Here is a 1,153,433-nt window from a genome sequence, read left to right as displayed (position 1 = left end):
AATGTTGGATAGATCATTGATTTTCAAACCTGGGTACTCATTGCAATCACTTAGGGAACTTATTAAAACCATACCAAACCTTCTGGATCAGCATTTTGGGGAAGTGGGCTCAGGAATCATATCATTAACAAACTCTCAAGTGACCTTATGACACCAGCCTGGATCTGGTGCAGAGAGATGCATTTGGGAACCAATGGACTAGACTATCTCTATGGTCTTCTCCAGCTCTCAAAATTCAATGTAAGAATTTTGTTCTGTGATTCCTATGTTAGTGATAATACAAATAGTCATATAATTGTGATCTTTTTGTCAGAATACACCAGCTTAGATTTTAAAAGGGGGTTGGAGTAGGGTCTCACTGGGACATATACTAATAAACACCCCATTTCCGCTCTTCTTCTCAGGTTCTGGTTCTGATGTGCGTTCTTCTTCCCTGGAGAGACATGTGCCCATCTCTGAAACCCAAGGATCCCTCCAAAAACTACCTTGGTGCTTCTGTTTTCACTATGTCCTGTTAAAGGCAATTATACTAGGCTGTGCCAGAGGTGCCACCACGAGTCAAAGCCACCAAGCCTGCTGAGACTGCTGATGAAAAGGTCCATAGGCATCACGAAACTGCAAGCAGATGAAATGGGATTCATCTCATATTCTAATTCAGACCCATTGCTGTTGAGAATTCAGAGACTACAACAGGGCTGGGAAAATGCTGCGACCAATGAACTATGTCTGTTATGGGTACATGAATGGAAAATGATGGTATGTCTGGGATTTACCATCTAGTCCAAATCACTTTTATTTTTGGCTGTTTGTTATGTTTCACAGATGAGAGCACTATCGACCAGAGAAAGACACGCAAATTTCCACAAGTACTGCTGAGACACCAGTTCGCTCAAACAGAATTTTGGTTGGAGGCAGCTGGCCAATGTGCAGGACTTGAGGTTTGTGGTATCCTTGTGTGTGTGTGTGTGTGTGTGTGTGCGTGTCCCTTTAGGAACCCAGGCAATACTGCACATTGCAATGCAATGCCTCCTGTGCACAGTCTATGTGGACTTTCCAGATGTTTATCTGTGCTTTCGAAGTTAAAATAAAAATCTCTGTAGGATTTACCCAGGCAGCATGATCCCAGGACAACAACTTCCTGCATTTTCTAAAAGTTGCTGTTTCCCCTTTGTTAAAGGGTCACTATAAAACAACACTTCCTTTGCAGACAGCCTGGGCCACTGGACAGATTAGAGAACTCTGGGGATTTGCAGCAGATGCTGGAGCTTTTAACCCCTGGGTCGCTCTCTCATCTCTCACCCGGATTAGTCCTGACAGCTGTTCAGGAGCTTCCTTGGAAGGAAGTGCCCAGCTGCTTTTCTCAAGACAATCGCCATCAAGTGATGATGGAACCTTTTCGAAAGTCTTGAAATACATTTGGTCAATCCTTTTACTCCAGTTGTCTGTCATTCCACAAATCCACAGAGATCTACAATGTATGAGGGAAGTTTAATTGTCACAGAGCGAGAAGGCACTGAACACTAAAATAGGTAGTGATGTCTAGAGCCAAAGCTCTGTCCATGGGCCACATGTGAGCAAGGTTTTCTCCACATATAATCCTGGTTGCATGGTAGGTGCTAGAAAAATATCACTTCTTGAATTGAAGAGGAGGTTCTCTGCCATGTTTCAACAGAGATCTTTATTCTCCGCCATGCCCTCTTCCCAGAGTGATGTCCAGCACACTTACAGTACATCCTGCAGGCTGAAGTTGTTCAATGGCTTGGTTAAGTCCAACTCACTCAGAAATATAACATAGAATTCACCTCGGAAAATATCAGTTTGCATGGTGATTATGTGATCGTTGATTTTATCATAGGAATGGAGACTTAAGTGGGAAAGAACATATTCTAAATGAGATTTTTTAATATTATTGACCTAGAGCAATAAGTCACAACGTTTTCAACTAAAGGACACCTCATACTCAGGAACCCCTCCATCCACAGCTGTGGTCACACTTTTAGCATTCATGGAATGGCAAAACACTTGTCTACTTGAGATCTCTGGAGTTCTCATCATAGCCCCCAGTCTCCCTAATTCTCCCTCCACCTCCTTCACAGATCAAGGCGTCTGACCCGGAGGATCTGAGCATGCGCGCATTCTTATACATAACACTATCTGTTGAAATACCCAGTGGAGTCTCTCTAATTATGCTTTGCTTTCATAAATGTACAACAATCATAAGAATAGGATGCAGAAAAAAGCAACGACGGTTTTCAACCCAGGTTACTATTTATTTATATTTTTTGGTATTCCAAATCTTTCCAGAGACTAAGACAGCTCCAATGATCCCTATGAGATGAAACGCTTGCTCTGATGTTGCTGCCACTGCTGTTGTTATTATCATTTCTTCTGCTTTTGTAAGAACCCTTAATAAATTCTTGGGGATAGTCTTAGAGTATTGTTAGACTTTATTTATTAAAAGAAGGTATTTTGGAGAATTGTGGGATAATGGAGAGATCACTGGATTAATACTCGGAAGACCCATTTTGATTATTAGGCTGAGAATTTGGCCATGTGGCTTAACCCTCCCGAGCCTCAATTTTGTCATCTATAGGTCAAAAAACACAGTTCCTGTTCCTACCTCACAGCAGAGTTGCAGAGATCAAATACATGAACGGATATGAAAGAACTTGCAGGTTATTAAAGTTTTGTGTGGTACTGATAATACATTTTTTCTGATTATAAGAGTAAAGGTAATTTATTATGGAAAATTATAAAATGTAATGAAGTATGAAGTAAATTAATATAATTCATAATCTTGCAATTCAGAAATATCACCTTTTAAAATTTTGACTTGTAAACTTCCACACTATTTTTTCTCTGCATATGTGTGTGAGTATGTTTAAAAAATTGAAGTCATGCTATAAACATGGTTTTCTGATGTACTTTTTTCACTTACAATATCTTGAGTGTTATGGACTGAAGTGTGTTCCCCCAAAGTTCATCTGTTGAAACCCTAACCCACAACATGACTGATTTGGAGATGGGACCTCGAAAGAGGTGATTAAGGCTAAATGAGGTCATAAGGTTGGGGCTCTAATACAATATGACTAGTGTCTTTTATAAGAAACAGAAGGGACACAGGGACGCACACACACAGAAATAAGGCCATGTGGGGACACAGGGAGAAAGCAGACATCTGCAGGCCAATGCTAGAACCGTGAGAAAGAAATCTCTGTTGCTTAAGCCTCTCCATCTGTGGTATTTCATTATGGCAGCTCTAGCAAACTAATGCATTGGGAATTTCCCTTTCAATATTCTTAAAGAGTTTGATTTTTGATAGGTACAGATTCCTCATTTTGATATAATTACGTACATAATGAATCCTCTATTTTGGAATATTTAGGTCATTCCCAATTTGTTTTTATAATAAATAATACTTCTAATATCCTGGTATGATGGTAAATCATCTTTTAGATGCAAAATGCTTTCCAAAAAGACTGTAGTATAAATTAATGGGCGTAAACTATGGGAATTCTTTATACAATTTTTGCAACTTTTCTGAGGTAAAAATTTTTTAAAATAAAAGTTAAAAAAAGAGAGACAGAGAGCCCATAACAAGGATAGAATAGCTTTAGAATATTTATATGAGTGTTATTCTGCAGCCTATATTATTTAGTTAAAGACTAGACAAGCCATCTTGGAAATCAATATTCCGATTGCAAATACCAGCAATCAAACAGGGACCCTAACATAAGTGCTTTCTGGTCACAGGAATTGGATAATTTGGTGCACAAGTAGGGATGGAAGGATAGGATGCTGTGCAAGAAATATGTTTCCAAAAATTATTGCTCCTGCACAGAGAAGAGCAAATGTAAGAGCGGAGGTGGGATTCTTGCCTTTGTGGTCTCTTTCTTGATTTTATAAGCAATGACCATGGGCACCTGTCTCCTTACATCCCCCATGTTATGAAAAGATTTACTACGCCTCTTATAATCAGGGTGGTGCTTCCTGGGTTTTTCTGGAAGTGTGACAATTCAATTAAAGTTAAATATTTACTAATGTATGCCAAGTTTTGTTGGAGGTTACAGAAATTAATAAAGATGTGTCCCTACCCTCTAGGTGGATGAACTAGTGAGAGGGACTAATGGAAAGGAAGACAAAGAGCTATCAGAAATCCCAAAGGCAGAAGCCCCACTGGTGGCTGGGAATGTACTGAAGAAGCATTAAAGAGATGGGGCATCATCGCAGAGCAAGGGCTGGAAGGCTAAATAGGGAATTGCTAAGCAGAGTCAGATGGAAAAGCTGCTAGAGGAACCTAACATCTGAAAAGGATGGTCCAGGGGTCAGATGAGACAGGATGCATGGAGTGTGTGATGGCAGATGAACCTGGGTGGGGGAGCCAAGAATATTGTAGTATGGGTTTGGGGTTACTAGGAAGCCACTCAGAGTTTTTTATTCTATTTGTATTTGAAGATTACTGAGAAAACTATAAGGGATAAAAAGAGTAGAGGAATATATCTTGTCTGGTTCAAGAGTGACAAAGGAGAAAGATTTGCTCCCTGTCCTGCTTCATCCCATCTCCCAAACCTCCTTCAGGATGGTGCTGCTGTTCTCCGCAGGGCCAGAAAGTGAGAGCTACGTGTCAGTTACACTCTACAAGGCTGGAACATGAGGTGATCAGATGGAAGAATCCACACCTTTCTGCTGAGTCTTGGCAGATATGTTTAATATTTGTCAAGACGCAGAATAATACATCACTCTTAGTCTGTTTTCATGCGTAACACACCTTTACTTGTAAGGCTCAAGTCCTGCATCTACCAATCACTGTGTGACTTTCTGAAAGTTACATACCCTCTCTGAACTTCACTTTTCTTCTCTCTGTAATGTGAGTAATAACACCCACCTCATATGGATCTTGTGAGTATTAAACGACAATGCATGTGAAAGTGAAGCTATAAAGTGTAATACAAATGTTATTGTTATTATAATAATTCTTTTTTCTTTTAGTGGGAATGGCAGAGAAAATATTGTGTGCTATTTTACCAGAAGGGGGCAGCACATTCTTTGCCAGGCATATTCTCTCCCTTTTAACTGTAGGGGGTATTTTCTGGAGTCTTCTTTGGGCAACCATGGAAATCTCATGGGAAGGTATATGAATTTAAAAACCCTGATCCTTCTTTTTTGTCTTATTTTGCTTTGTTTTAACCTACAAGATGATTAATACATAGAAAAGTTACAGGAAGCAAAATCTTGATAGCTCAAGAAAGGAGAAAGCATTTGTCCTCCGGCCCGGCCCCTGCAGGGTACGCAACAGTCAAGGCCTCACATTTGTTTGTGGCTTTGTGAAATGCCTTCCTCGTTGCCTGGTGTTTGAATCAGAGACTTAGGCTTTGGTTTTATGGATCTGATCATTGCTTCCATCTGATCGTCCTGTCTCCAACATGCTGATCTGCATCAGCAGACTCAAGTGCTTTCACTGAACACTTTCTGGCTGCAGAGGTGATAATGAAGAAACTTTCAAAAAGGGTCATATCCTTCAGGATCTTACAATCAGTCTTGTTGGGAAGACCAAGCATGAAAGGGCTTAAAAACAGCTATGAAATAACGTCTCAACATGAACAAACAAAGATGCTGTTGGCTGAATATTAGAGACCCAGCAAACGCAGAAATGGTCAGGGTGAGAAAGGTGATACGGCATTCTGGGGGAAATGTATGCTACCTATTATCTCAAATCAAAAATTTTTTGTGATGTTTCACAACCTATGCCACCTCACAGACCACCCAAAACAGACCCAACACACCCTGCACACCATCATTGCACAAAGTCCTCGATTTGTGTGTATGTCTGTATAATCTTAGAATAATGTTTTCTTTCGACTTCGTTAAAATATCTTATTTCTTATTGTTTTTTATAATGATAGAAGGCAGTGGTCTGGATATGTTGCAAAACTAAGGCTTTGAAAAACAGGGACCGTATCTATCTAAATATCTCTGTAGTGTGTCTAGTAAAACTAAATAGCTTTGTGGCAAGTAGTTTTGTTGGTAATACAAAGATTTAACATATGTCAAACCTAGGAACAGGCTTAGCCATCTTTTTAAAAATTGCTCTCCAATTCTCTACTTGGGTAAGCAGTGTTCCCTAGAGTTAGCTTTGCTCTCCATCTTGACAATGATGTTAGTACAATGCTGCTGGTGCTATGATGAAAGCCAAGTTGACAATGAAGCATAATCCAATTGATGCTTATTGTTTTCTTTTATCAAATGCTGGGACGACAAAAGAAGATTTTTTAATTTGCAGAAGTATTTCCAGGGGCTGGCTCCATGGCCTAGTGGGTAAGTTTGGCACACTCTGCTTTGGTGGCCTGGGTTGGTTCCTGGGCATGGACCTACACCACTCATTGGCAGCCATGCTCTGGTGGCAACCCACATACAAAATAGACAAAGACTGGCACAGATATTAGCTCAGGGCCAATCTTCCTCAAGCAAAAAGAGGAAGATTGGCAATAGATGTTAGCTCAGGGCAAATCTTCCTCAGGACAAAAAAATAATTTACAGGGCAGCATGAGGCACGTAGTCTGTGCCTATGAATCCAATATTGACAGTACATCAGATTTGGTTTCATTAGGAAAAAGACCAGAACTCTCCTCATGGTTGAATCCCTGTGATCATTGTGCCTCAGTGATAAGAGATAGGAAAGTATTAGGTCTATAAAATTTCTCCTATAGCCCATGAAACTTATAATTATCACTGCCACCATTTTCATTTCCAAATTTGTTTAAAAAAACCTATCTGATTTTTGCCCAAGATCCAATTTGTGGCCTTTTATCATAGAATAAGGAGCAAAGATTTATCTAGCGAGACATTTCTTTTGTCTGTGAGATTAAACACACAATTAAACTGCATTGGAAGAGCTAGTCCCAGACAGCCTGAGACATTGGCTAACAGACAGGTTGACTTGTGAAAGTTGTTTCCCTTTTGAATCTCACTTTACCCACCTGTAAAAGAGGAGATGGCACAGATTATCTCTGAGGCCCCCGCCAGCTTTGACCATCTGTGATTCTGAAGGAGGTCAAGTTCTGGCAGTTGACCTGGATTCAGTATCAGGCCCCTGCAAGGAGAAGCAAGGGCATTTTAAATAAAATTGTTTCTGCTGCACGTGTTTATATCAGCACCGGAATTGGGCTGGTTGACTGGCCATTAGTCAATAAAGGGGCCTAAGGTGAAGACTCTGCCACCAGATCGAGCCCTTCCCCCTCTGGCTAGGAAGCACTGTTCAGGTAGTGAAAACCATTTGTGAGCTGCCCAGGTTCTCCAATAAATGCGGAAAATGGGAATGCTGACTCTGATGGTGAACGTCACCAAACTAGGACAATTATTATTGATGGGTCAGCAAAAAGAGCCTTTGCCCTCCTGTAACAGAGCTGAAATTTGATACCCAGCTCTGGCCCTGACTTGGTGTGAGCTTCAGTTTACGCATATTTAAAATTGAAGAATAACATCTAACTGCATGGCTACCGTGGTCCTCAGGTGACATACTAGATGCAAATTTTTATAAAGATACGTCTTTCAACATTAATTGAGAATCCACAATATGAAAGTGATGTGATTTTCAAGGATCCTTCAGGTTGTTTTAGGAAGGAACAGCGTGGCAGGCAAGTGTAGTGGTTAAGTTCAGTGCACCCCTCTTCTGTGGCCCCGGTTGGTGGGTTCAGATCCCAGGCACAGACCTACACCACTCATCAGCTGTGCTGTGGTGGCATCCCACATACAAAGTAGAGGAAGATTGGCACAGATGTTAGCTCAGGGCGAATCTTCCTCAGCAAAAAAAAAAAAGAGGAGGATTGGCAACAGATGTTAGCTCAGGGTGAATCTTCCTCAACCAAAAAAAAATTTTTTTAAAGAGAAAAGAAAAGGTCAAAACTAATAAGTCTAGGGGTCAGCCCGGTGGCGCAGCGGTTAAGTTTGCACGTTCCGCTTCTCAGTGGCCCGGGGTCCGCCAGTTGGGATCCTGGGTGCGGACATGGTGCCACTTGGCACGCCATGCTGTGGTAGGCATCCCACACAGAAAGTAGAGGAAGATGGGAACTGATGCTAGCTCAGGGCCAGGCTTCCTCAGCAAAAAAAGAGGAGGACTGGCACTGGTTAGCTCAGGGCTAACTTTCCTCAAAAAACAAAAAAACTAATAAGTCTATAAGAGGAGTCTAAAATGGCGTGAGCAGAGATACCATCCACGTAATTCACTATGTTAACAGAGAAGTTAAGTTAAACCATAAGATAAGCTCAACAGGTAAGAAATAGAAAAGAAAGGATTTGATAAAATTCGACAGCTATTTCTGATTACAAACCATCAGAAAATATCCCTAAAAACTTCCATATGCCAGGAACATAACGCAAATGTCACAGTAACATTAGAAACATTCCCAGTTAAATACGAAACAAGTTAAAGATGCACATCCGGTCACCACTCTTATTCAGCATCAAACTAGAGATTTTATCCAATGACATAAAACAAAATAAAGGAACAAACACATCTATTAATTATGGGAAAAGAAGCCAAAAACAATCTCATTATTTGCAGATAATATGATCATCTATCTAGGAAATACATGAGAATCTATTTTAAAAATTATGAAGATTAAGAGTTCAGCAAGGTGGCTACATTTAAGATTAATTGCTTTCCTGAACATTAGCAAAGCCAATTAGAAAATATAAAATAAAAATCGCAATCACAATGACAACCAAATCTATAAAATTGCTAGAAATGCAAGGACTAGATGATTTATTAAAATGCATAAACAAAGACCTGAATAAATGGAGAAACAAACAGTATTTCTGGGACGGAAGACTCGTAAATAAGCAGTTCTGAGTGACGGTTAAAAACACAAGGCAGTGCCGGGCATGCTGGTATGTGACCATCTTCAGGACATTTTAAATGAAAAAAAAGAAGAAGTTGCAGAATAATTTGCAAGGAAATATCCATGTTTTAAAAAAAAACAAAACCATTTATTTCTAGTACATGAATGCAAGTAAACGCCCAGCAAAAATTAACATGGTTTCCTCGGGGCGAGAGGCTGGGGTGGGACACAGGAAGGAATTCGGCTTTTTCTGCATACTTAGAATTTCTTTAAGCAATTTGTATTTGTGTATCACTTGTGAGAGGTATTAATACCAATGAGGAAAATGAGGGAAGAGTGGGGAATAATCCCGAGGCGGTTTTCAACAGGTGCAGACAAAGGGCAAAGGCATTCCAGAATGGAGGGAAAGGCACGGGAGCATAAACACAGAGGCCGGAATTTTGCCAGTTCCCAATTTCCATTGTGCAAGTTTGTAGCCTGCAAGCACGTTTCACATGGCACCTCGTGTGAGTGGCACTATAGTGTAGTCGTGTAAAGCATCAACTCTGGATTTGAATTCCAGCTCTGCCACCAGCTAGCTGTGTGACCCTGGATAAGTTATCCAACCTCTCTGAGCTTCTGTTTTCTCATCTCTGCAGTTGGGTTAATAAAAGTACCTGACTCCTTGTAAGGTCTTAACTAGGAAACCAAAAAGGAGGGGAAAACGAAGCCTGAGTGCCCATATAGGGCATTCTCACCCTTTCTAGTCTACTCTGAAATTTTCTATAATTTCTTCTTCCATATGAAAACACTGTATTTTCTAATTTTCTATCATGACACCATTACTCTTTTTATATGAATAATATCTTTACTAACCTCTTTCCCTGTGACACCATATGAGGAAATGTTAATGGACCGAGTGTGTTTCAGAATCTGCGCTGGACAAACACACTCACTGCATTGAGCAGGGACGTCCATCCAATGTATGGGGGGCCGGTCAAGAAAGATCACTGCAAAGAAGCTTCCAGAGCTTTTCTTTTCTTTCTGATTTTCTATAGATCAGCCCCTTCCTATCCCCAGTGAAAGAAATGGGAAAAAGGATAAAGGAGAATTCCAAAGGCAAGTCAGCTTCCCAGGAGAAAATCACTCCCATATAAGAAGACACTGTCCCTCAGCGTGGCTGCAGAGACGGGAGTCCATAACCTAGTTTAATGTTTTAACAAGGACACGGGCGTAAATAACATCGTTACAAAGTGTGATTGCGTAAACTAGAGAGGCTGTGCCTGTGTGATTTTTCATGATTAGGCTTTTGGAGAATGAGGAAGGCAGGCAATGGAAACGCAGTCAGAATTTGATTTTTATCATCTCAGAATTACAGGAAAGAAATGGTGAGCCAGCAGAGCGTAAGAATTCGTGTTCAATATCTCAAGGGAATTCTTCATGTTTAGAAAAACCCACATGGGTCGTATACAATTAAGACAGTACCTCCCGTGAATTATGCATGATGGAATTGAATCTTGCAACACCTAAATTGGAGATTCACTCGTCTGTGAGGGCACAGGTGGAGTTCTGAGTTAGCGTGAGTTGATTTTTCCCATTACGTTCTCAAATATTCTGCAACATCCGCTCCTCAGTTCAGGAAAAGATTCAGTGTTGTCCACGGTTCCTTTGTAACTTTAAAATTCCCTTAAGGGCCTACCTGCCTCATTATATAGATAAGTTGATGAATTTTCAAAGATGTTAATTGAGAATATTAAACGAGAAGCTCAATGAGTTTACTTTTCTTCTCATAAATTCCCCAGATAGGTATATCAGTTTGTCCTCTTTGACAAAAATCTTCATGGTTAAAAATTTTATATCAAGCACTCATGAAAAAAAAGCATATTATGCACTAGAGCAGTAAAAGACCTATGTCTAATACACTTAGCCTGTCCTTGCACCCCTTGCCCTGCAACAGTTCCTCTTCGTCCCACTGCCCTGCATTCACAAGCCCAGGAGGTTCTGGAATAGCCTCAGGCTCCTCAGAGTACTGGGTTCCAAGAGAGGCTGGAGAAGTCTTTCAGCCTGTATCTCATCAGCATCCTTGACTCCTGGCTTCATCCTTTGTGAATGCCAGGCCAGTGCGTGGAAGGCCCCAGAGCAATGGTTCCATTATACATTACACTTAGTGGCTAATAAGTCATCCCACCACCATCAAAAGCATGTTTGAGCGTTTCTTGCCAGAGGCAGTTTATAGTCCCGAGTGCTTTCTCTATTGGTCTGTGTTTCAATGGCTGGCCTGGGAAACTCTTCTGGAGCAGTAGGGTCCTTAAAGGAATTAGAGTTAAGAGTTTGTCACAGGTCTGGGTATCACGAAGTTGACCCATGTGATCAATCCTAAATCATGTCATAAGAACTTGGAGTGGCTGATGCTGGACCTGTTAGAATTCAGAACTACTAGGATAGAGGTCAGGTTTGATAGGATTAAAATCAGAAAAGTTCTGCACAGACTCAGCCACACACAGTAACCCTAGTTCCAGCTGGTCGTTTACAGATGCCTACTCTTGTCTATGATGTGGAGAACTCGGAGTGCATGAGTGGCTTCACAGAGTCTCCCATCACTCCTGGGGCTAGAAGCAAACTGACTCACAGCACATGCTCTACCAATGATGAGAAAGGACCACTGGGTTTGGGGAGAAAAGGCTTGAGTTTGAGTTAAGCTCCTTATTCACCTGCATACATCTTGGGTAAAAATGTTAATCACAATTCTGAACTTCAATTGCTTCAACTGTAAGATGAGGGAAATGGCGCCTACCTAATTTACAAGGATATTGGAAAGCTCAATTTGGTAATGATTGTGAACATGCTTCATAAAATGAAAGAAAACATATGCACATATATACATATATTTGGAAAGATTTGTGTTATATTATCATCATTATTCTTATTGGTGCTGATGAGCATGCTGAAAGATCTCAAACGTCACTTAGCACACTGCTTTTAAAATTTTAATGCGTATAGGAACCACCTGGTGATCTTGTTATGATGCAGATTCTAATTCAGTGGGTCTGGCATGGGACCCAAGAGTCAGCAGTTCTAATAAGGTCCCAGGTGATGACAATACTGCTGGGCACTGTACTTTATGTAGCAAAGACTCAGGACAACTTAGGACCCTTAGAAGTGAAAGATGTCTAAAAGTTTCCATATATGTGACTCGGGGAGTAAGAATCTGAACATCTTAGGTTATTTATTCTATTTCAAACATAAAAGTGGTTTTCACTTTGCCCTGATTGCATGCACCGAGGTCACGAGAGTCTGTCACATAACTTTGGTTGTGGACTATGGGATCTATTACCATAAACCGTAAATGCAATCAAGGAAAATTGGTTGATGTCTTCTATACATTTTTTTTGCTTTTAGAGATTTTGCTTTGCCTAAATACTCAGCTACCCTTTAGAGAAAATTCCATTTGGCAGCTAGTTCTTGGCCGTCCTGAGAAATTATTTCCAGTAGAGAAGAGCTAGGACCGGATGGCCTGAGAGAGGCCTTTCCCTTACACATGTCTGCCAGACCCAGCAGCCTCTCAGCAGCTGTGCACACTGTGAAATTCATCTTTGTCACAAATAGCAAACCACGTGCTATGGAATATCACAATCTCATTATGGGATGTCATCTCACAGCGCAATTACATTATTTTCACCAGATTTACAGACAGTGCCACCCACGTCAGTGCCAGCAGGTGATGGATGGGTTCTATCTGGATGTATTTGGGTGCATGATTTACACATGGCAGGACCCTGACAGACGTGGACCACAGCCAGAACCGGAAGGGCTCTGAAGAAGGTTTCTCCTTCACGGTCTCTTAAACACAATACCCAGTGGTTGGAAAATGTTGTGGCACCTACTTTAGAGAAAAGAACCAGGAACAATCACAAAAGTCTCAATGTAACACTTTCCATAGCTTCTTGTGTATTAGAATTTAGACCTCACAGTAAGGGGGCTGTGGTGGAATTCACATGCAACCCCACTGAATGGGCTAGCAAAGAAATATCTGGTATTAAATTCCATTCTATAGAAAAATTGTAATTTAACCAGGCATTGTATCTTACATGAGAAGAAGTACTGTGCTGTAGCATTTTGGAAGTTCTCTGGCTAGCGAATAATCTTACCAAGAGAATAAGACGTAAGAGAATTACATGTATTCTTTTACTTGTGGCCACTTTATCTCCTTGGAAAGAGAGAACCAAATCTTGAAGAGAAATGGAACAGTATAAACATCAGAATGGCGAATTTCAGTTTTAAAGGGATCTAAACCGCCTCATACCTTCTGTTCAGTGCTTTAATCTCTTCCCTGCGTTGTAGTTGCCTAATCTATGCTGGAATACTTGGAGTATTGGGGAGATCTTCATCTCCAAAATTATTTCTTATTTCTGAAAAACTTGGACTGTCAGAAAGTTCTTACACATAATGAGTCTGTCTCGAATTCCCACCCACTGGCCCTGCTCTAAGTCTTAGTGGCTCACAGAATAAGTCTATCTCGTCATCCTTCTAGCCCGCCACCTCTCTAGGACCTTCCCCCAACAACGGCTCTAATACCTAATATCTTGAATGCTACAGTGATCCCCGTGGGAAATTTAATTTTATCAAGGAACAGCATCATACTCACATTGAATTTTTAATTTTTTTCAAATTCAATTCCATGTGCTTATTAGAGAAAGAGAAACAGAGAGAGAGAGGAAACTAGAACAGCAAACAAGTGAAAGAGCAATAACATCCTAAATAAAGCTGGTGATTCTGTCTACCGTTTACCCCAGTGGGTGGGTGGCCCCCCGGGGTGAGATGAGCATCTGTGTCCTCTGTTGGCTCAGTTCCCAGGTGTCTCCCACAGTACAGGCAACTTACCATACTGAGCGTGCTTTAAGTGTGTAAGATGATTTTTTTTTATATATAACATAGCACTTAAACATGAGCCAACAACTTCATTTGGCGAAACTACTAATATTGGGCAAATGAATATTAATTTTAAAATAAGTGTATTAGTTTTCTATTGCTGCTATAACAAATTTACCACAGACTTAGTTGTAACACACATTTATTGTCTTACAGTTCTGGAGGGTCTGGAGTCTGAATATGGGTCTTACAGAATAAAATCAATGTGTCAGCAGGACTGCTCATTCTGGAGGCTCTGGAGAAGAATTATCCCTTGTTTTTGCAGCTCCTAGAGGCTGTCTGCATTTCTTGGCTCATGGCCTCCTTTCAACAATGGCATCGCTTCCACCTTTGCTTCCGTCATCACTTCTCCTTCTGTGACTGTCCCTCCTGCCTGCCTCTTATAAGGACTCTTGTGATCACATTAGGCCCACCTGATAATCCAAGCTAATTTCCTCATCTCAAAATTCTCAGCTTAATCACATGTAGGAAGTCCCTTTGCCCTGTAATATATCCTCAGGTTTCGAGGATTAGGATGTGGCCTTCCTTTGGGGGAGAGGGGCATGATTCAGCCTACAACGCTAAGTGAAAGCAGAGGTACCCTGCATTTTCTAGTGTCAGTGTGTTTCCTGACCTATAGAAGTGGCAGAGTGAGCGAAGTTCTGGTGCCCCAGATTCTGATCTTCACATGTCTCCCCCGACTGCCTGGCTGTGTGATTGGGGGCACCTCGTGTTTGGAGCTGGGAGGATGGAGAGATGAGGCCCCCAGAGAGCACAAGGCAAGGTGACATTCACACTCAGGTGCCAACCTGCTTGCACAACCCTGAGAGTGAGGGCTTGCTTACATTTCCAGCTCTAGTGCCTTGCTTGCCTCATCCTAGGCCCTGCATCACTTTACCTTTCTACACCTTGGTTTTTTCATCTGCAGAATTGGAGTATAAAGTTAACAACCATTACTCTTTTTTTAGTCTTGCTTTTTGTTTTGCTTTGTTTCAAAGAAATAAACGAACTAGTGGACATGAAAGCAATTCATCAACAGTAAAATACTGTGCATATGTTTATGACAGCTAAGATTTTTTTAACACGTGAGAGTAGAATGTGATACTTCCTACTATTCACCCAATTAATATAAAAGATAATGCATGTAAACAAAAAGTATTAATATATATGTTTACAAAGATAAATCAGGAATATCCAAAAGGAACTGTATTCTTTTATGGCAATGGTTCTTCAACCTTGGCTGCACAATGCAGTCAGCCAGGGAGCTTTACAACATGCCGATGCCTGGGTCTCATCCCCAGAGAATCTCACTTAATTGGTGTGGGGTGCAGCCCAGGCACTGGGATTTTTAAAACTCCCCAGCTGACTCTAATGTGCAGCCAAGGTTGAGAACTGCTGCTTAATGACTACTTTAGAAGCCTTAGAAATGTGTTCTGAATTGATTTAAATTTTATGGAGAGTAGAGAATACGCTTTTCCTATTTGCGGAATATATTTTATAGAATCAACGTGACAGGCAAAATTCACAAAATCATATTCTGATTCATACACAAAACCTTTTTGTTAACATGTAGGAGGCATCTGAACATCAAAATGAAAACCAATGCTTATTTTTGACCAAAAAAAAAAAAAATGTATTGTGGATAGGCAAAAATAGAACAGCCTAGCCCAGTGTGTCCTTTATAAGTTAAATCCTCTCTAACACAGTGGTTCTTGATCTTGGCCAAGGCAGTGGTTCTAGATTCAGTGGTACATTAAAACCAACTGAGGAGCTTTTAAAACTCTAATGCCCTAACCGCACTTCGGATCAGTTAAGTTAGAATCTCTAGGGGTGAGACCCAGACATCAGATTTGTTGTTATTTTTTTTAATTTGCTTGGGTGATGTCCACATCCCAACAAAGTCAGAACCCCTAACCAAAGTCACTTACATTCAAAATCAACATGACCGGCATTTGTTGATAACGGGCCATTTATTGTCAGGAAATTCAGAGAAGTTGCTCGCTACCCTCAAGAGGCACCCAGTCCAGTGAAGGAGAAGAACGTGGCAACACATAGTTAATAAAGTTCAGAGAAAGACACAGTGAGAGCACAGAGGAAGGCGAGTATGCCATTTCTCCTTTGGCAGAGCACGGGAATGAGGAACAAAACAGACCACTAGAAGGTTCAGCAAGGAATTTTGTGCAGGTGAGATCTGAACTGGGGCCGTGGTGAGAAGGGCTCTCTTAGGAGGTGATGGAGTGCGTGCAGAGGATCGAAAGCCTGTGTGAAAGTAATTGACCATGTCATATGGGATTACCGATTTTCTCAGAGTCAGCATAGAATTATCCAAACGATGCCTTATTGAATGGAGAGCATTTTAGCATTCACCAAATTATCTAAACACAATTTTGAAATACTGCTCCTCGATGATAGGACCCAACTACTGATAAACAGACAAGAATGGACCTCAAGGGAATTAGGCTGAGTGAAAATAGCCAATCTCAAAAAACTATATAGCATATGATATTGCGTATATAACATTCTTGAAATGACAGAATTATAGAGATAGACAATAGATTAGAGGTTTCCAGGGGTTAAGGATGGGGGCAGGGGTGGAGAGAAAGGAAACGTGTGAATACGAAGGAGTAGAAAGAAGGAGATCATTGTGGCGATGAATTAGTTCTGTGTCTTGATTGCAGAAGTTACATCAGTCTCCACCTGTGATAAAATGGCATAGAACTATACACTTATATTGTACCAATGTCAACTTCCTGGTTTGGCTATGGTACTGTAATAATGTAAACAATGAGCGAAGGACGCACTGGACTTCTCCATACTGTCTTGGCAACTTCCAGTGAATCTATAATTATTTCAAAATAAAAAGGTCTTCTTTAAAATGAAAAATAAAATAGATTGTTACAAAAGAAACCCCACAATTCTAATATTCCTATGATTGAAAAGGCAGTTTAGGACCTTGAAAAGAGAAACAAAAAATGTCTTGGTTTTCCTTTTATTCCTTTATTCTCTTCTTATTTCTCTTTTTCTCTCCTGTCTTCCTTTTTTCCTTCCTCTCTTTCTCTTACTTTTTCTTCTTTTTCCCTTCCATTCTAATCTCTTTTCCAAAATTACAACTTGAAGAATATATTTTAAAGTATTCCAAACAACAGAAACAAGAAAAAAATAGTAAGGGGCCTAAATGATAGAGAAAAGTTAGTCATGTTCCAATAGGTCTCAGTTTTTACTAGGCTACAAGCCCATTCTGAAAATTTAATTTATAATTTACAAGCAGGACACTCATATGCTGTTTTATGAATATGCTAACTTCGGATTAAAATAAGAGCTAAATAACATCTCAATTACAACCACCTTGGCTCCTTTGATTCTAATGGTCATATATTAACGACAAAGAACAAATTTTGGGGATGAGAATAAAAAACGCAACTTAAATTTTAGTGTTTAGAATATTTATATATCTATGAAGTTGACTACAGTCTGATATTTTAAACTACATTTTGGGGCCAGCCCAGTGGCGGGGCGGTTAAGTTCGCACGTTCTGCTTCTGGGCAGCCCGGGGTTTGCCAGTTCGGATCCCAGATGCAGACATGGCACTGCTTGGCACACCATGCTGTGGTAGGCATCCCACGTATAAAGTAGAGGAAAATGGGCACGGATGTTAACTCAGGGCCAGGCTTCCTCAGCAAAAAAGAGGAGGACTGGTAGTAGTTAGCTCAGGGCTAATCTTCCTCAAAAAAAAAGTACATTTTGCTTAAAATGTGTTCATATAACAAAAATAAAATGGTCTTTTACGGAGTGAATTCGGATACTAACCTCACTAAACATCTAATAAAGATAGTCATCTCTGTTGTAGCTAAGTGCTCTTATGGAATTATCTATAAAGCAATCACACTTTTCTTTTGATTTCCACGTTAACAACAAAAATGTTTGTTCTAGCAGTTCTTGACAGTGAGAAGTGGGGTGATTCTAATACTTCCGAGAATTGGCAGCAGGCTCAGACCTCAGTTAAACCCAGGGCCTGATGTAAGGATTCCCTGCTTTTCCCATTCGATGACTAATGTTCTTGACAATAGACAGATGCTGAAACTCTGAGGCCTCAGCCCTTTCTCTATGAGATACCAGAGCTGTAAATAAATCATCCTTTGATCTTTAAATGCCATAATTTATGTTTCCAAGTAAATAAGTAATATACATCTAAAGTTAGTCAAAGGGATAAGTGGGTTTTGTTCAAACAACAAAAAGGAAATCAAGCTTTTTCTCTTACAAAGGAAACTGCATACTTCAGAACACCTAAAAATATCTCTTAATTGAAAAGGCTATGAATATCCCTTAAGGAAAATGAAGTAGCTAATTATACTAAGAAATTTAATGAGATTATCACATATCTTAATGGTTCTGGAGTCACTGTGGACTTTTTTTTAATCGTTAGGGAAATCTGTACCTTTGCTGACTTAGAGAAAATGGATAATAGCCCACTAGGTTATTGGGAAACCACTTTATTAAGTTCTTCCAACTCCAAGTGATCAAATAAAGTCAAATCATGACAAATCTAGAAAAACAAGTTGTGAATTTAAAGAGATACTGTGCCTTCTTGAAAGTGAAATAGAGAGCAGATGTGCCAAGAGCACAAAATGTGTGCAAAAAATGAAACGCTGGACCAAGTTTCAAATCCTAGGATGCATGGGGCAGCCCCTTGCACACGAGTCTCTTGCTGGTAGCATTATAATGTGATGTGATGGGGAGCCAAGCTAGACAGCTCAGAGAGCTCACTGGATACCCTCTGCAACCACGGACGTTCCTTCCAGCCTTTCTCTGGTTATTTCCTGTCCAGCTCCCCTCACTCAGTTACCCTCGATCCTCTCTGGTCCTGATCTCACCCAGTGCTCTCCATTCTCAGTGCCTTTCCCATAGCAGGTATTACCTCTGCTGGAAAGGCTTTCCACTCAGTCAGCATCTATTTGTTGAGCATCTGCTATCTACCCAAGGCAGAGAAAATAATAGACAGGGTCCCTACCCAGTAGAGTTTAACTGTAAGTAAGGGAGACAGATAATAGACAAACAAATAATTAAACAAGATAATTTTGAATTCCGATAAGAGCTCTGAAGGAAATCAATAGAGCAACGAGAGAGAGTAGCTGGGGTGGAGTGGTAGGACTATTTACACAGGGCGACAGGGAGGGCATCTCTGAAGAGATGACTTTAAACTGGGGATTGAAGAATAAAAAGGAGCCTGCCCTGCTAAGAACAGGAAAGGGGCTTTCCTGGTAGGGGGAGAGAAAATGTGAAGCTTCTGCAATGAGGATGGAATTGGTACATTCAAGCATGTGAATATAGACAAGAATGGCCAGAATATAATAAGTGATCCCAAGTGAGGCTGGGGAGGTGGGATTAGTAGGGTCATGTAGGATCCACAAGGCCATGAGAGAAAGGCTTATTTTTAGTGAGATGGGAAGTCACTGAAGAATTGAAAGCATAGGAATAATATGGTCAAATTTATATTTTAAAAATATTACTCTGGCCGCAGTATAGAGGAAGCATTTTAACTGGGAGGAAAAAATAGAAGCAGGAAGGACTGCTAGGAAGTTATAGACCAGGTGAGAGAGAACGGTGGCTTGGTCTAGGATGGCAATGGTAGAGATTAAAGAAAGTGAATGGATTCTAGTTATATTTTGAAGGTAGAAGCGACAGTTCTTACAGGATTGGTCTTGAAGGATAAGAGGAAGATAGAAATACAGAATGACTTGTGGTTTGGAGACTTGAAAACTGAGATGATGGTGGCACCGTCTAACGCAGTGCGGGAGACTGGAGAAGAAAAAGATTTGGGGAGAAAAATGGGAGTCGTATTTTGGACATTGAAATATCTGGGACATCCAAGTGGAGATGTCAATGAACAGTTTTGATGAAAATGAAGCAGAAAGCAGGGAGTGGGTTCCAGTCACCACTGCTGAAACTGAAGTCCCACCTACTCAGTTTTCTATTGACATTTAAATATGTCTACACTTGGAGCAAAAATTCCACTTCTAGGTGCCTCTCTTCCAGGAAATACTGACACATGTATACACAGAGGCATGTACTAAGAGATTTATTGTAGCATTGTTTGTGATAGCAAAAATTGAGGTCAACCTAAGTATTCACAAAAAAGAGAGTGTTTCATAAACTGCAATACACGCATAATGTGAAATCTCTGACAGTAGTTGACGGAGAGTTCTAGTATTGTGGAATGAGAAGATCACAAAGCCATATTTTCAAGTAAAAAAAGTCAAGTGATAGAATTACATAGAATATAATCTCATTTATGGGAAATAGTGGTATTGTACAAAGATAAATACATATGTAAGGAAATACATAAAAATGTGACTCCAGAGGAATTCCAAGATGGCGCCGTGAGTAGTCCTCTTTGTCTCTCGCCCTTCGAGTCTACAATTATTTGGACACTTATCGCTTGACAAAGGATATCCAGACAGCATCTCAGGACGTCTGAGACACCCACGCGACCATACATCGGAAGGCGGACGGACTTTCCTCCGGGAGGATGTGGAAATAGGTGAAAACTCTCCGACCCCGACGGGCAGCCTAGTACCCGCAAGCGGCTTTCTTCCAACGGACGCCCCCAGAGGATCCACACACATCTAGGGCAGGAGCGAGAACACAACAGAGGAGCGACGGTGGAAACAGGTGACCAGAACCCTACTTAAAGCCCCCGCAATTACTCCTAAACGCAGAGGGAAACTTTGGAGTTGCACACCTGAGCCTGCGGGGAGAGTCTCTCCCCGCCATTGGCGGGGAGACCCGGCCTGGTGCTCGGGGCGCCCGGAGGGTCCCAGAGAGAGACACGGTGGGCACGGAGGTCTCCCAGCTGCCGTTGCCCGCCCCGTGGGACTAGGGATTGCCGGAGATCTCGGAGAGGACCGGGGCGGGGGATCTTTCAAAGGCGGGTCCGGCGACCCGGTGGGGAAGCGCCGGAGCTCCGCCAGGCAGCAGACAAAACTCTCTGTCTGCCGGTAGCAGAGGGGCCACGCTGAGCACTCAGGGCTCCCGGCAGAGGGCCGGAGAGAAGCCCAGAGGGCGGGGCGACCCCCAGCTGCCGTTGCCCGCCCCGGGGGACTAGGGATTGCCGGAGATCTCGGAGAGGACCGGGGCGGGGGAACTTTCAAAGGGCCCCGGAACTTTCAAAGGCCGGATCAGCGACCCGGAGGGGAAGCGCCGGAGCTCCGCCAGGCAGCAGACAAAACTCTCTGTCTGCCGGTAGCAGAGGGGCCACGCTGAGCACTCAGGGCTCCCGGCAGAGGCCCGGACAGAAGCCCAGAGGGCGGGGCGACCCCCAGCTGCCGTTGCCCGCCCCGTGGGACTAGGGATTGCCGGAAATCTCGGAGAGGACCGGGGCGGGGGAACTTTCAAAGGCCGGATCGGCGACCCGGAGGGGAAGTGCTGGAGCTCCCCCAGGCAGCAGACAAAACTCTCTGTCTGCCGGTAGCAGAGGGGCCACGCTGAGCACTCAGGGCTCCCGGCAGAGGCCCGGAGAGAAGCCCAGAGGGCGGGGCAACCCCCAGCTGCTGTTGCCCGCCCCGTGGGACTAGGGATTGCCGGAGATCTCGGAGAGGACCGGGGCGGGGGAACTTTCAAAGGCGGGTCCGGCGATCCGGTGGAGAAGCGCCGGAGCTCCGCCCGGGCAGCAGACAAAACTCTCTGTCTGCCATTAGCAGAGGGGCCACGCCCAGCATTCAGGGCTCACGGCAGAGGCTCGGACAGAAGCCCAGAGGGCGGGGCGTCCCCCAGCTGCCGTTGCCCGCCCCGTGGGACTAGGGATTGCCGGAGATCTCGGAGAGGACCGGGGCGGGGGAGCTTCCAAAGGCAGGTCTGGCGACCCGGAGGGGAAGCGCCGGAGCTCCGCCAGGCAGCAGACAAAACTCTCTGTCTGCCGGTAGCAGAGGGGCCACGCTGAGCATTCAGAGCTCCCGGCAGAGGCCCGGAGAGAAGCCCAGAGGGCGGGGCGACCCCCAGCTGCCGTTGCCCACCCGGTGAGGCTAGGGATTGCCGGAGATCTCGGAGAGGACTGGGGCTGGAGAGAGTTCCAGAGACCCAGCTTAGTAGCCTAGGGGGAAACCCTACAGGCTCACAGAAGCCTTAGGGAAAGCCTCTGCACAGCACCAGTAGAAGGCACCCAGCCGCCAGCCACAAGGCTGGAAGACCCCAGGGCAAAAGCAGCATAGCTAGGTGTACTAACCACAGACTGTAGAAGATGCCAATAGCTCTCCTGCGACCCATAGAGGACAAGTGAGATTTGGTGGGTGCCGACAGCAACCGAGCGACAAATAAAAGTGATCCCACCCCTGGCTGCTGGAAAAGCCCATAACACCGTTGCAGACCCCAAGGAGAGAGCGCATCTAGGTGGGCAACAACAGTAGGCACCTGCAGCCTGAAGCCCCCCGTGACGGCCCCCACGGCAGAGGAGGGAATCCAAAGGGCCACTGTGGCTACGAAGAGGGGCCCAGGCCCAGTTAGCAACTACGGACAGGGTTCCTGGTTGGTGAAGTATAAACAGCTGCTCCCCCCACCGCAGCAGCTGAAACAAGTGAAAGGAGCAACTAAACTCTATCTCCATGCGGAGGCACAAATCAACATCATCAAGCAATATGAAAAAATACATTAAATCTCCAGAACAGAAAGAAAGTAACAAATACACAGAAAACAATCCCAAAGAAAATGAGATATATAACCTAAATGATGATGACTTCAAAACAGCCATCATTAAAATACTCACTGAGTTAAGAGAGAATTCTGACCGACAACTCAACGAGTTCAGGAGCTATGTCACAAAAGAGTTTGATACGATAAAGAAGAACCAAACAGAAATACTGGAAATGAAGAACACAATAGAGGAGATTAAGAAAAATCTAGATGCTCTGAACAGTAGGGCCGATAATATGGAGGAAAGAATTAGCAATTTGGAAGATGGCAATATAGAATTGTTGCAGGCAGAGGAGGAGAGAGAAGCAAGACTTAAAAGAAATGAAGAAACTCTCCGAGAATTATCAGACACAATTAGGAGATGCAACGTAAGGATTATAGGTATACCAGAGGGAGAAGAGAAGGAGAAAGGGGCAGAAAACCTATTCAAAGAAATAATGGCTGAGAACTTCCCAAATCTGGTGAGGGAGATGGATCTTCAGGTGACAGAAGCCAATAGATCTCCAAACTTTATCAATGCAAGAAGACCAACTCCACGGCATATAGTAGTGAAGCTAGCAAAAGTCAACGACAAGGAGAAAATATTAAGGACAGCCAGGCAAAAGAAACTAACCTACAAAGGAACCCCCATCAGGCTATCAGCAGATTTCTCAGCAGAAACTTTACAGGCTAGAAGAGAGTGGAATGATATATTCAAAAATCTGAAGGACAAAAACCTACAGCCGAGAATTCTCTACCCAGCGAAAATATCCTTCAAATACGATGGAGAAATAAAAACTTTCCCAGATAAACAAAAATTAAGGGAGTTCATTGCCACAAAACCTCCTCTTCAGGAAATCCTCAGGAAAACCCTCATTCCTGAAAAATCCAAAAAAGGAAAGGGGCTACAAAACCAAGAGCAGAGGAGATAAGTAGAAGGACAACAACAGAGAGTAGCAGCTCTACATCAGAACAGATTAAACCATGGGACGAGAAACAAAGGAAACTGAAGAAAACCGGAAAACAAGACACAAAATGGTAGTGGTAGGCCCCCACGTCTCAATAATCACTCTAAATGTAAACGGATTGAACTCCCCAATCAAAAGACACAGAGTGGCAGGATGGATCAAAGAACAAGATCCAACAATATGCTGCCTCCAGGAAACACACCTCAGCCCCAAAGACAAACACAGACTCAGAGTGAAGGGATGGAGAACAATACTCCAAGCTAATAATGAACAAAAGAAAGCAGGTGTCGCTATACTAATATCAGACAAGGTAGATTTCAAAGCAAAACAGATAAAGAAAGACAAAGAGGGACAGTATATAATGATAAAAGGGACTCTCCACCAAGAAGACATAACACTTATAAATATATACGCACCCAACACAGGAGCACCAAAATTTGTAAAGCAACTCTTAATAGAACTAAAAGAAGACATCAACAACAATACAATAATAGTAGGGGACCTCAACACACCATTAACACCAATGGACAGAACATCCAGACAGAAAATCAACAAGGAAATAATAGAATTAAATGAAAAATTAGACCAGATGGACTTAATAGATATATATAGAACACTTCATCCAAAAACAGCAGGTTACACATTCTTCTCAAGTGCACATGGAACATTCTCAAGGATTGACCATATTTTGGGAACCAAAGCAAACATCAATAAATACAAGAGAGTTGAAATAATATCAAGCATCTTTTCTGATCATAACGCTATTAAACTAGAAATCAACTACAAGAAAAAAGCAGAGAAAGGTGCAAAAATGTGGAGACTAAACAACACGCTTCTCAACAAACAATGGATCATTGAAGAAATTAAAGAAGAAATCAAATATTATCTGGAGACAAATGAAAATGAGAACACGACATACCAAATCATTTGGGATGCAGCAAAAGCAGTCCTAAGAGGGAAATTCATCGCAATACAGGCTCACCTCACTAAACAAGAAAAAGCTCACGTAAGCAACCTCAAACGACACCTAACAGAACTAGAAAAAGAAGAACAAACAAGGCCCAGAGTCAGTAGAAGGAGGGAAATAATAAAAATAAGAGCAGAAATAAACGATATTGAAACAAAAAAGACAATAGAAAGGATCAATGAAACAAAGAGTTGGTTCTTCGAAAGAATTAACAAAATTGACAAACCCCTAGCCAGACTCACCAAGAAAAGAAGAGAGAAATCGCAAATTAATAAAATCAGGAATGACAGAGGAGAAATCACAACAGATACCAATGAAATACAAGAGATCATAAGAGAATACTATGAAAAACTATATGCCAACAAATTGAACAACCTGGAAGAAATGGACAAATTCCTAGACTCCTACAATCTCCCCAAACTGAATCAGGAAGAAATGGAGAATCTGAATAGACCAATCACAAGTAAGGAAATAGAAACGGCAATCAAAAACCTCCCCAAAAACAAGAGTCCAGGACCAGACGGCTTCTCTGGAGAATTCTACCAAACATTCAAAGAAGACTTAATACCTATTCTCCTCAAACTGTTCCAGAAAATTGAGAAAGATGGAGAACTCCCTAACACATTCTATGAAGCCAACATCACTCTGATCCCCAAACCTGACAAGGACAACACAAAGAAGGAGAACTACAGGCCGATATCACTGATGAACATAGATGCAAAAATCCTCAACAAAATTTTGGCAAACCGATTACAGCAATACATCAAAAAGATTATACACCATGATCAAGTGGGATTTATACCAGGGACACAGGGATGGTTCAACATCCGCAAGTCAATCAACGTGATACACTACATTAACAAAATGAAAACCAAAAACCACATGATCATCTCAATAGATGCAGAGAAAGCATTCGACAAGATCCAACACCCATTTATGATAAAAACCCTCAGTAAAATGGGTATAGAAGGAAAGTACCTCAACATAATAAAGGCCATATATGATAGACCCACAGCCAACATCATACTCAATGGACAAAAGCTGAAAGCCATCCCTCTGAGGACAGGAACAAGACAAGGGTGCCCACTTTCACCACTCCTATTCAACATAGTTCTGGAGGTGCTGGCCAGAGCAATTCGGCAGGAAAAAGAAATAAAAGGAATCCAAATAGGTAACGAAGAAGTAAAACTCTCGTTGTTTGCAGACGACATGATCTTATACATAGAAAACCCCAAAGAATCCACAGAAAAACTATTAGAAATAATCAACAACTACAGCAAAGTAGCAGGGTATAAAATTAACGTGCATAAATCAGTAGCATTTCTATACACTAACAATAAACTAACAGAAAAAGAACTCAAGAACTCTATCCCATTCACAATAGCAACGAAAAGAATAAAATACCTTGGGATAAACTTAACCAAGGAAGTGAAGGATCTATACAATGAAAACTACAAGACTCTCTTGAAAGAAATAGGCGATGACATAAAGAGATGGAAAGACATCCCTTGCACATGGATTGGAAGAATAAACATAGTTAAAATGTCCATACTACCTAAAGCAATATACAGATTCAATGCTATCCCAATCAGAATCCCAAGAACATTCTTCACAGACATTGAACAAACAATCCAAAAATTCATATGGGGCAACAAAAGACCGCGAATTGCTAAAGCAATCCTGAGCAAGAAAAACAAAGCCGGCGGAATCACAATCCCCGATTTCAAAACATACTACAAAGCTACAGTGATCAAAACAGCATGGTACTGGTACCAAAACAGGTCCACAGATCAATGGAACAGAATTGAAAGCCCAGAGATAAAACCACACATCTATGGACAGCTAATCTTCGACAAAGGAGCAGAGGGCCTACAATGGAGAAAAGAAAGTCTCTTCAACAAATGGTGCTGGGAAAACTGGACAGCCACATGCAAAAGATTGAAAATTGACCATTCTTTTTCACCACACACCAAAATAAACTCAAAATGGATCAAAGACCTAAAGATTAGGCCTGAGACAATAAGTCTTTTGGAAGAGAATATAGGCAGTACACTCTTTGACATCAGTTTCAAAAGAATCTTTTCGGACACTGTAACTCCTCAGTTGAGGGAAACAATAGAAAGAATAAACAAATGGGACTTCATCAGACTAAAGAGCTTCTTCAAGGCAAGGGAAAACAGGATTGAAACAAAAAAACAGCTCACTAATTGGGAAAAAATATTTACAAGCCACTTATCCGACAAAGGGTTAATCTCCATAATATACAAAGAACTCACACTGCTTAACAACAAAAAAACAAACAACCCGATCAAAAAATGGGCAGAGGACATGAACAGACATTTCTCAAAAGAAGATATGAATATGGCCAATAGACACATGAAAAGATGTTCATCATCGCTAATCATCAGGGAAATGCAAATCAAAACTACACTAAGATATCACCTTACCCCCGTTAGATTGGCAAAAACATCCAAAACCAAGAACGACAAATGTTGGAGGGGTTGTGGAGAAAGAGGAACCCTCATACACTGTTGGTGGGAATGCAAACTGGTACAGCCACTATGGAAAACAGTATGGAGATTTCTCAAAAAGTTAAAAATAGAAATACCCTATGACCCAGCCATCCCATTACTGGGTATCTATCCTAAGAACCTGATATCAGATATCTCAAGAGTCCGTTGCACCCCTATGTTCATTGCAGCATTATTTACAATAGCCAAGACGTGGAACCAGCCTACATGCCCAGAAACTAATGATTGGATAAAGAAGATGTGGTATATATACACAATGGAATACTACTCAGCCATAAAAAAAGACGAAATTGGCCCATTCACAACAATGTGGATGGACCTCGAGGGTATTATGTTAAGCGAAATAAGTCAGTCAGAGAAAGACGAACTCTATATGACTCCACTCATAGGTGGAAATTAGTATATTGAGAAGGAGATCTGATTGGTGGTTACCAGGGAAAAGGGGGGGTGGGGGGAGGGTACGGAGGGGGAAGTGGTGTACCCACAACATGACTAACAAAAATGTACAACTGAAATCTCACAAGGTTGTAATCTATCATAACATTAATAAAAAAAAATAAAAAAATAAAAAAAAAAAAAAATGTGACTCCATAAAATTACATCTGGGGAGAAGACGGAGTGGTGGGGAGTAGGATTTGGGCTCTTTATTCTGCTCAAATTTGGTTTTAATTTTTACAAGAAAAATGTATAACACATAATTTTAATATTTTAAATAATACTTAAACCAGTAAGTCCTACCCATTGACTTCAAAAATAATGGAATCCTACTCCTTTATTTTACAGGAGACAGAAGCAAGGACCAGAGAAGTTGAAGTACTTTATCAAAATTGCACAGCTGGTTGAGACTGAACTCAGGTTTCCTGATAGGCCAGGCTACTTGGCTCTTAGAGATGTTGAGTTGTGTCTTAGTCAGTTTGAACTGTTGTAACACAACACCATAGACTGAGTGGCTTATAAACAACAGAAATTTATTTCGCACAGTTCTGGAGGCTGGAAAGTCCAAGATCAGGGTGCCAACATAGTCGGTTTCCGGTGAGAGCCATCTTCCTGGTTGTAGACTGACAATTTCTTTTTATTTTCACATGGCAGAAAGGGGGCTTGAGAGCTCTCTGGAGTCTCCTTTTTAAGGGCATTGATCCCATTCGGGAGGGTTCCCCCCTCATGATCTAATCACTTCCCAAACACCCCAAGTCCTAACACTATCACATTGAGGGTTGGGATTTCAACATTTAAGTTTGGGGGAGACACAGACATTCATCCCTAACAACATGTTAGTATCTTTTGTTAGCATGTGCGCAGGTTTAGTTTCATTTATTAAGTCTATATCTGGGAGTAATGTGCACATTTTGAGGATAAGATGTATGCAGCTATTCTATATATAAAAAATAGATGTATATTTCTCTCTAGCTGTGGGAGTAAGAAAAGACAGATCTAAGGAATTGAGAGTAAGCCAGAGAGTTGTTGAATAAGTAGGTACTCCACTAAGAACAGGATGGACTTATTGGAGCCTGGGATGACACACACACACCAGGTAGAAAGAGGATCTAACAGGATGGGGCAAAATGATGGGCTAGCCACCTAGCCAAGAAAATAACTGATGTCAAAGATTCATTTTCCTCCCCACCATGTCCTGAGAGATGATGCCTCAGCACGCTATTACTCATTAAATGATGATTTTAAGGCATAATGAAATAAATAGTAAACTGAGGCAGAATTTTCTGTGGTCAAGATTTGATGGAGAGGGAATGGAAAAGGGTGTACTAGGAGAGAGGACGGGACAGGAAGCAGAGAAGGAAGCAAAGAAGCGCATCTCTGTGGGTTTGATTGTTTTCCTCATTGCATTTCATCCAGTCCGCAGAGCTGATTCTTACAAGCGAGAATAAGGTAAGTATTATCCCTGTTACACAGACATCAACTTGTTTCTCAGGGGTCCTATCATGGGGACTGGGGAGTGGGAAACGCTTCTTCCCTACCAGCCCTTCCCTGTGGAGGCATCTTCACTCCCATAACATCCCTTCCTCTCTCTGCTCTGTCTTACTCCTCCCTGTGGAGGAGAGGTGAGATCTGATTGGTTAAGGCTAAGAAATCTGCATCATCTTGGCCCTTCATCTCCCCTTTTCCTCTGAGATCTGAACTTTCTGCAGGAAGTATGCGTTCTGCTCTACTTCTCCATGCTGTGAGTTTTACAAAAGCACATGTTCTTAACAAGGCAGGGTCTGTGTGGTAAGTCTTCCTACTTCTGGGATTCAGTATTAGTAAACCCACTAGCCCATAAATAGAAACTACATTCTCTGACATCAGCTTCCCTGATAATAAAAATAATGTGTTGGCCTCCAACCTGGTTTACTCTTATACATGTACACTTATATTCTTACATAGTCTTATATTCCCTTTAGTTCAGAACCCAAATGGACAAGAAAGGGCTATTTAATGGGCCTGCTCAATCCTGAACAACTGCACATGGAATGGTTGGGAATAGTCCCCTAGTCAAACTGGCTGTAGTGCACGTGACTTGGGACCTTGTATGGGCATACTGCCCACACCAGTCTACCAAGAAGTCTTCAAGTCAGAAGACAAGCAGCACATATTTTAGGGTTTTTTGAACAAATGCCACTATAGAAATAAACATTGTATTATTATTAGAGATTTGTATGCACTTAATGTAATTAAAATATTTTTGCTGCAATGAAAATAAATCACTGCCCAGATGACTTTAAGTATAAGAAAAATACCATCTCTTCCATCGAGTCTGCCTTGCTGCCACCTTCAAGACATGCTTCGTGCTGCCTCAATTCCTGAAACACTCCCTTTGTATCACTGAAGCCACTCACCACAAACAGCCTTCTATGGCAGCAGCTGTGAATCTGTCTTCCCTCCCATGTCTAGCGTTGTGAGCTCCTGCAACCCAGGGACCTTATCTTATTCATGGCTGTGTGCTTTGCAGCATCTATTACAGAGACTTGCAATTTGTAGATAGCAAGAAAATGCAATTTTAAAATGTTTAAAAGCAAGCAGATCATAAACCAAAAGGCTTAGAGTTGATGGCAAATCATATCATGTACTTTTCTTCTCCGTAACCATTTAATTACATATTTAAACATCAACAGACATCAAAACAGTCTTGAAAAGAGAAATTCCTAAAGAGCAGCCTCGGGCAGTGGAGAAAGGTGGAAAGCTGGAGGGGCAGTGAGTCTTGTCCTGTGTTATTCTATGTTTTTCGCTATTCCTTAACCTTAAAAAACCCATATTTCTCAGGCTCTTGCACCCCACCAGCGTGATGCAGGAACCCACCCACCTACAAAATTCTCCTGTCTCCATCACCATTCCCAAAGGGGTATCTCAGGTGAACTCATAAACATTCTTATCAAGGTAGTCTGCTGCCCACGAACCTCCTTGAGGGTCATGTGGTACCTCTCTCTGCCACAACTGCCTCGATCCTTGACCAGGGCTCCTCAGCTCCTTCTCTCAGGGCTCCGGAAGCTGCATTCTCAAGCTGCTGGATGGGTAGGGAGATAATGGGTCCTCCCAGACTCTGAGAAAACTGCCTCATTTCCCCACACCACATCACTAGGGTTCAAAGAAGAGATGCTTATGTTCACTGTCTCCTGGAGAACTTCAGGAAAACAGTTCCTTCGGCTTCTGCCTGGGATCCCATCCTTTCTCCTCATCTCTTCTTCTGCTAGAAGCATGTGAAAACCTCTTCCTTGTTCTCTTTCAGCAGAAAGAAAAGTTGCTCATGAAAACCCATGCTTGGAGAACTGGCTCTCACCTCAGCTGTGCCCCAAAGCACTTAAACAAGACCCCTCCCCACATCAGCGATTCATTGCTTCAGGCTCTGCCTTATCCTCCGCTGGTTGGCCAAAGAAGCAGCACAGATCCTCAAAAACCTTTGAGAAATCATCCCAAATTAACTGCACACTTCATCCAGCTCTGAGCCAGGGGCTGAGAAAATTGCCACTTCCAGTCTCATCTCAGTGCTCACGTGGGCAAGTCATTGCCCAACTCCACAGTCCAGACTCGGCCACAGTGGAGTGGGACTTGATGAAGGCGAGAGAGAGTATTGAAAAGAGCCCTGAATGAATGCGAATTCCATGCTCCCCCTCTTTAGTCCCACTTCTGCTCTATATTCATGTGACCTTGGAAAAGTAACTCCTTCCACCTGTTCCTCAGTTTTTCCATCTGTATGTAAGGTGGTTGGATGTCATGATTACAATGATACACTAAGAATAAATGACAGCTTATCTAACAGAAATACTTGATATTAATTTTTGATCCTAGTTTAGTCTCATTTGATCATTCAAACAGGACCCATGTAATCCCATGCTCATTCATGCATTCAAAGCTTGAGCTCATTTAAGGTTGTACAAACCCAGCAATGCTAATGTCAGAAGTCCTGTTCTAGTAAGAACAGGTAAGAGAATGGCTTGCTGCATTCTCACCTACTGCACTAAGACAAAGCCAGAGGCTGAGAATGAACTAAGTAGAGGCAACATTTATTGTTCCTGGTGGAACATCCAAACCTGTGGTAGAAATTCAGTAGCCAAGGAACTATTTCTGTTTTAAGCCATGATCTTTCCCTTGGCTGAGGAAATGCACTGAAGTACTGGGTTTTATCTGACACTCAGGGAAAATCATGTTGCAAGAGGAATAATAGAACTGGGGTTTGCATTGCAAAGTAGCAAAAATCAATCCTTGACTTGAGCTGCAGGAGGCCTATCCATTGTACAGTTCACATATGTGATAAATTGAACCTCTTCTCTCAGTGAAAAGCTAGGCTCAAATTCGTTGCATTAATTTTATTGATTTACAGTCTGTGCAAGATAAAAGTCATGTGATTGCATGGCTAACCCTGGTAATACTCATGGTCCTTGACAGGTTTTCTGATAGGTCTAAGAGTTATTTTTTTCCCCTATGCCATATCTTTAAACAGCTAACATCAGCATTTTCATAAGAACTCAATAATGCAAGAGATCTCATGGATTGCGCACGTTAACTCTTTTCCCACAGCGCAATGACTTACACTTTCTTAAAACTTCTCTAAGTTTCAACGTAGGGGAACGCATCTAGTGGCAGGGAACTCATGACCTCTTGAGTCAATCCCTTCCATTTTTTCGATAGCTCCAATGGTCAGAAAGTTCTTAAGAATCATAAGTTGAAAATCTGTCTTCCTACCCAGCTTCCAAAATGTTACCTTAACTTATAAACTCTTAGCCCCCTCCTCACACATAGTAAATACTTGATAAATGGTGAGTATGACATGGGTATGATACTGAAATAGTTCACTGTAGTATATTAAGATCATGGATGTTGAAGGCAGGCAGGCCTGGGGTGAAGTATAACCTTGGGCAAATTACTCTCTAAGCCTCAATTTCTTCATCCATAAAATGTGTAAAATAATAGCTCCTACCTTACAGTGTTGAAAAGATTAAGTGAGATCGTAGAAACCATGCACTGAGTACAATAGCTGTTAGTAGCTGCTCAAAGTATTTAGTTATTATTAATATTACCATCAATAATTATTTCTGACAATGCTCTCTTCAAATGCACAACTGTCTGGCATATATACTGAAAGGAGGTGGACAAAATTCCTGTTGAGAGTTAATAATAGACACCTCCAACTGATGGCAGGGATTCTGTCTTAGTCCAGCTCCTAATCTCTTGTGCATAACACAGTACTTAGTTCTTTTCCACATCCTTTAACATACCGGACCTATTTTACTACTGTCTATGTAGATGGATATCACAATCTACCATTTCTACCAGGCAATGGTTATAGAGTTGGAAGGGGCCTTGGAGATTAAGTTCATCCTCTGTATTTTACATGTATTGAAACTAAGACCTAGAGAGAAAAAGAAATGGCCAAGATCATTCAGGTTTTTAGTAGAAGAACTAGAAACAAAAAATAACTTCTGACTTCCGTGTTAGAATTCCTTTTACTCTATCATAGTGTTAGTAGATATCAAGAAATTCATAAATGTACAACATCTATGACATTTATGAGCTCTGTTCTATGACAGTAAGTAGAAGTATAGCCTTCCTTTATTTTTTCTAGATGCATTTCGAGAGATATTGGCTACCCTTTCTTCTCCCCTCCCCCACCCTAGTTATTTCCACAGATTTTCTACTGACCGCTCTCTAAAATCGTTATCACTTATACAACTCAGGCCTCTTTGAAGGCAGGTGACAGAAAACCAGTTCAAATGAATTAAGACAAAGGGAAATTATTCAGCAAGACTGGCAAGCATCTTCCAGAACTGAAAGGAAGTGTTGACTTTGGAAAGCAGAGAAACTTCTGGGGTTCATGGACCTTCCGCCTGGAGCATCACCATTAATGCAATGTGATTCCAATGACACCCAGTCTCCGTCTTTTTTGTTCTTAGTTTTAAAGTAGAGAGAGAGAGAGAGAGGAAAAGGAAAGAGAGAGAGAGAGACAGAGAGGGAATAGATGGGCCCATTTGTGTCCAGTTTCTACCCTTGGGCTAATTTGCTATTGTGAGAGTTGGAAGGTTATCCACCCTGTATAGCTCCACTAGACAGCTCCCTCCACTGGGCACGAGGGGCTCTATCTAGAGAATCACTGTGAGTAGAGTGGCTGCCCCAAGAGGCATGCACGATATTCCACTATGCGTCTCCCCAAGCAGAGTGTGAATTTCTAGAAGTCAGGGACTCTATCAATTTCACCTTTATACAGTATTTTCAAACACCTTCCTTGCCTTGTGTTTAGTAAGCATCCAGTGAACATCTGTGGATTTGAGTGTATTGGCTCTGCAGTTTCTCTTGATCCAGGTGTACCAAACCGAGCTGCAAAGGCTGTGTATCTAACTAACAAAAAAGAGGCCTGACCAATGTTTTTGGTCACCTGGAAAAAACACGTCACACACAAGTACACAAATAATACATCCCGGCTCATGCATAAGTAGTACATCCTGGCTCCAAGGAAAGCTATCCTGACCGTGCCTCCTTCTCCAGCTTCCTGTAAGAATGGTGCCACTCTCTCTCAGGCAACCTTCCTACTGGGCAATGTCTCTTCCTGACAGCCTGGCTCTGCTCCACAGCTCTGTCTTCTGTGGTTGAAATGGAGCCCTGCTGTGCTCGGGTCATTAGGATTCTCATCTTTCCTCTTCGCATGACAGACGTCAAGAGGACATGTTCTCTTCTCCTGAGAAAAAGCCCCAATTAAATATGCTCACTAGAGGCCTGTGATTCTCCTGCTTTCTTCAAATGCATCAGAAAAATGAATCACTTTCTGCTGACCTGAAGCCTGGCCAGGGAGTGCTTGGCCCAAGCCGAGGTGTGGGCTGACTGCCAGAACCTTGTGGAATGTACGAGGCAGTTTTCACTGTCAAATGCCAGACTTTCGCTGCTGCCCCTCCAGCTGGTCATCAGATGCTGGCAGAAACTGCATAAAGAACACTGAACAAAATATCACAGTTTACCCAGAATCAAAAGAGTGATAACAAATTAAGGTGAAATTGAGTTCAAATCTGCCCAATCCAGCCTGTAATTGGCATCATCCACCACCCCTGGCTTTTTAAGGATAGGCTAGGATGCAGCGTGGTAGGTAGCAAGGCATAAGACAGGAGATCAGAACATCTGACTCTGCCACAGGCCCTGCCACTCTCTAGTTATATAACTCTTCAGCATCAGGTGCCTTGTGTGAAAAGAAGATGGCGCTAAGACCTTGCAGTTTACAGATTTTATTTTAAAGTTTGGACCCAACAAACTTGGCTACCGCCAACACACCACCACTATCAGCCAATATTTACTTTGTGTCAGACACTGTTATGTGCTTAATTACTATGTATAAATTCATTTAATCATTATAACAACCCTTTGAAGGAATTTAGTAATATTGTTCTTCCTATTCTACAGATGAAGAAACTAAGATTTAAAAAGTGAAATAACTTGGCCAAGGTTACATCAGCCAGTAAATGACAGTGCTTCAGAATCCATGTTTGTCACATCTGTGGTATCCCAATAATGTTTCAGTTACCTAAACAAATATAGTGATGCTAAGCTTCCTTCTTGGCCTCCCTCTGCCCCAAATACTTGGTTTCTGGTCGTAAGTATATGATTTTATCTCGTTCAAATTGGTTCACTGTTTCTGTACTAACTGACCATTTCTGAAGACTTTATCCCATTTAAAAATCAACTTACCTCTGCCTTCTAAAACCCACCAAGTTGTAGCTAGTCTGTATTTGCTCTGATCTCCATAAATTCATCATCTACAATTCTCATTTGGCAATGAATGTGTTGCCTCATTAAGTCATTACTTTTGTTATTGTCATTTATCTCTTGATCATCTTTTGCTATTTATGTCTTGTCTTGCCAACCAGATTGAATGCCTTGAGGCTAATGATGTGGATCATACTTCTTTGAGCCACTCTTAGCCCCTGACACAAATCCTTGTGCCAATCAGTAAATGTTAACTGGATTTGATGAAGCTTCTCCAGCTTCAGCCTAAACTATACTCCTCATTAGTTGGTGTCTATATGGCTGTAGGTGTCCTCTCTGAAAACTATGGTATTGGAATTGTCTGCCAGAAATCTGGTGACTTTCATTGTGCAGGCAGGCCTGGGAAAGGGCACCCTGACCCACGCCCACGCTCCAATGCCAGCCGAGGTGTGTGTGACTTGCGCTAGAGCCTCACCATGTCTGCACACCTCTGTGCATCTGATGGAAGTGGGGCAAGCTTTTCTGGTGATGCCAGCCAAGAAAAAACAGCTGGCAAATGTGGAAAGGATGGTACCATGCACCTGGCCCACTTAGATCAGCATCCTGTGCCAGCTTCACATTTTGCATCGAGAGTAGGGAGTGACTATATCTTCTCTCCTCTCCAAAAGCTGGTCTGTGGGTGCCAGGTTCATAATGGTCATCTGTTGGGCTGTCTGTCCACAGCACCTGCAGCTCAAACAACGAAATCCAGAGGTTGCCAAGATCTTGGCATTCCCACAGTACAATAGCAATGTCAAGAACTGAGGGGGCGATGAGTATCCAAATTATCTTGTCACCTCCTCTTGGAGGTTCCAACACCCTAGTGCTCAAGGAAAGCTGAAAGGTTTTCCACGTGCATTGGATTTTATAAACATCACGTATTTCAGCAAACAGAGGACATTAAAAATGATTCAGCAAATTGTGAATAACTTTCAGGCGGGATGATATCCTTTTATTACTTCCACAATACTGAGTTATTAGTGACATTCAATGTTCTTTTAGTAGCCAGCTGCTCCCAGTTTCATTGACAACAAGGAAAGAAAAACCAACTTTGGCTACAGCAAGAAGAGAAAGTTCTAGCCATAATTTTTAAATTGTACTCTTTATAAGAGTGCTGAAGGAGGTGGTGAGTGGGGAGGGCTCTGAACAGGGGAAATAGTAACAACAGGGATAAATGTAAAAATATTTTTACTCTAATTTAAATCTCTGTAAAGATAATTTATGTTTTACAACAAAAAAATAATAACAATAAACTGTGGAGTTTATAATATATGTAGAAGTTAAATACGTGAAAAACAAAAGCACAAGGGCCAAGAGAGGAGAAGTGGAACTGTACTCTCGTAAGGTTCAAATACATGATGTGAAGTAGTGTAATATCACTTGAAGATAGACTGGAAGAGGTTTAAGATAAATACAATAAACCTATTAAAATAAAACAACCAAGAATTATAGCTAATTTGCCAACAAAGGATACAATAAAATAGAACCTTAAAGAAAAATACTCATGTAACCCAAAAGAATGCAGAAAAAGAAGAGAATGGGAACAAAGAACAGATGGGTACGAATAGAACTGAAACAGCAAGACAGCAGATTCAAACCCAATCATGTCAATAATCATGTCAATAATAATTAAGTGTCAAAGGTCTAAATGTCTCAATTAAAATGCAGAAATAGTAAAATTAGATTTAAAAAGCAAGACCAAACCAAATGCTGCCTACAAGAAACCAGTTTAAATATAAAAATATAAACAGATTAAAAACAAAAGCATGGAAAAAGATATATCATGCTAACATTACATGAAAAAATAAAAGCTGGAGTGGCTTGATTAACAGCAGATTATGAAGATTTCAGGGCAAAGAATATTACTGGGGATAAAGAGCATCATTTCACAATGATAAATGGGGCAATTCATCAAGTGGAGATAACAATCCTAAATGTTTACGCACCTATAGCAGAGCTGAAAACCTGAGAGAACTGCAAGAAGAAATAGACAAATCCACAATTATAGTTTACGGTTTCAACACTCCTCTCTCAGTAATTACTAGAACAAGTAAACAAAAAATCAGTAAAGACATAGAAGACTTGAAAATCACAATTGATCAACTTGACTTAACTGACATTTAAGGAACACTCCACTCAAAAATAGCTGAATACACATTCTCCTCATGTACAAATGGAAAATTTACCAAAATAGACCACATCCTTGGCTATGAAAAAAAGCCTCAATAAACTTAAAAGGATTAAAGTGAAAAAAATTAAACTCGTCTCTTGTAAAAATAATTAAACGATTCAAGTATAGAAAATGTATTTTCTGACTACATTGTAATGAAATCAGGAATCAATAACATAAAACTCTGGAAAATCCCTGAATATTTGGAAACTAAATAACACATTTCCAAATAACCCATGGGTCACAGAAGAAATCAAACTGGAAGTTAGATATTGTTTTGAACTAAGAAAATGAAAACACAACATATCAAAATGGATGAGATGCAAGTAAAGCAGTACTTAGAGGGAAATTTATAGCACTGAACACCTATAATAGAAAAAAAAGTCTCATATCAATGGGCTCAGATCCCATCTTAAGTAATTAGAAAAAGAAGAACAAATCAAACTCAAATTAAGCAGAGTACAGAAATAAAGATCAGAACAGAAATGAATAAAATAGAAAACAGAACACAATAAATGTAAGGAAATCAAAATATGGTTCTTTAAGGTAGTTAATAAAATTGATAAATCTCTAGAAATTCTAATCAGGAAAAAGGACAGATACAAAAATTGGAGATGAGAGAGGTGACACTAACTACAGATTTTAGAGATATTAATTGTTGATAAAGGACTATTAGGGACAACTTTATGCCAGTAAGTTCAACAACTTAGATGATATGAACAAGAACACAAAAAAATAACTGAATATCTCTACATCCATTAAAGAAGTCAAATTAGTGATTAAAAACCATAGCCACAGAAAACTCCAGGCCCAGTTGGCTTTACTGGTGAATTCCATCAAACATTTAAAAAAGAACTAATACCAGATTCATAAAACTCTTCCAGAAAACTGAAGGGGAAGAAACACTTCCTAATCCCTTCTATAAAGATGTTAATTCTCTCGAAATTGATCTATGAATTACAAGCAATTTCAACTAATATCCCAGCAAGATTTCTTTTTCCAGAAATTGATAAGCTGACACATATGGAAATGCGAAGTCTTGAATAGCCAAAACAACTTCAAGAAGAACAAAGTTGAAGAACTTACACTACCTGACAGAAAAATTGAATATCCATAGGCAAAAAAAAAAATGCACTTTGATCCATACCTCTCAACATATAAAAAGATGAACCCAAAATGGATCATAGACCTAAATATGAAACCTGAACCTGTAAAACTTCTGGGAAAAAAAAAAACACAGGAAAAAAATCTTTGTGGCCTTGAGTTAAGCAAAGATTTCTTAGATACAACACCATATGCCTTAAAAAAAATTAAAGTTACCTCATCAAAATTAAGCAATTGTACTCTTTAAAAGATACTAAGAAATGAAGAGACGAACCACAGGCTAGTAAAAATAATTGCAAATCACGTATCTGATTTGGGATTTGTAACCAGAATATATAAAGAACTCTTAAAACTTAAAAATTAAAAAGCAAACAATCTAACTTTTCTTTTTTAAAAAGTTAATAGAGCTCACTTCTTTGGGGGTTTTTTTGTTTGTTTTTTGAGGAGGATTGGCCCTGAACTAACATCTGTTGCCAATCTCCGTCTTTTTTTTTTCTTCCCAAAGCCCCAGTACATAGTTGTATATCCTAGTTGTAGGTCATTGTAGTTCTGTGTGGGATGCCACCACAGCATGGCTTAATGAGCAGCACGTGGGTCCACACCCAGGATCCAAAGCTGTGAACCCCAGGCTGCCAAAGCAGAGTGCACAAACTAAACTACTTGGCCACGGGGACAGCCCCCAATTTTTATAAATTGGTAAATTATTTAAACAGACATTTCACCAAAGAAGGTATATAGACGGCAAATAAGCACACCAAAAAAGTTCAACGACATTAGTCATTAGGGAAATGCAAATTAAAGACACAATAATATCACTGTGCACTTATTAAAATGACTAATATTAAAAAAATTGAACAAACCAAATATTGGCAAGGATAGAGTAACCTGAACTTTCATACACTGCTATAAGAATCCAAAATGGTATAACAACTTGGGCAACAAATGTACGTGAAACATACCCTTACTTTACAACCCAGCCACTTCACTCCAAGGTATTTATCCAAAAGAAATGAAAGCGTATGTCCATACAAAGATTTGTATGCAAATGTTCACAGCAACTTTATTTGTTTATTTGTAGACCAAAACTGGGTCATCTATACAGTGGATTATTACTCAGAAATAAAAAAAAAGAGTGACCCATTGATACGTGCAACAACATGGATGAATCTCAAAATATGCTCAGGGGAAAAAGTCAGAGCAAAAACGGTACCTACTGTATGATTCCATTTATACAAAATTCTAGAAAATGCAACCTAATCTATAGACAGAATGCAGATCAGTAGTTCCTATGGATGGGGTTGGGGGACAGGGAAGGGCAAGAGGGATGGATTACAACAGGGCTTGAGGAAAATTTGGGAGGTGATGGGTGTTCATTTTCTTGATTCTGGTAATAGTTTCACAGGTGTATAGATATGTCCAAACTTATCAAATCCTCCACATTAAATCTGTGCAGTTAATTGTATGTTATTTTTACTTCAAAAAAGCTGTTGTAATATATACATATGTGTGTACATGCATATACACACCCATAAATATATAAATACTGGAGAAAGTTGAAAATTCATGGGACGCATCCATCAAATATCAAGGATGTCATAAGGAAGTGCTAGCATGGAACAGAACTCACAGGGTTTCAATTTTGCTTTCCCAACTTGGCAACTTGTTTCTATTGTCCTCAGGTCACCTGTTTGGATCTGTAACATTTAAGTCAATGTTACTCATCACTAAGAAAATATAATTCCTAAATGGTTTTCCCTGTTTAGTTAGTAGGGACAAACTAACAATAGGAAAACGGTTCTCAGAAATTTTCCCAATAGGGTTGAAATAAATTCTAATGTCGTTTTCCAATTGCCTGTATGCACATACTGACATCAACACCCACCTGAGAATAAGATCTGAAGCTGCTAAACCAGTCAGCCAGGGCAGCTAAAGAGGCTGCACCAGATTGAGAAGTATTTGGTTAATATGCAGTCCTGGGAAGTAAACGGATGGTGAATTTATTAGTTGATTTTGAAGAGTGGGAATAAGGGAGGCCATAGAAACCATTAACTTCCCTGAAGTCATCTTAAGTTCAATGAGTTCTGAATTCTTATCCCCAATTAATCAGCCAAATCACTGGGCTCTACCAGTCAGAGACTACACGATTCGCGAATGTACGGAAAGAAAGGAGAAGTCAGTCATGGTGCTGACTTCAAGGAATTTCCCATCTAGCTAGGCGATCGGGTCAATGTTAACCTGCAAATAATAAACTAAATAGAAAGACCATGTCCCTAGGCTTGTGAACCTGGGCAAGTCCTCTGACCTCTTTGTGCCTCAGTGTCCTTAGTGCTCCTCACTCACTATGCTCCTGCCACGTTGGCTTCTTGATTCTCCAAGGCACCCAGCTCTTTCTTGCCTCAATGCCCTTGAACACACAGTTTCCTCTGGCTGGAACAATTTACCCTTCACATAACGGACCCCTTCTTCTCTTTCAAGTCACTTCCTCAGAGAGCCTTCCTCATAGGTAAGGTGACTCCCCACTTCATGTCATATATCATGACGATTTCTTTGCCAAAAGTTCATCACAATCTGTAATTATCATTTTTTACTTGTTTACTGTCTGTCTCCCCATAGCATATAAACTTTTCAAATGGTATATGAATATTAGATCGAACTCTTTTTTTGATTGCAATAAAATACACATAACATAAAAGTTATCATTTTAAAAGCAAGTAAACTTTTTTTCTTTTTCTTTTTTTAAGGAAGATTAGCCCTGAGTGAACATCCACTGCCAATCCTCCTCTTTGTGCTGAGGAAGACTGGCCCTGAGTTAACATCTGTGCCCAGCTTCCTCTATTTTATATGTGAGACGCCTGCCACAGCATGGCTTGATAAGGTCTACACCCAGGATTCGAACCAGCAAACTCTTGGTCTCTGAAGTGGTGCATGCGAACTTAACCGGTAGGCCAACAGGAGGGCCCCCCATGTAAACTTTCTGAGGGCAGGAAAGTTATGAGTTTTTTTGTACCCCAGTGCCAAGAAGAGGATGTGGCAGGTACTAAGCATTCAAAATTGATTTGTTGAATTAATGAATGGAACATTAAAAAAGGATAATTCCACCACTCCCTACTTCATTGAACTCTCATAAGAGGAAAAAAAAAAAAAAAACTCTGAAACACTACCCATTCAAAAACACAAAAGTATTGATGCTTTTATTACTTTTAACGTGATGCAGCTCAGAGTCCAACGCTGATTGGATAGTTAAGTGCTGACTGGATAATGAACACAGCTTCACTGGGCTGCACCCATCAGAGACAGCTTCAGAGAGTGGTGGTAGAGGCTACATAGCTGAAAGGAATCGCGCCTTGCCTGCCTGGATGTGTCTGTATCTAACATTGAGGTCTTTCCCCTCTTGGCTTCACAGGTGATAATTTTCCCTGCTCTTTTATTAAGGATTCTTTCTCTTTCCCTCAGAAGTTGAAGTGCAGGCGGGCTTGGCATTTCTGAGATAGCGGCCAAGGAACGTAATTCCAGGCACGTTTAAAGAATTCTGATGACTGTGTTTTTCCTCGGAGGGCTCGGCGTCTGCAGATCTCCTCCTCTGCTTTTAAAAAATGATAGGATTGAGGCCAAGCTAGCAGTGGACGCTGCGGAAGGAGGAGCCCTCAGTGTTCCTGAGAATATGGGACCTCACTCATCTCCCTGCGTCCTTGAGGCCTGCAGGAGTAAACTGGTTTTCTTTTGAAAACTGAATGCAAATGCCACTTCTGGGGAGCGGAATATTGGGGATGGGATGGGAAGCAAATAAGAACCCTGGATTTGTAGGTGCAAATATGACACTCAAATTGAAAAAAAAAATGTAAACAAAATAATGTGCAAACCAACTCAGGGCAGTGTGGTTAGTAAGAAAAGTCCCAAGAACTGTGTCAGGGAGCCATGAATCCCGCCTCTGGACCTCAGTGTGATTCCATACAAATTATTTCCCCTTATAACTGGATTTGGTCTTCTGAAAAAATGGGAAGCTTGGATGAAATTATCTCGCAGTTCCTCTCTGGTTATGTTATTCCTGTGGAACAGATACATTTTTCCCATGAAAGTGACAGTCAGGAGTCACAGGGAGCCTTTGACCACATGTGTTTAACCACTTTCACTGCATTGAGGAAGTGGTTATAGGACCCTCCTGCCCTTGTTTAATCTGGTTTTTCTTTTTTTTTTTTCCTTTTTTTTAATTATTGTGGTCATAATAGCTTATAACATAGTGAAATTCCAGTTGTACATTGTTATTTGTCATATATCATACAAGTATGCCCCTTCACCCTTTGTGCCTACCCTCCACCGCCATGCCCCTGGTAACCACTAATTTGTTCTCTTTGTAAGTTTATCTTCACATATGAGTGAAATCATATGGTGTTTGTCTTTCTCTGTCTGGCTTATTTTGCTTAACATGATGCCCTCAAGGTCCATCCACATGGCTGCAAATGGGACGATTTCGTCTTTTTTTTTTTATAGCTGAGTAGTATTTCATTGTATATATATACACCATGTCTTCTTTATCCAATCATCCGTTGATGGGCACTTGGGTTGCTTCCACGTCCTGGCTATTGTGAATAATGCTTCAATGAACAGAGGGGTGCATAAGTCTCTTTGAATTGTTGACTTCAAGTTCTTTGGGTAAATACCCAGCAGTGAGATAGCTGGATCATATGGTATTTCTATTTTTAATTTTTTGAGAACTTTCCATACTTTTTTCCACAGTGGCTGCACCAGTTTGCTTTCCCACCAGCAGTGGATGAGAGTTCCCTTTTCTCCACAACCTCTCCAACATTTGTTGTTTTTTGTCTTGGTGATTATAGCCATTCTAACAGGTGTAAGATGATATCTAAGTGTAGTTTTGATTTGCATTTCCCTGATGAATAGTAATGTTGAGCATCTTTTCATGTTCCTATGGGCCATCTGTATATCTTCTTTGGAAAAATGTCCGTTCATATCTTCTGCCCAATTTTTGAATGGGTTGTTTGATTTTTTATAGTTCATTTGTGTGAATTCTTTATATATTATAGATATTAACCCTTTACTGGATATATGATTTACAAATATTTTCTCCCAATTGGTGGGTTGTTTTTTCATTTTGATCTTGGTTTCTTTTGCCTTCCAGAAGCTCTTTAATCTGATGATGTCCCACTTGCTTATTTTTAATTTTGTTTCCTTTGTCTGAGTAGACATGGTATTCGAAAAGATCCTCTTAAGTCTGATGTCAAAGAGTGCACTGCCTATATTTTCTTCCAGAAGTTTTATGGTTTCAGGACTTACCTTTGAGTCTTTGGTCCATTTTGAGTCTATTTTTGTATATGGAGAAAGATAATGGTCTACTTTCATTCTTTTGCATGTGGCTGTCTAGTTTTCCCAGCACCATTTATTGACGAGGCTTTCCTTTCTCCATTGTGTTCTTGGCTCCTTTGTCGAAGATGAGTTGTCTACAGATGTGTCACTTTATTTCTGGGCTTTCAACTCTGTTCCATTGTTTTGTGTGCCTGTTCTTGTACTAGTATCATGCTGTTTTGATTATTATAGCTTTGTAATATATTTTGAACAGGGATTGCGATGCCACCAGCTTTGCTCTTGTTTCTCAGGATTGTTTTGGCTGTTTGGGGTCTTTTCTTGCCCACTGTGAATTTTAAGATTCTTTGTTCTATTTCTGTGAAGAATGTCATTGGGGTTCTGATTGGGATTTCATTGAATCTGTAGATTGCTTTAGGTAGTATGGACATTTTAACTATGTTTATTCTTCCAACCCATATGCATGAAATATCTTTCCATTTCTTTATGTCATTATCGATTCTTTCAGTAATGTCTTAAAGTTTTCTTTGTATAGGTCTTTGACGTCCTTGGTTAAATTTATTCCTAGATATTTTATTCTCTTTGCTGCGATAGTAAATGGAATTGTATTCCTGAGTTCTTCTTCTGTTAGTTCATTGCTAAAGTAGAGAAATGCTACCAAATTTTGACTTTGTGCCCTGCAAATTTGCTGTAGTTGTTGATTATTTCTGATAGTTTTCCAATGGATTCTTTAGGGTTTTCTATATATAAAATCATGTCATCTGCAAACAGTGAGAGTTTCGTTTCTTCAGTGCCTATTTGGATTACTTTTATTTCTTTTTCTTGCCTAATTGCTCTCTCAAAAACCTCTAGTACTATGTTGAATAAGAGTGGTGAGAGTGGACACCCTTGTCTAGTTCCTGTTCTCGGAGGGATGGCTTTCAGTTTTTCCCCATTGAGTATGATGTTGGCTATGGGTTTGTCATATGTGGCCTTTATCATGTCGAGGTACTTTCCTTCTATACCCACTTTATTGAGAGTTTTTTATCATTAATGGATGTTGGGTCTTGTCAACTGCCTTCTCTGCATCTATGGAGATTATCATGTGGTTTTTTTCTTCATTCCGTTAATGTGGTGTATCACGTTGATTGATTTGCAGATGTTGAATCATCCCTGTGTCCCTGGTATGAATCCCACTTGATCATGGTGTATGATCTTTTTAATGTATTGCTGTATTGGGTTTGCCAATATTTTCTTCAGGATTTTTGCATCCATGTTCATCAGTGATATTGACCTGTAATTTTCCTTCTTTGTGTTGTCCTTATCTGGCTTTGGTGTCAAGGTGATGTTGGCCTCGTAGAATGTGTTAGGAATATTTCTGTCCTCCTCAATTGTTTGGAATGGTTTGAGAAGAATAGGTAATAAATCTTCTTTCAAAGTTTGGTAGAATTCTCCTGAGAAGCCATCTGGTCCTGGACTTTTATTTTGGGGGAGGATTTTGATAACTGTTTCAATCTCTTTACTTGTGATTGGTCTATTCAGATTCTCTATTTCTTCTTGATTCAGTTTTTGGAGATTGTAAAGTCTAAGAACTTATCCTTTTCTTCTGGATTGTTCAGTTTGTTGGCATATAGTTTTTCATAATATTCTCTTATATCCTTTTGCATTTCTGTGGTATCCATTGTAATTTCTCCTCTTTCATTTATAATTTTATTTATTTGAGGCATCTCTTTTTTTCTTAGTGAGTCTAGCTAAGGGTTTGTCAATTTTGTTTATCTTCTCAAAGAACCAGTTCCTTGTTTCCTTGATCCTTTCTACAGTCTTTTTTGTTTCAATTTCATTTATTTCTGCTCTAATTTTTATTTCCCTCCTTCTGCTGAGTTTGGGCTTTGCTTGTTGATCTTTTGCTAATTCTGGTAAGTGTAGTTTAAGATGGCTTATTTGAACTTTTTCTTGTTTGTTAATGTGGGCCTGTATTGCTATAAATTGCCCTCTTAGGAATGCTTTTTCTGCATCCCATATGAGTTGGTGTGGTGTGTTTTCATTATCATTTGTGTCCAAATATTTTTTGATTTCTCCTTTTATTTCTTCAACGACCCATTTGTTATTCAGTAGCATGTTGTTTAGTCTCCACATTTTTGTTCCTGTTCCCTGTTTTTTTCCTGTAGTTGATTTCTAGTTTCAAGCACTACAGTCAGAGAAGATAGTAGATATGATTTCAATCTTCTTAAACTTATTGAGGTTTGCCTTGTTTCCCAATATATGGTCTATCCTTGAGGATGTTCCATGTGCACTTGTGAAGAATATATACTCTGCTGTTTTTAGATGGAGTACTCTCTATATATCTATTAAGTTCATCTGGTCTAATTTTTCACTTAATTCCACTACCTTCTTGTTGACTTTTGTCTGGATGATCTATCCCTTGAAGTAAGTAGGGTGTTGAGGTCCCCTACTATTATTGTGTTGTTGGTAATATCTCCTTTTAGGTTTGTTAATAGTTGCTTTATGTACTTTGGTGCTCCTGTGTTGGGTGCATATGTGTTTATAAGTGTTATGTCTTCTTGTTGGAGAGTCCCTTTTATCATTATATACTGCCCCTCTGTGTCTCTCTTTACCTGTTTTATCTTGAAGACTACTTTGTCTGATATAAGTTTGGCAACACCTGCTTTCTTTTGTTTTCCATTAGCTTGGAGTATCATCTTCCATCCCTTAAGTCTGAGCCTATGTTTGTCGTTAGAGCTGAGATGTGTTTCCAGGAGGCAGCATATTGTTGGGTCTTGTTCTTTAATCCATCCTTCCACACTGTGTCTTTTGATTGGAGAATTCAGTCCATTTACATTGAGAGTGATTATTGATGTATGAGGGCTTAATACTGCCATCTTATTGCGCATTTTCTGGTTCTTCTGCATATCCTTTGTTTCTCATCCTACATGTTTGGGCTACCAATTTGTTTTCTATGATGATTGTCTTCATTTTCTCCTTGTTTATTGTATATGTCTCCATTCTAATTATTTGTTTAGTGGTTGCCATTAGGTTTGTATAAAAAGTCTCATAGATGAGATAGTCCCTTTTCTGATTGCCTCATATTTCCTTAGACTATCTGACCCAGTCCCGTTCCTCTTCCTCTTGTAAGTTATTTTTATCATATCTCATTCCATCTTGTGTTGTGAGTTTGTGGTGAAGGAAATGACATAATTTTTATTTTGGTGTTTTCCTTTTCTTTATCCTTGATGTAAGAGTTACATGTTTATGAACTTGATCTGCTAGAGAGCAGCCATTTTCTGATTATTGCCTACCTATTCATCTCCTTGCTCAGGGATTTGTAGCCCCTTTCCTATTTGTTTGTTTGTTTGTTTTTCCATTTCGGGTATGAGGGCCCTCTTGAGGATTTCTTGTAGGGGGGTCTTGTGGCAATGAACTCCCTTAGCTTTTGTTTATCTTGGAAAATTTTTTTTTCTCCATCATATCTGAAGGAGATTTTCACTGGATAGAGTATTCTTGGCTAAAAGTTTTGGTCTTTCAGGATTTTGAATATATCATTCCACTCTTTCCTAGCCTGTAAGGTTTCTGCTGACAAGTCTGCTGAAAGCCTGATAGGAGTTCCTTTGTAAGTTATATTCTTCTGCCTTGCTGCCCTGAGTATTCTTTCTTTGTCATTCATTTTTGCTAGCTTTACTACAATACGCCTTGCAGTAGGTCTTTTTACATTAACATAGTTGGGAGTTCTAGTAGCCTCTTTCACATGGATTTCCATCTCCTTACCCAGGTTTGAGAAATTCTCTGACATTATTTCTTTGAACAAGCTTTCTGGTCCATTTCTCTTCCCCCACTGGAATACCTATAATCCTTATGTTGCATTTCCTGATTGAGTCAGATATTTCTCTGAGAGCCTCTTCATTTCTTTTTAGTCTTAGTTCTTTCTTCTCCTCCCTCTGAAGCATTTCCATAGTCTTGGCTTCTAAATTGCTAATTTAGTCTTCCATATTGTCAGTTTTGTTATTTAGGTAGTCCAGATTTTTTAAAATCTCATCCATTGGGTTTTTCATCTCCAACAATTCTGACTGGTTCTTCTTTAAAGTTTCAACCTCTGTTGTGAAGAAGCTCCTGAATTCATTAACTTGTCTTTCTGTGTTTTCTTGCAACTCGTTGAGTTTTTTTATGATAGCTATTTTTAATTTTTTGTCATTTAGGTTATGGATTTCTGTGTCTTCAGCATTGGTTTCTGGGTACTTGTCATTTTCCTTCTGGTCTGGAGATTTAATGTACTTTCTCATACTGCTTGATGGTATGTGTTTTTACCTCCACATGGTGTTATTTTCTGGTTGCTGCTACCACGTGCCTTCACTGGGTGAGGATCAGACACTGTGAATTCTAGGCCCAGCATGATCAGGGGCTCCCCAGCTCTGGCCACTGACTTCTTTTCTCACAGTGCAACACTCTGGCTGATGGCAGATCTCAAGCACTGGGCAAGGGGAGGGGTGCTCTCCTTCCCCTGTGCTTCCCCCAGCCTCCGCTTTTCACTCTGTTTGGAGCTCTGGGCGATTGCAGGACTGGAGTGCCAGGTGGGGAAAGGGGCACTTTCCTATACCTGCATGCCTCCCCCAACCACTCCCTCTCTTTCTGCATGGTGCTCTGGGCACTCACAGGGCTCCACCAGCTGCCACATCTCTCTCTGAGCTGTGCTCCCAGCAATCGTGAGGCTGGAGCATGGGGCTGGAGCACTGGGTGGAAATGGAGCACCTCTCCTCAGCTGTGTACCTCCCCAAGCTGGCCCCCACCTTGCTGTGCTGAGCTCCAGGTGATGGTGGGGCTGGAGCATTGAGTGGGGACTGGGCACCTCTCCCCAGCTGTGCATCTCCCCTAGCCGGCCCCTTCTCTCACTGTGCCGTGCTCCCGGTGAATGTGGGGCTGGAGCACTGGATGGGGAGAGGGCGTCTCTCCTCAGCTGCTTACCTCCCCCAGCCATGGCCCCCTTTTTCTGTGGAGCTCCTGCCAATCAGCTTTAACTTCCTCCAGAGGATCCAGCCTCACTGCCACCATCAGGCATGTGGCTGTGTTGGTCTCCCAGATATCTCCTGTGTTGTGTGTGTGTCCTCTGTTGGTATTTGAATGTCCTTTTGGTTGTATTTTAGAAGGGTGAGTCTGAGGGAAGAGCTTACTCCATCATGATGCTCATGTCACTCTAATCCTGCTTTTCAATCAAAGTTCTTATTTGCAGAAGGGGGGTACCACCTGTGACAGATTTAGGCAAAAAGGAGCTCACTGAAAGGATAACGAGTACCTCACAGAATGACAAGAAGGCTGACGAAGCAGGAGTGGAAGCTGGGTCTGGGGGCCAGCCAGGTACCCTTAGGACCCCACACTCCCCCCACAAACACTAGATGCCATGCTGGCACCACCATACCCTTCAGCCTTGATGCAGGAAATCACAATTGTCAACACTGGAAGCTGCAGCAGCAGCCACCACCACCTGCCTCTGGAATGGATTCTTGGTTGCACCTGAATCCACCTAGTTATGAGCTCCCAATTCAGTCTTGATGGCTGGCTCTAATGGCCCTAGCTTCCGTTGTGTAAGCTAGTTCCAGGCACAGGAGAAGTGGGAAAGTGAATACTTGGGTTTTCAATGTCTAGAGTGGAAGACAAGTTCTATCTCCCACTAAGCTTTATGAGGTGGAAAATTCCCTCACAGATGAAGGGGTTCAGAGATGTTGCAGTCACAAAAAAGACAAACGTTTAAAACACCTGAAGTAGTTATTAATAGGAAAAGAACATAGCTCCACATAATGTCTTATCATTAAGGACTCCAACTTCTAAAATCTAGACCTGGAAAATAGCCTGCAGGCCAGCTAATCCTGCCTCTTTGTTTTACAGATTAGAAAAGAGGGGGATAGAGAAGGATGATAACCAACCCAGTTCACAGCTGGACCATAATTCAGGTTTCCTGTTTGGGGCCAACTGTCTTTCCATAACATCATGCTGCCTTCCAAGACAAAGAACAGAATCCCTTCTTTGTCAATTAGGTGAGATGCCAAATATTCATAAAACATTTTTTTTTTTTTTTGCAACTTAGCTTGGTTTGACTAATTGTGAAGATTTTGAGATTAAACAGATGTAGATATGATCCCTTCTCCCTCAAGATTCAGATTCAATTAGTATTTATTAACCACCTATTGTAACAGCAGACATTGAGCTGGTGTTTTCCTTAATGTTGCAGGAAGGGCAGGGATCTGTTTAGACCTGAGGAACAACTTGTAATGGGACCAGAGCACTGCAGAGCTTCTCTCGCCATCTGTCACCTCTGCTTCTCTCTGATCATTACTTTAGTCTCCCTTTCTGATAGGTACCTCTACATCTGGTCCTCTTGGCTGAAAACAAGATCTGCAACAGCTGTGGAAAGATATGTTACAGCATCAGTAAATGGCCCAGCTCCCTTAGTCCCAGGACCAAAATCCCGAAGGAGAAACAATTGGCCCTGGCCCGTCAACTTTAGGCAGGGGATCAGAATCGCACTGCACAGCATGGCTGCTCACAGAGTAACTAGGGGGATGGAGAGAGCAGTTCCAGGAAAAGATGGGAAAGGCTCAGACAAAACATTGATTCCAGTACACATATATGAATTAATTTAACACTCACATTAGCCCCATTCATTCGTTTATTCATTAAATATTTATTAAATGCTGCTGCTTTCTAGGTCCTGTTTTGGGTAATAGGGATATAGCAGTGAGTAAAATAAGCAAAGAAGACAGAAAAAGAGACAAATAAACAGGGAAATATATTGTGTGTTAGGTAGTGGTAAGTGCCATGGAAAAAATAAACCAGGGAGAAGAGTAAGAGTGGGGGCAGGTATATGCATGCATGCATCATTTTATGTAGGATGGACAGAGAAGGCCTCATTTAGAGGACAATATTTGAGTTGAAATCTTAAGGAAGTAAAAGAGCGAGCCATGAGGCCATGGGGTAAAGGCATTCCAGGAAGAAAAACAAGTGCGAGACCCTGAGGCTGGAATGTGCCTTGTGTGTTCAAGAAACAGCAAAGTGGTTGAAATAGCTCTATCAGAGTCAGAGAAAGAATGCCAGGAGATGATGGCCAGGAGGGGAGAGGACTCAGATCACGGAGGGCCTTGGGCTTTGTAAACCACTGTAAGGACTTGGGCTTTTACTCTGAGTGAAATGGAAAGCCATTCACAAGTTTTAAGTCTAAAAGTAGGTTCACATATGTCTATTGTGTTGAAAGGGTGGTAGGCAAACAGGGTAGTAGTGAGAAGACAGTCAAATTTTGAAGGTGGAACTGACAGGATATGCTAATTGATTGGAGATGAGGAGATATCATGATGAATTTTGACCTGAGCAACTAAAAAGAGAGAGTTACCATGTACTATGACAGGGAAGACTAGAGGAAAAGCAGGTCATGGGGTGAAGGGACCTAAGAGTTGTTCAGGACATGTTAAGCCTGAGATACTTTATAGACATCTGAGTGGGCAGTTGATTACATGAATATTGAGGTCATGTAGGAGGCTCTGCTGGAGATACATATTTTGGAATGGTCAATACAGAGATGGTACTTAAAGCCTTGAAACTGAATGATAACACCTTGGAAGTGAATATCAAAAGAGAAGAGATGAGGGCAGAGGAGTGATTCCCAACCACAAAGGATATTAAACAGGAGTGGCCGGTGAAGTAGGAAGAGAATCAAGAGAAAGAATAGTATGCCAGAAGCCAAGTGAAAGAGTTGTTTGAAGAAGAAGGGAATGATTTAGTGAGTTGATAGTTCCTGATATTTCTATCCAGATAAGACCACTAGATTTAACAACATGGAGGTCACAGACACCTTTCAAAGTTTTTCTTTCTTCTTCAGTGAGGTGGTGAGAACAAAATCCAAGCACAGGGAATGCAAAGGAGAAAATGGGAAGAGAGAAATCAAAGACAGCTAGTATAAAAAAGTCTTTAAGAATTCTGCTGTAAAAGTCAACAGAGAAGTGGAATGGTAGGTGGAAGTCAGGGGAAGTTTGTTTTCTTTGCTTTTCAACATGAGAGTATTGAAGCATCTTTGTATCCTTTGTGAATGATCCAGTAAAGAGGGAAAAACTGACCATATGGCCTTAGATAAGGAAAGAAGGTTCAGCCCCAGTAACTGGAGGGAAGTGGACCATCTGGGTAAAGATGCCGGTGAAGTGGTAGATGGCATAGTAGACACATATGGATATTCCTTTCTTTTTCCAAGTGAAATAAGAACTAAGGTCCTCAGCTGAGAGTGAGGATAGAAAAGGAGATCTTGGAAGTTTGAGGTTGCAGGAGAGAGGGTGACACACAAACAAATAGGAGATTAGATGGGATAGGAAATTTACTAGTACTTCCAGGTTTCACTACAGGCTCTTTTGAAATACGTGATCATGAAGTTAAAATGAGACCAGAAAGCAGGGTTAATTGTTATTTTCTAGCTACGTTTAGCAGCATGGGTGCAGTCACAGAGTAGGTGTCTTTAATTTAGCCAGCTTTGGGGTCTTGCCAGGCAAATTTGATGAAGGGAGATAGGAGAAGAGAATCAAAGATGTTCGCAAAGGGATGATTATGATAATGGATTATGGAAACCAAGCCAAGTAAAATGGGAGAAGAGGACATGAAGGGGTACAAAAAGAGCAGAAAGGTGGAGGGATCGATGTCTATCCATCTCAGGGGGTTGAAAATGTGTTAGAGTTTGGGCAGAAGGAGGAGTGAGCTCCAAATCCACAAGGCTGAATCAGAGAGTGAAATGCACATGAGATGCTGAAATCAAGAGTTATGATTAGGAACAGGCATAAGTTAAATCATTGACCTGAAATCTGGTGAGTGGATGAGCCAGCTTCCACTCCACTCTGATTGCAGTGACTTAGCCATCATCAATATTCTCCTGGTGTAACCACCAGTGCTGATACCTTCTCTGCTTCATTATTCCTCCCATTCCCCCTTTTCTCCTAAGCTCCTCACCGTAGAACACTTCCTACGCACACAACAGGAAGCTGAGGTTCAGAGAGGGTAAGAAACATTGCCTAAGACTACGCGGCTGGAAAGTGGAACTGTTTGCTACCTAAGAGGGAGAATGAGAAACATGCCAAAGGGCTGAATGCCAGAATCAAGAAGAAAATGCTTGCTGTGAAGGAAATAACAGTGGGAAAGGATTCAGACCAGGCAAGAGCAAGTTTTTGTGGCGGCCCCAAAGCCTCAGAGCCTCTTTCCGTTTCCTCTCATTTGTGCCCTAAATGTTGTGCAATGATGGGTTGACAAAGGTGGAAACCTTGAAAAATTTAATAATAATTTTGTAAAGGTCATTAAAAAGTGCTTTACAACTGTTCATCTTTATCTTTTAATTCCTGTTTTGAGAAACAGGAAGAAAAATAAACAGGAAAAGTCCATGAAAATCCCCAACAGGATCCAATTGATAAAAATAGTGCTGACAGGAAACAAACATCTTAAAACTGTAAAGTGGGGCAGGGGACAATATGGATTGAGAAATGCTGCAGGACTGATTACTTGTAATTGACATGGAAGTAATCAATTATTGTTAAATGGAATGATGACCAACATTCGGGCAACAGCTTATCACCTACTTGCGACCCCTACCATTTTAGACATTTTCCCAAACTGCTAATACCTGTAATGGAAAGAGGATCAGACCTGGCCATGCCTCTATACTAGTGGCCAAGTTATACCATCACATCTTGGCCTAATGGGCAAGTGCCTAAAAATAATAGCTAGCATTTATTGAGAGTTACTGTGTGTTAGACGCTGAGTTATGGATTTTACATGCAAGATTTGAAAGGACTGGAAAAAATTGCCATACCTAAAAAGTTGCTCTTTGATTCAGAACAATCCTACTTTATCAGTTCTAAGCCTCAATTAGCTCTACGCGCCTCAGATGTGAATTACTTTATCAGATTACCCAGAGTTTGTTAAGGAACACAGAACGCAACTTTATACGGGGACAGAGAAGACACAGCCCCTGCAGGAGCTAATAATCTGATCCAATGTTAAAGTTAGGATTTGTCAAATCTGTATTATATTGATGCCTATAATGTGTTTCTTAGTAAAAAGAACTTTATTCCTACTCCCTATGCCACCAACTTAATCAACTGTGAAGATGGCAAGTGAGTCATTTCTCTACTTTAGAACCTAATTGCATCTCTTCAAAGGAATGGTTTGGCCCACGGTCCCTACATTCTCTTCCAGTACTAGCAATCTGTGAGTCCACTGCTACTTTATTTTTATTTATTCAACAAACATGTAGATAGCACTATGTGCTGGGCACTGTACAAATGTTAACCTACTTATTCCTCATAACAATCCTATTATGCAGGTACTGCTATTATCTCTAATAATATACTTGCATTAACCCTATAATAAAACTATTATTATACTGTTTTACAGGTGATGAAACTGAGGCCCAGAGTCATTTGAAATACTTAAGGTCTATTTCATTCTGGAGACACTTATAATTTGTTTGCTTTTGCTTTGCTGGGTGACTTATAAGCAGCATTTGAAATTTCATTACAGGTACAGTTACATTATCAGTTTTGCAGAATCTGTTTCCTACTTGGATCGAACAACACACGCTTGAGCAGCCAGTGGGGAGCCCCTTCACATCCTCTCTGTCTCCCAACACCTCCACTAATTCTTTCCTTCTCTTCAATGAAAGTATTGAAAGTACCTAACGTGGACACCAACTCATTTTACAATCTAAAAACTCCCCTTCCTTCCTTCCTTTCCATTTTCCTTCCCTCCCTCCATCTTCCTTCCTCTCTCACACTCAGCCTCTCAATCCCATCACTTTTGTAGTGATGTTCTTTTCTGTCCTCCTGACCGTTTTCTACCCAAAAGTGATTGCTGATTTCTACCCCCAAACTGTCCATGTATCTCTACTACCTTCTTCCAAATTCCTCTCGACCTCCCCTCCCATCTACTCCAGAGAACATTTATCTACCACTGCTGTGATCACCCTGCAACTGGAGCCTCCACCACAGCCTGCAATCTGATCCCCAGGGCTCCCCTTTTCTGCTACCACAAGCTTCCTCCTCCCCACGCACGTCCCTGCAATTCTATCCTTCTCTGTTGCCCTGTGCTTTCAAATGTCTACATCAAAGGGCTCTGTAAGCACCAGGCTTGACCTGTTCTAAACCTTCTCAACACCCCGCCTATTTGACAACACAAAGTGAAATTTTAACAATGTGAGTTAATTGATGTGTTATTGAATGGTGGTCAAAAGACACCAGTTTTAGACACAGCAGCACGTGCAGAGCAACAGTTTTCTACAAGTCACTTGATAATAATATTCAAAGTTCTGACATTTGCAACTTTTCAAAAATCAGAGTAGAGGCAAGGTGATACCTATGCTAATGTGCCTCTCAGTTGCATTATGACATCATTCTTTTTTTTTTTTTTTGGTGAGGAAGATTGGCCCTGAGCTAAGATCTTTTGCCAAACTTCCCCTCATTTGGTTGAGGAAGATTGGCCCTGAGCTAACATCTGTTGCCAATCTTCCTATTTTGCTTGAGGAAGATTGTCGCTGAGCTAGTATCTGTGCCAGTCTTCCTCTATTTTGTATATGGGACGTCACCGCAGCATGGCTTGATGAGCAGGGTGTTGGTCCACACCTGGAATCTGAACCCAGGAACCCTGGGCCACCGAAGTGGAGCACACAAACTTAACCACTATGCCAAGGGGCCAGCCCCACTGTGACATCATTCTTGAGCTGTGGAGAGAGAGATGCTGCCATATTGCTCCCTCCAACATTGTATACAACTCTGGCTATGCCCATGGGAGAGCCTCATTCAGGTGAACTTCAACTATCAAACGTGTCAGAGTGGGGAAAAGATTTCAAACTACTGGGGAAGGAGAAAGAGCATGGACTTTGGGCAAAAGATGGGATTAGATCCAAGCTTTTCATTTACTTACAGTTTAACTTTGAGCCAGTCACTGTCTCCATTTAAATTTTGGTTTTCTCGTCTATAAAATGAAGAATTTGGTATATTAATCCCTAATGTACTTAATGTGTTAAAGTTCTAAGATTGCATGATTCTAAGCTTATTATCCAAAATATCCAAATGTCTAATTTTGTCAAGTTGTGCCTAACAGCAGCAATTTTTTTTTTTTTTAAAGATTTTATTTTTCCTTTTTCTCCCCAAAGCCCCCCGGTACATAGTTGTATATTCTTCGTTGTGGGTCCCTCTAGTTGTGGCATGTGGGACGCTGCCTCAGCGTGGCCTGATGAGCAGTGCCATGTTTCGAACCAACGAAACACTGGGCCGCCTACAGCGGAGCGCGCGAACTTAACCACTCGGCCACGGGGCCAGCCCCAACAACAGCAATTTTTTAAACTCTCTACTAAGTGGCCCTCAGTGATGAGCACCACTGTACTAGGTAGGGTCTGAGGACATAAAGAAAAATATAAAACAGGGATCCTGCCCTCCAGGAGTCTCAGTCTATTCATAGAGAGGAAAATTGACAAGGACAACTAGCATGAATAGGTGGGAAAGGAAAGTATGCCAACTCTAGTTACACCTGATACTCAAAATCACGACTGAGAACAGGAGTGATCCTGACGTTGGCTCTAAGCTGGCCTTTATAGAATGAGCAGACTTTGAGTGGTGGACAAAAGACATTTGGGGAGAAGGAAAGCAAATAATGAGTGTTTGAAAGGATGTGTGGAAAATGTGATTGGACAGTAAAAGTGGGACTGTACTAAGGAGGTTTAGAGAAAGCTAGGCAGAAAATTTCAAATTTCTTTGCCTGAATGATTGGGAGCCATTAAAGGTTTTTTGACCAGATAAGTAATATAATTAATGTACAAACCAAGTGACAAAAAAAGATCAACTATTTATCTATCCTGGAAGTTTTAAATGTGGCAGATTCCAGACCAAGGGCATATTAGAAGTTTACAAATATAATGAAATAAAGAAAGGAAAAAAAAGGAATGAAAACCTCTTGCCTCTCATTTTCTGGTACTCCGATCTGGGGACCATTAGCTGGAACAGTCAAGAGTTTTAATTGCCTATTAATTGACACTGCATAGGGAGGGAAATGATTGCTAAGGTAACCAGGTCCCAAGCCATATGGGGCTTTGCAGAGTCATTCCAACACCTTGAGCTACCCTTGGAAATGAAAAGGCACTCCTGTTAGGCTGCTCAATCCATGGCAGAGTGCTTGCTCCTACCCTTCACTCAAGAGAAGGCAGAGCCGTGATTCAGGCTGCACAACATTTCTTGGTGATTTTAAAAGAGAAGTTTGATGCTGAAATCTCATCATGAAATATTTTAAAAAATAAATTTCTCTCATTAAGCCCCAGTCTCTCTGCTAACACAATTTTAACTGGGACATCCTAGAAAATTTTCAGCAGAATTTTCTAAGTACAAAGCGTTAGAGCTGGAATTGTCCTCAGATGCCAACATTTTCATTTGTCAGATGGGAAAATCAACACAGAGTAGAGAAGTAAATTTCTCAAGGTCAAATTGTAATTAATGGCAGACCTGGGATTAGACCCCAGGTTTCGCAGCTCCCAGGCAATGGCTTTTTCCACTTCAACAAATGGTCCCTCACATTATTGCTCATTGAGCTAAAGAAGGAATTCCAGGAAAACTTCAAGATCAGTGTGGTAGGAAGCAATGAGGAAGGTGGGAGTGGAATGGGGTCTCCAGTTCCTTGAAATTCCCATGCGTGTAGGTTTCTGTTTGTGAAAAAGACTCTCCAGTTCTGCCAGTTCACTGGCTGTAACTGCAAAGAAAGGAAGACCTTAACTTCGGTGACCCTGTAAGCAAAAGTTATAGCATTCCTTGACAAATCGACTTCTAGACCTCTGGATGTTGTGATAAAACCACCCTATTTAAAATTCAATTTTCAAGCTATCCCTTCTCGTTCCTTATCCTCCTTCTACCTTGCTCTACTTTTTCTCCTATAGTACTTAGGCCTTTCTAATTCATCGTGTGATTTTTTTTTTTCTTTTTTTAAAATTTTTATTGAGTTTACGATAGTTTACAACCTTGTGAAATTTCAGTTGTACATTATTGTTTGTCAGTCGTGTGGTAGGTACACCACTTCGCTCTTTGTGCCCATGTGATTTTTTATTAAACTTTTTGCATATTACCTGATTCTTGCATTAGAATGTAAGCTCCATCAAGGATCTTTGTCTGCTCGGTTTGTGTATGTATCCCAAGGATCTGGATGCTCAATAAGTATTTTGAATGAGTGACTGAATAACTGGATCTACCACTTACTTTGAACAGTTAGCAAGCTTTTAAGCCATGGTTTCTTATCCGCAAAATGCGTAGAATAAGTCCTACCTAACAGGGATGTTATGAGGATCAATTGAAGTAATATGAGAAAGTAACTTGTACAATACTGGACCCCAAGGAGGCACTCATTGATTACTAGGTCTCTTACTCTAAACATTTGAAATCACAAATGCCCATCTCTCGCTCATCTTACTTCTTTATGGATTCAAACCACACCTGGTGCTGTACATCTTCCTGGTAGATGCCTTGGCTTCCTGTGGCTTCAGGTAGTCATGATGGGACTTGATGGCATATGAGGTGGAGGCAATAGTGATAGCATGGGACCAGAGAGGAAGCACTGGCTTTAGAAACAGGTAGATCCAGTGTTGATTCTTGGCTCTGTCACTGCCTAGCTATGTGACTTGGAAAGTGATCTCCCTGTCTGAGCCCCACTTTCCTCCTATGAAGAATGGGGATAATAATGCCTGCTTCACAGACTCAGTGAGAGTTGCTGAGAGTATAATGTTTGTAAATTGTCTCTATAATCGTAGATGCTCAGAAAAAATAAAGGCACCTATTATCCCTGGAAAACAGATTAATTTATTGAAAAGTTGTCTTTCAGAAAGATGAGTTATAAATCAGCATATCTGAATCCCTCTATGATTGTATAATGACATATATTACACCAAGTCTTGCATATTTAGGAATTATAGAATTTTACGGCCAGATTTTCTACTAATATTTCTCATTTTGAAAAGAATGACACATCGCAGAAAATGTGAGGGTAAAAAACTCAATTTACTGAAGCATATTACCTTTTTAATTAAAACAATTCATAGACGTGAAAATCCTTATACTTTTCAAAGCACTTCATAGTTTACAAAACACTTCCTTTATCTCAGCCAGTCATCTTTGTAACCCTGTACAATGAATTAGAACTCGGATTCTGTATCTTCTCAGTCATCCTTCCCATTTCATTGTGTGTCCTTACAGCCCAAACTTTAGCCTTCTCCCCATGCCCAGATCATGATTTGTACTTGTACTCTTCCTTTTTCCATACTTTGCTTAAATGCTTCCCTCTGATTGGAATGCCCACTTTCCCCTCGTCCTCCAAATCTACTTTTTACAGTCCTGTCCATTTATCAAGGCCTAACTTGAGTCCTTTTCCTTCCAAAGTCCTCCGCAGGTCCCTTTAGCAGATGCCTGTAGAGGACATCTACAGTTTTTGCCTATCTATTATCCTTTCTTCTTACGATATAGATAACCCTTCTTTTCCAAAGGGTCCTAGTGGGATTATCATATAAGTGCCCAGTTTCCCCCCTCCCAAACTCTATACCACCGGCACACACAAACATCAAAGTTGGATATATGATGCAAGCCAAGCAAAAAGGCTCTCTGCTGAAAAGGGAGAGTGGAGTCAGAGGGCAGAGGACTTGGCTGCTGTGAGCTCTTGAATCTCAAGTGTTTTCAGAGACACTCTCCACGACCTCAGGCCACTAAGCTCACAAGAGTTGCCTTTCTGTTCCTGTCTTTCCAAGACTTTGTCCTTATCAACTCTTCCTCCAATTCTGAGAACTATCAAGTTTCCCTCAATAAATTTTGATTAAATTGTCTGTTGTAAGCAACCAAGGAAAGTGAACTGTTACATCCTCTCTGTTATTTCAAAAGTTCTTTCCTGGTCATCCTGTTATAGTCCTCACATTTCTGCTTCAGAGAAAAGTTGTTGAGATCTCTTCCTTCCTCGCCCATTGAACTATAAGCTCCTCACCAGGGTCTGTTATTCCCTTCAATTCCTACTACTGTCACTTGCACACCTAAGGCCTCAAAAAATGTTAATTGAATTGGAGTTGAGAAAACATACATTTTCTTTAGATTGCACACTGAATCAAATCCTCCCACAATACGTAGCTTAAAAAGAGAAGGTTCGTCAAATGCTTGGGATAATTGAATCTCAGAATTGAAAGAGATTTCTAAGTTTGATAGCTACCATTCGGTGTGCATGTCCTTATCACATCATCCATATGAGGAGTGAAGTACAACTAGATCCCATCGGAATGTTGGTTCAGGCAAAGTGCTTGTCACTCCATTCTAGGAGTTACTCCCTGTCTCATTCCCTCCCCCAATGGTCAAGGACTAGACCAGAGGCAGCACTGGTGTAGAAGGAAGCAGGGAAGGGAGAGGGACCAGAATTTTCAGTCCCTGGAAGAAAAAAGGATAGACTAGAGAAAGTTCTGGAATTGGTAAAAGCAGTACCAAGATTTTAATGTGCTTGTAGGGCTTTCATTCCCATATATATCTGGAGGTCTTTAAAAGTGCATCTCAGCAGCACATGAGGGAAAAGGAAGAGTAGGGCTATCTGCTTCAGAGGGAGCTGAGTCTGGAGAATGAGATTCCCCAGTGAGCTCTCTAACTAGTCCTGGCAGAGCCTTCCTGCCTTTGCATCAGGGTGGAAAGTGGGACACATTCAATGTCCTAATTTCCCTGTCTTTTCTGTTTTTCTTTCCAACTTTATTTCATTTCAAGCTTCAATTATCATCAGATGGCATTTCTTTTTATTTTTCTTGGATTCTCTGTTCTCTTGATTTATAAAACCCCAGATGGTGTCAACATATATTTTTCAAACACTACATTGAAACTTCATTATAAAATTTGATAAATTATGTCTCCCAATCTAACCAATGAATCAATTTATTAATTGGACTAAAAAATCATCCTTCACATATAAAATAGATGAATGTATAAAATCTATGTAATATTTTAAATAAAAGGATATGTTGTATTTATAATGTATAAAATAGTTAAATTTATCCCAAAGTATATCTAATATGTGAAATATGAGAAAGCAGAAAGGAAAGAAAGAGAAGAGAGAAAACAATATTTATTTAGTCTCTGATGTATGTGATACATCTTTATTTTACAAATCAGGAGCTGATTTGCCTGTACAGGTGGTTGAATGAAGCCAGCTAACAGATGCTCTCCTACCTGGTCACTTTTTTAATAGATTTTTTTAATCATAAAAATGGTCATGATTAGCAATGAAACAAGGGAGGGAAAGTAAGTGCATGCCATTCACTTGGGTAATGACAACCAAGGACAAAAGCAAGTTTCTGGTACAGAAAAGCACAAGATGGTGCAGCTCCTCACCCTGTTCCATTCCCCCAAACCAAAACATACTGGGGAAGCAGGGTAAGTCACAAATAGTCTCTCAGTTGAAGAAAGCAAACTGAGAGGGTGAGGTGTGTGTCCTGGGAAAATTCATGGAAACGTCCTCTCTGCTGTTTGATGTACATCTCAGGGCCTCGAAATATGCAGGAAGGGCTACCACGGCTGGCGATCTTTCGGAAAGAGCTCTGTGCTGAGTTTGAGACAAGAGGAGCAGGGCAGCAGGGTGAGCGATGCCGCTGGCGGGGTGGAATGGGTTCATGATGGAGAAATGAGGCCAGGAAGGAGGGCTTTTCTTTTTTTCAGCTCCTTGCCACTGCCTGTGGATATCCAAAATAGTGGACAGAACATATGACTTCATTAATAAATTAATAGAACCTCTGAGTTCATTAATAAATTATAATATCATCTCGAATCATTAACAAAAGAAGCATCTGAATGTAGTTTCTTGTGTGTTTGATCAACAAGAGTCGGCCCCTCAGAGCCAGATCGCCCTTGCGTGGGATGTATTGAAAAAGAAATTATCCACGAGAGTAATTGAAGATCAGATGCAGGCCAATGGGAGCCTATCAGGACGCAGGCCTGCCGCACTGCCCTCACCATCACAGTCAGTTTACCAAATTCTAACGTTTCAACTTATGTATCCACCAAAGATACAGCAATCTCTACTCCTCTCCACCCCCACTAACGCAGTGTACTTTCAAATATTTTGATTTTTCCCTTGTCATCAGTAAAAATTCACATTTCATTGTGTTGTCAAGTTACATATCCTTTATATAAGTACTAGGAAAACACATGGTGCACTTCATATAAAAAATAATTTTGAGATAGGGAAGGCCTTTTAAAGCATGACATAAAACCCAGAATCATAAAAGAGTGACAAATTTGAGTACATAAAAATTAAAATTTCTCGGTGTGGAAAAATAACATAAACAAGCTCAAAAACAAATGACAAGGGAAAAATATTAGCAAAACATATATAATACAAAAGGCTAACTGTATTAATTTATAAAACTTTTTTATAGATCATTAAGAAAGACTAAATATAAAAATGGGGGGAAGGAATAAAAATATTTCTAAGTGCAAACTCTTTTTCTCCTCCTTTAACACTCAAATAATTTCACACCAGTCTTGGAATCAAAATCAAAATCCTTATGTGGCTTACCATCCTATGCCTGATCTGGCTCCCCTCCACCTCTCTAATTTCATTCCTTGCTTTTTTTCCCCTCACTTCCCCGTTCCAATATACTGGACTTCTTCCAGTTTCTTGATTTCCTCATGCATTCTCCCTGCTTGGAACACACCCTCCTCCTTAAAAAGTTAAAATAAAATAAAATCCTTATCTTTTATAGACATTTGAATCTTACTTTAAATGACATTTCGTTAGAGAAGCCTTTTCTGAGCATTGTAACCCCTCACCCCAAACTAGAAGAAGTTCCCTATTATTTGGTCTCACATTTTCCTACCCTTTCCCTCCACTGTACTTTATAGTCCACTTTTATGCATCTCCGCCAATGGACATATCTCTCCTCCACTAGATGCTAAGTTCTCTAAGGAAATGATCATTCTATCTCCAGGATTCAGCATACTGCCTGGCACAAAAGGCAGTTGAACAAATACTTTCTAAGTTAATGCTTGTTTCAATTTTCTTACTCCTCAGATCAGATTGGTAAACTTCCTCACTTGACTCCTTTCTGTATTATTGCATTATTTCAGATAACGATTGTCAAAGTATGTTCCCGGGATCAGAGGCGTCAACATTACCTGGTAACTTGTCAGAAATCATGCTCTTGGGCCCCAACCCAGACCTACTGAATCAGAAACTCTGGAGATGGAGCCCAACAATCTGTGGGTGTTTTTCTTGTTTGTTTGGTTGGTGGTTTTGGTGAGGAAGATTGGCCCTGAGATAACATCTATGCCAATCTTCCTCTATTTTGTGTGTGGGTCGCCTGCCACAGCATGGCTTGATGAGCGGTGCAAGTCTGCGCCTGGGATCCGAACCTGCGAACCCCAGCCCGCCAAAGCAGAGCACACTGAACATAACCACTACACCACCGGGAGGCCCCAACAATCTGTTTTAAGACGTGCTCAGGTGATTCTGAGCATGGAAGTTTGAGACCACTGCTCTAAGATATCACCAGCTTCAGTAACCAAGAAACTCAAATATCCAATGGCTTATTCCTTCTAAAAGCTTACTTCTCACTCGTATAACAGTCCAACATGGGTGCTCCACAAAGTCGTACAGGGACCTAGGCTGACAGAGGCTCTGCCAGCTTCAACACGTGGCTTCCAGGGTTGCCCTGGACTTTGATATCCAGTGGAGGCAGGAAAATAGAGAGCATGGGGATGGTACACCAGCTTCTTAAACACCATGACCTGGAGGTGACATATAAACTCCCACTCACATTATGCTGGCCACAACCAATCATATGGCTCCATTTAGATGTAAGGAGGCTGGAAAATGTAGTCCTCTACTGGGTAGCTGCTTCTCAGCAACAACTGTATACCACGGAAGAGAATACAAATTTCTGATGGACAGTTGGCCATCTCTGCCTCAATTATAGCATGAAAATGTCACTTTTGAAACTTACTTTTATATAACTAGAATTTTTGAAGGGCATATCAGTAATTCCCTGCCTCAGCAAACTCTCTGGGAAGCAGGCTCTTCATCTCTCATTCTGGTTCCTATGGTGTGGCTGACATGTGCTGGAAAGAGCCCATGTCAGTGGTTTCACTCATTTGGTGGTATTATAGCTTTAGTTCCTGATGTACTTCTTGTCATCAGGCAGCCTGGATTTCCCATAGCCACTCCCCCATTGCTTTATCATAGCCACCATCATGGCATGAAGAGTGGCCTCCTCCAAGCCTCCACTGGTCTCCTTAACCCTGATGGAGGAAGAAAATGGCTCATGCTGGCCAAGGTGGGGCAACAAGCTGGACTCAAATCTTTCTCTTCTCCCTGCTTATCTAACACTCCACTCATATGCCACCAAACGGAGGTGCATTTCTTTTGAATTTTTATTTGTTTATTGTTTTATACAGTAATCACCAAAGTTCTGACGTACACACCCAAGGCACCAGGTTGAAAGATAATCTCAGTGACCTATCCTTCCTACTGTTAACCATTTTCCTCCTATCAAGCTAGTGTACCTGTCCTCTCTCCTCTCAGACCAGGCTTGTTCCCTCTCAGGTGTTCTGTTGGCAGCTGGCAGAGGTGGGAGGAGTGCAAGGGGAGGCCTGTTACTTATTGGTGAGGACCAGATTTTGGCTCTGGCCTGCTCAGTCTCTGCCTTCCCCGAAAAGCTCATTAATTCCTCATTTAAAGTTCTCTCATAGCATATATGTGTATACAAAACTGAAGCTCTATGCTGGGACAACTGGAGATCCACGTGCAAAACAATATAGCGCAATATCATACCATCTATAAAATCAACTCAAAATGGATCAACAACCTAAATATAAGGGCTAAAATAATAAAACTCTTAAAAGAAAACATAGGGGTAAATCCTCATGACCTTGCATTGGGTAATGGATTCTTAGATATGACACCAAAAGCAACAAGAAAAAAATAAATTTTACTTTTTCAAAATTAAAAACTTTTTGCATCAAAGGACATTACCAAGACAACAAGGAAGCACTTAGAAAATGGGAGAAAACATTTCCAAATCATATATCTGACAAAGGTCTAGTATCCAGAATATATAAAGAACTCTCACAACTCAACAACAAAGACAACTCAACAATAAGAAAAAAGTGGGCAAAGGATTTGCATAGACGTTTCTCAAATGAAGATGTACAAATAGCCCGCAAGCACATAAAAAGATGTTCAACGTCATTAGCCATTGGAGAACTGCAAATCAAGAACACAATGAGATACCATTTCATACCCACTGGGATAACTATAATCAAAAAAGCAGAAAATAGCAAGTGTTGATGAGGCTGTGAAGAAATTGGAACCCTCATACGCTGCTGGTGAGAATGTAAAATGGTGCAGCTGCTATGGAAAACAGTTTGACGGTTCCTCAAAAAGTTAAACATAGAATGACCTGATATCCCAAAGGGTTCTAGGCAGTTTCGCTATGAGCATGCTTGCCTTGACCTCTCTGCCTCAAGCATTTTCATTGCAAACACTTTTGCTGCATAGTTAACTGGCCCTGCAGCAATTTTGCCGTGAGAGAAAAGAAACTGGTAGACAGTTTGGTTTTATGGTGTCTTTGTCTGTTTGTTTCATTTCTCCACTGACAAATCAACCACCATAAAAGATAAAAAAAAATAACTGGTTGACAGTTTGGTTTTTTGTTTGTTTGTTTGCTGTCAGTTGTGTTTAATTTCTCCATTGACGAAGTTCTCACGTTACTCCCATTTGTATATGATGTAAATATTAGCCCTCATAATGGTCTATACAGTGATGAGTAGACGTGGTGGTGTTGGTCTTAAAATAGCGAGCATTTCTTCCAATTAGCAACATTTTATTGATGATTTTATCCAGCTGACATATGACAATGATTTTCCCCAACGTATTAGTTTCTTACTATGAAACACACTACGTTGTAGAGAAAAAGAGGGCCAAGGACCTCTTCTTTGAAGGTGCAGAACCGAACCCACATTCCCCATGGAAGGAAGACAAGTGCTTAGTTAGGTACGATCCACAAAAAATAAAATAAAATCATTATTTACGCAATATTGTCATGAATCTACATACACACATTTTAAATGTATATGAATATTTTTAATTTTTTCATTCAGTTTTTCATATTTCATTACGGCCTTTTTGATTAATGTCCTTTTATTTTTTGTGATTTTATCTTTTATGGCAAAATTGCCTTATGGCCAACTAGTTCTGCGGGGAATATGTTTCACTGAAAAGGCTTGCGGCAAAGATGTTTGTGCCAGAACTACTGGACATGATCCAAAAGAAAAGAAAGTGGATGCTCAAATACATGTCCATGCATATTCATAGAAAAACTATTTATAATAGCCGAGTGGAAACAACCCAAATGTCCATCAACAGATAAATGGATAAACTAATTGTGGTATATCTGTACAATGAAATATTATTCAGCCATAAAGAGGAATGAAGTACAGTGCTCCATCCTGCAATGTGAATGCACCTCAAAAACATTATGCTAAGTGAAAGAAGCAAGACAAAAAAGGCTACACATTTATGTGAAATATCTATTTATATGAAATATTCAGAGTAGGTAAATCCATAGAGACAAGAAGTATATTGGTGGTTCCAGGAGCTGCGAGGAGGGAAGAATGGGGATTAAGTGCTTAATGTGTTCAGAGTGTCCTTTGGGGGGTGATGAAAATGTTTTAGAACTAGATAGGGGTGGCGGTCCCACAACAATGTGAACATACTGAACCGTTCCTTTTAAAATGGTTAATTTTATGCTATATGAAATCTCAATTAAAAAAATAACTGAGGCTCTCATTCTAAAAATCTCAACTACATTTTTGAGTCCCTAATTAATCATTGCTTTTAAAAAAAATTCCAGAAAAACCACAAATGTTTAATAAAATTGCTTGTTAGCTAGTGCTATGATCTGGTACGATCTAGGCTATTGTCAGTAAAGATTCTGGCACTAAAAAGCTGTAAGAAATATCTTTAAATAAAAGTGCATTAATAAATGTGGATTAAAACATTTAAAAAGATTTCCTTTCTTCTTAGTAAATGCTGAAAAATGTTTAAAAAATAAACTATCTACTTATGAGATACTGAGATATGCTGAGACCCCACCTTATCATTTCGACATAAATTACTTGAAAACTATAAATAACCAAGAAATATTTATGACCACAGATAGTGCGGGGCCATGTTTTGGTAGCAGAACTCTATTATCAGCACAATGAGAGATCTAAATTAAGGGGGGCATCTTGGATGTCCTGGAAGTGTGTCTGAAGGACATCAGAGTCAAAATCTGTGCTGCTGGGAGCAGTTCTGCAACGACTGGGCACCTGAGCAGTGTAACAGACAAAGCTGATGCCTACAGGGGTGTAGGCAACAGCTAGTTCTCAGCTATACTTGGACTGATGATTGACAGACGTAATGATACCCACTGATTTAAACTCAAAAGGGTGATGTTTACTGAAGATTGATATTTTCCCTCAAATCCTTACTGACTCTCTTTGGGGATACAATTCAGTCGGCTTCATAAGAAGTGGTGATACATTGTAACATTATCTGCAGCTTTTTACAGGACATCCCTGCCTCCTCCATTTATTTTTGAGCTTAGACTGACAGAATCTTCAGTCATCTGTTTTCTTCATCTCTTTCCACTTTCTTTCTCCCCTTTCACGTTCTCCTCCCTCTTGTTCAACAGATGGTTTTGATGCCAAGGGTTACAGGAGGATGAGTACTAGTTGGTAGCCACTGTTCACAAAAACAGACCTAAGTAGGAAGTCAGCACAGATCTTAAACTCTATGGAACCATTTTTCCCCCACTAAGTTAAAGCTAACTTTTGTCTGTCTATGATAACTGATGAAGATAATCTGTAATAACTGATACAGAAAACCCAAAAGTTACCACCAGAATGTATCTCGACCTCTCATTTGGATATACTCACTCCCAAATGTTGAAAGGGATGGATGTTAGAGTTTGCCTCCTGGCAACGTCTGGAGAAATAAAAATGAGGTGTGAAATGAAAAAAGAGAAGGGTGAGAGAAAACAAAATTAAGGTCTTGGGCTGACCACAAACAGAAAAATCAACTTCTAAAAGACTCAGAATGAACATTTTTAAGCTCCTACCTTGAGCTAGATGGTGAGCTAGCCACCTAGAATAGGTAGGACAGGGGATGCTAAAATGAATAAAGATAAATAAATCATGGTCACCGCCCTCCAAGAGGTAGGATTTGAACCAGCACTTGCAGTACATGATTTTGACAGTTGGCGATGAGGCACGGTTCTGTCACACCAAAGCAGTAGTAGGCATATAATATCCGATGGAATAGATTCTTAAATATATAAGTTTGACTCTTGCTCATTTAGAGGTTGATTACCTAGTCTGTTTATAGTCTTTAGTCATCTCAGAGTTTAAGCTTCTCTTTCACTGCGACAGATTTTCATCATTCCAGGTTTGTACATATTTTGGAAATTTTGTACAATCTTAAGTACTTTGCTGATTACAGCTAAAACTGATTCTCCCAGGCAGAGCAATTCACTTCCTCCTCTGTATTCCCACACTGCTCTGTTCACACCTCTAGGGAGCACAGATTACACTGTATATTAATTATCTGTTCACTTTTCTGGCTCCTTCACCAGAGTGAGAGCTCCCCATGGAATGTGATTATATCTTGTTGAGACAGGCAAACATAGTGGTTAGGCATTTGGGCTCTCAGCTCGTTCTCCTCAAGTTCGAATGCCTGCTTCACCGTTTCCTATCTTGCTGTGTAACTTCGGACAAGTTATTTATTAACCTCTCTCTGTTTCAGTTTCTTCCTGTGAACAGTAATGAACCTATCTCATAAGGATGTCTTGTGAGCATTAGACTAGACATAGAAAGGACTTGCTACAGTGCTTGTCATACAGGGAGTGATCAATAAACACGGGCTCTCACCAGTAGCCCACAGTTTCTAGCATGCAGTAAGCTTTCAAGAAAATTCATAGAAATATCAAGTGAATAAATTATTTTACAAAACTGAGGAATAGTAGCAGCCTATTTTTCCTGCCCAAATTTCCTACAGATAAAAAGAGAAATCCCCTTTCAGACATTCCATGATGCTAGAGTGAGTCACTCGTTTCCCTTTGGTTTGGTGGGGAAATGACGGTAACAGTTTCTTCCTCATCTTGCCCAGAAATTGCTGGACTCAGCTGAGAATTGAAGACAGGGAGCAATGGTCAGAGATACAGCTGAAAGAAAAAAAGCCCTGACTTTTCAGTTCCCTGAGGGCTGCTTCTGATCATTCTCGTGGAAGAAGATACTATGACCTAGTAAAGAGCTTTGGGAGCTCTGCAAGAAAGATGTCCCACACCAGCGATGCTATAATGTACGTTCTGATTTTGTTAATACATGTAGCTTGTTGCCTTTTCCTGGATGAGTTAATGTTCCTGTGCTCCCTTAATACCTAAATCACAATAGTTACTAACCTTTGTTGCGCACTTACTGCATGTTGGGTGCTGTTCTAAACATTTCACATGTATTAACGCATTTAATCCAAACACTAATCTGTGAGGTTGGTGAGAAGATTGCAACACAGCAAGTTGAAGTAACTTGCCCCAGATCACACAGCTGCTAAATGGTAAGCTGGAATGTGAACTGAGGCCATCTGCTGCCAGAGTTCATGCACATGAACAATACAGAGACTGTCTTCCCAAGTGCTTTCATGTCACTTCTTTCCCTGTTGTGTAGAAATCCTTTAATGGCGGGTTTCTTCATCTGCCTCTCCCACCAAATTGTGAGCCTCTTGAGGGCATGAGCCATATCTTCACTGATTCCCCAGCTCTTGTCACAGTAGCTGGCACACAGTAGGTGTTTAATCCACATTGAGGAAATGAATGAATGATTAACCACATTGAGGGAGCAATTTAGGCAGAAGATATTCTCTTGGATTTGAGTGAAAGGACAGGAAGCAGAGGAATTATGTCTGCTGAGGGCTCTTGTAACTGGTCAAGATCCCTTCAGAAGCAGCCTCGACTTTTCCAGATCCAATGGCTCTGAGATGGTGAAACTGGAGCCCTCCTCTCCCTACCCCTCAGCAAAACATTTCAAACAAATCATTGAATAGGAGTTCCTGAACTTGCCTTTTGCCACACTGGTTTCAGACTTCCATGAGGAGCTTTCACTGCAGGCTCTGAACAGTCCCTTGGCCCATTCAGTGCCTCCTGGTATGGTTCGATTTCTCCATCTGCCATGGTAGATGAGACTCTGAACATTGGCAAGACTCCCTAAGGGGAAACAGTCCTCAGGACCAGAGATACAGTCTGTCCAAAAATTGGGCTTCTAACAGTCTCTCAAAAGAAGCCCTTCCTGTTGTAACATTTTTATCCCAGGGATTGAGCTGCTTCTGCCTTTGGTGGGTTCTCTCCACATGTGTCTAAGGGCAGAACTTGACTCTTCTACTGGGCTACCCTGTTGGCTAGAGATTTCATTAGGCATTTAATGAGGATTAAAGATCCCCGGGTATTTTCCTGAAGAAAGCTCAATTTGTAGCCAAGAATCCAGGTGTTCATGGCAGGCTTTCCATGGACCGAAACTACATTTTCTCAACAACCTCTCTCATTCTATGTGGGAAATCTTGCCATCCCCACACACGTTGAGGTTTCATTTGTTTCCGACTACCTTTACCCATATGACTGTTAAATAGAACTCCCGTCCTCCCAAAAATACACACAAACGCACACACGCTCACTCACACCATCGTCTGTTCCTAAAACAGCTGCATCCAGGGCTCATTCAAAGGATTTTCATATACTTTTAAGTCAAGTGAAGAAGCCTGGCACAATATGCATCTTTGGGCAACTATATAAAGCGTTTCTATCATCAACCTTCATAAAATTGAGTTAGTTTAATCTCAGAAAGTGTGTCAGTGTTATTTAACTTGTGAATAAAAAATAAAAATCACCAACTCACTGTTTTCCCTAAATTTGCCCTTCTCCTCCATGGTTTACTGACAACAAAAAATGAAAATGACCCTTTCCTTTCACCCAGTATCATAAAACTCCTTTTGCTCATCAAATATTTATTGACCCTCAATGTGCAGAGCACAGTACACTAGAGTGGTTCTTACCGTTGTTTTTAACAGCCAACTTAGAGACAGGACTAGAAATGAATTCATATTAATAATGGATTACAATTAATATTCAATGGAGAGGTGGTACCCTAACAGGCAAATTTACAAAAACTCATGAGACCATCCATACCAGTGGTTTTCTAAAAATTTCTTGAGCTTCAAAAACTCTTCACAGAAAATTTGAATTGGGAGCCGACTACATCAAATGAAAGTCATTTTCTAATTGAGGCAGCTGAAGTCCAGAGTGGATTCAGAATTTACCAGTACCTCCAGACCAGCTCACAGGGTCCAGTCAGGTCTAGTCCTCTTACCTGTAGCCATGAAAGCTTGGCTCTCCTGTTGAATTACAGGCTCTCTTATTGCAATCAGCTGAATTTTACAGTGTGGCGAATAGAGTCTGCAGACTTTAAAACCCGCACTCTGACTCCTGGTTCTTGGCCAGTTGCCAACAAAATATCTAATTAGGATGGGCATTATTCTTCTCAGGATTTGGAGAATGTATCTACGGTTCAGGATATCTTCCTAGGTTTAGAATAAAATGTTTAGATCCTGAAGCATTTCAAATGGGACTGGAGCGGAACAGAGGTGAAAGAGTGAATAACTTTAGATGGCATTGGGAAAACTGGAATATTAATATTGTATGAAGAAATACAAAAAAAGCTGTAGCTCTATCTTATACCACATTCAAACATGGGCTCCAGCTAGATTAAGGACCTAAACGTTAAAAATAAAACTGTAAAGCTGTCAGAAGAAAATGTAGGATATCTTTACGAAAGAGAGAGAAAGCCTTCTAAAGGAATATCCCAAACACAAACCATAAGGTTAAAAATACATGGATTTGACTCCATCAAAATGGAAAATTTCTGCTCTGTGAAAGAAACAATAGACAAAGTCAAAAGACAGAGGACAGACTGGAAAAATGTATTTGCAACATCAATATCAGTCAAATGCTGACTATCTAGAATATGTAAGGAACTCCTGCAAATTAACAAAAAAGAGACAGGAAAACAAATAGAAAAGTACTCAGAGGATATGAAGAGGTAATTTGTAAAAGGAAAGACCTTAAATCAAATTTAAGAAGTGAAAGATGCTACAAATTAAAAGAATGCAAATCATACCAACGTGATACCACTTTACACCCATCAAAATGGTGAAACAAGAAAGGAAGATAATACTGAACATTGACAAGAGTATGAGGAGATGAGAACAACCAGGCACTGCTTATATGAGTGTAAAACATACAGCCTTGTGGAAAGAAAGCTGGCAATACTTAGTGAAACTAAGAATGGGTGTATCCTATGCCCTGCTAATTTCACTAACGGGTATACCCAGAGAATTTCTCCCATGAGTTCACTAAGGGATGCACACAAGGATGTTAATCATGGCATTGTTTGTGGTATCAAATACAGAAGTTACCTAGTATCCACCAGAAGGGAATAGATAAGTGAAACATGGTACATTAATACTCTGGAATACTGGGCCATGGTCAGGTTGTTAACTGAATAAACACATAGCCACAAATAGACCTAAAGGAGAATGTTGAATGAAGATTTTTGCAAAATAAATTTAAGTAAATTAAAACACATACATAAAAGAGTATTTGCAGAGTTAAGAACATATCAAATACAGTAGAGTGAGTGTCTAAGAAAGAGAAAGGGCTGGGAATGACGATTGTGGATGAAGGAAAAAATATGTAATAATAAAATGAGAGAGTTTTTGCACGGACTAATGACGATAGTATTCTATGAACAAATGAGTGTAATTAAATAAATTCCGCAAATCTGGGGTTAAAGAAAAGGAAAGGAAAGAAAACAGAGAGGGTGACTGTTGGCGAGGTGACACGACGTAGAGAAAATTAATGGATGCTGTGGGCAGGAGACCTGGGGCCCCTCCCGACTCGGCCTCTCAGTTGTCGGTAACACATGTCCAGCACATTCTTCCCCAGATTTCCATCTCCCTTTTGATACAACAAAGATATGAGGCTAGAATTTCTGAGATCTTTTTGAGGTTTATGCCTAGTGTACTCTATACTTCCTCTCCCATCAATAACGCCCATAATGTCGTGAGCAACCATAAAACCGTATCACCCATTTGAGAACGCTTTTAATCACATTGAAAAATAACTTATGAAAAATGTCTTTTGCTGAAGGTATGTTTTTATACACCCGGCTGACAGAGTGACATCATTTCTTAAAATGTGCAAGCTTTATTATTTCAAAGCCACAGTTTCCCTTTTCACAGATCAGTAAACAAAGGAAGAATGTTAAAAAAAAAAAAAAAAAAAGGAAAATGGCATAAACAATATTCAGGAAGACTGGAGGTATTAAAGAACCAAAGAGTCCTTCTTGGATAACCAGAGCCTGGTTGATGATGATAATGACGATGACAATGACAATGATAACAAACTAGAAAAACATAAATCTAGAAGAGTTCAGCTTGTCTCTGGACACCTAGCCCAGAGAGGCCACTAGGCCCTTCTAGCTGGCTCTAGGTTTCTTTAAATCCTACCTTTTTTTTTTTTTTGCTGAAAATTGGCCCTGAGCCAGCATCCATTGCCAATCTTTATTCTTTTTTCTTCTTCTACCCAAATCCCCCCAGTTCATAGTTGTATGTGCTAGTTGTACGTCCTTCTGGTTGTGCTATGTGGGATGCCAGCTCAGCAGGGCTTGATGAGCAGTGCCATGTCCGCACCCAGGATCCAAACCAGTGAAACCCTGGGCCACCAAAGCAGAGCACGCACACTTAACTGCTGTGCCACTGGGCCAGCCCTGGGGTTCTACTTTAATTTACTTTGAAACACACCCTTGAGGTGAGAGGTGGGAAGCATTATAAAATGAAGAAAGCCACTTCATAGAACTGTGGACTACATTTGCAAATCAAAATAACAAAATGGAAAAATAAAGAGCATCATAGAAAATCTGTTCAGCATTGTGTAGAGGAATCCTTTTGCCCTTTTAAGAGCTCATTAAAATGCAACAGTGCTCATTTCAACCAATTACTATTTTGACTATAAACAGAAAAATATGTATGAATGGCCAGTCCAGTGCAAACTAAAACATTTGCGTAACATCAGCTCTCTCTTTGGTTGCATAATTAATCATTTGGGGTTATCCATTTATAAGCATAATTTTTCAGTGTCAGAAGAAATTATGTTTTACTTATTGAAACACTCTAAATCATAATTGCAGCTATCATTTATTGAGCACCGACTAAGTACCAGGTGTTACATATATTAATTGTTATGCTCACCACAATATTACAAAGTGAATATTATTATACCTATTTTTCTGATTAGGAAACTGAAGTTCAGAGAGGGTAATTAACTTGTCCAAGATGATAAGCAATTCAAAGCTAAGTATGACTGTCTACAGAGCTCACGTTCTTTTTACCATGCCATGCAGCCTCCTTTAAAGATTTTCCTTCTGAAAATAGTGACCCCATATTAACAACTAACATTTATTGTGCTCACTATACACCACTGCTAGTGCAACTTTATATGCATTGTCTTGTTTAATTCACCAAATACCCTTATGAAACGTGAATATTCTTGTTATATACATTTGAAATAAGGAGGAAACTGAGATTTAGAGAGAGTAGTACCCGGTCCAATATAGCATAGCTAGAAAGCAAGGGAGTCTGGATTCAAGGTCTTGGTGTGAGTTCATATTTTTCTTAATTTTATTTTTTTAATTTACATATAATGAAATTGACCTGCCATGAATTTTAACACATATATAGATGCATGTAATCTCCAACGCGATCAGTATACAGAACAGTTCCATCACCCTAAAAACCTTCCTCTTGTCACTCCTTTGTCGTCACACCCTCCTTCCTTGGCAACCTCTGCACTCACTGATCTGATGTCTGTCACTGTAGTTTTGTCTTCTTGAGAACGTGATATAAATGGAATCATGCAGCCTATAACCTTTGAAACTGGCTTCCTTCGCTCAGTATATGCCTTTGAGCTTCATCCATGTTGTTGCTTCCATGTCTGTTCCTTTCTCTGCTGATCAGTTTTCCATTATATGGATGAACCACAATTGTTCATCCATTCATCTGTTGAAAGAACTTTGGATTGTTTTCAGGTTTTGGTGGTTATGAATAGAGTTGCTATAACATTTATGAACAGGTTTTTGTGTGAACACACATTTTCATCTCTTTGGGGTAAATTGCCTAGGAGTGGAGCTGTCAAGTCAAATGGTGTTTGTTTAATCTCAAAAGAAACTGCCAAACAATTTTCCAGAATGGCTGTATCATTTTGCCTTCTCTCCAGCAATGCAACAGAGTTCCAGTTGCTCCACATCCTCATCAGCACCTGGTATTGTTAGTTGTTTTTTAAAAATTTTTAAATTTTAGCCATTCTAATAAGTATGTAATGGTATCACATGGCAGTTTAATTTTTATTATCCTTTGCATCCCTCTATGTGCTTATTTGCCATCTATATTTCCTCTTTAGCAAAGTGTCTGCACAATTTTTTGCCTATTTTTTTTAATAGATTGGTTTGTTTTCTTATACTGGAGTTTTAAGAGTTCCTTATGTATTCTAAATACAAGTCCTTTGTCAGAAACATAATTCACAAATATTTTCATCCAGTCACTAGCTTGGCTTTCACTATCTTAATAATGTCTTTCACAAAGTATAAGCTTTTAATTTTGATGAAGTCAAATTTATTCAATATAGCAATTTTTTTATGGATCACGCTTTCAGTGTCATGTTTAAGAACTCTCTGACTGGAGGGTCAAGGTCAGAAAGAGATTGGAAGATGCTGTGGTGCTGGTTTTGAAGATAGAGAAAGGGATCATGAGCCAAGGAATGCAGGAAGCCTCCAGAAGCTGGAAAAGACATGGAAACTGTTTCTCTCCTAAAGCTTCAAGATACATTGCAGCCCTGACACTTTGATTTCAGTTCAGTGAAATCCATTTAGGACTTCTGACCTCCAGAAATGTCAGATAGTAAATTTGTGTTGTTTTAAGCCACTAAAAAAAAAAGGACTCTGCCTAACTCCTGGTCAAAAAAATTTTATCCTGTGATTTCTTCTAAAAGTTTTATGGCTTTTTTCCCCGTTTTTTTTATTGCAGTAATATTGGTTTATAACATTATATAAATTTCAGGGGTACATCAGTATATTTCAGTTTCTGTGTAGATTACATCATGTTCACCACCCAAAGACTAATTACCATCCATCACCACACACGTGCCTAATCACTCCTTTCAACCTTCTCCCTCCCCGCTTCCTCTCTGGTAACCACCAATCCAATCTCTGTTTCTTTGTGATTGTTTGTTGTTGTTCTTATTAAAAGTTTTATAGCTTTATGTTTTATATTTAGCTCTATGATTCATTTTGAGTTTTCTTTTGTATAAGGCATGAGGTTTGGGTCAAAGTTCATGTTTTTACATATGGATGTCCAATTGTTGCAACATTATTTGTTGACAGGCCTTCCTTTCTTCACTGAATTTCCTTTGGAACTTTGTCAAAATCAATTGGCCATATTTGCATGGGTGTTTCTGAGCTCTTCTGTTCCATTGATCAGTGCATCCATCCTATCACCAACACCACACTGTCTTGATTACTGCAGCTTTATAGGAAGTTTTTAACTCTGGAACTGTGTGTGATTTTTCAACCAGTTCCTATTCTGAACCTACAAAGCACATGGCACAGGTGGGTCAGCCTCAGCACCCTCTTTTCCTTTGCCGCCTGCAAGGTGTAAATAATATATTTTTTGGTGTACAAAAGGATAGAAAAGCCATGTGTCTGGCCTACTTTCAAGCTCAAGAGAGAGGAGAAAGGCTATCACTTGCAGCTTTTCCTTTGCCTGAACCACCTGCAAGCCCTTGCTAAAGACAGTTACTACATAATATATGTTCATGCAATGTTGAGTGTGCCTCTGTGCTGGGCACCATGACAGGCTCTGAGAAAGAACAGGAAAAGAGGACACACAGTGTTCTTCCTGTCATGAAGCTTATACCAAATGGTAAAGAGATAACACCTAAACACACACAAAAAAACCAGCTGGCTATTCTCCAGAGAACCAAAATTGGGTAACGTGTAGAAGAGTGACTCAGTGTCTTAGATTGCGTGGCCAGGGAATGCTGCCTTGAAGAGGGGACATTTCTATGGAGATCTGAATGACAAGAAGAAACCAGATGGGAGAACATCAAGAGAAAGAGTATTCTTGGCTGTTAGCCTGGAGATACTTAGATGAAAACCAGCTTGACATGTTTCAGAACAAAAACAAATGACTAGTGTAGCTAGAAAGGATTGAGCCAGGGAAAGAGATAGGAACAAGGTCTGAATGTGGGCAGGGACAGGCTGAAGAAGGGCTTTGCAAGCATGATGAGAAGCTGAGTTTAACTCTAAGCACTATGGGAAGCCATTAGAGAGTTTAACCCAAGATGGATCATGTGACAGACATGACTGGGCTCCCAGACAAACAAATGGGGATAGACAGCAGCGATTGTCTTCCCAATCCCGTCGCCACTGGAAAATGTACCCTGCCCTCATTAAGCTATTTACTCCCCACAAGGGTGATGTGCATGCTCTCCTAAAGAAGCCAAGTTCAGGGCTTCAAGCCTCATAATGCACATATCGCTACTTCCTCGCTTAGACTCCCAGGGGACTGAGAGGAGAGGGGAGAAGTCACTCGCTGAAGTCACTCAAGAATCAATCTCTCGCTGAGCTGGTGATGTGCTGAGGACCCACTGCAGAGGAGGCCAGGCCCTGAGTGTGAGCTGGCAGCCTGCCAACTCACAGCCCCATGAAAAGGAGAAGCAGAGACCCCTGTTTTCAGGTAGAGCGAGTTGTTTCATCACTCCTCCTGCCCCATGGTTCCCAATTTTCATAAACAACAAATGAAAGGAAATTGGCTCAAAACTGCAGTATAAAAAATAAAAGTTCTGCATGGAAGGATTTTTCATCCGTGAGGAGTTATAAGCACTGGATCATGTTTCTGAGCAGAGGTGTGTACAGAGTCTCCAAGAGACTGTATTCATTCTGTTTATTTAAACTCCACTATGGATAAACAACACCTCTGGGGAAGCATAAGCATAGCACCCCTTCCCCACTACAGAGTCATAATTTCCAGCTCTGTCATCTCTTCCATCATCAGAGTGTATATATCAACTTCATGGAGTTATAATCCATGGGATGCTTGTGTCCTAGTGTTCTGGGTTTTGCTTAACATTATTTCACACACATTTTTCCATGTGGTAGCATAGTCTAGATGTTTACCATTTTGCAGAGTATAATAAGAACAGCTCACATTTACATAGTAATTACTATATGTCAGGCACAGTTCTACACACTTTACCTATTTTTATTCATTTAGCATTTCCTCACTCAGAATGGGAACCATTTGTCTTAGTCCGGCTACACAAGAAAGCAGAGCCTGCAGCAAAGGATTCCATGCACTACTTTAATCAGGGTGCAATCCCAAGGAAGCAGGGCTGAGGGAAAAGTGAAATGAGGTAAGGAAGCTACAAGAGTCAATCTGAAGGTGAGTTATCAAGCTGGTTACCACCAAGTGTGATGGATTGCTCCGTCTCTCAAGACCGTCCTCCCCTGAGACCATCCTGCAGAAAGCTACGTCAACTGCATTTCAAACAGCCACACTGGGGGAGGAAGGAGGAATTGTTTATCCACCAGTTCTCATCCGCCCCATGAGACTTTTTATCCCCTCCCCCACCACCACCCCAATAAACGCGCACACACACTTCTGGGTTGGCACATGCCACACCTCAGTATCAGCAGGGAAGCCTCAGGGTAGGTGACAAGAGGCAGCACTGGGGCTCGAGGCTAAGCTACTCCATAGTTTGCCTGCACAAGGTCACAAAGTCGATCAGAGCTGACAGAAAGTTGGTGTGGCAGCAATGGCTGGAATGCCCAAAAGATGTTATTATTGCACTGGTGATGCAGATGGAACACAAAGAAATTAAGTACCTGCCCTAAACCACTCAGCTAGGCACTGGTGGAGCCACAATTTGAACCCAGAAAGCCAGACTCTTAACCATTATGCTAAACTGTCTCTTGGGTTTGGGGAGTTCTGGGTTGTTTTCATCTTTTCACTAAAATGCTTCAGATCACAACAGACAGATTATTGGACAGGAATCTTAGATTCTGACTCTGGCTCAGAACCTTACGACATCATTTCTCCCTGGGTCTCAATTTGCTCTGATGTTTTTGAAAGAGCTCGGAAAACATGATCTTAGCAGTCTCAAATTCGGAATAACTCTATTCTAGAAATCTTTAAATAAACAGTATTCTTTTTTTTTAATTTATAAATCATTAGGATGTAAAACCAGAAATTAGACCACTGAGTCATAGGGGACCATTTTTATGACTCGTGGTTTAACTTAGAAGATTGCCTTTGAAAGTAATCATACCAATTCAATGCATTTACTATATCACCAGTGTCTGAGCGTGCCTCTTCCCTTGCCTGATCACCATTGGGATGAAATTAAATTAAGTCTAAAATATTTAATTTGGGGTGATTTGATAGATGTGAAGGAGTATCACAAAACTGTTTTGTTTTCCATTTCTTTGTTGACTGACTAAGCCAAACAGTTCATGTGATTTCCTCTTGTGTTCATTTATTTTTAGTGAGTTATTTCCCCTCTGTGGGGGGATCAACTTTATCATCTCTAAAGTGAAAAGGTAGACTGAGATCTCTAAGTCTATTCCGAGCGTTAACTGAGACACCCGAGAGGGAGTGCCTCCTGAAGCACGACCTCAGTTCTCTAAATAAATAAGTGAAGGCTTTTCCACCCTCAGCGTTTCTATGAGTCTAGAAACCAGCAAGCACGTCCCTTGACCAAAGACTCTAAGAAATGTCTTCTTCAGCCAGATTCTGTTCTTTCTGGATGGTTCGTGTTTCAGTTCTTCCTAAAAGAAGGAGAAATGAACTTAAATGAACTGCACGGGTTTATTTTTATCCCAATCCAAACAGTTTGTAATATTATTACAAGATGAGAAACACATTTCAAAGGCCTCTGCAGGGCAGTGGTAATCTTGATTGCCTAACACTTCTAGTTTTGCTCCACGGATTCTGAAACATCTGACACATTTGTTCTGAACTTGTGGTGACCTACTTATTCTAAGTTTCAATCTTTTAGCAGCGGAGATTAAAATGGCCAAAGCAATGAAGTCATCATTGTCATTCTTTGTAGATTTAAAAGAAATTGGACAGCACTCTCAGACACTAGGGGAGGGAGCAGTCTGGGGAATTGGGAACCTGCAAGCAGATCACCATGCTTCCATCTGGGGACAGAGTTAAAAAAGAGCAGGGGCTGAAGCAGAGTGCGCCAAACTTACTACACCACAGGGCCAGCCCCCCGTTTCTGGGCATGGACCTACACTGCTGTCAGCCATGCTGTGGCAGCAACCCACATACAAAGTAGAGGAAGACTGGCACAGATATTAGCTCAGGGACAATCCTCCTCAAAAGAAAAAGAAGATCGATGATGGATGTTAGCTCAGGGTGAATCTTCCTCAGCAGAAAAAAGAAAGAAAGAACAAAGCAGGGGATGATCCTCAAAGAGCTCCAGCCTCCTTTTTCTAAGCCCTTTTCTCCATTCCACAGGGCTCCTCCTCTTTGCTTTTACTCTCCTGTGTATATCTGTCTTCAGAACTGGACCAGGAGGCAGGAGAGATGGGTTCAAGCCCAGTTCTGCCACTTTATACCCCTATGCATTTTAGTAAGTCACTTCTCTTTGTTGAGTCTCAGTTTCCTCATCTCTTCCCACGATTACAGTCCCTTTCATTGATTATTCACAGTCTCCACTAATTAGTATGTAAGATTCTTGAGTTAGGAGCGATGCCTTGTTTATCTTTGTGCCCCCGACAAAGGCCCACTATGGAGTTTGTCATAGAAAGATGCTCTGTCCTTGTTGGTATACTAAATTTTTATGAATCCCTCCTTGTCTCTGAAGGTGACCACTACCATCCTATCCTGCTAAGGTTGCCCAGGTGGATTCATTTCCTAGAGCTGCTGTAACAAATTAACACAAATTTGGTGGCTTAAAGCAACAGAAATTAATTCTCTCATGGTTCTGGGAGCTAGAAGTCTGAAACCAAGTTGTCCACAGAGCCATGCTCTCTGCAGGCTCCAGGAAAGAGTCATTCCCTGCCTATTCCTAGCTTCTGATGATTGCTGACAATCCTTGGTGTTCTTTGGCATGCAACTGCTTCATGCCAATCTCTGCCATCATTGTCACATGGCCTTCATCCTTCTGTGCCTATGTCACTCCATGCCTCCAAATCTCTCTTATCCTTATAAGAACACCAGTCATTGGATTGAGGGCCCAACCTAATCCAGTATGACCTCATCTTAACTTGATTACCTCTGTAAAGACCTTATTTTCAAATGAGGTCACATTCATGGGTTCCAGGTGGACATGAATTTTGGAGGAACATTATTCAATCCAGCACACCAGGACATCGCTATATCCTTCCTCCTCCCATCCCACAGCTTTGGAGCTTGCCATCGTCATGAAGAACCCCTCCTCCAGAATGACTCTCCCTCTCCGGAGTCATGACGATCATCTTCATTGTTCTCCTTAACAGTAATCTCTCCCTCCTTTGATCCGTGTTCCACAAGAGTCAACTATCAGGCTGATCTCATAAAAGGGACAGCTTGGTTATCTTCATTTTCCTGCTCAAAAACTTTTTGATGGCCCCTAATCCCCGTAGCCTATGGGCCACACTCCCTCAGAAAGACATTCATGGACTTTACCACCTGACACCAACTCACCTTTCCAGTCCCACCCTCACAACTCTCCTCCACGCACAACTTGATCTTTAGCTTTACCACCTGCCTTTTTCCTCCTCCATCATCATGGCTTTCCCTCCATCTGAAAGCCATTCTCTTCATCGCAGCGTGTATAATTCCCACCACTCTTGAAAAACTTTTCCAAAGTCTCCGAAGATCCGCACCCCAGGCCCACCACAACAGTCCCCCCCCTTCAAACTCCTATAACATTTTGTACCTCACATGACACTTTTCATCCTTAGATTATTGATGATCATGCTACGTCTTTTTTGATTAAAACATGAGCTCTTAAAAGTAAGATCACTTTCTCATTCCCCCAGTTTGTGGTTCTTAGGAGGAGATGGTTGGTACGTTCTGAAGAGAGAGAGGAAGGAAGGAAGGAAGAATTCTAAAGTAATAATTTCTGTAAGGAGCTTTAGGGGGTGTGCAAATATTTTATATTTCATTAATAGTCAAGCTGATAAAAAAATGAAACTGCCATCTTTACTCCTAATTTCAAATTTTCGTATTTATCAAAATAGCTCACTTCTTTTACTAAGCAAATGCCATACATTTGAACTTACCAAATTAATGTACATTAATAAAATGTGTTTCTAATAAGTAGGTTTCGGGTAAGATTTTATTGCATTAAAAAAAGTATGAAAACCACTATAGCAATGGGGTCATGTATTGCCCTTGGTAGATGAAGTATTTGTACTTCCTTTTCGACTCTCTAATCCCAGGAGCCACAATGATGGTTGAGATTTTTTTTATCCTATGCGTGAGATTAAAGAGAGAGATGCTATAAAGCCAAGAAGTAGAGCAGAGAGGTAACGGATTTTGGAGTCACAAAGACTGTGACAACTCTGCAATTTATTAACTGTGTGAATTTGGGGAAATGACTTAACTTTTCAAAACCTGTTTGGTTCTTGTTAAAATTGAGATCAGTTCTAACCCATAGGATTGTTGAGAGGATTAAATAATATAGCTAAAATGAGTAACATGGGCGACACTTAATACATCACATCTGCCTCAATTCCAAGGGTTAGCTCTGGTGGGAGTTGTGTTTTTTTGCCTTGCCTGGTGAATTGCAGCAGTAATTCTAACAGCAACTGAGAAAGTGGATGAGGACGACCCTAACCTCTGAATCGCCCCCAGGGAGAGTTAGCTAATGAAAAGCCACAAGACTGCATTATCTGCTGACTACCCTTTTCTGCTGAGGTACAAAATTACTTTTGCATAGATATCCAGTTTGCTAATTATCTTTTGAAAATCAAATAAGAGCTCTTTCTAAAGTCCTGATAGTGACCAAGAAAAATGTGTTAAACAAAGGCATCAGATTTTACCCCCCAAACCATGAAAAACTCATTTGGAAATAAAGTGAGTACTTAAATACAGAGTGTTTGGTATGACTCTGGAGTAGACAGAATATTTTCTTGATGGGGGTCCCCATCCTTTAAGATTTGGATTAAAAAAATTGAGAGATGACTCTGAAAAATAGGAAAACTCACTTCCTGAATTAATTTGGATCTTTGAAAGGAAACCAGTGACTGATTTCTTCTCTGTCTAGTCGCGTTTCAAATCATCTTTTTCTCCTTCACGAGGCTGTCCTCTATTCTTTTATGGGCATCTGTACTCATGGCTGTAGGAGCCAAGAGACCTGGGTGAGGATGCTCTGCCCTTTTCTGTAAAGGGCTCCTTCTAGGTTTGACTCATTAGTCCTAGAGGCTTTCGTCCACACAGCTGGTGATATCCACCTGCCTACGGGTGTACTTTCACTTTCCCGACTAGTGTGTGGGGAGAAATATTCAGGCCCTTACAGGGCTTTTCAGGAACCCTGTTCCCCTTACAGGTAGCTTTCTAACAGTGAGTCCTGGGGCCGTTTCTCAGACCTAGTCTTTTTATCTCCGTTGCCTTAAACCTCAAACAACCTTCTGTCTCTCCCCTTCTAAATGTTGCCACCTCTTCCTACTCTTGGATAAGTCACCAGATCTCTAATTTTTAGAGTTTTGCTACCAATCAGAATAGGAAATAGATATTAGCTAACAGAAACTATATGGGAAAGATGGAAAGTTTCTAGCATCTTACATAGTACGTACATTAGCCAGTGTCCAGAGCTAGCGTTGAGTTCTAAACCCTTTGCTTTCTATCCAGTGCTTTCGTTATTCCAGTAAAGCATTATCCAATTTCCACACAGAGAAATCCCTCTACCATGCTTACACTCATACATACACACACACACTCTTGCACTCACACACACTCTTACTCTCACAAACACAACTGTCACAAGCCCACTCTCTCATACACACACGGACTCACACACACACACTTTCACACACATACACGAAGAAGCAATCAAGACGAAATAGATGTTCCTGGCTCTTAGGAGTGTGCTTTTGTCTCTAAAATCTCCAGACTGGGCATCTCTGAACTTTTCATAGGGTGGGGGACACAGGCGTACTCAGCGCTGTGGAGGAGACAAGTTTCCTAGGACATCAGATTATTTGGAGGGACTTCATCCTGCTCATTCTTATACCCCGATCTCTTGCCATCATGCACACTCCACCATCAGGTTTGATTTTGAATCAAGCCGACTCCTTCTGGTGGTTCTTAAGCTGCCTAGCTTGGTGTCTCTGAGAGGTTTTTTTGCTTTTCTCCCACCTTCAAATGGCCAGAGGGCACTCAAAGCCACAGAGTGAACATGACATATCTTCCTGGTCCGTAAATTCTTTCTACTCTAAGGTAAGGAATTTAAAATCCTATCTTTATATTAAAATAAACACACGTCTATTGCGAACAGAAAGTCAAGTTCTTATATTAGGTTGAACCACATGCGATTGCTAATATTCAGCCATTTGGAGCCTATAAAAACGGCAATGGTATATAGTTTAACCTAATACATTTTAAAGGTAACAAATGTTTTTCTCTGGGCTTCATCCCCAGGCCCAGGAATAAAACTTCTCTTCCTACTGACGTTAGGGATCTTTCGAATAAAAATCTGAAAAGCAGTACTTTACACAGTTTAATTTATTCAATGATATTTGGAATGTTCAATGATATTGGGAGTAATTGGCTCTAACTCAGAAATGGCTATCTTTCAAACTAATTAGCACAGGATTCTGAGAGCAGAGGGGAAATGACAGGTTTCACTTTTGAATTCTCTCAAAAGCATCAGCAATTGTAGTCTTTTAATCTCTCACCTCACACCACATTGTTCCCCTGATCTCTTTCACAGATTTTGATCATATAGATCTATTCAGCTTTGCTCGGTTTTTTCCCCCATTACCCAGAGCCTAGGAATTGATGAGACGTACATGAATTCCCATCATGTCCTGTGTGTCTCCAGGCGCTGCTCTCTCTATGCTTTCTCCTGTGAGTGAGGCAGAGAAAGGATGCATCTTTTCAGAGGACTGAGGGGAGAAGTGGTACTGGTGAAACCAAAACGTCTTTAGTAAAAGTTGATGGGGCAGACGGGAGGAAATCAAGAAAACTCTCGTGTATTATTAAATTCTGCTTCATTCATCTTGGCATGAACATTTTAGTCACGTGATCAGGAATCTGTTATTCCCCTCTCAATCTCTCTCTCTTTTTTTTTTTCCATGCATAAAATGTACAGATTTAACTGAATGAGATAACCTTTCCACGTTTGGCACTCTAAGATTCTACAACTTAAGAGCACTCATACATGTTAATAAAGCTAAGAACAATGTAAAAATACATCAATTGGGCTCACCATCAACAGGGGACATCATTTGTTGTTTTTGGTCTTGGGGCCAACACACTTTTTTCATATTCTACAGAGTATACGCTTTATATGTCTAGGTTTCAAGATGTTTTGCAAAGGTTATTAATCCATAATATCCAATAAATGCAAAAGCAAGGAAAATGTTGAAAGTATGAATAAGAAGATACACACAATGATTATATAAACAAGCGAGGGTATATTTAAAAATTGTAAGTGGCATGATTCTCTAGACTGCAGGAAAATTTCTGAAGACAAAGCTATTCATGAAGCAGGTGCAAGGATCTGTCTATACCTTTGCAATCAGCAGTAATCATTAAGAGCAAAAGACAAGTGACTGATGGGCTGGAATACCATTGGAGTGGGTGATGCTAGCACTGGGAGCAATCAGTTCATTCAGAACAGAGAAGGCCATGAGTTTGTTAAAGAATCTGAAGGCAGAACACGATAACCTTGCTGATGATACTCGTCATGAGCTATGAATAGTTTGTGGGTTTAAGGATCTCAGTAAAGAAGGAGTGAGTGTAGGCCAGTAACTACTACCGGGGTCCTCATAATGCTTAGAGGAATTATCAAGGAGGTAGGTGACCTGACTCAACAGGTTTACAGCCTATGAAATAAATTGGTTATTTTGGGAATAGATGTTGAAGGAAAGGCATATCTGTAAGGAGAAGAAGTGAATACTTGGTTTCAAAGCTTTGAAGGTCACATTCCCAATTCTATGTGGTGGGAATGAGGATGTGGACAACAAGCTTAAAGCCCTCTGTATTTGTTAAGGTAGGACTCATTCTCATCGGCTTAACACAATAAAGGCATATTTCTCATTCATGAAAGAATTCAATGTGGGGATGCTTGTAGGGTGACATTTCACGTGCAGGGAGCCAGGAACTCTGTATCTGGGGCTGGGTTCTCTTTCAGGTCCAAGAGCCTCTCCATTCAGCTAACAGAGAAAGGGGATCTGGGGAAGGCACACCCACCTCTTAACCATCCACTGAGAAAGGATATACATCACTGCCTCGCACTTCTTATGGGCAAGAACTAGCCAGATGGCTCCTACTCCAGATGCATGGAGAAGCAGGAAACAGAATCTCAGGCTGAGCATCACTTCCGGGCAACAACTGTACTCAATGAAGGAGTCTTTAGGGCTCAGTTATCTGGCTCTGCTACACCTTCTGATTCAGTTATGAACAGAAGGATCTACAACTAACTTTTCAGAACTGAACCTATTTGCATATAGAGAAATAGAGAAACTTCTGGGCTAGGTACTCAAAAATAGTAGCTATGACTTAGAGCACTGAGTGACTATAAAATGAATGCATAAAAGCAATTTTTAAAAGAATAAACCACAATTTAAAGAAAAAAGAGGTGTTCTATTTTAATGTAAGTGTGTTAAAATCTAGCTTGGGTAATGCACTTGTGTGTGTGTTGTATGCCCAGTATCTCTTCCTTTGAGAAAGGACTCTATCCTCATTCTGTAAATCTCTTACTCAATTCTTGCAATTAAAGGAGGTGGGGGAAGGACTGACCAGAGTCTCCTTCCTACTTCAGGGATTGCATACAACCCAGTAGGCCAGTCAAGCAGCTTCATCCCCTTGGCCGCAGTGAGTTTTGAGGGATAAGCAGGTGACCCAAACTGGGTCAATCAGAGCTCACCAGAGTGCCTTCCTCCAGAGGCTCTTTCTCCAGGGCAATCATCTCTAAAACCCACATAAACCTGGAGCTAACAGCCATTTTATCACTACGGGCAGATGGACTAAGAATGAAGGCTATTGGGGAGCTCATGAGATTATTTGAATGTCCAAACGATCACGACCAAAGTCCACTTCTTGAACTTTCTAGTTATATGAGCCAATAAATTTCTCCATTTACACTTTTTTTCTTTGCTTAATTTGATTTGAGTGATTTCTGATAATAAAACCTTCAAAATTACAAAGGTCCCAACTATGACACTTGGTTTGGATTTTTCATATCTTTTCATCACGTCACTGTTCTGATCTAAAACCTTTAATGGGATCATTAATTGCCCACAAAACCAAATTAAAGCTCTTCTGCTTTACTTTCAGAAGCTTTCACAAAAGGAGTTCACCTTTCGAATCCAAGAACGTAAACCTCAGAATGCCCGAGCACTTATTTCTTATATTGACATCTGGTTTGAGTCCATTTCTATCTCAACCTCTAAAATTTCACATATGTTAGCACAGTTCTCACGGATATTATTACTGTTTTGAGGGTAGGGTACCAAGTGTCACAGACGATGGGAGTCAACATTACCATCCACACCCCACCCCTTGCATGGTACAGAACCCAGAAAACACTCAGCAAAACTTGTTGAATTACGTTTCCACAGCGATATGGCTGTGAGAAGCAGACTCTTAATTTTGAACAGTCCGCATTGTCTTCCTTCTGAGAGGAGAAAAACTATCTAAGCAGACAATTTGGGTAGTGAATTTACAGCTTGAAAAAGGTGCTGAATTGACCAAAAGCCCTCTTGGAGGCCAGCATTAAGGTCACCTTTTTCTTTCCTTCATTTTCAACACAGTTATAGCTCAGGCGGCAATTCAGAGAGGGTTTCCCAGTAACTGATCTAAGTGTTAGTCTCTTTTAAATGTGAAAAAAGAAATCAAGCTCTTCACAGATCAGCTATCCTGAAGCTGTTAACTACGTCTGCTTCATTATTCCTGATGCACGATAGTGTATAGTATTTGCTGAATGAATAAATGATTCCTGCCTTCCCTTGGGTTCTTTCCTCGACCCCAGACCTCATTAATTCTTGAGCAATATTAGGAAAATGTAAAATGAAGGTGTAACAATTCCTTTTAAGTACTTTTATGGTTTTCACTTATATTCCTTCTTCTCACATGCAGTCCATAAAAACTTTGAAGCTAAGAGGAAAGAATTATTTCCATTTTGCAGAGGAAGAAACTGAGGTTCAGAGAGGCCAGGAGGCCTAAAAGTCATACAGCTGGCAAACAACAGACCCAAGATGTCTGGCCTCCTAACGCAGCCATATCACTTCCCACTCAGTACCCTACCCGCTAGGCCATCATATGCACTGGGAGGCAACCAGAAGGCAGCCAAGGGGGATGGTCCAGATCAGAGACATGGACTGAGGCAGACAGAGGGGAATGTCCAGGCATGCTGCTTACTACCACGTGGCCTTGGACAAGTTACACGATGAATTCAAGCCCCGGTTTCCTACTCTCAAAATGGGAATAATCCTGCAACCGCCTAAGAAGATTGTGAGGATTGAATGGACCACAGTATCTGAGACTTGATAGGTGCTCAGAAAATACTAGCTATTAAGGACAAAGTTGTCGGGGAAATAAGGAGCTTACCAGGTGCAAGGAATGGTTCCTACAGGTCTGAAAACTGGGCTTCAATTTCCATTTAAATAGACTAGTTACCTCATCTATTTAATGTACTGTGAAGGCCTGCCACTGTGGGAAATGCTCCCTCCTTGGAGAACATCAAGAAGAGATTGCTGGCATTCCTCCCCCAGCAACCTGAGTTTATCATTGAAATATTATACCTGGGTGAACATGCGAGGGAACTCAGCTGAGTAAACTCAAACTGAAGTCTCCCAAGGAGGGGACTGGCAGGATTATGATCCTGGAGTAGGGGGGCTGGATCTCCACTAGATCTCCATTAGATCCCCATTCCTCCTGAGATTTCCTAGTCCCAAAGAAATTTCTTGCTGGAGCACCTGTTGCACTCTCCCCACATGACAACGCTTTCTTTAACAATCAGGGCACACCTGCAGCTTTACCCACCCAGCTTTGTGGTGTGGTCAAGCCCTGGAAGACACAGATGCCTCACCCTGCTGACACAGACCGAGGCACCCCACAGGTGGCCAACTGGAGCCTGACCCATCTGGAAGTGACTTTCGACTTTTCATCCTTTTCAAGTTCCAATCCCAAGTGAGGAAGGCTTCTTTTCTATCTGCCGTGGACTTGCCTTAGGTACTTTTCTGAGCCCTTGCCTCTGCCTTGGTGATTGTCTCTAAGTCTGCCCCTCTTTTTAGGGGAGACTCTGCTCTTCATCCAAAGGGATGTGACCTTATCCTGAGGATAGAGTGAATCACAATAAACTAAACCTTGTTACAATACATTAACACCCGCTCTTGGAGGAGAAATTTTATTTAACAAAGACCATTAGTGAGCTAACACAATTACCATTTATCTTCTCCTTCTCCAAGATGCTCCACATCTATCTCTCCACACTTGCTCTTCTGAAATAAACACAGACACCTCCTAGACACACACCTACACTGGTTTCTCACGTGCTGTGGAGGGTTGAACCCTGCCCTCCAAAACGTGATCTAAATCTAAAGCATTAAGTAATTGTGAAGTAATATTGGGTTCTAAGCCTTAGACACTTTCTAGATTCCCCCCACTTGGAAATAATAGAAGAACATTACTACAAGACAAATATTCAGCCATGCACCAAGGAAGCTGAACTCTGATCCCCCTTGAGCGTTCCACACATCTGTGAACATCCACTCCTCGGTGATGTCCATTTATTTAATACCTCTGATCGATAACCTTATTTCTCCCCAGTCTCCCTTTTACTGGCCTGTTTGATAGATTTAATTAAAGCAATGCACTTTATGAGGATGTGTAACCAGGCACTTGATAATGTCACTTCCTGGTTTCAGTTCCAACTTTCCCTTCATAAAGTGGAAAGTAGGAGGGACAATTTACTTCTGCTCAATTCACAGCGATGTGAAGCTGAATGAACACTTGTTTGGAAAGTGTCTGGAATCCTCTAATTCCTATAATTAACTTTTTAAAATGTTACATTAACCTCAAAGCCAGGCACGTTGATTGGAGTGCTATAAAACCACCAATTTTGGCACCAAACTTATGGCTGGTTATTTCTTTAGTAGAAAACATGAATTCCTATTAGGCAAAAAGACGAGTTTAAAGCAGGAAGGGAGGCTGGCAGAAGAGTGAGGCACGGGCCACATCTATTTAACAGTGACTTGCTAAACCAATAGCTATTCCTTGAAATGAAGGAGGGGCTTGGGGCACGGAAACAAGAGGGCTGAGGGGAATTGTAATGAATGGAGTATACAAAGCACACAAATGTGACATCTTTCTCAGAGATAGTTAAACTGAAACAACCACAATAAAAGCATAGTCTCCTTTCTCAGGGACGGTAAAACTCAGTTTTGAAGAGTCAATAGTATCCTAGCGTCTGAAAGAAAATGGCATTGATTTGCGTAGGAAGGTTTCCTGTGTGACTTTGGAGGAGTCTCTTGACCTCCCTGTTTCATCTGCAAACGTTTTAATATCTTTGGAATGAGTACTTGAACAAGCACTGAGTAAGCACTGGCTAACAAAAGAAGTTTTGATGAATGCTCTATATTTTCAGCCCAACTGAACCACTCAATGTTTCTATAGACATCACGCATTCTACTGACTCCACACTTTCGCTTGTGCCACTTCTTCCACCAGGAATGCCATCCTCCTGTTTTCCTTGTTCTAATTTTACCCATTCTCCAAAGACAAGGTCAACTGTCTTTTGTGTTTTCAGCTTTTCCTGATCTTTTTACCCAGAAGCACTGTTTCTTTTCCAAACCCTCGGCTCTTGTTCTCTACCTCTATTATGGATTTGTAAGGCTTCATATTTTTATGTATTTATTTAAGTAAATGATATATGCCCTTCCTTTAGAGGGCAGGGACTATGCATTATTTATCTCAGAACTTGGCATGTGATAAGCACTTAATAAATGTTCATTGGGTAGATTGTGTGATGGTCAGCTTTATACGTCAACCTGGCCAGGCAATAGTACCTCGTTATTTAATGAAACAGTCATCTAGGTGTTGCTGAGAGAGTATTTTGTAGATATACTTAACATCTATAATCAGTTGACTTTAAGTAAAGGAGATTACCCCCAATAATGCAGTTAATTGAAAGATCTTAAGAACAAAACATGGAATTTTCCAGAAGAAATTCGACCTCAAGACTGTAGCATCAACTCCTGCTTGAGTTTCCAGTCTGCCAGTCTGCCCTAAAGATTTTGGACTTGCCTGCTCTACAGATTTGGGGCTTGTCAGCCCTCACAATAGGATGAGCCAACTCCTTGAAATGAATCTCTTTATATATGTGTACACTATTGGTTCTGTTTCTCTGGAGAACCCTGATTGACAGAGATGGAGAGGTTAATTGTAACACAATATGTCCAGTTTATCATTTAGATTCAGTGATGTACTTGAACTATAAGCTGCAGGAGAACACGAATTTTTGCCTTGTTCACTGCTGTATCCCCAGTGCCTAGAACAGTGCCTGACACATAAACAGAAGTTCAATAAATATTTGTTGAATGATTGAAGGAATAAAAAATACAGCCTTATGGACAATAGCTCTTTTGGCTACTTACCAGGTTTGAACTTGCCCTCACATGCTTTGGCTCTTGTGTCACCACGTGTGGCAAAAAATGTCCCAGCCCTGCCTGCGTGTGTGTTCTGTGTGGTCCCATAGGCAAGTCACTTCCATTCTCTGCACCTCATCGCCTTCATCTGTAGGATTAAGATTTTGATCTGGTAGAATTCTGAACCCCCTCCTACCCTTCTTTGACAGCTATGGGTTGTGTGCATGGCTATAATATCCATAATCTTGCCTCTATTTTTATCATCATACACACTTGAAAATTATTTATTGCATGACGATTGTAATTTCTTTCATTACTAATCACGCTATCATCAATTACTACCTGAGATTTATAAAGTTGCTCTTTTCCAAAGTACTTAAAGAAAGCTTCAGCCTAGATTTCTAGGACCAGACTTCTTCCATATCTCGGTTGTAAAGTCGTAAAAAGACTCCTTAAGGCTTTTTGCCAGAACCGCAATTCCTTGACCCCAAGTGCTTTATAAGCTGACTGTAAAGGCCCAGATATACACTCATCCTGCACCAGGGCTTCAGAACATCAAAACCTTGCATCTAATTTTAGGGCCAGGAAATGATTTTATAAGTGTGTTGCAGCCTCTTGTAAATGCTTCCTGGGGTACTTTCTTTGTTTCCTCTCATCCTGTGGGGAGGAGGATTTCTGGAGTCTGAACACACCTGCTGGGCCCCGGCTGGGCCCTAAGAACCCAGAGGCCATAGATCCATGCCCCAGGGCCAAGCTGCTGAGTGAATTTCAGCAGCAGGCTTTGCTTTTTCCGCCACCAGCAGAGAATAAGAGGCTATTAGCCAAGAGATGCCAAGGAGGGGGTCTTAATGCACTCACAGATTCCCCTCTCTTGATTTCAGGGTAATTCTTTTAGAGCTGAAATTCTAAAACAAAAATTCTTAGGATGTCCTACTATGGAATGTCAAGCTGTGCAAGGCCAGACTGGAGAAAATAAACAAACAAACAAAATGTGTTAAGAAACTGTACCGAGCACAAGATTGCTTTATTTGTCTTTTCGTGTCAGCGTTACAGTCTCAGAATGCCATGCCTGGATGACACATTATTCTATCCATTTACACTTGAGGAAAAGGAGTTTCAGAGGAGAGGATTTTCTCTGATTGTGGAACTCACTAATGGCAAAAGCCACACTAGAAGCAATCTCCTGACTTCCAGCCCACTGCTTTGATCTGAATTTATTTATTCGTAATGTATATCTATATGCACCCTCCTCCCCACCCCCCAAAAACATTCTGAGGCAAATGACAATAAAGTGCACATATTCATGTCCCCAGGGGAGTTTAAACAGACTTGAATCATCAGAAATTGAATAGAGTAAGGGGGCTGTGGGCTTTTTTCTTTTCTTTCTTTCCTCCTTTCTTTTCTATATTTCTTTCCTTCCTATTTTTTTTCTTTTGTTTTCCCACTAGACTATGTAGAAACATTGGGGAATTTAAAAGGTTTGAGGATTTTTTTTTTCCCGCTTAGAAACTACTAACAGAGAAAGCAGAATTAGCAGGCATGGTCCAGAAAGCATATTTCTAGTTGTGTGTGATAATGTTGTCAGAGCTGACGAAACGTCAGCATTTTCCTCAAATGCCCTCTCTCTAGGTTTTGCAACTTGGAATTCAAAATGAGCTTTGGACCACAACTCAACACACCAGGTCTCGGAGCAGGGGAAACAACTCCTTCTATTCATGCACTGCGCTGAGAATAGTTGGGGGGGAAATAGGCCATTTTTCCAAATAACCTTGTTACACTGCAGGGTTTAGAGGATCATATTTTGACAAGCTTTGGAAAATAAAATGGGCATCACTCCCATTTCCTGGTCAGTTTTATAGGCCTGCCCAGAGAGCCAGCTTCTCTCATTATAAAATGAGTGTGTAAAGAAATGTATTAAAGAAAATATCTTTCTTTTGTTTTTCTTGAGAGCTTCTCTGAATGCGGATTTGGGTGTGAGACGTGTGTGATGTCTGTGGCACATTTCTATACCACAGAACTTCTTAGTATGGGGTGGAATGAAATAGACTGCTAGAATTGGACAGGAGGAAAGTCAGAAACAATGACATATGTATATATTTTAAGCCTAGAAAAAAGACACAATCCTTGATCTTGAGCCCTTATGTGAAAATGGATATAAAACACCTTGTGTTTAGAGTGCAGAACATAGTTCTGTTGTGAGGTGGATCTTTGTAGAAACTAGTTCTCAGCTATTACATTAACTGACAAAGAATCATGGAGTCGGAGCTGCTCAGAGCTGAAAGGCAGCTCAGGGGTCACAGTCTAAGCTCCTTACAAACTCAGGAACCTCCTCTAGCGTGACCCTGACAGATGGGTAACACGGCTCTGAACACCTCCCATGATGAGGAGTTTACTAATTCATAAGGCAGCATATTCTGTGCAGAGTGGCTCTCATTGTTAGAAAACGCTTCTGTATCCCGAGCCGAAGGCTGTATTTCTGTAACAGCCATCGACCTCTCCTGGTTCCATCCTCTACAGCAACCCAGAAAAAACATAAATTAATTACCCCTGTGACAGCCCTTTATTTAAGTGCTCGTGGCAAGACAGACCAAACATCTCCACCCTTCACTGACAAGGTGTTGCGTTCCACCCTTGGCACGTAACCCAGCACCCAAGGTAATACAAGACAGGACATGAATTGGTGTAGAGCTGGCCTTTTGGCAAGTTCAAGGGCTAGAAGGGGATGGACAGTGTCAAGAGACTGGTAAGAGAGGCCCCACAGTTCCCTAGAATAGTTGATGAGGTTATGGTATTCATATACGAAGAGGATTTCCAGGGCAATTAATCAGTTGCTTTTTCTTGCCTGATGTGTAGAGGTCAAGTAGACTGGGTGTCCCTAAAAGAAAGAGAATTGGGCAATTTGGAGTTAATTTTTTAAAAGTTATTTTGTTATTAAATTTATCAAGCAAATGCCCTGAGCTCAGATTTTAAGGCAGAGAGAAGAGGAACAAAAGGCTTTGTTCGCCATGATGGATTGAGCTTTGGGATCAGACTGTACATGTGAAATGCTAGGTGAAGTGAAAAGCTCTCTAAAACGTAAGAGATCGTTGGTGTTTTTCTGGATTCTCAATGATTGCTAACAATAGAGTCAAGGAGGTTTGATAGAAAGAACCTGGGTCCTAAATCAAACGACCTGAATTTGGGGCCGGAGCCAGCCACCTGGTTCATTCCTTTACTCTTTCATTTATCATACATTTCTTGAACACCTCCCATATGCCAGACCCAGAGATAGGCACTGGGGACACATCTGTGATCAAGATGGATGAGTCTCTGTCCACACGGAGCATACATTTTTGTGAGGAAGACAGTTATCAGTTATCAGGCAGCTACAAAGACGTATGAGAAGAGCAATGATGGCGTCAAAAGGTGAGGAGAGTCTATAAGAAACCTACACCACCGAGACGTGGGTATGCAAGAGAGTGAAGGAGCTTCAGGAAAAGCCATTTGCAGGAAGTGACATCTAAATAGAGAGCTGAAGGATGACAATGACTAGCTGGGGAGCTCACAGAAATCACCACCTCACTGAGTCCCCGTTTCTTCTCTCTCAAATTGGAACGCTCATAACAGTCCTGACTGACCTGCATTAGGGGGAGGCTGTGAGGATCCATAAGCAGATTTTGGTGGTAAACGCTTTGCTGAACTGGTAAGTGCTCTATCAATGTAAGGAATGACAATTGTTAGCAATTATCAGATATTGTTATCGCTGTTCCCGGAGTCCATTTTCCTCTTTCCACACGTACAGATTTGGCTTCCCTGAGTACAGCAGGGGCAGAGAATAAAAGGACAGATTTGGGTGGAGAGATTTACATTGTACAGTTTCTTCACAACTAGAGGTTATTAGGGTTATTAATAACCTCATAACTAATAACCTAACAACCTCAGGGTTATTAGGGCACAGGGTTGAAGGAGAGGGTGGAGCAAGGCCCCTGAACTGTGGGAATGCGTCAGAGGGGATGGGCCTTACTTGGGGTTCACCTTGTTAGAACTGAATAGACTGAGTGAAGAGGGTTATCTACGCTGTTCCGGGGACCTCACTAACAGTTCAGTGGCCTAATCTCACCGGAGATGAAATTGCCCAGCATGCCCCAAGCAGGGTTGTGTGCCCCTGAATGACTTTATGAGATACCAAGGAAATTCAGCTCTAGTCCCGATGGCGGGAGAAAAAGCAGTAGCCAAGTAATTCCAAATATCAGCAATTCCTGGTTTATTGAGATTTAACTTTCAAGTGCGATGGGTGCATTTTGTCCAAGGGCTGCTCTCCTCTTTGTGTTTTATTATGATTCTGGTCAAATTGCACGGCATTTTCCATGCCCCCTCTGGTGGTCTGAAACCCAATAAATATTTGCGAAAGTTGAAGTTAGTATGAAAAATAGAAACAGCACGGTCTTTACTATTTACACAAGTTTCCTTTCTCTTTCTGTGTCTCAGTTCTTCTATCTGCAAAATGAAGGTGGTGGACAGATTTATCCCCCAAGATCTCTTCCACCACCAACATTCCACATGTCTATGATGTTTGTTTCTCTTTTCTCCTGCCTATATTTTCAAATTATAACAAGCTTGGGGCACTTTCATTTGTTAGAATTTTATGGAAAATCCAGCTGCCCAAGAAGGCCAGATCTGTAGCCTGGGCTGCTATTTAAATCTCTGTCAGACCAGAGAATCTTTGTTTAAAATTATATTTTGTTAATCCATCATGTGGATGTGGAGCTTGCTATTTTTAATGCACGCTCTGCACAGCCCAGTTATTCATGGCTGAGGGTTTGCCACAGAACTTTAGAGCTGGATTTAAAAACAAACAGCTCCAGAGATGCAAGAAGAGGGCTCCTTTCACAAGCTAATAAAATTCGCAAGTGAGAAAGTGGAGGGGCAAGTTCTGTCTCTAAGTGGGCCACCAGTTTGGACAGGCAGCGAGTTTCTTTGGTCTGTTTGATGCTGCAGGAGCAAGCGAAGAAACAGCCTACCTCAGTGCTTAGTTAGATGGTAGACTCCATTCCCCTTTCCTGAGTCATTTGTCAAAACTCTAGAAATACACACTTTTATTCTAAGACTGAGACAATCTTTAATATCTTCTAATAATTATTTTTTATTTCTTTCTCTTCATTTTATTGTCCATCTCCCTTCCTTCTCTTAGGCCATATAACATACACGGTGGGGGGGTGGAGGGGGGAAGGCATGAAAATAGAAGCATTTAATTAAACTCAAGAAGAAATACCTACACTTATAACAACACTTAAGTGATTGTCGGGAAACCACAAATGGCTTACATTGAGATATTTGATTGTAGCAAAAATCACCTAGATGCTGACTTCCTTGACTTTGAGAGATGGTATTAATTAATTCATTCAAACATATTAATTAAGGTCATAAGATGGGCCAGGAACTGTATTAAATGCAGTGTTTACAAAGGCGAAGAGACACAGCACTTGCCCTGGAGCCACTCATTGTCTATTAGGGCCCAGAGGTTAAAAAAGTCTCCCAAGAGACCAATTCAGGAAATAAGGTTCCTGATCCTCTTTCCCTATTTTGCCAATTTGACAGGAGATATTAATACCATCTTATCAGAGTTCTATAAGAGCATATAAAAGGTATTTCATTTACTATTCAGGACATTCACTAAATACTGAAGGTCAATGATTCATAGAATTCTGATCTGGCTGATGGAAGGTGGAACAGACAACGTAGAAAAACAGAGAGACTATTCATCGACTCACTGAGAACACCCAAGGCCCAGGCTACGGCACAATGAGAACAATTCCCGCTCATCTGTTTTCTCTCTATGAATATAAGCATCACAGGCAAAGATAGAAACAAGGGAGGAACAATGCCTCCTTCAAGCCATCTTGACCTTTCTGCCTCAATTATTTCAAACTGTTTTGTGTAGATTGGAGTCTGTTGCTTGCACGGGTGAACTAGGACCACTCCGAGCCATGGAACGACCGTGCCTCAGTCGGCTCCCTCACAGATACCTGCCATTGATCAGGAGAGAAGCACTGACAGATGGGAGCAGATCGATTTGTGTTGGAGTTCCGATGACTTGCATGGCTTACACCACTGTCCAAGTAACGGTAATCCCCTCTCAGACGAGAAGTCAGGGCAGCCTAGCAGACTTGCAAAAGCCAGAGGTTTAAGTGGCAACCTCATCAGTTCACCAGCATTTATCTGGGCGTGTATCTCCCTTCTTTAATACAGACTGGGTGAGAAAACTTGTTTCAAAGAGAAGGAAACCAAAAGCAAAAGAAATTAACTGGCTATGCCAAAGGTCTTCTTCAGTCATTACTTGATTCAATAAACATTGAAGACCTTTGTGCAGGCCTAAATGCTGCGGGAAATATGAAGATGAATAAGACGTAGCCCTTCTCCTAAAGAATCTCATAGCTTGAAACTTGCATTAATAATGACAAAGCCACATCAAAATTCATCAGTGTCACACGAAAGTTTCTGCAAGGATGCAGTGTAGGTTCTAAGGAGGGAGACACTGCCACCAGCTTGGGGAAGTGTCTTAGGGAAGGCGTTCAGGAAAAGGCAGGTATGAAATTGGCTTTGGTCTGAAGTTGGGAAGGGAGTAAGGAGGAGAGAAACTGCAGGGGGATGTCAGTGGCCAGATCTGTGTTTTGTGAAGATCACTGTGGCAATGATGTGGAGAACAGGTTGGAGAAGGGAAAGAATGACGTTTATAACAACAGCAATAGTAGCAGCGAACATTTAATTAAGTACTCATTATGCCAGGCATCCACTAAGTGCTTGACCCACTTTATCTCATGTAATCCTTAAAACAACCTAGGAGACGGGAGTTATCATCATCTCCATTTTGTAGGGAAAAGCATGGCAGAGCCTAGACTAACAAAAGAGTTTGTATCCTTGGCTATGAGAAGCCAGGTAAGAAAACGAAAAGGTCCTTCTCAAACAGGGACGGTGGGATAGGAAAGACTTGGATTTTGGAGAATGAGAGATGAAGGCAAACTTTGTTTCTAAGAATAGGCCTCCTAAGTGTTTGAGCCAAAAACTTCATAAACACAAAAACACCTCTGAGATCCTATTCTGTCTAAAGGCCCACGACTTAGATGGAAGGTACCTTGTCAAGTAAGTCTAACTCCTGTGTAGGAACCGTGTCCTTTGTCTTATCACTGTCTACCCAGATTCTGGCACTCTGCCCGGCAAATAGTGCGTACTCAAACTGTTGTTGAATGAGAGAATTTTCACCTTGTCATTCAACATTCACTGGAACCTGGGGCAATGCATTCCGTTTCCCCTCCCCCACACCCACACTTCAGTTTCCCTATCTTTACATTAGAGCAGGCTGGAGCTCATTAACTCATTATATATTAAGGTGAATATGCCATTACACAGGAAAATTACCTAGGGCAAAGGTAGGGAGACTTTAGTGGCTAAGGGGAGTGTCTCTACCGGCCCGGGGTGGGCACTCGTTTTTTTTTTTTTTTGATACGCTCAGTCTTATCGTTTGGCAATCTATGCAGAAAAGGGCAGAAGACTAGTTTCAAATTCCTTAAGGCAGGTTCCTTCACCATCTAAAGGCACTGGAGTTCTTGATACGGAAATGCTCCCATAGAGATGTCTTCGTCCAGGACACCGCCCTTAAAATCAGACAGAGGAAGACTCCCTTCTCCTTGAAGGTGCTTGACAAGCCTTGTCCCCAAAGCGGGTGGAGGTAGAGAAAGAATGCGCCCACACCTCGCACGTCTGCCCGAGTACAGACTGGCAAGCGGCAGAGGCGCGCAGACCTCTTGTCATTTTTTCATTTTTCTTTCCACTGGGTGTGCTGTCCCTTTAAATGGGGACGCTGGTGCTGGCTCCGTAACACGGGAGCCGGCAGCTTGTTGATTTCAGAGCTGGTGAATTTCACATTGTTTCCACTTCACTTTCCTCGCCAGGGGGGAGGCTCCGGTTGGCGCTACGACCGCTGTCGCCGCTGTCAGCGAGGGCCAGGGGAGGGCAAGGACCTGCAGCATCGGGACCGGCGTGGGGGCGCAGGCGAGGGTGTCGGGGCCACACACGCACCCTCGCTGCAGTCCAGCTCCTCCCGAAGCCGGGACGCCCGGAGCCGGGACCGCCCGCCTAGACGCCAGCCCGCCCACGGCCCGGGGCCACAGCCAGGGAACCGGCGAGGGGAGGAGGCCCAGGGGGGCGGGGTGGGGGGCGGGGGTGGGTGCTGCCGCCGCCGCGGAGCTGCTACTCGGCGCGTTTTGCATGAAGATGGCGGCTCCCACCGCCAGCAAGGCAGCCTCCCTGGGCTGTAACAACAAGCCTACGTTCCCGGAGCTGGATTTCAGGTCCGGAGCTCGGGTGGAGGAATTGAACAAACTCATCCAAGAATTCACGAAGCACGACCAGCGGGAATACGACGACCAGAGAGCGCTGGAGATTCACACAGCCAAGGATTTCATCTTTTCCATGCTGGGTAAGGAGGAAAAAGGGGGAGGTGTGTAAGTGATGGGAAGCGGGGTAAGAACCCATTCCCCCTTCTTGCGCTCTCTTTCCTTCTTGGTTTTTTTCCTGGAGCCGGGTGCCTGGGGCATAACTCATCTCTGTTCCGCCTCTTCCCTTCTTTCTCCGCCGCAAGCTGAGCTGCCTTCCCTCCTCTCCTTACTACTACTTTGCGCCGGGTCCCCTTTTTTCCCCCCGATGGCTGGCTCTTTTGTTAATTTCTCATCGGTCGGGGGCTGGTAGGTAGGTGAAGTGTTCGTAGTGAAACGTCTCACGGTTGGGGGACGTCCTTGGAAGCAGCGCGGTCCAGGTGAGACCCTTTCAATTCAGGATGTCTCCGGAGGCACGGAGCTGCGCCTTCCCAACGCCGAGTCTCGGGTCCTCTCCTGAGCTCGGGGCGCGGAGACAGCTTGGGGCTCTGGCTCCGCGCCCGAGCGACAAGTTGCTTCTCTAGTCTTGCGGCGCGGCGCTGTCATGCCGAGCCCCCGGTGGCCAAACTTGTTGGGTGTTCCCTAGTAACCCGCTAAAGTAGGCTGGGCGCCCGGTGTTCCTGCAACTTTGATTTGCAAATCCACTTCCCTTTGAAGCGTTCGGAAGCATTTCCGGTGCTTCTCTAGGGTTCTTGCTGAGCTCGGAATTCCTAATTCCCAGCTCGAAAATGACCAGGCTCAGAGCTCAGATCCCAAGGAGCGCCAGCCGCCTCCTCTTTGTGTGTCGTCCACGCGCTGGCCGAGAGAGGTGCCCTGAGTTTCGAAGCTGGGAGACGTCGGGGGATAGAAAATATGACGCCCACTCTCACCCCCAGCTCAGCACCTACAGGTCTTTAGACAGATTGTTGAATGATGTGGAAAGGAAAATAATTGAGTCAGGGAGACCGAACCCGTCCTTAGCTGCCTGTCGTTCGGATTGTTGCAACTGAGATGTAGTACGACTGTCCGCTGCTGGGAGCCTCCAACATCGATTGCGGCTGCACCAGCGCAACCCTGGCCGGCGTGCGGTACGTGGCCTGGCCGGTCACATTCCGCAGAACCGGGACTCCAGTGTGGCGCTGCCCCAAGGCATGTCTCTGTGCGCTCTACACACACATCCTGAGCCCATTTTCCAGGTAGTGGAGAATTTGATTGCAAAAGGTCTTTGAGCTTTTGCTTTCCTCCTGCCGTCTCCTTGGATTTCAGCCGGCTGTCTGTTGTTGCTGGGTCTATCGGAGAGTACCTTCTACCCTCTCAGATTTGTTCCTCCCCACAGCCCGTGTGGGGGTAATACAAACTGAATGTGTGGTCGCCGGTAGTCGTAACGCTTTGGGAAGTTGCATGAAGCGTGTTAAAACTTGGGGCTGCATTTTACTTTATGCTCCACGATCTCCCAGTGTATCCTAGATTGTGTGTGGGATTGAAAAGCTCTCTGTTGAGATATGTGACCATTACTACTGAGATGGATTAAATGTGTGTTGTTGTTAACTCCCTAACCTGGTGGGGAAGCTCACAAGCTTACAAAGCTTCCAGATCTGAAAACCAGCTCAGTGATTGTCAGGAGAGTGGGGACTCACAGAGAAGGGTCAGGGTAGTTATTTAAGTTGCTTAATCATGGCCTTCCTCATTGACATAAATAATGGAATTCTGCCATTGTAGTGTTACAGCCCCCACATCGATTCCAATGTCTCCTGCCCTGATCTTTCACTAGGAAAATGTACTAGGTCACCATCAGTCAGGATAGTCATGGGACAGAAAGTGGGAGGATATGGGGAGGGGTAGGTTTAAATGCCCAGCTCTTTAGGAACTTCTGTGACAACCCCACAGCTGATACACTGATTTAGCAAAGCTGTTACCCAAATATGAAGGGTGAATTATTCCAGGGTGCTTAATTTACACACGTGTTTAATGTCATATGTGGCATTGTGTTGAGAGTAAACTATGTCATCTTCCATTCCTTTTACCCAGTTGACCTTGCAAGAGAAGTCTTTCTTGCCCCCTGGGAATTTGGTATTTCCACCTGCGGGAGAGAAAATTCAGGAGAGTGTCATGTAAGCCTTTTGCCGCTCTGGACCCTCCAAGGCAGATGGCGAGATGAGCTTGCCTGTGTGTGGTGCTGCATTCATTTGTGTGTCCCTTGCTTTTCTTTAATGAGGTGCTGGCTGCTCTAGACAAGTGAAGGTTTGGTGACTGCAAGAGTCCCCATGTGGATTTACTTTTTCTAAAGCGGATTTTCGCTTGGTTTAAAAAACAGAATCTCTTTTTGTGCACTTTGTTTCACTTGCCACACAGCCTTGAGTCTTTCATGAATATGCGAATGAGGTGTCTTAATGACCCTCAGCTTGTTAAGGTGGCACCAGGCCCTTATTTGTGGGGGGCAAGTCCTCTTGGCTTTGTTTTGCCTGGGTCTGAGCTGTACCTAAGAGTGTCAGCAGCTTAAAAATGTTATCCCCTCACCCAGAATGAGGTGGCAGAGGAGTTTGGTGCAAGCCTTTTTCATGGAGCTGTGGATAACACCACCCCTGTTTTCAGACAGGGCAGCTGCCACTCTCTCTCTCTAAGGTTATTAGCTTGGATGGAAGCCCCCCAGCTTCCCAGACCCTTTTTGTTTTGTCCAGTTTGGAGGCAGCTTTACCCAGAAGAGCAAAGTGATGGTAGACAGTTGTTATAATCAGTGGCCTGTCAGCACCAAGAAACTCCACTGTCATATCAAAGTAGGGCTCTGTCTAGGCTGTGGGCTTGATGTAAGCAGGCTGGTGGTCACTGTGGTCATCCCCGTGGTCTCCATGGTCTGTCCTGACAGTCTCTGCTTGTACAGAGATTCTGATTCCTTTGGAGGCAGGTGTTAGCTGGAATCTACATTCGCTCCATATTTCTTTACACCTTGCTCTTTTAGGAGAATGATTGCTATTATTATCTAGTTAATATCTGAGAACCCAGATTGTGTGAGAGGCTGGCAGTGCATAATAAACACTATTTATCAAAAGTCAGGGAAATTGCCAGAGTTCATTAATGTTTTAATAATATTTGGTATTTGCATAATGTCTCTGCCAGCTCTTTTGTTATCTTCATTCCCTGGCGAGGTCGGATGGAGACTGGTTGTGTCCCCATTGAACAGATGCAGAACGGGGGGGTATGCAGAAGCTGTAGAAGCCAGGAAGGAAGACAAGCGGTCGCTTACCCTGCAGTTCATGTGGTCGGTACCATGGCATGGTTATTGGAGTAGGTGAAATTTACCAATTGCCTTCTCAATGCCAGAAACCTCACACAACCTTAGGAGTAATGCTTTCCCATTACACAGAGGAAGATATTGACATTTACTGGAGTTAAGAATCATTCAGGGTCCCGTGGCTAATAAATGGTAGAGATGTTGCTAAAACGCACGTGGACCTGACTCTCGGACATGTTCCTCTTCTACTTGAGACCATGAAGAATAGGTGCTTTTACTCCAGACCAGGGGCTTTGTTTAAAAAAAAATTATTGCCTCTTCTTTCAGGATTTTGTTTCTGATTTTAGCTCTAAGTATTAGGGTGATCCAAACAGCATCTGAGGGGATTTGTGGCGCAGTCAGAGTTCAAGTACTTTATTCCATAATAAAATCACTTGTTTGAATTTCTGGTTGAGAAAATGATGCTCATTATAATCAAATGTTAAAACCTGTACTTCTGATCCCAGTCTGCCTTTTCCCAGCTGGGTGGTCTTAGTGTCTTCATCTCTTAAACCTGGATAATAGCAATGCATCGTTTCAGAGTTATGTGTGAGTGTGAAGTTACTTTGTAAACTGAAAAGGAATGTATACATGATCTGATTATTTATTTAAAGAAATGGGCGTTACTAGAAAACCTAGTGAACTTAAACTGGAGTTATTTCTGCGGCTTGGTATCAGAAAGAACTCTGGAGTACAATTAGAGGCAGCCTAGGAGAATATAGACTCTGGCTAGAGAGGGCGTGATTAATTACAACACCCATTGCCATTTGTTAAGCTCATACTGTGTGCTGGCCAGTGTGCTAGCTACTTTGCATAAATCCATTAGTTCATGTAATTTTCATCCAACAGCTTTGTAAAGATAAATATCATCATACCTATATTGGCAGTGAAGTAGGTGGTATTATCCCCTTTTAAAGATGAGACACTGAGGCTCAAAGAGGTCCAGTACTTAGGCCAAGAGCGTGCGGAGTTTGAGTTTGAACCCAGTTGTGTCTGACTCGAAAACTTGTGTTCTTGCCGTCGTACTAGCAATTCATTTCCATCGTTCTTGGGTCAGACAACAGAAAGGCCCACTCCCTGGGGCGTGCTCCACTCAGGAGCCCTGCTTAGCCTGTGGGACCAGGGATGTTTTGCCCTTTGTCTGACTACCTGTAGCTGAGACCTCTCTTACTTTCACACATTCAACAAATATTTGCTGAATGCCGTATGCGGGGTCCTAAAGATAAAATAGTGCTTAAAACCTGAGAAATTCATACGGGCCTGTGGAGACCCCTCCTCATCTCCTTTGCCCACCAACTCTAGAACAGTTTGCTGGCTCTTGACTCCTTTCAGGCCTGTAAATCCCACGTGGCCGCTTCAAAGGTCTGACCTTCTACTGTGGTGCTTCTGCATGTGGCTGGACCTGCCATGGTTTTAGGCACTTTCTGTGTCTTCAGAATAGGCCATTTTGAAACCCTGTCTTTCCAGTGTTTGAATGCCCCTTTTCTCTTGATGACTTCATCCAGCAATGTTTATTGAGGGGTTTTACTGTGCGTTGTTGCTTTATGGTCCTGCAAGTCTTGGTAAGTTCCTTAGAGTTCTAGTTACTATTGTGCTGTATGTGTCTAATGGGCGAGGTCGTCTCTGAAGTCTGTTCCAGCTCTGAAAACATGCATCTAGGGTAGGGAGGTCCGTCTGAACGTGTATTTTTGCTGGATTTGGTCTGGTTGGGTTTGGCTTGGTTTCAGTTCTCCCTCCAGGGTTCTGGGCAGTTGCTACCCTTTGTCCTTGACAGAAGAGCCCTAGGACTGTTGATGATCCTTGGTCCTTCCCATGATGTCCTTGTTGTGGCCCCCGCTGGCTAATGCATGGCTCTAGATTAGATTGGGGCCTTTAGTATTCACAGAAATGTTAGCTTCTCTTGTCAAACTGAGAACTTGTCATTGAATATTAGCTTTTTAGACTCTCCTGGAGCTTTTTAACCATTTGGAATCTCTGGTCCCGTTTTAGACCTATTGAATCAGAATCGCTGGAGATCCCCAGACTGGCTGCTCAGCACTCCGACGTCCTGTCCTGTGTTAGGCCTGATGTCGTGCATTCTCTGTCCAGCAGAGTTGCTCCTGCACACAATGAGCGTGGTCCCAGTTGACCTTTGAGACTAGAACCAGGTTGCTGAGCCAAATGAGCAGATATGTCTGCTGGCTCCTGGAACTGGAGTCCTTCCACGGAGAGAGAGAGACAGGGAGGCACAGTGACTGAGATGATTAGAGGTTTACTCTGCGGCAGAGGATGTCATAGAGCTTTACATCATTGTATCATTTAATCATCACCATAACCCTTTGAAGTAAAGTATAACGGGGAATGGTAGGATTGGAAAAGTCCAGGAGTTTCCTAAGTTTACCAGCAAGTAAGTGGCATAGCTGGGACTCAACTGGGGTCAGGCTGATACAAAACTCTTGCTTTTAACAAGGACATTATTCTGCTGTCAGGAGTGGGGGAGGCTAGGATTCTAGCCCTGACTCTTCCAGTTACACTGTTCTTGCTGTGTGACTTTGGGCAAGTCACTTAACAGACTCTGAGCCTTAATTTCTGAATATGTAAGTTGGCACTATTAATTAGACTACCTCATGTGTTGAGGTGCATTTAATTCTGAATCTGAAACTTTTTGTGCAGTGAAAAAGAAGGACATTTCTGAGTTCTAATACAGCTCTGTTTTGTACTGTGTGGTCTGTGTGTTACCCTGAATAAGTCTCCTAACGTCTTCTGGGCCTCTTTTTGCGCATTTTCCAATTACAGTCATGCACTGCATAACAATGTTTCAGTCAATGATGGGCTGCATATACGAACATGGACCCATAAGATTAGTAGCCTAGGTGTGTAGTAGGCTGGATCACCCAGGTTTGTGTAAGCACTGTAGGGGAGGAAGACGTTTTTCTCTACTCTTTTAGGTTCTTCTTGCTGGTCTAAGAATTAAGTTGACATGAGACAGATTAACAGGAGAAAAGCAAACAGAAGTTTAATGACACGTAGACATGGGAGAAACCCAGGAAAACCCAGTAACTTGTGAAAACGACCAAAGCCCTCACCTTAAATACCATCCTGAGCTAAAGACAAAAGATGTTGCAGGGGCGGGGTAGAGAATGAGGGAAGGAAGGCAATTCACAGGTAGGGAAAACAAGTGTTTGGTCATACAGAAATGGAAGAACATGGAGGGGAGCCCAACAAACAGACTTTTCTAAGTTCCTCCCTTTCTACTACCTAGTTCATGTTATGTTAAGATGATAGCTCTCTTCCTGAGACAGGTTTTTTATCTGAATTCTTTTAGGCAGTTATGGGGGCTGGGGGAGTAACAAAAACTTTGAGCCTTTTTTTTTTTCTTTTTTTGCTGAGGAAGATTTGTCCTGAGCTAACATATACTGCCAATCTTCCTCTTTTTGCTTGTGGGAGATTGTCGCTGAGCTAGTATCTGTGCTAATCTCCCCCTGCTATGTGGGACACCACCACAGCATGGCTTGATGAGCAGTGTGTAGGTCCGTGCTTGGGATCCAAACCCACAAACCTCAGGCTGCCAAAGCAGAGCACATGAACTTAACCATTATGCCACTGGGCTGGCCCCTAATCTTCTTTTTGCTGAAGATTTGCCCTGAGCTAACATCTCTTGCCAGTCTTCCTCTTTTATTTCTTGAATGTGAGCCACCACCACAGCATGGCCATTGACAGATGAATGTTGTGGGCTGCTCTGCTGTGCCAGGGAACTAAACCCAGGCTGCCGAAGTGGAGCATGCCAAACTTAACCACTAGGACACTGGGGCTGGCCCTGAGTCTTTTGTTTCTTAGAAATAATCAGCCTGGGGCTGGCCCCATGGCCTAGTGGTTAAGTTTGGCATGCTCAGCTTTGGCCGCCTGGGTTCAGTTCCTGGGCACATACCTATGACACTTGGTGGCCATGCTGTGGTGGTGACCCACATACAAAACAGAGGAAGATTGGCACAGTTGTTAGCTTAGGGCAAATCTTCCTCAACCAAAAAGAGGAACATTGGCAACAGATGTTAGCTTGGGGCAAATCTTCCTCAGCAAAAAAAAAAAAGAAAAGAAAAGAATCAGGCTAAAATAATCCTTATGTTAAAGAGACACATTTTGGGGTGGCAAATTTTGTTCCCCTTTAGTATACTCTATGGTCTTCGCACAACAATGAAATTGCCTCATGAAACACTTCTCAGAATGTATCCTGGTCATTAGGTGACATAACTATATAGAAAATACAAAGAAGAAAGTAAAATCACCCCCAAATTCTAATTACTGTTAATATTTGATTTACATTTTTTCTAGACATCTGTGTTTATACACCTGCTTACAGCCACTCATACTTACAGGCGTATAGTTTTATAGAACAATAATCATATTGGATATGTTGTTTTCTTGGTAAATTTATCAATATGCTGTCGTCTACCACACTTTTAAAAAGGAGCTATAACTGAAACCTGTGGAAAGATGTTCTCCTACCTTCTTTCATTCCAAAAAGAAGGTACTATTCTGGCACTCAGAGCACATTCTGTGACTTGATAATTGGAGGTGATGAACCTTTATTTTGGTAACTTCTGAGGGCTTTACCTGCCTTTCAGTACCATCTCCTCCATGGTTGCATGACACTACCCGTATTTCTCACTTTCTTCCTTTGCTTCGGCTGTTTTCTCCGTCAGGATTCTTAACCTTGGTCTACGGAAACAGTGGTGTGGAGTCTGTGAACTTGAATAGCAAAAAAATTACATCTTTATCTTTATTAACCTCTAACTGAAAATATAGCATTTTCTTCCATTATAAAAGTAGGTAATAAACCATTGTAGTGTTAGCGGTACCTATGTTTTTTGCTTTTGTTGCCAACAGAAATCACAGATATTTTCATTTCACATTATAGTTGTTACAGATATCTCAAAAAGTCATTTATCTCTGAAATTATGGTGGATTTTAGACTTGCTGCTAGATTTTATTTAGTGCATTAATAAAGAATCACAAATGGTACTCTATCACAAATTTACTTTTTAAATGCATTTCGTATTTTAATACTGATTTTCTATAAAGTCCCCTGTGATTTTATATTCGTTTAAATGTGCTACTTTTTGCAGGGGCCCATAGACTTCTCCAGCCTGTCAAGACGATCTATATCACCAAGGCAGTTAGGAGCGTCAGCTTCTAAAGAGAGCAGTGACACCTTATCTCTGCTTTGTTGTCCTCTCCCAGCTCAAATGCCACTCGGCTCATAAAACTTTCCTGTGTCTGTCCAAGGAGGAAAATTTTGCTTTTCCCTGTGCTCTCCTAACACCTGGTTGCTTTTATAGCCCTTAGCACATTCTTCTCCACACTCTAGGTTAAAGAACTCCTGGCTTCTTTATCTTTGCAGCACCCAGTGGGGTGATGTACTCAGTAGGTGCTCACAGAGTATTAAGTGGCTTGATTCACTTTGAAAGAGCTTTTCTGTGTGAAGCGTCTTGTTTCGGGCTCTATTTAAGGAGTAGGCACTTTCTGACTTGGCTCTTTATGATTTTCCCTCTCCGTTAAGCTGTGCTGTGTTATTTTTTCTGGAGTCAAGAATATCTTGATCTGATCTCCTTATGTGGCAGACAGGTGTAGGGGAATTTTTTTCTAGATTCCAAGAATAACATCTTTAAGACTTATCCTAGGGCAATTTAAGAAATGTCCCAAGTGGTTGCAGTAGCTGTTGACTGAGGGAAGCAAATGGTGACTTGTGGGAATGTCCCCTTTCTTGGAGACCCTGACTTTTCTTCCACGGGCATGTCGAGTACTCATGGACCTCCTGCATGCCCACACTGAGGCTTTGTAGAACACAGAGAAGGCATAAGTCGTCTTTCCCATGAAGGTGTTTGGTATGCTGATCAGTCAACCTGCAAGTGTCTAGATGCCTACTCTGGGATCCATATTGTAGCAATTCTTCACTATTATAAACTACTGTTACTTGCCATCAATAGTAGTAACTTCCCTTTGTACAATGCTTTATAGATTATAATACATAATCACAGCTGGTATGGTATGTATTATTCTTAGAACAGGCCTTTGAGAAAGGTTGTGTAGAAACTATTACCTCCTGTTTACTGAGACTCTGGGAGTTGATGTGACTTAGTTGGAGGGCATGGAGTAAGTTCTAGAACAGGACTCAACCCAGATCTCGAGTGTCGTCTGCTGCAGCGCACTGCCTGCAAAGAGCTCATGGGCTTTTCTACCCTCAGACATCTTTCCTGGGTCGCTGGGGTGAGTCCGTATTCCCAGACAAGGCAAGGGTGGCAGCCTTCGTTCCTCTCTGGGCTTCTGTGCTCTCCTCCTGAGCTGAGGGTGTCTAGTGAGTGAGGCTGGCTGAGGCTGGACGGGGAAGTACAGGCCCTCTAGGTATGCATTCTCCACCTCTGATTGTGAGGCCTTGCCCAGCTGGCTCTCAGGGTCTGTGGCAGTGTTCACAGTGGACCTGGATAAGTACTTGCCAACTGAGTGATCTCTTTAAGGACAGTTCATGATTATGCCATTATGTGAGGCCCTGTCTCCAGGAAGCAGCTATCTTGTTTTTCCTTAAGTGCCTTTTGATGAATTCCCTCTGCACGAGATAAAGACACAGATAACCAGGGACAGTGCTGCTGTGAATAAAGCTGGCTTGGGGACCTGTTGTTCACTTGGTTTATTTTTTATATTTATCCTCCACACACGACGACATGATTCTGTGAGTTGTCAAGTCAGTAGTGGGAGTTGGTGTCAGTCTTGTTTGGGTTTTTGTTTCTTCTAACTAGTATTTGGGTCTCTACAATGTGCATGGAATGGTGTTAAGTATTCATTTGTTCATAAATTCAATCCAGATATGTTGGAGTGCCTACCATGTTCTGGTGCAATTGCTATGTAAGTGCACACAGTGGTGAATAAGAGAAGCAAGGTCACTACCTCCACAGGACTTCCGTTCTCTGGGGAAGTCAACAAGATTTAAGCGTGCCGATAAATAGGGATGTGTGCTATGAAAAAGAGAAGCAGAGAATCTTATGATGGGAGGGTCACTGGGTAGGATGGAATGAAGAGCGGTAGAGAAGGCCTCTCTGAAGCAGAGACATTTGAAATGGAAGGATAAGGAGCTGGCCATCTGAAGAGGGAATGGAGGAGTATTCCAGGGAAGCAGGGTGGGACGTGCAAAGGGGTCAGTTTGCAAGCAGCTTTCAAGGCTGCTTAAATTCTAGCAAGTCTGATTTGGCTTCTCCAAGGAGGGTTGGTCTGTGTTCAGATTAGGCCTCAGGTGAAAGGAAGGGCTGCCTGCCTCGGCTCAGAGGGAGCCTCCTGCAGGTGGAGGTTTTCCAGGTGGGGCCCCCCTTTGACCTGGCTCTGGTCTGTAGCCTTCAGGGACTTGGGGCAGGGGACAGTGTAGAAAGGTTGGATTACGGGTCCTCAAAAGGCCCTTTGTAGTCGTGTGATTCTCTGATTTCACCTCTGATAGCCCTGAGCTGGAAATAGTGTGTCCTGTATTAGATGATTTGTGGGTCAAATTGCAGTTTTCATGGGATGATAACAAGCCTTTATTTATATCTGGTCCTCCCCAGTTTACAAAATACTTCCACATGTATAATCTCATTTTGACTTATTCCTGACAACAACCCTATGAAGTAGGTATTATTATTGTCTCTATTTTAACAAAGAAGCCGATGGCCAAGAGAATTTAAGTAACTCGCTCAAGGTCACTAAATGGTTGAGGTGGGATCAAACTCGAGTCCTGTGAAGCTCACCCCAAATTCTTTGTATTGTGCTAATTCTAGAAACCTTCCCCCTTCCCTCTCCCCACCCTGTCCCAGGGTTCGGAAGGAGGATTTCTAGTCCAGAGAGGGGCATGAGGATCAGTAGGAGGAACCCAGCCAGCGGACAGCAAGTCTGCACGTGCCTCTTAGCGGTATTCAACTTGTAAGCACTTTCTGGGCTGCTTCAGGCTCACCCTTTTAGCAGCCGCAGCTGTTCTTAATAGCAACTGCTTGTGTGGATTGTGTTATGATTAATAAAGGAGGCGCAACAGTTTGTTCTTTCAGCTGTGCCCTTGGTGTGCGCCGCTTGCTTTCCTACAGGCTGTGTTTCCGATTTGGAACAGCACAATCCCCCTGGCGTACGGCGTCTGATGGGCTCATAGCCCTGTTGTGAGAAGCGGTGGGCCGTCTAGAGCAGAGCTGGTGAGCCAAAGGCCCACCAGGGACTGGGCGGTAAGGGAAATGAGTGCGGTGGACAGCTCAGTAAATGCCATCTGGTCCTCGGTGTCAGAGTCTGGGATGCCGGGCGGTGGGGGGGTGCACTGGGGAACGAGATCACCTCCCACCCCTCTTGACTAAAGGGGGACACGGTTCCTCAGCCCCTGCCAGTGGTTCCTCCGTTGCAGTGCTTCTCAGACTTGACTGTGCATCAGTCTCCTGCCTGTTAAAACCCAGAGTGCCTGCCCCACTCCTGGAGTTTCTGATTCGGTCCGTCTGGGATCCAGCCTCCAGAGTTTGCATTTCTCATGAGTTCCGAGGTGATGCGGCTGCTGCTGGTGCAGGGACCACACTTTAAGAACCACTGCTGAGGGGCCAGGGCTGATAGAACTTTGAATGTCTTAAGAGCCCCAGTGAATCTGGATTTTTATGTGAAATCTCTAGATTTTTAAATATTGAGAATAAAATCAAATATTAAAGGAACACAATGTGGTTTAAAACTGTAGGTCACACTGAACACTGTGGCTGCCAGTTTATCACCTCTGATCTGAATACTTTCCGGGAAATCCTTGGGCTGTCTGCTCTGGAAACTGAGGCCCAGAGAGGGACAGTCGTGTGTCTATAAGCGTACAGCCAGTTTTGGGGCAGAATTGTGACTAGAACCCAGGTTTCCTGTCTACCTGCCAAGTGTGTGTGTGTGTGTGCGCGCGCGCGCGCGCGCGTGGGTAGGTGTTAGTCCTAGCATACTGTCTCCCAAATTTCCCCTTTGAATACAAAAACTATCTGTGTAACTTTGAAAATAATAGTAGCCACACTAAAATAATGCTTGCCATGTTCCAGGCACAGTTCTGGGTATTTTATGCTTTATGTGTATTAACTAACTGGATCCTAACAACAACCCAATCCTATGGGGAAGGGTTGCTTTTCCTTGTCTTATTTACCAGTGAGAAATCCAAAGTACAGAGAGAGGGTACGTGATTTGCCTGAAATCACAGAGCTTCTAGTAGAGTGGGGTTTAAACCCAGGGAGTGCAGCTTCAGGCAGAAAATGGTAAATAACTATGAACTTTCTATTTTTATCTCATTAAAAAAAAAACTTTGATGAAATCATTGAGGGAATACTACAAATTGAATGCTGCTAGGGAGCTTGGAAATTACGTGGGCCAAGTTCCTCTTCCATTTTACAGAAGTGGAAACTGAGGCCCCAAAAGGAAAGGAGACTTGATCATCCTGAACACTGATTTGACTTTTGGGCAGAGTGGAGGTTAGGTCAATGTCGGCACGTGACTGCTCCCTGAGAAGGTGTTTGCACCTGAGGGGGTCCACCCAGTAGCCTTTGCTCCCCAGGGAGGGTCTCTCTGAGAGGGCTCTGCTTTAAGGTAGAGAACATTTCCCTTGCTCCAGAGCTGCCCTGTGTAGTTTGAAGTTCTTTTAATTGTTCTTAGATGAAGGATGCTAAATAAGTAACCTCGTGGGGGCAGTGTATTTCTGGTTGGTCATGTTTGCTTTTGTCCTTCGATTGTTCCTTGTCTCTCCTCCTCTGGTTTCTTTCCTGTGAAGTGTGTCCTTTTCTCCCTCCTGTGCTGTTTCCACAGCTTTGACTATCATGATGAATATTTTCATCTGTGGACAGTCTGTATGTACAGTAAGGAAGGGGCTGGCTGGGTGGACCACGGGACTCTCGGTCCAGGTGTGGCTGGGAGGAGTTGAAGCTCCGTGGGCTAGTCAGCTCCTTGGGACTTGAAGGAGAACCAGCTCTACCTTCCCTCTCTGCTGCTGGTCTGAGAGCTCGGAGCCTTAGGAGGATTTAGAGAGTTGTAATAGGATTCACAGAATTACAGAGGAGTTAAGGCAGTGGGGATCTTTCTGAGATCAGTTCATCCACCCCATCATTCTACATGGGGGCAAATTTAGCCCCACGGTGGACAGTGACTTGCTCAAGGTCAAACCGGTGATGGTGGCGATGACGATGATCCTGGGAAGCACGCTCACTGTTTGCCAGGTATTGTTTGAAGTGCTTCAGGATCATTAACCTGTTTAATCCTCACAACAACCTGCAGGGAGGGTACTGTTACCATCCCCACTTTACCGATGACAAAACTGCAGCAGTTCAGTCAGTCGCTTACTCAAGCTGGTGGGGGAGGCTGGATTCAAACCTAGGCTCTTTTTCTCCTTGTGCCTTTCCGAAACATGAGTACCGTCACAATGCCAGGCTCTGTGTTGGTTGCTGGAGTATAAATGTCAGGTGGTGCTGAACATTGCGGGAGGGGGGATGAAGGTGAGGGAGTGGTGGACAGAGTGGAGAAGATGGTGGTTCTGTCCTGGAAGCCACTTGCTGTGTGGTTCTTCTGCTTCCTGGTCCAGAGTCTTTCCATTCTATCATTTGGCCTTCCCCAGCAGCCCTCAGGACAAACATTCTTTTGATGCTTGTGGTTTATATTTATTGAAAGTCCTTTGTATGAAATCTCATCTCATCCACAGTCTCCTCATTTTGAAAGTGAAAAGGTGTGTCCCAGCTAAGTGATTGATTTAAGGCTGTATAAAGGTCACCTGGGCCCTTGATGCACAGTAAATTAGGGCAGTCTTATGGAGGCACAGGTTTTTTCCTCTCTCTCCTCCACGTCCCCCCTCCCCCCTGCGTGTCATTCCAGATTTAGAGCATTTAATTAGGGCATGGTTAACGTAATCTATCATTGTGGGGAGAGTGGGGAGCAGATCTTTTTTTCACTGAAAGGCAGATGCCAAATGTACTCTTAAGAAAGTTACTTTGACATCAAAATTTATAAATTGAATTGGATTTTATGTGAACTAGGAGATCTGGCTCTTCAGTGCTATAAATAACTACTTTTGAAAAGTGAATAATTATTTGTTAAATAACACAGTCCGGTTTCCTCGTCTTATAAGGGCAGCTGTTTGTACACTGCCTTGTCTTAAAACATTGAAGCACATTGGCATCATGCTACGAAATCAGTTGTTGGGATGAAATAACTTCCTGAGATCCTCCTGCTTAAGATGCAGAGGATTGGAATCGGAATCCTCAGAGAAACCTCGTTCCCAACCTACTTACTCTTGGTTTTCCTGCAATAAAATATCAGTGGGAATGGAAGCCTCCTGGATTGGTGAACCCATCTGGACAATGTAGAAACTCATGGGAGAGAATTTTATCATCTCTTGGGGAAGAGGATTGATGGAAAATGATTTTACTCAGTATCTTTGTGTCATTCAAGACCGACCAACGCCTGTTCCTGTCTCTTGGATCTCATTCTGTCTGCGGGCTCAGGCCTCTCCCCTGGGGATTATTCCTGCCCCCGTCACCTGCAGTTTCTCCTTCATTACTGATTTTTTCCTAAACATTCACACCTGCATCCTCCATGTGTTCCTTCAACAGAGATCTTGAAGAACCTCTGTGCAACGAGCCCTCTGCCGGGTAGTAGGAATACAATGGGGAACAAACTTTATGTTGTTGATAGGGGTCTTAGGAGCAGATGGACAGTGAAAAAAAAGAGTACACATCACGATCAGTGCCTTGAAGGAAAAACCAAAACAAAACAGAACATGTTACTCTGGTTTGTCATACCTCCTCCAACTTGACATTGTTGACCATTCTCTCCTAAACTCTCCTCCCTTGGCTTCCATGGCAACACCCTCTTCCTGGTTTTCTCCTTTTTCTCAACCTCCATGTGAAGGACAGACTTGTATTCCTTTGTCCAACTCTTAGTAACTGCTTCTGTCACTTCTCCCGTCACACACTGTCTGATCTATCTTACAGCACCATTTTCTGTCTCTCTTGCTGCCTCCCAAGCCTGTGTCTCAGCCCAGACCTCTTGACTGCCTCTCATAGTTCATCTTGGATGACCCAAAGGTGCCACAAATTGAGTGTCCCCAGTGAATTTGTCCGTGCTCAAAACCTGCTTCTCCTCAGTCAGCCACACCACCATTCACCAGAGTGCCCAGGACAGGAACTTGGTGGTCGTCAGGAGCCCCCCGCCTCATCCTCCTATCCCAAAGCAGAAAAGGAACTGAGGCCTGTGAATTCTGCCTTCCTCTTTAGCCTCTGTTTTCTTCTCTCCATTCCCATTGTCACCGTCTGCATCTGGGCCACTACCATCTGTTTCCTGGATTACTGCAATAATCTCCTCACTGGGGTTTCTGCTTCCATTCTTGCGTCTTTTCAATCCATTCTGTGCTGAGTCATTTTTTATATATGCCTAAACCCTTCTGGGGCAGCCCATCATTCTTTACGCGAAGTTCAAACTCCTTAGCATATTTTGTGAGGCCTTTGGAGACCCAGCTCGTGCTCACATCTCTGGCTTTGACTCCTGCCGCCACTTCGGGTTTACCATATATTTCTTGTACACCAGCTATGAGATAGGCACTGTATGAGTACTGTCATTGCAGTCTCTCTTAGAGTGAAAACCCAAACATTCTGAACATGATTAGGGCTCTTCAGCCTCGTTGCAAACCTCAGATGTCTCACGCTGGCCTTTCAGTTCTTTGGAAAAACCACATCCCCTCCCCCTGCGGCCATTTGCTGGAATGCTCCGTCCCTCCTACCACACACCCACACAGTTCATTAACTTCTTCTTACCTATAAGGTCTCAGCTTAATCAAATCATCACTTCTTAAAGAGGCCCTTTAGGCTAGCCCAGAACAGGTCAAATTCTCCTAAACTGGCGTTCTAGCTTCACGGGTTTCTTAGTTGCACTGTTCAGTTATGAATTTGCAATTATTTGTGATTGATGTCTGACGTTTCCACTGCCATAAAAGCTCGATGATAGTCTGTCGTGTGTCTGTTTCTGTCTGTCTTGTCTTTTATTGCTTGAAACATGATTGTTTAATAAATATTTGGGAGGGCTCGGTAAATATTGCTGATATTCTTGGCTCTTTTGCTTTCGTTCTTGAACTTAGCTGTTAGGTCGTGTACCGTTCATGATGAGTTTGCGATGGTGGCCATGTGTGTACTGAGTTTTAAGTACGTACCTTGGTGTATTTAGAGGGCTTCTCTTCCTTGTCTCCCACATGCAGCATGTATGGAATTATAAAAATGTGGATTTTAGAAATTATCTAGTCCAATCGTTTCCAACCTTTTCTAGATATAAGGGTCCTTTTTTTTGAGGAAAAAAATTACGAGGGTTCAAATGTTAATGGTTATGTTTTTACTATCAGTTCATTGGGAGAGGATGAGTAGTTACAGAAAGTTACTATGAATTTAGTTAATCATGTAAATTACTTTGAAATTTCTCATAACAGCACCTACATATATTTGAAAAACAGTGGTATATATGCATGAGAACTAATGCTGGGTGGGCATATGGATTTATAGCACCAGCAACTCCATTGTCCCGAGCTCTCCGTCAGGAACCAGCCATTTGGTCTGGCTCTTTATTTTACATTTACATCAGATTTAGAACTTGTTACCTGTGGGCTCAGTTTCCTTTGTCTGTGTGTTTGATTTGACCAGCATGGTGTTCATAAAAATTTAGAGCAAACATTTAAAAGCTGGAGATTTCCAGCTTGGGAAATTCAAACTAGGCCCTGTTTCTGGTATGGCCCTATCACCTGGTACTGACCAGCAGCTGCCTCCATTCTAAGTGCCACACTTTCTTCTGTTTGTCACAGTCTTCACGTATCTCTCTTGCTCGACAGCAAGTTGCTGGTAGAATGAGAACTGGAAACCTAGTGACTTCACTCCTGAGTGAGCGAGGCCTCCTGTCCATCTCCGCAGAGGCTATGAGCAGAAAGAACCCTGGGCCCGGAGTCAGGAAACCTGGGTCCTTGTCTTCTCGCTGTTACTGACTAGCTTGGTGACTTGAACAAGCTATGTAATCTCTCTGAGCCTTGCTTTTGTCATGAGTCCCCAACTTATAATAAATACCTCCTGGACCCCACAGAGTTGTTTGATCTATTGAGGGAAAATTATTTAATATAATGGAACATGTTTGTTATTAACTCCCCTATCTTCTCTTTCCTTGTGTCTTCTGTTTCTCTCTCTCTCTCTCATGGAGGGATTTATGGTTTATTCTTGCACCTTGATGTTCATTTTAGAAATATGAGAAGGGAGCTATTGGCTCTCCCTGACTTTCTCTCCCCCACCATTTCTTACCTCTGTCATATCTGGAGCAGCTCTATTCCTTTTATCCCATGTCCTCTGTTTCTGCTGGGAGTCTCACAACCATACATGAGCTCCTGTGGTGACACCCAAGACACCTCAAAATTGAACTCCAAATATCAAAGAATTGTAGCTGCATTATTGGCTGTTGAGATACTCAGTAACTAGCCAGCTGTGGCACTGCTAATGTCTAAGAAATGCTAACAGGGTACCAGGATTCAGTTTTCAGTAGCATTGTCCCTGTGGGCAAAATTTGTGGTTCTGTGTTAAATTTCATCGTTTGAAAGGAAAAATACCAGTGCTTTTGCCCTTCTGGATCTGGAAGGGGGCTAGACATCAATGCCACAAAAGAGGAGATAAACAGGAGCGTGAGTCTTTGAGATGACATGAAGCAGGGCGGTAGAGTGGAAAGAGAGAATGTGGACTCAGGTCAGATGAACCTGAGTCTGTTACAGGTTGGCTGGGTGACCTTGGACAAACTATCCTCTGTGAGCCTCTTTCTTCGTTAATAAAACAGGGATTAAAGAACATGTTTCATCTTTTAGTTTTAGCCTCTGGTTTAGTTTTTAAAGGCTTTGAAGAGAATGCCAACTTCCTAGGGTTGTTTTAAGGATGAAATCAGTGTATGTGTATTATGCTAAATGAACAGCACGTTACATGAAGCTGCCTTTCTCTTATATGTTTTCACTGAAAATCCTTTTTTCCCCTCCTCTAAATACGGTTAGTGGGTCAGCCTGTGAACAGAGAAGTAGCAAAAAGTTGTCTGAATAAAGGTCTAGTGTGATTTTTTTTGTGTACAAACATTTTGGCTCAACATTTTCTTGAGTAGGTAGAATGGAGCTCCTAGTGACTTTTTTTAAGTTTTGTAAATAAACGAAAGCTAGACTTTTCAGGAAACTAAAAGAAATTTATCCTGCCTTTAATAGTTTCCCAGACCTTTCAAAAAGTGTAGGATTGACCGAGCAGGATGATTTTCCCAGCCACTCTGCGAACCCATCCCAGGGGTCCTTCGGCAGGGGAACAGAGTGCCCCCATTCCACAGTGATGGGCTGAATGACTTGAAAACATCTTGCCTGCCTGGATTAAAGTAATAGAAATAAAGCTGAGGTTTTAAATCTGATGCTTATACTACTGTTCACCTAGAGGAGAGGGAGCTCATTTAGGGGAGACCTAACTGGGAGGTAACTGGGGTATATGTTCAGGGGTGGGAGAATGTGGAACTCTCACTCAAAAGTCTGCATATGGAGTTTAAGATTACACTAATCCTTTTGAGAATTCAGGGTGGTGCCAAAGATGGGGCGCCTGCTGCTGGAATGAAGAAAGTGGGCCCTGGACCAGAAGTAAAGGTAATAAGAAGAGACTTCTGCTCCTCCAGGTTCCTTGAGAAGTGGGGTCCATGGAGAGACTCCCCAGCAGGTCCCCCACTCAACTACATACCCACCACCCAGTTTCCTTCGTCTCCTGCCTCTGGTGACTGGCTGGTTGTGTGAAGAGGGTTGGTGAACTTGATGAGTTAAATACCAAAAAGAATCTTGGAGAGACGGAGAAGAGCTTGGAAATGTGCTGAGATGTCAGACAAAGAGGAAATTTCTTATCAATGCTTATCTTTCTTGTCAGTCTTACCTTTTTGTGTTGTGATTGCGTCAGAAAAAGCTGAAAGCAAGTCTTTCCCTTGAGGGATAGCTGTGCTGTGAGATGGGTGCACCCCTAGTCAGAATGCTTGTTCCTGTCACTCAAGTGGGAGATGGAGGGGTGGGGTGCTGGGTAAGGAGGAGAAGAGGGCTTCTTAAAGAATAGCAGGGTGGAACTTCACTCCACTTTCAGGAATAGATGCGGAAGCTCTAATTACTTCCTCAGAAAAAAAAATGAGAGGCCAGCCCCATGGCCAAGTGGTTAAGTTTGCGTGTTCCACTTCGGCGGCCCAGGATTTCACTGGTTCTGATCCTGGGCGTGGACAGGGCAGCGCTCATCAGGCCATGTTGAGGCGGCGTCCCACATGCCACAACTGGAAGGACCCACAACTAAAATATACAACTAGGTACTGGGAGGATTTGGGGAGAAAAAGCAAAAAAAAAAAAAAAAAACCTGAAGATTGTCAACAGTTGTTAGCTCAGGTGCCAATCTTTAAAAAAAAAAAAAATGAGACTGTACATTATGGACCATGGGCAAAAAGTTTGTAAGATTCTGGCAGCTTCAAGGTGTTCTTGGCTTTGTTGTTTCAACTACCTGTTGCCTCTCTTGTGGTGAGAGGTGGAGATCTCCAAGATAAAAAAGGCCCTGTAGTTGTCTTCAAGGGGAGCCAGGTAGAGGGGTTGTGCAAAAAGCTGGGAGAGACCATGCTCTGCTCAAAAACCTGTTGTGGAGAGAAGAGCCTGGCCCTGGAATGGAAATGCCTGGGCTGGGCCCTGAGAAAGGGTCAGCAAAGCCTACCTAACAAGGCCAAGGTCTGTTAAGGACGTTTCCCAGGTGTCTCAGGAAATGGAGTATTGTCCTATAACATCATGGCGCTGGAGACATCGCTCTGTTACTGATCTGTCGTCTTCAGTCTTGTCACTTTCCCTCTCCAGCCCTCGCTTTCCACAACTCTCAAATGAGGAAGTTGGGCTTTTCTTGTAAGTCTACGATTTTAGGATTCCATAAGTAGAATCATCTCTCTCTTGCTGATACCAAAACTTGCATCAAATGCCTGTACTTTTGAAATCCCTGGGATGGACGTGGAGATTTGCTGCTGTGTTTGGTTTGGAGACAGTTTCTTATTATTCAAAGGAATGTCTGGAGAGCAGTTTCTGTTCTCATTTGAGGAAGTCATGGCGTCATGTCACATGACACATGGGGAAGCCCACATCTCCTCCTGTGCCTTTCAGACGGGTGACTCATTAAACTCTGGGGACATTTGGCCCTATTAGGAATTGGGAACCTAGTCCTTGCTACCATCAGTGGTACAAAAGCTCATGGCTGGTTTCTCCTTGGACTGTGACTTCACAATGGTACCAAGAACGCCGTTTACACTGAAACTGACAGCCAGATATTTTCATGCGAGTTAAGTAGGACACCAAATGGGAAATTCCTCTTAATCTTTAAATACTTACTGCTCTTTTGCCAAGGATCTAAGTCATACAATTTCAAAGGTTCAGAGGTGTCTAATACTATTCCCCACACCCTGTACATTATTCTGTGTCCATTGTGTAACTCTATTAGAAACATTAGGGTAATTACAGAGCTACTTTCTGCTTTTTAATTGCTCTGATATTAGCCCTGCATCTGCCTGTACTGGCCATATTAATAAGCAGTGACTGAAAATTAAAAAGAATTCAGCAGACTCCTAAATTAAGATTTTTCTGGGCATTTCTCCGTAGCTTTCCTGTGCTACTGCAGGCAACAGGTTGATATGTGGGGATGTGCTTTGGGTTAAGAGTTCAGAGACCCAGTTTCTAAACCTTCGTCTGGAAAATGGGGGCCACCTGACGTCGCCATTGCTGGTGCATGTGAGGACCAGCCAGACTGTTGGGCGTGAAGTCACTTTGGAAGCTGACGGTGGATCATACACATGATAAGCAGGGGGTTGCTGTTTAGTACAGTTCTGAAGTATGAGGGACAGGGAGCTGCCACTTTCTCATGTGCTTCTGGGTGGTCTTATGCATGGGCTTCGTAGAATAGAAATTTATACTTAATATTTGGGCTAATAATCGCTGTATTCATTTGACACATTGTAGCGTACAAAGTGGTTTTACCCCAAAACTCCGGAGGTCAGTGGTTTTGTTTTTTCCCCTCCTACCAACCAAGCCATTATAGTGGAGATGGGTTAAGTACTGTGCCTAAAATCAGATTAAACTGTTCAAAAACAGTTTGTTAAAACTGTTGGCTTGTGTACACAGCTTTTGGAGCCGTTCTTTTCTCATTTGTCACATTTTACTTTGGGAAGGGCTTCCGATCCCCTATGTAACATTAATAATAGCTGACGTTTATTGAAGCGTGGCCTATGCTGGCACATTTTACAGATTTTACAGAAAGTGAGGCACGGAGATGTTAAGTAGCTAGCCAAAGGTTGCACAGCTAGGGTAGCAGACCCATTTGAGCTTTTTCTCTACTACTGCTACTACCACTACTGCTGGAAGCGTTAACCCTTCTTGACTGGACAGGTGCCGGGCTCCGTGTTAAGTAACGCCCTGCAGAACCTCATTTGGTGGCCCACGAAGCCTGTGAAGGGAGCTCTTGAAAATGTTCTGCAGGTGAGGAATTCCTGTCATCTCCCCTCTCTCAGTCAACTTGCAAGTATCCCCTTTTGTTTCTTTCCTACCCATTTGGAAACAGCAAAAGTCGGTGCCTCTGATGATGCTTTTCCTATTCTCCTTCTAGTACATTTATCATCCTAATCCAGACTTTATGTATTGGCTGTCTACAGTCTGACTTTAACTTGCAGATCTGTCATGTTTGGCCTTGATTGTATTAAAAACAAACACGCAACTGAATTAGATGACGACATCTAAAAATTCAGGTGACTCTAAAAAAGAAAAATCTAGATTTATGGTTTCTCATGAAAAACTGGCAATACAGGATCTGCTTATCCACATACCAGCATCCGATTTCTCCCTTTAGACTGGAAAGGATTTTCATTTTTCCTCCCTATCTCCTTTCTCCATCCCCCACCTAACTACCAGACTGAGGTCCCTAGGAGTATGTAGAACTTTATGTAAGATAGAAAAATAAGTAAATTTTGGCGTAGAGAAGAAATTTAGTGAGTGTCTGTTGAATTAAAGTTGGTGACTTAAGAAATAGGCTTAGTTTGGTAACAGAATATTTGCTGTTTGTGAGGTAACTTGTTCTCACGGTACTTTTTGTACAGATGGATATTTTAGGCTTAGTCTGTTATGCAAAGAAAGAAGGGCTTTCTCCCTCTCCTAGAAGGTCTGTGACTCATTAAAAGTGAAAAGGTGACGTACTTAGGCCTACTCTTGATAAAATGACTTTTATTGTACCACCCAGCATTTGGTAATATGCAGAAACAATATTTTCTTCAAAATAAATCATAGATTTGATGAGTTAGATGAGATAACGTATGTGAAAGCACTTTGTGTATTTTTGGGTATTGAGCCAATAAGTTTTTGGAGGTGTTTTGAGAGCGTTATCACTTTATCATTTCAAACTTACAGCAGACTTTCTACATCTTTTCTCTCTGCCTCTTTGTACCTGGCTCCACAAACCACTTAACCTCTCTGAGCCTTTTCCGTATGTGTATATATATAAATGTGGCCAGTGTTAGTACCCAGCACTCAAGATGCCTGGCATAGGGAAGGTGCCCAATCTTTGTGCTAGATAAATGAATAAATAAATAAGGATGGGGATCTTTGAGACCTTCCTGAGCTAATGCACATAAAACATCAAGCAGAGTGTCAATATACATTAGGCAGCTTGCAGTTTTTAGTTTAGGCTGTTGTCTAAAGCTTTCTCCTGGACACAGTTGGGGCATGATCTGTGCTGTTGGATGAAGGGAGCCAAGGCCAGGCAGGTGTGTGGGCAGGCAGGTGACAGGAGGCCACAGAGCTCCAGCCATGTGTGAGACACTGAATGATAGAGTCAAAGTCACACACATGCCGGAGCTGCTCTGATGCTTGGACCCAAGTCCTTCCCTATGCAGAGCGTAATTGTTGGCGTGAGTCTTAACTTCCCTGACCCTCATGGCACTTCCTTGGATGTTTGTGAAGCTTAAATTAAAGATAAAATATTCTTAGCACGATCCCTGACATGTAGTTGGTACTTAAGAAAAATGGCGACCATCATTGTTACCGAAAGGAAATAGAAGCCCAGAAAGATAGGAATGGTTGGTCAAAGGTACCAGCTATGGGATGTGGAGCTGGTGCTGACACCTCCTGATGTGGGCGTGTGATGGGGAGGAGAGGGTGAAGGGAAGGGAAGGAGATGTATGCTTATTTTGGCCAAGATTGAGTTGCCTCTTTTGGGGAGGGCGCTAAGACAGCAAGTTTAAAAATATCAAAGCAGGACCTTACCTCCTTATTTGAGATAAAACGGCTCACTCAACTAATTTGAGCAGGAAGCTTCCAGAGGAACTTGATACAAGTCAGAAGAAGATGTGTGTTTTGTATTCTAAATAAATCTTTGGTTTCATCTTCTCCTGAGTGGCGTTCTTTTTCTTTGAGATAAGCTGTTAAGAAGTGGTGAAAATGACCTCTAAAAATACAACAACTTTGAGCCTGTCACCATCATTTTTCCCCCATTCAAGACAATCTTGGAATTTTTATTGTTAATATTTTAAACTTGCCGTTCTTTCTCCCTCTCCCCATTGCTCACCTGGACCTGATATTTAGGGACTTCTGAGTAACCTCCTGCCATGGGGGATGTGAGGGTGGCCGTTATGACTTCATGCCATATTCTCACACCATATATCATTTTCGTGGAAATTCACTTGTTTCAAAGGTTTTTACAAGATAGCACAATGACTTGGCTTCATGGCTTTCAGAATTTATGAGTTTGTACCTGTGCAGTCAGAGGCATGGTATGCCGACTGTTAACTTTATAGGTAAGGCTTCTCTTTAATCATTGCTTACAAAGCAGATTGCATCAGACTTTTTCAATACCTGGAAAATTATCATGCAGGAAGCTCAAGTGTATCTTTTGTCTTGATGCCCCATCAGTCATTTAAAGCTAAGCCTGCCACTTTGTAAAACCCAGGTTTCTTTAAAGGACAAGTACAAGCTCTTTGTTTAACTGGTGTCTTGAATTTTCAAGATTCACTCAAATCATGATTTCTCTAAGTCTGTAGAGTTGAAAACACTAAGAAAAATCTTTGACTTTTTCTTTCTGTTGGGAATTTCTCTGGCAACTGTGATCTGTGAAAATAGAGTATCTGCACAACAATGAGACTTTTTGTTTGTTTGCACATTACTTTACCGTTAACAAATGACTTTTACATATTTGATCCTCGTCCCTCTCCTGTGATGGCGGCAGGAACATTCTTCAGTTATGTTTTTCCAGAAACATTGAAGGATATCGAGAAAAGATTGCTCTAGCTTCTGTTTGTTCTGAGAATAAAGAAAAGTAAAAAGAGTTGTTCTTCTGACTAGCTCTAGTTTCAGAAATAGCATTAGATGTTTCTTATTTCTTGAATCCATCCTTTGCAGAGAAGACAAGAAATTTCTGAAGTCCAAGCGTTGGATTCCTTTGAGTGTCGTCCTGACCAGGCTACATTTTTATTCTTTTATTTCGTTAAGCTTGTTGACTCTCTGGATTTGAGTGTTCAGGACCTGAAGTCTTTCTATCAGAGGCTTTTGGACTAGATTTAAACTTAGGAATGTTCGAGTTATTGCTCCTAGTGGATGAAGACGTTGCCATAAGGCTTTACTGTTGTGTTGGACATTTTACAAAAAATCCACGAAACACTTTTCAAGTCTTTGTACTCTGGTTGCGTGGTTTTTTGCTTCTCTATTAAGTATTCGGGTGCCAGTTTTAGCTTGGTCTTGAGCCACCCTAGAACAAGTTTCTAGAAACTCTTTTTGGGCCTGTTGCTTTATCATCCTGTGATGCACTCTAGGGCTAGAGCAGGTAAGGCCTGGCCTGGGCAGGTGTCTTTTAGTTTCCCTGCAGGCTGCAGTCTCAAGGAGATGTTTCTGGGATTAGGCACAATGAAACTTTTAGAAAGAATAATGCATATTGAGTAAAAGTTTAGTATTAAGTGCAAATGTAGAGATTCAGAGGCAAGGAACCTCTTAAAATAGTCAATTCATTGTCTTCTCTTCTCCAGGGAGCTCCAGCAGTCTGGGTCTCTGCATTCCAGCCATTCCAAGCTGCTCACTAGTTTCGGTCCTCACATGCTTCAGTGTCTTAGCTCATATTTCTCCCTCTTCACGTATTAGAAGTACCTGTATTTCAAGGCCCGGCCTGAAAAACATCTTCATGGAGACCTCCTTAATCCTTTTGTCAGAAGGATTCCCTCTGCCTGTTCTGAATGGAATTATAGGGGGGGTTTGTGTGTGTCTGTTCAGTAAATAAATATTTTAATTTTTCTGCTGGTTGACTTTTCCACTGGACTAAATGTTTGTTGAAGGCAGGAACTCTGTGGGTTTTTTCCGTACCCCTCCCCATGCTGGTCCCTGTCATGCCTGTGTGAATGGTGAGGGAGGGGCGTGGTCTGGGCCGTTCCTCTAGACTTTGGATAGCTTGGACTTCAAATTCACAGGGCAGAGGGCAGAGCGTCTTTTCCTTTACATCATTCCCTGATGAGGGAAGCAAGAGTTAATATTTCAGGAAAAATACTTGTGAAGAAGGAAGGGATTTAGAAGCTTATAATTAGATTTCAAAAGACAATGAATGAAGACAAAGCATTTTAAGTGAAATAATTCATATAAACTGCTTAGCGCTTGCCTAGCACTTAGCAAGCTCTCAACAAATGGGAACCATAGGATTGTAAGGTAATGGCTTAATCACATATCATCCTGGCTACAGGAGGGAATCCTCAATTATAATCCCTGCCCTCTGGGCCTACCTCGTCTGATAGATAATAGAGCAGTCTGAGGACAGAAGACTTTGGTCAGATCCAGCTGATGACCATAAAACATTAGAGCAACTAATTGTATTTTGTGGACAAGATTTTTTACGGGTAGAAATTCTTTTTTTTGGATCTTCAGAGATTTATTGGTTGTTTAGGAATGTGCATGCTTAGATGGATTTTACTTCTTCATCGGATGGAATTTACTAGAGTTTCCAGGATATTTTGCTCTCTTAACCTTCTTCCGGTTTGTTAATGTTTCCCAAGTCTTGCCTTGGCCTCTGAACTTTTAGACATGTTTCTTTGGTTTAGTCATTACTTAATAGATCTAGGGGCAGAAATCTATCAGGGCAGTAATTTTTCATTGTTACTTGATGAGTTTGGATATATAAGGCTGGCCCCCAAAAAACAAAATCTGATTTCTGGGATTCTTCTGTTTTTGTACTGTCCTCTGTTTGGGTGCTTACCACTAAAGGCACAGGGATTCCTGGTACTGGGGGTGCAAAGTGGTAGCAAGACCTTTCGAGTCCCCAGAGAAACACTCTAAATAAAGCTTTGCTGGCCAGTCCTCTTGCAAACACTGGTTTGCTGCCTGTACGCCCGTATGACCTTGCTACTCAATGTGGGACCCACGGACCAGCAGCATCACTTGGGAGCTTGTTAGAAATGCAGCATTTTAGGCCCTACCTCAGGCCCACGGAACAGAAACCGAATTTTAACAAGGTCTCAAGGCGAATCATATGCATATTCCAGTTTGAGAAGCACTGTCCATTCTAGAACCACAACAGGTGAAGTGGGTCTCAGAACGGTTAGCATTTGAAACATTTGTTGCTTTGTATTTCTCCTTAAAAGCGAAACCACTTTTTAATGAAATGAATTTTTCCTGATCGGGTTAAACCTTTGCTTTCGAGAATTTCAAACGTATAAAAGTAGAGACTAGTATCATGAACCCTCGTTTACTTATCACCTAGCTTCTCAATTCTCCACTCAACTAATTTTGTTTCATCTATAACCCCTACCCCACCCTAGATTATTTTAAAGCAATTCCCAGATATATAATTTACCTCTAAATATATCTTTCCCTTTTTTAAAAGTTGTAGTAAAATACACATAGCATAAAATTTACCATCTTAACCATTTTTAAGTGTACAGTTCAATGGTGTTAAGTACATTCACATTTTTGTGCAACAAATCTCAAGAACTTTTTCATCTTGCAAAATCAAAATTCTGGAACGTTAAATAGCATCTTTAAAAAAAAAAAAAAAACCCACAGTCCCATCACACGTCAAAAAAAAGTTAGCATCAATTCCTAATAGCATCAAACACCCAGCCAATGTTCAAATTTCCCAAACTGTGTTTAGCCTAAAAAAAATCAAGGCATTTAGTTCAGCATCTTCTCTACGTGAAGTTGGTGGCCTTGTTTGTTCAGTAAAGAATCTAGAGATGAGTGTGAGAGGAATTTTTTCTCCCTTCCCTAACCCGCAGCCTGACAGGATTTTGTATGAAGACTTTGTAATTTCCAATCTTCATGTATTTTCAAAAATGTGGTAAAAAGAGCATGGACTTTTGAGTAAGAAGAACTAAGTCTGAGTCAGTCATTGCTTCTTGGAATTGGGTAAAATATTTACTCTTTCATCATTTCCAGCACAAGTTTACTGTAAAAATTGAATTAAATTGGAATACCATACAGCAATTAGAACCAATGAACTAGTTATCCTTCCAATATGGATAAATCTCAAAAACAAAGTTTAGAAAAGGCAGTTGCAGGCTGATTTGTAAAACCTGATGCTGTTTATTTAATGTTAAAAAACAATACTATAAATTGTTTATGACTATACACACAAACTAAAAGTATGGAAAGAGCCTTGAGAATGACACATGCACATCTTAGAATAGTAATCCCCTCTGAATGACAGAGTAGAATGAAACAAGCGTATCTGTAGTTTTTTATTATTCAAAAATCTGAAGGAAGTGTGGCAAAGTGTCAAGGTTTGCTAAAGCTGCGTGATGGATACATGGGTATTCATGGTATTATTTCTGTTACGTATGTTTGGAAATACTACAAAAGAAATACTTTTTAAAAACTGGTCAATTTATGTGCAAGTATTTTGTAAACTCAGGTACTCAAAAATGTTAGTAAGTATGATTTATTTATACCCCCAGCTTATCACAAAGAAGGTGATGCTGTATACAAAAATTATGAAAATAATTTAGCTGGTGGCATTCTTGGTAGGGTTAAAGACTTAACAAAAAATTGAAAGGAGCTACTTGGGAAGTGTGTGGGATTGTCCAAAATTTGAACTCGTCTTCTTGTGCCTTGCCCGCCTTATCTGTGTAGATTCTGGTAAAGTTCCAACGAGTTAGACTAGTGGGCCAAGGCCATTTTTGTTTGCATTGGAATTTATGGCTCTGCTGCTTCCAAGGAAGATTTGAGGTGACAGAGTACCAGCTTCGCTGTGGCCTCGTGGCCTTGAAAGCAGCTTGGGCTCACAGAGCTTGCACATTGCTCCCACTGTCATCTCTTGCTGTCTCCTCTGTAGATGGCACTGCTCCCGAGTCATCTGAGACGGATGGTGGTTTTAAAGATCACTGAGAAGGGGCTTCTTGGAGGACTGTTGTGTGTTTAATCACCTTTCCCATGAGAATGACTTTCCTCACATCTGGGTTTCCTCACACTGATCTGCTGATCAGTGGTCTCCATATAATAATCCTGACCTATGGGGCGTCATAAAAGTCACACATGTTTTATTTATTCATGAATATAGAACTGAAACCAATCACTGTGGATGTTCTTTCTGACAATGGAAAAGATTTGGGCTTTTAAACCAAAATATGTGTGCTGGGGGTTGGGAGCAGAAACATTATTAGTTAAGCTACACTGAAAAAAATGATAGAATATGTCTTGCCAAGAGTTTAAATAACGTGCTATTTCTGCAGGTTGTCTAGCGTCAAGATCCCTTAGTTGCCGATGTTTTATTGTTAGTAACTCAATTGAGCTTACAGCTGTAGCCACATCCGGTACCTGAAGACAGCCGGAAGGTGTGCCTCTAGTCTAATGTCAGTAACCCTTGCTACTGTGATTTTATTTCCCTCACAGAACCGATTTTTGTCCCCTTAATCATATTTATTGCTCTTATCTCAACTCTCAAATATCTCTAATCTTCCAGAAACGTATATAATTATCTTTTAAGGGTCCGAATCGTGCCAGATGTAGCAGAAGAATTGCTCCTGGCTCTGGATGACACTAAATCTTTCTCTATCAGGTTTTACCTCTTGAGAGTGAGGAGCAATGATGCTCTGTCCTTTTCTCTCTCTGAGTGATTTATGGATTTGTCCTCCCATTCAGGTATTCATCGGATATTTATCGAGCTCCTCTTCTGTGTAGGGGGCTCTGGTGGATGCTGTCTTGGGAAGACACACACATGCTGAGGGAAAGAGATTCTCAGAATTTCTGTTTGACTTTGATCAGGACGGAACAGTTGCTGGTTTTCAAACAAACCCATGTACCTCTATTTACCTCAACCCCCTAGCACTGCTGGAGTTCACTCTAATTTTCAATTGCAGGTGGTTAAAAGGGGAACCGGGTTGGTGCAAAATCACACGATGATTTACTATGTTTGAATGGTGGGGAACTTAAGGAATTCTTGCTTTAGGATAGAAACAATAGCCCCTGAGGAAATGCTGTACAATTCCGTGTTAACATCACTGCGTAGACACTGGACCCTAACTTGGAAAGGACAGGGAATGTCTCATCTGATGGATCTGATCTATCCCCAGGCAGGGATTTCGACCTGGTTTTTTATGTGTGTGAACCTGTGTCCTTGTGAATCTCAGTGGTTTTGACTCATGTCCAGCTCCTTTGTTGTGACACAGAGTCTCAGATGCCCGGAGACAACCATACAGACAGACCAAGCCCAAGAGGATAGTGAGATTTCATCCAGATTTGATTCTTGCCTTCAGGCAGCAGAACCACCACCCTTAATAGAACTGATCTTTTTTTTTTAAGCAAATGAAAGACTCTCCTCTCTCTGTCTCCCACGGTGTGATGCCTCTAAGGAGAATGAAGATAGCTGGGACAGAGGTGAATGAACTCTTTCCAGTCAGGGAACTATTTGATAATTGTCTAACTTGGTAGGTGGGAACGGGCATTCAGGGAGAAGTGACTCGCCAAGAATTACAAGAGCAGCCCTGGAACTGAAATTTCGGTCTACTGACCCTTCCCACCAAACTGTAGCAGAGACACAGCTACTGTGTAGTGTTTCTAGGTACTTCTAATGGATTACTTCCTTCCCCCGCTGCTTTTAGGGAATGGTTAAGGATTTGTATCCTTGGCCAGAAATACTAAACGTAGCTGTGAACTAAGCTGGAAGCCATGTCTTTAATTCCCTGCACTTCGCCGTCTCTTTATATCGTCTCCCATACTACCCTTTCTAACCTAAAATGTAAATGTTTATGTACATGCTTTACTCCCCTCCTAGGCTAGAAACTTTATCTTTTTTCTTGCATTTCTCTTACCAATGTGTAATTTTGTTTGAAGTTTTAGACGTGACTCTCATACAGCTATAAAATGAACATGTCAAATAGTATTTAACTCATAAGTGAGGGAACCTTAGGAAGATAAAGCTGATTCAAAGAACATTTGAGGAACTGTGTAATTATAGGCACTGAAAAATATTGAAATAAGATTGCTAGGTTAGATACGAAACTGGTTAATGTCCTACAGGGCAATAAAGCGGTAACATTTGGGGCTCTCATTTCTACCAATCAGAAATCATAGTCATCTAGAATGGATAAAAATCTGCAGGTTAACGTGTAACTTCACAAAGTCTGAGCCCAAATCAATGGTAATTAGCAAATCAAACACAGGTACATCTTGTAGAGAATCAAATAATCCTTGAGCGAGCCTGTTAGATAAGATTCCAGTATGGCAGTGAAGTACGTACTACCTTCCTTTTGCCTTATTTCTGAGCATTGCATAATGTTTTCTAATATCCTTAGTGTCATTGCACGTAGCCAAGGAGTGTATGCCTGCATTCGTTTGTTCGTTTTGTTTAATAATTATTGAATGTCGGTTTTGAGCCAAGTAGTAGGGTGGGCAGTAAAGATTGTAACTCTAGGCAGATGGTCCTTGCTCTCAGGCTGCTCAGAGGCTGCCCCATTAACATCCTAAAAGGGAGGCAGGGAGTTCTTCTCCTCGAGAAGTATCAATTTTATTGTGGGAGAAGCAGTGGGAATCATCTTTTTCAGCTCACAGTTTTTTTGGGTCTCCGTGCTGATAAGCCTAAGATAAAATGCAAATATCACAAAGAATGAGAACCAGAGTCCAGGGCTTTTGGGGACAAGAACAGACAAACAATGGGGCCACCTCTTTTTGTTCACATGGCATTTATACCTTTCCAGTTACAAAATTCTACAGGATCAAGATTTTACCCTCTGACCTGGAGGTCCCTGACATGGCCTGTCCTGCCAGCTTTCCACAAGGCCTCCCTCTGTTTGCCTCCACAGGGACCGATGGACTTATTTCTGGTTAGACCAGTTTGTGATATAAATTTCAGCAACTTCTGTAGCAACAAAGACCCGTTAGAGAGGCTCCTTTTCCCCAGAAGGGTTTTGGTAACTGATAGCTCAGACTTCATGGCTGTCAGTACAATTTTCTTACAGCAAATATATACATTTATTTAGGGTATTTTGGTTGGTTGTTAAATTTTCTCATTTCAAAAAATAGTGGGAGTGGGGAGTGGCTGACATTTGTCTTAGAACAATGAGCTGCAGAGAGCCATAATCTTCTAGCTTCCTCCTCCCCCAGCTAACCTGTGGGGAAACTGAGGGACACAGTGGCCAGAGATTAACCTTTGTTCTCCTGATGAGTCGTTACTGGATCTGAGACTCTTGTCTGGTTTTGGGTCCTTCGTCTGTGATGGTGCTCCTCAACTGGATTCGTGGGTGGGATGTAGAAGTTGTCCGGGACAGGATGCCTTTGTTTGGAGTTTGCATCTTTGTAACTATTTACAGACATACACGCATGTTACAGAAAATTCAATACTGAAAGATATTAAGAAGAAAGCAAAAATCCTCTGAAATCATGGCCTCCAGAGATAATTTTACTAAACCTTTGTGGAAACCTCCTTCTAGACAATCCTCTAGATAAATGTATATGTCTATATCTATATGTATATACAGATACAGATGTATCTCTCTCTCTAATTTTCAGTAAATGGGAAGAGCGACATTTTCTTGCAATTGATTTTTTTAATCTGAAAAATGATAGTCAATTTATTTTAAGTACAAATGGAAGTGTTTTCCTGTTGTTTTGTATTTTACTCATATTAATGTATCTCTAGTAATATAACTTAAACTTTTAATATTCTTAAACTTAATCATAAATATAAAAACAGGCTATGTCTATGGAAGAGATGGATGTGCGAGCAACAGATATGCCCCACTCAGGTTCCCTTTGAGGGAAGAGCTGGAGTTGGAGGGAGGGTGGCCTGCGGACAGTCTTGTGCTGGCCATCAGCTCTGTGAGGATGCCACTTGGCTGTGCCTGCCCAGATTGCTGCTCGTCCTAGGCCATGCCCTTCCTGGGCCACCTGCATCTGGTGACATCTGGCCATATGGAGTATGAAGGCTCCCCGGACACCAGAACGCCTCCCTGATGGGCTGAGGCTCTGTCTGGTTGCTTTGGCGTTCCGCCTCTTTCTCTGCCCAATCTGCTTCCTCCTCCTCACTTTACAAGGACTGATCTCTGATAAGCATCTTGAACGCCAAACTCCATCTCAGCTGCTGCTACTGCAGAACCCAATCTGCAACAGTGGGTTCTGTGGTTTGTGAAGTGATTCAGGCGCTGTTGGTGCAGCCGGAACTCCTCTCGCAGTCTGCAGAGGTCCTCCTGGGAGCCAGTGGGATCCTAGGGAGCTCAGGATGTCCTGATCCAGGCCTCTTCTCAGACTGAGCCCATACCCTTCTTCTCTATCTGCCTCAGAGGTTTGGTGTTTGGAGAATTTGACCTTGGGCTGGTGCTGCAGCTGACTGCTCTGTGGTTTTAAGGGAAAGCTTAAGAGGCTTTCTTGCTATGGATATTCTCTACAATAAAGATCCATTTTAATTGTTTATGACATCAATCAGTTAAAAATTTATCTGCTCTGGGAGAAATTTCTCTAGAACACTTGAAAGCTCCTGCCTAAGAGTTGATTAAGAAGGATTTTTTTTTTTTGCCTGCAACGGATACCATCCCTTCTTTGGCCCTCCCTACCTCCAGCCTGCCCAAAGATGCACGGTTTCTTGAGGGTCCCTATTTGCATAACCTCTCCAATTACTCCTTAATTTCCAGCAGAAATTGTAATCTCACTAATCAGCTAGAAAGGGCTTTGGAGATGGAAGGTGAAGGAAGCAGGGAATGCTTTTTCGAGGCCTAATTGCCTCGATTTGTTCAGCTCACTGTATTTGCTCAAATGCTTTGTTGTCTTGGTTAATGCTGGGAGCGCCCTTGGACACTGCCCCTCCATCTTCTCAAGGTCCCCTTAGAGACCTTCGTTTCAAGGCTGTTTGTGCTACCAGCTCTTGTGTTGGTCACAGTGACTTGAAGAGAGCCACATGTGCTCTGTGAAGAGAACCTCTCCTTTCTCTTTATTAAGTACCATTGGGGGCAGAGACAGACATTTTTGATCCTCCCTCTCTAATCCCCAAGACTCAGTTTATTTTGGTGCCTTTAACCTGCAGCCTCAGCCAGCAACTGCTGTGTGCGTTTTAGAATCTGTGTGAATTTTAGGGAGATGAGGAAAACCTGCAGAAGGTTTGGCCATTGCTTCTTTAGCCCCTCTTTCTGTCTTTTTAGGGGGGAGAGTGCTGCTCCTTTAGAACTTTGCTGACAAGTGACTCTGCTCTTCAGTGCCCACCACGTGATCAGCATGCGTGTTAGCTAGCTAGGACCAAACAGTGGAATTGGGATTTGCAGTAAGGTCTGAAAGACGTAGTTCATATAAATGCAGACGTTCAAAAGCCTCACTTGCTTAATGGATGTTTTTTAAAGTTATAAAAAGTTAGTTTTTCATAAAAGGGCAAACTAGACCAGAAGATGCTGCTGAATAAGTCTTTATTCTATAGAAGGTGATAGGCGAAGAGCTGATATCAAAGAAGTTGTTAAGCTTTTTATTTCTTGTCCAATTTTCTCTGTAGGGGGAGAAAGGTCTGTAAAGGCACTCATCTGTGTCCACCTTTTTAATGACTTAGTCCTGTCCTGAATTTTCCTGGGGGAAGAGAGCTCATGAGTAGATAATACATGATGGAGTCAGAAAGCCTTTAGAAGTCTTGTAGCTCACTCTCTTTATGTTGGGTGTTGGGAGGTGAGAAGGGGAGGGGTTGTTTGAAGAAGAACGGTTGGTTGGTCCATCCTACCTTTTTTTCTCCCCACCATCATGCTGCCTCTCAGTGGTGTTTTTCTTTTTCAGCAGTAGGTTTGTGCGAAAGGGAGGTTATGTTTTATTTGGGAATTCCCAATTCCAACAGTGGTCTCTTTGGCCCTTCCAAGTTTTGACAGGAAAAATGCCCATCAGAATGTAGACATGGAAACTTCTGGAGAGAAAGACATACAAAACGTACGCATCCAACTGGAATACTTGCATGTGAGTTTACCAAACCTTCAGCCCCCAGTCTGAGTAGCTTGATGCCACACAGTTGTTACTTACTCTTGTTAATAAAGATGCTTAGAATAGGAGTTTGAACTAAATTCCTTAAGCAACCATTTGAGTAACTATAGATAAATGTTGTACAATATATATGTACAATATGTGACTACAGATAACCAATGTAGATCTGAGTAATTACGGATGAGCAGTGTAGACCATGGGAAGTGCTCCGTGTGAAGCCTTTTGGGAGGACGGGGAGAGAACCGTACCTTTACTGTCACTGATACGGATGGCCAGAGATGCTTTCATGGGTTAGATATTTGAGATGGGCAGGCCTCAGGGTAGAGAGGTGGGAATGGCATGAAGAAAGTCTCAGATATTGTAAAAATACATGCGTGACCTGTTTGGTGGAGGCTGACTAGTTTGAAATGGTTCTGAACACTCAGAATGATTGTCAGATTTTGTTACTTCATACCTTCAGGGTTTGTTTTTGAATTATGACCTAGATGGTTACGGATGTTCCTTTAAAGATGATCTTGGAATCAGCTGGAATGATTCGAGGGTAATCCAGCTTTGAATACAAAATGACAGATATGGTAATCTCTGGGAATTCATTCCATCTCCTAAGTTAGAAAACTAAGAAAATGTAAGTGTGCAGCCAAGGCCTTCATGGAATCCTTGGGGCTCCTGGCTGGCATCCTGTATAGTACAAGGTCTTGGGCTTGCTTAAGAATTGGTGGCTTTTCATCCCTCCCCCGCTTCTTCTCTCTCCCTCTTTCTCTTTCATGCATTTATCCATAAACGTATGTTAATTATTGTGGGTAGACATTGTTCTAGATCTTGAAAATAAATGATGAGCAAGCTTCTGCCCTCAAGTTTCACTCAGAAAACAGACTATTACAATTCTGAGTAGTAAATATCAGGTCCTATGAGAGCACATAGGAAGAGCTCCTAAGCCAGTTTTGGAGCCCTAAGGAAGTGGCCCAACCAAGAAGGAGGAAAGAGAGGAAAAGGAAGAGCATTCTAATCAGAGGGCATATTATGTTCAAAGACTGAGAGCCCAAAGGAAACAGCCCTTGGGAGAGCTATAAGTAGCTCAGTGTGACTCACAATGGAGTGAGTGGAGAAAGTGGCAAGAAGTGAGGTTGAAGAGTAAACGTAAGCTAGGTAATGAAGAGCCTGTGCACCGACCTTAAAATATAGGGCATTATCCTCAAGATATAGAACAATCACTATTGGAAGATTTTAAGCAGGGGAGTGAAATGCGCTTTAGGAAGACCTCTGTGGAACAATGTTGAGAACATCTGAATAGACTAACTAAAGGCAGACCGATTAGGAGTGTGTTGCAGTAGTCCGGGGGAGAGATGATAGGAGCCTGGACTGTGGTAGGAGCAGCAATTATGGAGAAAACTGGACCGGTTCAAGGGATAATTAGAAGGTCAGATTGATCCATTGAGTGTTTTTGGTATGGGTGGTAAAGGAGAGGCAGAAATCCAAGGTGACAGGCCAGGTTGCTGTCTTGGGCCCAAGAACCCGTGGTGGAGCTGTTCACAGAAAGGGAGTATGGAGAGCAAAGGGAAGCAAGTCTCAGGGTGAGGTGGAGAGCTTGGCATTGGTCCTGTTGTGTTGGCAGTGCCTGGGGAACATCCAAGAAATGATATTGACCTTCCGCCTTTGCCCTCAGGTGTCCTAACACTAAAGGTGATGAGCATAACTGGAGTTTGGCAAAGAATCTCTAATTTTACAAGGAGGAAGAAAGTAGAGTCCAGAGAGGTGGAACAGCTTGCTGAGAGTCACACAGCTCCTTGATCTGGGTTGAGAATCTAAGTTCCTAGTATCTGTCTAAGAGTGTGTCTGCTCCTGTTGTTGGTTTAGTAGCCTCTGAAAAACATGTAGAAATAAATTTAATGTAGCCGTGTCGTCCTTTGCTTGGGAAGAACCGCTGACAGTAAAAATGTGGGCCATAAATCCGCCTTGGGACTCTGCCCCATTTGCATCTCATTTGATTCCATCTGCCCTGTCTGAACATGATTATGGCAACTTTGTTAGGCAAGTGGTTGCTTAACACAGTGGAAAGTCTTAATTACTCTTTAATAGCTATGTACAGAGGGAAAGTCAACTTTAATGTTTAATCATTTGGTTGTCTCTTGAAAAAGTTTGTTTTAGTATTCCATTTATGTACCCATAAAATATATAAATGCTTATTTGTTACATTTCCATTTTCATTCCAGATTTCAGTGACACAAAAATATTTTCCTGTAAAAATATTATTGCTGTATAAACACCACAAATTTAACGAAAAATTAAAAATTAAAAATCCACCCACACTCTTTCCATAATAACAACAACAAAATTCAAGCTTTATATTTTTTTACTCCCTTTCTCTCCACATCCATATGGTAGCCCTAATTTGCATTCCCTTTTCTAGTTTTTCTTTCATCACATATTTTGCCTGTGTTTGTTCACTCCTTCCTTCATTCATTCGTGCGTTCATCCATTTGCAAACATCTGAGTGTCTTCTGGATGCTAGGTGCTCTGCAGGGGGTTAGAGGATATAATAGGTCAGTCCTCCTGAAGCTGACATTTGGAGAGTAAGGGAGTGGTTGGGTGGGGAACATAGCAAACAGTTAACAGATAGAGCCCAATAGAAAAAAGTTGCAACTGGGTCAATAAACATGGTGTAGCATGTTGTTTTCATGTTGGAGATGTAACATAACTACTTTCTTGTTGTTAAACATTCGATCAGTCAGGATCTCAGGAGGAAGCAGGTGGCACGCCCAAATTAGGGTAAATGGAGGAGGGTTTCGTGTAGCGACAATTTACAAAGGTGTGGTGGTCAGGGTGTAAGGAAACCACCAAGATGATGCAGTTCTCCATGCCAGTGACTGTAAAGCATGTGTTCTTCTAAAGGGGCCAGAGGAGGAGACATTTTAAAAGTAAACATTTTAAAAGCGTCTTCAGTGTGTTAGGCAGGCGTTGTGCTCAGTGCTGAAGAGAAGGGGGTAATGTACTAGGGGCATCGTCTGCCTCCAGAGAGTGAAGCTGGCAGACCAGCACAGCAGCACAGAGGCGGGTGGAAGAGGGATGACGGCGGAGGGGCACAGAGAGGCTACTTGGCTTCTCCAGCTGTGGAATTGGCTGAATGGCGGTGGTGGGAGGAAGAGAAGTTGAACTTAGTTGTTGCTTCAGGCAGAGCTTTTCAGTTTGGGGCAATGAATGGGTTATAGATGGAGAGGGGGAATGGGCAGGGAGGCCTCCTGAGACTGGTTACTTCTGGCCCTCTTCCCCTTCACCCCTGTATCATACCAATATTACCACTCTCTTTTGTGTGCTGTGACATGATGAAGTCGGGAAGTGTCCAGGGGCTCTTCCAGTTATCAAGTACGGTCATACCAGAATTCTCCCTGTAATGTCTGAAGCTGCACACGTGACTACTGAAAACCATTACTCAACGCTAATGTAATCAGATCCATAGTAACTGTGTGTACAGTGGCCTTTCCATTGCCACGGTAGGGGGAGGCCGATGGGACCAGGGGTAAGGGTCTCATTTTGGAGAGAGTAGGGAGCGAAGCACACAAACTCTTCCCCCACTGGTGGGTGTATAGGACAAGGTGGGCGCTTACCTGGTGTGTGTGTCTAATAAACTTATGAATTTCATATTTGGTGCTCTGCTGAGCATTGCCAATTTGGGGATCTGTGGGGCTTGGGGAGCTAATGAATCCCTTGTGCTGAGCCTCACAGGGGAAGAGGGAATAGAGGTCAGAATCCAATGGCATCTTCAGTGCTGTGTGTGTGTGTGTGTCTCTTTGAATGAATGACACCTTGGCTGTGGCTTTAGTATTCAAAGACATAGTGTGCAGGGGTCTTGACTGCTGTCAAGTTATTGATTTTTCCGTTGTTTTGTTCCATTTTGCTCTTCTGATGGAGGGAGAGGGGCTTGTCCAGAGGTGACTCTAGAGACAGCCTGGAAACTGTACCTTAATTTCAGCCATCCCTGTACTTAGGATTCTTTTCTCTGTTTTGAAATGTTTGGCCCTAAACTCCGAGCTCTTCCCCCTTTGGTCTGAGGCCTCCAGGAGCAGTGCAAAAGGCCAACAGCGAACTTCCTTTAACTTGAGAGACATTTTGGGTTTTTGGTGTCTCTTGACCTTTTTATTGTAAACTGCCTCTGATCTTTTTTGGAAATAGGTGGGGGTTTGAGTAATAAATGAGTAAACTTTCCTTTGTCCAAATCTAAACAGCCAGAAACCTGGGCAGGAATTATTTCTCAGTATTATGAGAAACAGACTTGGATTGAGATTATTGAAAAAAATGATCTAGGATATGTCACAAGATTAGGTCAGCTCTACCTTAGTCTATCACAATGATTGTTTTTCTTTATATCGCAGCACCTTATAGCATCTCTCTTTAGTACCCAAAGGTGTTTCTAGTTACTGAAATGCCTTTTGAAGCATCCAATAGAGTCTAAGTAATGCTCTCCCCACAAAGTTTTGTCCCCATCATTCCACTCCTCTTCTTAAAATCTTCCACAGTTCCCATTATCATTAAATTGAAAATCAGCCCTGTTAACCTGTCTGTGAGGACCGCCTGGCCTCTGCCCACCTCCCCAGCCTCATCTTCTGTCTCTTTGCTCTCCCTACTCTGGGTTCTTTCAAGATCCTTTAGCCTGACTCACCCACTCTTGATTTGAGACCTTGGGACATGCTCTCTCCGCCCTCTGCCTCTCCTTATGCTTCAGGTTTTTTCCTGACCCCATAGACGAGCCCAGGTTTTTCTGTTATACTCCTACATTTGTACCTGTACTGTTAGTACTTACAAAATGTCGGTCCTTCTCCACAGGAGATACTCCCCATGAAGACAAATTCTGGGTGGTTCTTGTCTACTCTGGTATCCCTCGCATCCTTCTCAGTGCCTGGCGAGCAGTGCAGGCTCAGGAAAGATTTGAGAAAAATGAAAAGTGTGCTTTACACTAGTCAAGTTGTTTTTGACATTAGTAATCCGTGTTTAGTAGGTCACATCAACTCCTAGATAACCATAATTCTTAACAAGTTAGTAGTCTTTTTCCAAAGAACCTGGATCACTTCAATCTACAAATATTTGTCACTTTTCATGCTGGGAATTATCATCAGGGATGGGGTGGGTGGAAAGTGGATTGTACATAGAAGTGACTGACTCAGCCCTGCCTTCGTGAACATGCTCACCTTTCATGTGAATTAAAGCTTTATAACAGGAAATTTTCACTTGCATAATCTCCATTGATGGCCCCATAATAAACTTTGAACTTGGCAGAGCGAAGGGCTTTATCCCCATCTTACGAATAAGAGATGTTCCTGACGATAACCGAATACTGTCTGGTTGAGAGGTTGCGTTGAATATTTGCTCTGAGGATGCAGGTGAGTGGTCAGGCCACACTGATTGGCAGGAGAATGGTACAGAATTACAACAGCCATGGGAGACCATTCTGAGTTTGGAAGTCATGTCTCTTGGCCTTAACAAGGCATGTGACAAGAAGCAATCTTTGGACCTGCCTGTTTCAACATGGGTTTTGTGTTTTTAAGTACAGGGGTAGCATGACTGAAATTCCCAGCTAATCCAAGGCACTCATTTTGCTTTAAATGTTGTAGTTTATTTACCCATTTTGCAGATGAGAAGCAGAGAGTCAGAGGATATCATTTACCAGGGCAACTCAGCTGGGGAATGGAGCCGAGCTTCAGATGCAGGTCTCCTGACTCATGTTTGGGAGGTCCTCTCTGTGCACTGAGAGTGAGGGGCAGACCTGATTGCGTGGTTTTGGGATCATTGTATGTCTATGCAGTTCTGGGTATGCAGTGTCTATGCTGTTCAGATCAAGTACCAAGATCATCGGTATTTGGTTGTATAGTTTATTTCATGATGATGATTATTGGCTGCCTTCTTCAGCGAGCCATTCTGATAAATCTCAGGCCCTTGCTCCACTCAGGCATCATCCATCTAAATACTATTGCCGTACAATTTATTTTCCTCTGGTAGTTGGTCTGCGTGCCTCTCATATAATATGAATGCTACAGCCGCCCTGTTTCCTGCTCTTCCTTTCCCTTTCTTAGCTCAGTTCAGCAGACTCTTGACAGTGCTGGTGGCTGCCCAGAGAGCAGTGGTCTCTTCTCTTATTCATGACGTTAGTGGCAGGTTGGTTGCTTTGGCCTGTGCAGGCTGGAATAGGCTCACTGATGGAGGCAGGTGCAGCTGGTCTTCCTGCCTGTGGAACTGGCCATAGCCCCAAGTGCACGCTGAGGTCAAGGGCTGTTGAGGGGTGGGGTTTGCAGAGCAAAGCGTCTAGTCTGGGTAATTGGCAGCCTTCACTCCTCTGGCACGGCTGGGAAACCCAACTGTGATTAGAGCCTGGGTAGGGCAGCTGCGTACTGTGTGACTGGATCATTGTGCTTCGGGTTTGTTCTCATTCTAAGAGGGGAGACAGGATGGTTAGAGCATCAGACTGCAGCTGGAGGCAGCTTTCAGATTCTGGATTGTTTCGTTCCCTGTCTCCTCCACCACCCAATCCTGTCATGTTATTCTTCCTCTTCTTATTTCATTATTAAATACAGCACATTTATTTTAACAACTAGTCTGTGGCTGACTTAATCACTTAGTGTTTTATTTCATGGACACATTTTCAGTTAGTAGCGTAGGCCCCGAACTTACCATCTCATTGGCTCCATCATTTCCCACTGTGCCGTCTATGGGAGTTTGCTTAACCATTACTAATACCAATTGGCTGGGTTATTTCCAGTTCTTCATGATTATGTATGGCAGTGAATAGCATGGAAGAGTTGCACTCAGAGTCGTAGGGATGTTAGAATCCTTCCTTCCCTGGACATAACTCAGTCCAATCTTTTCGTTTTAAAGACCAGAAAATGGAGTCCTGATGTGTTTTAAAAATTTTGCCTGTGTGTCTACCCCCTTCCCTTAAGATGATTTCTTTTTTTTACCACTGATGACTGGCTAGGAATGGAAGAAAGCAAGGCCCAGTGAACCCCTTTCCCATTAACTGGCAGTTGGGAATTCCATCAGCAGCAAAGTGTCAGAAAACTCAACACAAACTTACTTAAGCAAAATATGAATTTATTGACCTGCATCATTGACAAGTCCAGGGGGAGGGCTAGCTTGATGAAGAGTCCAATGGTATCATTGGTCCTTGTTTCTTTCCTTTTCCTGGCTGTGTCTGCCATTGTGTTGACCCCATTTTCAGAGAAATTCTCCTCTCTTGCTCCACCTGCCTCTCATCTGTTTCAAATCCAGCAGGAGAAGCTCTGCCTCTTCTCCAGCATTCCTGGCAAAAGCCTCGTTATGTCTCAGTGGCCCTCAGTAAATCATTAGCCACCCCTGAAGCGATCACTGCGATCACAGGGATGATCCGGCCGATGGACATAGGGAGTGGGGTTAGCCCAGGAGCAGTGGAAGCTGAGTCCCCTCCTTTTATGTGGACTGAGAGTGGGAAAAGGGCAGTTCCTCAAATGACAAGCTTGTTACCGGGCTATGAGGAGGATGGATGCAGAAGACTCAGGTAATGAGGGTCCAACACACATATGCACTCAGCCCTACTAACTTCTGGATTTGGCTGCCCTAGTGAGGATGGGGTGAGAAGTGGAGGACCACCGAGATGCGTAAAGGTCACAGGCTCAGAATTGTTGGAGCCAGAAGGGCTTTTATAGGCCCCTGTTTCCATTACTGATTGCTGCATAAAAACTACCCCAAAATCTAGTACCTTAAAATAACAATTTGATTATATTTGATGATTCTGTGAGTCAGGAATTCTGACAGGGCACAGAGGGGATAGCTTACAATTGCTCTATGGTTTCTGTACCTCAGCTGAGAGCTGGCCAGACATCTCTTGCTCTCTTGCTCCTTCCGGTCTTTCCCCCACCTCCAGTCTTTCTATGTGACTAGCTTGGCCTTTCTCGTAGCATGACAGCCTCACTGTAAGTCAGACTTCTCACATGGAAGAGCAACGCTCCCAGAGAGAATGCTCCAAGAGACAGGAAGTGGAAGCTGCTAGCTTCTTATGGTCTGGCACTGAAAACCCGGCAATATATCACATCCATGGTTCTCTGTTGGTGAAGTAGTCACAGAGCCCGCTGAGGTTCAAGGGGAGAGGACCTCTTCTGTTCTCAGATGAAACACTGGAGGCCCCGAAAGAACCAGTGATTGATCTAATTTCTCAGAGCTCCCTTTTCAGAAATAAAGTGAAAACAAACAACAACCAGGATAAAAGTCCGTACCCTGTCCAGCCAGAATCCCTGCACTCACCACCTTTTGTTACCTTCTCCTTTTGGTCTGTGTCAGTGAGCCATGGGGGCAAGAAGAGGTTTCCTCTTTGCAAATAAGAGGCTGGCAAAATGCTGCTTGTCAGTGTTTAGGGAGCTGCCTGGCCTCAGCCTCAGGCCACTCGGCTCTGCTGGGACTCCTTCCTCAGCCAAGAGCAGAGAGTGAGTTTGCTTGGATCGAGTTATAGAGCATCCCTTGGCTCGTTACCGTTCTCCTCCCTGGATGGGGTGTGGAAGTCTGGGTGCAAGGGACTGAGGATTCCACTAAGGATTCGGAGCTCCTTCTTCCTCCTTTCACCCCACAGCTCTTCCCACTCATTAGTGGGCCGCTGACATACTCCTGTTTGAAAGTCACTCATTTTATAACATACTATTTCAATATTTTATGGATTTATTGTCTCCCTCCAACCTGCAGTTTCGCACCATCTGGTGTGCATGTATGCGCTCAAGGGAGGGATATGAGGGGGACGGAAATGGTTTTCTCCATTCCCTTTATGGTCTCTCTCTCTTGGAGGAGGGAAAATTTGCAACCTTTCCTCACACAGGGCCTGATGTCTATTTCTAGGTGTGAGAGGCAGGAAGAGAGAGAAGGTCAGACAACATGGTTGTGCAGGGTATTTCAGCACATTCTCAGGGAATCAGAGAGCTCGCCTCCTCTAAAGATGGGAACTTTCTTCTCTCCTTCCAAGTGATCTTATACCTGGTGTGAGGACAGATTGTTTTTTATATCCTTATGTTTCATGGGATCATCCAAATACCTCAAAAGCAGGCACTATCTTCATGGGAATGCAGGATAATTAAATTAGTTTAGAATTAATTCAAAATCTGGGGCACCAGGAAAAGAATAAATTACAGTTCAGAATTGCTTGTGAATGTGTGTGTGTGTGTGTGTGTATATGTATGTGTGTATGTGTATGTGTGTGCGCATGCATGCTGAGATGCCCTGTGTCTTTAACATTCCAGATCAGGCAAAACGAAATCCTTAAAACACACGTACTAGGCAAGGGGGTAGGATGAGGTGAGGAGATTAATTAAATGTAACCTTCATTTATTTCCTTGCATTAATTCCCTTCTTAATCAGAGAGACATAACCAGATGAGATCTGATTGCTGTTCCTTTTGTTTTTTAATCCTTGCGAAGTAAAAGGACAATGCCAGTAGTGTTTTCAGTTCTTTCAGGAAGAATGTGATTCCTGTTTACACTCATACATTGTAGTTTAAGTCTGTATTTAATAGTGTATTACAGCTGCTTTCTTAACCTGAGCGCTTGGGAGAAATTCGGAGCCCTGGAGATGAACAATTAGCTTAATATAATGATATTTAAGGAAAAGTCCATGAGGCACAAGGGTCACCGGCTCTGTTCTCAGTTTCTGATGAGTTGATTTCGTTGTTACCCTTAGTATCAGCAATTTCCAGGCCCTTGCTTTTTTTTTTTAAAGATTTTTATTTTTTTCCTTTTTCTCCCCAAAGCCCCCCAGTACATAGTTGTCTATTCTTCGTTGTGGGTCCTTCTGGTTGTGGCATGTGGGACGCTGCCTCAGCGTGGTCTGACGAGCAGTGCCATGTCCGCACCCAGGATTCGAACCAACGAAACACTGGGCCGCCTGCAGCGGAGCGCGCGAACTTAACCACTCGGCCACGGGGCCAGCCCCCCAGGCCCTTGCTTTTTAAAGGAGGCAGATATAGTCCTATATTGGCCATAGAAGAATGGCGGGAGTGGGGGCTTGGGGAGGAGTCAGCAGGGGCTGGTAGACTGCATCTGCTCCCTGAGCTCCATCCCAGCTTCATGCTCCATCCCAGCTTCATGCATCCCACAACTTCACTTCCTACTGGACCCTCAACTCGTTTCTTAAGACCCCAAATTCAGAGATCAGAGGTGGGATTATTTGGATCATATGCACCAAATGTCTCTTACTTGTAAGATGAAGGAACTCAAGACTTGCTCCTTTTGCTCTTCCAGTGCAATCTTCATCCCTGTAATTCGAGTAGTTTCCTTTTACTCCTGCCGATCCATTTTCCCAGTAGACAATCCCAGAAGCACTCTTACACACTTGAAAAGAAAAATACAAAACTCTGAAGGCAACAGCATCCTGGGGTCAGGAGACTGAGGTCTCATCTTGCATCAGCCTCTAACTTGCAGTCCACCTAACCCCTGGGTCTCCTTCTAGCCTTGTCGACACTGCTCGGCTCCCTCGGTTGCTATGAGAATAAAACCCAGTGACACGTGAGAGTGCTCTGGAAGCGGGGAAAGCTCTGTACGTAAGAGGTTATGTAATTATGTTCTGAGAACGCTCACAGCTGTCAAGTGTGACACACTGACATCCTCTCATGCTCCACCACTGTTGCGAAGCAGCTGTTAGTTTCATTTCTGCCTCTCCCTTCTCCATATGCCAGACTGAGGAGAAATGAATGGATTAAAAATCTGTTGGGGGTGGGGGAAGCCATCTGATGTGTCTTTTGTTTAGCTTTCCATCAGTGAGTATTTAAGTTTTGATATCCCCATTGAAACTGCGAGGTGGGTGTATAACCAGTGTAGGGGAAGGAAAATAGAGATCAAGTTATTCTAAAATGAAGCGATGAAAGTGACAGTCCTCTGGGTATGCAAGGAGATGAATAGGACTCTTAAACATTGGTGTTGGGGTTGTCTGAGCACCTGTGAGTTTTCCTGGACTAGTTCACGTACGTGTTGAGATACTTCTGTGTAGCTCTTGAGTTTTATTTCTCGTCCCTCCTTGTACCTACATCTACCTATATCTGGAGGAGTCTGGCCAAAGCCTTTGAACACGGGGCTGTCATGTCTAGAATGCACTTCCTTACCTTTTTCACCAGAACACCTACTTTGTCAAGATCTAGTGCAGATAGAAACTTTGCAGAAAGTCACCCCTGATACCCGCTGTCGCGGATGACCATTCGTATCTTTTCCTCACCTCTGTGTTTGTGAACACCTTCGTCCCAGCACCCATCACTGATGTAAAGACATCCATCAGGTTATGGTGGAAGATGGATGGTGAGCTCTTTGAAGGCGGGAATCTGTCTCCTTCATCCTTGTGTCTTAGGGCTTAGCAGAATTTCTGTTAAATATTAAGTACTCAGTGAATGTTTAATAAGTACCTGAATGAGTTAAAAAGAAACAAAAATGAAACTACGCCAGTTTCCTAATATCCCTTCTGATTCAATAAATAATGTTAGTGCCCCAGCAACATGTTCATTTGGAAACAACTGTCAGTTGCCAAGACGTAGAATGTCACCAGGTTCGGGCATTGGTACATGGATTGATTTCCTGGGGCTGCAGTAACACATTATCACAAATTGGGTGGCTTAAAACAAATTTATTCTCTTACGTTTCTGCAGGCTAAAAGTCTGAAATCAAGGAGCTGGCAGGGCCTTGTTCCCTTTGAAGGCTCCAAGGAAGATGCTTTTCCTAGCTTCTGGTGATGGCTGGCCATCCTTGGCATTCCTTGTCTTACAGTTGCATCACTTCTCTTTCTCTCTCCATCTTAACATGGCAGTCCCTCTGTGTGTATCTGTGTCCAAATTTCCCTCTTCTTTAGAGGATGTAAGTCATTGGATCACCCTAACTCAGTATGACCTCACCTTAACTTGATTACACCCATGGAGACCCTATTTCCATGTAAGGTCCCATTCACAGGTTGTGGGGGGGTAGGGGGAGTTAGGCTTTGAACATATCTTTTTTGTAGGACACAATTCAACTCACAGTGGCACTTTGACCTCTTATCGTGAAATCCTGACTCCTTAACTCCTCAGCCTCCCCTCCCACTGGTTGTCCAGCCTCTGCTTTCCTCTTTCAGAGGAAAATTCTCTGTATTTCAGTGGCAGCTGTTTGGGAATTTTTCCTGTTATGGGACTCAACTCTATCTCCCTTTTGTCCTTCTGTAATCAGGACGAATATGGAATAATAAGCTGTCTTCTCTTTTGGGAGGATGGGGAGCTTCCAGGTTTTGAAGTTGGTGTTCCTGGCCTCCAAGGCTTCTCCCCTCGAAATCTTCCAGGTGTCTTTAAATCTTCTCCAGGATATAATTTCATTACCAAGCTGCTTCCACGCTAATGGAACCTTTTGCTTATCAGTGTGTTGGTGAAACTAAATGAGAATCTTCCAGGTGTGGTATGAATGCCCATCAAAGCAGACACATCTGCTTCCACTTCTGTTCCTGCAGCCTCAGTCACGCTGTCTTGGCGACCAACACACACCCTTGAAACATATGGATTCACTGTTGGTTGCATATGATGCTGCTAAGCACTGTTCTTCTCATTTAGCATTTTGACCCCCAAGAGCAGGGCCTGGCCCTTATATAGTTATACTTATCTCTGTTGCAGTGGCTTGTGGCCCTAGCCTGTTGAGACACGGCATCACAGAGTTGTCATTGCACATTGGATGATAATGGATCACAATGAGGCGGGGTAGAGGGAGGGGCCATACCTAGAAATGAGTCTGTGTTAGAGGCCACTGTGCTGCTTCCGCATCCCCAGACAGCTGATCAGAACAGAACCCAGATATGATTTGGGGCTAGCTGTGGAAAAGACTTGAGCATTTTTTTACTGTTACTCTGATTTGCTACTGAGGTGGGGGCCAATTGCTTCATACCATTAGGTGGGGGGGGGTCTCCTCTGACACTTGCTAGTTGGATGCAAGTAAACTCTGGTGGTCCCACCCCTTTTTCTTTGAATGAATTTATACAGATGGGTAAATGTTGCCACGGATGGTCAGAACCAGAAGGGAGATGATAACCTAAAGGCAGGATAGGGTCTGGGTTAAGAACGTGAGCCCAGAAATCAGGCAGATTTGCACTCCTGGCTCCACCTCTTGTTTGTGACTTTGGAAAAATTCCTTTGTAAAAAGGGATTAATAATAGTATCAACTCAGAGAGTTGTTACAATTAAATGAGATAATAGTACCCGTTTAATTTTCACTAAGATGCAGTCAGGAAGGGAAGCTGAGGCCCAAAGAAGTCAAACGATTCACCCAGGGTCACTTGGCGTGTGCTGCCCTAAACCGGGAAGGAGGTTAACTTCAGCTTTTTGGTTTCTAATTTAAAGCTCTTTCCTCTAAACCACTCCAGCACTTCAGAAGTCATCAGCTTATGTTTATTTACCAATCTATATTTGTTTACGGAATAAAGACAGGAAAATAAATAAGATTTGTATTTAAAACCTTCCTCACCAGAACATCCATTGACTTCCTCTGTAGTGTCTATGGCTTTATTTCAGATGTGTCCAGATGACTTGTGGGAAACGGTTTTCCTCTGAGACGGGGACCTAAGTGGAGAAGTTGGGAATGGCGCCTGCTTCTGCTTAGTGGCCTGGCAGTGGTGGCCCCAGGGTGGGCAGGCCCAGTGCAGAAGCCCTCTGTGCACGTTCAGCAACTGCCTGTATCCTGAGGCCGTGTTATCTCCATTTAATATGCAACGTGGACGATATTTTCTCTCAATTTCCTGTGAATTGGGGAGGTGCCTTGTGCCAGCTTTCCTAAATTGCCACAATCAATATTCTACTGCCTTTATTTTTTATGCATGCTAATGACTTCTCTGCTTTTGAAATGTACTTGTTTCTAAGATCAGTCTTTGCAACAACACTAAAAAGTAAATAAATAGAGTAACTAAAAAAGAAAAGAAGAAAAAAGCCTTTTACATCACCGTGAGTTTCCGCCTGGAGTTTTGTGTCATGAATCTGAATGGGGATGGGAAACGCTGCTCTGCCGTGAGACCCTTGCTGGCCTTGTTGGGCCAAGGCAGAGTGAAGAGAGAGGCCGGGTTTTGGCTCAGAAAACCATTTGGCCATGTGGACAACAGCTTGAAAGCCTGTGCTACCTTCATTGGCTTTCTGGAATCATTCCCCGTACTCCTAGCTGAATTGCCTTCTGACAGGGCCCATGTGAGTCTGGGGACACCAAAGTGGCCTCTTGAGGTTGGGTGGTAGTCTTCCACCCCTATTTATGCAGTGTTATGTGTATCTACTTTACTAGACCTTTAGGACTCTGTTCTGCGTTGTCTCTGCTTTAGTTTTCTTTATATACCTTACATTTCATACAAAGGAATCCCTTCCTGGTGTCACACTGTTCCCACCATCTGTGATGTCTATTCTGGTCCGTACTTCACGTCAATGTCTATTTTTTTCTGAAAACCATCTATCATTTAAGGATGAGATCAAATGTCATCTTCATGAAGCCTCGTCTGATTTCTGTTTTTATTCATTGTTTTCAATAAACATTTTATTGTGTATCTAATATGTGCTAAGCCCTGTGCTTGATGCTGTGGAGGAAGAAAGATCTCTACCCAGGGCCCTTACGTTCTACCCAGGAGAGAGGGGGGAAAATGTATATACAGGATGTTAGGTGGTGGAGCAGGGAGGGGGTGGTCATTTGAGAGAATGGTCCAGGAGGGAGGCCTTGCTGGAAAGGTGATGTTGAGTTAGGATCTGAAGGAGAAAGTGCCATCCTCTTCCTCTGAATGGCCTTCTTCTGGCGTTCTCACAGCTGTGTTTTGGGCAAGAACCACGTTGAGGGGGATAGTTATGAGAGAGTGTGTCTGTGCCTGTGCACACGCACACTTCCCAAGCTGTCTGGCTCTTTGTGTCATGTACTTAACAAATGACTTTGGAGTGAATAGTGTTGACCAGGTTTGTTTTACTGCCATTCCCGGTGAGGTGAAGCGAGATTTATTCTGTACTGTGCCATATTGTTCAAGAAGAGATCAGGGATCCCTCTGGGTCCGTGGTCTCTGGTGATGGTACCGCCATTGCTGTGTGAGCCCAGAACCCAAGAACCCCTTCGAAAGGCTTAGTTTCTCAACCTTAAAATAAGGGAGTTGAATAACTGACTCCTAAGAGCTCTCCAGAGTTTCTTCAGTTTCTCTCAGGAAATCCTAGTTCCAGTTTCATCTTGTGCAGGATCCTTTGCTGATGAGTCCAGCTCACAGATTGCCCCACTGCTTGTGCCATAGTCAGTACCTGGTAAGTGGCACCTGTGGGTGTATTGTCGTTGGCACCATGTGTCCTGGGAGAGAGTCTGCTCCAACTAATTGTGAGCACTTACATGACAGGCTGGGGGACCTATCTTGTTCCCTTTATAACCTGCAGTGGAAGACTCTGTTGTGGATTTGTTGATTCATAGCTCCATCCATCTGTCTGTTATTTATCGAGTGCCTGGAAAATCTGATAGGCTGTGTTAGATACTGGAAATACTTTTCCATGATCCTCTGGAAGTCCACATGTCAGATGAATAATATTATTGCAAAGCGCTTTGTTGTTTTCACGGTGCTTTAGCATCTATTTTACCCTATTGATCTTTAGACATCCCTGTGATTGAGGTAGGACTTATAATATGAAGTTACATTTTGTGCCCTTTAAATTACAGAAGGGTAATAATATAACTTGGAAAAAACTGAGAGAGATTGAGCAGTTTAAATGGTGCTGGTGACTTGGAGCCTGGAGTCCCACCGTGAGGCAGCGTGCTCAGGGGCAGGAGATGACTGCTGGAGACCCAAGTCTCTTCTCTTTTCTGGCCTCAGGTCCCATATGTGCTAAAACATGTTGACTCTACCTTTTGGGGGGTCTTAGGGATTTCCAAGGCTGCTTTTAACATATGTGATTTTGCCTTACGCATTGACTTAGGAACTGATTTCCTGACGTGGTGCATTCCCCCCTTTCCTACGTCACAGAGGAGGAAATTGTCTTGGAGGAATTTTCCTCCTCTCTGCATGAGAGGCAGGGTGAGAATTGATCCCATGCCTTCCTAACTTGCACCCAGAGCTTTCTCCTCTTTAGCCTCATTTCTGTAATTCCACGGGGACTCTGTACGTGTGGACTGGCAGTGCCTATGGGAGGAAGCGAGCCCGGAAGCTCTGCAGGATGCGCACGCTGGATGGCTTCATCAGAGTGGCTTCCCTTTGAGTCTTCAGCCAGCTCTGGGCGGCCTTGGGCTCCTTCTGGCCTGGGTTGGAGAGGCCTGTTTGGAAATCTGTAGCTGCTTCTCCTCTGGTATCTAATGAATTCTGACTGACTTTGAATGCTCCCCAGACTCGGCTGCAGTTCTTTAAAACTCATCTTCCACATGGAATTGGCAGGTTCATTTAATTGTTTGGGAGCCAGATAAAAATGCTTTGTTCTTTGTTCCTACATTATGCCATTTCAAAATATCTCTTCTCCTGCAAATTGCTGAGACTGTTCCATTTGGGCCTTCAATTGGTTCTCTCTGAGCAGATCTTTCAATTTATATTCCAAGGCCTGTTCTTTCTGATTACACATTTAGGATATCAGTTAGGTTTCTTAATCTATTCACTCAAATTTCTTTTTGCCTTTCTCCCTTTAAATCTCTTCCCTTGTGAAAAGCATGCAGAAATGGTAGCTGTAAGGAAATGCAAGTACTTCTTTTTCCTGTTTGCCTGCTATAGTGTATGATTTTTTTTTTTTGCTTAGTTTTTTCCTTATGTTTTAGGGTGGTGTTAATAATGATAGTGATGATAACATCATTATTAAATTTTTTCCTCTTAAATCTGTTCCTATACCTAAATATCAAGGAGGCAGAAGGTTATTAGTGGACAAGAAAAATGCCCAGGGAGCCATGATCCAGACTTCAGAAAAGGTGCCCAGTGCGATGCCAGGGGCTGGGAGAGCTGTGAAGAGGATAAACGGGGTCTCTGTCCTCACAGTGCTTAGAGTCTGGATTCCTCCACGTGTGGTCATTTCTCCTGTGGGATTGGCGTTGTGAGTCTCATTTATCCCATGAGGAAACAGACTCAGGGTGTGGGAGTGATCTGTATGAGCTCATACAGTTAAAAAGTATTGGGGCTGAGTTTTAAATTCTAGTGTGGGGGCTCCTGGGCTAGTGTTAGAGGCTGTGTGCTAAAGGAAGAGATGCCACGTCTTAGCCCCATTCAGACCCACCCTCTAATAAGACGACTTGAGGCAGCCCTTCCTGAGTACAGTGGGAGGCTCTCCTGATTTCCTTTATTCTGAACATTGGACACATTATGGCATGGAGTTTTTTTGTTTTTTTTTTTTTTTGAGGAAGACTGGCCCTGAGCTAACATCCGTGCCCATCTTCCTCTACTTTATATATGGGACGCCTGCCACAGCATGGCTTATGCCAAGTGGTGCCATGTCTGCACCCAGGATCCGAACTGGCGAACCCCAGGCCGCCAAAGCAGAATGGGAGCACTTAACTGCTGCGCCACTGGGCCGGCCCTGGCGTGGAGATCTTTGGTGCATGTGGATCTTTGGTGCATATGGATCTTCGGTGCTGCCTTTGTCTTGCTTTACAACTTCTCCCAAAGCTTCAGTGTCTATCTATCTGTTAAGTGGAAGAGTGTAGAGAACAAGGAGGGAGAGAGGGAGAGGAGGTTAGTATTCAAGAGAATGGGTTCTGGAGTCAACAGACCTCTTACAGAATCCTGGCACTGCTGCATTTTGACTCTGTGATCTTAGCAACTTGAACGTCAGTTTCCTTATTTGTAAAGTGGAGATGATAGTACCTACCTGAAAGGTCATTTGAGGATTTAATTTAAAAAAAAACAACCAGAAATGTATGTGAAGCATGCAACACAGCACCTGGCATTTAGCATAGTGCAAAATAAATATTTGCAGATGGTATTTTTCTGTTGGGGTCATTTATTCATTTACACGTTGTGTGCATTTATTGAGCAACACTCAGGTTGTAACCCCGACACTATTGTTGTAACCTCTATCTTGGACCATTGTAGGTGCTCAATAAGGCATTGTTGATGAGGCCTGGTTACATTTGTGGTGAACTGAAACTTGGTGAGTGTCAAATGATTAAAGTCACATTGTATTAAATGCCATCTTAGTGTGAAAAACCACATGTCACAAAAGTGCCCTGTAAAGAAAGGAGTGTTGAATTCTGACAGGATCATCATGGGATGGAATGACTGCTGGATGATGTAGGGATGTGGCATGAAGTGTCCTGAAGTGGGAAAAGAGCCTGGAAGGCTGATGTGGTTGGTGAATATGATTGGTCTTAAAGGCCAAGCTAAGGAGTTTAGGCTTCATTCACTCACTCATTCATTCATTCATTCACTCATTCATTCATTCTAATGCTGAGGTGTGTGGAAGATGTTCCAGAGAGTCAATATACTAAACACAAACCAGGTCATTGGTGATTAAAATCATCTGAGAGAGGGAAAGATAATGAGGGCTGGATTCAGGACGGTGATAGTGGGAAAGAAAAGTAGCTGAAGGAAATCAAAGACGATGAGATGGTTTCAAAGCACTTTTAAGAATCTGGATTTTCAGGTGGTCATGAAAGTAGAAACAGGCAAACTCAGAGTAATTTGGAAATGTAATAATAGTGCTATTAATTAAATAATATTAGTGCAGAAAATTATGGGCATCTTGACTAAAGTGAACTAGAAAGACTGTCCAGAGGGTCTGTGAGGGGCTTTGGTTCTGAAAAGTCTGAGGCCGTTTGAGGGTTTACTGGACAACTGGGTGTCACCTGCTTCTCTCTCCATCTCCTAATTATGTCCGCTGTACCGATACATTCTATTTTATTCTGATTGTTTTAAATTTCCTATATTTATAGCCATTGGATTCTAGGAAATGTAAGAAAGAACATTTATTTTTTCTTTCCACCATAAAATGAAAAGACTTTTCTTTTTCTTGTTTGGGGCTATACCTCATTTCCTCTTTTTCCATTTTTCCTTCCTTTAAAAATTTCTGCAAAGAAAATGACCTCTAGAACATGTGTATGTAACAGGTTGCAAGGATGGTTCAGCTGAGTGCTAGAATATTTTTAAGAATTCATTACTGACTGCCAGTTCAATCAAAGAAATCGTTGCTTTGAAATATGGGCCTATTTGTTTCCTATGGCATCCTCTCTCCTTTTAGCCCTCCTTTCCAGTTCATTTATTTTTGTAGCTGTTACATCGATTAGAGAGAGACTGCATGTTGGAAATTGTTGCTGTGCATGCTGATTGCCATCTCTGATTCCAAACCCAACTGAAAGGATGAGATAGTCTCCCGCTCCTCCCTTTTCTCCCTGAACTGGTTTGTACAAGTTCTGCTGTTTGATCATCTCCCCTGTTGGCAGAACCTACCTTTGACCCTCAGCCACAGTGAATGTGTGTGTGCTGGCATTCCTCCAAACGCCCCGGGGATAAAACTTGGCCCAACTTGGCCAATCATTCCTGCAGCTGCTCAGTTGTTCTAATCTTTGTTGATATTTCCTAGAAAATTTTGGCTCCTCCGTTGACATTGGTTACTTAGTTTATTTGACATTTAGCTTGTCTTGCTTTTTGTTAAGGACTTCAGGGGACCACAGTGACAAGACTTGGGCACAGTCCTGGAGTAGCTCAAATGGAAGGAAAAGGAAGAATAATACCTTTTTTTTTAAAGTGTATAATTTCGTGGTTTTAGTATATTTACAAAGTTGGGCGATGATCACCACTAAGTCCAGAACATTTTCATCACCTCAAAAAGAAAACACATACTCACTAGTAGTCACCTCCTGTTCCCCCTTTCCCAGTGCCCCTGGCATTCACTAGTCTGCTTTCTGAATCTATGGATTTGCCTATTTAGACATTCTAGACATTCATATAAATGGAATCATATAATATGTGGCCTTTTGTGTCTGATTTCTTTCACTTAGCATAATGTTTTCAAGGTTCATCCTGTTGTAGCCTGTAAAAGTACTTCATTCCTTTTTTATAGCCAAGTAATATTCCATTGTGTGGATGTACCATGTTTCGTTTGTAGGAATAATACCTTGAGTGTTTGCTCTGATGTTTTCTACGTTCATTGCTCCATGAGCTTTACCTTTTACTTTCATCTGTCTCTCATTTAAGCTACTTGGTAGGCACAATTATCATTACCATTTTACACATAAGGAAGTAGGCAGAGGTAGGTCACACAGGTAGTAAGTGGCAGAGCAGGCTTGGTTTAACTACAGTCTGTGCTTTTAACCAGCACACAACCGCCACCCTGCTTACAAGTCAGAGGCTATAAGACTTGTTTTTAAATGGTTATGAACATGGGAGAAAGTTACAAAAGTCTTAAACTACCGCGGGGCTCAGTAGCTCAGAGTTGGGCTGGCCTGTGGTTTGGGGTGTGAACCATTCTTACACGACCTTTGGAATATGGTACACAGTGGATTTAGGCCAGCAAACGTGATCTAGGCCACATGGAGGTGGGGTGGGGCTCCCAACCTCTGCCAGGTGCATTCATGGCTGACTCAGGCAGTGGGTGGGGCTGAGCCTGAGGCCAAAGCTTTTCAAAGGGTACGTGCTCCTGGGTGCGGCTGGGGCAGGCAGGGACTTGATAGCAAGCAGCTCGTTTCTGCTGGCGTGCAGAGGAGCACGTGCAGGGCTAGCCTGGTACCTGGCTCATGGCGCATGTGGTGGATGACAGAATGAATGAGAGATGCTAATCTGGTGGGTGCCAGATTGGAGAGCCTTGAACCTCAAATTGAAGGATCCATGCAGTAGGGTGCCTTGGAAGGTGTTGAACCCTACAGTGATGCGAAACTTGCTTTTTGCATGGTATGTCTTGCTCAACTCTATTTTTGTTGCTGTGCTTGAGCTTCTGTCCAGCATCTGCCTGTGGACACTGTCAGGTCCTTTCCTATGGCGTTACAGTGAATGTCCTGGGAGATGGGACTCTCCAGGCCTAGTCTTTGCCTTAGTAGAGCCCCAGGGAGTTCTGTGATAGAATGCTTCTGTCTCTGGTTGTTCAGTTATTAATTTAATAAATATATGAGGCCCTAGTATGTGCCAAGAAGTGTTCTAGGCACTTGAGGCACCCGTCATTGAACAAAATGGAGAAGGACTCCCGCTCTCTTAGAACTTAGACATTCTACAGGGGGAAACAGACAATAAACAATTGACATGATAATAAATTATCATTTTGTTTTTTATTTAATACAGTAAGTATTAGGAAAAAGGATAAATAGAGCAGGGTAAAAGGGGATGGGAAGAAGTTGAAATTTTAAATAGAGTAAGAAAGTGATGTTGAAGCAAAAACTTGCCGAAGGTTAAAGATGAGCTATGAGAACGTCAGGGGGAGAGTCTTCCAGACGGCAGAATTCTGAGATGTTCAGGGAGCAACAAGGAGGCAAGTGTAGCTAGTGTGAGTGCACGGAAGGTGGTGGGGCCAGGCTCGTCACTCCTCCGGCCATCAGGAGGCCTCCGGCTTTTCCTCTGAGTGGAATGGCAGCATTTCAGGACTGAACAGAGAAGTGACATGTTTGCACCTGTGCTTGAAAATGATCTCTCTGGCTGCAGCATTGAGAATCTTACAATGATATTGAATCTGTACTATGTTAAGTGGACAAGTGCACTTCCTTGAGTAAACAGATTAACTATTCGGGAAATAAAAAATCTTGCCTGTAGTGGGTCCAGACCCTGAGGCACTCTGGAGTCCTCTGTTCGGTTCCCAGCGGCCCTCTGAATACATTGGCTTCTTTTCTCATCTGTGGTCAATCCGACCCTCAAGGGGAGGTGAACTCTTTCTACAGCGGAAGCTCATCCAGTGCCACGGTCATGCTGGAGGGGCTTTACTGCTGCTGGCGGTACATGACCAGGCTTTGAGTTTTATTTATTCTGGGAAGATTTAGCAGTTAGTACTAATCATTTGCATACCTTAAATGTATACTTTAGGAAATGGAGATACATAGCACATAGCTCCTGCATGTTAGTGTATTGAACTGTTATACATGGGTTTATTTCATTTCACAAGGTTATCTTCAGGTTAGAAATATGAACTCAGAAATGTACTTTTAGTCTGCAAAATACTGAGTGTATTGCATAATCCCAACTTACTCCATTGGGAGTAGGAAATGGGTCAGACAGTAGCATATTATCTACTGTATGAATGGACAGCCTGTTGTGACATAAATATGTAATAGTATTGTGTAAAATTACTGATGTCCCTTATTTTATCTGGCTTGATGTGGCGCCTTCTCTGGGCCAGAATTTTTTGAAGATGCCTCCAGTGTTTGGAATTCATGTGACAGTTGTTGTATTCCCTTCTCCCCTCTCCATTAGAGATTTGTGGGATTGCTCTTTGGCAAAATGTCAATGCAAACGTTTGTAGAGGTGGGTGAATGAATTAAAAAGCAGAGTAGGCATTTCACTGGCAGGCTGAAAGGAAAATGTCAGTTTCTGTGGGTTAAGCAAGATCTTTGCAGCATATTTAGCACTTGACTTCTTCCAAATTTGTCTACATGAAATAACCTCTCTGCTTCCACACAGGAAATATTTGAATAACTTTAAAAATGTGTGTCATGCCGGCTATGTGACCAGATGGAAGAGCATTTCTTGGCTGGTAAATGTAAACAAGCTGCCACTAATGTTAATCTTACAGCTGTAGACATAAATATATTTTGGTTGGTTATATTTTATTTTTGAGAGTGTGCAGTAGTTGGAAGCTGAGCCCAAATTAGGGTTCTCTTTGAATTTTGTCGCCGGAGCTTTCATTTGTGTGTTGATTTTACCAGGCCATATTGGCTAGAATATTTTAACCCCATGTAAAATGGATGCAACTGTTTACACGATGATTATGCCCAAATAATCATTTCCATCCCTAGCTCCCTGGGGGAAAAGTGCTTTGCAAACAGCTTTGGGATATTGTGGTTCAAGTAAATTGTCGGCCGGGTTGACAGGTTACTGAATTTCTAAAGAGTCTGGGTAGCTGATCTGATGCTGTGTTGAATTGGGAGTTGTTGTTTGTCCTGCAACAACTCTGATTTTGGGGTTTTGTGGGGATTGCATTCCATTGTTATAACCTAGAAATGAAGGAAGATCAAGTACCTTCGATGTGTCAAGAACCATCCAGTCACGTGCCCTCTCGTGTAATCCTAAATCCTCATGTGACCTAATCTTATTCCTGTTTTGTAATGAGGAAAATTAGCCTTTGAGAGGCACTATTCCCAAGATCCCTAACTGCTACTTAGTGGCATAGCCAAGATATGGATTCGGTTCTAACCTGCTCAAAAGCCCGGGTTCTTTTTACTATCCTTGGTTGACTCTAGAGAGGGAGCAAGGTGCTGTTTGTTAACCTCTCCCAAATGATTGGGTCTGACAGATCCAGTGTTTCTTAGCCTCTGGATAATTAAATGGAGAACCTATGCTTTTCCTTGATGATGATTTTCTTTTCAACATTTAATCAGCAAAGCGATGTTGGGTCTCTGAGACCCAGTCATCCGAATCTTGTTTTGGCAGTTGTGGGATCATCTTGGGGACTGATGAAGCCTTAGGTTCCTTCCAGCTCTGTTACCCTGAGACCACGAACACTCAAAAATGGCTCCTTCCAGGGTGTTTCCAAAGCCTCTGCCTCCATGTGGTGGTTAGTCTTCCCCAGCTGGGCTCTAATTGCTACCTCCAAATAAAGGGGTTCAGGGAACCCTGAAACCAGATCACCTGGGAGATCTTAAATTAATTGACATTTAATAAAAATCTTTGCCGGAATCAAAGTGCCCACGCACATGGTTGCCTGTGTGTGCCACACACTTGCATCTTGACACAGGTGTAATAGAAAAGTGAAGATAAGTCCCCAGAGGACCACAGACTAAAAGCTTATGATATGCAGAGCAGGAGTGATAGGTGGTCCCTGGCTTTGTTATTCTAAGGAGCTCTTCCCAGCTGTGCCTGTTCTGAATGCAGCTTGGTCAAATGATGGCTGTTTCTCTGATTTTAAGTGAAGTGGCATGGGTTTCTTGTTCACAGTATTTTTGGTGTGTTTCCAATAGAGAGAGATTTGTCTGAGATCCCAAACCTCTAGGTTCCGTAAGAGGTAATGCCACGAGTGGGTTAGGAGTGAGTGGGATGAGTAGCGCTAGGAGTGGGACCAGTGTTGTTAGTCACCCTGAGGTGTGGATTTATGTATGTGCCCGTGAGCACATTGATCCAAGCATATGGTTTGTGGTACGAGCGGAGGAGAAAGAAGGAGAGGTGGACCAAGTAATTAGATATAAAAATAAAACAAAATACGGAAACAGCCTACACCATAGGATTGCTATGAAGATTTACTGAAATAATACATATGACGTGCTCCAAGCCTGGCATATAGTAAGTACTTGGTAAATATTGCTTTTTATGTTATTACTATTGCTTCTATTACTGTTCTATGTATGTCAAATACGCATGTGAGAAAAGCTTATGAGTTAGTAAGATATGCTGTGTGAGTTTTATAACATTTGTAACTGACAGAATTGGGTGATGACTGTGATTAGGGTCTAAACCAGACAGGTGAGAATGTTGGGTATCCATTCAGAATTCTTTAATGATTCGGTTAAAGGCATTATTTAAGACAATAAAGTGAATATGGACTCTTGTGTGCCACTTGTTCCAAGTCTCTGGTGTAGGGAAAAGGCAGTGGGCTAGAGTGATATTTGACATTTCAGTGTCTGTGCTGTCTTCCCGTGAGGCCCTTCAGAGAGCGCTGGTGGGGACGGCAGAGATTATCAACCTGTCAGGGTGGAAACGTTAACAGCCGAGATGCGAATTATGAGCTAAGGAGGCCAAGAATTTCCTCACCTTTGAGAGCCTTCTGTCTTGTGGTAGGAATTTATGATCGGAGCGTAGATGAGGATGCTGAGCAATTCAGGGGAGGGAGAGGAAACATTTTCTAAATGACAGTTGTGATTATATGTGCAAGATGGTCTCCACCACAAAGATCACCATGGACTCTGTACTGTGACAAGAGAGGCTTTTTGTAGGCCAAGGCCACTTGCCTGAGTTAGAGATGGTGCATTGTTCTTCCTGTGACCCCTAACTGATGAAAGTGGTTGGGGTGACTTTTTCCCTGGCTCTTAATTACCAAGGGAAAAAAACCTTGCTCAGTAAATTATGTCATTTGAATAATATGTGTCGGTCACCCTGTAATCCTTCTCTTAAAATTCTTTAGGTTTCTTCATCAGTTGGTCTGCAGTTTCTGAGCTTCCCAAGGAAATGAGACAATGAAGGCATGTGTTTCTTTTTATTTTGAATCAGATTTACTTAGTAGCCAAATCTAGAGTGAGTTGGGGATCACCCTTGTTTAGGAGGCTGTTAATCACTCATTGTAAAAGTTCCAAGTGGGAACTAAAGCCAGAGCTTTAATCTTCTTGGCCTTCCTTTGGAGGAAAAGAAGGAAGCGGGCTGCCAAACGCCCTGCTGAGAGATGGGTGGCTTAGAAGCAGACTTTCTCCTGCAGATCAAAGGAGGGCCCTTTGCTTATTCAGGTTTCTTTTTTCACGCGAAATATGGCCATGTGTGAATGGTGTCCTTGTGAGGAGACAGGCTGGAATTAGGCCCTGGGGGTTCATGTGGGGAAGCTGTCATGGTCGGGGGAAGGATGTTGAAGCATTTCATCTCCCCTGGAGTCCCCAGCCTGTTGGGATTTGGGAGCTCTGATATAGAGGTGTCTTAAGCCTCCGCCACATCTCTCTCAGTGGGTTTTGCTGGCGCCATTTGCCAGAGGAGAGAGGTGTCAGGGCAGATCTGTGTGTAATCAGAAGTGGTGGTGCCATTCTGTTGACCTCCCTCACCTGCGCTTTTGGGTTGCCTTTGAAGCTTTGGCATCACCGTAGCTATGTGGCGGGTCTGCTAATTTACCCATCAGTCTGTGAAAGGGAAGGGAAGAGGGGGGGAGGAAAACTGCCGGGGAGGAAGTGACTGGAGATTGCCAAAGGTTTTGGGGAGAAGGTGCCTATGCCTCTGAATAACCACGTGAATGTGGGCATCCAGCTCATGCCAGGGCAGTGAAGGTAGGGAGACTTGATTCATGTGAGCACTAACTAGCATTCAGGGGTCACAAAAATATTCTAAGCTCGTTTCCTCCAAAAAGTTCAAAAGGCAAACAAAAACAAACTTGAATGTTGATGGGTGTTGTGTATCCAGGCACTATCATCACGGAGGCAGGGATGGGTAAGTGAGAGGGCCTGGCTGCATTCCGTGTCTCCTCGCACTGGCTGCTGAGTCAGGAGGGCTCCATTCAGCTCATTTCAGTGTAGGTTTCTGGCCAGGCAAGGCAGAAGTAGAAAGGAGAAAATGGCACAGAAGTCAGAGCCTGGATGACAACAGCATACTTCATGGTATGAGAGGAGGAGTGGTGGTTCCAGAGCTGGGAGGACAGGAGCTCTGGCCCGAGCCTGGCAGCTTGGACTCAGTATGCAAATGGGGAGTAAGTTCCGGGAGGCTCCCTGTCTGATCCTGCTCTGAGGGTGGTCATGGCTGCTTTCAAGCCTGGGGTAGGGACTGTGTAAGCACTTCTTTCCTGTAGTCGTCTTGACAGCTGGGCAAAGTAGAGGCTATTCATTTTTATTTTACTGATAGCAAGCCAAGGTTCAGGAAGGTGAAATAACCTGCAGGTTATGTGGCTGGTAAGTGACAGAGCCAGGATGGGAATATAGGTTTTCTATTTCCATGTCTGGTGCTCTTTCTTTCCTCACTCAGCTCTAGTTGTTTACATATACATACTGTCCATACTTCCTTTGACGGATTTCACCGTTTCCCCAAAGAGAGAGATGTTTATATTTCTGTGAATTTATCAAGTCCGGTTTTCATGAGCAAATGTCTCTCCCTCTATTCTTTTGAACCTAGAAGGATGTTTAGCATGTCTGTAGTCCCAGCATAGTATGGTGTAAGCAGAGCTGGCCCCTAAGCTGTGGTGACAGTCCTGTTTCATCCTAGTGGGTGGGGAATCACAGGTTACGAAAGCCGGGTTCTTAGCACCTCGCTTCATGGGAAGGCTTGTCAGCATTCTGCTACGACATGTCGAGACAGGAAGGAGCTTGCTTCCAGCACTTGTCTTTTGTAGTTCCACTGATAGGCCTAACTTAATGACAGACAATCGTTTCACAAGCTGTAGATGTGGCCGACTGAGCCTCTCCCTGTCCAGGGTTGAATCATGTTACTCTTAGTCAAAGCAGCCATGTCTATGAGGTAAAGTTCCAACTTCTTCTGGAATGCCAAGCCTCTGCAGTTTGGCTTGGGCCTCCCTTTGCAACTGTAATTGCTCTCTTAGTAATCTCCCTCCCTGGGCTCCCTAGAGCCAGGTTTCTGGCATATGCCCTGGCCTTCCCAGCCTTTCTCAATGGCCTTTGCCACTGCCTCCCTCTGTCAGGACACTAACCACCCTTTGAATGTCACCATCTCCCCTAAGTCTGCTCCTCCTTCACCCTTGATAGTCCACCTTTGGTTAGTCAGCTGTGACCACTTTCTGTCTTGACTGAGCTGACCCAGTGCTTGCTTCCATAAGCTCACATACTCATCTCTACCTCACAGGACCTAGCAGGCTGCTGTGTTTAGAGGAGATGCTCAAAGTTGGCTGAATTGTAGGGTTCCAGTTTTGCTTCTAGATGGGATCAATGTATCTTAGAGCATAGTGCGTTCACTGGAGGCTCTTTAGAAGAATCTTCCTTCATCCTCGTCCTCCTCTCCATCATGGCGTTGAGTGAAACAGGAAGAGTGCTAGGCCAGGATGCTGGTCCTGATGGACTCTCCAGACTGCATGACCTGGGCCAGTAGCTTTACACCTCTCTCGGCCTCAGTTGCCCTAACTGGAAGATGAGTGTGGGCCAGCTGACCTCCTATGTATGCTAAGCCAGATGGGGCGCCAGCCTTGTTTATCTGGGATGGAAAGGCCACATGTGCTCTTTCCACCCCAGTGGCATGTTGCTCCTTTCCTCTGGGCCCTTAAGACTCTGTTAGTCATATACAGCCTGCCGAAGGGCAGAGCCCTTTTGTCAGCTTTCCTGCTAAAGTTTTACCAGAATGGCCCTAACTGCACTGAACGTGAGCAATGTCTTCAACATCCTCCGACTAGCTGGACAGCGTCCACTTCCCAGAGAACCCTGAAGATCCCACAATCTAAATGTTGTTTGAATTTCTATTGGCATTTTGATGATTTGTCTCTTGTTCCATAGGATGACTGGACGAGATTGATAATACTAATATTGCTTCTCCGTGCTTTCCTCCTCAGACCCGTCACTGCTGTGAAGGATTGGTTTTGAATTTTCTGTGTATCACTTCCATAGAGCATCCTCTTTTATTAGTATTTGACTTTATTTTATTACAGATAACACTGTAATTTGGAGTCAGTTCTTACAGTCGAGGTGATTTAAGAGAAAACAAAGCTTACACATTTAGTCTAATTTTGTATCTATAATATCTACAGTATTTATGGCATTAATTTTGTAGTGCAATGTGTTATATACCAGAATAGCAAGTTATATGCATGAATAGTGGTGCTTTGACTGAAGGATGTGTCCCCTGGTAGCTTTGTCCTCAGGCCTGTAACTAAATGTGCACACAGATTAAATGACCAAATGAGTGTTCAGAAACCACAGGCTCTGGCAGCCGTGATAGGCCAGTGTGTGGCATGGTGGACCATGTTCCGGATATACCTCTCATTCATCTCTTCTCTCCATTCCCACTTCAGCTGCACTCTGGTTCAGCTCCTTATTTCCTCCTGAGTCGCTACAAAAGGGGAGGAAGCTTGACTTCTGTTTGACTCCTCTGCCTCTGGTTTTCTGTAGCTAATCCATCTTCTACATGCCCACCAGTGGAACCTGTCGTTTCTAGTTACTCCCTACTCATCTCCTTGCTCAAGGACCCTTCTTTGCTCCCCATTGCCTGAATTAGAAGTGGTAGACACTGGCCTGGCATCCATGTCCCTCTCTACACTGCCCACTGAACTTGTCTGATAGTTTCCTGCCCCTCTACCTGGTTCACTCATGTCTGCAGCATATTACCACTTCCTCGCCTCTCACAAATTCATCCTTCTTTCAAAACCTACTTCTTAGACAAAGAACTCCCAGCCTTCAGGAATTCTTCCTCTTCCAGACCTTGCAACTCTTAGTGTAGCCTACTGTATTTATTGCCATGTAACAGATTACTCTACAATTTAAAACAACAAACATGTCTCCTGTGGTTTCTGAGGGTCAGGAATCTGGGAGTGGCTTAGGGGGGTGGTTCTGGCTCATGGTTTCTCAGGAGTTTGCAGTCAAGCTGTCAACCAGGGCTGCATTCATCTGAAGGCTTGACTGGGGGTGGAGAATCCACTTCTAAGCAGACTGTTGGCAAGAGACCTCAGTTCTTCTCCACTTGGTCCTCTCCGTAGGGCTACTCAATCATAAGCATCTGGATTTTCCAAAGTGAGCGACCAGAGAGAGAAAGAGAGAGAGAGAGAGAAACAGACTAAGATGGAAGGTGCAGGCTTTTGTAACCTAATCTTGGAAGTAAAAACCATCACTTCTGTTGGTCACATTGATCAACCCTGGTCCATTGTGGGAGATGCCCACTCACAGATGTGACTAACAGAAGGTGAGGTTATTGGGGGTCACCTTGGAGGCTGGTTACTGCACCTGCTTTGTCTTTTGCATACATGTATTCTGTTTTTCCAGCTGAACTGGAAGCTATTTGGGATCAGAGACTGGTCTCGTTCACTGCTGTGGCTCCCCCACACTTCATTCAAAGTGCTTTTCATGGAAATGCTTATTTTGTCTTCACAATAACCTATTGGGCTTTTTTTTTTTTAACTGATGCATGAAACTAAGGTCCAGAGGGGTTAGTTAGCTAAGTCAATCAGCCACTATGTGACAGAGCTTGTGAATACACTACTAGGTCTTTCTGATCTAAATCCTGTGTTCTTTCTTTTATGCAAATGGTTTCATGATTTTGATTTCTAGAAAATATTTTCTACAGCCTGCTTCCTGTCTGTTAGCTTTGGTAATAATTAAGAGGAGTGACTTGATAGCACCCAATGATGCAGGGAAGTGTTTGTGTATAACAATTCCAAGATAGGAAAAGTTTCTAAGAAACTTCATCTTCCTGGCCTTCCTTTTTTCAGCAATTGCCTAAGCAAAGCCTCTGATTTATCTGACTGTTCTACTGAACAAGACAGCCTAAGAGGCCCACAAGAGTGCCATGTTTCACCAGGATTTCTCATACTGGGTGATCTGGGGAGATCCAGCCTGTCACCTCCCACCACAAGAAACTTCCTACCACAAAACCTTGCTCGTCTGTTTCAAACAGGGAAGGATCTTGGAAACAGACTTTGGGGTTTCTAGGTTTGGTGGGATTGGGCCATGATTTAAATTGGCATATCTCCTGATAAATTGTCCCAGATACTGTGACTCAGCTCACAGGGAGATTGGGGTGGTGGTGGGGTGGCGCTAGGGGTGTAGGGGTGGGAAGAAGGGAAGAAAAGAAAAAAAGAGTGGAAAAGGGAAGTCCTTGCTGTCCCCTCAGGCACAAAGTGATGGTGGTTGAATTAAAGTAGCTTTGGTTTTCTTTTTCATTTTGAACAGAACTCTGGCGCCCTTAGTCGGCCTCAAAATGTGGAACAAGTATAAGAGTTTCTAATTTCAGTCCTCTTATTCTCTGCAAAAAGGGGAACCCTGCAGGTGGCTTTCTAAAACTTAAACACCTCGAGTTTTTGTATTCCCTTTCCTGATCCTCTTTTATGTCTGCAGGGGACATTTACACTTCTTCTTGTAATGCTCCTTGGATTTTTGACTTGCGGGCTATAGATATATTTAAAGGGAAAAAGTTTTTTTGATTTAGGTATGTCCTCAATACTTGGAAAAGTTTTGAGTATTGTTTTTCAAGCTCTTTTCTTCTCTCTGCATGGGTGTGCTTTTCATTTTTAATTTTTTTCCTGTGATGGCCATGGTGTGGTTTAATATTACATGCCTCACTACAATGAGTTTCCCGAAAACTGTGGAATTTCTTGGATCTCTGTAAAGAGTCTGAAAACACTGGGGAGGAGGAGAGGATGAGAAGGGATTTGAAAAAGAATTGGGAATGAGCTCTCTCTGATATTTTCATGCTCCTGGGTGGTGCGGAGGTTGTTTTCCGTGTAGACTGACATTCTCTCTAGCAGCTGTACTCTGAGTCAAATTCTTTTCTCTGGAGCTCTGAGGAAGTTCCCTTTGTAATGATAGTAGAAGTCTGTCTCACCATTTTGTTTTTGTTCTTGTATATATCTATATCTACGTAAATAATACTTAAATATATGTGTAGACCTCAGCACAAAGTATTTCCAGAAATGTCCACATTTATTTGCAGTTCCTTCTCACTCTCAACCTTCAATATAAATGGGCATTTAAAAATTCAGGGCAGCAATTGTAAGTCCACCTGTGAGAGGTGCTACCTGATCAGCTAGCTTTAGGCAGTTTGGGTACATTTTAATTGCCAGGAACACCATGGTAAGACATGTCCACTAGAAAGAAAACAAAGTTTGGAGCAGGGAGATGAGTGTCCCTGTTAGTAGGATTTTCTTAGCAAATACCCAGGGGCTGCTTGGCCCCTAGAAGGAGGGTATGCAGATCCAGAGAGGGTATATGCAAAAGGAATTAAGGTTGACCTGGGATATTGGCCTCATCACCTTCTGATATGTACACCCTTGCTTATCATAAACATGCTAATGATCATAATTATTAATATGTATAGCACTTAGCTATTTGTCCAGCACTGCCCCCAAGTCCACCCCCTCACCACCATGAAGTAATAAATAATTTTCATTTTGTAAAGAGAGAGGGTAGTAGCTCAGTGGCTAAGTGATATACATAGCTAAAACTGGGAAAAGAAGGTCTCACAGCCAAGGCTTTTTGGCTTCTAATTGAGTCCACTTACATGCCTCTGCTCCTAACCTAACTGGGCATTCAGTAGCTTGACTTCATAAAAGGAGAATAATATATTAGGTACCCTGGTTCGTTCTTCTACCCCTGTTCCCAGATTCCATGAGGGCAGGGTCAAGAACATAGATACTTTTGTATTTCTAGTTTCTATTCCAGTCTCAAAATGACAGACATTGGAAATTATGGTTGTTTAAAATATGTCCTCAAATTCTTTGATGCTCCCTTCAAAAGACAGAGCCTATTCTCCTTGAATGTGAGTTGGGCTTCGTGACTCGTTTCTAATGAATAGAAAGAAGTGAAAATAACAATGGCAACTTTAGAGCCTAGATCATAAAAGGCACTGTGGCTTCCTCCTTGCCCTCTCCATTGGATCACTTACTCTGGGGGAAGTTAGCTGCCATGTCATGAGGTCACTTAGGGTGTCCTATGTAGAGACTCCTGTGGTGAGGAACTAAGGCCTTCTGCTAGCAGCCGGTGAGAAACTGAAGCCTCTGGTCAACAGTTTGGAGACAGATTGTTCAGCCCCAGTCAAGCCTTCAGATGACTACATCCCCAGCCATTGACGTACCCGCACTGAAAGACCCTGAGCCAGGAATACGCAGCCTCCCCATGCCTGAATTCCTGACTTACAGAAACTAAAAGATAAGAAATGTTTGAGGTTACAAGTCACTAAGTTTTGGGGTGTTCTGTTATCTAATAATGGAAAGACTAATACAGAAATGGATGGATGGTACTCAAAGAGTTTCAGGCTCATGATGTTTCTGATGGGTGATGATAATGACTCAATGATAGGAACTGAGATTTGTAGACACAGGCTACTTCTCAGTTGTTTTCTTTCAACTCTGAAAATGCACAGCAGTTTTGAGTGTTTGCCAAATTGTATAATTACCTGGGGGTCACTTAAAAACACACAATTCAAAGCCCCACCCTAGACCCATGAAATAGAACATCCTAAGGATGGAGTTTTAGAATTTCTATTTAAAAAAAACCCTTCCGAGATGATTCAGATGCAAACAGTCTGAACGTGTCCAAAGAATACCATTTGGGAACCACTGAGCTAGAGCCTTTTCCTTAATTCAGTTCTGATAATTAAGGTTTGCAAGGATAATTCCATTTTAGTTCTCTTTCAGGGCCTCCTCATGACATCGTCTGTGGAAGGGGAGCAGGCTTTGGAATGATGAACCATTGTTAGATCTGCAGCTAGATCCCCCCTCGAGCCCCATCTCGTGCTTGGCATGGAGCCCAGGCCGGACCAGGGATGGGGGACTGCCCGTTCAGGCGTTGTGTGTGACCAGGAGCAGAGAATGGAGACAGGTTCCAATGCGAATATTGAGTCTAATGCCTGGTATTATTTTCAAAAACAGGCATATTTGTGTTTGAGTGTCTCTCCATGTATACAGACTTCAGAAGGCCCCTTTGGGAAAGACGACAGCAGAGAGGAGAGTCAGTAGCCATGGTGAGCACTCCCTGGAGGAAACTTGTTGGCCTTCTGGAGCGAAGGAAGAAGTCCTGATACCTACTCTGGATGCTGACAGAGTTCTGGGCACAAAGAGGGCATATTTGAAGTGTGTGTTTTTAGTTCTTCTGTGAAAACCATAATCTTAATTTAAAATTGATTCTTCAACCATAATGACTCTGTACTGGGTATTGTTTCTGTGATGCCTACTGTTTGGATGTCTCTGCCAAATTGCAGTGTTTTATTGTATGATCTGCAGTTTTTAAAAGGAAAAAGTCCAGGTGGTTGAGGGTACCTATTTCCCCCCATGAGCTCTGTTCCAGTGTCTCTTCTGGCGCTAAGTACCCATGTGACTTTGGGAAAGATATTTTCCTGCTTTAGAATGAAAATCTGTTCATTGGAGAAAGGAGAGATGTAGGCAAGATGATCCAAGTTCTAATCTAACCAGGTGAATTGATTCAGCATTGTGTTAGTTTGCTAGGGCTGTTATAATGATTGCTGCAGATGGATCGGGGGTGGGGCGTTAAACAAGACGTTTATTTTCTCACAGTTCTGGAGGCTGAAAATTCAAAATCAAGGTGTCAGCAGGTTTGCTTACTCTCAGAACTTTCTCCTTGGCTTGCAGATGGCTCTCTGCTTGTTGTGTCCTCATATGGCCTTTCCTCTGTGCTCGCACATTCCTGGTATCTCTTTGTGTGTCCAATCTCCTCTTCTTATAAGAACACCAGTCAGATTGGGTGAGGGCCCACCCTAACAGCCTCATTTTAACTTAGGGCCTGTAAAGAAGGGAATATCTTCAAATACAGTCACATTCAGAGATTCCAGGGGTTGGAGCTTCAAAATATGAATCTGGGGGGGACACAGTTCAGCCCATACATGCATCCAGATTACCTTTGGATGTTAGAGGTCCCTTGTGAAGCAATGGCTGGGGGTGGATGCAGGGCGCCCTTGGGTGTCTATAGCAGAGGTAGGACAGACAGAGTAAACCCCTAAAGATATCTGGACTTTTCTCTGCTTTTCCAGAAACAAACTCTGCAATGATCTCTCTGTGTGAGGAGAGTCAAAGTTAGAGTCACAGAATGCTAGTGATAAAGAGGACCTTCAAGTAATGCCCCTTATTTAATAATAGAGGAAGCTGCGGTCCAGCGAGGGATTGTGCTAGGTTTATGATTAGGTCTCTTGATTTATAACCCAATTCCATCTGCTCAAATCAGAGCAAATAACCAGACTTTCTGACCTCACCATTTGCCTCACTCCAGCACCTCTGAGACACTCCAACTTAGCTGTGGTATGACATTTTTTCAAGCTCCAAGGAGAGGAGGATATAATGGTCCATCACTGAGAATGTGCTAAGAGCATTCCAAAAATAGTGACATCCAGCAATCAAAAGCTTTTTATCCAAGGGAGGGTTTTTTCCAACACTTTCTTCTTGGTCTTCCAAAGGAGGGCAGTTTTCTCACCATGAGTTGTAGGATCAAGGCCAGTAAATCTGCAAATTGGTAGACTTTTGTTGTATTTAAACAGGTAAAGAACAGAGAGAAACAATAATAGAAGTGATCCATTTACTTCTTTAGTTTAATTCCAGAGTTAGGACTGGAAATGGTTTTTGATATCTAGTTAAATTGTTTTAGCCCCCACAGACTGTTACAGTGTTTTAAGAAATTACATCAAATTGTCATCATTTCTTTCTGGAATCCATAAGTGTCTTGAGAATCAGAGATGTGACCTGGCCCTTTCTCTGGGCTAAATGGAATAACATTTGCAAACATTGTTAGATACGTTTAAGAAACCTTTTAAAGACCCATGGGCAAATCAAGTAAGAATAGTTCTCTCAAATATCTGTACTTGTGGTTGAAAGCAATTGTCTACATAATCCAATAGCCATTTCAGTCTATCTTGGGAAAGAATTCTATGAGCATCACATTGGCGGTCCCAGTTTGTCTTAATCTAATGCTAAAATAACTAGCGTTTCCTTGTTGTGAACCCACTGAAAGAGAGAGGCTGCCCAGATTTTTCCCAGAGGCTAAAACAGGGACATCTGAGTTTAAGCATTGCCTGCATGTTATTTATAAAGTGAATTATCTGAATGCAAAAATAGAGAAATCTTTTAATATTGTACAAGAATGATTTGCCACTTTTATTGTATCTCTGCTATTCATGAGATAAAATATCTGTGCCATAGACCCACTCGCTGTTTTTGGAGAGTTCCTAAATGATTTATTCATTCAACAAATACTTAGTGAGGCTTCCTGAGCTAGGCACTAAGGGTATGGTGACCAGTAGCAACTAAGACCTGTTCCCACTCTCAGGGAATTTATATTTTAGGGAGAAAGATAGGTCTCCATAAAATAATTTCACTTTTGAAAGTATAACTGCAAGCTGGGATAGATTCCCCAAAGGAAGGGAAGATGATTCAAAGAGATATGGAGGCAGATAATGAAGGAGCCTGCCCAGGCTGGAAGGCTTCCCCCTGAGAAGCTGATTCTGGGTTGAGAAATGATGGATGAGGGAGAGGCTCAGTTGGAAGGTTTGAGAAGTGGCTGCAGAAGACAGAAGGACAGCTTGTGCAAAGAGGTGACACAGTGGAAAAGCACTAGCTTGGGAATGAATTTGGATTTTTATCTGTCTTGCTTCCTTTTTTGGTGTAAGTTTGGAAAGAATCACTTCACTTCTTTGGGCCTCATGTCCTTATTTGCATAATGACTAAATTCGAAACAGAGGACCTGGGCGATCTCTGAATCCCCAACTAGATTCTTTCATTCACACAAATTGACCGAGCCCCTACCTTGTACCAGGTAATCTGATTGGTCTTGCAGTTCAAATATGAATCGACTGGGATCATTGACCTCAAGCAACTTGGTTTAGCAGCAGAGACAAAGAGATGAGACAACCAGTTGTGGTGCCATGTTGTGAGTGTCATGGAAAGATGGATGGAATGAGATTTGCTGTAATGGGAAGAGAGGGGCAGTCAGGAGGACTTCGTGGAGTAAAGGATCTTTGACCAGAAGAACAGGGCAAAGTCAGCCTGGGCAGACAGGATGGTACAGAAATATCCATGAAGACTGGAAATATTCATTGGGACAACAATGAGTAACGCTACCTCATACTCTAAAGTATTGACAACTTAGTCCAGCCCTTTCGAGACTCTATGTGCCCCCAAATCTCCAAGGTTGATTATAGAAATCCTTGCCCCAAGTCTCCTTGCTCTATAAGGCTGGGAAAAAGTGGAAATGGTTTCTGTGCTCTGGCGTAGTATCCCATCTGTCAGAAAATGCCCTTTTCACAGTGGGGTTCTAGTGACTTCATTATTGTTTGTGGGATATTTAGAAGTTGAGGTCAAGGATGAATTTCTGTTGCAAAACGGAAGGCACACAAGTAAGATGTTTAAAAATGAAGTGGAAGGTTTTTTTTGTTTTTGTTTGGTTTTGTTTTTCCAGGGACGGATTTTAATGGCCTGGCTGTCCTTGCCACGGTTGAGTCAGATTGTCAGAAAATCATGTTACACACCAGAGAGAGACAAGAAGAGCCTTTTGGGGAGCTACTAAAATTATTTTCTGTTTATTTTCTTAGGTATTTGGCTTGAGAAGGAAATAGAGTTTCCTTGCCAAGAATGGGTTAGCATTCCTGCTCTGTTTTAAAAGCTGGCCAAGGGACTGGCATGAGAGGAGAGAACCCACGCAACTTGGAGAAGAGTTGCTAGAAACAGGATCTTGGTCGTTTAGTCTAAATGTGATTAGACACAGAACAAAACAGAACTAAGGGTATTGATTTGAAAATGTGTTCCCTGCCTCCTTCCAAAAGGACTTGAAGGTCTTGAGGAAAAAGTCCTGGCTCTCCCATGACCATTATAAGAGGACAAAGTCGAAACCTCACAAGGGGGTTTGTACAGCAGCAAGTGTGTTTTTATTGACCAAGGTATATAACTGTTGTTAATATTATTGTGGTAAGACATGAATTTTAGGTGCAAGATTCCTAGCAGTCTAAGCAAAAAAGGGAAATACGGTTACCCAGCAACTTCTGTTGACTGATAAAAAGGAAACAGGTCAGCCTGTCAGGAGATATCTTCTTTAATATATTTTTATGCAGATTTTTATACTGTAAACATTAAGTGGCTTTCCATAACTTCAGTAAGTTTTCCCACTGATGGCAGAGACTGTCTTTGATAAGACAGTCTTTTTACATTAAGCTTGTTACAGTAAAACCTTATACTGGGTTGAAGGCATTTTTCTATGGGAACATAGCTAAGGCAATCCAGATTTACAGTCTTCTACTATGATTTGATGCAAGGAAAAATATTAGTAAGTGGATGGATATTATGTTGTTTAGGTCAGTGTTTCAAAATGCGTCTTCGCAAGAACTACCTGGGGCCCTTGTTAAAATGTAGATTCCAACGCCTGCCTGAGATTTACTGAATCAAAGTCTCGAGCAAGGGGCCTGAGTGTATATTTAACAAATGCACCAGGTGATTTCTTATGCTCGAGCAAGTTTAGGGAGCAGTGCCATAGACAATTTTCCTTGCCTACCTTTTCCTCTCGGTTGGACTTTGTAGCAGTCATTTTGAGCATAAATTGTGATAGGAGCCTGAGGCAGTAGCATTAAAAGTGAGAGGATGAAGTCCAGCAGAGCTCGTTTAATTATCTGGTCTGGAACCATAATGTCATTTCCCTCTCTCAAGAGGTGGTGCTTCAGGATGCCGCTCATCATTTCCCGCCAGGTGCCTTCTCATCTGTTAGGCCACTGAGCCTTGTAGCATCTCCGTGTGGTGGGCAGAGCAAGTTTAATACTGTATTTCATTGATTTTAAGATGCAAATTTCCCCACAATTTTACATCTCTAATATAAGTATGCATTTTAGAGTCGATGCATGAATTTGATGGCGCCTTGTTTCTGTCTTAGTGATACGTAAAATCATGTGCATCTCTGTATTCAGAGGTGTTGGAGATTTGATGACCTGCGCTTGCTCCTTTTACAAACTGAGACACTAAGAAGGTGATGTGACCATAGACAATCACTGCTAGTTGGGGGAGCCCAGTGTCGGGCCTAGCTGTTTGTGCTTGTACATACTAGTGATTTATAGCTGAGTAGCCAATTACCCCCCAAACTTAGTGGCTGAAGACAACATTACACATTTATTAGCTGACACAGTTTCCTGGGGCCAAGCATTTGGGAGTGGCTTAGCTGAGGGGTTCTGGCTTGGAGTCTGTCATGAAATTGCATGTGAGGTGTTAGCCAGGCCTACAGCCATCTGAAAGCTTGACTGGGGCTGGAGGTTACACCTACAAGCTGGCTTGCTCACATGGATGGCAAGTTGATGCTGGTGTCAGTGGAAGGCCTCAGTTCATCCCCAAGTGGGCCTGTCTGCAAGTTCTTGAAAAGGCCCACAGTGTAGTGACCATCTTCCCCCAAGCAAGTTGTCCAAGGGACCAAAGCAGGAACACATCACAATGCCTTTTATGACCTTGCTTCAGAAGCCTCACACTGTTACTTCTACACGTTTGATTTGCCACACAGACCAACCGTGACTCAACGTTTGAGGGGGCAGCACGGGAACAGATAGCAGAAAGTGAGGCTCATTGAGGGCTGGCTGTCTCCTTCACATGGCACTGCCTTTCCACTATAGGTCTATCTTGATCAGCTGGGCCATCTCATACCCTTAGGGCAGAGTCTTCCACTGAATAAATGAAAACTTTTTGGGATTTCTATCCCATTCTAGCACTTCTGAGACTTTAATGTGTCTACAGATTCCCTGGGTCTCCTGTTAAAACACAGACGCTGATTCAGTAAGCCGAGAATGCAGCCTGAGATTCTGCATTCTAATGAGCCCCCATATAGTGCCCTTGCTTCTAGTCAATGAACGACCCTTTGAGTAGCAAAACGAACAGAGCCAGGCAGACCTCCAGTAGCGCTCTGCAGGGCTGCACCGCAGCCCAAACTCCTCTCCCCTCGAGGGTACTTGCCTCCTCCTTTTACTTTGGCAGAGAGACAGATGGTTTGGGGAGAAGGAGCTAGGGAAACCAGCCTACTTCACTGAGTTGGTTAAGAGAGGTGTGAAGCAGATACGAGCCCATGCATTATTAGGGAGACAGTTCGCTGCAGCTGTGAGCCTGTTTGCAGTGAAGGTCAGGTTTCAGACAGCAACAGCTGGGTGCTCAAAATGGCGAGGTAATTAGCTTGCAGGGGGTTGGGGTGGGATGGAACACAAACAGTGCTTAAAATGAAACATGTCAATGCATTATTCAGAGCTCAGATGCCCATCAGTGGAGTCCTCATCCTCCTTTCTCCTCTCTCCTCCTCCCTTTCACACACACACACGCAGGCACATATTAGCACTCAGGAAAACTCTAGACTCACAGTATATTTCCCTGAATAAAATGAAAATCAGAGCTGAAACAATCCCCTTAGCGCTACCACGCTTTAAGCTGCATCTGGAATGCTGGCCCTGGCGTTCTGCCTTTCTTCTTGTCCCTGGCAAAACTTCTGTCCTTAGTTGTCCTGCACATCAGTTAAGAGGGACATGGACTGTAAGCTGAACAGGAGAAGAGCTATGTCTGTTTTGTTCATCTCTCTTGCTCTCTCTGTATGTATGTAGTACAAATACACACACACACACACACATACACACACGTATACATGATAAATAAGTAGAGCACTGAATAAACCAACATAATATGTGGTGAGAGGGAACTCTTGAACCTTGTGAATCTAGCAAGCAAACATGGTGAGGTCTCCCAGTGGGACACAGGGAACTCCATTTTCACATTCTGGTGGTCGTCGGGGACCTTTGGAAGGGGATCAAGTTTATCACCTACTGCTTCTTTATCAGCCATGCAGGTCTGTAACCGAAGAAGCCAGAAATTGCTATTTACTGAGCACTCACTGTGTGCCATGAACAAATGTTACATCCTTTAATCTTCCAACAACCTAAGAGGAAGATAATCATCACCCCCAGTTTTCAGGGGAGGGAATCAAGCCTGTGAGAGGTGAAAGCATTTACCTTACACAGCTGGAAGGTGGCAGTTTTGCGGTCTATCCCAGACATGCTTCAGCCTAAAGCTGGTACGTAGTGTCCACTGTTGCAGAACAAGATATCCAGAGAAGGAAAAAGAGAATGATAAGACTAGCGTTCTGGAAGGGCTCTCAACATTGAGTCCATGAACTTACTTTGCATCTGTCCTTGATGCTGTGCGTGGTATTGAGATGCATTTCATGGGATCTCTGAGACTCCAGAGGAGTCTACACGTTAATGGGACATTGATAGGAATTATAATCATTGTTTGAGGCTACCCATTAAACATCAACCAGTCCATCGTTGGCTGGTGGGAATGCAAAATGGTCCAGCCGCTTTAGAAAAATGGTGTGGCACTTTATAAAAAAGTGACACACATACCACACACTTAACAAATGGCAAAGCTATCACACTCGTAAGTATTTACCTGAGAGAAATGGAATTTATGTCCGTACAAAGGCCTGTACACAAATGTTTATGACAGTTTTATTCATATTAGCAAGAAACTAGGAACAACTGAACTGAGCATCACCTGGTGAGATAAATAAAATATATCACATCCATACAATGGAATACTGCTCAGCAATAAGAAGGAGCAAGCTATTGATCTGATGAATTCAGCAACATGGGTGAATCTTAAAAGCATCGTGCTAAGTGAAAGGAGCCGGCCTTGAAAGGCTGCATACCTTTTCGTTTATGTGCCTTTCAGGAAATGGCAAAACTATAGGGACAGAAATCAGATCAAAAATTGCCTGGGGTCTTGGGAAGCGGCTGACTTCCAAGGGGCATGAGGGATATTTTGGGAATAATGAAATCTTCTATTTCTTAACTGTGGCTGTAGTTATACAACTATAAACCTTTGTCAAACTCATCAAACAGTATCTTTAAAAGGGGTAAATTTATGTAAGTAATACCTCAATAAATGTGACTTTAAAAAACATATCACCTAGGTCAGGGGCAGCCCCGTGGCATAGTGGTTAAGTTCAGCACACCCCACTTCAGCGGCCCAGGTTTGCAGGTTCAGATCCCAGGTGAGAACCTGTACCGCTTGTCAGCCATGCTGCAGCAGTGACCCACATACAAAATAGAGGAAGATTGACACAGATGTTAGCTCAGGGCTAATCTTCCTCAAGCAAAATAAGAGAAAGATTGGCAACAGATGCTAGCTCAGGGCAAATCTTCCTCAGGGGAAAAAAAAAAACTGACCCAGTTCAAACCCACCATTTTCCAGATGGGGAAAGAGGCCCAGATGAGGAGATGACTTGCTACAGCAGTTGTGAGTCAAGAATATAGGTTTCTCAGCCCCAGACCTGAGGCAGAAGTTGAAACTTTGACCTCCCATCTTAGTCCAGAGCACATGCCAAGTAGGACTGGAGTGTCGATCCTCAGCTCTCACTACAGCTCCGTGGGCGGCTTTTTAAAACTCACATTCTACTGTGCTGCTCGTCAGGCTGTTGACCTGCAATTTGGCTAGACGGCTTCTAATTAGAAAATAAAGTAAATGTGCATTCAGCCGTAGTCCAAAGAACATAAAACTCCAATAATGCACTTCTATGTTCATATTCCATTTTAGTGTTTTGCAGAGGGGTGAAAAAAGGGAGAACAGTACCATTAATTTATTCAGAAGTCTTCCTTATTAGGGCTTTGCCACCTAGTCAATCTAGAAAGAAGAAAATATCCTGAAGGTTCTCGCCAACATCTTGTCCCAGAAAGCAGGTGAGATATGGAGTGAACCAGACCTGGTTTTAGTTCCTAAATCCTTTGCTTCCTAACTTCATGTCCTTGAGTAGCCACTTAACTTCTCTGCCTGCAAGATGGTGACCATAATTCCTATGAGGAATTAAACTTCCTGTGAGTTTTATATGAGAGATTGGGAAATAGGGTACCTAGCCCAGCTGTGATGGACTTCTCCAGCATGTTCAGCTCGGGGCTCTGCGCTTTACATGCGTCTCAAACCTTAACGGTCATCATCCCCAAGGTGGAGATGAGCAAGCCCAGGGTAAGTAATCTGTCAGCAATTATACCTCCTGGCCAGAACCACTGGGCTATGTGTAGAGTTCAATCAATCATTATGGATCTGAATCAAGCCCTATTTATAAGATAATTGGTTGGGGAGTTTGGAAAGGAGTGGAATTCTCCTTCATAATTTGAGAGAAAGGCTTATTTTAATTTTTTTTGCTTTTTAAAACAGTTGAGGCCAAAATTAGGGCCTTGAGTGAAGCACCCAACTCCTGGTTGAAGGAAAGGTGGTCCTCCCCAGTCCATCTTCACTCAGCCTTCTCTATCTTTGTCCAGAAAAAATACCCCGACAACCCAAGAGACCTGTGCTATTTAGGGGCCAGCTAAACCCAGAGAGCCAAAGAGACTCCCCACCTCCCTCAGCAGGGTGACTCTTTGGGGACATTCTCTGTAATCTCAAACCCTGTCCGCCATCTTAGATTTACAGGCCCATTTAACCCTAACTGAAATAGGATCATTTTTATTAAACTTATTTGTTTTTCCTCTTTTTTCAATTGCAGTAATATACCAAGTAAGTTTTCCATCTTCACTTGAAAATATTTCTCATTCTGTCACACAGCCAGAATAAGCTCAGATTTACGAAACACCAACTAGTTTTAACAGCCTAAGACAACTGGCAAAATGTCAGCTGGCAAACTTACCAACGACAATAGAATTGGTTTCTATACAATGGATGTTTAAGTCTCTCCATTATGTGCTTCATGTGCCTGAACTCAACTTTCCTGTCCTAACCATTGTCTTCCAATGTCAAGAGGTCAGTTAGACTTATAGATTCTAGTGCATGCTGTCAAGCTAAGTGCACCAGTTTGTGTCATGGATGTTGTACTCAAAGGGCATAATTTGGGCTCCTGAATGTACGCATGCTAGTTTCCAATACAGAGAGAATTTGATAAATGTTAAAGGTGTGTGTGGAGGGGACAGCACACAATGGTTTAGGTGCCAGAGATTTCTCTGCTGCTCAGGGCAGAATTATTATCCTCTTGGTTAGGAGCTTGAGGATTAGAAAAGCTAGAGTCAAGGCTAGTGGTCAAAGTGAGGCTGTAAGACAGTCTCCCAACACCAGCCTGGAGCTGTTTCCGCTAGCCCACAGCACGTTCCCTTTGTGTAGGTTGTTTAATAAATTCATTTCACAACCCGTAGAGCACAGTAGGAAACAATGCAATTACTGAACCATAGGAACACAGCTGCCAACATCTTGTTGATTCAGAATTGTCCAAACACTTCCATGTGGGGGCGGGACTGATGCAATTTGCTGGTTCAACAGTTGACATTGATAAATTGGAGTTTCATTTCCTCAGCCTTCTGTTGGAGGTGCTAATGAGCATTGAAAGGCTGGAGAAATACAGGAGGGAGAGGAAGGGAGAATCTTGCCTGATCTACATACTAAGTAATTGAGCCTGGCTGACGTAGAGTTGACACTACTGGATAATAGGTGGACACATGTGAAGGTACTAATAAAGGCCAAATAAAATTAGTGCTGTGAAAATTTTAGTTATTTAAGTTCCACTTGCGGATCGTGTGGGCTGGTATCTCCATTTATTAGAATGTTTGCTTTTCCTAATATTCTTTTGTATGTTTCCTGAAATATTCTTTTATATTTCATAAGGCACTCTGCCAAGATTCCTTGGCTTCTGGAAGATGAGGGGGTTGGACCAGATGATCTCTAAGATCTCTTCCATGCTCCACTTTTTGACTGACTTGGCAGGAGAAATGAATTACATTCCCCTACACAGACATTTATCCAGGGCTCTCTTTTCCCATTCATTTTCTCATTCATTCAGTAAGCATTTTGGATGTTTACTATGTGCCAATGACTGTGTTGGGAAGTAGAAATAAAGTAGAGAATAGTCCAGAACACCACCAGACCCCTACTCTCAAGAGTTTGTGTTCTAATAGGACGATAGGTAAGTAAGTAGGGTGTGTCAGGGATATAGTAGGGGGAGCGCATGGCAGTATGAAAACACACAGGAGAACCCCTAAGCTACGCATAATCAAGGAAAATGGCTCCGAGGATAGAATATCTGAAGTTGCCCCTTGAAATAAGAAGGTGAAGATGGGGAGGAAGAAGAGGCACTTGGCGGCACTTTTCTCTGTGTGCCTCCCAGGACTTTTTGAGGACCTTTTCTATATGTAGGTGGCATAGAAGTGGACTGTGAGGGTGTCGTAGAACACAGGCTTTGCTTGGTGTAGAATCACGGGGTGGAGAGGAAAAGGAATGATTTTTGGAGAAGGCACGACAAAAGGTTAACACTCAAAGTGCTCTCATTATAAAAAGGTTAAAAATTTTAAAAGAAAGTTTTAAAAATATGTATTTTATACTTTCCTCCTTAAATATAGTCTGTGGACTGCACACAATTGAACTCAAGCACATCTTTATCAACATGAGCTATTGTTAGAGTTGAAAAATATTTTAAAAGTTGTCTGTACTCATCATGAGGCAGTTGATGCCCAGAAAAGTTATTTTTTTCAGAAATCAGTTTAATGGCAGAGCCAGCTCTAGAACCCTCTTCATATCCCTGAACCACCTTCTCCTTTCCAGGGTTGACTCAAGAAGATATTACCTCCTCTAGAAAGCTTTGTCCCATACTCTATTCTTGCCCACTTATTTTCTGACAAACCCCAACTTTAAACTTTCCCTCATTTAAAAAAATAACTTGAATTTTTTTTCTAAATTGAGGTCTTATGACACTTCCTAACATTCTGTAGTGATTTATTTTTTTCTTCTTTTGTCCAACAAATGTGCATTGAACTTTTACAATGAGATCCTTAGGCACTGGGGGCCATTGTACTTGTTCTCAGACAGCTTACAGTCTAAGAGGGGAGATGGATGATATGGTCCTAAAGGATGAAATCTTCAGTTCTTCCTTTAGAATCTAAGTCCCAGTGATCAGACCCTATCCATACTGTCCACGATTCTCCCGGTAAAGCTGGATACATTCCCAACACAAGCGATTGCTCCTTTTACTCACAGATTTCTCCCAGAAACAAATTCCTTCTAAACACATGTCAGCATAGAGAGGAGATGCAGTGATTTTTGTCTTTTTGCCCCAAAGATCATTAGGCTGTCTATGGGATAGCCTTCCAGTAGAAGTATTTTTGTTATGTTTTGGCATAGGAACCAATTATTAGTTCTGCAATTTTTATATTTTCTCATCCTTTTAGTCTGTTAGCTTTATTCGAAAGCAGAAATTGATTAAATAAAACAGGTTGGCTCGAGTACTGGACTTTTAAAATTAACCTTTTACATATATGAATGTGTATCTCGAGGTCCAAGCCAGCCATGAATAATCTTTTTCATGTCTGTTCAGCTCTCAGAAGAGTAGATTTGGAGAAATACATTTTTTAAGCCGTGAGTAGACAATTAGGACGTCTCCAGTCCTTTTAGAGATTATCAGACATTTATTTACTCAATGTTTTTAAAGCAAATTGGATCCGTTTTGGTATGGCATTCATTAAAATTAAACCTGTTTTAAACGGAATCTTGATTTTCTTTATTTTAAATGTGTTAAAGCCACCTATAAATAAACTAGGACCCAAGATATTCAGTGTGAAAATACTATGTATAAAAATGCAAATTTAACTTTGAAGGAATACTATATAGTGGCTTATAAATGTGTCAGAAATGACTTCTATCATTTATTATCGTATTCTAGCATATCTGTTTAGTAGAAACTGTAGAGGTTGAATGTTAACCGGTTGTTGGCATTAGTGTGATGGTCAGGCTGTCCTGTAAAGCATATGTGTTTATATGTTTACAGCCCCTCTCACCGCCTCTGTGTGGTCATCCTTGACTCTTATACCAGGGTATCAGAGCACTGGTTTAAGGATTAGGAGACCTTGATCTCATCATGGCTCTGACACTCACTAGCTTTGTGGGTTTTAGCTATTTAGCTGTGTCTTTTCGGCATTCAGTGTTCTCATCTATAAAATGAAGTGGTTAGATTACATGTTCTAGGACCCATGCACTTTTGAGATAAATGAATGTGAGTGATGGAAGGTTTCCTTTCATTTTGTACCAGAGAAGCGAAAGGCATGACAGATAAAGTGACCTGCTTGTGGCCACAGGGAGAGTCACCAGCTCAGTAGGTGTAGGTCAGGCTCTTTCAGATTTTTTGGTCTCTCCATCCCTTTGGACCTGATGCTCCCTCAGGGTCATCCTGGTAATACCTACCTGGTATTGGACTTTCTTGTTTACAAAGCCTGGTTGTTTGCATTTGCTCTTATGGCTGTTAGGATAACTTCTAGGTAAAAGGCATGAGAGTAATAAAGTTGTCAAGATCCCATTTTAATAATGAATTCTCTCTCATCATGCCAATCAAAATCGATGTCTTCGATGAATTTATATTACCTTTTCTATTGGATCTTATTTTGGGGAGAAACCAGTAATGAAAGTGAAACAGTGGAAGCTACTCTCCAGGGTGTCACAGGCTCTCCTCTTCAACCACGTTTAGAAACAACTCCTATTAGAAATGAAGAATTTACACAGATTCATCACTTCCCATTTTCCTTTAGATTAGTGGTGTTAAGCTTGTTTGTGGCTTGTGTAATTAGCTTCTATGTTACTTGGTGTGAATAATGTCTCTTGGTAGCCTCACCTTTAAGAGTGTGATGGATACATATCCGTTTGTTTGGAATCAGATCACGTATTTCCATGTAAAAACATCCCAAGTGATGCCTAGGTTACAGGTGCCGTTTTAACTCGGTTTGCAGCTGAGCTGTAATCCTCATCGTATTGGCTTGTATTTGGAAAGTTGGAGACTCTATAGGGGGAAGGAAGAGGAAGAGAACTGAGCCCAATTTTGAAAGTGACAGATCCTCTCCTTGGCCCTGCCTGTTGAGGCCTCCCTGTCTCTAACTTCTGTCCTCAGGGCGGTCCAGCATTCTGATGTCCCACCATGGTACTTGGTTAATCTACAAATCACTCCATCTGCTCTGAATCAAAACGCCCATTCTGGCAGGGCAGGTGGTCTCCACCACTGAGAGAATGTCACACTCTGATTGAACACATTTCTGCTAAAGAGTAAATGGTAATTAGAGCCTTAACTTCCAAGAAGCAATTTCCATTTTCTTTTTTTTAATTGTGAAAATGAACCTACTTGGTAGAATTTCAGGCAAGAAGAGAGGGAAAAGACAGAAAATTTAGGCCTGAAAAATTTGTCTCTGGGTTCACTTCTCCTTATCTGCCCCTTGATTTCTCAGATTCTTTCATTTCTGGACTCCTCTAGTGTGTGAAAGCTTTGGGTACTTTGCCATCTCCCTGACAATAGCTGAACTATGAAGAGAAGCTGGAGGAACAGAGGAAAGCAGATATGGATAGTTGTCACCACTTACCTGGGTGAGGTGTTTGTAGGTCAACTCTGTCTTTTGAGTCAGACATCTGGGTTCAAAGATCAGATCCAAGGACTATGTAACTTTGGGCAATGATTTAACCTCACTGTCTCCAATTCTTCACGTCCCCTGGGGGTATCATAAAGATTAATGATAATACATAAAAAAACTGTTGGCCCAAAATAGATGCTCAATAAATGGGTTATGTTTTTAAGAGGCCAGGAGTGGTTGGATAGTGGCATTAGCAATATCTGGAAGGCAGCAGCATCAAAGAGAATTTTCAAAGAAAATAAAAGAAAAGTGATAACCAGATTCAAAGTAGTGATAACAAGTCCTTGTTATTTGAAGGGTGCGTAATGTCAAAAACTATTCTATTTGTTTCAAATAGGTTTCTGGGAGTGGAAATCAGGTGATGAAGCTCCAATGGAGGTACCCCAGGGGTAGTACCTTCAGATGTGTGCAGCTGAGGCCTGCTGAGTTGTTCTGAGGAGGGCGGAGCCTTTGCAAAGAGAGCCTGGGCTGGGATGCTGGAGGAGTGTCTCAAAGGCAGCCTGAGCAGTCACCGAGACATGTGTGCTTTCATCAGCAGTCATTTGTTGTCTGTCTGAGGCGAAAATCAATACCAGAAGCAGGAGATGACAAATCATTCATTGCCCAGAGACTGGCTGTAAATCCAGTGCCCATTATTTTCTTTCTAACCGCTTTAAAGAAACTTCCACGCACGTCCTCTCCCGGAAACACGGAGCCTCACCTCCACACTTCCAAAGGTCTTGGGAAAAATCTGCAATTGCCTTTTGTGTTGTCAAGGGTTGTTATTTCAGGGGAATTAAAGATGTTTTCCATTCCTTTGTGCTTAAGTTATATCGGCATTCGTAATGTCTTTGTTTTCTTTTTTTCCATCTCTTCCTTAGCACTCATGCATTTTAGAGAGTTCATCCGTCTGAAGAGTCTGTATTTGCATGTGTTGGGGAGCCTGTGCTTTACAGTTGTTAGCTCTGACTTGCTACCAATTCCTCTTAGTACATCTCCATCTCTTTTCCCTCCACTCAGAAACACACGCACTCTTTTTCTGTTTGGACTCCTGAAAGTGAGCAAAAGCATGAAAGACCATCTTGTCCAATCAGCTCACTTGCTAGGGAGCAAACAGCCTGCAGAGGGAAGTGACAGCCTCTCTTAGGGAGCACCAGGGCTGTGCCCTGGGTGTCCTGCTTTGGGTTCAGGGCTCAGAGCCACAGCTTCTCCCCCGAGCACCAGCTCCAGGGCTGGAGGGTCTGCTCTCCAAGCTGCCTGCACTTCCACAGGCTCCTGCCCTGCCTTGAATGTGTGGAAAGGGGCAGAGATAGTCCAATGAGCTGGGGAAAGTTGGGAAGAAGTGAAGCCCTTTTAGACAGCTTTGGAATGATTAGAGCAGGGAATTGGGGACCCCCCAACAGCGTTCTGTATGGAGTAGCTCTTTTGTAAGCACTGATTTATTTTTCTGCTGAAGGCCAGCCTCAGGCAGAATTGGGAAATAGCCAGCTTGATATGATGCAGTGATTTTTCAAACTCTTTTTTCCTCCCTTTTAAAACTGCAGGACTCTTACTTCAAGTAGGAGAGGCATCAGAGGAGCCCGATATGTAAAACAGATGAAAGTGGCTGCAGTGGGGTGGGAGGCCCGGGTTCTGCCCTTTTGGGGTGCTCAGTCTTTCCTCCACTCATTACTGGACTCCATGGGAGGCTTGGCTCCTGGGGCCCCTTGGCTCTCCTTAATGCTTCATTTGGAAGCCACCATTGCGGTGAAAAGCCAGTGTCGGACTCGGGTGACCCTGTGTTAGTCACCATAGACAAATCCCTTAACCACTAACCTGACTTTCTTTTCTTGTAAATTGAGAATAAAGCATCAAACTGGAAGATTTTTGCATGTAAATATTAAGTGAGATAACATATCATATACTAGGTTCACAGCAGATTCTCTATAAACATTGACTCCCACCTCTCTTTTTATCTTGTTTTTTTTCCCCTTTCCCCTTATGCCTTTTCCCTTTAGATGTCCCCTCCTTCTTAAGAAACCCAGAGATCTCTTGCTCCAGCACTGGCCAGACAGGCTTAGCTCTCCAAGAAAACTATGAATCACTTCTATTCTAGTGTCAGCTCAGGTCAGCTCTGTCCTCCCCAGGAGTTCCATGATGCTTCCAGATTCTGGCAGAAGAACTTGATCACTGCCTCTCTGATTTTCAGTTAACTGAGAGCTGGCTTCAACAATTGACATTCAAGGGAATTGTATTGAGGGGTTTCCTGATCGTTCTTCTTCCGACCAGCAGTCTGACTTCTCTGTCCCTGCTCCAGCACTAATCTAGGCATTTATGTGACAGTACTATGTACACATTCCTTAAAATCCTTGTGTTCTGCAAAATAGCATTCTAAACACAACAGGGCTTACAGGAAAATTAGGGTTATGAGCAGATCGCTCAAAACCTATTTGACTTTGTAACCAGGACATTAATAAAAGCAATAACAATACTGAAAAATAAATATCGCTCTAATATAGGACTTTACCTATAAAAAAAGATTGAAGGTGGCTTGATTAAAAAGGGTTGTAAGGAAGGGATAAAGTCATCGAATTTTGGAGACAAGGATGAAATGCGCTAAAGTCATAGAAAACAATTAAAAAGAAGCATTTCCGTGACAGACCACATGCCAATCTGAGCCAAGAGGAATGTGAGTGTTAATTGGGTTGCTGCTTTCTGCTGTGATTGAGGACATTTTGTTGAGTTGCTATTCCTTGGTTTTACAAAATATTCACATTCTGGGAAAATTGCATATGAATTAACACTACTTTTTATTGTGTGACATAATTTTACTGTTTGCCAGCCCTAGACAAGCTAGTTCATATTACAGTGACACGTTCTGCGTCAGGACAGCCCATTTCTAGATCTCAAGAGCCTGATCCCCCGAGTTCTCTGTCTAGTGAGTAAGGCTCCATCTCTGTCCTGAAAACACTCGTGGTCTTGTGTGAGATGTGGGAATGAACTCAAATAGCTGCAATGCCAGTCACACAGAAATCTCAGAACATGTCTGGTTAATCAGGAAATAATATGCCCGATTGTGAGGGGTTAGGAGGCAAAAGCTTTTAGAAGGAGTAGAATTGTCAGGATGTCAATGGGCAAGGATGGAGAGCAAAAAGAGAATGAAGAAAGGCATGGCAGCTGGAAAGCACGGGGCTGCTTGGGTACCAGCATGGTTTGGGGGCTTCACTTTGGGGCTGGAGCCACTGAGGAATATAAGGGGGCAGTAAGACAAGGTTGACGTGGAGGTTGGCCTCAGAATATGGGAGGCCTTGACTGAAGGGATGGGGGCGCCATCAAAGGCTTTGAGCAGGCGAGTGATGTAATCAGAGCCGACCTTTTAGAAGCCCCTTTTGGCAGCTTATGCTGGGTGATGGTGGTGGGGAGTGGTGTCCGGTTAAGAGGTGTTGCACTTGTCCCTGTGAGAGATATGAGGGCCTGAGCTTGACTGTGACAGTGACACACAGTGGCAGTGGGATGCGTGGAGATGGCGTGACACAACAGACATTTTAGAGACAGAATCTCAAGCGTTTGTCAGCTAAATGGATGGTACAGGGCTCTGGTGGTACCTGTCTAATAATGACAAATTTACTGTTTTGGGGAATGATAGCCAATTTGGAGCGTGGTTTTGGAATGTTTGAGAGCTCATGCTGAGGGCCGGCAGGGGCTGGGGCACACCTGGATTCTACAACTGGTCTATACTGAAGTGGGGGCAAAGCTTGTGACTCACAGGTTACCTACCACTGGGTGATCCATGCAGACAGAATAAACGAGTTGCCCTCAGCTCTGGGAGAGCAGATGGTGTTCCCTCTACTGGGACCTACCCCCCTGCCCTGAGCCCCACTCCCTGCTCGTGTTCTGATCATAGGACTAGAGCATTTTTAAGTTTGAAAGACCTTAGAGATCATCTTATCTCTAAACCCTTTGCTGGATAGAAAACTGGGGCCCAGAAAGGTCACATGTATGCCCAGGGTATGTCAGAGGCAGAAGGCAGACTAGAACCTGGAACTGTCACTTACCAATCGTCAGAAAGTCTTTAAGTAATGGCTGTGTATTAGAGTTCTCCAGAGAATCAGAACTAACAAGTTGTAAAAGGAGATTTATTATGAGGAATTGGTTCATGCCATTATGGAGGCTGAGAAGTCCCACTATCTGCCGTCTGCAAGCTGGAGACCCAGGGAAGCTGGCAGTGTAATTTGGTCCAAGTCCAAAGGCCTGAGAACCAGCAGAGCTGATGATGTAAATCCCAGTCCAAGGGTGGAGAGGGGGAGAGGAAATGCCCTGCCTTGAACAATGAGGCGGACAAAAGGGGCAAATTCCTCCTTCCTCCAGTTTTTTGTTCTTCAGGCTCTTACTGGATTGGATGATGCCCACCCCCATGGAGAAGGGCAATCTGGTTTATTCAGTCCACCAGTTCAAATGCTCATCTCATATGGAAACACCCGCAGACACTCCCAGAAATACTTAGCCAGAACTCTGGGCATCCCCTGATGCAGTCATGTTGACAAATTAACTATCATAGGCTGTTTGAAATTGTTGATCAGGATACTTTGTTCTTACAGAGCATCTTCTAGTTTATCAAAGTTTTAGTTAACCCGTTTCCTCTTTTGACCCTCATTTGACCTCATTGGTGGACAGACGTTGTTCCTCTTTCCAGGTGAGCAAAAGAGGCACGACAGGTAATGAGCCTTCCCCATCACGTAGAGAATTAATGGAGGATCAGGCCCAGAGCCTAGGTTTCGTCTTCTGGTTCCACTTTCTTTCCTACAGTTTGATTGTAAATCCTGTAGCTGTACTAAAACAGTGCTTCTCAAAATGTGCTCTGTGCACCAGGAGTGTCAGCGTCACCTGGGAACTTGTTAGAAATGCAGATTCTCGGGTCCTACACCAGACCTACTAAATCAGAAACTCTGGGAGCCGAGGCCCAGCAATCTGTGTTTTAATAATTTCTCCAGATGATTCAGAACACTAGTTAGAGAACCACTGTGGCAACAAGACAGAATCCGTTCAGTATCCAGGATTTCACTGCATTTTGCTCGTATATCAAATTCATCAAAGAACATAAAAGATGGTATTAAGCTAAAACTGACCATGAAAGTCAGTACATCTGTCTTTTTCTCTTCCTCTCTTTTCCCCTTCCTCCATCACTGCTACCACCCAGGAACTTTGTGATAACTTTTCACTGAAAATATTTTCCGTCTGTTACAAAACTGGCAAAGTTGTCATGAGCTCTCCTTCATTGCACCCACGTTACTTGACACTTACAAAGCCTGAGAAAACCAAAATCAAAAGAAAAAAAACAAGAAGAGAGGAAGGGAGATGGTTGAATAGACACTAGAACATTTCTTTTTTTAAGAAAAAGGCACGTGCCCAAATAACAAGATAAAAACCAGTATTATTAACTGACCTGGAGAAATGTGAACAGAATGCTGTTTTAAAAAGAAAATTGCATTTTCTCAACATCAGCAAAGTTCCAGAAACTGTATTGGGAGGTTTTATGTAACTGTTTCAGTCAAGTCTCATAACAGCCTTGTGAAAGAGGTGGTATTATCCTCATTTTCTAAAAATGAGGAAACTAAAGTTTCAGAAGTCAAGTAACTTCTATGTCACACAGCTAATAAGTCATAAAGCTAGGGTTCACGTTCAAGCTTTTCTGTACCGTAAATTCATCATCTCTCCACCACATCAACAGTTATCTCTTAGGGGCATCCTTCTTTTCCATATGGCTTTTTCATCCTAACGCTGTGGAATTGTAGCAGTGGACAGACGACGTCCCACCGTTTCAGTAGGATTGCTGCAGACAGCATGTGGGCATCTGGGATTCCCCGGCGAGAAGCACTGTTTCTGAAATGCATTTCTGCACACTTTGAAAGCATATCAGTAAGGCCAGGTATGAATTTTAAAATTTTATATCCACCCTTCGGGCCTTTTTCCTCTCTTACTTTTTTGGTTGGAGCCTGTCCAACACTGTAAAGAAAAATTAGGAAGAACCGACCTCTAGTGGAAACACTGAGAACTTCATATGGTTTTGCAGGAGGGTTTCTCCCCAAACCGCTCCCCTGCTCCCTTTTGAAATGGAATTATGGAATTTTTCAGCTGAAAGTTACTCTCATGATAAGAGTTGGGTCTGTGCAAAATATCGTTTTTATCACTATCTTAAAAAAAAGATTTCTTGGGGCCAGCCCCGTGGTGTACTGGTTAAGTTCATGTGCTCCGCTTCAGTGGCCTGGGGTTCGCTGGTTTGGATCCCAGGTGCGCACCTACACACTGCTCATCAAGCCATGCTGTGGCAGCATCCCACAACAAAATAGAGGAAGATTGGCACAGATGTTACTCAGGGACAGTCTTCCTCAAGCAAAAAGAGAAAGATTGGTCACAGATGTTAGCTCAGGGCCAATCTTCCTCACTAAAAAAAAAAAAAAGATTTCTGCATCTCACAATCACACTACCCTTGGGTTTGAGTCCTTTAATGGCCTTTCTCAAGCAGGCACCATCTTTTAAAAGAATGCTTGTTACTTAGTCTTTTTCCCACTTCACTATAAAAACCTAATCTGACTGGATTTTTGGAAGGGACACAGTATGAATATGGGTTTTTATATTTAATCCATTGTATCTAAATTCACCTGCAGGACAGTTGATAGCTTTGGACATTGTATACTTCTATTCAAACTGTGTGATCTTTGGTTCCACAAGCTGAGCTGTAATTGTGCCCATCACCACAGGTTCATTGCTTGGCTGCCAAGCCAGCTGCGCTGCTGATGCTCACTGACCCACATACGTGCTTCCGAGTGAGCGGTGCTGTGTGTGCAAGTGCCCTTAAGGACTCTTGGTTGATTACACAATTGCTTTGTCCACACTTAAGAGCGAAGAGAGGACAAAAATCAGCCGCTCTCTGATGAGTGGAGGGATAGACGGTGTGGAAAAAATAACTGGCAGAAATCTAGCAAAAATGGATCTTTTTCATTCAAAGCCAAGTGAATAACTGGGAGGTTGGAGACGTAAACGAGTCCCCCAGTTGCGAGGAATGAGAGATGTCGTATCTTTCCTGAATCTCAATTCCTGTCACGTTTTCAGAAGACCCACCAAAGTTGTGTCTTTCCTGACTTGAAGAATAGTTCGTCTCATTTCTTCAAGATTTTAGAGAATTGCTGGTACCATGAACTTCTTCCTCTGACTTGACAGCTTTGCTTTTCGTGAGTCCATGCAATTAAACTTTCTGCTTTGAAATCGAGGGCGCGACCAGACAGTCTCAGTTTTTAAAAGCATTTCAGTATTGCTAGTGTAAAACATGGGTGTCTCCTTGGAGATTATGCTTCTTCCTTCTAGGGTGGGACGCGGGGACTGGAACTCTCTCAGATGCCTTAGACCCCTTGGTTAGAGACCCACGTGTAGAGTGGAAAGAGCCCTTGACTGAGGATCAGGACTTTGGATTCTATTCCCAGCACCTGTGTCAGGTGCTGTGCTGTGTCACCTTTGCCCTTTGGACCTCAGCACCCTGATCTGTACCATGACAGTGGGAGGACATAACCTTGAGAGTTGTGTCCTCAATAATCTATGATTCATTCATTATTTGTGTGGGAAACAATATATGACTTAAACTTCATCCTCTGGAATCCAAAAGTTATGGAATTAACAACTGATTCAAACATCCTTCAACCCAATAAAGTTAAAAAACAAAACCAAAACCCTTTTACATCTCCCTTAATAACCACCATTTTGGTTCACAATTTCTCGCTACAATATTGAATTCCCCTTTTCCTCCCCACACCACTGACTTTTGCTCCGTTTTTTGACGGTTGGAGGAAAACTAGGAGAAAGCAGCCATCTCTCAAAGGATCGCTTTCTCACTTCAGCATTAAGAGCCTCGCTTTTTGACTTTCTCTCTGACTTTTCTTCTTTGTTGTGCAAACGTGGATTTAAAAACACTGCCACAGTTTGACCCTCTTTCAAATGATCTGCTCATGCGTTTAAACTGCAAATTTCAACCTCACACAGGGCTTAGCCTGGTTGTTTTTTAAGTCTGACTTCTTTTGATGTGAACTTTTCCAAGCTCAAACACTAAACTATGTTTTCACCCAGATACTGAAAGTAATTATCAGGTAGTCAGTTGTGGCTCAGAGGCAGTTTCTGCTCTTTAATAGTCTGTCCTTACTTTTTTTCCCTGAAAACATTTATTTGATCCTTCGTCCTTCCTTAAATTACAGGTATGCATGTAGTCGTACTAATCTGAACTTTTGTGTGGGACATTCCAGCTTTATACAATGGCGAAACTTTGAAGATGTGTTCACAGACTTGTTATTTTTTGAAATAGCAGATTTTTAGGATGTTCCTACTTTGTTTCTCGGAAACGTGATTGAGGATATTCATATTTGAAATAACACTTATTTCAATCAAGATACTGACAATACAGGCAAGGAGGTCATCATTATTAATATATTAGGTATTACAACAATGAACTATATGGAAAAGTAATTAGTAACTATTAGGTATCTAATTATTTGAAGCTTAAAGAAAAGTTATTTTCAGCGGCTGGCCCGGTGGCGCAGCGGTTAAGTTCGCGTGCTCCACTTTTCGGCGGCCCCGGGGTTCACAGGTTCAGATCCCAGGCACTGACCTATGCACCACTCATCAAGCCATGCTGTAGTAGGCATCCCACATATAAGGTAGAGGAAGATGGGCATGGATGTTAGCTCAGGGCTAATCTTCCTCAAAAAAAAAAAGAAAGAGAAGTTATTTTCTAGGAATGATGTGTGTTCATTTAGATGGTGTAGATAAGGAAAGAGGGTATCTTATCAACAACCCAGTCAGTCCAGGCATAACAGAGACCTGTAGGTTTGTCCTCTATAAAATATTGCCCCAGCAGAGCAAGCTTTCCATTTTAAGCCCTTTCTTTCCCTTTCTGCTCCCCCTGCAGCAAACAATAACTTGGTACACAACCCAAATGACACACCCTTCCTTCCTTTGAAGTAATTGTGTGTGGTCAGACTAGTTTTTCATCTAGCTTAGGCCAAAGAACTATGTGGAGATTTTGTGCACTTATCTTGTGTAATCCCTTAGCCACCAAGAGCCTCAGTTTCCACAGCTGTGCAGTGAGAACTATAATACTCCACAGAATCACGGCCAGGAACAAATGAGAAAATGACTGCAGCCATTCTCTGGGAACTGCACAGCATCATACAGTGTAAAGCAAAGCTTATTTGCATTATTGATTGATTGGAGACAGGTTTAAAAATCAATTTCCTTTTTATTAATCATTTTGGTTCCTAAATCTTTTAGTGTATGTATTTATTTGTAGTGAGAATGAAACAGTTTTGCAGAAAGAGTGGTGCCTTACCTTCATAACATCAAAACTATTTCCTTTGCCTTCTATTGCCCTTATTCCTGACACCTGAAGCTTTATATGTGGGTTTTTTTCTATCTCAGCGACAGCAAATGAGAGCAGAAACTCTGTACCTTGTGACAAGGTCTTCAACATACTTTGAGAATCAGTTATCAACCATGTTGCCTGCCCAGGTGAAGCGTCTTTGAGTCTTGGCTCAACCTAGATGGAGCCTGTCAGCTTCTGAGTTACCAGATTTCCTGTGAGAGACCTGAAGGGACAGTCACTGACTGGTACCTGGGGGCAAAAAGGCCCCGGGGTGATGCTTTTAAGATAGAGGCTTAGCAAGGGGCTAAGACTCGATAAGACTCTTTCCCCAGAGCTTTCATTCTAAGATTTTATGACTTTGGATCCCAGCTAGAAGCTGTTAGTAAGTGAGTGGAAAGTGGGTGCCATCTCCTGGCTGTTGTTGGGAATTGCTTAGTAAGACGGAATCCATTTATTTACACAGCCTGTTTTTGTTCATCAAAGAAAACTGCACCATTACCATCTTTTTAAAAAATCAGGTATTAGACTTTGATCTTAGATCACAATGTAATTATATAGTAGTTTTATCTCCTAATCTCTGGCTGGGACTGTTGACTAAAAGTTGATGCTTTGGAAAATCTCCTAGAGTTAAATTATTCTTGGACGAGAAGAGATGGTCGTTACCATCTAGCTTATGGTCAGCTCATTAGCAGGCTCCTAGCTTCTCCCTTTCATCTCTTCTGAGTATGTCATATGATTCCCTGGCTTGCAGATATAGTGGTTCTGGAATCGCTCATCAATCTTAAGTATATCACCTGATGATTTTCATCCTGGAAGATTCCTGTAAACCCTATCTTTAGGCTGTCCCATCTGTTTATTCATTCAGTTGACATCTGTTGAGTTTCTGTTGTGTTATGTTAAGAGATACATGGGTTATCAGACAGAGGGACAGCAACAGGTCAACAAATAATTGATAATTGGTCTAAGCACTACACTAAAGAAAGTGTGGACAAAGGTCATTGAATGGAGAGAGGAAATATGTCATTTGGAATTTTTTCCATACAATTCAGAAGAGCAGAGGCAGATTAATCCCAAGTGGAGGCTGAAAGAGAAATGTTCTTTTGGTCTTCGAATTTGGCTTGAGACTCACATATGAAGAAGGCGGGTCCACTTGAATAAGTTTCCATTCTGAAGGTTGGTTCCTGCAGTAACCTGGAAGCTGGGCTTACCTACTTTTTTACTCTTTCTCTTCAAACCTTACTCCCCATTGTTTTCTTTGAAGATTGAGGAAGAAATGGCTGTGTCTAACTAATGTATGAATTTCATCTCTCTGAAGTTCTCTAGAATTGGAAGAGGCTTAGAATGTCCTTAGGGGAATGAGGAAAATTGAAATATCAACAAAGCAATAAATGAACAAGCCAGGTGCTCATTATGAATGCACTGGAAACAAGCTTGCTGATCGGAGAAAGCTGATGAACTCTTTTTGAGACTTGTGCTCACATCTCACTTTATAAAACACATGTACTAGATCTATAACTTAATTGTGGGAAAGAACAAGTAATTTATTGTCATCAGCTTATGCTTCTGTTCTCATGGCCAATTATGCGTCTGAGGTGGTGTGATTTCATCCAGAATTATTAACAGAGATGAACCTGTTTAGCACTGCTACACACACACACACACACACACACCCTTCCAGAAACAAGACCTACCTTGGTGTGGTAGTTCATCTGGGAGGTGACACTAAGAAGCACTAGTGAGGGGGTAGAACGACTGAAACATTGAAAAGAGAAGAGCCAATAAAGCGTCTGTTAATGAGCTGATGAGCAGATTAATCTTCTGGGACCCTCTGGGAAGGTGTGTAGAACCCATCTTAGAATTGTCTCACTGGAGTCTGGGGAAGCTGGGGCATTTGTCCACCGATTCCTATCCTCGGTTGTTGGAGGTTTGTCCCCGTGGTGTCAGTTCTCCACATTAACTTCCCTGCACTTCCTGGCAGTGCCAGAGCAGAGATGGCCCTCAGGCAGAGGAGCAGAATCACTGGCCTTGAAGAGGGAAGCTGCCAGCTTGCAGGAAACTGCCTACCATAGGTGCAAGGGCAGGGCAGGGCGGTGTGTCAACATTTCCTATGCATACGCAACATACTCATGTATTCACACATATTAGGAAAAAGATAAAGTCAAGTGAAGTCAATAATAATAGGAAATTATTAATTTTGTTCAGATATGAGAATGGTGGTTACAGTTTTAAAAAGGTCTTTGTCAGGTAAATATCTTGAAGTATTTATGGGTAAAATTATATGATATCTGGGATTTACTTTAAAATATCACAGCAAAAAAATGGGGATAAATGAAACAAGAATGGCAAACAATTGTTGAAGCTGTGTGATGGGTATATGGTGATTCATTCTACTATTATCTCTACTAAAGTATATGTTGAAAATTTCCAGAGTAAACTAATTTTAAGACAAGGTCTTTGCTAGCCAATGATAGTTTTAAAATCCTTTAGAGGGGACTTCTTTATGTTAATTGGGATCATTTTTGAGCTAATGTAGCAACTCTGAGTGTGTAGTGTAGATGTCAGCTATGGAGTTCCTTTTTAATCAACGGTGACATATTTTCTTAGGCTGCTGGGTCACAAAAAGGGTATCTCTTATTAAGGCTCATGGATACCAGTTGGTTGTTTGATTTGGGGGTTTGGGGGTTTTTTAGAGAGGGCGCAGAATTCTTCATGTTCTTTCTCCATGGCTCAGTGTGCCTGAGCTGAATTTTGCAGAGAGAAGAAATGCAACTAGGGTAAATTCTGCTCTGTCCACAGAGGAAAAAGACTTTCTGCTTCAGAACTCAGTAAGAGCTTCTGGCTTTGTAGTTAGTTTTTGGTTTGTTTGTTTGTTTGTTTGTTTGTTTTGGTCATGATGTTCCCAGCCACCCTCCATCCATCTCCTGGTCTCCCTAATCTAGTGGTAGAAATTTAGGGGATAGGACTTTAAAATTAAGGCTTTGCTGTTAAGTTAAAATAAGCAAATTAGACTGTGCCTGTGAATATATGGCAACATTCTCAGAGTTTGTTTTGGGGGTCTGAAAGAACTCCAAGGATGTTGTGATTAAAACACTTGTGGAATGCTCTTTGAGACTGTCTGAGAGTTAAGTATGCAACACAACACACGCAGACACACGCGTGCATGCACACATAGCTGTATGTCAGCACTAGATATTCATTTTTGTAAAAGTCATTTAAAATCAAGTCTTTTTTATGACCCTTTACCCATTTTGCTCATATACTTTATTCCCCTGGGATGGCTAAAATCAGCTTTTAATCTGCTTCAGAAATCATTTTACTCCAAAGTAGAATTTTTTTTATTTTTGGATGAGAAATAAGCTTCCACTAACTGTTTTTAATAGTGTTTTACATGGAAGTTTTAAAGGCCCAAAGATATTCAATTGTTTATTCTCTTAGGAGAACCCATTTAATGCTGGAAAGCAGTGTGGGATAGTGAAAGAGTATGGAATCAACTTGAATTTTGATCCCAGCTATTATGACCATGAACAGTTTATTGGACTGTTATTTATCTTGATTTCCTCATCTGTAAAATGAGGACAGTATCACCTACTTGAAAGTGCCAAGAGGAATGAACGAAATGACATAGGTGAAACATTCAGCCTACGCCTGAGTGCATAGTAGAGCCAATAAATACGTGCGCCCTTCTCAGAGAGCCCTTGACAGGAGATGTACCGACTTTGAAAATGTGCTCTAGAAAGTCAATCCTTCTTTTGCTATGAGGTGTGTTATTGCTAGTACTGGGCTGTTTCCTTGTAAATCAGCAGCGTTGGTTGGCGAATGTGACAGCAGCTAGGCTGCAGATTAGAAATGACACCGAGTAAACCAGATAAGGGGGAAGAGCAGCATCCAGCATTCAAGCCTAATGCTCCCTTGGATTTCTTACTGCCATTGTTACGGGGCCCACATTGGATGGCCGTAGGCGGCTACAGGAGTCTAAATTATAGTCTTCTGTCTTGAGTAGTAGGCTTTTGTGATGGGCAGCTATCTTGGAAGGCGTCTACACTCAGACTCCATTACAAGCGTGCATTTATAGTCTTAACCCCTGCCGAAGATTCTGATTGATCGTCTCTAGGGACAGGAAATATATGCCCTCCACAGGCAGCATTGGTAGAAAATTCTACCAGATGGACGAGTCTTCCATTTACAGATTAGACTGAATTTTTCTCTGTATACCTTCTACTTATTGGAATCATATAGGTAAAGTCCATTTTTTCTTTACCAGGACCACTCATCAAAGATGTGGAGGTGGATCTCATTGCTTTCTTGAGTTTTCTATTCTCCAGGCTAAACAATTTGCACTCCTCTCCTTCCTCCTCTGTGTTTTGGCTAGGACCTTTATTCATTTCCTTCAGTGTTATCTCAGCTTATACTTATATGTTCATTAGTGTGGGATTATTTGATTAGTGTGGGAGTTGTTCATGCTCTTATCAAATATTTCTGGCTCTCTGCCTTCCCAGCATGAGGCAGAATTGCACTTTTTCCCCTGGGGTTGGGTGGGACCATGTGACTAGTTTTGGCCAATGATTTGTGAATGAAATTGATGTATGTCGTTTCCAGGCCAGAATGTTTAGCTGCTGAAAAGAGATCCTCCAGGGCTCTCTTTTCTCCAGTAAAGTGATTATAAAATTCTAGATAAGGGCTGCTCTATCCAGTGGGGTCCTAGATTAAGGAAAGAAGAACCCCCAGCTAAGCCCTGATGGTCATGTAGGCTGAATGAAAAATCAGGCTTGGTGGTTTTAAGTCCCTGAGGTTTTAGGTTTGTTACTCAGCATAACCGCATCTATCCTGATTGATACGGTTATATCCGGCCTTCTCACTAAATGATAAGCATGATGCAGTGGAGACTGTGTGTTTGTCTTCACCTTTCTATCTTGAGTATCTCGCAGAGTACTTCCTCAGAGGAGGCATTAATACTTACGTGTTGCATGCATGAATAAATCAAACCTGAGTTTTGAATCCCATCTCTATCCTTGCAATTTCCTGGACTTGGCTTACTTCATTATACCTCTTCTAAAATGTATGCCTGTGCCCTTCCATCAAATCTGGCTTTCCAGTTTCAGAGTAATTAAGTAGTTTGCCTAAACATCCCCAAATGAGAAAGGAATGCAAACCACACTCGGCTGGGCCACAGGCAGAGGTGAATGGGGTACAGCTGGCTTAATTCTGAGCATCTCCATCACAAACTTAGTGCTTCTGCTGGAGATCAGGAGAGGGGTAATCTGGTCACCAGGGAAACATTTCTCTGTCCTTATGTAGCCATATGATACCATATTGGCATTACTCTTGCTTTCCACTTGCTTTTGTTTTTATTTTTAAAGAATAAGCTTTCTAAAGTGAGCAGTCTTGTAAATTGACAGTCCGTAGCTTTTGTGCCCTGTTGTGGCTGTGGGAAGCTGCTAGGTGGGGCTAATAAGACTCTCTTTTGAGTCTTGCCAGTAAGTTCTGGTTGGGAGAAACCATGAATTTTTAAACTCCCCTAAGGACTAAAAAGAAGGAAAAGGGCAGGACTTATTCGATGGGAAAAATATACTGATGACATATGTGCATGCACCTGCCCAGAACCCTCTGTTGATTGACTGCCAAGTAAGGACCAGACTACACGCTAAGTAATTTGGCGTGCATTTTCCTGTTTTATCCCCATTGCCACCCTACAAACTTTTAGTTGTTATTCTCTAATTTCTGAGCAACTGAGGCCCAGAGTAGTTAATTATGTTGGTCACAGATGAATGGGACTTGAATCCAGGCCTAACTCATGTTCATTCTGTTCAAAATAGCTTAGTAGAGCCTGGCCCCGTGGCCGAGTGGTTAAGTTTGCACGCTCCGCTGCAGGCGGCCCAGTGTTTCGTTGGTTTGAATCCTGGGCGCGGACATGGCATTGCTCATCAAACCACACTGAGGCAGCATCCTACATGCCACAACTAGAAGGACCCACAATGAAGAATATACAACTATGTACTGGGGGGCTTTGGGGAGAAAAAGGAAAAAAATAAAATCATTAAAAAAAAAATAGCTTAGTAGACTTGACCAAGCCCATCAATTTTTAGAACTTTGGTTTTAAGTTTTAAGAAGGAAAATTGAGATTAGAGAGGCTTTTCTTTTTTTTTCCACTTGACTTTTGGATTATTGGTAAGTGATTTTATAGGCATATGCTGGCAGTATTTCTTATTATATTGTGTAGTAAATTCCATGAGGGATGGGTTATGGTTAATGAGGTATTGGGGTTGACTGAAACAAACGATCCACTCAATGAGCAGTTGCCTCCTGATCCCAGGTCTGTATTAGCCACTGCAGTAATAAAACCTCAACTACCGGAGCTTGTAGAGTGTTGACTGTGATAGTGTCTTTCCTTTGCTGAGCCTCTTTGCCAATTACTGTGTCAAATGCTTTATATTGTTATCTCATTTAGGAGGGAAAATAAGCCATGAGTGCAGCCCACTATGGTAACAGGTGTAGAAAGTGTTAACATGAGAATGCAGGGCCAGGTACCATGGCCTAGTGGTTAAGTTCAGTATGCTCCACTTCGGTGGCCCAGGTTCAGTTCCCAGGCGCAGACCTACACCACACATCAGTGGCCATGCTGTGGCAGTGACCCACATACAAAATAGAAGAAGATTGGCGCAGATGTTAGCTCAGGGCGAATCTTCCTCAGCAAAAAACAACAACAAAAAAAGGAATTCAGATCAAGGCTTTCCATGGGGGTGCACAGATTGTTCATTGCATAGGACACGTATTCAAAGGGAACAAGGAAGGGCTGGAATCCAACCTGCCCTCTTATTGCCAAACTGTGTGCCTTGCCACATGATGGCATCCACCAGCGGAGGCATCCCTGGGCTGGCAGCAGTCAGGTGCAGCTCGGGGAGAGATGCTCCATTCCTTTCCTTTCATCTAACCTGCTGTGTATACCTAACAAATGCTTTAAATAGGTTCCCTTGTTTAGTTAAATCTTCAAAGTAACTGTGGAATAGGTGTGATTCGGCAAGTCCAGTTTTATGGGTGTTGGACAAGGGAAGAAGATACGGGGAAAATGAACTAAGTATCTACTGTGTGCGTAGACATTTCATATCAAGCCTTTAAGGGTGGTTTTATGGGGTGGGTTGTTTGTTTTAAAAAGATGGGGAATTGAAAGCTCAGAGGTTGAATAACTTGTCAGGCTTAAGTAGTGAATGACAAACCCAGGATTCAAACCCAAGCCTGCCTTATTCCGGCTCCATTGCTCTTGCACACGTATTTGTGTCAAAATGGGAAGAGATCGAGGATGACTTCTTTGAGGAGGCATCTTTTGAATCAGTCTTATTACTATATATATTTGGTCAATAGGTCGTTACGGTACATGAATTAATCAGTTTTCTAAAAGACTTAAACAAAATTATATGTAATTGTCTCAGAAATTATTCCAGATAAAACAGACTCTGACTTAGAAAACATATTGCTATCATTGTCGATATGAATGATCACGCAGCAGATTATTAAAAAACTAGGAAGCTCCATTGGGGTCTCACTTTTGTATTTCCTGTGTCTTACAGTCCATTTATTTAGGAATACTAATAGCTTCTTGCAAGACAGATCAAGTCCATTCTTCCTTGTGATAAATGTGGTTAGTCAGACACCTTCTGCTGCGTGTTCAAGGTCACACTAAAGCTTTGACCAACAAAAGCTCAAAGGTTGGCACCTTGCCTTGAGACCTCTGCTACTTTCCTTCTGAGCCGTTCTGCATCCATGTCAAGCCAGGTCACTGTCACAGGGAGAACAGTCTAGATGCCATTCTGACCTTCTCAACAAATGAGGGAATAAGACAGTGCTGTTACTCTGTCACTAGGGGTGTGTGACCTTGAATGACTTATTTCTCCTCTCTGAACCTCCATTTTTTCACCTATAAAGTAAGAGACTTCTTGGTTTCTGGCCATGAATGAAGGAGGAAATTGCTAAAAACCTTCCCAAAATTGGGGTCATTAAAAATTTTATAGATTGGTGACTTTTTAGAAGGTAGTGACCATGCTTGCTTCTCAGAATATTCCTCAGAATGTCAAGTAAGCGTGACAAAAACATGTGCTCCTTTGAAGCATAAATCGTAATATTTTTATAGGAAGGTTTTATATTATTTATTAACAACCAAGGAGACTGCTTGCCAAGGGGATATGTCAGAATCACAGAAGAACTTTGTCAACATAGTTCCATTCTGTACCCTTCCTACCGTTATGAATCACTGCAATAAGAAGGCACTGCTATTGGTGTGCCACGTGATTTGGGGTGAAAAAGAGAACTCTTTTTTTATGAAACAATGAATATTATTGAGATATTCAGGTCTTTTTTATCTACATAGAAATCTTTTTTATATGCATAAAGATGTATGAGATTTTCATTTGAATTCCATAGCATTAATTACAAGACATAAAAGTTTTACCTCTTTATAGATCTTTCTCCCTTCAACATAGGTAAGAGAGTTTTTTTTTTTTCTTTTAAGAATCTATGTAAGTACTGATTTCACTTACCTGCTTAGTATTTATTAAACTCTCTACTTGAGTTCTCATGTAGCTGCTGGAGTGGGACTGTGAAGATGGGAGAAGACAAAAAGTGATGCTTAGTTCTTGTGCTCAGGTGTTAACAATCTGGCATTATATGTCTGAGTGATGGAGGTTAGTTATTTGAATTCATTGGAATATGATGAAGTTTTATTTTCTAGAATAGAGGGGAGTAAGGGGCAGAGTTCCATTTTTCACTTGACATTCTAAGGATAATGAGCAAAGAACTTAGTGGATGACGTGGAACTCATTCCTTAAACTCGAGGCCCCAGTACCTACGTAAAAGATTAATATTAAGGTCTTCTTAAGTAGAAACTCAAAATAAACCAAAATCAAGGAATCAATTACAGGAAGGAAGACTGGAAAGCAGTTTTACTTTGTGTTTTTAGGAGCAAACATATGCCGAGCCTTCCAGGAAAAGAAGAGACCCACCCAGGGGAACAAGCTGCCTCTCCAGCCCTCCTTTTCTTTGCTGCTAATAACTTCAGTGGTGTGTGTGCTCATCTTCCTTTTGTTCCCACTCTGGCTTTGGATAATTTAAAAATAGACAGCCAAAATCACTTGGTCTTACCCTCCTGTAATTGCACAAAAACCCTCGGATTAATTCAGAGATGGTACTTGTTGGCACTGATGCCTACAGCCAAAGTATACAGTTGAAGTTTTTCCCCTCCTCTGTCTTTTTCCTTCTCAGCCCCTGGCTGTGCTTTAGTTGCATGGCAACCCATCTGCCATGATAGCTGATGTCAGCTCATTTTCACTTACACTTAGCCCAGGAAAGTTTTCAAGGAGGGCGTTTGAGTTTGTATAATGCTGGGGCAGGCTCCAGTTTGTGTTACCAAATCATTTGTAAAACTGCAGACTAATGGGCTCAGGCAGGCTAAATGTAACTGTGGATGTCACAGGGGATTAGCTTCCGGATCAATGTGGCCTTAGGGACTTGGTTTCTAACTTCTAGGAGCTTAGCAAACGAGCCTCAGCAATATTCTGTCTGCTGCTGAAGTTCTCTCTGCGCTTTAAAGGAATAAGAAGAGTGCAAAATGACTCTAACTCCTGAGTATTAGAATTTAGCCAAATACTCGACATGGCTCTTTTGAAAGAAGGGCCAGCATTTTAACTGGGTACATAAGCAGTAATTGGGAGGAAAGAGGAGTATGCTAGTATATATACTAACTAGTGAAAATACATTAAAACTTCTTCTTTAATCCAGCAGAGGGCAAAAGGGAGTTTTAATTTTTTTCTCACCTAGAACTATCCAAAGAAAATTGTAACAATCCCAAGGCAAAATTCAGTGGCACGTTTGTAAACAAATTATTCCCAGGCTATTAATGCTCAAGCTATTCTGGTGGTGTAGACAAGTCTGAGATAGTGTGCTCAGAGCCGCTTTGATCCTGTGTAGGGCAAAAGCATGTATAGAATTTTGAGTTATTTATGCCTAAGAGGGGACAACAATATGTTATGCAGATAACAACACCACCTCTAATCAGTTCAGATCTTATTTACTAATCACAGCGCAGCATTTCACCATTTTTCCCATGTGTATTTATGGCACTCCAAATGCTAGAGTGAAAGAGTATTTGAAATAATGAGTAAATTATGTCATTATGAAATGTTTCTCTTTGAAAGTAACTATACCTACACGTGAGTCTATAAAATAGTGAAGATGATTTTCACAACCTACTCTGCATTCTGAGAAGTCAATCTTTTATAACTATAGCTAAAACTTGGGGTGGTGGTATTTGTTACTTTGTAAAGATGAAGTTAATACTGAACATGATGACAATTGAGAAATGAATCTTTGTCTTGGTTTTTTTGATAACTTTCAATCCTGGTTGCTAACTTTGGCTTTTAAAAAACCACTTTTAAAAAGGAAAATAAATTTTCCATGCTGAATTTGTAGTGAAGGCTGTTTTTGCCTGGGTAGTATGTAGTGTCTTAGATTGGCTTCCCCAGGAGGCAACCACTGAAATGGAGTTAGGATATTTATTAAGACGTACCCTGGGGATCAGCACCTGTGGAAGAAGGATGAGGCAGAGGGAAAAGTCAGGTTTCCTTGTAGGCCCAGTGTCAGCCTCAGCTGACCCCTCTGGGATCTTCAGAGTATCCTGAACTGGGGCATTCTCACAGGGATCTGTTACTGAATGTGCACCCCCCACCCCATAGCACCTCAACCATGAAACATTACCTTGGTTGAGGTGGCTCTTTGCAGCCAAGACAATCCTTAAGGGACTGTTCTCACATCACTCTCAGCAGCTGAGACAAGAAGACCTTTACTGAAGAAGGATCTAGGTGGACCATCACGGCACAGGTAGTGTGAGAAACAGCCTCAAAAGTCAGGTACACTGGCTTCTCTTTTCTGATGAATTGTTGACCCTTTAATGTTAGATAACTCATCAATTGCTTTGAAACAAAAGTGATAGCTTGCTATGTTCCTATCTGTATGGAAGGAAATGGTACTAAATAAAAGACCTTTTCAAGGTTAGTATGTTTAGAAAATAGAATTTTAAAGAATGAAAAAGAATACATTTTATAAATGAATGTTAAATTCTGAAACATAATGGTAGCACGGACACTTACACTCCCCGGTTTATTTATTTGCATTGGGATTGTCCTGTGGATAACAAACTGTGTTGAGTCAAAGTAATTGCAATGAATAATGGGATCACAGTTCTTTGGCCTCTTTGGGGGGAAGTTGTTAATAAGTCTCAGAGTGATGCTGGTAGTTTGTCAGATATTGAAGGGCAAGTGAATATATAATTAAAATGCGGGAGACGGGGAGAGTAAATTTGTGTGTCGTTCGTGGAACATTTATGTCAGGCCTTTAATTAAGTACTTCATGTTTAAGCCCTATTAATTCCATCTATTCCTTACTTTATCATTCAGTCATAGCTTCACTTGTGTGCCTACTGGGTGCAGACTCTTATGCCTACTTCATACCTATTCAAGACTTGGTTTTTATCCTCAAAGAGCTCACAATCTCATCAAAAAATTCACCTTCGTAATATCACTACCAATCGCATCAGAAAAGTATTAAGTTTGGGAAGATGTTAAAGTTCATGCTGCAGGAGATGAGTTTTCTCTAATTTTTTCTTGAAAGTTCCAGTTTTATCATTGGCAATAAATATTTTCAGTTGTTTTCTCGAAGACAGTCTCATTTTGTTCATTTTTTCAAGAAAATGTCTGTCAAATACCCAAGTCCGAATAGCCATAGTCTATCAGTCGTTCTTTAAAATAAAAATGATGTTCCATGAACAAAGCAGTGAATTTAGCTCACAACTCAAACGATCCCATGAATGCGTTTCTTGCCGACAGTGTTTGTATTTCATGTGAGGCAGAAGTGCTTTATGGTTACTTCCCATTTCGTCACAGAATATTAAAAAGATGGTTCAAGAGTTGGGATTTAATAAAATTAATCCATTTTTTATTTTCCATTAAGGATTTTCCTAAGTGAAACTTGATTTTTTTTTTTTTTTAATGCTAGTGCATGTCAGTAGTAAAGAATCCAGTAGGGGTTGGCCCCGTGGCAAAGCAGTTAAGTTTGCACGTTCCACTTTGGCAGCCTGGAGTTTGCCGGTTCGGATGCCAGTTGCAGACCTACACACCACTTGGCAAGCCATGCTGTGGCAGGCGTTCCACATATAAAGTAGAGGAAGATGGGCACGATATTAGCTCAGGGCCAGTCTTCTTCAGCAAAAAGAGGAGGATTGGCAGCAGATGTTAGCTCAGGGCTAATCTTCCTAAAAAAAAAAAAAAAATCCAATGACTGCTAGTAAGTATAGTCTGGTGCCACTGTCTCGACTGAAGCTAAGGCACCAACAGATTTGCCCTCCATTGCTTTTGTACCATCAAGTGTCAGATCAAGTGTCAACACAGTGAAAAGGCAAATAATGCATTAGTATTATTATGAAAAGAGTTATGACCTCACTGCCCCCTGACAGTGTCCCACTTGCAGTGTCCACGTTGAGAATCACTGTGTTGAAGAAGCTTTAAGCAGGGAGGACCTGGAGAAGGAGACTGCTTTGGCAAGAGATGAAACGCGCCTGGCTTTATATGATGGCCGCAGAGGTGGAGAACAGGAAGGAGTGAGAAATGTTGCAGAGGTTATTAGATAAGAGTTGCAGTAGAAAGGCAAGGAGGAGTTAAGCCTGCTGAGGTTTTGAGCCTGGGTGACTGAGTGGACTGCAATAGCGTAAACTGAGGTGATGACTGGGGTAAGAGAAGCCCTGGTTTATGATTGAAAATGATACTGCTTTCACTGTGAGAGGAAAATCTATCGTAATTCTCCCACTGGGAAAAGGATGATTCTAGAGCTGATGAGAAAGAACAAAGTACCCTTAGCTGTGTCTGTGCAGCAGCCTATGATCTGGTTTTGTACTGGTAATGAATAGTGGCTCTTGGAAACTCAGCACATGCTATGTTGATGCCTAAGACTCTGATGTCTGTGCTTCCTGTAATAATGTTTTCTCTTTCTGTTTCTAGGAATGGTGCAAAAGCTGGACCAAAAACTTCCAGTGGCCAATGAGTACCTGTTGCTCTCTGGAGGAGTCCGGGAAGGCGTGGTGGACCTGGACTTAGATGAGCTTAATGTCTATGCCCGGGGGACCGACTATGATATGGACTTTACCCTTCTGGTGCCAGCCCTTAAGCTACATGACCGTAATCAGCCTGTGACACTTGATATGCGCCACTCAGCCTTGTGTCACTCTTGGCTGAGCCTTAGGCTCTTTGATGAGGGGACGATCAGTAAATGGAAAGACTGCTGCACGATTGTAGATCACATCAATGGTGCCACCAACTACTTCTTCTCCCCAACCAAAGTGGCTGACTGGTTCTATGACTCCATCAGCATTGTCCTATCAGAGATACAGAAGAAACCCCAGCGAGGGATGCCAAAGGTGGAAAAGGTAGAAAAGAATGGGACCATCATCTCCATCATTCTGGGTGTGGGGAGCAGTCGCATGTTGTACGATATTGTCCCTGTGGTGTCTTTTAAAGGTTGGCCCGCAGTGGCTCAGAGCTGGCTCATGGAGAACCACTTTTGGGATGGGAAGATCACCGAGGAAGAGGTCATCAGTGGGTTTTACTTGGTGCCTGCTTGCTCCTACAAGGGTAAGAAGGACAACGAATGGCGGCTGTCCTTTGCCAGGAGCGAGGTGCAGTTGAAGAAGTGCATCTCTAGCAGCCTCATGCAGGCCTACCAGGCCTGCAAAGCCATCATCATTAAACTCCTGTCCCGGCCTAAGGCTATCAGTCCCTATCACCTGCGCAGCATGATGCTCTGGGCCTGCGACAGACTTCCTGCCAACTACTTGGCTCAAGAAGACTATGCAGCCCACTTTTTGCTGGGCCTCATCGATGACCTTCAGCACTGTCTGGTCAACAAGATGTGCCCCAATTATTTCATCCCTCAGTGCAACATGCTGGAGCACCTGTCAGAGGAGACGGTCATGCTCCACGCGCGGAAGCTCTCCTCGGTCCGCTCAGACCCGGCCGAGCACTTGCGTACCGCCATTGAGCACGTCAAGGCAGCCAACAGGCTGACGCTGGAGCTCCAGAGGCGAGGGAGCACCACCAGCATCCCCTCCCCGCAGTCCGACGGAGGGGACCCCAACCAGCCTGACGACCGTTTGGCCAAAAAACTGCAGCAGCTAGTGACTGAGAACCCGGGGAAGTCCATCTCTGTCTTTATTAACCCTGATGATGTCACAAGGCCTCATTTCAGAATTGATGATAAATTTTTCTGAGCGTTTTACTGCCTTTTGTTTTTTTCCTGGTTCTGAAACTCTCATAAAGTCTCGTGTGGTTTGTGACGCTGTCTTTCCGTTTTTTACGTATCCAGCCTAGATTGGATCTGTTAAGAACACCTTTTAAGTTTCCTGGTTCTGCAGGCTCTGAAACAGTATATTACTATTTCATATTCTGCCTCTGGTTTTGTCGTTTACTTTTTGTAGTTATTGTCACAAAGTTTGTTTTTGTTTTTGCTTTTTAAGGAGAACTTGAGCCATAGATGGAAATGCCCATGAATTCTCTTCTTTTTTTCTGTTTCATACTTTGTGCAAATTTGTTAATGAGGATCGGGAAATGAATCTCTGACACTTCAAGATTCTACTGTTTTTTGTTTTGTTTTTTGTCCTTATTTTTGTAGTGAGCTGTCATCACTACAGATATTTGAGAATCATCTGAACCTAAGAACTACCTGGTATGTTAGCTGGATTTCTTTCTTTTGACCAGTGCCCAGAGCATTTTTACCCCTTTCCACCAAACAACGTAGACTTTGAAAGTCATAATGCTACAAAGTGTGTTTTGGAGCAACTTCATTGAATGTAATTGTCCTCAACTCAGAACTTCAGATGGTTTGGACGGTGCGTTTGACAACTTTCCAAACAGAATTAAGGTTTCCAAATGGTAGTTTTAGCGTGTGTAATGATTTGAAGCCTTATTTAAATCCTATTAAAGAACATACCATTATAATTGTTATTTGCACTAATGAAATCTTTGCCATTGTCAGAGTTCCAATGTATGTGTTTCAATATAAATTGACATCCACTGTTGAAATGTTGTCATTTTTTCATTTAGCCCATTTCTCTCAATCAATAGAATGATTCTTTGCACTTGTTTAGTTCTCCTTTAATTGTGGGGTCCTGTTTTGCCCTCTTAGATATTCCTGGTTCCTGTCTTACTGAGAGAAGTTTTTTAAGCTTTAAACCTGCTAAGTGACTTCATCAGAAGCTGGGGAAAATATATACTTGATAGAGTAGGTGTGTTTGTGTGTATTTCTTTTGGGGTTATAGAAGTAAGCTTTTTTGTAAAGTCTCTTTGCTTCTACTGAGAGTTTTGAGGAAAACTGGCAGGAAGAACTTAGAATCGCCCAATAGAAGATACCATGCCTGTTCAAAGGCAGGTTTTGCTATAGAGCAGGAACCAGAACATATCTGTGGATGGGCCTTGGTGTGGATCTGTCCTGTCTTCATGAATGAATTTACTTGCCAGGCTTAGGTGCCACCAGGCATTGGCTCCCTGTTTTGGTACAGACTCATGGCAAACTGTGGTGTTTGAGAGATCGGGGGCCTGCCGATAACTCAAATGATGCCCATGATGTCTACTATTGGAAAGGTCAAGCAACATTTTGATTTGGATCTTGAATGTCCAGACTCACAGGTTGGATTTTGGCCAGTTGAAATCAGGCATATGCGATCTTGGGTTATTGCATGGGAATTAATGTAATGCTTATAAATGAAAATGAAATCATTCAACCATCTTAAGTCAAACACAAAAATAATAATAAAAGAAACATACTGGCCTTGGAATTTTGTTGTTGCTGTTATGAGTTTGTAATCTGGAAACTACTTTTTTGATTAGTAATACCAATAGTAATTTTCAGTAAATATAGCCCTGGGGTTGCTCTGGTCTTTTAGGCCAGATCTCCATGTAGTGAACATCCAGTATTCATTCTTCCCTTTTCCCAATTTTCCTACTAGTATCTGCCTATCCTCCACATAATCTGTGTCCTCCTTGGGAAATGACTTCACCCTCAGTTCCAGTTGTGCATCCTGATTGGTGTAAGCCAGGTTTCATAACCATTTCCCTGGCCACAGTCATTAATTAGGGATTGAGCATATGGTGTAAGCTGCTCCAATGACGGCCATGCTCAGGATTCTAGCTTGGAATGCTGGGCAGCAGGCACTCTGGAAATGGAAGATGAAGCACTTAGCCTCTATTGCTACTGACAGCTGTCACATAATCATGAGCAGAGCTAGCTTTAGGATGAAACTAACATTGGGTGGCACGATGATGGAGAAATGGGAAAGAAAAACATGAGCCACCAGATGCCACCCTCTCCTCCCAAATCTGAGACCACTCCTCCCACTGGACTTTCTAGTTAAATGAGTCAACACTTAGTTCTTTTAGCCAATTTGGATTTCGTTCAACTTATCAAAATATTTAAACTGGTATACCAAACTATTTCAGTGTATTTAAACTATTTCACTTGTTGTCTGTCTCTTTTCTTTCTGGGATAGGTGTCCAGGATATCTATATAGTTTATATAAGAGCTGGTTTATACTGTCTAATTTGATTAATTCACAAGAATATCATAATCTTTATGACTAATAAATATACACTTGATAAATTCTGTTAAAGTTTATTATACTTTGACCATTATGTTAAACTTCACAGGTTAAAAGAACTTGTAGAAGCCACTGAAGTAGCAAGTATATTCAAACAGCTGTTGCTATTTGTTGCTAAAAAAAAAAGAAAAAACAGAAAAAATAAAGTCAACTATAAACTGCCAAAACTGTGCTTGAATTGGCATCTCAAATACAATTAGCAACATTAACAATAGGTAAATGCTGTGTTTGCAGACAAAATTTCATTACAAGTGGGATAAGACCCTAGTTTGAGTGATCCTCTTGGCACGTTTTTTTCCCTTTGTCACCTCTAGTCCTAGTGAAGAAACTCTATAAATTTTTGGTTAAGCTTCATAAAAAAGTCCAGAGGCCTCTGGGACCTAGTAATTTTAAAACTTTTTGCTTGTTTGTTTAATTCCTGGAATTTGCTATCAGTACCATAATCCTAAGACTCTTAGGTCAGACATTGTTGAAGGTGGGCGGAAATAGGGTGAAACCTTTTATATTTATATTTTATAGGAATAGTTTGATACCTCTCCTTGTCTGAAACTTAAGCAAATCATTGAATTACTAACCTTCTGTCCTTCTGAAACCCAGAAGATTGTTTAAAATCACTTCTATTTCAAGTACAATATAGAATGCCTTAAGGCTGAATTCCTCAGTTCAACATGACTTATAGCTGCCTTTTTGGTTGTGGGAATTTACTAGCTGTAGCTCCGTAGGGCTTCAATTCTCTGTTGGGACCCGGTTTCACATATTTCAAGAGTATATTATTCTCCATGCTCTGCCTTTCTCATCTGAAATGGAAGCCCCAAAGATACAAGTAAAGGTTGGTTCAGAATGGATGGAGCCAATCAAGACCAGACATTTTGAAAATAAGAACATCCCTGAAATTATTGTACATACCGAATTATTTCATAGAAAATGAGAGGCGAGCGTATGTGGCTCATTTTCTTTTCAGGTGGAGATGTGAGGAAGCAGCGAGAAGCCTCCAGGGGCTCGACGCAGAGCCTCTCGTGACTTTTGCACCACTCCCTTCCACACACACACTTGCTTTCCCATCACCAATTGGGGGTTTCGTTAGGGTGAGTGTTTTGTAACACGTTCTGGGAGGGTTCAGCCCATTGGCTGCTCACAGCTAAGTGGTGATGATTTTGGATCTGATCATCACCTTGCTGAGAAACATTTCCTGACTTGGAGTTCAGCCGTGGATGGGTTGCTCGGAAGGAAGAGGCAGCCTGTGCTTAGCAGCAGCTGCTGGACTCTGGGGTCGGGTGGCTGCCTGCTGCTCCAGAGCTCTGCAGTGGTCTTTGGGGAAGGCACCTGAACTCCCATCCTGATAAGCTCTCTCCAGAACCTCTTCCCTTGAGTTGCCCAAGGAGCTGCTCGTATGGCTGTTTCACCTCCTATCTGGCTATTATTAGGAGTCAGGGAAAGACTTCACACGCTCCCCATATTCTAACCTAAAGGGTAAAACTTTGCCAATTAATAGAACACTACTACTTATACTAAAGGAAGGATGGGCATCATTTCCTGTTACTTTACTAATATCAGGTAAATACATAGGCATTTTTTTAAATGATTGAACAATGTAGTTAATGCTCCTCTCAGGAAAATAGCAAATTTTAAAAATGTCCCTCTTAAGCTGTAATTTCCTCAATAGGTAAACAGGGAGTATATGATCTAAACATCGTTTAGGATAAATATTCGCCAATGGAGAGTTATTTGCAACATGGCTACAATTCTACCTTCTGTTAATTAGCTGGAGAAAATATCTTGTATTTTTATGAAAACATCCATTATACACAGCAGAAATCAAGCTGTAATAATTTAACTACAATAATTGTGTTTCTCTATGCCCATTTTATAGTGATATCTTATTAGTACATTCAAAAGCAACATGTTTCATAAACTGCACCATTTGCTATATGGCACTGAACTTTTATACTCATCTAGTGTGATCTTTGTTTTCTAAGTTTATGTTGACAATTTTCAGTTCACAATCGGGTCCCGACATTCATCAAACATCAGGGAGCCCATAAGCGTGGGTCTGTGTCATTAAGAATAATGAAGAAATTTCAGAAAAGTCTAATATTAATCCCCCATATAAAAGCACTATTGTTCAAAGATCTTTAGAGACATAATTAGCCTTAATTTGGTATGGCAGATGAGATGAGAATGTTTGCATGTCTAGATCACTTTCCCTCACTTTTCAGGATGAATGGACTCTTAATGTGACTTTTTAAAGTCAGGCACATTGATATATTTTTCATTTCCATTTTCTGCTCCACCAATTAATCACAAAAGCTAAAGGGGGCTGAATGTGGGTAGAGGAAATAACTTGTTTCTTTGACTTTACATCTTTAATCTGTAAAATGCAGAATTGGGGTAGCTGTTCCAGCCCTTTCTGGCTTCCCTATCTAAGATTGCCTCTGTTTCCAAAATAATCTCAATTTTAGATTTATAAGTCCACCTACTTGCACACCTGGAATATTCATTTTGGCAGAATATTATTTTTAAAAATCTTCATTAGACCAGCATATATAGCAAATATTTGTTGAATACTTCCTAGTAAGTACAGATGTTCTTGCTAGATGCTTTATACTCATGAACCCATTTAAGTCTCACAATAGCTCTAAATATTTAAGCAAAGCAAGACTCAGATAACTTGTTCAAAGTTCCATACATAATCAAGTGGTATTGCAGAGCCAGGATTTGAAATGTTTGTTTACAAAATTAAGAACTTTCTGCTCTGTCACCCTGCCTCAGGTATTAGAATTTATTCTTATTATTAAGGGTAAATTCTATTATGTGCATTTATAGAGGGCCTGTATTTTGATAAAAGGTAAACCGTAAATAACAGAACTTGGAGCCAACTTTCCTTCAGAGCTTTTCGTCAGCAGAATAGATAGATCATTTAAAGAAAGTTAATTTTCTGTGACTGACAGATCCTGGTAGAAGTGAGAGGACTACTGTAGGAAAGTTTCTGGTTCGGGTAGGGAATGGACAAACGACTACCGTCATTTCAATTCCTGAGCTCAGAGGAGTGGGCAGCAGAACTGTTATTATTAGCAAAACACTACTCTCGAAAGTTGTAGGGAGAGAGGCATTGTCTTTGAAAGAAAAAATGTGTAGTTCAGAACTTAGTTCCATTTAAAAATTAGCTACAAATGATAGGTAACCAACAAATTTAGTGGATCTTTCAGCTGGCATTGAGGTAAAAAGGAAGTATATTAGATAGACCCATCTTGTATTTTTAAAACAGTATTTCTGTAGGTTTTTCTAATAATGTGATATTTTTTTAAATTTCTGGGCATTTGTTAAAACTTTGGTTGACAAAACCCACTACAAAATCTTACCACTTGTATTTTATAAATCTGTACGTTTACCATTTACATTTATAAATCTTTTCATAGAAATCACTCTTAAACTAGTTTTCATAGGCTATCACCAAATTAAAGACTGTGAAGTGATTATAATGATGACCTAAGTGATGGATACTAAGGACAAGATGGCCTTCCTTGTTTATGACAGTCTTGAAATAAACAGAGGTTTGTTTCTGACTCTTGTTTCTTCCAGCCTAGACACAGGCTATGGTTGGAGGACTGAAGAAAGTATCTGTCATCATGAGCCAAACTCTTCCTTATTAATGGAAATAAATAAATGCAAAGAAGCCTTCCATTTCACATGATAATAAGAATGATTAAAAGTAAAATCAAAGACAGCCCATCTTTTGTGGTGATTGGCAGGTGCTTTCTATAAAGCTTTTTGAAATTCGCCAAATGCCTGTCCTCTGAAGAGGACTCTGGTGGAGGAAGGACAGTCTTCAGAGGATGGAGAGGATCAGGCTGAGACAACCGGCACCAAGAGAGCCCGAGACTGAGAGCTGAACCACCTGGGTTCACCCAGTTCTCACATTAGCTATGCGATTCTGGGCAAACGCCTTCACTTCTCTGGGTCTTGTTTCCTCTTCTCATTTGTAAATTGAGGAGTGAGATTTGTGACCCCTAAGGACCCCTCCTTCCATGAAGAGCTATTGGCTGTATACAAAGAGGGAAAAAACACAAAAACAGAAGCTGGACCCCAGAGAAGATAAATCAATGACAATTTATGACTAATAAATGGGATTTGCAGACCCAGGTAGGGGCTCTAGATGAACTGAGGTGGGTGGAAATGGTGATGAGTGCTCGCTGAGGCCAGATTAATGAAAGGACATTGCTTTTGCTTATCCCCTTCTTCCCCCCCCCCACCCTGCTCCATGGTGGTATCATTGTCCCGAGAGCTCCTGAAGGCCAGTCTTATAGTCATAGGAACAGATCTCTCTATGCCCTCTGCACAGCTGTGTTTGTGGCATTTTATAAAGCTATTGCTTACAAAAGGATTTTACTTGAAAACTGAAACCTTTTTTGGCTCTCAGGTTGCTAACTATAGCTCAAGCCTTGACCTTAGCTAACTCACACATCAGTTTTGTTCAGCTTTTTTATACAAAAGTTCTGAGACAGGAAGCCATTTGGAGGTTCTAGTGACAAGAAGGTAAGACGAGATTGGGTAAATAATCCACTTAAATTTGATTTCTACCTATCATGTGTTTGCCTTATGGTAGAAACATTTGGGGCAATGTCTCCCATCATAATCTTGTGACTGAAAAGGTCACGGCATAACTCCAGCCAGCGAGATCCCTCTTTGCTCTCATGTTGACCTTCTAGTCATCGTTTTTTTTTTTTTTTTTTAATGTTGATATTGTGGAGAAGAATCACAACAAAGTATAACAGAGAATAGAACAAAGCAACATAGTCCAAGAATGGTTTCCTCATCTTTGCAATGAAGGTCCTGGCCTAGAAGAGCTCTGAACTGTGTCATTGGCTGCCTGTTTATTTCCATATCTTCTATGCCCACACTCAATCCTCTTTACATTGTTTTTAACAACAGCTATGTAGGACATTGAGTGGCCCCAGGTCATTACATAAAATTCCCTGTTTTCTACTTCCCACCTTTAAACATCCTGCAGTCTTTTGATAAACACAACCTCATGCTTCAACCTCTCCTTTTTTCATTCTCCTATTATTTGTTAGAGAAGCACTGTCTTCTAAGTATGCCCCAGCCAGTCAAAAACATTTTGACAAGCTTTCTGAGATTTGTATTATGAAAATTATAGGCATTAGAGGTTTTAAAAATAAATTTACAGACTGCTTTTTCAAACTACACATTCTCCTGATTCCAAAACACCAGTATGCAACAACCCTCACCCCATTAAGAATCATTTATCTACCTGGAAGGGCAAGTGGATGTTAAAGAAGTTTTCTAAATTTCTTCTGCCTAAGATGATCTCATAGAAGAACCTGACTCTGGAAAGAATAATTCACAAAGAAATGTCTCGACAGCTAGTTAATCCCCGGATTTGGTGCAAGCCTTGAATTCTCATGCTGGAGAGGGCCTTGTGGAGGTTTTAGTCTAATGAAAATGAGGTGAATGTGAGGGGAGAACACTAACTCTAAATACTCATATAAAAAATAGGAGTTCTAACCATACATACATAAACACACACACACACACACACACACACACACACTAGCATATTGTGATATTAGGTTAGTCAACAAAATAGGAGACTTTGTTCTGCACCTGTCTTTCAGGGCATTTAATGAATGAATGCTGCTTCCATTAGTGACCTACCACCATGTAGCTGTATGACTTTATTTTGGTTACTTTTTCTCTCTACTTCAGTTTTGCTGATTGTTATTTGAGTGTAATTTGAGTGTGTTGGCTTTTCAATGTCCTCGTCAGGGGATACCACAGTGTGCCGGTGGTTATCCTCCAGATCCCTCACCTTGGGAGCATCTCTATTTTTATCTGCCTTATATGTTAGAATTTCCCATGAGAAGTTATTTGGAAAAAAGGTGTCATTGTCTTAACAATACTAAAAAGCATGTGATGAGATCCTCTCTAACGGTCCTTTTAGATTTCTCAAAGGTTAGTACTTCCAGAAGGCAAATGTTAGACCAATGCATTGGGGAGTGAAGGAAGAGTGGATAATATTTCAATACTTAATTATTCATTCAACAAATATTTATTGAGCACTTAGGCTGAGCAAACATTTACTGAGCACCTCAAAGAAAGAGGACCAGTTTCCAGCCTCGTGAATTCCAGCCTCTAATGTATTGAGGGTGAGTGTGGAGGAAGACATCAGCTCTAGATTCTCAGATATAGAAAATAAGTTATATGTAGATTTCATAATTTAGAAGATGAAAACAAATATTGAGAACTATTTTCACATATCTCAGCCCACAGTGGCACAATAAATTAGAGTTTCTCAACCTTGGGACTATTGACATTTGGGACCAGAGAAGTCTTTGTTGTAGGCAGCTGGCCTGTGCATCATAGGATGCTTAGCAGCATCCCTGGGCCGTATTCACTACATGCCAGTAGCATCCTGAGCACCCCAGGTGCAACAAACAAAAATATCTTCAGACATTGCCAAATGTCCCCTGGGGAGCAAAACTGCCTCTAGTTGAGAACCATTGGAGTAAATAATTCTACCTTACCTTCTATTTCCTGGGGTTAGAGACAATTTCAGGTTCATTTCTATGACTAACCGCAAGTAAGTAGATACCTAGGAAATGTTGGCTGAATTAAATTTTTAAGAGCAAAGTGTTGATGAGTCTTTCCATAGTCCTTCATTAATCACTTCTATGTTTGTAACTGCCAAAATACTTGCTCAAGCAGTTAATCAACCGACATCTTCCAAAGCCTCAAATATTGTCAACAGAGGCTGTGGGTTATCTCTTTAAAAGGTAGCTTTTTTCTCTCAAGGAATTTACAGTGCATAAGGGGAGACATTAATTTATAAGTGGAGATATAACAAGCAGCAAAAGGAGTATACAGAGAGTGTCAAATGAAAGACCAGATAATAATCATCAGAGGAGTTGAGCTTGGGGAGACATCTTGGGCTGGGATGTTTAGGTAAGGCTTTGAAGAATGAGGATTTATAAAGCTATGGCGATGGTTGAGAGAGTGTTATAGAATGGGGGAAATCTTAGGAGGAAGGTATGGAGGGGCCACATATGGGAATGAAGGATAAGAAATACAGGTAGTTCCGTTCTTTCATACATTGAGGTCTGAAAAGTGCTGCTGGAATTATAGCTTGAAATTGGAAAATATATCTGCTGCAAATTTGTGTGGAAGTGGAATCTCACTTGTTTTAACTTTTGACAGCACAGGAACTGTATAAAGCAGTTTCAAAGTACTTTAGATTCAAACACTGGTTGTCACTGAAATGAGTTTTACTTACTGCTGAATGTTTCACACATACACACTGTTTTACCCTGTTATTTTCGGTTGTCTTCATTAAGAAACATTATCAACAGCTAATTTCCAAAGCCACTCAAGGTTTAATAATAGCCATCAAGGGTGGTTCTTCTCATTCAGAAAAATTTCAATCTCAGCCACAGCGGTGCCCAAAAAAGTCACAGAAAAAATTTACCAGTGCTAAGTTATTAACTTTTTGTGTGTTTGGGCAATTAAGGCCATTCAACTTCTGTTTCTGAACAAAAATTCTCAGAATTGCCAGTGGTTAGTCTAAAAGAACACATGGAGTTCACTGTTGATGCCACTATGTTCATAACACATGATCAATTCAATTATTGTCCTCACAGTTCCAGCTGATGAATAATGCAATAAATAATAATAGGTTTAAACATTACATTTTCACAAGTTTTGTAAATTTGTCAATTTAAGCTTTTGTTCTGCTCCACACATATTTTTACCACCATCAGTTGTAACATCTTGGCAGATTCCACTTCAGATTGTAGAGAGTTAGTGTTTTTCTAAACTTTGAAAATGTTCTCACTTGTAGTTTTTCCACACAGACTAATAGAGGCTAATTCTTTGGTCACCTTAAACTCTGCATTGATTCCTCAAATAAACAATAACAGAGCAATATTGATAACACCTATGAACTCATCAAGAGCCAGGGAAGACCACTCAAAATCATTTGTCTTGTTTTTAAATTGACTATTGATTTTGCCCCCGATGTCATTTTGTCTTCTATTTGTATTACGCCCTCCATGTCTTTTATTTTGTCTAACATTGATAGTCCATATTAGAATAGGTTTTGGTTTGACCATTCTGGGAAATATTTACCAATTCCCTGGAGTGTCACCTCAGCATAGATATTCAAGATTCTTTTTTTTTTTTTTTTAATTCTAGAGAGCTTTCTTAGGATATACTTTTAAATATTTGTTTTCATTTTGAAGTTTTTTCTCCTAGGATTCTATTAATACCCATATTCCATTTCCTTTGATGGTCTTCCATGTCTGTCATTGTCTTAAAACCTTTTTTTCTTATTTGCTGTTTTATTTATTTTATTTTTATTTCTTACCATTTTTCATTTTTTTCCTCTGCTTTCTGTGTGTCTATTCTTATCTTGCTTCTGATTTACTCTTTTGTTCTTTTTGAAACAATGTCAAACTTACAGAAGATTTGAAAGTGCAATACAAAGATTTTTTTTGCCTAAATCTTTTGAGAGTAAGTTGTAGATCCGATGCCCCATTACCACCAAATACTTACGTGTATTTCCTACCAACAAGGAAATTTTCTTACATAACCACAATACAACTGTCAAAATTAGAGAATTGACAATGATACTTTGTTACCGTCTAATCCTCAGACTCCATTCAAGTTTGACCAATAACCCTACGAATGTCTTTTACAGCAAAAGGATCTAGTCCAGATTCTCACATTTGCATTTAATTGTCACATTTCTTTAGTCTCCTGCTATCTAGAACCATTTCTCAGTCTTTCCTTAGCTTTTAGGGCCTTGACACTTCTGAAGATTACTAGGTAGTTAATTTGTAGGATGACCCTCAATTTAGACTTGTAAGTTTTTCCGGCATGTTTAGAATTAATTTTTGTGTCTTTGGTAGTAAAAACACAAAATCTATGCTGAGTTCTTAATGTATTCCATCCAATAACACATTATTTAGATTTCCCTATTACTGGTAATGTTAACTTGGCCTCCTGATTAAAATGTTGTCTTCCGGGTTTCTCTATTGTAGTTATTTTTTTTTTCAAAGTATTTTGTAAGAAGGTGCTTTCAAACTATGTACATATCCTATTTCTCAACATATTACTACTTAATTCCTTTATTTAAATTAAGGTGGACTTGTGGAGTTTTTAAAATGTGAAGGCTTATAATCCGTTATCGTCGTTTATGTTTACATTCACATTGTCCTGGATTTAGCCAGTGGGAGTCCCTTAAAGATAGCTTCTATGTCCTCTTGAATTGACCCCATCACTCTTTGAGCACTCTTTATTTTCCTGGAAAAAAGATGTTCCAGACTCATTGTGTACTTTCCCTGCCCCAGATCTGGATCATTCATTTTTCCAAGGAATTCTAGTTCCTTTTACTAGAAAATTGTATTTAGAGACCAAGACCTGGGTGCTGGGTGTGCTAATTACTACTGGTACGTCATTTCTCTAGGGCCATCTCAGTGGAGAGAACTAGGGTGTATACACACACACACACACACACACTTAAGTCAGTATTTATTTCTATGTGCATCAATATTTTAAAAACTACGAGGTCATTCTGACACCTCCAATTCTAATCCACCTCCACAGGGTTCATTTTAGTTTCCTCCTTTTTTCGACTTTTCATATTGGATCTTTATTATCGAGAAAGCTGGCCTTAATATATTTATATATTGGATCAGTTGCTATGTATCTAATCTTCTATTCCTTCTGCCACCTCTTTGTCACTCCCACTCCCCAAAGGGGATGCCTTCCTCATCCCACTTCAGCTCTGACGTGCCCCCCTGGGCTGCTTCCTTCCCCTTCTCACATGGTAGTGCACCTTCTCCAGGCTAACATGCATCTCACACACAAACATACTTCACGTGGATGCCTACCATGCTTGGCGTCAACTATTTGTTGAGTTTGGGACTCAACAATAATGATAATAGTTTGGGACTGAATTATTTGAGGGGAGGGAAACTTTTGCCTTTCTCAGATATTTCCAGAGATCACTTGCTTTTTGTTTCACATCCTCCATGTAATTTCTAACTATTTAATTTCTGAGCTTTTCTATTTCTGATTTGTGCTGTTCTTTCAAAGGTGCAATAATTTTCTTAATGTCTTTAGCTCATTTTGTAATCTTAGTTTTCATCTGACTTGTGGGCACATTTTTCCATGTTCTCATAGTCAGAATATTATGAGGTTAATTTTACTATTTTTTTCTTGTAATTTGTATTTTATGGGGTTAAGTTGTATTCTTTTTCATTCCCCCTGTTTAAATGAGGTGACTTTTTCTGGGCTATTAGAAGGAGTTTTCCACTGAGTGGGAGGGATGGAATAGGATATCTTTCCCAGCTTCAGAGCTCAATGACTCCCTTCTCTGATATTGCCGTGAAAACTTGAAATATGGCCTCTCTGTGTAGTCTAGTTGGATTCAATAACATTTTCTGCCTCTAGCCGTATGTGCTCCCACTCCCACCTCTACAGACCTTGCTTCCAGGTTGGTGCTCTGTGCTTTGCCATTATGGTACTTCCTGGGATCTGCTTCCTCAGAGCCCTTCCTCTTTTTTATCTTCACTGTCCCTGCTCTGCTCAATGTGGTTTTTGTTTCCAATATTTTTTCATCAAGATAGGGCTTTCTCTTTCTGGGAAAGAATGTTTGGTGATTATTTCTGAGGTTTTCAAGGGCTCAGGGGGACTTAGCACTTTTTGATCTATATGATTTTTTTTTGGTATTTGTCAAGACTCTGACTTTGTGAGAATCTCTCCCTGTTCATATTTCTCAGAACAAGCCATACTGGTTTCCCATCGGGATGGTGTTTTCTCTTCTTGTGGATGAGCACTTGTTGGTAATTTTTTAGTTTCAATAGCTTTTATGATGCAGTAATGGACTTCCACCTTACAACAGTTATTTTATGCAGGTCCTGCTACTATTGATGGTTTGGCACAAATGGCTTTTGGGGGATATTGTTAAAGATGTAGTCTGTGTCTTTTTTCCCCCTGTACTGGTGGGTGTATTTCTTTTTCAGGAAGTTTTGGTAAAATTAAAAACCAGATCATGCAGTGCCAACCCACAGCAAATGCTTTGGATTTTAAATGAAGTGAATTCTTCCTGGCCCAGTTATTTGCAACAGGATAGTGTAGAAGAGCCAGGAATTCTCTCTGCTTCACAATAAAGTCCCATGTGAAGCAGGGTTTGTGGTTGTAAGGGCTTAAGTCCTGTTCTTCACTTTGGATGAGAAAGATCAGCGATGGCAGAGCTTCTTGCCCATCACGGATTCCCTTCTACTCTGCCACATGGTAGCCAATGTGGCATGTTTGAAGCTTCTTTTCTTTTGTTCCTTTTCTCATTTATTCTCAATTCCTTCGTCTCTCTATGGTTTTAAAGAGAATTCATTAAGCCTCCCAGGTGCTGCTTTCTCGTTTCCAAACAAAAGGTCATTGATTTTGCTCTCCTTCATGTGCCTCATATTTTAGAAGCAACTGGCCAGCTGCTCCATTTGAGCTCTGTAATGAGCATGCTCCCTCCACATCCCCCACCCCCCGCCCCCCCGTCCAATTTGCACCATCTTTGGCAATTCTTCCTCAAATATATATGACTTGAGGTATGAGTGTTTCCTAGTTTCGTCTCAGAAAGGATTTTTGTTTTATCTCACTTCAGTTGTTGCTTTCAATTCAATGCTAAAAAAACTGAGCAAAGATATCTTTACTTCATCATTTTACAACTCTTCAGCTGTTTGTTTTTTCATATAAAGAAATATTGAGTTTTTTTTACCTAAAACCTACCAATATTTTCATTTATGCTTACTGATTTTAAAATCACTTGTAGAAAGGCCTTTGATTATACGAATGTTCACCTGCATATCCTTTTCATGCTTTATTTTGTCCATTTTAAAAATATTTAATTCTCTCATCCTCCTGGAGTTTATTTTTATGCAAGGTTTACCGTAAATGTCTAATTTACTTATTTTTATAAATGGTTGGTCCATTCCCCCCTCCCCCAACATTTGTTTATATCTGTCCTTTCCCCACCAGTATGTAATGCCACAAAATGTACTAAATTCTGGTGTAGACTTTCTGGAGCTCAACTCACTATTCTGCTCCAGTCATCTGCCATTCTGATTCTGTTTCAGATCCACAGTGTTTTAATTATTGCATCTTGAATATGTGTTTTATTATATGAAAAAATAAATTTATCTCACTCTATTTTTCCAAAATTTACTTTGGCTATTCCAGCTATGTTTGAGGCATTTTGTTAAGTTGATTAATTGATATTCTACACCTTAGAGGTCCCTTTCAGAAATGTGGAATTCATATCCATCATGTCAGTATATCAGTAAAGTTTTCTGATTTTCTTCATAGTTCCCATTACTGCAAATGTGATTTCCACTCCTATTCCATTATATAGTTTCCTAGTAATTACTACAACTCTAGAGAAAAATGTATTATCAAGATAAGACTGGCCTTGTGAAATTAATAGAAAAGATTGACATTAAAAATTCACTTAAGGGGCTGACCCATTGGGTAACGGTTAAGTTCATGTGCTCTGCTTCAGTGGCCCAGGGTTCACCGGTTTGGATCCTGGGTACAGACATGGCACTGCTGGTCAAGCCATGCTGTGGTAGGTGTCTCACATATAAAGTAGAGGAAGATGGGCACAGATGTTAGCTCAGGGCCAATCTTCCTCAGCAAAAAGAGGAGGATTGACAGTGGATGTTAGCTCAGGGCTAATCTTCCTCAAAAAAAAAAAAAATTCATTTAAAGGGTTTAAATATTAAGAATTATCTATTCCTTGAATATTTAAAGAAATTCCATTAAAACCAGCTAGGACTGATGCCATGTTGTGGGAGGGCTACATTTGCATTTTTTAAAGTTTTTAATACATTTTATAGGACATAAGAGAGACAAAACCATCCAGTTAATTCAGTCATTTAATAAACATCATATGCCAGGCACTGCGCAGTGTTGGGGATACTGAGATAAGACATATCCTTTGCTTCCTAGTTTCTTGGGAATTTATTTTGATTGAATAAACCAGCAAATATTCTGATATTAAATAATGATTAAACTGGCAAAATAATCTGAGTTTAAGTTTTTTGACAAGTCCTTCTTTTGGTGTTATCACTTACTTAAGCCAGTTCTGAAAGGCTGATTGCTATAATCTCAAAATGAGTCATTGATTAGCTTTCTGAGTTCCCATTATAGCTTCTAGAACAGCATTGTCAGTCTTATCTCTATCCCAGCCCAGCATACCCAAGGGACATTATGCAACTATTCATGCCAATGATTCACTGGGTTAGTGTTTGAATTGTTTGAAGAAACCCCATGTTGATTCCCCGGCATCCACTCCACACATGTGAAATCACCTTTTCAGAGCTTATAAAACTCACACAAATCCCTCACATACGCTTATCCTTTTGTGATGTATAAGATGACTTCACCATTATTTTTTCATTTGCTTTCCAGAACATCTTAAGGGATAGTAAGGGCAAAGATTATTTCCTTCATTTTACAATTCACGGAACTGAGGCTTAAACAGAAGGGCTTTTCCTAGGCCACAGAGCTCGTGGGTGGTGGCTAAAAGGCATTGTTGGAGGAGGTCATCGAGACACCCCCTTGTCTGTCTTTGGAATGTACGTTCTGCCCACTGTACTCACACTGGGAGCTGATTTCAAGGACACACCCTTGAGAAAGCAATGTGTCGTTGAGACCATCTGGCTGGTCTATGTGACTGAACCCAGGTAAGGCCTCTGTATAAACTTTTAGGATTCTGCCAGTGCGGAGATCTGCTGGCTTTTAGCCACCCAAGACACGCCTTGTAAGTCAGTTCCCTTGCTTTCTAAACCTGCCACCTACCAATCTGGAGAGGTCTGCTTATTCCTTCCATCTCTCCTTTCCCTCTGTGTACGGAGGCCAGTTTGCCAACCAACAGGCATGGATCCCTTCTCCTCACTTCAAATGTCTATGAAGAAAGTAGTTTTATGGGGGTTTTTTTGAGGAAGATTGGCCCTGAGCTAACATGCCTGCCCAACTTCCTCTACTTTATATGTGGGATGCCTGCCACAGCATGGCTTGACAAGTGGTGCATAGGTCCGCACCCAAGATCCTAACCAGCGAACTCCGGGCCACTGAAGCAGAGCACACGAACTTAACCACTGTGCCACTGGGCCGGCCCCAAGAAAGTAGTTTTTAATTTACATAGTTTCTACTTCAGACAGTGATGATCTGATCGTTTGGGCCTAAATTCTCTGGTGACTAAATCTCCTTTTGAATTATCTTGTGACTGGATAATTCTTCCTCTATGCCTGGCAATGGCTCCTATCCTTTCTTTCTAAAGATGAGCTGGAAAGAGCCGTTGTGTCAGCCTTCCAGCTCAGCCTTTGGGGCCTGACCGAAAGTATAGGAGCTGCTCCTTCGTGAAGACATCCTGTTTGATCTTGCTAACATTCTAGCTTTGTCCAATTTTATCCCAATTTGTTATTTGTAATTTTTTTTCCTGACGAAGAGAGAGAAAAATAGGCAGTGTAATGAGACTGGTAAGATATAATTTTATATAATTTTATAGTATGGAGGTATAATTATTATTGAGAGATAATTTTCTGCTCTATTTCATATTTCATAATGAAAGGAGAACTTTCAAATTATTTCACACCTTTGGGAGTATAGTCTTAAAGTGAGTGGGATATTACTTCAAAGCATAAGCCTGTAATTATGTGAGGATAATGAAAATAGAGTTCATTTTCACACTGTCTTTATTGTGAAATGTAACACTATTCAGTAAAATGCATAAAACGTCAATATACAACTTACCTTTAACAAATTTTCATAAAAGTGCACACCCATTTAACTACCACCCAGATCAAGAAATAGGGCAACTTTTGCCCTAACAAATGTAACTTTGCTAAATTTTATGATTATCTCTTGTCTTTTTCTTTCTGTAGGTTTTTTTTTTTTTGGAGGAACATTAGCCCTGAGCTAACTACTGCCAGTCCTCCTCTTTGTGCTGAGGAAGCCGGGCCCTGAGCTAACATCCGTGCCCATCTTCCTCTACTTTATATGTGGGACGCCTACCACAGCATGGTGTGCCAAGCAGTGCCATGTCCGCACCCGGGATCTGAACCAGCAAACCCCGGGCCGTCGAGAAGCGGAACATGCATACTTAAGCGCTGTGCCACCGGGCCAGCCCATCTTTTGTAGTTTTTCTGTATGCCCCTGTACCTTTGGATAATATCGTTTGACTGTGTTTGTGAATTTGGTAGAAATAGAATCATCCTTTTGTATCTAATTTCTGCTACTCAACTCTATGTGAGATTCATCCCTGTTGTTTCAGGAAGCTGTAGTTTGTTAATTTCCAAGGCTATTTGATATTCTATTACATGAATACGCCACTATTTAACTGTTGATTGTTGGTGAATAGTTGACTTGTTTTCAGTTTTTAGTTTTTATTGATAATACTGCTATGCACATTCTTATCCATGCCTCCTGGTACTCATATTCACACATTTCTTTCTCTTTTTTTTTTTTTTTTTACCTTTTTTTTTTTTAGGAAGATTAGCTCTAAGGTAAAATTTGCTGCCAATCCTCCTCTTTTTGGTGAGGAAGATTGGCCCTGAGCTAACATCTCTGCCCATCTTCCCCTACTTTATATGTGGGATGCCAGAGCAGCATGGCGTGCCAATCAGTGTGTAGGTCCTCACCCAGGATCCGAGCCAGTGAAGCCCAGGCAGCTGAAGCACAATATGAGAACTCAACCACTTCACCACCAAGCCGGCCCCTGCGCACATTTCTTTTGACATAAATCTGGAAGTAGAATTGCTAGTGATGTGTTTCAAATATCTTCTCCTACTCTGAGACTTGCCTTTTTGTTCTCTTCATGATATCTTTTCATAAGCGGAAGTTCTTAATTTTATCTTAATATAAAATTTATCAATCTTTTTATCCTGTTTAGAAATTTCCTTCTGACCTGATGGTTGAAGCCATTTTCCCACATTATCTTCTAAAAAGTTATTGCTTTGAATTTACGTCTAGAATCCATCTGGAACCATTAGGGTTGTTTCCAAATTTTGACTGTTTCTGACAGTTTTTTATGGTAAGGAATAAAGACATATATGTCTTCTTATTGGACATATGCGCTTGTTCTTCTTAGGTATATATCTAGGAATAGAAATTCTGATTCAGGTGATAGTAGATCATTCCAAACAGTTATCTAAAGTATTGTGCCAGTTTATAAATTTCCAGTTTTTTCACATCCTTGACCGCCACATAATATTGCTAGCCTTTTAATTTGTGGTTGTTCTGGTGGATGTATACTGGTATCTTGTTGCCATTTTAATTTGCATTTTCTAATAACTAATGATGTTGAATAATTTTTCATATGCTAATTGGGTATTTGTATACCTTCTTTGGTAAATTGCCTGTTCAAGCTATTTGCCCATTTTTGAAATTAGGTTGTTTTTTCCTTATTAATATGTAGGGTTCTCTATATAGCCAGAAACAAGCTTTTTATCATGTAAATGTAAACATCTTTCTCAGTCTATATCTTGTCTTTTCACTCCCCCAATGATGTCTTTAATGAACAGAATCTTAATTGTAACGAAGTGTAATTTCTCTAGGTCTTTTCTTTTATGATTATTGTTACTTGTGTTCTGTTAAAAAATCTTCACCTACTCAAAATGTCATGAAGATATTTCCTTTTGTTTCTTCTAAAAGCTTTATTGTTTCATCTTTTGCCATTGAAATTTATAATCTATCTCAATTTAAAATTTGTGTATGAGGGAGGAGATTAAGGTTAATTTTTTCGCCATATGACTATCCAATTGACCCAATACCATTTATTAAAAATCATCCTATCTATCTCCTCTGAATTGCAAAGGTAACTTTGTTGAAGACCAAGTGACAACACATACACACACGCAGACACACATACACATTTCTGGATACTTTGTTCTGTTTTGTGATTGATTTCTCTATCCTTATGCCCAAGGCCATATTGTCTCAATTACTGTGTCTTTAAGTCCTGAAATCTGGAATGTAAGTCCTTTAAATTTGTTCTTCTTCTTCAAAACCTATTCTAGGTTTTATGCATTTCCATATAAATTTTAGAATCAGTGTTATCAATTTCCACACACACACACACACACACACACACACACACACACAACTTGCTAGGATTGATTGGGATGGTGTTGAATCTATAGATTAATTTGGGGAGAAGGACATTTAACAATTTGGGGGTAAGATGCAATTAAAAATATTGCACTTTCCAATCTATAAATATGGATAGCTTTGCATTTATAAGGTCTTCTTTAATTTCTCTCAGCCATATTTTACAGTTCTAATTTGCATATCTTGCACATATTTTATTAGATTTACTCCTAGGTATTAGACTTTTTTAATGCTGTTGTAAACAGCATTGTTTATTAAATCTAATTGTCCAGTTAGGATTCTATTGTTGTTTTCAGTTAAACCTATTCCTTTGGGCACCTTGTAATATGGTGTTAATTTGAGAGGATTTTGTGTGTTCTAATCTTTCCTAGCTTCAGTGCACTTTTGTTTCACGATCTTCCTGTTTCTTTTTTTACTTCTGTTCTGGGTTTTTCAGTTTCTGAATTGAAATGTTCTTTCCCATCTGCAAATTCTTGTTTAATTGTTTTGAATTGATATTGGAGCACTTTGGTACAGTTTTGTGATTGTTTTGGTGGACAATTTTCATTAGCTAAATATTTTGATTCTTATTTCCTGTTTCATTCTTGTGATAGCTTTGTATTGATGTGGGCTGCCCAATTCTGTTCATTTGTAAACGTCTTAGATTTTCCTCTCCTAGCCATGACAGATGTTTCTATGAAGGAGGTGTGTGAGGTATTTAGGTTCTTGCCGTGTTTCTTTCAAGTATGCTCTTTTCTGTCAGTTCCGTGACATATAGTTTTATTAATAGATGGTGTCCTTTGGGGCAAGAGGCATGTTATTATACTTATGATTTTGTGATATTCTTGTTTTGGTAGCAAAAACCATAATCTTGGATTTGACTAATGTTTTCAGAATATGTTTTTCCTGTATGTATATTTTCTTCGGTGACTGCCACCTACACTAATTCAAAATTTAGGTCGCATCAAATTTAGGAGTAAAAAATTTTCTCAGGCCTGGAACTTCATACATTACAAAATTCTATTCGACTTATTTTTCTGCAGGCTTTATTGTGAATCTCTGGTGCTACATAAATGTCTCCACCCTATCTATATTTGATTCCTTGGTTTCTGTTCTTTCTGTGGCAGTTATTGGAATGTATTAATTTAAAGCTCCTAGTCCTCATAACAGTAATATAGGAGATATTTTGCATTTATGTACAGTGGTTACTTTCATTAGAGACTTTCAGAGAATATTATAGACATTGTCTGATGAAGAACGTTATTAGAAAGAGACTCAAAACTTAAGATTCTTTCCACAAAACTTCATTGTGCTTTTTTTTGGCTAACAGAAAAAGGAGAAGAAACGAAAGTCTTAGGAAGCCTCAAAGACTAATCTAGTGTTTTATCACTTATACTCCTTCTGGGTTCAAGTATTTTGGAGGAAATTATTTGAAAATGTTGAAGATTAACCAGGAAGAAAATGTCCGGATAGTGAGGTAGTCCAACTGACGCTAATTTAGTGCAATACCGTCTACAGAGTCTTTGATGCTTAGAAATCAGCTCCATATTACAGAAGACACCTTCAACCCTGAGGAGTAATTTATTATCATGTCTATTGCTTGCAATTGTTCATGGAGACAAACATCATTCTATTTTCATGTATCCACTGATCGCTTGGATGCTTCCCTTGATGGGGTTCCTTACATCACCAGTAGAAACCAGCCTGCCTGTGTTGGCTGTGGTCCCCTAGGGGGCAGCAGAGTAGCAGTTGCCATCTACCTGGCAGTTACTGGAGGAGTCAGAAGGAGTCATGGGATTGTGGGGAAGCTTCAGCCTGAGAGGAAGACCAGAAGACAAGAGTAGAAAAGTATCAGGATACTGGGATCAAGAAAATATATACAAGTATGCCCTGGGGGAAGAACTGTAACTCAGCTAGGAATGAGAGCTGGGTTTTTGGCAGTTAAATAAATACAGTAATATTTACTTTTTTATCCAGTATTTCCTGAGTATCTGATCTGTGTCAGGCCGTTGAGGGGTATAATATGTTCTCTGCTCAACGTGGTATTAAGACATGCAAACATTAATTAAGTACAATGTGTTAGGTGCTTTGAAGAAATGCACAAAGTGCTGTAGGAATTCAAAACCAGTGACTATAGGGGCAGGGAGGTAGTGGTGATGAGGACTTCAGATGTGGGTGACATTGATACCAGGTCTCAGAGAAGGAGTACTAAGAGAAAGAACAGGGAGAGGTGAAAGTGTGTACTGCACATCTGGGCAGTGGTGAGCTGTCTGATTGAGCCGTAAGAGAATGTCCCTGTGAGGAAGTGGGGAAGACAAGATGGTCAGCTTTGCCATCTGTGCATCTCTCCTTTAAGGCATAATATCTCTGTTTATATACTTTGAGATTAAGATCCATTAACCCCTTCATCAATATTAGCGGTTTTCATGGCTCTTTGGGGTTTTTAGGAGAACTAGGTTTGCAGAAAATTAGCAGATTTTATTGTTTGGTTGAAGCCAGAAAGCCCCAAGGGAAATAAGCAATACGAGCCCTCACTCTGCTACAACATTACAAGGCAAGGACATGGCGGGTGGCAAGGAGGGACTTTACCAGGAAAGATGAAATGTTGTCAACTCATCACAACCATTGTTCATTGTTCTCCTTGCAGCTTCTCCTTGTGAGCTTGAGGCATCTTGACATTCTGGGGCTTAAGAATGAAGGGATCCAGGATTTTTAGATGTCTTGACACTTGGGTCCTTTTCCCTCACTTGGTATCAATACATCAGACAAATATCCAGAAAAACATAGATCTTACAATCAACTAGTGGAGAGGTGACACACATTCTGTGAAAAACTCAGTGTGGGTCATCACTGGTTAGCTCATTTAATATTAGATGTGATGTGGGGTAGGGGTAGTAACATTGCGTTATTCTAGAGGTAAGATTCCAGACTCCCAGTGCCTAAATGAAGGATCCCTGAACCTCTCCTCAATTCAATTTGCAACACTATTTAGACTAACGTTAGTGCCTGGCACAGAATAAGTACTTGGTCAGTAGTTGTCAACTAAGTAGATGAATGAACTCATCAATCAGTTGGACTATATGAAAACAAAGACATTTGTGAGAGTTCCTAGCTCCAAATTTGCTACTCTCTAGCCCTTGCCTAAAAAAAATTGAGATCATTGATACTTGTGAAAGAAAGTCGTAGAGATATGCTAATTATTTTCTAAAGCAGAGCTTCCCAGCCTAGTGTACTGTCAACAGTTTAACACGTGTGTCGTATGAAACTGATCAACTTACAACTGCTCAGGTTCCGCAGCAGCGGAGGCTCCTAAGCAAGTTGCTTCACGACATAAACAGCATCATCTGAGGCTCCTTCGAAGGCATGATGATTGGAGAAGAATTTGAGGGTATGCCCCACGGCACCGAGAAACTCGAAGAATGAAAGTTGGCATTCTCCACTCTGGTAGGAAACCCTGAATGTCCAAGGAGGTGCTCTTCCACCTAGATTTCTATCTCAGCTGCCAATGGCAGAGAGTGGCTGAACATTTGGCAAGAGGCATGCAATGATGCAGGAGTTCATGTTCCAGTTAACCAAGAAGCATGGCAGACGTAGCCCAAGGTGCAGTCAGGTAATGGTTCATGGAGGGCTGACTGTGGGTTCCTGGTGATACAGTTTTCAAATCTGTCTTCACTACTCTCTGATACTTCTGTCATTTTTGTGGCCGATGTATCCTCTTAGTGGAGTCTGAGCTAGCTCTCATGCAACTGCCCTAACAGTGCAAGTACTGCCTGCAAGTTAAAGCATCATCACTATTTTGAAATACTTGATGTGAAAAAAATTTCAGTGCATTCAAATCCTGCTTACAAGTCACAAAGAAAATTCACCATTACATTTGTTAATGGAAGTTAAGGAAAAGTTGTTAGATTCTTTAAATGTAATTTCAACTGTTTAAAATATTTAGATGGTTGTAAAAAATACAATGGCTTTAATTTTTTTATCATCTACTTTTCCAAATGGTTTCTCATCAACTATGACTATCAAGAATTTGAAGAGCTCGTCATTAAGAAGTCTTGTCAGGAATAGGCTGACAGCCATTTCAAGCATAAAACCTAAACGAAACGTCTTATGTTCATTGGCAAAATTTCAACTTTTTCTTCAAATTTTGGATATGTTATTCACAAATTTTATTAAATTTAGTATTTTATATCTTTCCTAATATTTTATTCATCTTATAATTGTATATTAAACAGAAAATCTAAAATCTTTTCACCAAACCCTCTAGAGAATCTCCAACATGACTTTCAATTTTGTTTAATATGCCATACAAATATTATCGCTTACTCTGAGTACCAAGATGTGCACTACCACTCCTCCACACACACAAAAAAGGAGAAAAATGTGCACTAAGTCTCTGAGACTAGTTAGGACACTTATCTTGACTTTTTTTGGACCCCTTGAGGACTGTCTTTAGGTCTAATGATTTGTTTATACTTGGCTTATGTCAAAGATGAGAAAATTGGTGCCTTTTTAGTGTTTTAGATATTGTTTATTAAATTGTCTAGATTGCATGTGATAAGAACCTTTTTGAATGTCTTGTTCTCCTAATGGACTGGTGTGATCAGATATGAATTTGTTTATCAGCCAGTGAGAACTGAGCAACGTATTGGATTTCCTTTTTGCGTTGGCTTCCAGGACAGTAATTCTCGACTGCAGTAACAATTGTTAAGACATAGTAAGACTATTGAAATTTGATATTAAAATAGAATAAATTATGCAAATAGGCAAGAGTTATAATCCCCTTTCATTGCAAAGAACTTGGTGTTATCTGAAGATAAAAAGCTGAATCACCCAGATTGATCTATGTACAGATTTTCCTTGTCTTTCCTGTTTTTCTCCCAACTTTTTAACAAGTATCTTTGCTGATGCCTACGCATCATTCTTGCCTGATACAACTCTTTACAGGAATATGCACCACTCCTCTACCTTTCATGTATATAAAAGTCCAACAACTTAAGACCTGTACAAACCAAGCTGCTGATTATACCTGTGAAGGCTGAAATGGTCTGAAATACTGGAATGTCGCTTAGCATTGTTATTTACTATAGAAAGAAGCAAGATGAAGCCCGGGGAAGTAAGGACATGGAACATCTTATCTCCTGCTGTACTTTGCAAATAATTTTTAAATGATTTTTATAAATGTGGGTCAAATTACATATCTGAGACATGCTAAAGGTATCCCACTGTCACATTGTTTCTTCCAAAGTGTCCCTCGTTATAGGACCGTAACAATATTTCCCAAATAACTGTGACCTGGCTTTGTCTTTTCTAGATTGTTCTCAGAACCACTGGTTCCTCGTGTCTTTACCTTTCTTCTAAATTGTGTCTAATATATCTGTCCTCTTCTGTGTGCGGTATTTATTAAAAGAGTTAATTTTTGAGGAGGGATAGAAATTGGCAGTAACACATATAGGTATCTTTCTTAGGATTATATTTATTTTTGATAAGAGCACCACTATTTCCTTATATTACTCTAAATAATTAGAAATACGTTGCATTTTATTTTATCTTTCAGGTGTCTACCTGGGCTCTTCTATCAGATTACGTTGTCTTTGAAGACAGAGCTTATATCTCTTTAAAAAATCTAGCAACGAGTCTAGTATATTCTGATTAAAACAGTAACTGCCTTTCACACTCAGCTCCATTTTGCCTAATGAAACATGACTTTGAAAGCAGTCTGGGCAGGTCAGGTCTCACAGGTCTGGAGATCAGGAGAACCTTGAATTCTCAAGTCTAACTCTGGTGCTAATTTTCTCTATGATTTTTGGCAGATATTTCTATTTTCCAATATTTTTCTCCTTATCTGTAAAGTTAAGGGATTTTAGCCAGACGTTCTCTAAAATTTTTGTCATTCTGTAGTTCTGATGAAATTCTATAGTTCTGCAGAGATAAGTTATTATAAATCTTTAAATATCTTTGAGTTAGCTCTGTTAAAAATGAAAATTGAAGGCCGAGGCCACAGGTTTCTTTTTTTTAAAAGCGGGAAACTTGAGGGCCAGATAAGCTGTTGACACAAGTGCTTTTGAGAATGGAAGACAGAGTAATTACTAGCTTATATTTAAATAGACAAAGGGAAAGGTTAGTAAATGTTTACATCATCATTAACCAGAAAATTTAAGTAAATCTGTACTTAACCGTGCCTAGTCATTTAAAAACTGGAGTCTATATCTGTTGGTTTACTAAAGGGGAGAGATAAACTTTCCTATAATATTAAAATTTTAATTTTAGTAGTTTGAAAGGCAGTCAGCTTACATACTTGAGATTATATTTATTATAATTAGGTATTCGATAAAAATATTTATAGAAAACTGTGTATATTTATTTAAAATTATAAACTGTTTCTCATGGGAGATTGTGTGTGCTCAAAAACTGTGATAGTTAACCTACTATGACCTCACCAAGTTTCCTTTAATTAACTCCACCAGTGCCAAAACTGTATATATTCTCTTAGAACGAGAGCACATCTAAGGTGCTATGCCTAATAAATAGTCGTCTTATAGGTAAGATAAATGTCTCTAACAGATTAACTTTAAAACATAAGACAGAATATTAATCTGTCACAATTTTTACTAAGAAATCTAATAGTCATCTCAATCTGTTGTTGAAAATTGAGAAACCTAGTGATTTTTTTTTTTTTTTACAAAATGTCGCATATGATGATGTGACATGGAGTATCTTTTCATATACTTATTCGCTATCTGTCTTCTTTGATGAGGTGTCTGTTAAGGTCTGTGGCCCATTTTTTAGTTGGTTTGTTTTCTTATTGTTAAGTTTTAAGAGTTCTTTATATATTTTGGCTAACAGTTCTTCATCAGAGATGTCTTTTACAAATATTTCCTCCCAGTTTGTGGCTTGTCTTTTCATTCTCTTGACACTGTCTTTCACAGAGCAGAAATTTTTAATTTTAATGAATTCCAGCTTTTCAATTCTTTCTTTCATGGATCATGCTTTTGGTGTTGTATCTAAAAAGTCATCGCCAAAACCAAGGCCGTCTAGATTTTCTCCTATGTTGTCTTCTGGAATTTTTATAGCTTTGCATTTAACATTGAAGTCTGTGATCCATTTTGAGTTGCTTTTTTTGTGAAGGGTGTAAGGTCTGTGTCTAGATTCGTTTTTTTGCATGTGATGTCCAGTTCCAACACCATTTGTTGGAAAGGCTATCTTTTCTCCATTGTATTGCTTTTACTCCTTTGTCAAAGATCAGTTGACTATATTTGTGTGTGTCTATTTCTGGGCTGTCTATTCTGTGCCATTGATCTATTTGTCTAATTCAAATTAAAACAATGAGATACCACTACACACCTATTAGAAAGGCCAAAATCCAGAACAATGACAACACCAAATGCTAGCAAGGAGGTGGAGCAACAGTAATTTTCATTCATTGCTGGTGAAAATGCAAAATGGTATGCTACTTTGGAAGACAGTTTGGTGGTTTCTTACAAAACTAAACATATTCTTATCATACTATCCAGCAATTGTACTCTTGGTATTTACCCAAAGGAGCTGAAAATTTATGTCCACACAAAAAAACTACACATGGATGTTTATGGTATCTTTATTCATAATTGCCAAAACTTGGAAGCAACAAAGACGTCTTTCAGTAGGTGAATGGGTAAATAAACTGTGGTACATCCAGACAATGACATATTATTCAGCACTGAAAATAAATGAACTACCAAGCCATGGGAAAGTATAGAGGACACTTAAATGCATATTACTAAGTGAAAGAGGCCAATCTGAAAAGGTTACATAATATATGATTCCAACCGTATGAAATTCTGGAAAAGACAAAACCTTGGAGACAGTGATTGCCAGGGGTTAGTGGGGAAGGAGGAATGACTAGGCAGAACTCAGAGGATTTTTAGAGCAGTGAAACTACTCTATATGATACTATAATGGTAGATACATGTCACTATGCATTTGTCCAAACCCATAGAATGTACCACACCAAGAGTGAATCCTAATGTAAACTATGGACTTTGGATAATGATGGTGAGTCAACGTAGATTCAATAACTGTAAGAAAGGTACCACTATGGTGGGGGAAATTGATAATGGGGGAGATTATGCATATGTAGGGGCAGAGAATATGTGGGATATCTCTGGACCTTCCTCTCAATTTTGCTGTGAACCTAAAGCTGCTTTAAGAAAAAAGTCTTTGAAAAAAAGTCTGACACCCAGAATATCTTTAATGAATTTATTGCATTTCCAGAAAAGTAAAACAAACCTCATATTTGGCTTATGATAATTCAAAACAACTGGTAAATATTCATGATATGAACCTCCGTCCTCATCATTCAACTCCCAGGAGAACAATATTATTGTGACTCTTGGCACAAGGGAAATAGTGTTGGTCTCCTCAGCTTCTCTTCACACTATCCCAGCTGCTGGTTGGTAGCTTACTCCAACGCACGCAACTTAGGAAAAGGGTTAAGGATTGCTGGAAAGCATGGATGCTTTGCTTACAGTACAGCACATGCCCTCCTGTTGTCATGGCTGGTATTTTACCTCCAAATGGGTATAGGAAAGTAGTTGAATGAAGTAAGAGAACCCTTAGGTAAACTGTGAGGGACCATATGAAATGTATAGTTAGTAGTCATATATATATATATATATTTTTTTTTTTGAGGAAGATTAGCCCTGAGCTAACATCTGCAGCCAATCCTCCTCTTTTTGCTGAGCAAGACTGGCCCTGAGCTAACATCCATGCCCACCTTCCTCTACTTTATATGTGGGACGCCTAACACAGCATGGCTTGCCAAGCAGTGCCATGTCCTCACCCGGGATCTGAACCTGCGACCCCCCCGCCACCAAAGTGGAACTTAACTGCTGCGCCACCCGGCCGGCCCCTATGTATAGTTAGTAGTCATATTTTTGAGAGTAAATATAAATATTTGCCACTTCATTTGAAACTGAAGGTGTTGAAGATGAATTTATATAAAACAAATTCTATTTTTCCACCATTGTCAATCCTTACAGATCAAAAATTTTATTGCCATATAAAGCAGTGTTTCTAATATACTGAATTAATACTTTTTTGCTTAGAAAAGGCTAAATTGATTGCAATCTCTGTAGCATATTGGCATGTAAAATATGAGTAGAAATGTGCTTGGAGTTGAACTTCCAACCAAGCCATTAATTTTCCTATTGCAGCATTATCTCAATCCCACTGTTAACCTTCAATTATTCCAGACACCCCAGAAAATAATTTTCCCCTTGATTTCCAATACCAACCTAGTACTTATGGAACTCAGAACTTCACTGAGGGAACGGAAATCTAGAGATGATGTGCTGAAGACCCCTTTTCTGTAAAGGCCATTTTTCTCATCAACTTGCTCAAGAAGAGAATCATCACACTAGCGCCTCATGACTCTAACTATTCACCCAAATTGTTTGGTTCAGGAGAGGGCATATTTAACGCAAGCCAGGTCAGAGTCACATCTCTGAGATTTTTGATCTTTCGGCTAAGAACAGGGTCAGGGTCTCTCTGTGGGCTGAAAGATTATCGTTGATATTGGCAGCCAGGTTTTCCAAAGTGTGGAGAAAGGTGATCTATTCTAAGAGAATAATGAAGCCATTTTTAGAGAGAAGCAGTGCAGAGTGGTGGAGGGCATCCTAAAGACTCTCAAGTCCCTGGTTCTAGCTATTGCTGAAGCTGGTCATGGCTTTGCTCTTCAATTATTTTGTAAGATACTTATGTATTCTTCCAATATTTTATCATTATACTTAAGCCTGCTTGGATTTTGTCAGTTACACCAAATGGAATCTAACACAGCTTCCTTTTATTACCTTGTGTCTGGCTATGAACAGTGTCTAATGGAACTAGACTGAAATGCCGTGTTACTAGAAAGAGATATGTAATATCATGGTCTCTTCAGAATAGACTTGAGATGGAAGTTGAAGATTATATGAAAACTAGTCTACCAATAATTCGCTATTTAGATTTTTTGAATATTGAGTTAACTTAGAATAATGGATATGAATATTCAAGCATAAAATAAATATGGATGTGAATGTGAGTCTTTCTTTTTTTCAGATAGGTGAATTGAAGCAAGAATGGGGAATTGGTGTATAGTAATTAGCGGTATGACTATGGTTTCTTGATTTTTAGATCAGTGTTTTCTATGGAATTATCTGTGGATAGAAGATTACTAACTGGCTGTATGACCTTTTCTCTCTGGGTCTCAGTTTGTCCTCTATAAGCTGAATGGGTTATACCAGATAATCACTAAGATTCATTCTGGCTATAATATTCTATGATTCAATAATTTTATGATGCATAAAATCATTATACAATGTTTATATAATGCCATAGGACTTTGATTTTGTTTGAGAATCTGGATTGAAATTCTACTTAGAAACAAGAATGAAAAGACTGTGGGAGAGCAGAAGAGCTAGGCCAGAAGGACAAAAAACCCAGAAGTGACACAAATTAAGACCAAAATTTAATTGTTTTATTTGTCGGCAATTTACAAGTTGAATCTTTATAGGCTTTTTAGGAGTCATCTTGCCATTTACATCTGGCTTACAAACAGATTTTGCTATTGCTTTTTTGCATTTAATCTAAGCACAATGTTTTTCAATTAAAAACACATCACAATCAGGTTCAGGGAATAATTCAATGAAGAACACTTACAGCTTCAGCCCTGAGGATGAAATGTGTTGTATTTTAAAAGGGTTAGACATAATGATAACATTGAATTAGTCATATCTTAGAGCAAGTTATAGGGAGACGATTAACCATAATATGTTTCTGGATAATGTAGAAATTTCCATGACATTTTAAGAAAGACAAATTCAAACACTTGTTTTATTGAGACTTTGGTTTGAATCTAGGTTCTACTTATTATCTGCGTGTCCTTTGGAAAGTTACCCTAGCTCTCTAAGACTCAACTTCTTTTTGTGTAAAATGGAGATACTATTTATACCTGTTTCAAATGATGTGTGTATCAAATGAGATAATGTGTGTAAAGAGCTTAGCATGATGCTTGTCACGTAGTAACTGTCCAGTGGCTGCTCCCAGTAGCAGACTCTATTGAAGGATGGCGTTAAAACGGTAGATAATTTTGATAAAAGGGAAAACATTCAATCAAGGTGGGCTCTAGGTTTCCACTTGCATTCCCATAAATAAATAACATTATTAAATCAAGCACATGAGTCTTTAATAATGAATGGAAAGGTTCAATCCAAACATATATTTTATATCTTTCAAAATAGTACTTAATATTTATAGAGTTGTTTATGGTTTACAATAACTTCATATGTAAATGGAAATGTATGTGTTTGTGTGTGTGTGTGTGTATAATTTTGAATTTTTTTCATCACCAACTAACCATATTATTATTTCTACTCTTTAGATGAAGAAACTGATTTAGAGATTCGATGTTTACACAGCTAGTAAGTATTGATACTGGCACTTGAAATCAGATCTTCTAACTACTTCTGGTCCAGGGCTCTATTTAATGAATGTTTACTGAGCATTTATTAGAGACAAAGGACCACGATGGGCACTAAGAGAGATATATGATAGTGCACACATTGTTTTGCTCACCCAGCACGTCTCCCTCCAGCTTTCCTTATAGAAACTTCCCAGAGTTCTCTGAGAACTGCTGCTACCCACCAAACTCTAACCATAGGGTGATTGAGAAAGCTCCCATGTCAAACTCACCCCAGCATAGTAACCAGCCAAAGGAACCACATGATACAAAAATGGGAGACTCAGAAATCTTTTAATGGACTTAGTGCTTTAGTTCATGGAAGAGAGAGAGAGAGAATGAAGATGAGTGTGTGTTTACTTTGGGGAGAGTGGACACCTGATGCCATCCAAGCCAATCAAATCCTCTCCTGAGAATTTGGACTTAAGGAAGAGAAAGTTATCTGGGTAGATGGACTAAAATATGTAGTACTTGGGAGGTGATGGCAGTCACATTCTGCCTCTGAGGAAAGGAGGAAGCCTGTCTAAGGTGAGTAGGATGGGGACTTGAGGATAAAGTGTTTGGTGGAAGAATGGTGAAGAACTGAAGATCAGAATGGAAGATGTTATATAGGAAAGGAATAAGGAGTGGTGGGTGAGTGGAGGAAGTGGAATTGCCCCTCTACCTGATTCACAGGAGCAATCCTAGCATCAGGCATTCCTGGCCCGAAGCAAGGGGAAAAGCAAAAGCAGAACACAAGCTCATTTTCTTTTCTTTTTTCTTTTGCTGAGGAAGATTCGCCCTGAGCTAACATCTGTTGCCTATCCTCCTCTTTTTGCTTGAGGAAGATTTGCCCTGAGATAACATCTGTGCCAATTGTCCTCTATTTTGCATGTGGGTCACCACCAAAGCATGGCCACCAATGAGTGGTGTACGTCTGTGCCCAGGAACCAAACCCAGGCTGCTGAAGTGAAGTGCACCTAACTAAATGACTAGCCCATGGGGCTGGCGCAAAAACACAAGATCTTTTGATAGAAGAAGTCTGTTCCATGTCTCTGTGTCTTCTTCCTTGACCTGGCCTCTGCTGGGAAGATAGTTTGTAGAAGTAGAGAATGTTTCCCTGATCTTTGCCTCCTTCTCTCACAGGCTATTGCCAGATGGGCATCTTGGGAAGAATTACTTCCTACTCCCCAGTTGACCCCGCTGTAATTTCCATTTACCCCAGCGTGTTTCAGAAGTGCAGGTCGTCAGCAATGCATGGAGCAGCTCTAACCACAATCAAGCTGTACAGACACTCATGGGAAACTTTTCCATCTAAGAAACACAAACAGCTTCATCAATCTTACTAACACCCTAGAGGTAAGTGTTAGAACAATAAAAATGGCTTTAGGGGTGGAGTGGGGACAAGGGATGGCCTAATGATTCTTGAATTGTTTCCTGGCCTTGCCAAAAAGCATTGCTGGGAAATGGAAACTGAGTGTGGTTAAATTCTCAGTATCTTAGAATGTCATTGCAGGAAGGAAGCAGAGATTATCTGGTCCATAGCTCTCTGAGCCCCAGAGAAAGGAAGTGACCTGTCCAGGTTCACACATCTAGTTGGTGGCAGAGCCAAGTCTAGAATTTAGACCTCCCAGCACCAAGCTCAATGTTCAGTAAGTGCTCTACAAATAGCCAGACATTTACTGTGTACGCCAAATAAAATTACTATGAGTAAAACTCATGACTGTATAAGACATGAGAAGACAGCCAGTATGAGGAGCAAAATTGTAACAATGATTGCATCAGTCAACCTGGGCTGCCGTAACCCACAGATTGGGTGGCTTGTACCACAGGCTGGGTGCCACAATACTGCAGACTGTGTGGCCTGAACAACGGAAATTTATTCCTCACAGTTCTAGAGGCTGGGAAGTCCAAGATCAAGGTGCTAGTGAATTTGGTGCCTGATGAGTGCTCTCTTCTTGGCTTGGAGGCAGATAGCCACCTTCTTTCTGTGTCCTTGAGTGGTGGGGAAAGAGGAAGGAAGAGAGCGAGCGAGAGAGCACTTTGGTGCCTCTTCATGCAAGGACACTAATCCCATCGAACCAGGGCTCCACTCTTATAACCTCATCTAACCTTAATTACCTCCTTATAGGCCAGATCACCAAATACAGTCATATTGGTGGGTAGGGCTTCAGGTTATGAATTTTGAAAGGACACAGTTCAGTTCACAGTTCAGTGAACAATTATCTTCAGACCAGCCCTCATCCATTTGTCTTTTGGCAAGTTCCCATGGTCACACTGGTACCCATGGAGGCCAGTATCTGCTGTCACAGGCAATAACAAAGATGCTGCTTTTGAAAGGAAAGAGGAAGCAAGAGTATCTATCAATAATGGCACCTTACATCTATTTTATTTTCTGTGGTGTTTCCTTATGAAGACAGAAAAGGTCCACAGACAAAACCAACTCGATACAAGTTAACTACATTGATGGCTCTCTTAGAGAGACAAACAGAAACATCAACCCTAGTTGACTTGATCTGAGTAATTGTACAAACTAAGAAGTTGTACACATTCACAATCCCTTACCAGCAATTCCAAAATCCAGAAAGCTCTGAAATTTGATTGTTTTTCTGTAAACATGCAGCAAATTCACTTGGTAGCAAAATGTGACCTGTCCTGATGTGAGGCTGTTTATAGTTTTTACTTATCCCACTCATTAAGAATATTCATATATTTTACAGCAGAAATATTAAATCAAATATTAAATTAAATTGATTATGGCGTTCTGCCCCAGATCCTCCTGGAGTATCTGTAATATGTTAAGAAAGGTAGTGAACTCTCATTCTAAAATCCCAATGAGAATGAACTCTTGGAATATATATGGACCCAAAGGTTTAAGAAAGGGAAATTAGAATTTGTACTAGAGTGAATCTTCTCTTCCAAGGACTGAAATTACATGTGATATGGTAGGGGAAAAAAAGCAAGGGTAAGCTGAAGCAATTGTTTGCCCAAAGTTCCCAGGAAATGAGCTGTTTCTGGAGCCATCAGAACGGGTGTGGGTGAGAAGGTTACTGAGTTGTGCAGAATTGGCAATCCTACATCTGCTGACTCCAATTACTGCAAGTGGGGTCATGGAATTCTTCAAATGAAAATTTTAGGTCAAAATATGTGGATCTATATTGTGCAGACTTCTGAGGTGATTTGAGACAGCAATAGAATGCATTCATTTCAGGAATTTGGCGATGCTGCCTCATCTAGCAGGCTGACCTCCAGGGAACAGCCGAATTTCCACTGTTTCCTTCTTATTCATCTCTTCTTGTTGGAACTCGGCCAAATCACTTGATCTATGTGCCTTGTTTTTTTTCATTTAAATGTGGATGATGTGAGTAGCTTTCCTTACCAGGTCTTGGATCAATACGTAAAATATCGTTTAAAAAAGACTTTAAGTCTCACATAGGCCTTGTTTGGAAGGCTACTTGACAGCACTGCCTTTTGTTGTGGTAGAGCGAGTTCTGGGCTGGGAATCGGGAGTCCTGACTAGTTTCAACCTTGATATGAACTTCCAGTGTGACCTTGAGTATGTCACTTTCCCTCTCTAGACTTGTTTCCTCATTTAGAAAATGAGAACCTTGGAACTAATGATCTCTGAGGTCTCTCTTTATGGTTAATAGTGAACATATAAATAACAAGACAAATAATGATAGTTATAACAGGACCCCAGTTTGTTTAGCAATTTATAGCTTGTAGAAAACTTTCATATCCATTAAGTCATTGGGTACTTACAACAAACCTGTTAGTATATGCTCAGCAACTAGTTGTTATTATTGTCTTCTAAAGAAGTTCAGGGAGAAGAAAAGTTACTTGACCGAGGTCACAGAACAAACTAGCGTCTAATAAAGAAAGGGGCAGTCCAGCTTTTCTGACTTCCTACCTGCCCAGCTTGTGTTCTTTCCATGCTGCCTCACTGCTTCACTAGTTTCAGAAATGGCTGCCCAGCAGCATCACGAAAACGCGTGCACACCTGTGTGTTCACAATAGAAAAGAGCATCACTCATGACCAATTGTAGGCAGAACAATTACCTATACTATGTTTTGGACTTCCAAGACTTTGGTCTTGTTGGTGCCAGGCTCAGAGCAGGGGCTTGGGTAGTTAGGGGAGATGTGAAGAGGGACCAAGTGTGATAACGTCAATGAAATGCTCAAGCAGAGCACACTGGAGGATGTAGAAGGCAGTGATGGAGGTGAAACTCAGTGTGGGAAGAAGTGTCGTAGTCAAGTGGGGATAGCTGGAGCATTCCCAGAGAAAAGACACTTGTGACCTGACTCATGTCTAAAAATTTTCTAAAGCCTAGGTTGAATAGCATTTTCTACATGTTGACAGTATTGTGCTTGGGGAGAAAATGGCCAGAAAATCTTTTAGCTTTTGTAAGTCAAGACACTAGTTTTCCTTGTTAGCTGACAAGACACTGGCAGATGCAATCAGGAATATCTAAGAGAGAAGGACAGAAAGAGGAGAATCATGCCTCTCTGGGCCTCAGTTTCCTCATCTGTAAGTGAATCCAGCTTTCAAGGCCCTCTGCCATGTGCCTCTGACCTTCTATAACACTGCTACTCTGTATACTCTATGCCAGAAAACTCAACTTCTCTGTCTTGCCCAGGAGGCAACCTGTCTCTGCTTTTGCTTCTCTAAGCCCCTCTCTCCTTGATTTGTTCTCCTCACTATTCTAATTCTTCCTGTTTTTAAGGCCGGCACAAATACCATGAAGCTTTCCCTAACTTCCCAACTAGAAGTGACCTATCAGTCACGTGTTTGACTTGTGGGTGATGCTTAACAACTTCCACCTTGTACTATAGTTGTTTGTTTGCTACATGGCCTGTGCTGTTGCCTGGCTGGGATCCTTGATGACAAACACCTCACTGTGTCCTATCCCCTCCCAACAGCTGTGCACATAGTGAAGTAAGAGCTTAACGACTATCTGAATCAATGAATGAGATCTAAGATCCCTTCTAACACTAACTCTATGATTTAAAAACAACATAATACCTGTTCTGAAGCAAGGTTAACCAGAATCCATTTAGAAGTAAGATACTTTTCACAAAGTTATAATTGAGACTTGTCCGATTGAAAGTGGAACTTTTGGCTGAATTATTCTTGTTTCTTTAAAAAGAGATCCATTCAAAGGTTGATGCCATGTAGTAGAAAAAATTTTGCCTGGGAATTTTTCTTGGGGAGCTTTCATTTTGGGATCCTGTTCTGTTTCTTATTAGCTGTGTGATTTAGACAAGACACGTCGCTTTTCTGAGTCTAATTTCTTCAACCTGAAGATAATGAGATCTGCCACACAGGGTTGTTGGGAGGAGTTAATATGATAATGGATATTAAAGTGCTTTGCAAACTGAAAAGAACTCCGCATATAAGAGGGGTTATTATTATCATCATCATCATCATCATCATTATTTTATAAGTCATTTCCATGGGACATAAATGCGGTCTCTAGAGCTTCTTTGAGCCTCTAAGTGTACAGACTGTATTTAGCAGTTTGTATAATACCCAATATGGGGTTGAACAGCAGCCAATCAATGTTAATAGTCCCGGTCCTTATTTACAGAATGCCTTTCTTCTGAGCTCAAGAGCTGTTAAAAGCTGGATCCATCATTCTTCAAACAATTTCCACTCATTCATTCATTCAACAAATGTTTCCTGTATGCCTACCAGGTATCAAGTTGTATTTTAGACAGTGGGTGGGTTGCTGGTATTGTTAATGTCCTGTGACATTGTGGGAAATTGCAAATCCATAGAAGAAAAGGAACTCTTACAAAGCTGCATGCATTGACAAAGTGGGAGTCAGGGGTGGAGCTTGGAGCTTAGCGTAGTAGTGGTCTACATTGTCTAAGTATAATTGTGTTTCATGACCTGAAGCTGGGCATCTTTGGTTTGAGTCACATATCTTCATCTATAGCACACTGGACCTTTGCTCATAATGAGAAATGATGTCAGTAGCTGAGAGGCATATTGTGTGACCCAGGTTACATGGGTTAGGTTTCTGAATCGCTTTGGTCGGCTCCGTTTCAGACATGGAAAGAAAAGTTTAAATGTAGCCATTGATTGAGAGAGACTTGAGTCTGTCCCAGAGCTGACTCCCGCAGAGCCCCATACCAGGTGCAGACACATTTCACAGAGTTGCAATTTCACTTTTATCCTCCTGAGAGAACAGCCTCATTCTTCCAAGTATAGGATTTTTAAGATACTGGGATAAAAGCCCACCTTTCATGTGCGGGTGACTCAGAGAGCAGGGAGTCAGCAAGGATGGGGTAAGCCAGCCCCCAAGCTGCTACAAAGGAGCATGAGGTACGTTTCCCATTTTCAGCCTTGTGGCCTCTCAGAGATATTTCCTCCCCAGGGCTCTGAGTGAGCTTCCACAGCTTTGGAATATCCCAGCAGTTTTAACCAGAACAGGAAAACAGAAATCATAGGTACCATTTTCTTTCTTTTTTCTTCTTCTTCTCCCCAGCCCTCCCTCCCCTCGCCCCAGTACATAGTTGTATATTCTGGTTGTAAGTGCTTCTGGTTGTGCTATGTGGGACGCCGCCTCAGCATGGCCTGATGAGCGGTGCCATATCCGCGCCCAGGATCTGAACCAGCAAAACCCTGGGCCGCCGAAGCGGAGAGCACGAACTTAACCACTCGGCCAAGGGGCTGGCCCCTAATGAGAAGGAACATTTTATTTTTTTTTTGAGGAAGATTAGCCCTGAGCTAACATCTGCTGCCCATCCTCCTCTTTTTGCTGAGGAAGATTGGCCCTGAGCTAAGATCTGTGCCCATCTTCCTCTTCTTCACATGTGGGACGCCTGCCACAGCGTGGCTTGATCAGTGGTGGGAAGGTCCACGCCCAGGATCTGAGCTGGCAAACCCCATGCCACTGAAGCAGAGCATGTGAATTTAACCACTGCTCCACTAGGCTGGCCCCTATAGGTACCATTTTCAGTGATATGATTGGTGATAGTCAATTTGACACATTTTCTGAGGGATTACGGCCCTAGAGAAAGATGCAGAGGTGACTGGACCTTCTCCCTCCAGAGGCTCACTATGGGGTGATTAAGAACATCCAAAAATAATTAGAGGGGGCCACTCATTCAACAATACTTCTTGACAGAATTTGTTTACCCAAATCATATTCATCAAAGAGTAAAAAGGATTTGATGGAACCAGGAAATGTTTTTTGTTTTGTTTTATTTCTAGAATACCGTATTTGGGATAGTTTTATAGGTAACTGAGAAGACTTTTTGAGAAAAATGATTGCTCAAGTGACAAAAAGTTTCAGTCATGCAAGGTGAATAAGTGCTAGAGCTCTGTGTGCGACATAGCACCTGTAGTTAACAATGTTGTATTGTGCACCTAAACATTTGTTAAGAGGGCAGATCTCACATTAAGTGTTCTTACCACAACAAAATAAAACAACAACAATAACAAAAACAAAGGGAGACAAAGAAACTTTTGGAGATAATGGACATGTTTATTACCTTGACTGTGGTGATGGTCTCATGGGTGTGTGCTTATGTCCGAGCTCATCAAATTGGATACACTAAATATTTTAAGTATTGTTTTTTGGAGGAAGATTAGCCCTGAGACAGCATCTGCTGCCAATCCTCCTCTTTTTGCTGAGGAAGACTGGCCCTGAGCTAACATCCACGCCCAACTTCCTCTACTTTATATGTGGGATGCCTGCCACAGCATGGCTTGACAAGTGGTGCATAGGTCTGCACCCGGGATCCGAACTGGTGAATGCCGGGCCGTGGAAGGGGAGCATGCAAACTTAACTCCTGCACCACTGGACTGGCCCCGAAGTATGTGAAGTTTTTTGTATATCAATTATACCTGCATAAAGCTGTTAAAAAAAAGTTTGGATAGGAAGGGTGCATTTCAGAGGTGAACAATGTCCTAAAGGCAGGGCAGCGGAAGGGTTCTGGGCACCTAGAGTGGTCCTCTTAGGACAGATTGGAGGGGACAATCGGAAGTACTGTAGAAAAGGTTCTTCTGGGGCACCTTGACAGCCAGCTTAACTTCTCTTTAATTGGATAGGCAACACTGTAAAACTTTGAAAGTGCTATCTGGAAGCATTTGATGATTGCCCCTGTACAACCTAAATCCTGGTCTACAGTTACTATTTCACAATTCACCCAGTCTGTTGTATGGCATAGACTTCTCTGGGCAACTGGAAATCCAGCGTATTTTCAAATAATAAATGACATTGTAATTCCAGATGAATGAAGGCTCAGAAATATCAACCACAATGGGTTTTCCAACCACCACTTCAGTTTGGGATTTGATGTGAAAATGTGAATACTATGAATAATTTTCTTGCTTTGGGCAAAATGGCCCTAGAAACTCAATAACCATAGAGAATCTTTAGTTTATTTTGATAAATAATATTTTGGCTTAGATGAGACAAAAAAAAGAAAAAGGAAACTCCTCTCTCCTCCTTCTGACTATATTCCTTTGAATAACAGTATCACCTTTCTCCTTAGTTTAAATATAGGTAAATATATAGGTATATTTTTTAAAGTAGTTTCCTCTTGTTCTTCACTTGACTGTTACAATATTCTCAGTGATTTAGGAAAATTGGTGTATTTATCTAGTTGTCTAGTTTTGATCAAAGTAATAGATTCACATTTAAGTATTTCTGTTTCAAATTTCTTAAGAAGTTCATCAATTGAATATATATGTGTATGTATATATAGTTCCACTCTTTCTAAAGTACGCAGAGCCCTAAACTAGTAACAGTCAGAGCAGTGTAGAATACTGGATTGGACCTGACCCTGGGAGGCAGGAGGAATAGATTCTACAGGGAGTCTGCCACATGGCAGCTTAGTGATGTTGAGAAAGGCACATACCTGCTGTGGGTCTTGATTTTCCCTCAGGAAAATCCTCCCCTTTCCTGCCTTCAACTGGTATTTATTGATGTCTGTTAGGTGTCGTACCCTGTGCTAGATATTGTACATACGATTCCGTGGTGCTTTCCCTCTCAAAGCTTAAAGTCTGAAGGGGGAGACCTAAGGTCACCCAGCATTTTAAGTCGTGGAAGAGGAATGTCCAGGGGTCTATGCTAGCCCAGGGTGAGGAGCATCGAACACACAGGAGGATATGAGAAAGTTTTCTGCAGGGGCTGACATTTGTGTTGAATTTTGAGTGAGCTAGAAAGACAAGGGGGCATGAAGTCTTCACAGGCAGGGAGAACAGCACAGATGAATGCACAGAGGCATGACACAGTGTGATACACTTCTGGGAACAGCGGGAGGCTCCTGGTTGGAGAGAAGGATAAGCTCTGGGAAAAGTGGACAATGGAGCTGGAAATGTAGTGGTGAAGCCCTGTTAGGCTTAGCTGAGACTACCACTGCTGCTAATGATGACCACCTTTTGTTGACTGAACTGAAAATACAAGTTAAGCATATTTGTAGATTTTAAAGATCGGCAAATTTAGAGTTGCAGAGTGCCTAGCTTTTTACCAAATAGTCATTTTGAATAGGTATCGCACCATTTCTCTAATACAAACAAGTATTAGAAAGATCTGCTGGGTTAACCGAGACATGTTACCAATGTCAGGAAATGATGAAGTATGGAAATGATGATGTCCTTGCATGATATAAAATTTTACAACTGTTCACTTAAATATTCACCAAAGTGCTTTGGTAAACTACTTCAAATATTAGCATATTCTTAAGAATAATACTTCTACAACTTGCTACTATTTGTCCCGCTTTCATTCTCCTGAGCATAGACATTCAGGATATTTTTCATTTTTTGGCACAATTTTATGAGCACTCAAATTAAAACTATTTTTCATATTTATTTTAGTAGTAACATATTAAAAACTAAACAGAAAAGAAAGTTAAAGTTAGAAATTGCAGTGAGAGAGAAGTGTTGAAATTCAGTTGACCAATGATCACGATTTCAACCACATGTGAAGTTCAACTACTTTTGTTAGGTTTATTTACCTGTAATCTTGTGAATCTTAATAATAATCATTCACAAACTAGAAGAGTTGTAAGGATTAGAAATAATACTAAAAAGTGCATAGTATATAGAGTAAGGGGTTAATAAACAGTACTATTGCTTTTCAGGCTCTGTGCCAAGTGTTCTCTTTAACTTGCCACCAGGGCAGGGCAGATGGGAGCGGTGAACCAGTGAGACTTCTGTGGGAGCAGAAGCGTTGGAAGAGGTAGAGCTGGTAGGGCTGCTATCCTGAAGGTTGTTTGGAAGACATGGGCTTAAGGAAGAGAGACAACACCACAGCTGGAAGGTCAGAGGCTGGATCTTGCACCATGCTGATTAGGGAGCTGAGGATGTAAATGCAAGTCAGATGCAAAGCTGGTGGCCAAGTGGAGAGAAAGAACCCAAGATCAAATTGCTGAGTACGTGAGGTCAAAGGGTAAAGATCCAAATTTGCATGTGGCCAGATTTGTTTTGTGCAGTCTCAACAGCTTGGAAAGTCAAGGTTGGACCCTCAAAGGAGCTGCACTGTAAAGGGTCTAGGGGCAAACATATGTGCAAGATTCAGTCTTTGTAGTCCAAGAGCTAAGACTGACAAGACAAGCAAAGATGAAAACAGTCAATGCAAAGTCCAAAGGAGAGCATGCCAAGGGCTTTGATGGATGTAAATAAGTTACACTGAAGGCCTTTCCATCCAGGAAATTCCTCTGCCCCAATGTTGTAGCAACTACCCGAAATGGTCAAGGCTATTGGGACAGAATTAAATCTTTCATCCTTCATGGTTCCTGCTCCTTCTCTGACTGGTAAAGAAATGCACTCCCACTCTTGGGCTTCCATAGCACTAGTTTATCCAAACACCAGTGGTGGAAGATGTCTTACCTACCTAGTATATGTCTCTGAGGCCTGTGCCAAGGCAGAAACTTAAAATTCTGGAGGTGATTGGTTGATTCCTACCTCTGTAGTTCACTTGCTGTGTATTTTGAGCAAATAATATACCTTCTTGGAGCCTCAATTCCTGATCAGTGTTATTATCGGTACTTAATAAGACAGTGGATATAGAGCACCCAGCATGATAGACAAAAATTAAGATGTCTGTTAAATTCAATGTATGGAATTCATAATATGAATGAATATAAATATAAGCTAGTCAGGTACCTTATGTGGTGTTAGGGGCTACCTTCAGCTTGAGGAAGAAGTTTGATTCCCTACATTATCACACTGTCCTTTTGATAAATTCTCTGATATTACACAAGAACAAGTCATTCTCTTCTCTTAGCAATTTTACCAGCATGATAAAGTGTTGACATTTTAATCTTATTGGACAAATAATCCACAAAGAAAGATGCTTAAGTTAATTTCACAAACTTATTTGATTTTCTCAGTGTTGATTTCTCGTCTGAATTCTGATTTTCAGTTTATCATTAAGATGGATGAACTATTCCATTTCTTGTTCCTTTTTCATATCCTTTCAGTTTTGTTGCATTCAGACTCCCATGGTCCTCCATTCAGGGCCTGAGGGATACCTGTTGCATGATCTCCACCCTTTAAAATAATTAAAAAACAAAACTCAAGTGTAAGAAGGCACCATCTGTTGGCCATTCTCCCATCTCCATCTGTGCTGCCCAAAAATGTCTGCTTTCTGTACATACATTAGTCTTTTGGCACTATTATCCAGAGCAAATAATGCTGAACGTAATAATAGCAAATGATTTGGCATGTTCATCAATGTGGAAACAGGGTTGACAAATGCATAGTAATGTATCTTGCAAGAATACATCATCTTTTAAATATGCTTCTCACACATACTTACATGCAGTCGAGTAAACACCACATCCATTATTAGAAAGGTAGAGTGGCTTTTTGTATTCTGGGAGGATTTTTGATAGATGATTGCTATATTTAGCCACTGGAGCTAACATCTCACTTATGGGGGGAAAGAAAAACCTTCTATTCAGGGAGAAAACCAAGAATCAAGGTATTTTAAGTTCCCTGCTTAAAAAGAGAAATAATAATTAGGACAAAACTAAGGGAAATGGGTAACAGGATCAAACAGTAACATTCAGTTATATTTAGGACTTGAAACTGGAAAATCAAAATCTATGAAATATTGTCACTTGTGCATTACTTTCTTCAAATTGTTCCTTCTTCCCTGGACTGAGTCAGGACACTGGTTCAGCTCATGGACGTCTATGGAGACAAGGAGGGAGATTGTTAATGAGGAGTGTGTGTGTATGTCGGTGGTAGTGGAGAGAAGGTGGGAAGTTAGGGAGATGGGAAATCCCAAGATCAGAGGGAGAAGAAATAAAGAGTGAAGAAAGCTCAAGTCTAACAATGACTAAGTGGAGAACTTTGTTTCTCCGACCTCTGACCTGGAGATTCAGAGAGAAAAGAGCAAGAATAAAGCAGGTTGATGGGCTACATTGAAGGACTCAGTCGTAGACCTAGTTTAGAACAAGCACTGCTATTCAAAGCTGGCTTTTATTTGCTCCAGGGATATAATGAATGAATGAATCAGCTGAGTTGATTTACTGATTGACTTATTAATGAATTCAGAATATAATTACTCTATGCCTACTACGTGCTGGGCACAATGCTATGTGATAGGAATATTACACCTTTATAGAGAGTAGACATATAAATAAATTATATACATGAATTAAAAATACTGAAAATACTATGAAGATTCAGGGAAGGATTCTCAGGGGAAGTTTTAACTGGATTTTGAAGAATAAGTAAGTTTCCTAGGCTGAGAGAAAGTGAGCCCAAATGTTCCATCCAATCCTGTAGCTCTATGAAATGGAGTTTTCCTCCTTTATTTACTATAGCCTGGATTCATCTGCCAACTTGGGTTGTTAGCATGACGTTGGGGGTGAAGGAGAAAGAAACAAATGAAAAGACATAGGGGAGACAGGAGCTGTGAGGCAAGTAGAAGGAGGTTGTTTTGACAGGATCTGTAACTTCGTTCAGTGGTTGAATGGCATTAACGGGGCCCAGTGGACTACTCTGTCTTCACTTCAACCTGTTCTATGTTCTGTACTTGAGTACTTTTGTACTTCATCAACATGGGGAATAGTCAGGTGGTAAAGAGACAGTAAAATATTGGGTAAAAGGATTGACTTTGGATTCTAGCAATTCCAAGCTCAGATCCAAAAGTCTTTCCTTCTGTGGGCCTCAGATTTCTCACATACAAACTGAAGGAGTTGGGCTAGAGAGCCCTTGGCCCTTTGAGCTCTGACAATGATGCCAAAAGGAATGTGACATCCTGTGTGATAGCCAAGGGCTAGCATGCTCTCTAATGAGGAGTGATGCTGTTGTCCACACACAGAAACTTCCAGTGTTAGGGCTAGAAGGGACCTTACAGACTGTTTTGTTCAAATCCTTTCTTTTACAGAGGAGGATACCAGGATTAAATCTCAATGCTTCCCAATATCCTTCGTATAACAGCTATTAATTATTAATAGCTTGCAGTTCTCCAGAGAGAAGGAAAAATGTTGATTGAATGAATTTGGAAGAGATTGGGTAGGCTGAATGAGAGGTTTGCCAGTCATAATACAGAGACATAAATTTAAAATCAGATGAAAAGCAATAGATATTTTAAAGTGAGACAGACTTTAGGTGACTGAGAGAGGGCCTGAGAGCATTGGCAGCATCATGGTCATACAACCTCAGGGCCTAGAAATCAGTGTACAAGAGAACCCTCCATGAGAGCAGCAGCCTTGGTTTCACCCCTAACTCTGGCTTTACTTCCTTGGTTTCCTTCTTTGGTTTCATCTCTAACCCTGGCTTTACTTCCTTAACAGCTAGTTCAGTAGACTCATTTCAGTCGAGTAAAATGATTAAAGGGGAAAAAGAGGCAATGTAAAAAATTCTGGAAAATGCTTTTCTTAGGATAGCAAATATAGAAATCCATTTGTCTTTCTAGTAAATTGTAGAGTGTCAGTATTATCAAGAATTGGTTATGAATCTCTAGGTCTCTGTTAATAATGCCCTTGGGTTAATACACCTGTGGGATCCATTATGCTCTTGTATTCTTTTGCTGTTATTTAATTTCAGTTGGCTGAAATTACTCATTAATTTTTTCCTCCCTTTTTAATAGCGGGTTTTCTTTGGCATTAGTAACATCACTAATTGCTTCATTTCTGTATTCTACTTTGCCTAGGTAGCCACAGCAGCTAATTGAATTGGGATTTGAATATAAGCATAAACCAGAGAGAATTTCACCAAGTTAAGAACACTGGTAATGAAAGAAATTCTTTTTATTATTCATCACACAAATGATCCACTTGTGCCGCATTGATCAGGCATCATGTACAACACATCATGGAGGTGGTTTATTGCTGGCAACACATTACAATAGTTAACATTTTCTAGCCCTTCAGCAAGAACTTCTGGTTGTGTTTACTAAGTGAAATGAATAGAGTTCTAAAATGATAGTTTGCAGTGTAATACAAATAGGACAAGGCATCCAACCACAGAATGCACACAAATGTGCACACCATTACAGAGAAAGCTAGAATGAAATGGGGCATTGGCAGACTTAACTTCTAATCTTGTTTGTAACTTGCCACTTGACTTGGGAGCCGTTGTTTTTTCCCCATCCTGGGCCTCAACTCATTTTTCACTTTTGTATGACACATACTTGGACTACAGAATTTCTGAAGTTCCTTCTTCCAGCTGTAAAACTACAATATGAACACTGTGAGTCCACAGACTGCTGGTACACCTCGACATCTAAAATAGTACCTGGCATATAGTAGGTTCTCAATAAATATTTATTCAATGAGTTAATGACAGACGTTGGTTATATTTGTTGACATTTTAGGACGACTTGTTCATGTGCTATTTTTACCAGAAAAAAATAACAAGCATCCATGTATTTGAAATTTGGGGGGATTAGAGTATAGGGTGAGGAAATGGGTTTATTGCAAATGTCTGCATTCTTTAAGGTAGCATTTTTATGGTGCATTTTTAGACTAAAACTTGATGTATATTTGGTCTACTCTTATCACCAAAACTCAGTGATTGGGTTGGTCTTCATAATGATCCCAACCAGATTCAAGAAGTTATTTTTGCATGTCATTTTGCCACATTATTTCTTATTCCCAGAGTAGAAAGGGGCAATCAGTTGAAAAGTGTTATTTCCCAGTATTCTGTTTGGACTGATTCTTTTAATTTGTGTCTACTTGGGACCTAAACATTAATGAGGTTGGCATACCCCATTTTAGTGGGCATTATGCCAGTGCAACAGATGGGCCTTGAAACTGTCAGTTGATAGCTTGTGGATAAATCTCTAATATTGTCAAGTGGACAAAGTCCTTAACAAGAAATGTCAAAAATGTTTGTCAGTTGGCCTCCAGATGCCTTACCCATGCATCATTACTCTGCCTCACCACTCTGCAAGTCTCTTTAGACTTTTACTATCCTCCAGAGAAAGCAGTGTTAAACTGTATGGACAGGTGATTCCTTGGCAAGATACACCTAGATGACCTGCGTCCTTTTCTGCCATTTTCCATCTTTCATAGACTGTTCCTTACCTCCACTGCATACCTGCAATATGCATCATTTCCATTGAAACTTCATCACTTGCCATTTTCTTCTTAGGAAGACTGTTATTTTATCTTTACCCAAAGATGAGAATGAAAACCTCGCCCGTAGTAGGTAATTAAGATATGTTTGCTCTCTGAGGGACATTACCTAGTCTCTACAGCATTGTCATTCTCACACGGTTTTGCCACATTGACTCATCATCTTTTTGTCCTTTGCCATTTTTGTCATCTACTTTATTTTGCCTTCTTCTGCAACTAATTTCTTCCAGTCTCCTAGACTCTTTGTGAAGACATGGCCTACCTCTGAGTTTGTCTGAGAGATACTTGAGCCTAGGCATGATTATTATTATCTCTATATTATCTGATTATTACCTATTATTATTACTGTCTTTGCCCAAGAGTATACACTGAGCACATTTGTTAACTGCCTCATGAATCATAATCTTGCTGCCTCTTACAGATCACTTATGATCCTGTTTAACATCATAAGGAGCCATCAGGATAGCTGACTGATGCCTCTCATTTGCCAAGTGAGCTGGCTTTGTGGCCATGGGAAAAGCTTTATTTCGTTAAACTCATTCATTTACTTACCAGGTATTAAATAAAACCTCCTAAGTTCCATACACTGTTGTAGATGCTGGAGATACAACAGTGAACAAATAGACATGGTCTTTGTCTTTGTGGAGCATACATTCTGGTGACAGTTTGGAATTGACACCCTCTGTAGAGACTGTGAGCTGAACACCTGTTCCATCTTACAGTGAATACTGATTTGTAGTGGTGAGTTGGCCTCAGTATCATCACTAAAAAGAGTTCTAAATAGTCAATTGCTACTTTTTATAATAGATCATCCAGTTATAAAAGATAAATAGTAAGAAAACAGTGGGCATGAAGAAAAGATCACAAATTCCTCTCAGTTTATATTCAGCACTTCTGGAAGAACAGAATGAGTATATGGGAAAACAAATCTATGTGGGCTGGTAATTGATTTGACATATTAGCCAGGCTCTTTAAATTGTTAATTATAATATAATACATTGCTGTCAATTAATCCCAATCATTTATATTGTCTCTGTACATTCTAGTAGGAACCAAAGCTAGAGAATCTGAATATACGATGTAGCCAATCATTTACATGGATGAACCAGAATTAGGCTGGAGTGTCATTGTTGGTGGTGCTACTCTCATTCAGCTGTGTAGTGTAAGTAATACGGCTATTTAATTTACTGTCCAAACTAGGATAGTTTTTGGTTGTAAAAGGGAGCACCTCAAATACAAAGGATCTAGTCCCATCTAATTCTTGGCATATTGAAATAGCAAACTACCAGGCTGCTGGTCTGTTTCCCCTTTTTCAAGTTCATTATCAAGAGAGTTCATCGTAATTAGGTCAAATGACTTCTTATTAGCACTTTCATGAAGCAATTCTGCCCTTAAATTCTCTCCCACTTTGGCAGGGTGAAGGGGGACCCTTTTATTGTTAAAAAAAGAGAGACGGGGGCTGGCCCCGTGGCCGAGTGGTTAAGTTCAAGCGCTCCGCTGCAGGCGACCCAGTGTTTTGTTGGTTCGAATCCTGGGCGTGGACATGGCACTGCTCATCAAACCACGCTGAAGCAGCTTCCCACATGCCACAGCTAGAAGAACCCATAACGAAGAATATACAACTATGTACCGGGGGGCTTTGGGGATAAAAAGGAAAAAATAAAATCTTTAAAAAAAAAAAAAAAGAGAGAGAAACTTGAAGCCTTCCAGCATCTAATTCTAAACCTTCAGGCTGACTAACTGCCCAACTCTTCCGTGCTCCCACTCCACCTGTGATGAGCTCTATCTTGTACCTTACCATATCTTTTAAAATTATTTATGTTTCTATCACCTTTAATAAGCTTTATGCTTCTGTAGGTCAGACATCATGTTTTATTCATGTTTTAATCTCTCTGTGCCTCTGGTTGCTCATCTTTAAAATACAGATAGTAATAGTACTAATTTCATAGAGTTTTATGAAGACAAACTTAGTGAAAACATTTAGAATTCTTGTAATAGTACCAGGCACATAGTAAGCTCTTAGTGGTGTTAACTACTAGTGCTATTATCATCATCATTATTTGTTATCTAGTGCCTGTAGTCAATGTCATATTGTGTAGACAATGTCATACAAAAACATGTATCCTAAATATTATTAATTCATCAAATATTTGTTAGTGTTTCCTATATTCAAGACACTCTATAGACTACAAAGATGAATCAGGAGCCCATTTTTTCAGTATGGTTGAGGAACAGGAATGAGATATGCATGTAAATAATTCTAATACAAAATAAAAGATACTAAGTGATATAAGAGGTAGAGATATAGCAACACTGCTGTTTCTAATAGAGGATATTTTCAGATTGCAAGGATCAGGGAAGACTGTTGGAGTGAAATGGAATTTTGTTGAATCTTGAGGAAAATACAAGATTTGGATATGTAGACATTTGTGTTGGTCATGTAAGAAGGCGAAGATATTCCAAGGATGACTATGTAAGTAAAGATCTGGAGAAGGAAAATCTTGAGATTTGCTTAGGACAATGGCAAGTATTGTCTAGGAGATAAGCTCAGAGAAGACTTGAAAGGTAGTTTGGATCCAGATACTGATAGAAAGGTCTTGAGTGTCAGACCACAGATTTTTGCATTAAATCTGATTTATTATTTAATAAAGCATCAGGGTTTTAAAAATTATAAATAAAAATAATGAAAATTCATGAACTAGGAGGTTCTCCTTGTTCCTGTTCACTGTAGATAATGGGAAGGCAGTTATATAAGAAATTATCCTGAAGTAGATGAATTGCCTCTGTCTGTGAGGCAGGACCCTTCTGAGTCTGGTTCAGCTCCACTATGTGACTCTTACCAAGTCAAGTACCCTCCCTGCCTCTCCACTTGTAAAATAATAACTATTAAGGGTGCATATAGAGGGACTCTAAAGGTATCTTCTTTTCTAAAACTTTTGAGAGAAAAGAGCATGTAATGGGTGCAGGGTTAGGAGCAGAAATTATTAATCCCAATGAAATAGGCTGTTGTTCTTAAGGAACAACTCTACTCTTACCCTTAGCAGGCATCCTAACCCTATCAAATTTTAAAGAAATCTTGAGTTTTGAGATTTTTCCAAATATTTACTTGGACATGCAATAGGAGATCCTAAAGGTTAGTAGACCCTAGGTCATGGCCTCTGTAACCCCACACTCGAGTGTTTCAATTTCCTGGTGCTGAATGGGCATGGGCTTTGCTGAGTCACAGTAGTCGATCAAGGGGAGTCCTCCACTAATTCCTGTCCCTATCTGGCTGAGCCATCATGATTAACATTTGTACTCATGGCCCTAAGGCATGGAAAGTCCCTTATTCAGGATGCCTTCTGAATCACCAGAAGAAGACTGAATTATAGTCTGCCTCAGGTTTCTTGGTGGGAGAACATGTTATTGTATTTCAATGTTTTGAAAATTGGGATTAGAAGTCTACTGTGGAGGGATCTTTGTGTAACCTGCGATGTGTGACTAATCTTAGCATCCCTCTCCTCAGCCATTCCAGATAATAGAGTTTTCTAGATTTGTTTTTATGCCTGAGAATAAGACTGTTTAATCTCAAGGAGAGAAGAATATTCTCTTGGGAGAATTTGGACTATTGAAAAAAAGGTAGTATATATACACTTTTTTTTCCTATTACACATTATGCAGATATGAATATAGTGCAGGGGGTTTTTCTTTTTCTTTTTTCATTCTTTCTTTTTTATTAAAGTATAGTTGACAGACAATATTATGTTAGTCTCAGGTATACAACATAGCGATTCAACATTTATACACATTACAAAATGATCACCATGATAAGACTACTAACCATCTGTCACCATACAAAGTTATTAAAATATTATTGACTATATTCCCCATGCTGTAGATTACATCCCTGTGACTTATTTACTTTATAACTGGAAGTTCGCACCTCCTAATCCCCTTCACCTATTTCACCCATGCCCCCCCCCCCCATCCCTCCCCTCTGGCAACCACTAGTTTGTTCTCTGTATCTATGAGTCTGTTTCTGTTTTGTTTCTTCACTTGTTTTGTCTTTTAGATTTCATATATAAGTGAAATCATATGGTATTTGTCTTTGTCTGATTTATTTCATTTACCATAATACCCTCTAGGTCCATCCATGTTGTTGCAAATGGCAAGGTCTCATTCTTTTTTTATGGCTGAGTAATATTCCCTTGTACATATATACCACATCTTCTTTATGAATTCATCTATTAATGGACACTTAGGTGGCTTCCATATCTTAGCTATTGTAAATAATGCTGCAAAGAACACAGGGTTCATATATCTTTCTGAATTAGTGTTTTTGTTTTCTTTGGATAAATATCCAAAGGTGGAATTGCTGGATCATATGGTAGTTCTATTTTGAATTTTTTGAGGAACCTCCATACTGTTTCCGTAGTGGCTGCACCAATTTACATTCCCACCAACAGTGCCCAAGGGTTCTAGTGTGGGCTTTTAAAATATTCCGATATGAAAGCAGTAAGTACTTCAAGGGGTGTTTGGCTTTGCCACCTTCCCTAGAGGCTTATACAAGAAAAACACTCTTCCTGTGAATCTTGTAAAAATGATCACGTATACAGTTTTAAAGTACGGGATTATCAATAAGAGACCTCCCCACGTTTGGGGACTCTGCTTCTTGGTAGATTATTGAAAAGAAGCTAAAATGAGCACCTTAAAAGGTCTTCAGTGGCTTTGGAGAACTTTAGAAGCCTTGGAGCCCGTTCATGGAACAGTTTTGAGGGGGAGGCCAAAGGAATCTCAGGCAGGCAAGAAAACTCTGAGTCTGCGTAGCAAAGAAGCGGGAGAATATTAATCTTTGGTAGACCCAGGGCTACTCCCACCCCTCCCCCCCAAAACACAACAAAACAAATACGGGAATGCGAAGAGAATATAAAATCAGTGGGGAAAATAGGTGGAGGAGGCGGAAGCATACACCTGGAAAGTTACTGCGGCAGCGAGGAAGGGAACCCCACATTGTGAGCATTAAAGAGGCTTTGTTACTCCCCTCCTCTTCCCTCCCTTCTGTCTTCTGAATAAAACTAGACCCAGTTCTGAGACCCTAGTCTCCTCTAAGCCTTCCGTAATCCATCCCGGAAAGTCGTATGAGACTGATGCACAATCCCAATCCAATCCATTTTCTAGTTTGCAAAGGAAAATCCGGTCCAGCGTTTATTTTTAGCAGCGCTTCCCTGTGACCGAATGCTACAGCGCTACAGCGGGGATAACTGAGGACTGTATTGGGCTGAGAAGCGAAGGGGGGCGGGGGAGAGGGAGGCGGAGAAAAGGGGAGGAGGGACGCCCTGCGCATGCGTGCCAGAGTCCATGCAAATCTGCTGTACATCCAGAGAGCAAAGTGGGATGATCTGTCACTACACCTGCAGCACCACGCTCGGAGGACAGCTCCTGCTTGCCCCTTCCAGACTCAGGTAAAAAAAAAAAAAAAAATTCTGAGAGGGCACTGTGTGCATGTCTTTCAATAGCAGATGCGCGTCGCAACCTATCCCCTGTAGAGGCAATCTGCTACTGCTGCTAAGTGTCCTTTGGTGGCAGATTGCAGCTTCAAGGTTTAAGAAATCCCGTCTTTCAGGAAGCCTGAGGGGAAGGAAGGAAGTACGGGCGAAATCATCAGATTGGCTTCCCAGATTTGGGAATCTGAAGCGGGCCCACATCTTCCGGCTAACTTCCATTGAACTTCCCAGCACTCGAAAGGGACCGAAATGGAGAGCAAAGGTATGTGGCTGTTCCCATCGGGGGACTTCCCTCTGCATGTGCGTGTGGCCGGGGCAGTCCTCAGCGAGGGGACTGCAGTGCTTGGGGAGCGAGCCTCGTACTAGGTCGATAGGAGAAGATGCTATGTCCGTTGCAGCACCAGGGAAGTGTGGCAGGAAGGCGACTTCTTTTTAACTCCCACAGCTTGGAAGACAGTGTTTAATACTCCATCAGTTGCGTAGTGAAGTGTGATGAGTTTTTTTTTTTTTTTCTTTTTGGGTGAAGGGGAGAGCCTTTAGATGGTGGGGGAGGAGAAATGTGTTGGTAGAGCAGTTTCTTTTTTGTAAAATGGATGGGCTCAAATAAATATATTTCATTTGCTTTAGGATTGCTGACAGGCGTGTTTCTATCTGATATGCGATAATGCATTGCTATAAAAAAAATGTTTGATTTCTCCACCCCCACCCCATGTAAATGGTATTTCTGGGTGTGTATGACCACATCCTACTGCATTTTGAATATATATCAGCAGGGAAATTGGGTCTATTTGAAACAGTGTGCGTTAGAACTGACCTCTAAGAAGAACAGTGGATCGGAGTACTGCTTGGCTCCCAAGCATGATGCATTTACTAGTTCTGGACATGTATACATTAATATTCTCCTCATAAGCAAATCTGCATAATGTACACATACTAACTGGTAAATGAACTGTAAAAATCAACTTCTGATGGCATATTTAACACATATAAACAAAATGACTATTAAAATTGTAAGATTGGATATCCTTTGGGTTTAACTCCATCTATGCAGGTCTCTTCTTCCTCCCTCTTCTCCTCCTGCCTAAAACGCCCACCAGATTGCAAGAGCCTTGAGTGATGTGGTCACATATCCAGGAGGAATATTGGATGTATTTAATTCTGGTGAAATCAGAAGAAATGATGTCAACTTTTATGAAACTATATTCATTACCCAGAACTCGAGAAGCTATATTTGAAACAAGGTTTTATTTTTAAACCAGGAATGTCAGTCATTGTGGTAATATGCTCAGGATCAGAGAGTGGTGGTGGGTTACCTATTTCTGGGCTGATTAATAAAACTGGAGTGTCTGCTGATAGCAGGTATATGTTCAATGAAGTATTTTAAGTATTTAATTAGTAGAGTTAAGTATTTGAACCTAGGTAAGCATTTACAATATGAAAAGAACTGAATCGACATGGATTCAGACTAGCTGGCAATTTTCAATTTAGACAAATTATGATTCACTGATGGGCATGACTAACAATGATGTACATATACGAGAGAACCCAAGTCTGTAAATATACTGAGGTATATGTTTATTAACTCTATTGTAGAATCCATTTTAAAATGAGAGGCCAGACTTAACTCCTGGAGGTCTGTAATATTCTAGTTGACTAAGTATTTCTGGAACATAAGCTTAACAACAGACAGAGTGTCATTTTACTATGAAGCAGGTTTTTTTGTACTTAGATGACACCTGCTATTTGGTTATTTGGCACGAGTTCTTGATAACATTTTTGCCTCCAATTTATACACTAATTCCTGGTCCATCATAAAAAGAGGATGTATCTTTTAGCGACAATTTTTTATTTCCCTTCTTTGCCTATAAAATATGCTACATGTCACTCAAAGTTCCAGGTGGTTTATATCTTAGATTGAGAACCATAGCGTTCTAGCTGTTCTGCCAGGCTTGGAGTTCAGAAAGGAGAATTTCAGAAATATATCTGAGAAGAATCAGGCCAGAAGTTCTGTGCTAATCCAGATAGCAGAGATACAGGCGTGAATCACAGTGCTGACCCAAAGGCAATGAAGAATTTACCCCAAGCCAATATTGTGGTCATTTTGCAGAGGTACCACGATTACCTTAGGCCAAAGACATGATGAAGGTCCTTATGCATGTTAGTTCTTGGATTTCCTTTACAAAATTGAATTAGCCAGATAGTGATCATATTAAGGATGCATAATTATTTACACATTGGCCTCTCTTTCTAAGTTGATGCAAATGGCACAGCTAAAAATGGTAGCGCACTTGAAATTTTTATTATAAAAGGGAAAAAAGTGTATGAATACAAGTGTATCCTATTCTGATTGGTGCATCTTTCATACTTTGTGCTGCCATGTACAAACTTCTTTCCCCAACAGATTCAAATCTAATTCTAGGAAGACATTCTCAAATGTAAGTACATATAATTATTTTTTTTTACTGGAAACTCTTTTAAGATATACTTAGAGAGTATTATTGCATGATTCAGTTGAGGGTTCAAGAGTTCTCCATCCCAGAAAAAAATCTAATGGCCCGATTCATCTTAAATCTTGTTGCCAGCATTTGACAACCTTCCTATTACCTCTAGCAGAGTCTCCAGCAAGTTGAACATCAGTTATCTACAAATAAGATCATTTTTTATTTCTTACTTATTGCTTTGCATCACTTCCTGTTATCCAGGGTAAAGAGGAGAGGAAAATAAATCAGTTGACCTAGCAATCAATTCATGATCTAATTTCAGTGATCTTTGTTTACCAAGGTGGTTATTATTGCTTCAAAGATTTGGGTTGGTGCACAGTCTGAACAGCTTTGACAGAATTTGTGTCTTTCAATGGTTCACAAACTTTGCTGCACGTTAGAATCATCTGGCATGCTTTCTAAACATCCTCATGCCTGGTCAAACCCCCTAGCAATTTTATATCAGGATGTTGGGGTGGCAGAGAGGCATAGGAATTTTTTAAAGATCTCAGGTGCAGTGATGTTTTGGAACCACTCATTTAGACTCTTGATTATCAAAATGTGGTTTGAAGACTACCTTTTTAGAACTGCAGAATCTTGATCGTTACTCCAGGCTTGTTGAATCATAATCTGATTTTTAGGAAAATCCCCAGATAGTTTGTATGCACATTAAAATTTGAAAGGCATTGATTTAGAGTGAGGAAAGAGGTTTCCTCTCTCTCTCTCTGCTCTTTTTTCCCCCTCCTGCCTGTATCACATCTTTTCTCTGTCTAGCTAGGTTCTCAACCTCAGGCTGGCATATTAGAAACACCTGTAGAGCTTTTAAAGCATAGAAGTGCTTAGGCTACGCACTAGACATTCTAGTTTAATTGGTTCTGGAGTGGGATCTGGGCGTAGGTATTTTTAAAAAGCTCCCCAAGTGATGGTAATGGATAGCCAGGATTAATCACTGGTCTAGGCACTTGCTACTCAAGCTGTGGTCCATGGACAAACCCCAGGACCCTTGGAACTTGTTAGAAATGCAGAATCTCAGGTCCTACCCTTGACTTACTGTATCAAATTTGAATTTCAACAAAATGTGCTGATCATTTGTATGCTCAATAAAGTTAAGGAAGCACTGGTCTAGATTTTAGGGAACTGATTGTATCTAAGAATGACACCACTCCAGGAACCTCAGTACAGAAGATTTGATATTATCTGACTAATCAGTGTGGAAACTCCTGGATATGTGATCATGGTATAGGTCTTTGGTTGCTTTTGGAAAGATGGAAAGAAAATGCAAAAGGAATTGCTTGCCTCATGGTTAGATCAGAAAATGGACTCACTTTTAAATACCCTTGCTGCTCTTCCTCAAGCCATTTACTTTCAACTCCTGATTATCTTTAAAGGCTTATTCTGTAGGTTCCCTTTGAGCTACTCACAATGTCCTGGTATTAACCCATGGTAGTGTGATATTAGACTGCTTAAATCCAGGCACATCTTAACAGAATGAATATAGTATCACCTTCTTCCCGTTGTCGTATGTCTCTCTGCTCAACTCTTTTGAGATTCATTTGATATGCCCCTTGCTCCATACATTCTTCTCTGACCCTCCTCACATCTAATTAATATTTTATTGACATTCTTTATATAACCTAAGTACCTGTTTGTCCCTCACATACTGCATTTTTTACAATCCGCATTGTAATTTTCCTGTTCTTTACTTAAGCAGGTATTTATTGAGTACCTGCTATGGTCCCAATGCGCTTAGTTCTGAGAATGTAAAAGAAAACTAAGATGCAATTATTGATCTTAAAGACCTCACTCTCCTGTCTCCACTAATAGATTAACCTTCTGGAGGGCATAATCTGCACCTCTAACATTCCTGCAGCTACCCTGGTGCCGGCCTCAGATAAAAATTTTGGTTTACATAGTAGGAATTCAGATTATATATGCTGAATTGAATAGGCTTAATTAGTTTATCATGCCCTGTTCATACATCCAGGAGGTTGTAAACTAGGAGAGATGAAAGAAGCTTGGCTATCGGAAACATCAGTTTGATTCCAGAACATAGAAGGCAATAACCTGACCTGCTTTGTCTATAGAGAGCGGCAGATGTGTTCCCAATGAAGATTCAACTCCGTTCTGAGTTTCACACCAATCATTAGACTTGAGTCAGGGGCATGAACCAACATATTTAAAGTATAGATGAGTCGTTCTCTGAAACCAGGATGGTTTGCCCCGCAGGAAAGAAAGGAAATGTCTATGTAGTAACTAGTTTAGCCGAGCTGGACAGTAATTTTAAGAAAAGCTACTTTGTGGCAAAAAAATCCACAAACAACTAAAACTCTGAGGCCATTGTGGAGGGATAAGTGAAATATAATACAGTAAAACATATGACATAATAGAATAGGTGTTGGGCGTAGGAAATCCCTGTTCTTATCTCAGCCCTGATGGTATAACCTTGGACAAATCACATTCCCTCTCTGAATCTCAAGATTCTTAAATATTAGAGGGAGTTCATTTCATTTAATTCAAAATATTTACTGAGCTGCCACATTTTTCCAGGCATGTTGTCAAATGCAGGGGATGGAGATATAAATGGTGTGTTAGCTTGCCCTCCTGGGGCTTACAGTCTAGGGAGACAAGAACAGGCTTACGACATGTTGATTTCTAACATTGTATATCTCTTCTGCATTCATCTTTCAGAGTTCTGGTAGGTTACCCAGGAGACTAGAATACAAAGTCTTGCAGCGATTAATGACCTCTATAGAGGCACTTAACATTCCACAGCACTGATGCCTGCCTTTTGTTCCCCCTTTGATTTCTTTAAACAAAATGTTTGTGCGTGAGAACATTTGAACTTGAGCTAAGTATCTACTCTAAAACCGGTTCCGACTGACTAGCTACCTAGCTAGTAACCTATTGTCTGACTTATTATGAGGCTTTCTAGCTTTAGTAAAGAGTCTGGAGGTGGCCAGCTAGTTTTCTCCCGTCATTCCCTTATCCCTGTCCTTTATGTCTTTAAGTTTCTGAAGTACTGACCCTGGTAGGTATGGTATTTTGTGTCTACTAAGTGACCAATAATGGTGTATTGGATTTGTTAATATTGGGTTTTCTGATTTGTCACATATTAACAGTTGTAAATAACATTCATGAGACACTTTGTATTTTTTCAAAGGGCTTTAATGTATGTAATTTTTCTTAAAACCCTGAGATTAGGCATTTTAACTTCAATTAATAGATAGTGAAACAGGCTCAGAAAGACTAAGTGACATAGGCAACTCATCTTTTGTTTCTCTGTAAAATAAGAATTATTGTACCCACCCCAAGCCCCATACCATAATATCATGATTATGAAATTAAACTTATACCAAAAAAGCATTTAGAGTTCTTTAGAATCGTAATGGTGGTCCAGTGGTTAAGATTCAGGGCTCTCACCGCCGCAGCCCAGGTTTGTTTCCCCATCAGGGAACCACACCACCTGTCTGTCAGTTGTCACACTGTGGTGGCTGCATGTTGCTGTGATGCTGAAAGCTATGCCACTGGTATTTCAAATACCAGCAGGGTCACCCATGGTGGACAGGTTTCAGTGGAGCTTCTAGACTAAGAGAGACTAGGAAGAAGGACCTGGCCACTCACTTCTAAAAAAATTGGCCATGAAAATCCTATGAATGAAGTGCAGCATTGTCTGATATAGCGCTGGAAGGTGAGAGGATGGCACCAAAAGACTGGGCAGTGATCTGCTTTGCTGTCCACAAGGTTGTTGGGAGTCAGAATCTACTCCATGGCACTAACAAAGAATCATAGTCTTTCATCATTAGTAGTTGTGTTTGTCTTTTTACTAGACTTTGAGATCCCGGAGGGGAGAAATTAGTCCTTTGCCATCTTTGTAATTTCAGCAGCAAGCATGCTGCATAGACATTCCACAAGTCATCTCCATTGACTTCTGCAAAGGCTTTAATTTGCCAAAAGGAATTTATTCTGTGCTTATTCCATATTTTTTATGGTAACTCCTTGAATACCTGAATTTGTCTCTGTGTTGCTTGGACTTAGTTTTGAGATAGTTGTATAACATCTGTGGGTGTGGGGCTGGAGATCCATTGGGTCAAGTTTTACACGTTGGATGGGTATAAAACATAAACTGTGTAAAATCTGGCCACTAATAAGATTCTTAGTCGGGGTGCACATCAGAATCACCAGGCACCTCGTGGTACATGGGACTCAGCTATTTAAGAAGCACCTTAGGTGATTAGGATGTGCGTTCTCAATTATGAATCAATAGATAAGCTACAGGGTGGTTAATATGAAATGATAACATGTACCTGTGTCCCTTATGAGGAAAACTCATAGCACCCTTACTGCCTGGGCTGTGACTTTTGTTATCACCCTCTTTAGTGTTAAGAGAATGTACACGTGGAAGAGAGACCCAACTCCTGTACTACAGGCTTGGGATAGAAAATAAACATGTAAATAGATGGCAAGTGTCTGAGGCTAAGAAGACACATTGTTTCCTCCAATGTCTTCATCCTCATCTCCTCCTTAACATCCTTGCATGCAGAACACAGTAGATTTTTTCTCCAAGATCTATGGCTATAATTCTAATTTTAATTTGCTCTTCTCTCCAGTTACTTTTTGAAGCAGTCTCTATCTCCTTGTCTTTGGGAATGTGGGACTCCCACCCAAGGAAATCATGGTATTTTGCTGCTGTGATGCAGCTGATGGTACCTTGGCAGAAGTCCCAAAGGACACCTGTTGCTCCTTCATGGACCTTTTCTTTTTTACTTGTTTTTTTAAGCATATACTTTACCTAGCTTTTTTTTTCTGGTGAGGAAGATTGGCCCTTGAGCTAACATCTGTTGCCAATCTTCCTCTTTTTTCTTCAGGAAGATTGTCATTGAGCTAATATCTGTAGCAGTCTTCCTCCAATTTGTATGTGGGACACCGCCACAGCATGGCTTGATGAGCATCGTGTAAGTTTGTACCTGAGATCCGAACCTGTGAACCCTGGGCCACCAAAGCAGAGCATGCAAACTTAACCACTATGTCACCAGGCTGGCCCCTCTGCCTGGCTTTTTACTTGAAACAAACTCCACCACCAGTGATTCAGGGAGCATAACTAACTGAAAGTGGGCTTTAAACTCTGTAAAAGAAGGAAAGGGAGGCTGTTATTCTGTGGTTCGGTTTTTGTTTTTCTCCTGTTTGTGGACTGGCCATTAACCTGAGAAGCAGCCAAAGGGGACTAGACTGCAGAAAAGAAACCCAGAAGCTTCCAGAACCCATTCAGAAGATAACTAAACGCATCAAAGATTCCCTTAACCAGCAGGCAGTGCCAATCTGCCAGTAACATGTCCATCTCTCCCTACCCTCATTCCTTCCTACAATTATCATGCATGTGAAACGGTCGGGTTTTTCTCAAATCCTCAAATACTGATAGCATACAAACAGGTTGAGCAAACCCAACACAAGGCAAATTGGGAAATTTCAACTTTTTGGAAACCGAAAATCTAGATATATTTCTGACTTTAAAAAAATGTTGAGGTGTTTTTTCTCTTAGTTTCATTCACATACTAAACTGGGTTTAGATGATCTACAAGTAAGAGAATTTCACAAGATTTATTACATGATAATTCTAATTGTTAAAATCTGGACAGTTTCAAATTAGGTTATCTAAGCAGTTTTCTCCAAAGGCATTGCTTTCACTTCAAAATATTTTTAACATTTCCAGCACGATTTAAAGTTGAATTTTGTTCACTTCTTTCTCTCTTCTGAGATCTAAAGGAGAAATATCTGCTATGAGTCAAGAGGAAGGTTGCCACGTAAATCAAGCTTTATTTGCAAGCCTACCAATAATTCAAAATGAGATGACATGGGAACTTTTTATCTGTGGGCTTTGCATTGGCATCAGCATAAAAAGCAAATTGATAATGCAAATATAGCAAAAGCCTCAATAATACTAGGGCGAGGGAGACAATGGAAGCAATTTTAAAACAAGATGATTCATTGATTTGTTTAATAAGCAGTATTTATTGAGTACCTATCATGTGTTAGATTTCCTAAGGCTGAGCTTTTCAAACTAGGGTATGCATAGTGGTGAGATTATGAGATTGTATACTGGGTGATTCACTGACGTATGGAAAACGTGATGCATGTTCTGGTGAAATAAAACTAATATTAGACTAGATGCTAGAAAACCGGGGGTCAGGTTCTAGTCCCTTTATTCAATGAAGGAATCTTGGGAAAACTCTTCCTTCTTGTCACTGGAGCGCAACATCCTAAGTCTTGTTTTTTTTTTTTTTTTTTTTTTTGGCTCTATTTGCCTATCGATTTCTACTTTCTTGTTACAAAGAAACTGCTTTTTCAGCTTTGTTTGTATTCTTCCTCTACTTGATCCTTTTTAGGCTTGATGTCTCTAGAAAGGGTGGTCATAATTACCACAATAATTTTGAACGACCCAGTAAAGGTTTGAGCTAGCTTTCTAATGCTGTGAGTTGTGTGACTGAAGTTGTTGAGTCTATAACTGGGTTGAGCAATTAATTTGGTTTCAAATGAGAAAGCACCAAGACTGGGGAAAATTGCTACGTGGCCGGAGTTTGTCGATTGCATGACTCTGACCACACATGGGCCCAGCTATGTCTGAACTGATGGGTGGGTGCAGCGGCCTCATGGAAAAGACTCCAGCTGAGGAGTCTGGGGACTTAGATTTGAATCCTGATTCCTGCCCCAACTCATTATTATGAGTTTGAGCTGGTCACTTCCTGTTTCTTTCCTTGTTTCTTCATCTGTGAAACAAGGGTGGATTAGCAGCAGTATTTTCATCTCTGCGATTGTAAGAACAGCATTTGTGAGGTTTCTGTAGGGACTACACATCTTGTTTAAGGATTTGTGGTTGATGCTTTGATCTCTCCTGTATCTTCGGCCAACTCGGTGGCATTTTTGCAGATGGTACATTATGTTTTTGTAATTTTTTTCACCCTTACATGTGTCTTCTTTACTATAAGATTAGTTTATTTATACGTCACTCATTTGTGAAGTTGATTTGGTGGATATGATTTTCTCTTCTCTCTGACCCCTAACCAGCATCTTCCCCCTACAAAAAGGAAAGACAAATAGAATAATGCCAAGGAACCCAAGTGCTGAGTGTTTTACTGACATTATAGAAAGGAAATTGGATTTTCTTTTAGTTCTCAATCAGTAGTAATATATTATTCAAAAATTAATTGCACTTAGTCCTTCATTGTCTTCAAACAATTTAAAAACCAATAACTATCTTTTCTGATGTTTCATTGGCTACTGATCATTTTAGATAGAAGTGTTTTTTGCTTCCAGATGAAAGTTATCCAAAGTCTAAGAGTCTTGTGGTTATTAAGCTGAATTTCTTGATTATGCAAAGAATAAAATACACTGATGGGGTGGAATATTTAACATCCATTAACATGTTTATGAACATGAGTTATAACTAGAAATACCGGTAATTTGATGATACTTATTTAAAAAAACAGTGATGTGAATATATGTACTGATTGCAATAATGTATAGTTTAGATGTCCCTGAGCCTACCGTAGATGGTAATATGCGCAAAGTGGCAATATGTGGGTAGTGATTATTGGATTATGAATGGATTCTTTTCCTTTTTCAAATCTTTCATCAGTATTTAAGTTTTTAAAATAAAGCATCCATACACTAGGTATTGGGCTCAGTTATAAACTTTTAAACAGATCTATTTAAAATGAACTCAAACAAATCTCTTCATACTTCATGGTTTAATGCTTTATTCATGTGAGATATTGAAAGGACATTTGAGGAGATGACTGAGTCTTTTGAAATAACGGGTATGTAGCTTTTACTATATACCAAGCACTGTTTCTCGTGTTAACTCACTTAATCCTCGTAACAATCCAATGAGCAGGCACTATTGTTATCCCTGTTTTAAAGAGAGGAAAACTCAGGCCCAGAGACATTAAAAACCTGTCCAGATCATACAACGAGTAACTGGCAGACTGGCTTCAGAGTCTGTGAGCTTAACCCCTACTGAATATCTAAGGCAAACTTTGCTCTAGTCTGGTCAATTAACCTACCTTTATTATTGAAAAACTAGTCCAGCTGTGTAAATATACATAAAACGTGCACGTTTTATTAGCCTTCAGGATACCCGATTTCTGCAGGCTCAGTCTCTCCCAAGCCCTGGGCCAATGAGATCCAGACTTGGGGAATCATTAGGAGTTCCTGCCTGCTATCAGGTGAGTATAAGAAAGAGCCCACTGCTCTCCTGTGCCTCAGGTTGGCTTCCAAGCCCAGGGGCTTAAGTAATTCTGGAGTTGCAACTGCCTTTTCCCAGCTCACTTGGAATAGCTGTCCTGCTTATCTGGGAAGCTCAGTGGTATGGTAGACAGATGAAAAGACCTGAAGTCTGACACACAACTGGCAACTTGTTAATCCCTGTGACTTGGGCAAGATAAATATGTGTGTCTTTGCCTCCTCATTTTGTACAATGGCTCTTTGAAGATTAATGGGACAAATAAAGAAAATATATATAAAGAACCAAGCACAAAATCAGTACTGAATAATAATAGCTGCTGCTGTTGTGGTTATTATCTGATCCTTAGGTTTACTACTTAATCTGTTCCTGTATGGGGCTGGCTTCTTGCCTTAAACTCCCCACTATCACGTTAGCCCCTTTGCAGCGAACTAGATACAGCTTTTGGTATCCTTCACGCCACCACATGTGAATGTTCCTGATGCAGAACAAGATTCCTACTTGGTGCTGGAAGCTGCGGCCTTTCTTACCCTTAACACCATATTTCTTCCTTCCCCTATCATTGTCTCTCCTCGCTACTTTGACACCAGCTGTGACTGGCCTAGAATTGGCTCCATTTCTTCATACTTTTCTTTAGACTTCTGACCCTTGCTGCTCCCATTAGTTTTCTCGTTCATCCTGCCTAGCTCTAGTTTACTCATTTTTCTCTGGTTGGAACCACCAGAATGCCATGCAGCTGTGGTATATGGTTTAAAACCATATTTCTTTAAGACATACTAGTTTAAGTCATACTGTAAAAATTAGAGTAGTGACATCAATTGGTTAATCCACTGATCTTTTGATCTGAATTTTTCTAATTTGTTCCCATTGTCTGGCCTAAAATGAAGTCCAGTTTCCTCAGAAGAGAGAACTTGACTGTTGTGATAGGAATGGCGACATTGTTGGCTGGGTCTAGGAAACATTTCATTGTACATGTCAGAATAGTGAGAACAACTTTCTGCCCAGTGGTATGGGGTCAGGGATTTTCAAACTTAAATATGCATCATCATAACTTGTAGCCTTGTTAAAACATAGATTTCTGGGTCTCACTCTCATAGTTTCTGATTCAGTGGGTCTGGGGTGGGCCCAAGAGTTTGCATTTCTAACAACTTCCCAGGAGATGCTGACGCTGCTGGCCTAGGCATCACACTTTGAGAACCACTGGTGTGGACAACCTCATCTAAGATTCTTGTGTGTTGTATCTATAAATAAATGTGTATTTTGCTGATTATTGAGGAATGTTAGAATAGGGGATCATGAGGTAGCATTCTCATGAGGGAACTCCATAGCTTAAAAGAATAAACAAGACCACATCAAGAAAATCACCCCAACGTTACCCACAATCACGCTGGTTAGTTACGATTCTATTAATAATGTATACAAATGATACATGCATACAAATAATGCATGTTTGGATGTATCCATTTATCCATTTATCTATGCCAGGCACATTGCTTGTCATCGAGACTGGAAATTATAAAAAGACACAGTTTTTGACCTTGCAGACTAACTTCTGAAGGTAGACACAAACAGAAGCCTAGGAAGAGCTGACAGCTGGCGATGCATGTGAAAATTTAGATTAACTCTTAAATTTACTTTTAATATCATATCTTATGTGTGGATTGCTCTGGCTAGGTGTTATCAGCCAGGAACAAATGAATAAGTCAAGGTTTATACCCTCTGTTATTCTACCAGATATTGAAATATAATCTGTGGGAAGACAGAGAAAGGAGTTGGCATCTGAGCTTGGTCTTGCAGAAAGGATGGAACTCAAACATTGGAAAAGTATTCCAGGCTGATGGAATAGTATATGCAAAAGTAGAGGGTCATTAAGATACAAGTAGCAACTGGGAAAAGGTTAAGCTATTGGTTAATTCATTCACTTAGCAAATATTTGTTATCCAGACACTGTTCTGGGTGCTGAATATAGTAGTGACAAGATAGTGTTCTTGCCCTCATGAAGCAGGCAGGGTTTGGGACAGGATTTGGTGAATGATGAATCATGAAAGAATGATTGGGGGGAAATTGTGGAGGCCTGTTGCAAGTTACATAATGTAGGTGATAATAACTTACATTTCAAAAATATTAATTAATATAATCGTCTTTAAAAACTTAGACTCCCCAGGCTTTTAGAGCATAATTCTACTTGCAAAGCTTCAATGATTCCCTCGCTTTTCAAGAAAACATCTACTACACAAAACAAGGCATACCTACAAGCACACTGCCATGGCCACAGGAAATGCTGTGATCCAGTATTTCACTCCATGAATTTTACCAACCTCTGCTGCTGACACACTTCCTTGCTTAATGGAACAGTGAGTTTCATTTCTGTTCACTTTTGGCTCTCTATCCGCTGAAATTTTTGCATTGAAACTTACAGATTGCTATTTTAGGAGAAAGGTCCAAAAAATCTTTTTAAAATGTGTCAGGCTCAAAAATTGCTCCCTGAAGATCTATAAATTATTATCAAGTCTCAGAATTATAATGGCGGGGCAAAACCTATTCAAGTCAAAAACGTACTAATATAGATGAATTTTGCAACTGTGCTATATGAAGTTCCTATTCTTAAGCATATGAAGACTCATGTAGGAAATATGTTTGACTTCAACCTTACCATCACTCTTTCAGTGGTATATTTTGACATTTTGCCTATCTTTCTTTGGAGATTATAGAGAAATTAAAAAGGGCAGTTTCTGAACCCACTTCTGGTTTTGATTTTTGTCTGTCCACTTTCTAAATGAGATATTGGGCAAGGTTCCTAATCTCTCTAACTTTAAGTTTTCTTATCTATATAATAGACATAATAATAGTATCTATTCATAGAGTTACTTTGAGGGTTAAATGAGATACTATAGGAAAGCATGTACCACACAGCCTGGCGTATAGTAAGCACTCAATAAAATGTAGCTATGGTTAAGTATCTCAAAACTGCCTCATTCTAACCTCTGGTACAAAATCAGAACCGTGGCTTTTGCTGAGACTGATGAATGCAGGTTTGTTTAATTGGTTAAATGAATAACAAGCATCATACTTCCAGTCTGAGCCTTTAGTTGTAACTCAACATGGAGCTGTGAAATATGGTAACCCCGCAAAGATATTGCTTTTGGATCAAAGTCTTAAAACTGTTCCAGGAAGACACTTTCTGCCCAACTCAACAGCTATAATCAATGGTTGAAATCCAGAATACTTCCTTGTATAGAGAAGGTCTCAGCCTGGCTGGTGAAAGATTTATGAACAAGATTTTGAAATGAAGGTCAGCGGATGATTTTCATCCAATAACCATAAGGAGCGGTTAGACAGATGGCAAGGACAGCCTTGTCTTTTCTCTGAGCTGCCTCTTTTGTTCTCGACTGACCATTGAATCATGTCTTAGCGAAGATGTGAGGGTGTCGGAGAACACACTGCAGCCTCCTGTGCTGCTCATTCCTTCAGAAATACTTCCAGAGCAACAGAGTTATAAAGGCAGTCCTCATGAATAAAATTTGAGGTGATTTCTTCTTTATCATTTTCTGCTTGTTCTTTTGTCACAGTTATAGAAAGCATATTATCAAAGACAGCAATTCCTCATCGTCTTCTGCAATTTTATTTCTCTCCAGAGACGGTCACTTTCAACTCTTTTTGATATTCACCTTTGTGCTCTAAATAATGTTCTCTTCTTACTGCCTCTCAATTTCTCAGCTCTATTTTTGATGTCCCATCATGCAAATGAAGTTTCCTTCTCTCTCGCATCATTACATTCTCACCACAACAGGCAACCTTTCCATCCCACCATCTTGCCAGGGCTGTTACATTGTTATTTTGGTTAGATCAGTATTTAGTGGTTACAGTGTATGACTATGTCAATGCTCGTCAGGACTAAGTCAAGTTAAACCGTGATTACTCTTCCTTTCCTCTTAAGAGTTTGTTTGTTCTGTGGTTGATACTTGTCTTGTTTTAGGTTTGCTTAGCTTTCTACATATTTTTCACTATTTAACTGCAATCTCTGCCAGTGTTCTGAATCTCATCTCAAAGACAATCAGATGCACAGATATTTTATCAAGTTCATCTTCCTGAAATAATCTCTCTCAGAACCTTCTGACTTGCTTCTATTTGTCCTCTTTTCCTTCTTTGCCCTGTGCACTGGTTTGATCCTGGGATCTCCCTTTCCAACACCCTGGAAGAATCTACAGGGCTGTTTGCTCAGAGCACTTGTTTTCCCGCATCCTCTGTGTTCACTCCCTTATTTTGGTAGAAGACATTTTCTAGTAGCTTCCTGAAAAAAGGATAAGTAATAGTTAAATTTTCTGGGCCTATGCATATCTGAAAATATGTTCTTTACTCCTATTTGAGCAGTAATTTGGCTAGATATAGAATTCTAGGTTGAAAATAATTTTCCTTTAGAATTTAAGTGGTACCACTATAATGTATTCTCCATTTCAGTTTTGTTGTTCTGGTCTGAAGCTGTTCTGATTCCTTATTTTTTGAACATGCCTGAATTTTTCCTTGGAAACTTGTAGGATCTATTCTTTTTCCCAGAATTCTGAAAATGTATAAAAATTTGCTTTGTGGTTTCATTTTCACCCATTATGCTGGCTACCTCGTGAGCTTCTTTATTGTGGAAACTCATGTTCTTTACCTCTAGAAAATTTTTCTGAAATTTTTTTCTTAATGATTTCCTATTCTGTTTCTTCTTTTTAAGTTTTTGTTTGGTTACAGCTTTTTGGGAATCTTGTTATTTAGAAATTGATATCTTAAATTTATTTATTTATGCTTTTATTTTTTGTATGGTTTATTTCCTATTTTCCATCTCTTTTGCCTTTTTTCCCCTACTTTCTGGGTGATTGATTCAACTTTATCTTCCAGTTTTTCTGTTAGGTTTTGTTTTTAATTTCTGATATCATACTTTTTGTTTCCAAGATCCTTATTTGTTGGTTTTCTTTGAATGTTTGATTTTATATTATGCTGTCTTGTTTCACTGAGACAATGTTTTCTAATACTTTGCTGAGAATATATTTTTTAGAAGTTTCGTCTCCTTCCGTAGTGTTTGTTTCCAGTCAGTTTTTCCCCCCAGATTGTTTTGGTTTCTATCTTTCATGTTAGAGACTTTCCGCAGATGTTTTATGGCTGGTTCCATGTTCGTATTTAAGAGTGATGGTGGGAGGCTAAAAAGGTGGCTGGCAGCTCTGTGCACATGGGTGGGGCTTATTGACAATGATCTTAGCTATAGGGTGATCTTGATGGGATTTCACTGTGAAATTCCCGATATCAGTATCTTTAGGTCTTACCTCTTATTATTTGCAAGATTCCTCAGAGAAGACTCTTTATCCTGCCTGGATGGTAAAGACCTGGCTGCCAGGATTCTGTGTGTCTCAGAAATGAGTGTATAAATGTTCACTTAGTCTCCCAGTTTTCAATGAAGTACTCACTCTGCCCACTGTAGAGGGAGCTTCTGTTCTATCCTCGACAAAGACTAAATCTCAAGTCTTCTACTGAGATTGGGGAGGGCTGTTGTCTATATACTCAATGTTTAGGAGCGGCTCTGAGGTTCTAATACCTTCTTAAAAACAAACTTTCCACCAATCCTGCATATTTTATCCTTTTCTCCTTCACCTTACTTCTAGGCAAACCTGGTGCTACCACGGTCTAAACTTTTGAAGATTCCACAGTGTACGTTGGGTTGCTTATGGTCTTTCTCCACTGCTAACTTAGAATTCAGCTTCCTCGTGTCTGCTAAATCCTTTGTATCTTCACCAACTTGTTTTCCCTTTCCAAAATTTGATTGTTGTTGTCTTCTCTCCCTTTTGGTCCGTCTTTACAGATTTATGTCTCTCTCTCTCTTTCTCTCTCTCTTTCACACACACACACACACCATTTATTGTACTTTTAATGGTGTTCCAGGTAGAAATGAAACTAAAAGCCTGTGTTCAATCTCCACATCTTTGCTTAGAAGTGTCTTCATTTTTGAAAGATACTGAATAATCTTGTGGAAGGATAATCTCAGCTCAGAGGTCCTAGTGATAGCATTTTGTGGAGATTTCCGCCGTGCCCTGGCTGGCTTCCTCTGTTTATCAGACACACTTAGGTTGTTAGACATCAGGGCCATTAAAATAGTCTTCCCATGAGAAAACAGTGTGTAAATACCTTAAAAGAGTTGCAAGGTTAAGAGAACTATCAAGATCATATCCAGACAATTTTTAAAAGTTGCCTTGACGTGCTAATTCATTCATTCTTCCACTACCCTGGCAGCCACTGGAGACTTATCCTGAGTCATACGTTACTGGGCATTTGCAAGACATTGAGTAAGAGACAGTTTCTGACCTTGTGGACCTTTCGTACTGGCATGGAAGACACACACCACTGCTCAGGATGCAATATGGGAAATGCCATAACAGAGATATTAACAAGTGCCAGGCTCTAAGGGGTGGGGGGATTATGTCAGCCTTCAAATTCGTGCTGGAAATGTGGCTCAGCTCTGGCAATTCAAGCAATAATTTCTCAGAAAAAGTTCTTTTGCCAATTCACAACTGGCAACGTTACTAACTTCCCAGTACTGTAAATGGTCAGAAGGGACTTTAGAAGTCATTTTCACCTTCTTTCTTTGACCTGGAAAAACTGAGGCTGGGGTAAAAGTGGCTTAATCCTGGTAAAGTCAAGACTGAAACTCCAGTTTCGTGATTCGCACACTAGTTTTCTATCTACTAAATCATATTGAGCCCCTCCCTAAATCTCAGTTGTCTATAAATATGATCAAAATTTTTAATCAGTGTCTCTGAGTCTCAGAGATCTGGAAGTACCAGTTTTGAAAATCTCTGAGGATTTTTTTCCTTTTTGGTGAGGAAGATTGGCCCTGAGCTAACATCTGTGCCCATCTTCTTCTATTTTGTATGTGGGACACCACCGCAGATGGTTTGACAAGCAGTGTGTGGGTCCACACTCGGGATTGGAAACCTCAGGCCACCCGCTGAGGCAGAGCACATGAACTTAACCACTACACCGCCGGGCCAGCCCCCTCTGAAGATTTCTTTAAAAATAACAATTCAAGTGAAGGAGCTACGTTTTGGACATGGGTGTAGGACTGCAAACTCTTTCATGTAGTGTCATAAAGACAGAATGTCTCAGAGTTCTTATTACTTCTTTTGAAAGCTGGGCCACAGTTCTTAAACTGGAAGAACAGGCCTCTTTTCATTTGCACAGGTTATTATTGGTTGAATTTAAATTCACCCAGAGAGTTTAGGGGACAGCTTCCCAAATGAAGCTTTGGTTATGCTGTTTTGAAATATATTTTTGAAATTTTTCCATATTTACATTGTCTTGAAAGCATACAACAGATGTGCAAACTTAGAATTTAAACATTTTGGAGAGGCGGAGAATGTGTCTCCAGTGAACACTTAACGATGTAATGTATTCTGTTAAATTTATGGTTTCCTGACTTAATTAACTGCCAGCAAATGGTATATTATGGGTAAGCTAAGAACTATAAAAAGCACTGTTTGATAGTTCATTGTTCAGTACTTCCTTATCAATAATATAATACTAACAATAATTACATTACTCATTAAAAACAAAACTGAGCAACTTGAAAGAGATCTTATAATATCTTCCCAATGTATGTTAACCTTTTATATTCACAAATAATTCTGTTGTAATTTTCCCAATCAAGTTGTTCTTGGTCCTTCTCTGCTGAGAAAAGTCTTTCCTTCCTCTGGTGCTCTGAACCCTTCTGCAGGGTTGATTCCTTTCCACACTGTTGTATACTTCCTTGGGCACATGTCGGAACTTCTCTTCTAGGCTGTGAGCATCCTGAAGGCAAAGACTGTGTCTTTCTTCTTGGTAATTCTGGTGACTTGGCACATATTCAGTATACAATAGAAAGTTAATTGAATGAATTAAAATATAAAGTCCTTGATATATAATATTTACTTGATTTTTGTTGCACTTTTCATTATATCCTCTACTTGATAAATACTGAGAATTGACACACATGCAGCCCACAGTATCCACTTCCCCTTCGTTTTTTTTTTGAAACATCACTCTGATCTCACCCTGAGCTGAGATATGGCACTCTAAATAATGGATCGTATTCACTGTGAGTTAACTTCCTGGTGCCCATGGAAGAGAGCTATCAATCTTCATCCTGGGGAAATCTAGTTAGGCTTAAAGATCTCTTTCTCTACCTTGTTAGAAGCAATTTCTCTACTGTTTCTAAAAATGGGAAACAAAACAATCTCTTCTCTGTTGTTCTCATCCTTGTACAATGGGGAGTGGCATGGGTCTACATTATCATCTGTGCATGTGTCTTGTCACCTTTGCCACCAGACTTCTGGTTCTCCTCCCTCCCGTCAGAGCCCGGATGCCATTCCCGTGAAACCTCCTCTGAACACCTCCTCATGTTCTGCGTGCAGCCTTGTCTTCAGTTACCTCCTTGACCCTAGTGACTGGGGAGCAGACTGTACTGCTCAGGTCCTTTTGTGGGTGCCAACAAAGAGATTCTGAATGGGTTCAAAGAGGTGGCATTTCTGGAGCCATGATTACCATAACGTTTGTTCTGTAAGGTACCCTGGGATTTCTACCTTCTGGGGGTTGGGGATAGTTTCTCAGTTCCCTCAGCTCAAAACTGGGAGCTGGAATAAGTAGGTAGTGAAGGCCTTTCTGCCACCACAATAAGACAACCAACAGATGGGCGGTGTGGTTCCCTGACTAGAAAACCAACCCAGGCCAGGCCACGGCCATGAGAGCGCCAAATCTTTACCACTAGACCACCAGGGCTTTCTTTATGCGTTACTTTATTGTAAAAGGAAATAAATGTCCTATCTCTGGGGCTTGGGGAAGGATTTGAGGAGAGTGAGTATATGAAAAGTTCTTTGTAAGCTATATAGTGCTATATAAAAGTGGGTTGTTATTAAGAGAGTTCTGACTTTTCCCAATTGTTTCTGCTTGGTCAGTTAAATCTGGATGAATAAATCAGAGAGGACAGGAAGGAAAGAAATAGCACTGGGCTGGGAGTCCATCCTGGTCTCGTTCAGCACTCAGTCACTGACTTGATGTGACCTTGGCAAAGTCACTTCACCTCATGCGCTTCTGTTGCGTCATCAGTAATATGAGGTGGGCTAAAGAAATGATGATCTGGAGACTCTCTTCTAGCTTAAAAAAAATCGAGGCTTTTTCAGTATAGGTGCTAAGAGACTATTATTTATTTCAAGGTGTATTAAGTTTAGATTATTTAATCAGAAGTCTTACTAATTTTATTTTATTTTATGAAATTATGTAATTGTATAATTATTACTAATATATTTTGAATACATGATTTTAAGGAATTATTTTAAAGAAAAGGCCAAAGTTAATCTTTTAAGTGCTGAAAAGGAACCCATGGGAGCTGCTATCCACTGAATTTTTCTGTTATCTCTGGGGGGAATGTGTACATTTAAAGAGGAGGCTAAGTATTAACCACAGATGAACCTCTGTATAAGAAACCAATTATGTCCACAACACCTAAAGCACGTTTTATGATATATCCTCTAGCAGCTTTAAATTTGTTTTTTTCTTCATTCAACCAAAAATTATTGAGTATTTGTTGAAAATCTGGCACTATGCTAAACACTGTAGATGCACAAGTGAGTAAGACAATTCCTGTTACAAGGGATGGTTGATCTAGTGTCGAAACAGCACGGGTTATAAAGTATAACAGAGGTGAAACAAAATTCTAAGAGTACAGAATAAGAAGAGATTGATTTGGCTGGGGAGACGGAGGGAAGGTAAAAAATGTAGCATCTTTGAAATGCTTTGTAGATTACAAATGTTTTCCCGTGTAGTATCTTGTTTAAGTGTTACAAAGACTCTGACAGATATAGAACAGGAAACCATCTTCTGAGTCAGAAATTCATTTGAAATCTCCTGAAACTCCTGAAATCTATGCAATATAGAGAAAACATCAATAATACATATTGTTATTTTAAAAATTAAAGTAGGAACCTGTAATCAACTCTCAAATTTCTGGAAGTTTTGCCCAAAGTGACTTGGACTATTTTTTTATATTTGAGCATGAATATCAGCCTATTAACCATCCTCTTTTAAAATGAGAAGTTATGAAAAAAACTCCCTAAGTTATGTAATGTGCGTATTTAACTCAATTATATTTTTTAATTGATTTTATCTAATATTTATACCACATTGGTTTGTGATCACAAAGCTAAAAAACACCTTAGTTCAATCCTAATTTTACAGATGAAGAATAAAACATACTGTTTTTCCAAAAAAAGTTATTTTCACAAAAGAAGTGTCTTGCTCAAGTACAAAATCAGGACTATAATCCTGGGCCCCTGGGCCAGTTTCTTTGCCACCACGCCACAGCCCAGAGTCTGTTTAAAGACGGCAGTAAGTAGGCCTTCATTTGAGGTGAGAGATTCCTAAAATGGTCTCAGTCTCTGTTTTGCTGTTCACACAGTACTTTTCCATGAATGCCTTTTAAAATAATTAATGCTGTCTCCAAAGTTACTAATACTGTAAATGCTAATATTTCGAGGAAGGTGACTCTTTTGTGGCACATAATGCTTTTAATAATGTATCTACTCAAATATGTTAAGTGACTTCCACTCATAAAATGAGGAAATATGGTGCTGAGAAGTCATTGCTTCATCTCTGCCTCGTTTTCAGTGAAAAATCTTTAAAAAATGAAATATTTTTTTTTATTATGATGCTACAGGACTTTATTTAGGTTTGTTTTGTTGCAAAGTAAAATTCTAATTTTATTTTATCTCAGTACCTTGAATATAGTGAATCTTTTGTTTAAAGAAGTATAATTTTCTGGGTTCATGAATGTGATTCTTGGTTATAGTCTATATCATTTGGATTTTTTTTTTTTTTTTGTAAAGATTAGCACCTCGGCTAACAACTGTTATCAATCTTCTATCACCCCCCCCCCCCCCAAAGTTTGGCACCTGGGCTAATAACTGTTGCCAATCTTTTTTTTTTTTTCTGCTTTATCTCCCCAATCCCCCCCTGTACACAGTTGTATATCTTAGTTGCACGTCCTTCTAGTTGTGGGATGTGGGACGTTGCCTCAACGTAGCCTGACGAACGGTGCCATGTCCGCGGCCAGGATCCGAACCCTGGGCGGCTGCAGCGGAGCGCGTGAACTTAACCACTCGGCCACGGAGCCGGCCCCTCATTTGGATATTTTTAAAGTATTGTGTCCATTTTCGGACTCTGCAGTTTAGAAGAACTTGGTAAAAATAGAGAGAGAATGTGTATGAAATGAGCACTTTAATGACAGGTTAAGGAATTGAAGTTGCTGAACCTGAAAAAGAGAGAGAGCTCAGGAAATGTGCTAATTACCACCCTTAGGCTTCAAAGTGATTTTATGGAGGGCACTGTCGTTTCCCCTTCCACCCAGAAAGGAAAGATTTTGGTTCTGTGTTACTGGTGATGGGGCATAGTAGCGGTTCAGCAAGGAGACTCTTGCTGAATCTTAATTCATCTCTTAAGACAAGAATCGATGACCATTGGGTTTTGAGGTTATCTTTTCTTATGTTTGAATAAAATGATCTCTCAAGTTATCATTGAGTTCCGTTGTTACCTTTGGGGCAGAGAGAGTCAAATGATTTCTTTTGCGGTGAAAATGATTAGGTACAATGAAATAACGGAGTTAAAAGATGTGGGAATTGTCTTGCCAACCCCTCACCCTACAGAGAAGGAACCGGAGCCCAGAGAGATCAGTAGAGAGAGAAGTTAGATACAGATCTCTTGAGTCTTCCATCCGGGCTTTTCCCTCCCTCTGCATTACTTCTGAACACTTGACTTTGTGATCTAACATGCAGCGGATTTTATTGGTCATTATACAAAATTAAAGTAAGGATTGGGATGGAAGGTCAAGCTCAGGATAAATTGAGAAATGTATCTCTTTCCAAATGTTGCAGGTGGTGGCTCATTCTGTCAGATCACTGGCTTTCTGCCAGTGTTGCTAAGGAAGAGTAGATTTGTTGATTGTGGAGATTAACAGTTAGAAATTATGGAATTTTTGTTATGTGTCCTACATCATTGTGTTCTTCTCTCATGAGCCTGAAATCAATGTGCAGGAGGGGATGTCTTGCCACAGTACACTTGCTACACTACAACTGAACAGTTATTACTTGGAATTCTTCGCACCCAGCAGTGGAGTTAATGTCCCACCAGCTATACCTTTCTGAGTGCCATGATCACCACCGGCTCATTTCTTTTCTATGACTTCATATTCTGTAGGAAAGGAAAGAACAGAGAGATCCAATGATTTCCTGTTTGTGGAAAACACTAAGGTATAAACAAAATGATAGAGTTGCAAATGGTGTGAGTGTAATTTTGCCCAACCTCTCATCCGACAGATGTAAAACCTGAATCCAGAAAAAAAGATGTGGCAGGTATTTGGTGGTATGTGAGAATTGGAAAGCAGAAATGAGAAGAAAAAGATATTGAAAGTTACAAATACGTCATGAGACTTCATTGGAAACAGTCATGGCAGGTTTTTAAGGACTAAGACACAGTTATCATACATATCTTTAGACAGGCTGAGGGAAGACATCTCTCTCATGACACATAATTCTCTTTATAGCATTAACATAAGAGAGTTTTTCTGAAAGGGACAATGGGACTAATGTTTAAAAAGGAAAAGAACAACATGATGAGTACTCTGGAAGGCCGAGGAGCTGTTGACAACAATGCAGGTCTCCTCACTGGTGTTTTCTGGTTTCTCTTCGAAAAATGGGAGTGATCATCACCCTTTGGGAGGAGATGAAAAAAATGGTAAGATCTCTGTTGCTACTTGATCATCTTTGATGGGTATCTTTGGCAAGTATCTAAGCCTTTCAAATCTCCAGAGAACTAAAGGTAAATTATAGAGCTGGCAGGAATATTAGAATTCATCATTGCTGCTCAATGTAGGAATCTAATCTATCTTTTGGATTAATATTTAACTTTTCATTTCATTTTTGTTCTATTCTTGCTCTTGGTAGTAAATGAGCTCTATTGGAGTCAAAGTCTAGCTATAGTCAGCCTTATGGCCTTCAAGTCCCTAAGATAGTGTTCAACACATAGTTAATACTCAGTAAATATTTTTATTATTATCGCTATGTATGAAACCACTGCTATTCTTACTTTTACTATTATATCACGTTGGTGTTTGGAAGAGACTTAAAAATCTGATGTAATTTCTATATTTTGTAGTAGAGACTGAAGCTAGAGAGGCGCCTGTGTAAATTTATATAGCTACATAGCTGTAGACCATAAACAGGACTTGGATACACCAGCTTCACTTATTTCCCAATCCAGAACACGATATTTTTAAGTAAATAATTTTGTTAGCAAAACATATACTTTGTTGTGATGAGCAACCACAGTATCTGAGATTCAAGACTTTAGTAACCCCATCATTAACTAATTAGGTAAGTGGTTACATATTTATTTATTTATTCACCAACTTTCTTGAGACCTATTGTGTGCTAAGTACTGGTGTACATAGAAAAGTGAAGAAAACCAACAAAATTTCTTGATTTCATGGAGTTTGTCTTCTGTTGTGGGGAAGAGACTACAAAATGAGTAAAACATTTTGTGTCAGATAGTGAAAAGTACCATGAAAAAAAAAATGAGCAGGAAAGGAAGGTCGGGAATGCTAGAGGACATTGAGGGGTAATTTAGAATTTTAATTTGGTAGGTCCTGGAAGGCCTCACTGAAGGGGTGACATTTGGACAAAGACTTGAGTTAGGTTAAGGGATCAAGCAATGGCAAGCAAGGGCCCAAGTGGACGAACAACATTCCAGGTGGAGACAAGAGCAAACGCAAATACTCTGAGGTGGGAGTGTGCCTGGCAGGCTTGCTGAGCACCAAGGAGGCCTATGAAGTCCCTCAGGAGAGAGTGTTGGAGATGAGGTTTGGTGAGGCCACAGTACGTCTTCATCTTCATGCCCCATTTCTCCTGACCAGTGGCTTCCATCACAGTAAATTCTCACATGTGCAAGAGGACACCCCTGGGACTGGTCAGTCCACCCTCTCCCTAATGGAGGGTGCTTCAGCTCCTTCAGACAACTAACATCTGAATCTGCTGGGTTAACAGTGAGTGCTCTGGAATTTTGAGTGGGGCTGAGAGTTGACCTGCTGTGAATGCCATGATATAACCGAAATTTGGGACAGTCCCGATAATTTCCCTTTAGAAAAGGTGAACATCTCTTCTGATGTTGCAAAAGCCTCACAGTGCAGGAGGGAGAGACTGAAATGCAAATGAGTTTGCAAGAGGTGAATTTCTATCCTGTTTCTGAAAGCAATTCGAGTCCAGTGGATACCTCTGAAGAACTGTTGGAGATCCAGATGCTGTTTGATTTTTCAGGGAGCTGTGTGTTTTTCCACAAGTTTCCTCAGAGCCCCCTGAGTAACCTCTGGGAATTCATTGCATTGCTAAATCACTGCATGAGCCTGCTGCCTTCTGGAAAAAGCTAATCCCACTGCTTCTGTCAGCGGGAGAAGTCAGCCCTGGGCTGGAACCAACTGCACTGAGAACAAACTGAGAGATGGGGGAGGGCAGGGAAGCCCTTAAAAACAGGTTCAGATCTTCAGGGTAGGGTGGAGTGCAAGCACCCCTGGGAAGTGCTGTACTGAAGTAGACCCAGAGAAAGCACCTCTTTCTATAATTGCTAATCATAATACCTTTCTTTAATACATTACAGTTTATAAAGCATTTCCCTATCCATTACTGGTTTAGTCTCCTCCGCAATCCTGCATGCACTTGTTATCAAAATGAGGTCTACAAACCAGCTGATCTGCATCCAGGAGCTTGTTAGAAATGCCTCACCCAGACCTACTGAGCTAGAATTTGCATTTACTAAGATCCCTAGCCCCTTGAAGTTTAAGAAGCGTTGCTGTGAGGTCCATAAGACCATCATTTCCCCTCATTACGGTAAAGAAATGGAGGGCCAGCATGGTTAGGGGACTGAGGCAAGGTCACCCACTTCAGTGATGGTGAAGTCAGGCCTCATACCCAGGCTTTATGCCTCCTGGTCCAGCAGTCTCTCAGCTGCAAGTCACTTCTTTCCACTCCTCCATCCCTTTATGGCTTACCTGTGATGTACGAGCTTTTGAAAGAAAACAACCCTTCTTCTCTGAGCCCAGACAATGACCTTCTCTTGTTCTCTCCACTAGCTTCCCTGGGCCCCTCCCTCATCTGCTTGCTGGTTCTAGAAATGCAAACACCCTGAAAAGCTCTGCAGCATTGCCCACATGGAGTCAATAATGAGTGAATCTGATAAGAATGGCTGACATCAGTCACTTGCGCTGGGCTTCTCTGCAAAACCTTTTCGGCTTCACTGAAAGAAAAGGGTGCAAATTCAGAACAAGACGACTGAAGGAAGACAGCTGAGACATTCTGATGGGTGCAAATGGATTTTTCCACTCTTGCTTATGGTTATAGGATGATGTGACGTCTAGCTTAGTACCACAGAAAAAAATGTGTATAAAGCCCTCTCATGTCTGCAGAGAGCTTCCCAGCCCACTGTTCACTATGGCTTACTGCAACCTTGAAAATATTAGTATTCCCATTTTAAGGATGTAAAACTATGCCGAGGTGTCACTCAGAAAGCCAGTGCTCCATCCTACACTGACTAATTGACCCGACAGGCAGGCAAAGCTGGGTCTACTGGGTAAACAACGCTCCATCTATAGGAATCATGCTTTGGGTGAGGAAAAGTTCTAAGAGAATTTTAAAGATGTGATTCATAGATCCTGAGCTTTAATTCTTGAGTAACTAAAGCTCACCAATCTCAGATTGAATCTTTGTGTTGTATTAGTTGATTTGTTCAGTGAAAAATATATAAGACATTTACTATGAACCTACTATGTGCATGAAGTTCACAGTAATAGATGGTGGGAAGGGTTTGGTAATGAATGAGATCCTCTCTAAGAGCCTGCAGATGAATGGGATGTATGTACATGTATAGGACAAACTGTAATGGGGGACAAAGGGATGCTCCGCCCCCACCCAAAGAATGAAGGCTCAACCTAGGAGGTGGCATTCAAGTTCATTCTGGACAGAAGGTAGGCTTTGGACATTGAGTCTCCAGAGTTGGGAAAATCATGGGGGAGTCGGGGAGAGTGCAGTGCAAGCAAAGACACAAGAAGAAAAGGCTCTGTTTGTATTTGGAGCAGCAAATGAACAATGTGTTGAATATGACTTGTAACCTATTAACTCAGAAGCAAAAGAAATATGCCTTTATTTCCTTTTAATTAAATCAACCTAAATCTGACTTTCATTCTCTATCTCTGGTGGTAAATTCATTATTGGGCCTTAACACCCCCCCCACCCACCCACCCCCAACCAGGTAGAGTCAGGGTCCTGCCTTGGTCTTATGAGCCTCAGAGCATTTGCCATCACTGGCCACTGTGTCAGACTGTGTGCCATGCCTGGGATGTGAGAATGTGTGTTGCTACCAAGAACTCTTCTTTGCCTGGGTTCAGCTCCCCAGGAGAGCCAGGCAGTCATCACTTCCCCGAGCGTTGCTGCTCACCTCCACCATGCTTCCCCTCAGCACTGTCTTCCATGTGTGTTTTTTGTCCCAAGGGAAATTTTTTCCCCCAACAAGATGTTCTTAAGAGACCCCTTTCGTAGTCTCTTCAGTGATTTCATTCTTTTCCAAGAGCTCTGATCTTCAGATAGCTTCTGTTTTCCTTACCAGAAAAATCCCTGAGTCAAGGAAATACTACCTTAAGTGACCTCCTTCAAATAGCAAAGGAAAAGGAGAAGAACAAATCTAAGTTTATATTTTAAAAAACAGCTGCGCTGCATTCAGAGTGCCTGGGGCATGAGGTGGGTGAAGGAGAATGGTGGGCGCTTACCCTGGATACTTTGTTGGGGTGGGGACGAGGGAGTGGAGGGGGGCGTCTTCCACTGGTGACTTTCCTCACTAAGATCATAAGGGCTTACATTTTGGTCTGAATCCCAACCTTCCAGCCCCTTTCATTATACATGAATTTACCTCTATCTGTGCTTATCTTTCCTTCTTCCTTGTTCAGAAAAAGAGTTGGCTCTCCCATCATTCTAAGCTGGTCAAATTTTTTGTGTGTGTGTGACGAAGATTGTCCCTGAGCTAGCATAAGTGCCAGTCTTCCTCTATTTTTTGTATATGGGACACAGTCACAGCATGACTTGATGAGCAGTGTGTAGGTTGCATGCCCGGGATCCGAACCCGCAAACCCCGGACTACCGAAGTGGAGGATGCAAACTTAACCATTATGCCACCAGGCCGGCCCCCTAAGCTCATCAAATTTTACCCTGAATCCTGTCACTTTATGTATCTTGTGGGGTGCTCTATCACCAGTTACTCCTAAGTCTGTGGTATTTTCATCTTCTCTCCCTACTGACTTCTCAGCTTATTAACATGCTCAAGTCTATTCTAGTTATAAACAAAACTAGCAGGTGAAAAGTCCTTCTCTTCACCTTCCATCTCTTTCTAGCTCCTTCCTTAACTCTCTCCTTTCTTCGCAAAGTCCCTGATTGCGCCCCTGACGTTTATCTCCAGAACTGAAGAGTGCTGGAGAAGCAGCCTGTGCAGCTCCAGTCTTGGCGACAGATGGACTCTATCATTTACTGTATATTCTCAAAAAAATATACTGTAAGCCTTTCTCAAGTTCTTAATTTCTAAAATGATAACAGTGAGGCCAACTTTGAAGTACTGTTGCCAGGACTGAATAAAATATAGGTAAACTACTTAGCACAATCCTTGTATATAACAGACACTAAAGATACGGCAATATTTTAATTATTCACACATATTGTACCCTTGACCTGAAAATCTTCTTTGTCCCTCTCACATCCGTCCAGTTTACCTGGCAAATTTCTGCTCACCATTTAATGCTCTGCCCTGCACTGGCATCTGCTCCTGTCTCCTTTCCTTCTCTTCCCTCTAGTTCAGTATATTCCCACTATTCTCTCATGGCACCTAAGAAATTATCTTATGTTTGTTGAATCTTATGCCTCCCCCTCCACACTACTCTGGGAGCTCCTTGGGGACAGTGACCGTGGTGTAGACCTCCTATCTCTGTGTCCTCATTCAGGACCTGACATGTGAACTCTCAAATTCTTGTTGAATTTAATTTTATTTCACAAACTTTTTTAATAGTACTTATTTTGTTCCAGGCACTTTTGAAATATTAATTTGTTGATCTTGATAACAGCACTAGGAGGTGGCTCCTATTATCTTCATTCTACAGATGAGGAAACTGAGGCACAGGGAGGTTAAGTTGCCCAAGGCCACGTGGCAAGTAAGTAGCGGAGCTGAGATTTGAACCCATTCATGTCTAGGTTAATACTATCTGCCCTGGGGTAATATTATATGCCTTGTCTCTTGGAAGGGTTCTCATGAAGACTATGAAAGATATAAGTAAATTTTGTAAACTGCAAAATGTTGAATGAATAAGGCAGGTGAGTTCTTGATTCATGTTAAAAGTGCTATATAAATGCATGTCATGACAATGATGAAAAAGAGAGCATTATAAGCATAACACTTTATAGAAATTGGATGATTATCATCAAAATACTTTTTAGGGGGCCGGCCCGGTGGTGCAGGGGTTAAGTTCACACGTTCCACTTCTCGGCGGCCAGGGGTTCGAGGTTCAGATCCTGGGTGTGGACATGGCACCGCTTGGCAAAAGCCATGCTGTGGTAGGCGTCCCACATATAAAGTAGAGGAAGATGGGCATGGATGTTAGCTCAGGGCCAGGCTTCCTCAGAAAAAAGAGGAGGAATGGCAGTAGTTAGCTCAGGGCTAATCTTCCTCAAAAAACCCCAAACTTTTTAGCCTGATTTTAAATTACTGAAAGAAGAAACTGCTATTCATATTTTATTTTCAATCAAAGGAAAGCAAAAAATGGAAAATAATTTAGCATATGTCACCGCTGGAGTGTGGTCCCACAGTCATTTTTCTGCAAGGATCAATTCTACTTGCAAGCAGCTGTTTAGAGCAGATGAACTTCCTAAAATGGCCCTGGAGAGAAAAAAGCAAACGGGCAGCTGCTTGACCTTTTTCCAAATGAAAAAACAAACCCTGATCAGTCGGTCTTGATTGGCATGTGCAGAGTCGAGGAGCCTTTGATCAGTTTTTACACCAAATCACCCGTGATGATTACTCACTGCTCACTAACGTTAGACCACACACCTTCCAGTGGGTCTCATGTGTGTTTCCATTTTAGCTCCATAAACACAGTCAGCTGTGGACAGCACGTGCTGGTGCTGTGCGATGGTGACCTTTGGGGAGAAGCCCTAGAGAGTGTTTCTTAAGACCACCTGTTGGGATTACCTGGAAGGGTTGAATCATGCAGCTTTAGGGGACATAACTTGGACTTACTGATTCAGAATCTCTGGGGGACGATTCCAAGATGTTTCATCAAGGGTAAGCATCCCCAAGGTGACTCGTAGAACACAGAATTTAACTACCGTTGTCTTAGCTTGGGCTGCTTTCACAAAATACCATAGGCTGGGTGGTTTAAACAACAGACATTTACTTCCTACACTTTTGGAGGCTGGGAAGTCCAAGATAAGGGTTCTAGGAAGATTCGGCTCCTGTGAGGGCCTGCTTCCTGTCTTGGAGACAGCCACCAACTTCTTACTGTGTGCTCACACGGCCTTTCCTCAGCGCAAGAACATGGGAAGAGGGAGAGAGAATCTTATTCTTCTCTTCTTCTTCTTAGGGCGCTAATCCCCTAACAAGGGCCCCATCCTGCTGACCTCATCTGCACCCACTTATCTCCCAAAGGCCTCATGTCCAAATACCATCACCTTGTGGGGTAGGGCTTCAACATAAGAGTTTTAGGAGGGACTTGAACATTCAGCCCATTGCAACCACTGAGGCGGGACAGTGGCCTATTCAGCATCATGGAGGATGGGAACGGCTCTAGAACTTAATTTGACCTTTTCCAAAAGAATGCCAGATTCTCTTTTTTCTGCTGGGTGTGATCAATTAATTGATGCTTATAACTGCACAAGAGCTTGCAGACTGAGTTTGTATTAGAACAAAAACATATTCTTAAATCTGTTTTCGCTCAGTTGTGTCAGCGATTTCAATTCTGTTCCCTGTGCCTGTAGGAAGGAAAAAAGGAATGAATTTTCTGGATGACCAATATTTGAACTGCTTGAGAATGATGGAAATAAGCCACATGGAGTAGTGGTTAAAGAGATGATATATTAGTCCGGGTTTTAGTCAACACCTCAATGATGGCAGCTGTCCCCCGGAAATTTTTTTTCAAACTTTGTAACAGCTGCTTAATATAGCAGGGAAAAGTTTCTTTTTTAAGCCCTGTTAGGAGGTGCTGGTGCAGAAGAGTGTGTCCTCTTTGACATCTCGAACAGTTTTTCATGTTATTCATCACACCAGCATGACCATGATTTTAAAATGGTGGTAGAGGCTGATCTCTTGTAATCATGTAACACTCATGCTGCTACTGGAGCACACCACCAACTTCAAGCCAGAGAGCACTTGGAGAAGGTGTTTGGGATCCATTCATTTGTCTAAGGACGGATGTAAATTACAGTTATTGTCCAGTAGGTATATCATAGCAATACTGCCATTTAATTCTGACGTTAACCACCTGGAGTTGGCCCCAATTTCACAGGTTAAGAGTACAGTCCCCAACAAGACTTCCCTCACTTCAGATACCAGCCACAAATTTGGGGGTCCCCAGGCCACCTTCCCTTCTGACCAATTGGCCACAAATTTGAAGAGAGGTTTCCCATAGACCCTTCAAACTAGATAAGTTGCTAGAACAACCCACAGAACTCAGAAAAACACTGCACTTAGGAATATAGTTTTATTATAAAGGATGCAAATCAGGACCAGTCCAATGAAGAGACACATAGAGTGAGATCTGGGAGGGTCCCAAACCTGGAGCTTCCTTGCCCTCTCTCTGTGGAATCAGGACGCGTCATCCTCTTGGCACATTGATGTGTTCCCCAACAAAGAAGCTCACCTGAGTCTCTGTGTCCAGAGATTTTAATTGGGGCTTCATTACACAGGCATGGTTGATTGAATCATTGACCATGTGCACTCATTCTCCAGCTTCCCTCCCCTCTCTAACCATGGCTCAGAGCTCCCACTCTCTAATCACATAGTTGGTCTTTATGGCACAATTAGCCCCCATCATGAGTTATCACCTTAGCTTAAACCCAGGTGCCATTCAAGAGACCACCAGGAATAAGAAAGACACTCCCATCATTTGAGAAATTCCAAGGATTTAGAACCTTCATCCCAGGAACATCCTCAGGACAAAGACCAGACACATTCTTTATTATACCACACCTTATAAAATTATGTTTCAGATGAAATAAGTCTTAGCCATTGGAATCTCATACATTGTTAGAGGACGAATAAATCTTAGAAATGATTTAGTCCAAACCTCCCCCTTGACAGATGAAGAAACTGAGGTTCATAGATGAAAAGAATTCCCCAATTCAGTAGAGGTGGAGCTGGAATCAGACCAGGTTTGGTTGTTTTTTTTTTAATCTCAGGGCCAGAGCTTTGAGACCAGGTTGGAAAATGTCTTAGATCTATATGTCCATTTGGGAAACAGTGGGGATTGGAGGGAAAAGTGGGAGAGACAAGCATGTGTGTGTGCATTAAGGGGCTTGTAGTTGAGAATATTGGGCATCTGCTGTTCACCTTGCTTGTACAGTACCAGGGCTGCCATCTGGTTAATGAAGGGCTCTTTAGACCACTGCAGGGGGAGTTACTGAAACATAAAACTTAAGGGGGGGGGGGGCTGTTATCATTTCTTCTGGACCAGGGAACCCTTGTTGTAAAAGAGAAATCAAGAGCCTGGGTCTGTCTCTGTTCTGACTCTCAGTCATCTCATGAGAATGATGGGGAATCAATCCTGTCTCCCACTGTCTTCTCCGTTTTTATAAAAAGAGGGGCAAGAGGAATAGTGTCACATTCTGGCACTTTAGAATGTCTATGAAACATTCTAAGATGTTTTTTGAGGAACAAATAAAAAGAAATGTAAAGACAACGAGTACGATCATCATATTGTGACCCTGGGCACATCCCTTTTCCTCCTCTTCTAGATTTAGGGATTGGGCTGACTAGATGATATTTACGACCCCAACCAGCTTTTACAGTGAATATCTGGGTAGTTGTCATTGCTCCCTGCAACCCTGTACAGATACTTGCTTCATATAAAAGGAGGATTTGTGTAATGCTTGGGTGGGGGTGGGTTGGGGAGGTTGGGGGGTGGGAGTGGGAACCAACAAAAAAGGTCTTCCAGCTAGCTGACATTTTTTTTCTTCATGCACTTTCTTTTTTCCTTTCTAAATCTCTTTGGTTAAGAAGCAACTTTTAGAAGTAGGTGCCCTCTGCTGCTAAGCCTTGTGCTTTTAGAGAAGGGACAGTGGAAGACAGAGGCCTCAGTTTAGCCCCGGTCTCTGAAAGATATCATCTCGTCCTTGTCTTCAGTTGCCTCCTGTACTCCCATGACTTGTGTGGCTCCAGTCCAGAACTTCCTCCTGAACTTCAGACCCGAAGTACCTCAAATTCTACTGGCTCAGACTGAGCTCTTTATTTTCTTCCCAATCACTCCCCTTTCCCTGTTTACTCAACTTGCCAAATGGCACCAAAATCTATCAGAAACTTAGAATCATCCTTAGGGCTCCCTTTTCCTCGCCCAGTCTGACTCCATGTACCCCTTTACCATCTCTAGTTTCAATTATGAAGTCCCTCTAGTTCTCGTCCCTCAGTCTGAACTCTCTCATCACCTCTTACCTTGTCTCCTGTGATGGACACCTCGCTGGGCTCCCTTCTTCTAACAGCACCCCTTCTCCCCTCTTCCATTTACAATAAAACACAAATTCTATGCCCTCTGTTATATTGAGCCATGTGGCTTGCAGTCAGGAGCAGTACTGAATGAATGAAATGTTTACAAGTGCGTTCCTCAGCCGACTATATTATTGAACAGTAGGACAACTTGAGGACTTGCTCAGCTGAGCGCAGCACCAGACCCTTATTAAATAGCTTTATGTGAATAAATTATCTAGCCTAATTTAGGGCGGGCTCCAAACCTCCCCATTCTGTGGTCCTGGCAGCTCCTGAGCCTCATCCTTAAAGTTAGGGTCACTTTTGTGTATTATTATGGGGCTAGTATCCAATTAATTCCCTGGCAAATAGTAGGTGCTTGTGTTTTTTGTGGACTGAATGAATGCGAGAATGTACTTCCTCACGTCCTTGAGAGCTGGGATACCCTCAGAGAAAATTTAAACGACTCCATCCATTTATAAATGTCGAGGCTATGGTTAAGGGAGAGGAAGCAAGTCACATTGTGAACACGAGCTTGTCTGGCGGGCTGTTCTGATGCCTCTCACGTCCCCTGTTGGGTTTCCTGCTGTGCAATCACTGGTCTTTTCTGTTGCTGAGTTTTCTTCCTTCTGCACAGCGCTCACCTCACAGTCTAACCTCTTTGGCTTTCACCATGTAATGACCTGAATAACCCCTGCAATAGCCTTTTTCTTCATTTTCCTTTCCTCTCACCACCTCCTAACCAAAGGCCACCTCCTCCTGCTTTCCTGCCTGAGTCCGTTTGGGTTTAAGCCCCTCCAGCTCCTTTTACCTCGTCAGCCTGGGCCCCGGGCAGAGTCTCTTGTCCCCTTTGCACCATCTCCTTCTGCGCAGTCATCACTACTCCTTCCTTCTTGTTTTGCACCTGGATATGGAGTAAGTCTTCTGGTCACTCCCCACTCCCTCTAATTCCTCTTTCAAAAGATTTGGAGCAGGGGGCCGGCCCGGTGGCACAGCAGTTAAGTTCGCACATTCTGCTTCTCTGTGGCCCGGGGTTCACAAGTTCGAATCCCGGGTGCAGACATGGCACTGCTTGGCACGCCATGCTGTGGTAGGCGTCCCACGTATAAAATAGAGGAAGATGGGCACAAATGTTAGCTCAGGGCCAGGCTTCCTGAGCAAAAAAAGAGGAGGACTGGCAGTAGTTAGTTCAGGGCTAATCTTCCAAAAAAAAAAAAAAAAAAGATTTGGAGCAGTGATGCTTACTTCCAGATTTTGCTGAGGGTCCAGCAAAATCCTTCCCTTGCTATCTCTCTATTTGTGCCTTTTAAAAATTGCTTTCTTAGCATTGAGAGAATGGGACACATGGAGTAAGCTATTTTTCAATTGATGGAAGAAGCCCACAGTATAGAAATCTTTTGCCAACACAAGAGCCAAAGAAAATGTTTGTTTTTGTTATTTCCATCTTTTAAAATGTGGTGTTTTACTAGCATACGTGCACCTGGTGGCAAAGGGAATGGGAGAGAGAATTTTATGGCCCTGTAGCTCAGGAAGAGTTACTGTCCCCTGCCCCCCCACTCTGAAATGCAGCTCCTCGGGCTCCAGCTCAGCTGGGCCCCACAGCATGGCACAATATGTGGAGAAACCACACATAGCAGCTATAAGGGGTTAGAAGCTTTAGAACAATAGGACGTTTGACCATTAGTTCTGATCCCTGGGTGTGGTGTGGAGATGGGTAGGAGTCGGGGCCTCCCTGTATAAGAAGGTGAACCTAAATCTCTTTATGATATGAGGATGGAGCTGAACTGCTTATCTTCTGAGTCAAGTCCACATTTTCTGCTTATCTTCCCATGCTCCACTTTGCACATCTCACACTCCAGTCTTACCCAGCGTCTCATATACCCGTACAAGGCTGACCTTCCACGCCTCCTTCATTTCCTCCACACCCTTACTCCACCAGGGAGCTGCTTGCTTATCTGTGTATTTGTTTTTCACTTCCAATACTTTCTATTCCTCTCCAAAGCTGGGATCTAGAGGAGTGCTTCTCAAAAGTGTGGTCCCCAATCCTGCATCATTAACCTCACCCAGGAACTTATTAAGAGTGCCAGTCTCATACCCTATCTGAGACCACCTGAGTCAGAAACTCTGGAGTAAGGCCCGGCAATCTGCACTTTAGTAAGCCCTCCAGGGGATTCGGAAGCATACCTGCATTTGAGAACCACTGCTCTAGAGTGAATTCCAGGTCCTCCCCATTCCCCAGGGAGCACTGTCAAAGGTCCCATATAGTGCATGTGAGAAGGTGGGCCTGGGCTGGCTTTCAGGAAGGCCCTGGATTCTATGTCATGCCATGGAGCTGATCCTATTTTCATTTATTCCATAAATATTTATGGAGAAAACCTTACTAAATACAAGGGAATATAGTGTGATTTGGAGAAATTTCAGATGTGACTCAGCCATGAATTTTACACCTATATAAACTATGGAGAAAGGAGAGAGGTTGAAGATTTGCAAACAACTGCAAGGCAGAAATTGTCAAATGATCTATGAAGAACTGAGAAATTTGAGTGCAGCGAGGGAATGGTTCTTGGTTATGGCATGGGGACACTGATGAGTTTGAGTCAGTCAACAGCGATCAAGTGCGGGTGAAGAGAGAACAAAGCTGAGAGAGGCATAGTCCCCAACCTCCAAAAGCTCACAGTAGGGGGACAAAGATGCCACAACAATCATGGCTACCAGTGTGAGAAGCAGTCCAGGGTGGGCGTTCAAAGTGTGAGCTCTACAACCAGCTTGGCTTCACTTTCTGCCTCTGCCCTTTACTAGCTGTGCGAATTTGAGCAATTAACCATTCTGTCTCTGCCTCAGTTCCCTCGTCTGTAAAGTGGGAAGAATAAAAGTACTTACCTCACAGAGTTGCTGTGAAGATTAGCACACAACAGATGAGCAGCTCTTGGAGCATTGAACCTGGCTCAGCAGACATTAGCTGTTATTTTGTCACTGAGTGTTGTGATAGCAACTAGTCTAACACCTCCAGAAAAAGGTCTTGTATAGTAAGACTGTGTTTGTGATGTTTTTCCCAGGGTGGAGTAGCTCTAGAAAGCATTTGGTCAGTAAGCCCAGCTGAACTCAGTGGCATTACTTTGTATTGGTCAAGAATATAGTGCCAGGACTTATTTAATCTGGAAATCACTCCAGTTTTTCTTCTTTTGGTGAATGGATTCTCAGTCTGTTCCAAACTTTTGGGCTAGTACTGCCTAATTTGGAACTTCCCATGCCAGGCAGTCCACTTCAGGTCAACCTCTGTGTAAGATGAAAAACATGCCAGAAGCTATTTTTGCATCATCCACAGGCCTCTGGGTGGGGCAGCTTACATCAAAAAAATATAAAAGGTGAGGACATATCGCATCCCCTTTGATGCCAAGGCATTTTGCTCAGGCACAGACCAAGTGACTTTTTAAAAATTTCCAGATTTACAGTTTGCTATTATTGAAGTCATTTGCATCTTCCTATTAGAAGGAAAAGAAAAGGACAACATGTTGAACTCACTAGTAAAATGATTAGAACGTATTACTCGTTGAAGCAATTGGAAATACAGCTCGAAGAGGAGGAAATTCTATGAGAGCATCACTAAATGTCCTGGAGTTCACCTGACACAACCTCCAGAGTTTCTCTCTGCACTAGCTTTCTGCAGAGGTGAGAAAAGGCATGAGAGCAGGGGTGAAGTCATCTCAACCCTGAAGTTCACAAGTTATAAATACTGGGCTCAGGTTGACCTGCAGAACTAGGCTCAGTCAACTCTCAGGGTGGGAGTTGAGGGAATTGTGTGCTCATTGTCTGGAGGTTTACAGTTTGAAAGGTGAGGAAGGAGGGAGGCCACTGCATGGAATGCCATCTTTAGTGTGTGTGTTGGGGTTATGGACTTTCCTACTATACAAAGTCAGACAGTCTCTGTGGCATGTGTTTGGGCTGGAGTCAGGGAGACTGTCAGTACGAAGGAGCAAATCCAGACTGCAGACCAGGGGCTTATTAAACACTGGAGAAACACTGTGTCTCTATCCTAATCATTGTATTAGTTTGCTGAGGCTGCTCTAACAAAATACCACGAACTTAATGTGGCTTAATCAACAACAATTTATTGTTTCACAGTTCTGGAGTCTGGAAGTCCAACATCAAGGTGTAGACAGGGTTGGTTTCATCTGAGGGCTATGAGAGAGAATCTGTTCTATGCCTTTCGTCTGGCTTCTTGTGACTTGTTGGCAATCTTTGCCATTCCTCGGCAGATAGAAGCCTCACCCTGTCTCTGCCTTCATTTTCACGTGGCAACCCCCCCACATACATGTCTGTCTCCAAATTTTCCCTTTTTATAAGGATACCCATCGTATTGGATCAGGACCTATCCTCATGACCTCATTTTGATTTGATAACTTTGTAAAGACTGTAAATTCCAGATATGGTTACATTCTAAGGGACTGAGGGTTAAGACTTCAACATGTGAGTTTTTGGGAAACACAGTGCAACCACCGCACACTCACATATAGTGAATCCACCCCAATTCAGTCCCTTACACTGTTACATGGATACAGCCGTGGACCAGAAACAGGAAGCCTGAAGGGTGATGCCGGCTCTCCCTCTGATTTGCAATGTGATTCAGACACATGGACTCAGAGGCCTCTTCGTGTTCTGTAAAGAGAGGGATTGGTGTTGTTCCCTTGATTTCTTTCATTTCTGGTCTTCCAGGACTCTGCATATCGCTCTCTGAAGTTCTCCGGTCCTGTCTAGGAAGTCTTCTATTGGTAAATAGCATCATACTTACCCTTTTGGCTTATAGTAACCTGAGCTGGGCCAGAGGTCTGCCCCAACAGAGAATTCCAAGCACTTATCACAGTCAGAGGGAGAAATGATTTATGCTTTTATTTGAACTGTCAGGAATACTTATGCAAGCTTTTGGTTTTGTGGATGTTTGATGGGTTCCCAGCTGTGCCTTCATTATCCTCTACATTCTCCACATGAACGGGCTTTGTCAAGAGTGTAACCTCTTCAGTCTAACATTACCTAGGATATGTCAACCTGAATGAGCCTGACTACCCGAGGTAGTGTCTTGGGTTTAAGACCCTACTGGAGTATGGACACCGCTGGATGTCACCAAGTCTTCACAACCATTGCAAATGGTGAGCCACGCTTCACAGACCTAAGTTGTTTTCACTGATCTGCTTCGCCGTTTCTGAGTGCCTTGTGAGGCACACCTAGGGAAGGTTGAATTTCATACATTTTAGTAACCTATTTTTGTATGCATTTATGACCTTTTGATTCTTAATTTGTTTTTTAATGTTTGGTGTATATATGTCTACTTTATCAGAGCATGCATTTTCAAGTATTGTAAGTTCACTATCTGTGTCTTGTGCAAGGTGCTTTGCCTCTCTGAGCATCAGGTTCCTCATCTAGAAAACAGGTATGAAAACCTCTATTCTGTCCCTTTCTTAGGATTGTGAAATGGATCAGCTGAAATGGTGGGTAACAAGCAAACGGCTTTATGGATAGAGAGACCATAGGTCCTTGTTTATACCTATTGTCTTGGGGTGATAATAGCATCTCCTTGTACTCTCAAAAAGGTCTGAGTTTGCGTAATAAATCATACGATGATCTTATAAAACAATGAATGAGGATTTTTGGTTTTATCATTCATGTCACTATATAGATGATCTTAAATTCTGGGTTCTTAAATAGTTTGACTTAAAAATTTTTTTAAAATACTTTTGCTCACTTTGCAGGACAGAATAACCGACTTAATATGAGCTCTCTACACCCACACCCATTCGTGTAATTGATGTCATGGGCCATGTACACTCCAGTACTGCTGCTGCCTTGCCCCAGGGCTATCCCAGGCCCTGCTGGTGCTCAGGCTGTCCACAGGCTTCAGTCACTCAACTGATTTTCCTCTCCAGCTTTCCTACCCCCAGCACTGGCTACCGGATGATACTGGTTTCCCTAGTGCACCCTCTCCTTTTTGCTCCTAAAGATAAGTGCTCAGGCCCCGTCCATTTTGAGGATAAAGACACTGATCACACTGGTAGACAGATGGTGATAAAAAGAATAAAAACATGGGAGGCTGTAAAGCTTCAGAAGGGATAGGATGTTCCTACAAAGTCCTTGGTCTATATTTCTCTACTCCCTTGCTGTGACAGTAACTGCAAACCCCAGTGGGCTTCTGTCCTCTGCATTTATGCCTAAGGTTGGAACATAACACAATTCTCCTTTTCCTTAGACTCCACTTTCTCCTTTGGGAAAAAGCATGCCTCTGTCAACATCTTGTCCCTCAGCTAATGCTGAATAATAGGTTATAGCCTTTCCTTGAATGAGCATTTGCTTTTTTGAGGATTTACAGACAGGAGAATACTCATTTAACAAGAACTTTTGTTCATCTAACTGTATATTTTTTATTACTATTATCATTAAAATTTTTAGCAGTGGAAAGCAGCTTAGGGATCACAAAATCTACTGCACCACACTCCCCGTTTTTACAGTTGAAGAAAATAGATGCTTGGAGATGAATAACTGCCCTTTCATTAGAGTGAGTCTCATGCTAGGTCTCCAGGCTCAAGATTTCTTCCTAACATACTATTCACAGTCATCTATTTATCATTTTGTTTTTACAAGATGTGTTGGATGTAATAAGTGTTTGCCAATGAATAATGAAATTCTAGATGGATTGTTTAGTTTCTAAATGTGTCTCACAAATGCTGAGCCTCTTCCTTCTGTGGATTACAGTGGCTAGACTCTGGCATCAGCATTTTTAGCATTCATGGTGCTTTGATCATTTAAAAAGCAGCTGACCACAGACTATGGCATGTAAGAATTTGTCATGCAATTATTATGTAAGTATCATGTAATAATTATGGCATGTAATAATTTGTCACAAGGACAATAACTACTACTTGGATTGTTATAGGGATTAAGTGGGATAAGGCAAGAAGAATCCTAAGCATGAAGGTGAATTCCTTGGGCTGCAAAGCTGGAAATAGGGGCAATTACTTAGTGAGAGACCCTACTCATAAAACACACAGCACTGATATTTGAATGAGTTGGATTCAAGGATTGAGTGATTTGGGAAGGTACTGGATATAGTCTTCATGAATATACGAGGTCTACTGAAATTCTATAAGCATTCTTTGCTTTTTTCTCACTAACATCACAGGCCTCTTTGACGTTGCTCCCTCTCTGAGGTTCCTCAAGGCAACCTGCTGGTGTGAGCATGTTACCTGGAGAGAGTAAATCAATGATGAGAGCACCTCCTCATGCTTAGGAGGCCCAGGGAGGTGAATCACCTGGATTTACTCATTTTGCGGACAAAAGCTACCCTCCTAATCCTCAATTTCCTACCAAGGCCTGGTTCAAACATCACCTCCTAGCCAGAGCCTTCAATCTGAAGTGATCATTCCTCTAAACCATAGCAGTTGCACCTCTCATGTGCGTGCGTGCCTCTCATTGCCTTTTCTATTGTGCTCTAGTCTATGCTTTGTTTTTTTCTGTATCCTCCAGCATGGCTTGCACAGAATCTGACACATGGTAGGAGCTCATGAAATGTGCACTGAGATTGAGTCGAGGAGGGTAGATAGGGTCGGGGAACACGATGGATCAGGGCCAGTCCTTTACTCCTTGTGGAACTCTTCCAACTCTTCTCATCAGTGCCAAGCGTTCTAAACTTCATTTTTGTACCCAGGCTGCAAATTTCTGTGGCCTTGATGGATTCCTTGGCAGTAACTTGGCAGCAGAGAAGCTCAGAAATGTTTATGGAGATTTAAGCAAATTAATAAAAGGGTCAAAAAGAAGCCCACACAGTCTTCTCCTGTGCTCTATTTCTTGTAAATAAGCCTGTTTGTGTTATCACTTCAATAGTTTGGTAAATAACTGTGCCTTCTTTCTGATCTGTCCTCTTGTGCTTGCAGTGGTAAAATGTGATGATTAGTCATGGGGAAAAGCTGTTTGCATCTTTACAAGCTGCTTGGGAATATATATGCAGGAATTTGAGGTAAAGAGAGATAAGTACATGGGTATCAGCTTAGAGTGACAATTTTCATATGTGTTCATCAACTTGGAACTTTCAGGTTTGTTCATACCAAACTTTCAAAAAAAGAACATTCTGACACTGTACTGCTTTTATTTTTCAATTTTTTTGGCAGCAGGAAAACTTTATTTTTTAGTATTTTCATAAAAAGTCTAGAGTTGTTCTCAAAGCAGTTGGGCTGGGAGGTATGTATTGGAGGGATTGCCTCTCTTTATCATATCCTCCCACCCCATCCCAGCCCTTCTCACAATTCTAGGGCTCTGTGGAACACAGAAAACCTCTGCATTATTTCCTGTAATTATCACACTCACTCAGTCTGTTGTAGCAGACTGTTGGACTGGAAGTCAGGAAAGATTGGTTCTGGTCCTGGCTTGACCATTAACTTACTATAACGTTGACTGAGCCCAACTTTCTCCCTGAGTTTCAGTTTCTTCGTTGGTGAAATAAAGGAATTTGTCTATATGAGCTCCTTGGCATGGTGACCTAAGGGTTGATAGTTTTATTTTAGTCTAGTGTAGAATGAAAAGTTACTTATTTCTTTAAAATTAACTTGAAATCACGTGATTTTAGCGCTGGTTATGGACTTGGTTGACTTCAGATTTCTTAGGTGATCTTGGAATTTTGTTTCTTTTTGGAAATTTCTTTCTTTTTCTTGGCCAGGATGCTTTGCAAAATAGGTTTCAGCTTCTCATCTAACTAGAGGAGTCTTTACAGGGCTATCCCACTCATCATCTCCTGTGATTTTTATAGGAAGTGTGTGAGATATCAAGCAGGACATTTCATATCCGTTTTACAGTAGGGGAGAGGGTTAAAACAACCCAGCTGGCCCAAAGTCACACAACTGGTGTAAGTGATGATGGATATTTCCACCTACTCATCCAATGCTTCTATCACCTATTGGGCTAACTTTTGACTGCTAGGCAGCTGGTCGTTAGAGAACATAAGTGATTCATGGAATAGCCATGAAAGCCTCATGAACTTTTTGTCATTAATGATTGACTTCTATGGATCCTGTTTTCCTAATCCAGAAGAAATAATGAGTGGGGCATATAATCTCTAAGTCTTTTACCCATTAATCTGGTTTCCTGACCACCAATCCTGTCTCCTTCAATACATCTTCTACTCCACAATCAGAGAGATTTTTTTCCTAAAGCTCAAAAATAATCATATTGCTCTCTTTTGCTGTGTTTTTTGCGGTCTTCTTGGAAGCTCTGTAGAGTGATATAAATTCCTTTACTTGATGTATAAAACCATTCATGATCTGGTCTTTGCCTTACTCAGCAGAAACCCCCACACCGCCCTGGCCGTATCCATGCCCTCAATTTATTTGTTCAAACCAACTTTCATACTCATGATATTCCAGTTTCCATGCTAGGATGGAGATGAAAGTTGATAAATGAGACCTATGTGATGCCCTATCTGAGATAACCATCTACAATCCAGCTGAGCCAAATGTCATGCATTTGACACTGCTCAGCCCAGATTGCCCTCCCATTTCATCCATCCTCCCTCCACCTGGCAAACATTGACTCATCTTCAGAACTCAATCTCTATCACCTCTAAGAAGCTTTTCCTTGAGTCTCAAGGAGAATTGAACTAAACCATCCTTTGGCTTCCATTTTACTTTGTATATATCTCCATGATAGCACCAGTGACACTTTAACCATATTCATTGGTGTACTAGACTGCAGATGCCTTGAAGGTAGGAAATTCAATAAACATTTATTTAGTGCTTGAACAGTTTGTGAGTCAAAGGACTGCACAATCAATAAACCTCTGCCCAGGAACACAACACCATTTACTGTTCCTATTATTTTTAGATATGTTGATCTGTCTATGGATATATATTCCAATGCATTATTCTTTGTGTTAGATCATATACTTTATATGATTATTATACATAGATAATTTGCCATTTCAGCAAAGTATGCTGAGACTCTTGAGTGATGCTGTTGGCTTGAGCTAACCTTCAGAGAACCGCAGAAGCTGGCAGCTAATGGATGGGTGAACCAGAACCTATGTATGCTACAGCTGTTTACACTGTACATAAACCTTCCTATTGCAGACATGTAAATGAGGAAATAACTAGATATGGGCCATGCTTTGTGCCCAAATTATTTTAGATCATCTACTATTATATTATTTAAAAAATAAATGAACATTTACATACAATTCCAGCTTTGGTAGGATTGCAAGATTTATTTTAAGAATTTTAAAAATTACTGATTTTTTAAAAATAGCATACCTAAATATGAGAGGAGAGGATGAAAATCCTAGTAGGAAAAACTGAAAATTTAGAGGCTGGCCCTGTGGCATGGTGGTTAAGTTCAGAGCACCCCACTTTGGCGGCCCAGGTTCGTGGGTTCAGATCCTGGGCACGGACATTCACCACTCATCAGCCATGCTATGATGGTGACTCACAAGAAAAATGGAGGAAGATTGGCAACAGATGAATCTTCCTCAACAGTACCAATAGAAACCCTGAAAATTGAATTCTGACCAGGGTTCCTTCTAAGCTGTTGTTAGTGCATATTATTCGGTGAATCTGTACAAACCTATCTACCTTCCATTTTCCTAAGTACAACAGGAAACTTGATAGCAAATGAAGATATGATCACTATTCTATATTGAAATCTATGCTGTGGATTCCTGTATGTCTAATGGGTGTTTTACTATGAATTCAACCCCTACATATGCCTTGTGGATTCAGTTGAGAGAGAAGCTTTTCTGTTACTCTCCAGACACAGACCCAAACACCTCCTTGAAATGCCTTCCTAATTAACCCCACCATCTTTAAGTGCATCCAGATCTCCTTAGCACTAGGAGCACTTTTGGGAATTCTATTCATTTCCGTTAGTTTGTTTGTTCAGTGTTTGCCTTCTGTCTTGTTTTCATGCTTATTCAGTTTTTCACACTTTCCCAGAGTGAGAGCTATCATGCATCCATCTGTCTGTCTGTCTGTATTCCCTTATTCTCAAAGAAAGTTATGTCCTCTCCCCCCAGTTATTCTGAAAAACTAAACAAGATTTATATACTTATATTTAAATGGTGTAAGTGTTTGATTTATTCTTTACTCTTTGCTAGACTATGAGGTCCATGTGAGGAGGGATCATGTCTTCCCTGTTCATTGCTACTAGCCCAGTGCCAAGACAATATTTGTTAAATAATATTTATTAAATAAATGGATTATAGAAAATTTGGAAAATCCAAATGCACGTAAAGAATAGAGAGAAAAATCACCTAATGGCTAGTAAGTATCAAATAACCTATGTAAACATTTTTATCATGTAGTTTTATTCAATATGTATAAAAGACATCAATATTTATTTTAAAAAAAGGATCAATCAAATACTATATATGGTTTAACTTGTTTTTTCACATCTTCTCGTGATCATTTTATTTGATCTTTTTATTGTAGGTCACTATGTATTATTTACATATCTTTAAGAAATTATTGTTTTTAAAGATTATCCACATGTCATCAGTTCTCAAACCTTTTGGACTCAGGAGATCTACACACTTCAGAATTACTGAAGATTCTAATAAGCTTTTGTTTGAGTTGTATCTATTGATATTTAATTTATTAGAAATTAAAACTAAGAAATTTGAAAGTAATTCATTAAAAATAAGTAATAAAATAAATGATTATACATTACTTTAAGCAACGTATATTTATTAAAATAGATATATTTTTCAAAACAAAAATATTAGTATGAAGAATAGCATTTTTTTACATTTTTGCAAATCTCTTCTAATGTCTGACTTAGTGGATGAAAGCTGGGTTCTCATATCTGTTTCTGCATTCAATCTGTGGCAAGTACTGTTTTGGTCAAAGTATATTTGAAAAATCCAGCCTCATACAGTTATATATTTGGAAAATGGGGGCATATTTCAATAGAGCTTTCAAATAATTGTGGATATTCTTCTTTAACACTGTATCAGAACTCCAAAGGTGATGATTTCTTAAAGGTTAGTTGCAATAGGGAATTTGGTTATACCGGTAAACTTTTTATCCTTTCACATTGGTCTACCTTCTACTTTGAATGGATCTTTTTACCCATACATTATGTTTGAGCATCATACATTGATCATTTGGAAAATATTGGTTCACTAAGTTAGGAAGATCTTCCAGATGTTGACATATTTCATTTTATAATGTCATCACATGTTACGGAGCCTCTAGAAGACACATTTCTATCACAAGAGATTTATAATGAAAAGGCAAATAACACCTTAATATTATTGCAGAAATAGTTTTGACCTTGTAGACCCCCTGGAAAGATTCTAGGGACCTCTAGGATTCTCTGGACTACCCTCTAAGAGTTTCTGCAATCTGTCAATCAGACTCATGCCAGTGTTCTATTCTGGAGAATTCTCAGCCATCGTAATAGTGCTTCTCTTCTCCTATCAATTTTGGGAGTACCTATTAGACATACTAGAGTGTATCTACTTGTTTTGCATTTTCTATCATACTAATTCTAACTTCCATTTCACCAATGCTAAATTCCACTTCTATACTATTTAAGCTCATCTACCTAGATTTTTATTCTGATAACTTTATTTCACTTTTAAGATTTCATTTTTTTCTTATTTGCCTATTCTTTCCTAATTGCCTATTCTTATTTCATGAACTTCAGTTCTTGTATCATAATTATTAATCCTTTTTCTTATCTCTGAGAGTTTTAATCCTACTATTTATAACTCTTATTCAGATTTATCTATTTTTTCTATATCATGGGCGTGAATTAGCCTATTTGTTGAGTCTGATTATTTTATATCTGGGAATTTCTCTTCAATTTCTGGAAATTTCTCTCCAGTTCTGCAGTGCAGTTTTGGATTTTCTTGGATCTGAGTTCTACAGAACGGACAGCTCCAAGTCAGGTCTTATGATGGCAGCTCAGTTTGAGTTTTTCCATTTGGGAATAGTACAATCCCAGGTCTTGCATCTGTCTGCCACACAGACCTAGATCCCATTTCTACATGGGTATTTCTGCCTCTGCCCTCAGAGTAGCCCTGGGAGAGTGGGAAGACATTTTCCATCATCTTTGCAGGTGGGCAGTACAATCCCAGCTTCTGGATTCATTGAGGATGCCATCTCTGTTCTTCCTACCATGCAGTAGTCATATTTGTTCCCTATTGCATGATCCCATTAAGAATCCTGACCCAATCTTTATATCTGTTCCCAATCACCTATGGACTGATAGCTTCATCCCCATTTATCCTGTCATTTTCTGCCATGCAGAATTTTTCCATTCTTTGTTGAGAGTATTCTGTTTTCATTTATTCATAATTTATGTTGTCATTTCTTTTTGTTATTTATTTTATCAGTTATTTCTGAGTTCAGAGTGGAAGAGGGAATTTTTGATGTGCTGTCTCGGCCCATTCATCTGTTATAAGAATCTACCAACATTTAATAAACCAATTCCTTATTCTTGGATATTTAGGTTGTTTCTGATTTCTTGTTATTATAATGATCACAATGATGAACATCTTTATAACTAAATATTTGCATGTATACATTGTTATACCTTTAGATTACGTTTTCAGAAATAAAACTACTGGTAACTTTTACCTTTTCATTATGCATGCCTGACCATTTCCTTCTTCCAGATTTTCCTTGCCTTCAGGATAAAGCCTGAACAATATAATGTGGTGTTAAAAATGTGTCAGTATCGAATTCCTACCGAGATCTTTAGCCTCATAATCTGCTACTGTCCCATGCTTACTTTGCAATTCTTCAGACATACCATGCTCTCTCATTCCTTGTGTCTTAATCTGTGTCCCTCCCTCTGTCAGGGACACTTTCTCCCCATCTCTTTGCACAGTGATCTACTCATCCTTAAAACAGCTGCTCAGGTGGGCCCTCTGCTGTGAAGTCTTCTGTGACCTTTCCAGAAAGCACTTCTCTCTTCTATGCAATTACAGTTATTCTATTATAGCATTTACTACAGTTGTTTACATGCTTGTCTCCACCATGGGTTGGGAAATCTTCAAAAATTGTTGTTTGAACCCCAGCACTTAGCGCAGTACATGATACATAGAACGTCCTGGCTCAATGTATAATTGATCAGTGAGTGATGTTGTATAACTTTGTGAGTAATATCATGTCAAATGACATATATATATTATAGGATATATATATATATTCTATCTATCTATCATAGTGTCTTTTTAACTCTAATCCACTAATGCAGTGTGAATCATGTTCTTGGTATCCTCTAAATATTTATTGTTTGATTGACTATTAGGCAAAATTATAGTCTCAGTGAGATTGAAGAAAGTTTCCTGTGCAGTCTGCTGCAGGTCATTACTTGCTAGGCCATCAGGATGTTGGCACTCCGTCCTGCCTTGGACGAGCCCCCTTCCCGTTCTTAGTTTTGTCAGGTTAATCAAAGACTTTGGACTTGAAGACCTTTAAGACAGCTTCCAGCTCTAGTAGTCTATCTTCTTATTCACAGTTACAATCCTGTGTCCAAACTCAGACTATGGCCCCATTCTATGAGAAATAAGTGAGCCCACACTTCATAATAGCTCTTGTTTGTAGTCATTTTTAGAGTTCTAAAGAGGAGACATAACACTTGTATTTATGTTTCGACTTACATCTGGAGAAGTGACTTATGCAAGTTCTGGGGCATAACCACTTCTTGAAATATTTTGACTACAATTGAGCATGCACCTATATTTCTGGTAAATTTTGAAACGATAGCAAAAATGTTAAACTCTTTGCTGCTTTCTAGAGTAAGTTCATAGAGTGAAAATAATTTTTTGTGTGTGTTTGAGGAAGATTGGCCCTGAGCTGAAATCTGTTGCCAATCTTCCTCTTTTTTTGCTTGAGGAAGGTTAACCCTGAGCCAACGTCTGTGGCAGTCTCCCTCTATTTTGTATGTGACTGACAGTGGTGTAGGTCCATGCCTGGGATCTGATCCTGTGAAACCAGGCTGCCAAAGTGGAGCATGCCAAACTTAACCACTACGCCACGGACCCAGCCCCCCGAAAAATGAATTCTTAAATTAAGCAAAGCAGAATAAAACTCAGTGGAAAACAGACATAAAATTCAAGATAGCTTCTTACTTGATTATGGAATAGGGAGGTATTATAGAATGACATGGCTTTATTTTTCTTTATATTTATTTTATTATCAAATTGAGAGCTGTTGTTTTGGGTACATTTATTTCCAAAAACGTTTATCTCTTCCATTTCACCACTAGCCTATATTTGTTTTGTCCTAATTGCACAGGAACTAAAGATTATTTCTTAGTGGTATTAAAATTTGATGTATGAACTCAGCCAAAACAACAACAACAACAAACCAGGCCCTTTGATGATCAATTAAACTTCACCATTACTGGATGTGTTTTCAGTATGAAAGACCTTCTTCCATAATTAATTGAATTGAATACCCTGAGCCAGAAATTGTGTGCTAGGTGCTTGTGCCACCAATTTGAGACTATAGACAAACCATACAGATTTATTGATTTCAGATTTATCATCTATGGTGATGGCACAGAAATCTGTTCTTCTCCTTTTGGCTTATCTTTGGTTGTCTTCAGTTCCTTCCCTTTTCTGTGATAGTTCCATGAACCATGACTTGGTTGATGATTTTTTCATACTTAATCAACTTCTAGAACCTGTAAAGGGGAACTGTACCTAATTCATTTTTTCACGCTTCCCTGCCCCCCACAGCCTAGTACTGACATAAAGCATGCCTTCAGGAAATATTTTGAAACTGCCTGGATTTCAGCAAAAGCCTCAAGCCCTCTAATACGGAAATCATATTTAGATCAACTGTGGTCCTGATCTTGCTGGGTTTTCAGAATTAATGCAGTAAAACTCTCACTGCCATCTGGGTGAGGTTTCTGGATAATTTGCTTTACTTCTTTTTGCTTTTCTGTGTTTTCTATTTCTTCTATACTGCATAGGTATTACTTAGTTGTGCAAAAGTTAAATGTTACTAAAATTTTAGAAAGTAGACATCACTTAGAGTTGTATTGGATTCTATATTCCCTGCAGAAGAAATAGGAATAGACAAGCAAGTTTGATATGGGGCTGTTTTTTGTGGATTTTTGAAGTCTTTTTTGTATAAATTAAGGAATTAATGCTGGGGAAAGTTTTAGTGCTGTGATCTAAGACTTAACATCAGAAGCTCTCTGGTCCTAAGACAACTGTGGGGAGTGGTTTTGACCACTTGGCAAATCTGTTGATCATTTGAAACAGAAAGCGCTCACACTGTGCTCCTCAGTGGCTTCTACTTGTTTGATTTAAGCAGTGCTAATTTTATTGGGTTCTAAGATCTTTTCATCTTCATATAAAAATGTCTTTTTTTATATCTCATAATGGGCTTATTTGGTTGGCACAAAATGAATGTTAAGCTGTGTTGCAATGAGGAGGACATTGGATTGACTTCAAAATTCCAGCCACTTTTCCACATACTTTGAGAAAAATGGAGGCATATAGCATGTTGAAAAGCGTGTTAGTCTTCGTGTCTGCAGACCAAGGATCTGCTCTACTACTCATTAATGGTAGAAATTGGAGCAGCTCATGTGGCTCCTCTGATTGTCAGGAACTTCCCATCTAACTTGGTATTATTACCTGCCAGTCTATCCAATAGAGTTGTACAATGCAAGTAAAAATGCTAGATTGATTGCAAAGCACAGAACAGATGGATATTGCTACCACTATTGTAGGATCTTTATGTATGGGCAAAAGTGAGATCTTTGGAAACAAGCTGGAAGATTTTTTTTTCCTTGGCATCCCTTCTGCCAAAAATGTATATTGATTGCAGCTGGAAGGAAACCATTTCGAGAAGTAAAATGACGCTGAATAGGAGTCAGAGCCTGTTTAATATTCTGACAGCTTGAACATGTTTCTTTATGTTTCACAATAATAATTTAGCTCCTAAGTGACTTCTCTGACATAAGAGCCCACTAAATCACAAAAGCTATAAATTGCTGCAAGGCTAACCTCAGGTTGGTGACCAGAAAGGAGCAAATGAGTTTGGACCAGTGCATTTGGCTGAGGGGACTCGGCTGCCTAAGGCTTTATAGACTTCAAAGGAGGCCAGTTGTATGGCTTGAGAAAGACCAGAGAACTAGCCGCCTATGAGCCTTGAACATCATTTATTGAGACCCTACTAGGTACAACACTCTGTGGTAGATGCTTTGACTAAAGTATTACATTTGACCCTCAGAACAACTATTTTAGAAGAGTACTATTATAGCATTAATACGTTTAGGAAAACTGATCTCAAAGTGGTGACATGGCATTCTCTAAACTATAGTTACACTCAGGTCTTCTAATTCTAAATCCAGTACGCTCTCATTTTATAGACCCTACCTCCACTCCCCACCACATATACCTTTACTAGTAACTGCATTTATAAAGTATTTCCACACAAATTACCTTACTTGATTCATACTTTCTCTGTCCCCAACCTTTCCAAGGCATGCCTATGTGTTGTTTCCTTCTTTCTGAGTTCTGGTGGTGTGGCTCAGAAGACCCCTGCACGAGAACCAGAACTCTGGCCTTGCCTCCTTCACCAGTTAACTTTTTTACCTCTAGTCTAGTTAGTTGGTAGAAAAATCCAGCGTAGAACTCTGGTTTCATGAGAATCAGGTTTCCCAAGGATCTTTGGAGATAAAACATATTAAAGAGATAAGTATTTGTACATTCTTTGAGGTCGTTATTTAATCAAAAGGTCTAATTATGATTTATTCCTTCAGGTAGTAGATAAGACTTTGACTATAAAATGAAATAAGGGAAAATATTAGTAGAAAAAGATTTACTGTAAAGATTTGATCCCAATCTAGAATGAACATGATGATACTTGGGGACACAGGAGAAGAAGCTGCTTAAAGTTTGCATTACTTGTAGAAGTCCCAACTTTAGGCATCGAATCTGTACAAAAGTGGGGCACAGTTTGGGCTGTCTTTAAGGGAGTGCTAGCACACCAAGTGATCCTCTCTGTGGAGGACCCGGATCATCCTGCTCTAGAAAATGAAAGCCTATAGAAATCTCAGCCTGTCTCAGAGAAAAGGAATGTGTTGGAGACTTACGCCAACCTAGGTAGCTTTCAGGTAAGTTTATGGAAAGGAACATTTTAGAGTGTTAATTGATGTGATGGCTAATATTGTTATTGGAGTTATTGAGGACTATTAGTTTGGATCCTGCAGTGATTCCGAGTTTTGAAAATGAATTTGTAATGAAAATAAATGGCAGAAATAAGCTAACAAGAGGAATGCTTAGCCTACGCAGGCAAACCTGCCTTTACAATAAGACAGGACTATTACCTCTGGGAGGATGAAGGTAACATGTCTTTGGGGATATTTTATTAAAGGTTAGTTGTGATTCTCTTTTGAGTTTAGTTGCTACTGCTCCAGGGAGGACGACCTTAAGGCTGCCTCATTCTTTCTCTGATCTTTCCTTTCCTTACCTTCCACCATTCCTTCTGGACACCCCCTGGTGAAGGAAGGCTGTGGAATATGGAGTGAGGAGCGAGGAAGCCTCCCCAGACCAAGTCAGATGCAGCAGGAGATCAGTGAAAAGGATTCCTCATGAGGGAGAGGAATGTGTTGGGGTGAGAAAACTTCTTGAAGTAGCACTTTTGTGGAAAGCTCGTTGTTTAAGTTACTCGCCCATATTTATACAGCTTGTAAGTGATAAAGCCATGGTTTCAACTGGGTCTGTCTGGCTTGAATGCAGAAGACCCAAGGAAATGCCAGGTCTGGCTCCCATTGGTTTTGGATAGCAGGAGGCTGACCCTTCAAATGTCAGTCATTATTTTATTTGCCAGATTGATTACACTTTGTCTGGAACATGGTAATCTCAGACTGGTTGGTCTTCAACTCAGGGACTATTTCCTTTATTTGTTATATCCATTCCATTAGGTAAGACTTGTTCTTTAGGGGTAGAAATTATTTGTAAAGTTAAATCTATAGTCTTTGCTGAATTTATGATCTTTCATTTCATATTTTTTCATATTTTCTGATTTGGGGTAGAATTTCTTCTTTACATCAATGATTTAATTTTTTTTAATAGTGCCATTTTGTTCTTTTCTATTTCCAATGTGAATTAATTTGGATTTTGCTACTTTGCTATTCTCAGCCTGGTTCCTCAATAATTCCTACTGAATGTCTGTAAATTATCTCTTAATCTCATCCATCATCGCTTCCATAAGAAGTTGACCATTTCATGTATTTACTTGAAAGCATAGAGCAGATATTTTCAGAGTTTTCTCCTTTATAATGTTAAATCTTTTTTTTTTTTAAACTATGGTTTCCTTCTGCACCTTCAGAGCAATTCTCCCTCATTCCAATATTGTAGCATGGGTCCCGCCTGTGCTGTTTTTGTTTGTTTCCCTTGAGCATAGATCCAAGGCTGGAGTTTTCCCAAAGCTAGGCTTCTGTGTTCTCCCTTATTTCCTAATAATTTCCATATAAATGTGATAGATTCCATCTCTCAGGTGTTAAGCTGAAGGCTTATTTGTTGTGCAAAGCTGTTCACTAATTTTTAGGAGATCAATTAGTAAGGCTTTGGCTAAATAAGAAAGTATTTTATGCTTCCAATGCCTGTGTATTAATCAGGCTCACCAGAGAAACAGAACCAATATGATACAAATTGGCTTCACATGATTAGGGAGGCCAAGAAGTCCTATTATCAAAGCCAGTGGTGTGATTCAGTCTGAATCCAAAGGCCTAAGAACCAGGAGTGCTGATTTCCAAAGTCTGAGGGCAGGAGAAAATGGATTTCTCAGCTCAAGCAAAGAGCAAATTCGCTCTTCTCCTGCTTTTTTCTTCCATTCAGGCCTTCTAAGGATTGGCTGGTGCCCATCTGCATTGCTCAGTCTACCAACTCAATGCTAATCTCTTCTGGAAACACCCTCACAGACACACCAAGAAATAATATTTTACCAGCTATCTGGGCATCCCTTAGCCCAGTAAAGTTGAAACATAAAATTAACTATCACAGCCTGGTCCTTTGGCTGTGAAAAAGTTATTTTTTTTCTCTGAGTGATCTGAAACAATTTTTAGTTCTTGTTTTTCCAGAAACAGAATATACAACTGTCAAGACACTTTCTATCTTCTCCAGTGCCCAACACCAACTTTGCATTCCTTTCTTACTTGGCCTTTCTGCACCACTGGGTATTTTCATATAAGGGAGCCTCCTAGTGCTGTATTAGGGAAGGAGTAAATGTCAGGGGAGATAGAAAATGATGCTGGATGGCATAGCAAACTATTTCCTTGTTGTATATGTGGGGGAGGTGGATGTCAGATTTCTGATTTCTGCATCTCTGAGCTGGAAGTACACAATGGGAAGCAGTGATGGCTTCTGCTGCTTTTCTAGCTGTGTGTAGACACGTCAACTGGGGATGCGGCCACTGCTCATGTATTCAGATGAGAATTGATTTCTCCCAGATGCTGAAAAATTGTCACTAATATTATTGGTTTCTATTGCTATTGTGATGTGTGGTTATATTTTTGTTTTTTGTGTATTTTAATGGGAAACAGAGAGAGAAAAATGAAGTGCCATATGATGTATCAACACTTTCTTCCACACGATGTCACACTGATGTATCACCGCAGACTTATCTTCAGTAGCTATAATTTCCTGGACTCCTTTTAGAAGAGCAGTTATCCATTCTTTAGCTCATGTTTTTCTGTCAGTGGAAAGCTAGCATTAACAGCTGAGTCTAACAATCTTGTGATTTTCATATCTGATTCATCCTGTCCTGTGGTCAACTCAAGGCACATGGGGAAACAACTCAGTGTCCTGTCTAGACCACCAATCCCTGGAAGACAGGGGCCACGTATGACTTATCTTTGCATCCTAAGTACTTTGCAAAGGACCTGGCACCTGGCTGTCCAGAATGTACCAAATTCTGGTTACTATAGAGCAGGTGAAGAGGCATGTAAAGATTTCAAGGGAAAACACAGCTCCTTTTCAGTCACTATATCTTTAGTCCCTAATTTGATAACTATTTTGATATGTAGCCAATGAGTTTTGTGATCATCTTAACTGCAGTGGTAGTTTCATACTAAATCTTCCACTGGAAAAACAAATTATTTTTGTTGAAAAGCTAAGTTATATAAAACCATGATTTAGGAAAAAAACATAATTTTTATCTCATCTAAAGCTAATCCTTTACTTTCGAAATAAACCAAATGCCCTGCTTTCTAGGATAAAACTAATGCACTTGAAAATTTCATTTACTACTTAGCATGCTCCAAACTCTGCTTTGCTCTGCTTTCCATGACGATCTTAGTGCAAAGGCTGAAGCTTGCTCAGCTTCACAAAGTCACAGCAGAATGTAGTAAAACTGCTGGTGGCAGGATTCAGGTACCCAAGGGAACATTCGTGCCAACCAGCAGCTGATGTGAATTGAAAGAGGCAAGCGGCGAGCCACAGAAGCAATGCAGCACTGACATGCCAACTTCTGGGTACCTGACAACTGGCAGTTTCAATACCAGCTTTCAGCCTGCCAAAGCGTGGACCCAGTGTACCACCTATGTTGTTGACATAAAACTATACAGGAAATTTATTCAAATGTGATATTTTTTAAACCAATGGACTGATCGATTGTTTAGCCGATGTGTCATTGTTTTTTGCCATCTTCAAGAATCACTGATGTGTCTGATGGTATTTTGTCCTAGTTAAACCTCACGATGTCTCTGTGAGTGCACCATTTTGCAACTGCAATTGCAAAGTGGTGATAAGGATCCTTTCCATTCTCCAAAGCAGCAATGATGGAGTGAAAAAATACCCCAAATGGTCTCGTGGACCTCATTGGAGAAACGTAGTTTCCTCTGGAATAAAACAGCCTTTGAAATTTCATATTATCTTGCCACGTTTATTAGTTTTGAGAATTTTATTAGAATTTTGATCCTTATTCAATTTAAAAATGGGGAGCTGCATGTTTAAAAACTAAAAGCATTGTTTGGCTATATATAGGAAATTTGTTTCTATTGATAAATTTGTGTTTAATTGTTAGTAGACATACTTAGCGTGGTGGAAGCCGAGTACAACATCCCATTATAATTCAGCCAAAGATAGGATTTTCTAAATTATGATGATTAAAATGTCCATTATTATAATACCTCATGAGTCTGAAGCTCACAGCTCCAACAAATTCAGCTGGATGAAACCCAGCAGCAAACTAGGAAATAAAGCCAGAAGGAATTTGGAAGAGATAAAATTGATACGTTGAAGCTTGAAGCTTACATGTTCTTAGTCCCTCTTCCTCTTCCCCGCCCCCTCCACCACTCACAATGTGGGAGATTCTTTTAGGATCTAATGTTAGATACAGTTCTAATAGACCTGGTGACCTGGAGGCAAGTACAGTGGCTATAGGTAAAAGAGGCAGTTATGACTCTGCTGGAAGAGGCAGAGAAAGAAAAATGACAAAGATCAGGCAGAAAAACTCTGAAAGCATTGAGGCCACATAGTGAAGAGACGGGAAGCCCTATGTATTTCAGTAGATCCAGAGGACATTGCAGGACAGCACAATGTGGATATTCATCATACCCATCCTGACATGTTCAGAAGATTAAATTATGGCCAATATGGTGTGCTTAGTAAAGAGCAGAAATGTATAGAGCACTTCCGGAAGCATTCTGTGCAAGAAAGTCATTGCTTTTATGAACTTAAAGGGGAAACCCCCCCTCCCCCCGTAACTCACTAGAAAACATAGGTATCCAGAATAGAAACCATTTCATGATTATATGTTAAGCTTCCTGTGGTAGGTATGCACTAGGATCCTCTGTTATTTATAAGTTTGGGGACCTTGGGCATGGGATTTTTATCTCTCATAGCCTTAGAATTCTCTCCTGTACAGTGATTACAGTAACATTTACTCCTCAGGAGTCTTCTGTAGATTCAATAAGATTTCTTTGCAGAGTTCTTCTGCATTGTGCCTGCCAAATAACGTGTATTTAATAGTTGTGGCTATTATTTATTTTTGGCCTTTTGTGAACAAGCAAATACATTGAAAGCTGAGTAGTACCAAGAATTACAGACCATCCATCACATTATGATCCTACACTGTTAGGTGTTTTCTTGTTGAATACTCTGAAGTATGTTACATGAACTAAAAGACGGTCAACACTGGGGAGATTTTGCCATAACCTTGAAGTAGTACATAACCCTGTTATTGTATTTTGGGTAGGATAATTCTTTGTTGGAGCAGGAGCTGTCCTGTGCATTGTAGGATGGTTGGTTAGCAGCATCCCCAGCCTCTACCCACTAAAGGCCATTAGCATCTCTGCCCCCTCCACTTGTAACAACCAAAAAGGCTCAAAAGCCATTGCCAATGACCCTGCAGGGCCAAATCATCTTGGTTGAGAACCACTGTGCTAGAGAAACAAATGTGTAAATATCGAGTTTTAAACAGTAGTCACAAGTTAATGCTGAGTGTTTTTAAATTCTTGTTCCCTTTGTGCTATGAGGCTTTGATGACATGTATCTGTTTTATTTCAATCATCTCTATGTGTATCTTTTCCCCTTACAAGTTAGATATTCTTTAGAGACAGTTAAAGAAGAATGATAAATAGTGTGTTCCATGCAGTCTTTTGAGAATGAGGCTTCCCAGGTGACCTTCAATCGCTGATTTTCTGGATGGCTTTAAATTAATCAACATACATTTATCAAACACATACCCATTTTTTAAGTCCTGTGCCAGATATTGCAAGGAAAGGAAGAATTTTTTTGAACCACTTGGATAAGGGAATTTCTTTTCTGGTTTTGTGTCTCTGGGGGCTAGAGACACTAGCCCCTCCAGTTCAGACAGCTTGCTTTTCCTCTAGCTCTATTAATCGTTTGCTGTAAAGGCCCTATTCCTTAATTCACCTCTCCACCCTCCACCCCTACCTCTATTGCATCATTATGCAGGATTCCAAACACCATCTTCTTCTTTCTGGCATGACTCAGACTTCTGATAAAGTTCCATTTCTAGTTGCCTCATTTAGGCAAAATTATCTGCTTCTTTTAGCTCACATTTGTGTGGAACACTGGTCCATCTATTACTTAGTCAGTCTTTAATTCTAAAACTCAATCATCATCAAATTTTTCCAGCTCTTTTTTTCCAGTCCATATCTGGGGAGATTCACCAGTTATGATTAAATTGATCAAATAGTAACAGAAATCTAAAATTATAGTGACTTAAATAGAATTAATTTTCTCTTGACATAGAAGTCAAAAGATAGGCAGCCCAAGGCTGGTAAGATGAGGTCATGATTTCATCAGTTTCTCAATTTTCCTCTGTCCTTCAGCTCTGCCCTTCCTATTGTGTAGCTTCCATCCTCAAGGTCACTTCACGATCAAAAGATGTCCGTCTGTTGCAGCTCTGACCTTCACATCTGAGTTTCAGGCAGAGAGATGGAGAAAAAGAGAAGGGAAAAAGGAGGGCCCACCAATGGAATACTTTCTTTTTCCCCCTAAGTTCCTTAAAATTGTTTTGTTTAAATTTTAAAGCCTTTCCACAAGGGGGCAGCTGGGATAGGTCTTTGGGCACATTGCTGTTGCCAACAATATAGAGATTATGTTAATAAGGAGGAAGTGAGAATAGATATTGGTCAGGCAGCAGACATCTCTGCCCTATTGAGAATTTTGAGAGGAATTCATATCATTGATGCTATATGTGCCACGCGTGAAGTAGGACTTCAGTAAGATGTTTCATATTCTGTACAGCAAAGATTTATTATTATATTAGTACTATTATTGTTAACATGGGTTCTTTGTGCCCAAGTACAAAGTTGGGAGGATTCTTTATCATGTCTATTTTTTTCCCCAACTGATTGGTCAGAAATGCCTGATTAGCTATGGGTTTTTATACACAGCTAGAATTTAGCAGGGAAGCATCATGAGGGCACTCTTTCTCTTGTGTATATGAAAACTGTGAACAGTTTTGACATGTAAGGAGAGGAGTAATACTCTGGTCTTTCAAACTCTGAGGCAGTATGGTGTGAGATAAAGAATAGACTGTGTTCAAGAGGGCTCTTCTCTGCTCCACCTTGACCATTTCCTGGCTCTGTCACTTCTGCTCAATCACTCTAAGCCTCCATTTTCCATCTCTAAAATGGGGCTAATAATCTTTAACCTTCCTATTATTTGTGTTGTCCTTTCTCATAGATGTATTGGATGCTCACCTATGGCAAGACACTCTTGTAGAACATAGCTGTTATGAGCCTTAAATGAAATATCATTCATAAAAGTATATGTAAATTCAAAATGATATTGTGTTACTGGTGTTGATTTAATTATTTTACATCCAGATCATATTTTAGCCATTCTTGGCAACAAAAGCCAACAAATAAACTCTATTTCTCCAAAAATATCCTAGTAGTGATCAACTATCTCAGAAAGAATTCTTCTCTTCTGTGTGATATTGCAATGGTGTATTACCCATTAATACTAACTAAGGAGGATGTAGGAAGCACAACCAGATAACATACAATTTAGTCCTAGCCCTCTTACTTGACTCATAGACTTCCATACAACATTAGCTTCCTATGTGCCCAATTCCAAGTCTAAAATTCATTTATTCTTCGTCTCTTTATGCATTGACAAAATCCTGAGGTCCTTCATATATTTGCTATGCGGCACTCAGTATTTGTAAAGTCTGGGGTGGCACCATCACCTTAAGAAGTCCAAAATGGGGAATGGATATTGAAAGGAAAGAGTTTAATTTATTTATTCTGATTTAATGAAAATTTGGTCCATTGTCTTTTTCTTAATTAGAACTGATTTGCATCAAGGTTTTCTTACAGGGCATACAGGAACTAATTAGAATATTTTTAATAATACAGATCCGTACTGTGTTCCCTGAAGACCACAGAGCTCTGTAAGAGAGAAGTAATTCTTTGGTCTGCATTGTCTAAGCGCAGATCATATCTGGTCAAGGGAAAAGTGGTGGTATTTTAGTCTAGCTTTGACAGGTTTTGATGGGCAGAGAAAATGAGTCTGGGTGAGCATTCCAAGAAGAAACTCCCAAGGTGGGGAGCAGGGAAATTCCTAAGGGTAACTGGGGAAAAGTGAGAAGATTTTTTGAACATTCCAAAGAAACAGACTATAAACTCATCGAAGATAAGAACTACGACTATGACCCATCACCACATCCAGCCTAGTCATGCTAAAAGAGAGAGAATTTGGTGATTGATTAAAAATTGCATTGCAACCAGATCTAAGCCAAACCAAAAGATTGCAGAAAAATAGGTGTGCCTACCCTCTCCTCTGTAATTGTCATGCTTGAATGTGACATGGGTATTCCATAAAGAGAATTTCATAATTCCCATTTGTGAGCCATTTGAAATATGGTGTAACAAGTCCTGTGTCACCAGAGAAGATTATCCCAAGGAGAAAAGGGCTGGATGAGGCATCTACTCAAATCAACAACGGATGCTTAAATCTCTTTCTGAAGAGTGTGACTCTGCACCTTGCCGTCAATTCCTAGTTCATTCCCAAATAATCCATTTTACCTTTCGTCAGCAGACTTACTCACCCATCCACCCACCCACCCACCCATCCACACACACACACAAAGAATTAGTCTGTAGACTTAGGGGGTGGGATCAGGTAATTTGAGCTAGAACTGATGCCTTACAGTAAGAGGTAGACACCCAAAATGACAGAAGAAATCTTTTAAGGCCTTGGTTCTCAAACTTGAGCAGGTGCCAGAATCACCTGTAGGACTGTTAAAACACGAAGTGCTGGGCCCCACTCCCAGAGTTTTTGATTTGGTAGGTTTGTGACCAGGCCCTGAGAATCTACATTTCTCAAAGTTGCCAGGTGATGCCAATGCTACTGATGTGGACAGCTCATACTGAGAACCATTTTTTAAAGGATATTTTGAAGCCAGGAGCACAGAGGCATCTTCATGGGGAAAGGTTGGAGAATGAAAGCAGAGGGAGGTTTTCCTTTGCAGCCTCAGAACTGGTCTGGTTTCCTCCGAACAAAGCTGGTGCCCACTCTATCTTCATCCTGCCATACTGGCCAAAGAAACTTCTTCCCTCAATGAGCCTTGCACCCTCACCCATCTAAGCTGTCACTCATGCTGTTCTTTTCACATTAGCATGCCTTCCCTTTCTGTGTCCACCTATTGAAATACTTCTCACTCTTCAAGGTCCAGCTAAATGCTGGAGGCTCTCTCTGACTCTCACAGACAGAATAAATTGTTCAAACAATGTGCTTCCATAGCTCTTTGCTTATATATTTACTTGGCACATGTAACATCTGCCCATGTCCTATAGTTAGTTTTATTCGTTATAATCTCTCCTGTAAGTGTGAGAGCTGGAAGTCCAGGAGGGCAGGGTTTGAGTGGGGTTTGGTTTTCCTGGCATCTAGCAGAGTGTCTGGCACAGAGTAGGGGCCTGGCAAATATTTCTTGAATGAATAAATAAATCTTTTAATCCCTTTTCCTCTCACTTATTAGCATCCTCTGCGTGAATAGTATGACTGGAGGGAGGGGGAGATTTGATACCGAATGAAACTGAATTTGAAATCGAGACTGACAGTTGATTCTTAGCTCTATATTTATTAATCGCCTGACCTCAGGCAGTACACCGAACCTTTCTGAACTTCGGTTCCATTATTTGTCTAATGCAAAGAATCCTAACTATCAGAGATGGTTCGAGGATTAAATGAGATACTGTACTCGAATGCTTTGGCAAACTGTAAATGTGGTGTTAGTTGCTTGAATTTTCTATGTATAACAAAAGGATGTACATCTTCCAGAATGACTGAAAGCAAGAGTGATTTCAGCACATTTTGTACAGTAATAATGTACTAGACTCAATGTTTTATTGGCTCATGTTAAATATGTTGCCTAGAAGAAAAGCATCTGGTTTTTGGTTTTTGTTTGTCTTCAAAAGTGAAGGGAAAGGATGAGAGGGTTAAATTGAGAAGCAGATCTATTATTTGCCATTTACCGGTAACTGTCACTCAACCTCCCTAATCATTTTCTATAACATGAAAAAGTCCCAGAACTGTATGATTTGGGAGCTGGAAGGCCCTCACTGATGTTGTGTAGGCCCCTCATCCTACAGAGGAGGAGCTGCAGTTCAGAGAGAGGTGACCTACCCAGGTTCACACAGCTGGTTGGTACCCGATTCACCCCACCTGAAAATCCTGCCCACCCAAAGCCTGCAACAAATGTCTATTAGTTTAAGAAGTTCAGTGTTCTGACACTCTTTAGCCCTGGGACTGTGTTTCTACCAGTCCGTTGACACAAGTAATTTGGACGTTTTTTGTGTTGCGGAATTTTACTGAATGTACCCTTTTAGTTCCTGATAGATGTCTGTGTCTATGAATATAAAGGACACAGATATACAGATTTCAGCTGAAAACTCTCCTTTTTGGTGTTTCGATCACCAACATCTTCCTGGCAACTTGAGACATTAGGACAAAATTCAGTTTAACTTAGTATCTTATTCATTGTTTTAGGATTAAGCATTGATCCAAAAGCATGTTGTTTACATTTTATATCTATGTTATTCATATTTTCTCAATGAAAAATCAGGATGTATGATCTGATGATAGAACAGAATATTTAAAGCCAGGATTGTCCCATTAGACATATATTAAAATGCCACATATTCGTTTTTTTTAGATTTAAAAAAAGTCATTACACTTTATAATGTTTCATTCCTTAGGTCACGAATACTTCAGCTTCATTCAGAAACTTTTATGGAACATTTTCCATGTGCCAAGGGCTGTGCAAACTGCTTATGATGCAAAGCTGAACAATACACAGGTCTTGTTTGGAAGAAACCTACAGACCAATGAGATAAATGTACTTAAAACAAATTATTACAGTGAAGTATAATAAATGCAATAATGGGGTAAATAATAGGTAGAGAGTTTGGCACATGAAAAAGAGAGTGGGCAGTTGTTTGGGTGGCTCATGGAAGCACTGCAGACGGGAACTCTCTTCCAGAATGAGTAGGAGTTCATCGGAAGTAGGGCCTAGGAGAAGGGATGGCAGTTCCAGTAGCAGAAATAGCAGGTGCAAAAGCATGGCGATGTGGAACAGTATGGCATTTTCAGGTGGATATAAATCAGTTGATATCTATAGAATGCAGAATTTGTGTAGGTAAGTGGTAGAAACTAAAGATGAAAAGAAAGGCAGAGGTGAGTTTCTGGAAGGCCTTGTAAAGGCTATCAAAGCATTGGCACTCTTTAATGCAGGCAAAGAAGAGTTTTGAGAGTGTGTAATTTTGGGGACATGTGACCTGGTCAGATTTATACTTAAAGAAGATAGTTTGCTCTTTTTGCTCATTTCCCCATGACTCTCTTTGGTCCCTCTTTCTTATAGTCTGTAACAGAGTAATAGATGGTTTCCCACATGAGGTATGCAAGAAGTGAAGGGAACAGGTTTGCATGTTGCCAAATTATCAAAGAAAAAGCATTTCCTGCAAAACCAAGTTCTCCGCCTAAAACTGCTAGTAAGAAAAATATCAGTAGAATATACCACAGAATAACTTAAGCTGCATTTAAAAAGAAGACTATCATCTTATATGAAAAGAATTCATAAGTGAAGACATTGATATAAGATTTCAGTAAAATTTTGATAACATCCAATGCTCAGGATATTTATTACAACCCAAAGTTAAAATATGAAGGAGAGAACTAGATTGTCAAGGTAGTCTATGCATTAAGAACTAAAACTGTTCTTAATTAAGCAGCAGATCTCTTACGGGGAAGTTAATCAATCCTTAGATCTCCTGCACTTTCGGAGGCCCAGTCACTCCCTGCGCACTGAGTACACAGTATCATTTGAGTCACCTTATTTATTACAGCTTACTGCTGTGTGGAGGTAAGGTTTTGGCTTTGGGGATTAATCCTCTCCTGACAGGTAAGGGGTAGATGAGATCACTTGCTGGGTCACAGTAATGAATTTTCCACTGTCAGTTAAATCAGATGGGGGCCACTTGTAGATGTATTGACCCGAGAGCTGAGATCTCTGTGATTGGGTAGGATGACTCATAAGCCTTTGACTTTGACACTCTGGTTGTGCCAGTTTTCAACATAATGCATCACCCCTAAGATCAAAATTCCCCTTCCTCCACACTCAACATCTATTCTATCCGCCAGAGATAATAATGACTTACAATAATTCCAAGAGCGAGTCCATTGATTTACTGGGGAATCTATTTTGGGGATTAATCAACCCCAAGTTTGAGGAAATCCCTAACTGCCTTCTCACCCCATACTGTAAATTTAGTTCATGTTGGGTTGTTACTCAATTGAAAGCCTTATCTCAAGGATAAATTATTCTATTTCCTACAAGCATAATTTTTCCTCAGCGTTTTTTCTCTCCATTGCTTCCTTCCAAGGCCATTTTTCATTTTTCATATTTCTCCTAAATTCTGGAGTGTAGAGCAGAATCATGAGTAGTTCTGCTCATGACCTTAATCAAAGCAGTTATCATTTAGGAGATGCTTATCTAGTTGGAGAAGAAGGAAAAACCAACAAAAGCTGGCAAGTTGGTGGGTTTTTAAGGATAATTTGCTTCTGGCAAAAGGAGAAACACCCATTGATGTGAGAATTTGAAATTCAGAGAGATTTTAAAAATTCTAAATATTCTTGTCCCTATAAGGCCATGGATAGTTGAGACTTGATCACATAGTGGGAGGAGACACTCATTCTTGTGTATGTGTGGGTATCTGAGCGCCTTGATTCTCATTATAAAATGAGCAAAAGCAATGACACAATGAACAAAACTCCCAAAATCAAATATTTTTCAAAAATACATTCTTTTCTAGGCCACTAGTCAGTTTTTATATCATAGACCATTCTTGTTATACCATAAACCATTCTTCACTTTCTATCTGATAGCCGTGTATATCGTGTTATCCAGTGATAATAAAAATAACATTAATAATAATACTAAAAGTAATGACAGAACACTGTGTCATGTCAGACATGCACTGGACTTAATGTTAGAAGACATGAGTTGGTATAGAACTGGATATGCCATTCACCAAAAGTGTGAGTCTGCACAAGGCGGCCTTACCCTGTCAAGTCTTATTCTGCCCCTCTGTGAAATGGGACGGTCTCTCCGCTGCTTATTTCATAGAGCAGATGTGAAGATCAAATTTATTAATCGATATGAAAACATTTTGAGACCTATAAAATACTAAACTCTTTTATTGGTAAATATTTTTAATCTGCTTCTTCTTGAGCAGCTCTTCTTAGGTCGCTTGCCTGCTTATTTTTTTGTTTATTCATTCACTTACATCTTACTTTCTAAGGAATTTGCTAATTTGATGTGATCTGCATCATGTATATTCACATATCTGTTTTTCTCTAAATGTCCATAATAGAAGTGTTAAGCCAGGGGCCAACCTGGTGGTGCAGTGGTTAATTTCACACATTCTGCTTTGGCGGCCCAGGGTTCACTGATTCGGATCCTGGGTGTGAAACCACACACTGCTTATCAAGCCATGCTGTGGCAGGCGTCCTGCGTATAAAGTAGAGAAAGATGGGCATGGATGTTAGCTCAGGGCCAGTCTTCCTCAGCAAAAAGAGGAGAATTGGTGGCAGTTGTTAGCTCAGGGCTAATCTTCCTCAAAAATAAATAAATAAAGTGTCAAACCATGTTCCCCAGGTTGATATAAATTCCAGGTAACCGTTCTTTGATTATTAACTATCAAGGGAAAACTGAAAAATTGATAAGACTACTTGTTTCTCAGTATTTCATGAGTACTTGGGCATTATAGGGATTCAACATCTTGGTAAGTCACTGGGTTTCTTAAACTGGAAATATATTAAAAGTTTAAAATCTTACGTTGGCTGTTTTCAAAATATTAGATGAATTTAAAGCTCTCTTCATTTTCTTGACTGAAATAAACTAGTAGGTTAGTACTGGAAGGACAAATTGTGTGTGAAACATATCTTCTGGTTCATTGATAAATATGTCATGTGGGATAGAATCCCAAGCCTCATTAAAGTCCCAATGTGTTATAGTTCTGCCTCATTTTTTATCTATCATCCTTATCATTCAGCACAAGGAATGAGACTCCCTGATAATACCTTTACAGGTAGTAAGGGGCAATGTTTTGTAAGACACATGGACTCTCTCTTGTTATTTATCTAACATTGTTATTTATATGATGGATTACTAAAAGCTTTCTCAGCATGTTTCCAGGTGAAAAATTAATCTTATGGAACTGAACTTTCATAGTTATTATTAAATATAGACATAACTCATTCAGCCACAACTCGTCAAAGATAATCTCAGCTTAAAAAATTAATTCTGGTAAAATCCTATGTAAGCAAGCTATCTCTCTCTCTCTTTACGTCTGTCTACCATCTAGTCAGACTAATAGACTACAGGGAGGTGTCCCATGTAATTTTTGTTTTAGTAACAGCTTTATTGATATGTAATTCACATACCATAAAATTCACCTTTTTAAAGTGTACAATTCAGTGGTTTTTAGTATATTCACAGAATTGTACATCCATCACCACTATCAAATCCTAGAACATTTTCATAACTGTAGAAGAAAACCCCATATCCATTAAGCAGTCACTCGCCATTTCCCCTTAAACCCAGCCTCTGGTAACCATTAATCTACTTTTTGTCTCTAAGGGTTTTCCTATTACAAACATTTCGTATAGATGGAATCATGCCATATGTACCTTGCTTATTTCCCTTATCATAATGTTTTTAAGTTCATCTATGTTGTAATGTGTATTGGTATTTTATTCTCTTTTAATGTCTGAATAGTGTTTCATTGTACGAATATACCAAATTTTGTTTATCCATTCCACGAGATCTGTAGTCTCACCAAAGTGCCTCATGGATTCCTCCTCCAGCCTCCCAGAAGAGAACACTTCGGGTGGAGAAATTAGCCATGAATAATGGCTCCTTTATTTATATTAATTGAGAGTAAGGGACTCTTTAGTAGATACCATGCTGTGCTGGAAATTATAAAAATCTAGATTTATAGGCTTTTCTTCCCCTGCTCCCTTAATTAAATGTTCATTTCCTGTATCCTATGCTCTGATTGAATGAATGATTGATTGATTGATTGACTAATCTTGTGTCTCAAGCTACACCTCTTCCCTGCATGAATAGATCTGCTTAAATTTACCTCTTCCTACCTCTCCATGCTGGGCTCATGCACTATGTTCCAATCACATTGGCCTTTCAGTATATTGAATACAACTCTAGCCTCAGATCTTCACATCTGCTGTTCCCACTTGGAATTTAAATACCCCATATCTCAAAGAAGCCTTCCCTGACCACCCCCCTGTCTCCCAACCCGATGTAGGTTACATGTCCACTGTTATTTACTTATTTTTTTTATAGCACTCTATACTTTTACTCTCTGGAAAAGTTACTTAACACAGTTTGTAATGTGGGTTTATTTGTATGCTCTAAAATATAACCTCCACTGGAATGTTGGCTCCGAGAGCTGGCCTTTTTTTTTTTTTTTTTACCTGTTTTGTTAACTGCCATATCCCCCGGCATGTAAAATAGTTTCTGGGACACAATAGGTATTCAATAAATATTTGTTGAACAATCAATTGGCTTTAATTACCACCTGTGCCCTGATGACTCCCTACTTGGCATCTCTCTCCCAGACCTCTCTGATGCTCCATTCTGGTGTGGGCTGCCGTCTTGACATCTCTATCTGAATGGTCCTCACGGACACCAAAGTCAGCATTTCTAAAACTGGGCTCATTATCTTTCCTCTCCAACTTTGCTTCTACCTGCCCTGTTTAATGACTTCTTATTATCTAAGCCAGAAATCTGAGCATTGCCTTAGATCCCTTTCTCTCTTTAGCACTTCATATCTAATGGGTCATAAGGTCCAATTGAGTCAGTCTCCTAAATAGTCCATTAGTATATTTTTTTTATTTCCACCACCACTACCTTAGTTCAAGTTCTCATTTTCTCTCAGTTGTGCAGTTGTGATATCTTCCTAACTCTTCTCTCTCTCTCTCCCTGGTCTTACTTAATGCATACTACATGCCACTGTGATCTTTCTAAATCTAAAATTTCACTCTGTTCCCTTGCTTCAAAGTGTTAATGATTATCCATTCCCTGCAGGCGAGGCCCCAGCTGCATTGCTTGGCCTGCAAGACCCTTCCTGCCTCTTCCCTTCAGCAGGAGCCAGTCTCTCACTTATTCCAATTATGCCAGACTGCCTTCAGTCCCCCAAATATGCTGTTGTTTAAAACAATGCACCCTTTCCTCTAGGGTTCCCTCTAGCCACAAAGCCCCTTTCTCTTGTCTGCTTAACAAACTTCTAGTCGTTCTTTAATATTTTGCCCAAATGCCATGTATTCCTCAAAGATTTGGCTAACTATCCATAGAAGAGTTAGAATTCCTTCCTCCATGCTCAATGACACTGTGTATTTCCCTGCATGATAGCTTGCATCACATTGCTTTGATCTTTGTGGTAGGTATCTCTCCCTGATACTAGCCACCAGCTCTTCAAGGGCAAAAATTGTTCTCTTGAGGGCTCAGGCTTTGGATGATGACAGACAAGGGTTAAAATCCTGATCCCTACTTGTATTTCTGGGGTTTGGGTGAGCCATTTAACATTTTAAGTGAGAAGGGGTGTGTAAAGCTCCTAGTCAGTACCTGAGATGCAGTAAGCATTTCCCATTAACAGTAATTATTGTTCATATTAATTTTTTATTTTAGCGAGGAAGATTGGCCCTGGGGTAACACCTGTTGCCAGCTTCCTCTTTTTGCTTGAGGAAGATTGTTGCTGGCTAACATCTGTGCCAATCTTCCTCTATTTTGTGTGGGATGCTGCCACAGCATGGCTTGACAAGCAGTGTTAGGTCTGCGCCCGGCATCCGAACCATGAACCCCAGGCCACTGAAGCAGAGCATGCAAACTTACCCACTATGCCACCAGACCGGCCCACAAATCATATTATTATTATTATTTTTTTTTTTTTTTTAAAGATTTTATTTTTCCTTTTTCTCCCCAAAGCCCTCTGGTACATAGTTGTGTATTTTTTTCAGTTGTGGGTCTTTCCAGTTGTGGCATGTGGGATGCCGCCTCAGCATGGCCCGATGAGCAGTGCCATGTTCGCGCCCAGGATCTGAACCGGCGAAACCTTGGGCCACCGAAGCGGAGCGCGCGAACTTAACCACCCGGCCATGGGGCCGGCCCCCAAATCATATTATTTTTAATAGTAGAAGTAGCTGTTCTATCCTATGGGTAGGACAGTAACTGACATGTGGCAACAACATTTGGTGCATCAATGATTAAGTAGAATTTTGCTCTATTTTTGGTGAATCATGATCAAACTTCAATAAAGTAAAATAGGAGTAAACATAAAGTTATGAGCTGGATCCATAAAGACAACTGTACAATATAAATTGAAGAGCCATGACAGCAAGTGTTTTCATCTACAGTGGTGAGAGGAGTGGGTGAATTGGGCTCTGCTTCACCCCAAATATGCTGAAGGCCAGATCTAAAAATTTTAGGGAATTCGTACAAGACTTCATGATCCCTAAGTTATGCCCTGATAAACTATTTAATGAAGTTATGGTTTCTTGAGGCGTCTTCTAAAAATGTATGTACGTGATGTTAACAGTAACAAACATGTATTTACATTTTGGCAATAGACATCACCAGCTAAAAAATAGTTGTTAGAGGAGGCAATATGATCAATGGGGAATATATGGGCATAAAGTACCAGAAAACCCAGGTTTTAGCTGTGGGTACTTCACTTTACCTCTTCAGATTTCCATATTTGATGTGTAAGACTAGAAGTTTGGTCTGGCAGTTCCTTTAGTTTCTTTTAAACTTAAAAGTTCTAACGTTACTTGAGGTACTCTTCAAGTAGGGTATCAGTGATATCTCTGAACAAGAAAACTCTCGAGCAATGAAGACCCACTTACTTTGTGAGAACGAGTTAATGCTGTTTATTAGAGTGTAGGAATTCAACTGTTTTTTCATCTTTTATTGTGTCACCAAAATTCAGGCACCAAAACCCTCTATCGTTCAATCATCTTTTCTGTGGTTTTAAAAATATGGTATAGCAACAATTTAAAAATGTAAATTATTCATAATCCTAACACTCATATAAAATGGTGAAAACCAGGAGGATAGATGAATAAAAATAAGTGCCATTGGAAATGGCCACCAATAAAATGCATTAGGAATTGAGAGGAATAGAGACTTGAAGAGTGAGCAGGATATGAATATGAAAAAAGAGGAAAGGACATTCACATCATTTAGAAAGAACAAAGAGGAAAAAGCATCACATGACTGTGGGGGAGTGGGTTGAGGGACAGTGAGTATAACTTGCATGAAGCAGAGCTGATAGGTGGTAAGATTAAAAATGTGGGTTGAGGCCAGATTGCAGGCAAATTGAATGTATATACAATCCTTACTTTTAAGACTCATATTTGACAAAATGGTGAAAGTTTTCTCACTGATTGAAACAATTGGACTAGATTGTCTATAATGACTCATCCAGTTATAATGTTTTTTAATTTTATAAGTCTCCAGCATGCCAGGATCAATAAATAGTATGTATTCCAGCTAGCTAGCTAGAGAGAGAGAGAGAGAAAGATCTATATCTATGTATTTATGTACCTATATCTATCTATCTATCCATCTATCTACCTGTCTATCTGTCCACGTATCCATCCATCCTAGAGAATTCCCAACTGTTTTCAGAAGATTGGAAGAGTTAAGAATTGCCCTAATAATGTTAAGTGTAATTCTGAATTATTTTTTAAAAGCTACAATTGCCAACCCTGTGCAGAAAACTCTATTGTGTAACATCATTCCTTCAAGGAACACATATTGATTGTGAATATATTGCAAGACCATTTGTTACTGGTAAGAAAATGTAATTGACAGCTGGTCTTACTGTAAGTCATAGCATTTAGTAGTAAAAAGGAATAAAAAGGAAAGAAAAAAAGAATAGCACTCCAGATGGATTAGTCAGGATGCTCTTTCAAGCCCCTCCTCAATTGCCTGACAGCGTTGGCATGGTGACAGAGAGCAGTGATGTCCTCCATCATTTTCTTTAAGATACAAGTAAATGGCCCATCAAAATGGGCTTCATGGCAAGTGTGCTACGCTGACCTTAGATTAACATTTAACTTGAAATTCTCTTTTCCTTGAGGCAATTGGAGCCATGTGAAGTATTTCCTCAAATAGAAAGAGACAGTTCTTACTGGCAAGAGATGTTGCTACTTGGTTACCCTATAGTAGTTTGGAGATATAAAACTTTGTTTTTTGAATATGTAATATATGTATGTGATACAAATTTCAAACGAAAGAGTGGTAAGTGTCCCTTAACTCTCTCTTCAGCCAACCAGATAGAAAATCCTTCCTAGGTAGCCTTCCAGAGACACCACACATAGGAAAGAATTAAAACTTGTGTTTTTATAATATCGCTCTTATTAAGTTTTTGGCTTTTCCAATCTCGCCTATGACTGTGTTTGTTCTTTTAGATGGAGTACTGCTTTCCCAGAAGTGCTTGGGTTCTGAGTTAGGGCAGGAATCTTTTGCTCACTGCTGCGTGCTCTTAGGAAAGTCACTTGAATTTTCTGAGCCTCAGTTTCCCTCTCTGTAATGTAGAAATAGTAGTTCTTTCCATGGGCACCTCATATAGTTTTTGTGAGAGCTTATTGGAATCATGGATATGAAAATGGATGTAGTGATTATTGAGAAGTCAGGAAAACATTCTCAGACATTTCAGATCTTTGATGAAACTGTTTGATAAACTCAAGGATGTGTAAACAAAATACAGTAGGATATAAATGAAACTCTGAATATCTCTAGTTTATAAACAAAGATAATCTATTTGCAGACACACATAAATATATAACATATCTCCGAGATGTGTCATTTAGAGAGGGAGTCAGTAAACTTTTTCTGTAAAGAACTGGAGAATGAATATTTGCAGCTTAGTGAACTACATACTTTCTGTTACCTCTACTCAACTTTGTCATTGCAGCGTGAAAGCTGCCATAGGCAATGAGCAAACACATGAGCATAGCTTGTCCAATACCACTTTATTTATGGGCACTGAAATTTGAATTTCATATAATTTTCACTTATCAAAAAATATTATTCTCTTTATTATTTTTCAACTATTTAAAAATGTAGGGGCTGGCCCCGTGGCGGAGTGGTTAAGTTCACACACTCTGCTTTGGCGGCCCAGGGTTTCACCGGTTCGGGTCCTGGGCGTGGACATGGCACTGCTCATCAGGCCATGCTGAGGCGGCATCCCACATTCCACAACTAGAAGGACCCACAACTAAAATATACAACTACATACTGGGGGGATTTTTGGAGAAAAAGCAGAAAAAAACAAAGAAGATTGGCAACAGTTGTTAGCTCAGGTGCCAATCTTTATTAAAAAAAGTTAAAAAAAGTAAAAACCATTTTTAACTCTCAGCCCATACAAATATGGGCTGCAAAGCAGATTTGGTCTGTAGGCCATAGTTGCCAACCAGTAATTTAGAACAAATTTGTATAAAGAAAAATGAACTTTATGCCACAACTAGAAGGACCTGCAACTAAGATATACAACTATGTACCAGGCGGGACTTGGGGAGATAAAGCACGAAAAAAAAAAAAAAAGATTGGCAACAATTGTTAGCTCAGGTGCCAATCTTAAAAAAAAAAAAAAAGAAAAGAAAAGTGAACTTTTACAACAACCAAAATTTTGATTTCCTTACTCAAGTTTTTAACAGTTATGCAAGATTGACCTGACTGTATGACACTGGGCCAGCCACATTATCCTCTGAGCCTCATTCTTTTTCCAGTAAAACAAGGGAGATACATTTGACTATCTCTTGGGAGCCTTCCTTTCTCACAGCTGGTGGTTTAACAGTTCTGGGTAACCTCCCTCTACTGAGGTCCATCTTTACTTGTATGTGATATGCGTCTGTGCATATCATCTGCGCATCTGTGAAACGCATCTGTGAAAGCCCTTCTCGCAGCAAGCTTTTGGGTTCTAATATTTCAAATGCATTTATAACTAGAGGCTGATTTCCACATCTTGATGGGTTCAGTTCTCCTCTCTCAAGTTTCTCTGTATTAAATGAGATGTATTGGATGGGCATTAATTCTTCAACGTCTCCCGCATATCACTTGGGACACCGCCGTGTTATCACTGCATTGCCCAGGGAATCTGAAAACGTTTTATTTCAGTGGGATTTTTCCCGTCCAATACTCGCGCAAATGTGGGCTGTAACTCACACTAAATGAGCACATTTACAAAACAGGGAACTAATACCTACCTTGTGGGCATGTAGTGAAACTTAATTAGTTAATGCTTCTAAAGAACTTTCAAATCTGTGGAAAAATGTATTATTCAATTGCTAAGAGCTCTTATTGTTTATTATTTCCTCTCTGTATTTCCCAGTAGGTGCTTTGCTATTAGGATTTAATGGCAGTAATTTTGAAACAAGTTGACATTTGAGTTTTGCTTGCAGAGTGCATGAAGCTACAGGTCACGTTTTAATGAAAACTTCTCCCCCTTTTCCCCAGAGTCATTAGGCATGCAGTTACTACTACCTTCTCTTAGCCGTTCATACGGTTTATTAGTATTTAATAATAACATCGCCATCAGTGTAAGAAAGAATTAGTTGAAATTTTTTTTTCCAATTAGATCGAGTGATTTAGTAACATAACTGGCTAATATATATATAAAATTTTCTTAATGCTAAGTCTGTGTCTAAAGGGAGAAAAACAGGTTATATCCAATAATTTACTAATAGTTGCAATTGACCTTTTATGTTGATCAACATTCTAGTTTGGATAAGAGCCATTGGAGACAGACCCTAAGTCACTCTTCCATAATGCATACATGAGCTGGGAAGGGCTTATGATTTTTAGAAGTTGTGCTATTTAATGTCCACTTGCAAAAATGTGAAAGCCAGCCCAGTGCGTTATAGTAGAAAGAACACTGGGCTGGAGGAAAACCACCCTTTTAGAGACTCAGCTCTTCTCCTTAGCAAGTTTCTTCTCTTTCTGGGTCTCAGGGTCCTTACCAAATTGGACTATACCATTGGTTTTCAAACTGTGCCCCTTGGCATTTGAGAATCAGAACAGATGCTTCAGGGTTTCTACCAACACTTAAGTATTTTTCAACAAACATTGAAGATTTATATTCCCAAGGACCCCATTCATATCTTTTTCTTCCTATGTATATATTAAGATTCCTTTTAAATTTACATGTGAAAATTTTCATTGCTTAGGAAAAAATTTCAAAGACACTCTGTGATCCAAAAGACCCCCTCCAGCTCTGGCATCCTATCCTACCAGATAATACCCTGCATCCCAGATGAAGCTGAACAACACACACACACACACAGAGGTTCAAAACAGCCTTTGAATTTCAATCATCAGCTCTGGGACCAAAGAGAAGTTTAATTCCTGAGGCTTATGCATTATAGAAGCTCTGTTAAATAAATAAAATATTCAATAAATAAATAAATAGCATTTGAAAGGCAAACATCCTGTGAACTCCTACTAGAATGCTTGGCAAATTACCTCTCATAATTTTTCTCAATATCTTATCCTCTCCTAAGTTTTAGGTGTAGCCCAATTTTTGCTTCCAGCGTCTCTACACTCATTTAAAGTCAAGTAGGTGTGGTTCAAGTGGGAAAGAGCTGTAATAAGCCTGCTTAAGTGCCTCTTGCGCTGGGGAGTGAGTTAAGGCACAGAGGAGAATGGAAGTCAATAATTTGTGCTATATTAGCACTTTCCATTTCACGAGGTAGAGGCTTTTAAAATGCTAGTTCCAATGTCTATTTCTTTTTGCCCTATGGAAACCTCATAGTTCTGACCCACAAAAATAATTTCAGAAGCAATTATTAAAAGCTGGGCTTGTGTCTTTCACTTGAATAAACGCAGAATAAAATGGTAAGCGCATATACATATGTATATATATATATATATGTATATTTATACATACATGCAAACAAACATATATATATAAAATAAGGCAGAAATACAGCCTGATTGTCAGTGCCAACATTATCATTTAGTAAACACAATACCTTTTTAGAAAGTAAGTTCTCAGCAACGTATGTTGAATTGTGTTGATGTGATAGCACTCAATCTTGAATCCTATAGCTTGAAAAATGACTCCATCCTTAATAGGATGTCAAAAAAGTGACACTTGAAGTGACCTATCTGAAAGCCATGCTTCCCAGGGTGTTGTAGTCATTGTCTGTCATTTGAGAAGATGAATTCACTGACACTGTGACAGGGGCATGACCATATCTGCTATTATTTGTAGGCCTTAAATTTTGAGTTTACAAAAGAGAATCCTTTGCCTGATGTTTTCCACCATGCGATGTGTATAATATTCTCTGTACATCCAAAGCATCTCAGAGAGGCCGTGGATGAAATGGAAAGTCTGCCCCTGAGGAGCCCCTGTTCTGCCACTGACAGGTTTGTGAACTTGGGCAAGTGCTGTCCTCTATGTGCATCTCAGTTTCCTCATATGTAAAATGTGGAGGTTGTACATTGTGTTTAAGGTCTCTCTTAGCTCTAAAATCTCTACTATCAGGCACAGGGAAAATTTAAGCAGTTGAGTTTAATCAGTATTAATTTAATACCCAACCATGATCATTATGAGTATTCACCTGTGTTGGACAATGTGTTATGTCAAGAGCTTAAGAGCTGGGCCAGCCCTGGTGGCCTGGTGGTTAAGTTTAGCACACTCTGCTTCAGCAGCCCAGATTTGGTTCCCGGGCATGGATCTACACTGCTCATCTCTCAGTGGCCATGCTGTGGTGGTGGCTCACATATGAAAAGAGGAAGATTGGCAGCAAATGTTAGCTCAGGGTGAATCTTCCTCAGCAAAAAAAGAAAAACAATGTGCTTAAGAGCTTTACTTTCATTATCTCTTTTAAAATTTACCATAACTTCCTGAGGATACTATTATCCCCATTTAACAAAGAAGGAAAATGAGGCTTGGAGCAGGGAGGTCTGTCTCTGAAAGACACAGCTGGCAATTGGCAGTGATGCAATTTCAGCCTAGGCAATCAGACTCCAGAGCCCACACGTTGGCAACCTCAGCACCATATTGCCTCCAATTGTTCACGGCACCATGCTAAGACCTGCTTGGGGCCACAAAGGCCAATGTGACACAGTTTCCGTCCTCCAGAGCTTATAGTTGTATTTAAGTTGAAAGGAAGGATGGGTGAAAGGGTTAAGAGAATTGCCAGGCAGCCTGTGCATTGGTGGCCAAAGGAGAGGTGCAGCACATGGCTATTATAGCAGTCCTGAGAAGAGGGCAGTAGGAACTTGGCACCACTGAAGTGTCATTACAAAAGCAGCCAACAGCATTGTCAGCATTTAGCAAGATTTCCATTGCCTTATCCAAAGGAATAGGAGCAGGAGAGAGATGTTATAAAAAGATTTTATTTATCAGCTGTGTTCTCAGTCATCCACTGTGGAGCCGAGCTGACAGCCTGTGATAATCAGGCCAAAGGTGGTTTGCCAGGTAATTCTCTGAAGCCCAGTTGGTCTTTGGCTTTTTCCCCCCAACCCCCTCCCTCATCAGTAGCGCTCTCTCATTGCCATTGCCTTTCTCCTCTCTCTGCCTTTCCTAACACCCTGGCCATCCTGAATGTATCCTAGTTTCCATTTGTGCTTTCTGTTTAGGATCATACGACTGCAGAATTTTAGAACAGGCCTCTCTGATAGCATCTTTGTTGTTCTCTTGGATGCCTGAGTCACTGGGGAGAAGTCCCCTGAAGTCACCTGTGCTGACCAGCATGGCTAAGTCACCTCATGGCAGAGAAAGACTCAGCAGGCAGAGCAGCCAATGGCTATGACTCCTCACCCCTCCCTACACCAACTCTGACACACCCACAGGCACCCACACTCACTTGCAGGACACCAGCCATTACCACATTCCTGATTTCATGAAGAAGAGGAGAGATTTATGATCCGTTTGTTAAGGGTTGACTTGTGCAGATTTCAACATCATGAAATGATGATGTTTTGTATTGGTTGGTGAAAATTTTGCAGTGCTGTCCAATAGAACTTTCTGCAAGGATGGAAATGTTCTATATCTACGCTGTCCAACACAGTAGCCACTGGCCACATATGGTGAGCGAACACTTGAAATGTGGGACTTGACGTGAGAGTGAGGAAATGAATTTCAAATTTTGTTCAATTTCATCTAATTTAAATTTATGTAGCCACAGGTGGCTAGTGGCTACCGTATAGGCTAGGACAGCTATGGGTCAAAATATCCAAATACTCAGAACTGACAATCTAGGAAGATCTATTCTACTTGTGCTAATATTAGTATGGTGTCTTCCTAGTCATAGAACATATGTTATAAAGTCATTTCCTGTACATAATTGTATTTGAGCAGAAAGGTCCTGAGTGTTTCTTGGGTTAAGATTTTGTACATATTTATTGGAAGTACATATGTGCCATTTACCCTCCAGATCCCAGGCTAAGCCTCAGAATCTTCTTCACTGCATTGCTTCAGGTAGCTGGTGTCAAATGGTTGAATTTTTCAAGAGAGAGACACTTGTTTGCCATCTCTGAGGTAGGAACAAAATCTATAGTGTACTTTGAATAGATATCTTCAATTAAGAGATGACGACCAGTTGCTCTTTAAGGTCTCATCGTGAGATTGTATGATTCCGTCAATTAAAAGAGAATCAGTTCTACATTTTATCCACACTTCTTTATAGAAGTTCAGCAGAGAAACCATCTTTCTATCTCTAAGACTATGGCCCTCGGCTTCCAATAAATCCCCTCCCTCTACAGAAAAAAAGAACGGAAAGAAAAAATGCACAGCAAAGATTTTAAAGAATCAATTTATTGGCTTAAATGATATCAAATAAATGATCATTCTATTTTGTTTCTGGCTTAGTGTGTACACAGTCTCAGGCCAAGTCACGACCATTATAGAAGCTTTCTAAGGTCAAGCACTGTTAGGTCCTGGTATACCAAGGGCACTCAATGTCAAGTTATCAAAGTTTGTAAGGTGATATAGCCAAATTGACAGGGCTTTACCAGGTTGTACTTAAGTAGAGCAGTAATGCTGTATGATTATCTATCTGTGTATCTATCTACCTGTGAAATCAATTTTAGCATTAAGATCTGTGGGGATTTTAATGATTTGACGGTGATGTTCTTAAGCACAACTACGCTTGGCTGAAAGGGAGAAGCGTTATGAGTCTGGAGGTACTTGAAAAACATTTCAAACATTCTAAACACTGAAACAGAGGCTGAGTGATTAGGACAACTCCTAGAACGAGGTTATAGCTCTGATTTTTTAAATCATAAAAATATTTTCCAATTTTTTTGAGATTGTAGTAATAGGTCATGATCTTTTAAAAATGATTCCCATTTCTTATTTATTATGAGCTTATACTTAAAATCTGTAATTCTTTTTAAAACTCATAATTCTTTCATTTTTAAATATATAAAGTCATCCATTTATTTATCAATAATTTATTGAACACCTTCCTGGTACAAAGCATAGTGCTATATACACTCTGGGAGATAGTTAGATATGAACCCTTCTATCTAAGAGTTTGGTTTCTACTTTTGGAGCTAGGCGTGTGTGTGTGCATGCACACACATGCATGTGCATATGTACATATGTGTATTTCATGTTTGTGTATGCATGCATATATATGTGCATGCATGTATATATAGAAAGAAAGAAGAAAAAAGAAAGAAAGTAAAAAAGGGAGGAAGAATAAATTAGTGTTCAAATTAGATTTTGGTTAATACCACCTTAAAGCAAAGATAGAGGGCTTGGGAATTGGAGGGATAGAGAAATTTATATCTGCCCTGCGCCTTTGGATGAATGAACTTAACAGGTTTTGGATGGATGAATCTGAACTTAAACAGGTTTTGTGTATGCAGATATGGACTGAGGGTAAGGACATTCCAGGAGAATAAACAAGGATATAAAGTTATGAATAGGCACAAGAGGACGTGGGCAGTTAGTTAACCCATTTTGTTTGAACATAAAGATACATCAAAGGATGCTGAGCTGTGCGAGAGATTGCTAGAAGTGATGGTCAGATGTCAATCTAGATTATCGTGGGCAGGAAGACCATGAGCTTTCTTCTGTTGGCTGAAGGAAGCTGTTTGAGGCTCTGTAGGGGACTGTACGTATATTTCATGCTGTGTTGATTATTGTAGTTTAGAACACATTGAATGAAGCAGGATCTCCTTTGCAGGGTGACACAGAATGACTCCAGTGCTACAGCTGCACATCTAGATTTGTCTGACTTGGGCAACATAATATAACATAAAAAGTATGTGATTGGGATATGGGCTGTATAGACCTTTGTTTGGCTCTCAGATCCACAACCTATCAGCTGTATGCTTTTTGGAAATCATTTAACCTTTCTGAAGTGGGTTGAATAGTGTTCCTCCAAAATTCATGTCCATCCAGAACCTCAAAATGTGACCTTACTTGGAAATAGGGTCTTTGTAGATATAATTACGTTAAGATGAGGTTATGCTAGATTAGAGTGGGCCCGAAATCCAATGACTGGTGTCCTTATAAGAAGAGAAGAGGACACACAGAGGGAAACACCATGTGAAGACAAAGGCAGAGATTGGAGTGATGTGTCTACAAGACAAGGAGCACTGAAGATTGCCACAACCACCAGATGCTTGGAGGAAGGCACTGGACACACAGTCCCTGAGAACCTCCGGAAGGAACCAACCATGCAACGCCTTGATTTCAGACTTCCAGCCTCCAGAACTGTACGAGAATAAATTTCTCTTGTTTTAAGCCATCCAGTTGGTGGTACTTTGTTATGGCAGCTCTAGGAAACAAATGCACCTTTAAACCTTAGTTTCCCTCATTATGAAATAGGGATGATGATCCCTACCTCTGAGAGTTTTGGTGAGATTTAAATGAACCAGAATTGAATTTAGAAGAGATCTGTCAATTGTAAAGTGTCTACAAATATTTGCAAATTTAAATATCAATTGCTAGGAATGTGAAGTATGTCTAACAGTTACTGAGCATTAACTTTATATCAAGCAGGGCGTTAGGGACGTCATGCCTGCTGTCTCATGGTAGAATTGGCAATAGTTAGTTGTCTAATCTTATGTCACTTTCTCTTTGGCATTTGAAACTTCATAGCAACAAACTTTTTGCAGATATTTACTTACTTGGGGGGAAAAAGTGAGTGCTTTTGCCAAGCTGAAGTGGTTAATGCATTTGTACCCTCTGGCAGTGTTTTTCATTTAGTCAGAATCATTTCTTTTTCCCCACAGATAAGCAAAATTGTTATGCTATGGTTTAATAAGTAAAATACGTACATCAGGTTAAAATAAAAATCTAAGTGGGCGTTTGTATTCCATGCCTGGCTTTTCGATTACTACTCACTTTTGCCTAGTAAAAGCACACCTCTCACTCCTGCCTGATCTGGATGAGATGGGGGTAAAGGAACTCCATGTACCATGTAGTAAGTGTAATCTGGACTCCCAGGAGAAAATGAATGTGTAAAGCTTTTTAGCTCGGTTCATTTTCAAATGATTTGGTAAATATTGGCTAATTTGTTCTCACTGCTCTCCTGAGAAAACTGTGAGTTGTGTTCTTTTGTAACACAGAAGCTGAAATAGAGCAATTCGGTGATTTACCAAATGAATAAAAGGAATAGGTGTTGCTGCTAAAGCTGGACTCCTGGAATTTTAGGATTTTACTTGCCGATGGGCTTCCGCCCTCTGACCCCCACTGACACGGGAAGACCCCGGGAACCTGCCCCTGACCGTGCTGCAAATATTTAAAGAACTTTTCTAGGCTTAAATTCCATGATTTATTGCAAAATCTTTTGCTCTCTCTTTGGTCTCCCAGTTTTTATTCCATTGCCTCTTATCTAGAAATACAACAGTAAATATAACGGCCTCTGCCCCCTGCCTTCATGCTGTGTCTAGTAAGGCATATAGACAATTACAGCACAGTGTGGTAAGGGTCATGACCTTTATTGGAGTTCAAGGTTAGCTAGACAAGGCCACTTACTTTCAGCAAGATGTGACAGAAATGAGTAGACTGAATCATCCTGGGGCAAGATTTGTCAACTGATGTGGTATAAGGAGTTGGGAGCATTATCCAGCTTTGGGTGCCAATAGGGGCTCAATCTGGTGAACAATTGATGTTAGCAAGATTTTCTGTTATAGTTAAGCAGTTTTGGTAGGAAGCCAGGAGCGATATGTTAGATGAAGTAGCATTATATCCCAATAGTTGGGCTAAATCTAATGATGCATGATCTGGGGTGGGCCATCTCAAATATCTGGATAGTCTTCATCAGAGTAATAGGACCTAACCAGGGGCCTGAGGTTTAGGAATAAGACTTTCTGTATGAAAGGGGGACTGAGAAGCAAATTAGTCCAGCAGATGGACAGAGGGCATTGGAGTATGAGGCAGGTTAGCAGGAAGGCATCCCTGTGATGAGAACAAAGCCAAAAAGAGTGGCCATGGCTCAGGAATGGGGAGCAAGATAAAGAGTGGGCTGCTAGCAAGAAGGAATTGATATTCATGAACTACAGAATAGGGACTGGAGCCAGCTGGGTAAATTGTGTCGTGAGACAAAATTTTGGAGGAAAATGAGGATTGGAAATGCACCTGCAGGTATGGAACATAGCACTAGCCTCAGCTGTGGGATGGATGAAGGATGAAGTTAGGAACAAGGCTGAGTTGACTAGAACTCCAGGAGATTAAGCGTACATGAAGGGTAGCAAGAGTTCTAGTTCAGCCTTTGTTAGTTATTGGATGCGTGATCTTGACTTATTGGGGGAAAGTTCTTTCTAGCCCTGATTTCTCTATCTATAGAATGAAAGAGTTGCTCTCTATCAGTAGTTCCCAAATGCCAGGTTGTGGGCTGGCATTGGGTTGCTAGTAAGAATCACCTGGTAAGCTTGTTAAAAATACATGCTCCTGGGGGCCGGCCTGGTGGCACAGCAGTTGGGTTCGCGCATTCTGCTTCAGCGGCCTGGGGTTCGCCAGGCAGCATCCTGGGTGCGGATATGGCACCGCTTGGCGAGCCAGGCTGTGGTAGGCATCCCACATATAAAGTAGAGGAAGATGGGCACGGATGTTAGCTCAGGGCCGGTCTTCCTCAGTAAAAAGAGGAGGATTGGCAGTAGACATTAGCTCAGGGCTAATCTTTCTCAAAAATAAATAAATAAATACATGCTCCTAGATTCAACCCTCTAAGGCTGTGCTTGAAATAGTCAGCAGTAGATCCGAGAAGCTGTGCCTGTAACAGGTACCCCATGTGATTCTCAGGAAGGAACCTAAATAAGAGACTACATAAGATTAGCCACTGGGGTTTCTTCAACATTCTCTTTTTAGTATTTTCTCTTTCCATCATTTGCCTTTGCACCTCTTTGTGTTCGTAGACTGGGATGATGCTCAAAGATTCAATAATGAAGTTTTATTGGCACATTATTTCCAACTGACACTTGAAGTCTAGGAGCCAAGTGATTCAGGAAAGCTCATTTTTATTACTTTCTCAGCCTCAACAGCAGCACAAGCCATGGGAGGTCTAACATGGGATCTGCTCTCATCTGGCTCCTGAGCCCATTTTTGCAGAGGCAGAGTTGGACTTTCTTGAAATCTCAGGTGTCCCTTTTCTATGCCATAAGGTTTTTCTGAAACCTAATTAGTAACATCTTCCCAGGATTTCAAATTCTTTAGAGAAAAAGAGTCTTCATAAATAAATAAAGGATGAAATCACTGTGGAGATTAAGTGATTTCTGTTGCCATGTAGGACAAAGGGAAGCCTTCCTTGGAGTTCATCTTAGAAGAAGTAAATCAACTTGCTATGTGCAGCGGGTTATTTGGGAGGAAATAATATATCCTGGGGTTCACATGTTGCTTGTCTCCAGGAAGACAATTTCCTACTCAGTAAGCAAAGTAGTTCTTTTTCTGTTAGAAGGGAAATAATTTATAGACTCTTCCTAGGTTCTTAACCTTCATAATCAGCCACAGAAGTCTCTCCTTATCTTAAACTCATATAAAGTTAACATTGAAAGGACTGCTAGGAATTTTCCAATTTATATACAGGGAAACCATGTCCCAGAGAGGAAATGACTTGCCCAAGATCACACAGCAAATTAGCGGCAAGACAGTCCCTATCTGTGTCTGAGCTGTGCATTCAGTGGTCAATAAAAATATCCTCCGCACCTACCAGGATGGCCAAAATAAAAAATAATGACAATACCAAATGCTGGTGAGGATGTGGAAAAACTGAATCATTCATATATTGCTGGTGGGAATAAAAAATTGTACAGCCCCTCTGGAAAACAGTTTGGCAGTTTTTTATAAAACTAAACATTGAATTACTATAAACCCCACAATGGTACTCTTGAGTTTTATTCCAGAGAAATGACAACTATGTTCACCTAAAAACCTGTACGTGATTGTTCATAGTGGCTTTATCTGTAATAGGCAAAAACTGAAAACAGCCCAGATGTCTCTTAGCAGGTGAATGGTTTAACAAACTGTGGTACATCATGCCAGGAAATACTAGTCAGCAGTAAAAAGGAACAAACTATCAATATATGCAACAATCCAGATGAATTTCCGGGGAATTATGCTGAATGCAAAAAAGCCAATTCCGAAAGTTTACATACAGTATGATTCAGTTTATGTAACATTTTTTTAAATGAAAGTACTTTAGAAGTGGAGAACAGGTTAGTGATTTCCAGGGGTCAGGGATGGAGTGGTGGGGTGGACAGAAAGGAGATAGTTATAAAAGGAGGTGGTTATAAAAGGGCAACATGAGAGATTCTTTTTTTGTTATTTAAATTTTTTAAAAATTATTTTATTGACATCAAATTGGTTTATAACATTGTGTAAATTTCATGTGTACATTATGATATTTCAACTTCTGTATAGACTGCATCGTGTTCACCATCAAACTCTTTGACATCAGTCTTAGCAGTATCTTTTTGAATACTATGTCTCCTCAGGCAAGGGAAACAAAAGAAAAACAAATGGGCCTACATCAAACTCAAAAGCGTCTGCATGGCAATGAAAACCATCAACAAAATGAAAAGACAACCTACCAATTGGGAGAAAATATTTTCAAATCATATATCCAATAAAGGGTTGATTTCCAAAATATATAAATAACTCGTACAACTCAACAACAAAAAAAGAATCACCTGATCAAAAAATGGGCAGAGGATATGAACAGACATTTTTCCAAAGAAGATATACAGATGGCAACAGGCACATGAAAAGATGTTCAACATCACTAATTATTAGAGAAATGCAAATCAAAACTACGATGAGATATCACTTCACACCTGTTGGAATGGGTATTATTAAAAAGAGAGATTCTTGTAGCGATAAAACTGTTGACTATCTTGATTGTGGTGGTGGACACATAAACCTTTACGTGTGATAAAATTATGTAGAACTAAATACACACACGAGTACAAGTTCAACGGGAGAGATTAGAGGACTATATAAATGTCAATATTCTGCTTGTGATATAACAGTTTTGAAAAGTGTTACCATTGCGGGAAATTGGGTGAAGTGTACATGGGAACTCTCTGTATTATTTCTTACAGTTGCTTGTGAACTTAAAATTGTCTCACACAAATTTCAATTAACTGAAAGATACTCCTACTAATAAGCAAGTTAAAAAAAAAACCTGTTAGTGTTTTTCTTTTGTCAAATGGACAAAAGGATGTTTTTGTGCTACTCCAGTGTTGGTGAGGATAGAGTTAAGTAGACATTTTTCTATACTGTACTTCTGGGAGTATAAACTGCCATACTTTTGAAAATAATTTTACATATTAAAATCTTTTGATTCTATAATTTCACACCTATGAAATTGTTACACGAAAATAATCAGAGATAGTAATACAATTTATGTGTAAATATTTTCACTATGGTATATAGTATAGTGTAGTATTATGCCAGTAATGAAACTAAAAATAACCCATGTATACAAGATAGTCTTTTTTTTTCCTCACTGAGGAAGTCTGGCCCTGAGCTAACATCCATGCCCATCTTCCTCTACTTTATATGTGGGATGCCGCCACAGCATGGCTTGACAAGTGGTGCAATAGGTCGGCACCTGGGATCGGAACCAGCAAACTCTGGGCCACCAAAGCAGAACGTGTGAAGTTAACCACTGTGCCACTGAGCTGGCCCCTAAAAGATAATATTTTTACACACTTCATTAAAATTGTATTTCCCCCAAATATTTATTAATTGGAAAAAATGCCCATCACATAATGTTAAGTACAAAATATAAGATAATATGTTTTTTCATTTGTTTGTTTTCGATGAAGAATATTGGCCCTGAGCTAACATCTGTTGCCAATCTTCCTCGTTTTGCTTGAGGAAGATTGTCCCTGAACTAACATCTGGACCAATCTTTCTCTATCTTTTTGTTTTGTATGTAGGAAGCTGCCACAGCATGGCTTGATGAGCAGTGTGTAGGTCCGTGCCTGGGATCTCAACTGGCAAACCCCTGGCCACCGCAGCAGTGTGCACACGAACTTAACCAGTATGCCACTGGGCTGGCCCCAATATGTTACTATTTTATATCACAAACTCCATAGCTACATCTTTACCTGACTCCCATACTTACTAGCTGTGTGATCTTAGGTAAATTGCTAGTCCTCTCTGTGGACCTCTTATCTGTATAGTAGGGATATGGTAGTACCAACTCATCCTTTAAAAACAAAATTAAATGATTAAAGCTCTTCTAAGAGTATCCTCACACATAGATTTTAGTGGATCTTAAATAGTGGGTTTATCTGTAATAATACTACCCATCTTTACACTCTTCTGTATTTTAAAACTCTTTCACAATGATCATACAATGCACTGTATTTAAAAACTAATGTTTTATATATATTAAAAACGTGTTTAGCTTAAGTTTACTCTTTCTCCAATCATGACTACTTTCTCTTGATGTTGACTTCACATCCAGAACACCTACATCTAATCAATTTCTGAGGTAGAAGGACTTTGCAAACTTCTATCCAACTGAAACTTTCCTTAAAGATTCTCTTGGAATGTGAGAGAGCCTTTGAACTGGGTGTTTAATTTTTCCATTTTAAGTATTTAACCTATTTTAGGGATTATAGTTAAGGAATATGATTTGATCTTGAAGGACAGAAATAAAGTATGGAGAAATATTTACCGTTCATTCTGGCAGCAGATAATTATCTTCTTGGGAAATTAATCACTTGTGCCACCATGAAATCAATAATATATGCTGGTTATTTTGAAAAGACTGATATGATGTATTGGTGATTAGAATTGAGAACTCCAACCATTTACTGGGTCAAGTTCTGAAGAATTTAACTATTTACTTATTCTTGGTGAACTTTAATTTGCCTTAAAAAAATGGCAGCCATTGTAGCAGGCATCAGAAAATTGTGTAGACCTGAGACATTGCACCCCTGTCAAAGAAAAGAGTGATTTGGGGTAACAAGAGCTACAGAATACATGTAAAACAGAGGACCAGCTTGTCTATCTAATCTAATCGTATCCACCAAGCTATTCATCAGTCCATCAATCTATCTTTAACCCTTTCCTCCCAAACCTAAGATCTGGTGAAAAATTGCCATTCATGTCATTAATTTTCTAAAGTTTAGAAACATAATATTTCAGAATTGTTTTGCCCATTATTTAGTCTCATTTTTTTTGGTTCATTTTCCTTTTTCCATTTAATATGTTTTGAGTGCTTTTTTCAATGTTTTATAACTTGAATACTTCTTGGGGTAATCTAGACACCCATACATGATAACAAGTTGCTTGAAAAAATATGAATTCTTAAAGAAATATGTTTTCTGAGAATAGAAATTATTTTCTTTCTATGTTCACTCAAGCTCCAAGAAAAAATATTTCTTATCAACTTTTAAGAAGATATTAAATGAGCCTGAATTCATTAGCTTTTCATTTTTATTTCTCATAGAGAACGTTTGAAATATCAAATAAGAAAAAATTCAAATAACTGGTAAACATTTGGAAACATGCTCAATCTCACAATAAGAAAAAGGCAAGTTAAAAATTAAAAATTTAACTCTGATATACCATTTTTAAATTCTCAGTTTGCAAAGATGAGAAAGTTGTATAACACACTCTATTGACCGGGCTGCAGAGGAAACAGGCCCTCATCTAATACTGGTGTGAGAATAAATTGGATTAATCTTTACTGAGGGCAATTTGACAATAGCTGTCAAAATTAAATATACACGTCTTGATCCTACAACTCTATTTCTAGGAATTTATCTCAGATGTACTTGGATATGTTAAAGACGAATATATAAGCTAATTCATCACAGCATCATCTATAATGGCAAAAGATTGGATGAAACTAACATAATGACTATGTAAAAGGAATGATAATTAGATCCATAAAATGGAATTCTATGTATTTGAAACACACAAGAGAGATTTTTATGTGCCATATTCAATAATCTCCAAGCTATCTTGTTAAGTAGACAAAGCAAAGGTACAGGACTGTGAAAGTTGTCTGCAACCTATTTGCTCTTTCGTAATACATTTTCGTTCATTCCTCTGGAGGAATACATTAAAACACGGCAAAACGGTTAGTGTATGGGAAGGTGCTCTTGGCTGGACGATAGGGGATAGAAACTATTTTAAAGGTTTCTTGTACCTTTTAAATCTTATACTATGTGAATATATCACCTAATCAGAAAATAAATTAACTTTATATAGTAATAAATTTATACATATATAATTTATAATTGATGGAACTGCTTAAAACCAACTTTCTCCTCGTTAGAGTTAATTTTTTCTGACATTCTCCTTAAAAAGGAAAGATGCCGTATAATTTTTGTAATAGGAAATGATTTTTAAAAGTGTAAGTAGAAGAATTGAGCTTCACAGTATTTAAATTATTTATTGTTTCAATTCACATGTGAAAACATATAAACACCTAAGTTAGTGAAGCCTTGCTCCTCCCCTCCTCTTCCTCTTCCTCCACTGTCTCCTCTTCCTCCTCGTCCTCTTCTTTCCTTTTTTTAACACTTATTCTTGCTTGGCTTTTCTGTAGCATTGGTTGAACTTGGGAGAATTTTCAAAATATATTCACCAAAATATGGGTATATGGAGAACCTATGTGAATTAATATTTATATCTTCATTTAAATTAAGTGCTCCCATGCTCATATAAATAGAAACAGGACTATATTTACTCTTTGCACATACCACCTTCATTTAAGGAGGGATTTTATTAGTTCTTGCTTTAGTTTCCTTTGGGAACTTTTTTTTTCTTTGAAAATAGAGAGTATTCTACATTTGCCAAGGAAGATGTGTGCCCTGTATATATTTCCATAAAGATCATCAGTACATTCCGCTAATTTTTGCTATCAATTCTAGAGAAGATATGGAAAAAGGAGCTTAAAACACTTAGCCTCATAATGCCATCCTGATCTGGCTCAAGATATAGTGGGTTTTCATATTTAATTAACCTCTGTCTAATACTGTGATAACCCAATCTTAAAATTGATTATATATTCTTGAACATGCTTTTGGAGGCTCCACAAAAGAATTACATTTCAAACATGCAGTTTTGGCAACTAGTCATGATAGCTCTCAACCTCCTGTGAGTGACTGTCTAAGATGGGCTCAGATTGGATGCGCCATGAAAACCCCCAAGAACTAATGACATTGGGGAGGGAGGTGAAGTTATCAGACTTCACTTATCTTCTCTATTTTTTTTGCAGCCTCTCATCCTCATGCTGAGTCTGCACCAGGAGTGACCTATTTATGTTCTTTGTACCTAAAGAGGCCAGCATTCTACTCTGGGCGAACACAGGAAAGAATCTAACGGAAGTCTGACTTCCCACGTTGGGATTGAGTCAGGCTTTCTCTACATAACACCAACATATCTTGATAAAAAACAGAATACAAAACAAAGTATACACTAGGCCCTTTTGCACAAAACTAAAGGACAACAACAAGTTTTAGGGTATAATGTTTAGAAGGACTTTGAAGGAGTTAAGTTGACCTTGTGGCATCACACCCAAATCGGAACTAGTAGTACCATATACTTGAATTCAGCTACTAAGTACCAAAAACTAACTTAAGTAAACATTTTAATCCCTGATCGGAAACTTGATCCAAAGCTGTTAACAAATGTTCTTACATCTTCCCTCTCCACTAGAATGTGAACAAGCTGAGGGCAAGGACTATGTTATTTCTCTCTTTATCTCCTGAGCTTCCAGCAAGGGATCTGGCATTTAGTTGTTACACAGTTAGTGTCCATTTGATTCAATTGAATTATGAGTGACACTTTGATCATGCAAATGTAAACAGCTAGAGGGGAAAGATGAGAAGGGGTAAGCTAGGTATGAACTGTAAATTGGTTGTATTTCTAGTATATTATACTCCAGCTGCAAGTGTCACAAACTAGAAGGATGTTTGGTCACCCCTCCATGTCTGTGAGAGGAGATGCTACTGACTTGCTCACCTGCCAGCCCTTAGGTTCACTAGGCAGGCCACCTGAAGAAAATAACAAAGCCCTGACTTCTTCAACCACGAGTATGTGTGTATGTGTGTGTGTGTGTGTGTGTGTATGTGTTTGCATCCTCACCTGGCAAAGAAGAGTGACAACCCTGTTTATTTCAGGGTATGGGGTGTGTCACAGTTTACAAAGTGCATCTATGCTTGTTCATTATCAAATTTGATTTTCAAAACAATGTGAGAATACTTTCTCTAGTTTATAATTGAGTAAGCTGAACTTCAGAGCAGTTCCATGACTTGCCTAGGGTCTCCTAGTTAGCGAGAGACAGAACCAAGACTGGCCCCTGGATCTGTTCTTCCAAAGAAAGGGGAGAACGGCATTTCAGAATTACCTGAAGACCTTTAAACTTCACACATATCCTCCCTTAGTGGTGATTCCTGCTCCCTCCTTTCCCTCATCACTGTTTCCATGAGACAGTGTTGCATCCCTGGGGTGTCTTAGGGTACAGTGAGGATGGGAAAAACCTCTGACCCAGTGATTACTTCTACTTCAGTGCTTTCTGCTCAGGGCATTTTCTACCAAATGACTTAGCTCTTGTCTCATCCCTTAGGCAATAATTATAAAGAATGGGTCAAGGTGAGGTTGAAAGGAGCCCTCAACTAGTTCACTGGGTTCTAGTCTGTCCCATTGCTTCCCCTTGCACTGCTCTGTAGCTTTCCTGTCCCTCCCTTCTGCATTTTGCTTGGTGCCCTTGGGCTGAAGGAGGGCATGCTGTGAGAAATGATTACATCTACATGCCAGTTGGTACAAGGAAGCCATGCTGTGCATATTTATTTGTGCCCATGCCACTTGACAACAGTAAGATTTAGAATTTGGCTTGCATTTGTAAAGGGATCCAGAAGAAGGCCCTTTTCTCAGTGGGCTACTCACCAACAACTGTAAAGATCTGAATTTTCAATCCTAGTCTGCTATAACTTTCTTCATATAAGTCTGGCCATGTTTGATTTCTCTGCACAGAGTAAATATTTGGGATGGAAGACATATACCCATTTCCCTTATTGCCCCAATAAGACAATTTGTAGCCATATCACTTCTATTATTGGGATAGAAGGTAGTGTCAAGCATCTTGCCAATCATTCCAAATTTTTTGAGGTCCCTTCTGGTTCTGAGATCTATGATTCTTAGGCTAGAGGCAGGAGGTTTAATTTGTGTGTGTGTGTTTGTGTGTGTGTGTGTGTGTGTTGCTTTCTTCTTTGCTTGCATTTCGTTTTTGCCTAAGATCTGCTGCACTTATTTAACTTAATTTTGCTACTTCCTTAAATTGAAGACACAATTTTTCCTCCAGTAAGAATATCTACTTTGTGACAGGCACTATGCTCCATGACTTATCTACCTAATCTCTAATTCTTAAAATAGCCCACAAAGTAGGGGCTGCCAGCACCCAGTGGAGGAAGTGAGGAACTCTTTACTATGCTCTGTAAGACCGCAGTTGCAGAACTTGAATTTCAGCCCTCTTCTGGTCAGGTTTCAAACCCCATACTTTTTGTCATATGCAATTCTACATAGCTAAACTAAACAGAAACTTAGTTTTTAAAAAAGGCAACAATTTCTTAACAGTGTTTCTTACTCAACTTGCTATCTATTGGGGAACACTCTTATCCTTTTGTTTGTGTGTTTTTTTAGGAAGATTAGCCCTGAGCTAACATCTGCTGCCAATCCTCTTTTTGCTGAGGAAGACTGGCCCTGAGCTCACATCTGTGCCCATCTTCCCCTACTTTATATGTGGGACGCCTACCACAGCATGGCTTGCCAAGCAGTGCCATGTCCACACCCGGAATCCGAACCAGTGAACCCTGGGCCACCGAAGCAAAACATGTGCACTTAACTGTTGCGCCACTGGGCCGGCCCCAACACTCTCATCCTTTTGAGGAAAGAAATTTCTCTATAAAAATGAACTAGCTAGAGCCAGTCCTGATGGCCTAGTGTTTAAAGTTCTGCACTCTCACAGCTCCAGTAGACTGGGTTTGTTTCCTGGTCATGGAACCACACCACCTGTCTGTCAGTTGCCATGCTATGGTGGTGGCTCACATAGAAGAACTAGAAGGACTTACAACTAGGATAAACAACCATGCACTGGAACTTTGGGGTGGGGGGAAGAGGAAGATTGGCAACAGATATAAGCTCAGGGTGAATCCTTCAATGCAAAAAAAAAAAAAAAAAAAAAGAGAGGAAAAAAAGGAACTAGCTAAATGCAGGCAGGAAGTGTGAGGAAAATGTGCAGGTATCATTTTGGGACTGGGTGAAAACAAAAGTAGTGGCTGGATTTCAAGTCATCAATGGATTCCTTAAAGAGAATGTGAGGTTCAAGAGAGGGGATGTTTGAAATTTTCAATTCACTTATAATCATATTCCCTTAGTTTACCTGACCAGAAATATAAATATATAAATAAAACATATATAAAATATAACATTAATATGTCCAATGGTGCTGGGAGTCCATTCCCTGATTCTAAAGATGGGGGCTGAGTGGGAGATGCTCTCGGAGCCCATACAGGAGAACCTGAGCCTCCTTATCTTGAGTCCAGTTCTCTTTTGTGGGCTGCCATGATATGTTTTGGGCCCCCCTGAAATGTAAGGAAACATTCTAGCTTTTTGGGCTTGTCTCAAAGGCAAATCCAGAGGCCATCGTGTTCAGAGTTCAGAGCTGAGTGCATGGCAATTTAGACATTTTGAGCTAAGAAACTACCTGGGAAAAATTCTGGGATTAAATGGGCCTCATAAATAAAATGTAAGTGTGGGGCTCATAGACTGAAATTCCCAGTGAATGACACACCGGGGAGAATGGAGCCCATTAGCTTTTGAGTGACAATGTGGCCTCTCCTATCAGCAGCTTGTCAGAAGAGGAGCTTGGGCAGCAGGTTGGAAGCATGCTGGCTCGCTTAGGCAGGGTGGCATTTTCCTACTGTATAGTTTTCATGCAGTGCACACACCCAGCAAATGATTCTCAGCAGGGAAGGATGCAGATTGCTTCTTGTGTATTACATCCCTTGGGGTAGATGAAATATGGATCCTGGAAGCCTTTTTGGCAAACTCTCCAATTACCACAAGGAGCGCTTATAAGGAAGAAGAATGTGGACTCTTTTTCAGTCTTTTGAAACCTTGAAATGTTTTTCAGCTTGGAGTGCTTATGTGTGTGTGTGTGTGTGTGTGTGTGTGTGTAACTGTTGATTTAATCTTGTTGAACTGAATCATGAGCTTTTTTTCTAAATTCAAAGCCAGAATAGATTTTCATGTCTCCCTCAACTAGGAGTATTGGGAGCAGATGGGCAAAAATGGAGTATTAACAGGAAGCAGATGCCAAAGAGAGTTCTTGTGTGGATATGGGTGGTCAGAGGAAAAGCTCCATTAAGCTCTTCTCACCCATTGACCAATGAACACAGAATATCCAGATCTGAAACAATCCATAGGTCAATAGATCTTTTTTGTCCTCCCAACCCTTCTCAACTACCTCCCCCAAGAGTTATGGAGAAGCCCTTGCCTAGCTGGACTGGGGACTGATTATCTGTGCTGCTAAACTCCTTTCCTGTGCTGGAGATGGTTTTCTGACTTAGGATGTGACAAAAGAAAGCGTAGCTCTAAGGGATATTTCCAATTTCATCTTGAAATGATGAGTTTACTCCAAAATAAGTTTGGAGTAGAGCAATTTACCTCAAATTTCTCACGTGATAGGAAAATTAAACAAGCAAAATTCAAGGACTTGCCATAAGCAAGTGTCAGAGTTTGGCTTAATTCTTGGATTACAACATCTCATGCCTGGGTGGGAAGGGGAAGTAGTCATCAAATTACACCATGATCAAGGTTGTCAGTAAAACCTCCGAGATAATGAAATGTCACAACCTTGACAGCAAGTCCTTAAAGATGTCAGCAGGAAATACTCAGAGGAAACTGGGCAGGAGTGACTGGCCAGGATGCCAGGTACGGCCCGAACATTTACCTCTAGCCTTAGCCTGTACCCCCGGCATACCCACTGGTCAAGTCCACCTTCCCCAGCTCCTGCCTTGTTCCTTCACTCCTCTCTGCTTTTGTATATGCTCTTTCTTCTGCCTGGAGATGTCTGTTCCTCTTTTGAGGCCCTTCTCAAATGTCCCCTGTTCTGTAAAGTCTCCTCTAGGTCCCCGGCCCTAGGGGGAGGAAGCAGGATTAAATTTCTCCCACGTCTGTGATGCAAGATTATCTTTACAGCTCTATTTTTAGTAGTTACATGTTATATAATTTTTTATTGGATATCAGTCTGTAACCTCCATCAGACTGTAAACCAGGTCCTATCTTTGCATCTTGCCCCTGGCAAGTGCTTCATACCTAGTAGGAACTCAGTTACTTGTGTTAGTTTGAGGTCAATTATTTAAACTCTTCTCAGCCAAGCAGAAGATAATCTTCCTTTTTTTGTTTAGTGTTTGTGACACAGTCAAACTTTGATCCATGAAGGCAGAAGCAACATTTGTAATTGAACAGGGTTATGACTTTTCTTTTTTCTGTCTGTGAATCTGATTTACAAGGCTTAACAGCTTTGAATGAGACTGAGACTAAGATTTTGAAGCCTTCAATTTCTGATTTCAGAGGGTTAGAGAGAATATTTTTGGCTCCACTTTTGGGGAGGAGAATATTCAAATTTATCATTAACATGCTGCCTTTTCAATACATTTGCTAACTCTTCTCTTCTTACTGTATATCATCCTCTTTAAGTTTCTTTTCTTTTTCTCTTTCTTTCTCCCTTCCTTCCCTCCTTCTTTCTTTCCTTCCTTCCCTCCTTCCTTTTCTCTCACCCTCCCCAACCCCTTTCTCTCAGTCTCACCCTCTCTTGCATATTTGAAATGTGGAGTCTTGGGTCCCACCTCAGACCCATTGAATCAGATCGGCATTTTCACAAGATCCTCAAGTGAGTTGTATGTACATTGACATTTGAGAAGCGTTACTCTGTCTAGATGGTGCCTCATGATGTCTGTGGTCTGGCCCATTCTGATAACACTAATGTCAGAACTAAAAGAGGTGCTGCTGTGTGATTCCCAAATCAGAATGACCGAGTTGACATAAGTTCTGCACAGCAAGTGGCAGATGACCTCTCCAAATTTATGACTAACTTTGACACCCGAGCAGGGGCCCATGCAGCCATGTCTTGAGTTCCCTCCTGGTGGAGCTTTTTATAAAAACTCCTCCTTGAGCCTTCCTCTCTCCCCTAGGGTCCCTTCTCCGGAGGCCGACCATAAAAGTAATGTACACTTTTGGGCAGACAGCATCATGTCCTTTCCGATGATTCTTTTTCAAACCTCTCTCCCAGGCTCCTAATATATCATTTGCCCCTTCTCTTTCAGCCTGAAATCTAAAAGCCTACCTAGAAATTGGTTGAGGCCAATAAACCCTTACAGACTCACCAATTCCCAATAATACATCAGACACACATGAACAAGTCTGAATTGCCTTTAGATTTAACTGGACCATCCCATATTCACTTATATTGAACTGACATATACTTCCCAAAAACTTCTCTATTTCTAATTATTGCCTTCTGGAGCCATGAAAAATATGCTTTAAATCCCTCTTTCATATGACTGTCCTTCAGGTATTTGAAGAGAATTTTTACACTCCCATGCCCCACATCTTCTCATTTGTGACCCGAACATTCCCATTCCTTTCACCTCTTTTTCTCATGTTTGATTTTCAGTCATTTTCCCAGAATTTAGATTAACACTCTAAGAATGGTTGATACAAACTGAACACAAAATAAACTGATGACCATAACCAGGAAATGTGGAAGGCAGCGAGCAACAACAGAGGACAGTCTCATAATAAAGGAGGCTGCATTCCATGTAGCAGAAAGAACACTTCTAGTAGCAGCCAGGCTGGAAAATAATTCTGTTACTTTACTGCCTCTCAGGCATCAGACAGAAGAGCTACTGATAATCTCTTTTCAAAACATGACTGTCCATTTCACCTTTTTTTCCAGTTTGTTTACGTTCTAGATTTTAGTTTCTTGGAGTTCATTCTAGGAACTCTTTAAGCAATAAAATTCTAGGAGTCTCTTCTTCCAAGGCTCTGTATGTCCAGGGCTTTTCAAGTTATTGAATATTAGAAACACTAAACTTAGGGATCGTAGTAAATCTGATGTGAGAACTGTTGTGATGGCTGAAGCTTTTCTGAGTTGATGAGATGCGTGTCTAAGGAAACACTAAACTGTCTTAGAATCATAGGCAAGAATCACAGTAGTCTTTTGCTTCTCGGATTGTAGATCATAAAGCTTTAGAAATACCAAAAGCAAACAAAATAAACTGCATGGATCATCAGTGATTTTGAAACTTCTCTGAGGTTGAGACAATGCGGCACACTTTCTTTACTTTGTCAATGATTCAAATAATCAAATACAACCTAAGTTTCTCCTTTCAGTACAATTTGCTCCATTGGAAGACATATGAACAACTATACAATATAGTTATCAATAGAGTACATTTAAGGTTATATATGTTATATTTTAAAATATAAAGTGTTTTTCTAAATATAAAATTAATGACTACTTATCGCAGAACTTTTGGAATTATAATTTGTGATAATCACAAAGAAATTTAAATCACCCCTAATCCCACTACTCTTAGATAAACACTTCATATTTTGGCATACTGTTTTCTAATTCTCTTTTTTGCCCAATGAAGTATATGAACATATACATAGGTATGATTATTGATTATATTTAATTTTACATTCTGCTTTTTTCATCTGTGATATATTACCATGTTATTACATATTCTTTGGTTTTAATTACTGCATAATATTCCAGCACATGAATATACCATAATTTATTTTACTATTCCCTTATTGTTGAACATTTAGATATTTTTCACTGTTTATGTCACTGTTTTCACTGGGATGAATATCTTTGTGTGTAAATGTTGGCCATTTCTGTGATTATTTCCCCATGATGGATTCTGTGAATTGGGATCAATGAGTTAAAAACTGTAGACACATCATGCATATCTTTTAAAAGTATATAATGTTTAGTTTGTCAGTTAATTAAAATGGCATTCAGGGGCTGGCCCCGTGGCCAAGTGGTTAAGTTCACACGCTCTGCTTTGGGGGCCCAGGGTTTCACCAGTTTGGATCCCGGGTGTGGACACGGTACTGCTCATCAAGCCATGTTGCTGTGGCGTCCCACATAGCACAAACAGAGGGACCTACAACTGGAATATACAACTATGTACTAGGAGCTTTGGGGAGAAGAAGAAGAAGAAAGAAGAAAAAGAATATTGGCAACAGATGTTAGCTCAGGTGCTAATCATAAAAAAAAATAAATAAAATGGCATTCAACACATGCCACTTGAGTGAAGTTGGTAGTCTGTGTGTGTGTGTGTGTTTGTTTGTGTGTGTGTGTGTAAGGGGGAGATAGTTAGAGTTATATATTTTCAAGGAAAGAAAAAGAAAATCATTTATTAGTAAATGATCCAAGACTCTACCAGTTAATTAACCCAAAACACTCCAAAAATGTGATTTTTATAATGGGAAATCTTAGTTCTGTAATTACAGAAAAGGAAGAATTTCCAACCTTTTTGCTTCCTAATAGAAAACACACATACATGCACATTTAAGTGTGTAATTAGCAGTTTATTTTTGCACAACGCTGCAAGTATTTATAGATTGAATAATCCCTTTTAAATTCCTTAAAGAAGATTTATAGTATTTTCCTCATGTCATAAAGGCAAAAACACAGAAAAACTAGACTCTAAACTCCGTGAGGGCAGAGGTGGCGGCTGTCTTTGCCAGTCTGCAGCTCAGCCCCTAGTGGAGGTCTTGTCACATGCAGGGGGCACCGTAGACATTTGAGCAGTAGAAAGACTCTCCTTGTTGTGACTATTTGAGTGCAAAGTAGATCTGGTCAAGATAATTTTGTTTTCATAAGAAATTTTTATGTGGAGTACAATATAATGGAAGCAAAACTTCTCTGCAAACAAATAAACTAAAAAAACTCCCAAACCAAAAATATCCCCAGAATCTAAAAGACCAGTCAGTTCTCTCGAAGGCAGAGAATGTTCCTCTCTCTAGAGTTTGGGGTAAATGGAATCTAGGAACTCGGAACATGGAAGAACTCACAGAACCCCTTTCTCTCTCTTACTTTTCAAAGGCAAGTTTGCTGAAACCCTGTTGGCAGAAGTGTCTTCGTTCTTCCCTTGCCTTCTTACAGCACAGAGACTATTCAATAACTTTTAAAAGTGTTTTCTTTTAAATTTAATCTTGTAGTACTGAGAAGAAATGAATTTTTGTTAAAAAAAGAATAAAGAATAAACTAACACCTACAGCAACACGAGGAAAACATATTTTGCTCAGTCAATGCATTTGAGGTAAAGAGCAATTTTAAGAAATAGTACAGAAAAAGACAGACCATTTAACTTAGACTAAATAGTGTCTTTCCTAACCGGCTCAAATCCTTTTTCAACCACCACAGATGTTTTTTACAGGTTAAAAAATGCTTGAGGGCTCTAGGCTTCTTCCTTCTTGTCAACAGTTAAAACAATTCTGAATACCAAGATCTTCATTCTATTATCTTTCTTTTAGTCTAGATTTAGAAATATAGGGGTGAGAGAACAAAGGACTTAGACAGTAGATCTGTTCAAAAAGGAGGGTTTAAAGGAAATAATTTTAGCTTAACCACAGTGAACATTGACCTGTGGGGGGAAAAGTCCTCCAAATGCAATTAAAGAAATAAAAAAAGCATGGGGGAAATGACAGTTTAGAAATGAGATGACCTGTAGTAGGGATACCCAGAGAGTGCCACACTGAACGCTCCTTCTCATGCCATACTCCTGAGAGCAAGCCTGCATTTGTGGGAGAGATGAATACTGTCTTGAGTGAAGATCAGGAGGGATGGGTGAAGAATGCTAGGATGCCAGGGGACCACATGGCACTGTGACTCTGGTCCATTAAGTAACCCATCCATCATTCCACGTTTGATCATTCTTGTTACTGATAAATGAATTAATATACATTTCTTCATTTAGTGACCTTACTATAATTGCAAATTTATAAGTGAGGTTTTGGGCTCTTTGTGCATAATTACTGAGAAAAAGTTTGCATCTTTCAGCCTGCACACAGTCTTGGAATTTTACTCATCAAAGATTCCCTTTTGAATGTTCTCAGTAATATGAATATTGGTGGGAATGCGTCTTTGGGGTTTGTTTATCCAGTGCACTTGGGATCATTCATCCTCCACTTCTCCCAATTGGAAGGATGATTAGGGAAATTGCTCCACACCTGATTTTTCTTTGAACATATCATAACTCTTGGCAAATATTTGTAAATTTTTGGAAAATTATGTCGAAGGCCTACAGGTCAAAGAGCGTTTGTTTCACAGAAGGGTCATTTATTGGACTGTTTCTCTGCTGCATGTATTTGAAACCAAAACATGATCATCCAACCAGATCAGGAGAAGTGAAGTGGGTCCCCTTGTTTTCCTCTTAGTTTTCAGTGTCATATTGGTGCAGCAAACGGCTTCTCCTTACACTATGCTAGAAAAATAAAACACAGCAAGGTATCTATGGTGCACGTGTGAGGAGCTTGCCTACGTTACTTCCTCTACCCCAAAAGCCATTAATATAAAAATGCTCATAAACAAAATGAGAAAGAGCTTGGGGGCAATCAATAAGGCACAAATTGCACAATAAAGTCACTAATCTCTTTTCTGAGAAAATTTTCAGCAAGGAAATTGTGCAAAGAAAGTCTTCAAGGAATAATTGACTTCAGCAAGCTTTCTACTGGTCAGCAAAAACTTTTTTGCTTTGAAGTAAAAAAAAAAACGAAAGAAAAGAAAACAAAAAAGATCAGCAAAAGAGCAATAAACAAGGAGAAATACATCTTCCCAGCAAGAAAATCAAACAGAGAAAGGTCACCATCTTGTGATTTCAGTATCGTTTATGTCTCTCTCACAGTTTGTGGTTTCCAAGTATTTTTATCAGCATTAATTAGTTTTTTTTCTTAAAAATTCTGGGAACCTTCAACTCAGAGTAGTTATGCCAATTTCAATCTCAAAGTAAAATTTGGGCATCAAGTAGCATGTTTCTTGGAGGAGGGTTGTAAAGAAAACTGATTTCCATTTATTTGGTTTCCATTAAAAATATCACAAATTATTGGCTTGAAGTGTCTTATTGTTTTCTGTTTTGAAATTAATATATGTTCACCTTAGAAGATTTAAGAAATATAAAATAAGTAAAAGAAGAAAATAAATAGCACTCATAATCTTATCCCATCGATAGAACTTGTATGTCTTATTTTGTATTATATCATAAATAGCTTTGTATCCTCCACCCAAAATTTTTTTCTTATTATATGGTGCACTTTTTTTCCATGATATTTCTAATTCTGCAAAGTATTCCATCATAAAGATCCATCATAATTTATTTAATGTCTCCTTTATTAATTATTTGTTTATATACATTTTTATTTTTAATTAAGAAGCATAGTGTTGGTTGAATAAGAAGTCAGGCAAGCCAAACACAGTTATGAAATTCAAATAATGTCCATTACAGATCCCACCTTATCTTAGTAGAGCAAAACTTGATTTCTCTCTCTTCCAAATGATTTATTTACTTGCAAAAGGCAGATGAAGGAAACCATATACAAACTCGCTAAGTTAACAAATGCAAAAGCTTGGTCCAAGAATGTGAGGAAGACACAAAGAAAACAGGTAGGTAGGGGCGCCCAAAGGGAAGAGTCACGGAAGGCAAACCAGAGCAGACTCCATCCAGTCACTTTAAGCATATCTTGAAAAATGTAGCCATTAGTCTACTTCTCTGGCTGGCTTGTTTTCATGGCAAAGAGCTGGCTTTGGTTGCAACTCTCCCTGGCTAAGCTAAATGGGCATAGGTAGACCTATTTGGTGGCATGAAGTCCAAGCATGATTATAATCCCACAGACCCTGTGTGGCTGTCTTAGGGGCTGAACCTACGAATGACTCTTCCTGAATCTCCGTCTCATTTCCCTCAACTCACTTGAGTGCAGAAAGAATCCCTGGGACACTGAATCTCCAAGAAAGGGAATGGGGAACAAATAATTCCCTAAGTTTATTTGAACACGGGGCTATTCTCCACCCTGCCCCCCAAAAGAAAGCTATCAACTTTTCACAAGTGACTGCTCTTCTTTGGAACACAGTTTGAGGAGCATTGCTCTTGACTAGAAGCGCTTACTGTCTTTCTGGTACTCCCGTATCCCTTAGATCTGATGCTCCCTCTGTATTTATCTCTTCTATATTGCAGCAGTGTTAAAACCTGGATGAACATTAGAATCGCCTGGGAAGTATTTAAAACCTCCACTTTGCTCTTCAGATTTTCAGGAAGTAGGTCCCGAGCCTTGGTTTGTTTTTAAGTTTTCTCGATGGGTCCCTCATGCAGCTGTGTTGAGAAGCGCTGCCCGATGGCACACTTTTTCTTTATGTATTTGAGGGAATGTATTTAGTAGAGCTTCAGATCCCCTTAGGGCTAACTCAGAGACCTTGTGGATAGTAGGTTCTTGTAAATATTTTGTTGAATGAATGATTACACCCTAAAACATAATAATGCAAAAAGTATTCAAATGAAATCTAGTATCAAAGGTAGGGAAACAATCCCTGATAGCTGCTTCCTTTTCTTATTCCTGGATGTGTAGGCTTTAAAAGGAGGATACTCTGATCTTTTACAGGCCTGAAGAGTTTTACATTTTTTCCAGAAGCAAAAAAGAAAGCATAACCCTCCTAAAAGTTTCAAGTACAGCATTGCCTGGGAGCCATCCTTTCATCTTTTCTTCCTTCTTTCTCCCTCGCTCTCTCCTTCTCTCCCTCTCTCTCTTCCTTCCTTCTTTCCCTAATTATTAAGTGCTTACTATGTGATGGATGCTATTCTAGCCTTTGAGAATATGCTAATGAACAAAATAGACGAAAATCCTGGTCCTCAGAGAAGTTACCATCTAGTTGGGGAAAACAACATGTATGTAAGATGACAATAAGGACAAAAGAGGAAAATAGAGCTGGAGAGGGTATAGGGAGTTGGAGCGAGGCTGCAATTTGTAGATGGGGGGGCCAGCCCAGGCCTCTCTGAGAAGGTGATACTTGAGTCAACAATAGAAGGAGGTGAAGGAATATCTGGGGGACAAGTTTTCCAGGCCAAGGGAATAGCAAGAGCAGAGGCTCTGAGACATGAGCACCTACTTGGTGTATTTAAGGAACAGCCAGGTGATTTGGAGTAGAACATGAAGTCAAAGGAGAAATGGGGAGCCAGATCGTGTAGGACCTTGAAAGGTACAGTACGGATCCTTGGTATTCTTAAAGAGATGGAAAGTCATTGAGGGTTTTGAACCAAGGAGTGACCTGAGCTGACATTTTAACAGGATCACGCTGGTTGCCATGTTGAATAGACCGAAGGGGATAATGACTAGAAGCAGTTAGGAAGCAATTGCAATGATCCAAATGAGATGATGGTGGTTGGACTAGGATGTTAATAATGAGAGAGAAGCAGTGGTCAGGTTTTATGTGATCTCTTCTTTGATTTATGGACCAATGAGACAAGACTGGAGAGGACACACAATTTCCTCCTTGGACATGTGTTATAACAACTCTTATCTTTAGATTTTCCTGGAGCCCTGTGTGAACTTCTAATGATTCCCTTTTTAATTGTAAACAATGTGAAATAAAAGAAGAAAAATGTGATTCATTTTCAACAAGCCTTCAGCTTCCGTTTCTTGGATGCTTCTCTTGTGGAGAAGCTGAAAAGGGGATTTCTGCACCCAGAAAAGAGTGAGAAGAGATGAGTTTGAACATTCCCCCCAACACTGAGATTCTATGACTCTGTGATCCTTAGTAACTCTGAAAATCATCTGGCGGTGCAAGGACTGAAAACTTACCATATTATATATGGTAGTGGTACCGATTGTCACAATAAGCTGGAAAAGAATACTAACAATCATGGATGATATTCAAAATATTTTACAACTAGCCCAGCACAGACATTGACCAATCAGAACAGATGCCAGCTGAAAGCAACAGGTAACGCCATGCATCTGACTGAATATCCGTTCTGCTTACGTGTGGGTGCGAATCAAACGGTACTTTAGCAGACATGGTTTGACAAAATTCCGTGTTAGTTTAAGCCAATTCAATTGAGCAAGCATAGTGAACACAGACTTTGTATCTAGGTTTGCATCTGACACTTTGAGAGGAATATAAAAGAAGTGTAAGATATGGTTGTGACCTGAGTGCTTTTAATCCATCTTAAAAGACTTAACTTTGCATTCAGAACAAATTGAGAATCATGCAACATATGATGCAATAACAACTATTTCATAGGTTCTTGGCCTCCCAACACCTTGCCCCCACCTTAGTAGCTGCATCCTTGCTGAGGCTTCAGAGCAGTGTAACGAAAGAAGAAACCAAGCTGACTTGTAAGATTCTAGGAAACCTTGTTGACCTTGATGCTCACCAGCATCATGGGAGCAGAATCGCAATGTCTGAAGCCAGCATTCATCACGCTGAGACAGAACTCATACAGAGTAAGAGCCCTTCTCCACATTCATGATCCCTCCTGGTTTAGATCCTCCCCAGTGCTTTAAGAACCAACAATCTGGGGCTGGCTGGGTGGCGCAGTGGTTAAGAACGAACGCTCCGTTTCTGCGGCCCGGGGTTCGCTGGTTTGGATCCCGGGTGCAGACATGGCACCACTTGTCAAACAATGCTGTGGTAGGCATCCCATGTATAAAGTAGAGGAAGATGGGCATGGATGTTAGCTCAGGGCCAGTCTTCCTCAGCAAAAAGAGGAGGATTGGCAGCAGTTAGGTCAGGGCTAATCTTCCTCAAAAAAAAAAAAAAAAAAAAAGAACCAACAATCCTAAGACAAAGAATATTTGGAGAGTTGGAAGAAGAAGTCCTGCAAATGCAGCCTTTCACATGCTTCATCTCCGATTCGTGATTAGCTTTAGGAAAATCTTTGTTGTATGGGATCTGATCAAGTATGTTCAAGGTCTGGATGAGCATCATCCATTCAGCTCTTGAAGCAGTTATCTGAATCAAGGTTATGACTACTGTCCAGAATCCATACTCTAGGCCTGTATAACAAATATAGAGAATTTACAGAATTTTAGTTTATTTGACCTATTTAGACCCCAATCATTAAAAGAAGCCTAGGGGCAGAAGAGAGTAACAAAAGCTCTATCCAGTAGGAACATAAAATTTCCAAAGTATACTAACTACAGATTCTGTCTCTTAAGCTGGATGGCCATTATAGCTCAACCAAACACCTTTTTTAGTATCTTCCTCTTGAAGCCTGCCTTGCTAAATTGGTTATGTGCCAGAATATGTGGAATTGACCATGTCATAATGGACTTCCTCTGCATTAAATCTTTCAGAGCTGGTAAATTTAGACAACCTAAAGAGCCATGTTATGTCCATCTGCTTATCAGATTGGCACAGGGGTTAGAGACTTAAAACTGGGACCTGGATTTTCCCAGAGGGCTGACTGACTTAATCATTGGCAATTTTGAGGCTCACAGTAAAGTAGAAATAATGGAATTATCTCCTAGATATGAAAGCATCTTCCCAGGAAGTCAAAAGGAATTTGCTGCCTTTTCTCTTTGGTGGTTGGTCTGGGTCCTGCCGAAAATGAACTTTATATCTGACTGAAAATGTGAGAAGATTCTGTTGTAGAAGAGTAGGTTCTATACAAATCTCAAAGGCGGGCTCTGCATCTTGCTGATGGCTTCCTACAAGGTGATGAAGCATTAGATTTGATACATATTCCTCTCCTTTTGGTAAATATTCTTCCACATGGCTCTGGAGCTATGGAGTCATGTTCCAAATCGCGTTTCTACCACCTATTAGATGTGTAACTTGGGCAAATTACTTATTCTTGGTGCTGTGATTTCCTCATCTGTAAAATGGGAATGATAACGGCACCTCCCAGCAAGGTTGCTGTGGGGCTGAATTCAGTCTCCTTGGATGCGGAGTAAGTACTCAGGGAATGTTAACTATTCTTGTTTGCTGGTGTTATAATGATGAGGGCTGACAAGAAAATTTCCACCAAGAAAAGGTTTATGTCTTTTTTTTAATTGTCAAAGTTCTATTGAAATAGATGGAGAGCTTAAATAAAATTAATGAAGCATGCACTGGAGTAACAAGGGTAATAATCAACACATTTTTAAAACAGTGGATTGAAAACGAATAAAATCTTTTACTCCAACTAAGAAACCAGTCTATTTGGGGAGCGTGCTATGTGCCAGGCATATGTAATAGCCTTGCCATCACATTTAGCCTCCCCTCACCCTGGTGTTGCTCTCTGCATTTATAAAGAAACTGAAGCTTAGTGCGCAGCAGGGTGAAAACTCCAGTCTGACATCTCTAAAATCCTTCCTCTTCCACTAATTCCAAATACCACGGTACTCCTCCTCCCTCCCCTTCTTGTTCCAAACCTTGATTTCCTTCCCTTTGCGTTGAGGTACCCTCTCTGGGTGCTCATGACACTGCCCCTAAGTACCCTAATAAGGCCTCCCTGGACATGAGTGAATTTCAAGCGGACTGCTATGAGATGTGGTTGCTTGGTATAGGTCTTTTTTTCCCAACCTTAGTCAAATAACAGGCTTCTTGTGTCCAATAGTCATGGCTAACTAACGACTCACATTGTGGTCCCACAGTAAAAACATTTCAAAAGTTGCGGAGAAGCAATCAGAAGATGAAAGGTGAAACTGTGGCCAGATGTATGTGTGTGTGTGTGTGTGTGTGTGTTGTCTCTGAAGCTGTGTCTTTGCATTCTTATGTTCCCGTAATAAACATTTGTATTCATGGTTTGCTCAGCCTGCTACTGCGATTGCTCTAAGATATAGCACACTGGAAGAGGAAGATTTATAGTTCTGAGCCAGATGGAAGACGGAAGTTTGCTGGGGGGAGATTCTTCATTGGAAGCTGTTTGGCAGCCTGGATCTAAGAGTAGGACAGCCCTGGGTTCAAATCTTTGCTCTAGTTTTTAATAACTGTATGGCCTTGGACAGTTTATATAACTTCCTAAGCCTCGTTTCTTCCTATGTAAAAGGAAATAACCATATTTTTGTTACAGGATTCCTTGTGATGATCATTGAGGTAATGAGAATCCAATACGTGGCACACGGGTTAGATAGTGCCGGGTGAAGAGCAGTTATTGTTCACGTGCACTGATTTCATTAGCTATTTGTAAGCGGCGATGTTTTGCTCGGGTCATACACATAGTGGTATCCTAGATCCTCTCCTTGGCAAGGACGTATTGAAATTTTGCCCTTTAGAAACTGAGTTGCAGTCACATGTGACAGCAACTGTGCACCCCTCAGAGCAGACGCTTCTTATCAGTCTAATTCAACTCCACTTCGCACCTCTGAGGATAGGTATAACCTTCAACGTGTCAACAGACCCAATATGAGCTGAAAATTTGAGGGTGGAGTTGAAGGATGGGTTTGTGTAGTTGGCTTCTTCCCATCATCCAATTTTGCACAAATGCCACCTCCTCAGAGGGAACTTCCCTGACCACAGTACCTCAAATGCCCCTTACCCTACCCACCCACCTCCCCCCCCGCCAGCTGCTCTCTGTCGCCTTGACTCCACTTTATTTATTTAAATAGATTTTATTTTTTTAGAGCAGTTTTAAGTTCGGCAAAATTGAGCAGAGAGTACAGAGAAGTTCCCATGTACCCCCGTCCCCATGCATGCATGCCTCTCCCACTATCAATATCCCGCACCAAAATGGTACGATTTTTACAATTGATGAAACTGCATTGACATCTCATTGACACATCACACATCACTGACACCAAAGTCCATAGTTTACATTAGGGTTCACCCTTGGTGTACAATTTGTGGGTTTTGACAAGTATATAATGACATGTGTCACCCATTATAGTATCACGTGGAATAGCTTCACTGCCCTAAAAATCCTCTGTGCTCCACCTATCCATCCTTCCCTCCTCTTAACCCTCGGCAACCACTGATTTTTTACTGTTTCGACAGTTTTGATTTTTTCAGAATGTCATATAGTTGGATGCTTCATTTTTAAAAAGCTTTTGTCTTATTTATATTTACTTATATGCTTAATTACTTGTTGTTTTTCCCTTCTCACTAGAATGTCAGATACAGGGAGGCAGGGTCATTTTTTCACTTTGTAAATGAGGTATCCTCAGTGCTAGACTATGCCTGGCTCAGAATATCCGTCAATAAATATGTATTTGTTTAGTTAAATGAGTAAATCTTTCTCCCATCGGAATTCCTCTAATCCTTCTGCTGAGGTTAGAAACTGGTAATTGGAGATACTTACACAAACAGCAGTAATAATGTTGGTTGTCATTTTTATTATCTCCCAGATGCCAGGCACTGTGCTATGTATTTTAAGAGTATTATTTAGCTTAATCCTCATAATTACCTTCTGTGGTAGGTACAGTTTAACAGGTAATATAGGTAGTATTTAGATAGTCTCGCCATTTTACAGGTAAGAAAATGAGGTCCAGAGAGGCTAATTTGTCCAAGGTCACAGAGTTAGTAAATGGCACAGTTAAGGCCCAAACTTAGGTCCATAGGATTCCAAAGCTCACGTTCTTGAACAGTATGTTACAATTTAGAGCTGGAGGAAATCTGGCTGATCCATTCCACTTATTGAATTTGAAACATGGTTGGCTAATCTGAGCACCTTGACCTTCACCCTGGTCCATTTAACACTGATAAAGCATCTGCTGTTTGCTGCGCCATGTGCTCTAGAGAGTCACCTGGATATTCTTAGCATTGCAGAGTCTCAGGCTCTAGTCCAGACCTGCTGACACAGAATCCCCAGGAGATTTGTATGTATGAGATGTTTGTTTGAGAAACACTGCTCTATAAGGACATCAAGACCAAAATCTCCCATGCCCCCAACTAATGAATCAACCAGAGTTTCAGGTTTCAGAGCAGCTTGTACTTTTGAGGAGGAAATAGCCATCCACGTAAAATGCTTACCCTATTCCTTAGCACTCGGGCACTTAATAAATACTTGGAATTATTTTAAATTACACAAGGCATGAAATAACCAAATAGAAGAGCTAAATGTAGCTGAGTGTGAACGAGCCATCCTCTAGGTCCCAAACAGTATAAAATCTTCTCTTCCAATAATGCACAGGAAATGCAGCTTGTTTTTCTCTTGCTGTGTTTCAGTGGTGGCGTTGGTATCTGGGGGACGTCATAATGTCAGGCTTTTCTAAGTGTAGTTGGTTAGATCGCTGTAATGCAATTTAGACTGTAGCACACCTGCAATCATGTGGTAATGGGTGTTGCCAGAGAGGGCTGAAGTTTTACTACAAATCACAGAATGTTACTGCATTTCCACCAGGGATGTTGTGGGTGGTCAATTTTAGCACAACTGGAGGCTGTTATGTTCCTACGATAGGGAACAAAGTGTTGTGCGTTTTCTATTATCTCTGTTCCAGTCAAACTCAACCTTTGCTACCCACTTTACCGTTAATGAGCATATATACCAGGGAAATGGATTTAGCTACTCCAGTTATGCCATCTATCCCAGTATTGTTTGCATCAAAATGCCAGGTTGCCATCCAACTGAAGCTCTCCCATTTCCTTGTAAATTATAATTAAGTCCGAGGATGAATTCAGCACCTTAATCAGCGCGTTTGTTTTCTGCTTTGTCATACACATAACTGGCAAGTCTAGCCAGGGTGCTGTTTGCAGAGGAAATCTTCCTGTGTCTGGAATGCAGAGCGTCCAGTTTCTCAGATTTCTCTTCTCTTTCTCCCTCACCATAACCACCCTTTCCATTTGTTCCCAGTTCTATGCAGACTATAATTATGTATATTTCCTTTCATACCACTTATAATTGTATAAGATTTCTGCATCCAGGATGAACGCAATTCATCCAATTTTCTCCCTTTTTCTCCTTTGTAACTCAAGCTGCTGGCTTGTTCTTTCTCATTGATTCCTGCATCACAACACAATCAAATGAAAATACAATATGTTGCACCTGACTTATCCATTTAAATCACCCGCCATGGTGCTGATAGATACGATTTCTTAGTGTAGCAGTCAATGGAGAATTGAATCAGCATTGCAATAATATGCCTGTTTTTGCTTTTTCTGGAATATGCTGTGATTTGATGCTTGAACAATTCAGCAAAATTGTGAGGATTCAGTAGGAATGAGCAATAGACGTTCACCCCACATCTTTCTTAATGTTTAAGTTACAGCAGTCCCAGTACCTTCTTCTTCCCTTGCAAGGAACTGGAGTGGAGGTAGGAACTAGCCATTATTGGTCACTCAGTGCTCAATGCCCTGGACTAGGTACTTTAAATGTCCATTCTTCTTTTTTTTTTTTTAAGATTTTATTTTTTTTCCTTTTTCTCCCCAAAGCCCCCCGGTACATAGTTGTATATTCTTCATTGTGGGTCCTTCTAGTTGTGGCATGTGGGACGCTGCCTCAGCGTGGTTTGATGTGCAGTGCCATGTCCGCGCCCAGGATTCGAACCAACAAAACATGGGGCCGCCTGCAGCGGAGCACGCAAACTTAACCACTCGGCCACGGGGCCAGCCCCTCCATTCTTATTTTTACATGTATTTTTGTTTAATCCTTACAAGAAATGTAGGTTTTTAATACATATGTATGATTTATTTTATAGACAAGAGAATTAAAATTCATGGAAGTGAGATGATTTTTCAAGGTTTCACAGGTGGTTAATGACAGAGTGGAGATTTGTTCAAGTCTAGCATCCATCTCCTTTCCACACACTATCTTCTCTCTTTGCAAACTTTTAAATTCCAGAAAGTTCAGCACACTTCCTGGCTGTGTGAAGCTGATTAATTGGTTGCATGGAATTTACTTTTTATCTTATTCTAAGTGGCCACTACCAAACTTGTATGTAATCTTTTTTTTTTTGGTAAAATAGATGTTTTCTGCTATTTTGTGAGCAATATATTGTGGGGCCAGTTGTATTCTAAGAATCTTTTAGCTTACTGTGAGTCCTCATGGTATTATCAATCTGGTCCTCTTTTTGTGTCAGTAAATAATCCTGCTGAGCAAGATGAAAGATCAAGTGCTAGTCCTGATGTTGCCATGTGTCTGCTGTGTATCCTAGGGAAAGCCACGTGACCCCTCTGAGACTCAACTTATTTACCTATAAAATAGTGTAATACACATGCCCTATTTACCTCAAAGGATTGTTATGAGTATTGAATGAAGTAGTGACTATGAAAAGCTTTGCAAACCATAGGAATACATTGAAATATATCAATTGTAGGTGATTGGGTATCTGCCAGGCCAATACTATGAGATGACTTATAGGGACTGCACTGGGTGCGGCTACTAGGACTGTCTTGCCCCCAAAGAACTTAAAATGAAGACAAACGAAAAATGGAGTCATTGAGCTGGGCCTTGACTTTATAAGAAGTTTACAATAATTGCTCTTTCTGTTCCTTCAGTACCATCAACAGTTGATTCTCAAGTGGAATAAGCGTCATGCATAAAACTGTCAATTATCCGATATTTTATAATTCAGATTTTAAGAGCTTTTAAAATGAAATGCTGTGTCTTGCATTCAACTTGCTAAATTGCTACAGTGGAAAATATCTTCTCACCCATCAAGACCAAGTGCAAGTCCCACCACTTAGTAGGGCAAAGATTTTCCAAGTGTGGCCCCTGCACCTTCAGCATGGCCTAAGAACTTGTTAGAAATGCAAATTCTTGATCCCGACCCCAGGCCTACTGGGTCCCAGACTCTGAGGGTGGGGCTCGGTACTCTGTTTGAACAAGCCCTCCTGGAGATTCTGATGCATGTTCAAGTGTAAAAACCTCTGCTCTACTAAAACCTCAAGTTACAGGTCAGCAGTTATGAACAAATAGGCTGGGGCCAGCCCGGTGGCATAGTGGTTAAGTTCATGTGCTCCACTTCGGTGGCCCAGGGTTCACGGTTCAGATCCCTGGTGCAGACCTACACACCGCTCATCAAGCCATGCTGTGGCAGCATCCCACATACAAAATAGAGGAAGATTGGCACAGACGTTAGTTCAGTGAAATCTTCCTCGCCAAAAAACAAAGACAAACAAACAGAAAAGAAGTTATGAACAAATAGGCTAACAGTGGCCAGGGAGGACACATGAATGAGGGAGGGGGCTGGGAATAAGATTATAAGGAGTAGGGAGGAGGGGACTATTGAAGTTGAGATCTGCCCCTTCTTAATGGGAGCAGCTACTGATGATTTTGGCCGTTGGTTGCCATTTAGGAATGTCAAACAGGTCAAAATATAATTTTCCAAAAGATAAAAAAATGACTGTCTTACAAACATATAGTGAACACACGTCAAAGAGGAATTTAACTCGTTAATAAGAAATTAGCAAGATGATAAAGCTGGTTCAAAGGAGAAAATGAAAGGCTGGCATATGTATATAGTCAATACAAGAAAGAATGGTGAAATAAGATTAAGTTAGTTACAAAGGTGGTTAAAACCCTATGGAACAATAAAACTGTTAACTTATCGGGTTATTTTTTCTACTGGAAAAAGACAATTTGAAACCAATCGACTTTCTACAAGTTAACATCTAACTTTAGAGTCTTGGCCCTAATCAATAGTAAACAGTAACTCAAACAATATTGCATCCCTGCAGTCTAGGGCCTAGATTGTCTAGGGCCGAGAAGATTGTATACATCTCAGGAAGGCTTATTCGACCATGCTCTATTACTACTGAAAGTATGTCGGAATCTTCTTGAATTATTTCAAATGTTTGGGTAATTTTTTCTTAACAAATAAGTATGGCAGGCCTTCCATTTTTAAAGGGAGACTGAGAATGAGGACTTTCATGTGAAATTCTTCCATTATCAAATATAGATTAATAAAACATGCTTGAAGATAGGTGGATTGCCACCTTGCAAGCCACGTATAAACCTTTATTGAATTTTTAAGCTCCAAAAATGTTCTATTCATCATTTGAGGCCACTCGTTCTATTCATTTTCTCCATTGTGTCCAGTTAAGCCCTCCGTGTTTCATTATTAAAGCCTATTATCCAACCTTTGAAGGCAGAGCTAACAGGGAAGTCTCTTGTTCAAATGTCCTTACCAGGGGGGCCTCAGCTCCCCCTGAGTGCTTCAGAAAATGTCTGCAGCTTTGCATTCTTGCGGTTTGCATTCTCTCATAACTTCAGCCTAAGAGACAAGCTGCTTACTCTATCAATATTTAAGGAATTCAAGGCGAGATTGAGAATGAAAGAAGTGTCTAGGCAAAGTAAGATCCAAACCATTTAAATCCTTATTACCACATTCTTAGGTAGAGAGATGCGATTTGAAGATTTTCATAAAAGAGGATTTTTCTTCTTGCTTTTTCCTTTGTCGTTCCAGAGGCTTCTACTGATTGAGCCCGTATCTTTCAAGCCTCAGAGGGAGGGCAGAGGCAACCAAGAACAAAGAAATCAGTGCTCAGTTTTAAGTTTCAAAATAGATTTTTAAAAGTGCACAAGAGGAAACGGTCTTGAAACCCAATGCAGGCTTCTTGTGAAATTTTTTTTTCAATTCTAAAACATTGACTTCGTATATAAAGAATGAAATTTTGGTGCAATCCTAGTTTAGAATTCATTCACTCATTTATGTATTCATTGATCCTACAATTATTTATTGAGCATCTCAAATGTACCAGGCACTGGATATACAGTAGTGAACAAAGCAAAGCATTCTGATGGAGTTTACATTCTGATGGGTGGAGTTAGGCAATAAGTATATGACAAATAAACAAATAATAAGTCAGGTGGCAATAAGTGCTATGGGGTCAAAAGGACAGAAAGAGACAAGGAGTGTCACAGAGGGCGTACGGTTGCTATTTTACATATGGTTGTGAGGGAAGGATGGTCTCTCTGATGTGTGATAATTGATCAGACCTGAAGACAATAAGGGAAAGGCCATGCAGATATCTGGGGTCTGAGCAAAGGGAACAGCCTGTGCAAAGGCCCGAGTCAGGAATGGCCAGAGCAGAGTGTCAGAGAGGAGGAAGGAAGGGCAAATCACATAGGGTTTCACAGGTCAACATCAGAACTTTGGGTTTTACTCCGAGTGAAGGGGAAGCCAATGGAGGGTTTTGTAAAGCAGAGGAATGGTGTTATGAACTAGTATTTTTGAAGGAGTCACTGTGGCTGTTGTTCTGAATATAGGCTCTAGAGAACTAGGGTAGGAAACAGAGGGACCAGAGAGGAAGCAATTGCAATAAGACAAGTGAAGGATGAGGGTGGCTCAGACTGTCATGGTAGTGGTGGAGGGGTGAGGAATTATCAGCTTCTGGATGGATTTTGAGTAGTGAGTCAGACCCATAAAACATCAAAGGAGACAAGATTATGACTAAAGGGCAAGAAGGAGCACTTGGAGGAGCTATGAGTTGAGCTGACATGCACTGAGCCTCCAAGAAATACCCTTTGCCCTTTGCCTGAGACCAAGCTCTGGAGATCAAAGGAAGATAAGGACCCTCAGATAAGTTTGAGGGGATTCTGGAGCAGAGGGGTTTTGTCCTGCAGGGGCAACTCTAACCCTCATGGGGAGGTGCTGAATCCTGCTTGATATCAGGATGGTAGAGGAGCATCAGCTGGGTGAGGAGTCTGAGAAGATGGACAAGAGGGCCACTTCTCAGACTCTTATGTACCCTTCATGGTGAGCAACCCAAAATTTCCCACAACCCTGGGAAGGAAACAGTGATAGGAGGGAAGGAAGCCAGCAGACCAAAAGGATCTGTGACCAGGACCAGGAGAACACAGTGTGTAAATAGTTGTTTACCAGGGTCCATGGCAGGGTCAGAGATGCTGGTCACAACAGAAGAAGAAGGATTGGGCTCCAATACCCAAGACCAGATAGTTTGAACTATTCCCCAGGGGATGCCAGCAATGGTGGGGGCAGTTGACCAGGACAGAATCTCCTCTTCCAAAGAAGAGAACTTATCCTAACAGAGCTTCATAAAAAGTATGCCATCTTCAACATCACTAAGACAACATTGATGAAACAACTCCACACAGAACTAGGGTTGAGTCAAAGGAGGAGCTGGTATAATTCTAGAGTCTTGAATCAGGGAGCGTATTAGAGTATTGAGGATTCTTTGCCCTAATAGAGATTTTTCCCCTGCCTAATCTATTTTTATTGTCTACATAGACTGTAGCAAAATAGAGTGAGACGAGTGGCACTTAGTTGGTCTTATAAATTTTTCTGGCTAAAATATTGAGATTAGACACTCTGGCAAAAAAGTGCTAACAACATCCAATTTCATTTGTGGTAGGAACAGTCTAGTCTCAGCTCCCCTTCTACCCATACCCATACACCCATCCTCCCACAAGGTCTTAAATTCTCCATCTGTAAAAGGGCTTTTGCAGAAAATCTTTGTAATTCATTTAACTCTATAGTCATTGGACTTTCTGGCTACTGCAACTTAAACATTTTTCAGCCACACTATCCCCTTTCCTATCACTCATCCTGGCGTCTGGCACAGTGCCGTGCTCATACTGGGTTCTAAATGACTTTCTACCTTATGAGTGAATAATGAATGAGAAGGGTGACTGCACACTGAGCCCACTGCAGGGCCTTGCTCGAGGTAATAGGCCTGCTTGGCCCTGGCCTGAACCCCACTGGGTAATGGGAATAAGGCAGATTAAGCTGGGAGCCATGGCCAACTTATTTTATAACCTTGTCCCCTCGGTGCCACCACCTCGATACTTTCTGGTTTAGTCCCTTAGAAAAAAGTGTTTTCTAACATGAGGTAGGAAAGGATATGAATGGAAAATGGGGAGAGGAGAGCCCATTGGATTAAGGAAGGCAGGTCCTCTTGAAAAGATGAAGAGATGGGCTGGTGTCTTATTAGGAGGGAGTTTGTGGTGGCTAGAATTGTCAAGCAAGTGTGTAGAAGGGCAAGGAGGAAGAACAGGGGCACATAGGAAATAGCATGCAGTTATGTCATTGATTTGTCTGGGGTCCTCAGTCCTCATCAAGTCAGAACTGTAAATTGATGGTGCCATTTTCAGAAAGGTTTAAAATCTGAGGCCAAGAAGTCTGTATTTCACAAAGTCAGTATTTCAAGAAAATGTGGCAAGGTACATGTGAGTTTCTGCTAGATGTGTGGTATAGAAAGTGGTGGGACATGAGTAATTGTAACCCAAACCTCTATCTTTGGCTTTCAAGCAAAAGAAAGTGATTTGTTTGAAAGATGGATGTGTAAATTATTTTTGACAAATTTCAAGCAGCACTTGACTTCTATGGGCTTTTTGATTTGGAATGAACACGTGTCTACATTATGAAATTTCTTTGTACTGCTGGAAAAAAATGTTTGGCAGCGGAAAAGAAAAACCTTCAAACTTTTGTAAACACTTCTGAATTCTCTGCAGTTCCTATTGACATATTAACACAGATTTTGGTTAAGGATAAATGAATTAGAATTGTAAACATTTGATTTCCTGAGTACTGTGTTTTTTGAATGAATTAATTGATCTATAAAGTACCAACAACGTGCAAGGCAGATTAGGCTTAAAATTTTTTTTCGTGGTTTCAGACTTTTCTCTTTATATTCTCTCTGTATGTTCTGATTTGACACACCTCTCTGATTTTATATGCATACTAGTTCCAGAATAAATCACTAGGATATCTAGATTTTAGCGCTTATTCCACAATTTTTGCATGAATTGGGTATCTGTAGCTTGAGTTTTAGAGTGAGTACAATGGTAGGATGACAAAAGCAACCTTGGAGATGGAAGAACCAGGGTCAGCATCCCCATTTTACCCCTTTATTAAGTGGCTGTGGACAATTTTTAAAAACTCTCCTGAGATTATTTTCTCATCTGTATGGTAATACAAACAATGCCCACCTCCAGCTTGTAGAGAAGGAAGTGCGAGTTTCTCTCAGTGTACCTGGCACATGGTAGGGGCTGAGCAATGCCTCCTCTTCTCTCTTTTCCCTTCCACGGCCCTCTCCTTGCCCGTAAAATATGCTATTTGTTTGCTCACTCCTTTTCCTAAAACCTTCCATTTGCCCTGAAAACCACCACCCACTGTATGACCTTGAAGAAGTAATTTCTGTCCTCTGGGCATCACTCACTCTTGGGTTAAAGGAAGGGGAAGAAAGTTGACTACTAAGGGACCTTACTTCTAGCACTGTCATTCAGTGAGTTTGGGGCATCTCACTTTCCTCCTGGCTCAGCTTTTCCTCAGCTGGCCATTCCCTCCCTCGGCCCATGAATCCTATTGCATTCCAGTGTGACTTACATAATAGGTGCTCTGTGTCAGACACACTGGGGCTGCTGATAAGACTTAAGCTTACAAATAGGCTAATAGAATTTGCTGAGAGCTACCTATGGAGAACAGTGTTTTTCCTCTTGTTAGCTGACTTTCTTTTTCATTTGAGAACATTATGATTTGCAGGTCGCTGATAATTTTGCATCTTCTGACAATTTAGCACAATCTGCTTACATAAATGGTTTGTTACCCACTCCTGTAGCAATTAGTTTCTAATAGTAAACTCCTGGGTCCACTATAGCTGATTTGTATGTTTTAAACACAACAATAGTATGACCAGGCTTTGAAAATAAGCTAATAAAATATGAAATTCTTCATCCCAGCACCAGGTTGACACAGATTTCCAGGGACTCTATCACACTTCTTTTGGTCTGAGGACTTGGGTATGAGAGAGTTTCAGATTAGATCTCAAGAAGTGATCACAAATACACTAATAAGGTAAAAAGATAGTATGTTTCATCCTTTTAATCTCTTGAGTGCTGTGAATTACTTATTGACTTTCCACGTAAGGAAAAATCCCAAGAATTCCAGAATGCTTTAACGTAGAGGAAAGAGTCCTGAACTCAAATCAGAATAACACTAAAAGCATCCATTCTGATTAATTGATGCCAATGCATGACCAATTGGTAACCATTCTGAATATCACTCTTACTTAAGTTCTACAGTGAAGGTTGAGTGACTCTATTACTACCAGAAGGTAACATCTTGTCATGGCGAGACATGCTAGATGGAGATAATATGAGCAGCACTTTCCCTCTGAATGCCTTGCTAGCATTAATCTTAAAGATTTAATGTGATTCTAAATTTGATTTAGGTCTCCAGAATTTAGACGATATATTTTGTGTATGAGTGTGTGTGCATGTGTGTGCGTGTATAATATATGTATATATTATATGCATATATACTATACCTATAATATGCATAATACATTATATACAGTGTGTGTATATATAATGTATGTGTATATATAATGTGTATACAATATATATGCGTATTATTCTGAGAAGACCTCTAGTCACTTAGAGCTCGGTGACTCCAAAAAGTTTACAAATCATTGTGTTACACTTTCTGAAATGGTAAATTATTAGATTTATAGAAGAGAGACACATGGGGAAATGTGTACAAATGCAAACTATATTAACAAGAAGTATAGTTGTCAACATTTTAATAGAAAGACCTTTAACAAGACTTGAATGATTTAAGGAGAAGTGAAAATGAGTTTGGTCTAGTCCACAGCTGGACATATGCGCATTTCCAACAGAAACAAATGGATCTCTAAGGAGTTACCCAGACTTGCAGCTATATTTACTGAGGCTTCTCTACTAAAGTGAGACAATGAAATATACTCTTTGATACCTACATCTGGTGGAAAATAGGGCCTTACTTGCTGGCGTCCTGCTCCCTATACAGTTCAGGTGAAGTTATATTGCAACAGAGAATGTGTTAAGAGGCAATCAAGCTCTTCCTGGTAATATTAAAGTCAATTTCTCAAGCATCATTTCTTGATTGAATTAATAATAATAATATATTTTTTTAGTGTTTAAATTTATTTATTTATTTTCACATGTACATCATATTTCGAATTCTGTGTACATTACATCATGTTCACCACCTGAAAACTAATTATAGTCCATCCCCTCACATGTGAGCCTAATCACCCCTTTTGCCCTCCCCCCATAATAATAATATTAATAATGTCCATAATAACAGCTAATTATACAACTCCTATTTATTGAGGATTTACTATGTGTCAGACGCTATACTGAGTTTTTTATTTACATTGTTTCATTTAATCTTTATAGCAACCAATGAGAGGAATATTGCTTTCCTATATATAGATGGGGAAATTGAGGTTCTAAGAAATTAGCTTTTATAAATTTGTAAAACTAGTAAGTAGCAGAGCCAGGAATCCAGAGCAGGTAAATATGTCTGCCTCAATATTGCAATTGATCTGAGTGATTCTCTGGATTAATTTTAAGGGATTTACATGTTATTTATCTGTTTGTTACCTATGCTCGTCTCATTTGGGTTATCCAGTCCCCTCTTACTCAAAAAAAATCACAAGTGCACAGTAAGCGATGACTGCCTACTCCTCATTCAATTTTTGTATGATGCCTTTGGACACATACATTTGGCAAATTTTCATGCACAGTAATCATAATGATAATGATTATTCTTTTCTTTCATAGGCTATTCCTCACTTCCCAATATTAAGCTCTTGTCTTTTGATAATTTAGGCCCAACACACTATCTCATCTTCGTATATTATTGCGGCTACTAATATATGCTCTCTTCACTAGCTCTTAGAAATGTTGCTAGAGTTCAACTAAATATATATGAATATATTCAACTAAACATAAGCAATCATGGAGTTTCATCAGTGAAGCTGAGCTCTGAGACATAATATTCCATTTCTGTAAGATCAGTTAATTCCCTTCCCCATCTCCGCACAAGGCAATTGACTATTGGCTCCAGTCTTTCTCCTCCAGTTATTATTTTGCTGGTTGGTGGTAGGTGGGGTGGGATGTGCAGGGAGTTGATGGAAGGTAGGAAATGGCAGATGATCCCTCCCCAGGGAGAGGGGAGCTGAAGGGAAGATCCTGGAGTATCCAGAATTCTATAGGTCAATCTCCTTAGGTCAAGCTGGTGAGACACATACCAGAATCACTGCTGCTGCTGGAAGTTCCAACCAGTCACTGGGCCTAGAATCCCTTAGGACATTTAAGCAGAGCAGGAAAATTGTCACCAGGTGGTGCCAGACCGCAAATGGATTTGATTGTATACCTGAAACTACCCTACCTCTAGCCTCTGTCCCCAGCCGGAAAGAGCAAACTTTCATTATATATTGTGGAAAATACAGAATTTGGAGTTGGACAGACCTGGGTGCATCCTCTTGCTCCCAAGGTTCTGGTGACATCTAAGATGACACAGTAAAGCCAATGTAAATATACAGGAAGCCCAGAGCCCAGCATTGTTAGGTACTTTGTACGTGTTATTTGGTACTGACTTAGAAAGAACTGACTTGGCATGCAATTTGTTCCGTAAATATTGAATTAACTTTTGCTATTGCCACTCTTACTTTACTGAAAGAAGAGCAACCTTTTCTCACTTGATGTTGAATCTAACGGAATGTCTGTTTCCAGAATGCGGATTATCTGTAAATAATTGAAGCACGTTTTGTTTAGCTGATCCACTGCTTTCAACAAGGCACCCAGTTAGGGCCTGGCACGAACTGTTGAAAAATGGATATTGTATTCCAGAGATGTCTGGAGACGTGAGTTACATCCTCTGTGGGGGATCAGAGTTTTGCTGGCAGCTTTATAAGAATTTATCAACAGAGGAAAAGGAATATTGAGTAACAGCCCAAGAGACCCTCAGGACCTGGGGAGGGGCCTTAGCCAAGCAGAGGGAGCACAGAAAGGGAAGAATCTTAGAAGTTGATAGCACAGTTGGGGAACAGACATTGCAGGACAGGTTGGCACAATCTAGGTGGGAAGGCAGGAGTATCAGATTTTGTCTACAAATTTGGGTGATATGGTCAGAGTGGAGGATGAATGCATATAGGAGATGTGGCTGAAATTCTGATATGCTGCTAAATGAAGGCAAACCCTCTAGGTGAAAGCAACAGTAAGGTGGCCCATTAAATGTAAATAGCCTCAAGCTCTGAACCCACAGATTAGAGTCTGTTTCTGGGCCCAGATGTACCTCTGACTTGGGTTGAGGGGTCAGGGAGACCTCTAGTTCTCTCTGGGCCTCTGTTTCCCACAAAGATCTCTGTTGTAACGTCTAGATAAAAATTCTTATAATTGTGTCTTTATGGATGGAAAAAAATGAGTGCAAATAATATTCCTGACATAGAGATTGTGCAGTTTCACATGAGGTAGAAGAAGATAGACATGCAACAAAGAAAAAGGGTAGAACTTTTCCATATATGCAAATGAGAGAATCTGGAGCCCTGTTCTCAGGAAATGACCACGGGTTTGCAAGGTTAACAAAGGTATCAGAGAAACAATAATTACTATGGCTAATCTTCCAGCAACCTTTCATTTCTTCTACCTGTTCTAAAAAAGAACATAGGAAATGTCAGAGATAAAAGCAGAGGATAAAGCTGGTCCCAGGTCCCCGAAATGGTTTCTTATTGAATTCAGAAACACCTTCATCATTCAACTCCATGATTCCATGGTACATCAGTTTGATGTTCCCATGTGTTTCTAAAGAAGATGATGAGCTCAATTTTCTTTTAAGGTCAGCAGAACCTTATTCTTCAGAGCAACTCAGCAGGCTTGCTGAAGCTGGTCAGACTGAATTTTCCCCAGGACTTAAATTACTGGAGAAAAAGATAAAACAATGATTTCACAAACAGATTGTTTTAAGGCCTATGAAGCAAGCTAAATTGAAATTCAGGGTTAGGAGAAATTATCTTTGTAAAAGATGTCTAGAGAGATAGGAATGCTGGTATGATGCCTCCCCTGGACACCTGTCCGAGTGTGCGTGCACCCTGGGGCACAGTTCAGGTGGTCCAGGCTGTGACCGGGCTGGCTCTGCAGTTGTAAGATGAAGTCAGAGCATCTGAAAGTGAAGGATTTTATTGTTCCTGATCCATTTTAGGAAGAGCCAGATTTGCCATTTGTGAACTCAACACCTCTTTGATCTGTTTCTGCGGTTATCTGTGACTTAATCTCCAAGGCTTGGATTTTTTAAACTGTTCTTACAATTTCAGAAGGGCTGAAAACTCTCAGTAAAGCAAACCAAGCCGACTTCAATGAGAGTCTCACTCTCATCATGAAAATTATCCTTTTGAGACCAACAATATTTTCTGTAGAAAAGGAAGAAGATCGTATTGTAAAGATGTTTGGAAAAGCACAAATTACTTAAACAATAATGTCATTAAACAATCAACATGTGTCGCCTCTTATTTGTATACCTTTTACTAGGCCCTGTGGAGAATATAATAGAAGTAAGAGGAGAGTGATGTTCACCAGTGACTCGGAGGGAAATTAAAGGTGAATGCTTTTTGAGAAAGTGTATAGTCAGATGGCAAACTGAGAATCATTTAACAATGTGTAAAATAAAGAGTTAGAAATGGGGAAATTAATGTGAGCCAGAGTAGTCAAGGATCCCTTCATGGGGGTCTGGACAGGTGGGCTGGTCTTGAAGGAAGGGGAGCGTTTGGAGATTTCAATTCTTAGTTCACAATTGAAGAAGAGAGAAAATCTCATCCAGATCAGGCTATTTGTGCTGAGAGGGGAAGAAAGGAGGAAAAAGTGAGAAAATTAGAGAGTGAGGAATGAAAAGTGTAGAATGTGTGTGTTTGTGTTGAGGATGGGCAGAAAAGAGAGAGAGAGAGAGGAGCTGGCCTGGAGGGTCCCCTTTGGAAGCTCAGGCAGGGTGGGGTCAGACGAATCTTCGAAGGCCGGCAGAGGCCTTTGAACTAACTGCATTCACCTTCTCCTTGATTCTGGTCCACTCCCAAACCTCTCTAATTATGCTCACAAAGACAATAAGACAAGGGTTTTCTTATGCCAGCTGGGGAAGCACTTCCGGCCCCATCTTCTAGTTACCAACCATCAGGTATGAGATTCCACTTTGCTTTAAAGCTATTCAAGCCGTCTTCGCTGCAGGCCCTTAGGACTGCCCTCACTTCTAACACAGCATTTGAAGTCTCCTTTTGTTTCTCTGTGTGTTGGACCAGGGTTTACAGTGCTCAGCAACTGGAAGCCTTCAGCCTTGTAAGGAGTCAGCTCATCCTCTTCATAGCTTGCTAAGCTATGTATTAAACCCGTAAATAGTAATCCAGGAATAAGAATAAGTGACCATGACATTGATAGAAACCTTAACTTTCAGAAGGTAAATCTTATTTTTTCCTCCTTTTTATAGGTCAATTGCTCCCAGCTGTATTTATGGAATATGCTTTGGAAGGAGATAGAAAATAAAACATAAAATTGTTTTTTATATTCATAGTCTAAGATAGATCTGCTAGAAACCTAAAAATAACTTTATAGAGATTCTAAGTATACAGCCATAATTATTTTTAAAAGCTTAAAGCTATTTTTAAAGCTGTCATAATCTGAGTAATTCTGAAATAAAATGGCAAAGCTTAATGCAAAGGTGAATTATGTTGAACTCAGTTCAGGGTTTGCACAGTTGTTATATATACTCCTTAATAGTCAAGGGTTCGGAAGCACTCTATTTTGCATTACTTTGTTTTCCCACAAATCCTAAACAGTACAAATGTAGCAGAAATATTGTCAATGAGTAAAACATTGAGTCCATCAGAGCATTTGAATACCCTAAAGAGAGAAAGGCATTCATAGTTCTAGGCATTTTGATATCTGCTCGTAATCTTTTAGCTAATTCAACATGATGATATTTTAGAGGTAAATGTGCTCATCACATTGATGGATTATAAATTCACCATGCCATTTAGATTCTAAAGTTGTGGGGAAAATTTGAATTATAGTTTCCTCAGATGGATTAAGAAGTCATCGAGCCACTGGGTTCTGAAGGATAGAAAATTTTGAACTCTTCTAAAATGTTTTCATTTACATTTTAACAAAGATCTTCAAAGGCAATAACAACATATACATTTATCTTTTTTCTACTTGCAAAAGAAATAGATGCTCATTGAATAAAATATGTGTCATCCAGAAAAGCAATGAGAGGAAAATAAAACATTTATCTACCCTTTTCACAAATTTGTTTTTGAATATGAACCATGTGTATTAGACGTGGGTACCATAGATTTAAGCATGACAGGCATAGTGGAGGTCTTCATGGAGCTAATTATGTCTTGGATAAGCGAACTGACAGTTGAAATAGAGTGGGCAATAGTGGTATGATGGGCAAAGTGCAGGGTACCATGGTGAGATGTAACAGGAGCAATGATAAGGTGGAGCCTAGTGGCGGGTACTGAGATCTAAGCAGACTTCTGAAGCATGAGTACGAATTCTTTAAGTGAAAGAGTGGTAGGAGTTGAGTGTTTCAACTAGAGGGGACACAACATCGGAAGACCTTGATTAGAGAAAACATGACAAAGTCAAGGAACTTTAGGATGTTCAATTGTCCAGAGTTGACATTCTTGATGTTTTTGCACGTATTATTCTTGTCTCTTTTTAAAGATGTATGGAAATATATTTTAACATACTTTGGATCATATAGTTTTCCACTTAATTTATTCATAATAAATTGTGCTTATTGGCCCATGGCATTAAAATTCTTCTATATAATGTTTAATGGCAGCACAATTATGTACGTAATTATAATCTCATAATTAACCAGCCCCCTTTTGTTGAATATATTGTGTCCAATTTTTCTCTATTACAAAAAGAGAACATTTTCTTAGACATTTCGTACATATCTCTGATTATTTCCTTAGTATCAGATGTACTGTGTATTTCAAATAAAAAACTCCATCCCCAAATGAGCACTCATCAACATGAGTTAGTGTCCTTGAAGGCTCTTTATTGAGAGGCAGTTTCTGAAAAGCCTCTCATGTGAGACATAGACCAATTGCCCTCAGAAGGCATAAACCAATTTGGAGCCATACTCTAAGGCCCTAGTATTGGCATATAATGGCATATTCCCTTAGCAAATCCACTCCGTAGTTCAGAGGTCTCTAGATGTTTCCTGAAATATTCTTGAGTTGGACTTCAGTGGAAGCTTGGTGCAGTATTAGTCTCTGATCACTTTTTTTTTTTTTTTTTAAAAAGGATTTCAGTAACATTTGCAAAATGCAGAAATCTTGACTCCACAACAAATTCCAGTAGTTTGCTCTAATACCATGCATTGGCAGTCACCTCAGCATCTAGAGACATGGCATGCTGTTTGTAACTTGAAATGGCTCATTGCATAAGATCCTGGGTGAAGTGTCTTCACTAAAAGAAGTAAATAAGCAAATAAAGAAGTGGCTCCAACCTTGCCTGTCTCTGATTCTAAAAAAAAGAAAAAGAAAAGAGTGAGCTCTGAATTGAAAGTCAGAAGACCCAGCACTGGTCTTCCTCCCTCCCCAGATAGTAAATTCCTTGAGGTCAGGGAGCATGATCTGGCATCGCTGTGTCCTCTGTTGCCTGTGAGAATGTCCAGCAAATGGCACTCAGTACAATCAAATTGAATGAATGAATGAGTGAATGGATGAAAGAACGAATGAACAAGTGAATAAATGTTAAGCCTGATGCTCTTAGAAGACGAAAATGTGGTTTACAGCAATGTGGACACAGTTCTTATATGTCCTGAGTCTGCCAACGTAAGAGGGGACATCTCCATGAGGACAGAGGGGGTGGACACCCCAAGAAGTACCTCCACCCCTTTTCTTGGGGACATTTATGTGCAATTTAGTTTTTAATATCATAAACATATCTTGAGGAAATGAGCTTTGAATAGATACAAGAGTTGTCTACACAATTTTGTCTTCTCTTTTTTTGTGTTTTTTTTTTTTTTTTTAAAGTACGCTCGTTTTTGGTGAGGAAGATTGGCCCTGAGCTAACATCTGTTGCCAATCTTCCTCTTTTATTTTTTCTCCCTAAAGTCCCAGTACCTAGTTGTATATCCTAGTTGTAAGTCCCTCTAGTTCTCTATGTGGGATGCCGCCACAGCATGGCTTGATAAGTGGTGCGTACGTCCACTCCCAGGATCTGAACCGGCGAACCCTGGGCTGCCAAAGTGGAGCGTGCGAACTTAACCACTACGCCACTGGACCAGCCTTCCTTTTTTGTGTGTTTTTAAGGATTGTTTTTCATAGTGTTATTGAAACCAAGTCTTGTACCTTGATAAAGGGATAGAGAAACCTAATTTTCCTTCCTGGAAACAGGCTTAGTACCAGGCTGCAAAGTAGCCTTTTCCCAAATAATAAAAATTTTCCTCAAAATGAAGACACGTAGATGGAAGTAACATTGAAACTCTACACTATTTATTGTCTATTAAAGAAAACCTTAATGATGAACAGCAGGTACTTGAAAGAGAACTAGTGAAAGCCGTTAAAAGAAAAGTGAAAGGAAAAGAAATCATAGACTTAAAGGAGTCTTAGAATAAAGATTTGGTGACAGACATTTTACAAACCAAGGCAGCGTGGGAGGTCTTCAATTTTATTTTTAAATGTGAGCAGATGGGCTGAGCGCTCTTATAGAAAGTGGATGTGTGTGTCTATGTAATGAAAATGTAGTTCATGGAGGCTGTTCCTTTGCAGGTGGGAATAATATGAGCTTACTCACTTTGTGGTGTCAGGGGAGCTAAAAGCAAATCCCAGAAGTGTTTCACATATGGTGACCCAGTTCTTCTTATTTTCTTATTAATTGTCTGGAGAGTTGTTCTTTCTTTACATTTGACAATTTGAACGAAAAAGGTAGTATTTTCAAAAGAAATTTGAACATCAAGCATGTAAAGATGAGACATATAGAGCTATATCTCTTGTGTGGCTTTAAGAATACTAGATGTCATGGGAGTTAAGAGGGGTAAAAATGAAGACACTCTTCTTGCTTACAGATCTACTTTGGGAGGCAAAACTACTATGGCATTAAGAAATAAGAGCAATTAATAAATAAGTTTCTCATATGTGTGTAGGTGTACTCATTCTTGCGTTGTTTTTCCTTGAAAGATAGTAGAGAGTTAAGAATGCAGACTCTGGAGCCAGAAGTCTTGAGTTCAAATCCTGGCTCTGCTACTTCCTAGCTGTGTGATCTTGGGCAAATCACTTAACCGTCCTGTGCTTCAGTTCCCCCACCAGTAAAATGGAGGGGATGGGAAATAGAATAAAAGTACCTATTGACAGGGATGTTTGCAAGATTAAATTAGTTAATATACATAGTGTTTAGAGCAGTGCCTGCCACATTGTAATTGCTGTATAAACATAGTGATTGCCTTTATTATTACTTACTTGTTATTATTCTGATATAATACATGTAACTAGAGTCTGAATTTCTTTTCAGACAAATGTAACACAAAGATATTTTTGTGGCCATAGAGAAGTTGGTCATCCTTCAGGAGGTGACTGAACAATGTTGCTATTTTCAAATATCCCCCCTCACTCACCCCAAATTCCTACTCTTATCAGACCTTGCTATCTGCCGGCACCTGTCTTTGGAGCCAGATATTCACTCACATTTATTGCTTGTAATGAAAAAAAAAAGATGACTTTTTTAAATTGAAATTTTCCTTTTTCAAATCGAAACTAATGTTATGGCTTCACCTAACAACCCCACATTAGCATTTTAAGATTTATTGGATAAATTCACATTTATTCAACCATAAACTATAACTCAACAGAGGCACCTATTATTTACCAGTACTATGCCTATCACTGTGAGATTGGAAAGATGAATAAAACAGCTGTTATTAAAGAGATTCAGATCCAGTGGGATTCAGACATTCACATATATGGTAGACTATTTTATAAATTTCAGTCACTTCCATCATATCCCTTAGTCTTGATCTCTCTCCATTTAAGATTCCTAATTTTTAAATGAGTTCCTCTATGCCATATGGCAAAATTTCCTCTTCCTTTGTTCTCTGTCCCAGCTTTTTTCTAAGTCCGTTCCAGCTTCATCTCTCCAGCACTGCCAAAATGCACCCAGTATTCCAGGTAATCCGGCAGGATCACGTTTCCACTTTGTTACAAATACCCCGTGTGAGGATTTTGCTGCTGGACTTGAACATGACAATACAGTGGTCCAAATCTTTAGAAAATCAGGCACAATGACTCTCAGAACTATTTGTTCCTTTAAAAAAATAATTCTAATTCTTGTACTAAAGGCAACAATATATTCCATGGTTCAAAAGTAAGAAAGTAGAATAAAGAAAACAATATTTATAGTCTCAACACCAGAAAGAACATAGCTACCATTCCTATTTTGATATATTTTTCTCTCCTCCCCTGTCACCTAATAGACTTGGGACTAAACTGTTATTCTTTTCTGCTTTTCAAACTTAATATTATTAAAATGTGGGCACTTTCCCACATTATTAAGTATTCTTAAAGGATCCATCTAATGGATTTAATTATGATTGATTTATGATTTACTTAATCTCTCTCTTTTTATAAGTAAAGGCCATAGTATTCAAATAATGCACTGACCTGGTTTCCCCTCTGTACCTTTAAAAACATTACTCTTCACTTTGAGTCACACAGAACTTCCTTATCTCGTGCTCTTTTCCAGTCAGTTTTTCTTCTTAGACATTTGAGTGCTATAGAAAATGTTCAGGATTTAGGGTCAGCTGTTCTAATACCAGCTTGTGTGGTAGTCAGCAAGTCACTTCCTCTGACTTACCTCCAGCGCTGGCGTCTGTAAGATGGGGTGACATTCCTTTCCTTTGTTAGAAGACAGATTTTGTGGAGATGAAATGAGGTTGTGAATGTGAAATTGCTCTACAAACTATAAAATGAAGGATTCTTCTCTCCCTGTGCTTGACTCTTCTAACCCAAAGGCAACGTTGATTCTTTTTTCTTTCTTTTTTTTCTTTTTTAGCAGAGAAAGGCTGCATTAAATTGCTGAAAAAGAGCATTATTCAACCTCCTGACCTCCCAAAGGATTTGTTAATGTTTAACCTCAACTCACCCCTTTCCCACAGTGACCTCACTTATCTGGCTATTTAAAAATACCGTTCCTTGGATGGAGAAAGTACAATTCTCAAATGTCCATTATGAAGAGCAAATCCATTGACGAAGAAAACTTTAGTTATTTCTTTTTAATTACCTTTCTTATCCCTATCATAGACTATAACCTTGCAATAGTAGAAATAATATTAATGTAATAATTACAGTGTATTAAGTACCACAGAATGACAGCTAGGTGCTTTATGTATCCAGTTTCAAACCTCTTAACAACCCTACGAGTTATATGTTGAGGTGAAAAGTCTATCATTAGGCCAAAATCATTTAGAAAACAGATCCAGAGTAGGTCTTAAATATGTCAGTCTTCATTAGAAAGAAACTAGGCTTAAGAGGAGATATGAAAGGCAAACCTAATGGCTCAGAGGAACTAACAAAGACAAGACTCGGGCACGGATGCCCTCTAGTGGGAGCAGAGAGCAAGAGACTTCCGACCCCTCCTCCATGTCATGGTGTTAGCCCTTCTCCCACTGTGCTGTGGGTATTGGCTAAGTGAATGTTCTCCATTCCAAACTTGAGTGCAGTAGGACAGGGCCAATGCTGTGATCACTTTTTTATTAGTTTTTTTCTTTTACAGATCTACTAAGGTGTAATGACATATTATAAACAGTGCACAAAGTGTACAGTTTGATAAGTTTTGGTGTGAAACCATCACCACTATAAAATTAATGAATATAACACTCACATCCTTTTGCCCCTTTGAACTCCTACTTCCCCTCTTTGCTTCCACTGCATTCCTAGGCAATCACGTTCTGCTTTCTGTCATTATTGATTAGTTTGCCTTTTCTAGAATTTCATGTAAATGGAATCATACAGTAAGTACTCATTTTTTGTCTAGCTTATTTCACTCAGTGTAATTATTTTGAGATTTTAAGCATATTGTGTGTATCAATAGTTCACCCTTTTTCGTTGCTCAGTAGTATTCCATTGTATGGATATACCACAGCCTGTTTATTCATTCATCTGTTGATAGATGTACAAGTTATCCATTGTTGCACAACAGATTATCCTAAAACTTAGTGCTTAAAACAAGCATTTATTATCTTACAATTTCTGTGGGCCAGAGATTTTGGAGTGACATAGCTGGGTAGTTTTGGCTCAAGGTCTCTCATGAGATTGCTATCAAGATGTTGGCCAGGAATGCAGTCATCTGAAGACTTTACTAAACCTGGAGGATTCACTTCCAAATGTCTATTTCATCTACTGCCCCATGTACTGTGCCTTGCATGACTATGTATTCATTAAACTTGTGTTGCTGGAGTAGGTTAAGCTCCGATTATGGACATCCTCAAATTACAGGCTAAGCAATTTGAACATTTGCCCCTTTCCTCTCTCTTCCCCCACATTAAGCTATAGAGAATCAGTGCAGGTGTTTGAATGGGGAATGCTATGATGACGTGTGTCATAGGAGTCTGGTTTCAACGACAGGAGGTGGCACACTTTTTAGTGGAACAAGCACCGTCAAAATGGGCACTGCTGGTCAGAAAGATTCAGGGTTTTCTTTCCTTGGTCTTACCCTTTAAGCAAAAGTTTCTATGGAAAAGAGTCAGAATCACAGTCTCTCCTTCAGAGCAGACCCAGTAGAGTTTCACGAGACATCCAACCACATTCTTTTCTTATTCCTGAATCGTAAAGCTTTGCTAAGAGTGCAGGCTTCATTATATATTAGGCTTTACAGTTCTGCTAATGATTGCTGTCTGGTCCAGACAGGTCATTTTTCCTCTCTAGGCCTTGGTCTGCCCTTGTCCAAAATGAATGGCATCAACTAGCTAACTTCTGCACTCATCTTTGGAGTTTTAGGATTATGCATTAGGAGAAATAGGTAGAATTATGAATTGCAGAGGAGACACCAAAGTAGGAGAAGCTCATATCTGACTCCCATGTGTGACCCCTTCCCGAAACAGAATGATGGGGCCACTAGCTTTATGGTTCAGTGGTAATGTTTGATCTATGTGGACAGACATTACTCCTCACTCCTGTGATCCTCTATTAGGGTGTGGCTAGGCAGAGGCTCTTGCTTCAGGTGACCCTTGGGTTGGAGAGGCTGGGAAGGAAGAAAAGTAGGTCAAAACTGTCATTGTACTTTTGCTTCTAACTCAAATGAGGGCTAAGTCTTCTTCTGACTATGTAAGAAGAGGGACATGTTATGATGGCAATTAAATGTTGCTGACACACCAGCAGTGTTGTTTTTTAAAATTCAGACCCTTTAAAATATCTTCTTGCCCTGTTTACTTTGTTTATCTTTCCAAATCACAATTTTGTTGAGTTTTATTTTCTCTAGTGGGTGTTATAAAAGTAATAGGTATTGTATTAATCAGAGTTCTCCAGAGAAACAGGACCAACTGAATATATGCGTGTGTGTGTGTACACACATATATATTCAAGTTGATAAGTTTTGAAGAGAGAGAGAGAAAGACTTATTATAAGGAATTGGCTCACATTATTATGGAGGCTGACAGTCCAAAATCTGCAGAGCAGATGTCCCAGTTTGAGTCCAAAGTCTGGAAGCTGCTGTAGTACAAGAAAGAGCTAATGCTTCAGTTCAAAGACTGTCTGGTAGTAGAATTCTCTCTCACTTGGAGGAGGGTGAGCCTTTTGTTCTCTTAAGGCCTTCCACAGATCAGGTGAGACCCACTCACATTATGAGGGCAATCTGCTTTACTCAGTCTACTGATTGAAAGGTTAATCTCATCCAGAAACATTCTCACAGAAACACCCAGAGTAATGGTTGGTTGAATATCTGGACATGCTGTGGCTCAGTCATGTTGATACATAAAATTAACTATCCCAGGTATTTTGACTTTGTTTTTTCCTTTTAAACTACACAAGGTACCACCACCTCCCCCTTCCCAAGATTCAAAGCCAATACAAGGTTATTTTCATAAGCATGTGAGAACGAGAACCCCTATCCTAAAAGAAGGGAGCATTTTTCCAAAATTACCTTTATTAATTATCTGACCATGAAATGTCAAATGGGCCTCTTTAGCATAGACCTTTCTTCATCTCTTCAGACCTTGGCCGGTCCAAGTATCGAAAACACCTTTTCTAATTGCTATTGCTTTGTTCCTAGAGCTACATGCTCATCATTCTTCCCTCTCTCTCTTCCTCCTTCTACCATTTAGTAAGCTTCTATTCTATGTAAAGTAATTCCAAGGGTTAGAAAAAAACTACGAAGAAGTGTTCTGTAAAGTGGCCCTATGATGACAGTGAGTCCTCCTGCATGTTTAATTTTATTTAAAAAACTGGAATTGTTGGTGTGGATTGTTGCAAATGGGCCGCTACGCACTTTTATAACTCTTATTAAGATAGTCTAGCAGAGAATTTCTAAAATAATCTAAGAGACCAATTTGTAGCCTTATGCTACTGTGCATTAGGGCCCAATGAGTGGTGTTCATTGGTGTATGATTTTAGCAAAGAATCCTTAGGTTTAAATAAAGAAGTTAAAATGCTATGCATGCCAACTTCGCATTTCTTTGGTTTTTGTTGGTCGTTATAAAACTTGCTGCTGTTACACGGCACATTTTCCTTTATTATGTCTTTTTGATGAGTTTTAGGGCCATTACTCTCTCCCTAAATCATGTGCCAGCTCGTCGGCATCATTAACCAACAAAAGGTGCCTAGAACTTGAATCTCTGTATGATCATGGTGGATTTTTCCCTTGTTATAAGAGTTTCTCAAATGACCCTAAGGAAGATGAACTGGGTACTCAGGGAAGAAAATCTAAAGTGTAGATGACCAAGAACCATTTAGAGAAGGCTGTTGGTCTTAGGATCCCGGAGGATGGAAGAAGGAAAAGAGCTCATTTACTTCAATTAAAAAAATTTCTTTCAAGAAGAAAAGAAAATCAAAGAAGAAGGACAATAGGAGTTGTGTTTATTAATAACTTCCCTCTAGGATCTGGATTCCTAACATGAGAGTGCATGATGAATCCCAGTTTCCTAACTCATCCTTGCTGTTCTTGTTTATTCATTTGTTCAGAGAATTGTCCATCATATACTAGGTACTGTGCATAACTCAGAGATGTACAAGGAGGATTGCTAAGACTAGTACATTACAGCAGAATATAAAGAAAGCAGCACTAAGGACCACTGGGTTCCTTGCAGGGTTGGGAGGATGGGAGATGATGCCTGGCTGGAGGCGCTCAGGAAAGACCTCTGGGAGGCATGGGCATTGTGAGATGGGGATAGATTGAACATCCAGATTGCTACTGGGGCTGCTGTTAAGGAGGGTGGTGATTCGGCCTTGGAGTGGAAGAAGCTACTTGCCTTACTTTGGTGTTGAGTAACAAATGCAGGAACTTGCAGAAGCTGAATTACTGCCTTGGGGGAGCAACTTCAGGATAGGGAGAAGATTCAGGGGCAGAATCTGAATGTCACAGATACCCTTGAATAAGGCCCTGAGAACCCTGTTAAGTTGTCTGTCCTCTAATAAGGTGGATACAGAAAGCTTTTTCCTTCTTGGCTGGGAAGTCCGGAGCAGACCTGGGGACCTCGGCGCCCTCCCGCCGTGTCTTCCGCCTGTTGATGCTGCACCGCTGGCTCGCGTGCTCCGCCGCTCTGCTCTGGCAGCGATCCCGGAGCTGCATGAGTCAGTTTTGCGCTGAACCTCGGCATAATGGAGGAAGGTGCTATTTTGGGATAACAGGCATATGATCAGCTCTTTTTTGGGCAGATTTCACAGGCCGCGATGTTTGCAGAAAGAGTGACTTTCCAGAAGGCCTCCCTTTCTGCTGGAGCACAGAAAACAATTTCACGAAGTCATTGTTGCCTCTCCAGCAGAGAGGGTTTCACATTTGACATTGACAGTCCATTAATTGTGTTAACTACAGTAATAGCTTCAGAGCAGTTTAATGGAAGATGTTTATGTGTGGTTAATAAGCTACATTCTTCCCCCCCCCCCCCCCCCCAATGGTAGAAATGAAAGCAGAGCCTAATTTGGAAGGTGTGGGGAGGCCCTGAAGCATCAGAAGGTTAATGGAATCATGGAACCCTAAATGAGTAGAATTCCCCTGTCCGTTCCCCCTCCCCTTCCTATTACTACATCAGTTGCCTTCCTAGCCTTCCTCCGATGCATGCCAAAAGGGAGCTTCCAGTTTAGCGTAGTTATTAAGAAGACGAGTGCGAGGATTGCAACTAGTTTTACTTTCTTTTTCTTAAACGTATTATTACTGTTACTTACAGATAAACATATATTCTTTTGGTAATAAGCCAAAACAAATAAAATATTTTATAAAAAGACAAAAGTGATATATGTGTGTGTCTTGATTTCTAGGATTGTGAAGTGTGGGGACCTGCATCCTTCTGGATGTCGACAATATGGTGCTATGAACACAGTGGATCTTAATCTGATCTCCAGATGGTGTACCCTCTGGTGTCTTTTCTGTTTCATGAATTTAGCCGACCATACTTGGGAAGATCTTCTGGCCTTGGTCCTGAATTAGGTGGCGAGATCAAAGGCAACTATTGTGAAATCCCTACCTTGAGGCGCGTTTTAAACCTCTGTATTTCGTAGAGCTTTCTCCATCCTCCACTGTCTTCTTTTCCTTTCTCTCTCCCCTGGCAATTTCATCAATTCTATAATTCGGACTATCATTCTTGCATGGATTTTTCCAAAATATTTATCTATAACTTTATCTTTTTGATAAATTTCGGAAACATATGTCTAAATGTCTGCTGGAGCACTCTACTTGAACTTCCACAGGCGACTCAAATTCAACATGTTTGAATTTGAAGCCCCTGTATCCTTCTCCCCACTGAAAACAAAAACAAACAAAGACAGCCAACCCAATGTTCATCTTATATCCCTGTCTTGGTAAATGGCACCTCTGTCCTCCTAACTGCGCAAACCAGGACAGTGCTCATTGTACTCTGCCCCTCCTTCCTTTTTCATCATCTTTTGTATCTACATATTTATTGAAACCCATATACTCTAATTCTTAGCTGCCTTTACATCTTCTGCCTCCTCACGGTCCTCAGTCCAGGCGCAGTCTCAGTTTAGGGGCTTATCATTTCCCTTCTGAAAAGTGTGATAGCAGATCTGCTGGACAAGACCTCCATCTTGTCCCTCCCCAGTCATTGTTTTCATACACGTCTTTCTAAATTACGAGTAAAATTTGTATTCTCTCTATTACAACCTTCCAATAACCTCCCTGTTACCTGTAGGATAAAGCCCAAACTCATTTTCATGACATATGCCTTTCTCAAAAAAGAAAAGTGTGAGGGTCAGGCAGATCTGAGTTCAAATCCTGGTTCTGCCACTTACCAGCTGTGTGACCTTGAGTAACTTTTCTGTGTCTCAATTTCCCCATGTGTGAAATGAGAATAATAATGATAGTTACCTGTGGTAAGCGCCTTCTCTTCCTCAGTACCTGACTCTCCTCTAATTCTGGACATTATATTTCTCTCTCTCTTCAAGTTAGGCATGCCCAAGTGACCTGCTTAGCCAAAGAAATGTAAGCAGAAGTGGTATGTGTCACTTCCGTGTGGAGGCACTCAGTTACTGGTACCAGACTCTCCTGCCCACTTTTCTCTTGATGAATGTCAAAACACGTGTTGATATGAAGGTGCTATAAGAATTAAGTAGAATGAATGCTGAGCCAACACATAGAAGACAGGTGTCCCAGAGAATGACCCAGATCCCAACACATTGTGTGAGTGAGAAATAAACATTCATTGGATGAAGCAACTGAGATTTGAAAATTGTTTATTACCTCAGCAAGCCAAGCCTAACCTAACCTCCATTCTACCTGTTGTTATGAGACTTGTGTAAGGCATAAAGGCATCTGGCACAGTGTTTGGCACAAAGCAAGCATTCAGGTAATGGTAGCAATGACCGTGGTTATCTTTCCAGATAATATGCTTTCCCTTTTTCCTTTAGCATACTTTATCCCAAAGACACCTACCCACTTGCTGTTTCACATCTTGGCATCTTTAGACATCGTGATTACTCTGCATGTGCTGTTTTCTATGATCTTGCTCGGCTGATCAAATTTGTTCAATACTCAAGAGCCAGCTTAAGTGTGTCCCCTGTGGAGGCTTCCCTCATACCTATGTGCCTGCACACCCCGGTTTGGTCACTTGGGCTTCTACTATGCTCGTGTGTACAGAGGACTGCTCCTTAGCGCTTTCCCACTAGACCACAGCCATCTTGTTACGTGTCTGGCCCTCTTGCTGGTTGTGGGGTCCCTGAGAGATGGGACCTGCTCATCTCTCTGCATTCTCAGAACCAAGAACAGCATCTGCCACAAAGTAGATATTGAATAAAATGTAAAAATAAACAAATGCACTCCTGAAACTAACAAAGGAGATAAGACAAACAATTCCACTATAATATGACAAGTGACCGACATAAGATATAAATGCTCTCCTTTTTCTGAGCCCACACTCATCCATTCTCCATTTCCTCTCAGATGCAGCATGACTTCTGACTTTGTGACCATTGGCTGGTCAGGCTTTCTTATTTTACAGATGAGGAGACTGAGCCCAAGGAGAGGACACAGGTGGCATAGCAAGATAGAGGCAGACTCTGGAGCAGAAACCAGATGTTATTGCTCTGTAGCAGCTAAACACATGGAAGGTCAAGGAGTCCAGAATATTTAGATTTGAGAGCTCCTCCAAAGGCAGGTGGAGGTAAAGTCATGAGAGTATTGTAATGGGTTAAATGGTGGCCCCAAAAAAGATATGCCCAAGTCCTAACACCTGGTACCTGAGAATGTGAGTTTATTTGGAAAAAGCATCTTTGAAGTTGTAATTGAGATGAGATCATCCTGTATTATCTGGATGAGCCCTCAATCCAATGACAAGTGTCCTTATATGAGAGGCAGAGAGGAGAGACATAGAGGAGGAGACCAAGTGAAGATGGAGGCAGAGATTGGAGGCCTGGAGCCCCAGAAACTGAAAAGGCAAGAAAAGATTCTCCCCTAGAGCCTTTGGGGCAGAAACCTTGATTTTGGACTTTTGGCCTCTAGAATTGTTGTTTGAAGCCGCTGAGTTTGTGTCGTTTGTTATGGTGGCCCTAGGAAACCAATAAAAGTATCATTCAGAGGATAAATATTTTTCCCCCTGGCCATATTTCTTTCCAGTTATGTTGTCTATAGTAGTCTTTGAGAAATTTTTTAATCTTTCTTATAAAGGAAAGCCTAACATTTACTTGTTTTTTCTTTTTTTCCCTCCATTTATGGTGAGAAATTCCTTATAGCCCTTAACCCTTTAAAAGAGTTTCAGTTATATAGAAAAAATGATATGTATTTTTTCCCTCTAAAGTTGAATGTACAGTATCCCCGTTCATATTCTTTTCCCCTGGAGCACATCTTTTTTTGTTTATATGTTTTGGTGAGGAGGATTGTCCCTGAACTAAAATCTGTACCAAACTTCCCCTGTTTTATATGTGGGATGCCACCACAGCATGGCTTGATGAGCGGTGTGTAGGTCTGTACCTGGGATCTGAACCTGTGAACCCTGGGCCACTGAAGCAAAACGTGTGAACTTAACTGCACCAGCAGGCTGGCCCTGGAGCACATCTTAATGGAAACAATGGCAATGTTTGAGCTTTGTCTCACTTTTGAGCCTCTGAGAAGCTTCTGGTACCTGAGGTAAAACTGTTCCTTATTCTCCACAAAAGTCATGATCTCTGTCCTGTGGACTTCGTGGAGTGGTGGTGAGGATCAGAGGAGCGAAAGTGTTTGTGGGAGTTCTGTAAACTGTGAGGAGCTGTGTGTGGGTGATGTTACTAATGTTATAGTTGTTGATGAATATGTAGGAAATACATACAAAATGTATGAATTCAGGAAGTGTGTGATACAAGGCGCCCTCTAGACACCTGCTCAGGCTGCTTTGATGCTATACTTTGCTGCCATCTTGTGGTCCTTCTGGTAGTTGTCAGTGTTACTGTTTTTAACGTTCAATAGTTTCGGTGATGATTTTTCTAATTAGAAACTTTCAGAGATTTTTTTTTTAAAACAGTGATTTTTCTTTTCTAAGAAAGGTGGAGAATACACTTCTGAAATTTTCCAATGTCTTTCTGTGTGCTTATTTGACATAAGTTAGGACACTAGGCTTTGGAAATAGAATTTGAAAAATGATGGCAGATAAATCTGGAGATTGAAAGAGGCTGGCTGATCAGAGAGACAATGGACAGTATTCAGGACTTTTGAGAGATGAGAGCACTTGTCCTATAGAATGGGCGTCCATCAAATATGATTGTTTGAATTCCAACATTTCCTGCACATAAAGTAACAGCTCAAAGACTCCTGGGCTCCCCACAGGCAGGCATTTGCCAAGTCTCATTAGCTTTTTTTCTCCAGTATCTCTTTCATTTGTTTTGTAACCTTCAGCTTCATGGCTATTGTGTATTTCCGGCCCTTGTTGATTCTTGTCTGGACCTTTTCAGTACTCAGTCTCCCTATCTCCATAATCTCTCCTCTTGCTTTCACCTTGCACACAGTGATAGATTAATGTTCATGGAGCTCTAGGGAAACAGTGCAGAACAGTGATTAAGAGTAAGGAGCCATACTGCCAGAGTTTGAACCCTAGCTCCATGAATTTGGTTCTAACTGGGTAATAACTAGGGGCAAGTTACTTAAACATCTTATATTTCAATTCCGTTATCTGTATCATGACGATACTGCTGGTGCCTACTTCACATGTTTGTGATGAAGAGTAAATGAGCTCATCCACATCCAAGCGCCTAGTATTTAGTTAGTGTTCAATTCGTATTTACTATTATTAGTCCTCCCTACTAGAGTGTGAATTCCTTGAATTCAAGACTGTATGTGGTTTGTCTTTGCATCTTCAAATTCACACATCACTTTTACATTGGAGTCATTTGAAAAAATTTTTGGTTATATGGGTGAAGAAGCACTAAGTTTCTGATGGTAGATTCGGTTCACTTCTTGGAACTCTCCTTACATCATCGAAAAGGCCTTCTAAGATTTTTTATATAGAACATACAGAGAATTTTCAAACTTGCTATACTTGCCGTTAATAACCAGTGAGTAATATTTATTGAGCACTTACTATGCGATAAATCTGTTCAAAATGCTTTATATGGAAAACCTTATTTAATACTCACAAAGCTTTGAGATCAGTGCTATTATAAGCATTCCCATCTTGTACAGAGGGAACAAAGGCATGAGGAGTCACTCAACGGCTAAGAAGAGGAGGCGAGATTAGAACCAATGCCATTTCTCTCAAGAGCTCACATTCTTACGTGACTTCTATGCTCTAAATACATTCTTCTCTAATGCCTGGTTTTAATTCTGAGATGTTGTTTCTGAAGATCAAAACACAGAACACATTTTAAAAATTCCAAACCCAGTGGCATGCAGAGTGCCAAGCTCGCCACTGTGTTTGTGTTGCACAGTCCTCGACTTGCGGGAGCTTATTCTGTGAACAGTGCTCTGTGTGACGATGAGCTGTAATCCCTAGTGTCTGTTGTACTGGGATTGTTGCAATTCTTGTCTGGAGGACACAAGGATCGAGTCTTTTTAAGCTTCTACAGTAGGTGAAACAATGATTCCGTTCCAATAGCGTATGGTCTGACACGCCCCAAACCACCTGCTGCTCCAGCTGCTGGCTTATGTTGGAAAGTCTTTCTGAGAATACTGGGACTCTGAAGGACAAAGTGGACCTGGAAAAATGCATTCCCTCAGGTAAACGGAGCAGCCTGAGTTTCCAGATATTCTGAAAGACTATACACGGTCTAGTTTTCAGACTTGGCCCCACTGTGCTGATTTTTTACCCACTGGTATTTATTTTTATGGTATACTCATTCATCCGTCCTATAAATAATTATTAAGCATCCTCTGAATTCAAAGAACATTAAGGTGGCATAGAGATTGTATCTTCCCCAAGCATTCTTTAGGGGGAATCTCGTCTACCTGATACAGCTTACTGCACATAATAATTTTCTCATTTATTCATTCATTCAAAGTTTATTCAAAACTACGTGTGATCACCTACCATACAGAAAACGGTGCCAGGTGCCAGCAGGAATATTAAGTATGTTAAAGATATTTAAAAGGTAGATGTAAATATAACCTAGGAATCATTTTATCTTTCAAGATGGAAATAAAAGTGGATGAAATGTTTATTCCTCATTCCTTGTCTTCTTTCCAGTGATTTTCTAGGGGCGCTGCGTTTCTCCTAGACACTTGCAACTCTAAGTCACTGCTTCTGCAGAATTATCTCAATTTATATATCACTTCTCTACTCATTGTTGCTACTCATTGGTCACTACCTCATTCCTTTGCTTTACCCAAGAATCACTGACATGAGAATAAGAATGTAGCCAAGTTTTGTTGAAGATTTGGGGCAATGGGAGAGGTTTCTATTCACAGACTACTTTTGCCAACGCACCACATGGAATTTCTCGTTGAGTTCTTTTCTCTTCAGGATTTAGTTAAACACTACGTGATGTCAGGACTCTGCTATGGTCTGAATGTGTGCGTCCCCCCTAAAAATGTGTACATTGAGGGACCTTTCGGAGGTGATTGAGCAATGAGGGCAGATCTCTCATGAATGGGATTAGTGCCATTATAAAAGAGACCTCAGGGAGCCCCCTTGCCCCTTCCGCCCGTTCCACCATCTGCAGACACAGTGAGAGACAGCCGTCTGTGAGCCAGGGAGAGAGGCTTCATCAGAACTTGACCCTGCTGGACCCTGATCTTGGACTTCCCAGCTCCAGAGAACTCTGAGAAGTAAATTTGTTTGTTTGTTTGTTTGTTTTGTGAGGAAGACTGGCCCTGAGCTAACATGGGTTGCCAATCTTCTTCTTTTTGCTTGACGAAGATTGTTGCTGAGCTGACATCTGTGCCAATCTTCCTGTATTTTATGTGGGATGCTGCCACAGTGTGGCTTGATGAGCGGTGCTAGGTCCGCACCTGGGATCCGAACCTGCGAACCCCGGGTTCCCAAAGTGGAACACGTGAACTTAACCACTATGCCACTGGGCCGGCCCCATTTCTGGAGTTTCTTTTTGCTGCTCAGTCTGTGGTATTTTGTTTATAGCAGTTCGAGCTGACTAAGACAGACTCCATTCTTTCTTTTCATGTCTCCTCTCCCCTCCTTCAGGGCCACAGTTGCTTTTGGAGGTATAATCCTAATCAAAAAAAGTTGTCTCCTTAAAGAAACTTTTCTTCCTATTAAACTAACTGATGTTTCTTCCTGCTATGTTTAGGATTCCAAAGCAGGAAGTCTGACTTCAAAGTCCACACTTCAACTATTAATGTATACTATCTATCACTATATTTATCTATTGATAATAGCAGAGTTAAATATTGCACAGTTGTGTGGTCTCTCTCTTTGTTTCAAGACACTAATGATATATACTTACTAAAAAAGCACCACTCAAGCCCTCCCTTTGGCTGTAATTGTGTTCACACATTTAAACTTGCCAAGTCCTAATCAAGATGCCATCCTCAAACACTGCCATTCTTTCTCTTTGAATTTAGCTTGATTTTTCCTCTTTAGGAAGTACTGAAAATTGAAATTAGCCTGCTCTCCTCAATCTCTAATATCAAACCATCGACAGCAGCAGAAAACAAGCTAAGAGGAAGATGAGATTGTGTGTGTAAAGTCATAATTGTGTGAACATGTGCTGAATATGAGTTGTGAGCTTGGGGGTGGGGATAAAGAGCATGGTGAAGCATCAAATTCTAGAATCATATAATCTTGAGTTAGGAGCAATCTTACAGTCTGGGTCATCTAACCATTCATCAGATGCTTGAATTTTGTCTATTTGATCATTTTCGATTTGTACCACCTCTTGACATGTTCCATTAATCTTGGATGGATCTAACTTTGTTATTTTGAACTGAAATCTCTTTGATTTCAAGTTCACCCATAGGTCCCCGTTCTAAAACTCCTGGGATCATATAAACAAGTCCAGTCTTCTTCTACATGGCATGTAAAGGCCATGTACGCGTGCAGTGTGGGTCTTCAGTTCTCAAGCTCCTTTGACTGATTCTATGACAGGACTCTGAGAGTTGCCATCACCCTGGTCATTTTGCTTGAACTTCCTCTTGTGGGGAACACTGTGTCTATGAGTATGTCAGCCAAACAATGTCGCTTTCAATGGGAAGCTTTGTGTGAATGTTTGATGGAGGATGTTTAAAGTGAGAACAGAGTAAACAAGAGAGACAGTTGTTTGCAAGAAAAGGTTAGTAGATAGAACATGGTAAGCCTCTTAGAGGGAGGATTGACAGTGCCCAAAATTTACCTTCTTTCCCGAATTTGTATGCTAGTTGACATAAGGAATGGTACACCTATTTGCTGAATACAAACATGTTTTTATTGAAAATAATATATAATTCAAAGCAATTATTTATCCCACGGTGACAAGATGGCCTATATAAAAGTCTGTTTGTCGATTAATAAGAGCCATGTCTGGTACAATTCTAGTTCATTGTGGGCTTTTATTTTGGTAAAAATGCATGCATTCTTTGTTTATTATTGTTTAATTAAGGTAAAATTTAAATTCCATAAAACACAGAAATCTTAAATACATAATTCATTGAGATTTGACAAACGTAACCTACGTAACCAACATATTGATCAAGACATAGAATTTCCATCACTTGAGAAAATTTCCGCATGCCCCCTTTCAGCCAGTTACCCACCCCCAACATATGAGCAATCTTCCAATTTTTATCATCATAGATTAGTTTGGCCTGATCTTGAATTTCATATAAATGGAATCATACAGTATATACTATTTTGTATCTGACTTCTTTCACTCGACATAGTATTTTTGAGATTTATCCATGTTATTGTGTATCAGTAGTTTATTCTCTTTTAATTGTAGAGTATTATTCTATTATACAAATATCCCACGATTTATTTATCTATTTTTATTTTTTTAGACATTTCGTTTATTTCCACTTTTTGATTATTTTGGATAACACTGGTAGAAACACTCATGTACAAGTATTTTTGTACTATGTTTTCACTTCTCTGTGTAAAAACCTAGGAGTGAAAGTGTTGGGTCGTAGTGTAAGTATATGCTTAAATTTATAACAAACTACCAAACAACTTTCTGAACAGTCTGATGCTATCGTAAGTGATTTTGAGAAGTATTGTTTTCCAACCTTTTGTAACATATTATACTCCCAATTTATGAGGGTTCCAGTTGGTCCACATCGTCACTGATATATAGTGTTTCCAGCCTTTTAATATAAATATAATAAATTCCAGCCTTTATGAGAGAGAGAGAGAGGGAGGATTTATTAGAGATAGCATTGACATCATCGCCCAAAAATGTACTTTCTGTCCCAAAATTTGTACACAAGTTGGTCATTGTATAGTAGCAGTCATTCCCCGTCCTCCTCACTCCCTTATCCCTGGCAACCACTAATCTTTCTGTCTCTATAGATTTGCCTGTTCTGGGCATGTCATGTTAACGGAATCATACAATTTCTGGCTTTTATGACTGGCTTCTTTCACTTAGCTTAATGTTTTCAAGGTTTGCCAAATTGTGGATGAATCGATACTTCATTCCTTTTTATGGTTGAATGTTTTATTGTATGGGTATATTACATTTTGTTTATTCAATTTTTTACAGTTGATTTGGCTAGAATTTTGTTAATGACACTTTTCACTTACGTTTATGAGGATATTGATTTGTACTTTGTTTTCATTAATAGCTTTGTCAGTTTGGGGGAAAGTTTTCTTTCCTCATCCAATTTGTGGTAGTGTTTATTTAAGATTAGTATTGTTCTTTCCTTAATGTCTGATATAGTTCAGCAGTGAAACCAACTGGGCCTACAGCTTTCTCTGTGGGAAGGTTTTTATTTGCAAATTAAAAATCCTTATCTGGGGGCCAGCCCAGTGGTGTAGTAGTTAAGTTCACCTGCTTCACTTCTGCGGCCCAGGGTTCGCAGGTTCAGATCCTGGGCACAGACCTAACACTGCTTGTCAAGCCACGCTGTGGCGGCATCCCATGTGAGACAGTAGAAGATTGGTACAGATGTTAGCTCAGTGACAATCAATCTTTATCAGACATAAGGTTATACACATTTTTTTCTTTTTCTTTCAGTTTTGAATTCATGCTTTTTGAGAAATTTATCTATTTCACCTAATTTGAATATACCAGTATATGAGGGTGTTCATAATATTTTTACCCATGTTATGTGCCTATAGGTTTTATAGTAGCGTACCACATTTTATTACTAGTATTAGTAATTAGTATTTTACCTTATTAGCTGTTGTAGCATGTAGGAATTTTATTACATTTTTACCAAAAATTTTTGTGTTTTTAATTTTTTTGTGTGTTTGTTAATTTTCTGTATTATTTGTTTTATAGTTCATTGATTTCTGCTTTTTATTATTTCCATTATTTGATTTATTTGGGCTTAATTTGCTCTACTTTTTATATCTTCTTAAGGTTAAACCATCAATTATTGATTTAAAAATATTCTCCTTTTCTAATGTGACAATTTAAAGCTGATATTATTTCTTTCTAGGACCTGCGTAAGCTGGATCACACAAATGTATAGTGTTTTGTTTTCATTAATCTATATTTTCAGATATTTCCTAATTTCCCTTGTGATTTCTTCCTTTGCTTGGGTTATTTACAGGTGTACTTTCAAATTTCAAAATATTGGAGATTTTCTTCACCTTGTTGTTATTGAATTCTAATTTAATACTATTGTGGTTAGAGAACATACTCTGTAAGATTTAAATATTTTTAAAATTATGGAGGTTAATTTTATGGCCTGTCACAAATCTATCTTCTTGAATATTCTAAGCATTTAAAAAGGATGTTTATTCTGCAATTCTTGTAATAGTGTCCTATAAATATCAATTAGGTCAAATTGATTGAGATGGTGCTCAAATCTTCTATCTACTTACTGGATTTTAAAATAATTAATAAATTTATTTTTTAGAGAAGTTTTAGTTTCACAGCAAAATTGAAAGGAAGGTACAGAGACATTCCATATACCATCTGCCCCTATATGTGCATAGCCTCCCCCATTATAAGCATCCCCTGCCACAGTAGTACATTTATTATAATCGATGAACCTGCAGTGACACATCTTTATCACCCAAGGTCTGTAGTTTACATTAGGGACCACTCTTGGAGTTGTACCTTCTAAGAGTTTGAACAAATGTATAACGACATATATCCGCCGTTATAGTATCATACAAAGAATTGTCACTGCTCTAAAAAGCCTCTGTGCTTTTCCTATTTATCCTTACCTCCCTCTAACCCCTGGCAAACACATGTTTTTACTGTCTCCATGGTTTTGCCTTTTCCAGAATGTCATGTAATTGGAATTATACAGTATGTAGCCTTTTCAGCTTGGCTTCTTTCACTGAGTGATATGCATTTAAGTTTCTTTCACATCTTTCCATGGTTTGATAGCTCATCTCTTTTTATTACTAAATAATATTCTATTGTCTGGATGTACCAACGTTTATTTATCCACCCACTTACTGGAGAACACCTTGGTTGTTTCCAGGTTTTGGCAATTATGAATAAAGCTGCTATAAACCTCTCATTCATTGCTGGTGGGAATGCAAAATAGTACAGCCACTGGAAGACAGTTTGTCAGAAAACTAAACATACCCCTATCACAGAGTCCAGCAATCATGCTCCTTGATATTTACCCAAATGAATTGAAAACTTAAGTCCACAAAAACCTGCACACAGGTGTTTATCATTTCTTGTGACAAATTCTAGTGATAAAGCCTCTCAGCTTGCCTTTATCAAAAATTTCTTTATTTCATCCTCATTTTTGAAGTATTGTTTCTACCAGATAGAGAATTTTGAGTTGACTTTTTAAAAAAAATTTAAGTGCTTTGAAGCTATTGTTCCAAGATTTTCTGGCCTCTATTGTTTTCTGATGAGAAGTCAGTCCTCTTATTGTTTTCCTGTATGTAGTATTTCTATATTTTAAGGCTGCTTTTAAGGCTTTCTTTTTATCATTGTTTTCAGTGATTTGGTTATAGTGTACCAACTTGAAGTTTTCTATTTATATGGGCTGGGGTTGGATATGTAGCTATGGATATGTGGGATGATATTTAAAAAAAATTTGAAATTTTCAGCTTTTTTTCTGCCTCTTTCTTTCCCTCTCTCTCTCTCTCTCTCTCACACACACACACACACGCATGTACACACACATCTCCTCTCCTTCAGGGTCTTAAAGTACACTAAGTTGGATTACCTGAAGAACTAGGGCTCTGTTCTTTTTTTCTCTGTTTTGAGATTGGTTAATTTGTATTCATATGGCTTCAAGTTGATTGACCCTTTCTTTTGCAGTGTTAAATCTGCTGTACATCTCTGTGCGTGGGTTAATGTCTGGTACCTCCATTCAGATGAACACAGGACCTGGCACTGCAGTAGCTGCTCTCAGGAAGGCCTCAAAGAATCTTCACCTGCATATGAGTTGTCCATATTTTGGCCAAGGACCTGAGGGCAACCTCTATCAAGATTTCTTGCTTCCTCTACTCTGTGCAGCTACCTCTCTCCAATACTCTCTCCCACGAACTCTAGCCCACCTCAGCAGGCCCAACTCTGATATAGGCCTCCTTATCTTAGATTGACATTCTCTGTTTGGGCTCTGGCTTCCATGCTGCCTCTGGGAAATGGTCCCAGGTGGAAAGCTGAAATTAATGTGTGCTCACCTCCTAGTTTCCCTGTCTCTTAGGGATCACTGTCCTGTGCTGTCTGTTGTCCAGTGCCTAGAAATAGTTTCCTAATAGGTTTTGTCCAGTATCATTGTTGTTCATCTCAGGAAAGTAAGTCTGATACTAGTTAAAAGTAGAAGTTCTAGAACTTTATCCACTGTTTTGATTTCATATGGCATACACAATCCATTCTTGGCTGCCAGGGCTCTTGGCTTAGGTGACTCTCTGAATCTCCTACTTACATGCATTCCGAGGAGAGGAACCTAAAATCAGTGGAGGCAATTTTGCTTTTTCTTAAAGAAAGAGAAAAAAAGTTTGTGTTCTTCAAATTATTTGAAATGTTTTAATGCACAACCTTCCTTGACTTCTATTTTCTCTTGAATTATCTCTGAACTGTTTAGCTCTGTACCAGAAATCCTCCATTGCATGGCTCCAACCTATCTTTCTACTCTTATGATTGGACTATTTTTTTTTTTTTTTTTAAAACCCTCTGCCTTTCTTTAAGGTCTAGCAAACATGAGATACTGTGTTCCCTATGAATCATCTCTTTATCTCTGTTTTCAAATGTGGTTTTACTTTCCTTTTGTTTCCCATAAATGGCACTTCATGCATTCTACTGAGAATAGCCATTAATCTCTCATGAATAAAAATTGTCTACACAAGTCTCCTTTTTGATTTTGAGCTCCTTTTCTACTTAGCGTAATGCTAGGAGCTTGGAAATCATCGCTTCTCTCTTTCACTTCTCATATGCAGTTACCAAGTTCCATCAATTACATGTCATAAGCATCCAGGTCTGTTCTCTTATCTTTATTCCTACAGCGTTTACCATAGCTTAAGCCTGACACTTTCTTGTCAGAACAACTTGGTCTTCTCCATCTCCATACTGGTACCAGAGTAATCCTTTTGAAACACATATTTGATTATAGCAAACCCTGAATTAAAATCTTTCAATGGCTTTGGCATGATAAAAAGTCCAAGTTTCTTAGTGTGACCAACTATTAGTATAATTAGCTTGCATGGTATAGTTTAGGGAAGCGTAACCTAAAACACCCATTTTAATGCCTATTAAGAAAAGCAGTGGTGGTTTGTAGTAGGAAAGTAACATAAAGACATATGAAAGGCTTTTTTGATGGAAATACACCAAGTGAACTTTTTTTAAGTTTAAAGAAAGATAGTTGTATTTTAATGAGTTATTGCCATAGAAACATATTGTAGATCAGTTATGGGAATTAATTTTCCTTTCTGACTTTTAGGTTAATGGTGCCAGTTTTGTAAAAATACTGTTTATTGTTATTGATGAGTAAGAATATCAGTACATGTGTTTGGAGGCATGTAGCACTACAGATCAGTAAATACATGCCTGTCTTTCAATCTGTCTGCTTCTGCACAGAATGGTGCCATAATTAAAGAATAGCTACCATCAGAATTAATGATAATGCTCAGAAGCTGGCTAATACATACTTTGATGAATTAATTGACCCTGTCCTAGGTGCAGTAGATGAGTCGTGGTACTATCAAGGAAAACACAGGTGATAGCCACACAGCTGCTAAACAGATAGGAGGAAACGAGGCAAAATCCTTTGGATAAGGACTTAGAAATGAAAGCCCTGAAGTCTGCTCCGAGTTGCCAGTTGTTAATTATCTTGAGTGATTAATTTTCATTCTCCGGGCCTCCATTTTTTCCATTGGTACAATAAAGGCATTGGACTATGTAACATCTGGAATCTCTATCAATTCTAATATTCTTATTTGAATTTGAAATTAAAAGAAGTATTTCCAGTTCATGCTTTGTATTTAAAATGTGTATCAATGCTTTGGGAATTAAGGCTTTTAAGTTGCTTTATATTATCTATTGCGATCAGTCCAACTGACAAGAGCTGTAAGGCCCCTCTCTAGGCATTTGAGACCAATCCTCCCCCTCCTCTCCCTCAGCATATCCTAACACCTACAAAACTGGAAATGTGTGTGTTTTTGGATATCACTCAAAATTACTCACTTAGATGTGTAGCTGAGGAAGTCATGCCCAAACCCTGTAATAGTTTGAGTTTCTTGTCTCAGCTCATTTTTTGACTTTACTGCTGGTTCTAGTCATCTACCGTCTGAACCTAAGAGGCCTCCAGTAAATTTCTTAGTTAATACTTGGGAAGTATTTTCAAAGGAATACAACACTCTCTCCTAGCATGTGTTGGAGAAAAAGATGAGAGGGGCCGTAGAGAAAAAATGATGATGGGAACTGCAGTGACCAAGTGATAACCCTGGCCAGTGCCATAGTCAGAACACTAGTTCAGTAGATAAGCGCTGGTCTTATGAACCTAGATCAAATCCCTTGAAGAACTTTTTCTTGGAGAATTTTTCCTATTGGTTTTGGATCAGTTTTGTATTCAGCAAGCTGTCTAGAATCTAATGGCATTTCCATGCGGCCAATTTTATTGCAATATAAGCTATAATTTATAAATACCAAGGTCCATCAGCTACAATATACCTTTGCAAATACTTGAGCTTATTATAAAGTATAGTCATGACAAATTAGATACAACTTTCCCCTAAATGAATTGGTGCAGTTGAGGAGATGAAAAGAGAAAGACTAGGGATTTGCTGGAGGAGCAGGGGTTTTGTGAAGATTTTTCTAGTCTTCTCAGGAAGACTGATTCATGGTGACTTGTGCACAAGAAACATCATTAAGACAATAATGTTTGGGTACATTTGCTCCACTGCCATTGGAAATTTCCAGTGTGTTTTCTACAAAGGGGTTCATGTATATACAGTTCATGGAAAACCAAAATAGTAATTACATGTTTTCTAGGAACATGTGTAATTATTACAGACAGAGTTGGATATTTCTAAGGGATGTTTGGAGAGGCTGAGCTAGAATCTGGGTATTTGCCTTTGCCTTACTGCAGTGTCTGAAAATCCTCATGGTCAGCAGGTATAGAGTGGACAACACCACTCATTTATTCCTTCATTTGTAAACAGATATTTATTGAGTATAGACTATGTGACAGATAAGGTCCTGGTTTCTGGAAATACATTGATGAATGAGATAAACCAAGTTCCTGCCCTCATAAAGCTTATATTCTAGGTGGAAGGAGAGAAGAACTGAACCAGATAACTACTGTTAAATCCTTACTCTCCAACTGTGGTTTTGGTATGTTCTTTATCTGTCAGATTGTCTTCTTGTTTTTGAAAAGTTGCAGTTTCCCATGACAATCGTGTTACAAATCCTAAAATAGTAACCTATTTTAAATTTCTCCTTTATTTATGAATGTACTTGAAATTGATCTTTCCGCAGATGATCTTAAAAGGCTGAGATTTCTGCGGTATAACTTACAATATTAATGATAGCTTCAATTTACTTAGTTCCTACTCTAAGCCTAGCACTGTGCTAGGCACTTTATGTATAATATCTCATAGTCTCCTTACAATACTCTGTAATAAGGCAGTTTTACCTATATTTAGATGAAGCGGCTGAGACTGAGAGAGGTTATATAAGTTGTTTAAGGTCACAAAACTGAGTGACAGGATCAGGATTTGAATCCAAGTCGGCCAGAGTCAAAAGTTAGGTTCTTTTCTGCTAAACTACTCTGTTTATCAGTTAGTAGGCAAGAGTTACAGCTAGCTAATTTTATCCAGCCCCGAATTAGAGAAATTATGAGTTTTTCCCTAGTTTCTTTGAGTAGAATCTCTTCAGGACCCAGAGATCACTAGGCCTTTAGGCAATCTGAGTGTATCACTTTTCTTGTTAAAATCTCTGAGACCTAATTTGTCTCAGAAAGTATAGCCATGTGGTTCAAATTCCTTTGGCTGAAGCTTGAATATCCTCTAAAGGTGACAGGAAGCCCACTAAAAGCAGAGTTAGGTAACTCCAATGGTGGATGGATTTGAGGGATAGGAAGATTTTCTTATATTGAGTTGAGAATTGTCTCCTTAAAGTACCAAAATCTTTCCCTGAGTTTGTTGGGGTACCACCACACTGAACAATTACAATATTTTGTCCATAAAATGTCTCTCTGGATATTTTATGGACAATTTTATTTTCTCCTGGGAGTTACTTTTTCTAGCTGCTTCAATTCCAGTCTCTTTACCACGATTCAGCTGGTCACTCTCCGCTGGACAGGGACCAGTTGGAACTAAGGATAGCTATAGGACAGAATCCACAGCTTAGCTAGCAGGTAAACATTTCATAAAAGCTATGCACATATTTGTGAAAGGTTTTATGTGGGAATGAATAATCAATGGTCATGTAGGAAAGACTTTTCAGAGATTATTGGAATATTACTCCCAACATTGCTGTTGAAGACTGTGTCCTTTCTGTATCTCCCTGCCCTTTTTCTGTGGATGCACGTGATAAATGCCTCCTGGAATTTAGTGCTTGGGAAAATGTGTTTGTCATGATGAATCAATATACTTGTCTTGCTAATTAGACCTTATACATAAGCAGTTGAGGGGAGCAGTACATGTGTTGGGTTGGTATCTACATGAGGGAGTATTCTATGGTATTTGATTCCTCAGACAGTCTAGTTGGCACAGGAATCCTGTATAATGTTACATTGTAGACTGCCTCTTACAACAAGTGTTTCTGATCATCACGGGGCCATCTACATTGGCCAGGGATGGAAGGTGGGATTTCCTTCCGTCATATCTCAGCTGATCTCTTGTGAATCTTTGTATCTGAGGGTTCAAGTTCTCCTCAAGCTACCTCATCTGGCTTCCCCTACAGCCTCCAGGAGCAGGAAAAGTCAAAGTCCAGACAAGGTAGTTGTGATGATAGCCCTGAAATAGATGCCTAGCTCTTACCTAGACGTACTGACTCATAGACTGGAACAGACCCCAGAGGTCTGCTAGTTTAATACCCAAAAATGCCTCTCAATTTTGTGCCCAAGGTCACACAACTGTTAAGCAGTTGACTTTGGATATGAGTCTGAGCAGCCTAGCTCTACAACCAGTTCTCTTAAACTCTATATTATTTTGCTTCACTAATAAGACTTCAAAACAATAAAAGAAATGTGAGATCCACATCGTGCTTCCATGAAAAGAAGAACGACTTGTAAAATTTTAAATTATCAGGAGAGAAATCTTGCATGTTTTGATACATGTTCAGTGACTCTTTTAGAGATATTTAATACAGAGGTAGTTTAAATTTATAGTAAAATCCTCAGGAGAATGAGGTAGTTTACATGAGTAAATTTTCCAGATATCAAAGCTTACTTCTTTTCGTATAAAGCCCCTTCTAAAAAAATTTAAAAAGGCGAAACCTTATTTCTTATCATTTTTTAAAATATACTTTTCAAATCTCTTATTTTTTAGAAGATTCTGAATGTGTTTTACAACTTTGATTTATCAGTATCATTAATATTAATAATTTTATTGCACCATAAAAATGTACAGTCCCTCTCAGAGCCTTGTCAAGATGGGGACACTATTTGTCCCCACACCAAATGGCCTTAATTATTGTGACTTTTCCAGAGGCCTAATATTTATTGATTTGGTTGTTTGTTTACTTTTTCTCCTTAAAATTATTTCTCACTTTTTGAAAATCTGTCTCTTTCAATTTCTTTTTCTTCCCCTTTGAGACCAGAGGTCAGCAAACGTTTTCTGTAACAGCCAGATAGTAAATATTTTAGGCTTTGTGGATCATACAGTCTCTTTCACAATCACTCAACTCTAGTTGTAGCATGCAACAGCTATAGACAACACACAAATGAGTCGGCATGGCTGTGTTCTAATAAAACTTTATTTTCAAAAATAGACAGTAAGGCTGATTTGGTCTGTGGGCCATAGTTTACTAACATCTGTTCTAGATTATTGAATCTGGTGAAATATCTATGTAGAGTAATATGCAAAAAAGTAAATAGAATTTTTTTAAGTAAATAAATATTGTATAAGGAGTTAATGTGCCCCTACAAGCAAAATAGATGAAATTTTGTGCCACAATTTTATGACAGTGCTTTTGGGCACTTAAATGTCTTTCCTTCTCTTTCTCCCTTCTTTGCATCTTTTCAGGTTTGTGTCTATGTCTCAGATATTTGAGGTTATTAGATAAATGAACTCGAGATACATGTGCTTCTTATGACTGCATGCATGCGTGTGTTTCTTTCTCTCAGGTATAGAGCTAAAGTCATTGTACCAATTAAGATGTAGATAAGGTTGGTTTGATCTCTATTCTATGAATTTTGGAGAGTTCAATATTCCCACCCATGCCACCAATTTTATTCCAATTTTCAGGGGAGGTTATATGTTTATGGTCACCTCTGACTCTGAATTCTACTTCTGCCAAACTAATTCGATATTCAGTGTAGAGATTGTTCAGCCATTCCTATTCTAAAAAAATGATTGCCTATTTCTACACCTCAGACTCCAGCCTCCTACCATGTTTCTCAGCTTTCCACAGTCCCTTCCAGATGATTCCAGGAACTCCAAATTCTTCTCACTTCATTATTCAAATTAATTCCATTTTCTCCAACCTTACTCCCAAACTCCTCTCTGGCTCCTCTATCCATTTTCTAATCCACCAAGATGATCTGCTGAACAAAAGGACCTCTTCTCCTTCAGTTGAACCATCTTCCTAATAAGGGAATTAAAGTTTTGTGTAGAATTTTTTCCCTTGTGGATGTTTAGATGAATGATCAGATGGATGGATGGATGGATGGATGTCTAGACAGATGTTATTCAGCACTATGAATTCTAATTAATATTCCATATGAAGAATAATACCAAGTGTGAATAACGCATATTTGACTTGTTAGAGTTAATTTTTTGATCGAGGAATTATTTAGGATTGTTCTTCAACCCTCATCACCAAAATACACCCAATGTGCTATTTCTATTATTATTCACATCATAAAGAAGTATCTTATTTATTTCTTGTTTGTTTGCTTTTTAAATATCCTAATAATGATTTTCTTACAAAAGGAATAAAAATATCATTTCAGATGGCCATCAACTAAATTATAGAAATAGAATATAAGATCATACACAGAATAAGATAAAAGTTAGGGTTAGACTCAAAGGCACTACATCGTATCCCCTCAGACTTAAAATAATAGCGTGGTATTTCTAGCTGGAGATGTGTCCTCTAATCTCCAAAACTAGAAACATAGTTCTTCCATTCATCTAAATACTTAACATAAAAATGATTTATCCTTAGCCATAATTATTATTATTCAGTCATATATTAATTTGTTCAGCAACTTTTAGTTGTCTGCAAAAAGCATTGCAAAAGATATATAATAAGAAGATGTATTTCTAATCCACTAAAGAGCTTAAAACCTGCCCCTGGAAATAATACAAATATGGTGAAATAATTAGAAAAGAATAAAGAGAGCAACATATGGAAAGTTAGTTTTTAACTCATATTTCCCAAGCACTACACTAACCTAAAATTGGTCTCTTTGAAGCCTGCTCTGAATGTTGAACTGGAATGGAAAGCTAGTAACTGTATTGTGTACACATACTTTTTCTTAGCATCACTAGAACGTATTTGACCAGAAAAGATAGATAGGGAGTAAAACTAGTTTAAAAAAACCCAAAATTTGTCATCTTGTGAAAACCCACATTTATAAAGAGGAATGGAGATATGACACTGAATGCTTTGGTTTGTTTTATTGGTACTTTTATTTTTGTAGGCTTGCTTCGTTCAATTTATTTGTTCTTTTGAGGAAAATATACTGCCAGGTATTGCAGTATACAAAGGCAAAGCAGACACAGGGCTGTTCCTTAAGGAGTTTCTAGTCTAGAGGGAGAAATAAACATGTGGACCCCCAAGGAAGGATGGGTGCTTCTGACTTCAGGCTTTATGGAAGAGTTGACCTTTGGACTGGCCAAGGTAGAGTTGAACTAGAAAGGATGCAAAGGACGTACTTGGTTAAGGAAAGAAAATGAGCAAGGGCTCAAAGGTTCAAAAATCTATGTCCAAGTGAAGCAACTGCAGGCTCACAATCCATTATCTACAGTTTCTAAATCCAAGAGACTCTAAAAACCATTGTTCTTTTTCTTAAGTTTGCAGCAAACTTATCTGGTGGCACAACCTGACCTGAATTGACGTGAGGCTATTTATAATCTTTATTTATTCCACTTTTGAGAATATTTGTAGATTTTGCTGCAGAAATATCAATGTTTTTTATTATACTGGCTGCCGCAGCTCACAGATTTTGCTAATATTTTGTACATTAACAGTATTACTTTAAAAAATACCATCTTGTGCCCCCCAAACCTGAATTACAATACATACCTAGCCCCAAGTGTTTCAGGTATGGGACTGTGGACCTGAAGTAATTCTGAGTGATGAGATATTGTGGAAACTATGGTCAGAAAGCTAGACAAAGACTGAGCCGGTTCTTGAATGCCAAGTTAAAGATGTTGGAAATTCTACCTTTGGCTGTAAAGAAACCGTTATAGCCTTTTGAAGAAGAGAGTGAAATATTCAGCAATGTTTTATCAAAATTAGTTTATATTCCTGAACACACAGTATTTTGACTTTCTTTCCCCCAAAACAATTGCAAAACCTGGGATATTTTTCTTTGAGTAAGATAATGATGTCAGATGAAATGCCTGTTGAAAATTGGTGTTTACATCCATCATTTCTTTCCTTGTGAAGGTGTGTGGGATACATAGGGTTAGAGAAAACCATTTCAGATTGTGTCTGCAGCTTGCTAAGAGTCATAGCATATAAATATGGTCAGGGTAGGCTGTCCACAAATGACTTTGATTTGAAAGTGTATAAGTTCCTCCCTGGAAGAAAAAATAAACAAGCAAAACCCACAAGAAACAGTAACATTTTTTGTTTTTGTTCTAATTCCTTTCAAAATAATTTGGTTCTATTTAAACTAAGAAAATTAATTGAGGGGGCTAGCCCAGTAGCATAGTGGTTGAGTTTGTGCACTCTGCTGTGGTGGCCTGGTGTTTGCAGGCTCAGATCCCGGGCCTGGACCTAGCACTGCTTGTCAAACCATGCTGTGGCGGCACTCCACATAAAGTGGAGGAAGATTGGCACAGATGTTAGTTCAGTGACAATCCTTCTCAAGCAAAAAGAAGAAGATTGGCAGCATATGTTAGCTCAGGGCCAATCTTCCTCAAAAAGAAAGAATTAAAGAAAGAAAATTAATTGAAATTTAACAATGCTGTGTGCGTATATGTGTGTGTGTATGTGTGGCTCATGGTAAGTCTTTAAAGTTGGCTGTTGGAAACAAGCAGCAAAAGTTTGGGAATCAGAAAATTGACTCTGGAGTCTACCCATCTCGGTTTTTCTTAGAATATCTGGATAGTCAGTTGGTTTCTCATTTTTCCTGAGTTTGTGATAATTGATCCTGGGACCCCAGGAATAAAAGTGTATTGTATTTTCATTTTTGAAAATGTCGTTTAGGGCCTAGAAGTAGAGGTAGGCATATGTAATAAAACTGTGAGTTGGTATACTTTTCAAAAAGAGTATTTGGTAACTGCCCTATGAATATAACTAAATCCACTTCCTAGAAGTGATATTTCAATATCTCGAAGTGTGTGCAAGGAATCAGAAAATTCCATCCAATTCATAGCTCATGCTTTTCCAGAAAATTTCTACGTTTGATTCAGAAGAACTGTGAATAATAATAGCATGTTTACAAACATTTTATGGCCCCCCACTAGAGTCCGAGGATAAAGCATATATATTAGGTCGTGGAAGAAGCAGTTTTTGATGCTGTAACCTCAAGAATTTTAGTCTAAATATTTGACACTCTTATAATATTTGAGACGCATAAAAAATTAAGATTTTTTAAAAACGAATAATATTTATTTCTGATTTTAAACGTATTCAACATTAGTTGTTGAAAGTTAAAAAATATAAAGATGCAGGAATCAATATTGATGATAATATCTGTTGAGTGTTTCAATGTCCCACAGGTACCGTACCTCATGCTTACATACGTTACCGCAGTTAAACCTTACCCTGTGATGCATTAGAGTTCCCATTTTGTACAAATAGAAATTGATGGCTGGAGAGTTAAGTGACTTGCACAAAGTCATCATGCCAGTAAGTGGTACAGCAGACGTGAAGCCCAAGGAGTCTAGTTCTCGAATATATGTTCTGAACAGCCATACATGCTGCGTCCCCTCAAATTCCAGTAACCATCAAGAAATCGCCGCTGTTATATTTTTGCTGTCAGTCTTTCATCCCTGTGTGTGTATATTTTTAAAACTTAATTGAAATCCTAGTACAGGCTTTTTTTTTTTTTTTAACACCTTCAGTGTTGGTCTTTTTGATAGTTGAACCTATTAACCAATAAAATGGCAAAAGTATGATCTTGGTACTTGCTGATCCAGAATGTAGCCCTAATGCTGAGGGTCTAGATAATACCTTGAATTACAAGCGAAAACACTCTCTGGAGAAGCGGGCATCGTGCTAACACCTCCTCCTAAGCAAAAGCTACTTATATTCCTCAGCTCGAGGTGTCAGTGACGGCATCGGGCATGTGGCAGAAAATGGAAGGGGGACTGATTTTCCAAATTTTTTCTTTGTATCCTTTCCTTTCCAAATGTAAGAATCCAAAACATCATTAATAACTTTAAAGTTTTAGAATCCACCTTGAAGAAAGATATTTCCACCTGCATTTACAGACTATAAATTTTAAATACAGGAATAGCCAGTGGGTGATTTATACTATGTCCTGACTTAAAAAAAAATAAAGCAAAAAACTCTCTTTTTAAATTGCGCTAGTCCTTGTTAAGCAGATCTCAGATCTTGGGAAAAAGGAGACAAGAAACTCTTATTTGTGGGGAGTCTATGTGTGCTGAACTCTAAGTTAAGCATCTCATTTTGCTTTTTTCCACCATATTTTGCTTACCGCAACAACTCTGCAAGGCAGGTCATTGGCCGCATTTTGCAAATGAGGAAAATGAAGCTCAAAGAAGTTAAGAAATTTGTCCGTGAACACACACAGCTGGTAACTGGTAGGACTTGGATTTGAACTCAGGAATGTACAGCTCTGAGGTCTCAAATGTTTCCTATGAAGTCACGTAAGAGTTTGACAATCACGGTCTTTAGGACCTGGAGTGGATTTCCCCAAAGAGGAAAGGCAACTAAAATGAAAAGAGAAAAGGGAAAAGAAATCACCACTTAAATCAATTTTGTAGTTGTACACCATCTTGCTGAGGCCAATTATTTTTGTTACAGAAGTTTTTAAAATTGAAATGTAATTCAGGTATCATAAAATTCACCCTTTTAAAATGTACAGTTGAGTGATTTTTGTATATTCACAAAGCTGTGCAACCATCATCACTATCTAATTCCGGAACATTTTCATCAGCCCAGAAAGAAACTCCATACCCATTAGCAGTCACTTCTTATAGCGTTTTGATGAAGCAAAAATCTTGAAAATCTTTCTTCTAAAGATCCAATTTTTTTAGATTCTTCCTCAAACAAAAATGAACTTAGTTATTTATGTAGATGTTGGAGAGAAGTTATAAAAATAATCTCACATAACAGATGATTGATGTTGTTGTTGTTGAATATATCTTTGAGTATGAAAAGGATTATTGATGGGAGAATTTCCCAAAAGTTATCAGTGTCAATAAAATCCACCCCCTCAGCATGATCATCATTACCATGATTTATTTTGAGTACTTACTCTCTGGCAGAAACTATATTGAGATATTCTATTTCATTTAATTCTGACAACAATCCTGTGAAGTAGTTATTAATACCTACTCCATAGTGCAAATGAGAAAAATTGAAGTTTGGAGGAGTGAAGTCACCTATGAAGTGTCAGGGTTGAGAAGTAGACCCAGGTCCAGCTTGATTTGAAAGCACCAGCTTGAGCACTGACCCCTCCACCAAGTGAGAGGAAATGGATTGAAAGAGAACACAGGTCTAAAATGAAAATAACTTTTGGTTCCAGATGGAAAATTTACACAAGCCCAAGATCCTGAAGAAGGTTATCTAGTGGTAGCTTCTGGAAGCATTATGACAGTGACTTACATATCCTTGTGACTGGATGCTTACAGTGTACACTTGCATAAAGCTATAGAAACCAGATCTTTCTGGTCCTTCCATTTTTCATTATTTGTTAATTAACCTATCAAATCAGAAATGGAAACAATTGCAAGTGAGGCAGTAGGATTGGTACTATAGAAACCTCTTCTTGCAGGTCTTTGTCTGTTGATCTTCCAGGATCGTTATGCAAGACTAGTTAATGAAAGGGAAAATGCTGATTTCCTTCTGGACTGAGTTTCTTTTTTGCTCCTTTCAAGACCTCCTTTATTTTCATCATAGCTGAAACCATCTGGCAGGTGTGTCATTGATTTTCAGGAAAGACAGAATGCATGACACGTGTTGTTTTTGTATATAACAGCCACATAAGTTTACAATAAATTTGATTAAGGCTTTATCTGCAGATGAACTATATGGTTAACTCAGTGTGAAAGAAACAGAATCATAACTATTCTGCAACTCTGGGTGAAAATTTCAATTTACTTCAGCACCTGTTTATTGACCATTTCCTATGTTTTGAGCAGAGTCTTTTTATGGAGGAAGGTGGTAGTGGTGGTATTTCATGAAAATAAACCTCAGAATTGCCATGAAAGTGAATAAAGTGTGTGTGTGTGCGTGTGTTTGAGGTGAGGAAACGTATATATAAGATATGCCCCACTAATTGTGATAGAAGGGATGGCGTGATAGATGCCTCAGCTTTTCCTGATTCCTCCAGTTAGATTAACCCCAACCCCCTACTTTAGACACTAGAACACCATGTACTTTTCTCCTTTTTTGCACCTATCACAATTGCAATTTGTATAATTATTTGGCTGAATTTTCAATGTACTTTGGTTCCTTTGTAACTCTATTAGACATAAAGGCTATAAATAATACAGAGATAACTGTGTGAATGTTTCATGCTAGGAAATATGCATAGGTGAGCCCCAAAGAGGAGCATCTAATCTAATTAGGGAAATATTCTTGGTGGAGGTGACCCTGGATGCAATTTTTGAAAGATGGATATGTATTTACTGTGACAAGAAACAAGGCAGGATATCCAGGTAAGGGGGACAGCATGTGCAAAGATATACACACATGGAACAGCATGCCTCAAGGCTATGAATGAAGTTAGAGAGATGGGAGAAGATGAAGAAAATCATCAAGGGTCTTTGACTTTATCTTGAGTGCTATGAAAAGTTTTTGAACAGAAAAATTCTTCAGGGATTTGAGTTTTAGGGTGATTATTTTGGCAGTGTGGAGGCCGAATTGAAGATAGTTGGACTGTCTGTCATAAGGATGTTATAATAGCAAGGCAGGAAGTGACAAGGGCCTGAAACAAGGCAGGAACCAAAGGGATGGACGTGAGAGATGTTCAGGAAATAGTACCTCTAATAGCCTCTGACTGGAGGTGAGTTAGCAAGAGGAGTCCAGGATGGCTCACAGGGTTTTGAATTTGAAAACTGTATAGATGATGCAGTCTTTTACTAAAACTTAGGGCTCAGCAAGTTTTGGGGGAAAGAGATATGTCCAGTTCTAGATTTGTTTTTTTGGAAATACTTGTGGAACACATAAGTGGAGCTTTCCAGGAAGGCTTAGCAAGATGTAATTAAACCTATGGAAGGATCTGGTTAGCAGGCCCAAATCCAGGAATCAACAGTCTAAGAAATTTAATATGTAAGAGGATGCCCCCTAAAAGTAAAGAGAGCGGAGAGATTAGAGGCTGCAACTCTGGGAAACAGTAATACTGGGGGGATGGGAAGAAAGAAAACCGTGAAGTTAAATGGAGAAGTAGACGAAAAACCAAGAAGAAAATGGTGTCTCTGAAGATAACGAGGAAGAGTTTCATGAAATAGAGAGCAATCAATAATTTTAATACATGTAACTACTAGTTTATGTATGTTTAGGACAAAATATGCCCATTGAATCCAGAAGAGCCTAGTTTATGGTGATTTTATAGGAAAAATGTCAGTGGGGTTGTGTGGGCAAAAGGTAGCATTCAACAGATTTAGGAAAGGATAAAAAGTGCTGGAGTGGAGGGGCTGGCCTGGTGGTGCAGCAGTTAAGTTTGCACCCTCCACTTTGGTGGCCCAGGGTTTTCCAGTTCGGATCCAGGTTGTGGACCTAGGCACAGTTTATCAAGCCATGCTGTGGCAGGCGTCCCACATATAAAATAGAGGAAGATGGGCATGGATGTTAGCTCAGGGCCGGTCTTCCTCAGCAAAAGGAGGAGGATTGGCAGCGGATGTTAGCTCAGGGCTAATCTTCCTCAAAAAAAAAAAAAAAAAGCTAGAGTGGAGATAGTACATGGAGACTCTGCTTTAAGATGTCTGTATGTTTATGGGAGGAAAGAAAGGAAAGAAAGAAAATGCACAGTCAAGGAGGGGTTTTGGAAATTCTACATGAGGCTCCTGCTTGGTACATGGGGGTGGCATTCTTGGCCTTACACTGTGTTCTGCACAGGCACACACATATACATTTGTGCATATATTTGTGCCTATGACAAGCACTTTAAATAAGGGGGCCAAAATATATCCTCTCCAAATTACCACATCTCCATCAAACCTTCAATATGACCCTAATCAATGGCTCCAGTTAGCATTTTCTCTCCTCCTCGTCCTGTCCTAACCATAGATCCATGACCACTTGTACTAGGACAATTAAAGCTCACCATTTTGAGAGTTAGCCCAAGACATAAGCTAAGACGGTCTCCCATGCCCTATTCTGAAAGATAACACTAGTAAAAACCTCATAGTTTTAAGGCACTACTTATTTTTATTGTTGTCAGTTCTTTAAATGAATGGCTGTCTTCTGCTCTGGAAAGTAGACAACTTGCAGAGAGAAAATTCAGTTTCCAGGGGAGGGAAAATGCCCCCAAATCATTTCTCTGCATTTTATAAAATAAGTTTGATTCTTACACTATCAAAACCAGAAGCAGCAGCATAGTGTCTTGTAGAGAATATTGCACTGAGAGGCGGTGTCCTGACTTAGAGTCACAGCTCTGTCACTAGGAGCCGTGTGACTTTTGGGGAAATCACTGTGTTGTTTCTGTCTTCTTTTCTGTTAAAGGGTGGGGCTAGCTTTTGCCTATCTTGGTTTGACTTATGTTGAAATTTTACTGCCTTAAACCATTAGTGAAGTCAGTTCACAAATAAATTTCCTTTTCCTATCTGTCTTTGGGAAGAACTCCGTTCTTGACTAATGTCACTATATTGGAGTGTGTTTTCCCATCCTTTACCTCCCTCCCAGGCAAATGGAATTGCTTCTCTCATCTTTGCTCTCACAATAGTTTTCACAGGACTCTAGCCTTATCAATATTATTTGTATGGCTATGTGGTCTTCCCTGTGCCTACTAGAGAGTGAGGTCACTGAGGACAGTGGTTGGCTTTACAATTTGAAATATTTGCTCAATAAACTCAATAAATGTGTGTTGAATAGAAATGATTAATTTTTTAGTTAATTTTAAAAATTATTTTAATTAAACTAATTTAATTAAAGTCTAATAACAGGTAGACTTGGTGTATACAGTAGTGCCCCCTTATCTATGGGGAATACATTCCAAGACTTTGAGTGGGTGCCCGAAACCTCAAATAGTACCAAACCCTGTATATTTGTTTCTTCCTGTACATACATATCTATGACAAAGTTTAATTTATAAATAAGCACACTAAGAGATTAACAACAATAATTACTAATCAAATAGAACAATTATAACAACATACTGTAATAAAAGTTATTATAGATCTTAGCAACTCTCAGGATACAATTTTTTTCTTTCCTTATTAGGTCAAGAACGTTCACCTTTTCAGTTAAAGGAAGCACTTTAAGGCTTCTCTTTGGCAAATCTGAATTGCCAGCATCCCTACACTTGCATTTTGGGGCCATTATTAAGTAAAATAAGGGTTTCTTGAACACAAGCAGTGCTGTACCGAGACAGTGTAGCACTGATACCTGAGATGCTACTAAGCGACTGGATCTGATAACCGAGACAGCTACTGAGTGACTAATGGGCGGGAAGCATGTGCAGTGTGGATAGTCTGGACAAAAGGATGATTCACGTCCTGAGTGAGATGGAGCCGGATGACTTGAGATTTCATCATGCTACTCAGTTTTAAATTGCACAATTTAAAACTTATGAATTGTTTGTTTCTGGAATTTTCCACTTAAAATTTTCAGACTGCAGTTGACCGTGGGTTACTGAAACCACAGAAAGCAAAACCTTAGATAAAGGAGGACTGCTGTACTGTAAAATTCAATGAGATTTTTATTTAGAGAGGATAGATAATGTGAAAGCTAAAAGGGGTTGGTCGAGTTTTCATTACTGGAGTTGACGGGGGTTTTTATTATTGTTTTGGTGTCTTTAATTTTTAAGACTGTTGAAATTCCATGAGGGCCTGGGCGAGTCGAATATAGCTTATTTCAATTATATGGTGATAATAACTATTTTTCCCAATGTCACCTAAATATAAGACCTTATTTATAAAAGAGAGTACATAAGTTAAAATCAAAGTAAGAGTAATATCTCAGATTTATAGTACTTTGCACTTTATAAATCTTTTATTTCATGTACTGCTTTATCTTAGAGGATAAGGCCCATCAATACCTAATAACTCTTTTTGGTACCAACATTCTGTTGGTTGGCAGCGAGAAGGTATGATCCTGACTTAGTCTTCGGACCATCAGGGCATCCCTGTAGTGACTTGGAAATGACATTTCTAGTTCTAATATATCTCCTTCACTTTCTGTGTTTTTGTATTTTAATCAGGCTTAATAATAAACAATTTTTTAACCAAAGCGAATGTATATATTTAACTTTATTTTTGATATATTATTTATTTTGAAGAGTTAATGTATACACAGAGTACCAAGTTATAAAAGTGCAAAACGAGGTGCAGTCACTTGTAAGTCTCCGTCTCTCCCCTTTCTTCAGCATCCTAAACCCCCACCTAAGACTGCATCTGGTGCCAGTTTCTTGTGTACCCTTTCAGAAAGAGTCCATGAGTTTATAAATATAAGTGTGTGCACATTCTTTTCTTCTCTCTCACAAAAATTGTAGCATACTCTAATATACTTTTATATGCTTGTTAAATTTAGTAATAAATTCCATAGCTCTATTCATATCAATACATATAGAGTTCCTACATTTTTTAAAAATTGCAAAACATTCCTTTGTGGGAATGTGCCAGAATTCACTAGTTCCCTATTGATGGATTAGTATCATTAGCATCAGGTAGCATTATCAACAATGTTGTATTGATACCTTGTGCTATTGTCCCCAGTTGTATCCTGTGCAGCTATATCTGGAAGTTAATATCTAGAAAAGGCATTGACAAAGGGAGAAGTGACTTTTTAAGTTTTAAAAGATAGAATCAAATTGTCATCCATAAAGGCATTCCCAATGCATACTCTTACCAAGGATGTAGGAGTTCGAAGTCCCTTTACAGTCTCTCTACCAAACTGAGTTACCAAACATTTTCATCTCTGATATCTGAATAATTGATATTATTTTGTAGTTCTCTCATTATGAGTGGATCTGATGACTTTTCGCATATTTAAAAGTGGGTTATATATCTCCTGCATAGCTCATATCTTTACTCTAAATTCTTTGTGGGTTATTGTACTTTAATGTACAGTTGCAAATATTTTCCCCAAATGGAAAATTCACAATAGCAGTCCCCATTTTATTTTATTTCATCAAACTTAATAGGCATCAATATTTCATATTAAATATTAATTTAATTCCATTATTATTTAATAAATTATTTTTACACATTCTAGGTACTGAGATATTAAAAATGAAAGATAATGGATAACTAAATTTGTAAGTAAAAGGGCTTATAATCTCTTGGGGGAAGATATATATGTGTAGGCAGAATAAAACAGACCCTATGGTAGGGGAACTATAGAGTGTGCTATGGGAGCTCAGAGGAAGTTTTGACTGATTTGGCGTAGAGTGGGGAGACATCAGAGGAAATTTCCCAGAGAGAGCACTGTGGCATTTGTGACAGGTGTTAAAGGATATGTGGGATTTTTAGGCTCAGAGAAGTTAGAAGTGACAACACCCTTTTGGAACTGTGCCCCTATTGTGATAATGAGCTTTGACTAATAAATGTTGCCTTCTTGAAAATCATAAGTTATAACTCTCTTGGACTGATTGACTTCATATTTCTCACAATAAATAACTCATACTTGGCTATAATAAGTTAAAAACATTTTCCTTCTATTTGACTCGGATAACTCATCTTTTAAGTTTTCTTGTAGATGACAAACTCTGTGTTTATTCAAAACAACTTGTTGAAGAGCTATTAGAAGAGAATGGAAAATGTCCAACGGTAGCAGAAAATCCTGAAGTATTATTTATTTAAAGATTGGGGTCTGGGGGTGTGAAGGTTGGAGGAAAATGCATAGAAGTCTTATTTGTTAACCTGACCTCGGCAAGTTTTATCAGAAAACTACTGTAAGAATAAGAACACTGTTCCTTGACTGCTTTTTGAGTCTGGTCAGATGAGATGTACCTACAGTAAGTGAGCTTTATTGCCTGTAGCTAATATTGATGTGATGGAACATAGGACAGGGCTGGAGGTAACTGTAGAGGCTGAATTCTGGGTGCTGGTTCATTTCAGAAGCAGAGTTAGTTTTTTTATTGGAGGCAGTACCTATTAAGTGTGGCTAGAGAGTAAGGTGGTAGCATTTATTAAGCATTGGACATCGTAAACTTAAATGAGAGGTATCTCCTTCAGTTCAGTTCAAGTTTCTTAATCTGTATGAAACCTTTTCTAACTGCTTACTTCCTACCCTCAAAGGGTAGAATGAACCACTCCTTTCATTGTACTTTTGTTGAACTCTGCAGTGCTACCAGTACTGCAAAGCTGTATTTTACTTATGGTTTACACATCTCTCTTCCTTTACTAGCTTTTTAGGGTAAAGAGTTAGTTCTAGTTTCTAAATATTCGTGGGGAGGATAGACGGATGAATGAATGGGTTATAAGTTATCTTGAAACCTTACACCCTTTTCCCAATGATAGTGACCTTATTTTGAACTCCTGTCTGAAAGTTAAAAACATTTTTTTTTACTTAATTTAATTTCCGTGGCCTCTATGGGAGCAAATATTGGTCTTTTAAAAGTAGGTTTTGTTCTAATAAAAAAATGGGAAAATGGCATGAACAGGCAATTCCTCCCAAAAATATAAGCTCCCAAATGAAAAAAATGTTCAAATGCACTCACAGTTAGAGATGTGCAAATTAAGACAACGTTACAATCAAACTGAAACAAAGGGAAAAAGGAGGACAATGCGTTCTGATGGTGAGGCTGTGGAGAAACAGGCACTCTCACATATTGCTGGTAGAAATCCAAATTCATACAAGCCTTTTGAAGGGAAATGTGGCAATAGCTAACAAAACTACCCATACACTTACTTTTTGACCTAGCATCCCCATTTCTAGGAATCTACTCTGAAGCTACACCTCCAAAAATATGACAATACTGCACGTGGTATTTTTTGCAGTATTGTTTGCAATAGCCAAATTTTGAAATAACCGAAAGGCCACTACATAGGAGAGTATGTACTCATTTGTGCAAAAGAAGCATAGGGAAGATAAACCAGAAATTAAAGAGACCAGTTACCTATAGGGGGAGAGTGGGAAGGAGTGGAAAGAAGGGGAAATGGGAACAGAACAGGAGGGATGAGAGAGAATGACACTCATTGGAGTATACTTTTTTGGAAAGCTTTGACTCTTAGAACCATACCAATGTTTTATATACTCAAAAAATAAGAGAACATTAAAGTTAATTAATTTTAATTAAATAATTAAAATCAACCAGTATGGAATATAAGCAATAACAAATGAACATAAATGGATTACAAAGGAATAACTAAACCTCACTGAAGAGAATGGAGAAGAAAAGAACTAACCCAAGTCACTTTGAAAAGTAGTATTTTGACTGGATAACTGTAAGACTAAAGACAAAATCAAGTGTAAATAAGTACTGTACTCTAGTAATAAATCTGTTTCCCCGAGGAATATTGGTTAGGAATTCTGTATATACTAGGATGGAATGAATAAGTTAATAAATTATAAATAACAAAGGTAAGGTTTTTCACTGTCAGAAAAAGAAGTTACAACTAAGGAAAGGGCAAAGACTAAAATGAAACTCATGGTGTTGGATTGGAATCATAGGTTTTAGCTGTCTATATCTACATCTATCTATTATATATCTGAATATAAATACGTCTATATATAGATACATCTACACATAGATATATATACATATAGATACATATAGATATCTCTACCTATAAAGAGAAATATATAGAGAGATAAATATGATGTATGGGTATGTGTGGGTTTGTATACATATATTTCCTACCTCTTTCCACTGAGAGAGACTAGGCGCAATGACACCCCAGTAACAATGAGCACACTTAGCACCCAGATTTTAGTTCCTAAGTACTATTCTCCAATAAAAGAGACCAAAACTCATTGGAGAATTAGTTGGTTCCAAAACTGGGACAGGGAAAATAAAAGATAAACCTGGAGCATCTTGGGATGCCAGAAAATTAAGGAACTGCTCAAAGAGAGGACAGGGGAGCCAACAATAGAAGGACCTCCCGATGTCTAAAGTCAAAACAAGTTGAGTCACAAAATAAATAATGACAGTATTGGATTATAACTCAAAGAATACATATCTAGGAGACCATTCTGATATAAATAAACATTTGAATAAATAAATTAGTAGGAGAGGAGGGACGGCTCTTACAGAAGAATTCCCATTGCTGTAGAAGGACTGAAGGAAATACAAAATCACCATTAGGAAAACAGCACAATAATCATTGCTGCACGCAAAATCCACAAATGGATGCGAAAATCAGTGGATGAAAGCTTGAGGAGAAACAGGATATTAGTATAGCCTTAAAGCTTCTTCCTCAAGATATTTATCAACTGTAAATTAAGAAAAAAAGTAGCTTTAGATATAGAAACCTAGCAGACACTACCTCAATCAAAGGATCAATGTTCATATCACTAGTTGACATCATGTAGACCCCTGATAATGATATACTGAGAAGGATACAGCATCACTTTTGTGACATTCTTGCCAAAAGGGATAACTTTAGACTAATCATTAGAAAACATCAGACAAATGCAAATTGAAAGACATTCCACAAAATATTTGACCAATATTTATTAGAAGTGTCAAGGTCCTGAAAGACAAGGAGAGACTGAGGCATTGTCATAAATTGAAAGAGACTAAGGAGACACAACTAAATGCAATGTGGATACTAGTTAGAACCTGGAATAGAAAAGGATATTAGGAGAAAAACTGGTGAAAGTTCAATAAAGTTTGTGGTTTATTTAATAGCCTGGTACCAGTGTAAATATCCTGGTTTTGATCATTGTACACTGTTGTGTAAGTTGTTAACAACAGGAGAAGTTAGGTGAAGAGTATACATGAACTCTGGATTATTTTGCAACTTTTCTGTAAATCTAAATTTATTTCAAAATAAAAAGTTTGGAGAAGAAGAAGTAGACGAAGAACAATAACAAATAAAAAGAACAAGAGAAGATAAAAAAAAAAAAAAACCCTATGCGTTTGCTTTTTCAAAAATAGTTCAAAGTTATTTGGACCAGATATGTCATGAATAAAGTAACTTAGCTGCTAGTGACTGTTTTTGTCATATCATCTAATCAGATTGATTTTGTTGCTGTCTTTGTCCTTAGGGCTGCTATAGCAAAAATACCATACACTGGGTGCCTTAAACACTTATTTCTCACAGTTCTGGAGGCTGGGAAGTCCAAAATCAAGGCCCCGGCAGATTCCATGTGTGGCGAGGGCCCCCTTCCTGGCTGACCGACGGCTGTCTTCTTGCCGTGTCCCCACATGGTAGAAGGGATGAGGGAGCTCCCTTGGTGTCTTTTATAAGGGCACTAACTTTGTGAGGGTGAAGTCTCCCAAAGCCCCACTTTCCAATACCTTGGGGGTTAGGATCTCAACATATGAATTGGGGGGGATGCAAATATTCAGTCTCTGGCAGTTGCTCAAGAAGAAATTTGAAGGTATTTCTAAGCCATGAGATACAGGCCTGATTTTCAGCCTAGCAGTCAGCAGACCATACATATAGCACAGAACAAAGGTACTCTCTTACCTGTCGTACTGATTTTGATCTTTTAGTTTATGTGTTGGTTTCTTTGTGAAAATAAAGTTGTTTTCCATTCGATAGACATTTGGCCATTAATATACTCATTAAAGGATTCTGAGCCTGGCAAAATTCTGAATATGTTATTACTGATTCAATGTAGGCTTCCAGGCAGATAAATACAGTGATTAATTATACAGCTGGTGCCAAGAGTCAACAGGTTCCTATGTTTAATACGAACAGAAAATATCTTAGATAAGTCACCACTTAAAAATCTCAGAACTCCCTCATACAATTACTAATTCCTGCAAACTGTGAGTAAACAACTCTTTTAAAAAAAGAAAAAATTTAGATACTAGGAATTTAAACAAGTTCACCTATTGTTACGTACCAGATTTCCCAACCCCTCTCAGAAAGGAATGAATTATTTCATTTTGAAACCACACTGGTGAGGCACTTGCTAGAGTTGGTCCAAGGTCACTTAGAAAATAGAAAGAATGCCTAACTTTAAAACTCTTAATTAGAGACAGATAACATCATTTTAAATTTGGTCATTACATAATATGTCTTGAATTAAAAAATTTAAAATACACTTGCCAGTAAAAATTTGATTTTGGCTTATGGAATAATACAGAAAAAGCAGAAAAATTTGAAGTTTTGCTTAAACTGAAATGTGCCACTTTCCTAACCTCCATTGTGCTCCTGGCTCCTACTAGTTGTTTTTTTAATCTTGTTTTTGGATGTTATGGTACATGTAAAAAAGTGGGTTCTACTTAAGTATGGCCCAAGATATTTCAGGAAGACTGCATCAAAATGCTTAATTGTGGAACTGGATGACAGTCACCTTGGAGTTGCTTTCACAAGCCTGTACATGGAAGTCCTGATAAGGGTAAGAAACTTTATGTTTTGTAAACAGAATATAAGTAATAAAACTCCCTTTTATACCTACTTTGATCAAATGTCCATAATATATAGTAAGGAAATCTTTTGCATTAAAATGTTATGTGCTCTCTTTAGTTTAATTTGAACTCATCTGAGAGTTCAGTAACAACAAAAAGTAAATGTGATCCCTTAGTTTATTTTCTCAAATACTGTGATGGTCCATTTCTTCGAGGTGAATACACTTGGCCACCGTGTCAAGAATCACTGGGACCACCATTTCAACAAGCCAGCAGGCCATTTGAATGTTCATTGTGACAGAGTTGGCTTTCCCGCCCTGCCTCCTCTGTGTACAGTCCTGTTAAGTAGACAAAAGATTCGCACATAAACCCTTCTTATAATCAAGTAAAAGAGCCCCTATGATAGATCATTGAGGAGCACCCAGAACTCAGGGAAGTTGATAGTAGCCCCTTCTCTTGCCAAGATAATTAGACTTTTCAAAGCACTTTCTCTTTGCACCTCAATGAATCCTTGCAACAACCTTGCCAGGTAGGCAGGGAGGCTCCTTATAAATATGAAAATTGATGCTCCGGAGGTTGTGTGTGTTTTAAAATCACCAGAGACCTGCTCACTCTGCTCGGGTTCCTTGAGGTGAACCAGGGCCTCATCCTATTCCTTTGCTACACTTCAAAGACTAGCATTTCTCTCTAAGTAAAGAAGCAGCTCCAGGCATTGGGTTCCAGAGCAGGAGAGCTCTACCGGAAAGCTCTCTGCCTCTGCTGCAGCAAGAAGGACTATTTTTAGATGTTTTCCTTTTGCTAATCGTCTCTCCCTCTGTGGGGAATTTCTATGGGTAGAATCCCCAGATGAGCCAAGTTTCTCACTAATTCCCGCAGAGAGTAGAAAGACAAAGGCCATGGCCCAGGGTGCCCTGGGGCCTCAGAACTGCCAGTGATGACAGTGTGGTGGCTTTAGGAAGATCTTCAAGGACCTTGGAGCCCACAGAGCTTCACAATCCCACTGAACAAGGGACTAAGAGGCGACCGGAAGGAAGGCCTGGATATACCTTCTTGACTCTTAGAACCAGCCCAAATGACCTTGCCTGGAGCTCAGTTATGAAAGGAGTTCAGAGAATGTGGAGCCAGCAGTGGCTGTGGGCTCAAGAGGCCCCCTAGATGGTCTGGCTTCCTTCCACCACCTATGAGAGGATAAAGGAGGAGACTTCTGAAAGAATATTTTTCCAGGCAACTTCAGCCTTAAGTTTCAACCGTTAGGGAACATCAAAGGAACTGTGAAGGTTTAGCCTAGAGAAGAGAAAGAGGAAAGGGATGATGGAAACCTTGTCTACTCCCATGCAGGGAAGAGCTAACCAGCTAGTGCTAGGTGGCCTGGGGACAATGGGTGGAGAGAAAATGAAGTAAGGTTTTGGCTCAATGTTTGGGTAAACCTTCTAAGAGGTTTTGTGCAATGAACCACCTGGGCAGCTGCCGAGTTCTCTATCACCTGAACTGTTCAAGCAGAAAGGCAGACATTGGTGTGGACACTGGCATTCATCAGAAAGTGAAAGTGATCAAAAACCCTACAGGTAGGAGGCTAAGCAATAATAATTACTAATACTATTATAGCACTTACTTTATATCAAGTGTTTTTTCAACACTCAACAAGCAGTATATAAGGTAGATGCTATTATTAACTCTCTTTTAGAGATGAGGAAACTGAGGCACCGAGAGGTTAAGTAATTTGTTCAAGGTCACACAGCAAGTAGGCTGTTTGTCTTCAATGTCTGTGCTTTTAACCACTTGCTGTATTGATGTGTCCCCTAAGGTCCCTTCTTACTGTGAGGTTCCAGATAGGATGGAATCCCGTCTCATCGCCAGCATTCTTTGTATGCTTCACTCATAAGACTTCCCAAAGGGCATTGATCGTCTCCTGGAATAAACCAACCAACCAACAAATAAATAAAGCCAAAGGGGCTGCTGATGGAAAAAAAAAAATCGAGACCTTTAGGCCCTCAAGGAAGCTCACTGGTCGTCTTCAGGGCCGGTTGGCAGAGGTAGAGCCTCCCAGAATATTGCGCCAAAGCGAAGCGCTGCAGTTTTCAGTTTTCAGTTTTCAGATTTCCCGCTTCATCTGCCTCTCCCTCTGTCCCTGTGGCCTCCCCTTCTGGCCTCCCTTCCCTCTCTGCACCTGCCTTCCCCTGCACCTGTGGGAAGCTTTTCCAGGTGAGTGGAAGGCGCGAGGACAAACAATCACGAAGCTGCCAATTCTATTCCACACCATCTTCCCCGCCCTGACTTAGGGAGGGGGAAAGTGACGCCCAGGGTGGTATGTGACTTACCCAAGGTCAGAGAGCCCGGATCAGAAAATCCAGATGTCCAGACCCCCCATCAGCGCTCCGCCCGCGCATAGGCACACCTTCGCTCTCCTCGCCAGCACACAAGAGCTTTCTTTATTCCACATCCCCACCCCCCCTCCCCCACCCCCCCAGTTCCCCGGAGTCGCTTCTGACGCTCGGCAGCCTCCAGGGTCCAGCCCTTCCTGCGGGCGCTTCCCTTCCGCCGGATTCCCACGCCGGAGTCGCCCTCGGCCCGCGCACAGCCCGCGGGAGCGCTGCCTTCCGGGCCAGCTCCCGGGCCCCGCGGAGCCCCTCTCCGCGCCCGCATCCCCGCAGGACCGCGGCCCCGAGGCGGGCGGGAGCCCAGGGTTCACCGCCGGACGCTAAGAGCCGGAGCGGAGGGGTGTCCCGAGCCCCCAGGCCGCAAGGCCAGGGCCGGCGCGGGACCCCGCCCTCGTCACTCCGGGCGCCGGCACCCGGCTGGGGTCACCAACCCACGGTGACGTCCTCCACGGCGCGGGTCCGCTCACCCTCCCGCAGACCGCCCGCCTCCTTCGGGAAGTCCCAAAGTGGCACACTCTAGCCCACTGGGGTGTGACCGTGCCTCTGGCTCCTCCGGGGCTGCCCCCGGCTGAGCGGCACTTCCTGCTCCCCTCCGCGTCTTGGCCGCGCGCCCGCCCCGCTCCTGCCCTGCGCCCCGGCTCCTGCCCGGTGGATGTGCAAACTGCTGCCCACCTGGGACGCGCGCACCATGGACTCAGGACCCGGCTGCCAGAGACAGGCCGCCTTTTGGTTGGACAATTAGCGGAGGTGGGCGGGGAGTTGACGAACCCCACACACGCTCTTCTCCATGAAGATTCTTCAGCTTTCTTTGAAGAAAGGAGTGCATATGCTGCAGTGTCTCTGTGGAAGGAGCCTGAGGTCCAGCAACAGCCTAAGTGGTGAGAAGATGTTCTTTTCCCAGCCCTAAAACACTGCAAGTACCCCACCCCCTCCTCCTAGCCCCTTCTCCGCCTCCCTCCCCTCCTTTATTCAGCGCTATAAGTAGCGGCAGGAAGGCGTTTCCTTACTGGCGCGAGATAATAGCCCTGCAGCCGGTTCTGTCTTTGGGTGTTGCTTTGTTAGTTTTTTTCTTTTTCTTTTTTTTAAAAAAAAATCCCTAAAGTCGTCATCAGCGCTTTATAGAACGCTTTAGCTCTCGCCGAGCGTCCGAACTGGAACCCGCGGGTCTCTTTTCCAGGGGTGCTTACAGTGACCTGCTTTCGCACTTCCTCGCGGCTCTCCCCTTGTGACTTGCGAGGGCGGCGTGCGACTTGGAGTTGCTCAGTGTCTTCTCTTGAGAAGTTGCTGGTGCGTTCGACAGGAGAAGGGACTTTTAAACAGGTAGCTGGCGAGGCAGGTATCTTTTATTTTTCTTGCTTTGTCTAAAAGGTAGACTTGTGGTCATCGTCAGAGAGTACGTTTCGCCCTAGAGATCAGGCAATTTCTGTCCTTGGTGCTGAAACAGGAGAGTCCCAGTTACCCCTGGGCTTAACCAACCAGGTCCCTCAGGAAAGCCTCAGGGAGGCAAAGAAAGGAAATCAGACACTTTTAATGACCTGCAATATTGAGAAAAGCGATTAAAAATTTAAATGAAAGAATACCGAACTAAAACCGAATAAGCGTGATTCTTTTCTGCCAAAAACTTCCAAATGGTGTGTTTTACTTCACTTTCCGTTGTCCATCTCTCTCTCTTTTATTTGAAGGTATAAATTCTCTTTAAATTGATTATGTCTAGTAATCTTGCAAGTGCTAATCCAGTTTTTGTGTTTTTTTGGTTTTCTCTTTACAAAATGAGGGTGAGGTGTGAGGAGAGAGGAAAGGTGCCCCTATTATGTCTAAACAAGTGTTTCTTTATAAAAAAAAAATTTCTGTCTGTGAATTCCAAATAACTTTAATGTTCAAAAATTTAACAATATTATAATATATTTCATGTTTAAAACCTCATATGTTATTCTGGGGGATCTGATTCATTTGGTTACGTATCTATTTTCACTCTGTTCTGGAGCTATGAAGATTATATTTGGAAAGATTAGGATATATGTAGGCTTCATTCATCCTTTCTAAAACTTTGACTTTCTGGTTACTCATCACTCTAAATGAAAAATAAAACTATTTTAAAAGAACTAATGAGATAATTTAATATGTGAAATATGAGAATATACACTTTTGAAAAAAATCAGCAGTGAAAACTTGTGTTTTTACTTTTGTTCAATTCAGCAGATTATTTAGACATTCTTTTCTTGCAACCATAAATAAGTGCTAAAAGATATCAAATCACTACATTCTAAACTAACATGCTTGATGTGGAAGTTTTATGTTTGAAAATACATATTTCAGGAGGCCAGTAGAGATGTATGTTAATATCATTTCAATTTTCCTTGTCTACATTAAATACAGTGTGAATAGATTGTAACTTGAATATATGTTTCCTAGATGTAAAAAATTTTAAGTATGTATGATGTGCAATAAAGACAGGGCACTTTCTTATGTAAAAATAGGTAACTTGTTCAATTTAGATGCAAAGTCGGTTTCCCAGATAATAGCAGATCTAAATAGAAGTGATAACATATGTGACCAGGCAGCATGGGTTGTTGTAAGATCATGAGACTGAGAGACAGAAGACCTGCTTATGAAGCGGCCTCAAGAAAATCACTAGGAATATTTTAAACTCAGTATTTTCATCTGAAAAAAAACCCGTGGGAATAACAGTAGCTCTAGCCTGGTTCCTATATCTTATTTAATCCTGGATTTAACATGTGACCCTATGAAAACTGTTGCACTTTATTTATCCATGCATTTTTATTTAGTGGGTTAGTTGGTTATTTTGGGAAATTATCACTCTGGGGACATTCGTGAAAAATAGTGTAGTCACGAGTGGTGAAGGTGAAGGTTCTTTCACAGCCTTTCCACAGACAGAAGTAATACATAGAGTTACTGAAACATTGTTTCTGGGAACTACATTGCCTTTGTTTGAATTGCGGCTTTTCTCAGCTTATGATCTTGGATAACTTACCTGACCTTGCCATTCCTCAACTTAAGCATAAGTATAAACTACGATGGCAGGAATACCTACCTCATAGGTTGCAAAGATTAAATGAATTAATACCTAAAGATTTATTGAGCTCTCACCATATGTCAGTCATTGTTCTAAGAACTTTGAGCCTATCATAAACAACATGCTCAGTATATTTTAGATATTACTATTATTTTTTCCTTTTTAAAAAGATTTCTTTCATGTGACTTGTACCATTAGCATGACGTCACAGCAGTTCTGCATGAAATGTTGTTATGCCCAGTGTGCACATGCAAATTGAGCTAAAGACAGCAGATACATTTTCATGGGGCAAATTTATAAAAATAGAGCTGAAATGCACTACTTTAATTTTTTAAACTTACCTAAAGAAAAAAACTATAATATTTTAAACTGTGTCAGCATGGAGTACAAAGTTTTATGCCAGCTACTTCTCTCTCTTTATTTTACAGTTGGGGAAAGTGAGGGCCACAGGAGGGGAGTGACATAATTTGTTAAAAGAAGCTAAGAGATCGTCCTAATGGATTGCTGAATTTTTGGAATTGTAAATATTTCAATATTTTATTTAGGTTTTATTAAATACATGGTGTTAAGAACATACAAAGTAATCATTACTTACTTTTGAGATTCTTTGTATAATTAGAATATTTTATTGTCTCTCTCTTTTCTACGCATTATCAAATATTAATATCTTACCTAATTTACTCATTATATTAGTTTATAAATCTTTTGTACTTCAGTAGGATGGAGATAGCATGAGCTATCAAATAGAAATAATCTTAGACAAGGTTAAGTAGATTGTTTAAGGCTATTTTCTGGTGTCTTATCATTCATTTTTTTCCCATTTCTCAAAATGAAATGATTTTTTTTTTAGCTTGGGGGCCTATCTATTAAAAGACAGATTAGACGTTGAAAATTCTAAACAATTCTGCTCAAAGTATACAGCACTTCTATTAACTAGATAAAATACTAAGTTCTGAGTTCAAAGGGAGAGTAAGGCAGGTTCCTTTTCTCTGGAGATGGCGCCTTTACAAGGAAACATAAACTCACAGAAGAGTAGGAATTAAAACACCAGCTTTAATGCCTACTCTCATTCCTTTGAAGATCTAACTGGGAGGAAAGCAGAAGCGGTCCATCAAAGAAGGGGGTTAAGGTTACAGGTTTCTCCTCACTTTAGTGGGAAAGACCATTCTCGTGTTGTATGAGAGGGTTCCTGTCCTAAGAACGGGGCTCCTGAGAAGGCTGCTTTAGATCTCAACCTGTCAGAGCCGGGCAGCACTTTCCATAGTAAGTCTCTACAATAGTAGTAATGTGAGTGTGTTGCATGTGCATACATGCATGCATGCACATTGTGCTCCTCTTATCACCTTAAACTGTTCCAGAGGACCAGCCCTCGGGCTCTCCTCCTTCTGTGTACTCATAACTCTTCCATGCTATTCAGTCATTTAGGGCCTGCACAGCCTGGTAGCGTGGAGGATTATCAAATGTCTAGAGATTGAGCGATAGAGTCACATCAATTGGCCTTGGTGTGAGACTGAAATACTCCAGGCACAAAAAACTTATCAAACCTATTAAAAATGCAAAGGTAAAACCCAGTCACACCCTTACTTTCAGATGTAGCACTGACATCTAAATTAAAACTGGCCACTGACAGGCGAGTTGCATCAGCTGGATGTATATCTAAGGGACATAGGCTTTAACTAATCTATGAGACAGTCAAGGGATCCGAGAAAGGATGTTTGGTTGCAAGATGGTTATTGCTTTAAGCTGATTTCCCAGAAAGGGATGCTCTACAAGGATAGCATTCGACAGTGGTTTCCCCTCCACTCTACCTTTACTGCTATGTATCCGTATAGTCCTTTAGTCTCTTTACTTTTCCTTCATAGATGTAGCTGGCAGGTGCCTTCCCAAATTGGGACAAAGACAATAATGTATTTGTAAATTGAGTATATTTTAGATTCAAATTCAATATTCAGAAACCCACCGAATAAAAAAATAAAAGACATCATCCACCTTCTGAAGCCATGTACTCAGGTGTTCACATTGTATTAATTTTGAAATGTGAGTGACTTCAGTGTGGAACTGCCTTCAATTATCCAATCTTGGAAAACTTCATTAAAGGATAATTGATGATTTATTTATGGCAAGTATATTTGTGGTACAATCTTTCCTTGAGCTGATTATTATGTCCTGAGCTTGAAATTCTTCACTATTTCAATGATACTCCAATGGCTAAAATAAATGTGAATTATACAATATACAAAATGTCTAACATTTTTGTATGGCTTTCATTTTCAACAGGATTTTTCTGTTTGTTTTACATGAAATTTTCAGTGTTAATGTCAGAGAATTCAAGCATTTAGTGCTTATTATTAGTTCATTTGTCTTATAGTACTTTTAAAAAGCAATTTGCTAAGTGCCTACTGTGTTCAAATGTAGTAGTCATTGCTACTTTTCGCCCAGTATTTTGGGTTCTCCTCTTGGGTGCATTGTAAGATGGCATTACCCTATTTCTTTGAAGTTAGATGTGGCTACATGACTTGCATTAACACAGGAAATGTGAGCAGAAGTGATGCACCTTGCTTCCATGTGAAAGCTTTAATAGCCAGAGTACAATTCACCTCAGGCTCCTTCCTTCTGATGATGTCCAAGGTAATAGTTTCTCCATCAGGCTGTGCCCCTGAGTGTCTGTAATAAACAGAGACCCAATATGTGAACCACAGTGGATACTTAGCACAACTGAGAAGTGAATACTTCCTTTTGTAAGTGAGTTAGATTTTTAAGGTCATTTGTTTTCTGGCCTATTCTGATTGATATAGTAATGCAGCATAGTTTAAACTAATAAAAGTTGATGGAAGGTTGTTGGGCTATGTTTAAGGTGCTCTCCAATCAAACACTCCCATTTCTCTGTGATATCATCCGTAGTATGTAAGGGATAGATACATTGGTTTCCTGTCATAATCTTTGAATAATTAGTTTAACATACCAAACTATGAGGTTTTGTCATCATCCTTCTAGTTAGTGTGTGTCCTGAGCCTAGAGAGTACAGTGTTTCTTAAGTAATGTTTATCTTTTTCCCAAAATTGTAATGAGGCTTCCATGATGTTTGAGATTATTTTTTTGAAGTTGTAATTTAATTGCAAGGCCCTTAAAGATTCAGTTACTCCTATCCACTTACTCTGAAATGTGGAAATTATCTTTTGATGCCCCCAACAATATCTTGGAAAGGAAAAATTAGCTACATTACCTGAAAAGTAGTGACAGTGTGACAGTTCTCATCACTACTGTAGTTTTGCCAGACCAAGGAAAGGACAAATAAAATTATTTTTCTTCTCCCAGTTTATAAACTAAGAGCTGTGTGCATGGGAAGAAAACCAGGGCAGTGCTTTATGGTGAAGGGGTTGGGCTGAATGCTCTCATCTGGGTCATGGACCAGCAATCCATCCATTTGTCTACTCTGAGTTAAGTACAGCAAAAGAGAGGCGGGAAGCCAGACTTTTTCTGAAATGTAGGATACTTGTGTCATGCCAACTAGCCCTCTACAGTTTGCAACCCTCCCTTCTTTCTGCCCTTCTCCAAATGAGGATAGAAAGTTAAAGAAGCATGCCTCTGACTTGAGGGGTTGCCATTTTTTAATTGAGCCAACACTCCTTGAAGAGCAATTGCATGCTATGTTCTGTGTCAAGCACTGGAGACCCAGCAGGGAGATATTTATGCACAAGAAAGAGGTATAATACAAGGCAGGATATGATACATGCCAAAAGTGTAGTACTAGCAGCCTCAGTTTGTTTCAGTTTAACAAGCTCTTACCTGGGATAATGTTCTTTGGTAAGGATCACTGCAAGGACAGAATAATTAATTCTGTTTAGGGTTCACGTAAATCTCTCTGAACTTGAAAAATGTTTAGGAATTCAAAAGGTAGTCCTAGGACAGATGGAGTCTATAATGGAGAGAAATAGGATCTCTGGATATTTTACCAGAAGAATGTATTTGAATAAAAATAACATGCGCATATAAAAAAACAATTTTTCGAAAGGCACTTACCCTACAATTCAACTCAAACCTACCTAGTATTGCTCATATGTAGATATCCCGCCTAGTTATCTATGTTATTTCTCTCCTCTGCTTCCATTGCAACATAGGTCCACTCATTCACAGACAGATATAATACATCAGCTTCTAAGAAAGGTGCAAGTTCTATTCCCCGATATCAGAGTTAGAAAAGGACATCCAGGGAGTACTTACAGATTTGTCCTCTCACTCTCCATGCAATATCTTTGAAACAATGAAGCTTTCCTTTCTACAACTTAGTGTATGAAATTTCTGTCTTTGTGCCATGTTCTTTTCACTGCATAATGTGATGAATGCCATGTCCGAATATTTCTTTTAATGCCATTAAATGTTGCAGGATATTTGCATTTCCTAGGGTGCCAATCCAAAAGACACTGTGAATCTGCCAAGACAATCTCTCTTGCTGAAATGATCTTTCTTGTTTATACATAAGCTTCTAGTACCGTCCTACCCCCTCCACTCGTTACTGTTTATAGAAACGATAGCATTGCAGTTGGAGTCACTGATTGCCCACGTTGTTGCTTCAATGAAGCCAGCTGGGCTCGATTGCATGGTCTTTAAATAAAACTTAGTGGCACAAAATGAATCTCTTTTTTGAGGGGAGGGGAGTCATTGCTAGCTGGATCGTTCTCTAAGGCACTAATTATTTGCTTAACTTGGAGGAACTTGAGAATCAGTGAGTTGCCATGTTGGCTCACCGTCTGACCTTGGCACTAAGGAACATGTAGGTAGATAGCACAGTTCAAGTCTTTATGAAGCCATTCTCAAATCGATATCCATGAACTCCCTACTCCTGAAAACTTTAAATTTATAAGTGTATCGATAGCTATCTCAAATGTCTGTGTACTTCTGTGAATGTGTGTGTATGTGTGTGTGTGTATGTGTGTATCTTTGGTTAAATGCATTCAAAATTGTTAATGGCAGTTACCTTTATGGAATTTGATGGCAGAGACTTGCTTTTTGCTTTACATATTTTTATGAAAATGTATTCCTTTTATAATGAAAAACCAGTGATATATATTTCAGATTATACAGTAGCAGAAAACTTTGAAAATGTAAAATCTCTGTAGAATAAGAAAATTGCTTATAAAACCATAACCTGAATATAATCCCTTCCATTCTTTGTGTGTGATTTCTTGAAAAAAAGTTATCACATGAAAGGTTTTTTTTTCCCCTAGGAGCTTAAACAATTATTTGGATTATGAATATAGATACTCACACTGAAATATTTGGGAAATACTTTTTTCCAGAGGGAATCACAAGAAGCTATTAATAGGGGTGAGTTGGAGAGAAATACTTGGGGGCGGTGAAAAAAAGAGTCTTCCTCATTTTAGCTTTGTGCATTTCTGTCTTGTTTCTAATAATTTGTACATATACTGACTTTACCTATATAAATATAAATCAGGATATAGCTGGGTGGAAACTGTGGGCCATTTGTATTTTTTTTCTTTACTTGTCTGTATTAAAAAATGCTGATATGTCATTTTACAAAAGATTCTTCTAAGGATGATTTTAAATTACTTTATAGAATGACATCACATGTCTATGCCACAATTATCATCTGCCTAAAGTTATTGGATATTTAGATCACATCCATTTTTCTATGCCTTTAAATTTTGTTTTTAAACTTTTTGATGAATATCCTTGAATAGATATCTTTGTGTGTGGTGGGCTTGGGGGATGGTAATCTATGTTGACTTGTCTTTTTCTTCCTTCCTACTACCTCCTTCCTTAATCTTGAGTTCAAAACAATTGAGAAAACAGACAAAGCTGTCAAACAGATAGCTATTAAATGTATCTGCTTTCTTACTGGATTGCTGGAATATTGGATTAGAGAATGGTCAAAATTGAATTTAACACCTTTCTCTCCAAACTAAAGCTCAACACATGCAGCCCTCTAGAGGGAAGGTTTGGGTCTACAGAGCAGGCTCTCCTGATAAGAATTCTAATCTCAGCCCTTTTGAACCCCAGTATAGAGTCAGAGAGATTTGGACTTCATATCTGCCTCTAAAAGAGAGGTCTAGGTCCTGACCTATTTGTGCCTACAGCAGCTCAGCAAGTGTCCAACCTGTGGGAGGAAGAGCCACGGGGGGGCGGGGGGGAGGGGGGGAGGGGAGGGAACCCACAACAGGCTAAGCTTCACCTGCCCCATTTTTTCGCCTAATCTCACTAATTGGATAAGTTTTCCCTCTTCCATGGAAAAGAGTGAGAAGGATGGATGGAAGGTCAGAGACTCTCTTCCCGTATGTTGGAAAAGGCAGAAGCACCTCTTTTGTGGACTAAGCAGCAAGCATGGAAAGTGGGAGTGAAATGTACCCTTATAGCATGTAAATTTCAAAGGCATAACTTTTTAAGGGTGTTGATATGTCCTCCAGTATCTTATACTTCCAACTGCCATATAATATTTTCCTGGCTTTGCAATACTGTGGCCTGATTCCTTGGTCTGCTGTGCCTCATATGTAATGGGGCTTAATGATGATGCCTAGTTTATAGGGTTGTTCTGAAGATTAAATGCGTTAATGTCCATAAGGTTCTTACCCTGTGAAATCCTGAGCACATAGTCAGTACTTAATATTTTCTGCTCTTCTTCTTCATGCGTTTCTTTCCTCCTGGTGTCATAAAATAACAAATGAATGCTATTAATGTGTGATTTATTCCATCTTATTCTTTCTCTTAAGATAAAAAAATAATATGTACACCAGACTAAATCTTAGGATATATTTAAAATTTTGATCTGTATGTTTACCTTTTCCTTACTGTTTAAGACAGACTTTTACTCTGGTAAAAAGCAATAGGAGTCATATCTAGCCAATTTCATTTGTAAGGAATCCAATTTATTTCCTTAAAAATAATAATCAGCATACTATCCACAACATTAAGAAGGATTCTGAATTTTATTTCATTGATAGAAACAAATGTAAAATGGTATTGGGGAGTGAGTTGGCTGTAATAGGTAATTTGGATGATACTCTTTGAAGTGACTTTTGATAACTGGATTTTTGGAATTAAGCATAGTAGCCCTAACTTTATTCTTAATAGTTCATGATGCTAATAGTTCAATTCTCTCTTGTGTTGGTAGATTATTAGAAGATAAAGACAAGAGGCACCTAAAAGTCATTATAAAATTTAACATTGTAGAATCAGTGTAACTGAAAAACTTCCTGACCTCCTCAGGACTAAAAAGTAAATTCACTTTCATTTTCAAGTCCTGACAGCTAGGCTCATTTAGTAGATTTCTGGTTTTCCATTCCTTTGCTGTTTCCCTCGTGAAGTAATTTCTAGGAAATACTGAAGAGTATTTACACATTCCACAAATCTGTCCTGGTGTTTGACATCTCTACCAATTGTCTTCGCTCTGAACCATGGAGATGCAAGAGCTTTGCCACTCTCTTCTTCCAATCTTAAGGAAAACCAGACTGTGCATTTTCAGAATAGCTTACTGAATACCTGAGGAAAGCATAGGTGTATAACAGTGCAGAGAATGGAAATATAAAGACAGATATTAGCTATCACTGCTTCTAGAGTCCATAGGCCACGTCCTTCTCTGGGAGAGCCTCCTGGTCATCTCTCTTTAACCCCTAGAATATCTCTACATAATGGATATTCTTTATTCCCCCTACCAATTAGGAACTACTCTTCAAGTTTCCAGAGAGACAATGAAGTTATTCCCATTCTTATTCCAAGGTTCATTGCTTTTTTATTGCAGGATGACTGAGAGCAGAGCATCCATGTCCTTTAGGAGAAACACTCACTCCCAGCACAGGATATGGTCAGGACAGTCCTGGTCCAGAAAAAGCAATCATGGTAGTTATTAGCACATTTCTAAATGTTTGGGTCATTCCATTTTAAGTAATAACAGACTAGGAATGCTAAGTGTACAGCCCAAGTAGCTTTGCACCTTTCCACCATCTTTCTATTAGGGTAGATTGAAGGAGATTGGTCTGGCGTGCTCTCCTTGGCATAATCTCTTCTCACAAACTCTTGGAACAAATCAGACAGGTCTTCTAAGAATAAACAAGGATTTTCAAATAGGGCAGCCTAAATGCAGGAGAAAATTCTTTAACTCTGCATGAACTTGGTTCTGCTCAAAATATATACAATTTAGAGTACTGTACAAAATACTTAACATCTCAGTGGAAGCATCTGCTCCACTCTCAGTCATCCTGAAAACAAAAGAGTTTCTGTGACAAGGGGGAATTCTAATTCCTAGGGAGCAAAAATTATTAATGCCTCACCCCAAATAAGAATTTTATAAGAATTTTAAGGCTCAGCCTCATTGGGTACCTTATTGCTTGAAGAGTTGAATATGTTAACTTTGTCAAAGGAAAGACGTTATGGAACATCACTTTATTTATATGCTTATTCAACCAACATTTACTGAGACCCACACCACATGCCAAGCAATGGGCTTGCATGAACTCCGTTCTAAAAGAACTCGAAATTTAATTAGCGAGATAATATGTGAGCACAACTAATCCCAATTAAGTTATTAATGGTGTCTATAGTATGTCACTCTTGGTTAGCATTGTCATTATTCTAGAAGGGACTGCTATGTTTGTAGCAGACAAATTTTTTTTGTCTCCCCAATATTTTTGTTTTTAGATTATCTTCTCTTATGGTTACTATTTGCTACTGTGATTTTTGCACATGCTCAGGTCAAGTTCTAGTTGAGCAGATTGGTTGTTAACTTTTTTCATCACTCTAATCTGGAAATATTCCAGCTGTAGCTAACATTAGGCTAACTAGCCCTAGATGGATCATCTTATTATTTTGTTTTCCAAAGTGCAATAATACGGATTCCATTACTTCAACTGGAACTGGTGTTCATGCCATTGGAGTTGGGAGGGTGCAGGAAGGAATAAGAGATAAACTATATGTAGTTTGTTTTTAAGGTTAAAATACAGAAATGCTCAGAGTTAATATAACAAACGCTAGTATACCTGACTCAGAATTAACAAATTGTTAACATTATACCATATGTATTTCAGGATTTAAGAAAAAATAAGTAAGTCAAACATTACTGATAAAATTAAAATCACTTAGAACTGTCCCCAGCTCCATTCAGGAGTCCCTTCATCCTCAAGTGTAACAACTATAATGACTCTGGTGTGTGTTCCTCCCGTCAATGTGTTTATATTCTTAATATGTGTCATATATGATATTGTTTTGTGTGTTTCTAAAGTTTATATAAATGATCTTGAACTGTACTTCTCTCTCTACATCTTATTTTTTTCACTCAATTTTGTGTTTTTGAAATTCATCTCTGTTAATACAAATTTATCAGCTTCAGAAATGTGTAGCTTGCTGTGAGGGAGTCAATGGTCGTGGCTGAGAGCAGGAACTGTGGAGCTGAGTTGCTTTCTTTTGACCTGACTCTGAGACTTACCAGTTATGTGACCTTGGACAAGTTCCTTGACCTCTCAGGGCCTCAGATTCCTCATTTGTAAAATGGTAGTAACAATAGCACCTACCTTACAGGGATGTGTTGAGGAGTAAATGAATTAATATGTATGAAGCTCTTAGAATACTGTCTGGCACTAAGTGCAATACAAGTATTATCTGTATGTTCACTTGGAATGTGTATTGACTCATGGTAGGAGGAGGATCTTTGTTTTGCTCATATCCCCTGCTTTTTACATTCAGCACCACATTACATAGAAAAAACTCTGTGTGCAGGGTTGGATTCCTGTCAGGGACAATTGGGCATTGGGTGGGGCAGAATGGGAAGTCAACTAAGCTGGAGAGGTTAGTGAGTTAGTAAGAAAAATCATCTTTTGACCAAGGCTGTTGCACAGTGGACTGGCATCAAAGAAATCTGCAGCGTGTGCTGAAGAATTGCCTTATTACTTGGGGGCTTGGTTTTATTATATCAGTGGGGCTGCACATAGACAACTGAGAATGTCTGAAGTCCAATTCCATTTCCCTCTTATTGTATGCTCCACCTTCACCTCCCCTCTCTCAGGAATTGTTAATGCGTGCCCTTTCTCATCTCACCTTATGAATTGAGAGGGAATAGTTCTTGGCTGAGCTGGAGCTAGAGTCAGTAGTTGAGACTGAAGCAAATCCCTCTAGAGGTTTAAGGGAAAAAATAAATGAAGGAATAGGTGGAGCTGAGACTGTCCAATGACTTCAGATCTATGTCAGCTCTACTTTCCAAGACACCTGGGCCTCTTTAGCAGGTTCCTTATAGCTGAAAATAGCCAGCTTTCTCTCAAAGATGGAAGTGTATTTCTAAGGCAGACATTGAAACTGAGCTAAGACTTGTTCCGATTGATCTCTCCACCTTGTGAAGCTTTTTGGCATGACAAAATTTCAATGATTCTAATGAACCTTGCTGTCATTATCACAACACAGATATTATGAAGGAAACATAATACCTACGTTGTAATCTCCTAGTGAGCAGGGACCAATTATCCTATTATGCATAAAGCATAAGTGATTCAAAATGCTGAACCATAATATTTGATCCTAGCAACAACTGTAGGAATTGAATACACATTTTTATTTAGCAGATGAAGAAACAGGCCCAGCAAACTTGAAATAATTATTTAAAACCCCATGTCTGTGTAGAGTGGCTATGTCTTTGAATCCAGGACTTAACTCTTGGTATACTTGGGATTTGGACATTAATTTGGAATCTGTTTCTCTCATTCACTCATTTCATGACTTTAGGCAAGTTTCTTAACCTCTATGAGCCTCAAAATATTCATCTATAAGGTGGGTATAATCATCTTTGCCCCTATCAAAACATTGTTTGGAGTCTACATGAAATAATGTGGGTGCAAAGCAGCAAAATGTAAAAAGCATAATGCAGATGTAAAATTGATTATTACTACTATTGTTATATTCGATTCACTTATGACACAAGGCTATATTGGAGTTGAAATAAAGCTCCATTTTATATTATCTTGGAGAGGGAGTTAATGGCAGAAGCCAATTTTATCAACATGAGAATTTGTAGTTTCTTTGGCATAAGGATTATATCTTCCAATAGCTTTCACATCTTATTGCACACAAATTTTTCTGGTCTACGCTATTATGATGACACTTGCAAAGGATGCTATTCCCATCAACAGTATAGAACCTTTTCAGTCTGCATTGCAAAGTAGGACTACATGATAGAGTTTAGGGCATTTTGTTGATTTAAGCTTTACTCTCTCTGATGACTAGTAACTAGTCTCTTGCAAAGGATGTGCTAATATACTTTAATATCCAGTCTAACATCTATTATTGAGGGCTTGCATCACTGAATTCTCAGTCAATGGTGAGCAAATATACACCATATTGGTGTTTAATTCTTGAAATCTACAGGCATTTTTGTCTGTGAGGCAGAGAGAATAAAGGAGCTACTTTTAGGTGTAGTAAGCACATTAATGAACAGTAGCTTCTAATAAAAATAACTTAGCATAGACAGAAGGAAATACTAAAAGCTCCTGTGAGCACTAATGATCAGAAATATTCTAGACACATCTGAACATGGGTTCCTAGTATGTGCTTGCGTTGGGCATATAAAGGTAAATCAACTCCTGCTCCAAGGAATTGGCAAGGGAGTATGGCAAGCTCCTTATGGCAAGTGTCAACTCCAGTATGGTAAGGGAGAAAAGATAGCAAAACACACATCTTCAAGAGTAGACGCTGGAGTAAAGGTAGAAACAATTTGTCTTGGAAGCACAGAGAGATGAGAGCAGCTCTCTCTGCTTGTCCATGTGCTGCTGTGCTCCCGTGTGCTCTTATGTGTGTGTGTGTAGTCAGAGAGGCCTACCTGGGATGGCTTAGAGGGAAGATGCCCCCAAGATGCATTTTAAAGAATACATAGGCATCCACCTTGCATAGAAAATGATGAGAAAGGCGTTCTGGGTAAAGCAGAAAACACGCCTGGGGCCGAGAAGAGCACGTCCTGCAGGCTAAATGTGCTCATTCTTTCCTTCGTTCCTTCATTCGTTCACCGATGGCCTACTCTTTGCTGGTACTTTTCTAATTGCTGGGGATTCAGTGATGAGCCAAACATTGTCTATTTTAAGGGCTTACTTTCTAGTGCAGAAGTAAAATAATAAATAAGTAAACAACTAGCACGCATATAATGTAATGTCAGGTGGCGGCAGTAAGTGCTGCAAAGAGAAATAAACGCATTAAGGCGATAGAGAGGGAAAGGAAGAGCTCTTTAGATGTAGCAGTGTTCTCTGAGGGAATGGCTTTTTAGTAGAGACCAAAGGAAGTGAGGGAGCAAGCCTGCAAATACCGAGGGAAAACTTGCTCTAGCTGGAAGGACCAACAAGTACAAACGTCCTGAAGCAGAAGTGGGCTTGACGTATTCAGGGAGGAGCAAGAAGGACAGTGTGGCAGGAGCAAAGTGGGCAAGAATGGTAGGAAATGAGACTGTTTACGGTCTTGCAGGCCATAGCAAACACTTTGGAATTTATTTTGAGGATTATGTGAAGTCGTGAAAGGGTTTGAACAGGTGTGCGATAAGCCATTTACATTTTAAAGGATTACTCTGACTATAGGATGAAAATAGACTGTATCAGGAGACTATTTAGGAAGCTAGTATGGTATTTCTGGTGAGAGGCTTGGAATAGGGTCTAGAGTCATAATGTATTAGGTGATGAGACATGTTCTGATTTGGGATGTATTTTGAGGTAGAGCTGACAGGATTTGCTAATCACAGAGAGAAAGAGACGAGTCAAAGACTCAGGTAAATAGGCCTGAGCAGCTAGTTAAAGAGGGGTATCTTTCATTGATTTGGGAAACAAAGAATGGTAAAGTTACTTTGGGGAGAAAAACTCAAGTGGTCTATTTTGACTATGTTAAATTTGAGTAGAGATGTTGAATAGAAACTGAAAAGTCTGTGGCCAGCCCTGGTGGCCTAGTGGTTAAGTTCAGCACACTCTGCTTGAGCAGCCTGGCTTCAGTTCCCAGGAACAGACCTACACCTCTCATCTGTCTATGGCCATGCTGTGGTAGTAGCTCACAATCAAAAAGAGGAAGATTGGCAACAGATGTTAGCTCAGGGCGAATCTTCTTCAGGGGATGAAAAAAGAAAAAAGTATGGAATATAGGGGAGGCTAGGGCTGGAGATATGAATATGTGATTCATGAGCATAGTGATGGTATTTAGAACCATAGAACTGTATTCAGTCACATAAGGAGTTAGTGTTGATATGGAAGAGATTTAAGGACTAACCCTGTGTTACTCCTATATTTAGCCATTGGGAGCTAAATGCTACTAAAGAGATTCAGAAGGAGTAGCTTGAGGAGTGGAGGAAATTCACTAGAGTGTGATGATAGATAGAAGTGGCAAGAAGGAATGACCAACTGGGTCACATTCTGATGAGAGATCGTAATATGCAGACAGAGGATGGATGTTTAGATTGGGCAATGTGAAGGTCATTGGCAACCTTGACTAGCAGGGGTGTGAAAGTCTGATTGGAATGAGTTCAAGAGACTAGAAAGTGAAATGGTGGTCACAATGAGTATAGAAAAACCTTTCTAGGAGTTTTGCAGTTAAGATGTGTGGAGATATGAGGGAATGTGGGATCATGGGAGCATTGTTTCTATGAGAAGTATTGTGAAATATTTTATGTTCTAACTTCTGTTCTAGATTGTTGAATCTGGTGAAATATCTATGTAGAGTAACATGCAAAAAAGTAAATAGAATTTTTTTTAAGTAAATAATATTTAAGTAAATAAATATTTAAAGTAAATAAATATTATGTTGATGAGAATGATTGACTAAAAGAAGGAAAACCGTTGTTGCAAGAGAGAGATTGGGGTATTGCAAGAGTAAGTGGCTTCCCATGATTAATAAATCTGAAGCTTGCACCAGCTAAATCATAGTCTCATCAGACTCTTGTTAAAAAAACAGATCGCCTTGTCCTACACTGGACCTCCAATGTGTCAAAAAGGTCCAATATGCTTATCTTTTTGAAAAGCTCCCCCAGTGATTATAGTGTAGAGCTAGATTTGAGAACTTTTGTTTTAGGCAATACAATATGTTGCAGTGGTAGCAAGAGCCCACTGGCTTGGGGTGGCAGAAGATGGGGCTATAAACATTGACTTTTTATAAATCTTTAATCTCTTAGCTTTGCCTTTTCTTGATCTTGGATTTCCCCTTCTAAGAATGATATTAGCATTGGTGGCTGGAGGCTGCTAATGGTTTTTGGAGCCCATGTGGTTTCTCTGGGGGATATTAATGGAAGTGTCTGGCTCTCACTGTCTGTGATTAGAAACACTTTGATTAAGATCTTAAGCAAATAGTTACCCATTGAAAAAGTGATGGTCATATGCTTTCCTCTCTTGTAGGAATGCACAGAAATAGCCATGAGACTGCAAAATCTAGCTCAAACATGTTCAAGAAATTGGGTCAAAGGGGACCATTAAGATTTACACCTGATATATTGAGTCTTAGAACCAAACTAGATGCTCAGACGATTGGTTATTTAGGGAGAATAATACCATAAAGGGAGATTGGATCTGAAATCCAAAGGCCTAAATTATAGTTTTGGCTTTGCAACTTACAAACTGTGTGAATTTTGGCAAGTTATTTGTGTCATATGAAAATTAGCATGCTAACCTTTCCCTACTTTCATCCTAGAGTTATGAAGATCAAATGAGTGGAAAACATTCCATGATTGATAAAGACTTACAGATGTTTGTGTGTGTGTGTAGTTGTTGGTGTGAATTGTGAAAAACAGCTTTTGCAAACACAGTTTTATACTGCAAGACATAAATATCTTGGAAAAGTGACCATTCGCCCCCCCGCGACCATTTGTGATGCAAAGTAAAGCTGATTAAAATGTGTATGTATGTGTATGTGTACATGCACATATATAAATGCATGTATAGCTGTCTAGCTTTGTTCAGTATTACTTTTTTTAGGTTTCCTCAGAGATTAGGATGATTTGTGGATTATGATTAAGGAGACTGTGGAATTATGTTCTAGCCTAAACCCCCAGATTTTTCCCGTAGCAGTTTCTAATATGGGCATCGGCCCTAGAGCTTCACCTTTCTCGTCACTAAGCTGTGTTTCAATCTGTGTCCCAAAAATTTGGGAAAGAAATCACAAATGGGAGAGTAAATAGAAAGATATAGTAGGGTGTACCGTTGTACTCCATGCTGGTCACAAGATGCTTGGAGGTGGGAAGGAGGAGATTATGTTTGGTCTTAGGTGGCATATATATAGAGCACATATAGGAGATGACGACCAGGATATTAAGAGGATTTGAAATCATCACCTATAAGGAACAGGTAAAAGCTATAAAGATATTTACCCTAGAGAAGAGAAGATTCAAGTATAATATGATATTCTGGTGATTTCAAGGAAGTAGAATCAGGTTTGATGGATTGAGTTTGAAAGGCAGCTCTGAGCTGAACAGGAAGTACAATGACTACAGCTGTAGAGAACACATAATGAATGTTTTGGCTGCTTATGACTTAACACTTACTGTTATTGTACAAGCAGATGCTGTATGACTGTAGAGATATTACAGAGGGATTTAAACATCTGATAGGAAGCAGAAATACATGACCTATGAAGCCTTTTCTAGCTCCAACACTCTGTGTCAAATCTAAGACTTTATGTGAGGAAGAGCTAGTGAATTTTCTGAGATGTAATGGCAGATGGAGGAAGAAGGTAGAGGAAGATGGACTGGTTATGCTAAGTGGTAGAGGGGATTTTGAGTTTAGTTCAGAAGGTGCCTAGGAATACAAAACCAGCCACTTCAATTCTCAAGTCTTTAGGTAAATCTCTGAGTACAGGTTGTTCTGTCATTCTATCCTGATCCAGGAGGTCAGAACAGTATCATTGGTGTGTAGCCTCGTCTCTTCTAAGTGACAGAAAAAATGTCAGCCTCTGAGGCCTCTTCATATCCTTCTTGAAGGGGCAAAATTCACTGTAAAATAATAAGCCCTTTCACACAGAGCGCTGAATAAGTGGATAAATTGAGGAAAGAAGCAGCAGCTTAATTTATGGGCCACTTAGTTAACAATAAGTTCATTTGATGTACTTAACAGCTAGCTGTGCTCCTAATGCAGAGTTAATGTTTTATACTTTGACTCATAGATTGATGTTGCTGGAAGGAACCTTAGAGACAATTTGGTTCTTTTATAGATGAGCAAGCTGAGGTTCAAGGAAGGAATCTGCTAACAGGCACACAGTTTCAGAACTGAGGCTAATACCTTGGACCCCTGCCACGTTGTCTAAGGCATACTAACTCTCCACACTACCTCTTGTCTCCTGAATTTGTATGTCTTATGATCACGCTTCCAGATGATTATTTTTCAATTTTCCTGGAAATAATTTTATCTTACAGCATCACTTTTAATCTCTACCATCCTGTATATGAATTACAGCAGTTTTTTGAAACTGATTCAGAGGAAAGCATCCTTAAGAAGACTTTTCCCACACTCAATGATATGAAAGTAGCAAATAGCCAGGCCTGGTGGTCTAGCGGTTAAGATTCGGCAGTCTCACTGCCACAGCCCAGGTTTGTTTCCTAGTCGCGAAACCACACCACTGGTCTGTTGGTTGTCATACTGTGGTGGCTGTGTGTTGCTGTGATGCTGAAAGCTATGCTACTGGTATTCCAAATACCAGCAAGGTCACCATGGCAGACAGGTTTCAGCAGAGCTTCCAGACTAAGACAGACTAGAAAGAAGGACCTTGCCACCCATTTCTGAAAAAATTGGCTGTGAAAACCCTATGAATAGCAGCAGAGCATTATCTGATATAGCACCAGAAGGTGAGAAGATGGTGCCAAAAGACTGGGCGAGGTTCTGCTTTGCTGTACACAGGGTCGCCAGGAGTCAGAATTGACTCGACTGGTACTAATAACAAAAGGAGCAAACATCAACTAAAACAGTAGCCCCAAACTCTAGACACTCATGCACCTCCTCTGTAATTTTGCTACGTCTGTGTGCTCCCTGTACTTTTCTTTAAATCAACACACTTAAGAAATCAATTTAGCCTTGTCCTAGTAATTATAACTGTAAAATCACAAGTTTAACATGCTGGGGTTTTTTCTAATATAAATATAGTTATTTTAGTATAACCATAATTTCCTAATGATTTCATCTGGATACCACCTAGAATGATTTTGCATACCACAGTTTGGGAAATACCGGAGAAGGGAGACTATTTCAATAAACTCTCTGCTAATGTAATGAATGATAGTTGTTTCTTCCTCTCCGTCCTCCCCATCCCACTACTGATATCTCTGTAAAAAATATTATACATACTTTTTTTTCTCTCTGTGGAAATGGAGGAAGTAGGGAAAAAAGAATTATGAAATAATTTCTTAGAAAATGAATGAATTAGGTGACATTAACTAATGATAAGGATCTCTTTACTAGAGAAAGTGATTAAGAACATGTGTGAAATAAGTATTTCCTTCCTGCTTAAATATTGATCACTTGTTTACAAATTCTCATTAGAGATGTCAGATACAAATAAAGGCTTCTTAAAGAGTATTTTTCCTATAGTGCCACCAAAAGATCCATATAAATATAAAAAAAGACCCACAGCATTGTAAATTCAATTTCGGGAATTTGAATCTATGGTTTGTGCTTTTATGTGATGGATAACACTCCTATTTGGTTTCAGATGATGCTTGAGACAATCTGTCTCCTAGACCTAATTTTTGTGTTTGAGCTTGATTTACCAATGGAGATACTTCATTGCTTGAAGGGGAGACAAAAGGCTTTGATCCCATCTGAGCCAGAATTTTTAATTCTAATGAATTCATAGTTTTCTAGAATAGGCCTTTCTAACCTTTGTGCATATTTTCTGTCCTCCAGCCCTACGGAGCCTTGTTCTTTTGTTCTAATGTGGTACGATAATTGTAATTTTCCAGAGGTGCCATGACATGAGAAAGGCTAGGGAATACTACTGTAAGACGGTGAAGGACGATGCCTCTAGTTTGTATAGCGCTTTGGAGTTATCAAAATACTTATGTGCATCAGCTCTCTTGAGATACATAGTGTTTCTGTGAGGCAATCATTATTTTCCATATATTTCAGGTGAGGAAACTGCAGATCCGAGAGGTGAAGTTATCTGTGTAATTTTCCACAGCTTAAATGATTGGCGGGTGGACTTGCAAGTGAAGTTGCTATGTTTTTAATCCAATGAATCTTCTGCTACACTAAAGCTGGCTTCAGAATGTCAAACATTCATATTATTAGATTATGAAAACTCAAAAACACAAACACACACATACAAACAACTGATCTTTGGTACATATATTTCATCAGAAGCTATTTTGAGTTAAAACTCCGTTCAGACATATTTCCTGACCTAATATGTGCACTGTGGTGTGAGATAGCAGAGATGTGACCTTTGCCTTCAGGGACATCACAGTCTTTTGAAGGGGACTGTTACATATACAAACACCTCAATACAAAGCAGCCTGGGACGTATGTTACATGGTAGGTATAGGCAAAACTCTACAGAGAAATAAGAGAGAAAGACGTGAAATTGAAAGGAAGAAGAAACCAGAGAAAAACTTATGGGATAAATGTGGGTATGTTAATGATTCTTTTTGATATGGCTAAACTTTTTTTGTTTTTGAAAACTTTTAATTTAAATATTACATATAGAGAAGTGCATAAATCACACATTTACAGCTTGGTATAATTTCACAAAGTGAGCACACCCATGTAACCATCATGTAGATTAGAAACAGAACATTCCCAGCATCCAGGTAGCTCTTCTTGTGCCTGCTTCCAGTGACTGCCTTCCCCAAGGATAGCAATTATCTTGCTCTGACACTATAGATTAGTTTGCCTGTTTAAAAGCTTTAAATGAATGAATACAATGTATGTTCTTTTATGTCTGGATGCTTTGTTCAATGTTATGTTTGTGAGACCTATGCATGTTGTTTCATGGAGCTGTTGCTGTAGTTTGTTCATTTTTGTTGCTGTAAATATACTGCACATTTGTTATCCATTCTACTGTTCATAGTCATTTGTGTTGTTTCCAGTTTGTGGTCATCATGCACAGTGCTTCTGTGAACAATCTCATACCTGTCTTTTTGTGAATGTATGTATGCATTTCTGTTGGGAATAGTCCTAGGAGTGGATTTTCTGAGTCATAGAATATCCTGTACTAACATAGCTTTTAAGGAGGGAAAATAAGGATGGCAAAGGACTTCATAATGGAGGAGGAACCATTTACAAAGACCTGTGATGGACTGCCAAGAGAATTCAGAGAGTGATGAGCAATTTAGGTGGCAAGAGTATACTGTGTTTGAGAGCTATAGTGTAATATAGATTTGGAGAGAGAGACAAGGAAAAAGAGAAGATTTTTGAGAACCCCTGAGCTATTTTACAGAAGGATAATTGTATCAGTTAGATCAGCTGCAAGTCACAGAAGACTTCAGTAAGTGTCTTAATCATATAAATTGATTTTTCTCAAATACTAAGAAGTCTGGAAGTAGGCATTTTGCTTGCTTTCACTCAAAATTCAACAAAACCATCGAAGATCTAGGAGCTGTCTTTGTACTGTAGCATTCTTAGCATGTTGCCATCCATATTCTTACTTTCTGCTTTTTAGTCTCAAGATAGTTGCTGTAGTTCCAGATATCAAGTCTAAATTCAAAACAAAGGGTGACAGAGTGATGCCACCCACATCAGTTCTCTTTCATCAAGGAGTAAAGGTTTCCCAAACATCTCCCCAAAGACTTCCTCCCAAGTCTCTTTGGCAAAAGTGGGTGACTCCCAGCTGAAAGTGAGGCTGGGAAACTGGGGCATAGTATTATTAAGATTGGCTTATATCAATTACCATTCATTGCCTGGCTTGAAGCATATTGTTGCCCTGAGAAATACTGGAACTCTCTTAGCAAAGAAAAAAAGGAAATGGGTATTAGGCAATTAAATGGGTCGTCAAAAGCAATGATGGCCTCAAAGCAAAGAATGGGTTAGGGGAAGGGGTTTTATGTAATATAAATTTTGCATTCACATAGGAAAATTGGAAATTTTTATAGAGAAAATGAATATATCATTCCATTTGATGATTTAAAACTCACCAAGCCTTTTTATTCTCAGTATTGTTATTATTATTATTAGTGAGATGATGAGGTAAAAAATTATCGGATAGTATCTCTTAAAGTGAGCTTGCCTTAGCAAAGTGTCAGTTACATGAAGTGACTTTTTACCAGCTTTTCTAGAATAAAGTGAAACTAAAGAGCAGGTAAATATTGTGAGCTGCTGCAATTACAGGCAGAGTGGTGTAAAGAAATGTCTATGATGCATAAATTAAAACATCCCATCATAAGGCTAACAGATCCAAAATAGCCCCAATTTGGTCTTTCATGTGACTTTACTTCTCTCTCTAACCTGCAGTTGTTGATTTCTAACAAATTAATTTGTCACGAAATCAGTTGAGATGCACAGAAGAACAGAACATTGACTCAGATGTTGTTTCAAAAACTCATATGTATTTCCCTAAAGGGAGAAAAATGATCACATGAGGTTCTTCTTGTTTTAAGCAAGTCTTAGAAATCAGGTCAGTCTACAAATTTGGTTTCCGGATAATTTATTCCCTAGTAGCTGCAAAATAAGGTGCTTATTCAATTAAGGTTCACAAAGCATACTTCTGTTTCTAGTGGGTGTTTGTTTATTGTTTTGTTTGGTGATATGAATTATTAATTTAGCAAGATTAAAGTTTTCTGTATTGGGTGGAACTAAAGAAAAAGGACAGAATCATAACTGTGTCATCTCCAATGTGATATTGATGGAGGTAAAGCTAATGGATCAAGAGACTTTCATTTTATACTGAGTGTGATGAATGTCTGCTCTGTCCAAGAAGTTTTGCTGAGGGAGAGCAAAAAAAGGGAAGGAATGTGAGTGTAGTTGGAAAGTACAATTCAGACCTGAGTTCAGCAATATTTGGATGGCTCTGGTTTCATATATGGTTGTTACTGATGAGTGGAATGTTTCCATATTATGAAATGTTCCCCAGATTGTTTTACAATTTCATGATTATCGTGTCCATTGGTCTGTTTCAAGACTATGTGTAGAACCGATAGAAGTGTTGCTTTTATCAAGAGGTAATTAATGGAAAAATTTTATTATTCTGAGGGATGTTACAGATCCAGAATATACATAGGCTTAGGAAAACAACATGTAAGCTAAAAGCCATAGCTCATAGTTAAATAATTGGATGTGAGTTTGGGGAAGTAAGTGATATAGGTTATACTCCTATTATTTTGGAGATTTTTCACAAAGTACAACCGTGTTTTTTCTTATTATAGCTCATATGTCCAAAGCACAGTACTGGGCTGAGTACCCAACAGCCTGACATTCATTCAGTAATTCAACAGACTGTTTACTGATAAACTTATGATATGCCACTGTTCTACGTACCTGAGGTAGAGCCATGAGAAAAGAAAGGGTAAGTTTGTGTTTCGTGTTTAGGTGTGGTCTTGAAGGGACAATTGGGCAAAGAACCTGGGGTTGGTAAATGAACAAAGATCAGGTCTTGGAAAAAGATCAAGTCAGGCATGATCTTTACCAAAGTTTTGAGTCAGCACTACGGACAGATTCCAAGGGCTATGACTGTTAATTGCTGTGGTCCCTAAGAGATGATGACAAAATAAATGCATCTAGGTACATCCAACAGGTGAGGAAAGTGAATAAAGTATTCTAGTTCTTAGGCAGTGGTGGAGGGGGCTTTGTTTAAAGAACTGTGACAAGCAGGAAATTGCAGCACTTTCCAAATGGGGAAATGGAGCTGCAGCTACTCAGCTCCAGCCAACTGGTTCTAGGAAGGAATGCAGGCTCAGTGTTACTGGATTTTCCAGAAATTAATTTAAAAAAAAATCAGAGATTCAGGAAACCCAGATATTTTAGGTGAAATCTGATAATTTTAATAATTTTGGTAACTCAAATTAAAACAGAAAACACACTTGTAAACATTGCCTTGGCTCTGGTTGCTTTTAAGGCAGTTTCGGTCCTGAGTGAAGGAGGCTGCATCCTTGTCTAACTATGAGTTTGGTGTTTTGTCTGTGGCATATCTGGTTATTTTACCCACTTCAACCTGGTATTCTTAAAATATAAATTATAAGATGTTTTTCCGCTGCTTGCACTCCTCAGTGGCTTCCTATTCCTCTCAGAATAAAATAAAAACTCCTAATGTGGCTTTTAAGTCCTGTAATGAAGCTCCTTGCCTACCTCTGCAACCTCATCTCATCCCCTTCCTCCCCAGGCTCACTATTTCCCAGACGCATTCTTCTTCTTCTACTTCCTAGGACATGCCAAACTTTTCCTACCTTAGAGGCTATAATTTTTTATTCCGTCTTCTGGAATAATTCCCCTTGCTGTTTGTGTCTGCTCTTTGTTTGGATGGCTCATTGTTTCATCTAAGGATCATCTTAAACAATATGCCTCCAAGAGGCCCCCACTGATCACCTAATCTCTACTGGTCCTCCAAGTCACTCTATTCACCACTGGACCCTCTTTATTTCCCTCATACCATATACTGAATGCAATTTGAATTTTTTAAAAAAGTTTTGTTCACATGTTAATTATCTATCTCACACTCATTTGATTGTAAGCTCCCTGAGGATAGGGAACGTGTCTATCATGATCACTGATATAACTTCAGCATCTAAGACACAGCAGGCATTTAATAAATATGAATGAATGGACCACTGCATAAGAGGACTTGAAAGATTTGTGCCTTTTATATGCTAATTTGGTGCTGAATTCTCTGGACATAGATCTTGTAGGGCAGTGTTTCTCAAATTTAGCTAAAGTGCTTATCTCTTTTAATGAAAAACTATACTAGTGACCATCCAGTGCAATTTAAATTATTTTTATTACATATAACATATATTGTATATAAATTTAGGCATAAACTTCTCTTGTTTATGGCTCATAAAATTATGAAACTAGAAAATTTACAAATTAAGTTATAAACAAAACTATACAAAAGCAGTTCAATTCAAATTAATAATATTCATTTAATGTTATAGGTGACATTTAGATGACATAACATTTTCTCACTTCAGATGCAGTTCTATATTTAGTGTTTCCGTGCCTTTATTTCAGTAATACATATGCAGAAGATGCCTGTTCACATAAGTATATTGAACAGAATTAATAATTTCTTGATTTTCTTTGTTAATTGAACTATTTGACCTTATATTTAACAAGATCTCTGCCTACTAGAAACCCAAAATGTTAAATTTAATTGCATGTCTCTCCAAAATTGTGGGTTTTTTCACTTAAAGGTAAAGTTTATAAGGCAATATTTCTGAAAACTACATTAAAATGTTGTGTGAACTGGTTACTGGAACTGGGGACAGAAAAATTTCTCATTGCACATTTGCTGTTTATTCTTACTATGAATTCCTTGCTGCAACAATGCTGTGCTCAGAGCTGGGATTTCTGTAATACATCTGCCAGCAAAATAATATGTCTTCTTACCACTGAGACACAAGTACTTTTGAGTTTTCAACAGTCAGATGATTACTCTGTTTTTCTCTATTTGAACTGGCATAAACAATTGTTTATTCAATGCATGGTGATTTCATCTGACCTTTACTTTGAGTGAAACAGATCATAATCAAAAACAGAAACACCGGTTCCAAAATTTTGTGTCAATAATCAGTTATAATCATCTAGATACGTCAGAATATGTCTACTTGCAAATATATAGATAAACATGCATACATATTTTATATATAATATATGTGGATGTATATATGTGTGTGTGGATACATATAAAATTTAAAATTTAAATTTTAAATTCCTATGGATGCTCCCTACTCCACCCCTTATCTAATTTGAGAAATAGTATATTAGAAGACCCAACTATGTTTCAACTCCCGGAAGCCTAGCATTGACTATGGAAAGTGAGGTTCTAGACTAGTCTTGAAACACACAGGCTGAAAATAAAAATACAAATAAGAAGATGAAACTCACTCGAGTAAATACATTGTTGTCTTTGAACTGAGCTCTGGTTTGGGGAAAGGCCAACAGTTCTGGGGACACCCTTCCTATGATTTTCTGGAATTGTGCTTCAGGAGATGCCATTCACATTAGTACAATGTGAATAGTGTCCCCTGAAGCTGTGCATTGTGGGCCTGTCCATTCAGCATCAGGAGAGTGTATAACCATTCTTCCACCTCTCTGGCAACTGTCATCTCCTTCGACCTAGAGAAACCTGCACTTTTCCTACTCTAGCTCTCACGGCCAACCATCCACTTCAGTATTGGTTTAAATGAGCATTTCCCCTCACAGAGGTATTCACATTCTAAAAGTTAACTCCGGTGTATAATGAATATTTCACATCATAGAGTAATGAAGCTAGAGCAACAGGCTCTATTTTGCTTTTGTGGGGATATAGATGTGAGAGGTGGTCAGCATTGCTTATACTCTTATTATGTGTAAGCCTGGGTTGAAGGGTCTGTGTGGTATTTCAGATTCTATATTTATATCAGGTTTTAGAGTAAGTTCTAGATCAATAAAAACAGATGTCTCTACTTTTTAGGGGGGTGGAATGATCTCCTTTGGATTAAAAGAGCATCCGATGGTTGAGTGTCCTTTTGCATGGAGATCAGAATCTTTGCACCTCTGAGGTGATAACAGAGAGTGCTCACTCAGGGACACACTTGCTCTCACAGTATCAATTCTCCCCAAAATGCCCTTTCTCTTCGATTCAGCAAGACCACAATTGCCATCTCATCTACTTACCAGGGCCACCCATGGGTATTCTTCCTTTCTATTAGGAATATAATCGGTTATTCAACTTTCTAGTCTCAAGTTCTTGGATTTAATTTTAGTACTTCATTTTATTTTTCTTTGCTGTCAATAAATCACATCATTAACACTTTTTTCCTTACAATGTGTATTATGCTACCAGTGACTTCTCAATAATGTAAAGGCTCCCTCGTATCTACAGTAAATAGACCAAAGCCTTAAGCTTTGGACTTATTTGTAATTTAGCCTTACAACAGTTCTTACTGCTGTCCTACTGCTGTTCAGCATATCCCATGTGATTGTTACATGAGTTAATTCTCTGCCTTTGCCACATACAAAATTCATTTTTCCTCTAGGCTACTGTACTCTGTGTGTGTATATATATTTCTAAATATATAATTTCTACCTGAAATGCCTTTCAACTTCTTCTCAATTAATCCAAATACTATCTTTCTCTCAAGCCATGCCTCACCACACTTCTGCTTGTTGGATATCAACATTGGAATGATGATTCCTTGGTGTGAATTTTTCTCATCATATGTACATAGCTTATAAAACTAATTCATCCCTGTATTTTGTGCCATTTTCTCCTTCTATTATTTGTATATTTTAATTTAACTGATATTGACTAAATACTTATTTGTGAATTGTCTCATTTTAGCATCTTAAGGAGATAGAACCATATCAGACATACTTCCCATAAGGAGTTCACAATCTAGTAAGAAAATAAGATATTTTTACATGCAAACATTGTGTAAAGTTTCTTGTTGTTGTTGTTTTGTTTCTCTTTTAAGGGCAAACAAGTTACACATAAAGGGCTGTAGGAATTTAGAGAATGAGAGAGTACAACTAGTGACAGTATGTGAATCCCCATAAAGAAGGTGGCATTTGAATTGGGCTTTGAGACATGGCTTTAAAATTCATTTTCTTGGTTTCTGACTAAGCATAGACTGAGAATTGAGCAACACTCATGGCATAGTGGTAAGGATCCTTTTGACTAGAATGATAGAAAATTTGACTCAATACGGCTTAAACACCAAGGTGATTACCTGGCTCATTTTACTGAGGTAGACTAGACTTCAGATTCGTTGGTCGAGTGGTACAACTCTCTCATCAAAAACTTTATTTTTCTTCATCTTTTGCTCAGCTATCTACAGTGTTGTTGGCTTCATTTTTAGGCTGGTTCCACTTGTGGCCATAGATAGGATGCTGCCTGAAGCAAACTGAGACTACACCCTGTGGGACACTTTGAGTACCACTGAACAAAAATAGAAAAAGTTCTGTGACCAGAGAATTGTCCTTCATTTATTGCTATAGACTTAGTTTACCTTAAACAAGCAATGTGGGAGGGATTACCCTGACTGAAGCAGATTAATCAGGACCTTCCCTCTAGAGCTGGGGAGCTACTGGCAAATCCTGTGGAAACAAAATGGCTCCTGTCCAATGGATACTGAAAAGAAAAACCGATGTCTACTATACATCAAGATAAGTGATATTTTTTAAACCATTCAAGCCATTTATGCTTTTTCCAATTTCAAACAGTTTTTTAAAAAAATTATGTCAACATACCTTTATATGAAATTTGCTTTGGACACTGCTGATGAAGTCATTACTCAGCAAACCATAGAGGCCTTTGAAGCGAAATTTCTGTTATATACAGTATTCTGAGGAGGACATGCAATGAATGAAAAATTTCATCTGTCAGCATTATAGTTCATTTTGTGGGGGAGGTGAAATTCAGCATGTTATTTTAGAAAAATAAATTAAGCATGTGGAGCATTAGCCAGTGCTACTCTCCTGCCTGCTTGCATGATTAGAGCTAACCAATTATAATGCACTCTCCCTTGATTTAATTTTAAGTGGATATTGGAGTAATTAATCTGTGTTAGCTCAACATGTGGACAAAAAAACACTTTGATCAATCAATAGCAATTCGCAAATGTTAAGCTGATTTGAATTTCCTTCTAAGTTTCGGAATGTAGTGACTTAGCCCTTTCTTTTCTTTCTCCCTTTTTTTTTTTTAGTGTAGAGTACATCATATATAGCATAAGACTCTAGATGACTTCTACTGTGTCCCATATTGCTAGTGATTGAGACATCGAGTGGGGACTTTTTATGTTGTCTCAGTTTAGGGAGAGTTGAAAGAGATCTCTTAATGTTTCTCCATTGTGAGATATCTACTTTCTGCATTTAGCAGTTATTCCACTGAATTGGTGACTCTACTTGTAAAATAGCTTCTTCTTTTATTGTTTCTATTCGTGGCAGCGCTATTTGCCTCAGAATCCTCTCTATTAATCAGCACATCCTTTTCCCATTGGCAAGTACAGCAATCATACATCTTTTCTATGCTGAGTGACTTACTAGAATTCATCATGGGCTCTCATACTGACCTTCAATATGTTAACTGTATCTAGAGGAGAATGGAAGGAATTTAACGTTGAGATCTAAAGCTATAGCAAGTGGAATAAGTGGTATAAGTTTCTACCTATACCAAGTGTGTTTCCACTTATACCAAGTGGAAAGTTGAGGTCCATAGTCCTGGTTTTGTGGGAAGAAGAATGGGTTTTTGGGCTAAGGGCAAGAAAAATGATGAGGTTCCCTTGCAAAATATCTCGTGATTATTTCTTTCCTTTATATCCTGTTTCTGTCATCATCAACATTTAGCACTGAGATTATTTTCAGTTAGATCCTCATTAGATTCTTTGATTCCCTTTCTTTATCTCGACGTCCACGGAAAATAGTTCTATGCGCTGGTGCCAGATGAATATTCCCAGAGTACTGATATGCTCTCTGCTATTATCTTTCCTCCGTCTGCGTGACAACCCAGAAAATCTTTTTCTCTTCTCTTTTTCAATCCAAATTCTATCTGTCTTTTAAATGCAGTTCATACCTGTGCCACAAACCCTTCCCTAATACTCTAGGCTCTAATAAATTCCTGAATTTATATGCTATGCTCCTTAGGGTCTTCATCACCCATAATTTTTATTCTTTAGCCTAGCCCGTCTTGCTCTTTTTATAAACATTATACACCTTAATATTGTGGAGGATCGGGCATGGAATTCAAATTTTGCAGTCCCCAGAACTGGATACACAGGAGGCACTCAATCAAAATGGACTGAATGAACGAGGCAGCATTATTATGAAAATATAAAACATAATTTTTTAACCAAACTAGGTTAATAAATTTATTCAATTTTCTCCCCATCTTACACCCACCGTTCAAGAGCAAGAAATCTGTCTTTATTTGTTTTGGTTTACTAGTGGGAGACAGGAGAATTTGTAGACTTTTTTTCATTCGTTTATCATTTTGTTTGGTGAAAACAAACTAGGTAATGCTTAAAGTCTCCCAGGTTTTTGTGAGTTGGACAACTGAAATAAAGAAGTTGACTAAATCTGTGTTACTAAGACTCCATGTGACTTTTCTGGGTCACCTGTTGTGATAACATCTGGCCCACATGGAGAATGGGACTTTGGGCACGTGGGTATCTGCTCTGCCCCGGCACCCATCCTCCTGCTCTTTCTCTTGAGAGAGCTGCTTCTGCCTGCTGGAAGGATGATGGAGCAAGACTAAACATAGACTGCACTGATGTAGTCTCCTGTGGCCTTGAAAGAGACTTGGAAGTAGAATAATTTCCTCTATTATGAGGAGAAATAGGAAGGCCCAGGCACATTGCTGTTCAAAAGGGAATGCATTTCCTGTATCCAGCAAAAGGGGAACTGGAGGGAGAGCAGAACCACCGAGCTTCAGATGAGAATATATGTCTGCACCATGTTTGACAGTACTTTTCAAAGAGCATGCCTCTTGTAGGCTTCCATATATCGATCAATGTGTACACCTAGGGATTTATTCTGTTTTTTAATGTCTGTTCTACAGAAAAGTGGGCTGAACAGGCTCTGAGCAGAGAAAATTTGTAGTAAGAATTCATACACATAGCACAACATCAAGATAATGCCACTGAAATGTTGCATGCTTGCTGGAATATGAGGAAAAGTTTCTTTTGAGTTCATTCAAGTCAGCAGTTATACAGAAACGGTGACTTCATTCTGAAGAGCAACTAAATAAACTATGATATTAGTGGAAAGGGTATACTTTTTCAGTTTTCTAAACTTCATTTTTCTTTCAGCCAGTATTCACCTTTCAAGTATGCTGTTATATAATCTAGTATTTGAAAATTTTGCCTCAATCACGAGAAGACTGAAAACCCTTAATATACAATAAGGATATTTATATGAAGAGTGAATAGAATAATCTCTTTGGAAAGTTATACTTAGGGAGTAGTGATAGTTGTTGGACTTTATATAACAAAAGTCTGTACATTTATATAATACTTTACCTTCACACAATACTTTAACATATGTTCTTTCATTCAAATCTCAAAAGCTTATTATGAGGGAGGGGGCCATACTGCTACAGTATATAGCTTGGAGCCAGGCCAGTGTCTGGGTTCAAATCCTGACTTTATCACTTACTAGGTGTAAGACTACAGGTAAATTACTTAACCTAAGTTAACAAGATTCAGTTTTCTCATTGGTAGAATGGAGATAACAGGAGTACCTATTTCTTGGGTTGTTGTGGAAGGGAGCTAAATATGTCACTTGGAAAATAGTACATGCTCAATATATATTTTCTGTGAGAGGTTAGAGAAGGCAAAGACATGAGCTTGAAAAGGACAAAAGACTTACCCAAAACCAGAGAGCTGAAATGGGACTTGCTTGTAGGCCTACTGCCTGCCAAGAATATTTTAATTTTATCAATTTTTGGCAGAGCTACATATGGAAATTTGGCCTACATTTTTCACAAGCTGGTGTGTTATCAGGGGCATCAAAGTGCACCCTATGGATGCCCGTGTGCAAAAGCAATGTCTCAGGAATTGAATCCATTGTCTAATTAAATGATATAAAGTACAATCACTTAGCCTGATTAGGAAGCAACAGAATTTCTGTTTACAGGAGCTTTCTTTTCTGTCATGAACTTGAAAGATATAATTGATCAAATAGCACATTATACTACTAATATCAATATGTGGCTTCAAGTGAAGTTAATTCTTAATTATCTATGCTCAGTTGTCTACTATGAATAATTCTTGGCTAATTTTTCTCCCTAGATCAAATTATCTTGTGTGTACTTCTGAGCCACTCTTGACTCTTCCTGTATCCCCAGGCTTACCTCCCATCTGAATAGCTGGTATACTTATGGACACTTGAAATGAAATACAATATAAATACAGTCTAATGTTTAAAAATAAATGTATTATGTTACGTAATCGCTGGGAATAAAGTGTCCTGTATACTGGTAATAATTTCAGCTGTTCTATCACTGTTTCTACTCACTCTTCATTTCTGGTAATACAGATAACTAAAAATTGTCTCTAAACCATCCTGCAATAGAATATTCTTCATTATTTGGAAAACTTTGAGCCAGATAGCTTCTGTTTGTGCTTCCAGATCCCTTCTCCACTCTCTTACCTCTGCTTTCTACCTGAGAGGCTGCCCTGTGTGAATTCTTCGAGAGGTTCCTATATACTCTGGCCCTCTATTGGGTTTGTCCAATGGGGAATCTTGGCAGGAGGTGGAAGGAAGACAGAATGAGATCAGAGTATTTATTCCTCTAGCTCCATTCCTGTAAAGCTACCTCTAGCTAGCCATGAAGGCATGTCGCTACTCATTTCCGGATAGCATGGAGAGTTCATAGATTGTAACATTATTTGCTGAATTGCCTAGGCTATTTTTCAGCAGGATTTTATATCTATCTATCTATCTGTCTACCTATCTATCTATCTATCTATCTATCATCTAGCTAGCTAGCTGTATAGCTAACTATCTATTTACTTTATTGATTTTAGGCTTGCATGTAGTGAGCTTCTAGAAGGATGTTTTGTGGCTGTTCACTCAGGATCATATTTCAGATACATTGGAGCTGTGCTCTTTCCCTCCAAACTTTCCTGTCATAAGAACAGCTTCTGCAATAATTTGTAATCCTTCCATTTCTCTGTCATTAAAAACTCATGAAATGAGAGTATTGGTTCTAGAAGAACTGGTTCTGTCCTAGTGATGCTGTAACCCATGACCACGTAAGAGACTCTGGCCTTTTCCATTATTTTAGCTTTACAACCTCCCATCAATGGGTAAAAACATTTTTGAATTTGTGGTTTCCTCATATTTTCTGCATTTATTTCAGTACTTCTGGAAACAAACTCTGGGAATAAGCTGATATTCCAGGTCATCTTAGGTTTGCAACCATGTTCGTTGTACTTCCTTATAAATTTTATTGACATTTACACAAGTTTCATGTTTATAAGTGCATCATTTAACTTATCAGCCTTCTGCGTCCTGATCATTCAATTTACAAATTAAGGGGAAAGAGTCTTCTCTGGGTGTGGGTGGAAGCTCTGGGGATGCTCAGGGACAACCAATCCTCAATCCTCACTAACTTTGAGCTGGAACAGACCGTTGATTTAGGGTTCGCTGGCACGCTCACAAGAGCATCACATTTTACAACCCAAGTTCTTGGATTGGATCACTTTAGCAAAATGAATGTTTTGCTATGGTTTTGTTTATAAAATCAGTGACTGGAGGCTACTTTAATTCCAATTGTATTGAACACTAATTCTTTAGTTACGGATGCAGAACTTCAATTTGAATTTACTTAGATAAAGAGGGAATTTTTAGAAGGATACTAGGCTTGCTTACAGAAAGAAAGAGCTGCACTAATAAGGTTAGCTATGGGATTTCAGGGACTGGGCAAAAGACTCAAGAACCTTCAGAACATTCTGTCACGTCTACTGTTTTCTTTCTCTCTCTTGGCTTTGTTCTTTGTCTCTCTCTCTTTCTTTTTTTTCATGCTGTTTGGGCATCGCTGCAGATCGTTGTAGCTGTGAACCCAGAACAAAAAAGATGAGAGTTTTCTCCAACCACTTCATTACATTAAAATGCAAGAAAGAACTATTATCTTAGCTCATATTCCTGTCCATGCATCAATCACTGTGACGAAGAAAATAGGGTGTTACGATTGGCCAGATCTGGGTTACGTACTTACTACTATGGTCTGAAACGCCAGTGTCCTATGACTGGAAACTTTATAAGAATAACTTGCCCCTACAAAAAAAGATGGATGTTTCCACTGGAAGTAGAGGGAGAGATTCTGAACTGACAAAAACAACAGATGTCCAATGCACAAAGGGAAACTAATTTTTTTAAGTTTTAATTTTTACATAATTAAACAAAACCTGTTTTACCTTATTGCAGAGTTATATTTATTCAAAAATATTTATTTAGTACTTGTTATGTGCCAGATCATAAAAAGACAAATATGATATGTTCCGTAAATTTAAAAAAAAAATAAATTTTCAATAACTTACCCTATGTTCTAGCCAGGTTTTCTTTCATGTGCTGTGTAACAACCAACCACAAACCTCAGTGGCTTACAACAATAAATATTTAATTCCTACTTGCATTTCATGAGCGCTACAGGTCATGAGTTCTGACATAGTGTAGCTCTGCTCTGTGTATATTTTCATTCTGCAACCCATGCCAAAAGAGTAGCCCCTCTCTGAGACATGATATTCTCCTGGTGAAGGGCAAGAGCAAGAAAGCTTGAGAGAAATCACACTTTACATTGAAAACTTCTGCTTAATCTTGGCAAATATCTGCTCACAATTCTTTTGGCCAACACACGTCACATGGCCAAGCCCAAAATCACTGAGGTAGGAATGTGGTCTTTTACCACAGACAGAATGTATGACAAGTTGCATGACAATGAGTAGAGATGTATACGTCTATTATAGAGAGGGAACAAATGATCGGGGATGATAATTCAAACTACTACACTTTACAAAGCAATTTTGGGTTTTTACTCTTATTCATCTGGGATATGTTTGAAAAAATGAAATATTGGTAAATAATAATAATTCCATTACTTTTCTTTAGAGTAGATTGAGATTCAATAGCTTGTAGTCAACCTACCTATGTCACCTCTGTATTTAGTTTCTTGGATTCACCACCCAGGTATGCAGACTTTGATGACTACTATGTTTTGGTTACCCTACAATAATCACCTACTCGTGATAAAGGACTTCAAGTCATTTCAACTGGTCTAGAAAACTTGTTGGAAGTATATATGGGAAGAAATCAGTAAAAGCATACAGAAATCAATTTCAGCCATTCCTAAAGTTAAGTCAAACCTCTGTGATTTGAAGGGTGAGGTTTGGTTGAGAATTCCTCTCTAATGCTGAGTTTCACTTGGCCCAAAAACATACCCTGCGTTCTCAATTTCCTCTGTTCCATCAAATAAATATTTATTCATTTACTGAACACATAGTAAGAGTTGGGATTAAAAAGAAGAGTAAACTCATATGTCCTTCATTAAAAGAAATCACTGTAAATAGAATGAAAAGGATGTAAATTATAGAAAATTTTTCAAATACAGAAATAGCATTAAAGAGAAAATAACTGAATCACTCTGGACCCTAGCATGAGAGGGCAGGTATGGGGACAGGGAGAGGCTTCCTGGAACAGGTGAGGCTTGAGCAAAATCGTGAACAATGAAGAGGAAACTTTTAGGTAGAAATTGAACTTCTGCGTAGGAAGTACCAAGTAGTGGGAATAGCAAGGACAAACTCAAAATCATAGAGACGTAGACTTTTTTGTCTGTTTGTCTGTTTTTTAACACCTTTAGAAGGAATCAAGGACATATAGTGGAAGGAGACAGGACTGAGGAGCCGTATAGATAAGAGCAAGAGAGGTAGACAAAGCAAGATCGTTCTCTGTCCTGGGACAAAGAGAGTTCTTTCCTCCTCTTATTCTTTCTCTCCTTCTCCTCTTTCTTCTTTGGAACAGCTGGATGTTCTTTACAAGTTTCAGGTTATTGGCCTTTGGGGAGTTTCTGGGAGATTTTAAGTCTTCAAGCTTTTATTTTGGTGGCCCTTGAGCTGCAGGCTTTTGGGGACCTGTGGACTCTAAGAGATGGTAGAAATCAGAGGGAGAAAAAGCCAGGGAGCAACATAGAATGGTGTCCAGGTTCCATGTGAAAGAGCAAGTGTTATCAAAGGAAACATTCCATTTCATTCTTAGTATTTGAGCCTACACAATGGTATAGCAAGAGAGGGGTGATGGGGAGGTCCACCCCAGTACAGACAATAAGGGGGTGCAATGTCTATAGAAGATTTAAAATCATTCATAAAGCTGAATAAAATCCACTTGAATTTTATTATCAGTGTGTGCAGGCAGTTCTAAACAGTGTCAGTGATAACATACTCCTCCCCTAAGAGATCTGCTGCTGCAATTGCTTCCTGTTGAGTTTTAAGAATATATGTGTAAGCTTGAAATTAGCACATTTTAAAATTACTTATTCTTTAAAACACCGTATTCTACGTGGATGTTAATTTGGGAACCTCTCAGTAATACAGTCAGCCATCAATACATGTAAACTCAGCTACATGTATTCATTTTGAGAGTAAGTTAGTGAGGGTTCAAAATATTCCATCTGGCTTTGGGTGCAGTTTGTGTGTCTGTGTTCCTGGATTTAAAGAGCAGATTTGAAATAAACAATAGTAACATGGGGTTTGTAAAGATGAAGAAACAACTGGAGTTACTTCAATTCTGTTACCACTTGAAGAGTTTTTATGTCTAAAATTTAAAACACTGAAATAGAATACATTGTTTTCACTTTTTAAATGAGTGCATTCATGTAATTATTTTATTTTTTATTGTATTGTTTTTCTATTGTTACTGGCTTGGTTATACATAGGGGTATAGGTGATCGTGGAGGCCAGGCTCTGTAGTTGACTGTCCTCTGAGATCCAGGTCTCTCATCATTGGAGAATAAAGTTACAAACAAAGAAGGAAGGCTACCATGCACCCTATGGTGTTGAACTGGATTTAGAGGTGTTGGCAGGAACTCATAGTACTTAATATACATACAAATAGATAAGGAAATACAGACATGTAAATATGCCTGTGTTAATAAACGTATCCACATTGCCTAGATCTACTGACTGACAGGTTCTAGAAACAAAGCTACAACAGCTGCAATGAGCACACTTAGCACCCTGATCTTAGTTTCTAAACAAAATTCTCCAGTAAATGGAACCAAGACACCTTGGAGAAGTGTTTGATTCTAAGGCTTGGGCAGGAAAAATACAAGAGGAGCCTGGAACATCTTGTGATTACCAAAACATATGGAAGTGCTCAAAAAGGGATGAAGGCTTGTCAAAAGAACACAGGAGCAAACCTGAAGGGGCTCATGATGGCCAATGCTGGGACAATTTGAGCAAGATAGTAATAATAGTATTAAATTTAATCCAAAGATAAAATAAATATCCAAGAGTCCATGCTGATATAAATAAATGATCAAATAAATAAATAAATGGGGGAGAAGGGATTGTTCTTCCTTATAGAAGAATTCCAATTAATATGTGCAGAGGGAAAGAGGGAAACAGAAAAATGACTATTAAGCAAACCCCACAGTAGTAATGACTGCAGTTAAGGTGCCTGGTGGATGCTAACATCAGTGGGTGAATGTTCGAGGAGAAACAGGACATGAGTATAGCTTCAAAGTACCTTCCCCAAGATATTTATTAACTACAAATGGAAAGATTAAACTTCATGGTAGAGAAACCCAGAAGGTGTCACCTTAACCAAGGGCTGAAAGCTAACATCACTGGTAATAGGACATATTGACATCATTAACTCCCTGATAAGATGCACTGAGTAGGACGCATTATTTCTGTGGCTTCCTTCCAAAAAAAAAAAAAAAAATGCATAACCTCAATCTAACCATGTGAAAACAGCAGACAAGTCTAAATAGTGGGGCAGTCTGCAAAGTTACTGATTAGTATTTCTCAAAAGAGTAAGGATCATGAAAGACAAGGGAAGATTAAGGAATTGTTACAGACTGGAGGAGATTAAGGAGAAATAACAACTAAATGCAATTTGCGGTCCTAAATAGGATTCTGCAATAGAAATAGGACATCAATGGGCAATCTGGTAAAATTTGCATAAGGTCTGTAGTTTAGTGAATAATGTGGTACCAATATTAATTTGCTGGTTTTGGCAATTGTACTGTAGGTGTATAGGTTGTTAACATTAGAGGAAGCTGGATATATACAGGAACTCTGCTAACTTAAACTTTTCTATAAGTCTAAAGTTAGCTTGAAATAAAAAATTTAAAAAAAAAAGATTGTCCTAGAACCCACCAGACAGGAAACCTTGACCACTTTAGTCACAAAACTATGGTCACAGGACTCCATGACTCCTGGATACTCATATCAAAGGGGGCACTTGAATCTCTGTGTCAGGATCTGCTCACTCTCCAGTGTGGGCCACTTGCTCTTGGGGTCCCCACGAAGCCCAAAGTCCGGGAGGCTGAAGGCACAAGACTTCTCTGTGAACCTCTGAAATTTCAGTTCACATGCGTTTTCTGAGAAAGCTTTGCCGCGTGTTAAGTCCACGATATTGGCCTGGGAGTCAGAAGATCTGTCTTCTGGTTTGAGCTCTGCGGTTGCCCAGCAATGAAGCGCTGCGTCTGGGCTACAGCTTTGTACGTATCGTATGCCTATCTTTTGGAAAAGTACATAATCATCAACGGCTTTTCAGCTTCTTGTTCTGTGAATTTACAATCGTGTAGTTCTCTTTCAAATTCAAAAGCAGAGACCTTCCTCTTTGTGGACGTAGCTGTGATTCCTGACACAGCATTTGTGAGGCAGCTATCATGTGAATGCTTCCCGCTTAATGAAGGGACATGCGACAGAACCTTCCACGTTTCTCCCTTCGGTAAGGCTCTCTGGGCGTGCTTCTCGCCCGCTCCGCTCGCAGTCTGACTAAAGTAAAACTCTGCTGCCACCCTGTGGCCAGTTCCAGGTACTGTAGAACCTGAAAACTAACTTTCAAAGAGAAAACAGGTTCAGAAATTACAGAATCATAAGACTTGTAGATGGGGAAGATCCCTCAGAATTCCCGTAAGTGGATCCATTTGTTAACTGATGCCCAGAGAGGGACGGTGACCTGCACCGTGCTGCTTAGTGATCAGTGGTAGAACTAAGAACAGAACCCAGGCCGGTGCAGTTGAAATTAATTCATCAGCCATGTATGACAAAAGGAAAACGATTCCAAGACGTTGAAATTTGACTAACTGGAGGAATTCTAAAACTTTTTTGGAGCAAGTAGATATAGATTTGTCCTTCTTTTCTTTTGCTTTATGAAGATGTTACAAACAATTAGGCACAAAACTAAAAATTATAAATAGATACAGCCACTATTTACTATTTGTACACACTTCTAACAGAATAGATATTTTAACCCTTAAAAGGCAGAACATAACTAAGAATAGATAGAAATTCTTTTATGTTACATGTTTATTTTTTCCTCACTTCCCTGGGGGGCTAATGCGCTTCTTTGCTAGTATAAACGCCCATCCACAAACCACAATTGAGGGAAATGCTGGGAAAAAGGAGAAGGCAGGGGGCCGGGGGTTTGAAAACCTGGGTCTGATTTCAACTCCTTCACATTCTGTGAATGTACAGTGGTGGAACTCTGATCGCAGCACTGCCTTGCTTCTTCTGGTCCTCCGTTTCATCTATAATAATGAATTCCTTCCTCACGGTAGTTTTGTGAAGATTAAGAAAATGAAGGTATAATTGGTTGTAAACTGTAAAGTGCAATAAAAGTGAATATGATTTTATTTTAACCATGGACTGGATTGAGATGAGGTAAAGAAATCCATCAATGAATCTGAGGGTATGAGAGCCATCAGAGACTCCTATCCCTCTCCTGCCAAGGAAGGGACCTTGGGTAAATGTGAGTCCATTTGGTCTCATGCTATATGGAGGTACGTGGCACATTGTGCTCTGGTGCCAGGTCACTGTGCAGGAGTGAATTTATTATGTGCTTAATTTTGTCTGAGTGCAGATGGGTGTGTTTAAGTGCCTGTTTGGGGACATTCAAGATGAACCCACACATTCCTTAGTTCGCTATCAAGACTCATAGGGCTCAGCGTGTGGTCATACTCACCGCTAAAGTTTATTGCAGGGAAAGGATACATTGAGGGGGAAAAGGACACACAGAGTCTGTAGAAATCCATGCATAGGCTTCGAGTGCACTCTGTCTCCTGTGAGGAGACACACTCAGTCCGCTCCTTTCTCCGGCAGAGAAAAATGCAGCAACATGTTGGCATGTTTCTGCCCAGGCAAGTCCATTAGGGACTTAGCACCCAAGGATTTTATTGTGGATGGGCCAACAGGCTCCCTCTGCCTGGCAACCAACAAAATTCTAGACTCCAGGAGGGAAGTGGATTTTCAACAGAAATAATGTTTGTATAAACAGTCTATGCACAAGGAACCATCTTCATCAGTTAGAGAATGCGTGGAATATTTCAAAAGCCAAGTTCCAAGATGGCAGCCAAGGGCCAACCTTGCAAGCCAGCCTCTCTAGAGATGGCAGCCTCAGGCCTGCCTTATTCAGGTTTTTTTTTTTTTCTGCACAGTACACAAAATTGAAACAGCCTAGTCAAGATTGTTTCTACAGATTCTCAGTGCAGAGTACATTTTGGGTTTATTTGATCAATATTGTCATAGAACTTCATGCAGTCATATGATGTATATATGCTAATTCTCAGCTTCTACCTGTATCGTTTGCATATTTGTAGAATATGTTTTAAATTTGGGGATTTTAGGGGGCTGGCCACGTGGCCAAGTGGTTAAGTTTGTGTGCTCTGCTTCAGTGGCTGGTGTTCCCTAGTTCGGATCCTGGGTGCAGACCTATGCACTGCTCATCAAGCTATGCTGTGGCAGCATCCCACATAGAAGAACTAGAATGACCTACAACTAGGATATGCAACTAGGTACTGGGGTTTTGGGGAGGAAAAAAAAGAGGAAGATTGGCAACAGATGTTAGCTCAGGGCCAATCTTCCTCACCAAAAAAAAAAATACTTAAAAAAATGGAGAGATTTTTGGAAGATATTTGTCTTTCACTGTCATCATGCTGAGTACTTCTTTGAGGAGTTATGTTTGTCAATGGGCTCACAAATCAGAGAATTTTTGTAATGCCTTCTTGACCAGCTAATGTGCATTTACCTTAACAGAAAGCAATGTAAAAATTCTCTCATAGCCCTTAGTGAATAATTGGGGCTTTTCCCCCAGTTTTATTGAACTATAATTGACATAACATTATGTAAGTTTGAGGTGAGCAATGTGTGGATTTGATACACTTACATATTGCAAGATGATTGGCAGCATTGAGTTAGCGAACACCTCCATCACGGCACGTAAGTACCATTTCCTTTTTGTAGTGAGAACATTTAAGATCTTCTCTCTTAGCAACTTTTGAGTATGTAATGCAGTATTATTAATTGTAATCACTGTATTGTACATTAGATCCCCAAAACTTATTCATCTTATAACTGGAAATTTTTATTCTTTAACTGAGACTTAATCTGTTGGAATTAAGCTGCCAAAAGAGAATTTACATTAATATACACCCACAGAAATGTCATTCCATTATGTTAAATAGAAATTATGATATGCCATATTAATTATAATATATGTATGTGATCTCTAATAAGGAAACCCACAATTAAAAATCACTAGAGACCTGGCCTTTTCTTATTAACTTCAGAATTATGAAAATGAGCTAGAAACTTTCCATTTTATGCTTAAGCTTTTCTCTTTCAGCTTCAGGCTGCTTCTCTTCCTCACAGCTAGACCTCTCCGAGGCATTTCCGGCACCCGCTGTCTCCCCTTCCACACCTCTCACTCTTTAACACTGTCAGACAGACTTGCTCCACCCTCTCCCCAATCCACTGGGACGAGCTGTGGTCCAGAGGAGTAAAGCAGAGACCATTTCTGCCAAAGGAAACCAGAGGACAAAAGAGATGAATAGTAGCTGCTCTGGTTGAAGTGAGTTAGAACTCATGTTCTATCCCCAGGCTCTTCTGCCTCTTCCATCCTCCTTTCAAGTAATTCCTCATCATGCTGTCATGTGGAGAGCTTCTAGAGGTAGAGTTCCACAGGCTCCCATCTAGGTTAGAGCCACCCAGCACGTTGGCCGGAGAAGATGTCTAATGATCGTTGAAAATTAAATGCACAACTGGTGAATGTGACCCCTAGGATGCGTGATGGTAACCTTCTTGACTGACTAGGTAAGCTTGAAGAGTTCATTCCCCAAATGCAAAACAATAGCCAACCCTTTCAGTTAATGGAAACAAGGTTTACTTTTCCAGTATAGAGGATATTGATATTTCCGAAAGGAAGACAACGGCAACAACCACAAAATCTTCTATCGTCCAAAGGTAACAACTTGGAACAGTTTAATCTATTCTTTTCTAGTCTTTTTGATGTTATTTTCCCCCTTTTATGCCTGGGACTTTTTTTTTATGCTTTTTTTTTAGTGAGGAAGATTGACCCTGAGCTAACATCTGTTGCCAGTCTTCCTCTTCTATTTTTTTCTCCCCAAAGCTCCAGTACGTAGTTGCATATGCTAGCTGGAGGTCATTCTAGTTCTGCTGTGTGGATCGCCACCACAGCACAGATTGATGAGTGATGTGTAGGTCTGTACCCAGGATCTGAAGTGCCGAACCCTGGGCTGCTGAAGCGGAGTGTGCAAACCCAACCACTCAGCAATGGGGCTTGCCCCCGTACCTGGGACTTTTTTATAGTTGCAATTTTGCAGCTTGCCTCTTTTCATTTAACACAATAGCATTAGCATGATTTCATGTTTTTGCAAACTCTCCATGCTTTATTTTTCACTTCCCTGCAAGCTTTTCATAAGTCATTATAACTGTGTGGGTTCTATAAAGTATTTCTCTTATATTGTTGGGCATTTGAATTGTTTATCTGAAAAAATCAATTATATGTATAATTAATACATGTCATTATCATGTTCAATTTTATACATAAAATTCTTTTTAGTTTTCTTTGCTTAAGGCTCCTTGCATGGCGTGGGGCTCTTATGTTATTGGCTATTTGTTATGGGTTTAAAATCCTTTCTTCCTCCTTTTGTTGCTTGCTCCAAAGCAAAACTGTAGAAAAATGTAGACTCTAGGGATCTGTGATGAACTCACTGGGGAATCTGCAATTTCCTGCTGAAGCTTGTTATCCCAATCAACTTTGCTGGAAACCTCGTGTCCCAGGGTGGGAAACAGAAAGTGCTGTAAACAGACTACAGTGGTGGAAAGGAAACAGAACATGTTCTCTCTCCTGAGAGTGGTTTCTTTCAGCAAGGGGTTGCATGGTAACCATGTAGAACTTGCCTCTTGGGAAAGAGAATCCTGACAGAGATGCAAGAGCAGCAGGAGGTAGGGGCCTTTATGAACCTGGGGAGAGGTGAGGATAGTTAGCATAACAGGAAATGCAGAGTTTTTACAATCACAGCTCTACTGCCTACACATATTTATTACCAAACTGGTTTTCCTCCCCGCACTCTGCATTTTCAGAACCACCCACCACTGGGTTGTGCTTTCTCAGGAAATTGAGTGCATGTGTTAGCCTCAGCAAATACCAGGGAGGTGTACGCCGAAGGTAAAGCTCACATCTTGTTTGGGTAACTTTGTGCTACTGACCCTCCAAGTACACGGGTGATTGACAGTTGTTAAAATCAAGGGCTAAATTCTCCTAAGAACTTGAAGAAAGCCCACTCCTTAGACAGTCTTCTGTGGTCAAACATGTGATTAGACCTGACCAGTATCCTGGAGTTTTAGCCTCTGATGTAAGTAAACAGCCCTCCCTTTCTGTGGGCCTCCTTTTCACATGCAGATTATTTCACTTCTGTGTCGGGAGATGAACTCCTTCTCTGCTCTGGAGAAGGCCCTGGATTGTGTCACCAGCCAAGCGGCCCAGGAGGCCGGCATGTTTTCCAGTGGACGCTCTGAACTCCCTTGTCATTCGTCTAGCTCAGTTCTGAGGCTATAATCCAGGAAGGTTTCTGAATTTAGAAAGAATTCTGTCTTCCTGTGTAACTTAAAGATGAATAGGAATAAATTTGTATGATCCAAGTGGCTAGGACAGCTGGTTCTTTTGAGAGAGGAAGAAATTCAAGCAAGGGAGAAAAGATTGGAGCATGCTTTATATTTTCTTTGCCTATATGACCAAAGATCTAATGTTTCCCTTTCTCATTAAATCTCCGATAGTTATGAAGGTGTTCCTAACTCTCTCTGCCACACAAGGTAGAGTTAAATTCCCTCTCCCTCTCACCCACCCAACGATTCCTTGCAGTTGCATTATCACCGTATTGTAAATGCGTTTGTGTCTCCTTATCCCGCCAGACTTGAAGGCGGGATTTGATCTAGCTCATCTCTATAGTTTAAATGTCTAACACATGCCTTCTTCTATGGAAGGCACTAAATAAAGGCTTGCTGAATTCCGAAATACACACACACACACACACACACGGAAGATTATCTTTGGGATTGGTAAGAATCAATTTTTTTTAAACATATCGTACACATGTAAGCATCACCATATTTTAATCAGTAAGGTTAAAGCACATACATTTTCAAAATTAGTTTATTTTCCCTTTTGGAAACCAGGCAGCCGTTCTAAAATGAGTTCTATTATTAATCCATTTACGCATTTGAATCAATGCACATGGTGTGCCTAAGTGCAAGGCTCAAGCAGAATAGCGCTTTTTTTTTCCTTTTTAAAAACAAACAGCTTTAAAATGTATCTGATTCCCATGGGAACCAAGCCACAGACATAGAAGAGATGAAGTAAGATTCATGGTTTTGTGATTGTTGCCACTGCTTAGCGTTTTCCATATCCTTTTATTTTGAATGTGGCATTCATAATCAGCAGGCATGGAACAACTTTAGTTGATGAACTTTTGTCTCTTATGTGCCAGGCAATTCCTTTGAAATGGAAGAGAATTAGAAACAGAAAATGACAAATGTTGTGGCCTTGCCATTTAGCATTTGCAGCAAGACTGAGCCTTAACCCTTGTATCTGATGGGAAGCTCGTTAACTTAACTGAGTTAGTGAAACCAAGCAACCGCAGTATTTGAGAACTTAATTCTGATTGCCTCTGGGATGCAAAGACCGATGCTACAAAAATCAGTAAGATGCCCTCCCTGCGTGTGTGGATTTTCCATCATAGGGTCTAGAGGAGAGCGACTAGAGTTTGCAGGTATAAGGAGCAAACATTCCCACAGTGATATCCCTATCAATGGAGAATGGTTTAACTGAGTCCCCAGGATATTTACTAAGCATCTATAGTGGTGAAGACTTAGAGCTAAATGCTGCTGGGTGCAGTACTTGCCTTGCAGTCTTTGCCTGCAGAGTTCATAGCCTAGCGTGGGAGTTAGGAATGGAAACTGACTACTAGTGGTAGACTCCAGTCCATGCCAGCACGGATTTAGGAAGAGCACACAGGGAGATTGCAAGGAGGAGGGACTCTTTCTGACAGGGATGATGAGATTGGTGCCTGGCATAGAGTAAGTGCTCAGTAAGTATTTGTTCTATGAATACGTTGTTTAATAATAATTTTTAATAATAATTTTAAATATTTTTGTTAACCAAAGAAATATAAAAATAAAAATGAGCTATCACTTTTAGTATATATAATTAGCCAATTTTTTTTTTTTGAGGAAGATTAGCCCTGAGCTAACATCTGCCACCAATCCTCCTCTTTTTGCTGAGGAAGATTGGCCCTAAACTAAGATCTGTGCCTGTTTTCCTCTACTTTATATGTGGGATGCCTGCCAAAGCATGGCTTGACGAGTGGTGCCATGTCTGCTCCCGGGATCTGAACCAGCAAACCCCGGGCTGCCAAAGTGGAATATGCGAACTTAACTGGTACACCACCAGACTGGCCCCAAGCCAATTTTTTTTAAAAAAGAAAATGCCTAGTGCTGATGAAAATACCTATTGCTGAGAGACAGAGAGGGAGAGGGGAGAGAGAGAGATGGACGAAGGACAGAGGGAGAGGGAGAGAAAGTGAGAGACAGAGAAAGAAAGAGAGAGAAGTCAAGTGGGTGACCTAGAAGAATATACATAAAATGTTAAATGTTAATGCTAGTTATCGCTAGCTGGTGGAATTTAAGCTGGTGGATTTCATTTATTCTTTAAATATTTCCATTTAAATGTTTTATAATAAGCTTGTATCACATTTACAACTAGAAAGATTTCTGAAAATATTTTTTTCATGCATTATTCAGAACTATCTACTTATAATGAGATTCTATCTGCTAGCTCTGCTTGGGACCAGGCTTCTGGTTAAGAATTCCCTAAGTCTCAGCCAGCCTTCTGCCTCCTAATTCCAAATTCGCTCAGTGGTATAACAAATTTGGTTTTCCAGACTTAGTTTATGCATAGCCCTGGAAAGCAGAAATGAATTTCTGAGGAGTGAATAGATCTACTGCACAATGATAATGCAGCTCTAATTTTAGAGCCCAATTAAATTTCAAATATTCTATCTTATTTTCCTCGTAAACAAGGAAAATATCATAGATATTACAATGTTTTTGGCATCTCCTGAATTTTGTCATATACCCAGAAGTAACTGGAAAAGCTTTGGTCAGACCATGCGTATCACATTTTGTCTCAGTGTTCAAGAAGACAGTGCCACCTAATGAATCAATCCATCTTTTTCAGAGTTTAGGTAAAGTGAGTCAGGCTGAAGCGATAACATATTATGGATCTAAAAGACTGAGTTCCTGGCTTTTGGTGACCACTCTGCAAGGCCCCAAATTGTTAGTCACTTGGCTTCTATCTCGAACATCCCATAAGTTGTGTGAAGTACGTTTTCATCTTTGCGGTTTCTAATGCATATGTGTTGAATTGCATTGGAAGGCCAATGGAACTGTTGACATTTAGTATTATGGAAGCATGTGATTATTCAAAGTGTATTCTCAATTCTATTTATTCATTCAAAAGAGAAAATCTCAGTTATTTATGATAGTGGAAACTGCAAACAATCTAAATATGCAACAGTAGGGTAAAGACTAAGTACGTTAGGAGAACAACTTATTGGAATATTATTGAGTTATTGGTAATGTTATAAAAACTTTGTAACAACAAAACATATGTTTATGATATAATGTTAAATAAGAAAGTTATTAAATCTCAGCCATGTCATAAATACATGGCTCTTAAGAGATCATGCGAGGTCAGGGCTTACCCCAACCTTCTTTTTGTCTAAATGTGTTGTTATCATTTCTATTCTGCTGGAGGTACACCATGTTGATTCAGAGGTTCCCTGAAATCAGTTCTCTTCCCAGAGTTCCAAACAAACATCGGAGCCAAAGCTCTGTATACTTTTAGTTTCTTCTTCAACAAGAGTTTGAGTCTTCTTGCCTTCACCCCACCCTGAGCTGAGAACCAGAGTGATGGAGGCACTGAGAACCTGGGAGTCCCAGAAAGCTTCTGACCCTCTTCTTGTCCCCTGTAACAGAAACTCAGTATTTCTTCCTCAAAAGGTTTCTATGTCTTCTTTCCATGCAGTAGAAACCTTCTGTACATGATATCCTCCTTTCCTACTCTGTAGACTTAATCTGGGAAGTATACTTGCTCACTCTTTTCCAAGCAATAAGTCTGATGGCTTAGCCTGGATGTTAGAAGTTCAATAAAAGTAAACTCTTTACCAGTAAGAGAAAACACATTTGGTGGGGGGATTATTTTAAAAATATTCTCTTCATTTCAAATTAATAGTAATTAAAATGAGAACAAATAATGTTCCAGGGAAATCAATACTGGAAAAACTCTCTGGAACTGAGGTGTCTGTAGGGGAGGAAGACATTTCCTCTACCTTCTCTGGGTTCGTCTGGCCGGAGAATGAATTAAATTCACTTGAGACAGAATAGCAGGAGAAAATTAAACAAAGCTTTATAACATGTATACATGGGAGAGGCTCAGGCAAGCTGAGCAACTCGCCAAAATGGCTGAAGTCCCCACTTAAATATCATATCCAGCTAATAACAAAGGAGGATGTTGGGGGTGGGGGGAGTCAGTTACAGGATGTTACCAGAAACAGGAATAAGATTATTATGCAGATTTAAGTCCTTGCATTCTGTATTGATAGGAGTTTCTAGAGATGAGGTCATCCCTGTTCTTCCTGGCACAGAGAGGGAGATATCTTTACAGATGGAGATTTCCTTTACAAAGTAAATATCTCTTACAAAGGGTAAGTAAATTCTACTTTTCAGTTGCTTTCCTGTCTGCAAATCAACCAGCCTCAAATAATCATCATGCCAAAGAGACATATCTTGGGGTGGCCAATTCCAGGCCCCCACATGTCCAAGCCCACAGACATCCATAGTAGCTGTAATTTAGTTGTGAGCAGGTCGTGTCTCTTTCATCATTGTGGTCACAATTGTTTTTCTGGTTATGTACTAGACATCTTCTAAGTGTCACTTGACCCTTTCCCTGCTGTGACATCTTCCTCTCCTGAGATCTGCAGTAATCAGCCACCAGCACCATTTCTTAACTTTGGTGAAGTCCTGGCTAATGGTTTGATACCTTTTATTGTTTTCTAGAACCTTCCTTCACTGTATGAAAAAGGGTTGAACCGTATGGTCTGGTGACTATACCTTTCATGCTTTGCTATGTTTCTATCCTTCCTGCTTCTCAAGGGAGTTTTCCCACTTTTTGTGCAGAATTTCTGAAATGCAGCATCGCTTTATATCGTCTCATTACTAGTGAGCCTCATTCACTTTTAAGCTTCTGACGTAGACCTGTTTATTCACAAACTTTTGCCTTTTCTTTTCCTTCTACCAGGCATTCAATTATTTTTCCTTCTTTTATGCCTGTCTCTCTTTTTGAGTGTATAACCTTCCTGGACTGCATCTGTATCAGGCATTCCCCATGTTTAGTTTATTCTGCTGATGAAACAGAAAAATCTCTGTATTTTTATGTGAGAACTATGGAATTAGAACATGCAAGCCCTTCTTGTTAAGAAAACATGGATGTGTACATGGTTGTCTTTTTGCCAAATCTTGATTAGAAAAGAAATAATAGACCAAGAATATTGCACAGAGAGAACAAAATCTTCCTGATCCTAAAGATGTATTATTTACACAGATGTCATACTGTTCTTTCAGAAAAGGCTTTGAAGTGATAGAGAAATAGAATTTAAGCCTAAATTAGTTAAATTTGATTTAAACAAATGAACTTGGTTCACTGACTAATCAAGGCAAAGGTCAATATGAGTGTGAGATTGGAAGACTAACCCTGGGGGCCACTGTAGTGGGAGGACAGAGCCCAAGATTCTTGCTGTAAGCAGACACTCTCCCCACCCCAAACAGGCACAAGTCATCACAGATCAGTAGCATCCTCTGACTCTTGACTAAAAACAAAAAAAAAGATGCAAATCTTCTCTGAAGGAAAGCAATCAGAATGATCATTTTTGAACAATACTTTAAAGAATTAGGAGGCTTTTACTTCCATTATTGAATTCAACTCCCTAAGAGGCAGATACATCCCCATAATTTAAAGAGATTATAGTCAATCAAATTTGAGCTTTCAATTAAACATTATCAAACTCTGAAAAAAACCCAGCCATTCTTAATGAGAGTCATCAGATACAACAAATAATAGATTTAGGCCCTCAAGGGCCAAGAACTTCCTATACTAGCGTTATCAGTTTCAGAATATTAAAGAGTTCTGTAAAAAATATTTCAGAAATAAGATGAAAACATTACATGAAGAAGGAACAAGAGATCTTCAAATGTGACCAAACTAGTTTCCAAAAAGAATCAAACGCAACTTTTAAAAATGAAAAATTTAATTGAAATAAAAAACTCGAGGATTGTTTACAAGCATATCAGACACAACTAACAAGAGAATTTTTGAAATGGAAGCCATATATGAAGTGGTTACCCAGATTATAATAATGCAGAGAGTTAAGAAGATAAAAAATCTGGAAAGTTAAATGATATGGAGGACACAATAAATATCTAGATACATCCAATCAGAGTCCCAGAAGGAAAGAATAGAGGCAATTGAGAAAACAATTGATAGAAAATTGTCTGGAACTAATGAAAGACCTGTATCATGGATACACAACATGTATAGTAGCATCTTAGTCCGTTAGGGCTGCTCGAACAAAATATCACAGACTGGATGGCTTATGAAGAACAGAAAGGTATTTCTCACAGATCAGGAGGCTGGGAAGTCCAAGATCAAGGCACTGGCAAATTTGGTATCTGAGGGCCTATTTCCTGATTCATAGATAGCTGTCTTCTTGGTGTGTCCTCACTTGATGGAAAGGGCAAGGGAGCTGTCTGGGGTCACTTTTTTCCCCCGAGGAAGATTATCTCTTAGCTAACATCTGCCACCAATCCTCCTCCTTTTGCTGAGGAAGATTGGCCCTGTGCTAACATCTGTGCCCATCTTCCTCTATTTTATGTGGGATGCCTGCCACAGCATGGCTTGATAAGTGGTGTATGAATCCATGTCCGGGATCTGAACCGGTGAACCTGGGGCCACCAAAGTGGAGTGCACAAACTTAACTGCTGTGCAACTGGGTGGGCCCCTCTGGGGTCACTTTTATAACGGGACTAATCCCATTTATGAGGGCTCCACCCTCGTGACCTAATCACCTCTTAAAGACCCCATCTCCAAATACCAACCCAATGGGGATTAGGTTTCAACATATGAATTTGGTGGGGGATATAAACATTCAGTCTATAGCAACTAGGTAGGATAATAAAAAGAAATACACACCTAGGCATAATGAAATAATAGGTCACCCTAGAAACTATAGTGAAATTAAAGAATACCAAATAAAAAGAGATCTTAGGAGCAGCCAGAGAAAAAAGACTGATCGGCTGCAAAGGAACAATAATTAGGTAAACAGAAGATTTCTGAAAAATGAAAGCTAGGAGATAGTGGACTAATACTGTCAAAGTTCTGAGACAAATCACAGCAAAGATACTGTGCATAGTCACAAAAGCTGCACACTGAACAACTCCAGGGGAGTGCTGCTCACACAGACTTCAGTTTCATCGTACTCCCTGGAGTTTGCCAATGCTCGGAAAATAGAATTTGGGATCCAACAAAACTGTCTTTCAAGAACGACCCCAAATCTTTCAGGAAGTAAAGAAAGAAGCAATTTGAAACTCAATTGATGAGGCCAACTGTTACCAAAACCTGACAAAAATTCATAAGAAAATTAGTACAGACATAACACATAGCCACAAAAAATCCTTAACAAAACATTGGCAAATCAAATCCAGTATTACATAAAAAGGATAATAAACCACAGTGAGGTGGAATCTATCATGGGAAACAAGGTTGGTTTCTCATTTGAAACTCATCAATCAGTGTGATTCACCATATTAACAGAATAAAGGTTTAAAAACCACACGATCATCTCAAGAGATACAGAGAAAACATTTGACAAAATTGAACACCCATTCACGACAAAACAATACAAAAAACCTCTCATCACACTAGAAATGTAAAGAACTTTCTCAGTTTGATACAGGGCATCTACCAAAAACCTACAGTTTACCTCAAAATGAGTGGTTAAATATTGAATGCTTTCCTACTAAAATTGGGAATAAGGTAAGCATGTCCAATTTTACTAGTTCTATGCAATATTGTATTGGAGAGCCTTGCCAAAATAAAGAGGCAAGGAAGTGAAAAAGTAATCTATAATGTTGAAAATATGCATATTCTATAATTATCTATTCTACTTTGAGGCGAATGCTGTAGATAAAACTCTCGCACATCACCAGGAGACACATACAAGAATGTTTAGACTAGCAAAAGTCTGTAAATGACCCAGTTTCCATCAACAATGTAAAAGATAAATAAATTTTAGTAAATTAACACAATAGAGTACTATAGAACCATGAAATGAATAAACTAAGACTATATGTTACTACGTGGATGAATCTTAGGAACAGATTCATGATGAAAAAGCAAATTGCAGAAGATTAAATGCAATCTGCTAAATACATGTGATGCCATGCCAGATCTTGACGCATTCTTTGAGTGTGGGCTTTTTAGTAACCTCCTAACTTTAGTAATCTCTTAAGTCCCCAACGTTACTTACCTCCGGTCCATTCTATATGTAATAACCATCACAAACAGAGCTTTTTATATGATGTCCCTGGCTCAATAGTCATAATGACCCCAAAGAAGTTCCAAGCACTGTAGGCTGGTTTCACTTCTCATGGTCTCCATACCAGCCTTTAAAATTTTTCCTGTTGCCAAGCTTAGTACATACTGTGCTGTCAAACTGGTAATTCCCGTCGTGCTTCCATTCTCTCAGCTCTTCTCCACGAAACCTGATGTTATTATCTTTAAACCTTATCTCTTGACATTTACAATGGCATCGTACACAGAATGTTGTTAGGAAGTCAAGAAACTTGGATTCTATTCCTGGTCATTTTCTGCACCTCCTGTGTGACCATGAGAAATTTTCTAACTATTTATCATTAAGCACTGTCAGTGGGGAAGCAATTGTGTTTGCAATTTTGGCAATAAAACATAACGATAAAAGATTTCCTGTCTCTGAGTAATGGGCAGCGCCCAGAGAGATGAAGGGAGATACATGCATGGTGACCATACAAGGCAGAGCACTGTATGCATTATAAGAGAAGCACAGATCATTCTATGGGCTTCCAATGATGAAGCAATCACATTTCATACTGTTAGTGTACACTAGGAAAAGCTTAATGATAGAGGTGGTATTTGAAGCGGGAGTATCAGAGTAGGAGTTGAAAATTATTGGGAAATGTATTCCAGGTAGAGGAAAGATCATGTACGAAGGTACAGAGGTGTATTGAACATACATGACAAACTGTAACCAAGGAGAATGCTTTAGATAAGGGTTCTGGAGACTGAAGGAAATACGAGATTGACATAGAGTTTGGTATGTTTACTCTGAAGTTAAGACCATTGGATATAGAGGCTAACTGATCTGTTCACTATCATAAATTGAGATGGGACCATGGCCAGCTTGGTAAGCATGGATGCTTAATCCACTGAAGTGCATTATATTGAGTTTAGAATCTGATTTTAGAAGCCAATTTTTCTTTATATGCTAAGTAAATGAACCTTGACTACCATGAAGAGTCAAGCATCTTTTCTGTTCAGATTGGTTTATTTGGGTGAGCCATAAAATGAGAACCTGATTACACTGTGTTCATTACAACTGTGTAGTCATTTCACCAAAAATTAGCAGGTTAGTCTACCTGGCATCCTGTGTTGAGTTTTACCTGTGATCTGTATTAATGTCCTGTGTTGAGTTTTTACCTGTGTTGAGTATTGCCTGTGGCTTCCAGAATTCACTTTGTGAATGAAATTGGATATAGGATCAGTCTTCACTGTTTGCTCCATAACAGCATCCTGCAAGCTTATCTGTGTGTAGTGTGTAGTCCCAACAGAGCATATTCTATAGTGTGATGCTTTTGCCTTCGAGTATCTAAGGGAATGAGTTGGAAGGGGACTGCTCTAAAGTGACACTGAGATTAATCATTTCATAGAATTAAGTAATTCTTCCTTTCTTACTTGATATGCTCTTATTCATGAAAGGAGTATTTTGGTTTAGTGAAAAAATCATGGGACTTTTGAGTTAGAAGATCTGGGTTTGGGTTTTGGTTATCTGGGCTGCACTTGAATTCTCTCATCTTGTAAAATGGTGTATGGTTAGGGTCCAATCAAGAGACAGAACCTACACAGTAATTTGAAAAGGGAAAGCTTAATATAAGAATTATTAACTATAGTGTGGATTGAAGTAACAGAGAATTGGTTAGTAAGAAGTAGAGAGAGTTGTATAGAGTGTAGAAATAGCATATAAGGAACAGCTACTATCCATAGGGTCAAGGAAAAGTGCTAAGAAAGAGCCTCCCACCCCCATCCCAGGTTGAGAGCCAGACCCCTTTGGAGAAGGCATGGCCATAGCTTATCGTATGATGGAAAAGTCACTCAAGTATCTTACCATTGGGACTTGCTAGAAACCTGCCTCCTGGTATACTCAGACTGCGTTCCACGAGGAAGTTCTGAACCTCAAGACTTGCTGCAAAGTTGCTGGAGTCAGTCCTGGGGGAAGCTGCTTGCTTCTGCACACTGCTAGCCACCAGATGCTGCAAGAACTAGGAGCTAGAGATAGGATATGAATGGAAGATAGCGGTGAGAACAATGGATTATGGATCTCAAGAAGGCTGAGGAATTGTTGGGGGGTGGTGGAGGGACGTACTGGAAGGATAAGAGGAAATGAGTCAGAGTTGGAAGTTTGAGGTGAAGATTTCAGAGGTGGTACACGTCCATGTGTGGTGTGTGATGTGGAAGTGGGTTGCTGGGTGGGGTGGAGGAAAAGATCGTTCAAGGTGAGGATGCCAGTGATCTGAGAGCCAGTGTTGGATGGGTTATACAGGTGGATGTTGACCTCACTGAGAAAGATAATAGGAGAGGAGTAGAAAGGAAAAAACATCTCTGCTATTGGCTGCTGTTTGTGCTGTTTCCTCTGCCTAGACTCCCTAGACTGTGGATCATTTAAGACCTTCATGAAATGTGACTTATTCTATTAGGCCATCTCTGAATTACCCAGTTTGATACATGCCTTCCTTCCTTGCATTCCATAACATCTAATGGCTCATTACATACATTGATACTCAATAAACATTTACTGAATTTAATACTTCCATGAGGCCTCACTATTAGGAACGGACATGCTGAGCCAAACGAACTGTGTTTAACCTGGAACTATTGTTATTTTCCAATAGTTCAGGCAAATTGATTTACCTATTCTGAAAGCAGTTTTGTCGAGAGGATAGCAATCCGTGATTTTCGTTTTGAATACAGCAACACAGCTTAGAAAAAAGTTTCCACGCATTTGTGCTAAAAAGGTAAAACTATGGCTTTTTAAGTAGTCGCTTAATGTTTGTACTTCTGTTCAATGTCTGGCTGTAGTCTCACTTTTCTGTAGATAAACCTGCAACATCAAATGAAATGCACAGATTCCAGACAGATGCCTCCAGTGTCTGGAATCAAGACAAATTATATCACTTGGCTGTCACAAAGAATGCCTCTTCTGATGTTATGGAGCAATTTGTGTAATGACACAATTGCTAGGCTGAGGAACAGATGACTGTCTCCTTTGTCACTCAGAACTCTTGGGGTGCTGCAGAGAACCAAGCAGTTGGTACATGATTGGTGTGGCTGGGTAACTGCGGTCTCGGGGCCTGAGTCGGGATGAGGGGAACAGCTCTGTTGCACTGGAGGCATTGGGTCTGCTGCTTTTAGGGTGGGTGGGAGACTGTTTTCTAGCAGTTATGCTGCAACTCTTCTTGTTTGGCTAATTCTTTGAAGCCGAAAGAATCCAAGCACAATTTGAAACAGAGTGTGGGATGAACTCTTTAAACCTTGCCGTGTGCAATATGTTGCCGCATGTTGTGTTGTGGGATCCCCTAAGAAGATGCGTGAGAGCCCCCACCTTCCAGGATGTCTTAGCAAAGAGACAGATCTCTGATGATCTCAAGTGGAAAGGTGGAATAAAATGACAACTTACAATGTGTATAGGATGTGACTGAGCTGGAGGACTCAGAGGAGGAAGCGTCTGTTTGAATTTTCTGCAATCAATTGGGAAAGCTTCCCGGCCAAGGTGTTCCAAGAAGCTAAGCTATGAAAAACTGGTAATAGTCTAATATAGAGAAATAAGGACAATTCTCTCCCTAACTGGCCTAATTTCTGGATCCGATGCAGAGAACATTGGGGTCTCTAACTGGAGAACACAAAATGCAAGAGGATCAACCAGAGTGCTAACTTCAAGTGCCCATTCCTAGGTTCCAGCCTCAGAAATTCTGATTTAATTGATGTACGGTAGGGCCCGAGAAACTGCACTTTAAGAAAACATTATAGGTGATTTCAGTGTAAATGGTCCATAAACATTCGTTTGACAATCGCTGGTGTTAAATATGAAAAGGTAACCGGTTTTCATAAAATGAATGGTAGTTTCAGGAAAGAAGAGATTTCCTCAGGGAAGATTTAATGGAATAGTGGTAATTAGTGCTGTACTTTAAAGAATGGGTAGAATTTACTGCTCTGATACTATGTGAATTTTAATTTGAATGTAATCTGCATAATGAGTGCTCCCTTTTCTTTGAATTTCTGACTGCTCCAAATCCTTTATTTTAAGAAGTTAGGGTTGTCCTTCACCTTAAATTTTACCTGAGAACAGATTCATTGTACAGATATTTCTGCTGCTACTCAGAGAATACCTAGGATGGAGAATTCATAAATTCAAGCTTCGCTTCAGCGACTGGAAGGTGTTCAAGGCATTTTAAGATACAGTTCACTTAAACGTGTTTTGAGAGCTAATCTAAAACTCAGTGGAGTTCGCAGAGGGAAGCGTTTTCCATTGGCTCCACAAGGTGGCACTCTCCGACCGTTCCTGGCCTCCCAGGCCTGGCCCACGGGTCTGTTGACCATGTGTCTAAAAACAGAGAATCTGGGGAGATCCTGTCAGCATTATGGAACAGGCTTGTTTGAATTATTCTTAGAATATTAGAAATGACAATATCCTCTGCTCTTTTCCCACTTCTTCCAGTCTTGTCTAAATGCTGAAGGTCACATTATCCTGTTCCGGAAACAATGTTAGAATCAATTGGCTAAATAGAGAACACAAAAACACTCTCACACAAAGACAAGGAGAGAAAAGACAAAAAAGAAAGAAAGAAAGAAAGAAATGAGGTTTGAGAGAGAAAAACATGTAATTCTTCTAATAAACACACTGAATGGGAAAATACTGGAAGGTGAGAGCAAAGAAGGGATGTGTGGCAGGTGGTGTCAACTCAAATCTTTCTTGTCCTTTTCCCAAGGTCAGCTCTCAAAGTCAGATTGGACAGCACTGGAGGGAGTGTGAGCCGTGGCAAGCTGGTCTAAGTTCTAGGGCTTGGCTAAAGAACCCAGGGCTGCCAGATTGATGGTCCTTTTTCTATTTCTTCCTCACAATCAACTCCTTAAAATTCACGCAAGTGTCTGTGATCCAGTAAAACCTTATCACTTTGTAAGACACTACGAGACTTCTGGAACTCCGGGAATCCATGGTCCCTGAATTTGAGGATAGATCTCTGAGTTCCCGGATGAACCTGATGCCTGGCATCATGCCAGAACTGTGCCCTCAGTTACCAGAGCTTCTCAGCTAGGATGTTTGAACACTCTTACTGCCACCTGCTCACTTCCTGCTCTCCTGATTCCAATAAGCGACAGAGCCCTGCACATACATCGTGGAGCAGCACTTGACTGTGACGGGGAGTTTTCATTCAGACTCATTTTGTGGGAAGCAAATGCCTTAAATATGAGGATGAAGGGTAGAGCAGAGTCCACACCAAAAAATGCAGATTTTGCTGAGCTGGAAATGATCTTGAAAACAATTTCTGTTTTCTAAGCTTATAAAGAATATTGAGATAAATTTTGAACTCAGGTCCTAAACAAAATGTTATTTGAAATATTAAGCCCAAATAAAATTATTAGCTGCACTTCCTGAAGCAGAATGCTGGTTATGTCGCACCTGTTTTTCAAAACCTTCAGTAGACTGAAAGATAAAGTTAAATACAAAGCTAAGCATTCAAAGTTCTCCATCAACCTTTCCAGCAGTATTTCTTATACTGTCCTACAATATTTCAGTTATTTACGTTTTTATAAAATATATATCTTACACAGTATATCTACATTCTTTGAAGATTTTTGTATAAGAGAAACAAAGAATGTTCCATTCTGTCACATTACAGTGTTGACTCAAATCTGGACTTAGGAGCCACTGTGATAGAAGCACCCAGAGTAATGAAAACCTCGCTTAAGGTTATTCGTGAGTAACATGATGTTTACATGTTACAAAGAGGATGGACATCGTTGCAAATGTCTGAATTCTTCTGTAATAAGTCTTAGGTACAATCCCGTCTTCCCAAATAAAACTCATCATTTCAGCTTAATGAGAGACCCCATTAGTGATGGAAATCCTATGGCTTCTGCTTTTCTATCTGATAATAATAATGAGTTCTTTGGGGTAGGGCTCATCTCAATTACCTGGAAGCATTTTTTTGGCGCCATTCAATGACATCTAATTTTGATCTATGTGATATATAGTAGATCAAAATTAGGCTTCTAATATTTATACACAATTGGTGAGATTAAGGCGAGTCAGCAGCAAAGGCAGTTTTTAATTGTCTTTCTTAGGGGGAAGTGAGTTGTTTTGAGTTAATTGGACCTAGAGCATACATTTCTGGGATAACTATAAACCTTTGAACTACGAACAGAGAAATACTGTAATTGTTGGAGTTGTTCACCTGGAAGCCCAGGCCAGTCTTTGTGAGGTGATTGGTACCTACCCATTCCTACCCCACAAGGTTCTGGCTTTTGAATCACAGAGGACTCATTTGTTAAACAATCATGTCTCCTAAAGTAGAATTTCTCTTGCTGTCCTTTGCACAGGGAGAAGAAGAAAATAATACAGACTAGATCTAAGGGATGAATCTAAGTGCTGTCATTTCCCGTTTGAAGAGGTCTTTTCACACTGGAAATGAACAATGCTCTCAGTTTATCATCCCTCTCTGTATTCTCAAAGGGATATAATTGACTAAAGAGCTTCTCTGTGTGGCTCCCTGGCTCTGGGGCTATGACAATAGGGTGTCAGAAAAAATGTACAGCATCACTGGGAGAGCTTTCATAAGAGAGGAAACCAAAGCAGAGAGGAGAAGAGACTGTCCTGGAATCAGAGAGTGAGCCAGTGGCTAAACGGGGGTTAGGGTCCCAGTTTCCCAAGATCCTACCTAATTGATACCCCCTCTACTCATTACATCCTCTCTCATCTTCACTCATTCAGATATCTATTCATTCACGCCTTTATTTTTTCAATAGTTACTCAGGAAACATAAGGAAAGCTGTCATGGCTTCTGTGATAAATGCTTATGCTTTAGGGTACAGGATCCCGTTGAACTGAATATTCAGAGATTAATAATTGAGGCAACTGAAGCCCAGGAAAGTGAAATAATTTGCCTACTTTTACAGAACGAGTTAAGTGTCAATACTGGCATTAGAATTCAAGTCCCCAAATATACAGCAGTCCCCCTTTATCTGCGGGGCATACGTTCCAAGACTCCCAGTAGATGTCTGAAACTGTGGCTAGTACTGAACTGTATATATACTATGTTTTTTCCTATACATGCCTACCCGTGTTAAAGTTTAATTTGTAAATTAGGCACAGTAAGAAATTAAAAACAATAATTCATAATAAAATAGAACAATTATAACACTATACTGTAATAAAAGTTGTGTGAATGTGGTCTCTTTCTCTCTCAAAATACTGTACTGTTCTCACCCTTCTTTTTGTGATGATGTGAGATGATACAATGCCTACGTGATGAGATGAAGTGAGGTGAATGACACAGGCACTGTGACAAAGCATTAGGATACTACTGACCTTCTGACAATACATCAGAAGGAGGATCATCAAGCCATGATGTTGGTGGTTGGAGGTCAGGAGCAGATGATGTCTGTGGTTGACCACAGGTAACTGAAACTGCAGAAAGTGAAACCACAGATAACGAGAGACTACTATAATTTCCACTTTATTATGCCACATACCATTATACCCATACCAATGCTCAAAACAGTGTCATCGTTGGGAAATGTGTGGTATTTATTGCATCTGGATTGAGGTGGTTTATCCTAGAGCATTTTCCTTAGAAATGTAAGATGTGGTTTCTACCATCAGTGAGCTTGCACTTAATCTGGAGAGAGATGCTACATACATTAACATTTAAGTAAAACTGTAAATCAAATGTCATTATCAAATTAGTGTATTATATTTTATGGGATGGAGAAATGTTATCAGCCTCATGGTGGATGCTCATAGGGACCGATGAGTTAGATTGTGTGGCTGGTGAGTAAGGTATCATTTGTTTTATTTTAAATTTGTTGAGTGATTAACATGTAATAGAAGAGCAAATAGCATTGAATTTTCAAATGTAGCAGATGTTTGAAATTCTCTTACCATCTGCAAAACAGAAGATTTAAAGAGATTCTGCCTTATATCTTTGGGCCCTTTTTTTTTTTTTGAATTTCTAGAGACTCCAGAAGAAAACCTTTAAAAGATGCTTAAAAACTAGGAAGTAGAAGAGAGTTAGTGAAGGAAAATATTGAAGCTCCACACACCAAGATTCAAATTTATGATCTTATCACCCACAGTGTGTTTGTTGGCAATATTGCCATGTTCCAGGAATGGTGCTCAGACTATCCTGTTAATCCAGGAACCTAAAGATCACCCTTGACTCATTTTGTTGCTCCTACCCCATACTTCATCTGACTAATCATGAATTGCTCCACTGCCATCACTTTTAATCTTATTTCTTCCACATACACTATTGCAAAATACTCCCAACCAGTCCACCCTGGGACTAAATGCCCCCTCCATTTGATATTTTCACAGACTGAAGTCAGTGACTTTTCAAAATGCAAATTTTTTCATTTCATCTCATCAACTCTTAAAAACCTTTTAATAGATAGCCTATTGCTCTCAATTTTTTCCCAATGGTCTACAAAGACAACTTTTTTTCCAGTCTTAAAAACAAACAAACAAAACAAAACAACTCTTCTTATTCTTTATACTCTCATGCCACAGAGTCTTCCTACATACTGTTCCTGCTACCTGAAAAAGTATTCACTTAGGTGCCTCCATCCTTAGCCCTTGAACTTTAGCTGAACATTTACTTCTTTAGTAAAGACTTCCCTGACTGCCCTCTCCTTGTATTATACTCCCACACAACCATGTACCTCTCTTTCTTCACAGACGCAATTTCACATTTAACTTGTGTGATTATTTGATTCCCATCTCTCTCTCCTGCCTCTAGACTTTGAGCTCAGTTGAGGCAAGAACCAGATCTGGTTTTACTCACAGTTGTATCCTCATGCACAACACAATGCCCAACACATAGAAGGAAATCACTAAACATTTGTTGAGTGAATGATCCAAGAAAAATGGGAATATTCTGGTTTCAAGAAGAGAAGATTAAAATATGGCTTAAAAGGGATCTTCATGGTAAGCTGCATTACACTGAGAAAAGTCTGAAGTTCTTTTCAGCTCTACTAAGAATGGGTAAAAGAGCTCTACATTGTGCAAACATAAAGAAATAATGGGATGAATTACCAGTGGATGCCCTAAAACCTATATAAATAATATTGACAGTGGAAGAATGTGTGTTAACAGGAGAACATAAAGGCAGGATCAGTGGACATCTGAAGGGGCTATTGTAGTAAACAAAGTTACCGTTTCAGTAAAAACCTTCAGGCAGTTTTACATTTCTGCTTGAGTCTTAGATCTAAAGTCTGAGTCTGATTGCCCTTTACAATCATCCATAAGAATGTGATAAAGGCAGACAATCCCATCTTCCTTATACCGTGTTTTGGATGATTCTTAAAGACCCACTGCAATGAACAATCACACTTGTAACTAGACCCACATACTTAGTGTTGCAGATCAGGATGAAGTGGCCTGGGAGGGTTGCCTACACTTTGTGACTCAGGCCAAAACTCTCTTGTTTTAGAGTCAGCCCTGGGGAGGTGCTTCTCTAAGGCCAACCTCCATTCCTCTGAAACCAGAGGGCTTTATAAAGCCAGAGAGGCCTGCGGGCCCCAAGGGCTCTGAAATGTTTCAGTACATGCAGGCTGACTTCCTTAGTAACACTGCAAATGGCACGGTAATGATGTACTGGTCAAGCATGAACTCCTTTTGCTGGAATTGTAAATTGTCTATCTTTGACATGAATGTTTCCCCCTTTAGTGATATCTGCCTGATTATAGCAGCAAAACTGTCTCTCCTTGAGTACTCTGCTCTGACTTTTACCCTTCTGAGGCTAGAGCAGGAGACGACTTAACCAGTGATCTGATTGCGCTGGCATCAGGAAATAGAAAGACTGGAAATTCCTGGTTGTGTCTCTTGACTGGTAAGGAGAGCCAACTCTGTTCTCCTGTTTTCCTGAGGATGGCTTCTTCTGGATTGGCTGTAATTTTTCAGGAAGTCTTAAAATAAGCTTTTGGTAGCAGTTTTTACCTTCCCAAATCAATTTAACAAATGATAAATTGAAGCCTCAGGATGCAGACATGCAGATGAACAAGGCATGCTCATTGTCCTCAATGATTTTAACATCTGAAAGACAGGTAAAGTTAGAAGGTCAGGAACCATCATTATAATGTTAATGGAATGAAGAAAATACAAAGTTGAGAATCACATACAGTTAGAATCAGAGATACTTTCATAGTACATTTAAGATTTTTTAAGGAATGGTAAGATCTCATCAATGAGTGAAAAGGGATAAAATAGTATCCTCCAGTTTGAGGTGCCTAAGGGATAACTTGGAAGATACAACCAGAAGGCAACTGGAAATGAGAGACTGAAACTTAGGATAGATGTAGGGGTTTGAGAAAAAGGTTGGATTCATTACCACAGAAAAGATCTTTTTAGTCAATTGAGGTGATATGGCTGCCAAAGAGAATAGAATTCAAAGAGTACATTTACTCGGGGACAAAAGAAAGGGGAGACAGGCAATGGAGGTGAACAAGGGAGTGGCAAAGAGTAGGAGGCAGTGCCTGAAGTTCAAGGAAACTGGAGACTTTTAGTAGAAGGGTTATTCAAGAACGTTTCCACATGACAGGAGGCTAAAGAAATAAGTAAATTTGGAGTGGGGCTTTCTAGCAAATATTCTCCCACTCTTTGTATAAATTCCATTGGCTTTTCCTTAAAACTTCCGGATAAAGGGCAAAGCTGCTACCCAGCTTGTTCTTTATACAAGTAGCATTCTCTTTATCATCTTGCATTTCATGGACGCCTTTTCAAAGCAATAATAGTATTTCTGTTTTCCTAGTGATCTTGAGACTGAGATTGTCAGTATTTTATTGGAATCTTTGCAGCTCTATCAGCCTCTTTCTCCGGTCACTAGCCTCCTTAGTAACTTCTGTTTCCTCCTTCTTTTCCCAGAGTTCTTCCTCCTCCCCTTTGCTTACTTAACTATGATCTTTTCTCGCAACATCTCTTGCTCCAAGGTTCTTCTAATGAACCTGAGACACACACTACAAAGACGCAATTCAGGTTATATCACTCTTGTCCTTAAAAACCTCTGTAGCCTCCCATTTTTAAAGAGGAAAGCCTGAACTCCTTCGCACAGCATAGAGTGAGCATGTAAGAAGTGTTTTTTGAATGAATAAGTTAATACGTGAAACTTTGTGTCCTTAAGCACCTATCCAGTTTGTAGCGGGTTTCCGTCTTTGTGTTCTCCATCACCCAATACAACGTTGGGAGACACAGTACCTTGTATGTAGTCAGTGATCAAAAATATGGGCTACATTCTAATCTTTTCTGGGAAATCTCATCCTAAGCATAACTTTACCCAGAAGTTTGAACCTATAGGGAAAGAAATCATTAATCAGGCAAGCTACTCAGAAACAGACATAAGCTTAAAGGTATGTTGTGCGTGCAATTATTTTGGGAAATTAACGTCATCTACTCTAAGCTACTGGCTCTCCTAGCCTAGCTGCACATTAATACATCTGAGGAGCTTTTTAAACCCACCAATGCCAGAGCCTCATCCCAGATTAAACAGCTCAGTTCATGATCATTTCAACAGAGATTTTCCAAGTGTGAGCCCCATGTCAGCAACGTCAGCATCACCTGGGAATTTGTCAGAGCTACAAACTCTCAGCCCCACCCCACACCTTCTGAATCAGAAAGCTGGGAGTGAGGCCCAGCATACTGATTTAACAAATCCTCCTGGTGATTCTGATGTGTATGAACATTTGGGAACCACTGATTTTCAGCACTGAACTCTGACTCTTTCCCACTGTATCCCACGGGACGAAGCTACACAGAAAACAAGGTGAGTATTTCTCTCTGGTATGTTACAATAAGAAAATATATCATTTTTGGCCCAGAGGCCTTCTGCTTCTTATCAGTGTATGTTGGACGACCATCTAGAATGAGAGTGAGCTTCTTGAAGACAAGGACTGTGACTGTGTCATCCTGCAGTCGTGTTCTCTTTCCCTCAGGACCGTAGCACTTAGCCCGGGGCCTGGCATGAAGTAGGTGTTGAGTAAGGACGAGAAGAAGAGCTTGAGGATTACTCAGCTAACTGAAAGAAGTAGATGCCTTAGTTGTGTTGTTTTAAAAATACTCCTTAAGATAAATATTCTTTTTAAAAATGCTAGGGAATTACATAACTCAGTTAAGCAAATGTTTTTTATCATTCTTGCTTCTGAAAACCTGATTAGGAGGCTTAGCATGGTAACACATTGAAAATTACTCTGCGCTGGGAAAACAGCAGAGGCAGATCGGGTCAGCAGAGACCAAACAGAACAAGGAGAAGGAATGCTTATTTTGATTAAGGCTTGGCACATACTTCAGCAGCAAAAACAATAGCTTATTTCACTTTTCATAGTAACTTGCTTTTTAAAAACCAGAATTTCTGATATGGAAAGACCTAAAGAAGTAAATAGGTAAGCTTTCTTCCTTACAGATGGGAAAGTAAGGCTCAGGAGACTCACCCACAGTCCCCTGCCTGAGCAATCCTGTTCCGGGACCAGAACGTGACTTCCAGTACTTCATGTGTCCTGTCAAAACGGTGGAGGAGGCCAGTGAGCCTGGGGATTATTCCAGTGAGAGGCCCTAGGGGTAGGGAGTCAGAAAGTCAGGGCTCTTTCGAAGACTTTTGCTAAGATTTCCTGTCTCTTGTAAGTGGCTTTCAATTTCAGAATTGAAGTTCTCATGGTTTTTCCTTTAAAAATAATTAAAAATTCATTCATCATTTAGCGTTCAAAGAAGTCAAATTAGTGTTTTGATTTTTTTTTAAACTGGTATTGCTCTAAATGAGAATTGGATCTGAGATAAACCCACCATATTCCCCCTCCCTCACGGACTTGAATATTGTCTCCTCTGAAGCATTCAATTTGTGATTTAAAGATAAAAACATACATCATAGAACGTTGGAGCAGCTATATCATGAGGAAGCTGAGACCGAGAGAGGGATAGGAGTTATCCAAAATGTCATAGATGGAGTAATTGTGAGAATGAGACATAAAGCCATTTCTCTGAATTCTTTCTTCAGTGTTCTTTGAATCCTTCAATGGCTAAGATGTCACCACTGGGAGACTTGCTGATAAGAAAGCAGTTGGATGAAAAACTACTGCTGCCCCCACTAAATGGACAGAGAAGCCATCATGAGTTACTTTGTCCTCCTACTTTTGACACCCTGATCATGGGGGCTTTAGCTAACATACTGTGGTCTGGTGGGAAAAGCCTTGAGATGGGCTTTCCAATCACTGCTGAGTCAAACTAGTTTTTGAGTAGCAGCGACTGCTGTTTATGGTCCCTAAAATCAACTCCACAACCCATTCTCTATTCCTATAGGCTATGACTGCAATCAAGTAGAGCAAATAAGAACTCAAAAAAAGTTAACTCCACATTAAGATTGAATCACAGAATACTTGCTTCCTTTCCTCTCTGCCAAGCACACACATGTGCACACATGCGTGTATATGTGCACATATACACACACACACATGCACGCACACATGCATGGTCACAGGCTTGCTCCTATGGTAGTACATGTAGCATACTGGTAAAGCAAGCATGTGAAAGCTGAATTCAGGCTGCCTGGGTTCAAATCCACCTCTACTCTTTACTATCTATGAGGTGTTGGGAGGTTTTTTAATCTTTCCATGTATTATTTTCCTCATTCCACAAAAAGCTTGATTTGTTTTACAGTTTTCAGGGTAACACTGAGTCCTGTACCTCCACTCATCAGAGGCTGGTCAAGCTTCAGCTTCATGGGTTCCTCATGACTCTTCCAAGGCCCTGGGAGGGGCCCTAGGAATGTGTTCACATGTTCACATGTTTTGCAAATTTGCAAAAGTAAGATATTTTTTACTGCAATTGGTTAAAGCTGCCAGCTTTTTCCTCTTAGCCATCTCCTTTATCACTCTTCCCCTGTTGAAGGACAATGGAGTGGTCACTGCCGTTTTTGGGATCTGGCTAAGAGGAAGTTGACTTGGGGATACACTTAATTTGAGTTCAGTAGGACTTATTATCATTATGTTTACAGTCACTTCTGAGTAAATCATTGTCAGGAATGTTCCAATTAACCACTGTGCTGACTCGGTGGGGGGCATGACACAAAGGGCAGGCCCAGAGACTGTGCTGTGATATGACCTTGGCCCATGTGGAGGAGAAACGGACAGAAATTATTCTGTGGAAAATTCTTCCAAATTTTACACCTTATATGTAATATAAATTGAGTTTGTCTTTAAATCGAATTTGACAACAATCCCAGATATTTATATGACATTAACAATAATGAGTGGTAAAGCTGAATTAAACATTTTTTAACTTTTAATAATTAAAAACAAGTAAATCAATGCGAGGCAAGATTGAATCATCTACTTTCTCTATAGAAAATATTGCAAAATTGTTGTATGAAGAAACAGTGAAAGCATATACAGACGAAAATTGTCAGGAGTAAGTATTCAAGCTGCTTTTGGATGTTTTGATGTTTAGCTTATTTGTAATGTTTTTAAATGTGTCATTTGGTCTGATTTCTTATTTCAAGCAAATAGTTACTTGATAAGTAATTTTGTATTTGTGGTTTGTGATTTTGATTTGATTTGTGATTTTGTATTTTCTTGAAAGATTTCTTGAAAGCAAATTACATAAGCTTCAGGCCACACAAAACTTGGCTGTGTTCCTACAACTGACAACTTGTGAGAAGTTGAGAAAGATACTTTCTGGGCCTCATTACTTCCATCCTTAAAATGAAGATAGGACAAGATTACTCCTAAGTATCTCTAAGAATCCTTCCAGCTCTAAAGTTTTGTGATTCTGTCTTCTCTCCACAATGACTGGTGTGCTACGGTCCCCAGATTGCCCTGGAAAATAACTAATCTAAGAATGATGAGTCAATGCCCTTTCTAGGAATCCCTTGAGTGGAACATAAGAGATGATCAATGACAGCTGGATTCTCGAGTATTTGGTGATCTGAAGGGTACCATTCCCAGGAATTGTGTGGGTGACAGAGTATTGCTAAAATGATTTGACATCCTCAGGAAGCTCAAAAACCCTGTAGACCACTCTGGCTCATTTCATTTAAGGAAAGTATATTAGTTTTCTCATGTTGCGTAACAAATTATCACAAATTTAGTGGCTTAAAACAACACACACTTATGTTTCTGTGGGTCAAGAATCTGGGTGTAGCTTAGCTGGGTCCTCTGCTCAGGATCTCCTAGGCTGCATCATTGTTTCTGTAGTTCTCATTTGGAACTTGGGGTTCTCTTCCAAAGGTCATTCAGATTGTTGGCAGAATTCAGTTCCTTGAGGTTGTAGGACTGATGCCCCCAGTTTTTGCTGGCTGTGGGCCATGACCACTCTCAGGTCCTACAGGCTGCCCTCAGGACCATACCAAATGGCCATCTCTATATGCAATGCACAGTATGGTGGTTTGCTTCTTCAAGACCAACAGGAGATTTTCTTTCTCTGTTTAAGGAGGAATCTTATATAATATAACATAATCCAGGGAGTTACTATCCACCATATTCACAGTCCCACTCATGCTCAAGGGGAGTGGATTATACATCAGGGGATGGGCGGTGCCATCTTAGAATTCTGCCTACCACAGAAGGGAAAGGGCAATATTTTTTGAGTACCGACCATGCACTACTTTATTTATGTTCTATTATTTCTTAGAATAATTCTGTGAGACAGGTATGATTATCCTATTTTTCATAATCAAGATACTAAGACTTGAGAAATCAAGTAATTTGCCCAGACTCAAAGAAGCAGAATCTGCATTTGAATCCAGGTCTATCTGACTTGAAAGCCTGAGGTCTTTGCCAAATACCCCATGGCCTCAGGAATTGATTCCCTATCTGCACAGAAAGGCATTTTGTGGCCTCTCTGAGCACATCAGCTCACATGGAGCATACAATCGTCTTGTGAGGCGTCCTGCCTCTTCCAGGGGTCAGGGCTTCATAAATGCAAGGTGTGTGTATTAATTAATTAATGCAATACCTAAGACAGTTTAAATGTTAAGCACCCCTCACCTACCCAAAGTTTCAAGTTGTCCAACTTTTGATTTTCAGTTTAATTAAGCAAATATTTCTTGAGCTTCCCATGTGAAAAGCAGTGGGGGAAGTAAAAATTAATCAGGAACGTGTTCTAAACAATAGTTTTCATAAGAGTCATCATGGCAGAGTGCACAGAGCACTGAACGCAGTCTGGAGAGCTTGGCTCAGCACATTCCTTTATCAATCCCTTCAACCTTCTAACCCTCAGCTTCTCCTGTCTGTAAAACTTGTCTCGTAAGGATGCTTGTGAAGATCAAATGAGATGATTTATGAGACAACATACTATAAACTATAAATTATTACAACTCAAGTTTTCTAGGAAATCATATTATAGGCTATTGAAGGTACTGCTCAAGCATGAGGGAAGTAATGATTGCCTTGAGGGGATTTGGGAGTTTTCTTGAATGAGGTTGGATTTAGCCTGGACCTTGTTTTCAGGTTTTCAGGTCCTTAGAGAAAGTAGGGCTATAGAATGGGGGAAATGCTTGCCATTTAGTTTGACAACATTTATGGAAATATCTCTGGATGTTGAGTCATTTTCACTGTACTGCCAACCTGTGTTTCATATGCAGCCCTGATCCATTTAATTCCTTAAGCTTCACTGGGTGCCTCGCTGCTCAGGTGCTGCCCACTCTTGGTCACAGCTTTATCCCTGGTGCCTAGTGGGGTGCTTTTCCTATGTGGCCAGAAAATGTTTGTTGAATGCAAGAGTGAATTTTTGCCTTCTCTCTGTGACATTCCATAAAGATGGGAATCCTGACTCTCTACTTGTTAATACTATTTGTCATCTTTTGATTAGAGTGGACATTCTTAAAAATCTATGAAAAAAAATCCACAAAAGACATGCAAGTGTTCTAACTGAGACTTAAACAATTAGTGCTGAGTAATTTACACAATGCTTCCATTTCTATGGACCACGTGGCATCCCCCTCATATACCATTGTAGGAGAGGAAGACATTTCCTTTACCTGCTCTGGGTCCTTCTGGCTAGACATCAAATTAAATTCACATGAGACAGAATAACAGAAGAAAATTAAACAAACCTTTATAACATGTATACATGAGAGAGGCTCAGGCAAACTGAGCAATTTGCCAAAATGGCGGGAGTTCTCATCTTAAATACCATCCTCAGCTAAAGACCAAGGAGAATGTTGGGGATGGGGGGAGTCAGCTATGGAAGACTACCAGACAGTACAGTAAATAAGAGTCACGTTATTATACAGACTTGAGTCCTTGCCTTCTGCATTGATAAGAGTTTCTAGAGATAAGGTTGTCCCCCCTTCTTCCTGGTACAGAGAGTGAGACACCTTTACAGACTGAGATTTCCTTTACCAATGTAATTGCGTCTTAACAAAGGGTAAGTAAATTCTACTTTTCATAGTTTCTTTCCTATCTGCAGTTTTTAAAAGTAACCAGCCCAAAATAATCCTCATGCCAAAGAGACATATCTTGGGGTGGCCAATTCCAGTCCCCCACACCATGCATGTTCACACTCATTTGTCCATAAGGTTCTCTTTGTATAGTATCCTCGTTACCACTTCCACACTATTATCTGTTCATCCGAGTCTTATTTCTTCTTTAAAAATAACATATATTGGGAAAAGGATTTTCTAGTGATAATTTTAAAACATTAACTATAGGAAATGTAGAAAATATACACAATATAAAGAAGAAAGTTTTTGTGGATATTTGCTGTTTGCATATCTATTTTTTGCATATTTATATGTTTATATTTCCTATATACACATCTACATAATAACAGAGACACATATTTCTTATATGTAAACTCACATATCAATGTTCATACCTAGATTTTTTGTGCAATATGCAACTTTAAATAAAATTGAGATTGTATGTATTGTAAAGTTTTGCATTTTGCATTTTCTCTTAATACTATATTCTATTTCGTTATTTTATTTGATTTGGTAATATGATTTTTAAAGATTGTTCCGTGTTTCTTTGTGTATATAGCATACTTTTTAAATTTTCCACTTTTTTTTAGATATTTAGGTTATTACCTTTTTACAACATCTCTTACGTGTTTCAAATTGTCTTCTGAAATGGTTGGACCTCTCTTAGGTCTTACCTCCCATGCACGCCTCACTATGCCTAGCCAATTCTGGTCTTGCCTTTTGAAAACATTACTTGAGAAGAGCTATTTTAAATTGTAGTTTTTAGAATGTGTCTTATTTTATAAGGCCTGGCTTTACTGTCATCCCTTCTTCCATCTGAATCAAGATTCCAACAGCATTTTTGAACAAGTTGTATTTGTTTATCCTGCCCTCTAGAACAATTATTTATTAAGTTCTGTTATCTCCATTAGGCTCTTAACGACTTGAAGACAAATTTCATTGTTCAGTTTTGTATCTCTGTTAGCATTTAGGGGAGAGCCTAGAGCATCATTGGTGTCAGTAAACATTGAATGTTGATTGTTGAAAGAAGTCTCTTGAAGAATGGGAACTCAGGGTGAGAGTCCACAGGAAGGCAGAGCTGATCTAAAGGGTGCTGCCCAGATGAGTGTTGATGGAAGCCTGGATGAGGGCAAAGCAGTAGGAATAGAAAAGAGGCAACAAAGAGACATGGTAGAGGTATAACATTGAGCCAAGTATGCCTGTGTGCAGATGTGTGTGTGCTGTGCTTAGGGTATGTGAAGGAGAGGTTACAGTCAAAGAGAATGCCCAACGTTTCTGTTTAATGACCAAGTAGAGGTCAATGCTGTTACCAGATAGCTGATGGGCCAAGTCAGGCTGGTTGGACATACTAAATTGAATGTTTCACCAACACTCCCAGATAATTAAAAAATAAGTTTAAGTTACACTTTATAATAATAATATATTGAAATACACATATGTGAGTAATTTATAGCCTTTGTGACGTCAACAATTTTTAAAGTCATTTTTTAATGAGCAGAGTTGAAATTGACTAGGACTCAGGGCTAGCTTATTTAGAGGTGAGAGAGATGTGAAAATCAAGAAAGTTATTGAAAACCAGGGTGCATTCAGGTGGACGAGGCCAGACTGATTCTGTGAGGAACGCCTAAAGGAAGGAAGGATGCTTCGTAAACAGGGACAAGAAGAAACAGACACACAACACTGCTCTCTGCAAAGATCTGAGAGGCTGCCCTGCGGAGGAGGTGCGAGAATAATTCCGAGTGTACCCAAATGGTGGAACTAGGACCATGGGAGGTGCATTTTCTCTTAATATTAGAAGGACATTTTTACAGTCATAACTGGCCAAAGATAAAGGAGAGGTCTCAAGAGGTTGTGACAGTCTATCAGTGGGGATTTTCAAGAAATGCTTGTCACTTGATGAGGAGTTGGGCAACTTGGCCTTCCAATCCCAGGCTTCTGTGGTTCTCCCAGAATCACTTTCTGTTCATCAGGTTTGTATTTGAACTGATTTGTCACTTTTCCCTGTCATTTTTGATTATAGGAAGTAGAATAATGGTGTAAAAACAGCATCTTGGTTTTATTAGTTTTCTAGACACATTGGAATAAAAATACAGGAATAAAGTGGTATACATTTTTTAACTTCTCCTTTGCAGTTTTTCTTTTTGATACAGCTTTACCATCAGAGAATCAAACTATTTTGTTTCTCCCCCTTAGCTCAGATCAAATCAGCTCCTTTCTATTTTGACTTCCAAGAAAATCAACCTGATACAAACTTTAAATTAAAAGGTTTCACCTTCTACTTACTGCTTACAGGTGCCACCAACGTTTCTCTATTCAGACCCCAGCTCCTGTGTAAGTAGAGAGCTCATCTCTGAGGTTCATTGAAGGAGGTAAAGGAAGCGTTTGCCTTTGTTAGAATGATCCAAGTAATTTCTCCATTAGGAACCCATTTGTGTTGGAGTTCTCAAGATAAATCATGTTCCTTCACTCCTTTGGTTTACGAGATTGCTTCCAAATAATATTTGGTGCTTGGGGAAAGTGGTTTGGCTCCATTGTAACGTGGGGCCGACAGGCAACCTCAGGTATCTCGACATAAAGAAGTTCAGTGGAATTTAGAAATTGTTCATATTGTGCGTAGTCACAACTGTTTGAAAGACTCAAGCTTCCAGAAATTCAGACAACAAATATGTCCCAGTATACTGCTTACAGTATGGAAGCAGGTTTCTTGATTCTGAATTGATATGAATCGTCTCCTTCCTTACCTGTACTCAGTAAGACCCATCCAGCACTGCCCTTCTAGTAATGTTTTCTATTGAAAAATAGCAGTTAGTGAAGTGCTTTCCTCTTTTCCCTTTTCATTCAGAGCCAATACATTACCTCACACATAACAGGACCTAAATAAATGAATCACATACCTTCTAGCCAACTTGCGCATTACTTTATGAAATATTTGTATGTTCTAAAGTAACTATTCAGAGAGTAACAATCAAAAACTAAATGGCAGGAGAGGGGTCGAAATTATTTCAGGCAGCTTATAAAACTGCAACCCTGTACCTCTGAACAACAGCTCCCCACTTCCCCTTCTCCCAGCCCCTGAAACCATTGTACGTTCTGTTTCTATGAATTTGACTACTCTAGGCGCCTCGTATAAGAGGAATCATACAGTTTTTGTCTTTTTGTGGTGGTTTATTTCAGTTGGTATAATATCCTTAAGGTTCCTTTATGTTGTAGCATGTGACAGATTTTCCTTCCTTTCTAAAGCTGAATAATATTTCATTGTATGTATATACCACATTTTATTTATCCATTCATCCATCGATAGACATTTGGGTTGCTTCCACCTTTTGGCTATTGTTAATAATGATGCTCTGAACAGGGATGTGCAAAGAAAAGCTCCATTCTTAAAGTAGTGATAATACCTCCAAAAATAAGCTTATCTTAAAATTATTGGTACTGTTTAACAAAAATGGCATAGTGGCAGCTGAGAGAATAATTTTATTACCATTGAAAACCTACTGTGTGCAGTTTTGAAGGAAGCAACTGGAATATCTGTACCTAGGTATATTTGTTTGTTGTTTACTTGTTGCAAAGAATATCTTAAATGCCTTTCACCTCATTTTTTTTTCTTGATAGTATTTTCTGGCACAACACATCAGCAATAGTTTTTTCAGAAGGGCATTAATAGATATCCTCTCAAATCTATAAATATTCTTATCTACCTTAACTCATTTGTTAAAATCAACAAACACCAAAGTTCAGGCCAACCCCCATCAAAAGCAGTATAGATTGTGTTTGAAACCAGCAAGCAGCAACATGGGACCAGCTTTTCTTTTTTCTTATTTTCATAGCATCCTTCATTGAAGAATACCTGACCTTTGGGATAAAGTGCAGGTGCATGGCTCTAGAGAAGAAGTAATGGATGTAGAAAGGGGGAGACTTTATAACTTTTTAAGATACAGCCTTTTTTTAAGATACAGCTTCTCATCTTTATCCAGAGGAGGAGGAGAAGGAACACACGAAGGAAGAGAAGGAGGAAGGAGAGGAGAAAAGAGGGAGTTAGCAGAGGAAAGCATGGTTTCTTTCAATCCATTTCTCTCTCCAAGACACTGTGCTATAAAGGACCAGTTCCTTCCTCCCTTGTATCACTATATAATCTGTTCTTTTCGTTAGCCTTCACAAACCTGTCTTTAAGAAAGTGTTCCTGTGTTTTATGATTTAAAATGATTAGTCCGTGAGGGGTGTTACACATAAGAGTCAGGAGTCTTAGGCTCCATGAAGAGGTGGGCCTGATGCCAGCCTCTCTGCCCATCTCTTTTGGTGAACTTGGATATTTCCATTTAGTATCAATTTGTGGAGTCCTTCTTTTTTTTTTTTCTTTTAGGCATTATGTGGGTGTTTGGGGGTGGGTAAGACAAACATAGTTCTTGCTCCAAAGGAACTTATGATCTAGTTGGGAAAACCATATAAAAGCATGTATCAGTGTATGAATGAAAATGTACAAAAGTGATCCAGGGAGTTTGAAGGAGAATTAATAAAATGACCGAGAGAACCAGTGTTAAAGAGGAGAGGACATCTGAGTTGGGACACACACAGGAGAGGTAATTCTAGGCAGAAGGGTTACCACGTGCAGAGTCCTGGAGGTTTCACGGCGTATGAAATATTTAAATGAACAACCTCAGATTCTCCGTCTAAAGTTAAGGAAAGTCCATTCTTATTTTTCCTGTGAGGTTGTAAAATATACAGGTATTGGCTAACAGTGTTTTCCCTCCCATTTCACTATTTCAAACTCTGCCACTGTCACCAGTTTGGGGAAGTGTGGGATTAAGCACAAACTTGGAGTTCCTTCTACCATCTCCCAAAGCACTGCTCAATTATGAGAACAAAAGAGAAGATTCCCTGTCAGGTTTTAGGTACTCTATATGTTGGTAACATCCCAAGTAGTGTTTTTTGTTCTTTTTTTATTCCTGATACTCTGAATATTTCTCTGAGTTATTGGTTTGGCAACTCAGAAGTATAAACAGCAATATCATTATCAGAGTGGTTGTTTTCAGTCATAGTAATTTGTCTGTTTTATTTTCATATATGTGAACTTTTCTCCCCCCTTGCCTCTTTCCTCCGCTGCTTCCTTCCTTCCAACACACACTGAATTAGAACGTCTGCTTCTAAGTGAGGAAGCTTGATTCCCTGCCTTCTAAGAGATCATAGTCTAGCAGAGAAGATAAGACATGACTAAGGTGCATACCACTAAAATGCAAGGCAGAAAGCTGTCTTTGCTATGAGAAAGCCAGAAAGTGCCCTCGACCTTCAGAAGAGAGTGGGGGGAGTCCTGTTAGGAGTTCACAAGAGAAGTTGCAATTGGGAAGGATCTTGAGGAGCTTGAATAGGAAAATAATTTTCCACCTGATCTAACTTTCTATAATATTAATATACTTTTGTTTTCGGTTGGAAGAGCCCAGTTGAGGTTCTAAGACATTCTCTGTGGTTGGTCACCTGAGTGTCTTGGATCTGCATTCTGGTCTAAACAAATAGGAAATTAACAGGGATATTTTTTCGGATGACATTAGGCCTAAGAAAAGGCCGTATTTCCCATACACTGCTCTGCAGGTGGCTGCAGTAAGTGGGTTGTCTCTCTGCTTCCTAGAAATCATATAGAAGGGATCTGTTTCCTGTGCTGAGTCTTAGCTACAGTGACGCTCCCTCAAGACTGTACCAGCAAGTGCACTTTAAGTGCTGCTCGGGATCTCCTCTTGAAGAATATCTTTTTCTCAATGTAGTGCTTACACCTCCCCTCATAAACACATACTATTAAGGCAGTAAATGAAACAATGTGAGAACCACTCCACCACTATTCATGGTTTCTTTCCCAAATGAAGCATTGATTGGAATCAACTTCGGATTGCCCTATACTTTGTTTCTTTTTCCATCCAGATAAGACAAATTATAAATTGAAAATCCCATGCTGATTTAAAATATTATTTGTGTTTTTATGTTTATTGAGTACCTGGTCTATGTTAGACACTACCACGTGTGTCATGCAAAAGTGTTACACTTACTCTCACCCACACTTACAGCTCCCTGCAAATGTTATGGACAAGTCCTAGGTGATAGCATCATAATAAAAAGAGTTACCATTATTCATCACCTACTATGTGGCATGAACCATGCCGAATAATTACTTTAATGTATTTTCTCACTTATTCCTCAAAATAATCATATTGGTATTTTTATTTCCATTTCCAAGGCGACTGCTAAACTAAAGGACAATAAATGAACCTACAGTTCTGTAGCTACTTAGTTAAAGAATTAAAATTTAAAATAAGGATTCCGATTACAAGTCAGACACTCTTCTACTCTTGAGACTGGTTCTTTCACATCCTGCTACTTCTTATGTAAGTGTCTGTTTTTCTAACATAGCTAAAGAGAAAAGTAAGTGTGTGCACGGTCTCTCCAGCTCTTAACAGAGTTACTAGGTGTTACCATCTTTCTTTTGTATTACACTTTTTGTCTCCTACAATTCTAAAATAATTTAGGAAGTTAACGAGGAATATTACTATGCATCCTGGATTGCCATCCTCTGAAATGGGGTCATCTCTAGGGTAAAATGAAACATCTGTTTGAATAGCTACGCAGATTTCTAAATTTGAAGTCTAATATATTTTCAAAAGTAGCATTGGGTGTAATGCAGTATTGCCAGTGTCTTAGTTTATTTGGGTTGCTATAACAAAGATATTGTAGCTTATATCTGTGGTATAACAAAAATACCATAGCTTATACTGGGTAGCTTATAAAGAACAGAAATTTATTTCTCACAGTTCTGGAGGCTGGGAAGTTCAAGATTAACACATTGGGAGATTTTGTTTCTGCTGAGGCACACTTTCTAGTTCATAGACAGCACTTTCTAGCTATAACATTGTATGGTGGAAGGAAGGGGCTAGGAAGCTATATGGGGTGTCTGTTATAACCACCTCCCAAAGGCCCCACCTCCACATACCATCAGATTGGGCATTAGGTTTGAACATATGAATTTTGAGGGACATACACATTCAGATCATAGCATCTGTGTACCTTGCTGCCTCATCTTTTACTTTACACCTTTATTTGCTCATTTTTCCCTAAAAAGATACTATCACTCAACAAAGTGTACCCCAGCTTCTGCTGTGCTGAGTGTGGAGGCTCACGGGGTGATGTCTGAGGTCCCATCCCACTTACCTTTTTGGAATCACAGACCATCAGAACTCAAGCAGATTGTGGCAGGGACCAGTCTATCCCCTCCTTTTATAGATGAGTTGAGTGGCGCCCAGAAGGGAGAAGAAAGGCCCAGGTTTTAGGGCAAGTTAATGGTAGAAGTTAACGGTAGAAGCAGGACTAAATCCAGGTCTTACATTACTAGCCATGTGCTGTTTTCCATGTGTAGGAAACATATTGGGAAAGTTTGTGGATTTCTAGACCTGTTTTTCTACTTACAAAAATGGAAAATGTGGCCCCCTGGGACTTTTCAATAACGTTTGTAGAGAACTGTTGAGTTGGTGCTAGTTAAGTGTGACACCTTAGAACTTGGTGTCTTGGAGCTTTGTCTCATATGCTATTTATATCCACTTAAGAAAGTTGCAGGAAGACAATTCTATCTCTATGTAACTTTAATAAATAGAATTTTAGTTTCATATAATTAAATTTTAATGTAATGAATAGAATCTGATTACTACTAATTCTGTTTTACCATGCTTATCCCAATCGCTTTTATTAGAAGATGCAATAGTACAAAACTTTATTGATTAAATTGTATCACAGTCATTTTTTAAACCTTTCAATAGCTCTCTGTTGCCTTCAAGATGAGACACAGATTCTGTAGCAATATGTTCTGTTTCCTAGTGGTATATCACCAGAGCAATGAGGAATGAGGAGTAAGGAATGGAGAGCTAGGTAAAATGTATGAATAGATAAAAACAGAGGTATAGAAAGATTGGAGATGGCTGGTGGCATAGTGGTTAAGTTCGCACGCTCCGCTTCAGCAGGCCAGGGTTCACAGGTTTGGATCCCAGGTGCGGGCCTACATGCCACTCATCAAGCCATGCTGTAGCGGCATCCCACATACAAAACAGAAGAAGATTGGCACAGATGTTAGCTCAGGGACCATCTTCCTCAAGCAAAAAGAGGAAGATTGGCAACAGATGTTAGCTCAGGGCCAAACTTCCTCACAAAAAAATAAATAAATAAAGGTATAGAAACAAAGGAAAATAAATACTTGGTAGAAAATTTAGTAATAGATCATGTTTCATCCCTTTACCAGTCTCCTTACTTAGCATTTAAAAATTACATATGTGTAGGGCGGCCTGGTGGTGCAGCAGTTGTTTGCACATTTCACTTCGGCGGCCCGGGGTTCGCCGGTTCAGATCCCTGATGCGGACCTACGCACCACTTGTCAAGCCATGCTATGGCAGCCGTCCCACATATAAAGTAGAGGAAGATGGGCACAGGTGTTAGCTCAGGGCCAGGCTTCCTCAGCAAAAAGAGGAGGATTGATGCTGGATGTTAGCTCATGGCTAATCTTCCTCAAAGAAAAATAAAATTACATATATGTAGGGGCCAGCCCTGTGGCCCAGTGGTTAAGTTCATGTGCTTTGCTTTGGTGGCTCAGGGTTTTCCCAGTTCAGATCCTGGGTGCAGACCTAGCACCGCTCATCAAACCATGCTGAGGCGGCATCTCACATAGCACAAGTAGAAGGACCCACAACTAAAGTATACAACTATGTACTGGGGGGTTTTCGGGAGAAGGAAAGAAAAGGAAGGTTGGCAACAGATGTTAGCTCAGGTGCCAATCTTTAAAAAATATGTATATATGTGTGCGTGTATATATATATACAAAATTATAAATATACTGGAGGTGAGTCGTTACAGAGAACAAAGATGGCCATTTATGGACTCTCCTCCCCTGGCATGTGATTCAGATTACATATGTTCAAGAGATAGGCAAATTCATTTCTCCACTGGATTTTCCCTAAGCTTTGGTTGTTTTTAAAGATGACTTGCAGGTTAATGAATACTCCAACAATGAGTTGCAAGTTCTGCGTTTAATTTAATCTTTGAAGCCAAAGAAGCACAAGGGGTGAACTAATTAAATAAATTATTTATGTGGCTATCAGATGCTGCAGCGTCTAATACATATATTAAAGGCAGTGCCTGCTGTGAAATTACCTGGCGGAGGAGATCCTGAGGCAAGTTCGGTGTCCCGCCTTTCAGCTCACATGTATTCTTGGCAGGCTGCACCAGATGTTTTGCAAGCAGCACTACCTGGTGAAGAAAATTCTCATTAGCATCACAAAGAATTCTGTATTTTGATGCTACTTCTGTGGCTACAAAGAGAATTATGAGGCTTTTATCCTATGCAATAAACCACTGAGCGAAACTCTTATGGTTCTAAAGAATCCTGTTTTATTTGAAAATAAAGGTTGGATGAAGAGGATGAGGGGAAGTGGGCAGTGAAGCCAGACAGAAGAAATGCCTGCCTTATAATTGGGGGCATTTGGGGGAAAGCATTAATATTCCTTAATGAAGTTTTTATAAATCATTTGATCTTACCTAAACAAGTAAGTTTAAAGGCGGGCGGATGAGGAAGGTCTGAAGAAGGAACTAAAGAATCTCAGATTAAGAAGATCAGAGCGGAGCGCAAATGCCATCACTGATCAGGAATGTGACCGCGGTCCACTCCCTCAGCAGTCTGAGCTTCTGTTTATGCATATGTAGATCAGGCATGTAGTAGTATTAATGATAATGAATAACTAACTTACGGAGTGGTTGTGAGGATTGAATGAGAAGCAAACTATACATATTTGTTTTTATTTGTTCTTCTTCTTTTAAAACAAAGCCTAAAATATGATCTTTAATTGAAAACTTAAATCTTATATTGAAGAGACTATTGATCTTAGAACCAAGAAGCTCGAGCTATATTTTGGCTTAAGCCACCAATAACTATGTGACCTAAGGTATGCTTTGTCTTTTTCAGTCTTCAATTTCATAATCTTTAAAATGAGAGCATTGGCCTGGATGATTCTTAGGGTTCCTTCCATTCCAGTTCTTATGTTCAGTGATTCTCCATCAAAATGTTTGTAATGAAAGTCTACCACTTTCATTTTCCAAATAATCCTAAGGAACAAAAAGGTTGAGCTGTTAGCCCGGGCCCTCTCAATAAGCTAACAGCAGTTATACATTAAAATGCAAAACCCTGGAATTTAGTGACAATGCTGCGTTAAGTTCTAGATACACACTTACACAGTGGCTCCCTGAGATTGAGTAGTCTGAAAAGAAAATCAGAGGTTGGCATTTTATGGATACTGCCTGTATAAATCTTTTAAAGGCTTACACACATTTTACTGGCTCTAGGAGAATTGGTTAGCAAAGCCACACACACTTTAATTACACAGATTATGCAACAGGGGGCTCTCTAACAAAGAAGAAAATTAGTGAGACACACATTTAGGCCTGATTCTGCTTCAGAAGCAGAATAAGTCTTGCTTGCAATTTTCAAGGAAGTAGAAGTGAGATGCTGTGCTATTATTCCAGGGCTCAGTTAGGATTATAAACGCAGGGGAATGTCAGTATTGAGGATTACTTTTTGATGATTCCAGGACAACAATGTGACATTGGACGGTTAGCGTTCTGTCTGACAAAGGGAGCCAGAACACAAATCCTGGTAAGGCATTCCGAGCAAGCTCAGACCTGCCAGCATCCTCTCCTTGGTGAATTTCTGGGTTGAACGATAAGGGTGGATGGAGAGAGGAAGATTTGTTCAATGGGTCAGAGGAAACTGTCAGACCTAGAAAGGGTCAGTAGACCCAATGCGGTAGAGCAGAGAGGACATCTCTTCGGAAGTCAACAGATTTAAGTCCTAGTTTCATCACTTATTAGCTTTGATCCTGCCTAATTGAATTTACTCCTCTTTCAATGTTTTATTCTGTAATAGTGTAATAATAATATCTATGATGCTTATCTCACAGGATTATTGTGAGGATTAAATGCGTGAAAACACTTAAATCATAAGATGTGATGTGACCTTTTCTCAGTCTAATCTCCCAGTTCATGCACATCCTCAGCTATTTACAAGAAGAAAGCATGGGCCTGCTCCCAACCTCTCTTAGTGGACAGCATCCTTCATATCAGGTTTTCCCACCCTGCCCAGCTGTGTCTTTTCTTTTCATATAGGACAATAAAGAAGAGCTATAACAACCATTGCCATCACCAGCACACCACCACTTCCTTCTCCCTCACTACCACCAGAACCACATAACTGGGAGGCGACTGATCTGTTAGTAAGAGGCTGGATCCAGACTTCCTGTATTCAAATCCTGGTCATTCCATTGACTAGCTGGATAATCTTAGCCAAGTTGCTTAACTTTTTTGTTCCTCCATTTCCTCACTGATAATAATAATACCGGCTTCATAGACTTGTTCTGAGAATTAAATAATTGATACATATAAAGTGCTTAGACCAGTTCCTGGTAAAAATTAGCACTCAAAACTTTGCTTTAATTATTTGCTTTAATTATTATTGCCTTTATCCAGAGTTGTAAAGGAGTGCTTTGTGGTGAAAGATAACCAGTTGAATTTAGTTCCTCTGGGGACTGAAGGCATCTAGCCATGGGCCAGGGGATGAAGAATAACCAATCACTCTTTTTATTTTAGTTAACTACCCTGAAGTTACTTTGGAAGATAAAAGGAGTATCCTAGTTTGTTTTATATTAAGTAATATGATGTGGTGATCATTATAGTTAGAGTCATAGAATTTTAGAGAGGGAAGAGACCATAGCAATCACCCAGTGAATCTCATTTTAAGATGAGAAAAGGAGACCTAGAGAGAAGGAATAATTTGTCCCATTTACTCCATACTGAGTAAATAGCATAAGAGTGAGATTTCAACTCAGGCTAGGAGTAGGCCTATTAGAACTTATTGTTTCTGTTGACTCTCCGCACTGCAGAATTCTCTCTTTCTTTTCTCTCAATTGTTACAAAACTGCTTATTAACAGTCATCTAAGATTTCCTGATCTGTATGGATATTGTTGACAGGAAAAAAGAAAAAACAACCTCTGAAGTCCAACTAAGATGATAACAGCTTTATTTTGTTTTGTGCCGTCTTCACGGTTAACAGACCACTTCATCATTTCTTATTCCTCCCCCACTACCATTCAACAGAGACAGAGGGACCCAGTTTGAACAAAGATTGGGAGAAATCAGCAGCTTCAAAGAGTACCGTTGGGATTACAGTCATTTATTCTCATGACAGTCTTTCCTACAGCTGCGAATGTCCTTTCTTTTGCAAGTAAGTGGTCACATTGAAAATATTTGGGCACTTTAGATTATATACTCTTTTTTTCTTGCTGTTTAGAATCCTTAAAACTGAATGTCACTCTTGGTTCCAGGACCTTTCCAAAAGTAACTTTCCATTCAAAGACTTAAAACATAAAGATCATCAGTTATTCTTTTAAAAATTTCTCATTTTACAGATGAGTAAACTAATACACAGAAGTTAAATGACCTTTCTATGGTCACACAACTTTCTTCTCAAAAATGCTTCCTAGTGGACACATACTTACTCTCTAATTTTGAAGACAATACCGTGTAGATATTAAGTTAAAAATCGTCGACCAGGAGATGGGAAGGTTGCCTTTCCAACTTCCTGACTTCATGAACGTGACAACTGTTGATCCGCCATCAAACAGCTCCCCACCTTCCTCATTGTTCTTTGGATCAGTTAGTTGAGTAATCACTTTGTAAGAATTTTTCTCAGTTTGAAGTAAGTTTTCTCAAATGAGTTTTTCAGAGTTGTGATTCTCATTTTTATTCCTAAAAAAAGAAATCAAAGATATTATGTTAAAAGCTGAGAAGGTGTACATAGGTTTCAATATTTCCTTCTGTCTACCATAAACGGAGTCTCCAGATTTCTCTATGATTACTGGTAGCAGAAATGGTAGATCTTGTGGCAGACAACTGCAGCTTCAGGCCAAAGTAAGTATTTGCTCTTCACACTCTCCATTGTGAGCCTAATGGTCTACCTGGAGAAGACCTTCTGAGCAGAGAACCATCATAGAGCTCCTAATACTATTCTTTGCCCTCCTAATCATTTTCCTTTGGGTCTCTTCACCATTAATCTCATTAGCTTTTGGTTACTTTAAAGTCTCTTATCTCAATGTGGGATTTTTTTCCTGCACAGAAATTGGAAGGGTCAATGGCCACTCTCCACAAGATCCACTGTGGGTTTGACTCTCAACCTAGGGGCTGTTTATACTGGCCTTTCCTGGGGAGCTTTCCTCACTTACATTTTAATAGGCTCATTTGTTTTCTGTTCCTTGTCTAGAATGCCACAACTCAGAGGAATATTATCATTTAACCTTTCAACTGTGCATTAAGAAGCAACCTCTTTAATCAGCTATGCCAGCAAAGCTCATTAATACTATATGAAAGAAGTATTAGCCCTGTGCTTTCTTCACAGGGTTATCTTGACATGCTTCCTTTGACTCTTTCCTTGAATCTTGCTCCATTCTACTGTCATTTTTTTCCTGCTAGCAATCAGTTTCACCATTCATTCATCCTTACAGTTTTTACTTTCTAAAAAAAATAAATAAAATAAAAGTTTCCCAAGAATTGCCGTGGATGCAGCCGAAAGTGATTTTGACTCATTCTCCACCCCAGCAATGCTAACTGCAACCATTTTATAGAGTATCCATCTCAGCTCTTGGAACCCTCCTCCTGTGGCCTTGCTACTAATTTTGACTTGAATGTCTCTGATGATGGGAAACTCACTTCCCCATTTTGTGAAGCAGGCTATTTCATGGTCAGTCCTCACTTCCTTTCATATAACTGCTTAACTGAATCCAAATTTGTCTCTAGATGCACAGGATGCTTCTTTATTTTTTCAATAAGAACTTTTCAGATGCTTGAACATAGACATCACTCTCCTCAATTTTTCTTTCCCTAGCTCTCGTTATTAAAGTAGTACTTCAAATGAGGCCATGATCACTGGGGAGCAAATAGCATGGGTGCCTCTGACTTAGATTCTGAGTGGCCTTAATTCATGGATTAGCTTAACTTTTTAACACTTCAAGAATATGAATGATCCCCTTATAAATTCATATTGTGGGTTCAGCACCAAAAAACAGTCATGAAGAGAGCTTTGGATCTGGAGTCAGGTAAACTATGTGAACTTTTGACCAGACCTGTACTTCAGACAATTAATGCATCTTTCTGACCTCCAGTTTTCTCATGGTACATGTGGATAACAATGTTGGCCTTATGGGGTTATGGTGAGGATTAAGTAAAATAACCTGCAAAGAGCCCAGTACTGTACCTGGTACATTGCAGGTGGCTAATAAATCTTATATTCCCTTTCCTTTCCTCTCCTATCCCTCCTTTTCCTCAAATACTTTTAACCTATAGGTGGTCTAGTGGTTAAGATTCCGTACTTTCACTGCCGTGGCCCAGGTTCATTTTGAGTCAGGGAACCACACAGCCTGTCTGTCAGCTGTCATAATGTGGCGGCTGTGTGTTGTTGTGATGCTGAAAGCTATGCCACTGGTATTTCAAATACCAGCAGGGTCACCCATGGTAGACAGGTTTCAGCGGAGCTTCCAGACTAAGATAGACCAGGAAGAAAGGCCTAGCCACTCACTTCTGAACAATTTGGCAACGAAAACCCTATGAATAGCAGCGGAGTATTGTCTGATAGAGCACGGAAGGTGAGAGGATGGCACAAAAAGACCGGGCAGGGTTCCGCTCTGCTGTACACAAGGTCACTAGGAGTCAGAGTTGACTTGAGGGTACTAGCAACAACAAATACCTTGAATACAGAATTTTCAGTTGTCCTTTTTGCATGATTTGAACTAAAAGGCCTAAGATGTGCCTGAAATAAAAATTGGGGCTAATTTAAGACTTCACTGAAGGCCAGTGTGTAACAGAGGAAATTACAACATGGAGAGTAATCTGCGACTGACATCTAGACAGCTTGATAAAGTTCACTCTCTGGAGTCCACAGCTCCAGGCCAGTATCTTAGCAGCCCCTGTGAGATTGTTTTTCTGTATAGTTTCTGGCCTGATTCTGTTTGGTAAGGGATTTCTTCCTCTGACAGTCAGAACAACCTTAAGCATGGATGGATTACTCAAAATGCAGGTACAAGAGAGAAACGCATACATTCTTCCTTGACTTTTAAATGCACCTAACCAGGCCCAGGTCTCTTTTTTATCTGATGCCTGAAACTATGACTTTCTACTCACTTTAGGGGATCACCCTTCCCCTAGGATTTTATCAGGACAGCATCATCAAAAAATGGGAGTTCAACATCTGTGCTAGATGTACAAAGAGGATAAGGGAAGCACATTCCCAGATTAAGACCATGTGCTTTCCACCATATTTATCAGACATTTGTTTCTTTTTTATTATAGTCACCGCTTAAATGATGCTATCAGAGACTAAAGGTGATACCACTATTAATAAAAGCACGCCTAAGGTTTTGCTTAAGGTGAAATTTGAGATTGTTCTTACTCATCCTGAGCATTTATTACTTTCCAGACAAAATTAAATCAACAGATGTTTACATAGTATCTACTATAGTGAAGTACCATACTAGATCCTTACAGGTACAAAAATGTAACTCACCATTCTCACTCCCAAATCCTATTTCTAATCTTATACACAGATCATATTTATAATATTTTTTATCATTAAATCCACTTATTTTAGCATAAAGTCAACATTCTTTCCCTGAATTTTGTCCTCAGCAAATAATAAATGCTTCTGGTTACTTATCTTTTAAAGGCCAGCTATGGCTATTTCCTTGTCTTGTTCTTTTTAGACGTGAGTGGAAGAACTGTCAAAATGATGAGAAAGAAAACTGCCTCTTCTCCATTGCTGTGCTCCTAGTATACTCAATCAACCAGAGACAATTTTCTAGCTTACTTTTAAAGAAGTCTTTTCTTATGGTCTCTAGCTGATTGCAATATGCATACATGATCTAGAATGGGCTGATAACCTCATGAGATCCCTTCTTGCTAACAATACAAGTTGAAATATTAATATCCCATCCAAAACATTGCAAAAATATTATTGCTCCTTCTTGCTCCAAATACTGTTTAAAGAAATATCTTTATACAATCATCTTATCCCTTTCTGGATATGTGAGCACCAAAATGCATATTTATCTCTATCTATCTATCTGACTATCTATCTGACTATCTGTCTATCTATCTAGCTAGCTAGCTATCTATTTATTCTGGCTTAGATTTCATAAACACACAGCCATCTACACCAATGTCCCCTTGATTTTCTGTTGCATATACTGGGTTAGTGGGCAAAATAAGGCAAAGGGACTATAGTTTTATGTGCAAATGATTGTCAAGTGAATAGCTGAGAACTTTACTAAGTGCTTTCATAGACTACCTTGGAATTCTTGAACATTTTCTTGTTTGCCTCCCAGTATTATGAAAGGAAGCTCACCAAATGTGTTTTATTTTTGTTTTGAGCTGTTTTGCTTAGCTTAACTATGTGAATTTAGAGATTTTTTAGATGAAAGATGCTATATTTCACCCATCCATCCATCCATCTACTCATCTGCCCATCCATTTATTCATTCATTTATTCATTCACTCATTCATACTTTTCCTTGTTTCACAAACCAGTGCTATCTTTTCAATATATTATTTTAACTAATCTAGATCCTATATAGTAGTCATTTTGCAGGCAAATAAACTTAGGCTCAGACAGACTAAGTAACTTTATGAAAGGACAAATTGTTGACTTTAAATTGCATACTGTTTCTACTTGGCATTTTAGTTTTAGAGAATTCTAAAAAGTTAGGACCAGAAATGACCTTACTGGTCACCTTGTCCGAACTCCCATTTGATCCCTTGACAGTTTTCCCTAATCAGTGTTTATATTTCAGTTATTTTCAATAAAATCTTATTCAATATCAAATACCTACAAGCACGGGATCAGTGGGGCCTTTGACTAATTGTTATTTTCACAGCACCCAGTGCTATGTGCATGCAGAGGACAAAAATGAATTTATTATAATTTTAATAATATAGTTTGAGTATCAGTCATGTACTGGGTGCTGCAAGAGACTGCTATGTCAACAAGATCCATTCCCTGAAAATTTGGAATCTAAAATTAGAAATGAGAGCAACTAGGCCTGGTCCATGAAGAAAGCAGCTCAGTAAAGATGGGTGACAGCATGAATATTAGGATCATCAAACCATTTTAAGGCCATTTTGATCATATTCTGAGGCTTTAAAAATTGACTACTCATTTTATCTGATGTCTATGGTCTCTTTTTTTCCTTATTGGTTATATTCTTTTTCTTCTGTGAATGTGAATGTGTGTGTGTGTGAGAGAGAGAGAGAGAGAGAGAAAGAGAGAGAGAGGGATCAGAACTGAAACTATAGGCCTAAATATGGGGTTGGGCTTGGTCAGAGTAGAACTTCAGGTACCATGTACACCTTTCATGCTGTCAAATTTTAATGGATTGAATTTCGGCAGATAATTTTAGAGAGTATTGATAAAGCAAAATGATCAACTTGTAAATATGGACGCTACCCTGGAGTTAGCTGAGTTTGTTTCTTGATATAAGGATAGATGTTCCATTTTTGACTTAAAAAGATAGATGGAAGGATTAATTAATTCATTAACAAATTCATTCAAGTATTTATTGAGCATCTACTATATACTAAACGCTATTTTAGACACTGGAGATAGGAAAGTAAAATAGACAATCTCCCTGTCCTTACAGGTTTTACATTGTAACGGGGATCTTCTAGCTACATTTCTCTTCTAGAAGGAAGGGGTATCACTGTGTCAGTGACAGTGGAAATTAGAGAGGGCTAAAATGATGGGGAATCAGTTCAGGCAGTTTTCTAACATCCTTAATCCAGCTGGGAAGGAAAATATGTAAGTGCCAACCATGTGGTTCAAGCCAAACGAATGTACATTTTTGAGGAATGGAAATGGAAGAAACGTAAATTTATCTTCTTATAAATTTCTCTAATTCTTGTTTTGATTGTTTCCCTATGAAGCTCAACTTGAATTACTAAACTAAGGAGGAGAGTGTTTGGAGGCCACACTCTCAGAACCAAAGGGTACTCTCTCATGGCTAAGAGTGGGAAAACCACCACCTTAGCTCCCTAGCCCAGAGAGAGGTAAAAGCTGCAGAGGGAGAAGATTTGAGACACTTACATCCCCCTCCCTTCCAACATCAAATGATCTCTTCAAGGTCATTTACAAGAGGTGAAACCCTGCGAGGGGGGCACTAGAGGTTAGTGACTGAAAGGACATTTAACATTCCATCTTTTCTCTATGTGACCTTAGTTAGGACATGAGAGACATAGAGGTCAGAAGGTCTGGATTAAACTCATAAATCTTCATTCATCTGTTGTATGACCTTGGCAGATTACATCACTTCTGGAGTCTCACTTTGTAAAACTGGGGTATTATTATCTCCTTAACTTTCCTCACAAGATTGTTGAGAGTCTCAGTGAGATAATATATGGGAAGATGATTCCTAAACAGTAAAAGCCTATATAAATGCAAATGATAATTACATTCTTATTTATTAATTTTATTACATGGTTATAATTATTTATGGTGTCATGTTTTTATTGCCATACAGTGTAACACAGAGGATAAAAGAGGAGCTCTGGAAATAAATTACATGGATTACATTTGAACTCTGCTAATTCCTAACTGGGTGACCTTGATTAAGCAACCTAACCCCTCTGTGTCCCAGTTTCTTCATTTGTTAAAATGAGGATAACGACAGAGCTTACCTCATAGAGTTGTTATAAAGATCCAGTGTGTCAACAATTGCAGTGCACTTAGAGCTGCGCAGGCTCACATTAGTTATATCTTAATTTCTTGTCAAAATAGACATTCTCCAAAACATTGATAATTTCTCTACTTGGGCAATAAAGATACCACCCTTAATCTGTGTCATAAAGAAGAATTAAATCTATTGTCTTTCCTATTTTGAAAGATAACCAAAACCAGACAAACATATAACACACAGTAATTTAGTTGTTGAACTCTTGAATAAAGCACCATAAATGAATTTGCTGTACAAAGGAATTCACAAATTATTAGAAAGTAATTGTTTATATTGCTTTTGCCAACCTATGTTAACTGACAACCTGGCAGAGAAAAGTAAATGGAAGTCCAGCTACTGTATGGGACAGAATTCACGGAGAAGAGGTCTTCTGGTTGTCAATCTGGCTGTGTCAGAGCCCACTGAGCTCATAGTCACCAAGCTTTGAGTCAGGGGCCTGATCTCAGAGCAGGATGATGTATGAGCAGAGCTGGGCTCCTTTGTGTTCCCAACAGACAAGGACATTGACAATATTCCACTAATGAAAATTTTGTTTGCCATTACAATGTCAAGGTTAATCATTCATTTCAAGTAGACTTCCAGCCTTCGTTAAATACATTATGTCCAGGAGTGAATGATGACGTGTATGAATCACAAGGTAAGTTTTTCTGTTTGGGAACGTCTGAATTTTAGAGTAGGGACTTGATTTAAATGGATATTTTAATGACGGCATGCTCAGTCTAACACTTTACATTATTATCACATCTTCTTTGAGCTCTGCAGCAGCCCAGTTGGATCAGTACTGCTAGTGTCATTACCACTGATCTATTTTGCAGATGTGGTTTAGCGATTGAATAACTTGTCCAGTAGCATACAGCTAGTGGGTGATTAAGACAAAAGCCCAATTAGACCATGATGTTACCAACTGTAAGCTTGTTGAGGGCAGGGAGAATATAGAGGTGTGTAGAGTTCCCCTTGGTAATGGAAACAGAGCCTCGGATGCAATCTGTGCTCAGTTCAAGGTGTCAGGTGAATGGCTGCAATAGTCCTAATAGTTTGATTTGGGAGTTGGAAGACTTGGCCTATGAATAAGGGAAAGACTATTCAACGTTCTGTGTTTTTTGCCTTTTGAAATATGAAGATGATTAAGACTGTGCATGTTTTATTTGTTTGACTGGAGGTCAGAAGTATAAATATAACTATGTAATTATCTTTTCAGTGTGTATCTGACAACTTTCTCCAAAGTAATTAAAACTGCTTCCACCCATGATGTCTTCAGAATTACAAAGGGAAATTCTCAAGTTGTTCAAAGAAAGATAGCTAAAAATCAAGATTTTGTTATCCATGAGATAGTGCCATTTAAAATAACCTGATTGCTTTACCTAAATCATCAGTAGGTTGATTTAATCTCATTCCTGACCCCAAAATGCAAAGATCCTGGAAGTGTCCTAGTAACTACGGAGGAAGACTTAGGAGATTTAGTGGTGAGGTAGGAAGGTTATGAACTTCTGAATATCAAAAAATTAACTTAAGTATTGCTTCTGATCTCAACAGCTGTGTGAGACTTCTCACGTTTTCCTATACTTACCTCTTCTCATTGGAGAAATGGAGTCAGTGATGCTGATGATGACTTACAGGGATAAACAGCTAAAAAGCACTCTGACAATAGCTGCAGGATTGCAAAGGAAAAAATAAGGTCTTTGTTGTCTAATTAAATAAAAAACATCCCATTCTTTTAATAGAGATCTAAAGACAGGTATAATGTTGCTGTCGGAAAGCTGACATTTATTGTTTTCGTTTTGTTCCTCAAATGCTTAACTTGATGCTGTCATGTCAAGACAGAGGGGAGTACTTCAAACAGCATTTGCTATCTTCTTTTTTTCTCTTCTCCGTCACCTTCTTCTAGCCTATGGTGCTACATTTGTTAGTTACCTTCTGCATCAAAATACCATCAGCCGTGGCCGAGTGGTTAAGTTCATGCACTCCACTTTGGCAGCCTAGGGTTTCGCAGCTTTGGATCCTGGGTGCAGACATGGCACCGCTCACAAGCCATGCTGAGGCAGCATTCCACATAGCACAACCAGAAGGACCCACAACTAGAATATACAGCTATGTACTGGAGGGCTTTGGGGAGAAGAAGAAGAAGATAAAAAAGATTGGCAACAGATGTTAGCTCAGGTGCCAATCTTTAAAAAGAAAAACCTTCATTTCTCATAAACCCACAGAAAAAAATCAACACACTCAAAGATTAAAGAACACACCTTCTCTTTCCAGGCCTTTTTTTGGGCAGAAGACTGCAATTTCAGAGAAATGTGCTACATTTTGAGAGTCTTGGGTTTATTTCTCCCTTCTAGTATTATCTACACTTTATATATATATGAAACTTTCAAACTTTGACAACTGAAAGACTTGGTAAAAACTCAAATTCCTGGGATATACTCATTGAGATTTCTGCTTCACGTTCTGAGAAACCATCAGGAATCTGCATTTTCAAAAAGCATCTTAGAAGAATATCATGCATTTTCTTAAAAAAAAACAAAACAACAGTGTCATCATCTCTTTTACTCATTTGGCATTTTCCAGTTTTCCAAATGCTTGCACATACATATTCAGTTCTGTGAGGTAGATGGGAATGATTATGCCCATTTTGAGGATAAGAGGCTCAAATTTAGCAGTGATTTCCTCAGGGCCTCACTGTACACCCTCCCTCTTGCCCATTTCTCTGAATTCCTTGCCTTAGCTGAACTTTTTCTTTCTGAGTGTTGAACTGCAAAAGGCAAGGAGCCCTCAAAGCCAGCCAGTACTATCTGTGCCTACCTTGCTCCAGAACGAGACAAGTCTTCTGGTAGTCAAGGAAGGAAAATAGCTGTATCTGTGGAATGTGAACATTTCCATAATTGATAGTGTTACCAATTGATCTGAAGTAATTCTTCTTTTCCCATCCAGATGCACTTTTGAAAATGTATTTGGCTGGCTTCACTTTTGAAGAAGAAGAGTGTGTGTGTGTGTGTGTGTATGTGTGTGTGTGTGTGTATCTTTTTCACCTGTCTTGTTCTGTATTCTTAGAAACCCAAGTTCACTGTCCTTATTCAGCTACACTGAACTGCTGCAGGAGATATGTGCTCTCCCCTCTCAGGGCACCGGGCCTATTTAATCCTCCTCCCATCTGTCTGCCCCAGAAGCCCCTGTCTGCCTGTGTTATGCCCAGGGCCACCATGAAAGGTCCAGGCCCCCCAACACAATTGGGTCGTTTGACACAGTGCCTGCTCTAAACAACCTCACAGGCCTCCATCCTGCCCATTGCCTAAGTGATTTTCTGCTAGGCCCACAGGTTTGTGCTCACATCTAGAGAATTCCTGGGGCTGCTCCAGGTCCCACATCTATTTTCAGTCGCTTCCAGGGCCTGCATGTTCCTTGACCTTTATTAGGCTCTTTCCAACATGCACCTGTCTCTGCTTGGAAATCGTGCATTTAATCTTTTGGCACTGCCCTTGATGCTTAGCCAGGTGTCTGTGACGGGGAGGGATTAGGGATATTTGCAGACAAGTTGAAGACAGACAGTGAGTATAACTAATAGCCACTTCAGACCTTAACATGAATGGAAGGTGATCACTCTTTTGAGATTTCCAAAATCTTTCATGCCGCATTTTAACTTGGGTGACATTATCTCCTCTGCTGAGTTCTCTGTAAAATCCAGCTGTCATCACCAGCACTCCTGGAGACCTGACTGCACTCCAAAGCTGGTTGTTGACTGCCCTTGCCCACAGTCACCCTCCTACCCCACCTCCATCCTTCTCTCTGTGCGAGGTACTCACTTGGTCCCTCATGTTGGCCTGCTTTGCAGCTTTCTGGATAGAACCAAGAAATCTGGGTTCCAAGGATGCAGAAACACTTCTTCCTGTTCCAAAATGAGCTGAAGGTGGGGGCCAACATGAGGGCCCAAGAGGTCATTGTTACTTTCTCCGGTGTCCACTGCCTTCCTTCCTAAACAGAGAATTCCAAGTGCTCCAGCTTATTGGAGACAGGGTGGACCGTGTTCTCGCAGCTCCCCCACCGCTAACCCTTTCTTTGTGCCCCGCCTTCTCTGTGCACCCAGGGTCCTTTAACCGCCCGGCCGGTGGTTTTCTCTTGGGGGAGGGACAGGACAGAACGGACCCGAGCTGCAGTTCCTTTGCTCTGCCTCTGAGAATTTCTCATCCAAACCTCAATCACGTAGGATTGCGTAGAGAGGAGAAAAGGGGAGAGACAGAAGACAGAGAAGGGGGAGAGGGGTGACAGGAGAGAGGGAGGAGAAGAGTCTGGGAACAGAGGGCGTGAGGGAGGGGAGGAGGACCCGCGCGCGCTGCGCCGCTCTGCGCTCCGGGAGCCCGGCCCCCAGCCTGGCGCCACCTGGGCGCTCTCGAGCTCTCGGCGGGGTGGGCGAGCAGTGCAGGAGGTACTCCGCGGCCGCCGGCTCTTCATCCCACCCGCCGTCTGGGTGGCGGTCTTCCCTGCCTGGAGTTTCCTGCGGAGCTAGCGCTCCAGCCGAGCGAGGCGGCCAGGCGGCGGCAGCTCGGCGCGCCCAGAGCCTCAGCTTATGAATGGGACTCTGCCCTGAGCGCCCCTTCCGGGGCGGCTGGGGGCGCCCCGCCAGCCGGTGGCTCTGAGTGGCCACCCGCGCAGCAAGTTGGGCGAGTTGGCTGCAACCCGCACCTGCTTCCTGGCCCCGGCCCCAGGGTCTGCGTCCGGCCCCGGGGGCCCCAGTTGCGCGCTCGGCTGCCTCCTGCCGTCGCCCCCGGCGGCCTCGGGGCCCCGCCTGCGCCCCCGGCGCCAGACCATGGTGGGCAGCTCCGGCCAGGAGCCGCAGCCGCCTCGAGCCCACGTCGCCCGCAGCCAGCCCCCGCCCCACCTGAGCCGACGCGCGGGGGTTCGCAGCGCGCGGGTCACTTCCTTCCTCGGCCGGGATGGGCGGCGCGGGACCGAGTAATCGGCCTCGCGTCCGGCCGGTAATCCCCATCTGATCTGCTGCCTGTGAGCTGCCGACTGCCGGGCCGCGCGAGCCTGGGGGCCCGGGCAGCGCGGCGATGACCTGATCCCGAGCCTTCCAGGGCACCCCCTCCTTCCCTCCTTTCCTCGCTCCGTCTGAGCCTGTGCGGAGACCGGCTCGGTGCGGCGGCCCGGGCAGACCATGGCGGGGAGCTCCAGTTAAAGGCGTGTGGGCGCCGAGCTGGAGAGGACACCTTCGGCATCGCTGCCTTTTGAGGGGGCTTATTTAAACTACTGAGTCATTCCAGATTTAGGATTCCCTAAATAATCACCAACTGTGCCGTCTTGTGCCAGAAAGCAAGCGGAAAGAGAAAGAGCGCCCGCTCTTGGGACCCCACGTATCCCCGGCGCTCGCCTCTCGCGGGTTTCTCCCGGAGGGGTGCTTGGTCCTCGAGGATCTCCCTCCCTCCCTCCCTCCTTCCTTCCCCGTCCCTCCTTCCCTCCCCCCTCCCTCGCCTCCCGCTCTCTTTGCAGCGCTGCCGGCCGGCGGGGAGTCGCGCGCACCGCAGCTGGAAACAGCTGCCCCCGCCCCGCTCCCCTACCCCGACTCCGGCTAACCGCTCCCACTTCGCGCCTCTCGGAATTCCAGAACTCGGGCGGCCAGCCCCTGGAGAACCGCAGCCGGTGCGATGCATTCCGTAGACCTTACCCAGCCGGGACGAACCTCCTAATCTCCAGAACTGCGGGCCGCAGGGAGTTAAATTGCTGCCTTCCTCTCCTCTCTTGCGGTTGGTGGCTTGTTTTCTAAAGGAACGTTTTATTCACTTTTTAGTATTTTCTACCGGGGTCACGCTACCCGCCTCGGTCCAGACTCTGCTTTGTAAACGGGTTTTATATGTATATATGTGTAGATATACTTTGGACACCTTACAACGCTTGCGCCTCTCCAACAGGGGCACGGCTTGTTGTTTTGGAAAGCCTTCTTCCCCTTCCACTTGGTACTCCGATCGCAGTGTGACCAAACTCCCCACTGCCCCTTGGACGCGGATCGCCTCGGGGTGCAAGTTTGGGGTGCAAGAGTCTAGTTAACAGGAAGGCCTGGGACCGCCCCGCCCCCGCCGCCAGAGGTTGGGGAAGTTTACATCTGGATTTTCACACATTTTGTCGCCACTGCCCAGACTCTGACTAACCTTGTGGGCGCCAGGTTTTCGGTACTGCAGCCTCCTCAAATATTAGCACTGCCTCCCCGCGTCTGCCCTGTCCCTCCCGGCCGCCGAGGTCCTGCCCTCGCCCCGGCGGAGTGCGATCCCGAGGGCGCAGTGGAACCCGGGGCCTGGGGCCCACGTTGAGCAGCTATGGCTGCGGCGATAGCCAGCTCCTTGATCCGGCAGAAGCGCCAGGCGAGGGAGTCCAACAGCGACCGGGTGTCGGCCTCCAAGCGCCGCTCCAGCCCCAGCAAAGACGGGCGCTCCCTGTGCGAGAGGCACGTCCTCGGGGTATTCAGCAAAGTGCGCTTCTGCAGCGGCCGCAAGAGGCCAGTGAGGCGGAGACCAGGTCAGTAGAAGCCCAGACGGTGGGCTCCCCAGAGGCTGATACCCTCCTCCCCTTCCGCAAAGCACCTGGGGGCACTGATGGATGGGAACCAGGATCCCTCTCTTCCATTCTGGCACCCCTTTTCCCTTAATTTCCAGACATCTCTCTCTCTCTCTCTCAGTTACCCTCTGTTAATAGCTTCTTGTCCCATATTCAGAAAAACACTTTATACCTTGATGAATCCATGGTTTGACTAGGATGAGAGGTACATGATGTTCCTGGTCCCACATAGCCTGTATAGTCCTTGAGGGCAGTGACCACCTCATTCTCTCTCTCTTTTTCATCCATCCATCTATCCATCCATCCATCCATCCATCCATCCATCCATCCACCTATCCATCCAACCATCCAATGCTTATACTGCCTACTAAGGACCTAAATATAAGCCTTCCTCCCTGTATCTCTCATAAAATTTAGCATAGTTCTTGACACATAGTAGACACCAGATGAACTTAAACATATTCTTTTTTTCTAACTCTTCCTCCAACAACACATGATCTTGCATCTTTCAGACATTCTAATTTCTCACCTCCCTATTTTCCTACCTGTCCTTTCACACACACCTTCTTTTCCTATTCTCTTCTTTCAACCACTCTCATGGTTTCCTAGAGCTCTTCTCATTAACTTTTCTGTCCTATTATTTCTATCGTTTGCACACTCACACTTACTTTTGGGATGTTAAGGGTGCAACATAGTATCTGCAGTTTGGCCTCAGAAAGTGTAAAGAAAACTTCAGATTGATCAGAGATTTTCTTGGCAGGGTCTTTCTGCAGCTGATTCTCTTCTTTGGCCCAAACTCAAATGGTTGGTCTTTCATGTGTCTCTATCTACAAAAGGAAATTGGATACCTTGAGTTTCAGAGTGATTAATTCCCAGCTCAGGCCAAGCCAGCTTGAGAGAATGAAAGAAGCATTGCCTAGGTCTGTGTTGCCACCAGCCTTTATTGATCCTCTGGGTGTGGTCCACAGAATTATGTGCAATCTGTAGATATTCTGTGCTTACTGTGGATGACTGAAAGGAAATACTGTCTAGAAAGAAAGCTTGCTCTGTGATCAGTTGGCTGGTTTAGGTTAGCTCCTAGCAACTCTGTAATGTTCTCCTAGGTTCCAGGAGTGGGGCATATGGGCTGGTGTCATTGGCTTAAGGAAACCGTTTGGAAAGTCTGGATGAGCGGAGCCAAAATTAGTGTAGAAATTTGGGTTTAAGTCTTGCAAAGAAGTCATCTCATCTCATCTGTCTATTGGGTTTTCATGACATTATTCACTCCATAATGGGCTCATTTTATTATTCTGTGATGTTGATAAAATAGTAAATTTCAGGAGTAAACAAAAATGACTATGATTCCCAAGGCAGGAGCTACGAAAGTCTCTGTTATTTTACATCCAATTAATATAGTCTGTTTATTTCATAAAGTGAAGATTTATGCAAAAACTAGAATTATCTCTGGGTAGTAAATGATTCATATTAGGGGAAATAAAATCCCTTGTATTGCTGTGCTGGGGTCCTTTGGGGGCCATCTTCTCTTAGGGTTTATGTGGTCTGCAAGGAACTTCAAGGCTCTGAATTCAGTGTGACACTTCTGTCTCAATCTCTGAAGTATATTCTTTCACCCTAGTTGGGATAATTATATGATGTCTGTGAACAGATCTTACTCAGCCTTCTCAGTTAAAAACAAGGTAATAAAAATGATAAGTGGATTATATTTGTGAATGGATAAGGTAAACTCAGCTGATCTTTGTCGAAGTTGATTTGGAGATGAGCAATTTCTTGGCTTAATTTTGCATGGGAAAATCACTTCCTGTGGCCCTTTCTTTAGCATCTCATTGCAAAATAGAGAATTTGAGGAAATTGCTGAGTTTATTGTTTTCTTCAGTGTTCATTTAATCTGCTTCTCTTTTTTGTCTGCTTAGTGTACATCTTGGCAGACAGAATCCTGACTGGTGACTTCCTTTAGCTAAAGTGTCACAGTAATAATCCGGCAGAGAGATGACGTGACCTGTTAAGATGTGCCTAGTGCGCAGGCAACATGCATGTGTCTGTACACCATGGACTTCAGTTAGTTTTGAAGCTTAGTGTAGAAAAATGGGAGTGTGGGGCGCAGTAAAGCTTTTTGGGAAGGTGATAGTGTGCTGTTATCGTTACTAACAAAGCCAAATAATTAATCTGTTGATTTGCTGTCAGCAACCATGATTCACATAGCATGGGATGAGCCTATTTATAGAGAGATGGCACCTTCCACATCTCAATCCCAGAGACAATACTTGAGCTCAATTGGGAAGAAGTTGCTAAACACCAAAAAGAAAAACTAGTTGAGAGAATCTGTTTTATAAGCTCTTGGATGTTATGTTCACTTGATGGGTGAGTTATTCTTGAAATCGCTAGCCCTTCTAAGCCGTGTCCTTGTGAACGACAAACTGAGTTGCAAAGGGTAAAGCAGTGAAATGGAATAACTTGTCCTGATAAAGAATTTCCACTCTGAATTTCTCTCTTTGAGACATACGTTCCACTGACCAGGGTTTCCAGGGGTAGTGAGGCTGAGACAGTGAAGCTAAGCCAAGTGTTGGATGGGAAAGGCTATGGTTGTGTTTCTGATTTCAGGGCTGACACCTTGAGTGTCTCCCAATCTCTTGTCTTAGCTCACCAAGTTCTGATGTGTATAATGTTGAAACTTTATAAACACGGTGGGAATACTGAAATTACATGGAAAAAGTATCAGGTTTCAAAATCATGATATTGCAGAATGAAAACGTGAGAAGTGGCAAAGCAAGACCTCACATCACACAGTTCCCGGGACACAGTGCACATTCGATGCTTTGTGAATGCCATCCCTGGAGCCCAGTGTGATGGCTTACCCTTGGACTGTGCAGCACAATCTTTACTTAGATGAGAAATCCGAGAGTCAGAGCAAGTTGGTGGTTTATACAAGGTTGCACAGCTTGCTTGTTGCAAAACTTGGACTAGAACTAGATCCAGTTGATTTTTCTTGCCTGTGCTCTTCACAGCACAACACTGACAAAAGTAGTATGACGAATTGGGTGTCCTCTGTCAGATGGTGGAATTAATTTTGTGGATTATTTATTTTTACCATTAGGGATTGCTATTGCTATTATTCTTATTTTGTAATTAGAACAGGAGGAGGGTAGAGTAGAGGTGGTAACTGGTAGAAGGACGCTTAGGCTGTCAGGCGATTGGAGTTCTAACAGGACCATCCTAGAACTAGCATGCACGATAGAAGCAAATCCAATAGTGAAGCCGTACAGACAGCATAGGGATAGTCAGCCCCTAGGCACTGTGTGGGCTGTATCTCTTTGGAAATGAAACATTGGAGACCTTGAACTGGCAAGTTGACTGAGGTCATTGAACCATAAAAAAGCCTTTAGAATATTTCTGTCTGTGCACTTTCTAATAAAGAGAGGAACATTCTTCTGGTCATTATTGAGTCATTATTTATGTGTGAAATATCTGTATTAGCCAGGCCTGCTAGTGTGTTTGCTTAAATGTTGACGTCGCTCAATTTGCTGTATCTAAGCTATGAGTACATCCATGTGAATTACGTGCTTTATTCATTTCCAACACTGTTTACTTTTGAGTAGAAACACTGTACAAATGATTGCACTGCAAATTATGTATGTTTTGACTGAGAAGTTACTGCAGGTAATGGAGAGCATTCAGAAGCAGGAGAGGAAGGGTGTTCATAGAATCTTGGAATGTTGGAGCGGCCATGAACCTTGGAGGTCATCAGTATCCGTCCTTCATTTTTCAAACGAGAACCTCTCTGGAAAGTACAGAGTAACCACATGAGCCTAGATCTATGTATTTTAAGTTCTTTTGTGTTTTTATTATTTTTCTATATGGTTTAATTCCTTCCCTCAAACCAGAGCATTAAAAACAGTCAGCAATCAGGAAAAGTTTCTCACCTAAAATCATTAGATATTTCTTGTAACTTAAGTATTTGGCGTTATATGCCCCCCCCTTTTTAAAGATAGTGTAATATATTTACACTGAGTGAATAAAATACATCAAAGAAGGGATTATAATTTTACTAAGTTTTGTTGATTTTCATTGTCTTATTTTTCTGAGTCCTTGTTTCTGCTGTTATGAAAATTGTGGCTATTCAAAATGTTTTAGTATTCCTCCAAACTGTTTTGGTAGATGTATAGTATTTAATAGCACACTCGTTCAACATTTTACTATCAAATATCCTTTTGCATATACGAAGGAAACATCACAGAAATCAGAAACTTAAAGAAGAAAACTGATAAAAAAGGGAAAATAATACTTCATCATGTGACCTATGGAATATAAATTAGATTTTTATAAATTGAAATAATTTTGGTCAATATATAGATCAAGAATAGATTCATACGACAGGTGATGTTTTATATTTATAGCAAGTACTTTTATTGTATTTTCTCTTTTAAAAGTATGACTCATGTCTGAACTACAAAATCAGCCTAATTAAATGATATTTGCCTTGATGTGTGTTAAAAAAAACACAAGATTTTCTCTTCAGAACTCACCCTAGGGTTTAAACTGATGTTTTGTGCGTGTGTGTTTTTTTTAATCCTATTTTCTCTACAGCAGTGCATTCTCATCAACAAATTGTGTTTCCATTGTAAGAACATTCTAAAATAGCAGGTGCTGTGATCTCTTGATTTCTTTCATCCCACAGAGATCTCATCAAGCCGTAACTCAGGATTACATCTTCAAAGTTTTAATGAAGTCAATATTCTTGAACAGAATTAGAAAACAATTTGCAGGAAATGAGGCAGTCTGTATTTGGGAAAGCAATAGGATTATTTTGCAAGATCTTTAGAAACTAGAGCTTTGTTTTATAAAATTATATTCAAAAAAAAAAAAAATACTGGGCTTACCAGTAGAGCACCACATTGCTTTTCTTCTTGGTGAGAGCATATTTATGCATAGATATTATGGCATTGATTTGGTTTGGGAAATTTGTTAATAGTGATTAATTTTTTCTTCTCTCTTCCTTGAGTGCTTTGTCATAATGTATATTTGCTATGACTTTTCCTTCTGGAATTATTATAGATCCTATGAGAACTCACAAAAACAGCCTTATTGGACATAAGGGAGCCAGTTAATACAGTACTACGTTTTGGATTCTATCTAATGGCCTACATGGAACTACAGAGCTTTACTTGTCGTCCAAAGAAAGATGCACCGCATCTAAAGGGGTTTGATTCTGACGCCACCTTCTAAGTATCTTTTTTTTTTCTTAAAGATTGGCACCTGAGCTAACATCCGTTGCCAATCTTGTTTTTTTTCTTCTTCTTCCCAGAGCCCCCCCAGTACATAGTTGTATATTCTAGTTGTGACTGCCTCTGGTTCTGCTATGTGGGATGCCACCTCACCATGGCCTGATGAATGGTGTGTAGGTCTGCGCTCAGGATCTGAACCAGCGAAACCCTGGGCCACCAAAGTGGAGCATGTGAACCTAACCACTCAGCCACAGGGCCGGCCCCCTAAGTATCTTTGAGAAGGAGGAGTCTTAGATGCAAAAAGTCTATAAGTTAATCATGCATATTAATAACAGCTAACTTGACTGTGTGACTTTGGGATTTATAGTTTCTTCACAACTTTTGGCCCTGTTATTCTTTATAGCAATCCACTGACATAGGTGACCCTTTCTTTGAAATAAAAAAAACTAAGCTTCAAAATGGCTGAGAAACTTGTTCAGATTCATGGAGTCAGGAAGTGGCTAAGCTGTCGCATGACTCCCCAGCCCCCACACTGCAGATCCTCTGTGTTTATCTTCCACCATGTTGGGCTAAGAAGGCTGAATCTGAATAACTCAATTTGATATGACCCTGGGAAACTCTTGTGGCGGGGGTGGGGGCGGCGGGACGTGATGAAGAGTTCAAGGAAGTGTGGAGGGTCATGACACATTTGCTTTGCTCTGTGTGTGATCTAGAGCCTCTCGGGGGATCTCTAGCGAGGAGGAGGGAAGTGGAAAGGCTGGCGGAGGTCTGCCTGGTGGTGCTCTGCGGGCCGGTGCTGAAGGAGCGGTCCTGCAGCTCTGTTGTTATGATGTGCTGGTCCCAGCTCCTGGCTGGGCTGTCCCTCTCTGCGTGCCAGGAGCCTCGGAGGTATCAAGGGGTGCCACTTGGGACTTGTAAGGACCTGCTGGGAGACGTGGGTCCAGAGGGGCTGACTTTCTTGACTGTAAACATAAGCAATTGCTTTAGATGTTTTCGAAGGTAAAGAGGTTAGTACCAAGGTCAGGAGAGCCCTATAGAACTAAATAGTCTTTGAAGTTGAATTCTGAATATTTTTTTTGTAAGAACGTTAGGTAAGTTTCTTAATATATTTGAGCCTCAGTTTGCAGATTTGTAAAATGAAGATATTATCTCCAGCATTTGGTCAGGAAATGTGTCTCTGAGGAAGTCCTTTAAGCTGAATTCTGAAAGATGAGGCAGACAAAGAAGTATGGAAGAATGTTCAAGGCAGAAGAGAGCAACTGGCTTGAAGATTGAGGCGAGAGGGAGTTCTGTCCTTTTGCGGAAGTGGAAGTGTAGCTGGGGCAACGAGAGCAAGGGGTGCAGATGACGTGCAAAGCTTGGCAGGGGCTGAGTTGTGCAGGGCCTTGAAAACCCTCGGAAGGAGTTTGTTTTTCTGTCTTTTTTTGAGGAAGATTAGCCCTGAGCTAATAATTGCTGCCAATCCTCCTCTTTTCGCTGAGGAAGACTGGCCCTGAGCTAAGATCCATGCCCATCTTCCTCTACTTTTATATGTGGGATGCCTACCACAGCATGGCTTGCCAAGCGGTGCCATGTCTGCACTGAGGATCTGAACCGGTGAAACCTGGGCTGCCGAAGTGGAACGTGAGCACTTAACCGCTGTGCCACTGGGCCGGCCCCAGGAGTTTGTATTTTAATCTAGGATCCAAAGAAGAGTCAGAAGTTGGGGGTGATATAATGTGACTTGCATATTTCAATGGACATTCTGGCTTTGGAGAGGAGAGTGAAAGCTAAGGAATCCTAAGTTGGCCAGGGCATCAGTGGGGCCAGCAGTTCTCAGAGTGTGGTGCAGAGGCCCTGGGGGTGCCTTGAAAACCTTTCGGTGGGTCCACAAGTTCAAAACTATTTTCATAATAATATTTCTTAATAATAATAATAATAATTCACCTTGTTCATTCATTCTATCAGTGTCCAGTGGAGTTTTCCAGAGATTATTGGATCTATCTACAATCATCTGAAAAGGCTATTAAAATTTTCCTCCCTTTTCAACCACATATCTGTGTGAGGCCAGGTTATCTCTGTTTACTTCAATCACAACAACATAGTGCAAGAGATTAAATGCAGAAGCAGCTTTGAGAATCCAGCTGATTTTTATTAAGCCAGACATTAAAGAGATTTGCAAACATATAAACTGCTTTTTTTTTTTTTTTTTTTTGGTAAGAAAGACTGGCCCTGAGCTAACATCTGTTGCCAGTCCTCCTCCATTTTGCATGTAGGATGCCACTGCAGCATGACTTGACAAGTGGTGTGGAGTCACACCTGGGATCCAAACCCATGAAACCCGGGCTGCCAAAGCAGAGTGCACAAATTTAACCACTATGCCATTCAACTGCTTTTTCACTCATTTTTGTTTGTTTGTTTTGGAAAATATAGTTATATTTCATTAAAACATGCTATTTATATTAGTATTTAGTGGGTTATTTGTTTTTATTTATTTATTTATTTTTTTGGCAAGGAAGATTGGCCCCGAGCTAACATCTGTTGCCAATCTTCCTCTATTTCTTGTACGTGAGATGCCACCACATCATGGCTTGAGGAATGGTGTGCAGGTCCACACTTGGGATCCAAGCCCACAAACCCCAGGCTGCCAAAGCAGAGCATGTGATCTTAACCATGATGCTACTGAGATGGCCCCAATTATTTTAAATAAATAAATATTTGAAAAATTTTGTTGTAATTTCCAAACACAGTAAACATTGAAAAATATGAACCACATAAGCAAAAGCTCTTTGGGATATTCAATAATTTTTAGGAGTATAAAAGGGTCCCGAGACCAAAAATTTTGAGCACCACTGGTCTGGGCTATACATAATGTTGACGTGAAACGTTATGGCAGTGGCCTTGGATATGAAAGGAGTAGGTGGAGGTAGAATGAGCATACCTGATAATAGGTGGATATGAGTCAAGAGAGAGTAAGGTGCTGGATGATTCCTGGCTGAACAACTCACATGTGAGTGGCACCTTTGCTGAGATGGAGGAAATCTAATGGAGAAGCAGGGCTAATATGGGTCAAATAATATAATTCCAAACTGTGAAGCGCTGTAGAATGCTAAGATGAAAAAATTGGGGAATGGTATTATTTATTGTTTGATAGTTTTACAATATGATGAAGATCATGACTACCCATCTGTTTAAGGCTATCTACTTTTTTCTTGAACTCTCAAGGAAACATTTTAGAATACTCACCTTCCACCATTGATCTAAGAGTTACTACTTTGCAAGGGCAATCTTAGAAGGGAGAGAAAAATATTAAACAAAGTAAAAAACCTTCATAGTTCTTCTAATCTTTTAAAATTGAAAAACAATATTTGGTATCTAACAGGCTTTTGAACACATTTGACCTGGTTCAGTCCTGCACATGATATGGCTTTTATCTGTGTCGCACTTAGATGGATTTCATAGGTGAGTCGGGGCCAAATTCACTGGTCTTTGTGTACTCAAGTGACTTTGAAAAGACTAACTTTGTAAAATTCCCCTTATTTGTCTGCCTATTGTTAGTCATTTGATGAGTTTGTGGTATTTATACATCCCCTGGCTCCCTGCTTCTAACCATACTTCTGGTTAATGTCTCTTAATTGGAGTTTAAATGTCTACAGTCTTTTCTTAATGACTTTTCAGGGCTCACTAGAGAAGGCCCTAAGGCCTAAGGACCAAACTTGATTCCTTAGAGGAGGAGAATGACATGGGACAAATAGAATCACAAAATGTTAGAGTTTAGAGATTATATAGGCCAGCGGTTCTCAGCCCTAGCTGCAAAATTAAATCAACTGGGAGCTTCTAAAATGTGCTCATGCTACACACCCAGAGAATGTGGTTTTATGTGGCCACTCTGGGGCTCAGACATCCGACATCAGTCATCAGTTTTGTTTGTTTGTTTTTAACGTCCTACGTGATTCTGATGTGCAACCAGTGTTGAGAACCACCGACCTGTTCCAGTCCCATCGTTTCGTACCTTGTGAGCTTAAACAAAAAATACTTATTTTATTCACTAATGCCTTTACAAACACATTCATGATGCCTAGAAACTGTGTACACCCAATTTTAATTATAATGATCATCCTTTCCTTTGGCTTATTGTTGAATCTTGCAAGTGTTTAATGGCATCCAAAACCTGAGCTGCGTTATGTGATATGTTTGTGTGCCTCATCTTCCTGACTAGCGTGTGAGTTCCTCGGGACAGGACCTCGGCCCTGATCCTCCCTAGATTCTCGGTGCCTAGCATCCTGCCTGTGTCACTGCAGCCCCTCCGTCTCTGTTAACTAACTGAGGAAATGGCATAGTGACTCATTGAGTCTTTCCTTTACAGCAAGCCTCAGAGAAAGAGGGATTCTTAGGTTCGTGTCTCTAGTTCCCATACAGGGATGCTGAGGTCTAGCAAGCCTGGGGCTTCTCAAGTTCACAAGACTAATTCAAAGTAGATTCTGAGTTTGAACTCAGGTTTGTTTTTCCTAGTCTACTTTTCTTTCCACTCCGCCAGCACTAGAAATGAACCTTAGTTTCTTTCTTTGAAAAACAAGAAAACTATATCAAAGGTTATCTAAGGGCCTTTTTAGCTTGAAAAGTCATTAACTAGCTCCCCTCTGCCCAGGAGAAATACTCATGACTGGGGACCTGAAATACTCATCTGCTCTTACTTACACAGGAAGTATCAAAACTATTTTCCTAGTGTGCTGTTTAGGATGTTCCTAACTGCATCCCATGTTTTAATTACTTGTATTGTGCTTTTAAACATATCTTTGTTTAAAATATCAGTCTTTATTTCTTTTGGCCCCAATTTAGGCCTGTTCTGTCCCTTCAAGGATTAGGAATTAAATCGTGTGCTGCAGCGTTTTAGACTTTTTTAAACCTAAGGTCAAAGGGGGGATTGAAACGAAGTGTGAAAGAGATTCAGGAGAGAAAAACTCTGAACTTGGATAAGTTATTGTAAAAATAAAAAATAAAAATTTCCAGAAGATATATTTTTTATTGCTACTGGTGACTTAAACGTTTTATTTTAATTTTGGGAATTTGAAAGATGACCCAGATCACCTTCATAGTGTCCTAGAATCAGATAATACTCCTCAAATAATTAAGAACCAGGGACAAAATTTAAATAAGTACTGAAAGTAGGGATCTATATTCAAAGTGCCTCGTTAGAATAAGTGTTAGATACTCTTTTTAGACAAATAGCTCTAGCTGAGCTGTCCACATAATATCCATCCCATATGCAACATTATGTTGGGGAGAAGACTTTAAGAGAGGACAGCTACTCAAACATCACCTAAAGAGGCTGGAACAGAAAAGATTGGTCAATGTCTGAATAAGTAATAAAAAATGATGGAAAATAAGGAGGATCTCAAATTCAAGGAAACGCAAGTTTCTCACTATGAAGAGAGTAAAAGCTGCGTTGGTGTCATGGTTTATTGCTTCAAAAGAGGACTGCGGTGGATTTTTGCAACCAGAGTGTAGTCATGAGGTGAAGGCTAAGTGGCATATGATATGATGGTCCAGGTGCTCAGAATTCTAGGAAAAGAAGTCACATTGATAGAAACCCAGGCTTCTTCTGTAATCCTCTTCACGTGGGATATCCCTCTGAGAGATTGGAGATTTACTTTCCCTTTGGAACAGTAGAGAGGGTTCCTGTCTGCCTCCCTGCTGAGTCTGTCTTTCCCCAACAGGCCTCAGGGCCGTTATCCTTTGCAGCTTTTACTCAGGCAAAGTAGTTTGTAGCATCCTGGCTGGGCTGCCTCCACATTCTGCAGCTCTGGATCCTAAGAGGTCTGCCTACTCTTTCCTCTCCACCTACAGGTCGTGCGAAAAGCAGCCCCAAGAAGGAAACTTACTTTGAAATCATGTTTTTCCTAGTGTTTCCACAAAATTACCTTCTTTGAGATATTCCTTAGCTGCATTTCTGAATTACTACGTGGCTTCTTGAGTTAGAGTTCCATTCATTTTGGTTCTGCTAAGGGGAGCACCATCTTTGTTGGAAACCTGAAGATGGAGGTTCCATGGCCCTCTTGTTACTTTCACCTAAACCACAGTCCTGCCCTTTCTTTCTCATGCTAAGCAACCACATTCACTCTGCAGCTTGTTTCCCTGGAGCTGATGGGTGAAGGCTGGAGAGCAGTAAGCTTCATGCACCTTGGTTCATTGTTTGAATCCAGGCAATGTCTGAAATTTGGATTAAAAACTCTTATTAGAATTGGTACTTTGTTTAAGACTTTGTCTCATGCTATTCCATGTCTGTGCTTGAGGACGAGTATCTGTGACATCAGCCTTGGGAGGTCTACCTAGTTGGGGATATGACTTAAAGTGTTGGTGAGTTTGAACTGGAAAATATCAGAGCTCATTACAATCACCCACCTTATGGAAGATAGAAATGAGACTCTGAAGGGGTAAATTAGGTCATACAACTATGAAAGGCAGAGCAAGCACTGACACTAAGCATAAGCCTATGGCTTACTGCCACACCATAGCTGTCTCCTGTGGGACATTTCCCAATGCTGGTAGCAAAATCTATTCACCTGTTCTTTGTCTTGAGCAATTTAAATGTAGGTAGTTGCTTTTAAATATCTATAGTCAAGTAATATTGCCATGCACCTATCGAATGTCTGTCTATCATGTCCTTGGGAAGGGGACACAGCAATAATGAGGAAGTCCCCGTTCTTTTCCTGTGGGGCAATACATAAGTAGGCTTTGTTTACTCTAGCCAGATTTGTACTACTGTGTTCCAAGTTGTGGTTTTGCTGTGTTCTTTTGGACAGTTTCTCCTTTAATGGCTATATTTCAAGAAAAATAACAATAATTCCTTAACTTAAAAAAAATTAGCCAAAACCTGTCTTTTACAAATGCACATGTGGGTTCAAGGCCTGGCTGAGAGCATGCTGTTTTATTATATGTATTGTCATCATGAATAGGCTGCACAATCAAGGTTCTTTCTCCACCCCTCCTCACACAGTGCTCTAGCCAATCCCAACCCTGTTGACGTTCAGAGAACATTTACTGTGTCTATCCATTTTCAGTTCCTTTGGTTTATAGTTATTTCCATGGGGGATGCCATTAACCTCCACACTTATCTTTTACTTACCTAGACACAGCCCCTCACTTATCCACTCTGCTGCAGTCCTGCCCATTGTTTGAAGCCTAGCTCAATTTCCATCTCTTCTGCCAGATCTTCTCAGATCCTCCCAGGTAAAATGAATCACCGCCTGCCTAGGCTTCATTTGGCTTTGTCCCTGTATTGTTGTCTGCAGTTCAGTCTGTCTTGTTTTATAATTACTCTATAAGTACCTGTCTCTGCTTTTGGAGGGTGAGTTCCTACAGGAAAAGGACCCTATCATTTCCATGTTCTCTCCATAGTAGGTGGTCAGAAATAACTCATCAAAAGGAAAAGAGTTCTTTTGGTGATTAATGTGCTCATGACATCAGTACTAGTCAGGCTCCAAGGGAATTTCTGTACAAATGTGAAAATGCTGAACAAGAAAAGGAATTAGTATTTAAGGCAAGTATTAATTTCCTTTGGTTTGATGTTAAAATACAAAAAATCATTAATCGATTTTCATTTGATATAAAGCTATTAGAGAAATACTTACAATTCATGTCTTCCTTCCTCCCCAACCCAACACCCAGTTGCTACCCTGTTTCACTCAGTATAAACTTTCCCCTTTCTCAGCAGAGTAATGACTTATAAAGGGGACAGTTTCTATGGGAGTGCTAAAAGAGGGGCTATCTTTATATTAATTTATGTCTTTGCCCCAGAAACTGAAGGGAAGTGGCTGATGTAGCCATTTTGGAAAAGGACACATTTCCATTTTGACTGACTTTGATTTCTTAACATTGGGTTAATGAGCAATAACCCTCACCATTGATTTCAATTCCATCGTGTCTGGTCCTTACATTTACAGTTGAGACCGACAAGTCATTTTAGCGTTAAATACCCTCGCGGGAACATATTCACTGTGGTTTCACTTTCCTTGGTGAAGCTCTAAGTGATGGGGGAATACAATATTGATTGGGTCTAATGAAAAAGCTTCTTTCTGTCAACTCTTTATTACCTCATTGGCTTTTCTTCTTTCCTCTTCTCTTACTTTTAAAGCTATTGATAGCAGCATTAAGGAAGTCTTCTGTGTATGCTGCAATCTTCTCTATTTATTTTTTTGCTTGCTTTGAAACCCAGCCTTTTTCTTAGGAAGGTATGAATAAAAGAGGCCTTTGATTCAGTCTAAGGTAACATTGTGTCATAGAAATAACACTGACCTTTTTGACCTTGAGGAAACCCTTTTTCTTCTCTTCAGCTTAGTTTCCTGATTTTTAGAATAAAGGGGTTATATCAGATGTTTTCTGAGAATGTTTTCAGCTTTATCATTTTTGATGTATATTTCTGGTATTAATACTTATAGAGGATAAGTGGTTAGATTCCAAGATATGTGTATGTAGGATGTAAGAAAATAGCTTCGTGATATGTTTAATGTGAAATCTTAGAAGATTTGACTTATATATTAAATGGAATAGCAAAAAAATTAACAAATATATTTTCATTTAACTGTTCTCTTCTATGTTCTTTATTTGTTCTTAGATCCATTAATTTAATTGAATATAAACTGACTGTATTTCTAATTTTCCCTGTATTATTTTAGTTTCTAGCATTTCACTGCGCAAAGAAAGACATAAGTTTGGACTTCAGCAGTGAAGAGATTTAATAAGGTGGTGGAACCAGATTTTGTTTTAATGGAAAGTGCGTTTATTTATTTACTAGTGCAGCCTCAAAGAGAAGATAACAATACAAAACAGACAGGAAAAGGAACTATGTGATATTGAGTGAAAGTTGAAGACTTCTGAATAAGCTAATGTGAAAAACGGTATTTCACGACAGTTTTAAATTAAGCGGTGGAAATATAGTAAAGTATACAGAACATAGAAATTGGAATGGTAGTAGAGAGGAAAGTCATGCCTTAATTATCAAGTTTTTAGATACCCCAGACCTTGGGATACACTTTTTGATATGTTTTCCACCAAGACTTCATCAATAAAGGAAGAAAGAAATCAACATTTACTGAATATCAGGTTTGACATACTCTTAGCAGTCATCACATTGATTTCTATTATGGACAGTTGGTGAAATTTAATTCTGCTCATTAGTGGTAAAACTATAAGATTCAGAAAAGAAGAGTACAATTAAAATATTGCCTAAAATGAGTTTTTAGAGTTTCCGTGAGTTTCGTTTATGCGTATCATCCATATCCTCTGTTCTCATGGTATTATTGATATTTGACGTTTATCTTCTTTAGTTTTTTACATCTCCTTATCTGTGCAGTATGGTTGCAATATACATAAGGGAAATTTAGTTTTATCTTTTGAACCATTGATCTTGTTATTTCACCAAAAATAAGCTTGGCCTGTTCCCTCAAATTGAAGTCTAAGATAAAGTCAATTTTAACCCTTCCTTGAGAAGGGTTCTTTTTGTTTTTGAAGAGAATGTCATTAACAATCAGTAGAGGTTTCCTCACCATGTCTCCCAAGTATGAGGAATCTTCAGGGAAACAATTTGGCGGGCTCTTATGGGATTATTTCTCTCTATATAGAAGTGAATTGTCAGTGAAAGTATGATTCTATTGAATCACTGGCTGGTTTTACTGTTTGATTGGAACGTGGCCTAATAAAGTCATTTCTTGAGTTTAGTTCTTATATAGAACATGGTTATTAATCTATTTCATGTTAAAAGACAAAGCCTAGTGTAGTGCTTGACACATAGATGTCACGTAAATTTATGTGTTGAATGAATAATCTTATCAATGACATAGGCCCAACAAAACCAGTAAAGACATTTAATTTACTGCTAGTTAGAAAGGTAAATATAAATTATTCTTCCTGGTGGAGAGAGAGAGTCAGTGGTGGGGGGGGCACTCAGTGATGTTCTGTGAGCATCCATAAGTAGAGTCCTCTTCATATGTATGCTATTGATCCTTTGGGAAATCTGAGTTTGTTGAAATTTTCTGGTTCAGCTCTGTCCCACATCTTGGATGAAAAAGGACATGAATAGAATTCAAAGCAAAATTGTAGTCATTAATATTGTAATCATAGAGTCAAAGGGTCATAGGAGACTTTAAAGATCATCTAACTTACTTGATATTTATTCATTTATTCACAATTTCATACAATTATTTGACACACATCCATTGTCTACTTATAATCTAGCACCGTGGTATGGGGCAACAGAAAGACACAGGTCTTTCTCTTAAGGAAGTTGTGGGTTAGTGGGAGGTATGGAACACCAAGAATTTCATGTGTAGTCCAGCTTTTTTACTTGAACAGCTTAAGAGTTCTTTAATTATTTGTTTTTTTTCATTTCTTTATCTATGCAGTATGGGTACAGTATACATAGGGAAATTCAGTTTTATCTTTTGAAACATTGACTATGTTATTTCACCAAAAATAAGCTAGACCTGTTTCCTGAATTTGAAGTCTAACACAAAGTCACTTTTAGGATTTATAGCACCTAAAATTGCAAGGCGTATAGAAGATGTGTTGATGATCCTGATTACCTGCCTCTGGACAAGCTCCAGTTTATCAATGTCACTGTGGAGGATGTTGCTTGGAATCAAACATAATAATCCAGCTTTGGTCTAATAACCCCAGAGTAAAATACCCTCAGTCTAGATTAGAATTTCTGTGAGGACTTTAAGAGGTCACTTTATCCCTCTGCCCAGTAATATTTGGTTAACTGTTTTTGCAACTGCTATTTATAAGGTGCTTTGAGAAAAGAAGTTTATAGTTTCACAGTAGGGACTTTATTTTATTTTATATTTTTGGTGAGGAAGATTGTCTCTGAACTAACATCTGTGCCAGTATTCCTCTATTTTGTATGTGGGATGCCACCACAGCATGGCTTGATAAGTGATGTGTAGGTCTGCTCCTGGGATCTGAACCCGCGAACCCCCGGCTGCCAAAGCAGAGTGTGTAAACTTAACCACTATGCCACCAGGCTGGCCCTGGGATTTTATTATTTTTTAATGTTAACTAAACTCTTAGGATTTTCATAAGAAGCTTTTGCCTGCCTTCTGAATTAAGTTTCCACTTGGTCTAGACGTCTTCTGAATAGATCCAGGCACTTTCACAGGTAGATTTCACAGCCTGTAAACTATATGCAATAAGGCCTTACTGTGTTTAATTTTAAGAGTTCTGAGCATATCTTTGTTCACAATTTCACTGTGACAGTCTGTGCACTAATATAATGAAGAGAGATATATTTTACTACTCCCAAGACAGTAGTTCTTTTTGTCCTCCTTGGGCCCACGGAAGCTTCATTCATCATTCAGACATATTTCCCAAGTAAAATCCTCCACCTTCTCCTTTGTGCAGCCACTTACTCTGTAGATACTTTTATCATAATACGCATGACATTTTATTGAAATTGTTTCCTAGAGTTTTGGTTCTTCTGCTAGATTCTGAACTTGTTGACAGCTGGGTCCATGAGAGCAGGGTAATCTTTGTGAGCATTAGTCTTTAATAGAGATAGTCCTGTTTTTTTGGTTGGTTGTTTATTTTTTTATCCTTCTTCTGCTATAGTTTCTCCCTGGATGAGCTCATCTTTATTGACTTCACCTGTCACCTCTATATTCCTGACTCACAGATTGATATCTGAGCTCCCCATCCAAATTTCCAACTACATGCTGGATACCTCCATGTGGTTCCACTGTAACTCAAATGCAACTTGCCTCATCTTCAATTTATTATCATCCTCTAGATCTCAGTCTGCTTTGCATCTTAAGTTTCCCATCTCAGTGAATGGCACTACTTATGATACCTAGTATGCACTTAGCAAATATGGGTAGTTTTCTTACATCAACCTTCTTGTCTGCCAAGAAGGGAAAGGGAGCCCCACTTATCTTTGACTCATCTCTTCTTTGTCCTCATATCCAGTCACGTTCCTCATTGATTTGATCTCTACAAAGCTTTATTCCTTCATTTATTCATCAGGTACTAACTGAGGACTTTCTGGTGACTATAAGGAATAGTAAGATGAATCAGATACAGTCACTAACATATAAACTGATGATCTTTGTTCCATATCATCTTTTTTCTAGCCCTCCTGTCACTGCCAAGATTTGGGGGCTTGTTGTTACAACCTGGAATGTTGTAAATTCTCCCATCTGGTGTCTCAGCCTCCGTGTTCTTGAATCCTTGATCAGTCTTTACACAGAATTTTTTTTAAAAACGTACTTAATATCATGTTACTTTCCCATGAAAACCTTTGTAAAGTTTCCCAATTGACTACAAAAGCACCTTTAAATGGCCTAAAAATGGCTACAATTCCCTGAGATCTTGTTCCATCAATCTCTTTATCCTCTTTTTAATGCACTGGAGTGCATTTATCCACAGCCCCCACACTCTGAGTGTGGCATTTGAGCCAGGCTAGAGAAGATGAGAAGGATTTCAATAGGAGTAAATGTGGGCAGTAAGCACATGAACAAATGAATAGGGGTGGGAAACTGTATGCCTGCATGTCCCAGCAGTTACTGAGACTCAAAAATACACTGCAGAAAAAGGCTTTCCCCCATCCCTCCATTTTGATATTTCCCATGCAGTTCTCAATCTAAGCAGCCATTCTGAAATGGAAGGAAAACTCATGGACATTTGAATGTTTTTCATAAACTAAAGGAACTAAGTCAGTGATTATGAGTGAGCCTATGAGAGAGCTCTTTCTTTATACACCTGGGTTACCACAGCACCTTTCTTGGTTTAGGTTAAATATTTTTAAATTGAAATGAGAAACATGGAATATGATATTTAAGTATAGGTAGCTCTTTTTATTGCCCAGATATTATAGATGGTGATTTTAAACAGACATATAATGTTTATTTCATCGTTTGTTCCTCAGGTTGAATTTACTGCTATCATCTAGTCTAATTGTTCCCTATACCAGACACCTTCGCTTTATAACCTCTCATAGAAATAGTGCATTTTGTAAGGTGGGTCTTATACTTAATACACTTATAAGAGAATGCCCATATATTAACTTTTTTGCATCAGGTAAGGATTTAAAATCAAAATAAAGTGAAATTGATCTAAAGTTTTGGGTATTTTTTCACTTTGTGAAGTCAATTGAACACTCAGCACTAGGAATGCTTAGTTGCCTTTTTGAAACTTAGGACTAAAAAGGAGGAAGCTGAATGGATATGCTGAAAGGAGAATAGAATGCTGAAGGGATAGCGTTAAAATATATGTATCCAGTTCCCTACCTTCCTCTTGAGGGACTGCTCAGTCCAGGTGGTCCCAGACCTCAAGGGAGAAGTGTGGAATAGATAGTGTTAAATTAAATCTTTTCACATTTGTTAGCCATTCAATTCTGTTTCTTTATAAGATTATCTTCTTTTATTTTTTTCTTGGTTGTCTTTGTTTTTTTCTTATTCTTTGAATTCTTTTTTCAATCATTGGGTATCATAGACATCAATATCAGGAAATAAGTGACAAAGTTTTGACACTGCTTTGTGTTTCTTGAGATACAGCTAAAAGTTTTTGCTCATCCTGTTTTCTTCTTTTTCGTATGTTTAATTTTTTAAATTTATTTTCCAAACTTGAGTACTTATTTATTTCACAGTATTTCACAGTCTGGCAACCTAAAGCAAGTTGCTTTCAAAAAGGTGAAATATCTGAAAAATGTAAATACATTTATGATGGCTTTAATCAAAAAACAAATAGTATTAGTGTTTACATTTTTAATTTTTTCTATACTCCTTCTATCTCCAACTCTTATTCCATTTATTAGTGTGTTGAAATTATGCGTTTGTAAGTCATATGTCTCGCATAATAAATGGAATTCTTTTTAGTGCATGATTTCTAATTGTAGCCCCCACAACTCCTAGTACAATATCTGCATTTTATCATACTTCACTAGCCAAAAACACCCACAAAAAACTAAAATATGTCAATTTCTATAACCACGTATTTTAAATAGAATGCAATATAAATCTTGATGCTCTCCAACGTAATAATTCATTTTTTGTAGTTGGGAATCTACTACACTGATTTGAACTGCCTTTGTCTTTGCTTATTTTCATGAATGATTATGTTTTATGTACTTTCAATTATATAAAATAATTAAGAGTAGCTACAGTCCAACTTTAAAGTCATGCCATTTCTGTTTCATTACTCTACTTATTGAAAATAACTATCTTGATAAATTGAAAAAATGAAATAAGACATAAAATAAAATCTATTTTGTAAAAATTTATCAAAGATTAATCAAGCAGAACTTGGCTTTCTGAGTTAGTTTATTAATAAGCCATTTTCTATCTCTAAACCTAAAAAAAAAAAGACATCCTTGGATGTCTAATCATCTAACAAAATGGTTAGATATACTTTCAGTTCATTTGAACCTTAAAATTCTAAGTGTCTGAGAAATCCTATCTGGTCTTATACTTGTCACATCTATTCTGTGAAATCACAAAAGGGCCAACTCCATGGTGTCATTCGAGTTCTTCCTTTGTGATATCGTCATAAGATATTAACCATCTTCTCTATAGCGCTTTCGCACAGGCAGGCATGCCAGGGCATGTTCTGATTCACTGATAAGAATGGGATCTGATTACGATCCTTGGACTGTAGTGCAGTCATCCCACGTCTGAGACAGGAGCACTATGGCTATTTCTCTACATTCTTTCTCAAACACTATGCAGATCCCTAGTAACAATTGCCCTTTTTCGTATTCATATAATTGTTATTCATACTATTGTTATAGAATTGTGCTGCCTCGTAAGTAGCTACTGCAGCCATCTACAGTGTTTAGAGATAAGGGAGCACCAGACAGATTGGTGTCAACCTTATGGAAGACAATGAAATACTTAAAGGTACTAGCCCTATGCCTTTTTTTGCTTTGTCTCCTGGCTTTTGACTCTGATTAAGGTTGTCTCTCCTAGTAGCCTCTTTATTAGGTAGATCAGAAATAGTTTTATTTCTGCCCTTACTCAATTGGTCATTTTCAATTCACGTTCTTTACGCATTTCTTTGTTTCTGTTCTTGCTTTGCTATGTATGTAGAAGGAAAAAAAGAAAAGAGAAAAATTACATAAATTACTGTAATAATGATTATATCAGAGCCTTCCTTTAACTTTCATGTTCACTTTTAGTCTTCTGGATTTCATTGGATGATAGGACTTTATATCTACAATAAATTTAAGAAAATGAGCAAAGTAATTTTTGATAAGATTTGAATGTTGTTTTGGAGGATGAGATGTATAAGCATTGCATCCATGAGTCAGAAATCAGTCAGAACTTATGACAGAGGAAATCTCTGTAGGGAAAAATCAAATGATAAAATAGGACTCAAACAGTAATTGCAACAAACCGTATTTAAGATATGTTCCCAAGAGAAACTGAAGCTAGCCTATAGTATGTGTGTCTGTGTGTGTGTGCATATGCGTGTGTTTACTTACACACTACCAAACAAAAATGTATGAATAAATGAACTATCAGAAAAAGTATCCAGAACCATGAAACACTCTCATAGCAGTGTGTATTTAAGCTTAAAACCGTAGAATTAGCTCTGGAGAGGGGAAACTGTGTTCATATTCAGGCAGTGCCACTAAGTAGGTATATATGTCATTTATTTAGCCCATATTGAAAGTTCACCATGTGCTAGTAATTGGGCTAAGTAACAGTTAGTTACCTGACCTTTCCGAGCCCCAGTTACCTTAATGTTAATCTAATAAGAGTACTAATGGGTCTTCTAATAGGAGGCCTTTGTTCTGGACAGACTCTGGCCTTCCTCCAGGCTAGTCTTTCTCCATGGAGCAAGGCCACCAAGGAGCTGAAGGTTCCAATCTAGCTGGAGCCCAGGCTTCCTCATTCTCTACCACATCTGGGTATCTGGAGCCCTAGAATTCCATTCGCAACAGCACTAAGCCCCCTACCAGGCTGTGTGGGCCTTTTCCCAGGGTCAGATTGCACTGCAAGGGGTATAACCCTAGGCCTGAAGGGTGACCACGGCTGTTTGCAGGAGATGTGGATGGCGCTTGGACACGTAGGCTCCGGTGTCCACGTGCATCCATATGAAGCCCCTGGCAGTGTTGGTTGGCTGGAGTCAGGGATGGGAAGAGAGAAGTTTGAGCTATGGGCTGGGGGGCACATTCTCTCAGTGCTGCCGCATTTGGCAAAAGTTTGACCCTGGGCTTCTGGGTCACTGGGAAAGTATAATTTTCAAGTAGCAAAACCAAATGTATTTTATTAAACTGTTATCTTGATTTATAAATTTAAATATTGGACATGGTGTGTGTGTCTCCATTTGTTCTTTTGTCTCGGGCCCTACAAGTATTAAGGATGGGTTTGAATAATACCTACCCTAAAAGTGTATCGAACAAATAGGATATATATATGTTAAAGTATTGGTTAAATTAGAATAAATCTACATAAATTAGGATATGTTATTACTATGTCATAATATAAAAATAAATGATAACAGAAGGAACTCAGCGGTAATGAGATACATGATACTTACATGCAACCCCAGTACATAGGGCTTAGGACATTGTAGGAACTCACTGCCATAGCCACAATGAAATTCATTAAACATGACAAGCCCTTTGGTATTTGAGTCTTTGCACATGCTTCCTGAAAAATCCTGTTTTCTTGCTTCTTACCCGAATCTATCTAGCTAGCTAGCTATCATCATCTATCTATCATCTATCATCTGTTGCTAGTGTGTAGAGATGAGGACATTATAAAACAGAGAAAGTAAGTGACTTCCCCAAAATGAGAGTGACAGAGTTAGTAATAGAGTCAAGTTCTCTTGACAATTAAGATGGTTCCTTTTTGCTCTTCTAAGACTGACTGAGGAGTACACAGGTACCTGGCCTTCCGGTCTATCTGTGCAGATGGCGCTCCGAATGGCAGCCCTGGAGCTTGGCAGTGGAAAACCTGTGGTGACTAAGTGATAAAGCCATTACTCAGTAGATATTCAATGTAGTTTAAGAGAAAAAATTTATATATATTTTTTTTCCCAGAATTCTCACATATGTACTGGAAATCTTGAGTGAGAATTACCTGCTATAAAGAGGAGCCACCATATTTGGGAGCTCCTCAACACGTTTGCATCTGAATAAGCAAATTGACATCTGTTCTATCCTTCTTTCCTTCTGTTATAATGAAGTTATTTTTTCTTCTAGCTGAGACCAATCTCCTATGTTCTAAATTTCATCCCCTTCCACCTTCATAGGAAGGATCCTTTACCTTTAACTCCTCTCTCGGATTCTTGTTGTTTTCAATTCAATAAGATTAACTCTTTCTAAAACAATCAGACAGCCTTGCCACAATCCTCAATTGCTTGTCAGGTTCTCAATTTTCTTCTTGTTCATGTTCAAGCTTAAAACCTTCTATATTTACTGTCGACTTTTCTCCACCCCTCCCTCACACCCCCAGTTTTTCTAGTCTGGAGTACATCCTCAACACTAACAGAACCAGTCTTGCCATGATTGCTAATGACCTCCAGCAATTTACTAAATCTAGTGGATATTTTCCAATCCTCACTTACACGACCTCTTGGTAGCACTCAACACTGGTCAATCCCTCCTTTTGAAATACTGTTAACTCTCATTTTTCTGGTTTTTCCTCAATCTTCTTGATTAGCTTATCCTCTTTTACTCCATCTTTAGAGATTCTCAAGGCTCAATCCTGGGTCCTAAACCCTCCCAATGTACTCTCATGTTTTCTCAGAAGTCGACTACCACCTCATTTGCATCCTTGGTAAAGACTTCTCTTCTGAGCTTTAAACCTGTGTATCCAACTTACACTTAGTGCCTCAAACTGAAAATATCCCAAACTGAATTTGGAGATTTACTCCCAAATCTGTTCCCCTTTTCACGTTTCTCTTCTCAGATAATGGCACCAATATCCATCTTGTTTAAGCCAGAAACCTTGGATTCATCCTTGATATGTTAAGCTAGGTCTGACCACAAAGATTTATCTGGGTTCAAAGACTGGTGAGAATGACCACTGTTAAGATTGCCTTTTCACCCTTTGGTTTACTTTCACACCAGCATAAGAACCGTGCAAAGAGCAAGGATACAAGTTAACACATGCAGCTCCCCATTGCCTCCCTAATATCTCGCCAAGGCATTCCGAGCTTGGTGGTCAATATAGCTCACAAGGAGAGAGGGCTTTTCATTAGGTCAGAGAAATATAAACTCTGGGGTTTGTCTTTCATGCATGCTGGGATGTGTATATTATTTTGGGGGGAATATATCAGTTAAGGTTCTACTCTATTTTCTTATAAGAAAACTCTAGCTGTTTCCTAGTTCCATACTTCCACTTTTTATTTTTACTGCCCTTTCTTGAGTCTCCTTCTCTGCCCACATGCAGTTAATAATGAAGTCAAGACAGTTCTACATCTTAAACTACTTTCTGTCTCCAGAACACTCTAATCCAAGTCTGCAGTGTCTTGATTGGTCTACTATTGTTGCTTTCTAACTTATCTCCCTTTTTATCTTTCTATCTAATCTTTCTCTTGCAGTCTACTGGGCTTTTAAAGTATAGGTTAGATTATATCATCTTCATGCTTAAAACTTTTCAATGTCTTTCCATTACTCCTTGCAAAAGTTAAAATTTTAAAATATAAGTATTTCTTCTACAGGTAGGGTTGTTTTTATAATCCAAAGTGTATAATTATATATATTGGATTAATGCAGTTAGAAAATAATCCATACAAATTATATAATTATGAATTATATATGCTACACAATTATGATTTATCTGTGTTGATTACTTGTGGTAAGTTAGTAATAGCAAAGGAGGAAAAAATAATTTTATCACTTGGGCAAACTGGCTACTTTCTTTGAGCCACTTTGTACTTCGTTTTTTATAGCAATGAACTTTGATATTGCTACAGGAATAGAGAAGAAGACCATGCTAAAAACTGATAAGAAAAGAAAGGCTACATAAAGTCAAAGGCTAGGTTTGTATAGTGATGTTTGGGTTTTTACAGCTATATATTTGAAATTCTACACCATTGGCATAGTTGGGAAAGGGGTGGCTGGCTAGGTATAGATGGGCCACTGTATCAGTGGTTAATTGATGGGCAAGTGCAATAAAAAGTGTACCCTAAACTGCCCTTTCTATGTATCCCATACATCTTGTGCTTTTCCAATCCAGAGTTTCCTAGGTGACTCTTGCTTTCACACTGCTTCTTCCAACTTGATCTATAATGTTTTGAATGATCTGGTTTCATCTTGGGCCACGTTCCAAACTCTTAGTCCCTGAACACCAGCCACACTTTCATTGTTTAAACTCACCAAAGTCTTTTCTGTCCTTGAGCCTTTTGTCTTATACTGCTGCCCTTGTGTGGAATGTTATTCCTTTCCACTTCCCAGATTTTCTCTCTCCTTCCTGCTCCATCATTCTAATTCCTCTTTGTTCTTTAGGACTCATCTTCAATGCTATGTCCTGCTGGAAGCCATTTCTGACTCCTGTGTTAGTCCATTTGGTCTACTATAACAGAAATACCATAAACTGGTTGGCTTATAAACAATAAACATTTATTTGTCACAGTTCTGGAAGCTAGGAATTCCAAGATCATGGCACCCATAGATTCGGTGGCTGGTGAGGGCCACCTTCCTCATTGACAGCCCTCTTCTTACTGCATCCTCATGTGGTTGAAAGGGCCAGGGATCTCTCTGGGGCCTCTTTTATAAGGGTAGTGACCCCATTCATGAGGGCTCTGCCCTCATGACCTAATCACCTCTCAAAGCCCCACCTCCTAATACATATGAATTTCAACATATGAATTTTGGGAAGACACAAATATTCAGTCTACAGCAACTCCCTTGAGACTAGGTAAGGTCTATCTTCCATAGCAGCCAGGATTCCTTCAGGCACTTCTCATATTTGTAATTAATTAATTATACAATCATTTAATTAAGTTCTCTCTTTTCCACTATAGGGTCAACTTCACAAGGGCACTGACCATAACTGTCTTGTTCACACTTGTATTTCTTGGCATGTTACTAAGGCCAGAATGTTGGTAGAAGGAAGGATCAGTATAAGGATGGAAGGAAAGAAGGCAGTTAGGCAGCAGGGTTAGGATAAGATATTTGTTTTTCACCTTCCTTTAATGTGTATTTTTCAGAACATACATGGCATTTGGTTACCTCTATCTGATTATTCCGAGGATTCACATTCTGGGTCATTGTGATAATACTGCTTTATGCAGCAGGCATTTAGTTACTTTTTGGAGAAATACGTCTATCAAGATGTGCTACCCTCCAGAGCTGTGCTGTCCGATATGGTATTCAGTAGCTAATGTGGCTTTTGAGCACTTTAAAGTGGCTAGTTTGAATTAAGATGCATTGTAATCATAAAATACATAGTGGATTTTGAAAACTTAGCATGAAGAAAAAGAAGGTAAAATATCTCATTAATAATTTTTATGTCAATTACATATTTGGATATATTAGGTTAAATAAAATGTTATTAAAATAATTTCAACCATTGATTTTCCTTTCTTAAATGTTATTAGTAGAAAAGTTAAAATTACCTTTATGGCTGGTATTATATTGCCTTTGGATGGCATTGACCTAGGTTTAGAACACGTCATTCTTTCCCTTGCTGTTAGACCCTGAGGGAGAGGGAAGCCATTCGGGTGAAATGAGGTAACTGCCTTTAACCATGTTGTGCTAAGAAGTCTAAGAAGTTCTACTGTACTCCTTACTGGGCAATTAGGGGCTGATTTCCCTAGGTTATTTTTACTATCTCATTATCATAAATAGAATTTCTGGACAAGAGCACCATTTTGGAAATAACATCATTGTTACCTTCTCATAGTGTTTCTTAGTTTAGATTATTTATTTTCTTTTGTGAATTTCTACTCTGATGGCCATTATCTTTGTTTCCTCTGCTAGATTCTAGAATGTGGTTTGGTATGTTTTCACTTGAGCAAATGAAAGTTAATAAAGTTTCAGGCTTTGAAATAGCCTGAGAATTTTCCCGATGTGAAAAAGGATGTTGAAGTCAACTATAAATTATCTCACAACCAATATTAAGTTCCAGGACTCTGAATTCCAAGAAGATGCCAGTCCATTAAGCAAACAGATGAAATATGCTTTGCCTAAAGGTTTATCTGCAGCACAGTCAATTCTAATTCTTAATAATGAGACAAGAAAGGGAAGCTTGGGCACCTGCAAATGAAACTACACATCACCCACTTAATTATTAGTGGATATTAATTATTATTGCCTAAAGTTGGTACTGATTTAGTGTTCTTACAGATTTCTGCCACATCATTTAATTTAAATCTTGTTATTAATTTCTAGCTCTTTTTTTCCCCAAGCACTGAGCTGTAAAAGGTCTCTGTTGTATACCACTGTGGTGTTTGAATCTGTTGAAATCTGGGTATTTCTTGGAACCCAATAACTAAAACATAATAAAATCATAAGTCAAAGCCTTATAATTACTGTCATCATTGTTTTAAAATCATAGAGTAAAAGACCTAAAAAAGCTCTTGACAATCCTTTTGAGAAAACTGAGGAATGAAATAAATTGCTAAAGTGACAGAACAAAGACCAGAATTTAAGCCATTTTGCAGTGTTCTTTCTACTAACTTGAGAGTATATTGATTCCAAACTATAGTGATTAAAAATAAATATCGTTAACTCAGTAAATAGTACAGTATCTTTAGGTATGTGAAATTTAAGAAAAAGCTACAAACTGTTTATTTGTGTGTGTGCATGTGCATGTGAATGTGTGTGAAATGTGACATTCTGGGAAGTAGGCACTTTGTAAGTTTCATTGCTTTGTTGAATGTTTCTAAAAAAATTAAAGCTTTTCTAGTGCCTCTCATGTCTTCGTGTTTCTTCCTTTTATTATTGCAGATATCAGAGGACAAAGAGATATTTTTGACATTTTGCCTAGGTTAGCCACAGAATGTATGTTATATATTTGTATTTATTAAAATATTTAATAAATTGTCATCCATACATGTATTTATTACATAGTCGTAAGGGAAAGGTAGGTATGAATTATTGAAGCTAGATAGGATGTATCTCTGATTCTGTGGAGTTAGGGAAAAGAAGATTAAAAATAAAACAAGACAGAACAAATAAATATTACTTTCTTAAATCAGATTGTAAACTTATGGCAGTCAGAGAATAATCCTAGGAGTTATCTTGCTAAAATGCAGTTAATGAATTCTTGCTCTACTGCTTTTAGAAATCTTGAATTTAAATTTACTGAAATTAGGTTTATCAACAATCTAGGATTTACCTATTTAGTTTCCAACTACAAAAGTAGTTAAGTCCATATATTTGCATTTTTAGAAAACCTCTTTTAATAGTTGGGAGAAAAAGTTCTGGTCGAATTTTGATGAATGTATAATATCAAAAAGTCATTTTTCCTGCACTGTAGCCCCATTCCTGCACTTGTAAAGTAAAGAGAGAGAACAGGAATTGCTTTCCCAACTGGGGGTTTGCAGACATCTAGGGAAAATGATGTCTATTTATATGTATTTTTCTTTTTCAAGTAATTGAGTACATTATTTAAAAATTTGTTTTCCCTTTAAGATTTAAAGTTTGGAACTAACGAGCTCCCTACTGTACTCCACTCTCTTTGCGTGTGCCTGACCTGGATAGACTCTCAGTTACTGAATGAATGGCTGCTTGACATGTAAAATGGATCAGACAGGTGTGCTTGTGACTCAGTCCTTCAAGACTTCTTTTGTTTTGGTCCTATTTGCACAGCTCTAACTGCAATAATATTTTGAATATTATATGGCTTTAATGTTATACTCATATGTACCATTTGTTAAAGACAGGAGGCAAAAGAAGCATTGATTTTGAAAGGATAAGACTTTGACTATTATAATCTGAACTGTTAGAAAAGGACTCTGCCCCTTGTTTAAAATAGATAGATCTGCTGGAGAGAATATAACAACAGCAAAAGTTAAAATGCATAGTTGAGCTCAAAACCAAAGAGGGGAACTCCTCTGGTACCAGAAAGGAAAAGGGAATTTATATTCATAGAGATAAGCAGGAACTGATTTCATCTGCTTCAAGGGTGATCATCAGAATCGGACATGGGCATTGATAGATAGGCATTGGGTTTAACTCCCACACAGGAACAGGAGATGAGTCCTCAGGCCTGTATGAGGCAGGCAGGGACCTGTAACAGGGGCACTGCCCCTTCTGAGAAAGGGTGACTTAGAAAAACTTCCCACCTGCCAAGGAAAACTGAGAGGAGCTTGATGCCCATTTAAGGTAATAGGTGGAAAGTGTGGCCTGTGAGGAATTAGAAACTTAAATCTGGACCACTTCCCAGGTGAGGTGCAATATCAAATTGTAAAATATTAACAATATCTCCTTGTTAAGTAGGAATTCCAGCCTGAGAAGTTAAAGGAAAACTTCTCTGCAGTTGGAGAAATCCACAAAGCATCATCAGAGCCCAATGTAAACCCTTCCTCATGATTTCACACACCAAGGCAGCACAGAACAACTCCCTCTGAAGAAAATCTCATTGTCCAGAAATAGAAACCATGCAAGGATAAAGCATGACTAATTGAAGAATTCGTATTCACAATTCATACATTCTAGATACTAGATCAATCTGAAATAGATTTTAAATTAAGAATATTTTAAATGTTTAATAATTAAAAGAAGCAGAAACCATAGGCAGGAACTGGGCAGTATGGGAAAAAATTAGATTAAGAGAATCTAAGAATAATTATGTAGTAATTGTGATATTAGGAAAGAATCTATGCATGTGTTCAAAAGTAGGCTATACACAAAGAGAAAATGATTGAATTGGAATTGAAATCAGAGAAATCACTTAAAATGTTTCTCTGAGAGACTGAGAGATGGAAAACAGTGAACAAGAATTTAAGGGATACCAAGCATGGAAGGAGAAGCTCCAACATGCTTTTCATAGGAGTTCTGAAAAAGGAAAGAGACAGTGCCAGAACATGTATAATCAAAGGCTAAGACAGAGAATTTGCAGAACTGAAAAATTCATGTGACCTTATCCCATCGAGTGCTTAAAAAAAAATTCCCACCTGGGCTTGTTTTAGTAAAACCACGTTACAATGAAGACAAAATATCTTAAAAGCAGCCAGAGAGAAAAGACAGATCAACTACAAAGGAAAGATAGGCAGACTTATTGCAGACTTGTCATCAGGAATAATGGTTGCTAGAAGACAATGAGATAATACATTCAGAAGGCTGAGGGAAAATAACCGTCATTTGATACAGTATATCCATTTAACTACAATTCAAGAGAGAGAAAGAAACAAATGCCGTGACAAACACTGAGAAATTTAACCATTTACAGGCTCTCCTTGTTGGTTCACAGAGAAGAGGTTGAATCTAAAGGGAAGGAGGGGTTGAAAATGCAATGGTGAGCAAAAAAGATGGTAAACACGCTGGTATGTCTGATACATAATGGTTGAGAAAGACCCTGTGACAAGTCTCTCATGGGCTTAAAAAGAAGCTGAACTACTAAGCAGTAATAGGAGTGGTGGGATTGTGGAGTTTTAGGGTGCTTGCGTGTTTTGGTAGGAACTTAGTGATGATTATTACATTTGGACTTTGCTAAATTATAAATTTATGTTAAACATTTGAGTAACTACTAAAATAATAGAAATAGAACTGTAATTTCCAGATCAAGATAAGGGGAAAAATTGGAGGGAGAATAAAGAAAACTAAATCAATCCATTTGAAAGAACGTAAGGATAAGTAAAGAAGTAAAGAAATGCAACATAAACATAAAACACAAACTAAGATGATAGAAATAAAAACAACTAATTCAGAAATTATGATGAATGCAAAATGATTATAGTCATCTACTAAGGGGCTTTCAGATCAGATAAAAATTCAAAATCCAAATATGTATATAATATTAATATAATGTTGAGTGAGATAATCAGATTGCTGAATGGGATGTACAGCATGATTGTTTTTATGTAAAAATGTACAATACACAAAATAGCACTATGTATTTTTGTGGATATGTACCAGGTAATGAAGAAACAAAAATATGAGCAAGAAGGCTACATACCAAATTCAGAAATATGGTTGAGTCTGATTAGGAAAGTAATGGAGCGGAATAAAGGAGATGACTATAGTGTTTTAATTATGTAAAAAGATTTGGAGTAATTATGGAAAATGTTAGTATTTGTTAATGTGGATGGTGAGTTCATGGATATTTGAGAAGCAATGAAGAATGGTAGCCTGAACTGTGGGTTCTGGAGCCAGACTTTCGGGGCTCAAATCCTCAAAGTCCTTCCACTTATGAAATGTGGGACCTTAGGCAATTACTTAACTTCTTTGTAGTTCAATCTCTTACTCTTTAAAATGAGAAAAAAACAACCACCACTGAACATTAACCTCATAGAGCTGTTGTAAAGATTGAATGAGTAAATTCTATGCAAAGAAATCATTTAATAGCCCCTGGTTCATGGTAGGCACCTATTGAAGGCTATTGTTACCTGTGTATTTTTCTCATGTTTGAAATATTTCATGTTAAAAAGAGAATTCAAAGAAATGAAAGAGTTAATGCATAGGTAAAATCATAATAAACCTGCAAATTGTAATCAAGATATTCTTCACCAAAATGTAAATTAAAATCACTGATCAAAATTCTTATATGGCACATCAAGAAGTTTTTAGAGGCTCAATCTCAAAATTAAAACAGAAAAATCTCATAAACATTGTATCTAATTTGGTTTCCCATTTTTGACAATAAAGATGATCCAGACGCAGGATGGGTTATGTGTGGATACAAACTTGCAAAGAGCTTCACATTTGTTCTTTTATCTTGTCATTTAGAAACAAAATACAGATTCTAAAATTAAAACAGTTTTTTTATAGAACCAAGTGTAAGATTTTGAAACCAAATAAAATATGAATTTTTTTCCTATTTTTGGTTCTGTAACACATAGGTAAAATTTAATGCACATTTTAACGTTTAATTGTTTCCCCACAAAAATATGAGAATTTAAAATTTTATTTATTGACAAGTCATGCCTTTTCTTAATAGGATGTGTCACATATAAATGGGAAACTGTTGATGGTTTCTTAAATGGGTTATGGGTGTTAAGGTCAAGCTGGCCTCCTCCACGTTGTTTGGGAGAATCATTAGCTGTGGACAGCTCTCTTCTTGCTGCCTTGAACCTTGATGTATGGTTCTTGAATTGGCCGTGAGAGAAGCAAGCTTTTGGTACATGAATGTCTGGAGTTAGAGTGTTGTCTTGGCACTCTTGTCTGATACCATTGGTTCATTGTCCATGGAATTCTTCAACTATGTATCCATGTAATGGTCCCTCATTATCAGTCACAGTGGTAGTTCCTTGTACTTCTATTTCAGTTGCTTTCGAGGTGACCCTGAGAGCCTCCCAAAGTGAATTTGGGTTATAATATACAATCTATATTTATATCACAAGTGCACCATCCACATTTGATAAACATATCCACTTCTCTTTTGTGTATTGTAATGTCAGATAATAAGTTAACTGCATTATTGTAGTTTGTGTAGATTATATTTTTAAATGAAATTTTAATGATATTTATTGATATTGATTGTTGATATATCTATTGATAGTGATGAGAGATGTAATCTATAAAAAATACTTTCTCTGTTTTTTATTTAATTTTTTTTATTATTATTATTATTTGAGGAAGATTAGCCCCGAGCTAACATCTGCTACCAATCCTCCTCTTTTTTGCTGAAGAAGATTGTCCCTGAGCTAACATCCATGCCCATCTTCCTCTATATTATATGTGGAACGCCTGCCACAGCATGCCTTGGCAAGCAGTGTGTAGGTCTGCACTTGGGATCCAAACCAGCGAACCCTGGGCTGCCAAAGCAGAATGTGCTAACTTAACCAATGGGCCACCGGGCTAGCCCCTCTCTGTTTTTTAATTCTAACTTATTGAAAATAGCTTGTATCTATTTCTACTTATGAATCCCTTAGGGTTTTAGGATCCTAGATTTGCAGCCACTGAACTGTTCCAATGCTGTCATTTTATGGATGAAACCTGAAGCCCAGAAAGAGCAAATGAGTTCATTGAACGAATATGTGTATTAGTGCATTGTGTTAGTAGGAACCATGCTAAGTCCTGGGTATATTGCGATGGATAAAACTAACATGACCTCCTCCCATGGATGCTACCGTCTAGAGGGGCAAATAGATATTAAACAAATAAAGAGAAATAGATTCTAACTACAAATTGAGATAAGTGTTATGAAGGGGAAAAACATAGTGTGCTAGCAGATTTAGATTGGGGGCCTAGGCAAGACCTCTATGAGGTGATCTTTAAGCTGAGACTTGAATTTATCTTAGGGAGAAATCAGTCCAGGCCGAAGGAAATGTATGTGCAAAGATCTTTCAGTCTGAAGAGAAAGAAGGTGCATGTGCCTGGAGCTTAGTGAGCCAGGGAGAGAGTAAATTGAGATAATGATGGAATGGTAGACAGGTGCCAGATGGTGCAAAGCTCTCCAGGCCATGCTAAGGGTTTGACGTTTTGTTGTAAATGAAACGGGAAGCTATTAAAGGGTTTAAGCAGGAGAGTGACACGATCCAATTTATATTGTAAAATATAACCTCCACTGTAGTGTGGTTTGGAAGAGAAAAGGGTAAGAGTGTTAGTGAGGAGGCTGTTGGAAGAATCTAGCCAGGAGCTGTTGATGGCTTGCACAAAGGTGGTGGCAGTGGGGACGGAGAGGAGCAAACAGTTGGATCAGACCCCAGATGTCTGGAGCCCCATGGCCCGGGCTTCCCACTGCACCACGCTGCCTGGCCTGGCCTTGCCACTGGGTTGAGGCTGATTGATTTGCTCTTGGAGCCCTAAACTGCTCTTTGTAGAAAGCATTATTCCCTCTTCAACTCACTCTGATTGACTCTGCAATTTTTTCTTGGTGGAGGCTATGAAGAAAGATGATAGACAAAGATCACATTTTACAAGAATTGCATTTTACCTGTAGGTAATTTAGATTTGTGGTGTATGAAGGAATTCGCCAGGCTCGCCAACCTGGATGAACAGGTCTCTTCTGAGATAAAGGACAGTTTTAGGACAGGTTCAACATTGTGCAGCTCCTCTCATGTCAAGGAACTGTCATGCCTGTGCTCTCTCAAATAATGTGCCCTGTTCATTTATTTCTGGTGCCAAAAGATATATCTGTGAAAAAGAGGCCTTAAGATTAGCTGAGAAGATTTTTCTATGCCAGATGAGGATGCTTTCACTACAGATCACTTCTCTATGCCTAGAAGTGTTTATAGCTTCTCCTCCACCCCTTTTTGGTACCAGGAAGCCAAAAGCCATGTCTTTAACTCCAGTTTAGTGCTTACCATTTATTCCTAGTCCTTTACTTCATAGATTTCTATTGTTTTTGTGGGCTGATCACAATTAAGGAGGAAGAGAGAAGTATCAGTATGTGAGACTTCTTCAAGAGACAACTGATGGTTAGCATTGAGAAGGTCTACAAAGCAGAGAGATCTGGCTTCAACACTTGGCTCTGGCATTTATTAGCTCTGTGATTTCGAGCTAGGGACTTATCCCCTATGAGCCTCAGTTTCCTAATCTATTAAAAAGGCCCAATGATAGTTCCTGCCTTACATTTATTTTTATGAGAATTTAGAGATGTAATCCACATAAAATGCCTGTGGAAAATGCTTGGTAATTGTTATCTGCGAATGAAAACTCAGGAGAATTTGCTCACTGCTGCTCTTCCTAACCATAGGTCTTCCTAACCACTTTAATTCTGTCTGAAAGTTAAATCCATCATACAAGCTTGGTTGCTTCCTGGCATATAGCATGCCATAATGTGTATCCTTAATTCCTTAGAACAGCCTTCAGAAGCAAGTCCTAGTCATTCAAATAATTTCACAAGAAACAAAGTATGCCCATGCATAATGAAATGAAATAGCTTTCTGGATACCATACCACGAGGCTGGGATACCTCTGGGAAGTATGAAAAATAGTTTTCCTCTTAAGGGACACAGAGTAGAGGGATCATAGGATATTTGATTGAAGACGTGCTGTACGGGGTATCACCACCCCCTGGTTCTGCTCCTTTATCTGTAAATGAGGTAGATTTAGATCATCCTGAATGGCTTCTCTGGTTCTAAAAAAATTCTTAAGAGTCTAAGATTATCTTCATGTTTGAAATATCTTGTGGTTTGCTTTCTCCAGAGCTCATTCTTGAGTTGCTTGAAAGGCAGTGTTCATTCCAGGTCTACTTCCCTGGGGAGTAGTCTGAGAAAGACCAAGGAGTTGTGACTCAATGAAATTGACCAGAATCAAACTCCCCTTCATGAATGGAAATCCTGAGAATGGCAAAGACATAATTTGGCCCCCTGGGAATGCTCACATTAAGCCTTCTTTACCCACACCTTCCATGTTATTTTACACTTAAACAGGGCTTCTTATCTAATGTTAGATTTGGATTTAGGGATGGAGGAGTCATGTATTTTTCTAGAACTGAAGGTAAGCTACACATCCTGTCATCCACTAAGCACTCCCAAGCACTAGTCACTTCTCAGGCTGAGGTCTTCTCTCCACTCTCTTTGCCACTGCCTACCTAAGGCCCTTATTATATGTGACACCTCCCTAAGTGGCTTCCATGACCACAGTACCACCCACTCTAATTCATCCTTCTCTATTGTACCCCAGTTTGGCTTGCTAATTCTGCCCTCATAATTTATCCCCTGACTTAAAATCCTTTAATATTTCCCCATTGCCCACTGCACTGGTACCTAGTGCTTCTCCTGTGTGAAGTGGGTGGGGCAAGACAATCTTTGTCATGTGGAAAGAAATGATCTTAATTTCTGTTTATGTTTAGTATTGGCCTCATTTAAGCATTTCAACTTTGATTTATAATATGCACATAATATGTGGAGTAGTGCATACATCATTTATAAATAATAAAAATACGTATATGAAGCCTACAGATTTAACATTTTTTAAAGGTAAGGATGCATAATCAAAAGAGTTTAGAGATCATTTGTCTGCAGGATAAAGTAAAACTAATTAGCTTTGCTTAAGGAACCTCAAGAGTTCTGGACTCATATTTCCCTTCTGCTGTCGCTTTCATTCACTGCTTGTACCCCCTTATTTCCCCACGCCCTGACCACATCCATCTGCTTGCCCAGTCCCTAAACATGCCCAGCACGAGCGTCCCACTGGGCTGTTACTCCTGCTGACGCTGCTCAAAGCAGAATCCCCTGCCTATTCAAAGCTCAGTCTAAAACGTTGCTTTATCTTCGAACCCTATCTTAACTGCCTCTTGTCCCAGAGCTCACCATCCCAGGTAAAATTAGCATCCTCGCTCTGTGATTCTACTGCATCTTGTTTGTTGCTCTATGACAGCGCTTTTCATGTTCACCGCTGTAACGATTAGTTGTGTATGTGTCTCCCTGACGAGGCCGTGGGTGCCTTCAAGGCAGGAATTGCATCTTACTCATCTTTGTACCCACCACCTAGAGCATGTCGGAAGTCAATAAACGGTGTCTGAGTTATTTTAAATTTTCATGAGCATCTTATAGGGAAGAATCAGGGAGGGAGGGGGCTCATGGTATGAGGAATAAAATTGGCTCCGTACAAAAATCCCCGTCCTTATTGGCATTTCACATCCGAGCTCAATTTCCCTGCCCTGCTTCTCCTGTTTTCCCCAGCTCAGACTGCTTCAGCGAAGAGGATGTTCTGGAAAGTATGTCCTTTCTTTCCATTTAGCTTTGAGGCAGCATGAAGGTTAAGATTTCCCCGTCTCAAGGTCACTTGATTCCCACTGAAGTGTGAGGCAACTGAGGGCTTTGGAGACTGTGCAGTTTATGGAGGGTGCCGCTGTGCTTGTCAGACTGTGTTCGCTGTGGAGGGGCTGAGACTGAAAATGGAAAGAAATGCACTGAAGGCCAGAGGCGTTATATTAAAAGGCTGCAAACAGCTTTATTACAAATTGGAGCTCCTCTGAAAGTCACAAGTGACAATGGAAAATCCCAGATATAACTTATCCTCCTTCTTTCAACATCTGAACACTTCTCACCTACCCTGTGCCTGGCATTGTGTTAGGTGCTGGGACAGTGATGAATAATTCAAAGTCTCTGCCCTCCAGGAGCTCCCAGTTCAGCAGCAGAGACAGACACACAGCGAGCAGCTGAAGCCGCGTGGGGAGTCCTCTCCGAACCTGTGCAAAGGGAGCTCTACAGAGGGAGTGATTAATTTTGCCTCAGGGTGTCAGGGAAGGCCCTGTGGAAGAATGCTGAGCCTAGAAGACAGGAGCAGTTTTAGACAGAAGAGGAAGACAGAGTTAGTGCATTTCAGGCAGGGGGAACTGCGTCAGCAAGGGTCTAGAGCAAGGATTGGCAGACTTTCTCTGTAAAGAGCCTGTGAATAAATATTTCAGGCTTTGCAGGCTGTAGGGTCTCTGCTGTAACTACTCATCTCTGTTGTCGTAGCATGAAAGTAGCCACAGGCAGTGTGTGAATGAATGGGCATGGCTGTGTTCCAATAAAGCTTTATTTACAAAATTGGCACTGGCGGGGCTGTAGTTTGCCAACTCTGGTCTAGAGGAAGGATCTTTCGAGAGCCTCTAATCTGATGGGTCCTGGTCTTTTCAAGTATTAGGATTCCTTTGCACTTGCTGTCCCCTGTGCCTGCCTGGAATGCTCTTCTTATTGCTCTTCTTTTAGATATACCCGAAGGCTTGCTCCTTCTCTTCATTCGGGTCTCTGTGACGTCATCTTCTAATCCTCTGTCCACAGTAGCATAGGCATCCCCTGTGCACTCCATCTTTTTTCATCGCTTTAGTTTTCGTCATAGCACTTACACTAAAACTCTATTACATATTAATTGTTTATGTGTTTACCTTCTGTCTTTCCTACTAGAATGTGGGCCTCATGTCTTAATCTCTGCTGTATTGAAGGGTGTGCTGCAGCTGACTATGCTCATCTCTTCCCAGCTCCAACTCTGCATTCAGTGATGTCAAGTGGTAGTTTTAAATCGGCCACGGTGGGAATATTTACTCCGTGGAGATCAGTCTCATGGAAATCAGATTTGGGGCTTTTTTTTTTTTTTTTTTGAGAGCTGGTTTGCTAGCACACCTGTGCCTAGAAGAATAACCTCCACAAAGCCCAGTGCTTAATAGATACTTGTTTTTTGAATGAAATGTACCATTTGTATGTGTTGATGGGGAAAATAGATACGCACTTAGAGAAACAGAGTCCTCTTGCAATTATTAAGACCTCACAGGGATTTCCATGGCCCTCAGGTAAACTGCTGATGGCTCCTGTCACCTTTATTTGATCGATGAGGAAACTGAGGCCTCAGACAAGACGTGACTCTCTTTACCCCATAGAGCAGATCCTGCTAGGCCATGGTGACATGTCTCAGGCCTTACGCGTTCTGTTCCTCAAGGTTCTCCTTTCGCTCTTTCCACCGCAGTCCACTGAGTAAATGAGGAGCCTCAGGCATGTGTCTCTTTTACTAAACAACATGTATTTTTAATGAATTCCAGCACTCAATGTGTTTGTAATTTTTTAGTGTGTTCTAATCCCGGATAAGGTCTATCCTCTTTCAAATGACTTACTGTATCCCATTTCTGATTTGTCTGGGACTTTGATTTATGATACATAAATGTGCCCTAATCTATACCCTTTAGCTGTGATTGGTCAGAAATGTATCTGTTTATGAACCATTTTCAACCTTAATAGTCTAGTTTTGAAATCTACAGCAATATGAAGCGCCAGAAGTACCTGACAAGAATCACGTTTCACAGCCTCTTCAATCTCAGTTCCTTTAAATGGGCAGCATTAAACCTTAATACCAAGGGCCCATTTGTAAACCCACTGAGACTTTAAAAATTAAAGTCTCTTTAAATTAAAGAGTAAAGAGTAAAATTGAATTAAAGAGCAAGGTCTCTTTAAAAATTAAAAAACTCCCTCAAATTACTCCACAGCCCATGTTTAACATTTCCAAAGAACTTTGCGTTTTTAGTGCTGCCTGGTAAACAGTCTCTTCAATTCCCTGTCCTAAGCACAAACTAAGAAACAGAGAAATCAGCTTGTATTTACTGGGCCATCTGACTCATCCCAAAGCTTTCCAGGACCTCAGGGTTGGAGAGGACTGGCGTTGTCAAGCAGAATGCCTTACCTTTTAGAGACACCCGTGTCCTTCTCAGCTCTTCTGACCTGTAGGTCTTCTGCTTCTCCCTGTTTGCTTCTGTCTAGTGGTAGAAAACTCACTCTTTCCTTCAGCAGCTTGTTCCCTCTTTGAATACAATTGACAGAAAGTTCTTTTTTACCTGCTTCTCTGTACCTTGCACTCATTGGCCTTAGTTCTTTCCCTGTGGAGCCACTCAGAACAAATTGGCTTCTTACCTCTGCCTGCTCTCACGAAAGTGGGGACAGCTCTCACACTCCCTGAGTCCTCCCTTCTTCCCGCTGCATTTCGACTATTCGTCCAGCCATTTTTTATATGACAGTCCTTTGTACCTTCTTTATTTGGCTCCCTTTCCTCTGGACACGTTCCAGTTTAGCCAGTGTCCTTCTTCAAGTGGCTGAACGATGCTGGAGAGCGGGTAGGATCATAGACTCTTAAGTTAGATCTGCCTCTTCATGTACTAGTTGTGTGACCTTGGGGAAGTGAGGTAGCTTCTCTGAATCTCAATAAGCTCACTGAAAAATGAGAAAAAGTATCTTGCGCATACAGTTGTTCTGAGTGCTAAATAAAACTGTAGTCAAATCATCAAGGGAGTGCCTTGTACAAAGTAGATGGGTTCAAAATATGGCCGTTCGTATCGTAATAAGTAGTGTTAATTCTCTGGATATTGGTTCCATAACAGAGTTTGGATCACTGTTCTATTTTTCATTTTAGTATTGGGGCACTTTCTCTAAGTTTGGGTGCAATGTTGAATAGGCTGGCCCGAGATAAATACAATCCAATTTTAGTACCAAATATATGTATATATATACAGACATCCTTTGGTATCTGCAGGGGTTTAGTTCTAGGACCCCTGCAGATACCAAAATCCACAGATACTCAAGTCTCTTATGTAAAATGGTGTAGTATTTGCATATAACCTAGGCACATCTTCCTGTATACTTTAAATCATCTCTAGATTATTTATAATACCTAATATAATGTAAATGCTATATAAATAGTTGCTATACCGTATTGTTTAGGGAATAATGACAAGGAATAAAGTCTGTACGTGTTCAATGCAGATGCAACCATCATAGGCCTTTCACTCCACAGTTGGTTGAATCTGCAGATGTGGAACCCTTGGATACGTAGGGCGGATCGTATATATATTTCTTACACCGTTTCCTATTAACCTCTTTTCTTTATCACTCCCACACTCCAATAACCAAGGCACAGCTAGGTGCTCCTCCCCTGCTTCTCCTCTCTTCTCTACCTTCTTGCTCCCTAACCTCCTAACTTGCGCAAGATATGGATTATGTCTTGGCTGCTTTTTGGAAAGGAGAGGATGATGTTCCTTCAGTATTTAGGAAAGGAATTCTTGTCCTAACTCATCCATCTGTTGGCTATGGCCTTGGACAAGACACTTTCCCTGTGGGCCTCAGTTTTGTTTTGTCTTTTTAATCTTTGATGTTGATAGAGGAAAGTATTTTGATGAAGGAAGGTGCTGGATTCCAAGTTCCTTTCCAATTCTAAAATTCCTTTGATTTTCTGCAATCTAGTATTCATCCTGAGCTGTGTGATCAGGCTGCCATAGTTCCAACTCTGTTCTGAGTTTCCGTTGTGTCCCTAGGTAACTGCTCCATAGCACTGCCCTTTAAGACAGCTGGAATGTCTAGATAGCTCCTTGAGGTCTCAGCTTTTCTGAGTGGCTTCGAATTCAAACCTTCTTTTGAAGTTGCCATGTCATCCTGAAGGGAAGCAGTGCTGAACAGGAGTTCCTATCCGTTACCTTCTTTCTCATCCAACCTCTTTGAGGATAAAATTTCTTACTTGCTTTTGTGGCTATAATTATTATTTTTAATAAACTTTTAAATTTTAGAATGGTTTTAAATGTATAGAGAAGTTAAAATAGTACAAAGAGTTCCCATGTATTCTATACACAATTTCCCATATTAACATTTCACATTAGTTTGGTAGATTTATGACAATTAATTAATTAGTATCAATATATTATGATTACTAAAGTCCATACTTTATTCAGATTTCCTTACTTTTTACCTAATGTTCTTTTTCATCCCAGAATTCCATCTAGAATACCACATTGCATTTAGTTGTCATGTCTCTTTAGACTTCTCTTTGCTGTGACATTTTCTCAGACTTTCCTTATTTTTGATAAACTGGACAAGTTTTCAGGGGTACTGGTCAGCTATTTTGTAGAATGTCCTTCAGTTGGGATTTGTTTAATGTTTTTCTCATGATTAGACTGAAGTTGTGGATTTTGAGGAGGGTGATCACAGAGGTCAAGTGCCATTCTCATACATCGTATCAAGGGTACATACTGTCAGCACGATTTATGACTGTTGATGTTGATCTTGATCACCTGGCTGAGGTAGTATTTTGTTTGTCAGGTTTCTCCACTGTGAAGTTACTCACCAGTCCTCCACCCCCTTTTTATATTGTACTCTTAGAAAGGAAGTCATGATGCACAACCAATGAAAGTTTCTTTCCTATTCACCTAACTGTCCAAGGTGCGTATTTCTGATGGTTGCTGTCTTTTCTCCACCAGTTATTCAGGGGCCCAGAATTCTTCTATTTTGTTGACATCCCCTAGGGCTTTGTCATTTAAATCCAGCCAGTTTTAGGAAAAGAGAATGTGGAGGAGAATGTTTGCTTTTAAAAGCCTCGGCCTGAAAATGGCACACATCACTTCCACTTACGTTCCATATGACACTCATTCATCTGCCAAACCTAACTGCAAGGGAGGCTAGGACATATGGTCTAGCTGGGTGCCCAGGAAAAGGAGGAAATGGATTTGGGAGAAAAGCTAGCAGTATTTGCTACACCACTTTAGAGTACAAAAGATAACAAACCAAACCCATGCCCCCCCATCTAATAATATAGCCATCAATTCATGAAAAAAAAAAGGAAAACCATGATCTTAGAATCAAGGAGAGTCATACAAATTGAATAAAAACTTAGCTTAATGAAAAACATATTCCATTGACTTTATTTTTCTTATTTCACTGTTGACCTGTGAATGTTTGTTGAGAGTAGGCTGTTACTCGCATGTCAGCATTTGACAGCCCCTGCCGTATATTATGCCTATAGCAGACTGCATCATTCCCAGCCATGCTGTTTTTTGTGCCTCTGCCCATTGTTTGTTTGTCTAGAATGCCCTTCCTCTGATTTCTTTGTGTAGGAAAATTCTACTCACTCTTCAAGTGATAGATGAAGTGCCTTCATCCAACCTCAAGACAGGATTAGTCCCTTGGTCTTTGGTGCTATCATGTCACTTGGCTTCTATTCATCATTTAACAGCTATCCTACACTGGTATTCTATCTGAATATGTTTCATCTGTTGGAGTGGGTGCTCCCTGAGGACAGCACAGGTTTTTATTAACCTCTTAGATCCCTAAGCATAGTCTGACAAATAAGCAAATTTGTTGAATGCACCCAGGATGCTGGATGTTCCAAAAAGTGGCCTCGTTTTTTTAACCTCTTTCTTTAAATACAACAAAACATGTTCTCCAACCCTCCCCTCACCTCTGATTATAAAGGTGACCCTCACTTATGATAGCCAAGCCTTCATGGAGAAGGTGATCTTGAGCTGAGCCTGGAAAGGTTGGTAGGGTTTGATAGATAGGAATAAGGGTACAGACAGGCTGTCCTGCTTTCTATGATGCATCCTAAGTTCAGGGCATTTGTTCAATACATGGTCAGGTCTCCTTTGAAACATCTATAGTGCAAGACACTCGCTTTCATAGATCATCACATGATTAAAACTCAGACTCCAAGCTTGTTCTGGCACTGCTCTTGGACGGTGGGGGATGGTATAAAAGCCTGCTGCTCATTATCCTGAACAGGAGCTACCAACCTGAATTCCCAGGGCCCCAACAGGGGGATAGCTTCACCATAGCGAAAGAAGTGTTTAATTACAGCCACAGAAAGAGGAGCATGAACAAAACAATCATTTGCAGGCATTAATGACTCAGCTGCCATGCATCTTATTACCAACCACCACATGACTTCTTAAAGTGACCTTATCAAGCTCATTAGAAATAAAATATGAATATAAGACGGTTGTCCCAGGGCTGGCCCCATGACAGAGTAGTTAAGTTCACACGCTCTGCTTTGGTGGCCAGGGTTTGCTGGTTAAGATCCTGGGCATAGACCTACACACTGCTCATCAAACCACGCTGTGGTGTCATCTCACATGGAAGAACTAGAATGACCTGCAACTAGAATCTACAACTATGTACTGGGGCTTTGGGGAGGAAAAAAAAAGAGGAAGATTGGCAACGGATGTTAGCTCAGGGCCAGTCTTCCTCACAAGAAAACAAAAACCAAAAACCAAAAACACAGGTTGCTTTAATTAGGGAAAAAAAAAAGAGAAGACAATTGTCCCCTTCCTTCTATCCTTTTCCTTATCTACTCTTAGCCCACTGACTTTAGTGACTTTACGAGCTCCATTAATATTTTATTAAAATAGAAATTAGGAGACATAGAGTCTGTTCACAGAATGCTCCCTTTACCTTGCTTACACTATTGCCTCAATTTTCATGGTTGAAAAATTAGACCATAATTAGGATTTATTTTCTTATGAGGTTTTTCAATTCATACTATCACATGTATTTATTCATTTGAAATTCCCAATGATTATAGTCAGTGTAGGAATTACTTTTCCCATTATACAGCTGTGAAAACTGAGCCTCAGATGTTAAATGGCCTGTCTAAGACCACATGGCAATTGTGGTTCAGAGCTGTGTCTTCAGACTCCATGTCAAAATCTGGGTGTGCCACATCAGCACTTGCCTGTCAACCAGTTAGCCTCATGGCAGAGGCTCATATGTTCTGTTTATTTCTCCCGATTATAAAAGTGATCCTCACTTACAATAGCCAAGACTTCATGGAGGAGGCGATCTTGAGCTGAGCCTGGAAAGGTTGGTAGAGTTTGATAGATGGTAATAGGGGGACAGGATATTTTTTTGCAGTGAGCTTAGTTAGCTACATGCTCCTCCAACATGTCCCTAGTAAGTCAGATTGGGTGGACCCAAGGAGGGAGCACATTGAAGATGAATCTATACCTTGATTTCTGCAACCACTTAGGGCAGAGGATTCTAAATTCAAAGTGATTTTAAGTCAAAGGTGCTCAAAGTCAGTAGCGACTCATAGAAGGAACCTAAAGATCACTTTAGTTCAACTTCCGGATTTTATTGATAAGGAAATTAAGGCCTACAAATTAAATAATTTGAATTTATTTAATTCACAAAGATAATACTTGGTTATCAATCAAAATGCCTAATTTCCAGTTCTGATCTTTTTTCACTTCCCTGCTTCCTCATTACCAATTTTCTTGGCATCTTTTCTGCTTCTTAGGACTGCTTTGAAGAAGACATGTTTGTATAGGCATTGCCTCATGTTCCTGAATATGTGTGACCAAGTCATATGTGCAAAAGTTAGCCATAGACATATGTAATAGAGGGCAGATCCATTCTCAAAGAGTTAGATTATTAACTAGAATTCTTATTTAGACCTAAACATCATAAATGTGTTTAGTTTAACACAGAGTACCTAGCATATTGCTCGACAAAAGAAGAGATTCTGAGTAAATATTGGTTGAGTTAATGGATGAAGAAATGAAACTGACTGGCAGTTGAAATTCAGTGATTGTCCTTTTGAGGATAACATGTTGCTTCTTCAGCAATCATATTGTTTCCATCTTTGCCTCAATTTGTATCACCAGAAGCAGTATTTTTCTTTTTCTACTCATTTTTTATGAAATAATTAGAGCTATAAATGCACTAGAATAGTCTAATTTTTGCCCAACACTAAAGTAGAGGCAGAGATGGCAGTGCTGCCATAGAAAATGGATTGCTGCTGACAGCCAGCACCACCACGAGAAAGCTTTAAATATTTATGTTAGCTGATATACAAAAATCCAAATGCAGTCTACAAAGGTCAGTTTGATGGTATTGGTGTGTGGGGAGTTTTTAAAAGCCGAGGACAACTTCTAGGTTGAACTACTTAGAGAACTATGCATGACTTGATTTTTTTTGTACTGGAAAAATGACTTTTGTAGTACTGGACCTCCTCTCTGCTGAGGTGTTTACTGAAGCTGAAAGCTGTTTCCACATACTTTCTAGTGACGTCTCATGGCCATGAGGCTTTTGCTTTTTCCTGTGATTCACATCCAAGTCATTATTTCCAGCTGAACTTGATCAGAATTTCAAAATCCAGGAGTTTCTGATGGATGGTTGACATTCAGCAGAAATAAAAGTCTTCCAGGACCTGACGATGACTGCCGGAAGCTTAGGAATTATAGCGGCAGTTTGGTCTAAACAGTGATTCTGGAATGGGACCGTGAAATTGGTGACATCCTGTAGTCAGACACTAGGTGCACGAGGGAGAGAAATAATTCACTTTTTAGCATGCCTCTGTATTTCCCTAATCATAATTAGCTTTTATTTACTTACATTTGGTTTACTGCTATAAGTATTATGGCTCTGCCTTTAGAAGGAAAAAAAAAGTAAAGATATGTTACTGAAAGGCCCCTTTTCCAAATCCTTATTTCAATGTTTAAGCCATTGGCATTTACGTGTTTACTTTAGAGAATGTTTTTGACAATTTGCAAGCGTGCATTTTTATAAACAAAATAAAAATTTGAATAATCATTTCTTTTTGTGTTGCAGAACCCCAGCTGAAGGGAATCGTGACAAGGTTATTCAGCCAGCAGGGATATTTCCTGCAGATGCACCCAGATGGTACCATTGACGGGACCAAGGACGAAAACAGTGACTACAGTAAGGAACATTAGCTTCTTGAAATCCAATTACAATCAGATGTATGGCCCAGTGTATCTTAGACTTAGAGCTTGGCCAGGCTGCCTTTTGAACTATTTAACTATTAGCAAGCTGGTGTCTTTTCCTTTATCCTTCTTGCAATGATTCCTTATAGCAAAGAGACAGTAAAGGGGAGAGATTATGTACTAAGTGAGGAGATAGGAGACCTGGTGGAGTTCCAACTGGTCAATGGACAAGAATATCCTCCCATCCCACTGTTTGATGGTGATAAGTATTCATAGTAACAGGGCAGATCTTCTAGCACTAGATGATATTTTAATCCTAGATCCAAACAGTAAACATATTATAATAATTCTCAGAACGTCATTTCTGGCAGACCAAAATTACTTCTTAAGTTGAACATTGAATACATGTACATGTATATTACATGTTATTGATTTTAGAAGAAAAATATATTAGAATAGTGTGGTCATGTTTTACAGTATATATGATAATCGGATAATAAAGACTGATAGACATAAAATTTCGTTTATAATTTTTTGACATAAAATGTCAAATATTAAAAGATTTTTAATAATGTCCCTGGAAATAGTTTTTAACTATTGATTATAGAGTTGAGAAGTTTAATAACTAAAAAAAAATCATCAAGGTCTGATAGAGAATATTTGCATTTCAGAAAAGTGTCGGATACAAGCCTCAGAGCCAAGAATGATCACTTTCATCGTATCTTTCAGTTTCTGCATAATCATATATAGAAACCTGGGGGAACATTTGTGTTAGTCTAAAATTATGCAGGGTGTCCTATTGTTTCCTAGAGTTCAGCTGTATTCTCTGCTAGAGTTTTAGAGTTCAGCACATAGTATATGCTCATTAAATAAATGTCCAATTGCGTTGTCTTCTGATGGATGTGATTTTGTGGTCAGACTAACAATCTCCCAAACTGCACAAGGTCATCTAAGACACCTGGTGTTTTATAGTAAAATATCCTTTAAATTAAAAATAAAGGGGCCCAGCCCCGTGATCTAGTGTTAAGTTCACGCACTCTACTTTGGTGGCCTGTGGTTCCCTGTTTTGGATCCTGGGCGTGGATCTAGCACTGCTCATCAAGCCATGCTAAGGTGGCGTTCCACATAGCAGAACTAGAAGGACTAGAACTAAAATATACAACTATGTACTGGGGGGCTTTGGGGTGAAGGAAAAAAATAAATAAATAAATAAAGATATCAGGGGCTGGCCCGGTGGCATAGCAGTTAAGTTCACACACTCTGCTTCGGCGGCCTGGTGTTTTCTGGTTCCAATCCTGGGCACAGACCTACACACTGCTTATCAAGCCATGCTGTGGCAGGCATCCCACATATAAAGTAGAGGAAGATAGGCACAGATGTTAGCTCAGGGCCAGTCTTCCTCAGCAAAAAGAGGAAGACTGGCAGCAGATGTTAGCTCAGGGCTAATCTTCCTCAAATAAATAAATAAATAAAGATTTGAGGAAAAATCTACAATCCGTGAAGTGTGAAAATGCTCGTCTACCCTTTCTAAATTATTCTTTCTTCACTTAATATTACACATTGCAAAGTATGAATTACACCAAAGAAAAGATCTTATTGTGGAGAATTTCATCTCAGTTTTCTGCAAAGTAGTTGATTAGCTTCTTGTGGTTTGCATTGCTGGTTTGTGTTCTTGGGAATGCATTCTTTAAATGATTCATGTTTTCAACTGAGTATGGAAGAGCGAGGATGCTTTTCTCTCCACGTAGGATTTTCATCTCTCACATTTGTAATTGAATGTAGATTCAGTGAAGCTAAAAGTGTAGATGGAAGGAATCAGGGGGATTGCTTAGCTGTGTCACCCGGGCTGTCCCTGGGGTATCCCTTGATCTCAGTTTCTTTTTCTATAAAATGAGGGGGCTGGAGATGATAATATTAATATTCTCTGTCAGCACCATTCACCCAGCTTAAGAAAAAAAGATTGAAAAGTTATAAGTTGATGAAGATAGATTCAATCCCCAGGTAAAGTAAATAGTCATACTCGGTTCCACACAAAGCAACTGTAACCCAGATAGCTATCCTGCAGATGCATGACATTTATCATGGGGCAGTGACAGAGGGCGGGAGTGAACGTGTGAGGTCAACTAACACAAATCCTTCCTTCACTATTTCTAGCGAAATAATTGAAAGTGCTTTCTCTGCTAATGCTAAGTCAATGGCTGGTGTAAATCCACACCCACATATACATACATACATTTATACACAAATACTTATATATGTATAGTAAAATATATATATGTAAGTATAATGGCATTATGCATAGCACACACACACACTGAGGGTGATGTATTTTGTCAAATACTTTCAGAAACTGTTTTAATTCACAAATTTAAACAATCACTTTTTATTAAGATAAACGTTTACATACACTTTTTGATGTGTTGGTATTAGAAGTAGTTTAGATTGGGCCAACCTGGTGGTACAGTGGTTAAGTTCTTGCGCTCCGCTTTGCAGCCCAGGGTTCGCCGGTTCGGATCCTGGGTGCAGACATATGCACAGCTTATCAAGCCATGCTGTGGCAGCTACCCCACATGTAAAATAGAGGAAGATGGGCACAGATGTTAGCTCAGGGCCAATCTTCCTCAAAAAAAAAGACAGTTATATTTATAAAATAATAAGACTAAGATAACTTCGTCTGTATACCCAACCCCTGGCTTAAAATTTAGTTCAAGATATCAGTCTATTTGAACTCCCTGTGTGCTCTCTCTGATAGAGTCCTGTGATCCTTTAGTACCAGACATAACAACTATCCTGAATTGGGCAATTTTTTATTTCCACGCAGTTTTAAAATATATTTTTCACATATATCTATTTAAATCATTTTTACTATTGTTTTACATATTTTTAAGCTTTTTATAAGTAAAAACATTACTGTATATAACTCTTATGTACTTTCCCTCCCCAATATTATGATTGTGAGATGCATATGGATGATATATTTGCTTTCTAGCGTTCATTTTCATTTTTGTAAACTATCCCATTGCACGAATGTACCCTAGTATATTTATACACTCTCTTTTTGGTGGATAATTATCATTTCTATTTTAAGACAATTGCAAACAGTGCTGCTAAGATATTTCTTATAGATGTTGAAGAGACCTTCCCTGAGCATCCTTTATAAAATTGCACACTTCACTTTGGCTCCCTCTGTTCTGATACCCCACTATTTTTCTATTCATAGCTCCTATGACCACCTGATGTATATATTGTTGCTATTTATTTGTTTATTTTTGATCTTCCTCCCAGGAGAATGTAAGTTCCATGAAGAGAGATTTTGTTTTGATTTTTAATGTATCTTTAGAACCTAGAATGATCTCTAATACATACAACAATGGAACAGATGAATTAATGACTCCTTGTGCACATGTGCAAAAGTTTCTCTAGGTCATTGCCTAAGTACTCTGTTTACCCAAATATTTTTTAACTTTTTCTTTTGAAATAATTTTAGACTTCAGAAAAATTACAAAGTAATATAGGGAATTTCTGTGTACTCTTCACCCAGCTTCCCCTAAAGGTACCATTTTATGTAACAATAGTACAATTATCAAAAGCCAGAAATTAACACTGGTACAATACTATTAATTGACATCATTTATATTTTACCAGTTTTTCAACTAATGTACTTTCTTCTGTTCTGTCCTATATTTTTTAATTGAAAAATGTCCAACAAAAATAATTTTTATTTATACTTTTTTGAGAGGGAAATTAGAGGTAAAAACATCAGAGAAGGATTTAAATTCCACTTGTGTTTTTAACAGAAAATGATAAGCCTCTAAGATGTTAAAATGCCTTTTCTTTCTCTACTTTGTGTGGGCAGGAGTAAAAGCATTTGATTGTTTGAAAAAAAAAATCTTGTTACTATGAGCATCTGTCAGAAATGTGTTGTTTGGTTCACAAAACATCATTAGGTCTGACCAACCTTACCAGGGTATCTTGGATAGAATTGATAAAGACACCTGTTCTTTTGTTCATGAAGCAAAGACTAATTGCACGTAATTGAGTACAAAAACAAATGGGCTTGTCAGCAGCAACAGATAAGAATCTCTGCAAATGTAATGATAACAAAAGATGTAAAATTGTGTTGGAACACTGGCACAAAAAAGACAATTGCAGTTTGGAGAGTATTAATAGGAATATTTTACATAAAATTAGAAAGGTAATTATTCTGCTCCACCAGTTACCATAAGAGAAGATGCTTTTGAGGAGGTCAAGCATACTGAGGGGAAAACAATTAAGATATTATAACCAAATTCATTGTTCTCCTTTCTTCTGAACAAAAAAATAAAAAATTAAGAGCCTTTTGACTATGGAATGAGCTGCCTGATAAATTAGTATAATGGTGAAGCTGGAGATATGCAAGCAGATGCTGTACTGGTTCTGGAAGAGGGTTTTACAAGAAAACCCCTTTCATGTGGGAGGGGGAAGAAGGTGGTGGTGGTTGGGGTAGTTGTAGAAGTCAGTGACTTTAAGACCTCTTTCAGTCTTGAGGTTCTTTTAAAACTTATTTTGAATAAGCAAGATAAGTATATGGTACAAATTTGTAAAGGTGCTAAAGGGTATACAATTGAGAAAGAGCAAAACAGTTGCTGACAGTCCCTGACAGCCGGGAGTGGGCTTGGCATTCCCAGCAGACCTTGGTGCTCTTCCATTGAATAGAAACAGTTTCACGGGAAATCAAATCAGAAGAGGCCACTGTGACCATGATGGATCAGGACAAAAACAAGACCGCTCTGTAATCATGTCTGAACACAGACAAAAACAAGAACGTCGTCCAAGCTACAGAATAATCAAATATTTGTCTGTCCTGGCTTATAGGAGTGCCTCCTGCTTGCTTATTCACCAAACACAGCTTTAACGTTGCTCTATTCTTCTTGCCTTACAGATAAGAATTATTAAGATACCCAATCGTAGAATTATACCCACTTCCTTAGAGCATCCTATCCGGAGTACATCGACATTTCTTTAAGCCCTCGCTAAAATCACTTAACACAGCCCAAGTTGTGTAAGTCCTTTCTTACACCTTCTTATTAAGACATCCCAGTTCTGCCATGGTGTGTATTTTTCCTCCTTGCTGTGAGTCATTAAACCCCACTTTGACGACCATGGATGTGTTTCTTTGGTTGGAAAACATTGACATAATCAAAGCAATTTTCTGTCGCTCCCCTCTCTGCCACCTGGCCGCATTTCTTGGTTTTCTTTTGGATATAGCCTATGCATTTATCAACATATACAATACTATATATCTATGTCTATATCATTGATATCTATATCTTGTTGAGGACCTTTTTTTTTACTTGAAAAAAAGAGTTTTGCATATTAGCACATATTTAAATGGGATAATTTATTTAACCTAGCTTCCTATTGACGGAAATTTCAGTTCTTTCCAATATTTGCTACTGTAAACAGTACTATAAAAAATATCCTTTCGCATAAGTCATTTTGCATGTGCGCAAGTGTATTTATAGGGTAGATAATTAGAAGTGAAATTGCTGGGTCAAGGGTATGCGTTTTTTAAAATTTGAAAGATATCTATTTGTTCCCCATCATAAAAATTTACACTGAGAATGTCTGTTTCCTTACCTTCCAGTCAACACAATGTATTATCCAACTTTTGGTTTTTTGCTATCTAAAAACATAAACTTTAATTTTTCTTATAATGAGTTAGGTTGAACACTTGTTCATATATATTAAGAGCCATCTGCACTTCTTTTTCTATGAAAGGTCTGTTTATATCTGCTTTAATGCAATATTTGTTTTTCCATTTGTAGGAAATCTATTTATATTTTAAAAATCAGCTCTTATTATATGAGTTACAAATACTTTTACTCATTTTGTTGTTTGCCTCTGAATGTTTTTGCCATGCTATTTTATTTTAAATATACTTTTATGCTCTCAGTTTTTCTTTCCTATTTAGAAAAGCTTTACTCAATCCAGGATTATAAAAGAAACTCCCATGTTTTGTTTTAATAAGCCATTGTTTCATTTTTATACTTAATATTTAATTAATGTGGAATTTATTTCTTGAGATTTTTTTATTCTAGACTTATAATATTTTGTGTTCTTATCTACCGATTACAAATTCAGATACAGTTCCTTCAGATTTTATGAATATACTGAAATCTCCATAAATTCAGCATAAAGAAACAAATTTCAAAATGGTCTATATCCGAGTTTCAGAAATCCAACTGGAAATTTAAAAATTGTCGTCTAGTTATGTTTTCTATACAATACCAAACATATGATGTTTTGATACCACCAGCCACAAGTATATAGGCACAGCCACAGCCAACAGAAGCTCTGTGTTGCTAAAGTATGAACAGAAACATGATCCAAATGGTTTGGTGGAGAAATTCTCAAGGACATAAGGTATGCTATAAAGACCTCTAAAGATGTTCTGTCTCCCTAACAAGGGGTCTTTCTGGACAAGGACTTCATCTCTTTCACCTAGTGAAGCATACACATTATAGTACTCATAAGAGAGTAAGAGCTATGCCATATCCAATTATAGGGATATTATTTCCTTCTAGTGTCATCTACACTTTAAGACTATGTCATCAATTTGTATGTGTGAAATCACACCTACAGGTTGGATGAAAACAAAAAGAAATGCATGTGTTAGACTGCTGATTTTCCTCAACCAAGGTTATTTACATAATCTTGAGCAACACATTGGTGCATGTAACGCCGTTACTCTTATAGTGGCATATCTTTTCAAGAGCAAAATTAATATTCAGTCTTAGCTTACAAATGCAGTTACTTCACTTGATTTATTTTTAACAGTGGAAAAATGTTGCCTTTTGATTTAATAGGTAGAAGAAAAGTAATGGACATTTGCTAGAAATCTATGTTTTTTGTTGACTGTGTTTTAATTTTAAAGACCATGCCTCCAAATAATATTTGTGGAAGGTTTGAGCAAGAACCAATCATTTCCTTGAATAGTTTACCCATTCACCTAAAATCATAAGGAAATAACTCCTCAGACTTTTTTTAACCTTGGCCTCTTACCTTCTCATGGGACTTATATTTCTTTTTGATCCTAAGACTTCTCCCTTTGTGTGTCCCTCTGGTCAGTACAGCAAAGCATGAGCCATTTAAAATTATCCTCCTTCCTAGTTGTTCTATGACCATTTATGGGCATATTAATAGGCAGTATACATGGTAGATGAGAATCTTATGGGAGCTGCTTAACCAAGTGTATTCCTAGAAAGAGTTGAGGACTGAGGTTGCCTTTAGTCTCTTCTTGGCTCTGTGAGGTAACCAGTGCTTTGGCCTTGGGCAAGTGATGTAAACTTTCTCAAATACAATCTCTGATTGTACAAAATGAGAGGAACAGAGAATCTCTAAGATTTTGATAGCCTCTCATTTAATTCTCGTTAGAAGCGAATGTATGCTCAGAAACACTGATTGACAGCTTTCATTTTCATTAATACCGTTTTTTTTCTGAAAGGTATGTTACTGGCAGGAAATCTTCAGTTTACAAATCCCTCTGTGATATTCTCAAGGTGTGTACAAACATCTGCAGAGTCACACACATAACTCATAGAGCCAGAATTTGAATGCAGGCTATCTGACTTGAGATTCTGTGCCTTTGAGTTAGTTATTTAATCTCTTCGTATCATAGTTCCCTCATTTGTTAAGTGGAAATAATAATAGAATTTAGATTATTGGGTTCTTGCGTAAATTAAATGGGTCGATTCACAAAAAGTGCTTGAATTAGTGACTAAAACACAGTTACATGTTGTCAGTTGTTGTTAGTCTCATCATTAGGGGTAAGAGTCTTGGTTTTCAAAGGAGCTCATAGACAGTGGCAATTTAACACAAGTAGAATTCTTAGTGGTGGTGACTATCGTTACATGAAAGCATTTCAAGGTGCTTAAGCTGGTGGGTATTGAAGATTACTCTAAGTCAGTGGTTCACCAAGTGCGTAGTCCCCGGACCACCAGCATCAGCACCATCTGGGAACTTGTTAGAAATACACGTTCTTGAGCCTCACCCTAGACATGCTAAGTCAGAAACTCTGGGCTGGGGCTTAGCAATCTGTTTTGACAAGCCCGCCAGATGATTCTGATGCCCTGCAAGAGGTAGCACTGGTAGCTCGCCTCTGCACCCAGGATTTGTAGTGTTCACATTTGCTAAGGAAGGCAATCTGTGTTTCGGGACTGTCATACCTAGTTCTAGGCGTAACTGATTCCTAATTTAATAGGGGAAGCATAGGTCTGAAGGCATTCTGATGAAAAGCGTACTGAAATTCAGACTTTCTAGTATCTAAAACGTGTGGAATCTGTTCCATTTTGATTTATTTTCTGGAAAGAGTCAGAGCTCAATTCTAGACAGATATGTGATCAAACATAGGTTTGGGGATTTACAAAAAACATATATAATGATATAAGTAAGCTTATACCATATAGTTTTATTTCTTAGAGCTTTTACACATGCTAATTCCTTTGACTTGGAATGACTTCCCCAATCTTACCCACCTGCTAAGCCACTCTTACCCTTCAGAACCCTTCTCAACTCTTATCTCCTCTGTCTCTGTGAGGCCTTCTCCATCTGTGCCCCAAACTGCCACCTTCACACAAAACCCACAGTAATCACTCACTTCACTGTATTGTGTTTGAACCCTGTGTGTACATTTACAGCTGCACAAAGCACATTATACTGCAATTCTTTATCTGCATTTGTGTTTCCCATGTTAGAGTGGAATGACCTTATTTACCCTTCTGCCTACCAGAGCAATGGACGTTTTCCAAGATCCCAAACTGGAGGTCTACGCAGATGTGTTTCATTCAACTAGCACACTTCAGGGAAAAAAAGTGAATGTATTCAAGCAATGGGTGCACCTACTTTCTCCCGTATTTTCCTCCTACCTATGTAGACCCTGAAGACTTTTGAGTTTAGGATACCTGTGGCTCTTACTCAATGTTTGTGAAATCAAAATAACTGGATACAACTTCAAAGGAAGAGTGTAAATCACTTAAATATCATGAACTATAAGGCAAAGTAGCTTGGACAGCGAGTCAGATAACCTGCTCTTCAGGCCAGGTCTGGTCCCTCATTAGCTGTGTCATCTTGTTTAAGTCACATAAGCTTTCTAGCTTTCTGTTCCTTGGTTTTCTACTCTGTAAAATGAGGTGTTTGGAAAAGATCATCTCCAATATCTCAGACAGATCTGAAACTTTGAAAGCCCATAAATTGGCAATGATTTTTCTTTCTACCTTTGAAATACTTGAAACTTTCCCTTTTAAACATATTACAAAAAGGGGCAAAATTATAAGAGCAGATAGTACAATAATTTTTGCACTGATTTTTTTTTTGAGAGAAAGAGGAGGGAAAGTACTTTCTTTTTTCTTTTTTTTTTAAAGGTTGGCCCCTGAGCTAACATCTGTTGCCATTCTTCTTTTTTTCTTCTACTTCTTTTTCTTCTCTCCAAAGCCCCTCAGTACATACCTGTATGTTCTAGTTGTGAGTGCCTCTGGTTGTGCTCTGTGGGATGCTGCCTCAGTGTGACCTGACGAGTGGTGCCACGTCCAAGCCCAACATCTGAACCCGTGAAACCCTGGGCCTCCTAAGCAGAGAGCGCAAACTTAACCACTCTGCCACGGGGCCGGCCCCTTTGCACTGAATTTGAAGACTAGTAAATTCACTCCACCCTCAAACTATATAGAATTTGACCACTTCTTGATACCCCTATTGCCACTACCTAGTCCAAGTTACTCTCATCTTTGGACTTTTGCAATAGCTTCCAAACTGATCTGGTTACTTAAAACTTTCCCCCTTCAGCCTATTATCCACACAGTAGCCTGAGTGACCCACTTAAAACATAAGTCAGATAAACCCACTTTTCTGCTCAATCTCTTTCATCATACACCATGAAGGCTAAAAGCCAAATTTCATGCTATGACCAGTAAGGTTTTACATAATCCCTTCCATTACCTCCTGGCTATTCTCTCTCCCCTTTCTTTTGACTAATCTTGCTGTTCCTCTAACATACCGACCATGCTCCATCTTCAATGCATTGGTACCAAATATCTAAATAGTGACTCCCTCATCTTCCTCACTTCCTTACTCAAAGTCAGGCCTTTTCTCATGGAGGCCTTTTCTGGTTAATCTACGTAAATTTCAGTCCCAGTCTTCAACCTTTCACTCTCCCCTGGCAACTTCATTTATTTTTCCCCTCTAGAAAACTCACCAGTATCTAATATACTTATTTATTTTATTATTTCCCTCCTTTACTAAAATGTTCCCTGTATAGAACACACATTTTCCTCATTCAGACTTACCTATGTCTTTTCCACTAATTATATCATCTACTAACAATGAGATCAATTGCCTTTTGTTTTTAAAACCTTTTTCTGATTTCTTTAACTGGAAGTCCTGCTTTTTCCCTGCATACACTGTACATCTAAGATATTTATGCAGTTTCATCATATATATGACTTATTTACTTCCTTTGGGTTATAAGTTCCTTAAGAGCTTTGACTATGTCTGGTTTATCTCTGTGTTGGCATGTCGTAAGTTCTTAATAATAGAAAGGGATAGTTTAATTCATAGTAGCAATAGTATAATCAGACTACCATTTAAATTGAAAGGTTTAATTAAAATATAAGCTCCACAGGGGCAGGGAGCTCTGTCTGCATGTTGCCCTGTTGTATCTCTAGCACCTAGAATAGTGCCTGACACATGTTAGGTTTTCGATATTTGTGGAATAAATGAATGAAAGTGAATTCCGAGAACAACCCCATCAAAAATGAATATGATTTTGTGGAACAGCACCTAACTTGAAGGATTAATGCAAAGTGGATCATGTTTGCATTTTGTTTTGAGAATGACAGACAATTTAAGAGACTTCAAAGGATGGATAAGGAAATCATTTCCCATTATGAAAATACGAAGAAAATTGAGTATGCTTAGTCTGAAAAAGTGAACTCTATAGCAATAATAGTAAAAGAAGACACTCTTGGACAGTTTTAAATAGATCTTCAAAGCATTATGTGAATATATATTCATGGTGATAATTACAGAGGCGTCATTTTCTGAAAGCATGAAAATGGTACATTTACCCATAAGAGAGGGAGCCGTTGCTTTTAGTATTCAACTAGGACCAGCAGCTAAATTTAAGCTTATGTTGCAGGAGAAAGAAAATATACACTCAGGTGCTTTAGGAGTCAGGAATAAAAGGAGGAAGAGAGGGGTTCTTGAAGGAGTAGAAAAGACTAGAGTTATGATGAGTTAGAGATTATTAAAATTCCCCTGAAATTACTTGATTCTGAGGCTCTGAGATGTGACTTGATTTGCTAGAGATAGAGTAAGCAAAATTCAGTTCTGCTATATCCCCATATCCTGTGTTCCTTCCTCTGTATAAGTTATTGATGGAGAGGTTTTGCAGATTTGCCTACATCCTCACACTTAATGTAGGTTGTAATTAATGGCGGTGGGATTTGTTGTATGTGGCTGGTTTGCTTAGGTATTCAGGCCGTAGCCACCAACTAAATAAGAGATAAATCATAACTTTTCTCTCATGTGTCCTGTTTTCCAGGACATACTACCATGCAGTATAAAGGAAGAACTATGTATTTTCAATGAGGGGTTTGAAAAATAAAATGGTCACCTATGTGCCATGCATCATTTCTTAACCTATGAGTTTGGGGGCATATTAGATAATAACAGCCAATGTTTACTGAGTACTAAGGGTCTAGTACAGAAATGAAAGTTTTATAAATTTTGCTCATTTATCATAACAATCCTATAAATCAGGTACTGTAATCATTCCTACTTTGAAGATGAGTAAACGAGGCATAGGGAGTTTGAGTAATTAGCCCATGGTCACACAGATGTTTAATGATAGACCCAGAATTTGAACTCAATGAGTTTAGTTCTGGAGTTAATGCCTTTACCCACTCTACACTGAGTCCTCCCATTTATCTTTCCTGGTTAATATTTCATAGTGCATAATAAACATTCTCTTAAATCATATCACTGCATTCTTTTGACAACACTTTTAAAAAGTATTAAGACAGGAATATGGTTTACTTAAAAAATATTATGGTTGTTTACTTTAGACAAGCTAAACACTGAACTCCAGAGGATTTTTCTCCAATATGTTTGATGTATTTAAACTGTAAATTATAACATTTTTTGGAAATAGTAAACCATTATACAATGATTTTAAAGATCTTAAATATATATATATATGAAAGATCAGGTCTCATATATCTGACTTGGGAAATCTGAGGTGTGTAGGATAGGAGTGCTTGTGTGTATATATCTATTTCCATATGTTTCTCAGTAGCCTAGATAGACTGGTACTGAGCAGACATCCAGCAATTGTCCTAGTACCTCTGCTTTCCCTGGTGCTGAGACAGAATGTGGAGCAAAGGTCCGTGTCAAATATGTCTGTACAGCATTACTAAGCCCCCTCCATAGTATTATAATTTAATTTAAAAATATCCTAAAGACAACTTCTCTTTGCTCCCTCTTACTTAGGTATTGGCAGAAAACATCATTTTTATCATTCCCTTAGTGTGTACCAGAGATCAGTCCTGATACTTGGGGAAGCACTGTGGTGTATGAATAGCCCATAGGATTTTGAAGACAGACAATGATGGATATTAATATACATTTCTCCACTTACCAGTTGTATAAACTTGGGCAATTTGCTTAGCACTTTGAAACCATAGTTTCTCATCTGCAAAATGGGAATTATATGTAAAGACTTAAAGTATATAATATCAAATTTACCCTCATGGAAGGAAGTGCTTTGAAAAGTCAAAAGAGGAGAAATCTGTGCTACCTGAATGATGACCAAGAATAATTTCAGGGGAAAATGTAGGACTTGAGCAGAACTTTGAAGAATTGTGTAACAAGACTTGTTGGAAACTCATCTGTAGTTTCAGCACTCTTCTAGGCCCTAGAGCCAGCCTTCTCATCTTTGGAGGAATTTGATCAAAGTCTAATTCGGCAGGATTAAACCCCTCTACACTTGGAATTTCCTCCTGAGGGAGATGGAATGAATACAATTACACATGATCTGTACTCAGTCCTTTGATTCTGCTGACAATCTGATCAGGAAAAGCCTACTAAGAAGCAAAGGAAGACAGCCCATCTCCCACCTTTGTCCAAGTTCTCTAGAACAATCTCTCCAAAACTTTTGTGCATTAGAATCACCTGGGTAACTTTTAAAACCCTGATGCCCAAGTCTTATTCCAGATCAATAAAATCAGAATCTCTGAGGATGGAATCCAGGCATCAGTAATCTTTTAAAATAACACAGATGATTCCAAAGAGCAGTCAAGTATAATAACAGTGATTTCTTCTAGAACATTGCTTCTTGTATTTTAGTGTGCATCAGAATCACCTGGAAGGCTTGTTAAACTACTGCTTTTGGGGCCTTACTCCCAGAGTTTCTGTTTAGGCATGTAGCCGGGCCTGGATAGTTTGTATTTGTAACAAGTTCACAAGACCGTACTCTGAGAACCACTGCTCTAGAACACTGCTTCTCAAACTTTACGTACATAGTGGTCATCAGGGAATCTTGTTAAACTCCAAATGTTGATTCCACAGTTCTTGGATGGGACCTGAGACTCTGGCTTTCCAATGAGCTGCAGGAGACGTCTGTGCTACCCACACCAAGCTTTGGTCCACTGACTGTACCAGGTTTGGTAAGCATTAGTATCACTTGGAAGCCTCTTAGAACGACCCCAGAACTACTGAATATGAAATTGCTTTTTTTTTTTAAGATTGGCTCTTGAACTAACATCTGTTGCCCATCTTCTTCTTTTTTTCTTCTCCCCAAAGCTCCCCAGTACATAGTTGTATATTCTAGTTGTGAGGGCCTCTGGCTGTGCTATGTGGGATGCCACTTCAGCATGGCCTGATGAGGGGTGCCATGTCCCCGCGCAGGATCCGAACCTGCGAAACCCTGGGCTGCTAAAGCGAAGCCACGAACTTAACCACTTGGCAACCAGGCTGGCCCCTGAAGTTGCTTTTCAACAATGCTGCACGTTGGAATTATCTGAAGAGTTTAAAATATATTGATGCGTAAATTCAATCCTGACAATTTTTATTTAATTGCTTTGGGTGTGGTCAAGGCATCAGAATTTAAAAAAAAACAAACTCCCTAGCCTGAAACTTATATAATGTTATAAATCAATGTTACCTTAATAAGACAAATAAGCAAAAAACCTCCACAGAAGGTTGGAATATGCAGCCAAAACCTTTGAGACAGAGCCCTGCAATGAGATTCGTTAAAGTTCAGTGCAAATCATTGCTGTTCTTTTATGGAATGTTCTGTGATATTTTATTGTAAAAGGAGGCCCCCAAGCTGGAGATGACAAATAAATGGCCCAAGTGCCTGTCGTGTGTCCACGATATACGTCACTAAATTCTCACAACATCATTGTGGTCTAGCCTCAGATGTCTTCTTCAGACATGGTTTTGGGCATCTACCCCAAAACGATTGGAATTTCCTATATGTCTGCAATATGCATGCTTCATCTTCATTAACACCACTGTATTGAGAGCCAACTGTGTTCTAGTTACCAGGTTACAATGATGACTCGGTTACAGTTCCTGCCTTCGAGCTGCTCCCAGAGCAGTAGAGGAGGCTGAACGTTTATGTAAAACAAAACTTAATAATGCAAATTAACACTGGTACTGCCAAGTGATTAGAAAAGTCACCAGATTTCAGAGATGAGAGAGATCCTCAAAAGCCATAGTGCTCAGCAAAAGTGGATTTTAAACTGCGTCTTGAAGAAGGAACAAAATATGTAAGCTAAGATTAGGAGAATTGCATTTCAGATAAGGAGGCACAAAATCACCTAGTGGAGACAGCTCCTGCCATGTTGGGGAAAAACGAGCTGATTAGCTTCGGTGAAGCAAAGAGATTGTGTGGAAGTGTCACAGGACCATATTTTAGAGTGCCTTAACTGACACACACGGGAGTTGAAACTTTATATTTTAGGACATGGGGCATCAGTGCAAGTTATTGAGCAATTGCAATCGAGTGATAGGTGAAATGTGGTGCTTAGGAACTTCTGTAACTAGGGATTACAGTAGAGATGGGCTGAAGGAGAGATTTTAAGGTAGAGAATAGTAATGACAAAATCATCTTATTTCTCAAATTCTTTTTGCTCCTCCGTTTCTAAAAAAAAATCTTACCACATTTAGTTTTACAGATCCAGTTAATATTTTTGGAATGAGGCAGATTACATATATACATATATATGTATTTTTTTTAAATTATGAGCAGCAAATATAAAGAGTAGCACCATCAACATAACTTGAGTAGAATCATGAATGTTTCCTTTGTGGCTCTTTCAGTGACTTTCTTTTATTTAATTATAATTGCTCATCAGTATTGTGTGCATAAATTTTCAAAAGTGCTTTCTTGTTTTGGTAATTAATGATAATGAAGTACAAAGCTTTGTTTGAGCATATCTAAACCACCTCAAGCAAGTTTGCTTATGTTGTCTGTGTGTGATTTACTAAAGGTTTTGTACTTTCTGGGTGGGACATTTCTGCTTGGCTGAAAAATTCCTTTTAGGGCTTCCAAATTTATTTATTATAGTTCCATTTTTTTCCTCACATTCTTTACAACTACTTAGATTGTGGTTACTAGAATTTCCCTCTCTTTCTTAGAAGCAACAATATTTTCTAGCCTTATAGCCACCAGAACCTAGGCTGGCATCCTAACTCTTTCTTGGCTGACTTAATGAGCTGCGAAAACCACATCTTTGAGCTTCAGTGCCCTCATCAGTAAAGATGGATGCAGAGTACACATGTGGAGTTAGTTTTTTTTATTTCAGACTTTCACCACCTTGATGGCAGGTACCATGTCTATATTTTACGCCACTGTATTACAAGTGCCTAGCACAATGTCTGGAATACGTATGATGAATTAATGAATAAACCTAATAGATCACAGTGTCCATTTTGGCAACATAGTGTTAGATGGAAGATACAAATCTAAACAGCTTCAGAACATGCAGAGATTTCTTGAAGGATGCTTTCACCTATTGATCTTATGGACTGACACCTGTGCTGTTCACTGAGTTCTTCAAAGGGACTATGAGACAAGTCTTCTGCATAAGACAAATTGGCCGCAGAGGATGAGTGATGACAGGCATTTGCTTTTATTATCGATAGTGATAGGCTACATTTTTCATCTTAAGGGAAAATGAAAGAATCACATTGAATTGACTTGTTAATTATGCAAGTTTTTGAACATCTCTGAAGTAACACAGGAAAAGTTATATGATAATATTAGGATTAAAAGCCAATGGCAGGATTTCTGCCCGAGCTAAGGCAAACATTTCACTAGCTTTTGTGAAAGAAAGTGATCATGATGTTGCTCATTTTGAAAATTCACAATGTTTCCTGTCAGCCAATACTTAGAAGAAAAATATTAAGTCTCTAAGTCCCAAACCACTAATCAGTTCCATAAGTCAGTAAATTCAGTGGGGAAAATAAATCAGACAATTGGATTACTTGACCAGTTGTTTAAAAAATAGGACATCAGGCTGAAAGCACTGAATCAACATTGCCTAAAGTATGTTGATTTTTACATTCTTTTTATTTTAAATACGTAGTTATTTTTGCCTACTTGATCTTAAATATATGAGATGAAATACCTTGCTCTTTTTTCTTCCGTGATGTTTTAAGAAATTTAAGATAAATATGAGCTAATGATGACCCCTGTGTCCCCCACCACTGCCCCCATTAGGAAGGCTTTAACAACAACATTGCCATCACCAACCAGCAGCACCAATAATGACACTTATACATACTTTCCTAGTTTAACAAATTTTTATACATACTTTCCTAGTTTAACAAATTTTTTTTAAATATCTTAATTAATCTTCATAACGAGTCAGTGAGGCAATCAGAGCAGACACTGAGGATTAGTGAGGCTACATTGCTTCAAGTCACAGAGGTCACAAAGCTGTTAGATGTTAGAACTCAGGCTCATGACCAGGAGTTACGTCCTCTGGACTAAAGTTCAGTCCTCATCTCAGTCTTGTTTCCTTGGCTTATAAGCGAAAGAAGTAGGGGCAATCACATCTGTCCCTTAGTTTCTGCAAGATGTGCTATGTTAGAGAGTTAAATCCAATGACTACAATTGTTTAGGCTTCTACTGTGCAGTGTGCTCTGGATGAAAGCAAAGAAACTAACAACGTATTTCTTACTCTTGAAGAATTCCTAGCTTGCAAGGAGACTCAGGCAAACATGTAAATATGAAAAAGTAATGCAATAAGTGCTAGGTGTGGAATGCTGTGGAATTAGAATGAGGGAACAATTAATTTGCCTGAGTGAATACTTCATTGCACCATAATTTAATTTTTTTAATTTTTTAAAATTTTTAATTGTTTTTGCTTTTTTTCCCCAAATCCCCCCAGTACATAGTTGCATATTTTAGTTGTGGGCATTGTACTATAATTTAAATAACCACTTTTGCATTGGAGGATGTGAGCTCAGACCATCTCCTAGTTTGTCAACTCTTCCATAAGAGCATTTTCCTATTGAAAACGGGGAGGGGGAAGAATTGACCTTAGTAAGTAATAATTAAATGCCAGAAATAAATATCAATTTCATGACTAATGGATGACCACTTGAGTGACCTGCAAATATTATCCTAAGTATTACAATTACAAATGTTATTGCAAGAGACTCAGGATTATAGGGGAAAATAACCTGTTACCAACTTTATTTTAGGTTACGATTTTGTAGGTTTCGGTATTATTCACACTCTAATAAAATATCTTTATTGAGAACATCTTAAAGTGTGCAAAATGATACTGAATTTTCAAAACAATCTGATATTGAGGGTGCACAGATGGTAAACCTAAATATCTCCATTCTCTCTCAGCATCTTCCAGTATAAATTTACTTGGGTTTTTAGTGGGTCATAAAAGCATTTTTTTAATTGCCCATTCTGCACATTTAGCTCAGAATTTCAAAATACAACTGTACTTTTTTATACCTGTTCATCATTACAAATAGCGAGGAGTCTGTCCTTAGAAGATACTTGGGAGGTATTGTATTTCCCTGTTGTAAAGAAGAATTGCAATGAGCTTCTTTTTCCCTTCTTCCCTCTTTCCTCTCTCCCTCCCTCTTCCTCTTTCTCTCTGTTTCCTTTTCTCTTTCTTCTTTGCGTCTTCATTGGTTGTCACATTAAGTGCCTTCTAATGTGTTTTGGTTTGATTGTCACCTTTTTGTCACTGGAATAACTTGTGTGAATAATAGACAAGTGAAATTAAGTTGAATAAGAATATAGCATTTTTAAAGAGTGCTTTTTTCTCATCCAGTATAATTTTACAAGATGTCTAATATCTGGCTTGTAATAGGTTCCCCACATTCTTCCCTTCCTCTTCATTCTCTCCAAAACCTGCCTCACCCTACACACACACGCCAGCCCCGTGCATCCTCTACTTCTGACCTCTCAAACTTTGTGTCATGTAGGTTTTCTGGCTTTCCCTTAAGATTCCATATTTGAATATATTCTGTGTGGTAAATATTATCTTTAATTGTTTCTTACATGTTTAATTATGGAAATGCGACCTAAAAAAGCTATGAATAAGCAAGCGTAAAGAGAAACCACTTCAGATTCACTTATTTATTTGGCAAATATTCAATAGCAGCCTCTAAGACCAAGTTGCAATGCTAGGCAATGAGAATGATAGTACAAGTTTCCACTTGCCCACAGAATTGTGGGAGCTTCAGAAAGATTTACAGATGAAGGTGTATTCCCCAGGGACCACATGTATAGGAGACATCACTATTTTCCTATCCTAAGCATGACATGTGGTGTACCTGAAGTGCTTAATAAGTATTTATGGGAAGGATAAATAACATATGAATCAGGGACATCATAGAGATATTTACAAGGTACTGTATGAGAGTTCAACTAACTAAGGCCATGGAATCTCACCCCAATGTTTAGGATAACACTTCATTCCCTTCATTTATTTACTTAGTACCTAAAAAACAAGTTAGGATTTTTTATAAAGTCCTGAAATAAAGCCATGTAGTAAGATATTTAGTTTATTTTTAGTATATTTTAGTTTGTTTAAAAAGTGACATTTTGCATGTCAAAATCCTAGCACAATGCCAGAAAAAAAGGTAGGCATTCAATGAATATAATCTTTTTAGTTTTTCCTTTCTCATTTGCTACTTCTCTTTCATTCTCTGCTACTTAAATTTCAGCCTGAAACCGACTTCGGTTTTATAAGTCCTAATATTTAGACAATTTTGGGCACTCCCTTGAAAAAATAAATGTAACATAATGAAATGAAAATTAGGTATACAAAAGAAAGTAGGATGAGAAAATAAATGACAAAAGTTTAACTTTTAAAAAGCTAAGATTATAAAGTCCAGGGAAATAATAAAATATTTTAGTTACTTATTTGATGCATGCAAGTCTATATATTTCTTTTCCATTATTTTGTTTGTATAATCTTTGAACATCTTTTCATATGACAATTTTATAATACATTTTCTATAGAAAAATAATTCAGTCTTTCCTGTAGCATGATTAATCAAAATTGATTCTTTGTTACAGTCATGCATCACTTAACGATAGGGATACGTTCTGAGAAATGCATAGTTAGGCAATTTCATTGTTGTACGAACATGACAGAGTGTACTTACACAAAACTAAATGGTATAGTCTGCTGCACACCTAGGCTACAGGTACTCATCTGATAGGACCACCATCATATACACGGTCCGTCATTGACAAAACATTAGTATGCAGCTCATGACTGTATTTTTTTAATTTATAAAAATTTATTTTAGCTTCACAGTTCATAATTGGCAATGTCATGTATATATTGAGGAGTGTTATCAAAATTGAAATTGTTTTGTTGTAAGATTTCAGAACACTTCAAATCTACCAACCGCTTCCTCCAATAAATAACTTTTGCTACTCCTTTATACATTACTGCAATAATGCTATGTAGCCAACAATCACATGGCCTCAACTGCATGCAACAGCAAGTGTTTATGTTTCATGTGTCTGGGGTGGTTGGCTAGGCAGCTCTCCTGATCTTGTCTAGTTACATATCTAGGGTCAGCTATCTCTCAGTTAGTCTAGCATGCCCTTGGCTGGATTCCTGAGGCTGCTTCAATATGTTCTCGGTATCTTACATTCTCTTTCTAGGACCAGTTGGTTAGTCTGTGCCTATTTTTCTTAATGTAGTGGCAAGAGGGGAAATGCACAAACAGGAATACGTCTTCTCTTTTTCAAGATTCTGCTTGCATATGCTAATATCCTATTGGCCGAAGTGAGTCACATCCTGAGCCCAGTATCAAAGGCTAGGGCAAAATATCCTTCCACAGCATTGCAGATGAAATGGGAAAGCACATGGTTAAGAGAGAAATGGAGAATTGGATGTATCAATGCAATTCATCTACTAGTTTATTTACTTATTTATTTTTATCATATTCTTTCATTACTTTTTTAAAACAATAGCTTTGTTGAAGTATAATTGATATACAAGAAAAACCCTGTATGTATTTAATGTATACAATTTAATGAGTTTGTACGCATGCATACACCTATGGAACCATCACCACAATCAAGGTCATAAACATACCTATCAATTCCAAAACTTTCCATTTGTCCCTTTCCCCTTTTTGGGGGCGGGGGTAAGAACATTTAAGATGAGATCTAGTCTCCTAACAAGTTTTTTATGTGCACAATATAGTATTGTTAACTATAGGTACTATGTTGTTCAATAGATTTCTAGAACTTATTCATCTTGCATAACTGAAACTTTATACTCATTGAACAATAACTACCCATTTCCCCCTCCTTCTAGCTCTTTGCAACCATCATTCTACTCTCTGCTTTCATGAGTTTAATTATTTTAAATACCTCATATAAGTGGAATAATGCAGTATTTATCCTTCTAAGTAAGACTGGCTTGTTTCCCTTAGTATAGTGTCTTCCAGCTTCATTTATGTTGTCACATGTGACAGGATTTCCTTCTTTTTAAAAGCTGAGTAATATTCCATTGTATGTATATACCACATTTTCTTTATCCACTTATCATCCAGGGACATTTATGTTGTTTCCATATCTTGGCTAATTGTTAATAATGCTACAATGAACGTAAGAGGGCAGATATTTTCTCGAGATCCTGATTTCAATTCTTTTGTATATATATCCCAGGAGTGAGATTCCTATATCATATGGTAGTTCTATATGTAAGTTTTTGAGGACCCTCCATACTGTTTTCCATGCTCCATTTTCTCAATGTGGTTTTCCATAGTGGCTGCACCACTTTACGTTTCCACCAACAGTGCACAAAGTTTTCAATTTCTTCACATCCTTGGCAGCATTTGTTATTTTCGGTTATTTTATTTTTTTTGGTAGTCATCATTCTAACAGGTATGACATGATATCTCATTGTGGTTTTGATTTGCATCTCCCTGATGGTTAGTGGTGTTGAGCGTTTTTTGTGTACTTATCGGTCATTTGTATATCATCTTTGGAGAAATGTCTATTCAAGTCTTTTGCCAATTTTTAAATTGAGTTATTTATTTCTTTGCTATTGAGTTGTAGGAGTTACTCATGTATTTAGGATATTAACTCTTTATCAAGTAAATGGTTTGTAGACATTTTCTCCCATTCTGTAGTTTGCCATTTCATTCTCTTGTTTCCTTTGCTGTGCAGAAGCTTTGTAATTTGATGTAGTCCCACTTGTCTATTTTTGCTTTTGTTGCTGTTTTTTTTGCTGTTTATGTTTCTGTTGTCATATCCAAGAAATCGCTACCAATACCAATATCAAGAAGCTTTTTCCCTATGTTTTCTTCTAGGAGTTTTACAGTTCAGGCTTTATGTTTAGATCTTTAATCCATTTTGAGTTGATATTTGTGTATAAGATAAAAAAGGGTTCAATTTCATTCTTTTGGATGTGGATATGCAGTTTTACCAGCATCATTTATTGAAGAAACTGTCCTTTCCCTTCATTACCTTTTTCCATGTGGTTCAGTGATTGAGTTTGTTATGGATCCCAAGAACACCAACTCAATTATTTTATTTTCAATAATATAAGAGTCAGATTTGCATAGAGGTTTGGAATGAGATATTCATTTTGGAAAGGACAAGATTGAGAAGATGCTCACATGTCAGATTAGATGCTTGAACTCGGTTTGGCTTATCATTGTTGTCTTTATTTAGCAAGTGTTTACTGAGATGCTGAATATAAATAGAATATATGCTACCTGGCTTATTCTCCCTGTCAATTTCTCTCTGTTTTTGTCTCTGTCTCTCTTTCTCCCTCCTCCACTCCCTCCTTTTCTCCGTTTAATACACGTGTGGTTTAGATGTGATCTTGTTTTGGAGTGCTTACAATCTAGTTGTGGTTAGGAAAGAAAACATAGTTTTTTAATGGAAGAAAGTTATAAATTGTCATAAATATAGTCTAGATCCAGGACTAGGGCAGCTGAGAAGTGAGAAAGAACACTTGGTATTTTGTGTATTTCAAGCATGGCAGGGGTTTCACTATAAGGATATGGCATAAGTGACATTCTAGGCAGAGGGAATGAAGTAAGCGAAAACATGGAGTTAAAAAGTGGCAAGAGGGAAATCAAATTACTAGAATAAGGAAATAAATATATTACCGTGAATAGTGCCATGTAGCAGAAATGTATGCTGTGACTATGTATAACCTTGAATACCAGGCTGAGAAGTTTTAAATTTCTTTTTTTATCTTAAAAACACACTTTTATTCTAATAAGGAAACCTAAATTCCTGGAAATAAGGTGCTTTTTCATGCCCCTTAGAGTCAATTACATTTATTGAATATAAGATACGTCCATATAACTGGGGTAGAAGTTGCAGAAACCTCCTCTCAAGAGGCTTGCAGCTTAGGGATAGAGACAGATGTGTAAATAAACAATTATAATACCACGTTCCAAATGCTGTTACAGAGATATGTCCATGAAGTAGACAATTATGGACAAGGAAACAACTGTCTCGGAAGGGTTTGGGTAAGACTCATGGCGCAGTTTAGCAGGGAAGATAGGCTTTCTAAAAAAAGAGGCAAAAGAAAAAATAAATCCAGCCTAGTTAAAGATCAAGGGGGAACTTAGGAAATGGCAAAAAGCTTTCTGAAGCTGGTTATGGTGAATGAAATGAGTGACAGGTGATAACCTGGAAACGTCGTTTGGAGCCAGGTTGTAAAGGCCATTGAGGGTCCGAGTAAAGACTTTGGATCCTTCTTGTAGACATGAGTATTCACTAGAGATTGTAAGCAGGGAGATGGCCTGAGTAGATGCAAGGGACTTGAAGAATGGTGTGGCCCTCTTACTATGAGTTAGGACAGTGGCTTTGAGGTTGGAGAAGAAGACTGCAGGCTCAGGAGAAATTCTGGCTGCATAGTGAAGGGCTCGTGTGAACTACAGCCAGTGTGCTACACTGAAGATAAATACAAGATGAAGGTAAGTTGTTTGCCGCTTTTCAAGATTTCAGGAGGCAGATGCAGACCCTCCCAAAGAGAATAGTTTTAAGCTTTTACCACTAAAATGTCTCATCCCAAATTGTTTACTGATTTGTCTGGGGTTTTTTGGTGAAGAAGGTTGGCCCTGAGCTAACATCCATTGCCAATCTTCCTCTTTTTGCTTGTGGAAGATTGTTCCTGAGCTAACATCTGTGCCAATCTTCCTCTATTTTGTATGTGGGATGCTGCCACAGCATGGCTCGATGAGCAGTGTGTAAGTCTGTCCCCGGATCAAAACTTGCAAACCCCAGGCTGCCAAAGTGGAACATGTAAACTTAACCACTATGCCACCAGGCTGGCCCCTGATTTTTTTTTTAATGGACTTGGTAAATCTCCCAAAGCATACCGTCTAAAAGCATTATCACCTCATGGTTCATATAAAACTTTCACACAAGTTTCTTCCCTTTGTCTCTGCCTAGTTTTAGTGGCTTTCTCACTCTCCTCAGGTAGGAAGAGCTTTATAGTTACTTTTATACTTCCATTTCAGCGAAATGAACCAATATGCTTAGCATTTGTCCTGGGAAATCTTTCCCTTAGAAAAACATCATTCAGCATTTTGGATTTCATTACTCTTTCTCATAAGAATTGTCATTGAACTTGAAATTTTCTAGTGGTTGCCTATATTTACAATGTATAAGTACCTTACATTTAGTTCACACCTTACGTGTTAACTCTGCTTTCATTAGCAATCTCTGTCAGTTAGGATTAGGGTTGGCTCTGCCTTGCACAGACTGAAATAACAAGGACTTATTTTTCTCACATAAAAGCCAGACCTGGATAATTGAATGCTGGACTGGTGCCATTGCTCCACAAAGTCCTCAGGGACCCACTCTTTCCAGCTTGCCTGCTACCACTCCCTCAGGGGTGGCCCTTGTTTTCACGGTCTGAGATGATCCAGCCACCACATCCTGGTAAAAACAGCAATAAGGCAAAGGATTGAGAAGAAAGCAAAGGACACTTCTAAGCTCTCTTTAAGGAAGGGGTCTTCAAGCATACAAAGACCCTCACTGACCAGTACTGAGTCCATAGCCACAGCTAGCTGCAGGCTATGTAGGGAAATGTAGCTAAATCATCTATTACTTTGTAAGAAGGTGAGCGTGGATATAGGAGGAAATTAAATTTTAAGTGGAAGAAGGGGGAAATATGACATTTGGGGCAGATAAGCACATTGGAGAGCTGGAAAACCTTTTTTGAGATGGTTTCACCTGGGTTACCTCTCTGAACCTGTTTGCCCTTCTAAAAGTTAAGATAACCATTCTGTCCTAAATTCTTCATAGTGTTTGTGGTTGAAGGTCAAGTACGATGATGGATTTATCAGCTCTTTGAAAATTAAATGTTGTGCAAATATAAAATATCATTTTTTAAAGTATTAAACAAGGTTCTGAATATGGACTCTGTAAATATTACTGGGATGATATGTCAATTTTTACATCAGACCCCATGGCAACCTTATTTGACAAGCAGAAGAATGAAATATTAATGACAACTCTTATATAGAGAGAACATATCTCTGTTTATGAAACACTTTGAAGACCATGGTAATGCATTTGGTTCTTCTATAAACTCTGTGCAGTAAGGATTATTATGCTCATTTTACAGATAGAAAAACTAAGGCAGAAAGGTTAAATGAATGGCTCAAAGTCATGTAGCTTCTGAATGATGGGTTTAGAAACTATGTTGTCTGCAAATCTCTCACATTTTTTTGTAATCTTGCTGCTTGAATCTTTGTATGTCAACTTCTTCTTGTCCATTTGGTAAAGTCTAGATGTCTAAGATTAGAGTGACAGATTCTCAGTTATTTATCCCTGCTTTATCTAGCTGGTGTTCTTTCTCATTCCTCCCCAATATGAATGAGATCCTCCAATCTTCCAGTCTCTTCCTGTACACACACGTTACCCTGCAGAACCACCTAATTTCCCACCCCACGAAAATGTCCTTCTGTTCTTGGCTTACCCAACTTCTGCCATTTCTTTAGGTGTCAACTCAAGTCCTTTCTTCTGTGTGAGACATTTCCTGAATACCTCAGGCCCCCCAGATCTATTTTCCTGAACTTCTGTAACATAGAGAATATATATAGAGTGCATATATTATGTTTAATTATAGAAATAAATTATACACTATATCAGATTATTCCATATGTCTTAGTTTTCTCTCAACTAGACTTTAAGGTCTTGTTCTTCTTAAGATATTTCAGCAGCACAAGGACAGTGGTAAAAACATAGGAAGAAGGAAAACTAATATACCTTCAAACTGAGCCAACTATTAATTCTTAAGCATCTACTAAGATCTAGTCTCAACTTTCATGACAAAAGAGGAAACAGATTCAAAGAGGAAAAGAGACTGGTCCAATGTCAAACATCTAGGAATTGAATCCTGCTGTACTAAACTTGTGGTCTAAGGCTTGATCCTTTACAACTATCAGTTGAACATTTGACTGAAAGCCAACTACTATGTTTTGTGTGTGTGTGTGTGTGTGTGTGTGTGTGTGTGTCTGTATGTTTAGCTTACTATCCCAGGTTGAGAGAAGCCCCCCCAAATGGAAGCATTTCTCATTAATGGTAGTACATGGGTTAATTTACGTATATCTTATATTCAAAACTGAGAAGATGACCAGAACTGATGGGAATTTTACCAGCAGAAAAGATGGGTAAGGACTTCTGACCAAGTCAGGATGTTAAAGTGAACTACAGAGATACTCGCTTATGCATGAAGTCATGAAATATTTAGTTCATGTCCATGTTGCCATCTGCAGAGCCTAACAATATGATTGTTTTCCTCCCTTATGTGATACAAATTCTTTCAGGATAAGGGCAATGCTTTATGTTTATGCTCAGTTTGTAATCCCAACAGTAAGTAGAATAGTGCTAGGGATATATAATTCATAGAAGTACATTGTTACAAGAAAAATAGATGAACTTCTTATTTATATTTTTTCTGGTGTATGAATACCTTCTCTAAGTGGATATATAAACTATTGAATATTTTCAGTGATAGGCGACTCAAATATTTAAAGACTACAAGCATATTTCCCTTTCATCTTAGGATATTGAATTAAATTTACCAAGTTAATTTTAATGGTTTTGTGCATATGTATAAATATATATGTGGTATATATATATAATGTGGTATATATATATATATGTGCATACATCCTGAGATATAAAATATGTCCATTATGACTTAAGGTATCGATTTTCTATCCATCTGTTTATCTATATACATTTACATGTCAAAAAATAAAATATAAAGAGAAATGTTCTGGGCCAGCCCCGTGACCAAGTGATTAAGTTCGCGTGCTTCGAATCCTGGGCGCAGACATGGCATCACTCGTCAGGCCATGCTGAGGCAGCGTCCCACATGCCACAACTAGAAGGACCCACAACTGAGAATATACAATTATGTACTCAGGGGCTTTGGGGAGAAAAAAGGAAAGAATAAAAAATAAAATTAAATTAAAAAAAGAGAAATGTTCTCCTTCCACCAGTGTAGCTAACAGTGAGTCAGTAATTCTTGTGTTCACCTTTTGTGTTCAAGACAATGTTAAGGACCACAAGGAGGGGACAGAAAACAAGAAGTTCTCACATGTTTTAGAGACCGTATTTTATATTACTCATGACTACAAACATGTTTTCTACTGTTGAGAATTTTTTGCTTCAAATTACTTGTTTTTTAGAAAAAGATCATCTTATGTTACACTGTTTGGGTGTGTGTTCATTTTGTGGAGCAGAGATCCTGGACTCTGAGATCCAGGTGGGGCCCTTAGAGACCTTCTAATCTAACTCCTTTATTACAGATGAGTTTCTGTGATTTGCCTGAAATCACACGGGTAATTAGTGGTGGCGCAGAGACAAGAAGCCAATTTTCCTCACTCTTTGACTCTCTCTCCCTCGCTCTCTGTCTCCCCCTAGCAATTTCAACTCACAGGTTTTATTCCCAAGAGTCATCTTAAGAAGCAAGATAATTTTATTCAAAAGGTCACTGATCCCTTTCTCTCTGTCTTCTTTTTTCCCTTCTAGCCCTGTTCAATCTGATTCCCGTGGGCCTGCGTGTGGTGGCCATCCAAGGGGTGAAGGCCAGCCTCTATGTGGCCATGAATGGTGAAGGCTATCTCTACAGCTCAGTAAGTACCCTGTAATGCGTGTGTGTGTGTAAACTGGCATTCAGAGGTAATGGAGTAACCATTATTTTAGGGAAGAAAATTGGAAGTTGAAGCCGTTTTATATTTTCTGACCCAGTATGTCAAGATTATTATGAAGATTTCATAATTTAGAGCATTAAAGATCATCTTCTGTTGAGAAAGAGCTAGTTGGTCTCCGTGAAATGTAAATTCCCTTCATCTAGCTCCCACTCCTGGAGAATAATCTATCTTTTGAATTTTACCTTTCTGTTTAATTCAAGGGGTAAGATATTTTTCTTTTCTCCTGTTACCTCTCCTTCAAGCACAGAGGATGGTTTAGGAAGTTAAATTCTTCAGTTTGTCTGGGAATCTTCCCTGTGTTATTGTGGAGAAAGAGCTTTCTGAATAGATTGTGCTTTTGTTTGTATTTATAAATCTGTGTAGTATCGAATGCATCAGATTCCTGGAATAACTGGTCCCTTCAAAGGCAATGTGAATTTCTGGAATGAGCTCTGGATTAGGGGCTGGGATATTTGAGTTTGATTTACATTTCAGTTTGGACGAGTCACCTCCTCTCTTTGGTTTAATTTCTGGACGTTTAAAATGAGACTGTTGGATACCATGTTGTCTAAAGTCTTTTTTAAATCCAGTTGACAAAATTAGGTAGCATCAGTGACTACATTATCAGCGCTAACATATTTTAAAGTAGTTAACGCTGTTCTGATGCCTGTTTCATTCAAGATAATAAATCATGCACTGAGAGAATGTGGCTGCACCAAATCATGTGTTTTCGAATATAAAACACATTTCTGTTCTCTCATAAGGGAGTCACCTATTTGTAGTTTGTGAAGAAATATCTTTGAAAATCATGGTTACAGATTTCCACTCTTACTTTCTATGATCTCTATAAATAACATAAAGTTATTATTCAGGAAATGCATTTATGCCTACTAGAGTCTAAATTAGTTATTGAATAACCTTTATTAAACTTTTTCAATATTCAATTAAATCAATCCCTGGTATTATGTTTGTTTATTAATAATACATCTTTCATTCATGTTAGAATTCTTAAAGTTGCTATTTTACTCCTGAACATATTCAGATATGAATATGCATTTATATCCTAGATGTGTACATACACATTGTTTTTCTATAGTTTCTACTCAATACTTAAAGATATACACAGTTTCGGTCAAAATAATAGGCTTTCATTCTTGGTGTGACATAATTCTAACAGTTCTTAATGTCCAAATACTATGAGTCTATATTTGAAACGTAAGAATTAAAATAAGGAAAAGAAAGGTAGGTTATTGTTTTGAATAATTCCAGTTAAACTTTTAAAAAAGTTTTGAATGTACTACAAACTAAAACATGGAGATGATCTTAAGATGTATTAATTCAAAGATTTAATCAGTCATCAAGTAAACAACTAAAAGTAGATTAGATTACGTTTATCCCTGTATTTAGAAGGTCATTATTCATTTTTATATTTATTTAAAAGGTCATAATTCAGGTTATAATTCCACAAAAACTGTAGAGTTCAGACCTTTGGACTAGAGTTGATTTCCAAACTGCTGAGAAGAAGAAAAACACAAAGTCTGACAACAGTATTGTAGTCAGAAGGTAGTTGTGTAGGAGCGTGCATGCACGCACGTGCATGTGTGTGTGTATGTGTGCGTGTGTGTGTGTGTGTGTAGGGGGTGGGGGTGGGGAGGAGTCACTCTTGTTGGGTGTAATCCCAAAGGTCCTGGGAGAGGAGCCTGGGTATTCAGTATGAAATAACGGAACTTCATCCTCTGCAGCCTTTTCGGAGATGTGTTCTTTTTTCCTTCTTGCTTAGAGCTAGTGTTAAGCTGGGGGCTTGAGCCCATAGGAGGAGGTTTTAAGAAATTCTTGACTAGAGAATTTTAATGGAGGTGCTTTTTTGTAAAAGAGCTAACACCTTAGTAAAGCTAATAACCATCTGTTGAGTTACCTCATTTGGGCACCTAGATTTTCAATTTTTCTCTTCACTTCAATCAACCTTGCCTCATACCAAGAATCACAATGCTTTTCCCTGCTTTTGAGACTATGAGGCTCCTGGGGACAATTTTCCTTTAATTGTAAACATGGCATCACTGACATAGATCATCAGGACCCCTACTTTCAAAATCACCCTCTTTCTGGATAAGACTAATAGGAGTAAGTGCTGGCTTTTAGTATTAAACAGTACCCATAGGCCTGATGATTTTGTTATAGGACCAAAGAGGGTCAATATTGGGCGAGGCAGACCTGAAAGAGAATGGGGTGTCAAGGCTCTCTCGCCCCTTGTATGGCTGTGTGTTTGTGTGGCGTGCCTCAGCAGGAGAGCACTAGTGCAGCCGGAAGCCTTGTGGTGAGTTAAAAACAGGCTGTTAACATAGGCTTTCCTGAGGCTCTTTTGGTATATTAAGACTTGAAGTCATTTGAAAAGCAATGTCCTACTTCGTGTGAAATAGTGTAGTTGGGCATGCCAGTGAAGGCCCTAACTGGAACATATGGCAGGGCAGGGGTAGCGGTGTGGGGCTGGGGGCAAACCAAAGAGGTCATAAAGAAGCTAACTTAGAATCCAAGAGACATTCACAAATGGTTTAATTTACCTGGTTTGTATTCAAATTTAAGCTCGGAATTGATTCCCTCATTGCTTCTGATTTTCTCCCCTCACCAGGAGACAGGAGAGAGTGGTAAACACAGAGTGACCGTTAGGTAGCCTAGAACTAAGGGTTTAAGATCCATTCTGAAAATCTTGTGTGTTAATAGGTGAGTTTAATCTGTACGCATTTAATGAGATTTTTCATGCATTTGGATTTGTTTTTACCGTTGTAGTTTGTATTTTATCTTTTTAAAAAAATTTCTTTGCGTTATTGAAATTTTTTTTTATTCTATATTCATTCTTCTGCTAGTTTCCTTAGTTTATGTTTCTATTCCTTTAGTGATTCACTCTTACTTATTTTGACATACGTACGTAAGTATATAGTTTGCTAAACATTCTTTGTGTTCCCATCCTCCTTCCAAATGGACCTTAGGATGTTCTCGTCCTAGCAAACACCACCACCCTTCCCACCAATTTTATTAGTTACACTAAAATAAAATCATATGCCTGATTAGTTATTATTCTATAGCTAATAATTCAATTTGCCAGTCCTTAAGATGATTTCTATGCATATAGTTTTTGGTTTTTTGTGTGCGTATCAAATTTGGTCTCTGTGAGTTTACTTTTCTTCTCAAGGAAATCTGTCATTGTTTTGTGTGTGAAGTATGTAGATGGTGAGCTCACTTCACCCTGGTATTCCATGAAAATGCCTTCTTTCCACTCTCCCTCCCTCTTGAATCACGGTTCAGATAGTTATACAATTATAAGGACACCAATTTTTCCCCAGCACTTTGAAAATTATATTCCATGGGCTTCCAATATCTGTTGTTGACTGTGAGAAGTTTGCTGAGCGTTTAATCTTCTTTCTTTTGTAGGTAATCTACATGGAAAATTTAAAGGATTTTTTTTCTCTTTATACTTCATGTTCTGCAAATTCATTATAATGTCTACTTGTGTATCTATCTTAATTTATCTTGTTAGGAATTCAGAATATTCCTTTTTTTTTTTTTTAGGAAGGTTATCCCTGAGTTAACTACTGCCAATCTTCCTCTTTTTGCTGAGGAAGACTGGCCCTGAGCTAACATCCATGCCCATCTTCCTCTACTTTGTATGTGGGATGCCTACCACAGCATGGCTTTTTGCTAAGTGGTGCGATGTCCGCACCCGGGATCCGAACCCGCGAACCCTGGGCCTCTGAGAAGCAGAATGTGCGAACTTAACCACTGCGCCACCGGGCTGCCCCCCACAATACTTTTTTAATCTAAGGAATCACATTTCTTCAATTCTGGAAAATTTTAACCCTTAACTCACATACGTTTTCTTTCCCTATCATGTTTTCCAGTCTCTTGTGCTGACAATAGTCAAATGACTTATACTAGAAACTTTCAAATTCGTTTACTGTCGAATTGATGCCCTCTATTTTGTGATTTCAATCACTGTGTTTTTCCTTTTTGGATGTCTGATGGCTTCCGTTTGATATCTACCTCTTCTTGATTCATTTCTTCCTGTTTTTGCTATCTGGCTCTTTTTGTGGAAAGTCATTACATGATTAACCTCTCTGAGCATTCTTGTAATGCTTTGTCAGACTGTTCCATAAAGTTAATTTCTTTTGTAACGAATTCATATTTCAGTTGTTGATTTTGTGGGCTGTCATTTTCCGAATTAGATTAGATCATATTGGAAATAGTTTTCCACGTGTTTGGAATTTCAGTCTGCAGGCACGTTTCCCTCCCCTCCCTCTCCCTAGTCTATGTCTTCCTGTGAGGTCTGCCCTCACTTTCTAGCAGTGTTTTGTTGCCTTTATCCAGCCTTAGTGGCTGAAGTTTATAATAAGATTTTGAGTCATATCACGGCTCTTATTCTAGGGGGACATTGGGTTAGGGAACGGGGCCCGGGCTGGGGGGTGGCTTGGTCTAGTTCCCCTCATTGTGAGGCTGTGTCTACCATTGCATCTTGCTTATTAAGTAGTAGCAGTATGTTTTCTTTCAGCGTTTTTAAGGTTGGAGCAGGAAAACGATCCCAGCCCCTGGTAGGAGCAGGCAGCCTTGCTCCAACCCTCTGTCCTACATAGAGGACTTTTATTCCTTTTGACGTGACCAGAGTGGAACTCTGGATCACACCGCCTCCAGGACCGGAAGCCCAGTAGAGCTGCAGCTGCAGCCTGCTCAGTGCTTTGTGTTTCTCTCTCATGGGGGTGTTTGGCCTGCTTTGATCCTGGCTATGTCATTTAGCCCTTACTTTTTAATATTTTATTCATCATCACTATCTGTTTGGAGCAGAGTGGGTGCATCCTTGTCTGAACTCATGCCTTTTTCCCTCCTCTTGTTTTTTATTGTGGTAAAAAATGCATAACGTAAAATTTACCATCTTAACCATTTTTAAGTGTACACTACAGTTGTGCAAAAGATCTCTAGAACTTTTTCACCTTGTAAAACTGAAACTCTATGCCCATTGAACAGCAACTCCACTATTTCTCTCCCCTCAACCTGTGGCAAAAGCATTCTACTTTCTCTTTCTGAGTTGGACTGTTTTAGATACCTATAATAAGCGGAATCATGCAGTATTTATCTTTTTGTGATTGGTTAATTTCACTTAGCCTAGTGTCTTCACAGTGCATCTGTGTTGTAGCATATGACAGGATTTCCTTCTTTTTTAAGGCTGAATAATATCCTACTGTAGGTGTATACCACATTTTCTTTATCCATTCATCCATTGATGGATATTTAGGTTATTTCTGTATCTTGGCACTTGTGAATAATGCTGAAATGAACACAGGTGTACAAATATCTCTTCAAGATCAGGTTTTCAACTCTTTTGGAAATATAGTCAGATGTGGGATTGCTGGATCGTAAGGTAGTTCTATTTTTAATTTTTTGAGGAGCCTCCATACTGTTTTCTGTAGCAACTGTACTACTTTGCATTGCCACCAACAGGGTTCAAAGGTTCCAATTTTTCCATATCCTTGCCAATACTTGTTATTTCTGTTTTTTTTTTTTATATTAGTCCTCTTAACAGGTATGAGGGGATACCTCATCGTGGTTTTGATTTGCATTTCCCCGAGGGTTAGTGATGTTAGTGATGTTGAGCACTTTTCCACATATATGTTGGCCGTTAGTATGTCTTCTTTGGAGAAATGTCTATTCAAGTCCTTTGCCCATTTTTAAATTTGTGTTTGGTTGTTGAGTTGTAGGATTTCTTTATATATTCTGAATATTAACTCTTTATCAGATACATGGTTTGCAAATATTTTCTCCTATTCTCTCTAGGTTGCCTTTCAGTCTATTGATTGTTTCCTTTGCTGTGCAGAAGCATTTTTGTTTGATCGAGTCCCATTTGTCTATTTTTTTTTTGCTCCCTGTGCTTTTGGTGTCATATTCAAGAATCACTTCCAAATTCAATGTCATGAAGCTTTCCCCCTATGTTTTCTTATAGGAGTTTTACAGTTTCAGTTCTTACCTTTAGGTTTTTAATCTATTTTGAGTTAATTTTTGTATATGGCATAAGGGAAGGGTCCAACTTTATTTTTTTGTATATAGATATCCAGTTTTCCCAGCAACATTGTTGAAGACACTTTGTTTTCCCTATTGTGTATCTTGGCACCCTTCTTGCAGATCATTTGACCCTGTATTTAAGAGTCTATTTCTGAGCTTTCTATTCTGTTATTGGTGTATATGTTTGTCTTCACGCTAGTACCATGCATTTTGATTACTGTAGGCTTGTAACATGTTTTAAAATCAGGAAATATGATGCCTCTAGCTTTGTTTTTCTTTATCAAGATTGTTTTGGCTATTCAGGATCCTTTGAGATTCCACATGAATTTTAGGATGTTTTCTCCTATTTCTGAAAAAAATGCCATTGCAAATTTTATGGGGATTTCATTGAGTCTATAGATTCTTTTGAGCAGTATGGACATTTTAAACAATGTTAAGTCTTCCAATCTGTGAACACAAGATGTCTTTCCATTTATTTGCTTCTTCTTTAATTTCATTCAGCAACATTTTGTAGTTTTCAGTGTATAAGTCTTTTGCTTGCTTGGTTAAGTTTATACTCATGCCTTTTTGAAAGAAAGTCTGAAATAGTTTTTAATGGCATTAAATAATACCTTTTTAAAAAAAGTAAATAGAAGTTCTAGAAGCTATCGCTTTCCCAAACAAAAGAAGCTCATGAAAATCAGAAACTTCTGTTCCTGAAACACCTTCTTCAGTAGTTCAGGAAATACTTCCTTGTGTTACAATCTGTTGAGACAGATTCTTCTACAAAATTGACCTTATTCGGACAGTGCCATTAATTTTTTTATTTTTGCTATTTAACCAGTACTAGCTGACTTGAAATTTAATGTCCTTTGATGTTTCATTCTCTTTGAGGTTTACAAGTTTTTGAAAAAGTTTGTAAAACTACTTAAATTTTCTCCTAGTCTCACAATGCTTAAAAACACTTGGGTTGAAGTTGGCGGGGGGCCGGGGAGGACATCTTTTCATCATATAAACAGAGTGTCAAGATGAATGAATCTCTTCTTTCTACCATCCTCTATAAGACTGGTATTTGCTGTAAGATTGGTATTTTTTTATATTTAAGTAGTTTGCACTGAACCTTGAATACGTAAAACAATTACAGATAAGCATTGTTTGACATAAAGTTATAAGGACAAATTATTGTCAAACTGGTTAAAAGATTGGTGATAAAATATTTTACGTAATTATTGTAGAGAGTCGTATGTGTAATAAGATGCATAAAGGATTTAAAATTATAATACTATAGTCACATTGTTAATGCTGGTATGCTTGCCTTTGTCTATTGTGTACCTGTGTAATTGTTAACATTCCTTGTAGCTCAGCTCACATATTAACTGATATGTCACCTCTCTCCATTACTCGTATCATTGAGAAAGAGATGTTATTTCTACTTTAATATCACAGCACCTGGCTTCCTTTTTTCTTTTGGGCAGGAATTATATTGTATTCATCGTTGTCCCCTGGGCCTCATATATCCCCCACTCACAGCATTAAATACATTCTCTGCTAAAGGGAGTTTTTTAAGAAAGACATTGAATTTTAAAGAATTGCCTATTCCAAGTATAGATGTAGCAAATTCCATACAATAAGTGGATAATTAACTATGATTACGTTGATGATTCTACAAATCACAGCACAAATGCTGCTTTACCCTCAAAGTCAATCTCAGTACAACTAAATTCCTTCGACATATATTTATTGGAACTCTACCAATACCAGGCACTATGTAGTGAGCATACAAAGATGGGTAAAAGAGCAAAGATCCTTATCCTCCTGGAGTTTTCGCTTATCCTCATATTTGCCTGTTGCAGGGAGTTTGGGCTAACCACAAGGTTAGAGAGCACAGTCCCCCAGACTATCTTCACTTCTGACACCAAATGCAAGTTTGGAGGAAGAGTCCAAAACCACCCCATGGTTCAATGATTTGCTAGGACTTACAGAACTCACGGTAAAACTATTATTATTATTATTATAGTCATGGTTATGGTTTATTACAGGAAAAGGATACAGATTAAAATCAGCCAAGGGAAGAAGCTCATGGAGCAGAGTCCAGGAAATACCAAAAGTATCAAATTCAGAGTTTCTGTTATCCTCTTCCCCTGGAGTCAGGATGTGTTACTCTTCCAGTATTAATATGGGACAGTACACATGGAGAATTGTCATTCAGGAAACTCTCATGAGCCTTGTTGTTAAGAGTTTTATTGGGGATACAATAAAATAAAATAAGACTGAGTACCCATGAGGTTGATCCCAGGGTCCAGGTCAACTGATACTGCATGATTCCAATGTCCTTACCCTAAGTCATTGTTATTCTCTGGCTAGCCCAATGTCCTTTGTGATGGCTATATTTAAAGGTATCAAGAGCAACAATAACAACAAGAATAAGAGAGAGATTGCTTGATTGATTTATGTTCCTTCTCACCATTTGGAATTCCATACCGAAATCTGGTTTTTCAGTGAAAGCCAACGATGTCAAGATTGCAAAAAGATACTGACTTTATATTGAAAATCTGAGTCAAGAGTTACTTAGAAACATGTAAGGAGTCTCTGAGGAAGAAGAAAAGAGAAGGCCAATATTGAGAGCTATAAGGAGAAAACTATTTTATGTCCACAAAGTGGACGTTAGAAGAAAGTACTTTTTATTTCACTCCTCTAGTTTCTTTTGCTTTCCCACTATCATAGATGTCCAAAATTTTCCAGCCCTGAAGACCCGCTAAAAATTTTCTAAATTTCTGCAGCCAAAAATAACTTCCACATTTTGCATTTTGATAAAACATTTATCGGTATATTTCCTTTCTTCCTTTTGTTAGAATTATTTGTTTTCATGCCTTATCTATCCTATCAGATGCAAGCTCCTTGAAGTTAGGGAAGCATCTGAAATAGATTAATATCTCCCATTTCACTGAAAACTGCAATTCCCATATAAAGGTATCTGTTAAAATCTTGTTGAATCAGTTGATGGATGCATTTCATGCAGTTTAATTCCGGCAATAATTCATTGGCCATCTGGTCTTAATGGTTTTTGTGATAATTTTCCTGATTCTGACTCTACACACTTTCTTGTTCAGCTAACTGGTTCAGCTTTAAGTAAGATATCACTGTTCTGTTGAAACATGGATAGTTTGCTAGAGGAATCTTACTGTTCATGCTTCTCTGCACTGAGGCTGATATTGTGTTTTAAGAGTTGATGTTGTCATGCTTTCCTTTCTGTACTAAACACTGCTTATAAAAGGAGGAGGGTACAGGGAGCAAAGATTTGTCCAGGACATCTTCTTGGGAAGCCACTTGGTCATTATAGTTCATCTCTTGTAAAAGATTTCCATTCCATGTTGAAAAGAGATGGCAGATTTTTAAAACAAATACATCTAGGATAGAGGTACAAAGTAGTTACCTGCTTTGGAATAATTTGAGTTTCCTCATCAACTGATTTCCTCATGCAATATTCTAACATTTGAAGCTTGTGTAGAACTATTTCTAGGGGCAAGTAGAATCTCTGAAAAGTCCCTAACATTGAAGGACAGCACGAGTGAGCGAGAGAGAGAGAGGGAGAGAGAGAGACAGAGAGAACATCTTAGCAACTAATGCCCAATGAATCATAGAATTTTGAAGTTAATGGCCTCTAAATAGAGAGAAGTCAAAGGCCAAATCACAGAGGCTTGTTCAGCAATTCGATTGTTAAATATTCACTTTAAGTTATTTACATAATTTTTTTTCATATACCTGTGGTGTCCTTGAATTTTATGACATTTCTTTTTCATCTTAAGTTAATTTTTGGCCATAGCATCTAGAAAAGTATTATTTATTTTGCCTATTTTTTTTTTACTCTCATGTATGTTAATTAACTAAATTGGAGTGTTCTTTTCAACTAAAAACACAAAGAAAATATGGAATCCTGCCAACCCAAGAACCTGGCAGTTCTTGCTTGCAACCATATGACATGAATATTTTTGTTGGAATTAGGTTTCCTTTCTTTGAAAAAAAATCAATAGGTCATTAGTTATACTTTCAGTAAAGATTGAATAATGGTAAGCATCCATTTTTACCTTATTATGATATTTTCACTAGTAAGTTGTGTTGGTTTTATTCCAGGAGTGTGTATAACTTCTAGAAAATATTAACACTTTAGTTCCAGGGCTAGCCTTAATTGTAAAAATTAGCATGTGTGTCTGTAAATCCAGGGATCCACAGCCGTCCTTGGTCCCATTTATCCAATAATTTACTATCTATTTATTTAGAATTGGTAATATGGCATACATTGTCTTAGGCACTGGAAATAAAATGAAAAACACTTCCACTCCAGTGAGAGAGCAAGACAACATATAAACGAATAAACATGAAAATTTACCACTGAGGGTTAGTGCTATGAAAGAGATAACTGTATTTTTGTAATAGAGAATAATAGAGGAAACTAATTTAAACAGCTTTGCCATGAAAATTTCCTTAAGGAGATGATATTGAAGCAAAAATCTAAAATATGAAAAGAAAGAGAGTCATGCACCAAACCAGGGGAAGAGCGATATTAGCAGAGGGAAGAGCAAAACATTCATAGGAACAAAATGTTTGTAAACCTTACCATTTTTCACCTCTTCTATTATACTTCTTGCATCTGAAGTGCCAGTTCCAATATTCATTAATTTTCATTTACGCTTCTATTTGATTTAAAATATTCATGTGCCAAGTACTATTTTAGGTGCTCTAATCATAAGAGTGGAAAAGGACAAAGACCGTGCTTTCATACGATAATAAAAGATTGAAATTGTTAAAGGTCATAAAAGAAGGAAGCAGGGTTATTGACACATGATACACTTTATGTCTTGGCGTATTTTTTGAACTTTTAAATTTGCATTAACTCTCATCATGAATTTTTTTCTGTAATTTGTCTTATCCTGGTATTTTGACTCTTTGACATAGAATCCAGGAATAAGTTATATGTTTTTAAAAATTTTGTATGCTATTTGGTGAAATGCTTTCTTCATTATTATATTCCTAGAGATTTACAAGAACTTTCTTAGTTATTTCAATAAAAATACTTCATTGGCATTATCTTAAGACCTTGAAGTCTAATTAGTAGCATGTTGCCAAAAAAATTATTTTAAAAGCTCCACGCTACATATAAAGAAGTAACTCAAAATGAATCATAGACTTAAGTGTAAGAGCTAAAACTATAAAGCTCTCAGAAGAATGTGTAGGGGTAAATTTTCATGACCTTAGATTAAGCAGTGGTTTCATAGATAGGACACAAAAAGCACAAGCAAGAAAAGAAAAATAGATACGTTTGCTTTCATCATAATTAAAAACTTCTTTGCTTCAAAGGACATAATCAAGAAAGTGAAAAGATAACCTGGAGGAGAGGAGAAAAGTTTGCAAGTCATAAATCTGATAAAGAACGTGTATCTAGAATGGATGAAGAACTCTGCCATCTAAAAATAAAAAGACAGATAACCCAATTAAAAGTGTGTAGAGGATCCGAATCGATATATTTCTGGAGAAGATATACAAATAGTCAATAACCATGTGAAAAGATGCTCCGCACCATTAGCCATCAAGAAAATGCAGATCAAAACCACAAGGTTTTGCCTCACACCCACTAGAATGGCTATATTAAAAAAGACTGATCATAACAAGTGTGTATGGGGAAATTGGAACCCTCAGACACTGCTAGTGGGAATGTAAGATGATGCAGCCATCAGACTGCCGAAACAGCCTGACAGTTCCTCAAAGGTTAAACATAGAGTTACCATAGGACCCAGCATTTCCACTACTAGGTATATAACCAAGAGAAATGAAGATATGTCCACACAAAAATATTTGTACACTAATATTCATAGCAGCATTATTTGTAATAGCCCTAAAGTGTAAACAATCCAAATATCCATCAACTAATGAATGGATAAATGAAGTGTGGTATATTTATACAATGGAATATTATTTGGCAATAAAAAGGAGTGAAGTACTGATATATGCTACCACATGGATAAACCATACAGACATTATGTTAAATGAGAGAAGAAAGTCACAAAAGCAACATGTTTTCTTTTGTCTCCATTTATATTAAATGTCCAGAATAGCAACCTATAGAGACAGAAAATTGATTAATGATTGTATGGTGCTGAATGGGAATGGGTCACTGTTAAAGGGTGTGGGGTTACTTTTTGAGGTAATGAAAATATTCTAAAGTTGACTGTGGTGATGTTTGCACAAGTCTGTGAATATACTAAAAACCGTTGAATTGTGGACTTTGAGTGGGTGAACGGTATGATAGGTAAATTTTATCGATAGTACTCTTATTTAAAAAGCTAATTCTATTTAAAATATCAATTTAATCATTTTAAAATAGATTTTAAAAGTAAATAAAATCATTTTTCTCTATTAGATTCAAGACACACTAATTGAATTGTATTTTTTGTTTGTTTAAAGTAAGACAAAGGTGTGAATTTCCTCACAATTGGAGAGGTGTGACAAAATTTTTAACACTCTGGTGTGGGAGCAAAAAGTGGTAAAAGGAGTGAAAACAGAGTAGATTTCGTGTTTTCATTGTGAACTGTGTCCTACAACTGCAAACACCGTTGATTTTGACCACAAAATATCAGCTATGAGAGAAATGGGTTTTATAATAAGATTAATATTTGCTAGGACTGATGGTATTTGAATTGCCTTCCTGAACTTGGACTTTTAAATTATTATTGCCAGTGCTTTAAAGGTTTATACATATCTTTTAATGAGGGTGGCACATTGGATAGGTGTAAGTTTGGTTTAAACATAAACATATAGAATATTTTTTTTTCTTTCTCTCTTTGGTTCAATTTTAAAAAGTTTTGTGAGGTACTTTTGAATATTTTGTACCTTAAAATTCATCTTGGGGCTAGTTAATGAAAAGATGTATAGAAATATATGTATCTATTTAGCAATGCACATTTTAGAGCCTTGCAACAGAGCATGTTCCATCTTTATAGACATCTGGAAATTCCAAATTATGGAGCACTTTTAAACAGGAATATTTTAAACCAGCTTTAACCAAAGTTTGCAGCCAATTGGAATAAAGCAAGATCCATAAAGATCTACTTTTTACAATTAAATATTTATTTTTATTTTATGCATATTATGATAGAATCACTTGAAGATCATCTCTAAGAAACCAAAGTAGCATACAGTTGAGGGGCAACGTGTATCTTCTGTTCCCAGCCTAGCTTGTTTCACCTTCTTCGTCATTAGACATAAAAAGCACATCTCAAGCCATAATAGAAGCCTATTTTGTGAAGTGTGGCTATTAATCCAGCTTTTATTTCATGGCGTTGTTGCAGTTATTTTACCATCACTCTTTTGTGTTCACTACAGCATTCATTATGTCTGTTTTCAAGGCCAGCGGCTGGGTCAATCAATATTACTTCCACTCAGTGAATTGGATGAGGTTTTGTTCTCAAAAGATTTACCATTTTAAATATTCTGTATCTAGTTAGGCTTGTTTAATTTAGGCCATCTAAAAAAGAAAAAAAAAGAAAAGAGAGAACAATAGAAATTCTCTAAAAGAAATCCCGAGATGCGTAGAGTTTTAAGAGAGTTGAAAACTTTCCATATAGTTTAGCCTAAAATACCGTTTGGTAATTGATTGCTGTGTACCATTCAGTCTCTGCTGGAACACCTCGCTTTCTAGAGGGGCACCCCACCCCTAGAGACTTCTCATGCTGTTATTGAGCAATCTGGTGTGGTGTGAAGAACAGTGTTTGGAACCAAACATACTTGGATTGTAATTTTGTTCTTGCCGCTGGTTGAGTTTAGGTGACTGACTTAATGTCTCCGAGTTCCTCATACCATTTTTTAAATTGAATGCATTATATCTACTTTCTAAGTTTGTTAGAGGAATTTAAAAAGACAAAATCATAAATAATACTCTCAGCTCAGTAATGAACACCCAGTAAATGTAGCATTTTCCTCCTACCCCTATAAATGGCAAAGCATTTGGCAAGATGCAAGATATCTCAGAGTTCTATATTTTGCATGTGAAAAATTTGTTATTATTTATCTATTTTGATTATAGTGGAAATATAGTCATACTTTTTTTGGTCATCCTCCCTCATAACCTCCTTCATTATCTCTGTTCTATGCTCTCTCCTTTCCCCGAAATCTCCAGTCTTGCACATTCTGGAAGAGTACCTTCTGTTGCTCCTGCTATTTTGTATTTCAGCACCTTAAAGATAAGCTAGCCACCATTTACTGCCTCTAAAATCTTCAATGAATTCTAGTAACCCTACTATAAAATCCATAATTCTTTTTCTAGCCTTCAAAGCCCAGTAACAATTAGACCCCAACATAACTCTCTGGTTTCATCTCCATTTTTATTTCCTTTTATGACATGTTTTCCATTCCTTTCCTTTTTTTTCTTTTCTTTTTGAGCCATTTCTCAAAAGTTATATATCTCACTTTTCCACACACTCAGTCCTAATGATTTTTCTGTCATTTACTTAACAATATCCCATTCCTTCTTTAAGGTCCAGTATACCGCCACCATGAGATCTTCCCTGTTGAAACTAAAGAAATCGTTTCTGCCTTTCTTTATCCTTGCATAGTGTTTTGCTTGTACCTCTCTCACAGCTCTTCATTCTGCCTTAGGTTCAGTTTGTACTTTTCTCTCCAGAACTAAATTATCAGCATCTTGTAGGCAAAGCCTGCATCTGATTCATCCTTGATTTTCCACTACCCGTTTCCTGCAAACTCTTCCACCCCATCACCCACCCAACACCACCTCCACAGAGGTGATGGAGTTGGCTGTTTCCCCAGTTGCTTGGGCTTCCAGTGCTCTTCAAATGTATGCAAAATCTTGCCTCCTTAAAACCACATGAGACTGAATATTTGGGATTTTAATCTTAATGTGAGGGACACAAACTATGGCTTCTGTTTTGGTTTTTCCCTTTGTGGTCTATATCACAGGCTTTCTTTCCATTAGCAGCTATTTTGGGCTTTTTATTTTATTCTCTTCCTTTGCCCTTTGCATATTTCTTAATAATATATTTGATATATTTATGGTTTCCACCTTTGCTTTAAAATGATGTGATACCCAGAAATAAAGTTATTTCCTGCATGACACATTGAGGGCGATTCTTCAATTTACAAAAAGCAAGCAATATCTCTATAAATGAAATACAGTATTTACATTGTATTATATGGATTAGGAAGCATGTTTGCATCCATCATTTCATTTGATTCCTACCCCAGTGAAGTAGGCAGAGGCAAGGAATATTGTGCTTATTTTATGGATTAGGCGGTGGCGGCTGTGGGGGCTTAAGGGATTTACCTAATGTCACAAGCTGGTGCCAGACCTTGAACTAATTTTCCTGTGCTCATTCGAAGACACTTTCCACTGTATAATGCTGGAATATGTAAAATGCACACAAGTTGATCTCTTAAAATGGTTTACCTGCAGTTTCCCTGTAGTGCTTCATAAAGTAAAATGGGTTGTTGTAGGTTTAGTATTATAAACGCCCTTATTTGGTTTGAACTTTGATATTTTAAGTTGTCTATTTTCCCGTTAGATCTGCCAGTGTCACGTAGCCTCCAAGTTGGTTGAATATCACATTAGTTTTGAGTGCCCGGGTGATATGGGAGGTGATCTATGATTGGGGCAATGGTAAATTGGTTTCTGAATTTTTTTTCAGAGTTTGTTTGTATGCCTTTTTAATGCCTTAATGTGGATATTGTTGGGGTGTGGTTTTTATTCCTGGAAGTTTTTAGTGATATCTGCTAATTCATCATCCAAATGAATTATTACTATTTATTATTATTATAATCTGAAATATAGATATGAAGTATAGAATAGTAGGTTATTATGCTGCTTTTCTTAAGACTTCTTAATTGTATTTCCTGGTCTTCATTTTCAAATCTATATTTGCAGACAGGCTATGCTTTCGATGTCTTATTCTTTACAAAATAAAGAGACACAGGCAAAGTCCCCAATATCTAAGATGCATTATGTGAGAATGGAAAATGGAGTTGTACAGTGCCTAGGTCTCAGATGAAAAATGTAGAGGGAAGTAATTGGCCACCTTCCAAACTCTTTTGAGAGACTGATCCAGGAGTCCAAAATGGAAAATGAAGTTTCAAAAAAAACATTCCCCAAAGAGGCATGATTCATCTTGTTGGCAGTAAATATAACTCTTTGAACACTGTTATTTATTTGACTACTTCACTGGAGTCCAAGTGTACCTAACTCTGCCAATCAGCCTCTCAAAAACTCTTAAAGCCCAGCCCAAATGCTTCCCCTGACTATCAGCTATTTGTTGTTTTTTTAATTCTCCTTGTTGTATTGAGAGATCTTCCAAATCTCCCAATTCTGTCTCTGCTGTCTAGCACTGTGCCCACTCTGGTTTCATTTTTATGGACTCTCACTTAATAAAAGTGATCATATAGGTCAACTAGACTAAATCTGTGCCTCTTTCTCAAATATTCACCAAAATTAAAATCCAATCTTTGCTGAACCATCTCTAAGATTGAGGGCTCTGTTATCTGAATTCTACACTGGAGACGATTGCCAGGATCATAGATCATCTCTTTATTGTGCCTTTTTTGGTCATCATTCTGCAATCTGAAGTCACAATATGTTAATTGCTTAGCAATGCTTGGCACATAGTTGGCACTCTAAAGCTGTTGACTTGGGAAAATCAAATCAGTTTTTCTATTTCTCTGTCCATTCTATCACTATTTCAATCAATATCTCTACCTATCTGTCTATCTATCTACTTTTATATCACATAGAATGATGCCTGACACCTAATAAGGAGTTTAAAAATGTTTATGAAAATTATTATTTTTTTCTCACATGACATATTTTCAACTATTTGTTGAACACATTTAGATACCGTAGGAACTGATTATGGTTCCCATGAGAGTATTAACCAGTTCCAGTCCTCTCACAAAAAAGTTAATAAATATTATTTAGCAAATAAGAGAATCATTGAATCATTATATTTTATGAATTGAAAGAAAGGTATCAATCATTTGTGTCAACCCCTCCCTTTTTTTTCAGATTAGTAAATAGAAATCTAGAGCCTAGATTTTTTTATCCCTTCATCATTCCGAGCTCACTCTTTTATGTATACTCATCTCTCCTAAAATGTGATATTATAATCCATTCAAGTGATGTTTTATTAGTTTCTGCCCTGGGTTAGCCCTTACTGAATACTGGTGACATCAAGAAACCATTCATGGTCAGTATGTATTGGTCAGCATGTTTGAGAAATTCTCTGATATTGCTTTAGTTTAAAGCATTGATTTATTCTCCCCTAAAGGTAACAGTTTTATTATCATTCTGGTGGTTTCCAATGAGAGCTTACCTGATTTTCTGATAGATGATAAACCTGCAGAAATATATTTTTTCATTGACTTTATATTTGACCAGTAATAGTCTTGGTCTTTATCCTGTTTCCATGGGTGGCTTGAACTAGATCCATCATAAGCTGACTCCATGCTAAAGACAGCTGTGTTACAGGGGAACCAATATGGTGTTGCTGGCAGAGTTCCCGTGATACGTGCTTTTACTTCCATTTGGTAGTCATTTCTCTAAGTCTGAAGGGAATTTCATGCTATTATAAAAGATTTTCTCTCACTGACAATTGACTCTTTAGGCCTTTCTTAGAAGTTCATTTTGCCCCTTGCTGGCCTCTATCTTTTTTCAATAGAATTGTCCCCTATCTTTCCTTTCCACTACATTACATTTCAAACAAATCCCTACCTTGTATTCTCACTTGCTCCACTTAACAAAGCCTTCGCATAGCCTCAATCTATGTCTAATTCTTCCTTCATATATACACCAAAAGCCCTTTTCTAAAATGTCTTATTCTGTGCTTACCTGGAGGATGTTTCCTTGGCCAAATATTTGATGGTCAATGTAATGCCTCTCAGAAAAATGATGCCCTTTCTGCATCATTGGAGTATCAGCTGGACGCTGAAGCATGTTTTTATATATATCTAATGGAGGTGGTAGGAGCCAGTAGATTAGGGCTTCTATAAAAGATGAATTTGTGCAGGAGTTTCCAACTTATTTTTTTCTTCTAACGTGATAGAGAGCATATCAATAAAAATAAGCCTCCAGAAAATGTTTCTGAATGTATGTTTTGGTGTGCATTGTTTTTACTTATATTCAAGGAATTTTCATGTTTGTAATGTCCTTGGATCTACATAAAAACCCCAGAAAGGGGGCTGGGCCCGTGGCCGAGTGGTTAAGTTCGCACGCTCCGCTGCAGGCGGCCCAGTGTTTCGTTGGTTCGAATCCTGGGCGCGGACATGGCACTGCTCATCAAACCACGCTGAGGCGGCATCCTACATGCCACAACTAGGTGGACCCACAACAAAGAATATACAACTATGTACCGGGGGGCTTTGGGGAGAAAAAGGAAAAAAATTAAATCTTTAAAAAAAAAAAAACCCAGAAAGGTTGATCAGACCAGTGTAATGATGACAATGTTAAAAATATGGTAAGTTAGCGAAAGGTGATAGGGATCACCAATACCAGTGTCCGATCTAAGATTTTCATGTTTCATACCTAAGCCTCCTTTTCTCCTTTTTTTGTTCTTCTGACCTTGGGCTTTATTTCCTTTTCTCCCTTTTTTGAAAAAGGAATGTTACGTTGCTTTCAGTAGTTTAGGATTTCTATTTAAGAATTTTATTTATTTGTTTATTTTTTACTGGAGGCCAGAATATTGTGTGGCGTGTGTGTCTGGAAGGGTGAATACTGTGCTTTGAAGATGTAAGAGCTGGGAACAGAGAGTCTGGCTGGGAGGCGGAGTGAGAGGGAGACAGAGAAAGGGCAACTCAATCTGTATTTCTGGGAAGGGAAGAAAAAAAACAAACAAAAATCGTATCTCTGCTTAAAAATTTGTTTTTTTATATCAAGCCTCTTAAGTTTGTAGGAGAATTAAGACTGTTAAATTTCCATTTTTCTTTGGTACCCAATAGTGATGCCTATTATCTTAACCAACAAGAAATAGTATGTAAGATGGGCAACAGGAAATGGTGTTTTAGTCTGTGTGAAAAGTGATCCAGGGATTTTGTTTAAAGTAGTTAAGTGTTTCTGAGATCTCTGCCCATGTGCCTTTGTTCTTCTTGTTTTCTTTCTTCCATTTCCATCCTTCCTTCCTCCTTTGTTCTTTTCTCTCTCTGTTTATCTCTCTTTTTATTCCTTCATCCCTCCAACTCTTCCTTGTTTCTCTTTTTTTCTGGTAATTTTTTATTTAATAGACATTCATTGAGCATGTGCTGTGAACAAAGTGAGCTGGATGCACTGGATACGTGTAATGCAAGGAGGGATATAAAACATATGCTCTCAAAGGAGCTTATAGTCCAGCAGAGTAGATAGACAGTAAAAAGCCAAGACATCCAGCATGGAATCGGCCAAAGTTCTGACTGTGGAATAAGTGAGATCTCAGGTACTCAAAGTGGAATGTTGAGGTTTTGGAATGGAGAAGATATTGTAAAGCCTTGGCCTGGAAATGTAGTTCATATCAATAAGTCCTACTGCTTTGGGCCCAAGAAAATGCTGGCCATTATAACCTGTTCTAAACTGTATAAAAGATTATGTTATTGTACCACACAAAATATGGTATATATGGTAATATATGGCATACCTTTTTAGTATTAAAAATTACCATGTACAAATGGAGTTGAGTGTGACATGAGAAACTGACTACTCTGGGTCCCTTAATAAAAACTCCTGTCCCCTCCCTCCTGTGCAAGAGAGTAAATTGGTAGTAAGATAAAAAGCAGATGCTCTGTTTGGAAAGACCTAGGAGGAACTATATGCTTGACGCACCTGCTTAATCAAACAGACAAGGACTAGCCTATATTTTTATTTATATGTGGAGAGGAAGGATGTAATTCAGGAAAAAATGGAGGAGTTACATGGGGAGGAGAGAAGTGAAAGTAAAGTTAGTGTTAATGCCCAACAGGAAATGTAGAAAGCTTGGGGATCAACCTCTCGCACACACAAATGTGTCAAAAAGCTGTGGAGGGTTAAGAGATTATTGTGCAAGATCCCTTGGATATGTGTGTTTGGAGTTCTATGGCCCATTGCTTTGGGGCCATTTAGTAGAGAGAATAGCTCTATCCAATTTAACACCACCTCAGGTTCTCACAGTATTAAATGATGGAATGGAAATGATGATAGTTATATTAGTTGATATTTTTTGAATGCTTACCACATATTTGGACTCTACAGATTTATTCACTCAACCTTCACAGTGACTCCCTAAATTGTGTCCTAGCATATTTTCCTTGGACAGGTGAGGAAATAAAGATGAAGTGACTTGCCTAAGGTCACCGATATGGGAGATGAAGCTGTTAACTGTATTAAATACTAATTGTCTAACAAGAAAATGTCAGTTAATATTTATTTATGTGGTGCTTGGTAGTTTCAAAGGGCTTTGACATTCACTATTATTTACAATTCACACAACACCCCCATGGGGTATGTTAGGTCAAGTTATTTATCCCTTTTAAGAGATGAAAAAATTAAGGCCCAGGAAAACTATCACAGCTAAGAACACATGGATAGTAAGTGATAGAATGAACATTCAACTTCAAGACCACTTACTCCAAAATCTAAGCATAGTCTGCTGTGCTCTGACGTCTGTTCATAATTTAAACTCACGTAGACATGTCTAATTTTAGGCAAATTTCCAATCAAATTGGCTAACGTCTAATAGTTTCTGGTGCCTGGGAATGTCAGTTTCAGTCTCTTAGCAATTATCTTATGCATTACACAATCTTCACTGGAGTTGCCAGATAAATGAGATGTCACCGCACTTAACAGCAAGGATCACTGCTGCTGGCTTTCGATTGGCTTCATCTGTTGCTAGGAGGAGTTGCCGTCTTTCAGCAGCTGCCAGCCGGGCAGGCGTTTCTGAGTGGAGCTGACTGAGCCCAGGTTGACAGAAGCTAGAAAAAGAACGTGTCCTAACCTGGCAAGGACATCCTTCAAGTCAATGTTTTTGTCAACTAGACTGACAGAATCCCTGATTTTGATGCATTTCTTTGCTTTTCATGAAGCCTATTTTTGTCCTTTTTCCTTCCTTTCTTTGCTTAAATTTGTTTAGTTGCCGACAGACCATATTCATGCACCTTACAAAAGAATAAGTAAATTCCAATTAACATCTGAAACGCAGAAGAATTTGGTTCCAGCTCTAGTGGGAGAGTGATATATTGTTTGATTAAAAGAAGTAAGAGCTATTTCTTCTAAATAAGGGTACACATCATTTTCCTGGCAATTACAAAAGGGAGTTTAAAATGTTCCCTTTAGGATTTTGGTGAAAGAATGAGAATTGTTCGATTTGGATGGCTTCCCATGTTTAAAATCCTGTTTATCTGCAACGTGACTGAAATAGATGCTGGGGAAGGGAAAGCATTATGTTCATTCTTCCCCTCTTGCCTATACATATCGTGATGTGTCTGCCTGGAATGTTTTTCAAGCTGCTTAGTTAACTCTTCTTCACTCCTTAAGATCAGACTCAGATGCAAGACTGCGGCAGGACTTTCCACAAGCACCTCTTTCACCATCACTTATTCACTCCCTTCTTTGTGTCCTCAAAATGCTTCACTTGTATTCTTATTTTGAGGCTTCTGATAGTAAACTCGTTATAGTCACTATTTTCTGCATGGCTGTTTCCATTACTAAGCTTTCGATAGTCTAAGGGCTCAAGGACCATCTTATGTCCACTTTTAAATTCTTAGCACCTAGTACTGTGCCTGCATCTAGTAGACACCACTCTTTAACCCTCAACACCAGCCCCAAAGTGTTTAGTGAATTAGCGAGTACACATTATGACGTATCATTTTCCTCGATCTTCAAACAGCTCTATTCAGGATCAGGAGTCTCAAAAGCCAGGCATAAAAGAAAAAAAAATTTGTATCTTTTACCTTGAAATATATTAACTGCCTCCAATCATACCCATACTTGGAGGAATTTGAGCTTTCTCTAATTACAGTCTCAAAAATGGAGCACTGTCTGTTTAAACTGGATAGTCAGAGAGTCCATTGGCCCACATGTTCTTTGACAGATGTAGAAAAGAAACCCTGCAGAGGAGATGTGACCTGCCCTAGGCCACCACCCAGAGAGCTGGTGGCTGAACTGTGCTTCAACCCAAGGTGAGCATTCTATTAGGTTGTTTCTGTCTCACACAACTGTTCTGCAAAGCAAGTGTTGTGTTTTACTTTTGTGTTGTCCATAGCACTTTCAGAGTCATCCATTTTGGATTTTCAGTAAATATTGAAATGAAAGAGGGCTTCTCTTATTCCCCTCCTCACCTTCTCACATTCTCTTCCTCACAAAGGGTGTGAAAGAGAAAAGAGAGCTCTGTTTGGGGACGAAATAGAAGAAGAGTGTACCCAGCCTCCAATAAAAGATTAGGAAGCACAGTTTTGCCGCTTCATGCTTGTTTCTTTCCCTGCTCCCTTCCTTAGCTGTCTTGTAATTCCTTACTCATTCCCTCTTCTCAAGATGGAAAAACTACCCAAATTGTCCATTAGGTTGAAAAGTATAATAATTTAAGAGAGAAAGCAGTGCTAGCCTCTTTCTCTTCCTGCACGCCCTTCCCCTTACCTGGAACATGGCTCTCTCCATCTGCCTCGCCAATTCTTGTTCATTTTCCAGGTCACAGCTTCCGTTTCACTCACTACCAGGTTACATGATACCGTCTTGCTACAATACTATTTTCTTCCATAGTACTTGTCATAATTTTGAATCTTTGGTGTGCTTATTCATGTAATGTGTGTCTCTCTAACTAAATTGCAAGTTCCACTAGGTGAGAGACCATTTGTGGTGTTTTACATGTTAGATATCCATCACTGAATACGTGATACCTGATACACAATAGACATTCAATAAACGTTTATTTAATTAATTAATGAATTAAGCATTTATTCGTAGTTCTTGTCTGTCTTTGCCTAGTGAGTTTTTAGTGAAACCCTGTTCGTTGAAGACCTTACCTGCAAGATCAGGAGAGCACTCGCTTCCCTGGGGCTTGGCCTAGAATGATTCCACTCCATGCCCCGGGATGGCCTGATGTTTGCCTAGTTCTAATCTGCCCCCATCCTGACATCACAAACTCCTTTCTATCACTGTTAGTTTTTTTTCACAGTAAAATTTTAGATCTCTTGTTCCTTTGGACTTTTAAAATCTCATCGTATTTTCCTTATGGAGAGTGACTTCTCTCCTCTCTCTGGCCCTAATGTATTTGGCATGCTCTCATGTTAACTGATCTCTGGACAACCTTTAGGGATTCTCAATCCTCTGATGTGTTAGTTCATATTAGCAGTTTTGTGAAGCCTGTGAATTCCCTTTTCGGAATAATAATTTTCAATGCATAAAATAGAAAATACATAAGATTAAAAAGAAAACCAATTATACTGAAATATAGTTATCTAGGAATCTCACTCCTCATGCCTGCCTCTGGAGAAGACCTGGTTTGATCAAAATTATCTCTTCCCACCCTACTCCCAGGCTCTGGTGCCAGGCACAGTTGGCAGGTGGGTAGGTTGGTTGTCCAGGAATTGTGATGTTGGACGGATCTATTTGGGCTTCTGTGTTTAAGCTGAAAATCGATGTAAATTGTAAGGTCCCTTCCCAACAATTATTTTGTTAAACTTTAAATAACTTTTAATAATTATTCTCAATGAGGGCTATGTTTCAGCAGATACCCAATTTTGGTTTAAAATTGATTACCCATGCATTTATTGACATTAAGAGTGGGTCATTATAATTATGTAAGCACCATTGATGGCAAGTGCTGGGAGGAAAGCTGCCCTGTGATAGATAGACTACGTAAGATTTTCCAAGCCAAGGCACTCAATCTACAGGCGCTAGCAGCAGTGGTACCAGTGTCTTCCTGAGCCAGTCCTGGGGTGGCACAGAGGATTGCCTGTGCTCTCCTAGGCTGTGTGGGAGTTTCCATTGGCTTTTGTGAAAGATGAAAACAAACCTTAGAGAAAATGTGCTCCAGTAGGACAGGTGGAGCAATGAGTGCATGGAAGAAAAATAAAGAGCATAAATATCTAAGGAAGCTTTGCGATTCTGATACTGAAATTATGTCCTCCCGCTAAGGAAATATCCAATAGAATCAATGTATCTGTGGCACATTGGAAAGAACCTTAGTCTTGGAGCTGGAAGAGTTGAGGTCAAATACTGACTCAGTGCTTTGTCCCTCTCACAATGTGCAAAGGGCACTATTTAAAACTTGAGGACATTCCAGTCATTCTCATTGTCTAGGGTCATTGCTACTCTCAGACTGTAAACTCATCAGGGAGTGTTTAATTAAATAAGCATTTCTTTGAGCATTTACAGTGTGTCAGCACTTTTAGACCTCATTTTAGGACCTATCCCATATCTTGCATATTGCCTAGAGCAAAATTAAGCAAACAACATGTATTTGAGGAATTCCTGTAGAGTTCTTGCGTGTTTCCATAGAAGTAATGATGGCGTCCCACACCTATTCTTTCAGCCTTCTATTCAAAAGAGGATTAAAGTCCCCTATTTTTTTATACAATATACATTAGAAGGGAAACAATTTTAGGGATATTTAAAATATATGAAAGAATAAGTGTATCCTCAAGCACTAGAGAAGCCAACATTTACATGCAACCAATTTGTATGGTAATGACAAGCCGTTTTCATCCAAAATTTCTCAGCAACGTGAATCCAGTTTGAATTTACAGGGTGTAGTCAAAAGTGATATTATTTTAGCTACAAACTTCCCCAGATTGGTGGGAGCAGGAAAGCTGTTCCTACATCTTGACCTTCCCTTAGTCTGCAAGGGATGTTCCCCAATTTCTTCTGCCTATGGAAACCACGCTCATGCAAAACCTAAGTAAACACTACTTCTTTTGTAAAGCGTTGTTTTGAATCCTCACCAAATAGAAATATTTATTCCTCCTTTTGTGCTCCCATCCCTCTATTGTGATTCTTAATCATCTTCATTTTTCATTTACCTGTTTGTCTCTGGTTAATTATAAACTCCACGAGATCAAGTGATGGTTCTTTTTTCGTCTTTTTGCCAAGTCATCTAATTTAGTATCTTGCAAATAGCAGCTCTCAATAAATAATGGTTAAGTAATGAATGAGTGAGTGAATAAATGAGCGAATGAAGCTGAAAGAATATTAGTTCTTTATTCAATGGAGATTTTTGGAATGACTACTAGGCTACCGTGTGCCATGTGCTGTGTTCAATCTTGAGCATACATACTATGGTGAACTTGTGTCTGCTGCCACAGCACTGATGGTCTAAGTTATAATAACACTTATAAATGTCCTCTCCGTGGTAAAGAATATATGTCCAGAAACATAGGGATTCTGCCATTTTTGAGAATGTTTGTACAAATCTGTGGCTTTTAAAAATTTAACACTCGAAGCATAGAAGTGAACTTTTGAGAAATACAGTGGGCATGGAGAAAACAGTGTGATCCTGCTATCACTGCCTATAAGATAATAGACAGATGAATCATATCAAAACAGCATGCCGATTTGGGGGGATGCTAGAGATTCTGTTTCAGTCCCGAAATAATGACACCATTATGGTCTTATCCAAACCATTTCTTGCTTGAAATCCTCTCTTCTATAATCTATTTCTCTTTCTCCCCACAAATGACCATTCTGAGGATTAATTATTGTCAAGCACTTTGCAAATGGAAGGCCTATATAAATTCTAAGTGGTGGTGTTATACCGTGGGTGATGTGCCAGTGAAATATTGACAAAAGCCCCCACTTGCTAAAGCCTGCATTGATGTATTAAACCCCCGCTGTAGAACAGTGCCTCTGGGGAGCCTTTCACATTCTCTTCTTTAGATACGTGAATTGGCAATTACAAATAATTATATTGCAGTCCTTCCTGCGATGCCAGTCGAGAAATCTGCATTGAACAACATGGGATGTGGTCTTTGAGTTTCAATTACCAAAGAGTGCACTTTCTCTTCCCTCTTGAAACAAAGTATTGCATCTGAACCAGGCTAGCAATCCAAAATAGTGCTTTTTTCCTTTTTGAAATTTTTGCTTCATAGGATATTTTCAGAAAAGTGAATGAAATATTCTTGTTTGTGGACTGTGACTCAGATTGAAGGAGAATTCTAGCCAAATAGGTTTCTTTATTCTTTCCTGGAACAGGCTTACCTGTCCATTGAATTTAGTACTCTTTTTTTTTTTTTTTGAGGAAGATTAGCCCTGAGCTAACTGCTACCAATCCTCCTCTTTTCGCTGAGGAAGACTGGCCCTGAGCTAACATCCGTGCCCATCTTCCTCTACTTTATACGTGGGATGCCTACCACAGCATGGTGTGCCAAGCGGTGCCATATCTGCACCTAAGATCCAAACCGGCGAACCCCGGGCCACCGAGAAGCGGAATGTGTGAACTTAACTCCTGTGCCACTGGGCCGGCCCCTGAATTTAATACTTTAATTGTGCTTGATAACATGTGCTGGTAAAAGGGAAGTAAAAGATTAGTAATATCCTTGCTGTGCCAAAAAGAAGCCTAGATAATTAAACTTGCACCAAGCAGTTTGAAAGAAGTTAGGCTATTTCATGTGGGGGCATTCTGCTGACTACCTGGATTTTATTCTATTTGTAAACCTGTGTGTAAGCCTGTGTTCTCTGGGTTTGGGCTAAAAGGTGTTCAAGAATAATAATATCAGTGCAAATTAGATAAGAGGATTAGACTGTACCACTCCAATACTCCGCCATGTTTCTCTTCTGAAATGTAAGGTTTGGACTTTAAAGATCTTTTCTTTTCTCTCCACATTTGAACATATCAAATTTGCATAAAATTTCTTCAGGGATTGTAAAAGTTTCGTACAAAATTATAGATGACTTGTGTGTGCCAGGTTGTAAAGAGCAATTAGCTAATTCACTATGGAGGCATAATAATGTTCTTTATAAAGAACTAAAGAATCTTTGAAACTAAAAAAGATGAACCTCATGTTTTGAGATTTTTGTTTCCTTATTAAATCATGACAATTTTTGGAGATTTGGTTTAAAAGTGGAATGAAATATCTGTATTGCAATATTTTTGTAAATCAGACTTGTATTGGAATGACTGCCAAATATGGGAATGTTTGTGATAAAAATAGCATCTGTACAAGCTCTTGATTTTGACACATATTGCCGAGAAGAAATGATTTGATTTTGTATGAAATTGACTATTATTTAAAGAGCACATCTAGATTTACCTTTAAAAATTTTCCATCAAAATAACCATTCCAGGTAGATATATTTTGCTGAGTTTCCTGTTAAAACGCTTGTTTAGCATTTAACAGCAGCATCCCTCCTGTAATTATATTCTGTCGCTCTTAGTCGGACAGAAGATCAGGGAAGAAATGTAGACCTTAATCTGATCCATCTACATTTGGATATTTTGTCTTTGAATTCTTTTTAAGTTTAACACATTTTCTTTTTTTGAGATCTCACATCTGTTGACAAGTTCTATAGGAGAGATGGCATCTAAAGTCTGAGTCATAGGGCAGTGATTATAGTTGTGTGAGACCTGCGAGATGCCTTGCATACGGTTGGTGCCAATGATTAGCAAAGGTGATGGTCTTGGAGTGTCAATGTTGATAAAATTATCACGTTTTCTAGTGGATAGGTAAGTGAACCAGGAGTCAGGAAATCCCATGGCTAATTCCAGTCCTGCCACGGATCCAAGCCAAAGAATGCCACGTGTTGCCAGAAGGTTCCAGGCAGGGTTCTCTTGGATAGGTCTGCCTTTATAAGCCAGAGACAGTGAGTGAGCTGACCACAAGGCAGCTCTGAGCCTCAAAGTCCTATCATTTTGTATCACTAGAAACAACACACTTACATCTGTATAGACCCCGCAGTCTTCGAAGGATATTTAACCTGCTAGATTCCATTGGTGTTATTTGAAGATAGAGTCCTATGGCCAACATTTTGAGGGTCTGTGTCCCAAGAAACCAAGCCTTTGATGACTTCCTTATTCTATGCTCAAAGGAACCCTCTTAGAGATAAATAGTATGTATTTACATAGAGAAATTGTATTTTATGTGTTAGTAGTTACCCAATCTTATTATAGTTCCTTTGCCCTTATCCATTTGGAAGATTATGTTGTTTGTTTTATTCTTTTATTTAATAGTTGCAAAACTTTTAACTATTCAGTTATTACTCTCTTTAAAGTAAAATATGTTTGAAAACCAGGAAGAAAGTGAAACAAACAAACTAAAAACCCACTCTAAACATTCAAAAGAGAAATTGCAATGTCTTTGCATGAAATCTTTTGTATGTTACTTAGAAGTGAAGAAATTATTCTGCATTCATAGCATCTGATATCCATAGCTCTACCAACCAACCTAAGCGGTTTTGTTTCTTTGTCTAAGGAAGTAGGAAACCACACGTGAATAGGAGACAGAGGAAGGAGTGACAGCAGTAATAGGGAGTGAGAGCTGGGAAAGCAATCTGAATGAAAAGAAAAGGCAGGGGCAGATTAAGTACCTATTAGAAAAATGTCCACAGAAAAAGGAAGAGAGTTTGAAAGGTGCAAAATCTCCAAATCTTTGATTAATCATAAATAGCAATCCAGCATAATATACTTCTGAGAAATCCAGTTTACTGAGATTTTACTTAACTAAACTCTTCTCTTCAAAAATCTCACACAATTAGGCACTTCATTTTGATACAGAAGATCTCCAACTGGTAGCAAATCATGACAGTGGAATAACCCCTAAATCAAAATGGCGTTGAGGACTTGGGGATGCATGAGGGAAAGATGCTAAATTTTGTTTTAGAAAACCGTTTTAAATTAGGTTAGAATTTAGCAGTGAATAGAGGACTGGAAATCCCCAGACACTAACACTTCATTTTCTCTTCAGTTCAAAAATTGTAACAAGTAATTTTTCGTATAATTTTCTTTTATTTCCCTCGAGAAAGGGTTTTTCCTCTTCCACATCCTGTCTTTATTTTTCCATCAAAAAACATCACAAGGGCACAGAATTAGATTAACCAGAGAAAACTTTGACAAATAAAATCTCTCTCTCCCGCTTTCATCTCTCCTCATCTGTCTATGGAAGAAATTTAAATAAAATTCTGAGAGAACATTTGATCAAAATCACCTATTAAGAAGTCAGTTGTTTAACTAGTATATGTGTGTGTGTGTGTGTGTATACACGTTTATATATACGAAAATCTTTTGTATAGATGCGAAAACATATACATATATATGTTTTTAGATAGATGGAGAGAGCTAGTCAGAGAGAGAGAAAGAGATGAACTCTACAAACTAGAAAACTATATAGGCCTTTAAAATATTGTCCCCCATAATTATCTCAATACCTTAGACATTAAGGAAATTGTATTAATATTCAAATAAATGAATTTTTTTCCTTTAATATTCCTGGTAATAATTTCCTTCACAAAAATTAGAAAAGAAAGATGCTGACTTGGTGGAACATATTGTTTTACGTCTGTGACTGTATGATGCCAGACGGGTCTGTGAACACTGAATAAAATTCATTGCTATTCTTGATACTATGCCCGACACAAAGCTACTGCACATTTGAAAAGAAAACGCTTGGTTTGGGAATAGCTAGTTGGGTCAGTATGTGAACAAACTCAACCTGCCAAAAGTCACTTATATCATACTGAACAAACTTCGGCTTCTGAGCAATGATAGTGACTGGTTTTAAACTTAGTGTGAGTATAACTAAAATTTAGTGTGAATTTTAGCGATTTTCGTATTTTGATTGGATTTTGAGCTTTGACTGTGAAATCCTTATCCATTGCTTTCCTATTTCCACTTAAACGGTGTTTTGAATTGGGTTAGACACATGGTGCCAATGCTAATTTGTTACAAATATTGTCAACTATAGCATACTTTGCTTTTATCAGGACTTTGGGAAAATACCTTCTTTTTTCTTTTTAATTAAGATTCACAATCTGTTCCTCCAGAAGTTTATTGTTAAAGGTTACGTAATTTTGATATTTTGTCTTCAAACTTGGAAAAAATGTACTTCTGTGGCTAATTTATTGCCGTATATTTATTTTTCCATACTATTCCCATAGGTTTCTCACATTTATACCTATTAATATATACCTTTGATACTTATTTCCATAGGTTTCTTATTTCCATCGGTTTCTCACATTTATACCTATTAATATATATCTATGAATAAGCCAATACTTCCTAGAGTATTAATTTGAAGAAAAAGTCAGATTTGTGGAGAAATATCCTGGAACACTCCTCTGGCTATTGCGCTAATTTAAAAAAGAGTAACACCCACAAGATTCCCAGACTCTTTTGTCCATAGAATAATTAATAAATTATGTGTTTCATATATTCAGATATTTTCAGGTATTTTTAATATCTAAAAACCTCTCCTAGTCAATCATATTAAATCACCAGATGACCATAGAAAAAGCCATTTATTCATATATAGATAATGTATAGTCCATGAACTGGGGAAATGATAATTTAATGTTATTTAATAAGCAAGGGCTAATGATAATATAGATGTAGATATATAGATAGACAGACATGTATATACGTATATGTATACACATATATATTATATTTATATATAGATGCATGTGTATATATATGTATGTGTGCATATACGTACACATATATGTATCTCTGTGTGTGTATATATACATTTTTAATTAAATAACTTTATAGCTTACCAGAGCAGTATGGATTCTAAGCCCCTCAAATTATTAACAAGGACACAAACTGTACATAACTGGGTGGACCATTTTTATATTTTAATAAAGAGTCACTTTAATAAAATATAGTATAAGGACCTGTCTATTCTGTATAGCAAGTAGAATTTTCCCGTTCATCACCTGAAAAATAAGTATCGTGATGTGATGATGTGGTGGAGGTTCCAGAGGTCAAGTCCTCCAGCAGTGCACAGCTGGGGCAAATCAGTTCTCCTCCGTGAGTCTCTGCTTCCTATTCTATAAAGTAGGAATTCTAATCTTCGCTGTGCCACTTCATTGGCATATTCTGAGGATCAAATGAAGTAATGACTGTGAAAGGACTCTGGAAGCCCTCAAATGCTACCCATAGGTAAATGATGATGCCGATATTGAACGCTCTAGTGATCAACATGTTATAGGGTGCATTAAAATATAAAAGGTCCTTACAACTTTTGCAGGCTACTCAGCACTGAGATCAGAACCCTTAGCCACAAAATGCCTGTTCTGCCCCAAAGTCTTGCACATTATCAAGAAATATTCTGTTATAAGAAGATTTGTAACTCTTCAAAAGGACCCCATGATTAACGTGACATGGACCCCACTGTATCATGTTAACCTTGTGATGCCGGATCCTGGGCACCATCAGCAGATGCAGTGGTGAGTCGGACAGGTCAGTCATCTATATAGTAAGTCGTGGATTTCTCTCCTGTGTCCAAGTCATCATCTATGAAGCTTTATGACCTTTTCCTCCTTCTATGTGCCATGTAGACTAGAGATCTTAATGCAGGTTTAAAAAAAAAAAATCAGAGTACATTATTTAGCTTGAATATGTATACTTCCTTCATGAGGGTAGTATTACTGTACAAAAATGGTAAATCATGATTTGGTGATATTCTGAAAAGACATTCTTTTTTGTTTTTTTATTATTTATTTATTTTTTTCGAGGAAGATTAGCCCTGAGCTAACTGCTGCCAATCCTCCTCTTTTTGCTGAGGAAGACTAGCCCTAACTAACATACATGCCCATCTTCCTCTACTTTATATGTGGGACGCCCACCACATCATGGCGTGCCAAGCAGTGCCATGAATGCACTCTGGATCCAAACCGGTAAACCCCAGGCTGCCGAAGTGGAACGTGTGAACTTAACCAATGCGCCACTGGGCCGGCCCCAAGACATTCTTTTTTAGGTTATCAGTTACAAATTGGTGAAATCTTTCAGCAAATGAGAAGTAGCATTCTAATAACTATAGCTACCAATTATTGAACACTTGATATATGCCATATAGTGTGGTAGCTGTTTTATACGCTTTATCTTATTTAATCATCAGCACATTTTGGTTCATGTAAATACTATTATTAACTCCAGACGAGGATTAATAGATGAGAAGCAGGATTTCTGAAGGTAAAAGGAATTCATCTAGGGTTGCATGGCTAACAAATGGTAGGCTGCAAAGCTCGGTTTATCTGGCTTCAACAGACATGCCCTTAGTCACATTGAACCTAAGAGCTGTCCTCTGCAGATACATGTCACTACCACAACTTCCCTTACATTCACTATTGTATGGAAAGCACTTACCCTTTTATCTAATGCCATATTGATGTATTAACTGAATATAGAAATATGATTAGCAGGCAGTGTAGTGTAGCCAAAAGGTTTGAAATGGGATCTTAGAAGACCTAGGTCCAAGTCCAAGCTCTCGTACACACAGCCACTTTGCAAACGTAGGTAATCTCTTTGAGCTTCAGTTCTCTCATCCATAATGGGAGGATGTTAAAACCTATTCTGTGGGATTATTGGGAGGTTGAATGAGACATTGTCAGTTGTATTATAAAATGTTGCTATACTTGGACCTAAGATGTCTTTTTAATCCCTACTGGGTAAATTCTACTTAATCCCCTAATGAAGAGGGAACTGATATTTATTGAACATCTAATATGTGCCAAGTGCTTTATTTATACTAGTTAATATACTACAAACTTAGAAATTGTGTCATTACCCCAGTTCTGTAATGAGTAAACAGAGATTTTCAAGTGGTTAACTCTCTCACATAATGCAAATGATGAGTAGAGCCAACAATCCCACTCTAGACTCTGCTCTTTCCTCTGCAGACTGGAGCCAGGTCTCTGCAGTACCCAGCAAGATGGCAGTCTGGTCCTCACAGAGGTTGATGCTGAGTGGTCTTTGTATTTGCCTGTCTGAATTCTCTACTTGGGGTTTTTTTTTTTGTGTGTGTGTGTGTGTCTTTCAATGGCCTCTCCTTCTTTTTATTCTTTTTACCTTTATTTTGGCACAAAAGCTAAGAGGTGCTGTCTTGCCTGTCCTAATCACGAGTCACATTGCCTATTTTGTTCTCTGGTGTAGCCCTTGTCACTGTCTGAACTCATTCATAGATTTATCTCAGGATTGCTTGGCTCCTCTGGTAGAATATAAGCTCTGTGAGACCAGGGACCATGTCTATCTTGTTAGCTCCTACATCCCAGCACTTAGAAAGGGCTTGGCACAATAGGGGTACCATTGACAATTGTTGAATGAGTGAATGGTGTTCAGTTGTCTCTTAAAATCTATTTTCTATGTAGGCTGAGGCTATCAAATCACTTAAAATGCAACCTTCAGTTTCCTGAATGATTATTAGTATTTTCCCTAAATGTCGCCTAATTTTTTGCAAGATTTCTTGGTACTAATAGGCTAGAGTACTGGTGAAAAATTTGAATCTGTGCTGGTAACAGCAAGGTCACTCTCATATAGAGTCTGTTCTGGCATCATGATAGGTGATTCTTGATCATGGTATAAAGCAAAACATGCAAGACATGGTACACATGAAAACTCATGAGGAAGATTTGAAGACATTTAAAATACAAAGAGAATGCTTATATCTTGAGTATACAGTTTGCAGCCACACTACAAAGTGCACTTCCAAATAAAAAAGTGAATTTATAAAAATGGTCCATGTGCCTTGGTAATAAACACAAGCTAGTTTTAGGATGGATTCGCTAACTAAAGATTTTGTCTGCCTTGTTGCTGAAAACTCATTACTCAAGGGGTTGATTTGAGCTCTGCTTGCTTGAGTGCATCTATCATAGCCAGAATCTTAATTATGAAAACTTTATAGTTGATGATTCTAGAAACAGGATGGCCACAGATGAACTCTCAGGCTTTTAGTTGAGAATGCAAAATCATCAATTAAGATAAATATCATTTGGGTTTTGAACATAAATTTAATCTGGATATCATCTATAGCAAAAGATCATATTATAATTTAGTGAAGATTGTTTTTTTAAAAAAATTTAATCATAAGCGTCAATCTAAGTTTTAAAGGAAGATTCATGAATCCCTTGGGAGAATAGGTTCTCTGTTTTGTATTCCTCTTCAATGACACCAGATGGTTTATGTAATTGTGCTTCAGCTTTGATAATATTTCTTGATAACTAGGTGTAATCTGCATTAATTGCTATCAATTGCTCTGGTTCCTTGCTGTGAAATATTTTTCCGCTGTTAGGTAATTGTTCGCATTTTGTGAATGATGGATCATTCTCGCACAGAGTAGTATTGCAATTCACAAACGTTTTTTCCGTACCCACATTTTGCTTGAAAACTTGTCACTTCTGCCTAAAGTTATTCCTATAATAAACACCCCAAATCCTGAAGCAGTTTTGGCAAAATTTTTATTCCAAAACTCCTTTTTAAACTTTTTTCTAAGGGTGATACCACCTTATTAAACAATGACTGATGGCTCTACTTTTTCTTGATAACTGGGTTAATCAAGGAAAGTTACTCCACCAGGAAACCCTTTTTGGCTCAGGCTGAGACAAGGAAGTATTATTTATCTGTGCTCGTGTGGGTGCTTATATCTATGATACCGTTTACCACTTTGTTTTGGAAATAGTAGAATATGTGTCTTTCTCCTAATAGATAGCTTCTCAAAAGCAGGTGATCCAGATACTATGTCAACTTTTGTAAACTCAGTTTCCAGCATAGTTCATGGCACATAGTAAGCATTAAATAAATAATTGATGAATTTGAAATCTGGATGAATACTTTGCTCGTTCTAGTTACATTCTCAGAAGCATTTAAGGTTTTGCATTTATTTGCTCCTCCACTCGAGGACCCCAGGCAAAACATGGGGTTAGTGGTTTCATTGCTTTGGTTAGCTTTTCCCGTGTAATCTTTTCTCAGTTGTGTTAGGTTTCAGGTCCTTTCTCGTGGTTGCTGCTTCTAATCTTCTTTGATGCAATGGACCAGATAACTAAGCACATTAAAACAATAAGCTAAATTTTACAGCCTGTTAACTTCCGAACAAAGCTATATGCTTAGCATTGTGTTAAGTATCATGGTGGTACAAAGAAAATACAAAACACAGCCCCCCCCGCCAACCCCGCTTTATTTGGAGAGGCAATATGTAAAAAGAGAACGCAACTGAAGAATGAGATAATATGTATTCAGTACTGAATTGTGCAATGCCGATGAGGGTAAAGGAAGTAAGACTAAGGGAATTAGGAAATCAAGGAAGGTTTAAATTATCTTGGTGGGCCATGTGATTAGATCTAAACCTTGAAAGTTAACCAGAGAGAAACAGATGGGGTGATTGACAATATGGAAGTTATTTGGAGGAAAAAGTCTAGGACAGCCAATTATTAGATTGTTCTTATTTTAGACTTGGGAGTCTCTAATTTCTTCTGGGTCACTCAGGGAATTCCATTTATGTTTGACCATTCATTTTCTATTTCAGCATTATTTTTATTTGTAGATTGCCTCATCATTTGGAATTGGGTAGAATGTAAATTCTAAAGAAAATATTTTGAAAGTTTAGAATGGATGATAATGTTTTATGCAACAGAGCTGACTCACAGATCATGAGGTTTATATCTCTGCAACAAGCAGTAACACTTACATACATTACAGGTGTGTGTGTCATGGCTCAACAGCAAATGTATAATGCCTTAAAGTTCAGTGTAAGTAGCCAAAAACATCCTCTGCTCTTATGGACCAATTATATTATTTGATCATTTGCTGATAAAATGAAGGCAGTTCGATAAACAATCAATCTCAGGAGCACACTCAAAAACAAGAAAAATTTATCCTAAATGTTTTTAAAATATAAATTATTACAATTAATAAAGTTAATTGATGAAATCTTTCTTCATTTGGCTTTATGACTATGTCCATCGCATCCTCGCATATGTGCCTTTTTCAAAACTGTTGAAACATTCCTTGATGGACACCTTTGCATCCTCCATTAGTATGTGTACCTAAAACAACCGAAATTCTGGTCATGATTCCAGAAATCAATCAATTCAGTCTGACTGCAGATCACTCTGAGTAACTGCAAAAAAAAGAACAGATTTCTGGGTGTTTTAAATCCTCCATAACTCAGTTTAACACCACCGTGCTCAGCGCTAGTAACTGTGAATGGAAACTCTTCCAACCAGAGCCTACCATTGATGCATATTTGACGTGGAGTGTTTTATGACTTGGCAAGAACCTTAGGGAGGCTAACACATTGGAGAGAAAAAAAAAGAATTCTAATGGTTCCATTATAAAATTCTCTTCTCTCTGATGGGTGCCAACAGCACATGTGATGGAAAATCCAGCCAGACATCTGACGACGTATCATTTGGAGCGCTGGGATTAATCCTTTTCCTCCTCGGCTTCTTTCAGTTCATACTGTAGCGAAAGTGTCTCTTACTTTGATATTTGGTTAAGTTATCATCTACTTTTGGAAATCTTCACTTGTTTTAACAGAATGAATGGCTGCCCTCTGGAAGTCGGTCATTCTGTGCTACTGTCAGTAAACAGGATACATTTTGTTTAATTGAATATATATCCATCTCTCCTAAGCTGTGATCTCTTCAGGGACAGGCACCAGGTTTTGCTCCTTTTTATATTTCTAGCACATACTAGATGCTCAAACATTTGTTGTCATAGTGAATGAGCACATTTAGTTATTGGTTGGCTTGACTGTCTCTGGTTATTTCCATTAAAAACAATGTAACCTTGAAATAGTCTAGAATCTTATTTAAACACTCTCACAACAGGATGTATTTGCAAAGAGTATTTCATTTCATTTCATTTACTTCATGCAAGAGCTTTTAATTACTAAGGGTATCCATGAAGATAATTATGCTGATCTGACCCAAAAGGTGGTTCACAACATGAACACCAAAAATAAAAGTACAATTAGGCTCTAGTACATTTCAGTTTTTATTAGAGAGGTGTAGGAAATGAAACAAGAGCTTCAGAATTTAAAAGAATTTCAGGTTATGAGAAAATAAAAGTAACAAAACTATACTCACATGCTGGATTCTTAGAGAAATGCTTAGTTACTTACACAGGCCATTTAAAAAAATAGGAGCAAATTACATCTAATAATATTTCATTTACTCATATTGCTTATTCCCTATAATAATTTGATATTCTCCATAATTCTTTGATCTAGAAAATAAATCCTTGATATAAAGAGATTTGTTTGGGATTGTGGTGAATAGAGCACTAGATTAGGAGTCAGAAAGCTTGAATTTTAGTACTGGTTTGACCTACCATGAACTATATGGTTATAGTGAATCCCTCTGTATTTTTGAGCCTCAGATATTTTATCTGTAAAATGGAGATAATTCCAGTCTCATAGGAATTAACTGCTTACCTACCACTAAGGGCCGTGGGGATTAAATGGGGTGACTTATATTATACTTCATGTCATAGTGGACCAACGTATAATTCAAGGCTTGAACATCTCCTTCATTTGCTAGGTCATATTAAATCCCACATGGTAAGTAGTGTACTGGAATAGCTTGTTGTATGTTTAGACTGTAATTTATGTTTGAAAATATAGATTACTTTCCTCATTCACTCATTGGTGGAACCTAACTGGAGTAGCTCCCAGGCAGTCCATTCAGCTTTTTGAGCATAAATCACAGTAACACACATCATTTCAGTGTCACCACCAATCTGGTGGGAGCTTGGAGATCTCTGCATAACAGCAGGGCCAATGAGTCAAAGGTCCAGCTTCCCCAGTGGTTTTCTAAGTGGCTTCAGGAACTCATTTTAAGACTTGCAGCCCAATGATTCTGACTCTGTGAAAGCTAATATATTACAATAGGGTCTGTCCAGAGTTGAATGTTTTCTGAGTTATTGGAAACTTAAGATTTGGAGTTTTGTTCTTTTTACTCCCTAACTGTATCGATCTGCTATGAGAGTCATGACAAACATTATTCTCTCCCTGTGGAATGGTAGATAAAAGGCAGTTCTGCAGTGTGACCTGATTCTCGAAAATTCAAATAGATCAATACATTTTGTTCTTCCTTTGTGTACCTATTTCTCTCCTCTGTTCCCATCCCCTACAGCTAAGTATAGACATATCATTGGGAAGCCAAATTGCAAAGCTAATACTATGTTTTTGCAATTAGGTTGAAAAATTCTTGTGTAAAGATTATTTGAAAGGCAGGGTAGGGGACAACTGTGATTGGAGAATATTTCAGTAAAGATCGCAAAACGTTTGAATAACCAGATGTCAATTTAGCAATGTTAACTGATCATCCATGCTGGGTAAGGTGCCACGCGAAAGGCCAGCACACCATGTTTCTCACTATCAGGAACTTTCCACTTTAGAAAGGGTGTTGAAGTTTGGAATATTGATTATTGATGCCTCTTTTCCAGGTGCTGGCAAGTTGAAAATAGGCACAAGAGTAAAAATGAGGGCCAGATTATCAGTTTTATTATAAGTGGCAAGTGCCTAATAGTTGGAAAAACTGCAGTGCCCAATTCAGTGTTGACCTGAGACAAAAGGGTGGGTTTACGGGCTGGCCTGGTGGCACAGTGGTTAAGTTCGCACCTTCCACTTCACCGGCCCTGGGTTCCCTTGTTCAGATCGTGGGTGTGGATCTATGCACCGCTTGTCAAGCCATGCTGTGGTAGGTGTCCCATGTATAAAGTAGAGGAAGATGGGCACGGATGTTGGCTCAGAGCCAGTCTTCCTCAGCAAAAAGAGGAAGATTGGTGGCAGATGTTAGCTCAGGGCTAATCTTCCTCAAAAAAAAAAAAAAAATGTGGGGTTACGTCTGGTTTTCTGAATGTAGATCTTAGAGCTAGAGCCTACCTGTGGGGAGAGCTGTGTCAGTAAAGTGGTCCCAAGTGCTCTTACCCACTCAGCTACAAGGAGGGTCTCTGGCAGAGCAGGGATGAAGGAAAGAATGGCAGGTCTCTTCTTGTGCCTCAGATGTGAGAACCTGGGTCCTGTTTCAGGCGTGCTGACCACAGGGCGATAGGAGAAGGAGGAGTCTTAGTCTCCGTGAAGCAGGCAGTGAAATAGACAGAAGTGTGTTTTCCCCCCACCTTTCAACCTAAATATCCTTATATATTTTTATATGGCCCAATGAATATGAAATTTTGACCTACAAGATGACCCACTCCTCGTGTGGAATAAACAGGTAGACGTAGCCACTGAAAGTTCATTTCTCTGTTGTGGTGAAGGAGAGTGGTGGTAAAATTTTACTCTTCTAAGAGAAAATGGGGTTCTATCCTAACAAGGAGAGATAAAATGTGTATACAGATAATTCCGATAACTAAAGACCCCTAAAAATTTAAATACTGTAACTAATTACATGTGTTTGTGGACATTATCTTAAATCTCTTTTTGAGCAAGCTGGATATAAATAACCAAATAAATACTCGTACTTATCTTTTAATGAAGAGTTCAGTTGCTTCTCTGAGGTCAAAGAAATCCAAAAAATAATAACATTTTATTTGTGAAGAAATCAAAGTAAATCACAAGGTTCTATTCAGAGAGGATCACAACTGAAAGAGAACATTTCATACTTTTATTAATATTAAAGATAATATAAATGATAATAATGGTCATTATGTGTCAGGCCTGTGCTAGAGGTTTCATGGTGGTAACGTTAATCCAAATTATTAAAATAAAGTTCAAGGATATATTTTATGCTGTAGTCACCTTATTAAAAAGTCTCTGGTACCTCTGGCGTACCTTTAAGTTATTTTTCAAGGGCCAGTTAAGGAATCATGCCTTCTGAGAAGTCTTCTATAATTTTCTCTCATCTACACTATTTTTTAGTTCTTGGAAATCCTGTAGTACTCCCTGTAAAACACAGTCAGCACTTATTCAACTGCACAAGGCATTCATTTTATCTGTTTGTGTGTCTATGTCTTAAGCCTCACTGACCTCACAGGCAGAAATCAAGCTCAATGTGTCTCTGTACTTTTCCCCTCAATCTTATCTCACTTAGTGCCTTACAAACAATAAATCTGCAATAATCATTAACTTTTGATAATACCTTCTTTGAGTTAGAAATTAGGAGGATTTAATCCTTATAATTTGAATTTGTATTTGTTTAAATATGTCATTAATTCATATGATTAACCTAATTATATGAAAGGTAAATATATTTCATCCTCATGCACAGCAAAATAGCTTATTTCTGACAGTAATTTAACATTTTAAACCTTCTTTACTGGATATTGTACAAGTCATGATAAATAAACTTTTCCACATGGTCTAATCCTAAATGGAGAAACATGAATTCCTATTTTGGCAGTTTTGTTCTGTAATATCTCCGTCTTCCAAGATATGCAGAATAATCATTAAGAGATAGAATATGCTGGGGGAAAAGCAGCATGTGATTGAAAGGTTACCTGTTTGGGAATCAGGAACCTTGCTCTATTCCCACTTTAGCTTCTAATTCATACTGGGACTTTGAGAATTCCTTTCATTCTTATTCAACTAATATGGAATGCTTCTTGTATATCAGTCACTCTTCTAGGCTCTGGAGATATCATAGTGAGCAAAATGTACAGATATTTCTGCTTTTATGGAGCATAAATTTTAGTTTCCCTTTTGGGGCTTCAGTATATTTCCCTATAAAAAAGAAACTCCCCACTTGATAAAATGAGAGGATAGTAGTTGTGGCAGTTAAGGACTAGAAGTTATGATTGAAGAATGGGAAGCGTTGTGCTTTTCCAAGATATTAGCAGTATAGTTCCATGTATCTCTTGGTAACTATAGGGGAAACAAGGAAGCCAGTCCCCAGACAGGGGACTTCTGCTTCATGTCCAAGCTAGGCAAGGTTTGGTTCAGAGCTCTCAATCTATTTTCTTCCTGATTTGCTAAAATAGAAAATGATTCCAACCTTCTAAAGGAGGAACCAGTAAAAATGGCAAGATGAGTGATGTTAACCTTCGTTAATGTGGCAACAGAGTTTGGGATTATCTGCAAACCCTTTTTAACCTTATCAGGGAATTTAATGAACACTAGGCAGCAATAATCAATCTTCAGAATTTTATGAGTGTATGCTACTAATTTGCATTATTCTCTGGAACCATCTTGCTAACTTGCTGCCACCTTTACTTAAGAAATAAGACTGAACTACAGGCTTCCATTGTAATCTCAAAAAATATCATCTCAGAGATTGTCTGACCTAGCTCATGCTGAAAGGAACTATCCGGTGAATCAGAGCCAGACCTGAGAACAACCCCGGAATCAATAAACAAGTAAATTATTTATTTATGTTTAATTATCAGTACACCATAGCTTATGGTCACTGCCCACAATATGCACCATAACATAGATAATGTTGTAAATAATGTAATATAAACATAATATAATGTGATAAGTGATATAATCATCCTATGATATGAGAACATATAATTAAGGAGTTAGTAGATTTCCTTAGTAAAGACGTCAGAGTGGAAGTAATACATGAACTGACTAATGAGAAACGTTGAGGCTCTTATTGTTCTGTGAAAAGGAGGAAGGGCCTTCCAGGCAGACGGAACAGCACATACAAAGGAAAAAAAAATGCAAAGGGTGTGGGATGACCAATGAAAAGTGAACTGCTGACTCCTGGTTTCTGGTTCTACTTATAGAAAGCTGAGAAGTCATCATTGCCCTCCGCACTACAAGAAAAAATGCTGAAAAAACTGAATATCAACAACTCTTCTTAGCTATGTCAGAGAATTGAGGTCACAGAGCAAACCACCAGCTGAAAACTGGGGAGACGGGAAAATACTGAGAGTCAGAGCTTGCCTGGAGCTGAGCTGCAGCTGGATGGTGGTAGGAACACTTAAAGGGTAATTGACTAATTGCTGGAGATGGAGCATGGACTAGCTTGAGAGAGAAAAACTCCTGGGCCCCAGCCTTTGTTGGGGGCACACTTTAATGAGTTTTAGCTTCAGGAGCCCTACCAGCTTCTCAGGGTGAAGATTAGAGAAAAAAGTCCTCTCGTATGTAGCAGGGGGAGGGGAAAAGTAATTATTTTGCAGTATACCCAGAGCATTTGTTCTTATTGGCAAACGCCTGACCTCAAGGGAAATCATTTTACTGGAGTCTAGCCAACATGGGTTTCACCAGAGCCTAACCAAGAGGGAGAAGGGAAATGCCAAACTCCAGACCACTTTAGCCTTTCCAACTCACATAAGGGTGTAGGGTGGAAGCTGAGAAGCACTTATGAAGGACACAGCCCATGCACGTAGGCCCAATAAAAGACTGAGAACTAGTCATAGGAATGCCACCCCCACCCCCCACACTAACACCTAACCATCACATCTATGTGGCTCCTGTGGGACTACTGCTGTAAAGAACTACAAGATTCATGCTCTATTTAAGAAGAAGCCTCTAAGGAAAACCAAAGACTACAGGGAAGACAAAACTAAGAATAATAGAGGCAGTTTTAGACTCTGACACCTACAGCTGTAGCAAACTGTAAACACAGCCTAACTCGTAGCCAAAGAAATATAAAGCCTCACACTAAAGGCCTGTTTCTTTTACCAAATATATCATGTCTTGCTTTTGACAAAAGTTACAAGGCATGCTGAGAGGCAAAAAACGCAGTTAGAAGAGGCAAATCAAGCATTAGACACAGACTCAGATATGGCAGACATTTTGGAAGTATCAGAGCAGGATTTTAACATAAATATGGTTAATATGATAAGGCCTCTGACATAAAAAGTGGACAGCGTGTAAGAACAGGTTGGTAATGTAAGCAGAGAGATTGAAACTTTAAGGAAAAAATCAAACGGATATGCTAGAAATTAAAACACACTAACAGAAATGAAGAATGTCTTTGATAAGCTCATTAGTAGACTGGACATGGCCAAGGAAAGAATCCAGAAGCTTGACTATATGTTAATAGAAACTTCCCAAACAGAAAAATAAAAAGAAATTAAAAAAAAAAAAACACCAAAATAGGATATTCAGGAACTGTGCAATAATCACAAAAGGTTTAACATATGTGTAATGGGAATACCAGAAGGAGAAGATAGAAAGAAAAGAACGTAAGAAATATTTAAAGTAATAATGTCTGAGAATTTCTCCAAATTAATGACAGACATGAAACCACTGATCCAGAAACTCAGAGAGTACCAAGCAAGAAAATACCAAAAAATCAACACCTAAACATATCATATTCAAAGTGCAGAAAATCAAAGAAAAAGAGACCGACCATCTTGAAAGAATCCAGAAGGGGATGGGAGAACGCCTTATCTGTAGAGGAGCAAGCAAAAGTATTACATTAGAATCATCTTTAGAAAACATATAGTCAAGAAGAGAGTGGAGTAAGATTTTTAAAATGTTTAAAGAAAAATATCACCAATCTAGAATTCTGTATCCTGCAAAATTTTCTTTCAAAATTGAAGGAGACATAGAAACTTTCTCAGACAACAATTGAGGAAATTTGTTGCCAGTAGACTTGCCTTGCAAGAAATGCTAAAATAAATTCTTCAGAGAGAAGGAAAATAGTAAAAGTCAGAAACTTGGATCTGTATAAATAAAGGAAGAGGTTTAGAAAAGGAATAAATGAAGGTAAAATAAAATCTCCTATTTTTATTATTCTTAACTTATCTGTTTGTTAAAATTAATAATAGCATCAATGTATTTGCTGATTATAATTTATGGATTAGTGAAATAAATGACAGCAATGTTATAAGGATTAGAAGGGAGGAATTGGGAATACTCTTTTATAACGTATTTGCACTAACTGTGAAGCAGTATCGTTTGAAAGTAGACTTGGATAGTTATAAATGAAAACTCTAGGGCAACTTCTAAATTTTTTTAAAAAGAAACATAATTATATCAATTAGGATATAGGATTTAGAAAGGAGAGAAAATGCAATCATATAATTTGATCAGTTAAAACCAAAGAAGGCAGAAAAGGAGTGGAAGACAAAAAAAGGAACAAAGACAGCACAAAGAAAACAGTTATAATTATGGTTGATATTAATCCAACTATGTCAATAATCACCTTAAATGTGAATGATCTAAATACAGTAATTAAAAGACAGAGATTGTCAGAATGAATAAAACAACAGCAAAAATAAAATCCAACCATATGCCATCAACAAGAAACGAACTTGAAATATAAAGATATGTATAGATTAAAAGTAAAGAGATGGAAGAGGATATCCTATGGTAACACTAATTGAAAGAAAGCTGGAGTAGCTATTTTCATTTCAGACAAAGGAGACTTCAGAGCAAAGAAAATTATCAGGGATAAAATGCAGCAGTACATAACAATAAAGGAGACAATTCTTCATGAGAACATAGCAATACTCAATGTGTATGTGCTGAAAACAAAAGAATATCAAAATATGTGAGGCAAAAACTTACAGAACTGTGAAGAGAAATAAAAGAATCTGCGGTTATAGTTGAAGACTTCAATACCTCTCTACCAGTAATGGAGAGGTCCAGCAGGCAGAAAATCAGTAGGGATGTATTTAAACTAAACAGCACCGTAAATCAACTGGATCTAATTGTCATTTGTGGAATACTTCATCCAATAGCATCAACATACATATTTTTCTCAGGGTTACATGAAACAGTCACCAAGATAGATCACATTCAGGGCCATAAAACGCATCTTAACAAATTTAAAATAATAGAAATTATACAAAAGTGTACTGTCAGACTACAATGAAATTAAACTAGAGATAAATGACAGAAAAATAACTGGAGAAATCCCAACATCCTTGGAGATTAATCAACACATTGGTCAAAGAAGTCTCTGGAGAAACTAAAAAATATTTTGAACTAAATTAAAATGAAAATACAACATAAAAATTCCTGAGATGCAGTGAAAGCAGTGCTTAGAGGGAAATTTATAGCATTGAATGCATATACTAGAAAGGAAGAAAGATCTAAAATCAATAATCTAAATTTTCATCTTAGGAAAATAAGAGCAATTAAATCCAAAGTAAGCAGAGGAAAGGAAATAAAACTAAGAGCAGAAATCAATGAAATTGAAAACAGAATCAGTATAGAAAATCAACAAAACCAACAGCAGATTCTTTGCAAAAAAATCAATACAATTGATGGATCTCTAGCCAGCACTTTAACTTTTTTAACCAAATACGAAAGAGAAAAGACACAAATTACTATAATCAGAAATGAAAGTGGGACCATCACGATTGATTACATGGACATTAAAAGACTAAGAAAGGAATGTTATGAACAACTCTCTGCCCGCAAGTTTAATAACTTGGATGAAATGGACAAATTCTTTGAAAGCACAAACTACCAATTTCACCCAAGGAGAAAGAGATAATTTGAATAGGTTTATATTTATTAAATAAATGAAATGAATAACCTTCCAAAACAGAAAATCATTTCACTTGTGCATTCTACCAAATATTTAAGGAAGAAATTTTACCAGATTGCTACAATCTCTTCCAGAAAATATAAGCAGAGGAGTACTCCCTAACTTATTCATTGAGGCTAGTAATACCCTAATATGCCAAGAGCAGACAAAGATATTACAAGAATGAAAAATTCCAGACCGATATCTCTCATGAATTCAGATGCAAAATTCTCCACAAAATATTAGCAAGTTGAATCCAATAATTTATTTTTAAAAAATTATATACCATGACCAAATGAGATTTATTCCAGGTATGTAAGTCTGGTTTAACATTTGAAAATCAGTTAATGTAATCTATCATATCAACAAGCTAAAGAAGAAAAACCATATGACTACATCAATAGATGCATGAAAAGAATTTGACAAAATCCAAAACTCATTCCTAATAAAGATTTTCAGCAATCCAACAATAGAGGGGAACTTTCTCAACTTGATAAAGAACATCTACAAAAAACCTACAGTTAAGATCATCCTTAATTATGGGAAACTAGGTGCCCTCTCAGATCGGGACCAAAGCAAGGATGACCCTTGTCACCATTCCTATGCAGCACCATACTTGAAGCCCTAGATAATTGAATAAGACAAGAAAAGGTAATAAAAGATATACAGATTGGGAAGAAAGAAAGAAAACTATCTTTGCTCACAGATGACATGATTTAGAAAATTCGAAAGAATCAACAGAAAAAACTAGAACTAGTAAGCAATTCTAGCAAGGTAGTAGTGTATAAGATTAATATACAAAAGTAAGTTGCTTTCTTTTATACCACAATGAATAATTGGAAACTGAAAGTAAAAATACAACACCATGTAAATAGGCACTGAAAAAAATGAAATATTTAGGTGTAATTAAAGAAAGCATGTACAAGATCTATATGAGGAAGACTGCAAAACTATGATGAAAGAAATCCAAGAAGTTCTAAATAAATGGAGAGATATTATGTTTATGGATAGAATGATTTGGTATTGTCAAAATATCATTTCTTCCCAACTCATCTATAGATTCCATGCAATCTCAATAAAATTCTCAGCAAATTATTTTGTGGATATAGATAAACTGAATAACAAAAGACCCAGAGTAGCCTACATAATACTGAATAACAACAAAGTCAGAGGTCTGACACCACCCCAACTTAGAGACTTGTTATGAAGCTGCAGTAATCAACACAGCATGGTATTGGTGAAAGAACAGACAAATAGTTCAATGGAAAGGATGGAGAGCCCAGAAACAGACCCACACCAAATAGTCAACTGATCTTTGAAAAGATAGTTCAATGGAACAAAAATAGTCTTATCAACACATGTTGCTGTAATGTCTGGACATCCACATGTAAAAAAAAAAAAACATGAATCCGGACACAGACCTTACACCTTTTACAAAAATTAACTCAAAATGGATCATAGACCTAAATGTAAGGTGCAAAACTCTAAAACTCCTAGAAGATCTAGATGACCGTGTGTTTGATGATGACTTTATATACATCGAAAGCTGGATCCATGTAAGAGAAAATTGATGTTAGATCTCATTAAAATGAAAACTTCTGCTCTGTGAAAGACATTATTAAGAGAATGAAGACAGGCCACACTTAGAGAAAATATTTGCAAATCGTGTATCTAGTAAATGATTTATATCCAAAATATAAGAACTCTTGAAATTCAACAATATGAAAACAAACAATTCAGTTTAAGAGTGGGCAAAAGTTTTAAACAAATATCTCACCAAAGAATATATACATATGGAAAATAAGCTTATGTAAAAATACTCAACATCATATGACATTAGAGAATTGCAAATTAAAACAAGACACTACTATACACCTATTAGAATGGCTAAAATCCAAAACACTGACGTCATCAAATACTAGTGAGGGAGGATATGAAGCAATAGGGCCTCTTTTTCATTGCTGGTGAGAATGCCATTTTAGAAAACAGTTTATTACAAGGCTAAACATAGGCTTAACATATAATCCAGTAAGCAAGTTTATAGGTATTTACCCAAATGAATTGAAAACTTATGTCCACACACAAACATAAACATAAATGTCTATAGCAGCTTTATTCATATTTGCAAAACTTGGAAGCTGTAAAGATATTCTTCCATGGTTAGATGGATAAACAAATTGTGGTACATCCATACGATACAATAGAATAGTATTCAGTAATAAGAGGAAATAAGCCACAGAAATACATAGAGGAACTTTCAGTGCCCATTACTGAGTGAAAGAAACCAGTCTGAAAAGACTATATACTGTGTGATTCCAACTATATGAGCTTCTAGAAAAGGCAAACATATAGAGACTTTGAAAAGATCAGTGATTTCCAGGGATCCAAGGGGAGGGAGGGAGAAATGAAAAGTTTGTACACAGAGGATTTTTAGGTGTTGAAACTATTGTATATGAAAATGTAATGGTAGATATATGACATAATACAATTTTCAAAACCTATAGAACTGTACTGCACAAAGAGTAACTCGTAATGTGAACTATGGACTTTATTTAATAATATATATTGATGTTGGTTCATCATTTGTAACAGATGTACTACACTAATGCAAGATGTTAATAATAGGAGAGACTGTGTGTGTGTGGGTGTAGGTATGTGGGAAGTCTGTCCTTTCTGCAAAATTTTTCTGTAAACCTAAAACTACTCTAAAGAGCGAACTTAGCTGCTTAGTGTGGGAAATAAGGGTGAAAAATTAATTTGAGGTCATTTTTTGAAAGACTGGATGAGAGTGTAGTCTTTTAAAAAATGCTTTGCGTTAGTCCACAATAGATTTGAGATGGTTTGTGGAGATTGGCAACACAAAAGTAGCATGTCAATCATAAATGAGAATATTAAACCATAAAAGATAAAGATTAAAATAGAAGGTTAATACATATATACAAAAACCAATCAGATATGCAGAGCCTGTAGACATAAAGGCCCATGGAACTTCTATATTTGACACAACAAACGGACCCAGAGCCACTTAGAAGCCACAGTAAAAACAGAGATATAGTCATTTACGTAGCTCTTATCATTTAATTTTGGGGCATGGCAAATGTGGCTACTCCTTAAAGAAAATTTTCAAACAGCATCTCACAGAGTGAGTATTGAGGGGTGGCACATAGCAGAAAAGAATCCACAACACAAAGGTAACTCTACTAAAATAGATTATTTTTGATTCTTTATAACAATGAATGGGGACATGTTTTATATTTGAGTCTACTAATTTTGTGTACTTTCTTTTTCCTCTAGATTCAGTTCATTCATTCAATCAAAAAATATGTGTTGAACACTTACTATTTTCAGATATTTATCTAGATATAAGGGATAAATCTGAGAACAATTGGAGCTTACACTTTAGTGAATTAATTGCACAATTATGCAGAAATATTCAACAGTGATAGGCTCAGGAATAAGTATTGAAAATATAATTCCATAATAATTTAAAATGTACATTCTATTCATTAATCCTTTGTTAAAATTACCATATATCACTTATTAATATTCTTAAAGTGAATGAAGAAGAGATTTACCACAAATGAGTAAGTAGAAGTTTGCCCTGTCTGTCATATCATGCAGGTGAGTCGAGGTTGCTCTTGGTTCTAATGGATACGATTATTGGAGATTTATGGGAACAGCTCTGTATGAAATCTCCAAGTAGACAGTCATTCCCATAGCAGCATCTGCAGTATAGTCAGGAGGCCATTCCAGAAAGTACGCGGGCTGGAAACATTGAAGCCTTTTCACCCCAGGATTGCATAAGGACTGTAGGGAATAGATTTGGGAGGGCTGCAGCCACATATTTGTTATGTTTTAGGTGAGCCCTGGGTATACTTCACCCAGAGGACTACCCCTAATCCCGCTGCTCCCGTCTTGTGAGATCTCTGAAACCTGTTTTCCCCATGTGTTTCTAATTGCCCAGGCTGAGGTCACAGTGTTACCTATAGCAGGCCTGGGGACTTCTGTGAAGTTGTTACATGGATGCTGTGTTTGATGGAGGGAATCTCAGAGGTGTAACAAAATGACAACTGATTGCCAGGCCATAATATCTCACCCTGCCTGCAGTGAGTTGAATACTATCCCCTAAAATTCATGTCCACCTCAGAATGTGACCTTATTTGGCAGTAGGCTCTTTGCAGAGCTAATTAGTTCAGAATCTCAAGATGCTGTTGTACTTGGTTTAGAGGGGGACCTAAATCCAATGACTGGTGTTCTTATAAGAAAAGGAGAGGATGCAGAGATGCCTAGGGAATCAGGCCATATGAAGACAGAGACAGAGATTGGAGAGTGCAACTACGAGCCAAGGAATGCCAAGGATTGTTGGGAATCCCTCAAAATGAGGAAAAGGCAAGAGAGACTTCTTTGCTAGAGTGTATTGATTTCGGACTTCTAACATGCAACGCCGTGCGAGAATAAATTTCTAAGTCACCCAGTTTCTGGTAAGTTTTTACGGCAGCCCTCATACACCTACACACACTCAATGTGAGAAACTGTAGGAAATACAGGGAAAACACACAACCAAATTCTGAGGGCTCCTCATTCAGTGTAGTAAATAAAAAGTTGAAAACAAAACTTCTCTTAAAGGCAGGATTTTGCCAAATCCTTTTTGTAATGAAACAGAATGCAAAAAAAAAAAAAATCAATGTCACAAAAGGCATCAGTTTTTCTACTTTTGAGACAAGCTTTGAGTGAAATTCATCTGATGGGTCACTTTTAAGGATAAAACGTTTTGACTAAAAATTAGAATATTTCATCATATATTATTATTATTTTTATCCTTTTGTTGTTGGTTTTATTCTGCACCTGTCAATAGTGTGGGTCAGGATCCTAGCTCACCCATTCACTAACTGATGAACTTTGAGCAAGTTACTCTTTCAGCCTCAGTTTCCTGATTTGTCAAATGGGTTAATAATAGTTCATAATTATAGAAATGTTGTGAGGGTTAAATAAATCAGTAAACACAAAGCATTCAGAGCTGTGCTTGGCATATACGAAGTTCCTAAAACATGTTAGATATTATAAGTTTCTGCTCAGCCACTTAAGATCTGTTTTGGAGAGGCAAGCCTTAACTACTGACTTTAAATCATCATAACTATTGACTTTAAAATAAGGGAAGACTTGTGTGACAGGAAATGAAATTCCGAACAATATTATCTAATCACGGGTAATATCATTAAAATATATGGAAAGAAATTAAAATACTGAGTTATTTTCTAATCTTATAACTAGCAAGTAAAAAGGACAAATACCATGTTTCAAATTTTAAACTCTGAATGCTTGTTGCATTTCTTATTTAATGCTAAGCTTTGACAAGGAAATAAATGTGTTATCTGCTCCATTAACTAAAATTTGTTCAGAAAAAAACTCATTACATTTGCAAAGTAGGATCCTCAAAACAAGCTGCCAAAACAGCTGTGCAGTTCTAAAAATAATAATAATGAATCTATGTTTAACCCCATCATACTCTCTTAAAAAATTACATTTAGGCTTCTTCTATCTTTGAAATTTTTATATTTTCATCCAGTCGACATGCTATAAAAAAATATTTTTTGATTGCATGTTATGTTAAGATAGCATTTTTCAAAAGAGGATCTCTTAGGTAAATGTAAATTTTCAAAGTGTTTCATCAGCCGTATCAGTCAGATGCAAAGCTATATTGTTTGCATAATTTAATATGCATTACCTTCCTACCACACGCATATTCTTTAAGAGCTGGAAATCAAATCCACCACTGCAAGGAGCCCTTGGAGATTCCCCAGTCCACTCCCCTAATTTAATAGATGTGGAAACTCAAGCCCAAGAAGGGAAGTTATTTACCGCCTACCACATAGCAAGGTAGTAACAAGCCTGTTGTGGTCCCTTCCTTCTTTTTTTATCGTTTGCATTGTTCTTTATAATACAGCTGAGCCCTTTCTGATTGATATAGGGGAAAGTCCATTCAGAATCAGTCACTGTTCAGATTATGATGTTGCTGTTTCCTCTGTAGGTCACATGCCTCATACTTAGAACTGTGGGCTCTGGAGCCAGGCTGGTTGGGTTAGATGACCAGCATATCACTTGCTGGCTGTGGACTTTAATATTTCTGGATCTCACTTTTCTCATCTATAAAATGGGGAGTATAATAGTGGCTATCTCATAGTGTTGCTATGAGAATTAAATGAGGTAAATATAGAAAATACTTAGAAGAGTGTCAGACATGTAGTAATTCAATTAAAGTGAGCTATTGATGGTCTTATGGGATCTCTCTTTTCCTTAGCTATAAACTAAGAGAGACACTTATGTCACAGAGCTACTGCCAGGATTAAAGAAAATTCTCTATGTGCATGGTGCATATATAGAAAAACGTGGACTTGTACATTAAACAAGCATAATTTACAAGATGAAATCAAAATACAACAATTTTTTTTCCTCTGCTCTTTAAAAATTATAGATTGATGGGAATTTTTTCCCATGTGTCTGGATGAAACCCATCACTTCTCTTAAGTTGTGTAACACTTGTCCATTTAATAAATTTAAATCACCCAGTCCAATATAATGTAAACACTTATTTATTCAAAGGTTATTCATTCCCCACTCCTACCCCAAGTCAGGGCCTAACTGGGCCATGCTTGCAGAGAGGCCACCTGACATTGCATTCACCTCCTCTGCTCACAATCTGACCTCTATGATTGATCCCCTTGGGGCTAGTTAGAGAATGGAGAAAGAGGAGCAGAAAGGGAGGCAGAGTTCTTACTTGACTGATGCTGCCGTAGGAAGATATTTGGGGGTGAGTCTTACGCTCCTGTGGTTTTTCATGGGTTCTTCAGAGACTTCCCCTACTGGGCTCTCCAACTGCACTTCTTTCAGGTCAGTGATGATTTCTAATCTTCAAATCACCACACCCTTGTCAGCTCCTGGTTTTCCAGTTTCCACGCTATGTAGACTTCCCAGGCTGGAACCCCATCACTCTCCCATCCTATCCTCCTGGATTGGAATTAAAATGATTCTGGGTGGACTCTTTCTTGTGGATTCCATGTGGCCCACACCTGGTCTATGAGGAACTCTCAGTCTCCTTTGCCTTCACTAACTTTGAGAGTTCAGGTCAGCCAAAATATAGCCACTCCATCAGCTCCTATCCCCTGCTTTCTAACTTTCCCAGGAGGGGATATATTTTGACGACTGTGCTCCTCAATATGACGAGAAAAAGATCAAGGTCTCTGAATGGTCCTACTGAAGACCTTTGTCTTAGGTTTGCGATGAAGATATTATCAAGCCCTACCCAACCCTCAAACTTTCTATTTCATCCTTATGGAATTTAGAGCAGTGTAACCAACTTTCACATTACATATTTTTAAATGTCTATTTTTTGCCATCATTCTTTGGAATTCATGTCTATCATAATTTATATCTATCTATCTATCAAAATTTGCAGTGTTTAAAAATCCTGTTATATACACAATGTCTATTCAATTAACATTTGTTAACAAATTGATGATCTTCCGTTTTCTAAGCGCTGGTTAAGGTGAACGTCTGGGAATGCAACTCATAGATAAGCTGAAATGTTGATCACCACATCAGATCGCTGAGAGGGCAATGTGTGGATGTGCGCTGGGCTGGAGGAGACCTGTGACAGCCAGATCCCCAAACAAAAGAGGAGCAGCGGGCCCCGCTGTTCTGAACACAGGCAAGGAGGGAAGAATGTTTAAAGACCATGGAAACAGTAGTGAGTACTGCAGCACCGTCATAGCTTCTGCAAGCAATGCTCTTAGTTACCCAATTACAATCAGTTAAAAGAATTTCCTCTCTTGAAAAATGTGTAGATTTCAGGTGCTCCCATCACACACATGCACACAAAAGGTAACTATGTAAGGAGATGATATGTTAATTAGTTTGATTGTAGTATTCATTTCACTAGATATATGTGTATTAAATCACCATGGTGAATACCTTCAATATATACAATTTTTATTTAAAATAAAAGCTTCAAGTCAGGGCCCCAAAGGGCATTTGCCAAACAGGTGAACCCACTGCAGACCAAGCAGCATTCTGTCATTCATTGTTCACTTCTGGAAACGATCTGTGTCTTGTGTTGGTTTTGCAGTCACAGCCGTGTGTGTGGATGGAGATAGCTACCGTGCTTTCTCATTAAGCCAGAGAAAAGTAGTAGACAGTTTATGACTACCCCTCAAATTTGGCTTTCCCTGCCCACTTATGGCTTTTTCCTTCTGGTCCAAACTTATCTGTTACATCAGAATAAACTTGAGGCAACACTTTCACTTAGAAACAATCTATTCTCTGATAGGAACGGCAGTGAACCATCTTATTGATGGACATAGAACATTAAAATAAGAATCACTTTCCCATAAGCCACTTTGATTTTCTGTGAGTTTATGAGAAAACATAAATCTGAAAATAAACCAAAACAAAAAAAAATCAGTGAATCCACACCCTAAAACCTTGTCCGACTATATTCAGAATGTTGTGATTTGTTCTGGATGACAATTTAAACAGGCTTGTTCATTTCACTCACCACTAGATTTCTAGAATTCTTCTACAGGCCTGGGGTCCGCTCATTTTCCCCACACCTTTCCTCTGAGGGCTGTGCTGCTATAAGGGGAGGAAGATGTTCAGTGCTTCTAGATGGACTACAGTCCATGCGGTGAATACACCTCAACTAGTGAATGAGTTCTGTCCATGGGCATTTGGGTGGTTTCGAGGTTTTGCTTTTGAACATTGCATATATGGGCCTTTTTTAAGTGCAAGGTTGCATAATTTTTAATGAATTGCTGGCTTTTAACATTGATAATCTAGAAAAGGAAGCAACTGTTGTTGCATCTCTCATCAGTCTGTGTTGGGTTTATATAGATTGGCTTGTTGTGTAGAAGATGCTCTAGGTAATATAATTTCTATTAGTTGCAGATTCCAGGGCAACATAGATTCCAATCCAGCCCCGTAGAGTGACTCCTGTCACTGCAGGAGACACCTTTAACTAGGAGGTTGGGATGTGGAATTATCTGGAGAATATGATCAAGCCAATCTCTTGACCTTTAATTTTTAATGATTTCCCAAAGGACAAGAAATAAAGTCCAGATTCCTTGGCCTGGCATTCATATCTCTCTGCATTTTGTCCCCAAAGTACAAACATAGTTGTTTTTTTTACTCTAAGCTTTATTTAAATTTTTCTTAAGGATATCCAATCATGTCTGACCATGATCTGATTCTTTTTTCTCCTTTGGAAGATTGGCCCTGAGCTAACATCTGTGCCAGTCTTCCTCTATTTTATATGTGGGATGCCTGCCACAGCGTGGCTTGATAAGCAGTGTATAGGTCTGCACTCGTGATCTGAACCAGCGAACCCTGGGCCTCCGAAGCGAACCACAGGAACTTAATAGCTGTGCCACCGGGTGGCCCCTCCATTCTTTTTCTATTATATTTCCCTGTATTGTTTCTATCAGTCTTTCAAGATCCCACGCAGAAACCCTTCAGAAGTCTTTTACAGCTTTCACAGGTAGATATAATTTAACTTTCTCTTATATATATATACACACATATATAGAAAATAATGTCTGCATCCTTATGAAAGCTCTGGTAACAGGTAATAAACAAAGGAAATAATAGATATTAATCATCTTTAATCTAAAATAGTAATACCCAGGTTCATTGTCATGTTATTCAACACATGTGTTTCTCACGTTTTAAGGATGTCTTTTCCTGTTAAGAACAATCAAAGGAACGTGCCCGAGGTCATTCAGGCATCTTTTTAAAAAAAATCTCAACTGTTTACTTAGTACTGATGGCTTCATTGGAAAAAAAGAATGTGAAGCCTTCCATGATGACTAACATGAAGGGAGCAAAGTTTATTTGGAAATGGTTTATGGTTTAAGCAACCTCGTTTCTTTAGGGTCAGGACATGTCCCTATGCCCCTAACTGTCATGCCAATTTGAGTAAATGCTTATATCTGATTAAAGTATTCCTTATCACTGGCTTTGACTTCAGAAAAACCAATTAGATGCCCACTGTAATTGGAAAGCAGCTCTTTGTTATTCTTTCCCTTTTCCATTCTCATCCTCATTCATTCATTCTCTCTCTCCCTCTCCCTCCCTCCCTCTCTCTCATCAGAGCCAGGTTCTTCAACCTTGACTATCTTAGCTATGACCAAATTTTTTTTATGATTTGCCAACAGTGTAAGCACTTTCCAATTTTTATTACTACTGCCTTCTCTCAAGTGAGTTAATAGACACATTTTGAAAAATCGAGAAGTACATAAACAGTTGGCAAATATGAAGTATTTTATGTGTCTTGCTATGTCATTTATTTTTGGTATCACTTACTGTACACATTTTATATACATGTATATTGTCACTAAATTCTTCACTATAATATTTTGGTAAGTGTGCGTACTGAACTAATATGTTATTTTACAGACGTGGTTGTATTGGGGAATTTTTACCCTGTTCTAATAGCTATTTAAGAATGTACGGGGAAAATTTATAATTTTGGTATCTCTCTGAATGTAGGAAGTAATTCTTATTGGCTCCATTTCCTCCTATTTTTTTCAGACTTGCCTTCAAAAATAGAGTATAAAAGTATTTTTAGGAAGTTAAAAAGGTAATTAGGATGTGTTGACCTTGAGGCATCTATTTTAGGTTTTATGTTTTTAACCATCTTCCTCGGCCTAAATAATTGTCTGGCTAGTGGTGATCAATCATTATGATGCTGATGACAGGCATTTGTCATTGTTTCCAGTTCTACTTGGTTTAATCACTTATTTGACATCCTGAAGACTCAAATCCTTGAATCAATCCACCGAGCAGGAAGGGCACAGACAGCAAGCAGACAAACCAATCTCCCAGCTTGCTGTCTCAAGTTTGTACTCAGAGACTGAATCCCTTCATCTAGAATTTTTGCCAGCACTTTTTAAAGAAAAAGTTTTATAGAAATGGAAGTAAGTTTTTTAAAGTCTTGACACTCTCAGTATCCGAAATGCATACACTCATTTAACATTTACTAAGAGCTGGCTGTGTGCAAAGTCTTGGAAAGAATACTCACCTCCTTGAGCATGGTTTGCTGTCCAGGCACTGACATGGACCACAAACATCCAATAATGTGAGGAGGGGCCGCCTGACTCTGGGAACTCAAATCTGAGTGAATCCTGAGCTGTAGGTAGGCTGTGACTCTAAATAAAGCCTGGCATGCCAGACAATCTGAGAGATTCCAAATTTGTCTGTGTTGAGAACCCACCTTCAGCCCAAGGGACGGACGTCTGGTCCTTTTTGTCTTTTTAATGAGTTGATGTTTTGTGAGATTTTCTTCTTTCTCCTCTTGTGATAGTTTGTTGTACATATTTGCCTTTTCCCACCAGAATCTCTTTAGTGTCAGGAACGGCAGGGTCTCTCAACCTCGTCCATGTCTGTAGACTTCCAGTGCCTAATGTAAGTGTTTGAGTGGATTCCCCCATGAACTCATTTATGTAACAGTGTAAGTGGGTCAGTAGCTTTGTTAGAAGAGGAAATTGATATTTTTATGAAGGGAGAAAATCCCTGCATAGAGCATTCTTCTTTGCTCTGCACAAAAGTGATAAAATTAGCTTGCTCTTCCATTTGTGGGAAACATGGCCCTATAAACTTCATGTACTCTTTTCCTGCCCTGAATCCAATCTCCCAAGAAACTAGTTCTTAAAATGTACTCATCACTCATTTCTGCTCATCTATGAGGTTTTTCAAAAGAGAGATGGAGATTAAGATAGATGATATTTTTCTTCTAAAACTAGTAAGGAGTTTGTCTGTAAAACAGGATATGAAATGATGGCTTGTCAAGTTTAGCAGATCACAAGTTAGAGGACGTCAGACTAGGAAAGGACCTTCCGGTCTCACCCAGGAATGTGTTTACAATGGCTCTGGTCAGTCATGCTATTCTTGGGCACTCCCAGTGGTGGAGAGCTCTTTCTCTTTCAGAGTGCAGATTCTCTGGCACAGAGGGAAAAATCAAGCAACTGGGAACTTTGTGACACATAAGCCATAGACGTGTAGCCTCATCTAGATGTAATTTCTTCTTTATTTTACTGAAATAGGGAAAGATCATTTAAACCAGTAGCAAGTAAATCATATACGCATATAGCCCCCTTTTCCATTGTTGAGAATTTATGTCCATTTAGTGGAGTGGTTTGTAACTTTCTGATAATTAGGTTCAAGTTTCTATGTCTATGATCATGTGGCAATATTTTATAGATTACATTTTGACACAGAAATTTCACAAAATCAGTCTTGGTGTACACATAACCTCAGCCCTGCCCTCTCCCTGTCTGCAGGGGTACAAAGGTGGACTTGGAAGGAAATGAGCCCTCTGTGAAGCTTTGCTGCCACAAAAAACCAATAGCAGTTATTGAAAATTTCTGGAGTAAATTGTGTTTATAGGAAATGTTTTGTTTTGTTTTGTTTTCATTTTGGATTTGTCCCTGAGTGATTATTTCATTTTCAGATGGTTCCAAGGAACTAGGGCCATGAATTTTTTTTATGCAGCACTCCAAATTTCCAGGACTTGCCATCATTTTTATTAGTCATACTTAATAATATCACTGGGAAGAAAGTCAATATTCTTTCCTCTCCTGTCCACCCGGAAAACCCTCGACCTGGAGAAGAGAAATAAGTAGGGCCAGGTCACATTCCAGGCCAGAATCATTCCCAAAAGAGCAATTTTTAGAAGCCATTTTATGGGGTCTTAGTAAACCGTGTAGGTTCATAACCTTGAGAACTGATTCCTTGGAGTACTTCTTCCCACAGTCCCTCGAAAATGGTGCCCCAAGCTTCTGTACCTCTTCCTTGGGACACACTGATAGTCCTTCAGACTCTTGCATTAAATTGCTTTTGTGTTTGTTTCTAAACATTCAAAACCGGATACCTTGATCCAGTTTAAGGATGGGAGTTGGGAAAGACTTCCCCAAAGCAGCAGTGTTTGAGTGGGTACCTGAAGGAACAAGCGGCAATAAATGAGGTCAAGGTTGGAAGATGCCATTAGTATAGAGAGGGAAGACAGAGAAGGTGATAGGGAAGCTAGGCTCAGGGAGGTAGATGGGAAACGGTAAGTTAGGTTTTGTAGGTTGAATTTCAAATATTGGCAGGGGGCCCTGATGGAAATTGTAATTCAGGACCTCGGGGGCAAATCAGCATTTTTCAGCCATGCTATTGTCACTTCCAGCAAATGGATTGAGAATCAGTCACAATACATCTGGTTGACACAGTGATTATAAAATTCAAAAATGCAGATATTGAGGTGAGCTCAGGAAATGTTTAATGAGTGAGTGATACATAATACAAGGTAAAAGAATTTGAACCTTTACATTCATATGAAACCAGGTGTTCTTTTGGATGTCAGCAAATACATTGACAGGAAGAAGACCCTGCAGTTTCAAACATGAGGTCCATCCTTCCTTGGTATTCCAGAATGATGCATGGATCTCTTACTTATAAAGTGGCCATCATGTTTTGAGCCCAAAGTTAATGACTTTTAGATAACACTAGGAGAAAGATTTGTGGCAATAACTAATTGATTGATTATGGTCCAGTTTTCTAAATAACGATCTCGATGGGATGGAATGTGGTAGCCTACTGGGAAACTCAGAATAGCAGGAAAAATCTACCATCAATTCAATTTGAATTGAATTTCAGATGGATTTCCACCATCCATTCCACACCAGTTTTTTTCTCCCTGTTATTCTTTCCACTGAATTATTGGGTACTTTTCTTGTTTTTTTAATTTTTCACCCTTGCATTGTCCTTTCTATAATATGAAAGAATACACAGATTATATATGTATGGAAACATATTTGTCCTTTTAGTTTATCTTTGCTGAAAGTGTGAAAGACATGTAAAGTATAAAATATATTAATTCTTGTGAGCTTTTTGGAGTTGGCTCATCCACAATTAGTTCATTAGCTCTTGTAATGCACTCGCTTTATTTCTCTCCCAGTATCTCATGAGCCCTGCTAAGGTTCATAATAATGTAGATTGAGTTGCTGGGTTTTTTTCTTACCTCACCTTGCAAAATGATAGGAGAAAAAAGGAAATTTTGTGAAATGTTGATAAAGTTGGACAGCATAAGCAGAGAATTTCAAGAAAGTCCAGTTTTTTGCTCATGAATTGATTTAACAGTTGCCAGCTAAGGTGCAGGAAATTAAGTGCTATATTACATGCAGCCGGAGGCTCCTTGGAGGGAAGAAAAATGCTTTCACTTTTCAATGAGCTGTGGGAAACTGTTCCAAGACCATCAGGAAAGGCTTCATTTCTGTGAAAAAGAGCTCTGTGGTCATCAGAGCAGAAAGGCCTTGAATTTCACATTGTGAAAGATTTCTTCTGAACAAACAGCTCCATTTTGACTCCATTGACCTTGGGAGGTGGGAGTGTATGGAGCAGAGAATTGGAATTGTAACTCTATGGAAGTTATTCTCTTTTAGTAATACCGCAGTGTTACAAATATTCCATGTTCTATCTAAAAGAATGAAACATCCAGCCACTAACCTGAATGAATGCTGTTTCTCTTTATCATCTAGGACTCAGTAACAGTGTTCAAACTCTTTGACCCATTTATTCAACTCATAGAAATTTAGCTTAATAAAATAATTTTACACAAGAAAAATAAAGCTATATACCTGGAGATATTCTTTGCAGTATTAGTTTAATAATAGTGAAAGATGGAAACAATTTAAATACCCACTGGTATAGAAATTATTAAATAAATACAGATATACAGAGGTAAAGAAATATTCTGTAGCCATTAAAAGTTATTAGGTAGACTATGTAACTGTAGAAAATTGGTTTCCATCTCATATTTTACAGGAAAAATTGATCATTAGTCATAATAAGTGTAGTTAACATTTATTAGGCCCTTTTCGTGTGACAAGCACTGTTTAAGCACTTTGCATTTATTCAGTCTCACGATAATTCTATGAGGTAGATGCTATCATTAGTCCCAATTTACACATGAAAAGACTGAGCAAGGTTGCAGGCTAGTTACTGCTATGTCTGAGACTCAAACCCAGAGAGGCTGTCTCCAGAGGTCACACTTAATCATTACTCTATATAAGATCAGCAAACAAATGGATATATTCACATCGATTATACCTGGTAACTCTCTGAGTGGGTGTGTAAAAAGCTGGAGGAGGATATACAGAAATAAAAGTGTATCCCGTTGAAACAATACACTTTTAACAATAAAACAATATACTGTTGAAGAGACACATTTTTTTATTTCCTTTAATGTTCTAACATAGAGTGCTTGGTATTTGAAAATATGACTTAGTAGTATGCAACACTTGAGCACAAAGCTCAAACTTTATTAAAATACTCCATTCACATATTACACAAGAGAAGGGCTCCCCATTCTGCATAGCCACTTATTCCATTTGAAAACTCACCCCCCGAGGTCTAGTTTTAGGTCTAATACTAGATAAAACTTGCCAAAGAGCCCTAGATTGGAAGAGTTGATGCTTGAAGAATGAGACTTTTCTGGAAAATTGGAAGCAGCAGGATTTGCTAATATGTACATCAGAGAATTGTGGTCTGGGTAATCTGTTCATAATCTTCTAGCCCGTAATGCATAAGCGACAAGGATAATAGGTATAACTTGCATAGGAAAATTTAAGTTAAACATTAGCAAGAACTTTTGATCTTTAATAGTATTGTGCTGTGTATTCATGTTTTAAGATAAAGACTTTGTCTTGAAAACCTATAGCTACCCATCCCTTGGAGGAGCAAAAATGCTCATATAGAGAAAGAAAGAATATTTACAGACAAAGGTGAGAGGTGAAGTACTTTGTAGAATATAGAATACACGAGTGAGAAGGAGAAATGTGTGATTTATGTAAAACTCATTAAAGATGCTTATGGGAAATTTGCGATTTTTGGTGCAAAATTATCTGGGTTTTTTTTTGCTGAGGAAAATTTGCCCTGAGCTACCATCCATGCCAATGTGGATTGGCACATTGTTGTTGTTGCCACAGCATGGCTGCCAATAAGTATTGTAGGTCCATGCCTGGGAACCAAACCCAGACCACTGAAGCAGAGCATGCCGAATTTAACCACTAGGCCATAGGGCTGGCCCTGTAATGGTTTTTCAATGAGTTTGAATAGGATAAAAATTATATTTTATAATTTAAAATAGTGTTGCAAGAGTTTTTTAATTTGGAGTCCATGAATGAGTTTAGACCGATGCATCAAACCCGTGAAATTTTACAGCAAGCTTACATATGTGCATATGAGCATTTTTATGGGGAAGCATCTATGCTTTTTATCAAACATCCTTAAATGTCTGTGAAGCCAAATTTGCTACTCTTGCATCTCCACTGCTATGTTATAGGAAAAGAGAAGGCTGGCTGGTCATCACAGACAGACAGATAGATAGATAGATAGACTGAGTGAAAGAGTCTATTGCATACAGTTGGAGAGTCTTGTTGATTCCTCCTAATGTTCTGAGTCTTCTAAATTCATTGTTGGAAACTCTCAGTCAAAATGATAAGATAACAAAAACATTTAAAAGCCTTTAATCTCGGGCAATTGAAGAGTATAGCACGTAGGAATTTTACAGTGGGGCAAGAGCTCTACCTTGCACCTTGTGTTGGGCATAAAAATGGCTCAGGGCTTTAGAATGATGTCCTGGGGTTCTTCCTTGTGGATACCATGCTGCCAGCTGGTCGAGCTTAGCTTTCTGAGGTGCATTAATCAGCCATGTAACCTGTGATGCCCTCTCAGATGATGTCATCTCCCCAAGGACTAATGCTCCATTAAAACCTCCCCTGCCTACTTTGGTGACATCTGTTCCGTGCATTGTTGCGAAATCTGTTGTCATTGTTTCAAAAGCTATTTTTCAGGTTTCACGTAATCAAAACCTGCAAGTACCAAAAATTTAAATAAGCAGGCAACATCGTCTGATTCCTCAAGGCATTGGTGTCTTGGAGCAAATAGCCAATAGAAGAGATTTACTTCTCTTTTATAACTCAGGTTTTATTGCTTTTTACTTTAATAACAGCTTTATTAAGACATAATTCACATTTATTGCTTTTTCCCTAAGTTCCTCTTCCCTTTACAAAAGTGTATGCGTACGTGTATGGTATTTAAAGATAGACCAGATTGACTTTTGAGAAGAACGTGGTTAATAGACCCACTTGGGTTTGTAATGTAGGATAGAGTAAGATTGATTGTATGCAACAGGAAAAAAATGGAATGTATTTAAACTTTCTAATTAACATATTAGTTTTACTGGTTAATCTTTTTTTCTCCTTAATGCCTTCGCTGGCTCTGACAATTGCTATTGCCCTGACATTTTATAATTTAGAGAATAAGGCCTAGAGTGGAATATATGTCTTTATAAGGAACACACAGCCAGATTGTCTCCTTGACAGAGCCTAGTATTTCATTTCGGTTGGCCACAGCCTTTCCTCAAGGTTCCTTGGATGGAGCCTCGCAGCTTCTGTGTAGCTATTATTTGCGAGGGCAATAAACCTGTTTAAACACCCCCACATGGTTGTCCATTTGTGCATTCATTCAGTTTTTCATTTGTTCAGAAAACATTAATTGACCCTCTCCAATATATAATGACCCATCTATGCTTGATAGTGTGGGGGTTACAAAATTAATATGATCTCTGCTTTTAAGGAGGGATTTATGAATAACCAAAGTCCAGGGTGGATTGAAGACCATACTCTAACAGATTGGTAAACAGATGCTGTGGGAACACAGAGGGAGCAATTTAAACTGAGAGGTCCTAGAACATTGCATGCAAAGGTAGCATTTCATCATGACTTTGAAGGACAGGTGGGATTTTGATAGCTAGAGAAAGGGAAAGGGTGCTGGGACTTCCATTTTGAGGAAAACATTGATTTATTGAGTGCTTTCGATGTGCAAGACACTATGCTAGGTGAATCCTTTCCTATGAGCCAAGTTCTTTTCTTATCCCCACAATACAGAGAAAAAAAATGGAAGCCTGTAGAGGTCCACCTTGTTTTCAGGCCAAAACGGAGTGCAAGTAGCAGAACCACTGCGCTGTTTCCTAAGCTGAAAGAACATGTTTCTTTTGTTCATCTGGCATAGTGGTTGGCAAATTTTTTCTTAAAGGATCAGGTAATAAATGTTTTAGGCTTTTCACACAATAATCTCTGTCACAACTACTCACCTCTGCCATTGTAGCTCAGAAGCAACCGTAGACCATATGCAAGTGAATAGGCATGGCTATGTTCCTATAAAACTGTTTATGGATACTGAAATGGAATTTTACATAAATTGTCACATTTCATGAAATATTATGCTTTTCTTGAATTTTTCAACCATTTAAAAATGTTAAAACCATTCTTTGCTCATGGCTCTACCGAATCAGGTGGTGGGCTGGATGTGTCCTGTGGGACATAGCCTGCTGACCCCTGATGGCACATAACAGGTGCTTAATAAATATTTATTGTGGAAAACAATTAACAGAAGAAGCAGCACCCTACCCCTTGTCCAAGGCTGCTGCATCAAACAGCTCCTGAAGCCTCTATGTGACTCCGAGTCTATGTGAAAGGCACTGCTTCTAATTGTGGACTCTGCAGCTTGAGCTGCCAGAGGCCTTACACTCCACCACCAAGGCAGACAATTTTGGGCACTACTCTCCTTTATGTAGATCCATCTGCTGAAAAATAATAGGTCAGGAAATCAGCTAAGAGAAGACTTTGACTCTGTTATTGAACCAAGGAATTTTTCTAGGCCTGCTCTTGGAATGAGCAAAAATATGTCATCCCCTAAGTAATCTTGTTTGTCCATCTTTAAAGAGCAGGAGCTTTTTGTGTTATCTCCTTCAAGAACGATGGAGTACTCTTCTGTCTCATTTCGATTAAAAAGAGTATGAGAAAAGCCCTGAAGCCTGACTTATTTATAAATTACACCTGATGCAAGTTTGACACTATCCTTAGAAAGCATTGATGAAATCTGATATACTTGAATATACCTAGCAAGATCTGGTACGCCTGAATATCCTTGCAGCAGATCAGTAGAGAAAGAGACAAAGCTGTTGGTATCAGAAAATGGATCCCAGGGTCATTTAAAGGTTGATTAGCCATTTTGCTGTAAGTTCCTAGAGTTAGACTTCTGGAATTCTATCACTGTTGATCTAAAAGTAGAGTCTTGGGGGGCCGGCCCCATGGCCAAGTGGTTAAAGTTCCACGTGTTCTGCTTCAGCAGCCTGGCTTTGTGGGTTGGGATCCTGGGTGCAAACCCACTCCACTCATCAGCCACGCTGTGGAGGCATCCCACATACAAACTAGAGGAAGATGGCACAGTTGTTAGCTCAGGGCTACTCTTCCTCAAGCAAAACAAAAGAGGAAGATTGGCAACAGATGTTAGCTCCGGGTGAGTCTTCCTCACCAAAAATAAAAACAAAAAAATAAAGTAAAAGGATAGACTTGATAACCACTAGAATGCTAGAGCTTTTCATACAGGTCTGTCTGACTTCAAAGGCTCTAAGAGTTTAAGAATTATCAGGAGTCCTCTTAATAAAGTGTAAAGAGTGGCCTTAGCAACTTGTCTGTCCTTGCTTTGTATCATTTTTCTCCTCTGGAAAGTGGAGTTATAGTAGCCATTTCTTTGGGTTGATGCAAGGATTAAATTAACTACTGAATCATTTTAGTTATTTTAGCTTCCTTATTTTTAGAATTTTTGTTTTTCTTTTTATCCGTGATGGAATTAAAAATAGAATTCAAGTATTCCAGTTCCCTGCTGTGTTTATGGTAAACCCAAGTTTTTGTTCTTATACCCTTTCAGTTTCCATATTGAATGTGAACAAATCATTTCCTATCTTTGTTCTTGTCAAACACTTGTCAAAAAACAGTATGATCTCACCAGCCGTGATGACCTAGTGGTTAAGTTTGGCAGGCTCCATTTTGGTGGCCCCAGTTTGGTTCCTGGATGCAGACCTATACCTGTCTGTTTGCAGCCATGCTGTGCTGGCAGCCCACATACTAAACAACAGAGGAAGATTAGCACAGATGTTAGCTCAGGGCGAATCCTCCTCAACAACAAAAAAAAGGATGATGTATATAGCTGATTGTACTCTTTGGCTTTTAAGGAAAGTCTTTCTTCTTGAAAATCATTTTGTTGATGGAGTGAATTAACACAAAATGTTAGATTAGTTTAGTTGCTGTGTGCTAGGAGAACATTTATTCATTCTCCAGATTTCTGAATATGCTATATAGTTATGGTAATTTATGAAAACAAATCTTAATGTCTTATGCCAAATCTTTGCAAGAGCCTAACTCAAAATGAGATATTAGTTTACATGATGGGAAGATTGATTCATTTGATTTTCCTCAAGGGAAAACAGTGAACTATAACAAAGGTTACCTCCTCTGAGCCTCAGTAAGGAGGGTTTGCTTTAATTCTATGGAACTTTGCTCTAAAGCTCCTTTCCACTGTGCAAACTGATGATTAACATGTTTAAGATGCTTTTGTATCAAAAGCTTAAGATGATTTTGTATCAAGGAAGAATAGGAATAGGATGCTTTGTTGGATGGCATCAGAGCATCAGCGGACGTCTTTAGACTAACATGTTTCTCCCTTTGGCCCTAAAATCAGAAGGGCCTTATTTGAGTTTTTATATATTAGAAGATTATTTCCTCTGGCTTGAATTTTAAAACTCAATTTCTTTTACTTCAATTCAGAGAATTCCATAGCAGAGCCAGCATTACGTATTACTGTTTGTTTAAATCAGTGGTTCTCAACTTGGCTGTACTTGACCACTACATGGAGAGTTAAAAGAAAAATGAAAGCTCATCCCTGAGCTCATATGCGTATTTAATTGCTTTGGAGTGTGGCCCAAACATAGATTTTTCTTTTTCCTCCTTTCTTAAAAAAATTTCTTAAACAACACCAGATGACATTAACATGTAGTTTTGGTTAAAAAGCAGTGATACAAGTCAGCACTTCCCAAATTTTAATGTGCATATAAGCCATGTGGGGATTTTCTTAAAATGCAGAGTCTGATTCTTCTATAGATCTGGGGTGGGACTCTGATGGGGGCAATGTTGCTAATCTAAGGATCACATTTTCAGTAAGAATAGCCTAAATTAAGACCTTATTTTGTTGGGAAATATTTTATCCATGAATGCCTTGACTTAACTACTGTCCATGAAATAACTTTTGCTTCATTAGTTTCTCAAAATGATCTCATACTCTACCTATAAAAGATGACCATTCTTGGGGCTGGCCCCGTGGCCGAGTGGTTAAGTTTGCGCGCTCCGCTGCAGGCGGCCCAGTGTTTCGTCGGTTCGAATCCTGGGCGCGGACATGGCACTGCTCGTCAGACCACGCTGAGGCAGCGTCCCACATGCCACAACTAGAGGAACCCACAACGAAGAATACACAACTATGTACCGGGGGGCTTTGGGGAGAAAAAGGAAAAAATAAAAATCTTAAAAAAAAAAAAAGACCATTCTTACTGTCACATTGCTTAATTCAACCCTACATTTATTGAGCGTCTATTGCAGGATCACTGTTTTGCCAGGTTTGCAGAGAATGTACGGAGTAGAAAAATACAACTCTTGTGCTTAAATCACTCAAAGAGGAGTAAAAGGCTAATAATGCTAATGACTGTAATTCGACGTACAAAGCATTATAAGAGAAGTAAAAATTTTGATCTTTCCCTTAATTTTGAGATGTTATGACTTTTTCTTAGAGACGCTTTTCAGGTTTTGGAAATTCTTGAAGTCTAAAATCTTGTTTTTTTTCCTTTTCTGTGAAGGATTTGTGTGTTTATGTGGGGTGGTTCTTAAGGATTTTCATCTATTTTGTTGATGGGCGTCTCTAAAGTACCTAGAACAGTGCTTGCCTGAAAACCTGTGAAGAATGTGGGTGGAAAGAATGATTGCTAACAGATAGCTGCCACCTAGTATTTAGAAACTGTGACTTTTGAAACAAGCAGGGTGACAGCAAGCTGATAGTAAAGAGAGAGAAACCTAACCTATCCTGTTGCACCTAGGAGTTTCATTATGGGAAAGCTAGAGAACGAATGGAAGAAGGATATTTGCAGAGCAATTACTATAGCTAAGGCACTTCAAAACCATACCGAGGAGTAGATCTCACCTGGCCTGTTTTACTTATCAGATAATCAAGCTCCTGAAATTAACTGAAAACTGTGGGTGAGAGGACAACTTGTTTGGAACATTTAGTTTTCTGTTGGAAACTTTGACCCTACAGATGAATAGAAGATCATGGGACTTATGCGATGAATTTATAAATTTCAATTAGTCATTGATGAGAAATTTCTCTAAATATAAGATCTTTTCTTCCAATTTATTACCTTATTTTTTAATAAACAGCTATTTCCCTGTTTCAGTTTTTTATGTGATCAAAAAGCACATAGTAGTACCCTCTAATGTACCTTTTAGGATTTAGTGAGGATGATAAATTGTAAAAGATTTTGATTACTTCATGGGAAAATCAATATAACTTATTTTATGTTACTTTACAATATATAATTGTATAGTATAATTATGTAATATTATCCAAGTGTCTCCAGCCAGATCTAAAAACTGTTGTGAAAGCTTCTTATCGTAGTATATCTTTTAGTTCTTAAGACATGTTCAGTCGAAGGCATTGTGTTAATCACTTCTTTCTATCCTCAAAAACCAGTTTTTGAATATCTTTCAAGAAATTTACAAAGTGATCAGCAGCTCATTTGCCAAGGGTATTAAGAGCAAAGTTTATGCCTCCTCGCTGCCAGCTTTCTTGTACAAAACAAATGTCAGAGGCAGCACATGGCGAACTTGTCATGGTTTAATTTACATGTATGGAGTCAGCACAAAATTAATAGCAGTCTGTCACCAAGGTTTGTTAGCTAATTGCTGGGTTTTAATGTTAAGCAAATGAGTGTGAATTTTAACAACACTGTTTAAAACCCTCTTTGAAGCCTGTTCTTTCCATTCCTCTTGGCACACCTCGGGTTTCAAGCTATTTCCTGAATACATTTTCTAATTCTTCAAGTATTATGGTTGCAGCCTCTGTTGTCTTGGACGTTCGACCCCCTCCCTAATAAAATCAGCTAGTTACCTTCTCAGGAAAACAGGCCATAAGGCAGAATTTCCATGGGCCACTGCCACCATTTTCTTCTTTACACACCCTTTTCCCTGTAAAGGACAAACAATTCAGATTATCCCACAGGCTGTTAGAGAAATGACTTAGTGAATTTTCTATAGTCTCTGCATAAAATTACTGTAGGTAGGGAGAACTCATTCTACTAATTCAAAGCCTAATGTATTTGTAACCAATGGGTTAAAAACATGTCTTATGAGATAAACAAAATGGATTCTTTTTTCTCCCACTGCCCCCCTTACAGTTTATTCAGTGGGGAATAATTTTCATCTGTTCCTAGATGTAACCTCTGGCAGGCGCGTGGCCTCGCTACAGCCCTACAGACACATTAAGTCAAAACACGGTGTCAGTTCAGAAGTAAGAACAGAGTCCAAGGTATTAATCAAAACCTCTGAACTTGATTTATCGACGAGTAAATCCTTCCTTCGTAGCGTCTCTTGCGTACTCTCCCTTACGATGTAGCTGCCGTATCAGCTCCCCCAGTGCTGTGGAGGAAGGGAGTGTAGGCATAGCACAGGTCCCGTTTGTCTCCGTGGCTTCCTAAACTCCAGGCCTTGGCTGACATTTAGAGATGAGGTCTTTGGGTGGACCAAGCCAATGTAAAGGCTGTCATTTTCTTTCATGAGTGTTTTCATGGAAGTGTTGAAGATTCCCTGCCAGCGTTCTCTCAGCTGCAGTTTCCTTAACTGGGGTCTCTATTGCACACGGTTCCTTTGTGGATCCTTCTTCAGCTCCCGCATACCTTGTGGTGCACATCCAGTGTCTGTGGTGAGGACCCTCTACCACGGCACTCCAATGTAGCCTATCCAAGGCAAGCAACTCCCTCTCTCTCTCTCTCTGTCTTTCTCTGACACAACTTAGATCTTAGTAAAATTTAACTTTCTTAGATGTGAGTCAGGCCCCAGTCCTTTTACTGCGGAGAAGTAGCACCCCTCAACCTTTTCTCCAATGTAGTCGGGAAAAGAGAGCTTAAGACACAACAATAAGCTTCTCTGGAGAAGCCTGATGACCATTTTTCTCCAAAGTCTTATTTCTGACCGTTGGACCTCTGTTTATATCTTATAGTAGCTAAGGAGTCCAAGAGTAATAGAATATGCTCCCTTTCATCATCTATGTAAATTCTGCATGTGGAGATTTGTGTAATACACAGAATGCATTCTGATAGCCTCCATATTGGTTCCTCAGTTAAATCTGAGGCAGGAAGAATCCTAGTTAAATATGTTACATATTTGAACAAGTTGAGGATGGAGAGAATTCCGTTCAGTGTGGTTTCATAACCATTGATTAGGCACTGTTAATTAGACACAAGTAAGAATTGTGCGGGAGATCAAAGATGTACAAAATATAGCAGTTGCCTTCATGGGCACAGAACCTAATTGGGAAAGCCAGATATGCTGTAAATAGCTCAATATAGATGAATATGCCTACGATATAGTTAATCAAACTACACTGACATGGCATCTTGTAGTTTGGCAATCCAGATGGTTTGGTATTTGGCAAAGGGAAAGGCTATTTTGCCAGGCATGGGGATATTTTGACTCTATGATTTTCACTTGGGAATTGGTGGAATTACTGATCGCTATCATAGAGCTACTTCAAGAAGTGGAAGATTACGTTGGGGAAGGAAAAAATCTAACAGTAAATTAACCTGGAATAGGTTACTGATTATATAATAAACTTATGCTATGTCTACATATTTTGCTGCAATTTCTGTCTGCAAAAAGCATTCATAATGAAGGCAATTAAACATAGAGATATATCTAAGGGAGTGTCATATAAAATCTCTCCTACAAGATGGGCTAATGATTAAGAATTCTGGCATTAGACTCAAAGTCCTAGGTTTGAATCCTTGGCTTGCTCGTGAAATCCAACATCCAGCCTATCTTTGGGCTGTATCCCATGCTGAGACAAACTTGTCCTTGAACTATTACTTAAAGTCAAACCATTTCCACTGCTCTATGACAAACAGAGACTCATATTATTCTTATATCTTATATGAGGAGAAGGAATATTTGATTGTGTTTTCCCTCTGAGCAAACATTTTTAAACTACTCTCAATTTACAGGTTTCCTTAGAGAAGAAAGCATAAACCATCCCCACACTCCACTTATAAACATTTCCTTGAAATCTTCTTTTTCTCCCATCTACATAATGTGCATGTTAATACATGGCTGGTCAGGGACTTATTGCATTTCACCCATGCACTTAGAATTTCCTTGTTTCAATCTTAAGCTTTTGGGGTTTTGTACTAACATGACTGTGTTCACCTCACTCAATTCTTTTTTTTTTCCCTCTGTTTTATAGATTTATTGGTAGCTGCGTTTTACATAGAGAAAGTTGCTTTAAACCCATTCAACAATTGCCTCAACATCTATTTTTTATTATAGTTCTTACTTATCACCCCAAAACAGTAAAAAATAAAAAAATTACAATGCAATTGTTGGCTTATTATGCAATATTTTCATTATAAAGATTTCCTCTTTTCAATTTCTTAGCAAAACCTTCTCTGATACTAGACCAGTATTTTTCCTTTGTGTTTCTGATTTGCAGCTGTATTAATCAAGCTCAACTCCATGACCTTGAAAAAGGGAATAAATAGAGGAATTGCCCTTGGGTATAATGAATTGACACAAGAAAAGCCACTCTGGTTGGGTCTTAAATGCAACAAAGTAATTTGCTTGGAATCTCAAGAGAATGATTTTGTATCCTCTATTAGAATGTATTCAGCTGAATTATTGCAGTTACCTAAGTAATACTGATGGTATTACAGATGAGGGGGATAAATATACATGCAGACGCACAGACCTCATGCACACGTACGATAAAATCTGATTCATCAATGATACATTTCTTGAGTTGCTAAATATTGATGACAACATACAATATTCAATAAATTTAGAGACGTAAGAGTTGTTCTTAAGTTTTTTTGTTCACTGCTTTCCCTCTCTTTATATGGAACAAAGATTCCTTTCATATATCATCGCTAGAGTAACTCCAGGCAGTAATATTCCAATTTTTGCTATTCTGCTCTTGAGCCACATAAACGTTTTTGCATTTTCTTTAAAGGTATACAACTGAAAAAAAGGATTAGAGCAAAAGACTAAGGCTTAGAGAAAAAGACTAAGGTAGTCAATATTATATTTTCTAGACTCTTTTAAAAAATGACTCAACTACAAGCTACTTATGGTTTAAATGCATTTTTATTATAAACAAACTTAATTGATTAAATCAATGATGCTAAATGCCATTGTTTACTTTTTTCCTTGTATTTATGATCATCTATTGTATTTTTCCCCATGTAAAATTTTCCTGGTTCCAAAAAAAATACCTTTCCCCCACAGTTAATTTGGAATGTTTCTCATCATTTGGCTGTTGTTTTACTGCTGTCTTACAAGTATAGAAGTTTCAGTTTCCTGAATCACAGGATGGTTAAGGATTAGAATTCAGGAGTTTGTTTCCTTTACTTTTGCTTCAATGTCAAGGCCTCTCGGAAGTCAAGTGGAAGATTTAAAACAGAACATTTACTATTGTTTAGAATTTGCTCAGGGTATCTTGTATAAAGTGTAACTTTGTAGTTCTTGTTATGAAGTAGGGAGAAAGCTAGTGTTTACTATGACCACTGGGACACTATTCTAAGGGAAATTGCTGGCAAGGTAGTGTTTTCTTGCTTAATGGTGAAAAACTTCCCTCGTCAAGTAACTAAAACGTTTGGCTAATCCAACCAACCAGCAAAATCAGCACGAAAAATTCCTTCCTGATATAGATAAACTACACATAATCATCATTGCACCCGAGGTGGAAGCCCAAGTGACTCTGATACGGAGAAGATGGAGAAAGCCATTCACAGAGAAAGAAACTTCTAAAAATCAAAACCCTAGGATAATGTCTGATAAGGATTTCAGAGAAATTACTCAAAGTCTGGGATTCACATGATGACAGGAAATATGTGTGCGACTGATACAGGGATTAGGGCGTTGTCTCTCCCTCTGATATTGATGTAGAGATCATTTAGGTGATGGACAAGCTATGTTATGATTGCTGTTGAATAGGAAGTTGAGTCTAACATAATTGCAAAGCTGAGGCATAAATGGAAAATCCTGTTTCTATAGCCAAATGCCAATGCTGAGACTATGACAGTAATAAGATTCCCCCAAAAGGAGATGAGATCGTACTTATTGAATCCAATAAAGTCCTGGGAAATTAGAAAAGGCATGTAGCAATAATACTACTGATTTAATATTTTGAACAATAACTGAGTTACATTATATTACCTTTATGCAGTTGCCCAAACACTAGTGGGATCTTATATTTTAATCTACCACAGCATAGTTGCAGTTTATGAGTTTGTGGAAAGCAGTTATTGAAGTGTGAGATTTTCTGAAAAGGCAATAATGCTTGAAATCCACACTTGAGAATTAGAGTTGGTGAAAACTAATATTAACTTCTGGATAGTCGTTAACCAGATCAAAGTTAATAAAATGAAAGTCCAAAAGTTCCAAGTACCTGAGTTCAAATTGCCTGAGTTCAGGAATGCTCATTATTCATACATGCTATCATCTATCCATGTGTGCATCTATCCATAAATAATTATATCAAATAAAATCATAAAGGAAGTTATTCTCAAATAAGAGTTTTAGAATTTGCTTTACTATTTTTATGCTATTACACAAGAAATGTATTTCATTGTGATCCAATTAAAATGGCTCAGAGATAGAGCATATTGAAGGGAGCAAAAATATTAAGAGGTTTTAAAAAAGTATTTCTACATTAAATGCATTAAATATATAATATAGACCATACTAAGTGGCATGCAAATTAGTATGCATCATTTTTAAAGTACGGAAACATGGATATGTATGCCTATCTTAGTTTCCTTGTTTTACAAAAAATCTATAAATAAATAAGATATTTGTAAGTAAATGTGTATTTACAAGTAAATACAAAATGTAAAATACCTATATGTTAACAAGTCTGTCAGCCATAGCGGGATGTGTGTGTGTATGAGTAAATGCAGCATTAGATTCAGATAGAGGGTAAAAATCCACAAGTGCATAAATTATTGCAAAAATATCAAAGGATTTCTCCTCTTTATATATAATTTCCCATTAAAAAGAAAAAAGAGAGCAAACCCTGATGGCCTAGCATTTAAAGTTCAGCACACTCCACTTCAGCAGCCTGGGTTCAGTTCCCAGGTGTGGAACCACACCACTCTTCTGTCAGTAGCCATACTGTGGCGGTGGCTCACATAGAAGAACCAGAAGAACTTACAATATGCACAACTATGTACTGGAGCTATGAGGGGGGAAAAAAAAAAGAAAGGAGGAAGATTGGCAACAGATGTTAGCTTAGGGTGGATCTTCTCCTGCAAAAAAAAAAAAAGTGTGTATATATGTATGTATATATATATATATATATTTGGCTAGATTATTGAAAGTTTCAATTAACTATTATGAAATTATGTAAATTTATGAATCGAAAGTTGGAAATCAAAGGAATGACTCAGTTACATGGGAAGCAAGACTGCCTCATTGTAGCTGGTTGGATACAATTATCATAGAACATGAGGATGGCACTAGGACCAGTTAGCTGGATTCACTGTTCTCTGGCCTGAACCTGAATATTTATGACAGTGAATTCATCATCTGGAATAATATAACCAGACAAGCCATAACAGAAGTGACATGCAGTTTCCCTACCCACCAGAACTCGAGTAAGAAAGCTCTATAAATCTCATTTAATGGGCTGTTTGACCTCCTTGTAGAATACCAACCAGAGTCCTGACAGGTGGGTACACTCATTAGATGCTGTGTAACACCAGGAAGGACATTAATGGCCTCTGGAGATGTCCCATAAGTTTAATAAACACCTCTCTAGGGAAAATGTATGTGCTTGGCTATGTTTAGATTAAATGTAATAGATTTCTCTCTTTTATGTTAAAAACTGTCTGGGAGTCAGACGTGAGAAATATGTAAGTTTAATCCTTGGCAAATATAGTTTTTAATGATTGCTTTTAAACAACTAAATTAAGTTTATCTTTGATGATTCATCAGTGATTGCAATAAAAATTAGAAATAATAGTAGGAGATTAAGTTGTGCCTATTTTTGATATGTAAAACAGAATCTGACTTGAATCCAAATTGTATCACACTAAATGTGAATTCAATTCATCATAAAAACTTATGCTATGATATGCATATCAACATTATGCCTACAGTGCATTGATAATGCAAATTTTCCTGGATACCATAACCATTTTTCTCATTGTAGATCAATCTACTCACAATGCACCTAATATAGTAAAACTCAGAAATGTTTTCTGTCCTCAGGTCCTTTTTAATATGTATACTTCACCCCCAGACCTATTTATTTGTCTTTGCTGGAAGGATTGCAACTGGGAAAAGTTCACAGTGTTTATAATACTAATAATCTTAATTTTTCTAGTATTTTAATAATAACAGCAACCCTTTTTTGAGGTCTTACATACAATGTGCCAGCAGTTTGATAAATGCTCCGTTTGCAGTATTTCTTTTAAATCCTTACCATAGCCTTTTATGGGAGGGAGGTGTTATTAACTCCCATTTTGCAGATGAAGAAACCGAGGATCCCCAGATACAATATTTTTCTAAGGTCTCACAAGTGGTAGACAGTGGAATCACACTTCACACCCTGATCAGTGTGCTTCCTGAATGCAAGCTCTTCTTACCACTTCTCATCACTGCCTTTCATCTGTCCTAGCCTGTGGCATGGTATACATTGCAGGAGAACCTTAGCAAAATTGTGCAGTGTTACTTAATATCCTAAATAATTTGGAGGGGTTTTGTGTGTGTTCAAAATAAACCAAATCATAAGAAAGTATTTGCTTGTTTACTTGTCATGACGTCTTTTGACTGAATTGTTAAACTCGATATTTTAATGTAAAAATTTAATGTCTTCTAACTTAATCTTTTAATGTTTACATATTAGCTCTAGAATCTTGGCTTTTGCCTATTTGTAGAATCAGATATTTTGAATTTAAAGGTGAATTACAGACTGTTACCAGTCCAGTATCATGCAGTGCGGTTGTCCTCTGTACGTGTCCTTAAAATCTCTGTTATTATCTTAAGTGACAAATTTCAAATATCCTATACTGTCTGTCACTGTGCTGAAAAAAGCTGCAGCTGAATACCTATTATTCTTTTACAAAAATGCATCAAAATACAGAGGTAATTTTACATATAGTTCTTTTAAGCAGTTATAAATGAATAACAAATATTTTGCTGACAATAATGCATGATTCATCCCCTTTACAAAGTGAATAATTTTCATAGCTGAAGTCATTCTTTGGGGATAATTTCCTGCATTTTTTTATGTTGGGAGTCTCAGGAAAACATTAAAATTTCTCTGGACTAACATGAGTGGAAAACGCTCAATATGTAATTCAAATAACGCCATCTTCCCTTCCAGACCTCAGGCTTCAGCCACATCCAACCTTTTTTTTTTTTATAACACTTTTTATTAATTCTTGTGTTGACTTTAATTTGTATTTCTGGACACATCTTACAGAAAGTCAATAGTATGTTCTAATTTCCTGAAAGTCTTGGTTTCTTACCTTTGGCTAAAGCTAAATTAACTAATTCCTTTCCTCCTTCCATCTTTCCATCCTTCTTGCTTCCTTTTTTCCTCTCACTTTCCTCCTTCCCTCCTTGTTGCCACATTTTTATCAAACTTACGTAATATACATGGATCTTGCCAGGATTCATGATTTGTTAATATTGTCTTATTTCTTCTTTCCCTTTTCTTTTTCTTCAATCAGATTAGTTCCATGTCTAGGAACAAAGTCAAAGATCAATAAAATGGTCTATCTGCTCTCAGAAATGTTATCTTTTGGAGGTAAGAGTAGATGACCGAGGGTCGGCCCTGGTGGCCTAGTGGTTAAGTTCAGTGCGCTCCACTTCGGTGGCCTGGGTTTGGTTCCCAGCATGGACTTTCACCACTCTGTTAGTGACCATGCTGTGCTGGCAGCCCACATACTGAAAAATAGAGGAAGATTGGCATGGATGTTAGCTCAGGACAAATCTTCCTCACCAAAAAAAAAAAAAAAAAAAGGAGTAGGTGACTGAGCACTTTTGTAAAGTACTCAATTGAGAGGGAGATTTCAGGTTCCAGGAGCTCTGGGAAATCAGACCATGTCTCTTTATCCAGAGTCAGAGTATATTTCTTCAGTGCAAAAGTTGGGAGATCAGATGATTTCTTGATATATTTTATATGCCATTGGTCAGAAATGATCTCTGAGTTCATCGATCAATTCATAAATTCATTTTCAAGGGAATGCATTTCATACTACTAAAATATTTACTAAACAACTAACTTGTCAATAGGATTTAGTTCCTTTTTGTTGCTTTCCTTGGTAGTAAGATGAAATCAGTTCCCTCAGGGATAGTGAGAGTAATGTTAGAAAGGCAATAACAAGAAAATGACACTTGATATAATGCTTTTGATTATCATTAATCTTTCTTGAGTTCTTTTTCTTTTCAGTTTCATTGAATTATGTGTCTCCTGTGAATTAAGTAGTAGTTTTCAGAATATTTTTTCTGATTATCCAGTCACAGTTTTTTTTTACCATGGCTGACATTGATCCAAATAAAGATGATCATTGTGTTACGTGAAGACGAGTGATTATTTCTGAAATAGTTGGCAGTAAAAAGCACCTTGACAAAGCCATTGATTCAAGTTAGAAGCCGCCAACCTAGGTACATGCATGTTTATTCCCTCTGTCACTCTAGGGTTGGAAATACCATACCCTTTTTAAGAGCCTGGGTGTTTTATCATCCTGTCGATGAAGAATTTCTTCCTTGGCTCCATTTAAAGCATCTCTGGTTTACTTAGTTTTGGACACAGGGACTATCTGGTTGTAATTGCCATTATAAAATAATTTCACTATTTCAAAGGTGCACTTATTTTTTTAACTGTTTCCTCTGTAGATTCAACTTTATTTCTTTTAAGCATCATTTCATAGGGGCAATGTGTTGCTGCTAAATCCTCTGTATTTTTTCCATTTGGAAGATAATATAAATGCGAAAGGCTGTTATTTGTGGTAGTGAACAAAACCAAGTAATTGTATTTAAGAAACTCTCCCAAGGGGAGATGAGTCCAAGTCATACTTACTGACTATAGCAGTAAATAATGTTTTTTAGAAAACTCAACTTTAATGAAGGCATTAATCCAAACCTTTAGCAGTTCCCTAATGTGTGCCTGCTATTGTGCCAGAAATGGAAAATAAAAAACGAATCATGCTGGTCTCTGACTTCACCTAACTCCCAATTTATGTGGAAAAGAATCACAGAGAAATAATTAATGTGTAATTGTTATCTTGTTCACCAAAGTATCACCATTTCTTATACGAATACCTAGCACAGACTACATCCTAAATAATTATATACACTCTATGTTTGAGATATAATTGATAGACAAAATGCTCAAGTCTAAAGTTAAAATCTCCTGTGTAACCACCACCCAGATATATGGAACCTTTCCATTAACCCCAGAAGTTTTCCTAGTGCCCCCTCACAGATAAACTCCACCAAAAATTAACTACCGTTCTGATTTTTATCATATAAATTACTTTTGTCTATTCTTGAACTTCATGTAAATGAGATCATACTATATGTGCTCATTTGTATCTGTCTTTTTTTCATTCAACCTAATGTTTCTGAGATTCATTATGTTTTTTTGTTTGGTTTTGTTTTAATACTTTGTTTTATCTGGTGAGGAGGATTCGCCCTGAGCTAACATCTGTCACCAATCTTCCTCTTTTTTTGCTTGAGGAAGATTTGCGCGAGCTAACATCTGTTGAGAGTCTTCCTCTATTTTGTGTGTGTGTCGCCATCACAGCGTGGCCACTGACAAGTGGTGTAGGTCCGAGCCTGGGAACTGAACCTGGGCTGCCGAAGCAGAGCTTGCCAAAATTAACCACAAGGCCACTGGGGCTGGTCCTTAATATTTTATTTCTTAGAGCAGTTTTAGGTACCTAGCAAAATTGAGGGGAAGGAATGGAGATTGCCCATATAAATCAGTTTGTTTTGTGTATCTCTAGTTAATTCATTTTTATTGCTATGTAGTATTCCTTTGTATGAATTTATCACAATTCGTGTATCCATTTTTCTGATTATGGACATTTGGGGTTATTTCTAGTTTGGGGATATTATAATTAACCTGCTAGGCACATTCTAGTCACTGTTTTTATATATAGTCATTTGTCTTTGGAGTTTGCATATGAATATAATTTCTGGGTTATAGGTTGGTATATGTTTAGCTTTAGTAGATAGTGTCAAATATATTTTTAAAGTTGTTGAATCAATTAATACTCTCATGTCACAGTCAAATTTAGGAACGTAATATAACAATAGATTTAAGAGCAATGCACAGCATGACTTTAGCGACAAAGCACAACTTACTCTCTATCAGAATCAAGGCAGGTTCTTATCAATGACAGTATTTGAATGGAGCACTCACTGCTCTAAGAAAGAAAAAGAAAAAAGATGAGAGAGTATATTTTAGATATTCTCATCACACAAAAAACTATGTGAGAAGATATGCTAATTAGGTTGACTGTAGTAATCATTTCACTACGTGTATTTATGTCAAATCATCGTGTTGTACACCTTAAACAGTATATACACCTTAAATCTTTTTACAAAAGAGGATGAGTAGCTTTTTCTTAGAGAAACTTGTGCTAAGATGTCTGAGTTGGATGGACATGGAATATTTGATCAACAGCCCATGTGTGGAGTGGTGAGACAAAAGAGTATCCTGAGAGAAGGACAGCATATAATTTTTGTCCCAGTAGCCTTCCTTTGTTAACTCGTTCAGCCTAGGACCTTTAATTTCCTTTATTAAAAGCCTGCTATTATAAGCAATGACATATTTTCTCCTAGAAGTAGTAGCATCTCCTGCTTTTGCTCTTTCTGGATACCAGTATCTAGACACCAGTACTTAAGTATGGTCCGCTTGATTTATGCATCTAAGAGAACTCTTTCTCTCCAGGAGGACCTACGGTCTTTGGCTCTTGTGAATGTAATCTTCTATGTTTGATTTTAAATAAACATGCATCCAAGTTGTGTCCTTCCTTTTGTAGCCCACGGTAAATTTAAAATCCTTCAGAATAGACTTATTTGTCCCATAATTTATGAAATTGTTTACAGCGTGAAGAACGCATCCATTTTACATTGTGTTTAGATTCTCAGAAGAAGAAGATTGTAGATATACTCCCTTATTGTTTTTGATACATTTTCTAAGAAGCAGTTTTCTAAATATATTATAATTATTGAATTAGTGTTAACAGGAAATAAAAATTATCCTCATTAATTAGGTATGTAAATGACCAGAATTTTAAGGCAAAAATAGCCTTTATAATTTAATTTCTGTAATACTTTAATATTATTTATGGATCAAGAATCACTTATGCTGGTAATTGTGGCCTTAGTTTCTCTTGAGGTGTGTAATATTAAATAGATATTCTCTGGTGACCAAATATGAAGGTGCCTTGTGTTCTTGTCCTGACTGTAACTAGCATCAAATCCATCAAAATCATGACTCATTTTTTCTGTGTGGCTACTTAGCTGGCTAATGTTTAAAGCTAGAATACATCCCACAATCAAAAGCATACTTCTGGAAGTGTTTTTCCTGGGCTAAAGATGGCATATTCAGAGCCAGAGAACCAAATTTCAAAGGTTATCAGAGTAAACAGAAATAGAAAGGCACACTTTTGCATCCCCTAAAAAGCTATGATATATGTCAGATTTAATATAAGTCCAGATTTAATGTAAATGTTCTTTGAATTCTCAGAGTTTCAGATTATCCACATGAGTGCACACTTCAAGTACTAAGTGGAATGGAGAAGTGAATGTATATATAAATCAATAAAAACGTTGTTTTTAAAATGTATTTTCAAATATCAGAGCAATGACATCCATGTCTAAAACATTCTTGTGTTGTGGCTAGACTTCAGCCTCTCTTGTTTGTTGGATCTTTTTTGTGTTACAGCAAAGGTGATGATGCCATTCAGTGTCTTTTGATACAAGCTGCTTGAAAGAGCCCAAAATTGCCTTTGGTCAGTGTCATGGAAAAATGAATCGAATGTGAGTTATAATGATTGCCTCATTGTTCAGACAGCATTGAGTAGGTCACCTCACATCCTTCTCCCTTTTTTGTAGTCACAGTGCCACCAGAAGAAGAGAGGGGTTTGTTCTTTTTATTCTGAAGATACTATATGGACAGTCTCAACTCATCAAAAGAATCAGAGCAAACAATCTTTTCAAGCACCACACAAAATAATCTATGTTCCCTAGCAATGAAAGCTGGTGTTTTCACAAAGTCATTCATAAGAAACAGATTCTATGTGTTGAAAACAAAATCTCTGTTCCTAAGTCTCTGTATTGCATATCTAAAGATAGTGTTCCAGACCATACCCACTGTTCATGAAGAACAGAGAAATCCTTTTAATGCATTGCTGTATTTTAAATATTCTGGGAGGACTGAGTCAGGAAACTGTACCACGGATTTGTTTCACAGGAATTTCACAGGAATTGTTTCTCAAGCTTACTATTTCACTCATGTATATTTATTGAGTACTTTCATCATGCTGTGTTGGATATTAGTATAATTACAGACAGGTTTTAAAAACAGAACACTTGACCCACACTGGAGTTTTCTACAATAGTATTTTATGAATTCAACAGGCATTTAATGAACATCTGCTTTGTGAATGACTCTGTTAAGGGCCGTGAGGATTATCTCACGTGCCCTGTCTCAAAGAGCTTGTGATTATAATTACAACAATAGAGTGTATTGCATGTATATAGAGTTTACAATAAAAAAGTGCCATCACATTCATTTTTAAATAATTAGAACATTTCCATTTTAGTCATGGTTGACTGATTTATCATGACTTGTGCATTTGACAACCACGTCTCATGTTGACTATAAAACGGCTGCTAAAGCAAAAGTATTGAAAATTCTTGGCCAACCAATGAATAATCATCAATTGTAATTATAGATAAAAGGTGGCAGTAGTAAATATGTTTCACCAACTAGTCAAGATTTGACGATAGACCAATTTAATCATGTTAGGTAACAATACTGTGCCCTCTAAAAAATTGCCTTCTGAAGGTTTTATAATTACTATTAGTCCAGAAGACTATTAAAGAAAATTAAAGGGAAACTTTTGGATCATAAAAAAAAGAAAGAAAAAAACCTTAGCTATCTCAAATACTCAGGATAGCTTAAAGCCACATTCCAGAGAACGTGCTAAGTATATTCAGTGTTAACACTTGTGCAACATGAACAGTGATAATTTCTATATTCAGATGACTTGAAGATGTCAAGATAGGTGAAAGCAGTTGCATGGAGAACATGAAAAATTCTGCATTGGGCCACATCTCTCCACCTTAAAATAGCTCCAAAGAACATACTTGAGAATTGTCAAGGTTGTCCTCCATGACCATGTTTCAAGTTCAATGTATATCAAACATTGCCAGGTTCTTTAATGGCTGTTTATTAATTTCCTATTTGTGATTGTTATCTCAGCCTCTTTTGAACCTGTATATCATACTTAATGGTTGGACGAAAGTTGTCTCCTGGGAAGTAGTTGTTCATGGTTTGGTTCCATTGATACCAGATAGTAGTATGCAAAAACAACAACAAAAATATCATTGAAGCATTTATCCCTCCTTGAAAGTTCTCATGATTGATTTATAGAATGTAAAAAGAGAGAGTCTTTAAGGGTCAGTAGTTCAATTTGTTAAGCAGTGTATGGGTCCTAATAAAGAATGTCTTTAAGTGTTAATCCATCATCTACTTTACCCATATGACGGGACCTCTACTTTCAGAAGGTAAACATTTTCCATTTTCAGCATCCCTTATTATTGATAAGGCCTTATTTGGAGTCAAAATCCACCTCACTCATTTGGTCTTAATCTCTCCACTAAGCCACACAGAAGTTCTTGACTGTCTCTTCTTTAAATCCTTTCCAGATTTAATGTCTTGGGTTTTTCATACATTCTTCATTAAATATGGTAGAATAAACATAATGAAAGCATTAATTAAATACTTGACCCTGAATTGTCATGCTCCTGCCACTGATGTCTAGGTGTGGATTTCAGAAAGCTGTCAGCAAAATATACGCCATCATACAGACCCACGTCACTAGTATTCTTTTCATGCTGTTTTGACAGAGTGAAAGTTGGCTAACCTTTAAATAGTATTGTATGCATGCTTGTGAGGTGGGCAGAGTCAACTGAGCCAAATCTGATTGCATGCATGGGTGACTGCAAAATACAATGACCTTTAAGCTAATAGACTCTGAATGAATGTTTTTGTAGCCAGGTTGAAAGACAAAATTACTTACCAATTTAATACTTTACAATAAAGAAACCATTCTTCAGTGCTGAAGTCTTTTGGGGATGCCAAACTAGTTAAATCTGCCTCTTGAGTGTTTGGGATTAGACTGGAAATATGCCTACAGGATTGGGCAAGCAGCCCTTGTCACCGTGCCTCAGCACCCTCTCGCATCATCAAGCTTCTATCCTCAACATTCTGTTTTTCTTGAAAGTTTGCTTGAGGTTTTCTTACCACTTTAACACTTATATCAACTAGAACCAGGCCCGACATGGAAAAGCCTGTCATAATATCTGAAAAATCAGTTCTTAAAATCTTCAGTCAAGGAGACTACATCTCCATCTACAAAATATTAAGACCTTCAGAACACATGGGCAGCACTACAGGATTCGGTATAATTTGTGTTTACAATGATGGTGCTTTATGGTGAGTCCCTGAAGACCCACTATAGAAAAGGATCTACTTCATTTATTTATTTGCCCATATTGTGTAGTTATATTTGCTCCATTTACGTTAAAGATTAATTCTTTCCCTTGTGGTTTTTAGTGGTCATTGATGTCACTATAGCACAGCGATTGTTTTGTTTTCCTTTTAATATTTTGGTAAACTCCGACTAGCAATCATTATTCTTAGAGGATAAATGATGAGGGGCAGCCCAGTGGCACAGTGGTTAAGTTTGCGCATTCCACTTCAGTGGCCCCAATCCCAGGTGCAGACCTACGCACTTTTTGTCAAGCGATGCTGTGGAGGTGTCCCACATATAAAGTAGGGGAAGATGGGCACAGATGTTAGCTCAGGGCCAGTCTTCCTCAGCAAAAAGAAGAGGATTGGTGGCAGGTGTTAGCTCAGGGCTAATCTTCCTCAAAAAAAAAAAAAGAAGGTAAATGATGACATTCATATTTCTAATTCATATGTATTTACCTTGGATTGGAGCATGCTTTTAGAAGAATCATTTTAAAACTAAATATGATTTCTGGTAGATGTTTTGAAACTATGTTTATGTTCTGAAGTTATTAAAATGGAATTTTCTAATGAGATGAGGTTCTAAGGAACTAGGAATTGTTAGACACTTGGATGTGAATTATCCCAAAGTACCTAATGTTTTGGCTTTGATGTCTAGTGACACAATCACAATATTTTCGCAAGCAACTTTATTGGAAGTTGATGAGCAAAGTGTATATGAAATGGAAATTTCCAACTGTGAAATCAAACTTCAATCATCCCACTAATCACATTTTTTTTACTATTAAATTTATTAAGTCTTTTAGTATTTAAGTACCGTGAAGCAATGGCTTGATTGTCACGCTTAACCTTACGAGGTCTGGCAGAGGTAGAGTGTCTTCTGGTTTGTGAAGCCCTCTCTGAATCTCCAAGAATTCTTCTGCCATTCCTCTCCTAGCCTCCCACTACACTTACTGTTTATGACTACTATTCTAACACAGATGAAATTGCATTAAATGCCATTTCCTTGTCTCCTTGTATGACTACCTTGTGAATTCCTTTAGACCAGGGACCAGGTCTTTGTATCTTTCTGTTTCCAAGGCCTTCCGTTTTACCTGGCATGTAATTGGCACCCAGTGTTTGCAGAGCAATCAGTTGTGCTTGAGTAAATTCATAATTACTGCCTGTTTAAATATTTCTGAAGTTTGCACTTAGAGGAGAAGACCATCACAGTTACAATAGGAGTCTCAGAATTAGAATCTTCAAAAGGGGAAAATGTTGATTTGTCTGGGAGATAGAATCCTGTGCACATAGAGAAAAGAATCGTTTGGATCAGAGAAAATTCAGACTTGCAGTGCTCTGGATCAACCGAATAAAGCTATACTGATAGCTCTATCTGTCAACATGAATTTTAAATTTAAAAAATTATGAATCATGTAAGCTTAGATTCTGGATTTCAAAAGAAGCATTTGTTTTGGCTTCATTTCATTTTATTGTGCCTATTTTCTTTCATGTTTATGAAACTAAATTTTTGTCAACTACTTTAAAATGATGTATTTCTTTTTGAAGAGGTAGCATATTCACTTAATGCAAAACCATGTAATAAAAACAGTATTCACTAAAAAATCTTCATTCCACCTGTCTCCAGCCACTCTTTTGCTTACGGGCTACCAATGTAAGAATTTTCTTATGCAAAGGCTGGAGGGTGTTTTTCTTTTTTTTCCATATATAAGCAGATATGTCTATTTACCTCACTTTATTACGAAGGGGAACCACTTTTCATACTACTGCTCCACTTTGCTCTTTTCACTTAACTTTATTTCTTGGAGATTATTCCAGTACACAGTACACAGGAAGTTTCTGTACTTTTTAAGCCATGTGGTGTTGCAACATAGACTTTGCCATACATGATTTCATCAGTCCTATGTTGACGAAAGTTTGCTTCATTTTTTTGAGATTATAAACAATAATAGCATCATTAAACATAAGTATTTGTGCACTTTTTAAAGTATATCTGTAAATTCCTAGACGTGGAATGGGAAGCAGAACATTTGTAAGTTTGCAAGATATTGCCAAATTGACCTGCATAGATAGAGTACAGATTTATGCTCCCTAAAGCAATATATGACAGTGCCAGTTTTTCCACAGCTTCACTAACACCGTGAGTTTTGTAATTTTTTAAATTTGATGGTGAAAAAAATGTTACTCGTAGTGTTAGTTTTTACTCAGGATATATGGCTTTTAGTATATTGTATGAGAATGGCTAAGAGCTGCTTTATTTTAATGTCGTTTTTTTTTTTTTGTTCACCTATGTTTGCCCTTGGCTTTATCTATGTCTTGATCATTTACTTATTGATTTAAAGGAACTCTTTATATATTAGGAAAATTAGCCCTTGAAAATGTTTTCTATTCAACTTTGACTTAGTTTATGGTGCTTTTTTGTAATACAGGAATGTTTGCATTTTCATGGATACCAAGTATGATAAACTCAACAGTATAAAGATGTTAACATTTCATTATTCTTTATTTTATAGTATCTGAGATTTTAACAAATCATACTGAGAATGTCTTCTGTACTCCAGTGTCATTTAAATTCGTTAAAAATGCCTGAAGTAAATTTATAATTTTAAATTTTTACTTAAATCTTAAATATTTCAAATTTACCCTGAGGTAATATTTTTTTCCATAGAGTCACCCAAATGTTTCGACACAATTTCCCAAATAATTCATCTTTTCCCCATTAAGATTAAATGCCACCTTAAATATATGCATATTCTTTACTTATTTGGATTTCTGTACTTCTAAGCTGTCTCATTGTTCTGTCTATTCATGTCTGAGTACCACATGGATTTAATTGTTGTATATTTGCATTATTTTTTACTAACAGTAGGCTTAGCTCCCCCAACCCCCACAAATGACTCTTCTTTCTAATGATTGTCCTAGCTATTCTTTCTGATTTATTTTTCTATATGAATTATAAAATCAGCTTTTCCATTTCTCTCACATTTCTTGTTGGTATTTTATTTACAGATTGACTTAGAGTTTGTTGACATATTTATGAGATTGAATATGCCCATTTAAGCACATGATATTCTTTTGTTTCCCTCAAAAGCACTTTGATATTTTCTTAACATAGATCCTGAAAATTTACTACCAGTGTTATTCCTAGATATTTTGTGTGTTTTCTCCATGATCTCTTATAATGCAGGTTATTTGTATACATAAAGGATAATGATGTCTGTGTGTTAATTTAACTGAGCCTAATTACTAAATTCTCTCATTGTTTTCAATAGTTACTCAGTAAAATTGACTTTTTTTTAGGTATACAATTACATCAGCTGCAAAACAACGTCTAAATAATAATCCTAATTTTATCTCCTTAATCTTCTTTCTAAGATTTTTTTTTTCTCTTGTTCAACTATATCTTCAAGCATATCCAGAAAAATGAAACAGTTTAAATAGTAGGGGTTGGGGTTTTTTTATTTGTTTGTTTTTTTAAATGATTGGATTTTGACAACTTTCTCTGTTTCTTCTTTGGCAATCCGTATGTTAGATTTTCTGTGTTTGTTAATTTCATTTTGCTATAATATTTATCAATTTTATCTAGGTTTCCTATTAATTTACAGTGTTTATTAAAATGGTCTCTAGATTTTTTTTTTATTTCCCCTGACCAATAATTCCTTCCTTATTATTTCTTATATTAGGCTTTTGTGGTTTTTCCCCTTTATTTTTCATTGGGCTAGTTCAGTGGTTTCAATTGGAGCAATTTTGACACCTCCTCCTCCCAGGGGACAATTGATAATGTCCATAGACATTTTTGGTTGTTACAATGGAGGGAGGGGCGTGGCTGCTGGCATCTAGTATGTAGAGGTCAGGGATGCTGTTCAACATAATGCACAGGACAGCCCCTGCAGCAATTATCTTCCCTGAGTGTCAAGGTTAAGAAATTCTCACAGCTAAAAATGTAATCATTAATCTTTTAACTAATTTCTAAATATTGATGCTTAATTAGTTTACTTTCCTTACTTGTTTTCCTATATAAATATTTGAAGTCATGATTTATTTCTTTGAACAATGTCTCAGTTATGTCCCGTAGGCTCTGATACAGTATATTTTCATTATTAGTTTCTAGATACCGTGTAATTTTGTATTGATCTCCTTTTTGACTGCAAGTATACTTAAGAATATTTTTGGGCGAGCCTGGTGGTGCAGTGTTTAAGTTCCCACGTTCTGCTTCGTTGGCCCAGAGTTCTCCGGTTCGGGTCCTGGGTGTGGACATGGCACCGCTTGTCAAGCCATGCTGTGGCAGGCATCCCACATATAAAGTAGAGGAAGATGGGCACGGATGTTAGCTTAGGGCCAGTCTTCCTCAGTAAAAAGAGGATTGGCAGCAGAGGTTAGCTCAGGGCTAATCTTCCTCAAAAAAAAAATTTTAAATATTAGATTTCTTTTTCTAGTTTCAATATTAATTTCTAGTTCTGTCATGACGTGATCAGAGAATGTTGTCTTTACTTTTTCTCCTGTTTTGATTTTATCTGTGTGTTGTGTGTAACCATGAATAGGTCAGTTTTTATGAATGTTCCATGACCACCAGGAAAGAAGATCTGTTTTCAGTGTCTATTTTGGTTGCCTTTATTTATTAGGCATTTAAATTTATGAATATTGGTGCTCTATTATTTGGTGCCTCTCTAATCATGGCTCTTTAATCTACATAGTTTCATGCAACATTTATTTTATCACTTTAAATGACAGGTCTTTGCCTTTTCTAAAAACTTTTTTATTTTTTTGCCTTGAATTCAACCTTTTCTATTATTAGGATAAGGACTTTTGTTCTTCTTTTGTTTGTATTTGCCTGGTATATATTTGCCATTATTTTATTTCAAATTTTCTGAAGCACTTTGTTTTGGGTGCTTTTCTTCTATATAATATGGAGTAGATTTTGCTGCTTGATGCAACTTGAAAGTTGTTTTTTTTTTAGTGTGCGAGTTTAGCCTATATGCATTTCAGTCTTTGAAGAATTTTTTTTCATCCAGTCATGAGCCAGACACTGTTCCAGGTGCTGAGGACACAGCAGTGAGCAAAACAGACCACCCCACCCTCCTGGAGCTAACAATAGGGAAGATATATTTAATTTTAATTGTATCGTATTATTTCATGTTATGCTTTTCTCTCCTTAAAGCTTTTTGCAATCTGTTTTTGCCTACTGTGTGTTTGTCTTACTTCTGATAATTGGAAAGTTGGCATTTTTGACCCAGTATAACTTTTGTGCTCTGAGTACTCTCAGTCCTCTATTTCTTTAAACAGTATTTGATTCTCCACTGTAATCGATGATTCAATTAGTATATTTCTTCTTCTTTCTATCTCCCCTTCCTCTACTCCTCCAGCCGATTTTAGTTAATTATATCATCTTTCTTAGTGTTTTACTTTGAGCTATTAAATATACTTATGCCTCAGTATTTATTTTGAAGTATTAAAAATATCCTTTAACATTGATATTAGAGGTGAAGAGGTTACCATACTTATCCACCCTTGCACCCATGGTCAGGGTATATAACATTTCCATTTTCTTCTGTCATCTTGATCTTTGCATAGGTTTAAAACTTTGTTCCACAAATAAGCAGATTCAACTTTCTGTACCGATCTTTTTACATAGTTTTTCCAAAAATATCTCTTTGCTGGGTGAAATTCTGCCTCAAGAATTACTCATGGGAACAATATTCCCTGAATGTTTGCACGTTAAAAGTTGTCTTTTGTTAGTGCCTGTACTTGAACAACATTGTGGCTGGATACTACATACTTGGGTTATTCTTTTCTTCCCACGAAGATTTTTGCAGGCAGTGCTCCACTACCTTCCAGAATTGAATGTTGCTGTGAAGATAACTAAAGTCAACTTTGTTTTTTCCCATCTTATTATTGGCTTGTTCTTATTTCCTGACAGCTCCAAAGGATCCTTTCTTTATGCTTGAGGTTGGTTGCTTTAAAAGGATATATCTTAAAAATAAAAGAGATATTTTTGTGACCAAGAGTATAATGATAATATCATAAAATGAGAAATTATAAGTAATATAAAAAAGCGGAGAGATAAGGAAGTCTGAGAAATTGGAGGTAGAATTCTTTTTTATTTTTTCTGACAAAATACCAGTTAAGTTTTGCATAGGATTTAAGCTGAGCCTTGAAGGATTAGGACATGGGAAACCTGGAGAGAGCAAGGTTCAGGTGGATGGAAATGGGAAACTGGGTGATATAATCATTGTGTACTAGGTCATCTGTTTTACTGGACTTCGAGAACCTTGAAGTCAGCAAACAACTTCTGATATGTCTTTTTGCCCCTTACACAAGTTAGCACAACCTTTTGCATGTATAGTAGCTAAGTTAACATTTATTTTTGCATATTATCATCCTTATTTTTAGCAGGTAAACATGTTTAAATTGATTGTCAGAGTAAGAAATGATTTTATCAACGAGCAGGGGATATGAACAGACGTTTCTCCAAAGAAGATATATGGATGGCCAACAGGCACATGAAAAGATGCTCGTCATCACTGATATCAGGGAAATGCAAATCAAAACTGCACTAAGATATCACCTTATACCCGTTAGAATGGTTAAAGTAACCAAAATAAAAAATAGCAAATGTTGGAGAGGTTGTGGAGAGAAAGGGACCCTCATACACTGCTGGTGGGAATGCAAACTGGTGCAGCCACTATGGAAAACAGTATGGAGATTTCTCAAAAAATTAAAAATAGAAATACCATATGACCCAGCCATCCCACTACTGGGTATCTATTCAAAGAACTTGAAATCAGCAATTCAAAGAGACCCATGCACCCCTATGTTCACTGCAGCATTATTCACAATAGCCAAGACGTGGAAGCTACCTAAGTGCCAATCAACTGATGATTGGGTAAAGAAGATATGGTATATATATATATATATATATATATATATATACAATGGAATACTACTCAGCCATAAAAAGAATAAAATCATCCCATTCACAACAACATGGATGGACCTTGAGGGTACTATGTTAAGTGAAATAAGCCAGATAGAGAAAGACAATCTCTGTATGACTCCGCTCATATATGGAAGTTAAACACATGGACAAAGAGAACAGATTAGTGGTTACCAGGGGAAAGAGGGGATGGGAGGTGGGCACAAAGGGTGAAGTGGTGCACCTACAAGATGACTGACAAATAATAACGCACAACTGAGATTTCACAAGGTTGTAAACTATCATAACCTCAATAAAATATAAAATATAAAATAAGGGCCGGCCTGGTGGCGCAGTGGTTAAGTGCACACGTTCCGCTTTGGCAGCCTGGGGTTCGCTGGTTCGGATCCCGGGTGCGGACATGGCACCGTTTGGCATGCCATGCTGTGGTATGCGTCCCACGTATAAAGTAGAGGAAGATCAGATGGATGTTAGCTCAGAGCCAGTCTTCCTCAGCGAAAAGAGGAGGATTAGGAGCAGTTAGCTTAGGGCTAATATTTCTCAAAAAAAAATATTAAAATTAAATAAAATAGAAAAAAGAGAAATGATTTTATCATCAGAAAATCATCTCAATTCAGAGAAAAGTTGGTATTCCTAAGTAGATGTAGGATATTAGGGAAAATCAGGCAAGTCATCGTAGTCTTATTCTAACGTTGATTCCACTTGTCTTTTTTGAATGACAATCATTTTCACTACTGAGCTAGAAAAGTCCAAAGAGCTCTCCAATATATGGTAATTAGGTGTAAGATTCATCACTCATTGTGCTTCTGTTGAATAACAAACATATGGAAGAATCAAGCATGAATGCACCTGTTTTTCCCTCTTTCCTCTGAGCCTTCAGCACGCTAATGCATTTCCATAAGAGTAGGGATTTAACTTGCACAAGGTCTATGAAAAATTTATAAGACAGGTTTCCTTGTTGAGTTCTATTCTACAGCAAGACCAGATCTTGAACTTCCATTGAAAAGACTTGATTATTTCTGAGATCTCCACCCCTGCGCATTTGGTGTCAAATACATCTCCCTCACTTTTCCTTTTACCCACCCCCACTAAGCCCTCAGATAGTCACTGGGGCTTTCCAACCTGAAACCTGCTTGTGACTTGAGTTACACGGTCAATCACATACTTGGAGAGCTCTTGCTAGAATAAGCTTCGCACAATTAATGGTTTTATTCCAAAGTGTTATTGAAAGTGCAGGCTGAGTTGCAATAACTTCTTCCATCATCAATCTCTTCACTAAAATTCAGGGTAGGAGTTCAGGGCTTTGTCCTTAGTTCCTTAGATGGAAGAACAAATTTGTTGAAATCAGCAGTTTGGAGATAGTCAGTGCAAATAAAATAAACCCATCTGCATAGTTTTTTTTTACTGTTAATATTGAATAGTGTTATAATGCATGAGCGCTATCATTTGTATAGAAGCCAAATAGAGGATGGAAAGGAACTAGCATTTTATTCATCCCACGGATATTTATTGGGTTCGATTGATCTTTTGAGTGACACACACTTCTAGATGCTATATGCATGGACGTTGTGTCATTTCACAACTACCAAGACTGGGGAAAGTTCTGTGCTGAGCAAGCTCATTCTCTGAGATTGGAACTTTGATCTGTATGACTCTAAAACCTCTACTCTTTCCAAGATGCTGGGCTATCTTCCCAATGGAGTACTGTTTGTAGACAGTTTACTTCCCATCAGATTTGGGAGAATTATCAAGCATAGGCTTGACTGAACATAAGCACCAGCCATCCCAGCACTGTCCAAAGATTGCCATTGATAATGTTTTTCAGAAGGATTAGATGTGGGATGGCCAAAGGAATTCATTGAGTTACGAGTACAAGCAACATACTTGCAATGCAAAGACTTTGGATCCATTCCCAGCTCTCCTCCCTTCTAGAGATAACTCACTTCATTCCCTGAGCTTCCATTTACAGTGCTGTCTAGTGGCAGAGCTGTTATGCATATCAAATAAGATAATTGTCCTTCCACTTAATGAGATTTCCTTTTGTTTTTTCAGTCCAGCCATCTTATTCTCAAGGTAACAAAACTGAGGCCCAAAGAAAGACAATGACTCACCCTAGGAGATATAGATCGTTAGAGAAACAACCAGGGCCAATAGATTAATAGTAGATAAACTCATTCCCCATCCATTGCCTTCACTGTAGTGGGAAAGAGCAGCCATGCATTCTAAAGTCTGGGTTTCGAAGATGTCCCCTTGTGAATGAGAAGTCACAAGAAGGAAATAAGATGTATTTGATTTACTCCTGAATTCTAGAGATATTGGGGAGAACTGGTCAGAACGTATTTCAAATGAGTATTAGTTGAGAATTAATTATGTCTGAAGCATTGAGCAATGAAATGAATATAGAAATCCATCAGAGGAATTAGCTCTGCATATCATAAGTAGTGGACAGTACTGAGTCTCGTCTCTGTTTTCTGCTGGTCAGTAATTCATATTGTATGAGCTGATTTGTCTACTTTTTCTGTATGGTTGTTTTCTAGTTTTACATACACTTCTTTTCATTATAACAGCCCTAATTTAAATACATGAAAATACAAATGTGAAACATTTATTTGGGGTTCCACAGAACACCTCATCACTCAAGTTCTTATCTTCTCTGATTGCTATTGATGCGTTGCGACTCTTGATTTTTAAATATTAGCTTAGTAAAAAGAGGGCCTGTCACTTGTTCAAATAGCCATTCTCAGATTTTCTGTGCATTTCAAGGTTTGTTCAGCATGACTGCAAGCTGCATCAATAATGTATCAACAGCATTTAAAATAAAGAGAAAAATTCAGAATTCTATCAGAGATAATTACCAAGGCCAGAGAGAATAGTGTAAGTTTTCCCTTCACGGATAAAATTAACTAAGGATATTATTCCAGGTGAACTCTCAGTTTTTCGCTTTTAATCAAATTTAGCAATGTCTAGAGACTATAAATCTAAAGTATTCAATTCTGGTGCTTAAAGATTAGAAAGGTAAATGATTTTCTTAAGTAGGTCATCCTTAGCTTAAAGTGTTTAGTGTTATTAAAGTTTCATTTCTCCTTTTGGAAATTCTAAGACCATATCTACTATCTTTATCTTTAAATTCTACTTCCACAGCCTGAGAGGTCATCTTTCCTGATATACTAAATTAATCTGATTTGTCATTCCTTGCATTTCAGGACGTTCTCCTGTCCTTTTGAAGTTACACATTGTGGCTTTTACTTTTATGACAGTAAAAAGTAAGGAGATAAAAAGGAAGAATGCTTTTTTTGCCACCTGAAATTCTAGGTCAGTCTGACGTAGGATCTCATCAAAATTAACTGTGGGTACTCAAGAATATTAAATAACAACCTTTTGTTGTTTTGTTTTTTCTATTCTGAAAATCTCTGTGTCCGGGTGCATCGAAATTATTGTTACTGAGAGTTTCTTACTATTAGCTCTGTGTCAAAGGCATTTTTTTCTCTAATTCTTGCCAGATTATAATATTATCATCATTATTTCTCAGGGATGTTTCATATATTTGTTTGTTGGGCAATGAACTAATGAGTATTGAAGGTAATCCCTGCCCTCCAATGATAAGAAGTCTAAAATATGCCACGCTGATGCAAAAAACATAAATCAAAAGGGATAAATCAACATAACTCTTGATTTATAGAAGAATGCCTAATTAGAATATGAAAGAGTAACACCATATATGTATTTTTGTAAATAAGTGGCCATGGATTCACCGAAGTTTCACATCACAGATTTGGGATATCCATGCATTCCTGAAATTGAACAATGAGATTATTAAAATGTATATTCTGAGTAAGTAGGTCTGGAATGAGCTCTGGGATTCTTCAGTTCAGTTCAGTTCCTAGGGGTGTTGGTGCTGCTGCGCTGCGACCACAGTCTATGTAGCAAGGTATTAGATAATAAGCTCCACCATGTGCACAGCACTTTAAAGTTTGCAACATTCTTTCTCGCACAATGTATCGTCTAATTTTTCAACAATTATGTGGAGCAGGTAAAGGAGACGTATTTATTTTACAGATAAGAAAACTAAAGTGAATGTGAGTTTTTCAAGTTTTTCAAGTGTGTGAACTACTAGTTAGTAAATGTAGTACAAGAACTCCGTTCCTCAGACTCCGTGAACAGATCTCTTTCGTTTATATAATGTTCCAAAGGTGTATGAGAACAATATGCCTTAGTCAGTTTATATTCCTTGACCACTCAAATTCTTTTAAAATAGCCATTTTTGTATTTTTCTTAGGAATTTATACTTATCTCATTTTAAGCTATTAAAAATCTGTTTTCTCAGTCTGAAGAATCTCATTAATTTTCTAATTGTTGCGTTGTATTATTTGGTAGTAAGTGATGTTTGCCCTCTAACTGGGTAACAGTGTTTTAAAAATAATTTTGGAGTCTCTAAGAAATCTGTAATTTTCAGGACATACAGGATTATCTAATAAGCATTTATGAGGCAGTAGAAAAATACTGGAGCCAAAATATCTGTGTACAAATTTTGGCTCTTTCATGTCCTATGTGACTGAGGGCAGTCAGTTAAAAACCAAATGTGAAGGATTCCCCACCAACAATTGCAAGAAGATACCATTTTTCTTTCCTTTTCTCACCAATCCTTATTTTATACAGTAAATAATACTATACCAATATGGTTTGGTAAGGTAGGGAGACATTTTAAGGTTCGAAAATTCTTCCTTCAGATAATTCTGTGTGCTTAACCCTCCGACACGCAGTTTTATGCAATTTAATTCATATAGATCCGTAAAACTTGTTGTGCTTCAACCATGTGTCAGATGCTCGACTACTTATGCTTGATATGGGGATGTCCTTACTCACAGAGCTCACCGTTGTGGGGTGGGGAAATCTCACAGTACCGTGAGCTCTATATAGCCTGAAATTATTTGATCCACCATAAGATGAGGATTATGCTACCTATGTAACTTAGAAAATTACTGTGAGACTTGAATAGGTTCACCTAAGAGAAGTGATTGAGCTCTGTGACTGGCAATTTCTAGGTTCTCATAATGCTTGGTTTCTCTCCTTTCCTTTCTTTCAGGCACAGAACTAGACAGTTGCACGAAATAACTACTTAAATTCAGTAACCAATGCTAGAATGTAAATCGGTGGAGCAAGTGATATTCTTTTATATAAAACCTGATAGTTATAGTGCCCTAAGTAACCATGGATTGTAGATTCCCTTAGAATATGACATTCAATTCTTAGTATAATTTCTTTCCTAAAATAGTGACAATGATTCTGTTTTTAACTTTCATGCTACAAAGTGTATCGTTTCTTGTTCCGAGTAAGAAATACCCGAGGGCATCGTCATTGTAATAAAGTTTGCCTTATTTTTAAGGATCTCGCCTGTGTGTGCTGTGCAAAGGTGATGAGCCTTGACAGCTTGACTTGGCAGCCTTGCTGAATAGGTGGAATACAGTGTGGTGAGAGCAGAGTTTAACCTATTTCAATTTCTACGTACTGTTACTGTCTGTAATGCAGTTGGCATGCGTAAGTGCATATGCTTAGCAGAATGATGATGTCAGGACTCAGAGAGAGTAGATTTTTACCCTGGTGGTGAGTGATATATGCTTGATGCCATCTCTAATCACTTATTCTTTTTTTTCTGTAAACAAAGAGACCATTTTAAAGTAATATGTTCTCTTGTATAATATATAGAAAAGTAGAAATTTTGTTCATTAAAAAGAAAAATTCCCTCATGTTCCAGCTATTGACAATTCTCTTTCAATGCTTCTCAATTCTCATTTTTGCTGAAGTTGAATCCATTTTAAGCACCAATTGAAAATAATGACTGTGTATCACAGACATCAATAAGTAGTAATTGACCTGTGTTTGTCAATGATGCATAGCTGGGAATGAGTCTCCATTCCTAGACTTTGCCTTGATTTTTGGTGCATTCTTCCCTCAATTTCATATGCTTATTAATTGCCTCCTGTTCACTTACTGTGGTATGATATGTTTTTAACAAAAACAAAATGGAATTTTAGCTTTACCAGGTAGAAAGGAACATTTTCTCCCTAGTTGGGCATAGCTTGTGATATTCTAATAATCAGATAAAGGAGAATACAACGAACGATCAGTATACATTTCAGACATTGACACTGCTTAATAGGCTACTTCTGGAGACAGAGAAGATTGAACTGGCATCCTCATAAGAGAGGAAAGGATGTTGCGTAAGCTAAGCACAGAGGCACAGGATATGGGATTAAAGTTCTAAATGTGAATAAGTACAAGAGTTATGCTTCCTGGGTTTTACTTCTCTTTCTAAAATTGCTGCTAAAATATTTTACTGAATGCAGAATGAGAAAACAGAGCAGTTGTACGACTTTATAAGATCTGCTTATCCATTCTTTTATGGTAATATATGTGCCTATGCATACGGTTTGCATGTGCAGTATGCATAGGTGTGTCTTTATTTATTTACGGCTGCAGGAGTTGCATTTTATGTTATTTTTGCAAAGGACAGAATCCTGCTTTATTCCTATTCTGAAAGTCGCAGCATGCTCATGCTTCAAATAAAGGTTGCTGCATATAAAAATTAAGGCACACCGTTCTTTTTAAGAAAAAAAATAGTTTGCTCCTTTCCTCAGCATTCGAGTGTGGAGTAGTGACACTGTGTGAGGTAATCGCATATGAAATAAAGATATATGCAATCTGCTTTAAATCTGGGCAAACACAGAGTAGTACTTGGGCAGAGCGGTGGTTCACTTAGGCTGGGGGATTGATACATGAAGAGGCGCTATAGGAGAATGAGTTTCATATGCCAGGTTAGGAAGTTTAGAGTTTTCCTTAACATGAGGAGCCATTGGAGCCTTTTTTTTCCCACTGAGATATAATTCATATAACAAAAAGACCAGCCTTCTGAAGGGTGCAATGCAACGGGGTTTAGTATATTCACAAGGTTGTGCAACCATCACCACTGTCAAATTCCAGAACATTTTTATCTCTCTTCCCAAAAAACCCATACCCCATACTCATTAACTGTCACTCTCCATTTCATCCTGTCCTAGCCCCTGGCAACCACTAGTTTACTTTTTGCCTCTATGGATTTGCCTATTCTGGATATTTCATATATATGAATCATACAATATGTGGCCTTCTGTGTCTGGCTTCTTTCACTTAGCATAATGTTTCCAAGGTTCATCCATGTTGTAGCATGTGTCAGTATTTCATTCCTTTTTGTGACTAATATTCCTTTGGATAGATATACCACATTTTATTTAGCCATTCATTAGTTGGACATTTCATCAGTTTCCACTTTTTGGCTATTATTAATAGTGCTGTTATGAACATTTGTGCAGAAGTTTTTGCATGAACGTGTGTTTTCATTTCTCTTAGGTACAGATCTAGGAGTGAAATTGCTAGTCACGTGGTAACTACAACTTTAACTTTAGAAATTGCCAAACTGGTTTCCAAAGCAGTTAGGCCATTTTACATTCCCACCAGCAATATATGAAAGTTTCAATTTTTTTTTACCTCCCTGTTAGAAGATGAGGGCATTGAGGTTTTGAGGTAGAAGCGTCATCTACAGAAGCAACAACAGTTTGATGGGTTAAGGTAAATTAAGTTTGGGACATACTGACTTGCTGGCAGGATATCCAGAGGGAGTTGCTAAGTGGTTAAATATATTTTTTAACTGTGAAATTTCTAGCCTTGTGATGGCGGCAAGGATTCGTTTTCTCTAACTTGTTTTTGTGCAAGTGTGGTCTGTGATAATGGGAGGGCAGGTGCTAGTAAGAAATGCAAAGTCCTGGGGCATCTTCCAGATACAGAAAAATCAGAATTCTGCATGTAGGATTAGGAATTTGCGTTTTAAGAAGTACTTCCGCTGATTTGTCAACATACCAGAGTTTAAAAGCTCTCGCTCTAAGGTACTAGCATAAGAAGGAATCATTGCAAAAACCTAACTGACAATACTCACCATGACTACTCTGGGGATTATGTACAGCTGAGAACTGACATTCAGGTTCAAGTTCGACCAACATCATGCCAGACACTCCACACTTTTTCTTTGATTTCATTCCAACACATGTTTCGAAGTAAGCCTATTATAGTCTTCATTATAAAAATGAGAAACTTAGGCGTGGAGGATTAATCAGCACACAGAACTAAAAAGTGGCAGGATTGAGATTTAAACTCTAAAATATCTTTTTACTTTACCAACCGATATTAGTACAACTTTTATTTGCTGTGTATATAACAAGGCTGAGAAAAGGAAAGAAAAATATCTTCTTCCAATTGTGTATAGGGGTTCTTTCACATTTGTTTTTAACTGACTCGAGTAGAAATGTAGATTTAAAAGAAATGGAATTCTACATCATTATCATCATCATCACCACCACCATCCTCCAGAAGTACTTTTCAAGCTCCTTTTTGCTGAGCTGTGTGTGCACTGCACCTTGCAAATATAGAAATGCTATATCAGTTTGCCTGGTAGTAATAATGGACTTGGTAATTGGATTTCAGAAAACACTGCAATGACTCTCAGGGCATCTTACAAAATCCCAACCCTGAGGCAGTCTCTCAGTGGTAGATTTAGGATTGGGCAGTAGCCAAGGTGACCTTGATTTTATTGCTAACCAAGCTGCTGTGGGCTTGCAGAATCATAACAACCTACTCTGTATACACTTTATCTTTCTTCGTTTTATGGGCTATGGGGATGTGTCTTCTTGACGCAATTTATTGCATTAGACGAAAGATTTGGAAAAAGTTATTTTTGTCACTTTAGCAATAGAGAATAATATAACAACATCATATTATTTTAGCAGCAAACATAAATAATTAATATAGTATGCTACTTTTTATATTTTTTCAATTATAGTATACATTTTTAGCTCTTTGAGGACACTGATTATCTTGATTCAATTTTATATTCCTCAATATATTTTGCATATAATAGATATTTAAAGTAACCATATAATTTATCATCCAAACCTGGATAGTTTTCAAGTAAAATGGGCACCATTAAGAATTTTGCCAGGAGTAAAGGCAGAAATCGGGATTGTACCAGGCAAACTGTATGTACGGTTGCCCTCCATTAATGGACGCTAAAAAGGCATAAAAGTTATTTATCACATCATCTGAGGAACCACAGACTTGGATTTCATGAACTGCATCGTAGCTGATATTAGAAACCATTGCTCGTGATTCATGATTATATTCTTAAGAGCAACTCAGTGGCAGAAATAGAAGGCAACTGAAGAATAACGTGAGAAAGAAAAACCCAGATAGAACAATATCTCTGTGCTAATATTTACTCACGAACCGTTTCTTTTACCATTCCCAAAATAGAGTTTTTAAAAATGGCATTCTGCTTCAGTAAGAGGGCTTTGTGTTGTTTTTAAGTGTAGTCACTGTTAAGTTTCCTAGGTAACCTGTAATATTCAGTGTTCAGGCGCCTTTGATAAGTATAACGTGTTGAAGGTACATAGCTGTAAGAAACTGGTTTTATCTTAGATGATTCCAAGATTCCTTTGATGTGATTTTATTTGATCGGAGAATATTAATGATTTCAGATTCACTCTACTAAGCTCCCTACCTTTAGTCTAGGGGAATGTGTGGGTAGAGGTGCAGGGCAGGATATATGGGGAGGAGGTGAGGATCGTCTATTCAGCTGAAAAAGAAAGAAGGAAAATGTCTAGTGGAAATTGTCCACTGCATTACAATGGAGATATTGGGTTTTAATTCAACATTCATTTTTCTGAATTCTAATAAGCAGTCAATTTGGTGAAAATAGTGGCCAAGTTGGTTGATTGAGTAGGTTTTCCATTTTCCAACCAGTTGTATTGGGATATCTTGCTAGGTACCAACCAATGTAATCATAAAAAATATATCTGAATTTTTGCCTGTGTCATACACCATAAAACGATCAGATACTGCTATAGTCTTTCTATCTTTGAGTATAGAGAAAAGAAAAAACATTTTCACAGTTCAATTGGTATCTGCCAATTCTACCTCCCAGGGAACATCCACTAAAGCAAGGGAAAATCTGATGTGCAAGAACAAATACTAATTATTATTACTTCCCTTCGGGTTTCCAGATGCTGACATTTTAGAATTGAAAAAACAAATCTTGAATCCAAGAATAATCCTGTCCAAGGAGTTTATAAAATTCTTTAGAATAGACCCAAAAGCATCTGAAATGGAAGCTGAATCTCCTCTGGACCTTCTAATGAGCTGTTCTCAGGCAAAGAACCTTATCTGAGTCTCGCCAATGGAGTTGCTTATCGTGAATATTGTGTCTCAGGAGTCTGTTGAGCCTAAGAGAATAAGAAACATGGCTTCCATTGGTTTTCCTTCACCTTCCCAGTTAGTACTAAGTTGTTCCTGCATTCCCCTCCTACTCAGTAGGGCCCCACAGAGTGTTTCAGTCCCGTCTCCCACTTCCTTTCTCAATTTGCTTATATTCTCTCTGAATTTGCGGCTAGTGCCTGAGTATACTTCAGACTTGGCATCTCTCTCTCTTTGCTCCTGCGGTTTCCTTTTCTTACTGGTCAAAATTCAGTATGGATTTTAGGGCATCCCAAATGCCTAGTCTTTTTCTTTTATCATAAGGGTTTTTTCTTGTTGTGGTGGTGGTTTTTTTTTCTTTTTGGTTTACTTGTTTATTTTACTTCTGCAATTCTGACACTATTTAGCTTTTATGGTATTTAAGTTACAATTGTCATTTAATAATTGATATATCCTGCGTTTCTACTGCTAGACATCCCTGGAAATAAGGATTGCATCTCAAATATCTTTGTGTTATTTTTCCTATATTTTATAGATCAGTAAATCTTTCTTGACCTGAATTACATTTTACTTTTGTGTTTCCAAGACTTGGACTATATTTATTTCTTTATATTATCCAAGCACATTGTTCCTCCAATTTGTTCCATCTTTAAGTTGTCCAGCATCATTTCATCTAAGATTTAGTTATTTCTAGGACTACTGACAATTTTGGAAAGGTCCACCCACTTGGTTCCTGGTATCTTTTCCACCTTCCAGCATGACTGGTGTTTGTTGATGTCTCATAGTTTAAAGATACTGAAAACCTCCCTGAGCTGCCATGATGCCCACAGACACACTAGTATCTCTCATCTGAGTAAGGCCCATGGCTCATTAAACAAGTCTTGTTAAACTCTAATTGCTATTAGGTAACCATAACATTTAAACCTAGTTACCATTTTCCCACTGATCTCTGGAGCAAGGAAAATGTTTAGAAGAAAAAGAAACACTAATCATGTATGAATAGGGGAGTTAGTGTTAGGAGTGGGGCTTTGTCAAAGAGAAAAAGTCACCCTCCTCAAATAAAGAGGGAATCTGAAGAACTGCATGTTATTGATGGAATCCAAGCATCATCAAAAGTAGACAAGTTACCAGGTGTGGCTAAGACCCAGTTTTATCATATCACCAGTACACTTCCCTTCAAAGCAACTTTTCATAGAATCACATAAGTGCATTAATTTGCTCCTTTGTCTTTCCCATGTTTGGGGCAAGATCTTTTAAGGCACTTATGGTTGGCACTTGTGCAGAGGACTTCGTTGTATCTCATTTTACCTGATAAAGAGAGTGATAATAGAGGAACCACCTTGAAGAGGGAAAGGAGAGGTTTCCCAAGTTATCCTCTTCGGTAAACTATTGGAATATTGAATGTCATGTTTCCAATTGTTTTTTAATCCTTCAAAGAAATTTTTGAAAATGTATTTCTGCCCATAGACTTTTAGGACATTGTTTATTCAATAAAATAAACCAATATTTAGTGACCATCTAGAGCTTAGCACAACTCTTTGCTCATAGAAAGCAATTATTCATTCTTTGCTAATTGAATGGATGAATGACAATTCCTGATTGACTATAAATGTGTGTGTGGGGTGTGTGTGTGTGTGTGTGTGTGTATCCCAGAATGTCAAGTGATATATGAGAGGTGGGATGAAAACCTAAGGTAGTATACAGTAGGCAAAAACCACTTTAGATTTGATGGATCAGGAAGGACTTCAGGGGGAAATAATGTTTGAGACAGTTGTAGTGTAAGAAGAATTTGGAGTAGGGATAACAGAGAACAAAGTTTGGGCAATCCAAGTGGGAAAAAAAGCATAAGCTAAAACGTAAAGTTAAAATATATATGGAGTAGGAAAGTTTAGGGAATAGTAAAGCATTTTGAGTTTAAGGTTAAAAGGAACGTAGAATGGTGAGAGAGAAGTGTAGGAAGGTGTGTAGGAACCAGGTCGTGGAGGGCCGTTGATGCTGGATGGAGTAGACTGAACTTATTCAATGGTGAGTCACAGAAGAACACTGAGCTGAGGGCGTTTATGACCTGGCTTGCCTCTTAGGAGGATTAAACTGTCAGCAGTACGTATATGATGGATTGGAGTGAGTAGGTACTGGAGTCGGGGAAGCTAGTTAGAAAGCAATTTCAATAGTCAAGATAAGAAGTAATGAGAGTCTGAACTGGAACAGTGGCAGTGAGACTGAAAAGAAAGAATGATTGTGAATAATATTGAGAAGGTAGCATCAGCACAGGGAAGGAAAATGATGCCTGAAGCTTGGTTGGTGTCTTTTTGTCATAATCAGAAACAGGAAATTTAAATTTATCTGTCATAAACAGAAAGAGAAAGATTAGGTATGGGAAAATGAGAATGAGCTCAAGGGTCTTCAAATGCAAACTACTGTAGTAGATAGGTCACTTAATTGAGTGAAAACAGGCTACAATAACCAACAGAGATGCAGGGCATGTATGCTATAATACAGTGGCTCTAAAACTTGAGGGTGCATGGGGCTGGCCCAGAGGCACAGCGGCTAAGTTCGCACGTTCCTCTTCTCAGTGGCCCGGGGTTTGCCAGTTCGGATCCCGGGTGCAGACATGGCATAGCTTGGCACGCCATGCTGTGGTAGGCGTCCCACATATAAAGTAGAGGAAGATGGGCACGGATGCTAGCTCAGGGCCAGTCTTCCTCAGCAAAAAGAGGAAGATTGGCAGAAGTTAGCTCAGGGCTAATCTTCCTCAAAAATAAATAAATAAATAAATAAATAAATAAAATAGAATAAAATAAAAACAACTTGAGGATGCACTAGAAGCACCTGGAAGGCTTGTTAAAACACAGATTCCTGAACCCTACTCCCAGAGTTTCTTGGGATAAGAAAAAGATTTTGTAGGTCTAGGTGTGGCCTGAGAATTTGTATTTCTAACATATTCCAAGGTGATGTTAAGTTGCTAGTCAACAACTTTGAGAAGCTCTCCTACTCTGCTCTAGTTAAATATACCATGGGGCATCTGACAATCATCTGAGGATTATGTGAGGAGCCTTAAAAGCCTGACATGACCTGGGCTCATATCACATCTAGTAAACAATTCAGGGTGGCTTTTTTTTTCTTGCGTTCCTCAGGTGATCCTAATGGGAACCCAGACTGAAAATCACTAGTCAGATCTCCTGATATCTAAGAAGTTAAAATTGTGGGAGCCGTCCCTATGGCCCACTGGTGAAGTTTGCACGCTCTACTTCAGCAGCCCAGGGTTTTGCAGGTTCAGATCCTGGGCGTGACATGGCTCCACTCATCAGGCCATCCTGAGGCGGCGTCCCACACAGCACAACCAGAGGGACCTACAACTAGAATATACAACTATGTACTGAGGGGCTTTGGGGAGAAGAAGAAGAAGAAGAAGAAGAAAAAAAAAGATTGGCAACAGATGTTAGCTCAGGTGCCAATCTTAAAAAAAAGTTAAAATTTTGGATTTTGTGTAAATTTTTATAATATTGCGTTGTCCAAATAAAACAAATATGTGGCTTCCAAGTTTGCCAACCCAGCTACAAGACTAGATGTGACATCCAGCTTAGGCACACAATAGGCAGCTGAAATGTAGGGCCAGGACCCATAGGAAGATAAGTTTGGATTGTGGCCATAGATTTGCTAGTTATATATAACTTTATAAATGTGGAACAAATCTGTCAACCAAATGAAAACCAGAAAGTTTTATATTGTCCAAATAAAATAATTATTTTTGGAAAAAGCTCTTCTTCTTTTCTACCTTTGCCTGCTTTTTGTCAAAGGACCTTGTATATGCAGCCACGAATTATATCATCCAGATTAATTGGCCTAAAACATGCCATTATCTCCTTTCCATGTACTCCCCACATGTCACAAGATGAACTCAAATTTTCCATTTATCTGTATAAATTTCACTTTTTAGGCCCATTAATACAATTCCGTTTCCCGACATAAGTTACTGGCTAGAACTCATTAATATGTCACAAGTCATGGATTACTGGTGGAAAGAACCAGATCTTGATCCCTTTAAAATAGGATTGGAGAAAGAACTAGACACATTGCATATGTTTACAAAACTGTTTATAGCAAAGCTATTTAGAAAAATATCTTCAAATTTGACTTTACATCTTTTTCTTAATAAAGTACTAAGACTTCATTATATGCTATTCATAAAAGCACTTTAAAAATGATGGTAAAAAGATTTGATAGTCATTGAGACATGCCCATAGATATTGTACAGCTCCATGTGTTTTCTTTGATTTCTATGTTTTTTCACTAGAAGAGAACATTTACTTACAATAACAGTGTCAAACTCTTGTGCCCACTTCTCCCCCTGGATTAGGCTCCTTTGCTTTAGTTTGACGTTGATGGCCAGCCGGTACCAAGTGGAAAGAGTGACAGTGAAAACTTAACTTGAAAAGAGTATGGAAAAAGTTGTCTTGAGTCTAAAAATAAGGACAATAACAAAGACAAAAACAGCAGACCCCAATGCAGTGCTTACTGTGTCAGGCAGTTTTATGCGCATGACACATATTTCCTCATTTGATCCTCAAAACAAGCCTATGAGGGATGAGGAAACTGAGGCCAAGAGTGATGACTTGCCCTGTATCAGGAAGCTAGTAAGTGGCAGGGTGGGGATTCGAAGCCAAGTCTATCTCATTCAAAGCCATTGTTCTTAAGCATTGTTGCACTGTATTCTTAACATATAGCGAGTACCACTCAGTAAACGTGTTTTCCTTGAGACACAGATTATAAAACAAACACAATAGAAACATCAAATTATCTGCTTCAATGAATTCGTCTTGTCTCACCCTTAATATTCAGTGATTAAAACAGTTTTCACCCAGTGCAGTCAAAGAAAACATTGTGAAAAGAAGTGATGGGTTGGAAACCAGAGTTTATGTCCAGGTCTGCTGTATGCTCTCTGTAGCAGATTAAACAAATACTGCATTTCTTTGGGCCTCAATTTTCTTGCCTTAAAATGTTGATCTTAAAGATTCTTTTAAATTCCAAAATCTATGAATTAAACTTTATTTCCAAGATAAAATGAAAAAAGGAGAAACGCCTTATCTTGGACTTGTTTTCTACCCTGGCTATTATTTCCTAGAAAAAGTCCTTGATAATTTTCTTTAATATGAAAGTTTTCACAGAAGTTTCTGATTATCTGGTGTTTTAAAGGTACTGTTTACTAGAGGGTATGAAGACAGTTGTATTTTAAGGAAGAGCAATTTTTTAAATTATATGTAAATTATACAAAACATATTATATTTTATAGACTATTGTGTAAATTCGTTTACTTTTCATGGAAGAGGGATCCTGTTTTGCATTTCAGACTAAGAGCCAGGAAAATAATTTTCCTCTTATTGTGGACAACAATGGACATAAAACAGGGAGGGTCAGGGTTGACAAGGAATAACCTCCATTACCTGAGTGCATAGATAACAAATGGCTTAATGTGACAGTGTCCCATTTATAAGATGTTTAAGTGAAGAGTAATTTGAGAATACAGTCATGCACCGCATAGCAACGTTTCAGTCAAGGACAGACCATATATACGACTGTGGTCCCATAATATTAGTACCATACAGCCTAGGTATGTAGTAGGCTATACCATCTAAATTTGTGTAAGTACACTCCATGATGTTTGCACAACGATGAAATCGCCTAACAGTGCATTTCTCAGAACAGATCCTCATTGTTAAGTGATGCATGACTGTAGTTCTTTGTGCTTGGAGAGAAAAGAAATAGTCACTCAGAGGAATGTAAATGGACGGAGATAAATTACAGATTTTATGTAGGAAAAAATTAGACTTATTCTGTCACAGAGTATGACAATACACTGCGCTGTCTTTGTAGCAATGGCCTGGAAATTGGTTTCTGGGAGGAAAGTAAATTTTCCTAAACTTACTGTGAGCTCTGAGCTCCTTGCAGACTCTATTCCTAGGGTCTGGTATGGTGCCTTGTACATAGTAGAAAGTCAAATGCTTGTGCAATGAATGAATCATGACTACATTTAACATTTTGATACTGATGATAAGAAAGTGGGGTGCATTCAGAGGAGGACAGCAGGACGGGAAAAAGGAGTCTTAAATTAAGTCCTGTGAGGAAAGGTTTAAAAATCTGGGTGTTAGATGAAGTTTTCAGGGAAACTAGAAAGCTGTTTTTCTGTCACCAAAGAATGATAATACATCAAAGAGTTGGATTTGTCTTATATGACTTTAAAGGATAGAAGAAGAAAAAATTGGCAGAATCTCCTCTACAGGGGAAAAAGATTTTGGAGGAAATAAGGTAGAATAATCTAAGCTGTCCGAAGATGGCCCTTGGCTATGTAGTGAGGCCGTGAGGGCTTCATAATTGGAAACCTGATGAGAGAATAGATACAAATCAATAAGAGTGTTGTGTTAAGGGGATGGCCCAGCATTAAATAGTCTTGAATTTATTGGGGTCTTCTTGGCCTTTAAGGCCTAAGTGACTATGAGTCAGATTCTTAAGTTTAGGACCCAATACTATGAGTAATGAATGGTGAGTAAAGTCTTAATTGCGGAAACGTAACTATTTTAATAGTGTCGCCGTGTGAAGTCCGTTAATTATAATGCTGAGAGCTAGCACCCTGCAGTATTTGGGCGGGGATGAGAAAGGCTTCTCAAATTGCTGTAGGATGAGTATTAGGCGTTGCTCCCCTTTCCCGACATGATTGGATCAGAAAAACAGACTCTGAAATGGACATGACTGGGTTCTGACCTTTGGTAAGCCAACCCTTTTCAGCAGACTTCTGGGGGGAACTAAAAACATGAGGAATTTCTGCCAGCAGAGCTCCCAGCAGCTGAAGAGTAAGTTCTTCATTCCTGAGGAGGATCTGAGTTGCACATGACAGTGTCTAAAGCAATTGTGTTCATATAAGTAAGTTCGAATTGGCAAATATCCTTAACAGAATGAAAGATCCTAAAGTCATTTCTTTCCACCCATTCTTACACGGTCATGGCTATCCATGCAATTTAGCTTTATCCTAAGTGTGATATTTAAGACAACTGTTTGGCCATTTGACCCAACTTCAAACTGTATAATCTAACAAGGTTTATGACTTGACATTTGTAACAAATTTTAACAAGTCAATTACCAACTCCCTTTCTCTATGTTGGTTTTCATCCTTGTGGAATTTGCTTAATAGTAACAACTATTTGGAACACAGGAAAATGTGGCCGAACTGGAAGCCCATCTGTAGTTAGAGCTCCTTTTTCTACTGGTATTACAAATAGGTGTAGTATATGATGATGCTGGCTTTGTACACTCTCTTCCCCTCATTCTAGATCTTTCTTTAGCAAAAATATGTGTCATCACCATCACCTCTCCCAAAAAAAGCATTTGTAAATAAAAGAAGTAAAGCACATCAAGATTTGTGGAAGGAAAGTTCTTGTGTTTGCCTAAAGATTCACTGTTACCTTCAATTATCAATTTTAACTTTGATTCTGGGTTCTTTCACTTATTAAATATGAAATATTGGTAAATGTTTTGCCTTTTATGACCTTTAATTTCCTCATTAGCAAAATGGATATAACATGGATCTCACATGGTTATTGTGAAGAATAAATGAAAGTGAATTAGTAAATGCTTGTGAAGCATGATGTACAATCGTGTAGACGCTTGCTTAATGTTACAGCCCCTGTGTCTGTTGAAGAAAGTGCATCCTGTGGATTGAGAAATGGCCTAATTAAGATTTTGACAGTCTAGTTAATATGCATCATAATATTTGTACATTACATAGACACTTAGGGAGGAATGTAAATGTTTAAGGAAATGTGACACTCCCTTTCCTTGACTTGGGTTTGGCTTGCTCTGGCACTCCAGAAAGTTCCCCAGTCATGGGCTTACTTCTTGGAGATCAGGCTGAACTCACTCACAGTCACATGGCCACAGCCTCCATAATAAACAGTGGAACTGGAAGCTCCACTGGAATAAATGGACTAAGAACATCCAATGTACTGATAGCCACATTAAATAGGGGACAGTTTAATTGCATCACAAGGTCTCTGGGTACTCTGAGCTATGTTCTGTCTATCTGTTGGACCACAGAGAGGTGCAGTTCTTGTCATATTTGATAACTCAATTCTTTGGAACATAAAATCTTGCAATAAAAGATACTGTAAGTTCCTTAGATGAAGAGCTTAAAGTGTAGTCAGAGGAGAACTAGACTGGACCCAGTCTTGCCCTTTCCAAGCTGAGTGATCTTGGATAAGTTGCCTAACTTATTGAAAACGTTTTCATAATCATGACAGTGGTATAATAATACTTACCTTAAAAATGACTCTGCTAAGGAAATGAGATTATTATTCATACATGTGGAAATAAAATGAGCATTTGTAAAATGCAAGAGCTTAATAATTCTCATCAGGGAATATTCATCTTGGAGGTGGAATTCCGAACACCTAGAAGGTGTTCCCTTCTCAAAGGATGATTCCTCTACTGATTTCTGCAGCGCTCCCCGCTGACTACAAATCCAGTTTCCAAAAAAGAGTGGGAGTCCCACTGTCTGCTCTGGCGTGGCGTCACTGGGAAAGCTGTGCTTTGAAGGAAGAAGGCAGAGGGACAGCGTGCAGCATTTCCTTGCTGGAAGGATAAGAATGTTCTGTGTAGAACCCTCTTCTACAGAACTTTCAACGTTGATTAAGGATTAGCACATCATTTCCTGACAATGTACGCTGGAGGAAGAACGTGAGACCAAGACTGTTGACATCATAGTGCTTCCAGGACTGGCACAGAGCACACAGCTCTGACAAGAGCAGTTGTCACAGCAGACAGGTCATTTATTTCTATATTTCTCTTTATATTACATCTCATTGATGTTAACCAGCGTCTCCCCAGCAAAGCTCAAGGACCAGCTTTTGAAATCATTAATAGAAATTGCCAAGTTATCTTTTTTCTTTTACTTTCCTTCTTTTTTTTCTTAAACTCTCCATTTCTGTGACTTTTTGTGTTGAAGAAAATATGAAAAGAGAGATTATCTGTCTCCAGGATGCCACAAAAGAAGGCACATTATTTGTGACTTTTAAAAGACAAATCCTGAGACTACTTGGAGTCCAGCCAGCATAAAAGGTTGGTATTAAATGTGACCTTTGATTGTAATAGTCTCGAGCAGAAATCTTCGTTTTAGCTGTGCAAATTGTACTGTAAATTATTGGCCGAGTTCACCTCATTTTCAAGCAGTGAGGGAGAGGGGGTGGGCAGACAGCAGCAAAAACTATTTCTTGTCACCTCCAGTGTTCAGAATAACAAGTTGTTTGAACATAACCATTCTTCTCGCCACACCATTTTTACATAACACATTTAAATACAATTTTTCCTGAAAGCCACTGGCTGAGCTAAATCGAACCTTGACATTTATGGCAAATCCCTTCCCTCCTCCAGTCCTCGGTTTCCACATCTGTAAAATGACAGTGTCAATCTACCTATTCAGTATCTTTGTTTCCTACTCCAAATCTTATGACCATATAACCTTGCTGTTTTTATTGTCTATGAAAGAATAACTGCTAATCATGACGACAACCCATCAACTTGCAACCAAATAAGTGATGCAAAGAGCATCAACTTGTCTGAGATCTCAGTATTTAAAGGTAGGCCCTGCTGTGTAAATCTATATAAATGACAGTGTTGTAACGTGAAGAGGATGCATTTACAAAAGAAGTGAGGCAAAACAGAAGGTAAATTGCAAATCTATGTTGCTGAAGTTGCGCAATGGGCTATTCGGGGGATCACCGTAGGCTGTTTAATGTTCTTGCGTAGAACTTGAGCGACTTGACTTTGCAGCAAGAGTGTAAAGTTTCGTGTTTTCCTATTTCTTTTAAAATATGCAATTATGTAGGGTTTATTATGTTCTTTGGAAGGAAAAGAGATTTTGTGCTGTGACTTTTTTTAAGCTTTTAGAAATTACCATGCAGTGGATCTTATACTTTCTTTAGAATTTCTTTTTGAAATAGATTCTCTGGCATTGCCAACTCAACTGTCATTGATTTTCCATGTCCAGAATTATCTTTTGTTCCAAATACATTCAATCCACTATCTTATTCTTTTTAGTTACTGGTTACTCTACCCTTCCAGTTGGTTAAAAAACAAACATGAAGACCATAATTTGAGTTCTGAAATCATCCTTAACTCCTCTCTTCTTTCATACCCCCCATAGAATCTTCTAGGAAATTCTCGTGGCTCTATTTTTTCAAATAAAAGCATAATCTGATGACTTCTCACTTTGTCAATTTCCACTCTAATCCAATCCATCAGCATTTCTCCTCTGGAGTATTGTAATAGCCCACTAACTGGGCTTCTGGCTTCTGCCTTTGCCCCCTTGGACCCTAATCCAAACAGCAGCCAGAGCAGCCTTCAAAATATATCAGACATCATAATGTAACCTTTTCTTTAAACCTTACACTGTCTCCCCTTTTCACTAAAAGGTAGAATCTTTACAATGGCCTTATAGGATCTAACTGCTCACTCTGTTTCTGACCTCATCTCTTTATTGCTCTCTTCTTTGCTTAGTTCTCTCCAGCCACCCTGGGCCTCATCTCTGGTCTTCAATCTCGTCTATCTTGATGAATCTATGAACCTATTAAAACTGCAGCACCTCCCCCCCACCACAACATATCCCAACACCTTACCCCCATTTATATTGTTAATAGCATTTATTTCCTCCAACGTAGTATTTATTACATTTATTGTCTCCCTCCACTCTCTGCCAGAATATAAACTCCATGAAGACAAAGATTTATATCTTTCTTCCTTGCTAGACCCAATATGTAGAACAGTGCTTGGCTCAGAAATAATGACTACTAATTATTTGGTTAATTCTATAATAGATACCAAGGTCAAGGAGAAGTACTCCAGTTGTCATTTATGTTCAGCTTCATCAAGTCCTCAGTAGCTATGCAACTGTCCATTCTACCTTCTGTTTTCTGAGACTATAGTGTTGACTTTTCCAGAATTTTATTAATATGAAAATATAAAGGTAACTCCCTTTTTAGAGCTCTCTCCAAAGCCTGTTGTATCATCAAGTCTTTCTATTCTGATATGTGGGGACATGAACTCCTCTCATCTCTGTGTGAGCTCAAGAATTATTTGGTTTTCTGTTTTCTTGTGCTTCTTTCCTGAACCTTGGGTAGTTTCCTCTCATACATGTGCAGGTCAGTGCTCATCCAGATAATTAGAGGGCTGTGAAGAAATTTAGAGTTTTCTTCCTCCTCTCTGCTACCCTCCCATGCAGCTATAGCCACCTGGGACCCCCAGACTCCAATTTCTGTTTCCTCAGTTCAGTGAGATTGTGTTCTGTCTGGATTCTTTCTTTCTGCGCTGCCACCTAGAAAGTTCCTGCTAGAGCAATGGCAATGCTCACCATATTTATTTCCTTTCTCTCAAGGATGACTGCTGTTCGCTGCGTGTTTTCCAATGTCTGAAGACCATTGTCTGGTTTTTGGTTGTTTAAGGTGGGAAGGTAAATTTAGTCACTGTTACTCCAACGCAGACAAAACAGAAACCAGGTGGAAAGCTACTGAAGCCAAATCATTTTTTTCTTTTTTCTTTAAACAAAGGAGCATGTTAGTGAATCAAGTAATGAATGGCATATAACAATATGACTAATTTTCACATGTAGGACCTGCAAGTCATCAACAGAAAAGCCACAAAGTATAAGTCAAAGGGTTTGATTTCTGACTCCTTCATATGCAGTTGTTTGACCGTGGGTAGGTCACTCTGAGGTTTAATTTTATCGTCTGTTTGCATGAGGAATAGAAGTCCTGCTCCTTTATCACAGAGTTCCATCAAGGATTAAATGTGGTCATGGATATAAAAATTCCTATCTCTAAAATCCTGTACTCATATGAGAGGATATTGTCATTGTCATCATCATCTGTCAAACTACAAAATTCAGAATGATAAAACATTTCTTCTTAATTCATTTTGTGCATGCTTCTCCTGATAACTTATGTAAACAAGGATACATTCTCTTTTATACAACGTGTGTCAGTTAGGATTAAATTTCACCTTAATATAACAACAAACATTTATAACACTAGTGGTTTAAACAAGATAGAAGTTTATTTCCATTTTATAAAAGAGGTCTGAAGGTATACAGTCATAGCTGGCATAGGATTTTGAGAGGACATTGGGGACTCAGGTTTCTATTTTTCTGCTTTTCCATCATCAGTAGTAGCTTTCATCACTTCTTGATTCAGGATGGCTGCTGGAATCCTAGCCATTATACTGCAATCCATGATGGCAGCAGGAAAAAGCAGAGGATAACAAAATATTTTCCTCAAGCCAAATCAGCTAATTTTAATCAGCTTTTGCTACAAGGAAGGCTGATAAGGGGTAGACTTTCTTTTTTTCTATGAGGTACCTATTAAAAATGTGAATTTTTGTTATCAGAGAAGAAAATAAGAATGAATGTTGAAAGGCAACTTTCAGTTTCTGCCACAAAACTTTTCTTTAGCAAAAAGAGATTCTCTGAACTAGTTCAATGTAAGGTACTTTATAAGGCATATCGTATACTTACATTTTATATATACACAGTGAGACATTCATAGACAAATAGCTGAGTTAGGACAGTTCAGAGAATGTTCTGAAGGCATTCCTCAAAGAGGTTTCCCAAACCAATGATGTTTTGAGCTGTTTTTGTTGAAATTTGTGGGGTGCACTCTACAGAATATCATAACATACATTATCCTCATCTTAGGAAATAGCTATTTCTAATTACACCTGAACACTTTTGTAAATCAAATTCCTGTTCCCACTGATAAACAATAAATTCAAAAGTTTTATTTTCGTTCCATGATGATTTTTCATAAGAACTTGTGAAACTATATCTTAAAAGATTTTCTTAACTTTCTCCACGTCTATCTAGTAGCTAATGAGCTGTAAAGGGATGCCTAAATGCACGAAGAAATTTGCTATTTAAGGGAACTCTGGGATCCTGAAATGAATCCTTTTGTAAAGCAAGGAATGTTTTTGTGGTGGAAATAACTTCCCTGTAATTTATCTGACCTGAAGTGGGATTTTCCTGTGTTGCGCTCTGTGAGAGCGGTTTCACTGGATGTCCCTCGGGCGCCTCAGCTTCAGCATGTCTAAAATGGTGGCAGGGAGCCCAGTTAGGAGGCTATGGCTGTAAGTCTTGACACAAGTTTCTCTCCACTCTAATTCATCAGCCACTCTGAAGCCAGAGAAATATTTCCTAAAAAACAAATCCACTCATTTCACCGCCCTGCTAAAAACCTCTGCTGGATCCCCACTGCCTACTGGACACATGCCAAGCCCTTTAGCAGAGCACTGATGGCCCCTCACATTTTCGCCCCAGTTGCTTCTCCAGCAACATTTCCTGCCATTCCCCTTACGTGCCATATGCTATAGCTACACTTCGCTTCTTCCCACTCTCCAAATATACCAAACGTTTCATACTCCTCTGCATTTGCTTTTGGCTGTGCCTGGATTGCTCTCTGTCCACCACCTTTTCTACCTGAAGAATTTCTCGTCCAAGCTTAAACTCAAATATCTCCATTCCATCTCCCCAAAGAAATTCAATCATCTGTCTATTCCCACAGCAATCTGCTCATATCTGAGAGTGCTAGTTACATTTTATTATAATTATTGTTATGTATCTGCCTCTACAACTAGACTTTAAGTTTAGGAGCCATGACATAATAAATGTATCCATGTTGGGGTGAGTAACATTTGGATGTCTACTAAACCCCAGATACTATATACTTTACCAATAATATATCATTAATTCTTCTCAATACAATTATAAAGTATTATTTCCACTTCACTGATGAATTAATAAATTTTCAAAGATGCTAAAGAGCTTTCTCATGACTGTGCCACCAATAAAGTCTATAGCCTGGATTTAAATCTATGTTTGATGCCAAAGCCTAAATATCTTTTCTTCATGTAACATGCTCCATCCTTAGAAATTAGCACCATGATTGCTATGTAATACATGAAAAATGTATGAAATTGAGTTTAGGCTGTCTCCAGAAATCCTGTTCACTGTCAGAGGATCAGATTTCCCACCACTGAGGTTGGTTTGAAGGCAGCTCCAGAGGCAGGTTCCAAAGAGGCTGTCCAGGAGCGTTTGGAGCCAGGGAAGTGCTTTAGACTTTGGTGCAGGTCCTTTTCAATTAAACATTAAACTGTTGTTTCATTTTCCCCACCAAGTGTTTGTTTCAACAGAAGTGAGGCAGTTTTCCCAAATGAAGATATAAAACTTACAGATGGGCTCCCCGTTGTCCACCCTGCCTTATTGAAAAGTTTATTTTTCCTTTTAGTAAAGTATACAGTAAAAGATTAGTGTTACGTGATAAAGATACGATTTGGAAACATTTACTTACTAATGTAGTTCAAGATTGAGCACTGTTAAAAATGGACCAAAAGACAAAGTGCATCCATATTTCTTATATAATTGAGTAATCTCAACTTGATGGACATAAACATGAAACGTATTTTTGTTGTGTTTTGCTTTGTTCTTCCTGTGATAATTTTTGTTTGCTTTGTCAAATCTCCTTTCCTTCTTCTTAATGGGTAGATTCTATGATTCTCCAATCACTTAGTCCACTTTAGCATAAAGCTCTAATCTCATGTCTGATTTCAGCCTATCACTCTTCTCCTTAGGAGGCTAAAACTAAGATCCTTAACTTTATGGAGTGGAGGGAAAGCAGAGATCTCCTTATAACTAAACACATGAAGATGGTAGAGCGGTAGTCATGGCCTTGCTGTGGATTAGCCTGTTCTGTCTGCTGCCAGGGCTTCAGCTGACGCACGCAGTGGGCTCATAAACAATAGGCATGGTGGTCTTGGAGTAATGTTCAGTTTCCTAGGACCCTCTACTGCTGAGGACCCTTTCAGAGGGGCACCTATGCCTCCGATTGACCCCGTGAACGGTGCACAGTAGGGACAACTTCTCTGGATAGAACATCCCATTCCTGTGGCAGTCCCAGGACAAATCTGAAGAAAGATGAACCCCTGATAGCATGGGGCCTGAGTAAAAGGGAACAGCCCACCTTCACTGGTTGTTAAAAGGCAGTATATTTTTATCTCATTGGATCCAGGTACTTCATAAGCCCAGCTCCGGGAAAGTGTGATTCATGTCTAATACTTTAAAGCTGAACTGCCCAATATGGTAGACCTTAGACTCATATGACTATTTAAATTTAAATATTAGTTAAATAAAATTAAATAAAATAAAACAATTTAGTTCCTCAGTCGTAATAACCACATTTCCTCAAGTGCTCAGTGCTCACAAGTGGTTTTTGGCTACTGTATTGGACAGTTATTTTGTTTTCAGGGGTGGCAAATTCATGCTCAGAAGTGTTTTTGTCTTTGCCAGCAATTTATTTAACACAGGTTCACTGCAGGAATTATAATAATTTCATAAGCCAATAGCGCACAGGATAATGTCTCTTTATAAGGGAATAAAGAAATAACATACTCCATACCAGTAATAGATTAATCCCCCTATTGTTCCAGGCAAGGGGAGTTGACAGAAATAAAGTCCAAATTCAGTTGAGGTATACCTTTTCTACTAAGTTGGTTCTTAGGAGAGATGATTTTTGCCAACTGAGAGCTGATGTCTAGCTGCCAGCACAAAATAAAAGTCCCTTGTTGCTAGGGCATGTTGCTAAGGAATGGCAGCACTGGTGGTGATGAGCGGGCTGATCTCTGAAAGGCCACTGCACAGTTTTCACCACTCTGACCAGCAGTGCCTGGCCATGGCAGGACCTAGTGCCCAAGGGTCTTTGGAGAGTTATTTAGGTCAGAGAAGAGTTCCCTTGCCCAGACCAAAACTCTTGGTGAGTCCTCACAAACTTTTGATATTTAAAGGCTAAATGTTTCCTAGCACTTGTTGCTTCTCCACACGTCCTTATCATAAGCCCCCAGGAGTGTCAGACATTGGCTGAGCTACTGACTGCTTATCAAGGACCACAGAAGTCAAATGATAACATCTTGACACAGCAAACTTCACTCTTAGATTTAAACACCTTCATTTAAGCCATGTGTGGAAAAAAGAAAAAACATTTAAGTGATAAACAAGTGGATTTGAAATCGTATTAAACTAGTACAAAACAGTGCAGAAATAGACCATTTCCATCCTTACAGAAAGTTCTATTAGAGAGCATTTCATGTTGAGATTCTTACTTGCTACGTTTTAAGGAAGACAGAATTTTCCTCCATCTGTGTGCTCAGGTCTGTTAGTATGGGGCTAAAAGATGAGTAAAGGTTGACATGGACTAGATGGATGCCTTTTCAAGTTTTTTCCAGCTCAGTTTTTGGGTGTCCTTTGTCTGACACTTCAACTTGTTAAAAAGCGAAAATTCCCATCTATCAATAGTTGGTAATTTGGATCAAACAATTACAAATAATCAATTTCTCAGATTTCCTTTATTCACTGTTTGGTGAATTGTTCAAATCAATTGACTGACATGACTAATTCTTTTTTGGCCGCTTAAAGTCCTGGACTTTATTTACCAGAAGTACAATCAGTTATTCAGGGAGACCTCAGAAACTCTTAAGATTAAAACTCTAGTTAAGAACATAAACTGGTTCATTTATTAGAAATACTTAAGTTATTTCAAATGCAACATGTATTCATGTCCTTAGACATATAGACGTGATATTTACAGGAAAGTTCAGCTTGGTCTTCCAAGTCTTAATTTTGTTGATGCTTTTCAATAAAACTGTGTGCAAATGAATGAAAATGAAGTTGTACCTCATTAGTTAATTTCACGTAATTCTAATTACTTTTCACTAGAGAAGATCTTGTTTAGAAAGATAATTAAGCTAGGTCAAGATGAAAAACAGGTTATAGGGCAAATTCATTTAAAGTTACAATTTATTAGGAAAGAAACCCCCCAATTAGTCCTACTAGTCTTCCAGATTAGAAAAAAGCATTGTTTTTACCTAGTGCACATATGCAGATATAAACACACAAGTGTGCATAGGAAAACCTTTTTAAAATATTTTTTTAAGATCCAAACAACTGTCTTGACTAATCTTTTTCCTTCTAATGCATAGACTGAGTTTTTAAAAAATAGCTGAATCAATAAAATATTTTAGCATTATATTGTCACCATCAAGCACTGTTTAGCAGACTATCACTCCCACTTTCCTTCATTGATGGAGGAAATGCTAGAAATATAGAAATTGTAGATAGAATAATCATAAATTCTTAACCTTATTTTTTTTAGTCTTTGTTTATCAGCTCCACATAGACAGGTGCTCATCATGTTACAGCACTTTTTAATTTCCAAACTCACGTAGGCAGAGTGTTGTAATTCATGTTACTCCATTCCAACAATGTGATCTTTCTGCTACTCTTTGTATATGAGATAAAATTAAATATTTCTTGATTTTTTTCCCTCCAATTGAAGAAACAAGTTGTCAACAACAAAAATAAAATACCGTCCTTCATTCTAACATTTTTCTCAGGGTTGTATAAAAACAGCAACACATTAAGGTCCTCCATAAAGACAGCATCTTTGTCCATATTCATTAGTGACAACAGGTACATAGTAAATCTATGGCTAAGATTAAACAGAAAAACTTTTCAAATTTAAAGATTTTGTTTCTTAGAGCAGTTTTAGGTTTGCAGAAAAATGAGGAGGAAGGTACAGAGGTGTCCCTTATATACTCTGACATGACACACGCATAGCTCCTCTATTATCAATATCCTCCACCAGAGTGTTACATTTGTTACAACTGATGATCCTACACTGAAACACATTAATCACCCAAAGCATATAGTTTACATTATGTTTCACTGTTGGTATTTTCCATTCTATGGCTTTGTACAAATGTATAATGACATGTGTCATCCATCATTATAGTATCATATAGAGCGTTTTCACTACCCTAAAAATCCCCTGTGCTCTCCCTGTTTATCCCCACAAACTCTTGTCCCTGGCAATCACCGATCTTTTTACCGTCTCCATAGTTTTGCCGTTTCCAGAATGTCATATACTTGGAGCACACAGGATGTGGCATGTTAAAATTGGCTTCTTTCACTTGGTAGTATGCATTTAAAGCTCCTTCATGCCTTTGGATGGCTTGATACCTCATTTCTTCTTAGTGCTGAATATATTCCATTGTCTGGATGTGCTAGTTTATTTATCCATTCACCTACTGAGCGTCATCTTCATTTCTCCCAAGTTTTGGCAATTAGGAATATAGCTGCTATAAACATCTATGTGCAGGCTTTTTTGTGGACATAAGTTTCCATCTCCTTTAGATAAATACTAAGGAACTCAATTGCTGGATTGTATGGTGAGAGTATGTTTAGTTTTGTAAGAATCCACCAAACTATCTTCCAAAGTGGCTGTACCGTTTTGCATTCCCACCAGCAATGCATAAGAATTCCTCTTGCCACACGTCCTTGTCAGCATTTGGTTGTCGGTTTTCCAGATTTTGACCATTCTAAAAGGTATGTAGTGGTATCTGCTTGTTGTTTTAATTTGCATTTCCCTGATGACCTATGATGTGAAGCATCTTTTCCGTGCTTATTTGCCATCTGTATGTCTTCTTTGGTGAGTCTGTTATGGTCTTCGGCCCATTTTTTAATCAGCTGTTGATTTTTAAGAGTTCTTTGTATATTTTGGGTAATAGTTCTTTATCAAATCTGTCTTTTGCGAATTTTTTTTGTGGCTTGTCTTCTCATTTTCTTAACATTGTCTTTTATGAAGCGGAAGTTTTTAACTTTAATGAAGTCCAGATTTTTCATTATTTCTTTCATGGATTTTATCTTTGTGGTTGTATCTAGTCATTGCTATAACCAAGGTTGTCTAGATTTTCTTTTATGTTATCTTCTAGAGTTTTATAATTTTGCATTTTACATTTAAGTCTGTGATCCAGTCTGAGCTAATTTTTGTGAAGGGTGTAAAGTCTGTGTCTAGACTCATCTTTTTGCATGTGGATGGCCAGTTCCAGCACCATTTGTTGAAGAGATTATCTTTTCTACATTGTGTTGCCTTTGCTCCTATGTCAGAGATCAGTTGACTACATTTATGTCGGTCCATTTCTGGGCTCCCTATTCTGTTCCATGGATCTATTTGTCTGTTCTTTCACAATACCACACTACCTCAATTACTGTAGACTTATAGTAATTCTTGACATTGAGTCCTCCAACTTTGTTCTTCTCCTTCAGATTGTATTGGCTAGTCTGGATCTTTTGCCCCTTCATGTAAACTTTAGAATCTGTTTGATTATATCCGCAAAATACCTTTCTGAGATTTTGATTGGGTTTTCCTTGAATCTGTAGATCAAGTTAGGCAGAAATAACATCTTGACAATTTTGAGTCTCTCCATGAACATGGAATCTCTCTCCACTTATTTAGGTAGTCTTTGATTTGGTTCATCAGAGTTTTGTAGTTTTCCTTATATAGATTTTGTACACATTTAATTAGATTTATACCTAAGTGTTTTATTTTGGGGGAGCTAATGTATATGGTATTTTGTAATTTGAAATTCCACTTGTTCATTGTTGGTATATAGGAAAGCGATGAACTTATATGTTAACCCTTGTATCCTGCAACCTTTCTATAATCACTTATTAGTTTGAAGAGTTTTTTAAATCTGTTCTTTCAGATTTTCCACATACATGATCATGTCATCTGAGAATAAAGATGTTTTTATTGCTTCCTTTCCAATCTGTATAACTTTTATTTCCTTTTCGTGTCATATTGCATTAGCTAGTACTTCCAGTAGGATGTTGAAAAACATGTTGGTGAGAGGGGACACCCTTGCCCTCTCTCTGATCTTAGTGGGGAAGGTTTGAGCTTCTCACCATCAAGTATGATGTTAGCTGTAGGGTTTTTGTAGATATTCTTTATCTAAACACAGAAATTTTAATTTGGACAATTATGCAAATATTTGCTATCATGTAGACAAAGCATCCATAAATTTCCAAAGTCTGACATCAAAACTCTATTTATATCTTTTCTCTAATACTTTCATTTGAACCACAGGGCCAGTTCTGTTCTTGCGAACTATGCCATCTTGTCAATCTCTGTGTGTTTTCCCTTGCTATTTCCTCCATCTTGCATCCCTACTACATCTGATCTTTTTGCTGTGTAGCTTACTTTTCTTTCAAGAGCCCAGTCCAAATATAACTTCCACTTGAGACATTCTTATATATCCACAAATGCTATGACTTAATTTCCCCTAAGTTGCTATGTATTTATCATCTTATTAGTGTTTACAGTTTACCAGACATGATTTTATTCATTTTAGGGGATATAGAGCTAATTAAAACATGGTCTATGCTTTTGTGGCTTATAGTATGTCTGAAATGTGTATTATATATGTTAAAATTGTGTGCAATTTTTTTTTTGCTCACAAGTTTATATTTTAGAAATTATTTTGTTGGTGTGTAAAATAAAGGAGAATTGAATGTTAACTCCAATTTTATACCATTTGCTATATAAAAGTTTGTAGAAAATCATGTTATATGACATTAAAGTATAGAAATTTCAAACTTAAAATTCATTTGAATTTGTTAATTATAAAACTTCTAATGGGAACAGGTTTTGTGAAATTATATGTTTAAATATCCTCTAATTTTACCGCTATGTATTAAAAACCCAAGGACTGTCTATAGAGAAACCTCAGCAATAAAGCTCATTATGCTTAGGAAGTACCTTTGATATATCTACTTTTATCATTTGAATGAAATAAATGCAAAAATTGGCAGCATAAATGATTCCAAGCCGATTAATTTATTAACATTGAAGGAATGCCCATATGTAAGAGGTTGTTAGAAGTAGAATTTTTAAAAGGTTGTACTTTTAATAACTATTAGATTTTTCTTGATAAATAAAAAAGAATATTGTTCATCAGAGGTTCTAAATGTATATATATTCCTTATCTGAAAATCAAGAAGCATGAACATGAGACTGTTATTAACAAAGTCATTAATTACAGTCTTGCTTGTCCTTCTGTTGTGAAGGATATTCATCCATTTGCTCTCTCTGACTGACAGGCAGTAATGAGTCCAATAACCTAATGAGACATCAAATTAAATAAATATGATTTTAAGTTAATAAAAGTGTAAACATGATTTTAATGAGTTTCTGTGCTAATAGAGTTTCCCTATTTATGGCCCAATGTTAGTGGTATACATAGAGGGATGAATATTTGACTGGGCTCCAGGGCCACTTCTGCTCTTTACCAGATCTGTGGCCAGAGTTGAGCTACTCAGTTGTCTAGGTCTTACTCTCTGTGTTTATCCTAGAGTCGTGGTCAGGGTCAAGTGAAATAGCAGATACTGACATTGTATTTTTTTTAAAGGCAAGTGTTATTTAAATGCATGAAAATAAAATTCGTAAATCTGTGGACTAGGTATAATTCTATATCTCACATTTTCCTTTTTAGCTTTGTTTTTGCCCCCTTTCACTCTATCTCCATTTGAATTGTTATTTTCCATTTCTTCTCACCCATTCATACGACAAATACTTATTGGCCATCTGTTGTGTGTCAAAGCCTGTGCTAAGTTCTGCTTAGCTCCTTGAATGCAACACACTCTTCATTTCATTCCCTGAGGATCCAAGTGTTAACTAGATAACTTGGTAAACAAATATATACTAATAACCTTCTTTAGATGACATTTCACAATTAACAGACTGTGTGGGACTTTCTGGGACTCTGGCACTTTTTATGAACACTTTGTGTGCTTTTATTATGTTCTTCACCTAGTTGTCAAAAATAAGCTGTTCTTTTCATCTATTAAAATACTCAGATATCCTACCCACTCATTTTATCAACATAAAACTCTGGTTCTTCTGGTTCTAGTAGGAGTCTATTGATCTTCTGATCAATCATATAAAACATAGAGCCTCTCTTTGACATCAAGAAACTTAAGGAGTGCAGGCCTATCAAGAGATAACTAAATTCATGGAGCTATAAAGAGTCAAGATATAATCTTGTTACCTGCAATTCCCTATCCTATTTTAATGGCCAAGAGAAAGGGGGCAGTTTTTTGTTCAGGATCACATAGCATATTTACAGCTAGAGTAAGGTCTATGTCACCAAGTACTCGTTGACACTGTACTACATTTGTGAGGCTTTGCTAACTGCTGGCATGTGAAGATGCTACAGGAATTAGGTGTACACATAAGAGGAAAATAATTTGGGAATTATTTGGGCTTCTATGTTAAAGTTTCTTTCCTAATGTCTAACATGTACATTTCTTCGATCTGGTATTCTTTTGGATCAAACCGAAGAAGAAAAAAAGATAGTACGTTGCAAGAGTTTTTATTCCTGCTTGATTAGCATTCTCATTTTCATTATGACTTTAATATCTTTATGTTCCAAAACATGAGTAATTTCCATTGCTTTCTTGATTGATCTCTTTAGCGCTGCTGTTTCCTAGAGTCAGGAAACCTTTCATCTCTAGGAAATTGACTTGATAATCCCTCAGCTAGTGCATGCATACGATTGGCCTTTGACATATGAATCATTCTGGTCATCAACCAAGAAAATACCTTTCATTCCATCTGGATTGTGATGGTTTTGTTCCTGATCTTTCCTGGTCTAAGAGTACATGATACAATTACTTACATCGTCACTGTTTTCAGAGAGGGAGGAGAAGGGAGCGGTTAGATCCTACAAACAGCTAGACGATCTTTTTTTATCACCTCTCCACATGACAAGGAATATTGTTTATTGCATCTTTTAATAGTTACTTGCAGGATTTAGCTTTTTTCAGATGGCCAAATAATTCTCCTATGTTCCTAAACTTTATGCACTGACTCTCAGAGCAATCACTGCTTGAGGGGGCTTTCTGTATTGCCTGGCATGCTTCTGAAGAAAGGCAGTGGATATATCTGACCTCCAAATGTCTGCGGGCTTCACAAAGCTACTTGGTATTTTTAGACAGTGCTATTTTTTTATCTTAAATCCTCTTCCCCTCACCCCCACCCAAAAGTAAGAAATTTCAAATGGGGAAGCCATCTGATGTGATCTGACCTATGTCTTATATGAAATGTTAGCCTTGGATGAAATGTTAAGACAGATGAATGGAACAAGATTGGGCAGGAGCACAGGTGGGTGCACTCACTACTCAGTTTTCTTTCCAGCCTTGCAGACATTCCGTTTCTGACTCGTAGGCTCCTATACCTAGAACAGATCTTCGAGATTGTTTTGTTCCTTTTCTTCTCCTGCCCCTTTTTACAGATAAAGTAAATGAGGCCAAGGGAGGTGAAGTAACATCTCAACATTTACAATTTTAGCTAGCATTGTTACTGACTTCAGCTGCTCCCCATTTGTTCACATATATTGCACATATTTTCCTTGATCCTGTTCTGGGACCAGCTTAATTAGCTTACTACTTACATTGATTCTAATTTGTCTGAAAAGCACGTGTGTAAAATTTTCCAGAATGGAAAGCTTACGTAAGTTGGAAATAGCCTTTTAATGAACTAATGCTGGTAATGAAGAAATTGCCTTAAAAGCTAATGACATTTGTGCCCAAAGAGGAGTTGAGTAAAACAACATGAACTTTCTCTTTGAGGATGGACACCCGCTAGCATGTTGATCATATTTACTCTTCATCATAAATAATTAGGATTTACCAGAAACAGTCCTCAGTTGTTTGTATATGTATATGTAAATGTCTGGCTAGTTGAGGGAAGATATTGCTTATTAGAAGCTTCAGGAATTTGGGGAACATCAGACTTAAAGAGCTGATTTTTTTGGACTTTTATTATATCCTTGGTATCTCAACTTCAACTCAGCATTCCTTTCCAAAATCCTTAGTGCTCCATTTTAGACTCATAAGCTCTCTTACCTAGAACAGCTGTTACGGATTATCTTATCCCCTGCCTTCTCTCACCCTACTTCACACATGATGCAAGTAAAGGTCATGAGAGGTAATGTAACATCTCAACACTCACAAATTTCAAGAGCATTATTCCCAATTTTAGTTTTTCTCCCCATTTCCTCAGTGGTTTTCACTCTCATTCTAATGCTTAGTTTCATTTCTACTTAAGTTACAGGTTAGAAAATAAATATTAAGTAAATAAAGTAATGAAAAAATTTATCATCAGTTTTAAAGGCCATTAATTCCCTAAGGGCCATCAGTGAACATTTTACTTCTAATTAGGTGCTTGAAAACAGTTTGGTCTTAAAAAAGTTGAACATTCTCTCCTAATCTTATTTATGTGATTAATTTGCTTAACATATCTTCTTATCATAATGCAAAATTCTCAGCTCTTTGTCTTTGGGATTAACGCATTTCTCTGAATTATTTTTGGATTCTTTCTTTTATTCAAAATTTGTTACACAGCTGTGGAATTAAGAAATCTGTTGACAGCAAATATGTAGATATTATGAGAGCTAAAATTATAAAGAAAAAATGTGGCTTTGGAGATTGGCATTCAAAAGCTACTGAAGGAATTTGTAAAGGACATAATCTTCCTTCCTCCCATGAGCACCTGTACCATGCTGTCCTGATTGGTAAGTTGGGCACTAGCAGGGTCCCTTGGACAGTAGAGAAACCTGTAGCTTTCCAGCCACTGTTTTCAAATGCAAGAACTAGTAAGTATCTTATGATCGCAGTGATGCTTACCTGAGAGTACTTTATAAAAGCTTGGCAAGAAAGAAAATGTAACACAGAAACACAGCTCTTCAAATGATGTCACATTCAAAATTAAATTTCGTGTAATTCAGACTTAATTTCATCCCCAATATGAAAAAACTCCAACTGATTATTAAAAATTTTTTTCAGGTTTTATGTATTTATTCAGAAGGTAGAACAGTTTTAAAGATTAGTAAAGGAAGACACATGATAGATATTTAAAAGTGATTGCTTGATCCTGAGGTTAACAGTAAATGTCCATAGTGTTTTGTGTAGATACTGAGAAGAATACAGAATTAAAAACAAAAATATCACTAAAAATGCATCTTTTTCTTTCATGCTAGAACTTTCCAAAAAGATTTACAGTGAATTGTACGTGTATTTTCAAAGTAGAGACTGTGCTTGGCCAATTCAGAGCAATCAATCAATAAGAACAGTAATTCATTATCACTATTTTTAGATAATTAGTTCCAATGGAAATAGCTTTAGAAAGTTACTTTTCCTTAGATTTCTAGTAATTGTGCATCTTATCAAACAAGAACAGAAACCCCAAGGATCCCCTATCTGATCTCTATGCTTAAGGCAGAGTCCATTCAGTCAATACTGATTTTTTTCTAAAGATCAGCCCACTTCCATGTTAAGTTATTATTTCCTATAACTAGTGCTTATTTTATTTATTGCAAATAAACAGACACTTGCTTTTGATAATATACCCTCTGAAATATTAATCTATAATTTTACTCTGTATCCTAGTTTGTGTTAAAAAAAAGGGGGGGTGTTTAAAACTGTCAGATTGTCACAGAAAACTAAATAGACTCAAAAGAGGGGAAAGAATGCTATAAAATGCTGTCAAGTCTACTTTGATGGTTCACATTTAGAGTGTTATTCTTGAAGGAAAGTAAGAAATGTGCAGCTTAGAATATTTTAGTTATTAATTCTATCTATATTTGACATTCTTAACAGCCAAAGGTGTTACTAACCACCTTCTTATATAGATGGGCCTTTTTTGTCTCCTGGCCAATTCAAAAATTTTACTATACCATTGAGTATTCTTACCCAATAAGCTCTATATATTGGCTAAGAAGAAAGGTGGCATTTCATCTCTCTATTATTTATAATGATCTCTCACTTTCAGAGCTCTACATCGAGTTCTGTTTTCACATTCCTACTTAAAGTCTGTGCCTGAGGTATTATAAAATGTGGTATTCATCCAGGCCTTTAAAAAAAAAATCTCAATTTTTTTAGGTATGATCTTTGAAATAGGCTTTTTCCATCTTGTAAAATTAATTGACCCTGATTTTTCTCTTTGATCATATAAATGGTATCTACTTTAGTTGAAATAAAGCCTTTAGGAAAAGTTAAATTTAAGGCCAATCATAAATTAAGTGTAAAAGTAGAATTTGTCTAGTTCCTGCTTCAAAATGAGGCTTCAAGATGCCTGTTTAAAATAGATAAGCAATAGGTGGACCCTGCTGGCCGTATATGGGACTGCCAGCATCCATCCTAGCTGTGGCTTCAAGGCAACCACAGTGGTAGAGAGTACGCCTGCTGGGGATGTTTCTCTCCATTAAACTCTTAGCTATATGAGAACAAGAGTCAGTCATTGTTACTTGTTTACCCCAGCTCTTGGCCCAATATCTAACCCAAAGCAGGAATCCTATAAATCCTTGGTATATGAATTAAATAACCTTAAAAACTAACATTGGTTGCACCATGAATATTTTAATTTTTTATTGGTGAGAAATCTTAAAAATATATGTTATATAAAAATGATTGAGTTCCTTACTAAAAAGCATACATATTGTCTTCTAGAATGCGTCAGTCTATAGTTTAATGTGAAGTGGATGGAGACTTGATGAGGTTTCAAGTAAACTATTGATTTTTAAAATGTTAAGAAAGGTATATTTCTATGATTACCCCCTCAGGAAAAAAATGATACGCAACTCTAGACACATCTATATGACATCCATGCATAGAAAGAGAAAAAAATCCATGAATTATCCAGCATTTTATTTTTAGGGTGCCAAACATCTAAATGTATGAAAATAAGGCGATTTGGAAATATCCTGATGTTTAGAGCTATGAAGGAAAATTTTATCCAGAGTAATATGAATGGGTAACTCTACGGTATTGTCACTCAACTAGACTCTAGACCACACTTTCATTCTACAAGTGGAGAAATGAGTATCTCCAAGGTTCCATAGCTCCCATCCAGACTGATTCACTAATTTGGGTTACCACCTGCTTCTAGGCGCATGAATTTACTATTCTTGCACTAGATGAGAATGTACTAATCTCTGGCCAGTGTGCTGAAAAGGCTCAGTGCACTCTTAAGCCTGCACTTTGGCAATTTGGGCAGACCACAAGACAAGCATAATGAGCTAAATTTCTTGTTATCCAGTTCATGAATTTCTGACCTATTTGAATTAATTTCCACTTTATATAAACCAGCTTCTTGAATAGAAAGCTATGCATTTTATTAAAAGTATGCCTTCATTTTAAAATTCTCAAGTTTATTTTCAACAGTTATGTCAAGAGAAGCACAAATTGAGTGCTATGTAAGGACCGGCAATGTTGTTCCAGCTAGAAATATACTGCTTTTCTTTTTTCCACATACTACACACCCTTTCTGGCCCAGTGTGTGCCATTGGGTGGAACAGGAACTTGAGAAAAACCAATGCCATTTACTCACGGAGTGAACTTGAGTACAAGAGGGTGAGCCAATAGCAATTACTTTGCATGACAGCCTCCTCATATTCTTAGAAGACATAGTGATGGTACACATACAAATTATAGTATTTGGAATCAGAATGCCTTTAAAAAGAAGACAGAACAAAGACTACTTGCCAACATTTGAAGGTAGTGGATTGAGAACTCATCCCAAGATAGGTAGAGTCGTGATATGAGACTCACTTTTCTTGAAAATGACAGATGACATAGGAGGACACCATGAGATATAGACTTGAAATGTTCACCAGTCTTAACCAAGGTAATTCTTATCACTAGTCTTCAAGAGAATAGGTGTGTTTGGTAAGAGAGAGTCAAATAAAAGAATTATAAATCCAAGACTGTTGAGAAATAAGACTGATCACGGGGACCTACTTAAAAGAAAAAGAAACTTGAATCACTGCTGAGGAGTGCATCCTTTATTGCCTCAAAAAGAAAATGACTGCCCTTACTGAGTGTGCCATGCAGTCCAGTGTCAGTGCACAAGACGTGGTAGGGGGACAATGGCAGTAGAGGATCCAAAGTTTAAGAGTTGAAGTCATTCTTTTGTCCTTCAGATCAGATTATATCTAAAGAAGACATTCACTTCTTGGAGCCATATTTTAATAGGAACATTGGCAATCCAGCACATACCTAGTGCAAGGCAAGCAAGTCAAATCATGTCATGTGGAAGTGTTGAGGTACTGAGAATATTTAAGAATACATATGGCACTTATGAAACCTTTGCTGATCTCTGAAGAATGTGAGCTATGGGAACCCAGATCATCAAGACCAAATTCTGATTTACCTAGAGCAAATCATGTCCTACTTTAAGTATTCCCTATGTCCCAACAGGACAGTGATGACAGACAAATCTAGTAAAACACCACTCAATGTGTAGGTGCTAAAAGTATTCTTGACATTGCTATTTAAAAGATTACTGTGTTGTTTTAATTCCATTTTTTTTTTGGCAGTTCCATAATACAAATGCTTCCTGTTTAAAATGATAAACATCTCAATGCTGAATTTACGCAATGATATGTATAGCCAGCCCTGGTGGTCTAGTGGTTAAGATTTGGTACATGTAAGGTTTTTGTATTAAATGTGATTAAAGCGTGATTTTACCAGTTTTTCTTGAAAATTAATGCAAGAACACCAGAGATTACCACAATTGTGTACTCCATGTGTTCAAAGGCACACGATGTTATCCCATGTCCATGTGAAAAACACAGAATAAAAAGAGCCTAGAAAAATTTTCAATATAATCTATTTATTTTCTGGAGAAATTTCCTCCTACTCAGTGCATTTCTCTTTATTGCTGCTACTTATTTAGGGCTTCATCATTTTACTTATGCAAATACGGGTGCACTTCTCCGTGTTATGTCAGGGTATCACCAAGGCTAGAAGTTCTGACGAGCAAGATGTACTTACAGAAAAAGTCGCTGGGATGTCAGTACAACAGTCTTATCTAGATCTGTTTTTGATTTCTCTTGGGTGCACTCTAATGAAAACCTAAAGAGATAGGCAGAAATAATGGATTTTTTTTAAGAGGTCATCATTCTTCAGGATAATGGGCATAAATGATAATCCCTTGCACAAATATGGTACTTTATGATTTCCAAGACCTTGTCACTAACATTATCCCATTTGTATTCTGGTGCTTTTCTTGGGGGACATATAGACCTACTGGGATTTAGGAAGACTATTTCAAAAAGAGAGTTGGGATTAGAATTTGTCAGAATCCAGTTATCAGTATAAAGTTGGCTTATGTGAAAAGCAAATTATAACTCTGTTAAAGAACTAGTTAAATTTTTCTTCTAAAATGTAGTTGCTTTAAAAATATTTTCAATGAATGAATCACTTGTCCTTTAAAATAGTTTTTTATATGTATGGGAATTTTTGAGACATAAAAGTTCATGCCAGCTGCAACTCATAAATGGTGTTTTTGTTTGCTTGATAGTGAAAAATGTATTATTTATATAATTATGAAGCTTTGACTACTGGGCTTGATGCTAGAGAAATGACATAGATAAAAGAGCAAAGTCTATGCAACATCATCTCAAAATAAATTATTTTCCTCAAAACTTCTTCAAAAAATAAATTCTTTCAATGGCTGGCCTGGTGGTGCAGCAGTTAAGTTTGCACATTCTGCTTCGGGGGCCTTGGGTTCGCTGGTTTGGATCCCGGGTGCATACGTGGCGCTGCTTGGCAAGCCATGCTGTGGTAGGCGTCTGACATATATAGTAGAGGAAGATGGGCACGGATGTTAGCTCAGGGCCAGTCTTCCTCAGCAAAAAGAGGAGGATTGGCAGTGAATGTTAGCTCAGGGCTAATCTTCCTCTCAAAAAAAAAAAAAAAACCCTTTTCCTTAACTTTCATAAACTGTATCCCTACCTAGGGGTTCCCATGATTTCATCAACCTGCCCTCACCCACACAAGGTGGACAACTCCTCCTTGACCTTCTATGCTGCACATAGTCTTCCTCTCTTCCCTCCTTGCTCCTGACTTTCAAACACAAACAGCTTTAACACATCCTGCTCAAAGGAAAGAAGAATGGCAGAGACTGGATAGCCAACCCAGAATCTTCTTTGGAGAGTGTATGAGTTTGCTGGGGCTGCCATAACAAAATATCACACGCTGGGTGGTTTAAATAATGGAAATTTCTTTTCTCAAGTTTGGGATGCTGGAAGTCCAAGATCAAGGTGCCAGCAGGGTTGGTTTCCTCTGAGACCTCTCTGCGTGGCTTGTAGGTGGCTGCCTTCTTGCTGCCTCTTCACTTGGTTGTTCCTCTGTGCACACAATCCTCTGGCATCTCTCTGTGTATCCTAGTCTCCTCCTCTTACAAGGACATCAGTCAGGGTCGATTAGGGCTCCACACCAACAGGCTTGTTTTAACTTAACTACCTCTTTAAAGGCCATGTCTCCAAACACAGTCAAATCCTGAGGTACTGGCAGTTAAGTCTTCAACATATGAATTTTGGGGGTACGCAATTCAGCCCATAAGAGAAGGCAAAGGGAGGAGAGAAGTTCCTCAGATTTGCACTTTTAAATCCAATTCATGAATGAGTTCATTCATTCAAACAAATGAATGGATTTGATGACTAGCTAATTCCCGCTTGGACAGGTCAAGTTTCTCTCTCATTTTGGAACTGAAAAATATGCCTTTGTCACCGAAGAGAATGTTATTCCTAAAGAGATTATCTAATTAACATTGTCTCTCTCTGTTGGACTTCTCCAAATGTGGGAAGTGAAATGGGAAAGGAGAACAGGGAAATCAACGGGGAATTGAAAAGCCCTTTTTAGATAGCTCCAAAAGGGGAGGTGATTTCATGCAACTGAGGCTGAGGCTCAGAAAGGCTATAAACTGTTGGCTCATGTGAAAATGCTGACATGGTTTTTTTTGACATTGATGCACCAGAGTCCCAAGCAAGCCTATTCCAAATCATCTTAGCAAACCATAGTGCTGAGTGCCTGTGGTGGAGGGAGGGGCACCCAGGTGATATAACTCCAACAATTCTTAGATAGGGGAAGGAAGACCCAACATCAGACTTGCCTTAAGAAGTTAGAAATCATATTTCTATGTCAAATTTATGAATTTGAAAAAAATGTTGGGGTTAAATGAAGCAGATCCATGGGTCATATCTGGGTGGTTACCTCTGTTCTTTCCAAAGCACATTGAACCATGCGGCTTTATTTATATTCTAACAAACTTATAGAAGAAGTATGATGATTCAAGTTTTACATATGAGAAAACTGAGGCTCATAGAAATTAAGGAACTTGCTGACTTTTACCCAACTAATAAATGGCAATGGCAGCATTAAAACCCGTTATCTGATAGCAAAGCCTGTGTTTTCCTTTTGTCCATTGTACCTCTCATAAAATGTATTTTAACCCAGGTAACATATCGCACAATTTATTATTTCCAAAAGCTTATTTTTGAAGCATGTTTCTTAGCTGTCTGATATAGTTTTTGAAAGAAAAATGAAAAGAAGTAGCAATAGGAATCATGGGACCCATAGTCCCCTCTTTCTCAGTCACACCAGCTGAAGCTTATTCAAATCAAGTCCCCACTGCTCCACCTAGTGGCAGCGTTCTCTTATTGGAGGTCAAGTACGACCTTTGGAAAACTTAAAAGTGACAGCAAAACGTGTACATGGTTTTAGTTTGCAATCCCACACTAACTTTTGGAAAGATCAGAATAGTCTTTTCTTAAATGCATTAGATTGTATGGAGCCAGAGCATGGAAGTCGTATGCTTAGAATTCATGCCGGTTGACCATCTTTTAGGTTAGGCTGCCTTGCTAGTGACTCTTTGGATTCTAGATTTCATTTGCAGAATCACATGATTATTGGAATATTATAAGTTGATTATTGGATTAATAATTGGATTAATATTTTCTTTCCTTCCTTTCCCTCCCCTACCATCCCTTCTCTCCCCTCCCCTTCCCTTCTTTTCTCTCATTCTCTACCTACTAAGTTCCTATGTATTTTTCAAGGGTCAAATACGGCCTCTTCCAGGAAACTCTTCGTGACCCTGATCCTGGCTCAAAAAGGAGATTTTATTACTCAATCTTATGCCTCACAATATTGTAAACTCTGACTACAAGGACTGCCTATTAATCTCTATATCATTGACTGATAAGAACACGGACAGAATTTAGATGTTAACTGAAAGAATACATGAATTACATAATTATTTCAGTGACTACCCAGGAATTAGATAACGAATATGCTATTTTGGTCAATTTCACATTATCTTTCCCTTTCTCTCCCTACCTTAGCTGGCCCATCTATAGCTGATTTACTACAAATATATATTGAACTTGAGAATACAAGCAGACATATGCTTACAGTTTTATTGACCTGTTTATGAGAAAATATAAAAAAAAATACTATAAGAATTTTTGCCTTTGCTCAAATAAAAGTTATATCTGTCAGAAACTAAAACTGGTCAAGTCTAGCAAAATATCTCCTTCACATATTGTTCTGCTCTCCCACACAGTAGTTTTAAATACAGCTTTTCAAAATTGAATGCTAGAAATTTGCATGCTGATTCTATTAGGGAAAATGGTCAGATTCTATTCATACTGAACACAAGCTAAATTGGTGAGATGCTGTGACACTTTGCCACTTGGCTTCAAGTTAAGAGAACAGCATCAGTGCTGAGGTTGGCGTTCAATGCTGGGTCTTTCCCTTTTATAAAATGAAGGGGTTTGGTTTAGAAAAACTCCAAGTTTCCTTTCAGCTTCATCTCTAATAATCCAGACTTTTACTAAGGAGAAAAGAAACTGAAAATGCTAAGCTGCAAAATATCTGAAAAAAACAAAGACTCTGAATGTTTTGGGCACACTTGGGCCAAATGCTAACTGCTTATCAACAGTTGAACCCCAAACATTGAGACTAAAATCGTAGGCAGGTAAAGGAATTTGAAATTAACAGAAAAGGAGACATGACTCATAACAGACGATGGCTTTTCAATTGTTTTTTAAACTGTTAACCTATTCTTTTTTTACATAAGGGCGTGAAAATCAAAACAGGAAATGAGTACAAATTACTTCGCTTTCAGTTAAAATAGTATTCCACAAAATAAAATTTAAGAGAAATTGAATAATTTTTGTAGTTAGCGATCTGAAAATGAAATTGTTTATTCATTTGATATTCCCTAAAAATGTCTTTACTAGAATGAATTTATAAAAAAAGAAAGTGTATAGCTTTCTTGGGAGTCAGCTTAATATGTGCAGAACCACATAGATATGAATAAATTGTATACATATTACTAAATATTGAAAATCATTTTATGTGAGACCTTATGTAAGGTGGTGGGCATATCTAGACATGAACAGGAACCATGACATTTTGGAGTATGTCAAAAGCATGGATTTTCTCTTAAATGATTCACATGTAATTCTGAAAGTTTTAACATCAGAAATAAAGCATTAGCATTCTACTTATATTCTTCAAGGTCCAGAATACCGTTTGTTTGCTTTGATTAATTCATGTTAATGGCTTTTATTAAGTTAAAATATATTTGAATTTCTACATAATTGGTTCTCAATTCAAGAAAGGAATAGTATCTCTTTAGAGACCCTGAATGAAAACTTTATCTTTTGTAAGCTAACATAGAATGTGAAAAGTTTGTTGATTCATGTCTATGTTTATTCTGTCATATTCTAGGCTCCTTGAGAGTGTATATTTCTGTTTATTTTTTACAAATATTTTGATTTTTAAATTAAAAAAATATTTCTCTCTCTTTCAGATGTTTTCTGAAAGAGAAAATGGTTATTTCCTTTTAGGCTATTGATCTATTGATTGTTAGCTGTAACTTCTAAGCTTAATTATAAAATACCTAAAGAAAGAAATAAGAGAATGTAAATAGTTGGATTCTGAATTTTGTTTGCATGTTGGTTCTAAGGAAGCTTAACTCTGGAAGCTATCTATACTAGGCTCGATGGACCATTACAAAGGTTATTTCATCTACCTATTCCAGACATTTGGAACAGGCTATATTCATTCATTCATTCACTCACAAACATTTATAGGTAAGCTCCCAGGTGCCAGATACTATGCAAGATTCAGGGAGAAATAAGAGAGAGACCCTGATCTCAAATAAGTTGTCCTTAGGAAGGTCATATTTGCAAATACGTGTAATATGAGATAAAAAGTGATCATTGTGTTGAGGGCAGATAAATTGCTGTGGTGGGCATGAGAAGAGAAAGAGATGATTTTCAGGTTTCAGGTCAAAAAGAGAAGATTTTGTGGAGGGAGTTGAATTTGAAGTAGGCCATTAAGAGTGAGATTTGGATTTGCAGATAGAGGTGGGAGGATTTGCCACATGTGGAGGCACAGCAGAAACAACAAGAAATATGTGTGTAAACTGTGGCAGAATATGTGAGAGATGTAAAGGCGTATAGCAAATAACGTACTAAGATAAATGCATATGTATGAGGTGATTTAGCAAGCTGATGGTGAAGATAAAGAACATGAGTTATCCACATATGTCTGAATCTTTTATTTTTAGGAATTTGTAATCAAACACTATAGAAATGGGAAGATAGGTAGATAAACACTCATGTTCGCAGAACCATGTCATTGGTCTTCCATTTTTGTGGGGTCTGAGAAGATGCTTTGAGTAAGTGACTTTCTCCCTTTTAGTTTGCAAAGGAAAATTGCTCTAGGATTTAGTCATGAGTTGTGAATCACAAATGAAGCAAACTTAAAACATGCATTAATAGGACTGTTAGGTAGTAGGGTGGCTTTTAAGTTTCAGAGTTGGATGGGCTTGCTCTTGTCCTTTCACCCAGTGTTCTTTGTCCACAAATATCAATTCCACTTTGAAGAATATAGTCTCTTCTCCATTCGCCATCTCTAGTTAAAACCATCAGTCAAGCTTACTCTGTTTTTGTTTCCTATTTATATAAAAGTGGTTACCCCTTTTTGCCTTTGCCTCCTATTATATTGCCATTGCCTACTTTAGGGGTCATAAGAGCAAAATACTCACTACCTACGATCAAAATGGCTAAAACCAAGTGACATTCCCTTAACAGGTATGCAAAGTCACAAAAACTATTATAGTAACTGAAGCACATTGGTCAAAGTCATACGAAGAATATAAGTAAAAGCGTATTTTACCTGGCCGTTCTTAATCTATGAAAGGGCATAAATCATAACCAAAGCACTATGGCATAGTGAGGGAAGATCCTGGACAGGAGACTGGGTTCTTATCCTGACTCTGCTATTATCTAGCTGCATGTTCTTGATTGTAGACCTTGATTTCTTCATCTGTAAAATGGAGAGTCAGGCTATATATTTGCAGCTCTAAATTTCAAGGATTCTGTGCTCATCATAATGATAGACCTTATGACCTCCCTTTGTTTTTAGTACCTCTTATGAAATCAGACAGGTGTGCTTGTCATCTCTTTGAATGATGGTATGTTCAAAACATGGTAGAGGTAAATGATATTCAATAACATAGGACTTTAGAGAGAAGCATAAAGTGAACCAGGCCCCTCTCTCTTCACTTCTCTTTAGTGGCGAATGTGTTTACTTTGAATTATCCTTCTGAAGGCTCATCATCACAGTAAGAAGCATCGCAGCAAAGATGTTTTTAAAAAAAAACACAACTCTTGCTTTTCAGTTCTATCAGAACTGTTTGTCTAGCAGATTACTCTTTAAGCTGTTGAAATGAAAGTGACTGGTGTGATGGTACACGCAGGCTTGATTGCGACTGAGCAGAACACACCTGTGAGATGTGCTTTTATAGCACTGCTGGGGATAGAATGTCAGGTCTCGGTCTACTCACACCTGCTGGGTACCTACACGATGCCAGGATTCTTTTGCTTTGCTTTTTTTTAATCTTACATTCCTTCCAGATTAATAAAAGGATTTGTGGTGTCTGCTGTACCTCAAAGCATCCTCACAGCAATCCTGCATCACAGGTGTTCTGTAGTCATAGTGCCTCCCAGCCCGTGTTTCTTATTCATTGACTATTACAGTTGGTTCTCACTGAGAAATGTTTCATTCACTGAGCATTGTAATCACTTCCAGGAAGATGTTTAAATGAAAGTGTAATTTAAACCCAATGAACAAGCAAAACAAGCAAATTCTGGGGTTGTTTCTTCTCAGTGACAGTGGGTATAGTTACAGCATGCCCACAGTGACACATTACTCCCAATAAAATCCCTTTACTTGCATATTCATAGGTGAAATTTCATCATCATCTAGAAAGCCCACAGTGTTGCTGCCAGCTTTCATATGAAATTTACGTTGTATTGGAGGAGAAATTTTTGGCCCTCTGATGTTGGGCTTGATCCAAATCATTGAAAAGCTAAAAAATGAAACAAGTAGGGTACAAATAAGGATGAGGAATTTTTTACATATATATATATATTCTTTGTACTGAGGCCCAAGGTTATTCTGGTGGTCTAATCACCAGGACATGAAAGATGGGGTAAGTAATCAGGTTTATTCTCATTCCCTCTTTCAGTCAACTAGTCCACTTGGGGTTATTTATTTAATGCAGTCTTCATTCATCTTCTTCCTTCAGTAATTTTTCACAGGTAGTATCATTCTTTTATATGGGATCAGGCAGTCTTATGGTATATCCTTCTAGTCATGAGGCTTTTGCTTGTTGCATTAGCCTGGGTAAGTAAATCCCCATTGCAGAGTCTAAGTTTTATCAGATTTAAAATAGAGCTATTTTAGCAGTTGTACTCTATATCAGAGGTCTGAAGGCCGTGTTTAGCTAGTAGGTTAATTTTACTTGACCTACAGGTTTTTTTCCCCTTAATTTAACATATTGTTTGAAGGGGAAATATATGCATGAAGAAAAATAAGTCTATTTCTTGCATCTCTATTCTCCAACCACCCACATCCCTTCCCATAAGGCAAACATTATTAGTAGCTTCTTGTATATCACTCAAGAACATTTCTAAACATAATGCGAACAAATACCTATTTGTGTGCGTGTGCACATATGTGTGTATTTAGCACAAATGGTAGCATGTAAAAATACACGTGTGCTTGCATTATGGATGTCTGGGTATTTAATGCAAATGGTAATATGTATAAATACACACACACTTAGAGGTTGCTACTTTTATTTAAGAATGTGTCTTGCAGCTCTTTCTATAGCAATACACAATGAGCCTCTTTATTGTCTTCAACAGCTGTGTAGTATTCCATTTTGTGGACATGGTAGAATTTATTTAACCAAGCCACTATTGAAGGGCATGTAGATTGTTTTCAATAATTTGATATTGCAAACATCTTTGCCATGAATATAATCTTGAACATACTCCATTTTGCACGTTACTGTATCTGCAGGTTAAATTCCCAGAAGTGGGTCAAAGGGTACGTGCATTGCAGTACGAGAATTTATTCCCATTTTCTAATAGCACTCCTTTTGTTACATCCCACAAATTTTGATATTTCATGTTTCATTGTTCAGTTAGAACTACTTTTAATGTCCTTTGTGATTTCTTCCTTGACTTATGGGTTCTATATAAGTCCGCTGTTTAATTCTAAATATTCAAGGATTCTTGAGGTACTTAATTTTGTTGTTGTCAGTGAATATACCCTGTGAGATAGCAGTCTTTTGACTTTTTCTGTGGGCCAGCATTCGTCTTAGTGAATGTTCCATACGCACTCGAAGATTCTGCTCCTGTTTGGTATAGTGTTCTACAATATTAATTAGGTCAAGATGTTTGATAGTGCTCAGATTTTCTGCATCATTACTGACTTTTGATGTTTTCTATCAATTGCTGAGGGAAGAGCATTAAAGTTAATTAATTAATTTGATTCTAATTATGATTGTGGATTTCTTTGTTGCTCCCTTTAGAGCTATCATTTTTTGCTTTCTGTATTTTGAGGTACTCCTATTAGGCACATGCATATATAGGATTAATATGTGTAGGTCCTGGCGCATTGACCCTTGATGGTTATAAGATGTTCGTTTTCAACTCTGATAATACTCTTTGTCTTGAGGTGTCCTTTGTCTGATATTAGCATAGCCATATCCACTTGCTTATGCTTACTGTTGACTTGGGTGTATCCTTTCCATACTTTTACTTTCAGCTTCTATGAGACTTAAGAGTGTCACTTATAGACAGAATATTGTAAGATTTTGCATTTTTGTTTGGTCTCACAGACTCTGCTTTTTCATTGGAGTGTTTATTCTATTTACATTGAATGTGATGATCGATATAGTTGGGTTCAAATCTACCACCTTACGATTTGTTTTCTGTTTATCTCATCTCATTTTTATTTTTCCATTTCTGTTCTTATTTCTTTTTGTTTAATTAATACTTTTTATATTCTATCATAATTCCTACATTGGCTTCCTAGTTCTACCCCTTTGTATTATATTTATAGTTTTTGCTCTAGAGAATACAAAAGGCAGCCTTACTTTATGACAGCATAATTAGAATTAATATTAAAACTCTTCACATAAAATATGAAAACCTTAAAATAATATATTTCAATTAACTCTCACTTTTTCTGCAGTGTCATATGTATGTTTTTACATTATAACCCTCTCAGTGCACTGTTATTATTCTTGCTTTAAAAATTAAAAGAAGAGGGGCCCACCTGGTGGCACAGCGGTTAAGTTCACATGCTCCACTTCGTCAGCCTGGGGTTTGCTGGTTTGGGCCATGGGCACGGACCTACATACCGCTTATCAAGCCATGCTGTGGCAGGTGTCCCATATATAAAATAGAGGAAGATGGGCACGGATGTTAGCTCACAGCCAATCTTCCTCAAAAAAAAAAAAAAAATGAGGAATATTGGCAGTGGATGTTAGCTCAGAGCTAATCTTTCTCAAAAAAAATTAACAGTATGTTTGTTTATATTTATCAATGTGTTTATGATTTCCAGTGCTATTCATCCCTTCCTAAATAATGTAAGTTTCCATCTGATAGAATTTCTCTTCAGCCTGAATAACGTCTTTCAGCATTTATTATAATGCAAGTCTACTAGAAATGAATTCACTCATTTTGTTTATCTGAAAGTATTTTTACTTTACCTTGCCTATGTTGAAGGATATATTCACTAGATATAGAATTATGGGTTTAATTTGTTTTTTTTTTAATTTTAGTGCTTTACTGACTTCATTCTATTGTCTTCTGGCCTCCATTGTTTACCTGTGTTTGATGTGTCTTTTTTCCATTCTCAGCTCATTTTTAAAATTTGTTTTATCTATCTTTATTTTTCAGAAGTTTGGTTATAATGTACTTGAGTATAGTTTTGGTGTATTTATCCTGCTTGGAATTTGCTAATCTTCTTCAATCTAGATCTGTAGAAATTTTTATTTTTACCATATTCGAAAACTATATTTGATAAATTTTAACCATTCTTTATTCATTTTTTTTTTCTGCTTTATTCTAATTCTTTTTCTTCCATATAGGTGAGACTGTTAGATATTGTCAACAGGTTACTGAGTCTGTTTGTGATTTTTTTAAATCTTTATTTATCTGTGAAATTTAACCTGGATAATTTCAATTAACCTGCCTTCAAGTTCATTGGTGCTTTCATTTGCCGATCTCTAGTCTGTCAACAAGTATGGCTGGTGGTTTTTTCCCTCATATCTTGTCCTTTTCAGTTCTAAAATTTTTGTTTGTTTTTTATTTCATTATTTTCTGCTCAAATTTCTTATTTGTTTATTCATTATGTCCTTCTTTGTCTTTAAGTCCTATAATCTATATCTTTTAATATCTTTGTCTATTAATCTATATCTTTTAATATCTTTGTCTATCTTTTAATATCTTTGTCTATTAATTCTAACATCTGGGTCATCTTATGATCTTTTCTATTGATTGTTTAATTAGCTGATTATGGGTTACGTTGCCTTACTTGTATTCACATTCTAAAATTTTTTATTGTATGTCAGACATTTGTATAATATGTTGTAGGGTGGATTACATTATTCTCTGGTAAGGAATGTGAGTGTGCGTTTCTGGCCTTTAGATAAATCACTAGTAGATGCTCTTGGTCTTGTCAGTCTGTGTGTGTGTGTGTGTGTGTGTGTGTTTGTCTACATCTCGACTATTTTGCTTGTGTCTTTAGTCCAAGGGGTGAGGGATCTTACTTAAGGTGTGATCATTAATCCTAAAATGTGGCCTTTCTGAGGTCTCCAACGAATGTCCAATGTGCTTATTGAGGTGTCTTCTTTCTGGCTAGTCTGGAATTTCAGCATATCCCAGCCCTGCACAATCTCTGCTATCTCCATTCAGCTCTAAATCCTGCAAGAGCTGTTCTGTGGTAGGCCTGGAGGAATCTCATCCTGGGTGTGTGCAGTCTATCCATAAGCCCAGGATCCTCAGGAAATTTCCATATAGTATCCTGCCACGCATCACACCAGGTTCCTTTTCTCTGCCACCTTGCTTCACAAATTCAAGTCACTTTAGCAGTCCCAAACACTAATTTCTGCCTCTTCAGCTCAAAAAAACACAGTGCTATACTTCAGCTTCACCCTTCCATTCCCAGGTTGAAAAGTGCCTCCTGCAGAAAGCCAGAGTTAACGTGGTGCTTACCTCGTGCATTTTCTTTCTCTCAAAGATCGAGATCCTGAAATTCCAGTTGAAAAGTGCCTCAAATCTATTGCCCCATATATTTTGTTCTGTTTTATAATTGTTTATCAGGAGGTTAAGTTTGATGCCAGTTATTCCGACTTCATGGAGGTTGACACGCAGAGTTTTAAAAATTGGTAAATTTCATGTAAAAACCATTTTTCGGCCTTTGTTGATAATTTCTGTGGCCCTTTAGACTATTCAAAATGACTTTGCAAAAGGTGTAACAGTGTTTAAGTTGAAATATGGGAATCTGACAACATCCCTACCTTCATCTTTATCCCCAGAAAGGAAGACGGAAGCTGAGGCACCAGAGGCCCACATCCTCTTTCATGAATGTGTTGGGGTATTCAACATTCTTGCCTAGGTTTTCAGGCTCAGTCATAGTGGGGCAATGGGTTACAATCTGTGTACATTCTCACTTCCTAAGAACCAATGGTGTTTTTAAGGGAGAATGGTACTATTCCCCCAATATCTGCTCTCTGTCTCTAGAACATCGAGACTTTTTGACGTAATTTTGATGATAACAGTGAATTGTAATATGATATATCCCCTCCCACACTGGCCTTCTCCCACTTCTCACTCCCACCACACCTCTACACTTGCAGGCTTCTGGCTAGAGGCTAAGCCAAATGGCCCTGTGGTATTATGCCTCATTAGGAGGTGTGAAGAACTTGAAAATCACCCATCACTTATCTCAGGTTGATGTCAAAAATATCTTCTACAAGGAAAAGAGAAATCGTTGGATTTCTCTGTGTCCTCTATAAATAGGTGGCCAAACTGAGCCTTAAGCAATGTAGCCTTGGTTCCCCTAGTCCAGGGAAGTCATAGGCAGGACACATAATTTGGATTCCACAAGTAAAGTCACTTTCCCCAATCCATTCTCATTTGGGATATCAGATGTCACCTGAACATTGTAACTAGAAGTAAGGCAGGTGAGTAATGTGCCAAATATTATGTTAAGGACACTTTTATTATTTCTGCTAATAATCACAACCTTGTAGTGAAGGTATAGTCTTTACTTACAGATGATGAAGCTAAGCCTCAGAGAAATTAAGTAACTTGTCCAACTTCAAAAATCAGGAATTTGAATCTTTGTGTCTATCTGCCTCCAAAATTACGTTCCCGATACACTGTAAGTTTCATTATTTTATGATGGTATAAATTTACCGTGTTACCTTTGAAGATATTGCACAGAATGTGTTAACAAAGAACATTTAGTTTTAGAGAAATTAGCTCAGTAGTTTTCCAGTACAAATTATCTCAAAAGTACATAGATAAAGCTTCCTATATCTGCAGAGGTTTTTTTTTTTTGTTATAAAATCAGACTTGTTCTAGTCAAACCAACCCCTTTTAAAAAAAAATGCTTCATTTGAGATAACGTATTTTAGCATTTTCCTTGCCTATTGTCAGGATGGAAACAGCAGTTCTCATGCTTGATTTAATATCATTATGTCTGACAACACAGTTGACAAAACAACTGCTAATATACCAGATATTTTCAAGTTCTGTGCATCTAAAAGCCATTAATGAAGTTAGCAAAGCAGAATCTTCGTAGCCAAATATTCAGCGTTTATAACCAAAGGAACACTTTCTGTCTCTGGAGTTGGTGGTCGTAAATTGTGTTGCAAGAGTCATTGAGCGTTTGATTCCTTTCTTCATTATACACAACCCAAGAAATGAGATTGCACAGCAAACAGAGAAAATGGTTTTGTACATTAAAAAGGGTTTAGATTTTGGTTTCTAATTGGGAAGGAAAACAATCAAAATGAGAGGGCCATTTGTATCTAGGATACATTTGAAAAATCAGTAATCTATACATATCATAGGGAGACTCATTAGTCATAATTATTTACATAATAGCAAAGTTTATTTTCTCTGATTACATTTTCATTTACATTTTGTTTTCTTAATAATATATTGCCACTATTTTTTTTTTGGTAGGTAAGCACTATTTTTGAAGTGATAAATTTTGTATTGATTCAATTTCAGAAATTATTTAACTATTTGATATGAATGATAAAGCTATAGAAGATTTAAATCAAAAGGGACGTTTGGGATTGCCTAATCCGACAAACACTTCTCTTTTGCATTTAGGGGAACAGGAAACCTAAGAAGGAAAGTGATCTTTCCAATCTGAACACAAATTAGAGATATACAAGAATAAAAATCCGAGTCTCATGATGTCTTTTCACCAAATTATTTTGTTGGAGTTGGTTTTTTTTTTTGAAATTCCAAGAATCGTTGAAAATACAAGGGAAATATAACAATCACGGTATTTACCTTTGTGGAGCTTATACACATTCATATGTCAGGTAATGTCCAGTAATGTTAAGTCATGAAGAAAAAAGCAAGGTAAAGGATTAGAAAGTGACTAGAGGAGGTGCTAAATATGTAAGGTAGTCAAGGGAGGTCTCTGAGATGATCACACTTGAGCAGTGACCTGAATGAAAGGAGAGATCAAGCGGGGTTAATGTGTTATGGAAGAGGTTTTGAAGAACAAAGCATTTCAGTTGTGAAGGACTTGAAATGGGCTATGCTTGTTGTTTTTGAGAAACAGCAAGGAGACCAGTGGCTGCAGTGCAATGAATGTTCATGTATTCATTGCCCGTTTATCCCACGGATAAAGGACATGGTTTCAACTGGCTTTTGCCCCACATATTCCTCAGTAAGTGAACTCCAGGTGCGACTGCATTAAATCCTCGGGGTGTGGCACTCAAAGGGTGGTGAGGAAGAGATTCTTCCAGTAATGGTTAAGATGATAGTGACTATTGTAAATGTATCTGACATGCAGGAGTTTTATTTACTTGTAGCTGAAGAAGATGCTATCACATTTGTTTTTCTTCTGCTTATCTCAGAAGGGGAGGAACTTCTTCTTCCCATGGAATACATTTTGTTAATTTGACGTGTTAGAATTTGATTTTATTGTATTGATTATACAATCTCATTGTAAGTCACTAAACAAGACTCAGGCAGAAAGGGTGAGTTTGACAGGCCATGATTGTGAAGCAATAGATGTGAGTCCTCACATTGGCGCAGTGATTTTTTTTGGTATAACTTTGAATTAATCACATAACCTTTTGGTTTTCTCACTTTTCAAATGATGAGGTTGAAGTAGAGGATTTTGAAGGTTCCTTCTCGAACTAAAACTCTCCTTCTCTGTTTTATTGAAGATCATGCACCGCAATAGTAATATTTTTCTACTACTTATTCCTAAGTGTTTTTACCTGAGATTTTGATTACTAAGTAGAAAAACGTTTCAAAGAAATTAAAGGGAAAGTTACTGACAAGCAAAGATGTAATATACTGATGATTTTACAGAACAAGCTTTGGATGTCTAATAGGTTTGTGTACCTATAGGGTAGGCCCTTCAAAAACATCTGGTGAGGGGCAGGCCCAGTGGCGCAGCGGTTAGGTGTGCACAATCCGCTTCGGTGGCCCCGGGTACCCCGGTTCGGATCCTGGGTGCGGAACACGTCACCACGTGGCAAGCCATACTGTGGCAGGCGTCCCACATATAAAGTAGAGGAAGATGGGCACAGATGTTAGCTCAGGGCCAGTGTTCTTTAGAAAAAAGAGGAGGATTGGCAAATGTTAGCTCAGGGCTAATCTTCTTTGGAAAAAAAAAAATCTGGTGAGCCTGTGTGTGCTGTGGTCATGTTTGATTTTGATTTTACATGCCAAGGGCCACTGAAGCGCACAATGGCCAATCTCTTAAATTTACAAAACGTTATACTGAGCTCACGATTTGGACCTGGGCACAGTCTTGAATGATAGAAGCCCAAGGAGTGATTCAAACCTGAACGGCTGTGTTCTGTGGTGTAAAGGTCATTTAGAAAGGAAATCTGCTTTCTTGATTTTGTTTGATGAATCTTTATAACCAAGTGCTGATAGAAATTGCCTCTCATTTGTTCTTAAGAGAAGACCTGTATGTCAGGCTCATTGAATTTAAGCATTTGCTGATTCATTCTTACGTCCTTTCTCTTTTTTGTATCTTCTTTTTGTCTGCAGGATGTTTTCACTCCAGAATGCAAATTTAAGGAATCTGTGTTTGAAAACTACTACGTGATCTATTCTTCCACACTGTACCGTCAGCAAGAATCAGGCAGAGCGTGGTTTCTGGGACTCAATAAGGAAGGGCAAATTATGAAAGGGAACAGAGTGAAGAAAACCAAGCCCTCATCACATTTTGTACCAAAACCTATTGAAGGTATGAAACGAACTTCTTTTCTTCTTTAGACCCTGAACTGTGTGTTAACGCCAATTGTGCTTCTCGTCCTTTTGCTCAGTCGAGTTTTCTTGGAATGCAACAGATCAGAACAAAGTTTCAGAAAACACAATATTACCTTTACCTATAAAAAAAAAATCTGTTACAAATACTTTGCTCTTAGGAAAAAGCTGCTTGAATATAGAAGCTAGAAAATTCCTGAAAGTAGAAAAACAGTGGTGGTTACCATTTGGAATGTAATTTCCTTCTTGGTTGAATACAATAATTTAATTTCTCAGGATACACTCTTGAAGAACCAAGAGTACTATTACGTATAGTACTTTAAAGTATGCAAAAGGCTTTTAGAAATATGTTTATATTCTAATTTCTACAACTTTGTGAACAAATCTAACAATGTATGTATTAATTTTCTTTGTATATTTTGAGGAAAGGAAATAGTATGCTATTTACTGTGATCAATAAATATTTACAGTATTAAATTTATCCTTTTCAGTTGAAGCTGTAACCTCCCTTCCCATGATCATTTAATATAGTGTTCACTTATTTCAAATTTATCACTAGAATAAATAATTTTATGCTGAGGAAACCCATTTTTGGCACGTTGTTCCTTAAGTAGAATGAGAATATACCATTGGGGTGACCACATTTACTGTATTCAGGCAAGCTTTTGAATACGGGATAAGAAAGCAGCAGTCTGGAGGTTCATCAACACAACATTCGTCTCTAAAAGTCACATTAGTCCAGCCTCCTTGTCTGAGGAGATTAGAAAATTGAGGCAGAGCATTGCCATCCTGTGACTTAGCCAGACTTGTCTGCCCCCTAAATATCTACAAGGTGTGCTGAGGTCAACCGATGTAGAGACGCAATGCCTGTTGTAGAGAACATATGACTATGGCAGTCAACAAACATTTGTCAAATCAATACCATGCCAAAGTACTGGGGGGAAATGTGACATTCAAGGCTCCTCGTCCCTCCCAGGCTTCCCTTCACATCCGATGTTTTTAACCACAAAACTGAATGCTCCTTCTTGCGATATATTTCCACTATTTTGGGCCCCAGGTAGCTTTTTCGCCCTCCTCTCCCCACAATTTCCATCCTCTCATGGGCCTGGAACCTGCCTATTAGTCCTTGTAAAGAATGAATTCAACAGTCAATATTTCTGTGAAGGCCCCTCTGACTTTCTTCAAGTAGAATTACATATTCTGTCATCTTATCATTGTATACATTTCTCTCTCTTAGAAATTATCACATTGTATTACATTTACCTATTTACCACTCTCTCTCCTCTTATCCATGGTTAGATCACTTTTTGAATGAACAGAATATGTTTTATTTTTCCTCATATCTTTTTGTATCTTGTACGATATCTGATGTATCATAGGGAGATGTGCAATGATCCTTATAGATTCAATAAGTGAACACATGAATGAACAAATGAATGAATAGGTAAAGATAAAGAAGAACTATATGCTCCAGACAACTTTATAATATTCTGGGAGATATGAAACATGTTTACTAATGGCAATAGGACAATCCAAAAAGTGATGAATTACATGTTGTGGGAAATGATATTGCAATTTAAGGCAAGAGCTATTTCTTCCACCAAAAGGAAGATATTGAAAAGCAAATATTTCAATGTACCTTCAGGGCTAGGCATGTGACCATTTAAGATGAGAGGAGGGGATTAAGGAAACAAAAACACTCCAGGTACAGTGTGAGTAAACTATCAAAATTATTGCATCATTTTTATTTGTGCATTTAAGTTGATTTTTGTTGTTGTAATGAAAATAGTACATGCTCATTTGGAAAATTCAAGTATAAAGGATAAGGAAAAAAAACTATGTATTTTATTTATTCCTTTTGTGGATAATGCTTTCCATGCTGCACTCCTCCCCCTCAGAAAAGAGATACCTATAATCTACCCTCCTAATCACGACTGCTGTGTTTGCTTTGGCTGGTCAAACTTCCTCTTGGGCCTGAATGACCATGTATACATTTCCCAGAGAAATTTATACAATGACCATGCTCCTAGTTCCAGAGCTGCCTTAATTCTACATTTATGGCTGCATTTCAGTACAAATGTGGGAAGAGACAACTAGACATTCTTAGTTGTATATGTTAGAATTAGGTTTGGCTGCATATAACACACAACGCACGTTAAGAGTGGCTTTATCACACACAATTTTATTTTTTCACAAACCAAATCTACAAGCTGCTGTCCAGGGCTGGTTCTGTGGCTTCCCAATTGTTAGGGACATTGTCTGTGTCCAGCTTTGAACGTCCCTCTCCCTACTGTGTTGTACAACTGTGCCCTGTGCTATCAGCACAGCCACACACAATGGCCCTGGATCTGCCCTTATCCCCATCATCCAACCAGCATCCTCATCCCAGTCAGAGGGCAGAGGAATGGATGAAAAAGATAGAGGCTAAAGCCTGTGCCAGTGTTCTCTTCAAGACAGTCCCCATTAGCTGCCATAGGATATTTACATCCCACTGACCACAACCCAGTCAGGTGCTCACACCTAGGTGCAGAGAAGACTAAGAATGTAGTCTTTTTTCTGGATGGCTACGTATCAAACAAATCTTCAGTTATTTTGGGAGAGTGGTAGAATAGGATTAAGACAACTAAGAGCCTCTGCATCAGCTTGCCATCATCCTAACTTTAGAATCTCTCTGATTTCCTAATTTTCTTATTGACAGCTTTTGGTTGATTGTTTTGTTTTTATTTTTCTTATTTACTGATACTTTTAGAATGATTAAATAAGAACAAAAGGAAAAAAAATTCCTTTTGTTCTGGGGGAAAAAATAAAGTCCATTCTAAATTAGATTCACTAATACTTGGATTTACTTCTGAGGCTCTGTGTCTCTTTGGATTGTAGGAATGAAAACTTGAGTGTGAAGTCTATAGAATATGATGAGAATCACTTCCAAAGACGAAAACAAGAACTTAATTTGCTTCAGACCAAAGACCTTTTAATTCCCTAGAAACGTCTTTGCCTTTTGTCTTAGAGAACAAGTTTCACTTTTTGATTAATATTAGCTAACAGCTTACTTTGCACAGGTGTTAATGCTAAGCATGTCTCAATTATTGTCTCTTTTATTTTTCACTCCATTTCTATGAAGTTGATTCTAGAATTATCCCCATTTTACAAATGCGGAAAATGAAGCACAGAGATGTTAAGCAATTTGTCCCAAATCAAGCAGCTTGTAAGTGGCAGAGCCAGAATTCAAACCAAGACATTCTGGTCTAAGGGACCAAGTGGTTAATCTCCGTGAAGACTGGTGATGCGGACTACAGTCCGAGGTCTGAACCTCAGCAATGCGTAACAGGACCCTAGTCAATGCTCTCGAATAAATGTCTCCTAATTGTTTCTCTTCATTTTCAATCTGGAATATACTTGCTCCTTAGAAATAAAAGCCCTTCGGATTCATGGAGATCTTCATGCTTTTATATTGTACTTTACCTGATACACATAAAATTGGTCAGTTCTCTTACACCTCGTCTGTACCTTGATATCATTACTATAATACAAAAAAATATGAAGAATTACCCAATGATTCTCCATGCAGTAGTATTTGTTATCATTAAATGGTTTTTACAGGTTACCATCATTTATCAAAGAGGTGTCCATTCGAGGTTTTGTTAGGCCTTATTCTACTGTGCAGTGTGACCTGTTTCTGCCTGCTGGATCCCACAACTACTCTCACTACCACTATTATTACCACTATTACTAGTCTTACTACTTCCATACACTATTTATCAGTTTACTGTTTGCTGGGCAGTTTGCTTATGTTATCTCTGTTAAACCTCAAGCAGTCCTATGTTAAGATTCTCATTTTAAAGATGAGGAAACTAACATTTAATGTAGTTAAGTAACCTGTCTAAGATCACAGGGCTAGATAAATACAGAACTTGGGTTGGAATCTAGGAAGCCCAGTGTCAACGCCTATGCACGTAATCCCTTCACTATATTGCCTTTCAATCTGAAGTAAGCCTGTGCATATGCACATACTCAGAAAAGTCAGGGGTAGCAAAGCAGAAATATTATACCAGGCTACAACTTGAAGAGTAAGCTAATTCTAAGCCATGCAAAATTGAGACAAGTATGTGTAATATGATGAGATAAATTCATATTGGTAGATGATCAGATAAGATAGCTATAGGAATGGCTTGTTAAAACTAGGCAAGAAAGAATTAAGATTATATCACTTCAACCTGATGAAATTTAACAGGATTTATTTTCTATTCTGTAGAGAAGAATTTGGGCTAGATGATTCCTGAAGTTCTTTGACAATGGCATCCTGTGGCAGTCTTCATAAGCACTTTGTTGCAAAACCATGTTCCTTCATGGAACCTGGCATAGGATTTACATATAAAATGATTCTAAACACATTTCTTTTCTTGAATTATTGAATGAGTAAAGTACAGTTTTATGATCTGTTACCATAAAGGCGATTTGTGAAATGTTTTTGGAGGGTGCAGGATGAAAAACATTCTCAGCGTACCTCATATCTGTAAAGAAAGTTTTCAATAATATTTTTTCCATAGGCCAAGTGTAAAGCACATAGCTAGAAGACATTTTTAGAAAAGAAAGAAAATGATAGCTTCATAAGAGGTTAGCCATATTGCTGGTTAACTAAAAAGATTGTTAATTATTTTTACTTTTTAAAGGAATTTTTGAAAACCTGTGAGAAGCCACCACTATTACTATTACTGACAGAGTCCGGTACTGTAGAAGTAAATCCTCCCCTCTTTTATGAAGGGGATTGGCCTCTTATAGAGGAAAAGTAAGAGAAGGTTTGCTTTGTTTTTGTTTTTCAAATATCTCTGCCTTTTCCCCCACTCCTGATGGGGATATCATTTTGAATGTCAGGATACCCAAAATTAAGCTCTGCTAGTTTGAGGATCTTAAAGACCTGCACTGATTACATGATAGTAATTATCCACCAGCCCCTTTCCCTCCACAGCTTCACCCTTCGTCCTGTGTTTAGAACATAGGAGGTGGTAATGAGGGGGTGCAAGGGCATCTATGCAGACAGATGGATGGACTTGATATTTAAACCCATTACTATGTATATTGCACATCAACCTTTGCTTACATGGGTCCCCTCCCCTGGAATTTAAGACAATACCACAGCATGCATGATTCCCAATTTTGCCCTTTCAGAGCATTGTTCATGCCACAGAGAAGTGACTCCCCTAGATTCAAATTGTCTTGGTGGTGACTCCCCTTTAGCTTCAGATACAGCAGCCAAATACTCTTTGACAAAGAACAAGATACAATCTCCTCCTTTTCTCCTCCCTCCTTCTTCAAGAAGCTCATTACTCAGCTCCTGCAGGTGGCCAAGTTTTCAGAATCTTGTTGCTTCCCATTGTAGGGGAGGAAGACATTTCCTCTACCCTCTCTGGGTTCTTCTGGCCGGAGAACAAATTAAATTCACATGAGACAGAATAACAGGAGAAAATTAAACACAGCTTTATAACATGTATACATGGGCGAGGTTCAGGCAAGCTGAGCAACTCACCAAAATTGCTGAAGCCACCACCTTAAGTGTCATCTTCAGCTAAAGACAAAGGAGGATGTTGGGGGTAGGGGGAGTCAGTTACAGGAGGTTACCAGACAAGCACAGTAAACAGGAATAAGATTATTATGCAAATTTAAGTCCTTGCCTTCTGCATTGATAAGAGTTTCTAGAGATAAGGTCATCCCCTCTTCTTCCTGTCCAGAGAGGGAGACACCTTTGCAGATGGAGATTTCCTTTACAATGTAAATGTTTCTTAACAAAGGGTAAGTAAATTCTACTCCTGAGAGCCTCCTTCCCATCTGCAGTTTTTAAAAGTAACCAGCCCAAAATAATCCTCATGCCAAAGAGACATATATTGGAGTGGCCATTTCCCATCCCCCATACCACCGAAAAGAGTGTGTGCACTTTTCAAAGATTTAAGGTTCAAGAACTTAATCCTGGAGAGAGAAATATGTTTCTAAGGTAGAATTAGTAAATATCAAGTAAGAGTCATTGCTACAGAAATGTTAAACTTGGAATAAAGAAAGATTTACCTGTTTCCACCAATTTATTTTCTAGTGGGGAGATAGGACCAGCAGACACACATGCACACACACACACACACCCATAGGGCAGTTACAAATTATCCATTTCCCCATTAGAACTGTTACTTTAACCTAATAGAACCTGAGTTAAATCTCAGCAGTATAATGTAGATCAGTGTTTCCCATATATCAGTATCAGAACAACCTGGAGTGTTTTTAAAAGCTAGAAATTCTCAGACCAAATCTCCAAAGTGTTCTGATTTATTATCCAAGTATATCTGATGGCAACCAGGTTTGAGACTCAGTGTTCTAAACTGAATTTGGTGTTTCTAGGCTCATTTTGATCAAATCTGGTCATAGGCAATTATTTAAATTTGTTGAAATTATTGTGATCAATGTATTGGAGTAAGCCTAATCTAATATGGAGTCAATTGTCACTCTGACACCATGGAATTAAGTATATCAAACATGTTACATTTTTACATTTCCTACTGCTATTAAGATGGGTGTATTTTAGTGCTCAGTTAAATTATAGTATGGAGTTAATAGAGGTAATACCAATTATTGTACTAAATTGATCACTGAGAAAGAATACCCTAATGGAAATCAGTTAATCAAGGATAAATACATGTCTGATTCTTCTGATAAAAATTTTGCAAATGATTTGCTAAGTGATTTTGAGAAAGTAATTTACCTTCTTAAGCCTCAGTAATCTCTGAAGATGAAGTTGATTATAAATCCCATCTGTTTAATAGGAATAATATGAAGAGTAGACATTGTAAGAAAGTTGGATCTCTCAAATCTGTCAGAACAATGCAAAGTGCCTTTTTCATTTTCCCTTGGAAATTGGACATTGTGTTATGTACTGGAGAAATGCTGTGAGGTGTGGCATTGCGTAAGGGATTAGAGACAATGAAAATTTAATTTGAGGGAAAATAATCTCTTCAAAAACTGTGTAATGAGACACCAAAGAACAGAACAAATCAGGAGTCCTGATGTTGTAAAGCTCCAATTGGGAGACACTAATGGCAAAGTAATTTTGATATTTTTATTTCGATTAACTGTAAACAGAACTGAATGGTTCTAAAAGACAAAAAAAGAAGATGGAGCCAAAAAGTACCTCTGATGGCTCCAATTGTTTTAATTACAGAAAAGATAATAGCTACATTTCTCTCTCTTTTGAATTTTGGATCTTTGCCGGCCTTTGACACCTTCCCCCACAGCATTGCAACTCATTCAAAGCAGCTTTTTTTCTAGCTTTGAATTTAGTCCAATAAAATTCTCCTACTTCTTCCCCACACATTCTTCCTCCATGTCTATCTCTCTCTTACACACAAATATTGCTTTTGTTCTCTTCCTAAATAAAGATATAGATCCTTTTGTTCACAATGTCTCTTAACTCTTTATAATAAATATTTACAGCATACTGGGTGCATTCCTTTGGCAATACATCGCTTCTGAACCAGCACTTAAAATTCTCCAACAGTTCCAAAGGGATTCCACGTGACATTAATTAAGGTGTGAAATTGCTTTATGTTAATTGCCCACACCCTTCCATGATCTGCTATTAAGACAATTAAATATCTTTAATGGTACATTAACTAACAGAGCAATCTAACCTTTCCACTTCTTAGAATTTACAGAGGGCCAAGGAAAATTTGATTAAATTGGTAGTAATAAAAAGATTATGTAGTCATATTTCATTTGTCTTTGATGGAAACTGATATAGGATCAGAGTTCTGTATAGAGTGTCAATTATGAGCTTTATCAGAAACTGGAGTTATATTGCCTCCATTTGGAAAACAGGATTTGTCAGCAACAACTACACTTGCCCTCCACACAGGTTTTCCAACTCTATTCCAAAGCAACTCTGACACTCAGAGATTTACAACTCGTTCTCCCATAACTACCAGAACTCTCAATATTTAAATGGTTTGCAAGAATCCAGCAGTAACATCAAAGAAATAACTAGTAGCAGTTGTTCAACTTTATATTCCATTTGCATCGCTCATTGTTATTTTCAATGTGCTTCCCTAACCAGAGTATCATTTGATGGTCACTACCACTTTTGTTGTCTTCAGGTTAAGATTGTCATCCCAATTTTAAACATGAGGAAACTGAGCTTAATAATTCGCCCAGGTCTGTACAGCTAAAAAGGGGCAAAATTATGACCAGAGCCATTATCTTTATGAAATGCTGCCAGAACATCAGTCAGCTGCTGAATGAGGACCGACCATGGGGTTTGTAATACATGGTCAGTAGTGACTTGACAAGAGTGATTTCAGTGGAGTAGTGGGAAATAAGTCTAATTGGAGCAGATTTAAGTTATAACAAGAGATAAAGAAGAAAGTAATATTCTATGACACTGTTGAGGAGTTCTATTATAAAAAGGAAGTAGAGAAATGGAGTGTGAGCTGGAGAGAAACATGGTGGTTACATGGTGGGGTTGGTTTGTTTGTTTAAAGCTATTATAGCATATATATAGGCTCATGGGAACAATGGGGGAGAAGTAAAACTTGGCATTAGAGGACAGAGGGTCACTGAGTGACACTGACTAGAGGGGTTGGGATCAAGGACACAAGTGGCCAGTGGAGACTCCACTGAGAGAGGGACAGGAAGAGTACAAGCATTGTAAGAAGCAGGGAGCCGGTCGTGTGCCAGCAGATATGTGCAGGTTGGTAGTTTTTGTGGTGGAAATATGAAAACTTTCTCTTCTCTTTTCTACGTGAAATACATAATAAGGTAGTTTATTGATAAAAGGGAAAGAAGGAAGGGTGGAAGAGCAGGAATTGGGGAGGAAGGAGAGAGAGAGGAAGGGAGAGAGGGAGAGAAAGGAAAAAAAAAGGAAAACGAAACAAACAAAAGAAAACAACAAAGAAAGCAGGCCTCTTCCTGAGTCTGAGAAGGGTTGGGGCGGTGTGGGAAGTTCGAGAAGGAAAGAGAAAGTATGGAAGAGTCACTTGGGAAGAATGGGAGAGCGAATTGGCTAGAGAAATGTAGGGGGATTCCAGGAAGTGCTGAGCACCCCTGTGAGGTTTGGGGTCAAGATTTTGACTCAGGCCAGTCAACCGAAGTTTCATATTTTTCTTCAGTTACATTGCACTATAAGCTTAGAGCGGGAACCCAGGAGTTAACCACACATGACTTTGAATGCCAACTCTGCCCCATATCAGGGCTCTACTTTGAACAAACTACCCTTTTTTTCTTCAGTTTGCTCAGCTGCAAAAGGGACCAATAAAAGGGTCTACCTTTTAGGGTCCTTTAAAATACTCTTAGTGTATGTAAAATGCAGATGTACAGTAAGTGTTCAACTAATATTAACTATGACAATGAGGACAGTGACTACCTAGGAGGAGAGTACCCGCGGGATGGTACCTGGCACCTGGTTTGTTATAGCTGACTGATTTATAAATAACACCAACTCCTGAGATTTCACTTTTTTCACATTTTTAAGAAAGGCATTATTTTAGTTTAACTTTTCCAAGAGAAATTTATGATATCTAAAATAAAAGTGATTGTTGAATGTGAAAAGTTGCAAACAGGGAATCTGAGCTATTATAATGGCAAGAAGCGCCTGCATATTCTGATAACTGCTTTCGCAACAGAGGGACCAGTGAAAAGAATATAATCAAAAAATATTAAATGGAAAGGCTGCCCTGGAAAGACCCATACCTAATCCTACAAAGAGAGGGTGGATTTTAAGACTTCAAAGCCAAGTAATATATATTTGATCTTTCTCTTTTCTAATGGCACAATCTTGCATTTAAAAGGAAAGCAAAAAAATAAATAGAGCAATAGCATATATTATTACAAAGTTGGTAGCTTACAGTCTTGTTATGACCAAGTGTAGCATTTTATTTGTGACATCAGGAGTGCAGGGCTTTCTTCAGAAATATGGCCAGTGAATCTCAGGCAGCTGTGAAAATGACAACCTTCACTATATCAAGTCACGAGGTGACTAATGTCCACCATACAGGCGTGTTCTGCTGACATCAAAAGGTTGAACTGGGCATTCCTAGCGAATGCTACATTGTAACGTAATACGTGAGGTGGGCTGTGTTACTGGAATCTGTGCCTGTCCTTGCATCTGCAAATGAGGAATTCTCTCTCGTCACATCTCCCCACCTCGTCTTTACTCTGAAAGCTGGAATGAACTCCTCTGTGTCAGTGCACTATAGCTCAAGAAAAGTCAAAACATGGAACATGAATAAAAGGAAACATCCAGAAGAAGAGGAGGAGGAGAAGGAGGAGGAAGGGGAAGCAGAGGATGAAATTGAAGCATTCATCAGAACAGAGGAAAAGTAGGAAGAAAACTGATTTGAAGAAAGGATTCTGAAGTGCCAAACAGAAATGCTTCCCCATTCAGGGCACTATCTCCTTTTACCTTTTATCCAAAACTATTGTGATACCACGTGTGTTAGAGAAACGAGGATATTGATCTCAAAAATATCCTGTGGGGTGAAAAAAGAGCAAGTATTTTTTTCCTACTTTAAAGAGGAAAGAGGGCAAGAAACGTGATCCAGGACAACTCAGAAGACCCAGGTGAAAGAGAAGTAATGTTGTTTATCGTTCAGGTATTGCATCTTCAGGACACTGAACATTCTTGAAATTTGGATATTGAAACTTTCTTGGAAAAATAGTGTAAACTGAAATCAGAAAGAAACACAGAAGTCAGTTCCATACCAAGTGCTGGCTGTTAAATCATGCCCACTGAAGAGAAAGTCTGTCTCATGGGTGTAGTAGCCCACAGGTCCTGAATGAGACATGGTCAGATAGTAACGTCTCAAGTTCCCTAAATCAGAGGATTTGTTTGCAGTTGCTAAATGGGCAGTGACACTGAATCGGAGTTTCTGTGAAATAGGATTGGGAAGCTGAGAGGACAAGAAAGATAGGGAGCTGGATTTTTTTGTTTGTCTTTTCACTTTAGTCCCAGTCTGAAAATTACTCTTCAGCAAAAGAACTAGAATGTCGAACTTTGCTCTCATAGCTGTAGTGGGCCACAACGCATAAAACAGAGGGCACAGGAAGAAAATATTCCAGAACAAAGAGATTTAAAAAAAAAAAAAAATTTAGATGCTCCTAAAGCAGAATAAATCTGTTCCTAATGAAATAATAGCTATTTAACAGAAAGTGATGGAAAAGCCCCCTACATAAGTATCATTGTACTTTGAACTACTGCAAACCGAGAGACTGGAGTACTTTGCAATTACTAATAAGGATCTGATTATTAGGAAAAGAAAAACTTACCTTTGCATGGGATAGAAATGATTTGAGGAGTACTATTTAGGAACCATAGAATTTATATAACTATTGAAGATCAGAACCCAGACAGTTTCCTAGCATGCTTCTTAAAGGTTTCCCCTAATTGCTTAGTGGTATATGATTGGAAATTAATACCAGAACTCCAAATTCTAGTACTAGTAGCTGTATAAAACTGTGATTAATTTTTACTGTATCTTAAATTATATGTGATTCTCATATGTGGGGTTAGTAATTCTTGATTTATCATTTGTTTGTTTACTTTAATTGCTAAATTAAGCTTCCCTCAGAACAAAAGGATAACCCTTCTCATCATGTTAGTCGGCTTTACCAATTAAAACCTACTTTCAATTGCAGTTAAAATTATGGTACTAGCAGTGTGTTAGATATTGTGTATAGCAGACCAGCAGCAGGTCTCATACATAATGGTACCTTAGCTAAGTCTGTTCCTAAGAAATTGTGTTTGCAAGGCATCAGTACAACTCATAAAAGTTTCACATGCTGCCAGCCATTTCTTATGGAATCCACGCGGTAAGATTCCATTTGACTGATTCTTCTTGACTAATCTGACTGGCTGTATTCATATCATGTAAACATAGTTAGACGTTTCTCTCGATAAAGAGATCAAATAAATAGATTTTTCCCTATACACTCGTATACTTGATGGACATATTATTAATTCTTCATTCACTATCAGATGAGGCTGATATATTTCATGACTGTGATTTCAGTCTCCTGACCTGGAATTCAGGAGGCCTGACACAAGTCAGTCCTATCAGGCTTATCTCTCACCATGACCTCCCTATTTTAGCCCATTCTTCAACCAGTCACTGTTTTTCTTATATAACCTGAGGTTCATCTCTTCACCCTTATTTATTAGCACATCCGTCTCTCTAAATCCGCTAGCTCCTTCAAGGCTAACTCAACATCAAATCACTATTTTCATGCACTCATTTCCATTCAACTCTCTCCTTTCTACCCTGCAATTTGTGTACATACCTATGCTGTCTTAGCCTGGAGCTCCTTGAAGGCAGGAATCACAAGGTCATTTCTTGCAGTTGCCACAGAATCTAGCAGAGTGCCTGGCACAAAGTAGATATGTATCTGATTGTAGAATAAGTAACAAATTAATACCTGAACGAATTCATCTTTGGTGTTAGTTTGCAAAAGAGTAATGGACATTTGAGAAGAGAAAGGAAAATGAAAAGTCAATAATAGAATTAAAGTGATACAGTATTAGTTAAGCTGAATTAAAAGGATCAATAAATGTTTTGTGAACCGGTTCATCCTATCAAAGGAATTCAAGATACTCCGCCTCTCCCACGTCTCCATGTGGAGGTCAGGTCCAATCAGGTCAGGGAGTTTTCTCAGCTGTCCTCTCCATCACACAGTGACTTTTAGCTTTAGGTCTAATCAAGACACTTCTCTTCCAGAGAACAGCAAACCCTTCTAAGGCAGCACTGTCTATAGAAATATAATATGAGCTATGTATGTAATTTAAAATTTTCTAGTAATCACATTTTAAAAATGAAATGTGTGAAATAAGTTTTAATAACATTCAACTCAATATATCCAAAATATTATTATTTCAATATGTAATCAATATAAGGCATTATTACTGAGATATTTTATTCTTTTTGTGTGGTCTTTAAAATTCAATGTTTATTTTATACTGATAGCATATCTGAATTAGGATTAGCATTTTTGGGGGATGGGCAGATTAGCCTTGAGCTAATGTCTGCCACCAATCCTCCTCTTTTTGCTGAGGAAGATTGGCCCTGAGCTAACATCTGTGCCCATCTTCTTCCACTTTATATGTGGGATGCCGCCATAGCATGGTTTGATAAGCAGTCTGTAGGTCCATGCCTGGAATCCGAACCAGTGAACCCAGAACAGCCGAAGCAGAGCTCATGGACTTAACCAGTCCACCACTGGGTCAACCCCAAGACTAGCCACATTTTAAGTGCTTAATGACCACATATGGCAAAATGGATGCTATATTAGGCAGCACAGTCCTAGGATGTTCTTATCAGATTCTCCTATCCTTTTACTAACCCTATACCCCCTCAATTATATCTCAGTCCTCTCTTTCTTAGGACAGGGCTAAGACTAATGTTTTTGACTATTAGGGGATTGTTGGCTCGTCCCATACAAAGAGGACATCTCTGACTTTAGTAGTCACTTTTTTGTTTATGGCTTACACTCAGGGTAAACTCTCTGGGGACTTGATACCAGGATGGCCAGCAGGGTTAGGTTATCAGAAAAGTTATGCACAGAGGTACTTATAATAATAACATTTCATATTGTCAAAACTGAAATATTCTATGTGTACGTGAGAAATAGCAAAGAAAAAAACGTTCAAAACGAACATCTTGGGTAGACTCTACAACATAAGGAAACTAAAAAAGAAATTGCAACACTAAAAAATGCAGCTACAAAAGTTATAAAACTGTATTCTTTACTGGAAATTAGAAAGTAACATTCTTCAAGTATCTCTAAGTGGAAGCTTAAGAAATATGTGTGTCAAATCTATTGTGTTTTTTTAAATACTATTTTTCCAGTCTTTGCGACTCTGACTTAGCAATCTGCAGTTTGGGGCTGTGTGGGTTTTCATGGGCGGTTAGGTGACAGAGTAGGGAAAACTGCTTTATGGCCTCACGAGAATAGTTTTCCAACTGAACCACTTCATTGCTTCTTCGGAGTTCCCCTGCATACTAAACAGTTGTAAATAAATGGCTATGTTTTGCACATATAAATGTATGCTTTAATTTTGGAGATTTTGATGCTTTGCTCCTAACAGAAATATAGCTAAGAGACATTAGATAGACTTGAGGAACGTCAAGATTTCAACAGGATCTTCCATAAGGAACTTCTGTCTTTGGTAAAAGAAACGCAGAAACTTGAATTGCCTACTAGCACCATCTGAAAATTACAGGATCAATTCTTTCTGAACTGGTTTCCTCCACACTTTGCTACTTAGGCCAAAGGCAGTTAGTCCTTTGGGGGATACTGGAGGAGAATTTAGTGCAATAATTGAAATATTTTGAAATCTCATTTAAACAATAATTGTGTGTAATAATTTTGCACAATATACTTAACAAACATAATTTGTATACGTATTTTGTGTTACCCAACGTGAGGTTGGGTTTCGCCAGCATCAGCATCACCCGGGAGCATATTAAAAATGCAAAATCTCAAGCCCACTGTAGACCTTCTGATCCGAATCTGCATTTTAACAGCATCCCTAGGTGATTCAAATGCACGTTAAGAAGCTCTGCTACTGAGATGTTAGAAGACACCTCTCTCCTCATCACTGAACTAGTCTGAGGAGAATCTTACTTGTAGCTTAACTCACTTAATCTAGTTTTGGATTTACAACACCTTCAGCCTAAACAACTTATCACCATGTTCCCTGAAATCTGTTATTCAGAATTCTTACTAAGAGATCACCTCCTTCGTTTTCTTAAATGTCTTTGGGTGCTTACTATGTGCCAGACATTTAAACTCATAAAACTGCGATTTTTCAGTTAGGAAAAGGTGTCCAAATTGAAAGAGCTAGAAAGTCACTGAGTGAGGATGTGGTTCCAGGGGGTGTGGCTCCCAAAATGATGCTCTTAACCACTACATGACCATGACGTCTATTCAATCATAGCGATGCTTAGGTCTCCAGTACCAGGGCAAAGCCCAAGAGAGAAAGCTATTTGATTGGCACTAACTTTCAGATTACCAAGGCATTGTAGTGATGGGTCAATAGATGGAGGTACTTAACTATTTGTTCCTAAGGATGTCAAGGATGAAAATAATTCCTGATATTTAAGTGAATATTTCACATGCTCATATACCGTCACATTTGTCCATCTTACAACAATATAATGAATCTGTTTAATGTACTCAATATGCTAATAGATTCTATCTTACAAGAATAACTATGAATTGAAAAACATTGTTCTTTCTATGCAATAATCTAGCAACAGCCATGATAATTCACGGATGACTGAGGTTTAGAGCCAGACAAAACAATAGAGGAGAAAAGAACTGTTTATATAGATGTGAACTGAAATCTCACGGTTGCATAATCACATTTCCTATTGAGGAATAACTAAAAAGCCGTGGACTGTGTTCATTACTGTGAAGGAAATCTGGGGCAATTGGGAAATTTGCATCATTTCTTTCTTTTTTTTTTCTCTTCCATGCTCTCTCTCCCATTATCACTTCTTATGTAGGATACCTTGAAAATTGGCAATAAATATTTCACTTTCATGCGACAATATCATATCTTCTATAGTAAGGCAAAGGTTAGGAACATGTAAATAAGGATTTTTTTTTCCTACCCAAACTAGATTGCAGACCAAGAACTGAAAAACAAAATATCTATTTCTATCCTTTAAATATTATATGCTCAATGTCTCCTCTAACTCTACAGGGAAATCCTGTTATATACGTTAGTAGCCAGTAGAGACTCAAGCCTTATCTGTAAGAGAGCAGAAACCACTCATATGTCTGCAGTTCAAGAAGACTTAAAACGTTGTGACTGATAGAACTGGAAGACAGCCATATGTATCCACTAAATATATTGTCAAGTTAAAACTCGTTTTTACAGTGGGGGAAGAGCTGGTGATGAGAGTGAAGGATATTGTAAAATCAAATTTGACATATTTATTGAGCCCAAATTTATGTCCACTATTATAATAAGTAATTGTTGTGATTTTGCTTTCCAGTGTGTATGTACAGAGAGCCATCACTACATGAAATTGGAGAGAAACAAGGACGTTCGAGGAAAAGTTCTGGAACACCCACCATGAACGGAGGCAAAGTCGTGAATCAAGATTCAACATAGCTGAGAACTCTTCCCTTCGTCCCTCTCATCCCTTCCCTTTCTCCCCCTCCCCTTTACCCATTTCCTTCCAATAAATCCACCCAAGGAGAGGAAAATAAAATGGCAACCCAGGACCTAGTGGCTAAGATTCTGCACTCAAAACCTTCCTTTGTGTAGGACAAGAAAATTGACCCAAAGCTTGCCTGTTACAATGTGGTAGAAAATGCACATGCACCAAGATTAGCACACATAAAAGCAAGGGAAAAAATAAATCAAGACTCCACAAACATTAAAATAACTGTGTTGTTATTAATAGAGGGCTAATTGTAATGAAGATATGACTACAATAAAGATGAAATAAAGTTATTACCTTGAAGAAAAGGGTTTTGGAGAATTGAACTTACAAATCGATGTAAAACCCTCCATAGCTTAAACTCTGGATATTGCTGTGATGTGTGCTTTGCTTTGAATCTGTGTTTTCTTTGGGCATTTGGAACTGACACATAATTACATCCTGTTTCTAGAATTTTTTTTTTACCATGACATTGAACATGTATGAATTGTAGGTTCATCTAATGCCTATAAGGTGTAGAGCCAGGAATCATTTAACATTAAGAAAACTTTAAAATTTTATTCTCGAAGTTGTCATTCAAGATTATTTTATGCAAAGGATAGTCTTCTTTTGAAGCTAATGGTATTAGCTGATTTCATTACTTCATAAAAAGAGTTTCAGATTCTCTTAAGAGAATATCATATTTTTATCAAAGGTATTAATCTAGGATCTCATTTTTCTAGTCATTTAGAAAATAAAAATCCTTGATCTAAGTCTGAGGCAGCTTTTGGGAATTATTTGTCATTGCCATGCCTGGGAAGTGATGAATAAGTTACATGCTCATACCATTTGGTCTGGTTTTTTACTGTGTGGACACCTTTGAGAGTATAGGTGTAGGTCTGGCTGTCTTACAGAGTATCATACCATCTCTTGCAGCAGGAAAGAAAGAAGAGGGGTTTTACATAAGGAAATAAGTCCTAGGAAATTGCTCAAAGTAAATTGTATTTGCCTTTGTACCTTACCAGAGTTTTATGTATGTAGCATTTTCCAAAGTTTGCCAAGAAATTGGGAGGCACGGCTGTAAAATTCCTAACTTACTGTCTTGTGAAGCCAGTGGGTTGTTTGTTGCTATATATCCTCATTTTTGAGTCTAGTTGACAACAAGTCTGTCTCCTAGAACGCAGAAGGGACCTTGTGATACATTGAACTTTCAAGGGGCATAGAGAAACATTACGGAGTTAACAGCTGTAGTTCCAACAGACGGGGTTGTGTGAGTGGCTTAAAGTAGTCAAAAAAACCAAAACACCTCTGTGTAAGACTAGGCAAATGCATAGTTAGGAATACTAAAGTATGAGAAAAATGTTAGGGAAGAAAGGAACGTTATAAAATTGCCTTGGAAAAAAATACGTCTACTTAGTCCTACAAATCAAGAATGGTGTAGAGACACCCAAATTGAAACAAAGCAAAAGAGAATGTTAAAAAATGTATGCAGATTTATGGATATTATCAATGAGAAGACTTAGCATGTTACTTCTCCTATAGCGCTACTGTCCAGCATGTATTGTTCCAAATACGACTTCCTAAAATATATACCCTGCGGACGCTCTAGGCCCTCACTTCAATGACCTTGCCATTGGTTGCTGTATTCTTTCAAAGTCAATGTAGTTTCCCTCAATCTACACAATCATTATTCTTCAATAGTGGTTCGTATCCTTCACTAAGTATTCTATCTGTATTATCAGGAAGTTAGAGAAAATGAAATGGAGGCATTTGCCTAAACACTTGCAAAGAATAAAAGTTACACATCTAAGCAAGGATTTTGAACACACATTTGCAAGAGATATTTGTTCAACCAAAATATTTGGAGAGTAACAAATAAAGACTTTAAATTTTTAAAAAAGGAATGTGACTCTTCTAGGAAAAGAATACCCTTGTAAAAAAATACAAATCTGGTTGTATTTCTCCTTGTCACTCTTGATTCAACTTGATTATAAATGCACCTGTCACTCCCAGGACCAAATAAATCCCAAGCACAAAGCCTTATTTTCTTTGAAAAAATAAAAAGAGCCTTCTACAAAATGGGTCACCGGCTCATTTAGCACGAAATGACTTGAGCTTTTGTGGTGATACACACACACATATACACACACCCCACAAACTCATCAGTAACACAGCTGATAGTTTCACAAAGTGTTATCAATTACACTGACGATTTCATTACAGAATATATTTAGTCCAGTTAAATATTATGAAAAATATGATACAGATATGAGACTCCAACAAAACTCTTCCCCCTGCTTTCAATGGCTGTCCATCATTTATCATCTAAACTCACATTTGTCTTCTTCCTGATAGCAATCAAGAAGCGAGGTTCTAACTACCCAAGTTGTACATTGTTTTTCTCCATATCATTTAAGCAAATGTTCACTCTGGTAAAATGTTTTGGAAATTAGCTTTGTCTTATTTACAATTAATTTCAGAGAATAAATTGGAAACCTCATATTTCTTTTACACGTTAACATGACAAAAACTGTGGTTTAGAGCGTGGGGTGAACGTTTGCTTAACTGCTGTTTACTTTTTACATACATGAAACCTTTAATAGGAAAAGTCAGTATTCATTGCCTAGGTTTTAAAAAAACTATCAAATAAAAACACATGAGTATCCTATTCCCTCCCAAAGATATGAGCAAGTTTAAATTGTTTGTTTTTCAGATTATTCCAAGTAAAAGAATTCTTTACTTTTTCATCATTCCAATTTCTGGGTCTCAATTCATCCATCACTTATTTTCCTACAAGTGAAATAAGCTTTTTTTTTTTTTTTGAAATGCATTGGAATATTCTCAGGAAAAATATGACATTTAGTAAAGCTTTGTAATTGACTATGTACATGTAAGTTAAGAAATGTTTATTCTGGAGTCCTTATAGTCACGTATTGAATGAAAACAAGTTTTGAGAATCTGGTAAAATAGTGTCCCGGTCAATATACCCTACTTGATTTTTAAGCTAGAAGTTCGAGGTATAGAAACAAAATGGTGCTGAAGTTCCATTTGCTAATTCAGAGAAGTTTGTGCTTCAGGAAACTGGAGGACAGCAAGCCCGCCTATTCTTGATCACAGTAATAGTCTGAGTTTTGAATTTTTCATGTGAATTTCATAGCACATTTTTAGCCACAATGGATTGGCACAATAAAGAGAGGTCAATTTAATGCACATTGTGATGCTTTATGGGCCTCAGTCTAATCCAGATAGCTTTTTAGGAGAATTCTTCCATTTAAGAAAGTGGCAATGTTGTTGGGTAGATATTATATATAGCTTGGTGGTCCTGTGATGCCACTAGCAGGACACGAGGGTATTTAGACAAAAGTAAAGGATGCAGAATTGCTTATTGTGTATTGAAAACTTGGAAGGTCCTAATTAGGGCCACTGGTTTCTTGGTGAAGATGCATGAGTACATCAACAGTAATTTTTTTAAACACAGACCCAGAAATAGCAAACCTACTCTTCCACTTTCACTGTTTAGTCTACAAGGCCTTGCTCTGAGGTTTTTCCATGATGTTGCTTAATGTCATCTGCACAAGGTGAGATGCATTCGAACAGAAAATTTCCCTGCTCGTTTTAATATCATAAAAGGCTGAGATTATTTCTCTGTCATAAAATTGTAAATAGCATTTTTTAAAATCAGAATCACATTTAAAACAGTAGATTGTTCTACAAATATATATGTGTATATATACATATGCTTCTGAAATAAGGATATATTATACAGAATTTTTATTTGATTTGTGGTCTTTAGTCATAGGTAATCAGAAAATAAAGATATTTGAATGCAAAACTTTATATATAAATGTATATTTCTAATGATAGTATAAATTGCCACTTTCTAATAAAAAAAGAAACAGGTGGGAGCAACAATCAAACCACAAGCTCCTTCAGAACTTCGGTGATTTTGAATCCCCTCTTTGATGCAGAACTAACTATTTTTTATTCCTAAAAAGTTATCTTAAAAAGCTATACTTCCTGATACAGCTTCCACGATAAGTCATATCAGATTGAAAATTTATGGTCAAGGACAGGAAAAAGATGCCAAATTCAGATCTTTATTTTTCAGAATTTTTCCTGAAGCCCAAGTTAAAAATTTAATATTTAAAATCTAAATGAATTCAAAATTGCTAACATTCAGAGATGGCAGATTGAGCTTCAGTAACAGAAGCAAACATATATTTAATATTCTAATAGCATCAGAATAATATGATAAAAATTGCATCATTAGATGTTTTATTAGTTGGAAAGAATGTGTTGATGTTTCTTTGTTTTTGCTCTCAGCACAACTTAAAGGCATTCATTTTACTTAAAGTTGTTCAAAAGTCCAAAATATACTCCCATTAATAAAATTGGTATTAGCTCCATTACAACGCTAAATGTTACAACTTAAGAAATTATTGACACCGAAATGTTTAATAATCATGTTGTATGAGAAACTGAACAAATTAATGTTTTCTTTTTACATTAAAGCACAGATTATTCAAATCATTGTTTTTTGAGATCAGATTTGTAAAGTGTTTATACATCACGACCTTCCTGAAGTAAAAAGCAATTAAAATCTTGAGATGCTCATGCATGTAGACTAAACACTTGCACTTTTTTCTTTTTAACGTCTAACTTCTTTGGGAAGTCTCTCTCTTTTTTTAAAATGTGTTTATCCTATAATGTGTCACTGAAAAAGTGCTATGTCTTATAAAAAAGATTGAAAATAGATTTATGGATGGGGAAGAAGTCAAAATTTTTATTGAACAGTGTAGTCAAAAGTAAAAATTACTTCCTAAATATGAAGCTACTTGTGGCAAACCTAACATTTTGCTTTTTGAGGATTAAGTCCTAGAGCACATTCATTTATTCATTCATTCATAATTTACTAACTAGAGACTTGGTTGAGTTTAGGGACCACAAACTAAATTATAGTCTCAAAAAATCCAAGAAAGTCAGACCCGTAAAAAAGATAATGTAGTACTCGAAAGTGTGTGTTACAATAAGTATGTTACTAAGATTTTATATACAACTGATGATGCAACAATGAAGCCTAGAGGGATGACAGGGATGGGAAAGAGACTAGATATTTACTGAATAATAAAAGAGAGATGATAAGAAACCCCTCGAGTAGAGGAAATCGTTAGAATAAAAGTTGGGAAGATATGAAAAACATGACTGACTTAGGAAATACTTGTGAATGAAACAAGGAAAGAATGTTCAGAGGAGGAAAAACTGAGTTCACATTAATAAAATTAAAAAGTTATTCAAAGTTTTGTCATTGCACTCTTTGGGTTTGTTAGAAGCTCTGTACCTGTTAGGATGCTTCTGGTTGCTCATAACCATCCCCGAGCCAAACTGGCACATCCATCTAGAGGTTCCCTTCAGCCCCATCGAAGCTTAATTTGTGTGTAGCTCTCTCAGCTCTGCCCACCTTCATGTATAATAGCTTCCCTCTTGGCATCAGGAATTTTTCTACAGGTTGTGGACACCACGTATTTATATCATCTGTTCTCTTTTATAATCCCCTAGAAGGCATCTCCTCAAATCTCACTGGCCCAGTTTGGGTCATGTGTCCATCCTTGAGTGAACCACTGTGACCAGGAATTTGAGATGTGTTGACTAGTTTAAGTCAACCAGACCTTTTCCTGGACTTGTAAGTTGGGTGTACTTTCCCAATTGTACAGGTCTGTGTAGATGAGGGGTGAATATTTGAATGAAATTTAGAGTTCGTTTATCAAGAGAAAGCAGAAATGAATGCTGAATTGCAAAAAAATGACGAATCTCCATTATCTGTTAATGAATATATTTCCTATCACAGCTCATTGGATATTCTAAAAACTGACAGAGAGATGCAAATATTGATGAATGAAAGCTACTGCCATAAACCATGGGGAACAAATAAAGGCACTGAAGATTCAATGCCCCGAGCATTATTAAATGCCTGCTACACAAAAGGCACTGTGTGGATCACCGAGGAAGATACAAACAGCTGCAGTTTTGAAGACAAGTGGTGCATTTGACAAGAACTCACTATATCTGGTATGGCAGTGCTTTTAGATGACCTTCACAGAGATGGCTAGAAAATGCAGCTTGGCTATGCTAGACCAGAGGTTTATATCATATCTACCATTTCATACCCACGACAACACTGCTAGGAGTAGGCCATTACAAAATGCTTCTCAAAATGTCACCCAAGCAGTCATTCCAGGTCTTAAACTCAGGGCTACTTGGGAGCTCAAAATCACCTGGGACAGCAGTACATGCCATTCTTGAATCCTCTCTACAGATTATAGCATATGTTTGAACACTTTGCATGATGGTAAATATATGAATCTCCCAGGGCATCCTATTCTATTTGTGGGAAGTATTGGTTTTATAATGTTCTTTCTTATATGAAGCAATGTGTTCTTCTGAAGCTTCTATTCACTTTCAAATTTCACTCCCTAGTCTTACTCAATGTCAACTTAGTCCTCCATGTAAAGGAAAGTGATACAGATATTTGAAGAACATTTTCATTTATTTCTCACCTTTCAAGTATTCTCTACTCATGTGAAATATTTTCAGATATTTTGAACATTTCTTTTTTTTGTTTGTTTTGAGGAAGATTAGCCCTGAGCTAACTACTGCCAGTCCTCCTCTTTTTGCTGAGGGAACCTGGCCCTGAGCTAACATCTGTGCTCATCTTCCTCTACTTTATATGTGGGACCCCTACCCCAGCATGGCATGCCAAGCGGCGCCATGTCCACACACGGGATCCGAACCGGTGAACCCTGGGCCGCTGAAGTGGAACGTGCACACTTAACCGCTGCGCCACCAGGCCGGCCCCTTTCGTTTCTTTGGTATGCTGTTTCTTTTACTCAGAACAAACTCTAATAACTTGGAGTGAATAGTCCAACATGATATTCCTGATATAATCTAACTGATCCAGAGACACTCTCTCCTTCTTGGTATTGTAACAAAGTTATATCAAGATTGCATTAGCTTTTTTGACAGCGTCATCAAAAGAATTTTAACATTCAACTTCATTTCTATTAAAACAAATTTTTTTCACCTTTTCATCTCTGTGACTTAGATTAAGGTGAAGTTTGTTAATAGCCTAATAAGAATAATTTTAATCTGAGTAAGGCTTTGAGAAGCATAAACTCTGATAGACACATGTTCAGAATTTTCCAGATATATTGCAAAATTCCCATTCAATGATTAATCATGAATCCTCTACTTCACTTTGTGTAATCGAATCAATCTATTTTCAGGGATTAACCACAGCGCACTCCGTCTTCTCACCTCGCTTGCCTGGGGCCGGGTGAGCATTCTGATGTGAAGATCTTTTGAGGCGATCCTTCTGAAGGAAGGTCTTTATCTTTAGGAAATGTGTGCTGTTATAGAAGATACATCGTTTTGCTCCATTTTAAATTCTCTTCTCTCTTTAGTCTCCATTAATTCAATTAGCAATTCCCCTTCCATTAATTCAATTAGTCTCCATTAATTCAATTAGCAATTGCTAATTATAATTAGTAATTAATTACATCAATTAGACTTATCAGAACCGTTGCTTAGTTTCTTACTGATTCATTATTCCATTCTGTAATTTTAGATTTTTACTTACTTGTTTCAATAATCATTTCCTGATCTCTTCAAATTCCTATTCAAAATTTTGTTCTCTCAAAAGTTCCTAAACTGGTAACATTTCTGAGGCTTTGAGGACTTGAGAATGCTTTTAGCTCACCTTTTCTAGGAGTGATAACTGGGTAGGCATCAAATCCTTGGATTACCTTCTTCCATAAAATACTGTTGACTTTCTATTGACTTCCAACTCTCTTTTTTGCAGAGGAGCTTATAGACTTTATTTGAAAGTAATATGCATTCTATGAGCACAAGCTTTCACAATTATTTTTCTTGGGAATTTAAAATATTATCAGTATTGGCATGTTGTTTTTCTAACCCTTTTTGACAAGCTTATCTAAAAGACAATATATCTTAATTACCGTGGTATGTCTCTTATATACATGCTCATGTATTAGCCCTGCCTTTCCATTGCAATTTGTTGTCTTTAAAAATACATCCCTGACCCAGAGAAGCAAACAAAGCCATACACAAGGAGACAATAAAAGGAGGTCTTTAATATATGAGTAACACGTTAGCCAGTTCATGCTTTGGCTTCTTTCTGTCAACCCTATTTTCATTCCTTACTTTATCTTTTTGCTGCTTCTATGCATTTCCAGAGATTGTCACATCATTTGATTGACTGACTTAGCTCTGAACTAGTTTAAATTTTTTCCCCCTAATTTTTTGAGTAGTTATTTTCCTTGGCCAGATAGCCGTGGAATGAACTAGTACAGATTCTGTTGGCTTAGCAAATCTGGTTAAATAAGAGAACGTACATCACAACGCCTCTATTTAATGGTCTCACTGAGATGCAACCCCACTCACTATCATCAGATAGCTTGTGCTGGCACATCTCAGCACACATGCACATTAAGCATGGAATTATGGACAAAGGTGATATCGGCCCACTTGACTAATCTACTCTTTATCTTAAATGCTAGTGCTATTTCTGACTCGGCTTAAAATAAATGACTGACCTATTAGAATACAGCCAACATAACTGTCTGTGGAATTGGAGGAGGCTGTCCACTTCTATGATATAGGATATGTAGTTATCTGGAACACGGTTCTAAAAGCAAAAATTGGAGGGATTAGCTCTTCCCCTTTCTGTTTGCCCCACGCATTCCCTCTACAGCTAGACCTAGCTTCTAGTCAAGTGTTTGCATCTGTCTTCCAGGTGAAAGACTCCAACAATTAAATCGTCAATCAGAATGCATGAGGTGATTTAATTTTCGGGTCTTTTCCATTTATTTAAGTTCACAAAAGGACCTATTTTGTTTCCGTTATGGAACCTATTCAGTGGTTCTTAATCCTGTTGCATATTAAAATCATGTGGGCTCAAGCCAAACCCATAGAAATCCTGATGTAATTGGTTTGGAGTGAAGACAGGTGATTCTCATCTGTAGGAGTTAAGAAGTATTTTACTACACATACTCCTACAAAAGCATAGCTAATATTTATTGTCTATTCAAAGCTGCACGAATCTGGCTTTCCAGACCACTTGTAAGTTGTAAATATCCGTGAGGGCTATGATATACCTCCCTTTCTGACCAGGCTTAGACAATTTGAATAGCAGGTGATATTAGATGCTAAGCCACTCTATCTTCCCACCATATTCCCGCATCTTGCCTAATCTCCCAGATATTGCAGTGGTATATTCAGAGATTTCTTGGTAAGGAAGTTGGCCTTGTATTAAACTCTGGCCTATATAATCAGAGTTGATTCAAGGACAGTTACTTTGATCTGAGTCCAGAGAGATGTTTGTTCACACTAAATGGGTGCTTACATTCTGAACAAGATATTTAGATCTGGATGAGGTCGATAAGCGTGGCTACTGTCTTGAAATGGTAGTCCCCAAAGACATCAAGGGCATCCATGAAATTTCTGAACATTTATAGAAAACTGGCTTTGTTTCTTGCCTCTGCTGTCCTGGTTCACAATGCCATCTACTTTAGGGGGAACATGCTAAGACTGGCTTTTCTGTTGCTGGGGAAGAAGTTCACTTTCCATGACAGTGCAGTCTTGGCTATGAGATGTTTCTTAGTGCCATGGTCTATCTTATTTATTCTCAGTTCAGACCATCAATTCCCAGGATAGAATTAAGTTACAATCGCTTTCCCCACACTTTCACTTAGAGCGCACTGTCCCCTGCAAGCAAAATTGTCACCTCTGATATATTCTTCTCTGCCTAGCACTATACTCTAGAAACCAAAGAGGCAATATATGACTCTTCCTCTATTACATGTACACTGACTGACGCTGCCACAAGCAAGAAAAGAGTACTCTGTGTCTGTTCCGGAAAGCTAAGTAATTCAGTGGTGATTGTTTCTGTATTTTACCATTTAAGCCTATCACCCTGTATTTCTCCAGTCTTTGCCCTTATCTTTTCCATTAGAAACACAGCTTGTCAAGGTTTCTAAGCCTCCTTGACTTGCCCCAATGATGAGAAAAGGAGAGTTAGAAATTTAATTCAGGTTGTCCTGAGTTCCAGCGCTTAGAACCTGTTAAATGCAAGGGGTGTGTAACAAAAGACCATATTTGGAAACTGGTTCACTTTCTCTGCCTCTGTCAGAATGCCAGCCAACTCGTCTCAGGACAAACCTAGGGCAATTTGATCCTTTATTTTCCAACAAGAGGAGACTTGAAACTGGGTCAGACCTAGTCTGATCACGATAGGGCTTGATGCCATTTCATCCATCTTTGACTCTCTTTATATGGTTATTGGTTTTTCCAATGAATCTTCTAGCTACACACTCCTCTGGCACAGGCTCAGGACTTCCATTCCAGTGAACTCTGAATTCATTCTTGACAGGATGCAGCCTAGTTGTCCCCATTCTCTCTCTCACTCTCTCTCTCTCTTTTTTTTAATCTCAGCAATATCCTAGAGTATTTGGTAAAGGAGTACGTGAAGATACCCAGAAAGTTGGAAAAACTTAAATCTAAATCTAATTGCTGTAGGATCTTGAGAAAGCTATTTCCCCTCTAAATCTCTGTTTTCTCATCGTAAAATGGAGACAGTTTGCAAAGCAGGGATTGATTTGATCATCTAATATTCCTTATTCATCCCGAAAATCTGTGTCTTTTAGTAGGTATGTTTTGACCCTCTGTATTTAATATAATTATTGATATGTTTGTATTCAGGTTTACTATTTTATTATTTGCTTTATGTTTGTTCTCTCTGTTAACTCTGTTTTACATTCCTTTGATTCCCTTTTCCTGACTTCTTTTGGATTATTTGGTGATTTCTGTAGGGATTACAGTATACAGGTTTAACTTTTCACAGTCTATTTAGAATTACTATCTTACCACTGTGCCTGGAATGTAGAAACCTTACCATCATAGAGTCACTTTAGCCTCTCCCTTTATATTATGGTTGTCTATATATATTGAAATCCCTATCAGACAATGTTAAAATTTCTACTTTCAACTCAAAAACTTATTGTAAAAATCTCAAGAACAGAATAATCGATTATATTTGCTCAGATGTTTGCCGTTTCTGTTGCTCTTTGTTCATTCCTAATGCTCCCAGTTTCCTTCTGAGATTATTTCCCTTCAGTCTAGAGAACTTCCTTTACCAGCTTCTTTAGAGCAGGTCTGCTGACCATGAATTCCTTTAGCTTTCCTTCACCTAGAAGTGTTTTTATTTCACTTTATTCCTGAAGTGTGTATTCATGGGACATAGAATTCGGGGTCAACAGTTCATTCTTTCAGCACTTTAAAACTGCTGTGCCACTTCTTTCCGACGTCCATGGCTATTCTCCTATTGGTGATGAATCGTTTTTCTCTGGGTACTTTCAGAGTTTTTTTCTTTCCCTTTAATTTTCAGCAGTTTGATTATATGTCTTGTTGTGAATTTATTTGTGTTTATCCTGTTTGGCATTCACTGAGCTTCTTAAATCTGTATCTCTAGGTCTTCTTCCACATTTTCAGCCATTATTTCTTGAAATACATTTTCCATGCTGCACTTTCTTTCTTCTCCTTCTGACACTCCAATTATGTGAATCCTAGATTTTGTTGTTGTTATTTTCCCACAGATCTCTAGGGCTCCTTTTACTTTTCAATCTCTGTTTTTATTCTCTCTCTTGTTCATACTGAATCAGTTTTATTGATTTATCTTTAAATTCAGTGGTTCTTTCCTTTGTCATCTTTATTCTGCTACTGAACTGGTCAAGGGAGGTTTTTGTTTTTGGTTTTTGGTTATTGCATTTATAGTTCTAAAATTTTCATTTGGTTCTTCTTTATATCTTCTATTTATTTGGCACCCCTTCTATTTTCCCTTTGGTTTCAAGAGTCAGATAACTTCGATATCTTTGCCATCTCATCGCTAGTGTCTGTTGATTATCTTCTCCCATGCAAGATGAGATTTTCCTTGTAGCTCATATGCCAAGTAATATTTTAATTGTACTTTGGACATTTTGAGTATTACATTATATTATGATATTTTAAGTCTTACTTAAACCTATGGAGAATGTTGACATTTTTATTTGTGTAGGCAGTCAACCTAGTTGGGTTCAGACCTTAAGTTCCAACCAGCCTCCTGTGTCTATGGTTCCAATGACAGTATACTTTTCAAAGCATTCAAAGTGCTATTTGGATCTGTCCAGTGCACGTGTCATCTAGGGACCAGTCTTCGACATGGACAGGGGGGTATCTCTACTCAGGTCTCAAAGTCTTTTGTATAGTAAACAGTATCAGATCTACATGTGCACAGCTTAGCAATGAGTCCAAAGCTTACGAACAATTGTTTGAAGTTGATTTCCTGAGTTCCTTCTTCTCCATGACCTCCCCATACTTTCTGGTTCCTTGGGACGCCTCTATTTTGTCTTTCAGTAGAAAGAGGAGAGTTTGGTTATTATGCTCTGCAGGGCACTTCAGAAGTATGCTCACACCCCCAGCCAAACAATAGAAGACAAGCAAGATAGTGGTTGACTCCACTCTCTTGGAACTACAACTCTTTTGCTGAAGGTAGAGGAATGTTCCCCCGCTCAGAGCTTTGGCTCCTGTGGGCTCCCAGTGCACCATAGGGTTGCTTAGGAGGTGGGCAATGGGAGAACAGAAAAAGGAGAGAGGAATACAACAAAGGATTTCCACGCTTGCTGTGAACATTGAGTTCCCTTTCCTGCCCCTTCAGCTAGTTCTAGAGGGCTTTTCTTGAGGTCTCTCTGTCTACTTCTCTGAGCCCACTGCAGTGTAAATTGAGGGATATTGGAGGGAAATAATGGTAAAGTCACCACTCATTCATCAGTAATTGAATTCTAGACCTCTTCCCCAATTTGCCTGCTCTTGTCCAGAGTTCTCAAAGAGCTGCTCTATGTAGTCTGTCCAGAGTTTATTCAGTGCAAACACAGAGTGACTGGTACTTCTCCATCTTATCCAGACTCGACCCCTGATATTTTTTTAGACGCCAAAAATGTAATGATGCTTACGTGTATTTTAGTTATCCTATCTAAGCAGTTTACTGAATGAAAGTCTTCCCCTTTCTTCCCTTAAAGTTCAGTCACCAAATAAAAAAGTGGAACCCAGGAGAAATAGAAACCAAATATCAAATACTCCGATATTCTACCAATTCTGTATCATTTGAAGAAAAGTGAAATTTCCCCATACACCCCAGTTGCCACCTGAATATAAAATGTGATATTGTATGACTTTCAAAATACGGGTTTTGAAATAATATTTTAAAAAGTAAGGAGACATAAATAGTTCATTTCAGCCTTTCTGTTCAGTCTACTGATTCAGATTTAGAAATTTGAAAAAGCCCAGCCCTTATTTGGACATATTTAAAGATCGTGATAAAGCCATCCTACAAGCCGTAGTTATAGCTTAGTGCTTCAGAAGAAATATGAAAGCTGGCCACTGCAGAAAATACAGAGAGTAAAAACACCCAGCCTCCTTTTCCCCAGAAAAATCCACAGAATGGCTTAGCCTAAGTGGGACACTGAGGGGCATGTCTTCAGTGACTGCCATTCCTGGTGTGTTTCATCTGTAAGTCAATGCCACTTTATACGTGATTGTGTCAGAACCACACTGATTAGGACGGTCTGTCCAATCCTTTTACGGAAGACTCAAAAAGATTAGAAAAGTATTATTCTCTGACAGCTACATAATAATTATGAAATATAAAATGCCAGTAAAAAACATATATGCACTGTAACATTCTTGACAAATCCTCCAAAGGAAATATTAATTTATTCAAATTAAGGGTCAGTTCCCATATTTAGCACATTTAAAAGACAGGTTTTTTTTTTTTTTTTTTTGAGAAAGATTAGCCCTGAGCTAACATCTGCCACCAATCCTCCTCTTTTTGTTGAGGAAAATTGGCCCTGTGCTAACATCTGTGCCCCTCTTCCTCCATTTTATATGTGGGACGCCTGCCACAGCATGGCCTGACGAACGGTGCATAGGTCCGCACCCCGGATCCAGGCCTGCAAGCAGGGTGTGCGAACTTAACCACTACACTACTGGGCAGACCCCATGTAAGACAGCTTTTTAAAGTGGCTAAAGATTTTGTAGACTATATGAAGTCATACAATTTTTAAAAAATACATAGACAACATAGCTAAGTATACTAAGATGTTCCTCTCAGACAGAATCCTGTTATACTTGTTCCTTTAGACGTAATTTGATTCTTCAAATTTTCACACTATTTTCTTTCTTTGTGCACCGATCTCTTCTGTGGAACTGTGAGATCTTTAAGGGTCAATAATGAAGCCTGGTCAGCAAAGTTGGCCCAAAAAAGGAATTCAATAAATGTTCTTCAAATTGTTTCAAATTTGCAAAAGATCAATCATAAATTTCAATAAGAAGTAATGGGCTTTTTAGGTGGCCATATCAAAGAAAAAAATCCTGGCAAGACATTTTTTTAAAGAACACTCATGAAAAATTCATTTTCTGCAAAACAACCCTTGTCAGTTAACTACAGTATGTGGCATTCACTATACTACTGCTAGTTTTTTTTTCTCCTTTATTCAAAGTTACTTTACTGGTGGAAAAATTTAAGCCAGTATTCTAAGTGATGTGTGGGAGTTTTCTCTGAGCACATATCTTGTTGATATATAATGGGATATGTGCATATATTTTAACTCCCACATGATCTTCTAAACTGCTCTCCTGAAGTCAGCACAGCATATAATCTAGTTAGATCGTTTCTGCCTGAGATTCTGGTTGAATTAATCTCTGAGCTAAATGCAACATTCTGTAGGGTTCAGATTTATTAGAAAGAAAATTCCCACTTTTGGTCTTCAAAATCTTCACTCCAAATGCATCTTCAGCATTCTATGGTTACCCAGAAAGCAAATGATTTAGAACAGCCTTTTCCAATAGATAAATAAGGAGAGCCACACAAGTAATTTTGAATTTTCTAGTAGCTACCTTAAAAATGTAAAAAGAAAAAGATGAAATTAATTTTTATAATATAACATATATAATTCAATTATAATTATATAATCGAATATAATTAGATTAGATTTATATAATTAGATTATAGTTACATAATCTAAAATATTATAATCTCAACATATGATCATTATAAGAATTATAAATAAGATATTTTACTTTATTTTAAGGTTTGACTTCTGGTGTGTATTTTATACCTAGAGAACATCTCAATTCATACCAGCCACATTAGAACTGCTCAGTAGCCATGTGTGGCTAGCACTTACCTTATCAAAAGCATAGATTTAGAAGAAACAGAATGAAAAGGCTGGAAGAGATCATTGAAGTTCTCACCCTGCATCTTATCTAATATTTGAATATTCCCATACTATCCATAGAAACTTTTCTCTAATCCAAAAAAGATTTCCAATTCCTGCAGTTCCCTACATGGTCTGGCACAACCTTCCTGCTTCTCTGAGCCTCCTGCTAATGCCACTGTCTCTCTCTTTGCCCCATGGCACCTCTTTCTGTCACTGGATCCTGCCTGGGGAGATGTTTCCCATGTCTATTGTGCTAATTGTTTCCTCTATGCAGGATATGCTTCATTCTTGCCATCCTGAACCCAATAATTATCTCTCCCCCCTATTTTCTTGACCAACCCATTCTTTTCAGGTCTCAAATTAAATTTATCTTTCTCAGGGAAGACTTCTCTGAATCTCCAAAAGCTCTCCAAGAGCAAGGGTGACCCAGCATACTGACTACCGTCTTCATAGCACTTACTAAGGAGGTTCACCTTTTAGTATCTATCAGATGATACAGTCATAACTAAGTACATAGTAGGTGTTCAGTTAGTATCACTTGAGTGAATGCATGGCTGTTTAAATGAATGACAGAATGGAAAGATCAAAAAGAGAAAGTGACTTGCTGAAGCTCTCATAGTCACTAAGGGGTAGGTCCTGGACCCAGTCCAACTGAGCTCACACAGTTCAAACATTTAAAGAGACTGCAGCTAAAAGGAAATGCAGTCATTACAGAATGGACAGCAGAGTTGCAAATATCCATGCATTCTCGAATTTGGGGTCATGATAAGTTTCCTATTTCTGAAGATAGCATGAAATACGATCTGCTGATGGTAGTGTAGACTGGCGCAGGTACTCTGGAAAGCAAGGTATCAGTACCCAGACCATACCTATGGTATACTCAAGCTGTGTTTGGGTATATATCTCAAATTCTAATACAGATTCACAAGGCGAAAGAGATGAGGATATCCATTGCATTGTTGTTTATGTTGGCAAGAATTGTAGACAATGTAGGTTTCTTTCAATGGGGGTGGTGAGGGGCGAGGTGGGTAAAATATAGTGGACATTCACCAGAATATACTACACAAAAGTTAGAAGCAACAGACTAGATGTATATACAGCGACAACACTGGGTTTTAAAAACAGTAATAATGAAAAAACAACGGAGAGAATGAGAAGTTTCTGTAAGACACCACTCGTATAATTTAATAATACAGAAGTATACACAAAACAAACACATTTTAAAAAAAAATATAAGTATACACATTAAACATATCAAAAATCAAAATTGTTATCTATAGAGGGTGAGTGTAATGGTAGTTGGAAATAGGGACAAAGAAAATAAAACAATTGTCCTATAAAGGTCATTGACAATGTGTCATGAACTGAGCAGTGCAATGAATTTCACCCTCAGAAATTGAGATCCAAAACTTAGAAGCAAAATTCAAAAAAAAATGAAAACTATAAAATCTTGTATATATATTTAAAATATTTACCTCGTCTAACTCACTCACACTCTCTTTGAGATGTACCTCTTTTAAAATGTTTCTCTCTTCTTTCTCTCCTTTCTTTCCTCTTCTCCTTACCTCCCTCCTTTTTCTCCTTCTCTCTGTTCCCTTCCATTCCCTTCCCTACCTTTCTCTCTCCTCCTCTCCCCATTCCCTTTCTTGACCTCCCTCAACATTATATCTATCTCTCTTCCCTTTCTTGTTTCATCTTTAGCTAATTTGAAGTGGTGATTTTGAGATAAACAGCTGTCTGAGATGCTCAAGAGGGCTCTATGTCATCCTGCCAATCATCTAGTTAGTAAAACAGCTTGTTAAATGGACACAGAAACCATGTTGTCTATGTAAATAACTTGAGGTATCCCTTAACAAAAACAGTACCTATGCCTCCTTAAGCTATTCCTCCTTCTTAACTCACCTACCAGTACTGCATTACCAATTTATTTTTTTCAAGTGTTCATTTAATCCTACTATGTTAGATGCTCTGGGCAAATCATTCAATGAACAAAGAGAAATAGTCATCCTAGAAGACAGACAGATAAAGATTGATATAATATAGTTCTTGAAGATCCCATTCTAGAGGCAAGCATATAGCAAGTGATTCCATCATAAACTAAGATTTATAGGCTTGGTTATATGATATTTTGATACAGTTATTTTGACATAATTCATTTTGACCACAAATTTAATTTTTCACATACTAACGCCCAATTCATAGCCAGGGATCAAATACCAAGGAGTTAGGAACAGACTACCAACACCATTGCTTCTTAAAAAGAATGTCATTTATATACTATGTTTTCAAGATGAAGGGGGAAAAATTAAGGCACTGTCTCACTTTTATTGAGAAAAATACCTAGTAGAAGTTAAGAACATGTCCAAAATAATAAAAATGTAAGATGGAGATTAAAAAAAGTAATTTAGCTGTGTCATAGATAATCTGTGTTGATCCAAAATAGGCATTTTGTTTTGCTCAGAGGATTAGGGACTGTTTCCTTGAGAAGTGGCATTTGAATCAGAAAGGCAGAATTGGTGGCAAGATACCAGGACAAATGCATAATAGCCCAGAGGACAGAATGTATATGGCACATATGAAAAAATAGTAGAGAGAGACTTTATCGTGACTAAGAAAAGATGTGTGAAGGACAGTATCGAGCCTGAAGAGAGAAGCTAGGGACAGATCTTGCAAGGACATTAATGACAGAATGGATGACAGAGATCCATGCTAGATTTGAAGCAGACGATAAGTTTAATAACAGTAACAGGGATATGAGAATGCTCCTTAATTATAACTGATTGACACACCTCATCTTAGCATTGGTGAAGAGGGGATGCTGGAAATTGCAACTGTGTAAACCACATTTAATCACTATATTATACGGCATTTTGATACTGCCCAAAGCCTCCCCTAGGCAATATCATATAGTTGAAGTTTGTTGCCATACTCTTGATTTCCTTTTCATGGGAAGAAAGAATAATTAGTGTCCTTCTTTTGTGTCCGTCAAGCTGTTTGAAGCTCCCCTTCTGTAACATCCAACCTGTGTTGACTATTCTTGAGATTTCTTGATCATCTTCCTGAATCAAACTGTCCATTTAGTGTTTTTATTTTCAGTGCTCTGAGGACTGGCTTAAAGAGCATTTTAATTTATCTAACTTAAGATATTAGAGAATAAAAATGGCTCAGCATGTGGGTTTAATCTGAATGAATTGACATTGCCATTTACTGCTCTTGGATAAGTTTCATCTTGCAATTCTGGCTATTTTAGGGGCCATTTGTTTCCAGTTTCCATGGTGAAAATTCAGAAATCTGCTCCCCGGTAAAAACTGGTTCTTGGTTATGGATAAATTGAACTATAGGATAGGATTGGTCCAAATATGACAAACTGAGAAAGTCAACGTATACATGATTCAAAGAATTGTTGTTCTATAACCATAGTGTCTTACCTACTATAAATTCTTGTTATGTTGATATAAATGTGAGATCTTGGTATCAATCTTCCTCTCTGATGACTAAATACTGTCAATTATAATCCATGTTTACCTAAAATTTCTCTAGGCCTTAGAAATTAGATTGTACCCAAGATATTTCAGAATCAGAAACTCTCTAGAACATACATTTTATTCACTTGATAACTTTGATACAATAATGCTTGAAAGAAACTTGAACTCAAAAAGTCCATGATTTTTTTTCTGAGTCGATTTGGCAAAGCCAGATATATTTTCTAGGATTAATTTCCTGTATGCTTCCAAGTCAGACTTGACCAAAATCAAAATTTGCATGAAGTGTGGAAGGCTGAAGTGAAGCAGGATTCACTCCTCTCTGAAGGTCACGGTGGTTAGACGTACTTTGAGAGATAGACCTAGATGTGCTAGAGGGTTCCAATGCATCCTCACTTACCCAAGTTTTATGTCCAGTTTTTTCTGACCATTGACCCTGCTGACCAACTGCAACCAAAGTCTCACCACAAGATGCAGAGGCAACAGCATTCCACAGACTTTCCCATCAGCTCCCTGTCGTGGTCATACACCATTCGATGGGCATGCTTGGCTTCCCAGATTCCAATGTAAGCCCTAACTTGTCCATCATTACCAGGGATTCGGAAGGGCTATTTACTAACTCTGCTCTGATCCTCCAGCTCCTTCATTCTAAACCTTCATTTCTAGCTTCTCCCACAGTTATGTAACATCCAACTCCCATAACAAAGCCTTTATTCCATAACACTCCCAGTGTTTCTACTTCCTGGATTGAACTCTGATACAGTACTTAAGGGTAATTTCATTCTAGCTTTTAGTAAAGAAAAGGCAATAGTTTTCTTCTGAGCACTTTCCTTTTAACTAATGGAATCACTTTTTGACTCATGATCCCCTTGTTAGTTTTGGTTTAAAAGAAATTTATTCAGTTCTGTGAAAACTTCATCTATGCAGTGTAGGGTAAAAAAAAAAAAGAATATTACACACATAACCTATGAAATGTCCTGGAAATTTTCTTCACTAATTAGCTTTGGGAAAAAAAAAAGTAGATACTCATATATATCAAGTGCTTAAAATTAGTCTTTAGTCCTCAAAACAATTTTCAGCTCATATCCAAATCTGTTTATTAAAGGGGGTATGTGTACATAATGTGTGTATAATTTAAATATGTATCCAGAGAGGATAACCTTAAAACTAGCTTTAAAATAATTTTAAAAGTTAATTTCCTCTAGTGAATTACATAAATATTTAGTTAAATGGAAGAGCTTATGGAATGTCTTTATGAAAAAGAGAGAATATCTCACCCATGTGTAAGACTGGTCTTCATCTTGATATAAAATTTGACCTAAAGCAGAGTTACGATTTGTGAGGTAAGAGAATAGAATAAAAAGTGAAAATCCACAAAAAACAGAAGGCAGGTTGGTACTGTATTTTCATTTTCATTTGTATCATTTCAATGGAATATGGGAATAGTGATTATAATAATAATACCACCACCAGTCATAATAATGTCTATCACATGGATAAAATGATCCAGAGGTAAAGAAAGTACATGGAAATGGTAAAATTCTATACAGATGATCATCATAATCGTGATGATTTCCCCTTTTCCTTTTGTCTCTCTTTTTCTATACATACTCACGGGGATTTCTTGTTGATATGAGCTAATTTGATAAAATAATCCATAAAACTGTCAGTGGGAATTGCTCTGTTTCCAGGCAACAGATGCTTATTTTAAATATGGTCTTTCAGAAGCCATGATTCGTCATTGCTGTTAAGTCTGAAGTGACATTTAACAATGGAGACCTTGAAGGAGCTGGATCTTTCGGTGTCCTAATCAATTCAACTCAGCAAATAGTAACTAAACACTTACATTGTACTTTCACATTCATTCACTCATTGGGAAGCATGAGCCAAGCCCTCTACTCAGAATTTACAATCAGAGATACATTTTGCATAAGCCTTCACCTCATGGAGTTCCCAGTACCGCAAGGATGACAGCTATACCAAAAATTATTTTAATACATTATAGAGTGTATATAAAGTGCTATAGTAATGATACAAACTAGATGTTAGAAAAGGAGGTGACAACTGAGTGGAGGAAACCAGCATTCCAGACAGAAGAAATGCCCTGAGCAAAGACACAAGGCTATCAAAATGCAATATATGTTCAAGGTCACTTAAAGTGTTATCAGGTGTTGCTGTAGGACTATCTATTACAATGGCATTTTCCAAACTTCAGTGACTTAATGACATTCACATTTTTGCCCTATCCAAACATTTTGCCAAATATACTAACATACCATTATTTACTTTTTAATTCTACATTGATATTTATTTTTAGTTAAAATTGTTCCTAAGCATTTGAGCTTGATATAGTAGTGACATGTTTTCCTAATGAACATTACATTGGTCTAAAACTATTAATATTAAAAATGTCTATTCATCTAATATAATCTTGAGCATCAACTGTGGTATCTTATTGTAAATGGAGAAAACTCATGGTGGAAAATGAGGCAGGAATGTTACTGAGCAAGTGCTTGCCACCCAATGTGCACAGAAGCCAACACCATAGCACACTGGCTTTTGAGAAAAGAAAAAGCTTTATTGCTAGGTCGACCAGTGAGGAGACAGGAGGTAAGTCTCTCAAATCTGTCTTTCCTGTCCAAGGTTTAGGCTAAAGTTTAAGGAGTTAGGGATGGCTGGCTGGTATGTGGAAGTGCTGGTAGGATGAGTTTTGACTGGCAGATCAAAATATTCCTCTTCTGTGCATGTTACTGGCTGGCTCAACGGCCCTGAAAAGCAGCTTGATATTCTGTTATTAAGATGAGGTCAGTTGTGGGAGGTTACCAGGAAAAGCACAGTGAACAAGGGTAAATTTGTCACGCAAATTTAAGTCATTGCCTTCTAATTGATAAGTTTCTAGAGACTTAGAGTCATCCTTCTCTTCTTGGTGCAGAAAGGGAGACACTCTTGCAAATGGAGATTTCTCTTATACTAGTAAATTTCCCTTACAAAAGGGTAACTTCTGAAAGCTAGGTTTTCAGAACTTGTCCTGTGTCTGTTGTTTCTTAATAATGATCAGTTCAAAATAATCCTTATGCCAAACAGGCATATTTTGGGGTGGCAAATTCTGTTCCTGGTCATGTGGTTACAGGAATGGGAGGGTAGCATCACATCAAGGACATTGGATTCCACAGAATGGACTGGATTTTTTGTTTAGTTACTAAAGGGTAAAAATTTTTGCAGTGATGAGAGCTGTATTTTGTGGACTAAATTCTAGAAGCACTGGTGTTAAGAGGTGAAAAAAAGAGAGCTTAGATAGTAAGGACTGAACTTTGTTCCAGCATCATTCTTTAAGAGCCAACTCAAATGTTACATTTTTATGAAACTTGCCCTGACTCATTCAGGAGCTTAGTGAATTGTATGTGATACTTCCTCATTAAGCATTCTATTTACCTCTACTGCATTAAATCCATTTCTTTACACATATCTCCTGCTTCTCTGTGAATTTCTTGAAGATTTGTCTTCTTCATAACTGAATCTCCAGAGCCCAGAGTGTATGAAAGTTAGAGGGCTAAAGTTCTGTAAACTGAAAGAAACAGGAAAGTAGGGAGACTAGACAAAAGCTGTTTAATAATTCAAAAATTGACTAATAAACGTCTAAAAAGGAGGCAATGACTGGCAGGGGGTCTTATGATTAGGTGACTAGAGACATGATAGACGGTTCTGAAATTTCAATCTGGTTGAAGATGATAATAGGAGTAAAATGTTTCAATTCAAATTCATCCACTGGGAAATGGTCTCTGAGCCAATAGCATCGTGTAGCTTCACTCCTCAAAGATAAAAAGAAAACATTTTGATACACTTGTGAGATCAATTATGTGCACAGGGCTTAACGGACACAGTGGCTGATTGAATGAATGCATGCTCAGTTGCCTACTGAAATGCAGCTGTGTGATCTTTAGAAAACGTAAACCAAATTATATTGCTCTCCTACTGAAAAGTTTCAATAATTTCCTATTTCATGTAGGTCAAAATCCAAACAGCTTACATGACTACAGGCAGAACCCTTGCACACAATGCGGCCCTTATTTGTTTACCGCTATATGGCTAGCACCTAGTGCAGTGTCTAGCACATATTTCATGCTAATAAGTATTTGATGAATGTATGAATGCATTGTTCAGTGAATAAGTAAATGAATGAGTTGACTGTGACCTGCTGGCTAATTGGTTGGGAAAGTCAAGGCTGGAAAATGGGTCCCTTGATTCCAAGGCCACTTATTTCCATTGTCCCAAAATTGATCTAATTCATTAAATTCTCTTTTTTGACCACCTTGGGACCTATGGAAAAGGCATTAATTTTTGAGGTGTTCTCCTAAAGTTAAATGTGTGGTCTCTGACTAAGGATCAAGTTACAACACAGATTTTACCATGCACTTGAGCTCAATCACAGCTTTTTGGCCTTGCGTATTTATTTATTTTTTTTTTTTAAAGATTTTATTTTTTCCTTTTTCTCCCCAAAGCCCCCCGGTACATAGTTGTGTATTCTTCGTTGTGGGTTCTTCTAGTTGTGGCATGTGGGATGCTGCCTCAGCGTGGTCTGATGAGCAGTGCCATGTCAGCACCCAGGATTCGAACCAACGAAACACTGGGCCGCCTGCAGCGGAGCGCGCGAACTTAACCACTCGGCCGCGGGGCCGGCCCCTGGCCTTGCGTATTTATTTACTAACTTATCTACATAGTGCACAAAGGCTGTTCGCTTATTGTCATTTCGTAACGCAACAATGTGTATTTATCTGCTTCTTACTCATACATTTTACAAGATACCTCCATTTCAAATTTATTTTGACAAAGTGTGATCCCATTCCAGAATTTTATAAATGATAAAAAGCAAGGTGGAAGGGGGATTGGATTCATCAGGTAAAGGTTAAATAATTCTGATTTTGAGCAATGAATATCGATTGCTCTTTTAAGATGTGTTTGAAGAATTCTTGTCATTGAGGAAAACATTATCAAGGGTCTCTTGAAATCCATTCACATGCAAAGAGAAGGGTGAAGAAGCAGTGGTAAACAGATGACTATTTTGCATATTAAGTTGTTTTGAAAGGTACTGTTCTTACCATAGGAATAATGGGTATCTCAGAGAAATACTACAATCAGGTGTTCTTGCAAAATTGTAGCCTAGTTTTATGTTAACCTGCAATGTGCAGAAAAAAAGATGGTTGAAAGCAAAAAAAATCTTACAAAATAAAATAAACATCTAAATCCTAAGTAGTTTAGGTCATTTGAATGAAATATTTTCCATACTATTAAATTTATATTCAATTTCCTCTGCTCTGTTCAAGGTAAATTTTGTTATACAAAGAACAATGGTACATCAAAAATAGCATATTAATATGTTTTATTGTTTTCTAAACTTGACTTTTTCATAAATAAGTTGAGTGATTTTAGTAAATTTCTTAACAGTGTGCATCTTTGTTTCCTTATTTGGAAAGTGAAAGAATTAGATGACTTTTAGACTTCTGAGTCTTTATACATAAATAGATAAAATAGAGATGTATTAAATATTTAGCAAGATGGTTTGGTTTGTAATGTCTAGACAGATATAAACATTTAAACAGATAAAATAGTGTATATAAACAGATATACATATATATATAAAAGACTATATATACATGTATACACATATTGAATATACATGAAAAGTAATAGATGATAACATGGATATGCATGTTGGTTAAAAAAAAGGATATATACTTGAAGAGTCAAAAAGAAAAGTTGAATCAAGTCATAGTGGAAATGGCAGAGATAAAATGTCACAGAAACAACCACAGAGGATAGGATAAAGATGTCAGGTTTGTTAACATTGAAAATATAACTTACGCTCTTTCTAGATAAAAGAAACTAGAGATGTTTCTAAACCACATTGTTTTTTTTTTATCATTGCTGTTACTAGTATTATTGTTGTTATTATTACTATCAGCATTTAGGTAGCAGGGGTAGGGATGAACACAGAATGGCTTCAGTGTGGAGAAACAGAAGGCCCCAGGAAGAAAAAAAGAGACTGCTCCTGCTAAAGTAGGCGTTTTAACTGCCAAGGGATTAATGACGTACCCATTCTAGGCTTCCCGGTTGTACACAATGCAGAAATCTAATTTACAGGGTGATTCACCTTTGTTTGTCTACTCTCCTTGTGATGGCTAATAAAAGTAAGTATACGACCAATCAGTTAAGGGGATTTTCTAAGATGCTTAGCCTTCGTAGCTTTATGTAGTTTTCAAAATTGCTGTTTTTATGGAGTTTTTCCCTTTAGCTTAATTTCTTTCTATTGCTGTTTCCATTGGCTCTTTCCCTCAGACAACCCCTTCCCACCCCTGTGGAAGATAAGTTCCCTTGAGGTTAGAGGCACTTTTTTGGTCACTTCATCCTCTTATTTCCAAACCTGGCTCCTGGCACAGAAGAGGTGATAGTGAATTGTTTGAGTGAGTCACGACATGCAAATTCTGATGAAATTCCTAGCCCAAAGGTTATACACACCTTTGTACAGTTGTTCCCAATACAGCTTATTGTGGTTATTTGTATGTAGACAGATTTTCCTCTTCATTAAAAAAAAACCATAAGCTTCTGCCTATACTCTCAACACAGTAAGTTTAAAGCTGTAGCACATGTTAATTGGAGTACTTAAGGTCGTTGGTGTGTTCAGGGACAGTGTAGTACATAATTCTGTACAAAGGGGGCATCTTCCTGAACATGGAGTTGTACACACATTTACAGAAAAAGGGTTTGTATCCAACAGAGAGTAAGTACTACTTTATTCAATAAGTATTTATGGAGCGTGTGCCACGAGCTAGGCACATGGGATATGCATCTGTCTTTGGGAAGTTTATTTTCTAATGAGGAAGGACACAATTAATGAGAAAAATAACAAACAGGTCAATTGTACAGTATATTGGAAGGTGCTAAGAGCTCAGGGAGTAGGATCTGTTATACGAGTAGAAGAAGGTTTGGCAGGTAGTTCGTGATTTTTAAATAAGGGTAGTTAGTGTAGGCATCCTTGAGAGAACAGCCAGAGTATGTATAAAAAATGTATAGAACAGCAAGAAGGCTATTATGACTGAGGAGAGGTCAGAGAGGGAGGGAGGAATGTTAGTAGGAGATGACATCGGGTATGTAAGAGCAGGACCTATTAAGTACTAAAAGCCTTTGTAAGAGTTTAGTTTTATTATGAGTAAAATGGGTCACCAGTAAAGGATTTTAAGTAGAGGAGTGACAAAACTGACATTTTTTCAAAGGATCCCTCTGTCTGAAGTGTTAAAGGGAGGGCAAAGCTGGAAACATTGGCATCGGCTAAAAATCTATTGCATGTTGAGGTGAGAAATGCTGGTGACTTGGGCCAGTGTGGTCAAAATGGAGGTGATAAGTGGTTGGATACATTTTGAAAGTAGATCCAATAGAATTTGCTGACAAATTGGAAGTAGGTGCAATAATTTTCATGTTTCCATCTGAAAATTATTAAGCACTGTCTGTGGGTTATAGTGGGTTTTAATAAAATGCAGCTTGAATCACATAAGTTATATATAACTTTGTTATTTGATAGATGTCTTGTTTTGAAAAGCATAGAAGTTGATATTCCAAACTCAAGAGAAATAGACTTTATCAGCCATAATATAGAGTAAAGAACAGGGCCAAGAGCAAACCCTCAGTAAATACTTGAGCCCCACTCACATATCGATGACACATCTAATATTGGGGTCTCACTTTTTTATTTTTTGAGCTCGTCCCCCACACATTTTCATTCTTTGTTAATCACAGTTTAGTTATCCATAGGAAATCTTTCATGCCGGTGTTTGAGGAGTCTCCTATGTGGTCCAACAACCCTGTGTATGTGCTCTCTTATAACACTTACCATAATACATTGTGTTTGCCTGCATGTTTGTATTTCTGCCTCATCAGATTGTAAGATCCATGAGAATAGGAACTGTATTTTGTTTACTGCTGTATTGCAAGTATCCAGCATTGTGCCCTGGACATAGCAGGTACACAGAATATTTGTGTCAAATTTTAAAAAATAAAATGTAAATTAGTGAATTACTCAGTCGCTTGTCCTGATGAATTTCTGCCACGCAAATTCCCCAACTCAGATATGACCCACTTCATAACTGAAAGCAAATGAAGAAATTCATAAAACTACTAATTAAGTTCACTGCAAACTCATGCTATTATATTATAGGTACTGTCCCAATTTTTCTGTTTTTCAGTTGACTTTCCAGTCCATGGAAAAGTTTTTCCACTTTGATAAGAGTCTGATTGCTATTCCTACATTTTTCTACAAATGAGTGTCTCTCCTATATTAGGGGGGTAGCTCAAGGCAACTGGAACATCCTAGTTACCTCTCCTTTTCATTATCTTTTATACTTGTACTAAGTTGCTTTTTTTTTTTTCCCTGTCTTGAGAAGAGAAACACATATCCATTTTAGGATTTTTTCTCCCTCTATTACTCTATTATTCTTTTATTCTCCTTGCATCTGTACTGTTTCCTGATCCTTTAGCCTATTGAAATGTTCACATCTCTGACAGTCTTAGACAAACAAATGCACAACACACTCTCATCCCTTATAGATGCTCACACTATTGCAGCATCTCTATTTTTACCACTAAACAGCTTGAAAGGACTTGACTTCTTGTCTCCAAGACCTCAGCTTACACTCAGCCCTTCTCCTTTGCATGCTGCCTTCCTCACTTGTTACTGTAGATTCCCAGAATAAATTTTCGAAGTCAGGTAATATGATTTACTTCATTCTGTCTATATTCCTGCAAAACACCTCTATCAGGTTATTGGAGATTACCTCTAAATATATTTTTTCCAAGCACACTAGTATATAGTTAAATTATCAAGTTGGTTTTTTGTTTGTTTGCTTTTCAATCTTGTAAAGTTTGTCAATGGACTGTTCTGTACTTTTCACTTCTTAAATATTCCATTTTCTTTGGCTTCCATGACACCTCCTGGTAGTTTTTCTTCTCCTCCTTATTCAATAATCTATTTCTTCTCCACTCACTCCTGTTACCCCTCCTGCATATGTAAATATGGATATTGACCAAAAATATGTCTATGATCTCCTTCCTACATTTCTCTTCGTTCTCTTAATGATCTTGTCTACTTCTATCTCATCAATCACCACCCTATACATAAATTCCTCCATCTGATGGTGGTAACTTTCCATTCAAGTTCTTGGATATTTTCATTTGAAGTTTCTGAAACTGCTGTGTCCAAAATGGTAGCCACTAGTCACATGTGGCTGTTGAGGATTTGAAATGTGCCTAATCTGAAATTGTGATGTGCAATAATTGTATGATACACACTGGTTTTAAAGACATCCCACAAAATTGAATGTAAAATATCTAATAATTTTTGTATTGATCACATATTGAAATAATATTTTGGATACATTGGGTTACACAAAATATCTTATGAAAATTAATTTCACCTGCTTCTTTTTACTTTTTTAAATGTGACTACTGGAATATTTAAAATTAACATGGGAGCACATTATATTTTGATTGGACAGTGCTGTTCAAAATAACCCCATTCCCTCTCAAACTAGTGACTCCATATGATTTTTGATTTTGGATAGGATAGTAGCTCTTTTCTTGTCCCATCAACTTTAGTCCTGGGTCTTCTTTGACATTTCTGTCTCACAATCCTTCTCCACCATGCACTTTGATTTCAAACTTGTCCCCATTTAATCAGTCACTAAGCCTTATATTTTTTCTTTTAATCTTGACTCCACTTTTATTTTCATTTCTATTCTCACTCGTTAGTCCTAGATCATTTCAGGAACCAAAATCCCTCAGCCTCAGGCTCCTTACTCCTTCAAACTATCCTACATATCATCCCAACAAATCTCATTAAACATAACCTTCCTCTAACCCCCAAAATTTAATGGTTTCTTATTGCTTAGTGAGTAAAGTTCGAATCTTTTAATCATTTTTCAAAACTACCTATCTTTCTAATTTTACTTTTGTTCTAAATAGTTGCTTTTCCTTCCATTTGTTTTGAGTTATTTCTAGTCTTTGTAGCTTTCCAAGTACTGCCACATCAGTCAAGATTTTCATCTCCCTTTATTGAAAACAACCTAGCATTCAAGTTCAATTTTAAATGTAATTTTTCACATCACTTTGGTCACAAATAGTCTCTTCCAAGTCTGAATGTTGACAACACTTTATCTTTTATGGCATTTCCTACTTTTTAACTTGTTTGGAGTTTTCCCATTCATTACTCATTTTCTACTTAAGAGGTTCTGTAAGAGCAGGAATCATAGCTTAATTATGTTTATACCTATCCCCAAGTGGCTATCATGGTGCCTACCATGACAGGTGCTCAAAATTATTTATTGGATAAATAAACGTGCAAATGAATTAATGAGTAATGATATAATCACACTTTCTAAAATTAAGGATTTCCTTTGGAAAATTTCCTCTCTATAGCAGCAATGGCCCAAGTTTCTAGTTATTGCCTTATGTTTTTTTCCTCCCAACTTAATATGCAAATCATTGACTTTAGCAAAACAAGTATTTCATTTGCTGATGAAAATGCTTAAGACAACAAAAAAGGGGCATATTAAGAATCTGTGGAAGCTGCTACAACTGTATCTTTTTAACACCATCTGTCTCCCAAATTGTTAGATGAATCCAAATCCCATGCAAGTTTTGCTGGTCCGCAATAGTAAAATGCTTCAATGGCAATTTCAGACAGATTGAACATATTTCAATTAGACAATTTAGTTGTAAGAGCATTGTCTTGGAGGATAACCCTCCAGGGATTATAATGAATATGGCTTAATTGGTTTATTAAGTAAAATTTACAAAAGCTAGGAGCCTTAGTTTGAAAAACTTTTAGACATCAGTGAGGTCTGGCTTTGCATATGATAAATGTGATGAACACTTGCTATTGCAGAAGGGTTGGCAAACGGCTGTACAAGTTAGATGACTACTCTAGATAACTGAGAAGTAGCATCTGTAAACACAAGTATATTTTTAAAATAATTGAGACACAACAAATATGGCCCCTACCATCACAGCTGAAAATTAAGCCTCCGTATAGTACCTTGTACAGAAATCTTGGCCTGAGAATCAGAATTCCCAGATTCTGTACCTAAAATTATAAAATATAATTAAATTTCTTATTTATTCAGCGAGGCCATAATCACAAATATCTTTATTATTACACAATCCCGAAAAATAAGCCTTCACATTTGCACATATTAGTAAGTGTACAAAATGAGAACTGGAGTTTAATCCTTACATAATTATAACTGTATTCATATGATTTAATATTTAAGAATATCTGGAGCCAGTGGTAAAACATATGTTCTTAATATGTGTTTGTTAAGAGCACACATGTAATACTATGTGACAGGATGAATGCATCGTAAAGAGCAAAAATCACTTTGAGTTTGAAAGAAATTTTTGTATATCATATATTTCTAAATCTCTTAGTTAACAAATAGAGAAAGAGATGGTCAGAAAGGGCAAGAAAACCCTCCATGAAGATAGTCCCCTAAAATAAGGCATCTAAATAGTTGGCTAAGCTGGTTTCAAAACCCATGTAATCGGCTTCCCAGTTGGCTGCTTAGGTGGCTTTTACAAAGTAACTAACAAATTCTTGTTTCCAAAGTTATGACACAGTGAAAATAATCAATAGAACCTCTAAAGGTGAAACGGTGATTTGGGAAATTAAAGAAAAGTGCAGAGAAATACAGTCTAGAATTTCCCGTCGCTAACAATTTATACTCAATTTAACAGGAAATTAACCATGATTTCCAGGAAAATCCGTTTCATCCTACTAAGATATCCTAGTAGATAATTATAGTCATCATCAGGACCAGATATCTCTTTCAACTTAGAACTTTATTCTATAGTGTATAAAGGAAATATAATGTAGCTTATGTCACCATGGAGATAAAAGTCAATTAAATTCAAATCAATGTGTATTCTAATATCCTACTATGTTTAAAGCATTATTCCAAACAGTTTGGGAAATATAGATATAAAAATGAAATCTAACATAAGCAGAAATATTATACTTTATAAAATTTCTTGTTGTGGGTTGAATCTATTACCCAAAAGATGTACTCAAGTGTTGAAGGCCTAGCCCCTCGTACTTGTGAATGTGTCTTTATTTGGAAATAAGGTCTCTGCAGATTTAACCAAGTTAAGATGAGATAATTAAGCTGGACTGTAATCCAACATGATGGGTGTTCTTAGAAGAAGAGGAAAATGCCATGCAAAGACATGGACACTGGGAGAACACCAGGTGACAAAAGGTAGAGACTGGAGTGATGCAGCTACGAGCCAAAGTATGCAAGAATCTATGGCCACCACTAGAAGATAGGAAAAAGCAAGGAAAGATTCTACCCAGAGTCTCAGAGGGAGTATGGCCCTGCTGACTCCTTGATTTTTGACATCTAGTGCCCAGGACAGTGAGAGAATAAATCCCTGTTGCTGTAAGCCACCCAGATCATGGTACTTTGTTATGGCAGCCCTAGGAAATTAATACACTCTTTTTCATAATTATCAAACTTTAAGTCATTCAGGGTCTGCTCTAATTTGAGCTCAGCTTTCCAAAGATTGTGGTAGGGCATTCCAGAAAAAAGGACTGGCATGAGGAAGATGGCAGGGGCAGGAATGAAAGGCCCACACGGACATAGCTTAGAGTCTGGTTGGCTTTGGCACTGTTCTCAATGAGAATCATGTAAAGTGAGCAGGCCATCGTCAAAAACAAGTACAGCTCTTTCAAAGCTTAAAACAAATGGGCTGCTTGCTTCCAATTATTTTATTCAACTCCATAGTCCTAGGTAGAGAGGGAGGATGTGCCTGTGTTTTATTATGACTATCTGTAAAGAGGAAAATAAAAATCATACAATTCAGGTCACTTATAGCAATAGCAATAAAAATCTTGTTTTTCTCGCCTCATTAGATCTTAAGAACATTGGAGAGTAGGTGAGAGAAACAGGGAAACCAATAATTATATTGGAGATGTACAAGTCTGCAATCTCATGTATCTCTGGATTTATGATGGATTTTGGACAACTCCTGACAGAAACAAATGTAAGTCATAAAGCTCTGTGTACCTGAGGCTTACCTCCTACTCTTTCTTCTGGGTAACTCAATTCAAGTTAATTGGAAGTTAGTCACAGAGTTTACCAAGGCGAAAATCTGTCAGACTCATGATAAAGCCAGAGGTTTCTGTATTACCAAAACTTTAGTGATAAGATACCACTTTTACAACTGTTTTCTGGGAAATCTTGTAATGTTATCATCTTGATACTTTTTAAATAATAAGAAAAACTCACATGTAGTGTGTGTTTTCTGTGTGCTGGGAGCTCTTTGCTTTACGTGAATTCAATTTTAACAACTATCCTCTGAGGCTTTGCAGAAGATGAAGCAAATTTAGGATGATAAAGTAATGTGCCCAGACTCACACACCTTAGGAGAGGCCAAATCAAGTTCCCCTAGCAATCTTGCTCCAAAGCTTGTGTACTGAGAGCTGGATGTTGTATATGCTGCATACCAAAATCCTAGGTACTTATTTTCTCTATCTATTTTTTTCAAGCCAAATACCCGTCTTCACATATAAACACCATCATCTGCAAGAAGCGCAGAGTAAATGAGACTGTTTCTGATCCGTTTCCCCTTAACTTCTATCCCTTTTCTCCATAAACTGTGGATGACATCTCCCTGCCTGCTCTGTGAGTCTTCCTCCATACTTGATTCATAAAATCCACACAGGTGTAGCTCTTGCCATCTTGACATGACACCACCCTTTACTGCAATGTAAACTCCTTGTTGTTGTATCTGGCAGAATCATGTCAGGTTCACTGCCGATGTTCCAAGAATGCCAAGTAGACTGATTTGGTTTTGGTGTATAGACTCTTAAATTATGTTGTATACGCTAAAGAAGAGAAAATAAGAATCAATCATTAATGCACAAAGAGTTACTCAGATTACCACTGTGGAGTACTTCTGATTAGGAAGGAAAATTCTCTCTCCAACTTTATGCCTTATGAATTCCATCATCAGTGAGGACCTTATATTATCTGTCCTGACAATGTCACATGGATGTATGCAGATCAAACTCTAAACTCATAAATAAATAAATACGAGATGATATTACCAGTGTTTTGCCAAGATCTTCTGCTGTTTACGTAGTGCTTGTACCTATTTTATGGTATTTTCCAATTTCATCCTTTCTTCTCAGCCAAATGTTAAAACAGAGTTAATATGACAACATTTCTCCCTACTCTATTTACCTTGTATTATGATTAAAATGTAAATATATTAATACATTTGACATTTTCTAGGTAACATTTTTTTATTGTCCCAAAGAAGTGATCACTTGAAAGTTTATGTATATCTGTAGATCTTTTTCTTCCTCTGTTTCATCCTTTGAAATAAAATATATATTCTCTTGAACAGCAGGAGATGGTGGCGTGAGGGGAATAAATTGTCCTAGCAAAAGAAAAGGTTATTTAGCACAGCTGTTACGCCTAAGTGTCAGGAATCATCTAGGACATCACTGAGCTAAGATTTCTTCCACTGATCTTCAAAATAGTACCTTAAAGCAGCAGACAGAATGTCAGCATCTGTTGATTCATTCACTAATTAAAATAAGGGTATCTCTACCTGGTTAAAAAATAGATTTGTTTTTCAAAATTTCTAATATCATGTTCATGCAGGAGAGAAATTTATAAATAAAAATGAGGTAATCATTTCTTTTTTTCCCCACCCCTTATACCTCTGGAATCCGATTCTTTTTCCATCCCCTCCTTTTCAGAAGTTTTTGTGCTCTAAAGTCCTAGGCAGAAAAGCAATGCCAAGAGGTCCACTAATGATGATCCCAATGGAATCACTGACTTGAGGGACATTTGGCATTCTTATGAAAAGTGTCAGAGAAAATGAGATTTCTCCTAAAGGCCTTGTAAATAATGGTCAGGATTTTCTCTGATCTAGTTCTGTGAACATATTGCATTCTGCTGGAGGGATTAAATCATGCTTTCTCTCCACTCTGCAGGAATTTATTGTGGAACTTATATCCTCTTGGGGGCCTAGAATTCTCCATGTTACAATGGTACTCCGAGAGCTTCAGTTTCTTGCCTTCTGAAGACTTTAATTGAGATGGAACAACAAGAAGTTCTTGCTACAGGCGCATAGAAGAGGCACCTGCTTTGGTCCAGGAGAGTGACTTAAGGGATAGCAGATTATCATCAACTTTCTCTGGGTTAGTATCTTGGTAATGTCACTCAGGAGTTCAGCTTTGCTTTTGTCATTTGAGGTACTGAACCAAAGTACCAAATACCTTTTGTAATTACCATAAACTTCTAAATCTACTAAATATTTGACACATCATGGAGGCCCTTCTGCTGGGGGGTTTCAGTATATGGGAAGGAAATTTTTGGAGGTGTTTGAAAAAATTCAATAAAGTAGACATTAATTTTTATATGAAGTCAACATAGGCTCTTATTCTTTAACAACTAAATGCCTGCTAATACCAGACTTACTCAACACTTCAATGACTCATATTTAGGTGAAAAATTCCTAAGTCTTTCAAAGTTTAACACTGTCAACTTAACACTTACTGGCCAATTACTTTGTGTTAGGCCTCATGCTAAGCAATTTGGAGAAACAAAGAGATAAATAAGACAAGAGTCATGCTCTCCAGAAGCTCTTATCTGTTTGAATTGGCAGCCTTGTTGCCAAAGCACCCTGTCTCCCAGGACTTCTGAAAATACTGTGTACTGTGACTTCCCAGGTTTAAATGGAATTTGTTGTGACTTTACTTTCTAGACTTTCACAATGATCTTTAAAATAATTGAAATCACAGTTATTATAACTGGATACCAAAAAGCATGAGTTACATATGCCATCAACAATCTTTTATGTGTAAATATATTTCTTCATATTAATTTTGCACATCTATGGGATAATGACCAATGCTTTTGATGTTGACCCTATGCTACTGAGAAATCCTAGGGTAGCTTCTAATGGAAAACATTACACAAAGTAAGTTCAAAATCATAAAGAAAAGTATTTCTATTTGAAAAATAGGCAATCTAGGTCTGGCATATACAGTTACTCTCAAGTAATCAGAATAGATTATTAGAATGAATTTTCAATTCTTGGGATATGCCTGAGGCAGCTTAACCTTTTTGTGTACCTGTGTATGTGTATATATTTGCATTTTTTTTCAAACAGTTTATTTGTGGTACTTTCCTCAGCATAGATTCTGTTTAAATTACCAAAATGAAGACCTTGGCTTTACTTTCCATTGTTCCAGCATCTAAAATTTCAGCATTCAAGCTAGAGAGAAGAGATGCAAGATTACTTCACTTAATTACAGATGCTGATCATATAGCCTACTTTTTCTGTGTCTGTCTCCTAGTCCTGTTCACAAACTGGCAGATAATCTCATAATTATTCAGACAGTTCTGGTACTGCACATACAGCGGGATAAAGACTAGAGCACCATGCTCCAGCAGTTCCACAGTCATTTAGTATCAAGATTAGCGATTCCCAAGAAAATCATGTTTTAAGTAATTCTACTTGGAGGATTCAGTAGGGAGGGGAGAAAGAGAGAGAACAAGGCAAATTATATTTTTTAAAACTCTTGAGCTTTTCATTATTCAAGTAACAGTGAAGTAGTTATTGCATAAGGAAGAAATTTACTGTTTAAACATTTTTAATGGAAACATACAGAATTACGTCTTAGCTCTACTTCTGATTAAATACAAGGGCAATGGCTTTTTCTACCTAAAGTCTCCATGAGACTGCAAAATGGTGTGTACAATGTAATATAATGGAACACATTTCCTAACGTCAATACAACAAAATAAGTATGATCCTGTTAATAATCATGGATGTTAAACTCAGTTTTAACATTGTTATGGTACGAACACAGTGTCATCTACTTGTCTACTCAGCCATGATGTTAGAGCACCAAATGAGTTTGCTCTTGAGGATTTCCAAATAAATGCCCCTCTGCCCTAGGAAGCCTTGACAATGTAGTGAATGTCAAATATCTGAATATTTTTCCAGAACATGTTGTTGAGATGTTTCTTAGAGCAAAACTACTAGTGAGAAACAGGTGGAAGAGTCCTAGATCTGGACATAAATGCTCCGGGTTCAGGTTTTAGATCCCTTCGTTAATAACTGCAACATTAGCCACGAATTAATTTCTCTAAATATTAGGCTCATTTTCTTGAACACAGGGATGTTAATTTTGTCTTACAGTGCTACAATAATACACTAGATCAAAATCAATTTCCAAACTTAAGTGCTTTGCATGCTTGCACACTATTATAGCACACTAATAGCTCGTGTGCGTATGTGGATAAAGAAAAATTGCACCAGATACTTGTTACAATGTCAAGGAAGACTTTATTGAAGACTCTTGCGATGGGGTTCAAGGTGATTACAATAGGAGAGAGAGATTGAACTCAATTCCACTGACATGAAAGGTGGGAGGATTTTCAAATGCTGGGGTGCCCTAATGGAAAAGTACTGGAGGATTTTAGTGGGGAGATTGGCCAACGTGATTAGGCCATCTGTGTTTGCTAGCGGGCACTTATTAAAGTTAGGCTCCTATCTTCCCCACAGAGACTGGGAGACAGAGGCCCTATCTTTTTTGAAGATTGTGTTTAAAAGGGAAGAGACTGGGAGAAGATTTACATCTCAAAGAGGCAGAGAAAGAATTTACAGTGGCAAGTTTTCTAAGATAAATGCTCTAAGAAAAGGGAAGTCAGGGGCCTACAGACAAGAAGAAGCCTGTCTAAAGTGTAGTCAAGCTGAGAGAAACCTTAAAGACACCTTGGTCAATTATGTCAAGATTCCACAATTCCATAGGCAAAAGCAAGTAGCTAAATCAGCTGTCAGACGTCTACCTTTTGTCCCTTGTTGCTGTTCACTGCTGACCTATACTCAGCCATCATCACTATTCTATGCTGAAATTTATGTTTTAGTGGTGGAGCTGTAAATGCAAAATCAGTGACAGGCAAAAGCTAAACAAAATAACAAAATGACAAGAATTTTTGCAGTGACTTCTTTTTTCTGAGCTTTATTGACATTTGAATCCAGATGAACTTATGTGGTAATAAATATACACAGGGTTTATACCCTTTGATTCAGGTAAATAAAGTAAGAAATGTACACAGAGTTGACAAATTCCTCCAGATTTTACTGCCAGGAATGGACTGTTATTATCCATGCAGAGTCATATGCCTCTGAACAGCTTAATTTTTCCTGGGTCCTTGTTCTGTGGTTCTACAGGGGGTCGTATTTGACCTATCCCATCCTTCTTTCAAAGGCCTTGCGTTTTGATTACATGGCCGAACTCAGAGTGGCTAAGTAGCACTTGTTTAATACGGCAGGGCAGTTCTCGGAATACGTTAAAATGTTGAATCTTGACAGTATTTTCTGATATAGCCAGTGACCTGGATGCTCGTTGATTTAGTAAATAGTGAGAGTCAGAGTTTAAATTCCAATAGCTCATAATAGCAAGAAAATGAAAAACGGCAATCATAGCAATTGTGTGTTTAATACCTTACAGTTATAAAGCATTACCGCACAAATTTGTTCCTTGCAGCAACCTTGTAAGTTTAGTAAATTTGGACCTCATTTTACAGACAATGAAATATGCTCAGAGAGGTTATGTGACATGAACATTTTCACAGAGGGTAAGGGTTAGAGCTGGGTCTAGAATTCGGTTTTGCAGGATAAGAGAACCGTCCAAAATACAGGCTTTAGAAACACTAGACCTTGAGTTCAAATTCCTGACGGATGAAATGGTTTTATGTAAATTAATTCAAAACTTATGAATTCTTTCTTCATTTGTAAAAGAGAGTCTGTAAGAAATTAATGAGAAAACATGAGAAAAATCTCATGAATGTCTTATATATAATAGAGGCTTAATATACAATGCCTTTCTACTTTTTGTCATATTCTCTTCTTTCTCCCTCAGTTGTGAACCCGTTCTTTGTATCACATCATACATTTTCACTAGAAAGTGAGATAAGAAATTTGAAATTATCCTCTTAAAAATTTAAAATCAGCTTAGCACAATGCTTTTGAGATTTATCCATGTTTTGCATGTATCAGTACTTGGTTCCTTTTTATTGCTGAGTGTAGATGTATCATAATTTTTTCTTAAAAACTGTTTTTAGGGGCTGGCCTGGTTGCATAATGGTTAGGTTTGCACGCTCTGCTTCACTGAGTGGCCTGGCATTTGTCAGTTTAGATCCTGGGCGCAGACCTGCACACCGCTCATTAAGTCATACTGTGGCGGCATCCCACATACAACATAGAGGAAGATTGGCACAGATGTTAGCTCAGCGACAATCTTCCTCACACACACACACACACACATAAAAGTGTGTTTTAAAATGTGTTTTCTTAAAGAAGCATGTAGTTGAGTCTTACTTTTCTATCGATTCCAAGAATTTCCAACTATTAATTGACATCCACTTAATGTAATTATCAATATTCAAAGGAGGTTAAATATGAATAAACTGTCTTTTACATTTACCCACATATGTATCATTCTCTGAATTACTTTATGTCGATCAAAATTTCCACCTGTTATAATCTTTCCTCTGTTTGAGAACTTGCTTTAATGTTTCTTCTAGAGCAAGACTGCTGGAAACAAATGACCCGAGCTTCTGTTTGTCTGAAAATATCTTTAACTCAACTTCACTTTTGAAAGTTATTTTTGCTGTGTATAGATATTTAAGTTGACAATGTATTTTTCCAATACTTTAAAGATACCTTGCTGGTATCTCTGACTTGCATAGATTTTTATGAGAAATCTGCTATAATTCTTATCTCTGTCCAACTGGACTTGTATCATTTTTCTCTGGCTTCTTTAAATATTTTCTTTTTAGCAGTTTAAAAAGTATTCCTTAGTTTGAGTTTCTTAAAGCTTATTTTCTTGGGGCAGAGAGTTTGCCCTTTTTGGAAATTTGAGTTTATAATTTTCACCAAATTTGGAAAAATTTTGACCATTATATCTCTAAATATTTTTCTCTTTCTAGAATAGTTTCTGCTTCTCCTACAGTGTCTAATCTGCTGCTGATCTCATTCCTTGTATTTTTCATTTCTATAGGTTTTATTTAGTTTTTTTACATCCTACGTTTCTCTCATCACCTTCATGTTTTCCTTACATCCTTGAGCACATGGAGTATTTTTATGATAGCATTTTAAAGTACATTTCTGCTAATTCCTTCATCTCTGTCATTTTGGGGTCTATTTTTAATGACTGACTTTTCTTCTACTAATTGGTCACCTTATTCTACTTTGTCATATGATTACTGATTTTTAATTGGATGTACATAAGTACATAAGTACATTATTGCACTTAATGTAAACAAGTATATTATTAATCTGAATTGTTGCTCTCTGGATTTTGTTACATTTCTTTAAAAAGTGTTCCATCTTTCTGACAGCTAATTAAATTACTTGTGTGTTACTTTGATCATTGTGAGGTTTTCTTCTAAGTGTTTTAAGTTGGGTCCAGGGTAATCTTTAACCTAAGGCCACTTTAGCTCCATTTTTAAGGCATGACGTTAAGGTCACTACTGCACGCTTCTTGTTTTCTGTAGGTATCCTCAGCCTGGCTGGAGGGAACTTGAAGAATCTCTGCTCTGGGTGAATTAGCTCACACAGAATTATTCATCTTATAGGTCATCAGTCATAGCTCTTTCTTCAAAAGTTGTTTTTGTTCCACCTCATTGGGTTTGCCCTCTGCAGACATGATTGGTATTTAGCCAAAGACTCAATGGGTTCCTTATGCAAACTTCTGAGTCTCTCTTTCTCTTTGTAACTCCCTCCTCTCAGACAATCAGCCTCGAATATTTTAACTGTTTTGACCTCCCTAGACTCTGATGATGGTTTGTTCTCCTTGTATTGTGTTCCAGCGATTAGCTTCAGGCACAAAGTTTAGTTAACTGCAGGACTCACCTTATTTAGCTATTTTTTAATTAGGGATCACAGCCCAATGCTGCCTGGTTTTCAATGTTGGAAGATAGTTGTTCCCTATGTTTTGTCCGATTTCGAAAAAGCCTAATTTTCTGTTAAATCACTCACCTTCCCTCACGGTGAATACCATCCCAGAAACTGTACAACAAACTTTTTTTTGACCTATCATCAGTAGTAAGATTGCAATGTTTTCAGAAATCCTGCTGTGGTTATGACATGACCTTTTCCATGAGGTTTGCTATCATGGAGCAGAAAAAGAAATAATTCAAACTGACTCAATGTTCCCTTCAACTAAGAAAAATATTTTAAAAGATTGTATATATATATAATAAATATTTTAAAGATTGTATAATATACATTCTGGTAATATTTATTATGGTTTAGAGGCATTAAGTTTCTTTGGAGTCAGAAAGATTTCTCTTTGAATCTTACTTTCTGGCCCTACCTATGACCTTGAAAAATACTTAACTTTTCTGAAGCTTAATTTCCTATCCACAAATATGTTAATACTATTTACTTCAAAGGGTCTTTGCGAGAACTAAATGGTCTTATATTAAGTGTTCAACGAATTTCATTTTCCTCCTTTCTCTACGCATATGGCATGCCTAAGTTGTTGTTGTTGTTAGTATTATTATTAATTTACAGAACTACTGACAATATATGTGTGTCATGGCATTAATCAGATTAAAAATCACTTTCTCATAGTGTAAATTAGTATGCTCGATATGGAGAGCAATTTGATAATACTTTAAAAAATTGATGATGATGCTCTAGGCCTCTGTAAATCTATTTTTCTTCTCTCTAAATATTCTACAGGTGCTTAAAGAGAAATTTGTGAAGATATTCATTGCAACACCATGTGAATAGCGAAAAAATAAAATCAAGCAAACTGCATCTCAATCTCAATATTGATTTAGATAAACAAGCTTTGATTTATTCACATAATGGAGTACTATGCCTAGTTTAAATTAAACTAGATTTATATGCATCAAAAACTTCAAAAACAATCTTTTGAGTAGGAAATCAAGTTGTAAAAAGGATGTCTTCAGTTAAAGAACAAATGTATAAAATGTTAAACCTGCAAAGCTCTACCGAATATTATTTATGACTACGTGCGTATGAAGCAAGAGTCCAAAACATATATGAGAATGATAAACAAAACTTCATATAAATTGATGCCTTTGGGGAAGAAAAGAAGCAGAAGAGACAGAGATGAAATACTTGAGCTATGTCCATTGTCCATTTTGTATTTTTTTTTCTTGTAAAAGGAAAGAGTTCTGAAGCAGATATGGCAAAACTCTACCTATGAAGCCACTAAGGTGGGTTCCTGTGTAACTGCCATTGTAGATATTTCTTTATATATTCAACAAGCAAAAAATCCTCCTGGCCATTTTTTATGTTTTAGTCCTGGACTTGGAATAAATTATCTAATACTTTAATTCACTTTTGTTGCCAGACGCCCATGGCCAAGTGAAGAAAAAAACCCATCCTGATTGTACTCTCATGAAATCAGGATGACATAAACCCGGAAACCTAGAAAATACATATCATACAAATTATTTTATTCAGGTCTTCTTTTGTTCCTTTTAAAGCACATTCAATATCATACATTTCAAATTCACTATTCTTGGAGCTGTATTTTTCAGTAATTAACTAGAGAGGTTTCAACAGAGTCTAAAAGAGGACCAAATATATTATTCTAGTAAAATGAAAATCAGAAAAGCAAAAGAATCAAATGATAAAAATGAGAAAGGTATATTTATTTTCCTGTGTTTCAAAGTAACCCCCTTTTCCTTTCCATATATTTAATGTTCATAATGCAGAGATTTTTATTTAACTATAAACTTACTCTTGCTCTCTATGATATCCTATAGCCTCATTTACTCTCTAATAGCCTTTTTTATACTGATATAGTACTCAGGATCTTATAAATAAATCATTTTTTTACATAAAGAGTGCTAAGTTCCATAAGAAGAAGCTTTCCTAAGGTCATACAGACCAGGAGTTCAAGTCAGAACTAGAATTCAGGTCTCACGTTATTCTAGTATTCTCTCCTTCATATCATGCTGATTCTCACTGGAGGCTATTATGAATAATGTTTTAGTAGAGTAGGTTTGGGAACATAGATGTGTTATGGACCGAATGTTTATGTTCCCCCCAAAATTCATATGTTGAAACCCTAACTTTTAACGGATGATATTAGGAAGTGGGGCCTGTGGGAGGGAGTTAAGGTTACATGAGGTCATGAGGGTGAGAACTCATGATAGGATTAGTATCCTTCTAAGAAGAAAAAGACACAAGGCTCACTCTACTATATGAAGATACAACCAGAGAGCAGGAAGAGGGCCTTCACCAAAAACCTCACCAGACTGGCACTCTGATCTTGGACTTCCAGCCTGCAGAACTGTAAGAAATGAATGTTTGTTGTTTAAACCTCCAGTCTATGGCATTTTTCTAACAGCAGCCTAAACTAAGGCAATATCTCATTGCGATTAAGGAGAGAAAATGGTGTAAAGATGTGGAACAAGCCAGTGGAGGTTAGTCATTTCAAAAATTTATTACAAAAGAAAAAATGGAACAGATTGGTAACTGGATCAAGTGACTGTGTGTGTGTGTGTGTGTGTGTGTGTGCATGCCGTCTTGACCTTCAAGACGGGGGATATTTTTGTAGATTTTATGGCAGAAGGTAATACGTCAGGAAAGGAGAAGAAGAATGACAGTTGCTTGGAAAAAACTACATCGAGGGGTGAAGATCAGAAAGAAGGAATTTGAGGTAGAGTAGAAGGTACGTATAGAAGGAGAAGCTTATTTGCTTCATCAGAAGCTGGAGGACAGCTCACATATTCTAAGAAGCCATAGTTTCAACTCTGCTTCTTAAGAGCATTTCATATATTTATTGATCAAGCCAACAAAACATTAATTACAGCCTCATGTTGACGGGTCCCTTTCCAAAGCATTAAAAATTGAGGCAAGTGGGCACAGGGCTCACTGCTCTGAGTCATCCCACAGAACTTCACAAACTTTGGTCAAAAGTGACCACACCAACTTGTACGCATAGTCAAAACAGAATCAGTTGAGTGATCTAATCCTTCGCAAGGCTAACAATGTGTTCCCTTCCGCTATGCAAATACAAGATCATGTGGCCTAGTCTCTTTTAAGGATTCCACATATCCACAATTCCAGGCAGAAGCTGAAGAAATGCAGAAGACAAAGAAAGGAGCTTCTCTTCTAGCAAAAAATCCATCAAGATACACCAGAGGGACCACAAATGCAATACATTAAAAATTAAACTAATTGACTTTAAGCCTCAGCTCTGAGCTGGAAAGAACTTGCAAGTCATCACTCCCATCGTTACAATAAGAAAAAGCTGACAACAGGGAAAACCAGTGACTTTCTAGGACCCACTAGAAAACTGAGATTGTAGGGCAAAACTGCATCCTGAAACCTCAAGAACACACCTCAAAAACGTCAGGTCATCAAAAACAACGGAAAACTGAGAAATGGCCACAGCCAAGAGCAGCCTGAGGAGACGTGAGAACTATAGCCTTGTATCCCAGATGGAACCCTGGAATAGAAAAAGGCCGTGAGGGTAAAAACTAGGGATTTTATTTACTAAAAGTGTATCAATATTTGTTCAATAATTCGAGCCAAAAAGCTATGCTAAGTAAGCTTAATAATATAGGAAACCGGGTGAGAGTGCATGGGAACTCTCCATACCATCTTTGCAATTTTTCTGTAAGTCTAAAACTGTTCTAAGATAAAAAGATAATATGAAAAAACAAATTTATCAGCTGTTGCAAAACATCGTCGATTCAACCTCAAACTAGAAATCGAGGAGTCATTTTCCCTTTTTCTATGTTCTTCGATGACACGTGTATCATCAAGTTCTAATTCTATTCAATTTCTTTCAATTTGCTCCTTTCTCTCCATCTGTCATGTTTGCTTCAACTCTTCTATCTCACCGTGTCTTCCTGGACTATTTAAAAAGTCTTCTAACCAGCATCTTCTCACCTGTCTCAAATTAAGAAATAAACGGATTCATGAATTAATGGATTAGAAAAGAGTAAAATATAAAAGATATGAACAACTTTTTTAAAGTTAAGGCTGTTGATTTAATAGAGTTGGTGGTCCTGAGATCATTTGGGAAAAAAAAAGCTGTCATGATTAAGAAGAATAGATTAATTAAGTTGCCTGCTTCCTGCTTTGGCATTGTTGCTAGACCTAAGCTGCTTATCTTCCTCATGTTTTCCTAAAATATTATTTCTCAAAGTTCTTTGCCTAAATATAATTTGTGTGATTGTCTTACAATGTCTTCTGAGAACTTGCTCTGAAGTTAGGGCATTTAGATGATCGGTTTTACCTATTTTGAACTTAGTATCCTAGGCCTGACAAATAAGAGATGTAGAGTATTCCTACTGTATCGATGACAGTCTATTGAACTCTCAGGAATTATTACTTAAGTTGTTCTTATTTCCTAGAGCTAGAATGAATTCTGGATGAAGTAGCTAGTAGTAGAATGATTTATTTCACTATGCATGTTTTATTGAATGCTCACAGATAATGTCGATGGCCTATCATTGCTTTTACTGGACTTTCGCATGAGAGAAATAAATATACATTGATGGCAAATTATCAAAGCTAGCCTTTTTAAAATTGCAAGCTATGATATTTAAATTTGGCCTATCATCTTCCTTCACCTTTGTATTAGGCTTCCATAGTTACATTGCAATCCTATGACAAAATATGATTCATTGCATAAATATTCATGGTCATCAATCTTTTTCGGGAGCACATGGAATGCATGACGTGAAGTCTAGCCGCACTGACTGCGCTGCTCATAGCCACAAAACCACACCTGTTCTCCAGGTAAAATGTTCATTGATCCTTCTATGGATAAAAGATTTTGTTTTACGATGTGAAGCTTGGTGTTTTCAGTCAGACAGAGGGTTTGACAAGGGAGCCTGAGGGAATAGTGAGAAAATATTTGATTTTGAAGCTCAGACTTTTTTATCGGGAAGGGAGTTAAAATGGCATCTACCAGGAACTGTACTAGCTGACTTCAAAACTACATGGCTGAAAAAGCAGACTTTGATTTCTCTTATCTCCCTGTAAGGCATGCTTATCAGAAAAGATGCTCAGTTCAGAGCTAATGTACCAGCAGGACTGCTGTCTCTGAAGCTTTCTTAACCAGCTCCCACAATCTATTCTTTCACTGCTGTGAAACAATTGGTAATGTGCTCTATTTTTCTCAATAGACTTAACATTTGTGAACATTCACTTTGGGGACAAAAGCAAAAACTGGAGCCAGAAAAAGGCAAAGATATTTGCAAAGAAAAAAAAATTTCTTTAAACGAATTCCAAGGACAAAGAAGTAAAGAACTAAGATGTCCAAAAAAAATAATATAATGGATGGGGGAGGATTGAGTGGAGGAAGGTACACCTAGGAAGAAATAATAAATTATTTTGGCAAACAAAAAGAAAAAGAAAGGAATGAAAAATAAATGCAAACAAATGGAAGAGTGGAGGTAAATTAAGAAAGTGCTCAGAGAAAAAATATTGCAAAGGGAAAAAAAAGGAGGACAATATTGATGCGGGGTCGGTGAGCTGAGGAGTGGAAAGAAATATTTCTTAGACTCTAAGATCTGACAGTAGTGCTCTTTTATTTAGAGAATAGAATAGCATGGGGACGAGACCCATGGGCAGTCAGAGATGCTGCTGGCATGGGGAGCTGCTGCTGCCACCGCTGGCATGGGGACAGAACCCATGGGCAGGCAGAGCTGCTGCCAGCATGTTGCTGCTGCCGCTTCTGCTGCAAAGTTGGGTGGAGAGTAAGGCTAAATTTAAGGCATAGGTACGTGAGTTATCTCTTTACAAGACAAAGGAAAGAATATGTAAAAAAGTTAAAATGGTATCAGTGCCTGTAGGATCCAGCCATTTGGCGGTCCCACAACTTTTAGATAAGAATCAAACCGGATTGAGTAAATGGCAGAAACCACCACTTAAATATTATCCTCAGCTAAAGAGAAACGAGGATTTGCCGGGGACGGGGTGGGGGGGGTGGGGGGGGGGTTGGGGGGGGTCAGTTACATGCGGTTGCCAGACAGTAAACAACTTAAGTTCTTGCCTCTGGCATTGATTAAGAGTTTCTAGAGATAAGGCCATCCCCGTTCTTTCTGGCACAGAGAGCGAGGCATCTTTACAGATAGAGGTTTCCCTTAGAAATGTAAATGTTTCCCAACAAAGGGGCAAGCAAATTCCACTCCTGGAGTCTGCTTCTCATCTGCAGTTTTAAAATCAACCAGCCTAAAAATCCTCATCAATATGAGTGGCAGTGAAAAGTGGAAAGAAAAGAACCAGTTATCCAGCAGTTGTTCACACCCTCAAAAGGAAGGGGACCCCAAGGTAGGGGTGAGCCCTCGGAGCCTAAAGGGTGTCTACAAAAATAATGCATAATTCATCTATAAATGAAAATTTGGGAGAGTTTATTCTGAGCTAAAATCTGAGGTCCACACTGCAGCTGAAGGAAGAAAGGGCACCAAAGAAGTGAGATATACAGAGTGGTTATATAACCCCAAACAGGATGTTTCACATATGATTGAAATGTCCCTCCCACAATAATCACAAGATTGCCCTGTCAGCACAGGGCTTGATGGACACAGCAGGTAGTGGGTCTGCTATCTTGGTGGGCGTAGCAGGAGGAAAGTCTATTGTCTCGAGCTGGGTGTCACAGGTGAGTGCAGCAATCAGTTCCTAGCCTAAGGAAACATGCTTAATCCTTAAGGAAATGCCAATGTTGGGAGGGGGAGGGAAGTTGCACCTTTATCTCAAGGGCCTTTGTTCTTGCCATAGGGAATATCTAAAGCAGATATACAATGTGTGCTCCACAGCCTTGGTCAGGCCCTTTTGGAAAGACAAGGTCAGGCTGAATTAGGTTTACACCAAATGGCTTCCTCATATTCTCCAATATATCCTATTGCTTGCCATTTTTATTTGTCAAGGGCAAGGAGAAATGCCTATGCTTCTCTTTACCTGCCCCCAACTGCCAGTACCTAGCCCTTGGAGTCTGTCTGCTGCCCCAAGTGCCAAGTGTTTCTAGCAGGGAGTGACCATAACTTTCTAGGCTCAAGATGGAGCTGCTCCTGCCTGGGGTGCCACATCAGCAAACCAAAATTTAGAGAATTTTCATGTCCCTGTAAATGCTCTGGTTGACCAGAAATGCCGTAGATCCAGCCAGCCAATCCGGAAACGGTAAGTCAGCTCTGGCCTTCTCACGCCAACAAGGCTGACTCTGCAGCCCCAGCCAATCAGATATTTTTATTTTTCTCTTGCTTGTCCTTCATTCTTTAATCTATTAAAGCTTCTTGCTTTTACTCCATTTTGCAGTTCTCTGAAAGGAGATGGTCCGCTTCATGAAATATTAAATAACATTTGTTTGTATCACCTAAATTGTCTTCTTTAATCATTTCTTTAACGGTTAGACCAGGCTGTCTTAGTAGGGCCAGTCATACTGTGTACTTGCCTTGACATCGATAGTCACGCTAACCAGTGTGATGATATAAGTGGTTTTCGAGTAGTTGCCATGGAGAAACAATTGGTGGAGGAGGGACAGGAGGGAAGAAGAGAGGTCAGCTCACCACTGGGCAACCTCCAATCATGGGTGCCCATTGGGCAGGATAATGTTGCTGGGCATTCCCTTCCTTTTTTTCCTTAAGAGGTTCAAACCATATGCATGTTTTTATATTATTATTGTAATTTAGCAGCAGCCAAGCAAATCATTTTCTTCCCTTTCTCCTTGTCTTTCTGAGAGTAGCACGGTTCTTTTCTAAATTCAAGGGTCAGATTAACAGGCCTGGAGAAATTCACTAACCTCCTTCTACACTTTCAGTCTGCTACCACCTACTGAAAGAGTCCAAAGGAGCTTTCTACACGTGGGTGGGAATGTAGGTCAGAGGTCAGAATGGCCTTCCCTTTACTCTCACTTGGAAGTTTATGAAGGAAACTTACAGCTATTGAGTCATGATTCAGTGGGGGGCCGTCAGTAGTGGCAGACCAAACAGCCTGGTGCCATAGTTTGCCACTAGTTTCCAGCCTCTGGTTCCAGGTGCCAGGAAGTGGTGGGGGTGGTGGAGAGGGCTGACTCACAGGAGCCCAGCCAAGGGGGAGTGAGAGAGGCTGACAGTCACTTCTCTGCTGGGAAGAGCCAGGCTGCAGCTGGGCCCATCAAACAGCTCATGGACACCCGCAATGTCACAAGAGGAGTAAAGGAAGGATTGGCTAAGGCCAGGTTTTCCAGAAACTTAAATGCAATTTTCAAGGTGGCAGAAACTGGGGCCTCTGAAAGCATAACATGGCACGTCAAGGATTCTGATTACTTAATTTTATTATTGGCTTTTGAAAAAGGAACCAGCAAGCGTGCAAGCTGAAAATTAAAATAATAATAGCCAGAGATGATGAAATAGTAGCTCTCAGTCATGTCCAACACACTGCAGAGTGATGCGAACAATGCATTGCCAAACTGCAGAACTTTAGTCATTAAAAAATAAGGCGACGTTTCCTTTTCTTAAACTTCCCAGATCAAAAAACACTGTCTTACGTCTCACCACAGCCCTGTGAGGTTGGCAGGGCAGGGATTATTAACCTTTTTGTGCAGATTAAGGATCTGGGATTGAGAGAAACTGTACAACTGCAATTGTTCTCTGAGCACCAGTCCATTCATTGGTCTTTCTACCTTCCCACCCAGGCCTGCAGATCGTCTTCCCAATAATGTTGGATATAAAAGGTAAGAATTATTTTTCAGCTGTGGCGTTTTCTAAAGAACTGTCAGCAAGAGATGGGCTGAAGTTGCGAGGTTTCGATGGGGCTCAGGTCACTATTTTCCCTGTCTTCTATGCTGATGCAATGTCTCAGCGTTGGCTTGAGTTCCCTCATTTTCCACTTGAATTTCTCATTTCCATTGAATTTCGATATGATCTAAACTTTACATTCCTTCTCTGGAAAATGAAAGGTTTAGGCAATTTTTCTTTTCCTTATCTCGCTTGCCTTTCTCCATGTTCCTGCAGAGGCACTCCAGCACCCTCCTTTGTAGGAAACACTGGGGAAGGGACATGACCCAACATGTTTTAGACCCCATTTTACTGCAACTAGTGCAGCCCTATATTTATCTATTTAACATGCGTGTCTTCTGGGTAAGTTTATTTGGGATACTCCCATTCCTAACATAAAAGGTTTAGAAACGACTGGACCGGATGCTTTCTACATTCCTTCTGGCTTTGCTGTCCTGTGATGACATGGCTCCTGTCAATATTCTAGATTTCGGTTGTAGTAAGCTAACTCTCTCAGGATACAAGGGTCCTGCTCAGTACTCTGAAAAAATACGATACATTAGAGAACAAAACATCCTAACTCTCGAACAGGGAGGTGTGCCAGCATGTGGCAGCTGAAGGGCACTCAATTTCATTTCCCATTTTCCTCCCTTAATCCTTCTCATTGGCCAAGTCTGTACTTGATGAAGTGAGAATGACTTGTCATATTTACATGTGCAGCAGTGGACGTGTGCTCTCTGCCGTCTAAGACTCGTCTATAAAGTGGGATTAATAATACCTGTGTATATTATCATTGCAAATAGTAAGCCAAATAAAATAGTAAATGTATAGGACAATTTCTAGCACATATTGCCCTCAAAGATTGTTCCCTCACTTCTCACTCATTCCTCTGACTTAATGCATCCTAAGATCTTTACTAGCACGTTACTTACTCTAGTTATTTTTTTTGTTTTTGAGATAACACCTTATTTCTATTAGCAAGGAATATCCATTTCTGAAGATGTAATCAGGTGTTACAAACTCATATAGCTACATGAGCAAGCAGTGTAAATTACCAAAATGTCCCTAATGCAAGGTAATATGGAGTGGTTTAGACGGTGACTAACTACTTACGTGGCTGAATTTTGCCCTTGGATCCAGTGAGTTTAGACAGGTTGGATATCTGCATTCTCATTAGAAATTACCCATTTTTAAATGTTGGTTCATTGTCTTTAAACCAAAACGCCTCTATGGGGTGACTTTTGGCAAGCCTATTAAGTGTTTCTTATACTGATTTGGGACTTGGGGAGGTAGATGGGAAGATTTTAAATTTATTTTATTTCAGTTTCTAATTTGCACCTCTATACAATTGTACTTGAAGTCCTTGGGTGACTGAATCAATCTGACTCAAGCACTGACCCTGAACTTTTCTTCTCATCTACTTTTGTCCTCTATTCTTTAAGTGATAGCTAATTTAAATGATGTTTCAAGGCCTGGAGTCAAGGGTCAAGTAGATTGGAATAGAAAGGAGTCATAGTATTGACTTCAAATGGGCAGTTTTCCAATAACTTATCTAGCGCAAGAGTAAAGTGAGTTGCCCGAAGTCACCCACTTCGAGAGAGAGTTGGAAGACTTGCTGGTTGTGCGTATATTAAGTTTGGGGTCTTGGTATTCCAGAACTAAGACAGAGGTCAGGATTATTTCCCTTCTTCCCTCCAAGTCTCCAGGTGCTGTCCAGCAACGTACGCCAGCCATCTGGATGACCTGCTCCAGAGCAGAAGTCTTCAAAACTTCAAGTGCATAAGAATCACTTAAAAGGCATATTTTGGGTCTTTTAAATTTATTTCTTCTGGTTACAAAATTAGCAATTATAAATCTGCTCTTGAGAGAAGCAGAAAATATAAAGGAACAGAGAAACACTTTGTCCGTATGCAGTCACCCAGACGTTGCCATTATTTTGTCACCTTCTCTTTCAACAATGTCCATAATCCTGCCAAAACAAACATAAATGGGCTTATGTAAACGTATTTTGTATATATGAAATTTCTAGAAAATTTAAGTAAATTACTATTTATTCTGCTCATTAATTTTTGACTCTTTTGTATGATTATTCTCACTTTCTCTTGATTCTTTTACCCCTTAAGAGCAGTATTATTAAGTCTGACTAACGTTAGAATCAACAAGGGAGCTTTAGAAAAAATACTGATGCCCAGGCTTAAAATCTAGGTCAGACACAACATGATCTGGGAAAAGAATGGGGCATTAAAAAAATCTTCTTCTTCTGAAATAATTTTAGTCTTACCGAAGAGTTACAAAAATAGCACAGGGAGTTCCCATTACCCTTCACCCGCCTTGGCCTAATGGTAACATCTTACATAATCATAGTACAGCTACCAAAACTAAGAAATCAGCATTGGCTCAATACTACTTAAATTACAGACTTTATTTGAACTTTACCAGTTTTTTCACTAATGTGCCTTTTTCTGTTCCAAAATCGAATCCAGAATCCCATGTAACATTTTGTAGTTATGTCTTACGTTAGACTTCCTCAGTCTGTGACCCTTCCTCAGTCTTTCTTGACCTCAATGTGTTTGAAGAGTTCTGGTCAGGTATTTTGGAGAATGTTCCTCAGTTTGGAGTTATCTGACATTTTCTCAAGATTAGAATGAGTGGGCAAAATGCCACAGAGGCAATGTGTCCTCCTTAATGTATCAATATATTTTATTACTGGTTATATTAACACTGATAACTTGGTTAAGGTGGTGTCTGCCAGATTTGTGTGCTGTAAATTGCTATTTCTTCTCTTATAGTTAATAAATATTTAGGACGAGGTACATTGAGACTATGCAAATGCCATTTTCCTCCTTAAACTTTAACCTAGTAATTTTAGTATTCCATGGATCTTGCCTGTAACATTTGTCACTGTGATATTCTAATGGTGATTTTCTATTTCTCTCTTTTATTCTATATTTATTAACAAGGATTCTTCTGTAAGGAAGAGATTCAATACTCTTTCTCCGTCTTGTATTTATTTAATCATTTGTGTATACCAGCATGGAATCATGAATATTTATTTCATTCTTTGTGTTATAATCCAATACAATAGCTCTTTAATGTGTCCCTCAAATTGTTTCAGATTTGACCATTGTCAAGATTTTCAACCTGGCTCTGGCGTACTTTTTCTATTTTTTTGGTGAGGTCACTCTGAGCTAAAATCTGTTGCCAACCTTCCTCTTTTTTTGCTTGGGGAAGATTAGCCCCAAGCTAACGTCTGTGCCAATCTTCCTCTATTTTGTATGTGGGATGCCTCCACAGCATGGCTGATGAGTGGAGTAGGTCCATGTGCGGGATCCAAACCCCTGAACCTGGGCAGCCAAAGTGGAGTACACGAACTTTAACCACTCTGCCAGGGGACAGCCCCCAGGGTACTTTTTCAACATGCCTCCATCATTTACTTATTTATTTGTTTATTTACTACTTATGTATTTATTTATTTATTCTGGCATCACAAGATGCTTCAAGCTCACCTTGTGTATTTAATGCCCCAGCACTGGGATCAGGCAGTCCTGCAAGCAACTCTGGTTCCTTTTATTGGAGAATGATATTGAGAAACCAAGATATGTGTGCTAGGTGTTATTGCCAATGGATGTCACTGATTCTAGGCTCCTTCAGAGGACAGAGCTAATACATATGTATAAATAATCTTAACCCATATTTACACATAGGTATATTTATTTCTGTATGTATCAATATACATATATGTTTAAAGAACCAAAAGGCAAGGCATGAGTTCATACAGATAGTTTCAATTTCAGCCAGCACCACAGGATTAATTCTAGTGTTTTCTCTTTATTCCTCTCCTCTTATCCCGTTTTTATTTTAGCTTCTTTCTCCAAGAGTGAGAAAACTAGCTCTCATTTTCTGTTGTATATTTGCTTACCTGTTCAACCTCAGAATAAATAAAAAGCAGTTTCAGAATTGACAGTCAGTCCCCTTGTTGAAAATGAATTTACCAACTAGAGTACAACATTTGTGCATAGTTCCTTTTCTTCAGACCTTTCCCCACATTTTAAAAATTTTTTTGTCTTCTTAGAGTTCTTTATATATTCTGGATAAAGTTTTTTTTATCAGGTATGTGCTTTGTAAAAATTTCCTCTAGTCTGTGGCTATCTTTTTCATTCCCTTAATAGTATCTTTTGCAGTGCAATTGTTTTTAATTTTGATAGTCCCATTTATTATGATTATCATTTATGGATTATGTTTTGACATTGTATCTAAAAAGAAAAACATTGCCAAACGAAATTCATGCAGATTTTTCTCCTGTGTTTTATTCTAGAAGTTAGAAGTTTTATACTCTTGCATTTTGCTTTCATATTTATGATGCATTTTTAGTTCATTTTTATAAACAGTGTGAAGTGTGCATCAAGATCGATTTTGTTTTTTGCACGTGGACATCTTTTAGTTCTATCAGCTTTTACTTCATTTATCTTGAACTCTGTTGTTAGATACTTTCACATTTGGTATTATTACATCTCCTTAGAGAATTGACCCCTTCTTACCAAGTGACGTCCCTGTTCAACCTTGATGATATTCTTTTTTCAGAAGTCTAAGTTGCATCTTATTAATATAGCTATGCTGGCTTCCTTTTGTTTAGTGTTCACGTGGGAGACCTTTCTCCATCCCTTTACTTTTAGCGTATGTCATTATATTAGAGTGATTTTCTTGTATACAGTAAATAGTTTGGTGTTGCTTTTTTATTCAATCTGATAATCACTGTCTTTTAACTGGAGGGTTTAGATGATTCCTACTTAATGTGATTATTAGTATGATTGAATTAATACCTATTCTCTTGTTAGGTATTTTCTATTTGTTTCATCTGTTTTTTATTTCTTTTTACACTTTCTCTTGGGTTAGTTGAGCATATTTTTTTCTATTTTATCTCCTCTATTGATTATTTATTTCTGCCTCTTTTTAATAAAATTTTATTAGTGGTTGTCTAAAGGTTTACCATATATGTTTAACTAATCAGAGTTTCTCTTCAAATATTACACTACTTCACATATTTTTAAAGTATAGATTCTCATTGACTCTCTCCCATGCTTTGTGCTATTATTTTTATGCCTTTTAAATATGCTATAAACACAAATTAGATTGCTACAATTTTTGCTTTTTGTTTTGTTTTTTAAAGATCTCACTTTTCCTTCTTCTCCCAAAAGCCCCCCAGTACATAGTTGTGTATCCCCAGTTGTGGGTCCTTCCATTGGTTGGCGTGTGGGACGTTGACAGTGGTGCCATGTCCGTGCCCAGGATCTGAACTGGTGAAACCCCAGGCTGCCAAAGCAAAGCGTGAAAACCCAACCACTCGGCCATGGAGCCAGCCCCCAACTTTGGCTTTTGACACAGTTATATTTTAATATAATTAAAAAGAAAAAACAAAATTTTATATTACCTTCATTTATTGAATTTTTAGTCCTCTTTATCTCTTTGTGTACACCCAAGTTTCTGTTTGGTATGTTATTTTTTATGCCTGGATAAATTCCTTTTTCTTATCTTTTACATTATGTCTACTAGCCATAAATGCCCAGAGTGTTTGTTTTTGTAAAGAAAATATTTCTTCTTCATTCTCGTAAAATAATTTTGGTTGGTATGGAATTCTAGTTTGACAAATTTTTTTCTTTAGCACTTCAAAGATATCATCCCATTGTTTTCTGCATGATTTCTAAAAAAAGATGTCCGCTGTTATTCTAATCTTGCTGCTGTTTGTGTAGTGTCTCTTTTCTCTGGCTACCTTCCAAATATTTGTTTTCAGCCATTCAAACACAATATCCTAGGGGTGAGTGCGTGTGTGTATTTGGTGTTCCCATTCTCTGTTGTGTCTCACAGAAGACCCATCTCTAGCAACTTACTAGTTACTTGATATGTGCAAGCCTCGGGGGATGAGGGAGTGGAGGGCTCTCTCTGTCATGATTAAGGCTTATCCTTAGCCAGGCAGTGTCCTTGGGACGTAGATGTGTGGCCTTCTCAGTGTTCCTGCCCCTTTCTCTGCACAGTTCTGAACCCAGCATGCATTAAATCCTCATTACAGGCATCCATGTTAACTATAATAGTTGTGAGTAATTTCTTCTTGGCAGAAATTCCCCTTATATTTAGTAGTGATGGGACATAGAGCTCTGCAATTATATCTGTAAAGTGCCAGACACGTAGTAGGAATTCAGCAAATAATGGGACTTTTCCTCTTGTCTCCACTAAAGGTGTTGGGAGCTTAGGGGATATTTTCAGATGGGAATGGATATGTGGGCAAGTAACAGGTTTTCTTCTATGCTAATACTGTTTTCTGCGTAGGCAGACGTTGGAGTCTCTTTGCTTTGTAATTCAATAATCACTTATTTACAGACTCAGCAATTGGCAAGGTCACTCTGACCTTCCTTGAAACAGTCTTGTTGGAAAGCCTACTGAGGTCTAGCTGTTTGGCTAATGTGGTTTCTGGGGTTTGCGGGAATACTGCCACATTTGTAAGATTATTCATGTTTCCTTTGCATTCAGGTACACAGCGTAATTCACATGCATATTTCATAAACATTTCATAATCATTTACTCTAAAGAATGAGACAAGGTTTGCTTTTTCGAATAAATAGTTTTTTTTTTAGTAAAAATGGGCTGTTAAAGGCAGATTTTCTTTTTTTAAATTAACATTTTAAATAATGGCATCTTCAATGTCCATTTCTACAGAATTCTGTCAAGGTAGAGAACATTTATAAGTAGTTTTAGTGTATATTTGAGGATTTTCCTCTCTGTTTGCCTGTTGATCAAGTTGATTCCCTCAGTATGATGAACCGTGAAGATTAATAGAAATCAATGTAATTACCTAATTAGAAAACAAAGGCTTCCCATATGGTCAATTAATTCTTATCCGACTTTTTCAGAATAATTTTGTTCCATATATTATTTAAATAGTGGATATTTTCAATCAAGACCTAGATTAAAAGTTGAAGAGCATTAAAAAAAATCAGAGAGGTGGAAAGAAGATGAATCATAGACATTCTATATTAATTTTTAAGGATACGTTGTATGAGAAATTGTTTTTTTGAAATGTTATGCCTACTTCAAAATACTGAAGCACCATGTGCAGCTGTGTGAGCCCTGTGATTCGAGGACTCAGACAATGGGTATGCCTCCATCACCGACAGCTTGCTCCTTTACGCTTTGGCGTGGCTGCTTCAAGGTCTTTCTAGAGCAAGATTCACTTCTTCACGTCAGATTTTTACTTATCTTCTCTGTCCTTCTTTTACTTTGTTCTCAGGAGATTGTGTCTCCCATCTTTCAAAAAGATAAGCTGTTTTTGTGTGCTTTGATTTTGCAAAGCATTCTTGAGTACATCAATCATTAACTGGTCTTCTCCTCTATAGTCATTTTCTTCATCTCTATTGATTGCCGTCACACAGAACTACTGATGTTCACACATCTTCCCTATTACTCCTACAGTGTCCCACACACTCTTCCTTGCCACATCTCCTGCATTAATATATTGCCTTTTGTGTATTTTCCCTGTCTATATCAAATTAATCTGACATCTACTTTCTCACTATCATTCACTTTTTTAAGCATAAATTTTGTAAGTTAAGGAGCTACTCAGTTCAAAGAGTCATTGATTCTGCCAGACTTGTTAAGACGAATAGTGATCTCCAGGTCCTTCTTCTCCACTTCCTGTTTTCCAGAGATGATCCTTTTCAATTACCTCCTTTTATAAGTGCTTTCATTCTCTGAAGATCTTAATGTCTCTACTTCCGTAGCTGTATCACTACTTCTTGATATATTTTTTTCAGATTTGGGCAACTATCTACTGACTCTCCACTATGAAAGATGAGAATTTAGCTTTCTCCACATTCCACATCTCCAAAGATATATGCAAACTTCCATCTCCTTGTTCTCCTAGTAGAGATTTATTATAATTTTGGTTAGATCAGTATTTAGTCTTGGAAATTTTTCTTGAATGATTTCACTGATTTTTTGCTCCACTTTTTCCATCATTTTGGACTACATCTTGAGATATCTTCAAGCTTATCTTATAAAGATTCTATTGAATGTTTTTTTCTCTCATATTTAAATTTCTGTGTACATATGTGTGAAGAAGATTGGCCCTGAGCTAACATCTGTTGCCAATCTTCCTCTTTTTGCTTGAGGAAAATTGTCACTGAGCTAACATCTGTGCCAATCTTCCTCTATTTTATGTGGGACACCACCACAGTGTGGCTTGATGAGTGGTGCTAGGTCTGTGCCTGGGATCCAAACCTATGGACCCCAGGCTGCCAAAGCACAGCACATGAACTTAAGCACTACCCACAGGCCAGCCCCTTTCATATTTAATTTTTATAAGATATCCTTTTGTTTTCTGAATAGTTCTTGATGAACACATCTTTGAAAATATCAATAATACTTTCTAAAATTTTATTTTTTTTTTAAGATTGGCCCTGAGCTAACATCTGCTGCTAATCCCCAGAGTCCCCCAGTACATGTTTGTATATTCTAGTTGTAGGTCCTTCTGGCTTTGTGTGTGGGACACTACCTCAGCATGGCTTGATGAGCGGTGATCTGAACCAGTGAAACTCTGGGCCACTGAAGAGGAGGGTGTGAACTTAACCACTCAGTGATGGGGCCAGCCCCTAAAATTCTTATTTTCTGTGCATGGTCTCAGCTTTGTCCAAGTTGTTTTGATTGATCTATTGTTTTGAACTCCCATTCTGTGTTAGAGGCTTTCTTAGATATCTCGCTATCCTGATTATCTCTTCATATTCCAGAGTGTTGTGAACTAAAAGACTGATGAGCAACTCTGAGCATGTCGATGGGTCTTTATTGACTGGTGGTTTCACTGTAACATGATTGGGCTAAGTCGTTTATTAGGGAACCTCTGATGTCCAAATATTTAGGCTTTTTTTGGGGGGGGGGGGAATCAGACTCCATGAGAGTTCCCTTCTCATCTGTAGTCTAGGGAGTAAAAGCCTAGTTGCGGGTATATGAAGAGTGGGGGAAGCAGGCTGAGAGACCAGCATTTTATATGCATCAATTTCTTTGATACCTTTGTTTGCATAAACTACACTAGCCTTCATCTGTCCTTAGAGTGCCTCCGTCCAGACACCCTCAGTGGTCAGCTTGGTTAAGCAGGGAATTGCATTTACCAGAATCTCTTTCCCTACATTGTCCCAGGTTAGATTTGACCAAAAGAGAAACTTTAGTAAGATTTTAAAAGGAAGAAGAGAAGCATCACTGAATACATTCCGAAGATCTTTCCTGGTCAATAGGTCAGGTAGTCATTGAGGAGCTGGCAGGTTCCCACTTGCTCTCACTCTCCGGAGCTCCACATTTCGGTTTTATTCTTGAGTATTCACCATGCTGACCACAGGGGCCTCAGACCCACTTCCAGAGGCTTTGTTGAAGATCATAGCTATCTTCGAGCAATAGCTTCCAGTAGACTCTTCCATGAGCCTCCTTTCTGCTGTCCCACTCCACTATTGGATATGCTTAGCTTCTCAGATTGACTGAGTATTGATTTCTATCATTCTCCATCTCTGACCACAGTCATGCAATGTCTAGCTCCTAAAACACATACCTAATCACATAACACTCATAGTCACTCTGCCCCTGTCCAAAACTTGACTGATAGACTTTCAGCTTTACCCTTTCAGTGTATAGACCTGCAGACTTCTACTCAGAGATGTGCTAAAATAGAGGAGATAGCTGCAAGCTGTTTTAGAAACAGTGGATTGCTGGATGGAACTCATGTGACTTGAGAATGGATTAGCACCACCACCCTTAAACACATACATTGCACTTGATTTCACCACCCCTCCCAGAGTTATCCAGCGCTTTTGATTCCTCATGGTGATTCCTGATTCTTTCCACTGCAGTCCTAGGATTTGGCTTTCTCATTGCTGCTAAGTCAATTGTCTCCATTCCATCTGCTTTCTAGCACCTGCAGTTTTGCTGTTGACATCTCTGCTTTTATTCTCCCCATCTTTGTGGGCTTATGTCCTAAACATTCCTTGATATTTCAGTGGGATTTTGGTTTTAGTGGCGTTTCAGGAGACAGCAAATCAAGTATGTGTCTTCTTTATTGAAATACCCCACCATCTTTATTGAAATGCCCTCATTCACTTTCTAAACTTTGTGATCTGGTTGCTGGCTCTCAACTCTACAATTTTTCCTTCCTTATGAATAACCCAGTTCTCAAATCAAGTCTTCTTTTCCAGTCCTTTCTGCCCTTATTCTTTTCAGCAATATTTGACACTATAGACCCTCCTGCTCATGTATTTTCTCTTCTCCTTCCCTCCTTCTCTTCCTCTCTCCTTCCCTTCCTTCTCTACCATCTTTGCTGTGACCTGTATTTATGAAGCATTAATTTTATGCCATCTTTTCAGTTAGGCATTACCCTTTCCCTTCAGAGGATGCAGGAAACTGAAACCAAAAGGCTGGTGAATGGAAAAATACTTTAAATTATATTGTGCTTTCATTGATAACATGTGAAGAATTCCTCCCACTCAGTGAGGAAATGACAGGTTGTAAATTACCTCATGCTACCAAGGGTTTAAAGGAGACAGCAAATCAGTCTGCATGAATGCTTCCTTCGAAGGGAGCTTGGCTGTCCATTATTTCAGGTTTCTAATTCTCTGCAGAGCATCTGGTTAATAGCATGTGGGCTTTGGTTCTGCTAGGCTAAACTCTGAGCAGGAAAATCCAGTGAGGGCATAGAGAAAGGTCCTTTTCCAATACTCTGGAGACAAGTGATCAGTCCGAGGGAGGAAATGACCTTCTGTTTTTGTCAGAAATCCTGAACTGAAGGACAGAAAGAACAAGAGTCACCGAGTAAGTAACCACCACCCATTGTCCCTGTATGGAACTCATAAAGAGAGAGGAAATGTTTTCTCTCAAATAAAAATCCTGGTATGAATTTTTAAACTTCATGTTCCCTTTTTATAGGGGAAATAAAGAGTATTTCTTTTTGGCTCACTTTAATTAAAAATAAAACAACTTAGCTATGGAAACAAAGGACATTTCTCAAAGGGGATTAGAGCAAATGAGAGAAGAATTGTTGTTCCATTAAAAGAAAAAGACTTTTTATATGAGAAAATTCAAATAGCAGCAGCAGCCATTTTAATGACAAATTTCAGTGTAGCAAGTGATTCAAAGTCCTCTATGTGGTAATAGAAAGATGGCTAATCAAGCTCGTCCTCATGAATTTTTATGCCACTCTGATCCTCTCTGCCCTGATTTGGATAATCTCTTCTTAAAATGCTTGACCTTTTCAGAAACAAACAAACACATAGGTGAAATAATGTCTTTTATAGTTTGGAAAAAAACTGCTTGTCAAGAGAAGATAGGACAATTCTCCATTTCTCTCCTGAATATTCCAAAACTAGAGCTGGATACAGTCAATCCTCATTATTCATGGATTGCGTATTTTCAAATTTTCCTATTCACTTAAATTGATTTGTCATCCCAAATCAATACTCATGGCCCCTACATGGTCATTCTCAGCCATGTGCAGAGCAGCAAAAAGTTTGAGTCACCCAGCGTACATGTTCCCAACTGGGGTTGAACAAGGTGATGCTGCCTTCTTGTTTTGCTCTCATACAGTAAACAAGTGTCTTTTCTATGGTCTATTTAGTGCCATGTCTTTCAAATTTTGAGCTTTTTGTTGTCAATTTCACTGTTTAAAATAGTCCCCCATGTGGTGCTGAAGTGCTGTCTAGCTCCTAAGCACAAGAAGGCTGTGATGTGCCTTATGGAGAACATAAGTGTGTTAGAGAAGCTTCATTCAGGTATGAGTTACAGTGCTGTGGGCCGTGAGTTCAACACGACTGAATCAACTATATATTAAATAAGGTGTTTTCAAATATGAACACATATAGAACAAGGTTACGTATTGATTAGTTGACAAAGATGTGACTAGGGGCTGGTAGGAACCCATCTCTATATTTCCCCTAGGAACAATGGTTCAGTATTTGCTAATTCAGTATTCCCTGCAACTTTATAGAAATAACTGCTGTGAATAACGAGAATTGTATGTACATAAAGAGAGAGAGAGAGAGGTCAGGAAACTAATTTGAAGCCCATCATGCCTGTACTATAACAAATAGTTTTTCCTGTAGTGTATGCGTTTACATTTTTTTCTAAAATTTCTGAGTTCCCTCTATAGGAGAATTCAGCATTTATTTCCTACCTCCTTAACCAGCTGCCAATAAATGAAAACATCTTTACCTAAAACTGAAAGGTTTTCCCTGTTCTTTATTGTTTTATTCTCTAATTGAGAGTATTGTTCTTTTTTTTTTTTGTAAGGTATGCTTTTTGGTGAGGAAGATTGGCCCTGAGCTCACATCTGTTGCCAATCTTTCTTTTTTCTTTCCCCTTCCCAAAGCCCCGGTACCTAGTTGTATATCCTAGTTGTAAGTCCTTCTAGTTCTTCCGTGTGGGATGCCACCACAGCATGGCTTGATGACTGGTGTGTACGTCCATGCCCAGGATCTGAACCCTGGGCTGCTGAAGCAGAGCAGGTGGCCTAACCACCCGGCCACAAGGCCAGCCCCAAGAGAACATTGTTTTTTCTTGAACTTTGAAACACATTATTTAATCTTCCAGGAAGCTACATTATGATGGAAGACATTTTAAAACTGTGTGGCAAAGAAAAAAATTCAGAGAATCCTCCTTAAAATAGGTGGTAGTTTAATTTAAGGATGATTAAGAATTAAGTAAGTAGAAAAATGAAGGAGAGAGATTCGTAGCCAAGGAACAGTATTGCGGTAGAAAAGACACACTGGGATGAAGGTAGTTGTCAGACTCCAGTACAGGCGAACCAGAGGATGCGGCAGAACATTGGGTGGGGATGTAGGCAAAGCTCACTGTGTAGAGGGGCTGACGTTTGGGCAAGGAATCTTTCTTCAGAGAAAGCATATAAAGCAAGGACATTACACCTTCCTTTCACGTCTTTGCTCATTTGTTTATTTATTGTAGAATGATCTCTGTAGATATGTTGTGAAGGATAAATTAAGGATTAAAAGACTAGTTTAAAATTTTTAGTGTCAAATAATGAGAGCCTTTGCCAAAGCAGTAACACTAGGAAGGGAGAGGAGAGTATACACTGTAAGGATGTGTAGGCCTTAGAATTTAAAATGCTAACAACTAACTGGACATTAAAAGTAACTTAAAAGAAAGAATAAAGAATGGCTCTCAATTTTTACTTGTTTATCTTAGTCCTTCCTCCTCTCAGCTTTTCTAAGAACATTATGAACAAATACTTTCTAAGCAACTATTTTATTCAAAGTACTGAATAGAAACTGGGAATGTGACAGTGATTTAGACATGACCCTGCCCTCAGGAAAGAGCACAGAGAGACACACATCTAAGCAAGTAAGTGAGGTGAGTATCACATAAGTGAGCTAATATTCTGTATCCGAAAATTGTAAAATTTAGATGATTGCCATGGTATGTTGTAGACTGATGAAGACTGCTGTAGTTATTGCCAGACCCTAATTTGTTGGTGAGCTACGGCCTTGAAAATAGATCAAATCATAGAATAGTGTGAGATCCTTAAGGGAAAGTATTACTGGATTGCCGCCTGTAAATCTTATCCATTTTCATGGCCACATGATGTGTGAGAGAAATTCTAGTTTCCAAACAGTAGTAGTCAGACCAGAAACAACAACTGTATGGGAGTGAAAGAAGCAGTATTAATTGGTCAAAGGGAGATTTTAAACTGTGAAGTAATTAAAATGGAGCTGTTAGTCCACTCCCGGGTTGGAGGTGTGGTCTCCGGAGCTGGGATGGCTCTTAAGTGTTGTCTCAAATTTAGGCAAGCTGTCTGGCTTTTGTACTCTTCAAAGTGGGCTTTCCTTAGGGAGTGCTTGTGAATTTAATTTTGGCAGCTCCCTTAGAGTGAGGACAGTCTGGGGAAGCACACAGCTGTGAGCCACTAGCAATCAACACAACTCACACCAGCTGTAGTTGTGTGCCCAGACCCTGAAAGGGAGATCCGGATGGGGCAATGTGGCATCTACTGGAAAAGACAAAGCTAGTTAGGTCTAAACAGTGAAAGCTTCACTAGCACCCCTATTTCAATTCAGCCTTCCTTGGACATACATGTACCCACGTCCATTGCACCATTGCACAGTTATAGTAATTATCCCTTCTAAATTTTACCTCTTTCTCCTAGGTATTGAGATGCGTTATTTCATTTATCATTTTACCCTCAAGCAAATGCTTCTTCTTTTCTATCCTCTCATGCCTCTTTTCCAGCAGTTTTTTGTTTTTCTCTATTTTTTGCCCTAGGCTGACATCTCCCTTTTTCCCCAGGGATGTGTCTTTTATCCATCTCTATTTTTCAAGGTTGGAAATGACTTTACATGAGACTTAATGTTTCATGCAATTTTGAACAGACCTGAGAGGTGACTCCTGGAGTTGAGTCACTCTGTAAAACTCAATTTTTGCTCAATTTTTGACTATTATATCTCTAACGTCCAGTAGAGCAATTGGCACAATGGTGATGATGATAAAGGTGATGATGATACATAATTTTCCCTCCACCTTTTAATACTGAAAAACTAAAGTTTTAGGTGAGTATGTGAGCACCCTACTATTGATTTTCTTTTGGTTACAATTAGGTGTGTCCATGTGACTAAATTTATACCTGTGCTCCATGAGTGGAAGTAATGTGTACGCTTCCTGGAGATCTCCTTTAAGACGTTTATCCTGGACTCTATTTTCTTCTCTGTGGAGGCCGGATAATGGTAATGACATAGAGCATACTTGAAACCTCCCTACCAGTCTTGGATTGCTTAGTTCTAAAACATTATATTAGAAAAAAAGCTTTTTTTTTTTTTTTTAAAAAAAGCCACTGTATGTTGGAAAATCTTTCTAGATCTCAAATTGTTAAACATTTACTGAACAAAAAAGGTACCTGGAAGTGGGATGCTATTATAAAAACCATGATTTTATGTGACATGCACAATGTGGCAGATGGAAAATTCACAAATATTATGGGTTGGGAACTGGAGAAGGTCATTATGCTGTGGCAAAATGTTCGGCAAAACTGTTGTTGCCATAACTTAGAAGGCAGACCATGGGCTCCTGAGACTGTAGCTCTGAGGAAATTAGTTGGCAAAATTCAGAATGATTGTTTTGGCTGCTATTTACACCTTTAGCAAGTGACTGCAAGAAGGAAATGAACACAAATGAGAATTCCAGGTCTCACGTGGAGATGGACAGCAGATGAGCTCTATAAAAGAGAATCTCTTTGTGGCTAAAAAGTGAAAGTGCTGGAAAGTCCAGACATTTGAGATCTTTCAAAGATAAAAAATCTGGCTATGTCTGTGCTTCGAATAGCAGGAGATAAGATGGTGCCTAGAGTTCTCCAGATGTCAAGATCAGATCACAGACATCCACTGTTTCTGTTATTTCAGTTGCCCCCATGGGAGCTATTTTTAATTTTAGACCTAAAGAAGATGGTAAAAAAAAAAAAAAAGCCAGTAAATAAAGGAGAAAGATTGCAGTTTTAGTAATAAGGACCTGTTGAGATATTTGGGTGTGCTATCTTTCACATTTACTGACTGGAAGCAAACAACTAGAAGTTAGTAAACACCTGAGGGAATTGTTTTCCCAGCAAAACCATAAGTCTCTCTTACAACAGAGCTTTCGTTGATCCCCAGAGCAAACTTGAGCCCTCACACCTTCACCGGCAGAAAGTGGGCCAGGAGAGCCACCCAATCCCAAGGAAGGAACACTCTCCAACTCACCCTACTTCAGATTTGGTCACACAAGATAAGGCACAAGGGTGTCCCAGAAGCAGGGACCATGGAGACAATGGATAAAGGAGGTATTCTCAGAAGGCAGAAACCAAGGGGTGAACCAAGTAACCAAGCCTTGGTGATTTCTGTCCATTAGGCTTTTATAAGTGCTCTGGAACACTGACTACTCTGTGTTCTCCATTCTTTTCTTTTTCTGAATGTTCATTTTATAATGGTTATACTGTTCCTATGCTATCAATATATATCAGGAGAGAGGGAAGCAGCTATCTTTCCATTTGGTTAACAGATTGCTTGATTTTCTTTTTCGTGAGGAAGGTTGGCCCTGAGCTAACATCTGTGCCCATCTTCCTCTATTTTATATGCAAGATGCCACCACAGCATGGCTTGATGAGCAGTGCGTAGGTCTGCACTCGGGATCCAAACCTGTGAAAACTGGGCTGCCAAAGTGAGTGCACACACCCAACCACTATGCCACTGGCTGACCCGGGATTGCTTGATTTTTGAAGAGCCAAATCCAGATGTGAAGAAGAGGAATGTACATTACGAAATTCTGGATTTGGGGCTGGATGTAGTAAATTCACGAATACTTAGGTAGCCAGACTAGTTAATTGGGGGAAATTCTGAATGCCCCTAGTATACATTTTTTCATGCTTCCTTTTATAAGCAGATACTCTGATTTTTAGCTGGTCTCATTATCATCCAACAATGGACTATGTTTCCTAATCCCTCGTAGAGCTAATTGTGATCATTTAACCAAATCTTGGCCAATGGCATATGAGAAGAATTGATGGGCACAACTTTCAGGTCATCTCCTTAGAGATGCTTTTGCTGGACTTCTTCCCTCTCTTCGTTGGCTATAAAAGAGCAAAAACTGTAACTCCTGCGAAGGTGTTAAGTGTAAGATGGCAGAACTTCCCTGCCAGCCCTGGAACAGTGAACTTTGACATGGTCTCTCTGAATGCTGGGTTAAGAATAGACTGTAAATTGGCAAGGATGGGAACAAGGAAGTTAGGAGTCTATTCGAGAATTTTGAGAACAGATTGATAGTGGCTTGAACAAGAGTGGCAGCAGAGAAGTAGTCAGATTCTGAATACATTTCGATTTTAGAACCAAGGATTTCCTGACATATTGTATATGGAGTTTGAGAGAAGTGTTCAGGATATTTTCTAACATTTTGGCCTAAATAACTAGAAGGATAGAATCTCCATCATCTGAGTTGGGGGAGACTACAGACAGATATGTTTTAAAGGAAAGATCAGGAATTCACATTTGGTCACAGAAATTTGGAGATGTCTATTAGATACTTAAAGTGAGATTTTGAAAAAGCAATTGACAATATGCATCTGCAGCTCAGTGAGCAATCTGGACTGGGGATGCACATCTAGCAACTGTCATAAATTATTTTAAATTCATTTTACCAACTTTTTATAATAAAATTTTTCCACTGTACAGAAAAGTTGTTGCAGACATTAAGACAATTCACCCCTAACTACTTCAACTTGAATTTCCTAAGTAGAAGGACATTCTATTATAAAAACCACAATATTAATGTCACACCTAAGAAACTTGGTATTTCCTCAATATTATTTTGTTATAGGGACTATTTTTGAATTTTCCCATTTATCCTAAATATGTCTTTTACCTTTTCTTTCTCCAAATGAGAATATAGTCCAAGTTCAAGCTCTGCATTTGGTCATCATGCATCTTTTAATTAAGAAGAGTTCCTTTGCATTTTCTTTTTTTGGTAGGAAGATTATCCCTGAGCTAACATCTACTGCCGATCTTCCTCTTTTTGCTGAGGAAGACTGGCCCTGAGCTAACATCCGTGCCCATCTTCCTCCACTTTATATGTGGGACGCCTACTACAGCATGGGTTGCCAAGCGGTGCCATGTCCACATCCGGGATCTGAACCGGCGAACCCCGGGCCACCAAAGCGGAAGGTGGGAACTTAACTGCTGCGCCACCAGGCCGGCTCCTTCTTGGCAGTTTTGTAATGACATTGATGCTTCTAAATGACCACACCGGTTTTCTTATAGAGTACCTTATATATCATATTTTTCTAGTAGTTTTTTCATTATATCATTAACTTTTTTTTTACATACCCCGTATTTTCAGTAAACTGAAAGTTAGGTCTAATGTGTTAATTCTCTTTGGGTTAAACACATTTGACAAGCTAACTTCATTCATGGGGTTTTGTACTTTATATTGTGTCGTAATTCGAAAGCACATAATTTCAGTTCTTTCCATTGCTAGCAATGCCAAACTTAATCAGGCCTCTAAGAGGGTGGTGAGCAGATATTTACATTGTAAAGATACACCTTTGTCTGTGTGTGTTTGTCGTAAAGGAGGGATGATGTTTCGCATTGTGTAAATGTCTTTTCTCCAATTTTTTTTGCTAATAGTTGTAGCGTTTGTTGATCTTTGCCTGAATCAGTTATTTCACCCTGGACTGCAAAATTGTGATTTTAAAATTCTAACATTATTTATAATATATATTTGCTAGGATTCTTCTATAAAGAGCTTTCAGTAATGGAACGAGAAAGAACTCATTTCTTCATATAAAGATAAGGCAAATGCTTTTGCTTTAATTATCAGCTTTTCAGAGTAAAGTCTTGGTTAGACAGTCTACTCCAATGATGGAAAATTCGTTCCTTTTCCTCTTTTCCATTTAAGTTCCTCTTCTCTTTGTTCTATCTTTAAGTTCCTTTCTCTTTTTAGTTCCTTTTCCTCTTCTCTCTTTTCCCACTCTTTTAATGAATCTCTGTTCATTCTTAGATGTTTATTCATTAAATATTTTACAATTCTTTAGAGTTAGTAATTTTCTGATATTTAACTTTTCCAAAATTTCCCCAAAAGGAGCCCCTTCAAGTCGGTTTCTGTATCCTTTTGATATATTCCCATTAGTCTTGGGCACTTGCTTTCTTTCTTGGTAAATAAGATGTCCCAGCATCACCTGAATCTTACCGGAAAAGACATCTTTTCTTCAGGAACCCCTAGTTCCCTTACATAGAGAACAGTATTTAGAAACCAAGATCTGCCTCGAAGCATGCTTATTGCTACCGATTTCTTTGCTTTTCTAGGTTCTTTCAGTGACTAAAACTAAAAACATATTAAACACTAGTGAGTTTTCACTTGATATTTGCAATTCCAGTTCAATATTACAGGAGTCTCTTAATTGTTGTTGAGTTTTCATAAAGCTACTTACAACCTACAATGTTCTTAGAAAATAGAGCTTTCCGCCAATTCCACCTATCCCAATATAGAGCTATCTTCACTCTCCCTTGCCAAATTTGCCATTGCTTCCTTATTTTGGAGGAGGTTGATGGAAGGAAGAGGGAGCAAAAGAGTCTGGAACAGATTGAAATATGCTGAGGTATTGTTAGCTCCAAGGCATTTTTTCAGAATGAGTTTCTGCAAGGAAAATGGGATAGAAGCAGAGTGAAACAGGAGCAATGATTCTTTACTTTCTGGGCTGCTGTAATATTGGAAATTAGCATGATAAACCTCACAAGAAACATGCATCATAGACAACATTCTTTTAAAACTTTTCAAGATTCTGTATTTCTTAATCACAATCTTGTTTCCTTCCTTTTCACTGCCAACAAAAATTGCTCTCAGTAAGGCAACTAGAGACCTCCAAATTTCTGTATCTAATAGGCCCTTTTTTTTGTATGTGTGCCATCACTACACCATGGCTGCTAACAGATGAGTGGAGTAGGTCCTTGCCCGGGATTGGAACCCGGGCCACCGACGTGGAACACATGGAACTTAACCACTAGACCAGAGGGGCTGGCCCTCTAATAGACCCTTTTAAGTCCTGATCTTACTTGATGCCTTTGTGACATTTGACCCGGCCCATCCTTATAAGAAGTTATGCTATGATGCTTCTTTGTCTCCTGTGAAACAGTCTCCTTCTCTGGGCTTCTTTCTACCCCTTGGCTGCTTTTTCTTAATCTCCTGTATGTGCCTCTTTCCTGCCATCCCTTCAAGGCCACGATGCTCCCAAATTTATCCATTGGCTCTCTGACTTTCAGTATAGGAGTTCACCTCACTTTATCAAACACTTTAATTTGTTAGTGTTCCCTAGGCCTAGCTTAAGATGGTTACAATTTCTTACTTGCCTGCCTAATGAAAACAAACACAAAGAAAACCATCTGAGCATTTCAACAATTTTCTTTTGGTCTGTAGACCTCTCCTGTGCTATAGCAGATTAATGGTGCTTATGATAGAGGCAAACCAGAATACTCGAGGCCTTTGACAAAGACAAAAATGAATTGTTTTTTGTACTTCAAAAGGAGCAACTTTTACAACAATTTCAATTAAGAATTAGACACTTTAAATGTAGTGCAATCATCTTTCTCAAGTTATTTTGTGAACAAAGGATATTTGGATTCTAATCTGATTTTCCAAATGAAAATAGAACGTGAAAGCTAATTTTTAAGTTATCCTTAAGAATGATTGTCCTTTAAATACATTTGGAATAAATGCAGAGGAGACAGACGTGGCACTTAGAATAAATCCTCGTACATTACATGAATAATGATAATTGTGGCTGCACAGTTTCACAGATGAGATAAATTTAATCGACAAATGGGCTACAAGGAAAATGACTTTCAAATCTACCTCTCATTTGTTCAAGGTTATAACTGTGATTTATTTGCAATCGTAATTTCTTGTTTCACCTTCGATATCATTTCATTTATTCTGTAAGACTAACATTCAAAATTATGTAGTTATACAACATTACAAAAATATTGGGTTTTTTTGGGGAGGTTGCATTTATACTTTACCTAATTAAGTGAAAAACAGAATTTGCTAAGCATCAAGAATAACTTAGGCTGATTATAATAAGCTTTTAGGTAATTATGAAATATATCTTTAGAAGTATTCCAATTGGTGGGGTTTTAAAAGCTTGGAATTTTAGGAGACTTGTTAAAATTCATCTCCATTAATATTTCTACTATTCAATTAACAGTTTTATTTCATTTATTTGTGCTAGTGTCCAATTATTCTTTTGCCATCTATGCAACAGAGAGTATTATTGAAATCGATGCAAAGTATTTGCCAAGATGAACAAAACCACTCTTTATTCTTTCAGATACATTATTCTAATCCAATGGAGGTTGTTTAGCTTGGGAAAGGGAAAAGTAATGCCATACCCAGAGAAGCAGAATAAAAGATGAGATTGAAAAGCCACGTTTTATAACAAAATTTCAAAGAACATTAGACTTCAAAGTTGATGCTGACAGGAATATCATAGAAAACACTTGAAGGTTATTTTGGTGACTTTAATATTTGTGAAAAATACTTAGGTACACTCCAAGTATTTTTATACTTAGCACGTATTTATATATTAGACATCAGCTTGTTTGTTTAAAAACATTTGTTAAGGATCTGCGCTATCTAATTTTAACTTTGGCTCTGAGTTTATAGAATTTCTAAATCTGTGGAGCTGTCTAACTTGTGGAGATATTGTGGAAATGTCTATATTAGCAGTAGCCAATAGAAAAATAATGATAGTCATGTATGTAATTTAAATGTTCTAGTAGCCATATTAAAAGAGTAAAAAGAAACTGGTGAAACTCATTTTAACAACATATTTTAACTCAATCTATCCAAAATATTACCATTTGAACATATAATCAATAGAAAATTATTAATGAGATATTTTACATTCTGTTTTCATAACAAGTTTTCTAAATTCACTATGTATTTTATACTTATAGCCCACTTCAATCAGAACTAGTCACATTTCAAGTACTCGATAGCCACATATCACTAGTGACTACTGTATTGGACAGCACAGCTAGATATTGTCAAATTGTGTAAATTGTCGAGTTCCACGTCTTTATCATTTTATATATTATATTTTATAATATCCCTTGAAAAAATCTTTGCAATTGCTTTACTCTTATCCCACCATTCAGTTTGTGCTAGGCACATGTATGAGTTTCAAATGGCTGTTGTAACAAATTTAGTGACTTAACACAATTTATCATCTTATGGTTCTGGAGGTTAGAAGTCTAAAATGCATCAGCAAGGCTGTGTTCTTTCTGGAGCCTCTACGAGAGAGAATCAGTTCCCTGCCTTTCCCAGCTTCTAGAGTCTGTCCCCATTCTTTGCTTCGTGACAGCATCGCTCTAACCTCTACTTCTGTAGTCGCATCTCCTTCTCTGACTCTGACCCTCACGCCTCCCTCTTACAAAGACCATTGTGATTACATTGGACCCACTGGGTAATCCAGGCTACTCTCTGTCTCGAGATACTTAATTCAATCACATCTACAAAATCTCTTGTGCAGTATAAAGTAACATATTTACAGGTTTTGGGGATTAAGGAATGGCTATATTTAGGGGAGGCATTCTACCTACCACAGTACCCAATCTGTTCAAGACAAGATTAAGTCTAGAAGATTCTCCGAGAACTATGCATAGTATTAGTTCTAGCTCAAAAACCTAGTGTTTGAGTTCAAATAATGACTCTCATGTGAATGTAGTCCTCTGCCATGGATGTGTCTAAAATGATAGTAAAATGATTTTTCACTTTGCAAAATGTACTAGCCCATTAAAAAGCCTGTAGTAATTAGCACTGAACAAATGTCTTAATTCTAAAATTTTGCTTGCTCTGTGCAACTCTGCTTATTTGTAGCTTCTTGTATGCATGGTCTCACACTCTGTCTACCTCCAGTTTCTCCAGTTCTAGTCTCTCTCTTGCTTTCTCACCTCCATCTCCACCAGACCTCATGTGATTCCCCAAATATGCTCTGCTTCCTTCTTCCACAGAGCCTTTGCATATGGTTTCTTTCTAGCTAAGATGCTCTTTACCTCCCTCTTTAGTTAATACTTCTTCTTCTTTTTTTTTGCTGAGGAAGATTCACCATGAGCTAACATCTGTTGCCAATCTTCCTATTTTTGCTTGAGGAAGATTCATCCTGTGCTAACATCTATGCCAATCTCCCTCTATTTTGTATGTGGGTCACAGCCACAGCAGGCCACCAGAGAGTGGTATGGGTCTGTGCCCAGGAACCGAACCTGGGCTACCAAAGTGGAGTACACTGAACTTAACCACTAGGCCATGGGACCAGCCCCTAATTAATACTATTTTTAAGGAATTTTTTAAAAGGGCAGATCAAACTCAAATTTCTCACCTCCTTGTCTTTCCCTTTCTTTCTGTTGTTGAGGTAATCATTAGCCTGAATTTATCATTCATGTGTATGTGTGTGTGTTTATGTGTGTATTAAACAGGCATGAGGCACAGGTTTCTGGTTACAATGTCTCAAGAGGTATTCTCCTCACTCCAAGCCCAGAACTAGACAACTTTTCTTAAGTTGCTATTCTACAAAATGCTCAGCCAGATAATGAATCCAGATGTTCCCTGGGGATCTCAATTCCAATTCTTCATTTTGTGTGGGGCCTAAGGCCTCCTCTGCTCCTTACACATGGCCATCTGAGCATCAGCCCAAGAACTATGAAACTCACCCTTAGTGCAGCTTCAGCTCATTCGTTCACTGTTTTGGTCCTTAGATGTCCCTGCATTTTCCATCATCCAGGATTTTTCTTTCTTTCTTGCAAATTCAGCTATGCACATAAAAGGATGTTTGCTCTATTTTATAGCACTCATCTAGATTGTTTGTGGAACTTTTCTGCTTTTTCTTCCTTTTTCCTAGAACCAGAAGTCCTCTGTACTCTTGTATTTTTATTTACATTACAAGGCTTAATTCTAAAAGCCACATCGAGTCATCTATTTTCTGGAGAATATAAATGAGTCTATGGACATACAACAACTAAACAACAAAGAGAGAAGAAATGTCACAAAATAATGTCCACGGAAAGATTTTCTATCTCCTCCTTCTAGGTACATCTAAGACAACCTCTATGTCACCACCCTTACAATGCATTTCGTGTTTCAGCTGTAGAGTCCTTCAACAAGCAGCTGCCATTCCTAGGCTGGGAGCCTCCCAGGACCAGAATGTGAGGAGGAGAGAAAAGATGCTATTTTAACTGAGGTAGGATGGAAGGGGAATTCATGCCAGTTTCTAAGATTTAGTACATACAGAGGAACCCAAGAACATACTAGGACACCGCATCCTTGGACCTCCTGAACTCCATCTGAGGACCAGTTTGTGGTATAATATATGTATGTTGCACACTGAGGTTGCCTATGAATTTCCACGACTACTTGTTTGCAGTCGATACGTTTACTAACAATGTGTTATATAATACTGAGCCCCTTGCCTACTTTTGCAGCAATTGTACACATCATTTATTTTGGGTATTCACTGGAGTGCTAGAAAAGAAGAATATCATATTCAGAAATCATTTTAAAAATGCACAGAGTAAGACATATAAGTTAAACAAGTTCAATTTTAGAAGGACATCAGGAAAATATATATAAAATTTAGCTGCATATCTGCATATTTATTTAAATTTAAAAATCCGCTTATATGTCCTGACTTTCATTCTTACTTCTTCCCTCCCCTCTCTTCTACTCTATCTTCTCTTCCTTTTTTTCTCTATGTCATCCTTTTTCTCATCCTGGGATTAAGAGATGATGGTAGCCTGGCCTGGGATGGTAAATAGACAGATTATGGCTATTTCTTGAAGGTGGAGCTGACAGCATTTGGTGAGAGAGAGAATATTGTATTGAGAGAACATGGGACATCAAGGACAACCTCAAGTATTTTTGGCGTAAGCAAATAACCGCTGAGGATGGCTGTAACGAGAATGGGGAGCCCTTTTGGAGATGCAGGTAAGAAAGGTGGGGAGAAAATCAGAAGTCCATTTAGAATTTATGAAGTTTGAGACAGCAATTAACCAAGTGGAGATGTGGAGTAGAGCGTTGAAATGTGGAGTTCAGGGGTGAGGTCCAGGCTGGGAGGGAACTGGGGAGTTTTCACTCTGAAGATGATGTTGAAACCCTTGGCTCCTGAGCCTAGAGTATAGAGCCTGAATATTTTTAACTCAGGAAAAAATCTCCTTCCCTCTCCTTCTTCCTCTCCTCCCCCCCCGCCTCCATACCTTAATCTCTTAGGAGGTAAGTGGTTAAGTGGACCGGTGAAAAAACTCTACAGGAGGTGATGCATAGCTCATTCAGATATTAGGGTGTTACTTAACTATCTTTGTCAATACCGAAGTCTTAAAGTATAGTTTAAATGCTAAAGACAATTTAAATTCTGGTATACTACATTTTAAGAATTTAACTATTTTATTTATTTTTTTATGTTTTTAAATATAAATATTTTAAACAAATTTTTAAAATATTCCCTTAAATTTTTCTGTAGCTACTCTCCTTTATGACTCTTTCTTCATCTCAAAATTTCTGCTACGTGTATAGCTTGTTCAACATTTTGACAAGATTAGCATTTAAAACAGTGTGTGCGACAGGACCGTAAAGCACCTTGGTAGCTCACTAGCTCTGTGACTTCTTACTGTTAGTGATTCACTCTCCCTTAATAGGACACATCTTTAACAGCGGTCAGTGTTCTGGGCTTACCCAGTTTTCCTGTCTCAGCAAGGGTAAACTACTAGTTGCCCACCACTGAAAATGAAAATCCATGTCCACACCCTGAAAAGGGCCTTCCTCCTTTGATCCATGGCAACCTATTGTCTCCTAATAGTATGTGTATTTAGTGAGCTCATCTGTCATCAGATGACCAACCTGCCTTTAAATGGCTGGTGGTAAAAGACAAGTGGTCAAGATGAGAGGAGCTAGCAAAAGAGAGGTTCTAGAGTAAAGAGAAATTTAATTTTAAAGTCTGCTTCTAGGTACAGATGACAACTTGCCCAATTATCGTATCAACCAACCAACCAAACAAATAAATGTACATATTTTTGTGAAGCAAAAGTAAGGGAAAGTTGTATTTTTTCTTTCTGGTATGAAATATCTGTAAAAATGATTCAGATTTCACCTACTATTTTCACATGTGTCTTGCTTTTTCTTCCACATCTGAATTGGAAGCAAAGATATTCGAGTTTGCATTTTAGCTCTATAATTAAATAGCTGCATGACCTTGGGCTTGTCATTTCCTCTTTTGAGCTCTTAGATTCCTAAACTATGAAAAAGGAGGACTGGATAAGATGGATTCAAAGACCCTCCCTCCAGCTCTAAAATAATTTCAGATGGTTGCATACTTTCTGGTTCATTTGTCTAGGGCCCTAGCAAAATAAATTCTCAGTTTTAAAGTACTTTTTCAAACTAGTTAACAGAGGCAGCTTATTTTATGATCTAAATCAGTGCTTTAAAAACATTAATGTCCATTTGAATCATCTGAACATTTTGTGATTCTGATTCAGCAAGTCTGGAGTAGGGTCTGAGATGCAGCATTTCTAACGGGCTTCCAGGAGATGCTGATGCTGATGCTGATGCGGTGCTGATGCTGATGCTGATGCTGATGGTACAAGTCTGAGCACCGCAGTTTGATTAGCAAAGATCTAAGTAACTGTGGAGGTGACAACTATGAGAGACAATCACACACGCAGTCTCTTTTAAACATACAGACACAACTACGATGACCCAATGTTTTATTTTAAAGATTAAGTGTAAATGTTGTGCCCCCTCTCCCCTAGCTAACATCGAATCAACAGTCAAGTTGATTGTTTTTCGATTGTTTGGTCTCTTGTCAATAGAGTGAAAATATGATGCGCTGTCCCAAATCGCCTTTTCCCTCTCCCCACAAAAGAACCCCAAGTTGCCAAGTTCACTCTTTAGAAAGTCATCACAATGATGCAGCTGGGAATAGTCACTGTACTAAAAAGCCCAGTGCAGCTGCTGTGGGATTTACTTTCAATTTCCATTAAACTCTCTCCTTCCTCTCAGTCTAATTTATGTCAGGTCCTGGACCTATGAATCTCATATTAATTTGGACAGCTGGCCGCTGCCTTGAAGCCAAAGAGCTGGAAGAGGTCTTATTAACCAGCCCTTCCCCCGCCCCGCACATGCACATACACAGACACACTGACATCCTCCCTCAGAAATGATCAGTTACAACGCGAAGGCCACTTGTTGCTGGGTCAATTAACGTCTTGCTTCTGGGAGAAGTTTTTACCTTTCGCAATTTGATAATTATGCTCTATTCTTCACGATAAATCTTTTCTGAACACTAACAGCTAACATTGCCAAAACTTTCTTGTCATTATCTCAGTGATTCTAACCATGTAAGTGCTTCTCAGGCTCAGTCTCTTGTTAGTAGGGATCTACTAAGCCGCTGAGTTCACAAATTCGATTCTCTTGCTAATGAAGAGCTGAGGGCTTGTGACAATTCAGGTGCTGGAATTATTTTATTATTATTATTGCTGTTTTTGTGTTGTTGTTGTTGTTGTTCTTATGGTGGACAGATCCCGGAGACTCTCATGAAGCTAGAGAGAACTGCACTATTCTACCAGATGAAGGGTCTGAAGCAAAGGAATCAGCTAGAGGACTTACCTGAAAGGTAGTTCTCAGTTATCTTCTTCCATCTCAAACCCCTTACCCATGGCATGTGGATTCATTGATCTGAGTAGGATCTTCAAAACTCAAGTTTTAACGAGCATCCTATGTGATTCTGATGCAAGCGTGCATGGGACCATACTTTGATAATGATTGAATTACTCTAAAATATCTTTGCTTTTGAATCATTTAATATAAAAATCGTCTGAAAATGTGTCTGTTTGGAGTAGCAGAGATTCTTAGTTATGTAGACTACTGCTATTCATAGCCAAACCTCAAATGTAAATTTACTACAAGTCTGTGTTTAGATTGTAGCTGAACACATCTATTATTCTCTCAAAAGATGAGAATGAAGACTGAAACGAGCACTGAGGTCAGTTATTGGTGGCAAAGGACTGAGTGACATGTAAAGACATTTTTCTTTGAAACCCAAGTTATCACCTAAATCTATGACAGATTTTAGATGCAATTTACTCTAGGTACTTAAAGACCATGCTGTAGATGTTGCCTACAGGCACACACACACACACACACACACACACACACACACACACAGTGGCTCTCTAATGAAGGATGCTCTTCTTGCTCTGAGCATGAAATGTATTTCAAATCAAACATCTTAATCACTCAAGCTTGTTAAAGGATTCCTTCATACTTTCTAGAAGTGATGTAACTTTCATTTTAGCATTTGCTGCTGCTTAAATTCCTCTAGAAGCATTTCTATTGCTTTTAAATTTAATAAGGGCAAAACACAAACACATATTTCAATCTGAGCTTATATATTTGGCCTACTTAAAATTCCTGCGATGAGTGAAATGGTTTCTGAACACAGCATATATGTGTCTAGACTATAGAACACTTAAGAATTAACATGCTATATCAAAACAAGGCCAAAGCTCTTCGATGAAATGGAATACTGTAGAAAAAACCCCAAGAGATAATCAAACAACACTTACAGTTAATTATAAAAACTTGTGTAACTAAATATACCTTCATATAGTTATTTATAGGGAAATTAGAAAATTACAAGAAAAAGGGGAGTAAAAGTGTCCTCTTCTAGAGATTCCAGTGTGAGTGAAGGTTTTGAATAGAGGAAGCACTAGAAAAACGTAAATAGAATTGTTGAGCTGAAAGGGGCCTTTGAAAGCAAGAATGAGGAGACCTCGGTGCTGGCATCAGCTGAGCCTGCATCAGTGACTATAGGTGAGTTATGTCTCTTTTCTAGACCCATTTTTTTCTTCTCCAATCTGACTTCTTATGAATGCGATTATTCAATTCAGTCGTTTCCAGCCTGAGTTGTATAAACTTTCTGGAACCAGAACGTACTTTCAGTATTTGAAAAATACCTTTCAAAAACCAAAACAACATAAACAAAACCATAGATATGACACACAAACACACACACTCATAGAATATGTACTCAGAATAAGAATGAGCAGAAATATTAAAATGACATGTTTTTTCATCTTGATTAGAATTAAAGTTACACAGTGGGACAATATTGAGTACCTTACACAGATCAGAAAACTTATTGATGACTTCGTGAGAATTTATGGATTAGGAAGGTAGGCCAGTTATTTTTACTAGTGTCATGGATCACAGAACTCAAATTGAAAAACAAACAGCAACAAAAAAAATTTTGTTCTGGTGAAAAGCTGAGAACCACTAATTTAGTCACAAGCATTGTATTTTATTTTATATTTTATTTATTAATTTATACTTCTGTACCATTTATTTATAATATTCCACATAGTTCGGCACTTCAATTATAATAACAGTTTTCTCATAAATGTCTAAAATTTTTACATTGGCCGTGAAGTAGATGGTGAAAAATGTATGGACTTTTTGGAAGGCACCCATAATTATCCTGAGAATTTTGTCACATAGAAAAATTCTAACTTTTTGCGTTAAAAGTAAAAGAAAGTCCTTTATTTTAGACGTTAGGAGAATGATGTTTACTGATGAGTGACATGTTAGTTAATAACAGAGCCAATACGAGAACTAAGATCCTTGAATTTCAGCGTAGGAGTTTTCCACTGCAGGGTACAATTGATATCTCTTGCTGAGGAACAATAAAAAAAATGATGTAACTATGTTTGGTTCAATGTGCATTTCTTAAATGCGCCTAAAATATCCTGAAAGTTCTTAGAGAGAAATTGTGTGATATCCATGGGTATCATAAACACCAAACTTGTGATAATGATTCTTCTGATTGAGAAGCAAAATGACGTAGTCATGTGGAATGACACAGTTGTGAGTAGCCTTCAACTATGTTAGTGATATTTTATTTCTTTCCCTGAGTATTTATGCAATTAAAAAAAATACCGTTAAGTAATTGCTAAATAGATTTTTAAAAAGACATAGTGTTCTGTGAATCTAAAATTAGGGTGCATTTTGATCTGTACAGTTCATGGGGCAAGCCTTATTCTGATTACTCTCGGACATACCTGCATTTCCTCCCCTACATGCTTTTGTAAATATCACAAAGGAAAGGCAATTGCATATTATGTGAAAGATGTTATGTTTCTCCAATTATAAAAATAAACGCAGTAACATTTTCCTCTAAAGTTTTCTCTTAATATTTTCGTTGCGGATTTACAGTTATTGGAAATACTATTTTCATCAACCAAATCTAAGTTTACTCTAATTTTTAAAAGAATCACTTAGTCCAGAATGTTAGAGGGTAAATAGTCTTTCTTCTTAAAGATGAGACAGATGGAAAAAAATGACAATTTTAATGACAATGGTTAGATTACGTACTAATGTGTTAAATGGAGGTGTTGCTGTTAAACTTTGAAGAAAAAGAGTGGAAAATAGCAAAATGAATGTACTTAGTATTCTAAATCCACATGATGATAAAAATACAAATTATTCTTTCCATTCTTATTTTAGAGGAAAAAAATTCATCCAGCACACAGAAAAGCTGTGGCAACAGATTGCTTTAGTTTATTGGGGAAGAAAAAAGTTTCATCATGTCAGAGGAAGTTATCTGTCTTCTTGGGCATCAGGTGTAATGCTACCAACTGAAACTTGTGCCAAAATTACTTTCTGGCTATTTTTAAGAATTTTAAGTGGATCCTATTCATTAAAAATGATTCCTTCAATTATCCTAAATACATTAGAAACAATGTAAAAAATTCATCACTATTTATAGACTCCCAAATTTAAAGGGAATTTAGAAGGTTATTAAATATAACACTCATTCCACTTCTCTCGTAGCCATCTATTTCCTGCTGGAATCCATCTAGGGATGTGAAAGTCCACCATGTTCTGAGGCAGCCTATTCTATTATTGGCAGTCACGTTCTTCCTTATAATGAGCTGAAATACTCCTCCTTGTCATTTGCTCCTGGAGACGTAATTCTGAATCTTGAGAATGTACAAAAACAATCTAATCCCCCTTCTTATGAAGACTTTCCTTTTGCAGGATTAAAAAAAAATTATTATCTCCTTCTGATATTTGAATTCAATTAAATTTTGGCTGAAATCGTTTGCCCTTCTCTTGAAGATGCTACAGTTTCTATGTTTGTAAAGTAATGTTTATAACTTGAGAATTAAACTTACGCCCAGATACATGAATTTTAAAAGGGTTCTTCCTTACTTTGAGACAAACACTAAAAAGCTAAATAAATAAGCCAATATGGGATGCAAGACTATAGCCCTTCCTGCTGCCCTGTGCTTCTCTGTTTGGCCTCTACTTGGAGAGAACTTTTAGATCTTGCTCTTCACTCCTCTAACCAGACAGTATGTGAGTGCCCTGGCCCATATGTAACCCTACAGCAGGTCTGGTGAGTGCATGCCTGGCCTAACGGCACTCAAGTTCATATGAGCAAACACCACCACCAACAACAAAAATGAAAACACCTTGTAAGAAGCTTGCAAACTATGATTTTGTTAAAATTTGTATCTGAGTATTTTCTAAGATGTAAAAAATATCACACGGAGTTTTTTTTAACTTTCTATTTTGAGATAATTATAGATGCACGTGTAGTTGTAAGAATAAGGCAGAGAGATCCTGCACACACTTCACCCAGTTTCCCCGAATGGAAATATCTTGTGTTACTGTGGTACCATACCACAACCAGAACATTAGCATTGATGCAATCCATTCATAGTATTCAGAGATCGCTTGTTTTATGTGCATTCATTTGTGTGCTTGTGTGTTTTCACCAGAGTCAAGATAGAGAACAATTCTAGTACAAGGACCTCTCAAGCTACTCTTTTATAGCTATAGCCAGCTCCCTTCTTCCTTCATCCCTAACCATGGCAACTACTAATCTGTTCTCTCTTGTCATTTCAAGAATGCTATATGAATGGAACCAGAGTGTACATAATCTTTGAGAATGGCTTTTTTCATTCAGCATAAAGATCCACCTAAGTTGTTGTGTATAACAACGATTTGTTCCTTTTTCATTGCTAAGTAGCAGTCCATAGTATGCATGTATCACAGTTTGTTTAACCATTCATCCACTGGCTATTATGAACAAAGCTGTTATGCACTTTTTTGTACAGGTTTTTGTGTGACCATATATTTTCATCTCTTTGGAATAATGACCAAGAGTTTAATTACTGGGTTATAGCGTAAGTTTAGTTTTTTAAGAAACTGCCAAACTGTTTTCCAGAGTTCCCCTTAAGCAATATATATTTGACCCTGCATGCAAAACTGTCTACATTTCCGAGGAACCCAATACAAGGGCATTTAACTGTTAGCTTTCGTTACTGTTGGTCTGATTTTCCAACAATCTCACAACTGAAATTACACTACACTTTTAGGCCTTTTTCTCTCATTACCTCCATGTAGTGGACAGTTTGTTGTGCTGCCCAGACCCCTCTCAGGACCAAGGCTTTCATTCCTTCAGCTGCTGAAACTTCTGACTGCTAACAGCTCACAAGTATTAGCCTCTACAAGGATTACTCTCAACTGAAGAGAGCTATCTCGCTCAAAGTTACACCCCAGTCCTTGAGGCAGCCTATATCCAAATCTGGTCACTGTGGAGGTCCAAAAACTGGCACTTTAGCCTCACTCTGGGGCATTTCCGAAGGACCTATCTAGCTCTAGCTCCAAAGATCCCAGTGAGATTGGCAGAGGCCTCTGCTGTGACTGCATCACAGTTCAACTCCTCCCTCTGCCCAGTCTTGCTTCTCTCCCTTCTAGGAGCTGATCTCTAGTGCATATCCCTAAAAAAATCTCCTGCATGCAAAACTCTCTTCTATTCTAAGGAAGCGGACCCAAGACAGTTAGTACTAGGAGTGGTACAAGGAAGCAGACACTAAAGTGGAATTTTGGAGTTGCATCATCTAGATGGTGGTAGGTGGAAGACTGGTCGCCTTGGCACGCTCCAGCAGTGCAATTGTGCAAAGTGGAAAACTGGGAAAATAGAACAATGGATAAGAATGCTGTTCTGCTACAATACATCAGGTGACTGAACGGTAAAGGAGAAATTGTTAGTAAAGGACTATGGAATTGGATGACCATTGCTAGGTCTTATTGATACTTTGGAAAAAGACAATGGAAGGCTAAGAGTGATTAGTTATTAATTTAAAGTGATGTTGAAAGTCAGAGGGTGTCCTTGCCAGCTTATAAACTTATTTAATCAGAGTAGATGAGCGGAATTTGACAAGTATGTCAGAGGTTTGATAAAATACCTGGTCTAAGAATGATGGTACATAAACTCTATAAATATTCAGATTTTTGCCACGTTAGAGAAGTTATTAAGTAATCAGAGATTTAGGACAGTGTTGGCAAACTTTTTCTGCAAAGGGTCAGATAGTAAATATTTTAAGCTTTGCAGGCCAGTCTCTATCACAACTACTGAGCTTTGCCATTGCAGCATGAAAATAGCTGTAGATAATCCATAAATGAATGGGCATGGCTATATAAAAATGAAACTTTGCTCACGAAAAACAGGTAGCAGGCTGAATTTGGCCTGTAGCCTGTAGTTTGAGGGCATAATGGGACATCCCGTACATAATAAGTAAAGGACAAATTAATGTAGCTTGCAACTTCTACCACTAGGAAGGAAGCGCAGTCTTTTGTAGGACTCTTTGGGTTCTGGAGATAGCATATGTCATACTTGGGAATATTGCTCTGTCTTATTTACCTAGTAACATGAAAGGCTGTCAGTTCTGAGTGGGGTCTGGAGCAGAAAAGGCCCTGTAGCAGGTCTAGGCTACAGTATAAGCTCCGCAAGAAGCATGAGAGATATCAATAGTGAAAAAGATATCATATGGCCTTTAATGCAAGACCCAAAAGGAAAATGAAACTAACACAACTAGTCAATGGTGGAGCTGAAGTTTGAATCTAGGTTTGCCTGGGTTGTCAGAACAGACAATTATTGTTATAAACTTTCAAGCACCCAGCACAGTCTTGCATGGCATAGGAACCGAGTAGGAAGATACTCAAGTGTGCCAGTAGTTACGTAGTCTGATCAATTAGGAAGTATTTCTTAAGAACTGAACCTGCCCTGTGCCTGACGCACATTACCAATAAATAACTTTTTGTTGAATACTTTAAACAAACACAGGTGATTTTTTTATGCACACTAAATTTTGGAATTCACAGCTTCAGGTTTCCAGATTATGGCAAGAAGCTCCACCAGGAGTCATGGTTAACTTCAGGTTTGGCAGTTGTAGTAAGGATTTGCTTTTTCCAGAGTCCCCCACAGTTGTATGGATGTTGAAAACATACTCCTTGCCACAAAGGAAGAACGGATTCCCTTTTTACCTTTTTCTTCCTTGACTAACAGAAGTATTTTGCCGTGTTTTAGTCTGGTTTGCAACAGAAAAATCTTAAGGCTTTGATGTCAAATAAGATGAAATTTGTGAGAAAAACGCTAATTCACATCTGGAGAGTGTTAAATGATGAGAAGCAAGGCTGGGCAGCCAAGTGACTTTTCAAATTCTCTGTGCTGGTCACAACCTGGAATCTAGAGAGACACAAGATGCAGTGGTGGAGCAGACTGCCGTGCCTGCTGGGACACCAGGAACGTCTTAGCAGCTGGTGAGGTGGAATTTGTGTCCCAGAGAAGTCATCGGGCCAGGAGAGTGAAGCTGAAGTGGGGAAGGATCAAGACTGACAATGTAAATATAACAACATGAATAGCTCTTACTAAGCCAGATGTGCCTGTGGGTAGCAGATGACAATCTTAATTTGCGCCCAGAATTTATATAACACATGGGCTCTAACTTTTGATATTTGGTTCCTGAGTGGAAAATGATCAGATAGCAAACATCTGTTGAGAGCTTATTGTGTGCAAGGCACTGAGTTAAGTATTTTTCATGAGCTATTTTACTTATTTCTCATAAGAATGCTATAATATCCATAATTTTATTATTCTTATTTTATAGGTGAGAAAATAGAGGTTCAGAGACGATAAGAAACTTAACATTCCAAGCTTGTCTTATTCCAAAGACCGTAAACATAACTATCATGCTTTATGTGCCAGTTAGAGAAATATAAAATAAAGAGAACAATTTTCTCCTTTTCAGGCCAGTGGATGGGTTCAATTTATTCAACCCATCTCTTTGCTACTAACAAGGAGGTAAATTATAGGTCATAAGTATATGACAATATATCCCAAATTTCCCTTTATAGCCCACGTTTTAAGTGCTGTTCCCTAGGTTCTAATGAAATTTGAAAATGTCCTGAATAGTTGATATTGGACTAAAAATTTCACTGACTGGATTTTCTCTTGCTGTTGGAAATGGCACAAAATAAAGAAACTTGCTCACATAACTTCAGAAGGAATACATTGTGTGAAGATGCTGAAAACTTTGTAAGAGTGATTGATTAGTTCTGATTTCCCGTGGTCTCCATAGTTGTCAACCCAATGTGGACCAATGTAGTCATCAGGTATTGGGCCACAGAGTTTCTAAATGAAGTGACTCTCAGTCAAATTTTTAATTTTTTTAATTTTTAATTATGGTAAAATATTCAGTGAGTATTTGGAATGAAAGAATGAGGTATGGAAGGCTTAGAAGGATAAGAGCGGGAGAGAGCTTAGAACTGGATACGGCCACCTGGCCATGATGAAGCCCATGGTAGGACAAATGGAGAGGCTAATCTCAAACCAGACAGCAGCTGAGCAGTGTTCAGTGTGCATGGCCTATGCAACAAGTGTAAGCAGCAGCGGGGAGTTCCTGTAGGGATAAACGGGTTTTATCAGCACCCTTTGAATTAAGTGAAGAGTATTTATTTTATTCCAAACATGTAAACAGTAAGGAGTCCTTCCATTTGGTAGCATGGTACCAGAAAATAGACCAAGACTCAGGATCAGCTCTCTAGTGGTATACAGAGTAAAAAGAGGACCTTTGCAACAATAAGTATAGATAAGACATCAGAATATTAAAGATTCAGACCAAATAAATATTCACTCAAGCCATACTTTGTTTCAGTATTGTGCCAGGTGTAGGACTGGATGAACACACTCACACAGGCATACACACACTTAATATGTTTTTATATGAGCAAGGTGAGGTAAATAGGAGGTGCTCCAACCTCATACCTCCATTGGGATTGCTGAGAATTCTTTCTCTACAAATGTCAATTAGATCAAGTTGACTGATAGATCAACTATTCAGTTGACTATTCAGATCAACTATAGTTATAGTTGACTATTCAGATCAACTACATCCTTGCTGATTTTCTGCCTGACAGATCTATCAGTCACTGGTAGAGGTGCATTGAAGTCTCCAACTATAATATTGGATTTGGCTATTTTTCCTTGCTTTTCTATCAGTTTCTGTCTCAAATATTTTGATGCCCTGCTGTTAGGTTGAGTTGTTGTGTCTTTTTTGAAAATGGACACCTTTATCATTATACAATGCTCCTACCCCCCAGCCCCCGCCGAGGAAGATTAGCCTGACCTAACTACTTCCAATCCTCCTCTTTTCGCTGAGGAAGACTGGCCCTGAGCTAACATGCATGCCCATCTTCCTCTACTTTATATGTGAGATGCCTACCACAGCATGGCATGCCAAGCGGTGCCGTGTCTGCACCCGGGATCCAAGCCAGCGAACCCAAGGCCGCTGAGAAGCAGAACATGTGAACTTAACCGCTGTGCCACCAGGCTGGCCCCACAACGCTCCTTTTTTTCCCTGATAATTTTCCTTGCTCTGAAGTGGGCTTTGTCTTAAGCAAATGTAGCTATTCAGCTTTCTTTCGATTAGTGTTAGCATAGTGTATTTTTCTTAATCCCTTTACTTTTTGCCTCTTTGTGTTTTTATATGTAAAATAGATTTCTTCTAGATAACATGTAGTTGGGTCTTGTTTATTTCTTATCCTTTCTGATAATCTTGTCTTTTAATTGATATATGTGGACCATTCATATTTAAAGTCATTATTGCTATAGATGGATTATATTCACCGTTGGAGAGTAGGTCTTTAGTATGGAGAATACTTGATGTGTATTTCAAAATGGTTACTTTTCTCTCCTTGAACAGTAGGGGAATTTTTCTTGGCTCTTCATTTATGAAAGTTGTGGAGTTCCTACAGGGAAAACACGTGAAAGTATGAGGGCCCCGCTGAGTCTGTGGCCCCAAGAGTTTCCTACACTTGAGTTAATCCGCATTCAGCCTCCAGCAGTTCATCAAAACTACGGTTTAAGTGTTCCCACCAGTTCTTGGCTGCAGCGGCTTCTTCCCTCAAGGTGAGCAGTCTTGGCCGTGTCTTTCTGTGTGTGCCTGTCTCTCCAGATTTTTAGGTGGTGCTCTTGACCTCCGTTCTCTGAGATTTCCAAGAAAAGTAATTGATTTTTAGTTTGTCTAGTTTTTTCTTGTTGTAAGAGCAAGAGAACCAACTTCAAAACTCTTTACGTATCAGAGCTGAGACTAAGAGACCAGACTTCTTTCTCTGTTATTGAAATGAAACCTAATTTTACATCCCAGCTCTAGTGATAGCTATGATTTCTGGTGTTATGTGCATAAGACACAGAGTCAGGAGAACTGAGTTTGAAAGTGTGGGTCTATGCACTACCAGTGTGATCTGTGAGTAGGTCACATAACCTCTCTCAAAGCTTCAGTCTTTTAATCTATAAATTCCCTCCTCGGCCTAGATTAGTTGTTGACTTAAATAAATATTAGGAGAAGATTACCTTACTTTGGTTAAAAGAAAAAAACCTTTAGAAACATATAAAATAATATCGTTAAATATTTATTAATTCAATGTAGAAACTGAAGTTCTGTGCTAATTTTAACCTCTAGACTTTTAAGAAAGTCATTCTTAGTTTTTTATATATGAGAGAATACTGGGCTCTGGAGTCCTAGCCATCCAAGAAGAATATCATGACATGAATGGCATTTTTAAATTGATGCCTGCATAAAACAATCACCTTCACGTCTTCTAATTCATAAGTATTGTGAATAATATGCAGGATAAAAATATTACTGAGGATTAAAAATGTAATTAAGTGCTCCTTCTAAAATCTTGTATATGAATAATTAATACATGTATAGTAAGAAAGTCTTCTCTAGGCATTATACGGCTTATCAAAGTTAATTATTGTAATTTTAACTATGGAATACTTTTAATCACTTTGTTATTCTGTGTGTCTATCAGAGAGAAGGAGAAAACTAAAAATTACTAGTGCTCTGTTCTCTCCTTTTTAAGTATTTTTTATCATGGCATCAGCACTGATTTTAAGCGCTTTAGAGAAACTTGGATGATATTGAAAACTCTTGGAAGAATATTTATAACATATCAAACTAAATACTTTTTTTATCTCCATAATTAAAAGGTATACAACTCATATTGAATTTAGCCAATGTTACTGAAGGCAAATGATTTGCCAGCCAGTAATGATACAAAATAAAATAAGATCCGATTCCTAATTCGAAGTAGAGTAGGCTTAATATAGGAGAAATACATATAAATTAATTATAAATCTGTGATATGTTCTATTCCAGATGTAGATGACAAGAACTGTGTTTGGAGATGATTTAGGCAAGGAGGAGTGAAATGAGGTCAGGAAAGCCTCACAAGGGAGAAAATGTGTTGTAAGGAACAATGTTAATTTTCCAGATTGGACAATATAAAACAGTAACTTCAGGTACCATCAATGCAACTGGTATTGGCTGATTTGAAATTTAATAATTGAAAGAAAAGCCGAGTAGTGGGAAGTAATACTGGAAAGATAGTCAGGGAGCAAATAATAAAGAGCTTTGTATGCTATAGGATAAAATTCTATCACACCAAAGCATCATCAAGTGTTTAAAACAAGAGTTAAGGGAAAATGGTGGATATGGTTTAATACATTTCTTTGGATTCATTTTCTTAATGAGATTTATTTCTTCTTTTAATCCCAGTGGGCTGTTCCCTTATTTAATTTTTAAGAAGTTCATTTTTTAACAAAGGTACCAGTTAACAACATGAAAAAAAGATGTTATGCTTTGAGGTGTTTTCGAACAGGAAGAAACTACAAAAGAGCTATGGACTGTCTTTTCCCTGAGAAATTTGAGACTGAGAGAATCTTCTCCTCTGTCAGAAATGCTTTAAGGAAAGTTGACTAAAGATAGGTTAATGAACGCTGTTAGTGAATGACCTTACCAGGTCTTCCAACCAAACATTTCAGTGATTTTGTGATTTTTAGAGAGTTGCAAACAAGCTTTGCAAGTTCATGATAAAATTTGCAAAGCAGCTTATGGTTTGCAAGGATTAGTGGGGCTCTGTGAGCCCACGGATTAGCCTTTATGTTTTCATGTGCCTGCCCTCAGAGACGGAAATGACACTGCTCCTTCAGCTTCAATAAACTAGGCACTGTCAATTATTTTTCCAGTTCTGGCAATACTAAACTCTATATTACTCAGCCAGGCCTATTGTGGTCAAGGACATGCATAGTGTTGTGAGCTGTCAAGTATAGAAAAAGGTGAGGTTAGACCTTGTAAGAGACGACTAGGAGTAAATTTATAAAAGCATAGAATCTCTGAATGGGAAATTGCCTTAAGGGTACTTAAATCTCCAGTTGGATTCAGGAGTCTGCTCATGGTCTCATCGGTTCTTACCTTTAGGAAGATGAGACAGCATGGAGAATCTTCACAGGGAATTCCTTAGGACAATCTTTGTGCTTGCTCAAATACATAGCAGTGTTATTTTAGGTCATCCTTTGGAACCAAGAGCTTAAATACTCCCAAAGAAGGAAAATAGCAGACAAAGGGAACAAATTCTAAGAAGAAAGATAGCTATGAAAAAAAAAAAGATTATGCATATTCAATTACTAACACTCAAGGACACTAATATCAAAGAGTGTCCTACATTTAGCAGAGGTACAGGTATTCAAGGGATTACAATTGATTCCAGAATCACTCAGATTTGCCTCTGGATGCTCTTGTGGAGATTCAATATGGGAAGAGTATTAATCTCTAGTTTAGGTTTCCCACCACCTTCAAAGACCCAAGGGAGTAAGAAAACAGCCCTGCCATCCACACCTTTAAGAGGTTACCATGTCTGTAAAACAAAAGTTTCAATCCACATGTACCCTGGAACCCCAAACTCCTTCTTCACATCTTATAACTACCGTGTATCATAAAACTGTGGGTCAGAATAGCAACCATTTTTGGAACACATTTGAGTTAGCATGAGAGGCAGTTGATTTCCAGGGAAGTGTTGTTTGGTAATTGACCAAGATAGAAAAGTACTTGGTGATAAAAGTCTCTTCCCATCCTTATTAAAAATGGCTCATGAACTTCCCATAAGAATCTGTAATGATGGGGCTGGCCCCATGGCCGAGTGGTTAAGTTTGCATGCTCTGCTTCGGTGGCCCAGAGTTTGCTGGTTCAGATCCTGGGCGTGGCCTTACACTGCACTCATCAAGCCATGCTGTCATGGCATCCCACATAGAAGAAGTAGAATGACTTACAACTAGGATATACAACTATGTACTGGGGTTTTGGGGAGGAAAAAAAGAGAAGATTGGCAACAGATGTTAGCTTAAGGCCAATATTCCTCACACACACACACAAACACACACACGAAAAGCCCTATTCAAGAATTTAAAGAAAAAAAGATCCTTCTTAAAAAAAAAGAAAAGAAATCTGTAACGATGTATGTAACTTGTTGATAGGAATGCATTAATGATCCAGTTCTTCCCTTTTCATTTTCTTCTTCAGTCTGAAGAGTCTGTAGGGACCTAGGATCCAAGGGCCATTTGTCCTTCCTTTGATATCAGCCAAATGAGAACTGTATACATTCTGATTGGATACTCTTGTGATATATACTTGTATTTCTCACTGCTGACTGATTACAAATCATATTCCTGGGTTTATATATGACTAAAATTTACACGCAGTGAAGATTGTTGAAGGCTTACGACACCCTTCATCCTCCAGCCTTTGTCATCAGACTGGATCTCATGTTTAACTCATTCATAAACAGATGCCTGGATTTCAGTTTATGGCTTTTGGAAGGATCTTGGTTTCCCTACAGATCTGAGTGAATGGTTGATAATATAGATGTAATATGTCTTCATACTTGCAGCAATTCAAGTTTTAAAAAACTGCTTTAGGATCAGGACAATATTCATCTGTTAATTCCACTTTGCTTTTACTTGTGTTCCATTTGCATGGTTGAAATGCTTGCCTTGTCCTGTATTCTGCCACAAAATGACCAGAATATCATCAGCTGAATTTTCATAGAAAAAAAAATTTAAGGAGTGTGACAATTGCATAACAAACTTTTGGTGGCCTAACAGTGGTATCCATGAGCCTTTCTGTGCTATACGTAGGATTCTTCCAGTACTGATAAAAAGGGAAGTTGTAAAGTCTGCCTATACTGCTCATAATTAATGAATGCTGAGGCAAAAAGAACAAAAACAGGCTAATCTGACAGAAAGGAACACAGATCCTTGGCAAGAATAATCAGAAATGGGAATGGAATTCAAGGGTATCTCCAAATTCCTTGCTTTTTTTCCAGCTGCTTCAGCTTAGATGGAAAGTCTGTTGAATACTAGAAGAATTTCTGAATCTTATATTGGTAGAACTCAAATTTAAGGGATTCTTAAAAAAAATTGAGGAAAATGAGAATTGGGGAACTAAGGAATTTAACTTTGAATATCTTTGGTATGCTTATAAACTTTTTATCAAACAATTCATCTCTACCTTTGAAGTGAAAGATTTGCACCAGTGGTTTGAGACAGTTTTATAGTGGAATTTGCTTGATAAGGTTACTTCTTTTTCCTAAATAACCTTTTCTATGACACTATTTAGCTATAAATTATCTTGACCTCTACAGAACACACTTCAGCCTGCAGAGTGGTGTTTGGGGGATCTGTATGGAAGGATGTGTCAAGGTAATTGCAGAAGGAGGAATCTAGCTCCACTACCAGAAGCTGATTCTTTAATTTCCAGACAAATTCATGGTTTGTGAATCAACAGCCAAGATCTCAAGACCTCTTAGCTAGGAATAGAAGTGGTGCAATAGGTTGAGTGACAGGCATCTGTTATGTCTGTCAGGGGACAGTATGGTTCAGTGTTCTGTGTTTTCATCCTTCATGTAATTTCAGACTTGAAGGATGATGTTATTTAAACCGGGTTGAGCCAGAGGAATTTTTAACAGTAATCATGACCTTATCATTTCCTATCAATATTGTTGATATAAACAGTGTCATTTCTCCCGGGTGGTATTAATATTCTAATAGTTAATTCGTATTGTATCCATATGACTACTTTCCTAACTAAATCAGTTATATATTAGTTATAACTGGTAGTATATCAACTGGATTGTTTGACTGTAAGAAATAGAAACCTGCTGTTGTTAACTTAGACTAGAAATAATTATTAGTAATATGGTGAGCAACCTTTAAAGAATCAAAGGAAAAACTGAATAACCAATACTCAACAAGAAAAATAATACCTTTGAAATAGCTGATCAATCCAGCTTTGTCAGGCAACTCTCTCCTCATTACGGAGGGGTACATTTGTTGACCTTGCCTCCAAGATCACCTGAAACGTGGTAGAAGTAATTCCCTACATGAAAATCCAGGTGCATTTGTCAAAAGAAAGAGGGAAAGATGCTTGCAGTCCAAAACAACAAAAGCCGGCTGCCTAAATCTGTAACTACAATTCTCAATTTCTGTGAGGAGGGTTTGGCATTAATCTCATTAGCAGAACATTCATTCATTCATTCATTCATTCATTCATTCAAGAAATATGTGAATGCCTATTTTTGCCAGATCCTGTGCTAGGCTTTGAACTTTGAAAAAGAGAGATGTGGTCCCCACTTGCATAGGATACATACATCTCCTGTAGGGATACAGTCTCTCTTTACCAACTACTGTCACTGAACAGCATCAAATAAAACTTTATAAGATGGAATGATCAAAAATGTTTCAGAGAGCACTTTTATTGTTTGCTAATTCTAATAGGTAGGTGGTGGGTTACCACTAAGGGTTTTGAGACTAGATTAATAATTTAAATAAAACATCTTGAAGGAAAATTAATCTGATGGTGTTCTGAAGAATAAACTTGGCTTAGGTGTGGAGAGTGTTAGAGAGGAGGCTGGGGGACCAATTAATTACCAGAGCCTTATCAAGTGTTCTCCTTCTGATACAGTCTAGAAGACATCTCAAAATAAAAATAATAAAATATTATCATTTCTTTTCTGAAAGTTTAAGTGATTTATATGTATAAATGTACTCTTTCCTGCATTTTTTCTTTACAGCTGTACTATGGAGGTACAGATAATGTAATTGAGACACAGAAAAATTTTGACAAATTGAGACACAGAAAAATTTAAATTGCCTATCTAGTGAGTGGAGGAAGTAGGATCCACATGGGTTAACCTAGCAGCACTTTGATTCTATAACATTCTTTCGCTATTTAACTATTGATAAATGGAGAGAATTAAAAGGATACATTTTGCAGAGTGTGGAAACATTAGTCAATAAATTTCATAGTTTTGACTGGGACTGACTATGGAGGATGATAGATTTCCTTGTCTCATTTAAAACTGGATCTCAATAGGAGCTAATCTTGTCCTGGAATCTTTTTAATACAAATATTAATATACATTTTATCGATCAAGGTTTTTAAAAATAAATTTATGTAAATTAACTCTATTCTTAACAGTGAATCAAAATCATCTATGATAAAGAATCAGACAAAACAGCTCAGATCTTCTGTCACATCTACTGACATTCTCTAGAGAAATGTGTGCTTATGAAGTTTGAATTTTATTTCTCACCTACCTTGGTTTTTTGTTTACGTGTATAAAGGATGAGATTCGCTGCACTGGTCCTTTTTGCATTTAAAATGCTTCATCTGAAAAAATTTGATTGATCTGTTTTCCTTATTTGGAAGGTTATCATAGAGTTTATTTATCACCTTTCCTATTTCCATTTCCCATTTCCCTGAAAGTCACATTCGTTTTTAAATGTGGCAGGCAAGGATCTATCAAGCCATATTTCCACCTTTGTGAAAAATCAAACACTTGTGATTCCCTGAATAAAGCTGAACTTTTTTGGAAATTGATTGCTTACTATGACACATAGGAAAGAAAACTAGAAGTAGTATATAGGACATATTTATAAAATGGTGTTTTTATACATCCATAAATGAATGTTGTGAATATAATGACTCCTTATCAACTCACAATGCTGCAACATGAAGGAAATATTCTAGTCATCCTGTCCTCCCACTTTCCCTTCAACAGCAATGAAAGATAAGAAATTATAGACTCCATAGCAAGACTTACAAAATAAAAACAAAACCAAAAACTCCACAACCTTGATTGAGATCATCAATATTTCTCAAAAATACAAATACTGTTTGGCTATTTGCATAATCTTTTTCTCCACAGAGATATAATAATGATGGTCAATTAATTTTTCCTGTCTCATTGCAAAGTGAGGAAAAAAAACTCAAGTTCTAGTTTTTCTCTTTTAGTATTTGTTAATCTATAAGTTTGAAAGTTTATCTTATGGAGTGGCCATCTGCCAAAGGAAAAATCATTACCTTTGAGTAGAGATGAAAGAGACTTGATGGAGAAGGGGTATTTAATAGACTGAAAGGATGGCTCCATATAGAAAAAGGTGGAGCTATGAGATAAGAGAATGAAATGATCTTATCTGCTGCTTATTTGATTTATGACACTAGATTCAATGATTGCACTTTTATAGTTCTACCAGACTTAGCTTGAAATGCATTTGTAATCAAAGATAGTAACAATTACACATGCCACTGTTTCATTAATGTATCACATTTCAATCCCACAAAACTCTTCTGACTTCTAGAAACCAAATATTAGTGAGGACTAAACATGTTTCTGTAAATTAATGGAGCCTAAGACCAAGAATCTCAAACCACTAAGTAGACAGAAACTCAGTCATTATAAGTACTCTTCTTGTCTCAGTGGGGGAAATGCATAGAATTAGAATTTAAGGATGTAGACTATATAAACCAACAAGTCAAAAGTGTAGGATAAATAACCTATGTCATGGCCAGAAGAAAAGACCTAGGTCCCCCAACTCACATTTTTATCTGCAACTGAGACTTTTATTTCCCATTTCCAGGCTACTTTCCCAGCTAAAAAACACATTTTTAAGTTTTCAAATAAAGCATTCTTTTTGTATGGAGGAAAACATTTTAATACTCTCCTATATTCTGTTTTATTCCTTGATAAGTCAGGATGTTGACAAACTAAAGCATGTCCAGAGAAGGATAATCAATATGGTGAAGGGCAGGTAAATTATCATATATAGAGAACAGATAGAGGTACAGAGAATATTTATTTTGTAGAAGAAAAGAGTGTATTATAAACTATGATCACCTTGTTGGCCTTGGAAAGATGGGGAAAGCTTATGTTGGGTAGTTTCAGAAGATAAAACTAGTCTAGCTACATGCAAATTAAAAGGTAATTTATTTCAGTTCAATATAAAGGAGCGACCTTAAAAAATCATTCTGTTATGATGCCTTCCATTCATTTATTTATTCATTTGTTAACTAACATTTATTCACTACTGGGTATGAAAATTAATAAAGCATGGACTGTACTCTCATGAAATGTATACTCCATCCAGAAGAAAGGTACAGTATCACACGTGTAGTAGAGGATGCTTAGTGCTCTAAAGAGATGAGTACCATGTCATCCTTTGGCATTTTGTGGGCAGTAAATGCCTTGACTCTTCTAATCTGTCTCCCTTCACAGCTTTGTGTTGGAGGATGCTCAATATTTGAATGAAGGAAATCGATTCATCTCTCAAAGAGAATGGACTTCCTCGATGTACATGTGCATTCCATTTCAGGGAATACTGAAAAAATGTTCAAGACATGGCCCAGTTTGAGATGCAGTTGAAGGCGTTTCAGTATTGGGAAGAAGTTTGAAATAGATGAACAACCACTAAGAGCTCTCACAGCTTTAAGGTTTACGGGTCTATGTCTGAAAATAGAAAAATGGAAATGCATTCGTCACTTTCTTACCATCTCAGCGTTAACAAATATAGTTCTCTAAGGAGAGCTCAGGAGATAATCTACCATACCATCAAAATCATGGTAAACATTTGAATGCCAAATAGGTAATATAAAAATGATTGAATATTGATTGCCTAATTACCATGTCATATTATTAATATTGAAAACATTTTCTCCAAATAATGTAATGCCTGTATGAAAACAGGATTGGAGACAAAAGCAGCTAAGTATTCCCCTAACATTGATTATGTTTGTGAAAGCTGCTTGGTGAAATATGTTCTTCTTAAAATTCAGAATCCCAAACAGGGGAAGGTTAGAATAATGGGGCCGTTAAAATGACTTATGCTGACGGTGATCAATTAAGATATATCATAGCAATAGAGACCTTCAGGGAACCTGCTTCACTGGGAAGTCTACTTGTAGGACATAGCTCTTCATCTTAAATAAATGTTTTGTCTGTGTTTATGGATGTCATCTTGTAGGTTTAGATGATACACCCAAATTCTACAGCAAGGAAAAAGAGAGAGAGAGAAAGAGAGAGAGAGGGAAAACGAATCCCAAAAAGGCAACTACTCCTTGCAGGAAATCCCATTTATGTGTAATTCATTTGTATTCAAAATGTAGTATTATGATGAATATTTACAAAAAGGGAGCATTTGGACCAAAATTTAGAGGCTTGGGGAGTGACATGGTTTTAAGAGTTTGGGGTAAGCAGTCCTCGAAGAAAAATAATTTGAAGACAAAAGATTTTATTTGAAATGACTTTTCCAGTTTATATAGCACTTTAACAGCAAGTGTAATCTCTCATTAATCCTCATAACAATCCTGTGAGGTCTTGAAAAAGACATCTTTATAGACGAGGAAATAAGGCTCGGAAAGGTGAAGTAATCCGCCTGAAGGTACGCTGTTACAATGTGTCAGACCTGGAGCTAAAGTGCAAGCCTCCCGGGCAGTTTGTGGGTTCTCCATCACTCCCCAGTAATGAGGATCTCACGCTGGAAATTATATGTAAAGTCGGCAAATTATGGTTAGAGAAATGACTCCATCTGACAACGTTTGTCTGCCACCACTTCTGCAGTCAGAGGACCACATGAGATAATGTGAATACATTTTGAATATTGTAGGCAAAAGTTTCCTTTTCTGAGGACCATGTGAGCTTATAGGAGTAGTGGGAAAATGATAATGGCCTATGAGGAAAATTATAAGAGAATCAAATGTACTAATCCTCAATTTTCTGTTTTATTTAATGAGCTTTTGTTTCTTTTCCATTTTCTGATTATAAAAGTATCCGGAAGTCAGAAATTATGCACAAGCCAACTATCCAGAGGCAATCTTTGTTGACATTTTGGCTTTTTTTCAGTATTCTATGCATTTTTACATAGTTGAGATCATCTCATAGTTACATATTATATCTTTATTTGCTCACATTATATTGTTGTAATCATTTTTCCAAGTCATTAAAATTCTTTGTAAGTGACATTTTTATTACATGCATAATAGTCCACTGAATGGATAAACAATTTCACTTTAACACTTTCATAATGTTAGATATTTACCTTGTTTTCAATGAGTCACTCTTTTAGATAACTCTATGATGAAATTGCTGTTCTTTTGAAAGTAGAATACCACTCCCTATATTGTATTGTTATATTATACAAATAAATTATGATTTATGTAACATATACAGTTTTTATCATATATATGTATTTGTATCAATATAGAATATATTATTTATATGACTTCTATAAACAAATGATTAGAGTGAGTAGAGATTATGGAGCCAGCCTGGAGATGCTCTGATTAAGTTGTAAACCAAGATAGATAGATAGATAGATAGATAGATAGATACATAGATAGAAAGAAAAAAAAGAAAAAAGAGAGAGATAGATAATGGTGGTTTAAACAAGGAAGCATAAAGAAGACATTCTAAAACAATATATAAGAAACCAAAGGGAATATATTTTCTTAAAGGGTGAGTGGCATTTTTTTTAAAGCAAAAGTAAGAACCGTTAGAGATGGCAAAATTTTTGGCATATATTTAATATTTAGAGATGTTAGCAAGAGTCAATTGAAGTCTTCTCTAGGTATTTGATTAGTCAAGGAGTCTTAGGAAACCTGATATATCAGGATACAGAAAGGAGACAGAAATGCCACTAGTAATTTGACAAAGAAGATTTAATATAAATGATTTTAAGTAGGTCTAAAATTGCCCACTATTAAAAGAGTAAAAGAACAATTCTAGGGTATAAGAGAGACGGCAACGCTGGAAGCTGCTGCCATCCCTACAGCTGAGGGGACAAAGGGAACAAGTGAGGAGGGGTCCTGTAGATCTGAAACTCAGACTTCTGAGGAGAGGGCTCTGCTCCGACACTGGTGTCTCTGAGTTCAGGAGGGGCCTCATGAGTCTGGGACTCAGACATCAGAAGGGGATGCTGCTGCGATGGGAACAACTGCTGCCACCATGGGATCAAAGTTTTGCTGAAGAGCTACTCACAAGAACCGCAAGTTGACAGCGCTCCCTCGGAAAACAACCTAGGAGCAAGCCCCTTCTTCTTCCAACCTTGCAGCCTCCCACTAGCGCCCTCTGTTCCTGCAGGGAAAAGCCACCAAAACAGAAGTTTGCAGTCTCAGGCCCACGATCACAGAGTAGTACAGGTTTGGAGCTGAAAAATATCTTAATAACTGGCACAGCTTATGTGTCCTGACTTGGATTGAATACATGAAGCATTGCAGGCAATACTTCTGTTTAGGGGGAGCCACATAGAGCCAACATCTCTTCCTTTCTTTTTGGATTGTGGAAATGGAAAAGCTCAATTCTGACAAAATTACAATTCCTGTCTTCCTATGCTTTTAAAGAAAGTGAACTACACTGAAAATCAGGATACACGAGTCATAGTTCCTACTTTGCCACTAGATTATCTGTTACAACCCTGAGCAAATTATTTACATCTTTTAAACTCGGTTTACTCTCTAATAAAATGAAATTATGTCCTTTTTATCTAATTAAATTTTTGTGAGGACCAAAATGAGATAAAAATCATGAAAGCTCTTGATAGGTCACCAAATCACTGATTTCCTTTCCAAATCCAGATCATTTCTAAGTATGGCGCTGAGAATTTCTGCAACACCTCTTAAATCTATTTTCTGTTTATTCTTATAACCATCTCAGTTTGTGTATATATTAGATGAATCTTTTACAGTAGATTTTAATTTCCTTTCTCTCCAATGTGTTTTGCAAACCTTGAAGGATTTTGTGGATTTCTCTTACCTAGCTTTGCTTGGAATGTATCCCTCTCTTGTCCGACTATTGTTCTGCAACTTCAGTCTACACTGCCCACATTGTATTCGCATATTATTTAAGCAACATCTTATTACATCTTCCCCGCCTACATCTGCTCAAGTCTTCCTCCATAATGTATTTCTGTATAATTAAAAATAGGCATAACCTCCTTTGAGCTTCTACAACAGGATGGTTTATTCTGTGTGAGCACTGTGTGCATGCATGTTTGCATGGAAATCTCTTTATCCTATAGCATATTAGTCATTTGTTTATAACATTCTTCTTCTAAGATTGTAAGTCCTTTGATATTAGAAGTCATTTTTGTATCTGTGCCTCTGATAATGCCTTGCAGGTCATAGGCACACAATAAATACTTGTTGCATAATATACTTGCAGAAAAAGAAGATTCGGCAGAACTTCGTGTTCAATTTGGTATAAGGGGTGAAGGAAACAAAGAAACCAAAGATGAGTCATGGTTGTGAGCCTAGGAACGATGGGGAACTTTTATGTAATACAGAAATTTTAAATGAATGATGGGTTAGAGGAAGGTTGTGAACTCCATTTGTCAACAGGCTCAGTTTTGGTTGTTCGGAGAATGCTTAATTGACATGTTTTATTTAATTAGAAAACTGTTTTGAGGGATTTGGCAAAAGGAGAATAAGCGTTTTTGCAATTATAGATTTATACCTTAGAGTTTGAAATTGAAAACAAATAACTGGCTGCATTTCCTGAGGGAGGAAGAATAGAAAGGCCGGGGAGAGTGCCATTCACCCAATAAGATTTATCGAACACATACGATGTGCAAAGATACATTGGTGAGTATGTAGATAAGGCCCTAACTAATGTGATGCTTACAAATTTACTACTGTAAATTGGTAGAGGCAAAACATGGAACAGGAATGTTCAAGTGGTTAAAAAAATTGAACTCAGAAGTTGGTGTCCTTTCGTATCCATTCATTCAACAAGTATTTGTTGAGTGTCATTTGTCAATCCGTTGTTTGGCTGTATTCTTGGGGATATACCAACAAAACAATCAGACAGCTTATAGTCTAGAAGAGGAGTCAGAGCGTGAAATAAAATAAATTTAATGAGTGTTAGGACAGGACAATGGGTCAGTGTGCTGGGGGAACACTTGTCGTGGGAACCGAACAGTATGCCAAGTTCAGAAGTTTATAAAGCACGGTGTAAAAACACAGTAGGGATGCAGTGTAGTATGTTTGAAAAGACAAAGACTAGAGAAACAGGTGGGATCACATAATGAGAAACTCTGGAAATTATGTGATGAAGCCAGAACTTTATCCTAAGCATGCTTTGAAGCCACCTATGGCTGTAACTAATTGATGAAATAAATTGAACTCAAATTGAACGCATTTATTTTCTCCCATGATTAGCTCTAATTAAATAATGTCTAATTTCATTTCCCTCTTAGACAATATTCTGGGCACACCTCCTAGCTTTTCAGTCCCTTTTCCTACTCCCCAATTTTTAAAAATGGTTTACTGGGTTATAACAATTTTAAAAATATGTACAAAGTGTGCAATTTGATACGTTTTGACATATTTACATGCCTATGAAACCATCATGACTATCAAGGCAATGAACATATCCATCACTCCTTAAAGTTTCCCCATTTCCTTTGGAATGTCCCTTCCCTCCCCGACTGATCTGCTTTCTGTCACTATAGACTAGTTTGCATATTCCAAAAGTATATATAAATGGAATCGGACAGTATGTGTTCTTTTTGTCTGTTTTCTTCCACTCACTGTGGTTCTTTCTAGGTTCATCTATGTTGTAGCATGTATCAATAGCTCATTCCTTTTTACTGCCAAGCAGTATTCCAGTGTTTATTGATTATTTATAATGAATATTTGCTTCTTTCAGATTGTCTTTTCCTTAACTTCCAAAAATTTCTTCAGACGTGTTGTCAGCACTCAGCTGAAGACTTCGGAAGATTCTCTGCAGATATCCAGAGCCCTTTTCTTTCTTTAACGCTTTCCTCTCCATACTCTGCCTTAAACATCCAGATGTGTGACATCCCGGGATTCTCAGGCCTGTCTTAAATTAGGGGACGGCTGGGCTTTGCCAAGGTTCCTCTCCTTCTCTGTGCCCTGGGTATTTCTCCAGACTGTAAGCTGGCGCAATTGCACAGCTGTCTTACTTGTTTTGTCCTCAATCAGGAATTACTGTCCTGTGCCGTCTGATGCCTGATGGCTACAAACTCTTGTTTCATATACTCTTTTCTATTTTTTTATTGTTTCAGTTGCAAGTGCAAAATCTGTCCTCTGTTTGTCCTGAAAGTGAAAGGTTTCTTTCAGCAACATTCACTTATAAAATCTGCTTTTTACAACTATGACTTATTTGAATATATTAAAAATATAGTCCAACCCAACAACAAAATGTCACTCCCCTGTCTATTTCTGTGTCTTCATCCTCTTCCTAGCTGAAGCCTAGTTCACGGCTCAGGGACCTGCAGTCAGACAGAAGTCACAGTCCATTCTTTTCCTCCTCTTCTGCCTTTTTCAATGCTCCTAACCCCTTGAGCTGTTGACTTTTCTGAGGTAGGGGCAGGTGGGTGGAAACTAGAGGAAAAGGGAAAAATTGTATGTAATTTATACTGATTGGTTTGCACTCTTAATCCCTGAGGCCCCCAGAATTTGCAGAGATTCTCTCATGGATTGCATTTTTGCATTCTTTGAAGGCTCCACAGAAACCTCCAAATGACAGTTTTCATACATCTGGGAAATACCCTTTCTGATAGGGCTTTTGCAAATGTTTCCTCCTCCAGTGGCTACTTGGATGCTTTACCACATTCTCTCACTGAGGTCTTTTACTCTGAGGTCAGCTTCCTCAATGGAGTGGCTTCCCTTCTAAAGAGCTATGTTCCATGGCATCCATTGGGCCAACAGAAAACTCGTCATTCTTACCACACCAAACAGTAGACCTGCAAGTTTGCCATGCTATTGCTTCTCTCTTTGCCCTGTTCTCAAGAGTTGCTCTAACCAGCCTCCACCCTTCAGAATTCCCCAGCTGAAATGCAGGCACCAGCTTCCAAATTACATGCAACTCCCTCCTATCCCTAAGGGGAAATATTTCAAGCTCTCCCCAAATGTCCTCATCTTTCTTTAGTTGGTGATGCCTGTATCTCTCTGAGGTTTAGTAAAGCTTCAGGAGCGAAGTAAAGTGCCAGTGCCCCGTTCTGGCAAGCAATTCAATCTCCCAGGTGTTTTGTTTCCCTCTGCATCTCCCTCACTTAGCTCAAGGAGGTTGATGTTCCATTTCCCCTACTTCTCCCTTGAGGAAGAGTAGGATTAATGCTAAAGAACATAATATTTCTCTCCTAATGAAACCTAGTCTCCTGTTCAAATAGACTGTTGAGTCTCGTGGTTGTTTTATTGTCTTTGCTGTATTTGAGCAAGCCCTGCATGAATGCCTCTAGAAGTTTTATTTAGAATGTGTTTCTATTTATTCATTCCCAGCCAACACACAAGACAATAAGGAACATTCTCGTTCAGTATCCTTTGAAGATAGGATCAAATTTTCCTTTGGGAATAATCACTGTGGCTGCAACGGGGAAGTAGAACAGAGGGAGGGCAGATAGACTGGGAGATAGTCCAGAAGACTACGGATAGCTGAGAATATCAGGCTTCAAGCTGAAGTTCCTCCTGAAATATACGGAGAGCCTAGTAACTCTGAGTTCATTAAAAGCCTCACAGACACTGCAATTGGGATCTAAAACCCTGGGGAACAAGCAGACAAGGGTGTTGAGGCTGCTAATGGTTGAGGTGATTATAGCTAGAAGTGGCCTTTAATTGTGTCTGAGCCTGTGGAGTTTCTTATATTTGCCTTGGCTTTCTTGTGAATAATCGAGTTCCTTAGCTTCAGATCTATCTGACCTAATCCTCAACTCTTAGGAGAGACTATGGACACTATCTAGAAGAATATTGCTGGCCTCACAAGGAGGGTGTCTTAGATCCAGGGGATTCCTAGCTTGGTGAAGCCAAAGGGCCTTAAATTCTTTTCTTAATAGATTCTTTTCACCCCAGGGAAGCAGGCCACCAGGACCCATCTCGAGCAGTTGTTGGGACATGGTTTGTCTACATTTGCCCTCACGTTGCCCTACGTTGCCTTATGTTTCTACAGCATAGTTAGAAAAGAGAGAGATTTGGATAAATCAAATTTCTGTTCAAGTGCTATTTCCTCAGAAACATCTTTCTATCAAAAGAGCTATCATCCCCTGTTCCTTTATCCTGCTGTATTTTTCTTTATAGCTCATATTATTACCTTACATTATTCTCTATACCTATTGTTTATATCTGTTTATTGTTTGTCTACTCCATTTGAATGTAAGTTTTATGAAGATAGAAACTTAATTTGTTTTGCTATTACTGTATCTCCAGGGCCTAAAACAATGCCTGACATATAATAGGTGTTCAATAAATACTTGTTGAACTTACTATGTTGAATAAAAGATTGGACTTTTAAGTTCTCTGCCAAAACGTTATTTTCATTGTTTCCTTGTAAAAATTTGATGATGAGGATTTTCCTCCTCAGGGTTATCTAGCCCTTTTTTATAGGGAATGGTCCTAATACCGGGCATCCCTTTTTAACTGAACAGGGGGGTCCAAACACCTAAGGTGCTGTTTAGGAAAGGTACAATTTATCTTGGGGACCTAAACACAGGGGAACGAATTAAGAGTTTAGTTATCTGAGTTGGTGATCTTGAACTAAGAAGGGACTTGTCAAAAAACAAAATTCAACTGAACAAATTTTAAAGAACTTACTGGCTTTATTCAGTGATTCATAAATCAGACAGCATCCAATTTAGCAGATAGAAGGGAGTTCCAAAGAGCTCTGCAGGGGGAGATTTATAGCCAGAAAGGAGCAGGAACAAGGAAGTTGTACTAGGCCAAAAAGCAGATTGGTTATTGTTAGTTTACTTTCCTTATGGAGGATGGCAGGAGTCTGTCAGTCAGATTACCTAACTTATGCTGGTCAGGTGATTCCTGACTGACTGGTTTAAGATTCCATTTCTAAGAGAGCAGAAACAATTTTAAGTCTTAGTTTGGTGACATGGGACTTAGCATAAGCAACTCCATTTTGGGCCTGTTGTCTTGTTTTTACCAGGCTCTTTTACAAGAGTTGGGATACAGGAACCAGCAGTCAGGTAGGCTTGAGCGTGAGTTTCTTTAATACTGATCCAAAGCTTCTTACATTGTTTTCGACTAAAGTCTGTATTGTGGGGCAGGCCCGGTGGCACAGTGGTTAAGTTTCCACACCCTGCTTTGGTGGCCCTGGGTTTGCTGGCCCCGATCCTGGGTGTGGACCTACCCACTGCTTATCAAGCCATGCTGTAGTAGGCGTCCCACATATAAAGCCGAGGAAGATGGGCACAGATGTTAGCTCAGGGCCAGGGCACAGATGTTAGCTCAGGGCCAATGCCTCAGCAAAAAAAGAGGAGGATGGCAGGCAGATGTTAGCTCAGGGCAAATTTTCCTCAAAATAAATAATAAATAGATGAAGTCTGGATTGTTAACCAAGTCTGGACGGCACTAATCCTAAAGTGGAGAGTGGGGAGGCACCACATGAGAGGAAAGGCAAATGAACTATGAAGAAGCGAAGGAGGACGCTTGGGTTCCTATGTAGCTGCGGCAACAGGAATGCAAACAACCAGTCAGTTCACCAAGACATTCACATTGATGGTTACCTGTGTGGCTAAAGGACCTGCTTGAACCCCAGTCACAGTTATCAAATGATAATAACTTTTTAAACATAATACAATGAATGGTCATATGTATGACCCAGGACTATGAAAAGATTTGTTTTTAGAAGTTTCAGTGATCCGTTTTGGTGTTTAGCACTTACCATCCAGTGAGCAACAAATACTTTTTTAGCAGCAATATGGTTGGAATCTGAAGCCCATTAAATCTCATTTTGCGAGTGTCTGATGTTTCCCTAATTAACGTCTCACTCTACTTCTCAGAAAATACTTAATGGAGGAATGATGAGGTGAAAACCCATATTACTAATGTTTAAATATAAATACCAAGTATGCTAGGGCACGTGTACAAATTTTTCATGTAGCGTCATTAATAAAACCAAGCTACTCTGGAGCATGCTGTCAGGAGTGTTTTTAATGCCAGAGAGGATACCAGAAGAGGACACTACCTTTACTGGTGATAGTGGGTTTGTATGTCCTTGGCTGCCTTCTTTTGCTGCAATTCAAGCATAATGGGTTCTTTTTAGGTCTAGACCAGATTACCTCTAAGATGCCTGTCGGTCTCAAGTCTTCTCATGCTTTCAAACTGTGCTCTTTGGAGTCCTCCGCATTCCTCCAGGCCCCAACAAGGTCCGGCATGGGAACTGAAGAGGGTTCTCATCAGGTATGCACTTCAACCAGAGCAACTCTACTTTTACATACTGGGGTTTGCAGTATATCTTCAGTTGAAGAAAGTGTTTTGTGTATTAAAGCAAAGCATTTCGGGGGCAAAGAGGATACAATGGGACTGGGTACATGCCAATGAGTCTCCAGATAAAGGACTCATTTTTGTTAATTATTGATTTATCTTTCAACTTGAGTTTTGTTATTACATTATGTTATATTTTGTTATAACCCAATGGCCTATAACCATTTAAATGTGATTAGCTCTATTACCTCTATGACTTGATTCACATTTAGATATAGTTTGTTGTATCACTCAACTACCAATGCATAGGAGCAGGGCAGGAATTCATCTTCTGAGGAAAAGCATATTAATAAATAGCTTCCATGAAAACAACAGTTTTATGAGGAAAGGAATATTGATGTATCTGGGCATGCTACTTAAGTGGGATAATTAATATATCTCTGGAATTAGCTATGCATGGTAGACCCTGATGTCTGTCAACAAGGTATAACCAAAGTCACTCCTAGGAATACATTAAATGTGTTTAAAAAACATATTATGGAGACTAATTAACTTAGTGGGAAAGCTTGCTTCTTCATACTGACACAATACATTTGATTATAATAATGAGAATGCAAGGAAAATGATATTCGAAGAGGGGAGTTAATGCAGTGAGGGAAATTTAGAATCCAGAATAACCACAACAGGAGCCCAAATGAGGTAAAGCTTCTGAGTAAGTTACATTTTAGCAACTATTTGATATAACACCTTTTAACACAGAAGTGTTTAACTTGGCATTAATTATTAATCTTACGTTCTGTACTTTGAGAGAATATGGATTATAATGTGAGAAACATAATCAGGGAATTACAGAGCAATGGCTGTGGCGATAGGGACTTCTGACTGAAGAGGGACCTTGAAAAGTCATTGAGTTAGGTGTCAAGAGATTGGGGTTTTGAGCTAAGCTTTATCGAACACAATTGATCATGGACAATTGACATTCTCTCTCCAGGTCTCAGTGTTTCTATAACTTAAGGAAATTCTATTAGTGATTTCTAAACCTCTTCCCAGCCATATCATTATATGAATTAAAACAAAATAGAAAGCTTGGACTCACAGCCCAAGTGGTATTCAAAAAAATTTATTTATGATAAAATCTAGTTGAGAGAAAAAGAAATTTGATTTTATAGCCATCTGTGAGCAGGGGAGAAATAATTTGAAAGCCAGAATATAACTAGAGGGAGTGATTGTCAGAAGTTATTAATAAATAAGCTTTGAAATGAACACATCTGGCATTCATGAGTAAAGTGGATTCTGCCTTTCTCAAACGATGTTTGCTTGAGAAGGGAGTGGTCTTTTGCCCTTCACCTCTCTTTTTATTGACTCTAATAACGGGGATGAAAGTTCTAGCAAATTTGGGGCCAGTCATGTGGTGGAGTGCTTAAGTTCGCGTGCTCTGCTTTGGCGGCCCAGAGTTTTGCCGGTTCAGATCCTGGGCACTGGCCAGGCTGAGGCGACGTCCCACATGCCACAACTAGAAGGACCCACAACTAAAATATACAACTATGTATCGGGGGACTTTGGGGAAAAGAATTAAAAAAAAAAAAAAGATTGGCAACAGTTATTAGCTTAGGTGCCAATCTTTAAAAAACAAAAAAAAACAATCCCATCAAATTTGAACTTGATTTAAAAAATTAGAAAATTCCACTGCTTGAAAAGACCTCCTTCCCTAAGTCACCACTATATATGATTGTTCACCACCTGAGACACGTATCGTTCCAGGTTCTTAGTTGCAAACAGCAGAACTCACTCCACTAGTGTTAGCAGGAAGAGATTTATTTTGAAATCCATTAAGTAGTATAAGAAAACCCACGTGGGGCAAAGACCAGGCTGATATGCTAAATATCTAGGAGGAAGGTACCCAAGAAACACGTATGCAAAGGGAATACCAAGGGAATATTGTAGCAGAACGCCATTTTTACCAGTTGATGTTTGCAGCTGATCAAGCTTGGATTTCTAGGAAAGTCACCTAAGAAGAAAGAGATGCCTCTGCCCCCACACTTCTCAGATCTGACGTGCTCATGTGTGACTATCTCTTAGAGCTGAAGTATTCAAGTGTGAAATGCGCAATCTTCCTATTTCTCATGCTCTTTATCCATCTGCCCGCTGGATAAGGACAGTGGGACTTAGAAGTCACTAAATAGGAGACCCTCAAGATGGACGTAGCTTGGATTCTTGAGCCTCTGGTTGGAGGAAAGCCGCCAAACAATACAACATAGGTAACTGAATAACATTATTTTCTTATCTCATCCTATTTTTCTACATCCAAGAACAGGCAATATTCTTTCTTACAAATATACAAATTGCTCTAAATAAAAGGACAATCATTTTGGTACTATGACATTAAAGAAATATGTCAAGATTTCTTTATTGCCCCAGTCTACCAAATAATTGTTTTTGCCCAAAAAGCCAAAAGTTTGTCTTTATAATTTAAAATGTGCCACAGGGCTTTTGCTTATTGGTATTAACTCTTAAGTGTAAATTACAGATCTTCCTCTGCTTGCAATGGGGTTACATCCTGATAAACTCATCATAGGTTGAAAATATCCTAAATTAAAACTGCATTTAATACACCTGCCTACCCAACATCATCGCTTAACCTAACCTACCTTAAACCTGCTCAGAGCACTTGCATTTGCCTGCAGTTGGGCAAAATCATCTAATCTAAAGCCTATTTTATAATCAAGTGTTGAATAGCTCATGTAATTTATTGAATACTGGACTGAAAGTGAAAGACGGAATGGTTGTGTGGATACAGAATGGTTGGAAGTGTATAGGTTCTTTACCTTTGTGACCGTGTGGCTGACTGGGAGCTGCCCTCGCTGTTACTGCCCAGCCTCGTGAGAGAGTGCGGGACCGCATATCACTAGCCTGGGAAAAGATCAAAATTCAAAATTCGAAGTATGGTGTCTACTGAATGCATATTGCTTTCACACCATCATAAAGTTGAAAAATCATTAAGGCGAACCATCGTAAATCAGGGCCTATCTGTATATATACTTGCCAAATATGCTAATCCAGAGCAACATATTTTAGTCTTAAAGTATTCCCAAGAAATATTTTATTACTTTTTTCAAATACACTGATATGTCTCAAATATTAACATTGATTTAACTTCTAGCTATAACATTTTACCCTTCTGGAGAGCTATCCTAGTTTGGTGTGCAAAAATCAATGTTCATACATTACCTTTTAATAATTTAGCAGTTATTGAGATAGGCAAGTTTTAATAGTGTCAATTGATTATAATTTACACTATTTCCAGAGCAGTTAAATACAAATTTTAATTCACTAGGTAATGTTTTCGCAACCTCCTTATTAAAAAAAAAGAGAGAAAAAAGCTTAATCTTTGTGCCTGCTTCAGATTATACTAAGTCTATTACGTGTAGGTTTCCGCTTGTCATAGGAAGGGGCAGGGGACCCAAACAGAGTCAGCCTAGAATGGAATAGAATGAGTGGTACGTTAACAGCTGACCTGAGAGCAGTCTGATTTCCTGGGCCTGTTGCACAGAAGGAGAAGTACCTCACATCCTGGAAAAGTGACTCCAGGCTTAAAAATATAAAAGTCTGGGGCTGGCTAAGAGTACCATGACATCTGAAGCCCTCTAGGATCTGACGCCAACTTATTATTTCGTTTGATATGTCACTTTGTCTGCCACTTCATTCTACTTGACCTTGCATTCACACTGCATGGACCATTTACTGTTTCCTACCCACAACTGTTCTTTTACTAACTTTGCACATCCCGGCTTATGCCATCAGCCTGAAGCTCCATTACTCCTCCTTCCTGCCTCTCCAGGTGCTCAAGTTCTAATTCTTCATGGCCTTGGGCCTTAGACTAACAACCAGATATTCCATCCGTTGAAACAGCCTTTTACAATACTGAAGAGACTTTCACATCTATTCTCTTTTTTGGTTCTTACAAGAACATTTTCAGGATCTTAGGTTACAATCAAATTGTTTAAAATATATTTTTTCAGATGAGGAAAATAGAAATCAGAGATGCATTTTGACCCATTAAAGCTCAAAAAATATTTGATAAAGAATTTGAACTCAAGTAATTTATCTTAAAACAGATGTTTTGGGGTTTTTTCCCTCAATACCATATACGTCCCCAAGTAAAATCTTTCCTTGTACAAAAGTATATAATTTAAGAATTGGAATTACTTTTGTAAATATAATTTAGTTACCATTGACTTTCTTTATTGTTTTCACTTCATTTTTTATTTTGTGATAGGCTTCCTTGAAAGATGAAATGGTTCAAGGTTATCGTCAGTAAATTAGGGTTCAAAAAGGTATTGGCGGTTGACTATTTGCCAAGTCTGCATTTTCTGCCACTGAGAAGTTTGTGATTAAGTCGGTCACACAATGGTTTTGTGGCTGTGTGATTAAGTTTGTCACACAGTAACCATGAAAAAGAAAACAGTCTTCATGAAGTTCCAACATGACTGCCAAAGACTGGTGTTTGAAATGGCCATTTTCTGTTTCCATGTTGTAGAACAACATTTTAGTTATCCAGAAATGATTAAACCAACTGCAATTCCAAGGGGATTGGGAATTATAATGTAGGGTTTGAATTGACTTGTCAAAAGTGCTAAGCTCCAGATTTAGAGTTTCACGAGAAACTTTGATTTTCCCAAAGTGATGCGTGGGCCTTTGAAACGGCTTTCCTCTGCTCAGTCATCTGATTTCCCTGTGGAGGACCCGGGCTTTGTGGCAAGTACTTTGATCCCCAAAGGAATGCCTTTGGGAAACGCCAAACTAGCACAAATCATAAAGCTAAAAAGTGCCTGCTGCTCCACTCCTACTACTGAGTGTCTTGCTGAACTTTCTATACCTTAATGTACCTCAGAGAGGTTGAAACGAATCAGAAAACTGTAGCTGAGGGTGAGGAAAAATAGGAGGAGAGATTACATTTTGTAAGCCCTTTTGTTCTTTATCTCCAGTTTCTAGGCTTTTGGACAAGTAGAGTGAGATGAAAGATGGTCCCTGCTGTCTCACTGAAGGACCGCCATGGTTCCTGGTGCTTGGGTACAAGCCCTGGGTTGGACACATCACAGTTAAGTCTTGGGAATGTCTTAGTTCTATGCTGGCAGAGAAAAACGCAGCTGTACGATTTTAGGGTAGGCAAATGGGACAAGAGAAAAAAAATTAAAATGACTTGAAGATTATTGTGGCTAAAGAGACACTCGAGAGGGCAATCCAAAGTCTCACAACTTTTACTGGATTATTTCAACTCTTGTTGCCATATGTATTTTGGGGCTTGTTGAGCTATTTTTCACTGTGTTGTTGAGAGAAGAACGTTGTACCCGGATTCATAGAATTGGGTTTCAATTATGGCTTCAACACTCTCTCTTTCTATGTCTTTGGCTGAATCTCTTAGTTTCTCTGGTTATCTCTTTTCCTTTTCAATAGAACGAATTTGACAATATCTATCTTTTATACCTCACAGAACTATTGTGAGTTTCAAATAAGATAATCGATGATGAAAGCCATGAGATATCATAAAGCACTAAAGAAATGTAAAGAATTATTAGTATTGCATCATAGAAAGTGAGTCCAGCAAATCTTTGATATTTTTTACATTCACATAATCATGTTGTCCTGCTATATATATTTTTTTTTTATAAGATTGCAGCTTTCAATAGGCACACTCACAAAAATTGAGACTCTGAGACTTGGACTGTAATCTGGCCTAAGATTTTCCCTGGTGGCATGAGATTTGACCAACAGAGCATTCAGATTTCAGCTGTTCTACTTTGTTGACATTTTGGGCTGGGTGCAGTGTGCCAAAGGGATGTGCCATACCCTTACCGACTCCCACCACCTGCTGGAAGGCCCTCCCTCGGGAACCAGCCTCAGGATAGTATTGTAATACTTTTCTTCCCTTCCTTCTTTCCTTCATTCCTGACACAAACAGCCATGAATTTATCCATATGAATAAAGGAAATATTTATTCTAATGCTGAAAATTTTTTCCCGAAGAAGTCAGCATTTTGTTATCATGAGTTTCTTTCAAGTCCTTAGAAAATGGAATATCTGATATCCATTTAATTTTTCAATTTGTCCATTTCGCTGAAGTAAACTCACAAAGTAAATCTTGCAAGTAAATCTGCAAAGAGAGGAAGGAAGAGATCCGCTTAGGAGGAACTAGGAAAAGCCTTTTGCTTTGGCATTGGGGGTGAGAGGGGAAGGGGCCGACCTTGTTTGCGTGCATCACATCCTTATAAAGTAAAGTATGTCGTTCCATTCGCTCCACTAACAGCCACAGTTCTGTGGTCAAGAGTCTCATTCAGGGAAAATTATAAAGAAAGAAGAAGAATTCCATGACTGCTACTTAGGCAATTTAAACCAATCTTTTATTAAAAATATACACATGAACAAACATGGATCATTGGATAGGTCTTTAAGCAGCACAAACAACAATTACTATAGTAAAAGAAAAAAAAAATAAAAGCTGGCCCTGCAGAGAGCAATACAGTTCATGGAAAAGAGTAACTAAAAGTCCATTTTGTTATAATTCTTGGAGTAATTAAAAACATATTTCAGTCATAAAACAAAGAATACAACAAATATGCTCCTTTTAGAAAGGAGCAATCAGAAAAAAAAAAAAAAGAGTTCATGTTTGCCAAATTAAAAAGAAAAAATCAACAGTGGAATTGGAGGAAAGTTGAAGTAAATCTCCAAGAGTATTATTTACAGATGAAAAGTTTGACAGAAAAGATGATAGACATAGAGAGTAAGAATTCTTCTAATTGAAAATAGCAGGGGTGGGGATGTGGGGGATGAAGAAACCATAGAAGAAATATACCCAGTGTTGAGAAAGATTAAGAAAGCAAAAGAGGGGCCGGCCTGGTGGCAGAGTGGTTAAGTTCAGGTCCTGGGTGTGGACCTACACACCACTCATCAAGCCATGCTGTGGCAGCATCCCACATACAAAATAGAGGAAGATGGGCAGAGGTATTAGCTCAGGGACAATCTTCCTCAAGCAAAATGCAGAAGATTGGCAACAGATGTCAGCTCAGGGACAATCTTCCTCACCAAAAAGAAAAAAAAAACCCAAAAGATACAATATAGTGAAATTTCATAACCTTAGGTAAAAAGAGAAGATCTAAAAATTTCTATGGAGAAAAACAAAGGATCAACAGGAACAATTTTGTGAGTGTGCCTATTGAAAGCTGCAATCTTGTCAAACAAAAATATGGCAGGACAACGTGATTATGTGAATGTAAAAAATACCAAAAATTTGCAGGACTCACTTTCTATGACACAATACTAATAATTCTTTACATTTCTTTAGTGCTTTATGGTATCTCATGGCTTTCATAGTATACCTATAAATTAGCAAAGCATATGACACCAGACTTCTCATCACCACATGAGCTCTTAGTAGACAATGGCATTAAAAGTTATGAGAGAAAAAAAATAGAGAGAAAAAAGATTTAAATCTAAAATTTTCTTTACAGAAATTAACAGTCAAGTTTTTGTGCCAAATAAGACTTTTTCGTGTGCCAAATAAAGACTTTTTTCAGACATTGAAGGATGTAAAGGTATTAGTATATAAAAATAATATAAGGATATATAGAGGCAAAATTAAAATGAAATCCAAAAAAGTGAAACTATCTGGGAAATGGGCTTGAAAGCTTATTTCATATGCCAAGTCCACACACACACACATACACAAACAAAAGTTTAGTGTCTGCCATTGAATATACTTAAGATGGTACTTTTACCTTGCCTTAGTAATCAAGGAAAAGATTTGGATTCTCTTAGGGTATATTAATGAGATATTATAGAAATGTCTCAATATAGATCCTTTTTAATCTTTATTCTGTAAATGCTATATTTCTTGGTAAACATAACTCCTTGACTTCTATGCCTACTTCTGATGCCAATCAGTGTTGCAAATGGTAACAGCTAATCTTTGCTCTCTGAAAGCCAGCCGACAGCAAATTTCACCACTACTCTCAATTGCTTATTAAAAATTGAAGAAACAATCAGTAAAAATTGAGCTGATAAATGAATAAATGTTTAGGGTTATTCTGAGTGATAACCTTCCAATTTTGAAGAAACGATTAATTTAGGGGAAAAAAAAACCCTTGAAACTATCGTTGTGAGGAATACAGATGTCATCTCTCTGCTAGAGCAGCAGCTTCTGCACTCCTTTTCTTTGCTATATTTTTTCATGTAAATGGAGTGTATGAAATGGAGAAAAAAAGAAGGCCTGAGGGGGTATGCTCCTAGGCCGAAGCCACCACACCAGAGATCTGACTCTGAAAATATGTCTTTTTGCATGCAAACCCTTCATTTAACAAATATTTAGTTAGCACTGCCTGTTTTACAGGCATCCTTCTAGGCCTGTTGATAGAAGCAGTTCATTGCCCAAATGCTGAAGGACTAGACAAATATTGCCTGCCCTCCAGGCACTGTGCGCTACACTCTTTTCTTTGGAGTTTGGCCCAAAGCTAAAGCAAGAGACCCAAAATCCATCATTTAAGATAGAGAACACGCATTGTTCCTAACTAAAGAATAATCGTTAGATAAGATTATGTGTGTCTCTGTGAGAGAGACAGAGGAAATACCCAAAATTTTGAAAATTGTGAAAGGAAAGGATGTGATAATGGATGTGATATGTAAGAGCACACGGGGACTTAAAAAATTTTAGTTGCCTAATAGTTGAATGACCATCATTTATCCAAAAAGAGATATTTGAGAGTGAAAGAGGGTGCCAAAATAATAAAAACAATTTTTTTAAATTATGTAATTATTACGCAGATTTAGCCAAACTCAAGGTTTGGGGCACAGTCCTACAGACTTTCAAATCTGCCCAGGACTTTTGACATCAACTCATAATAATAATAATAGTAATAATAATGAGGCTGAATAATATTTTATCGTAGGTATACACCACATTTTGTTTACGTATTCATGTGTTGAGGAACACTTGAGTTGCTTCCAGCTTTTGGCTGTTGTAAATATGCTGATAGGAACATGGGGTACAAATATCTGTTAGAGTCCCTGCTTTTAGTTCTTTTGGTATGTACTCAGAAGTGGAATTGCTGGATCATATGACAATTCTGTTTTTAATTTTTTGAAGAAGTTCCATACTGTTCTCCAAAGCAACTGCACCATCTTACATTCCCACCAAGAACGACAAGGATTCTAATTCCTCCACATCCTCACCAACACTTGTTATTTTAGGGGATTTTGCTCTCTTTTTTGCTTTTTGGTAATAACCCTTCTAACGGGTGTGAAGTGGTATCTCGTGATTTTGATTTGCATTTCCCTAGTGATTAGTGATGTTGAGTATCTTTCCATGTGCTTATTAATCATTTGTATATCTTCTTTGGAGAAATGTCTATTCAAGTCTTTTGCCCATTTTTTAATTGGTTTGTTTGATATTTTTGTTGTTGAGTTGTAAGAATTCTTTATATATTCTGGATATTAACACCTTGTCTGATGCATGATTGCAAATATACTCTCCCATTCTGCGGGTTGCCTTTTCACTTTGTTGTTAAGTGAAACAAAGTTTCAGTTTGTCGTCATTTGTCCTTTGATGTACTGTTCATTTTGTTCAATCTTTTTTTTTCACCCCGCTGTTGTTCTGATTGGATAATTTCCATTGATCTATCTTCAAGTTTACTGATTGTATTAGTCAGGATTCTCCAGAGAAATGGAAACAATAGAATATGTATATATATATATATATATAAAGAGAGAGAGAGAGAAAGTGATTCATGTATTTTTAAGGAATTGGCTCCTATGATTGTGGAAGCTTAGCAAGTCCAAAATCTGATAAGTGTGACTGGCAGGCTGGAGACTCAGAAAAGAATTGCAGTTAGAATACAAAGGCAGTCAGGCTGGACACCAGGAGTAGCCAGTGTTTCAGCTAAAGTCTGAAGGTAGTCTGCTGACTGAATGCTCTCTTCCTTGGGGGCAGTCAGCCTTTTGTTCTATTCAGCCCTTCAACCTGTTGGATGAGGCCCACTCACATTATGGAGGGAAATCTGCTTTACTCAAAGTCCACCAATTTAAATGCAAATCTCATTCGAACACACCCTAAGGGAAACATCCAGAATAATGTTTGACCAAATATCTGGGCACTATGGCCTGGCCAAGTTGATACACAAAGTTAACTATCATACTGACTCTTGCTTCTTTCCCTTCCATTTTACTATCTAGTCCTTGCAGGAAATTTTTGTATTTTGGTTATAACATTTTTCTATTCTGAAATTTCTGTTTGGTTCTTTATATCTTCTATCTATTTGGTGATACATTCTAGTTTAATTTTTGTTTCAAGAGGATTTGCAATTGCTCATTCAAACATTTTTTTGGCGACTGTTTTTAAACTGTTTGTTGGAAAATCCAAAATCTGTATCATCTCAATGTTGGTGTGTGTTGATTGTATTTTCCCATTCCAGTTAAGATTTTTGTAATTATTTATATGCCGAGTACTTTTTCTCTTATTATATCCTGGACTTTTTGAATATTAAGTTCTACAACTCTGAGTATTGTTTGAATCCTAGGGAGGATGTTTATATATTGATTTTTAGCAGGAATTTGACCTGGTTAGCTTCATGTCATCTTTTCCAACCTGCCTTCTTTTATCTGTGGTTCTGATCTCAGTTCCGCTTTGAAAAGCCTTTGCAATGCTGTTCAGATGTGTCCTGTGTGTTCACCTGCCTGAAGTCCATCTGGCTAAAATGGCTCAGTTCTCTAAGTCTCTGGTATGCTGATTAGCATCAGATTCACATATGTACAGGTCAAGAGTAAGCCCAAGAGTTTACTTTATTGGGTTGCTTTCCAAAGGGCCTCCCTCTCTGCAATATCCCCAGTATTTTCCAGTTTCTGAGTCTTCAGGAAGGAGTTGACATGGCAGTCTTGTTATCTTTAGGAAGACCTGTTTTCAAAGTTGATCCTCAGCTGCCATCGGGGAACTTGGATTTTAAGAAGGTTCTCAGCATTCCCTGGTAAGAATGGCTCACTGTGTTTAAACTTATTATGAAAACAATATTGTTTATGCGAAACACTTGCTTTCCTTCAGCAGGACTGAAATTTTGGTGTGTGAAAGGCAGAGAGTGCCTACGTGACCAGCCCCCAATAAAAACCGTGGAAACAGTCTCTAGGGAGCTTCCCTGGCAGATATTTCATACATGTTGCCACAACTCATTGCTGGGGGAAGTGAGCATGTCTTGTGTAAGCACACTGGGAATAGACTCTTGCAAGTTTACTTCTGGTTTTCTCCTGACTTAACCCTTGCATTTTTCCTTTGCTAATATTGTTTTGTATCTTTTTGCTAAAATAAATCATAACCATGAGTACACCTGTAGGCTGAGTCTGGTAGATTATTTGGTGGATTTAAATATATATATATATCATTTTGCTGCTTATCTGGCTTGTTCTTATTGTTAAGCTTGGGGCAATTGTCTCTTACAACTTTGTACTTTGTAATCATAGTGGAAATTCTCAATTTTATCTATCCTTGAACTTCAAATAAATGGAATAATACAGCATATAAGTTTGTGTTCAGCTTCATTTTCTCATTATTAGTCTGTGAGATTAATCTATTTGTTGCAGGATGTCATTCTTTTTTTACTGCATAATATTCCCTTTGAAGACTATGTCCAATCTGCTCTTTTGTAGAAGGATGTGTAGATTGTTTCCTCTTTGGGACGATTATGAATAAAACTTCAGTAATATCCATCAGTTTTGTGTCTTTTGATAAACATATATACTTTCTTCTCTTGGGAAAGTACGTCCAAATAGAAATGCTGGGTCATGAGGTTGGCATGTAATTAGCCTTAGTCGATATTGCAAGATAATTTTGCAATATGTTTAGATCAATATACACTCTCATCGGAGATGTATGAGAATTCTAGCTGTTCTACATCCTCGTCAACACTTAGCGTGGTTAGTTTAAAAAAAATTGTAATTCTATTGGGTGTGTGTTGATATCTCATTGTGATTTAAATTTGTATTTCCCTAATAAAGAATAATATTAAGTACTTTTTAATATACTTATTGGCTGCTTGGATATCCTCTTTTGAGGTATAGTTATTGAGATCCTTTTTCATTTTATAAATTGGATTATTGCTTTACACTTAACAATTTGAAGAAGCTCTTTATATATAAGTGGAACAAGTACTTTTCAGATGTTCATATTGCAAATGTCTTTTCCAGTGTGTAGTTTGCCTTTTCACACCCTTCATGATGCCTTTTGATGAAATAACATTATTTTTGGCTTTTAATAATAAATCTTTGTGTAAATGTACAAATGTATGGAGTGTGTGTGTGTGTTTAATTTCCCATTCTGTATTGTTCATCTTTATATTCTTTACAGAAATTAACTCAATGCCTTTCTTGTTTGGAATAACACCCTTTAAAGACTCTGTACCTTTATACTATTAGTGATTTAAAAACTTAATTTTTATTTCCATATTCGATCGTTTTTAAGGTTACATTTTGCAGAAACGAGGTTCTAAGAGGGACAGTGATTTCCCCAAGATCTCACACCAGTTCATATTAGAGCAGATTTCAAATCGAGATCCTTTGATTCTGCTATTATTTCTATTGTGCTTCCTATTAACAACAGCCTCTAAATAATAATTAAGCACATTCACTAGGTGGTTTTTTTTAATCACCCTCTTCTGCAAATTATTTCCTCAAAATGTAGGCTATTTAATTTTTTGGACAGTTCTAATTATTTTTCCATCAGTGACCTAATAGTTCCAAAAGCTTCCATAAGTCTGAGGCTCTTTGTTCTGACCTGGCAAAGCTGTAGAACAGACTCCTTAGGGTAAGTTTGCTTTTATGAGAATTACAATTCATGTCTCCCCAAAAGCATCTTTATTTTTCCTTTGCTCTCAAGTCTGATGTTTTAATCTACTCAGTTGCAAAGGAAAAGGAGATAAAAGCAGGGCAAGACATCACAAAGAAGCACCGTACCAAAGAAGAAAACAGAATCTTGTGATTGTAGTATGAAATAAATACTTGATTTCAGGAAAAAAAAACACTTAGAAATGTGGTATTACAAATACCCTGGCAGATGCTATTTTAAGTGATGCTATGAAATCTTTCATGCCTCAAATTAACATTTATAAGCGATCTATAAACAATAACAGTAAGTATAAATCTTTCTCAAAATGAATTGGCACCACTCAGACTGCACCATTTTGGTTGACTAGGATATCACAGAGCTTTCTAGTTACCATTAATACAGGTACTTCAAACGTTTTACACCCTAAGTTTATAATCAGTAGGGGCTGACAGGCTCAAACAAATTTGTGTTGCAATGAATGCATATAAATGCCTTGGAAATAATCAATATGGTCACACCACAGACATGCCATTTACTTTGCAGCTCCTCAGAAATCACACGTTCGGTTTCAGTTATGAGGTTTTTAATGGGGGTAGGCTTAAACTGCAATAGAGTTACCATTTCCAGTCACCTGTTCTTGAAATATTGTTGTAATCTTTGACGTCATCATTTCTCCACAGTTTGATATCTAATCAGGTGCCAAATCCTGTTGATTTGGCAGGAGTAGAAATGGAGAGGAAAGGATTTATCCCTCGTGCTCCATTTCCTCAGCTCTTACTTTAAAGGAGGCACCATTAGCGCTTCCTCGAGCCATAGCAGGAGCTCCATCCAGTTTCCCATTTCCCCCAGCTCTTCTTAATCTAATCCATCTATGCCGCCTGCTTCATTTTTCAACCAGACTGACAGTATGCTGCTTTGGCTTTGTTCAAAATCTCCCAGTGATTTTATTTTCTATTCGATTTGACAATATATATTCTACTTTATTTTGACAATATAATCCCAATGCTTTAGTCTAATATTCAAGTTTCCACATGACCTCGCTCTAAGCCCTTTTGTTTTTCCAAACTTTCTTCCCCATCATTCCCTTAATAGACTTTATAGTCAACTCTCCTAAGTCTCTACGATTTTCACAGGCTGTACCATTGTTTAGTGAAGTCTTCTGTCACAAGGCTTTTAGCCTACTCACCTCGAAAACAGCCTTGAAAAACAGGCTTAAATACTAAACCTATTTTTAAAACGACTTTAGCCAGTTTTTTATACACACAAATATACACACACAAAATCTACTGACTATCAAACAGTAAGGGAAATTATTCCAGCCCTCACAAGTATTTACTGATATTAGGATAAAACAAGCTCTATGCTGATGTGTTAATTTCTATCTGATGGGAGGAGCCAATTTCTAAATTCCTTTTAAGATAAGTCTCCTTTAAGCTACGGGGTTTCTTCTGGCTATTGGAGTAACTGCCATGATTCAATTAAATATGTCGGATAGAACCGAAGAAGCCCACATTAACTAAAGTGAGAAATAGGCAGAGTGGGCTCATTCCTCTATTTTCATCTGTTTTTTCACTCACCTGGATTTTTATATCTGTCAAATGAATTCACTTTTATGCGGCACAAGGAAACAATGTCTCTCTAACAAGGAAGACAATATCAATGAGCATATATTCCATAAATGATTCCCATTTTAATGAGAGTCAAACTGTCTTCTCTTGAGGAGTTTTAAAAGGAACTCATCACTAGGAACTAGATTCAATGAGACCTCATTTACTCAGAAGCCTTGAGAATGTAGTATTCTACGTAATTGAATTTTTCAGATAGTTCAAATTTACACTCTAAAATTTTCTTTTTAAAAAAAACTTTTGAAAATGGACAACTCCCTTCGTTGTTTTCTATAGCAAAGATTGTTGGTCCATTTTTAAATTAACCTTTGGGTATTATCATTATAAATATTCATTATATTATTCTAAAGCAATATAGTCTTTCCATTGTGGCTTTAACATCTTCTCCTCTAATGTTGGGTGGTCAGTCACCTGGCATTTCTGTCATTATAATTTGCTTTTCACTAAGAATATTTTCCTTACTATCATTTTCTTCTCGCTTCTTGCCTTTATTTTTTGTGAGGAGAAAAACAGGTGGCCAAGTAAATAAAAAATTGTATGTTATATAAGAAGGACCAAATATTTTTATATGACAGTTCACGACTTACGAAACACATTAATATGCATGATTTTGTTTAATCATCAGATCAAATCTGAGTAGTATATGTTATCTATACTTTAAAAATAAGTAAATAGGGAGTCAGATAAGTAGATCATATTTCGTAAGTCCATATAGCCAGTAAGTTTTAATTATAGAACTTGAACCCACACCCTTTGACTCCATGTGCAATACATTTTGCACTGTAGAGTAGTTGCCAGTATTTTGATAAGGCTCTGAGTAAGAGCTTGGGAAGTAGTAAGCAAGACTTTGTAAAAGCAATTTCTGGTCCTCGATGGCCTTATTTTTTTAGCGTGGGTTCAGAGCTGTTTTGAAGAGGGGGAAAGTCTCCAGAAGGACGGACACTGACTAGGTGGTTGGTTACTGTGCTGTTTTTATCTGGAAAAAGTTACAATTTAACTCTACTCGCTGTAAAGTATAATTCTGGATATCTTGACAATCAGACACAGTCAATTCCTAGAAGATATGGAGGATGGATGCTTAATGGACTTGGAGAAAATACCCTAGTGTCACGTTCGGGGGACTTAAGAGATTCTTTTTGATAGCGTTAGTGAAAATAATAACTTCCTGTAGCAGAGATTCCTAGTTGAGCCCAAACTGAGTTGTCACGAAGCAGGAGTTTTGGTTTTGAGGACTGAGCAGGGAGCAGGTTTCCACCGTTTCCACCTTCATCTGACCCTCTGGCAAAGCCAAAGAAGGGAGAGATGAGGATAACAGGAGAGTTGATGTAGGTTCTGCCTCCCGACTCAGAATGGATTTAATGCCCTAGAAAGAAAAAGATTAGTTTTGAAGATGCAGAATACACCTTCATGAAATATTTTATAACTCTCTGAGCATAGAGAGTGTTATTTCTTATCCCAGAGGACAAAATATGATTCCTTGTTTGGGAGAGGGCATTCTCTCCACTTTTATATAGGGCCAAACATAATTGTGGCGTTAAGAATACTAGGAGTGTCCTCCTAGAAGACTTATTTTCATAGTGGCTTCTTGGGGAGCAGAGATTGATATGAAAATGGATTATCTGAAGAAGGAGAGTAAAAATATAGAGGCCATCTTATGCCAATTGTAGTTGACTTCTATTTGTGAGACACCCATTCAGGATGCCCTGAAAGACAAAGGAAGGAGATTTATTTAAGGGACTGAAGGTCACCCATGAGCACACTGTGTGGAAAGTGGGGGAAGCAGGAGTCAGAACAGGAAGGAGGGAGTGTATATGTGAAAAGAACTGAACTTTGATTTATTGCTAAATACGAGACTTCATTAACATCTACAGTCTGGCAGTATTGTTCAACCCTTAAAATATAGATTTCTATTAGGCTCAGGTGGGTCAGCAGGATATTGTGGACATTGTGGAACTTTTATACTATATTAAAATGCAGAGAATTTTTAAACAGCTAAAGATTTAAAAAAATGAACCAACTATCTTAGATTTCCTATTTGAAGAAGATTCCAGACAAAATGAGAAAAGACTACTAATTATTTACTAAATATCTATTTATTTATCTCTCTGGCTGGCAGATTGATGTTTAGGCTGGACCAAATAGAAGAGACAATGTCAAAGAGAAATTTTGCCCAAGATATGTAAAACAGTAAGAACCAGCTATTTTTAATGAATTTAGGTTCTCAGTTGTATAAAATTATCAAATACTTTATCAAGGAAGTATAAAGAATCAGTGGATGTTTGAAAATCAGGTGTGTCTAGAATGGTTGTGGCAAAATGCACTAAACAAGAGCCATGTCCTAAGAATCATCAAGTCCTCAATTACAGAAGGACCCTATATACCAGATCTGAGCTCCTTTTAGAGAAGGGAAAACTAAACCAAAGAGAAGGAAGGTGATTTGGCACACGTGAATGCTAGACAGAACTATCAAATTCTTTTCACCCTGCTTAATTCTTTTTCCTCCTTGTCACATTCTTACTTTTAGGATATAATGTCAAACATGATATTAAATAGTAAATACGCTAACTCTGCAAACCAGAGCTGATCATATTGATGCTACAGTGGGGCAATTCATCTTTCTGAAGAGAATTTAATTTGGTAGATTTATAAGTTACCAACTCATTGACATTCATTTTGACTTAAACAGCAAGTAATCTATATGTACCTCCAAAAAGTGTATCTCTTATATAATTGCTTAACCAAATAGTAAGGACAACTCATCAGCACATTAAATAAATGGAAGTGGAGACAGAAAGATAGGGTTTACTCACGAATGTTATAATGCAAAGCAAGAAATAGCAAATTAGGGTTGTAGATGTTTTTAAACAACTTATTAAGGGAAAAAAACAGAGGGGAAATCAGTTTGCTAGAGAAGAGTTATTAATTGGTTAAAAGGCATTCGACACTAGGAGCAAAAGGAATATAGCTAGTACAGGATTTCTGTTTTCTCCTGATATATTTCCTTACTGCTTAAATAATAACGTTGCAGTAATCGTATTTCCCCAGGAATGTTTTATGCAAAAGAAGTTGTTCAATATGAATGCCTATTAATAGGCTATAGCTCATAAAGCAATAACTTATCTGAGTACATCAACAAAGGGAGTATAAAATTGTATAGTAAAACCTTCTGGTTGGACTGGCTATCAAAGAACATAGTTTATGGCTTTGAAAATGGAAAATGAATTTATAGTTTGAAGTGCCAAAAAGATAAGCTTGTACTTGAATATTTTGTCCTCAATTAACTGATAGCACGTTTCCCATTTTGGGCAAAAGTCTAGAATAAAGTTTAAGGTGTATTATAAAAAGCTGTCTTATATGTACAAAAAAATTAAATTATTATAGAGGCCTGATTTCTGCTTTGACAAATTTATTAAAAGTATTCCTCCATTGCGCTTCTATTGACTAAATGTAGACTGTGCATTCATTATGTGCCATACATGATCATAGAGACCATTGAGAATCCAAACATGGTGACAGCCCCTGAAAGATTTACCATCTACAGGGAAAACACATGCTAATTGTGATACAAGGTTGGCAACCATTGGTTGAAGTAGATGCTCAAGTTGTACTAAACAGGACAGAGAAAGATTGATCTCAACTTGGGTGGCTTGGGAAGGTTTTAAAGAGAGTTGTTGTTTGAAAGGTTGACTGTGAGGCAGAGGGTGAACAAAGCATTCTAGGGAGGAGAAAAAATTGTGTCCAGAAACAGGGAAGTTCAGAGTAAACTTGGAGAAAGAGAAAGTAATTGGATGAGGTTGCAGAACAGGAGAAATAGAGAGATGTAGAATGAAGGGGGCCTTCTGTATGGTGCTTCATTTCCCATCACTGTAAACCCAATGAATTCACCCCCTGGCAGTGGTAAGAGATGGCACACATGAAACATCTGAGACACTGAGGGGACCTGAGCCTCCAGACCAGAGACGGAAGCACTGAGCAATACTGTACTTTAGTCTTGCAGCTTATTAGTGGCAGAGACTTATGTATATCACTGGCATCCTCCTTTCCATGCCTGTATCTTCCTTCAGGCAGCAGTGATCTAAACTATCTATCCTAGTTCCTGTTTATGTCCAGTTTATCTCCATTCCCTGCATTCGCCTGGTCATTCATTCCTTGATGTCTTATGTTCACACTGTTCACAAGTCATCACTCACTGAAATATCCTTTCTCATTTGCTTGGTTTAGGCAGTTCCTACTCATCCTTCAAGATTCATCTCATGTGACACTCTTTTGTGAAGGATTTTCCAACAGCACATGGGTAAAATAAGTCTCTCAGTCCACCCAAAACTCTTAAAACATTCTGTATCACATACCCCAATAACATGTACATTTGTGCTAGCTCAAAGAAGAAGGTATATCTGAGTGGGGTCTTAAGATCGAATGCCTCACTGAAGTGCCAAAGAAACATAAGCTTTTGCCTGAAGATTTTCTCCTCAATCAACTGATAGCATGTTTTCTATTTTGGGTAAAAGTCTAGAATAAATCTCAGTATATATTATAAAAGACTGTCTTACATGTACAAAAAAATTAAATTATTATAGAAGTTATTATAGAGGAACATGTTAACATCACCAAATTGACATAAATAAATCATAGAACGTCTGCTTCGTCAACACCTAGTGAGTCCCAGAAGAACAAGGCATTTCATATCTCTCGGTTGCTAGGATCTAGCCTGGTTTAGCCTGGTTACATATTAGCTAAATAAATGATTGAAAAGGGGACTTTGAAGATTGATTCTTATTTGGTTCTATATTATATCTTATGAGTATTTTCTCCTCACAAAGAGTCTATTAAACTAAAAACTGGTATTTAAAAAGCTTCTGAGTATATAATATTCAAAGATGATTCTGTCAAAAGAAAAAGCTCAGAGAACATTCCTTTAATCTCTTGCACATCTGTACCACATATAATCATGCATATGTGAAAGCATTCCATTTTAATTAATCTCATTAAAGGATGTTGTTCATTCCATTGCAGCATTAATAACTTCTTATCACAAAGAGTGCACCCCTCCACACACATACAAGCAAACCTACATCAGGATGATATTCTACCTACTTGCTTGGGAAGAAAAACAGAGAAGAAGACATCTTTTATGAGTAAAGAACAGCGAGTTTGTAATGATTTGTTATGTGACTGTATGGAGTAAGTAATAAGTTACTACGATATGCTTAAAATACTTACTTTCCTCCAACAAGTTGCTTATTCTTTCAGAAATGGCTCGCAAACAAAGCAATATGTTTGTTTTGTATGTTGTTTTAACACTCTTTTTTGTCGATTATGTGGAATATTCCATTAATGCTCAATAACTTTTGTATGGGAAAGTGGACAGATCATAAGATTTAGGAATGACAATTTAGGGGGGAATCAAGTCTCACAATGTACTATAATTCTAAGGCCTTTGATACATAATTAAAAGATCCTCAGGGTAGGGCTGGCCCCGTGGCCGAGTGGTTAAGTTCGCGCGCTCCGCTGCAGGCGGCCCAGTGTTTCGTTGGTTCGAATCCTGGGAGCGGACATGGCACTGCTCGTCAGACCACGCTGAGGCAGCGTCCCACATGCCACAACTAGAAGAACCCACAACGAAGAATACACAACTATGTACCGGGGGGCTTTGGGGAGAAAAAGGAAAAAATAAAATAAAGTTTAAAAAAAAAAAAAAAAAAAAAAAAAAAAAAGATCCTCAGGGTATAGGACTTAATATGAATATGACTGATTCATGAGTTAGTGCTTTAGGTAATGGACCTGTAAGCTATTGGACACATTAATTCATTCCCACTTTTGTTCCAGCTACATTTTTTTTCCTACCAGAGTCTGTTCTTAATGCCAGAATCATCTCTTCCCTCTTGTCTACTTTGTGAAAAAAAATCATGGAAGAGAGAGCTTTCTCTTCATACACGTTTCCTTTGGTTTACCTTTTTATTCCATTAAAAATAAAATTCCTAGACTCCTTTTTTCAAGATTATGTGTGTGAATTAGGAAGTAGAATGAGGGAGCATATTTTGTATCACCTACTTGGAATAAAGAATTTGGTTGGCCTTTGTCTCTACTTGCTGAGTGGTAACCTCTAAATCCTTGGAATTTCCCAGACTATCCTTGTTATTCATGGTGAACCTTTCAGGCCACATCTGCTAGTTTATACCAACAAAGTGACTCACAATGGGCCCCTAGGTAGTTTATGCTAAGAGGATAACTCAGGATGGGAGCTGGTCATGCTAGGAAGACCAACCTTGTGATTCGAGGGTTGAGGCTTTGAGCCATGTGTTATCAACCCAAACTCTGGAGAAGGGAGGGGGGACTGCAGACTGAGTTCAACTATGTAGTCAATGACTGAATCAATCATACTTAACATAACAAATCCACAATAAAAACTTTGGACACCAAAACTCAAGTAGGCATCTCTGGTTTGCAATGCTCTGAGCATTGTCATACATCAGTGTGCTGAAGAGTAAGGCAACCTTGGGGACAATGGAAGCTTTGCATTTGAGACCCTCCCAGACCGTGCCCTATGCATCTCTCCCTTCAGTTCTGATATGTATCCTTTTATGCTATAATAAAACTGTAATTATGTATAAGTGCTTTTCTGAATTCTATGAGCCTTTCTAGCATATTATTGAACCTGAGGGAATAATGAGAGAGTAGTCAGCTGGTCAGAAGAAAGGGTGGCCTGGTGACCCCCCAAATTTGTGGCTTGAGTTTGAAGTGAGGGCAGTCTTATGGGGAACTATGCCCTTAACCTGTGAAGTTTGGCCCAACTCCAGGTGGTTGGTGTCAGAAGTCATCATACCTGATTTATTGTTTCATAAGGGTGAATTTGAGCTCAGAGAGGCTTCGTTATATTCCAAGTGTCACGCTGTGTTAGCAAGAAACCTGGGATGAGAATTAGGTCTCGTTTTCCTCATCTCAGTGTTCTTTATGTTATACCGTGCTAGATATTGACTCATGCTCATCTTCATCCCCATGATAGAATTGTGATAGAGAAGGAATCACAGCAAGCAAAAGAATGGGCTGGCAATGTGGGTAAATCTTGCATTATGATGCCCTCTGATAGCAACTGGTAATTACTATTTATGGAAGGCTTCATGGGTGCTGGGCACTTGGTTAAGCATTTCACAGCCATGATCTTATTTAATCCTCACAGCCCTTTAAATATCTTGTTTTAACAGATGAATAAACCGAGGCTCATGGAATCTAAGTAACTTGCCTCAGGAAGCAAAGACACTAAGTCACAGAGCTTGAGTGTTGGTGCGGCAATAGAGAGTCTTAGGAAAACAGATCATGGAGCCAGCCAACCTTGGTTCCTATACTGGCTTGATCTGAATTGTGAGATATTTTATGATTTACCTTTCAATCCTTTCTACAGAGAAATATCAGACTTGAAATTAAAAAGATTTCTTTAAAAATAGCTAATACGTGATTGCAATGCAACTTCTCCCTCCCATACATTTTTCCGTTTTATTTTTTAATACTCGTATCTAAGAAATAAAGTTTAAGAAGTATAATTTACATGAGACTTTTGTCAATTATGGAAATTTTAAAAAGAATTATCAAAGAAATAACACTTCAGTCAAAATAAGAACTTGCACTGAAAATTATGTGGTTTTGAGCAAATTCCTTAACCATTTGATGAGTCAGCATTTTCTTCTGTTAAATGGAGACAATAATAGTTGTTGTGAGATATAAACTCTTCAGCACAGTGCCTGGCACATAGCAAGCCCTGACAATAATTATTATTAGAGTTTACAGTATCAGTAACTATTATTAACAACCAAAAGACTCAATTGTTATTGCTTAGTAAAATATCTACTTCTGTTTTGTATCTTTGTTTGGTAAAAGAAAGAATACTGAGGAAGGAATTAAATAATAGAGGCCTAGCATGATGCTACACTAGCTGACTCCAAACTAGCTATGTACTTTAGAGAAGGCAATTCTCTGAGTCAGCATGAGTGTCAGCTCAAATAAGAAGGTAAGTCTCCATGAAATCCTAAAGTCAAACGCCTCATAGAACATGTGAACATCATCAACATGATTTAAATAAATCACACAGAATTCACCTATAGATATTGGAGATGTAGAAGTCATCTCATTAACTTCACCCACAGATGTAATACATTTTTGAGATTAGGCTAAAAAGAAAAATAATTTTAGACCGGAGCGGAATGCAAATTGATGATTTGAGGCAGTGAAGGAAATATTAAGATACTGAAAGGGACACAGGCAATGGAAGTTCCAAGGGGAAACAAAGAAGCCAGGATTCCTCCTCACTAAGGCCCCATCCTCATCCTCACTGTACGGCTGCTTTCCACAATTCCTTCTGGCATCCATGTTGTCATGATTAAGTAGGATAAATGATTCACACTGAGCTTTGGAGTGTGCAATAGAAAAACAAGCCTGAATTACCAGCAATAGCAAAGAGCCACTCTAAATTACTTTGTGTCTCAAGGACACAAGTCTGTGTGTAGAGGTGAAAACGCAGATAAAGGAGAAACAGACTATTCACATAGCGAACACAAGTTGTGAAATTTAACTTTCCTCAGTTGATAGAAAGAACTAAAAAGAAGACCTGTTTATTGCTTTCAAATAGCCTGATGCCTTTCTTCTTTTAAGGCTATGTGTGAGAGCTGGGTCCTCATCTATTTATAAAAGCCACAACGCTATTAGCAGCCTAATGTGGGAAATAAACATTATTTTTTTTAATTAGAAGGCATCTCATTAATTAGAAGATTGATTAGACAGCCAGGTGGTTCAGTGAATCAGTTTATGGTTAATTCAAGGAAAATGATACTGTCATCTAAAATATGGGTACATTTGAGGGCAAACTTTTAAAAAAGCAAACAAAATGATCTGGCTAATGGATTTCATTAATCACTGGGACTGTGTGTATGCGTGTTTGTAGGTGTGTGTAGAGAGAGAGACAAAGTTGTCAGCCTGAGAAACACATTATTAACCTTGAATTGAGTGTGTCAGAACTTGTGCTATTATAAAATATGCCTGTAAAAAGTAGCCTGGCTACTACAGGTATAAAATGCCAGCATTAAGCACACTCTCACAACTTCTCACTAAAATATCCACGAAGCGCCCCCCCCCCAAAAAAATTTGAAAACTAAAATTGACAAAAACCTAATAGTATAATTATGAGGCAGGTGCAAATGAATAATATAACAATAAATTATCCAAATTTTAGCTTATATCTTGCTTTTCATCTTAAAATACACTATTCCCCTAAATATTAATTGTTTCATATTTATTTATGTAGGTAGATGCAGTATAGCTCAGAGTTTAACTGGGAGGTTAGTGTGAAAATAAATGAAAACCGCTCAAATGAGAGCAAGCAAGGGCTATTTATTCCGAGCTTGCTACAGCAAGGGAGTCAGCCACCATCATTTGTATTTGGCAGAGACTCAAAGGCAGACAGAGGAGTGGGAAAGCTTGATAGTGGAAATAAGGGAAGGCTCAGGTGTGCCCTGATTGGGAGGCTGTTGGCATAGGGAAGCTGGAGGCAGGCTAGCTAGAGGTAAGACATCCCATGTGATTGGCTTGAGGTACACATTTGGCTTTCTCTGGTTTGTCCTAAGTTGGAAGGAGGAGCAAATATTTGGGAAGCAGTCAGTTATTAATCAAGTCTTGGCCATTTTGGGCTGATTGCTACAGGGGTTATTGTTCAGCTTCCTGGATTGGTTGCTTTCGATACTGGTTGGCCTTCCTGGATTGATTACGATAGCGAGTAGGTTGGCTTCTTGGGTTGGTTGCTTCAGGTTGTGGGTCAGAATTCTGTTTTTATATTCAGACTGGCCATGGTGTATGTGTATACTCAGTCTTTCATGGGTGATACGTGGCAACTGGAAGGAATTCTCACGAGAAAAGTACCATAGAAGGCAACAGAAATGGGCAGGCTACAAGTAGCAATGCTTGCTACCAATTTTAATTTTCATATGTAACATCAATTTAGATTAATGAAGAACCAGCCAGAAGGGAGTGGAGGAAGATGCTTCCTCAGCAGTGCAGTGGTACGTTGGGTGAGAAACAACTCAGCTTGCGATGCAGAGCTGGCACACTACCCTGCTCCTCAGCTAAGGATGTGAGGAGGGTTACACCACCTCCTAAGTGGCCTGAGAGAAATGCCAAGGGTTGTCTAGTGACAAAGTCCTGATCTTTTTTTGAAGATGAGTAAAAAAAAAGTTTAAAGAATCAACATATACTTTAATAGAAAATTTTAAGGAATAAGAGAGCAAACATAGCATCCAAGAGACTTGAAGGAACAACACAACTTCTGAAAATGTGCTTCTGCAGGATCCAAAAGAAAACTGCAGGAATCTGTTTTTAGATCTTAATTAGAATCAGTGGAGACGTGGCTTTTGTGATAATGGATCTGAAAGTCATAAGGAGAAAATAGACTGGTGAAAATGGAGATAGAATAGATGAGCAAGGATGGAAAGGAAACCGAAAATAAAACAGCAGAATATGAATTGTCATTGAAAGTATCAAATCAATGATATTGGTCACATGCTTGAAACTGTCTCGGAATGAGGAGAAAAAAGGCAAATTTCCATAAAAGATGAAAGATAGGATTGATATGGCCAGTAAATAAACCAACTACCTCCAGATAATTGATAACCTTGGCGGAGAGACAGAAACAAGGAAAGAAGAATGCTATCAAACAATAATATGAAGTAATTACAGCTAACATTTAATAAGTGCCCACTATGACTCAAGCTATGTACTCTATATTTTATTTGGGTTATTAAATTTAATACACACAATGGACCTGAGAGTAGTTTCATATTAACTCTATTTCACAAATGAGAAAATTGAGCTTAAAAGAAGTATAAAGAATATTCCCCTAGGTTATGAAATAAAGCCCTCCTCATAGCATTTTATTTTTTACAAAAATCAATAAAAACATGGACATATATATCCTGTCAAAATAAACATATATATTCTGTCAAAATTTTTGTAATGTTGATTAAAGAAAATTAAGATGCAAGTATTCTAACTTCATTTACTCTCTCTCTCTCTCTTCCTCCTTCCCTCCCTCCCTCAGTAAACAATTCTAACTTGATTTGTCTCACCACCATAACAAAATAGTCATTAGGAAAGACTTCTATATTTCTCTAACCACAGTTATTTTCAGTTGTAGCTTGCTTGATCTGTTGACTGTATTTGCCATTGTTGATCAACCCTTCTCAAAACTCTCTTGGATTCCATGTGCCACATGTTTCTGCTTTTCACATTCTATCACCTCTTTCTGAGTTTAGTTAAGTGACCTTAAACAAGTCTTTACAACTCTTGGAGCCTCAGACTGTTGATGTGTAAAAGGATATAAAAATTATGTCTCACTCACATGAGTTGTTATAAAAATTAAATAATGTTTCTCTGAGAAAAACCCTGGCACAAATTAAACTCTCAGAAAATATGTGCCCTATTTCCATTTTATAAATTCCCCAGAACTTTCACTTTCCCATATCCACACTCTTCATTATTATCTATACCCTGATCTTATATCTTCAGCTAGAATTAAAAATAGAAGTATTCTAGTGTGTTTATATCCAAGTATCTCTTCTAAACTTGTCATCACTGTGATAACTTTCTTTGTCTGAGTTTATAACTTCTTCAGCAGGATGATATATATTCCCAAGATTTTGCTAAACAAAAAGATAATATTGCAATGCATCTGCATGGTGTTCTAACTTGGGGACCTGTATTCCTAACTGTAGAACCTACTCTGCCAAATGGGTAGCTGTGTGAGCGTGGACAAATCATTTACCTCTGTGTCCATCTACTATCTGAAAATCTGGATAATGGGGGCCAGTCAGTGGCGCAGTGGTTAAGCGCGCACGTTCCACTTAGGCGGCCCGGGGGTTCGCCGGTTCAGATCCCGGATGTGGACGTGGCACCACATGGGAAACCATGCTGTGGCAGGCATTCCACATATAAAGCAGAGAAAGATGGGCACGGATGTTAGCTCAGGGGCAGTCTTCCTCAGAAAAAAGAGGAGGATTGGCAGATGTTAGCTCAGGGCTAATCTTCCTCAGAAAAAAAAAAAAAATCTGGATAATGGCTAGTGTTTCAGCATCTCAGAATGTTTTTAAGGAGACACATCAGTTAAGGATGCTTTTAGCCATGAGTAATAAACCCTGCTAGCCTGACTTGCACAAATAGGGATTAACGTTTCTCTAGAACTCTAAAAAAGCCAATCCACAGTAGTATGGGAGATCAAGGATATCATCAAAGATGATGTCTTCCTGCTCTAGAATCCTTAGCATAGGAGTTGACAAACTTCTTTCTGTAAAAAGCCAGAGAATAAATCTTTTAGGCTTTGTGAACCATAAGGTCTCTGTTGCCACTACTTAACTTGGCCATTGCAGTGTGAAAGCAGCCATAGATAATATGTAAATGAATGAGTGTGACTGTGTTCTAATAAAGCTTTATTTACAAAAACAGGCAATGGGCCAGATTTGTCTGAAAGGTTCTAGTTTACTGACCCCTCTGATCTCAGTATGGCTACTGTAGCTCCAGAAATCACACCTACATTCCAGTTAAAAAGAAAGTGTACATTGAAGAGCATGGAATGCAGAAGGGGCAGGCCCATCAAGTCTAATCTTCTCCTGGAAGCCCTCATCCAATGACTTTCTATTCTGCTGTATTGATCAGCACTGAATCCATAGTGTCCCTTATAGCTGTTCACTAGTATTCACATTCGTCTCTTTCCAAGTACCTTCCCCTCACCCCCCACCTCAGAAATTAAGTGCGGCAAGTCACTTGCACTGGTCCATAAAATTTAAGTGAAAATGATATATGTTATTTCTAAGCTGTACCTTTAAGACCCCAGGGCACAAGTTGTCACATCTTTCCTCCTCTGTCCCTGTTTACAAGAGCATTCCAGATAACAATTATAAATGCCTGGGTCCCAGAGTCAGGACCCATGAACCAACAGAACAGAGTTCACAGTGACTTTCTTTCTACGTGAACCTTGAGTCGAGAGATACATCCGAGTTCTTTCAAGCTACTTACATTTGTACTTACTTACATTTACAGCCTAACCCAAGCCCTCTTGAGAGATACAAGGTCACATAGGCACCGAGGAAGGTAAACGTGGCTTTTCGGTCTTTGTTGGAAGGCAGTGGTTCTTAATTTGTCGTCCCTGGACCAGCAGCACCATCATCACTTAAGAACTTGTTAGAAATAGAAATCATCTCCAACAAGACCCACTGAATCAGGAATCTGCGACTTAACAAGCTTTCTAGATGACTCTAATGCATACTTTACTCCCTCTGTAGCAAAGGAAGGAAAGGAGGAAAGGGACTGTAAATGACTTTTGGTTCAATAGTGTGTGCAAGAATAATTTTTAACAAACTCACCCAAATGCTACATTACTATATCATTTACTACTATGCCATATCACTATAACCAAGGAAAAGGACATAGATACAAGTAGATGTTAGACATGTCGTATAACTTTGTTCAAATACTGTCATTGTGAACTTTCACTTTTCTCAAATGAACATTTCACTTGCAATTATGGGTATACATTTCAGAAAAAAAATATATTATCCTGTTTACATAAATGCAGAATACACTGAAGACATCAGATGTATATTTTCCAAATAATTAAATTTTATTTTGATAGTTGATGTGGAAAATGCCAGTTCTGCAGTGCTGGCATTCACGTCACTGCATAACTTAAGAAAGCCGCCAGCTGAAGGTGATCTTTAGTTCAAAAGAAAATATTTGTTGAAATATCTGAAGTCTTGAGCCCAAAATAAACTGAAATGGAAGATTGAATCTACTTTCATTCTGTTTTACTTTTTAAATTTTGTGAAAATGACAAAAAGTCATGCTTTGAAAAGTTAAACATACATGATAATCTTATCTTTAAAAGGTATTTTAATGAGAATGGGAAGAAATGGGGAAGAGCTGTGAATTGTGAATGGCCATCACTGCTTGGATGTTCTTTCCCTTCCTGATAAATTATTTTGATTATGTGGAAAGAAAAATGGAACATGAAGAGAGAGTAAGCAGGCTGTCTCCTCCCCATGTCAGTCTCACTTTCCCCATCTAAATAATGGAGCTGCTGTACATATCATGCGGGACACTGTGGGTAAAAGCACACAGCAAAAATGTGTTTCCATATGAGATTGCTTCATGCATTTGTTCGCTTATCCAACAGATACAAAAAGTGATGACTATGTGCAAACACTTGGAGAAGCACCACAAATATACAGGCCATAAGACAAGTTCGGTTATGCAGTTGCTTAACAATGGGAATGTGCCCTGAAAAATGCGTTGTTAGGTAAGTGGGTCATTGCGGGAACATCATAGAGTATGTTTACATAAACCTAGATATTATAGCCTATTACACACCTAGGCTATATACTACTAATCTTTCTTTTTTTTGAGGAAGATTAGCTCTGGGCTAATGTCTGCCACAATCCTCCTCTTTTTGCTAAGGAAGACTGGCCCTGAGCTAACATCCATGCCCATCTTCCTCTACTTTATATGCAGGATGCCTGCCACAGCATGGTTTGACAAGTGGTGTGTAGGTCCGCGCCAGGAATCCGAACCAGGGTAACACCGAAGCAGAACATGCGAACTTAAACACTGCACCACTGGGCCGGCCCCTATATGGTACTAATCTTACAGGTCCACGGTCATATATGCAGTCTGTTGTTGATTGATATGTCATTATGCCGCATGTGACCATATAACACCCTCAAAGAGCTTACGTTCTGTTGGAGAAGACAGGCGAGAAAACAAATGACCACAGAGCATTTAATAATTGCTATAAAAGAGACACGAATAGGATGTTTCTAAGTGTTTCCATCTCTTCCCTTAACTTTTCCAGATCTCCTGTCTGTATCTGAGGTCTATTCTAATTCACTAGTAGAATTATCGCTCCTCACTCCTCTAAAAACTTGCTTAACTCCACCTTTACTGAACTGGTTGAGGTTTTTAAAACTGACAGATTATTTGCTGCTGGGCCTGGGCCTTCTCTCATGAGCTTCCTTCCTTTCCATGTGGTTAACCATCGATACACATGATTTCAGCTTAAATATTACCTCTTCAGAAAGGTCTTCTTGACAACTCCACCTGCTCCCACTTACACCCCAGTTCCTCTTTGTCACATCGCCTTGCCATTGCCTTCTTGTTTGTTTCCTTGTGTAATGTTAGCCTCTCCAACCAGAAGGCAAGGAAATTGTCGATCTTGGTCACTGTTTTGTCCTCGGAGTTCAGTGCAGTTTCTGTTACATAATGGCTATTCCATAAATAGAGGTTGAATGAATGAAGTAAGCGCACCCAAACAACAAACAGATTCAAGGACTCTTTCTGTTCCTGCATGACTCATCTGCATTAGCGAAAGGAAAAATTGGGGCATTTGACCTTGGTCCTAAATTCAATTTTCCAGTAAAAACAACTATGTCCTGGCAGAATGTGATGACAGTTTAAGTGAGGACAAGGAATCCCCCTAAATCTCAAAACACACTCCCCCATTTCATGATGTTTGAGTTATACTCGTGCACACGTTTGTGATGTTTCTTGGAGTGAAGGTCTTAATTTCATGATTCTGCCCCCACCTCAAAGTGATCTTTAAAATTCTCTTTCTGCCTGTTTTGTTTTTCTTTTGCAAACTGTCCTACATATCTTCAAACTAATGTTGTGACTTCACAGTAACAAACATGATAAGAATGTTAAAAAAAAATTGGCTTGTTCAATGCTTCTTAATAGTTTATTTTGGCACTGTTTGTTTGGCAGATTATTCATATACTTATTTAATCACTCAATATTTATTTACTTAAAAGGTCCTCTGTACAAAGCACTGTGGGATGCACGAGGAGGAAATATAGTCTCTTTCTTCTCTGAAAATGCTCAGCATAAAGTAGGGGATTTAAATGTGATTAAACACAGATATAATTGACAACAGCACTACTTTAAACAATTATTGGACAAAATTGACACAACAAAAATGCTTTAAAAAAATCATACCCATGGAAAATTTTTAAAACGGAATATTATGAACCCCACATGAGATTGAAAGAGGGAGATCTGAGTTCTCCTCTCTGAATGGAGCTGTGTGACATTAAATGACTGTGGGACATTTCACGAATAACTTCACCTTCCTGAGCCTTAGTTTCTTATTTATAATAAGAGTTATGAATTATATAAACACTAAATTAGCTTTCCAGTACATACAAGTCTCTGTGAATTTAGGTAATTAAAATTTAAGCAATAAAATATTTGTCTATCAATTTGGCAAATGAATAATACAGTTGGCAAATTTCTTTCGAAATGGACATTCTTATAAACTGCCAGCAGATATATAAATTGGTATAATCTATTTATAAGGCTGAAAAATGTGAGTTGAGCATGCAATTCTAATTTACAAGGATTTTTATTATAATAGGATTTTAAAAATAATTAACAACTGCATAAATACACACAATTAGGAGAGTAGATTGATATCTCATGGTCCACTCCAACCAATAATTCTATTTTTGGAAACTGTTTAAAGCTCTTACAAAGTGTTAGACCCTGTTCTAAGTGATCCACAGGTATAACCTAATTTAATTCTTACCACAAATGTGTGAGAGAAATCTATGCTATTTCTATAACCACACTGCAGATGAGATTATAGTTAAATGTCTAGCTTAATGTCTGGCTAAAACATAATAGTGTTAGGATTTGAACAGAGACAGTTTAACTTCACTCCCTAAGCTCTTAAACGCTGTGCTAAGCTCTGTTCTGCCACGGCATGACCCTAGTCTCACAGCTCAGCCTTCGTAGAGACTGGGGCACAAGAGATAAACGTAGCTTTCTTGATAAGCGGACCTGGACTGCGAGGAGTTTCAAAATCATTTGATCTCAAATATTCATTCTTCCTCATAGGAACTAATATCTCTCATATGCTTTCAAATACAATGTTAAATGTATTGTGGCTTTGAAAATTATGTTTTATTAAAGGAGAGAAGGCTCCTGGAAAAATGGCACTAGAAAATTCTTCTCTTGCTACTTTCATTACATGAGTTGGCTTATCGGTGGATTGAATGGAATTTGAAAGCATCTAGAGAATATTCTGATATTGGTACTTCTAAAATCTTTGTGAGCCCTTTTTTTTCTCAGTCAGGCTTATATCAGCACCTTGCCTGATATCTAGTGATATGGTAGAGGCTACGTGGCCAATAAAATTCCCTAATATGATTGAAGCCATATGGCATCCATCTCTTTTAAATTACTTCAAGTGCTATGACTTCTGGGGGTACAGGCATCATAGGAAATCCACACAGGAAGTAGAATAATTTATTCTACATAGCTGGTAGAAATGGGACATAAACACAATTTTTCAGAGTTTCTGTTTAACATTGTTTTCTATTAAAATAAACTATTGATTATCTCCCTATTTTATTGAAAGCTTCTAGAAGACAAAGTGTCTCCCAGAAGAGAAAGCACATGGAATGGTACATGGGTCTTTGTCATCTCTTTCTGTAAAGAATTGGTAGGCAAAGAGATAGGGCTAGGAATAGGGTTGCAAAACGTAAGGGGGTGCCAAAAAACTTGGTAACCAAGTTAAATATTTTAACGGTTTTAAAAATCAAAATTAATGCAAAAATGTATGATGTACCAATATCTAAACGAAGTTGGAGTCAGTGAAGTTTTCCTTCTGCCTCAGGCTCTAATTGGCTCTGCATGGCACATGGATAAAGGGAGTCCTTCAAGAAAGAACTTGCTGTCCAGCTGCAGGAGGTCAGCTGTCAGCTCCTTCAGTGTCTGCCTCAACTGCTGATGGCTGCCTTACCTGAGGTCTCACCCTTCCTGGGCCACCTGCATGCACAGCTGAGTGAGACAGGGGTGGAAAGGCCCAGCCATTTTGGGCACCACTCTCTTCACAACTGCCTGCTGGATTGCTAGGCTTTAACTTGTGCGCATCTCAGTTTGACTTCTTCCGCTGCCCAGTCCTGCTTCTTTCACCTTCCTTCACGTGTGCTAATCCTTAGAATACCTTGGACCTCACTCTCTGAATGAATGTCTGCTTCCAGAAAGCCCAACCTGTGACTGGGATGCAGTCCTAAAGCGTGCCTCATCTAGGTACCATGATTTTGAGTAAAAATTTGATAAACAAGATAAATAAGTCCTCGGGATGTAATGTGCGAGACGGTAACTATAGTTAACAATACTGTTTTATATTTATAAGATGTTTAGAGAGTAGATCTTACAGTTCTCATCACAAGAAAAAAATCTGTAACTATGTATGGTGTTGGATGTTAAGTAAAGTTACCATGCTAATCATTTAGCAGTATATACATATACCAAATCAATATTTCATACATGCAAACTAATATGATATTACATGTCATTTATATCTCAATTAAAAAAATAAATTTTAAAATTTTTGTTTGCTTGTTCCAGTTTCTCTTCTTAAAAATCTAAAGAGATTTTTATATATAAAGCTGTCAAGAGGAGAGGAATGGACTAGAGACAAGTTTTAAGCAAAGACTGCACATTCATACAGTTATAATAGATCTAACTGTACATAATACTCAACCATAACTACAGTGTGGTTTTATTATTGATGACTAGTCCGACCTCAGGGTATAATCAAAGCACTGTGCTTAGATTTCTGAGTACTGATTTCTCATGCTTATGGTTCACAGACTCTGTTTTTTGTTTATATTTCTTTTTCGCTCCATTTATTATAAGATCCCATATCAGACTAGTTACATCCTTATATTATTTAATAGTTGTAGAGTTCCTAGGGCTTTGGTCAGCATTTACTCAGAATTCTTTAATAAAAGAAGTCTTTCTGCCACAAATACAAGACTTCATCAACTGCATTTCTATTAATCCAACGATTTCTTCTTGTTAGTAACTATTGCACGGATCTGTACAAATTCTGCAAATTCAAGAGATGTTTTCCCCTCAAGTGCAAATATGCTTAGCTTGCCAAGAAGTATCGGCAACACTCTTTTTATGAATGACTTACAAAGGGGTGACACAGGCTTCCAAGAAAATGAAGAGTTTTTTGCAGGATTTGAGGCAGGCAACAATATGATTTGGGTTGAGGGGTCCCCAAAGGATCGTCTCTTATGAGGCAAAATGCTTTTCAAATATGATATTTTTTCCCTTCCTTCCTTCCTTAAGTGAAGAGCCCCGCCTTGGGATTCTGTCCTTCCCAAGTTGCCCACGTTTAGGAAATGCTGCATTCTACCCTACACCTTCCAACCTCAATGCAGTTTCACTAATAGTTGTTTTGTGCTCGCTACATATGAGTTATATCTGTATCTAGGTAGAAATATATATTTTCAACCAGAAAGCCAAAAATCACTAGCCTGGGACTCAGAATACTTTGGTTCGAGGATTATTCCTACTGCAAACTTGGTACTTGACACTGACTATGCAATTCACTTTTCTGGATTTCAACTCTTCCCTCTGGTATGTGGAGACATTTGCCGAAATATTGTTGCAACTTTCATTATAGAAGTTACGAAGCTGAATGACACTATAGGTACATTCTAGGGATAACTTTGGAGAATTTCATGTGCATACATGTGGATGTGTGTGAGAGATGTGGAATGAGCTATGAGTATGAATTCTAGGTTACTACTTAGTAGCTAGAAGGCCATGAACATGTCACACAACCTCTCATATTCTTTAGTTTATTCCCTAAATACTATGAATGGAGATAACGGGGATAATAATAACTAACACTCTTGGGTATTGGGATGATTAAAGGACCCCTCTCCAAAAAAAACGTATTAATGGCTTATAGTAGTTCCTTTATAGTTAGCTATCATTACCACTGAAAAAAAATTATATTTTTGTAAGACCCACTTTTTTCTTTGAGTTGACATTTTTGCTTGATTGTATTTAGTTTCTGAGTCTATACATGGGTATTAATTTGCACCATTTTGTAATGTGTAAAGTGCTTTGAGCTCTCAAGGAAACTTATTCCAGCAGTGGAGGACATTATTATTCACTGCACTGATGTGCGAACGCTCAACGCTCCCAGACACATTCATCTTAAAGGAAGTATTAACTTCAAAATCGACATGAATCTTATAAATGCACACTTAATAAACACTGACAATGTATAATTTTTCACTTTTCAGTTAAAAGTAAAACCAAAGACAAAAAGTCAGTGTAACAAAATTTATGACATGATTATAAAATGCTAGAATTTAATCTGTAAGTTAGTATTAATCTCTTGCAAATTAAATGTGGCAAAGTATAATAAAGGATCTTGCTAATCATTGACAATTACAGTTAAAGGCCTTTCTATACATATTTGAGCTATGTACATTTTCTTATTATTATACTAGAATTTTACATTTGCATTAACTTGACACAGCATTCATGTATATTTTTTCAGTTCTTGTAATTATCCTGTGAAAAGAAAAGCCAGGAATAATTAGTCTTTTATGATAAATGAGAAAAACAAAGGTATAGAGAGTTTAAGTCGTTGATCTATGGTCACATTAGAGCCTAAGTTCACGTTATGTTCACTCTACCTGTGGGCATGTTTAGAGCATGTAAGAGGGATAATGATTGTCCCAACTTGGAGTGTATATTTGAGGTGTAGGTTGGAACAAGTTGAAAGTGTACTTGAAATCAATACTGAGAAATTTGGGTGTTTCATGATAGAATTGGAGGAAAAATTTAAGTGTCTTAAACAAGACTCTCCTTATCAGAACCATGCTAGGAGAAGATTAATATGGTGGAGCACGAGGAGAGACTAGAGATGAGCAGGAGTAGAGGCAGAGACTAACTGGGTGATTGGAATAGTCCAAAAAATAAAGAAATAATGGGCAAAACCATTAAGAAAGCAGTGTGAATTTAGAGAAGGCTAGTCGTTAAAAGACTGGGGAAAATAGGGACTGTAGAGATCCAAGGGGATACAATAATTAAACTTATCTCCTTTACTTGAATTATGAACCAATTGTGAAATAGAACACAGAAGTCTAAAAGATGTAGATAAATAAGTCTGCTTCATGGCTGGGGTTTGTGTTTAGCCAGAATATAGCCAATCAGCCTGCTGTGTTTGAATTAAACAATCGTACACATTGGGTCACCGGCGTGACTGGGTAACTTTAGTCCTCCCTGCTGTGGGCTGCCTTGGTAACCAGGTATGGAGAATCCGGGAATGCCTAGAATGTATGCATTTGTGAGCAATCTGTTTCTGAAAAGGAGGAAAGGTAGAGCTAAAATAAGCTTGTTCAGTTCCTTCTTCCAAACTTGCTAATCAGAAAATCGCCTCTCTTCTTGTGAGGAAAAAAGAATAAGGATGAGGGAAGAGATCAAGTTTTAACCAAAAGATGATTCTAAGAAATTCCTCCACAGCAAAACACAAACACTTGGCAATAAGTGAAATATCATAACAAAATCACCCTTGAAAGGTCCATATTTAACTTTAGTCTGTAGGAAATAATCAGTGATAAACTCAGCCTAAAGCATGGTTTCTCAACCTCCGCACTAACAACATATTTGACCAGATAATTCTTTGTTGTAAGGGGCTATCTAGAGCATTGTAAGATGCTGAACAATATCCTTGGCCTCTCCCAATATTGGATCTCCAGTTTTGATAACCACAAATGTCTCCACACATTGCCAAATCTCCTCTGGGGGACAAAATCTTCCTTTCCCACCCATCAAGAATCAGTGGCCTGAATGGAGAAGGCTATGAACCATGGCTTTTTGGTCATCTCAGGAATCTAAGTTTTAATCTGTCTAAATTAATTATGCATAAGCATCTGCAAGTGTATTACATTACTATTTTTTCAGCTTCAAAAACCAGTCTCTCATTATGAGGGAAATATAATTTACATTAGAACTGAAATTTTGGAAAAGACATTGATAGCTGGGTGAGTGCTAGTGGGAATCCATTAGATATAACTCTTTCCTAGTTTGAAAGCATATTCTTTGGTTTGTGAAATGTCTTTTAAATCCCCTTTGTCAGAGATAGAAGACTATACTCATTATAAAAGGAAGTAGGTAGGAAAAAAGCACCTAGGCGCCACTATGATTAATAACACCCTTGCCATCATTGCCATTCTTTCACAGGCATCCAATTACGTGTTCTCTGCAGATATTCTTTCAGTACTGGGCTATGCTTCTATCCATCAGGAACTGGAGAGAATGCCATTGTAGAAGATATGAAATGAAATAATAAAAAGCCATGAAATACCCTACAATTTTCCACAATTTGGGTTAGTGCAAGCAGCATCAGGATTAAAACAGTAAGACTTGGGTTAAGATTGACTTTTGCATCTGACTTGCTTCTTTACCTTGAAAAAGTCATATGTCTAGGACTAAGGTGATGCAGGAGACGAAGCAACTCTCCACAAGGCTGTGCATTAGATTAGATGGGTTGGAACTTTTTGGGGCTTATTTGTATTTGTCCTAAGGCATAAGTCTTTGTCACTTAGGGGATCTCTATTCAGATTCCCCAATTTTGGTACATCCTGCGCTTTGGTCTCTGTTCTTTTCATTACAAAAGTCATTTTTGGGGGCCAGCCTGGTGGTATAGTGGTTAAGTTCCAACACTCTGCTTTGGCAGCCCAGGTTCTTGGGTTTGGATCCCAGGGACGAACCTACACCACTCATCAAACCATGCTGTGGTAGTGTCCCACATACAAAAATAGAGGAAGATTGGCACAGATGTTAGCTCAGCAAAATTCTTCCTTAAACAAAAAGAGGAAGATAGGTAATAGGTGTTACTCAGGGCCAAACTTCCTCACTGGAAAAAAGAAGAGTCAGTTTCCTGTCAGATTAAGTAAATGGCCTCAGCACAAAAGCAGCTTCCAGCCTCAATCTGCCACTTTAGTTTCTCTCTTTCTCTTTGGTTCTAGCTTGGTGCATTTTTGTCTGTATTTTTGGCTCTTGGTACCTTTTTCAGAACTTTTTTCTTGTTTTTGATGACAGGTTAGTTGCCATTATCAGAAACTGGAAATCTGATTCATTCAATGTAAATAATTGGGAGAATAAACTGTCATAGAACGGTAAGAAGCACTGTAATATAACTACCAAGTGGAATCTCATGAAAGTTTTGGACTACTTCCCTCTGTTTTTAACACAGCATTTTGAAATATTCAGATTTCATCATATTCAATGTATCACTTTATATTTTATTTTGTGTTTAAACTGTTTTATAAAACATTTAATAAATAAAAATGAATGTTTGTAGCATAGGTGAGAGGTGTAAATAATAATAGTGAGATTAAGAACCTGTACCCAATTTTAAACTTAAATAGAACTATATAAATTCCTTCTTTAATCCAAGATAACAATTATTCTGAATTTTGTGTTCATTTTACTCTTGCTTTCTTGTATCTATTTGTCATTTTGTCATATACTTATCACAAACATTTTTGTGATACTGAAAATTTGTATTAACACACATTGATGATTGAATAATATTTCATAAATTGTATATCGTAATTTATCTAACTATTCTAATATTAGGTTTTTATTTTGTTTTCACTTTTAAATAAATAATGTTGTCTTATTCTTCTCTATGCATAAGCCTTTGTTTATGCTTTTGAATACTTGGGTTATAAATTTAGAAATTAAAGTAAGACATTAAAGAATATGTGATTTTTAAGATTTTTTGATACAATGTGCTTAAATCACTTTTTAGAAAAGTTTGTATTGACTTTCAGCATAGCACTGTGATTAATGAGGTGGAATCTTTAGTTAGATGATTTGAGTTAAAGCTTCAATTTACCCTTAGTTAACTGTGTGCTTGGACAAGTTCTTAATCACTCTGTGCCTTTTTATTTATTTATTTTTTGTAAAGTGACACTAATAAGTACCTACTGCATAAAGATGGTGTGAATATTTAATGGAGTGGTGTAACATATAAATATGCAAAAGATTTAATACAGTAAATGCTTGATAAATATCACTAACAACTTATGAGTGTGCTGTACCAATAACATACCTTTGTGAGCATTAATTTATATATTTTATAAAATGTTTGCTAATAACCAAGTAAAAATTATTTATTTCAATTTTTATTACCTTGATTACTACTTATTTTTTATATATGTATTAATAGTACTTTCATTATAAACCAGACATCCGTGCCTTTCCCATTAATATAAATGGATAGTTTTGTTCCTATGAATTTGTATTAACTCTAATTACCAAGAAATTTAGCCCTTTTATATAATATTTTCCAATTATTTCTCCCATTTTATAATTTGTCATTTTGTTTTTTGTTTTATGATATAGATTTAATTATTAATGTAATAAAATATTTAAATCCTATCCTTGTTGACTTCTTCCATTGATTTTATGCTTAGAATATCTTCTCTCATCTTTGGAAAAATTAGTCTACATTTCCTTTCAGTTAAGCAGGTTTATTTTCAAAATTACATACACCAGGGATTTATTTTGGTCTAAGTTAGCATATTATTTGTGTTAAGCCTCATTAATTCCAAGCGCTTCTTTGAAGAAATTCTAGGGTTTTGAAGTAAAAGAAATTATTGTTGAAAAATGATGATAGTGTCTCTCTTTCCAACAGATAGAGTTCTTATTTGTCTTATTGCTGTTTATTTCCAGAATTAAGAGTGTGCCAGCAGAGTTTTTCTGTTAAATGCAATTTTGGCTACTGAATTTCAGAATGACAGATATTCTTGCATGAGGAAAATATCCTTCCATTTTCAATTGACTTCGCATTTTAATGAAGAATAGTTATTAAATATTGTTAAATTTCTCAATGGCATTGTTAGCTCTATCTTCTTGGAGGAGATATCTGGGACTATGCTTTATTATGGTGAGTTTCTGAGGGAGATATGAGAAACAAACAGTCCAGATAATAACACACTCTATATTATTAACTAGGGCTTAGAACCTATGTCCTATGTTTTGGCCTGTATCACCTTCTTTCTCTTGCTACACTAAATTCTTACTACTAATTTTTTTCATACAATATAAAGGAAATGGTGATGATGATGATGATGACAATGATGACATAACTATACATTAATACGATGTTTGCTATATACAATTTCTTGTGCTGAACTTTTCACATACTTTATTTTATTTAATCTTCTCATTAAACAAAGAAACAATGACATAGAGAAGATAAAAACCATCAAAAAATGTAGCTTGGAAATGGAGTGGAGAGTAAGACTAGACACTTGAAACTTGGACTCAGGACCCTCAGCTTTATTTCTTCATCTACCTTGCTTCTGTCATTCTTCCTGTCAATGACCCAGTTCCCAAGATTTTGTTTTTTCTGAGTTCTGTGTCCCGAGACTCGGTGTACCACCTTTTATATATTTCAATGTTTGGCATTGTTTGGATGGTTAAAAACATCTACTGGGATTTTGAAGGAGAAGGATGATGAGCGTAAGGGGACGCAGACGGGCAAATGAGATTCCCTGGTTATTATTAGCTCGTGATAGAATTCCTATACAATTGGAGAACTGAAGTTTATTTCTCAGGTTACTTAAACCTTTCCTTCTCAGAATTATGGGAATAATAGAGTTTAGTGAACATCTTTTTCTAACTTCTTTGATGCTGTCTATACAATTTCCTATCAGAAGATGGAGCACATGTCTACTAGTTTATGATAGTGTTTCTAAACTTTTCCTCATCATTAATGTAATTAGGATAAAGTCCTTCTGGATTTTGGCATACGTTTTCTTCCACATTTAGTTTACAGTTCTGTTGCTAACTTCCTTCTTTTGTTTCTCTTGATATGCATTTTGATAAAATCACAGGCAGAGCTCTATCAAATTCCCTGGTCACATAACCTAGAAATCTCTGTAAGTCTAGTTTATTATTTAACACTAAAGTAATACTGCATTTTGCTGAGTCTTACATCTAGGATTATTTGAATAGATATGATGATTTTGTGAGTAAATTAAAAAATAAGTTAAGCAAATATCCTTTCAGTACGTCCAAAAATAACAGATGCTTGAAGACTAACTTTTTTTCCCTCTGGAATAGTTTTAGTGGTTCTGGTTTTAGATGAGTTCATAAGACACCTGAATAGCATTATAATTTTTACTTGCAAATTGAATGAGAGATTAACTAATTGATTTATGGTCATAGAAATGTTAACATATCTCAAATGATTGAGCTTAGGTGATCTGGAAATAGCACTCAGTTGAACTATTCACAGACATGAAAAAATGGACATGGTCAATCCTTCTCCTAAAGTATAAAGAGCCAGATTTTCTTTTTTTAATGGAGAAGAATGGCAGTAGCAATTTAAAAACTTAGGCAAAGCATCTTCTACTTCCAGCCAAGATGAAGTATCAGAAGCTAACTTACCTTTCTACCAGAAACAATCTAAAAGCAGACAAATACAAAATGACAGTTTTCAAGACACTGGACATCAGGCAGTTAAGGACAGCAATCCCTGAGAGCCTATGATTTCTCCCAGCTTTCACACTGAGGAAGTTTCCAGGCTGTGTCACAGGGAGGGGGAACCAAGGTAAAGCCTGCAAAATATCTGAGTTGAGGAAATAGAGCTGAAAGCCCAGGGCACTAGAGTGTTCACGGCAAAATAACAGAGAGGAGCAATCCTTGAGGTCCAGAGAGAGTTTTGAGATCTGAGAGCATCCCCTTCAAGAATTAAGTAATGATCACCACACATGGGTGAGAAAACTCTAGTAGGCTGGGGGAAAATCCGACTGAAAGAATTAGAAGCAACAGTACCCCAGATCAAACAGGCCCCAAACTAGTGACTGTTTTCGCCAGTCAGATTGGAAAATTCATAATGGAGAATAGAGTACTTAGGTAGAGTACTCAGAAGTCTTGCGTCAGTAGTGGGAATAATTAGCCTAGACTGAACACTGCTCAAGATCCAACTAACAAGTCATAAAAGCAAGACCCTAAAGGATCTAACTGTTCCCAAGTATCTTCACTACACCTCAGAGCAAAGCTCAAGGATATTTATAGGAGTGGAAAAATCCCTAACACCTAACAAGGTAAAATTCACAATGTCTGACATCCATCAAAAATTATCAGGCATACAAAGAAGTAGGGAAAAATAATCCATCATAAGGAGAAATAGCAGTCAAAAACCGACCTGACGCAGAACAACCACAGATATTAGAATTAGCAGTGAAAAATATTAACAGATTCTCTACCAAAAATTATGTACAGATGGTTAAAAAAACACATGAAAAGATGCTTGACATCATCAGTCAATAGGAAATATATATAAAAATCAAAATAAGATACCACTACACAGCAATTAGAAAAACTAAAAATTAAAATCACTGACCTTATGAGATGTTAGTGATGATGTGTTAGAACTGGAATTCTCATATGCTGCTGGTGGGAATGTAAAATGGTACAATTACTTGGAAAACAGCTTGGCAGTTCTTAAATATTTAGATATGTACCTACTGTAAATTCAGCCATTCCACTCCTTATTGCTAGACAAAAATGTAGAATAGAGCTTCATACCAATAGAACTGTTATGACCATTTGTACATCAGTCTTTGCATGGGATAAAACTATAAACCCCACAAGGGCAGGGGGCTTTCTATCTTGTTCCCTATCCCAACTTAGTGCCTAGTCCTATGACTGGCCACAGTAGGAGGTTAAATATTGGTTGATGAAAATAATATGACTTACTATAGACTTTACCTTATTAACAAATAAATGGATAAACAAATTGTGGCATATCTATACCATGAAATATTACCGCAAACCAAGAAGGAATGAACTATTGATCCATGCAACAACATGGATAAATCTCAAAATAATTATGCTGAGCAAAAGAAGCCAAACAGTAAAGAGTACACACTACATGATTCAATTTACATGAACTCTAGAAAATGCAAAACAATCTATAATGACAGAAAGCAGATCAGTGATTACCTGGGGAGTCAGAGGGTCAGGACAGATAGGAGGGAAAAGTTACAAAGGGACATGAGAAAATTTTTGGAGTGTAAATACGTTCACCACATTGATTGTGGTGATGTTTTCACAGCTATATACATACGTCAAAGCTAAACAAATGGTAGACTTTAAATATGCGCAGTTTATTGTATGCCAATTATACCTTAATACAACTATTTGACCATCTCGTCTCTCCCCAAACAAAGCAAGACTGTCAGATCTTATGATCTTATTCTAGGAACAAGAATGTATTGGAAATACACTACTGTTTTCATGCTTTCCTATTTTTTTGCTGCCTTATCTTCTGATTTTCCTTAAAATATTGGTCCCTCCTAGGGTTCTTCTTTCCTTGGTCTCTTTATCCCCTTGTCCTATATGCTCTCCCTGCATGATTTTGTTATACCTTGATGTCATCAATATCCACCAAATTTTTCTCTGATTCACATAAATTTCCATAGTTCCCAATCTAAATATCCAACCATATATTGGACATACCCACCTAAATGCCCATAGGCACCTTAAACTCAACATGTCTGCAGATAAATGTCTAAAAACATTAAATGCCACACAACAAAACAGAGTCTTCTCAGGTGGGTTTTCATGTGATATTATACGAATTACGTACCATCACCAATGATGTGTTCTCTCCCATATTTTTAATTGAATAGACTCAAAACTTTTAAACTAATTTTTATTTTATGGGAAATCTAGGTGATAAAGAAACAAGATAAGTGAATAAGAAATAAAATATTCTAGAGACAATTGGCCCACTTTCTTCAATAACTCCATGTCATTAAAAAACAAATTGGAGCAGTTGGAAGAGGGTTTTAGAATTAAAAGGACTAATAAGATGCAACAAACACCGGCAACACATGACAGTGCCAGCTATAAAAGATCTTTAGGAATAGCTAAGTAATTGTAAGACTGGATATTAGGGAGTGTTTGAGAATTTTAAAAATCTTTTTGATGTGAATGTGCCATTGATATTAAGAAAGAAATATTTGTTTTGCTTTTTAGAGAGATATGTAAGTAAAGATTTCTCCTATGTTTTCTTGTCTAGCTTTGCGCAGGTGTGCCATTTACTATTCTAGGACCTGTTTTCCTCAGAAGAGACTTCAGTCAATTGACTTTGCTATGATTATGAAAGAATCAAGCAGATTAAAAGAAAAGAATAACTGTGCATCCTCTATCTGAGCAACCAAATATTAAATTTGTATCCTGACAATCTGATTGCAGTGTTTCTTCCTACTAAACCAAAGCAAATTCTTCATCCTAGAAAAGATGTATCTCTGGGTTTTGAAATGAAATCAACTGAATGCCACTATATAACATTACAGGGACTTGTTTGTGTGATGAGGGATTCAGTTAGAGTCATTAGAAAACAGGTGAAATACCTAAACTCACTCTTTTTTTCTCCCCCTAAACTCTTTCTTTTCTTTCTCCTTCTTATGGATATAATAGCTTCTGGAATTGAGTTCTAATAACATTTCACTTACTTAATGTAGTATTTATTATAACAATAAAGTTTCTTGTACGTTATCACGTTTCATTCTTCTGGCAACCCTGGGATCTCTAGAGTGCTAGTATTTTTTTTATCACTCTTTTCACACTTCAGGGAAGTGAGATTTAGAGATTCTTACATCTACTTCTAGATGCCAAGGTTGGATTCTAGACATTTAGGTTCTGAATTAATTTTACTCCAAAAATCCTTGCAAATACGTGTTTTTTCACTGAAGGATTTTATAATAATTTAAAATGTTTCCATGTCTTAGCAGAAATATATATTTTTGCATGTTTCTTAAGTGATGTCTATTCATATTAAATTTGATATTAAATTTTGAGAGCTTCTGCCATGGTTGATAATAATCTGAAAATAAATAAATGCTAGCATTCTCTAATATTTAAAGTGGTGTTATTTCTATAACTATAAAGCACAATTTACCCTTCATTAGAAGAAAAAGGCTGTAAAAGACAGACATATTTTTCACTTGGATAAAAAATTATCTGTATCCATTTGTGTAGCTAAATAGCTACTATTTCATTGTTTCCAAAATGAGGTCAAGTTCATTTATTTGCAAGGCTTAAGACGACAAATTTTATCCTAATATATGTAACTCACACATCTTCCTATGTTATTATAAGGTAATAATTCCTTTCATCTTTATGTCCCGCAAACAATTAAGACCCTTAGAATGTTTGAATGAATGAATGCAAGGTCACATGTCTACAGGGCATACATGATATAAATAAGTGAAATTATATTGGATGTGCTCAATGTATCGTGATTGATTACAAGATAAAAAGGTAAATTTTCAATGTGATATTTTTAGTGAATCAAAAACAAATCAGAAGGACTTCTGGTTTCAGCTCCGACATATAAAGAGCTTGGAAGTAATCACTCCCATTTTCACAACAAGAAAAAAGCTGAACAAATTGAAAATCAAGAAATTTTCTTAGATCCAGCCAAGAATTGAGGTCACTGGGAAAATCCCAAACTACTGTGGATTTTCTCACCAAGTTCTCATGGTGAAGATCAGAGGAAAATCCTCTCTGTCTCAGGCAGGAGGAGATAGAAAGGAATCACATTGAAATATACCCAGAGTATTCTCCATTACAAAAGAATCTGTCTTCCTGTCTTGTGTAACAGGAAGAAAAACAAGGCTAAGAAATATTTCTGAAGGTTACATCTCAGGGAGTTAGTCTCACTAAAATCTGAGATCTAATCATAAGATTATAGAATGCTTTCCCTCCCCAAGACATTGCCACAACATCAACAGAGCTCCAGGATAAAAACAGTGGATCATAATGGAAAGAACCACAAGATATGCAATTTCTATGTAAGAAGAAGTTCTTAGGGAAACCAAAGAGAGGATGAGAAATAAAAGAAAAACAAGGAAGGCAGAGTAAACTGAAGTGTCTGATACCTACTGCTGTAGAAAACATTAACCACAGCCCAGCTCTTTGCCAGATTAATATAAATTCTCAGACTAAAAGCTTAATTGTCTCAATTTATATTGTTCATTACTTCTTTTCTGGTTTTCACCAAAAAATTACAGGACAAGCCAAAAGTAAAAAGAAAAGACAGTTTGAAGAGAAAAAGCAAGGAAAAAGAACCAGACTAAGATGTGACAGATATGTTGCAATTGTCAGACGAGAAGTTTAAAATTAATAGGCAGTGAATGGATAAATGATAATCTTTTCAACAAATGGTGCTAAAATAATTGGACATAAGTAAAAAAAACAAAAAGAATCAAGGGTTAGACCTTATATCTTTCACAAAAATTAACTCAAATTAGACCATAGACCTAAATGAAACTTAAAAACTTCTGCTCTCTAAATGACACTGATGGGGCCGGCCCTGCGACACAGAGGTTAGGTTCGTGCACTCAGATTGCACTGCCTGGGGTTTGCCGGTTCAGATCCCAGGTGCGAACTTGTGCACCGCTTGTCAAGTCATGCTGTGGCAGGTGTCCCACATATAAAGTAGAGGAAGATGGGCACAGATGTTAGCTCTGGGCCAGTCTTCCTCAGCAAAAAGAGGAGGATTGGTGGCGGATATTAGCTCAGGGCTAATCTTCCTCAAAAAAAAAAAGACACTGATAAGAAAGTGAAAAGATGAGACAGACTGGGAGAAAATATTTGTGGAACACGACTGGGTAAATGACTTCTGTCTAAAATTTACAAAGAACACTTAAACTCAACAATGAGAAAACAACCCATTGTAAAAATAGGCAGGTTTTCTAAACACACAGCTGGCAAACAAGCATATGAAAAGATGTCCCGTATTGTTTGTTATTAGGGAATTGTAAATTAAAACAAGAATGAAATACCACTGCACACCTATTAAAATGACTAAAATTGAAAAAAAAAAAAAAAAACCCTGATGATACCAAATGCTGGTGAGGATGTGGAGCAGTAGGAACTCTCATCCAGTGCAGGTGGGAAAACAAAATGGTATGACCACTTTAGAAGAAGCTTTGTCAGTTTCTCACAAAGATAAACGTGGTGTAACTATATGAGCCATCAATCAAGCTCACAGATGTTTACCCAATGGAGATGCAAACTTATGTCTACAAAAAAACCTGCACACAAATGTTTATAGCAGCTTTATTTATAATCACTCAAATTTGGAAGCCACCAAAATGTCCTTCAAAGGTTAGTGGATAATCTGTGGTACATTCATACTAACAGGATATCACTAAACGATAAAAAGAAATAAGCCCCCAAAAGACATGGAGGAATCTTAACTGCATATTGCTTTGTGAAAGAAGGCAGTCAGAGAAAATAGGCACTACCCCAAATATAAGAATTATTGGGGCATATAATTAACTAGGATCAAACTGAAGTTCTAGCCATGGAGGGACAAAAAGACATCACCTCAGCAAGATCTTACATTAAACCCAGACACTTTTGGGCCTCTGGGCCTTTTGAAAGTCTCTTGAAGATTTTAAAAATAGAAATAAAGTCTGGCTTAAAATAATACTGTATAATTTCAACTATGTGGCATTCTGGAAAAAACGTAAAATTATAGAGACAATGAAAAGATCAGTGGTTGTCAAAGGTCCAGGGGGCATGAAAGGAGGAATGAATGAATAGGTGAAGCACAGGGGATTTTTAGGGTGGGGAAACTCTCATGTGTGATACTCTAATGGTGGATCCGTGATGATACACTTTTGTCAAAACCCACTGAACAGTTCAACATAGAGTGAACATTAATGCAAACTATGGATTTAGTTAACTGTGTGTTTGTTCATTGGTTGCATTGGTTTGCTGCTTGTAACAAATCCACCACACTCATGAAAGATGTTAATAATAGGGGAAATTGTGGGGGTCAAGGGCAGGGGCATCTATGTGAGAATTCTCTGTACTTTCTGCTTAATTTTTCTGTAAATGTAAAACCACTTAAATAATAATTATTATTTAATAAATATTATTAATTTAATATTAATATTAATATATGCTATATATAATTATTTAATGCATATTAATATAATAATATAAAATAATATTAATTAAATAATAAGTTTATTAATAAATATTAATGTTAAATACATTATTTATTTATTAAATAAAAATATACACAGATCAAGAAAAATGAATCAGAAATTTTCTTCCAACGGAATCGCTGCAAAGATTATTTTATTTCTATAGAAGAAGAATAAACAGTTATAAAATGAATTTAAATTTAAAATATACTATTTAAGATAGTGTAAGGATATAAAGTACCTAGGGGTGATTCTAATAAGAGATGTGTAAGATTTCATGAAGAAAATGAGGAAATTTTGTTAAAAAATATTTACTAAGACATAAATAAATAGGAAGATATATCTTGTTAATATCTTGAAATATTCAACATCATAAAGATATCTACTCCAGAATAATCTATATATTCTGTGCAATCTAACAAAAATCCTAAAATTTGTAGAGAATGCAAATAACCGAAATAACCATGAATAACCAATTTCCCCACAAATTTTTACAATTTACTATTAGATACTTAGAACAATGAATTAGAATTAATAACACAGAGACAGATATGCATAAATATGGGTACTTGATATGATAGAGATGGTTTTACAGGTCATTGGGGAAAGGTTGAACTTGTCAGTTTATGTGAGAATATTTGTTATCTATGTTAAAAAAATAAAATTGAACCCGTATCTCACACGTTATATAAAAAAACAATTTATTTACATTAAATACATAAGTGTAAAAGCCAAAACTATAAATAATTAAAGAGCCATATGGAGAATATTTTATTACCTTGGCATAGAAAGTATTTTCTAGATAACACACACGCAAAAAACCCATAAATAAAAACATTCGAATTTAGAGTTGGTATTTAAAATTATGAACTTTTTTAACTCAAAAATGCCTCAAAGACATGGAATATTGAGCCACAAACTAGGAGAATATATTTGCAACAGATAAGCCTGGCAAAAAATTAGTGTTTTGAATATATGAAATAAACTTATCAATCAATAAGAATAAACAACAAAACTGTGAAAATGGATGAGAAACTGCAGAGAATAAGAAGAACTAATATACAGTTAATGAAAAACCGATGGAATAAACATGAAAAGATGTTAATTATCAATAGTAGTAGAAAAATGTGATTGGAAACCACTTGAAGATGCAACTTCACAACCAATTCTCTGACTGGTTTAAAAGAAGTCATTGATTTTCGCTTTGTTCAGCTTCTTCATGTTGTAAGAATGAGAGTGACATCTTCCAAGCACTTTACATGTCAGAGTTGAAACTGGAAGTCCTGTGCTTTTGTTCTTTAAAACTTGCTGTTAGAAGAAAAAAGGAGCCAAAACTGTGAGAAAATATTTGTATACCGTATATCTGATGAAAGACTTTTGCCCACACTATATACAGAACTCTCAAAACTCAATACTGAGAAATGAAGCAACTCAATTAAAAATGAGAAAAGATTTTAGCAGTTACTTTTAACAGACACACTAAAGAAGATATATGGATGATAAAAAAGCACATGAAAATATTCTTGACATTAGTCTTAGGGAAATGCAAATTAAAATCACAATGAAATACCACTACACACCTGTTAGAATGGTAGAATTCAAGTAGAATTCAAAAGACTTTTTTAACCAAGTGTTGTAAAGAATGTGAAGGAACTGGAATTCTCATGTTGTGCTGGTGAGAATGTAAAACACTGCAGTTTGGAAAGTTTGGAAGTTTCTTAAAAAGTTAGTCATACTTGTATCGCATGATCCTGGCATTCCAAGTATTTACTCAAGAGAAACGGAAGTTTATGTCCATACAAAGATGGACACATAGCAATTTGTAATAGCTCCAAACTGGAAACAACCCCAAAGCCCATAATTATTGATTGGATTAACAAATTTTAATACATCCAGCAATAAGAAGGAACAGGGTATTGATACCTGCAACAATATGGGTGAGCCCCAAAATAATTGTGCTGAGTTAAAGGAAGCTGACAAATAAGAATACATTCACAGGTCAAAAATTATTAAATTTTATGCTGTGGGAATATGAAGTTTATTGTATGCCAATTTTACTTTTAAAATCTGTTTTTTTAAATGCCAAAAAACAGTCTTTGTAATAAATGTGAAAATATCAATGAGATGGAAAAATCCTTAAAAGATGACTTAGCAAACTGATTTAGGAAAAAATAGAATGGCCAATTTGTCCTCTACTTTTTTTAAAAAATGAAGAAATTGTTAAAAGTCCTTATGCAAAAGCTCATACAATGTTCATATGGTTTCATCAAATGTTCACAGAACTGATCACTTAATCTTATATAAATTCTTCCAGGGAATATCCAAAAACACAATACTCAACAATGAGTCTTATATCAATTTTCTTTTTTTTTTTTTATTAAGGATTGGCACCTGAACTAACAACTCTTGCCGATCTTTTTTCTTCTGCTTTTTCTCCCCAAACCCCCCAGTAGTTGTATATTTTAGTGGTGGGTCCTTCTAGTTGTGGCATGCAGGACACCGCCTCAGCATGGCCTAACGAGTGGTGCCATGCCCATGCCCAGGATCCAAATCAGCGAAACCCTGGGCCACCAAAGCGGAGCATGTGAAGTTAACCACTCGGTCAAGGGGCCAGCCCCTCAATTTTCTTTATATCTATTTTTTGAGCTCTTTTCTCCGAGAAGGGCTTTTTTTGTTCTGTTTGATTGCTTGTTTCATGTCTTTTAGATCATGGATGTTTAACTCTTCTGCATTCTAGTATAATTATTGCAATCTATTATTTAACTACTTTTATTTTGTAACAATTTTCTTATCTATCTTTAGATTAAAAATGTATTGGGGCTGGCCCCGTGGCTGAGTGGTTGAGTTCGCACGCTCTGCTGCAGGCCGCCCAGTGTTTTGTTGGTTCGAATTCTGGGCGCGGACCTGGCACTGCTCATCAAACCATGCTGAGGCGGCGTCACACATGCCACAGCTGGAGGGACCCACAACAAAGAATATACAACTATGTACCGGGGGGCTTTGGGGAGAAAAAGGAAAAAAATAAAATCTTTAAAAATATATTAATGCCATGCTTGTTCACTTATGATTATTTCTTGTCACCAATCTTCCCACAAACTTCTCATCAATTTCTCTCACCAATTCTAATATTGTCTGTCTTTGATGTATCAATGTTCAGCATTTCCACCTTTTAGATAAGAAGTCTTTTCTTCTTATAAGGCCTATATGTCAGGTTTTTTTTTTTTTAAAAGTGTGGTTTAGTTTATATTTCTCTTGGGCTGACTGTCATTAGTAACAGCAAAGTTAGTTGAACCCACTCCTTTTCCTCTATACTGCCACGATGAAATCTAGTACCCAGCGAAGACTGCTTGTCTGAACGGTTTAGCTTGCAGCTCCTTGTCTGCCAATCATCAATGTAGAATGTGGCCCTTGGGATTTTCACACCCGTGTGTGCCTCCCAGACTCTGCTGTTTGAATTAAGACACCATCAGTTGGGCCTACAGAGCTAGAACGTGCACTTTTGAATGTGCTCTATGCCCTCTGCAGAATATGCCCATTTTTCTCTTCTTTTTAATTAGTCCCACATTCACTATATTTGGAAATTATCCATCACAGTTTATAGCTATAAGGGGTAAACATTTGGTGATTTCATTAAATACGGTAACTCTTACTCTGTGAATTGTACTTTTTCGTCTATTCAGCTGTTTCAGAGAGGAAAATATAAAAAAATGTTTTGAAGACGCTTTTTTGTTTCAGGTATCTGTGAGGGTATTTTTATGCTCTTGAACTTGGGAAAATCTTAGACAAGATATGAAACTCAGAAACCGTAAGGCTAAATTTTGACAGATTTCTCTGTGTCGAAAAAGGAAAAATGAAACTCACATGGAATAAAAGATATAATAACCAATTTGCAGGACAAAAGAGAACCAGGATGAAAATATATCCACAATACATGTAATAGACAAATACTTAACACTAAAACCAATAGAGACAAAACAAAAAGCCAATGCAGTAGAAAAATTTGCACGGGATATATCAATTTAAAAAATTTATTAATAAATGTCAAGAAAATGCTGAACCTCAAAATTAAACAGGAAAAAGAAAATTAAACAGTATACCATTTTCATCTTTCATAATTTTGTATATTTAAAAGCTTGATATCTCAAATGTGTGAAAACAGGCACTTTTGTGAGATTATAGATAATACTCATATACTATTTTTGGGGGGTGTCTTGGTCAGTTTGGGCTGCTATAACAAACTACTGTAGTCTAGGTGGTTTAAACAACAGACATTTATTTGTCACAGCACTGGAGGCTGGGAAGGCTAAGATCAAGGTGCCAGCCAGATTCTGTATCTGGTGAGAACCTACTTCCTGGTTTGCAGATGGCCCTCTTCTTGTCCCTATATATGGCGGAGAGCAGAGAGAGCAACTTCTGATCTCACTTCTTATAAGAACACTAACTCCATTCATAAGGGCTCCACCCTAATAACCTAATCACCTCCCAAAGTCTCCATCTTCTAATACTATCACACTGGGCATGAAGATTTCAACATATGAATTTTGGGGGGACCACAAACATTCAGTCTATGACAGAGGGCATTTTGGCATTATCTGTTAAATCCAATAACTTTAACCCAACAAACTTTGACACCCAAATTCTATATCTAAAAATTCTTACTGTAATAATACTGACACAGTCAAAAATGGATATATAGGGGCCAGCTGGTGGTGCAGCGGTTAAGTCCGCACTTTCTGCTGCTCAGTGGCCAGGGATTTGTCGGTTTGGATCCCGGGTGCAGACACGGCACCACTTGGCAAGCCATGCTGTGGTAGGCGTCCCACATATAAAGTAGAGGAAGATGAGCACGGATGTTAGCTCAGGGCCAGGCTTCCTCAGCAAAAAGAGGAGGATTGGTAGTAGTTAGCTCAGGGCTAATCTTCCTCAAAAAAAAAAAGAAAGGATATATATACACTTATGAATTGATATTGAAGTATTTTAGTGACAGTGAAAAATTAAAAATATCCTAAAATGTCCACAGATAAGAAATAAATAATCATATATATATAATATAAAATAATATAAAATTCCTTGGAAGGAATGATGTTGTTTTTTTCTGGGCTTATATTGATGGATCTCTATAAAACTTTAAGTGGCTAAAGTCAGTTGAAAAAGTACTTATAGAATATGTTCATAATCACTTTTAACAAAGTAACCAAGGGGGGGAAAAACTTTTATATGTTACCAGCTATGTGTATGTCCTTAGAAAATTTCTGGTATTAAACATATTAAATTGATAACAGTGGTTACTTCTGAGGAGTGTGTGTATGTGAGAGAACTTTTCATTTTATATATTTTTGTGTTTGAAATTTTAATTGAGTATGTTTCATATTTTCAATTTAAAGTAATAAAGAAACACATGCATAAAATAACTTACAATAGCCCCAAACAGACGGAGACACACGAAGTGCACGCCTCTTCCTTCCAGAAGCGGGTTGCTCTCCCCTGTCAGCCTTGCCCTGGTCCCCTGAGTTCTAGAACTCTGTTCTAGATGTACAGAATTTGTGGCAGTCCTGGAAATGTCCTTATTCTCTCTCCGCATTAACTTATTAAAGTTTTTCTTTGTGCTTGACTGCTGGGGCCTCACCCTTCCTTCTATTTACTGTCTTGTAAACTCCTAATCAGCTTGTACAGCTTAGATATAATTCAGTGTAAAGTTTTCTCTGATCTACGTCAAAATTTTAAATATTCCATTTCTCTTACTCCAAAATCACATTGTACAGAGGTCTATTTTGATAGTTATCATCTTATTTCCTAATTTTTTCTTTGTCTTTGCCTCTAGAGAAGCTGTGTGCAATCTGAGGAGACTGAAGAAAAAATAACTTACATTTAATGACCAAATTGTAAATACTAGAAGTTTTAGATTGGATATCTCAATAAATCCTGATAATATGAGATTGTTATTGTTCCCAAATCTGGTCACAAGACTCAAAGTGGGACCCCCGATACAAATAGAGGGTAAGCGGCAGAAGCATGATTTGAGACCGTGACTGTCTGATTTCAGAGCCTATGACCTCATCACACAGGCTACCTGCCTTATTCTGTGTTGTAGATCTTTATAGTCCAATGGCCCAGCACAGGGGCTGACACAAGAGGGTCTCAACACATCTTTAACAGAAGAACAAATAAATGAACACTGTGCTTCATGGTATTGTGTTTTATGCAAAGACAATTAAGACCAGCTTCTGTCCTCCAGACTTTCGCAGTCTCCAACACAAATAACCATAACACAAGATATTCCACCTGGCATGAGAGAAGTAAAAATAAAGTGTATGCATGGTCAGATGAAAAAAATACATAACATAGGTTGTGAGGAGTGGAGAAACACATAAGAAGGTATCACAAAAGTGTCACTTGAATAATCACTTGATACTTAGGTAAGATTTCACTATATACAAAATGGGGGGATTGAGAAATAAGAGATAAACAGCAAGCAATTTTAATTAAGGAAAATTACCAACACTCTTAGGTAAAGGGGATGTTTACAAAATTGTGAATAGTCCAGTCCGTTTGCAATAAAGCAGTAACTTTAAAATCAGGTCAGGGAGAAAGAGCCTTACTCTACCGGCAAATGGAAGAGTTTGAGGTCATTGGTACGTGGGGGAATATGCACAGGTTATGATTATCCTAGAGGGGTTATGTTGTGTGGGCCGAAGGGGAGGAGAATGTGGGGACTGAGAAGCTATGTAGGAAACAGTCTCAATCATTGGCAGGAGAAGCAATTGAAGCTTAAACCAGAGTACAGGTAGTAAAAATAGAGGGAAGGGAATCTAGATTAATTAGAAAAACATTATGAAAATTTTTACTTTAATATCTTCATTTCAAACTTTTTATTAAATCTTGGAGTGATCTTCAGTACTAGCTGTTTATATATACTGTAGTTTCTGACAAAGAAAACAAGAATCTGGGTTTTGGGCTGAAAGGGTCAATATTTCTCATCTAATCATACCAAAATATGAGCTTATTTTCTGAAATATTCTTTCTCAAGAGCACAGGTTTTCTATTGTCTAACAAAAAATCCTAAAAGACAAACAAATCAAGACATTTCTTGTATCCGTAAATTAGACTTAAGTCATTTTAATTAACTATAAAGACAATTGAAGTCATTGATTTCTATATTATGTGGTATTTACATCAAATGTGCTCCTTTCAGATAGACAGTCAGACTTGTGATAAATTTGATAGAAAATCATGGTTGATAACAACTGAGTAGAAACAGATGGGCTGGAAGTTTTCCAAAGGCCTTGCACAAAATATTTGTTATAAAAGCGTGAAGAGAATTCGCCCAGAACACTGATTGAAAATTTACTGCATTGTTGATGCTTAAAAATGGTAGATTTTAAGATTAAAGCTTCTTTGCATTTTCTCCTGTTTTCCACCTTTTTGCCAGATTCAAAATGAAAAAGATTCTAACTGGAGATTAGCCTGCAGAATACTAAAGTACAGATTTTAGAACACGCATTTTTGTTATCGAGGGCAGGGTAATGGAGAAGAGGAGCAAATGAGACTATTTGTTAAAACATCAGAAGACAGGTGCATTTCATCCAGTTTTCCAGCTATTGTATCCCTTAGAGACATATACTAACAAATCATTGCAGACATGGAAAAGAAAGAGTAAGATGTTTGTATCCTTACTGAGAAATTCGACTAGTTTTGAGAACTCTGCCTTTTATCCAATGCTCAGTTCTGGTGATGTGATGGGAATTTAGTGAAATCTTTATGTGGACTATTTTGCACGAGCTGGACAGAAAGCTGACTCTTCTCTTGTATTTTGGCATGGATGAGAGAAGCATCGTATAGCAGCCCAGAAATAATGGTTCCAGGCACATTTTGCTTCAATTTTGAATACTGGTTGTTGTATCTGGAAGAAATTTACAGTGAAGTTTATCAAATGAAAAGTTAACTAAATCACTCTGGTTATTGAAGACCATTGGCCGCCTCCCTCAGCTGGAGTTAAAGTAGGCTCTTGTAGCCATTGATCTCAGTGGGGTGACCTCCGTGAAATGAAAAAAGAAAAGTCCAGGAAAGTAATAAATGAGAAGAAGAAATGAAAAGAATGAGAGTTCTAAAAGGTAAAGAGGGAAATTTAATCTGAGGATGAAGCACAGAAAGAACAGAGGTGAATCCTGTACCTCCTGCCTGTCTTATCCTGCAAGCACCTCAATTAAAATAAAAGGGTCTCTCTTCTACATCCTGCTGGAGACATCTGAGGTCATTTACTTATCGATCAATCTATCTATCTGTCTATCTATCTATCTATCTCTCTATCTATCTGTTTGATTATGTATTTGTGTATTTATGTATATATTTAACAGATGCTTAAATGGAACTTATTATGTCCCTGGTATTGTTCTAAGCACTGTACTTTTTTTTTTTTTTTTTTTGGTGAGGAAGATTGGCCCTGAACTAACATCCATTGCCAATCTTCCTCTACTTTGTATGTTGGATGCCTCCACATCACAGCTGATGAATAGAGTAGGCTTGCCCCCAGGATCCGACCAAGAACTGGGGCCATGGAAGAAGAGGGCATGGAACTTTAACCACTCGGCCACGGGGTTGGGTCCCAGCACTATAAATTTTTAATGAATATAATTCCCATAACAACTCTAGAGGTAACTAATATTATTATTACCATTTTTTAGTTGAGGAAACTGAAATACAATAATTTAAGAAACTTGCCCATATCACAGTCACACAAGTCAGGTATTTTTTAAACAGGCCTTCAAGTTTAGAGAAGACTCATTGAAATAACTGCAACATTATTCATTCTAGCAGCTGACAATTTTCAAACCGCTTTACCCCATTATCTTCTTTGACCCTCACAATACCCTTTGAGATAAATAGGCCAAGAATTATTATCTTTGTTTGAAAGATGAGGAAACTGAAGCCCAGAAGATTCACAGAGTTTGCTCAAGGTCCCAAAGCTAATGATAGATCTGTCATTCAAACCTGAGCTGAGGTTGTCATTCAAATCCACGTTTCTTTTCATTCCAAGTCCAACGTTCTTTCCACTATCCTCACAATAGCAGTGTGAAGTTTGTTGCTGACAATTACCTACCCGTGAGCATCCCGCTGTCTCCTTGTGCTTTGCAATACAAGCCCACCCCACACAATGTTACCCTTTCATGTGGAGTAAATAATAGGCACAGATTCCTCAGCCCATCTCAGATCGTTGCAAACCCAAAGCAGGCCAGCTTTGACATCTTCACGCCCCAGGGACTGGATCTACCAGAACAATCTGCCTGCTGTGAGTCGGTTTCAAACCTTCCCCTCTTTGATGCCAAGGCCTAACCTTAACCCTAGAGCAGATGTTCACGGGCTCCACTTCCCAGTGGTCTTCTCATGGGAGGTTCCTGGGCGCCACAATACCAACCAGTTGTATTTAACGTTTTGATTGATACTAAAATAATATCTGCCCTACTTTTGCTGGAGAAAGTCATGAAAACTTCACATGAAAAATGATGAATTATATTCTTTATAAAGGCTATCCTTGGGGGGAAAAAAAGGAAAATCTATTATAATTGCCTTCTTACCTTCTAAAGAGTCAGAGTCCACAGGTTTTATTTCTTAGAAAATTGAGAACCATAATTTTAAGTATAACACAGAAATAACATTCCTCAACTTATCAGAGTAACATAGAGAAATTCCCCTTTCCAGTGCAATTTTCCACCAATTTTCCTAGGCACCACTCTCCACCCAAAACCTAAGGATATGTGTTGCCTTTAAAAATTGCATGTTTCTACGGGCCAGCTGAGCAGTGCAGCAGTTAAGTTCGCACGTTCTTCTTCGGTGGCCCGGGGTTCACTTGTTTGGATCCTGGGTGTGGACCTATGCACTGCTTGTCAAGCCATGCTGTGACAGGTGTTCCAGGTATAAAGCAGAGGAAGATGAGCACAGATGTTAGCTCAGGGCCAGTCTTCCACAGCAAAAAGAGGAGGATTGGCAGCAGATGTTAACCTAGGGCTAATCTTCCTTAAAAAGAAAGAAAATACTAAAGAAAAAAAAATTTACATGTTTCTAGTTCTGTGGATTTTTCACGCTTCTTAGTCCACCTATAAAACACTGTCTATTCTTTCCCCTTTTAAATGTTTGAAACCACCTTTAAGGTACCCCTGAAAGCAAGCTATCATCTCTGGACTCTCAAAATGTTTGCAGAACCTTCTTTGCGGCCATTATCACTTTCAGACTCGTCATAGACATTATACACTTGCCTTCTCTCTGTGTGACTTGAAGCTCCTCAAGGACAGGGTTTGTCTAGGTACCCCTCTGAGAATTTGTACGAGACCACACTTAGTTTATTCATTCCAAGTGGGAAGTGAAGTGAAACATTTACCTGACCTAGGTTCTTTGGATTTTTGGGCTACTCTGGCTCAAAAAAGAAAAAAAAGATAAGTAAAATGAAGAAAGAAAAAGACTCTACACACATACAAAAATCTAAGTTCTGGATTTTCATTCACTATATTACTTCATGCATATTGTCATCATTATTCCATTATCTAAAGACCAGCCGGCCATTGTGGCTGTAGGATTTTAAGAAGTTTTATTATTATTGCTTTTTTGGACCCAGAAAATAAAACATTTAACTAAAAAGTGACAGAGAGAGAACATAAATTAATTCAAATCTAATCAAAATTTCTTTTAAGTGGGTTTAACTGGCTTTATTTTTCTTTTCACAAAATACAGACTAAATTTACTATCAGCTTTCAGTTGTCAAGATGTAAGCCAAGATGATTCATCCTCTGACTGCTATAAAGCATTAAGGGTCATTAGTATTCACGGTGGACGAAAAATCTCTAAAGCTAGGTAAAAGAAGATTTGAAGCATATTCTGAGAATTCAAATTAGTGCAATCATTGAGGGGCTGAACATTACTATATCTTCCCCCTATATTTAGAAATAGGTAGCCATTGGGTAGAAGAGGAACTGAAATGGAGTTTGGTATTGAGTTTTACTGAACTCCACAGTGCATCCCTCTAAACATTTCATTAGGATAAGTTCTTCAAAGGTCAGAGTTTTATCCCAACTTCTGAAAGTCAACACAGTTCAAACTGATAATTTCCACAGATGTTCTGTATGGTACGACTCTTTTTCTCAAGTGGACCATATATGTGGTAGAAATTTTTGTCATATTGTATTTGGGTAGGAGGCAAAATTCATAACTTTGCCAAAAAAATATTTCGGGCATATTATTAAAGTAGTCCCTTCAGATGATTTGTATATGTCAGCATTTCTATAATACTTTGCAAACACAAATTATTATCTAATTCTATTCATCATTCCTAAAATACCCTATGGTATTCCCAATTCCTTGCTTTTTGAGGCAAATTAGTCATTTATCTTAGGGGACACAAAAAACTAGCATTAAAATTTTAAGCCTCTAAACTCCAGTCTGCCTACCTATGCTGTCTCTCATTTACATTTTCCTGTTCAGGAAATTTCCATTTTCTCTGACATAACAAATTGGACCCAGATAGGATTCTTTTCTTGATTTTAAGCAAAATGGTCTGTGTTTGTGCGCATGTGTGTGTGAATGTGTTTTGGGTTATATCGCAGTGTGTAGCGAGTATGTAAGAGAAGGACACGTAAGTACAAGCATAGACTGCACCACAAGATGAAAGTTTAGAAATATTTCGATGAGTACTTTCTAAGTGTTAGAGAAAAACACAGAACCAACTTTAAGAGAGTCCCATTTTCTCTGATTAAAGTAAATGTCAAATTACCTTTGGATTTTTGCTAATTAAAGCAAACTTCTGAAAAGCTAATTGCGACATATTCGGGCCTTTTGAAATTTACTCTGATGTTTTCACCTTCTCAAGGAATGGAAATATATCTTTAGGAAACTCAGACTATCAAACTTAAATAAATCAACATATGTACGTGCTAGGAACCAAGCACCCTACTGATGAGAAAAGAGATGAAAGAGAAAACCTCTCGACTTTTCAGATGCTAAATGATGTTTGTGGAAAACTAAAACATGCATGCCTGGAACATTAAGTAAATGTAAAAGCATCTTGCTACTAGAGAACTGTAAAGTCCCCTTCAACTCTTAAGAGTACAAGTTTTCATACTTTTGAAAGGCAAGAGTTTAGGGTAGAGTTCATGATTACTTATAGAACTACTGACTTTTCAAATGGGAAGGTGCTCCAACTTAGTGTAGAAACTATTAGGCACAAACGTAAGCGAAGATGTAAAGTTAGAAGTAGACAGAGTACTCAATAACCTTTTGAATGCAAGACTTTTGCTGAAGAGTGTCAACTTAATCTTTTGGGAGGCTAACCCATGATGGGGAGCCCTTAAGTACACTGTTATCTAAAGCTGGGAATCCAAAGGCTACAGTGTAAGTCAACTATCACCCTTCCCCAGTCCAGTCATAACAGAATACAAGGAAAATTGCCTTGGCACTCAGCAGAGCAAGAGAAAAAGAACAAAAGCAACATACCTATCTCTGAGATGTTGCACATATAAGTCAGCATCAAGCTGAATTGCAACTCAAGTTCACACAACCTGGACGGTCAGAAAAAAAGTCAATGCATTTAAGGTGATGGAGGGACTGCCAGTGGTTCTAGGCCACTTGAAAAAGAAGACATAGTTCATCTCTGAAGCCTTCTAGGTTTCCAAGTAGTCTCATAAATATGTGTAAGCAAAATAAGCAGCTCAGAGTAAAATATAACAAAGCGCACTGGAAAACATATATGATAAATAAAATCAGCAAAAACAGACCCCAAAACGCTTCATATAGTTGTGTTCAGATAATGACGTAACTGTATTTATTAAGTTTACAGATATTGAAGCAAATGAAAGGCAGTATACAAAAGAAACACAGAATAAGATAATAGATATAAACCCACATATCCATTTCATTACCAATAGTTGGAAGTGAAAATATTTTATTTATAATAAAAAGAATTTTTAGATTGGACTGAAAACAAATTCAAACTCTAAGTAAGTGCTCTTTATAAAAGGATGATGTATAATATAACATCATTGAAGGACTGAAAGAAAGCATGGGGAAAATCTTCCCATGCGACTAGGAGAAATCTGACAGATTGTTTATACTCAATGAAACGGACTTTAAGGAAAAAATTGATTAAATATAAAGAATTCTCTTTATATTATATATCTTCTTAATGATAAAGGCTCCTTTCACCAGAAAGATATGACAAGTTTAAATTTGTAAACTGTTAATAACATAGCCTCAAAATAAATAAGCCAAAATTGTCCAGATTAAAAGAGGAAATAGACAAATCATAGTGGAGAGTTTTAACATGCCTTTCTCGGTAATTGATAAAATAAGAAAACAAATATTTCAGACAGGAAACCAAAATTCTTAACAGCATGATCAACAGAATGAACTTGATGGATGTATATTAGGAACTGCACAAGTATCTTTGGAATACAGGAGCCCTCACAAACAGTTCTGTAGATAATTCATCACACCACTTTAAAGGAGGCCACGTTTATTGAATACATATAAACAGTGCTCCCTATTATTGTACAATAAACAAAACGCATGACATTATAGGGTAGCACTCCACTCTTTTTAAGCATGTACTGAAAATATATAGAACAAGACCTTATCCTTCACCTTTTACTTGCTATCCGATTGATTTGGAAAATAGTTAAACTAAGCTCCTGGCCCAAAGGATTCTTGTCTTAAATTACTTCAGAATAAGCATCATGTCTAATCTATAAGGCGTTATCATTGCTTGAAGCGGTTTATTGGTTTTATTTATATGCAAATAGTAAATGAAGAGCATTGGTGTTTGCAGTCCACACTCTTGAGTTAAATATGTCTGCATGAATAATAATGACCAGGTTTTAAATTTGCCATTTCTGTCTTTGAGAAATTTAGATAAGAATGGGGCAATACACAAGAGACCATACACCAATGTAGGGAGTCTGCCAAGGCAACATTATAATTTTGAGCTTGATTTGATATGTACTGAGCAGCACCTAAAGTTGTCATGGCAGGGTATTAACGTGGGCAAAGTTATATTTCAGGAAATCTAGGATATATTAGCTACGGAAGAAACCAGAAGGAAAGCAAATCAGTAAGGCGGCTATTACATTATCTCTGTGTTTAGCTAGTTTGCACTTTTTGGTGGTAATAGAACATAGTCCAGCTCGAATAAATAAAACTTATCCCCATGAAACATTAGGAAAATTTAATGTTAACATTCTGTTGTGAAGAAAAGAGAAAACTCACAGTAGTTTGCAGAAAAGAGGAACATTTTGTTTACAAGAAGACAGACCCATCGAAATAAGATACTTTTCAATCAGCTGAGAATGTATGGGGTCAACTTGAACGGAAGCGGGACAGAACATGTTCCTGGTGAACCAGGTCACTTTGTCTCGAACAGAGAACAGGCTCAAGAAATGGTTTAACTCTCTGAAATCCTCCAAAAATGAACAGGTCCAAAGGTAAGATAAATCTCTCGTTTGGGCTCTAGACAAATTTATATACACAATTGATGCTCATATCTGTTCATACTACCTTAGTGAGAAAAAACTAAGTAAAGTAAAAATGTGTGCTCTCAAGATGATTTTGGGGACAAAGAGTGTTATTGGACTAATGATTTCTTATCATACAACCCAAGAAGAATAAAAGGAGAGGGGACCTGGCTTCTAAGGTATAAACAACTAATGAAGACAGTAAAGTTAAAGAATTAGCAGCTCCTATCTGTGCTGTCTTCATGTTTGTTCCCAAGTGCAAAATTGTTATTGTAATTTTTCCCAGAATAGTACTAACGTTTGACTTGGAGCCAAGGCCTGTATATTGTTTCAAACAAATATCCTCAACCGAGGAGTTAATTTAAGCTACCCATTCCTCTCAATGGAATGACCTTCAGAAATGTAATAAATGGAATTATCCTCCTTTGTATATTATACTGAGCTTAAGATAACGGGATATTTAGGATCAAGGACACTTTTTATGTATACTGTAAAAAAATAGGCTCTATATTTGGAAAATAACTTTTGATACATCTCTATAATGTTCTTATTAAATTGCATCTCCTACTTTTTAAAAAAAGTGTTTTATAAAGTCATAAATAATAGCCACAAACTAAAACTCTTAAATAGTTTATGAGAAATTAAAACTCTTAGTTTATAAGAAATATGGTACTCATATTTTATCTGTTTCTATATTTTAGAAACTATTAGTTATAAATAATTCAACTTTAGTCTTTGCAGTATTAGTGTTCCGTGTTTTGAGGGATGACAATAAACATCTAGAGAAGTGTTACAGTTAAAATGAAGAGAACTAGGTTCTAATCCTGACTGATAGGGAGGTCTTCAACAAGCCACTTTTAACCCCCTTTTCTCATCTACAAGGGGACTCGTAAAATGAAGTCAATGTACATAATGCTATATCATTTTATACATTTATATCAAATTTTACTAAGTATACTTATATAAGTATAATACTTGTACTTATTCTCAGTGAGTAGTTCCACTCACTGAGAATTACATCATATTTGGTGCTGAATCTCCTGTTCTTCCATAGTGGAAAAGATCTCAAACTTTGGGAGAAAATTAGTTGGTCTTCTTTGAAAAGGAAAACATGAATTTTCTAGCAAGAAAATAGGCAGAAACATTGAGGCACTAGTTAGCTGAGTTATTCAGGGTTAAAATGAGTGTCTAAAATGGACCAGATGAAGCTTACTCTTCATTTTCCCAAAAGGCAAAACAGACAAGGAACTTTGGCAGGTGCATCTCCAAACATTTCTCCAGGGAGTGTCTATGTAAGGTCCTCCTCTTCAGCAGTTTCCCAGTAATGAACTCTGCTACCAGCTCCCTGTGGATGGACTTTTTATTCTTTTTTAATCTGAATTTTTTGTTGTTTCTTAATTTTGTGTTTTAGAAAGAATGATTTCCTCCTTTGGGATAGCTAGACAAGATTTTCAATATGTCATATTTTAAATCATTTTATTCTACCCCTCCCTGCATTTAGTCAATGTATATATAGAGAGTACCTACTATGTTCAAGACAATGCGCTTCGTGTATTAAGATGGATAAGACCCAAATTTTGTTCTCTCTTTTTTTTTTTGGCACCTGAGCTAACAACTGTTGCCAATTTTCCTTGTTTTTCCCTGCTTTTTCTCCCCAAATCCCTCTAGTACATAGTTGTATATTTTAGTTGTGGGTCCTTCTAGTTGTGGCATGTGGGATGCTGCCTCAGCGTGACCTGATGAGTGGTGCCATGTCCGTGCCCAGGATCTGAATCGATGAAGCCCTGGGCCACTGAAGTGGAGCGTGTGAACTTAACCACTTGGCCATGAGGCCTGAGCTCCACAAATTTTGTTCTTAAAGAACTTATACTTAAAGAAATAATAGCCTAGTGAAAAAGCTAAATAACAGTGTTGTGCCCAAGAAATAACAGTATGCTCTGGGAACAATCATGAAGGAATGACTAACTCTGCCTAGGGGAAAGAGAGAAGGCATCACACAGGTGGTGACATTTGTGCTCGATTTTGAAGAGTGAGTAGGAGTTTGACGAGAGAAGAAGAAAGAAGAGGGAAAGAGTATTTAGACAAAGGGAACATCATTTTAGAGATACCAGTTTATGAAAAGACCTGGTACATTCGGAGAACAGTGAAAGAGATGCTTTTTATTAGAAAAAGAGTGGATAATGCTGACAGCATCAGTGTGCAGAATACATTGAAGGAGTGCGAGGCTGTAGGCCAAGAGAACTGATCAGAAGTAAATGCAGGTGAAATACAATGAGGCTTTGGAATGGCGTAGTGTTGCTAAATTAATAGAAGAGCAGAATATTTTAAAAAATATTTCTTAAGTATAATTGACAAGATTTTATAATAACCTTAATTAAAGTGATTGTAGTATAGACAGTGAGTGTTTTAGGGGTGAGAGTCTATTTTATTTATGCTTCAAGCTAGCTCTAATGTTGGCACTGGGGCTAGTACGGGAGAAGCAAATGCTCCCTTCAATCACATTCTCCAAAAGAGATATTTCTCAGACATTTTAAAGATATTATGTTGATTTACAAGGGTGGAGTCTGATGAAAACGTAGTCGAAGGAGCAATATGAAAGTGAGAGTCTTTCTGTTTTGTATGTGATTGAATCATGAGTGGTTGGACCATGAAATACACAGAACACGTGAGAATGGTTGCTGTCATATTATGAGCCCCCTCTATCACTACCCATTAGCAGGATCAGTTTCTGAGCCTGGCCCTCAAAAATCTGTCTGGTTAGTGCTTAATGAATGCCTGTTAAATGAATGGGTTTAAAAATTAATGCATAATGGCAAAAAGCAAAGAAGCTAGATTTTGTGGATAGAGCCATAAGTAACACTGGGTAATTATTAGTCAACAGAGAATCAGGATTAGACATAAGATTATGGATCTAGGTATTTCGTGTTTAAAAGAGATATGGAGACCATTTATTATTTATGTTACAAACTTGTTTAGACCATATAAAGAGAAATAGTTGGTCGTATCCTAAAAATTCATACGAGTAGAAATACTGTGGTGCCTCTCATTGGAAGGGAATTTATATTCGTGGTGAGTCTTGGATTTTAAAGCTGGAAGGGATCTTAAAAGATGTTTCCAAGACCAAATTATATTGGGAGACCTACAGGGAGTGAAGTGAACTGACATAACCAATTAGAGTAATAAACATTCCCATAGGACAAGGGAAGAATGCTCTGCCAGTATTTTAAGAAATTTAAGGATACTAGACAGATGCTAAAGTTTAGACTCAATTATCCTCTAAGTCTATCCTGTAGAAGCAAGTGTGAAAAGTTATACAAATTCTACATACATAGTGGCAGCATAATAAAAGTGAATCATTTTTTTCAGACACACAATCGGGGGATTGCAATGACCCACTTTGTTAAGTGAGTGTATGTGAGGATCTCAAAACCCAGAGGAAATGGACCAAGGAGAATAGATGAAAATGTGAAATGGAATTATCAGTCTGTAGCTGAAGCATTGATCAAATGGCTGAATAGCTAAGAGTGTACTCGAGGAGACCTTGAAAGAGAGATAACCTAGCCTTGAGTTTTCCATACAATTAGTCTAATCCATAAATTAAAAAAAAATGAACTTATTATCCAACTTGGATGAGTCTGGCCTTTTAACAAGAAGACAACTACTTTGACTATTTTCCGCTGGTACCAATGGGGTTTTTACATACCACTTTGTACTCTCTTGCCAGATACTCTTTGAGAAAATTCTCAAAACTTCATTTAATGGCTGAAGGACGCTATAAGAATATCTAGAGATTGAAAATATCTGTAATTTCATATGTAGGACATTCAAAGCCTGTGCTTTCCAAATAATATATCTCAGCATTATTGGTTTGTGTTTTCAGAGTCTAGATGCATCTTCCATCATAAATAAATGTTCACATATTGAATGATTTATGTCAAATAAAAAGTTACAAAAATTGCAAACCTTCACACCGATGTTTACAGCAGCTTTACTCATAATTGCCAAAAGGTGGAAGCAATCAAGATGTCCTTCAGTAGGAGGATGGGTGAAAAAACTGTGGTACTTCCAGACAATGGAATATTATTCAGCACTAAAAAGAAATGAGCTATCAAGCCATGAAAAGACATGGAGGAACCTTAAACGCATATAGCTAGGCAAAAGTAGACAATCTAAAAAGGCTGCATACCGTACAGTTCCAAAATATGACATTCCGGAAAAGGCGAAAAGACAGTAAAAAGATCAGCGGTTGGCAAGGCTGGAGGATGCGTGGAGGGAATGAATGAGTGGAGATTATTTTAAGGACAGTGGAAATACTATGTATGATACCATAATGATGGCATCATCATATATTTGTCCAAACCCATAGAATGTACAACATCAAGAATGAACCATAATATATGGACTTTGAGTGATTGTGATGTGTCAAGGTAGGTTCATCGATTGTAAAAAATATGCCACTCTGGGAGGAATGTTGATAGTGAGGGAGGCTGTGCTAGCGTAGGGGTAGGGAGTATATGGATGTTCTCTGTACTTTTTGCTTAGTTTTGCCATGGACCTAAAAATGCACTAAAAATTAAAGGGGGACAAATTGGAAGACTTTATGACTCAAATGACTCTTCCTTTGATATGTTGTGAAGAAAGGAGAGAAAGAAAGGTGGGGGAAAGGAAAGTACTGTTTCTCACTAAGAAGAATTGGAAAACTATAAGCATGTCTTGTGTTTTCTTCTTTTTTTATAGGAGTACTTTTTGAATTAATCCTAACATTCTGTGTATTAGTTATTCCAGTAAGTTTCAACTATAGAATAAGCAAAAAGTAAGGAAGCTGTAGATAAAAAGAGCAGGGACTTGAGGGGTGTCTTCAATTATTTAAAAAATTAAAACTAGTTTTGACATCATGGTGAACTGAGCACACATATTATTCCTACTATATTAAAATAAAAGAAAAATAATTAAGAAAATAAATGACAGTAGCAAGAGAAATGGTAAACAAAAGACGTCAGTACATATTTTAGTAGACAAAATAAAGACGGAAGGATGTTGATTGACAAGTAGCAGGGAAAGGCGAAAGATGGACTGAACCCAGGGTGAACAGGAGACTGAGAGAGAATCAGTCTGGCCCATTGAACATTAGTGAGGCTCCGGACTCAGAGAAGACCAATGAGCCAGGTAATGGTGGTAACATGTGGAAATGAAAACAGGTGGTTTAATTGAATGTCTTTAAAAAGTAAGCTATTTTTCTTCTCTCTATATTATCAGTTAGAATTCCCTAGGGCTAGCTTGGGAAAACTTACGAATTATTTCAAGGCAATTAGCACAGTACCAACCAGAAGACTCTTATGAAATTTTGAACTACGAACTGAGAAGGACAGGAATTGCGGCTTTGGATCCAAAGAGAAGAAAGATAATTCTAGCACCAATCTTGACTTTTTAGTGAAGAACATTTACATTACCATTAAATGTAAATGATGTGATTTGGTTGCCAACTTTTAGAATCAATCTATAGTCAAATCTTGTGAGAGAGCTATGGCTTCAAAATAGAATGAAATGTTAATAACTCTAAAAATATAATAGTAAGTGCCACTGAGCTGCTTACTAGATGGAGAGCCATTTGAGTGTTTATGGATGGGGAGACAAATGCCGAGTCTATGGATGATGAAATGAAAAAATTAGGGTTTAGGTATGTTATCTAAAGGTTGAAGTGACAGGGAATTTAGAATAGTGACATAACCACTGGATTTAAAAATATAAGGGGGAAGTATAAATAAGGTAAATTCTTACCTCTTAGTGCAAAATTAAGAGAAAAGGCCTAAATTTTTGAATCAAGAAATAGTAGACTTATTGGTTGCCTCTGAGGAGCAAGACTAGTGGAAAAACACAGTAGTGCAGTGAATTATTGCTTTTCTATAAGCCGCTTTATAATGTTTGATTTTTAAAATTACCTGTTAATTACTTTGATTATAATTTGAAAAAACAAAACATTGGAGTGATGTTACCTTATTTTCTTAAAAGAAAAACATTGTAGGACAACATCATTGCAAAAGGAATCTGCCCTCATTATGAAAAATTCTATAATTGAATGTACATTTTCTTGATAGCTTCACTACCTATGACAGTATTTGTTGCTTTTAAATTCTGAGTTGGAATAGAGAGTACTTTATAGGGCGATCTCAGATCTCCAAAATTTAAACCTTAACTTGATCACATAACAAGTAAATGATGTTGCATATTTATTCCTTTGACTAGAGAATAAATTTCAATTTTCCCAATATAAGACCCAATGAACACGCTCTACAAACCAGCTCCAACCCATCTTTTTCACTGAACATAGTTGTCCATGCAGGCTTTTGGATAAGGTTGTGCTTATTTCAATCTTTCCTCCGCCGTGTACACATTGTACGGTCTTTGATACATTCTATAACCTCTCGATGTGAGCCTAATTATGTAGTCTTTAGTGTTTCCTTTTGCAAAATGGGAATCATTATTATTATCAGGAAATATTATTTGCTAAATACTTGGCATTGTATCTGGCATATAGAAAATGCTGGGTAAATATTAGCTATTGTCAACATTATTGGAGTGTTCCATCCACAAGATTTTCTCTGTGTAGTCCACACTACCGTCATATTGGTTTATTCACCTGATTATAACACATTCTTTTTGTAGCATTCTGCTGGTATCATCATTTATTTGACACTTCACTTTTATTTGTTTAGATGTCTTTCATTTGGAAGTATAGATTGTATTTTTTTTGAGAGTAGAAACCATGTTATATTCAATTCTGTATCCTCTAACTCATTAGTATGGTGCCTGACATGAAATAGGCATTAAAATAAAGTCTATTAAAAAATAATAGAAAAAATTAAGAAATTATGTGAAATTCTTAATTCAAACTTCAGAATATTAGCTTTAGGGATATTGCTGTATTTACCATTTCCAGGAGTTTTAAAATTCACTAACTCCTTTAATCTTCAAAAATTTGGTAAGGAGAGTGATGTCATTATTCCTGTTTTAAAGATAATGTCAACAGGGACAATAAAGGTTCCACATGTTTATTTACTCAAGAATTAGAATGATGAATAATAAAATAACAGTAATAAAATTTCTCCCAAGTTATTGTTTCTTATAGTGTGCTGTGGAAACTGTTGGAAAGTGGCTAAACTGTATTGAAATACATTTCATACTTCCTAACATAATATCCTATCACTAAATCTATCTGTTCTTTCCCAAATAAAAAGAGAGAGAAAGAAAAACTGATTCATTTACTCATGATGCCAAACTCCAAAAAGTACAAGCTTTTTAGAATTCAAGAATTACATAGAGCAGAGAATACTGAGACATTTAAAAACTGCTGCGGAGGGGCTGGTCCAATGGCACAGTGGTTACGTTCGCACCTTCTGCTTCGGCAGCCCGGGGTTTGCCGGTTGGGATCCTGGGTTCCAACATGGCACCTCTTGGCAAGCCATGCTGTGGTAGGTGTCCCACATACAAAGTAGAGGAAGATGGACACAGATGTTAGCTCAGGGCTAATCTTCCTCAAGAAAAAAAAAGCAAAATAACAACAAAAAAAGAAAAAATAAATAAATTAAAACTGCCGAGGATATAGGATTAGGTACACAATTTAGGACAATTGCACAACATTGAGAAAATCAAATGGTTTGACGATGTTTGGATACCTTTGTTAGTCACATAATAGCAGTTTTATTGTTGCTTAATCTTTAGAAGTTATTTTGATCACAGGCATATATGTTATATCATTTGATGATAGAAAGCAGCAATATCCAGAAGAAAAGCTCTGCCACTACTTCTCTGTTGGCTCTTGGCCAAATCACTCAGTCTCTAGGCTGCAGGTTCCTCATCGGCAGCATGATGCTCTCCATATTCCTTTCCCATCCAACACGCTATAATTCTGTAAAAATCACTTTAAAATAAAATGAGCAACTAAACAGCAAAAACCAGGGGAGAACAATAGATTAGAACACCCTGAAGCAGAGTACTGTCCTTATTCAATGTAGTATATTTTCTGTAATTTCAGGATGACTTGCTGCCTTTCATAATTACACTATAAGGTCAAATGGATTTTAAAAAACCCACATTGGCATTAAAATAAAGATGTTTCTTTGAGATGAAAAAAAGGCTTCTCATTTTCCCAATGATTTCCATTGGAAACGACCTTATAGAAAATGGCTTGCACTCCTTCATCCTGAATTACATTCCTCCATTGCACTAAGAAGATGATAGATATATTTTCAAAGTTGAAACTCCCTTTGGGTGATTGAACCACAATGTGCCTGGAAGACTCAGAGACTGCCAGAAGGAATGCTGTCACTGAGAGAAGAAGATTAATAGCAGTAGGAGCAGTCCAGATTTGACCCTCTGATAATCTGAGATCTCAACAGAATAGCTAACTCAAAATTACTCTTCCTAAAATGTATTTACTGAAAGAAACTAGGGCAGTGAGTGGAAGTTCCAAACTCCAGCAAAGAAGTCTAGAATTTAAATTTATTTAATATTGAAAGATGAAGGTATATGTTAAACCATGTACCTTTTCATGTGAGTCTCACTTCTAGAAGTAGTAGACGGATCATAGTATTATGGGAACTCCTAAAGAGTGTAGTATTTTATCAGATTTTTATTTTAAGATTCTATAAAAATAGTCCTATCGCAGCAGCCTCTAGTAACATGAGCAGTGAGAAAAAAACCGAGGAATATCTCTGTTAAAAAAAATAAGAGAGATTTTTTAGGCCTTTTGGATGCACCATATGTCACTGCTGAATTTGCAGCTTTCAAAATGTTCATGGCCAAGGCCTAAATAAATACAGCTTATTCATTCCAGCAACAGGAATTTTTATTTGTAGTGAAACATTTTGTGTGGATCCTCAAGCTCCAGATTTGATCCTCAGCTACAGGCATTCGTTATTGACTGGAAAGCCCTCCCCCAAATATCAAACAGGGTCCTGTCCAATTTTAGTCAATGCATTTTTGGGAAGTGAAGGAACGTTCTGCAGCCTCCTGCTACTTTTGGAACTGTCTTGCTTTTCAGAGCATTGTCACTGTTGGACTGAAACATATGTGAAAATTCTAATGATGGTACATAACTCCCTGTTTATTTGTGACTTCTGTTTCTCAGACTGCCTCGGGATAGCTCACAGCTGAGGGAAGAGGCACACAGAACTGTTAACAGCTTGACTTCAAGGTAACAGACGAAACACTTGCTTTCACATCTCCTCTGACATTTGATAGGATACGGAAGTTAGAGATGGGTGTGGAAAAGAAAAGTTTAGTCTATTGAGTGTTTTTCGATCACATGTGGAAATGACAAAGGAATGGTGACTCTTTTTAAGGCATTTCACCATAAATTTAAGACTAGAGAAGTTATTTATTACCCATAATTATATGCCTAGCATCTGGTGATTAGAACACACTCATAAATTAAGCTGCCTTTAAAAATTACATAAATTAGATGGCTTAGGATATTCTTTGAATACTTTACAATTGGTGACAAAAATCTGTGGAAAGTAGTACTGCCATTTTCTACATGTTGGTAACTATAACCATTTTTAAAATCTGTTTTAGGGAATAAATGAAAGAAATTGTTCAAATAAATAGAATAAAAGCATACTAATTATTTGTATGGAGATGGATAGTGGCAAGATCTATAAGCTACATAAAGCATTGATTTTATTTGAGCTGCACCTGACAATTCAGCTTTTGCCATTTTGGGTCTTACATTATCTGTTTTGTCTATTAAATGCCTAGAAAGAGAGCCAAAGGTCCCTTCCATCACAATATTCTAGGATTCTATATAATGTATAAATTAAAGAAAATTTGCCTATACCAACTGGCTTCTCTGTTATGGGCATCATTTTCTTCTCTGGCTTTTTTATCTATAAGGCCTATTTATTAATATTATTATATATAATAATATATAATGTCTATATATATAGAACGTTGTTTTCTGAAATACATTTACATATAATTGTAACAATATGCACATATACACAAATTTTATGTTCACTTGGAATCTGGCAGTATGTTGACATCTCGTAGATTTATTAGCAGTTTATTAGTTATAATATACTTTAAACATAATTAAAGGACAATTTTAAAATTTCTCTGTAAAATTTTAACCAATTATTTGCAATGCCTATTAAAAAAAGGATAATATTAATTCATTTTATTATTAATTTATTTCCAGAATTAATCTTAAAATGTCACCTTGTGTGGGTTCCAACCACTTTATTTAAGGGATCTTCTAAATACTCTCTCTTTAGATATGACCTTCAGAATAATCTGAGGAAACAATATGTTTCTAAGTCTTCTTCCCCAAGCTCCCCACGTATCAAAGTCTTCATGGAGCATCTGCTGGCTGTGTGTGAATAGCATTCATCTGTAAAAAGTGCTTTAACTCAAAGCAGTTAACCAACAATCTCTAATCATCAGGACATCCCATGAAGAAGAGGAGAGGTAAAACCTATAAATCTCTGCATGCACCAGAGCTTTGTCCCAAGCTGCATAAATGCAGACCCTTGGGAAGGAGGAAAACAACCTCTGAATAAAATGGCTATTTCAGAGATTGACTTAGAGGAGAGATGCTTCTAAAGGTAAAAGTTACCAAAGCAAAGGGAATAACTAAACATGATCTAAGTGAGTCTGTCTTGAATAAGCCTTTGGGTTTCTCAGTCACATTTTCCTCTTGGGGGCATATGGAGATCACACAGAGATCATCCTTTAACAACGTCAGAGTATAGTGCCAACCTTCTAATTATTTTTCAGTTATTCAGAAAGAGTGAAAAGAAAAAGATTTCTTTATCAGGTTGATGATTAGACTAGATGATTTGTATCGGACATTTTCCCTCTATCCGGTAGATTATAAAATTATCCTGCACACATGCTATGCCCTGGTGTGGCCTGTGGATTCCTGTAAGTAGAGTACATGACACATAGTAGGGATTTAATAGACGTATGTTGAATGAAATATTACAAGAAATGAGTTAGTCTTTTCAGTTTTATTGTCAAATGTCTACACTATGCCCATTTTTCTGAACCATTTGGTTTCACCTAACATTTGCTTGAAAGATTACCTTCATGCCCAGTCTTCTTTGATAATGCATTATGCTACTTGTTCTATTATTAATGGATTGAAATTGATTCATTGATTCAACATGCAATTATGAATATCTTCTATATACAAAGCACTCTTTTAAAGTGAACAAAATATGCTGCAAGCCCCTGAGTTTACAGATCATTTCAAGGAGAGCAACGTGAAAGTAATTACCTTAACAATTATCATTAAGATATATAAACAGAGAGGAGAAACAAACAGATTTTTCTCTGGGGATGAGAGACATTTTCAAAGAGACTGTGATTTATATTCCACAGAATAATAGTGGAGAATGGGCAATTCTTCCATAAAAACAAGCATGCAAAAAGCATAACATCATGGGGGCAGGCCTGGTGCACAGTGGTTAAGTGCTCACGTTCCGCTTTGGTGGCCCAGGGTTCACCGGTTTGGATCCCGGGTGTGGACATGGCACTGCTTGGCATGCCATGCTGTGGTAGGTGTCCCACATATAAAGTGGAGGAACATGGGCGCAGATATTAGCTCAGGGCCAGTCTTCCTCAGCAAAAAGAGGAGGATTGGCAGCAGATGTTAGCTCAGGGCTAATCTTCCTCAAAAAAAAAAACAAAAACAACCAAAAACCAAGAAAAGAAAGCATAACGTCATGAAATAACAAGTATGATTAGAGAATTGCAATTATCTGTGTATGGGTGGAATATAAGATGAGGCTTGGAATATAAGATGATAGAGTGGTTGAGCATAAATTGAGAAACTTCTAATAAAAGTTGAAATGAGAAATCTGATATTTAGAGAAAATTGTCTAAGGGATGTTTTCTTTTCTACACATTCTACTTTTCAATTTGATTCAAATCGTATGATTAAACTCTGTATGTTTACATATTTGGAACACGTTTGTTTCTTCCTCTCAGCTCACATTTCTTGTAGAAGCCTCTACTGAGATATTTTGACTGTATTCTTCAACTTTATAGAAATCATGAAAAAATTTTTATATAAATCAGATTTTGTATTTGTTATAAATTTGTAGTTAAGGATTCTTACTTTCAAAAATCAATTCTATAACATACCAAATAAAATGTACCTTAGCACTTAATTCTGGTAAATTATTTATTTTCCTTGAAGCAATGGTAAGTTACATCTTTTGTGATAAAAATCTATCTAGTTTGCCATGTTCTTATTTTTGCACAGAACACCAGGATAGTCAGATGATGCTCTGTAAATTAGAATATGAATCTCTTTCTGTTAACATTGGCTCTTATTTTCCATTCTTCTCTTCATATTTTTATTGCTAATGCCCTTGAATAATAAAATTTCTCCAAATCATTTATGCCAATATGTACGTTGTAAAAATAAATCAACATCTTAGTAATATGTGATATGTTTCTATTATTATTATGACTTTGATTTCCCAATTTAAAAAAATGTTTATTCTTCATAATTCTTCAAATTAAAATGCTGTACAGTATAGCACCATGTTATTTAAATATTTGTAGACTATAGTAAATATACATATTTGAATGTTTAATATCTGTGCCCATTTGAGTAGTTTCATTTCAACAAGGTTTAGCTAGCATGTTGTGAATCTGTTTTTAAAGTTATTTTTGGCTCTTTTCAATCTTTTTGAAAATTAAATTTCTAATTATGCTAATAAACATTTAATATAAGAAATGAACAGCAATAACTAGGTTTCCCTTTAACTGTAGGAGACTGGGGGTTCTGTCTATGACCTAATGGTTTAATTAATGAACATTTCCTTTTCTTTGTCCCTATTTCCCCTTGCAAGCTTTGAAAGGCAAGAGGAAATTCTAATAAAGTTGCAATTTAATACAGAGAACACATAGTATTTAGTTATGAATTACGAATACAAATTACTTATATATAAAAAAGAATAAATAAAATACAGTTCTGCTGCACAGCAACACAGAGTCTAGTAGCAGGGATAAAATAGACTGATCACAAGAACATTCACTATAAGGATGTTAGTAGAGCATAGGGTTAACAATTTGGTCTCTAGAGACAGATGGTCCAGGCTTGGATCCCACCTCTGCCAATTTCAAGTTGGGTGCCATTGGGCAAATTATTTGACCTTTCTAATCCTCAGTTTTCTCCTTGTAAATAAACAGAATATTAGCACCTTCTTTTTGGGATTAATGCAAATATTAAATGAAAAAGTCCGTTTAAAGTACTTAGCACTTTACTATTATTATTGTTATGAGAGACCTAATAAGGGTGATTTAAAGTGCTACAGGGAGAAGACTAAAATAATTATTAAATGTTGAGGGATTCAAGAGGCAGAAATTGAACGGGGCCGTAGGATTTTTCATTTCTGACAGGTGCAGATGGTCATTCTAGGCAGTATGTTCAAAGGTTTGGAGACAGGAGAACTGGCATCAAGACTCTCATGTAGGGGGGCCGGTCCTGTGGCCGAGTGCATAAGTTCGCGCTCTCCATTTCGGTGGCCCAGGGTTTTGCCGGTTCGGATCCTGGGTGCGGACATGGCCCCACTCCTCAGGCCATGCTGAGGTGACGTCCCACATAGCACAGCCAGAGGAACTCACAACTAAAATATACAACTATGACGTACTGGGAGAGGAAGAAGAAAAAAAAGAAGATTGGCAACAGATGTTAGCTTAGGTGCCAATCTTTAAAAAAAAAAGGACTTTCATTTCTTGGAGTATAGGGTTCATGTGAAGAAGTACTGAGGCTAAAGTGGGGCTAAAAACATAAAGATCAGAGTGTGGAAGACCTTATCTGCCAATCTGTCTCAAAGATCACTTAGTGGTGGCTGTCTCTTAGATGTTGAATTTTCTCCACAGATTTTTAAGCAGGTTGCTATATGATTTCCAGTCACACACCCTTTACAATATTAAATAAACTTAAAACCTTACTAAATATTATGGGTCTTCTACACAAACATTCAGAAATTATCACATTAACATCCTCCAGGCAGACACACATATTTCAAAGCAAACATTTAGCAGTATTGTTTAGCAAATATTGCAAATGAAAATGATCTTATGAAGGTGGGTAGGCTGCCTAACACATTTTGCGACGGGCGGGACAACTCAATTGAATATTCTGAATAATGATTGGGTGAGTAGGTCATGACAAGCTTAGGCCTTACTTTGTGTAAACGGTTTTGTTTTTGATTTGTCCTTTTCTGTCTACATCGACTATAAACAGCAGTGAGGATGGATAATAACGTAACGTAGACAACGTTCCTGTGTACCGTTAAAGTGCACAAAGTAAGAGAGGCAGCTGAGTAAAGAGCGGTCTTCCAACAATTGATTCTGTCAGCTATAGTCTCTGCAGGGGCTAAGAACATCCTAATTTGTGTGTATCTGCCTAGAACATCAAGCTTCCAATGGTTTAAGACTAAACAACTCACTTCAATAAACCTCTGTGGAGCATCTATTCTAAACGAATTGCCATACAAGCTCTAGTGGAGAGGGTAAGGAGGACAAAATAACAAAAGCTACAGTCTCGGCCCTCCATGAACTCATACGTTATATACCAGGTAGACTACGATAAGTGCTAAGAATAGGTACCAGTGGATTCGGGAGGGAGGTTTATTCCTCAGTGGCGTGACAGAGATAGGTCATGGACACACAGAGGGAGTGAATTGTAAGTTGAAATTTAAAGGATGGATAAGATTTTGACAGATTAAACTATTTTCCACATAGGGAATATTTTGAGAAGTGATTTAATTTGAAAGATCTTCCAGGCAGGGAAAAAGAGGTAAGAAAAAAACCTAAAATTAGAGAAGTCCTGATGTATTCAGGAAAGAGCTAATGTGGTCCTTTTGATTAAAAGTCCATTTTATGTATTATCTCATTTAAGCTTCACAACAGCCTGAAAAGTAAAGATTGTTTATCTCCATCACTCAGAAACAGGTAAAATGACATGCCTTGGGTGAGACAGCAAGGAATTTGGACCCAAGTGTATTTATCTTCTAAGTCTATGCTCGGACCAGTACATACCATAGGCTGCCTGGATGGGATAAAGGGAGAGGTGTGGGAAGTGGCTGAAATGTGGAGGAAGGTGTCCAGCATGAACAAGTGAGCCATATGCTGAAGAACAATAGTGGAGGGGACTAGCCTTGGGGAAGAATGGGGATTCTGGAAGATGACTGCCAGGGATGCATTCTTGCTACACTTTCTGAACTTGTCTAACTTTTGGCAAGAGAGTTAACCTCCCTCAAACTCATTTTATCTTCTGTCAAGTTGAGAGGATAATATTAATAACCATCTCAAAGAGCTGTTGTGAGAATTAAATGAGACAAGAAATGTAAAATATTCAGCACAGTGCCTGTAACTTTCTTAGAGATTTATTAATATTACTCATCATTACCTATCAATATTGTATTATAATTATTATTACAACTCATTTATGTGTGGTGTACTAAATAAAGGACCTATACTAAGTTTGATGCTGTATATTTTGTGTCACCCCACTCCCACTAACTGAAAGCTCGCTAGTGGCATGGACAAGGCTGAATTCACTTTTGTATGCATATTCATGATTGGTTTGCAGTAGACCCTTAGTAGATACTTGTGCAATGAGTCCCCTCTTAGGTGAATGGAGAAATTAGAAAATTTCCAAAGGATTTCATCATATTTTTCACTTATATATATATATATTTCCTTATTTTACATAAACAATTATAGAGATCTTTATCAACAGTAATATAAGTTATCTGAGTTCTTACTGGGGCAATTTTTATTCTTAGCAGTGGGGCTCTCATAAAGAGCTTCTCATTTCAGCCTCTAAAAGTAATGACATGGAGTTCTTAGTTCAAAAACAATTGACTTGAGTTAGGTAAACTTTGTAGTAATGGGGAAACTTTACCACTATCAGCCCGCAACCCAGAGAATTTCAGAAACAAATCAGTATCTAGTCCTTAGTGTGATATTCCAAAGCAAATGTTCCCAGAAGTCAATTCGCAGTGCAGTTTAGGTCCTTGCTATTTTCATCAAATAATAGAGTGGAGACAGAGAGGTAATCGTGGAAAGAATGGTTGACCAAGCAAATCTTGGTTTCAACCTCACCAATCTTTGCCGATCATACCAGGCATCCATGACCTGTAGGAGAAATCTCTCAACAATGGTTTCACATTGGCATTATGTGTGTACCATATCTGGGGGTAAATTGACTTGTGTGTATTTCCCCTTCCTCTGACACTGGTCATGTAGCTATGGATTTCAAGCATTCTGGTCCTGCTCTGGTAGTGGAGCCTCTCTTCTCTCTCGTGATTGCATATTTTGCTTTATACCCCTGTGGCTCATGTCACTGCCACTAGTATTAGAACTGAATAAGAGGTGATGTTCCTGAAAATTGATTAATTAAATTTTTGAAAATTCTACTTTCTGAAGGGAATGCTACACACTGGTCTCCAAAATCTAGAGCCAAGATCTCTTAGGTAAATCTTACGTAACGAAACAGCCAGAACCAACTTGAAGCCCTATTGGAAAGGGGGTATAATTATTGTGCCTAAATGACTGTTCTGTCCACTGTTTCTTCCTTAGTCCTTGGCCATGAATGCACGTAAAAGCAGCATGGAGAGAAATACAATTTAGGGCCACTGATCAAACACCACCTAGCGATGCTTGGTACCCAATTAAGCCGCTAGTGCTCTGTAGTAGCAGAGAACTTTGCCGTGTCTGAAATTGAAAGCAGCAACTTTTAGGTATGGCTGAGAAACACATTAAAACCAGCCAAATTATCTCACTCACCAGTGTCTTAAAGATTGTATATGCCACGACTCTTTTGAGGTAAGCCTTATGAAAAAGTAATTTTAGTCAATTTAAGCCAAGTAGGCTGAGATAAAAGCTAATCTTGTCTGGGTCATGTAAGAAAAGGAGACTCACACACAAGTCTACAGTGAATTTTTGTCATGTCTTCATGTGCCATTCAATAGCTGAAAGGCCACCATTAAATTGTAAAGAGCATCAGAAAGTTGTAGACACTACCAACCATGTGATTTATCAAATGTAAGTACATGGATCACCTTACTAAGGCTAACAGCTCAGTACGTGCACCAGGGTCATACTAGATTCTTAGACACTTTTAGGTTGGCCACAAAGGCTGGTCCCATTTCCCACATTCTTAATGTTTACACACAGATATTTGGTTTACAGTTTCGGGAAGCTATTCAATGATATTCCTCTCTCCTTTCTGAGTTCAGAATCAACAGTGTAAGAAGGTACAGCAGTTAAGCAGAGGTAAATGAAATGACCAGATTTACTACTGATGAAAAATAGACTGGAAGATGTGACATTAAAACTGTGAATAACACTCCCCAGAATTAAACATCCTGCCTAACCCTGTAATCCTTTCCATTCAAGAACTTGAGTTCGCCTCAAAGTTGCTAAACTTAGAAACATGGAGGAGCGGATAATGCATTCGTTCAGTTAACAAGCTGGCTCCTCAAAAAGAATATCTAGAACAAAGCCAAACATGCTCAATTGCGTCTCCATGGAATATGAGCTTTGAGCAGAATGACACAGGGACAGAAAGAGAGGCGAGTGGACTGACTTTGTTGTAGTGTTCCCGTGAGACTGTTTGAGAGTTCCTGACTGAAATCTTTGTAGCTCTTCTGGTTCCATCTTTGCCCAAGAACTTGTTAATCTGTTTTTCCTCCAAATTTGAAAATATTCGATAAACATTTTTACGTTACCCAGGTTTGATTCAGTTGCTTGCAACAACATAAGCCAACGCATACAGTTTGTTTATTTTTGTTTTGTTTGTGTTCATCTCTTTAATCCACTTGGAATATTTTTAGTGAATTCTGTGAATTGAGGTTCTAGATTCATATTTTTCAAGTAACCAAACAATTTTCTCAGCACTACTTATTAAATATTTATTCTCTATGCTAAAACTTTATAAAAGATTTTAGAGGAATATGCTAGTGATGACTATGCTTAGAATTTGGTATCTATGATGATGTACCCCTGTGAATTTGAGGATGTGGAAAATAAATTTCATCTGTCAGAATTAATCATCTAACCATCTAATGATTCTGACTTTAGGTCCATGAAAACCTACAGCCATTTGGAAGAGACAAGATTTTTCTCAGACCAGCAGAATGTGTGTAACCTTCTTCAAGTATTATGTACACCTAAATAAAAATTGTGATTCAGAGGGAAGCTTTCTTAGTCACAGAATCTAGAAAAAGTAGTCATTGAAGCAAACATAAGCAATATCTATCCAAATGCTGTTTAAAGACAAGGAAACTTTGGCCACTGGACTAAACATCCTTCTGCTCCCAAAGGTGAAGCTGTCTCTGGTGGGAGGTACATATCGGGCTGTGGCCAAGACAATTGAGGAAAAACGGTCAAATATTTCTAATCTCTTGCAAGAAGAAACCAATAATGGGATATTTCAAATTCAGGACATCAAACTGACATTGCTCTGATTCCCTGTTTACAAGTATAACTTCTGAATAGAATATGCCTCCTTACATATCTATCTTCAGAGAAAATTCATTGATTAGAAGCATTTTGACTACTCTCATTCTCTGATACAGTGATTTCTCCATATAAATAAAACGGTTTCTTATTGAGATTTGTCTTTCCATACAACTAGAGAGAAAGTGCTTACCATATTCACACAAAAGTTAAAACTTCCTCATAAATTAATATTACATTCTGGAATTAAAATTAATCTCCTGATAACCCCTGGGCACCGGTTAGAAAGGAATAGATTCTATAGCAAGTCAATCTAATTGAGGAAGTATCTTGTGCGGAATTCAGTCATATTTTCCTTAAAAAAGCAATTTCTTTGTCTTCCTCTCTCACTTTCAATTGATTTTTATATAAAAGTATATCTCTGAATTACCTTTTTTGCTGCATTGATGTTTCTCCACCTTTGAAATAGTCTTACATTGATTTATCTTTTCAAACAATTTTGCTCCTTTTGATTTTTTTATCAAAAAATATTTGGTATTATTTTCTGTTTATTTCTCTTTAGAGAAATGACAAAAGACAAAATTCTTTTATTGAATTTTTGACAAAAATTTCATTACCTCTATAAAATAATTTTATTAAAATCAAAATATAAATAATAGTCTCTCATTATAGTTCTCATAAAGAATATGAGGGGGGCTGGCCTGGTGGAGAAGCGGTTAAGTTTGCACGTTCCGCTTCGCTGGCCTGGAGTTCGCTGGCTCGGTTCCTGGGAGTGGACATGGCACTGCTTGGCAAGCCATGCTGTGGTAGGCATCCCACATGTAAAGTGGAGGAAGGTGGGCATGGACGTTAGCTCAGGGCCAGTCTTCTTCAGCAAAAAGAGGAGGATTGGCAGCACATGTTAGCTCAGGGCTAATCTTCCTCAAAAAAATAAACAATAAAAAAAAAGAATATGAGAAAATGAAATATCTCTTCATTAATTCCAGTCATATTGTTTATCTCTCTGTGTGAAGATAAACTATATGAAATTTTATAGTTTCTTAACATTGGCCTTGAAAACTTCATTTTAAAGACTTTCGAAGATAATGCATCATTTACATTGCATCCTTATGTAACGATGCATTACCTAATGCATCGTTACGAGTAGTAAGTCTTTAGCTGACTGTTATTGCTGCTATGCTAGTAAGCTATTAATTTTTGTGTATTTTTCTGGAACACAAAAAAGTTCACTCATTAAATTCTAAGAGAGTTTTTAGTGTATTCTTTAGGTTATTCACGTGCAAATAGATACAGTTTTATCTACTTCTTTTTATTAGCATACCTCAATTTTATGTGTTATTGCATTGGCTAGAATTTCTCAAGTATTATGCATACTAAAATAACAAAATCCTGGTAATTGTTATAACAGGCACTTAAAAAGTTTATTATTACATGTAGTTTTTTCTAAATTTCACTTGGACTTAGAATGTTTCCTCTTAATTAAATTTAAATAAATATTTATAGCAATCAGTTCTTTAAAAACAGCCAATATCTACATGATGTGTTCACTGATCCTCATATAAACTAAGATCCTTTGTAAAATTTTAACAAAAAGTTACAATACTAGAGAATTGTTTTTCCTTTTCCAAAATGTTATGCCAATAGCTTTTTAAAACATTTTATAATGAAAAATATCTTCAGATATATGAAAAATAGAACAGTGTAATAAAGCAGTATATACCTAATATTTAGACTGAAGAATTATTATTTTTCCATATTTGATTTATCTATTATGTGTGTGTATGTTTTCATGAAATCCAACCCACAAAAGTAGGAAAGAGAAGCAGAGTAGTCAAATCTCAAAACATAGTAGTCCCTTCCCTTATCTTTTATATTTTCATAATTGACTAAGAACTCTAGAGCCACAAAGCTAGAAAAACTATTCTTACCCATCTTTCTCTATGGAAGTTTAAGAAATTGATTCAAATACAAGCAGCAAATAACAGTTACCATGTTCAGGGAAAACAGACAGGAGCTAAACTGGAGGAGTTGCTAGCATAATAATGTTTTCCCCCGATACAGTCATTTATTGACTGCCTTGGGCATATACCATGCAATTCGAGATCTATTGTTATAGTGAAGAATTAAAGGATTGTAGAGGTCAATGCTAACATTTTCTGTTACTGTGCTTAGTATATACGTATTTGTTTCATCGTAGAATATTCAGGTATTCCCTTTCAGATATGCTGATGTACCTGAATTAGAAAGCTGAATCCATATTAGTAGTATTTGAAGTTAGACTTTATTTTTACTCTTAGAAACATAGCCAACTTTATAGCCTGTTTTAACAGTAACCATGGGGTTTGATGTGTCCTGAAATACTTTTCTTGCAGGTTGGTCATTTCCTAGTTAACAAAAGTTGGAGCTGAGAGGTATAATGAAAATCATCGTTTTGTCTGTCCCCCTAATTTCTCTAACAAGGCTCACTGGATAGCCTTTTCTGCCTAATAATCATGAAATCCCAGTGGGATATAACACTCAAATCTCTGGGTTGGTTGCAGCTTGGCTGACCCAGTTCTGTTTCACACTGTGGCAGGCAGCCTGGCTCTACCCACCCACTGGCAGGAGGTCAGCAGAGCAGCTCTGCTCCACACCTCCAGTTTGACCAGCTGGCTAACTGGACATGTTCTTCTCACAACAAGGGCAGGAATGGACGAGAGCAAGCAAAAACACACAAGTCTCTTAAGGCCTATGCTTATAAAAAGCATGCTTTTACTTCTACCTTATTCTCTTGGTTAAAGCAAGTCAGGTGGCCAAGGCAACAGTCAAGGGGCAGAGAAGTCCTCTCTGCCCACAGTGAGGCCATGGCATGGATGTGGATGCGGGGGGGGGGGGGGGGGGGTGGCGTGAGAAATGGGGCCAATAGTTTATTATGGAAAAATAAAAAGGTCACTTTTCCAAGAGGACACAGACCACAGATATTAGAGTATTATCTTTTCTAAATCATGTATTTACAATATATGTCTCCTGGAATGCCATGTGGAGAGGTACCACTTAAAGAGCACAAACTTGGGGAGCCCAGCCCAGTGGCACAGCGGTTAAGTTCATGTGCTCTGCTTCAGCAGCCTGGGGTTCACCAGTTCAGATCTGGGTGCAGACCTATGCACCACTTATCAAACCATGCTGTGGCAGGTGTCCCACATACAAAACAGAGGAAGAAGGGCACGGATGTTAGCTCAAGGCCAGTCTTCCTCAGCAAAAAGAGGAGGATTGGCAGCAGATGTTGGCCCAGGGCTAATCCTCCTCAAAATAAATAAATAAATAAATAGCACAAGCTGAGATGCCATACAACATTACATAGCACGCCTTTCGCTCTATCTATTTAAATTTCCTGGCTTTGGGTGTTTAGGTCCAAGTCCTAACTGTTACTAGTTACCTCTATGATTTGGTACAATAGTTCTCAAACTTTTAAGGTGCATCAGAGTCATCTGATAGGCTTGTCAAAACGCGGATTGCTAGGCTCCAGTCCCGGTGTCTGAGGCAATAGGTTTGAGGTGGGGCTTATGCTGCTGGACAAGGTACCACACTTTGAGAAATATTGATTTAAGAAACCCAAAAACTGAATTACTAATTACTCTGATAGTTAATTTCTGTTTTAGGAGGCCCCAGAATTCCTTTCTCTTTACTCTCGTTACTTTCCATTTTGAAGGTAAATGGCTTTTCTCACCCTGTTCTACTTGCTCCATGTTCTATTCACAGACATCAATAAATCTGAGTGGATTTTGTACTTCAGCTGACTTTGGGTGATTTACAATCGGCTGATTTCAAGCCTGTGTGAATATCAAATAAGCTTGTTTGCCTCATCAGCTAACTGAGCAAATTTAAGAGAAAGAATCTGCTTCTGTACTAATTAAACACTTCCAGTATTTAAATCCATCCATCTAAATGTGACTCAATTCAGCAAGCAAGTATTGAGCTCCCACTCTCAGATCCTCAGCTGAAATGTTCTTCGGAAAACAGGGAAGGTTAAGAAAAGGACTCTACTAAAATTTATATTTATTAGTGAATTCCCTAAAGTAGCAGACATTGACTACTATGAACTATCGAAAATACAATGCCAAGAAAGAATTATCCATTTCTCGAGGTGCATTTAGGGGGTGGCAGAGGATGAGCTGTGGAGCATGATCATTTTCAAAAAGGAGTGTAGAAATGCAAATTGAAGAGCATGAAAATGGAAGTGATAGCCATCAATTCACATCTTGTTGTTAATGGTGCTCAAGACAACAACCACCACCACCCAAGTTTATTTAGGGGCCCAACTCCCTTCTGAATTAACAGTGTCTTTTAAAAAGAATACTTTCCATCATGATGTTTTAATCTTCTTTGCATAACATACCTAAATCTAATATTCAGGGACTGTAAGAGTGGCAAATTTTATCCATTGTACAAATGGATAAATCAGGTCATTGAAAAAATACTCTCAAGGTCACAGAACAACTCAGCAAGAGAGATGAGCCTAAAATAATTGATTTGTGACTTTCTATTATTCCTAAACTCTTATGCTGAGTAAAATTTGTCATCTTTAGTGAAAAATGAAGATTATTTAAAATATTAATGCCAAAAGAGTCATTAATCCATCATGCTAATGAAAATGGAAGCAACATTTGAAAGGGTCCACTTTTTTTGTTACTGCTGTAACATTATTGTTATTCGTAAAAGTAATCTGGTTTTGCCTGTTTTAGTTTTGCCTCTATACTCTGATTTATTCCTGCTGCACAAATTTTTATGGTACTCTTAGCTGAATTTTAACAATAATAATTTATATTTATAAGGGAAACCCATTCAGAGAAAAAACAATGGTTCTTTCCAATAGTACAGAAATGGCAAAATTTTTATGCTTATGATCCAATCTTGGAATAAAAAAGGAAAGATGTGTAAATTTTTTTTATTGTTGAAAGAAAATCTTTAGGACTTAAAAGATTAGAGACTGAAAAGGCATTCCAGGTATTTTAATTCAATGCTTTAAATTTACAAATGAGAATAGTAAAAGCCTATAAAGGAAAAAAGGACTCACCCAAGATCACATAGTCAATTTGATTTTTATTGCAGACATATCACAGGCTGGCACATGAATTAAATTTTACAAAAAGTTGCTTAATACTTTCTATGTTCCCAGACCAGGAAGGGATGCAAATATGAAGAGAACAGTCTTTACTCTAAAATTTACTCTGTAGAAAGGCAAGTTAAGACAAGTACACAAACGACATTTGTATTACAAAAAGTTACAAACAATGTGTTATTTGGATGAAACATACACGATATTCATTTGCTGAGTATGAAGTGAGGGGAACAAGGCAATCGCGTAGGGAAGGATTTTGAGATGCCCCAGATGTGCGTCAGATGCTGGAAAGCATTTTAAGGGGAGGCATGAGCAAAACCACAGAAGCAAAATTTTGGATACTTACAGAAAAAAAACAAACATGTTCATGTGGCTCGTGAATAAAGGAGGAGTGTGAGACAGACTTTAAAATGAAACAGGATAGATGCTGACATGCAGACAGACAACTTTGGGCTTGATGAAGTCCATCTATTCCCTCTCTCCATATTTCCCATTGCAGTCCTGTGCTTAGGAATTGGGCTCAGTAAATCTCACTTAACATTTAACCAACTCGTCTGTTCTTTCTTTAAATTTCCACTCCTTATTCAAAACTGTTATGCAGTCATTTGATAAATATTTGGTGAAATGCATTGTTAGGTTACGAAAATTGAGAGATGTATAGGAGATGCTTTCTTTCTTCAAGGAACCCAAAGTTAAGTGAGATGGACCGCTGTGGAAGCAAGTACATCGCTAAAATACAACTTAACGAAAGCTAAAATGCAGAAGGTTATAGGCTGCTGACAAACTATTATTTCCTCCTAGGTGACAGCCCAGAGAAACTTACATGTAATTTAATGCTTGAAGAAGGAAGAGAAATTTTCCAGTTGAGTAAAGTGGAGGAAGAACATTCCAACACAGCATTTATAAAGGGCATGCGTTGGAGGTTGAGTGAAATCAGGATTTACTGTTATGAAGATCACAAGTATTTAAATACTAGAAGAGACGAAGTGTTAGGGGTGCTAGGACTGCCCTTATGCATAAAGACTCTTCTTCCCCTTAAGGCCCCTGAAGGAAAGAACAACACAAAGGAAACAAAGTCCAGTAGATGCTCACTTTCTACTAGGTAGGCCTTTGACCCCACAGTTCAGTCCTCAGTGAAGATCTCCTTTATCACATAGAGTGGTTTCTTTATCTGGCCTAGAGGCTGAAACACTTTTCTTCCAATAAGTTCAAATCAGAATGTTAGAATTTTACCACTTCAGTAAGACAAGAAGTCATCCCTGCTTTCACTCCAGAAACAGGAGCGCACAGCCATAGAGGGCCTAAAGGGAGCCCTGTGTCCACAGTTTACCCTGGAACTGACCAACACAGCCTGGCCCTGGGTTTCTCAGGCGGAGGAGTTAGCATCAAGCCTGGATGGGTACAAAGGAGGAAGAGAAACCCATCAAAAGAGAGGGAGCTTGGTTTCTAGGAGCCCAGGGCTCTTAGTGTAGCTACATAAGAGGTAAGAACTGAAAAACAATACAGTTGATAATCTCTGGATTTGATCCTTTCTGCTTTTATTCTGCAATGATCAGATTTGTATTCCAGAAAGAAAGCTCAAGTGCCAACGTGAAGGTAGAATAGTTTTAAAAGTAGAAGTGAGTAATAGATATTTCCATAAGAAATATTTCAAGTTTTCCACAATGTCAGAGCCCGGACACCTTTGTCAAGGGGTTGCCTACATTGTTTACCAGGCCAGAATGCTACAGGCTGGTGTCTCTGGGTGTCATTAGCCCCATACAACCCAATGAGTGTGCTGGAAAATCCTGCATAAATTGCTATGGGGCCATCAGGCCACAGCTAATTTAGTGCATTACAAAAATTAAGTTGCTGCAAAATCCATCAACATTTACAGTAAATATAACTTTGTAGAGAGTCTTAAAATATTTTTTGGCTTTGGTTCCCCCAGTTTTATTGAGGTATAAATTGTAAGATATTTACAAATAAAATTGTAAGATATTTAAAGTGTACAACCTGATGATTTGAAATACATTTATATTGTGAAAGGATTCCCTCATCAAATTAATTAACACATCCATCACCTCACATATTTACCTGTTTTCTTTGTGAGAACATGTAGATTCTACTGTCTTAGCAAATTTCAATTATACAAGACACTGTTATCAACTCTAGTCACCATTTATACCTTAGGTCCTCAGAACTTATTCATCTTATGACTAAAGGTTTACACCCTTTGACAAACCTCTCCCTCTTTCGCCCCATCTTCCAGCCCCTGGCAACCACTTTTCTACTCTGTTTCTATGAGTTTGATTTTTTTTTTTTTAATTCCACACAAAAGTAATACCATGCAGTATAGTATTTGTCTTTTTCTGTCTTATTTCACTTAGCATATTGTGAATTATACTTAGCACAGTGCCCTCTAGCTTCATCTGTGTTATTGCAAATGGCAGCATTTCCTTCTTTCTTAGGGCTAAATAACATTCATATATATACGACATTTTTTACTCCACTCAGCTGTCCACAGATGCTTAGATTGTTTCCAGACCTTGGTTGTTGTAAATAATGCTGCAATGAAGATATAAGTACAGATATCTCCTTGAGGTAATGGTTTCATTTCCTTCGGATATAGAGCTAGAAGTGGGATGGCAGGATCGTATGGTATTTCTATTTTTAATTTTTTGTGGACATTCCATACCGTTTTCCATAGTGGCATCAATTTACATTCCCACCAACAGTGTACAAGGATTCCCTTTTCTTCACGTCCTTATCAACATTTGTTATCTCTTGTCTTTTTGAAAATGAACATCTTAACAGGTGTGAGGTAAAATCTCACTGTGGTTTTGATTTGCGTTTTCCTGATTAGTGATGTTGAGCACCTTATCATGTACCTTTTGGCCATTTGTATGTCTTTTTGAGAAAAATGTCTATTTAGATCCTTTGCCCATTTTTTAATTGTGTTATTTGGCTTTTTGCTGTTGAGTTCTATCAGTTCCTTGTATATTTTAGATATTAACCTCTCTTTGGATATGTAGTTTGCAAACATTTTCTCCCATTCTATAAGATTTTTCTTTTGATGATTTCTTTTCTGTGCAGAAGCTTTTTAGTTTGATGTAGTTCCCATTTGTTTATTTTCGCTTTTATTGCCTTTGCTGTGGTGTCAAATCCAAAAACTCATTGCCAAGACCAACGTCAAGGAGCTTATCCTCTGTGTTTTCTTCTAGGAGTTTTACAATTTCAGGTCTCATGTTCAAGTCTTTAATCCATTTTAAGTTGATTGTTGTGTATAGTACAAGATAGAGGTACAGTTCTATTCATTTGCATGTGGCTTTCCAGTGTCCCCAACACCATTTATTAAAGAGACCGTTTTCCCCATTGTATATTCTTGACTCTTTTGTCATAAATAATTGACCATATATATGTTGGTTTATTTCTGGGCTCTCTCTTCCATTCCATTGATCTGTATTTCTATTTTTATGCCAACATTATAGAGTTTTGTTTAACATAGCTTTGTAATATAGTTTGAAGTTAAGAAGAGTGATACTTCCACCTTTGTTCTACTTTCTCAGGATTGCTTTGCCTATTCAAGGTCGTTTGTGTTTCCATATAAATTTTAGGGTTAATTTTTCTGTTAAGAAATACCATTGGAATTTTGATAAGGATTGCATTGAATCTGTAGATTTCTTGGGGTACGATGTGCATTTTAACAATATAATTCTCCCAGTCTGTGAGCATGGAGTATCTTTCCATGTATTTGTTTCTTCTTCAATTTCTTCCATCATTGTTTTACAGTTTTCAGTGTTCATATCTTTCACCTCCTTGGTTAAATTTATTCCTAAGTATTTTCTTCTTTTCAATGCAATTGTAAATGGTAGATGGTATTTTCCTAATTTCTCTTTCTGATAGTTCATTATTAGTGTATAGAAGTGGGTAACTAATTTTTGTATATAGATTTTGTATCCTGCAACTTTATTGAATGCATTTATTAGTTGTAACAATTTTTGAGGGAATTTTTAGGATTTTCTACATATAATATTATATATAATATGTCTTCTGCAAACAATGACAATTTTACTTATTTCTTTCTGATTTGGATACGTTTTATTTCTTTTTCTTGCCTAATTGCTCTGGCTAGGACTTCCAGTATTGTGTGGAATAAAAGTGGCAAGAGTGGGCATCCTTGTCTTGGTCCTGATCTTAGAAGAAAAGCTTTCAGCTTTTCACTGTTGATGATGTTGGCTGTCGGCTTGTCATATATGGCCTTTATAATGTTAAGGTACGTTCCCTCTATACCTAGTTCATCAAGAGTTGTTATCACGAGTGGATGTTGAATTTTGTCAAATATTATTTCTGCATCTATTGAGATGATCGGATGATTTTTATCCTTCATTTTTTTAACGTGGTGTATCACTTTGATTGATTTGTGAATGTTGAACCATTCTTGTGTTCCTGACATAAATCCCACTGAATTGTCGTGTATAATCCTTTTAATGTATTATTGAATTTGGTTTGCTAATATTCTGTTGAGATTTTTGAATCTATGTACATCAGGGATATTTCTTTTCTTTTAGTGTCCTTGTCTAGTTTTTGTATCAAGGTAATGCTGGCCTCATAAAATGAATTTGTAAGTGTTGTCTACTCTACTTTTTGGAAGAGTTTGAGAAAGAGTCATAATAATTCTTTTTTGAATGGTTGGTGGGATTCACAGTGAAGTCATCTGGTCCTGGATTTTTGAATGTTGGGAGTTTTTTGATTGCTGATTCAATCGCCTTATTAGTAACTGGTCTATTCAGGCTTTCTGTTTCTTCATGATTCAGTCTTGCCTACCTGTTTTGATGTGGATGTTCTCTCATTCTTACCATGTGTAAGAGTCACTAAGTTAGTTTTTCAATTTCTTTCAGAGGGAATTGCTCTGTGTATAGCTGTACATTCAGTGTGTCTTTGACAGGACAGAAATTCAAGAGATTCCTTTGATGCCCTCTTGGTTGACTCCATCTGAGAGCCCTAAAATTTTAATTGCCCATAATCTGATTTGTTCTTAATACTTAGCTAAATATTCTCAGTCTGAGTGAATTTAAAAATGAGAATAAACATTTACTTCTTAGTTGGTTTCGACAAGAAACTAAATCCATGATTTATTTCTCAAAGATTCAAAATATAATAAACATGTAATATAAAGATATCAATAGAATCTATTCTTAGGGCCAATTTTATTTTATTTTATTGGGAATTCCTGCCAAGCTGAAGGATAATTATGGATTAACTTCTTATTAAAAAAAAAAACCATGGGATAGACCTTCTGAATATAAATTTGGTTTATCCATTCTTCTTCAGCAGTAGGACTTCCTGGGTTAGATTTGTTGTTTATGTGGGATATTTTCATTACTTCTTAGATAATACAGAACAATTTCTGCTCTAATTTCAAGTATTTTCAAATCACTTTATCATCTACTTTTAATGATTTATTTTTTATTGAGATTTAATTCTCATATGTAATTATTCATCCCTTATAAGTATATGATTCAGTAATTTTCAGTACTCACAAACTTCTGCAGACACCACTAATTCCAGAACATTTTCATCACCTGAAAAAAGAAATCTGTACTCTTTTGCAGTCACTACTCATTCACCTTTCCACCCAGTCCCAGGGAATCTCTAATCTACTCTCTGCTTCTACGAATTTGCCTATTCTGAATGTTTTATATAAATGGGATAGTACAATGTGCGGCCTGTTATGCCTGTCTTCTTTCACTTAGCATCATATTTTCAAGATTCATCCATGTTGTAGCATTTAGCAGTACTTCATTTCTTTTTCTGGCTGAATAATATTCTATTGTATAGATATAAAGCCCATTTTGTTTATCCATTTATCAGTTAATGGGCATTTTGGTTGTTTCCATTTTTGCACTATTATGAATAATGCTGCTATAAACATTTATGTACCAGTTTTTGTATGGAGATACATTTTCAATGCTTTTGGTTATATACTTAGGAATGAAATTGCTGGGTTATTTTGTAACTTTATGTTTAACTATGTAAAGAATTTCCAAACTGTTTTCCATAGGGGCTGTATCATTTTCCAATCCCATCAAAATGTTTGATGGCTTCAATTTCTCCACATCCTCACCAGCACTTGTTATCATCCATCTTTTTTATTACAATCATCCTAGGGGATGTGAAGTGGTGTTGCATTGTAGTTTTTCCCCAATGGGTAATGCTATTGAGTATCTTTTCATGGGATTATTGGCCATTTGTCTATCTTCTTTGGAAAAATGTCTATTCAAATTCTTTGCTCATTTTTTAATTAGGCTATTTGTCTTTTTGTGTTGAGTTCCTTACATATTCTGGATATTAAACCCTCATTAGACACATGATCTAAAAATATTTTCTCTGATTTCTTTTTTATGAACAGATTTATTGTCAAGTTTACTTTCAAGTTTAATGGTGCTTCTCGGTTTCCAATATTTCTTGGCAGAATTAATCACTTTCTATCAGGCTTTAAAATATCCATAACATTATTACTGTCCTGAACTATGTCTCCCACTATAGTTATTATATGTGTACATGTAAACATTTTTCCATTATTAAGCCACAAGTCTAGGGATAGTCAGTGGACAGAATTTGCATTGAAAAATTGAGAAATTGGCACCTTGGTCACATTTATTCATTAGCCTTTTATGATCAGAATTTTATTATCTTTATATGAGATTAAGTACAAGATCATCTCAGGAGAGAGATGAATGTTAATGATCAATTCAAAAAAATTAGAGTCACTGAAGAAATTGTTTAAAAAGTATCCAAAATAAATGTAAAGATTTTAGCAAGTATCCAAATATTCATATCAACCATTAAATAATTATCTTTTCTAGAAATGTTCTGAAGGGATTATTAATTGGCTTTACTAAAGCCCAATCCTCCTGCTCTTCTCTCAAAATAAAACTTCTGACATGCTACAATGTACACTGGATGGTCTAAAAGGTAATATTGCACAGATACAGATTGTCAAGTCCAGAGGTTAGGAAAACTCAAAATGATCAAAGAGATATATTGGAATGACTTTTGATTATCTTTATACCCTTTGAAAGTTAGTTAAAAATAACTAACCTCAGATATATTATTTAATTAAATGTCCAGCATATTGCTTGAACGTCTGGAGATTAAAAAGTGGAGCTGAGAATCTGTGAGTTAGAGTTGTGAATTTAGACCTTGTATAACTTTGATGGTTGGTTCTACTGACAATCTTTCATATTCTGGTACTTGACTATGAGCATAGAAACATGACTTCTATCAGAGGATAGTCCAATCAGTGCTCTAATTAGAAAACTCAAATAATGGAGTGAGCAAGGGCAAGATGGAGGAAACTCGTACGAATAGTTTGTTTGTGTGAGATTTGTTTTGAAAACGTTTCTGTAATCGTAATCAGTGTTGTATAATGCAAGCTCCTGTTTGATAATGTTGGACAGGCTTTCAGTGTTAAATCGACTAACTGGTCTTCCTTAATGTAGAAGAAAAGCAGACAGATTTCTATTGAAATGTCCCCTTGTAATATGCAATAAAATATTCAAATACTTATTAATGTTTGATCTGCTGATTATCTTATATCCCATCAAATCTCATTTTTTTCCCCAAAACTCATCGCTTTGATCATGAATAATTAAAACTTACAGATTCTTTTTTTCAAATGAGAGAGGACAGCACATCTTCGAAATCTACATAAGTAAAAGGCAGGCTGTTACAGAGTGAATATTCTTCTATTAGCACAGAGATGTATAAGTATTTTGTAAAAGCCAATTAAGAGAAGAAGATTAACTAAGAAGATCCTTTTGTAATTAGGTCATTGAATTAAAATAGAATAGAAATGAGGCTTAGAAGTTTAGATATGACAATTTATTTCAATATACTTAAAATCTATCATTTCTTTCCACATTTCCTTCTTCCCATTGTCCCCCTCTACCACATGATTTTAATTGATTTCAAGTCTATGTGTGTACATATATATGCATGCGTTGCTTCAGTAGAAGCAATAGCTACAGTTCAAATCCTGAGTCTGGGATTGTAATAAACATTCACACTGCTATTTGTCTTGACACATAAGGATTCTCAGGTTTTGCAACTTAAAACCGAAAGGTCCTCTTCGCCTTACTATAGGGTAGGATTCGGGAAAACAAAACTCGGTGCTTTCAGTTTGCTAAGTTAAATGAAGATTCCTATAAGTTTTGTGACCTTGCAGTACTCACTTGGTCTCTCTGGTACTTTGTTACCTCATCTGTAAAATGAGAAAATATAAAGGAATCCATACAACATGAAGATCTAGTCTTTTCTTGATCTGAAATCTATTAACAAACAATTCTTTTTGACTCAGTGTTGCTGAGCCAGAAAGTCTGTCACTTAATAAGCATTTTTAGGCTGGCATGAGGCCAAGGTAATTTTGAAAATCACCAGGGTAAGGTCACAGCAAATTGGAATTTCACTGAAATTCAAGTCATTTGCTTTGAATAATAGATTATAAAGTAGGCAAAAAGGAATGAATATAGCAAATTTATATGCTGATGAACCCTAAGTTTTGAATTACTTTGGAGGAAAAAATCCTAAATCTCATGGAAACAATTAATTTAGGTTACATCTGCGATACAAAAGTAATTTGTTTATTTAAATCAATTTTTAAAAAATGCCTATAATGCAAAAGTTTGTTTCCATGACTCCAAAAAGTCTGACTGAATGTTTTGCAAGGATCACTCTTTCTTTACCTTTTTTGAATAGATTTACAATACTTATAGGAAAAATAAATTTTACCATTTTATTCCATGGGAAACAGTCAATGAGTATACTCATTTTAATGGTGATAAAACTAAAAACATTAGAAAAAAATACTGAAACTCTTGTAGTAATAAGATTTAGAAAAGTTATGAATAACATAGCACTTTGCCCAAAGTGGTTAAGATTATCTATACAAAAATAAATAGGAACACATTCTCTAGACTGCTAAAATATTGGTGACAGAGAATAAGAAAAAGTCTTAGCTTTATAATGTCATAAATTCATACATTTTGTTTGCTTTAATTTTTCTTTTGTTTTTTACACACCTGGAAACTTCCAAGGAGAAGTACACTACATATTTCATTCTCCAAAGTTCTGTAAGTATTAGTGGAAGTTAACTTTACATAATCATGGTATGTAATTTCAGCAAATTAAAAATAAAAGGCAGTTACATTGATCTGATAAAGAGAATCGTAAAGATATCACATAACAGGCATCACATTGCTGGTGAATTATTGAAAGCTTTTCCCATGAGACACGAATGCCTGCTATAAGCACTACTTTTAGCACTTTACTGGACTTGCTAGTGACTACAACTAGAAAAGGAAATAAAAGGCATGGAAAAGGAGAAAAAGATTGTCATTATTTACAGATGACATTATTTTGTATGTAAGGAATTGAAAAATTCAACAAACTAAGCATTAGAATTGATAAATGAACGTAGTAAGCCTGCTGGACAGTAAGTCAATTAAAGATGTGTTGACACACAGTGGTAAAATCTTTGAAAATTAAAAAAATGGAAACTATTTACAATAGCATAAAAAAATACTTAGGAACATACCTAACAAAGTATATGCATGACTTTTACCAGAAAACTGCAAAATATTATAGACAAAAATGAAAGACGACCTAAAAAAATGTAATAAAATACCACGCTCTTGGACTGGAAAATACAATGTATAAAAATGTGCTTCCCACAAATTAGAAAGTAGATGGTTCTCATAAACAAAATGTGGAGTAAAAGAGGCCAGTTATAAGAGAGTACACAATTTCATTTATATAAAATGAAAAACATTCAAAACTTACTTCTGTTGGAAGTCAAGATAGTTGTTGACCTTATGCAGTATTGTCACTGGAAGGGGGAATGAGGGGGCATCTCAGGTGATTGCAAAGCTGTGTGTCTTAATATAGGTACTGATTATATATGAGTGGTCAGGGTGAAAAACTAACTGCATTTTATACTCCTGATTTTTCCACATTCTCTATTACACTTTAAAAGTCTAGAATAGAAAGTGACCTGGCTGCATGAAGAAGATATAGCCAAAATGTCACCATGATGCATATCTTTATCCATTTAATTTTTATTTCTTGAATTATTTATTTAGGATAAATTGCTGATAATGAATTTGTAGGTAAAATATATAAAATGCTTTGCAATTTTCGTTGCAAAATTACCACAATAGTCCCATAAAGAAAGCCAGATTTCTAACAAATTTACACAGAAAAAAACCCCCCAAAACTATGTGGTGTCTTCCCTGTAGCCTTAACTGTATTTGATTTTATCACACTTTTCTGTTATTAAAAGTCACCTATTATTATTTTTTAAATTTTATTTCATTTTACTTTAAACATTAACTGGTGGGTTTTTTTGGAAGAATTATCTATTGTTATCTTTTGACCATAAATAGGCTAATTTGGCTTTATGTTTAAATTTCAGTCTGCAAAACATACCCCTGCACTCATCTTCAGACAGAAGGTGTACACTGTGTTGCACTGTTGTCAGATAGCCATAAACTGAGAAAGCAATCTAATACGGATTCTGTACTGTGGGATTATTAGCCCCTACCTGCTGAGTCAGAGTTCATTAGAGAAAACATTAGGGGGCTGTGTGGCTCTCACTGATTGTGTGTGCATCATCTAGGAACTTTAATGGGATTTACATGCACACAGTCAGGAGAGTTTCAATAGGCAAATTTAAAAATAACCATTTTCTAACTGCAGTGATACACTGCAGGTTTTCCACTTAGACAGAACACTTGGGGACTAAATTCATTTAGCCTTTGACTTCATCTAGCACAGTATACCCCCAGGAAAGCTTTATGGCATTTTAAGTGTTTGCTACCCTGTATTATTGCTTACACAAACACAGAGTTACTCTTGCAAGCTCAATTTTTTAGGCCACAGTATTTTTCAGTTTCCATCATCAGACTTTGGCTTTGAGTGGTTGCCTGGATAGGGGGAATAATTGGTTTTATAACTGAAGTAAGTCTCAGGTTTAGTTGGAAGTTTTACACGAGAAAAGCATTACTCTCTTTTCTTGGTCATAGCTTCCTCTGGGCATCTAAGTGCTGGATCTCTGGAGGTGGCTAAGAAGCCTACCTATAAAATCTGGGCCTGGAATGCCATCAGGTTTATTCATGGCAAATTGTCTTTCTGGTTTTCAGTGTGATCGTTGACCAAGAAAATGATGATTGCTACGTCGCTCCCCTTGTTCTTTAGTGGCTCACATCAGCAAAGAGCAGTGGACTTCCATCATTTCTATAAAAAGAGGATGGTATATACATGAGTTTAATCAGAGATTTGAGATGAGATGTACAAGTCAACTTTTCAGAGAAATAAAACTAATAGTGTGGAATGTTTAAATTTTTGGTTTGAATTCATAAATGTCTTTATAAGCACGTCTGTATGAAAAGTACATCTACATCAGGCAATTGCTCCAGACTTACAGATCAGTGGTTCTCAAACTTTTTATCAGGCATCAGGGTCACCTGGAGGGTTTGTCAGAACACAGACTGCTGGTGTCCACCACTGAAGTTTCTGATTCATTAGGTTTGCCTGAGACTTTGCATTTCTAACAAGTTCCCAGGAGATGATGCTGCTGCTCATCTGAAGATCTCACTTTGAGACCCACTGATATAGATAAAAGCAGTATTCCAGATACAACTCTGCAGACTCTCTTCCATTCTAGAAACCCTGTTGGAGTGCAAATTTTTGAGTGTGATATTATTTTAAGAATAATCTTATATCTATTTCATTTACAAAATAAATCATTTAATGAGCATGGCATTTTATTGGTAACTGATTTTGGCACAGCTCAAGTCCATGTGAACACAGCAGTTGAGACTGACTTCTCTAATGGCTCCCAGCAGAGCAGTTGCCAGTTGCTGCTCCTCCACTAGCCCTTGCTGCTGTCTGCATCCAATGTCTAGATCTTTTCTAGCTCCACCACTCTCTTCAGTTGCTCTCTGACTCCCTTTCTCCCACCTCACATAGTCTCTATACACAGAATGTTTTAAAGTTCTACTGTGCCTTTCTGCATATTCCAGTACCTTCTCTGCAGTTTCTCCACTGGGTCACTGCCAAAAACGTGCCAATTATTTTTGATACATCCAGGTGTCAATAACCTACATGCTCTGATGCTTCCTGAGCATGGCATGGACTTATGCTTCTCCAAGAAACCAGAGAGTTGTTCATTATCCCATTTTGAAGGATCTCAACTCAGTTTAAATAGTAGAGTAAGGAGAAGGCTCCATTCTGCCCTTCACACAAGTGCCCACCTTAGATAGGGTTTAAAACATGAGTCAAGCATGCCTCATAGTTCCCAATGCAAATGTTCAATTTAAGCTCTAATCATGACCATGAATTACGAGTATAATTAATGACATAAATTGATGCTAAGGGGTGATAGTATGCCCAGCTACTTGCTGTTTTAAACAAGAGAGGCTAAAGCATGCCATCCCAATGCTATTCTGTTTTCCTTGACAACGTCTCTGAATTTCTGTACATTAAGTTAATGTCAAACTAAACTAAACACATCTGGGCTCACAGAAGGTTGTCTACAGTTTTAGTCTACTTTAATCTATTATGCATTGTTTCCTTTAAAGTTATGCAGTTTTATTTACATTTAATAGAGTTTACCTTTAACTCACTTCGGGAAAGCTTCCTATGATAACCCACTGTTCCCTCAGCCTGGAGTGGCTTTGTCCCTCCCTCTCCTCTCCCCACTCTTTCTCTGTCCATGGAAATTGTCATATTTTGATGCACTACTCAGGTTCCTGCTCCCATTATTCTTTCCATCTTCATATCCTTTGTCCCCCTAATGGAAGCTTTTACACGACTTGGCCATGTTTGACTTGTTTTTTATTTTCTATCAGTGCCTAGCAAGGTGCTTTGCTTATAGAGGTGATAAATACTTTCTGTTATTAACAATCATGAATTCATTAAGTAGTTACTCAGTATTAACTGTGTGTCGGGCCCTATAGAAGAGCCTGGCAGTATAGAAAGAAGACATCATTCCTCTCCTAGAGGAACTCACATCTAAAAGGAGATACAGGTATTCAAATAATATAGTGTGAAATAATGCAGCAATTTTATAAGAGAAGTACCTCCAGAGTGCTCGGACAGCACTGAAAAAAGGTACAAATCTTTAATTCTTGGGAATCAGGACCACTTCATGTAGGCGGTGACATATAAGCTGAGACAAAATTGAAAAATCACTAGATGGGGGGAATGGAAGTATCATCTAGGATTAATAGCATGTGCAGATCACAAAGTTGCAAGTCAACATGGTAGGCTGGGGAAACAGTATGTAGTTTATTTGTTGGAGGGTGCCGTATACCGAGGAGAGTTGCAGGATATGAAATACTTTTCTGTCTTTTCCTATTCTTTTCATTAGAGTTCTTAGAGTTCTTTTCCTGTCAAATACTTTTCTCTCTTATTTTTGCCTTTCTAAATGCGTATTTGTCTCTAATCCATGTGCAAATCAGAATTAATGAGTGGAAAACAACACCCCTACCTGTCAAGAAAAGACTTGTTAATTCCTCACAAATCTCATCACTAAAAACAGAGAGAAATTAATCAGGCTAGTTGAGATTCAAAGCAATAGTCATATCTTCTAGAAGTATGACATCATTTCTCATTTTCATTCATACAATAGGCACTTATTGAGGATCAACAATTTGCATGATACTAGGCTGGTTACTACAGAAGGTACAAGCATAATTCAATCACTGTAGTAGAGATAAAGGCATAGTGTGGGAGTGTAGAGCAGAGAATAATGACTCACAGCACGGGCAATATGGGAGCGCTTTAAGAGGAAGACAGCAACTCAGTGAATTTTACATGCAAGGTAGCATTTGAAATGCAGGAAGGGAGTCTTAGCCAGAGAAATTAGAACAAAAATAGTCAGTGGGCTGTAAATGTGTGTAATAAGTTCAACACTCCGGAAGGCCTGTCTTGATTTAGGAGCTTCTTGCCTTGCTTTTCAGGGCTATATGCACCAGTAAAAAACAGTAATATTTGTCACTGACTAATTTTCCAGCATCTGGACACTGATGGAATGAAGAGAACCTAAAAGAAGGATTAAATTCAGTATAGTTTCATCCACAACGTCATTCAACCAAAACACAGAGAGACAGTAAATAAACAGCTTATTCAAAAAGAAAGAAAAAGAAATAGTTGCTGGGAACTTTTTTAGAGCTGTATCTAAACTGTTCTTTGCTGGTGCCAATGTGACATAAATTATTTAAAATAAATTATGTAGATTCATCTTAATAATAAGAATAAATGAGGACATTATTTCAATGGAGCTGGAGCTTCTTCCCTAACTGGCTGCATCAGAATCATTAGAGCTCCAGACAAGCCATCCCTGGGTAAGCCTTGTTTAGGATGATATTTATTTATGGTCACTCTTCCTTAGATTTGGAAGCACTGAGGCAATATGCTGACGGGTCAGATCCACAGCACACAGTGAGTAAGCTGACCTTTGCTATTCCTTGGAGTAAGAAATATTTATGAGGCTAAATTTTCTCTTAGAGTGCAAAGCCTAGAGGAGAACTGTTACTCAGGCCCTGTCACTCAATAGAAAGAAGAAGGGCATGGAATCCGGAGTCGGAAGGTCTGAAATCAAGTTGAAGTTCTATCACATCCAAGCTGTTTGACGTTGACCGAGGCCCTCAATCTCTCTGAGGCTCCATTTCTCCTTTCCAATACAGGGATAAAATCTGCATTGTCTACAGGTTTGCTGTGAGGATGAGGAGAAGAAAACAAAAGTGTCTTATATAATACATATAACTGTCCAAGTTATATTATTGTTACTTTCATAACTGAAAATAAAATGAAATAAAGTTTGCTATAGCTAGGTTGGAATAATCCAAAGATCTTCTCATCTTTCTTTCACTACATGTTAAGATGATCTGCCCAGAGATCTCATGAGATTTTGAGATTTTGCTTGCTTATATTCACATTTCTTTTCTTTCCTTCTTTTTTTCTCTTAAGATTTCTTCTAAGGAAAGGCCATTTAAAGTGCCAGGCTCTCACTCCGAAGACTCTTGCCATTTCCTCAAATTGCAAGTCGTCTCACATTACCCCATCTGGTACTTGATATCCAATGTACACCCCCAAGATGTGCTAATTGTCTCCAGAATGTGGCCTCACATTGTAATTAGATCTTTTTACATAGTTTCTTCCTGTCATGGATAGTGTTTTTCTGAACAAATGATAATGTGGGACTGTCTGTATCAGAGCAACGGTCCATTGTTTTCAAGAACATACATCTTAGACGTCAGGAGAAGGTTTGTCTTCTGTAAAGGGGGGCAAAAATGGCAGTTCTCCTGTCACCCTAATGCTATGCCTTTTGTGGAAGCAATGTCAAAATATATCCTGAGACACGATCAGGGAGATCCGCCTCTGAAGTAGAGAGCAATTAATATTCTGAACCAGGGGCCAGCCCACTGGTGGAGTGGTTAAGTTCACGCACTCCATTTCCCAGTTTGGATCCCGGGCGCAGACATGGCACCACTCATCAGGCCATGCTGAAGCAGTGGCCCACACAGCACAACCAGAAGGACCTACAACTAGAATATACAACTATGTAGTAGGGGGCTTTGGGGAGAAGAAGAAGAAGAAGAAGAAAAAAGAAGATTGGCAACAGATATTAGCTCAGGTGTGAATCTTTAAAAAATAAAATAAAATAAAAAATAAGATTCCAAAGCATTCTTTTATTATACCTAAAAAACACAACACAAGCTGGAATAAGTAAATTATCCAAATATTAATACAGAGGTGATTAGAATTATGAATTTCACACATCTGAATATAAGATTTTTAAAATCTAGTAATCATATATAATATTTGTATGCCAAAGGTCTTTGTGTAACTCAACTTAAAATATGTTTTAAATTATGATTTGTTACTTACATCATAAAAAGGACAATGAGCATAAGAACTTAGCAATATTTGGGATAGGAATGGAGATGATTTGGGAGACAGTTTTCCAGGACAGTGAGAAACTCACCTCCTGTGATAGCTCAACAAGACCAAGGTAAGGCAAAAAAGGCACTTAAATATAAAATTGCAATATGTTAAAACAAGTGGTGTTGCAGGTATAGACATATTTCCAGAGGTTATGAAATTGTGAACTAAGGCTGTGGCAGTAGGAGTGGAGAAAATTAAAAGCATCAAGGAGAAATTGGGGAAATGAAATTGACAAGAATGAGTAAACATTTTGTTATAAAGGCAAGGGGTTAAAACAGTAAATAGTAAAGAATAATTTCCAGGTTTTGAATTTGGAGTACGAGATGGCACCAATAATTCATATGGGAATTATGGTGGAAAATGAGTTTTTGAAAAAAGGAGTGCATTGATAATTTGAACATTCTGAAACTGATATGTCTTTGGGGTATTGCGGTAAAAATATTCAACAGGTAGTTAAGGTATATGTGTGTAGAGCTTGGAGGAATGTCGGGGCTAAATTTATAGATAAGGAAGTCATCTATACATAGATTCTAATTAAAACGATGCAGTGGAAGAGAATTTAGAAGAGCACAGAAAATGGAAAATACCTCTGAAGGATACCACAAGTAGGCAGAAGAAGAAAATTTAGTGACAGAGGCTTAGAGGGGATAGTTAAGCAAGAAACTGGGAAAGAAGGAGTGTTGTTGAACTCAATGGAGAAATAAGTTTTATGAGAGAAAAGTTCAGCATTAGTGTCCAATACTGCCAATGTAGAGAAGGATTAGAGTATTCATTGAATTTAGCACCTAGGATGGCTTTGTTGACATAGAAAGCCATGTTTCAGTGGAGTAGTTTTGGTAAAGTTACTGGTGGACTATGGAGTGTTGGAGGAAAAAATTATTAGAAATACAAAGTATAGGCATGACTGGCAAGAGAAAGAGAGAAAAGATGATCATTATATGGGGAGGATGCAAGCTTAAAAAATGTTAACATTGTTTTGGTTGAGGAAGGAAAAATATGAGTATTGGTGTAGTCAAAGGAAAATAAACCAATGAAGAAATGACTTGGATGTAAAGAAGAGGAAGGAAATAGTAGGTGGAAGAGGAGTGCTGCAATATCAAGAGAGGTTGGAATTCAGGAAACTGGTGTTTAACATTCACCTTTAATGTAAAGAGAGGCACCACTTCCATGGAGAACGGAGTGAAGGAGATAAAGTCAGGTTTCAGTGTAGATAAAATCAGGGAAGTTGGATGGGAAATCAAAGCAATCCAAATATGTCTATTCGTGTTCAGAACTATTTACATGTGAGAGAAGCTTTTGTTTATGCTTGCCAGTACATGTACAGAAAATTGGCTTTTGGGGAAAAAATGTGCAAATTATGGTTGATCACATTTTAAAAAAAGAACAGTCTTACTCATATTCATTAATGCTATCTGTGAACTCTCACTAAAGTACTTTCCTGCCCTGCATCTATGATTTTGGACCTGAATTAAGCAATGCCAACATTATAACTTAGCTTCTACTTTTTTTCCTAAATCTTTAAGGAATTGCTTTCCTTAACAAATAAAATACATGGGATAAAAAATCCAATAGTTTCTGATTTAGAAGACCTCTAGCGCATTAAAATGATATTGGCAGATAACTTTCTAGAGATAAATCTTAACATTTTCAGGAGGAGTAGAGATGTATTTGTTTTCATATCAAGAAGAATGGCCCTTCAGAAAGGTCTATTGATTTCATAGAGATTTCAGAAAGAGTAATGGCTGACTAAAAATAGCAGTAGGGGTGAGAAATGATACTGCTGTAACTCCTTAGTAAACATAAGAAATTAGATTAGGCAATTAAGGGCAAAGAAGCCTGATTCTTGCATTCCTGCAGAAGAAATGCCCTCTCCAGTATATTCAGGGCAAAGATTGCACTTTGGTCATTTCTAAAGCTCCAGAATCTAGCAAAGTGTTTGGCGTAGGAATAGAAAGAAAGTGTGGAAAAATAGACAGAAAGAAATAATTTTCATTGAAGGAGTTAGAATATACAAAATAAATAATAATAAAAGAAAAGAAAAACCATAAAAATGGATTGGGTAAATATTAAAAAAAAAAAAGAGTAAGAACTCTTGCCTCAATGGACATGAAGTGTCCAGATAAGATTACTACTGGTCAAACCACATCTGGAAATTATGGACAGTTCTGAATGCCAAAGTGCAAAGGAGATGCTGAACATTGTGTGAGCAGAGGAAGATTTTCCAGAGGAATGAAGAGTCTAGAAACGATGCCATGGGAGTAACAATGGGAGTTGAAGCAATCATAGCTGTGTAACCAGAAGAGAAGAGCAAATACTGTTAAGCTGTTCATGTGGAAGAATTAGACTTCTTGTGATTTCAGAGGGCTGGAACAGTTTTTTTTCTTTTTCGGAGACTGCAACTACAAAAGGTTGAGTCAATTACACTATTCAGTTTAGGGTACCTTTTCATCAATGTTCTTTGCAATGATTTATCTGTTTCTTCATTCTCTTTATCCCCATAACATGACCCAATCTTACTCCACTCTATACAGTCCTGTTTAATATGAATCATTTTTTTGGTTTTTGTTCTCAAAAAGCATATATTAAGTGGTATTATATACTACTTAGCTCTTAAATTTTTTTCAGTCTTCATATTACTCATAATTATTTACTATGCTGTATATATCTAACCTTTTACTCTTAACTACTGCATAATTCTCCATGGTGGATATCTACTGTGCTTTACCTCTCTAGTTCCTGAATGATAGACACAAAGATTGCCTCAAATGTCCACCGCCTGCACCACCATCATGGATAAAGCCATGAAGAACATTTTTGTACATGTCCCTTTATATGGACATTTATTTGGGCTATATACCCAGAATTGCAGTGTCAAAGGGTATGTCCATGTCTAATTTGTCTAATTAGTCCAGGATTCCTCACCAGAATGGCTACTCTGGTCTCTAATCCCACAAGTGGAGTAAGTGAATGATCTTGTACCTCCAACAATACTAATATTATGGAGTATTGTAATTTTTATCAGTCTAATAGGGGAAATGGCTTTTAATTGTAGTTTTAACTTGCACTTTTTTGTTATTAATGATTTTCAGGATCTTTTCTCATGCTTTTTTAGTTTTTGTCTTTTTTAATCTGTAACATGCCAGTTTATATCCTTTGAAATCTCCCCACAGAAGTTGCTTTGCTTTTCTTGCTTATTTGAAAGACTTCCTAATCACACTTGGACATTGAAAATATTTTCTCCCATTCTGTCATCTCTGTACTAACTTTGCCCATGCTGTCATTAGTTGAACTAGAAATCATTATTTATTATGTAAACAATTTCATTTCATTTTTGCTTTATGGATCATTACTTTGAAATTTTAAGTCCTTCCCAGTCATTGTATCCCAAAGATAATCCCCTAAATTTTCTTACATTGCAGAAATTACAGAGAAGTAAAGTTTGGCTCCACATAAAGAAAAACTTTCTAGGCATTAGAGTAAATATAGACAAAAAATAAGATTTACCTTAAAGTACAGCAAAAGCCCCAACCACTGAGGTGTTTGAGGTTGCTGTGAAAGGTCATTGTCAAAGCAGTTTGACTAGATGATACAGTCGGGTCTTAAAGGAAACATTCAGGAATATTTATTGATGACTATCTGTAATACCAGAAGAAAAAAGTGGAAGCAAACTGACTGTCCCTAATTATGGAAATAGAACATCAAATTTCAATTCATTCACACCATAGAATATTACATAACACTTAGGCTGAATGAAGCACATCCCTATATCCAAAGATGACGAAGTCTTAAATATAATGTAAAGTGAAAAAATGAAATTGCCTACTATATGATATAGCATCATTAATGTAAATTATTGACGTGCATAAATCATAGTATTTAAAACTATATCTTTTGAAAATAGACTGTTAGAAAAATTCCTACAAATAATAGTAGAAGAATTAAAAAATAAGATGGAGCAGGAGTGACATCACCAAGATGGTGAAGTAGGAGACCTCAGCCTCCATCCTTCCACACAGATCAACAATTAGACAGCTGCACACACACACACATGCACACACAACAGCTCTGGGAAAACGCAGGTGTAGTGGATACACACATAAAAAATGTAAATTGTGACATCAAAAACATAAAATGTGTGAGGAAGAATAAAGTGTAGAGATCTTGTATACAACTGAAGTTAAGTTGTTATCAGCTTAAAATAAACTTTTATGTTGATGTTTCAAGTAAGCATCAGGGTACCCACAAACCAAAACCTGTAGTAGATACATGCAAGATAAAGAGAAGGAAATGAAAGTATACTACTAAGAAAATTATCAATTCATAAAGGAAGACAGCAAAAGAGGAAGAAAGGAGCAAATGAATTAAAAAATAGTCAGAAAACATTAACAAGACGGCAATAGTAAATCCTTACCTGTCAATAATTACTTTAAATATAAATGGATTAAATTCTCCAATAAAAAGCCTCAGGTGGCTGAATGGATAGAAACAACAAGACCCAACTATATTATGCATACAAGATATTCACTTCGCCTTCAAGTACACACATAGGATCAAAGTGTAGGGATGGAAAAAGATATTTCATGTAAATGGAAAGCAAAAAAGAGCAGGAGTAGCTATACTTACATCAGACAAAACAGACTTTAAGTCAAAAATTGTAACAAGACACAAAGAAAGTCATCGTACAATGATAAAGGAGCCAAATCATCAAGAAGATATAGCAATTCTAAATATATATGTACCCCAAATTGGAGCACCTAAATATATTAAGAAAATACTAACAGACCTGAAGAGAGTAATAGACAATACAATAATAGCAGAGGACTACAGTACTCCACTTTCAACAATGGATAGATCATCCAGACAGAAAATCAATAAGGATATATTGGACTTGAACTATACTTTAGACTAAATGGATCTAACAGATATATATAGAACATTCCATCCAACAGCAGCAGAATATATATACTTCTCTAGTGCACATGGCACATTCTCCAGGATAGATCACATGTTAGGTCACAACACAAGTCCTAGTAAATTTAAGAAGATTGAAATCATATCAAGTATCTTTTCTAATCACAAAATTGTGAAACTAGAAGTCAATAACAGAAGGAAAATTGGAAAATTCACAAATATGTTGGAATTTAAACAATACATTCCTGAACAATCAGTGGGTCAAAGATGATATCAAAAGGTACATGAAAAAAACTTGAAACAAGTGAAAATGGAAACACAGCACACCAAAACTTATGGGATGCAGCAAAACAGTGCTAAGAGGGAACTTTATAGCAATAAATGTCTACATTTAAAAAAAAAACTCAAGCAACCTAACTTTATATCTCAAGGAACTAGAAAAACAAGAATAAACTAAGCTGAAAGTTAGCAGAAGGAAGAAGATAACAAAGATCAGAGTGGATATTAATGTAATAGAGATAAGGAAAACAATACAAAAAATGAACAAAACTGAGAGTTTATTTTTTTAAAGATAAAATTGACAAACCTTTAGCTAGACTAACCAAGAAAAAATGAGGGGATTCAAATGAATAAAACTATAAATAAAAGAGGAGACATTAAAACTAATACCAAAAAATTGCAAAAGACCAGAAAAGACTTACTATGAACAATTATACACCAACAAATTGGAGAATCCAGAAGTAAAGGATGAATTTCTAGAAACAATACAACCTACCATGACTGTATCATGAAGAAATGGAAAATCTGAACAAACCAATAATGAGTAAGGAGATTGAATCAATAATCAAAAACCTCCCAAAAAAGAAAAGCACAAGAACAGATGACTTCACTGGTGAATTCTACCACGTAACTTAACGAAGAATTAATGCCAATTCTTTTCAAAGTCTCCAGAAAACTGAAGGGGAGGAAACACTCCCAAACTCATTTTACAAGGCCAACATCATCCTGATACCAAAGCCAGATAGAGATAATACAAGAAAAGAAAACTACAGGCCAATATATCTGATGAGTATAGATGCAAAATTTCTTAACAAAATACTAGCAAATTGAATTCAACAGCATATTAAAAGGATCACACACCAAGATCAAGTGGGATTTATTCCAGGGATGCAAGGGTGATTCAACATCTGCAAATCAATGTGATACATTACATTAACAAAATGGATAAAAGTCATATGATCATCTCAATAGATGTAGAAAAAGCATTTGACAAAATTCAACATACTTTCATGATAAAAACTGTCAACAAATAAGGTACTGAAGGAACATGTCTCATCATAACAAAGGCCATATATGACAAACCAATAGCTCACATCATACTGAACAGTGAAAAATTGAAAGGTTTTTCTTTAAGACCAGGAACAAGACAAGGGTGTACACTCTCATCACTCCTATTTAGCATAGTACTGGAAGTCCTAGCCAAAGAAATTAGGCAAGAAAAAGAAATAAAAGACACCAAAGGGGGAAGGAAGAAGTAAATTTGTCTTTTCTCTGTTTACTGATGATAAGATTATATATACAGACAATCCTAAGACTCCACCAAAAACTGATAGAAGTAAAAAACGAATTCAGTAAAGTTTCAGGATACAAAATCAACATACAAAAATCACTTGCATTTCTACATGCTAATGATAAACTATCTGAAAAAGAAATTTTTGAAAATCCCATTTACAGTACCATCAAAAACAATAAAATACTTAGGAATAAATTTAAACCAAGGAAGTGAAAGATCTATACATCAAAAAGTATAAAACTTTGATGAAGGAAATTGAAGAAGACAAATAAAAGAAAATAGCCTATGATCATGGAACAGAAAAGTTAATACTGTTAAAATGTCCATTACCCAAAGCCATCAACAGATTCAGTGCAGTCTCTATCAAAATTCCAATGCCATTTTTCACTGAAATAGAAAAAGTTGTCCTAAAATTTGTATGAAACCACAAAAGACCCTGAATAGCCAACAGGATCTTGAATAAGAACAAAGCTGGAGGCATCTCACTTCCTGATATCAAACTATATTACAAAGTTATAGTAAACGAAACAGTGTGGTACTAGCATAAAAACAGACGTATAGACCAATGGAACAGAATCAAGAGCCCAGAAATAAACCCACATATGTGTGTTCAACTAATATCTGACAAGGCAGCCAAGAATATTCAATGGGGGAAAGATAGTCTCTTCAATAAACGGTGTTGGGAAAACTGGATATTCACATGCTAAAGAGTAAATCTGCACCCCTATTTTACACTACTCACAAAAATTAACTTGGAATGGATTAAGGACTTAAAAGTAAGCTGAAACCATAAAACTCCTAGTAGAAAACATAGGGAAAATACCCCTTGACATTAGTCTTGGCAAAGATTATTTGCATACGTATGACACGAAAATCACAAGCAAGAAAAGCAAAAATCAACAAGTGGAACTTTGTTGTCACTACATGCCATTAAGTCAGCTCTGACTCCTGGTGACCCTATAAATGAGTGAAGTCCACAACGTCCTATCGTCAACAGCCCTACTCAGCTTCTGTAGACTCCTAACTGTGGCTTCCTTCGTGGAGTCAATCCATCTCATATTTGGTCTTCCTCTTTACCTTTTGCCTTCTACTTTTCTTAGAATTATTGTCTTTCCCAAAGAATCCTGCTTTCTCATGATGTGCTCAAAGTAGGACAGCCTCAGTTTTATCATTTTTCCTCCAGTGATAGTTCAGGTTTAATTTAATATTCATCTTTCTGGAGTCCAGAGTATCCATAGAGCCCTCCTCGAATACTATATTTCAAATGAATCCATTTCTTTCCTGTCAGCCTTCTTACTGTCCGGCTTTCAAACCCGTACATAGTAATTGGGAGTACCAGGGTGTGAATAATCTTGGCCTTAGTCTCTAATAACACTTCCTTACACTTGATCTTTCCTGATTCTTTCATTGCTTCTCTTCCAAGTCTCAGTCTTGATTTCCTGTCTGCAGTGTCCGTGTGAATTGATGACTGAAACAAAGTAAACAAAATCTCTAACAATTTCAATGTCTTCATTGTCTATGTTAATGTTGTGTGGTTCTTCCATAGTCATGATTTCTGTCTTCTTGATGTTCAAATGCAATCCTGCTTGGCACTTTCTTCTTTCACTTTTGTCAGAAGTCATTTCCAGTCATTGCTGCTTTCTGCCAGTAAGATGGTGTCATCTGCATATCTTAAATTGTTGATATTTCTTCCACCAGTTTTCACTCATCCTTCTTTTGAGTCTAGGCTAGTTTTGTGTATGTGTTCTGCATATATACTGAACAGATAGGGAGACAAAATGCACCTATGTCTTACACCTTTGACTATAGGAAACCATTCCATCTCTCCATATTGTGTCCTGACTGTGGCTTCTTGTCCACAGTACAGGTTACACATCAAGATAATCAATTGCTAACGCACATCCATTTCTTTCAGAGCCACCCATAGCTTTTCATGATCCAAGTCAAAGGCTTTACTTAATCTATAAAACATAGATTAACCTTCTTCTGAAATTCTTTGGAGCATTCCAGTAGCCAGCAAATAATCGCAACTAAATGTTGTGTGCCTCTCCCCTTTCAAAATCCAGCTCTGACAGCAGGATTTCTTGCTCCATATACAATAAAAGCCTTTGTTGTGGCCCCTTGAGCATCACTTTACTTGAATGGGAAATTAGAGCAATCATCCTATAGTTACTGTACTCCTTGACATCTCCTTTCTTAAAGATTGGGATATATATTGAGCATTTCCAGCTTGTAGGACATTATTTTGTTTTCCACATTTGTTGGCATATTATTATTAGGGTTTCAATAGATTCAGTCTTTGTGGCTTGAAGTAATTCTAGTGATAGCCCATCTACCCCTGGTGACGTCATTTCCCAGAACTTTGAGGGCAGCTTTCACTTCACTGCATCAAACTGAAAGGTTTCTACCCAGCAAAAGAAACAATAAACAAAATGAAAAGGCAACCTGCAGAATGGAAGAAAATATTCACAATCTCACATATCTGATAAAGGGTTAATATCCAAAATATAAAAGGAAATTATACAACTCAATAGCAAAAACACAAACAATCCAATTAAAAATGGACAGAAGACCTAAATAGATATTTCTCCAAAGAAGACATCCAAATAGCCAACAGGCACTTGAAAATGTGCTCAACATAACTAATCATTAGGGAAATGCAAATCAAAATCACAATGAGATATCACCTCACACCTGTTATAATGGCTATTGTCAAAAAGGCAAGAGACAACAAATGTTGATAAGGATGTGGAGAAAAGGGAACACCGGTGCACTGTTGATGGGAATGTTAATTGGTTCAGCCACTATGGACAATATTATGGAGGTCCCTCATAAAATTCAAAATAGAACTACCATATGATCCAGCAATCCCACTTATAGGTACATAGCAAAAGGAAATAAAACCATTATCTCATGGAGATATCTATACTTGTATGTTCATTGCAGCATTATTCACAATAGCCAAGGTATGGAAACAACCTAAGTGGTTATCAACAGATAAATAGTTTAAAAATGTAATATAGGAAGTGACGTGAGTAACATGGCAGAGTGAGCCGTTCCCTTTATACCTCCCCCTTTGAATTACAACTAAATGGACATTCACCGACCAAGGGAGGATATCCACACAGTACAACAAGATGCCTGAGAGACCCACGGTGGGATCAGAAACAGCTCCTATTTTCCCCTTGCAGTAGCAGGTGGACTCTGCAACCTGATACTACCACAAATGCGTTGGCAAAAGATTAGTTCATCAAACACCCTGAGAAATTGCAGCAACAATTCAGAGCGAAAGGAAAATGGCAAGTCTCCAGAAACCAATCCTGAAGTCACAGAAATTTGCAACCTAAATGACAGAGAATTCAAAATAGCAGCCATAGCAGTCATAAAGAAACTCAATGAGTTATGAGAAAACTAAGAAAGTTCAATGAGCTCAGGAATAAAATTAGTGAGAAGAAGAAATACTTCCCCGAAGACATTGAAACCATTAAAAGAAACAAGGAGAAATTCTGCATACGATATACACAATTAATGAGATAAAAAATAATCTAGAATCCTTAAAAAAGAGAGCTGACTTAATGGAGGAAATAATTAGTGATTTAGAGGTTAGAAATATAGAAATGCTTCAGGTGGAGGAGGAGAGAGAACTAAGATTTTTAAAAAATGAAGCAATTCTTAGAAATACCTGACTCAATTAGGAAAACATCATAGGGATTATAGGTATTTCAGAGGTAGAAGAGAGGGAGAAAGCAGCACAGAGCTTGTTCAAAGAAATAATAGCTGAGAACTTCCCAAACCTGGAGAAGAAAATGCATTTACGAGTACATGAAGCCAATACAGATTCTAATTACATCAATGCTGAAAGACCTTCTCCAAGGCATATAAAAGTAAACTGGCAAAAGTCAATGACAAAGAAAAAATATTAAGGGCAGCAAAGCAGAATAAAATAATCTATAAAGGAATCCCTATCAGGCTTCCAGCAGATTTCTTGGCAGAAACCTTACAGGCTAGGAGAGAATGGAATAATATATTCAAAATACTGAAAGACAAAAACTTTCAGCCAAGAATACTCTTATTCAGCAAAACAATTCTTCAGATATGATGGAGAAATAAAATCTTTTCCAGATAAACAAAAGCTGAGGGAGTGCGTCACCACTAGACTTCCCCTGCAAGAAATGATCAAGGATGCCCTCATACCTGAAACAAAAGGGCAAAAGTCTACAAAGCTTTGAGCAAGGAGATAAGTAGACAGACAAAATCAGAAAACTGCAGCTCTATTTTAGAACAAGGTAGCAAATACTTAATTACAATTTAAAAGGTAAAAGGAAGGAAAGCATCAAAAGTAACTATAAACACTTCAGCGTAGTCACAAACTCACAACACAAAATAGAATAATTTGTGACAGCAATAACTCAGAAGGAGAAGAAGAAAGGGATGGATCTTGCTTAGGTTAATGAAGATAAGAGGCTCTCAGAAAATGGACTATCTCATCTACAAGACCTTTATACAAACCTCATGGTAAGCACTAAACAAAAATCAGAGCAGAGCCATAATTCATAAATAAAGAGAAAACTGAGGAAACCACCACACTGAAATGGCAGTCAGAAATACAAAGGAAGAGAAACAATGGAAATATAGAACAACCAGAAAACAAGAGAGAAAATGGCAGTATTAAGACCTCATATATTCAATAAGCACTCTAAATGTAAATGCATGAATTCTCCAATCAAAAGACACAGAGGGGCTGGATGGATTAGAAAACAAGACCCAACAACATGCTGCCTCCAGGAAACACATCTCAGCTCTAAAGACAAACATAGGCTCAGAATGAAGCAATGTAAGACAATACTTCAAACAAATGGCACACAAAAGAAAGCAGGTGTTGCCATATTTATATCCGACAAAACAGACTCAAGATAAAAAGAAAATGAGAGACAAAGAGGGGCAGTGTATAATGATAAAAGGGGCATTCCACCAAAAGGACATAACACTTATGGATAAATACGCACTAACGTTGGAGCACCAAGGTATATATAGCAACTATTAACAGACCTAAAGGGTGAGAGTAACAGCAACACAATAATAGTATGGGACCTCAACACCCCACTTACATAAATGGATCATCCAGATGGAAAATCAGCAAGGAAATGGATTTAAATGAAACACTTGATCAGATGGATGTAACAGATGTATACAGAGCATTCCATCCAAAAACAGCAGATAGCATATTCTTCTCAAGTCCACATGGAACATTCTCAAAGCTAGACCATATGCTGGGAAACAACGCAGGCCTCAATAAATTTAAGAAGATTGAAATCATATCAGGGCCGGTCCCATGGTCTAGTGGTTAAGTTTGCATATTTTGCTTTGGCGGCCTAGGATTTTGCCAGTTCGCATCCTGGGCATGGAACATGGTACCACTCATCAGGCTATGCTGAGGTGGCACCCCACATAGTACAACCAGAGGCACTCACAACTAGAATATACAACTATGTACTGGGGGGATTTGGGGAGAAGAAGAAGAGAAAAGAAGATTGGCAACATTCAAGTCTTTAATCCATTTTGAGTTGATTTTTGTGTATGGTGTAAGGGAATGGTCTACTTTCATTCTTTTGCATGTGGCTGTCCAGTTTTCCCAACACCATTTATTGAAGAGACTCTCCTTTCTCCATCGTATGCTCTTGGCTCCCTTGTCGAATATTAGCTGTCCATAAACGTGTGGGTTTACTTCTGGGCTCTCAATTTTGTTCCATTGATCTGTGGGTCTGTTTTTGTGCCAGTACCATGCTGTTTTGGTTACTATGGCTTTGTAGTATAATTTGAAATTAGGGAGTATTACACCTCCAGCTTTGTTCTTTTTTCTCAGGAATCCTTTGGCTATTTGGGGTCTTTTGTTGTTCCATATAAATTTTAGGATTCTTTGCTCTACTTCTGTGAAAAGTGTTGTTGGAACTTTGATAGGGATTGCGTTGAATCTATAGATTGCTTTAGGAAGTATGGACATTTTAATGATGTTAATTCTTCCAATCCAAGAGCACGGACTATCTTTCCATTTCTTTGTGTCTTCTTCAATTTCTTTCAACGATGTTTTATAGTTTTCAGTGTACGGATCTTTCAGCTCTTCCGTTAAGTTTATTCCTAGGTATTTTATTCTTTTTGTTGCAATTGTTAATGGGATTGTATTCTTAATTTCTCTTTCTGCTACTTCGTTGTTAGTATATAGAAACGCAACCGATTTTTGTACATTGATTTTTGTATCCTGCAACTTGACTGTATTCCTTTATGATTTCTAAAAGTTTTTTAGTGGACTCTTTAGGGTTTTCTAGATATAAAATCATGTCATCTGCAAAGAGTGACAGTTTCACTTCTTCTTTTCCAATGTGGATCCCTTTTATTTCTTTTTCTTGCCTGATTGCTCTGGCTAGGACTTCCAATACTATGTTAAATAGGAGTGGTGACAGTGGGCATCCTTGTCTGGTTCCTGTTCTTAGAGGATAGCAGATGTTAGCTCAGATGCTGATCTTTAAAAAAAAAAGGAAATCATATCAAGCACCTTTTCCAACCACAATGCTGTGAAACCAGAAATCAACTACAAGAAAAAAGCTGAGAAAGTCCCAGATATGAGGAGACTAAACGACATGCTGCCAAACAACTACTGGATCAATAAAAATCAAAGGAGAAATTAAAAAAATACCTGAAGACAAATGAAAATGAAAATAAACCATACCAACTCTTACGGGATACAGCAATAGTGGTTATAAGAGAAAAAATCATGGCAATACAGGCCCATCTCAACAAACAAGAAAAGTCTCAAATAAGTAATCTTAAACTACACCTAACAGAACTCGAAAGAGAGGAACAAACAAACCCTAAAATCAGTAGAAGTAGGGAAATAATAAAAATTAGAGCAGAAATAAATGAAATAGAGCCTAAAAAAAAAAAACAGTAGAAAGGATCAATGAAACTAAGATCTGGTTCCTTGAGAAGATAAAAAGTTGACAAACCCTTAGCCAGAATCACTAAGAAAAAAAGAGAGAAGGCTCAAATAAAAAAAGAGAAATGAAAGAGGAGAAATTACAATAGATAAGGCAGAAATACAAAGGATTATAAGAGAATATTACAGAAAACTATATGCCCATAAACTGGATAACCTAGAAAAAATGGATAAATTCTTAGACTTATATAACCTCCCAAAACTGAACCAAGAAGAGATAGAGAATCTGAATAGACCAATCACAAGAGATCAAAACAGTAATCAAAAATCTCCCCAAAAACAAAAGTCCAGGACCAGATAGCTTCTCTGGAGTGTTCTACTAAACATTCAAAGACTTAATACCTATCCTTCTCAGACTATTCCCCAAAATTGCAGAAGACAGAACACTTCCTAAATCATTCTATGAGGCAAACATTACCCTGATACCAAAACCAGGCAAGGGGAGCGCAACGAAGGAAAATTACAGGCAAATATCACTGATGAACATAGGTGCAAAAATCCTCAACAAAATATTGGCAAATTGAATACAGCAATACACTGAAAGGATCATACACCATGATCAAGTAGGATTTATACAAGGGACACAGGGATGGCTAAACATCCACAAATCAATCAATGTGATTCACCACATTAACAAAATGAGGAATAAAAATCACATGATCATCTCAATAGATGCAGAGGAAGCATTTCACAAGATCCAACATCCATTTATGATAAAAACTCTAAATAAAATAGTTATAGAAGGAAAGTACCTCAATATAATAAAGGCCATATATGACAAATCCACAGTCAACATCATACCTAACAATGAAAAACTAAAAGCCACCTCTCTGAAAACAGGAACAATACAAGGGTGCCTACTTTCACCACTCCTATTCAACATAGTACTGCAGGTTTTGGCCAGAGCAATTAGTGAAGAAAAATAAATAAAAGGAATCCAAATTGGAAAGGAAGAAATGAAACTCTCACCGTTTGCTGATGATGTTGCTGGTGACATAGAAAACCCTAAATAATCCATCAGAAAACTATTAGAAATAATCAGCAACTATAGCAAAGTTGCAGTGTACAAAATCAACTTATACAAAAATCAATTGCATTTCTACACACTAATAATGAACTAGTAGAGAAGTGAAGAATACAATTCCATTTACAATTGCAACAAAAGAATAAAATGCATAGGAATAAATTTAAACAAAGAGGAGAAAGACCTATACACTGAAAGCTATTAAACATTATTGAAAGAAATTGAAGATGCTATAAAGAAACAGAAAGATATTTCATGCTCACGGATTGGAAGAATAAACACAGTTAATATGTTCATATTATGTACAGCAATCTACAGATTTGATGCAACCCCAATCAGAATCCCAAGGAGATTCTTCACAGAAGTCGAACAAAGAATCCTAAAATTTATGTAGAACAAGAAAAGACCCCAAATAGCCAAAGCAATCCTGAGAAAAGAGAACAAAGCTGGAAACATCACAATGCCTGACTTCAAAATATACTACAAAACTATAGTAATCACAACAGCATGGTACTGGCCAAAAAACAGACACACAGATCAATGGAATAGGTTTGAAAGCCCAGAAATAAAACCATACATCTATGGACAGTTAATCTTCGACAGAGGAGATAAAAACATACAATGGAGAAAGGAAAACCTCTTTAATAAAGTGTGTTGGGAAAACTGGACAGCAACGTGAAAAGAATGAAAGTAGACCATTATCTTGCTCCATACACAAAAATTAACTCAAAATAAATTAAACACTTTAATGTAAGACCTGAAAGCATAAGACTCCTAGAAGAAAATATAGGCAGTACACTGTCTGACATCATCTTAGCAGCATATTTCCAAGTACCATGTCTACTCAGGCAAGGGAAACAAAAGAAAAAATTAACAAATGAGACTACATTAGACTAAAAAGTTTCTCTAAGGCAAAGGAAATCATGAAAAAAATGAAAAGACAATCCACCAACTGGGAGAAAATAATTGCAAATCATATATCCGACAAGAGATTAATTTCCAAAACATATAAAGAATTTATACAACTAAACAACAACAACAACAAACAAGCAGATGAAAAAATGGACAGAGGATATGATCAGACATTTTTCCATAGAAGATATATAGATTACCAACAGATTCATGAAAACATGTTCAGCATCACTAATTATTAGGGAAATGCAAATCAAAACTACAATGCAGTATCACCTTACACTTGTCAGAATGGCTATAACTACCAAGACAGAAAACAATAAATGTTGGAGACGATGTGGAGAAAAGGGAACCTTTATGCAGTGCTCGTGAGAATGCAAACTGGTGCAGACACTATGGAAAACAGTACGGAGATTTCTCAAAAAACTGAAAATAGAAATACCATATGATCCAGCTATCCCACTACTGGGTATTTATCCAAAGAGCTTGAAATCAATGATCCCAAGAGATATATGCGCCCCTATGTTCACTGTAGCATTATTCACAATAGCCAAGTTGTGGAAGCAACCCAAGTGCCTTTCCACAGATGAATGGATAAAGAAGATGTGGTCTATATATACAATGGAATACTACTCAGCCATAAAAAAGACAAAATTGTCCCATTTGCAATAATATGGATTGACCTTGAGGGTATGATGCTAAGCAAAATAAGCCAGATAGAGAAAGACAAATACTGCATGATTTCACTCATATGTGGAAGATAAACAAACATATGGATAAAGAGAACAGATTAGTGGTTACAGGAGGGGAAGGGGGATGAGGGGTAGGTGAAAGGGGTAAAGGAGCACATATGTATGGTGATGGATAAAAATTATGCTATTGGTGGTGAACACAATGCAGTCTATACACAAACTGATAAATAATAAAGTACACCTGAAATTACACAATAATATGTTATAAACCATTATGACCTCAATAAAATAATTGAAAAAAAATGTAGCATATTAAGTACAATGAAACAATATTCAGCCATAAAAAAAAGAAATAAATCTTGCATTTGCAACAACATGGACAGACTTTGAGGGCATTATGTTAAGTGAAATAAGTCAGATAGAGAAAGATAAATACTGTATGATCCAACTTATATGTAGCATCTTAATACAATGAACTCATAAAAACAGAGAATAGAGAGCCAGCCCTGATGGCCTCATGGTTAAAGTTTGGGGCTTTCATTGCTTCGGCAGCCCGAGTTCACTTCCCAGTCATGGAACCACACCACTTGTCTGTCAGTTGCCATGCTGTGGTGGTGGCTCACATGGAAGACCTCGGAGGACTTACAACTACAACATTCAAATATGCACTGGGGCTTTGGGGAGGAAAAAAAAAAAAAAGAGGAATATTGGCAACAGATGTTAGCTCAGGGTGAACCTTCCCCAGAAGTAAAACAAAGATCTTTAAAAAAAAATTGAGACTAGAATGGTGATTGCCAGGGGCTGAAGGTTAAGGAAACGGAGGATGTTGGTCAAAGGGCACAAGCATTGTTATAAGATGAATAAGTTCCAAGGGGTCAAAAACTATGGCAAGGTGACTCTAGTTAACAACACTGTATTGTACACTTGAAAAGTGCTATAAGAGTAGAATTTTGATGTGCTCACCACAGGACCAACAAAACGACAGCTATGTGAAGTTAAGGAAATGTTAACTAACTTTATTGTGGTAAACATTTTGTAATATAGATGCATATTAAATCATCACATTGTACACCTTAAACTTACACACTGTTATATGTCAATTATATCTCAATAAAGCTGGAGGAAAAAGGAATGGCTAGTATTTCGCCATACCTGTAATATCTTATTAAAAAGAGAAATTTGAAACAAATAAGGCAAAATGTTAATAATTGTTAAATCTAGGGAGAATCCTATACACGTCTCTTGTATGTTATTTTCTACACTTTTCTATATGTTTAAAATGTTTCAAATTAAAAAAAAATTTGTATAAAGAAAACAGATTGAAAGCCATCTGGAATTTGTTGAAACACTATTTTAGAAATTGAGAGTTATTGAAATGCAACTGCAAGTGTTTAATAGACCCAGCTGTCTTACTGCATTCGGCTGCTTGACTCACTTTTAAATGAGTCTCTGTGTTCAGATGTCATGAAAGTTACAGCAGAGCTCAGGGTGATGATGTGGAGGATTTCAGCCATCCTACATTATTATTTGGGGCATATAGGAAGGTTAGGTGCATTAACGAGAACATTTAAAAAAACTCAATTAATAGAAACTTCTTCAAAAATATGCAGAAAGATCTATAAGATGCCTCAGGAGGCATCATGAGTTTCACATTAGGAAGCAATTAGATATAAAATTGAATGTTACAGAACCAGACAAGTTCTCCAAAATGATGAAGAAAAAAATATCTAAATCATTGCCAGTTCTAGAAGCCTACAGATTGAGAAGGCTAGAGATACAGTTTTGCCTCCCAGCATCCCACAGATCTCTAGTCACTTCATTCACTGTCAAACGTCCAACTCCTTCAATATCTACACCCCTAAAAGTATCTATTCTTCAAAATTATCATCACCACAACCCCGCCCTCCAGCTTACTTACGCATTGACTTCTCTGACCCAGTTATCCACAGATTTCTCCCCTCCCCAACATTCCCACTACGGCTTTTGAATTTATGATCTATAATCATCAACATCCCTGAATTTCTTTAAATATTCCCCTAATATCACTATTTTCCATGCAGTTCTTTGGAGGGGAGATTATTTCTTTTCTTAGACTTTATACGTCTCAGGGTCTAGATGAGAGTCAGTGTTCTCGTCCCTTCCTTCTCTTGCTTCAAATGTGTTTCCAACCTCTTTTCTCCTCAGCTTCTTTAGAGTATATGCCAATTGAATTAACCCCCTGCTAGTCCCCATGGTCGCTTTCACTTTCTTGCCCTCTGGTCATTGACTGATGGCTTTAGTTCCTGATTCATCATCTTCTATTCGACCACTATGCGTGATTTCCAATTTTCAATACTTCTGTCTTTGTTTTCCTAAGCTTCCTCATCACCACTAGATTTTTACACCCGCCACTACCACCTAGTCCTTTGGTAACACCTAAAATCTTAGGATTACCAAAAGCTTTGCTACTTGAAAAATCTCAAATTCATACTTTCTACACTGTGACTCATACCTCAGGCTTCATTCTCACGTGTTTAGCATTTTCTAAACTTTTTAATAACTCTATTGAGACCTCCGATCAATTAATCCTACCATTTCCTCATGCCATAGATTGAATGCTTGTGTCCTCTTCAAAACTCATATATTGAAATCCTAACCCCCAAGGTGATGGTATGAGGAAGTGGGTCCTTTGGGAGGTAATTAGGTCATGAGAGCAGAGCAGTTATGAATGGGATAAGTGCCTTATAAAAGACACCGAGAAAGTTCTCTCATCCCTTCGACCACATGAGGTTACAGTGAGAGGACAGCCATCAGTGAGGAAGCTGGCCTTCACCAGACACTGAATCTGCTGGCACCATGATCTTGGACTTCCCAGACTCCGGAACTCTAAGTAGTAAATGTTGTTATGTCACCTAGTTCTTGGTATTTTTTTATAGCAGCAGTAAACAGATTAAGACACTTCACTATTGTTCGCCTCCTTAATCCCTTCCTTCCATTCTTAGAATATGTAATGCAGAATTACAAACACTGCCTTGCAAATGCTTCTAACTCTCTCACCTTGCCTTCCTCTATTGTACAAGCTTGGAAAACCTACAACTGTAGTTAAATTTAACTATCGGTCAGTTTCAGGAAAAGTGGACATGGATGAATGAAAAACACAGAAGGAATCCCCTAACACTCAGTCATTGATCTTGTCACATACTTCGTTAAGAAAGTAGAAGCAATTGATAAAAGATATCCCGCCACATCGCCATAATCCGTATATACCGCCTTCCCTCTAATGAAGATGAACTGCTCCTGCCCACCTCAAGGGCCCACCCTTCCCCATGTGCTCTGGGGCCACTGCCACCACCTTAGCATAAGCCGTGATCATCTCTTGCCTGGATTCCTGCAACAGCTTCCTAACTGCTTTCTCTCTGCTTCTCCATGTTGGGCTTCCTCTTGCCTCACAACAATACATTCATTACCCAGAAGCTGGTATTCTTTCAAAAACATAGATCACATTCATCACACCTGCTTAAAACCATCCAATGGCTTTCCATCATAATTAGCATAAAATACAAAATCGTTATTCTGTTTTTAAAAGAGAGAGAGGTGGTCGTTGATTACCTGTTCTACACCATCTTCTCTCACTCTCCTCCTCGCATTCTTCTCCAGTGGTGCATTCCCAGCTGGGTCCTGTTTCCCAGTCTTGTATTTGTTATTACTTCTGCCTGGAATGCTTTTCTCCTCTGTATTTATAAAGATGGCTCCTCCTTTTCTTTCAGATACTAGCTTTAAAAATCACCTATTCAGAAAGGCCTTCACTGGCTACCCCTGTTTTAAAGTAACTCAACTCTAATTTTCTGTTACCAGACCTATTTTCAATCTCTGCATGGAAAAACCACTATCTGAAATCCACAAGAAGGCAACAAGGGGAGTAGATCTAGAAGAGACTGCTGGCTGGTGCAGAGTTACAGACAATTCACAGCCCATAAAATATGAGCAAGAAATAAATCTCTGCTTTTTTTTTTTTATGAGAACGAGGTATTGAGTGTTGTGTTTCCACAGCAAAGCTACTGGTAACACATGGTATTAGTACAACTATCATGAAAACCACAGGAGTTACTCTCCTTTGGGAAACTCAGCAGGGACTTAACTACAGAGGAGAGAATATTTGTGTAAGCTTTAAAGAAAAGGACATTTGCTGGACGGAGAAGAGGAATATAATGTTCTAAGCAGAGGAATATCATGTGCAAAGGCCTGGGGGCTAGAAGCTATGTGAAATGTTTGAGGAACTGTAAGCAGTTCACTGGGACCGGAATGTGAAGTAACTGAGTGAAAACAGGGAAAGATAGAGAAAAGGTAGGCTGGACCAGACCGTGAAGGGCCTAAAAAGGAAAATAGGAATTATCTTTAGGCCAATAAAACAAGTTTAAATTAGGCTGGGTTTGAGCAGAACGGGGTAGTGTAAAGCTTACTCAGGAGGCAGTTTGGGGAAGCCAGCAAACAGGGGAAGATTGCAAGCAGGAGGAATTTGACTGGACTAATATTAGTGAGACACTTTGAGGAGCTGGAATTAGGTAATTCGATATTGAGTCATTTCTAAAGGAAGCATGTATAAAAAATCATAGATTTTTTTTTCACTTTTTTTTCTGTTTCAATCTCAGTGGCTCAAAAGCTCTTGAACTTTCCTGTATCTTAGGTAATGAATGACATTGAAAAACAGGAGAAAAAACACAGACCTTCTAGGTGGTAAATGGAAAGACAAATGTCACTACATTTATTTTCCATGTGATGTGATTCCTTGCCCAGCTTCTCTGTCTTTTTTTCTGACCATCTCTTTGAAGGGTGTGGCATTGTTTCTGAATGTTAATAGGTATCACAGTAAATCAAAGGTAATTCCAGTGCAATCCTCTGTTTATTCTTTTTCTCTATCATCTGCCTATTTACTATTAGCTACTTGGAATGCTTTTGTAACAAGCTGTTTATCAGCCAGTCACTCACTCATTCCCCCTTTAATGGTCTCACTTAATATTTCCCATATCCTGAGCTTTTCATTCAATCTTCCAAATCTATACCTGTAGCTCACACCCTTCTTTTGACCTTCAGACCTACACACACACACACACACACACAACTGTCCTTATAAATTTCCAAATACATTGACTTTCAGGAAAAATCTGTTACAGAATATATGGTGATTATTTTTTTAATCAACTTTCATGAGACCAGGATCTAGAGGAAAGTATGAGAAATAATCTAACACACACAAGTGAGAAAATATGCTCCTTTTGGATTATCTAGGTAAAGTGACAACTCTTCACATTAGTATTGTTCTTCATAATTTACAAAGTATTGTCAACATTCAATTTGAGCCTCATAAGAATTTCACAGCTCAGGTTGGGTACATAAAGTCATAGTGATTTTATAAATAAAGACCATATGTTTTAAGCAGGGCCAGGTTCATGGGTATATGAGCTGTGCAGTCACACAGGGCCCTGTGTTTAGAAGGGTCCTGGGTTTGGTCATTGATATCTTAAAATTGTTAATACTTTTTGAACAGGGACTCCTACATTTTCATTTTGCAGTAGGCCTGTAAATTATGTCAACAGTCTTGGGTTTAAAAAATGAGAGTTATGCAAGGATATGCAAAATGTAATTAGCAGATTCCAGAAAAGAACATCAAGGTCCCCTACTTGCATTCCAATGCCCTTTTCATAACTCAGTGCTGTCTAGAGTCACATAGTGGATCCACCTCTTCTAAGCTGGCTTTGCCAAGTTTTGCAGCTCATGAAGGCTCATCTACTATAAGCCTTTCAACACTATATCCAATATTATATAAGAAACAGTGGCAAACTCAACCTTTATTTTCCTCTTCATTGAAAACAATATTCTCTCTAACTTTTGCCAAGTGTTTTCAGCTTGGACCAAACCACTAGCCAGAAAAACCAATCCCAGGGCACACTCATTCGTATGGAAGACGGCTTTGTGCTATTAAAACAGATGGAATTTCTGAGCCTGACTGCTTCTCTCTGAAATAACAAGGCCATTACCAAAAGCTGAGAAAACATGGACATGTAGAACAATGACCAGGTTGTTTATCTGTATAAATAAAACTTGTAAAGTAGATTAAGAGCCTATCTCTTGATATTTTGCTCCCTCTAAACCCTATCAGAGACTAACTGAAAACTTACATCTTGAGAAGATAGGAAAGAAATCATTTTCGTTTGCCTCTAGCCCTTTAAAATATCCATTTCAGCAAGTGTCATGTCTTAAACCTCCAGAGATGCATCATTTTACTACAGTTAGAGAAACTCTCTTCGGGCAATATGTATGAAAATATGTTTGAGAAAATCTGTGTACTTTTCAACAATCTGGGACATACAAGGTTTAAACAATGCACATTTTAGCTATATACGCAGACTTTCAGAATTTAGGCATAAATTAACCAAAATAGGGCAAGATTAAAGTCACAAAGTATTTTCCAATTTTTTACTTAACTCTAGAACTTCATCGGGAGCTCCTCTCAGTTTCTTTTTGGTCTGTGTAACATCAATGATTTCGAATAACTTTTCATGTTGAAAAAAATGCCTCGAGGGAAAAACGTTACTTTAATTATGTAGCATATATAAAAGTGTATTTTAATGATTAAATTCACATGTGCATACTATTAAGGGTAGAACCTGTCTTTTTTGTTCATAATGAATGCTTATCATGTAGAGCAGTGCTTTCACACAGAGTTTATTCAATAAATGTCTACGGAATGAGTGAATAACATTGAACTGAAAACAAGAAAGTCTTAAGCAGTTATATTAGCTATAATGTGATGAAAATTTGTGATCAACACAAAAAAAGTCATTCAGAATTGTAAGATTTGGGGGTTTTAGAAATCAAAATCATAAATCGTAATATGCACACATAGCAGAATGAATTTTCAGTTGTACTAGATCTGTTTGTTTTGATTACATAAAGTCAAAGTTAATAAAGCTGACTGTTTTAAACCAGAAGAACACATCTGGTATCTATGGGTGGTATCAAACCAGCAGATATGTTTGTGTGTGTTCGTGTTTTAATTGAGCCCATTTCTTAAATATAATCAGGAGATATCACACAAAAATACGGCTTCTCTAGAAAAATCTGACATCTGTTATACTGGATGTGCATTTCTAGACAGATACAATTTACTGAAATTCAACTGATGCTGCTCCCAATAAAAGAGATCATAGATGTAACAATTTTCTACCATCCCCAGCAATTATTACTGCCTCTATGACATTTTATCTGCTCTTATCATTAATTTAGTTTCTCTGTCTAGCCCCTATATTAACTTCAGTTGGTGATCCTGCTTCAAATCATCTGAAAATTAATTGACATGCATGTTGCCCAACCTTCATTAGCAAGTTCCAATTCTACCTACAAAAACCTTGTGTAGGTGAAGACAAAATTATGTTCATTGATAAGGTAGCAGAATCCAAGCACATTAAAATTAGATGTTTTTTCTGTCACTCCAATGACTTCAAATGCTGGAAAAAGGCATTGTCGAACACTGACTGCTTATTATTTAAAGGAATCTCTAATGTAGAGAATTATCCCTTTTATAGAATAATACAAATGAAAATGCTGAACATCCAATAAAAACTCTTATCTAAATAGGATACTATCATATAAAACAATAAAGAAGGTAAACTTCAGAGAGTTCAATAACTTGACTCCAACAGCTTTAATAAATTTTACTTTGAGACAAAAAAATTTCCTAGTCTATACTTAAGCCTAAAGGCAGCTAACCCACAACCAGAAATAAATTTGATAAGACCTGAAATAAATCAAATAAATAGAAAGATTCTAAAGGTTTTAGTGCATCAAAGCAACTGACAAGTGAGTGGTCTCTGAATTGGAAAAGATATTGATGAAAACATATCAAAATATTAAATATACGTTGTACAAGAACAGAGTATATGCAATCTACATAAACAATGTGCCAGATGAGGCCAAAAAAATGTACTAGAAAAGGAATCACACTGATAGCCTCATATAAACATAAAAACATCTTTGGAGTGACATCAGCATCATGGTGAAGTGAACTCGCCGGGGACTTTCTCCCCTCCAACATACAACAAAAAGGGGTATCCATACTCCAACAGAGGACATCCTAACACAACACAAAAACATGAGAGAGACACGCAGCCACACAACGGAGGGCAGAGAGGCTGGAGCCCCCTCAGAGGAGCTGGAATGGGGTAAGAGAAAGCTTTGCTCCCTCCCCTAAAGACTGAGATCAGATCACAACTGTGAGAGCATGTGTGAGGGAAGGAGTGGAGGAGGGGAACACTCGTTCATGGGAACTAGGACTCCCTAGGGCCCTTGCAGCCTAGAGAGAAGCCCTCTAATGGGGTGAAAGCTATCATGGGGGTGACCTGATCAAGCCAACACCCCAGGAGACCAGATAGTGAGAGCAGAGTGAGAAAACCCTGAGATCACACAGGAGAAAGTGCCCCTCCTCCCACCAGCCTGTGCAGCTCTGCTGCCTGGGACCTCGGCTGAAGGTGGAGGGCTCAGAATATGTGACTCCTGGCCCCCACCCAGTGTCAATAGGCAGTAACTGCAACCAAATAATATCAGAATGCATAAGACCCGACCTACCTCCTCTAACAACATCAGACAGTACATCAAATCTCCAGACCAGGGAGAAAATGACAAGCAGCCATAATTCAGTCCTGGGGACTGAATATGTAATCTAAATGACAATGAGTTCAAAATAGCTATCATCAAAAAACTCAACGAGGTAAAAGAGAACGTAGAGAAATAATTCAAAGAGTTCATAAGCTACTCCACAAAAGAGATTGAAACTATAAAGAAGAATCAATCAGAAATATTAGAGATGAAAGACACAATGGAAGAGATAAAACAAAATACGAATGCTTGAGTGGACATCATAGAGGAGCATATCAGCATAATTGAAGATAGACATGTTGAAATGCTCCAGGCAGAGGAGAAGAGAGAACTAAGACTAAAAAGAAATGAAGAAAGTCTCTGAGAAATATCTGACTCAATGAGGAAATGCAACATAAGAATTATAGGTATTCAAGGAGGAGAAGAGGAGAATGGAGCAGAAAGCATGTTCAAAGAAATAATAGCAGAGACCTCCCCAAACCTAGGGAAAGAGAGGGAAATCTGTGTGGAAGAGGCTTCCAGATCTCCTAGATTTGTCAATGTAAAAGGACGATACTACTGCAAGCCATATAGTAGTAAAACTGGCAAAAATGAATGACAAAGAAAGAATAGTAAGGCCGCAAGGCAGAAGAAAGTAACCTACAAACGAACCCCATCAGGCTTTCAGCAGATTTCTCTGTAGAAACCTTACGAGCTAGGAGAGAATGGAATGAATTATTAAAATCTTTAAAAGACAAAAATCTTCAGCCAAGAATACTCTATCCAGCAAAAATATCCTTCAGATATGAGGGAGAAATTAAAACTTTCCCAGACAAACAAAAATGAAGGGACTTTGTAGAAATGAGACCTCCCACTACAAGAAATCCTCAAGAAGGCCTTCATATCTGGAAAAAAAAAAAAGAGAGAGAGAGAAACGGGTCACAAAATGCAGAGTAAGGAGATATATAAGTAGACAGAATCAGAATAGTATAGCAAATATTCAACTATAGCATTAAGCTAAAGGGAAGGAAAACACCAAAAACAAAGATGATCCTGCCATCTTAACCACAAACTCACAACAAAAGATGGAATAAGATATGAGAAAAACAGCTTAGGAGAGGAGGAGGAAAGGAACTGAATCAGTTTAGCCTAATGAAATAAGAGGCCATCAGAAAATGGGCTATCTTATACATGAGATTCTGAATACAAACCTCAGCATAGCCACTAAACAAAAAATAAGAACAGAGATAAAAGAATAAATAAAGAGAAAGCAAAGAAACAGATCATAAAAAACCACATAATTCAATGGGTAGACCAAAACTCACAGGACTAGAACCAAAGGAAATGTAGGAAAACCAGAAAATGAGTGATAAAATGACAGCATTAAGCCATCATTCATCCATAATCACTCTAAACATAAATAGATGGAATTCTCCAATAAAAAGACATGGAGTGGGGAGATGGATTAAAGAACAAGACTTAATACTATGCTGCATCCAGGAAACTCGTCTCGGCTCCAATGACAAACACAAGCTCAGAGTGAAGGGGTGGAAGATGATACTCCAAGCTAACAGCAAACAAAAGACACCAGGTGTCGCAATCTTGTATCAGACAAAGTAGATTTCAAGATAAGACAGGTAAAGAGAGACAAAGAGGAGCAGTATATAATGATCAAAGGGACACTCCATCAAGAAGAAATAGTGTTTATAAATATCTATGCACCCAACACAGGAGCACCAATGTTCATAAAGCAACTATTAACAAGCCTAAAAGAAGATGTTAATAATAATGCAATAATAGCAGGGAACCCAACACTCACTTACATCAATGATCATCCAGACAGAAAATCAACAAGGAAACAGTGGAATTAAATGAAAAGCTAAACTAGTTGGACTAAATAGACATATATAGAACACTCCATCCAAAAACAGCAGAATACACATTCTTCTCAAGTATGCATGGAACATTCTCAAGGATAGACCATATGCTGGGAAAAAAGGCAAGCCTCAATAAATTTAAGAAAATTAAAATAATAACAAGAATCTTTTCTGATCATAATGCTATAAAGCTAGACATTAATTAAAATAAAGAAGCTGAGAAAGGGACAAAGATGTGGAGACTAAACAACATGCTATTAAACAAGCAATGGATCATTGAAGAAATTAAAGGAGAAATAAAAAACTATCAAGAGAAAAATGAAAATGATAATATACCATACGAATTCAAATGGGATGCAGCAAAAGCCGTATTAAGAGGGAAATTCATCGCAATACAGGCACACCTTACTAAACAAGAAAAATCCAAAATAAGCAATCTCAAATTACACCTAACTGAATTAGAAAAAGAGGAACAAACAAAGCCCAAAGTCAGCAGGAGAGAAATAATAAAAATCAGAGCAGAAATAAATGCTATTGAAACAAAAAAGGCAGTAGAAAGGATCAGTGAAACAAAGAGCTGGTTCTTTGAGAAGATAAATAAAATTGACAAGCCCCTAGCCTGACTTACAAAGAAAAAAAGAGAGAAAGCTCAGATCAACAAAATCAGAAATGAAAGAGGAGAAATAACAACAGATAGCACAGAAATACAACGGATTATAAGAGAATATTATGAAAACCTATATGCCAACAAAATGGATAATCTAGAGGAAAAGGGTAAATTCTTGGACTCTTACAACCTCCCAAAGCTGAATCAAGAAGAAACAGAAAATCTGAATTGACCAATCACAAGGAAAGAGATTTAAACAGCCATCAAAAGCATCCCAAGGAATAAAACTTCAGGACCAGACCGCTTCCCTTAGGACTTCTATCAAACTTTCAGATTGGATTTAATACCTGTCCTTCTCAAGCTATTCCAAAAAATTAGGGAAGATCAAACACTTCCTAATACATTCTATGAGGCCAACATCATTCTGATACCAAAGCCTGACAAGGACAGCACAAAAAAGGAAAACTACAGGCCAATATCACTGATGAACATAGGTGCAAAAAACCTCAACAAAATTTTGGCAGCCCGAATTCAGCAATACATCAAAAGGATCATACATCATGATCAAGTGGGATTTATACCAGGGACACAGGGATGGTTCAACATCTGCAGATCAATCAACGTGATACACCACATCAACAAATTTAGGAATAAAAACCACATGATCATCTCAATAGATGCAGAGAAAGCATATGACAAGATCCAACAGCCGTTTATGATAAAATCTCTTAACAAAATGGGGATAGAAGGAAATTACCTCAAGATAATAAAGTCCTTATATGAGAAACCCACAGCCAACATCTTGCTCAATGGGCAAAAGCTGAACACCATCCCTCTGAGAATAGGAACAAGACAAGGATGCCCACTATCACTACTCTTATTCAACATAGTGCTGGAGGTTTCGGCCAGAGCAATTAGGCAAAAGAAAGGAATAAAAGGAATCCAAATAGGAAGTGAAGAAGTGAAACTCTCACTGTTTGCAGAAGACATGATCTTATATATAGAAAACCCCAAAGAATCCATCAGAAAACTAATAGAAATAATTAACAACTACAGTAAAGTTGCAGGGTACAAAATCAACTTACAAAAATCAGTTGCTTTTCTATACTCCAATAACAAATTTATAGGGAGAGAACTCAAGAGTACAATTCCATTTTGCAATCATAACTAAAAGAATAAAGTACATAAGTATAAATTTAACCAAGGAGGTGAAGGACTTACACAATGAAAACAATAAGACATTACTGAAAGAAATTGATAATGACATAAAGACATGGAAAGAGATTCCATGCTCATGGATTTGAAGAATTAACATAGTTAAAATGTCCAAACTACCCAAAGCAATCTACAGATTCAGTGCAATCCCAATCAGAATCCCAATGACATTCTTCATGGAAATAGAGCAAAGAATACTAAAATTCATATGGGGTAACCAAAGACCCTAAATTGCTAAGGCAATCCTGAGAAAAAAGAACAAAGCTGGAGGCATCACAATCCCTGACTTCAAAATGTACTACAAAGCCATAGTGATCAAAACAGCACGGTACTGGTACAAAAACAGGCACACAGGTCAATGGAACAAAATTGAGAGCCCAGAAATAAAACTGCACATCTAAGGACAGCTAATCTTCAACAAAGGTGCCAAGAACATACAATGGAGAAAAGATAATCCCTTCAATAAATGGTCTTGGGAAAACTGGACAGCCACATGCAAAAGAATGAAGGCAGACCATTATCTCACACCATACACAAAAGTAAACTCAAAATGGATCAAAGACTTGAAGATAAGTCCTGAAACTATAAAACTCCTGGAAGATAATATAGGTAGTACATTCTTCGACATGGAACTAAAATACCATGTCTTCCTAGACAAGGGAAACAAAGGAAAAAATAAACAAGTGGGAGTTTATCAGACTAAAGAGCTTCTGCAAGGCAAAAGAAACTAGAATCAAAATGGACAACCCACCAATTGGGAGAAAGTATTTGCAAATTATGTGTCCGACAAGGGGTTAAATCTCCATAATATATAAGGAACTCACACAACTGAACAACAAAAAAACAAATAACTCAATCAAAAAATGGGCAGAGGATATGAACAGGCATTTTTCCAAAGAAAATATACAGACGGCCAATAAACACATGAAAAGATGTTCAACATCACTAATCATCAGGGAAATGCAAATCAAAACTACACTAAGATACCACCTTACGTCTGTTAAAGTGGCTATAATCACTAAGACTAAACATATCAAATGTTGGAGAGGGTGTGGAGAAAAGAGAACCCTCATACTCTGCTGGTGGCAATGAAAGCTGGTGCAGCCACTATGGAAAACAGTATGGAGATTCCTCAAAAAACTAATAATAGAACTACTATACGACCCAGCTATTCCACTACTGGGTATCTACCCAAACAATTTGAAATCAACAATCCAAAGTAACATATACACCCATATGTTCCTTGCAGCACTATTCACAATAGCCAAGACATGGAAACAATCCAAGTGCCCATTAACTGATGATTGGATACAGAAGATGTGGTATACACATACAATGGAATACTACTCAGCCAGAAAACAAGACAAATTCATCCCACTGGCAATAACATGGAAGGACCTGGAGGGAATTATGCTAAGTGAAATAAGCCAAACTGAGACAGACAAACACCAGATGATTTCACTCATATGTGGAATATAAACAAGCACATGGACAAAGAAAACAGTTCAATGGTGACCGGGGGAAGGGGAGCGGGGGGGGGGGGGTGGTCACGTGGGTGAAGGGGAGCACTTATGTGGTGACAGTCAAGAAATAATGTACAACTGAAATCTCACATTGATGAAAACTATTATGAGCTCAATTAAAAAAATTACAAACAAACAAAAACATCCTCATAGGCATCTGCAGTGATAACCTACTCAAAGATCAGATTTGCTTTCAGGAGCTACCACGGTCACCTAATTCAGCGCTATGTTCATTAGGTGCTTGTTAGCTAACTATTATGTAAAGCTTACTTTAAAAATAATTACTTCCAAATGCCTTAGATTTATAAGTAGGTGAAGTCCAGCACAGGAAGAAAAACAAATCTGCAGAGAGTACATAGTAGAGAGAGACCTCCCTTTCTGCCTCGGATGTTGTAAGTCATGGCTGACCAACACTATCACTGTGAAACCAGAAACAGATCAATAAATTACTAGAATTATAGTTTTAGAGCATTGGAAAGTCTTAGGAGCAGGGACTAGATGTACTAAAATTTCCCAGAAAAAGAGCCCTTCAGAGACGAGTAAATGCCAGGTGTTTTCTTTATCTGGGCTCATTTTCTGATTCTAGCTAAGGGCTAAGGGTTGGGCTTGGCCTTGACTAAAGAACTTGATTGTGTAAAAGAGAAACTAGTCAATCTTTCAGTGGTCATGTTGGGCTGCTGTGATGCACTGGAACCTGGGGGAGGCTAGATTTATGGCAAGTTCTGAGCAGGAGACATTTACTGAGTTTGGGGGCTGTGTGCAGAAGACTGGGGAGAGAAGGACTTCTAAAGACCCCTTCTGTAGTTTTTGTAACTTAGGAGACAAAGATTGTTAGAGGAAGGAGAAAGACTTGGATGATTTTCCCCTCAAGAAATCTGACAAAACTTAAGCTATACAGGGTAAGGGACCAAAGATATAAACTCAAAACATCTGAGTGGAAGAATCAGAGCTCCTGCACTCTTAGCAGAAGAGAACTTCTATTTCCTGGGTCAAAAATCCAGCAGGACCATCTGTAAAGAACATTTGAATAAGAGTCGGGCAGAGTCTTATTAAAATTACAACCTATTCCTTACCCAGAACAATCTTGATTGGATAGAGATGATCAGCCCATCACATACAATGCCTCATAGCCTAATAAAGCTAAGCTTAAGCTAAGGCTTCTGAAACTCCTGTTTTCCAGAATTTTTAACTGAAGAAGTGGGTAGGGTTGAACCTGCAGGTTGCGGACTTCAGTGGCTCTAGCAGAAAGGAGTTAAGCAAGGCAGCAGTCAACATCCCTATCCTTCAAGAACCTGCCCAGGACCCTTGGTAGGAATGAATGTCGCTCTCATCTGTGTTCCCAGAATTCTGTAGACAAACTATCTTATCACGTTTCCTCGGGAAAATTTTTCTGTTTCTCTAACCCGCTGAGGTTTAAAGGCAAGATTTATTTCTTGATCCCCAGCAACAAAACAGTTCTTAGCAAGGGATCCATGAATAAAATTCAGAGGGCCAAAAAATATGGGTGTGATAAAGTATTTATTTTCATTAACTCTTAATTGAAATATAGAATTTTCCTCAATCAGAAATATAGGCAAGACATTATGGCAAAATTGGCATATCTATAGCTTTGTCAGCAATAGAAATCACATATAGTTTCATATTGCATTGCAGTTGTTGCAGATACTGGAAATATCATTTGTGCTCCTCTGCACTTCAAAATAATGATAGTTATTAACCCACTAGTAGATCTTATTAAAACTATGTATATATATGTATGTAATTTTATCACAAATGTTTTTTTAAAAATATTTGGTAACTTTCTGCATATACTTGGTTTCTTTTTTAAGTCTTTGTATCTTATGTTACGTATTTTTAAATATTATAAGAAGGTGTCTGAAAGCTCCACCACACTATCAAAAAGGTCTGTATTAGTTTGCTATAGATTCTGTAACAAATTATCGTAAACTTCATGGCTAAAAAACAACACAAATTTATTATCTTACAGTTGCATAGGTCAGAAGTCCAGTAGGGGTCCCAGTGAACTACAGCCATGGTATGGGCAGGGCTGCATTCCTTTCTGGAGAATGTACGGGAGAGCCCCTTTCCTTGCCTCTTCCAGCTTCTACAGGACATTCATATGTCTTGACTCACTGTCGCTTTCATCCGTCTTCAAAGCTAGCAACATTGTATCTTTCTGACCATTCTTCCAAACTCCCGTCTCCCTCTGAGTCTGACCTCAGCAAGGAAAGATTCTCTGCTTTCAAGAATCTGTTATGATTAGATTGGGTCCACTTATATAATCCAGAATAAACTCCCCATTTTAAGGTCCTTAATTTAATCACATATGCAAAATCCCTTTTGCCACATAAATCACCATATTCACAGATGCAGGATTTTAGGATGGGGCATCTTTTGGGGGGAGAGGGAGTTATTCATTATTCTGCCTACCAGAAGGTCCTTGGCACACAAAGACTAAACTAAGGACACTGAATAATTTAATGAATAATCAATGATAAACAATTCTTCTCTGCAGGGCTGTGTTTATCCAGCACCAGATGCTCATAGTGAGTCAAGTCATCCACTTTTTGAATATCACACCAGATATTAGAACACTGAAGGTGTAGATGAGAAAGAAACATGTCTATGTGTGGATAGCAGGGTAAAAATCAAGGCATTGTTCTCAGGTTGAGCCTTCTGATTCCTCCATATCAGTTTGCCTGATATGGTCCTATCAAGAAGAAGAAGTTAAATATACTGATAAAGGAATTTCTTTACATTCATCAGAAGTTGGCAGTAAGTAGAAAGATCAACTTTAAATATATTTTCTCTTGCTCCACTTACAATTCTAAAAGAACAGTTGAGGTTCATTCCAGGCTCTGTCACAGCGGTACTCTTAATCTCAAAGCAATGAAAGCAAACAAAACAAAACCCCCAAACTATTGCTACTACGAATTTTAAGCAGTCAAGAAACCAATTAGTTGGAAAAGTTTAAAAATTTATTTCAAGACTGAACAAGAAAGTTATATATTTGTACTATTTAATTTTAATGACAATTTTGTTAACATAGATTAGAAGAATAGGTTGAGTTTTGTATGTAGATCTAAAAAATCATCTTCTTGAAAATTCATATGGGAGAATTCCTTGGATTTAAATAGTATGCAGAATGTATTTACAGCTACTATATTATTTAAACTTTCATCAGAGATCAGCAAGGATTTACCTTTACCTTTGTTTTATTTATGATGAAGCAGAGAAAGAAAGCGACTTGTTCAGAGTTACAACGCTGATGATGAGCAGGACCAGGGTTCGAACTCAAGATTGGAAAAGTTTTCTGTTTGTTTTCAAGCTAGCACAGGACCTGGGATTTCCATGTTCTGTGATTAAGATTTGAGAAATGCCTTGGCATAGAGGACAATACTAAGCTTTGGTGTCAGAAGATGTGACTTCAACTCTGGTACTGGTTATTGACGTGTAAGCCATTCTGTCACTCAGAATTACTGGTGTTTTTTGCCCTCTCAAATCTAAAGTTTCTGCCTAGTCCCCTCCACTCCTCCCTACCTAGCTTCTGCATTTTCTAAAAAGGGTCTGAGAAATGCATTATGCTGAACTCACAGGTATACTGAGGGGATTTAATTTAGGTAATGTTTGGAAAAGGATTCTGAAACTTAAAGAATTACTCAAATGTAAAACATTATGAATGAGTTTTATCAGGAAGATATTACACATTTGTGATTGCCTTTTCTCTAATATATATTTTTATGTTACATGATGTATATATTAAAACGCAAATACCTTAAGCTCAATAAATTATCTATGTGCAAATCATGATAAAAGTTTGCCAGCACCCTTGAAGGCTCCTTCCTGCTTAATCCCGGTTGATACGTAAAGATAATCACCATGGTGACCTCCATTACCATAGGTTAGTTTCGCCTGATTTAAACTCTATATAAATGGACTCATACACACTATTCTATTAATATTTTGTGTCTGGCTTATTTTGCTCAATATTATGTCTAGAGATTTATTCATATTATTGCATATAGGAACAGCTCATTATTTTCCGCTGCTCTGTATATTTTCATTGTACAAATACGCCACAGTATATCTATCTATTCTGCTATGGATGCATATTTGTGTTTATCTAATTTTAGGCCATTGTGAATAATATTGCTATGTGTGCACGCATCTTTTGGTGGAGGTAAGCACTAACTTCTCTTCAGTTTGATGTGTCTGGAAGTATACATATTTTTAATTTTAGCACGTACTGCCAAACAGCTTTCTTGAGTAGTTTTAAAAATTTAAACTCAGACCAGCAATCTAACACAATCCCCTTTGTGCTAGCACTTTATATATTTTCTGTCTTTTTCATCAGAGCCATTACGTCGCTGTGGTTTTAATTTTCATTTCCCTGAAGACTTTGGAGATGACTTAGTTAGATACCGCTTTTGTGAAATGCTGGTTCAAAAGTTTTGCCCCATTTCTTTCTTTTTTGCTTTGGCCTATTTCAATGGGTTTTTTAATCCTTTCTTTACTGATCAGTTGGAATTATTTGTACATTCCGTATATGAGTCTTTTGTTGGGTACTTGTATTAAAAATATTTTCTTCCAATCTCTGTGTTGCCTTTACTCTCTTAATGCAAATTTAATGAAACGCAATTTATTAATCTTTTCTTATGTGTTTAGTTCATTTTGTGTCTTATTTAGGAAATTTTCACCCATCACAAGATCATGAAGATACCTTTGTTATTTTCTTTTATTTATTTATTTTTTTGAGGAAGATTAGCCCTGAGCTAACATCTGCTAATCCTCCTCTTTTTTCTGAGGAAGACTGGCCCTGAGCTAACATCCGTGCCCATCTTTCTCTACTTTATATGTGGGATGCCTACCACAGCATGGCTTACCATGCACTGCCATGTCTGCACCCAGGATCCGAACCCATGAACCCGGGGCTGCTGAAGTGCAACCTGCGCACTTAACCGCTGTGCCACTGGGCCGGCCCCTGTTATTTTCTTTTAGACTTCCTTTATGGTCCAGGATATGATTTGATCTGACAAATGGCTTATGCACTTATGCAAATAATTGTATTCTGTAGTTTGTGGATGAATTTTACCATATATGTTAAATAGGCCAAATCAGTTAATTATATTTGCCAAGTATTTCTATATCCTCACTGAATTTTGTCTCTTTGATCTGTAAATTATGCAGTTGTGTTAAATTCTTCCACTATTCTGAGAGCTATGTGAAAAATCTCTAAGTTTGTTGATTTGTCCACCTCTCCTTTTAGCCCTGTCAAAATTTGCTTCATATACTTTGAAGCTGTTATTCAGTGCATACAAATTTTGAATTCTTATCTTTATTTTGACTTGACTCTTTATCTTCATGAAACATCTCTCTTTATTTTTTATAGAATTTTTTCCTTCAATTTTCTCTGATTTTAATATAGCTATACCAGCTTTCTTTCAGTTGGTATATCTTTTTCCATTTTTTACTCACAACTTTTCTCTGTTCTTGTATTTGAAGGATGTCTCTTGAAAACAATGTGTACTTTTCTGTTCTGTAGACATCTGCAGGTTGACTAAGAAAAAATAGATATAAATAATCAATATCAGAATGAATGAATAGATATCATTACTGATCCCACAGATATTAAAAATAAAGTATGGAAATAATATAAACAACTTTATGCTGATACATTCTGAAACATATGAAATTACCAATTCCTTGAAAGTCACAAACTATCAATATTTACACAAGAAGAAATCTGGATTATCATATATTTATTAAAGGCATTGAACATGTAGTTTGAAATATTTTATAGAAGAAAACACCACGCCAAGTTGGTTTCACTGGGAAATTGCACTAAATATTTAATGAAAAAATAATATTGATTCTATGCAAGACTCTTAGTTGCTAAGTGAAAGCCTACAAATATAATCTCTTCCTTAGTCAGAATTGTCTCAGGAAAGGGTTAGTAGTTAAAGGCAGTGGTGCCTATTTTGAGAAAGCATTATTGAAACTGAGAATGCAAAGATTATGAAAAAACAATGTACAATAATGTTTGGGAGATTATTTGGGATCAGACTATAAAGTCATTAATATTCATGGCTGGGATTTTTTTCAGTGCAAAATTGAGTAATTTTCTGCACAATTATGTCTGAAGAAAACTTGTTTGATGATGTTTTTAGGATGACTTGAGAGAGAAAAATGACTTCATTTAGAGCATAAAGTTAGAGTGCCTCATCTAGGACAGTAGCAGTAAAAATGAAAAAAAAATGGATGAATAATAAGAAAAGAATTAGGGGCTGGCCCCGTGGTTGAGTGATTAAGTTCACATGCTCTGCTTCTGCAACCCAGGGTTTCGCTGGTTCGGATCCTGGGCACTGACATGGCACTGCTCGTCAGGCCTTGCTGAGGGGGCGTCCCACATGCTACAACTAGAAGGACCTGCAACTAAGATGTACAACTTTATACTGGGGGGCTTTGGGGAGAAGAAGAAGAAGAAAAAAAAAAGATTGGCAACACCTTGTTAACTAAAGGTCAGGAGAGATACAGGAGATAGAGATGATTCAAAGTTTTATAACCTGAGTTACTGAGACAATAGAGTCTGACTTGGGAGCTAGTTTTTGGGAAAGACAATTAAACTGGTTTTGTATTTGACTAAAATGCATGTGTGATAACTAAAAGAAGCCGTTCAGGGAGGCCATGAAGGAAGAATGGAGAGGGCTGAGATGCTGCACAGTCAGGATATTTCCAAACGTACAAAACAAAACTAAGCTAAATCAGATTGAAAACCTCCAGGAGACGAGTATTTCACACATAATTCTAAAGCTAAATTCTTTGTTTACTGATGTTGGAATTGGGGTGGATGAAACTGGTTTTTAAAGGTCCCTGGACCAGCTTATCTCACTGAAGCAGACAAGGTAGGTCTAGACAAAAGAAAAATATGCAGAAGCCTGATTTGTCCAAAAACTGTCCTGATCCTCCTACCATTTATAGGAACCTCACCCAAACACCAGACCCAAAAAATCTAACCTATTCTTGAGAGGGAAAAATCTGGCACAGCATCAATACAAAGACACCACAAGAAAATAGGAAGGAAAGAGAGTGCGAAGGCTTACTAAGAAATAAGAGCGTGGACCAGAAAAATGAAACGGCAAAGGGAAGATTTTTAAGTTGTAAGCAAATATTTCACTGTGAATCGAAGTAAAAATAAGTAAATAAATAAATATTAATGAAGCAATTACCATAATTGAAACAAGCAAAAGTAGAAACTCTGGCTCATCACCTAATTTAGTATATATTTAAATCTTTCCCAAAAAGAAAACCTCAATCTTACATGGATTCACTGATGAATTCTTCTAAATATTTAAGGAAGTAATAATATAAACAATAAAAAATCACTTTTAGAGAATAAAAACAGATTGAACACATTTCCTATTTTCTTTTATGAGGCCAGCATAACCTTGATATTAAACCTGAGGAGGGCTTTGTGTGAAATAAAAACCTCAGGCTAGCTTCTCTTGAGCATAAATGCAAAAAATCCTTTGCAAAATAACATCAAACAGTGTTTAGCACTGTATATAAAAGTAATACATTATACCAAATTACACGTATTTCAAAGAATGCTAATTATTGATATAAATCATCACATTTCCTTTTAAAAGGGAGAAAATCATACGACCATCTTAATAGATGAAGAAAAATCATGTGATAAGATTTAAAACAAACAAGAGAAAAAAATGAGTTTTTGACTGTTATGGATATAAGGGAATTTCTTTTGATACAGGGAATCTTGAAAAATGAAACTACAGCAAATATCCCATTTAATGATACCATATTAAAGTCTTACACATAACTAGGATAAAATAGAGACACTTACCACCACTGCTCCGGTGCCACATTATCTGAAGATCCTAGCCAGTGCAACTATAAAATATATAGGATCTAAATATTTATATAAGTATAAATAAAATTATAAGTATATGGGAGGAAGAAATATAATTACCATTATTCACAGATACTATAATTTAATACATAGAAAGTTCAAAAGAATATACAGATAAACTATCAGAACTAAAAGTTCATTTAAGCTTAGTAGATACAATGCTAATGTGAACAAACCAATTTCATTGCTATACCATATAAAAATGACTAGAAAATTATTTTTCAAATGATATCATTCACAACTGTACATATGTACAATTTACAGGCTAATAAAAATATGCAAGACAGCTCCACAACAATAAAATGTTATTGAGAAAAATTAAAGTCCTAAATAAATGTATATATAAATCATATTAAAGGAATCAAAGGTTTAATATTCTAATCTCAATTTTCCTATAGATTCAGTAAAATCCTAATTAAAACCTCAGCACCTTCTTTTTAGAGGGGAGGAAGAAGCTTTAAAGCTGATTGTAAAATTCACATCGAAATGTAAAGGATCTAAAATAAATGAAACAACTTTGAAAAAATCAAAATGAAAAAGACACCACTAGATACGAAGACTTACGAAGTAACGGTAATTAAGACAATGTGGTTTCACTGTAAGGATCATCAAATAGATAAGTGGATCAAAATAGAGTTGCTAAAAGCCAACCTATACACATATATACCTCAGATTTATGACAAAATTGCACTGCAGAACAAGGAAAGAAGGATAAACTTTTCAGTAAATGTCTTCTTCAGTTGGATTGCAGCACGAAAAACACCAATTACAACGCCATTTTACCCCATATTAAAAAATCAATATCAGACGGTTTGTAGTTCTATCTGTGGGACATAAAATAGTAAAGGTTCTAAAGGGTGGTATAGGTGAATATCTTCATGTCCTTGGTGTAGAGAAATAGTTTTTAAGCAAAAATCTAAAAAGCACTAATTATAAAGGTACTCATTTATAAAATGGGCTACATTAAATTTAAGAACTTCTGCTCATCAAAAGGCACCACTTGTGAGTAATAAAAAGGTAAGCCAGAGTGTGAGAAGATATTTGTAACACGTATATCATATAAACCATTAAGTTCAAGATGAGGAACCTGATAAATAATAATTTTAAAAACTCAGACAATTCAATACAAAAATTGGAAGTCTTAGGCGTTTTATAAAAGAGGATATGCAAATAGCCAGTAAATACATTGGAAAGCATTCAACCTCATCAGGAAAATGCAAATTAAAACCACAATGAGATATTACTACAACATGTCAGAGGGCTAAAACGAAAAGATTGACAAAACCAAATATTAGAAAGAATATGAAGAAAGTAGAATTTATATACATTTTAATAGAAATGCAAATTGGTACAACTACTTTGGAAAGTCTAGAGTAGTATTCATGAAAGCTGATATATGCATACTGTCTTTTATAAGCAGGCTTCGTAATGGATCATTGATCCTGGCCTCATGGTATTCACTCAACAGAGTTCCCTCCCACAATGAATAGGGCTATCTTCTGCAACCAGCAGGATATTGTAGAAATAATGGTGTATGACTTCCAAGACCAGATCATAAAAGGCATGGTGGCTTCTACCTTGCTCTTTCTTGGATCACTCTCTCTTGGGGAAGCCAGCTACCATACTATGAGGGATTCAAGCAGTCGCATGGAGAGGCCCACATGGTGAGGAACTGAGGCCTCCTGCCATAGCCATGTGAGTGAACCATCTTGGATGTGGAGACTCCAGCACCATTCAAGCCTTCAGATAACTGGAGCCTAGACCTGCATCTGGATTACAGCATTGTGAAAGACCCTGAGCTGGGAATACACAGACAAACCACTCCTGGATTCCGAATTAACTGAAATTGTGTGAGACAGTAAATGTTTATTTTTGTTTTAAGCCACTAAATTTAGGGTTATACACCCTCTGACGAAGCAATTCCACCCTTAGGTAAAAATCTCAAAAAATGTGCTTATATATGTGCACAAAGAGACAAGTCAAACATTGTTTATAACAGCACTGTTTGTTATAGTCTGAAACGGAAACAAACTAAAATGTTCTTCAATATTAGGATACCCTACAAGAATGAAAATAAAATGAACTTCTGCTACAATCAACAACAGAGATTAATCTCAGAGGCATTCTCTTGAGTAAAGGAAGGCAGATACATAAGAGTAGAAATTGTATGATTTCATTTATATACTTTTCAATAACAGGTAGAAAAAATCTATAGAGACAGAAATCAGAAGTCAGTTCCTCTCTGAGGAGGATGTAACTGGGAGGGACATGAGGGGGCTATGGGATGCCAGCAACCTTCCATCTCCTCATCTGGTTGGTGGTCACATGGGTATGTTAATCTCATGAAAACTTACCACATGATTTATGTATTTTTCTGCATTAATGTTATGCTTAAATAAAACATTTCCTTTACAAATTATTTCTATGGAAGTCATCTTTTTATCTCTCATAGCATTTCATAAAAAATAAGTATTCTGAATATGTATTGGAGAGATAAGTTAAAGAATAAGATTTTAGGTTATATGACAAACAAGTGACACTTTCTATTCACCTTTTAAAAAATATTTCAAATTAACATTGTTTGGTTCTCTACAAACAAAATAATATGCTGAATATGTATTACATATGTACGTATACATACACACATGTACATATAGACAAATACATACGTGTATATATATACATAATTTTAAATATTAATTTTAAAAAATTCACCCAAGCTTTAACCAACAAAAAATTTAGCAGTTTTAGTTACAGTAAGAATTTTCCAACTCTAATAATTTTTCAAATTATACTGATTATTTTTAAGTGGATAAAATAAGCCCATTTGCAGCTGAAAGATGGAAAATTCAGAATATTTGATTTTTAAAGGTGCTAAAAGCTTCTTTGGGACAATTCTATGATTAAAACTCAAATTAAAATGGAATTTTCTATTGATTTTTTTATGCATCTGTTTGGCTCATGTATTAAGATGAAAGTGATTCACAAAGGTTAGTGAATTCTTAGATGTGACTCCAACTATCTCAGCTTCCACTTACCACTAATTGGCATCCAAGTCTGCCACATTTTACTTAAACCAGTCAAATGAATGCCATTCTGTCCTTACGTTATCCTTCTTGTAACAAAAAGGAAAAAAAAAACGCTCAGATTAGAATAACTCTAAGCCTCAAGGAAATACTTTTTCTCCTCCATTCTCTATCATTTTGTCTCCTTTTAAAAGAGAAACTATAATCTTGCTGTTGAAATTATTGTGCTCACATTATTCTATGTATGGACAATATCTTTATGATAGTAAAAAATTCAAATAATAAATGAAGATGCATCAGTGTCATTAATTAGTTAAATTTTAATTGTTTAATGCTAAAGTTAATTCCCTTAAGAGAGAACTCCCCTTGCCTCATTCAATAAGCACCATATTAGAATCACATAGCACTTATAAACTGGCACGTACAATTAGCATTTAATTATATAAACAGTGAAACTCCACTTGTTCAAGAATTACGTGGCCATAATCTGCTGTCATCCAGGATGAGTACAATCTCAGCAGTTCCTGAAGGAGACACCCGCCCAGAGGTCCACGTGGAAAGTTTGAAAACGAGACTGGTTACGTCTACAGAAAGTGGTACATTAATTCACTAAACAGGAGAGTGAGTGAAACTCATTGATTAACCATTATTTTACCATGCAATCAATGTTTATGACTATCGTTTATGAATCAGACACTGAAGAGTGCCTGGGAATTAAAACTGAAATAAATTATCAGTCTTTGGTGGAGCTAAGCAAAGCAGAGGAAACATACACATACACAAGTGTGCTTAACAGATGGCACCATGGTAAATGCAACAGAATTCTCTAGAGACTCAAAGAAAGAAGTGGGATATTGTGTCTGAAGGGAAAGGGAAAGTTGAACAAAAGAAGGTGTGTAGGAGTTTTCCAGAGGACGAGGGGAAATATTTTAGAAGTAGTAAAAAACAAGTGCAAAGGGTGGACGCTTGAGACATCATGGCATTATGAGGCACCTGCTAGCAATCCAGTACTCCAAGGTAGTGGTGTTTGAGGATCAACTGTGACAGAAGAGACAAGAGCATTAGGCAAGGTCCATGCCATCAAAGACTTTACATGCTTCACCCTTGGGAGCCTGGACTATATCCCACAGGAAATGATGAGCCATTAAAGGCTTTAAGGAAAGCCTAAATCATAGTTATATTTTTCAAAGATCCTCTGTTAGCTTTGTTTTCCACCAAAGCAGAGCCAGAGAGAAAGACTTGTGATGGATTATTTTTTTCAAGATGATCCCGGAGAACCAGAGTGGGATTCCTTGGAGGGTGAGGCAGGAAATGAGGAAAAAAAGAATGTAAAGAGTAGTACTGAGGTCACCATTGTGGGCAATGGGAGCTTGTTTCTGCCTAGATCTTTTGAGAAATGTACAAATGTTTCCCAGAATTATCTGCCTGAACAATAGGAGGTAGGAACATTTATTCATGGGCTCCTGTTCACAATAGGCTAAGGATTGCCCTCGGGAATTTTAAGTCTCTCCCATTTCTGAGTTCCACTTGCATTCCCAGGGTGAGCTCTCAGGACCAGCCCTAGGGCAGAAAGTAAAGACGCACTGTGTGGAACACTGTCAGGAGGGAACACCTTCCAGAGGATGAGAATAGGACACTGAAGTCATCTAATACAAATCTTCTCGGAGCACAGACTATCTGATGGCTGAGTAGCAGCAAGCATAGTACCTTAGGATAGAAATATGAGAGACAAATGGTAGGTGCCAGGAAAGAGAGCAGCCTTCCTGACTCTATTTGTAACATGTTAATAGGCAAGCTTGACTTTATCTTTTCAGAAGACTTTACCAAATGTTGGTTTCAGTTGGTACTTGTCTTGGGTACTGTACATTGCAAATCCCAACAGATAGTATTATTGTTCTTGAGTTATATCTCTAATACTTTTTAATGGAAGGAATCCAGGGACAGAGGTTGGCTGGTGTCTAGTGGGTCTTTTACATGGTTGCATTTCAAAATGGCGCAGTGGTTAAGTGTGCATGTTCTGCTTCAGTGGCCTGGGGCTCACCAGTTCCGATCCTGGGTGTGGACATGGCACCACTTGGCAAGCCATGCTGTGGTAGGCATCTCACATATTAAATAGAGGAAGTTGGCCACAGACGTCAGCTCAGGGCCAGTCTTTCTCAGCAAAAAGGGGAGGATTGGCAGCGGATGTTAGCTCAGGGCTAATCTTCCTCAAAAAAAAAAACAAAAAAAGTTTCAATTTAATTTGCATTATAGCTCAGGACATAATTCGACACGTGCTGAAATTTTAGCAGCTTTAGAAGTTCTACGTCTGGTGCTCTTGTTCATTTGTCATTAGTGTTGTCCAAAGCAACAGTGGTTTCCTGTGCTTGAATGTTTGCATCAGCATTTCTCACCACTCCATGCAAGGCGTTTATACGGCACTTTGATTAACCTATTTTTATGGTTCATTTCCTTTATTTCATAAACATCCATGTGGACAATCCTTCAGGACTTTCCAGAAAGACATTCAAACACAGAAGGACATGTTTGTCTTTTTGATGATGGATATTTATTCATTTGAGATGGAGTTTTGATAAGAATCTTCATTGTGCAGATATTACAATGAAACATAGCCAAGGTAGCTGGGAAGTATCAAAAACAAATGCTTCCGTAAAGACAGTGAATCAGGTCTCTAACAGCATAAAGATTGGATATTTGTAGCACTTGATTCTCCTGCCCTGAAAGTAAATCATCAGAACACAAAAAACTTGTCAAAGCAATGTACAGAGATTTCAACCCTCACTGTGTTGCACCGGTTCCCTCTGTCTTCCTATTCCTTCACTACTCCTTTTAAATTTGGAGTCAGTATTCTGAACACATTGTACATGAAAGACTTTTATGGCAATAAGACAGAATATTGTTCTGTGTCATAATTAGGTCAATTATTCCTAAAGTCTCCTCTTTAGACAATGGATCCTGTTGAATAATTGTCACCATAGCCTACTCTGTATCAAAAGTCAGAAATGGCTCTCTAATACCTACAACTTAAAGATTTCTTTAGAAGAACATCAAAACTCTCCCTGACACAGCTTTCTTGAATTATTTTCCACTATTTGAATTCTTGATCACATGTATGTCTACTGACTATACCTTGTACGTCACACACATTATCACTACTTTCATTCTTCACACATACTATCACCACAAACGTCATTGCCCCTGTTTAGGTCTCAATCTTGTTTATTCTTGGGAGAGCAAGACAGGATTCAGTCTACCCTTCTCCATCTCTCTCAACACAACATCATGTCCCAAACTGGAAATCAAGTCTCTTTCTTTTAATACTTTCTTTTCCTTTCTGACATATGTAATACTTTCTGACATACGCATGTCTTCTTTAGGTAGTAAAGAAAAATAGTGAAGTAGTTTTATCAGTTGTGGCCTGTGTCTGATTATTTCTACACTGCAAATTGCAGCATTTGCTATGCCACCTGTAAGTGGTATAAATACTTGATAAATACTCATTGAATAAATGGCTGGACGGAGGAGTGCACTGGATGTCATCTTCCAGCATACACTTCAACGCTGCGAAAAAGAAATCACGATTGCACTTCCTCAACAACTGCAACTGTTAGGTCCAACACAGTATTTTTTCTGTTCCTGTGCATCATCATCACCAAAACGCCTTACATGTATTGAACTTATACTACATGCCAGGTACTCTACGAATATTAGGAATTTAAAAATAATAAATCAGATAAGGTCCTGTCTTCCATTTGCTCACAGCCCACTGGAATAAACAGGGGTATGTGCAGAAGAACAGGCCAGCCCAATCAAGACCAACTTGATGTGGAATTAATGGAACAGACAATAATCACTACTCTTGTCCAGAACTGGGCACGAGCTCTGACAGGGACTATAGATAGCCTATGCTTCTTGAATTAAGCCCAAAGAATACACTCAATAATCAAATTTCTAATGCAACAATGCATAGTAAAGGTTTCTTACAGAGAATTTTATTTTTGGTGATTAAGGGTTAAGCCAGGCAGTTCCTAAACACTTTTTAAAATGAGAAAACAAAAGCCTAGATGTTTGCTTAATTTGCCAAAGCCAAATTCGAAGTAAGTTATTAGAGACAGATTTTAGGTCCCTTGACTCTTATTACCAGTAATGTCTGTCACGACACCCCTGACACAAGATTTTTTTATTTTTTTGAGGAAGATTAGTCCTGAGCTAAGATCTGCCGCCAATCCTCCTCTCTTTTTGCTGAGGAAGGCTGGCTCTGAGCTAACATCCATGCCCATCTTCCTCCATTTTATGTGGGATGCCTGCCACAGTATGGCTTGACAAGCAGTGCATAGGTCCAGACCTGGGATCGAACTGGCAAACCCTGGGCCACCAAAGCGGAAAGTGTGCACTTAACTCCTGCGCCACTGGGCTGGCCCCCACTGCCATAGAATTTTTTGATAGACTTTTAAGCGGCTTATTTCTTTTGTATTTCTGGATGTATTAATTTTTTATTTAAAAGCTATTACTAATTTTTCTTATAATTTAGTAATTAATGATCTGTTAACATTGTTTGAGGTAGGCAAGTGGATATAACAATTTATCCTCTACAATGTGGAAACATTTAAAGAGAGACTTACACTCACTGTATGCAAAGGCATGCAGCCGATCTGAGACGTGGAGGTGGATACCTGCCTTCCAGTCCAGTGTTCCTTCCACTGCACCACAATTGCAGAGAGTTTCATCAGTCTGTACACGGACAGGTCCCCTGTACATCTGTGAATAAGAGGACTCTTCTTCAAACTGCTGCTGAAATAGTGTCTGATAAATTATAAAGACTGTAAGCCCTTGAGAAAAGATAAAGCAGCACAGTTACACTTACTACTCTTAACAAAGATATTTTCCAATAATGCCCTTCTGGTTCTTAGCTATTAATGATAAAACACCCTGAATTCTTGGTGAAAACTATTGTGTTTACTTCTACACTTATCATTTCTTTTCTTGGGTTGTTACAAAGATGGTAACTCCAGCGCACGTGTTATCAACAATAGTCTTGATTTGCTGGGACTAGTTCTGAGTTGAAGTTTCATCTAAAAAGATGAAAAGCAGATTGAATGATCTTTAAGATACGTTTGGCTCTAATTTCCTCAATTTACATTCCTTTTTTTTTGAGGAAGATTAGCCCTGAGCTAACATCTGCCACCAATCCTCCTCTTTTTGCTAAGGAAGACTGGCCCTGAGCTAACATCCACACCCATCTTCCTCTACTTTATACATGGGACACCTACCACAGCATGGCTTGCCAAGCAGTGCCATGTCCGCACCTGGGATCTGAACTGCAAACCCTGGGCCTCCGAAGCAGAAGGTGCGAACTTAACCGCTGCACCACTGGGCCAGCCCCCCTCAATTTACATTCTTTTCTACCCTCTTTTCCCTAGTCGCTCTCACTTCATAAACGATATTATCTTTGCCCTAACAATTTCTGACTTCCTTTTAAGAGATTTAGAGTATTAAGGAAAATACATTCAATGACCCTTGTTAAAGATGGTAAGGCAGATCGTATTCAGGATCATCCCAATAGGTATAGGGACCACTGCAATGGGATTTTATAGTGGGGGAGAAAGAATGGGCTCAATTCCAAGTATAGCATGGGCAAGGGAGAATTTTAACTAGGTTATGGGGTCAGTGAATGGAATATTACTAAGAAGAATCATGAAGGGTAAGGGAGATTCTGTCTAAACCAACCTATCAGGATTCTTTCCTGAGGACAGGCCAGGATGATCAGACATCACTGGAGAATGGTGAAGGATGAGAAACCCGATCAGATATCGTGGGTGATCAGACATCGAGGATGGGGAATTCTGGTTAAACTGACATAGCAGGGTTCTTGCTAAAACTGGGTCTTACAAGTAAGTGTACAGCTGGGCCTAGGAGAAGGTGCAGGAGCCTGACTAAAGTTGGGTCAAGCAAAGAATCTTTGTCAAGAGGAAATGATTTCTTTCCTCTTGTCAAACACCAATTCTTGTTTTTATATTAAACTTTATTTCTTCTTGCCTCTTAAATATCCAAGTCCCACCACCATCTTTTCTTTTGAGGCTTCAAGAATTTTCAACTTTCTAGTTCTTTTTAATTTAGCAAGCAAATATAATCACATTTCTACCACTCTAAAAAAATTCCTCCAAAACCCTGTCCTGTTATCTACTGCTGCTAACCTACAAGATCTAGATTTTGTGAGGTTTGAAGCTTTACAATTTGTGGGGCCTCTTTAAGAAAAAAACCCAGAAAATTATAAGATTAGGTACAAGCAAATGTTTATTGTGAACAACAGAAATGTCCACAAATGAGCAAGGACTAGAATATTCAGGTCCTTTCTTCTGAGATCTCTGGGAATTTATCAGAGTTGTTTACATGGAAATGCTTCTGTAGCAATTGGGCATAGAACATTCCACACCTCTCAGCAATGCCCTGCACTCATGGGACCCATGCAAATGATGGCCCTTGAAGCTTAAGCTCGTTGCCTTCATGGAAAGTCTGCATTTGCTATGGCCCTATTTTTCTCTCTCTGTTCAATCAGGCCTCCAAAAGGAATACTCAATGCTCTGTTTCCATTTCCTCATATCCTATTCATCCTTCCACATGCTGCAAAATGGACTCCACCTCTGCTGCTGCATTGTCATTTTGCCTGAAACTCATTTGTAATTTATTTCTCTTCAAATCAATTTGATACTTTTCCGTATTGGTTGTCTAGCAGTTATATTCGTACTTGACCGTTGGTTCTCTTTCCTTGACTCCCAACACTTTCTCCTAGGTAGCCTGCAGGTTCTTAGATCTCTCTTTCTTAGTTTCCTTATCTGACTCTTTTTAATTTGATTCTTGAGATCCTAAATTGTAATTTTACTCTTGGGTCTCTCATAGCCCTTTTTAAATTGTATATAGTGTACGCCTACTTCTCAACATTACAACTTACTCATTCAAATACCCTCCCCTTCTGCCAAATCTCTACCACCAGCCCACACTTCTTTCCTAAATTCCAAGTTTTTATGGCCAAATGCTAGCGCAAAGTCTCTGAGGTGAGACATGCTTGGTTTGTCCAAGAACAAGCATGGAGGCTAGTACGTCACTACTGAAGAGTGAGTAAAAGAGGGGCCGGAGATGAACTGAGAGAGTGACTTAGTACAGTATTTACCACTAGAGTACTTGCAGCAGGGTAATTAACATATTGCTTTTAATCATTTATTGTTTATATGACTTCACTTCTAAACTGAACTCCTTGAAAGACAAAATTATATTCTTGCCTCTGTCTTCCCAGTACCTTTTTCACCTGTACACATTTTATTGAGTGAATGCATGAGTGAGTACATGAAGGGATAGAAGGATTTCCATGAAACTTACTCTGAGTGGTATGGTTTGAAAATAAATGACTCCTGGTAAAATACCTGTGACATTCATCTTAGAAGAACACAATAGAAAACTCTTACAAAATTTCAAATGGAATTGCATATCTTTTTTTGGTTTAAAGTAAGTCAATGACAGAGCTAAGTGAGCTATCGGCATTTGGAAAGTATTCTTTGTATTTGCTTTCTGAATTTCACTTTACCTGCAACTGCTTTGTAAAATGATATTAGAAATACGTAAACTTTCTCAAAGTGCCTATACTATAAAACTGGTAAACTGAAAATTTCAGCAATAAATTGCCCTCTTGTCTAGAGTACTAAATGAAGAAATTTCTTTTGATAGTTATGTATTTTTGACTACTTAAGTGGTTAGGAAGAAATATTAGGTACTGTCTACATATTATACATTTTCAATAGAGAAATATTGAGACAAGAAAGCTCCATAATAATTCATGGAAGATATAAACATTTCCAAAATGATTCTAGCCTTATAAAGCCATCACTTATACTACAATTGCCTTCAATATAATTATAAACCGATTGAACACCAATCATTTCCACCTCCATCTTTTTTAATAGATTCTGGCAAAATGGAAATAAAATAGCAATATGATTATACTGTCACTGTAGTACACTCACGCACCGCATAACTACATTTTGGTCAGTGATGGACTGCATACATGACAGTGGTCCCATAAGATTATAGCAGAGCTGGAAAAAATCCTGTCACCTACTGGTGACGGCCTCCGTAACATCGTGGCACAACACATTATTCCTGTGTTTGTAGTAATGGTAGTGTAAACAAACCCACTGCTCTGCTAGTCATAAAAAAGTATAGCACATACAATTATGTACAGTACATAATGTTTGATAATTCTAATAAATTACTATGTTACTGATTTATGTATTTACTATACCATACATTTTATTGTTATTTTAGAATAAAATGTTACAATAAGCTAAGGTTAATTTATTATTGAAGAAAAAAATTTTTTATAAATTTCGTGTATCTTAAGTGTCTAGTGTTTATAAAATCTATGGCAGTGTAACGTCCTACGTCTTCACATTCACTCACCACTCACTCACTGACTCACCCAGAGCAACTTCTAGTCCTGCAAGCCCCTTTCAAGTTAAGTACCCTATACAAGGGTACCAATTTTTTATACTGTGTTTTTACTGCACCTTTTCTATGTTTAGATACACAAATACCGTTATGTTACAATTGACTACAGTATTCAGTACAGTTACATGCTATACAGGTTTGTATCCTAGGTGCAACAGGCTAATGCCATATACCTAGGTGTGTAGTAAGCTATACCATCTAGGTTTGTGTAAATGCACGCTATGAAGTTTGCACAATGATGAAATCACATAACAATGCATTTCTCAGAACATATCTTTGCCGTTAAGCAATGCATGACTGTATTTACACATGCTAATCTCCTCCTGAAAACCAAGAAGTATAAATTTAAAAAGTGCATGAACATCATCTTTCACAATCTAAGAGTCAGAATATTCCCCAAAAATCTAGAATAAAAATAAGTATGGCCAAACCATAATCAGCAGCAGGACTTGCACAAAATCAATAGCTATGTAGTGTGAGCAGCTGAAAGAGGAGGAAAGTATGCAAACTTGATTTCCAGATGGTCTGGTTCAGTACATAGACACAACCAGAAATGGACATTAGCTCCCAGGGGCAGAGCTGCAAGAAGTGCACCTAGTTATTTACTTGTGCAGAAGGAAACACGGCTTGAAGTGAGAATATACAGAGGGTCATGGGCAGAGGCCAATGGTCTGATCATCTATTGGAGAGCTGGGAGGAGGACTGGATGATCAGTGACAAGAAAGTCAGGGGTAGAGGTGTGTAGATGGACTCAAGAGAGTGAGCATAAAGAGTAAAAGTTTTATACCACCTCTTAACACCCACCGTGAAAGAGTCACCGAACAATCAAGTGGGTAAAATAAGCTGCCCAGTTGATGTTTTTCAACACTTGTCATTAGCCATGCCAGAAGTGGCACTATAGATGGTCAAATGGAGGGAGTGGCCACAGTGGCAGAGACAGAAGCTACAAATGGGTCCAACAGCATCGACTCTTACTTACAAGGCACATCTAGCTATACCTGCCTTCGAATACTCAACTTGTCATCCACAGAGATCAATATTGAGCTCCTCATATGGCACAACTTCTCCAAGAGACAATTGACCACTTAGAAATAAATCCCACAAAAATTTAGGAACCTTCTATGTTGGTGAAATTTGTAAGGACCCTGTGATCCCGGGCGTGTAAAGATATCTCTTCCAAGGTAAAGGGTAAGTTCCGACATCTGGCAACTAAGAAAGAGAAAAACTGCAACACCTAATGATCTTCTTTGGATTTTGGAGTCAAAATGTATCTCATTTGGGCATGCTACTTACACTCTGATAAAATGATTAATCCAAAAAGCTGCCAGTTTTGAACAGGGTTCAGAACAGGACAAATATCTGCAATAGGTCCAGGCTGTCATGCAAGCTGCTCTGCCGCTTGGGCCATATGACTCTGCAAATCTGATGGTCCTTGTACTGTCTGTGGCAGATATAAATGAGATATGGATTATTTCACAGGCATTTACAGGTGAATCACAGTACAGTCCTCAGGATTTTGGAGAAAAGCTATACCATCCTTCACAGATAACTATTCTTCTTTTGGACAACAGTTTTTGACTTACTGCAGGGCTTGCTAGAGACAGAATGCCTGACCATAGGCCAACATGTTGTCGCATGACCTTGGAAGCTTATTACAAAATGGACATTTTCTGACCTACCAAATTATAAAGTTGAGCTTGCACAATAGCATTCTGTCATCATATGGAAGTAGTATATATGAGACAAGCTTGAGAAAGTAATAAAAGCATCAGTAAGTTTCATGAATAAATGGCAGAGATGCCTATGGCCCATGCTCATGCCCCATATGCACTCCCTCTTAAGCTATATCTATGGTCTCGAGGGGAATTCCTTATGACCAATGACTCAGGAAAAAGAAATCTGGGCCTTGTAGCACATCTAGCACTCCAGTCCCACCAGGGAGTCCCTGAAGGATGGTCCTAACAGAAAATTCTCCCAGTAGACACAATTTTTAAAAAAGTCATAGACAATTTTTATAGCAGTTTTACGTTTATAGAAAATTAAGGATATAGTAAAGAGAGTTCCCATACAACTATTCTCCTTCCCCTGCTCACCCCCCCCGCCAAGAGTTTACCCTATTATTAACATCTTGCATTTGTGTGGTACATTTACTACAATTGGTGAAGCAATACTGACACATCGTTTTTAACTGAAGTCCATAGATTATATTGATTCACTTCTTTTTGTTATACGCAGCTATGGTCTTGACAAATGCATAATGCCATATATCCATCACTAGAGTCCATATTATATAGAACAGTTTCACTACCCTAAAAATCCCCTAAGCTCATTTACTCACCTTAACAATTTGAATCCCTGGAAACCACTGATATTGTACTGTCTCCCTAGTTTTGCCTTTTCCAGAGTGTTATAAGGCTGGAATTGTACAGTATGTACCTAGCCTTTTCAGATGGGCTTCTTTTAGTAAGCAATATGTGCCAAGAGCTGAGACCGAGAAAGCTGAGCTGCCAGGTGTGGAGGTGGTCAGTTAAGGCGATGAGCCAAGATGAAAGTAACCGTCACTCCTTTAATCATTTCCTACGATGGGTTAGGAAGAGGTTAACCTGGAAAAAGCACCAGTTCCCCCAGTGTTCTCTTTCCCCCATAGAATGGTGCCAGAGGAAGGTCAGATGTATCAGTGCAGATGGGAGAATCTGCCAAGGGAGCCCTGAACAGAAGGCTCCTGCTGTTTTATGGGACTGGTGAGAGGAGGAGAGAAGGCAGAGGGCAAGGAGTGGAAAAGTACTGAATATGGAGTCAGAGAGGAGAAAGCTGTCTTCAAGGCCTCCCCATACAGTGGTCATGGCAAAGGTACCTGAGAAAGGCCTCAGCCAAGGGCCCCCTATAACGAGGCTCCAAACTGAGGTGCTTGAGCTAGGAAGGCAGACATGCATGAGTATGGCCAGCTGGGGTGGGGCGGGGGGGGACACTGAGGACTTGACTGGACCTCCCTTCAGACTGTACACTAAGTCTCGCGTGGAGAGGGCAGCTTTCCCTGACGAGACCTGCCAGATAAAGGCTTTGCAATTGCCTCTGGTCAAGACTGAAAGATAGCACGTAGGATTTTGGCTTGGAGATAGACTCCTCAATATGCATTTAAAAGTCCTCCATGTCTTTTCTTGGCTTGATAACTCTTTTATTGTTTTACTCATCGAATAATATTCTATTGTATGGATGTACCAATTTGTTTACCCATTCACCTTTTGAAGAACATCTTCTTTGCTTCTAGTTTTTGGAATTACGAATAAAGCTGTTATAAATATTCATGTGCAAGTTTTTGTGTGGACAAAAGTTGTTAACTCATTTGGGTAACCTCCGAGGAGGGCGATTCCTGGATCATTGCATGTTCAGACTCTGTTTGGCTTGTAAGAAACTGCTAAACAATCTTCCAAAGTGGTTGTGCCATTCTGCATTTCCACCAGCAATGAGTGAGAATCCTTCTTCTCCACATCCTCTGCAGTATTTGATATTGTCAGTGTTTGGGATTTTAGCCCATCTTAAAGGTGTGTAGTGGTCATTGTTTTAATTTGCTATTCCCTAATTACAAATTGTTATGGACTGAATGATTGTGTCCCAACAAAATTCATATGTTGAAACCACACCCTGCAATGTGATGCTATTGGGAGGTAATTAGGATTAGATGAGGTCATATGGGTGGAGCCCTCATGAATGGGATTAGTGCCCTTTTAAGAGTCATAAGAGTACTTGCTTCCTTTCTATTCTCTCTGTCATGTGAGGTTACAAGGGGAAGTTGGCAGTCTGCAAACTGGAAGAAAGTTCTTACCAGAATTTGCACTTACTGGCACTTAATCTCAGACATCAGCCTCCAGAACTGTAAGAAATTAATTTCTGTTGTTTATAAGTCACCCATTCTATGATACTTTATTTCAGCAGCCTGAATGAAGACACTGTATTACACACCTTTTCGTATGCCTATTTGCCATCTGTGTATCTTCTTTGGTGATGTGTCTGTTCAGATCTTTTGTCCATTTTTGTTATTGTTGTGTTTTAAGAGTTCTTTGCGTATTTTAGATACCAGTCCTTTATTAAATATATGTTTGCAAAGATTTTCACCCAGTCTATTGGCTCATCTTCTTTTCTCTTAACACCATCTTTTATAGAGCTGAAGATTTTAATTTCAATGAAATCGAACTTATGAATTTTTTTAAGGATTACGCTTTTGGTATTGCATCTAAAAACATATCACCAAAATCAAGGTTGTCTAGATTATCTCTTATGTTATCTTCTGTAGGTTTTATAATTTCACATTTTACATTTAGGTCTGTGATCCACTTTGAGTTAACTTTTGTGAAAGGTGTAAGGTTAGGGTCAACATCCAATTTTTTTCATGTGGATGTTCAGTTATTTCAGCATCATTTATTGAAAAGACTATCCTTTCTCCAACGTGTTGCCTTTGCTCCTTTGTCAAAAATCAGTTGACTATATTCATGTGGTCTGTGTCTGGACTCTCAATTCTGTTCCATTGATCTATTCATCCAGTCTTTCACCAATACCACACTGTCTTGATTAATATAAGTTCGTAATAAGTCTTTAAGTCAGATAGTATTCATTCTCTGATATTGTTCTCTTTCTTCAGTAATCTGTTGTCTATTCCGTGTCTTTTGTCTTTCAATGTAAACTTTAGAATCAGTTTGTCAATATCCACTAAATAACCTGCTGGGATTTTGAATTGACAGATCAAGTTGAGAACCATAGGCACAATATTGAGCAATGCACAAGATTTTGCAATTTGCTATAAAGGCTAGAGATAATGGATATACACTTAATAGTAGGCAGTGGCTAATAGTTTGGCTGATGGTTGAGAATTTGAAAGTAATATGATGGGGAAATTAGTTAAAAGATCTGAGAAAGAAGTATATAAACAGAGGTTTCAAAGAGGCACAGGGTTTGAAGATATTTGTGCCCACGTGAATTCTCATCAACAAGCAAATTCAGCAAAGGAGGCTCTTAATAATAATATGGTAAGAATGACCTATTCTGGGATATGTGTCAATTATCTAACCTGCCCTTCCTCAAGGACTCATGATAAAATGGTCATGTTGGCAAAGGCGGAAGTTTTGCATGGGCTTAGCAAGATAGACTTCCACACACTGACTGACCTAGCTTTAGCCACTACTATGTCCAGTATGCCAACAACATCAACCTATTCTGAACTGCTAATATGGCATCATTCCCCCAGGAGATCAGCCAGCCACCTGGTGTCAGATTGAATACACAGGACTACTTCCACCAAGAAATGTGCAATCTTTTGTCCTTTCTGAAATAAACACTTACTCTGGATATGGATTTGCCTTCTCTGCCCACAATACTTCTACCAAATCCATTATCTGTGTGTTAATGGGATGCCTTATTTACTGTCATGTTTTTTCATGTAGCATTTATTTTAACCAAACCAAACAAAATACTCATCTGATAGCAAGTAAAGTGAGACAGTGAACTCATGCTCATGAAATTTACTAGTCTTACCACATTTCCCCTTATCTTGAAGCTGCTGGCCTGATAGAACATTTTAATGGCCTTTTGAAGGCTCAGTTATGGTTTCAGGCAGGGGACATTATCTTCTGAGGCTGGAGTAATGTCCTTTAAAATGTAGTATATGATTTAAATTAGAAACCAACATATATGTTGCTTATCCCATATCCAGGAATCACGAATCTGCTAATCAAGGGGTAGAAAAGGTAGTGGCTATGAATTAATATGTTTGTGAAGCACTTGCAAAATTTCTCTCCTGTTACTGCAACTGTGGACTCTACTAGTCCAGAAATCTCAGTTTTCAAAGGAAAGAAGCTTCATCAGGGAATACAGCAATGCTTCTACCAGGACACATGGCAGTGGTTTCCATAAACTAGAAAGAGAGAATGCTACCTGGCCACATTGTGCTCTTCGTTCTAGAGAATCTACAGGGAAAAAAGGGGTTCCTGAATCTTCTGTGAAAATTGATCTTGACTGCCAAGGAGAGATGAGGTTGCTACTACACAATGAGGATAAGGAGGAGTCTATCTGAATGCAGAGATCCCCTGGGCTGCTTCTTATTATTCATAGGACCTTGTGATTAAAGTCAATAGGAAACTGCAACAACCCATATAGGAGAAGATGTTAATGGCTCAGACTCTCAGAAATGAAGGTTTTGTCATTCCATAGGCAAGGAACTGAAGCTAGCCAAGGTGCTTGCTAAAAGCAAAGTAGAAAAAGGGTAGTTGCAAATACCAGCTATGACCATGTGACTGATTGTAGGGACAAGGACTGTCATAGTTATGAGCATCTGTTTCTCTTATTTTAACATGAATACATTTATGTATATAGTAACCATTTTTTCATCTTACCTCTCCCATTCCCCTACCATCTAACACAAAACGTATTAATGGTAGTTAATTTTACTTCCAAATATTTAAGTTATAGGATATCAAAGGGAGAATGTGACTCAACTAGAAGAGGAATGAATGCTACCCGAAGATCAATCAAGGGACAGTGTGTTCTCTGTTGAGGAGAGAGTTGCACATTTGGAAGTGTAAGAACCTGCTTAATTTGCGTGATGTTTGGCAAGAGCATGATTTTCTTGTTGTCTTTATTTGGATATTAAATTAACTATGTCTAACAGAAATATATAGGGATACCAAATAGGCAAGGGGTGGCCTGTGGTGAATTTGTATTGGGTCATCTTAGTTAAGCTAGAATTACATTTCCTAGAATTTCTTTCCCTGCATTGTTCTGGTTCACTGTGGTCCACAAAAGACTTTTTGTATGAGTTTTGAGAAGCAGAAGAGCAGCAGGAGCCATAGCATTGTATGCTCCAAAGCTCACGGCAATGGTATCAGACACTGTTGCACTTCTCACACGTTCTCCTGGATCTCCTGGGTCTGCAGGCACTCTGTGGTGTGGAGGCAGCAGCTGGCCCGCTGCTCCTTCAGCTCCTGTCGGATGTCCTTCTTCAGCCCCCTGACTCCTGGGTCAGGTGCACATTCAGCATCATCACAGTTGTAGGTTTGGAGGTAGTGCAAGTCTGACACATGTTTCAGTTTGTTCCTTTCTGTGGGTTTTGATTTGCCCTTGTACTCCCCTCCTTAAAATTCCATCTTTCCTTCCTAACCGCTTTCCCTTCAGGCCCAGCACGGATGTAGAAACTACAGCTTCATATAGACTGATTAACCATTTCCTATAATTGTGGAAGTTCAAATCCCTGTAATAAGTACATTATTTGATATCTCTGTTAGCAGTTGTTTCTCTGATTGAACCATAACAGACACATCTGTCTTTGCAAACATTTGGTGTTAACCTTTCTCTCCTCCCCTGCCCTCTACTTTTTTTCCATCTGATGTGACTTGTATAAAATGCTTCATTGATGTTTCAATGTGCATATTTGGGGTTACATAGAAACACCACTGAAGCCCCTTTAAAAATTTGTCTATTTTATGGAATTACCTTTCATTTTCTTCTTTTTTTGAAGAAGTTCTTTCAATATTCTAGATTCTTATTTCATAACGCTCTACATGTGGAAATCTCTTCTCCCAGATTATTGTCTTGTTCTTGATGTCCTATAATGAACAAAAAAAATCTAATTTTGGTGTAGTTATTGTCTCTTCTTTGCCTTATGGTTTATGACTTTGGGGATTTTAAGATCTTTTTCTCTCTCATCTTAAGGTTAGGAGCATATTTGTCTATATTTTCTTTTATTAGCTTTATAGTTTTACCTCTAACATTACCTTCTAAATAATTTCTTCTTCCTCCCACTTTTTAGTGGCCCCATCTCTTTCTCTGTCTCTTTCTGAGAGAGAAAAATACGTGTGTGCATGCCCACACACACACCCACACACAGGCACAGCCTATTGGTTTTATTTCTCAGGAGAACCTTAAGGAAAACATTCATCAATATGTATTTCCACCTCTCTGTTCTCTCCAAAAGGCAGGTAGACTAGCTTCTTCTTGTTTCTCTCTGATCCTTCCTGCCTGACACCTTTCTAACCATCTCAGCCCTTCTACCAACTAGACCTCCAGCACTGAGAATCACCTTTCTTTCAATTCACTGGTTTCTCTACTAAGTTTTTATTAGTTTATAAGATTAATTTATGCTCAACTTCTTTTAAATCTTTAGTATTTCCTGAGTTGGGATTTGAGAAGGGAGCCTGTAGATTTTATTAGTTCACCACCTTGTCAAAAACCCTAATTTCTTTTCTGATGAAGGCATCCTTAGTGATGTTTAACACTTAATATCATTAAAATTTTAAAAAGCTTTCTGCATCACTTCATTCAGTTAGAAATGTGAATAATGCTACTGCTTACCAACAATCAGGTCAATGGGATTAGAGTGAAAAAATTGGTAAAATAATGCTATCGAAATGCAAACCACAGGTCAAATTCTATTAAAATCAGACAGATTTGCCAAATTTGTTGTTGTGTTCTTGAATTTTGGGAAAAAAGTATGCAGATAATGTTAGGTACAAAAGTAAAACAAAATGTGAAAATGTCATTTTTCAGAAGTTAAAAATGTGATGTACAAATTTAGAGTAATGCATGTCACAAATTGTTTAATTCATGAACAGAAGAATTAATCACTTGGTTTAAAGAGCATTTGAGGAACAGATTTATATAGTCTGTTGGGAAAATCATACCGGAATAATTTTGCTAAGTTAGAGTCCTATAAGGCAGTAAATGTATGGAGTTATCTTTTCTACAGAGCAAAACTCATTTGTATCTTTACCTGGTTAAAAAAATAAAAATTAGTAGATAACTTCTCAAAATCTGAGCCCAAATCAAAGGGACAGGCCCCTAGACAGTTAAAGAATTCCTAAGAATTCTGTTAGACAATGCTCTAGCATTGCAATGAAAAGTCATGAGATCTTGTTTTGCCTTGATTCCAAGTTTTGGATAATTTTTTCGACAATATAAAATTCTTTCATCATCTTACAAATCAACTATATTTTTTATTCTTTTCCAATCTCTGACATTTTTATTTTTAAGTATTTAATTCAAGCTTAGACATAAGAATCTCTAGACAGTAAACTGGGCTACTCATTTTATCTCTCACAAGTCTTGACAGCTAGAGAAAGGACTTTTTGCAAGTCTTGTTCCCTGATCTCATCGACCGATATTTATGTTGTATCGAAAATCATTTCTCCACTCTCTCTCTAGTTCTCGCTCTTACTTTTCCCTCAACTCAGTGCCTTGACTTCTGTATAATTTTTCCACTCTTAAGGTAGTTTTTCGTTTTTCCCACATTGAGATAATTTATCTTCTCAAGACACTAATCTTACTGAAAATGTTGTTTTATCTTACTACCCATTAATATTGCCTCTTTAAAATAAAATCCATGGAAAATTTAGTTGCATATTTAATATTTATTTATCATGATAAGATAAAAATTCAATGCTTTTTTTACTTCAATCTTAATTAAATGAGAAGTTATCCTCCCTTCTGCAGATTCAAAAAAATGATGATGATGATGTTTAACCTCAATGGAGCGCTCAGAATTTACCCATGCCTTCACTTTCCATGTCTCGTTTCATTCCAATCAGTTCTCCCTACGATGCTGAGAGGTAGACTAGACAGATGACCCTCTTTATAAAAGCAGTAAGACTGAAGCTTACAGAGTAAGTGTTTTCAGACCTTTACGAACTCTAGATCCACTAATCAAATACAGATTTCTTTGAATTCAAATTCTACCCTTTTTCCAGTATGTCACACTCTGTGAAAGTACTTTGTAAACTGCAAACTGCTATACAAATGTGCAGAGTTACCGTTACTGAGTTTATTATTTCTTCCCTTTTGCCTATCTCTGCTCTACAGTGTATCTTCACTCACCCAGCAGAAACAAATTAGATAAGACATGTTTGTATGGGTGGAGCCTATATGGGGGTAAGAGTGAAGCTTCCCCACTAATTTGTTAATCAAGTGAATTGAACTTTCCGATGTATAAAATCATTACTGATGATACAAGCCCTGACGCTGCTGACACCTCTCCCAAGGTTATAGAAGGTGTATAATGGGTTCACCAGATAACTCAGCAGACCATTCCCTGAAGAGACCCCTATACGAAAGAGACTGTTCCCCCCAGACAGTATGCCCCTCTTTATAAGATTTGTGGTGGATAACATAATTTCTGAGTAATTTAATAGTATGCATAAAGGAGAAATCTAAGTGGTATTTGACTGTAAGGAAAACAGAACAAACAAATAAAAAGCAAAGCCATTCGGAATTGCAATGAGCATAGTAATCATTGCCATCTTCAACAGCAGGAACAATTTCGACTCTTTTAAAATGAAGATCTAACTTGTTCTTGAAACATAGTGTTCTATAGCCCATCTTTAGCTTGGCATTTACTGCTGGGATTCCATAGGCAACCAGCTGTTCTGTACTATAGGGAACAAGGCCAGGACTCAGTTGGAAACAATCAAAGACTAAAATCCTGCTGTTTAAGAATAAGTGAGAATCAGAGAATCAAGAAAACTTCAAAGAGTTGTTGTGAATCAGTAAGTGGACAGTTTTGAATGAATAAATGGGTTTTTATCTTTCTTCCCTCTGGACAGTACTTAAGCTGTATTTAATAACAGATCAGGCATAGGCACTTATGAAAGCCAGTTTGTATTGAGTTTGGAAGCATAAGAAAATTCTATTACTTATTTTTCAGAAGAAAAAAATAAGATTCCTCATTTTTCACATTTGAAAGTACAGGGTGAGTACAACTCAGTTATAAGAAATTTTGACTCCCTAATTATGCTCTGGCTGTCCCCCTATTTACTTTTTGCTCAACTTTTTCTCTCGACCTCAATAATTCTTAACTTTTTCTTGTGACATTGACAACTTTGAGAAAATTGTGAAAACTGTGGTTCCTAACCTTGGGAGAAAATGCATAAACACATAAAAATATATAATCAGTTTATGAGTCCCTAAAATCCTATTCTTTAAGCCCAGCTGAGGAGCCTTTATTGCACCTGTAATGTTCTTTTATCCTTTGCCTGTCAAACTCCAATTCAACTCTCAAGACAATTTGAATATGTCACCCCTGAGAGGTCTTCTCTATTTCTATCCCTCTACGCAAGTTGACATTTATTATTCCCTCCGTTATGCTTATACCTTTATTATAACCATTTATTGGTTTTATTCATTTTCCCTACCTTTTCTTTCCTTCAATATTTATTAAATATTCACCATAAAACTAAACTGAATAAAACAATTTCTGCCCTCAAGAAACTCTCACTTCACTGATGAGACTTATACAAATGTGTGATGATGTGAGATAAGTGCCAATATGCAGTGCAGGAAATGCAATGGGAATACAGCTAAAAGGATGCCCAATGTTTCCTATAGATGTACTGAACTTATTTATAGAGTTTTACAATTTATCAGAAACTCTCCAACAACCCATCTTCATTTAAAGTTCCCAAATTTGTCAGTTGCATTATTATTAACAATTAAATTTTACAGGTGGCAAAATAAATTCAGAGAAGTAAAATCATTGCACACAATGACCCAGCAAGTCATCAATGAAACTAGGGTTCAAAGTAATGTCTTCTGACTCCAAAGCCAATGCTTTCTCCTATACTATGCTATGCTCCTAGACTGGTTTCAGTTGGTGTAAATCAACTGTCCATTTCCTTACTACATTGTAAGGTCTGTGGATGATGGTACCATATCTTTTTTAATTTTATGATCTCTATCTCTCTCTTTTTCACAATTACCACCAAAAATGCTACCATATATATGGTTGGGACTTAGTAATATTTGTACTGAGTTTCATTGAGCATTGAGCAAGTGAGCATATTGTATTTGTCCCAAAGTACTTGACTCAATCCCTGGTTTGGAAAGTAAAGGCATAAACTAGTTTTATGAAGCCCCTATAGAGAGGCAGGCACTGAGCTATGCACTTTACATATACTGTCTCATTTCATTCCAATACTGAACCTGAAAGGTAGGGCTTTTGAGTTTCCTTGTAGAGGAGGAAACTAAAACTCAAAAAGCTAAGTAAGATGTCCAAAGGTAAAGCATTTATAAACATCCGTGCTAGGCAATATATTTCTCCTTAAAGTCTTCTGATGGAACTTTTCTATGCCTTCAATGCTTTGTTAGGTTGATTTCTGTTTTTGAGGAATAATGTAAACATTAGACAAGGAGTGATTCAGAATTGGGAATAAATTTATCCAACAAGTCATTCAACAAATACATACTGAATGCTACTATGTCCAGGAACTTTTCAAGGAAATGAGGATACAGAAATGAATAAAATGACATATTCTTTATCCTCAAGGAGTTTCCATTCTAATAAAGAGAGACAAAAACTAAGCAAATCTATAAGTAAAGAATATATGTCATATTGTGACAATCAATGTAATGGAGATAAAGACTGTAGAATATGGGGTCTGGGAAGTGTGGAGGGGAAAAGTTACCATTTTACAGGTGAAATTGGAGTAGAAACCAGAAGTAAAGAAAATAACACATATGCATATCCAGAAAAAGTTTTACAGTCAGAGAGAACAAATGTTAACACCCTATGAACAGCAAAGAGCCAAGGTTGCTGGAGCAGCGGGGGACAGTAATAGGTGATAAGGACTGAGGTCAGGGATAGGAAACGCCCAAGAAGAACTTAATGGTATATGTTAGGGGATTTAGTTTTTATCTTGAGTTGGTCAAAAGCCATTGATAGGTTTTGAACAAATGAGTAAAAATTTTGATTTGTAACTTAAAAGAATCCTCTTAACTACTAGAGATTTGATGGCAGCTTGGATCTGGGTGCTATTGGTAGATATAATAAGAACTGGTCAAAGTCTAAATATATTTTAAAAATAGAGATGAGAGGATTTGCTTATGGATTTGATGTTGAGTGGCTGTGAGAGAAAGAGAGGAGTCGAGAATTTCTTCAAGATTATGGCTACTTACTTGAAATGGGAAGTCTAAGAATTCAGTTTAACTGGGGCAGTAGAATCAGGAGTTTATTTTTAGATATGTTAATTTTGAAATGCCTATTGGACAACCAAATGGAAATTCCAAATAGGCAGTTGGATATAAGAGACTAGAGTTCAGGAGAGAGGCCCAGGCTGCATTTAAAAATTGGAGAGTGATCAACATAGAGATGGTACACAGATGAGCCTACCAAGAGAGTAATTTTAGGGGTAGAAATAATGAGGACTGGGAGAAACAGGAAGAAGGAAATAAAAAGAAATTAGAAGTGACATAAGAAGACCCAGAAAGAGCAATGCCTGGCCAATGGAAGAAATTGTTGCAAGAAGAGAGTGACCCATTGTTTCATACTTTGGAATGTTGAATTTTATGAGGATTGTTGCATTGTCAAAGATATCATTGGATACCATGACAAGAACAGTTTCACTGAATTGAGAGGAATGAAAGCTAATAGGAATAAGTTCAAGAGAGAACGGGAGGAGGGAGATTGGAGCTTGACCTTGTTACTTGGTGATTTCATGACCTCAGACTATTCTAGGGCTGAATGACTAGAAAGTACATTAAGATGTGATAGAGGGGCTGGCCTGGTGGCGCAGCAGTTAAGTTTGCATGTTCTACTTCGGTGGCCCCAGGTTCACCAGTTCAGATCCTGGGTGTGGACCTACACACCACTTGTCAAGCCCTGCTGTGGTAGGCATCCCACATATAAAGCAGAGGAAGATGGGCATGCATGTTAGCTCAGGGCCAGTCTTCCTCAACAAAAAAATGAGGAGTATTGGCAGCAAATTTTTACAGCTCAGGGCTAATCTTCCTCAAAACAAAAAGAAAAGATATGATAGAGCTGAAGACTAAGGTTTTACAGCTACTCTGTTATGGGAATGAGAACTTGGTTAGATATTATTGAATCTATGATTTTAAAAATTCATTGTCATAGACACATCTGTACAAACACACATACTTACAGTCATATAACATAGAAGTCATTTCTCCTTCAGTCTTTACCATATGGAATTCATTCATTCAACTATTTTTATGGGCAACCTGTTCTGTCCAAGCCTCTATGTTAGGTTATAGACTTACAGATACGAATTAAAAAGAATTTAAAAATTTAGCAGAAACATATATTTAAAAATCAACTAGAGCCAGCTGGAAAAGTTTTCACAACATTCTTCAGTACCTCAACAGAGAATTAACACTTCTTAAGTGTCTTAACTGAGGTGATAGATGTGTAAACTCAATTGGGGAATCTTTTCACAATGTCCATATAGTGTATCAAAATAATCATGCCATACACTTTAAATATCTTGCAATTTCATTTGACATTTTATCTCAATAAACCTGGAAAAATAAAGTCCAGGTGTTCATTTTTCACCCTAGCCTACAGAACCAGTCTCCTGAGGAAGGAGCCAAGAATTTATATGTTGGCAGTAGAGTGACGCACGATGGCCCCGTTTCACAAAGGAGGGAATTATGAGGCTCTCAGGAAAATTTAGTGATAGAATAGAGATGGGAATCATGTCAGGCTCTAATACCCTGTGGTCACAGTCCTCTGCTCTCTTATAGTTTACCCTGTTCCTTCCCAATTTGTCTCTTTTCCTTAAATTTTGACCATGCTACTTTTGATAGCACTTTGTTTGTCTACCTTCTACTTCAGATTCCAACAGGAGGTAATTCGTTTCCATGAACATAAACAGATCAATGAGAGATGCTCTTGGGAGTTCAACATAAAGTGAGTCCAAGAGTTAGAACCCATGTTCCCTATTTCAGTTAATTTCATCAAAAGCTTCAACCTTGAAACCTCCCTTTCAGATGGGTATCCTAGAAACAGACGCTGTGATGAGGAGTCCATGTGTAAGTGATTATTGAGGAAGCGATCCCAGAAAAAAATGAGTAAAGGTGTGGAGGAAGCCACCCCGGGAAAAAGGAAAGATCAACAGGGATGCAATTTTAGGCAAAGTACCAGCCTCAACTTATTCCCCACAGGAGCTCAGACAGTAAATTATCTTGCATTGTTTGTCGCTGTTTGAGGCAAGGGGGCTGGGCTTTTCTACTCTCCCATCAGTCAGTTATTTTAAAGGCCATCCTACAGGGATATAAGTTTCCAGGCATTTCAGACTCTCCACTGTCCTGCAAAGAGAGAAGAGAGCGCAAAGACACGCGGGTTCTGGAGAAAGTACACTCAAACCTGATACAGGGATCAGAAGGACTCTGGGCAGAGCACCAACAATGTGCACTAAACCACAGATCTATATTGAGCTGCCCTCATTCCCACTGCTCTGGAATCTGGTGGTTCATAAAATGCTGACAGTTTTTACCCTGGAAATGTCTGTATTTTTTTATTCCCATTGCTACTGTTGTAGTTTGGGATCCTTCTGCCTCTAACATGGTTAACTCCGGCAGCTTATAAATTTTGGAAGTAAATCTACCCGTTTATAAATTTTTCTCTCTAATCACCCACTCATTGTGTGTAACTGTATATGAGTGATTTCCACAAGGAAATCACAGTCACTTCTCTTCATATAACACAGTTTTGATTGTGTGACTTTCTTACTCAAAATTTTTTATTTCTCACAACAGCTGATAGAAAGAACTTTAAGTGCCTTGTGAGTTCCTGCCCATCCTCCACAACCTAAACCCAGCGTGTCTTTCTTGCATAGTATTTCTGCATCTCAACTAAGGAGCTATATGCCAACCATCCCCAAGACTCCCATTTTCTAAAATAATCTATGCGCTTTAACGTTTCCATGGTTTTAATTATTCTATTTGCTCTCCTAGGTATACCCCTGCCCCACCCCATCTCTGTGCATTGAAATTTCACCTATTCTTCATGGTCCAAATGAAATACCTCCTCTGTAAACCCCTGGTTAATCATCAGTCAGGATTAACTACTGCCTTCCCCCCGTCTGTTCCTCTAGCGTATTTCTTGTATACCTCTAATGACACGTTCTTCTTTATTTTATAGTGTTGCTGCATGTAAATCTGTCCCATAAATTATGAGTTCTTTAAGCCAGGGATGATAACGTATTTGTCCTATAACTCTAACACCCACAAAGCATTGCCTGACATCTAAGTTGTTCTGGTAAATAATTGTATAATTAAATAAATAAACTATGCTCCCAATAATTTGTGTAGAAAGATATTATATGCACTTGAAGCAAAGGATAGTAAGGGAAAAATAAATGTAGGAACATGTTAACTAAAAAAAAAATAGTGTACATTCAAAATACACATGAATATAAGCATTTTTCCCCTGGTTAAGATGAAGGCATACGTGATTTATGGTATTTCATCTCAATGTGCTCTAAACCTAATTTTATAATATAGATCATCTTATGGTGGATCAGATGTTCTCACAGAAGAAATATTCTGTTTCTTTTTAGTTGGCAGAGATACTGAAAAATCTTTCTCTCACTTTCGTGATTTGGTTGTACAGTTTTCCTTTTGGGTTATTTTACTCTAGCTGCCATGTGAGTAAATCTTATTTCTGGAAAGGGAAAGTATGAATTAGGCACGCACAAATGGAAAAAGAAGTAAGTTTGTATGTGTGCTATACATGACTGTAAATGTGAAGGGGTTTTAACCTCTAAATATGTTTTATTCTCATCATTTAAAACTATAGAAACAATATAATAAGTAGACATTCCCTGATTGATATAATGGATAAATAGATACATAAATATATAGACATATAGATGGTTAAAATGCCTGATAGAAAGATAATATGAATTGACAGGATCGTAATGCCTTATAATAATGGCTGAATGTAGTGAAAATAGGACAACAGAAAATTCCACATGATTCTGTACCAAATGCCACTTGTACCCGAGCCTCAGATCCCTTCCTTCCCAGAGATCTTCTACAGATAGTACCTATACAAGCCGATGACTTCCTGTCTGCAGGTCTTCTCTGGCCACTAGAACATGCTCAGCTCAGGCTGAAAGTATCTGCTGGAGATTTGATACCCAGAAAGTAACCCTCAGCCACTGATGGCTGGAAATTGATGGATAAACACCTCCAAATATTTGCCTCTCAGTAGAACAGTTCTGAGATACGCACTGTCTCAGAGGGTCTCAGAGAAACTGAGCCTCAGTTGACCATAGTGGTAACCCACTCATGACTGCATTCTTTATTAACTTTCCTACTTTTCCTGACTTATGATCACTTCCTTTTAGTGATTCCCAGGAACAACTTGCAAATAAATTACTTTCACCCAAATCCTATCTCAAAGTCAGTTTTTGAGGCAATCCAAACTTAAACAAGTTCCTATAACGATACTTTTTCTTATATGGGAAACATACTTTTGAATTTACTTTTTCGTATTAGTGTTTCTCATACATGTCATTTATTTTTATTTTATTTTATTTTTGTTTCGTTTTGTTTTTGAGGAAGACTGGCCCTGAGCTCACATCCATGCCCATCTTCTTCTACTTTATATGTGAGATGCCTACCCCAGCATGGCTTCCCAAGTGGTGCCATGTCCGCACCCGGGATCTGAACCAGTGAACCCCTGGCTGCTGAAGTGGAACGTGCGCACTTAACTGCTGTGCCACCAGGCCAGCCCTATGTCATTTATTTTTAAAGAGTGACTAATTCACTTATGAAATAAACATTAACGTGTATACAAACTATTTTTCCAGATAGAGTAATATACACACAAACATACATTACATACTTGAATTTAACTTAGTTTTGAATTAATAACTTATTTTATTAGTATTTACCTTTCTCTTCATCTTCAAGCTCATGGAGACCATTTTCTCATATTCTACGCTTTATCACTTCTTGTTACATTCTTTTGCAATTTGCTATAATAGCTATCATCTGCTACTTGAAAAACGCATTTAAAATAGGAAATGTCTATTATAAATTTTTCATCTACTTAAAATGCAATTACGTTAAATTCAAATCACTTCCTCTGTATGCTCTTTTGATATTTAGTGTATCATTCTCACTGAATCAGGTATATGACATGAAGTTTTGTCCAAATATAACTATTATGATTGGATTAACCTCTAATTGTAATAATTAACCTTTCCCTAAATCTACACATAAAATTTGCAATGACACAAAGTGAGAAAAATATGAAAAAATATTATCAAGTATTTTGGGTCTTAACATTTGAATCACAGAATTAACTATCACAATGAAAGCATTTCTTAATGAAAATCTTAACAAGAGATTATTTTATAGTTTCTACTGTTTCAGTTTGGACGTTTTTCTGATAATTTTGGAATTCCAGATTGAGATCTTATTGAGCATTGACACAGAGCATTTGCACCTATTTTTTTAAAGGAAGAAACTTACTGTCAAAAAATAAATAAATTATGGGGCCGGCCTGGTGGCACAGCGGTTAAGCGCGCACGTTCCACTTCGGCAGTCCGGGGTTTGCTGGTTCAGATCCCGGGTGCGGACATGGCGTCATTTGGCATGCCATGCTGTGGTAGGCGCCCCACATATGAAGTAGAGGAAGATGGGCACGGATGTTAGCTCAGGGCCAGGCTTCCTCAGCAAAAAAGAGGAGGACTGGCAGTAGTTAGCTCAGGGCTAATCTTCCTCAAATAAATAAATAAATAAATAAATGCAAAACCTTTTAGTCCTTCTAAATCATTTCTAAAAATTAATTTAGCTTGTTTTAATTTTTTCTTTTGAAATTTTAAAGTAATTCTAAAATGCAATTTGAAAATTCTTCCAAACACACGTTCTGACACTTTCACAATTGTCTAAACATTCATTTGCTTCACTACACATATATTGAGCACGTTATACCCAACTCCTTCTGGCCATGTAAGAAGAATGAAACGTGAATCCCTCTCCTGTGTAGGTTGGCATCCAGTAAGAATGATAAGCCCGCACACGAAAATCTACTATAATTCCTGCTATAAGAGCTGTAGAAACAAAGAATCTGAGGGTGCAAAGAATCTAAGAATTATTTCTAGGTGGGGAAAGAAATAAGAATTTTCAAAAGAGAAGGCCTTTGTGCTGGCACTGGAAAATCAACATAGTTTTATAAAGCACTCTGAGGGCATTCTAAGCAGGTATCAGCAGATGCAGAGGCATGGAGGTGAAAGGAGGCAGCCCAAAGAGAAGAATGAGTAGTTTGATGTGGTTCAGGCATGAGTATTTAAGTGGCGGGAAGAGATGCGTGATGAGATGTGGCCAAGTATAATGTGATATAATATTGGAGCTCTTTGAGGACCTTAATTTTAGTATCAGTCCATCAAAGTCAGACGACTGCCTGAATAGGTCAAACACATTTCCAGGATGTGAGACAGTTGGAGTGATCCTTGAGATTGCTGAAATCATGTGCGACATTACTAATGGGGCTACAGGGCCTGGCTGAGATTTGTTGCCAGCTGAAATTAACCCTTCCATTCCTCAGAGTGAGTGTGGCAGACTATAAATTTATCCAAACCTCATGGAAGTTAGTTGAAATCATTTGTTACAAAGTAAGTACAATGTTCTAGCCATTCTACTGGTCTCCTTTAAACAACGTGAATGTGCATACATAAAAACATACACAAACATACATATATGTAATAGCCAAAATTCATCATATTGGTTATATTTAGACAAGGTCTACCTCAAATTACTACAAACATAGTGCAAAAAGAATTTATTTACTCAAGAGACAGAAAATATATATATATTTAATTTTCATTCTTAGAAAAAATTATGCAAAAAAAACACACAACAGTTCAATTAGTTCTTAGCAGGTATTCTGTGGCACACTACTGTATAGCATATCGTTCTCGAGTGTTCTGCAAAATTTAGATCAATGTACAAAATTCATTTTTGCAACTTCATGTAACTGACAATATCTGTCATACAGAATGTCGATCTTAGGCTATGTCACACAAAGTGTCCTATAACCAATGAGTAAGAAACACAACATCAGTGAAACCAGCACTCTGCCACTAAAGAAAGATTAGTTTACTAAAATATGTGAAAAAATTTAAGGGGAATTGAGAATAATAAGGAGTTTTATTCAAATAATGGCATAGTGTTGAGGAGCCAATAAATAAAAGTATGTAGTGACTGGAACAACTTTTGTAGACAATAAGAGACATTGTTAATTTTTGTAGTGATTGTTTTATAACTGCTGACTTGTTTGTTGCTGACTTGAGTCTTTTAACACCCTCAGGTGTCTATTGCCACAAATTCTAGTATTAGAAAGTGTCATAACACCCAAAATGTTGATGACACTGCTCTAAACATTTGGGATTAAGGTATAATTTACTCTTGTCTTTTGAGAAATATAAGAAGTAGAGGTGAACAAAAAAATGTTTATCAATTAATATTTCACTTGAAGCCCTGTCCTAATTATTTCCTAGTTATTATTACCCTATTGTGTGTATTGATGTGTGGGCTCTGTGCTGAGACAAGTTGAGTTCAAATTTCACAAGCATATCCAAATTCTCAGCGGCTTAACACAATAAAAGTGCACTCCACACTCTTTTGATAGTCTAATGAGGGTAGACAGTGAGTCGGGGAATCTCATCTGTATAACTTTATTCAGGGATTTAAATTCATTCCATTTCATATCTTTGCCATCCCATTAGGCCTTTGAGTGCTCTACTGGATGCTTTCCATTAAACTGAGGGATGAGGGACAAAAGAGAGAAAGAGAGTGCGCAGAGAATCTCATGAGAATAGTTTTAGGCCAGACCTAGCAGTGAATATATGACTTCTACACATGTTCCATTTGCCAGACCTCAGTCATGTGGCTCTACCTAGCTGCTAAGGAATCTGAGAAATGTAGTCTAGTTATGTGGCAAGGAGAGAGAGAGTAATGGGATTTGGTTGAACCCATTATATCGTCTCTGCTTCAAGTGGGATATGGCCACTTTCACAGAACCAAGATCTAGAATATTTAGTCCCAATACTCTAGAATATTGGGACTAAAACAATTTACTGTGGTCTTGTTAGAGAATTGTGTTAAGTTATGGCTAGCTTTCTTTAAGGTGGATGCTAATGACCCAGAAATGGCCCTAAGGAAAACTACCAGGGTGGCGAGATGCATACAGGAGTACAACATCCATGATGAAGAGCTGAATAGACTGAGAGTTCTTGGCACTGAGATAAGAAGGCTGGAACGTCTAGCATGTAGAAGAGGTATTGGATTTAGTACATGGGGCTTTTCATTCTAAATTATAAACAATGGATAGAAGTTCCAGAAAGATAAATTTGATTAAAGCTGCATAAAAATAAAAAATTCATAAAGATCAAACTACTGCCTTGGGGCTTATAAAGCTCTACATCATTGCAGGTTGAAACTGGCCATCAGTTTATCAGGGTTCTGGGGTGAATGTGGCACCAGATGGAAAATCGGACCAACCAATCTCTCAGGTTCCTTCTAGGCCTGAAATTCTAGATCCTGTGGCTGATTTTTAGTGTGGTTCCTTGCTGTGAATCATGGCCAAAGAAGCTTGCTGCAAACATCTTCCTATCCCCTTAAATCTGAAAATTATTTAAACACGCTATCCCCTACCTCATACCATTTATTTAACATTACCATAAAGATGTCCAATTTTATTTAAAATGTTTTAAAGTTATTTTAAAATGTCAGCCAAATCATTGTCCTTTCTTTAATTTTATATTTGGAATCACAGAAGGAAGAAATTGGCTTCCTGTAATAAAGAATGGCCCCGTGTTTCATTTCAGGAGCAATTCATTTGAAGACTGGCTGTCAGTATTCAGTAGCTGGATATTTAGTGCCTCCAGTATTGCGGGAGAATCTAGGGAACTCAAGATGACCTGGCACATTTAGGGGGATCAGCTGTTTCAGCAAAGCGGTCTTTAATCCATCAGCTGTCTCCAAAAATCTTTCTAGTAGTTTGACTTTTCAAGGTTTGGTTCCATATCCCAAAATCTTATACCTTGGAAAATTTCTGATAAACATGTCTTTTTTTTTTCCCCAAGGTATTGCATTATCTTTGTGAAATTGAATATTGATCTCTTTCACTCAGAGTGTTTTGAAGTCAATGACAATTCTGAGCCTTGGGACCTGGTTTAAAGACACAGTATATAATTCTATGCGTTTTCCTCATGGGCTCCCTCCAGTGGATTTAGTTTTTCAGTCAGTGTACCCTATCGTAAATAGGGTTTGGAGATTGGGTTGTCATGTGTGCCATTTGCAAATATAAAATCCCGTGGACCAAACAGCTTCTTAGAAGGCAAATTGAGATGAGAGATGAGTTGGAGTTTTTTTGTTTTTGTTTTTGGTCTTGAGCAAGATTCACCCTGAGCTAACATCGGTGCCAGTTTTCCTCCATTTTGTTGTGGGATGCCTCCACAACATGGCTGACAAGTGGTATAGGTCTGAGCCCAGAATTTGACCCCAAGAACCTGGGCCACTGAAGTGGACCATGCTGAACTTAACCACTACACCACCAGGTCAGCCCAAGTTGGAGTTTTTAACTTTTATTGAGGCATTAAAAATTCTTAGACTACGAGTGCCTTATAATTAATATCAAATATTGTTTCTTTGCAGGGAAGAATTCACCCTGAGCTAACATCAGCTGCCAATCTTTCCTCTTTGTTTTTTATTTTCCTCAAAGCCCCAAGCATGGTTATATATCCTAGTTGTAAATCCTTCTAGTTCTTCTATGTGAGCAACCGCCACAGCCTAGCAACTGACAGATGGGTGGTGTGGTTCCATGACCTGGAAACAAGCCCAGGCCACCGAAGAGGAGAGCGTGGAACTTTAACCACTAGACCATCAGGGCTGGTTCTAATATCAAATATCTTTAGTCCTCTTTGTGGACCTTACATCCTCAAAATCAGAACAAATCACATTGTTCTGGTGAAAACTTAAGATTGAAGAGGCTAGTGATACTTTTTGCATAAACAAGCAGAATGCTTTCTTATAAACTGGTAAAGAACAGAGGTGAAAAGTACTAAACTTTAAATTGTAATTGTGGTTGGGTTGTGATATTCTTACAATTGTTACATAACCATGAAATTATTGATGAAACCTTGGAGGAAAGGTACCTCTTGTACCATTGTAGAAAGCCTACGACATACTCCATGAAGTAATTCTTCATCCATATAAATCATTTTAATGGCAGCAGTCTTGTGGCTTCCAAGATACCTCATTACTGTGTCAGACAACTAAAGTCTTAGAAGGCTATTCCACATATTAAACCAAATTCTACTTGCAGCTAGCGCTGTCCCCTAAGGCCACACAAGACAATTTATAATTTTGTATCCAACTAATTGATTTGCAGGAACTGAAAGCTTGTAATCAATGTAGATCAGTGCAATTTATTTCAAATAGTTACTACATTATGAATTAATTATGGAAACCTTATTGAAAAGGTAAAAAAAAACTAGGCAGAAAAATTGCTTGAAAACATCTTTGAACCTGTATGGTGGGGTTGCATCTTCTGTAAGCTCTAAAGGCAGTTCATAAATTAACTTCACAGATGATGTGATTGCCATACTTCTATTCAGGAATTAAATAGCAAAATCGGGTATGACTGCCTTTGTAAGACAAGGGTAATTTTTCTTTTACTTTCGGTACACTTCCTTTAATTCTTTAAAGATTTATGGTTTTTAAAGTCTTTCCCTGCCCTTCTCTCTTTCTCTGCCTCCTTCTCTTTCTTTCTTTCCTTTCTGAGTTATATCTCTGCCCTTTTCCTTCTGTGTTTGACTCAAACGTCATGAGAATCAGAAATTTTGCCTCTGCTTTAGTCTACATTCTGAATCAATAAATGGATGAATGAATCAATGAGGTCCATGAAGGTCCTGAACATTGGCGTCAGAGCCAGAGTCCTTTTCACTTTTGTTCTCTTCATTTTTGTCCCAGGATAGTTCGTCTTTACCCAAATACGGTAGCTTATCAACTCATGTAATTGTCTTTTATTTGAAGATTGCCCACTTATTCTGAATCTACAATAATTACAGATTTCCAGGTGCTATAGAGTCCCCCTAATGGAAAGCCACTTGCTGGGAAGCCTTTAGAGTTGAGCATTCTCAGAATTTTGACTAAGACTTCTATTCCTTCAACACTAGGTACATCCTGCCTTCGGTTCTGGAATCAGCTTCTATAGCTGGGTCATGTCACTGCTTGACCATCTACTTCTAGTAGGTACAGATTCTTTGAGGTAGTAAATGTTGTGTTTGATTTTTGTGATGCAAATCTGAATTTATAGTGTATAAAGCCATTAGCATTATGTGGTGACTCAGCCTCAAGTGTTCTGAGTAATTTTTATTCTTAGTAAATTAAAAAAAATTAACAACATAATGAACCATCATCTGCCTGCCACAATATATGGGTATTATAACTTTTTGTATGAAAAGGAAGAAAATAAGTATGTGAGATCTCTCACATAAAATAAAATCTTATAAACTTTGTTACTTGTATTTTTTAAAAACATTTTCTTTCTGAATAAGTCTTCAGGCAAAAAAGTTGATATTAATACCATTTGATAATGTCTCTTTGGGGTGGTCAGTATTTCACTGATATAGTTATATAGTTTATATAACTATATAATAGTTATATAAACTATCTGGCTATAACCTTGTATAGTACATTATGTGATAATCAAATTTGAGCTTTCCCTTCTGGGGATACTGTCTCCCAAGACATTTTATGTACTCTGTCAAGATTTTTAAGTGCTGACATTTCATATTTATCCTGAAGAGTGATACTTCAAATTCTGCTTATTCTTTTATTTGAGGATTTATTACAGCACATGTAGAATAGTTGATTGTCATCAAACATCTTGCAAAAAAAATTGATGTGAGAGTTAGGGAGAAGGACACAAAAAATGATGGATCAATGTAACTCTGAAAGAGAGACTGAAAATAATACCTGTCAAGATTTTCAGCATCTGCTTTAATGAAGAAATTGCAGCTAGTTAAATATGTGTTTTTCGAACTCTTTTTATCACCCTTGCAAAAAGAAATGTAGTCTTACAATGAAAATAAGATGTTATTAAAATTCTAAGCCCAGAAATCAATCCCAAGGCGTCTTGATCTATTAGTAGCTTGAATTATATGATACTTTTTGAGCAGCAAGGGCTCCATATAGCACATAATAAGCCTTGTGAAGACAGGTCTTAGAAGTGGAAAATTATATTCACATCCAGATTCTACGACAAAGGAAGTCAGAGACAAAAAGGATTTCTGAGCTGAAAGATCTAGATGTAGGAATAGATGCCAATCTTTAAGTTTTTAATTGTTTAGACAACCTTTATCATTTATTAAATCTATCCAGGATTAAGTGGCTCTTCCATCTGGAGGCAATTTAAAATTACTGAAAGTATTTCCTTGTTGATAAACAGGCACAGGCATTCTTAAGATCAAGTGTTTTACTCCACAGTAATATTAATATACTTTTGTGGGTACTTTTAACTTTTATTATAAAATGGATTTATTTAGTATCTAGTACGGAAAATTTAAAATGTAAAACAGTTGACCAAAAAAATCCCCAGCTTCATCAATTATCAACTCCTGGATGATCTTGCTTCACCTCTAGCCCACTTTCCATTTGTCTTATTCTCAATGGCCTCTTACTCTGCCAACTGGATTATTTTGAAGCAAATCTTTTCAGGTAGTTTTTGTTTATTTGTAAGCAAAGTTGTTATTCTTCAACAAAAAATATCATAAATGAGTCTGATCATTACAGATACTTTAAATGTGACTTTCTTAAGTGTGGAAATGAAGAAGAGAATAGTTTTACAGTTGCCCTGCTCTAGTTTCACACCTGTCCCAGATTAACGTAATAGTTTCCTCCTTCTTCCCAACAGTGAATAAGTAAATAAAGACCTAGCGAATGTTAGAAATCATCCTCAAAGTAAACACAGAGATGAAATTCTTCAACAGATTAATCAGGAGACTTGAATGCTGTGTAGGGTGAGAGTGGAAATATGAAGATGTGATGAAAATGAGCATATTTAAAAATTAAGGTATTCTTGGAAAAGTGAGTAAAAGTCCCTAAAAACTCTCCACTTAATTCTGAGAAAATGCAGATAAATTACAATTAAGATGTACATTGTATTTTACTGGCATTAATTTTGTAGAGAAGCAGTATGGCTCAGGCAGCAGCAAGGAATCAATGAATCTAATGGGAATCATGGTCTGTTGACTTCTAACCTTCAGGCTTTGACTAACCTGCTGTTTGACCTCAAGCCAGGCTTGGAGCCTACTTGTTCTTTAATCTTCTCTGAAAATAAGAGGAGGCAGCGGATGATAATGGTGATGTTTATATATTTGCATACACTTAAAATGGATTGGGTTATTACTCTTGGTAGTAATTTGTATTATTCTTTATAACTCATAAAGTAAATTCATTTCATTTTCAAAATGACCCCAAGTACCTAAGGCATGTATTTTTCCCTCTGTGACTAAGGTAACAGGCTGAGAGAATATGTAATTTACCAAAGGTCAACAAGGTGGCGGGTTGCAGAGCCAGTGCCTGAATTCACATGTTCTGATGCCAGTTCAAGGTTTAGCATAGCATACTGCTGCTATCTCTATTATGGAAGGATAGTAAATATGATTTCTCCACTATATAGAAACAATAAAGCTATGGTTTTTACTTCTGTCTACCTCCCTCCGCTTTTATTCAGTCCCAGAAGATCGGCTTCTCACATTTTGAAAGGTTTACAGTGTCAACCATACATGTCAGCACATAATCACTCCACCAAAATGAGAAATTCTCCTCTAGAATGTACAAATAGGAGCTTAGCAGGACAGCAACTAAAAAGGAAAAGAGCAAAAGCCTTTAGGCTAAAGGCAGGTCGGTAAATTAAGGTGGCATCTAAGACACACATTGGGATTTGTTGGGACTTGAGTGTGGCTGCTCACTGAAGCGTTTAATAGAGAGTACCAGATTGCTCAGCCCTGATTACAGATAAATCAAGATCTTAAAAGGTTATTACAGAAGCCTGTATCTTCTTCTTTTACTGAAAAAAAGATGTTTTCCTAAAATGTATTTTAAAAATCTACATCTATAAATGATGCCCAATTCTTGGGTAGGGGATGAGGGTTAGGAACTCTCATAAAAAAAAAAGTCTAACATACCCATGTTACCTATTATATTCTGTTTCTCCTTATCTATCAAAGGAAACTCCATGGTCCTTGCTAAGCATTCATAGACGTAGACAAAACATTGTGTTTATATAGAGAAGCTTGAAATAAAGTAGCAAGACACAGGCAAGTTTGAGAGACAGTTTATTATTGAAGTGAAAATACTGAGCTGAGAGTCCCGCCCGAGCCCTTGTTCTAGCCCCGTTTCTGCCTTTACTAACTTTGTGACTTGAGTTGTTCAATTCAGTTCATCCAAATTCCTTAGTGTGCCAGCTCTACTAGACACTACAGGGGTAAAAACCAGGAGTAACCACCATCGGAAGGATCTTACAATTGAATAAGCAAGTTCAGGCAATTATATAAATGACTTTCAGTAGGTGGAATAGAGTAAGTGCACTATGAGATGCACTAATAGAGAGAGAGAGAGAGAGAGATGCAGTTTCCATTGCAGGTGAGCTCATTTTGGATGGTTTTCAGGAAAGGCTTTGTGGTAGGCAGAATTTTGACTCCATGACCTCCTCCAGTGTCATGGCTGTGAATATGTCACATTATATGAACAAAAGGGACTGTGTAGGTGTAATTAAGGTTGCTAATCAACTAACATTAAATAAGGGAGATTATTTTGGGTTATTCAGGTGAGTCCAATGTAAACACATGAGCTCTTAAAAGGAAAGCTTTCTCCCAGCTGAGAGCAGAAGCAAAAGTCAGAGAGATGCTGCAAAAGGGGAAGTCAAAGAGATTCAAAGTATGAGAGGCAGCCTGCTGTCGCTGGAGGGGGCTACATGAAAATCATGAATGTTGGTGGCCTCTAGGAGCAAAGACCAGCAGCTAGCTGCTAGGTAGCAAGGAAACAAAGACTTCAGTCCTGCAGCCTCAAGAAAATAAATCCTATCAACAACCTGAATAAAGTTGGAAGTGGACTCTTCCCCAGAGACTCCAGTGAAAAATACAGCCCTGCCGCCACCTTGATTTTGGTCTTGTGAAACCCAGAGCAGAGGACCCACTTGAGCCCATCAAGATTTCCTACCCACAGAACTGTGACATTCACAATTTGCATTGCTTTAAGCCTCTAAAATTGTGGTAAATTGCTATGGCAGCACAGAATACTAATATAGCTTCACAGATACGGACTTTGTATATGGTTAGGATTCCAAAAAGAGGAGACTAAGAGGAGGGCATCTCAGGCAGAGGGTAAAGTACAGATTACAGCACAAAGGTAGAATAATTCAAGTGTGATACAAAATCAATTCAGTTTGCCTCATAAAATTGAGTCTCAGAGCTTCAGTTAGCTCATCTGTAAGTGTGCTGTAAACAGTGTTCTTTGGAGGCCTAGAAGGTCCACAAAAGTGCCTCAGGGAAAACTGGGGCGACTATTGAAGGGAAGAACCTTGTTGACTCATTCTGGACTACTCCACTCCCTAAATCCTTACTTTTATACTGCTTCAAACATTAATGTTTTACCTTTATCCGTTTTCTATAGAGGACTCAACATAATGTCATTTGAGAAAAGGTTACTGCAGCTTAAAACTTTAAAAACAACTAAACTCACTGTTCCGTCCCAGATCAACAACCTATGGTTACTTCTCAAGCATGTTATGAGGATCAAATTAGGTAATTGTGGAATGTTATAGTTTCACATTACTGGTAGCTTTTCTATGGTGATGTGCTTTGAAATAAGTATGACCCAGCAGGACTACCAATCAGGATTGCCATTGTCATTAGAAGTAAACACACTCTAATGGAAGTATAATGATTTCAGCACAAGAGAACTCTTTCCCTCTTCTTTTGTAATAGTTCAGGATAGCTGTTCAGGGTCAAGAAGAAGAGGAAACTCTGCTCTCTAGTCATTCAGGACCCAAATTGACTGAAGCCTTGCTGTCTTCAATATGTGATCGCTAAGTCCTCTGAAGTCATGATCATTGTCATTCTATTCAAAGGGAGGGGAAGAGAGCATGGAGGAATGTTTGCAGGAGCTTTTATGATCCAGGCCAGGAAGTGGCACATAAAATGTCTACTCTCATTTCAATAGAGAGCTCCGAGTTACAAGAGCACAGCCAAATTATATGGCCGGCTGGGACATGCATAACCACCAGCTGAATGGTCAGCCACCATGGAAGGAGTGGGGTTGAAGATTTTGACTGATGACTATCTCTGCCTCCGGGTCACGTGCAAAGAAAAGCCTCCAGGATAGGCAAGAAGTACTTTTTTTTCCAATAGTGAAAATCCATGGGCCTGTTGGGGGTAGGGTGTATACGAGTGGAAGGAGGAGAGAGGGTAGGATTTTGGTTCCAGGGAAAAGAAAACAGAGCAGTAAGGAAAAGGTTCTATGATTTTTCTTTCATATTTTATGAAACCTACATGTATACTGTTTGTGATCAGATTTTGTGATATTTCATGAGAAGAGAGGAGTACCCGAGTACCCTGAATAACCTCCAGGGCCACAGAAGTGGGTACAGACCTCAAAAGAACAGGAAGCTGTACACTTAAATGAGGCTGCATGGAATTGGACGGAGTCACAGTACAGGAGCCATGCAGGATACAGATGCTACAAAGGCCATGAGGTCCAAAAAGGGAGATCTCAAATTTTCACCATTATGAAGGAGGGGAAGGACATCGAGATTTTGAGAATTTGATGGCAAGGAGCAAAGAGTCTTAATAAGGTCATATATGCATAAGTTAATTACTTTTTAATATATTCTTTACTATGCGATAAACTCGTGAGTATAAATCTGTACCAAGAGTGCTTTCAAGAGAAGTTCCATGCCAGAGTGAAGGACACAATCTATCTGTATGACTCCTGCATCTTATACCAAAGGTAAGAAATTCACAGAAATCATCACTTGGCCCTTGATGAAAAACCTAGTCGCCAGAGAGTTAAGAAACAATGCACACATTAGTCCCCAAAACTCCCAAAAAATCAGGGTAAAGGTATAGCTATTAATATACCTACTTTATAGACACAGGACATAAGGCACAAAACTATCTGCTTAAGGCAAGACGCCAAATCCATGGAGGAAGCAGAAAAGTACCTCACCTTTGACTCCACTCCAGCATTCAGCCGTCTCGTAAAAATATGACTTTTATGTTGATTTGTGTTATTTTAAACATTCCCCTATGAGTTCAAAATTATTAGCCTGAAGCGTCAAACTAAATAAAAACAAATAAGCAAAAATAAAGACAATTTTCACTGTCCAGATAAAGAAAATTATTAAAGAAAACAGAGATTGGAACGTACCAACAAAAAAAAATCTTTGAATTACATGTCACAGTGATCAAAGACACCACCTTTGCTTTTGTTATTCCACAGTACTAAAAGTTTTCAAAAAGTTTTTACTCACATTTATTTCAACAGTTCAATGAGCTTGGTTAGTAGCAGAAACGCATCATTAGACCATTTCATTATTGTGCAAACATCACAGAGTGTACTTACACAAACCTAGATGGTATAGCCTACTACACACCTAGGCTATAGGGACTAATCTTATGGGAACACAGTAGTATATGCAGTCCATCACTGGCTGAAACTTTGTTTTCTGGCACATGACTGTACCATTGTTTTTATGCTACCAGCTCTGCTTATACTGAATTTCCAACTTCTGCTGTTACTAATCTGGTTTAGCTTTTGTCTATCCCCTGGACTATTGTCACACTCTTTTGTTTTTTTGAGGAAGATTAGCCCTGAGCTAACTACTGCCAATCCTCCTCTTTTTGCTGAGGAAGACTGGCCCTGAGCTAACATCCATGGCCATCTTCCTCTACTTTATACGTGGGACGCCTACCACAGCATGGCTTTTGCCAAGTGGTGCCATGTCCGCACCCAGGATCTGAACTGGTGAAGCCCGGGGCGGACAAGAAGCAGAACATGTGAACTTAACCGCTGTGCCACTGGGCTGGCCCCTGTAACACTCTTCTTAAAGAAACTCCTACAGTCCAGCTCTTCAATATTCAATCCATGGATGTGGCCTGGAGAGACACTCTAAATTATAGACCGAGATATGCGACTCTCTTAGAAGCCTGGACGGCCTTCCACTAAATACAACATAAGCCCAAATTCCTTGAACTAACATTAAGATTAACAATTTGGTGCAAAAATACTTTTTATCTAGTAAAATCTAGCAAATTCTCACATCTTCTTATACCTTCACAGTCTGGTCATAGTGAGGCACTTCTTAATACCAGTTTTAAAGAGTCATATGCTTACCTGCTTCTGAAAACTACACTGTATGGATGCTACAAGCTCCATACCCACTTAACCCATTTCTTTTCTATGATTAGGCCCAATTCCAATCTAAAGTTGTCTTCTTTTTTTTTTTTTAAGATTGGCACCTGAGCTAACATCTGTTGCCAATCTTTATTATTATTATTATCATTATTCTCCTCAAAGCCTACCCAGTACATAGTTGCATATTTTAGTTGCAAGTCCTTCTAGTTGTGGCATGTGGGATGCCACCTCAGCATGGCCTGATGAGTGATGCTAGGTCTGTGCCCAGGATCCAAACTGGCAAAACCCTGGGGCAGTGAATTGCAGTGCACAAACTTAAACACTTGGCCACAGGGCCGGCCCCTAAAGTCTTCTTATAAGCCTTTCCTGGACTGTTAAGTAGGCATGAAATCATTTTTCTGTCTTTTATTTCCATGATATGTTATAATCAATATTATATAATACTCACCATTGATTACTTTATACTAGAATCATTTATATGAGTATCCATGGTTCTCTATCAGTCAGGGTCCAGTCAAGAAAATATAAAATAAACCAACTATTTTAAAAGGAAAAAAATACATAAATAGTTGGTTGCATAAATATTTGAAGATTGAAAAGGCAAAGTAAGAAATATGAAGATAACAAAGAGCTATTTCCTGCAGGAAGCGATTATCAACCCTGGATATAAGGTTAAAAAAGGGAAGAGATAAGTTAGAACTCTACAACTTGGAGGAGGCGCCCTCAGCTCTGGTACCCAGACCTCTTTTGAGGGGATACTGCTGGCTGTGCTGGGACCTCAGCATCTTGAAGGGAAACCTGTGGAGCTGGCACTCAGACCTTTCAGGAAGGGCGTGGTCTGATGAATGCTGCTGTTTCTCGGGGAGCACAACGAGGTTGGTTTTGGAGGGAGGAGACGAAACTGGAACATGGAATCAACTGTCAGTGCTAGAATAAAGAGACATTACTGGGATGTGCAGACAGGAACAGAAAACAGCACAACATGGAGCGTACATTTTAATATTTCTCTAGCACTCCTTATTAGCACAACTATCATAGGGCAGCAGGCAAAGCAGGAATGTGATTTGCATGACCCAGTGCAAGCATCGCGAAGAAAGCTTACAAGGGTAGGGTTGGCACTGAGATACAAAGTATTAATAGCCAACACACTTTTCTGAGGCTTTGAGTTCCCAGAGGGCCAGGACCACGTCTGCATGTCCTTATGTGTCCCACAGAGCATATCATAGTACTTCCCATGTAGTAGGAAATCAGTAAACATTTTATTTGTAATCTGCATAATTCCTTGATTATCTCTGAGCCACAGATGTCTCAAACATAAAATAAGAAGTTCATTACCTCCTAGAACTAAAATGTAGATGACGTAAGATAACTTATGTCAAGGTTTGACAATTTTAAATTAAATTTTACATGTTTATTTTTTGTTAAATTATCTTCAGGAGACCATTCCAGAAAAAGTGTGCTAGACCTTTCCTGGTGTTAAGGAAACGCTGGTTTTCCAGGGCAAAGAGATAAGAAGGGCGTTCTAGTGTCTCAGCAAGCCTTTTGTTCAGCACTGTCTGAAATCTTTTGCAAGTGTGAAAAAATGTTGGCTCTCCTTGGTATGTAAAAATAACAGAGCTATCTCTGAAATAAAATGAAAGTAATCTTTTGGACAAATAAGAATGAGAAACTTACAAGGGGGGATGAAGTAGACAAAATACCTTAAGTATAAATTTCCTGATACGGCGTTAACCTTACATCTCAGGAGCTCATCTGGGATAATAAGATAATGTGTGGGTAACACGGAATTGAGATGAGGGGTATCGTGTAAAGAATAAGAGATCTGTAAAAAAAAAAACCTCCATATTTTTATCTTCTGATAAAATACTTTCATTTTTAAGTAGAGAATGAGAGATATTTTCTACAAAACACTATTTATTATGGCCAAGTGCATGATATATTTGCCATCCTAGGCAAATACATCATGCAAAAGACAGTGAGATGCAGACAAAGGGAGAAAATAATATGCGTGCACGCACATCTGTGTGGTAAGCACTTGCTACGGAAGTGTTGTAATTTGCTACATTAATGTCCCTAAATTCTTCAAGACGATCACAAAAAAATCTTTATTTCTCTTTGCTGAACTTCCATGAACTTTAACAAATAAATCATCAAAAAAAAATCCCTACATATAAAAATGGCTAGCAATAAAATAATTATAAACACTTGTTAAGTCTTTAAAGCCAGTTATATATAATGCTATATATAATTATTTGCTTTATTTCTCACAAAAACTCTATGATAAAAGTATGCACTATGACATTACTAGCAAATATCTGGTGCATAAAGGTACTCTGTTAATATTTGTTGAATGAATGAACACACAATCTGCTAAATTCCCATTTTACAAATGATATTCTGAGCTATGAAGGAAAAGTTGCTCAATGTTATCTTAATCAATGTATTCTGAGGATTTATGCTCCATTTAAAAACAAAAACAAATAATTATCAGTTTTTGAGCTGAATCGTGGTGTGATTAAAATAGTTAATGTTTACATTCATGTATACATTGCTGAATGGAAAGCAAATTTTCGCTCTACGCGATAATGTCCCCTAGAATGGTAGCAATATTCTTCAAGTAAAGAACGACAATATTATAAAATATTTGGCTTAGAAAGAGAAGAATCAGAAAACCACTATTTCTTATTTCTCACTTGATTATGACAAAGAATGTCTGTTTCCAAGGATAATCTAGCATATCTACAGAAAAAAGGATAATGATAATGAAAAGCTTATGTTTCTGCATGTGTTTGAATATATTACACCAACCTCAAAAGTGCTTTAGTAAAGTCACTTTTCTGACTCCTGTCTCTTCTGTCCTTGCTCAATCTATTGCTCTAAGCTATATGTCAAACTTTTAGCTATTCAGACAGATCCCATTCAAATCCCGCCTCTTTCAGGAAAATGTCCTGATTCTTCTGTGCAAAATAGGTGTATCTTTCCTTTGAATTCTTATTCTCTTCAACTCTGACTTTTTGGGGCACATTTCACTATCTGCTTGTATAATGGATAATTGCATTTGAAGCCCAGCTATAAGTTAATTCAATTCCTGAATGGCTTAAGCTGTCTTCCAGAAAGAAAAGTAAATTATATATGGAGGAAGATAATGTCATCCAGAGCCTCAAAGTAGCTCTTTAATTTTCTTCCACAGTTTCTGGCACTCTACTGAAAATAATCAGCCACACAGATAAAAATTGACTGAAAAATCAAGAGAAAATAACACACAATGAAAAGAAATGCACAAGAAATTTAGATTTTTTAAAAATCAGAATGATACTTTACAATGATTCATATGCAATTAATGTTTAATAAATTAAATAAGATAGTGAATCATCAGAGGTAAGTGGAAAGTACAAAAAAGAATTATTCGAAATTCTGATTTATGCATTAATTAAAATATAATTATTTAAAGCTCAGTGCATTGATTTAAGAGCATGTTAGGCCCAGATGAAGAAGGAATCTTATCATTCACTTAAGACAGCAGGAAAATCTGGACTGAAACACAGATAAACAAAACAAATGATGGAAAATACGGAACAGATCAAAAGATAAATGGGACTTGGGAAAGCAGTTCATGTAATTGAAGTATAAGAAAGAGAGAAAGAGAGAGAGAGAACAGGTCAGGAGCCATGAATTTTTCAAAACTGACAAAAGATATATCAAACCAAAGATGCAATTAGTGCAATTTAAGCAGAATAAATACAAAGAAAATCACAGCTGTGTATATCATGGTAAAACTCCTAAAGACTAAATACAAAAATAAAATCTTAAAACATCCAGAGAGAGCTGACCCTGTGGCATAGTGGTTAAGTTCGTGTGCTCTGCTTCAGTGCCCGGGTTCACTGGTTTGGCTCCCGGGTGCAGATACATGCACCACTTATCAAGCCATGCTGTGGTAGGCGTCCCACATATAAAGAGGGGGAAGATGGGCACAGATGTTAGCCCAGGGCCAATCTTCCTCAGCAAAAAGAGGAGGATTGGAGGCAGATGTTAGCTCAGGGCTAATCTTCCTCAAACAAAACAAAAACACATCTAGAGAGCGAAAATTAAAATTGAAAGAATAGGAGAACTTCACAGATGATTTTAAACAAAGCCATGAAAATCGGAAAGAGTGGAATGATATCTTTAATGGCTGAAAGAAAATACCTGCCAAACTCTAATTCTTTACCTGATGGAAGTATCTTTAAAAAAATGAAGGTAATATCAAAAATATTTTTCAGACAAGCAAGAATTCATCACCCAAAGATGGCACTAAAGGAAATGGCAACAGGATTCACAAATCATTATGAAAAGGATGGATTGGTCAATAAATGGTGTAATTTGTTATTCATATAAAAAATAATGAGAATCTCTACTTCATACCCTTCATAGAAATAAATTTCAGATGATTAAAGAGCTAATGTGAAAAAAACCCCAAATTTTTTAGGAGAAATATATGGTAGGATATCTCTGCAACGTCATGACAGGGAAAGATATCTTAAGCACAAATCCTAAAAACATAATAAATCTGTTTATAATAATATTAAACCTTTCCCTGAATAAAAATTCTCCAGAAACAAGTGAAACTACAATAAACAACATACTGAAAGAAAATATTTATACTGCACACAACTGGTAAAAAATTATTAGCCAGAACACATAAGTAATTTCTATAAAATAATGGGAAAAAAGACAAACTTCTCAATAGAAAAATCAAAATATTAAATGAAGAGGCAATTCAAAAACAAGGAAATCTGAATAGCCAAAGCAGATAAACGAAAGAAAAAGACAAACTAAAAGATGCCCAATTTTATGAGAAATCAGGGAAATTCACTTTAAAACTGTGAGGTATCAAGTACGTCTGCATATAGATAAGATGGAGTAAAAAAGGTTGGATTTACTCATTCCGTTAAACAACTACAAAACAGACAAAATATATGAAATCACAGCGTTGAAGACACTGAATACAAGTCTCTGAGTCCTTGAAGATGAGAGACAAGGGAGATAAGCCCTATGTTCAGTTTATTGACTTGAGAAAGTTTCTAGGTCTTGTCATAGTGAAGGGGAACCTTTAGAGCAGGAACGTTTGGAGGAACAATAGTCCTCCAAAGATGTCCTTTTCCTAAGCCCCCGAGCCTGTGAATATGGTATCTCACATAGCAGAGAGAGGTTGTAGATGTTGATCAAATTAAGAACCTTGATGTGGAGAGATGATCCCAGATTATCTTGATGGGAACAATCTAAACACATGAGACCTTAAAATCAGAGCAACTTTCTCAGCTCAGTTCAGAGTTGGAGGGAGATGTAACTATGGAAAAAAGGTCAGAGAGATTCAATGTTGTTGGCTTTGAAGATGAAGGATGGGGATACAATCCAAGGAATTTGGACATTCTATGGAAGCTGGAGAAGTCAAGGAGATAGATTCTCCCCTGGAACATCCTGAAGGGAACTCAACCCTGCTGACTCCTTGACTTTAACACAGTAAGATCCGTGTTGGACTTTTAACGTGTAGATCTATGAGACCATAAATTTGTGTCGGTTTAAGCCACTCAGTTTGTGGTGATTTGTTACAGTAGCAATAGGAAACTAAAATACCAGGAGTTGCCTGGCAGACTTCCTGAGATTTTAGGAAGACCATTGGGCAAGACTTCCTAGATAGGAGAAAGCGGCACACACAGAGATTTTCAGATACTTGCAGAGCCCCCCTTATACATTCAGCTGAGAAGTGATCTGTGCTTGTGTGTAAGGAAAAGACCTGAGGCTGAGGAAAGAGACTCCCACAAGCCTTAGAGGTAAAAATACCCAACGCTCAACACGGCTGTGAACAGTGTTTGCTTTCACTGCCTAGAAGGGAAAATCTATGATTTATGGGACATTAGATAGAGTGTGCAGATGGGTCTTACCTCAATCATGGGGAATTAACAGCACTAGAATGAGTACTGCTCAGAAAAGGCAAATATTACTTGAAGTCAGAAGGCGATAAGTTAAAGACGTATTCTATAAGCCCTAGGACTATCACTAATGTAAGAGACACAGAGTAAATAAGAAAATGGAGGAAAAAATGGAATTATAAAGAAATAAATGAAAAGAAGGCGGAAAATGAGGAAATGGGAAAAAAAGATATTTTTGAAATATCTTTAAATCTATAGGAGCTATTTTGCATAATTTATAGATATAAAAATTTAGAATCAGAAAGGCTATGGGATTTGCCCAAAGTCACGTAACTAGTGAACGGAAAGTTCGTTCTAGGATCTAAGCCTTCCTTTGTCTGGTCCGGTGATTGTTCATTTACACCACTGTTTTCATCTGAATATTAAAAAGAATGAGAAGCTAAGAAATTACTCCCATATGAGATCACAGAAAGATAGTAGTTTATGTTTTCTTTTGTCACTAAAAGCGCTAAAATGCTTACTTAGGAAAGGCAGAAAAGAAAGGAAAGAAATTAAGAGCATGCAGAAGCATACTCTGGTGCCTGGGTATTGTCAAAATAATGAAACAACCAAATTTGAACTGGAAATCTGAACTGCTAGGAGCTTGTGGGAACAGGAAGAGGGAAAACCGGACACTCCAGTAATAACAAAGATGTTTGATTTTTTTAAAAAATGAGAAAAGACGAAATTAAGCAAAAGTCTTCCATGTCATTATGTGGAGATTTTTTTTTAATAAAGTGATATGAGAATATTAAAAATAAATTGTGTTAAAAACATTCAAAAGTTTTGCTGGCATTTGCTAAAATAGTCTTATACGTGGCCTTTACAAACTAAACTTCTCAAGACAGAAACAGACATATATTCCTACATTCATGCATATGCATAGATATTTGTATGTGTATAATATTAATTAACATAAAATAAAAACTAGAACATAGAACACATGTATTATTCAGCTAGGCATTATCTTAGGTTGAATAAATTTAGATTTTGAAATGAATGTTATGACAGAAGAGATCAGATTATTTTGATAAAGTTTTTTTTTAATTTAGCTAAATTTTGATCACCAAGTATGTCGAGTTCAGATACCAAGATCAGAATCAGAGCCACACACTCTGTAATGCTAACCTCAACCATCACTGGTCTCTTTATTCCTTTTCTATGGATAAATTATTAGGACTGATTTATTCAAGATATATTCATTATCAGTAAACATATATTAGCATAGGTAAGTACCAGGTACTACCCAAGCAGTGATGATAATAGAAATGCCCCTGTACTTAATAACAAATATTAAATGAATTATCCAATTACACTCTTAGGAATGCTGTAACAAGGGCATCTTTAAAATCCTTCTGACAGGAGGCTTCCTGACTCTTTCTATGGAGCCAACATTATCCTGATACCAAAACCAGACAAGGACAACACAAAAAAAGAAAATTACAGGCCAATATCACTGATGAACATTGATGCAAAAATCCTCAACAAAATACTAGCAAATCAAATACAACAATACATTAAAAAGATCATACATCATGATCAAGTGGGTTTCATTCCAGGGATGCAGGGATGGTTCAACATCTGCAAATCTATCAATGTGATACACCACATTAACAAAATGAAAAATAAAAATCACATGATCATCTCAATAGATGCAGAGAAAGCATTTGACAAGATACAGCATCCATTTATAATAAAAACTCTAATAAAATGGGTATAGAAGGAAAATACCTCAACATAATAAAGGCCACATATGGCAAACCCACAGCAAATATCAATCTCAATGGAGAAAAGCTGAAAGCTATCCCTCTAAGAACAGGAACCAGACAAGGATGCCCACTGTCACCACTCTTATTTAACATAGTATTGGAAGTCCTAGCCAGAGCAATCAGGCAAGAAAAAGAAATAAAAGTGATCCACATTGGAAAAGAAGTGACACTGTCACTCTTTGCAGATGACATGATTTTATATCTAGAAAAGCCTAAAGAATACACTAAAAAATTTTAGAAATAATAAAGGAATACAGTCAAGTCACAGGATGCAAAATCAACATACAAAAATCAGTTGCATTTCTGTGCACTAACAACAAAGTAGCAGAAAGAGAAATTAAGAATATAATCCCATTTAAAACTGCAACAAAAAGAATAAAATACCTAGGAATAAACTTAACCAAAGAGGTGAACGATCTGTACACTGAAAACTATAAAACATTGTTGAAAGAAATAGAAGACACAAAGAAATGGAAAGATATTCTGTGCTCTTGGATTGGAAGAATTAACATCGTTAAAATGTCTATACTTCCTAAAGCAATCTATAGATTCAACCCAATCCCTATGAAAGTTCCAACAACATTTTTCACAGAAATAGAACAAAGAATCCTAAAATTTATATGGAACAACAAAAGACCCCAAATAGCCAAAGGATTACTGAGAAAAAAGAACAAAGCTGGAGGTATCACACTCCCTGATTTCAAAATATACTACAAAGCCATAGCAACCAAAACAGCATGGTACTGGCACAAAAACAGACATGCAGATCAATGGAACAGAATCAAGAGCCCAGAAGTAAACCCACACATTTATGGACAGCTAATATTCGACGAGGGAGCCAAGAGCATGCGGTGGAGAAAGGAGAGTCTCTTCAATCAATGGTGTTGGGAAAACTGGACAGCCACATGCAAAAGAATGAAAGTAGACCATTCCCTTACACCATGCACAAAAATCAACTCAAAACAGATTAAAGACTTGAATGTAAGACCTGAAACCATGAAACTTCTAAAAGAAAACATAGGCAGTACGCTCTTTGACATCAGTCTTAGCAGCATATTTTCAAGTACCATGTCTGACCAGGCAAGGAAAACAAAAGAAAAAATGAAGAAATGGGACAACATCAAACTAAAAAGCTTCTGCACAGAAAAGGAAACCATCAACAAAATGAAAAGGCAACCTAACAATTAGAAGATATTTGCAAACCCTGTATCAGATAAGGGGTTAATATCCAAAATATACAAAGAACTCATACAGCTCAACAACAAAAAAACCAACAATCCAATTAAAAAATGAGCAAAGTATCTGAACAGAGATTTCTCCAAAGAAGATATGCGGATGGCCAACAGGCATATGAAAAGATGCTCAATATCATTAGCTATCAGGGAAATGCAAATCAAAACTACAAGGAAACATCACCTCACTCCAGTCAGAATGCCTATAATTAACAAGACAGGAAACAACAAATGGTGGAGAGAGTGTGGAGAGAAGGGAACCCTTGTTCACTGATGGTGGGAGTGCAAACTGGTGCAGCTACCGTGGAAAGCAGTATGGAGTATCCTCAGAAAATTAAAGATATATCTACCATATGATCCAGCTATCCCACTGCTTGGTATTTATCCAAAGAACTTGAAAACACAAAGGCATAAAGATACTTGTGCCCCTATGTTCATTGCAGCATTGTTCACAATCGCCGAGACTTGGAAGCAACCTAGGTGCCCATCAAGGGATGAATGGATAAAGAAGATGTGGTATTTATACACGATGGAATACTACTCAGCCATAAGAAATTATGAAATCCAGCCATTTGTGACAACATGGATAGGCCTTGAGGGTATTATGCTGAGTGAAATAAGTCAGAGGGAGAAAGTCAAATACCTTATGATCTCATTCATAAGTAGAAGATAAAAACAACGACAAAAAAAACACATAGCATTGGAGATTGGATTGGTGGTTACCATAGGGGAAGGGGGCAGGGCAAAAGGGGTGATTGGGCTCACAGGTGAGGGGATGCACTATAATTAGTTTTTGGGTGGTGAACATGATGTAACCTACATAGAATTCGAAATATATTATGATGTACATCCGAAAGCTATATAAAGTTATAATCCAATGTTACTGAAATTAAAAAAATAAATAAATAAAATAAAATAGTTTCCTCAAAAAAAAAGTGAGCAATAAAAGTAGTCCCAAAGACCCATGGGCTAATTAAATGCATTTGTTGGAAAAAAATAAATAAATAAAATGCTTCTGAGAAAAGAGAGAAACGCAGCCCAGGAAAGTCAGCAAAAGTTTCACACATGTCATTATAAATAAGTAGAATAATGTCTGGGAAAGTATTTTTCAAACATTAAAGATTTATATCATTCAAGAAATTATTATTGTTATTATAAGTTCCTCCATCCAATTCTCAATAAAGAGGACATTTCACAGCATGATAGAACTTTGTACACGTAACTGTTCAAATATTTCATGGACTGCCAAGGCTCATCATCTTTTCAAGCATTTCTTTTTCCAGAAAAAAAAATCTACGCATAAGTAAATATCTCACCCATGAGCGAAAATAAAGTACAATTAATATTTTACCGAGGGTAGTTTCTGTACAATTCATTGCCTGACCAGCATATTTTTTTTTCTAAATATTATTGGTGGGTAGAATAATGGACTCTTAAAGTTGTCCCCATTCTATTCTCTGAGACCTGTGAATATGTTAGGTTACATGGCAAAGAGAAAGTAATCACCTGGGCTCTTAAATGTGGCAGAGGGAGGCAGAAGTGTCAGAGTCAGAATGACACAATGTGAGAAGGACATGAAAGGCCACTGCTGGCTTTGAAGATGGAGGAAAGGGCCACGAACCGAAGTACACAGCTGGCCTCTAGAAGCGGGAAAAGGCAAAGAGGTGGGTTCTCCCCCAGAGGTTTCAGAAAGGAACACAGCCCTGCCTGATTTCAGCTCAGTGAGACCCATTTTTGACTTCTGACTTCAGAACTGTTAAGATAATAAATTCATGTTGTTTTAAGCCAGTAAATTTGTGGTAATTTGTTATAGCAGCAGAAACTCTTTGAATTAACATTTATTTCATTCTCAGAAAAACAAGTTCCATGAAGCCTTACATGAGAACTCTAGCCACCACTATTATAGTTTTCTATTATGCATTTAGCACAAATGTAGTGGCTTAAAACAATACATTTATTAGGTCACAGTTCTGTAGATCAGAAGCATGGGCAGCCTCAACCCCCAACTGCATTCTATGCTCAGGAACTCACATGGCAGAAATCAAAGTGTTGGCCAGCTTGGGCTCTAATCTGGAAACTCTGAGAAATTTCAGCTTCTCAGCAGATGCCCTTCCTTGCAGCTGTGGGCTGAGGTCTCCATTTCCTTGCTGGCTATCAACTGAGGGCTTCTCTCTACAATTAAGGCTGCCTCGATTCTTTCCCATGTGGCCCACTTCAAGCCAGCAATGGTGCATCAACTCCTTCTCATGCTTCAAATCCCTTCCACTGCCTCTTCTGTCATCAGTTGGGGAAAGTTCTCTACTTTTAATGCCTCATGTGATTAGATCAGACCCACCTGGGGAATCTCCCTATCTTAAGGTCACAGAAAATAATATAATCATGGGAATGATATCTCACCATATTCACGGGTTTTGGGCATTAGAGTGGGAAATATTTGGAGATCCCTTTTAGAAATTCTGCCTACTGCAACTCCTTTATTGCATTTCAAATTTTTAATGTATTTAAATGTTAATGAATTTATTTATTTGGCTTGTTTATACATTGCCCTGTATTCTGACTTATTTATTTTATGGAGAAGTATTTCCAGTAAAAGATCGGAAACTCCTAAGCACAGGAATAATACACTGAATTCACTCTTTAATTGGCATTGTTAGATCTAGGGATACAGAGATAAATAGGATTGTCAGGAAAGAGTCTAATGGAATAATATTTGGAGGAATTGGAAGAAATGTAGACAAGTTTGAAAAACAGAAAATATCTAATGATACGGATATAATACTTACTTGTATGATTTAAAGGCTCTGGGACCACAGATAAGAATCTTTAATTTCTCATCACGTTTTCTGAGGGTTATTTCTGAATGCACTCAAAATTTATTCAGTGAGCACCAACTATGTGCTAACATAGAGAAAAAACAAAACCCAACTATTTGCCTACCTACCAAAAGAGTTTTTTGAAGGTCAAGTGAAATAACTTGGGTCAAAACATTTTTAAAGCTATGAAATACTATTCAGATATACAGTATTAAAATTACTAGTGTAGGTTCTTATTTGGTATCCATGCCCACCTCAACCAGCAGAGAGCAAATCATGTAGCAGATGCTCAATGAAAACGCTGAGCCCCGTTGTCATCAGTAGGTAAATGTACGTATTACATTTCATTTCTCCTTTTTCTAACTTTTCTCTAGGAAGTCTAAGTAATCCCTGATTTCTCACTTCTTCCTGCATCCATTTGCTACCTGGGTTGCCCTTAAGCTGTACAGGGACTTAGTTTTACATGTGTTTAAATGTTTCCTGATACAGAAAACCTTTCTGATAGGAGAGGCGATTCAAGGCTAGACAAGGGTGGCAGATGCACAACACTGATGAGAAAGGTCTAGCTTGCCAGGATCAGCTAAGGCAGTTCCCTGTAGTAACTAACTAATAGATTTTACATGCAGATAGGGAAAACTTAAAATGCTGCTCCAAAAATTGGCTGCCATACTCGAGGGACCAGCATAGCTCCTTGGAAGCTACCCCAAATCTGCTGTCCAACATGCTCATTAAAGAACTGCTCGAGAGTGACATTAGCTGGAGGCAGTCACAGTGGGGCTCTCGAATTTACTGTGCATAAGAATTACCTAGGAACGCTTGTTAAAAATGCATACTAGAGAGGAACACCCTGAGAAATTCCGGTTTAGAAGGTGTAGAGAACGAAAAAGTATACTGAGACCTAGGAATCTGTACCTTTTAATAAAATACTCTAGGGAACTTTTAAATAAAATGGCAAATCAAAAATATTTAGATTACTCTTTAGTCATATGACCAACAACATTTTGCAAAGAAAAAAAAGAAATTGACATCATGGTCTTTTTATGACAGTCTGGATGTGAATTCCAGCATCTTGTTTACTGTGTGATCTTGAATAAATTATTAAAACTTTCTGTATCTCAGAAATCTCAGCTGTAAAATGAAGAGCTGTAAAATGAATAGGAATGTGGTGGGGATTAACGTTTTAGCTATTTTAGTTATTATTTTTTTATTATTGTCCTCCTTAAAGCCCTCACAATGGTATCTTTAAATTACCAGGCACCAGGGGCATAGCTGACTCTTTTTGAATATCTCTAAAGCAGATGATTAGAAGACTCTTGCTGGATCCCTCTGGTACACTCATACTCACAAAGCCTCTTTTTTATATTGTAATAATTTGCAGCATAGGAGCATAAAGAACAATGCAACTGTGCAAGAATAAATTAAACCAAAGCTATATCATGGGGCAATAACATCTACTCAAAGATATCAGTCATCACTCTGGGACCATGCTTTGGGTGTGGTATCATGGACGAAGAAATTTCAGAAAAAAGGCCTAATAGGATTCTATGCCATCATTTTTCACATCCTTTATTCAGAAGTAGGGACAAGGAGAGAAAGAATACTTGCAAATCTTTGATATTCATAATATTTGCTAGGCTCCCCTCAACTACCCCTGAAACCGGCAAACAGCCATTGATGATTAAATACATAGGTACTAAAGTTTTTTCCTTTTTCCAATTACTGATTAGAGCTTTTACCTGTTTAACACACCCATTGTTAACTGTGTTGCTTAGCCAATATGCTCTCTGACTCCCACTAGGCTCCTGTAGATAACATCTCCTGGGAGCCTGGGTCATCATGGAAATGGATGTGTGAGCTGTTTTTCAGGAATTAGAACTCCTTGACCACTTCAGGCCGGTTGAGAACACCAACTCATCAACTGGGTCTGTGCAGATGTCCAATAGGTGACCTTTTGACATCAAGAGGCTAAAAACTCCACCCTCAGATCATGCTAATGCCACCTGACAAATAGAAATGGCAAGCAATAGGATATATTGGAGTATATGAGGAAGCCATTTGGTGTAAACCTAATTCGGCCTGACTTTGCTTTTTCCAAAAGGGCCTGACATGGCCATCGAGCATGCATTGTAAATCTGCTTTAAACATTTACTATGGCAAAAACAAATGGCCTTAAGATAAAGGTGCAACTTCCCCCCACATTGGCATTTCCTTAAGGATAAACATCTTTCCTTAGGCTAGGAACTGATTGCTGTGCTCACCTTTGACCACCCGGCTGGAGACAACAGACCTGCCACCCTGCTGTGTTCACCGAGACAGCAGACTTACCTGCAGTTTCCATCAATCAGTGTGCGGACAGAGTAGTCTTGCAACTATTGTAAAAGGGACATTTCAATCCTATGTGAAACATCCTGTTTGGAGGTATATACCCACTCTGTACACCCCACTTCTTTGGTGCCCTTTCTTCCTTCGGGAAGAAAGGCCCTGGGCCATGGTCCTCACATTTTAGCTCAGAATAAACTCTCCCAAATTTTCATTTGTAGATTGGTTATGGATTATTTTGGTTGACACGCCATTTTGTGAACGTGGGTCCTAGGAGGAGGCGTGGAGTCTGACTAGGCTTGCACAGATCATCAGTTACCTCACCTCTCCTCACCTCCAATCACCTCTCTCCACTTTTCAGACCACCCTGCCTGCTATCCTGTAAATATCCCTGAGTCCCTATTTTCAGGGAAGTGGATTTGAGGCTCATGCTCTCACTTCCTCACGTGGCTCCCTTGTGAGTAAACTCTCTCTGCTCCCATCTTGTCATCTCCGTGTTTGGCTTTCTGGGCAGCGGGTAAAAACGCACCTGGTTCAGTAACGCCCCCCCACCCCAACATACTTCTCAGTAAGATGCTTTATATTCTTTATGTACCAGATTCTTCACATACATTAGGCCACTTTTTGTTAAAAAAAAAAAATAGAAAAGCCATACGTAGGTGAACCCTTAAAATATGTGCGATATTAGGTAGAGGAGATTATTATATAGACTAAAGTTTGAATTAATAGCTCTCAGAGGTGGGGCCTTCTCAGTGACCCTGTCCCTTTGCCGGCAGGAGGGGATCTCTCATGGTACAGGCCCAAGATGGTAACTCGTCCCTCCACCAGAAGTGGAGGGTTATTGTCCTGATCTTTTCCTACAGCTGCAATAGGTCTTCTATGCCTGAGGGAAACAGGTTTGTTGCCTTTCCCCAAGGACTTAAGACTTTTGTTCCATAGGGAAGAAAGGGCAAAAGGATCCAGCAGTTTCTTGCCTTGTGCACAGCACCGCGGCTGCTCTGCCTCAGGCCTGGACCACAGGGAGGCTATCTGTGGTCTCTTGCCCTGCCCTCAATCTTTCTCATGAGCGTCTGTTGAGATCCACAAAGAACTGCAAGTAGGTGATAATTCTCACTATGTCTGTGGCTCCCAGTGGTTCTATAGTCTCATTCTAGACCATACTCAGCTTCTGGCAATTTACAGAAAACTTTATCGAAATTCTTCTTCCCAGCTTTTATAACACTCCGTGTCTGCCCCAGGTAAGCAAGAGCGCGCATCCCATCTGACCAGCTTGACAAAACTTTAGGCGGGCTTCCTGCTGACTCTAAGGCCCTGATCTCCCATTTCTTAAGAGCATTTACTTTAGAAAACTTGCAACTGTAAACTGTTTCTGCCGCTTTGAGATGTAAATCTTTTTAAAAGCCTCTCACCAGTTTCAGAAACTGTCTCTCAAGGACACTGGGAGTGCTGCTTTTGAATGTAATCATCCGGAAGGACAGTGCCCCATCTCCCAGTCTCAGCGGAAGGGTAGGAGCCTGACTTCAGTGGATGTTTTGCTACAAGTTACAAAGCTACTTCCGGTTGTAAAGATATGAGAAATTTATTTTTCCTTTAGATAAAGTCAATTAGCAAACACAGGTCAGCCTATGACGCCCCCTAACATCCTCCAGGACTTTTCCATTAACTTACCTCAGTACTTAAAAACTCTCTCACCCTTTGTTTCCATGGAGTTGAGTTCAGACTGAGTTCTGGTCTCTCCTATTGCAATAGCCTTTATTAAATTCTTCCTCACCTGTTTACCTTTGTCCAGTGCAATGTTTGCTTTGATGCTTCTCCTCTGAGAATCCTGTCTTTCCTTAGATTTTAGGCTAGGTGATGGCCCTGCAACCTCACGTCTTTGATAAATACAAGACACGCTGTTCTTTGGCAGATTTCCCTGATTTTTTGTTGTTTTGACCGTGAAAGCAACGCTCTTTCCAGTTCTCTACACCTTACGCAGAAACCAGAAGTAGAACTTTATACTTTTATCACATCCTTTGTTGTTACCAATTGAATACATGCTCCACAAAGGAGGCAGTACCTTAGAAGACAACATATAACGTTTATAAATAATAAATATGCTTATTTGGGGGATGCATCCTCAAAACCAATAAAGATGAAAAATCAAGAGTACCAGAATCACTGGAAAAACAATTTAGAGAAGATTTAATAAGCCACATTTTGGGATATTTGTCAACAAAAATCTATTTTCATTGTCTTGTGAAAACATTGTTATTGCCCTCCCACCAAATGCAATTGAAAAACTAGACAAAATATAAAAACTAATTTCCTTCAGCCATTGCACCAGAAGAAGCACAGAACTGTGCAACGATGGGAGAAGACAAATGAAGTACTTGAGCCTCACAATTGTTCTGACTTTCTGCCTGGAAACGTTTACCAGAACCTGGTGCAGCAAAGAGGAATCCAGTGCTAGCACACAGCCCTGAGATGAGGAACAAGATTAAAGTTCAGGAAAGATGAAAATAGGCTCAGATGAAAATTCTATTTAAAAAACCCAAGAAAATGAAAATAAGGTAAAGAAAAAATTAAAATCATTGGAAAAAAAATAGTGGAAACTGAAAACAGACCAAAAAAAAAAAAAAGAAAGGAATAATTTTCATAGTATTGAATTCCCTGATGAAGAAAAAGAAAACAATGGACCAAAGCTAATCTTGACAACTTTGATCCCGACCAGAAGTAGAAAAAGACCTGAATTGGCACACTGAGAAAGCTCACAATGTACCTCGCAAAATGAACCCAGAATAATTACCTCTGAAACATATCCTAATAAAACTATTATCGTTCAAAGGCAAAGATAAAATCTTCAAGGTCTCCAGGAAAATGCATTACAAAGGCACAAGAAGATTGGCATCGGAATTTTCAAAACCAACATATAAAGCCAGGCAACAATGGAACAGAATTGTTTAAAGCATTATTAACAGCTTTATGGAGGTCTGATTGATGGAAAATGCATATATTTAAAGTATGCAATTTGATAACTTTGACACATGTGTATACCTAAGAAACCATGACCACAATCAAGATAAGGAACATATCCATCACTGTCCACAGTAATTTCCCTTGCCTTTGTATTGCTCCTTCAAGCCCTTTTCCCTCATCAGCAGCCGACCACTGACCTGTTCTCTGTCACTCTATTTGCATTTCATAGAAATACAATCTTATACTATGTGCTATTTTTTGTCTGGCTTCATTTATTAATCATAACTATTTTGAGATTCATCCGCTATGTTTCCTGTATCAAAGTTCATTCATTTTGGTTGCTGACTTGTATGCATTGAGTAGATAGACCACAATTTGTTTATCAATCATCTTTTGATGGACCCTTTCATTGTTTCCCTTTTTTCTTTCTTTTTTTCGCTGAGGAAGATTCTCCCTGCGCTAACATCTGCTGTTCATCTTCCTCTTTTTGTATGTGAGCCACCATCACAGCATGGCCACTGACAGATGAGTGGTGTAGGTCCATGCCTGGCAACCAAACCTGGGCCACTGAAGCAGAGTGCCCACTAGGTCACCAGAGCTGACCCCATTGTTTCCCTTTTTTAGCTGTTACAAATGAAGCTACCCTGAATATTCCTGTACAAATCTTTCTAGGGATATGTGCTTCATTTCTCTTGGGTAAATAACTAGGAGGGGAATGGATGGAACATATGATAGACGTATGTTTAAGTTATCAAGAAACTACTCAACTCTTTTCCAAAATGGTTGCATGACATTCTCTCTAACACTTGGCAAGGTCAGTCTTTCTCTCTTTTGCCCATTTTAAAAACAATCATCATGCTATAAAACTAATCTTTGGAGGGGGTACAGTTCTGTGTCTTTTATTTTATTTTATTTACTTATTTTTTAAGACTGGCACCTGAGCTAACAATTATTGCCAATCTTCTTCTTCTTTTTTTTTTTTCTGCTTTTTTCTCCCCAAGTCCCCACAGTACCTAGCTGTATATTTTAGTTGTGGGTCCTTCCAGTTGTGGCATGTGGGACACCACCTCAACGTGGTCTAATGAGCAGTGCCATGTCCGCGCCCGGGATCCAAACCCTGGGCTGCTGAAGTAGAGCACAGGAACTTAACCACTCGGCCATGGGGCTAGCCCCCCAGTGTCTTTAATTAATGAAAAGTTTTATTTTTGTAGATTCACTTGCAGTTGTAAGCCATAATGCAGATGGATCCTGTGTGTTTTTCATAGAATTGGGTTCTTCATGTTTTCCTTTTTTTTGCCAAGACTATTTCTTCATTTGATTCATGCATTTTGTAATTTCTCATTGAAACATTCTTTTTTTTTTTTTTAAAGTATGCTTTTTTGGTGAGGGAAATTGGCCCTGACCTAACATCTGTTGCCAATCATCCTCTTTTTTTTTCCTGCCCAAAGCCCCAGTACATAGTTATATATCCTCATTGTAGGCCATTCTAGTTCTTCTACGTGGGATGCCACTGCAGAATGGCTTAATGAGTGGCCTGTAGGTCTGTGCCTGGGATCTGAACGTGCAAACCCAGGGCCACCAAAGTGGAGTGCACAAACTTAAACACTACGCCACTGGTCCAGCTCCCCTTCTCAGCCTCTTTTGACAATCACGGGGGAAAGAACTCCTTATTACTGCTACTCGCTAGGCTTTCACTGATACTCCCTGGCTGGGAAGCATAGGCGTACCTCATCACTGCTCCCCCAATGGCCTCCACTGACACTGTAGAGAGTGGACTCCTTAATAGTGGGCAGGAAAGAAAGTCCTGACTGTCTACCAAACCTCTGCCTATACCTCCCCAATGGGGAGACAGTGTGGTGCTTTATTACTGGAGGATGCAGTCAAATTTCTGGCTCCCCTTGTGGTCTCTACTGACACCAGGGGTGGGGTGGACCTCTTTATTGCTTAACCTGGATGAAAGTCCGGCTCCCTCTTGGGCCCCTCTGTCAGCACTCTATCAGGATAAAGGAGTTGTAATACATTGTTGCAACCTCATGAGGGTGGAATTCTAAGCTCCTTGCTTGGCACTTAGGGGTGGAGTTGGGTCGGGCCACAGTTTTTTTCTGTGATGTTCAGCTGGCAGAGAAGTCATTGGCTAAAAGTGTTCTGTCTTGCTAAGTTGCCCCTTTCCTGGTCCTTTTGCTAGAGAGAGCAGACTTTTTGGGAGGCTTTTTCTGTTAGCAAGCCTTGGCAGTTCTGAGTTGCCAGTTTCAGGGATGTATGAGGGAAAAAGAAAATGCAAGGAACTCACCACCATGTCATTCCTAAGGTTGCAAGATCCCCAGCTATTCTGCCTTCTTCTTTTCACCCTTCAGAGTCCTCATATGTTTGTTTTATATATAATATTCAGTGTTTTCAGTTATGCTTAGGGAGAAGAATAGAGAATTTACATCTATTCTATATTTCCAGAAGCAGAAGTCTTGAAGCAGTATTTAAAAAAATAAAAATTAATGGAAAAATAAATGAACCAAAGATTTTGTATCCAGCCAAACTATCTTTCAGCCCTTTACTGCACATGCCATTAATCATACTCAATGTATTTTTAATTTTAGACATTGCTTTTATCTCTAGAAGTTCAATTTAGCTTTTTTTAAAATATCTTACATGTCTCTGCTGAACATTTCAGTCTTTTCTCTTGTTTCTTGAACATATGAAATACAGTTATAACAATTCTTTTTATGTCTCTGGCTCCTAATTCTATTCTTTGAGGTTAGTTAGGTTTTTTTTTTAATTGAAATATAAGTGACATATAACATTGTATTAGTTTCCAGTGTATAACATAAGGATTCAATATATGTATATATTGCAAAGATTTCCACAATAGGTCTAGTTAACATGCCTCACCATTCATAGTTACAAATTTTTTTTCTTGTGATGAGAACTTTTAAGATCTACTCTCTTAGCAGCTTTCAAATATACAATAAAGTACTCTTAACTGTAGTCACCATGTTGTACATTACACCAGTTTGGAGCTGATTTTGATCGGTTTTTCTCCTCATATGGGTAGCATTTCCCTGCTTCTTTTCATGCCTAGTAATTTTTTATTGGACTCCAGATACCATATTTTATATTGTTGGGTGCTACATATTTTCATATTCTTATAAATATTCATGAGTTTTGTTCTCAGCTGTTGTTAAGGTTTTTGGAAAATGTTTTATTTTTTAGGGTTTTGTTTTTATATTTTGTTATGTAATATCATTGAATCATTTAGTCTAGGTTTAATTCTGAGGCAGAATTCTTCTGATTTCTCTACTTTATCCTCTATGAATGTTGAGGAATTATGCTCTGGCTGGGAGGAAGAGGCAATATTCCTAGTCCTTACTATCCTCAGGATTGTCCTCTTTGGTGCTGTTGGGTAGCTCTTTCCCCATCCTTGGATAGTTTCATCATACAAACATGCTGGTTGGGAATTGACACATTACACCCCCATGACCTGTTTATTGTACAACTGAAAGTTTGTACCTTTTGACTCCCTTCACTCATTTCCCCTACCCCTTACTGCCTACCTCCCCACAACCACCAATCTGTTCTCTATCTATGAGCTTAGATTTTTTAGATTCCATATATAAGTAAGATCATACAGTATTTGTCTTTCTTTATCTGACTGATATTACTTAGCATAATGCCCTCAAGGTCCATCCACATTGTTGCAAATGGCAAGACTTCCTTCTTTTTTATGGCTGAATAGTATTTCTTTGAATATATATACCACATCTTCTTTATCCATTTATCCATGGATGGATACTAAGGTTATTTCCATATCTTGGCTACTGTAAATAATGCTTCAATGGACATGAGGGTGCATATATATTTTTGAATTAATGTTTTCATTTTTCTTTGAATAAATACCCAGAAGGAACTCCTGTATCATAGGCAGTTCTATTTTTAATTTTTTGAGAATGCTCCGTACTGTTTTCCACAGTGGCTGCGCAATTTACATTCCTACCAACAGTGCACAAGGGTTCCCTCTTCTTCACGTTCTTGCCAACACTTGTTATTACTTGTCTTTTTGATAAGTAGCCAGGCTAACAGGTATGAGGTGGTATCTCATTGTGATTTTGATTTACATTTCTCTGATCATTGGTGTTAAGCATCTTTTCAGGTACCTGTTGGCCACCCGTATGTCTTCTTTGGAAAAAAATGTCTATTCAGATCCTTCCCATTTTCAATTGAATTGTTTGTTTTCTTTGCTATTGAGTTGTATGAGGTATTAGTTCTTTATATATTTCAGATATTAATCCCTTATCAGATATGATTTGCAAATATTTTCTCCCATTCAGTAAGTTGCCTTTTAATTTTGCAGATAGTTTTCTTTGTTGCACAGAAAGTTTTTAGTTTAATGTAGTCCCACTTGTTTATAATAAAATAAAATTAGAAATTTTAGAAATGTATAAATATTTAGGAATATATTTAGCAAAGTATGTGTAAGACCTATACATCAAAATTGAAAAATATTGCTAAGAGGAATTAAAGAAACCTAAATAAATGAAGACATATACTTTGTTTATGGATATAGGAAGACAACATGGTTATGATAGTATTTTAAGACAATATGGCTATGATTGTAATTATTCCAAAGTTTATCAATCACTTTTACAAAACTCCAATGAAAATACTAGCATGTTTGTTTATAAAAATTGATAAGCTGATTCTAAATATATATGGAAAAGGAAAGGATGTAAAATAACTACTAAATTTTGAAAATAAAGACAAGAACAAAGTTAAAAGACTCACACCACCTGGTTCCAAGGTATACTTCAAAGCTATAGTAACCAAAACCATGTGGTGTTTGCGTGAGGTCAGATATAGAAATCAATAACATAGAACATCAAGTCCAGAAATAGTTTCACACATTAACTGATTTTATTCAACTGGTTCTCCTTTAATTCAACAAGGAAAGGAAAATTTCTGAATAAATCATACTGGAACAACTGTATATCAATGTGGAAAATTAAATGAGCCACAACTTTAACTCACACCACACAAAAATTAACTTGAAATACATCATAGTGCTAAATGTAAGAAAGAAATACATAAAACTTTTAGAAGTATGATAATATCATTGAGGTAAGAAAAAATTTTTAGATAGAACACAAGCATAAACATCAAAAGAAAAAACATTAATTGTACCTCATTAAAATTAAAAACATTTGGTCATAATAGGCATCACTAAGAACATAAAAGTGCAAGCCACAGACTGAGAAAAAATAATTTGCAATACATATATCTGATAAAGAACTTGCATACACAAGATATGAAGAATTCTTTTAATTTATCCAGTTTATCGGCATGTAACATTTCATAATAGTCTCCTATTTCCCTTTTTATTTTTGTGGCATCAGTTTTAATGTCTCTTCTTTCATTTCTGATTTTATTTATTTGAGCTTTCTCTCTTTTTTCTGAGCCTAGCTAAGTGTTTGTCAATTTTACCTTTTCAAAAAACCAAGTCATAGCTTTATTGATTTTTCTATTGTTTTCTATTTTGTTTATTTCTACTACGATCGTTGTTATTTCCTTCCTTCTGCTAACTGTGGGCTTAATTTCTTCTTTTTCTAGCTCCTTGATTTTAGGTCGTTTACTCAAGATCTTTTTCCTTTTTTAATGTAGGTGTTTATCACAATAAACTTTCCTTTTAGAACTACTTTTTGCTGCATCTCATAAGTTTTGGTAGATTGTGTTATCATTTTAATTTGTCTTGAGCTACTTTCTAATTTCCTCTTTGATTTTTTCTTTCATCCAATGATTATTCAAGAGTGGGTTGTTTAATTTTCACATATTTGAATTTTCCAGTTTTTTCTTTCTGCTGTTGATTTCTAGTTTCATTCTACTGTGGTCGGAAAAGATACCTGATACAATTTAGATCTTCCTAAATTTTCTAAGACTTGTTTTATGACCTAACATATGATCTGTCCTGGAGAATGTTCTGCATACACTTGAGAAGAGTATGTATTCTCCTGCTGTTGAGTAGAATGTTCTGTATCTCTCTGATAAGTCCACTTGGTCTATGGTGTTGTGCAAGTCCTCTATTTTCTTATCAACGTTTTGTCTGGATGTTCTGTTCATTATTGAAAGTGGGGCATTGGAGTCTCTTATTATTATCATATTACTCTGTATGTCCCCTTCAGTCAATAGTTGCTTCATATATTTATGTGTTTTGATGTTGGGTACACGTATATTTATAACTGTGATATCTTCCTAGTGGATTGACCCCTTTATCAATATATAATGTCCTTGTTTGTCTTTTGTGACAGTTTTGATTTAAGATCTGTATGGTGTAATATAATAATAGCCACTCTTGCTCTTTTTTGGTTACCATTAGCATGGAATATCTTTTTCCATTCCTTCACTTTCAGCCTATGTGTGTCCTTAAATCTAAAGTGAGTTTCTTGTTGACAATACATAGTTGAGTCTTGTTTTTTTAATCCATTCAACTACTCTATGTCTTTTGATTGAGATATTTAGTCTATTTACACTTAATTATTGATAGAGAAGGAATTACTACTATGAACAATTGTATGTAACGCTAGATAACCTAAAAGAAAAAGATAGATTTCTAGAAACATACAACCTACCAAGACTGAATCATGAAGAAATAGAAAGTCTGAACAGACTTATAATTCCTATAGAGATTAAATCAGCAATTAAAAACTTCCCAATAAAGAAAAGAACAGGATCAGATTACTTTACTAGTAAATTCTTCTGAAGATTTAAAGATGAATTAACACCAATCCTTCTCAAACTCTTCCACAAAACTGAAGAGGAGGAGGCACTTCCAAACTCATAGTTAAATAGGTCAGTAAAACAGAATAGAGAGGCCAGAAAAAAATCCATGCATATACAGTAAACTGATCTTTGACAAGGGTGCCAAGCATACACAAATGGGGAAAGGACAATCTCTTCAACAAATGGTGTTGGGAAAACTAGATACTCACATGCAAAAGAATGAAGTTGCACTATTTTACATCATACACAAAAATAACTTAAAATAGATTAAAGACTTAAATGTAAGACCCGAAACCATAAAACTCCTAGAAGAACACGTGGGGAAAAACTTCACAATGTTGGTCTTGGCAATGATTTCATGGATATAACACCAAAACTACAGGCAAAACCCAAAAATAGACAAGTGACACTACATCAAAGTAAAAAGTTTCTGTGTAGCAAAGAAAATAACCAAGAGTGTGAAAACCCATCCTATGGAATGGGACAAAATACTTGCAAACCACACATTTGATAAGAAGTTAATCTTCAAGAAGTATAAGGAAAATATTCTACAACTTAATAGCTAAAAAGTTAATAACCCAATTAAAAAATGGGGTAAGGACTTGAATAGACATTTCTCCAAAGAAGACATAAAAATGGCCATACATAGAATGTGAAAAACTGTTTAGTGTCACTAGTAAGCAGGAAAATGTAAATCAAAACCACAATGAGATATCACCTCATACCCATTCTGGATGCCTATTATCAAAAAAACAAAAGATGAGTGTTGCCAAGGATGTAGAGAAATTAGAACCCTTGCACACTGTTGGTGGAAAATGCAAAATGGTGCAGCTGCTATGGAAAACAGTATGAGGTTTCTCAAACACTTAAAATAGAACTATAATATGACCCAGCAATCTCTCTTCTGGGTATTCTGGGAATTAAAATCGGGACCTCAAAATGTTAGCACTCCCGTGTTCATTACAGCACTATTCACAATAGCCAAGATGTGCAAACATCTAAATATTCATTGATAGATGAATAGATAAATAAAATGTGATATAAACACACAATAGAATATTATTCAGCCTTAAAAAAGAAGGAAAGTTTTTAATATGTAACAACAAGGATGAACCTTGAAGACATTAGGCTAAATGAAATACATCAGTCAAAGAAAGACAAATACTGCAAATACTGCGTGATTCCACTCATATGAGGTAACTAAAAGAGTCATGCTTACAGAATCAAAGAATGGAATGATGGTTTCCAGGGCCTGGGTGGAGGGGAAAATAGGGAGTTACTAATCAAGGGGCACAAAGTTTCAGTTATGCAAGATGAATAAACTCTAGAGATCTGCTGTACAACATTGCACCTATAGTCAACAATACCGTACTATACACTTAAAAATTTAAGAGGGTACATCTCATGTTAAGTAGTCTTGCCACAATGAGATAAAATTAAAAAAAAATTATGATGAGGGGCCGGCCTGGTGGTTCAGCAGTTAAGTGCTCTTGTTCCGCTTCGGTGGCCCAGGGTTCACTGGTTCGGATCCCGGGTGCAGACATGGCACCATTTGGCAAGCCATGTTGTGGCAGGTAGGCGTCCCACATATAAAGTAGAGGAAGATGGGCACAGATGTTAGCTCAGGGTCAGTCTTCCTCAGCAAAAAGAGGAGTATTGACAGCAGATGTTAGCTCAGGGCTAATCTTTCTCAAAAAATAAAATAAAATAAAATAATAAAAAAATTTAAAAGTTAAAAAGTGTAAAGGTGGGATGAAAATTTTCTATCCTACTTGAGACATGCTCTAAGTGTAAAATACATTCTAGATGTTGAAGATTGAAAACTTAAAAAAATAATGTACATTTCATTAATAACATCAATAACGTTTCTCAACAGAAGATATACAAATGCTTAATAAGTGCATGAAAACATGCTCAAAAATATCTTTATTCATCAGACACAGGCATAATAAATCCATAATGTGGTAATACCACACATCAATAAGAATGGCTAAAATTAAAAACTGAAAACACCAATTGCTGGAAAGGAGATGGAAGAAGGGAACTGTCATGCATTCCTGGTGGGAGTGAAAAATGATATCCCTACTTTGGACAATAATTTAGTAGCTTCTTATAAACTTACACACGCTTCTACCACGTGACTCAACAATTCCATGACTAGATGTTTACCCGAAAGAAATCAAAACCTATAACCTACACAAAATCTTGAACATTCTGTAAAAGAATTCCACGGTAGCTTTATTAATAACTGTCAAAAGTTAGACATAACCCAAATGTTCATCAACACAAGGACATATCCTAAGCTAGTCAGACAACAGGATAATTCTCGGAGACAAAAAGAAAGAAACTCTGGATACATTTTACCACAGGATAAGTCACAATACATTTATACTGGGTGAAAACAGCCAAACCAAAGAGTTCATGCTATTTGATTCCATTTACTTGAAGCTCTAGACCAGGCAAAACTATTTCATAGTGACAGAAAGAAGAGTAATGGTTACCTGAAGCAAGAGTGGGAGGGATTACTCACAAAGAGCCCAAGGAAATATTCTGGGTGATATAAATGTTCTACATGTTGATGGGGGTGGTGGTTACATGAGGGAATATATTTATCAAAACTTACCTAACTATGCACTTAAAATTGGGGTCATTTATTATATATAAATTATACTACAATAAAGTTAATTTAAACTCATAACACATTTTTCTTAGTTGTGCTGTGGGTAATTAGGGAAAGATTATGCTCACTGAATTCTCCCTCCATGGCCAGAGCAGTGATATCCATGTCAGCCAGTGGAACAGACCTGATCCTATTACAGTGAAAACCTCACAAGGGCCATTTATAAAGTGGAACCACATGCCTACACTATAAGGATGCTGATATGAAAGAACCTAAAAAAGTAGATCCTGAACTTATATGAGTCAGTACCATAGGAAACTCTTAGAAAAAGCTTGGAAACACTCTGAGAGTGCTTAATCTCTTATAACAAATATGTTCAAGGGTCATCCCAATGTAGTTTATGTTTCACTGAGATATTGTGATGGAAGGTGGGACAAAGAAAGCATTTTTTTTTCCTGAGGAAGATTAGCCCTGAGCTAAGATCTGTGCCAATCTTCTCCCCATTTTTTTATACATGGGTTGCCACCACAGCATGGCTGATGAGTCATGTAGGTCCATGCCTGGGATCTGAACCCACAAACCCAGGCTGCCAAAGTGGAGTGGGCTGAACTTAACCACTAGGCCATGGGGCCAGCCCCCCAGAAAGCATTTCTGAGTACTTGTTATGTTCTGGACATTGCTGAGCTATAAAGAGGAATCAAACAAAAGCTGTACCATAGGAACTTTAAATATAAAAAGGAAAATGGTCACGCACAGAAGTAACTCTAAGGCAAATGCTTTCCTACAAAGATGTAGTAATCAAGAAATATTCCAGGAAGTAGCACATTTATGATGCAGACAAAATTTTAACAGCCATCCTGAAAAGGCACACTTGGCAGACAAATTAACGTGTTAAAAAGACACCATCAATCTAAGCTTTTTTAAAACCATAAAATAAAGAGCATTCTCTGTGTTAGCATTTGCAGATGGATCCTTCCAGCAAAGCTCAAATAGAATTAGCAGAAGCCTTCAGTTCAAAATTAGTACTGAGATGGGGTCCTGGAGGCTCAAATAACCTCCCTCATCTGAGCCATGAAAGAGTCATTTAGCTCCACCGAAGGGGTGATATTTTTCATAAAACTCCTATCTTTTTCTTTTCTATGATATAATGCAACTAGGTTTAATGGGTTTTGCCTTAAAAATCTCTTAAAGTCTTCAGTAAAATAATCCAGAATTACCTTATCTTCAATTAAACATACTGTGCTGCTCTAGGGGGATTGGATTGGAATACGGTATTTAGCAAGATTGCAAAGTCTAAGAGCTGCTACTACTCTATTAACTGGCTAATCTGAGCTCTGAGGACATTAAAAGGGAATATAGATCTCTTTCAATAATGGATATAATTCCTTATCTGATAAGTTTCCTTTCTTCCTACAGTGCAGGCTCTGCACATTCCAACTACCCTCATTTTCTCATACCCCAAATGTGGCCAATCTTTTTCAAGGTTCAGTTCAATCATCAACTTCTGTATGCCACCTTGAAAAGGGGAAACCTTCCTTTGAATTTCTTTAATGTTTTCTATTCCTAATAGAAATTTTTAAATATATCACTAATTTCCACACATTCTAATGTGTCATCTCTTTCTGCGTTTCAAGTTCTTCCACCCCAAAATACGCGTTATATACATTGATAAATTGATATCTTCAAGGCATGTGATACTATGCCTAACAGGGTAAATTAAGAAATTATTAGTTAAAGTAAGGTAGCAACACAAAAAGTCTACTCATGAGAACAGAGTTCTCTTTAAAATTTCTATTAGCATAATTTCATCTGAAAGCAAAATTTGGTCTGACTATGGGATAAACTTATCTCTTGGAATTCCTAAAGAGTTCTGTTCTAATTTCATGATTTTACTTGAGGAACTCACAAAAGCAAGTTTGAAGAAAAAGATGGAGGAAGAAAATAGTGGGGAAAAGAGAAGGTAAGAACTTGTATGGTGTAATGGAAACTAAACAAAACATCGGCAGTAAGGAGGTGACAGAACTGTTTTAATAATGTGAACTAGCTTCAATGATTGACAATTACATCATATGCTTTTCAGTGTGAATGTGTGTCAATTCTTTTGCACAAGTGATCTGATCTGACTGAATTGTACAGTCATCTAAGATCTGAACTGATAAAGCCATCTCCCTGTTTAGAATATTCAGGTGATTTCACTTGCACAGTACGAACATTCATTTTATTCTTTCACTAGAAAGAAGAAGAATGTTTCTCAGCCAGATGGTAGGCAAAGGAAAGAGATCCTAATTTAGGTAAATTGGGCTGTTCTCATTTAAGAAGGGGATGACAGAACTTAATTAAAAACGTAGCCATGAAAATGTGTTGGCCAGATGCCCTTTTAAGATTAACTGCTCTAAGGATGATAGTTGACTGACAGACCCGCTGCCACATCACTGGATCTACCTAGACATGAACTTGCAAGCCATACTTCCTCAGGTTGCTCCCAGCCAATAACTGTGCATGGTGGCGGTAGTAGCTGGACCATTCTTGCTTAAACAAGCAACTTTTGCTTGAGGATTCCCTTTGGCTGAGGCATCCTTAGTACTGGGCTGAGGTCTGAGAGGGTAGGATGAGCCCAAGTCTTCCTCTCTTTTTGTTTCCTTAGTGTCAGACCTGCATCACTGTCGGAAGCCTCAGACTGCTTACTCTTGCTCTCTTCTCCTTCGTGATTTGCATCCATGTCCCTCAGCAAATCTCTGACTTCCAGCCCTGTCTTGGCTTCTACTTCTCAAGAGACCTGAAGTGAATGAAAAGGAAATCTCTTTAGACTTATTTGCCCCACAAGTGGAGACTCAGATTTACACCATTCGCATGAATATACTTTGGATTTTTTCCAGGCCCCTTAGTCCAACTTGTGATTCACTAAAAGAGGCTTTCCTCTTTGTAGTGTCTAGAGCACTGATTTTCAAACATTATCCTGAGGATTATTGTCCAGTGTGCTTTATCAAAAAAAAATTAGAAAGCGTGGTCTTACCTCAAGATCATGATTAGTTATAAAAAATTTTAAAAAATGCACAAGACTATGTATTTTTAACTACCTCCTCTAGGTTAATTTGGTAAATAACCATGTATATCCATTTTATATTGCTGCATAACAAATTATCATGAATTTACTAGCTTATAAAAACACATTATTATCGCACAATTTCTATGAGTAGGGAGTTCAGCCGCGCGTCAGCTGGCTCCTCTACCTGGGCTCTCAGAAGTCTGTATACTCAAGATGTTGGCTGGGCTTCATTCTCATCTGGAGGCTCAAGTAGGAACGAATCTGCTTCCAGGTTCATTCAGATTGTTGGTAGAATTCATTTCCATGCAGCTGTCTATTGAGTTTTCCAACATTTCACTGGCTGGAGGCCACTTTCAGGTCCCTGGAGGCTGCCCGCACGTTCACTAACATGTGGCGGTCTTCAGAGGGAGTTCACAACATTGTTATCTACTTCTTCAAGGCCAGTGGGAGTATCTCTTTTTCCGGTCTGCTGAGACACCGTCTCATGCAACCAAACATGGTCACAAGAGTGACATCCCATCACCTTTGCCATATATTATATAAAGTAAGTTAGAAGCAAGTCAGGGGTCCCACTCACAGTCAAGGGGAAAGAATTATATAAGGACTTGGATCACTGTGGGTCACCTTAGGGTGAATCGTCATCCTGATTGTGGGAACCATCAGCCTGGGTGATGAAAAATATGGTTTATCTCAAAAACTGGAATTTATATGACCTGATGACATGATAAGTCGTAAGAACTGTGCATGATCCTTCTCTTCAACTTTAAAGATAAGATTCCTATTCTACCAGACATACAGAAGGCTATGAAGCAGCTACGTGATATTCAGACAACCTTGTTATTCTCTATTTCCAGACTTGATAAGAGTTTTATTTATAGCCAAATGAGTAAACAGAATAAAACACATTTCAGACCTCTAGGTGTTTCTGTAGCAGAAGAGGACAGGCATCAGAGAAAAATTCTTCCTCTGAACTGAATTCACTACAAAAATACACAGAACATTTTAGAATGCAGTTGAGCCCAGTTGTGAGGAACTTAGACTCTGACATACAATGAATCAGAATTTGAACACCTGATTCAACTATTACTAATTATGTGACTTTGAATGAGTGAATTAATTTCTCTTGGTCTCTGTTTCCTTATCTGTAATGGGGGTAAGAGAATTTACGTTAAGTTTGCTTCTGAAGATTCAATTTGATAATACATCTAAAGACTTGGTTGTGGTCATGGTCAAATTTACGTGAGAATAGACCTTATGCAAAACAAAATAGAGCGGCTTGATATAAATTCATATTGCAGGCAAGAAATAGATGATGTCACAGCAGAGAAACAAGTGATTAGATGGTAATCTTGAAAATAATCCAAAATTCAAAAGAAAAGGATAAAAGGATAACAATTAGGAAAAATGTAAATGATACATAAAAGAATTCTTTAAAAATAGACCAATCCAGAAAATAGCTTATTAACTTTCAAAGAATAAATCTTAGATTTCTTGTCTATAACCTAAATATTAGGGACTACTAGCATCTCTGAAATCTATAAAGGGAAAGAGGTCATTACTCAGAATTCTCTACTCAATCAAATTGTTGCTCAAAAGAGTTAAAAAAATTAACTTTTTATTTATGCAGGGTCTAGAAAAACATATTGCTTAGGTGTATTAGTCCCCCCAAAATTATTCAAACACATAAGCCACACAACCAAGACATGACTCCAAAAAAATAAAACAAAAAGCATGAAAAACAAAATAGAAAGGAATTCTGGAAATTATAACTTTAGATTTTCAACCAAGTAAACGGATTAGTGAAACAAATATTCTCCTTCATCTTTTGTAAATGAGTATCATACTTATTGTCTGAAAATTAGGTATTAGTTGAATTATATGCTGAACATAATTATATATATATATATGTGTGTGTGTGTGTGTATATATAGATACACAAGAAAAGGCATAGAGGTCAAGAAAATATATGGCATTAATTATACTTTACTATGAAAAGTCATTTTTAAGTTTGTATTAAAAAACATAATTTGTATGGCTTAAAACATTATGACATAGTAAGGTTAAAGGTACAAGCATTAACAAATATATCAAGGAAACACAAACAAGCAATAAATCAATATTAATGTAAAGATACATGATTTCCAGGGGAAAAATAAGCAAAAAGACATGAAGCTTCATTTTAATTTAATGAAACAGACATACTAAAAATAACCATACTAAGCTTTAATAAAACTAATAAAATAGTAGTAGAACATAGAAAAATATACCAAAGGAAACTTTTAAAATATGGTCACATTTGGATCCAGGGAAAACTTAAAAATAATAAAACAAGAATTTGTTCAGAGTAAATTTTTCTATTTAAAATTGAATAGAACTTGACATTAAATGAATTTAAATAATTTAAAAATTTTCAACAACTGCTTGAATGTTCAAAAGAATTCTCTTATACAAATATTCGAGCAAGGTGTAATTTCAATATTCTGTAAGTCAATATTTAAAAATAAAGACAGACAAAAATTAATTGAATATGAACAAAGATAAATTCATAAACCTAAATGTTTTCACTGTTTGAAAATAGAGAGAAAAGAAATTAGCTGAGCTGAATAAATCAAATAGTAGAGAAAAAAGTAAACTAAATAAATTAAGCTGAAAAACAGCAGCGTTAAAAAAATACAGAAGTTGTATCTTTAAAAGTAAGATTAGAAAATATCTAGAAAACTCAGTCAGGAAAAAAGTAGAAATGAGTTTTTGCAAAAAAAGAAAGGAGCACTAGTCTAATATATTGGACTTGAGCAAAGTTTATACACTATAAAAACACTTTAATCTCGATTATAATCTTTTAAAAGTAAATAACTTTCAAAAATGTAAATTTCAAAGAAAAGAAAAGGTGATTTTGTTTTAAAATAATTTAAAATGACAATTAAAACTTCACCAATAAATATAGAGAGGATGATACCTACTAATTTGTAGAATATTTGAGCTAAGATTTAAAGAAAATAGTGTGACCCTGATATGAAATTAAGTTAAAACTGAAGAATAATCTTCAGCTCTTTAAAATGCTTATGAAGACTATAAAATGACATCAAAATGCTTATAAAGTAGGGTCAAGTAAAAAGTTGAATAAAAGATTTCAAAACCCATATACTTATTCTAGATGCAAAATTAAAAACTTTTTCATAAATTCTAAAGACTTAAAATGATGCCCAAATGTTAACAGTGATTGTGATTGCACAATCTATGGGCAATTTTTCCTTTTATTTTTAAGTTTTTTCTGAATGTTCTTTGTTACATCTTGTTACAGACGTTATTCCAAGTCAAATACACACAGCATTAAAAAAACAGAAAGAAATGAAAAAAAAAAACCCTTCCTGGAGTTTCTATTCTAGTGAGGGAGAAGTGTGTGTGCATGCACACGTGCATGTGTGTCTTAAAATAAGTCCTTATGATTTCAAAAAATGAAGTTGGGGTAAAGAATGATGTGAAGACTCCATCATAGATTAAATTTTCTCTGAGGACATGTCATTTCAGCAGAGAACTAATAAAGAAAAGGATTGAGCCATATGAATATTTGGGTGGGTTCATTAGTCTAAGGGAACATCAAATACAAGGTCCTGAGGGGAGAATATGCATGGAGGGTCCAAGAAAGATAAGACGACCTGTGAGGGTTGAGTGGATTGAGTGGGAAGAAGAGTTGCAGGAGCCGAGTTTGAGATCATGCAGGGCTTTAGAAATTATGCAAAGGACTTTGGATTTTGCTCTGCATGTGGCAGGAAGCCGTTGGATGGTTTTGAGCATGGAATGATGTGCTGTGATTTATGTTTTAAAATTATTAGTTTGGCTGCTAATGGAGACCCATGGCAAGTGATACAGGAAGTAAGAAAAGAAGAAAAAAGACCAGTTAAGAGGGAATAGCACAAGCAAAGGATTATACTGGTTAGGGCTGATTTTAGTTGAATATGCATCACTCTAATAACTTAAACATGTGATTCAGCAAGAAAGATCTGGAGAAACTACTTGGATTTATAAATGACTGCAGTTATCACGTTAGTCTTATAAAACCTTGCACAAGTTAATGAGAATAATTCTAAGACCACAACAGACAAATTATTAAATTAATCAACACGAGTGATTACGTTAATTAAACAAATCTGAAAATGCATATACTCACTACTGAACACAGAAATGCAAATAGAAATAATGTAACAACCCTGACTGATTATTGCATTAATGCCCTTCTTTTCAAAACAACAATGGACAAATTTGAAAAGGTATGGTGGAAAAGTTTTTACATACATTGCTATTTTAATGTGTTATTACTAGTCCTAAATACGTTTATATCCCTTGACCTAGAAATTATCTCTTGGAAAATATCCTATGGAAATAATGTTTAATTTAAAGTGGCTTTATAAAGAAAATTGTCTCAGCTGAATTTATAAAAATATAAAACTTACTAGGAGGGAAAAACTAAATTTAAACAGCAGGGAATGATCAAATAAACCTGATGATTATTACAAAATAATTTTTAAAAAGTAAATGCTTTGTGTGGAAAATTACTCATAGTGTTTCTATGTGAGAGGCGCAGGTTACAATATTTTATTATTTTATAATTATACGTTGCTTAACAATGGAGATACACTCTGAGAAATGCACTGCTAGGCAGTTTCATCATTATGTGAACATGGCAGAGTGTACTTACACAAACCTGGATGGTATAGCAAACTACACAGCTAGGCTATATGGTACTAATCTTGTGGGACCACTGTCATTTGTGCGGTCCATTGTTGACTGAAACATCATTATGTGGCTCATGACTGTATGTAATTTAAGCATGTATTTAAAAGTGCTATGGGTATGGAAAAATAAGAAAATTATAACAAAATATCAGCATTGGCGATATTTGGCTCAGGTAAATATATATTTCAATTCTTTGCTTTCCTTAACTTTCATATTATCTTAATCAGGATATATTAAGTATAGATTTTTTGGATTACGTTAGTATAGATTTTTTGGATTACGTTAGATTCAATGATTGCATTATTTAGTAGCAATCATTATTGTGTGCTCAGTAAAACACAAAGAGCACTATTAAAAAGGGGATTGTAATCAGTTGGTGTGGCACATAGGCGATGGATCTCAAAGAGAACATGTCTGTTTTATTGGGTTGATGAGCCACATATCAGAGAACAGGGCTGCCAGAGTGACTGTGAATTTTAGGGGAGAAATCCAGGAAAGGAAGTCTCTACAAAGTGCAAGCATCCAAATATGCATAAAAATACCCTTCAAATCCTTGGGTAACTCCTCAAGTATGCACGTGTGAGTCAGGGTCCCAAGGAAAGCAGCACCTGGAAACCTGAAATAGTGAAGAAGAGGTATCAGCAACAGTATGTTTCTGTGGAAATAGAGGTGTAAATTCAGGTCTTGTCAACTTGGAGCGGCTTGGTAAGCCTCTCAAACTTATCAGAGAAACCACAGAGGAGTCATACTTTAAAAACAAGGACTGGTTTCTAGGATTAAAGTCATTTGACCTAGGACAAAGGACAAAAACAAAATGGATCCACCCTAATAATGTCTAAAGCCAATCTTTCACAAGAACAATCTGATCTGTCAGTAGTTTAAATGTCTGATGGAGTAAAATTTACAAAACTCTCAATTTTTAATAGATAGAATTCAGAGTCTCTACATCGGATCACTCACAGTGTCTAGTATACAATAAAAAATTACTAACCATGTGAAGAAGAAGAAAAGTCTGGAGGAATGTGATCAAAAAACTTTCAAAACCACCACCTGTCATACTCCATCCTTGAGAAATCATCATGTACAAAACATACTGAAAACTTTGTAAAGTCCACAGGAAAGAAATCTGTTTAACTTTGTTTAACCCAATATTTCCCAAACTTATTTCATGATGGACATTGTTGCCATGAAAACTTAAAGCTTTTAAGAACACTCTGAGAACAAAGCTCTCACCCATTATGATGTATAATCATCGTGCTAATTGGATGATTTGTTCAAATAAAAGATGTAATCTTGTGGTGTCTCTCCAAAAACATCTGAAAATATATCAAGCTCACAGCCTACCATCTCCCAGAAACATCATATGCAAAAGGAATATCTTGTCTTTAGGGCTTCCTGTCATAGGCATGCCTATCAATAAGTACTCGCATTTTCTACATATTTTCTATTTCAGTTGTCACCTTCTGACCCAAAGTCTTTGTGTTTGTATCACTGAAATTCATATAAACCTTGCAAAATGTTAAATACCATAGTATACTACATTAGTACACATCTATAATCACATTTCAAATGAAATGATGTTTAATTTTAAAATGTGGGTTCCTTAGCGAGCTCTTAATTGCTCTATTTTGCATCTTTTTGCCTAATCACTTTATTACTTTCCCCTACCCTAGACCTTGGAGAACATTATGTTCTTCAGAAACTTTATTTATGTATTTTTTCTGCTGTTGTTCATAAAGCTATTGGGACCATGCATATGGAATTATGATGATTAATCCTTCTGGGTACCTCTCTAACTCAGACTCCTAAAGTATAAACAAGGACAAGCAAGGAATCAGAATTAGAGATTTCTATGAAAGGAAAACTGGTACTTAGTTTTTAAAGATAGGAAATGTATTTTGACCACTTCTCAACTAAGAAAGGAGGAAATAAGGTTATTATGAACTCAACAAATTCCAGAGGAAATCAAATAACTTCCTATCTATTTAATTTCAGAGGAGATTAAATCAATTTCTTTCCCTGCAATTTTTGGTTATATGCATTTAGATTTTTCAGACCAGAATCATGTTTTCCTTCTTCCTCATGTTGGGAGAAAATACGGAACATCTCTACCTTGCAGGAAATATCCTAAAATGCTCTACTGCTAGTCTCATTTTGATATTAGCATATCTTTAGCCTGCCTAGTCAGACCTAAAATGGAAGCCTGTATATCACCACAACTCACACACTTACCTAGGAATTCTAATTGGTCTTCTTATTCAAGGAAAAAAATCCTTTGATATAGAGCTATCATTCTTAGAAGAAGCTACTCATAAATTATGTGGATGGATGACCATGACTTGTGAAAAATAGTTTGAAAGAGAAAGACTCAAACAAAGAAAGAGATGAACATTAACATGCTTCTCATATCTTTGGAAAGATTTGAGAGACTATTTCATTCACTGAAATAGAAGACTGCTGTGGAAAGACAACAATCAATTCTACAACTGATCATCTCTAAAAGTGGTACAACCAGGCATTGTGTCCCCCCACGTGATACAATATGAAGTAAACAGTTCCAGCTCTGCAGTACACTTGTGAAAATATTGGACCTGAACATAATCAAGACTCTATCTCTGATTTCTAATGCACAGAAAACATAGTGGACAAAAAAAAAATTTAAATTTTAAAAATAAGGAGGCAATCAGAAAAATCCTGAATGTGAGCCAGAAGGGAAATGCTGTGGTTTCTCCAATAAGCCAACGTCAGAAAAAAAATAGGGGCAACAGTGAACAAGATTAAAAGAGACTTTTAATGAAATTTGATTCAAACAAACCACATATAAAAAGTTATTTTGAGTGTAATTGGGAAAAATTGAAAATAAACTTGGTATTAGCATATGTTAACGTATATTTTTAAATTTTGATGTTGTTATGTGAGAAAATGTACTTAGATTTTTAAAGATGAAACTATAGTATTTAGGATTAACGTAGTGAAATTACTAAAATACTTATTAAAAATAGACATTTCATAACAATAAAAAGAGTTTAAAAAGATAAAGAATATACAAAGAGATGATGATTATTAAATCTAAAGGATCATCATTGAATGTTAATTATTCTATTCTCTCCACTTTTATGCAATGTGTATTATCAAATCTTAGATGCCAGCCAATGGACCACTGAAGAAGAAAAAGAGGTAAGAATTAAACCGCCCACACCATGAGTGCCTTAGAATCAATGAAATTTGGTATGTTTGGAATTCTTCTTAAAAAAGAAAAAAGGTCAAATGAGGCTTTGGAAGCTACAAATGTGTATAAGAAATGAAGACAAGGTGGGAGGCAGAGAGGTGAATGACCCTGATTCTTTTAGAAGGGACTCCAATTGGTGAAATAGGTACCTGTGCCCCTTCCTGATAGAGAGGCAGGTTAATCCATAAGTATTTTTGTTTGTGTATTCATCTAGGGAACCAGGAGAAACTGTATCACCCACATGGCTCATAGTGGTGCTTGCAAGGAGGCACTTGAAAATTTACCATCCTGGTGAAACACAGCCCAGAGTGCCCTGGCTCCTATACTCTTGGGGAGGAAAAGCCTTAAGATAAGAAGTAACTTTCTTTGAAAGTATGCAAAAATTTAGTATGGGAGGATATGTAACGTGGTTATAACTCAAAATATAAATCTAGGTTTTCTCTGTACATTCCCTTCTTTTCTTTCTTATTCCCTGAAAAGCATTCTCTCTAAGTCACTCCAAAGCAAAAACAAAGCTTCAAAGAACCAACCTCAAACACAAACATCTAAGTAACAGTGAAAATCTTGCTTGTAAGATATATAGATATTTTGTTCTCCTAATAGGAACTGGATAAGCCTGGACCTGGGGGAAAAGAGAGAGAAAGGGAGTGTGGCTCTTATTGACAAGTAGAAGTTAGAGGATGGCCTGGGCAAAGAGGACCAAAGGTAGAAGGAACTCAGAACTGTTCTTGAGTGTGGGCTGACTCCACACAAACCTAGGACCTGAGGATGACGTGTCATTTGACAGTCCTGGACACTTGTCAGAACAGAGGGAGTTTGAGTTCCTCAGTTGTAGGTGGAGACAGATGATTTGTGCCTGAGTAAAGCTGGAGAAATCTAAAACAGAACATACACTGGGCTATGACTCCTTTCTGGGGAATCTTGAAGGCAAGAGAAAGGCTGACGATGAGAGCTTTGGTGGCAGAGCTAGGAGAGTGTGATTGCCTGAGGATTGATCTGCATACCCAGAGGTTGTTGGGAGAGGAAAGCAGAATTGGAGGCTATCCAGAGTCCTGTCCACTGGGTGGTCTGGGGAGTCTAGGAGACCTAAGAAGAAAGAAGCTGGAGTTATTCCCTTAGATGTACCCAGCTGCAGAAGGAACCACTACAAACCACTGCAGGGAAGAAAGAAGCATCAAGGAATTGAAGGAACAAGAGCTCAGCAGGAAACCTGAGAAGAGCCATTAAAAGAATCATCTTTAAACATCTGGCACACCCGGGGAGCTCAAAGCTAGCACACAATAGCACAAGTTCAAGTAAGAACTCTCCCTTCTACCTTTTCCCCACTCCAACCTTGGTGGGAAATCTAAACAGCAGGGAGCGAGCAGGGGAGGAGGTGAGCACAGAGAGAAAAGGAGAAGCTGGCTTTGCCCTGATTTCCCTTTACAGTCTGCAGTGACTTAAACTCGAAGGGGAAGCAGATTGAACACAAGCAAGGAGCTATGACTCAAGATGACAGTAAGGTTGTCTATTATCTAAAATTCAGCAGAAAATTCATGACTTTGCTGCAGTTTTTATCCAGGGACAAAACAAAAGTAAAATTGTGTTTTATTTTGTTAAGCATTATGTTTTTTAGCATATTGTTAAATATGATGACTACTCTTTGTTAATCTGGAGGAAGTTCCAGAGTTGCTCTTCTCCAGGGGCAGGGCCAAGTAGATGCAGGATGGCCTTGCCCAAATCAACACTGAGGTGACTAGGTGAACTTTCCATGGGTGAATTTATGTTCTCAGGTTGCATTTGTTGGACCACTGAGGTCAGTTGGGATCCTGACGGAACTAAAAACATAATTTCTCCATCTACTCTCCTTCCTCAGGTAGTGGGTTCTGGGAACATAATTTTGCCTGGTAAACCTGGCCATGGGACTGTAGACGGCCTTATTCTTTGAATGGAGTAGTTCTCAAGTTAATGCCCTAATAATACTCTGTGTCTCATTAACTCTCAGGACTACAGTGAGGCACATTGGAGACTGAGCACTGAACTAATACAAGCTCTGAGACCCTGAAGCTGGTGAGAGGCTTCCAGAACGTAACTGCCAAGGGAAAAATCACCTTGCCCCAGGCATTAAGAACTCTTCTAGATGAGACTGAGCAGGATAACAGATTCAAGGGCTCTGAAACCTCTTTGGACATTTAATTCAGTAGGGCAAAATAATTTTATTTTAAGACTTCAATTATTTTCAATTTTGATGTCTTTATCTTTAACTTCCAGAGAATTTTAATCTTTAGGCTTTTATTTTCCCTAGGAGTTTGATATTAAAATTTGAGGCATCTCTGCATTGTTAGCTTTTATTGCTGGAATGTCTTCATGGATTAAAAATATAATTAATAATTTAAAAATCAATAACATTTCTAAATATAGAGGATGAAAGAGAGAAAGATTCTGGGTGTTTAAGCTTGAATTCTCTTTATTGGATGGGTTGTTAAAAGACTGGAACCGCACGTGAATTGCTCATTTTTGTCTCATCACAATCAATTTTGCAGTTTTGAAAAGTCACCTAGAGAGTGAAGAAGGCATTGGAGACAACAGAAATAGAAATAGGTAAACCAGTTGAGAGGCTGCTGCATAAGCTCCATGAGAGATGGTGAAAATCAAAACTGGAGCGAATGGAATGGAGGGTGGGAAAACAGAAAGATATTTAGGATTCAGATTTAGCGATGGACTGGATTTTGGCAGTGAAAGATAAGAGATAAGGAAGACTAAGATGACGCCCATATTCCCAGCTTGCAAAACTGAGTGGATGGTGATGTCATTCAATGAAATATGGACCATTAGAGAGATAGGGATTTGGGTGGAGAGAGAGAGAATTAAATCAGGTCATCACTTATTGAATCTGAGTTTTCTAAATTATCTGTGAGACTTTGGTGTGAAACTCTCATTAAAGAAAGTTTTTGGGTTTTGGATATAGAAGACAGGTTTTCAAGAGAGAGACTTATCTTGAAGGTTCTCATTTGGAACTTGAGCGACTGAAACCATAGCAATAGCTGAGTATGAAGTAGTCTGAAAGTATAAAGTGATAAGAAAAAGGGAGTCTCAGTTAGAATTATGAGGAGACAAGTGTTTAGGGGAAGGGCAGAGGGAAATTGTTTACAAAAACAGGAGGATTGACCGGGAAAGAATGTATTTCCCTTGCGGCTTGATAAAGCTTCATTTCAGATTTCTCCTCCAGTGTTCTAGCAGAGTCTACTCTTAGAGTTATTCCTTAATCTCTAGAAAGGATTTCTTCAGCTCTTCCATAAAGCATTTGCAACAACCCAAAACTTAAGTGCTATGTGTTTTACTTGAACTGTTCTCTGATTAATTTATCTTACACCTCCTCCCACCCACCCGTGGCAGAGTAACTGCCTATTGAGCAGGGACAGGGTCTTCATCACCATCACTAGACTCTCCCTGTCTTGTATTTTAGAGTTTATACAGTGCTTTTATGCCCACTATCTAATCTACCACACCTCAACTCATGCAAGATAGTCAGATCAGTGATTCAAATTATGTTACAGAAAATATTATTGCTTTGTCTTACATTGAGACTATACTAAAGCTACTGTGAATGCAGAGATGACTTCCACCCGAGGGATGCTCAGTCCTACTGGGGACTGACACATACACATACTTGGTTCTTGTAAAGCCAAAATTGGAATAATGCTGTAATGAAGAGGTTGTTTGCCCCATTTTTTTATATATAAGGAGAGAGGGATTCAGATTCAACACCAACTACCATGTCCCAGGCACTATCAAGGCTTTCCATAGGCTATTTCAATGCTCACAACAATCCTGGGAGGAAAGATACTGTTATCTTCAATTTATACATATGAGAGAATTTGAATTGAGGAAAGGGGAGACGACTCATCTGAGATCACATCACACAGCTACTTGAGAGAGAAGCTCTGCCATGCACCCATCTCTGCTGGCCCCAAATATGCCAGGTCCTTTCTACTGATATAAAAGTGCAAAGGCCCTTCTTCCTCAAATTCTCTGAACTACTTCTGAGCATTTAACTAGTTTTATTTATTTAAAATTATGCAGACCAGTTTTATTTATTTAAAATTATGCAGTTTTCTGAAATTGAAATAAGAAGCCTACTCAAGGATATTTTGTCAACCTTGAGACTTTTCTATTTCTACTCTCTCTAAATTAACTGTACGTAATTGGTGAGTGGAGAAATAACTACGAATAGCTGCTCTATTATCCCTTTACTGATAAGAGTGTACACCTAGATTTTTGAAAAAGAACTTAAACTCATCTGTATTGTGGTGAGTGGGTAGGGAGCGAATTAGAAAAGAGGCACTGGACTCACATCTTACAAAGAGCAAAACTTGTAAAATCAGATCCTAGTGAGCCTCAAATTAATATTCTCAATCTCCAATTTTATATAAGCTATTAGACAAATTTAATTAATAGATGACGCAGGCTGTTTCCATAAGTCAGGCCATTATCCCTTGGAAGTCAAAGCTGAGGTAAATTTTGCTTGGATTATAAATCCAAGCCCATTCGAATTTTAGGATTGAAACAGAATTTTTTGTAAGTTTATTCAAATTTCCATTTTACATGTGGAGCTATCAAAAGCTACAATGTGCCAAAGCTCACAAAGCAATAATGTAGGGAAACGGAATCAAATTCCTGGTCTCATACAACTTAATCCAAATTTCTTTTCATTGTAGTGTGTATTTCCCATCATGTTTCTCTCTCTGTCTCTCTCTTTCTCTCTCTCTCTCACACACACACACACACATACAATTAAAAATTAAGGAGTTCAGGAAACACGAATCCAGAATATGTCAGTACCCTTAAATGAACTTTGAATGAATACAATAACAATTATAAAAAACATAATATCCCATCTTATGGATTGATAATACAATTTTAAAAGCCTAAAAATGTAGCCCAATGGAATAATCATAAACCTGTATATTCAGTGAACTTTGGTGAAGTGGGTATTTTCCAAGTTAATTTGACCAGGAAGTACAGTGTTTATTTATTTGCTTTGTTTTATTTGTTTGCTTGCTTTTTATAGGATTAAGGGCAATGCTGTACTATAACATGCTGTCTTCTTTGCTTTATATTTTCCTCAATGTCATCAGAGTAAATATAGGAAAGCATAGAAAATATTTACCAATAGGTGAATAAAGCTCAAATAAAAAATTACCTTCAAGACTCATGGGTTCACGTTCTAATTATGCTTAGGATATAGAAAGCTGAAGATAATGTCCTTCTCATCCGAATAGTGAGAAAAATCCAAATAATCTAAAAATGTGTAATTTTTCTTAAACCTGTCATAAATCTTAGGTCACAAATCAACCAAGTAAACTGAATTCCAAAGAGTTATAAGTCCCTCTGAGCAGAGATGGGACTATGGACACTTTCACATTTGACAGCAGAGGTAGCATAGAAGCAAATAAGAAGAAACCCTCTAAATTTTAGAGAGTTCATAAAGGCTGGGTGTGGGAGTCCCAGAAACAAAGCTCTCTTCAATAAGCTTCCACTGGGTGCTCAGAAAAAATATTAGAGGTTGTTCAGGAGACTGAAGAAAATCCTGTCCATTTCATAGACATACAGGGGCAATTGGCTGTTGGGGGGTAGAGGCACAAAGAAATACCTACATATAAAGTCAAAAAAAACCAAAAACTCTAATATAGAGAAGGGGCATCAAGCATTCTCTCCTTGAATATGAGGGAAAGATGCATTGCTTCTGGTGAAGGATAAAACAAAATCTGTTGCAAATTAGGAAATCTTCCCATTCACCTCCAGGAATTAGACAAGGTTCACTACCTCTGAGAGGATGTGTAGAAGCAAAAACTGCCTCACTCTGGAGAGGGACAGAAGAAAATTACTGGCAGCAGGATAATGCACTGGCACAAAGCAGAGGCCTACCACTACTTAGGGAGGGAAGGGAAACTCTCCACCCTAGTCCTGCCACTGATACAAGGCAGAGTTTGGCTGCCATGAGTAGGAGGGAAAGAAATATCAAGAGGTCCTATCCCCATGACCCAGATACACAGGGCCCGCCTAAGAGTGGCGTTGGACCAAGAGAACTGAGAATATCCACTGTTCCCATCACAGGCCTAGCACTGCATAATAATCAACAGTCTACCACTGGGGCAGGGGAAAAGCATGGAAAGAAACCTTTTCTTTGACTTAGATGAGCAGAAACTTCTGAAAGCTGAAGGTGGTACAAGAATACAGAGAAAAATGTGCCAGCACCCCAGGTCCCACACTAACCACAAGATACTGTCAGGCCTCCACTAGAAAAATTCAAAGCCTGTAGAAACTAGAAAAATAATGAAACTCAAATCTTACTAAACTGTTGACTAGACTGACTCAACCCTCCACACTATCAGCTGGAAAAAGAGGTGTGTCCATTTCTGGCATAAATATTATTTACTCTAGTTTCTACGATTCTTCTTTATAACCTGTCTAGCATTCAATCACTAATCATGTGACACCCCAAAAGCAAGAAAAGAAACAAAACTCCACTGTTAAGAGATAACATAATCAACAGATTCTGACTCAGAGGTGAACTAGATGTTTGAACTTCCAGACAAGGACTTTAAAATAACTATGATTAATATGTTAAAGACTCTGGTGTAAAAGGTGGACAACATATATAGACAGGGAATTTCAGCAGAGAGATGGAAACTATAAAATATACCAAAATGGAAATACTAGATATAAAAACCACGATGTCAGAGATAAATTCTTCTGAGGACAGAATTACTGAACTCTAAGAAATCTAGCAATTATCCAAAATGAACAACAAAGAGAAAAAGGAGTGAGGGAAATCCATCAGCTAAGGGTTGTAAGACATTAGCAAACAGTCTAACACACGTGTAAGCAGAGTTCCAGAAAAAGAAGAAAGAAAAGGACTGAAGAAATAATTGAACAGAGAACAGTAAGGAATTTTCTAAAATTAACAAAATGCGGTAAAACGCAGATTTAAAAAGCTCAGAGAACTACAAGCAGACTATGTTAAAAAAAAAAAAAAACGAAGAAAAAAACCCCAGATGCATCATAGTCAAGTTATGGAAAACCAAACATGAAAACTAAAATTTAAAAGCTCTCAGACAACAAAGAAACTATATAAAAGAGAGCAGAGTTGAGAATTACAGGAGCCCTCATGAGAGCTATGAAATCCAGAAGACAATGGCTCAAGATCTTTAAAGTACTGAGAGAAAAAAAATTTAACCCAATTCTATACACAAGAAAAATATTTTTCAGAAATAGGCAAAGTAGAGAAAGTTCAGGCAAACAAAAACTGTGAATATTCATTACCAGCAGTCCTTAATGATAGGAAATGTTAAAGAAAGTTCTTTAGTCAGAGGTATATAGCAGTGCAAATTTTGATCTACAGGAAAGGGGAGCATCAGAAATAGTAAATATTGTTCTACTTGTTTTAAGAGATAAATTCCTGTTAGATAAAAGTTGTTACAATGCATCATCAGCTTTATAATATATGTAGAAGTAAAGGTATATATAAATAAAGTGTTCTTCTAAAGTTGTTACATTATACAAAAAAAATGACACTATTTGAATTTAGAGCATGATAAATTAGATAAATATGTCATAAACCTTTAGAGAAACCACTAAAACAAATTTTTAAAAAAACATAACCAACAAGTCAATAGTGGAGACAAAATTGAATCATAAATAATACTTCATTTAATGGAAGGCAGGAAGAGATTATAAAAAAGTATGAGGAACAAATGAGGCAAATAGGAAACAACAAGAAAAACGTTAAATTTAAATCCAATACATTCAATAATAATATTCAACGTAAATGATGCAAACACTCAAAGTAGAACACAGAGGTTGTCAAATTGTATAAAAAAAGCAGAATCCAAGTCTATATGTCTACAAGAAACCTATGTTACTTTAAATATAAAGATGTAAATAGATTACAATGAAAAATGCTGGCAAATATATACAACGCAAACACTAATAAAATAAGGCTCAAGTGACTATATTAATATCAGATAAGTAGGAATATTATCAGAAATATTAGTATGATAAAGAAATCAATTCACCTAGAAGACATTATAATCCTTTCATATTTAGATCACTTCAAGAACACAAAAACAAACACTGATACAAGTGAGAAATAGACAGATCTGCAATTTTAACTGGAGTCTTCAATGCTCCTCTCTCAAGATTGGATAGAAAAAGTAGATAGAAAATCTGTTAAGACTACAATGATCTGAAAAACGCTATCAAGAAATTGGACCTAATTGACATTTGTAGGACACACTATCAGCAATTACACATGGAATACTCATGAAGAGAGAGGATAGATATCCTGTGCCATAACAACAAACCCAGCAAATTTAAAATAATTGAAACAATACGAACTGCCTTCTTTCAACACAGTGTAATTAGAATAGACATCAATAACAGAAACACATCTGGAAAATACCCAAATATTTAGAAATACTTACAAAGAAATAACTCTAACTCTACACAATTTTTTCCTGAAAACAGAAGAGGAGGGAACACTTCCCAATTATTTTTACCAAGCCAGTATTATCCCAATTCCAAAACCAGCCTAAGACATTAAAGAAGAGGAAACTACAAGCAAATGAAGGGGTATATAGAAAAGATGATTTATCATGAACAATTAGTTTTATCTGAGAAATCAAAGTTTAGTATGGCATTCAAAAATCAGTGGAATTTACCATATTAACAGACTAAAAGAGAAAAACCATGTATATGATCATCTCAATAGATGCAGAAAAAGCATTTGCTAATATGCACCATTGATTACTGATAAAAACTCTCAGGAAGCTATGAATAAAAGGGGACTTCTCCATGATAAAGAATATCTATTAAAAACCAGCAACTAATATTGTACTTCCTGGCAAAAGACTGAATGCTTTCCCCATAAAATTGCGAAAAATGCAAGAACGTATCTTCTCATGACTCCTATTTGGCATCATACTAAAGGTCCTAGCTAGCGCAATAAAGCAATAAAAAAAAAAAAAACGCATATGAATTGGTAAGACAAAAACAAATATGTCTTGGGGCCAGCCCCGTGGCTGAGTGGTTAAGTTCGCAGACTCTGCTTCTCAGGGCCAGGGTTTCAACTGTTCAAATCCTGGGCGCAGACATGGCACCACTCAACAGGCCATGCTGAGGTGGCGTCCCACATGCCACAACTAGAAGGACCCACAACTAAAAATATACACAATTATGTATCGGGGGGCTTTGGGGAGAAAAAGGAAAAATAAAATCTTTAAAAAAACAAAAACAAATATGTCTTTATTCACATATGATATGATTAAAACTCTAAGGAATCTACCAATAAAAGCTACTAGATCCCGTAAGCGGGCTTAATAGTTAACAAAATAAAAGTCAATATACTAAATTCAGTTGTTTTTCTAATTACTAACATTGTAAATTAGGTGAAATTTAAAAATGCTATTTACAATAGCATCAAAACCATGAATACTTAAGAATGATTATAAGAAAATATGTGCAAGATTTGTATACTGAAAAATATAAAGAATCAATGAGAGAAATTTTAAAAAGACATAAATTAGTGCAGAGATAAACTATGATCAAAGATCAGATGGCTCATTATTGTTAAAGTTTCAATTCTCCTCAAATTAATCTATAGACTCAAAATAATTCAAATCATAATCCCACTGTTTTTCTTTTTGGTAGGAACTCACAAGCTTATTATAAAATTTATATGGAAATACTAATAATCTTAAACACGCAAAATAATATTTAAATTGAAAAACAAAGTTGGAAAGCTGACACTGCCTGATGCTAAGATTTACTGTAGTCAAAACTACAGTCATCAAGAGAATGTGATATTAATGTAAAAATACACATCAATGAAAAAGAATAGAGATCATAAAAATAGACCCAAGCATATGTGGTCAACTGATTTTTTTTAACAAAGTTTCCAAAGTAATTCAATGGACAAATATAACCTTTCAATAAAAGTTGATGGAAGAATTGGACAGCATATCCAATACAATAAAAGATTCTTGAACCATTTCTCTCACCATATTAAAAAATGACTTGAAATAGATTATAGCCCTAAATATAAGAGCTAAAGTTATAAAACTCCTAGAAGAAAACAGAGGAGAAAATATTTATGAAACAGGGTTAGGTAAAATTTCTTAGGGCATAAAAAGCACTAACCATAGAAGAAATTGATAAATTGGACTTTATCAAAATAAACATTGTATGCTCTTCAAAAGACACATAGAAATATAAAGATAAGTCTCATATTGGAGGAGCGTATTTGCAAGACATGTATCTAATAAAGATCTTGTGTACATAATTTTAAAAGGATTCCTATAACTCAATAGTAATGTTACAAACTACCCAGTGAGCAAATGGCTCATAGAATAAGATTTGAACAAACACTTAAAAAAAAATAGATATGGATGACAAGCACATTTGAAGAGATGCTCAACATCATTTGTCATCAGGAAAATGGAAATTAAATTAAAACTAAACCAAGATACACACCTAATAGAATGGCTAAAACCGAAAAAGAAATGATGATACAGAGTGCTAACAAAGATTTAGAGTCTTTGGACGTTTCATGCATCCTGGTGGGAATGCAACATACAAAAAGCCAATTTTGAAAACAATTTACCTGTTTTTTATAAAGTTAAATCCTAAAATGTAACAATCTCACTCCTCAATCTGTGTCCAGGAGGTGTAAAAACATATGTCCACACAAAGGGCTCCACAGAAAGTTTATAGCAGTTTTATTCGTAAGAGCCAAAAACTGTTTAAAAAAAACAAATGCCCATCAACTGGTGAATGGATAAACAAATTGCAGTACATCCTTATCATGGAATGTTATCATTAAAAAGGACTGGTATATACAACACATTCATTCATATCAAAATAGTTACACTGAATGAAAGAAGTTAAACACAAACGTTTACGTAATGGATGAGTCCATTTATAAGGATTCTGAAGAAGGCAAAGTTACAGGCATAGAAATAAGGTGGGAAGTTGCCTTGGGCCCAGGGTAGGGGATGGAGCACTGATTAAGAAGTGGCATAATGGAACTAAGCAGCGATGTAAATATTCTATATCTTGATTGCGGTGTTGGTTACATGACTATATACTTGTCAAAACTCTTTAAACTGAATATCCACTTAAAAAGGAGGGAATTTAAGTATATTTAAGTTATATCTCAATACACTTGAATTATAAAAAAAAGAAACATGGTTTCAAGTTGTTATTTTCTTTAATCAATCTGTTTGACCCTGAGGAATCTATAACTTAAAAAATGTCTCTGAAACTTACATTCCTTACTAATAAAATGATGGTTTTAAATTTTGTTAAATAATCTATAATTTTCCTTCTGACTCTTTAACTGATAATGGCAATTACATTAACTCACTCAGTGAATAAGCCAGATTAAGTCAATACATTTTATGAATTTTTAACTCACCATTTAAAAAGATTTTCCTCCAAAATTTTCACAATCCCTTTGTACTTCAGAGACATCTATAAAAGAAACATCTTGAGGATATATCCCTGATGGCTCAGTTATTGGAAACAACCAGAATATTAAAAGCTCATACTTGGAGGACTGGATCCAAAAACAAACAGACTTTCTATAAAGATGTATTTTTCCAGAAGGTGAATCACATCCTTATTGTGAATAGAAAATGTCCAGAGCTTGACTAAATCTGTACCTTTATACTTTTGGATTGTCCCACAAAAATATATGAGAGCGAGAAATTGTAAGTAAAGAAAATTCACAAATCAATCTTACTCTGATTACCAGCAGTAGCAATTCTATTGACATATGAAATTATATTTCAGGTCACGTAAATGATTCAAAAATTGATCATTGTCTCCAAATACAAAAAGTAATAAAACTTTCAATACAATTCAGACTGATAACTGACCAGTACTATATTTTTTCTGAGAGTAAATTTGTATTTTATGGTTATTCACGGATTGAGATGTAACATTTTCTGTGACGGACAAAAATCCTAACACTTCAATCAGAGATATTTTTTAATGCTAAAAAAAACTATTTCAAAAGCCATCTTTCAGCTAAAACAACTCTTTATAATCAGGGGTTCTATGTTTCTCCTCTGCCTCTTTGGCACATAGCACAGTGTCTGACAATTATTATATACTCAAATTATAATAAGGGTTTTTAAATAATAAAAACCCTGGAATGAACTTTTTAATAATAATTAATAATTTATTAACTTCACATTGACAGATCTCAAGCATAAGACAACAGTTATACATGGGGGTATATGATAGCAATAACTTACATTCGCACGTAAATAAAAAATGTGTTTTCAATATACTAGAGTTTCAGCCAAGACTGCGGTGTTTAATTTATTTAAGGTAATAATTTCTGAATATTAACTATCAAACTAATTACTTAAAAGAACTGGACTTTGCCCTGACTTTAAATGGCTCTTGTGATAACTACACTGGTTTCTGGAAGTAGCAAGCCTCTTTTCACCTGGCTGGTGATACGAATTTCTCATTCTTGTATTAAATTTGGAGGAAAGCAGATAATTTAGCACAATCATTCACCCATTCTCCCAAGATATCCACCTGAAACTCACCCTTGTCCCCTCCCTCTCCGAATAATCATGTAGTTCTGATTTTGCTAGCTAAATGTTTCTCAAATCTGTTTCCTTCTCTGAGTTTCTATAGCTCCTCTCATTACCTTTCACATGCTTACTGCAAATGTTCTGATGGCTTCCGGGCTTGTTCATTTCAAACCATTCTCCATACTCCTCCAAAATTATCTCTCTGCCATCCAAAATTTACCACCTGACTCTCGCACTGACTGTGCTTCAGTGGCTCCAAATTGCCTACAAGTTCAATTTCCTGAACTTAATTTACCTTGTAGGCTCTTCTTGAACTGGCCCTGCCTATTGCTAGTCGTATTGCCAGTTTCTCTCCTCTTTGAACAATACCCTCCAACACGTGTGTTACATACCTTTCTTTCAGAAACTTTATTGCTTCTGGCCTCTCTGCCACTGCTCATACTATTCTTCTTGGAACATCTTTCTCTGCTAATCCATAATCTTTCACTTACAATTTAAGACTTTTTAAGAGTTGTCTTCTCCAAAATTCTCTTCCTATCCGTGATTGTCAAGTTTGGGTGAGCTATTTGATTTCTATTCTTCCATAATGCTTTGTGCATGTCTGTATCATTGCACTTCCACATGTGGTACAATCATCTTTTCTGTTTTGTTTCTCACATCATCTGTAACGGTGGCACCTCAAGGTTAGAGACTTTATCTTATTTAATTTATACCCACAGTGCCTAGAATAGTGTTTGGCCCGTAACAAGCACTCAGTATATGCTTTTTGAATAAAGAAATGAATGAATGAATATATTTAAAGCACTGGTCCAAGCATTGCTTGAGAAATCAGTTTGCTTTATATCTTATTTTATGAATTCCTCTTAACTCAAGCAAATAAAAACAGTGACATTTAGATATCAAGATAACACAATAGAATGTACTGACTTCCTATTCCAAGAATAGCCTCCTATTACAGCACAAGACAGCAGTTACATTTAAGTACATACAATAAACTAGAATAATGACAATAACTTTTCCCCCAATATTCTATGTTTTATATTCAATGTTTTTCCCCCAATATTCTAGAGCATCAGCGAGAACTATGATGCTTAATTTGGATAAAAGTAATAATTAATTGACTTAAAATTAATTACTGCTTAATTACCTAAAACATCTGAAACTTTTCCTTGACTTAAGTCGCTCTTGTGATGTATAGCTTTGATTTCTGAAAGTAGCTTTTTTGTACAGCAAAGAAGACAAAAATAGCGAAAAATATCTAGAGAAACCCAAGATTAAATCCACCCCTAATTCAGAAGTTTTTATATCACCCCCTAAAACTTGTGTTATTCAAGGTCAAATTATTTATAAAGAGGAAAACTGCTGCAAGCAATTTTTAAAGGTACAAATTAGTTATAACATGTGCTGTGTTAATTATATCTAAAAATATTCCAAACCTTTTTTTTGTTAGCGCTTAAACATCTGTTGGTATATGCAAAGATTCTCTTGGATTCTGCAATAAATTAAATGATGTTTTCCTTGAAAAAGGTCTAGAATATGACAATAGGCTGCCACTAAGATAATCGCCTAAAAAATGTTAGTCAAGCAACCAACTGCTTTGGTATCGACCAATGTTTTGGAAACTCTGGATATTTTTTTTCCTCTTGCCATCAAAATGCCTTCTGAAAAATAAAGACTATCAATAAAAAAAATTATTGAGATCTAATCTTAGTATCAACAATTCACAGACTGACCAAAATTCTTTTGCAGCACTAATGCCAATGGACCAGAGCCTTTCAAAGAATTTTGTGACATTAGTGTAACTATAGATATATCATTGTCTATATTCTTAATTTCTATTTATTGCAACGTAATTTACTGAGATGCCATCTGTAATATCAAAACAATGGATCATGTCACAGTCAATCACCACAGCATACAACATATTTGTTCTCCCAACAGCTCCTCAGTATCCACTGTTGTCAGGCACTATGCTAAGCAGTGAAGAAACAGAGATGATTTGGATGTGATCCTTGCCTACAGAAACTCAGTCTTTGCAGGCCAATAGGAAAGGGAAATAATTTTAGAGAACATTAATATTAGCTCAGCCAATACAATGTAAGTATTTAGAGCAATTGAAATAATAAAAGTAACTATATAATAATGGGAAAAATCATAAAAATCCATACCACAATTTATTTTTAAAAAAATAAAAATATTTATAAAATCAGTCATCAACCAAATACGTAATCAGAATGATCAATGTCAGAGTGTATCAGTTTGTTGGGAGTAACTTTCCTGTTTCTGAGGCAGGCGTACTTCAAAGTCATTGGAATAGGAGCATCTGCGTGGTGTTTGAGAAGCATCTGAAAAAGCTTATGGTCCTCTTAGGATACCTAAGACCCTGAATTTCAGCTTTAAGATACATTCCTCTGGGACAAACATTATTTACTTCAAGTAAACTCTTGTAAACTATTTAAATGGAAAGGAGGGAGGAGGAAAGGAGAAGCATTACAAATTTCTCTTCCAGTATTCTTTTTTTTTGAAATGTCAACTTTTTTTCTCAGTTTAGAATACACGAATGGGCCCTAACTCCTAACAGAGTAGCTTTTTAGTGGTAAAAGGAGAAATGGATTTCTGGTTTTGTGTGTTATTATTACTGGTTCTATTATAATCTTCTGGAGAAGGTACTGTATATTCATCCAATTTGTCAGGCTTCAACTTGAAGAAACTGTTGTTTTCTACAATATACTGAAATTCTGGTAAGAATTTTCAAGCTCTGACTGCTCATTATTTTGTGTTAATTCTGCCAAGAAGCTGGCATCATGCGTCTCATTTGTGGAAATTATGCTACTTTCTTCTTTTCTTGTACCTATGTGGAAATTTTTTAGAAAACTTCAGAAAAGTTGCATTGGAGTTTAGTAGGCAGAAATCACTTTTAACTGGAGATAAGTGATCTGATTTCGTATGCTAACAATTTGAATTGTGTTCAGATTGTTCATAATCTTGCAATTTTTTTGTCTGTTATTGATAGAAGTCTTTAAATCTCCCATTGATTGTTGGTATATCTATTTCAACTTTTATTTCTGTCCATTTTATGAAGCTAATTTTTAAGTCATAATATTTACAATTTTTACATCTTCATGTGGATTTAGTCTTATATCATCATGAAACATCCCTATTTATCTCTGGTAATCCTACTTTGTTAAAGGCTACATTGTATTGTGTTGGTATAGCTATATGGGAGTCTTTGAGGTTAGTGTTCCTAGGGTATATCTTTTCTATCTTTTCAATTTCAACCATTTTGTTTCCTCTTATAGGAAAAATAAAGTTGATACTTTTAAAGTTAATCTGACAATCTTTGTCTTTTTTTTCTTTAAGATTTTATTATTTTCCTTTTTCTCCCCAAAGCCCCCCAGTACATAGTTGTATATTCTTTGTTGTGGGTCCTTCTAGTTGTGGCATGTGGGACGCTGCCTCAGCGTGGTTTGATGAGCAGTACCATGTCCACGCCCAGGATTCGAAGCAACAAAACACTGGGCCGCCTGCAGCAGAGCGCGAGAACTTAACCACTCAGCCACGGGGCCAGCCCCTAATCTTTGTCTTTTAATTAAAGCTTGTGTTCCGTTTACATTTAATGCAATTATTGATCTATTTTAGTTCCTATCTAACATCTCACTGTTTTTTTGACCCCTATGTTCCTGAATATTTTCTCTTTTTTCTGCCGTCTATTGAAATAATAAGGCTTTTTTTTATAATTCTCTTTTAGCTTGATTAGATTGTTAGTTATACATTCTTTTACTATATTTTTAGTGATTTAACCGACAACATGATCATTATTATATCATCCTTTACTGATCAAAGTCTGATACAACGTAGTGTTAGTTTGCAATTCACTTTGCAAACAATGCTAGGATTTAATACTTTTCAATTCTATTCACCAGCTCTCATCTTTTGTATTATTACAGTCATGTATTTTAATTTTATATATACTTTAAATCATACAAGAAATTATTGTGCTTGGTTTTTTTGAACTGTCAATATTTAGTTTTGCCCATTATTTTTGCATTTCTCTTGTTCTTTATTACTTTCTACATTTCTGTGATTTCTTCAGTTGTCTATTGCCTGAAATATTCTCTGTAGTATTTATTTCAATGCAATTTTGCTTGCAGTTGTTTGCTAGAAAAGAACTTTTAAAGAATATTTTTGCTTCTCATAAAATTCTGGATTGGCAGTTACTTTTTCAGCAATTTTTAAAGGTGCCATTCGTTGTTTTCTGCCTTTTATCATTTTTGTTGAGAACTAAACCACCAGTTATTGTGGCTCCTTTTGTAGTATTTTAATTCTACCTGCTTTTAAAGTTTTCTCTATGTTAGTCATCAGCGGTTTTACTATGATGTGCCGAGGTACTTGTTTTCTTGTTAGCGGTTTACCATAACTCTTGATTCCATTAATTTCTTTCACCAGTTTTGGAAAATTCTCAGTCTTTATCTATTCAAGTATTACTTCTACACCATCCTTTCTCTCTTTTTCTTCCCTTTCTGGGATTTCCAATTACACGCATTTTGACATTTCATGTCCCGTATGTGTCTTATATTTTTTTATGTTTTTCCATTCCTTTCTCTCTGCATGTGTCAGTCTAATTATTTTCAATAACTCTACTCCTAAGTAAGTGTTGTCCAATAGGAATATAATGCAAGCCACATATGTAATTTTGAATTCTTTTTAAGCTGCATTTTAAAAAGTAAAAAAGAAACAGTTGAAATTAATTTTAATATTTTATTTAACCCCAGATTCATTTTAATATGTAATCAATATAACAATATTAGTGAGATACTTTACACTATTTTTTGTACTAAGTCTTTGAAATCCAATGTGCACTTTATACTAACAACACATCTGAATTTGGAATAGCCACTTTCCAAGTGCTCAATAGTCACATGTGTCTAGTGTCTATCATTTTGGACACTACTTGTCTAGAATAGTAATCTTCTCATTAAGAAGGTCCCTACTATTGAATTATTACTTCAACAATTGTATTTTTAAGCCTATAAATTCCATTTGATCCTTCTAAGAGCTTCCAGTTTTCTGGTCAATGTTTCCATTCTACCATCTATTTCCTTGAACATGTTAATCGCAGTTATCCTAAAATAGTTTTCTGACAACTACTACATATGTCCTGTAGATCTGTTTCTATTGTCCATTTTTATTACTTTTGGTTCATTTCTTCAGTATTGCTGGTGACTTTGTACTGAATTCCAGACAATATGTGTGAAAAGTTGTACAGGCTTCCTCCATAGCAGATTTCCCTAGTCCTCTGGCAGGATTCTAGAATAGGAGCATCTCTCCTCAATTCTATTACTTATTGTGCTTAAGTATTATTTCTAGTGTTTAAGATTCTAAACCGCTTGGGTTTATTCCCCACTTTTAATGTGTAGTCTCCCAGGAATTGTGAGAGCAGCATGTGGGTGGAATTTTTACCATAATCTTCAACTTTGATTGGGGCAGAACTCCAGATTTTTTCTCCCTGGCTCTGTAAGGCTTCCAAAAGCTCTTCTGAGATTTATATTTCCCTACGGCTTTACATCTTATTGGCTGGTTCAGTTTAAGAATTGATAAATTCTTCAAAGAAAAAGATAGCTCAGAATTTTAGGCTCATTTCCATATGCCTCCTTTCTCTCCAAAGTCTTGGTTCCTCAAGTTCTAGCTGCCAACATTAATTTCTGTCTCTAGTCTAGTAAAATCACAGAAGAAGCCTCTGCTGTTTCTTTCTTTCTTTCTTTCTTTTTGCTGAAGAAGATTAACTCTGAGCTAACATCTGTGCCAATCTTCCTCTATTTTGTATGTGGGACACTCACACAGCATGGCTAGTGAGTGGAGTAGGCCTGTGACTGGGATCTGAACCCACGACCTTGGGCTGCTGAAGCAGAGGGCATAGGACATTAACCACTGTGCTATAGGGCCAGGCTCTCTGCTGTTTCTTCAGTCTCTAATCAATCTCCCTCTCTCCTGCTTCATAGGCTGTCACTATCTACAGTTTAAACCTTAACCAGTGACAAGGACACATTGGGCTCACATTTGTGAAATTCCTTTCTTATAGGATTCATGGTCCTTCAAGCCCTGGATGCCTCTGAAACTCTCCATTCTGTTCACACAATTGTTGCTGATGTTGTTTTTCTAGTTGTTTTTGAAATGAGGTTGATCTGCTACAAGTCACTCTCTCATAGCTGGAAGCAGATATTCCCAAATTATGTATTTTACTTTTTATTCATTCACACATTAGGACTCAATAAAATTCCCAATATTATTGGGAATCTTGAAAATCTCAAGAGGATAAACTTTTTGCTGTTTTGCTATAATTTCTCATATTATTTTAATATATTCAGGGAATAGTATTGTTACAAGTTCTACCTCAGGGTATTATCAAATCATGTAGAAAGGAAGCATTTCCATCTTCATAGAAAAAACAAAACCGTAGTTTTATTACAGGGGAAAAGTAAATTTCAGACGTGGTCATAAAGAAGTGAGTTCCCACTGGATGCCTTCTATTTTATGTGGAAAATAGGATTCAAGAATATTGTCTGAGTCACTGAGTTATGGTAGTGTATTAGCTTTCTATTGCTCTGCAACAAATTACCACAAATTTAACAAATTAAAACAACATACATTGATCATCTTGAAGTTTCTGTGGGTTAGGAATTTGGGCATGGCTTTGCTGGGCCCTCTATACAAGGTCCCACAAGGCTGCAATCAAGGTGTTAGCCAGGCTGTGCTCTCATCTAGAGATTTTCCTGGGAAGATTCTGTTTCTAAGCTCGTTCAAGTGGTTAGCCAAATTCATTTCATTACATCTGTAGAGCTCATGAATATTTGCTTCTTCAAAGCCATCAGGAAAGTCTGATCTCTAGACTCTCTCTTAATAGGATCATCTGATTAAGCCAGGCCCATCCAGGATAATTTCCCCTTTGATTAACATAAAGTCAACTGATTAGGGACTTCAATTGCATCACAAAAATCCCTTCATCTTAGCTATATCTTACTGGTTAGAAGCAAGTTACAGGTCCTACCCACACTCAAGGGATAGATTATACAAGTGTATAGATCACTGAGGTATTATCTTATTATTCTGGCTACTAAAGGTGGTTTAGGTGTTTTAAGACAAGAGCAAACATTTTGAATCAGTCACTCTGAAGAATGTTAGGGAGAGTTAACTATTTAGTATGATTTGGGGGCCTTGCTATAGGTTCATCTAAGAAAGGAAACCATACATTTATAATGGAATTAAAACGTTTTTTTAAAAATGGTGCAAATTCTCCCATCAAGAGCATGGAGCCTATGTCCCTTCACTTGAATCTGGACAAGCTTATGACTCACTGGTAACCGATAGAATTTGGCAGATGATAGTGTGTGACTTCCAAGACTAGGCCGGAACACATGATATTCTGCTTCGTTGGCTAAGGCACTCACTTTTGGAGTCTTGATCCACTATGGAAGAAGTCCAACTTCTTGGAGGCTTCTGTGCTGTGAGGAAGCTCAGACTACATGAAGAGACCACATATAGGGGCTCCGGCCGACAACCCCAGCTGAGATCCCAGCCACCAGCCAGCGTTAATCACCAGACATATAAGTGAGTGTCTCCATGTGATTCCGGTGCCTAGTGGTAAAATAACCCCTCAGCTGTTGAGTCTTTCCTGCTGAGGCTGTAGGTATTAAGGAACAGAGATAAACCATTCCAACTGTGCCTTGTTTGAATGCCTGCCCCACAGAATTTATGAGTATAGTAAAATAGTGGTACTACAATTCTGAACTGATAATTTATTATGCGGCAATAGTAACCATAATAGGCACCAATTTAAAGATGGTGTGATTTTCTCCTCATTATCCAGGAGTCTTTATCTAATCCATACTGAATTGCCCAACATGGAGACTTAGCACATATTTCAAGGAAAATCATGGAAGTAGTCTTGAGGAAAGAATCAGAATTTTCTGTATGCTTTACATTTATTTTATGATTTAATATTGTGTTTATTTTGAACTGCACATGTCAGAGTGTGAGGGGAAGCATACATATTTTAACTTTTGTGTCTGTAAAAGTCTTCATCCAATTTAGAATATAGCAGGTAAGAAGATGACATGGATGGATCTGGAGTAAATGTGTTACAGGTAAAAGCAATGGGTGAACATGGAGTTGAGGATTTGGGTAAACGAATGGTTGAAGTGGTCAGCATTGAAATCCAGGCTGAATGATAATCCACTGACTTAGTCAAAAGGGCAGTGACTAGGTGGTGGTAATGAGGACAGGTAGAAGACAGAAGACTTGGACGTCATATGCCTCAAAGGAACAGGGTTTTTAAAAGAGTGAAATAGCAATGGCCTGGAAATATCACTGTGCTTGTAAGAAAATGCAGATACCACTTCCTTACCCAGGTTCGTATGGGGTGTGAGAAGAATGAGCATCATTTGTTTAAGACAGATACAGTGGAAATAGTGTTCTTAGAAGAGAGTATATTTTCGGTAAAGGGCAAGAAGTAACAAAGTTAGCTATCAAAAGCACAGGGCCCAGAGGATACAGTGTTAATGTTTGGAAGATAAGAGAGTAATGGGGGTTTGAGTCAAAGAAAAAGAAGCTTGAACATTATGGTGATGAGAATACAGCACAGAAGGAAAACCAGCTATGGTATGGTGTACTTAATTGACTAGAAAGTTGCCAAAATAATTAACATTAGCAAATTTCTGGTTGGTGGAGAAGGTGGAGGACTCTCAGGAAGAGTCAGTCAGGGTCTGGATTACTTTTGGTTCCAAGAAGTCCTAGAATAGGGGTGGGGAAACCACAAGGTAAACGTGGCGCCAGTCTGAGCACACATCGGCAGAACATTTGTCTTTGGTGAATAGAAAGATGTTAGGTGTCTAGGGTAAATCTTTACTGCTAATTATATCTTTTCTTAGTAGAGGATGCTTCTCTTTGTCTTGAGAGTTTTTCTTTGAATCTTTCTTCTATTTCTCTCATCATCTCTTCCATGCATTGCTCACCTTGAGATAATAGTGCCCAATTTTTACATTTCATAGCCATAAAACTTCCATTTTGGCATGACTCCTGTAAACCAAAAATAACTTTAATCCAATTGGAGAGTCTTTACTTTTATTTTAAGATTAATGTCATTTTTGTTTACTTTTTGCAATAAAATACTTAGCTTTCCTCTATGCCATCATGTTCTCTTCCTCCTATTTGTTGGCACATTCTTACTATTTCCTTTGTGATTTTCTCTTTGTCCTTATCTCCTCTAGTGTTTTGGAAGGTATGCATCCTGTTTGTGTCCACCAAAAGTTTGATTAAATTTCTCTAAAAATATTATCTAAGCAATCTTTCTTATAAAGGGAGTTATTATATGAAAAACTACATGGAAGAAGTAAAAAATAATTAGCATCACATATGCATTTGCTAGATAAAAGCAAATCTTCCTGGAATCGAGTATAAAAGAGTTTGTTTTTTAGCTCTCCTTTATTTCAGCAATTGGTTGACTACAATGTTCATTTCTCCTTTTTCCCTCATTTAATTTTAAATAGTTGTTAAAATAATGTAGGTTTTTTTTATTGCATTATAAATTTGCTCCTGTAGTTATTCTAAACTTTGCTTGTATACTCACCATCGTAATAAGAATTTATGCCCTAAGTGTCCCTATATTGGGCTCTTAAATTTGCTCGATCAGTTATTTGGAGTACATTTTCAGGTTTGTGGGTTGTTTTTTTTAAAAAGAAGAAGGACATGCAGGTGGCGTAATTTCTGAGCCAATACATTTTTGAGAGTCTTCTGTTTTCTTCATACAGAAAGAACTATTTGGCAGCATATAAAAGTCTTGGATGCTAATAATGTCCCTCAAAATGAACGATATTTTCTCCTAGTTTTGAATATTGCTGAAAATCAGAGTATACGCTTATATGTGTCATGTTTTATCCTTTTAAATTATCAGTGTAGCTTAGAAATTTTGCCTGAAGATGTTTTGGTGCTCATATCATTCCCGTTGTTTAACCCTGAAGATATTATGTTCTTTTGATTTGCATTGTCAGGTCTCATGTCAAAGAAATACTCTTCTCCTATTATTGCTTTTGATCCATTTATTCCAGTCTTTTATTCAAAAATGTCAAGCTTCTAAAATATTCTGGGAAAAAAAGAATATTAAAATTATGAGAAAGAAGATGATAATGTGGCAATCTCATAATTTTAATATTCTTTTTTTCTGGAATATTAGAAGAAATTCCCAAACTCGTGCTTCTTCTTACTGATACGCATGCACTCAGAATAAGTTCTGATTATGACCGTGTCCAACGCTGATTTATTTCTTCTATAGCGTTTTAGTTTCTTTGAAATCCTTCCCTGTCTCATCTATTTCCCTTCTGTTTAATATTTAGTTCTCCTTTTATCTCCAGCCTTTCTTCCCTTATGACTCTGCTCCTAATCCGTGGAATTCTATATCCTCGTGCATTATTCTGAGGATGTCAAATAATTTTCTAAAAAGATCCTCTGTCTTGTAAATTAAACTATTTTCAGAGGAATACTGTACCTCTGAATATTCCTTTCTCTTGTTCAGTAGAAATTTTCAGTTGCCCCTCCAAAACAATCTATATATCCCCAGACAACATGGAATCTGTATAAAGTTGGAATTTGTTAACAGATGGGGGAGTGGATTGCTTTTATCTTACTCTCTGTCTATTGATGTGGCTGTTAAAGGCCATTAACAGACCTCAAGTGGAGAACAGATTAAAATGTACACCTCCAAGTTTCCATTAGTCTTCCACCAGGATACGCGTGCTCTTTGCTGGTGCCATCTTCCTCTTTTCTTCACAGCATGACTATCTAGTACCGTGGAACAGCTGTAATTCCTACTGGTCAGTGCTACCAAGGCTTTTCATGTTTCTGCCTCTGCCTACAGTACTTGTTCAATATGCAATAAATATTCCACAAATATTTAATTGTCTGGTATGTACCTAGTTTTCTGTTTGGTGCCAACATTAGTGGTGATTAAGACAGACAGAGCATAACATATATCTAGCCTCATGGAGCTTATTGATCAAATAATAAAACACAATCAAACAACCATACATACAAAAGCAGTTAATAAGAGACTCTGATGAATGCCATTTAATCATTAATTCATTTAGTCAACAAATATTCACTGAGTGCCTTTTTCGTGCCAACCACTAATCCAAAGTCTGTGGATAGATCGGCTAAGAAAGACAAATTTTCTGCTCCCATTAAGTATCTTTATTCTAGTGGGCTAGCCCGTTGTCAAGAGAAAGTATAAAAAGGGATCTGACCTAATCTAGCCTTCAGCAGAGGCTTCTCTGAGGATGTGGCATTTGCACAGAGATATGAAGAATCAGGAAGAGTCAACCCATTGAATAGTTAAAAGTGAGTGGGGTGAGAGGAAGAATATTCCAAGCAGAAGAAAAAACAAATGCAACGTTCCTGAGGCAGGTTGCAGCAGAAATCTATGTAGCACTTTTTTAATACCAGTAAAAGTATCTCTGAATTATTTTCTCTCTGATTATTTTTCTATCAATCTTCGTTTTCAATATCGTGAAAGGCGTTTCTTCATAACATTTTCAGAAGAAAAGTTGAGCAAAATCTATTAGGTTCTTCTAAGCCAAATGACATTTTAAACCAGAGATACTAAGCCCTTTTGTAATAGTAATTTCAGTTTCTTCACAGTTTCTTATCTCTTGTGGTTCACTCTTTATTTCCGCCTCTCAGCCAGCTGCCTTTTCATCTCAGTCTGTTGTCTCAGATTGTTGTTTTATTTCATCTTTGAACTTCTTTCATAGATTGTATGCTTTATTGAATTATATTGAGAGCCAAAAACCAAAAGCTGTGTTAAGTTGATTTGTTTCATAATATAAATCTACAAATAAACATTCTTGTCCTATCTCTCTGTAGTATTATATGCATCTTATTCTCTTAGACTGTAGAACTTTTTCATAGATCCCATATCAGGTCTACCAGCACAATCCCTGACCGTTTAGAAAAACAATAATTCAACCTAGAGTTGACTTATTCAGGACTAGGGAATCAGATCCTCTTGGAAGCTGAGTTTCAGTTGAGGCTGTCATCCCATACCAGGAGCTAGAGTCAAATAAGCCATAAAAGTGAACAGCACGTGGGTGCAGCCCCATAGCCGACTGAGTGGTTGAGTTTGTGCACTCTGCTTTAGTGGCCCGGGTTTCACCGCCCAAATCCTGGGTGCAGACATGGCACCACTCATCAGGCCATGCTGAGGCGGCGTCCCACATGCCACAACTGGAAGGACCCACAGCTGAAAATACACAGCTATGTACCCAGGGGCTTTGGGAGAAAAAGAAAAAATAAAATCTTTAAAAAAAAAAAGTGAACAGCATGTCTCCCCGACGAACTGGATTGGAGTATTCCACAGTGGTTTTGATAAATACTACATATATTTGTGTGTGTGTATTTACATACACACACATATTGGAAAAATATTTTATTTATTTATATTGTCAGGTGGTTACAATAACTCTAGGCACTAGAATGAGGTACTTAAAATTTCACTTCATTGGACATCACATGTAGTAAGCCATGTCAAGTCATTTTTAATAAAAAAAAGAAATAATATGTAGCAATACACACAATACAATGTGTGCACATAAAGAGAGTGCCCATATTGGATCAAATTTGATTCTTCTCAATCTACGGAACCTAGAAGGAAGCTTCAAGTCGTCTCTATCCGAATACTCCAATCAACACTCAAAAAGCTACTGCTATGATGACTATTCTTATTTTCCATGCACCTTGAATACCAAATCTTGAAGATCAGAAAAGAATCTTTCAGTCACTGGAAAGTTAATTTCACCACCTTCATTTGGTTTCTCTCAATTTCAAATAATTTTGGTTAATGTGAATCAACCTTCAAAAGTTGATTATCTTTGAGAGAGCCCATAAACCACCTGTCTGACCCTGTAAAATGAAAGAGAAAACTCTGGGCCATGAGGCCGTCATGGAATTGCCCCCAAGAGGACAAGGCAGCCTTTCTCTATATATCATCCCTGTAGTTACAACACCTCTAACCGCAGCCGGCTTAGACATCAGGCAGAATTGGCAGTTTCCAATGCAATGACAACCCTTTAACTCACAAATATCTCTCCCTTTAAAATCGCCATGGAGCTCAAAATGCCACTTTGTAGAACTAGTTAATTCTACTCCCCAAAATCCATCTATGGAAAAAAGAATAGGTTTGAAATCTATGTGTATACTTTAAATCAATCTCAGTTAATAACTGGAGCACGTTCACTCAGTAATTCTAATGAGTATAGAGATGCTTAACTCAAAATAATAGAGCCTCTCATCATAGAATTTCAGAAACAGTGAATTGATATAGATGTCTAAGAATGTTTCTTGAATGAATTTTGGGAGAAACAAATAATCGGTCTTAGGCCACGTACCAATAATCCCATCAATAATATTCAAGGAGAAGAGACAGTTTGACGATTCTCATCCATAAGCAGCTTCCAATTGAATAGGTAAGATACATACGTTTCTGAATAATCATAATACAAATCATTAGGATTTCTCTTAGTAAATTACAGTCTGGGGGTTTCGTTTACATGTAAAATATTAATTTATAGGGGATAAAACAAGCCCTGCTTTCAGTCACAGAAAGAATAATATTATGAGTGCCTGATTGAAATGAGGCTGCACTTTCTCATTATGATATAATCCTTTGCTTATTGAACCATTTTCCCATGAAGTCAGAAGTATACTCTTTATGGATCACTGTAAATTTTCATTTAACATCGTTTTAACTGTAATATTCCATTCCACGTATCTCTTATGTGAATGACATTCCACTCTACAAATGTAATAAAATTGCTATAGGAACATTCTCACTAATTATATTTATCTATCTTACCACTAACAAAATATTTTGAATTAAAATTCATTAAAATTTCCCTTTTTTTTGGTGAGGAAGATGAGCCCTGATATAATATCAATGCCAATCTTTCTCTCTTTCTTGTATGTGGGATGCCTCTACAGCATGGCTGATGAGTGGAGTAGGTCCACGCCTGGGATCTGAACCCGTGAACCTAGGCCGCTGAAGCGGAGCACATGGAACTTTAACCACTTGGCCACAGGGTCAGCCCCCCAAATTTCCCTCTTTTAAGTCTTTAAGAACATGAAAATTCTGTTGACATAAAAATGATGCATTTGTTTGGGGTGATTATAAGGATCTTCTTATGTACAAATACAATACTTTGCATTTATATAGAGTGCATTCTTCCCTTTGGAAATTTACAAAAATATAGACTTGGTTTCACAAATATCCTCAATTAATAAAAATCTAAATTAAAAATTGTATTATTTCCATTTTAATGATGAAAATATCAGGACCAAGAAAAAGAATGAGGTATATTTATCTATTTCGCAAAGTTTGCAGACAAAAGAGAAAATATAATTTAATGTAGTATCCTTTTTTAATGAGCACATAATATATTAAATTAGCTACACTGATATTCTAAATCACAAACATGGGAGCAAAGGGCTAAGAGGAGAATGAGGGTATTTTTATCAGAGGAAAGACTCTCTCTTCACAACTGTCAAGCTAGGTAATCTTTTGAATTCTATTTAGCAATTCCCTTCTGAAACGCCATCATTCTAAATCACTTCAGTAATTTTTCTCACCAAGCTGATTTTCCTTGATGAGATTCTCCTGCAGTGTGAAGGCATCGTGCTGCTACACCACCTGGGGCAGCTATTTCTTTGTCATACTTCAAAGCTGCAGTGAAGAGGACTTGCTTGGATGACTGCCCAGGAAACCAAATAGGAATTGTGCTTGTTTCCCTCTGAATCACATCCTTACTGTTGGGGCAGGGTAGGGGTAGGGAGTCATAAAGTCTAGATTTCTAATTACTTGTACAGTGAGACAGAAGATTTTCTTCTTTGGTACACCAACAATAAGATGTAAGGGTAGCTTTCATATTAGATTCCATAGGCAACGTCTACTGGATTAGTGCTCAGTTTTCCTAAAACTAAAACTTAATGAATGGTCAATATGGCCAACACTTTGACCACTGCTTGTCTGCCACTAAAGATGACATGTTGTTAATACCGATTTCTTCTCACTCTAGTGGTTTGCTCATTTTACTTGGTACTACTGTCTTAAGTGGGCTTTCTTAGCACAAACAGCTTTCAAGAACCAAAACAATTAGCCTTAAACCAATAGAATAATCATAGTATATCACCTTACCAGAGCATAAAGATGCATACAGTTGGTACAGAATGTCTATGGTTAAAAAACAAAGAAAAAAACAATGAATTGCACACTGAAATGTTAACAATGGCACATTACTGATACATAATGCCCTTTCTCCAAACAAATGTGCAACAACCATTACTGGTTGTTGAGAATGCATGCTCAGTGCGTCTGTGTGTATACATGTAGGTATTTATATACTCACTAACACCTAGATCTGCTTGTGTTCAGTCTTGGGTGATCCAGTGTTCCAATTTATTACCTTCTCAAGCAGAGGAAGACATGGACATTTTCACAAAAGACACCATCAAATGAACGTTTTCAATCAACACAACCGAAGGAAGCAAAATAGGGTTTGATCTACTTATTGTTACTATCACTAACACAATGTGTAAGAAAGGCAGGTAAAATGTCTGTATTGGTCATCAACACAAGAGCTACACCAATGGTGAACCTTTCATGGAACAAAGAAATATTGTATTCTCCTTCCCATAAACACTTCAGATAGAAAATCCTGCTGGCTATAAAGGTCTGCTCAGCTCTGCTGGTTCCAGTACTCCTGGTAGAAACCATCTTGTGCCTCTCTCATGAAGCGTAGAATACTCCTTTTAGTAATGGGAGTAGCATCCACTAGTCTGATTGGGAATTTGGCTGCATTCCCTTGTTGTGCTCTATCTTGTTAAGAATTTGTTAGTCTTCTGTCAACAATAAAAATCCGTATGAAGTGACCCAACTCTCTTTGCAACAGTTATTTGAAATCTTCTGATAGATATCACTCATTTAATCAATCAATGATTCCCAGAGTTTCATGATTTTTCCCAGTTAAACCTGAACTAGAACCAAGATCTCTTCATCTAATACTATTTCATTTATACCTTACTGCTTTGTCTAGGAAAGTCCTCTGCGTTGGGAACAAAAACCTAACACACTGGGATTCTGATGGCCCTAGGTTTAAAACCTTAAATCCTGGGGGACTCCAAAAGAGAGGGGTGATATGATATGGTGAAATGAGCACAGGAAAAAGGTCCAACCAAAAGTCTCAGCTTCTCTATTTATTTATGGCAAATCACTTTATCATTCTCGGTATTAGTTTCCTCACCTGTACACTGGAATAATAACCCCTGCTTATCTGCCTCACAGGATTGTTGAAAGGATCAAATAAAATGATTACATGAAGAAATCTTGTACGCTTAGGAAACACAATCCAAATATGATGAACTGTTGTCTTGTAGGAAATACTATAAACTATTAGTGGCTGTTTTATTAGCAGATTTTTTATTTCTCTGTCTGGCTATAAATCATTTTCCATTAAAAAATATAAAACTAAAAGAAAAAGAAATGCACTTGATTCAAGATCTTCCTTTCTAAACCAGGATGCCCAGAGGCACTTGTGAAATGAGAATACTGTTTATCTGTATTCATGCTCTTTTCATCCTGCTTCTCTACAGTGACTGTTAATATGGCTAAGGTGTCAGTTAATTTTTGACCCAAAGCTTATTTCTTTGAAAACAGTTTTTAAAAGGAAATTTCCTTTTGAAGCTTAGGCACAAGGAGATATCTAATGACTCAGTACAACCATGATAAAGCAACAGCTATATGTAGACCCAGACCATTAGAAGTAGTGGCACAGGAGGGCCCAGGGGGCCTACAATAGCTTTCCTAACCTGGAAACAATTCACAAAGGGGATGAGGTGTAATGTGTTTTCCTCACTATTTTTTGTTAACTTGAAAAGCCTCAAAATTAGTTTACTCAGGAATATCCAAAAGAATTGCAATTCAGAATGTGCATGCTGTGGCAAACCATAGGCAAATCCCAACAAAGAAAGGGAGCTGCCTTTAGAGAGTAGAAGGGGGAGTAGGGAGAGGCTGTTCTAAATAAAAGTCCATTGGGGAAAAGTAATAGTTCAGGGCAGCAATGGCTTCTCCTTGGCTGAGCTGCAGCTTCTCATTGGCTGGGCTGTTGCTGGGTGGGGAGAGAAATCTTCCTTCGGTAGTAACGTAGTTTTACTTCCTGTCCAAGATGCAAGCCTCCCTCTCTTCCTGTTTGGTATAATTGACCATGTGTGAGAGGGCACAAGAGCTCCCCCTATAGGTCTTCCTGTTAAGGATCTTAATTCAGTTAATTTAGGTTACTTGAGTTAATTTAAACTAAACCTTATTTTAGTTAAAGTTTATTTTATTAATTTCCACATTTTCAAGGAAAGATCTTGATGTTCTTGATATGAGATAAAATTGACTATCTATGGAATACAAATATCTATATTTTTAGCAGCATTCTTTTCCTTGGAAGATTTCTAAGCATCTCTTCCTTTTCTGAAATACAATCTATGATATTCTGAGATTAGATTTATGAAGAAAATGAAGACTTTCTAAAGAGGCAAGGAGAAATCAGGGGAGATGGGCCTTATGAGCAACATCAGAGCTGATTTTCATCCTGATATGCCACCAGCTTGCTATGTGACCTTGAGAAGTCCCTCTCATTTCCGGATATAGGTTGCCTCATTTGTAAAATAGACAGCTTGAAATTAACAATAATTCTAAGTTAAGTAAATTCTAAAGTGAGTTAAAGTTTTGTTTTACTTCTCACCTTTTGTAATTCTAAAATATTTGGGGAAAAATATTCAAAACAAAATTATTCTGCACAAATTGTACATGAAAGTGCAGAAGAAAAAGGTTTTTGTCTTCCTTTTTAGACAACTATCCTTGTGGTTTCAGTCATTTATTTTTTTTTCACCTATCAGCACTTAAGCATGAAGATTAATAGTTGCATTATTTTTTTGTGCAGGAGCTAATAGCCTCTTAATTGTTTTTAATGGGACATTGTAGAGGAGTACCATATTTCCCACACTGCAGCATATTTTTAGTATAGGGCCTCTGATTTAATACAGAGCTCAGCATCAGCTGGGAAAAGAAATTATTTTAAAATACAGAAGAGTTTTAGTCAGGCAAATGTGTAATTATTTTCACCATATAATTTTGGCTCAACTGTGGATAATATTCAGATTGTAGTTGAAAGACTTGTGTCCTTCCCAAGGGGACAGTTTCAGCCCAGAAGTGGGATAAATTTTTCCTGTGTATGTATGCCAAAATATTGCTGCCTTATTTTTAGTGAATATCCTATAATGTGGAAAGAAAGGAAATGATCCCGTAGTGAAACCTACTGAAAATCCAAGATGGGCAGAGGAGACTAGCAATCAGATCGCTTATTTTCTGCACTTCTAAACATAAGTGTGCTCCCTGTCAATGAGCCACAGCAGCAAATAAGGGCCAGGAGGCACAATGGATAGATCTGAGAAAACTATGGTCACATCTATGTTACTCATTACTAGGACTGGGCTGGGAAAAGAATAGGACTGAAAGTTAAGTAGCGTTATTTCTAGCCCTGTTTCAATTATATAAAGAATGTAAGGGGAAATAACCTCCTTTCTTGAAGATTTCTTCCTTCATCTGTTAAGAGAAATATTGATTCCCCACACTTCACCCCAGAGACTCACCACCAGAATCTACTGTCCAGTAAGCATTTCCCATCTCAGTAAATAGCACAACCACGGCCAATGACCAGACCCTACAAGGCCCTGTGTCAGATGGCTCCTCTCTCACCTCCCTGTCATCCCCACTGCACTCTGCATTGTTCACTGCATTCCAGCCACATTTCTGTTTCTTGAACATCCCAAACTCACTCTCATCTCAGAGCTTTTCCATTTATTATTCCTTTCGCTTGGAACATTCTTACCTAGATGGAAACATGGCTGCCATCTTCTCATCATTTTTGTTTTAATTCAGATGTCTCCTGTTAGAGAGGCTTTTTTATCCTATTTCAACTAATTTTTTATGTTCTAAAGTTATGCATGATTATTTACTTTTAAAATCTATTTAGTATCTCTTTCCACTCAAAGAGTATAAGCTTCATCTAAAGGTGCAGAGAGTCAAAAGGTACAAATTTCCAGTTAAAAATGAATCAGTCATGGGGATATAATATACAGCGTGGTGACTACAGTTAATAAGGCTGTATTGCATATTTGTAAATTGCTAAGAGAGTAGTTCTTAAAAGTTCTCATCACAGGAAAAAATTTTGTAGCTATGTATCGTGATGGACATTAACTAGATTTATTGTGGTGATCATTTTGCAACGTATACAAATACTGAATTATTAAGTTGTATACCTGAAACTAATATGTTACATGTCAATTACATTTCAATAATTTTTAAAAAATTTTTTAAGTATAAACTCCATGAGGGCTTGATCTCTCTCTGTCTTGTTCACTACCATATCCAGTGCCAAAGAACGCTTCCCAATATGCAGTAGGAAATCAATATATATTTTTGATTCACTAAGGGACTGAGTAACCTCTAAGGTTTTCTTTGGCCCTAATATCTTATAAGTGTTTGATATTTATATAAGAAGGAGAAATCATATAGATAGCAACACTTTTTCTATACTCTTCCCTCTCTAAGTGAACTCTTCAAGATGGCATTCAGCTCTGAAATTCCATAATTATGAAAATACTTGCTGTTGTTTATCTGTTTTCTTTCTATTGCTATCATGCTTATTCCATTTTATTATTGCTTTCATAATAAATTTAGTGGATGCTGTAGTGTAAAGGGTAGGGAGACCAAGAGGAAGCAAGATCATAAGAAGATAAAGTGGGGATCAGAAACATTTCTGACCAAGGGCAGGGGTTGAGGAAAGAAAACAGAATTAAGGACCCTGTCAAGATGGCAGCCACTGGTGAAAGGACTTGAGAATCTCTTTCATAGTGTATTTAAAGAGAGTTGAGGGGCCGGCCCCATGGCCGAGTGATTAAGTTCACGCGCTCCGCTTCAGTGGCCCAGGTTTTCGCCAGGTTCGGATCCTGGGCTCGGACACCGCACCGCTCATCAGGCCACAGTGAGGCGGCATCCCACATGCCACAACTAGAAGGACCCATAACTAAAATATACAACTATATACTGGGGGGATTTGGGGAGAAAAAAGCAGGAGGAAAAAAAAAGATTGGCAACAGTTAGCTCAGGCGCCAATCTTTAAAAAAAAGAAGAGAGAGTTGATACTATTCTATTGAGCCTATCATTGATATGCCTTGGAGGAACAGAGGTAACTTGGTATTTGCTCATGGCTGGTGGCTTTCAAAAGGTGGAAAATTAATCAAAAACAGTCTAGAGGAACAAAAACACGGGTATAGAATAGATTATTTGACTGGAACAGAGCTGAAAGTCACAAGCTCCCTCTTTCCTAGTCACGTCACAAAGCATAGAGTCCGGGGAAAAATGCACAAAGCCAAACTCTGCAGCTAGTGCTCCCAAAGCTTTATGTGCCATATAGGACAAAGAAAGAAAATGATAGTACTATGGTTTTGGTGAATAAATTCACAGTGCAAGTTTACACAGAATCATCACTGTCCATAAGCAAACTGCATAATTAAAGTTAGTGTTTGCGTCTTTTTGGTTCATCAAAATCATTACATCATTGTTTTAAGTGAACTTATTCAGAAGTTCTGGAAAGGAGACATATGCCACCTGACATTCCCAGGGACCAGTTTCCTTGAGGGAAGTATCAAGTACAACAGGAGTGAGTAAGGTATCTTGTTAAAGAAATCTTAAAGAGAATGCAAGTCACAAGGCTGCAGGCAGAACCACAGACAGATCAGCAAACACTGACCGCAGAGGGCTTTCCTGAGAGAAGAACAAAAATAACAATTTGCTGGCGAGTGAAAAGAAATACTGGTCACGTTTTATCCTTTAGGCTTATAATTCTATTTAGAGCTTGGGAGCTTTCCTGTCCCTACTGTCAAAATGTTCTATGCTTTGTATAGAAACATCTCTGTCATCTAGAAACTTACATCTTTATAGCCCATTGGAGATCCCACATCAATTATAACTGAATGTTTGTACGTCTCCTCAATAAGAACAAGCACTTCCTGAAAACCTACTATCTATGGGCATTTTTTTAAACATCGTACACATACTACCCTATTGAATCCTACAAACAACCCTCATATGTAGGAATATTTTTTTCTCCACATTATAGGTGAGGTCACAAGCTCAAAAAAGGTGAATTACCTACCCAAGTTTACACAGTTCTGCAAGGCCTGCCTCTTAACTACCTTGCCAGATTTCCTAACATTCATTTATACATATAAAAATATATGATAACATTTTTCCATAATCCTTACAACATCGCTATGAGGGAATCAAAGCAGGTTTATTCCCATTTTACACCTGAGAAAGTGACAACATATTTTGGAGAACAATACCGCCCCTCCTCCCCCAGGTAGTTACTGGCAGAGTCAGAAATCAAGAGTCCTAACTAAATAGTTTAAATCTTTCTTTTTCCACAACACGAAGCTATAATATCTAGAACTCTGCTTTTCCTATGAAGAAAGTTAGCTAGGTCAATGTTGTGGGATTTAGTGAGGAAAAATTAATAAAATATGACGGTAAAATGTTGAACTATGCAGTCTGCAGTGCTTTCCCTTGCTGGCGTGCATTCTAGAAGTAAATAAATCAGAGAGGCATCCTGTGTTTGTTTGTGGAAGGGAAAGGGAGGGAGGCAAAAGTGGTGATCCATTATACATTGTTTCCCAGAGTAGGACACGGATCAGCCGGCTGCGCCAGAGCCAGGTTTTAAATATTCATGAGGATGTGGGTGGCTGCCCAGAATAGGCTGCACTCCAGGGAAAGGCATTCCATACCTTCTTGTCACAAGGTGCACTAATAGCTCAGAGTCACAGAGACTATACCACCCTCCAGAGGCGGGAAGCTTGGGCCCCCTTAACACAGTCTTTGGGAATTTCTGCTCAGGAATCGCAGCAAATCCTGGGAGAGATGGTCTGATGGAATCTGCAAAAAAATTTCCTTTCCTCGGAGCTGGGGAGATGATGGAATTAGTATTTCACACTGGGCTTTTTGCTCATGATTCTCATCATTTGCCTGTGAGTCTGATGCAGGTCTATGAAGACAGCTTCAATGAGAAGGCCAATGTTCACAACAGTGTCTCAGACATGGCTGTAGATATTACCTTTTGTGATTATTGTGATTTTGTTATTTTCCTAAAGCAAATTGAATTTCTAAAAGAATGCATTGGGATCCAAGTAAAAATATTTACAACTCCACGAAAAAATCCTTGTGGGTATTTTGGAGGAACTCAGAGAATTCCAATTTGTTCAAGTAAGGTAGATTATTCTGAAAGAAACACTTATGTGCTAAGACTGCAAATAAGGAAGATCAGAAAAGGATCCTGTAATATGCTAACTACCCAAAGGCAGATTAGATGCCTTAAATGTGCTTTCAAATTTATTGATTGCAACACACAGTAAAAAATACTTTTAAATTTGAACAACAGAGAGAGAGAGAAAGTGGGAGAGAGTGAGAGGGAGGGAAAGGCAGGAAAGAGGAAGAAGTAGAGAAACATCTTTTTTTTCACAAAACAATACTATCACTGTTATGCATAATGTGCCCTGATATTTTCTATTCCATGCCATTTCATTCTCATTCATTCTATTTTTCAAAGTATTGGTCGTAACTCCTTAAATAGATAGCATGGTCCACCACTTAATGTCAATTTGCAATTTGAAGGAGAGGTAGGGAATTCTCTCAACTAAAACAACTAAAATGCCAAATCATATATTAAAGATATGTACATAATTCCGTATGTGATATATATTCCTAGAAAAGAAGCAAGTACCAATGCTTGCTTCTACTCTAAGTATATCTGTATAACCCTAGAGAATTGAGATTTTATTCATACGACTTTTCAGGATATAGACATCAGGGAATAAAGCCAAGTGACAGAAACAGGTGGTAATAAAAGTTACAATAAACCCAAAACACTTCAGATGTTACCTTTTTTTCAGACACAGACTACAGTATAAATATAAAACATACAGTTAAAGAAAGGAAAGTTCGAAAACATGAGCGGGTAAAAAAATATTTGAAAAATAAGCATTTAGAATTTCTGGAAGTTAAATATATATAATAAATGCAATTTTAAAGTTTACGGGGTAGATTAACTAGAATATTAGACACAACTGAAGACAGAATTAGTGAACTAAAAGATAGATCCAAAGAAAGGATCCAGAATGTAGTCAGAGAGTAAAAACTGAGACAGACAATATGAGAAATTAAGAGACATGGATGTTAGAGTGTAGAAATCTAATATACATAATCAGAGTTTCATTTCAGAAGAGGAATGAGGGAAGGGGGAAGAGGCAGTATTTGAAGAATTAATGGCTGACAATTTCCCGTTGATGTGAAAAATCAGTCCATGGATTGAAGAGCTCCAGGAAAGATGCATAAAATAAAATCCATCCCTAGACATAGCAAAGTAAAAATTTTTAAAAGATGACAAATGTAAAGATAAATAAATGGTTATGTCTAAAAGAAACGACTATATCAAACAACGGTTATACTATTTAATTTTGAGTAAAAGCAGGCTACAACCAAAATTCTGAATAACAGTAGAATGTAGGTGGGAAGAGAGTGATTAGACTTAAAGTGTCCTGGGGCCTTTAGTATGTCTGGGGCATTGGTGTTGGATTTTGGTAAGTTTAGTAGACACAGGCAAAGCTAATGAGGCGATCCCGAAAATAATGGGTAGAGAGTACATAACTTCTAAAAATAGGCAAGAATTCAAACATTTGAACGAAGACAAGAAAGAAGGTATAAAAAGACGATTGAAAGTAAGACATTTGAGATTATGACATGGAAATTTGGTGTAAATTAATCCAGATATAAGAGAATCATATATGAACAGGCTTGTGGTGGATTAAACATTGCTGCAACTTCTTTGTTACTCGCCCATTGGAAGGTGGTTTTCATTTCCCCTTGCACTGACTCTGGGCTGGCTCTGAGGTTGCTTAAACAATAGAACACAGCAGAAGTGACCTTGTGCCAGTTCCAATCTTAGCCTTTAAGAGAACGGTCAGCTCTCACTTCCTCCTCCGTGGACCACTCACAATTGGAGTGCTCCTGTGCAGAGTCGGCTCGATGGTGTGAACAGCGCAAGCAGCATGGAGAGGGCAAACTGGTTGAGAGCCCCAGGTAAGTCCTTCCTGACAACCATGTGAGTGAGTCTTCTTGGATGTTTCAGCCCAGTGGAGCCCCCGGGTGATTTTGTACAATCAATGTCATGTGGAGCAGAAGAGCTGCCCAGCTGAGCCCAGTAAACCCAGAGAATCACAAAAGATGAGAAAATGTTGTTGTTTTAAGCTATTAAATTTTAAGGTGGTTTATTTTACATCAATAGATAATTGAAATAGGGCTAAAATCTCCAGTTACTATACCAAGATTATAACACCGAATTAAGAAAAGCAAACTCCAATGATATACTACGTAAGAGAGATACATTTAAAACTATCACTTTAATATAACACTTTTTTGTGCTATATGTTCTTCTAAATACTTACACGTATTCACTCAATCCACACAGACCCTTATGATGTAGAGATGTCATTATCTCATTTTAAAGATGAGGAAAGAAAGGAATAGAAGAGTTGTTTAAATTTCCCAAGTTCACTTGGCTCATGGGTGGCAGAGCAAGATTTGAAACCTAGGGCATGTGATTCTAGACCCCAAGCTCTTAAACATCAGGCATGCTGCATCTCATCACTTAGTAAGCACTTAATATGCGTCAGGCTTTGTTCTAAGATCTCTACACTCTTAACCACAGCACCTTACTACCAGTTCTAGAAGACAACCAGATAAAAATCTTAAACATAGAGAAATATACACTACCCCAATGTTAATCAAACGCAAGCTGGAGGAGCCTGGATAATGTCTAACAACATGGACTGTAGAGCAAAAAGCATTACTAAAGGCAAAGGAGATCATCATGAAATGACAAAGTTTCAGTAAATCAAGAAAGTATGATAATTCTAAATTTGCAATCACCTAGTAACACAGACTCCAAATATAACAATAATTTGTAGGCTATACTGAGAAATTTAAAAACCCAGGATCATACGGCAAGGTTTCTAATGTAGCTATTTCAGTAATGTTTACATCAAGCAGAGAGCAATTAAGTAAAGCAACAGAAGATTTAAAAGTACAATAGAAAATTAAACTTTATATGATTTACATGTATAGAATATTGCACCAAACTAAGAATTATGCATTCTTTTCTAGCTTATATTAAGTATAATAAATATTGACTATTTTTTAGGCAACAAATTTCAAAAACTTGGTAGATTTCAGATAATATTTTCTAACTACAGTGCAGTTAGGACAGAAATCAATAGCATAAACTTAACTAGGAGAAAAACTCGCATATTTGGCCAGTCTTATTCATGAACAGGGGAGCAAAATCCTTAAAAAAAAAAAAAAAGAAACTAGCAAACTAAATTCAACAAAGTACTAAAAAGTTAATACATTAAGACCAAGTTGAAATGCAAAATTGTTTTCATGTAGTATCCCATTCTATTGGGTTAATGTAACCATTATATAATCTTATTAAAGTGACAAATTCTCTTATCACCTGTCTTTTCATCTATAAAATGGTGAATTAGCTCTGTTCTATCTCTATCTCAGAGGATAGAGATGATCGAATGAAAATAAATTCAATGATTGTAAAGGTGGTTTGTAAACTGAAAAATTGTAATAATGAGAGAAATTATTTTATTATGCACAAAAGTTGCTAATATTTCTTTTTTGCTCCTTAGACCACGTCAAAACAGTTAATGAGCTATATAGAACATTAGGTCAATATAAGTAGTAGTGTGTTCTTAAAACAAAAATATGAAATGTACATATAAAAAGGCCTACAAGTTTATGTCTAAAAAATAATAATAAAATAAAGAGCTGTTTATGCACCATCCAGGTTATAAAATAATGATTTCCTCAGAGGCCCATTGTGAATCTGCTTTGATCATATCCCCTTGCTTCCCACCCAAAGTCACTCGTGATTCTGAAATTTGTGTCAATTATTTTCTTGGTCTTCTTTATAGTTTTACATCTTTAGCCATATCCCTAAGTGTATATGTGTGTGTATAGTTTTATCTGTTTTTGAAATTTAAATTAGTGGAATCGTACAAGATGCATATCTCCAATACTTGCTTCTTTTCTTCAACCTTATGTTAAGGTTTTTCAATTGTGATATCTATATATGTGGTTCATTAATATTTCTGCTGTTTAGAGATCTATTGTATAAGTATAGTTATGCATCACTTAAATATGAAACATTCTGAGAAATGCATCATTAGGCAGTTTCGTCATTGTGTGAACATCATAGAGTGTACTTACACAAACCTAGATGGTATAGCCTACTACACACCAAGGCTGTGTGGTCCTAATCTTATGGGACCACCATCATACATGCAGTCCATCATTGACCAAAATACGGTTACATGGTGCACGACTGTACCATAGTGATATCCATTTTAATGGAAATGAACATTTGGGTTATATCGAGAGTTTAATTGTTTCAAAAGATGTCACTATGAGCATTGCTATCCAGGAGTCCTTGTCTGTAGGTATATAAGGCAAAACTTTATCTAGATTTTACTCCTAGAAGTGACATCATTGTGCCAGAAATTGGTACATTTGAAATTTATTAAGAAATTCCCAATTAAGGAGTTTGTAACTATTTACATTGTCATCTGCAGTAGATGAGTCTTCCGATAAGATTAAGTATATTTCCTTTATATTTGCCGTTCATTTATTTTCTCTTCTGTGAAATGCCTCTTCATGTCTTAAGCCTGCTTTATTTTTAATAATTTCTTACTAAATATTGATAGATACAAAATAATATTTAAACAATAAACTGAGATATGAAGAATGACAATACAGTGAACACTGGTACACTTCAAAAAAAATAAATTACCTTTGAATTTCCTGTGTATCCTTCCTGATCTCACCCATTACTCTTCCTCACCTAAAAACATAACCATAATACTAAATTGTGCACTTATCAGGTTGTTTTTAGCCTATCACTCTCCTGTACAGTTTTTGCATTGTTTTACTGCATATATGTGAGTTAAAAACTTTTCTCCTCACTCTCATGCTCAATAACACTTCTTCTGTTAGCATTAGCTGGACTAGTCAGCATTACTCAGGAGAGTGATTCAATAGCATTAAATAAAATGCTGCTACTCATCCATCAGCAGATTACATAGATCTGCCTATGTGTACAGCTGCTTAATTGCAAATCGTTGCCTGCAATTTAAAGCATCAGCTTCTTTTGGCTTTCAATCTTGGGGTTATGTTGGAACAGACTGGGTGTTTTACTCTCTCTCTCCTTTGTATTTAATATGATATTAATCATCTTGTCTATTTTCAGATTAGTATACACTTAAGACAGTATATCTCAGGTTCATCTGAGCAATCATTATTGCAGTCTGTATTCTGTTTATGTTTTTTGTACTGTGGTTGCATATATACTTTACACAATTTACAGTAATAGTTTATTAATTTTTATAATTGAAGTACACAGTTTCATAAAATACACATGGGGCTAATACTTGCTTTTGGTTTCCTATGATCATTTTGTGATTGTACTTTCATTATTCTATGATAATTCCGGCTACAGTGAGAAAATTTTTAAAAATCTTCTAGTCACTTTTATTCACAGAACAGTCTCAATCAAGGAATTTAAACGCGTAGGAGGTCGAGTTCCGTATGGCAGAGTAAGAACCCTATAGCCCATCCCTCTTGCCAAGTACAGCTAAAAACTCTGGAAAAAATTCAAAATTAACTGAGGATGTGTAAAAATAAACAAAAACAAGCTCACTACAGAATAAGGAAAAAAATCGAAGAAATGACCTGCCTCAGGAGGACTTTTTTGTTTTGTTCTACTTTGTTTTCCTCTTATGGCTTTGCCCTGAGTTTTATCCTAGTCACAGAGCTATTTAGTGGCACTGGAGAAAAACTCAAAAATTTGACAACTTTCTGGCCAGGGGAACCAGAGAAAGGAGTTCTCGTGAGGCAGAAAGTGAGAGGAGAGTCTGAGAAGAAGAGACTTAGAAAAGGGGAGACTCTAATCCTGGGTATTAACTCTCCCAGTTCTCAGTCTAACCCCTGGACCACATGTTCATGAGACACTCACAATCCAGCAAAGCAAAGGCTTAGAAACTGAACAGAGATTTGTGCAACAGAAGGCAAGGCAAAAATTATGACCTTTAAATAACTGGTTAACATACAAACATAAGCATTCTCTGAGGATTATATCCACTACATATTCACGATGTCCAAAATTAATCCAAAGATATTCAACAAAGAACCAGGAAAATGTGCTTGATTCTCAAGACAAAAGACAACCAACAAAAGCCAACTGATAGATGATCCAGAGGTTGGAATTATGAGATAAAGAGTTTAAAGCAGCTATTAGAACTATACTCCAAGAGGTAAAGGAAAATACACTTGAAATAACTAAAAAGATAGGAAATATTTGCAGAGAAATAGAAAATAAATAAAAGAACCAAATGGAAAATACCATATCTGAAATAAAAGAATGGATTACCTAACTAGCATGATGTAGATAAGAGAGAAAAGAATCATTGAACTTGAAAATAAATAAAAATTACCAACCATTTTCCTTCTACGAGAGGACTTTAATATTCTGTATAGTGTAGGTCTGCTGGTGGTGAATTCTTTCAGCTTTTAAATGTCTGAAAATGTCTTTATTTTGCCCTCTTTTAAACATATTTTCCTATTTATGGAATTTTTGGTTGATGGCTTTCTTCTTTCAGTAGTCTAAAAGACAATGGTCCACAGTCTCCTTATTTGCTTTATTTCCAGTATGAAATTTTCTATCATCCTTATCATTGTTCCTTTGTGCATAAAGTAACTGGCTGCTTTTAAGATTTTTCTCTTCATTGGTGATTTTGAACAATTTGATTATGATGTACCATTTTCCCCCCAAAGAGTTTGTTGAAGCTCTTGGATCTGTGGGTTTATAATTTTCATCAAATTTAAAAAATGTCTGGCCATTATTTCTTCAAGTATCTTTTCTGCCCACACCTTTCACTCTTCTCATTCAGGGAGTGAAATAAATGTATGTTAGGCTGATTGAAGTTGTCCCACAGCTCACTGACGATCTGTTCTTTTTTTGTTACTATTCTGTATATGTGCATGTGTTTCATTTTGATAGCTTTTGTTGCTATTGCTATGTCTTCAAGTTCCATGATATTTTCTTTTTCAACGTCTATCCAGTGTACTTTTCATCTATAGACGTTAGATTTGGATCTTTTTAAAAAGTATTTTCCACGTTTCTGCTTGACTGTTTGAACATATGGAATATGGTTATAAAAACTCTTAATGTTCTTGTCTGCTAATTGTAACATCTGTGTTCTTTCTAAGTGGGTTTCAATTGATTAAGCTTTTCCACATTATGAGTTGTATTTTTCTGGTATCTTTGACTAGAAACCAGACATTTTGAATTTCACCTTATTGAGTGGTGATAGTTTTGAACTCTTATAAATAGTCTCGAGCTTTGTTCAAGGTGCTGTTAAGTTACTTTTAAACAGATTATCCTTTCATGTCTTGCTTTTAAGATGTGTTAGTCTTGTCCAGAGCAAGGTTCAATTTAGGGCTAAATATTCCGCAATACTGAGGCAAGATCTTCCTCAGTACTCTACTTAATTCCTACGGAATTATAACTTTCTATCAGGTGAGAAAAGACACTATTCCTACCTTGTCTGAGTGCTGGGCACTACTCCATCTAATCTTTCATCTGGCTGTTTTCCTGGGCTTGTGTAGTTTCCTCACACACATGTGCTAAACAATACCGTGCCTAATACTTGGAGGCGACCATTGTCAGATCTCTAATGTTCTCTCTGTGTGTGGCTTTCTCCTCTCTGGCACTCTGCCCCATGAACTCTAACAGCCTTGATCTCCCTGGATTCTCAGATTCGTTTCCTCAACTCGGTGTTTCTTGGGCTTTACCTCAGTTTCTTCTCATTGTGCTATGGTCTGGAAACTCTCAAGGCAGTAAGAGGGGCAAATGTAGGCTGTGTCTCATTTGTTTCCCATCTCTTTGTGGCCTGGTGTCCAATATGTTGAAACAATTTTTCTTACATATTATTTTCATTTGTTTGTGTGTTTTAAACTTTGTGAGTAAATCCAATTGATGTTACTTCATCTTCACCAGAAGTAGAAATCCTCCTATTCTCTACTTAGATTTTAAACATACTTATTTAGAAATCTCTTTCAGACAGTTATATTTTCTCCATATCACAATATAATATTATTTTTATTATTTTATTTATTGCTGTATTTATACAGTACAATATTTGTAACTCTCGCTATTGGTAATACATTTTCTCATATAATTAATGTTTCTTGCTAGTACTTCATTTTTAATTGGGTTGTTTTAAATAGGCATTCCAGGTACCTTGAGCTGTGGAAGCGTGGTACTTCAGTAACATACTTATATCAAAGTTTCATATGTGCTTCTGCTGAGTTTCTATTCATTTCACTCATGTGGTAGTTATCTTCATTTATCAGCTTGAAATTTATGTAGCTATGTGAACAGCATACACTTAGATTTTACCTTGACCGGTACTGGAGGCTTGTGTTTCAGATTTGCCACTAGTGATTCTTTTCCCATCCAAGTCTTTCCCTCTTCTCTCTGCCCCTCCTTCTCCCTCGCAGTCTCTCTTTCCTTAATTCCAAATGTTATTTTTTCATGTGATAATCCAGTACTTGCTTCTTTTTTCTTTTAAGGTTGTCTCTGAGCTAACATCTGTTGCCAATCTTTTTTTCTTTCCTTCTTTTCCCTAAAGCCCCCCAGTACACGGTTGTATATTCTATTCTAGTTGTAGGTCCTTCTAGTTCTGCTATATGGGACACCATCTCAGCAAGGCTTGATGAGCAGTGCTAGGTCTGTGCCCAGGATCTGAACCGATGAAACCCTGGGCCACCAAAGTGGAGCATGTTAACTTAACCACTCAGCCACAGGGCTGGCCCCTACTTGCTTTTTTTTTTTTTTTTTTTTTTTGAGGAAGATTAGCCCTGAGCTAACTGCTCCCAATCCTCCTCTTTTTGCTGAAGAAGACTGGCCCTGAGCTAACATCCATGCCCATCTTCCTCTACTTATATGTGGGATGCCTACCACAGCATGGTGTGCCAAGCGGTGCCATGTCTGCACCCAGGATCCAAATCGGCAAACCCCAGGCCACCGAAGTAGAATGTGTGCACTTAATCATTGCGCCACCGGACCGGCCCCGCTACTTGCCTCTTTAATGCATATGTTATCCCTCATGTTAGGAATTAAATGGATTGTTGAGTTGTAATAGTTCTTTATATATTCTGGATACAAGTCTTTTATTAAATATAGGATTTGCAAATATCTTTCCCCCTTCTATGGATTGTCTGTTCACTTTCTTGATGATGTCATTTCAAACACGAACGTTTTTTATTTTGATGTAGCCCAATTTATCCTTCTTTTTTTTTGGTATCACTTGTGCTTTTGGAATCATATCTAAGAAAATGTTGCCTAATCAAAGGTCCAAGGTCAAAATATACTCATGTTTTCTTCTAAGAGTTTAGCTCTTACATTTACGTCTACCACCTATTTTAAGTTACGGTTTGTATATAGCGTGCAAGTTTCAGTTTATATCCAATTGTTCAAGCACCGTTTGTGGAAAAGATTATTTTATCCCAAATTGAATTGTCTTGGCACCCTTCTCAAAAGCCAATTTACCTAAAAGTATGACTTTATTTCTGGATCAATTTTATTCCACTGATTTATATGTCTGTCCTTATGTCAGTACCACATAGTCTTGATTACCGTAACTTTGAAGTAAGTTTTGAAATCAGAAAGTGTGAGTCTCTAACATTCTTCTTTTTCAATATTGTTTTGACCCTTCTGGGTCCTTTGCATTTCCATATGAGATAAAGAGAATTTGGTACTTTCTCAGGCCTTTCCTGAGCAGATGAACAGCCCTGCTCATGCATGTAGACTTCAAGATTCCCAAGAATATGGCAAAGATTTTCAAAGCACATTGTGGACATCTCATTTCTAAGTTTTTTCTCTTTTCAGTCAACCTCTTGTTAGCCCCAACTGGTAATACCACCTCAGGCAGTTGCAATGTTAAAAACTTGCCACAGATTATTTCTGAAAAATGCCCTGGCAATAGGGCTTTTCACATAGAGTTAGTTCTTGCTGAAGTCATATAAGGAAAATCCCTGAGAATGAAGCTTTTCAGTGAGCTTCTAGGCAGGCCAAACCCTAATACTACTCTGGGGATTGAGCTTTTGGGGATCTTCAATCCTGTTCTGTCCCTTCCCATGGCTGTGAGGCTGCTGGTAATACATTTGATTTTCAAGGCTGGCACTGAGTTGAGGAAAGGAGATAGAATTAAGGCAGGTTAAAAACACCACAAAGCTCAGTGTTATTACAAGATACAACTGCTTTCCTTGAATAACACTCTTTGGAATGTTTCAAGTATTTGGTTAATTTCCAGAGTCCTTAAAAAGTGATTTTGGCAGATTTTGCCAGTGTTCTCATTGTTTTCATGGAGAAGTAGATTTTCTGAGGTCCTTAATCTGCCATTCCCAGAGTGCTTCCATCCCAGATGGGATGAAAAGTCCCAATTTCCAGCTACTCAGAGCTATATCAAATCTAGAGGCCCCATAAGCTATTTCCTTTTAGGTTCCACTTTCTAATGTTTCTTCTTCACTCTAGAATTTTCTTTTGTTAGTTTCAAGGCAGAGAATTTTTTTTAATTTATCTTTTAACCTGTAAGTCCATGTAAATCAGATGGGAAGAGTACTTTTCTACATGAACTCTATACACAATATTGAACAAAATTGTAAAAACGCTTTTTAAATTATGGCAAAAGTTTGGTAAAGTGAGATAATTTGAAGCTCAAGAGCAAAATGTAATTTTTACCAAGTCCCAATGGTGTTAAGAAATGAGATCCACAACAAAGGTGATAGCACAACTCTTGGTACAGAAAAAAGTCAAGTTTTCTACTAAAGTGGGAAAAAAAATAGAAATGGTAATGACAGAATACCAGGAAGTCTAGGATCAGGGGGACAAGAAGTTAAGGAAGTTCTTGTCTTATGATATATTTTGTCTGTGAATAGAATGGAGAAAAAGGTTGGAAATGGTAGAATAAATTCTTGAAAAATATGGAGACATGTTGAAAGAACAAATGTAAAGGATGAGGGGAGAAACCTAAGGATTCAGAGAATAATGTTTCAGCTTTGAGAACATAGTAAGAGTGGAGATCATAAATCTGTAATACCAATAATCTGCACTATTGTGTGGTTTAATATAACACTGGAGCTCCACCAACTTGGGCTCAAACCACGTGGAATCACTTCCATTTCCACAAATACATCATGCTCTTTCATACCTTCAAGCCTTGTTCAACACCCTTCCCCAGTTCTCTGTAAGATAGAACTTCTAGTCTTCCTTCATCTCTTATTTGCTTCTCTCGGAGTGAGATTATGCCTTATCTAGCCACAGCCTCATGCTAACTGTATCTCAAATCAGCCTTCTTGCACATAACACTACTCAAAGCAGTTCTTTCCTTCTTTCTAGAACAATTTTTAGACTGTGATGCGTTTGGATAAATCAACTCATTTAGTAGGTTGGTAGTTGAGAAGCACATTTTGATATCTGATTCAAGTTCCATTCTTTAATAAATCTTTACCAGTGATGAAAGACAGTTTGATCCCTGCCTTAGTCAGTTCAGACTGTTATAACAAATTACCATAGACTGGATGGATTATCCACAGCAGAAATTTGTTTCTCACAGTTCTGGAGACTGGGAAGTCTGAAATCCAGATGCCAGCAGATTTAGTGTCTGGCGAGTGCCCACTTCCTGGTTCATAGATGTTGTCTTCTAGCTCAATCCTCTCATGGAGGAAAGGGCAAAGGAGCTCTGCAGGTCTCTTTTATTAGGGCACTAATCTTATTCATGCAGGCTCCACCCTCATACCCTAATTACCTTGCAAATGTCCCACCTCCAAATATCCTCGCATTGGACATTAGGATTTCAACATATAAATTTTGAGGGAATATAAAACTTCAGCCCAGAACAACCCCTTTTGTTTATTCTTTAAGCACTTTGAGTGCAGCAAATATGATTGTCATTCTTGAACAGTTAGTACCTAACCAAGTGATCAAAACATAGTAATTGTAATTGTTGATTGAAGTAGAGGGCACTTCCTTATGACAAAAGGAGGAAGAGTGTAGAGATTTCAGAGCTAAATGTTCCCCTTCCTATTTTTTTGATAAGTTTTCTGTAAGAAATTGCTGAACAAAGCAGTATATTGTAAAAACAAGCCTAGAGGAAAAAGATTAGATACAGAACTAATAATAGATATAGCTTCTTTTCATGAATCTAAATAAAACGTCAGAATTTAAGGAGCCCTTAAAGATCATACATTCCAGTTGTAAAACGAAATGAAGAATATCTTTACTTACTTTTATGGCATAATCTCTAGGATACATTGAGATTGAATAAATAAAAGTGAAGAAAATTTGTATAATATGCTACTGTTTATATAAGAATTGGGAAATACAAATATATGTAGGCATATATATATATTAAGAAGATATGTAATAAAAACTTGGCAAGTAAACATGAAATAACTAGTCACCAATTAAAATATAAAGATTAAATATTCCTTACCTACAAGCTTTGATTGTTTTATTTTTCCTCTCAAGTGTATACCTCCCTTAAAAAGACACTTGGAAAAAATTATCTGTTCTGATCACATTATTATCCACAACGAATGTTTGATCTTTTCCTTGAAGAGTGGAGGTGTTTGTATGTGAGATCTGACACTTAGGTTGCTAGGGTAACAGTCTGCTTCTTGGTAATGTAAAAGAAATCAGTACCAGAGCAAAAAGATGTATGAATAGACTAGCTACAAAGTCCATTTGAAAAAAAACATGGCTTGTTCCAGTACTGAATGAAACACAGGCGAATCAGGAAAGTGGAACTCTCAGACTCGTCCTCATTTTTCAGCTTCTCCCTTCATCTGAGGAAGCTTCTCCCACACTAGCCCTGTATTCCTAATAGCCTCTTGCTTTCTCCCTCACTCCTCAGATGAAACTTGCTCCTTTATTTGCTTAAGGTGTAAATAACTGTTAACAGCTTGTAAAGTGCAACAGTTCCCCAAAATTGATTGTCTTCCATACTAAAAAGGTCAAAGAGAACCACCCCCACGCTTTCTCCCCCTCCCCCTGCCCAACCAGGACTTTCCAAGAGACACTGAAATGATTCCACTTAGGTGCTTTTTTCCCAAGCCAGATATTTGGTTCATTGGCTCCACGATATTATTGCCTGAATATTACTATCCCTAAACCATCCTTCCTGAATTGGAAATGTAGATCCTGAAACCTAGAAAATAATTTCAAGAGACACACAAGATTACATAAAAAATCAATCAAGTCCTAATATCTTACATTTATTATTAATGATCTACCTAATCAGAGATGAGCCAATACTTTTAAAATTCCAGTTTAATCTCTGAAATGAGGTAGGAGGTGGAGAGGCTGGATTAAAAGGTGCTCCATGCGGTGATCACATCTATTTTCTTGGATAATTTCCTTTTGGTCCTCTTACTCACATTTTCATTCAGATGATATGGACTTGATATCTCCCAAGTTATTTTCTGCTTCGGATTCTGTAAGTCCCTTTTCACCGTAATTTCTTTTTTAATTAAAAAAAAAAACCATTAAGATGTGATTTGCCCTACATGATATTAAAATATGTTTGAAAAGCAAATAATTTAGGTGTGATAGTTCAAGAAATTTCTGATGGCCAAATGAAGTGAAATTTCAATGCAGAAATTGACTTCAGTTACTTTAGAATTCAGAAATCCCCTAACATGACAGTAACAAAATATGAAAGGAAATAAATTCATAAATATGCTGAGAGTAAGAGAGGAGGATACCAGAAGTCCACAAATTCTTACAAATTTAGGAAAGACATTAGGAGCATAGAATCGTTTTGACAGGTGAGATGGAATTCATCAGTGAACAAGAATGCCTTGGGTTTCATGCATTGTGCAGTTTCACGTCTAGGTTATACTTTGTCATACCCCTGGGCCTTTGTACTGCGATTCTGCTTGTCTGAAACATTTCACACCTTTTCTACATGTTCCTCATTGCAGTTGCAATGAAATAGAATACAATCCAAACTCTTCACCCCACCTAAAGGCACTGTAAGAGCCTCTGCCCAGCTCTCGTCTCATCGCAACCTACTTTCTTGCTCCCTAGTTCCAGCCACATCAGCCACTTCACATTCCTGCAGACATCAAGTTCTTTAGTATCTCCATATGTTGTTCTTCCTGCCTAGAAATTTGTTTCTTTCCTCCATTCTTCACCTACTTAACTTTCATACATCCTTCAGGTCTAATTTCACATATCATTGCTTCAGGGAAAATCTCAAATTCATCCCTATATTGGATCCTGGACTCTGTTAGATGTTTTCAAAGCAACTTGTACTTTTTCTTCATAGTTTTTATTACATCTCCTAGTCATATGCATTTGTGTAATTTTTAAAATTAATATCCATCATCTACCATGAGACCTTAAAATCCATAGAGGCACGATAATTTTTCTTTGATAGGAGATTGAATTTTTCTTCCAGACACCCCAGCAGCTAACAGAACACTTGACATACCAGTCATTTGGTAAGCACTTTTTAAATGAGTTATATTAATAACTTGCAGTTAAGGAAATTATTACCTGATGAGAAAAACATTGCCGTACTTTCTATCTTCTCATCACAAAAATGTTCAGCAGGCTGATATGCTGACAAAATTTGCACATGTGCTTTAAAAAGGCTCAATGGCATATTAAATGAACTAATACATGTAAAAACCTTGACTGGCTCAGTATTCACCACATAATTGGAATTCACTTCTCATCATATCCCTTGAGTCATCTTCTCTCACACATTAAATGAAGATTTAAATAAAACAGTCCCTCTTTTCACCATAATTGCATAGAAACTGTTGTTGGTAAAGAACTTAAAAAGAAAGAATTTGAAACTTTCACCTCTCCTCCAATATATTTTCTCCAAAAAAAGCTAAAGTTATATTCAGAGAGCAATGAAGATCAGAATTTGGTCTCCAGAATCACTGAACAATTTTAGCAAACAATCTTTGTATGAATATCAGTTTCTACTATATTTAAAGATGATAAAATTCACAGGAATTTTATTATTTACATCTAATTGTTCTCTACTGAAGGCATGTGCTAAAGAATGCACAGAGCCTCAGGGTTTCATTTATGCAAGTACATGTTTCCCTCTGTGATTTCCTTGTGGGAATTGTATATTTGAACCTCTGTGCAACAAATGCATTTTCTACATTAAATGCAAAAAACTCTTTAATTTCAAAGAGAGAATAGCTCTTTCTAGTATCAGTGTTGTTTAAGAGTATATCGTTTCAACTTTATACAACAAAGTTTGCACATTAATGTAAGTCTTACAAAATATTTTGATGCTTCCTATCTTTTTTGGATCCTCAAAAAATCCTAAAAGATTGTTGGACAGGGTATATATTTCTATTTGACAGAAGAAGAATGTGAAGTCCAGAGAGACTTATTTGCAAAAGGTTATTCTCGCAGTTCTGAATATAAGGTGGAGAGGTACAGTCTTATCTTCTGCTCATACATAGAATCTAACATGATATGTATCCTGAATTGTATCACAAATTATAAATATGTGCATATATATTTCAAATAGCACAAACTACCTTCCCTACAGAGGGTGGGTGTCTTAAAAAATGTTACTTTCTATTAAAATATAAGGAGAAAAATAGTAGCTTTGTGTTGGGATCATTTTCATCGTGTAACTTTTACAAAACCAAATGTCTATTTATCCCTCCATTGACGTGTAGGCTGTAGTTCATCTGGAGCTTTGCTCAGTCTGTGGACATGTTCCATCCCTACCTTTCAAGTTTTCTTATTCTGGGATCCAGGCTGAAGGTTTATCTCCCATGTGGGCCCTGTACATCCTCATGCCAGAGAAGAGAAGAGCAAAAGAACAGACAGGAAGTTGAGATGCCTCTAAGAGCTTCTGATTATCTATAGAGTCCATCATATTTGCTCATAAAGCATTGGCCAAAGTGTGCTACATGGCTAAACCCCATGTGAATGTATTGCGGATGTAAACTGCTCCCATAGGAGGCATTGGGAATTAACACAAAAATTGCTGAACAAGTACAATCCTCTTCCCGAGAAGAAGTTAATGATGGTAAAAAATAGCGTGATCTATCAAAGACTTCTCTCTTGATCACGAATATTTACTTTTTTCCTTTCTGCGTGAAAAATATGCTGTTTATTTCACCAAGGAAGATACCCTAAAGTGTCATCCCTTCATGCTCTCAGCTTTGAAGTCCAAGACCTCACGATAGTCTTTACATCAGATCCAGATATAGTTCCTCTTGGTCCAGAGACCTGTGAATTAAAAAAATAAGTTTTCTGTTCCCCCACACTCTAATGCACACCCCATTTGAAGAGGAGAGAAGGGAAAGCACCCAGAAGTCATTGGGCTACAGAAATTCTTAAATTCTATTGGACAAATATTATTAAATTCCTTACCCTGATGGTTGGTAATCTATCTTCATTGGGACCAGGTCCTACTTACTATAAGTGACTCCACAGTTCATTATTCTCCAGGAGTCTTTATTCTACCATCTGAGTGTTCCTTTCTTTTCCATTATCCTTCTTGTCCAAATCTGAAGAAAGCAATGAAGAACATGACCTCTTTGGAAATTGAGCAGTTTTCTTAGCCTACTTTATATCTGTAGATATTTTGAAAACCAAGGATTGTTTCATGTGACAGTCACAATCTCTTTTAATTCAGCTTGGATTTCAATTGACTGCATTATTATCCACACCCACAATACTTTTCAAATACTGTATCTCTCTAGACCAAAAGTTCTTTGGGAGAACACTCTTAGTCTTTTCTACTTGAGCCATTATGTTCAACTAAAAAAATGTATTGGAACCCATATTAATCTATAGAAATATCTTAACAAAGGGAATTATGGCTACATCCTTGATTTGGTTTACACCTTGGGATTGAGTCTGAATCTTTGAATAATTGCTCTGTTTGCTCTTTTATCTATTGGACATGAGTAGGAGTTGCAAATCTTAGCCCTACCAAGACAGAGAATTTCTTGAGTCTTTCTTTTTCTTACATCTCCGCTTACAAATGGGCCAATTCTTTTCTGAGCACAAATAGTAGTACTTGTCTTGTATTACTTGCCTAATGTAGCTAATAAACAAAAACTGTGGTAAAATTTTGCATCACAAAACCTATTCCCCTAAATCCACAAATTTATTAGGTACATTGTTTGCCTTCCAAGTTCTCAATACCTTCAGTGTACCAAATGTTTACCCATGCTGATATCCATTGACATTTTTTCCACTCGCCAATAAAAGTTCCATCACTGGCCTGCTATACATTACCAGTGGTATAACTTAGGGTATTTTGTTAGGGCAATACTCATATCTGGTACCACCTTTTGTATAACAGTAATCTTTGCTGCATAACAAACAGCACCAAAACCTCAGTAACATCAAACCTACCTACTCATATTTTATGTAGGTTGACGCTGACTGCTATGGCTTTGCTTGTCTCTGCTCCATATGAGTTTTCATCCCAGGAAATAGGCTGTAGGAGCAGCCTTTGTCTAGAAGAATGTGACATCCTTGGAAATTGAGAAGTTTTCTCAGTCTGCTTTGTGCCTGTAGATATTTTAAAAACTAATGATTGTGTCACATCGCAAATGTCATAATACACCCACTCTCATAGCAGAGGAAAAGAGCAAGAGGTATCATAGCATTTTTAAGCAGAAATGAATGACTTAGTATGTAGGTTAGAGCACCAGATATTTCTTTTTGTAGACAGTATTCTTCTGCTATAAGAGAAGACTTTGTGGTTTTACTCTAAGTACCCCACTCCAGAGAAGTAGTGACTGTGAGCTTTGTTTTGCCGTTATTCATCAAATCTTAGATTTGATAGAGATAGCACACCTTCAGAGGTTATGTGGGTGACCTTATTACTGCACAAATGGGGACACCAAAGGGTAAAGAGTCAAGTGTCTTTCAAAGGGTAATACAACTAGTTAGTGTCTCAATAAGGGACAGAATTTGGCTCATCTCACTCTTGGTGTAGTTTTGCTCACTACTTTATGCTTCTATTTCTGAAGAAACATGAACTTACTTAGTAAAACCACTGTTTTTTGTTATTCTTGTTGTTTGTGTTTTTATTAATATGTATACTGAGGGACTCTGTCTTCACTTTCTGTCAGTCTCATATTCATATATACTACCTGTCAGCTCAGGCTAAATTATACAGTATGTCTACATCAGCTAATTTATGCTAAGTTGTGTTATAGTAACTAACGACCCCAAAATCTTAGGCTTAAAATAACAAAGATTTATTTTTCACTCATGTTCATGTGCATTGCAGGGTGGGATATAATTGTTTCATGGCAGGAAGAAAGATGATAGACCTATGTAATAGCTCTAATTTTTTGGGGTTTTTTTGCTGAAAAGTCATCGAAATAACTTTTGCCCATGCGTCATTGGTGAATGGCTGATATTGATGGGATTGATGCAATAATCTTTCCTTGGATAAAGCTTCAGAGCAGAAGAAGAGAGGGCAGGAAATATTTTGACTATGGTACAATTTGTGTGCACACAAAATATCTCAGAGAAAAATAATTTGTCCATCTTCATTACTTAATTTTATTGGAATAATAAATTTTACAGGATGTTTGATTGGAAAAGGGCTTAAAATAGAGTTCTTGTTGGCCTATGATATGTATACCAGGATTCTGTTTCCAGCATAGAAGAGTAAACTTTTGATAAGCCCATTTTCCCACAAACGAAAGCTATTGACTTTCAAAAAACAACTACCTGAGGGCATTGTAGATGGAAGCTGAGTAAGCATCCTTTGAAGGGACCAGCAGGGAGTAAGTACATTCTTTTTTTAGCTGCTCTACACCCAAAGCAATCACAGCAGCAATACTGGGCAAGGAGTGGCTATAACTCTGATAGAAAAAGTTCTTTTTAGAAGAGGAATCAGGGAGAGAACCCAGAGAAAGCAGGTCTCTGGAAAGGAAAAATGCAGAGAAGAAGAATCCTTAAAACTTGGATTGCTGACTCTTGAAGTGTGCGTGCAGAGGAAAACTTAAAGCAATTAGTAGTTAAGGTTTAAAGAGTTCAACTACAGTCTGACCACTGCCACTAGAAACGTGTAATCTTTAATTTGAGTCTAGGTTAATTTTCTCCTAAACAAAAGCACCAACACCATGTAAAGCACTATAACAAAATTTAGAACCTATACAATATAGTGTTCATAATGTCCCAAATCCAATCCAAAGTCACTTCATATACAAAGAGCCAGAAATTATGACTCATTTTGAAGGAAAAAGGAAATCAACAGATGTCAATCCTAAAATGACCAGATATTGGGATTATCAGACAACTTTAAATACAGTTATTATAATTATACTCAGTGAGATAAAGAAAAATACACTTGCAAGAAATAAAAGATAAGAAGTCTCAGATAGAAATAGAAAATATAAAAAGGAACAACACAGAAATATTAGAATTGAAAAATAAAAGATCTGGAGTATAAATTTCCTGGAGAGGGTTAAGTAACAAAACGGAGATGACAAAAGGATCTAAGTAAACCTGAATATCCATCAATAGAGATCACCCAATTTGAAGAAGAGAGAAAAAATATTGTGAAAAAAATATAAACTGGGCCTCAGAGACCTGTGAGTAATTTCAAAAGTTCTAACACAAAGGTAATTTGAGTCCAAGAAAGAAAACATTTAGGGCAGAAAATTTTTAAAAGAAATAATGACTTAAACTTCCCAAATCTGGTGAAAGACATCCATTTATAGATTCCAAAAGATCAGCAAACTCCAAACAAGATAAATTTGAAAAGAATCATACCCAGGAAGATCATCATAATCAAAGTGCTGAAAGTCAATGGTATGGAGAAAATGTTGAAAGCACTTGGAAAATAAGAATGTTTTACATACAGGGGAATGATGATTCAAATCATGGTGGATATGACATCAGAAACCATTAAGGACAGACATCAGTGGAATGACATATTTAAAGTCTAGAAAGAAAAAAAACCTAATGTTAAATTCAGAATTTTGTATCAAGTAAAAACAGAACAGAGTTCCAAAAAAAAGACATTTTCAGATAAAGCAAAACTATGGAAAATGCAAATAAAATTCTTCAGGCTTGAAGAGAATTGATATCAGAGGGAAAATCAAATCTTTGGGAATGAATAAAGTTTAAGTGAATACAGATTAGAATAGTAAATATATGGTTAAACATAAAAATAACAATTTTCTCAAAATTTCCTTGATATATAAGGGATAGAAAATCAACTTCATTTTACATACCTGCAGGAAACACATGGAAAATGAAATTTTTAAAAATTCAATTTATATTCACCCCCAAATCATAAAAGCTTAAATAAAAACTTAACAAAATATGTGCAAGATCTTTTCACCGTAAACTACAGAGAAGAGAGAAACTAACAAAAATCTAAATAAATGGAGAGATATTACACATGTAGGAATTGGAAGAATCAATATTATTAAGATGTAAAATCTCTCCAAAGTGATCTATAAATTCAAGGAAATCTCAATAAAAGATCTAGAAAGCTCTTTTATAAAGATTAAGTTGACTTTAAAATGTATATAAACATGCAAATGAGCTAGAATAGTGAAAGCAATTTTAAACAAAAGAAAACTGAGAGGATCCACATTACCAGACTTTGAAAATTACAGTAACACTGTAATAATCAAAACAATACAGTATTGGCCTAAGGATAGATATATAGATCAATGGAACAGAATAGAGTATCCAGAAATAGACCCAAATGTGTACAGTGAATTGATTTTCAACAGATGCCAAACCAGTTCAATAGGGAAAAAAAATGTATTTTCATGAAATGGCTCTGGAACAACTTGATATCAGTTTGAAAAAAATAAAATAAAAGTAATCTCAACTTTAACTCACACAAAATTGATCTAAATGGATTATAGGCCTAAATATAAATGCTAAAACCATAAAATATCTATTTTAAAACAAAACAAAACATAATCTTGAAGATTTGAGTGTAGGAAAGCACATCTTAAATAGAACATGTGAGACAGAACCATAGGAGAAAATTTCATAAATTGGAACTTCATAAAACTTGAACACATTTGCTCTTCAAAAGATACCATTAAGGAAACAAAAGACAATCCAAATGAAGAGAGGAAACACTTTATATACATAAATATATATATGTCAAAGGACTTTTATTTAGAAAATATGAACAATTCTTACAACTCAATAGTTAGAAGACAAACAAACCATTTTTTAATGTTCAAAAGATTTCAACAGGCCATTTACAAGAATATATACATAAATAACCAATAAATACATGGAAAGATAATCAACATCATTAGTCATCAGGAAAAAGCAAACTAAAACACAAGTAGCTACTACTAACCACCCATAAAATTAGCTAAAATTAAAAAGACTGACAATACCAAGTGTTGGCTACAATGTGGAGCAATTGAGAGTCTCATAAACTGCTGGTGGGAATGTAAATTGATACAACTGACAAAAACAGTTTGTCAGTTTCTTATGAAGTTACTAATTGCGGGCCACATGGCTGAACCACTTCATTCTCAGATATTTACAGAAGGCAATAAAATCAGATATCTATGCAAAGATGTATACATAAGTGCTCATAACATCTTCATGTGCAATACCCCAAAGTGTAAATAACCCAAATATTCATCATCACATTAACCAATGAAGTAAGAAGTAAATGTTGTCCACTTAATGGAATACTACTCAACAATAGGAAGGAATAAACTACTGATACATACAACAACAGAGATGAATCTCAAAATGATTTTTTTGAGAGAAAGATGCTACACAAAGAGATGATAGTATGATATAATTCTCTTTATAAAAATGAAATTAATCTATGGAAATAAAAATCAGGTCAGTGGTTGCTTGTAGCTGGGGGAGGAGGGAACTGACTGCAAAGGTACAGGAAAGATCTTTTAGGAATGATGAAAATGTTATACATCTTGATGGTAATGGTGATTTTATGGGTGTACACAGCTGTCACTACTCATTGATTATACTTTTTAAATGAATGTAGTTTTTTGTATGACTTTTTTTCTCAAGAAAGTTGATATGAAAAAGATATTTATATATACAATTTATATTTGCTTGGTTTTACTACCATATAATCTAAGAGTAATAATCTCTGTTCCTGGTAATGGTAGCCTAGATTATTGCAGATCAACCATTCTTCTGAGAACAACTAGGAAACTGGAAAAAATACTTAAAAGGATCTACTTGAAGACATCATCAGTATCTTCTAGAGCCATCATACTTGAGAGGCCAATGTATCAGAGAGGACAGAAGTGCAGAAAGGTGGGCACAATCTTTAGCATACCGATGTTTTTTCTTAAAGAATTTGTTCATTTTCAATCTGCATCTCAGAGGCTGAGAAGCCATGAAGAGTTTCTGACACTCCAATAGGATTCATTGAACAAAATGGAAGCCAGGAACCACCAAGTAGGTCTCTGGTAAACACCTGACAAATAGAAATGGCAAGCAATAGGATATATTGGAGTATATGAGGAAGCCATTTGGTGTAAACCTAATTCGGCCTGACCTTGTTGTTCCAAAAGGGCTTGACTGTGGCCATTGAGCATGCATTGTATATCTGCTTTAGACATTTCCTATGGCAAGAACAAAGGCCCTTGAGATAAACATGCAACTTCCCTTCCCCCTCCCAACGTTGGCATTTCCTTAAAGATTAAGCATCTTTCCTTAGGCCAGGAAAGATTGCTGCGCTCACCTGTGATCACCCAGCTCGAGACAACAGACTTGTTTCCTGCTGCGCCCTCCAAGATAGCAGACCCACTACCTGCTGTGTCCATCAAACACTGTGCCCACAGGGCAATCTTGTGACTATTGTAAGAGGGACATTTCAATCATATGTGAAACATCCTCTTTGAGGGTATATAACCACCCTCTATACCCCCCGCTTCTTTGGAGTGCTCTGTTCCTTTGTGGAAGGACTCTCCTGGGCCATGGTCCTCACATTTTAGCTCAGAATAAACTCTCCCAAATTTTCATTTATAGATTGGTTATGGATTATTTTCGTTGACACACCTTTGGTTTGCCTGTATTCTAGGACAGTTTCTGTGTACATAGACACTTAAAGCAACAGTATTGAGAAAGAAGCAATAATTCTACTTGGAGGGAAAACCACATACAATAAGTGATATTGATGCTAAACTTTGCAAATGAGTTGTATTTTTCCCACTGAGGTAGTGGGGAGGGTATTTCTAAGCAGAACGCATAATCAACAACTAGTCCTCCATAACGTTTCTGAGAGCTTCCTTCTCTGAGCACACAGCAGGAGGAAGAGACCCCAAGGGAGGTTCAGGGAGGTACTGAGGAGGTTCTGAACCCTTCTCAGAAGAGAGAACTCATGTCTTTGCTTACTCAGTTTCTTTCCCACAGTTAACATGCACTTTTCCAGAAGCAAAGTCCTACAGACTGTCATTTTCAGTATGTAATAGCTATCAGGAAGGAATTTAAATACCAAGAAAATGAGCAGCCCTGTTTTAAAGCCTCTTTATCCTCAATACCATTCTTCAAAATGACCTAATTTTCAGGTAAATACTGAGCAGAAAAAAGTCATTAGCTGGCTTTTACCAACCTCGGTGCCAAGCTTGAGGTCAGAAAATGACATTTTGTTCTTGTTCTGCTAATGCATGACCTTGACTAGTTTTTCACTTCTCTGAGCTTCAGATTCCAACAAGACCGGTAGGCTAGAAAATCATGCCATGAATGGCATGTCTTAAATGGCAGAAGAAATACTAAAATGCCAATCAATCTATTTACTATATACCATGCTGATTGCAATAAAATTCAGTAACATATATTTTGCCTACTATGTGTAGTCCCATGCTAAGATTGATATCATTAAGTTATCCAGAAACACTGCCTACATCCTGATAATTTCTGTGACTCGTAAAAGACTGCTGAAGGTTTCCCATGTTAAACATTAGGAATACGTCCAAAGGGAACTGCTTCTCATTACTTTTCTTTGAAAGTATCCCTCCTTAAATTTCCTCATTAATTTAGCTATTTCCTTCCCCTGATTTAAAAAGCAGCTGAAGCATAAGGGCTACATTTGTAGGATGACGATGAGTTTTACAGAATCAATTTTTAATTTTTAAAATATCTAACTTGGAGGGCAAGAGAGACGTGCAATTAAAACAAGTTACAACTAATAACGATTATCTCTAGGAAAAGAAAATTTGTCCTGTTATTTCCAGTATCGCGTATCTCTTACAAAACTCATTCTAGCTGTCTTCAATTTTACTTGCTACCTATAGATTTTTCTGCTCTTAATATTCTGTAACAGGGAAGTTGAATCCCTTGGCAAAGATCAAGTGTGTGATATGGATCTTGAGCCATAGATTATCGTTTATTCTAATTTAAAGTTTCCATAATTTTAAGACATTTCATTAAAATAATGTCAGATAGTCACAAATATATGCAAACACACATATCCATACACACATATCCACCAACCACATATACACACTGTAGGGTGTGGTAAGAGATTGTGATTGTCATTTTTTTGAGCGTTTTCAACTCTGTTTACATTTTAACTCAGTACATAATTTCTCTCTTAGCTGTGTCCCATAAGACTTCCTCTACAAATCTCTGGTTTAAAGCAGTGGAAGGAAAGTAAAAAGAGGTAATTTCTTTCATTAACTCCTTTGGAAAAAAATCTGTTCAATAAGAAATAAGAAACCATCAGTCTGATCCGAACCTCCTTAGGGAAGATTTTCCTCTGTGATAAAGAAAAGCCCTCTGTTTAATTGGCTTGGCCCATTCATCCTGCCTTGAATGCAAATGCATAAGCTCTTGCTTCTTGAAGCTGATGCAGCCAGCAGGCGATAAACCTAAAGAAAAAAGTCAACATGCTTAGCATGGCAGAATAGAAAATTAGTAAAAGTCTAGACAGTTGATATCACTGAAGATAATCCAACCTAGAACTACCTACTTGAAGATACATAGTTACATGAGGTTATTGGATAGCGTCTTTGCTTAAGCTACAATTTCTCAGGTATTCTGACACCTGCAGATAGAATGCATCCTAGACACATCCTAAAGAAAGCCTTATTAACCCGTCAAAGGAGTTGATGCACACAGACTATTTAGACACGTGCCTGGCATATAGCAAAGGTTATATGAGCTTTTCCTTGTTGTTTTCAAAACCTGAACTCAAAACACTTATATCCATATGACTGCTCGACCTCTTCCCTGGGACATTTTAGCATCTCAAACTTAATATATATAAGCCCAAACTCCTGATTTTCTCCCTCCAAACTCTTGTTTCTCTAAGTCTCCCCCACCATTAGCACTGTTGCTCATGCCAAAAACCTGAGACATTTTTTATTACCCTTTTTCTCTCAATCCTTTCATTCCACAAATCTGTATAATTGTTGGCATTACCCTAAAAATCCATCCAAATCTGATTATTCTTCATTATCCCAACTGCTTTTATTCTAGTTCAAACCACTAGGATATCTATTCTGACCCCTGAAATATTGTTCCTGCTTTCACTTTTATGCTGCTAAATTGCAAGCTCCGCCCAGGAGATAGAATGCTCCATTTAAAACATCAATTAAATCATATTGCTCCCCTATTTATGTTTCAATGCCATTTTGCTGCTCATAGAACATAATTCAAACACTTACCATGGTCTGAGGGACTATGTACTCAGAAAACTGTACATGTCTTTCATTTGCTCTCCTTCCACTTTTTCTCTCTCATTCACTTAACCTCAGTAACACTGGACTTACTGGTATTCTTTGAAGACTACAATTCTTCCCTGACCCAGGGCCTTTGCACTTATTGTCTCCTCATCCTAGATTACCCTTAGCCCTCTCCTTGGTATGGCTTGCTGCTTCATTTCATTCAGGGACCTGTCCAAATATCATCTCAATTGATAGTGTCATTCAAGGGCTCTGTTTAAAATAGCATGGTAGAAGCAGAAAATAGTGGATTTGGATTAAAGAACCACAAATCTTGAGACTTAATTATTACTATTGAGAAAAATCACCAAAGATTTTTGCATCTCTCTTTTTTCGTCACTCAAAGGGTAAAACATAATGCATGATCACAGGGTATGGCAAAATTCTGAAGACACATCTACATGAAAATGGCTCATTAATTGCATAACACAGTAAAGATGCAACATCCTATTTAATGAGTGGTTGTAAATATTTTGGAGCAATATATGTCTGACAGTGGTGATATGGCATAACCATATATTGGTATAATGCTTTCAATTTGACAACTCCACAAATGGTTATACAGTCATTCTCAATATGATAGTATGACAGAAAAAGATGTAGTACCATCACAATCATTTACAAATGACAAAACTGTGAAATAACTTGCATTCACAGCCTGCAAGTATTAGATTTATATCTATTCCAAATTTTTACAACTATAAATTTAGTACTTTTCCCTTAACACCATTCAGCAGAATATTTAAATGCCAAAGAGAAAGATATAAACCTAAGTATCCTATCTAGTCAAGATCCATTTTAATGAACTATCTAGTCTTTTCTAATGTGTTGATACAAATACTGAACCATCTCTGCTTACACAAGGAAAGAGAATTTTTTTTTTATTGCTACAGTTATAAAAGCAAAAAAGGCAAAATGGTTTGGGGAGAGTTAATAGGGCTCTGAGTTCCTGAGTTTGTCACCACAAATGAGAGGCTTTCATAGAGCATAAGATTAACTTCCTCCATTGCCTGTTGCCCAGTTGCACAACAGGACAACCTACACATCTTTGTTAACTGGATGAAACAAGCTTGCTATGTTTTTCTTTCTTTCTCACTAGTGGCACAAGTTTTCCAAAGGGAGAACCCTTCTCGACAAGATTTCCTCCTGACAAGCTGTCAAAGCAGTTTAGGGCCAAGGTTCCAAGGAGTGGAATAAAGGGTTATTGCCATCCGAAACACAATTTGCAATCAGTAGGTTTCTCCAGGTCATAGATCCTTGGGGTATATGTTTCAAAGATTTTTTTTAATACATTAGCCTTCTAGAACATCAGAAATATTTTGTGGCTCCTCAAACCTTATTCTACAATTGTCCAGGAAGAATCATGCTCTAAGTACAGTGGTTCTAGAATATCCTTTTCATGATCATGGATTCAAAGTTTAGCACATTATTATTAGAGAAATCAGCACACCACACAAAGCTTTCAGTTTGAACATTTATGTCTTTTTTCATTGTTTAAATTTTTATAGATTCCTACTATGTGCAAAGTTCTGTATTAGATCCAGAGGAAGATACAGAGATAAAGTATTGCTTTTCTGCCCTATGGTCATCATGGTTTAGTAGGAGAGATGAGACTTTTAAAAATGTAGACTACCATAAGATGAAAACAAGGGTAATAATTTCAACAAAGCAGAAGAAAGTATCAAGTTTCAGGAGCTTAGAGGAATGATGACTCATAAATTCTGGGTTTTAAAACTGGAAGTTAGTTTAAGATTATTTAGTCTATTCTCATTTATGATATGAGGAAATCAGAGCCTTGGGAGAAAAACTAATTTCTCCTAGTTCATATGAATAATTAGCAACAGACACAGGAGGAAAATAAATTCTTCGAGCTCCCTGTTTCTGGTACTTACAGGAATGGAAGTTCACGATGGTAAAGAATAACAACCTTGGGGCCTAGACAATTGAACACCTGGATGTATTTGATATCAGGCGGCCAACGAGTTGCCGCTTTCACTATTTATGATCTTGTCCAGCCTCCCATGCTGTGTCCAATTCTGACTGTTCCAGTGGGAGCTGTTTAGAGCAACAGATCAGGGCATTATTAAAAGAAGCGAAAACCAATTCTAGCCTTCAAAGATCTGTGAAACATCTAACTCTCAAATTGTGTTGTAGCTAAGGTTTCTGCCTCTCCTTGAATACCAGTGCCTTGAACCACTGCCATTGTGACACATAAATCTCAATTTCCTCATCAGTCTTCTTTCTAGTACACAGGTCCATACTGTCTACTGGACAGTTGCCCCTCGATTTCAATTTGTACCTCAAACACAAAATATATACAGCTGATTTCATTACCTCCCTTGCTTTGACATGTTTCTCCTAGTCTATTCCCTCTCTCGGTGTAATTAGAAATGCACAATTCTAGAATAACTTGTGAGTTGTGTTTCTTTGTTACTAATTCATTTTCCATCCTTGTGTCTTCCTCTGGGAAGGTTTCCCTGGCTCTTCTTTCCACTAAACTCTCCTACTTCCTAGATTTGACAAGTTTCTTAAAGTCCCTGGGGGTTAGCACCTTCAATTGTAAAATAGGACAGTAATTTCACTTACCCTAATAAGATTGCTATGATGGGATCATGGGGGTGATCGATGACATTTTCTGCTTGCTTGTTTTTACCTTACTTTCTACATTTTCTATAAAGGACATGTATCTACTTTAATAATGACAAAAAACTTACAAAATTAAAGCAAAAATGCATCATGAGCATTTCCTCATGTCATTTTTGTGATTATGTTCATGCAAAAGTAAAATAAATTGTTTTAAATTTAAATGCCCAGTAATCACTGGTTATATAGTAAAAAGCAAGTCCCTTCATCCATGGCAGAAAAACTGTATTAAAAATAATTCATTTCCTCTTTTTCCTGGGCACACAACCAAATTACTACATTTTCAGCCTCGCTGGCAGTTAGATATGGCCATGTGACAGTTTCCTAGCCAATAAGTAGAAGTAAAATGTGTCACCTCTAGGCCTTCCATACAAACCTCCCACATGCAATTTTCTATGATCCTTGTCCTTCTTCCAGCTGAATTTTAATATCCAGGGAGACTGAAACCACAGGGAAAAGACACTACAAACTTGATGACCTTGAGTTCCTGAATGACTGTATGAAATAAGAGATGCCCTTCTCCATCATTACAATTAGTACAGAATCTCCATGGATCATTAAGTGAGCAAAAATAGACTTCTGTTGCATTTGAGTCATTATACAATTAACAGTCTATATTTTACAACAGTAAGGCAGATTTAAATACATCTGGCTTCCCAAATTAATGCTTATAATAATCAGAATAGACTAGATTTATTCTGTGGTAAACAAAATGCAAAATCCACAGCACTTAACACAGTAAAAGTTTCTTCTTGTTCCTGCAAACTTCTTGCCTGTCCTGGTGACCCTCACGCAGCTGTCGTATATGTGAGTCAGCCAACTAGACTGCTTTTATCTTGTGGCTCCACCATTTCAACACAAGACCTTCTGCATGAATACAGAGAGAGACTGGAGAGTTTTAAAAGGTCTTTTCATTTTGTTAGCTCAAAAGTCACTCCCAGTCAAGTTTTATTCCAGGAACTAGTTTCATGGCTCTAAGGTAATTGCAAGAAGTTTGGAAAATATAATCTTCTGGATGTCCAAGAAGGAGAGGAGAACTGAATATAAGATGAATACCAGTCATGTCTGCCATGCAACTGTTGTCTATTTCCTACATAAATTACCCGAAAAATGCTATGCACATGCAAGCATATTCATAGAATATTAGATAAATGAGGGTCTATTGTAGACAATATTTGATATCCGGCTTTTTTATTTAATATATTTTGCAGATTAAGATCTAGATCATTTCTTTTTAGCTGCATTTATTTAGTATGTCCCTTGTCAGTGGACATTTAACTTATTTCCACATATTTTCTATTGTAAACAATATTGCAGTGAACATTCTTTGAGTACATACAAGACTATCTATAGGATAAATTCCTAGAAATAAAATCGCTAGTCTATATTTTAACTGTTAATTTTGATATATATTTTTATGATTATCTAATTTATAATTTCATTCCAATGAGTTTACATCAATTTACATTCTTACCAACAGTTTATAAGGGCAGTTGTTTCCCTTCAAACTTGCAAATACCATATATCAGCAAAATCGTGTGAGGAGGGGATCTGTATGTGTAATCTGGATATTAGCCCATCAGATACTTATATTTAACTAAATCAGCTTTGTTCAACATCTATTTTGTTTCCAATATTCAAAATTATTAAAAATGTTGCACAAATTATGTGTCCACATTTTTTATTATTTTCTTAGATAATCTACTTTTAGAAGAGGAATTGCTGGATCCAAGAGCGTGAAATATTTTAACTTCTTAACACACCAAATTGCTTTACAAAAAGGTTTTACCAATTTACACTTCCACTAGAGTTATATGAGGACCCATCTTGCTGCACCTTCATCAATAGTAGGTTTTATCATATTTTAATCTTTGAAAACTTGCAAGCTATGTAAGATCAGTACTGAAAATTGATAATGACATCTCCAAAATAACTAACATGTAAGAGATTAGCATGACAGATTCCATTATCAAAAATACTCTAGGGGGTATATATTCTTTGTAATCTAGCATCTTTTCAAAATTTAGCATCCTTTCTTTTGGGAAATCACACTATGCCAGTTGCATGTAGTTCTTGGGAAAAATGTCAATCACATCAAGCTGCTCCAGGATTCCCGTGCCTCCCACTGCGGCCAGGTTCCCTAAGCTGTGCCAGTTCAAGATCTTCTTTAATATTGATACGACCTGGAATACAGAAGTTCCCACTTTGTTTTATGGGTTGCTTAACTGAGAAGAAATAATGCTGGAGATCCCAAGGGCCATTTCTTACTTAAAAGATAGAGAATAAGGCTTTTTGCCAAATGAAGGTATGCATAGATAAGCAGAGAAAAAGAAAGAGAGAGAGAGAAAAAAATGTTTTAGCATTGCTGAGTGCATAATTCCTGTCCTGGGTGCTTTGTTTTTCTTGAGCTCTTCCTTTTAACTTCTAAACTACCTTATCCTTTCCAGTTAGTGAGCTTTCTTTGCATAAGGTAGTTTGAGTTGAGTTCCTGCCATTTGCAACTGAAATAATCGTTGCTAACATACACGCTAAAGTGGTACGCTTACATCCTTCTCTTCTACTTTGCATTCTGATAACCAGAATGCCATTCAGCATACACAATACAGATCTCACTATATTTCATTTTAAAAAAGCAGAATTAGATACACAAGTGCCTCCCAAATGACCAAAGAAAATTTTTTTCAGCAAGAGATATGATTTTAATTTTATTTGCTTATTTATTTATTTATTTATTTATTGAAGAAGATTGCCCCTGAGCTAACATCTGTGCCCATCTTCCTCTGTTTTATGTATGGGATGCCTACCACAGCATGACTTGATAAGCAGTGTGTAGCTCTGTGCTCGGGATCCTGGATGGTGGACCCCACGCAGCGGGAGCAAAGCTCACGAACTTAACCACTATGCCACCAGGCCGGCACCTTAATATTAGTTATTTGATTGCAAGGTATTATTAAAGGTTGACAATCCTTTTTTGATATAAATGATATTTTAAAATTTGATAAGCCAAAACCTACTAGCCTCAATACTGCTAGGTATCTGTTTCAGAAGTTTGCTACTTGATGCCCTGTGAGATTAAAATAGGCATCAGCAGGCTATATTTTGGAGGAAGCATTCGACTGAGAAGCAGAGGTTGCATCTGCACATCTAACCAAGCTTTAAGGCTTCACTAATTCAGAGTAGCTAGTTGAACAACAGTGAGTAAATTGGTTTACTTCAGTTTCCTCATCTATAAAGTACCTCATTTGCATGACTTCTAGAGTCTCTCCTGGTTCCCACATTGTAATTCATATTAATTTTGTAGCAAATTTAATTTCAAGTAGCAAGTCGGCTGCTAATGTCATCCAATCTATGTTTCAGGAATAATACGTTACTTTGATTTATTCCCCAATTCATATAAAATAAACAAGAGATTTCAGAAATCTTCTGCTTTTATCTGCTTCATTTAAATCACAATGCTGTTTTTCTTAATACTTTACGTCAGTTAAAGCATTGTACATCATTTGACATTTTAAAATCATAAGTAGAAAAGTTATATTACTGGTGGATTGATTATTCTGTGATCAGACCACATCTATGCAAAAAATTCCCATTACATTTAAAAATATACAATTATATTTTTTGATTTCTTATAAGAATTCTGGTTTTAAATAGCTTTTAAATAATCTCACTATTTGCTAAATTTCAGTTGAATAGATATAGACAATTTTTTAGAAAGGAGCTAAATCAAGTTACCTTTGGGAGTACAATTGCTTTGCCTTGATATGCAATTTTTTTGAGTTAGCATTCTAAAATTGTGGCATTTTTCTTTATTTTTCATCTAACCAAGTGTCCATGAAATGAAATGATGTTACAAGCAAAACTACATTTTGCAAACAGAGTGAGAGTAACAGTTCCAATTATCTACTGACTTTTCAGCAACATTAGTACAATTCTATTAATAAAAAATCTCCTGAGAGGGGCAAGCCAGTGGTGTGGTGGTTAAGTTTGTGTGCTCCACTTTGGCTGCCTGGGGTTCATAGGTTCAGATCCCAGGCACGGACCTACACACTGCTCATCAAGCCATGCTGTGGTGGAATCCCACATACAAAAGAAAGGAGGATTTCCATGGATGTTAGCTCAGTGACAATCTTCCTCAAGCAAAAAGCAGAAGATTGGCAACAGATGTTACCTCAGAGACAAGTCTTCCTCACCACAAAAAAGAAAAACCTACTGAGAATTTCTGGTGTGCAAGACCATGTGTCAGATATTACAGAAGAGAAGAAGAGGAACAGAAGCAACTTTACTCACAGATTAATGCAGTATCTAGAAAAATGAAAAAGTTATATGGACTAAAAGATTAATTCAGCCATTACAAATTTATTGAGCATCTTTGTCTCTAGCCACCATTCTAAAGTACTGTGAATACAATAGCAAATGATGTAGACAAAGTCTCAGCAGACAGGGAGCATACATTTTAATGAGGGACACATACAATAAGTAACTTTAAAAAGTAGTGCTAGAAAGAAAGTAAAATACCATAATAGAATAGCCAGTGACTGGGAAGTTGGTCTCAAATGGTCAGAGATCTCTTTGTAGTGGTGGAATGCAAGCTAAGACTTGCATGACAAGAAAGAGTCAACCAGAAAGGTCTGGCGAAGGTATTCCAGGATGAGTCAACAACTAACGCAAGGTCCTATATACTATATAGTAAAAGGGAGAATATGCTAAGGTGCCCTAGGACAAGGGACTATGGGAATTCAGAAGTGGAAGAATAACACGTATGGAAGTAAAGATAGGGGATTCATGAAAATTTAAAGGAGACTCAAGTTTGAGCAGGTTTTCACCAAATGGACATGTGTGCAAGGTCAAGGAATAGAACCCAAGTTCTAGAGACCTCTGTATAAGATAACGCCTGTAGTTAACAATAGACTACTGTGCACTTAAAAACTTAAGAAGGTGGATCTCATGTTAAGTGTTCTTACCACACACCCACAAAAAAAAAGCAAGAAAATACAAAAAATCTTTCGGAAGTGATGGATATGTTTATTAGTTTGATTGTGGTAATGGTGTCATGGTTGTATGCAGATGTCCAAACTCATCAACATGTATACATTAAACATGTGCAATTGTTATTTGTTAAATATACCCTAATAAAGCTGGGAAAAAGAAAAGAAAAAGCCTAAACTAAGAATTTGTGATAAATAATCATAATCTTGTACCACTTTATGTAGCACTGCTTAATACTTACCAAATGAAAGGGAGGAGTAACCTTAGGAAGTCTTCAGTAGACTTTTTCCAAAAAATATCACAAAAGAACACATGGTCACCTTTTTAAGAATCTCAGAACAAGCAGCTCTCCTTAATATCCAAAATATTAATAATTTCAGGAAAGAAAACTAATTTTAATTCTTAAAACTTGGAATGATAGCCTCTTTTCCCCTGTCCTGTGAGATTGGTTTTTAATATTCATTTAGAAAATCCTTCTCTCTCTCAGAACGTTCTAGGGAATAACTGTGTTTATTTGAGAATTATTCATGAAAGCATCTGCATAATTAAGAGTAAAAGAGACCTTCAAGCTCACCTAGTTCAAAATTTCCATTTTACATAAGAAGAGGTCCAGAGTAGATCTTGCCCAAGACCACAGAAATCACTGGAAAGATATCCAAGACTTGAGCCCTTTTTCATGATTCTCACTCCAACGCTTTTACATCTTTCCTCCATCTTCATTCCTTAGTTTTCCAAGTCAGTCTGTCTGACTTTTGCAGTCTGTCTGAGAAACAGAGATACATCCTCATCACCTGAAACTCAGAAATATTTGAGCAGACCCAGCAACTACAACACAGTAAAATAGGAAGGGTATTAGATGTAGTTTGTTAAATAAAAGTTTTAAGCATCAAAATATGGGAATTATTTTCAAATTTTGCCATTAGAGATGATGGAAGTTCATTTCCTTAGATAATGTCACACTCATTTGCTTGCATTCAGATATGCTTTCAAAAGGGGTCAGAGAAAGAGGTGAAATTTGCAAAATTTGGTGCCACGTAGCTAGTAATAGATCTAAAAAATCATACTCTCCTATAGTTTACTCAGTTAGTTTTTGAGATTTAGCCTTAAATTTTGCCTAACAACACAATGCAAAAATGTGCAAATACATCTTTTGAATATTTTATGAAAAAAAACTAAATATTGGTAGGAGTTCAAGGAGAAGCTATAAGAACCTTTTATTTCTTTCTACTTTGACTAGGTTAAGGAAGATTGAGAAAACATATGTTTTTAATTAATTTTTAAATATAAGGATATTTACATGAAAGCATGGGAGGTGTGTTCTCAAAGAAATGATGGATGAATTTCTGTTTAAAAGAAGAAATCTATATCTCTTTTAAAACTGTTCACGTTGTGAAACCTGTGCACAACTGCTTAATTTTCATCTCACTGGATGTAAAATAGACCTGTAAAATGCTATTAAAATAGAGGACAAAAATGGCTATATAGTATATACATACGTATTTTATTTATTCAGCTCAAAAATTGCATTCCAAACTGCAGTTTGTGTATGAATCATCTCATTCATCACTTAACAATCAATTACTTTTGGATAGGATGCCTAAACCCAAAAGTGGCAATGACATCAGTGTTCAATTTAATGAGAATGCTGTTGCTGGGCGAAGGAGAGTACAGCAAGAACAATGAACACTTAACTAGGTCCTAAGAATAAATATGATCTCCTTTGGATGCTGCCTAATTGATTTTTAAGTGTTGCCCTAATCTCTCCTTTTATTGCACTAATTTGATTTTCCAATTTCTCTTTCCCCTCTACGTCTGATTCATTTTTGCTGTGTGCACTATCATGGAAGCTTTCAAAACCATAGATGCTTGGGCTGGGCTGAGGTTGGCAGTGGTGGTCAAAACATAAAAACAACTGAAAAGATGAGACATGGCTAAGAGAAGTGCAATAATGCCGGATTGCAAGAGGACAGAATAATAGTCCTACCAGTGCGGCTCTGAATATGAAAAAGACACTTAAATCTCTCACATTCGATTGGCACAACCATAAAATTAGAACATTGGACTCACCTTTAAGCCTCTAACATTGTTTTAATCTTATGATCATAAGCTTTTAGAATTAGTGTTAGCTTAATTTAGAGAGAATTTGGGATCCATGGACTCCAAAGTGGTCCATAAAGCTCCTGAATTGGATGAAAAATCTTTGTGCATTTATTTCTGTAGAGTGACTCCTTAAAAGTTTCTGCAAAAAAATTTAAAATAAAATGCAAGAGCCATTCCTAATGTTTCAATAGTTGGGAAATTCAGGCCCACATAAGGAAAATGACTCCTACGATTAATGTGTTCAGTAACAGCAATTGGAAACCTCGTCCTCTGGTTGCAGGCTAACAGGCTCTTTACATGACATCAGATGATCTCTAGCCCTCTTTCAAATGAGACAGTTTGCTAGCAACACTCAGACTCCTTAACATCAGTTCAGTGTGGTTTGGTACCATTGCCTAAGACCTCTGGCAGATTTTCGATTTTTTAAAACTCTGTCTTATTATTAACCTAGGCTGGTTTCTTTCAGCGCAGGCCACTGACTCGACCTTAGAATAATAACATTCTGACGTAGCTCCCATAGATGGTGGATAGCTGCTTAGACTTCCCTTAGTACCAGTTCTTCCTTACTTTCCTTAAACCCATATCTCCTCCCGCCTATCTAACCACCAGCAAAACCAAATACCCACAGTGAAGGTAAACTGCGAGTGCTTTGCTGCTCTGAGCTCAGTGTCAGTGACCTCCTCTCCAGCATAGGAGCCTCAGAAAATGCTTATATTTTACAAGGAAACGTATCATATTAAGTTTCCTCAGTCCCCCCGAAGCTCCCTTGTTGATCAGATCCAATTACAAATTCTCGTCTGTGCTTTACTAATATCTGTTTTGAATTTTCAATGTTAACTATTTTTACTTTAGAAGTAGTAACCAGAAAGGAGAAACAAAGAGAAAGAAATGAGAAAATAAGCCTATATTTTATTTCTAAAGAAAGTAATGCCGGTGGTGGGGGGGCGCTGTGCGGGCAGGTGGCGGCCCGGTGGCACAGCCGTTAAGTTCGCATGTTGACTTTGGCGGCCCGGGGTTCACCTGTTCGGATCCCAAGTGCAGACCTAGACACCACTTGTCAAAGCCATGCTGTGGCAGGCATCCCATATATAAAGCAGAGGAAGATGGGCATGGATGTTAGCTCAGGGCCAGTCTTCCTCAGTAAAAAGAGGAGGATTGGTGGCAGATGTTAGCTCCGGGATAATCTTCCTCAAAAAAAAAAAAAAAACCAAAAAGACAGAAAGTAATGCTGGGAGGTTGCAATTAATTAATTGTAATTGATTGTAATTAATATTCCTTTCAACTATTGTACTCCTCATTGAGAGACAAAAAAGTAGTCAGTACACACCGTCCCCCCAAAAAATTAACTTTCAAAAATCAAAATGTTTATGATGCTTTCCCAATTGTCTGTTTTTAAAGACAGAGAATTGTATGCCCGGCTCTCTCAGCTCAGATAGTGATGTTTCACCCACTGTCCTTGCTGAGTTCAATAAATCTGATACTCGCCCTGCTGAGCTGATGGAATCCACATCTCATCTCACTTCAATTTGTCTGAATTCCTTTGATCACAATTGCTATATATCCTGATGCTTTTATTCGTAACTAAGAAAAACATTTTGGATGCTGTCTTGGCTTTCTCCCAAAATGCCAACGAGATGACACATTTTAATTCAACAGCCAACCCTTCTGTAGCTTAATCATTTCATGTACATTCTATTTATTTTACATATCTTTAAGTTGCTAATAGTTTTTTACTCTTTAAAAAAAGGTTCTATTTTTCCTCCTGCAATCAAATTGCCTGTCTTTCACTATGATGGAAGTTGTTATTCATCCTCTTATAAAGCAAGGAGGTTCAAAGCCGGGAAAGCCAGGATGGCACTTCCATCACACCATGCTGACATTTGAGATGCATTACCTTGAAATGTTATTTTAAAAGATCCAGATACCTTGGGTAAAATCTTGGGGAAAAGTGCACCTACAACTATTCTGTTTAGACCACAAGTTTTTTCTTAACTTTGTCCTTAATCATTTAGATAGATATAGGAACTTGACATTCTGTAGGCTCCCCGGCTCTTGCTATTGGGAGAAAGATGTTTTCACAAATCTCTTCC

The 1,153,433-nt window shown here is 38.3% G+C and overlaps 2 protein-coding genes and 3 long non-coding RNA genes across 11 annotated transcripts in view; 3 read left to right on the top strand and 2 right to left on the bottom strand.

Annotated features, from left to right (window-relative positions):
• Positions 1-2,432, top strand: part of LOC138918929 (uncharacterized) — a 5,484-nt gene extending 3,052 nt beyond the window's left edge. The window contains exons 3-5 of the long non-coding RNA XR_011428695.1: positions 405-596; positions 823-938; positions 2,305-2,432. This is a non-coding gene — a long non-coding RNA (uncharacterized lncRNA). The remainder of the gene's footprint in view (positions 1-404; positions 597-822; positions 939-2,304) is intronic.
• A 95,922-nt stretch (positions 2,433-98,354) lies between these two features.
• MB21D2 (Mab-21 domain containing 2) lies at positions 98,355-207,670 on the top strand. 4 transcript variants are annotated; one of them, XM_001500296.7, is made up of 2 exons: positions 98,355-100,076; positions 204,843-207,670. In XM_001500296.7, exons 1-2 carry the CDS (start codon positions 99,866-99,868, stop codon positions 206,105-206,107), a joined length of 1,476 nt encoding a protein of 491 aa, XP_001500346.1. In that variant the 5' UTR covers positions 98,355-99,865; the 3' UTR covers positions 206,108-207,670. The 4 variants fall into 4 exon arrangements, with proteins under 4 accessions (XP_001500346.1, XP_023479269.2, XP_070098798.1 ...); XM_023623501.2 differs by lacking the exon at positions 98,355-100,076 and adding an exon at positions 100,167-101,207; XM_070242697.1 differs by lacking the exon at positions 98,355-100,076 and adding an exon at positions 100,200-100,412.
• On the bottom strand, positions 139,681-145,204 carry LOC138918979 (uncharacterized). Its single transcript, XR_011428794.1, has 2 exons — positions 144,917-145,204; positions 139,681-141,140 (listed from the first exon to the last, which is right to left on the bottom strand). It is a non-coding gene; the product is annotated as an uncharacterized lncRNA (long non-coding RNA).
• Positions 207,671-257,850: 50,180 nt separating the features above from the next.
• On the top strand, positions 257,851-762,411 carry FGF12 (fibroblast growth factor 12). 4 transcript variants are annotated; one of them, XM_003363362.5, is made up of 6 exons: positions 257,851-258,088; positions 258,250-258,392; positions 568,561-568,671; positions 596,233-596,336; positions 741,263-741,461; positions 757,507-762,411. In XM_003363362.5, exons 2-6 carry the CDS (start codon positions 258,380-258,382, stop codon positions 757,623-757,625), a joined length of 546 nt encoding a protein of 181 aa, XP_003363410.1. In that variant the 5' UTR covers positions 257,851-258,088; positions 258,250-258,379; the 3' UTR covers positions 757,626-762,411. The 4 variants fall into 4 exon arrangements, with proteins under 4 accessions (XP_003363410.1, XP_070098796.1, XP_001500309.1 ...); XM_070242695.1 differs by lacking the exons at positions 257,851-258,088; positions 258,250-258,392 and adding an exon at positions 428,076-428,821; XM_001500259.7 differs by lacking the exons at positions 257,851-258,088; positions 258,250-258,392 and adding an exon at positions 521,069-523,492.
• LOC138918978 (uncharacterized) lies at positions 510,221-523,261 on the bottom strand. Its single transcript, XR_011428793.1, has 3 exons — positions 523,129-523,261; positions 522,648-522,742; positions 510,221-510,971 (listed from the first exon to the last, which is right to left on the bottom strand). It is a non-coding gene; the product is annotated as an uncharacterized lncRNA (long non-coding RNA).
• Positions 762,412-1,153,433: the final 391,022 nt, after the last annotated feature.

This window comes from Equus caballus, chromosome 19, assembly GCF_041296265.1.
Source record: "Equus caballus isolate H_3958 breed thoroughbred chromosome 19, TB-T2T, whole genome shotgun sequence".
Taxonomy (NCBI): domain Eukaryota; kingdom Metazoa; phylum Chordata; class Mammalia; order Perissodactyla; family Equidae; genus Equus; species Equus caballus.
Note: the sequence above shows the minus strand (reverse complement) of the source record. Positions and strands in the feature narration are given on the sequence as shown.

Excerpts from the sequence above, each read along its gene's own strand:
- FGF12 (XM_001500259.7), top strand. The coding sequence starts at position 523,294 with ATGGCTGCGGCGATAGCCAGCTCCTTGATCCGGCAGAAGCGCCAGGCG. Across the intron at positions 523,493-568,560 it reads GCCAGTGAGGCGGAGACCAG|AACCCCAGCTGAAGGGAATC; the intron begins GTCAGTAGAAGC and ends TTTGTGTTGCAG. Across the intron at positions 741,462-757,506 it reads TGTACCAAAACCTATTGAAG|TGTGTATGTACAGAGAGCCA; the intron begins GTATGAAACGAA and ends TTTGCTTTCCAG.
- MB21D2 (XM_001500296.7), top strand. The coding sequence starts at position 99,866 with ATGAAGATGGCGGCTCCCACCGCCAGCAAGGCAGCCTCCCTGGGCTGT. Across the intron at positions 100,077-204,842 it reads TTTCATCTTTTCCATGCTGG|GAATGGTGCAAAAGCTGGAC; the intron begins GTAAGGAGGAAA and ends TTCTGTTTCTAG.